A 1,153,433-nucleotide genomic window follows, 5' to 3' on the forward strand; every position below is an offset into this window, starting at 1 on the left:
TTAGTCCTTAGTCGAGACATTTAAACTTGAGTATTCATTTCCTTATCTGTAAAAATGGCGATAATAACATGTTCCTTTCAGGGCGTGAGAATTAGTGACAGTTTACATAAAGCACTTAGCACGGACCTGTGCATATGCTACAATCTTAGCAAATAAGTCTCAAAATATTATATTAACAGGGGAGAGTGGCTGATCTGTGGAAGGTCTGGATTTCACTCTCCTTGTTTACACCCTCCTGAATGCAGTCCATGCCTTCCCCAGAGCTTCTTATCCTCGCCTAGGACCAAGCTGTCCTGGTTTGTCTGTTGTCCTTTTCAGCCAGTGTTTCAGTCTTCACATTTCCTAATTTTCAGATTCTCCCAGCGAAAGATGCTGCAGGTTCTGCTCAGTGAGCTAGTGGCAGAGGGCCAGTGAACATTTGGTGAGGTGGCTGGTGGTGGGATGTGTCCATTTTGTCTTTTTCTACTTGGAAGATGGGTGGTGGGAAGCCGAGTGGCTGTAACTGGCTGTCCTTGGCACTTTGGCCTGGTGGCCTGGTGTCATGGGATTGTGCCCAGCCTGCTTTGTGGAAAACAGCCAGTCCTCCCAGGCAAGGGGAAGTAGCAGATGGTGCAGGAAAGCTCTGATCTGCTGACCATAGAGCTGATAGAAAATGCTCCTTACTCCATACATTCAGCTGCACGAAGGAAGACTTTTTAATGTTTCCCAAGATGGGAACTACTGCTTCTGTGGATTTTAAAAACAAAATGAAAGAAGCAGTGGTAATGCCAAAATAAAAACAAGAACCAGAGAAACAAAGCAGAAGTCACGTAGGAAAGGAGGAGACTTAGATTTTCTCTGCTTATGGTTTTCTGTCAGATTCTTTAACTAGTCCTTGGTACTAGTTGCTTCCCAAAACAATGAAATGTTTTCCATGATACAGGTTTTATTTTCGGTCAAACCAAAGTACTGCTAGACTGGTTTAGAGTGCTATTTTTAGTCGTATCATTAAAAGTCCTCTAGTAAAAATGCTCTAGTAAAAATAGCTGCATATGGAAGAATTACATGAATGTCTTTGCATTAACCTCTACAACTCCATAATTTAGGGAAATTATTTTCTTTGTTGGCTGAGTTAGTACCAAGACACCAAAAGATGGCTGTTCTGTTGGTGTTGAGAGTTTGTTAATTAAAAATATATACATTTGGGTAACATACATGAAGGATGGGAAAGGTGGATTTGTTCGTGTTTGGCAGTGAAATGGAGTGTCTGCTATATATTAAGAAGCCGTCTCCAGTTGAACCAGACCAATTTTGAAACGAGGTGAAGTGTTCAATTCAGCTTCACCGTGAAGATTAAAAGACTTTTTCTAGGTTGTTTTCGAGACTCACTAATGTCCCTTTGGGCCTCCCAGACCCATCTGTTTTGAAGCCAGATGGGAATTTGGAAGTGGTCCCAGGGAGCAGGTTTTGTTTGGAAGTGGAGGTGGGGATGCTTGCAGGTATGTTTAGACCCTGGAGAATGTGGACTGAAACAGAACATTTGGTAGGTAGGACGATATGATTACACATAATAAACGTAAGGATTCCTTTTGGGCTTTATTTATTTTTAATAGCTTATTTAATAACTGACCTGGAAATTGTTGTCTGATATGCAGACAAATGACATATCAGGCCAAGACAAATTCCTTTTCTTATCAGAGAATGCAGTGCTATACTATAGTCTGGATGAAAAAGGCTCTTGTGTTGAAATCACATGAAATGATAAAAGAACGCTATCCTACATTCTGTTGTTATTCTTTGCAGTGCCATGTGTGTGAAATTGATGAGTGACCCTTTTCATTTGTTGTTAAAATGTGTTTTGCAGACTACATTGACAACCACACAAAGAGAGCTGAGCCAGCTGCAGGAGCTTAGCAATCACCAGAAAAAGAGGGCTACGGAGATCCTGAATTTGCTGCTGAAGGATCTGGGGGAGATAGGAGGAATTATTGGCACCAATGATGTGAAGACTGTAAGCTAGCCTTTCTTGTATCCTCTCTACCTGCTCTTATAATGGCATGATTCTAAGCAAGCAGAGGCTGTGTTTTATTCTCCTGAGTATCCAGTGCTTAGCACAGTGTTTTGCATCTGCTACGCGCTTGATAATATTTGAATGAACGAACGAAGGGCTGATTGAATGACTAAGTAAATGATTGGTTAAGGAGGAGAGAAACATTTACCTTTCAATTATAGGAAATGTCCTCGAATCTTGGTTGGCCTTATGTAAGTTGGCTTATTCCTCAAAGTTGCATACCAGTGTCACAGAGGTTTGGGACTGGATACGTTAAGCAAAAGTTCTACCCTCAGAAACGTTTCTCCTTTTCTATGAGAATGCAACAGAGTGAAAATCGCCAACCCATCAGTATGAATTAGGAGAGCTTTCAGCTGGAAGTAATAGGATTCTAACAGTGGCTTAAAAAAATAAAGCCACATTTAATTATTCACAATATGAGAAGTCTAGAATCTTGTTATTTCAGGTTGTGATCTGCATTCACCTGGGAACTTGTTTGAGCTATAGACTCTCAGGCCCACCTCAGACCTACGGAATTAGAATTTTCATTTTAACAAGATTCCCCAGGTCATTCTTATGCTTCTTGAAGTTTTAGAAGCAAAATTTGGTTTGTTGCAGTATCTCAACAATGTCGGGCATCCAGGCCTTTTCTTTATTTTGTTTCTGCTTTCCTCAGCCTATTGCCTTTTCACATCTATAGATTTTTATCTCAAGGTAGCAAGATAGCGTCCATAGCACCAATTATCACAACCCCACACAACCACATCCAAGGCAGGATGGGCTGCAAAGGCAGCCAGCTTTCATGCAGGAGGGAACTATAATCCTAGAAATCCCCAATAGACGTCCCCTTATACATTATAAAGGCCGGAATTGGGTCACACGGTCACCTCAAACTTCAAGGGAAGCTGGGAAAGCAAAGAGAAATAGTATTACTATAATGGGCTTAAACTAACCCTGATTAACCCCTTGGGTGGTGCAGCTTGGTGTAGCAAGGATGTAAGGGAGATGGGGAGAAAGAGGGTGGTGTAACGTTGTCTATGAGTTAGGAATAGAGAGAAAAGAGAATAAACGATGTTATCATCTGAGAACAATGAACAATTTGCCACAATATAGAGAGGACGTTGGAAAATAAGAAAGTGACATTAAACAAAATAGCTTTATTGAGGTATAATTGACGGAAAGTAAGCTGCACATATTTAAAGTATACAGTTTGAGAAGTTTTGACATATGTATACACTCATGAAATCATCCCCACAATAAGATAATGAGCATGTCTGCCACCTCCAGAAGTGTGTAGGGCTATTTCTGGTCTCTCTAGTCTATTTCAGTGATCTAATCTTTATGCTGTACCACACTGTTTTGATTACCATAGCTTTATATGAACTCAGCGCCTTCTGGGGAGTATCCATTGATTAAACGTGTGTGGATTTTATCCAGCCAGGGAATAGTGTTATAGTATTCAGCTTCGTCACAGGTCCCTAAAACCAAATTCTTAGAGTTTAGCCCTTCAGCCTTTAAAAGGCCAAATTCTACGTCAGTCTGCTCTGTGGGAATACTCAGGTTTTGAGTTGAGTTTGTTAAATACTAGTGAAGCCTCCCCAAATTACTTTCGTTTATTGACATTTCTGGGAAACATTGAAAGTCCTCCTTCGATGGTATAACAGATCTAGGTTTAGAGTATATGGCTTCTTGTAAACCCAGTCATTCTTTCATGGAACCTATATTGTAACTGAATATTTCATGAATCTTTGCAAATGAATCTAATTTTAGCGTAGAATTCTTAGGTACTATAAGATTGATCCTTTCCAGTTTAGTGATTTTGTATTTGAGGATTTATTTTTAGAAGCATATATTGGTGTTGAGCTATAGACTTCTGAGGTTGGGGTGATTAAATGGCCCTTGCAATGTGAAGGTACAGTTGATTTATGGGAAGTTGGCGCCTGCTGCTGATAATGATAAAGGAAGATATTTTTATGCTAAGTTCTAAAATAGAGCTGATGAAAAATGCTAATGAAATCAAGGAGTGTCCGGGTGCTTTGGAATTTAAAAAAAAAAGAGTCCTTACCTTTGGGATATGAAGTATGATTGAGATTATTTTTTAAATACTTTCAATGTTTTTAAGTTATTTTTGGATTCCAGAAATCGGATGCCCTAGTTAATTTCATTGGTAACTAAGTTCATTGATAACTTTCACTTATATAGCATCATATTCTTAATTGTTCTGGTTTTTTTTCTTACAATTATGATTTAATCATTAGGGCAATGAGAGCTAAAGGGGAGGAATTATGAGACTTTGGGCAAGTTACTTTACTTCTCTCGGTTTCATTTTCCTAGTTTGTAAAATGACAAGATGAGGGGCTTCCCTGGTGGTGCAGTGGTTAAGAATCTGCCTGCCAATGCAAGGGACACGGGTTCGAGCCCTAGTCCGAGAAGATCCCACATGCCGTGGAGCAACTAAGTCCGTGTGCCACAACTTCTGAGCCTGTGCTCAAGAGCCCGCAAGCCACAACTACTGAGCCCACGTGCCTAGAGCCCGTGCTCTGCAACAAGAGAAGCCACGACAATGAGAAGCCTGCGTACCGCAATGAAGTGTAGCCCGTGCACAGCAACGAAGACCCAACGCAGCCAAAAATAAAAACAAACAAATAAATAAGTAAAATTAAAAAAAAAAAGGCAAGATGAGTCCAGATTATCTTGAAGGTTGTCAGCTCAGGAATTGCATGAGTTATGTGTATATTTCTTAGATCTGTCATTGTGGGTACAGATACTTTTCTTACTGATTATGAGTATTCAACTGATATAATTCTTTTGATCTAAAAAAACGAGATCAAGGAAATCTTTTTCGGTGATCTTGTATTTTTATTCCTAACATGTTGTTCGGTCCCCACAAGGTCCCTCCTAATAGTGCTCTGGGGTGAGAGGGAAAGATAGGTGTTGGAGTCTCCCTCAGTCCTCAGTTCCAGGATATGACAGGCCTAAACAGCAAGGAAACAGAAGAACCCATATTCCTCCAGCTCAATCACATCTGGAAACATTTTCAGAGCCCAGGCAATACTTTAAGTCAACAAAACAAGATGAGAGCAGCTGATGACAAGATGAGCCTAGTGTTGACTTTATTCAGGTTTATTAGCGAGCCTCCCCTTCCTTTCATGTTCCGATGTCACCGGTCTTTCTTTAAAACGAAGATTTCCAGATTCCTAGCCACAGGCAGAATAGCAGGTTGAGGTAGAGTGAACGAGATGGATTGGATTAGCTGCCTAATTTTCTTTCGACCTCAGGTCTGGCTGAGGTGGAGGTGAAGAAGTTCAAGCAGGTGACACAGACCCTGGGGCCCGGCTCCATCAGGGACCTGACTATGGGTGGACCAGAGATGCAGATAAAACTGCTCCAGATCCTGGGTCTGAAGTCAGTCTTCATCACCGACAGCTCCCTTTCCACCAACTTCTTCAACACAGCCTGGGGTCTGCTGGGGCTGGGGTCTGAGGTCCAGTCCCCAGCCAGAAGGGTAACTGGGGTCCCCACCCCCAGGACAGCTTGCTTCTTCAGTCCCCTCTTGCCCCTCAAGCTCTTGGAAGCAACTGTGTCATACCTTAGCTCTGTACTGCACTTATAAATAAACCTGACGATTCTGAGCACTTTTTTTTTTAAAGGAGTTTTTAAAGTCCCATTATGACTTTTAGGTCTTAGAATGTGAACAGTCACCTCACTTACCTTTTACTTGACCTAGAAATGGCACCTTGCTCAGCTGCTCCATGCTCTAGAGTCGTGGGGTGGGCGTGGGGGTGGCTCCTTCCATACAGGCAGGATGGAAGGAGAGGCAGCCTCTTCTGCTGGATTAGTCATCCATACTGGATCGCACAGTCCAGTACGTACAGTGGAGTCATTGTCAGACCCGGGGAGAGTTATGAAATAATAGCGCAGCAGCAAACTCTGATTCTTCTTTTCGAAATAACAGTATGTACTGGAATTACTGAAAACTCGGAACTAAACATGACTAAATATATGAACTCATAAGTGGTAGGAAACCTTACAGTTAAAACCATTTGTTTGGAGTATTATTTTTTTCCATCAGGTGTGGATTCAGAATCTCCTTTTAGACCTCCTAGGACAAGTGTAGGCTTCAGAAGTTGTGGTTCTGGCTTGGGGGAAGAAATATCCAGCTCTCACTTTGGAGGGAGCCCATTATTGTACATTTTTTTCACTCTTGCCCGATTCACATGGCACCTGGGCATAGCATACAAAGTGTCCTCATCTAAGGAGAGCCTTAGAGGAGGAGGTGTTTGTTCCCTGCTCATGATGCTCTACCTCTTGGTTCAGCAATGTTTTCCCACCAGGAGATGGTGTAGGTTGTGAATTCCACATGAAAGAGATGGATGTCCCCTTACCTTTATACAGAAAGACAATAAGCAGGCACACCTGGTCAGGCTAAAGAATGAGCTTCTCATCTCTGTTCCACGTTGGACCAGTCACAAAGGCAGAAGGACAAAACCGAACTTAAAGATGGAGGGATTTTCTCACCCGTTACCTCCATAGTATTGGATTATAAAAGGAATGTAATGAGGAGTGGTGTTGCTAGGCAAATCGTTGGCAGTCAGAAATGTAACTAACTGATTAGCGAGAACCTCCACCAAAGTAAGATGGAGTCAGATATTGATGCTCGTGGATTTTCTTGCTGTTAACATAGATTCTGCATTGTGTTGACGGACACTGGAGTCATTTAACAAATACTGTTGTGGAATTTTTAGGGGAAGGTTGACACCAAATTACAGGCACTCAGCACTGTCTAGCGTATTTCCTATCTGCTACCAATTTTCCAGTTGATACACGATTCCATATTCCTAGCTCTTAAATGTTTACTGAAAAAATAGTCATACGATGAGTTAATGACGGTAATAATGACAAAAGTGGGCAGCAAATTGTGGAACATCAAAAAACCGTAGTTGGAATCATTGTCTTAGAACCAACTGAAGCCTCTGTTCACGGGCTGGGTACTGGACAGGGCTCTTGTTTTCTCCTGAGGTGCTAGGATGCCCTCTGGTGGTTAAACAAAATATTCACACAGTTGCTTTGCTCCTGTGGTCAGTTGCCCTTCAAGACCATCTCTGCTTCTCAGCAAATGGGTTTTTATCCCAAGTAGCTTGCTGCAGTGTTTGTTTCCAGTAGAACTCTGAAAATTAGACAACAAACATGAGATGGTACAGGAATGCTGGTTGTCAGAATCTTTTCTTCTAAAGGTGGATTTACATTGTTATTCTTAGGTGATCTAGATTCCTGTGTGCTTGGAAGGGACAGTTGGGTAGAGGCAGGGAAACAGATGGGTAGTACTGAGAAGTTATGCAGGAAAATTTTCATCCAGAGGTACTTTTGGTAATAGCACATTCTTAGTCATTAGATTTTTTATTTAATCGAAGACTACATAGAAAATCCTTTTTATTTCAACCCTTGCTTATGGAAACATATTCAAGCTATTAGACTGCTTGCCTCTCTGGATAGCAGCTTATAGAGAACATAATTGAAATTTTGATTTGACTTCTTATGGGGACTCAGAGTCACCTTAGGAACACTGGGCTTTGCTGCTGTTCCAGAGATGTAAGGTGTAAGACATTGAATGGAACACCTCTTCAGAGTTATCTCTTTTTAAAATTTCAGTGTCTTTTTCTTCTATCATCTCTTTTATCCTAAAAATCAGTTGTAATGAAAAACCTGGTTAATTGAAGATTATGTTAGTAGAGGATTTATTTATTTTTGGCTGCATTGGGTCTTCGTTGCTGTGCGCGGGCTTTCTCTAGTTGTGGCGAACGGGGGGCTACTCTTGGTTGCGGTGCATGGGCTTCTCATCGCGGAGGCTTCTCTTTGTTGCGGAGCACGGGCTCTAGGCGCGTGGGCGTCAGTAGTTGTGGCTCATGGGCTCTAGAGCGCAGGCTCAGTAGTTGTGGCGCACGGGCTTAGTTGCTGTGTGGCTTTTGGGATCTTCCTGGACGAGGGCTCGAACCTGTGTCCCCTGCATTGACAGGCGGATTCTTAACAACTGCACCACCAGGGAAGCCCCCAGTAGAGGTTTTTAATTGAAAGTTTTACCCGAGGGTTCAGAGAACTTGGGGTTGAACGTATAGTACTTTTTAGAGAAAAATTCTCAGCTTGTGGTCCTCCAATTAGGGTTTCTTAACCAGAAATCCACAGACATCTTGAGTTCCCATGCACAGGTTTCAGGGCCCCCATGAACCTCTGGAAATTGTAGGCATAGTTGAGTGTGTTCCCTCCTGTGCTCAGTTGGCAGATGTGAACGGAGTCATCGAGGAGGAATTCACCATGGCCCGGCTGTACATCAGCAAGATGAAGTCGGAGGTTAAATCTCTGGTGAACCGCAGTAAACAGCTCGAGAGCGCCCAGATGGACTCCAACAGGAAGATGAACGCCAGTGAGCGGGAGCTGGCAGCCTGCCAGCTGCTCATCTCCCAGGTAGGCCACGCCTTTCTTCCTCATTTCACACCCTTGTGCTCTGGAAAATCTGCTTCCTCCGTGCTCTTACTGGGGCCCGATGGTGCATAACAGGGATAGCTGATGGACTTTGCTTTACGTAAGACTTGTCCATGGCCTCCTAGGCAATGACAGCCCAGGCTTATTTCTTAAGGCTAGGTTTAGTTGTGTGAATTACATGGATTACCTTCAGTCCCTGTTTAAAGGATGTGTCTATATATCTTTATCTAGCTAAGTAGGTAGGTAGGTAGGATAGATAGAGATATGTAATGAATGGACAAGACTGGGTGGCATCTAAAACTCCTATCAGCTAAGACAACATTCTTTCGTCTTTTAATCTCTACCACAGGTCCAATTTAATATGGGACAACAGAAACTACCATCACTACTACTATTATTAATAGTAGTAGCAGTTAACATTCTACTGAGTGCTTACAACGCACCATATACTATGTTAAGCACTTTACGTGCATTCTCTTACTTGATCTTTTCTTTTTTTTTTTTTTTTTTTTTTTTTGCTGTACGCGGGCTTCTCACTGCTGTGGCCTCTCCCGTTGTGGAGCACAGGCTCCGGACGTGCAGGCCCAGCGGCCATGGCTCACGGGCCCAGCCGCTCCGCGGCACGGGGGATCCCCCCGGACCGGGGCACGAACCCGTGCCCCTTTCATCGGCAGGCGGACTCCCAACCACTGCGCCACCAGGGAAGCCTGCAGGTTTTATTATTGTTCCTGCTTTTTTAAATAAGGAAAATGAGACTTGAAAGGTTAAATATACTGTCCAAACTCAGATAGCCAGTGAAAGGCGGAGCTGGGACTCGAACCAAACTGTGTGTGAACTCAAAGCCTTGAAGGAATCTTCAAGCTCCTGGGGCATATGTCATCCCCTCAATGAGTAAGGCTACTCTTCTTCCATTAGAAGGGTATTTCCATTTTAGTAAGGTGGTTTCAGAAAATAGCAGCCTCGTTTCTGACCTGCCACTGATACCTGAGCTTGGTGTTTGGGCTTGAGGCTTCTGTGAGTGGTCCAGTGTGTGCTCCTCACTGCCTTAGCCCAGGTATTAAAACAGCTGAAGTCATTTGGGGTAAACAGAGACCAGTATGGAATGGCGCATCAGACAGTGCTGAGAAACAGACAAAAGCATACTTCATCCTGTACGCTTTTAAACATAGGGATGTGTCATCATAGAACCATCTCCTTGTCTCCTACCATAATCATCTAAGGGATGCAAATTAAAACATCAAGTTTCCATTTTATAAATAACATAATAAGCAAAGATGTATTAATATTTGAGAGATTATTCAGTGCTGGTGTGTGATAGTGAAATTTATTGAGAAAAGTATAATTTGGGCAGTCCATTTGGAAAGGACCTTGGGAATCAAAAACCATAAAAATGTAAGTATACTTTGGTCCAGTAATTTCACTTATAGCATTTTTCATTGATAATGAAAATTTTTCATTTCATATGGTATTATCATTCCCTGATTAAAAATATTAGCATTTATATGGAAGATGTTTAGTGCAGTATTACTTTCATTTTAATTAAATAAAATAGGCAACTATCTATTGAGAGACTAATAACATAAAGTGACATGGAAGGATTTATGCAGCTCTTACAAAAAACTGATAAAAACCAGTCATTTGGAAAGTATAATTATATAAAGTTAAGTAAAAATGAAAATGCTGAGTTACAGATCTATGCTATGCCTTGCAACTTGGCAAAATAGGCATTCATATAGATAAGACCAGGAATATAGGGGAACATGGTTAATAAATTAGAGTGGTTCATGGGTGAAATTTATACTACTTTTTCTGTATTTGCTTTACTGTTTGACTTTTTTTTTTTTTTTGCGGTACGCGGGCCTCTCACTGTTGTGGCCTCTCCCGTTGCGGAGCACAGGCTCCGGACGCGCAGGCTCAGCGGCCATGGCTCACGGGCATAACCGCTCCACGGCATGTGAGATCCTCCCGGACCGGGGCACGAACCCGTGTCCCCTGCATCGGCAAGCGGACTCTGAACCACTGTGCCACCAGGGAAGCCCTGTTTGACATTTTTATAATTTGTGAAAGTTGAGAGGAAAAACACTAAACATTAGGACATGGTACACCTCAAGTCTGATTTCCAGATCACCTGTTACACTGAGAGCATGTGCTTCCGGAGGCCCCTAATATTTGGAGGCCAAGGCAAGAGCACAGACAGAGGCCCTGCGGCCTGCAGCCCAGTGTCTCTCCTTCCATCTGGATGTACCAGCCTCCATGTCCAAGTCGAGTCCCTTCTGCACGTTCTGTGAACTGATGGAAGTGTGTAACTGGGTCAGCTGTAATCTATGTAAATGGATGATGGGAGCTACACTGCTGGTCCTGGGAGTGGCCTTAGGGCCATTGGCGTAAGGAGTTTCTAGTTTCCCAGACTCACTGTGGTCTAGAAGAGGATGTGGGCTCCAGGTGGGCACGCTCCCTTGGCATATGAACTTTGCTCAGTGGAGTGGGATGCAGCCAGAGGACCGCCCAAGTGGGGTGCTCTAAAGTGTAGGGCCCAGGACAGTTGCCCAGATCTTACAGTGACACTCACTCAGGGTATATGAGATCAGAGTCAAGAATATTAGGGCGGTTTTAGTTAGGCAGTGCTTTCTGCATTAGCAACAAATACAGTTTTCCATTAGGTGCTATTTTGTACTCTGCTACAATTTACATAAAGCCAAAGATTCAGCCATAACTGCCTGGGGTTCAAAATAAGAGAAATCTTGCCTCTTTATTTTCTGACATGATCTAAGGAATCTGACAAAATATTTCCAGCTAAAATGCTGTTATCTCCTTTGTTTACACTCATCCTTGTCACCAAAAGCTATGCTTATAAAACAACTGTTCCAACAGGGTCCCATTTCCCAGAGGTTATTTCGTTAGATTAGAGCTCAGTCTCCAGAGTGTTCCTGCCTAAATATGAACCCTGTAGATCTGGAGGGGGGAGTGTTTGCATATTTCCATCTGCCTAGAAGTGACGACTGTCCCTAGTCAGTCACGAGCTCTCATTCATTCATTCACACCATTATTATTTATTAACTCTATTTTCATGGAGCTAACAAGTAGGAAAAAAAAATAGATAAATCAAGCAGAAGTTAGGTGCTATAAGAAAATGTCGGGGCCTGAGTGATAAGGTTCCAGCCAGGACCATGTCTGGGAGGGTGCTGGGGAGAGCTTCCTAGGGAGAGGAAAATGTAAATGCAAAGTCCCCGAGACAGGAATCGGTGCGTTTGAGAGACAGAAAAAGAAAAGACATCATATTTGAGTTCCAAAAAAGAAATCCAGAGGTGCAGTTTCAAAGAACGAAGCCCTCAGCCTGGACGTTTTCCCAGTCCCTTTCTCTCCGGCACACTCTGTTTTCTGTAAGGAGGAAAAGCAGCTTGGGCTTCGGTATCTCACTTAAGAGGACAGTGAGGAAGGGCACGGCCATGAGTGGGTCTGTGGGGAACGAAGCAGAGAAGCACATGGAAGAAAAAGGACAGATCCCAAACAAAGGGCAGAATATGCACCATTTGGGTGCTGGGACTCAGAAAAAGGACTCAAGAACTCCTCCTCTCTTGCGTTGTCCCATCAGACAGTCCCGGGCGAGCCAGGGTGGCCACTTGCTAGTCATTCACTGCTCCCTTTTATCTGTTCGCTTGTTTAAAGCATGAAGCCAAGATCAAATCCCTGACAGACTACATGCAGAACATGGAGCAGAAGAGGAGGCAGCTGGAAGAGTCCCAAGACTCGCTCAGTGAAGAGCTGGCCAAGCTCCGAGCCCAAGGTGAGTAACTGACCGCTTTGCAGGTGTCTGACTCTCAGCCTAAATCAGACACTCTCTGGTTGGCTGGACTCATGATGTTTAATTTTGCTCGATTAAAGCATTTCTAGGTCTACTGAAAACAATGGCATAATTGGGCGGGGGCGGGGAGGGGAGAGAAACGTCTAGAAGACTGCCCCCACCCCATATCTGCTCCTCTTGCCATTTTCCCTCAGTCCACCCTGCTGCCCAAGTCAGAATCCTCTCCCTTCTTTACCTCCTGCGTCCAGTCTGTCCCCAAGGCCTGTCCATTCGACCTGCCAGGGGCTTCTCTGGTTCTGCTCTTCTCCGTCTTCACTGTCGCTGTCCTTAATCCTAGTTAAGAATTGTGGCCATGTCCATCTACCGAGGAGCTCATCTCCAGCCTGCTCTAGGCTGACCACTGTGCTGTATTCCAAAGGAGGATTCCAAAATCAAGTTCTACCTCGTGTCCAACCCCAAGCCTCTGACCCTTCCCTGGTGTCCTGTTGCTCTTAATATAAAGCCTGAACTTGCACCCATGGCTTACCTGCATCCCCCATCCTTTTTTTTTTTTTTTTTTTTTTTTTTGCGGTACGCGGGCTTCTCACTGTTGTGGCCTCTCCCGTTGCGGAGCACAGGCTCCGGACGCGCAGGCCCAGCGGCCATGGCTCACGGGCCCAGCCGCTCCGCGGCATGTGGGATCTTCCCGGACTGGGGCACGAACCCGTGTCCCCTGCATCAGCAGGCAGACCTTCAACCACTGTGCCACCAGGGAAGCCCCATCCCTCATCCTTTGAACAAGCTTTTCCTTTGCCAGGCAGCCTCCTGACCCCCTTTGTTGAGGGAAGTGCCCAACACATAGGAAGCACTCAATGAATGTGAATAAATAGAAGAGATTTGAGAGAAATGACTAGAAATGTAGAAATCAGAACAGGATTAAGAATGTAGGTGTTGTGGTGAAACGGGAACACACAGATCATATTATGAGTTGCAACGAAAACTGGTAGAGTCCCTTTGGAAAGCATTTTGAAAATACATATTAATAATTCTAACACTTCTCATACCTTTTGCTCCTCAAATCTCATATATTCATTGCAGAATTATTTATACTAGTGAAAAAAAAAAGGAAAGGAAGCCACCTAAATGTCCAAGAGTTAAATGAACTATGGTATGTTGTTTAAAAGAACAATTTTTTTCATCTTGGAGATGAAGGCCATGCAGCAGTGCTTATAATGCATTAGATTAAACATCATAATATGTAATTTCGTCTTTACTGTGGTTATAACATTTAAAAATCAATAGATGCTATGTTCCAAGGCCTGTAAATTAATATTTGAAAGGAAATGGTTTTGATAGGATAATAGGATTGGCGATGATGCTATCCTTTTTAATGTCCTTTATTGTTGTAGAGTCATTTGCCCAGTAAATACATGTTGCTTCAAATGCCAAAGTAAATTAACGATGAAAGAGAGCACACTCACCCCCACTTTGACCTTGTAAGGTTTTCTTTATGTCATAGGGGGTGTTAGGAACAGAACGCTCCACCCAAAACTTGACATGGAAAAGAACTTTTCCCTCTGGTAAATGGCTTCTGCAGTGGTGCCACTGAGTGGAAATGGAATCAAAGCAAGAAGAGCTGAAATGAAGTGAAACAGACTAGAGAGAATACTTAATGACTTGAATGTCACTGTCCCAAACGCTTTTGCTCCCTCCACCTCGGGCTGTGCTCAGGGAGGGCCACTGACCAAGAATAGGATGGGACTGGTCCCTCCCTCCCAGAGGTGTGCCACATAACAGCCCTGCCCCCAGTACGAGGCGTGGCCTTCCTGTTTAGTCTGCAGAGTGTCCTTTTATATTTCTATTTTCTTTGTGCCTATCCTTAGGTTGTTTTCCTGCTCCAGATTCTTAGAGAATACCATGGGAGGTAAATTAGCTCTTTCCGAAACTCTAATAGTGGCGCGAATCCAAACACCACTAATATTAGCAGAGCTCGTTATCATTGACAAAGCACGTTTATGTGTGCTGCCCAGGAGTAGCTCACCAGGCCTGGCGGGGAACCAGTCCTCCGAGGCGTGAGGTGACAGCTAGGTCAGCTGCAGCGTAACCGCTCCAAGTTAGCACTTCCCCTCCAATCGCCACTGTCCCCGAGGGACTTCGATAATCTCCCAGGAGAGATCAGCCTTGATTTAAAAAGCCGGAAGTCCTCCTTCAGAGGCACGTTCCTTTATACCACGGTTGTAATTGGTTAGATAAGCTGATGTTTCACCCCATTCTTTTTTCGTTTTCTAATTTTTACTTTTGGATGTGAGTCCTGCCAGTTAAATCTTAAATCATCGTTTAAAATCCAAAACAGAAAAAATGCATGAAGTCAGCTTCCAGGATAAAGAAAAGGAACATCTGACCCGGCTGCAGGACGCTGAGGAAATGAAGGTGTGTGTGCAGCCCATTCCAGAAGCCCAGCCCATGTTTGGACTGGATTTGCTTGATCTAGGAAAATCCAACTCCTCCGGAGATGTGTGTGGCAGGGTAGGAGGGAGGCGGGTTGGGACTGGGGCTGGGCATCAGAGCTGCTCGCAGAGTGTGGCTGGGCTTAGCAATGAGATGGAGGTGGAGGTGTCCGGGAATCCCGAGGTGTCTGTAGATAGTAGTTATGTTGTGTTGGTACATTTCTCTTCCCGTTCAAGACGAGGAAGGAGAGAGCACACCTTCCAGTCACTGCATGGGGCCACTCAGCAGAACTTCTGCAGGAATGGTCGCCCGAAACAGCCCAAATTTGAGTTTTCATCTTTAACATAGAGATCTTTATTTTTGGTCACATTTTAAACAGAAAAGGAAAAGTGGGAAAGATGATTGGGAAATAAGATTTTTAGGTGGATACAATGAAATAGGAGAAAATGTGGAACTTTTGATTAGCTTTAGGCAAACCCCTGTCCTGGGTCTGCGTCACTTTGGTGGAAAGGTCTCCTTTGACTGTCACTGTAAATCCATGCTGTGGGCAGGGCCGGGAAATTATCTACATTTTCCGCTGAGGAAGTGCAACCCCCACAGGTTCCATGGCTTGTCTGAGGTCACCCAGGTGGTAAGAGGTCCATGCCCTCTGACTGACCTGGCGAGAGAAGCCGTGTGGCTCAGATGAGCTATAGAAGGTCAGGGGGAGACCCTTTACTCAGGGAATGGGCTATTTTGCCCGTAGGGACCACTCAGTTTTATAACAGATCCTTGAGTTTTGTTATCCCTGTAAAGCACGGTGGGTTCTGAGGGCCCCGGTTTGGGGATCTGACAGCTGAGGGATGTGGGATAGGAGACAGCGAACAAGGGCTTTGTCACAGAGCCGGCTGAGAGCCAACGAGCGGCTGATACATTTCTCCCGGCCTGGGTTGCAGAAGGCGCTGGAGCAGCAGATGGAGAGCCACCGGGAAGCTCATCAGAAGCAGCTGTCCAGACTCCGAGATGAAATCGAGGAGAAGCAGAAAATCATCGATGAGATTCGGGAGTGAGTTGGCCTGGGGGCTCGTGGGGCGTTGGGGCAGACACGGCCCCTGGGCCAGCCTGGAGGTCTCTTGCTTTCCCCGCCCCATGGACCCTGGGCTCTGCCCTGGTGCCTCAGCGAGCTGGACGTGATGCTTCTGCGGTCTGCTCCCCAACTGGAGCCGAGCCTCCGGGGGCTCTGGTGGGCAGGTGGCAGGCGGGTCCAGCTGCCCTGCCTGGTCCCTGTGGAGCAGGGGCACGTTGGTGATTCAGCTGGGCAGACACATACCTCAGAAGGTGGGGATGCTGTTCCTATGAGAGGATGAAAAAGACCCCCAAAGACCCTGAATTGGTTCTGATTCAGGGTTTCTGATGGGTTAAGAAATGCTCCAGAGAAGACAGTCAGCTCCCGCTGCCTCAGCCCAACACATACCTGAACACTGCACACCCCAGAGACACCTGCTCGCAGGGGCACACGCCTTAGGGACCCGTGCTGTTGTGTGTCTGTCTGTGCTCGAGGGCATTGCAGCTGGGCTCAAGGCCATTCTCCTGTTGTAGCTGCTGAAGAGCCCCCTGCTCAGTAATTATCCCTCCCCACTCCTCTCACCTTCCCGCCTCATCAACACAAGTCCCCAGGCTGTGTTTAAATGCCCCCAATTAAAGACATAAGAAAACCAATTATATTGAAATAAGCTTCCACCCACTGACACCCTCCTCCCCTGTCTTCCTCCTCCCCGCCACCCCAGGTCCAGACTCAAGGTTCCCTCCTCTCTGTTTCTATAGATGAAGAAACATTTCTAGATGGGAAGCAAGCTTCAATGATTTCCTTAGGGTCACACTGCTAAACAAGAATCAAACTGGAGTTGGAGTTTAATTCTCTCTCGATGTCCGTGCGATACTCACACAGCACATTTGCATTTTAAAAGTAAAGATGTAAATGATGTGACGGGGCTCTGTGCACAGTCTCCCTAGGAAAGCACTTAGCATCGCCGCTCCCCTTCTTTTGGTCCACCCCCATGCTCCCACTTACGCTGAGCTTTCCCCTGTAAGTGTGACTCTTATTTGTTAGTTGATGAATCACCCTCAGATTGTTCAGCTGGAAGGGGAGGGGAGGGAAGGAAGGTGAGAGAGATGGAGGGTCTCTGAGTCAGTTGACAAGTGGGGACATTTCCTTAGCCTTTGCGTTTCACATGGGTTTTCCTTCAGAGAGTGTATAATCTGTTGTCTACAGTCATGTAGGCATGGCCGTATGAAAGGTTTTAGAAGGACCGGGCTGATATAAATGGTGACCAAATACCCCCAACTGGATGGTGAGTTTCTTTTTTGCAACAGCCCCTGGACTTTCTTTGTTTCCCCTCTCTGCCCACTGCCCCCTTTCGCCCCCAAGACTTCACAGAACAGAACTGTCCCTGTGTCAGCCAGGGATTTAGATTTAGGGGGTGTTTTTGGAGCGTCAGACCAGAGAGGAAGGGAAGGTCAAAGTGGCCAAATAAGGTTCTGGGAGTGCGTGTGTACCATCTGTAGGGCAGAAAAGCAGAACTCTCACTGGGCTCTGTTTTTCTGTTTTAAAATATCGGCCCCTTTCCCATCTCATTATTTTCCCTCCCGAAGCTCTTGCGCAAGCCAACTATAAATACATTATTAAAGCCTTATGTTTCATGCCTCTTAGATGTTCCCAGAAATTTCATTTTCACTTGGGCAGGAAGGAAGCTGTGAGGTTGTTCTCTGATCCCTCCAAATCTTCCAGAATTGCCGCCTTTATTGCACAGGGCTAATGGGGTTAGAACAGAACCACGTCTTTAGCAGCATGACTCAGAATTTCAGGCTGATGTGGAATGTATTGCTTTTTCCTCTCCATTTCAGTTTGAATCAGAAACTGCAACTGGAACAGGAGAAGCTCAGTTCTGATTATAACAAGCTGAAAATAGAGGACCAAGAGAGAGAAATGAAACTGGAAAAGCTCTTGTGAGTGTGCTTTAAATATTTCCTCTGTTTTCTCTCATCCTCTCGAAGTTTTTTTTTTTTTTTGCCAACTGCACGGCACGCGGGATCTTAGTTCCCTGACCAGGGACCGGACCCATGCCCCCTGCAGTGGAAGCGCAGAGTCTTAACCACTGGACTGCCAGGGAAGTCCCCCCACCACCCTGCAAAGTCTTAAAAAGTCTACTTTGGTGATTCAGATACCCAAATATTCAGGTTAGGTCAGGCCAATTTAAAAACAGACCGTGGCCATTTGGGTGAGTTGGTTTGTTTTGTTGACTTATCTGCAGATGCAAATGGTATCTGTAAGAATCTCTGATGCCCCTTTGGTGGTTCACAGTTCCTTTCTGTTTTTTAGATTGCTCAATGATAAAAGAGAACAAGCCAGAGAGGACCTCAAAGGGCTGGAGGAGACAGTGGTATGTTGATGTGTTTCCCAACTCATTTTAGTCTCAAAGACCAGATTGGTTTATGATCTTTTGAATTTGTTTCTTCTAAAATTTTATTTGTGCATGCCTTTCTTGAATATCATTTTAAACATAAAACTTCCTATGGAAACATGAGAGCTGTAGAATTTATTCCCCTGGTCTTAACAGAGTGAATAACCATCCATCCATCCGTCCATCCATCCATCCATCCATCCATCCATCCTTAAGACTGTAACCATGGAGCCCTGACTGAGATTTAAACTCAAATCAGTGCCTGCAGTTTTACAGCCTCTGTACGTTGTGACTTACTTCCATGCAACAATCAATGGATATTTATTGATCACCTACTGAGGGCTGGCATGCTTTTAGGTGCTTGAGTTGCATCAGTACAAAACAGAGTTAAGATGCTGGCCCTTGTGAAGCTGTCTTTCACCTGGGGGAGACAGACAGTGAGAAATAAGGATGTAGATCATGACCTCCATTAGATGGTTATAGAAAGTGCAGGGGTACTGGTTTGGGGTGGCCCCACTGGGAGGTGACATTTAAGCAGGAACTTGAAGCAGGTAAAAGAAGGAGCCATGGGGATGTCCGGGGGAGGAGCCTTCCAGGAGAGGCAACAGCCAGTGCCAAGGCCCTGAGGTCAGCCCATGGCAGGCATGTTGGGGTACAACAGGGAGGTCAATGTGTATGTGACCAAGAGAAGGGGGGAAGGCAGGAGGTAGGCACAGAGAGGTCAAGGCCAGAGGAGATGCAGGCCAGGTAGGGCCTTGGGACCTGCAGGGTTTGGGGCAGAAGAGTGACAGATCTACTTCCCTTTGGAAGAAGGGCTCACCATCTGAGATCCTGGTTAGTTTTCTCTGTGCTTTCATTGGATTTGTCTCCTCTGGTCAACTTCTGTCTCAGTTGCCCTGGGGGGTAGCTGCCTGGCTCCGAGGGCTCTCAAGAGCCCTTCAAAATGCCACGCAGCCTGTGTTTGAAGACAGACACCCCAAACAGTCTCAATTTGGTGAAAACATGTCGAGTCATTTCACATGACATGACAACAGAGAGAAACTGTTGTTCAGATACAGTCATGCATTTTGATTTCATTCCCACGTCATGGGAATTCATGTGGGACTGAGCCTGAATCCAAGAACTCGGTGACCCCAGACTGGAGGCAAGTGGTTGATCAGGGCTGGACCCGAGGCTGCACTCTGGCCGCTGGGCCAGTGTTAGCTGCTCCTCAAAGCCAGATGTGGGCTCGGGGGGCACAAGCTGTTCAGGACAGAAGTAGGATGACTGTTCACAGGAAGTTGGGCCTTTTGAGCCTGGTGGAGAAGACGGTGGACAGGGTGGCTGGAGGGGAAACGGAAATGAAGCCATGAAGTTGCTTCCTCCACATCTGTTCTCCTGGAGAAGTGGTACCCATAATCATAGATAGTTATAACAATTCAGAAATATATTGCACATTAAAATGTCACTGTATTCCCCCCAGCCAGAGATCAATATTTCAGTATCTTTTCTTCCTTTACACCCTCGCACTCTCTCATGCACACTGTCACGCAGCACACACACCTTCCATGCCCACACCCAGAAGCTCACTCTTCACCCCTCTCTCTCTCACGGCCTCACCCACGCTCGGGCACAATCACTTATTCTTTCTCACACACACACACCTTCACACACACTCACACCCACAGGCCCTCACATTCACATTCTCACGCCTGTGTTCATCCACTCACAAATTCTTACACACTCACCCAGCACACCCCATAACATGCTGACACACACATTCACACTCATTAGTGACCACCCACACTTTCTCACTGGCACACTCACACTTTTGCTCATTCACTCTCACACCCTCCATCATGTCCACTCACACACACTCACCCCACGTGCTGACTCTCTCCCAGACTCACAAGCTTTCTGTCTTTCACACTCACTCATGAGCATGTTCTTTTGCCCTTTTGAATGTTGTTTTGTTTCGTTTTGTTTTGGCCTCACTGAGCGGCTTGTGGGATCTTAGTTCCCTGACCAGGGATCGAACCCATGCCCCCTGCAGTGGAAGCACGGAGCCCTAATCACTGGACCTCCAGGGAAATCCACTGAATACATGTTTATTTATTTATTTATTTATTTATTTATATTTTTGGCTGTGTTGGGTCTTCGTTGCTGCACGCAGATTTCTCTAGTTGCAGCGAGCGGGGGCCACTCCTCGCCACAGTGCACAGGCTTCTCGTTGCGGTGCCTCTCTTGTTGTGGAGCACGGGCTCCAGGCACACAGGCTTCAGCAGTTGTGGCACACAGGCTCTAGAGCGCAGGCTCAGTAGTTGTGGCTCACAGACCTAGTTGCTCCACGGCATGTGGGATCTTCCCGGACCAGGGCTTGAACCCGTTTCCCCTGCACTGGCAGGCAGATTCTTAACCGCTGCGCCACCAGGGAAGTCCACTGAATACATTTTTAACAACACATTTTCCTCACTAGCCTCCTCCACTGGTTCTCCTTCCCCCGCCTCCCCGCCCAGCCCACTCACCTATGTTCCCACCCTCACATCCCTTCTCCCCGGCCCCCCTACCACACACACATGCTCACACAACACACTTGGTCCCTCACATGTGGACGGACCCACTGACACAGCCTCCCACGTTCCCTCTGCAGCCCTCACTGCCCGTCCACACACATCACGCACACACACGCTTTCAATTCCCAAACTGGAACCCCACGGTCTGTGCCATTCCAGACGTGGGTGTTTTTACTTATCCTTCCATCACATCCTCCCCAAGCTGTCAGTGTTCCTCAGGGGCAGGCCTGCTGTCCTTGGCTGACCCTTCCTGAGCCCCCCTTACCCCTAGGCCTGCGCTGCCTCCTGGACTGTCTGGACAGGCCCGGGTGGGACCTGCCACCCAGGGGTGTAGTCTGTGAAGCCCACTCCAGGGGGCGATGTTGGGAAAGGCCAACCAGCCAGTGGGGACGTCTCTGGGGTCCCGGGAAGCCATCTGGCTTTAATAGGACACTTTGTGTGGGCTCTGGGGCTGGAGCTCTCCTGCTGCGTTGATGGGCCTTGTGTCCCCACCTCTCTGGTCACACCCTCGCTGTCCCTCGTGACAGGAAGCTGAGCCCTGGGCTTTTACACAGAGGGCAGCGTCCGTGCCAGGAAAGGCTTGTGACTGACTTCACAAGGGAAGGGAATCGGGGTGGGTGAAGGAATGATAATGGATACGATGGAGGAAAATTGATTGCCCCAGGAAGCCAAAATGGGGTTACGCAGGCATTCATGTGCAGCTTACCAACTGTTTCCAAGGTCTTGAACTGCCCCTCCTAAACTGTTTCTTGAAGTTACCTAAAAACAAACAGTAATGAGAGAAAGTCGCCAAACTCCGGACTCTGGACTATTTGGTGCTCGGCCTGGAAGAATCGCCTGGCCCTTTGACAAGACACTCGGGTCTTCTCTTCTCATGTCCCTGCAGGGTGGTGGCGTTTTTCATGGAAAGTGTTTACTGTGATTATAGTTCAATCAGTAATGAAATCCCTGAAGCGGGAGAGAGAGCTCGCAGAGCAGGGGGCCGAGGCCGAGCTCCCTCGGGCAGGGGCACAGGCAGCACAGCTACATCACTGAGAGCTCGGAGCAGCCCCCCTGCACCTGCCGGCTGGTGGCTCAGCTCTGGGCACGCACCGCGTGCACGGCGTTCCTGACAGCAGGCCCGCTTGGCCTCCTGCAGAAAGCAATTTGCCTCATCTGAGGAATCAATTGACTTCAGGTGCTTTTTATTTCAACTCAATTATGGAATTGGACCCAGTAATTTGACCTTAAATTAACATAGAACCTTTATTCAAGAAACTTATTATTTCCATGGCTTTAGAGCCTGTTTCTTCCTTTTTTCTGTGAGCTGTGTGAGCTCCATCCCTTGACATTCTGTGTTAGAGTAGGTCAATTTAGACAAACTGAAAAACAAATGTGCGTGTGTTTCTCTCCTTATGGGAAAATATTTTTAAGGGAACTAGTCGTACGTCCTGTGGTAAATACACGGAGACTTAAAGGGAAGGAAATATTTTGGTTTTCTGATTTTGTTAAACAGAGATCACCAGATTTGACTTAGACCTTTGTCTTAGCAATCTAATTCTTATGGGTTCATTAGTAGAAAAGACTCCAAAATGAAGAAAAAAAATGCTCCCAAGAAGTTAGTTTCATGAAAGTTATAACAACAACCAAAGGAAGCAATAAAAGTCTAATGAAGAAATGTCTGTCAAATATGATGCATCAGTACATTAATACTAGCGAATATTTATTGAATGCTTACTATGTGCCAGGAATGGTTGTAAGAGTTTCATAAGGATCATCTCACTGAAGCTTGATAACAGCAACTATGAGACAGCTACTATTTTTATCCTCATGTTACAAATAAGAAAGCTGAGGCACAGAAAGGTTATAGATAAGTTGCCCAGGCTCACCCAGGTGGAAAGTCCATAAGCTCAGTGATGTAAAGCAAAGGAGCATGTGGACCACGGCCAGAGGGGTGTGGAAACATGAAAAATGTCGGTCGGTTAGGGTGGGAGAAACTGTGGCTAACTTTTCATTTAAATTTGTTAGCATTTTGTATAACATGTACACCATAAGTTAGAGGGAAAAAAGAGTCCATTCTGGTACAACACAGCCCTCCAGGAATTTTTATGAGAAAACTTTTGAATTTTTGTGGTTGAAGGGGAAAAAAGGTTCTATTTAAAACACAGCAAACGAGCAGGCTTTGTTCTAGTTTACGCTTCATTGTTTGAGTTCCCAGTCTCTGAACCTTGGGGTGCCCGTGGGAAGATGCCAGGTGGAGGAGGATATGAGTGGTGGGCAGGTCAGAGGAAGTGGTGAGCCCCATGGCCTCGATGGTTGGCTTACAGAGCTTTATGGATACGTCTGGGGTTGATGGTCTGGTGCCAGCTGTGTCATAAATTCAGCGTGTTCCCTCATTTAAATGGCATTTTAACGATCTTCTCTTCCAGTCTCGAGAGCTACAGACTCTGCACAACCTCCGTAAACTCTTCGTCCAGGATCTGACCGCCCGGGTTAAAAAAGTGAGTTCTAGTTTGTGTGAATGGGACTGAGAAGAAAAGTTGGCCAGAACGAATCATTTTCAGTTGAAGTATCACTTGCTTAAATCGGGGCTGGTTATGCTTAAAAATTAATCACTTCATGCCAGAGAATGTGATTAAAAGAATGTGCTGGAGGGGGAAAAGTACTTGGGAACATTTTTCCATCTGATTTTTCCTTCTTAGTACAAGGAAGTTATTGGGTTGGCCAGAGAAGTTCATTAGGGTTCTTCCCGTAACATTTTATGGAAAAACCCGAGCGAACTCTTTGGGCCAACCCAATATCCTTTCAAACGAACGCATATTTATCTGGCCACAGTGTGAAAACCTCTGAGTGTTGCAGGGAAAACCCAGAGGGGTCTCATCAGACAGCGTGGCCCTGAAGCCTGGTGAACGATGTCAGGAACATGGAAGTCAGGGGCTAGAGCCTCATCTTTGCTTGTTAAGAAGCCATGAGAGGCCAGGTCAGAGTGTACGAAGCACTTTAACATCCGGCGTCTTGTTTGCTCTCCCCAGGAGCCATGTAAGTGGTTCTCAGTGTTCTGTTTTGCAGCTGTGGAGGTGGGCTCAGAGGTTACGTGACCTCCCGAGATCACGCAGCTGGGGAGAGCCAGAGATGGGATTGTAATCCAGGTCTGTGTGACTCCAGAGTCTGAGCTTCTTTGGTCCTTGTGCCACACACAGTGACAGTGATCTTGGGAGTCACTGAATGGTGAACCCCCAGAGCAGCTAGCAGAGGTTTTGGGAGGGGGGAGGGGGAGGGGGAACAGCAAGGGGGCTATGCTTTAAAGATATTTGAAAGTGATGGATGAGGGGCAGTGGGCATGCCCAGAGGTGTGACAGGATGGACGGAAGGTATATTTAAGAAAAGTGTGTGCATGGGGGTCTGTGTGAAGGAGCCAAGGAAAAGGGATGAAATATATTATAAAAAAAAAAGAGGAGGTGACTGATGGAGTCGGTTCTGAGAAGACAGAATTGATGGTATAGGGGAATGTATTAGGCTTGGTAGATGGAAAGGGCCCGCTTTCCCAGAGAGGAGACGTGGAGAAGCCAAGATGGAGACATTCGTAGGGAAATATATGACACTGGGAAGAGATGCATCTGAAGACTTTGACCTTCTCAGTTAATGTGGAGAAGAAGGTGCTCAGTGGAGAAGAAGGAAGAGAAGGGGAAGCCCACAGAGACTAGAGGCGGCCCAGGCAGCTGTGGGGGATTTGCTGGGGACGAACAAAAGGATGCTGAGCAGTGTGGGAGCGTCCAGCTGAGGGTCAGAGCACGGATTTGTCGTGGCACCTGACAGCACGATTCTAGTGAGCTTGGAGGCCTGGAAATAAAAACAAGGAAAGAGGGTGGAGAATGATGGGAGGTTTCAAGGTGGCACTGGTCAGGCAGGTAGGTAGTGATCACCGTCATCAAAATAGAAATGACTGGAGGACCTGGACCAGGGAGGAGAGAGAGGCCAGAGCAGAGGTGATGGAGACAGAGACTAGAGAGGTTATGACAAGAACCAAAAAGGCTCAGTCAGAGGGAGGAGGTGTTCCGAGGAGGGTGCAGAGCTTGAGATCAGACTTCCCTGACTTCACGATATAAAACTCTCTATTCCTAGACCAGTGGTTCTCAAAGTGTGGCCACCTGGCTAGCAGCACTAACGTCACCTGGGAACTTGCTAGAGGTGCAAATTCTCAGACCCACCCTGGATCCACTGACTCAGAGATGAGGGTAGGGTCCAGCAATCTGAGTTTTAACAAATCCTCTTCTGGGTTTGAGAACCCCGGATTTAGATCAAAGAGACAGGTTTGAGATGCTCATATAGACACCACGTCTCAGAAAGAGAAGGGTGATGATCTCTTCTATAATGAGACAAAGCAAGTGTGCTTTGCCATTTTGGGACTCCAGGATGTGTTTCTACATGTATTTCCCAACTTACCTGGCCACTCAGTGTGGCAGTGCTGGGAGAACAGTGTTTTTATCAATCTCAAGACCTGATAAATTTCGAGAGTTGATCCAGCACAGCGCGCGGATGCCAGGACTAGTCTGAGATGGATTCATTAAGTAATTTCATGGAATTGGAAGCTGAAGGGACAAGCAGAGGCCATTGAGACTTCCCAGTGGGACCACAGACACTTTCCCACAGCTTGATGACTTGTTATCTCACTTGTGATGTTTGAAATGAAACTTGGGTCTTGGGCTTATGTTGTTTCTTTTTTTAACATCTTTATCGGAGTATAATTGCTTTACATTGTTGTGTTAGTCGCTGCTGTATAACAAAGTGAATCAGCTATACGTATACATATATCCCCATATCCCCTCCCTCTTGCATCTCCCTCCCTCCCACCCTCCCTATCCCACCCCTCTAGGTGGTCACAAAGCACAGAGCTGATCTCCCTGTGCTATGCGGCTGCTTCTCACTAGCTATTGGTACTGTATATATGTCCATGCCACTCTTTCACTTCATCCCAGCTTCCCCTTCCCCCTCCCCGTGTCCTCAAGTCCATTCTCTACATCTGTGTCTTTATTCCTGTCCTGTTGGGCTTATGTTTTCACACTAGTTCTTCTTAATGAGTTTTGGCACACTTCCTTTTGAAAAGAAAAGCCTCTACCTGCGTGCAAGGGAGAGGTATATTTCACAAAGAGAGCTGAATCCCTCAAAAAAAGATTTGAAGTTTTTCTGTCAGCTGTCCAAAGAAAGAACACTTTTGATACCGATCAAGGAAATTAATTGGGAAGAAGGGCGAGTCTAAACTTTTAGAACCACTCTTCGTGTTCACTTTCAGAATAACCTTTAGTAAGATTGGGGGTTTTCTTTCGAATGGCTCATCCACGTGATGTTGGGACTGGGGGTGGGCAGTGTGGAGGCCTGTCCCGCTGACCCCTTGGTGTTGATGCAGAGTGTAGAGCTGGACAGCGACGAGGGAGGAGGCAGTGCTGCCCAGAAGCAGAAAATTTCCTTCCTGGAGAATAACCTGGAGCAGCTCACTAAGGTCCACAAACAGGTAGGAGGGTTGCTTCATCTTCCTCCTGCTTCTCTTTCTCTCCTGGAGAGAAGCCCCGCTGGATTCAGCCCTGGTGAGGGAGGTGACTCTGATACAGAAGGTAAAAGGACAGTACATCACTAGGGAACATCAGTGCTGGAAGGGACCTGGCGCTCTTATAGTCTTCAGTGACTTCCCTTGTATAGAAAATACCTTTTTTTTTTTTTTTAATTTTATTTTTTGGTCGTGCCGCCTGGCACGCGGGATCTTAGTTCCCCAACCAAGGATTGAACCCGCACCCCCTGCAGTGGAAACGCAGAGTCTTAACCACTGGACCACCAGGGAAGTCCTAAAATACTTTCCTGATGGAAGCCAAATATAAGGAATTGAGTGTGAGCTCTCTGGGGCTTGGGGAGCAGGGTGTTCAGTCGTGTCTTTTCATCCTGCCTCCCATCCCAGCCTCCAACCCCAGCTGGCCTCAGTGTCTCCCGTGATGCTTTTCAGGACCCTCTGTGGACCCAAAGACTCCACAGAATGCAAAGTGGATGCCAGCGAGCTGGGTCAGGCTCCCTCTTTTTATAGATGAGGAAACAGACTGGGCGAGGAAGCCACTGGCTTCATCCCACACGTGGGAGCACTGGGGCCGGAACCAGCCCACTCTCTGCACTGTCACCCTATTTCTTGGTCATCCTCTCAGGTTCCTGTAACACCCTGGAGTTTGTCTAGAGTGACAGAGTGACAGTGTCCAAACCTACCGGTGACTTAGGCAGGTTATTTGTCTCCTTTCTGTTTAAATGCTGGAAGGTTCATGACGGTTTTCCCTAAATCCTCAAGATTTGGGATCTGATAAAAATGGTCCAACATTTTGGACCCCGTGGCCCAGGGGATGTCATTTCTCTTTGACTTGTTACATCCTCTTCAACATTACTGATGATGGCAATTTTCCCCAAAGGGAGGATGACAGATTCAACATGGTTGAAGTCATTCAAGCAAATTGTTGACGAGAAATAGAAAAGCAGAAACTACCAGGGAACTTGAAATAGAGCTCTGAAATTCATTAATTATTTTATTCATGAATTCAATGAATATTTATTAAAAACCTACTCTCTGCTGGGCACTGGAGCTGGTGCTGGGTGCGGGGGGGGACACAGGAGTAAAGAAAACAGGTGTAGACCCAGCAGTAGTTCAACCTTTGTTTAGCACTTAAGATTCTCAAAACTTTTCCTGATTCCCACAGTGATCCTGTTTATGTAGCCTGTAGACTTAGAGTGGTTGAGTGATGCCCACCTGGTCAGACGGCCAGGCAGTAACAGATACGGCTCTTGAGCCCATTCTTAACCCAGGGTGAGCTTGTTCCTTCTTAACTGAGTGTCTTAGGTAATGAAAGAATGAGCAGTATCCCTGAGTTCCCCGTTAGCCTCTGGATATGTTGCAAAGTGGGGTCCAAACCCGGTGCTGGTGTAGACAATGTGTCCTGGCTTGGAAGGAGGCCTTCAGAGAGCTCTAGAACATGAATGCCTTTCACTGAGCGTGTCTGAACTGGCTTCACATTTCTTATCTTTCACATGCCAATGTCCAAGTAGTCAATTTTCTCTGGCAAGTCCCCCCCTCACCCCTCAAACAAAAGAGGCAGTAAATCCCACCCACGCCTGAAAGTTTCCTACAGCTGGAAATGGCTTTTGATTCTATCGCACACCCCTCCCCGTGAATCCTGTGTTTGGCAAATTGGAGCCTCAGGGTATGGGATTTTTATTCCCGTTGGTCCCACCGTTTATGGTCTTACAGACCCTCCAAGACGGCCCTGGTGGGGCGCGTGGGTGGTGGTTCTAGCTGCTCTCCTGTCACCTTCTCAGCCCCCGCAGTGCGTCTGCCCAGCCCCCCGCCCCGTAACTCCCCACCTCCCCCTCCCGCCGCAGCTGGTCCGGGACAACGCAGACCTGCGCTGTGAGCTGCCCAAGCTGGAGAAGCGCCTGCGTGCCACGGCCGAGCGCGTCAAGGCACTGGAGAGCGCGCTGAAGGAGGCCAAGGAGAACGCCATGCGGGACCGCAAGCGCTACCAGCAGGAGGTGGACCGCATCAAGGAGGCTGTGCGAGCCAAGAACATGGCCAGGAGGGCCCACTCGGCCCAGATCGGTACGTGTGCCCGCACTCGGGCCCTTGACAGAAGGCGAGGGCTCCTCTGGCTGGAAGCTCTGGGCGGGGCGGCCCGGCTCCTCCCGGCGCCCAGCGTCCATCCTGGGAGGATGGGATGGCCTGGCCAGGCGTGCGCTTCCTTACACTGAGAGATTCTGGGGGACCTTGTGATCGTCAAAGCTATTGAGCTGAGCAGAGAAGGCGGCCAGCCCTGGCTGTAGGCAGAGGTGTTTGGCTGTAAACAGACAGAGGTATACTTTCTCCGGAATACCGGAATGTATGGTTTGCTCAGGAAAGCCCGAAGGCCCCTTCTGTTCTGCACCCGGCGGAACCATGAAGGAGCTACGTGTAGCCAGAAGCCTCAGGGAGAGCTGCTTGCAAGCGCAGCCTTGGAAATACTCTGGAGAGAGCCAGGCCTGGCATCAGTGAGTGCAGAGGGCCTGGCCATCCAGCCCCTTCAAGACCTGGATTTGGACCCATGCAAAGAATGAGAGTGTGCCTGTTGAGTCATAGTTCTTGGGATAATGCTGTGACAGTAGAAGGGATTTAAGGATGTTCTCTAGAGCGCTTCTTTCTTTCTTTTCTTTTCTTTTCTTTTTATTTTTTCAATTGAAACATCTCCAATAACATGTAATATTATTTCTCATCAGATATTGCTGTGCAGATAGATGTTATGTAAACCAGCAACTTCACGTTTCTAGTTTTAAGATCATAACTTACATTAGTGGTTCATTGCATTTATTGGGTCTTATACCCTGGGACTATCTTACTGAAAACTGTGAACCCTCTCCCCCTAAAATGCATCACAGACAGAGTTCTGCATCCAGTTTCAGGGAGATACTGTTGGAACCCATTGGGACCCACGGATCTGCCTCAGATAAAACTGAAAGTCCTCTGTTTCTAATTTCCCTTGATAAGAATTGAAATAATTGATACACAAGGTCTCTTTGTCCCCTAAACATTGGGTGCCTTGGATTAACTAACTGTACTAATCGGAGGGCAAACGTCCCACTTTCAGAAAGATCTGGTGATTGATAAGAATTGTAATGTCGATAAAAAGTGTGCCTCTTGGTTTTCGCACGTGACCTGGAGGTATCTCGGCGCGGCTGTTTAAGTCCTTTCTGAATGTCTCTTCTCTCTTTTCTGTCGGTTGGATACAGCCAAGCCCATCCGCCCTGGACACTACCCAGCATCGTCTCCAACGGCCATCCACGCCATCCGAGGGGGAGGAGGCAGCTCTTCAAACTCCACTCACTACCAGAAATAAACACGAAGTGAGTCCTTAGTGTCAAGGGTGACTTCCGTCCGGGGCAGCCCTGGGGCTCTCCCTGCTTCTGCCTGGCTCTCAGCCATGTGTGTGTGGACCTGCAGTGGAGAGGAAAGGGTGCAGCTCTACCCCAGCACGGGGCCTGGGTCTACCTTCAACTCAGTCTAGGACCTCAGGGTCTTCCAGCTAAGGTCACCTGGTGCCAGGGACCCTCCAGGGACGGGCAGGGTGCGGTGAATGAATCATCCGAGCTTTCTTTTGTCTGCGGGACTCCCCTCTGTAGCTGGCATCCAGAAGGGCATTACCTGTCTGTCAACTGCTTTTACCCAGAGCAGGCAGGTGTGGGTGCCTGCTTTAAGTCTCAGGAACTGGATATAAAGAAAGAGCCAGATAATAGAAAGTCACTTTTTTTTTTTTTTTTTTTTTTTTTTTTTTTGCGGTACGCGGGCCTCTCACTGCTGTGGCCTCTCCCGTTGCGGAGCACAGGCTCCGGATGCGCAGGCTCAGCGGCCATGGCTCACGGGCCCAGCCGCTCCGCGGCATGTGGGATCCTCCCGGACCGGGGCACGAACCCGTGTGCCCTGCATCGGCAGGCAGACTCTCAACCGCTGTGCCACCAGGGAAGCCCTAGAGAGTCACATTTTTATAATTACTATCTGAACGCAACAAACGGAGTCTTTTAAGAATTGTGCAGATTTATGTCTAGGTGGGTCCAGACCACTCTTTGCTTTGAGATGGTGGTCTGAAAACTTCTCTTCCCACACTCCACATGCCTGACATTGCTGTACCAGCACAAGGGAAGAAGTGATGTCCTTTTAGAAAAGAGAAGGAGAGAGCACAAGCCTGTCCTCTTGTACTTGAGATAAAGAGTTTACTGTTGGGCAGGGCAGACAGCTAGGTGGCCAGAACACTCTGTTTAGAGAAACTCTGACTTTGGGCCAGTAACCCGTAGATGGGAGGAGGTGGATCCTAACGTTGACCTTGGAGTCTTCGTCCTCACTAGGAAAGCTTGTGAGCTTGACAGCAAAGCCGCAGCTATCAGGGGCAACTCAGGCGAGTGGTGGTTCCTCACCCAGTCCTTTTTGCATCCAGGTAAGGAAAGTGAATATGAGGGGCTAGAGACTCCACTTAGGGGGTACGACGACATTGCTAAGGCTCAGACTGAAACTTCCACGGAGGAAGCTTGGCGGCTGCACCCCGATGACTTTCACCTGCCCTGCCCCAGGCAGCATGTCGAGGAGCGGGACAGGTCGAGGCAGGCCGCGGGTGGGCAGCGTGCCCACCACCTTCTGCCGTATCCTGGGAGGGTGGATGCAGAATTATCTTGGCTGTGGGCCACCCTGTTCAGATGCGATCTCTGCTTTCAATCAGAAATAAAGTGAAGCTGGATGTTATAAAATTGCTTCTGACCGCACGTTATCAGTGTCGGGGATGACACTTGAAGGGAACTGTAAGAACAAATTGGGCCGCTTAGAACAGAAAGCCTAAAGCAGTGGTTCTCGAACTTTGGCGGGTGTCAGCATCATCTAGCACCCAGACACCCAGGCTCCTTGAAGGAGCATAGGCCCAGAGCCTTTGTATTTTTACCAAGTACCCCAGGTGATTTTGCTAGCCACCTAAGTTTGAGACCTGCTAGCCTGAAATATCCTAAAGTGGCTGATACAGGACGGGCGTTTATTTCTCTGTCACGTAAAGGACATTTGAGGGTGGTCTGTCAGTGACAGGTAGAAAAACTCTACAGTGACAACAGAAAGCTATAGCCTCTTAAATTTAGACTCACTGTCCTCAGCACGTACCTTCCTTGCTGGTCTCCTAAATGACTTCCTCAAGCTCGCCTAAATGACTTCTGCAGTTCTAGCTATCGTGCCTGTGTGTTGTGTGTTCAGCAAGCAGAGAGGAGGCTGGGGAGAGGCAAAAGCAGCTCTTACAGTTGAATGAGCTTCCTTTAAGTAGCCTCCCCGGAAGTCCCATCCAGCTCTGCTGCCTGCATCCCTCTGGCCAGAGTTGAAACACGCGGCCACATCTAGCTTCAGGGGTGGCTGGAGAAGGTCGTCTTTAGCTGGGCACATCACCGCCCCAAACAAGAGTAGTGTTCTGTTGCCTAGGACAAGGAGATGGAGGTTGGGTGGGCAACCAACACTCTACTTGTTGAACACCTGATCTGCAGCGGCACTGTGCTAGACGTAATAGCTACATCACCCCATTTGATGGGAGCACCGGGTTAGCGTGTGCCCTTGGCTCCCAGCAAGCTTTTAATGACTATACCGGCCCAGGGATTCCAGGGTCAGAGACTGCAGTGGACAGTCCCTCTCCTCGTGCATGCCCATAAATGCCTATCAGACCCACGTTTTATGGAGGGTGCGTACAACCAGATGTTGGCTAGGCCTCACCCGTATATCCCCTTCTCACTCTGAAGACCAAAAATCAATAGGTCTGGTGAGACTTTGAAGACCTTCAGCGTATAGAACCACCCTCACCTGTCATGGCCGTTCTTTCTCTAACTCAAAGTGTTTTGAGTGGTTTTGATGATTTTATCTGAAATTGGAACCTCCACCACCCACCTTATCTATTCAAATGACTCCTGTAACTGCATGTTTTCCTCACAGTGTCACCAAACAAACAGGCCCCATCCAGGTGTCGGGATGGTGGTAGGGTCAAAGGGCCTGACTTTGGATGAGCCACCCGGGTCAGGTGTCAGGTCTTCCACTGCCTTCGAGTTACTTAACCTTACGGTTGGTTTCCTTGTCTGTGAAATACGGAGAATCCTTTCCCTGGGCCACGGGCATTGATATGAGGACTAAATGAGGTCATACTTCTGAGCTGCTTGGCACATAACAAGTGCTCAAGAAAATGTCAGCTGTAGGAGAGGCTAGCACTGCAAGCTTGGCACACCGTAGGTGGTCCATGAATGTTGGTTTATATTCTCTTCTAGTTCTCATAGTTGTTACAAAATAGTTTTTAATCTGTAGTAATTGATCATAACCACGGCAGGGAAGGCCCATGTCTGAGTATCCTATTTGGTGCTATGACCAGATATAAGGGGTTTTAAAGATACTATCATTCATTTATCCAAAAGTTATGAACAGCAACGTTGACTGTTTTTATGAAAATAACTGGGCATTGGTCAGTGGAGGTTAAAAAAAAGGATGATAACCAATGGAGTAGGGAATTATAATTGGAAGTGAGGGAATGCTTATTAAAAAATAAGCTTATTGGGCTTCCCTGGTGGCGCAGTGGTTTAGAGTCCGCCTGCTGATGCAGGGGACACGGGTTCGTGCCCTGGTCCGGGAAGATCCCACATGCCGCGGAGCGGCTGGGCCCGTGAGCCATGGCCGCTGAGCCTGCGTGTCCGGAGCCTGTGCTCCGCAACGGGAGAGGCCACAACAGTGAGAGGCCCGCGTACCAAAAAAAAATAATAAATAAATAAGCTTATTAAAAAAATTGGAAATACGGAATTAATCGCTTAGATGAGATCTAATTAATTAATTAGCAATTAATTGCTTTTTGAGATGATCTTTCCTGCTCTTTGGATTCTCGTTCTGAAGTGTGTCTGTCCTGTAGAAATGATCTCAACTGCTGACTCTTCCCAGCCCTCCTTTTGGAGCCAGAGCGGCACATTCATACTTGGGCAGCATCTGGGTACCTTTGGGATTTCTTTCTGCTTCATTTAGGATTCAAGGAATATAGTCACAATGAGTCTTTCAGTTTATGCCCAAAGTTTCAGAGCAACCGAGGATGCCAACATACAGAAATCAAAAGAACCCAGGACAATGCCAGCTTTTATCTCATCTCATTCAAATCTGGGGGGGTGGGCTGCGTCAGGAGGAGGGGCCCATCCTTTTCAACCCCCAAAGCTGGACATGAGGCAGTACAGGGCAGTAAGCTGACGACACGGGATATGGGGTTGGCCAGATGTGGCCTTGGCTCTATTCCTGTGTGACATTGGGCACATTGCTTGATTATTTTAGCCTCAGTTTCTTCATCCGCCAAATGGGATCAGGCATTTTGTACTTGCTCTGTACTTGGTTTAACAGTAAAGAGACAAAGAAGGCTCTGTTCTTGTGTACTGACACGCTGTCGGGGGGAGATAGACAGCAAATAAAGACGGTAACTGCAAATAGTGTTAAGTGTTCTGAAGAAACTAAGAACAGGTTAATGAAATAGAGATGAGGGACACTTATTTAGAAGAGGGGGTGACATTTGAGCTGAGAACTAAATGATGAGAAATGCCAGCCCTGCAATGACATGGGCACAGACACGCGCTGGAAGGTGGGTCTAGACTGTGGCATATTTGAGGAACCACGGGAAGGCTGATAAGGCTGGAGAACAGGGGAGACCATTAAAACTAGGAATGTGGGGGAGGGAGATGGGACCAGATAAATGAGGGCTTTGAGGCCGAGGTGAGCAGTTTAGAGTGTAAGCTAGGCGTGTAGGGCCAGTGGGGACTTTGGGCATGGGAGTGCTGGAGCTCAGTTCATGATTAGGAGAGGCCTGCCTGGGCTGGACTCTGGAGGAAGGAGGGGGGTGGGGTGAGCGTAAGAGCAGGGGGCTCCCCTTGGGGCTGTTGCGGGTGTCCACTTTGGGGGGAGTAGCATTGAGCCAGGGTGGCAGCAGCAACTGGTCAGAGTCAGCCTGTGTTGGAGAGCTGAGGGTGGAGGGGAGAGAAGGAGGAGTGGGTGGGAATCAAAGGTGATTCCTAGGCTGGGGCCCTAGCAACCAGGTCAATACTGGTACCTTTTAGCCATGACTGGGAAAATTGGGCAATGAATAGATTTTATGGAAAAACAGAGAGTTTGGTTGATTATGAGATGCCTCTTAGACAATCCAACCTAGCTCACCATCCAAGCGGGTATGTTGAGTAGGCAGTGGGACCCATAAGCTCGGGAGAAAGATGAGGGCTGAGATCATAGAGAATTGTAGCCCGTAGATCGTGTTTAAGGCCATGGGGTGGAGGAGATGACCTGCAGAAAGGTGGATAGAGGCAGAGGGTGGGGAGAGTTAGGCCAGGCCTGGGGACTGGCCAATGGAAAGGTCAGAAAAAGGAGGTAGCACCAGTAAAGGGGTCTGAGGGGGCAAGAATGTGATGTTTGAGGAGGTGAAGTGGAGCCCTGCTTCCTAAGGGGAGGTCCTCAGCTGTGCCAAAGGCTGCTCAGAGCTCCAGGAGGACAACCACAGAGACTGAGGGCAGTGATGTCAGCTTCAGCACGAGGGGGAAGCATGGGCCGGAGCATGGGGGTGGGGAAATAGAGCCAGCCACTCCATGCAGCTTGAAGTTTTGTTCGAAGGAGCAGAGGAATGGAGGGATGTGGGGTTAAGATGGGATTTGCATTTCTTTTTTAAGGTAGGAGCCATTACAGCTTATTTGTACGCTGATGGTAATGATCCAGCTGGGAAGGGAAATTGATAACTTAGGAGACAGGAGAATTACAGTAGAGAGTATTGGCTTTCTGAGAGGTGCTGTGATCCAGAACATAAGCAGAGGCAACACTGCACCCAAGGTGACAGGAAGGCAGAGCAGAAAGTACGGATGCTGGTGGCTGGTAGATGGGGGTGTTGGTAGATCCATCCAGTAAGATGGATCCCATCTTAGCGCTTGTTTTCTCATGCAAGTAAGAAGCCAGGTTACCAGCTGAGAGGGTGGGGGGAGACCGTGCTGCAGGCTGAAGAGAGAAGGCGTGAAATAGGCCTCTCGGGCAGTGCTGAGTGCTTACTTGAGGCCCCATATTGAAAGTAGACAGCATTTAAATACGTGTTCAGCTCCCTGGTTCTGAGGGCCCTGGAGTATGGCGGTGCCAGTAGGCACTGGTTCGAATTGCCCACCAGATGGCGCCAGTGGGGCATTGCTGAAACCTGTTTTCTGACCGGCTTTGGGGCAGAATTGTGTTCTCTTCGTTTTCCTATCTGTAGACTGTTATTTCTCAAGCTTGAGTAGTAAATAGAGTACTTTTAGGGAAATAAAATTCTCACAGATTCCTGGAGTTTAAATTATAAAACAATTATAAAATATTTCAATTATTTTAATACTCAAGTATTTGCACATTAAAAACAGTGTACGCTCTCTATACTTAATGGATCTTCCATAACTATCAAGTTGAAACAAATTTAGAAAATAGATTTAAAAAGTCAAAAATCCAAATCACCAACCTTTACTAAGCTTTACTGATTTAACAAATGACAATCTTTTGCTGAAAATAAAGAGCTGTGTGCAGTGTGACTCTGGTATGCATTGCTTCTGGTCAAGTTTGGCTCATGTGTCAAGACATGACAATTCTTTCACCCTCTTTCTCTGTTAAAAACCACTGCAGAGTCACAGCATGCTTTCAGGTCATTTTGTCTTCTTGTGGCTGGAACGCATCATTTTCCCATTGCCCAGCTTTAGCCTGAAGATGATGAAAGTTGTGAGGAGAAGCACCAACTCGGTGTTGGCATAAAGCAGGTGTGGTGCTGAAGTTGGTGACAGGTGGTCAGCTAGATAATCTAGAATACGCACATGTTGGGCTTCCCTGGTGCCACAGTGGTTGAGAGTCCGCCTGCCAATGCGGGGGACACGGGTTCGTGCCCCGGTCCAGGAAGATCCCACATGCTGCGGGGTGGCTGGGCCCGTGAGCCATGGCCGCTGGGCCTGTGCGTCCGGAGCCTGTGCTCCGCAACGGGAGAGGCCACAGCAGTGAGAGGCCCGCGTAAAAAAAGAAAAAATATCCTAGAATACGCACATGTTAACGCTTCAGATTTTCATGGCAAGAAAAGCATAAAATTGAGAATATTGTGAAATGAACCAAAGACTGAGGATGCCTTTCGCTTTGTTGATATAGATGAAGACTGATATTTTGAGGACTGTACTTTTATTAGAAACCATATATATCAAGTCTAGAAATCATATTCTATTTAATAAAGTTTTGATACACTTTAATAAAATATTAGGCGAAATCGCAGTGGCGGAGCTGGAAGGGACTCACTGGCCTCTTACAGTACATTTGAAGAAGCATTTTTTTTTAACACTGTGCTTTCATGTTTTGAGGCATAAAGAAAAGAGCTCTGGAGAAGCACTTCTGCAGTTCATAGCAGGGTCACCCAGGTGAACGTAACTACAGGAAGCCATCAAAGGAGCCCAGGAGTCTGTCATGACCCCTGTGTCATGATTTATGTGACATTCCATGGGTCACTAACAGTCACTGTAGGATGGCTCTGTCTCTTTCTGGTTTTACTACCTCAGGAGCTTATCGTGACTATATTTGCTAATTGTTTTCTTCTTTTTTTAAGTTTATGTCTAAGTGTTTTAGTTTTTTTAAATTTAATTTTTATTTTATATTGGAGTAGAGTTGATTTACAATGGTTGTGTCAGGTGCACAGCAAAGTGATTCAGTTATACATATACCTATATCCATTCTTTTTCAGATTCTTTTCCCATATATTAATAAAGATAAGATCTTTAACTCCTTCAATGGTGGGATGGGGCACACGCATAACAAAGGTTTATGGGCTTTCACCACCCTTTCCTTTTGCTGCCATGATGTGATGGTCATCTGGGACCAAGGGTCTGAATTCCTGGACCCCGTGTTGCCTGTGTGCCTGCTGCTGTCAGGATCTACAGCCTGTCATACTTGGCCCAGGCACTGGGAACGCACAAATGACTTTCTTTTGCAAGCAGTCTTCTCACAGTAAGCTACATCCAGACAGGGAAATTCCAAGTGTGCATTAAAGACAGGAAACCCAGTATTTTCTAGCCTCGCACGTAAACCTCAGATCTCCTTCACTTTAAATGCCCCTGGCCATTTCCTCATATTCACCACTCTCAGCGGAAGCCCTAAACATAACGTCCACTTGGGCTGCTGGCTCTTCTTTCTTTGAATTGAGAAAGTTCCACCTTCTCTGAAGCCCCACCTCACCCTTCTCCCTTAACTGCTTTCCTCACCCACCCCAGGCAGAATGGAGTTTTCTCTCTAAGCTTTTGCCTGTTGGAACAACAAGGCTGTTTCTGGCTGGTCCTTGGTATATCCTTAGGTTCAGGCTGAGCTTCTCAAAATGGCATCTGCTCATTTATACTCTATTTTCTTTTCTTTTCTTTTCTTTTTTTTTTTTTGTGGTACGCAGGCCTCTCAGTGTTGTGGCCTCTCCCGTTGTGGAGCACAGGCTCCAGACGCGCAGGCTCAGCGGCCATGGCTCACGGGTCCAGCCGCTTTGCGGCATGTGGGATCTTCCCGGACTGGGGCACGAACCCGCGTCCCCTGCATCGGCAGGCGGACTCTCAACCACTGTGCCACCAGGGAAGCCCTCTATTTGCTTTTCTGACACACTCTGTCCTTCCTTCTTTTTTTCTTTTCTTTTTTATTTTAACATCTTCATTGGAGTATAGTTGCTTTACAATGGTGTATTAGTTTCTGCTGTATAACAAAGTGAATCAGCAATGTGTATACATATATCTGCATATCCCCTCCCTCTTGTGTCTTTCCTTCTTATTACCCTTCTCTCTGTCCTGAATTCCTGCATCCAGCCTATCTTGCACCATTGTTGGGGTTCATCTTGACCTGTCTCCTGTTCTTGATACCCTAATCACAAATAAAAAATATAGCGGCATAAGACGCACAGGTTGACTTCTGGCCAGAGCAGAAATGGGTTCACTCTACACGTGGAGGGTGGGAGAGCTGCTGCTTTGGGATTTAGCCCTTTGAAGCTGACAAGCTTCCTTTACAGTAGGTCATGAAGCCACACATGTGGTCTGCATCAAAGCCACTGGGCTGTTCAACTTGCTACTGCTGTTGGAAAATCCTAGCAATTAAATGAGTAGCAGGTATGTGCATGCGGACAGGGACCCTTTGCTACAGGCAGGGTAGCTGGATGGTTGTGGGCTCAGGATCTGGAGCTGGACTTCCTGGGGTTGAATCCCAGCTTGGACATGTCCTGGGATAATTACCTCATTTCTCTGGGCCTCAGTGTCCTCCTCTGTGAAACGTGGCCAGATAGCCCCTACTCACAGGGTGGCTGTGAGGATTAGATACATGAATATCTTAGGGCTTAGATGAGTGCCTGGCACAGAGCAAGCTCTCAGTGATCGCTGGTGTGGTCATGATGGAGTCCAGCTTCACTCAACATGCTACACAGAGGCAGAGTGAACTGTCAACATCTTAACAACTTGGTAGTGGTGGATCCTGGTCTAAGAGCTCTGATCTGCTCTGCAGCGGTTCTCAGGGTTCCTGACCTTGGGACCTTTGACATTCTTAAAAAGTATCAACATCAAAGAGCTTTTCTATTTCTGGGTTGTATCTATGATAGGTATTATGTTAGAAATTGAAACATTTAAAATAGTAATTCTATTAACAAATGCTATTTTTGGACTTCCCTGGTGGCGCGGTGGTTAAGAATCCGCCTGCCAACGCAGGGGACAAGGGTTCGAGCCCTGGCCCGGGAAGATCCCACATGCTGCAGAGCAACTAAGCCCATGCGTCACAACTACTGAGCCTGCGCTCTAGAGACCACGAGCCACAACTACTGAAGCCCGCGCGCCTAGAGCCCATGCTCTGCGACAAGAGAAGCCACCACAACGAGAAGCCCGCGCACCGCAACGAAGAGTAGCCCCCGCTCGCCGCAACTAGAGACAGCCCACGCGCAGCAATGAAGACCCAATGCAGCCAAAACTAAATTAACGAATTAATTTTTTAAAATGCCATTTTTAATGAAACATTATTTTACAAAACAAAAAACTTAGAATGGCACTCTTATGGTTTCACAAATCTCTTTACTATTTAGCTTGATAAACGACAACTGGATTCTCATATCTGCTGCTGCCTTCTGTCTGCTGCAGTGGGTTGTTTTAGTTCAAGTATATGAAGCAAACCCAACCTCTTCCCTCCAGAAAAGGTTCTTGGCCATTTAACAGCTAAGAAAACTGTGGCATGGAGAAGTTATGATCATAGTACCTTCATCACAGGTTTGTGCTGGGAATTGAACAAGACAATGTGGAAGAATCTGGCCTGGCAAAAATCTGGCCCTGACAAATATTCTCCAGTGTTATGGTGGTTTCACGGGGACAGGCCTAAAAGGAGTAGACGAAGCAGGACCTCAGGAAGAGAGGAAAGAAATGACTGCAGACGGGCACTGGTGGGACCTGGGATGGGACTTAGAAACTGGCATTGTGAATTGAACAGGAGGGATCACAGAGGGACCCTTACTTCATTTCCAGCGCAGTCAGCTGCTGGACCTAATTCACCGTAATGGCATGGTTCTCAGAGTTATGAATTCAGAGCAAGTAAAATTGTCTCTCTACAGTGGATTGCACGAATGCCCCCGTAGGATAAATCCACTTCTGTTCAGCAATGATATGTCCAGTACAGTTGTTAATTCTTATAATGTGGGGATTGAATTGTAGAAAGGCAAAGGAAAGATAAAACTATGTACTGTTTGGATTAAGCGTAAATCCACTGCAGGCAATTGCAAAAGCCAAGGTTGGGGGGAAAACATCTCTGACTACTTCTTGCAAAACCCACATAAAATTAGCTTCCTTCTTCAACCTTCCCCATCCCTTCTAAAGAAAGGTGATTTTATTTCCTTCTCAGTCAGTCACACATTGCCACTCTGCATTACCATCTCCAGTTGGGCAGAGGCCCAGGGACAGTCCAGTAGCGGGCCACTTGGTTTCAGTACCCTGCTTTTAGGAGAGTGAGCGGCTCCTGTAAACCATCTAAGGAGGGTCAACAGAACTGGGTTTTAAATGTTCTTGAGATGCACCGACCTCTCTGGATGGTCAGTCTCTTTGATTGAAATGTTTTTTCTAGGGGCTCACCCATTTACCTCTATACATTATATCCATTTTCTCCCCAGAATTTGTCAAAGGAGGTGAACTTCCAGAAGGTTGTGGGATGGATGGGAATATCCTAGTTAAATCCATTCTTGGGCCTGCTGGAAAGACTGCTTTGGCAGACATGTCTGTAAAGATCTTTAACTCGGGAGGAAAAAGAAGCACCTCTAGATAATAAGGGACGTTTTCTTGGTGGAGTTTCTGTGTTTTCCTTTCAGAGTCCCTCACAAAGTCTCAGTTCTCTCTTGCGCTCCTGGAGGTGGTTAACCTAAGCAGATTGGGCCTCCTTTGTGGCCCCCTGTTTCTTCCAAACTATTAGCTAATACGTGCAGAATCTTACACGTTGGGGGAAGGGGGGATTTGAATGAAAGGCCTTCTGTGGACATCGTTTCACTCTGTGGTTGGCTGGAGCTGTTGAGGCTGCCCTGTTGAGTCTGTGTGCCTAGCCTAGCCCTTGGCTGTCAGCATGGGCTGGCTGCGGTCATCACGTCAGGCCATAGCCCTACAATTTAAGGTAGGGGCTCGCACCTCCCTGCCTCCAGGTGTGTAGGACGGCTGTCTCATCTGACCAGGGTGAGCCATAAGTGATTCTGAGATCCTGTGCTTGGAAAAATGAACCTGGAAGGACAGTGAAATGGGCATTTCAAAGGGAGTGTGCAGAGAGCGTTCCCGAGCCTCTTGGTTTTCAGCTCAAAATGGATTTGAATGACAGCTGTAACTATGCCTTCTTAGGCTTTTCATTTCTGGTCCTAATAATAAGCACAAAATCTCACCAGAAAGTCTAAATAGTACAGGGGCTCCTCCCAAAGGCAAATCTCTCTCTCTCTCTCCCTCTCTCTCTGGGACTTCTAAAAATGACGGGAATATAAGGTTGCTTTACCATTTTTAATTGAGCACCTTTGTAATTGCAAGTGATTGCACTAGTGGAGCAAGAAATGGTAGTTATCAGATGGGCTCCCTGAATATGTATTTTTTGAGTTGGGGAAAAGGTAGTATTCTTTTTTTATTTTTATTTTTTTACATCTTTATTGCAATATAATTGCTTTACAATGGTGTGTTAGTTTCTGCTTCATAACAAAGTGAATCAGTTATACGTATACATATGTTCCCATATCTCTTCCCTCTTGCATCTCCCTCCCTCCCTCCCTATCCCACCCCTCTAGGTGATCACAAAGCACGGAGCTGATCTCCCTGTGCTGTGCGGCTGCTTCCCACTAGCTATCTATTTTACGTTTGGTAGTGTATATATGTCCATGCCTCTCTCTCGCTTTGTCACAGCTTACCCTTCCCCCTCCCCATATCCTCAGGTCCATTCTCTAGTAGGTCTGTGTCTTTATTCCCGTCTTACCCCTAGGTTCTTCATAACCATTTTTTTTTCTTAGATTCCATATATATGTGTTAGCATACGGTATTTGTTTTTCTCTTTCTGACTTACTTCACTCTGTATGACAGACTCTAGGTCCATCCACCTCACTACAAATAACTCAATTTTGTTTCTTTTTATGGCTGACTAATATTCCATTGTATACATGTGTCACATCTTCTTTATCCATTCATCTATCGATGGACACTTAGGTTGCTTCCATGTCCTGGCTATTGTAAATAGAGCTGCAATGAACATTTTGGTACATGACTCTTTTTGAATTCTGGTTTTCTCAGGGTATATTCCCAGTAGTGGGATTGCTGGGTCGTATGGTAGTTCTATTTGTAGTTTTTTAAGGAACCTCCATACTGTTCTCCATAGTGGCTGTATCAATTTACATTCCCACCAGCAGTGCAAGAGGGTTCCCTTTTCTCCACACCCTGTCCAGCATTTATTGTTTGTACATTTTTTGATGATGGCCATTCTGACTGGTGTGAGATGATATTTCATTGTAGTTTTGATTTGCATTTCTCTAATGATTAATGATGTTGAGCATTCTTTCATGTATTTGTTGGCAATCTGTATATCTTCTTTGGAGAAATGTCTATTTAGGTCTTCTGCCCATTTTTGGATTGGGTTGTTTGTTTCTTTGATATTGAGCTGCATGAAGAGGTAGTATTCTAAAAAGGAATGTGTTCTCTTTTTTTTCTACTCAATTTTTGTTCTTTATTTCTTTTTTTTTCCCCTCACCCACTTTGCTTTTATCTACTTTTAAAATCCCTTTCCACACTCTGAAATTTTTCTATTATAATTTATATCCTGCTTATTTATACAAAAATATGTGAGATTTTTTACAGTATTATAACACATAAATCAGGAGAGTGAAGCCAAAAAAAAATTAGAGAGGGAGAGAGCACTGTAGCAGGAAACTGAGTCCAGGGGGTGGGCTCGGGGAGCACTGTAGCAGGAACCACAGTCAAGCACTAAATTTGGATGTAAGCCTTCTAGGGGCAAAAACAGCATGAGGTGTTGAGTTGGAGTTCTTTTCTTTATTGAGGTGTAGTTGATTTACAATATGACATTAGTTTCAGGTGTACAACATAGTTATTTAAAAATTTTCTAGATTATACTCCATTTATTGTTCTTATAAAATATTGGCTGTATTCCCTGTGCTGTGCAATATATCCTTGTAGCTTATTTACTTTATACATAGTAGTTTGTACCTCTTATTCCCCTACCCCTGTCTTGCCCCTCTCCCCTTCCCTCCCCTGCCATTGATAACCACTAGTTTGTTCTCTATATCCATGAGTGTGTTTCTTTTTTGTTATATTCACTAGTTTGTTTTATCTTTTTAGAGTCCACATATAAGTGGTAGCATACAGTATCTGTCTTTCTCTGCGTGACTTGTTTCACTCAGTATAATGCCCTCCAAGTCCATCCATGTTGTTGCAAATGGCAAAATTTCCTTCTTGTTTGTGGCTGAGCAGTATTCCGTTATATATCTGTATGGAGTTCTTTTTAAAATCAGAAGAGCAGGTGGGTTTTTCTTCGTGTCTGTCACATTTCCTGTGCCAGCAGTCCCCATGTGTTTCTCAAGGATGAGCCTCCACCTAGCTCTCTTGTCACCCACTCCCCACCCCAGAAGCACCATGAGCTCTGCACATGACCCACAGGCAGGGTCACAGACAGACCCAGGGCTTCCAGCTGATGTGAGGAAGTTGAGCCTTTCCGTTTCTTCCTGAAAGTTGAGTTCATTAGAGTTGGTCCAAAGGCTGATAAAGGGCTGGCCTCTGAGTCGGGACTAGTCGCCTTTCATTCTGGAGACTTGACGGCGATCAGGTGAACATCTGGTGGGACGTGGAGTGAAATCATAGGGGGTGCCCTACTGAGTAACGTCATCACACTGGGGAGGTGAAACACACCTTTCAGGCCTGGGAGCCTCCTTCTTGAGAGAGCCTGGCTAAGGGGGTGTGTCTGACCTGCCTGGGTATCTTAAAGTGCTGGCAAGTGAGAAAGGATGTTTGGGTTCCCCGGAGGAATGAGAAAATGTGTTATGTTTCTCCAAACATCCATAGTTTCAATAGGCATGGCTTTGGCAAGAGACAGTTGTCAGGGCTAAGTACTCAGAGCAAAAGCAGTAAATAGGAGGCTGTACTGTCCAGTAGGCTAGCCACTAGCCACATGTGACCACTGAGCACTTGAAGTGTGGCCAAGTCCACACTGAGATGTGTGGGAACTGCAGAATACACACCAGATGGCAAACACTGGGGGAAAAAAGACTGTGAACTATCTTAGTAGCAATATTGTAATGGAAAATATCTCAATCCCTACTACTTGATTACATGTTGAAATGATAATATTGAGTATATTGGGTTAAATAAAATGTATTATTAAAGTGAATCTTACCCGTTGCTTTTCACTGCTTAATGTGGCCACTTGAACATTGAAAATTAAACGTGTGGCTCACATGGTACTTCTCTGGGGACAGCTCTGGTCTAAATATCTAAAATTAAAAGTTTTTTTTGTTTTTCTTCCTGAGGAGCGAATTTCCATTGTGTTCTCTAACCCCTGTGTTCTCTCTTTGGTTCTCTTTCAACAGATACGACTCTCCACGTAGCATGTCAAGGACTACATTAATCACCAATTCCTTTACTTTTTTTCCCTCCGACACAATTTCCATTTTCTTTTACACTTGCTCACCCCCGCCACCTGCAGTACACCAGTTTCAGATATTTGAGCTGTGTAGAGTTTCTGTGTACAGATGTGTGCTTGGACTTTTCTCTTCCCGAGAAATCTGAAGGGGGCGATTACAGAAGACCCACTTACTCCTGGGATCTGTTGCTGTGGCCCCGGGCGCGGGGCATTGGGTGGTCCCTGGGTGGTCCTTGGAGACTCCTTCTCTGCAGCCACGTCCCAGCAAATACCATTCCCTGGAGGGGAACAACCAAGTGCCGTGGAGGCAGCAGCTTCTGCTTCGCCGCCGCAACTGTCTGGTTTCCTGTAAAATAAACACATTACTTTATATTTTTAGGGAACACAAAAGTGCTGCTATAGGGCGCAAAATTTTCATTCTGGACGCTTTTCCAATACAAATCACCCCAAAGACGCATTTTGAATATCCTGGTCGCATCTTTGGATCTGTAAAATACACCTTTTAGTATGGCATCCGTTAAAATGCAAAGCAAATTTCTTCGAGGCAGAAAAACAATCTGACAGTAGCAATGTAGAAATTGTTCACTCAGACACATCTGTGTAAATGCGAAAAGTGATAGCATTCACCTCTGAGCTGCTTGCTATTGAACCTGCAGTGACTAGTCTCAGCCAGCCCAGGTAGAACATCATTCCTTCAGAAGTGTTGAAAATGCTGCAAAGTTGGATGAGTGGAAATGCGGCTGCCCCCCTCCTTGCTTCCTCTTCCCTCATCCTACTGGAGCTTGCATCAGGGATGGCCTCTTTCTCTACGGAACCATCTTGAGCCTGGTGGGGGTATTGCTGACGAAATCCAGGATCATTCCAGCAGTTGAAAAAGGAAGCCCTAGGGGGAAAGCAATTGACATATCTTTGTGCCTGTGAATAAGTTGCCATGAATAATGTGTTACGTTAACCCATCCTTGCCGACCACTTAGTTGAGTTCTCTCCTTGGCATCAAATAGATAGGTTTCCTCTTAGGCGGAATTAGAAGAAATCAGTGTGGACGGATTTTTTTACATTCGGCTACTGTTTTATTCAAATACATGAATCTAAAGCTGAATCAACTCTTATTTCCAGTCGTGCATATTAAAATGATCGAATTCCAAGTAGTAAAGTTTCAGGGAAACTGACAAGGATTCAATTAAGTTAGTCTTGTGTGCTGCTACTTGTTTTGATAAATTTGAGGGTTAACTACTTGTTTTGATAAGTTTGAGGGTTAAATCAGTGATAACCAAACCAGTCTCAGTGAAAGCACCCATCCTATGGTTGTGTCAGCCCAGGATGAGTGAGCTGGTACTGTCCCTGCTGCTGTCACCACTGGAATGAAATTTTGCCAGAAGAGACGTTGCGCTTTCTCATTGCTGGTGGGTGAAAGACAGTTCAACTGTGTGTGTGTGTGTGTGTGTGTGTCTGTGCGTGTGTGTGTCTGTGGATAAAGCACTAAAGACTGAATTGACTTCTAGACTTTTCTTGTATAAAATTTCCCTAACCAAGCAAAGCTGCTTTGACTTAATTTATTTGTTAAATGTTGCACTTTGTTTATGTGTGGGTTTTTTTTGGGGGGGGCAGCTAGTAAGTAGAGAGAAGAGGACGAATTCTACTGACGTATTTATTTAGTAAAAATGACAATTTTGCCTTCATTTACGTTTTAAAAATTCTGTCTGATTTTTTTTACATTGTTGCTAATGCTCGCCCAACATAACTGCTCCAATGCTATTTGCCGTCTGACAGAAGGATCCTTGTAGGGCAGGCTTTGCAAACCTTATCAGGTCATAACATATGCCATAGATTATAACCTTGCTGTTAAGATGTTTGCCTCTTATATTAGAAGTTAAAACCGGCCTTTGAGAGGATCGCCAAATAATGAATTGTCATACCACTGCTGTCTGTTATGCAACTGTGTAATAACTCCATAGTTGGAAATTGAACAAAGGTTAGGCATTCTTTCCTTCAGGCTCTCTTGTTAACAGATTATTTTAGATTTTTTCCGAAGTAAGTTTTCCCTGGGCACCCCTTTTCTAATTCTAAGGAAGTGTTTGGCCCTTTCATGTTTCAAAAAGAAACATTCACTTGTGGTTCCGTATTTCTTGATCTCTATAAGAGACTCACAAAATTCAGTTTCCTTTTATTCACAGAGAAAGTTGGCTTTGATGTCTCTTAAAGATAATTCTGCTAGCTGCTGATCAGCCAGTCAGTTCACCTAGCTTCAGTCTTTATAGGACCTCTAAACTAATTTTCCTACACTGTGACTAAAAGGTAGGCAGATCATGGGAATGGATTATACGGTATATTCAAATGGATCCCTAATATTACTTCGTCTAATAAGGTAATATCAGGACCACATATTCTGTAGGCCTCTTTTGTTAAAAGCCACATTTACGCAATTTTCACTTTTTTAGGCTATTGTTCCTTTACATTTGTACTCCAGGCGTAAAAACCGCACTTGTGAATGGCTGAGCCTATGATTATACTTTCGGTTGTATGCTGCTTTTTGCCAGTGTGTGTGTGCTTGTGTGTGTGTTTCTCCTCTCTGAATCATTATATATTTCATGCTACTTCTTGAAAGTTTACTCTTCGATGCTAAAAGGGAATAACCAGATGATTTCTAAAAATAATGTCTCCCTGCAGGATGGTGGCTTGTTAAATTAGAGGAATGCTGTTTGCTATATCAACATGTATGGTCAGAGGCTAAAATATATTAACGCCAAGTGTGTTTTGGTCGATAACTGGAGAATTCTGTTTAAATGCATCATCTCTTCCAACGTTTTACAGTTTGCCATGTGGAATGGCAGGTAGTAGGGAGAAAAATAAGTGTGGATTAAGACTTTTAAAGGAAATAGTATCATATGATTAAGAAAATTAGAATTCGTAGAAATACTGGGATAAGTGAAGAACTAAAAACGTCTGTCTAGAATGTAGCATCTAGAGAGTTTTTGGAAGCCCTACCTTCACATGAGGGTGTGATATTCCTATCCAAAGCCAGACTAAGCCATCAGCAAGACGCATGGGGGGATTATTACCTCTCCTTTCCTAGAGGAATAACCGAAAGCAAATAAAAATTCTTAACAGTCCCCTCTTTGAAGTGTATTTTTTAAGCAAGGTGGAAAACATTTAGACTCTGGCTTTACGACACATTAGGGAAGTTGTTTGTTGGCAGGGGGCAGGAGGCGGGGGACCCGGAGGATTTCACTTATAGATTGTCTCACCCGCATATTGTGAGCAAGCTAAAGGAACCATCCCAGTCTCAAATGCCTTCATTGAACAATAACAGTTCATAGACTCTTTAGAAAGTATTGAATAAGGGTCAGGGAACAGCCGAAGGCAGTACCGCTCCGTGAAGTCTGCTTACACATTTACAAATTGTCCATCAGTTTAAAATACTTTTCACCGTGTGCAGATATAAGGGGAATAGGGCACTCTGTAGAATTATACATGTCTAGTTTGTAAAGTATGTCGTGTGTACTGCAGATGTATGTTCTCTGGGCTTTGTGTATCTGTACAGTAGCTTTCATGAAAACAAAATTGTGGACTAACTTGTTTTGGTGGTGTGAGGGGGAGAAGGGCAGTTTATATCAAGTAACGATGCTGTAACATAGTACATGTAACAGAAGATCTGGAGTAACCCTTCCCTGGCCCGTGGAAAATTTTGGTGATCTTCTAGGTTCTGAAATGAAGATGTATGGATATTCTGGCGGACTGCATGTTGTATAATTTGAAAAATACCAGAAGTGGAAAATAAAATTGAATTAAACTTTGGCTGGTCTGCTTTTTCTTAGAGTCATCTCAAAGGCACTCTCCTTGAAGGCCTCAATGCCATTGTGAGGATGGGCCTTTTTCTGGCCTTGAAGGAGTTCATTTCAGTGAGCAGCTGCTTGAATTCAAAGCCTGAGCAAGGTCAACCGTGACCTTTCTGTCTTTTACTTTGCTTGAATATCTGTATTTAAATTTTTCCTTCATTGAGGACCCAAGAAAACCTGACATTTGTTCCTTCAGCACTGAAAAGACAGCCGCCTATGTCAATAAGCGTCTTAACTTTTTAAAAAGTAGGATCGAGTTAAGGTGCAATAGACCAGTGTATTAGCTGAATTTCTGAATTTCTTCTTGTCCAAGAAAGGCACTTATTCTAATAATATGTTTTAGCTCATTGGCATTCTCCAACTAATGCCTTGGACCTCTGCGTATATTGAAAGGTTATTGGCATCTTTTGAGAAGTGTTGGGGTGTTTGTATTCCTGTTTAGCTTGCTGATTATTGCTACTAACGTACAGGTCTGAGATCTTGTGAGAGGATGCCAGAGTGTGAAGCCGTTGGAGAATAACAGATGGCGGGACACGGGATTACTTTTATCTGCTCTTTTAGCAAGGAGACTTCCCTGCCTCAGGTCACTGAAATCCTGTGGGCACGCACGGCCTTGTGTATGTAAAACACCCTCATTCTGGTTCTTGGTTTGGTTAATGTTGCATGGGAGCCAGACAGGAGACTGCCGGCATCAATTAAAAGTGGAAAGATGGATGCCGAATAAAGATTTTGTAAGTGGGGTTGAGGACACTGCAAATCATGTGCTTTTATGATGTCTTATCCATCTCCTTGAATTTGTTATTCTCCAAAGAACTTGGAAGAGGCAGTTACCAAATATCAGATTGTTAAAGGTGACTTAGGTAGTAAAACTTCAAACATCGTGGATGAATATTTAGGCTGAAGCCTGTTTATTTAAGATGGGAAAGCGGTCTTTTGAAAGGACCTGATGACAAAGCACATTTCAGTATCACTGAGAAGTGACCCTATAGGTTCCAGGAGAAGCAGCTCTGCAGTGCAGTAGGTCTGCACTAACACCCACTGTTCCCCGGGTTCCTGTGAGCCTTTCCCGAGGTTTCCTGTTCTATTGAGCTCTGAACGGTGCTCGGGCTACGCCTTGGAAGTACTACAGAGCTAGAGCAACTGTGGTAGAATGTGGAATGGAAGCTATAATCTGCCGAGGCAATTACCGGTGATGTGTGTATTTGCAGGTTTAATTCTAGCATTTGTGACAGGTTATATCTTGGGATTTGTCTCATGTACATAATAAATTGAACAGGAGTGGGAGGGATCTCTCGGGTGACACATCAGATGAAAATATGTGGGCTCACTTGACAAATGCATCCTGAGCCATGGGATTTTTACTTTCCTTCTGGCATTGGGTGGTTCTTCAGCCAATCTGCAGAGAAAACACCGATTTCTGTGTGGTTAGCTGGGCTCAAAATAAAAGACTTGCAGGTAATCCCTGGCGATCTTTCCACTTGTGATGCACCATGGATGCAAAGGCTGGACTCCTCCTCCACCTGCTTTGCTTCCCCAGCGCCGAAGGAGGTTCTGTTTGGAGCCCCTCTCTCTTTCTGGGACCCTTCAGACCCTCGCTCCTCCACGTGACCAGACTGCAAATCATTCTCCTACGACAGCTTTTCAAAAAATTCACCTAAAAAGATACTTTACTCCTTCAGAATGTATACCCGAAATGAGAGAAATTGGCAAACTTGCTCCCGATGACGTGTACCAGCACCAGAACCTCGTAATGCTTGGAAAGCTGCAGTAGGCAGTGCATTAAGGTGAGAGACTATCCTGGCGGTGTGCCAGACACTGTATTACATGCTTTACATGTATTAGTCCATCTAATCCTCCTAATAACTCCATGAGGTAGGCACCATTATCTCCACTTTAGCAGGGAGTAAACGGGCACAGAGAGGTTAGTTAACTTGCCCAAGGTCTCACAGCTGGGAGGAGAAGCCAAGATTGAAACCCGGGAAGACTGGTCCTAAGGTGTGTGCTCTCCACAGCTAGTAAACTGCTGCTCAGAACAGTGCTGCGTGTGTGTGTGTGTGTGTGTGTGTGTGTGTGTAGTGATAACCAGCAAGCAGCCTCAAAAATCCTTTTGTAAAGAATTCATACAAAGTGTTCTTCCTTTGCAACTTTTCTGTGTTTTCTCCTTTCATAGGAATCCGAGACCTTCTTGTTTTTTGAATTACTTTAAGCAATCAAAAGCATCTAGGGAAGAATCATCGAAATAATAAGAGATGCCTCAGCAGGGGGGCCTGACAACATACAACTGCAGGGCTTCTGGAGGAAGGCTGCCTGCAGGAGCGCAGTGCTTAGAATCTTTTTCGTACATAGTGGACACTTAGAAAGTGCAGCAGTCACTTGTGTCACGGTTTTCAAACTGTGTGTAGTAAGAAAGTGCAGCAGTCACTTGTGTCACGGTTTTCAAACTGTGTGTAGTAAGAATTTCACTTATCCATGTTGACCTTTTTTTCTCTTTAGGACACTAATTTTCTCTGCTTGCATTTTAAAATGTATAACCTATATTCCTCAGCTTCTTAAGCTAAAAATAAAGCAGGGTTCTCTTGTCCCAGCTGAGCCGGCTCTAAGGGAGAGTCTGAGGGGGCACTGGGTGGGTTCCCTTATCCCACCCAGATCTGTGTGAGGCCTCGGAGAAGACTCTCAGGGAGCTGTGCTGATAATAGCTGCCCCGTACCTAACCTCCAGCCCTGTCATAATGATTAATAGGATCTCACTTTAGTGCTTTAAGTTTTAGAAAAAGTAAACATGCCAATCATACCACACATGCATGTGCACGTCCAACTACAGAAAGGGGCAGGAACAGCACAAGTGGGGTTCGCCCTGAGCCCCCCACTTTACCGCAGACTCCCATTACCTGTGCTTCACCTGTCTGAGGATGCTTCTGATGGGCTACTGCAGGGTTGGGAGGGACAGGCTGGTGGTAGGTGTGTCTAGGTCACGGGATGCTAATTCCTTCAGCTAGTGGCAACCTGGCTGCCTGCAAGCCAGACCCCAACCAGCAGCCCAGGCGTCCTTGCTGCCCTGCAATGCCCCCTTCTGGGACATGTACACAGCGGCAAAATACCCCTGGAGCACTGGCCATCAAGCAGTGATGCTACTCAGTCATCCTAAATGGAAAGAATGATGGACTTGGGACCTGGATCTGACTCCTTACTTCCCATGGACCAACCGTGGGATGTGGTCAAGTTGTTTAACTGTAGCATCTCAATGACCTCATCTCCATACCTGAATTACGGAGATTTGTAGCCCACTGTCCTCCACTCTTCGGTTTGCTGTTAGGATCAGATGAGAAATTGTGTGCAAGCATCTTATAAAAGTGCTCCTCAAATGTAAGGGATTGTTAGGTTGAAAAATGAAATTCAACGGAGTAAATCTTAGAGATTTTATTCGGCTTTATTCAGTGATTCATGAATTGGGCAGCATCCAATCTAGCAGATAGAAGCTCCGAGGAGCTGTACAAAATGACAGACTTTTATAGGCAGGAACAAAGAGGCAAAAGGCAGGTTGGTTATTGCAAGGTCAGTTTCCTTTAGGGAATGTCAGGGGTCTGTAAGGCAGATGACCTAACCAGCGCCTATCAGGCGATTCCCTATTGCCTGGTTTAAGATTCCATTTCTGGGAGAGCCGAAACTGTAATTCAGTCTCGTCTCGGTTTGGTGACATGGGGCTTAGCATAAGTGACTCCATTTGGGGCCTGTTGCCTTGTTTTTTTTTTTGTTTTTGTTTTTTGCGGTACGCGGGCCTCTCACTGTTGTGGCCTCTCTCGCTGCGGAGCACAGGCTCCAGACGCGCAGGCACGGCGGCCATGGCTCACGGGCCCAGCCGCTCCGCGGCATGTGGGATCTTCCCGGACCGGGGCACAAACCCGTGTCCCCTGCATCGGCAGACGGACCCTCAACCACTGCGCCACCAGGGCAGCCCTGTTGCCTTGTTTTTAATAGTTATTATCAAATACTTCCCAGGAGCAGGTGTTTTTGCCTTGGACCCCAGCTATACCTTCACTTAGCATCACAGATACTTAGAGTAAGAGAGAAGGCTGTGAGGAGACCCCAGGAGTCATCTAATTCTACCAGTGAAATGGAATTTCACTGGACCTCTCCATTTAGGGTCCTCCCTCTTCCCACTGCTCCACCCTCTTCTTTGGGGGAAAGTCTGCTCTTAGGCTGTTTCATGGGGAGAGAAAATGCTCTCCCTCCTGAGAACTGCTGTGAGCAGTGTTTAGGGCTAGTTTCCACCTCTGTGCCTGGTGGCTGTTCATACTGCAGGCTCCCGCAAATGCTCCCCACTCAATGCCCTGACGCTAGTCATGAATCAAGTCTATTCAGATTCCCAATAATTACAGCTAGTGCTGAGAGCCTACAGCCCAGCAGCATCTTTGTAGGAGCTTAACAAGTTCCCCAAGGTGAGCTCAGGGATGCTCAAGGAGTCATTTAGCCAAGCCGGAACACAAAAGCACACTCAGCATCTGGAAACAAGCTGTCTGCTCCCTCTGCTAGAAAGTGCCTGGGATCCGAAAGCTCCCCTCCTGCCACCACATGCACTATAGGCAGGAACTGACTGCACAGTGCAGGCCAGGTCTGCTCTCTGTGTGTGGCCTGCCGCTTATAAACAGGAGAGGGCTGTGGCCAAGGCCTCTGCTTTATACCCACCTCCTTGCAGACCTTACACCCAGGAGAAAACCAAAATCCCCACAGTTCAAGTAACTTGTCCGAGGTCACATGGTTTGTTTGGGCTCTAGAGCTCCGATTCCTTTCTATTTCAGTCCTCTGCATGCCAATGCAGGGGACACGGGTTCGAGCCCTGGTCCGCGAAGATCCCACATGCCGCGGAGCAACTAACCCTGTGAGCCACAACTACTGAGGCTGTGTGCCACGACTACTGAAGCCCACGTGCCTACAGCCCATGCTCCTCAATGAGAGAAGCCACCGCAACGAGAAGCCTGCGCACCGCAATGCAAGAGCAGCCCCTGCTCTTCACAACTAGAGAAAGCCTGTGCGCAGCAACAAAGACCCAACGCAGCCAAAAATAAATAAATAAATAAATTTATGTAAAAAAAAAAAAGTTTCTGCCATTCCCAATTTTCCCTGTGAGCTGTTGTAAATGAATAGTGCCTTTTTAAAAAACTGAAGTATAGTTGATTTACAGTGTAGTGCCCATCTCTGCTGTACAGCAAAGTGACTCAGTTATACACATATATACATTCTTTTTTTATATTCCTTTCCATTATGGTTTATCACAGGATACTGAATATAGTTGCCCCGTGCTATACATTAGGACCTTGTTGTTAGTGCCTTTTAAAGTGGATTACACTTCACTATATTGGGCCAAAAAGTTGGGCTGTTCTTGGAAGAAATACAGATCCACCACTAATAGAGTGGAAGAGAAGCCTATGAAGGACGTTGGGACACATTTGGCTCTACCCAGAGAGGTTACATGACTCCCCTCACCTCACACTTGGAGAGCCCGAGCCCAAAGCACCTCACTCTACTCAGGGTTCACTCTGCCGCACCAACCGCTGGCCCGCAAAGACGAAGCTAGTCACAACCACTCTGATGGCAGCAGACGCCTCTCTGACATGAGGTCAAGCCTGGCTTGAGGTCAGTTGTGTGGAAATGTTTTGCCACAGTCATTTGTTGTGTTTGTACTATGTACGAGGACCCTGGTGATCAAGAGTGGACTTCAGCAGTGCTTCCCTGGTGGCGCAGTGCTTGAGGGTCCGTCTGCCGATGCAGAGGACACGGGTTCGTGCCCCGGTTCGGGAAGATCCCACATGCCGCGGAGCGGCTGGGCCCGTGAGCCATGGCTGCTGAGCCTGCGCGTCCGGAGCCTGTGCTCCGCAACGGGAGAGGCCACAACAGTGAGAGGCCCGTGTACCGCAAAAACAAAAAAAAAAGAAAGAAAAAAAGAGTGAACTTCAGCAGCTTCTGGACCAGAGTTCCAGTAGCTCCCACTCTTCCCTGGGTTACCTGAGTGCCTCGCACGAGTTACCTAACCTGTGTGAAGCACTTGGCACCATGCCTGGCTCACGGTGATAGCCTGTCCTGCATGTGCATCATGGAATCTCTTCACCAGTGATGGATGAGGTGCTGCTCTTATTCTCCCCAGAGGCAGATGTGGTGAGGTGTGGACAGGTGAAGTGAGTTGTCCAACATCACAGAGCTAGGAAGTGGTGGAGCTGCTCCAGAGCCATGTTCTTTTTGGGTTTTTCTTCATTTTTATTTTCATTTTTTTGGCCACGCTGTGAGGCATTTGGGATCTTAGTTACCCGACCAGGGATCAAACCTGTGTCCCCTGCGTTGGGAGCATGGAGTCTTAACCACTCGACTGCCAGGGAAGTCCACAGAGCCCACGATCTTAACCAGGAAGCTAAACTCTCCCGGGGTCACACGGCTGCTGAGGAGCATACAGAGACTGAGCTGAGATCCTGCTTTACTCCTAGACCAGAGCTTATTCCCAGGCCTAATCAATGTACAGGAGCAGCTGACATCTCCATGTGTTGCACTCAGAGCCTGCTGCAAAAATGTAAGCATTCATCAAGATTCCCACAAAGATTTGAGCACCTGCTTTGTACTCAGCTTTGATTTTTGAGCTGGGGAGAGGGGGTAAACAAGATAGTCTTCATTTTCTTAGACGCATATTATAAACCAGTGACCAACACTTTCTAAAATGATTCAGTACATTTAAGTGCTATGAAGAAAACAGAACAGGCTGCTGTGATACTACATGGCTTGGGTGGTCAGGGAAGGCCTCTGTGAATGATTGAAGGAGGCAGGCTTGCAAAGATCTGGAGAGAGTTCCAAGCAGAAGGAACAGTAAGTGCAAAAGTCCTGAGGCAGATTTTGCTTGGTGTGTTCATGATACTAGAACTCTGATTTTACACACAGAATTTTCTCCACACGGGTATTTCAGTTCCTCATTGACTTAGCAAATTAAAAAGATGATAAATATGTTTGTGTTGCCTTCGAAAGTAAGAGTAAATTTGGAATAACCAAGAGCTTCTTCCTGGATTTACAAATATAGCAGCAAAGGCCTTTGGGCATTTTTGTAGCCAACAACTTTGTAAGCAGACCCATGCATTTGTAGTCCATGCTTCTGTGCTCTGCAAAAGAGGGCAAGCCCATCCCTGGCTGACATGTTTTAGACAGCCAAGCAAATTCACACTGATCCACAGTCCTCGTGAGGGTAAAAGATAATACTGAGGGATAAATACGGAAAAGCTGATTTGCTGCCCATCCTCAGAGTCCAGCACAGGGCTGAGGGGGCCAGCTGCATCCTTTTATACTCTTCTTCTCAGGGAAATGGTACTGCTACAGCATGGCACCTTGGAAATTTTTCCTGCTTGCCTTGGGAGAGGTTTGCTCAACTCACTTTGGGAAGGTTATTTCAACGTTCTGCTGCATCAGGACTTTGTGAGCGGTGAACACCCAAACCCCAAAGACACACATGCATCCCTGGCTGCCCTCGGTAAGCACGGAGAGAATCTCACCAGTCAAGAAGGGAATATTCTGGATTTTGCCTGATAATTCTTGGGTTGACATTTTTGGGCATCCCTGAAACAACCACTCTTGCTGCAGCTGCTGCCTGGGCTGTTCTCGCTTCAGACTCAGTACTTGCCAAGATCTGCCTAGAAAGAAGTGTTTCCCACTGTGGGCCTCACACAGTGAAATGGCATCAGACCGAAGTCCTCTGTTTCAGGGTCTAATTAGCCTGTAGCTTTAGGAAGTGGAACAAAACATCTACATTTTTGTAGGATGTCACTTGAAAGTGTTAGCTGAATAGCCTCAGCTGTTCAAATAGTAGAGCTAGATACGGTGGGGTATGTGGAGGGGGATGGGCCGGGCTGAGGGGCGTGGGTACTGGAGGGAGGTATCCGTAGTCCTGGCAAGAACGGTCCAGGCTTCTTTGAGATTTAAAGGGCTAACCCAGAGGTAGCTGCGCATTTTATTTTCTTCTTGAAAGAAGCCTGTTTTGTTTGCTAAGTGCTCCTTGTGTGAAGCTGCGTTGTGGAGAGAGAAACATTTCTTTCCCTTGGTTCAGGTGGGGTGAGGGCTTCACTTGGAAGGGAGGCTCCGTGGCAGGTGCGGGCTGGAAGGTGATTCCAAGTGAACCGATCCCTAGGCCTGTTACCTCGCCTGAGAAATGAGAAGTTTGGATGAGATCGGTTTCCTAGGCTCGCCCGTCAGTGATTTGCACCTGAAGTGCTTATTCCCAAACCACTCCGCTCTCCAGAATCGGAATTCTCGGGAGCAGTGATCTGCGTGTTGGGCAGGCATCCGGTGATCTTCATTCTCAAGGATGTTTGGCCTGTGTGATCTCTCACAAGTCTGTCAGCTCTAAAACTGTTGGCTAAGTCTGGAAGGCAGTGATTCCTAACTAGTCTTGAGACCCAAGGCTTTTTGCAAATCTAAGGACAGCTGTGGATGCTCTCTTCAGGAAAAAAAATGTCTGTAGGCAGAATGCGGAATCCAGTTTCAAGGTTTGTGATCCTTGATGAAGAATTCCTACTCTAAAGTCAACTCAAAAGAGAACCTAAGCACCTGGAATCGTGGATAGCACAAAGTAACTGCTCACTAAAGGTAGGTTATTCTTTTTATGTCTCCCACCTTTTTCCTATGATATACTAGTATTATCTTCATTTTTTAGATGAGGAAACTGGGGCATAGAGAGATTAACATACCTTGTAAGTGGGGAATGGATTTTAACCTAAATGATCTGATTCCAGAACCAGTGAACTTAAAATTCTGGGTTACCTAATAAAGTGGGGTGTGTAAAGTGGGGATGGGGGAGGGTGGAACGGTCGGAAAAGGCCTTTCTGAGCTCTTCCAGTTCTGAACTAACTTGCCCCTGTCCCCATCATTTTCACCCTGAGGGTCTCGGTTCTTGGTTTCTACAGCCCACAACGAAAGGGGCTGGCCTCCCCTCTTCCTGTTCAGCGGGGTCCGACTCCCACGCTCTGCGATCCACTTCCCCCCGGGCCAGGCTGTGTGGAAACAGGCCGGGCCCTGGCTTCCCGCCGCTTGCCAAGGACTAACCGTCCCAGGTGTCTCCTGTTAAGCGGTCGCCGGGGCCTCCCTTCCACCCCGCGGAGAATTCCCGAAGAGTCCGAGGCCCGGGCTGCTCGCGGCGGGCGGGGCCCACCTGTCTCGGCCCCGCCCCCTTCCCGGGCGTCCCAGGTGGCTCGGGGCGGGGAGGGGCCGCACCAACGCCAGCCAGCCGCCAGTGAGCTGCCAGCCGGGACCGGGAGCAGGGAGCCGGCCGGACGCGCGGACGGGCCCGGCGAGCGCGGCGGAGCTGGTGAGCCGGACGGGCACAGCGGGCTGGGGGCGGCGGTCGGCGGGGGACGGCGGGCTCCGCGCCCGGGTCCTGCGGGGCCGAGCGGCTGCGGCGGGCAGTGCGGGGCTCGCCTGCCTGGCGCGTCGGGGGAGCGAGCGCGCCGGGGTCGCGGCACAGCGGAGGGCTCGGGGGTCCCGTAGCTGCCCGGGGGCGAACAGCTGCGACCCTCTGCACCGGGCTGGAGCTGGGGGCGGGGGCGGGCGCGGGGACAGGGCCGGGGCTCCGTGGGTCTCTGAGCGGCCCGGACGGCGCGGAGGCGCTCTGTCCGCGGCGCTGGTGGGGAGAGGGGAGGCTGGGGGCTCTACTGCTGCGGAGAGCGCGGAGCTGCGCGGGGGGCTCAGGCCAGCGGGGGAGACCCGAGCGAGCTCCCGCCTCTCCCTCTGCGGCGCTTCCCAGGGGCCCGCTCAGGTGTCACTGCTCCTTCTTCCCGGCGCTTTACTTTTGTTGCTGGTGTTGAGTGTCCGACATACACCTGGGTTAGTTACCTGGGGCTTCCAAAAAACTGGGTATGCAAGGCTGCTGTGACTCCAGGGGACTGCGCTTGTAAGGCTCCATCCAGGTCTGTGTGTCCTGGGGCGCTGTCGGGGGTTGGGGTGGAGGCGGAGGGTGCGCTGCATCTCCCAGGCCCTGGCCATCGGTGTGATAAAGTGGAAAAAGTCTAGAATTTAAATTCTAGTTACTAGCTGTGTGACCTTGAGCAAGTTGCTTAACTTCGCTGATTCTCAGTTTGCTCAGAGGTAAAAAGGGTATTATAATCATTACAACGGCCTGAAGTTATACGATGTTCATAAAGCCCATAGCACGTTGCTTGATGAAAGTTCTCTCCATTTTTTCCCTATGTGTTAATGTAACACTTCATGCCTTCCAGAGGTCCCCACTCCTTTCTGAACAGAAGGGAGATCCAGGAGGCTCAGAGTACCCTCCTTTAGGAGGGAAGGTGGTGGTGTGTGGTTTGGGGGGTGGCATTTTGTCCATTCTAACTTGTTCATGGCTAGGCCTCCTCCAGGCAGTTTTACTTCCTGACACCATTCTAGAAGCCCGGTTTGAGAGGTGACAGTGCACAGGTCCTGAATATAGAAGGGATGTTATCGGCTTGCTTTCATCATTACTGACTGTATTTGTCAGAATTCTTTTCTTTGGGTTGGGTTTGGTCACTTGAAAATTGCTTTATGCAGTATAGAGATTGATTGGGTCACATAAATGAAAAGGCTGAGGGTTTAGCTTTAGGCATAGCTTGATCCAGGGGCTCACATAGGGTTGCTGGGCTTGTTCTCTCTTTTTCCCTCTGTGTTGACTGTTCTTAGTATGGAGTGATAAAAAGCACGGCATCTCAGGCTTATCTGTTCCTTTAGAGAGAGGGGGGATAGGAGGATGTCTCTCTTTTCTTCTGTCACCTCCATCCTTATAGCAAACGTTATTGATACACTAGACCAAAGCAGGGCCAAGCCATCTCAGTGGACAGGGAGTGGGTTTCCACCATGGCAGTGGGTACTTTGCTCAGGTGCCACTGTGATAGTCAGTCCCACCCCAGGTGCCGGGGATTGGGCTGGGACAGTTCCCAATGAGAGGTCTGACTTCTGGGCAGATAAAATAGGACCTGTTCATTGCATTATCTCTGCCTTTGCTCACCACCGCCTAAAGGAAGTCTTTAGTAGAGTGTAGACTGCCTGGGTGCCATGTTCCATCTGTCAATTGTCAAGTCTTATCTCAGGCAAGGAAGGCATCCTGCATGTTCCTCCTTTGATTCCTTGTTTTGTTGTTTGCTTGTTGGTTGATTCATTCAGCATTTAATAAATGCCCAGCATACACCAGGGCCTCTGCCAAGGGTGAACATGTTTGCTTTTGAGAAGCTCACGGTCTAGTTGGAGAGGCAGATGTGCAGAGAACAGAGTCTGGGACTGTGTAACCGTCTGGGGACAAGCAAAGACTTCCCAGGGAAACTGTACTTGAGCTCTAAATTGGAGATAGTAGGGGATAGTAGGAGGAAAAGTTGCAGGGACTTCCCAGGCCAAGCGGTGTGGTGTGGTAGGGTACTTTCAGTTGTAAGTAACACTAGTTAGGTTACTTTACTGTCTTGCTTAGGAAGTCTAGAGGTAGGTGGTTCAAAGTGGCCACAGTTCTGGGTTGGCTTCTTGAAGATTCTCTGGGTTTTCCCTGCCCTGCCACAGGGTGACTGGAGCTCCATCACGCCTTCCCGTGATAACAGGTAGAGCAAAAAGGGAGGGAGACGGCTTGCTTCTCAGTGATTCTCTAGATAACAAAGGTCAGAATTTCTCAGAGGTTCCCTGTGTCACTGGCCAGAATGGTCATACGCCCGTGCTGAGCCAGTCACTGGCAAAGGAGGAGAGGGTGGCTGTGATTGTCGTGGCCCAGCCGTGTTCTGGAGCTGAGGGAGGGGTCACCTTCCCTGAGCACGTTGGTGCCCCTATCTGAAAATCGGAATTCTGTTAGCAAGGCAGAAAGCGAGACTGCCTTGCCTGTCGGGCGGTTAGGTAGCCGGTCACCCGTGTCTCCTGCAGGTGGTGACGGATGATGAAAGACATGGCCTTACAGGAAGCAGGAGAAGCTCAGGACTGTAGGGGAGGGGTAGGGTGTGGCTGAGAGGAGGGAAGGAGCTGAGGTTGGAGGCACAGTAGAGACAGGAAAACCCTGTGTTAGCTGCCCTCTGGATATCACTAAGAAGCCTAAATCTCGGTCCCATTCCTCAAAGAGCTTACACTCAAAACCTGGGAAAGTTTTTCTGGGTCTGTCACAGTCCCATAGTAACAGCAACAGTGGCTCACTCTGTGGGGGTAACTGTGCGGGGATTAGGGTGGAGGAGTTTAGGGAGGGGCCGTGTGCAGTTTGAAGAAGCCTCACAGCTGGTTCTGCCGTGCCCCCCACTCCCCAGTGCCCCCTTCACCTTCTCCCCTGCCCCTTATTGAGAACATTTGCTCTAAATCATGTCTTTATTTCGGAGTCCTTACCTGTCGTCTAGCTAACAGGCTGGGACTTGGAGAAGATGCAGTTAGTGGTAGATCCTGGACTAGAAAACAGTTCTCCTGATGATAGTCCAGCGGGTGAATACTATATAATCGTGTTCAGTAGGGAACCAGCCTCCACTGTCTACTGCTTTTAAAGCGTTTAGCCTGTTTTCATTTGAAGTATGAAGTGAGAGCTGCCTTTTGTTTCCATTTGATGTGGTGGACATGGGTGGGCATTTGGTGTTAGATTGGGCAACCAGGATACTACTTCTCATATTCCTCCATCCTCAGTGTCTAATTAGCACAGAAATTGGCAGAAAGATCTAGTCACTAATCCTGGAAGAAAGGAGGGAGAGGATGCCAACATATCTTGTTGTTTCCCTCAACAGCCCTGCCCAGGGCTGCCCAGGCAGAGCGTGAGGGAATGAGGTAGACAATTGCCTTGGGCAGTCATTAATTCACAAATGTTTATTGAACACCTACTGGATGGCGGACACTGCCCTGGGGTTGAAAGGAATATATGAGAACGTTAAAATCTCTGTTCTCATGGAGCTTACAGTCTACTGGAAGGGGACCTATTTATGTTTTGTCTCCTATGTCAGGTGATGAGAAGTACTATAATGAAAAATAAGGCAGGTTAAGAGAAGCCTGCAGTAGTTGGAAACAGTCTGGGCATAGTGCTAGAAATCATCAAGGTTTAGTCTGTCTCTGGTTTCCAGCAGAGAAATATGGCCTAAGCAGGTATGGTACTGGCCAAAAAAGGCGTTCCCTTGGAGGAAGAGGATCACATATTAAATAACTTGATCTTAAGGAATTTCTTTCATGTGGAATCTCTTGGTTTGTTTGTTCTACTGTCCCTCACATTGTTACCAAACGTGATTTACAATGACTTACAAAACATGGTACCAGGTGATGAGAAATAAATGAAGAAATACGAGCAAAGGGAAAATAAGGGTCCTTTCTTTCATCATTGTTTTCCAGAATTGTTTAGATTTGGTAGCAGGGGAAGAAGGAAGTACGGTGATTAAAAATGTGGTGATTCATGCTCAGGGTTCATTATTTAAAAGGTGACAGTGTAAAGTTTTGATGTCTCAGAAGCTTATAACTTATTTGGGTATGTGTGAAGAGCCAGTTTTATTTGATAGGAAAAAATAGTCTGAGTTCAAAGAAAACTACTAGTATTATTTCTTTAGGTCAGTACAAAGTGCACCAAAGGTTCACAGAGCTCAAAAGCCTGATTCCAGAGTCAAAATAATATGGTATAAATAAAAAATTAGTGAGAAGGTGAGTTTGGACTCATAACTGGCTGGGAAAAATACACAAATTTCAAATAAAAATTTACAGCATAGATGGGTTACACAAAGGTAATTTTGATTACCTATTTTTATTGGGTTGTTTGTTTTCTTATTGTTGAGTTTTGACAGCTCTTTACATAACCTGGATATATGTCCTGTGTCAGAAATATGATTTTCAAATCAGTTCTCTCAGTCTGTGCCTTATCTTTTTGTTCCCATAGCAGTGTCTTTCTCAGGGCAAAAGTTTTTTTAACATTGGTAAACCAATTTATCAATCTACTTATGGATCAGAATTTTGTTGTTGTACCTAAGAATTCTTTGCCTAACTAAAAGTCTTGACATTTTTCTACATTTTCTTCGAGAAGTTTCATAGTTCTATGTTTTACACTTAGATTTATGATTCATTTTGGGTTAATTCTTATGTAAGGTGTAAACTCTGAGTCAAGGATTTTTTTTTTTTTTTGGTATGTGGAATTCCAGTTGTCTCAGCACCATTTGTTGAGAAGACTATCCTTTCCCTGTTGATTTATCTTGACATTTTTGTTGAAAATCAATTGGCCATAATTGTAAGGGTTTATTTTTGGATTCTCAGTTTTATTCCATTGATCTAGAGGCCTACTTTATGCCAACACTACACTCTCTTGATACTGTGACTTTATAATAAATTTTGAAAGCAAGTAGTATAAATCTCCCAATTTTATTCCTTTTCAAACTCGTTATGGCTCTCCTAGTTCCTTTGCCTTTTGATATAAGTTGTAGAGTCAGCTTGTCAGTATCTGTGAAAAATTCTGCTGGGATTTTGAATGGATTGCATTGAATCTATAGATTTGTTTAGGAAGAATTGACATCTTTACAATACTGAGTATTCCAATCCATGAACACAATATGGCTTATCTCTTTAATTCTGTTTTCATTTTTCTATCAGCATTTGTTTTCAGGGTATAGATCTTCTACATGTTTTGTTAGATTTATACTTAAGTATTTCATTATGGGGGTTGCTATTGTTGCTCGTATATAGAAATACAATTGATTTTTGTATATTGACATTGTATTCTGTTACCTTGCTAAAGTCAATTATTGTTCTAGGAGGTTTATTTATAGATTCTTCAGAATTTTCTGTGTAGTCATGTCATCTGTGAATAAAGACAGCTTTATTTCTTCCTTTCCAATAGGATGCATTTTTATTTTTTTTAACACCTTTATTGGAGTATAATTGCTTTACAATGGTGTGTTAGTTTCTGTTTTATAATAAAGTGAATCAGCTATACATATATCCCCATATCTCTTCCCTCTTGAGTCTCCCTCCCTCCCACCCTCCCTATCCTACCCCTCTAGGTGGTCTCAAAGCACCGAGCTGATCTCCCTGTGCTATGCAGCTGCTTCCCACTAGCTATCGATTTTATATTTAGTAGTGTATATATGTCCATGCCACTCTCTCACTTTGTCCCAGCTTACCCTTCCCCCACCCCCCGCCATGTCCTCAAGTCCATTCTCTAGTAGGTTTGCAGCTTTATTCCCGTCCTGTACCTGGGTTTTTCATAACCATTTTTTTTTAGATTCCATATATATGTGTTAGCATACAGTATTTGTATTTCTCTTTCTGATTTACTTCACTCTGTATGACAGATTCTAGATACATCCACCTTACTACAAATAACTCAGTTTCGTTTCTTTTTATGGCTGAGTAATATTCCATTGTATACATGTGCCACATCTTCTTTATTCATTCATCTGTTGATGGACAGTTAGGTTGCTTCCATGTCCTGGCTATTGTAAATAGAGCTGCAATGAACATTGTGGTACATGACTGTTTCTGAATTCTGGTTTTCTCAGGGTATATGCCCAGTAGTGGGACTGCTGGGTCGTATGGTAGTTCTGTTTGTAGTTTTTTAAGGAACCTCCATACTGTTCTCCATAGTGGCTGTATCAATTTACATTCCCACCAGCAGTGCAAGAGGGTTCCCTTTTAACCACACCCTGTCCAGCATTTATTGTTTGTAGACTTTTTGATGATGGCCATTCTGACTGGTGTGAGGTGATACCTCATTGTAGTTTTGATTTGCATTTCTCTAATGATTAGTGATGTTAAGCATCCTTTCATGTGTTTATCTATATATCTTCTTTGGCAATCTGTATAGCTTCTTTGGAGAAATGTCTATTTAGGTCTTCTGCCCATTTTAGGATTCGGTTGTTTGTTTTTTTGATATTGAGCTGCATGAGCTGCTTGTAAATTTTGGAGATTAATCCTTTGTTAGTTGCTTCACTTGCAAACATTTTCTCCCATTCTGAGGGTTGTCTTTTCGTCTTGTTTATGGTTTCCTTTGCTGTGCAAAAGCTTTTAAGTTTCGTTAGGTCCCATTTGTTTATTTTTGTTTTTATTTCCATTTCTCTAGGAGGTGGGTCAAAAAGGATCTTGCTGTGATTTATGTTACAGAGTGTTCTGCCTATGTTTTCCTCTAAGAGTTTTATAGTGTCTGGTCTTACATTTAGGGCTTTAATCCATATTGAGTTTATGTTTGTGTATGGTGTTAGGGAGCGTTCTAATTTCATTCTTTTCAATGTAGCTGTCCAGTTTTCCCAGCACCACTTATTGAACAGGCTGTCTTTTCTCCATTGTATATTCTTGCCTCCTTTATCAAAAATAAGGTGACCATATGTGCGTGGGTTTATCTCTGGGCTTTCTATCCTGTTCCATTGATCTCTATTTCTGTTTTTGTGCCAGTACCATACTGTCTTGATTACTGTAGCTTTGTAGTTCAGCTTTGTAGTCTGAAGTCCAGGAGCCTGATTCTTCCAGCTCCGTTTTTCTTTCTCAAGATTGCTTTGGCTATTTGGGGTCTTTTATGTTTCCATACACATTGTGAAACTTTTTGTTCTAGTTCTGTGAAAAATGCCAATGGTAGTTTGATAGGGATCGCATTGAATCTGTAGATTGCTTTGGGTAGTGTAGTCATTTTCACAATGTTGATTCTTCCAATCCAAGAACATAGTATATCTCTCCATCTGTTTGTATCATCTTTAATTTCTTTCATCAGTGTCTTATAATTTTCTGCATATAGGTCATTTGTCTCCTCAGGTAGGTTTATTCCTAGGTATTTTATTCTTTTTGTTGCAGTGGTAAATGGGAGTGTTTCCTTAATTTCTATTTCAGATTTTTCATCATTAGTGTATAGGAATGCAAGAGATTTCTATGCATTAATTTTGTATCCTGCTACTTTACCAAGTCCAGTGATTAGCTCTGGTAGTTTTCTGGTAGCGTCTTTAGGATTGTCTGTGTATAGTATCATGTCATCTGCAAACAGTGACAGGTTTACTACTTCTTTTGCAGTTTGGATTCCTTTTATTTCTTTTTCTTCACTGATTGCTGTGGCTAAAGGTTCCAAAACAATGTTGAATAATAGTGGTGAGAGTGGGCAACCTTGTCTTGTTCCTGATCTTAGTGGAAATGGTTTCAGTTTTTCACCATTAAGGACGATGTTGGCTGTGGGTTTGTCATATATGGCCTTTTATTATGTTGAGAAAAGTTCCCTCTATGCCTACTTTCAGGAGGGTTTTTATCATAAATAGGTGTTGAATTTTGTCAGAAGCTTTTTCTGCATCTTTTGAGATGATCATATGATTTTTATTCTTCTATTTGTTAATATGATTTAACACATTGATTTGCGTATATTGAAGAATCCTTGAATCGCTGGGATAAATCCCACTTGATCATGGTGTATGAGCCTTTTAATGTGCTGTGGGATTCTGTTTGCTAGTATTTTGTTGTGGATTTTTGCATCTGTGTTCATCAGTGATACTGGCCTGTAGTTTTCTTTCTTTGTGACATCTTTGTCTGGTTTGGGTATCAGGGTGATGGTGGCCTTGTAGAATGAGTTTGAGAGTATTCCTCCATCTGCTATATTTTGGAAGTGTTTGAGAAGGCTAGGTGTTAGCTCTTCTCTAAATTTTTGATAGAATTCGCCTGTGAAGTCATCTGGTCCTGGGCTTTTGTTTGTTGGAAGATTTTTTTTTTTTTTTTGCAGTACACGGGCCTCCCACTGCTGTGGCATCTCCCGTCACGGAGCACAGGCTCCGGACGCGCAGGCTCGTCAGCGCCATGGCTCACAGGCCCAGCTGCTCCACAGCATGCGGGATCCTCCCGGACTGGGGCACGAACCCGTGTCCCCAGCACCGGCAGGCGGACTCTCAACCACTGGGCCATCAGGGAAGCCCTTGTTGGAAGATTTTTAATCACAGTTTCAATTTCAGTGCTTGTGATTGGTCTGTTTATATTTTCTGTTTCTTCCTGGTTCCATCTTGGAAGGTTGTGCATTTCTAAGAATTTGTCCATTTCTTCCAGGATGTCCATTTTATTGGCATAGAGTTGCTTGTAGTAATCTCTCATGACCTTTGTATTTCTGCAGTGTCAGTTTTTACTTTTCCTTTTTCATTTCTAATTCTATTGATTTGAGTCTTCTCCCTTTTTTTCTTGATGAGTCTGGCTAATCATTTATCAGTTTTGTTTAGCTTCTCAAAGAATCAGCGCTTAGTTTTAGTGACCTTTGCTATCATTTATTTCTGATCTGATCTTTATGATTTCTTTCCTTCTGCTAAATTTGGGTTTTTTTTGTTCTTCTTTCTCTAATTGCTTTAGGTGCAAGGTTAGGTTGTTTATTTGAAATGTTTTCTGTTTCTTAAGGTAGGATTGTATTGCTATAAACTTCCCTCTTAGAACTGCTTTTGCCGCATCCTGTAGGTTTTGGGTCATCGTGTTTCCATTGTCATTTGTTTCTAGGTATTTTTTGATTTCTTCAGTGATCACTTCGTTATTAAGTAGTGTATTGTTTAGCCTCCATGTGTTTGTATTTTTTACAGATCTTTTCCTGTAATTGATATCTAGTCTCATAGCGTTGTGGTGGGAAAAGATACTTGATACAATTTCAATTTTCTTAAATTTACCAAGGCTTGATTTGTGACCCAAGATATGATCTATCCTGGAGAATGTTCCATGAGCACTTGAGAAAAATGTGTATTCTGTTGTTTTTGGATGGAATGTCCTATAAATATCAGTTAAGTCCATCTTGTTTAATGTATCTTTTTTTTTTTTTTTTTGCGGTACGCGGGCCTCTCACTGTTGTGGCCTCTCCCGTTGCGGAGCACAGGTTCCGGACGCGCAGGCTCAGCGGCCATGGCTCACGGGCCCAGCTGCTCCGCGGCATGTGGGATCCTCCTGGACCGGGGCACGAACCCGTGTCCCCTGCATCGGCAGGCGGACTCTCAACCACTGTGCCACCAGGGAAGCCCTAATGTATCATTTAAAGCTTGTGTTTCCTTATTTATTTTCATTTTGGATGATCTGTCCATTGGTGAAAGTGGGGTGTTAAAGTACCCTACTATGATTGTGGTACTGTTGATTTCCCCTTTTATGGCTGTTAGTATTTGCCATATGTATTGAGGTGCTCCTATGTTGGGTGCATAAATATTTACAATTGTTATATCTTCTCCTTGGATTGATCCCTTGATCATTATGTAGTGTCCTTCTTTGCCTCTTGTAATAGACTTTATTTTAAAGTCTATTTTGTTTGATATGAGAATTGCTACTCCAGCTTTCTTCTGATTTCCATTTGCATGGAATATCTTTTTCCATCCCCTCACTTTCAGTCTGTATGTTTCCCTAGGTCTGAAGTGGGTCTCTTGTAGACAGCATATATACGGGTCTTGTTTTTGTATCCATTCAGCCAGTCTGTGTCTTTTGGTGGGAACATTTAATCCATTAACAGTTAAGGTAATTATCGATATGTATGTTCCTATTCCCATTTAGTTAATTGTTTTGGGTTTGTTATTTTAGGTCTTTTCCTTCTCTTGTGTTTATTGCCTAGAGAAGTTCCTTTAGCATTTGTTGTAAAGCTGGTTTGGTGGTGCTGAACTCTCTCATCTTTTGCTTGTTTGTAAAGGTTTTAATTTCTCCATCAAATCTGAATGATATCCTTGCTGGGTAGAGAATCTTGGTTGTAGGTTTTTCTCCTTCATCACTTTAAATATGTCCTGCCACTCCCTTCTGGCCTGCAGAGTTTCTGCTGAAAGATCAGCTGTTAACCTTATGGGGATTCCCTTGTGTGTTATTTGTTGTTTTTCCCTTGCTGCTTTTAATATGTTTTCTTTGTACTTAATTTTTGATAGTGTGATTAATATGTGTCTTGGCATGTTTCTCCTTGGATTTATCCTGTATGGGACTCTCTGTGCTTCCTGGATTTGATTAACTATTTCCTTTCCCAAATTAGGGAACTTTTCAACTGTAATCTCTTCAAATATTTTCTCAGTCCCTTTCTTTTTCTCTTCTTCTTCTGGGACCCCTATAATTTGAATGTTGGTGCATTTAATGTTGTCCCAGAGGTCTCTGAGACTGTCCTCAGTTCTTTTCATTCTTTTTTCTTTATTCTGCTTTGCAGTAGTTATTTCCACTATTTTATCTTCCAGGTCACTTATCCGTTCTTCTGCCTCAGTAATTCTGCTATTGATTCCTTCTAGAGTATTTTTAATTTCATTTATTGTGTTGTTCATCATTGCTTGTTTCCTGTTTATTTCTTCTAGGTCCTTGTTAAATGTTTCTTGCATTTTCTCTATTCTATTTCCAAGATTTTGGATCATCTTTACTATCATTCTGAATTTTTTTTCAGGTAGACTGCCTGTTTCCTCTTCATTTGCCAATTTTTAATTGGGTTATTTGTCTTTTTATTTTAGAGTTGTAAGAGTTCTTTTTATATTATGGATACAATACCCTTAACAGATACATGATTTACAAATATATTTTCTCATTCTGTAGGTTGTCTTTTCACTTCCTTGCTGGGTAGTATTCCTTGAAACACCAAAGATTTAATTTTGATAACATCCTGTTTATGTATGTTTTCTTTTTCCAGTTGTGATTTTGGTGTCATATCTAAGAATGACATGTGCCTAATCAAAAGTCACAAAGGTTTACTTCTAAGAGTTTTATAATTTTAGCTCTTCTATTTAGATATTTGATCTATTTTGAGTTAATTTTTTTATATGGTGTGAGTCAGGGATCCAAATTTATTCTTTTGCATGTAACTATCCAGTTATCCCTGCACCATTTGTTGAAAAGAGTATTCTTTCCCCCCATTGATGTCATAGCACCCTTGTCAAAAATCAATTGGTCATAAATATATACAATTACTTCTGTGCTCTGAATTCTAGTCAGTGAACTATATATCTATCCTTATGCCACTACCACACAATCTTGATTGTTTTTGTTTTGCAGTGGTTTTGAATTCTGGAAGTATAAGTCTTTCAACTTTGTTCTTTTTTTTTTTTCAAAATGACTTTGGTTATTGTAGGTCCCTTATACTTCTATACAAATTTTAGGATTAGTAGGTTAATTTCTGTAATGAATCCAATGGGGATTTTGTTAGGGATTACATTGAATCTGGAGATCAATTTGAGGATTAATGCATTTTAACAGTATTGTCTTCCAGTCATGAACACAGGATGTTTTTCCAGTTATTTAGATTTTCTTTAATTTCTTTCAGTGATATTGTTATTTTTCAGTGTTCAAGTATTGCACTTCTTTTGTAGATTTATTACTGAGCATTTTATTTCTGCTGTAGTGTAAATGAAATTGTCTCAATTTTATTTTTGGATTTTCTCTTGGTAGTGCCTAGAAATACAATTGATTCTTGTGTTTTGATTGTGTATTCTGCTACCTTGTTGAACTCATTGATTGGCTCTAATGGTTTTTTAGTGAATTCATTAGAATTTTCAATATACAAGATCATATAAAAATGGAGATAGTTTAACTTCTTTCCAACATAGATCCCTTTTATTTCTTTTTCTTGCCTTACTACCTTGGCTAGAAGTGACAGTACAATGTTGAATAGAAGTGATGAGAGCAGACATCTTTCTCTTGTTCCTGTCTAATGTTCCTGGTTAATGAGATGGCCAGTATTATTTATGCTATTTTTTTTTTTTTGTTTTTTTTTTTTTGTTTGTTTTGCGGTTCATGGACCTCTCACTGCTGTGGCCTCTTCCGTTGCGGAGCACAGGCTCCGGACGCGCAGGCTCAGCGGCCATGGCTCACGGGCCCAGCCGCTCCACGGCATGTGGGATCTTCCCCGACCGGGGCACGAACCCGTGTCCTCTGCATCGGCAGGCGGACTTCCAACCACTGTGCCACCAGGGAAGCCCTATGCTATTTTTTGATGACTGTTTTTATACTCTAAGAATCTGAGTGATGGGGCAGGAGTTGCTGCTTGATTCTTCCAAGGGAAGGAGTAATAATAGACAATCAAACAATAAAATCAAACAATAAAAATTCCCTTTGTCCTATGCGTTGGAGGCTTTGTGTAATAGTTACTAGAAAAGAAACATTGTAGTGGAGGAATCTATTCATGTAACATCTAGGTACCAAGGAGTTTAATATCTTCTAATATGCAAGTGTTCATTATTTAAAAATAAAACAAATTGTCCTTACTAATTTTTCCACCCTGTCTTTCTACATTTTTGATTTCCCACTGTATGCTTCCAGGTACCATGTGGGATCACAGAGATGAATTAAACACAGGGTATGCCCTTAGGGTGCTTGTTGAAAAGTCTTTTAAGGGAGATAGGAAACAGAAGGTTTAATATTCTGGCATTCAAAGGGTAACCTGTCAGAAGGGATGGGCTTCACCCTTAGAGTTTTTGAATCTCAGTCTGCTGATGGAACATTCACTTTTTACCCCCATAGAATCAAAGAATTTCAGAACTAGAGGCTTGGAAATCCTTTTATCCGACCCCACATTTTTCATAGGAGGAGCCTCTTACCTTATTCAACAATTCCTGTTGTCTCTCATCAGCAACTCTTCTTTCTCTGAAATGTTTTATCACACACACAAACACGCACACAGACAACACACATGGACGTCCATATGTACAATATTTTCCATAGAGAGGCAATCCATATTCAGTCCACATCCTGGCTCCATTTGTTATGTCTGGTTGGGGTAATATAACACCAGCGCCCGTGTTCATCTTCAGTATGACTTGTCTAGGATTCCTGCTTCACCTCACCCTTGAAGACGACTCAGTGTTGTCCTTCTGATAGGTGCTTCTGACACGTGGAGCTGACAAGGACAGGGATGTTATCTGACTCCAAATCTGAGTGATCCAGAGGCTGTGGGAGGCTGCCTGTTCTGTTTAATTGTATGTTCATCTTTCTTTGTAAAGAGCATACTCCATCCATTTTAAACTTGTCGATTCGGAGGATTAACTAGGAGGCATATAAAGACATACTTGTGTGCTTATTGTAAAGTTGTCTTTCTAGAAAAGAACGAAAGTGGTATTAACAAAAACAATTAGATAGATACACACCTTAAAAATGTTTACAGAGGGTTTTAAAAAATAAGTCAATTCAGAATTGTATGGAACATGTGTTTCCATTTTTACTTTGCCATTTAGAAGAAACCCTTTATTCTAGCTTTATGTATTATTTATTATTACGATTAAAATAACATCAGGTTACTTTTTATCATCCCACTAGTAAAATGGAATGCAAACCTTATGGTATTAAACTACAAAAGGAAATAAATCGTCCCTACAACCCTTTCAAGTTTAATTAACATTTTTTTTTTTTTTTCCGGTACGCGGGCCTCTCACTGTTGTGGCCTCTCCCGCCGCGGAGCACAGGCTCCGGACGCGCAGCCTCAGCGGCCATGGCTCACGGGCCCAGCCGCTCCGCGGCATGTGGGATCCTCCCGGACTGGGGCACAAACCCGTGTCCCCTGCATCGGCAGGTGGACTCTGAACCACTGCACCACCAGGGAAGCCCCAAGTTTAATTAACTTTTAAACAAATATGAAGTTCTAGTTTCCCTTTTTCTTTTTTATTACAATGCGTTTTTTCTTTTGATTATGTCAGGGGTGAGATAAGGATGCAAAAGTACTTTCTGGTTCACACTGTTACGGCATATGATACAGCAGCCAATTCGATCAAAAGGGAAATAGGAAGATAACTACTCTATTTGTGCCTCGTAAGCAGTTTGTAAAGTCCCCTCCAGTCCCTACGATTAAATGTTGGCATCTCTCCTTGCAGGCTGCTAAAATGAAATTAAAAAGTGGAGCAAACAGCATTTTAAAATCAAACACATACTGTGTAGGGACAAACGCAGCAAATTGAAGAATCACAGCATTGCAGGCATTTGATTCAGTGCTGCAAGAAATGCTACAGAAAGGGAACGGGCCTGGGGCAGGGGATCCTGAGAAGGTTCCAAGTCATTGAAAGGCTCTGATGAGTTGCCCATGTTGGGGGTCAGTTGGGGTGGGGAGTGGAGGGGATGGGTTGGTAAAAAGCAGAGCTTTCCCTATTGTGTGTGATAAATGCATCAGTAAAACATACTGTCACTAAGTTACTCTTTACCTCAGTCTAAGCCCTGGGGTGGGCCTGGAACTTGCTCACGGGGAGGCAGGGTGTGGAGGGCTGTTTCTACAAAAGGGGGTGGCACCGTTTAGAGGAAAGCGTGTTTGGACTGGCAGTCAGGAACTTGAGTCCTGTTCTTGGTCCTTCTGACTGTGTGACCTTGGATGAGTCACCTTACCCTCCCTGGGCAGTGGTTTCCATACTGCAAAATGCAGGCTTGGGCTAAATGCATGATTTGCAAACCAAATTCCCAAGCCTCCATCAAGCCAGCTCAGAGGTTGTCCCTGTACGGACAACTGGGGTTCCTGGCTCCTGCCTGCCGAAGGGAGCAGCCTCAGTCTCCTCTCTGGTATTTATGCTTCTGCAAGCTGTTGTTTGAACAAAGCAGTCACTAGAAAGTGAAAATTATTAGGTGGCCTGATCTCAAAGACCTTCTGGTTCTTACATTCCAGCTGTCTTTAACTCTGACATCCCATCCAAGGGATCAGGAACACACGTTATCCCAGCCTCTCCCCATCTTTCCCAGGAAGCACCGGGGACGAGCGTCTTTGGCATCAGAAACTGCTCATCAGTGGCCGTGAAGCTGCAGTGGGGAAAGGAACCTGCATTTGTAGGGTTTCAGCCTCCAATTCTGGAACAGAGCATTTCACTCTCATGGGATATAGTTGCCCCTTTGCTCCAAGCTTGGGGCCCAGCTATTGGAAGTGGCCTGGAAGCTGTGTAATTTTGAGGGCTGCTGTAGCCTCCATCCCGTGGCCCTAGTCAGCTTTCCACACGTGCTGTCAGGCTGCTGAGTCCTGAACCTTTACTGGGTGTCTCTGAGGTTAAGGCAGTAATGACCACCTGTCAGCTGCAAGCTGGGATTCTGAGCGCTGGGCCTCTCCCAAGAGTCACTTGCTAGTTGGTGTTAAAGAAGCTTTTGCTGGCCCATGTCAAGGTATCACTTATCTGGTGCCTGTCTTGGGACTCTTTTCCTTTCACTCCTTAATAATGTGCCTTCTTGTGCCACAGACGTTCCTCCATCCCTTTTGAAATCATAGTACGTGTACTCTTGTGTTGCCAGGAGTGAACGTTTAGGGAGTAGGCCTTCAGTTTCCCTGCTGCTTGAAGCAAATATAGTGCCTTTTGTTACGTGTCCCAAGACGCCCTGGTGAACACAGACGCCTGCGAGGAAGGTTTGGCAGAGGAAACCATCATGAAAGACCTATTTTAATTGAGGAATATATAGCTGGAGACCCAGGGATGTTGAGCAGTTTAATTAATGTTGACGAGAAATGAAGACTCGCTGTTTCAAAATGAAAATGCAGACCTCCTGTCTCCATACCCATTTCTCCGTCATGTCGTTGTTCCCTTCACCTGCTTTGTGATTTAGCAAACTTCCCTGGAATGCCCACGATGAGACCAGGCACCGTGCTGAACACGGGGCTGCCAGAGGGGAACAAGCCCAGGCCTTGCCCTCAAGGGGCGTGTGGCCCAGCTCGGGAAGGAGCTAAGCAGTGACAGCCCGACGTGGTCCGTGCACGTTCAGGAAGGTCCTGGGAGTGGGGGACTCGGGGTGAGCAGCCACGTGTTCCTGGCTGGGGCCCGAAGTGTTCCTGCAGGAGGTGCCCCAGGGGGATGACCTAGAGGTGCTCCAGAAAGGGGGGGAGGGTGTTCCAGGGGGGGCGCGAGGGACTTGGTGGGTTTGGTCAAGTGTAGGAGCTCAGAGTGGCTGTTGGGCCTGACCTTGAGGGAGAGAGGAGGAGGGAGCGGGGGCCTGGCCTGGATATGCAGGATCAGGCTGGGGAGGACCTGGAATACTTCACAGCTGCGCTTGTCAGTTTGGGTTTTACCCTGAGGGCGTGGGGACCCGCAGCAGAATCTGGGGCAGATTGGGAGGCATGGGAGGAGGTTTGCAAGGCTGCTGGGCGTGGGGTTGATAAGCAGGGGCTCCGGGTGCAGGTGACTGGGGTTTGAATCCTGCCTTTACCATCTTCCAGCTGTGGGCAGGTTACTTAACTGTGCCTCTGTTGCCTCATCTTTAAAATAGGGATGAAAATCCTCCTTGTCTTACAGTGTTCTTGTGAGGAAAAAGTACATCCACCTAAAGCTCTTCCAAAAATGAGTCCAAGATAAGCACTTATTAAAATTTGGTTATCGTATTTTGGGCAAGGGGGCACGTCGCATTTTCCACGAGCAGTCTCTTAGACTGTGTATCACTTAGCTGCTGGCATAGTAACGCTGGGTAAAAAATGCTCGAAAATGCAGCCGCTCAGAGCAGTGGTTCATGATCGCTTTTGCAGCTGTGGGCTGGCAGTGGGGCTCGGCTGCTCCACGGTGGGCTTAACTGAGCAGCCGAGCTTCAGGCAGTGGCCCTGGCTGGGCCCGCGGGTTGGGTTCACGTCCGCTCCACGTGTGTCCAGGCTGAGGGCGGCAGCCGTCCCGGGGCAGCTCCTGCCAAGGCCGTGGCAGAGCTGGAAGGGGTAAGAGGAAACCTGCAAGGCTTCTTCGGGCCTGGGTTCCTTCCGGCCAAAGCAAGTCACAGGCCAGCAAGCCCAGGGTCAAGGGGCCAGGGGATGATTCTGATCCCCTTTAGTGGGAGGAGCTGCAGAGTCTCTTGGTAAAGGCCATGCACACAGGGAGGGGGATGGTTGGGGCCACCAGTGAGGTGCCATGGGCTGCGCTGGCATTTCCTCCAACTGCAGCTTCTAGAGGGGAGTTTCCACGAGGGGTGGAGCCAACACTCACCTGGCCAAGAGTGAGCCCAGGGTCTGGCTTCAGTTAGTGCCCTTCCTGGTTTGTCCCAGCGCCGACCTTTAGGCTTTGCAAATGCGTGCTTTCTCCTGCTTCTCGGAGGCTTAGGGGGAGCCTGCACATTTTAGGGGAAAATGTACTGGTGTGGGTTTGACTCTTCGAAGTGGGGACGAGAACAGACTCTAATGGTCCTCACTGCAAAGATGGGAGAGTAGCCGAGGTGTTGCTGCAGGAATGCTCGACAGCCTCTCGCAGAATCAACAGGCTGCAGTGTCAGTGAACGTGTCGGCAGATGTGAACTCCACGAGAAGAGTTACTGTTTAAATCCAAGAATAAAATGTCTCTGCTTACATGTACTTTTAGATGCCTTTCTCCCAGTACAGTTGAGGAATTGCATTTTTTCTGGGCTCCCTGGCATTTGCTTTCTACTCCCTTGGAACCTCTTGTGAGACGTGCCAGGCTCTCGAGTGGCCACCCCTAGGCAAGTGCTGGGAGAGAGGTGAGGGAGAGGCCGCTTGGGTGGGATTTATTAGTAGGTAGCTCTGCCTCTCATCCTCCCAGCCTCCTCGGGGCTTGGGAGTAGGATGGGGACAGTGACAGGAGGAGTTGAACACTACGGCTTTGCTTTGCCAGCACGTAAGATAATCTCTCTCCTCTTCCCTGGCCTCCTTATGCTGCATGACAAATGTATCCATTCTTCTCCAACAGAAAAGAGAGAAGCAGGGAACGGGAGGGCATTCTTTTAGGTTAGGCTTTTCTATTATTTTATGTACGAGACTATACCGTGAAATGAAATATCACATTTCTTAACATGCTAGTCATGTATTAGATTTAAAAATTCAGCAAGATCTCTAAAATTATGCTTAATAATTAAGCATGATATTAAATTGAGCAGTTTTTTCAGAGATGGGGAGGAAATACATCCTAGAATTTTTTTGGTAACAAAAACAGCATCAGATATAACAAGTGAAACGTTTAGCAGTGTGACGGGCATACATAAGATGCTCAGTAAATTGTACCATTGATGGCGATGATGATGGTGCTCTCTCTGGTCGGTTTGTTGGTGGAGGGGATTAAAAGCAGAGAATACCAGGCTGAGCACTGCCATCCAGTGCCTTCGTCCAGAGGAACCTCTCTCAGCCATCCCCTCCTGACCTGGAAAAGCAGCAGGAAAATGAACCAGAAAAGCTCAGATTCTTAAACCAAGCCGTGTAGATACCTTAGAAGTTACAATTTTTTTCTTGAAGTGGTTGCTTGTAAAAGACAATTGAAAACAGTCACTCCAAGAATAGACATGCTGAAATCCTCATGGTGCAATTCGATTTTGTTGAGTCAAAGAAATAGGGCTGGATAATGATGAGTCGTAGCTATGCAAATGAAAAGAAAGATCATAATGTCTTGTGCTTCAGGGTGTGAATTGATGGCAAAAACGTGTCCATATTACTTAGTAGGGGAGATGAGTTTGGATGAAAGCATTCAGTGATATATGTTCTTTTTTTCTTTAAGCATCACTTACAGCTGAGATGCTAAAATAGTTGGTCCATTGGCAGCCTTTCCTGAGTGACCACTGTGGGCAAGGCGCAGAAAGAGGTCACTGCAAGGATTGTACATGAGTCCTTCCTTCCTTCTTTCTCTAATAGACGCAGCCTTTGCTTTCCAGGAGCTTGTATCTTTATGGGAGTGGCAAGATGCAGACATTAGAAACCTAAAAAACGAGGGCAAATTTACATAGTACATACTGTCTATGGTAGGCTTCTAATAGATCTGGAGGAAAAACTCAATTGAGTGAAAATCATGGTTCTAAATCTTGACCAAATTAAACAATGAATTCTTTGACTTTTTTTTTTTCCCCAGGGCAAGGAGTGTTATTTCCAGGTGTGTCAAGGTTAGAATAACATTGCCACCTAAGAAGTAGTCTCTCCCCATAAAATAAGCAGATAATTCAAACTGTTGGTGACTCAGCTACCATACACTTATATACCCTACAATTACATTCTCAAAGGCTTCTGCTGAGTAGGAAGAACTGTTTGTGAACAGGGATTATCGCTCAGTTGACTGCTGCCCCACTCAGGATGAAATGGCGTGATGATGATTTGATTTGCTCATAATCTCTTACTGAGATTTCTTATAGAACTATTATGTATATTTGGATTTTTACTTTGAGACTCTTGTACTTTATATTAAAAAAGTAAATTGGAATAATTTCATACCTATATATAACGTGTGCTAAATTTTCAAAATAAGGCCATGAGGAAGGATTCTTTAACAGATTATTTTATAAATGGTTTGGACATAATGTATCAATTTGGACCCACACCAAACTTACCATGCCCCAAATCTAAACTCCAGAGAGTTGAATATTGCAAATCAAATGATAGAAATACTAGCAGAAAGCATAATATTTATTAGGTCTGCATAGAAATGACAATTTTCATGACTTTAAAGCAAGAGAAGCAACCAATGAAGAAAAAATGAGCAGATTTGATAATATGAAAAATTTAAAACTTTTATGCAAATGAAGAGACAGCATACTGGGAAAATAGCATTAAATTCGTGACACAAATGATTAATATGTGTTATAACTTTAATATATAGCTCATGCAAATGTATTAGAAAAGAACTGGAGCCCTAATAGATAAATGTAAAAAATACAGTACAGTCGCTCCCATTTATTGAATATTTTTCTATGTCCACATAGATTTACAAAAAATCAGATGATACTGATTGTTCTGTACACAGAATGTTTTGTAACCAGCTTTACTCACATGCCCAGACTGTTATTACTAACTAGTTTTCTAAATCACAGTTTCCAGGGCTTGCAAAGTATTTCATAGGTAAGGAAATACAGCTAAATATTACTTCACTAAGTTTTCAGTGCTGTATGTGAAGGTTACAGAAATCTAAGGTGATTTTTCTACTGTCTCTTCTACTTACGAAACCGTGGTCTGCTGTTAAAATTATGGTTATGGAAAAATACATTACATTGTACTTTACAAAGAAGCACATTCGATATTTTTATCAACAATTATAGGTAGCGTTTGCCACTGAAACCTGTTTTAGTGAAAGAGGAAATATCATTTGAGAGCCCATGCTTTTCACAACATGTCATCAGTTACCTTTAGAGGCTGTAGTAAAAGGAACACGTTAATTACCATCCCTGTGAGCATTTCTAGGGTAGTGATGACTGTAATGTTATGTTAGGGCACTTTTTCAAGCATGTCATTCCCTTATCTTTTATAGCAGAGGAAATAAAGGCACTAGACAAATGTCTTTGAGGTCACACAAGTTAACAGCAGATAAACATTAGAACTGGCAGCTCCAGAATTCCCACTGTGTGTAATTAGTTCACTGCAGGCGGGAAATGGCAGCATGGGGGCTAAATGGCAAATGTGGCGTTTGGGGACCTAGGGGCTGGTGGGAATTCTCTGTGCTCTTGTGAATCGTTAATTAAGTTAGTTTCTTTCTGAGGTTCTCATTGCGTAGAACTTGGAGGCCTCTCAGCCAGGTACCTTATTCCTTAGGATGAAAGGAAACACTACAGTCACCCTCTAGCGCCTTGATGGGCAAGCGAGGTGGAGGATATAGGCTGTGGGCCTCAATATTTTCTTGGGCATTGCAATCTCTTCCTGAGGTTTTTGGAGTTTGAGTGTGGTTCTGTACTTAGCTCCTGATGGGCCCCCGAGGTGGCTGGGGCGAGTGAAAGGGCAGGAACTGTTTGTTTACAAGTTCACCCTCCTTCCCAGCAACTCCAGGGTCCAGAGTCACCTGATAAGCACTTGGTCAGCTCGTGGAGTGCGTGCTTGCCTTTTTTGTTTGTCTGTTTACTTGTTTTGGTCTCCTTCTGAGTGATACATATGGAACTGGTGGACTGCCTCCTATTCGTAGGCATCTGACAGAATCATTGTAGGAAACAAGGTGGCATTTGAAAGCTACCATCAAGAGACTTGATTTGGAGAATTCTAGAGAGCACAGAGGCAGTCTGCCAAGTTGGAATCAAAGGCTGCTCCATCTGTTGCTCTAACAAGCTCATTAGATTCTGGAATCATGGTTATCTTAATTTCATTGGCCCCCGTTTAAGGACATGACTAAGTATTTAGTCACCAAGGGCTGATTGGAGAGAGAGGAATCTGCCTCTGCTTTAGAACTTTCAAAAGAAGGCGGGATTTGGAGTTCAGCTTCTCTTCTGTCCTCTCTCAAAGGCGCTTGGCAGGCTTCACGAGGCTCTACTCACTTCCCCTTGCATCCATCCTGGCTACTCAAAGCGAGGTGCACTGATTGGCAGCATCAGTATCACCTGAGAGCCCGTTAGAACTGCTCAGGTCCCATCACTGCTCTCACACACCCTCCAGGTGGTTCTTCCACCTCCTCCAGTTTGAGAAGCACTGGTATGTAAGGTGTCAATTGTTTGACTCTGAAAGGCGGCTTGATCAGTGGCGAAAGCTTTCTTCCTGATTATATTTTGTGTTTATACATTTATGACCCTTAATAAATACTTTAGTCCTTTGACATTTTAATAATTTAAACAGCTTTTTAAAAGGTTGTTTTTCTTTTTTTTTGCGGTACGCGGGCCTCTCACTGTTGTGGCCTCTCCCGTTGCGGAGCACAGGCTCCGGACGCGCAGGCTCAGCGGCCATGGCTCACGGGCCCAGCCGCTCCGCGGCATGTGGGATCTTCCCGGACTGGGGCACGAATCATGTCTCCTGCATCGGCAGGTGGACTCTCACCCACTGCGCCACCAGGGAAGCCCTAAAAGGTTGTTTTTCATTGTAAATTACTACATTCTCATTCTAAAAGCTTCAGAAAATACAGAAAAGTGAAAAGTAAAGAGAAACTTACCCCTCAAGTATACTTATCATAACATTTTAAGTGTACTTTTTCTTTCTGTCTTTTCTGTGCATAATTTTGAAAAACTTTACGTTTTTTCCTGATTGTAGAAATACTATATGATTCTTGTAGAAAATCAAGAAACTAGGAGAAAGTATAAAACAGAGAATGGAAACCATCCTGTATATTTAGGTTCTGGGATTTTACCTAATGTTATAAAGTGGTACTTCATAGTCTTTGGTTTTAGAGGATCCTCTCAGATAAAAACATTTGTTTTTAGTTCTTACACTACTTGAAGACCCTGTTTCTTATTTAAATTTGATACGATTTTAAAAAATTCTGGTGTAATCATCAGTGTCTCAAATATTTTGTGGTCAGAATGGAGGATTTATTATCTTTTATGTGCAGTTGAGAAATTTAATTGACTCCCCACCAGTAGGGCATATTCTATATTATGTATGAATCTGCTTTGACCAGAAACTTCCCAGAGGGTAGAAAAGACTTCACTGTTGAAGGATGCATGACAACACTTCTCTCCACTTGCCTGATAGGTCATCTTCCGGAGGGGAAAAGAGGGACAGGTTAGATTGCTGCTCCCTAGAGAAAGTCCTTTTTTCTTAGGTCTACTGCTTAGAAACTTCCAGATGATTGGAAAACACCGCTGCAAGGAAGCAGGTTTTTGTTACCTGGGCTTTAGGTTGAGACTTGAAAAATGCCAGAGAATGAATCTTTGCCCAAATCTCTGGGTTTTTTAGGTAGTTTGAGAGAAATCTAGCATGTGATTTTGAACATCTGTAGAATGACTGGCTTCAGTGTTTGAGGCAGGTGGGGGACATCTGGTTGTGATTTTCCCTGTGACAACTTTGCCAGGTTTTGTTTTGGAATACGTCATTGCCCTCAATAATGCAGACTGCATTGCGTTAAGTGAAGAATTCACTGCATTTTTTTATGTCTGTGGACTAGACTCTTTGCTCAAGTCTAGTTGTTCCAAGAGTAGTGGATGCAGTTTACCATCCAGAGGAACACAGTTCAGAAACTGAATTAACAAGTATTTCCAAACTTCAAACTTTACTTGACTCTTCCAGAGACCATTAAGAAGAGATTCAATGTATATTTCTAAAAATTGTAAGTAACATCTCTAAAAGTTCTCTCCCTTCTCTCCTGCCTCACACTTCTGGTTCACCTCTCCTCAAAACTCATTTTCATTCCCCTGATCCACACCTGTTTGAAGTTCTAGTCACTTCTTCCCTTGTAGCTCTTCACTCTATGGATCACTTTAGCCCCACTGACTTCCTTTCTTTGAAAGAAGTTCTTTTGAAAACTTCTAACCAAGGAGAATCATGAAATAAGCCAGCAACAGGAATTTGTCCATTTTGTGGGTGTGGCCTCAGCAGAACCTGATGGGGAGGGATTGTGGCTACTTAGTTATTAATAATAGCTCTTCTTGGTTTTTTTTGGTGTGTGTGTTACACAGGCTTCAGGTGTGCCCTGTAGTCCATGCTTGTTGCCTTGGTGATGCTGTGTGTTCTTCGGAACGGTGGAGGCACTCCAGTGAGTTGTGCAGGATTTGTTATGCGTGTTTGCTCATTGGAAAACTGATATGTGATGCATGAAACTGGGCTGATCAGGACTGAATGGAATTGGCAGGTAGCAGATCCGAAGGTACCACACCCAGACACTGCTGTTGCAGATCTTGGCTGAGAGCATCTTACCAAGAAGCTGTTTGGGCAGGAAGGGCATGTGGTCTGGACATTGCATTAGCCAGCTTGGCATTGAAATTTGCCAAAGAGTTTGACGTATTGCACCATTTACAAAAATGTCCCTGTGGTAAATTTCAACGCTTCAGCCTCTTTTAATTCTGCATATTATTCTTTTTAACCAGCTTGACATCTTTCTACAGCATCATTGCATGTCCAGTCGCCCGTGGTGCTGAGCTGTGTTCCCTGTTGTGACGCCTGGTCCCAGTCCTATAGAAGCTTACACTGAAAGCCACAGACTGTTCTATTTTTATTAATAGAAGCTTAGGATTTTTCCCCACGCAAATATCTTGACTTGCTGTATAATTGTTTTTCTTTTTGTGGAGGGCAGGTTGTTCTCTTTAATTATGGAGATAGAAATTCTTGGAAAAATAACCACTAGAGAGATTTGAGTAAGTGAAAATTAGGTAGATGGGTGGTCTTTCTATGACTGATAAGAAGGCGTATGTTTTGAAAGCAAGGTTCTGTTTGCTCCTGTTCCCTGCCCCCCCTAGGATCTTACTTCCTTCCATCTCTCCCTGTGAACGTTAGGCTCCAGCCACACTGGCCTCCGTGCTGCCCCCCCAGACCCACGCTTTGCCACAGAACCTGGCATTTGTGTCACCTTTGCCGGAAGTGCTCTTCTCCATTGATCTGCTAGCCTGGCTCCCTTACTCCCTTTAGATTCAAATATGAGCGTCTCACCAAGGACATCATTGGCCACCCATCTGTAATTTCACCCCCTCCCTTCAGCCCTTCGACAGTTCATAGCCAGCCTCCCTGTTTTGTTTTTTGTGTCCCCCCCATCTTCTCCTTAGCACTTGTCAATACCTAATACAGCATACATGTTGCTTATTTCTCTTGTTGATCTCTGTGTCTGTCACTTGAATAACCTTCCTGAGGGCATGGTAGGGTGTTTTCCCTCTGGCATTCAGGTGGTTAGATCAGTGTCTGGACCATCATATAAATATGATGTCATCATATAAATATGGTGTCATCATATAAAGTGCTCAATAAATAATGGCTGATAGACGGCGGGAAGGAACAGAGGTTGTGAATAACTCTTGTTGGCTTCTACCTGTCATAATTGTCCTCGCCCACGTTTCAGACAACCCGGTGTAAGCTAGCCCACTCCCTGCACAGAACAGTCTGTGATTTCGAGGTGCATCTGGAGGCTCCCTGTTCTGGCAGGCTTCCCAGTCGGTAACCATAGGAAGTAAACACTCATCGGTATTTGGTGTGTACAGACATGTCCCGTGACACTGTAAATGCCTCTCTCTCTGCATGGTCCTACTATCTAATACATTTCCAAGAAGCCAACAGGTATGAACAGATGCAGCCTGATTGATTTCTGGGAAGGTAAAGACAGAGCATATTTGCTGTGGGATAGGTAAATGGAATCTTTGGCACTGGGATTCCTTTATCGTTTGTCCACGGATAAAAAGTGTATGACTGACTTATCATTTAATCCCACACCCAGCATTAGCAGTGGTGCTAGGTGAGGGGTATGAGGAGAGGGACTTATAAAAAGTGATAAGATGGTGGGGATGTAAAACTCGGCCTGGCAGGGTCCGCCTGGGATTTTGCTGAGTCCATAGCAATACTTAACTAACTGCGCAAGCATTCAAGATAAGACTGTAACGGTTGCCTGGGGGAAAATTCTTTTGAGTCAATATTTGTTTGATCTGTTATATAGTATTTTGGCTCTGCTGTTCAAGCTTCAGCAAAGTTCCTATAATAAATGCCATTTCCAGGGATTCGCTGTATTTACACACAAGGTCAGTCCTGGAAGAGGTAAAGGATGGGAATCAATGTCTAAACAGAGGTTCTAAGGGGTCTCAAATGAATCTTTAAACGTGGAAATCCTTTGTTTCAATCAGTTGACAAATAATTATTAAACATCTGTGGTAAGTACTCTGGGGGAAAATTCAAAAAAACAGGGTAAGATGTTTGCCCTCAATTTGCTTGTAATCTAGTTGTGGAAATGAGACTTTAAGTCTCATTTAAGACTTTAAGTATCTTGTATATGTGATACAAGATACTTATACTAAATAACAGTAATAATGGCTCTGATTTATTGGCTAATAAACAGCACCACACAGTCCTAGTACTTTCCTAAGCATGAGCTGACACGCTCTGTCCTCCCAGTTAGGCAGGCGCTGTTGGTTAGTGTGGAGTTCGCATGGAACAGACAATGCTGTGGCAGTTTGGAGAAAGGTGAGAGAGGGGAGCAGAAGAGACGTGAGGGTGAACCCTAAGGAAGAGGTCTCTCAATCCAGATCTTAAAGGCTGGGAAGCAGCAGGACCTACTGTATAGCACAGGGAACTATACTCAATATCTTGTATAACCTATAATGGAAAAGAATCTGAAAAAGAATGTATATGTGTGTGTGTGTATAAATAAACCACTTTGCTGTACACCTGAAACTAACACAACATTGTAAATGAATTATACTTCAATTAAAAAAAGATACAGATAAAAAATAGTTACAAATTTTGCTCTAAAAAAATATTGGGAAGCAGATGGCTGTGTCATGGGAAGAAGGAAAAGGGCATGATGGGCATTTGGTTTTTTTCCTTGTAATACTGATACCTTCTTTCACTTTGGAAAGTTGTTTTACTCTTCCTTGACTCTCTGCCCGTGTGTTTCTGGAGAAGGGGACAATAAACAAATACAGAAGGAAAACATATGGAATGTCAGTGTGATAAGTGCTGTGAAGAAGAAGAAATACAGGAAAAGGAAAGGATGCTGAGGTGGTGGAGGAGGGGATTTCTGATTGAAAAGGGTGGTCACAGAAGGCTGATTAAGACACTTGGGTGAATATTGAAGGAGGAGAGAGAAAGAGCTATGAAGGTACCTATGGGAAGAGGCTTCTAGGCAGAGGGAACAGCAAGTGCAACGGCCCTGAGGTGGCAACTTACCTAGTCTGTTCTAGGATCATCAAAGAGGCCAGAGAGGCAGGAGAATGGTAGCAGGTGATGTCTTTAGAGGTAATGCCTGCCCAGTTGCTGCTAGTTTTGTTGAGGGGGATGGTGGTGATGATGTAGGAGGAGCTCTTGAGAGTTTCTGAGTGAGGGGAATTGCAGTTGGGCAGCTGTACCTGCTTCCTCCAGCCCGGTGCGGGTGTAGGTTCTCGTGGGCAGAGGCACTTGGGCAGCGTCACATCCATCGCCTGGCAGGTAGGAAACCGGCGATATAGCTCAAGCCCCGGGTGAGAGCACCCGCGTGAGCCGAGCGACCCCCTCACCTCAATCCTCACGATGTTTTCTTGGCCTGCAATTCTGCGTTTTTCCTTTGGTTTCCTGCTTGGCACCGACGTTCCTTCTGGAACAGCCACCCTGGCCTGAACTGCAGCCTCTTGGCTGGGTCCTTGGCTCCACCTGGTCCTACCCCGCCAAACCCACCGCCGTGTTGCCGGGGGTCAGTGCTGGTTCTGGGCCGTATCTGTAGTTATCTGGGGCTCTGTGCTGAGTGGAGAGTTAGGAAGATGCTCTGTGCCGCTGGGGCCTCCTTTTCCCCCACCCCAATGTTTTTGGTTATCTCCCCACCACTGCGTGTCTCCTTGGATAACAGACAGGAAACTGGAATTAGCTCGGTGGCCGCTGCTTCTTTAGACACACGTGCTGGACGGTTGCCAGAGTCCTTGGGGCAGGGTTGTGACGCGTGGATTCCCTCCAGCCTGGGTTTGCCTGTCTCTGATCCTTTCCCTTTAGTCCCTGCAGCTGATCCACTCAGTTATAAGCATAGGCTGTAGCAGAGAGGATGGAGACCTGGGGTGGGGATGGGGACCCAGACCAGGCAGTGCTAAAGGAGGAGGAGGGCGGATGTGGGGATTTGAAGAAGCCTCGACAACACGGTAAGGTCTGCTCTAAGGCAACGTGGTGAAAAGCAGAACCGAAACAAGCATTTAAGGGTTTAGGGATGAATATTAATCACAAGTTGCAAACGCGACAAGCACTTTCACAGAGTCTTATAGGTGAGTCATGACCAAGTTATGTAAAGAGGAATGTGTCTGCCTTGGAGGCCCTGTGAGGGTACAGGTGGGGCTGGGTCCATATGGGTTAAGTTCAGATCAAACGGTTGAGCTAATATTTGCTCAGCCATAGGGTCACTTGTGTGAGGACACACCCGTGCACACACACATACACGCACATTCTCACCCATTCCGTCATTTGGTTTCTGTTTTCAGTTGCTGTTACTTCTGTGTAGATCTAAAAAACCAGTGTGAATGCTGTTAATAGGAACAATTTCAGTGCCAAGTGGCTGAGTTTTCAAAAATACAAGAGATTGAGGTACTGGAAAGTTCTCTGCAGTGAGAACCTGACTCACTAGGGGTGCACATAGAAGGTTTTTCGAATTTTCTATGAATCAAGGCATGCTGTTGGGTCCTTCTGGTGCTGGAGAAGAGTAATGGGGTTGAAAAATGTTATTATAATAAAAATATAATATTGGCGTGATCCTAGAAGGTGGTTAAACTAAGGCATGTTCCCTGTGTGAAGAAAAATGCTAACTTAAAGTAGTGGTCTCCCCAGCCCGACCACTTACTTTCCTGGGAAATGGATTGATTTAACATTTAGTCAGCTTCCAGTATATCCTATGAAATGTTTTAAAATGTTAAAATACAATTTATTTTTTGAATAGGTAATTGACTCACGTGATTCAATATTTAAAAACTGCAGAAGAATATTCAGTGAAAACCCTTCCTCTCCCTCCTCCAGGTTGGCTGGTTCCTTCCTCAAGGCAACCCAGGTTACCAGTTTCTGATCTATTTTCTTAATATACAGTAGAATGCGCTCTCCCTGTGTTAATATTAAGGAAAAATAAGGTGGCTTTTCTCTCTTTAAGAAACTTCTATGTAATAAAACAAAGTGAGCCAATCAATCATTTATAGCTGTATTCTGGAAACTTTTGTTATAAGTCCAGTAGTTTCAAAGTTCTTAGGTATTGAAGTCTGTATATTTGCTACTCAGTTTTTTGGTCCTCAGACTAGCAGTAGTAACAAGCTCCTCGTAGCTTGTTAGAAAGTATTGATATACTCTCCGGTCCCACCCCAAACCTCGATCAGAGTCAGCATTTCATCCATGCACAGGTGATGCTGAGGCATCTGAAGGTTTGAGAAGGCACTGACTGCTCTGTCTCATTTTCACAGCATTGGCCTCAGGTTCCAGAGGAAGAAAAGGTCTGTATGGAATGAAGAAAGTGAGAGATGGTCCTGAATTAGAGCTCTGCTCCTTACCTTATTCCGAGGGCTCTTGTTTGTTGCTAAAGTTACATGATGCTGATCTTTTCTTAATTTGCAACCAGAAGGTACTAGGTAAACTGTCTGTGATTCTGATTTAAAATTTAAAAAAATTTATTTCTTATTTATTTTATCATTTATTTTGATGTTTTGGCTGTGCTGAACAGCTTGTGAGATCTTAGTTCCCCAGTCAGGGATTGAACCCAGGCCCTCAGCAGTGAAAACACGGAGTCCTAACCACTGGACTTCAAGGAAATTCTCAGATTTTGATTTTTAAATTCAGAAATCTTCCTCCTTTTCTCCTTCCCTTTCTTATGAAGTTTTCTTAAGCCTTTGGCACTTGGTGTTTGTTGCTTCCTTATGGGGCTGTGCTGAGCTAAGTGAATAAGTAATAAGCAAATGTTAATAGGAAAATGTAGAAATAGCCAATCAGATATAGATCAATATTTTCTGGTTTTATGGATACATATGTTTATGGTTTTATATTACGTTTGGCAGTGTGTTTGTACAGCTTATTAAATTTCACATTTCTGAGCAATTTAGACTTAATGTATATGTTTGTGCTAACATCAGTGTGATGGAACTAAATAAATAGTTAATGGGATTCGGAAAAAAAAGATTTAAATTTCATAAAAGTTGTCCAGCTTGTCTTGGGGAAACTTTTTTGTTTCATGTAAATGGAGGAGTAGAGAGCAGAAATTATTGAAAACCCGATATTGGGTGAACATGTAAACTAGTGCAAATAATTTGAATTTAACAAGGAATTTGTGGAAAATTTACAAAAAGGAAATTAGATAGTAGATTATAGGACTATATTGTGTTTTTTTTGATGTTGTTAAATGCTTAAAAAATGTTTCTAATCACTAAAGGTTTCACCTTCTATAAAACAGGTCAGATAAATATGTGATCCACATGATTTAAAAACTAATGCGAATGGAATACTCTTTTGAGTGTGCTGTGGCAGGGTTGGAGGATGAGTGAAACAGAAGCAAAAGCAAATTCATAACAAAACCCTGCCTTCTTAAAAGTGAGACACTTAAGCCTAAGAAACTGGGGCGAGTTCTACTAGTGCTGGAGAAGGAGGCCTAAGGGAGGGAGGAGGCCAGTCCAGGAGAGAAGGCTCCAGAGAAGAGTGGTTTAGGGGAGAAAGGCTGCTGAATACGGGAAAGTGAAATGTCAGGATTCAACACGGAAATGAGACCCCTTTTGCCAGTGGGACAGTGAAAACTTTGAAATTGTTTGCACATTTGGGTAATTACTCACACCTGGAGTAATTCTAATGCTAGAAATCTATTTTCAAGGGAATGTCTGAAATTAAAAAAAATCTTTGGTGTAAAAATGTTCTTTAAAGTAAAATTTGTAATAAAAATGGAAAGTGAGTTACTTTTCTAACAAGAAGGGAATAGATAAGTAAATTGTAGTACATCCATAGGATGGGTCATTTTACAGCTAAGATAATATTTATGATATGTTCTAAATTAGGTATGAAGCAGGATAAAAATAGTTTGGAAAAATGACAGGAAGGAATTTTGATGGTGGTATGTATATGTGACGGGGTTGTTAAAAAACCATTGTGGATCTGATAAATAGGCTGTAGAGTAGGGATATATTACTTGAAAAGGTATCGGAGAAATCCTTATTCTAATTAAAAAAGAAAGGTTGAAATGGACAGAAATTTGGTTGCCTTTATTTAGTGGAGGATATTACCATGAATGTCTTAAATCTGAGGTGTTCAGGGCATTTTTGTAAGTTGCTTAGCAATGTACTGTCAAGGCTAAGATGTACTGGGGTTGGAGTTGGCTATACAGGGAGGGGAGGGGAGGAAGGAACTCTCAGTAGGGAGAAGTAAGACATTCCTAACCTGGAATTCACATAGTTTACAGGTTTCCCCCACCGTGTATGTGAGGCATTTGTAATTTGTGGAGATGACAATCAGTGCCTCTGGCTGTAGATGGCCAAGCTGCTGGCTGCCTGGAATGAACGGATGGCCATGGACGACTTAGTGACCAGTGTTGTGTTAAATGCCACAGGACGCCCTGGTAGCTCGTATCTAATTCTCGGGAAGTCCCTTGCAACTTTGAAAAGATAAGGCAAGAAATCCTACTGGGGGTGCACCCAGAGCATAAGCAGCCTCGGTGATGTCTGCAGGAAGCTCTGGAGACGGTGAAACTTACCAGCTTTCCAGCAGCCCAGGGAGGTGAGGGCTTTGGTTTCTGGCTTGGTTTAAATAGCCATCTGGACATAATAGATTAACTCTGAAAAATATGTTCCCTTTGTATTTGGAAACTATTGTATTTCTATACGTTTTGATTTTTCTTAAAAACAATGTGACATTTAGTAAGAAGTGGTAACTACAATTAAAACAAAATTTCCGGGCTTCCCTGGTGGCGCAGTGGTTGAGAGTCCGCCTGCCGGTGCAGGGGACACGGGTTCGTGCCCCGGTCCGGGAAGATCCCACATGCCGCGGAGCGGCTGGGCCCGTGAGCCATGGCCGCTGAGCCTGCGTGTCCGGAGCCTGTGCTCCGCAACGGGAGAGGCCACAACAGTGAGAGGCCCGCGTACCGCAAAAAAAAAAAAAAAAATTTCCCCAGGACTGTGCTGGAGCAGCTCCTCAAAGGAAGTTTTTAAAGTGATTTGAAGGGAGTGGCTTTTAAGGTTTTTGTCCTTTTCATGAATCTTATTCTTTAAAGTTGGTGAGTTGAGTACATCCACATGAACGCATGCAATTATAATTTTGAGCTCACCTGTGCCACAGTGAAAGATCCACATTTCATTGAGAAAGAAGGTAAGTTGGAATGGCATCAAGTCCCAACAGGGAGCTTTGGGCCAAAACTGAGTTGCTGCTCCTTGAAGCAAGTGCTGCTGCTTCAGGAGGAGCTGACGTTAAAGGGGCTGTTCTGAACTGCTTGGTCCTCAACAGCAAAGGACAGTCATGGAATTCACACAAGGATGTGACTGTCAGTGATATTAGTTTGCCTGGTAGGCTGAGACTGTCAGGTCACAGTGCCACAAGGTCAGGCCAGAGGAGGGTCCTTGAAGGCCTGAGGGCATCCCATATGTAGGGTGGTGTGAATGCTCCTGGCACCCCTGCCTGCCCTGGGAAAGTGCCGTGATGACTGGACGGAGGCCTGTTTCCTGCCACAACCAGATCTTCCTCTGTGTTGGCTTTGCTTCCCACTCAGTTCATAAAATGGTTTACCCAGATCCCCTCTGAGTATGCTGGAGGGCATATTCCTTTCTAGAAACCAATGATGTGAAATGTGGACTTGTCAGCCAAGATAATAAGTGCAGTTTCTTGAAGTTACCTGGTCCTATGAAGATTAAATCAGTGACCTTGGCTTTTTCAGGCTACCCATTGGTCCTCTTTTCAGGTTGGTGCGCACACGAAGGGGAACGCTCCTCCCACGCACTGTCCTGAGAGCAGCCCAGAGCCCAGCCTCTGGTACTGATTTCAGTGATAGTCATGGAGGTCTGGCTAATTTTAAAACTGAGAAGAACAAATAGAACATTCTAATATAGTTGTCACTACAATTTCTCCTTTAAAGATCAGCAAATATTACAACCGTTTGTGTTACCTCTGGATTCCCATTTGAGAGCTTCACTCTAAACTCCATGAGGGCTTTTAGACAGGGCTGGTGTCTATTTTATTCACCCCTGGATCTGACTTTCAGTGTGTGGACTGGTATCCAGCATGTAGCTCGATTAATATTTCTTAATGTGTGACTTCCCATTTCATAAAATCTAACTCTTGCTATACTGTTCCACCTAATATTAAATGTAATCTAGATATTACTGACGTTTACTGTAGTTTGGATTTTAGCCATAGCTGGCACACGCCAGAGATCAATTCATAAAACCCACCCTAACACTGATTGCTTTTAGAGGTTCATTTGTATTTTCTGTGGCTGCATTTGAAGTGGACACCCTTGTGCAGGCTCTTTTCTGGACTGATGCTTTTGCAAGATGATGTAGATTAATTCTATGTTAAATTTCAGAAGTGACTCTGAACTTCTAGCTTCCCTTGAAGTCTTATTACTTATTAAAATGCCATTTGTATTCACTCCTTTTTGCTTGCCTCATTTTTAGTAGCTACGTTCTTTATAGCAGATTCAGGCCTTTGAAAAGTAATGCATTCCCGTAGTGGGAATTACAAGTCTTGGGGCAGGTGTGCTGTTGGCTTAGATTTGTAGTGGTGGAAGCATCTTCTTTATAGACAGGGCCACCCCAGGCTCTCCCAGAGAGGAGTTAGCAGGCCTCCAGGAAGGGAGAGTTTGCCATTTCTTTAATGCTTTTACTTCTTACAGCTTTTTGCAGCAATTTTTTTTCTTGATCCCTGAGTTCTAATCTTGGTCAGTGGGGGCTTTGTGACTGACAGCAGTATACCTTATTCCTCTGTACTTGTTTCTTCATCTCTAAGATAAGGATAGAAGTCCTTGTTCACCAGCATTGACAGACCTGGGCTGTGTAGATGTATTAGTTTGCTCAGGCTGCCACAACAAAGCACTGGCCCAAACTGAGGGCCTTAAACAGCAGAAATGTATCTTCTCACAGTTCTGGAGGCTGAGAGTCTGAGATGGGCAGGGGTCAGTAGGTCCATGCTCCCTTGGAAGGCACTAAGGAAGAATGGGTTCCAGGTCTCTCTCCAGCTTCTGGTACTTCCTTATGGCAGTGGGACTCCAGTCTTCACATGGTGTGTGTGTGTGTGCGTGCATGCACGTGCACCCAAATTTTTCTTCTTATAAGGACCAGTCGTGTTGGACTCGGGCCCACCCTACTCCAGTATGACCTCATCTTAACTGATCCCATCTACAATCACGCTATTTCCAAATAAAGTGAATCTGAGGACTGGGGGCTAGGACTTCAGCATACGAATTTTGGGGGGACACAACTCAACCATAATAGTAGGCAAGAAGGTCAAATAGAATTGGGAGGTTTGAAGTTACAGACTGTGCTCTTTCTCTCAAGTTCTCTGTTCTTCTTTGCTTTTAAAGAATCTAATATATTAGGAAAAATGCCAACCTGGGACATACAGATTTGCTCTCTGATTGGGATCCTGCTTATAAAGACCAGACAGATGTTAACATGTGGAGTTTTGACCTAATGTTTTTATATCAGGGCATTAGTAACACCTAGGCCTTTTCCTGATTTCAGCTTCTCCCATGCAGAGGTGCAGGATCTGGGGCTGGTGCTGTAAACAGATGAAGACACAGTGGCCTTTGTCAGTGCGCTGCTGGGCCTTGTTTGTTTGCTGGCTTCTTTGAGATCCCAGATAGAAGATATAATAGAAGATCAAAGGCCTCTGTAATTACTGCGCCCCAGCAGTTCTTGCTAATGCCTGCAGAGTGATTTGTACAGCTATTGCAGGGACTGTGTCTAATTTCACTTTACATGTGGACTTAGGTGTTGGTTCCTAATTGCCTTCAGCTCTCACTTTCTTGAAGTGGATGATTTTAGATAACACCACCATTTCTGAGGTTGTTTCGAAAGTAGAAGTCAGAGATCTCTTGGTATAGGAATATTAAATTGTCTTCATATTTATTTATGAAAACATGTAATTGACATACAATATTATATTAGCTTCAGGTGTACAACATGATGATCCAGTATTTGTATATATTGCCAAACTGATCACCACAAGTTAACATCTGTCCCCATACATAGTTACAGAATTTTTTCTTGTGATAAGAAACTTTTAAGATTTACTTGCAGCAACTTTCAAATATACAATATAGTATTATTAACTATAGTCACCATGCTGTACATTACATCCCCAAGACTTATTTATAACTGGAAGTTTGTACCTTTTGACTCCCTTTAACCCATTTCGCTCACCCCTACCTAAGGCAACTGCCAGTCTGTTTTCTGTATCTGTGAGCTTGCTTGTTTGTTTTTTAGATTCCACATATAAGTGAGATCATATAGTATTTGTCTTTCTGTCTGAGTTACTTTACTTAGCATAATGCCCTCAAGGTCCATCCATGTCGCCAATGGCAAGATTTCATTCTTTTTAATGGCTGAATAATATTCCATTATATATGTATGTATGTGTGTGTGTGTGTGTGTGTGTGTGTATAAAATCTCACGTTTTCTTTATTCAGTCATCCATCAGTGAATACATAGATTATTTTCATATCTTGGCTATTGTTAATAATGCTGCATTTAATATGGGGGTGGGTGTAGGTATCTCTTCAAGAAGTGATTTCATTTCCTGTGGATATGAATATATACCCAGTGTGGAATTGCTGAATCATACAGTAGTTCTAGTTTTAATTTTTTGAGGAACCACCATCCTGTTTTCCACAGTGGCTGCACCAATTTACATTTCAGTCACAGCTTTGCTGTGCACCTGAAACTATCACAACATTGTTAATTGGCTATACTCAAATATAAAATAAAAAATTTAAAAAAAAACAGTGCATAAGGGTTCCCTTTTCTCCAAATCTTCACCAACATTTGTTAAATCTTTTTTTTTAATAACCACTCTAACAGATGTGAGGTGATACCTCATTGTGGTTGATTGTTTTCACATTTTAAATTTCTGAAGTGTAACATATAGAGAAGGTACACAAAGAAGAGTACAGTTTAATGAATTTTCATGTGCAGAGCAGACCTGTGTAACCAACACTGACGTGAAGAAATAGAACCTCACCAGCCCCCAGAGATACTCCCTACCCATGGTGCCCCTTCCTAGTTACTACTCTCTTCAGAAGTTACCACTATCCTGAATTCTAACAGCATTAATCATTTTTGCTTGGTTTAAATTTTATTCTATAAACATATTTAAAATATATTATAAAAATTTAAAATTTTTAAATGAATAAATTATATAAATAAGTTATATATTGTCATAGTATGTACTTTTTAGTGTCTGGTTTCTTTTGTTCAACATTATATGAGATTTGATCCATATTGTTGCCTGTAGTGTTGCCCATTTATTCTGTAGGGGAGGAAGAAGAATTTTCCCTCTACCCGTCTGAGTTCTTAGCTGAGACCCCTGTAATAAAAGATTAACAAGAGAAAAACAAGTTTTTTAACATGCATACCTCATATATACATGAGTGATACCAAGGAAAAATTAGTAACTCCCCCAGGTGGCTGAGAATTCAGGATTAAAGGGCATCTTAATAGGGAAAGGGGAGAGTAAATGATTTTTAGGAAGGATGAATGGGCCCTTGAAGAACGTGTCGACTTCCGGTCTCCTCTCTTGTGACTAACAGTCAGTCTTCCCCAGTTGATGAAACTCCCAGGGAGGGGATTTATGACAGTTGAGTTGTTTTTGGAAGCTCTGTCTTTAAGCATATAGGGGAGTTTGGAGGAAGCCTTTCCCCACTTTTGCTGTTTTTCAAGTGCCTACAACTCAAAATAATCAATATTCCCAAGTGGCATGCTTTGGAGTGGCATGTCTTGAACTCCTGTGGTCTTATTTTGGGGGTGGTGTATTCTGCTACCCTTCAATTCCAATTGCTGTATGGTATTCCAGTGTAGCCTTCCTATTGTATGAGTAAAAAGTTACTGTCTTCTGTATAGTTACCAGGTAGTTAAATACTGGAGTCAGTTGCTAAATGGTTGGCCACACTTGTATTTTTGTCTGTGTTCATGTAATTTAGCTGCCGACTTCCAAGATTTGAATGACTGCCTAACTTCCTTGATGTTTGCAGGTGTTTTTCCCCCTTTATTCTATCCCCAAGGGATATTTGAAGCTTCTTTTTCCCCACCCTTAATAACTGTCTGCAGTAACTTTGAGGAGGGAAACATCTGCTCTAGTCTTTAGAACTTTCGAACGCTAATGTGTGAAAAGAGTTGTGAGCAATGGCAAGTGGCCGATGAGTGATGGCCCGGGAGGAACAACTGGGTTAGGTGATATATCTTTGCTTCTCTTGCTTTGATTGCGGACGTCAGGAAGCAAGCTGTGATTTTTTATTGTGGTACATTCTTTCCATAATAAATGGTTATAGATGCCGAGACTTGCAAGGGTTTGAAGGGTGATTCGCATTAATGGTTTTTAGGAAAGAAATACTGAACCTCCTCCCACCTCCAGTATCAATTCCCATTTTTTCAAGCCAAGGTGACTTAGCCTTCTGAATGTGAATATTATTCCAAATTACTTTTTAGCCCTTGCCTGCAGTGAGGGTTTCAGTCAGTCCTGGATGGTAGTACTTAATGGTAACACGGTAAAGCTTGCCCGCTCCTGTAAATCCATACATTAGGACACATCAGGCACTTAGAATGGTGTCTGTACTTAGTAAGTCCTCCAGAACCATGGCTGTCGTTGCTGTTATTGGAAATTATTTGGAACTTTTCTTGTGCCAGCAGAGGGCCCAGGCCGGCTGACTCCATTGTGTGGTTAATAATTACCATATGCTGTGAGGCGGCCGGAAAAGCTTGTCAGCTGAACCTGGCTGGGTTCAGCCATAATTCAGGCCTCCCTTTCTACCTCATTGCGTGTAGGAAATAAGGAATTCAGGGTGTGGAACAGCCTTCTCACTGCCTGCCTGTGTGCTCCTAGCTGTGCCTCCATAAAGGAAAGCCAGCATCAGCACACAGAGCAGAGGCTCCTGCTGTCAGATGAGAAAGCCAGTGCAGAACCCCACGTCCCTGGGCTAGAGTCTGGAGACGCCTGACCAGGTACCCAAGGACGGGAGTAGCATGGCACAGTAGGGCGTGGCGGCAGAGCAGTTCTCTTGCAAAAGGAAAGCGCTTCCTGTGTGCCCTGCCAGTACGCTGCACCAGCAAGCAGTATTTCGCTATATCAGCTCTTAAGTTTCAGACATCAGAGCATTTCACCCCTAAATACTTCAGGATGCATCTCCTAACAATAAGGACATTTCCCCTTCATTACAGTAATACAGCAGTACCCCTAAGAAGATTAACAGTGGTTGTTTTTACCATCAAATAGCCAGTATTTTCAAATTTCCGTGCTTCTCTGAAAAATGTCTTGTAGTGTTTTTTCAACATTAGGATTCCAGGTTCATGAATTACATTTGGTTTTGTCTTTTTTTGTCCATTTTAACAGCCTCCACACCTCCTTTAACTTTTTGGAGAGTCTAGGCTTGTTGTCTTGGAGGATGTCCCACATTATGGGTTTCTTGATGGTTTCCGCAGGTATCATTTACTTATTCTTTAGCGTGTGTATTTCCTGTAAACCGGAAGTTAGGTTTAGAAGTGTGAGTAGATTCCGGTTAGATTATCTCAGTCCACTTAGGCTGCTGTAACACAAATACTGTAGACTGGGTGGCTTATAAACAACAAATTCATTTCTCACAGATTTGGAGGCTGAAGTCTGAGATCAGGGTGCCCTGTGGCTGGGTGAGGTCCCCCTTCTGGGTTGTACTAGGCCTCCTTGTACCCTCACATGGCAGGAGGGGCAAGGGAACTCTTTCATAAGAGCCCTAATCCCATTCATGAGGGTTATGCTCTCATGAACAAATCATCTCCCAAAGGCCTTACCTCCAAACACCATCACGCTGGGGATTAGGTCTCAGCATAGGAGTTTTGGGTGCAGGGCACAGACACTTCAGTCTAAAACAAACATTTTTGCCCAAACTACTTCATAGGTGATGCTATGAATTTCATATCGCACAATGTCCAGCTGTCTCAGTATTACTGATGCAGAGCTGATGACTGCTGGCTCTTTCCACCAGAAGGGTACATTTTCCTTTGTAATTAGTAAGAATTTGTGGAGTGATTTTTGGCAGAGTGCAAATATCCTGTTTCCTAACAACTTCTCAACCAAGTTTCTGCCTTCCTTTGCTCCCTGCCTGAATCAGCTCTTACACTGGAAGCACTGAATGGAGATTCTCTGATTCTTTCATTGCTTCTGTGTTGAGCTGCTGGCATTCATCTGTAAAGAGTTTCCTCACTCACCCTTTTCTGAGTATCACTATAGATTTGTGGATTTTTTATGGCCGTTATTCTTTTTGATCCTCTGGATGACCTTCTTGTTGAAAGATAATAGGAAACTGAGTTTTTTAGTTGATTAGTTGACTGTATAAGAGTGATAGTGGTGCGATTTAAAGTAGTTTCTTAACTATAGGCAACTGGCTTAAAAGTTGGTTATGTTCAGAAGTATTTAGAATGCTCCACGATGGGGATGGATGTGTGAGGGGTTAGATCTTTGTAAGAACCAGCTTTGTTTCTGGCAGTTATAAAACTGTAAAACCTAAGAAAGGATTTGATGCTGAGTATTGCTATAGCAAGGAGGAGAGTGAGGAATTCGTCTAGTAACTTTTGTGCTAAGGTAACTTAAGCTTTTCTTCTGATTTGAAGCATTATCCTTTCTCTAAATTTTCTATCATTAATATGGAAGAATGATCAAAGACTAGTGAGAGAGGACAGGAAGGTAGCCCTGTCCAGAGGGCTCATCAGTGAGGACTGGAATCTCCCCAAAGAGGAAGTTGGGCTATCGGTGCCTCTCGGTTACTGCAGGAAGCGGGAGAAAGGTCCGTTAAAAACAACTCCATCAAAATCCAAGACGTTGCCAGGAAGTTGTTCTCAGATGCAGGGCCTGGGCCTTTTGCATGCACAGGTGCACCTTCGGGGAGGTGCTCTGGTGAGGGTGGATGAAAATGAAATGTTTCCAGAATATACTCCCCCACCTCCGTACACAGAAACGCCTCTCCAGTGCTAAACAGCCTACCCATCTGTGTGTACATTTAATACTTGTAGAAGCAGAGGAGGCGACATCTGGAAAATGGAGAGGAGGTATCAGTTCTCTCCCTGATAAGAAAGGCAAGGAGGGAGCTAGTTGGTTTGGGGTTTGTGGATATTGACCTTCTTTCCTCGCAGCCCTCACCTCCCCCGTCGGCTCCTTCAGACCCAGGAGGGGAAGAGGAGCCACAGGAGATGAACAGCAGTGGTGCCGTGAGCTTCAGGCAGCACAAAGTGATAAGTTGTTGAACATCTGGTGCTTCATTCTCTCCTCCCTTTTTCTTAGAGCGTCAACTCCGAGCACGGCCTGCCTCCTTCCAGAACTAGGACAAGTACACTGCCTAAGGAAGGTATTGGATGAGATAGGATTGCCTTGCTTTTTATACGAGTAGATGTGTTAGTTTGGGAAGCCTGCCATCACAGTGTACCGCAGACGGGGTGGGCTAAACGACCACCCAGGTTTCTTCTGAGGCCTCTCTCCTTGGCTTGTAGATGGCCGCCTTCTCCCTATGTCTTTATGTCATCTTCCCTCTGTGTCTGTGTCCAAATTTCTTCCTCTTATGAGGACACCAGTCCTACTGGATTAAGGCCTACCCTACTGACCTCATTTTAACTTAATTACCTCTTTAAAGACCCTATTTCCAAATATAGTCACATTCTGAGGGACTGGGGGTTTGGACTTCAACATATGAATATGTATTTTATATCCCATAACAGGAGATATGGAAACACATCCTAGTTTTTGATTTGAATATTAAAAATCATCAATATATTTGTAACTTAAAGGCAAGCTTCCTGAGTGCTGCTTTGATGTGCAACTTGTCCTTTTCCTTTCCCCCAACAGAAAGTACCAGAAATAAGAACAAGAACACAGTCATCTATAATAGAGTTTAGTGAAAAAAGTACTTAACTGATGCTTTTCTTTATTTCTGCATCTCTTACTGTGTATTCAGGGTTTTTTTTGTTTTTTGTTTTTTTTTTGGCGTTACGCGGGCCCCTCACTGCTGTGGCCCCTCCCGTTGCGGAGCACAGGCTCCGGACGCACAGGCTCAGCGGCCATGGCTCACGGGCCCAGCCGCTCCGTGGCATGTGGGATCTTCCCGGACCGGGGCACGAACCCGTGTGCCCTGCATGAGCAGGCGGACTCTCAACCACTGCGCCATTCAGTTTTTAGGTGTGTAAGGAAAGGAGAAATCAGTTATGATAGTACTCTTCAATAGTTCTAATATACTTCTCTGAGCAGATTGTATATTTGTTGTGCAGGCTCCCTGTACCTGTGGAAGCTTTGCCGAGGTCTGACTCACCCACTAAGAAGTCTTCACAGTCACATGGTGGCATCTTTTAAAATTGGGACCTAGTGCCCAAAGGAATTTCTGTAGCCTCTCGATATAGTACCACCTGCATCAGAATCACATGTGATGCTTTTAAACATGCTCATCTGTGGGCACTACACCATACCTAGTGCATCAGTGTCTTTGCAAACAGGGCCTAGGAATATGCATTTTTAACACATGAATTGGGAAATTATCAGGCAGATAGAATTGGGGAACTACTGTGCTGTTGGCAGGATTTGCAGATCTGCACCACCATGAAGTGGTGACAGTCATTTTACTTCTCAGAAGCCACTGTTTATAGGGAAATAATTTAATGCTTTGGCTTCCAGCCCCTCTCATCTCCTCTCCACATTTGGTCTTCATTAGAACAGGGTTGATATCTCCTTGTCCCCACATCCCCACTTTCTGCCTTTGGAATTATTATGTTTATTTGGTGCCAGGTGTCTCCTGGGTTCATGTTTCTCTGTGATGGTGGGTAGCTTCTAGAACCTTCCAAGACATGTAGAAATCACACTAACCATGTAACACTTCCAGAGGTTTTCTCTGAAATTCTTAGGATCAAGGTTATTCAGAGACACTTTTCTAATTACTGTGGCCTGTGTTCAGTGTGGGCTAGATTATACCATCCCAGAATATGGTTAACCTGGCAGGGCGAGTAAAATATGAACTGATAAATTAATAGATGTTCTTTTGTTGAGAGTTGATCTTTTAGTTTCCAATTTTAATTATGTGAGCATGTTGTCTTTTAGGTTTGATCATTTCTTCTTTGGATCATTGATTCTTTGGAAAATTCTGATGTCCAGGAGCAAATCCCAGCCACATTGCCTTCCCTCCTGCTTCTTGGTGGTGGTCCCCATTCCCCTTTTAACAGCCTAAGGACATGATCACTGTGGTCAGCTCTACCACACACGTCCCTCTTAAAAGTTTGTCTTCTAGGTGGAGGAATTTTTCTAAGCAGTAGTCCATTTTTCACAGTGCATAAAGTAATATTAATAATACATGAATTGAACATTTAATGTTTAGGACCATGTGCAGTGATTAAACGAAGCGTAGTAGAGTTGACAGTTTAGGGGATTTTCACAGTTGTCATTAACTTTGTCAGGGCCAGCACGCTAGGATGAAGACTGTGACAGTCTCCTGCTGAAGGGCAGTAGTTGCATCAAATAGACAGTCTGAGCCTTTGCGAAGAAAAGGAGAGACAGTATAGTGTGGTGGCTAAGAGCAATTTTGGAGATGAGAATTGAACAGACCTCCCACATACTTCCTGGGTGTACTTAGAGGAGCTGTTTTACTCTCAAAGGCTGTTTCCACTCTTTAAAATGGCAATAACAACAGTACCTAACATAGTGAGGATCAAAAGATACAATGCATGTAGTATAGTGCCCAGCATATTTTAAGTCCATTTGTGTGCATTTTGAGATCCTATGAATGTTATTTTTAATATTGAGATAGTTATTTGGCATGTGGCATAACAAATGTGGGTAGAGAACATTCTGGTTTACCTTCAGTTGTATGTAAATCTATTATGAATCCAGTTTGGAGTTGGCTAATATATTTTATTACAGGTTGAAAGGGGCTGATTGTCAAGCTGGGTTGAGGATGGTGAGGCTGTATCTGGATGCCATGGGAAGTGCTGGGGTGCCTGTACAGGTTCTAGAGGGAAGATTGGAGACATGCATGCCGTGGGTTTGCCAGTCCTCTAACTCATAGCTAAGCTCTTTGATCAGTAATGTTTTCTTCTGTTCCTTTTTATACTTGGTAGGAACAACTGGTTTTATAAGATAATTAAAATAGTTAAATCTGATGTTAATATTTTTCCCCATGATACATCCATACTATATGTATTTATGGTTTGGATATATTATGCTTCAATGGATGTACTAGAAAATTTAAGGAAAGTATCATTTTGCATAAGTAGAGGAAGTAAATTAACTTCTGCTGTTTATTAACCATTCCTGTTTTTTTGTTTGTTTGTTACGTGGTTGGTTTTAGTTGTTGCTGTGCAGTCTTGCCTGTCCTGTAGGTTCTGAGACTTTTAAAATATGTATTTCAAATATTTAAGTGGTTTAATAAAACAATGAAAAAGTAAATCTATTTGAAAATGAAAATTGCTTAATTGTGCAGAGGCTGGGTGGGCGCGTATTTGGAACAATGTTGCTGCAGCCAATCATGTTTATCTTTCATAACTGGGGTAGAAATCTTAGCCCTTTGTGCTTATATCCTACCTCCCTTTATTCCTCCACAAAATGCATCTAATAATGTGTGGTAGGGATGGAGACGACCTATTCTGGGAACACAAAATCTGTGAGTCTGCATTGATGTGTATATTGGAAGGGCCAGGGAATTTTGTGGTTCTTCTCTGCATATATTCTCATTGTTCCATTGTGATGAGGATTTTGTGTCATTATAAGATGTTGAATTAATAATAACAGGTGATATCCTGAAAAAAAGGACTTTATATTTCAGAGATTTATGTCCTTCAAAGGGTGAATTTGTATATCCAGCCTAAGGTACTAATATAACATAGACTCACATGCAATTAAATAGGCTTTTTAGCAAATGGACTGATTTTCTGAGAACAGTATAATTCAGATATAATTGCCAACTTCCCAGTGGGTCATAATGACTTACATGGCAAATGAAATCAATGTGGGCTTAAGTAATATGATTAAACCAGTTTTTCTGGATCATTCCTTTTCATTTTAGACTTTTTTCCTCAAGCCAGAAGTCAGAGGTATTTACAGAATATTAGGGGTGGAAATGATCCTTATCGATATTGTTGGTGCTTCTTCATGCAGAATTTGTTCATATTAAACCAGACTTAAATTCTATATGTAAGACTTACATAGAGGAGATCAAGATGGCAGAGTAGAGGGGTGTGGAGTTCACTTCCTCTCACAAATATCTCAAAAATACATCTACATGTAGACCAGTTCTCACAGAATACCTACTGAAAGATTGCAGAAGATCTCATACAACCAGTGCTGCAAAAACATCCCCATATTACCAGTAGGATGAAGGGAAAAGGGAGAAGAGGAGGTACTGGGAGGGAAGCTGTACTCTTGGGAGGGAGCTGTGAAAGAGGAAAGGTTCCCTCACCCTGGGAACCTTCTTTACTGGCTGAGAGGTCTTCCAGCACCCAGCATAGGGAGCTTCAGAGGCTGGAGAAGAGAGTGTGGAAGCTGACCTGCAGCCTGGCAGGGTAGAGAAACACCAACACTGATGGTCCTGGCCACATCACTGCACTTCCCAGCATGAGATGCTCGCTTGCTGGTGTGTGCAGCAATGGGGAGCTGAAGCTTGGGCTTCAGTGGACAGACCCAGGAAGGGGACTGGACTCAGTTTGGCAGTGCAGAGACAGTCCAGTGGGCCTAGAGTGTGGCCCAGGCCGCAACTGGGGACACGTGCAGGATGAAGTATGGGTCTGCCATTGGAGTCCCATTGTCAGCGTGGGAGGGGAGAGGTGTGCGTCTGCCATAGCCTTGTTGGTGTGCTCGCAGTGGGGCATGGCTCTGGACCTGAGGGTTCTGTGAAATTCATAGGCTCACACATGTTGAAGGGGGGCTGAAATCTGGACCAATTACTGGCAATCCCAGTGCAGGTGCCAGGATGTGGCTCCCAGTGCGTTCTCACTCTGGCGGATTTGGGGACTGGGGCTGCACAGGCATGCCTAAGGCTCTTCTGATCCAACTATCTACAGGCTTGGGACGTGGCTCCTGTGGCTTTACATGCCAGTGGCTTTGTGAGTGTGCGTGTATGCTTAAGGGACCTCCTAGTCAATTACAAGAGCCTGCAAGCAGAGGTCACCACCGAGGGTGGTGCTACCAACAGTGATCTTTGTGGGCATGCACACCAGGTGGCAGGCAGTGTCACAGAATTGCACGCCCCAGCAGACAGCTCCTGGGGAAGAACATGCAGTGGCTCCTTTCCCAGTGGGGGCCCTCCAGTCCTGCGTACCTCACACTGCAGCTTAGAATCAGATGTGGGGCTTCTACTCCAACAATTGGAGAGCAGACCCTGTCCCTGACAGGGAAACAATAACTAGAGAGCAAAGAGAAAGGCCCTGCCCAACATCCGGTGCAGGCTTTGGTCACCACAACACCAATCCATACCCCTTATCAAGGGGATAATGGCCAACACACCCTGAGGAAAGACGTGGCATGCATCCATACCCAAAACAGCCCATGCACCAAAAATATTGGACTCAAGCAGGCTATGTAGGGATGCTCCTACATAGAAACAGCCCTTCAAGGCCAGAGTAGATAACTATTTCTCCTAAATTCATAGTCAGAGAAATAAAAGAAAAAAGAAAAAGCAGGGGAACCACTCGCAATTACAAGAAGAAGAGAAATCCTCTGAAAGAACAAGCAATGAAACAGACCTCTCCAGTCTACCAGATCCCAAGTTCAAAAAGGAGGTAGTAAAAATACTGAAGGGATTAAGAAAGGCTATTGATAGAAATGTAGATCACTGTAACAAGGAACTAGAAACTATAAAGAGGATTCAGTCAAAATTAGACAACTCAGTTGCTGAGATGAAAATTGAGCAAAAGGCAATAAATAGATAGCTAAACAACGCAGAAAAACAAATAAATGATCTGAAAGATAGAATAATGGAAATCACCCAATCAGAACAGCAAAGACAGATGAAAAAAAGTGAAAGCAACATGTGAGGTCTATGGGATAATATAAAGTGTTCCAATCTGTGCATAATAGGGATCCCAGAAGGAGAAGAAAGGGGAATCAAAAGTATATTTGAAGAAATTATGGCTGAAAACTTATCAAACCTAAAGAAGGAAACAGATATCCAGGTACAGGAAGCACAGAGAGTCCCAAACAAGACAAACCCAAACAGACGTACACCAAGACATAACTAAATGGCAAAAATTGAAGGTAAAGAGAGGATTCTAAAGGCAGCAAGAAAAAAGAAACAGTTACAAGTGAACCCCCATAAAGCTATCAGTTGATTTCTCTTCTCTACAGAAATGTTGCAGGCCAGAAGGGAGTGGCGAGATGTATTCAAAGTCTGGAAAGGGAAAAACATGCAACCTAGGATACTCTACCCAGCAAGTTTATCATTTAGAATAGAAGGAAAGATAAAGAACTTCTCAGACAAGCAATAGTAAACATATCCAAAAACAAATATTGAATGGTCTTCTCTAAATAGAAAAGAAGCAAGAATCTGTAGGAATGGGCAAATCACAGTAGGAAAGTTAAATATATAGAAGGGTTGAGGATCACTTAAATAAGTCAGTACATAGATTAAAAAACAATCAAAATTCTGTGAAAGCGATTATAATTATAATGAACAGCAAAAGGATAAATGTGAAGATGTAAAATAGGACATCAGAATCACCAAATGTGGGGGAGGAGAGTATAAACATGTAGATCTTTTAGAATGTGTTTTAGCTCATATGACTGTTAGTCTAAAGCAACTAGATATAGTTATAGGTTAACTTGCTTGAAAACCAGGGTAACCACAAATGAAAAACATTTAATAGATTGACAAAAACTAAAAAGAAAGGAACACAAGCATAATACAAAAGAAAGACATCAAACCACAAAATGAAAAACAAAAAGAAGGAACAAAGAAGTGCAAAATCAACTGGAAAACAAAGTTTAAAATGGCAATAAACCAATAAAAGGAATACCAATAATTTATTTAAATGTCAATGGACTAAATGCTCTAATCAGAAGACACAGAGTGGCAGATTGGCTAGTAAAACAAGAATCTACAATATGCTGCCTACAGGAGACCCACTTTAGGGTAAAAGACACTTATAGATTAAAAGTGAGGGGATGGAAAAAGATATGTCATGCAAATGGAAATGGCAAGAAAGCAAAGGTAGCAATACGCATATCACACAAAATACTTTAAAACATAGACCATAAGGAAAGATAAAGAAGGATATTATATCATAATAAAAGGACCAATGCAAGAAGAGGATATCGCACTTGTTAACATATATGCACCCAATGTGGGAGCACCTAAACACATAAAACAAATACAAACATAAAGGGAGAAATTGATGGGAATACAATAATAGTAGGGGACTTTAATATTCCACTGACATCAATGGACAAATCTTCCAGACAGAAAATCAATAAGACAACAGAGATTCTGAATGACACAATAGAACAGTTAGACTTAATTGATACCTACAGGACACTGCATCCTAAAAAGCCAGAATATACATTCTTTTCAAGTGCACATGGAACATTCTCCAGGATTGACCACATGCTAGGACACAAAACAATCCTCAACAAATTTAAGAGGATAGAAATTATTTCAAGCATCTTTTCTGACCACAATGACATGAAACTAGACATCAACCACAGAAAGAGAAATGAGAAAAAAAACTATTACATGGACTAAACCACATGCTACTAAGAAACCAGTGGGTCAACAGTGAAATCAAAGAGGAAATTAAAAAGTACCTCGAGGCAAATGACAATGAAAACACAACCATACAAAATCTATGGGATGCAGCAAAAGCAGTTCTAAGAGGGAAGTTCATAGTGATACAGGCCTTCCCCCCAAAACAAAAAATCTCAAACAACCTAACCTACCACCTAAAGAATTAGAAAAAGAAGAATAAACAAAACCTAAAGTCAGCAGAAGGGAAGAAATAATAAAGATCAGAGAGGAAATAAATAAAATAGAGATTAAAAAAATAGAAAAAAATTAAACTAAGAGTTGGTTTTTTGAAAGGATAACCCAAATCGACAAACCTCTGGACAGGCTCACGAAGAAGAAGAGACAGGATCCAAATAAAGTAAGAAATGAAAGAGGATAATTAACAACCTATACTACAGAAATACAAAATGCCATAAGAAAACATTATGAAAACTTATACGCCAACAAAATGGACAACCGAGAAGAAATGGACAAATTTCTAGGAATATACAGCCTGCTAAAACTGAATCAAGAAAAAACAGATAATTTGAACAGACCAATCACTAGAAGTGAAATGAAATCTGTAATTTTAAAAAAGCTCCCTGAAAACAAAAGTCCAGGACCAGATGACTTCACTGAGGAATTCTACCAAACATACAAAGAGGAACTTACACCTATCCTCTTCAAACTCTTACAAAAGACTGAAAAGGAGGGAACACTCCTGAAGTCTTTCTAGAAGCCACCATTATCCTGATACCAAACCAGACAAAGACACTACCAAAAAAGAAAATTACAGACCAATATCTTTGAGTATAGATGCAAAAATCCACAACAAAATATTAGCAAACCAAATCCAACAACACATAAAAATGATCACACACCATGATCAAGTTGGATTCATTCCAGGATCACATGAATGGTTTAATATATGCAAATCAATCAATGTGATACACCACATCAGCAAAAAAAATAAATAAAAAGACAAAAACCACATGATCATCTCAATAGATGCAGAAAAATCGTTTGATAAAATTTAACATCTATTCATCATAAAAACTCTCACTAAAGTGGGTATAGAAGGAACATATCTCAACATAATAAAAGCCATTTATGATGACCCCCCCCCCCCCAGCCAACATAATACATAACGATGAAAAGCTGCAAACCTTCTTGCTAAATTCAGGAACAAGACAAGGATGCCCACTCTCACCACTTATATTCAACATAGTTTTGGAAGTCCTAGCCACAGCAATTGGACAAGAAAAAGAAATAAAAGGTATACAGATTGGAAGGGAGGAGGTAGAGTTGTCATTATATGCAGATGACATGATACTATACATAGAAAACCCTAAGGACTGCACATAAAAACCCTAAAGACTGCACATAAAACTACTAGAAATGATAAATGAATTCAGCAAGGTAGCAGGATACAAGATTAACATACAGCAATCTGTTGCATTTCTTTACACTCTAAATGAAATATCAGAATGAGAAAGCAAAAAAAAAAAAATCCTGTTTAAAATCACATAAAAAAATACTTAGAAATAAACCTGACCAAGGAGGTGAAAGACTTACATGCTGAGAACTATAAAACATTAATAAAGGAAATTGAAGATGATTCAAAGAAATGGAAAGACATCCCATGCTCTTGGATTAGAAGAGTTAATATAGTTAAAATGGCCATACTACCCAAAGTAACCTACGCATTTAATGCAATCCCTATCAAATTACCCATGACATTTTTCACAGAACTGGAACAAATAATCTTAAATTTTATATGGAACCACAAAAGACCCAGAATTGCCAAAGCAATCCTGAGGAAAAAGAACAAAGCTGGAGGCACAACCCTCCCTGACCTCAGACAATACTACAAAGCTACAGTAATCAAAACAGTTTTGTATTGGCACAAATACAGATATATGGATCAGTGGAACAGAACAGAGTGCCCAGAAATATACCCACACACCTATGGTCAATTAATCTTCAACAAAGGAGGCAAGAATAGACAATGAAGAAAAGACAGTCTCTTTAGCAAGTAATGTTGGGAAAGCTGGACAGCCACATGTAAATCAATGAAGTTAGAACACTCCCTCACACCATACACAAAAATAAACTCAAAATGGCTTAAAGATTTAAATAAAAGACATGACACCATAAGACTCCTAGGAGAAAACATAGGCAAAACATTCTCTGACATAAATCGTAGCAGTGTTTTCTTAGCTCATTCTCCCAAGGCAATAGAAATAAAAGCAATAATAAACGAATGGGACCTAGTCAAATTTACAAGCTTTTGCACAGCAAAGGAAACCATCAACAAAACAAAAAAACAACCTAAGGAATGGGAGAAAATATTTGCAAATGATGTAACTGACAAGGGCTTAATTTCCAAAATATACAAACAGCTCATACAGCTCAAAAACAACAAGAAAATCCAATCAAAAAATGGGCAGAAGATCTAAATAGACATTTCTCCAAAGAAGACATACAGATGGCCAAGAGGCACATGAAAAGATTCTCAACATCACTGATTATTAGAGAATGCAAATCAAAACTACAATGAGATATCATCTCACACTGGTCAGACTGGCCATCATCAAGAAGTCTACAAATAATAAATGCTAGAGAGGGTGTGGAGAAAAAGGAATCCTCCTACACTGTTGGTTGGAATGTATTGAATAAATAGGTGCAGCCACTATGGAGAACAGTATGGAGGTTCCTTAAAAAAAAACTTAAAATGGAGTTACCATATGATCCAGCAATCCCACTACTGGGCATGTATCCAGAAAAAACAAAAACTATAATTAGAAAAGATACATGCACCTCAGTGTTCATAGTGGCACTATTTACAATAGCCAAGACATGGAAGCAACCTAAGTGTCCATCAACATGAATGGATAAAGAAGATGTAGTGTGTGTGTGTGTGTGTGTGTGTGTGTGTGTGTGTGTGTGTGTATATATATATATATACACACATACATACATACATACATACATACAATGGAATCTTAGCTGTAAAAAAGAATGAAATAATGCCATTTGCAGCAACATGGATGGACCTAGAGATTATCATACTAAGTGAAGTAAGACAGAAAGACATATGATATCACTTACACGTGGAATCTAAAAAAAATGATACAAATGAACTTATTTACAAAACAAAGAGACTCAGACACAGAAGACGTGGTTACCAAAGGAGGAGGGGGATATATACTGGGGGTATGGGATTAACAGGTGCACACTATCATATATAAATTAAATAAACAACAAGGATTTACTGTATAGCACAAGGAACTATGTTCAGTATCTTGTAGTAACCTCTAATGGAAAAGATTCTGTAAAAGAATATATATGTATGTATAACTGAATCACTTTGTTGTACACCAGAAACTAACACAACATTGTAAATCAACTATACTTCAATAAAAATTTTTTTTTAAAAAGGAAGTAAAGGTGTACTGTCTCATTCTGGGACAATCCCTGGTGGTTCCTGATGATCCCTACTCTTTAAGTGCTAGTGGGTCATCTCTTTAAAGATCAAGTTCAAGCACTTTTCCTTGGATTTGATATTTTGAGCTACACATGGCTAGTGAGGATTCATTATCTAGGCAAGGCTGGATCTCTTTTTCTACATGTATGTTCTAACATCACATTTTCTTCATTATCCAAGGCTCTTACAATTTATGATTTTTTCTTGCCCCTAGAACATTTTTACATTTCTTGCATTTATTATGAATCTGCATTTTGTTTTACTTCTTCAGCTCTTGTCTGTGAATAATTTGTTTTTTCCCAACTTCTGATGGTTACTATTTTTTCACATTTACTCTCAGCTACACTAGTTTGGTGATCTGTTTGCTCCTTCAGTTGTGACTCTTATCACTTTGAGACTCCTTTACATCAACTTTGTCTTTCTGGTTATATTAAAACAAGAGTTTTCTGGACTTGTTTTTGCTCCTGTTGTATTCTAATGGAATATTACTTTGGTATCAAGGAGCTGATATAAAGTTGTAGAGCAATAAATGGGTAATATAAACATGTATAATGAATAAGATTTCCTCTAGCAAATAAGAAAACAATTATCTACTTAATTATCTGATTTAATTATTTTTGGTCCCTGTGTGTAAATGAATAGACATAATAAATAGTACATAGGTCAAATCTTTTTTTGTCTTCCATTTTAAATCCTCAAGCAAAGATTTGAATCCCAGCATGCAATTTCCAATATATGTGAATGACGTTTGGACAAAGGAATGATTGGACTCTGGCTCCCATGAGGAAAAATTGAATAAAGCCTTGTAACTTCACTTCTGGAATGCCAGGCACATAATATAATCTGGGAGACATATTTTGTCTGTAAAGATCATAATTAGATTTGCTGAACCAACTATCCAAAAGACTGTCTGAAAAATACTCCTGAACCTCAGGCAGGAAGAAAGGAATCGTTAGGAGACTGCCACCCTGGGGTTAACCACTTAGGGAGTAAGTTTTGCATATGCTGCCTATAAGAACAGGAGAGTAATTACACATTTCGGAATTCTTAGAGAGTACTCGTTAAGTCTCAGATTCTTCTTTGAAAGTTCTTAGAGAGTACTCGTTAAGTCTCAGATTCTTCTTTAAACTCAGAATGAATAAAATTAGATTTTACTTTAAACTTAAATTATTTTAAATGAAACATTTATAGACAATAAGGACATAAGCACCATTTGCATTCCCTATTTTCATGTCTGATCCTTGCCAGTAGACAGACTGAACTTAGTTGTAATGAGGGGGCTTCAAACCACTACCGTATCGTGGTTGCTTTGTTCATTTGGCATTGCTTAGCCACTCGTCCAAGGACTTTTAAGGAGGATGGGGATTATCAAGTAGCAACTCCAAAAATACCTACCAGGCAATGAGAAATTATGAATATCTTATGCCATTATTCTGGCTGCTGGTGTGACTTTTAATGCTCAAGATTTTTTGTTTTAGAAGATTATGATGTGACACCATAGCTGATATATTAAGATAAAGACAATAGTTGAACGGATCTTTTTCTTTTTTATGCCATCCCATATGATCCCATGCTCCCAGATAAATACAGTTGAAGGGATTTCATTCTCACAGTGAAAATTAGTGTGTGTGTGTCTAGCTGGGCTTTTTCCCCCCAAATGGGAGTATGGTTAAGCTCAGTCGTGCTGAGTGATTTGTACGTACTTGGGTTGAACAATGAAAATGGTTTGCTCTTAGCTAATCTGGTTGATTATTGCTCTGTGTTTGATGTTTCGGACTTTAGATTCTGTGAGGTGGGAGAGAGGGACTGAGAGCAAAAACATGAACGGGGGCTTCCGTGGTAGCGCAGTGGTTGAGAGTCCGCCTGCCGATGCAGGGGACACGGGTTCCTGCCCCGGTCCGGGAGGATCCCACATGCCGCGGAGCGGCTGGGCCCGTGAGCCATGGCCGCTGAGCCTGCGCGTCCGGAGCCTGTGCTCCACAACGGGAGGGGCCGCAGCGGTGAGAGGCCCGCGTACCGCAAAGTGGAAAAAAAATAAAAATAAAAAATGAACGGGGCCATGCGAGAGAGCACAAGTCAGAGCAAGGGATGTCAGGGAAGTGAAAGGGAGAAGACAGTGCGACAGTGAGGGGGTGAGAAAGTGATCAGTGGGGGGTGTCAAGAGGAGAAAGAGAGACACACACAGACACAGGGGGAGGAAGGGAGGGAAAGAGAGAAAGAGAATATGCAAAAACAAGCACCAGGGAGGGAGGGAATGGAGAGAGAGATAATGGAAGGTTGGGAGTCCAGTCTGAGAGGTCTTGTTTGTTGTGACCCTTGGTAACTTCCTGAATTCCCTCTTGGTGAGTGATTGTGGAGCAAATATAAGTTTATCGTATGCCATTTAATAAACGGAAAATCACTTGAGAGACAAGTAGCAAGTTTACCCCTATGGGTTAAATTTCTTTGGTTTCCACTAAGTCCATGCTTTCAGATCCTGAACTTGGGTCCTGAGCTGTGTTAATCATTACTTAATATTTATATGGAAATGAGGTTACCCTGTTGCAAGTCCCAGTTTCAATCAGTAAGTAATTATGAAAACTAGTCTTAAAGATGCTGTGAAAGGGCCTTGCTTTCCAGGCAGTAATTAAACCTCTCAGCTATCCTCGGGGGTTGATTTTTTTTCTTCTAGTTATTTTTTTCCCCTAAACTTAGTTTCTGCAGGTGGGAAGGGATAACGAGTTGCTGCTGAATGAGGGATTCATTAGTTTAAGTAAAGGTTTTATCAAGAGAAGGAGGGAATGAACAGGATACCTTAAAGCTGCAGAAAAGAAAAAGGATATCTGCTTTCTTCTGGCCCCAAAGAAAGAATTTTTGAAAAAGTGTGAACAGAACCTTTAAAACTCAGGTGTTTTTCACAGGAGTATTTTTGAGTCAGATCCCAAAACGTGGAGCTAGATCTCCGTCTTCAGTGGGAGCCAACCAGAAATGCTTGCCAATTTCAGTTTTTGGCATTTAGTAAGCAGGTGCTCAAAAATGGCAACACATAATTATTATTATTATTATTATCAGCATCCACAAAGTGCCATGGGGGCTGAGCATTATTACAGAAGTGGAGGCTGTAAGACTTGTAGACACGCTGCTCTGGTGGCACCAGGCCCCATTGCCGCCTGTTCTCTCCTCCCTCCCCCCAAAAGAGAACCTCTCCTGCTGGAAGAGCTGGGCAAAACCACTTCAGAAGTCCTTAAAATATGGAGGTTTATGGTGTAGATGCAGGCACTATTCTTTAGCTTTACATATGTGAAAGCTGCAGTCTCAACAGGATGTTAGAAAGGAGGCTCTTCCTGTGCACACCATACACAGGAACTCACAGTGGAGGGAGGTAGGGTTGCCAGGTAAAATACAGGACGCCCAGTTACACTTGAGTTTCAGATAAACAATGAATACAACATTATCCGTTGGTTATCTGAAATTCAAATTTCAGCCGCCTGTGTTTTTATTTGCTAAGCTGGCAACCCAGGTTGCATCACCTCTGTTGGGGGGTGTTGGACCCTGACAACCCCAGCTGGGCAGTGATCGAGCCTGTTAATTCCCAGGGCTGTAATGTGTTCATCTGTTCTAAGATTCTTGTGCTTTCTTCCAGAAGCTAGTGTAGATTTAACTGGGAATGATTGTAAAAGGAAGCAGGCAGAGTTTTTGGATCACACATCATCAGAGATTTATAAAAATTAGAGTAGGCAATAAAACAAGCCTCATATAAATTAGGCTGTTTTACTGACTTTGGGAAAAGTCAATGGCTGTTGATCCATCAGTAAGAAATACAAGTGAGCTTGAATCTAAACATCAGTTTTCTTGGATTATTTGGTCATTTCATCATGTACCCTACATGGTTTTTAATGCATAGACGCAAGATTTATTTAATGAGGAAATAGGAGGGAGTCTAACTTTTTAAAAAAGTCGTTAAGTCAAATACTGCATTTTTGATTACTTTGAAGCAGTATCGTTTAAAGATCTTGCCAATAAAAATTGTGAGTGACTGCTTACTTGTTAGCTTTGCCTTTTGTTCGCTTTTTGAGGGTGTTAGCATAGAGTGGTGGAAAATCTTGGGAGTTAAGAGACCTAGTCTAGTGCTCTCTCTGAATTATTTCCTTTGTGAGCAGGTACCAGTGAGTATACATTGCTGAGTTTCGTTCTGAATTCCTGAGACTTAAATTTCCTGAGGTTTCCCTAACTTTTATGTTCTCAACCTGATGTGGACCCATGTTGCTGAAAGGTGTTTTCCTTGCGTGAGTTGTATGGGACATGACCAAGGAAATTTAAAAAATAAGTTTGATTTCTTGCATTGCTTTTGTAAATTAAGCTTATCTATCATATAAGTACACGAAACTTTGAGTTCTCTCTCGATCATTGATACGTATATAGATATACATATATCTAGCTATAGATATATAGATTTTTTTTAATCGTGCTGCTTTAAGAGTGGAAAGTTTAAGACAAATGAGATGATGGGACTTTGATGCACTGCCACATCCTGCGCTTTTAGAAGGTTCCCAAATGCCTTTCCCACATATTGAACTGTCACAGCAATGATCAGTGGCTTAGGGTGCCTCCTGAGTTCCTGACCAGTTGCCAAAACAAGTGCTGAAGTAAATGTTTCCTGGTGTCCAGTGACCATTAATGCCCCCCATATCCAACTGGTTATGAGCTGAGATTTTGAAGGTGTACTGCCTATACTTTAGGGAAATCTATGAAGAAGCTTTGCTATTGTGGTCCATTGGACTAGGGAGGGCAAGTAAAGCCCTTCAGAGGGACAGAAGCACTTCTCTTATATCTGTTTCTTCAGAGACCAGAGTGGGTCTCTGAACTGCCTGATGACTCTCATGGGAGGATCACACCAGTGCCAGCAGGAGACAAGCCATGTTCTAAGATTGCCCCCAGGCTTTGAACCCAGTAGCACCCTAAGACTGTTAGATACCATTATCTCTGAATAATGACGTGAGCTCTGGTAACCTGGATGTAGCGGGGCCCATTTCAGGCTTCTCACAGTTCTCCAAAGCTCTGTGTGTGGGGCAATGCCTAGTCTAGGATCAAATGCCTTCTTTTATTATGGCTGATCTTCAGGAATACAAGTCTTAAACCCACGCACTTGTAAAACTTTATTTTCCCAAAGACTGAAAGGAAAGCTAGCATTCAAGGTGAGACCCCCTCCCCCAACCATGGCCCAGCATTAGAGCTAGACCACTTGTAAGCTTATTAGCACAGAAGCGTGATATTTAATAGATAGGTGGCCAGGGGCTTTGGTCAGGGGCTACTTCTTAGATTCATGCAGGCTGTCTAGAGCCATTCTCACCAGTGGTCCCTCTACTGTTTTAGTGCTGTTGTTCTGAATGAGGGTTTGTCCTCATTCTGTTCAGTGTGAGGAATTTCACATTTTTTCTCTAAAGAGAACCATTTATACCCGTTTGTTTCCTGTTAGGAAAAAATTGGTTACTGATGTTTGCCAGGGGCTGCCGGAGAGGGATGGGGTGTGGCGGAGTAAGTCACAGTCTAAACTGGATGATGCCGTATTTTAAAGTTACCCTGAAGTTATAGCCTCTTCTCCTTGGGGCCCACGTGTGATCCCGGAGTGCTTCTCAACTTAGTGTTCCAAGCAGTCACTGCTAATCAGTTGGCTTTGATTCATGAGGTGATGCCAGCTTGTCACTTCCGTTTTAGGTGGATTATTTTCTCTGTTTCCTTCTCTAGAAATTTGTATTCAAAAGCAGCTCTTTGGGTCTTTTAAAAGCAGGTCTTAGTTTGGTGTGCCTTGGCAGAAAATAAGGGCCAGGACTGGAGACAGCAGGGGTTTTGATAGGGGTTGGGCATAGGAACCCTTGCTTTTTCCCCTTAAGTCCCTCTGCCCTGTCACCAAAGGGCAGTGGGTCCTTGGACTAGGGTAGAGGACCTCTTAGGAGACCTACCTTCAAGGAGATCAAACTGGTCAATATGTCTTCTTCTTGGACAAGTTTAATTCCTTCTCACTACCCTCTCTCTAGGGGCTTTATGGACCCTTATTATTATTTTTTTTTTTTGAAGGATGGGATGAAGCATTTTAAAAAACCATATATTATAAAGGACTTGAATCCAGAAAATATAAATAATCCTTAGAAATCAATAATCTTTTTTAAAAAAACTCAGTTTTTTAAATGGACAAAATATTTGAAAAGACACTTCACCAAGAAGATGACATGAAAAATGCACAACATCATACGTCACTAGAGAAATGCAAATTAAGGTCACAATATATACTGCTACACACCTACTAGAATGGCTAAAACTAAAAAGACTGCCAATACCAGAGCTGGCAAAGATGAGAAGCAAATGGATATCTCACACATTTGCTAGTGAAAATGAAAACTGGTACAGCCACTTTACAAAACAGCTTGGAAATTTCTTATAAAGTTAAACATACACCCACCCTATGACCCAGCATTTCCACTCCTTAGATAATTACCCAAGAGAAATGAAAGTATATGTCCACATAGAGACCTATATTCAAATGTTCATGGGGGCCTTATTCATGACAGTCAGAAACTGAAAACAACTCAAATTTCCATCAACAGGTGAACAGATAAACAATTTGTGATACCATAATACTCGATGGACCCTTATTTATACTTTAAAAAGGGTGGCTTTGTGTAAACTATCGTAAAAGGCTAAATGAATCCATCTTTCAGCTTAACATTTTAGAATCTTCCTTTCAAAATGACCTCGCAGGCTGGGCTGTGAGTTACCCAGAATTTGGAGTGTAAACAACGAAACAAATATAAATCCACTTCCTGTCTGTGCCCGTACTAACCCAGACCCCTCTTGCCTCCTAGCTCTTTGTGGTGTTTTTAGTCAGCACTCTTATTGCTTGAACCAGCGCTTGTCGGTGTTGTAATCTTGCAGAGCAGAGCTGTATCTTCAGACAAAACCCACTTGCTCAAACAATAGACCCTCTTGTCAGTTCTGTTGCTTTCAAGAATTTACCTTGACTTGATGTTCATTAGTGTGTGCCGTTGGCAAAAGAGCCTACCTCCAAACTCGGCTAATTACTCCGCTATTCAGTAGCAGCGTGACTGAAAAGAGCCTGGCCATCTCCACAAAGGGGTGCTTCTCTGCCAGAGGCAGCCTCGAATGTAGCAGGTGGCAGGGACAGGGCTAGCACTGATGAACCCAAACCAGAGGAAATGTGGAACTTTCTAGGGAACTGTTAGTGCCTCCTTTTTTTTTTTTTTCCCAATATATTCCCCTTCCACATCCCCGTGGAAGTACTGGTGAGCCACTGCACAGCCCAAAGGCTGGAAATTAAAAGGAACTGGGATAGAGTAGGGGGAGGGACATCAGAGAGCCCTGGAAAGTCAGCCACTGAATTATGAATTTAGTAGTAACTGGTGGCAATGCTGAGGCTTAAGTAATGCTTGGCAAACCATCAAGTATAGTTGTGCCTGTTGTTCATTGCGCAAGGGCACTGAGCCAGAGGGTTAAGTGGGGTCAATGTCCAACCCTTGCTCTGTCTGGCAGAAAGCCATTGTTGGCCTGGAGAAAAGGAGGCCTTTTTCCAACGCTCGCACAGACAACGTCCTCTCACCACGCCACGCACCAGCCTAGGGCTCGGCTCATCTGCTCAGGGTGGGCGCCTTTCCCTAACTTCCTTAAAGGTGCTAGATGGGCTAGTAGAAGCCTTAATACTTATCTACAGTCCTCAGAGTAGGTCAGACCTGTATGCGAATTCTGAATCCATCCTGGCCTAGTGGCTCTCCTGAGGAGATGGGCTCTCAGAGATCCTAGAGGGCAGGAACTCCATGGCACAAGATGATTTCAGGGTGCACGTGACAACACATGTAACTCTTTCAGTCCTGCTCACTAGTCAGGAAGAAGGTATCGGAGTGTTAAAAAGCACTGTCAGCAAGTGCTACAGATGCCAGGTTAGCTACCCAGCCCCGTGAGAGCTGAACTGCGACCCAGAGACCTTCACTCATGGCTTTAGCATAGGTCATATTTACGTTTAGAATATTCTTCTATCTATGCCAAGGGATACTGGTTTTCTACTTAAAGAAGTGAAGTAACATTTAAAATATAAGTAAATATATAAAAGAAATGAATTGATTTCTTCATTATTTTAGTCAAATCCAAGTCGTCACTGGCATGGACTGAATTTAGGAAACATAGATTAAGTGTGAAGAGACAAAATGTGAGAGGGAATTATTTGTGTGTGAAGAAGAGAGGCCTTCACAGTGATACAGGTTTCTGACAATTTCTGCTAACAAGAGAGTAGAAGGAAGCATTTTTACTGTTGTTGGAGAGATTTGGGTTCAAATGTGCAACGTGTGTTTGTGTGTACTTGTTCCATAAAGGAAAGCTGAGAGATTGTAGACTGAATTTTCTGAGGGTGGGACTAGAATATGTGGGATAGGCTGGAGCTCTTTAAAAGTCAAGCAACTGACCCCACATTTTTATGGAGGCAAGAAAGCCAGAAAGTTCCAGAAGGGAAGCACAGCTATTAATTGATATTTGACTCAAGATCTCCCTTCCTGTGTCCGTCTCCTTCATTCTCTGTCAGTCTTTCTCACATACGAGTGCACTCATACATATACACACACCCAATCCACCAGGGATTCAAATCTGCCGTCTCCCTTGTAGGAGAATTTCCTGTAGAAGCCACAATGTAAAGTAACAGGCATGACATGGGGAACTATAAAAGCATGTTCTTAGACCTCTTCAGGTGAAAAAAACATTGAGCTCTTGGCATGAACATGGTTGAGGTGACTGCAGTAAAAGTATTGTTTTGCATCCAGTGGCACCTGTAATTTATGTTAACATAAAGAAAAAAAAGTGTCCTCTGATATAATCTCAGAAAACTGCCGCCACAGGCTTTTGAAACGATTAGACTATTTCACAGAGCATTAAGCTTAACAATGTTAGTCCGTTCCTAAATGCTCTTCAAGAAAATTTTTGCAATGAGGTCAAAATTTAGGTTGGCAAAAGAGCAACCTCGAATAGGCAGTCTCATCCTTTTTAAAAAAAAACCAGCTTTTTTGAGATATAATTGACCTAAATTAAACTGCACATATTTAAAGTGTACAGTTTGCTCCATTTGACATGTATATATCATGAAACAATCACCATAATCAAGAAGATGAACACATTAATCACCCCCAAATGCTTTCCTGTGCCCCTTGGTAATCCCCACCTCGCACCCCTGCTCTGTGCACCCCCTTCACAGGCAGGGAAGTGCCTCTGTCACTGTAGATTACCTTGCACTTTCTAGAATTTTATATTAAGAGTACAGTATATACTAATTTTTATCTGGCTTCTTTCAGCATAATTATTTTGAGATTCATATACATTGTATTGCATATCATTAGTTCATTCCATTTTACTACTGAATAACATTCCATTGTATGGTTATGCCGCAATCTGTTTATCCATTCACCTGTTGCTGGCCCTTTGGGTTGTTTGTAGCTTTGGGCTATTACAAATAAAGCTACTGTGAACATGTGTGTACAAGTCTTTGTATGGATATATATTTTCTCTTCGTGTAAAGCTAGAAGTGCAGTGGCTGGATCACGTGGTAGTTGTATGGCTAACGAATAAACTATCACAGTGTTTTCCAAAGAGTTACACCATTTTATGTCCTCACCAAAACGAGAGTTCTATTTCCTGTGTATGAGCGTTCCAATTCCTCTGCATCCTCGTGAACACTTGGCATGTTAGCTATTTTATCTCTTTGAGGTTTAAATTTGCATTTCCTAACTAATGATATTGAGTATCCCTTGTGTACTATTTACCATTTGTATATCTTCTTTGATGAAGTGTCTGCATATTTTAAAAAATTGGGCTGTTTTCTCATTCATTTTTTCAAAAATTTTAAAATTTTATTTATTTTTTTATACAGCAGGTTCTTATTAGTCATCAGTTTTATACACATAACTGTATACATGTCAATCCCAATCGCCCAATTCATCACACCACCACCCCTACCCCCCGCCACTTTCCCCCCTTGGTGTCCATACGTTTGTTCTCTACATCTGTGTCTCAACTTCTGTTCTGCAAACCAGTTCATCTGTACCAGTTTTCTAGGTTCCACATACATGCGTTAATATACGATATTTCTTTTTCTCTTTCTGACTTACTTCACTCGGTATGACAGTCTCTAGATCCATCCACGTCTCAACAAATGACCCAATTTCATTCCTTTTTATGGCTGAGTAATATTCCACTGTATAAATGTACCACATCTTCGTTATCCATTCATCTGTCGATGGGCATTTAGGTTGCTTCCATGACCTGGCTATTGTAAATAGTGCTGCAGTGAACACTGCGGTGCATGTGTCTTATTGAATTCTGGTTTTCTCTGGGTATATGCCCAGTAGTGGGATTGCTGGATCATATGGTAATTCTATGTTTAGTTTTAAAGGAACCTCCATACTGTTCTCCATAGTGGCTGTATCAATTTACATTACCACCAACAGTGCAATAGGGTTTCCTTTTCTCCACACCCTCTCCAGCATTTGTTGTTTGTAGATTTTCTGATGATGCCCATTCTAACTGCTGTGAGGTGATACCTTATTGTAGTTTGATTTGCATTTCTCTAATAATTAGTGATGTTGAGCAGCTTTTCATGTGCTTCTGGGCCATCTATGTATCTTCTTTGGAGAAATGTCTATTTAGGTCTTCTGCCCATTTTTGGATTGGGTTACTTGTTTTTTTTGTTATTGAGCTGCATGAGCTGCTTATAAATTTTGGAGATTAATCCTTTGTCAGTTGCTTCATTTGCAAATATGTTCTCCCATTCTGAGGGTTGTCTTTTGGTCTTGTTTATGGTTTCCTTTGCTGTGCAAAAGCTTTGAAGTTTCATTAGGTCCCATTTGTTTATTTTTGTTTTTATTTCCATTACTCTAGGAGGTGGGTCAAAAAAGATCTTGCTGTGATTTATGTCAAAGAGTGTTCTTCCTATGTGTTCCTCTAAGAGTTTTATAGTGTCCGGTCTTATATTTAGGTCTCTAATCCATTTTGCGTTTATTTTTCTGTATGATGTTAGGGAGTGTCCTAATTTCATTCTTTTACATGTAGCTGTCCAGTTTTCCCAGCACCACTCATTGAAGAGGCTGTCTAATCTCCATTGTATATCCTTCCCTCCTTTGTCATAGATTAGTTGACCATAGGTGTGTGGGCTTATTTGTGGGCTTTCTATCTTGTTCCATTGATCTATGTTTCTGTTTTTCTGCCAGTACCATACTGTCTTGATTACTGTAGCTATGTAGTATAGTCTGAAGTCAGGGAGCCTGATTGCTCCAGCTCCATTTTTTTCCCTCAAGACTGCTTTGGCTATTCGGGATCTTTTGTGTCTCCATACAAATTGTAAGATTTTTTGTTCTAGTTCCGTAAAAAATGCCATTGGTAATTTGATAGGAATTGCATTGAATCTGTAGATTGCTTTGGGTCATATAGTCATTTTCACAATATTCTTCCAATCCAAGAACATGGTATATCTCTCCATCTGTTGGTATCATCTTTAAATTCTTTCATCAGTGTCTTATAGTTTTCTGCATACAGGTCTTTTGTCTCCCTAGGTAGATTTATTCCTAGGTATTATATTCTCCTTTTTGCAATGGTAGATGGGAGTGTTTCCTTAATTTCTGTTTCAGATTTTTCATCATTAGTGTATAGGAATGCAAGAGATTTCTATGCATTAATTTTGTATCCTGCAGCTTTACCAAATTCATTGATTAGCTCTAGTAGTTTTCTGGTGGCATCTTTAGGATTCTCTATGTATAGTATCATGTTATCTGCAAGCAGTGACAGTTTTACTTCTTCTTTTCCAGTTTGTATTCCTTTTATTTCTTTTTATTCTCTGATTGCCGTGGCTAGGACTTCCAAAACTATATTGAATAATAGTGGTGAGAGTGGACATCCTTGTCTTGTTCCTGATCTTACAGGAAATGCTTTCAGTTTTTCACCATTGAGAATGGTGTTTGCTGTGGGTTTGTCATATATGGCCTTTATTATGTTGAGGTAGGTTCCCTCTAAGCCCACTTTCTGGAGAGTTTTTGTCATAAATGGGTGTTGAATTTTGTCAAAAGCTTTTTCTGCATCTATTGAGATGATCATATGGTTTTTATTCTTCAATTTGTTAATATGGTGTATCACATTGATTGATTTCCATATATTGAAGAATCGTTGCATCCCTAGGATAATTCCCACTTGGTCATGGTGTATGATCCTTTTAATGTGTTGTTGGATTCTGTTTGCTAGTATTTTGTTGAGGATTTTTGCACCTATATTCATCAGTGATATGGGTCTGTAATTTTCTTTTTTTTGTAGTATCTTTGTCTCATTTTGGTATCACGGTGATGGTGGCTTCATAGAATGTGTTTGGGAGTGTTCCTTCCTCTGCAATTTTTTGGAAGAGTTTGAGAAGGATGGTTGTTAGCTCCTGTCTAAATGTTTGATAGAATTCACCTGTGAAGCCATCTGGTCCTGGGCTTCTGTTTGTTGGAAGATTTTTAATCACAGTTGCAATTTCATTACTTGTGATTGGTCTGTTCACATTTTCTATTCTTGGTTCAGTCTTGGAAGGTTATATACCTGTCTAAGAATTTGTCCATTTCTTCCAGGTTGTCCATTTTATTGGCATAGATTTGCTCATAGTAGTCTCCTGGTATGCTTTGTATTTCTGCGGTGTCTTTTTTAACCTCTCCTTTTTCATTTCTAATTTTATTGATTTGAGTCCTCTCCCTCTTTTTCTTGATGAGTCTGTCTAATGGTTTATCAATTTTGTTTATCTTCTCACAGAACAAGCTTTTAGTTTTATTGATCTTTACTATTGTTTTCTTTGTTTCTATTTCATTAATTTCTGCTCTGATCTTTATGATTTCTTTCCTTCTGCTGGCTTTGGGTTTTGTTTGTTCTTCTTTCTCTAGGTCCCTTAGGTGTAAGGTTAGGTTTTTTTATTTGAGATTTTTCTTGTTTCTTGAGGTAGGCTTGTATAGCTAGCTATAAACTTCCCTCTTAGAACTGCTTTTGCTGCATCCCATAGGTTTTGGATCATCATATTTTCATTGTCATTTGTCTCTAGGTATTTTTTGATTACCTCTTTGATTTGTTCAGTGATCTCTTGGTTATTTAGTAGCATATTGTTTAGCCTCCATGTGTTTGTGTTTTTTACGTTTTTTTCCTGTAATTCATTTCTAATCTCATAGCGTGTGGTAGGAAAGATGCTTGATATGATTTCAATTTTCTTAAATTTACTGAGGCTTGATTTGTCACCCAAGGTGTGATCTATCCTGGAGAATGTTCCGTGCGCACTTGAGAAGATAGTGTAATCTGCTGTTTTTGGATGGAATGTCCTAAAAATATCAATTAAATCTATTTGGTCTGTTGTGTCATTTAAAGCTTCTGTTTCCTTATTTATTTTCATTTTGGATGATCTGTCCATTGGTGTAAGTGAGGTGTTAAAATACCCCACTATTATTGTGTTACTGTCTATTTCCTGTTTTGTAGCTGTTAGCAGTTGCCTTATGTATTGAGGTGCTCCTATGTTGTGTGCATATATATTTATAATTGTTATATCTTCTTCTTGGATTGATCCCTTGATCATTATGTAGTGTCCTTCCTTGTCTCTTGTAACATTCTTTATTTTAAAGTCTATTTTATCTGAGTATTGCTACTCCAGCTTTCTTTTGATTTCCATTTGCATGGAATATCTTTTTCCATCCCCTCACTTTCAGTCTGAATGTGTACCTAGGTCTGAAGTGGGTCTCTTGTAGACAGCATATATATGGGTCTTTTTTTTGTATCCATTCAGCAGCCTGTGTCTTTTGGTTAGAGAATTTAATCCATTCACGTTTAAGGTAATTATTGATATGTATGTTCCTATGACCATTTTCTTAATTGTTTTGGGTTTGTTTTTTTGTAGGTCCTTTTCTTCTCTTGTGTTTCCCACTTAGAAAAGTTCCTTCAGCATTTGTTGTAGAGCTGGTTTGGTGGTGCTGAATTCTCTTAGCTTTTGCTTGTCTGTAAAGCTTTTCATTTCTCCGTCGAATCTGAGTGAGATCCTTGCCGGGTAGAGTAATCTTGGTTGTAGGTTCTTCCCTTTCATCACTTTAAGTATATCATGCCACTCCCTTCTGGCTTGTAGAGTTTCTGCTGAGAAATCAGCTGTTAACCCTGTGGGAGTTCCCTTGTATGTTATTTTTCCCTTGCTGCTTTTAGTAATATTTCTTTGTCTTTAATTTTTGCCAATTTGATTACTATGTGTCTCGGTGTGTTTCTCCTTGGGTTTATCCTGTATGGGACTCTCTGCCCTTCCTGGACTTGGTGGCTGTTTCCTTTCCCATGTTAGGGAAGTTTTTGACTATAATCTCCTCAAATATTTCCTCGGGTCCTTTCTCTCTCTCTTCTCCTTCTGGGACCCCTGTAATGCAAATGTTGTTGTGTTTAATGTTGTCCCAGAAGTCTCTTAGGCTGTCTTCATTTCTTTTAATACTTTTTTCTTTATTCTGTTCCGCAGCAGTGAATTCCACCATTCTGTCTTCCAGGTCACTTATCCGTTCTTCTGCCTCAGTTATTCTGCTACTGATTCCTTCTAGTGTAGTTTTCATTTCAGTTATTGTATTGTTCATCTCTGTTTGTTTGTTCTTTAATTCTTCTAGATCTTTGTTAAACATTCTTGCATATTTTTGATCTTTGCCTCCATTCTTTATCCGAGGTCCTGGATCATCTTCACTATCATTTTTCTGAATTCTTTTTCTGGAAGGTTTCCTGTCTCCACTTCATTTAGTTGTTTTTTGGAGGTTTTATCTTGTTCCTTCATCTGGTACATAGCCCTCTGCCGTTTCATCTTGTCTCTCTTTCTGTCAATGTGGTTTTTGTTTCACAGGCTGCAGGATTGCAGTTCTTCTTCCTTCTGCTGTCTGCCCTCTGGTGGATGAGGCTATCTAAGAGGCTTGTCCTTTTTTTTTTTTAATTTATTTTTGGCTGCGTTGGGTCTTCGTTGCTGTGCATGGGGCGAGTGGGGGCTACTCTTCGTTGCAGTGAGTGGGCTTCTCATTGCAGTGGCTTCTCTTGTTGCAGAGCATGGGCTCTAGGTACGTGCAACTCAGCAGTTGTGGAGTGTGGGCTCAGTAGTTGTGGTTTGTGGTCTCTAGAGCTCAGGCTCAGTAGTTGTGGGACATGGGCTTAGTTGCTCTGTGGCATGTGGGATCTTCCTGGACCAGGGCTCGAACCCATCTCCCTTGAATTGGCAGGTTGATTCTTAACCACTGCGCCACCAGGGAAGCCCTCTCATTCATTTTTGAGTATTTTTACATACTTTGAATGCAAGTCCTGTGGCTTGTGTTTTTATTCTAACAATGTGTTTTGAAGAACTAAAGTTTTAAATTTTGATGAAATCCAATTTATCAATTACTTTTTTGTTTTAGGTTCACATCTAAGAAGTCTTTGCTTAACCCAAAGTCACAATATTTTTTCCTATATTTTCTTCTTTTATAATTTCAAGTTTTATATTTTGGTCTAAGATCTATGTTGGGTTCACTTTTCTCATATGGTGCATGATATGGATCAGAGTTCAACTTTTTGCAAATATGTATCAGTTCATTACAGTATCATTTGCTAAAAAGTCTATCCTTTTGTCCATGGAATAGACATTGAACATTTGTCAAAAATTAGTTTTTCATGTATTTGTCAATATGTCTATTTCTGAACTCTGTTTTGTTTCATTGATCTAGGTGCCTATCTTGATGTGATTACTGCAATTGTATATTAAGTCTTGAAATCAAGTAGTTGTTTTTGTTATTCTGGGTACTTTTCATTTCCATATGAACTTTAGAATCAGCCTGTCAATATCTATAACAAGGCTGTTGGGGTTTTGATGGCATTAAATCTATAGACTGATTAATGGATAATTGCAAACTTAACAATATGTGTCTTCTGATCTGTGAACAAGGCTATAACTCTCCATTTATTTAGCGTTTCTTTACTCTTTTCCAGCAGTGTTTTGTAGTTTTCAGTAAACAGTTCTTTCACATTTTTCTTAGACTTATTCCTCAGAGTTTTTTTTAATGGTATTGTAAATGATTTTTAAAAAGATTTCAATTTCTTATTGTTGCTAGTAACTAGAAATACAATTGATATTTGTATATTGATGTATCCTGCAAACTTACTAAAATCAGTAGTATGAGTAGCTGTTTTGAGGACTCTGTTAGGTTTTCTAAATATATAATTGTGGTATCTTCCAACAAGATGGTTTTATTCAATACTTCTGTCTAGATGCCTTTTATTTCTTTGTGTTGACTTACTCGACTGGCTGTATTCTTCTGTACAGTGTTGAACAGAATAGGTGAGAGGATACTCTGTCATAGAGGAAAGAATTCAGTCTTTCACTATTAAGTACGACGTTAACTGTAGGTTTTTCATAGAAACCCTTTATTTGGTTCAGGAAGTTCCTTTCTGTTACTTGTTTGAGACTTTTTTAAAGTCAGGAATAGATGTTAGATTTTGTTAAATGATTTTTCTGTGTCTCAAGATAATCGTATGGTTTTGCTTTTTAAGTTTGTTAATATAGTAAATTATATTTAATTTTTTTAAGGGGGGGTGAATTTACAACCAACCTTGCATTCCTGCAGTAAAATCTATGTGGTCATAATGTATTATCATTTTATATATTGTTAGATTCAATTTCCAAAAATTTTGTTTAGAATTTGTGCATCTAAGTTCATGAAGGATATTGGTTTGCAGTTTTCTTGTAATGTCTTTTTCTGCTTTTGGTGTCAGAGTAATGCTGGTTTTATGGAATGAGTTGGAAATTATTCTTTCCTTTTCAGTTTTTCTGGAAGAGTTTGTGTAGAATTTGTATTATTTCTTAATGTTTGGTAGAATTCACCAATGAAGGCATCTAGGTGTTGTCTTTGTGGGAATGTTTTTAACTACAAATTCAAGTTTTTGAATAGATATAGGGCTATTCAGGTTATCAATTTCTTCCTGAGTTACTTTAGTAGTTTGTGTCTTTCAAAGATTTTTCTATTTAATCTGTGAAATTATTGCCATAAGATTGTTCATGGTAACCCCTCATTATACTTTTAATATCTGTAGCATATGGGGACTTCCCTGTGGTCCAGTGGTAAAGAATCCACCTTCCAATGCAGGGGATGCAGGTTCCATCCCTGCTCAGGGAACTAAGATCCCACGTGCTGTGGGGCAACTAAGCTCGCACACCTCAACTAGAGAGGCTGCATGCCGCAAACTACAGAGCCCACACACCCTGGAGACTGTGCTAGAGTCTAGAGTCACAACTAGAGAAGAGAAAACCCACATGGCACAACTAGGGAGAAGCCCACGCACTGCAACGAGTAGCCTGTGTGCTGCAACGAAAGATCCTGCATGCCTCAGTGAAGATCCCGTGTGCTGCAACTCAGACCCGACGCAGCCAAAAAATATAAAAAATAAATCTCTAAAAAAAAATCTGTAGAATATGTTGTGATGTCAACTCTTTTCTTCCTGATATTAATAATTTGTGCCTTTTCTCTTCCTAATCAATCTGTATAGAGGATTATGAAATTTGTTATCTCAAAGACCAAGTTTTTATTTTCTCTTGTTTTTATGCTATTTAATTTCTGCTCTGTTTTTAATTCCTTTCTTCTGCTTATTTTGGGGGTTAATTTCCTCTCTTTTCTAGTTTCTGGAGATGGAAGCTTAGGTCATTGATTTGAGGCCTTTTTTTCTATTCTGGTATAGGCATTCAGTGTTATAAATTTTTTCCTAAGTAGTCTACCAACTGTGATATATTATTTTCATGTTCATCTAATTCAGAATACTTGGTAATTTTATTTGTAAGTTCTTCTTGATCCATGGTTTAGGTATAAGTGTTTAGTTTACAAGTATTTGTTTAGTTTACAAATATTTGGGGATTTCCCAGAGATCTGTTACTGATTTCTAATTTAATTCCGTTGTAGTCAGAATTATGACTTGAAATATTTTAAATCTATTTAGACTTTTTTTATGGCCCAGAATATGTTCTTTCTTGCTAAATGTTCCATGAGCGTGTGAAAAAGTGTGTATTCTACTTTTGATGGGTGGAGTATTCTATAATTGCCAATTAGGTCAAATTATTTGGTTGTATATCCTTACTGATTTTCTGTCTACTTGTTCTATCAATTAATGAGAGCGGAGTATTGAAATCTCCAGTTATAAGTATAGATTTGTCTATTTCCCGTTGCATTCCAATGAGCTTTTGTTTCATATGTTATATTTTGTAGCTCTGTTAATAGGTTCATAAACATTTAGGATTGTTATGTCATCTTGACAAGTGACCACTTTATCAAGTGGCTACTTTTACTCCTGGAAATATTTCTTTGCTGTTAAATATACAGTGTTTGATGTTAATATTGTCAATCCAGTTTCCTTCTTTAAAGTAGTGCTGGCATGGTATATCTTTTCCTGTTATTTTGTCTTTAATCTATTTATGTTTTTGTATGTAAAGTGTGTTTCTTGTAAGTAGCATGTTGTTGGGTCTGTCTTTTTCATCCTCCTGACAACCTTTGAGTTTAATTTAGACTACTTATATTGAATGTGATTATTGATATGAGTAAGCTTAAGTCTTTGATCTTGCTGTTTGTTTTCTAGTAGTTCCTTTGTTCCTTGTTCCCCTTTCCTTATTTTTCTGGATTCTTTTGAAGTTTTTAAAAATCATTGCATTTTAGCTACTTTGTTGGCTCATTAGCTATATCTGTTTGTTTTATTTTTAAACATTAAAAAAATATTTATTTTATTTTTGACTGCATCAGGTCTTAGTTGCGACACGTGGGATCTTCACTGTGGCATAAGGGATCTTTCATTGCGGCATACGGACTTCTGTCTAGTTGTGCGCAGTCTCCAGAGGGCGTGGGCTGTGTAGTTGTGGTGCAGAGGCTCCAGAGCTTGTGGGCTCTGTAGTTGTGGCTTGCATGCTCAGTAGTTGGGGTGTGCAGGCTTAGTTGCCCCGTGGCATGTGAGATCTTAACTCCCCAACCAGGGATCAAACCCGTGTTCCGTGCATTGGAAGGCAGATTCTTAACCACTGGACCACCAGGGAAGTCCCTGTTTGTTTTATTTTAATGGTTGCTTTAGAGTTTAGTATACATCTTTAACTTAGTCTACTTTACAGTGATATTATTTCACTTCACTCACAATATAAAAATCTCACAGTAGTATACTTTCATTTCTTTTCCTCTCCTGAGCTTTTATGCTTTGTTTTGTTTCGTTTTTGCGTTACGCAGGCCTCTCACTGTTGTGGCCTCTCCCGCTGCGGAGCACAGGCTCCAGACGCGCAGGCTCAGCGGCCACGGCCCACGGGCCCAGCCTCTCTGCGGCATGTGGGATCTTCCCGGACTGGGGCACGAACCCGTGTCCCCTGTATCGGCAGGCAGACTCTCAACCACTGTGCCACCAGGGAAGCCCTATGCTACTTTTTCATGCATTTTACTTATACATATGTAAGAAACCCCACAGTACATTGTCATTATTGTTTAAACTGTTATTTATTAAAGAGATTTAAATAGTAAGAAAAAATGTAGACAACAGTGTTGTATTATAATCATGAAACTTGGTAAGAGACAAGAACTTAATTATTCCAACCACTAAAAAATGATAATTATGTAATACGATAGAGGTACTAATTACTGCTACAGTGGCAATCATACTGTAGGAGTTGTTCCACATGTAGACGTATTTTTGATGTATTTGTGGGGAGGAAGGTGATCTCCACGTCTTATTCTTCTGCCATCTTCAGATGGATCAGTGTCATTCACAGTTTCCGTGCTTACAACTTTACATCCTCCAAGTACAGCAAAAATCAGTTTCAGTGGAAACCCACTGCACAATCGGTTAGGATTATTTTCTGTTGTCTGAAACTCTTCTTATGCAGGTTTTTTGTGACTGCTGCATAGAGCCTACTTCCATCTCAGCGGAAAGCCCATTCTAGACTCTCATGTGACTCACATCACAGGCCTCTGACTTCTCCTAGAAAGCATTTAAAAAATACCCTGGGTGAGATCATCTAGGGAGTAAGTATAGATGGAGAATGCAAGAGACCTGAAGACTGGGGTTATCCAACATTTAGATGTCAGGAAGATGATGAGCCATTAAAGGAGATCGAGAAGGAATGGCCAAAGAGGCAGGATGTTGTCTGGGAGAGTGAAGTCCTAGGAGCCATGAGAAGAAAGTGTTTCAAGAACGAGAACACAGTATACTCTATTAATCTGTATTCAAAGTTGAGAAAAACGAAGCCTTAGAATTGACTTTGGGATTTGGCAGTGTGGAGGACATCGGTGACTTTGATAAGTTCAGTCTTGTTGAAGCAGTGGGAATGAAAGTCTGATTGGAGGTATCTCAAGAGATTGGAGGAGAGTAAGTGGCAACCACGAGCGTGGATGGTCTTTGTAATCATGTTGTAAAATGGAACACAGGAATGGAGTGTAAGCAGATACATATGCCTGACATGATGAGATGTTTTAAAGGAGAAACATGTTTTAAAGGAGAGTTTCCTATGGTTACCTCTGAGAGATTGAGTGGACCTGGGTATAGAGGAGATAGAGAAAAATTTTGCTTTCTCCTTTATAATTCTATTACTGTTTAATATTTTCCACCCATCAGGCTTGTGTTGCTCTTATTAAGAAGCAGTCTTCACAAGGTGTATGTTAATATGTAAAAATACGTATAAAATATGGTATATATAATACAATTAGGTTAAACAGAAAACTGTGCAGAGAAAAAAACAAGAAAAAGCATAAAGTATTAATAACATTATATAGGACAAATTGAATGAACTTTGGAATCTGGAAGTACTTGGGATTGAAATCTGCCTCCCATACAAATCGCGTAATGTCTCTCAGCCTTGATTTTCTTATTTGTAATATTTGTATAAAAATACTACCATCATCAAGAAGGAAGTTTATAGTGATAATAAACCGACCTCCAGAAAGAAAGATCTCAACCTAAGCTTACCCATAAAGGAACTAGAAAAAGAAGAACAAACAGCCCAAAGTTAGTAGAAGGATAGAAATAATAAAGATCAGAGCAGAAATAAATGAAATAGAGACTAAAGGATCATAAGGAATTACTATGAGCACTTATATGCCAATAACATGGACAGCTTAGAAGAAATGGACAAATTCCTAGAAACGTACAATCTTCCAAGACTGAATCAGAAGTAACTAGAACATATGAACAGACCAATTAACCATCAGTAATGAAATTTAATCAGTAGTAAAAAAAACTCCCAACAAACCAAAGTATAGGACCCGGCAGCTTCACAGGTGAATTCTACCAAACATAGAAAAGTGTTAACACCTATCCTTCTGAAAATATTCCAAAAAAATTGCAGAGGAAGCAACATTTCCAACTCATTCTGTGAGGCCAGCATCGCCCTAATACCAAAACCAGATAATGTTGTCACAAAAAAGGAAAATTACAGGCCAATATCGCTGATGAACATAGATGAAAAAATTCTCAACAAAATATTAGCTAACAGAGTTCAACAATGTGTTAGAAGGATTATACAGGCTGCCACTGCTGCCTGAGCAGCTGAACCAAATGTTTATAATTTCATTGAAGACTCAGGAGCTACATTTGGAGAGAGCAGCCAATATAGTGGAATAGAAAGACCCGGAGCTCACCTCCTCTCACAAGCACACCAAAATCACAGCTATCTGCAGGACAACCATTGATGTAAAAGACTGGAACCTACCAGAAAAGATCTTCTACAACTAAAGACATAAAGAAGGAACCACAACCAGATGGGTAGGAGGGGAGGACTCACAATATAATCAACTCCCATACCCGCCCCCCCACCAGCGGGCAACCCACAAACCGGAGAATAATTCTGTTGCAGCGATTTCTCCCACAAGAGTGAGAGCTCTGGGCCCCATGTAAGGCTTCTCAGCCTAGGGTTCCAGCACTGGGAAGATGAGCCCCCAGAGCATTCAGCTTTGGAGGCCAGTAGGGCTTAATTTTAGGAGCCTCACAAAACTGGGGGAGATAAAGACTTCACTCTTAAGGGGTGCATACAAAATCTCATAAACATTGGGACCCAGGATAAAAGCAGTAATTTGATAGAATCCTGGGCCAGACCTACTTTGCTGGTCTTGGAGAGTCTCCTGGAGAAATGGGGGCGGGGGCAGCTGTAGCTCACCATGGGGACATAGACATTGGTGGCAGACAGATTTAGGAATATTCAGCCTCATGAACACTGCTCATGAACACCCAGGGATGCAAGGATTTTTCAATAACTGCAAATCTATCCGTATGATATACCATATTAAAAAATGGAAGAATAAAAACCATATGATCATCTCAGTAGATGCAGAAAAAGCTTTTCATAAAATTCAACATCCATTTATGATAAAAACTTTCCAGAAAGTGGGGATAGAGGGAACATACCTCAACATAATAAAGAACAAATATGACAAAACCACAATGAACATCATACTCAGTGGTGAAAAGCTGAAAGCATTTCCTGTAAGATCAGGAACAATACAAAGATGCCCACTCTTGGCCACTTTTATTTAACATAGTTTTGGATGTCCTAGCCACAGCAGTCAAAGAAGAATCCAAAGGAATCCAAATTGGAAAGGAAGAAGTAAAACTGTCACTGTATGCAGACGGCATGATACTATACATAGAAAATCCTAATGATGCCACCAGAAAACTACTACAGTTAATGAATGAATTCAATAAGCTTGCAAGATACAAAATTACAAAATACAAAATCTGTTGCATTTATATACACTAACAACAAACTATCAGAATGGGAAATTAAGGAAACAATCCCATTTACCACCCCATCAAAAAGAATAAAATACCTAGGAATAAACCTACCTAAGGAGCCAAGGGACCTGTACTCCAAAAACAGTAGTACGCTATGAAAGAAATTGAAGACCACACAAACAGATGGAAAGATATACTATGTTCTTGGATTGGAAGAATAAATATTGTTTATATGACTATACTTCCCAAGGCACTCTACAGACTCAATGCAATCCTTATCAAATTACCAGTGGCATTTCTAACAGAACTAGAACAAAATATATTAAAATTTGTATGGAAACACAAAAGACCCTGAATAGCTAAAACAGTTTTGAGAAAGAAGAATGGAGCTGGAAGAATCACTCTCCTTGACTTTGGACTATACTACAGAGCTATAGTAACCCAAACAGTATGGTTCTGGCACAAAAACAGAAATATAGATCAATGGAACAGGATAGAGAGCCCAGAAATAAACCCATGCACCCATGGTCAATTAGTCTATGACAAAGGAGGCAAGAATATACAATGGAGAAAAGACAGTTTCATCAATAAGTGGTGCTGGGAAAACTGGACAACTACATGTAAAAGAATGAAATTAGAACATTCTCTAACACCATATACAAAAATAAACTCAAAATGCATTAAAGACCTAAATATAAGACCAGATACTATAAAACTTCTAGAGGAAAACATAGAACAGTCTTTGACATAAATTGCAGCAATATTCTTTTGGGTCTGTCTCCTAAATTAAAGAGGTGAAAACAAAAATAAATGGGACTGAACTATACTTAAAAGCTTTTTCGCAGCAAAGGAAACCGTAAACAAAATGAAAAGATAACCTACTGAATGGGAGAAAATCTTTGCAAATGATGTGACTGATAAGGACTTAATTTGTAAAATATACAAACAGCTCATACAGCTCAATGTCAAAAAGCAAACAACCCAATCACAAAATGGACAAAAGACCTAAATAGACATTTCTCCAATATGACATAGAGATGGCCAAAAGTCACTTGAATAGATGCTCAACAATTTTCATTATTGAAGAAATGCAAATCAAATCACCTCATACTAGTCAGAGTGGCCGTAATCAAAAAGTCTACAAATAATAAATGCTGACAAGAGTATGGAGAAAAGGGAATCCTCCTACACTGTTGGTGAGGATGTAAACTGGTGCAGCCACTATGGAAAACATTATGGAGTTTCCTTTAAAAACTAAAAATAGAGTTACCATATGGTCCAGTAATTCCATTCCTGGGCATATGTCCAGAAAAGATGAAAGCTTTAGGATACATGCACCCCAGTGTTCATAGCAGCACTATTTACAGTAGCCCAGACATGGAAGCAACCTAAATGTTCATCAACAGATGAATGGATAAAGATGTGGTATATATATACCATGGCATATTACTGAGCCATAAAGAAGAATGAAATATGCCATTTGCAGCAACATGAAGGGACTTAGAGATTATCATGTTAAGTGAAGTCAGAGAAAGACAAATATCATGATGTCACTTATGTGGAATCCAAAATATGATATAAATGAACTTATTTACAAAACAGAAATAGACTCACAGACATAGAAAACAAAGTTACGGTTACCAAAGTGGAAAGGGGTGTAGGGATAAGTTAGGAGTTTGGATACACACTACTATATATAAAATAGATAAAACAGCAAGGACCTACTGCTGTTATATATAGGATGGTTCAGTATTCCAAATCAATGTGATACCCCACATTAACAAATACAAGAATAAAAATCATATCATCTCAATAGATGCAGAAAAACTTTTGACAAATTCAATATCCATTTATGATAAAAACTGTCAACAAAGTGGGTATAAGAGGAGACCTATCTCACATAATAAAGGCCATTTATGATAGACCCACAAGTAACATCATACTGAATGGTAAAAAGCTGAAAGCATTTTCTCTAAGATCAGGAAGAAGACAAGGATACCTGCTCTCGCCACTTTTATTCAACATAGTACTGGAAGTCGTAGGTATAGCAATTAGACAAGAAAAAGAAAAGAAATACAGATTGGAAAGGAAGAAGTGAAACTGTCACTGTTTGTGGATGATATGGTACTACACATAGAAAATCCTAAAGATTCCACGAAAAAACTAATAGAAGTCATCAAAAAATTCAGTAAAGTTGCAGCATACAAAATTAATATACAGAAACATGTTGAATTTCTATACACTAATAACAAACTATTAGAGAAAGTAAGAAAGCAATTCCATTTACCATTGCATCAAAAATAATAAAATGCCTAGGAATAACTCTAAGGAAATAAAAGACCTATACTCAGAAAACTGTAAGACACTGATGAAAGAAACTGAAGACAACACAAACAGATGGAAAGATATACTGTGTTCATGGATTGGAAAAATTAATATTGTTAAAATGACCACATTACCCAAGGCAATTTACAGATTTAATGCAATTCATATCAAAATACCAATGGCATTTTTTTATAGAACTTGAACAAATAATTCTACAATTTGCATGGAAACACAAAACACCCCAAATAGCCAAAACAATCTTTAAAAAGAACAAAATTGGAGATTTCACACTCTCTGATATCAGACTATACTACAAAGTTACAATAATCCAAACAGTATGATACTGCCACAGAAATAGACTTATAGATCAGTGGAACAGAATAGAGAGCCCAGAAATGAACTCTCATTTATATGGGCAATATATGATAAAGGCAGCAAGAATATACAATATTGAAAAGATAGCCTCTTTAATAAATTTTGTTGGGGAAACTGGACACTACATGAAAAGGAATCAAACTATACTACTTTCTTACACCATAAACAAAAATAAACTCAAAATGGATTAACTAATATGAAGCCTGCAATCATAAAAGTTCTCAAAGAAAACATAGGTAGTACACTCTTTGACATCAGTCTTAACAATATATTTTTATACACATCTCCTTAGGCAAGGGAAATAAAATCAAAATTAAGTGAACGGGGCTACATCAAACTCAAAAGCTTTTGCACAGCGAAGGAATCTGTCAACGAAATGAAAGGCTTTCTACTGAATGAGAGAAGATTTTTGCAAATGATATATCCAATAAAGAGTTAATATACAAAATATACAAAAAACTCATACAACTCAACATCAAGAAAAAAAAACAAACCTATTGAATCATGGGCAGACTACCTGAATAGACATTTTTCCAAAGAAGACCTACAGACGGCCAACAGGCACATGAGAATATGCTTTTTTTAAAAAAATAAATTTATTTATTTATTTTTGGCTGTGTTGGGTCTTCGTTTCTGTGCGTGGGCTTTCTCCCGTTGCGGTGAGTGGGGGCCACTCTTCATCGCGGTGCGCGGGCCTCTTACTGTCACGGCCTCTTCTGTTGTGGAGCACAGGCTCCAGACGTGCAGGCTCAGTAGTTGTGGCTCACGGGCCTAGCCACTCCACGGCATGTGGGATCCTCCTGGACCGGGGCACGAACCCGTGTCCCCTGCACTGGCAGGCGGATTCTTAACCATTGCGCCACCAGGGAAGCCCGAGGGAAGATGCTTTTCATCACTAATCATCAGGGAAATGCAAATGAAAACCACAATGAGATATCACTTTACACCTGTTAAAATGGCTGTCATTAAAAAAACAACAAGTAACAAGTGTTGGTGAAGATATGTAGAAAAGGGAACCCTCATGCGCTGTTGGTGGGGAAATACATGGTGCAGCTTCTATGGAAAACAGTATGAAGATTCCTTTACAGATTATAAATAGAACTGCATATGATCCAGCAAGTCCAATCCTGGGTATTTATCCAAAGAAAACAAAAACACTAGTTAGAGAAGATATATGCACCCCTATGTTCAGCCTTATTTACAATAGCCAAGAAATAGAAGCAACCGAAGTGTCCATTGATAGATGAATGAAGAAGTTGTGGTGTATGTATGTGTATGTGTATATATATATATATGTGTGTGTATATATACACACATACACACATGTATATATATATGTAGTGTGTGTATGTATACACACACAAAATGAAGTATTACTCAGCCATGAAGAGTGATATCTTGCCGTTTGCAACATGGATGGACCTAGGGTTTAATGCTAAGTGAAATAAGACAGAAAAAGACAAGTATTGTATGATTTGACTCATGTAGAATCTAAAAAAGAAAACAATGAAGAAACATAACTAAACATAAACAGTTACAGATACATTGAACAAACAAGTAGTTGCCAGAGAGAAGGGAGGTAGGGGGAAGAGAGAAATATCTGAGATTAAGAGTTATAAAATTTGAGTTACAAAATAAATGAGTCACAGTTATGAAATGTACAATGTGGGGAATATAGTCAGTAATTATGTAACATCTTTATATGGTGACAGATGACAACTAGACTTATCTTGGTGATCATTTTGAAATGTAGAGAAGTATCATATCACTTTGTTGTGTACCAGGAACTAACCTAGTTTTGTTGGTCAATTATACTTCAAAAACAAACAAACCCATAGAAAAAGAGATCAGATTTGTGGTTACCAGAGGGAGGGGGTGGGAGGAGGGAGAACTGGATGAAGGTGGTCAGAAGGTAACAACTTGCAGTTATAAGATAAGTACCAGGGATGTTATGTACAACATGATAAATATAATTAATGCTGCTGTATGATATGTAAGTTGAGAATAAATCCTAAGAGTTCTCTTCACAAGAAAAAAATGTATTCTATTTCTTTCATGTTGTATGTATATGAAATGATGGATATCCACTAAACTTATTGTGATAATCATTTCATGATGTAAGTCATATCATTACGCTGTACACCTTAAACTTAAGGCAGTGCTGTATGTCAATTATATCTCAATAAAACTGGAAGAAAAAAATTACTGTGGGACTTCCCTGGTGGCTCAGTGGTTAAGAATCTGCCTGCCAATGCAGGGGACACGGGTTGAATCCCTGGTCTGGGAAGATCCCACATGCCTTGGAGCAGCTAAGCCCATGTGCCACAACTACTGAGCCAGTGCTCTGGAACCCTCGAGCCACAACTACTGAGCCCACATGCCACAACTACTGAAGCCTGCGTGCCCTAGAGTCTGTGCTCTGAAACAAGAGAAGCCACCGCAGTGAGAAGCCCGCGCATCACAACGAAGAGTAGCTCTTGCTTGCTGCAACTAGAGGAAATCTGCATGCAGCAACGAGACCCAACACAGCCAAAAATAAAAAAAATAAAAAAAAATACTACAAGTGTTAGTGTGAAACTTCAATGGAATAGCATATGTTAAGTGCCTGAAATTAGTAGGTTCTTAGTCCATTATTATTATTCCTCTTAACTTTCCATGTTTTCCAGTGTTTTAAAAGGGACAAAATATTCACATATTACTTGTGTCATTAAAAGTTAGAACTGCTGGAAACAGACTGGAGCAACAGACCAGAGGCTTGTAGAGAAGAGGGTGGTGTTTGTCCTGGTGTCATTATTTAGAGTCCCCTTTCACTTTCAGAAGTGTCCCAGTGTGGACAATAAATTATATGATCCCCGTATTTGAGGGATGTGGAACCTTTCAGTGTTTTCACAGGACTCTATAGTGCTCTTGGATGGTTTTGCATAAAGATTTATATTAGGTTGGGGAGTAGGATGGTGGTCCAATGAGATTAAAAGGATATCAAGGTCAACTTCCAGATTTAAATTCTGCCATGAGGTTAAGATAAATAACATTTGGGATGGAAAGACAGACCCCCACAGTGAAGTTTTCTGTCCTGGATAGGTGGGCAGTGTCAGTATAGGCCAAGGGGAGCAATATTAAGTAAAATATGTTGCAAACTCTAAGACTCTATTCAAGTATAGAGTCCTTTCATGTGTTATTGTCCCATTTGAATCTCAACATATTCTCCAGTGTTTTTTTTGTTTTTTTTTTTAATACATAGGGAAATAGCTAGTAACTGACCTGGGAATAAAATTATCTCCTCATGCTCTTTACATTATAACACACATCTGGGAGTCTTCTCCACTCTTGGGGTAGGGATTTTTCTGACTAGGACAAAAAGTGAGTTTAGGTGGCTTCCTGGAGTGAACTGCACGGTTACTTTTTTAGGAGACCAAGTTAGCTTTACTGCATAAGGTGTTGTTGCTACATAAGGTATTGAGAAGATGTAGAGTTTTGGACTGAAAAATGCTTGTCCATTTTCAAGATGGAATAGTAACTGGTTGACTACTGTCAGATTTGGATATGTGCCATTTTTCTCGATGTTGGAAATTTGATTCCTTTCTCTTTCCCTCAGAAAGTCCAGTAAAGCAAAGGGAAGGAAAGCTGTGGACAGAACAGTTAAAAGAGCTTCAAGGGCTTCCCTGCTGGAGCAGTGGTTGAGAGTCCGCCTGCCGATGCAGGGGACGCGGGTTCGTGCCCCGGTCCGGGAGGATCCCACATGCCACGGAGCGGCTGGGCCCGTGAGCCATGGCCGCTGAGCCTGCGCGTCCGGAGCCTGTGCTCCGCAACGGGAGAGGCCACAGCAGTGAGAGGCCCGAGTACCGCAAAAAAAAAAAAAAAAAGAGCTTCAAGGGGCTGACCTGATAGCATTTGAGGCTCTTGCTTAGTACTTCACTCACATACCAACTTCTAAATGAAGGATTACAGTATGGAACTTAAGAATTGAAAGAAAAAAATAACAGCTTATGGCTAATTGCTCTTTCAACTCTTTTTCTGAATATACAGTCTTTGGAGAAAAGTCTTATTATAAGTAATTCTTTTATCTTAATGCCAGGTGATATTTCATTTTGATCTAGGAATCCAGGGTTTGGCTATGTATTTCTTTTTGAAAAATGTTAGCATTTTGTGCTGCTGAATTAAGTAACTACTTAAAGAAAAACCCCAAAATAGCTCTTCCCTGCTGTCCTAAAACCATATCAAGACCCCACATAGCTGAGAGAAGGCAACTGTACCTTAAGGCTTAACACAGAAGTCATCAAGGCTGTTCTCTGTTAAAGTTCAGCTGTCAGCAGCCTGGAAATTAGGACTATAGGGAATGTTGAAATTTAAAGTTTATGTTTAATATGAAGGGAGTTCACACAGTGCTATTCTGAGGGCTAATCTTTAGTGATAGATGCAGAGAAAGGAGGCTGAAGTGTTATTAGGAAAACCCAAGCCTTCCATCCTAAGTAAGCTCTGTTGACTTGCACTTTAGGTGTCAGTCAAGAACATGTCTGAAGGGACTGATCTCAGCTATTTCAAAGGGCCGTCTTTTGTGTAAGGTACTTAGAGAATCATGTAGTGTTGTACTCTGTGGTATATTTTACATATACTGTAATGACCACAAATATCAGTGATGCTAATGATTTTTTCCCGCAAATTAAGCATGGACTTGTGGAAAGAAAGCTCATTTTGCTGGGAGGCAGTCCTTACTACAATGATTTAAATTATATGTTACCACTAATTAGATAAGTTGTTTAAACTGTTACTTTATTTTGCTATTTTTTTTTTGATGTGGACCATTTTTAAAGTCTTTATTGAATTTGTTACAATATTGCTTCTGTTCTTTTTTTTATGTTTTTGGTTTTTTGGCCACGAGGCATGTGGGATCTTAGCTCCCCGACCAGGGATTGAACCGCACCCCCTGCATTGGAAGGTGAAGTCTTAACTACTGTACCACCAGGGAAGTCCCAAGTTGTTTAAAATTTTATTGTCCCAATTTTCACATCTGTAAATGGAGCTTCTAATAACTTCTCTCTCTACTTTGTTGGGATGTTTTCATGGTCAAAAGGATGATTAGATGTCAAATCCTTTGAGAAACTAGAATTCTGATTGTGGTACAATGCTTATATCACTTATAATGGTATAACAAATAATACTCACCTATATCTAGTTCATCTTCATGAAAAAAATTCCTTTTCCTGCCTCCCCTTGCAATTCGGCAGGTCCTGTGGCTCTTTCTGGCCAATGTGTTGTAGTTGAACATGAGTCATTCCCCGGCCAGGCTATTTAATTGCTGGCATGAGATCCTTTAGGGCTCTCTTCCCCTGCTGTGGTGATTGTGGAAGTTTGTTTCCACATTTAGAGTTATCTGGAATGCTAAGACAACACATGGAAAATAGTTATCCGAGAGAGGTGCCTGGACCCATAGTGGGCTTTGAGTCAGCAAGAAATAGACTTATACTGTATCAGATCACTGAGATTGAGGGGTTGCTTGTTATGGCAGCATAACTTAGCCTATCCAGACTGCTCTAGATGTAAAGAAGTCAAATTATTACTGTTATTAATAGTCAGAAGTCTCCCAGATATCTCCTAAGATTTACCACTAGTTTGCTGGTGTGCCATTTTCTGACAGCTTAATGGATTTGAATCTCTTCCTATTCCCCTACCCCCAAGAATCTCTTAATGCCCATTTGAATGTAACCTGAAGGGACAAACTGTGTTGGCAGTCATAATGTACTGGCAGTTACAACACAAGAGGAGTTAAGTTCAAGAAGTAGTACTGTATCTGGCGTGTAATGGGTACTCCACAAACATTTACTGACAGTAGGAAGAGAAAATCGGTGATGTGGCTGTTACCAGTGACTCATGTGGCAAAATCTAGTAGTCAGCCTTCAGCTCTCATCTTACTTGACCTCACAAGTAGGGTTGGCACACTTGATCACTTTCTTTCTTGAAATCCTTTTTGATCCTGGCTTCCTGGACTCCGGAATCTTCTAGAAGGTTTTCCTCCTGTCCTAGTGGCCACTCCTTTGCTGAATCCTCTTCTTCCCTATATCTAAATACTGGAGTGCCCTTGAGGTCCGTCTTTGGACCTCTTCTCTTTTATTTGAATCTTCTCAGTCATACCTGCTTTCTGTTCCTTTGAGTGATTTCTTTTTATTGTTTTATGCATTATCTTTTCTAGAGAGAGTATTAACCCTCTGTCTGTCCTACACTGCTGATAATTTTCCTCATTTGTCATTAAATTTTACTTAGTTTTTCCATATAGGCATTTTACATTTTTATGTAATCAACTAGGTCATTTTTTTGAGGCTTTTGAAGTTAGTGTGAGATTTGGGGGATTAGCTAATGATGTGTGATGTGATGATTCTTAAAATGTAAAAGTGGTGTCTGTTTTAAAGCCACTTTCCCCTGCATGGCAGGACCGTGTTGTTCATCTACATGATCTCTGGATTATGTAGCTATACGGTGAAGGGGTCATGTTATGCCAATCCGTATTCTTGCCAAGTTACCTTTGTCACTGTAATAATAATCTACGGCAGTGTAACAAAGCACTCCAAAAATTAGTTACTTAAAACACCAACAGTCATTTATTATCTCTCATGGTTTCTGTGCTTCAGGAATTCAGAGGTGGCTTGGCTGGGTGATTCCGGATCAGAGTTTCTCAGGACGGTGTAGTCTGATGTTGGCCAGGGCTGCAGTCATCTGAAGGCTTGACTGGTACTGGAGGATTTATGTCTAAGGTGACTCACATGGCTGACAGTTGGTGCTGGCAAATTGGTCCCTTTCCATGTGGGGCTCTCATGGGACGACTTGAGTGTCCTCACAACACAGTGCTTGGCTTTGCCCAGAGCAAGTGATCCTAGAGACCAAGGCAGAAACTCCAATGTTTTTTATGACATAGCCTTAGGAGTCATATATCATCATTTTCACCTAATTCTACTGGTTGTATAATAAACCAGCCCTGCTTCAGTGTGTGTGTGTGTGTGTGTGTGTGTGTGTGTGTGTGTGTGTGTTGGGGGTAGGGGAGGGTACTGCTAAGGGTATGACTACCAGGAGGTGAGATCATCAGGGGCCATTGTGGAGGCTGGCTTCCATAGAACCAAAGAGCATTTATTATTTGAGTATATACTTTTATTTATTTATTTAAAAAAATTTTTTAAGTCTTTATTGAATTTGTTACAATATTGCTTCTGTTTTATGTTTTGGTTTTTTGGCCACAAGGCATGTGGGATCTTAGCTCCCTGAGCAGGGATCAAACCTGCACCCCTTGCACTGGAAGGAGAAGTCTTAACCTCTGGACCATCAGGGAAGTCCTGTACTCAAGTATATACTTTTAAACTTAGAATACTGGAATGCCAACTGATTAGTACTGGGGTTTATCCAAAGTACTGTTAACCTTACACTCAAATAGAAAAGAGATGGATGAGTTTTTGCAGACTGTTGGCTGGGATAGAGCCCTCCATACAGAAAGTGTCCGAGATTGCACTGATGTAGTACTTCTGGTATACTTTCTGGGACTGCTTTGTTATTCTTGATTTTCTACTTCCTCTATATTTCTCTGAATCCAAATATTTTGAAGAAAATAAATCAGGGGCAAGAAAATGTTTGACAGAGTAGAATAGCTGCTAATAATTAAGCAGCAACTTTTATTTATTGAGTGCCTGCTGTATGTCAGACTCTTCTTGTAAATTACATCTTATTTAGTCCTTCCAATAGCCGTTGATGGAAGGTGATATTATCCCCATTTTAAATATGACAAAACTGATGCTCATAGTAATTCGTCCAAGGTCATGTAGTAGGTGGTTAAGCTGAGACTTGAACCCAGGTCTATCTCTCGGTAAAGGCTGTGGTTATTTTACTGCCTCTCACTGTATCCATTGACATAAACACATACGTGCATAAAGTGTTTGGGTATGAGAGAGTTGAAAAACTCTAGAGTTGTGTGTTATCTGGAAGGATTTGCCAAAGGTAAAAGATCTAGGAAAATGTAATTCCAGATACAAAAGCACTTAGGAAATGAAAAGTGCTTTATAAATGTAAGGTGGCAGTGTTATTAATATTATCCAGCTCAGAGAAATAAGAAAACGAATCATGTATAATTTCTCTATTTCTTCTTCAGTGAAATTATAGCAGAACACCTGCCCATTAATCCTTGCCCTGTTAAAACAATAACTGCCTATGCAGGTAATACATTGGAATTAATGTGTAATTAAAGAAAATTATCATCCACTCGGCTATGAAATAGGAATGGCAATATTTCAAGTTAATATATATTCTACACTGATAAATGTTTTAGATTAGGAAACTCCGCGAAAATGTATAATTTAGGAAGATATCAAATCATCAGCTTAAAATTAAAGCATAAAGAGCTTTACGCCTGTAAAAGCATTTTGTTGTAATGTTGATATGGTGTCATATTTGTCTCCAGTACAAAGACATTGTCTTTTTGACAACCACTGTTTAATGAAAATAAGCCTTGGGAATGGGGAAAGCATGTTTCTCTTGGATTTCCCCTCTTTCGACATGCTTGTTGGTGGTATGAACACATTAACAGTGAGCTGAGATGATAGTCTTCAGGGTGGGGGGTGATATGCAGCCCTCATTACAGCACCTTGGCACCCTGCCCACAGATACCAGCAGCAAGAGCCCTGACTTCATTGTGAAAGAAGTTAGAAGAATGTGAAGAAGGTCACAGCCATCAATCTGTTATCACTCTGCTAGATAGAATCTCTTTAAGGAGGAGCATGAAACATATTTTAAAACCTCCAGTGAAGGGCCCCAGATGACGATGTTCATCTTACCACTTTCTAATGAAACTGCTCAGTCTCTGAAACAGAGCTCACAAGCCCTGCACCACAAAATTTGTCTAAGAAAATGCCTTCATTTTAAATTGTCCCAGCTAGAGTCAGCATATACAGTCACTATATGCAGGGAGGCAGGTACAGGAAAGCAAAAAAAGATTTTTCAGTCCTGTTAGGTTTCATTAACTTTACATTCTTGTGAGTGGGTCAGTAGTCAATCCTACTGCAGAGGGAAAACATGGAGACGGAAGTTAAATGTCCTGCTTAAGGCTGCTTATCGATTGGAGGGCAGGATATAGTCTGGAGGAGCCTTAATCTCCCAGAATGCACCTCTCCTATCACTGGCTATAGCCATGAGTCTCTGAATATTATGCCCTTTGTTTTATTTCTTTTGTTTTATTTTTAAGGATATTTTAGAAAAGAAATAAATAGCAATTAGAATTTGAGTCATCCAACATGGGATTTAGTTTTGTGAACTTTTATCAAATGTTTAGGTGCATGTATATTTGTTCTTACATAATTAAAATTCTAATGTATGTTCAAAATATGTTCAAATCTGTTTTACTTACTGTTATTATTTGCTACTACAAAATCTTTTAATAACTTTTTTTTCAAGTTTTTAAAAATTTGTTTTATTTATTTATTTTTGGCTGCGTTGTATCTTTGTTGCTGTGCATAGGCTTTCTCTAGTTGCGGTGAGTGGGGCTACTCTTCGTAGCGGTGTGCGGTTGCAGTGGCTTCTCTTGCTGCAGAGCATGGACTCTAGGCGTGTGGCTTCAGTAGTTGTGGCTCGCGGGCTCTAGAGCGCAGGCTCGGTAGTTGCGGTGCGTGGGCTTATTTGCTCCGCAGCACGTGGGATCTTCCCGGACCAGGGATCGAACCCGTGTCCCCTGCATTGGCAGGCAGATTCTTAACCAGTGCGTCACCAGGGAAGCCCCCAAATCTTAGCTATAATAATATTTCATGGTAACATCATAATCCATCATGTTCATATGTCATAATTTATTCCATTACTGTTAGACATCTAGTGTTGTTTCCAAAATTTCCTTTGCTATAGATGACAATGTAATAAACTTTGTCTTGAATATATCTTTTTTCCCCCTAAATTATTGTTTTTCTTAAGCTGAAATTTTTACAATGGACTTAGAAGCTGAAGGCCAGTTGTACTGTTTATGTGATTATCTTCCTGATAGATGGTGAGTGCTTCTCTCATAGATGGTGTGATTTTTCTTTGCATTGTTAATTTTTGAGAGTCTAAGCTGCACCTAGGAGTTCATACAGTACTGATTTGTCTGACCAAATTTGATGATTGTATCAGTAATGGTCCCAGCAGGACACACAGAATTCACCTCGTTGGTTTGAATGAAGAGAATTAGGTGAAGGGCTACCCATAGAAGTGTGTGTGAGGTGAGAGAACAAACAAGGAACTACAACAGTGGGAAGCCATGGCCAGCCCTGGACTGAAGGGACAAGGGAAGGAAATAGTGTTTTGTGAGCACTTAGAGCTGCAGTGGAGGAAGCAAATGCCTGCTGGGTCTGTGGATGGATGCAGCTTCCACCAGTGATGATGAGCTGAAGCATGTGGGGAGTGGAAGAAGACACCCCAACGTCCCTTTCCCCCCTTGCTTTAATCTCCTATCAGGGCCTCCATTGACCAAACCCAACCAGAAGTCAGCTGGCGCAGGAACCTGGGTGATGCAGTCTACAGGGGTCTCCCTCCCAGGCCACAGAACAGCACAGATGGTAGATCTCAGGCTGGTGGAGGTGAAGGTGCAAATGACTAAAAACTAACACAAAAATGGGGAGTTTGTTTCAATGGCAATACAGGGCCTGTTTTGTAGAATCTCAAGTTTGGATGGTGTTTCATATCTCTCTATAGTCTCTGAGAAAGACCTTAGATACTGCATTTCCTTTATTATGAAAACTAGGTCACAGTGAGAGAGCAGCGGACTCAGAAAGGGCACTCAGCACTGGTGAGAACAAGTCACATGTCTGCTGGGCTGTGTATTTGCTTCTTGGCAATCTTTGTAGTTATCTTATGTCAGCTCTGATTTTATCCTATGTCCTAGCTGTTCCACATCGCCTCTAGCTCCTAACCTCACTCCACAGGGTTCTGATCCAAATATGTTCTTAGTTTCAAGGACACATTAAGAGCAGATTATTTGTAAGAGCCTGGTCACAGCATTCCACAGGGCAGTTTCTCACATTGGGAGGTGAGTCTGAGCCATTTGTGGACTTTGGGGCTTTGTGATTCTTCTTTAGGAATTTTTAAATGTTGCTTTCATTTGGATGGCAGTAAAAATTTAATCTAGACATATTCTGGATCTTTGGATAACTGTCTTATAACCGAGCACTGTGACATGATTTGTGTCTGTACCTGCATTTAGGTTTGTGGTTTGTGTTCCAATTAGTGTCAAGTCAAACCAGTTTAAATGTGGAGGGTTCTTAAGAAAGATCAGAGTAGAATTAATTTGATGCCAAAGCAGTATTTACTTTTTAAGACCGAATGCTGACAAAGCAGGCTGATGAAGAAAGAGTTCACAGTAGTTCCAATAGGGAAAGTGGTGGGAGATTCCAGTCCTTACATTGAATGTGGAAGTAAATGCTTGCTGATCTCAAAAGGGCCCCATGCCATAGCAATCAGTGACCAGTACCATATGTCTTCATTTGGGCAGCAATGTGGTTTCAGCAGAACATCCTGTAGCATGTTTTATTCATGTTATTTGGATGCTATTGGTTTTATTTATTTATTTTTATTGAAGTGTAGTTGATTTACAATGTTGTGTTAGTTTCTGGTGTACAGCAAAGTAATTCAGATATGTATGTATATATTATTATTTTTCATATTCTTTTCCATTATAGTTTATTACAAGATACTGAATCTAGTTCCCTGTGCTATGCAGTAGGTCTTTGTTGTCTATTTTATGTATAGTAGTGTGTGTCTGTTAATCCCAAACTCCTGATTTATCCCTACCACCCTCCTTTCCCCTTTGGTAACCATAAGTTTGTTTTCTATGTCTGTGAGTCTCTCTGTTTTGTAAATAAGTTCATTTATATCATTGTTTTAGATTCCACGTATAAGCGTTATCGTATATGTCTTTGCCTGACTTGCTTCACTTAGTATGATAATCTCTAGGTCCATCCATGTTGCTGCAAATGGCATTATTTCATTCTTTTTTATGGCTGAGTAATATTCCAACATATATATCACATCTTTCTCTATCTGTCAACGGGCATTTAGGTAGCTTCCTTGTCTTGGCTATTGTAAATAGTGCTTGGGTGCTATTGCCTTTATAGTTCGGATTGTATTTAATTACACATGTGCTTTCGTTTGTATAGGTTAAGAGTGATACATCTGAGGATTTTGTACCTGGTTTTATTTTGGTTGTTTACTAAAAAACACACTAAAAACAATCGTTAACACTGGGGGATTTGAGGAAACACTTTTCTTTAAAAAGAGGGCAGTTGTTCATGTTTCTGCTGTAACCAAGTAGCATGGTGAAATCTTGTAAATATATGCTGACTGATTTTCTAAAGTATTGATTTCATTGGTTGAAAATATTAAAGAATATCTCGTTAATTCCTCACTGAGCTGCCACTTCAATAATGTGGGGTTTGAATGCAGCACTTTTTGGGGGATACCAGTACATAGTCCTCTTTGGGGCTGGGAAAAATACCTTGTAATTTCAGTGACAGTATTTTCACTGGGCGTTGTCTTCTCTGTGAGCATAGCAGATGATTTATATTAACACTCAAGGCAACTACATGCGAGTGGGAAAACCAGGAAATGGTATGTTTGGTATTAAGTACATAGGTCTGTCCTTTAGGCAGGGGTTATAAAACACATTGTGTAACTGAGGGATCATATGATACCATGAACAGGTGTGTGTGCTGGAGTAGCCCGCTAGTCTCAGCTAGGCAACACCTTTTGTCCTTTTCAACTCTCGGGAGTAGAATCACTTCTCATGCTTCTGAAGTTGTGGTAACCGGGCAGTTATTAACTATTGTCACCATTCACTAGTTCTTCTAATGGAGTTCATCAGAGGGAGAGATAATCTGAATAATAGATAGTTCATAAATAATTTGGAACTGGCATTGAAATGAGTCCTGCAGTTTCTTCCTTGTCTATTGACCTTTCTCCTGTTTGCTCTAGGAGTATGTGAAAGGGAACCTGCATTCTACAAGTTAGAGTTCCACTTACAGTGCTGTTTCCTCCCCAGTTGTCTTCCCACCACCTCCTTCTCCCCATTCAAACCCCAATGCCCAAGTTATCAAGAAAAGTGATGACAAAATGACCGCAGGAAGCTTCCTTGGGTCATTTTCCTGGAGGCCAACCCTAATACTGAAGAAGACCTGGACTCAGTAACAAAGTTGCAAGGCCTTTGAAGAAGGAAGGTCTTCTTAAATTTTTTTTTGAAGAAGGAAGGTCTTGGCGATGATTTTTATTTTCCCGTGAGGAAAGTTGATGGGGGTTGACGATGAGGTCAGACTGCATCTAACAGAAACATTCCAGGAGGAAATTGGGCTTTCCCAAACAAAGTTTTCATTTCATATCTTCTTGGCCACCCCATACCTCTTGATTGGCAAGACCCAGAAACTCAAAGGCATCCTCACCTACCAGTCCATGCAGTGACTCTACAAAGCACTAATCTCCAAGCCTGTTTGCTAAAGTCAAACAATGCCTAGCCCCAACAAAGCCCTCCTCAAACATAGCCACACCTAGCCTGCAAGTTAGGATAAGTAGATTACTTTCTAGACACAGCTGAAAGTTTGGCTGCCAAAACTCTGCCTTTCATTCTCCTCCAAGCCTTTTCTTTGCTCAGGGCTCTTCCTCCTCTCTCAGGGAACCCACCCAGAATCCCATTCTGTCAGGAAATGCATCAGATCTGGTGGTCTCGTCCACGCCCCCTTCTGGCCTGGATTACAGCTAGGGAGGGTGGGTCTGGGGTGGGAGGGAAAGTGGTGAGTCCAGGTGCAGTTCAGGTGGAGTAGGGTTATGCTGCCATTTCCCCCACTGAGAATGGAGTTAATTGATATCATGACCTGTTCTCCAAACGACACAGCGCCTTGGAGTATTGTAACTTATCAGCCTCTCTCTTTTTTTTTTGAGATATAATTGACATGTAACACTATATTAGTTTCAAGTGTACAACATAATGATTGGATATTTGTATATATTGTGAAATGATCATCACAGTAAGTCTAGTTAACATCTGTCCCCATACATAGTTATAAATTTTTTTTCCCCTGTGATGAGAACTTTTAAGGTCTGCTCTGTCAGCAACTTACAGATATGCAATATGGTATTGTTAACTGTAGTCACCATACTGTACATGACATTCCCAGGACTTATTTGTTTTATAACTGGAAGTTTGTACCTTTTAACCACCTTCATGCAATTCCACCACCCCCTCACCCTGCACCTCTGGTAACCACCAATCTGCTCTCTGTATCTGTGAGTTTGGTTTCCCACCCCCCACCCCACATATAAGTGAGATCATGTGGTATTTGTCTTTCTCTTTTCGACTCATTTCACTTAGCATAATGCCCTCAAGATCCATCCATGTCATCACAAATGGCAGGATTTCCCTCTTTTTTTATGGCCGAATAATATTCCATTGTATATATATATACACCACAATTTCTTTTTTCATTTGTCCACTGATAGACACATAGGTTGCTCCCATGTCTTGGCTATTGTAAATAATGCTGCAATGGACATAGGGATGCATATTTTTTTTGAGTTAGTTTTTTCATTTTCTTCAGATAAACACTACCCAAAAGTGGAATTGCTAGATCAAGTGGTAGTTCTGTTTTTATCCTTTTACGAATTATATGCTATTGTTGTGTAATACTTTAGTTCTGACTCCTTTTACCGCCACAAGATATACTTTAGTTTTATCATTATTTTACAGAGACAGTTAAAAATACCTGAATAAAATTACCTACATATTTACCAACTTTTCTGCTCATCATTTCTTGCATTTCAGCTATTCCTCTGGGTTCATTTTCTTCTTCCCCAAAGAACATCCTTTAGACATTTCTTTAGTGAAGTTATGTTGATAGTAAAGTCTCTCAGTTTTTATTTATAAGAAAATGTATTTATTTCATTCTCATTCTTAAACAATAGCTTCACTGTGTCTTCTAGTTATTTTCTCCTAGCACTTGGAAGATAACTTCTGTCCTCTGACTTCAGTTGTCACTATTTAGCGACCTGCTTTCAGTCTAATTGTTGACTTTTTTGTGTGTGGCTGTTTTTTATAATATTGTTATTGTCTTTGGCACTCTACACTATTACTTCAGTTATCTAGATGTGGAATATTTTTTACTCCATATCTTATGACATGAAATATTTTATATATAGAATTATTCTGTATCTAAGAATGCTAAATATTTGGTAATAGAGGGTATAATTCTGTTGTTTATTGTTTCTAGCAACTCTTATTTATGTTGCTTTGTGTTTTGCGTTGTGTTTTGCGGATTTTTTTTGAGAGCTTATATTTTGATTAAATTTAATTTATAATAGTATTAAGGGCTTAAATTGAGAGCTTTTCTCCGGAGAAGATGTGCATTGCTAGTGTCCTGGAACTTGGGGACAGGACTGACCTGGTACTACATTAGCAGCCTTCAAGGGTTCCAGCGTAATGCATGAGCCTCAGGTTCAGCTACCCCATCATGTGAATGACGCAGAGTTCAGCCTCTGATGCCAGAGACTGAGCAGCATCTGCTCCCAGAGCAGCCTTGACTGATATGTGTGCTTGCCACTTACGGTTTTGAATTTCTCTTAAATTTCTTCCTCCTTCCTCCCTCTCTCCCTTTTCTTTTTACTCCCTTCGAATATTTTCTCTACTTTTATTTCATGGTCAGGGTGCATTATAAAGTTTGCTTTTTCCATTTATCTAGGATCTTGTTATATTGTAGCAGGAAGGCCTCTCAAAATATGGGCTAGCCAGAGATAAACTCACGCGCACGTATGGTCACCTTATCCTTGAAAAAGGAGGCAAGAATATACAGTGGAGAAAAGACAGCCTCTTCCATAAGTGGTGCTGGGAAAACTGGATAGCTACATGTAAAAGAATGAAATTAGAACACTTCCTAACACCATACACAAAAATAAACTCAAAATGGATCAAAGACCTGAATGTGAGGCCAGACACTATAAAACTCTCAGAGGAAAACACAGGCAGAACACTCTATGACCTAAATCACAGCAAGATCCTTTTTGACCCACCTCCTAGAGAAATAGAAATAAAAACAAAAATAAACAAATGGGACCTAATGAAACTTCAAAGCTTTTGCACAGCAAAGGAAACCATAAACAAGACGAAGAGACAACCCTCAGAATGGGAGAAAATATTTGCAAGTGAAGCAACTGACAAAGGATTAATCTCCAAAATATACAAGCAGCTCATGCAGCTCAATATCAAAAAAACAAACAACCTAATCCAAAAATGGGTAGAAGACCTAAACAGACATTTCTCCAAAGAAGATATACAGATTGCCAACAAACACATGAAAGGATGCTCAACATCACTAATCATTAGAGAAATGCAAATCAAAAACATAATGAGGTATCACCCTACACTGGTCAGAATGGCCATCATCAAAAAATGTACAAACATGTGACAAAGCGAGAGAGAGGCATGCACATATATACACTACCAAATGTAAGGTAGATAGCTAGTGGGAAGCAGCCGCATAGCACAGGGAGATCAGCTCGGTGCTTTGTGACCGCCTGGAAGGGTGGGATAGGGCAGGTGGGAGGGAGGGAGATGCAAGAGGGAAGAGATATGGGAACATATGTATATGTATAACTGATTCACTTTGTTATAAAGCAGAAACTAACACACCATTGTAAAGCAATTATACTCTAATAAAGAAGTAAGAAAAAACAAACCAATAAATGCTGTGGAGGGTGTGGAGAAAAGGGAACCCTCTTGCACTGTTGGTGGGAATGTAAATTGATACAGCCACTATGGAGAACAGTATGAAGGTTCCTTAAAAAACTAAAAAGAGAACTACCATATGACCCAGCAATCCCACTACTGGGCATATACCCTGAGAAAACCATAATTCAGAAAGAGACATGTACCACAATGTTCATTGCAGCACTATTTACAATAGCCAGGACATGGAAGCCAGGACATAGGTGACCGTCGACAGATGAATGGATAAAGAAGACGTGGCACATATATACAATGGAATATTCCTTAGCCATAGAGAGAAACAAAATTGAACTATTTGTAGTGAGGTGGATGGACCTAGAGTCTGTCATACAGAGTGAAGTAAGACAGAAAGGGAAAAACAAATACCGTATGCTAACACATATATATGGAATCTAAAAAAAAAATGATTCTGATGAACCTAGGGGCAGGACAGGAATAAAGATGCAGAGGTAGAGAATGGACTTGAGGACACGGGGAGGGGAAGGGTAAGCTGGGATGAAGTGAAAGCGTAGCATTGACATATATACACTACCAAATGTAAAATAGATAGCTAGTGGGAAGCCACCGCATAGCACAGGGAGATCAGCTTTGTGCTTTGTGACCACCTAGTGGCGTGGGATAGGGAGAGTGGGAGGGAGACGCAAGAGGGAGGGGATATGGGGATATATGTATACATGTAACTGATTCACTTTGTTATACAGCAGAAACTAACACACCATTGTAAAGCAATTATACTCCAATACAGATGTTAAAAAAAATATATGGGCTAGAAGTAGAAAATTTGTCCAGTCTCTTCAGAGGATGCCCCAGTTCCTTGTCTCCTCTCAGTTACAGCTAACATGTGCCTAAGTATAGGCTGAGCCATGGAACTACTTTTGGCTTATGAGGTATAATGGTGCCCTAATCACCTAGTGTTTCGCACACTAACTTATGATCTTTTTTACTGTACCGATTACCCTGAGGTCATTGGTCGGGGTGTGTCTTCAAAATACAGTACTGCATAGGCAAATGACTATTTTTTAAGAAAAAAGTAATACCTTTTATTTGGGTATTTAATTCCTTTAAGAGATATATGTTCATCTAACATATGCATTCAATTAATTTGTTAATTTAAAAGAAAAAGACGTAACCCATTTTCCAAGTGGCTCTTTCCACTTGGATATGATACTACCATCATTTGCTTCTTGCAGTGAGGTTTGTATCTTATTTTTCTTTTCTTTTTAAATTTTTATTTTTTATTGAAGTATGGTTGATTTACAATGTTGTGTTAGTTTCTGGTGTACAGCAAAGTAGATACAGATATATAGATATAGATATATTTCAGGTATTTATATATATATATTTTCAGATTCTTTTCCATTATAGATTGTTACATGATATTGAATATAGTTCCCTGTGCTATGCAGTAGGACCTTGTAGGCCCTACAAGCTCCTAATTGATCCCACGCTCCAATTTATCCCTCCCTCCTCTTTCCCTTTTGGTAACCACAAGTTTGTTTTTTATATCAGTGAGTATTGTTTCTGTTTTGTAAGTAAGTCTTTTTGTATTGTTCTGTTAAATTCCACCTATAAGTGATACTTATGATATTTGTCTTTCTCTGTCTGACTTCAGTTAGTGTGATAATCTCTAGGTCCATCCATGTTGCTGCAAATGGCATTATTTCATTCTTTTTTATGGCAGAATAATATTCCATTGTATATACATAAATACCACATTTTCCTTATCCATTCATCTGTCGATGGACACTTAGGTGCCTTCCATGTTTGGGCTATTGTAAATAGTGCTGCTATGACCATCAGGGTGCATGTATCTTTTCGAATTAGTTTTCTCCAGATATATGCCCAGGAGTGGGATGGCTGGATCATATGATAACTTTATTGTTAGCTTTTTAAGGAACCTCCATACTGTTCTCCATAGTGGCTGCACCAGTTTACATTCCTACCAACAGTGGAGAAAAGTTCCTTTTTTCCACACCCTCTCCAGCATTTATTATTTGTAGACTTTTTAAAAATTGAAGTATAGTTGATTTAGTAATTTACACTAATAGCGTTTTGCTAATTTCTGCAGTACAGCACAGTGACTCAGTTATACACATATATACATTCTTTTTTTATATTCTTTTCCATTATGTTTTATCCCAGGAGATTGGATTTAGTTCCCTGTGCTATACAGTAGAACCCTGTTGTTTATCCATTTTAAATGTAATAGTTTGCGCCTACTAACCTCAGACTCCCAGTCCATCCCCCCACCTTGGCAACCACAAGTCAGTTCTTTTTTTTTTTTTTTTTTTTTTTTTGCGGTACGCGGGCCTCTCACTGCTGTGGCCTCTCCCGTTGCAGAGCACAGGCTCTGGACGCCAAGGCTCAGCGGCCATGGCTTATGGGCCCAGCCGCTCCGCAGCATGTGGGATCTTCCCGGACCGGGGCACGAACCTGTGTCCCCTGCATCGGCAGGCGGACTCTCAACCACTGCGCCACCAGGGAAGCCCCCACAAGTCAGTTCTTTATGTCTGTGAGTCTGTTTCTGTTTTGTAGATAGGTTCATTCAAGCCATATTTTAGATTCCACATATAAGTGATATTATAGGGTGTTTGTCTTTCTCTTTCTGACTTACTTCACTTAGTATGATAACTCTCTAGTTGCATCCATATTGCTGCAAATGGCGTTATTTCATTTTTTTAATGGCTGAGTAGCATTGCATTGTATTCATGTACCACATCTTCTTTATCTATTCATCTGTCGATGGGAATTTAGGCTGTTTCCATGTCTTGGCTATTGTGAGTAGTGCCAGGTGTTCAATAATATGAACATAGGGGTGCATGTATCTTTTTGAATTATAGTTTTGTCTGGCTATGTGCCCAGGGGTGGGATTCCTGGATCATATGGTAGTTCTTTTTTAGTTTTCTGAGTAACCTCCATACTGTTTTCCACAGTGGCTGCACCAACTTACATCCACACCTTCTCCAGCATTTCCTATTTGTAGACTCTTTGATGATGGCCATTCTGACTGGTGTGAGGTGACACCTCATTGTAGTTTTGATTTGCATTTCTCTAATAATTAGTGATGTTGAGCATTTTTCATGTGCCTATTGGCCAACTGTATGTCTTCTTTGGAGAAATGTCTGTTTAGGTCTTTTGCCCATTTTCTGACTGGGTTGCTTATTTTTTCATTATTGAGTTGTATGAGCTATTTATATATTTTGGAAACTTATCCCTTGTTGGTCACATCATTTGCAAATATTTGCTCCCATTCCGTAGGTTGTCTTTTCATTTTCTTTACGGTTTCCTTTGCAGTGCAAAAGCTTATAAGTTTGTTTAGGTCCCGTTTGCATTTTTTTTTGTATTTATTTCTTTTGCCTTGGGAGACTGACCTAAGAAAATATTGCTATGATTTATGTCAGAGAATGTTTTGCCTATGTTCTCTTCCAGGAGTTTTATGGTGTCATTTCTTATACTTGAGTCTGTAAGCCATTTTGAGTTTATTTTTGTGTATGGTGTGAGGGAGTGTTCTAACTTCATTGATTTACATATGGCTGTCCAGCTTTCCCAACACCATTTGCTGAAGAGACAGCCTTTTCTTCAGTGTCTATTCTTGCCTCCTTTGTTGAAGATTAATTGACTGGAGGTGTGTGAGTATATTTCTGGGCTCTCTATTCTGTTCCATTGATCCATATGTCTGTATTTGTGCCAATACCACACTGTTTTGATTAGTGTAGGTTTGTAGTATTGTCTGAGGTCAGGGAGGGTTATGCCTCCAAGCTTTGTTCTTTTTCCTCAGGATTGCTTTGACAGTTCTGGGTCTTTTTCAGTTCCATATAAAGTTTAAGATTATTTGTTCTAGTTCTGTGAAAAATGTCATGGTTAATTTGATAGGGATTTCATTAAATCTGTAGATTGCTTTGAGTAGCATGGCCATTTTGATTTGTACATGTTGAACCATCCTTGTGACCGTTACTCCCTTGCCCCACATTTTGCGATTTTCATATTCTATTTTACACCTTTGTATTTATCCTTTTGCTGTCAACTGTAGATATAGTCATTTTTACAAACTTTTTTGATTAAAAAAAATCTATGTACTGGTTTATTGAAGTGATCTACAATTCTTTTATATTTTTGCTTTTCCTTTTGTGATTTTGTCTTTTCTATAGATTCTTGCTTTTCTCTTTAGGGAAGACCTTTCAATATTTCTTTTAGGATAGGTTTACTGTTGCTGTATTCTTTTAGTTTTTGCTTGTTTGAGAAATTTTTTATCTGTCCTATTTTAAATGATAATCTTGCAGGGTAGAGTATCCTAGGTTGTAGGTTTTTCCCTTTCAGGGCTTTGAATATATCTTGCCACTCCCTTCTGGCCTGCAATGTTTCTGTAGAGAATACAACTGATAGCCTTATGGGGGTTCACTTGTAACTATTTTTTTTTCTTGCTGCCTTTAGAATCCTGTCTTTAACTTTTGCCATTTAGTTATAATACGTCTTGGTGTAGGTCTGTTTGGGTTAATCTTGTTTGGGACCCTCTGTGCTTCCTGTACCTGGATACCTGTTTCCTTCTTTAGTTTTGAGACGTTTTCAGCCATAACTTCTTCACATATATTTCTGATCCCCTTGTCTCTTTCTTCTCCTTCTGGGATCCCTATTATGCATAGACTAGAATGCTTTATATTATCCCAGAGTTCTTGTATATTGCTTTCATTTTTTAAAATTAGTTTTTCTCTCTGCTCTTCTGATTGGGTGATTTCCATTATTCTGTCTTCCAGATCACTTATTCATTCTTCTGCAGTATTTAGTTGGCTGTTTATTGCCTTTAGCTTGGTTTTCATCTCGGCAATTGAGTTGTCTAACATTGATTAGCTCCTCTTTACAGTTTCTAATTCCTTGTTACAGTGACATAGCGTTTCTTAATTTTTTCAGTATTTTTATTACCTCCTTTTTGAATTCGAGGTCTAGTAGAGTGGAGAGGTCTGTTTCTTTGTTTTTTCTTTCAGGGAATTCTCTTGTTCTTTGAATTGCGAGTGGTTCCTGTGCTTTTTCATTTTTCTTATATTTCTCTGGCTCTATGAGTTTAGGAAAAATAGTTATCTACTTTGGGTTTGAAGGGCTGTTTTTATGTGGGAATATCCCTGTGTTACCTGCTTGAGTCCAATATTTTTGGTGCATGGGCTGTTTTTGGTATGGATGCTTGCCCTGTCTTTCCTCAGGGTGTGCTGGCTGTTATCCCCTTGATAGGGGGTGTGGTTGGTGTTGTGGTGACCAGAACCTGGACAGGATGTTGAGTGGGACCTCCTCTTTGTTCTTTGGTTGTCACTGCCCTGTTGGGGGCAGGGTCTGCTCCCCAGTTTTTGGAATAGAAGCCCCCAGATCTGGTACTAAGCTGTGGTTTGAGGTAGGCAGGAGTAGAGTGCTTCCGTTAGGAAAGGAGCAACTGAGTATTCCCACTCAGGAGCTGTCCCCTGGGACAGCTCTGTGGTGTCACCTGTCACCCATTGTGCACACTCACAAAGTACGCTGTGGTTGGCACTGCCCTCGACGCTGTCGCAGCCATCAGAATGGCGGCACTTGGCCTGATGTCCCTCAGACACTATGCTCACAAAGCCATGGGCACAAATCTGCCGAAGTCCAGCACCCGGACCTGCCGTGGTCGCCGCCCGGACCCTCTGTGGAAGCACTGAGGACCAGTCCAGACTCCAGCCCTGCCTCTGCATGCCTGAGCCCAGAAAGCCTGCTGTTGCTGAACCTGCTCCAGGCACAGGAGGGCCGATGATCCGCTTGGATGTCCAGCAGGTTCTGCACTCACAAAGCTGCTGGTGACGTACATCTGCAGACGTTGTGCAGCTGCTGGGCATCGGCTCAGATTTCAGCCCCACCTCTGCATGTGGTCGATCTGTTAGTGTGTGCGTGCTCCCAGAGCTCGTATAGGCAGAGCCATGTGTGGTGTGAGCACACCGAGAATGAGGCTGCTATGGTGGGGCAATGCCCCTCTTTCATGCGTGCGTTGACAGTGGGGCTCCTTTGGTGGCCCTCGGCTCCATCCTGCGCCCACCCTTAGTTCCAGCCCGGACCACACTCCGGGTCCTTTGGGTTGTCTCCATGCATCCAAACTGAGTCCTTTCTCTGGGTCTGTCTGCTGAAGCCTGAGCTTCAGCATCCAGCTGCCAGGCCACATCAGCAGGTGTATGTCTCTGCTGGTAAGTGCAGCAAGGGAGCCAGGACTGTCTGTGTTGGTGTCTCTCTGTTCTGCCTGCCGCAAGCCAGCTGGTGCACTCTCCTCCGAGCCTCTGAAGCTCCCTATCTGTCATGGCTGATCTCCCAGCTGGTGAAGAGGGTTCCCAGGGTGAGGGAACCTTTCCTCCTTCACAGCTCCTTCCCACAGGCGCAGGTCCCAGCCCAATTCCTCCTTTTTAATCCCTTTCATTCTACCTGGTTACATGGAGATCTTTCTTGCAGCTTTGGTTGCATGAGATCTTGTGGCAGCGTTTGGTAGGTACTCTGTGAGAACTGTTCAAGATGCAGATGTAATTTGGATGTATTTGTGGGAAGAGGTGAGTTCCATATCCTTCTATTCTGTCATCTGGATCTCCCAGGCAGTTTATTTTTCTTTTTATACCTGGCTACATTTACCATGTGATAAACTTTTCTGGAATTGAATTACATTTTCCAGATGACTTGACAGAGATCTGGGCAGGTATGACATTTAGGGATGTACCTTCGGATAGCATTGGAAATCTGAAAGGTGAGTCTTAATTAGCAGAGCAAGTTATTCGGTTCACCTTATAGATCCAAATCATGGACTTCAGGGATATTTTCTGAAAACTGATTCCTTATTCTGGTTATCATCATTGGTACCGCATCTCCCTTCCTGTTATTGTTGAGCAGCTGCTGTAATTACATGAGTCTCCCAGGATGGAGAGTGGAGGTAGAAATGGATTTTATTCAGTGTTTATCAAGGCATTCTTTAGTGTCTTGCGTCATCTGGATGGAGACCTTTGAAAGAAATAGGTAAGGTACTCAGTGTTTCCAGTGAACAGTGGTAAGAGGGTCTTTGCATGCGAAACATTTCCTAAATTTTCTCATTTCAGAATAAGTCAGAAACAGAGCCATTTGTACTAGCAAAATAGCAATAGGATGTGTTGTAGAAAGTTAAGGATCTGTTCATGCTCAGATGCTATGGACGTGCCAGTGAAGGACACATCACTTGCCTTTTTATTTTCTCTTGAGATGGCTTGACTTTTAATGTTGCTTAGTTTTCTAATCCCCTTGATTGTATACCAGAAGAAAATCTGATGAGAATTATATAGGCCACCTGCCTGAACCTCACAAATGAGAGGAAGGGAGAACTCACCTGGGGAATCTCATCTCTTTTCTGATGAAAAATGACTAATTTGTGATTGGTTGAAATGTAATGCTGAGTAAATAGCAAAGGGCATATGGGATTCTGGGGTCTATTGCAGGCTTCCTGAAACTCAGCATATACCCTTCAAACACATGGAAGCCTCCTGGTTATCTGCTGGGGACATGCAAGACAAGAATGACCAAAATCCATATGTTTAAGAAGGTTCTTGAAAAAGCCATCTCCTCTAGACTTCTAAGACACTAATAAGAAAAGAAAAAAAAAATCTAAGAGTTGTAGCATGTGAAATTACTTAGAGCATGAATGACTTTCTAAGCTTGAGAATATATAAAAAATAGCAGGCAGGGTGTTTTATGGGAGCGTGTCCTGAAGGAATCAGGACAGGTGCCAGGCCTGGGCTACCCTCTGTATATACGTCTACTTTGTACTTCTTTTAGGGAACCAACTCTCACACTCTCTATCTGAAGTGTTCTCTGTCGGGTGGATGTAGTTAACTCCTTCATGTAGAGCTATAAATCACTAATAAATTCCATGGGTTTCCTCCTCCTGGTTTTTAACTGGAGCTAATATTTCAGTCAAGGGAATGCAGCTCCAATTGTGTGAGAGCCTGTGTATCCACTGGGTGGGGATTACCTTTTGAAGGAGAAATAGGGAGTATGAAGTGCTTTATAGAGTTGCAAGGCTTTTCCTGTGACGTTGGCAGCTTCTGCAGCTGGCGGTGCTCATGGTGAAATAGATGAGACTCATGGTAGACGTCATCCAGGTTTTCTGATGGAGCTTTGCATCTCCAGAGCAGAGAACCTGTAGAATACTTCTCTGCAGCCTTCGTTTCTAATTCAATTCCTGGTGCAGGGTAGGAGCTCTATAAATATTGACTGTTAAATGAATGTCAGCTCGGGGCCTACCAGGGGGCTAGGGTATCTGGGAGGGAGCAAGAAAGAGGTATTCAGACAGGTACCCGACTCGGAGGGCTAGCATGCTGAATACCAGCACTGTATTTGCTCCCTGCTCTGTTTCCTCCTCGCTCTTTCTTTTGCCGTGGTCCCAGTCCTTCTGGACATGGTTTTTCCTTCTGTGAACAAAGTGGCTTTTTGTTCTGGTTTGGTTTGTACTCCCCTGGAATTCTGCTCCTGCTCCATCCCAGGCCGTCACCTTTGATCTAGGAGCCTGGGTGCTGTGGGCCTTGTGCACAGATATAGTGAATGCATCCCCTTCTTCTCTGTATTCCTTTGAAAAGCCTGTTGGACCAGGACCCCGAACAGAAACGCTTCTCCCTCCACATTTGAAGACAAGCCTTGCCTTTCTCTGCTTTGGGTTTACCTAAGACATAGCCAGGAACTTTGCTCCATCTGTGAGACTCCTGCTGGAGACTTAGTTTGTGCTGCTCTGCTGATCTTTTCTCCAGCTCCTGCTTCTAAAATGGCAAATTTCCTGATGTATTGCATTTGTATTGTTCTGGGGGGGAGAAAACCTTTAAATACCTTTTTAAGATGAGGAGAAGGAGGAAAAGCCAACAGTTTTTAAAAGAATTTTTATTGGAGTGTAGTTGCTTTACAATGTTACGTTAGTTTCTCCTGCAGCAGAGTGAATCAGCTATACGTATACACGTATCCCCTCTTTTGGGGATTTCCTTCCCAAGTGTTGTAATTTGGACATCAGAATGGTTTGGCTTGTGTCCTGTAGCCATTCCATAAGGAGTCTCTATTTAGGCAAACATCCATGGAGTGGTTAATCAAGGAGGGATGAAAGTTATTCATCCATCCTAGGTACCTGGCAAGTTCTTTTTTACACCTGGAGGTAATACGTTCAAGGTGCTTGCTCAAAAACCAAAGGTTTGAGACTTCCCTGGTGGCGCGGCGGTTAAGAATCCACCTGCCTGTGCAGGGGACACAGGTTCGAGCCCTGGTCCGGGAAGATCCCACATGCCGCGGAGCAAGTAAGCCTGCGCACCACAACTACTGAGACAGCGCTCTAGAGTCCATGCTCCGCAACAAGAGAAGCCACCGCAATGAGAAGCCCGCACACCGCAAGTAGAGAAAGCCCGTGCGCAGCAATAAAGACCCAACACAGCCAAAAAAAAAAATAAATACATTTATTAAAAAAAAAAAAAACCGAAGGTTTCCCCCTTGTGAAAAAGGGAGGGTGGCCTGGTCCCACTGAGGTACAGCAGGACTGCATTAAGTGACTGTCCGTGATTGGGGGAAGGAGTGTTGCCTGTCTTCTTCCCTATTCCTGCCACTGCTGAAAATTTGCATCCACTCCATCTACAATTCCCTGGATTTTCCTACCTGGGGACAAGAGGACACTGTATGAATTCTGGGTCTTTCTTGCACCTGGTTTGTGGCTGGGAAAGGTTATTGAGCCTAAGGACCTCTTTAAGATCTGTCCCCTGCCAGAAGCCTCCTACTTACTTTACAAGCCTTTTATCCTGAATGTCTCCACCATCAGTCATAATGATACCGTTCCATGTTCATTTGTTTAGATATGCCACACTTCTGCTTGCCTTTGGCACCCCTCCTGGACTAGGCTGCTTTTGTTAATCACACGGATGTTGTGAGTATTGTGTTCACAGGTGGATGTAGAGAAGATATTTTGATTGAACTCCAGATTCTCACCACACAAGCTACTCATGCTTAGCAAAAAAGATATTAAACAGTTGTGATCTGGAGTTTCATTAATCTCGGGGATTAAGCTGCTTGCACTTCGGTTACATACTGTGGTTTCTATATCTTCCCCTGATCACATCGACTTTTTCTGAAAGAAATGTTGATACTAAGCTGTGTTCTGTAATGTTGCAACGTAGAGGTAGTTGTTGATCTTAATCTGAGGTGCTGAATTCATTTCATCTCACGTGCTTTTATGTTAGAGCTTCCTTAATGTTGTCAACAGGAATGCGCTTCAGAGCATTCAGTCCTCATCTTGTGCTTCTGTTCACTGAAGATAAGCATAAATGGCTTTTTTTTAATTGAAGTATAGTTGATTTACAATCAGTGTTGTGTTAGTTTCTGGTGTACAGCAAAGTGATTTAGTTTTTTATATTTATATGCAGTATATACACATATATATTTCATATTCTTTTCCATTATGGTTTATTACAGGATATTGAATATAGTTCCCTGTGCTATACAGTAAGATGTTGTTTATCTATTTTATTTAATTACTTAATTTATTTAAAAGCAGTTGTTTATTTATTTATTGTTTTGGCTGTGTTGGGTCTTCAATGCTGCACATGGGCTTTCTCTAGTTGCAGCGAGCGGGGGCTACTCTTCCTTGCGGTGCACGGGCTTCTCATTGCCGTGGCTTCTCTTGTCGAGGAGCATGGGCTCTAGGCGCACGGGCTTCAGTAGTTGTGGCTCGCAGGCTCTAGAGCACAGGCTCAGTAGTTGTGGTGCACGAGCTTAGTTGCTCCGTGGCATGTGGGATCTTCCTGGACCAGGGCTCAAACCCATGTCCCCTGCATTGGCAGGTGGATTCTTAACCACTGTGCCACCAGGGAAGTCCCTATCTATCTTATATATAGTAGTCTGTATCTGCTAATCCCAAACTCCTCATTTATCTCTCCCCATCCTTTCCTCTTTGGTAACCATAGTTTGTTTCCTATGTCTGTGAGTCTGTTTCTGTTTTGTAAATATGTTCATTTGTATCATATTTTAGATTCTACATATAAGTGATATCATATGATATTTGTTTTTCTCTTCCTTACTTCACTTAGTATGATAATCTCTGGGTCCCTCCACATTGCTGCAAATGGCATTATTTCATTCTTTTTTAGGGCTGAGTAATATTCCACTGTATATATATATGTGTGTGTGTGTACACACACACACACACATACATTCTTTATCCATTCATCTGTTGATGGACATTTATGTTGCTTTCATGTCTGGGCTATTGTACACAGGGCTGCTATGAACATTAGTATGTACGTATCTTTTCAAATTAGAGTTTTCTCTGGATATGTGCCCAGGAGTGGGATTGTTGGATCATATGGCAACTCTAGTTTTAGTTTTTTGAAGAACCTCCATACTGTTCTCCATAGTGGCTGTATCAATTTACATTCCCAACAGTGCAAGAGGGTTCCCTTTTCTCCATACCCTCTCCAGCATTTATTGTTTGTAGATTTTTTGATGATGGCCATTCTGATGCAAGGTGATACCTCATTGTAGTTTTGATTTGCATTTCTCTAATAAGTAGTGAAGTTGAGCATCTTTTCATCTGTTATTGGCCATCTGTTATGTCTTCTTTGGAGAAAGGTCTATTTAAGCCTTCTGCCCATTTTTTCAGTTTTTGACTGGGTTGGTTTTTTTTGTTTTGTTTTTGTTATTGAGCTGTATGAACTGTTCGTATATTTTGGAAATTAAGCCTTTGTCAGTCACATCATTTGCGAATATCAATATTTTCTCCCATTCTGTAGGTTGTCTTTTCATTTTGTTGATGGTTTCCTTCGCCGTGCAAAAACTTATAAGTTTGATTAGGTCCCATTTGTTTATTTTTTGCTTTTATTTCTATTGCCTTGGGAGACTAAGGCAATAGAAAACATTGAAAACATTGCTGTGATTTTTGTCAGAATGTTTTGCCTATGTTCTCTTCTAGGAGTTTTATGGTGTTTTGTCTTATATTTAACTTTTTAAGCCATTTTGAGTTTATTTTTGTGTATAGTGTGAGGGAGTGTTCTAATTTCATTGACTTACATACGGCAAGCTGCAATTTCTTATTTTGTTTTCCTATCAGTTATCAGTGGGTCTAAACAACTCCCTTAGTTGTGCTGCCAGGACTAAGTGAGAAAAGATGAGAAAGAGGGAGGGAAAATAAAAAAGACAGACTGATAAAGTATGAGATTAAGAAGGGAGAGGGGAAAGATAGCAGCATTTTGGGAGGGTGATGTAGGACACTAATTGCTTGAGGGCTGTCAGTCTCCTGCATAGTAGTTTATGAGCTGAGGATTAGAAAGGGCCCTTCTGCAGGCCCCAAAAGAAAGTGTGTGTGTGTGGGCCATGTGGCTGGTCAGTGCCACTTCTCTTCTCCATAAGTTTGATGGTCCAAGGATAGGAGAGTTGTCAGGGCTGAGGGAAACAGAGAGCTGGGGATTCCTGAGTCTTAAGTCTGTCTCTTCAGTGACTTGAAGAGTCACACAGAAAATTGTCCAGCATAAGATAAAGGACATCTGACTAGTAAAGTCTTTGGGTATAAGTAAAAGCTAAAAACAGAAAGAAAGGCCAGAAAGAATTGATGATGAAAATAATTCTTTCAAAGAGAGAAACATCTCAGAAAAATCCACAGAACCGGAGAATCCTAGAGTGACAGCACTCCCAGATGTCATTTTAGCCTCATCTGTGTGCTTTGTAGGTGGGGAAACCGAGGCCAGGAGAGGAAGTGACATGCCCCAAGCTACACAGTAAGTGGCTGAGCAAAGCTGTGTGTCACAGGGTCCTTTCCATACTGTTAGGCTGCCTTGTCTAGAAAGGGAATCATGGGCTATCAGCCATGCTGCATAGAATCAAATAAAACAGGATAGCCGAGAGTTTGATTCATTGCATCAAGAGAAGAGCCATGTCTGAAATGGATTTCATCTTTTTGAGGTCTTGTCCTTTTCCAGACTGAGCCAGACTCCCTGGGGGCAGCAACTAAAAGCAACATTCTAGATGGAGTCCAGGCTGCCTGGTACACACTTACACTCAAAAGGTCGATGTGGAAATGGACTCACCTTCCATGTACCATGATTTGATTTCCGTTGGGGCAAGGGGAAAGGAAATTGGAAAAGGTATGTAGGTTAAGAACAAGTAGATGTGATTCTGTGTGTCCTTTCTCCAGGGAAAAGGGATCAGAGGCAGCTTGAGTTTCTCAATTCATGGTGGCTCCAGTGGGTGCCGGGCAGAGCCCCACACTTTGGCAGCCTCTTCTTTTCTGCAGATGGAAATGAATTCATTGGCAGCTACACACCGAGAATGAGAAAGGCTTCAAAACTCTTTTGGAGCTACTTAGTGAGGAGAGTTGCTGTTGAAGACGAGGATGGCTTATTTCCATCTTACAGGTGTGCATTTTGTTAAATGCACTTGGCCCTGCCCCATTAAATGAGCCTTTCGCTCTCGGTAGCTTGTTGAAAGAATTGCTAGGGCTCTGCTTCATTGCTTCTTGGCAGGCAGTTTAGTAGAACACTTTGGTAGCAAATGTCAAGACAGAATACTGAGGCTTAGAATTATGGCCTGCTTAAACCTCCTTAGCTTCTGTGGGCTGTTACTTTTGTTTACTTACTCTTAAATTTTTTTCCTATGGTATGTCCCCTGTAGTGACAGAACCAAGAGCAACTGTGGATCAGTTTACTGCTTATTTAGTTATATTTTATGATTCTCTTTTTGTTGGTTTCTAGATCTCCTGTGATTTAAGTGACTCACGGCCACTTACTTCTGTGCATATCTGGGTTGCTTCCTCTTTAGCTAAACTCAGTAAGACTTTAAGGGGTTTGCAGACCCATATTTGGGAAGATGAATATTTTGGCTAGAGAGATTCTGAAGTGCAAAGTAGCCTTGGTACTCGTGGTCCTCTGGGGCTGTGCAGTCAACGTAACGAGGTTCATGAATGCTGCACAGTATCATTGACAGTCAATGGTGTTAGTACACTTTTTGCCCCCTTTTGATTTAAGATGTTGGAAAGGGAGTCACTGTAACCAGTCTAAACATGTTTCGTTTCAAGGACAGAACTAGACATTTTCACTGATTGCTCTTCCCTTTGAGAACATTTTTGGGAGCCCTGCAGAGTGGGCAGGTTTCAAAGGTGTCAGAACCACTGAGTCAAAATACATTTAATTGTTGGTCGATATGGTATAGTTCTATATGTATTGCTGCAAGATTATCAGAACTTATTGGGGCATTTGTTCTAATAGGCTTTGAGGGCTTCCCTGGTGGCGCAGTGGTTGAGAGTCCGCCTGCCGATGTAGGGGACGTGGGTTCGGAGGATCCCACATGCCGCGGAGCGGCTGGGCCCGTGAGCCATGGCCGCTGAGCCTGCACGTCCGGAGCCTGTGCTCCACAACGGGAGAGGCCACAACAGTGAGAGGCCCACGTACCGCAAAAAAAAAAAAAAAAAGGCTTTGACTTTTTGTAGGGTGCTGCTCTTTGCTAGAATAAAGGAAAAGAGGAGGTTGGGGAATTGTCCTTTCTACCTTCACTGTGCCTTGGTTTTCAGTATTGAGATGCATGGATGGAATGTGAAGGAGCTAAATGATTTTTAAAAACATAGTTTATTTATTCAACAAGTATTTATTGAATTGCCTGCTTGGTGGCAGGGGTTGGAGATACAGTAGTGAACTTTTCGAGGGCATATGTTATATTGAGGAAGGAGGGAAAACAAACAAGTATGTCTCTGGTGATAAGTGCTGTGCAACAATAGGGAGAGGGAAAGAGAGAAGAGAGAAAAGAAAAGAGAAAAAAGAAAAATAGTAAAGGAATAAGAAAACAGAGGAAAGGAAAAGCAAGCAGGGGAGGGGGCTAGGGCATGCTGGGGTGCTATTTTAAAGAAGCGTGGTCAGGAAAGACCTCTCTGATAAGGGGACTTTGGGCAGAGATCTATCTGAAGGAAGGGAGGAAGCAGCTGAATGCCAGCCGGGGAATGATCTGGGCCGAGAGGTGGAGTCCACCCCTCCCTGCCGCACTTCCCGGAAGGCACAGCTTACTTCCCTTGCTGTTTTGGATTCATAAGCTAGATATTATCATTTTTACCATAGGTTTATGAAGCAGTTACTATAAAATGAGAGTTATGGATATAAAGTATTTGTTATGGTAGCTGTTGTTGTTGTTAAGCATTATCTATTGCATGGTATTCTGACTTCTTACAAAGTCACAAGAAAGACTCCAGCCCACCAAACTCTTTATTGCTTCTGAGGTATTTGTAGGCATAGAAAACCATTCCTTTGGGGATGGGAATGCTACATAAATGTAGAATTGTTTTACTGCCCCTGCAGTTCAGATCACTGGAGAGTGTTCTCCTCTGAAATAAAAGCAGGTTTGCTTAGGGATAGATTTGAATCAATGACAGAACTTGAAATGATGCCAGCAACCCCATTCTCTCACAGTGTATGATGTGGCAGAGGGGAAAGTTGGAGGAGGAGGAGGCAAAGGAATGCATTGGCTTTGCATTAGCCAGACCTGGAAGTAAGCCAGAATCCATCCAGAAACCATATAGTCAATCTGTGTTGTCAATCACTGTCTACCAGCCCAGAGCTACTGGATCAGGGCCTTTGGGGTTGGCATGCTGGAGTAAACAGTGAAGCAGACAAGGCTAAGAATGTGCTTAATTATTAAGAGGATACCTTCATATTTTTAAACCAAAGTTACTTGGGAATCATGGAAAATATTCATGGCAAGACTGAACTCTTCAAAGCAGATTACTCCCAGTTAGGTCTGGTTTTCCCAGGGACCTTGTAATACCCCAGTGTCAGCTGTGTTTTGTAAATCTTGAGGGTTCCATAATTCAAAAAAAGTCATGTACCACGATGTTCATTGCAGCACTATTTACAATAGTCAGGACATGGAAGCAACCTAAGTGTCCATCGACAGATGAATGGATAAAGAAGATGTGGCACATATATGCAATGGAATATTACTCAGCCATAAAAAGAAACAAAATTGAGTTATTGTAGTGAGGTGGATGGACCTAGAGGCTGTCATACAGAGTGAAGTAAGTCAGAAAGAGAAAAACAACTACCGTATGCTAACACATATATATGGAATCTAAAAAAAAAAAAAAAGGTTCTGATGAACCTAGGGGCAGGACAGGAATAAAGACAAAGATGTAGAGAATGGACTTAAGGACACAGGGAGGGGGAAGGGTAAGCTGGGACGAAGTGAAAGTGTAGCATTGACATATATACACTACCAAATGTAAAATAGATAGCTAGTGGGAAGCAGCTGCATAGCACAGAGAGATCAGCTTGGTGCTTTGTGACCACCTAGAGGGGTGGGATAGGGAGGGTGGGAGGGAGACACAAGAGGGAGGGGGTATGGGGATATATGTATGCATATAGCTGATTCACTTTGTTATACAGCAGCAGAAACTAACACAACATTGTAGAGCAATTATACTCCAATAAAGATGTTAAAAAAAGGATATTTAATCAGTTTTATGTGTATGTTTACATATGCATATGTATGAATAAATAAATATGTATTTTCCCAGTCTCTCTCTGTGAAGGTTTAAAATATTTTAAAAGACAGAGTTAGAGGGACTTCCCTGGTGGTCCAGTGGCTAAGACCCCGTGCTCCCAATGCAAGGGTCCTGGGTTTGATCCCTGGTCAGGGAACTAGATCCCACATGCAGCAACTAAAGATTCCGTGTGCTACAACTAAACAGTAGATCCCGCATGTGGCAACGAAGATCCCGTTCGCCGCAACTAAGACCCGGTGCAGCCAAAGGAAAAAAAAAAAAAGAATTAGAAACATCAGAAAGCAAATGAGAGATAATTTACCAAGAACCAGAGGTGATATGTTATATCACTTTGGGGGGCACTTTTCCTTGATTCTCCCTGCTCACCCCTCCAACCCCTCAGGCTGGGTGAGATGCCCTTCCTCTGAGCTCTCAGAGTATCCTATGTGTATCTCAATCACAGAAGTGGCTTCTTCTTAATTCAGTATCTGTCTATGGGTTTCTGAAAACCTGACTGTGTCCTTGAGCTCAGAATCATCAGCCCTTTGCTTGGTGCTTGACGTGTAATAGGGGCACCGTGTATGTTTCTTGAGTAGATGATGAATAAAGGAGTTACTAAGATTTATATCTGGTTTGAACTTCTTGGTAGCCAAAGCAAGAAGAAAAATATATTGATTACCCAGTTCTCATAGGCATATAAGAGTAAACAGAGCATTATTTTTACATTATTTTTTTTTCTTGGTGCTAAGTTCCTGAAAGTATCTGATGAAACATGATATAAAGATAGGATATTAAGGGCTTCCCTGGTGGCGCAGTGGTTGAGAGTCCGTCTGCCGATGCAGGGGACACGGGTTCGTGCCCCGGTCCGGGAAGATCCCACATGCCGCAGAGCGGCTGGACCCGTGAGCCATGGCCGCTGAGCCTGTGCGTCTGGAGCCTGTGCTCCGTAACGGGAGAGGCCGCAACAGTGAGAGGCCCACGTACCGCAAAAAAAGTTTTGAGAAATTTTATTTTCAATAATTAGTCAGCTACTCTTGCCCTGGACTAAATGAAAGAATTACTTTGATAGAGCCTGGCAGCTGGAGGCCAACTCTAGCACCTGGAGAATCTGGGTCTTCATTAGCTTCCTAGCAGATTACCTGTTAGAGCATCACTTTCCCAGGTGGCAGTGGGTCCATGAGACAGCTTATTTTATGCCACTGGATTTTATTTTCATGATTGCAACTATCTGATAGATATCTACTGAGATTTTATTGTGCTCTCAGGCGTAGGCATTAAGTGGAGTGTATGAATTAAGGGAAAACATCCAAGAGAAAACAAATGGTGAGGATGCTGCAGTTTATTTAGGACTTCAGCACGCCCTAACCTATACCCTAACAGGTGTGAGTTCTTCAAATTCTGCAGAAAAATTTGCCCTTGCTGACTTGTAGGCTTGATGAGAAAAAGATTATTTTTTGGAAACAAATGTGGATATCAGAATACAGGTGAGAATAAGCTAATGGGTACCTGCTTAATTAAAAAATATTTTTAGGGCTTCCCTGGTGGCACAGTGGTTGAGAGTCCGCCTGCCAATGCAGGGGACACGGGTTCGTGCCCCGGTCCGTGAAGATCCCACATGCCGCGGAGCGGCTGGGCCCGTGAGCCATGGCCGCTGAGCCTGCGCGTCCGGAACATGTGCTCCGCAACGGGAGAGGCCACAACAGTGAGAGGCCCCCGTACAGAAAAAAAAAAAATTTTTAAATCGGCTTCTTTGATGAAGACAGAATAGTGCCAAGAAGTACAAAGATACAGTTGCTGAAGGAAAGAAGGTTTTTTTGGTGAGGTATGGGCTGAGACAGGAGAGGGAGGGCAATTAAAAATCCTTTGATTCAGCAACATAATTATTATTTGAATGTCTTTAAAGGGTGTATTTTCTTTTAAGTTGGATAATCAATTAGTGGAGAAAGACATTGAGTGGTTAAGGGTTTTGTATCTCGAGACAGTCAGAGGAGAAAGGACCAGAAACAGATATTTATTGAGCATCTACTTTTTTTCCAGGCAGCTATAAGGAGTTTTTAGATATTTTTCCTTTCCTCTGAACTCTTGTGGTAATTCTATTAGTCAAAGAAGGGGAAACTGGATTGTCGACGTTAAGTAAATTGTTGAGATTGTGCAGTTAGTGTATACATCAAAGCCAGGACTGAAAGCCACTTAAGTGTTTTCCAAAGCTCACCCTGGTGTTAATTTTTTATTTTAAACCTGCTCCAGTGGCTTCCCATTTGCATGTAAGGGACCCACAGGGGCTTCAGAGCTTTACAAGGGCTTTGTTCAAGAGCATATCTGGCATTATCTGTAATACAAAAATGTCTTACAGATATATGTATCTCTATATTTCAAGACTGTGTAGCCATTTTGAGATTCCAGTTAATGTATTTGAAAGCATTATGTCTAGAATGTAAATTCAGCAAGACCAGAGACTTTTTGGTATATTTTCTGTGATGTAACAAAGTGCCTAGAAGCGCATTGGCATAGCAGATTGCTCAGTAGATATTTGTGCACACCAAGGATGAAAGTCATTATAGTTCTTTAAATAAGCCATGCTTTAATTCTATTGATAGAAATTTAGACTGTTTCCACTTTTTTCTTTTATAAACAATACTTATACAGGCTGCAACTACGTTCTTATACATACATCTTTGCACTTTATAAAGAAATATCCTATTATTTCATTGCAATAGATTCCTGGAAATGGAATTGCTGGGTGAAAGGAATACATATTTTAGATTTTTTTTTTTTTTTTTTTTTTTTTGGCGGTACGCGGGCCTCTCACTGTTGTGGCCTCTCAGGCTCCGGACGCGCAGGCTCAGCGGCCATGGCTCACGGGCCCAGCCGCTCCGCGGCATGTGGGATCTTCCCGGACCGGGGCACGAACCCGCGTCCCCTGCGTCGGCAGGCGGACTCTCAACCACTGCGCCACCAGGGAAGCCCTATATTTTAGATTTTGATACAACCTTCCTGCGAGCAGTTTGGCACAATTTATCAAGGACATTAACTCTAATAGCGTGTGAGACTGTGTGTTTCACCTCAATCCGGCTGACACGAGTTTTCAGGCTTTTTGCTCTCTTAAACTATCATTAAATTCCAAAATTTGGTAGGCTTACTGCTTCCTCTAAGTTTCTATTTATCCTTCTTAGAAGCTAGGACAGTATAGTGTGGCTCCTTTCCTCCTGTGTTGAGAGAGTATGTATGATGATATTATTCAGTGAAGTTTTTTTTAACCCAAGTTACGTTCTCTTTCCTACTCTCTGCACCCCTATTTGAATATATGGATTCTCTCTTGTCATTGGTAACTATGTGCCTAAAGAGGAAAAGAACGTCTAGAATTGGTTGTATATCATTAGCAAGTGGATTGGACCACTTGGTGAGAAACCATGGATGCATTTCTAGACCAGATTTAACCGCTGTGGGAATGATCGGTCATTGGGAATGTGGGGTCTCTTGTTCTGGCCCAGCCAGCAATGTAAATGCATGAGAATCTATAGTATGTTCCTGTTGGCTGTTAAGGATGCAGAGAAGCAGCTGCAAAGACCTTGATCTTTGCCCCATAAGCAGGTGTGGATGGGAAAATCCATGTGTGACCAACAGGTCTTTCTGTTACCAACCAGGGTTCTTGGCTTCCTTAATCAATACAAATTGATCAGAGGCCAGGCAAGAAATTCAGGCAAGGCTTTATTGGGGCCCCTACTGCAGCAAGGGGAATGAGAACAAACAACAGTTTGCTCGCTCCCCCAAGGGGGACGAGCTGGTTCCTTATATGGGGTGAGAGTAGGGGTGTGTCTGGGGGTGGGGCCAGACGAGTGGCTTAGGTGGTCTGCCCACCCCTTTGGTGGTGGTGTGTGCAGGGGGCATGTGCAGTACCCTGCTTTTGCTCCTGGCTGTTCAGAAGTGGCAGTTGGGTTTTTTTTGGTCTTTTTGTATCTTGTGACATAATTTGCCCCAACTGCTCATGCACGCAGTTATTTTTAGTCCCTTACAGTTTCTTCGTATTTTTGTTGCTCAAGGATATGTTTGTCCAGGTGCAAGCACTGCAGCAAAGGGTCCCTGGTCCCAGCCTGTCTCATTGCCTAGCAAGGAACGTAAAAGGCACTGACTTATTGCTGGCCTTTGCTTTGCACAGGTTTTCAGCAGAGGATTGTAAAGACCTCAGAAGCATGTGCCCGGCATTCTCCAAAACAAAGTTAGCAGTCTGTATCTTCTGAAGTAATTAGTGTTCTGTCTTATTCACACAAGAAAACTGTGTAAACAAGTATAGAGTTGACCCCTGAACAACCTGGGTTTGAACTGCATGGCTTCACTTATAGGAGAATTTTCTTCAGTAGTAAATAACACAATACTACATGATCTGTTGTTGGTTGAATCCGCGGTTGGTTGAACCTGTGGCTGCAGAATCATGGACACAGAGGACCAACTATAAGTTACGCGCAGATTTTCGACTGTACAGAGGGTTGGCACCCCTAACCTCCTTTTTCCTCTTTTTGCATAGGCTACCAGGAAGTTCAGAACCAAAGGTAAATTCTAATAACCCATTCATCATTGCTTCAGTAAAAACATACATGGAGCTCCTATTCCTTGTCAAGTACCGTGAAAGTACTGGCGGGTTCAGGTTGCTGCTCGGGAAGGAATGGTTTCTTGCCTCCTTGAGCCCCGTGCTTTGGATGCTTGCTCTGGAAGGGGAGAGCCCAGCTTTTCCCATGGAACATAACCCGTCTCCACTAAGCTTATTAGCACTAGAAAGGAGGTGGCTCATTTTCATCTCAGGTAGAGACAAAGGCTGCTCTTGTCCCAGGTGAAGGGCCTTTGGTGACTTGATTAGCACACAGCCTGGCCTGTGCTGATTTTCAGATGGAGACTATCAGATATAATCTGCCGCCTCATTAGGCTGACACTGTTCCTGCCCCCTCTTGTAATAATGTCACTGGAGCTCTTAGTAATCTAGGTAAGTGCTGTAAGCATACACTGCAGAGGTAACCCAGGGTCAGTGGTGACAGATGCTTGAAAAAGCAGTTGTTTTCTCATTCCTGGCTCTGGTTAAAATATAACAGGGCAAGAGGTCTAATAATCATGCAGATTTAAATATTAGAGGAGCAGCATTTGAGGCAATATAACTTTTTATCTCTGATTCAAACTTGCAGGTTTTCAAGATTGAGGGGACAGTGCAATAAATTGGCTGATTGCCATGGGCTTACAGAAGGATTCATTTATTTTAGAGAAGAGAAGGCAGAGAGGGGCCCTTAAGTGTTTGAAGATATGTACAAAATGGACAATATTTATGAACTCTTCTTTTCCAGTGAAAACAGGAGGTTATGTCTTATTAATGATTCAAGGAGTAATTAGGTTAGACTATAAGGAGAACTTGCTGGCTAGAGACTGGAAAAGCCCATGGGTGAGGGAGTGGAGTAGGCTCCCACCTTTTATACATACATATGTGTGTGTGTGTGTGTGTGTGTGTGTGTGTGTAGTCTTTTAATAGTAGGCACTTATTTTCTTTATTGGAAATGGATTCCAGAAACAGTTGGGCTGATGCTAGGCTGTGCACTAATTCACAAAGGTATATAACCTGCCCCCAGAGAACCATGCAGATGTGGCAGGAACTGGACAGATCATTCTATATTTAGTGGGTTACAAGGCTGCAGTGGGGGAAGGGCTGGGGACAGTGGAGCATTTGGCTCGATGCCAACTGATACCATCTTCTCTGTGGGTCAGACCTGGGAAACTAGAGCGATGGGTGAGCTTGGGACTCAGTGCTTCCCAGGATGTGGGGCTCCCTTAAAGAACCAAAATGGGGGAGGGATGCCTTCAAAGCAGAACTGTCTGGAAGCATCAAAGTGGAGAGACTACTTTCTGTCCCTGTGATTCTCTGACATAGGATAGCACAATTTCTTTGGTAAGTGAAGCCCAGAGAAGGTAAACGGGAGAAGTCCAATAGAGAGCTGAATTTGATAGGGGTCCAGGGTGTCCCTCCAGGGGATGGGCAGATGAATCCTTGATCCTCAGGGACTTAGCTAGATCTGATATACCTGCCGGGTCATGAGGGCCGAGGTCCCTCCGAGATGCTTAGATTCAAATAACTTCATTGAACTTATCCTAGCTTTTAGAATGCTTCTGTATAGTATTGGGATTTTATTCCTCATACTGTTTGAAAGGGTCTTCCCTAACTTTTACAGTTGGATGACCAAGAAAATAAGTGCTGATTCTGAACGTGTAATGTGTTAGCTTGGTGAATTTCAACAAAACCCAGCATTGAGGTACAAGTTCGTTCTCCCTTATTGAGTCTGCTCTTTCTCTAGAGAGAACTTTTCTCCATTTGCCCTATCTTTGAAGATTGGCTAGGCTAAAAGGCTAGAAAAAGCTGCAGTGTGAAAAAATAAACTTACGTTAGATGGGGTTTGGCCAAAACATAAAGCTGTGCTAGAGATCTTCCATCTGCAAATTTTATTTATGTCCCATACGTAAATTAAATATTATGTACGTACCGTGTACTACTAGGTACTGGTGGACAGCAGTAAACACTGCCGCCATGGGGCTCACCTTCTAGTGCGGGAAGCAAACAAATAAGCAGTGAAAATCATGTTAGGTAGTGATAAGTGATGGGAAAAGAGATAAGGGTAAGGAGAGCTGAGTGGGTCCTTGGAGTAAGTCATGTGACTGCCTGAGAGAGGGGGAGCGCTGCTGTGGTGGTGGCGCTGGGACCATTCCAGGAAACAGGAACAGCACCTGCCAAGGTCTTGAGGTAGGGCTAGAATTTGCTTGGTGTGTCCTTTGGGAGTAGGGAGAGGAGAGAGATCAGAGAGGTAGCCAGGATTCATCAAGCTGGTTTGCCATGAAAGGAAGCAGCCTTCCATTTGTTTGCACTGTTCTTGCCCTGCAGTTTTTGACTGAACACGCTTCCACGTACCAGTCAGGTAATGAACCTCTTGAAAACCTTGTTGAACATGTTTGCTGGCTTAATTGCACAGACACGTTAGCCCTGACAGTTCATCAATAAAGGAATTTAAAGGGAATGTGCAAAGGAATTTGGAATATCTGCAGTTTGTTAGGCTAATCACTAGAGACTTCATTTTATTTAGATACTGTATTTTAAATGAACGAATAAAAGGACGAGGCTTTTTGCCTGTTTATTATTTCAGTAGTAATACACGAACATGGTAAAAATGCAGATAATTTCCTTTAGTTAAAATAAGGCTTCCCTGTCTCCCAGTTCTTAGAGAAGCAACCACCGTTAGCAGATTCTGTTAGCAGGGTATGTTCCTAGAACGAAAATAAATACCCTTTTCCTCTATAAAAAATGAATGGTCATGGCTATATGCATTGTTTCACATCTTAAAGATCTTGGAGCTCTTCAATATCATAAATGTGGCATTGTCTCATTCTTGGTGCTATTCAGTTACCTTAGAAGACCACAGTTTAATCATTCCCACATTGATGGACATTAAGGTTTTTGTATCTTTTGCTGTAACAGTCAATACTGTGATGAAAATCCTTGTACACTCTTGACTTTGCACATTTCTAAGTGTATCTGTAGCAAAAATTCCAGGAAAGCATTGGTAGACAAGGGGGAAATGTGTATTTTAAGTTTCGATAGATTTGCCAAATTATAACAATTTACACTCTCACCTTGGCCAGGAGTCCATGCTTTCCCACATCCTAACCAACCACCTTGTATTACCCTTCTTCTGTGTTTGCAACGTAGGCAAAAAATGCTGTTTATTGTATTTTTATTTCTCTTAGAATGAAGTTGAATTCAGAGATAAACAATATTGTATTTTGGTCAAGGGGGTATTATGTGTGTGACTATGATCCTTTGAAGTATGTGGGGACTTCTTGGAAACTGAGTACCTGGATAATTTTATAAATGGTCCCATGTGCTGGAAAAAAATAAAGAATGTGAATTCTGTTTGTTGGGAGCAGGGTTTTAAGAGTATTTTTGTATTCATCTCGCTGGTTAAATTGTTCACATTTTCTGTAGCCCTACTGGTTTTCTCCTGCATCTGTTCTCAGATCACTTCTTTCAGAAGAGAACATCTCCCACTCTGGGTTTTTCCATTTGTCCTTATAGTTGTCAGCTTTCACTTGACATTTTTGTAGACGATTATTGTTTAGGAACATTATAGTTATTTCTTCTTGGTGCACTGCACACATGTATTGTTCCTTTTTGTCTCTGATATTAATATTGCTACACCAGCTTCTTCTCTTTTTAGGTGGTGTTCGGTATATCTTTCATTTTCTGTATTCTTTCTACATTTGTATCATTTTGTTCTGTTCTAGAAATGTCACTTGAAAACTGTACAAATGAATCAGATTTGTAAACCCATTCAGCATTTTTTTGTTTTTTTAATGCACAAATTTATTAATAATCTCCAACCATTCAGCATTTTGTATTCTAATAAATGAAGTTCATATGTTCATACTTTTTGAATTACTGATATATTTGAATTTATTTCTGGTATGTTATTTTGTGTTATGTAAAGCCTTTAAAAAAAAAAATATATATATATATATATATATTTATTTATTTGGTTGCCCTGGGTCTTAGTTGCGGCTGGCGGGCTCCTTAGTTGCAGCTCTCAGGCTCTTAGTTATGGAGCGCCAGCTCCTTAGTTGCAGTACGTGGGCTCCTTAGTTGCAGCAGGCGGACTCCTTATTTGCGGCTCAAGGGCTCCTTAGTTGTGGCTCGCTAGCTCCTTAGTTGTGGCATGTGAACTCTTAGTTGCTGCATGCATGTGGGATCTAGTTCCCTGACCAGGGATCCAACCCGGGCCGCCTGCTGTAAAACCTTTTTTTCTATTAAAAAATAGTTTCTGTCTTCTGTTGGATTAATCAAATTTTCTTTTTCTTTTTTTTTAATATTTATTTGGCTGCGACGGGTCTTAGTTGTGGCACACTGGATCTTCGTTGCTGTGTGCAGGATCTTTAGTTGTGGCATGCGGGATCTTTGTTGCAGCATGCGGGATCTAGTTCCCTGCAGGGGGCCCGGGCCTGATCGAACCCGGGCCCCCTGCATTGGGAGCGTGGAGTCTTAACCACTGGACCACCAGGGAAGTCCCTAATCAAATTTTCTCTTATTCTTCCTTTTCCCCTTTGCCTAATTGGAAGCTGATTTAGTTTTCTAAGGCTGCTGGAACAAAGTGCCACCTGCTGGGTGGCTCAAAACCACAGAAATGTATTCTCTCACAGCTCTGGAGGGTAGAAGTCTGAAGTCAAGGTGTCTGCAAGGCCATGCTCCTCTGAAACCTGTAGGGGAATCCTTCCTTGCATCATCTTAGCGTCTGGTGGTTGCTGACAGTATTTGGCATTCCTTGGTTGGCCCTTACATCACTCTAACCCCTGCCATCCTGATCACACAATCTTCCAAAGGTCTCTGTGGGGTTTCTGCTCTTAGCTTTATTATTTCCTTCTGTCTGCTTGCTTTGGGTTTATATTACTCTACTTTTTCTAGATTCTTGAGGTGGGAGCTAGATTATTGCTTTGAGACATTGCTTTTTTAATGTTTGCATTTAGTAGTTTAAATTTCCCTCTCAACACTACTTTAACTGTGTTCCACTTATTTTGACCTATTGTATTTTCATTTTCATTCAGTTAAATATATTTTAAAATTTCCTTTAAGACTTTGACTTTGACCCATTTAGAAGTGTAGTTTCCAAGTGTTTGGAGTTTTACCTGTTACCCTTCTGTTACTAATTTCTAGTTGATTCATTGTGGCTGGAGAATATACTCTGGCTGATATAAATTCTTTTAAATTTGTGGAGGTTGGTTTTATAGCCCATGATGTCTCTTTTGATCAGTATTCCATGGGCATTTGGAAAGAATGTGTTTCTGTTTGGGGCTGGAGTGTTGCATAAATATCTATTAGGTTCTGTTGGTTGATGGTAGTTTTGTCATATATTCTTCTATAACCTTGCTGATATTCTGTCTAGTTGTTCTATTAATTGTCGAGAGAGGGCAATGCATTTCTTAAAGTCTTTCTTCTCAGAATGCATCCTTCCTCTTTGAAGACCAAAATATTTTCTGAATTCATAAGGAGCATTAATTACCTGACCAGTCAATCAATAGACCATGGTGGTTATGTGACCCCACTGTCCCTTCCTTGTATCCTTAACTCTTTCTTTAAAATAAATAATATATTTTGTTTTAAATTTTAATTTTTTAATTGAAGTATAGTTGAGTTATAATATTGTATTAGTTTCAGGTATACAGCAAAGTGATTCAGTTATGTGTGTGTGTGTATACACACACACACACACACACACACACACACACACACATATGTATATTTAGATTATTTTCCATTATATATTAAGTATAGTTCCCTGTGCTATACAGTAAATCCTTGTTGCTTACCTGTTTTATGTATGGTAGTTTATATTGATATATGTTAATCCCATACTTCTGTTTTATCCCTCTCTCCCTCCCTCCCTTTTCCCTTTGGTAACCATAAGTTTGTTTTCTATGTCTGTGAGTCTGTTTCTATTTTGTATCTATAGATTCATTTTTATTATTTTTTAGATTCCACATAAAAGTGATCATATAATATTTGTCTTTCTCTGTATGACTTCACCAAGTATAATATTCTCTAGGTCTATCCATGTTGCTGCAGATGGCAATATTTCATTTTGTATGGCTGAGTAATATTCCATTGTATGTATACCTATAGATAGGTAGATAGATAGATATCTATATATATATATATCACATCTTCTTAAGCCAGTTCTCTGTTGATGGGCACATAGGTTGCTTCCATGTCTTGGCTATTGTAAATAGAGCTGCTATGAACATTGAGGTGTATGTATCTTGCCAAACTAGAGTTTTTGTCTTTTTTTGGATATATGCCCAGGAGTGGGATTGTTGGATCATATGGTAACTCTATTATTTAAGGAACCTCCATACTGTTCTCCATAGTGGCTGCACCAATTTACATTCCTACTATTATTACCGTCTTACATTAGTGTGGCATATTTGTCACAATTAATGATCCAGTAATGACAAATTATAATTAACTAAAGTCCATATTTATTCACATTTCCTTAGTTTTGACCTAATGTCTTTTCTCTGTTCTAGGGGCCCATCTAGGATATCCCATTACATTTACAGACTATCCTTTATTTTTTTGTATTCATGAATCAATTTATTTTCCAGTGAAGTTTGTTAATTGGTAGCTTTCTCTCTTATGAGACAAGAATATTAACATACTTTAATTCCCCTTTGTTTTCGCACCCCGGCTTCTTGGCTAGTGTTATGTAAATTTTGGTTCCAACTTTTTTTAGGACTATAAATGCCAATGAGTTTATAATCATGGCAAAGACATTCAATGAGAAATGGCTGTTCTTGGTTTTCCTGTGCTGAGGACATCGGTGAAAACCATAGGTCTGCACAACCAAGTTTTGGCTATCCAGTTGATGATTTTAGAAATTTGTCATCTGAAATTGCAGAATGATGTTTTTCTCAAATCACTCCACCTTCACCCCAAAAGAATGGCAAAGAAAATTAACCGTGGGTGGCAAAAACTTGTTTCAGTCTCAGTGGTTTGTAGACCCAGATATCTCCATCCAGTTGTCTCTCTTTTGGGGAAGCATAAAGACAGAATCATCATGAGATGCAGTAAAGAACACTGGCAGAGTTAAGTTGTTTTTAAAATTGCAATTATAACTAATTACATGCTAGGATGTGAACAGCTGCACAAGAATATTTAACAGATTTCTGGGAGTCATCCCCACTTTTGATATGCCTTTTGAAAAGCCTAGCTTATGGGAGTACATAGTGAGTGGTTATTTTATCTTTTCCGTAAGACAGTGAAAACCCAAACCTGAAAATTAGCAAGAAATGGATTCTGTTTTTTGCTACGTGAGCTGCTCGTTGTTGGTTGCTTCAGCCGGTGGACAACCACAATACACGGCCTAGGTGCCTGAGCGTGGTCAGTGGGCACTGCTAGGTGAGATGAGATCAGTTCAAATTGGACAATGAGGGAAGTCTTCGTGGAGGTGCTCTCTGAGCTCAGTTTTGAAAGATGATGCATATATTAAGCTTCAACTGTGTACCCATCACTGTGTTAGAACTCGGACCCCAGGGTGAAACAAGTTATGACTTTTGCCTCTGGGGAGCTCATAGCGGGCTGGGGAGTGGGGACGGACTGATTGATTCATCACTGGTTACAGTCTCGTGCAGGGGATGGCAAACAGGCCAAAGCCAGCCTGTCACCTGTTTTTGTATAACCCATGAGCTGACAGTGATTTTTTTTTTTTCCTTTACGTTACGCGGGCCTCCCACTGCTGTGGCCCCTCCCATTGCGGAGCACAGGCTCCGGACGCGCAGGCTCAGCGGCCATGGCTCACGGGCCCAGCCGCTCTGCGGCATGTGGGATCTTCCCGGACCGGGGCACGAACCTGTGTCCCCTGCATCGGCAGGTGGACTCTCAACCACTGCGCCACCAGGGAAGCCCAACTGACAGTGCTTTTTACAAAGCAAAGAGGAAGCAGGGAATGGGTATGGGGTTTCCCAGCACTGCTTCTTTGGACATTTCTAGCCAAAGTGGAGCCCATACCTGGCCCTTTAGACAAAGGCCTAATGTTTTATAGGTTAGATTCATAGCATACCCAAGGGGCTACAGAAACAGAGGAGGGACAGCTGAATATGACTGGGGAGACCAGAGAAGTCACCCCCAGAAGAGGAGATACTATGGGAACAAACTTCTGATTCCACTTGCTGTGCCTCCACATGCCAGCTTTCACGTTGTCCATCCTTGATTTTTTCTTTTAAGATTTAGTTCTTCATCTGCTCCTTATAAAACATGGCTTTGGTTGGTATACTTCTCATCGTCCATTGATTGTGTTCCCTATAGGTGGGGCTTCAGGGGTTCTGAGGACCCCATCAACTGATGCACATGTGCATTTTTCTGGGAAAAGGACACATGGCTTTCATCACATGCTCTAAGAGGTCCACGGTTTTAAAGTGGGTTTCTTTAAACTAAAATCAGGACTGCTGATGGTGGGTTCTGACGAGTGCAGAATTACGCGGAGGGATTATGAGTTCCCTTCTATCAGTCCAGGACAAGATCCTCATAGCCTTGTGCACTTAGAAGACATTTAGTGAGTGGCTCCTCTCAGAGTTCTCTGTGCTTGGGCTACGGGAGCAGTTTCTTTAGGGACATCGGGGGATATCAGAGGATATCAGCCTGGATGCTCAAGAGAATGGGGTCTGAGAGCAGGACTGAGAGGCCAACAATTTATTTGGAAGCTGTGAGCCCAGGGTGATGAAGGGAAGGAAGAGGAGACACGGAATGAGGAGGAGGCTGATGCCTTTCAGCAGCCGTGAGTGGCCACATCCGGCCCTCAGCAACGTACCCTTGGTTCCGCACTTCTCCAGCAGTGTTGCAAGGAGGGGGCCACACCTTGCAACGGTCCCTAGGAGACAGGAAGGAGGGATTTATGTGCCAGCCGCACTTGCGTCTTCTTGTCCTGTCAGTAAAACTTTATCCCACGAGGCCCTAACTCTACCTCCCCTCAAGGTGGCCTCCCCTAGCCCGTAGGGACCGCTCAGGGAGCTGGGTCCCATGGTCCATAAGGTGGGAGCCTGGTCAATCCAAAAGCAGAGGGGCGACCCAGTGGAAGTGGGGATGACCATCAAAAGAAAAAGAAATTAGAAAAGTGTGTTAAGGAATCAGAAGGTGCAGAAGGTTTGTTCCTGTCAATAGGAGACAGACCTCTGAAGGAACAACAGGTGTCAGGTGGGGGCAGAGGAAACACCTGACCAAAGGTGGACATGGGGAGAATAGGGAGGAGAGAACAGTCCCCCTGAGACTGTGTGTTCACCCTTCCTTCTTTGTATCCATCCGATACTTATGCAGCCTCTGTTCTGTGCCGGTGGTGATACAATGGGTAAACAAAACCAGGCATGGCCTTGTCTCTCATGGGGCTTAAATCCAACGTGGGAGACAGATATAAAGCACATCATCATACTAGCAAATGTAAAATTGCAGCTGTGTGAAGTGCTCCCAGTAGACTGCACTGAGAGCCTTTGTTAGATGGAGTTAAACACAGTGAGAGTGGTCAGATAAGGCTTTCCAGGCCAAGTGTCTCATGACCTGAAATAGAAAGGAGTGGTGGGAGTTAAGGGCAAGAGGAAGAGAGGGGAAAGCTCTCTAGGTTGGAGGACACCACGTCCAAAGGCTCTGTGGTAGGCTGGAGCCCGGCACAAATGAATGTCAGAAACAAAGCCCATGTGACCGGAGCAGCTAGAGCACGTGGACAGCAGGTAGGTGTAAGGGGCCAGGCCTGGTTAAATGAGTTTCACCTTTTCCTGGGAAGCAATAGAAGATACTTGGAGGAATTGAAGTAGAGAACTGTTATAATCAGGTTAGAGGTAACTTGGAAGGCTCAGGCTAGAGGACACCCAGATACTGAAGATGCTCTCAGCTTCAGACTTTCATGCCAGAACTGTGGCTGTTGGATCCCTTCCTGGAAAACCCCAAATATGAACAACCCCAGGGATATATGAAGGAAAAGCAACTCCAGGAAAATCCCTGCAGCAACAAACAAAAGGCATTGGAGACTTTGGGGCTGGCAGCTGTGGGAGACCCTCCTCATACTTACTTGCTGGCCCTAGGAACATTTTTTAAATGTTGCAGAGCTTTTTCCAGACTATTATCTTTTCAGATTTCCTAGAAAATGTGTCAAGGCATGAAACTCAAGGTGCCTGCATGGAAAGTTCCAGAACTGAACCTAGAATACAGGCCTCCTCCTGAGGTTCCATCCCACAAGCGCGGTGCTGGGTGCCGGTCAGGCAAAGGGCCCTCCACACAGTCCTGGGCCAGGACTCTACATAGGAGGGTGCCCAGTCCCAGGCCCTCAGTGTCTGCATGGGGGCATCGACTCGAGTTCTCCTGGAGCCTTACTGTGCCCAAGGCTCCAATATCCACTGGGCTTCCAGGGACTTCGTAGATAGTTGTATGGCCCATAACTCTGCACATTTAAAACAAAACACAAAAGAAAGCGGGAACCCCACAGTGAAGCTATTTGAGAAAGAACTTTTATTGACCCAGCTACCAGGTTACTTCTGGCTTGCGATAAACAGAATAATCCAACTCATTAACCCAGGAGAAAGTGTTTCTGAAGGGCAGGCTTTTTGTATCTTGAAAAGCTTTAAGAGGGATTTAAATGTATTCTCATTTGGCAGGAATTTATGTATTGTGATTACCTCCAGTCAGAGTAAATTGTCTGACGTGATGTCAAGAAGCCTTGGGTTTGGGTAGAGCAGGCCTGGCTGATTACAAATTTATTCATATGAGCCAACGTGTGTGTGTGTGTGTGTGTGTGTGTGTGTGTGTGTGTGTGTGTGTGTGTGTGTGTATTTTTCAAATCAGAGATGGTTGTAGTCTTGTGTTCTAAGCTGTGGGTCGTTTTGATTCTTCCTTTTTTTCAGAATATTTCAAGGTAACTGCAAGAACAGACCTCTCTTGACCCATTTATCTATGTAATTTTAATGCAGAAGAAATAATAAGGGACTATCTAGACACAAAAATCCAAGTCTTCGTATTCCCTGGTATGCTCGGCATTTTTCCTTTCTAAACTGGCTGGCTGCGTGTGAGAAGCTGATTTGACATGTCAAATCTTGGATATTCCTTGTAAAAGCTTTTACTTTTGCGTAGCAATTCTAAACTGTGTTACATCTTCCCAGGGAAAAGAAATGCAGGACCTTGTGGTTGGATTTGAACAAATTGGAGGAATTTAGAAAGAGTCATAAAAGTGATTAAGGGCTGGAGGGAGGGAGTGAAAAGACATTAAAGGAGTGAAATGCATGTCTTGGCCAAACTACAGATGTGGGAGCAGCAGAGGGCAGAACACTTAGAGGATGGTGAAATGTTGGGAAAGGAAGAGGGGCTGTTGCAAGGCTCTTTTGGGGTCATGGACCCTTTTGCGAATCCAGTAATAGCTCAGAACCTCTCCTCAGAAGAACTCCCGAGCTCACACATGCTTGGTGTGTCTGTTTCTTGCTCTTGTTCTTGGCTCTAGACATGTGGAGTTACCAGATGAGTCTGGAATTGCCAGAACTTTTAATTTTTTCAAGACAAATTAGAAATACAGATTTCTATGTTTTTTATGTGAATTTTTCCATATAAAGAAACTGTACTGACCAAATTAAATAGCATTCTGGGCCATTGTAGCCTCTAGGTTGCCACAACATCTTCATCTTCCTTATTGTCTCTGAGTTCCTTGTATTTGTTTGTCCATTTGATTGGCTCCAGTTTTTCACGCAGGGAGGCTTTCCCCAAAGTTCTGGTCATCCTTGGCTGTAAGTGGGTGGGGCTGTCCTGTAGGCGATGGATGGTGAGTATATATGGGTGTTTCTCTGGGGCACTTAGTTTTTCCAGAAGAATGTCCAGTCTCCCAAGAGGGTGAGGAGAAAGGTGGGGTATGAAGGGGGACAAGGGAGGGAGAAGGTCTGTGGTTCTATACCTGGATGCTGCTGTTGTAGGAGCAGGCGTTTGAGTATGTGGATTACTGCTAATCCGCTAGTTGTCAGTTTTACACTTCATCCTACTGCTCCACTGTGCGTGATGCCTTTGAAGCCAGAGAATCCTCTTCTTAATTTTTTCCAAAGGATGAAGCCTTGGTTTTTTGTAGGGTTAGATGCCTTGCTGTGCAGAGCTGGGGAGAGGCTCTGGAGGTCTAAGTTAGTCTGACTGCTTTTAAATAGTCTCTGTTTTCAACCTAAGATCCACCCCTGCCCTTTAGCTACCTGCTCTTCAGGTGCTGAGCCTCTCAGGGATTCTACAGAACAAGTTAGTTTGTTTCTTGTTGGTATCCTACTTGGCAGCCTGTTGGCAGGGCAAAGAATACCAAAAGCTAAATTAGTTACCATTTGTCCTTCTATTTTCCAAAATCTCTCTTCTGCAGTTAGCTGCTTCTTTACTAAAGTAAAGAAACATTTAATCATTTTAACCAACAATCTTTTTAGTGGGGATTTGGGAAGGGAAAGACAGAAACGTGTATTACAGTCTGCCATTAAAAAAAAAATTGAAGCATGGTTGATTTACAATATTGTGTTTAAGGCGTACAGCAAAGTGATTCAGTTATTTTTTTCAGATTATATTCCATTATAAGTTATTACATGATATTGACTATAGTTCCCTGTGCTATACAGTAAATCTTTGTTGCTTATCTAGTTTATGTAGAGTAGTTTGTATCTGTTAATTCCATACTCCTTATTTCCCTCCCTCTCCCCTTTGGTGACCATAAATTTGTTTTTTATGTCTGTGAGTCTGTTTCTGTTTTGTATATAGATTCATTTGTGTTATTTTTAGAATCCACATATAAGTGATAATTGCATAATATTTGTGTTTCTCTGTCTGACTTACTTCACTAAGTATAATATTCTCTACATCCATGCATGTTGCTACAAATGGAAATATTTTATTCTTTTTTTAATAGCTGAGGAATATTCCATTGTATATATGTATATATATAAACACCACATCTTCTGAAGCCAGTTGCCTCTTGGTGGGCACTTGGGTTGTTTCCATGTCTTCACTATTGTAGATAGTGCTGCTATGAATGTTGCAGTGCATATATCTTTTCGAATTAGAATTTTCAGTTTTTCCAGATATGTACCCAGGAATGGGATTGCTGGATCATGTGGTAGTTTTATTTTTAGGTCTTTAAGGAACCTCCATAAAGTTTCCATAGTGGCTGCATCAATTTACATTCCCACCAACATCACAAGGGTTGTCTTTTCTCCACATCTTTGACAACACTTATTTGTTGTCTTTTTTGATGATAGCCATTCTGACTGGTGTGAGGTGATAGCTCACTGTGGTTTAGATTTGCGTTTCTCTAATAATTAGCAATGTTGAGCATCTTCTCATGTGCTGGTTGGCCATCTGTATGTCGTCTTTGAAAAAATGTCTATTGAGGTCTCTGCCCATTTTTTGATTGGATTGTTTGTTTTCTTGATATTTAGTTCTATGAGCTGTTTGGATATCTTGGATATTAACCCCTTGTCGGTCACATCATTTGCAAATATTTTCTCCCATTCTGTAGGTTGTCTTTTTGTTTTGTTGATGATTTCTTTTGCTATGCAAAAGCTTATAAGTTTGATTAGGTCCCATTTACTTATTTTTGCTTTTATTTCTCTTGCCTTGGGAGGATGACCTAAGAAAACATTGCTATGATTTATGTCAGAATGTTTTGCCTATGTTCTCTTCTAGGAGTTTTATGGTATCATGTCTTATATTTAAGTCTTTAAGCCATTTTGAGTTTATTATTGTGTATCCTGTGAGGGAGTGTTCTAACTTCACTGATTTACATGCAGCTGTCCAGCTTTCCCAACACTACTTGCTGAAGAGACTGTCTTTTCTCCATTGTGTATTCTTGCCTCCTTTGTCAAAGATTAATTGACCATAGCTGTATCATTTATTTCTGGGCTCTCTATTCTTTTCCATTGATCTATATGTCTGTTTTTGTGCCAATACCATGCTGTTTTGGTTACTGTAGCTTTGTAGTATTGTCTGGAGTCTGGGAGGGTTATGCCTCCAGCTTTGTTTTATTTCCCTTTGGATTGCTTTGGCAATTCTGGGTCTTTGTGGTTCCATGTAAATTTTAGGATTAGTTGTTCTAGTTCTGTGAAAAATGTCATGGGTATTTTGATAGGGATTGCATTAAATCTATAGATTGCTTTGGGTAGTATGGCCATTTTAACATTTCTTCTTCTAATCCAAGAGCATGGGATATCTTTTTAGTGGGGATCTGGGAAGGGAAGCACAGGAATTTGTATTATCAGTCTGCCATTTTTAACAGGATGTCTTCCTGCTTCCTGATCCAATTCCATCTTACTTCCTTTAGCCTTGTATTTTCTCATCTTTGAAAGGTCATTGATTCTCCAGTTTAATGATCTCTCTCTGGCCTCATCTTCAGTCTCACACTCAGATTACTGTGGATTCTTGGATCCTTCCTGTGGCTTCCAGATCCCAGCTACCCTTCTCCTACTTCTGGCCACCACTCAGTGTCGTGAGTTAGCTCTCCTTCATCTGCTCTCCCCTAAATATATGCATCCCCCAAGGACCTGCCCAAGGCTCTCTTCTGAAACAAACATAGCCATTTCCATATGCACAGCTGTTACCTTTAAGTAGGGACTCCTGGGTCTGCATCCTGAGCCCTGACCTTCTCTCTTGACCTAGTCTAGCAAGTATAAATGCCTGTTGAAGATACTTGGAGAGAAGTCCTGCTGAGACCTCACATTCACATGTCTAAAACCAAGTCAGTTTTATCTCCCATAGCCTGTTCTTCCTCCTGTGTTTTTCATTTCTGTTAATGGTGTCACTGTCCTCCATTTACTTCAGATCCTCAGGGCCATTTCTCAGCTACTACTTTTTCTCACCCCAGAATCTAATTAGTTACAAAGTTCTATTGCTTTTATCCTCACAGGGCCTCAGAACCTGTCTTTATCTTTCGTTTCCATTTCCACTGCCCTTGCTGAGGACTGTATCACCTCTTGCTTGAATTATTGCAAAACCTTCTTACTGCTGTTTCTACCTGTATTTCATCTTCCCTCCAATTCATCTTCTATACCAGTGACTCCCAAATGCAGATCTAGTAACATCAAAGTGAACTGTGATTTAAAAAACTGAGTATTTCTGGATATCTCCACTCAGTGATTATGGTTAATTAGGTCTGGGTGGGATGCAGGCCTCTGAACTTTTAAAGATGCTTCACAGTGAGTAAAGCAAATTTAGAACAATGTTTACTCAATGTATCACTTATGTAATTTTAGGACAAAAGCAATGCTGTGTAGTTTTAATGAATCTATACATATATCTGTATACATTTGACTCTTGAACGATGCAGGGGTAGGAGTGTCTACCCTGTGCACAGTCAAAAATCCGCTTAACTTATAGTCAGCCCTCAGTATGTGCAGTTCCTCCATATACAGGATTCCTCCATATCTGTGGTTCTGCATCTTCAGATAACCAACCGTAATCATGTAATACTGTAGTGTTTACTACTGAAAAAAATCCACCTATAAGTGGACCTTCACAGTTCAACCAAACCCATGTTGAAGGGCCAGCTGTATAAATGTGGACAGGAAGGATACTCATCGAAGACAAGTGTTTATTTCTGAGGAGGAGAACAAAGGGGAGCTCGCTCAAGGAGAGGTATGGTTTATTTCTCTTAAAAAATTCTAAAGCCAAAATGGCAAAACGTTGACATGACTTTATTGTGAATGGAGCATTGTTGTATTGTTTTCTGTACTCTTCTGTCTATAGGAAGCGGTTTTGAAACTCTCCAGATGATTCTGATGCCTACCTAGGTTTAGGTTCTGCAGAAAATGCACCCATGACCACATCACACCTGTCTGAAAGGCTCCCAGGACTCCCATCTCCTGCAGAGTCAATTTCAAGGTCCTTGGCATGGCGTTTGAGATGCTGGCCTACCTTTTATCCTTGCCTTTCATTCTCGCCATCTATTCAGTGCGCCAGAAAACTCTGCTCTTCGTGGAGCCTGGAAAATGTCTTTTGCTTTCACTTGGCTCTGTGTCTTTTGCTTGTAGATGCTGTTTTTAAACATTTATTTATTTGTTTATTTATTTATGGCTGTGTTGGGTCTTCATTGCTGCATGCAGGCTTTCTCTAGTTGCAGCGAGCAGGGGCTACTCTTCATTGCGGTGCGTGGGCTTCTAATTGCGGTGGCTTCTCTTGTTGCGGAACACGGGCTCTAGGCTCACCTGCTTCAGTAGTTGTGGCGCATGGGCTTAGTTGCTCTGCGGCATGTGGGACCTTCCTGGACAGGGGCTCGAATCTGTGTCCCCTGCATTGGCAGGCGGATTCTTAACTACTGCGCCACCAGGGAAGTCCCTGTTTTTTCTGTATTGAATTCTCTTCCCTGACTCCCCACCTTTTGCTCATCAAAATACTGTCTGTCCTTCAAGATCTGTTTTAAGTTCTACCTTCTCTAGGAAACTTTCCCCCTTTTCAAAAGCTTTTTCTGTGCTTCCTACAGGATTTCATTTATACTTTTATGGTACTTATAATGTGGGTCGTTGTTATTCACCTTTGTCCTATCCCATCCTCCCCTGTCCTCAAATGTAAACTGCCTGAAGGCAAGGGCTGTGTTATTCACTTACTCAATATATATTTTATTGATCATATGTTTCTGAGCACATGTTATATGTAAGGTATTGTGCTAAATTATGGGGGAGAGGTATGTGAGTAAAGCAGAGTTCCATTCAGATTCTCTCATGAAGTTTATGACACGTGTGGAAGTCTCCAAGTGGAGGAGAGAACAAGGATGCCTTATCTGTCTGGCAGGCTGTGACATTTTAAATGAAGGGGGAATCCAATGTGGTTGGTGAAGTTGGACAAAGACTTATGGATAAGTTGTCTTTTGAGCTGGGCTCTTCTGTGTAAGATATTAACAGGAGACATAGTCAAGATAGAGGCTTGTTGAAGTGATGGATAAATCCCAGGCAGAGGGACCTCAAGTCTCAGAGGCCTTTTCTACCGTTGTTTTTTTTTTTTCTTTTGCGTTACGCGGGCCTCTCACTGTTGTGGCCTCTCCCGCTGCGGAGCACAGGCTCCGGACGCGCAGGCTCAGCGGCCATGGCTCACGGGCCCAGCCGCTCCGCGGCATGTGAGATCTTCCCAGACCGGGGCACGAACCCGTGTCCCCTGCATCGGCAAGTGGACTCTCAACCACTGCGCCACCAGGGAAGCCCTTAGAGGCCTTTTTTTAAGAATAGTCAATAATTTACTTTAACCAATGCCTGAACCAAATGGAGGGGAACAGTGGAAAATGAGGCTGGGAGAAGGGTTTGGGACTCTTTCTAGTGGACCCAGATGCTAGGCTGTAAAGAAATGGGGCTTCATTTGGTTAGATGCCACTGAAAGTTTGTGGGCAGGGTTGTGGCATCATTGGGCTTTGTTTAAGGCAGCAACACCTGGCTTGGTCAGTAAAAGAAGCTGGCAGAGCAGGTAGGAAGAAGTAACGATCTGGTCCAAGACAGATGATTCAAGCTGGGACCAGGGAGGGTCAGGCAGCAGACATGGAAGAGAGAGGTCAGGCGTGAGCAGTTCTGTAGGGTAGAATTGATTTGCTCTACTTTCTGACTGTGGATTATGGATTGGTATTGGGGAGCAGGTGGGTGAGAGTCCTTGAAGATGACTCAAGGAATTTAGCCTTGAGTCAGGAATTTAACCCTGACCAGGAAGTGGTTCCATTAATAAGAAGAAGAGCATTGGGAAGAGGATGCGGTTTTGTGGTAAAGATGACGTGTCTGGTTTTGGACATTGTAGTAGATTGAATAGTATCTCCCAAGCTAGATATATGTAAGTCCTAATCCCTAGTGCCTGTGAATGTGACCTTATTTGGAAATAGGGTCTTTGTAAATGTAATTAAGGATCTAGGGATGAGTTCATCTTGGGTTTAGGGTGGGCCTTAGATGCAATGACTGGTGGTCTTATAAGAGAAAGGAGAGGGAGATTTGACACAGAGACACAAGGGGAAGGGCACGTGAAGGTAGAGGCAGAGATGTATTACCTGAGCTTATAAACCTATCTGAGGAGGGTTTTGCTGTGGTTCTGCCCTTAATCAGCAATAGAGAAAACCTTTACTCCAGGCTCTTGGCAGAGACCACAGCCTCAGACAGTTGTAGCCCAGTTCCCATCCAGCTTTTTGTTGGGAGAATTAATATTATTTCTGGGAACTATCTCAGAGGATATGGAGTCCATTAACTCCTCCAGCAATTCTAGTTTTTCTCCTTAGCTCAAGCCAGATGATCAGATGGCTGTCTGCTTGGACTCCCTTTTGGCTTTGCCAAGTCAGTACGGTGAATTGTGCTTTGGTCTCCTCTCTTGCATTGAGGGATGCAATAGGAAGCATTAAAGGAGACCCCCTACTGTATATACCTAGAGGCACTATTAATTGATTACTTTGCTTCCCCAACCCCCCAGTGTGGATGATAAAAGATACTTTATAAGAATTTACCCAAGGAAGGGAAGGTTAACACCTTGGGAGAAATTCCTCAATGATGAGAAAAACTAACACTCTGGAGGTATGTACGCTGTATTTTCCCTTAGAATCAATGTGATTATCTTGTACCTGTTTTCTTCTTTGCTTTGGCCACTAGGATGCTCAGGACCTAATATATGAACCACCCCAAGTAATAGTTTAGTACTTTACAAAAATATGTTTCTGTGGACTAACTTTTCCTCATGCTCTTCAAGCCTCTTTTTATGTTGTCTTCTTAACATAGTGAACATATTTTATAAGTCATTTCATCCTTTGTTGACATTAGATGGTTTCTTGGGGTTCTGCAGAGAACCGTGACCAATAGGAGGATGTGTGTGTGTGTAGAGAAGAAAAGAGAGAGAAATATTGATTGATTGATTGATTTTTAAGGAATTGACTCACATGACTGTGGAGAGCAGGACAGACCAGCAGACTGAAGACCTGGGGAAGAGTTGATGTCACAGTCTTGAGTCCACAGGCTGTCTAGAGGCAGAATTCCTTCTTCCTTGTGGGACCTAAGGCTTTTCTCTTAAGGCCTCAACTGATTGGATGAGGCCCTCCCACGTTATGGAAGGTAATCTGCTTTACTAAAAGCCCACTGATTTAATTTTGATTAAAGTATAGGCTATGTACAATATTATATAAGTTAGAGTTGTACAATATAGTGAGTCACAGTTTTTAAAGGTTATACTCCATTGTGGCTTCCCTGGTGGCGCAGTGGTTGAGAGTCTGCCTGCCGATGCAGGGGACGCGGGTTCGTGCCCCGGTCCGGGAGGATCCCACATGCCGTGGGGCGGCTGGGCCCGTGAGCCATGGCCGCTGAGCCTGCGTGTCCGGAGCTTGTGCTCCGCAGCGGGAGAGGCCACAGCGGCGAGAGGCCCGCGTACCTCAAAAAAAAAAAAAAAAAAGGTTATACTCCATTTATAGTTACTATAAAATATTGGCTATATTCCCTGTGTGGTACAGTCTATCCTTGTAGCTTATTTTATACGTAATAGTTTGTACCTCTTAATTCCCTACTCCTATATTGCCCCTCCCTACTTCCTTCTCCCCACTGATAACCACTAGTTCTCTATATCTGTGAGTCTGTTTCTTTTTGTTGTACTCACTAGTTTGTTTTAGATTCCAAATAAATGACATCATAAAGTATTTGTCTTCCTCTGTCTGACTTATTTCACTTAGTATAATACCCTCCAAGTTATCCATGTTGTTGTAAATGGCAAATTTTTATTCTTTTTTATAGCTGAGTAGTATTCTGTTGTGTGTGTGTGTGTTTGTGTGTGTGCGCGCACTCGCACGCATTTGTGTGTATACCACATCTTCTTTATCTGTCCATCTGTTGATGGACACTTAGGTTGATTCCATATCCTGGCAATTGTAAATAATGCTGCAATGAACATTGTGGTGCGTATGTCTTTTTGAATTATTGTTTTGGTTTTTATTGGATATATACCCAGGAGTGGAATTGGTGGGTCATATGGTAGTTTTAAGTTTTTTGATTAGCCTGTATACTGTTTTCCACAGTGGCTGCACCAGTTTACACTCCTACGAACAGTACAGGAGAGTTCTCTTTTTTCCGTATCCTCACCAGCATTTGTTATTTGTGTTCTTTTTGACGAATCATTCTGATAGGCATGAGGTGATAGCTCACTGTGGTTTTGATTTGCATTTCTTCCAATGCTTAGTGATGTTGAGCATCTTTTCAAGTGCCTGTTGGCCTTCTCCATGTCCTCTTTGGGAAAATGTCTATTCGGTTTTTCTGACGACTTTTTAATCAGGTTGTTAGTTTTTTGATGTTGCGTTATATTAGCTGTTTATATATTTTTTTGATATTAACCCTTTACCAATCATATCATTTGCAAATATTGCCTCCCATTCAGTAGGTTGTCTTTTCATTTGGTCAGTGGTTTCCTTTGCTGTGTAAAAGATTTTAATTAGGTCCCATTTGTTTATCTTTGCTTTTATTTCCTTTGCTTTAGGAGACAGATCCAAAAAATATTGCTACAATTTATGTCAAAAAGTGTTCTGCCTATGTTTTCCTCTGCCTATGTTATATCAAAAAGTGTTCTGCCTATGTTTTCCTCTATTTTTATGGTTTCTGGTCTTACATTTAGGTGTTTGATCCATTTTAAGTTTATTTTTGTATATGGTGCTGGAGAATGCTGTCCAGTTCCCAGCACCACTTACTGAAGAGACTGTCCTTTTTCAACTCTTGCCTCCTTTGTTGTAGATTAATTGACCACAAGTGCCTGTGTTTATTTCTGGGCTCTCTTTTCTGTTTCATCGATCTATGTGTCTGTTTTTGTGTTAGTACCATACTGTTTTGATTACTGTATCTTTGTAGTATGGGTGAAGTCATGGAGCATGATTCCTCCAGCTCTGTTCTTCTTTCTCCAGATTGTTTTGGCTATTCGGGGTCTTTCATGTTTCCATACAGATTTAAAATTATTGTTCTCATTCTGTGAAAAATGCCATTGGTATTTTGATAGGGATTGCACTGAATCTGTAGATTGCCTTGGGTAATGTGGTCATTTGAATATTAATTCTTCCAATCCAGGAACATGTATCTTTCCATCTGTGTGATCTTCAGTTTCTTTTATCAATGTCATATAGTTTTTGGAGTACAGGTCTTTTGCCTCCTTAGGTAGGTTTATTCCTAGGTTTTGTTTTGTTTTTTTTTTTTTGATGGAGTGGTAAATGGGATTGTTTCCTTAATTTCTCTTTCTGATCTTAGTTGTTAATGTATAGAAATGCACCAGATTTCTGTATGTTAATTTTGTATCCTTCAACTTTACTGAATTCATTGATGAGCTCTAGTGGTTTTCTGGTGACATCTTTAGGATTTTCTACATATAGTATCATGTCATCTGCAAATTTTGACAGTTTTACCTCTTCCTTTCCAATTTGGATTCTTTTATTTCTTTTCTTCTCTGATTGCTGTGGTTAGGACTTCCAATACTGTGTTGAATAAAAGTGGCCAGCATGGGCATCCTTGTCTTGTTCCTAACCTTAGAGGGAATGCTTTCAGCTTTTCATCATTGTGTATGATGTTACCTGTGAGTTGTCCTATATGGCCTTTATTATGTTGAACTATGTTCCCTCTATGCCCACTTCCTGGAGGGGTTTTTTTTTTTTAAACCATTCAAATGGATGTTGAATTTTGTCAAAAGCTTTTTCTCCATCTTTTGAGATGATCACATGGTTTTTATTCTTTAGTTTGTTAATGTGTATCATGTTGATTTGCAGATATTGAAAAAATCCTTGCATCCCTGGGATAAATCCCACTTGATCATGGTATATGATCCTTTAAATATATTATTGGATTTGGTTTGCTAGTATTCTAGTGAGGATTTTTTTTTTTTTTTTTTTTTTTGCTGTATGCAGGCCTCTCACTGTTGTGGCCTCTCCCGTTGTGGAGCACAGGCTCTGGACGCGCAGGCTCAGCGGTCATGGCTCACGGGCCCAGCCACTCCGTGGCATGTAGGATCTTCCTGGACCGGGGCACGAACCCGTGTCCCCTGCATCGGCAAGCAGGCTCTCAACCACTGCGCCACCAGGGAAGCCCTGTTGAGGATTTTTTGCATCTGCATTCATCAGTGATTTTGACCTGTAATTTTCTTTTTTTGTGGTGTCTTTGTCTGGTTTCAGTATCAGAATGATGGTGGTCTCATAGAAAGGGTTTGGGAGTGTTCCTTCCTCTGCAATTTTTTGGAGTAGTTTCAGAAGGGTGGGCATTAACTCTTCTCTAAATGTCTGGTAGAATTTGCCTGCAAAGCCATCTGATCCTGGACTTTTGTTTGTTGGGAGTTTTAAAATTACTGATTCAATTTCATTAATGGCAATTCATCTGTTCATATTTTCTATTTATTCCTGGTTCAGTCTTGGGAGATTGTACCTTTCTAAGATTTTGTTCATTTCTTCTAGGTTTTCCATTTTACTGGCATGTAGTTGTTCACAGTAGTCTCTTATGATCCTTTGTATTTCTGTGATGTCAGTTGTAACTTCTCCTTTTTCATTTCTGATTTTATTGATTTGGGCACTCTCTTATTCTTGATGAGTCTGGCTAAAGGTTTATCAATTTTGTTTATCTTTTCAAAGAACCAGGTTTTAGTTTCATTGATCCTTTCTTCCTTTTTTTTTTTTTTTTGGTCTATATTTCTGTTCTGATCTTTATGATTTCTTTCCTCCTACTAACTTTGGGTTTTGTTTGTTCTTCTTTCTGTAGTTGCTTTAGGTGTAGGGTTAGGTTATTTATTTGAGATTTTTCTTGTTTCCTGAGGTAAGCTTGTATCATTATAAACTTCCCTCTTAGAACTGCTTTTGCTGCATCCCATAGGTTTTGGATCATCTTGTTTTTATTTTCATTTGTCTGTATTTATTTTTCTATTTCCTTTTTGATTTCTTCCATGATCCATGGGTTGCTAGTAGCATATTGTTTAGCCTCTGTGGGCTTGTATTTTTTGTAGTTTTATTCTTGCGGATGCTTTCTAGCCTCATAGCATTGTGGTCAGAAAAGATGCTTGATATGATTTCAGTTTTCTTAAAATTACCTAAGGTTGTTTTGTGGCCTAACATGTGATCTATCCTGGAGAATATTCAATGTGCTCCTGAAAAGAATGTGTATTGTACTGCTTTTGGATAGAATGCTCTATATATGTATTAAGTCCATTGGTTTAATGTGCTGTTTCAGGCCAGTTTTTTTTTTTTTTTTTTTTTGATTTTCTGTCTGGGTGATCTGTCCGTTGATGTAAGTGGAGTGTTAAAGACCCCTACTATTATTGTGTTACTGTTGGTTTCTCCCTTTATTCCCTTAATATTTGCTTTATCCATTTAGGTGCTTTTATGTTGGGTACTTATATATTTAAAATTGTTAGATCTTCTTCTTGTATTGATCCCTTGGTCATTATGTAGTGTCCTTTTTTGTCTCTTATAACAGTCTTTATTTTGTCTGATATAAGTATTGCTACCTGAGCTTTCTTTTGATTTCCATTTGCATGGGATATCTTTTTCCATCCTCTTACTTTGTGTCTGTATATGTTGTTAACTCTGAACTGAGTCTCTTGTAGGCAGCATAAATATGAGTCTTGTTTTTGTATCCATTCAGCCAGTCTGTGTCTTTTGGTTGGAGTAATTAGCCCAATTACATTTAAGGTAATTATTGATATGTGTGTTTTTATTGCCATTTTGTTAATTGTTTTAGATTTGTTTCTGTAGGTCTTTTTTCCCCCTTCCTTCTTCTTTTATTCTCTTGATTTTATGACTATCTTTAGTGTTAAATTTGGATTCCTTTTTTCTTTTTGTATGTGCACCTATTACAGATTTTTGGGATGTGGTTACTATGAGGTTTTTATATAGCAGTCTATATACATATGTGATTGTTTTGAGTTATTGATCTCTTGATTTCAAATGCATTTTAAAAACCCTGTGTTTATACTCTCCTTCCCTCATGATTACTGTTTTTGATAGAATATTTTACATCTAATTGTTTTGTGTATGCCTTTACTGGTTATTGTGGTTATAGATGATTTTACTACTTTTGTCTTTTAACCTCCCTACTAGCTTTGGGTGTGGATGATTTTCTACCTTTACTGTATGTTTACCTTAACTGATGAGCTTTTTCATTTTGTAATTTTCATGTTTCTAGTTGTGGCCTTTTCTTTTTCACTTACAGAAGGTCCTTTAACATTTCTTGTAAATCTGGTTTGGTGGTGCTGAACTCTTTAAGCTTTTACTTGTCTGTAAAGCTTTTGATTCTCTCCACCAAATCTGGTTGAGAGTCTTGCTGTGTAGAGTATTCTTAGTTATAGGTTTTTCCCTTTCATCACTTTAAATATATCATCCTAGTCCCTTCTGGCCTGCAGAGTTTCTGCTGAGAAGTCAGCTGATAGTGTTATGGGTGTTCCCTTTGTAATTTGTTGCTTTTCCCTTGCTGCTTTTAATATTCTCTCTTTTTCTTTAATTTTTGCCATTTTAATTACAGTGTGTCTTAGTGTGTTCCTCTTTGGGTTAATCCTGTATGGGACTCTCTGTGCTTTCTGCACTGGGGTGACTGTTTCCTTTCCCAAGTTAGGGAAGTTTTCAGCTATTATGTCTTCAGATATGTTCTCAGCCCCTTTCTCTCTTCTTCTGGGACCCCTATAATGCAAATATCAGTGTGCTTGATGTTGTCCTAATAATCTCTTAAATGGTCCTCATTTCTTTTCATTCTTTTGTCTGTTCAGTCTCAGAGATTTCTACTACTCTGCCTTTCAGCTCACTGATCCATTCCTCTGTATCATTTAGTCTACTGTTGATTGCTTCTAGTGTATTTTTCATCTGTTATTGTATTCTTCATCTCTGTTTGGTGGTTCTTTATATTTTCTCTCTTTGTTTAAGATTTCTAACTTCTCACTCTGTGCGTCCATTCTCCTCCCGAGTTCTTTGATCATCTTTACAATCACTACCCTGAACTCATGCTTGGGTTGTTTGCCTGTCTCCACTTCACTTAGCTCTTCTTCTGGGGCTTTATCTTGTTCCCTCATCTGGAGCATGTTCCTCTGTCACCTCATTTTGCCTAAGTTGCTGTTTGTATTTTTATATATCTCTTAGGCTAGTTATGTTTCCTGACCTTGAAGAAGTGGCCTTTTGTAGGAGATGTCCTATGCATCCCAGAAGCATACTCCACTCTTGTCACCCAGGCTGTATGCTCTAGGAGTTCCCCACATGAGGGCTGCATGAGTTCTTTGGTTGTTGTGGGCTGACTCTGTGGGCAGTCTGGTAGGCTTGGTTGGCCCCCGGCCCAGACATTTGCCATGCCCTGCCTTGTGCAGAGGCTGTTGGCTTCTGGTTGGCTGGACTAGGTCATGAGGCGGATGACTGTGGAACTGGGGGTTGGGGGAACCTGGGGCTAGTGCTGGCTTACTGGTGGGCGAAGTCAGTGTCCAGAAGACTCTGGTGCTCTTGCTTGCCCACTGTTGGGTAAAGCCCAGTCCTGGGGTTATTGCTGGACTACTGGCTGGTAGAGCCAGGTTCTGGAATCTGGTTGCAGAGCCAGGGATCCCAGAGCTGGTGTCACATTGCTGGGGGGTTGGGAGGGGGGTGCAGTTCCTGACACAGTTGCATACAGAGTCCAGAGTGTTCTGGAGCTTGTTTTGGCCTGCTAGTGGGCAGGGCCATGGCCCATCTGGTCCCAGGGCAGGGTCTGGCCTACTGGTGGACAAGCTGAGTCTGCAGGCTGCGGGATTGTGTGGGATTGTGTTTTCTTGCATTTGGTGTCTGCCCCCTGGTGGATGAGGCTGGTCCAGAGGCTACAGCCAGCTTCCTGGAGAGTGGGGCCAGGGCCCAGTGGATTCCGGGGCTGGTGCCTGCTCACTGGTGGGTGGAGCTGGGTCCTGGGCCCTCTGGTGGTCAGGGCTGTGTCCAGAGACAGCTGTGGGCTCAGGGAGTCTTAAGGCAGCCTGTCTGCTGATGGGTGGGTCTGCATCCCCACCCAGTTAGTTGCTTGGCCTGAGGCATCCCAGCACTGGTGCCTAGAGGCTGTTGAGTCAGGGAGGGCTGGGTCCTGGGAATAATAAGCAATAGGGAGGATTCCAAAATGGTGCCCACCAGCACCAGTGTCCATGTGGTAGAAGTGAAACCATGCACTTCAGATTGGGACTTGAACTCATGTGCCAGGACTTGAACCCAGCCTAAACCCAGATTGGGACTTGAACCCACATGGCCAGGACTCAAACCTGGCCAAAACCCTGATTGGGACTCAAACCCATGCAGCTGGGACTTGAACCCACTTGGCTGGGTCTTGAATCCACTTGGCTGGGACTTGAACCTGGCCAAAACCCACAGTCTCCCAACTGAGATCACACACCTGGTTTCAGGACTTAGTGAAGCTCAGGTTCTTGATGTCTCATGGCAGAAAGAATTCAGTGAGAGACAAAGTGATAGGTAAGAAGTGGATTTATTTAGAGAGAAACACACTCCACAGACAGAGCGTGGGCCATCTCAGAAGGTGAGAAAAGCACCAGGGTATAGGGTTGTCAGTTTTTATAGTGGTGGGTAATTTCATAGGCTAATGAGTGGGAGGAGTATTCCAGCTATTTCAGGAAGGGGCGGAGATTTCCAGGAACCCCCCACTCTTTGATCCTCATGGTCGGCCTTAGAACTGTCATGGCGTCTGTGAGTGTGTCATTTAGCTTGCTGATGTGTTACAATGAGCGTATACTGAGGCTCAAGGTCTAGTGGAAGTGACTTGTCCATCATCTTGGACCCATTTGGTTCTAATCCGTTTATGTCATGTCCTTGGGCTATGTAATTCTTTCAAAGGTTGTGCCCTGCCCCCTTCCCTCCTGTTTCACCTCCTTACCCATCTCCTTATGATTCCTTCTTTGTTTCTTTAGTTGTAGAAGATCTTTTCTGGTAGGTTCTGATGTTTTTCATTGATGGTCGTTCTGCAGATAGTTGTGATTTTGGTGTGCTCGCAAGAGGAGTTGAGTTCAGTGTCTTTCGACTCAGCCATCTTGGCTGATCTCCCTCCTTTAAATGTTAATCATATCTAAAAAATACCTTCACAGCAATATGGAGACTGGTGTTTGACATCATAGCCCAGCCAAGTTGGTTAAACAGATAAAATTAACCATCACAGATAGGGATATAAATATATAATAGAATTTCCTTAAAATTTGGCGTAATTGTTATTTGTCTTTTATACTCGCTTATTTGAGTGCATGTAGAAAAATATTCTGACTCCCTCCCATCTCATCTAGGTTCAAGTCTCATGTGATTATTTCGTCAGCTGCTGGGGCTTTCTTCCAAAGCAGCATTGGTTAAATGGCACAGAGTCTTCATTGTGTATGGACATGTGAATGCTCTGACCTGCCAACATACCCTCATACATGTCGGTGTTATACGGAGTTCTGCTAGCTCCTTGGTAAACAGCCGTTTTTGTGGAGGGACTTGATGAAGGGTATGATTTCACCAATTATTACCATTTCCAATTAGCCGGGGCCCAGGTGTGTGTGAATAAAACCTTAGCTCACCCTCTCTGTGGCTTTAACAGCCCCACCTAACTTGATTCCTGGGCTTTCATGCGTTTGATATTGTTCAATTGATTATATTGCTGCTATTCTATTCTGAAAAGTCTTCAGACATCCAGGGACCTGCCTTTTGTTAGGAAACCTTCCAGTTGTTCAGGAATGTAACTCATCCTCAGGGGTGGATCTTATTATCTCTTTATCTTTGGGAGGCTGGTTACTTTGTTTGGGTGCAGACCTCTTCACGGTTGGAGAGAGGGAGCCTGACAACCTCGCTTGCTCTCTTAAGGTAAGAATCAAGTGATGCTGGACAACCGTCGGCTTCTTGTTTGGGAGCACTGGGTTAGGTCAGGATCCTCATGGACTCCTGAATATCTCGGGCCTCTGTCTTTGTCCATCTCCTCAGCGGTTTGCCAGGTTTTCTTTTCCATCCTCATCCTTTGCTTCTCCCTGCTGTCCTGGGATTCAGAAGCCTGGTTTTGGCTTAAGTTAATTATATTTCTGATGAACCCAAGGAGGGAGTGCCCATGCCTAGGGAGCGGTTAGTGGTGAGACTTCTCTGCTTCCCACGTGATGGACTAATTTGGTCAATTAAAAGAGACCCTTCCAGAGTAACTGTCCCAGGGGTGGGGGTGGGAACGTGGGGGGTAGGAGCAATGCTCAAAAGTGTTCACATCAAGTGAAATACATTGCTAACTCTACTTACTAAGGGTACTCGCTGACTATTCTTGAGCATTTGTAATTATAGCGCATTTATATGTTCAGGATTAGAAGATATTTCCTGATCCAAAACAGGATGAGGGTGTTTCCCCAACCAAGAAAAGGTGGCGGCATCCACGTGAGCATGTTTAAAGTTGTGTGTTTTACTGACGATTGCTCTTTACCTCATTCATTTGGCCCTTTTGGTTTTAGGTGTGGTGCTTAACATACAGGCCAACCAGTATCGATTGTTAGGCCCATCTCCATTTTCTTAGTGGAAAAAGCTGAACCTGACGTCTGGTTTTCTGAGGTCAGGCTGCCGAGGCCAAGGAATATCTTCTTGAGGCTTCAGGGACCTGAGCCTGGCCCGCTAAGTAGTCATCTGCCTGGTTGGGCTGTCAGCTCCCAGCCCAGAGGCCCTGTGCCTTGCAACCAGACTTCCCACCTTGCATCCGATGGGTGAGGGAGGCATCCTCCAAAGGGAGTTGTCTGAGATTGTGAACTGATGGGCCAGGACCATGTGTACCTTCCTGTTTCTTGTCTAAAGGGCATATTGAATTATTAGTGCTCGTGTTTGTTAATGATAATTATATGTTTCGAGTACAAAGTAAAATTCTGTCGAATATCTACTAAGATGCTTTACTCCTTGCCTTTTTAAAAGAATGACATGGTACTACCCTAATTAAGTTCAAGAAGACAAGTAGGAATCTGCATATCATCATCACTGTTTCCCCCCCACCCCCGGCATACTGGGTGGTGTGCAAGCTGTTACTTGAACTTAAGAGTCTGCTATTAATCTGAAGAATATGGAGATCAGAGAAGTGATGGTCCAGCAATGAGACAAACAGAAACTATTGGATTATCTCCCAAAGCAAGAAAACTTAGAAAACTTAATTTCTTTTCAGTCACAGGTTCCACACAGTGTTAGGAACATTATAATAATGATTGTGATAATCATAATAATGATTATAATGGCAATAAAAAGTAACTCTAATATTAACTATCTCTATCACTACCATCACGACAGCTAACATTTGTTGGCTCCTACTGTCTACCAGGCCCTAGGCTAAGCATTTGATTTGCATTCTCTCCATCTGCACAGTATTCCTATGAGGAAGGTCCTATTAACATCTACTTTTTACAGTTGAGGAAAATGGGGTTTAAAGAGATAAGCGGCCCAAAGTTAGACAGCCAAGCCCCAAAGAACAGGATGTAACCCTCCGGACAGCACAGAACGGGGTCCAGCCTCACTGCAGCTTTGACCCGCATGCAGGTGCTGTGGCCGGCACTCCTCTCGGCTTTCACAGTTGCCCCTGCTCACCTGCCCTTTGCCCTCTGACCTCCACCTACCGTTGACATGTTGTGTCTTCTGCACTGAGGCAGCCAAAACATTCAAAAATATATAAATAGTTCAAGATTGTTAAAGAATATTCAGCCTATAGGGAACAGCAGAAAGAATGAGGAATACAAATCACCCAGTTTTGATGAACTGGGAGATTGGGATTGACATATATACACTACTAGGTATAAAATAGATAACTAACAAGAACCTGCTCTATTACAAAAAAGTAAATAAAATAAAATTTGAAAAGAAACCCACCCAGTTTTAAAAGATCCTCACTCTATAGTCACAAACATGTTAGTGTGTTTTGCTATGGCTTTTCCTCTTGTGAATAGTTTGTTCACATAGTTATTCTGTATTTAAGTTTTGAATTTTAAGTTTAACATAAGTATTTTCTTGTGCCTTTGTTCTCATAAGCCTATTTTAATGGCTGCTGAGCCCTCTATTAAGTGCATATGGTTAGAGGGCTCTTAAGTCTATGCCACGGGAAGTTGTTTCTTTGAGTTGCTCGCATGTGACAGGTGCAGGCCACTCCTCACCATATTGATAGCTCATTTCTGTCTGCTGACAGTAGGGCTGGAATTGTGGGGTGTCTATGCCCCCTCACATTGTAAATAGCTTGTATCTTGGAAGGGGTCTCTATGGGGTTTGGCAGGAGTCCTACTGGCCTATAGCTCAAGACACCCAGATTAGGCTCTGCGTTGAAACTAGCTGCAAGTCCTTTGGGTAAATTACTTCATCTTAGCGTCTTCATCTGTGGACCACTTACATCTAGTCAGTGCTGTAACTGCACGAAATCAGGAGTTTTCTGAACGCTCTTGATTTATAACCCAGTCAGCTCCAATTGCTGCGGCAATTCCGGTAGGGCTTAGCTGTGTTATGCTGAGTTGCTTCGAGCAGGAGATTTTGTTTTCCGAGATGACCAGACCTGTGGGCTCTTAGAAGGTGAAATGTCTTAGCTCCTTCAGTTTAATTCTTGCCGTTCCCACTTCTGTGCCCCAACCCTGCCAACTTTTTCCCCAGGCCTACACACCCACAGAATAGATAGTACAAAGTCTGTGCTCAACAAATAGAGGTCGAGCAAATGAATATATGTCTGTACAAATGCTATCAGTCTTTGTTTAAGAATCTTTAGCCCAATGGCTGCCTGACTTTATCAAATTAATGAGTAAGGTTGTTTCGTTTAGATGTGATGGTTTTATTTGCAATAAATAGGAACTTAAGCTTACAGAGTCTCTCAGAGCATCTTTCAGAACAGTTTCCCTACAAAGTTGATTGTCTGTGCTTCCCTCATGTTACAGAAGAAAGAACAGTGGTTTGTGGGACTTTGTATTTTTTCCCCTGTATTGTAGGGTGAGATAGATTTTTGTTTAGATCACAGCAAAATCATAGCCTAGAATGTAATCATTCTCTCATTTTGACCAGCAGGAAAAATAAGGGCATTTGGGGCTTCCTGCTTTCCTTAGAGCCGCATGTCTGGACCCATGGGGATTACATGGTTTGTTTTGACAGGCTCCCCCTGATTCTCACCTGGTGATACTAACCTTGAATTGGTTTGCTCATGCCTTGAAGGCATCTATCCACATCATCATACAATAGCCAAGACTCCTGGAATAAAGCTGCTTCCAAGGAAGCCACATCTTGCCATTTCTGGCCCTATATTCTATCACAGACTAAAAGGAACAAAAGTTTGAGTTCCTACCACCCTCCACGAAAAGACCTAATTGGGTGTCTACCTTGGTGCAGAAAGCTTGCCTTCATCTCCCCAGGTATGATCATTAATTGGCCTTAGCTTTTCCCAAGCTAATGTGCTGACTGCAGTGGCCTCACTGGCCTCACGTGGGTGGGATGAGAGCTTGGAAGCACCATGTGGTGGTTGGTAAATCTGCTGACAAATAGACAAGTGGCATGGCTTCATGTGTCTGTTTGTGTTTGAAATGTCATTGATAATAAAGCCTCATTTGTTTAGGCCTTTGTGTCTGTCATCTATGGCATAGTAATAAACCACCCCAAACTCAGTGGCTTAAAACAACCACCATTTTATTTGCTCATGATTCTGTGGGCCAGCAAGTTGGGCTGGGCTCAGCTGGGTGGTGGGTCTGCTAGTCTCCCCTGGGGTCACTCATGCCACATACTCAGCTGGTGCCGGGAGGGGGTTGATATGGGGGCCTCAGCTGGGATGATTCATCTCTGTCATGTGGTCTTATCCTCCAGCAGGCTAGCTCAGGCTCCTTCACATGACAGAAGTGTCTGGTAAGAGGGTAAGCACTGAAGCTGCACATTCTTTCTGTCAAAGAAAGTCATAGGGCCAGCCCAGAGTCAAGGGGAAGGTGTTGAAAATAGACTCTACCCCTTCGTGGGAATAGCTGCAAAGAATTCATGGCCATTTAAATTTTATCTAGGCTCTTCATTTTGATATGAAAGCATTCTGAAATTAAAATTATTTTATTTGACTTTAAATCATCCTGGAGTAGGGATGGTGTCTTCAGCCCATCTGAGAGGAGAGACATCTGGAAAACAGAGGTCTTCTGTAACATACCCAAGAGTATAACAACAAAGATAATGATAATAACAGCAAACATTAATATTGTTATTACTATATGCCAAGCACTGTTTTAAGCCCTTTACATATTATAACGCATTTGGTCATTAGAGAATCTGAAGAGTGGGTATTACTTTATCCCCATTTTATAGGCAAGAAAACTGAGGCACAGAGAAGTTAACTTCCCCCAATGTCATAAGGCTACTAAGTGGCAGAACTGCGATTTTACCCCAGGTGGTCTGGTTCCAGAGTACCTCTCAAGTTAATGGAAACTAAACCTTCCTGACTCTTAGAATTCTTTCTTGGACCATGTAGTTTTTCTGGAGACAGGGGGATTGGCTATTTGGAGAGGGGCACTAGGTCTTTCTGGGTTTACCCATCTGGCCAGAAATGGGTCTAGTCACATTGTAGGAGACCCTCATTGGAGATAATAAAGACACTAGACCCCGTGGAACAGAGAGTAATTCTCCTGGGTGTGTATGTGCGGGGTGTCTGGTCACGGTGTCACTCTGCTCTGTTGCTGGGAAAGTGATTGAAGGATGAGAATATTTAATAACGTCCTTGTTAGCTTTTTGGATACCCTCTTGTTCTTAGATTCAGGTAATCAGAAAGCCTCAGCTCCAAAGAAAAGAACGTTGTGTTTATTTAGCTTTTTGTTTAAGGACTACCCCAGGGAGAGGGTGGGTTAACAACCTTTTTTTATACAGTTTTTGTCCATCTCCAGGTGGTACCAGGTGGTTTATCTAAGGAGAATGACACCTTTTGCTGAATTTCTAAGACCTTCCTCGCAGCCATGGATTAAGTGGTCCACAGCACCCGTATCTTAGTAATGGGCCTGCAGCCTCCTCGGTGTGAGAGGTATAGGTGTGGGGCAGGTTTTAGAGCCAGGATTAGACTTGAGTCTCAAAGGGGTCATTTCTCAGTTTGCGTTGAGCACTAGAATGGGGGTGAGACCACCAGTCTAAGACTTAAGAGCAGTCATTTCAGCCTTCTAGCATCTCCTCTTCATCAAATCCCATTGCTGTCTCTTAACTCCACAACCAGCCTCCTCCTTCTGATGTCCTCCTGTTCCTCCTACATTGACTCAGGTTAGCATCAGTGACCGTTCCCACTCCTGAGAGGTATTTGCTACATCTTCTGCACACATGAGAACCTGCCTGTTCACCCTAATGGACTCGAGGAGAATCTGAGTGGGAAGCCAGGCAATCTGGATGTGCACAGCCCACCAGAGCGGGAAGGACATGGGGTCGGACTGGAGAGACCTGCGCTGCTGGCTGCCCCTCCTCTTCCAGCACCTCTCACCTTCCCACCCCAAGAACTCCTTGATTGTCAAGTTCAAAATCCTAGGGATGCCTTCCCCATAGTAGTGGAACCTCTGTTAACCTTTATAATCTTTTCCTTCAGCTAATCTGGGAGAGTTTATAATCCTGTTTTGCATTAAGTATTTTTCCCTTTTCGAAGCTTACATCCCTTTTTTGTTATTCAAACTAGCTGAGACAGTTGATGCCCTAGCGCAGAAATGAAACCCTGACAGGCAGGTCTCTACAGGAGAGATTCTCCAAACAGTGCCTGACTGTCAGAGATTGCAGCCGAATAGCTCAGCCTACCTTTACGACAGCACATGGAATGAGAGGACAGAACACAGGCAGGAAGCTGCTTTTGTTTCTGAGGCCTTTGGGGCTGTTCTTTCCTGACTATAAACCTAATTGCTTCCTGGGTGGATCTGTCCAACAGAGCGGTATTCCTTTAGCTCTCTCCTGTCTGGTCAGTCTGGACTACCAAAGCCTGCACCTTTGTCAGTGGGCTGGGTGGAGTAACATTGGATGCCTGTGGCTCTTGCTGACGTTGCCTGTTTTGGGGACTGGCGGTACCCAGGAGAAGGATGTGAGCATGTGTGTGAGGGGAGGCAGGTGAGAGGCAGCTGGGCCGCCTGGCACAGTGATGAGCAGGACGAGACAGTGCGCTTAGCAAACCAGGGTCCGTCGCGGTGCTCTTGAGTGCACGCAGAAGTCCTCATCCTCCAGAAGGGGAGGTTATTCACCTTATACCCATAGAAGACACTTCAGGTGTGGTACTTCCTTGAATTTACTGCAGCTTTGACTCACCCTGGGATTGCCAGGTTTCATCATTCCCCTTTCTGGTTGGTTTTATGACCAATGTTGTACGAAGGTAACCCCTGAAAGTTTGTGTAAGCCCCTCCTTTTTTTTTTTTTTTTTTCCCCTAGCAGTGAAGATGATTGCTCAACAGTAAACACAGAAAGGGAGTTAAAAGAAAAAACTTTGCTCTAGGCTGGCTCTTGGCAGGAAAGCTGAGCTGGGAAAGGCAGTTTCTGAGTAGTTAGGATGCATATTTATACACCCCACGGTCATGGGCTCCTTAGCAACTTTCTTTTTTTTTTTTCTCTTAATGTTAATTTAAATCTTTTTTTTAACATCTTTATTGGGGTATAATTGCTTTACAATGGTGTGTTACTTTCTGCTTTATAACAAAGTGAATCAGTTATACATATACATGTGTTCCCATATCTCTTCCCTCCTGCCTCTCCCTCCCTCCCACCCTCCCTATCCCACCCCTCCAGGCGGTCACAAAGCACTGAGCTGATATCCCTGTGTTTAGCAACTTTCTTACCATCCTCAGTGGCTCTTTCTTGAAAGGTGGTTATCAGTAATCCAACCAAAGGGCAGCATTTCAAATTTAACCTTAAGTGGCTCTTGCAATTTCATCTTCAGGAAGTCTTTCTATAATAGAGTTGAAAACTTCTTCTGGGTCTGCACATAACAAACCAGTGCCCGATTCTGTTCTCACCACAGTCGCTTTCCATATTTAACCCGGGAACGTTGAGTCCTGTCTACTTAATAGCTGTGTTTCTCCCGTCTGTGCTAGGATAAAAAGGGCAAAGCTGGTTACTCTGCGATGGCAGATCTGTGCTAACCACCCCGGGTGGTGCCACCAGATGGATGTTGAATAAATGTGTTTGGACAGTGATGTCACCTGAAGCACACACTCCGATCCCAGGGCCCTAGCTTCTCTTTTGCATTTAAACTTCAGGTATACTTTGATCAAGTACGTGGTCAAGCCTTTTCACTTAAGTTTACTTTGGAGCCTCAGCAATGTATCCAATCAGATTGTTGCCAAAATCACATATGGTATAAACCTATTAGGCTTTTATCCAACAGAACTCTAATATGAGGCAGTAATGTAGGTGGTTACTTGGCCATCTATTAAATTATTTTCTATATATTTTTAGTAGCACCTCATTAGTAATTGAACTATATTTCAGAATTTTAATTGAAATGTATTTGACATAGAACTGTAAATTTAAGGTGTACAACATGCTGATTTGATACATTTATATATTGTAACAGGATTGCCATTGTAGCTGTAGCACCTCTATCATGTCACAAAATTATCAACCCTTTTTAGTGGTTGGAATAGTTAAGATCTAGTCTCTTAGCAAGTTTGATGATTATAATACAGTACTGTTATCTTTATTCACTATACTGTGCTTATTTGTCTACTAGTTTCAAGTAAACCGTATTTTAACATAGCTCCCCCAAAAGGGTAAATTCGACTAAAGCAATACGGAAAATAGTGGGGAGATTGAGATTAATTAGGAAATGAGAATCCCTAATGCATTCATGGATTTTCTTCTGAGATTGGTTATAACTCTGAAAGGGAAAGGTTTTCAGTTTTCCAGTCTTTAAAACGAACTGTCATGTTAGAGGCTTTTGCCCTGACTTGTCCGCATGTGTTTACCCTATTAGAATAAGACATTGGGGGCTTCCCTGGTGGCGCAGTGGTTGGGAGTCCACCTGCCAATGCAGGGGACACGGGTTCGTGCCCCGGTCTGGGAAGATCCCACATGCCGTGGAGCGGCTGGGCCCGTGAGCCGTGGCCGCAGGGCCTGCGCGTCCGGAGCCTGTGCTCCGCAACGGGAGAGGCCACGGCGGTGAGAGGCCTGCATACCGCAAAAAAAAAAAACACCAAAAAACAAACCAAAAAAGACATTGGATTAGTTTTATATACAGGATTCCCAAAATAGCCAAGGCAGTGACCACAAGCAGAGAGCCAGGTAGCGTTCCTATAGGATTTCTCTCCACTAAGGTTACAAATGTTCCTACTGCCATTTCTCCCCTGTCTCCTCCATCCCTGTGTTCACCAGAGGCCTAATGGATAGTTCTGTGGACAGCTTTCCTTGAATTGTGAGCTGAAATACAGGCTTTAAATATAGAGTTTTAAGATGTTAGGGAGGAAAGTGACATTGATTTATTTGTTCTGTTCTCAGCCAGCCTGAGAAACCTGTCCCGTCAGGTAATCAACAACTGCTTTTATCCTAACTGGTGACTTCAAGAGAGGGATTACTCATCCCATCATTACCATTCCCCCTGAGTCATCCCGGCTGGTTCCTGTTGGTTTCAACCGAATAAGAATCTTCAGGCCGTGGACGCTAAGGCCAAGATACCTGTTTAGTAATATGAATTACAGAAACACGCCTTGGACACGGAGCCATGGCTCATTCTGGAAAGATACTGTGTAGATTCAGGTCTTTAACTATGTGTCTATTTGAGGAATTGTGTTGTCTGGTATGGTCTAAGTGGCCATCTTTGTGGTCAGCGTAGAATGATCGTATGAGCAACCAGACCCTCCAGCCTGCCTGGTGATGATCTAAAGGGCAAAGATACGGCTATGAAAATGAATGGTGATTTGGGAGCACCTCGAGCCTGTACCTTCTCAGAAGTGCTGCAGGTTGATCACTGAGTATTCAGTGGGGATCTTAGTAAAGCCCCTTGAAGGCCTTGTCCTTGTGATGGTGCTAAGAGATATAGGTACTGAAAGGAAGCTGGTTTCTATTTACCTGTCCCTTGTCATGCCACTGTCCTCAGTACTATTCTTGGGTCCTGTTGTATATGATTTGGATGACAAATCTGAGAGTAAATTGTCTCGGGTCAACTTTGGATTTACATGTAATTGTAGAGATCAATATTGATTGGCACGTGTGTTTAGTTCCAGTTCATTCCGAAGTTCAGTTTATTTCCAAGTTCTTGATTTTTATGTTCATCACAGACCTAGAGAAACTTAGTTTTGAGGGGGAGCTGTCTTTTAAGACTTAGTTGAGGTATCACATGTTCATGGGAGAGCTTGACACGTGGAAAAGAAAAAGGCAAATGCTGGATGCAAGTTTGTGGGTTAGTTGAAAATCCTGCCTCTTTCACAGATTCTTAACTAATCCTTCCTGGGTTTAAATAAAATCAGCAGTTGCTTTTACAACAGCGATTCTGTCACCTTTCTCTATCTTCAGGAACTTGAAATGTATCACTAAACAACATCAGAATTAATCCAAGGCCCTTTAGACTGTAGACTGAGCTGCTTGGGGCAGGAACCTTGCCTTCTTCATCTTAAATTCCTAGGACTGAGAAAAATAAGGACTGAAAAAAAAATGCCTGTTTTATAAGCAGGTATATATGAACTAGTAACCGTGGAAATAAGACACATTGCGATCCTGAAGCCCCAGTGGTTTGATGGCATTCCCTGTAGGGTCAGCGTCGGATAGAAACCTGGGTGCAGGAGGGGAGCAGCTACTCTGGGACTCTTGGACGGGCCTGCAAGGAAGCCATTAATGGAGGCCCCGTGGCAGGTTGGCTTTTACCATTGCCCATGATTCCTGTGTTGAAGTAGGAGGGCTCAGCCCACACAAATGCTGAGGAAACAAAACCAACTCTTTTATTACCCTCTCCAACATTTATAGCCAAGCCTTATTCAGTGTCCTTATCCTGGGGCCCTTCGGACAGTCATTTCAATGGTTTATTTTCTTTTCACAACCAAAAAACAAATAAAATATTTTATCACCTTTTGGGTAGACTTGATGGCTTTCTCTTCATTTCATCACGTTCTGGGTCTATAAAATTCCCCTTACCTTTCAGTTTTTATAATGCAGGGATAGGAATTCTGTTTTTCTCCTTCTTTATGTAAAGATATTTTTTTTCAGTCTGAGGGTTGTTGTTTTTTTTGGTCCTATATCCCCAGCCTGTTGTTGCTGTTGTATGTGGTGTGAGGTGCAGGGGAATAGGGAGAGGAGGACTGAAGGCCACGTGTTTGCAGGGACACATGGATGGCAGGGAGAGGTTTTGAATAAGAAGAGATATTTTTTTCAGTGCCGTTCTCCACTATGGGAACATTGGAGCCTTTGGCGGTGAAGAAGTGGTTGTGCTGGCTTAGGAGGAAAATACTCCTGAGATTTTCTCTGTGGTTTCTTTCCCAGGATCCACAGTAAAAACTGATGAACCCACAGCATTGTGATTACCCCTCTCCATTCTGAATTGTATGTCTTCACCCCCAGCTTCCTGCTTTAGAGCTCACATAGGCTCAGTGTTTTTTCTGCTCTTTGTCTTTTTTTTTGCTCATTTCTGCCTCATTTTCCATATGCCTCCTTCTATTAAGGTGTCAACTGCAGGACACTCACTCAGCCCAGTCATCGTGAGCCACAGAAGCTACTCGGACACCTGCGTTTAAGAGGACAAAGCTATTCTCAGGTGATTGTCAGCCGAGTTGATGCAGTATGAGATTGTGTCAAGGTCAGTGGTGCAACTCAGTGATCTGAGATGTCTGTCTTCTGCCCCTCTGGTCCCTTCACCATCAGCTTTAATAAAGACCATAGAATTGAAAGGGCGTTGGAGGTCTTTTCCCTTAAGGATCCTGATCTCCAAGTACAGAAGTGCATTCGACAGCATCCCCATTGATGGCTGCTCCTCCGTCCTCTACTTGAATAATTCCATCGGCAGGGCGCTCCTCACTCTTAGGCAGCCCATTCCCTTGTCAGGCATTGCCAAACTTGACCCCAAATGGGTCTACCTGCATCTTTTATGAAGTCACCTTCTGAAGTAACTTTCTCTTCTCCAACGATTTGAAAAGTTATTAGTCAAGGATTAACTCTCAGTCTCCCCCTCCCTCCACCAAAGTTTTCATTTCTCTGGGCAAACAAGTGTAGCTCTCTCAAACACTATAATTTAGGCAGAATTTTTAGACCTCTCACCATCCTGGATATCTGGTTCTGCAGGCCTCCTAATTAGCAGTGGTTGTTGTGTTCCAGAGGTGATTGAGACGCCTGAAGAGGAATTTTGCTTGACCCAGACGTTTTGGTCTAAAGATGAGGCTCTGTTCCGCTAGCTTCTTTAGGCAGCAGAAATATATATATATATATATATATATATATATATATATATATATATATATATATATATAAAATTGTATCTGTCTGTATGTATATATATAGATGACATGGTGTTTTTAATTACTATAAAATTCATATAAAATACTTTCTGTCTAGTAAGGTTTTGGTAATTCTGTGCCTGTGCTGTTAAAAATCGGAACCAAAATACATAACTTTATATTTAGCATCTTGTATGATTCAGCTTGATGCTATAATCTGTCAAGTCTTCTTTTCTCTTATGAATCATCGTAGCTGTCTTTCTTGGCTCCGTGCCCTCAGTAGGTTTCATAGGAAATCTTCTTATCTTCATTCAAGTAGTTGATAAAAATTTTAAATGGCATAAATAAAGACAGAATTCTGCAGCATCCTACTAGAATGTTTAGAGTTGAGGCTCATCTATTAAAAAATATTACTTGGATAAGGAAACACAAGCTTTAAATGATACATTAAACAAGATGGACTTAATTAATGTTTATAGGACATTCCATCCCAAAATAACAGAATACACTTTCTTCTCAAGTGCTCATGGAACATTCTCCAGGATACATCATATCTTGGGTCACAAATCAAGCCTTGGTAAATTTAAGAAAATTGAAATTGTATCAAGTATCTTTTCTGACCACAATGCTATGAGCCTAGATATCAATTACAGGAAAAAATCTGTAAAAAATACAAACACATGGAGGCTAAACAATACACTACTAAATAACCAAGAGATCACTGAAGAAATCAAAGAGAAAATCAAAAATTACCTAGAAACAAGTGACAATGAAAACAGAATGACCCAAAACCTACGGGATGAAGCAAAAGCAGTTCTAAGAGGGAACTTTACAGCAATATAATCCTACCTCAAGAAACAAGAAAAATCTCAAATAAACAACCTAACCTTACAACTAAAGCAATTAGAGAAAGAAGAACAAAAAAACCCCAAAGTTAGAAGAAAGAAAGAAATCATAAAGATCAGGTCAGAAATAAATGAAAAAGAAATGAAGGAAACAATAGCAAAGATCATTAAAACTAAAAGCTGCTTCTTTGAGAAAATAAACAAAATTGATAAACCATTAGCCAGACTCATCAAGAAAAAAAGGGAGAAGACTCAAATCAATAGAATTAGAAATGAAAAAGGAGAAGTGACAACTGGCACTGCAGAAATACAAAGGATTATGAGAGATTACTACAAGCAACTGTATGCCAATAAAATGGACAACCTGGAAGAAATGGACAAATTCTTAGAAAAGCATAACCTTCTGAGACTGAACCAGGAAGAAATAGAAAATATAAACAGACCAATCACAAGCACTGAAATTGAAACTGTGATTAAAAATCTTCCAACAAACAAAAGCCCAGGACCAGATGGCTTCACAGGCGAATTCTATCAAACATTTAGAGAAGAGCTAACACCTATCCTTCTCAAACTCTTCCAAAATATAGCAGAGGGAGGAACACTCCCAAACTCATTCTATGAGGCCACCATCACCCTGATACCAAAACCAGACAGAGATGTCACAGAGAAGGAAAACTACAGGCCAATATCACTGATGAACATAGATCCAAAGATCCTCAACAAAATACTAGCAAACAGAATCCAACAGCCCATTAAAAGGACCATATATCATGGTCAAGTGGGGTTTATCCCAGGAATGCAAGTATTCTTCTATATATGAAAATCAATCAGTGTGATAAACCATATTAACAAATTGAAGGAGAAAAACCATATGATCATCTCAATAGATGCAGAGAAAGGTTTTGACAAAATTCAACACCCATTAATGATAAAAAACCCTCCAGAAAGCAGGCAGAGAGGGAACTTCCTTCAACATAACAAAGGCCATATATGACAAACCCACAGGCAACATCGTGCTCAACGGTGATGTTGCATTTCCATTAAGCATTTCCACTAAGATCAGGAACAAGACGAGATTGCCCACTCTGACTGCTATTACTCAACATAGTTTTGGAAGTTTTAGCCACAGCAATGAGAGAAGAAAAAGAAATAAAACGAATACAAATTGGAAAAGAAGAAGTAAAACTGTCACTGTTTGCAGATGACATGATACTATACATAGAGAATCCTAAAGATGCTACCAGAAAACTACTAGAGCTAATCAATGAATTTGGTAAAGTAGCAGGATACAAAATTAATGCACAGAAATCTCTTGCATTCCTATACACTAGGGATGAAAAATCTGAAAGAGAAGTTATGGAAACACTCCCATTTACCACTGCAACAAAAAGAATAAAATACCTAGGAACAAACCTACGTAGGGAGACAAAAGACCTATATGCAGAAAACTGTAAGACACTGATGAAAGAAATTAAAGATGATACAAACAGATGGAGAGATGTGTCATGTTCTTGGATTGGAAGAATCAACATTGTGAAAATGACTACTACCCAAGGCAATCTACAGATTCAATGTAATCCCTATCAAACTACCACTGGCATTTTTCACAGAACTAGAACAAAAAATTTCACAATGTGTATGGAAACACAAAAGACCCCAAATAGCCAAAGCAATCTTGAGAAAGAAAAACAGAGCTGGATGAATCAGGCTCCCTGACTTCAGACTATACTACAAAGCTACAGTAATCAAGACATTATGGTACTGGCACAAAACAGAAATAGAGATCAATGGAACACGATAGAAAGCCCAGAGATACACCCACGCACATATGGTCACCTTATCTTTGATAAAGGAGGCAAGAATATACAGTGGAGAAAAGCCAGTCTCTTCAATAAGTGGTGCTGGCAAAACTGGACAGGTACATGTAAAAGTATGAAATTAGAACACTCCCTAACACCATACACAAAAATAAACTAAAATGGATTAAAGACCTAAATGTAAGGCCAGACACTATAAAACTCTTAGAGGAGAACACTCTATGACATAAATCACAGCAAGATCCTTTTTTTTTTTTAAACATCTTTATTGGAGTATAATTGCTATACTATGGTGTGTTAGTTTCTGCTTTATAACAAAGTGAATCAGCTATACATACACATATATCCCCATATCTCTTCCCTCTTGCGACTTCCTCCCACCATCCCTATCTCACCCCTCTAGGTCATCACAAAGCACCGAGCTGATCTCCCTGTGCTATTTGGCTGCAAGATCCTTTTTGACCTACCTCCTAGAGAAATGGAAATAAAAACAAAAATAAACAAATGGGACCTAATGAAACTTAAAACTTTTGCACAGTAAAGGAAACCATAAACAAGATGAAAAGACCACCCTAAGAATGGGAGAAAATATTTGCAAATGAAGCAACTGACAAAGGATTAATCTCCAAAATATACAAGCAGCTCATGCAACTCAGTATCAAAAAAACAAACAACCCAATCCAAAAATGGGCAGAAGACCTAAACAGACATTTCTCCAAAGAAGATATACAGATTGCCAACAAACACATGAAAGGATACTCAACATCACTAATCATTAGAGAAATGCAAATCAAGACTACAGTGAGATATCACCTCACACCGGTCAGAATGGCCATCATCAAAAAATCTACAAACAATAAATTCTGGAGAGGGTGTGGAGAAAAGGGAACCCTCTTGCACTGTTGGTGGGAATGTAAATTGATACAGCCACTATGGAGAACAGCATGGAGGTTCCTTTTAAAACTAAACGTAGAATTACCGTATGATCCAGCAATCCCATTACTGGGCATATACCCTGAGAAAACCATAATTCAAAAAGAGTCATGTACCACAATGTTCATTGCAGCTCTATTTACAATAGCCAGGACATGGAACCAACCTAAGTGTCCATTGACAGATGAATGGATAAAGAAGACGTGACACATATGTACAATGGAATATTACCCAGCCATAAAAAGAAACGAAATTGAGGTATTTGTAGTGAGGTGGATGGACCTAGAATCTGTCATACAGAGTGAAGTAAGTCAGAACGAGAAAAAGAAATACCATACGTTAACACATATATGGAATCTAAAAAAAAAAAAAAAAGGTTCTGAAGAACCTAGGGTCAGGACAGGAATAAAGACGCAGACGTAGAGAATGGACTTGAGTACATGGGCAGGGGGAAGGGTAAGCTGGGACGAAGTGAGAGAGTGGCATGGACATATGTGCACTACCAAATGTAAAATAGATAGCTAGTGGGAAGCAGCTGCATAGCACAGGGAGATCAGCTCAGTGCTTTGTGACCACCTAGAGGGGTGGGAGGGAGGCGCAAGAGGGAGGGGATATGGGGATATATGTATACATATAGCTGATTCACTTTGTTGTACAGCAGCACCTAACACCACATTGTAGAGCAAATATACTCCAATAAAGATGTTCCAAAAAATTATTTGGCAGCTTGTGATTTGCTCTTGTTCCTACGAGGATAAAAGATTTTATGTACTGACTTGCCAAAATTCAAGTCATGTCTGGAATTTTACTGATTTAATAGCCTGGTAACCATATCATGAAAGAAGAGAGATTTGTTTGGCTATATTTCACGTTAGATTACCATCCTAGATCTTACTAATCACTTTTTTCTTTTCGACTTGTTCACAAACCAACTGTTTACTAATCTGCACCTTCATTTATTCAGCTTCAAAGAGATGTTTATTTGTGAATCTTCAGTGTCTAGTATAGCCCTCAGTGTATGGGACATGGTTCTTGCCTTCAAAAAGTTTATAGTCTAGTGAGGAAAGAGATATATAGTTATAGTACTCTATAGTAATATACACATGTGTGTATGGTATTTATATTACTTGTATAATAAAGATGGAGTTTTATAAACATAGTACAGTAAATAACACTTAGTAAAAGTATGTTTAAGAGAGCTGACCCTGCCTGGTTGTGAGATAATGGACAAGTACGATTTGAGCTGGGACTGCAGAATAAGGAGTTGATGATTAGTTTTGGAAAGGAGGGAAGGCATTCAAAGAAAGGAATAAGGCCTCCAAGGATAAGTGGCCTGTGCCTAGATTCCAGACTCTGGCCTGCCTAGGCCCTTCTGCCTGCCACTGTGACCTCCAGACTCCCGACCTGTGGCTTGCACTTGGTCATGTTAACTACTGGGTTTTTTTTGCTCTTTCCTTAACTATTTGACTTACAGACTTCTAAATGAAGTCTGTGTTTTTGATGAGGCATTCAGGATAATCAATAATCAGATGACTACAGACAGTTGACAGGACATGTCTCATAGCCACCTACATCCTAGTATGACAGCCACCCCATAGATACTATGGAAAGCAGTGGTGTTATGACCCTAAAAGATGTCACATGCAACCATATAGACTGACAGACTGTAAAATTAGGGTAGCACCTATGTTTTAAACCAGTAATTCCACTGAAAAGAGACCTTCTCCCATGCACACACCCACTATCCTCATGCCTCAGGACATCCAACCACCTTTACTTTGAAATATCTCATCTCCTTTCATCCTTAGTTGAATTGTTTGAGAAGATTTGAAGTGGATCAATTCAGCCGTGTTTGCATTTTCTAGAGCATGAAAAATGGTGTTTCAGCACTTCCCTGGTGGCACAGTGGCTAAGAATCTGCCTGCCAATGCAGGGGACACGGTTTTGAGCCCTGGTCCAGGAAGATCCCACATGCTGCGGAGCAACTAAGTCCACAACCACTGAAGCCCGGATGCTCTAGGGTCCGCGTGCTGCAACTGCTGAAGACCGCGTGCCTAGAGCCCATGCTCCACAAGAGAAGCAACTGCAAGGAGAAGCCCACGCACCGCAAGGAAGAGTAGCCCCTGCTTGCTGCGACTGGAGAAAACCCGTGCACAGCAATGAAGACCCAACTCAGCCAAAAAAAAAAAAAAAAAAAAAAAAGGGTGTTACAGTGATTACACGCGGCAATTGAGGAACCAATTGTACAGCCCAGTTTTTTAGATTGCAGGTGGAATTGGCAGCATCGGTAGTTAGAGAAACTGCCCCCAGTTCAGTTCATGCTGCACAGAGAGAAAAAACCTGAAACACCACAATGGTGTTTTCTTCAAATGCATTTCCAATCATTCCTCATTTGCTAAGGAAGAGCTTTTATTTTTCCATGTTGGACCTCTGTTTCGATCAGACATGTAGCCAATTGGCTAAGATAGCAATTCGAAAAGCTGGCTGGGATTCTGTTTTTAGTGTCCTGGCAGGAACGAGATGTTTGTTATAATTGGGAGCCTTAGCTGTTCTTCCATCTGACCATTTCCTCCTGATTCTTACTCCCCTTCACCTTGTTTCTCTGGGAGCCCGTAGTGTTGCTTTTTATATAGAAGAGGGACATAAATGACCAAGGGCCGTGAGACAGCTCATGAATTGCTTTTTGGCTTAGAAGGCAGACGTCTTGAGGGTCAACAGCAGGAAGCTTTGCTGTGAGGTCTGCAGGGGTTTGGGAGAGCAGGCTAATGCTCTGTGAACAAATCTCATGCCTGTGTGGCACTTTATTACTTCCCTGCAACGACCTGCTCCAGCAGGTGGTACTCAAAGCCTGCTTACAGAACTGATAGTGGTTTAGCTAAATCTGCTGCCCGAACCAGACAGCTCACACAGGGTCAACTTCTTACACTACCTGGCCCTGTTCCTTTGCTACAATCGAAAGTTACAAAACCTGAAAGGGGACTAACATTTATTGAGTACTTACTGTATGCCAGGCGTTGTGAAACATACTTTATAGTTATTTCACTGAATTCTCACCGTTTCTTATTTACTTCTCACCACGGTCCTGAAATTGATATTTTACTGTCCTGACTTATAGATGAGGAAACTGAGACTCAAAGAAGTTAAGCAACTTGCTCAAGTTAATCATTTCCTGGCAGTGATGATCAGAGCCTGAGTTCAGGATCTAAACAAGGTTTCACTGACTCCAATTAAATCCAGGACACTAAACCTTGAGAAAAACTTGTGTTCTGAGGGTGGCTAGAGATGTAAATACTCAGGCTGAGGAGCAACTGAGCTTCCAGCACAGCTTTTTTATATAGAATGTGACATATAGACAATGACATATTCTTTCTTTTATTGCCATCCAGTAATGTCAGAGCTTTATTGAAATTGTAAGATATTATAACGACAGAATCTTGTCACTGCTGTGATCTAGAGGTCAGTGTAAAAGTGACTCAGTTTTCTATCACTCTACCCTCTCCCACCCTTCCCAAATGAATCCAAACAGTGCAAGCTGGATGTCCTGTCCTTTTAGCCCGTGACAAACAAAAGAAGTGACTGAAACTACGCAGAAGCTATGCCCTGTTCACAGAGCAGAGTCTGTCAAAATTAAAGAGCTCTGAATTTCCATCAACTTCAGACAGACACTGGCCGCTGACTCACCATGCTTTTCAAATTTTGTTTTCCTTTAAACTTGAGAAATGCCTTTAATGCTTTCCTCCTGATAAGAATGCATTGCAGACATGATCTTCTAAGCCAAACAACTGTTTTATGAGGCCTTGCAAGCCTGTTGATTGTATTCATTCTCTTTCTCAACAAATGGTGTATCCCGGCACTTACTCTAGCCAGTAGGTCTTGTCAATAAATCTGCCAAAGGCCAGGCCGGTCTGCACAAAGCATGTTTTACACCTTCCCCAACGGGATGAAAGGCAACTTTTCAGAGCTCGGTAGGGCGGAAATTCCTTATCTTATCGAGCTCAAGAATAAAAGTGTACATCTATCAGTTTTCATTCTCGCCTGCGTACTACAGTGGTCAGGAGATTACTTATTGTTCCTTCATTAGCCAACTTGTAAATACCCAAGTTCAGGGGCGAGAAAGGAAAGTTCCAGCTGTACTCTGTGATCTCAGAGTCACTGACTAGTGGCAGGCAAGAGAGAGAAGTGCATCCTGGGAGGCCTGCTTTCCTTTCCCACAACGATGCTTAAGTGCCATTGTTCAGGAATAATCAAAAGGGAAGTTTGTTCATCCAGTTACCAGATAGGGGACCAGAGAGCCTCAATTTCTCTTGACATAGTTATGGGTCTTCTATGGGGATTAGAAAGCTCTGCAATCATGCAGATGACTTTCAAAGGCAACGTGAGATATTTTACTGCTCAAACCAAGTCCAGCTATCTCAGTAACCCAGCGGCTAGCTGACAGTGCCAATGCTGTTGTAAAATCGGGAGCACAGAGAGCTGGGTAACCTATTTTAAGGAGATTTTATATTTCTGACAGGGGTGATTAAAAGACAAGCTCTATTGCTCAGATCAGCACATAGACCACAGACATAACTTTCCCCCCCAGATTTCTAACTGAGATATATTTCTGTTTGCGGTGTTCTGTTTGCAGAGGTCATTTTGCTTTGTTATTTTGTAAACTGGGCATTCTGAATATGTAGGAGTTAGTTCACAGAGAGCTGTCATTAATTCATAACTTACAGTCCCTTTTGGAAGTGTCTCTTGCCACTAATGTCATTGCAAGCAAAGTCACAGTCCCCTCAGAATCCTTCATCCTGAAATGGTCACGTCCAGTCCTGCCAGGGGAGAGCTCAGCTTGCGCTGTTGGTTTGTATATCGTCTGTATTCACTCCAGTTTTCCTAAATTTACAGTCAGTAGCCTAGTTAGTTTAGGAGATTTTTTTAGTTAGATAAGATAACTCACAAAACTGGTAAGGAATCTTTCACCCTAAGTTAAAATGGAAACAGCTGTATCTTCAGTAGAACTTCTCTGTAACATTCTATCACTTTTGTTTATTTTTCTTGACAATGAGGAAAGGAAATACCAGAATTGAAAGTCTGCCCCTTAGTAACTGGCAAGAAGGTGGGTTCTGGTCTGCCTAACTTTTCTCTGGGTAGATTTAATCAGTGTTTGCTGTCAAAGAAGAGAAATGTCTAGCTTTGGCAAAGACACTTTCTCTGTCTCGATAAACACGGTTAAGGTGACAGTAGGCCCTGTGTGAAGAAATTGGGGGGAATCCTTTTTTATGATGGGAATACCAAAAGACAGATTTCCTAGGGGCCCTGCTGGGCTTTTCTCCCTAAACTTCCTGATTCAGCGGGTGATGCAGGAGCAGGTACAGTGTTATATGCTGTTACACAAGTGAAACCAACAGATTGAATGATTCCCTGCTTCTGGGTCATAATTCTTTGGTGACAGCGAGAATCTCAAACCTGCAGTGCTCCGTCATCTCCCCCAGGGCGCGCATTTCTTTTCGTAGGGTGGGGTTTTGTTTTGTTTTGCCTTCGTCTCCAAAAAGACTATAATGAGGAAAAAAAGAAATAAGCAAGTGTTGAAATACGAATGAGTGAGAGGAAAGCGTTAACCGGAGCCTCTCCTCATTAGAAGCTCCCTAAGTTTTATGTGTTGGCAGGAGGCTTCACATGGAAACAAGCTCAAGTGGGCACCACTCCTGCTGTTCTGAGGCCCAGCCTGGCTGAGCGTGTGCTCGGGGGCTGTATGACATTCCCTGCCACCTCTGTTGCTCCGCTTAGGGCATTGGCTTAGGGAGTCAGCTTAGGCCACAGGCACAGTAAAGGGCCTGTAGGGATCCTGGCCTTCAAAGGATGTTAAATGACTTGTTTTCTGAGCTCTCCGTTGCCCAATCCCTCCACCAGCCACTCCGAGCTTTATTGAGGCAAAATTGACAAAATTGTGTATCAAATTGACAAAATTGTGTTAAGGTGTATAGCATGTGATTTGATATGCATATACAATGTGAAATGATTACCACAATTAAGTTAATTAACACCTCCATTACCTCACATAGTTACCGTTTTTTTTTTAATGGTGAAAACACTTAAAATTTGCTTTCTTAGATAATGTCAAGTATGCAATACAGTAGTATTAACTGTAGTCACCATGCTGACCATTAGATCCCCAGAGCTTATTCATCTTATAACTAAAAGTTTGTGTCCTTTGACCAGCACCTCCCATTTCTTCCACCCCCAGCCCCTGGCAACCACCATTCTACTCTCTGGTTTATGATTCTGACTTTTTTTAGAGCCCACTTTTAAGTGATAGTAATACACTGTCTTTCTTTGTCTGGCTCATTTCACTTAGCACAACAGCTTCATCCATGTTGTCACAAATGGCAGGATTTGCTTCTTTTTTTTAATGTCTGAATAATATTCCTCACACATGTACCAAGAAAACATATACCACATTTAGAAAGAATTCATTCATCTGTCGACGGACACTTAGATTGTTTTCGTATCTTGGCTATTGTGAATAATGCTGCAGTGAACATTGGGGTGCAGACTTGTCTTAGGGATACTGATTTTATTTCCTTTGAATATATACCCAGAAGTAAGATTGCTGCATCATATGGGAGTTCTATTGTTACTTTTTGAGGAACCTCCATACTGTTTTCCATAGTAGTTGCACCAGTTTACATTCCCACCAACAGTGGACAGGGTTCCTTTTTCTTCACATCCTCACCAACACTTTTTATCTCTTGTCTTTTTGATTGATAGCCATTCTGACAGGTGTGAGGTGATATCTCATTGTAGTTTTGATTCGCATTTCCTTGATGATTAGTGTTACTTAGCATCTTTTCATGTACCTGTTGACCATTTGTATGTCTTCTTTGGAAAAATGTCTATTTGGGTCCTCTGTCCATTTTATTTACCTATCTATATATCTATTTATTTATTGGCTGTGTTGGGTCTTTGTTGCTGCGCGCAGGCTTTCTCTAGTTGCGGTGAGCGGGGGCTACTCCTCGTTGTGGTGTGTGGGCTTCTCATTGCAGTGGCTTCTCTTGTTGCGGAGCACGGGCTCCAGGCACACAGACTTCAGTAGCTGTGGCTCACGGGCTCTAGAGCGCAGGCTCAGTAGTTGCGGGGCATGGGCCCAGTTGCTCTGTGACATGTGGGATCTTCCTGGGCCAGGGATCGAACCCGTGTCCCCTACGTTGGCAGGCAGATTCTTAACCACTGCGCCATCAGGGAAGCCCCCACTTTGTCCATTTTTAAATTGGATTATTTGTTTTTTTGCTATTGAGTTGTATATGTTCCTTATATATTTTAGATATTAATCCCTTATCAGATATTGGTTTGCAAATATTTTCTCCTATTCCGTAGGTTGCCTTTTCATTTTGTTGATTGTTTCCCTTGCTGTACAAAAGCCTTTTTAGTTCCCAATTGAAAGTAGTTGTAAATGCCTCTCAAGTGGCCTCACTTAATTACCCTGTGACCGTGGACCAGGCCCTGTACCTCTCTGTCCTGCTTCCTCATATGTCTGTGGCTAGGATTGGACTAGATCAGTGGCTTTTCAGATATTTTAAGCTATGGAACTCTGTACCCAAAGGAAATCTTGTGAAATATCCTAATACAAGCAGTTTTATAAAATCAGACCTCTTCTCATTTAAGTGTGGGCGAGGGATCCAGAATACCTCCCACCCCACTCGAATCCCCTTCATCTGTTGGAACTCCAACAGCTTGTTATCAGTTCAGCCTGATAGCAAGCTGGCTGGTTGTCAGGAAGTCAAACCAAAGCCTGAAAATGCAGGTGATTTTACCTTTGTCAACCCTGAATCCTGGAGACAGCATATTTTACAGTTTTAAGTCAACCAACCTAAAATGGCTTAATCCATCATAAATTTCTAAGCACTAATGATCCTTCTTTTATATGCCCTGTTCTCGTAACCAGAGTATTTTTTAAAGCTTTGCGGTTGTTCCAGTGATATGCAAATGTATTGGGTGATGAAGTCTGTAAAGCATACCCACATCGACATTTCAGAACTATGCCAGGCGCTCCTGGCTTCCAGAAACTCAGACTCTTTGCTCCACCCCCACCCCCCACCCCTCTAACCCCACTGCTGCTGGAATACCGTATCACCTTTCTTATTGATTGTGTCGGTCTCCTGGCAAAAACTAGTCTCATTGCTTGAAAGATCAAAACTCAACTCCTGACTTCGTCTGCAAGTTCCATGATTATTTAATTTTTCTGCCAAACCCTATTTCCCACTTCCTTCTAACACACATCCCACTTCAGGAAGTCATTCCCTCCCAGTTCTCTGCCTCCAAGCCCATGGTCATGCTCTTTGCCCATTTCTGTCTCTTCCTTTCCGCATGAAGACCCCATCCTTTTTGTTGCCTTTGTTGCCTTTCATCTTCCATGGTACTTAGCAAGGAGGCAGCGTGATGTGGCAGCAATATTACAGAACAGGGAGACAACGCTAGTACTACTGCCCTCAAGTTCTGCCACTTATTTGCAAGGTGCCCTTGGCTGCCTTTGACCTCACAGTTTCCTCATCTGTAAAATGAGGTTAAGAATACAGTATCTCCCTTGCCTACCTCACCATGTGGTCGTAAGGATCACGAGAACTATTGTATGTGAATGCACTCTATTATCACTTACTGTATCCTAAAGCACTTGTTTTAATTATTAATCCTACTCTGCCCTGTACTCACTGCAGTCATTTCATGTGTGATATCTAGTTTCACTAGTTCTTTAGGTCAGAGATTTTTCATATATTTAAAGTGTAACTGCAATACAACTCTGCAGTGGTCCTCACAGTGCCGACCACACAGCAGGTACTTCATGTGGATTTAATAGAATTTTGATCTCTGATATTTCCCAAGAACCTACCGTTTTGGTTGTGCTGCAGTGGTGGTTGGTTGTTTAATTATCAGATAGATACTTGAATTTCTGGCATTTTCCCAAAGCAAGATTGAAATTCTAAGGATATAAAATGGATGTGGGAGACCTTAGAAGCAGGGTAAATAAGTTGTTTGGGTGAGTTATTCTCTTGAAAATGAACTAAAGGCAGAACTCAGTTCTTGGATCAGTCGTCATGAGTCTGGTAGTCAATCCTCACTGTAGCCTTGTACAACTCTGTGGATGTTATAGTTCCCTGTGCTATGCAGTAGGTCCTTGTTGGTTATGTATTTTATATAAGTAGTATGTATATGTTAATCCCAAACTCCTAATTTATCCCTCCCCTACCCCCTTTCCCCTTTGGTAACCATAAGTTTGTTTTCTATGTCTGTGAGTCTATTTCTGTTTTGTAGATAAGTTCATCTGTATCATTCTTTTAGATTCCACATATAAGTGACATCATATGAAAAACAAACAAACAAAAAAACCACCAAGGGCTTCCCGGGTGGCGCAGTGGTTGGGAGTCCGCCTGCCGATGCGGGGGACACGGGTTCGTGCCCCGGTCCGGGAGGATCCCACATGCCGCGGAGCGGCTGGGCTCGTGAGCCATGGCCGCTGAGCCTGCGCGTCCGGAGCCTGTGCTCCGCAGCGGGAGGGGCCGCAGCAGTGAGAGGCCCGCGTACCGAGGAAAAAAAAAAAAATAAAAAAATAAAAAACCACCGAAAGACTCTCTGGATGCTCACATTGGACAGGGAGAAAGTCCCAGTAAGTGAGGATGCCACCCAGACTATCAGAACTACACCAGGTTTCACTGAGAAGGCTGCTTCAGTCTGAAATAGCAGAAGACCCTTTGCTGGCTTCAGCTGATGACACGTTTTAGCAGTCCACATGAATTTGCTTCCAACTTTCTCCTAGTCGAAATAGGAAATAGGTTCTTGTATTATGTCCATTGTAAGAGTCAGTGCTCTTAGTGCCTCAGTAAGGGGAAGGCAGATACTTCATGTAAGTGAAAATTTATTTTAAATCATACAGAAATATACCATTTTTAAAAAGATATCTAAAATAAGGTGAACCTTCAGGAAAATAAGGTGAACCTGTTGTGATGGACTCTCCTTTGGGTGGCAGGGGCATGCTGGGTACCTCTTACTACCCTGGAGGTTTAATTTGCAATGAGTAAGCTGGTAATCAGTAAAACTTGATTTTCCCCCTCCAAGCTTGACGTGTCTAGTGTACCTTCTGCTTCTGGAAGAATTAAACTTTGTTGGAAGGGTGAAATTTCTGAACCAAGAATGGGGACATGGGAGCTATGAAGTTTGCTGAAAATCATCAGTGTACCAGACTACCCAATCCCTAGTTCAGGCTACAGGGCCTCAACGTGATCCTGGTCAGTGCTACAGATCTAAGTGTGTCTGCCCCCATGCATTTATTCTGGTGATTGTCATCTGTGGAAAGTCTCAGCCAGCATGCTTCTTTCTCCTTTTTAAGAAAAAAATTTGTTTCTTGAGACATGTCTTCTATTTAGCCAAACTAAATGTGTATGAGTTTGTTCTTTGCAGATTTGCTTATTTCTAGGCGCCTCCCTACATGATTTCAGCATAAGTAATACCCTTCCCTACCTACTACAAGCTACAGGAGTCACTAGCATTTTAGAAAAGTAAATGGAACAGAGTTAGTAACACTCCACAGTCCAGTGTATCTAGAGCAACTTTCACGTATTTGCCATTTGTACATGGACTGCCTTCATCACTGTATTCAAACTGTAGGGCATGGACCATGTCTTACTTAAATTTTTATTTCTAGTTCCTCATATAGTACATAGTAGATGTTCAAGAATGCTTATTAAATGAAAAAGAGGTATATATATGTGTGTGTGTGTGTGTGTGTGTGTGTGTGTGTGTATGTATGTATGTATGTATGCATTTTCCAATTTAAAAGTTTATTACTGGGCTTCCCTGGTGGCGCAGTGGTTGGGAGTCCGCCTGCCGATGCAGGAGACACGGCTTCGTGCCCCGATCCGGGAGGATCCCACATGCCGCGGAGCGGCTGCGCCCGTGAGCCATGGCCGCTGAGCCTGCGCGTCCGGAGCCTGTGCCCTGCAAAGGGAGGGGCCGCAGCAGTGAGAGGCCCGTGTACCGAAAAAAAAAAAAAAAAAAGTTTATTACTACTTAGCTAGAAAAAAACGCCAGAGGTAAATTTGGATGGATGATGCTGAACATGACATTTCTAATGCAGTGCTCGAAAAAATCACCCCCACAAAAGGAAGCCAAATCCATGGACTACATGGTGTGGCTATGCGGCAGCTGCAGGACGTTGGCACGTCTTCTTGGATGTGTCCTGCAGGACCCAGTGAGCCCAGACCCAGAGGAATTCTAGTGACAGTGCTCTCTCAACTCTCCTTCATGAACTGCCATTGCCAAAAGGTACACAGAGTTAAGTAAAAGCCTAAGCAGGGCTGGCAGTATTTTAATGTACAACCACCTCGTAGGCCTCAGTAAGGTATTAAGTTCCTAAGGTTCTGGAATTTTCCTTGAAGGATTTCATAACCACATCAGGCTTGTTAGAGTATTGATTATTGCTACTGCTGCTGTTTTCCCAGTGGAAGCTCCTGATTTGATGTCCATTTGATACTTTTCTTCTGTACTTCAACCTCTCTTTCTTATACAGACTTGCAACCTTTAACTGTTTTGAGTTAATGGTGAGAAATCAGCTAATCTTTGCTGTAAAATATGTACTAAGAACTAGCCATGTCTTTTCAACGTTTTATATATATACATATATATATATGTATATATATACTTTTTCCGATTCTTTTCCATTATAGGTCATTACAAGATATTGAATATAGTCCCCTGTGCTATATGGTAGGTCCTTGTTGTTTATCTATTTTACACAGTATCTGTTAATCCCAAATACCCGATTTATCTCTCCCACCCCTTTCCCCCTTGACAACCCTGTTTGTTTTCTATGTCTGTCAGTCTGTTTCTGTTCTATAATTCACTTAATTCGTATCATTTTTTTTTAGATTCCACATATAAATCATATCATATCATTGTCTTTCTCTTTCTGGCTTACTTAGTATGATGATCTCTAGGTCCATCCGTGTTGCTGCAAATAGCATTATTTCATTCTTTTTTAGGGCTGAGAAATATTCCATTGTGTATATCTCCCACACCTTCTTTATCCATTCATCTGTCAACAGACACTTTGGTTGCTTCCATGTCTTGACTATTGTAAATAGTATTGCTAAGAATATTGGGTGCATGTACCTTTTCAAATGACAGTTTTCGTCTTTTCCAGATATATGCCCAGGAGTGGGATTGCTGGATCATGTGGTAGCTCTATTTTTAGTTCTTTAAGGAAAACATCCTCCTTTACGTGTTATATGTGATATGCATATCCCCTATGCACGTATTTTATTATTAAATCCATTGTCCCATTAAGTGCTCTTTAAAAGAAAATGTGACTGTACTTTTATATCTCCTTTCTTCATCCCACAATATTCAGCAAACATTTGGGCCCCTGCTCTGTACCAGTCCCATTGCTGGAGATGAAAGACTACTGTGCCTTCAGGGGCCTTGAATATGATGAGAGAGGGAAACAGACCCCTGCCTGTGTGCACACCTTCTTCTTCCCATTGAAGAATCTGACATCTGATGAATGGTTGCTGCTGGGCCATTCAGGGATTAAAGGCAAGGTTTATCAGTGGAACGAATAAAGAAATCATTGAGGAGAATAATTGTTCAAGTTTGGGGCTTCAGACTGTAATCTCACATTACCTGGAAAAATAGCAGCAGTGATTGCCATCGGCTGACACACCGCCCACCGACAGGGAGGGGGTGCTCTAGGCTGGCCGGGCCTCCTGCCAGCTGAGCCAGGAAAGTAGCCCTGATTAGAGCAACTAGAGCAACTCCCTGAGCCGGTTCATAATTTGCTTAATCACACTTACTTCACTGAACTATGGTTTTGGCTTTAGGGGGTTTTAGGGGAAAAAATGCAAGGTTTGGGGAAAGGGAGAGGAAGCAGTTAGAAAGAATTCAAATTGATCCTCCTCCCTAGTCAGTTTGGGGTTGGCAGAAAAGAAAGCAAATGACATCAGTGACAGGTGTAAATATAAGGAAGCCGATTTGGACAATGGGTCCTTTGAGTCTTGTTTGGGTGAGAATTATTGAGATCACAAAAGGAAGCAGCTGGTAAGTTCTGGAAACCTTTTTAATGTAAGCCCAGAGTTTGAATAATGCACTAAATGGAGTGTAGTGCATATATTTAAATATTTATGTACAAATGGCTGTCGTTTTTTTAGCCTTCTCTGCCATGGTCCCATGACTTGATAACAATTGCTTTTAAATGATCATTTTGTAGATGCTAGAAAGGCATTGTACAGAAGATGAGAATCGCAGCAAACCAAACAAAGAAAACGCAGAAGAGACCACTCTAAACCAAATATGTCCATCATAGCCAACTATATTTAAGAAGTTTCAAGGCAGTTTAGCGTAGGGATTAAGATGGAGGAGTTTGGAACTGGACCTACATTTTAATCCTATCAGTGATTTACTAGCTTTGTAGCCTTGGGTAAGTTACTTAGCCTGTCTTTAAATTTCAAATTCTTCATCCTCAAAGAGGGGATAGAAATCGTACTACCTCACAGGGGTGCTGTGAGAATTAAATGAATTAATGGTGTTCAGTGCCTGACACGCATAAACCCTCAAAAAATGTTATCTTAAAAAAGGACGGTGTTGTATGTGAGGGCTCATGCAGGAAACCGTTAGCAAAGCGTGGGGAAGTCAGAACTCTGAGAGCAGCAACTTTGTTTTAGGGACTGAAGCTTTGGCACTGAACGAAACGATGCCTGGCACGTAGTAGGTGCTCCGTAAATACTGACTGAATAACTGAAAAAATGGGTGTCATGCATTTAGGGTGTATAAACTGGATTATTCTATGAAATTGTACATTTTAAATGAGGAAAGTGTAAGGAAAGAAATAATGGGTGAAAATTTTGTGTGTGGCAGAGGTGTATATTTCAAACTTTTAGCCAGGAAAATGTTCATCCTGTCATTTCCTGTCAGGGGCACAGGATTTGATCCCCTTTTCTTCCCTAAGATCAAATGATCTGGGGGTGCTGTTTGTAACGATCTGGATGGGGTCCTCCTGGCCGCAGCATTCCCAGCTCCTGTCCTGTCCTGCTTGCGTGATGTTAAGAAGAGACACTGTAGGGGAGAGACAAGCACACGTTTAAACGACTGATTAAAAACATTCTTTTCTCCTATTTGCTTCCAAATCATGACAATTTAACGTCCCCTTGTGATGGAAAAGAGAGCTTGGGGGTGCCAGATGCCGGAGTCCAACTGCATTTCTGTTCTCCCATTTGTAAACCGGCCCCACCTGGGGTCTCTTCTGAACTCCCCAGGGAAGCCGTGGGCTGGTGGGTTCTGCCCTTGTCTGTGTACAGCGCCTTCCTCTGCTCCCTGTGTTCCAGGCCTCGAACAAACAGAGGGTGGGGAAAGGGACTGACGTTCTCTGCCTAACCCTCGCCTGCAGTCATTTCTCAGACGTGATGAACAAATACTGCCTTTGAAGGAAGACGTACAAATTTGCCCAAGAAGGGAATGCAGTTCTGGGACCTCATGGCTACAGGATTGTGTAAATCACTCAACACTAGTAAAGTTGAAGTTATGAAAGTAAATAATTTCCATTTGTACCAGAGCTAATTACTCTAAGGAAAATGGTGACAGAAGATGTATTCTGTAACTTCTCAGGCAGCCCTGGAAGTCTGACTCCAAAGACAGAGTTTTCAACATACTCAACTCTAAGATGTTACATGTGGGTAGCTAATACTGATTTAGTTTGTGCTGTCTTCAGACATTATTCTAAGTGATTGTGACATATTAACTCACTCCCTTGAGGTCGTTATTGTTTATTATCTTTTACAATGAGGAAACTGAGGCACAGGGAGGTTAAGTGACTTGCCCAATGTTAGCACTAACTCTTAGCAGTTGATTCAACATGTAAGGAAACTGAAATGCTGAGAAATAGCCCATGTGTGGCAAAATATTCAGCTCGTCACTCAGCTAAATAGCAATTTCCCCCCTTACTCTATGTGCACAAGGAACCATTGCATCCTTTCCTGTGGGAGTGGGTTATAGCTCTTACCTATGAAGCCTGTATGCTAGGGGCAAAGAGAAAGGCTTCCCAGGACACTTCCTCTTGTCTGCTCAAAAGCTTGAAATCTGGGATTTCAGAACTCAAATGGAGTCCTGGGAGATGAGCTGTTTGTCATATTTCAAAGAGCCTACAGGAAATTGCTCATTTAGGGGCAGTAAAACAGTGTGGGCTAATGTGTATAAAAACTTTTTTGCCTGTGTTTGTCAAATTATGTATATCATGTTAATGTAATAGTTTATTTTGTGTGGGTCAGACACTTTTCATGGCACTTGTGCCTTTTGCTTTTCATCTTAATAAAAATGGGTAACTAATTATCTTCTACATAGAGTTTAGAGAAATCCTTCTAAATGTGGAATCTGGGGTCTGGACCTTAGGGATGAAAAAATTAGCACCTATTGACCTGCCGTGAGAGAGGGATGTGTTACTAATAGTCAACAATCACAGTATACTCAAACGGATAGAACACCCCTATCCTGCAGGAAGGCAGTGCTTCCAGGCTGTTATCTTCCTTACCTGAATTCTTAATGCACTGTTGTGTTGCAGAGAGCTGTGACTATGTTCTTACTAAGCTCTCAGGGGCTTTACCAATGGAATTTGCAAAATGTAATTAGGATGGTGAATCGTCTGGGACTCCCATCCCTACCACCAAAAGATACATTTCAAAGCCAAATAAAAATGCTATTTTATATCATCTACTCTTTGGATTTTCCAAGCCCCTGGTCCATTTAGAGAGAACTGTTGAGCTTTAGCTATATAGTAGGTGCTTAACCATAAACTATAGAGCCAATCAAGCTCTTTTAACTTTTGAATAAGTTATGCATTCATACGGATCAAAAATCAAAACAATGCAATGAGGTATATTCTGAGAAGTTTCCTTCCCACTTCTGTCCCCTTATAGTGTATTATTTACCCCTGTCCCTCCACCTACAGGTCATCACTTTTATTAGTTTCCTGTATACTGTTCCTGAGTGTATTTATGCATATAAGTAAATACATATAGTATCTTTTCCTTCCTTAACACAAAGACATGATATTCATATATTTATAGCTATTTCCATTTATATATATAATATATATATATATATGTCCTAGGACTTTTTTCACAGCAGAATATAGGGAGCATCCTCATTTTTTTTCTTTTGGCCTTGCCACACAGCATGCAGGATCGTAGTTCCCCGACCAGGGATCGAACCCATGCCCCCTGCAGTGGAAATGCGGAGTCTTAACCACTGGACCACCAGGGAAATTCCGTTTTTTTAATGGCTGCATCAGATTCCGTTGTGTATACGTAGGTGTGTATATGTATGTGTACACACACACACACACACACACACACACACACACACACACACACACTCTTTTGATGGACACTTGGGATTTTCCAATCATTTGCTATTGTAAACAGTGCTGCAGTGACTGTCATGGCAATATATTATTTTGCATGAAAGCAGACCATCTGTAGAAAAAATTCCCAGAAGTGAGATTTTGGGTCAAGGGTAAATACATTTGAAATTTTAATAATGTTACCAAATTGCTCTTTGGAGTCACATTCCCACCAGCAATATATGAAAATGACTGATTTCCCATGGCCTCCTCAAAAGAATATTAGAAAACATTTTTATCTGTCAGACTAGTCAAAATCTGGAATTTATGAAGTATACTTTTAATTTACATTTCTCCTGTTTGAAAAGATGCTCAACTTTTCTCATGTTGTTTAAAGGCCATTTTGTTCATTTTTCTATGAAATGTCTATTAATGTTCTTTGTTACTTTTTCTGTTGGGTTACTGATAATTTTCTTACCGATTTTTACTAGCTCTTTTCATATTAGCGAGATTATCCATTGTTTTGTCTGTGACATGAGTTGAAAATATTTCCCCCAGTTTATTTGGTTTTTTTTACTTTGCTTATAATTTTTTTTTTTTTTTTGGCATACAGAAGGTATTGTTGTTTGATGTAATTGAATTAATCAAACTTTAATTTTATACTTTCTGGTTTTTTTTTTTTTTTTTTTTTGTGGTACACAGGCCTCTCAGTGTTGTGGCCTCTCCCGTTGCGGAGCACAGGCTCCGGACGCGCAGGCTCAGCGGCCATGGCTCACGGGCCCAGCCGCTCCGCGGCATGTGGGATCTTCCCGGACCGGGTCACGAACCCATGTCCCCTGCATCGGCAGGCGGACTCTCAACCACTACGCCACCAGGGAAGCCCTTTCTGGGTTTTTAATCATAGTCAGAATGGCCCTTCCCCACTCCCAGGAAGTCACTCATATTTTCTTGTGTTTTTTTTTCTTTTTTAATTTATTTTGTTGAAGTATAGTTGACTTACAATGTTGTGTTAATTTCTGCTGTACAGCAAAGTGATTCAGTTATACATATATATACATTCTTTTTCATATTCTTTTCCATTATGGGTTTATCATCACAGGATATTGAATATAGTTCCCTGTGCTATACAGTAGGACCTTGTTTTTTTTTTTTTTAATTTCATTTTTGGCTGCGTTGGGTCTTTGTTGCTGCACACGGGCTTTCTCTAGTTGCGGCGAGCGGGGGCTACTCTTCATTGCGGTGCACGGGCTTCTCGTTGCGGTGGCTTTTCTTGTTGTGGAGCACGGGCTCTAGGCATGCAGGCTTCAGTAGTTGTGGCTTACGGGCTCTAGAGTGCAGGCTCGGTAGTTGTGGCACGGGAATTTTCTTGTATTTTTAAGAACCCATTTTATTACAGAAAATTTTAAGCATACACAAATTAGAAAATAGTATAATAAACCTCAATTACATGTCATCCAGCTTCAACAACTGGGGTATTTTGCCAATCTTGTTTTATCTTATCCTCCCATCCATTTTGAGAATATTTGAAGCAAACCCCAGACATTATATTTTCTTTATAAGTATATCAATATATATCAATAACATGTAAGAACTTTTTAGAACATAACTTCTATAACATTATTATACCAATAATTCCTTAAGATTATCCAATTCTATTCTGTGTTCACATTTTCTTTTCTGGAACTTTTATGGCTTTGTTTTCTATGTGTATAGTATGAGGTGTGTACTAACCTTATTTTTTTCCTGGCTACCCAGTTGTCCCAACTCAGCTTCTTAAAGTGTATTCTTACCTTACTGGTTTGAGATGCCACCTTTACCGTATAACAAATTCCCATGTGTATTTGAGTCTATTTCCAGACCTTCTATTGTTCCATTTGTCTGTCTACTCAAATGTTACTACTATACTGTTTTATTTACTGTGGCATTAGAGAATGTTTTAATGTCTTTCAGGACTAGTCATTCCCTAAATGAAATAGTAAGTCATCTACTGCAATTTATGCTATTTAAAAATGGCAGAAAATTATAGTTTATAGTCCAGCCTCGTCAGATCTGGTGATTTAGAAATCAGCAAGGAATGGGAGTAGAATGTGTGAGCATGAATGTGGTCCCTAAGGAAAGTAAGAGTAATAACACTATAGGAAAGTAAATAGTAATAACATAAAAGTTTGAAACCTGGGGCAGGTCCTCATCTGGAGGTGGGAGGAGAAAGCAGAACCAGCAAAGGATAAAGGACATAGTTCTGGTGGTTGAAGCGTGCTTCTCCCTTGGAAGTAGCCAATCCTGGTTCTCTTTGGCAAAGTCAGAAAGGCCTACAGTAGAGAAAGTTGCAGCGTTGGCTGTGTACCTGCCCTAGGGAACCAATCAGAGACGCAAATCATGCTGCAGAGCCGAGAGGGCCCGGATGAAGTGTGTGGAGGCAGCTGTGCCATCACTGTGCTCCGGGCAGTTCACAGGCCTGGGCAGCCAATAACCCCGAACTCCATCCGGGGCTGCCTGGGTGCTGGTCTGTGCCTCTGAAGGTGCGAGAGTGAACCTTACGAGGCCTTTCCCAGGCAAAGGATGAAGCTGTATTATTCTGAGCCCTCTTTCCAGGAGACAGTATTAGTTCTAGCTAACAAGATACCTTTACTGGAAAAGGCTGAGAGAGAGGACTTCTGGTACGTGGGAGAGACATCTAAAGTATTTAGCAGGGGCAAATCATAATACCTTTTATCCTTTGAAATGCATGTATCTGCTGGGACTCTGCGCCTTCACAAAAGCCCAGAGAATAATAAGGTGGTCAAAGCAGTGTGTGTGTGTGTGTGTGTGTGTGTGTGTGTGTGTGTGTGTGTGTGTGTGTGTGTGTGTGTGTGTGTGTGTGTGTGTGTGTGTGTGTGTGTGTGTGTGTGTGTGTGTGTGTGTGTGTGTGTGTGTGTGTGTGTGCGCGCGTGCGCGCGCGCCTGGATCCGGAGCAGGTGGAGACTGAACGGGGATGACTACAGAATGACTTCGTCCCCGGCAGACACCCTTAATAACCCATGGCACAGCTCCTAACCTCCTCATCCCCAATTTCCTCCTTATAACCTGCAGGTGAACACACCTGCTTACGTCACGGGGATGTGGGGAAGATTAATGAGTTTCAGATGGGAAAGTTCTTGGCTGCTGAGTCATGCGGTGTAGTGAGCGTGCTAATTTGAGGCTGCACTGCCAGGAGTTGCCTGCTGCCCAAATGCAGGCCGCAAAGGGTAAATGGAAATTGGTCGTCATCACAGTCAGGGGAGTGGACTTTGCAGACTGAATGGGTGAAGTCAGCCTTGTTCGGGCATATTCAACGATTCCTTACTCAGTGTCTACCCTGTGCAAGTGGTAACGGGCAGCCATGATGGGGGCAGGAGGAGTGATGGCCCTGAGGTGCAGGCATTGCTGGGGCGGCTGTTAGTCACAGTGGAAGACCGTAGCCTAGAATTGTGACTCTGGGGACGAGAAGTCATCTTTGCCATCAACGATGTGAGCTGGGCGTCAGTTGTAGTCGGCTCCACATTCCGGCGTACTCTGAATAATAAGAAGGGTGATCAGCGCTCCCTCAGTCCCCGCACTTTCCAGATGCCAACCTTACCAAATCCCTAAGCTAGTCTTCTCTCCTAGGTGTTTGCAGTGAAAAGAATCTTTGTGTTCATTAACAAAAGGGGAAGAGAAAAGAGACCCCTCTTTTGGCCTCTTTGTCTTCTGTTGTTGCATGCTGCTGCTTTACAAAGTACGTCTAAGGTGTGTTTTATTTTAAGCACAAGGTAAAAGGGACTATTTCAGGCATTATCACGGAACACTTTCTATGCAATAAGGAGTTTTATGGTCTGGAAATTGGTACAGAATATGGATGAGATCTCAATGTACATTTCAAGCTGAACTCTCTTTTTTTTTTCTTTCAGGTGTCCTTGAGTGAGGGTAGCAGGGAGTGAAAGAGGAGGAGAAAAGAAAATTAAGAAAGGTGAGTATGAGTAAATTTGGAAGGTGAAGGGCTTCTCTGGGCAAATGAGCCTGCTAAGACCATTATCCCAATAGGAAGGTTTGGGATTGTGGAAGGTGAGAGGTAACCAGAGAATAATCAGAGGCAGTTCAGGAAAAGGTCTTTAAGTGACAAGCCCATTGTCATGTAAAAATAGTGTTGTTTCTTGAAATACAAGATTTTAAGAAAGGAGAATAGGGCAAAGCACCATTGTGTTAATATGAAATTCTGGTTTTCAGTGAATTTATTTTTATTTTATTAAAAAAAATTACACAATTTTTAAAGGTTACTTTGCATTTATAGTTATTACAAAATATTGGCTATATTTCCTGTGTTGTACAATACATCCTTGAGCCTATTTTATTTATTTATTAAAAATTTACCATTTTATTTATTTTTTTTTTAGTTTATTTTTTGGCTGCGTGGGGTCTTCATTGCTGCATGTGGGCTTTCTCTAGTTGCAGCAAGCGGGGGCTACTCTTCATTGCAATGCACAGGTTTCTCATTGTGGTGGCTTCTCTGTTGCAGAACATGGGCTCTAGGCACACGAGCTTTAGTAGTTGTGGCACATGGGCTCAGTAGTTGTGGCTCACGGGCTCTAGAGCACAGGCTCAGTAGTTGTGGCACATGGGCTTAGTTGCTCTGCGGCATGTGGGATCTTCCCGGGCCAGGGCTCAAACCCATGTCCCCTTCATTGGCAGGCAGATTCTTAACCACTGCACCACCAGGGAAGTCTCTTGAGCCTATTTTAAACACAAGAGTTTGTACCTCCCACTCCTCCACCCCTATATTGCCCCTCCCATGCAACCCCCACTGGTAACCACTAGGTTGTTCTCTACATCTGTGAGTCTGCTTCTTTTTTGTTACATTCACTAGTATATTTTTTAGACTCCACATATAAATGATATCATGCAGTATTGCTTTCTTTTTCTGACATATTTCACTTAGCATGATGCCCTCCAAGTCCATCCATGTTGCTAAAAATGGCAAAATTTCATTCTTGTTTATGGCTGAGTAGTATTCCATTGTATATCTGTACCACTTTTTCTTTATCTGTTCATCTGCTGATGGACACTTAGATTGCTTCAGTATCTTGGCAATTGTAAATAATGCTGATGTGAATACTGGGGTGTGTGCATCTTATTGAATTAGTGTTTTTGTTTTTTTCTGATATATACCCAGGAGTGGAATTGTGGGTCATATGGTAGCTCTATTTTTAGCTTTTGAGAAACCTTAATATTCTTTTCCACAGTGGCTGCACCAATTTACATTCCCACCGACAGTGTACAAGGGTTCCTTTTTCTCCATATCCTTGCCAACATTTGTTATTTGGGTTCTTATTGATGATAGTCATTTTGACAGGTGTGAGATGACATCTAATTGTAGTTTTTATATGCATTTCTCTAATAATTAGCAATGTGGAGCTGCTTTTCATGTGTCTATTGGCCATCTGCATGTCCTCTTTGGAAGAATGTCTGTCGAGTTCTTCTCATTTTTTAATCAGGTTGTTTATTTTTTGATGTTGAGTTCTGTGATCTATTTATATATGTTGGATATTAATCGCTTATCAATCATATCATTTGCAAATATTTTCTCCCATTCAATATGTTGTCTTTTCATTTTGTCAGTTGTTCCTTTGCTGTGCAAAATCTTTTAAGTTTAATTAGGTTCCATTTGTTTATTTTTGCTTTTATCTCCTTTAATTTAGGAGACAGATCCAAAAAAATATCGCTGCGATTTATATCAAAGAATCTTCTGCCTATGTTTTCCTCTAAGAGTTTTATGGTTTTGGTCTTACTTTTAGGTCTTTAATCCAGTTTGAGTTTATTTTTATATATGGTATGAGGGAGTGTTCTAATTTCATTGTTTTACATGTAGCTGTCCAGTTTTCCCAGCACCACTTACTGAAGAAACTGTCTTTATTCCATTGTATATTTTTGCCACCTTTATCGTAGTTTGACTATAAGTGTGTGGGTTTATTTCTGGGTTTTCTATCCTGTTCTGATCTATGTGTCTGTTTTTGTGCCAATATCACACTATTTTGATTACTGTAGCTTTGTAGTATAGCCTGAAGTCAGGGAGTGTGATTCCTCCAGCTCTGTTCTTTCTCAAGATTGTTTGTGCAATTCAGGGTCTTTTGTGTTTCCATACAAATTGTAAATTTTTTTGTTCTAGTTCTGTGAAAAGTGCCATTGGTAGTTTGATAGGGATTGCATTGAATCTGTAGATTGCCTTGGGTAGTATGATCATTTTAACAGTGTTGATTCTTCCAATCCAAGAACATGGTATATCTCTCCACCTGTTTGTATCATCTTTAATTTCTTTCATCAGTGTCTTATAGTTTTCCACATACAGGTCTTCTGTCTCCCTAGGTAGGTTTATTCCTAGGTATTTTATTCTTTTTGTTGCAGTGGTAAATGGGAGTGTTTCCTTAATTTCTCTTTTCAGATTTTTCATCATTAGTGAATACGAATGCAAGAGATTTCTGTGCATTAATTTTGTATCCTGCTACTTTATCAAATTCATTGATTAGCTCTAGTAGTTTTCTGGTAGCATCTTTAGGATTCTCTATGTATAGTATCATGTTATCTGCAAACAGTGACAGCTTTACTTCTTCTTTTCCAATTTGGATTCCTTTTATTTCTTTTTCTTCTCTGATTGCTGTGGCTAAAACTTCCAAAACTATGTTGAATAATAGTGGTGAGATTGGACAACCTTGTCTTGTTCCTGATCTTAGTGGAAATGCTTTCAGTTTTTCACTATTGAGAATGATGTTGGCTGTGGGTTTGTCATATATGGCCTTTATTATGTTGAGGTTAAGTTCCCTCTATGCCTACTTTTTGGAGGGTTTTTATCATAAATGGGTGTTGAATTTTGTCAAAAGCTTTTTCTGCATCTATTGAGATGATCATATGGTTTTTCTCCTTCAATTTGTTAATATGGTGTATCACATTGATTGATTTGCATATGTTGAAGAATCCTTGCATCCCTGAGGTAAACCCCACTTGATCATGGTGTATGATCCTTTTAATGTGCTGTTAGATTCTGTTTGCTGGTATTTTGTTGAGGATTTTTGCATCTATGTTCAGCAGTGATATTGGCCTGTAGTTTTCTTTCTTTGTGACATCTTTGTCTGGTTTTGGTATCAGGGTGATGGTGGCCTCGCAGAATGAGTTTGGGAGTGTTCCCCCGTCTGCTAATTTGATAATTTGACAAGGATTGCATTGAGTCTGTAGAGTGCCTTGAGCAGTATAGTCATATAAACAGTATTTATTCTTCCAATAAAGAACATGGTATATATCTTTCTACCTGTTTGTGTAGTCTTCAATTTATTTCATCAGTGCCTTACAGTTTTCAGAGTACAGGTCTTTTTGCCTCCTTAGGTATATTTATTCCCAGGTATTTTATTCTTTCTGATGCTATGGTAAATGGGATTGTTTCCTTAATTTCCCTTTCAATATTGACACTTCGGTATTAATGTAGAGAAATTCAGATTTCTGTATATTAATTTTGTATCCTGCAACATTATTGAATTCATTAATGAGCTCTAGTAGTTTTCTGGTAGTGTCTTCAGGATTTTCTATGTATAGTGTCATGTCATCTGCAAACAGTGACAGTTTTAAGTCTTCCTTTCTAACTTGGTTACTTTGTTTTTCTTCACTGATTCCTGTGGCTAGGACTTACAAAACTATGTTGAATAAAAGTGGTGAGAGTGGGCATCCTTGTCTTGTTCCTGATCTTAGAGGAAATGCTTTCAGCTTTTCACTGTTGAGTATGATTTTAGCTGTGGGTTTGCCTTTATTATGTTGATGTCGATTCCCTCTGTGTCCACTTTCTGAAGAGTTTTTATTATAAATGGATGTTGAATTTTATAGCTTTTTCTACATCTTTTGAGATGATTGTATGGCTTTTGAAGAACGAATTCTTCAATTTGTTAATGTGGTGTATCACACTAATTGATTTGCAGTTATTGAAAATCCCTTGCATCCCTGGGATAAATCCCACTTGATCATGGTGTATGATCCTTTTAATGCATTGTTGTATTTGGTTTGCTCGTATTTTATTGAGGATTTTTGTGTCTATGTTCGTCAGTGATACTGGCCTGTAATTTTTTTGGGGGGGGGATCTCTTTTTGGTTTTGGTGATGGTGGCCTCATAGAATGAGTTCAGAAGTGTTCCTTCCTCTGCAGTTTTTTGGAATAGTTTCAGAAGGGCAAGCATTAATTCTTCTCTAAATGTTTGACGAAATTCACCTGTGAAGTCATCTGGTCCTGGACTTCTGTTTGTTAAGGTTTTTAAATTACTGATTCAGATTCATTACTGGTAATTGGTCTTTTCATATTTTCTATTCCTGGTTCAGTTTTGGGAGATTGTACCTTTCCAAGAATTTGTCCATTTCTTCTAGGTTGTCCATTTTATTGGCATATAGTAGCCTGTAGTAGTCTCTTATGATCTTTTGTATTTCTATTGTGTTAGTTGTAACTTCTCCTTTTTCATTTCTGATTTTATTGATTTGGGCCCTCTTCATTTTTTCTTGATGAGTCTGGCTAAAGGTTTATCAATTTTGTTTATCTTTTCAAAGAACCAGCTCATTGATCTTTTCTTTTTTTTGGTCTCTATTTCATTGACTTCTGCTCCGATCTTTATGATTTCTTTCCTTCTAATAACTTTGGGTTCTGTTCATTCTTCTTTTTCTAGTTCCTTTAGATGTAAGGTTAGGGTATTTATGAGATTTTTCTTGTTCTCTGAGGTATGCTTGTATTGCTATAAACTTCCTTCTTAGAACCTTTTGCTGTGTCCCATGGGTAGTTGATTGTTGTGTTTTCATTTTCTTTTGTGTCTAGGTATTTTTTGATTTCCTCTTTGATTTCTTCAATGATCCATTGGTTGTTTAGTAGCATATTGTTTAACCTCCATGTGTTTGTGTTTTCTGCAGTTTTTTTCTTATAGTTGATTTCTAATCTCATAACATTGTGGTCAAAAAGGTGCGTGATTTGACTTCAGTTTTCTTAAATCCACCAATGGTTGTTTTGTGGCCTAGCATGTGATCTATCCTGGATCCTGTTCAATGTGCTCCTGAAAAGAATGTATATTCTGCTGCTTTCAGATGGAATGCTCTCTATATATCAAGTAATTCCATTTAGTCTAATGTGGTTTTTAAGGCCTGTGTTTCCTTACTGATTTTCTGTCTCGGTGATCTGTCCATTGATATAAGTAGGGTGTTAAAGTCCCCTACCGTATTGTATCATTGTTGATTTCTCCTTTTATGTCTGTTAATATTTGCCTTAAATATTTAGGTGCTTCTGTGTTGGGTGCATATATATATTTACAATTGTTATATCTTCTGGGATTGATCCTTTGATCATTATGTAGTGTGTTGCTTTGTCTCTTGTAACAGTCTTTATTTTAAAGTCTATTTTGCCTGATACATGTATTGCTACTCTGGCTTTCTTTGATTTCCATTTGTATGGAATACTTTTTTCCAGCCCCTCACTTTCCGTCTATATGTGTCTCTAGATCTGAAGTGAGTCTCTCTAGGCAGCATATATATGAGTCTTGTTTTTGTATCCATTCAGCCACTCTATGTCTTTTGGTTGGAGTATTTAACCTGACTACATTTAAGGTAATTATCGATATGTATGTTCTTATTGCCCTTTTGTTAATTGTTTTGTATTTGTTTTTATAGGTCTTTTCCCCCCTTTCTTCTTTTTTTATTCTCCTGTGATTTGATGACTATATTTAGTGTTAAGTTTGGATTCCTTTTTCTTTCTTGTATGTATATCTATTATGGATGTTTGGTTTGTGGTTATCATGAGGTTTTTGTATAGCAGTCTCTCTCTATATATATATATTGTTTTAAGTTGCCGATCTCTTAATTTCAAATGCATTTTTAAAACTCTGCATTTGTACTCTGCAGGCCCTCATGATTACTGGCTGCTGGTTAGCAGGGCCTGGTCTCACCCACTGGTGGGTGAGGCCAGGTCCTGGAGTTAGTGCTGGACCACTAGTAGACAGAGCTGTTTCCTGTAGTCTGGCTGCAGGGCCCAGGGATCTCAGATCTCATTTCAGATTGTTTGGGGGGTGGTGTTCCTGACACAGTTGGGAATGGGGTCTGTGGTGTCCCAAAGTTTGCATTGGCCTGCTCGTGGACAGGGCCAGGACCTGGGCCCAGTTGTTCCCAGGTTAAGATCTGGCCTGCTGCGAGCAGGAGCTGCAGGCTGTGGGATTGTAGTTTTCTCGCTTCTGGTGTCTGCCCCCTGGTGGATGAGGCTGGTCTAGAGGCTTTTGCAGGCTTCCTGGAGAGAAGGGCCAGTGCCTGCCCACTGGTGGGCGGAGCTGTGTCTTGGCCCTTTGGTAGGCAGGGCTGTATCTAGGGTGTTTTTAGAGGCAGCTGTGAGCTCAGGAAATCTTAAGGCAGCCTGTCATCTGTTGATGGATAGGCATGTGTCTCTGTCCAGTTAGTTGTTTGGCCTGAGGCATCCCAGTACTGGTGCCTAAAGGCTGTTGGGTGGGGCCAGGTCTTGAGCCAAGATGGCAGCTGCCATCAGCAGTGTTCATGGGTAGAATGTTCCCCAGTATGGCTGCCACCATCGTCTATGTCCCCTGCGTGAGCCGCAGCCATCCCTCACCTCTCCAGGAGACTCTCCCAGACAAGCAGGTAGGTCTGGCCCAGGGTCCTATCAAATTACTGCTTTTTGCCTTGGGTGCTGGTATGTGTGAGATTTTGTGTAGGCCCTTTAAGAATGAAATCTCTATTTCCCTGAGTTCTGCGAGGCTCCCAAAATTAACCCCTTGGCCTTCAAAGCCAAATGCTCTTGGGTATCATCTTCCTGATGCAGGACCCCCCAGGCTGGGGAGCCTGACAGGGGGCCTAGAAGTCTCATGCCTGTGGAAGAGCCTCTGCAATATAATTCTCCAGCTTGTGGGTCGCCACCCTGGGGTACGGGATTTGATTGTATCTTGAGTTTGCCCTTGCTACTTGTCTTGTGGTTCCTTCTTTATGCCTTTAGTTGGAGAGGATCTTTTCTGGTAGCTTCTAGTCTTTTTTTTTAAGGATGGTTGTTCTGCAGATGTTGTTTTGGTGTGCTCATGAGAAGAGGTGAGCTCAGGGTCTTTCTACTCCCCCATCTTGGCCCCTCTCCTCTGTGAATTTTTTATATTTAAATAAACTTACATCTCTGTGTAGATATGTGTTAGGTTCTATGATGCTGCAAGAGTGCAGCCTTGAATACACTAAAGCTTCCATGGGCTTCAGTGCTATGTTCAATGTGTTCATTTTTCTCAGCTCTTTTATTGAGGTTCAGGAATCTTGCCCCCCACCATTCTCCTTATTTAATGATGTTCTTCAGTGATGGTAGCAGCAGAAAAAGCTGCATTTTGGTGGGCTTGTAATATTTGCATGGGATTATAGAGTAATTTTCAGCTAGATTTTTCTTGTTGATATTCTCATTTTCTTTTTAAAGCCTTCAGTCTCACCTTGATTGGTTTGTAGCATAAATCCAATTGTTGGTTTTTTATGACATAAGAGTAACAACTGTTCTTATGCTCTTCTGGTAAAGTCACTGCAGCTGTTCGTATTAATACCTGCTGTAACAGCAAGTCCTGACGCTCTGGTTCAGTGTGGCTCTTTTCCTGGTGTTTTGAGACTGGATTCAAGGCTTAGTCAGGGTCCTGGCAGGAATGAGATGGCATATTCAGACTAGTGTTATTTAAGAGAATGAATAAGGGGCTGTTTACAGTGGTGTGGGTTCACCTAGTCTTCATAGCTGGCAACAGAGAGAAGCCATTTCTATCCTATAGGCCTAAAGGATAAGATAAGTGGTTACCAGAACCCAGGAGAAGGTAGCTGTGGTGATCTGCCAGTTTCTGCCATTGGCCAAACGAAGCTGAAAGCCGGTGGAAAAGGGAGCTGTGTGCCTGGTCTTCATAGCTTGGCTTCCCAGGGCACAGAGCAGGGTGGACAAGGTTGGAGGGTGGGGCTACAGGAGCAAGAGGTGAAAGCCCAGCAGGGTTCACCTCCTTTCACCCTTTTAGGAGAGCTTGGGAAGATCGTGTGGTCATAGCATATTTAAGGCCTAACCTAGTGTGTGTTGAACCACATGTGAATAGGCCATCAGTGGGCAGAACTTCAGTTGTTGAAAATAGAGTTCTCACAATCTTCACATCGTTCACCTAAAATCTAAGTGAACAGTGAACATGGAAATGGAAATTCTGTTGGTGGAAAAGATATAAAAGCTTTACTTTTTTTTTTTTTTTTTTTTAAAGGTAAGGCCTGCAAGTGTGTGAGTCCTTTAGAGACCTTTAGCCCATCTCTAAGCAAGGATTGGAGCTGCCGTGCCCACGCCAGTGCTCAGCAAGGAGGGCAGTCTTGTGTCCCCAAATGAACCCCATGCTTTTTTCAGGGTGGGGACTATTCCATGGGGTGGAGTGGACACAAAGTTTTCATGAGGGAGAAATATTGAAATTGGGCCTTTAAAGAGTGAGAAATACAAGGTAATGACACATGCGAGAGCACAGAGACTTGCCTTCTCGAGCACACTTCATGAGAACTGCCTTTTATTTATGAGCGCAGACAAAGAATACAGATTTATCAGAAAGAAGATAAATGAAAATGTTCCACTGAGGCCTAAATATTGTGCCCACATATATTCTAGAGTAGTTTTCTTAAAATCTGTCTTCAGAGGAGTTTTACATTCTTCTCTCACATATGCTCAGATAATCATAGTATTTGAGAGCTGAAAATATGTGTATTGAATTTCAGTCTTAAATCTAGCCAGATACAGCGTAATCGTAACGATACTGGCTGGTATGTTATTCACTGAGGAACCATAAATCTCTATTTTTAGCTTTTAAATTTATTTAATAATTTGAAAAAGCAGCAATGGGTAGGGACTTATTCCTTGTCCTTTAATTCCCACAACTCTCTGCAAAATAGATATTTAATATCTCTATTTTACTGACAGGAAACTGAACCTCAGAGCTGTACAGGGATCAGCCAGAAGTAATAGATCCAACTAGTGACAGGATCAGAATTTGCTCCCATGCCTGAGTGCCCCGTCCATTCTCCCCCCATTACACTAGGCAGCGTTTACACTTGACTTTACCCTTGTGGGACTGTGAACCATTGCTTAAGCGTCGTTTTTCATGTTGCAATGAAAACACTATTTAATGCACATACTTTTTCAGTTTCCTCTGGGAATATAAAATTATGCACATATATATCTTTATATATGTACATTTCCTTCTGCTCCCAGTGGTAATAGTGACAATTTATAGAGCAGATGACATGCTGTAACTTTGTTATATATGTAGAATGCAGAAATTTTTTTATTAGGATTGCTTTTATAAGCTTGTCAGCTTCCAGAGAGTTCTTTGAATAATCTGTTCTGGATTTTGTGACTGTGCAAAAAAGTCAGCACGATAGTCTTTTGCCATTGCGTGTAGTCTATTGTTGGTTTTCAAGTGCCCTTCTGTTTCAGAATGATAGCCATGAACATGTTCTTGTATAATACATTTTTAGATATAGAATCAGGAATAATTTGAGCTAGTGTTATAAACAGTGGCCAGTGACATAAAGCCTCAGCACAGAAGAAGGACAACAGGACGAATGCATAGTAAGAGTTCTGCATCCTAAAGCTCTCCCAAATGACGGATAACGGTGCAGGTGCTGAAAGCATTGGACGTGATTGGTAATACAGTCTCTTAACAGAGTTCTAGGGATTCTTTATCACCTGGCACATAGTGCTTAAGCAGTGAATTCATTCAATAAGATACATGTATGCGTGTGTATATGCAGATGCACATACACATACATATACACACACACACACACACACACACATATCCAGATGAACTTGTCATCTAAGATTTCTGCTTTGGTACAGATATTCCATCATATTAGAATATCATATTAGAATATATACAGAGAGATTCAAATGAGAGACACATCTGTATGTATACACTCTAGTTTTATGGTCATTTTTCTACCTCAGCTGAGACTAAATGAAGTCAGAAGTGCTAGCCATCACCTGCATGTCTAGTGACCTTGAAAGCTATTTTCTCAGTTGAGTTCTATCTTCACGCATGAGTGCTATTTTCACACGAGTGCCATGTGTTTGAGAATGCATCTTTGGGGTGGTTCTCCTCCACTCAACAATTATAGAATAATGGATCCTTAGCCAGCTGTCGGACATTTCAGCCTAGATTTCTATTATGTGAACTTTGATTGGTTATTAAAAGAAATGAGTTCAGTACAGCAAGCAAGGATAGGGGACAAAAAAACGGTGTCTTCCGTGCCCAGCCTCTGTTGCCACTCAGTTTATATCCTTGCAGTTCTGCCGGTAGAATCACCCATTAACAGCACCAACACCTGTGTGCCTGCAGCTCTCCCGCAGGACTTCTGTCCAGTTATTGTATCTTCCTCTCAAATTTAAAAATACCCCTCTCACACAGAAAAGAAAATAATCTCTCTCATTTGCCTGCCTGACAGTGGAAATATCTTTGTAAAATTACCTCTTAATATTATGCCTTTGGCTTTTTTAAAGAAGCGGCCAAATGAGGGATGCATCTGGAGCTCTTCAAAACAAATTTCGGGCATTATCCATGTGTTGTTTGCTGCTCTCTGTATAAACACGCATAGGGACCACTAATTTGAGAATTAAGGATCAGGGGGAGTTTTCTTTTTACAAATAATGAGAATGTGTGTTCCGTGTGTGTCTTTCTTGGCTCCTGGGAAGTACAGAGCAAAGCATGACATACAGCAGAGGAACACCATTCATAGAAGGGGTTAGGATCTTTATTTTCCTCTCATCCAATATGGTTTTGACTCCATATTTTGAGAGGTTTAATGCATGAGTGACTTGGCATCAGCCTCCTAAAAATCATTTATGGAAGCAAACTGGGTAAAAATTATTCCACCTATGTGAAGGATACTCTCAAATATAATCAATTAACATAGTTTTATTAGATTCCTACCATTTGTCCACATAGTTCAATACAACATGACAAACCAATCTTGATTCTTTTTAAAAGGAGTCCTGTTTCTAACTCCTAAACATGTAATCTTGTTCACATGGAGTTCTTACCTTCTTATTCTTCTGTGTCATGAGAGCCTTCTCAAAAAGATGTAAAATTGTATCTTTGACAAAAATGCAGGACTTCCCTGGTGGCGCAGTGGTTAAGAATCCGCCTGCCAATGCAGGGGACACGGGTTTGAGCCCTGGTCCGGGAAGATCCCACATGCCGTGGAGCAACTAAGTCCATGTGCCACAACGACCAAGACTGCACTCTAGAGCCCGCAAGCCACAACTGCTGGGCCTGCATGCCACAACTACTGAAACCCACACGCCTAGAGCCCGTGCTCTGCAACAAGAGAAGCCACCGCAGTAAGAAGCCTGTGCACCGCACGAAGAGTAGCCGCTGGTCGCACAACTAGAGGAAGCCCGCGCGCAGCAACGAAGACCCAACGCAGCCCAAAATAAGTAAATAAAATAAATTTATTTTTTTTTGCGGTACGCGGGCCTCTCACCGTTGTGGCCTCTCCCGTTGCGGAGCACACGTTCCGGACGAGCAGGCTCAGCGGCCATGGCTCACGGGCCCAGCCACTCTGCGGCATGTGGGATCTTCCTGGACCGGGGCACGAACCTGCGTCCCCTGCATCGGCAAGCGGACTCTCAACCACTGCGCCACCAGGGAAGCCCTAAATTTATTTTTTTTTAATGCAGCTGAAAAGCTATTACTTTGGAAGTGTCTTTTAGCTTTTTCTTAAAATTTGAATCACGTTTAAAAAGATGTCTTTAAAATTGATTAGACTATTTCTTCACCCAAATTACACACTTATGGGCCCTGTATTAATTCACGATTGATTTGCATAATGAAGTTATTTTAATAATAGCACTGTTTTAGACATTATCTTGTATCACGTTACATGTAGTGGGGAAAACTCCCATCTTTAGCACTGCAACATGCACAGCTTTATGTTTAGAAATGAGATACTCAGTTCTGTGAGTCTTTGATCCTGTGCTTTGAGATTTTTTTTTGAAGTTTTACTTTAAAAGAGTATAGCAGAAATCTGAAATATTATGATATTGTATTACATTTATGACTTTTTATGGCATAACTAAAGTCTTCATTAATATCCTTCCCCTAAAATCATAGAATATTAGAAGTGAAAGGAACCTTGGCAGTCATTCATTCCCACTTCTCACTTGGTTGCAATAGAGAGAACTTGTGAATCTTCTTAAGAAATGAGTGCAGAGAACTCAACGCAGTTTACTAGATTTGGTCCAGCTGGTGTGGAATGGAATTGGACAGTTATATCCCTTGATCTGATCTCTATTCTCCTGCTAATGTTACCTGAGAAAGCCTGGGGGGAGGGAGGGAAGGGGGAGAACAGGTCTTCAGCATCCTCTAAGTAAAATGTACATTACCTATGTAATTGCACTCAATCCACACAGTTTAGAAATTTTACCTACACGACTCTAAGCCTCGCTTGTCTTAGTGGCAAATGGGGACAATATTTCTTAACTCTGCGGTTGCCTGATTACTAAATGTAGAACCAGAATTTTATCCTAGGTCTACTTGAATCAAAAGTCCATTGTTTTCCCCCCTCAAAGATGACTGTATTAACTCTTGACAGTCACAGCTCCCTAGTGGTTCACGTTGACTTTTGGGCTCCAATAACGTGTGACAGCACAGGGACTGTGTCTCTCTTATTCGGTGTTGTATACTAAGTGCTCAGCACAGTACCTAGTATGAATGCATGACTTATGATCATGCTGCTTTCAAGATTTGGATAAGCAGGACTGAGAGGTTGAATCATGATTCTGTTTTTCCCTACTGAATGTTATTATGCAAGAGTAGAATCTATGGTACTCCACGGAGATTTTTGTATTTTCAGATAAACATGACGGACTGAGCATAAGCTAAAATTCTCTCTCAGGCACATAGAAATGCTAAATTAAATATCTTTAAAATTAATATTTAAACTTAGCGGGGAAAAGAAACTCTTCATGTACCGGAGCAGAGAATCTGTCAGAGAAGGTAACAGCTGAGCCGCAAGAGCTGGGCTCTCAGTGCCCAGGCGAGGTTCCCCTCAAGGAAGAGAGCTGGAGCAGAGTCTCAGCTTAGATCCCGTGATGCTCTTCCCAAATTTAATGAGAACCAGAGTATCTCCATTGGCCAACCTCTCCTAATAGCCAGAAGCAAGTAGTACCACCCTTGAAATGGATGGTAAAGTTTTCCGTCAGATTTCTCCTTTTCAGAGGAGTGTTTTCATCTTTTCCACTGTTTCTGAGTAAAATTCCAGCACTCATGTTGAATTTCCTCTTTGCCTTCTATTCTTTTTACAGGGGAGCCAGGCCTATTAGGTTTGTCATTAAAGCGTCTTACTGTGGGATAAGTGATGCTTGCAGGAAGGTGTGAATGCGAGTGTTGATAGGCATGTTGGACTTAGGAGAGCTGCTCCCCTTAAATTATGTGCTTCATTTGTTTTATTGGCAGTGCAGGTTGGCCTGGTGCTTGCTGACTCATTACTAGCAATTGTGCAGGAAGTGCCAGTATGTACCACCTCTGCTTGGCCTCTTCTGTTTCACGTCTCCTTTTGATTCCATCATTTCTGTATCATCTTTGGATGCTCTGGCAGCTCCTTACTGCCCACAGCCTTTGTCTTACTTGCTAAGAAAGGTGCTCCTTATATAGGTCATAGCTAATGATGCTGGTTCTATTCCCAGACGTACTCATTGACTCTCTACCATGTGCTGAGAGTATGGGCCTAGGGAATATAAAAAGTAATGTAGTCCTCTTCCTACCTCAAAAGAGTTTGAGGTCAAGGATGTGTCACTTCCTCAGGCCTGCACGTTCCCCAAGGAAGCTTAAGAATGCCACATATAGGAGGAGATGATGGCCATGGCTCAGCCCTGGGAAATAGTCATGCTTGTGGACCAAGGGCCACGCAGGTCCTTGACTCCAGGCAGTAGCGGGCCATTCTCACTTGGGGTTTCCTAAATTTACGAATCTGGCTACCTGCTGTTCCCTGGAATGCCTGAGAGTTGCCTACCCCTGTTGTATCCCTACCAATACGCCTTGCAAAAATCCCTTCCCTCTCGGCAAAGAAGCACACTGCATTCTGGAACAAAAATTAATGTACTTTCCGAAGAGAGGACTCATAAAATAAAGACCAGCACTACAGGTGAGGGGTTTCTGACAAGGTCTACTCTCTGGGAAAGATGGATGATGGTAATGCGCTGTGTCTGGGGAGGAACGTTTTGAGGTACCCTTGAGTTTGAGAAGTGTGGCCCAGATACCTAACATGGCTGTGGAGCTTTCTTAGTGTCAATATAAGGAAACATCTAAGTTACAGGAGGCCAAATCGTAACGGCCATATTCTGAGTCAGCAAGCAGCTGTTCTTATTAACCATTATGTAGGTCTCAGATTCCTTTGAGAGACTTAACCCAGGGGGAAAATACGTATGGACACAATTTTGCAAATAACCTTAAGAAGCTCACAGGTCCCCTCTCCCCCATATGAAGAACTCTGCTCTATGTGATTGATGGTCCTAGAGAAAGTACCAGAATGGTTTAGTCTAGCTTGTATTAAAGATTTTTTTTCCTTCTGGGGCAGAATACAAGCTCTGCTATTACCTTGTTCTGCTAGAAAGATTGCAACAAGAGCCTACTCAGCAAAGTTTCAGCAGATAATTTTTAGTTCAGAGTCTCCGTGAAATGATTCCAGATGTAAAACAATTTTCAGATACTATAGTCATTTGCTTTTTCATTATCCTAATGTCTTTTCGTTGTGAAAAAATAAAGCAGTCACGTTAACACAAACCTATAGACTGAAAGACAGAGATAAATATAGGTGCTTGGGAGAAAAGCAGTATGTAGTGATAGATTATAAAGCATGCTCTGGAAAATGTGACATACTGTTATTTAGTGCTTTCTTCATTTGACAGGTAAAACCTTTGCAGTTTTGGAGGATTTTGATAGAATAAGGCTACGCTGTTTTAACTAAAAATGGAAATGAAAATACATCTAGTCTATATGGAAGCAATATTCTTGTGGTATGTTTTTCACTGTTTTCATCTTCTGTGCTAGCGGACATGTTTTGAGGGGATGCTATGTTTCAGGCCATGCAAGGATCTTGGCATGTACTGCCCCTGAACCCCCCTGTCCTGTTATATAATAGTAATGAGACTATCCTCCCTACAGTGCTCTTTCCAGGAAAGGAGAAACCAAAACACAAGTCTAATTCTTGGGTTTGTTGTTCATTCAGTCGTTTTTTAAGTCTTCTGTCATCCATTCGGAAGAACCTTTGTGGTGTATCTGAGCTCTGTATTCCTCCTGGAAGAAAGGAATGCACTCTGACTTGCCTTCCTTTCTTCCACGAGCTAGAAATAAGGCTAGGTGTTTGGGACCACTTACTACTCTCCAAAGCTTTCTTGAGAGTATTTTTCAAAACTAGATAATGTAAATTCGAACAGTTTCTTGACTTGGCAGGACCTGAAATCCTTGCCACGGCTTGCCAAGTGCGTGTGTGGCCTGACCCCACTGGCTTGGCTCTGTCTCTGTCTCTTTCCCCCTTTCTCATGCTCTCGTCACGCTGGCTGCTTTCTGAGTTCCCCCGACGAGGCACACTTCTTCCCAACTGAGGACCTTGGTTTCTTTTCCCTTGATTCTTTGCTTGGACGCTTTCTTCTCAACATTTAATTCACCTGTGCGCATGTCACCTACTCAGATGTACCGGGCCCACCATATATATAAAGCAGGTCCTGCTATTCACTAACATATCACCTTATTTTTCCTCCACAGAGTTTATGACGATCAGAAAGTATGGTCTTTTCCATATTTCCTGGCTGTCTTCTCCCTCTAAAATGCAGATTGCTCCATATTTCCTGGCTGTCTTCTCCCTCTAAAATGCAGATTGCTTGAGGGCAAAGACCTTGTTGGGGATCTAGTGGTAAAAACATCTGTTACGTACGAGGTGTCAGTAATGGTGCATTGAATGAATGAACGGGCTTTTGTCTCACTGAGATTATGTGAGGAAAATCGGGCGTTCTGAATTGTGATCCCACAGTATTTGGGGATTTGTTCATCATGATAAATGCTTACGTAAGAATTAGCAAAATGCCAAGCACGTAGCAAATTAGTTCAAGTGCTTTATATGTATTAGCTAATTTAATTCCTATACCCCTATGAGGTACATATTATTGTTATTACTCCCATTTTATAGATGCAAAAATTGTGATACAGGGAAGTTAAGGAACTTGCACGAAGCTACACAGATTGTAGGTCTGAAGGCAGGTACATGAGCCAATGAATGCTCTTTACCACCGAACAGAGAGAGCTTGATAAATACAGCTTTGACCTTGTGCCCAGCACTGGCTGAGTGCTTTGTATGCATGGTGTCACTCAGTCCTCAGCTCCACACTATGAAATAGGGACTGTCATTATGCCTGTTCTGCAGATGGGGAAGCTGAGGTTTGGAAAGCTTAAGCAACTTGTCTCAATTTCCATAGTCGCTTAGTGATGCAAAAGGGACTTGAATGTAGATAATGAATGCTGTGATCTCAGGCATCCTCTCCACGTTACAAGAGCACTTGTGGGTGGCTCTTGGAACATAGTCATTTTCAGGCTTGTGAGAGAGGGATTAGTCTCCCTCATTCAAAAGGTCTCCACTGGTGTCAAGAAGGGGTATCAATTACTTGGCTACAGATTCATAACAAATACGGAACAGTCCAACTCAGAGAAATGAATAGGGAAGCAGAATTTGTGTCAGTATAACCACTGGTCTGTAAGGAATAATAGAGTTGGTTAAATGTTCATTTTTTCAGAAAGAGCATAACAGTAGGATTTAGACACTTGATAACCGTGAAAGGTCAATTTTCGTTTCTAAAATGAACAAGGACAGAATTAGAAATATATTGGTGTATCACTAGGTCCGATTCTGTACTGAGCTGAAATGCAGTGTACAAAGTTTAGCACTATTGTTCTGTGAAACTTACCAGGTTTTTCACCCTGAGTCCTTCCTTAGGGACTCAGTTCTCTCAGTAGCAAAAGCCATCTGTAGGGATGATATGATGTCGTGGGTACATTCTGTCTGATTTTCAGCTCATTCTCTATAGGTAGGCCTTATTAACCACCCATACGAAACCAGTATACTCACAACACAAGAGGGGGGGCATAAAATCCCTAGAACTTATGCATTCTTACCCTGGCTTCAAAGAAAGTATCCATGTGAAGGATTATGGTTGCCTTTGTGGACATCAAACTTTTTTTCTTTGGAAGACTTCCTAAACCCACTGAGACCTATTGATTCAGCAAGAAGAAAACAGGTTCAGCATGCATATATATATATATATATATATATATATATATATATATATATATTTTTTTTTTTTATATATATATATATAAAACAATTTACATATTTATTTTTGGCCACGCCTAGTTCCCCAACCAGGGATCAAACCCATGCCCCCTGCAGTGGAAGCATGGAATCTTAGCCACTGGACCGCCAGGGGAGTCCCTAGCCAATATATATATATTTTTTTTTTTGCGGTACGCGGGCCCCCCACTGCCGTGGCCCCTCCCGCCGTGGAGCACAGGCTCCGGATGCGCAGGCCCAGCGGCCATGGCTCACGGGCCCAGCCGCCCCGCAGCATGCGGGACCCTCCCGGACCGGGGCACAAACCCGCGCCCCCTGCATCGGCAGGCGGACTCCCAACCACTGCGCCACCAGGGAAGCCCCTAGCCAATATTTATGAACCCTAAGATAGCATTTTCACAGAACTTGTATTACAGGTGCTCTTGTGCAAGCAGTTCTATGTGATCCTACCTGAGCCTCTACTTGATGCTCACAATTACCCAAATGTGTGGGCAGGGCGGGTGTTATTAAGCCACTTTACAGATGAAGAAATGGAGGTTAATAGAGTTTAAAGAGCTTGCCCAAGGTCAGGCCACTAATAATAGCAGAGCTAGCACCTGAACCAAAGTCTTTGGACTCCAAGTTACTTACTTTTTCTGTTGGCCCACACCTCCCCCTTCCCAAAGAGAACCTGCTGGTGGTGATGTTCCAGGTTCCGAGCATGTCTCCTGAAGATTTCCTTACTAGCAGGTCTGCTGCTAGAGGGTGGAACCTGTGGGGCTTAAGATGGAACACCTTACTCAGTGCTGTGTGCACATCTGTTGTTTCACTGGGTTTTGGCCCTGCTGTCTTTAAGTGGCTGAAAGTGATGAACAGTATCTGTGGGCCAGGACCAACGTTATATGTATGGTTTTCAAACAACTATTATTCTGTTTCCTTGAGAACCACCTGGCTGCTTCTCCTTGCTCCTGAAGTGACGGAAACAGGTGGGGACGGCATTTCATGGTTACCCTTATTTCTCTTCTCAGTGTCTGTGTGTTCTGGGATCCAGCAGAGACTTTGTTTCTCAAACTGGTTGCCCTTTTACTCAGTGTCCTTCCTACTGCTCCAACTTTTATTGTTTCTTCCAAGTTTTGAAAGAGTTGCAAAATTCATCAACCGTAGGTATTTAACTCAGGGGATGGAATTTCAGACAGGTGGTTCTGTAACTTCAGCTGAGCATGCCTCTGAACCGACCTGTGGTTGTTCAAAGATCAGGTGGTTCAGCACGAAGTAAGCCAGCCCACTGAGGCAGCAGTGGAAGGGGGCGCAGCCAGGCCAGGACTGCTGCTTGATCTCCAGGAACCCAGGCCACTGGGCGTCCTGCAGAGTGCAGAGGCCTGCCCAGTAAAAGGCAGCAACTGCTCAACTTTCATCTGATGGGGAAGAATGCAGTTTACTCACAGGTACTGGCCCTACAGAACAAGTAGATTGTTGAATATATTTGAATAATCAAGCTTTCCAAACAGAAGCAAAACGTACTCCTAGTGATGTATAAAATGCAAATAAACTCAACCAGTCTCTTTTCACTGCAGGTGTATGAGTTTTGGACTTTTCCACACCCAGGGTCAGAATGCCGCTCCTCTGTCATGCCCTCACTGTAGCTGTGGTCCAGACCTTTATCTTCTCAGAAAACGGGGCATTTGCCAAGAACATCAACTTCTATAACGTGCGGCCTCCCCTTGACCGTAAGTAGTGGTTGTCACCATCACTGGTGATGGGGGGGGGGGTGGGTCAGAGTAACTGTTTGAAGTCCCTGTTTCCCTATAGTAACTTTGCCTTTTCTGGAACGTTTGGTTTATACCCAGCATAAATCAGAAAGTCTTCACTACTTCCATGAGTAAGGGTAACACATGGTGACAGAAATTTTCTCAATTTCTTTAAAATGGTTTGGCTTCCTGCTGAAGTCTCAAAAGGGTTCTTGTTTAAAATAATCTTCTGAACACTGTCCATAAGAATGGCTCAGCAGGAGAAATTCAGTGTTCTTTGTTGATCTCTTCCTTGGAGAAGGATATTGACTATAGGAAGCTTCTGCATAAATTATATATACTTTCAAATGGCCATTAACAATTTTGAAAACAGATTAGCATGTTTGAAATTTGGAGGGGAGTACTATTTAGATTTTCATTAATATTATGCACAGTCACTATATATACATATATAAAATATATATATATTTAGTAATTCCAAGAATCTATTCTAAGGTCATTAGCCATTTGAAGAGGAAAATGCATTTAAAAAGACTTTTAATGAAGCATGAACATATATATAATCTCACCTCCTTTCTCTCCAGACAAGTAAAACTTCTCTGATATACTTTACAGAGAATTTGTTATAGATGAAAATTGTTTCGTGGAAATGTGCATGCCAGTGGTTCCCACATCTGTAAGAGTATCAGAATCGCAATAAAAGCGTTTAAAACTACATATTCCTGGGTCCCTTCTCCCGAGACTCAGTAGTCAGGAGGGTGGTACGCAGAATATTTTTTTTCCCTTTTCCCCCTCTTCTTTTTAGAAAAGTTCTCCTGATGCTGTTGATACACAGCCAGGTTTGGGAACCACTGTCTTTATGCTCCTAAAGGAGGAGTACTCATACTCCGTACTCCTATATGATTACCATTCTGCATTTTGTGTTTTGTTTTTAAGGACATTCAGTCATTAGTAGGTGTATGTGTACGCACGTATATACTACACAACCATATACATATGAATAATAGCCCACACACATCTTGAACTATCATTTATTACAAATTTCTAAATTGATAGTGATCATATACTGATAGCTTAATGGCATAGCATAGACATACTTTTCATAGAATCTACATTACTGACAAATTTGCAACCTTTTATAAGAAAAAAGAGAAAAAATATTTGATTACTATAGAAAATTCCAAAGAGACAGGAAATGTGTAGAAGAAAGCAAAATTTATTCATAATCCCAAGATTCAGAGTGAGCTCTTCTTTCCATTTCTGAATACAGCTGACCCTTGAACAACGCGGGTTTGAACTGCCTGGGTCCACTTACATGTGGATTTTTTCCCCATTGTCCATACTCTAGTACTACATGGTCTGCAGAGGGCCATATGCAGGGCCGACTATAAATTACATGAGGATTTTCAACTGCATGGCAGGTTGGCGCCCCTGACCTCCACGTTGTTCAAGGGTCAACTGTGTTTCCTTCTACTGTTCTTACTCTGTATGTGTATTTAACTTCGTGACAGAGATCACACAAATTTAATTTTGCAGTAGCTTTTGTTTACATTGTGTTTTGAATATTTTTCCATGACTTTGAAAGTATTTTAATGTCTTACATTAAAAATGTTTTTACTCACGTAGCTGGCTGTGTGAGTAAACTATTTCCCCAAGCTTTATACTGGCCCCCCACGAGTGCACGCACACACACTCTCACAAGCAAGCTAAATGTTAATGCTTCATTGAAAATTTTTTTAAATGAAGTTTCCTCTTCAGTTGGCGAATGACCTTAGAATAGATGCTTAGAATTACTAAATCAAAAAGGTTGTGCCAGTTTATACATTAACTTTAGTATTTTTTAAACTGTGCTGAATTAATAGGTGAAAATGGATTTCATTATTTATTTACTTACCTAATTCACTTTTATGCATAGGCAAAACTGAAATGTATTGCAAGAACTACTTTCATGTCCTCTGAACTTCAGCTTTTGATATTTTGCTCTTGTTTTATGCACTGCTTTCTAATTATCATCCCAACTTAGTGATGGTTTGGGTCACCTTGATCTGTGTCTGTTTCATTCTCCAAAACTAGGAGAACTGAAAGTTTCATACAGGGCTTTATACTCTGGCCTATAGAGAAATGTCAAATTTATTGTACTTTTGACTTCTCGCCCAACAAAATAACAAGATACAAGGCAGGAAAAAGAAAGCATAAAGAAAAAAAAGAACATACTAGTTGTTCTCAATCCAGACTGCAGGCGGCTCATAATTCCTCCTTTCAGTAACACTCTTGCCTGAGTACAAGGGCCTGAGAATTACTGTCATCCTTCTATTAAATGTTACATTCCTGAAAGAGGTCTAATGTTGGGATAACTGACATATATCAAATGAGATTACTTGTTTGAAGTTAAGTGTAGCTGTAATGCAAGTACATATGGATGGAAACCAACCTGGTTTTTGATGTGCCAGGGACTCTACTAGATATTTTTCTTGCAACCTGCTGTTTAATCTTTATCTCTTTATCTCTTATCTCTTTATCTCAAGTCATGGGGATCTTCACTGTCACTATTATTGTAAATATCTTTATTTCTTAGAGGTTAAAAAATCATACAACTAATTAGTGAGAAGCGCAGAATTCAAGCTTAGGTTAATGTGACTCCAGTTCTTTTCAGGGCCGATACTATATCAAAGTATTGGTCCCAATATTGCCACCGTCTTTGCCTGTCCACTCAACCCTCACTTATCCCCAAGTTATAAATTATAATAGAACAATACCATGGATATTTAAAAGTGGCTCATAGAATCATTTGCATTACTCTGTAGTAGATATTCATAGATGAAATATTCAGAGAAAAGGGAATAAAGAAAATTCCCCAAAGTGTGGCAGTTAAGCCCAGCTCCATAGAAACAGAAATTGTAAGGATAATGACTTGTAACTTTCATTTGATCTAGTGAAAGTTGCTAACTTTATGCCATATTTGATGTTTGAAAAAAATTTTTAACCATACTGTTTCCCTTTCCATTTTTTTTTTTTTTAAAGCGACACCATTTCCAAACAGCTTCAAGTGTTTTACCTGTGAAAATGCAGGGGATAATTATAACTGCAATCGATGGGCAGAAGACAAATGGTGCCCACAAAGTAAGTGTGCTGAGTTTGGAACTCTTTGGTGATCAGACCTCATTTAGATCTCTCTTAACTGGCCCTGAGCAGAGGCATCTTATGTGATGAGATTAGCAAACCAGCAGGCCGATGATGATCTATAGAAATCAGAGATTTTTTTGACGAGACTATCCAGACATCAGACTACTCTGAGAGTACATGGAAACTGATGCATAGCCTCAATTTGTAGTTGTATGGGCTTTGAGTAAGAATTTCTTAATATTTACCAGGGAGAACAAATAGACCACAGTGTTGACTAGGGCATTCTAAGAATGTCAGAAATGCTTGATGATACTGCTAGAAAAGTCCTACTTACTGGCTAAGGCAAAGGAAGGTTTTTGTACTCTTGAGATACACTGATGCTTGAGAAACTCATTCATTTATTCAATGAACATTTGAGCATCTTTTTAGTTTGTTTAGTTCCCTGGTAGATCCCCAGTGCCTAATCCAGTGCCTAGACCATATTAGGTGCTCAGTAAATATTGACAGAATGAAGGGATGCCTTTGACTAGGTAGTCGGGAAATCTTCTCTGAGGAATATACGTTTGAACTGAGAACCAAATGACCAAAACAAGTCAGCTGCGTGGACATCTGCAGGAAGAGCATGCCAGGAAGAGGGAACAGCAGGTGCAAAGGCAAGATTTGGCTTCCTCTGTGAACAGGAAGAAGGCTGGCTGGTGAGGTGTAGTAGGAGATGGAGAAAGGATCTGATCGAGATTTAAGGACTGGGATGTGCAGCATCTTATTTGTTCTGATAAGAAGTTTGGATTTCATTGTAAATGTGATGGGAAGGGAGTAGGGTGTTTAAGCCGTGGAGTACAAGATGCTAGGTGTGTTCTAAAATATTTCTCTGGCTGCTGAGTGCAGAATGGATGGTTGGGCACAAGAGAAGAAGGGGACACCAAATGAGGTCTTTCATTGTTTTGGGGCAGGAGAAGATGATGACTTGGACTAAACTTGGAGGTAAAGCAGACAGGATGTGCTAATGGATGAGCTGTAATTGAAAAACTCTACTTAGAATAAGGAGATCAGGCTATTTGGATTACAGGATGCACTGTTTTTTTAGGTTTTCAGATGTAAAAAGCCAACAAAAACAACACTCTTCCAGACTTAGAGATTACCAGTTTGGGTCTACTATTACCTTGGATCTTTTGGAAGTTTCTGTATCACATTATGGCAGTGGAATAGCCTTACCTCTTCCAGATGATGCCAAACTGTGGAACCAAGCAATAGTATATACACTGGAGACCTCTCCTGGGCCTGAGAATCTCACGCTGTAAATTAGCACAGATGGCTGTGACATTTACATGGACAGTATTTTTCATTATTTCTTTCCAAGAATAATTATCAGAATATTTTTTTCTTGCGGTTATTTTACAGTTCTGAAGGGTGGTTGACTGAACTGTGCTTGTGAGCGCATGTATGCTTCTGGGGATTTGTTTCTACATTTTTCACAGACATTAATTTCAATGTTTCTGAGGCTGGCAGATGCCTCTCTTTAACTAGCTTGTGTCAGAGGGTGGGTATCATTCTTTAACCATTTGCTTTAAGTTCTCCCAAGAACTGGACGGGAAGGGTTTGGAACAGTGGTCGATTGGGGCATTGATGTCCAGCCTCTTTATGGACACTGTCTGGCACTTTTCTTAGCCTCATCTTTATGGCTGGCATTATTCTTTTGGATTTTACCAAATGCTGTTCCTACTAGGTCTGTGCACGTTCCAATTTGTCTCTCATTAATCGAAGCCACTTTTAATGGGAACGTGCATGGAAATTTCTGGGTTTTAGAATTTCATCTCTGTTGAAACATGGGAGCAAAAGGGGGATGCTGCAGCTTTTCGCCAACAAGAAAATGTCAGGGAAAGCCTGAAAGCCTGACTCATAGAGAGATGGACTCGGAGTGCCCCCCGCATTCCAGCGTGCGCAACAGTGCGCTCTTGATTGTACACCAGCCAAGCCCCCAAAATACTAACCATCGGGAATTCTGAGGCTGTAATTGCTCACTTTTCACCTTGTCATTATTGAGGGGGTGATAGTCAACCACTTCTTGGGGCACACAGGCCTGTGGCTATTCTTTGTCATCTCAGGTTTCCTTTTCACTTTATAGCTCTGCTTCTGTGGTCTGCCAGGGTTGTTAAAAGAGGTTCTCTAGGTAACAGGATATGACAAGAATGACATTTCTTATTTTATTTACCCCGGCGTTTAACTCCGACTTTGTAGGGCTGCTAGCATGTGTGACGGTCTCTAGGAACACAGGCAGCTACCAGTTCTCAATTCTTCTTTGTCTGGAGTACAAATGAGAATGCCTTCCAGAACATGTAGTGGTTCCCTGTCCTTCAGAGTCCCAGTCAGCTGCTCTTGTAGAGCAGTTCAACCCAGTTCAGCCCAGTTCAACGCTGAGTGTACTAAGAGGCACGATAGTGTGCTGGTGAAGAGCACAAACCCTGGAAAACTGCCCACGTCAGCGTCTTACCTTCCACTTGACACTTTCTTAGGAAATGAGCAGACCTGTTTTTTTGGAGTTACACTCCTTTATTGGAGTATAATTGCTTCACAATAGTTTATGCATACATATGTCCCCATATCCCCTACTTCTTGGACCTATGGTTTTGATGAAAAGCTCGTCCAATTTTTTCTCAGCTTTACCTGGCACCAAAGAATAAGTGCCCATTTATATTCATTTTAAAAATAGACATGTGCTTCAGATGCTAATGCCTGTTCAGCAATACCGCCTAGAAATGTAAGGATCATCCTGAATTTTAGTCATTTCTGAAGTGACTGTTGAAAGGTTGCTTTTTACATTGCAAAAAAAATAAGTTGCTTTTTTCTGCCTAGATACACAGTACTGTTTGACAGTACATCACTTTACCAGTCATGGAAGGAGTACCTCCATCACCAAAAAGTGTGCCTCCACAAGTGAATGTCATTTTGTTGGCTGCCACCACAGCCGAGATTCTGAACACACGGTAAGGAGCGTGTGTGTGTGTGGAGTTATTGTCCTGTGGTTTCTTGACGGTGATGGCTGGTTGTATATAGAGAGGCAGAAAGGATAATAGTGTCAAACATACATATACTTTGAGAGACTCCCTTACACTGATACAATGGAGATGAAAGAAGAAGCCTTTCTGTCCATCAAACAATAATATTACTAAAAACACATGATAATTCTCAGATTCCAGAGCTAGACCCCAGGGTCTAGACCTTGGACTTCGGGTGAATTGTCTGAAGTCAACACTGGAAGCCCCAAAAGCAAACAATCCATGCACGAGAGGATGACCAACACTACACAGCCCAGCTTACATATTTTGTTTATGGCTAGAAATCACCACTTGAAGGTATGTTAATTTCATGAGATCTTCAAATTCAATTTAGCCTATACATAAAGAAAATGGTCCTGACACCAGTGGCTTTCTAAAAAAATTTAGTTTGGTATGGTTGATTTAAAGTGTTGTGTTCATTTCTGCTGTACACCAAAATGACTCAGTTATATATTCGTTTTCATATTCTTTTCCATTATGGTTTATCACAGGATCTTGAATATAGTTCCCTGTGCTATGCAGTAGGACCTTGTTGGTTATCCATCCTATATATAACAGTTTGCATCTGCTGACCCCAAACTCCCAATCCTTCCCCCCTGCCTTGGCAACCACAAGTTGTTTCTCTACGTCTGTGAGTCTGTTTCATAGATAAGTTCAGTTGCTGACACCATTGGCTTTTAGCTCCAGCTACAAAGGAGAGTCTGCTGGTTAGCTTTTGTGGGCTTTGGTGTGGGGTGGGCATCCCAGACCAATTGAAGCAACTTCAGAGTGAGATCCTGGGCCTCAGGAATTTTTGTTTTTTGAAGTATCCCCCAAGGTGATTTTGATGTGCAGCCAGGATTGAGAACCACTGAGGTAGATACTATATCTTACCTGGCCATCCTGGAAGCCAGTTGCTATAGACACTTTATCCTGAAAGCCTCTGTGAACGTCCAGGTTTATCAGGTTGAGGCGTTGTATCCGATATCACGACAGGGAGTGCTTCCCTTGAGAACACCTTGTGCCGTGAGGGAGCATGCCACTGTAAAGATAGGAATCAGTGTTAGTACAGACAACAAGAGTGATAATTAGCCCCTAACAAGTAGTACTGAGAAAGAAAATCAATGACCAATCCAAAAGGTTCCTAGCTTTTATTTTTGTTTCAGTGTTTCTGCTTACAAACCTTCAGAAGAGTTGTTGACTCAGCTAAGCAGTCTTATTCAGCTTGCCTTTCTCTTTGCTTATGCTTGGGTTGCTGCAGGTATCACACTTAAAATGAAAAGACTCTCAAGATGGTTTTTACTTTGAGGTAAGTGGGGGGAAGGGTGCCCAAGGGCCTGGATGACTCGCAGACTAAATTCTGTCCTCAGAGAGGTCTTTAACCTCCTAAATGTTTGCACTTCAGTTACTGTCTCACTGCAACCACTTAAGAGACCCCAAGCCAGAACTGCCCAGCCAGGCCCTTCCTCAATTCCCACCTCAAAGAAACGTTTCCACTTAGAAAAATTACAGTATGAAAACTTGGAGAAAAGATGGCATAGTAGAAGGACATGAGCTTATCTTCCCTTACGAAACACCAAAATCACAGATGACCGCTGAACAACCATCGACAAGGAAAACGCTGAAACCTACCAAAAAAGATATCCTACGTCCAAAGACAAAGAGCCACAAGGAGATGGTGGAAGGGGTGCAACTGTGATAAAATCAAATCCCATACCAGCCCAGGGGGCAACCCACGAACTGCGAAATAATTCTGTCACAGAAGTTCACCCACAGGAGTGAAAGTTCTGAGCCCCACATCAAGCTCCCCAGCCTGGGGGTCTGGCAATGGGAGGAGGAGCCCCCAGAGAATCTGGCTTTGAGGCTACTGGGGTTTGTCACAGGAGCTCCACAGGACTGGAGGAAACAAACTCCACTCTTAGAGGGCACACACAGGGTCTTGTGTGGCTAGGACCCAGGGAGAAAAGCAGGGACCTCATAAGAGTCTGGGCCAGACCTACCTGCTGGTATTGGAGGGTCTCCTGTGAAGGCAGGGTGTGGCTCACTGCAGGGACAAAGACACTGGCAGTGGTAGTTCTGGGAAGTTCTCATTGGCATGAGCCCTCTGGGAGCCCGCCATTTTCTCACCAAGACCTGGCCCCACCCAACAGCCTGTAGGCTCCTGTGCTGGGACACCTTGTTTGCTGGCCAAACGAACAATGGGGTGGGAACACAGCCCCACCCATCAACAGACAGGCTGCTTAAAGTCTTCCTGAGCACACAGCTACCAGCTAAATATACCTCCTGACACGGCCCTGCCCACCAGAGGGACATGACCCAGCTCCACCCACCAGTGGGCAGGAACCAGTCCCTCCCGCCAAAAAGCCTGCTTAAGCCCCTGGACCAACCTCCTTTGATATACACAGATCAATCAGTGTGGTACACCACATCAACAAGTTGAAGAATAAAAATCATATGGTCATCTCAATAGATGCGGAAAAAGCTTTTGACAAAATTCACCACCCATTTATGATAAAAACTCTCCAGAAAGTGGGCATAGAGGGAACCAATCTAATCAAGGCCATAAACTGAAAGCATTTCCTCTAAGATCAGGAACAAGACAAGGATGTCTACTCTCACCACTATTATTCAACATAGTTTTGGAAGTCCTAGCCATGGCAATCAGAGAAGAAAAAGAAATAAAAGGAATCCAAATTGAAAAAGAAGTAAAACTGTTACTGTTTGCAGATAACATGATACTATAAATAGAGAACCCTAAAGATGCTACCAGAAAACAACCAGAGCAGAGCTCATCAATGAATTTGGTAAAGTCGTAGGATACAGAAATCTCTTGCATTCCTATATGCTAACAAAGAAAGATCAGAAAGAGAAATCAAAGAAATAATCCCAATTACCACTGCATCAAAAAGAACAAAATACCTAGGAATAAACCTACCTAAGGAATAAACCTACCTAAGGAGACAAAAGACCTGTACTCAGAAAACTATGATGCTGATGAAAGAAATCAAAGGTGACACAAACAAATGGAGAGATATACCATATTCTTGAAATGGAAGAATCAATGTTGTCAAAATGACTATACCCACCCAAAGCAATCTACAGATTCAATGCGATCTCTATCAAATTACCAGTGGCATTTTTCAGAGAACTAAAACAAAAAGTTTTAACATTTATATGGAGAAACAGAAGACCCCAAATAGCCAAAGCAATCCTGAGAAAGAAAAACTGAGTTGGAGGGATCAGGCTCCCTGACTTCAGACTGTACCACTTACAAAGAGCTACAGTAACCAAAACAGTATGGTACTGGCACAAAAACAGAAATATAGATCCATGGAACAGGATAGAAAGCCCAGAGAAAACAGAATAGAAATAGAAAACCCACACACCTATTGTCAATTAATCTATGACAAACAAGGCAAGACTATATACAATGGAGAAAAGACAGCCTCTTCAATAAATGGTGCTGGGAAAACTGGACAGCTACATGTAAAAGAATGAAATTAGACACTCCCTAACACCATACACAAAAATCAACTCAAAATGGATTAAAGACCTAAATGTAAGGCCTGACACTCTAAAACTCTTAGAGGAAAACAAAGGCAGAACACTCTGGCATAAATCGCAGCAATATCTTTTTTGATCCATCTCCTAGAATAATGGAAATAAAACAAGCAAACAAAACAAAAAAGGACCTAATTAAACTCAAGAGCTTTTGCACAGCAAAGGAAACCATAAACAAAACGAAAAGACAACCCACAGAATGGGAGAAAATATTTGCAAATGAAGCAACCAACAAGGGATTAATCTTCAAAATATACAAGCAGCTCATGCAGCTCAATATCAAAAAAACAAACAACCCAATCCAAAAATGGGCAGAAGACCTAAATAGACATTTCTCCAAAGAAGACATACAGATGGGACTTCCGGGAAGATGGCGGAAGAGTAAGACGCGGAGATCACCTTCCTCCCCACAGATACACCAGAAATACATCTACGCGGGGAACAACTCCTACGGAGCACCTACTGAACGCTGGCAGAAGACCTCAGACCTCCCGAAAGGCAAGGAACCCCCCACGTACCTGGTTAGGGCAAAAGAAAAAAATAAACAGAGACAAAAGGATAGGGACGGGTCCTGCACCAGCGGGAGGGAGCTGTGAAGGAGGAAAAGTGTCCACACACTAGGAAGCCCCTTCGCGGGTGGAGACTGCGGGTGGCGGAGTGGGGGAGCTTCGGAGCCGCGGAGGAGAGCACAGCAACAGGGGTGCGGAGGGCAAAGCGGAGAGATTCCAGCGCAGAGGATTGGGGCCGACTGGCACTCACCAGCCGAGAGGCTTGTCTGCTCGCCCGCCGGGGCAGGCGGGGCTGGGAGCTGAGGCTCCGGCTTCAGTCGGAGCGCAGGGAGAGGACTGGGGCTGGCGGCGTGAACACAGCCTGCAGGGCGTTAGTGCACCGCGACTAGCCAGGAGGGAGTCCGGGGAAAAGTCTGGACCTGCCAAAGAGGCAAGAGACTTTTTCTTCCCTCTTCGTTTCCTGGTGCACGAGGAGAGGGGATTAAGAACGCTGCTTAAGAGAGCTCCAGAGACGGGCGCGAGCCGCGGCTAAAAGTGCGGAGCCCAGAGACAGACATGAGACGCTAAGGCCGCTGCTGCCGCCACCAAGAAGCCTGTGTGCGAACACAGGTCACTATCCACACCCCCTTCCGGGGAGCCTGTGAAGCCCGCCACTGCCAGGGTCCCGGGATCCAGGGACAACTCCCCCGGGAGAACGCACGGTGCGCCTCAGGCTAGCAACGTCACGCCGGCCTCTGCCGCCGCAGGCCCGCCCCGCACTCCGTGCCCCTCCCTCCCCACGGCCTGAGTGAGCCAGAGCCTCCGAATCAGCGGCTCCTTTAACCCCGTCCTGTCTGAGCAAAGAACAGATGCCCTCCGGCGACCTACACGCACAGGCGGGGCCAAATCCAAAGCCGAGCCCCTGGGAGCTGTGAGAACAAAGAAGAGAAAGGGAAATCTCTCCCAGCAGCCTCAGAAGCAGCGGATTAAAGCTCCGCAATCAACTTGATGTACCCTGCATCTGTGGAATACCTGAATAGACAAAGAATCATCCCAAATTAAGGAGCAGTGTGGATGAAAGGCTCTTGGTGCTGCAGCCAGGAGTTAGTGCTGTGCCTCTGAGGTGGGAGAGCCAACTTCAGGACACTGGTCCACAAGAGGCCTCCCAGCTGCACATAATATCAGACAGCAAAAATCTCCCAGAGATCTCCATCTCAACGCCAGCACCCAGCTTCACTCAACGACCAGCAAGCTACAGTGCTGGACATCCTATGCCAAACAACTAGCAGGACAGGAACACAACCCCACCATTAGCAGAGAGGCTGCCCAAAATCATAATAAGTCTACAGACACCCCAAAACACACCACCAGACGTGGACCTGCCCACCAGAAAGACAAGACCCAGCCTCATCCACCAGAACACAGGCACTAGTACCCTCCACCAAGAAGCCTACACAACCCACTGAACCAACCTTAGCCACTGGGGACAGACACAAAAAACAACAGGAACTACAAACCTTCAGCCTGCAAAAAGGAGAACCCAAACACAGTAAGATAAGCAAAAGGAGAAGACAGAAAAACACACAGCAGATGAAGGAGCAAGATAAAAACCCACCAGACCTAACAAATGAAGAGGAAATAGGCAGTCTACCTGAAAAAGAATTCAGAATAATGATAGTAAAGATGAGCCAAAATCTTGGAAATAGAATAGACAAAATGCAAGAAACAATTAACAAGGACCTAGAAGAACTAAAGATGAAACAAACAATGATGAACAACACAATAAATGAAATGAAAAATACTCTAGATGGGATCAATAGCAGAATAACTGAGGCAGAAGAACGGATAAGTGACCTGGAAGATAAAATAGTGGAAATAACTACTGCAGAGCAGAATAAAGAAAAAAGAATGAAAAGAACTGAGGACAGTCTCAGAGACCTCTGGGACAACATGAAACGCACCAACATTCGAATTATAGGGGTTCCAGAAGAGGAAGAGAAAAAGAAAGGGACTGAGAAAATATTTGAAGAGATTATAGTTGAAAACTTCCCTAATATGGGAAAGGAAATAGTTAATCAAGTCCAGGAAGCACAGAGAGTCCCATACAGGATAAATCCAAGGAGAAATATGCCAAGACACATATTAATCAAACTGTCAAAAATTAAATACAAAGAAAACATATTAAAAGCAGCAAGGGAAAAACAACAAATAACACACAAGGGAATCCCCATAAGGTTAACAGCTGATCTTTCAGCAGAAACTCTGCAAGCCAGAAGGGAGTGGCAGGACATATTGAAAGCGTTGAAGGAGAAAAACCTGCAACCAAGATTACTCTACCCAGCAAGGATCTCATTCAGATTTGATGGAGAAATTAAAACCTTTACAGACAAGCAAAAGCTGAGAGGGTTCAGCACCACCAAACCAGCTCTACAACAACTGCTAAAGGAACTTCTCTAGGCAAGAAACACAAAACAAGGAAAAGACCTACAATAATGAACCCAAAACAATTAAGAAAATGGGAACACACATATCGATAATTACCTTAAATGTAAATGGACTAAATGCTCCCACCAAAAGACACAGATTGGCTGAATGGATACAAAAACAAGACGCATATATTTGCTGTCTACAAGAGACCCACTTCAGACCTAGAGACACATACAGACTGAAAGGGGATGGAAAAAGGTATTTCATGCAAATGGAACCCAAAAGAAAGCTGGAGTAGCAATTCTCATATCAGACAAAATAGACTTTAAAATAAAGACTAGTAAAAGAGACAAAGAAGGACACTACATAATGATCAAGGAATCGATTCAAGAAGAAGATATGACGATTGTAAATATTTATGCACCCAACATAGGAGCACCTCAATACATTAGGCAAATACTGACAGCCATAAAAGGGGAAATCGACAGTAACACATTCATAGTAGGGGACTTAAACACCCCACTTTCACCAATGGACAGATCATCCAAAATGAAAATAAATAAGGAAACACAAGCTTTAAATAGTACATTAAACGAGATGGACTTAATTGATATTTATAGGACATTCCATCGAAAAACAACAGAATACACATTTTTCTCAAGTGCTCATGGAACATTCTCCAGGATAGATCATATCTTGGGTCACAAATCAAGCCTTGGTAAATTTAAGAAAATTGAAATTGTATCAAGTATCTTTTCCGACCACAACGCTATGAGACTAGATATCAATTACAGGAAAAGATCTGTAAAAAATACAAACACATGGAGGCTAAACAACACACTACTTAATAACAAAGTGATCACTGAAGAAATCAAAGAGGAGATCAAAAAATACCTAGAAACAAATGACAATGGAGGCACGACGACTCAAAATCTATGGGATGCAGCAAAAGCAGTTCTAAGAGGGAAGATTATAGCAATACAATCCTACCTTAAGAAACAGGAAACATCTCGAATAAACAACCTAACCTTGCACCTAAAGCAATTAGAGAAAGAAGAACAAAAAACCCCCAAAGTTAGCAGAAGGAAAGAAATCATAAAAATCAGATCAGCAGTAAATGAAAAAGAAATGAAGGAAACGATAGCAAAGGTCACTAAAACTAAGCGCTGATTCTTTGAGAAGCTAAACAGAACTGATAAATGATTAGCCAGACTCATCAAGAAAAAAAGGGAGAAGACTCAAATCAATAGAATTAGAAATGAAAAAGGAGAAGTAACAACTGACACTGCAGAAATACAAAAGATCATGAGAGATTACTACAAGCAACTCTATGCCAATAAAATGGACAACCTGGAAGAAATGGACACATTCTTAGAAAGGCACAACCTGCCAAGACTGAATCAGGAAGAAATAGAAAATATAAACAGACCAATCACAAGCCCTGAAATGGAAACTGTGATTAAAAATCTTCCAACAAGCAAAAGCCCAGGACCAGATGGCTTCACAGGCGAATTCTATCAAACATTTAGAGAAGAGCTATCACCTATCCTTCTCAAACTCTTCCAAAATATAGCAGAGGGAGGAACACTCCCCAACTCATTCTACGAGGCCACCATCACCTGATACCAAAACCAGACAAGGATGTCACAAAGAAGGAAAACTACAGGCTAATATCACTGATGAACATAGATGCAAAAATCCTCAACAAAATACTAGCAAACAGAATCCAACAGCACATTAAACGGATCATACACCATGATCAAGTGGGGTTTATTCCAGGAATGCAAGGATTCTTCAATATACGCAAATCAATCAACGTGATACAACATATTAACAAACTGAAGGAGAAAAACCATATGATCATCTCAATAGATGCAGAGAAAGCTTTTGACAAAATTCAATACCCATTTATGATAAAAACCCTGCAGAAAGTAGGCATAGAGGGAACTTTCCTCAACATAATAAAGGCCATATGTGACAAACCCACAGCCAACATCGTCCTCAATGGTGAAAAACTGAAAGCATTTCCACTAAGATCAGGAACAAGACAAGGTTGCCCACTCTCACCACTCTTATTCAACATAGTTTTGGAAGTTTTAGCCACAGCAATCAGAGAAGAAAAGGAAATAAAAGGAATCCAAATAGGAAAAGAAGAAGTAAAGCTGTCACTCTTTGCAGATGACATGATACTATACATACAAAATCCTAAAGATGCTACCAGAAAACTACTAGAGCTAATCAATGAATTTGATAAAGTAGCAGGATACAAAATTAATGCACAGAAATCTCTGGCATTCCTATACACTAAGGATGAAAAATCTGAAAGTGAAATCAAGAAAACACTCCCATTTACCATTGCAACAAAAAGAATAAAATACCTAGGAATAAACCTACCTAAGGAGACAAAAGACCTGTATGCAGAAAATTATAAGACACTGATGAAAGAAATTAAAGATGATACAAATAGATGGAGAGATATACCATATTCTTGGATTGGAAGAATCAACATTGTGAAAATGACTCTACTACCCAAAGCAATCTACAGATTCAATGCAATCCCTTTCAAACTATCACTGGCATTTTTCACAGAACTAGAACAAAAAATTTCACAATGTGTATGGAAACACAGAAGACCCCGAATAGCCAAAGCAATCTTGAGAACGAAAAACGGAGCTGGAGGAATCAGGCTTCCTGACTTCAGACTATACTACAAAGCTACAGTAATCAAGACAGTATGGTACTGGCACAAAAACAGAAAGATAGATCAATGGAACAGGATAGAAAGCCCAGAGATAAACCCACGCACATATGGTCACCTTATCTTTGATAAAGGAGGCAGGAATGTACAGTGGAGAAAGGACAGCCTCTTCAATAAGTGGTGCTGGGAAAACTGGACAGCTACATGTAAAAGTATGAGATTAGATCACTCCCTAACACCATACACAAAAATAAGCTCAAAATGGATTAAAGACCTAAATGTAAGGCCAGAAACTATCAAACTCTTAGAGGAAAACATAGGCAGGACACTCTATGACATAAATCACAGCAAGTTCCTTTTTGACCCACCTCCTAGAGAAATGGAAATAAAAACAAAAGTAAACAAATGGGACCTAATGAAACTTCAAAGCTTTTGCACAGCAAAGGAAACCATAAAGACCAAAAGACAACCCTCAGAATGGGAGAAAATATTTGCAAATGAAGCAACTGACAAAGGATTAATCTCCAAAATTTACAAGCAGCTCATGCAGCTTAATAACAAAAAAACAAACAACCCAATCCAAAAATGGGCAGAAGACCTAAATAGACATTTCTCCAAAGAAGATATACAGACTGCCAACAAACACATGAAAGAATGCTCAGCATCATTAATCATTAGAGAAATGCAAATCAAAACTACAATGAGATATCATCTCACACCAGTCAGAATGGCCATCATCAAAAGATCTAGAAACAATAAATGCTGGAGAGGGTGTGGAGAAAAGGGAACCCTCTTACACTGTTGGTGGGAATGTAAATTGATACAGCCACTGTGGAGAACAGTATGGAGGTTCCTTAAAAAACTACAAATAGAACTACCATATGACCCAGCAATCCCACTACTGGGCATATACCCTGAGAAAACCATAATTCAAAGAGTCATGTACCAAAATGTTCATTGCAGCTCTATTTACAATAGCCCAGAGATGGAAACAACCTACATGTCCATCATCGGATGAATGGATAAAGAAGATGTGGCACATGTACACAATGGAATATTACTCAGCCATAAAAAGAAACGAAATTGAGCTTTGTAATGAGGTGGATAGACCTAGAGTCTGTCATACAGAGTGAAGTAAGTCAGAAAGAGAGAGACAAATACCGTATGCTAACACATATATATGGAATTTAAGAAAAAAAAATGTCATGAAAAACCTAGGGGTGAAACAGGAATAAAGACACAGACTTACTAGAGAATGGACTGGAGGCTATGGGGAGGGGGAAGGGTAAACGGTGACAAAGCGAGAGAGAGGCATGGACATATATACACTACCAAACATAAGGTAGATAGCTAGTGGGAAGCAGCCGCATAGCACAGGGAGATCAGCTCGGTGCTTTGTGACCGCCTGGAGGGGTGGGATAGGGAGGGTGGGAGGGAGGGAGACGCAAGTGGGAAGAGATATGGGAACATATGTATATGTATAACTGATTCATTTTGTTGTGAAGCTGAAACTAACATACCATTGTAAAGCAATTATACTCCAATAAAGATGTTTAAAAAAAATAAAAAATAAAAAAATTAAAAAAAAAAAGAAGACATACAGATGGCCTAGAGGCACATGAAAAGGCTCAACACCACTAATTATTAGAGAAATGCAAATCAAAAGTATAACGAGATATCACCTCACACGTTAGAATGGCCATCATCAAAAAGTCTACAAACAATAAATGCTGGAGAAGGTGTGGAGAAAACAGGAACCTCCTACACTGTTGGTGGGAGTGTAAATTGGTACAGCCGCTATGGAGAACAGTATGGAGGTTCCTTAAAATACTAAAAATAGAACTACCATATGACCCAGCTATCCCACTCCTGGGCATATAACCATGGTTTGAAAGGATACATGCACCCCAGTGTTCACTGCAGCACTGTTTACAATAGCCAAGACATGGAAGTAACCTAAATGTCCATTGAGAGATGAATGGATAAAGAAGATGTGGTACATATATACAATGGAATATTACTCAGCCGTTAAAAGAATGAAATAATGCCATTTGCAGCAACACGGATGACCTGGAGATTGTCTTTCTCTTTCTGACTTAGTATGATAAATATATGATATCACTTATATGCTGAATCTTTAAAAAAAGAGATGATACAAATGAACTTATTTACAAAACAGAAACAGACTCACAGACTTTGAAAACAAACTTATGGTTACCAAAGGGGAAAGGTGGGGGAGAGGGATAAATTGGGAGTTTGGGGTTGATATTTACACGCTACTATATTTTAAATAGATAACCAGCAAGGACCTACTGTATAGCACAGGGAACTCTGCTCAATATTCTGCAATAACTTATATGGGAAAAGAATTTGAAAAAGAATAGATACATGTCTAACTGTTTAGGTGCTGGACACCTGAAACTAACACATCAACTATATACTCCAACATAAAATAAAAATACTTATAAAGAAAACTTACCTATTAACTATTCTTCAGAAATATTCTTAATGGCTACATAATATTAAAATATGTGTTTGTACTATAATTTATCTAATTCCGTATTAAAAATACTAGGCAGCTTTTAATATTTCTCTATTCTAAAGAAAGCCCCACATAATCTTTGTGACTTTGGTGCATATTACTGGATTGATTTATATAAATAATCTTGAAGCTCTTGATAAAGACTGCCAAATTACTCCCCAGAAAAACTGAAGCAATTATATTCTCAGTAGCAGTGTTTGAGAATATCAAAATTACTACCACGTCATGGACCCAGGCTCATGTACATTTTGGAAATCTTTGTCAATTTGATAGGAAAAAGGTACATTTTCAAATTCATAATGTTTATTAAGTCTCAAACATTAAAAAAATAAGACAGCATTTTTCTCTTGTATGCCGTTATATTTTAGAAAATTTTTAAATTGAAATAAAAATTTATATACTCATAAAAGATAAAAAAATAATTCTGTCCTCAGAGCTGAAGAAGGCTTTTGTTTTTCTTCATTTGACCCTTCCCTCTTCTTCCCTTTATTCACTTGCTCTTTCCTTCTCCTCTTCCTTTGGTAACAGGAGTGTAGGTCTTGCTGTGAAGGGATGATCTGCAATGTTGAGTTACCCACCAACCACACTAATGCGGTCTTTGCTGTGATGCATGCTCAGAGGACGTCTGGCAGCCGTGCCCCTGCGCTCCACCTACCAGTGCTGGCCTGGGCCTTCATGCTGCTGTTGATGTGATACCACCATTCCTGGGCGAGGCAGAGACCAGCCCTCTAAAGCACAAGCCAACAACTGTGTAAACAGTGAACTTTGGAGTGAAGACCCATCTTGCACTTGGTGAAGAATGCTCATCGGACCCCAAAGCAGAAGCCAGGTGCTTAGCTGAAATGCTCCTGCACGAGGCCACTGAGGAAGGGGACTTGGCAGGGACTGAGGGATGTTGTGGATTTTATATTTCTTGATCAAAGGGGCTGCATTTAGTCACTTCTACAAGGAGAGTCTTGCCAGCATCTACTACGGGCAGGTTCAGTAGCCTGTCTTGTCCCCACCTGACCAGGCCTGGAGCAGAAAGGACTCCTTGACTGATCAACTCCTTCAGGGGCTGCTGGATCAGACCCTCTCTCTTCTGTGATTAGCTCAGAGCATCTCTATGAAATATAACCCTTCTCCAATAAGAAAGCAATTTCCCCGCCAACGGTGTAGTCAATGAGAAGGGCAACTACAAGAAGAAAACTTCCAGTGGAACTAATATGAAACCCATTTGCTATTGTGGGGGGAAATAAAACTTTTAAATTATACAATGTAAAATGCATGCTTATGTGTTTCTTGGCCGATGTGGCGATCTCAGATGAAACATTAACCAGTGTCATAAGGGAGGCTAATCGAAGTTATGTGTTCATGCACCACAGGTGATATATTCTAGCTTAAAGTATAAAATTCTACGCCATTGTGACACAGTTTTTTCTTTTGGGTGAAGGACTCTTCTTAGGATGCTAAATGCAAAATTAGTGAGTTGAGAAGGTGAGGAAACCTCCCTGATCAAGGAAGATGATACCTTATCATGTGATGGACCCTCAAAAGTAGCAGCTTAAAGACAGAGAAACTGGCACTAGTGTCCCTCTCCCAGTCAACTTGTCTCTGAATGTCAGGGCCACTAAGAGAACCTTTCTAAACACATGCTAAAGTGTTTGGTCCCCTTGTCTTCTCTTTCCTTCTTATAACACAGTCCCAGAATTTCAAATGAACAACTTCTGTTTCTAGAATCCTAATTTCCTGCCTTTACACTTTGGGGTGACCTTTAAACACTCTGCCCTTGTATGTATAGTGAGGAGCTAATGAAGTATTTGTTTTTTTTTAATTGAGCATCTACCATTAGAGTCCTGAGTGCTCCGTAGAATCCACTAATGATGCTGTCCTTGCATGAGCCACGCGGGCTCATCTACGATGGGGGTTGGCAAACTACGGGCCATGGGACAAATACATCTCACTGCTCTCAGTCTGCCGTAGCAAATAGGCTGTTGACCAGGTGGCTTAAACTAAAACATGTCATCCTCACAGTTCTGGAGGCTGGGAAATGCAAGATCAAGGTGCCAGCAGATCTACTGTCTGGGGAGAGCTCTCTTCCAGGTTTGCAGACTGTGGTTTTCTCATATCCTCTCAGGGCAGAGTGCAGACAGTGAGCATAAGGGTACTAATCGCGTACCCAAAAACATCCGTTTTGAAGCCTGATGTAGATTTATCCTGCCTTTCACTCATGAGGCTCCACTTGCATGACCTAGCCATCTCCCAGAGGCCCCACATCCAAATACCACCACATCTGGGATTTAGGCTCCAACACATGAATTTGGGGGAGACAGAGGCTCACTCTCTAGCAACTACCTATTTCTGTGAACACAGTTTTATTGGAACCCAGCCGTGCCTATTCGTTTACCTATTGTCTACAAGCTTCTTTCCTGCTACAACACCGAGGATGAGTAGATGCAGCAGAGAGCATCTGGCCTATGAAATCTAAAAGATTTACTCTTTTGCCTTCTACAGGAAAAGTGCGCCGACCCCTAACCTCTGAAATGGCAGAAGTGCCTTGGGAGAAAGCTGCTTGCTTTACCGGGACCGTGGTGCTCACGGGGGTTCCTCAGCCTCTGCAGTGGTTTTTGCCAGGTCACTTTCCTTAGATGCATCCATGAATGTTTCTTCGTTTTGATTGCTTGTTCCACTCCTTTGATTCAGCCTCTCAGTAGTTACGTGCTGTTGGAAGGTGCCGAGCCGTCTGTTTCTTCTCATCCTTGACACACTGGGAGAGTCTCCTCCTAAGGCTCTTTAGCTTCCAGTACAACAGGGAGGAAGCAGACATCGTTACCTCCCCGTCTCTGGCTGAAACCCCAGACTCACCTGGAAGCATCCGTTTTGAAGCCTGATGTAGATTTATCCTGCCTTTCACTCAGCACCTTGAAGTATTTGAGTTTTTATCGCTTATGCTTGTTTGAAATTAATTATATATGGCTTCAGTTGGAACATTTTAATAGCATCTTTGGTGGGTGTATTTTTATTCGTCTGTGTAGTTGACGAATTGGTTAAAAAACCATTAGCAGCCAGTATTTTTTTCTGATTTTGTTTCTGCTTTCTAGATGAATGATCTTTCCTTTTTTTTTTCTTTCTTGAGGAAACATCTTAATTTTCTCTTCTTCACCCCACACGTTTTGTTTTCGTGCATTGCCCTCCTTACCTTACCACCGCTCCACTGAGCATTGAAGATAGGGCTATGCTGAGCAAAAGAGAGAACACACAGAGGAAACAAACTCCTGCAAAGGCAGCTGAGTGAGTAGGGGGGCCAGATTTCCAAATATTTAAGAGCATGGGATGCCCCATTAAATTGGAATTTCAGATAAACAACAATTTTTTAGTATAAGTTATTCATGAACTCATAAGTGTGGCTCATCTAAGGCAATGTTTTCAAGTCCCTGTAATCAGAACCTTCTGGGTAACTTCAAAACAATACAAATTCCCAGGGCATCCTGGAGACACTGACTCAGTAGATCTGGGATGGGAGCCCAAGCCTCACCCCAATAATTAAATGTGAAAGAAAAAGCTCCCAGATGATTATGACGCTCAGCCGGGTGTGTTACCCTTGACCTGAGAGGTTTATTCCTTTTTCTGAAGCCCAGTCTTTGGCCACATAATAGAAGTGCTAATGAATAATAAACATGCTCACAGGTAACCTGGGTTGGAGCTGTGGTTCTCATTGTGGTCTCCGGACCAGCAGTGTCAGCATCCCCTGGGAACTTGTTAGAAATGCAAGTGCTCAGCCTCCATTCTAGGCCCATGGAATCAGAAATTCTGAGGGTTCAATCTGTGTTTTAATAAAGTGTCCAGGTGCTTCTGATGCACACGCAAGTTCAAGAACCACTGGACCAGAGAAGTGCTTCCTAAATGTCTTCTGTAAACGGTTCCTTGGTGGCTGCATGAAAATCACTCAGGGAACTTATATTTAAAAAAAAAAAAGAAAGAAAGAAAATCAGACTCCCAGGCCCCAAATCCAGAAAGTCAGCTTCTTTTTGTTGGGGCTGAGTCAGAAAATCTGTATTTTTATAAATTCCTCAAGTGATTCTGATACATAGCCATTTTGGGAGCCACTAAACTAGAGAATGAGAGATGGAGGTGACTTACGGACCAGAAGGCCCAAACTTTTAACACCTGACCTTGAAAGCCCTCTGCATTATAAATGGACTCTGTGTGATGTCTCCAATGTAACTGTTTTAAAACTAGAATCCAAAAATCTAATTAGAGTCCATTGCATGGATTTTTTTAGTCCATTGAATAGTGACTTAGAATGGCCAAGTGTTCCAGACCTCAGATTCATTTCATTTGCTCCTAATGAGCAAGATGATGAAAAGTACTTTGTCAAAATGTCTATTGAAAACTGGAGTAGTGAGGGCATGAGGGTATGTAGGTTTGTTCTTGTAAAGGAGACAAGGGGATTAGCTATGAATATGAGGAGTGTGTGAGGGAATGACCTGTCAAAGGTCCATTTTGAATAGATCTACATTCTAGAATAAACTGAATTCCCATCCATCACTTTCTGAAAAAGAAAAAAAAAAAAAAGGTACAGAACACATCTTTTCCTTGCTGTGTCTAAACCCTCCCCAAATCCAACTCTGAGTGAAGTTAGCAGCCAGAAATTACAGGTATTGTTTTCCATACAGTCTGCATTCTGCTGTGTCAGTCACTGTGTAAAATACATCTCATAAGAAAAGGGAAGGAGGTGGGTCAGTTTCCCTTTCTCACTGGGAGAAAACTTATAAAGCTGTGCAAAGCGTGAAGTAAGCAGTATGAACCGGCACGGACTTAGGAACTGGGAAATATCTCACATGTAAGAAATTACTAACTCTAATGCACAATTTTGGTGACGTCAATTGCCATGTTAGGAAACTTTGCTCTGACCTTTGGATCTTGGACATTTTATTTTTCACCTAGATCTTGGTCACTGACTCTTTGATTTGTGGAGGGTTTCACTGTGATGCTGGATATGTCAGGGGACAAAGCATGCCAGAGGACAAAGGTGAATAGTGGATGCACAAAGGTGAAAGTTGTAGAAACTGGAGAGAAAATGGCTGTCGTAATTTCAGTCTGCCTTTAGGCATAGCTCCACGGCTGTGCACCCGAAACAGTCTAGCATCTTCCTGTCACACCTCCCACTTCTCCTTTGGCCTTCATAGTTCTGTCTCCTCCCCCATCCCCCTCCCTCATTGCCTTGGCCTCTTTTATCAGATGCTGAGGCTAGGAGCTGAGCTATCTAGGGGGTAATCCAGAATGTGAGTTACTCAGAGTGTAGGCTGTGAAAAATAGGGCTTTCACAGCTCAATCCCAAGAATACTATTCAAGGAGTCCGGGAACCTGCATTTTGAACAAGCATCTATCTGGTCATGAATCTGGTGATTCTGATACTGGTAGTCTTAGGGCATCATCCTTACAAACAATAATGCAGGGCCTCAGTATAAGGCTGTAGCGGCTTTACTGAGAGCATCCACCATGCAACTCCTAAACCTCCATATCTGGACTTTTTTGGTCTATGAGAATTGGTCCCAGTGAAGGGGCTAGGAGCAACTGGAGGACACCATGGCTTGGCAGACCTGCCCTGTTGGGGATGGTCCTGGGAGGCCTGGACAAGTGGGACCTGCAGGAAACCTGTACCTCTTCTAGCCAAGCAGGATGTCCAGGGTTCTGACCACTGACTAGACTCCCTGCAAGTCATGGCTGTGTCCGCAGCAGGAGCAACACGAAGCCAAGGGCAATGGAGCCTGTCCACAGAGGCTAAGCAGAGATGAAAGACCAGATCCAACTCAAATATTCTCTAAAGGAGGATAAGCAACAGGGGGCAAGCAGGTCCTGGAGACAGACTCTGTCTAGGAGAGTGCCTTTTAGAGAGTGATGTATCCATCCAGATGACTTCAACTACAAATAACAAAGAGGCCCAATCAAACTGGCATAAATAAATATGTGGCTCACACAACTAGAAGTCCGGAGGGAGAGTGGGATTCAGGGTGGACTTAACTCGGTGGCTCTAGCTCCGTTCTCTGCTGTTCTTTTGGCTCCAGCTCCCCCATGTCCTCTGGTAAGGAGGTGGCACAGCTATCCCATATGTCCCAGCCAACATCCGGGGAAGAGACAGAGGGATACTACTGGACACGTGCCAGGAAGTGAAAGTCTTCACTCAGGCTCCCAGCAAATCACAAAGGAAGCCAAGGAAGATGTGGTTACGCATGGCTTAGTACAGCTGAAGGGCGACCTCTGTCCCCTGAGGCATGTGTGGTGCACGGCAGAGGGTAGATAAGCTGAGCAAAATAGGAATTAAAGAGGAGGAAGGAAGAAATGGATCTGGGAGGACAGCCAGAAATGTCTGCTCCAGATTCCCACAGTCTGAGGCCATGTCAGGAGGCAGCTGTTAAGGCGGCTGAGAAAGTGCTCATGTGTTAGAGAGAAGCCAGCCAAGCCCTCTGAAGCTGTACGGACTTGCCCTAACCCCACAGCTAGTTGGTAGCAGACCCAGACAGAGAAACTCTGCCGCCTACTGCAATTTCCACCAAGTTCTCTTTTGATTAATGTAGGTTGTACATCTGCACGGAGTGGAGAGAGTATTCAGCACTTCCCAAACTATTCTGCAAGAGAAGCTTTTCTTTCTCGAGTATCTGAGTTCCACAGAACACCCTCTGTTAAGCCAACACTACTTTGCAAAGGTAGAGAAATATCAGGGGGAAACTGCAGAACTCGGGGGATGGGGATGGAACTGACCCCTAAAATAAGTGGTATATCCTAGGTGGTTGGTGAACACATGCTAAGTGCACAAACCTTGACTCCTTCAGAAACACTCACTGCTCCAAGAGCTCGGGCTCCATTCTATATAGACTTGTGTCCACTATCTGTAGGTAAGCAAAGGCAGAAAACTAAGACACTGCCTTAAAAACGGGCAAAATGCTTAAAAAAAAATTCTTTTCTCATGTTGTTGACCTATCAGTGTCCTGAACTAATTTTGATCCCACTCATGGCATTTCTGTCTAGCTCCGAAGGGCCCACTACTCCTTAGGACTCAACTGTAAATCAATCTGGAAGGCACTGTTTTCTGAGGATTATGTATTCCCCTCTTTCCATATGCCCTTTGAAGAATTATCTGAAGTAGTCACTTGTTATTTTAAATATTTTTAGATTATGAAATTAATCTTTAGTCAGAGATGGGTCCTGAATACTAAGTACTTATCCTTATTTTAACTAATGAATTTAGACCAGAATTTACTAATAGACTGAAGATGCCTTTTTGTCAGAGATGTGGACATACTCTCAAGGAAAGTCTTTATCTCATCTAACAAAAGAAAATGAAGATAGGATCTTCCAGGTTGGTGAACGCATGGAGGCTCAGAGAGGGCAAGGGAGCTCACACCCCTTCCCACAGCCTTGCCTAAGCATCTTTTACCATAAACCACTTCCCACTGGCCACAAAGCTCTACCCATGTGTCAACAGTGGTGTCCATCCACTATGATGCCTTAACTTGCACCTCTGGCCACTTGCTCAGGTGAAGGCAGGAGACAAGATGGTGGAGTAGAAGGACTTGAGCTCACCTCCTCTCATGAAAACACCAAAGTCACAACTCCTGAACAACCATCGACAAAAAAGACGGTAACCTACCAAAAGAGATATTCTACCTCCAAAGACAAAGAAGAAGCCACAAAGAGATGGTAGGAGAGGTGCTTTCACAATATAATCAAATCCCATACCTGCCAGGTAGGTGACCCACAGGCTGGAAAATAATTATACCACAGAGGTTCTCTCACAGGAGTAGGAGTTCTGAGCCCCAAATCAGGCTCCCCAGCCTGGGGGTGTGGTATTGGGAGGAGGAGCCCCCAGAACATTTGGCTTTGAAGGGCAGAAGGGTTTGAGTGCAGGAGCTCCACAGGATTGGGGGAAACAGACTCCACTCTTGGAGGGGGCACACGAGATTTCATGTGCACTGGGACCAGGGCAAAGCAGTGACTCCATAGGAGCCTGGAACAGACAGACATGTGGGTCTTGGAGGGTCTCTGGGGGAGAAAGGTTGGCTATAGTTCACTGTGTGGGCAAGGACACTGGTGGCAGAGGCCCCAATGAATGTTCATCAGTGTGAGCTCTCCTGGAGTTCACCAATGTAGCACCAAGACCCGGCCCCTCCTAACAGCCTGCAGGCTCCAGTGCTGGAATGCCTCAGGCCAAACAACCAACAGGGTGGGATACAGCCCTGCCCACCCGAGGGACAGGACCCAGCTCCACCCATCAGTAGGCAGGCGCCAGTCTCTCCCACCATGAAGCCTTCACAAGCCCCTGGACCAACTTCACCCACGAAGGGGCAGACACCAGACTACAGACCTGCAGCCTGAGAAACAGAGACCACAAACACAGAAAGCTAGATAAAATGGGACAGCAAAGAAATATATTCCAGATAAAGGAACAAGATAAAATCCCAGAAGAACAACTAAGTGAAGTGGAGATAGGCAATCTGCCTGAAAAAGAATTTAGAGTAATGATAGTAAAGATGATCCAAGATCTTGTAAAAAGAATGGAAACATAGATCAAGGAGATTCAAGAAATGTTAAACAAAGACCCAAAAGAATTAAAGAACAAACAGAGATGAACAATACAATAACTGAAATGAAAAACACACTAGAAGGAATCAACAGCAGAATAAGTGAGGCAGAAGAATGAATAAGTGAGCTGGAAGACAGACTGGTGGAAATCACTGCTGCAGAACAGAATAAAGAAAAATGAATGAAAAGAAATGAGGACAGTCTAAGACATCCCTGGGAGAACATTAAATGCACCAACATTTGCATGGAGAAGGAGAGAGAGAAAGGGCCTGAGAAAACATTTGAAGAGATAATAGCTGAAAACTTCCCTAACATGGGAAAGGAAACACTCAAGTCCAGGAAGCACAGAGAGTCCCATGCAGGATAAACCCAAGGAGAAAGACACCAAGACACATATTAATCAAACTGACAAAAATTAAGACAAAAAATATTAAAAAGCACAAGGGAAAAGCAACAAATAACATACAACAGAATCCCCATACAGTTATCAGTTGATTTCTCAGCAGAAACTCTGCAAGCCAGATGGGAGTGGCATGATATATTTAAAGTGACGAAAGGGAAAAACCTACAACCAAGAATACTTTACCCAGCAAGGCTCTCGTTCACATTTGATGGAGAAATCAAAAGCTTTACAGACAAGCAAAAGCTAAGAGAATTCAGCACCACCAAACCAGCTTTGAAACAAATGCTAAAGGAATTTCTCTAGGCAGAAAAGAAAAGGACGCAACTAGAAACAAGAAAACTACAAATGAGAAAGCTCACCAGTAAAGGCAAACATAAAGGTAGGAAATCATCCACAAACAAATATATCAAAACTAGAAATTGTTGAGGAGAGTACAAATGCAGGATATTGGAAATGCATCTGAAATTGAGAGACCAGCAACTTAAAACAATCGTGTATATAGGTATAGACTTCTATATCAAAACCTCATGGTAACCACAAACCAAAAATCTACAATAAATACACATGCAAAAAAGAAAAAGCAATCCAAACACAACTCTAAAGATAGTCATCAAATCACAAGAGAACAAAAGAGAAAGGGAAGAAAAATGACCTACAAAAACAAATCCTAACAATTAACAAAATGGCAGTAAGAACATACATATCAATAATTATCTTAAATGTAAATGCTCCAACCAAAAGACACAAACTGGCTGAATGGATACAAAAACAAGACTTGTATATATGCTGTCTACAAGAGACCCACTTCAGATCTAGGAACACATACAGACTAAAAGTGAAGGGATGGAAAAAGGTACTCCATGCAAATGGAAATCAAATGAAAGCTGGAATAGCAATGCTCATATCAGACGAAATAGACTTCAAAATAAAGACTGTTACAAGAGACAAAGATGGACACTACCTCATAATGGATCAACCCAAGAAGAAGAAGTAACAATTATAAATATATATGCACCCTACACAGGAGCACTTCAATACGTAAGGCAAATGCTAGTAACCATAAAAGGAGATATTGACAGTAACACTAAAATAGTAGGGGATTTTAGCACCCCACTTACATCAATGGATAGATCATCCAGACAGAAGATCAATAAGGAAACACAGGCCTTAAGTGACACATTAGACCAGATGGACTTAATTGATATTTATAGAGCATTCCATCTGGAAGCAGCAAAATACACATTCTTTCAAGTGCACGTGGAACATTCTCCACGGTAGATCACATGCTGGGCCACAAAGCAAACCTCGGGAAATTTAAGAACACTGAAATCATATCAAGCATCATTTCCGACCACAATGCTAGGAGATTAGAAATCAAGTACAAGAAAAAAACTGTAAAAAACACAAACTCATGGAGGCTAAACAATATGTTACTATGTTACTAAACAACCAATCACCAAAGAAATCAAAGAGAAAATCAAAAAATACCTAGAGAGAGAAATTCAAGATGGCGGGAGAGTAAGACGCAGAGATCACCTTCCTCCCCACAAATACATCAGAAATACATCTACATGTGGAACAACTTCTTCAGAACACCTACTGAACACTGGCAGAAGACCTCAGAGTTCCCAAAAGGCAAGAAACTCCCGACGTACCTGGCTAGGGCAAAAGAAAAAAGAAAAAACAGAGACAAAAGAATAGGGACAGGACCTGCACCTTAGGGAGGGAGCTGTGAAGGAGGAAAGGTTTCCACACACTAGGAAGCCCCTTCACTGGAGGAGACGGGGGGTTGGCAGGGGGGAAGCTTTAGAGCCATAGAGGGGCGCAGCAACAGGGGTGCAGAAGGCAAAGCACAGAGATTCCCACACAGAGAATTGGTGCCAACGAGCACTCACCAGCATGAGAGGCTTGTCTGCTCGCCCAATGGGGTGGGTGGGGGCTGGAAAATGAGGCTCCAGCTTTGGAGGTGAGACCCCAGGAAGAGAACTGGGGTTGGCTGTGTGAACACAGCCTGAAGGGGGCTAGTGTGCCACAGCTAGCTGGAGGGAGTCTGGGAAAAAGTCTGGAACTGCCTAAGAGGCAAGAGACCACAGTTTCAGGGTGTGTGAGGTGAGGGGATTCAAAGCACCGCCTAAACAAGCTCCAGAGATGGGCACAAGCCGTGGCTATCAGTGCAGAAACCAGAGACGGGCATGAAAAACTAAGGCTGCTGCTGCAGCCACCAAGAACGCTGTGTGCAAGCACAGGTCACTAACCACACCTCCCCTCACAGGAGCCTGTGCAGCCCACCACTGCCAGGGTCCCATGATCCAGGGACAACTTCCCCGGGAGAACACACAGCACGCTTCAGGCAGTTGCAATGTCACGCCGGCCTCTGCCACCACAGGCTTGCCCTGGATTCCGTACCCCTCCCTCCCCTCTACCTGAGTGAGCCAGAGCCCCTTAATCAGCTGCTCCTTTAACCCTGTCCTGTCTGGGCAGGGAACAGACACCCTCAGGTGACCTACACACAGAGGCAGGGCCAAATCCAAAGCTGAGCCCCAGGAGCTGTGCGAACAAAGAAAAGGAAATTCCTCCCAGCAGCCTCAGGAGCAGCGGATAAATCTCCACAATCAACTTGATGTACCCTGCATCTGTGGAATACCTGAACAGACAATGAATCCCAGAATTGAAGCGGTGGACTTTTGGAGCAACTGTAGACTTAGGGTGTCCTTTCTGCAAGTAATTTGTTTCTGGTTTTATGTTTATCTTAGTTTAGTATTTAGAGTTTATTATCATTGGAGATTTGTTTGTTGACTGGGTTGCTCGCTTCCTTTTTTTTAAATATATATATATATATATTTTTTTCTTTTTCAATTTTACTGAGTGTGTACATGTATGCTTCCTTGTGTGAGTTAGTCTCTATAGCTTTGCTTTTACCATTTGACCTTGGGCTCTGTCTGTCCATTTTTTTTGTTTGTTTTGTTCTTAGTATAGTTTTTAGTGCTTGTTATCATTGGTGGATATGTATTTTGGTTTGGTTGCTCTCTTCTTTCTTTATTATTATTACTTTCTAATTTTTTTACTTTTAATAATTTTTTATTTTAATAACTTTGTTTTTCTTTCTTTCTTTTTTTCTCCATTTTCTTCTGAGCTGTGTGGCTGACAGGGTCTTGGTGCTCCAGCCGGGTATCAGGCATGTGCCTCTGAGGTGGGAGAGCCGAGTTCAGCACACTCTTCCACCAGAAACCTCCCAGCTCCATGTAATATCAAACAGCGAAAGCTCTCTCATAGATCTCCAGCTCAGTGCTAAGACCCAGCTCCACTCAATGACCAGCAAGCTACAGTGCTAGACACCCTTGCCAAACAACTAGAAAGACATGAACACAACCCCACCCATTAGCAGAGAGTCTGCCTAAAATCGTAATAAGGTCACACACCCCAAAACATTACCAGACGCAGTCCTGCTCACCAGAAAGACAAGATCCAGGCTCATCCACCAGAACACAGGCACCAGTCCCCTCCACAAGGAAGCCTACACAACCCACTGAACTAAACTTAGCCACTGGGGGCAGACACCAAAAACAACGGGAACTACGAACCTTAAGCCTGCAAAACGGAGACCCCAAGCACAGTAAGTTAAGAAAAATGAGAGGACAGAAAAACACACAGAAGATGAAGGAGCAAGGTAAAAACCCACCAGACCAAACAAATGAAGAGGAAATAGGCAGTCTACCTGAAAGAGAATTCAGAGTAATGATAGTAAAGATTATCCAAAATCTTCGAAATAGAATGGAGAAAATACAAGAAACGTTTAACAAGGACGTAGAAGACCTAAAGAGCAAACAAACAATGATGAACAATACAATAAATGAAATTAAAAATTCTCTAGAAGGAATCAATAGCAGAATAAATGACGCAGAAGAACGGATAAGTGACCTGGAAGATAAAATAGTGGAAATAACTACCACAGAGCAGAATAAAGAGAAGAGAATGAAAATAACTGAGGACACTCTCAGAGACCTCTGGGACAACAATATATGCACCAACATTCGAATTATAGGGGTCCCAAAAGAAGAAGAGAAAAAGAAAGGGACTGAGAGAATATTTGAAGAGATTATAGTTGAAAACTTCCCTAAACTGGAAAAGGAAATAGTCAATCAAGGAAGCACAGAGAGTCCCCTACAATATTAAATACATATTTAATACATATATTATTAATCAATCATATATTATATTATATATTATAATAATACAATATAATATTATTAATACATATATTAATCAAACTATCAAAAATTAATACAAAAAAGTATTAAAAGCAGCAAGGGAAAAACAACAAATAACATACAAGGGAATCCCCATAAGGTTAACAGCTGACCTTTCAGCAGAAACTCTGCAAGCCAGAAGGGAGTGGCAGGACATATTTAAAGTGATGAAAGGGAAAAACCTAAAACGAAGATTACTCTACGCAGCATAGATCTCATTCAGATTCAACAGAGAAATTAAAAGCTTTACAGACAAGCAAAAGTTAAGAGAATTCAGCACCACCAAACGAGCTTTAAAACAAATGCTAAAGGAATTTCTCTAGGCAGGAAACACAAGCGAAGGAAAAGACCTACAATAACAAACCCAAAACAATTAAGAAAATGGTAATAGGAACGTACATATCGATAACTACCTTAAATGTAAACGGATTAAATGCTCCCACCAAAAGACACAGACTGGCTGAGTGGATACAAAAACAAGACCCGTATATATGCTGTCTACAAGAGACCCACTTCAGACCTACGGACACGTACAGACTGAAAGTGAGGGGATGGAAAAAGATATTCCGTGCAAATGGAAACCAAAAGAAAGCTAGAGCAGCAATTCTCATATTAAACAAAATAGACTTTAAAATAAAGACTATTACAAGAGACAAAGAAGGACACTCAATGATCAAGGGATCCATCCAAAAAGAAGACATAACAGCCAACATAGGAGCACCTCAATACATAAGGCAAATGCTAACAGCCATAAAAGGAGAAATCGACAGTAACACAATTATAGTAGGAGATATTAAGACCCCTCTTTCACCAATGGACAGATCATCCAAAATGAAAATAAATAAGGAAACACAAGCTTTCAATGACATATTAAACAAGATGGGCTTAATTGCTATTTGTAGGACATTCCATCCCAAAACAACAGAATACACTTTCTTCTCTAGTGCTCATGAAACGTTCTCCAGGACAGATCATATCTTGAGTTAAAAAACAAGCCTTGGTAAATTTAAGAAAACTGATATTGTATCAAGTATCTTTTCTGACCACAACGCTATCAGACTAGATATCAATTACAGAAAATATTTGTAAAAAATACAAACACATGGAGGCTAAAGAATACACTACTAAATAACCAAGAGATCACTGAAGAAATCAAAGAGGAAATCAAAAATTACCTACAAACAAGTGACAATAAAAACAGAACAACCTATGGAATTCAGCAAAAGCAGTACTAAGATGGAAGTTTACAGCAATACAATCCTACCTCAAGAAACAAGAAACAGGGCTTCCCTGGTGGTGCAGTGGTTGAGAGTCCACCTGTCGATGCAGGGGACACTGGTTCGTGCCCCGGTCCAGGAAGATCCCACATGCTGCGGAGTGGCTGGGCCCACGAGCCATGGCTGCTGAGCTTGCGCATCCAGAGCCTGTGCTCCAGAACGGGAGAGGCCACAGCAGTGAGAGGCCCATGTACCGCTAAATAAATAAATAAAATTTTAAAAAGGAAGAAAAAAAAGAAACAAACATCTCAAGAAACAACCTAACCATACACCTAAAGCTATTAGAGAAAGAAGAACAAAAAAAAAAACCAAAGTTAGCAGAAGGAAAGAAATCATAAAGATCAGATCAGAAATAAATGAAAAAGAAATGAAGGAAAAAACAGCATGGGTTTCCCTGGTGGCGCAGTGGTTGGGAGTCCGCCTGCCGATGCAGGGGACACGGGTTCGTGCCCCGGTCCGGGAAGATCTCACATGCTGCAGAGCAGCTGGGCCCGTGAGCCATGGCCCATGAGCCTGCGCGTCCGGAGCCTGTGCTCCGCAATGGGAGAGGCCACAGTAGTGAGAGGCCCGCGTAACGCAAAAAAAAAATAAAAAATTAAAAAAATTTTTTTTTTAAAAATAAAAAAAAATAGCAAAGATCAATAAAACCAAAAGCTGGTTCTTTGAGAAGATAAACAAAATTGATAAACCATTAGCCCGACTCCTCAAGGAAAAAGGGAGAACACTCAAATCAACAGAATTAGAAATGAAAAAGAAGTAAAACTGACACTGCAGAGGATCATGAGATATTACTACAAAGGATCATGAGAGATTACTACAAGCAACTCTATGCCAATAAAATGGACAACCTGGAAGAAATGGACGAATTCTTAGAAAAGCACAACCTTCTGAGACTGAACCAAGAAGAAACAGAAAATATAAACAGACCAATCACAAGCACTGAAATGGAAACTGTGATTAAAATCTTCCAACAAACACATGCCCAGGACCAGATGGCTTCACAGGCGAATTCTATCAAACAATTAGAGAAGAGCTAAAACCTATCCTTCAGAAACTATTCCAAAATATAGCAGAGGGAGGAACACTCCAAAACTCATTCTATGAGGCCACCATCACCCTGATATGAAAACCAAATAAAGATGTAAAAAAGAAAGAACACTACAGGTCAATATCACTGATGAACACAGACGCAAAAATCCTCAACAAAATACTAGCAAACGAAATCCAACAGCACATTAAAAGGATCATACAACATGATCAAGTGGGGTGTATCCCAGGAATGCAAGGATTGTTCAATATACGCAAACCAATCAATGTGATATACCATATTAGCAAACTGAAGGAGAAAAACCACATGATCACCTCAATAGATGCAGAAAACGCTTGCAACAAAGTTCAACACCCGTTTATGATAAAAACCCTCCAGAAACTAGGCATAGAGGGAACTTACCTCAACATAATAAAGGCCATATATGACAAAAACAGAGCACACATCATTCTCAATGGTGAAAAACAGAAACCATTTCCTCAGATCAGGAACAAGTCAAGGTTGTCTACTCTCACCACTATTATTCAACATAGTTTTGGAAGTTTTAGCCACAGCAATCAGAGAAGGAAAAGAAATAAAAGGAATCCAAATAGGAAAAGAAGAAGTAAAGCTGTCACTGTTTGCAGATGACATGATATTATACATAGAGTATCGTAAAGATGCTACCAGAAAACGACTAGAGCTAATCAATGAATTTGATAAAGTAGCAGGATGCAAAATTAATGCACAGAATCTCTTGCATTCCTATACACTAATGATGAAAAATCTGAAAGAGAAATTAAGGAAACACTTCCATTTACCACTGCAACAAAAAGAATTAAATACCTAGGAATAAACCTACCTAAGGAGACAAAAGACCTGTATGCAGAAAACTATAAGACACTGATGAAAGAAATTAAGGATGATACAAACAGACGGAGAGAAATACCATGTTCTTGGATTGGAAGAATCAACACTGTGAAAATGACTACACTACCCAAAGGAATCTACAGATTCAGTGCAATCCCTATCAAACTACCAATGGCACTTTTCACAGAACTAGAACAAAAAATTTCACAATGTGTATGGAAACACAAAAGACCCCATATAGCCAAAGCAATCTTGAGAAAGAAAAATGGAGCTGGAGGAATCAGACTCCCTGACTTCAGACTATACTACAAAGCTACAGTAATCAAGACAGTATAGTACTGGCCCAAAAACAGAAATATAGATCAATGGAACAGGATAGATAACCAGAGATAAACCCAGGTACATATGGTCACCTTATTTTTGATAAAGGAGGCAAGAATATACAATGGAGAAAAGACAGCCTCTTCAATAAGTGGTGCTGGGAAAATTGGACAGCTACATGTAAAAGAATGAAATTAGACACTCCCTAACACCATACACAAAAATAAACTCAAAATGACCCAAATGTAAGGCCAGACACTATCGACAACCCTCAGAATGGGAGGAAAATATTTGCAATTGAAGCAACTGACAAAGGATTAATCTCCAAAATTTACAAGCAGCTCATGCAGCTCAATATCAAAAAAACATACAACCCAATCCAAAATGGGCAGAAGACATTTCTCCAAAGAACATATACAGACTGCCAACAAACACATGAAAGAATGCTCAACAGCACTAATCATTAGAGAAATGCAAATCAAACTACAATGAGGTATTACCTCACACCAGTCAGAATGGCCATCATCAAAAAATCTACAGGGCTTCCCTGGTGGCACAGTGGTTGAGAGTCTGCCTGCCAATGCAGGGGACACGGGTTCTTTCCCTGGTCTGGGAAGATGCCACATGCCACGGAGTGGCTGGGCCCGTGAGCCATGGCCACTGAGCCTGCGTGTCCGGAGTGTGTGCTCTGCAATGGGAGAGGCCACAACAGTTACAGGCCTGTGTACCGCAAAAAAAAAAAATCTACAAACAATAAATGCTGGAGAGGGTGTGGAGAAAAGGGAACCCTCTTGCACTGTTAGTGGGAATGTAAATTGATACAGCCACTATGGAGAACAGTATGGAGGTTCCTTAAAAAACTAAAATAGAACTACCATATGACCCAGCTATCCCACTATTGGGCATATACCCTGAGACAACCATAATTCAAAAAGTCATGTATCACAATGTTCATTGCAGCTCTATTTACAATAGTCAGGACATGGAAGCAACGTAAGTGTCCATCGACAGATGAATGGATAAAGAAGATGTGGCACATATACAGAATGGAATATTACTCAGCCATTAAAAGAATACAAGTTGAGTTATTTGTAGTGAGGTGGATGGACCTAGAGTCTGTCGTCTTACAGAGTGAAGTAAGTCAGAAAGAGAAAAACAAACACCATATGCTAACACATATGTATGGAATAAAAAAAAAAAGGTCATGAAGAACCTTGGGGCAGGACAGGAATAAAGCCGCAGTTGTAGAGGATGGACTTGAGGACACGGGTAGGGGGAAGGGTAAGCTGGGACAAAGTGAGAGAGTGGCATCGACATATATACACTACCAAACGTAAAATAGATACCTAGTGGGAAGCAGCTGCATAGCACAGGGAGATCAGCTCCATGCTTTGTGACCACCTAGAGGGGTGGGATGGTGGTGTGGGAGGGAGATGCAAGGAGGAGGAGATATGGGTATATATGTATATGTATAGCTGATTCACTCTGTTATAAAGCAGAAACTAACGTGTCATTGTAGAGCAAATATACTCCAATAAAGATGTTAAAAAATAATAATAAAATAAAATTCACTAAAAAAATCTCATAATACCTAGAGACATATGAAAAAGAAAACACAACAATCCAAAACCTTTGGGATTTCGCAAAGCAGTTCTAAAAGGGAAGCATATAGTCATACAATCTTACCTCAGGAAACAAGAAAAATCTCAAACAACCTAACTTTACACCTAAAGCAGCTAGAGAAAGGACAACAAACAAAACCCAAGATTAGTAGAAGGAAAGAATACTTTCTGATCATAAAGATCAGAACTGAAATAAATAAAATAGAGACAAAACAGTAGAAAAAAATCAATGAAACTAAAAGCTGGTTCTTTGCGAAGATAAACAAAATGGATACACCTTTAGCCAGACTCTTCAGGAAAAAAGGGAGAGGGCTCAAATCAGTAAAATTAGAAATGAAAAAGGAGAAGTTACAATCAACACCACAGAAATACAAAGGATCATAAGAGACTACTACAAGCAACTATATGCCAAAAAAAAAAAAAGGACAACCTTGAAGAAATGGACAAATTCTTAGACAGGTACAATCTTCCAAGACTGAACCAGGAAGAAATAAAAAATATGAACAGACCAATCACAAGTACTGAAATTGAAACTTTGATTTAAAAACTTCCAACAAAGTCCAGAACAGCTTCACAGGTGAATTCTATCAAACATTTAGAGAACAGTTAACACCTATCCTTCTGAAACTATTCCAAAAAATTGCAGAGAAAGGAACACTCCCAAACTCATTCTACGAGGCCATCATCACCCTGATACCAAAGCCAGACAAAGATACCACAAAAAAGGAAAATTACAGGTCAATATCACTGATGAACATAGACACAAAAATCCTCAACAAAGTACAAGCAAACCACATCCAACAGTACACTAAAAGGATCATACACCATGATCAAGTGGGATTTATCTCAGGGATGCAAGGATTTTTCAATATCTTCAAATCAATCAGTGTGACACATGACAATAAACTGAAGTATAAAAATCATATGATCATCTCAATAAATGCAGAAAAAGCTTTTGATGAATTTCAACATCCAATTATAATAAAAACTCTCCAGAAAGTGGGATTATGTCCTCAACATAATCAAGGACATATATGACAAAACCCCATCTAACATCATATTCAACAGTAAGTAGATGAAAGCATTTCCTCTAAGATGAGGAAGAAGAGAAGGATGTCCATTCTCATCACTTTTATTCAACATAGTTTTGTAAGTCCCAGCCATGGCAATCAGAAAAGAAAAAGAAATAAAAGGAATCCAAATTGGAAAAGAAGAAGTAAAACTGTCACTGTTCGCAGATGACATGATAGTATATATAGAATATCCTAAAGCTGCTACCAGAAAACTACTAGAGCTCATCAATGAATTTGGTAAAGTTGCAAGATACAAAATTATTACACAGAAATCTCTTGCATTCCTACACACGAACAACAAAAGATCAGAAAGGGAAATTAAAGAAACAATCCCATTTACCATCTCATTAAAAAGAATAAAATACCTTGGAATAAAGCTACCTAAAGAGGCAAAAGACCTGTACTCTGAGAACTATAAGACGTGATAAAGGAAATCGAAGAGGACACAAATGGAAAGATACACCATGTTCCTGGATTGGAAGAATCAATATTGTCAAAATGACTATACTACCCAAAGCAATCTACAGATTCCATGCAATCCCTATCAAATTACCAATGGGATTTTTCACAGAACTAGAACAAAAAATTTAATTCATATGGAAACACAAAATACCCCGAATAGCCAAAGCAATCTTGAGAAAGAAAAACAGAGCTGGAGGAATCAAGCTCCCTGACTTCAAACTATATGACAAAGCTATGGTAATCAAAGCAGTATGGTACTGACACAAAAACAGAAATATAGATTAATGGAACAGGATAGAGAGCCCAGAAATAAACCCATGCATCCATGGTCAATTAATTACAACAAAGGAGGCAAGAATATACAATGGACAAAAGACAGTCTCTTCAATAAGTGGTGCTGGGGAAACTGGATAGCTACATGTAAAAGAATGAAGGTAGAACATTCTCTAACACCATACACAAAACTCGAAATGGATTAAAGACCTAAATGTAAGACTGGATACTATGAATATGTCTTAGAGGAAAACATAGGCAGAACACTCTTTGACATAAATTGCAGCAATATTTTTCTGGATCTACTTCCTAGAGTAAAGAAAATAAAAACAAAAATAAACAAATGGGACCTAATGAAACCCAAAAGCTTTTGCACAGCAAAGGAAACCCTAAACAGAACAAAAAGACAACTCACAGAATGGGAGAAAACATTTGCAAACAATGCGACCAACAAAGGATTAATCTCCAAAATCTACAAACAGCTCATGCAGCTCAATAGCAAAAAAACAAACAACTCAATCAAAAAATGGGCAGAAGACCTAAACAGACATTTCTACAAAGAAGACATACAGATGGCCAATAGGCACATGAAAAGATGCTCAACATCACTCATTATTAGAGAAATGCAAATCAAAACTACAATGAGGTATTTCCTCACACCGATCAGAATGGCCATCATCGAAAAGTTGTAGACAATAAATGCTGGAGTAGATGTGTCAAAAGGGAACCCTCCTACACTGTTGGTGGGGATGTAAATTGGTACAGCCACTGTGGAGAACAGTATGGAGGTTCCTTAAAAAACTAAACATAGAACTACATATGATCCAGCAATCCCACTCCTGGGCACATATCTAGAGAAAACCATAATTCAAAAAGATACATGCACCTCAATATTCATTGCAGCGCTGTTTACGATAGCCAAGACACAGAAGCAACCTAAATGTCCATCAACAGAGCAATGGATAAAGAAGATGTGGTATATATATACAATGCAATATTACTCAGCCCAACAGAAGAATGAAATAATGCCATTTGCAACATGGATGGACCTAGAGATCATCGTACTAAGGGAAGTAAGTCAGACAGTGGAAGAAATATCATATGATATCACTTATATGTGGAATCTAAAAAGATTATACAAATGAACTTATTTACAAAACAGAAATAGACTCACAGACTTCGAAAACAGGCTTATGGGTACAGAAAGGGAAGTGGGGGAAGGATAAATTGGGAGATTGGGATTGACATATACACACTACTGTATATAAAATAGATATCCAACAAGGACCTACTGTGTAGCACAGCGAACTCCACTCAATATTCTGTAATAACCTATATGGGAAAAGAATCTGAAAAAGAATGGATATATGTATATGTATAACTGAATCACTTTGCTGTGTACCTGAACTAACACAGCATTGTAAGTCAACTATACCCCTATATAAAATAAAAATTAAATTAAAAAAAGAAAATGAAGACATAACTAAGTTGAACAGTAAAGGAACACTACAGTATTTTCCCTAATCCATTTCTTTTGATGGATCTATTTTTGTAACTAATCAGAAATCCAAATGTCTGATTTTGGAAGATGTTTTCTTGGCAGTATGCAGGATCTGACTCTTTTATAGTTACCTGGCCTTAAAAATTGTGGAATTTGAAAAAAGAAAAGAGAAAGATTTTGATCATAGTTGCAACAATGTGTCATACTTAACTACCTGGGGGCAGGGAGCAATTATTTGACTGATAAAATAGACTAGTGAAATAATTCTACATGACATCTATATTTTTCTTTTCAATGCAATGTTTCAAAGTGAAGTGAGTTTAATTAAGTGGAAAGATAGTCCATGATTAAATAAAATAACGAAACACATATTGCAAACAAAGGACATGGTAAAAGCTTAGAGTTCATGGTTAGGGAGGAAACAATCAAATAGTTGGAGGCAAAACTTTCTTGACTGATTATTTTTTAAAAATCAAGAATGCTAGACCTTATCTACTTTTTTTTAAAATTTTATTTATTTATTTATTTATGGCTGTGTTGGCTCTTCGTTTCTGTGCAAGGCTTTCTCCAGTTGCGGCAAGTGGGGGCCACTCCTCATCGCGGTGCGCGGGCCTCTCACTATCGCGGCCTCTCTTGTTGCAGAGCACAGGCTCCAGATGCGCAGGCTCAGTAATTATGGCTCATGGGGCTAGTTGCTCCACGGTATGTGGGATCTTCCCAGAACAGGGCTCGAACCCGTGTCTCCTGCATTGGCAGGCAGATTCTCAACCACTGCGCCACCAGGGAAGCCCTTTATCTACTTTTTGATCAGGGCAAGGGCAAATCTTCCCCATTTCACTATCAACTGCTCTGGAAATGCAATTACCTGAAGTGGTTTGATGTCCCTAGTCAGCCATGGGTAAGTGTCTGTGCTAACGAGGCAAGGACAGCACCGTAGTATGTGGGGTGCAGTTTACAGGGAGCACGTGCAGAATCCTAATAAGCATTTAATTTTTTTTACTCGGAGAAGCCTGCAGTGTCTTGCGGGGAAGTGTAATCTGAGATTCGCACAGATGAGTAGGAAAACCACACGTGTGGACGGGTTTTGCAGTGCTTACTCTCTTGGAATCTGCTGGGGTTCAATGGTACCTTAAATGCAGCAGGGGGCAAGCCTGGCCTAACAGGTTACCCTATGGGAGCTTTAGCCATTACAGCTCTGTTCTGAGAGTTGAGCTTTATAAGCAGCCAGGATTTGAATGATTTACAGCCTAACATCCTAAGGCACTCAGGACCAGCTGGTGGAATGAGGATGACTCACTATTTCCTGCGGTTCTCTTGGATGGGGGATGGGTGGATGACATTGGCAGGTCAATAGGTGTGAAGGCAAATTATTTGTAAAATGGGATCAGGGAATGGCTTAGCAATATCATGTATTATCCCATTTGAGACTCAGATGCTTCCCAACCTGTTTTGCTCCATGTGAGTAAACTCCTGCCCATTTTTATGATAAATTTCTACAACCCTGAAATTGTAGACAACTTTTGATGTATTCGTCCTTTGTAGGGAGCAGTTAGAAACCAAGCTCTGGTGGGATGCTTACTAAAAATGAATAGGCGAGAAAGGAGGAAGAATTGAGAAAAGTCGATCCTAACAGTCTTCAAAGCTTGTAACTTAGCCCTTGAAGAGCTGAATGTGAAAAGAGATATGATTATAAACAAAAAACTGGGGAGGGGCAGGAAGTTGAAGAATCCCTGTGCCACCACACCCAACATCGATTCCTGTAACTGGGCCAATGGCAGGTAAACCAAGGCTTTGCCCGACAAGGAGTACCTGTTGAAATGAACCCATGAACTATTTTTCACAAAGTTGTTAAGCTCACCAGCATTTGATGTCCCATTTGTGTTTATTATTTATTCCCCATCCACCTCCTAGACACTGCAGAAGAATCAAGTAATTACTCTTAGGTACTGGTAGTCAGCAAGTGCTGCAAACAAATATGAACTTATATGAACTTAAATTATCTCCACTTTATGTCATGTTGATCAGTTATGTGCTATGTGCCACCCTTTATATTTTCTGTGGTTTTGAAGTCATTAAGATGCCCTTCTGCACCCATGGAATTGACTTCATTTTACTGACAAAGGTATTCTCATTTAGTTTTCATTAATTGGTTAGATTTCCTCAAACGTCAAATGCCACATATTTTAAAACATAGGAGGGGGGAGGAGCTTCAAGATGGCAGAAGAGTAAGACATGGAGATCACCTTCCTCCCCACAAATACATCAGAAATACATCTACATGTGGAACAACTCCTACAGAACACCTACTGAACGCTGGCAGAAGACCTCAGACCTCCCAAAAGGCAAGAAACTCCCCACATACCTGGGTAGGGCAAAAGAAAAAGAAAAAAACAGAGACAAAAGAATAGGGACGGGACCTGCACCAGTGGGAGGGAGCTGTGAAGGAGGAAAGGTTTCCACACACTAGGAAGCCCCTTCGCGGGTGGAGGCTGCGGGTGGCAGAGGGGGGAAGCTTCAGAGCCACAGAGGAGAGCACAGCAACAGGGGTGCGGAGAGCAAAGTGGAGAGATTCCCGCACAGAGGATTGGTGCTGACCAGCACTCACCAGCCCGAGAGGCTTGTCTGCTCACCTGCCGGGGCAGGTGGGGGCTGGTAGCTGAGGCTCCAGCTTCGGTCGGATCCCAGGGAGAGGACTGGGGTTGGCTGTGTGAACACAACCTGAAGAGGGCTGGTGTGCCACGGCTAGCTGGGAGGGAGTCCAGTAAAAGGTCTAGAGCTGCTGAAGAGGCAAGAGACTTTTTCTTCCCTCTTTGTTTCCTGGTGCTCGAGGAGAGGAGATTAAGAGCACTGCCTAAATGAGGTCCAGAGACGGGCGCGAGCCGCGACTAACAGCGCAGACCCCAGAGATGGGCATGAGATGCTAAGGCTGCTGCTGCAGCCACCAAGAATCCTGTGTGCAAGCACAGGTCACTAGTCACACCTCCCCTTCTGGGAGCCTGTGCAGCCCGCCACTGCCAGGGTCCTGTGATCCAGGGACAACTTCCCTGGGAGAACACACGGCGCACCTCAGGCTGGTGCAATGTCACACTGGCCTCTGCCGCCTTAGGCTCGCCTTGCATTCTGTACCCCTCCCTCCCCCGGCCTGAGTGAGCCAGAGCCCCCGAATCAGCTGCTCCTTTAACCCCTTCCTGTCTGAGTGAAGAACAGATGCCCTCAGGCGACCTACACGCAGAGGCAGGGCCAAATCCAAAGGTGAACCCCAGTAGCTGTGAGAACAAAGAAGAGAAAGGGAACTTTCTCCCAGCAGCCTCAGGAGCAGAGGATTAAATCTCCACAATCAACTTTATGCACCCTGCATGTGTGGAATACCTGAATAGACAACGAATCATCCCAAAATTGAGGCAGTGGACTTCGGGAGCAACAATATATCTATATTTTTTTTCCTTTTCTTCTTTTTGTGAGTGTGTATGTATATGCTTCTGTGTGTGAGTTTGTCTGTATAGCTTGGCTTTCACCATTTGTCCTAGGGTTCTGTTTGTCCGTTTTTGTTTTTTTATTTTTAGTATAGTTTTTAGCACTTGTTATCATTGGTGGATTTGTTTTTAGGTTTGGTTGCTCTCTTCTTTCTTTCTGTTTATAACTTTAAAATTTTTTTTATTTTTAATAATTATTTTTTATTTTAATAACTTTACTCTATTTTCTTTTCTTTCCTTCCTTCCTTCCGTTCTTCCTTTCTTCTTCCTTTCTTTTTTTTCTTCCTTTCTTTTTTTCTTCCTTTTATTCAGAGCTGTGTAGATGACAGGGTCTTGGTGCTCCGGCCGGGTCTCAAGCCTGCGCCTCTGAGGTGGGAGAGCCAACTTCAGGACACTGGTCCACGAGAGACCTCCCAGCTCCACGTAATAACAAATGGTGACAATCTCCCAGAGATCTCCTTCTCATTGCAAAGACCCAGCTCCACTCAACGACCAGCAAGCTACAGTGCTAGACACCCTATGCCAAACAACAAGCAAGACATGAACACAAGCCCACCCATTAGCAGAGAGGCTGCATGAAATCATAATAAGGTCACCAACACCCCAAAGCACCCACCAGATGAGGACCTGTCCACCAGAAAGACAAGATCCAGCCTCATCCACCAGAACACAGGCACCAGTCCCCTCCACCAGGAAGCCTACACAACCCACTGAACCAACCTTAGCCACTGGGGGCAGACACCAAAAACAACGGGAACTACGAACCTACAGCCTGCAGAAAGGACACCCCAAACACAGTAAATTAAGCAAAATGAGAAGACAGAGAAACACACAGCAGATGAAGGAGCAAGGTGAAAACCCACCAGACCAAACATATGAAGAGGAAATAGGCAGTCTATCTGAAAAAGAATTCAGAGTAATGATAGTAAAGATGATCCAAAATCTTCGAAATAGAATGGAGAATACACAAGAAATGTTTAACAAGGATGTAGAAGAACTAAAGAGCAAAGAAACAATGATGAACAACACAATAAATGAAATTAAAACTTCTCTAGAAGGAATTAATAGCAGAATAACTGAGGCAGAAGAATGGTTAAGTGACCTGGAAGATAAAATAGTGGCAATAACTACCACAGAGCAGAAAAAAGAAAAAAGAATGAAAAGAATTGAGGAGAGTCTCAGATGCCTCTGGAACAACAATAAATGCACCAACATGTGACTTATAGGGGTTCCAGAAAAATAAGAGAAAAAGAAAGGGAATGAGAAAATATTTGAAGAGATTATAGTTGAAAACTTCCCTAATATGGGAAAGGAAAGTCAATCAAGTCCAGGAAGCAGACAGTCCCATACAGGATAAATCCAAGGAGAAGCACGCCAATACATATATTAATCACGCTACCAAAAACTAAATACAAAGAAAAAATATCAAAAGCAGCAAGGGAAAAATAACAAATAACATACAAGGGAACCCCCATAAGGTTAACAGCTGATCTTTCAGCAGAAACTCTGCAAGCCAGAAGGGAGTGGGAGGACATATTTAAAGTGATGAAAGGGAAAAACCTACAACCAACATTACTCTACCCAGCAAAGATCTCATTCAGATTTGACAGAGAAATTAAAACCTTTACAGACAAGCAAAAGCTAAGAGAATTCAGCACCATCAAACCAGCTTTAAAACAAATGCTAAAGGAATTTCTCTAGGCAGGAAACACAATAAAAAGACCTACTATAACAAACCCAAAACAAATAAGAAAATGGTAATAGCAACATACATATCGATAATTATCTTAAATGTAAATGGATTAAACGCTCCAACCAAAAGACACAGATTGGCTGAATGAATAAAAAAAGAAGTCCTGTATATATGCTGTCTACAAGAGACCCACTTCAGACCCAGGGACAAGTACAGACTGAAAGTGAGGGAATGGAAAAAGATATTGCATGCAAATGGAAATCTAAGGAAAGCTGGAATAGCAATTCTCATATCAGACAAAATAGACTTTAAAATAAAGACTACTACAAGAGACAAAGAAGGACACTACATAATGATCAAGGGATCAATCCAAGAAGAAGATATAACAATTGTAAATATTTATGCACCCAACATAGGAGCACCTCTATACATAAGGCAAATACTAACAGCCATAAAAGGGGAAATTGACAGTAACACAATCATAGCAGGGGACGTTAGCACTTTCACCAATGAACATATCATCCAACATGAAAATTAATAAAGAAACACAAGCTTTAAATGATACATTAAACAAGATGGACTTAACTGATATTTATAGGACATTCCATCCAAAAACAACAGAATACACTTTCTTCACAAGTGCTCATGGAACATTCTCCAGGATAGATCATATCTTGGGTCACAAATCAAGCGTTGGAAATTTTAAGAAAATTGAAATCATATCAAGTATCTTTTCTGACCACAATGCTATGAGACTAGATAATTACAGGAAAAAATCTGTAAAAAATACAAACACATGGAGGCTAAACAATACACTACTTAATAATCAAGAGGACACTGAAGAAATCAAAGAGGAAATCAAAAAACACCTAGAAACAAATGACAATGAAAACACGATGACCCAAAACCTATGGGATACAGCAAAAGCAGTTCTAAGAGGGAAGTTTATAACAATAAACTCCTACCTTCAGAAACAAGAAACATCTCAAATAAAGAACCTAACCTTACACCTAAAGCTATTAGAGAAAGAAGAACAAAAAATCCCCAAAGTTAGCAGAAGGAAAGAAATCATAAAGATCAGATCAGAAATAAATGAAAAAGAAATGAAGGAAACAATAGCAAAGATCAATAAAATTAAAAGCTGGTTTTTGAGACGATAAACAAAATTGATAAACCATTAGCCAGACTCATCAAGAACAAAAGGGAGAAAATTCAAATCAACAGAACTAGAAATGAACAAGGAGAAGTAACAACTGACACTGCAGAAATACAAAGGATCATGAGAGATTACTACAAGCAACTCTATGCCAATAAAATGGACAACCTGGAAGAAATGGACAAATTCTTAGAAAAGCACAACCTTCCGAGACTGAACCAGGAAGAAACAGAAAATATAAACAGACCAATCACAAGCACTGAAATGGAAACGGTGATTAAAAATCTTCCAACGCACACCCAGGACTAGATGGCTTCAGAGGCGAATTCTATCAAACATTTAGAGAAGAGCTAAAACCTATCCTTCTGAAACTATTCCAAAATATAGCAGAGGGAGGAACACTCCCAAACTCATTCTACGAGGCCACCATCACCCTGATACCAAAACCAGACAAAGCTGTCACCGAAAAAGAAAACTACAGGCCAATATCACTGATGAACACAGATGCAAAAATCCTCAACAAAATACTAGCAAACAGAATCCAACAGCACATTAAAAGGATCATACACCAGATCAAGTGGGGTTTATCCCAAGAATGCAAGGATTCTTCAATATATGCAAATCAATCAATGTGATACACCATATTAACAAATTGAAGGAGAAAAACCATATGATCATCTCAACAGATGCAGAAAAAGCTGTCGACAAAATTCAACACCATTTATGATAAAAACCCTCCAGAAAGTAGGCATAGAGGGAACTTACCCCAACATGATAAAGGCCATATATGATAAACCCACAGCCAACATCATCTTCAGTGGTGAAAAAGTGAAACCCTTTCCACTAAGATCAGGAACAAGACAAGGTTGCCCACTCTCATCACTATTATTCAACATTGTTTTGGAAGTTTTAGTCACAGCAATCAGAGAAGAAAAAGAAATAAAAGGACTCCAAATCGGAAAAATAGAAGTACAGCTGTCACTCTTTGCAGATGACATGATACTATAAACAGAGAATCCTAAAGATGGCACCAGAAAATGACTAGAGCTAATCAATGAATTTGGTAAAGTTGAAGGATACAAAATTAATGCACAGAAATCTCTTGCATTCCTACACACTAAGGATGAAAAATGTGAAAGAGAAATTAAGGAAACACTCCCATTTACCACTGCAACAAAAAGAATAAAATACCTAGGAATAAACCTACCTAAGAAGACAAAAGACCTGTATGCAGAAAACTATAAGACACTGATGAAAGAAATTAAAAATGATACAAACAGATGGAGAGATATATCATGTTCTTGGATTGGAAGAATCAACACTGTGAAAATGACTATACTACTCGAAGCAATCTACAGATTCAATGCGATCCCTATCAAACTACCATTGGCATTTTTCACAGAACTAGAACAAAAAATTTCACAATTTGTATGGAAACACAAAAGACCCCTAATAGCCAAATCAATCTTGAGAAAGAAAAATGGAGCTGGAGGAATCAGACTCCCTGACTTCAGACTATACTACAAAGCTACAGTAATCAAGACAGTATAGTACTGGCCCCAAAACAGAAATATAGATCAATGGAACAGGATAGAAAACCCAGAGGTAAACCCATGTACATATGGTCACCTTATTTTTGATAAAGGAGGCAAGAATATACAATGGAGAAAAGACAGCCTCTTCAATAAGTGGTGCTGGGAAAATTGGACAGCTACATGTAAAAGAATGAAATTAGAACCCTCCCTAACACCATACACAAAAATAAACTCAAAATAAACTCAAAATGACCCAAATGTAAGGCCAGACACTATCAAACTCTTAGAGGAAAACATAGGCAGAACACTCTATGACATAAATCACAGCAAGATCCTTTTTGACCCACCTCCTAGAGAAATGGAAATAAAAACAAAAATAAACAAATGATACCTAATGAAACTTCAAATCTTTTGCACAGCAAAGGAAACCATAAATAAGACGAAAAGACAACCCTCAGAATGGGAGAAAATATTTGCAAGTGAAGCAACTGACAAAGGATTAATATCCAAAATTTACCAGCAGCTCATGCAGCTCAATATCAAAAAAAAAACAATCCAATCCAAAAATGGACAGAAGACCTAAATAGACATTTCTCCAAGGAAGATATATAAATTGTGAACAAACACATGAAAGAATGCTCAACATCATTATTCATTAGAGAAATGCAAATGAAAACTACAATGAGGTATCACCTCACACCAGTCAGAATGGCCATCCTCAAAAAATCTAGAAACAATAAATGCTGGAGAGGGTGTGGAGAAAAGGGAACCCTCTTGCACTGTTGGTGGGAATATAAATTGATACAGCCACTATGGAGAACAGTATGGAGGTTTCTTAGAGTACTAAAAATAGAACTACCATATGACCCAGCAATCCCACTTCTGGGCATATACCCTGAGAAAACCATAATTCAAAAAGAGTCATGTACCACAATGTTCACTGCAGCTCTATTTACAACAGCCAGGACATGGAGGCAACGTAAGTGTCCATCGACAGATGAATGGATAAAGAAGATGTGGCACATATATGCAATGGAATATTGCTCAGCCATGAAAAGAAACGAAATTGAGTTATTTGTAGTGAGGTGGATGGACCTAGAGTCTGTCATACAGAGTGAAGTAAGTCAGAAAGAGAAAAACAAATACCGTATGTTAACACATATATATGGAATCAAAAAAAAAAAAAAAAACCAAAGGTCATGAAGAACCTAGGGGCAGGACGGGAATAGAGACACAGAGAATGGACTTGAGGACACAGGAAGGGGAAGGGGAAGCTGGGACAAAGTGAGAGAGTGACATGGACATATATACACTACCAAATGTAAAACTGATAGCTAGTGGGAAGCAGTCACATAGCACAGGGAGATCAGCTCGGTGCTTTGTGACCACCTATAGGGGTGGGATAGGAAGGGTGGGAGGGAGGGAGACGCAAAAGCGAAGAGATACGGGGATATATGTATATGTATAGCTGATTCACTTTGTTATAAAGCAAAAACTAACACACCATTGTAAAGCAATTTTACTCCAATAAAGATGTTAAGAAAAAAATAGGAGGGATCTGCTCTGTACTACATAAAGTGCAGAGTTTCCATTTAATGGATTGTTTGGCTAATTAATTTATACAAGCTATTAATACCAATTATTAATGCTTTTCATTTTGTTGGTTTCAGCAATCTCTGCAGGACACATACACTGAAACAAAACGGAAATTGATTTCACGAAGTTTGGCAACACTGCAGTGTTTTGTAACCTTTGCCACAACGCTTATTTGAAAGGCTGGGTTTAATTATCCTTTTTTTTTCTTTTTGCCTGCATCTCAAGATGCTGATAGGTAACATTCCATTGCACTTGACAGTTAAAAGAAAATTCATCACAGTTTTCCCACACTGCTCTTGATGCTTGTCACATAAGGAGACTTTAATATGCCCACCAGAAAAGCATTAGCCCAGCTTATCTGCATCTTAGTTTTTATATGCTGGGTGGGGGTGGGGGGAGGGGAGAAATTCAGCTACAAGGCAGGGAAGGAAGCAGGCCTCCTGGGCAGAACAGAACCTGATTTGGCCTGTTCTAAGACTGGAACTACAGGCCCACTGGGGTTCAAGACCCTTGTAAAGCAAAGGAGCCTGGATCTTCTCTCTTCTGCATTGCCTTTACCATGACTTCCCAATTACGCCTCTTTTTGATGTCTTCTCTTTTTATGCCTCCTAAGAACTGGCTCCCTGACCCTCTCTCTGTCCTGTAGCTTCTGCTTATTCAGGCATTTGAATCCTTCCTGACTCTGGCTCCTTGGGCTCCTGTCACTTCTCTGCCTCATGACCTTTCTGCATTCACTCCTGCTGCACAGTCTGAGCTGCTCAGCACTTCCTTGCTTTGGAAGTCATTTCCACTCCAGGCCTTTTTCCAACCCCTGGTCCAGGGAGTGTGGTCCAACAAGTGGAGAGGACCTGACTCTCCCCTCCGCAAGGCAGCCACGCAGGGCACCTTCTAAGTGGTGATGAGCCAGCTAGGTACTATAATTGATCAGAACCCTAAATAATAAGGTAGGACACACCTTTGAGGGTCCTTTTAAAGGTAAATGTGACAATATAGAGGCATCTTCCTCTCATGATCTCTCTTCCTTCCTCAACATCAAATCTATTCCTTCAGCATTTGAATTTCAATTAATAAGGCCATGACTGCCCAGCTATCACATTTTCAGGGGCTTAAAATTTTGAAGAGAAGTACATTCTGTGTTCCAATGTTCCGGGCAGTTAGAGCTATGTTTATAAAAGGATAAAATCCACAGTGACACAATGAAGGTGATAGAGGTGACAGCCCAGAACGGCTGCTTTTCCTATGGGCTTGACCCTCTCATTAATTGCTCTAGTTTTCAAATCAACACGTAGTCATGCAGCAGAGAAAGAGGCTGCAAGTCCAGGGCTACTCTGACTGGGATAGGGGATTAGAACGTATGAGATTATTTATACACATAGCATTTAATTAAATTTCATGAAGGTGAAATCCATCTGGAATGCATTCAAGCTGTAACTCACTGCATGTTTGCTGGTGTTGCTGGTGTGGTAATTGATGTAACATTCATCAGTCTCTCCAAGTAACCACACTCAATCAGGAGGTAGACGTGGTCCCACTTTGGGAGACTTATGACCTAAATATCTTAAATGCAGCTTTTCCAATTTCCTGCTGATCTTGCTGGTCTGTCTGACAGACCAGAGGCCAGACTGATAAGGTTTGCTTCAAGAAAGAACATTTAAGTTAGGAATAAACAAGGTAGCTTTATTTGGTCAATATTCAATTAGACCTTTTAGTCTTTATCCTGAATACTTAGATGATGGGGTTGCATTTCCTTATTATGCTCAAGGAGGATTTTATTTTCCTGGGGGAGAATTGCTGAGAAATGTCTGTCACTGTAAGATAACCAGATTTTTGAAAAACAAGCCACAGGGATAAAGGTGTTTCGTAAAATGATAGAAATAATGAAAGCTAGAACCTGATTAAAAATGTGATTTCTTGCTTCTGCCTGGCCCTGTGGCTTATGATTCAGTAAAGCCTCCGTAGAGGTCCCGAGAACAGCCTGGGTTCTAGAAGCCACGTCTGCACCAGAAACAATGTAAGCAGTGTTTCTCATTTCTAGGGGGCATGATCTCTTTCTACCCGCCCCCCCCCAATATTACAAGGTCTCCATGTCACTAAACACTGGGCATGCCTGACTAGGCTCTCTCCCCTCATTCTGCCTGTCCCCACCCCTCATACTGGATGAGGGTCCTCCCTGCCCTTTGGATTTGCCAGTGGGTAGGGGGGAGGTGGCAGTTCAAGTGGAGGTCTCCCATAATACCAGTTTTCTGGATCATTTGATTTATTTAAGTACCTACAATGCCAAGGGCCCTGGGCATTCATCCAACCAACTGCTTATGTTTCCATAAATAATGTCAGCTCTGGGACTCAACTGAATTAGGCTAAGGGCTGGCTAAAGGGTTGTCTCTCCTGTTCCCTGAAGGTCAAGAGATTTTGAATATCAGTGTATAAGAGCTGGTTTCAGGAAAGTACTCCAAGTTCAAATTTTCAGAAACATTGTCTCATTCAATATTCAAATTTCCACGCATTTCAATAATCTATGTGTAAGGTTTGTGTTGGTTGGTGTGGAGAAAGGAGCTCTAGAAATTGATGTGGAGAATCAGAATTTAATACCCACTAATTAACCCTAACAGATTTATATTAAAAGGCAAAGTCCAACAAGCTGATGTCAAAATGGCAGTAAAGAATTCACAGATTGATGAATTGTGTCTTCAAATGCCAAGGTCAAGGAGAAATTCAAGTAGATGTTTGAAAATTCAAATTCCTTAATATTTGCTCCTAGACCCTAATGATTAATATAAACACATCATACTAGTTTAAATGAACAAATCATTAACCTGAGTCTTTGCAGTGAACCAGCACTGTAATCAATATATGATATTTGTTTTTCCTGCCAAATAATTAGGAGATGAGAAGTGTCTGGACACTATTTGCAGTGGATACTCAAGAGAGAGCGAGCAGTCACTTCTAGCTGGTCTGCTACAGAGGGGATCTCTTGGGTAAGATGACGCCCGTATCACCATGCAGAACAAATAGATATAACTGCATGTAACCAAAGACATCCATGAAATGCTCAGCATACCCACTTTGAGGAGACTTGGGGACAACAATCAAAGAGCAATTTTAGGGCTTCCCTGGTGGCGCAGTGGTTGAGAGTCCGCCTGCCGATGCAGGGGACACGGGTTTGTGCCCCGGTCCGGAAAGATCCCACATGCCGCGGAGCGGCTGGGCCCGTGAGCCATGGCCGCTGAGCCTACGCGTCCGGAGCCTGTGCCTCGCAATGGGAGAGGCCACAACAGTGAGAGGCCCGCATACCGCAAAAAAAAAAAAAAAAAGAGCAATTTTAGTTGTTCTTAAAAACTTCCCCAAAATGCCATTTTCTGTAGGAGCTAGTTCTCCAAGTCCTTCTGCTCTATTACACACACACCCCCACCCCATGATGAGCTCCCTTCTGCTTTCCTACTGCCTGCCCCTCTTCACACCATTCAGTACTTAGAGGGCAGAGCACGGCCTCCCCTACATGAATCCTCTCCCTTAATCCTCCGTAGCTGAGCCCATACTGCCAAACTGGAACAAAACTTCATTGCAGGTTAGGTGATTTTGGAGCGGAAGTACGCTGCACAACAACTGACACTGACACTTGAAGTGGCTGCCCAGGGTTGCTCCATGGGGCCTGCCTTCCTGCGCAGGCAGCGAGCTCACCACCATCAGCCATTCCCTGCCTTGCCCACAACATCTGTAGCCACCACACCTCCACCGGGCATCTTAAATGCTTTAGCTATTGGAGGATCCCTGGTACAGAGAAAGGCAGGCGTTTCTTTCCCCTTGTGGTTTAGTCTGTCTCCCAGGCCTGCGTTCCTGCCTGCCCCAGAAGCTGCCTCATCTCAGGATGACTGAATAGGAATGCCCACTTCATTCAAGAAACCCCACCCCTGACTCTTATGGTACCTTATGGTCCACTAAGCTAAAAAATAATTATATAAAAAATAGTGTTAGCTAAGACTTAAAAACCAAGAATACATTGATATGGGGGCATAGTTTGACAGACGCAGTTAACTTGGGGGAGTGGTAGAGACAGGAAGATGCAAAAATTAGGGGAGAAGGAAGGATGATCATTATGTTTGGAGCTTTTTATTGTCTTTCAGCGCTGAGTCTCAGGATATTTCTCCACTCTGGCAACAGCCAGTCGATTAAGAAGGCAGTCCTGCTAGATGGTGTGGTGTTCAAACACTGTGTCACCAGCCTGAATGGGATTTGCTGAGGTTTTTTTTTTTTTAATTTTATTTATTTTTGGCTGTGTTGGGTCTTCATTGCTGCACGCAGGCTTTCTCTAGTTGCTGTGAGCAGGGCCTACTCTACGTTGAGGTGTGCGGGCTTCTCATTGCAATGGCTTCTCTTGTTGCAGAGCATGGGCTCTAGGGCACACAGGCTTCAGTAGTTGTGGCGTGTGGGCTCAGTAGTTGTGGCTCATGGACTCTAGAGTGCAGGCTCAGTAGTTGTGGTGCATGGGCTTAGTTGCTCCGTGGCATGTGGGATCTTCCCAGACCGGGCATGGAACCCGTGTCTCCTGCACTGGCAGTCAGATTCTTAACCACTGCACCACCAGGGAAGTCCCTGTTGAGTTTTTGTGTGGAAAGGAATTTGCCTTAGTTGTGTCGTGTCCCTTCCTGGATGTCTGGTATTGGTGTTGCCTTGCACAGCACTGGGTGGAGTTGTCATGCAACTTTGTGCGTGTGGTGGGTAATCCCTCTGTGAACTCTTGGCAGGCTTACACTGTGAGGTCCTCTTTACTCCTCATTATGCTAAAAGCTAAGTGGATGTCTTTTTATGAAGTAGGTACCACTTTTCATTGGCTACAATAGCTGTCACCAGCTATTGTCACTTTGCTTTTACCCAATAAACTGAGCATGCTGCTTCTAAGAAAGAACATGTGATACTTAAATGGACATGTTTGGGTACCTCATTAATCAACAAATATTTAAGAATCTGAAAAGAATCAGGATATGGAAGGTGCCAGAAATAGAAACACATTCCCTGTCCCCAGAGAGCTGAGTCTAGTGGAGAGTCACATGTGCGAAGTGATTTAACAGATACATCCCTCTTTGCAGTTTATAACTGTTATCATTGTTTTCCCAAAAGCAGACCCGAAAAACAGGATTTGGGTGTGAGTCATATTCTCTCTGTCTCGCTTTAAATCTTATTACTTTATGCACTGTCCAAAATGGACTACTGCTTAGAAAAATTCCTCCACCTAGAAGACAAACTTTTTAGAGGGACGTGTGTGGTAGAGCTGACCATAGTGGTCATGTCCTTAGGCTGTTAAAAGGGGAATGGGGACCACCACCAAGAAGCAGGAGGGAAGGCAATGTGGCTGGGATTTGCTCCTGGACATCAGAATTTTCCAAAGAATCAATGATCCAAAGAAGAAATTATCAAACCTAAAAGACAACATGCTCACATAACTAAAATTGGAAACTAAAAGATCAACTCTCAACAAAAGAACATCTATTAATTTATCTGTTCATATTTTATTCACCCTGCCAGGTTAACCATATACTGGGATGGTATAATCCAGCCCGCACTGAACACAGGCAACAAATAATTAGAAAATGTGTCTCTGAATAACCTTGGTCCTAAGAATTTCAAAGAAAACCTCTGAAAGTGTTACATGGTTAGTGTGATTTCTAGATGTCATGGAAGGTTCTAGAAGCTACCCACCATCACAGAGAAGCATGAACCCAGGACACACTTGGCACCAAATAAACATAATAATTCCAAAGGCAGAAAGTGGGGACGTGGGGACAAGGAGATATCAAACCTGTTTTAATGAAGACCAAATGTGGAGGGGAGATGAGAGGGGCCGGAAGACAAAGCGTTAAATTATTTGCCTACAAACAGTGGCTTCTGAGAGGTGAAATGACTGTCAACACTTCATGGCGGTGCAGATTTGCAAGTCCTGCCAACAGCACAGTAGTTCTCCAATTCTATCTGCCTGAGAATTTCCTGATGCATGTGTTTAAAATGAATATTCCTAGGCCCTATTTCCAAAGACACTGATGCACTAGATACAGTGTAGTGCCCACGGATGAGCATTTTTTAAAGCCCCACACGTGATTTTTTCCCCTGTTCTTAGTTTTATTTATTTATTTAACATCTTTATTGGAGTATAATTGCTTTACAATGTGCTAGTTTCTGCTGTATAACAAAGCGAATCAGCTATATGTATACCTATATCCCCATAACCCCTCCCTCTTGCATCTCCCTCCCTCCCACCCTCCCTATCCCACCCCTCTAGGTGGTCACAAAGCACCGAGCTGATCTCCCTGTGCTATGCAGCTGCTTCCCACTAGCTATCTGTTTTACATTTGGTAGTGTTTATATGTCAATGCTACTCTCTCACTTTGTCCCAGCTTACCCTTCCCCCTCCCCGTGTCCTCAAGTCCATTCTCTACGTCTGCGTTTTTATTCCTGTCCTGGCTCTAGGTTCATCAGAACCATTTTTTCTTAGATTCCATATATATGTGTTAGCATACGGTATTTGTTTTTCTCTTTCTGACTTACCTCACTCTGTATGGCAGACTCTAGGTCCATCCACCTCACTACAAATAACTCAATTTCGTTTCTTTTCGTGGCTGAGTAATACTCCATTGTATATATGTGCCACACCTTCTTTATCCATTCATCTGTCATTGGACACTTAGGTTGCTTCCATGTCCTGGCTATTGTAAATAGTGCTGCATTGAACACTGTACCACATGTGATTCTGATGCAGGTGGTACCAGATAGAGAGGCTACAGAATTTCCTTTGGGCACTAGTTCCCAATTCTGACAGCTGCCCCCAAGTGACTGCAAGAACTTGTTAGTGAGTAAGCAAGACACTGGCAAGGCTTCCACAGGTATAGGGGACCTGCACAACAAATATACAATCTGCTCAGAGAAGTACATTAGAACTATTAAAGAGTACTATCTATCGTAACTGATTTATCCTTTCCTTCCACACCTAAAAATTAAATACCGAGTAGGAGATGCAGAAACAAAGGAAAGGACCACTTAAGTACTTTCTTCCACTAAACTCAATTATTATAGATGACTGCCTGTATTTTTAGTTGGGGGAAGGGAAAAAGACAAGTTGCACATCAAAGCAGCACTCAGAAGCTTGCTTTTAAGTTACAAATATATTGATGATTTCTAATATTCAGATCAAATACTAGGATGTGTTTCTATATCTCCTGTTATGGGATATAAAATTCATATACATATTCATATGTTGAAGTCCAAACCCCCAGTCTCTCAGAATGTGACTATATTTGGAAATAGGGTCTTTAAAGAGGTAATTAAGTTAAAATGAGGTCAGTAGGGTAGGCCTTAATCCAGTAGGACTGGTGTCCTTATAAGAGGAAGAAATTTGGACACAGACACAGAGGGAAGATGACATAAAGACATAGGGAGAAGGCGGCCATCTACAAGCCAAGGAGAGAGGCCTCAGAAGAAACCTGGGTGGTCGTTTAGCCCACCCCGTCTGTGGTACACTGTGATGGCAGGCTTCCCAAACTAACACATCTACTCGTATAAAAAGCAAGGCAATCCTATCTCATCCAATACCTTCCTTAGGCAGTGTACTTGTCCTAGTTCTGGAAGGAGGCAGGCCGTGCTCGGAGCTGACACTCTAAGAAAAAGGGAGGAGAGAATGAAGCACCAGATGTTCAACAACTTATCACTTTGTGCTGCCTGAAGCTCATGGCACCACTGCTGTTCATCTCCTGTGGCTCCTCTTCCCCTCCTGGGTCTGAAGGAGCCGACGGGGGAGGTGAGGGCTGCGAGGAAAGAAGGTCAATATCCACAAACCCCAAACCAACTAGCTTCCTCCTTGCCTTTCTTGTCAGGGAGAGAACTGATACCTCCTCTCCATTTTCCAGATGTCGCCTCCTCTGCTTCTACAAGTATTAAATGTACACACAGACGGGTAGGCTGTTTAACACTGGAGAGGCGTTTCTGTGTATGGAGGTGGGGGAGTATATTCTGGAAACATTTCATTTTCATCCACCCTCACCAGAGCACCTCCCCGAAGGTGCACCTGTGCATGCAAAAGGCCCAGGCCCTCCATCTGAGAACAACTTCCTGGCAACGTCTTGGATTTTGATGGAGTTGTTTTTAACGGACCTTTCTGCCACTGCCTGCAGTAACCGAGAGGCACCAATAGCCCAACTTCCTCTTTGGGGAGATTCCAGTCCTCACTGATGAGCCCTCTGGACAGGGCTACCTTCCTGTCCTCTCTCACTAGTCTTTGATCATTCTTCCATATTAATGATATTAATGAAAATTTAGAGAAAGGATAATGCTTCAGATCAGAAGAAAAGCTTAAGTTACCTTAGCACAAAAGTTACTAGATGAATTCCTCACTCTCCTCCTTGCTACAGCAATACTCAGCATCAAATCCTTTCTTAGGTTTTACAGTTTTATAACTGCCAGAAACAAAGCTGGTTCTTACAAAGATCTAACCCCTCACACATCCATCCCCATCGTGGAGCATTCTAAGTACTTCTGAACATAACCAACTTTTAAGCCAGTTGCCTATAGTGAAGAAACTACTTTAAGTCGCACCACTATCACTCTTATACAATCAACTAATCAACTAAAAAACTCAGTTTCCTATTATCTTTCAACAAGAAGGTCATCAAGAGGATCAAAAAGAATAATGGCCATTAAAAATCCACAAGTCTATAGTGATACTCAGAAAAGGGTGAGTGAGGAAACTCTTTACAGATGAATGCCAGCAGCTCAACACAGAAGCAATGAAAGAATCAGAGAATCTCCATTCAGTGCTTCCAGTGTAAGAGCTGATTCAGGCAGGGAGCAAAGGAAGGCAGAAACTTGGTTTAAAAGTTGTTTGAAAACAGGATATTTGCACTCTGCCAAAAATCACTCCACAAATTCTTACTAATTCCAAAGGAAAAGGTAATTTTCTGGTGGAAAGACCCAGGAGTCATTGGCTCTGCATCAGTAATACTGAGACAGCAGGACATTATGTAATATGAAATTCACAGCATCACCTATGAAGTAGTTTTGGCAAAAATGGTTGCTATAGGCTGAAATGTCTGTGCCCAGCACCCAAAATTCCTCTGTTGAGACCTAATCCCCAGCGTCATGGTATTTGGAGGTAAGGCCTCAGGAGATGATGAGGTCATGAGGGTATACCCCTGATGAATGGGATTAGTGTCCTTATAAAAGAGACCCTACAGAGTTCCCTTGCCCCTTTTGCCATGTGAGGGTACAAGGAGACCATCTGCAACCCAGAAGGGGGACCTCACCCAGCCACAGGGCACCCTGATCTCAGATTTCAGCCTCCAAATCTGTGAGAAATGAATTTGTTGTTTATAAGCCACCCAGTCTACAGTATTTGTGTTACAGCAGCCTAAGTGGACTGAGATAATCTAACCTGAATCTACTCACACTTCTAAACCTAACTTCCAGTTTACAGGAAATACACACGCTAAAGAATAAGTAAATGACACATGCGGAAACCATCAAGAAACCCATAATGTGGGACATCCTCCAAGACAACAAGCCTAGACGCTCCAAAAAGTTAAAGGAGGTGTGGAGGCTGTTAAAATGGACAAAAAAAGACAAAACCAAATGCAACTTATGAATGTCGATTAGATCCTAAAATTGCAAAAACACTATAAGACATTTTTCAGATAAGCATGGAAATTTGAAAATACTGGATATTAGATGGTAAAACAGTCACTGTTAATCTTCTTAGGGGTACTGCTGTATTATTGTGAAGAAGGGGAAATGTCCTTATTGTTAGGAGATGCATCCTAAAGTATTTAGGGGTGAAATGCTCTGATGTCTGAAACTTAAGAGCTGATATAGCGAAATACTGCTTGCTGGTGCAGCGTACTGGCAGGGCACACAGGAAGCGCTTTCCTTTTGCAAGAGAACCGCTCTGCCGCCACGCCCTACTGTGCCATGCTACTCCCGTTCTTGGGTACCTGGTCAGGCGTCTCCAGACTCTAGCCCAGGGACATGGGGTTCTGCGCTGGCTTTCTCATCTGACAGCAGGAGCCTCTGCTCTGTGTGCTGATGCTGGCTTTCCTTTATGGAGGCACAGCTAGGAGCACACAGGCAGGCAGTGAGAAGGCTGTTCCACACCCTGAATTCCTTATTTCCTACACGCAATGAGGTAGAAAGGGAGGCCTGAATTATGGCTGAACCCAGCCAGGTTCAGCTGACAAGCTTTTCCGGCCGCCTCACAGCATATGGTAATTATTAACCACACAACGGAGTCCAGCCGGCCTGGGCCCTCTGCTGGCACAAGAAAAGTTCCAAATAATTTCCAATAACAGCAACGACAGCCATGGTTCTGGAGGACTTACTAAGTACAGACACCATTCTAAGTGCCTGATGTATCCTAAGGTATGGATCTACAGGAGCGGTCAAGCTTTACCGTATTATCATTAAGTACTACCATCCAGGACTGACTGAAACCCTCACTGCAGGCAAAGGCTAAAAAGTAATTTGGAATAATATTCACATTCAGAAGGCTAAGTCACCTTGGCTTGAAAAAATGGGAATTGATACTGGAGGTGGGAGGATGTTCAGTATTTCTTTCCTAAAAACCATTCATGCAGGACTTCCCTGGTGGCGCAGTGGTTAAGAATCCGCCTGCCAATGCAGGGGACACGGGTTCGAGCCCTGGTCCGGGAAGATCCCACGTGCCGTGGAGCAACTAAGCCCGTGCACCACAACTACTGAGCCTGCAAGCCACAACTACTGAAGCCCGCGCACCTAGAGCCCATGCTCCACAACAAGAGAAGCCACCACAATGAGAAGCCCGCACACCACAATGAAGAATAGCCCCAGCTCGCTGCAACTAGAGAAAGCCCATGCACAGCAATGAAGACCCAACACAGCCAAAAATAAATAAATAAACAAAAATAAATTTTTAATAAAAAATAAATAAAATAAAAACCATTAATGCAAATCAGCCCTCAAACTCTTGCAAGTCTCGGCATCTATAACCATTTATTATGGAAAGAACGTACCACAATCAAAATCACAGCTTGCTTCCTGACGTCTGCAATCAAAGCGAGAGAAGCAAAGATATATCACCTAACCCAGTTGTTCCTCCCCGGCCATCACTCATCGGCCACTTGCCATTGCTCACAACTCTTTTCACACATTAGCGTTAGAAAGTTCTAAAGACTAGAGCAGATGTTTCCCTCCTCAAAGTTACTGCAGACAGTTATTAAGGTGGGGAAAAAGAAGCATCAAATATCCCTTGGGGATAGAATAAAGGGCAAAAACACCTGCAAACATCAAGGAAGTCAGGTAGGCATTTGAATCTTGGAGGTCGGCAGCTGAATTACATGAACATGGACAAAAAGAGAAGTGTCGTCAACCATTTAGCAACTGACTCCAGTATTTAACTACCTGGTAACTATCCAGAAGACAGTAACTTTTTACTCATACAATAGGAAGGCTACACTGGAATATCATACAGCAATTGGAATGGAAGGGTAGCAGAATATGCCACGCCAAAATAGGCCCACAGGAGTTCAAGACATGCCACTCCAAAGCATGCCACTTGGGAATATTGATTATTCTGAGCTGTAGGCACTTGAAAAACAGCAAATGCAGGGAGAGGCTTCCTCCAAACTCCCCTATCTCCTCCCTAAAGACAGAGCTTCCAAAAACAACGCATCTGTCATAAATCCCCTCCCTGGGAGTTTCATCGACTGGGGAAAACTGACTGTTACCACAAGAGAGCAGAACAGAAGTCAACACAAACTTTGTCACAAACTCTCATACCTCCCATCTATTCAAGGGCCCATTCATCCTTCCTAAAAATCATTTACTCTCCCCTAAGAGGCTTATACCCACCTCCCCTTTCTCTATTCAGATGGTCTTCAATCCTGAATTCTCAGCCACCTGGGGGAGTTACTAATTTTCCCCTGGTATTGTAACAAAGTGGGGTCTGGCTGTTCCCCACTCAAAAGGCATTAAAGAGGCAAGGCTGACGGCAAGGAAAGTTTGCTTTATTTTGGACGCTGGCAACTGGTGGGGGGAGGGGCGGGGGCGACTCCCACCTCCCCCACCTCCCGACAATCCCTGGGCAAGAGCTTTATAGACGCAGGGAGGGGGCTACATGCAGAAACAGCACAGTCAGCTCTGACAGTCATCTTAAAATTAGTCGTGCAGCGGTCCGACTAGCACCATCTTGATTGTTTTAAGTACAGTTAACCTTCAGTGCCAGGGTCGGTTTGTTCCTATTTCCTTGAGGCCAGTTCTCAGAATTGTGGCAGTTTATGTCATGGCTACAGTCTGGTCATCACGTAGTTAACTTCTTCCACCTGGTCGGGTTTCAGTGTCTACCAGACAGCTCACAGGATAGGGCTCAGAAGATTATCTATAGCCCATGAAGAGGAACTAAAGGTCCTTGACTATGCTTATTGACTGAACTATTATTATTTAGTCTTGTTGGACTGTTTCCTTCTGTTTCTGCGTTTTCTCACTTCTCTGATTATTCTTTGGCTGAAGTTTTTCCACAGACAAAAGGCAGGCAGAGGACGTGGGGGGGTCCCGCTGCGTTTCAGTATCACCCATGTAAACTGAGATTTGCATGTTAACTTGTTTTTCTCTTGTTAGTCTTTTATTACAAGCGTCTCAGCTAAGAACTTAGAAGGGTAGAGGGAAAATTCTTCCTCCCTTACAGAAAAAATGTGCATCACTACAGACAACAATATGGATGAAATCTCATATAATGTTGAACAAAAGGAGCCAGACACTAAATAGTACGTACAATCACTTTGTATATTTGTATAATTTACTCATTTAAATTTTTTTAATTTTTAAAATATTTTAAATGTGTATACAGAATAAAATTCAAACAAGGCAAAGATGATTAATGCTATTAGAATTCAGAATAGTGGTTACTTTTGAAGAGAGTAGTAACTAGGAAGGGGCACCATGGGTAGGGAGTGTCTCTGGGGGCTGGTGAGGTTCTATTTCTTTATGTGGGTGCTGATTATACAGGTCTTCTCTGCACAGGAAAATTCATTGAACTGTATACTCTTCTGTGCGTACTTTCCATATGTATGTTACACTTCAAAAATTTAACTAAAAACGTGTGAAAACAATCAAAGCCACAATGAGATATCACCTCACATCCGTTAGAGTGGCTACTATAAAAAAAAATGAGATTAACAAGTGTTGATGAAGATCTGGAGAAAAGGGAACCCTCGTTCACTGTTGGTTGTAATGTAAATTGGTGCAGCCACTATGGAAAACAGGATGGAGGTTCCTCAAAAAATTAAAAATAGAACTACTATATGATTCAGCAATTCCAGTCTGGGTATATATTCATATCCACAGGGAATTAAATAGCTATCTCCAAGAGATACCTATACCCCCCCCCATGTTAAATGCAGCATTATTAACAATGGCCGAGATACGAAAATAACCTGTGTTCATTGACGGATGAATGGAAAAAGAAAATGTGGGATTATATATACATAAAATCTATATACATATATATAGATGTAGATATACACACACACATATATATAATGGAATATTATTCAGCCATTAAAAAGAATGAAATATTGCTGTTTGCAACATGGATGGACCTTGAGGATATTATGCTTAGTGAAGTAAGTCAGAGAAAGACAAGTATTATATGATCTCATGTATACGTGGAATCTAAAAAACAAACAAGCAAGCTCACAGATACAGAAAACAGATTGGCGTTTGCCAGAGGTAGGGGTGAGGCAGGCTGGGACCTGGGACCCTCTGCTTCAGTGCTTGCACCTGCACAAAATACACAGAAACTCTAAGGGACTAAAAATAGCTGTGTGCATGTGCAGTTGGGGTAAATTAGGAACAAAAAGATACTAAAAAGACCAAAACCCCACTGCCACTTCTGAGGACCTGAGAGCAAAAGCAGGGTACTGCGCATGCCCCCTGCACACAGCACCACCAAGGAGGTGAGCAGAACACCTAAGCCACCCCTCTGGACTGACCCGTGAACCCGTCCCTGCCCTCACGCCAGCTAAGGAACCAGCTCGCCTGCCCCCTTCAGGGAGGGAGCAAGGGAACCTGCGACTTGTTCTCGCTCCCCGCTTCTGCAGCAGGAGCCCCAATAAAGCCTTGTCTGAATTTCCTGTCTGGCCTCTCATTGATTTCTATTGATTAAGGAAGGCCAAGAACCCTGGTTGTTAACAGACTTTGTGGCGCCCAACATGAGGCAGTTTGCCCCTTCTTGGGAGAGGATCTGGGCACCCCAAGGACCACTGAATGCAGCTTCCCCATGGGTGACAAGTGGCCACCTGAACCTCTTGTTTCAGTGTCACCACATTTGCTAAGTCTGCCTTCCTGGCCCCTGGGGGCCTCAGTACCCTCATTCAGACAACAGTTTCCCCCTCCCCTTTGCCCCTTTCCCTCTCCTGATATCTACTTCTCCTTTGTCCTCTCCTACTTCTCTGTCCTATCCTTCCGAGAGAGTGGACGTCGGGCAGCTACAGCATCATTCCTCTCAGCCTGTGAGGACATACTCCCTCTGGCTGGCAACGGCTCACCTTGATGGGTGAAGCAGAGGTGGGAGAGGCTCACCTTGCACCATGCAGGTCTTGGTCCAGTGGGTTCTCCCTGATGGGAGATTTACGAGTGTTAGAGGTTTAAACTTCATATCTTGTAGTGGCTGAAAGTCTTGATTGTCCCAGTATTCTCACCCTTATTTTCCTGCTGTCTCTTTTTTCAGTCTTTTCTGTCCCTCCTCCCTTTACCTCTCCCTTGATTTTTATGCCTTTTCCCAACCCCTTTACCCTGAAAACCTCGTTTGTGTCTTTAAGTTTCTGCCATTGGTACATGTTGAGTAAAAGGATCTTTGTCTTATGCAGTTTTGTCTGTCCAACTGCTGCTACAAGTCTCTGCCAAAATTGTGGGCACAGTGGAGCATTTAAGCCTTAGAAATACGAACACAGCTCACATTGCCTGAGACTCCAGCCTTGGGTTACTTAGTGGGATTTTAAAGAAGAAAAAAAAAAAAGAGGATCTTGCATTTCTCTCCTCTGCCTTTGTAATGTAACTATTCTGCCTGGGCTTTCAGGAACTATCTGATCCATCTGTAGTCCCCCAGAGTGAGGAAAAAAAAGAGGCCTTGTTAAACTCAGGCAGGAAAACTATGAAATCTCTGGTTCTGTCTGTCTTTATGTAAAAATCAGCTTGTAAATGAGCTGTATTTAATTGGCTTAAATTGAGCACTTATATACATTCTTGGAAATATAAAAGAAACTCACCAGAATACATTTCAGGTTCATGTGATCCCGGAAGTACTCAGTATTGAATATCTGGTATTAAAGCCAGCTTAAGCTTGTGGGTTTAACTAATACAGACCTGTCTTTAGAGTCATCAACATAAAGTATAAGATTTTTACTGTACCTAGGGTTACTGAAAGTCAGTAAGTGCATATTGTTTGTTACGAAATTTGTCAACGAGGAAAATAACCTGATATTAAACTTTTATGTAAATGTAAAAGAGCTTTTTGGTAAACTCTATAGGAATAATTATGTTTTGGAAATATGCATATAAAATAGTCTCTCCAGATTTTGGTAACTTGAAGCTAAACTAAGTTACATGATGGAAGTTTGTTGAACAGCTAGGTCATTTCCAAATAAAATATCTAGACATCAGTTACTAAACAGAGAAACTAAAGGTATATAGAACTGTTAATGAATATGTTTGGTGCCACCCTGAGATGTTCTCTACCAATAAGACAGCTTATGGTTGCTTAAGGAAAGTAGGATGTGTGTTTTCAGTAAAGAAGGTATGAGAAATGAAATTGCATTCTATTAAGGGAAAAGAAAGTAGGTTTGTCTTAGGTTGTTTCTGGATGGAAAAAATGAGGGACAAGTTAATATGGATATAGAAAGTGATGGAAGGTTTGTGCATGGTTGGGATTGGCTAGGTTTAGATTGAATTTAATTAAGAAAAATGAAATCTGTTGTTGAAAGTAAGCTGGTGCAAGACTCAATTTGGTGCTCTCTCTCTCTCTCTCTCTCTCTCTGTTAAGAGGACAAAATGCTTCTGGAATGCTGCTTTTGATAACAATCATGTGACTTTCTGTGCCTTTAAGTGATCTGTGTTTACTTTTGAAATCTTTTTCTCACCTTAGCTCAAGGAATAAGTGTTGTTTCACAGCGACCTATGATCCTATCTGAGCAGGTGTTTTAAAACTCTTTGAAATTTCTGACAGACTTCCCAAATGTCAAATTCTAATTAAAGTTCTTTTGACCTCCAGCTAGCTGTGGGCCCCTGGAGCATCCCAAAGACAGACCCTAAACTAATTAGGTTCATTTGGTATGTTAAATTACATGGGAAGCATTGTCGAATGAGTACTAAATCTTCTTAGGTTGTGTCGTATGGGTAAATGTTATTAATATAAATATTCTAGAACTTATATGGAATTCCTAAAAATCTGATACGTTCTGATAAAATGTTACCAGTCATAATTATAGTTATTATAACCAGGATTCTTTGTCAATTGCATTGTGATCAGATATTTAACTGTGCCTTTAAGTCTAGTCATTCACAGACAGTTAAGCTGATGCTTTGCAAAAATGCCTCACCTTCAAGAAGATTCACAGAAAGAGCTTTTGACAAGTACAGGTTTCTGGTAACTTCTATATCATACCACTAAACTGGGTAAATCTGATGGGCTTATAAAACTAATAATTACATGGGATTGAGTAAACTGATGGATATGTTATAATTTTTCAGTTTTGTTCATCTCCAACCTCACTCTATTTCCAGGAATCCCCAATAATTTTTTTGCCTCCTGTCCCTTGGGTCTTGAACCCCATGCTGCCTTCCATAATGCCCAACTCCAACTTCTCCAAGGGTTCCTCTTTACATCTATTGGACCCCCTTTACTCCAAGCGTTGGCAGCCTATACACTGCTACAGACAGCCTACTGTGCTGGCCACTGCCCAGAAACCCGTATTATAAACTTTGCAGATGCTCAATCGTGAGGAATACAACCCAGCATAGGAAAACTTATTATAAGACATAAGCTTTATAGACAACAGATCCCCATCAAGGAGAGTCCTGGCAATGCACTGACAATGGTTCAAACATCCCTCCCCCCCACCCCCACCACCCAGTGACCCCTTGCGCAAGGGACTGGGTCAACCAGAGATGTCTGGTTCGTCAATGGGAGAGTAGAGGACGCTCTAAACCCCATTAGGTTTGAAGGGAATGTGGAGGACACTCTGACCCTTCAGGTTAAAGCCTCCTCAATGTTTCTGGGATACTGGATTCCATTTCTAGGAGAGCTCTCTTGTTCTTGGTTGCAGGTCGCTCAACATGTGAGGATCCCCTTCTAAGCCAGAAGAAACACCTCTGGAGTATATCCTTAAAAATAGGAAATTTTAAAAAATAGATGGGCTGAAAAAGGAAAAACTTTACTGGAACACTGTATGGCCTTTATGCAAGTTGGGGGGATGGAGAAAAATGGCCTGAAAATGGATCTCTAAATTATAATACTATCTTGCAAATGGCTCTTTACCGTTGCAAGACGAGAAAATGGACTGAGATTCCCTATGTTCAAGCTTTCACGGTCCTTTACCAAAATCCCGCCCTATGGGGCCTTAGTAATCAAAGGCCTGGGGAATCAGAAAACACTCCCAACATCTTAGACAATCCCCTTCTAACCTTTCCCAACTCTCAGGGGGGAAACCAAGCCTTCCCTGCTTTTCTGGTGCCACCTACCTTTCCAGAGCCACCTACTTCTCCAGATCCCTCTGACCGATCCCAAACTCTGACTCCCTAGGTCCCTTTATATCTTCCGTTACCCCAGGAGGGAGAGACTAGTCCCTCCAGGGTAACCAGTAGGGAAACTTCCTATCATCCAGGATCAGGGAAAATATGCCCTCTTACTGAAGTGGCAAGTGGCAAAGGGACAGAGTATATGTGCCCTTCTCTTTAACCGATTTAGCCCAATGCAAACAGAGACTGGGCCGATTTTCTGAAGACAGTATAAGTTTGCTGAAGACAGGCCTTAACTCTGGCCTTTGATTTAACTTGGAAGGATGTCCAAATGATCCCATCTACCTGCCGTACTCCTGAGGAAAACAGAATTTGGGCAGCTGCCCAGGGGCATGGCAACCAGCCTGCTAGGGACAAACCAGAACATTCTGTTATGGGTGGAGATGCAGTCTCAAATCAGGAGCCCCACTGGGATTATAATTCCCCAAAGGAACCACGTGATCCAATGTGTATTAGAAGGAATGAGAAAGTATATCACGAAGCCAGTTAACTATAAAAAGGTTAAAGGAGTGACCCAAGAAGAAAAAGAAAATCTAGTCCTCTTTCAAGGATGGCTTGTGGAGGCCTTTAGAAAATTTGCTAACATTGACCCATCCCCTCCCAAGGTTCAATCCCTGCTGGGACAACATTTTATCAGCCAGTCCACCCTTGATATTAGGCAGAAACTCCAAAAGTTACAATTAGGCCCACAGACCCCTATGCCCCAAGTCCTAGAGGTGGCCTTTGGGGTATTTAATAATCGAGATCAAGCTGAGGAGGAAGAGAGACCTAATGTGAAAACAGGCAGGCCAGGGCTCACGCTAAACTGATGGCCGTTGCTGTCAGCCATGCCTTGCAACCGCAGGACAACGCAAGGGGGACAAGAAGGTTTAACCATCTATCTGCAGGTAAAACCAGCAAGGGGGAATGCTTCAAATGCAAGTCAACTAGTGACTGGGCCCATGAATGCCAGAGAGAGCCCCCTCGTCCATGCCCAGTCTGCAAATGAACAGGTCACTGGAAGTGGAACAGTCCCCAGCCCCAAAGGGGAAGGGGAGCCCCTGCTCCTGAGATGGCCATGCTAGACGACTGAGGTGGCCCAGGGATTCTCTTCATGAGATGTCTATCTCCATCAAGGAGCCCTGGGTGGTCCTTGATGTGGTATATAAGAAAATCAATTTTTTAAACTGTTACAGAAGCCAGTTACTCTGTTCTGATCTCTCATGCTAGGCCTCTTTCTTTCAAAAGCTGTACAGTGACTGGTGTCGGCGGAAAGCCTCGCACCCGTTACTTCACTGGACCTCTCACTTGCCAATGTGAACAGCATTTGATCTCACATGTCTTTTTAGTTGTGCCTGAGTGTCCTATCCCACTACTGGTGAGAGACCTTCTGGGCTCCCTCAGGGCTATATTACGGTTAGGAGGCCCCAAGCAGCCCCTTTTCCTGACTCTAAGACAAATCAGCTGAAAGAACAAGGGCCTATTCCCAGCCATTTTCTACATGCAGCAAACCCTGCAGTTTGGGACAAGAGAATCCCTGGGAAGGCTATAAATGCCCAACCTGTAAAAATTAGCCTTAAGCCAGAAGCCACTTACTCTAACAAGAGACAATACCCCATAAAGTTAAAAACAAAAAAGGGTTTATAACCCCTCATGGATAAATTCTTAATACATGGCCTCTCGGTGCCCTGCAATACCCCTATTCTGCCAGTTGCTAAGTCAAGTGGGAAATATCAAATGGTACAAGACCTTAGAGCAGTAAATGATACAGTGGCCCCTATACATCCCCTTGTGGCCAATCCTTAGAATATAGTCCAGGTTCCTGGAGATGCCAAATGGTTTACTGTGCTTGACCTCAAGGATGCCTTCTTTTGCGTCCCAGTTCATCCCTCATCTCAGTATCTGTTTGCCCTCAAGTGAACTAACCCCTACTTGGGCCAAATGCAACAATATACCTGGACAGTATTGCCTCAGGGGTTTCAGGACAGCCCACACTTCTTCACCCAGGCCCTAGGAAAAGATCTAAGGGAAATACACCTAAAAGAAGGGACTATTCTTCAGTAAGTAGATGATATATTAATATGTAGCCCCATCATGGAGGCCTCAGATCAAAATACCATTGAAGTCCTTAATTTCCTTGGAGCTCGGGGTTACAGAGTCTCTCAGAAAAAGGCACAAATCTCAAAGCAACAAGTTAAATATCTGGGATATATTATAAACCGTGGAAGTAGACAGTTATCTCCAGATAGAAAACAAGCTGTATTAGGCCTAAGTGCCCCAAAGACAAAGAAACATCTTTGAATTTGGATTCCAGGATTCGGGCTAATGGCTAAGTCCCTACATGAAGTCACTAAAGGACTAGATATAGAATCATTACTTTGGACTGGGAAACAAGAAAAGGCTTTTAATAATATCAAACAGGCCCTCACCAGAGTTCCTGCTCTGGGTATCCCCAGATTAAAAAAGCCATTCATCTTGTACGTAGCTGAAAAGCAGGGGACAGCTCTGGGGGTCCTTATACAGAAGCTAAGAGCAGTTCCTCGGCCTATAGGCTATTTTTCCAAACAACTAAATTCCATGGCCCAAGGTTGGCCCGGCTGCCTCTGGAAAAAGGTGGAAAAAGCTAACAAGTTTAACTTTGGACACTCACTGCAAGTTCAGACCCTTCATCAAGTACCGGGGATTCTGGACATTAAAGCCACCACTGGCTAACTGGAGACCCCCTTACTAAATACCAGGCTTTACTCCTTGACTCCCCAGAGGTAACCCTGAAAACATGCCGAACGCTTATTCCAGCTACACTGATGCCTGCTGAAAGCCCAAAACTAACACATTCCTGCCTCAAAACCCTTGCCCAGGTTTATGCCTGTAGGCCTGATCTAAGAGACCAGGCCACAGAAAACCCTGAGGAGGAACGGTTTACTGACAACAGCAGTTTACAATTAACCACCAAGCCTCACTATTCAGTATGCGTGGGGAAACTGAAAACTGGTTCTCTAGTTTGTTCTCTTGGATGCCACAAGGTGTAAAAAACTTTCTGGCGGGAGGTTTTCATTTTCTTATAACCCTTCTCTTTTCAGTCATACTGATTTATCTTATATTTCATCTAGTGCTCCGTTGTCTTCCCTTCTGCTGTAAATCTGTGACTAAGACTTTTTGGTCCAAGAAAGAGACCTGGGACCAACAGGACCAGACCTTCCATTTTAAAAATAGAGAAACATGCTAAACTTTAACCCCGAGATTAACAAAATATACACTCAAGCAGAACGGCTTCACAATTTTGACTGGGGCAATATTGCCTCCACTGTTCCTTCCCTTGTCTAGGCCCTTTAAGTGGCTATTGTTGTTCTTTTGGGCCCTTGTTTGTTTAACCTTTTGGTTAAGTTTGTGTCTTCGAGGCTCCAACAGTTTCAACAGAGGCTCATGATGGCTCATGGAATTCAACCCATTCCACAGGAAGATGGCCCAGGTCCCCACAGATCCTTGGAACAGTCAGCTAGGGACTTCTACAGGGGGTGGGCGAAATGGGTAAAGGAGGCCAAAAGGTACAAACTTCCAGTTATACAGTAAGTCATGTGGCTGTAATGTACAGCATGGTGACTATAGTTAAAAATACTGTACAGTCCATTTGAAAGTTGCTAAAGGAGAAAATCTTAAAAGTTCTCATCACAAGAAGAATTCTGTAACTATGTATGGGGACAGATGTTAACTATTGTGGTGACCAGTTTGGCAATATATACAAATACTGGATCATCATGTTGTACACCTGAAGCTAATATAATATTGTATGTCAATTACATGTTTTCATAAATAAATATGAAGACAATTTAATATTCCTATACCAAGAGATCTCTGACTTCTACTTTCGAAACAACCTCAGAAATGGTGGTGTTATCTAAAATCATCCACTTCAAGAAAGTGAGAGCTGAAGGCAATTAGGAACCAACACCTAAGTCCACATGTAAAGTGAAATTAGACACAGTCCCTGCAATAGCTGTACAAATCACTCTGCAGGCATTAGCAAGAACTGCTGGGGGGCAGTAATTACAGAGGCCTTTGATCTTCTATTATATCTTCTATCTGGGATCTCAAAGAAGCCAGCAAACAAACAAGGCCCAGCAGCGCACTGACAAAGGCCACTGTGTCTTCATCTGTTTACAGCACCAGCCCCAGATCCTGCACCTCTGCATGGGAGAAGCTGAAATCAGGAAAAGGCCTAGGTGTTACTAATGCCCTGATATAAAAACAGTAGGTCAAAACTCCACATGTTAACATCTGTCTGGTCTTTATAAGCAGGATCCCAATCAGAGAGCAAATCTGTATGTCCCAGGTTGGCATTTTTCCTAATATATTAGATTCTTTAAAAGCAAGAAAGAACAGAGAACTTGAGAGAAATAGCACAGTCTGTTACTTCAAACCTCCCAATTCTATTTGACCTTCTTGCCTACTGTTATAGGTTGAATTGTGTCCCCCCAAAATTCATATGCTGAAGTCCTAGCCCCCAGTCCTCAGAATGAGACCTTATTTGGAAATAGCGTAGATGTGACCAGTTAAGATGAGGTCATACTGGAGTAGGGTGGGCCCGAGTCCAACACGACTGGTCCTTATAAAAAGAAGAACTTGGGTTCACGTGCATGCACACGCGCGCGCGCGCACACACACACACACACACACACACACACACACACACACCATGTGAAGACTGGAGTCCCACTGCCATAAGAAAGTACCAGAAGCTGGAGAGAGACCTGGAACACTTTCTTCCTTAGTGCCTTCCAAGGGAGCATGGACCTACTGACCCCTACCCATCTCAGACTCTCAGCCTCCAGAACTGTGAGAAGATACATTTCTGCTGTTTAAGGCCCTCAGTCTGGGCTAGTGCTTTGTCGTGGCAGCCTGAGCAAACTAATACATCTACATAGCCCAGGTCTGGCAATGCTGGTGAACAAGGACTTCTATCCTTATCTTAGAGATGAAGAAACAAGTACAGAGAAATAAGGTATACTGCTGTCAGTCACAAAGCCCCCACTGACCAAGATTAAAACTCAGGGATCAAGAAAAAATATGCTGCGAAAAGTCATAAGAAGTAAAACCATGAAAGAAATGGCAAACTCTCCTTTCCTGGAGGCCTGCTAACTCCTGTCTGGGAGAGCCTGGTGTGGCCCTGTCTACAGAGAAAGGTACCTAATGTATATCCCTGACGGTGCCTCCACCCCTACAAGTCTAAGCCAATAGCACACCTGCCCCAAGACTTGTAATTCCCACTACGGGAATGCATTACTTTTCAAAGGCCTGACTCTGCTAAAAAGAATGTAGTTACTGAAAATGAGGCAAGGAAAAGGAGAATGTGAATAGAAATGGCATTTTAATAAGTAATAAGACTTCAAGGGAAGCTAGAAGTTCAGATTCACTTCAGAAATTTAACATAGAATTAATCTACATCATCTTTCAAGAGTGTTGTCAGTCCAGCAAAGAAATTGCACAATGGTGTCCATTTCAAATGAAGCCACAGAAAATACAAATGAACCTCTAAAAGCAATCCGTGTTAGGGTGGGTTTTATGAATTGATCCCTGGTGTGTGCCAGCTATGGCTAAAATCCAAACTACAGTAAACGTCAGTAATATCTAGATTACATTTAATATTGGCTGGAACAATATGGGTAGAGTTAGATTTTATGAAATGGAAGCCACACATTTCAAAAATATTAATTGAGCACCTGCTACATGCTGGATGCCAAATCACACTGCAAGTCAGACCTGGGGTGAATAAATAGACACCAGCCCTGTCTAAAAGCCCTCATGGAGTTTAGAGTGAAGCTCTCAAATGGGAATCCAGAGGTAACACAAACGGTTGTAACATTTGCTGATCTTTAAAGGAGAAATTGTAGTGACAACTATCTTAGAATTTTCTATTTGTTCTTCTCAGTTTTAAAATTAGCCAGACCTCCATGACTACCACTGAAATCAGTACCAGAGGCTGGGCTCTGGGCTGCTCTCAGGACAGTGCGTGGGAGGAGCGTTCCCCTTCGTGTGCACACCAACCTGAAAAGAGGACCAATGGGTAGCCTGAAAAAGCCAAGGTCACTGATTTAATCTTCATAGGACCAGGTAACTTCAAGAAACTGCACTTATTATCTTGGCTGACAAGTCCACGTTTCACATCATTGGTTTATAGAAAGGAATATGCCCTCCAGCATACTCAGAGGGGATCTGGGTAAAGCATTTCATGAACTGAGTGGGAAGCAAAGCCAGCACAGAGGAAGATCTGGTTGTGGCAGGAAACAGGCCTCCGTCCAGTCATCACGGCACTTTCCCAGGGCAGGCAGGGGTGCCAGGAGCATTCACACCACCCTACATATGGGATGCCCTCAGGCCTTCAAGGACCCTCCTCTGGCCTGACCTTGTGGCACTGTGACCTGACAGTCTCAGCCTACCAGGCAAACTAATATCACTGACAGTCACATCCTTGTGTGAATTCCATGACTGTCCTTTGCTGTTGAGGACCAAGCAGTTCAGAACAGCCCCTTTAACGTCAGCTCCTCCTGAAGCAGCAGCACTTGCTTCAAGGAGCAGCAACTCAGTTTTGGCCCAAAGCTCCCTGTTGGGACTTGATGCCATTCCAACTTACCTTCTTTCTCAATGAAATCGAGTCACCTTCAGTCAAATGACAAATTGAAAGCTAGATTCCAGTGTGATTCACTTCAGGTCTTACATTATTAAATTTGCATTTTATCCACTAAAAAGACACCCAGCACTTTGAGGATAGAGGCTAACACACTGTGCTAATGGTGCTAATCTTTCACAGTGGCACAGGTGAGCTCAAAAATGGAGCAGTATAACTGCATGTGTTCATATGGATGTGCTCAACTCACTGACTTTAAAGAATAAGATACATGAAAAGGACGAAAATCTTAAAAGCCACTCCCTTCAAATCACTTTAAAAACCTCCTTTCAGAAGCTGCTTCATCACAGTCCTAGGGAATTTTTTTTTTTTAATTATAGGTACCATTTCTTACTACATGTCACATTGTCCTTAAAAAAATCGAAATGTATAGAAATACAATAGTTTCCTAATAGGGAACGTATTTTTCAGAGTTAATCTATTATGTCCAGATGGCTATTTAAACCAAGCCAGAAACCAAAGCCCTCACCTCCCTGGGCTGCTGGAAAGCTGGTAAGTTTCACTGTCTCCAGAGCTTCCTGCAGACATCACTGAGGCTGCTTATGTTCTGGCAAGGATTTCTTGCCTATCTTTTCAAAGTTGCAAGGGACATCCTGGAATTTAAAATGAGCTGCCAGGGAGTCCCATGGCATCTAACAGGACACTGGTCACTAAGACATCCGTAGCTGTCGTCCATTACAGGCATCCAGCAGCTTGGCCATCTACAGCCAGAGGCACTGGTTGTCATCTCCACAAATTACAAATGCCTCATGTACATGGTGGAGGGAGCCTACAAACTACGTGAATTCTAGATTAGGAATGTTTTACTTCTCGCCACTAAGAGTTCCTTTCCCCCCTCCCCTCCCTATATAGCCAACTCCAACCCCAGTACATCTCAGCCTTGACAGTACATTGCTAAGCAACTTACAAAAATGCCTTGAACACCTCAGATTTAAAACATTCATGATAATATCCTCCACTAAATAAAGGCAACCAAATTTCTGTCCATTTCGACTTTTGGTCTTTTTTTTTTTTTTAAATTAGGGTAAGGTTTTCTCTGCTTTTTCAGGTAATATATCCTCACTATACAGCCTATTTATTAGATCCAGAATGTTTATTTTTTTTAAAAAACCCATCATACTCTCTCTCTTTTGCCTCCTTTGGCCCCCTGACTCCTGCCCAGGTGGCACACAGCCCCTTCAGCCCTGTGCCTACTGCACCCCTCAGATGGTCTGGGCAGGGGGACCAAGAGCCAGGGCCCCAGGAGGAAGCCGGTGGCCTGCACAGAGGAGGTGCCTGTGCCTGGTGGAACATAAACGGCCCAGGAGATACTAAGGTGTACCCAGGAGAGGCAGAGGTGGCAAGTAACAGCCTTTGACCTTAAATAGTTCTCAGCCTGGATCTGGGAGAACACTCTGGAGAATCAGAAACAGCCCTGGACATAAAGCAAAGAGGAGGCACTGCTCAATATCCAGGGCAGGCTCTGGTCACACCACCAATCAAACCCCCTATCAATGGGATAACAGCAAAAGCCTCTGGACCAACATCACCCACCAGGGGGCAGACACCAAAACGAAGAGGAACCACGAGTCTACAGCCTCCAGAGAGGAAACCACAAACACAGAAAGTTTGACAAAATGAGACGACAAAGAAATATGCTGCAGATGAAAGAGCAATATAAAAACCTACAAGAACAATTAAATGAAGAGGAGAAAGGCAATCTACCTGAAAAAGAATTCAGAGTAATGCTAGTAAAGATGATCCAAGATCTCAGAAAAAAAATGGAGGCACAGATTGAGAAGATACAAGAAATGTTTAACAAAGAACTAGAAGAACAAAAGAACAGAGATGAACAATACTATAACTGAAATGAAAAATATACTAGACTGAATCAGTAGCAGAACAACTGAGGTGGAAGAATGGATAAGTGACTTGGAAGACAGAATGGTGGAAATCTCTGCCACAGAAAAGAGTAAAGAAAAAAGAATGAAAGGAAATAAAGACAGTCTCAGAGACCTCTGGGACAACACTAAATGTACCAACATTTGAATTGTAGGGGTCCCAGAAGAAGAAAAAGAAAAGGCCTGAGAAAATATTTGAAGAGATTATAGTCAAAAACTTCCCTAACATGGGGAAGGAAAGAGTCACCCAAGTCAAGGAAGTACAGAGAGTCCCATATGGGATAAACCGAAGCACGAACATGCTGAGGTACACATTAATCAAACTAACAAAAATTAAATACAAAGAGAAAATATTTAAAAAAAAACAAGGGGAAGCAACAAATAAAATACAAGGGAATCCTCATCAGGTTATCAGTTGATTTTTCAGCAGAAGCTCTGCAAGCCAGAAGGGAATGGCATGATACATTTAAAGTGATGAAAGGGAAAAACCTACAACCAAGATTACTCTACCCAGCAAGGATCTCATTCAGATTTGCAGAAATCAAAAGTTTCTCAGACAAGCAAAAGCTAAGAGAATTCAGCACCACCAAACCAACTTTACAACAAATGTTAAAGGAACTTCTCTAGGTGAGAAACACAGAAGAAGAGAACAAAAGAGGAAGGGAAGAAAGAAGATCTACAAGACAAACCCCAAACAATTAAGAAAATGGCAATAGGAACATACATATCAATAATTATCTTAAATGTAAATGGATTAAATGCTCCAACCAAAGACAGACTGGCTGAATGGATACAGAAACAAGACCTGTGTATACGCTGTCTACAAGAGACCCACTTCAGACCTAGGGACACATACAGACTGAAAGTGTGGGGATGGAAAAAGATATTCCATGCAAATGGAAATCAAAAGAAAGCTGGAGTAGCAATACTCATATCAGACAAAATAGATTTTAAAGACTGTGACAAGAGGCAAGGAAGGACACTACATAATGATCAAGGGATCAATCCAAGAAGAAGATATAACAATTGTAAACATATATGCACCCAACACAGGAGCACCTCAAAACATAAGGCAAATGCTAACAGCCATAAAAGGGGAAATCAACAGTAATGTAATAAGAGTGGGGGAACTTAACACCTCACTTACACTAATAGACAGATCATCCAGACAGAAAATTAATAAGGAAATGCAAGCCTTAAATGCTGCTTTCAGATGGAATGTCCTATAAGACCAGATAGACTTAATTGATATTTATAGGACATTCTATCCGAAAGCAGCAGAATACACATTCTTCTTAAGTGCACAAGGAACGTTCTCCAGGATAGATCACATTTTGGGTCACAAATTGAACCTTGGTAAATTTAAGAATATTGAAATCATTACAAGCATCTTTTCCAACCACAATGCTATGAGATTAGAAATCAATTACAGGAAAAAAACCTAAAAAAACACAAACGCATGGAGGCTAAACAATATATTACTAAATAACCAATGGATCACTGAAGAAATCAAAGAGCAAATCAAAAAATACCTAGAGACAAATGACAACAACAAAAAAACAGCTATCCAAAACCTGTGGGAAGCAGCAAAAGCATTTCTAAGAGGGAAGTTTACAGCAATACAATCTTACCTCAAGAAACAAGAAAAGTCTTGAATAAACAACCTAACCTTACAACCAAAGCAACTAGAGAAAGAGCAAACAAAACCCAAAGTTAATAGAAGGAAAGAAATCATAAAGATAAGACCAGAAATAAATGAAATAGAGACAACGAAAACAATAGAAAAGATCAATGAAACTAAAAGCTGGTTCTCTGAGAAGATAAAATTGATAAACCTTTAGCCAGACTCATCAAGAAAAAAGGGAAAGGACTCAAATCAATACAATTAGAAATGAAAAAGGAGAAGTTACAATGGACACCACAGAAATACAAAGGACCATAAGAGACTACTAAAAGCAAGTCTATGCCAATAAAATGGACAACCTAGAAGAAATGGACAAATTCTTAGAGAGGTACAGCCTTCCAAGACTGAACTAGGAAGAAATAAAAAATACGAACAGACCAATCACAAGTACTGAAATTGAAACTGTGATTAAAAATCTTTCAACAAACAAAATTCCAGGACCGGATGCCTTCACAGTCAAATTCTATCAAACATTTAGAGAAGAGTTAACACCTACTCTTCCAAAACTCTTCCAAAAAACTGCAGCGGAAGGAACACTCCCAAGCTCATTCTACAAGACCACCATCATCCTCATACCAAAACCAGACAAGGATATCACACAAAAAAGAAAATTACAGGCCAATAACACTGATGAACATAGACACAAAAATCCACAACAAAATACTAGCGAACAGAATCCAACAACACATTAAAAGGATCATACACCATGATCAAGTGGGATTTATCCCAAGGATGCAAGCATTTTTCAATATCTGCAAATCAATCAGTGTTATACACCACGTCAACCAACTGAAGAATAAAAATCACATGATCATCTCAATATATGCAGAAAAAGCTTTTGACAAAATTCACCACGCATTTATGATAAAAAGTCTCCAGGAAGTTGGCACAGAGGGAACCTACTTCAACATAATCAAGGCTATATGTGACAAACCCACAGCTAACATCATACTCAACAGTGAAAAGCTGAAAGCATGGTCTCTAAGATCAGGAACAAGAAAAGGATGTCCACTCTCGCCACTTTTATTCAACATAGTTTTGGAAGTCTCAGCCACAGCAATCAGAGAAGGAACAGAAATAAAAGGAATCCAAATTGAAAAAGAAGTAGTAAAACTGTCACTGTTTGCAAATGACATGATACTATATATAGAAAACCCTAAAGATGCTACCAGAAAACTACTAGAGCTCATCAATGAATTAGGTAAAGTTGCAGGACACAAAATTAATACACAGAAATCTCTTGCATTCCTATATACTAACAACAAAAGATCAGAAGGAGAAATCAAGGAAACAATCCCATTTACCACTGCATCAAAAAGAACTAAATACCTAGGAATAAATCTACCTAAGGAGGCAAAAGACCTGTACTCAGAAAACTATAAGATACTGATGAAGGAAATCAAAGATGACACAAACAGATGGAGAGATATACCATGTTCTTGGATTGGAAGAATCACTATTGTGAAAATGACTATACTACCCAAAGCAATCCACAGAGTCAATGCAATCCCTATCAAATTACCAATGGCATTTTTCACAGAACTAGAACAAAAAATTTCACAATTTGTATGGAAACACAAAAGACCCCAAATAGCCAAAGCAATCTTGAGAAAGAAACACAGAGCTGGAGGGCTTCCCTGGTGGCGTGGTGGTTAAGAATCAGCCTGGGGGCTTCCCTGGTGGCGCAGTGGTTGAGAGTCCGCCTGCCGATGCAGGGGACACGGGTTCGTGCCCCGGTCCGGGAAGATCCCACATGCTGCAGAGCGGCTGGGCCTGTGAGCCATGGCCGCTGAGCCTGCGTGTCCGGAGCCTGTGCTCCGCAACGGGAGAGGCCACAACAGTGAGAGGCCCGCGTACCGCAAAAAAAAAAAAAAGAATCAGCCTGCCAATGCAGTGGACATGGGTTTGATCCCTGGTCCAGGAAGATCCCACATGCTGTGGAGCAACTAAGCCGGTGCGCCACAGCTACTGAGCCTATGCTCTACAGCCCATGAGTCACAACTACTGAGCCCATGTACCACAATTACTGAAGCCCGTGTGCCTAGAGCCCACGCTCCACAACAAGAGAAGCCACCACAATGGTAAGCCCGTGCACCGCAACAGAGTAGCCCCCGCTCACTGCAACTAGAGAAAGCCTGCATGTAGCAATGAAGACCCAATACAGCCAAAAATAAAATAAATAAATTTATTTTAAAAAAAAGAAAAAGAAAAACTGAGCTGGAGGAATCAGACTCCCTGACTTCAGACTATATTACAAAGCTACAGTAATCAAAACAGTATGGTACTGCACAAAAAAACCCAGAAATATAGATCAGTGGAACAGGATAGAAAGTCCAGAGATAAACCCACACACCTGTGGTCACCTAATCTATGACAAAGGAGGCAAGAATATACAATGGAGAAAAGACAGTCTCTTCAATAAATGGTTCTAGGAAAACTGGACAGCTACATGTAAAAGAATGAAATTAGAACACTCCCTAACACCATAAAAAAAAAAAACTCAAAATGAATTAAAGACCTAAATGTAAGGCCAGATACTATAAAACTCTTAGAGAAAACATAGGCAGAACACTCCTTGACATAAATTGCAGCAAGATCTTTTTCAATCCACCTCCTAGAGTAATGAAAATAAAAATAAACAAATTGGGCCTAATGTAACTCAAAAGCTTTTGCATAGCAAAGTAAACCATAAACAAAATGAAAAGACAACCTTCAGAATAGGAGAAAATATTTGCAAACGAAGCAACTGACAAGGGATTAATCTCCAAAATATACAAAGAGCTCATGCAGCCCAATATTAAAAAAAAAAAAACCCCAATCAAAAAATGGGAAGATCTTGATAGATATTTATCCAAAGAAGACATAAAGATGGCTAAAAAGCACATGAAAAGATGCTCAACATCACTAATTATCAGAGAAATGTAAATCAAAATTACAATGAGGTATCACCTCACGCCAGTCAGAATGGCCATCATCAAAAAAGTCTACAAACAGTAAATGCTGGAGAGGGTGTGGAGAAAAGGGAACCCTCCTACGCTGCTGGTGGGAATGTAAACTGGTACAGCCACTATGGAGAACAGTATGGAGGTTCCTTAAAAAACTAACAATAGAGCTACCGTATGATCCAGCAATCCCACTCCTAGGCCTATATCCAGAGAAAACCGTAATTCGAAAAGATACATGCAACCCAATGTTCACTGCAGCACTATTTACAATAGCCAGGACATGGAAGCAACCTAAATGCCCATCAACAGAGGAATGTATAAAGAAGATGTGGTACATATATACAGTGGAATATTACTCAGCCACAAAAAAAGAATGAAATAATGCCATTTACAATGACATGGGTGGACCTAGAGATTGTCATAGAGTGAAGTCAGACACAGAAAGACAAATATCATATGATGTCACTTATATGTGCAATCTAAAAAAAGGGTAAAAATAAACTTATCTATAAAACAAATAGAGTTACAGATGTAGAAAACAAACTATGGTTACCAAGGAGTAAGGGAAGGGAGGGATAAACTAGAAGATTGGGACTGACATATACACACTACTATATATAAAACAGATAACTAATAAGGACCTACTGTATAGCACAGGGGACTCTACTCAATACTCTGTAATGACCTATATGGGAAAAGAATCTGAAAAAGAGTGGGTATAGGTATACGTATAACTGATTCACTTTGCTGTACAGCAGAAACTAACACAACATTGTAAAGCAACTATACTCCAATAAAAATTTAAAAACCCATCACATATACAACAACCACCATCAAAATTCCTTCCGTCATTTTTCCAAACTATTTTTATCCTGCTTCATACCTAATTTAAAACATATCATAAATATTATTTTAGCTGTAAAATGACCCATCCTATGGATGTACTACAATTTACTTGTCTATTCCCTTCTTGTTAGAAAACTCTCTTTCCATTTTTATTATAAATTTCACTTTAAAGAACATTTTTATGCCAAAGATTTTTTTTAATTTCAGACATTCCCTTGAAAATACATTTCTAGCATTAGAATTACTCCAGGTGTGAGTAATTACCCAAATGTGCAAACAATTTCAAAGTTTTCACTGTCCCACTGGCAAAAGGGGTCTCATTTCCGTGTTGAATCCTGACATTTCACTTTCCCGTATTTAGCAGCCTTTCTCCCCTAAACCACTCTTCTCTGGAGCCTTCTCTCCTGGACTGGCCTCCTCCCTCCCTTAGGCCTCCTTCTCCAGCACTAGTAGAACTCGCCCCAGTTTCTTAGGCTTAAGTGTCTCACTTTTAAGAAGGCAGGGTTTTGTTATGAATTTGCTTTTGCTTCTGTTTCACTCATCCTCCAACCCTGCCACAGCACACTCAAAAGAGTATTCCATTCGCATTAGTTTTTAAATCATGTGGATCACATATTTATCTGACCTGTTTTATAGAAGGTGAACTCTTTAGTGATTAGAAACATTTTTTAAGCATTTAACAACATCAAAAAACCCACAATATAGTCCTATAATCTACTATCTAATTTCCTTTTTGTAAATTTTCCACAAGTTCCTTGTTAAATTCAAATTATTTGCACTAGTTTACATGTTCGCCCAACATCGGGCTTTCAATAATTTCTGCCCTCTACTCCTCCAATTACACAAAACAAAAAAGTTTCCTTCTTTCTTTCCTCCAAGACAAGTCTGACAACTTTTAAGAAATTTAAATTTTTTCAGAATCCCATTAACTATTCATTTAGTTCCATCACACTGAGATTAGCACAAACATACATTAAGTCTAAATTGCTCAGAAAGGTGAAAATTAACACAATGTACAAACACACTGCAAAACATAATATAAAACCACAATCATAAACATATGTATCCATCAAACCAGAAGCTGTCAGTCTATATCTGGTTGGTTGTTCCTACATTTTCCCATTAACACTTGCTTATTACTTATTTCACTTAGCTCAGCACAGCCCCACAAGGAAGCAACAAACACCGAGTGCCGAAGGTTTAAGAACAATTCATAAGGAAAGGAAGGAGAAAAGTTGGAAGACTTCTGAATTTAAAAATCAAAATCACAAAAAGTTTACACAGTACCTTCATCTGCTTGCAAATTAAGAAAAAATCAGCATCATATAACTTTAGTAACAAAACAGAGCCCGCGGAATAAGGTGAGGCGCAGAGCTCTACCTCAGACCATCTCTCCTTTCCTTCATTCTGTATGGACCTTCACTTACTCTGCCACCTGAGGCCAATGCTGTGAAAATGAGACACAGCGGCGGCCAGAGATTCTGCTTTCTAACAAGCTCCCAGGAGCTTGTTACTGCTGCTAGTTTGAGGACCGAAAACCTGAGTGTCAAATATAGACTTCAGCATCTAAGAACTTTGTAATTACTGGATTTATAGCAAAAGTTTCCAAATTACAGTATCAATGATTGGCTCACTTTCTTTTATTAAATAGAAGTTCCTCAAAGAGAGAAAAGCCACCTTGTTTTTCCTTAATATTAACACAGGTGGGGCGCATTCTATTGTATTTAACAAAATAGATCAGAAACTGGTAAGGTGGGTTGCCTTGAGGAAGGAACCAGCCAACTTGGAGGAGGGAGAGGAGGAAGGGTTTTCACTGAATATTCTTTTGCAGCTTTTAATGTTGAATCACGTGAGTCAATTATTCAGAAAATAAACTTTATTTTAAAATTTTAAACCATTTCATAGGATATTCTGGAAGCTGACTAAATGTTAAATTAATCCATTTCCCAGGAAAGTAAGTGGTCGGGCCAGGGAGACAAGTTACTTTACTTAGCATTTTTCTTCACACAGGGAACATGCCTTAGTTAACCACCTCCTAGGATCACGCCAATATTATATTTTCATTATGATAATATTTTCAACCCCATTACTCTTCTCCAGCACCAGAAGGACCCAACAGCATGCCTTGATTCACAGGAAATACGAAAAACCTTCTATGTGCACCTCTAGTGAGTCAGGTTCTCACTGCAGAGAACTTTCCAGTATCTCAGCCTCTTGTCTGTATTTTTCAAAACTGGGCCCCTTGGCACTGAAATTGTTCCTATTAACAGCATTCATGTTGGTGTTTTAGATCTACACAGAAGTAACAGCAACTGAAAACAGAAACCAAATGACGGAATGGGTGAGAATGTGCGTGTATGTGTGTGTGCACGGGTGTGTCCTCACACAAGTGACCCTATGGCTGAGCAAATATTAGCTCAACCGTCTGATCTGAACTTAACCCATATGGACCCAGCCCCACCTGTACCCTCACAGGGCCTCCAAGGCAGACACATTCCTCTTTACATAACTTGGTCATGACTCACCTATAAGACTCTGTGAAAGTGCTTGTCGCGTTTGCAACTTGTGATTAATATTCATCCCTAAACCCTTAAATGCTTGTTTCGGTTCTGCTTTTCACCACGTTGCCTTAGAGCAGACCTTACCGTGTTGTCGAGGCTTCTTCAAATCCCCACATCCGCCCTCCTCCTCCTTTAGCACTGCCTGGTCTGGGTCCCCATCCCCACCCCAGGTCTCCATCCTCTCTGCTACAGCCTATGCTTATAACTGAGTGGATCAGCTGCAGGGACTAAAGGGAAAGGATCAGAGACAGGCAAACCCAGGCTGGAGGGAATCCACGTGTCACAGCCCTGCCCCAAGGACTCTGGCAACCGTCCAGCACGTGTGTCTAAAGAAGCAGCGGCCACCGAGCTAATTCCAGTTTCCTGTCTGTTATCCAAGGAGACACGCAGTGGTGGGGAGATAACCAAAAACATCGCGGTGGGGGAAAAGGAGGCCCCAGCGGCACAGAGCATCTTCCTAACTCTCCACTCAGGACAGAGCCCCAGATAACTACAGATACGGCCCAGAACCAGCACTGACCCCCGGCAACACGGCGGTGGGTTTGGCGGGGTAGGACCAGGTGGAGCCAAGGACCCAGCCAAGAGGCTGCAGTTCAGGCCAGGGTGGCTGTTCCAGAAGGAACGTCGGTGCCAAGCAGGAAACCAAAGGAAAAACGCAGAATTGCAGGCCAAGAAAACATCGTGAGGATTGAGGTGAGGGGGTCGCTCGGCTCACGCGGGTGCTCTCGCCCGGGGCTTGAGCTATATCGCCGGTTTCCTACCTGCCAGGCGATGGATGTGACGCTGCCCAAGTGCCTCTGCCCACGAGAAGCTACAGCCGCACGGGGCTGGAGGAAGCAGGTACAGCTGCCCAACTGCAATTCCCCTCACTCACAAACTCTCAAGAGCTCCTCCTACATCATCACCACCATCCCCCTCAACAAAGCTAGCAGCAACTGGGCAGGCATTGCCTCTAAAGACATCACCTGCTACCATTCTCCTGCCTCTCTGGCCTCTCTGATGATCCTAGAACAGACTAGGTAAGTTGCCACCTCAGGGCCTTTGCCCTTGCTGTTGCCTCTGCCTAGAAGCCTCTTCCCATAGGTACCTTCATAGCTCTTTCTCTCTCCTCCTTCAATATTCACCCAAGTGTCTTAATCAGCCTTCTGTGACCACCCTTTTCAATCAGAAATCCCCTCCTCCACCACCTCAGCATCCTTTCCTTTTCCTGTATTTCTTCTTCTTCACAGCACTTATCACACTGACATTCCATATGTTTTCCTTCTGTATTTGTTTATTGTCCCCTTCTCCAGAAACACACGGGCAGAGAGTCAAGGAAGAGTAAAACAACTTTCCAAAGTGAAAGAAGGTATCAGTATTACAAGGAAAAAAACCAAATGCCCATCATGCCCTTTTCCTTCTTCCCATGACACAGCCATCTGCTTCCCAATATTTTTTTAGAGCAAAATTTGTAACTATTTTTATCTGTATCTTTTTTTAATTGAAGTATAGTTCATTTACAATGTTGTGTTAGTTTCAGGTGTACAGCAAAGTGGTTTATTTATACACACACACACATATACATTCTTTTTCAGATTCTTTTCCATTATAGGTTATACAAGATATTGAGTATAGTTCCCTGTGCTATACAGTAGGTCCTGCTGCTTCCCAGCCTTTAAGATCTGGATTGAGAGACCTCTTCCTTAGGGTTCACCTTCACGTCTCTTCTGCTCCCCTCTCTCACCTTTCTCCAAACTGCCACAGCATTGTCTGTTCCATGCGAACTCCACACTAACCAACAGCGCCTGCCTAACTGGGAGGACAGAGCGTGTCAGCTCATGCTTAGGAAAGTACTAGGACCGTGTGGTGCTGTTTATTAGCCAATAAATCAGAGCCATTATTACTGTTATTTAGTATAAGTATCTCGTATCACATATACTGATTAAAGTTTCATTTCCACAGCTAGATTATAAGCGAATTGAGGGCAAACATCTTACCCTGTATTTGTGAATTTTCCCCCAGAGTACTTACCACAGATGTTTAATAATTATTTGTCAACTGATTGAAACAAAGGATTTCCACGTTTAAAGATTCATTTGAGACCCCTTAGAACCTCTGTTTAGACAGTGATTCCAATCCTTTACCTCTTCCAGGACTGACCTTGTGTGTAAATACAGCGAATCCCTGGAAATGGCATTTATTATAGAAACTTTGCTGAAGCTTGAACAGCAGAGCCAAAATACTATATAACAGATCAAACAAATATTGACTCAAAAGAATTTTCCCCCAGGCGACCGTTACAGTCTTATCTTGAATGCTTGCGCAGTTAGTTAAGTATTGCTATGGACTCAGCAAAATCCCAGGCGGACCCTGCCAGGCCGAGTTTTACATTCCCAGCATCTTATCACTTTTTATAAGTCCCTCTCCTCATACCCCTCACCTAGCACCACTGCTAATGCTGGGTGTGGGATTAAATGATAAGTCAGTCATACACTTTTTATCCATGGACAAACGATAAAGGAATCCCAGTGCCAAAGATTCCATTTACCTATCCCACAGCAAATATGCTCTGTCTTTACCTTCCCAGAAATCAGTCAGGCTGCATCTGTTCCTACCTGTTGGCTTCTTGGAAATGTATGAGACAGTAGGACCATGTAGAGAGAAAGGCATTTACAGTGTCACGGGACATGTCTGTACACACCAAATACCGATGAGTGTTTACTTCCTATGGTTACCAACTGTGAAGGCTGCCAGAACAGGGAGCCTCCAGATGCACCTCGAAACCACAGACTGTTCTGTGCAGGGAGTGGGCTAGCTTACACCGGGTTGTCTGAAACGTGGGCGAGGACAATTATGACAGGTAGAAGCCAACAAGAGTTATTCACAACCTCTCGGTTCTAATTCAAGAGAACAAATTGCCCTCTACAAAAAGAAAACAGAAAAATTACACAGCAAGCCAAGATATTTGCCTGGGGAAAAATCCTAAGCTTCTATTAATAAAAATGGAACAGTCTGTGGCTTTCAGTGCAAGCTTCTATAGGATTGGGACCAGGCGTCGCAACAGGGAACACAGCTCAGCACTGCAGGTGACTGGACATGCAATGATGCTGTAGAAACATGTCAAGCTGGTTAAAAAGAATAACATGCAGAATTACAGGAGGCTGAAGCGTTGAAATTTACCACAGGGACATTTTTGTAAATGGTGCAATACGTCAAACTCTTTGGCAAATTTCAATGCCAAGCTGGCTAATGCAATGTCCAGACCACATGCCCTTCCTGCCCAAACAGCTTCTTGGTAAGATGCTCTCAGCCAAGATCTGCAACAGCAGTGTCTGGGTGTGGTACCTTCGGATCTGCTACCTGCCAATTCCATTCAGTCCTGATCAGCCAAGTTTCATGCATCACATGCTCAGTTTTCCAATGAGCAAACACTCATAACAAATTCTGCACAACTCACTGGAGTGCCTCCACCGTTCCGAAGAACACACAGCGTCACCAAGGCAACAAGCATGGACTACAGGGCACACCTGAAGCCTGTGCAACACACACACCAAAAAAAACCAAGAAGAGCTATTATTAATAACTAAGTAGCCACAATCCTTCCCCATCAGGTTCTGCTGAGGCCACACCCACTGCCCCACCCACAAATTGGACAAATTCCCATCGCTGACTCTCCCTAGTTGGAAGTTATCAAAAGAAAACTAAAAGAAGTCAGTGGGGCTAAAGTGATCCACAGAGTGAAGAACTACAGGGGAGGAAGTGCCTAGAACTTCAGAAAGGTGTGGATCAGAAGAGTGAAAATGAGTTTTGAGGAGAGGTGAACCAGAAGTGTGAGGCAGGAGAGAAGGGAGAGAACTTTTAGAGATATTACTTAGAATTTTTAGAAATATACATTGAATCTCTTTTTAATGTTCTCTGGAAGAGTCAAGTAAAGTTTGAAGTTTGGAAATACTTGTTAATTCAGTTTCTGAACTGTGTTCCTCTGGATGGTAAATTGCATCCACTAGTCTTGGAACAACTAGACTTGAGCAAAGAGTCTAGTCCACAGACATAAAAAAATGCAGTGAATTCTTCGCTTAACGCAATGCAGTCTACATTATTGAGGGCAATGACATATTCCAAAACAAAGCCTGGCAAAGTTGTCACAGGGAAAATCACAACCAGATGTCCCCTACCTGCCTCAAACACTGAAGCCAGTCATTCTACAGATGTTCAAAATCACATGCTAGATTTCTCTCAAACTACCTAAAAAACCCAGAGATTTGGGCAAAGATTCATTCTCTTGCATTTTTCCAGTCTCAACCAAGAGCCCAGGTAACAAAAACCTGCTTCCTTGCAGTGGTGTTCTCCAATCATCTGGAAGTTTCTAAGCAGTAGACCTAAGAAAAAAGGACTTTCTCTAGGGAGCAGCAATCTAACCTGTCCCTCTTTTCCCCTCCGGAAGACAACCTATCAGGCAAGTGGAGAGAAGTGTTGTCATGCATCCTTCAACAGTGGTTGTCATGCATCCTTCTACCCTCTGGGAAGTTTCTGGCCAAAGAAGATTCATATGTAATATAGAATGTGCCCTACTGGTGAGGAGTCAATTAAATTTCTCAGCTGCACATAAAAGATACTAAATTCTCCATCCTGACCACAAAATAAAATATTTGAAACATTGATGATTACACCAGAATCTTTTAAAATCATATCAAATTTAAATAAGAAACAGGACCTTTAAGTAGTATAAGAACTAAAACCAAAGGAAAGATGCAAAGACTATGAAGCACCACTTTATAACACTAGGTAAAATCCCCAAACCTAAATATACAGGATGGTTTCCATTCTCTGTTTTATGCTTTCTCCCAGTTTCTTGATTTTCTACAAGAATCATGTATTATGTCTACAATCAGGAAAAAACGTAAAGTTTTTCAAAATTATGCACAGAAAAGACAGAAAGAAAATGTACCTTTAAAATGTTATGAATAAGTATACTTGGGGGGGGTAAGTTGCTCTTTACTTTTCACTTTTCTGTATTTTCTGAAGCTTTTAGAATGAGAATGTAGTAATTTACAATGAAAAACAACCTTTTAAAAAGCTGTTTAAATTATTAAAATGTCAAAGTATTTATTAAGGGTCATAAATGTATAAACACAAAATATAATCAGGAAGAAAACTTTCGCCACTGATCAAGCCGCTTTTCAGAGTCAAACAATTGACACCTTACATACCAGTGCTTCTCAAACTGGAGGAGGTGGAAGAACCACCTGGAGGGTGTGTGAGAGCAGTGATGGGACCTGAGCAGTTCTAACGGGCTCTCAGGTGATACTGATGCTGCCAATCAATGCACCTCGCTTTGAGTAGCCAGGATGGATGCAAGGGGAAGTGAGTAGAGCCTCGTGAAGCCTGCCAAGCGCCTTTGAGAGAGGACAGAAGAGAAGCTGAACTCCAAATCCCGCCTTCGTTTGAAAGTTCTAAAGCAGAGGCAGATTCCTCTCTCTCCAATCAGCCCTTGGTGACTAAATACTTACTCATGTCCTTAAAAGGGGGCCAATGAAATTAAGATAACCGTGATTCCAGAATCTAATGAGCTTGTTAGAGCATCAGATGGAGCGAGCCTTTGATTCCAACTTGGCCGACTGCCTCTGTACTCTCTAGAATTCTCCAAATCAAATCTCTTGATGGTAGCTTTCAAATACCACCTTGTTTCCTACAATGATTCTGTCAGATGCCTACGAATAGGAGGCAGTCCACCAGTGCCATATGTATCACTCAGAAGGAGACCAAAACAAGTAAACAGACAAACAAAAAAGGCAAGCGCGCACTCCACGAGCTGACCAAGTGCTTATCAGGTGACTCTGGACCCTGGAGTTGCTGGGAAGGAGGGTGAACTTGTAAACAGTCAAACAGTTCCTGCCCTTTCACTCGCCCCAGCCACCTCGGGGGCCCATCAGGAGCTAAGTACAGAACCACACTCAAACTCCAAAAACCTCAGGAAGAGATTGCAATGCCCAAGAAAATATTGAGGCCCACAGCCTATATCCTCCACCTCGCTTGCCCATCAAGGCGCTAGAGGGTGACTGTAGTGTTTCCTTTCATCCTAAGGAATAAGGTACCTGGCTGAGAGGCCTCCAAGTTCTACGCAATGAGAACCTCAGAAAGAAACTAACTTAATTAACGATTCACAAGAGCACAGAGAATTCCCACCAGCCTCTAGGTCCCCAAACGCCACATTTGCCATTTAGCCCCCATGCTGCCATTTCCCGCCTGCAGTGAACTAATTACACACAGTGGGAATTCTGGAGCTGCCAGTTTTAATGTTTCTCTGCTGTTAACTTGTTGTGTGACCTCAAAGACATTTCTCTAGTGCCTTTATTTCCTCTGCTATAAAAGCAAGATAAGGGAATGACATGCTTGAAAAAGTGCCCTAACATAACATTACAGTCATCACTACCCTAGAAATATTCACTGGGATGGTAATTAACGTGTTCCTTTTACTAAAGCCTCTAAAGATAACTGATGACATGTTGTGAAAAGCATGGGCTCTCAAATGATATTTCCTCTTTCGCTAAAACAGGTTTCAGTGGCAAACGCTACCTATAAAATTGTTGATAAAAACAATATTGAATGTGCTTCTTTGTAAAGTACAATGTGATGTATTTTTCCATTACCATAATTTTAACAGCAGACCACGGTTTCATAAGTAGAAGAGATTATAGAAAAATCACCTTAAATTAGATTTCTGTAACCTTCACATACAGCACTGAAAACTTAGTGAAATAAAATTGAGCTGTACTTCTTCGCCAGTGAAATACTTTGCAACCCCTGGAAGCCATGATTTAGAAGACTAGTTAGTAACACAGTCTGGGCATGTGAGAAAAGCTGGTTACAAAATATTCTGTGTACAAAACGATCAGTATCATCTGATTTTTTGTAAATCTATTTGGGCATAGAAAAATATTTAATAAATGGGAGCAATTATCATTTACATTTATCTATTAGGGCCCCAGTTCTTTTCTTATACATTTGAATGAGCTATATATTAAGGTTACAACACATATCATTTATGTGTCACAAATTTAATGCAAATTTTCTCAGTATGCCTCTTCATTAGTATAGAAGTTTTCAATTTTAATATATTCAAATCTACTCATTTTTTCTTCCCTGGTTGCTTCTTTTGCTTTGAAGCCATGAAAATTGTCATTCCTATGCAGACCTAATAAATATTATATTTTCTGCTAGTGTTTCTATTATTTGATTTGCAATATTCAACTCTCTGGAGTTTATATTTGGGGCATGGTATATTTGGTGTGGGTCCAAATTGATATCTTATTATGTCCAAACCATTTATTAAATAATCCTTCCTCATTGCTTTATTTTAAAAATTTAGCACACTTGATTTATATATAGTTAGGAAACTATTCCAATTTACTTTTTTTAATACAAAGTACAAGAACCTCAAAGTAAAAATCCAAATATACATAGTAGTTTTATTAGAAACCTCAGCTAGAGATTATCAGCAAATCAAATCATCATCACGCCATTTCATCCTCAGTGGGGCAGCAGTCAACTAAGCGATAATTCCTGTTCAAATCAGTTCTTCCTATTCAGTAGAAGGCTTTGAGAATGTAATTGTAGGGTATATAAGTGTATGGTAGCTGAGTCACCAACTGTTTGAATTCTCTGCTTATTTTATGGGGAGAGACTGCTTCTTAGGTGGCAATATTATTCTAACCTTGACACACCTGGAAATAACACTCCTTGCCCTGAAAAAAAAAAAAAAGAAGTCAAAGAATTCATTGTTTAATTTGGTCAAGATTTAGAACCATGATTTTCACTCAATTGAGTTTTTCCTCCAGATCTATTAGAAGCCTACCATAGACAGTATGTACTATGTAAATTTGCCCTCGTTTTTTAGGTTTCTAATGTCTGCATCTTGCCACTCCCATAAAGATACAAGCTCCTGGAAAGCAAAGGCTGCGTCTATTAGAGAAAGAAGGAAGGAAGGACTCATGTACAATCCTTGCAGTGACCTCTTTCTGCGCCTTGCCCACAGTGGTCACTCAGGAAAGGCTGCCAATGGACCAACTATTTTAGCATCTCAGCTGTAAGTGATGCTTAAAGAAAAAAAGAACATATATCACTGAATGCTTTCATCCAAACTCATCTCCCCTACTAAGTAATATGGACACGTTTTTGCCATCAATTCACACCCTGAAGCACAAGACATTATGATCTTTCTTTTCATTTGCATAGCTACGACTTATCATTATCCAGCCCTATTTCTTTGACTCAACAAAATCGAATTGCACCATGAGGATTTCAGCATGTCTATTCTTGGAGTGACTGTTTTCAATTGTCTTTTACAAGCAACCACTTCAAGAAAAAAATTGTAACTTCTAAGGTATCTACACGGCTTGGTTTAAGAATCTGAGCTTTTCTGGTTCATTTTCCTGCTGCTTTTCCAGGTCAGGAGGGGATGGCTGAGAGAGGTTCCTCTGGACGAAGGCACTGGATGGCAGTGCTCAGCCTGGTATTCTCTGCTTTTAATCCCCTCCACCAACAAACGGACCAGAGAGAGCACCATCATCATCGCCATCAATGGTACAATTTACTGAGCATCTTATGTATGCCCGTCACACTGCTAAACGTTTCACTTGTTATATCTGATGCTGTTTTTGTTACCAGAAAAATTCTAGGATGTATTTCCTCCCCATCTCTGAAAAAACTGCTCAATTTAATATCATGCTTAATTATTAAGCATAATTTTAGAGATCTTGCTGAATTTTTAAATCTAATACATGACTAGCATGTTAAGAAATGTGATATTTCATTTCACGGTATAGTCTCGTACATAAAATAGAAAAGCCTAACCTAAAAGAATGCCCTCCCGTTCCCTGCTTCTCTCTTACGTGCTGGCAAAGCAAAGCCGTAGTGTTCAACTCCTCCTGTCACTGTCCCCATCCTACTCCCAACCCCCGAGGAGGCTGGGAGGATGAGAGGCAGAGCTACCTACTAATAAATCCCACCCAAGCGGCCTCTCCCTCACCTCTCTCCCAGCACTTGCCTAGGGGTGGCCACTCGAGAGCCTGGCACGTCTCACAAGAGGTTCCAAGGGAGTAGAAAGCAAATGCCAGGGAGCCCAGAAAAAATGCAATTCCTCAACTGTACTGGGAGAAAGGCATCTAAAAGTACATGTAAGCAGAGACATTTTATTCTTGGATTTAAACAGTAACTCTTCTCGTGGAGTTCACATCTGCCGACACGTTCACTGACACTGCAGCCTGTTGATTCTGCGAGAGGCTGTCGAGCATTCCTGCAGCAACACCTCGGCTACTCTCTCATCTTTGCAGTGAGGACCATTAGAGTCTGTTCTCGTCTCCACTTCGAAGAGTCAAACCCACACCAGTACATTTTCCCCTAAAATGTGCAGGCTCCCCCTAAGCCTCCGAGAAGCAGGAGAAAGCACGCATTTGCAAAGCCTAAAGGTCGGCGCTGGGACAAACCAGGAAGGGCACTAACTGAAGCCAGACCCTGGGCTCACTCTTGGCCAGGTGAGTGTTGGCTCCACCCCTCGTGGAAACTCCCCTCTAGAAGCTGCAGTTGGAGCAAATGCCAGCGCAGCCCATGGCACCTCACTGGTGGCCCCAACCATCCCCCTCCCTGTGTGCATGGCCTTTACCAAGAGACTCTGCAGCTCCTCCCACTAAAGGGGATCAGAATCATCCCCTGGCCCCTTGACCCTGGGCTTGCTGGCCTGTGACTTGCTTTGGCCGGAAGGAACCCAGGCCCGAAGAAGCCTTGCAGGTTTCCTCTTACCCCTTCCAGCTCTGCCACGGCCTTGGCAGGAGCTGCCCCGGGACGGCTGCCGCCCTCAGCCTGGACACACGTGGAGCGGACGTGAACCCAACCCGCGGGCCCAGCCAGGGCCACTGCCTGAAGCTCGGCTGCTCAGTTAAGCCCACCGTGGAGCAGCCGAGCCCCACTGCCAGCCCACAGCTGCAAAAGCGATCATGAACCACTGCTCTGAGCGGCTGCATTTTCGAGCATTTTTTACCCAGCGTTACTATGCCAGCAGCTAAGTGATACACAGTCTAAGAGACTGCTCGTGGAAAATGCGACGTGCCCCCTTGCCCAAAATACGATAACCAAATTTTAATAAGTGCTTATCTTGGACTCATTTTTGGAAGAGCTTTAGGTGGATGTACTTTTTCCTCACAAGAACACTGTAAGACAAGGAGGATTTTCATCCCTATTTTAAAGATGAGGCAACAGAGGCACAGTTAAGTAACCTGCCCACAGCTGGAAGATGGTAAAGGCAGGATTCAAACCCCAGTCACCTGCACCCGGAGCCCCTGCTTATCAACCCCACGCCCAGCAGCCTTGCAAACCTCCTCCCATGCCTCCCAATCTGCCCCAGATTCTGCTGCGGGTCCCCACGCCCTCGGGGTAAAACCCAAACTGACAAGCGCAGCTGTGAAGTATTCCAGGTCCTCCCCAGCCTGATCCTGCATATCCAGGCCAGGCCCCCGCTCCCTCCTCCTCTCTCCCTCAAGGTCAGGCCCAACAGCCACTCTGAGCTCCTACACTTGACCAAACCCACCAAGTCCCTTGCGCCCCCCCTGGAACGCCCTCCCCCCCTTTCTGGAGCACCTCTAGGTCATCCCCCTGGGGTACCTCCTGCAGGAACACTTCGGGCCCCAGCCAGGAACACGTGGCTGCTCACCCCGAGTCCCCCACTCCCAGGACCTTCCTGAACGTGCACGGACCACGTCGGGCTGTCACTGCTTAGCTCCTTCCCGAGCTGGGCCACACGCCCCTTGAGGGCAAGGCCTGGGCTTGTTCCCCTCTGGCAGCCCCGTGTTCAGCACGGTGCCTGGTCTCATCGTGGGCATTCCAGGGAAGTTTGCTAAATCACAAAGCAGGTGAAAGGAACAACGACATGACGGAGAAATGGGTATGGAGACAGGAGGTCTGCATTTTCATTTTGAAACAGCGAGTCTTCATTTCTCGTCAACATTAATTAAACTGCTCAACATCCCTGGGTCTCCAGCTATATATTCCTCAATTAAAATAGGTCTTTCATGATGGTTTCCTCTGCCAAACCTTCCTCGCAGGCGTCTGTGTTCACCAGGGCGTCTTGGGACACGTAACAAAAGGCACTATATTTGCTTCAAGCAGCAGGGAAACTGAAGGCCTACTCCCTAAACGTTCACTCCTGGCAACACAAGAGTACACGTACTATGATTTCAAAAGGGATGGAGGAACGTCTGTGGCACAAGAAGGCACATTATTAAGGAGTGAAAGGAAAAGAGTCCCAAGACAGGCACCAGATAAGTGATACCTTGACACGGGCCAGCAAAAGCTTCTTTAACACCAACTAGCAAGTGACTCTTGGGAGAGGCCCAGCGCTCAGAATCCCAGCTTGCAGCTGACAGGTGGTCATTACTGCCTTAACCTCAGAGACACCCAGTAAAGGTTCAGGACTCAGCAGCCTGACAGCACGTGTGGAAAGCTGACTAGGGCCACGGGATGGAGGCTACAGCAGCCCTCAAAATTACACAGCTTCCAGGCCACTTCCAATAGCTGGGTCCCAAGCTTGGAGCAAAGGGGCAACTATATCCCATGAGAGTGAAATGCTCTGTTCCAGAATTGGAGGCTGAAACCCTACAAATGCAGGTTCCTTTCCCCACTGCAGTTTCACGGCCACTGATGAGCAGTTTCTGATGCCAAAGACGCTCGTCCCCGGTGCTTCCTGGGAAAGATGGGGAGAGGCTGGGATAACGTGTGTTCCTGATCCCTTGGATGGGATGTCAGAGTTAAAGACAGCTGGAATGTAAGAACCAGAAGGTCTTTGAGATCAGGCCACCTAATAATTTTCACTTTCTAGTGACTGCTTTGTTCAAACAACAGCTTGCAGAAGCATAAATACCAGAGAGGAGACTGAGGCTGCTCCCTTCGGCAGGCAGGAGCCAGGAACCCCAGTTGTCCGTACAGGGACAACCTCTGAGCTGGCTTGATGGAGGCTTGGGAATTTGGTTTGCAAATCATGCATTTAGCCCAAGCCTGCATTTTGCAGTATGGAAACCACTGCCCAGGGAGGGTAAGGTGACTCATCCAAGGTCACACAGTCAGAAGGACCAAGAACAGGACTCAAGTTCCTGACTGCCAGTCCAAACACGCTTTCCTCTAAACGGTGCCACCCCCTTTTGTAGAAACAGCCCTCCACACCCTGCCTCCCCGTGAGCAAGTTCCAGGCCCACCCCAGGGCTTAGACTGAGGTAAAGAGTAACTTAGTGACAGTATGTTTTACTGATGCATTTATCACACACAATAGGGAAAGCTCTGCTTTTTACCAACCCATCCCCTCCACTCCCCACCCCAACTGACCCCCAACATGGGCAACTCATCAGAGCCTTTCAATGACTTGGAACCTTCTCAGGATCCCCTGCCCCAGGCCCGTTCCCTTTCTGTAGCATTTCTTGCAGCACTGAATCAAATGCCTGCAATGCTGTGATTCTTCAATTTGCTGCGTTTGTCCCTACACAGTATGTGTTTGATTTTAAAATGCTGTTTGCTCCACTTTTTAATTTCATTTTAGCAGCCTGCAAGGAGAGATGCCAACATTTAATCGTAGGGACTGGAGGGGACTTTACAAACTGCTTACGAGGCACAAATAGAGTAGTTATCTTCCTATTTCCCTTTTGATCGAATTGGCTGCTGTATCATATGCCGTAACAGTGTGAACCAGAAAGTACTTTTGCATCCTTATCTCACCCCTGACATAATCAAAAGAAAAAACACATTGTAATAAAAAAGAAAAAGGGAAACTAGAACTTCATATTTGTTTAGAAGTTAATTAAACTTGAAAGGTTTGTAGGGACGATTCATTTCCTTTAGTAGCTTAATACCATAAGGTTCACATTCCTTTTTACTAGTGGAATGATAAAAAGTAACCTGATGTTATTTTAATCACAATAATAAATGATATATAATAAAGCTAGAATAAAGAGGTTCTTTTAAAACACATGTTCCACACAATTCTGAATTGACTTATTAAAAAAAGGCTCTGTAAACATTTTCAAGGTGTGAACCTGTTTAATTGCTTCTGTTAATACGACTTTCATTCCTTCCTAGAAAGATGACTTTACAGTAAACACACAGGTATGTCTTTATATGCCTCCTAGTTAATCCTCTGAATTGACAAGTTTAAAATGGATGGAGTATGCTCTTTATAAAGAAAGTTGAACATACAATTAAACAGAACAGGCAGCCGCCCACAGCCTCTGGGTCACTCAGATTTGGAGTCAGATAACATCCCTGTCCTTGTCAGCTCCACGTCAGAAGCACCTATCAGAAGGACAATGCTGAGTAGTCTTTGAGGTAAAGCAGGAATCTTAGACAAGTCATACTGAAGATGAACACGGGCGCTGGTGTTATATTACCCCAACCAGACACAACAAATGGAGCCAGGATGTGGACTGAACATGGATTGCCTCTTTATGGAAAATACTGTACATGTGTACGTCCATGTGTGTTGTCTGTGTGTGTATGTGTTTGTGAGGTAAACCATTTCAGAGAAAGAAGAGTTGCTGATGAGAGACAGCAGGAATTACTGAATAAGGTAAGAAGTCCTCCTGCTGAAAAATGTGGGGTTGGATAAAAAGATTTCCCAGCCTCCAATTCTAAAATTCTTTGATTCTGTGGAGTAGAAGTGAATGTTCCATCAGCAAACTGAGATCCCCAAATTCCAAGGGTTTAGCTCACCTCTTCTGACCGGTTACCCTTTGATGGGAACCACTTGCCAGAATATTAAACTTCCTGTTTCCTGTCTCCCCCAAAAGCCTTCTCCACAAGCACCCTGAAGACATGGCCTGTATTTAATTCATCTTTGTGATCCCAGCATAGTACCTGAAGCATATTGGGGAAAGTCCAATAAATACGTTGAAAGACAGAACGGAAAAATTAGTAGGGACAATTTAAGTTTTATTTTTAAATAATGAACACTTACATATTAGATGCTAATCAAAATCCTTGGTACCTAGATGTTACATGAATAGATTCCTCAACTAAAATACTTCCTTTCTAGTAACTACCATGCCAAGCTTCCCAATACATAGCACAAAGGGGATTTTTATTGTTTGATTTTATTGTTTGATTGTCTATTATTCCTCCTTCCCTTGGAAGAACCAAGCAGCAACTCCTGCCCTATCTCTCAGGTTCTGAGTATAAAAACAATCATTGAAAAATAGCATAAATAATCCTAGCCATCTCTTTAATCAGGAACATTAGACAGGAACAAGACAATGATGTCTGCTCTCATCACTTCTATTCAACATTGTACTGTCACTTCTAGCCAAGGCAATTAGGCAAGAAAAAAAAAAGTATCATATTGGAAAGAGAGAAGTTAAACTATCTCCATTTTTAGATGATCTTGTATACAGAAAATCCTAATGAATTCAGTAAAAAACTATTAGAATCAATCAATGAGTTCAGCAAGGTTTCAGGATATGCCATCAAAACACAAGAATCAATTGTATTTCTATGTACTACAGACAGACAATCCAAGAATGAAATTGAGACAATTTCATTTACACTGCCTCTGAAATAATAAAATGCTCAGCAATAAATTTAATTAAAAAAGTGTAAGACTTGGACACTGAAAACTATCAAACATCACTGAAAGAAATTAAAGAAGATCTAAATAACTGGAAAAACATGCTGTGTTCATGACTTGAAGACAACATTGTTAAAATGCAATAATCCTCAAATTGATCTCCAGATTCAATGTAATCCTTATCAAAATCCCCGCTGGCTTTTTTTCAAAAATTAACGAACTAGTCCTAAAATTTGCATGGACATATAAGAGACCCAGAATAGCCAAAGCAATCTTGGGGAAAAAAAAAGAACAAAGTTGGAAGACTTACACTCCAGAATTCAAAACTACTACAAAATAAAAACAATCAAGATTGTGTGGTAGTGGCATAAGGACAGATATATGGATCAATGGAATAGAATTCAGAGTACAGAAGTAATTGTATATCTTTATGGTCAAGTGATTTTCGACAAAGGTGCTATGACAATCAATGGCAGAAAGAATACTCTTTTCAACAAATGGTGCCAGGACAACTGGACAGTTACATGCAAAAAAATAAACTTGGATCCCTAACTCACACCATATACAAAAATTAACTCAAAATAGATCAAATATCTAAATAGAAGAGCTAAACCTATACCCTTAGAAGTAAACATTTGTGATTTTGAATTAGGCACTAGTTTCTTAGATATGACCCAAAAAGCACAGCTTAAAAAAGAAAAAAATTAGATAAACAGGATGTTATCAAAATTAAAACTTTGATGTTTCAAAGGATATTAGCAAGGAGGTTAAAAGACAACCTGCAGAATGAGAGAAAATATTTATAAATCATATATTGGATAAGGGTCTAGTACCCAGAATATATAAAGAACTCTTATAAATAAAATAAGACAAATAACCTAATTAAAAATTGGCAAGGGATCTAAATAAACGTTTCTCCAAAGAAGATATACAAATGGCCAATAAGCACATGAAAGATAATCAATATCTTTAGTTAGCAGAAAATGTAAATACAAACCACAAAGAGCTACTACTTCATACCCACTAAGATGACTATAAGCAAAAAGATGGACAATAAAAAGTGTCAGTGAGGGGCTTCCCTGGTGGCGCAGTGGTTGAGAGTCCGCTTGCCGATGCAGGGGACGCGGGTTCGTGTCCCGGTCCGGGAAGATCACACATGCCGCGGAGCAGCTAGGCCCGTGAGCCATGGCTGCTGAGCCTGCGCGTCCGGAGCCTGTGCTCCACAACAGGAGAGGCCACAGCAGTGAGAGGCTCGCGTACCACAAAAAAAAAAAAAGTGTCCGTGAGGATGTAGAGAAACTGGAACCCTCACACATTGCTGGTGGGAATGTAAAATTGCACAGCTGCTTTGGATATAGTTTGGAAGTTCCTCAAACAGTTAAACATAGACTTACCATATGATCCAGCAATTCCACCCCTAGGTATATACCCCAAAGAAATGAAAACATATGTCCACACAAAAATTTATACATGTATGTTCATAGAAGCATTATTTGTAATAGTCAAAAAGTGAAAATAAACCAAATTTCCATCAAGATGAATAGATACACAGAATATGGTATATCCATATAATAAGAATACTTTTCAGCCATAAAAAGGAATGAAGTACTGGTTTCTGAACCTTAAATCTTGAAAACATTATGCTAAAGAAGCTAGACACAAAAGGCTGCATACTGAATGATTCCATTTATATGAAATGTCCAGAACAGGCAAATCCGTACAATAGGGAGCAGATTAGCGATCGTCAGGGGATGAGGGAAGGAGGAAATGGGGAGTGACTGTCAGTGGTATGAGATGTCTTTGTAGAGTCATGAAAACATTCTGGAATTAGTGATGATGGTTGCACAACTTTGTGAACATACTAAGAACCACTGGATTGTACACTTTAAGAGGGTGAATTTTATGGCACATGTATTTATCTCAATTAATTAACAGTAATAATGGTGAGATACTTTCATATATTTTCATGCTGGTAAGAATATTCACTAGTAGAACTTCTTGAAAGAGAGGTCTGGAAAATGGTATCAAATTTTACCTGATAAATCAAATTATAAGAATTTACCCTCTATAAATAATGTCACAACTTTAGCTCTAAAGATTATCTGCAATATTGTTTATAATACCAAATTATTGGGAATAGCCTGAAGGCACAACAGAGATTTTGTTAAACCATTTATGGTACATCCATTCAGTTTAATACGTCACCTATTAAAATTATGTTTACGATATACTGTTAACCAGAAAAAGGAGGATACAAAATACAATAGGCAGTATGATCCTATTTTTGTTTTTTTAAACTATATATGTATGTATTCATGCCTCCATGTTATAGAAATAATAGAACTATGCAGCCCAACACTATAGCCACTAGCCAAGGTGGATATTTAAATTTAAATTAATAAGAATTAACCAAAATTAAGAATTCCATTCCTCAGTTACACTAGCCACATCAAGTGCTCAGTAAACACAGGAAGACAGTGGCTACTGTACCGGACAGCACAGAACATTCCCATCATGGTGAAAGTTCTACTGAAATGGGCTGATATAGAAGAACACACACTAAGAGGGCTTATTGGTGTTTTTAATTTTCTTCTCCTTATGTTTATTTTCCACTTTTTCTGTAATAAATATAAAAGAATATTTTTATTTTTTAAAGATTCAAAGTGAACTGAAACAGGGGAGAAGGGATCTGGAAAAACACTCACTGGGTGCAGGTATCGCCCAGCACAAATGCAGGGAGTCTCTCTGATCTGGGAGGCAAAGGGGCTGGTCCTCCCCTGCTGAGACAACACCTCTGCACCCACAGGGCAGGGGCAGCTTCACAGACTGTTGTGTGATGGATGGATTTCCAGAGTGGTAGAACACTTATTTCTGCTCATTTTGTCCAGATATAGAGTTGCTTTCTGGGGAAGAGGATGTGCAACCTCCTCACGTGGCCACAGCCTGAAGTCCTTCCTCCTAATAGAGATTCTGAACAATAATCACTTTGGAACTGCAAGAGGCTTGGGGAAAAGGCACTCTCAAACTTTAGGCGATTAGCTCATACTTTCTGGAGGACAACATGGAAATATATATCTAAAGCCTTACAAATATTACAGCCCTTTAAGCAACTGTGTCACTTCTTGAAACTCTATTCTAAGGAAATAATCGAGGATGTGCTCGGAGATTTAGCTACAAGAATGTACATGACAGAGTTGCTTACAGGGGCAGCAGGCTGAATTCAAGCTAAAAGTACAAGATAGGGCCTCATGGTGGAATATTATACTAGCTATTAAAAAATAATGCTGTGCAGGAATATTTAATGACATGGAAAATGTTTATAAAAGTTAAGGGTTTTTTTTTTAAGTTTTAATACAGTGTGACAAGTACCAAGAAAAAATATATACACACATATGCTTAGAAGAAGTGAAAATGATTAAAACATAAACAGTGTCACCTACTATGTGGCAGGAAAATATCTGATGCAGGAGGTAATCTATTATTTTCCACCTTTTCTATAATGAACATGTATCACTGTGGTAATAAGAAAAAAATAAAAGTTACTGTTTTTAAAAAAATGAAATCATATTGATTTAAGACAGGAAATCTCTGTCCTTAGAACTACAAACAAAATTATCATGATAGTTGAGGATTTTTACAGTTGGCTCCAGGCTTCCTGGCTGCAAAGGCACAAAGAAATATAAAGACTTATACAGGTTTCCACTGTTTATCAGTTCTTCCCAGAAGATAAACTACCATCCTGGCACTAGATTCTAAGAGAAATGTATGATGTACTTTTCTCGATAACACTAATACCTACCCTGTAGAGCAAGACATCGGGGGATTACTCACAGCCCTTATCTTTGTTCTAACTACTCTTGTAGCTGCTTAAGAGCTGTGGTCCCCATATCTCACTGAGGGACAAATACCACACACACAGTGCCCGGTATTTTTTTCATAATGTACTTCCATCCCTATTTTCCTAAGATAGCAAAACAGCCCCCAGATGAATGGGATGGTTTCAGTAAGACACCAATTGTATCAGTAAGATACAATATCTGATTTTTATGCAATATTTTGATGGTGTCACTGTTTCACAAGAATACTCAGAAGACTGTCTCACAGATGCAGTGGATCTTGAGGAGCGGTAGATGTGACATACTTTGAGAATGTAAGTTTCTTAATAATACATCTTTTAAGAGCCCTCTAAGAAGAGAAAGTAGAAATTCTAAATAATACATCTTTTAAGAGTCCTCTAAGAAAAGAAAGTAGAAAAAATTAAGTCAATGGCTATGAATGGTTGCTCTAAAAGTTGATGGAAGCCACAAAGAGGCAGAGGTAAACTAACAGCCCCGAGGTGGCCCCTGGTAAGCTGAACCCTCACCATGACAAGAAGTCACTTCCAAACTAAATCTGTCAGAGTCCCTGAAGACTCAGACATTGGGGACAGGGGTGAGGAAAACTGAGCCTATTACCTTCGGTTAATGTCTATCCTTCCTACAGAAACAATTTAAATTACATTTCCCTCTGTATCTTACCTACAGTTTCTCTCAGATCCAAGCCACTCCTAGAGAGAGCAAAGACTTTGTAGAACTTGGGAGACTATTAAAATAGCATTCTTCTCCTTCCAAGTCCTCTCCACCCCTAAATACCTTCCATTCCTTAAGTCTGATGCTTATCTTCAAGGCCGAAATCAAGTCTTTCCTGACAAGCTGTGTGACCTTTGTTTCATCTGTGACCTCTAAGAACACATTCCCACTACACAACTCACTGACACTCATCTTGCATGCATGTGTTCCCAACCAGGCTGTAGGCTGTGAAATATTGGGCATCTCACCCAGCACCGGCCACAGTGTCTTGTGCATGAGTACCAAAGTGACAAGTTCATCTAAATTCCCAGGTTGTCTACTGCCCCCTTGGTAAGTTATAGGTAAGGTTGGTAGCACAACTGTTAGCAAAGCAACGGTGATAAAAGTCCAAAGTTTCTTGACTGGGAACACATTTTCTAAGGTTAGTTTAACAAATTAAATTTTTTGTGCTGCTCACAATGGAGAAAAAGAAGGAAATATTCTTCTTGACATCTAAGGAGTTCAGTCTCTTGGAAACTAAAGATGCATATGCAGCTAATTAGAATAGCATGTTATTAATATGAAAAATGTGAGAGGACACATTAAAAACTGCAAAGAAAAGCCATCAACTATGTTCCTCAGGAGATGGCTTCAGTTTACATCCCATTGAATTTGGGCCACAGGACTAGAAATGATGTCTAGCAAAAGACAAGAGACCTTCCTCTACTCTGAACTGACCTGACACTTGCAGAGCCCTGGCCTCTGAACTAGGCCGTTCATTTGCAGAAGACTCCACACACTGAAGGCCACCTAGTGCATGACTCTGGCCAGGGCAGTGAGGAAGCTGAACCACAGCCAAAGGAAGCAGCGTTACCCCAGGCACAAGAAAACGCTGAGGAGCCAGGAGAGCTGTCGTGACACCTTTGAAAGCTTGTCAAGTGGAAGATGGGCTGGATAAGCATTTTTCATACTGCAGAAAGCCACCCATAGGTGGGTCATGAAACCAATCTAGAGGTAGAAGACTTACAGTAAGTGCTGTTTCATAAAATGCTTGTCATGCAAATGAGTGTGTGTGTGTATGTGCACAGGCATGTGCACTGGGGCATGCAAACGGATTTTTTTTCAAAACAGTTTGCAAGGCTGTGAATTAGACAAATTATTTGGTAGCTTATAAAAGGACAAACTTCAATTCAATAGAAGGAAAATACCTCAAACAAATGAAACTGTCTCACAATGGGGTTTATTATTGTGAATGGCAGACAGCTTCCAGCCCCTGAAAGACCCCAAGCAGCATCAAAGCCATAGATTGTCAAGGAGGATATTCATGTTAGTGGAAAGTTAAATAGGAAGAACTCCAAGTTTCCTCCCCATTCTGTGAGACATCGGTCTAAATCACAGGCACTTAACTGCCACTGAAGGCACAATTAGGAGGGAAACAACTCCATAAAGTTACATGGGTGAATGTATACAGCCTGAAATTTGGTCATTTATACTGGAACAGCACCTCTGTGAAAGGAAAAGTTATAAGTGATACTTAGACTAAGGGTTCTCAATCTAGGGATACATCAGAATCATCTGGGGAGCTTGTAAAAGATGCCCATGCCTGGATCCCAACACATATCAATTAAAACACTGGGGCCCAACACTTGTATTTTATTTCTGTTTCCCAGGTAAGAATTGCAAACCCCTGATTTATATGTGTAAAATGTAAAAAATGACATTTTATAAAGCTGAGAGGGAAGGAAAATAGCTCCAGGATTTTACATGAATAAAAAGAAAGAGCTGGAAAACATCAAATCATGGCTTTTGAATTCTGCTCAGGGTGTAGAGAGCTGAAAAGAGCATCACTCCCATGCTTACAAATAAAAAGTCAGATCAACTACAAGTTCATATCTTTCTTGAATCCATCAGACAGCTGAGGTCTCAGTGGAACAAACTCGCCCAGAATCTGAGGAGAACCGGGCACCTGCAGGAAGAAACAAGACACGAGCACTTGTTTACCTGAGGTAGATACACCTGGACACTGGCTAACAAGCATCAAGTGACAAATAACAATGGAACACTGCTGGGAGAGTTGAAAGAGCATGGAGACCAACCACTGTGAGCCACAGTGCAGAAGGAAGACCAAAGGCTGACACTGAAACAATGAGAAAAGTTCTTCAGCAAACCAGTCCCAACTCTAAACTCAAGGTGTCACTAGAGGAATCTGAAGTCTGTGGTGCCCTGAGGATAGGCTCACCAACAACACACCTCAAATCCAGTCAACTCCTGACCAGAATGATCAATTCCCCACACTAAAGGGCTAGCAGAAACAAAAAGGCATTCCATTTCCAGGAATAAAATCTATTTATCTCAGCCTCTAATGGCCTACACAAGATGTCTATGTCTTGACAAAACATTACAGAGCGTACAAAAAGCAAGAAAAACAACACTGCCAAAAGACACAGCCATTAACAGAACCAGACTCAGATACGACACATATGGGGAAGCTATCAGACACAGAATTTAAAATAACCGTAATTAATGGTAAAAGTCCCTAATAGAAAGGGTGGGCAACATGAAAGATCAAATGCATATTTTTAAACAGATAGAAACTATAAGAAAGACTCAAATGGAAATGCTGGAAAGGCTAAACACAATAACAGAAATGAAGAATGCTCTCAACAGGCATTCTTCTGTAGATGTGACACATCCAAGGAAAGAATCAGTGAATTGAAAACAGGTCAACAGAAATCCCCAACTAAAATAAGGAGAAACAAAAAGAGGAATGAAGCAAAACCAAAGTGTCCAATAGCCATGGAATAATACCAAAAGTCCTAACCTAGGTGTAGTTGAAATTTCAGAAGGAGAAAAGAGAATAGGGCAAAAGAAATGTTTGAGGAAATAACTGCTGAGAATTTTCTAAAATTAATGACAGATACCAAACCACAGAATCAAAAACTCAAAAACGCTAGAGGATAAAAACTAAGCATGTGCAGGCATGTGCACATGTGAGCATGTGTGTGCATGCACACACACACAGAGACATATCAGAGGCTGCAAATCAAAGACAAAAAGAAAATCTTGGGGGGCTGTGGCCCGGCTGCAGGAAGAGGAGGCCGCCTAGGCATCAGTGCTGTGAACTCAGCTGCAGTGAGCTCGGCACCAGGGCTCTGTGGGGCTCGCGGTGCAGGTGAGCAAAACATGACAGAAACAGATGGCTTCCCTATGAGAAGAGTAAAAACGCGACCAAAATGCAAAAAGATTTGTGCAGTGTATGGAGAAGGTGCTGTGACTGATCAAATGTGTCAAAAGTGGTTTGCAAAACTTCACGCTGGAGACTGCTCACTGAACGATGCTCCATGGTCAGGTAGACCAGCTGAAGTTGAGAGCGATCAAATCAAGACATTAATTGAGGACAATCAACATTATACCATGCAGGAGATAGTTGACATACTCAAAATATCCAAATAAAGCGCTGAATATCATCTACACCAACTTGGTTATGTTAATCACTTTGACGTTTGGGTTCCACATAAATGAACCATTTGACCATATTTCCACATGTGATTCTTTACATAATGAAAACATTCCATTTTTAAAACAAATTGTGACGGGAGATGAAAAGTGGATACTGTACAATAATGTGGAACAGAAGAGATTGTGGGGCAAGCAAAAGGAACCACCACTAACCACACCAAAGGCCGGTCTTCATCCAAAGAAGGTGATGTTGTGTGTATGGTGGGATTGGAAGGGAGTCCTCTATTATGAGCTCCTTCTGGAAAATGAAACGATTCATTCCAACCAGTACTGCTCCCAATGAGACCAACTGAAAGCAGCACTCAACGAAAAGTGTCTGGAATTAGTCAACAGAAAACGCATAATCTTGCATCAGGATAATGCAAGACTGCATGTTTCTTTGATGACCAGGCAAAAACTGTTACAGCTTGGCTGGGAAGTTCTGATTCATCCGCCGTATTCACCAGACATTGCACCTTCGGATTTCCATTTATTTCGGTCTTTACAAAATTCTCTTAATGGAAAAAATTTCAATTTCCTGGAAGACTGTAAAAGGCACCTGGAACAGTTCTTTGCACAAAAAGATAAAAAGTTTTGGGAAGATGGAATTGAAGTAGCCTGAAAAATGGCAGAAGGTAATGGAACAAAATGGTGAATACGTTGTTCAATAAAGTTCTTTGTGAAAATGGAAAATGTGTCTTTTTACTTAAATACCAAGAGAACTTTCTGGCCAACCCAATATTTCAGGACTTTCCTTGCCAGTATGGCTGGGAGGCTTTCCTGGGGCACACCAGCGGTCTGTCTGCCTGGAAGAGGAGGAGGATGCAGCAGACCTCTATCTACTCTATATGTTGACCTTGGGCTTGGAGGAGCTCATTATTTAATATGGCTTAAGTGATTGTTTTTTAAACTTTTCATAAACAGAGAAGTGTCTGATACAGCAGAAACGTACAAAAGGGACAACAAGAGGAGAGGAATTGCTTTAATCTTCAATCATGAGAGGATCTTCTGGCACTTAACCCTGCCAGACAGGCAGGGCACCAGCACCGACAGAGACAATCTTAAGCCCAGGTTTTCAGATCTAGGATTTGAAGTGAAATGCTTTGATGATCTTAAAGCAGAAGAACTACTGCTCAAAATTCATGAGGCGTCAACCGCTAGCCACGCAGACGCCAATTACTTTTTGTGTGTTTTCCTGAGTCATGGTGAAGGCAACCACATCTATGCATATGATGCCAAAATTGAAATTCAGACACTGACTGGCTTGTTCAAAGGAGACAAGTGTCAGAGCCTGGTTGGAAGACCCAAGATATTTAACATTCAGGCATGTCGGGGAAACCAGCGCAATGTGCCAGTCATCCCTTTGGTTGTAGTGGATCATCAGACAGACAAGCTGGACGTCAACCTAACCAGGTGGATTCAGCCTCAGTTTATACACTTCCTGCTGGAGCAGACTTTGTCATGTGTTACTTTGTGGCAGAAGGTTATTATTTTCATTGGGAAACTGTGACTGGCTCATGATACATTCAAGATTTATGCAAGATGCTGGGAAAATTCAACTCCTCCTTAGAATTCACAGAACTCCCCACGCTGGTGAACAGGCAAGTTTCTCAGTGCCTAGTGGATATCTGCAGAGACCCAAGTGCAATTGGAAAGAAGCAGGTGCCCTGCTTTGCCTCAGTGCTAACTAAAAAGCTGCATTTCTTTCCAAAATCTAAATGATAGGTGCTATTTTGTTTTATGTATCTGTATTTTTATATAAAGAAGTATCACTAAATACTTAAATTGAAGCAATTTAAATGGTACAGCAATTTTAAATGTTTAAATGAGAGAACTTAAAAAAATAGTTCATAGTAGACATGGTGAAGGGGTTTTATATACGTAGAAATGAAATCCTCAGGAAATTCCTATAAATAAAAATCCACAAGCATTTGTAATACTTGACTTTTGTAGTAAATTGCAAGGTTATTCAAAATATCTGACTGATTTAACTTGTATTTTGTGACATTTTATAAAACTTTATAATGTTTTTAAAAGTTTTTGAAAGCTAAAAAAAAAGAAAGAAAGAAAGTCTCAAACCCAGTGGGAAAAAATGAAATATTAAATACAAAGGAACTAAGATAAAAATTTCAGAAGACACCTTGTCAGAAGGCATGCAAGTAAGACAATGAAGCAACATCTTCGAAGTACGGAAAGAAATAAACTGTCAACACAGAATTCTGTACTTAGTGAAAATATCCTTCAGAAATGAAGGAGAAATAACTGCAATAGGCAAACAAAAACTGAAAGAATTCATTACCAAAAGACCTACACTACAAGAAATACTAAATGAGGTTTTATAGTCAGAAGGAATATGATGCCAGACAGAAATCTGGATCTACACAAATGAAAAGTGTTAGAAATGGAACAAATGAATGTCAAATATAATTCTTCTTTTTCTGATATTTAATTGCTATAAAAGGTAACTGAATGTTTAAAGAAAATCAGCAAACTATGGCCTGCAAACCAAATGCAGCCCACAGTCTGTTTTTGTATGACCTGTGAGCTAAGGATGGTTTTTATATTTTTAAAGTGTTGTTTCAGAAAAAAAAGAATATGCAACAGAGACCATATGTGGCCTCAGAGCAAACTACTTTCTGGGCCTCTACAAAAAAAAGGTTTGCTGACCCTTGGTCTAAAACAAAAACAGTAACAATATTTTGTTTACAGCATATGTAGAAAAAAAATAACAATAACACAAAGGATGGAAGAGAAGGGTTGGAAATATACTGCTGAAAGTTCCTTAGACTACACATGAAACGGTGTAATATTACTTGAAAGTAGACTCTGATTAATTAAATATATATAGATATAAATAAACACTCTAGGGGAATCACTAAAAATGCTAAAGAAGCATAAATAAGAAGTGGAGATAAAAGGGAATCAAGAAATGCTCAGGTAATAGGGAAAAATGGAACGGAGAGAAAATAACTAGCAAAATGGTAGCTTTTAATTAAGCCATATTAACACCACAGTAAATGTGAATGGTCTAATATACCAGTTAAAAGACAGATATTGTTAGATTGATTTAAAAAGTAAGACCCGCACATCCCTCGTGGTGCAGTGGTTGAGAGTCTGCCTGCCGATGCAGGGGACACAGGTTCGTGCCCCAGTCCAGGAAGGTCCCACATGCCACAGAGCGGCTGGGCCCGTGAGCCATGGCCGCTGAGCCTGCGCATCCGAAGCCTGTGCTCCGCAACGGGAGAGGCCACAACAGTGAGAGGCCCACGTACCGCAAAAAAAAAAAAAAAAAAAAAAAGTAAGACCCAACTATCTGAGGTTTACAAGGAATATGCCTTAAATATACAGACACAGGGTTTCCCTGGTGGCGCAGTGGTTGGGAGTCCGCCTGCCGATGCAGGGGACGCGGGTTCGCGCCCCGGTCCGGGAGGATCCCTCATGCCGCGGAGCGGCTGGGCCCGTGAGCCATGGCCGCTGAGCCTGCGCTCCGTAACGGGAGAGGCCCGCGTACTGCAAAAAAAAAAAAAAATATATATATATATATATATATATATACACACACATATATACACACACACAGACACAGACAGGTTAAAATGAAAAGAATAGGAAAAGATATGGCTGCAAACACTAAGCAAAAGAAAGCTGGAGTAGCTATATTATTAACACCCAAAGTAGACCCCAGAACAAGGAATATTAACCAGGATAAAGAGGAATATTATATAATGAGAACAGGATGAATTTTCCAAGAGGACATAACAATCCTAAATGTGTATGCACTGTGGAATTAAAAATCTCCGCTAAAATTGGAGTTGGGATGGCCTGTAAGGGGAGCTCTCAGGGCCCACCATGCACCATTACTCCAAACAGGAAGGTATTGCTGCTGCTTCTCTCTGCTGGAAGGCAGTCCAGCCAATCAGACACTGTAGCAGCCCAACCAATGAGAAGCCTCCATACACTGGACTCCCAGTTTCCTGCAACAGGTCTCTTTGGTTATTACAGCTCCTTCCAAGTTTCGCTTTTCCCTATAAAAGTAAGTTCCCCTTCCTTGTTTTTGGTATGGTATACCATACCAACTATGGTATACCATAGTTCACATATCCTGAATTGCAATTCCTTTGGCTATTCCAGAAAAAACTTGCTTTCACTGGTAAAATAGCTATTATACTATTAAAGTTGCACTTCAGAACAAATGGTCAAAATACATGAATCAAAAAGTGACAGAACTGAAACAAGAAATTTTAAAATCGACAATTGTAGTTGGAGATTCTATTCTAACATGCCTCTCTGTTATTGATAAAACAAGTAGATAGATAATGAATAAGGACACAGGAGACCTGAACAAACCTATCAGGCAACTTCACCTAATATTTCCAGAACATTCTACCCAACAATAGCAGAATACACATTCTTTTCAAGTGCACACTGAACACTGACCAAGATATTCTGGGCCATAAAATAAATGTGAACAAATTTAAAAGAATAAAAATCATGCAAATTATATTATGGGATGGTGCTTCCCTTGTGGCAGTGGTTAAGAATCTGCCTGCCAATGCAAGGGACACGGGTTCGAGCCCTGGCCTGGGAAGATCCCACATGCCGCGGAGCAACTAAGCCAGTGCACCACAACTACTAAGCCTGACGTCTAGAGCCTGCAAGCCACAACTACTGAGCCCACATGCCACAACTACTGAAGCCTGTGCACCTAGAGCCGGTGCTCCGCAACGAGAAGCCACGACAATGAGAAGCTTGTGCACCACAACGAAGAGTAGCCCCGCTCATCACAACTAGAGAAAGCCCACGTACAGACGCGAAGACCCAACACAGCCAAAAATAAATAAATAAATAAAAATTATATTATGGGACAATAAGAGAATTAAACTAGAAACTGATAACAAGAAAACTTTTGGAAAATTCCCAAGTATTTGAAAAGTAAATGACATATTTTGAAATAACACATGGGTCAAGAGGAAGTCTCAAGGGAAATTTTAAATATTTTAATTTTAAATAAATAAAAATGAATATGCACATATCAAAACTGTTGAATGCAGGCTAAAGCGGTGGTTAAAGGGAAATGTATAGCACTAAATGCTTATATTAAAACAGAATAAAAATCTCAGGTCAGTAATATAAGCTTACCCCTTAAGAAAATAGGAGCATATTAAACCCAAAGCAAGGTGAAGGAAATAAAAAGGGCATAAATCAATAAAATTGAAAACAGAAAAACAAAAAATTAATGAAATCAAAATCTGGATCTGTGAAAGATTAATAAAGTTGCTGAACTTCTAGACAGATTAAGAAAATGATTGAAGACACAAATTACCAATATCAGGAATGAAAGGGGGAACATCACTACAGACCCCAAAGACATTAAATGAATAATAGAACACCACAAACAATTCTATATCCATAAATTTGACAACTTAGGTGAAGAAGACCCATTCCTTGAAATATATAAACAATTAAAACTTATCAAGAAAAACTGGATAACCTGTATTGTCCTGTATCTATTAAAGAAGTTAAATTTGTAGTTTAAAAACCTTCCATCAGAGAAAACTCTAGGCCTAGATGGTTTCACTAATGAATTCTACCAAATACTGAAGGAGGAAAAAATAGCAATCTTACACAGTCTCTTCCAAAAATACATTACAACCAAGTAGGGTTTATCCCAGGAATACAAAGCTTGTTCAACATCTGAAAATCAATCAATGTCATTCACCATAGTAAATATGAATAAATCACATGACCCTGTCAATAGACAGAGAAAAAGTATACAACAAAATTCAAAATCCATTCATAATAAAAACTCTCAGTAAACTAGGGATACAAGTGAAATTCCTTAACCTCATGGGGCACCTATAAAAATTCTCAGCTAACATACTTCATAGTGAAAGATTACTTCTCCCCTATTATGAGAAACAAGGCAAGGATGTTCTCTCTCACCACTCCTTTTAAACATTGTACTACAAGACTTAGTCAGTAGAATAAGGCAAGTAAAAGAAATAAAAGACGTCCAGATTGGAAGGGAAAAAATAAAACTGTCATTATTCACAGATAACATGACTGTCTGTGTAGAAAATCCCCAAAAATCTATAAATAAACCTCCTAGAATAAGTGACTTCAGAGAGGTAACAGAATACAATATCAAATACAAAAATCAATTGTATTTGTTTATATCAGCAACAAGAGGAACCCCCAAATGAAATACTAAAGTATAAATCTAACAAAACATGTGGAAGGTCTATATCCTGAAAAGTACCAAATGCTAATAAAAAAATAAAAACAGAAATAATAAACAAAGTGATAAACAATATTGTGTTAATGGACTGGAATATTCAATATTGTAAAGATATCACTTCTTCCTAAATGAATCTATAGATTCAATGCAAGCCCATTCAAAATCCCAGCAGGACTTTTTGCAGATATTGACAAGCTGACTCTACAACCTATATGAAAAGGCCAAGGAATTAGGAGAGCCGTAACAATTTTGAAAAGAAATAAACTTGGAGGATTTATACTACCTATTTTCAAAATTTATTATAAAGTCACAGCATCAAGCCAGTGTAGTGTTGGCACAACGTAGGCTTACAGATCAATGGAATAAAATTGAGAATCCAGAAATAAATCCTTACAATTATGGCCAACTGATTATCTACAAAAATGTCCATACAATTCTAGGGAAAGCACAGTCTTTTCAACAAATGGTGCTGGAAAAACTGGAATTCCACATGCAAAAAAAAAAAAAAAATTCTTGACTCATAGTTTACACCTTATATAAAACTTAACCCAAAATGGATCATAAACCTTAAGTGTAAAACATAGAACTATGAAACTTCTAGAAGAAAATGTAGAAAAGTTTCAAGACTTGTAGTTTGGCAAAGAATCTTAGATACAACAACAAAAGTCTATTCCATAGAAAAATTGATACATTGGTTTACTAAAGCTAAAAAACTTTTGCCCTGAGAAAGACACTGCTATGGGAATAAAAAGATAAGGCACAGACTGAGAGAATTTATTTAAAAATCACATTTCTGACACAGGACATATATCCAGATTATGTAAAGAACTCTCAAAACTCAACAATAAGAAAACAAAACAAGCCAATAAAAATAGGTAATCAAAATTACCTCTGCATAACACTTGTATGCTGTAAATTTTAATTTGCATTTGTATATTTTCCCAGCCAGTTGTAAGTCCAAACTTAAATTCTCACCAATTTTTATTTATACCATATTATTTGACCCTGGAATTAGGCTTTCGATCTCTGTAAACATTTAATGCACTTCATACTGACCTAAAAAATACTATTAAATTTCTTTGAACTCAGGAGATAATTTTCATATACATCTTTAGTATAGAGACTATTTTTTCCTATCAAATAAAATTGACTCTTTACACACAGACCCAAAAAAGTTATAACTTTCTGAGGCATCAAAAATTTATTTTGTCACCTTTCTTTGTTTTTTCGGTACGCGGGCCTCTCACCGTTGTGGCCTCTCCCATTGCGGAGCACAGGCTTGGGACGTGCAGGCTCAGCGGCCATGGCTCACAGGCCCAGCTGCTCCACGGCATGTGGGATCTTCCTGGACCAGGGAACGAACCCGTGTCCCCTGCATCGGCAGGAGGACTCTCAACCACTGCGACACCAGGGAAGCCCTATTTTGTCACCTTTTAAATAATGAAGCCTGAGCATGAATCACCACATTTTTTATCACCATACTTCCTTCTTCCCCTGCTACCAAACCTAAACAATTCTGGAAAACAATGATGAAAGAAATGAACTTTATTTTCCCTTTGCTTGTATTTCTTCATTTATTTCTCATCACTTGGTACTATGTTTTATAACTCATTGTAAATCATGTCTGGGAACTATGCGAAGTATAACAAAGAGATTCTGCATGAAAGAAATCCTTTAAGATCAAGTTATTCAATATGTAATCCCGTTCCTCCAAATGAACGTCTTTTTTTTGCCCAATACCATACTAACTCTGGCCATATTTCTCTGCTGGAAAACGGAGAGAGACTAAACTTTGATGATTTGTAGTACTATATCCAGCTTGTTTCAAACTACTGCAGTCTTCACTTAACCTACCTTATTTTTTATTATAGTACTTCTCATCACCTGACATAGGAGACAAAACAAATATGTCTCCTTCCAGGAAAGTGTAAGCTCAGAGAACAGAGTTTGTCTTTCTTATATACTCTTTTTATTCCCAGAGCAGTGTCTGCACACAGTAGGTGTTCAATAAATATTTGTGAATGAATGACTGCCCAATGCATCTCTCTACCTCATTCCCTCACACTCTGCCAGTGATCCTGGGCAGCCCTCGGCAGGACTGCTGATGGAAACAACAAAATATGCTGCCCTACACTCCCTCCTTTCCTCCAGGATTAGTGACTAGATCTTTCTGCCAATTTCTGTGCTAAGTAGATACTGAGGACAGTGGATCATAAGAAGTAGCATCCTGCTTGCCAATCTAACTCCAAATGCCCACCAATGTCCACCATGTCAAATGGAAACAAAAAGCAGCTCTCACTTCATACTTCAAATGAAAACAGGCTAAATGCTTTAAAAGCAGCAGTCGAAAACCACATTCACAGAAAGACAGACAAAATGAAAAAGCAGAGGAATATGTACCAGATGAAGGAACAAGATAAAACCCCAGAAAAACAACTAAATGAAGTGGAGATAGGCAACCTTCCAGAAAAAGAATTCATGATAATGATAGTGAAGATGATCCAGGACCTTGGAAAAAGAATGGAGGCAAAGATTGAGAAGATGCAAGAAATGTTTAACAAAACTTAAAAGAATTAAAGAACAAACACCTAGAAGAATTAAAGAACAAACAAACAGAGATGAACAATACAATAACTGAAATGAAAAAACACTAGAAGGAATCAAAAGCAGAATAACTGAGGCAGAAGAACAGATAAGTGACCTGGAAGACAGAATGGTGGAATTCACTGCTGCAGAATACAATAAAGAAAAAAAGAATGAAAAGAAATGAAGACAGCCAAAGAGACCTCTGGGACAACATTAAACACAACAACATTTGCATTATAGAGGTCCCATAAGAAGAAAAGAGAGAGAAAGGACCCAAGAAAATATTTAAAGAGATTATAGCCGAAAACTTCCCTAACATTGGAAAGGAAATAGCCACCCAAGTCCAGGAAGCACAGAGAGTCCCAGGCAGGATAAATCCAAGGAGAAACATGCAGAGACACATAGTAATCAAATTGACAAAAATCAAAAACAAAAAAAAAATATTAAAAGCAACAAGGGATAAACGACAAATAACACACAAGGGAACTCCCATAAGGTTAACAGCTGATTTATTAGCAGAAACGCTACAATCCACAAGGAAGTGGCACGATATATTTAAAGAGATGAAAGGGAAGAACCTACAACCAAGATTACTCTACACGGCAAGGATCTCATTCAGATTCAATGGAGAAATCAAAAGCTTTACAGACAAGCAAAAGCTAAGAGAATTCAGCACCACCAAACCAGCTCTACAACAAATGCTAAAGGAACTTCTCTAAATGGTAAACACAAGAGAAGAAAAAGACCTACAAAAACAAACCCAAAACAATTAAGAAAATGGTAATAGGAACATACATATCGATAACTACCTTAAATGTGAACGGATTAAATGCTCCAACCAAAAGACACAGGCTCGCTGAATGGATAAAAAATAAGACCCATATATATGCTGTCCACAAGAGATCTACTTCAGACCTAGGGACACATACAGACTGAAGGTGAGGGTATGGAAAAAGATATTCTTTGCAAATCGAAATCAAAAGAAACCTGGAGTAGCAATACTCATAACAGAAAAATAGACCTTTAAATAAAGAATGTTACAAGGGACAAGGAAGCACACTACATAAAGGGATCAATGCAAAAAGAAGATATAAAAATTATAAATATATATGCACCCAACATAGGAGCACCTCAATACATGAGGCAAATGTTAACAGCTCTAAAAGAGGAAATCGACAGTAACACAATAATAGTGAGGGACTTTAACACCTCACTTACACCAATGGACAAATCATTCAGACAGAAAATTAGTGAGGAAACACAAGTTTTAAATGACACAATGGGCCAGATACATTTAATTGATATTTATAGGACATTCCAACCGAAAACATCAGATTACACTTTCTTCTCAAATGCACACGGAACATCCTGCAGGATAGAACATATCTTGGGTCACAAATCAAGCCTCAGTAAACTTAAGAAAATTGAAATTATATCAAGCATCTTTTCTGACCACAATGCTATGAAATTAGAAATAAACGACAGGGGGAAAAACGTAAAAAACACAAACAAATGGAGGCTTAAAAATACGTTACTAAATAACCAAGAGATCACTGAAGAAATCAGAGAGGAAATAAAAAATTACCTAGAGACAAATGACAACAAAACATGATGATCCAAAACCTATGGGATGCAACAAAAGCAGTTCTAAGAGGGAAGTTTATAGCAATATAATCCTACCTCAAGAAACAAGAAAACTCTCAAATAAACAACCTAACTCTACACCTAAAGGAACTAGAGAAAGAAGAACAAACAAAATCCAAAGTTAGTAGAAGGAAAGAGATCATAAAGATCAGACCAGAAATAAATGAAATAGAAACAAAACTATAGCAAAGATCAATAAAACTAAACAGCTGGTTCTTTGAGAAGATAAACAAAATTGATAAACCTTTAGCCAGATTCATCAAGAAAAAGAGGGAGAGAATTCAAATCAATAAAATTAGAAATGAAAAAGGAGAAGTTACAGTAGACACGGCAGAAATACAAAGCATTGTAAGAGACTACTACAAGCAACTCTATGCCAATAAAATGGACAATCTGGAAGAAATGGACAAATTCTTAGAAAAGCACAACCTTCTGAGACTGAACCAGGAAGAAATGGAAAATATGAACAGACCTATCACAAGTAATGAAATTGAAACTGTGATTAAAAATCTTCCAACAAACAAAAGCCCAGGACCAGATGGCTTCACAGGTGAATTCTATGAAACATTTAGGGAAGAGCTAAAACCCATCCTTCTCAAACTCTTCCAAAATTTGCAGAAGAAGGAACATTCCCAAACTCATTCTATGATGCCACCATCACCCTGATACCAAAACCAGACAAAGATACTACAAAAAAAGAAAATTACGGACCAATATCACTGATGAATATAGATGCAAAAATCCTCAACAAAATACTAGCAAACAGAATCCAACAACACATTAAAAGGATCATACACCATGATTAAGTGGGATTTATCCCAGGGATACAAGGATTCTTCAATATATGCAAATCAATCAGTGTGATACACCATATTAACGAAGTGAAGAATAAAAACCATAGGATCATCTCAATAGATGCAGAAAAAGCTTTTGACAAAATTCAACACCCATTTACGATAAAAACTCTCCAGAAAGTGGGCACAGAGGGAACCTACCTCAACATAATAAAGGCCATATATGACAAACCCACAGCAAACGTCATTCTCAATAGTGAAAAACTGAAAGCATTTCCTCTAAGATCAGGAACAAGACAAGGATGTCCACTCTCGCCACTATTATTCAATACAGTTTTGGAAGTCCTAGCCATGGCAATCAGAGAAGAAAAAGAAATAGAAATTGGAAAAGAAGAAGTAAAACTGTTACTGTTTGCACATGACATGACACTATACATAGCTAATCCTAAAGAAGCCACCGGAAAACTACTAGAGCTAATCAATGAATTTGGTAAAGTTTCAGGATACAAAATTAATGCACAGACATCTCTTACATTCCTATATACTAACAACGAAAGATCCGAAAGAAAAATTAAGGAAACATTACCATACACCACTGCAACAAAAAGAATAAAATACCTAGGAATAAACCTACCTAAGGAAGTAAAAGACCTGTACTCAGAAAACTATAAAACACTGATGAAAGACATCAAAGATGACACAAACAGATGAAGAGATATACCACGTTCTTGAATTGGAAGAATCAATATTGTGAAAATGACTATACTACCCAAAGCAATCCACAGATTCAGTGCAATCCCTACCAAATTACCAGTGGCATTTTTTACAGAGCTAGAACAAAAATATCTTAAAATTTGTATGGAGACACAAAAGCCAGTGAATAGCCAAAGCAATCTTGAGGGGAAAATACGGAGCTGGAGGAATCAGATTCCCTGACTTCAGACTATACTACAATCTACAGTAATCAAGAAAATATGGTACTGGCACAAAAACAGAAATATAGATCAATGGAACAGGATGGAAAGCCCAGAGATAAACCCACACATCTATGGTCAACTAATCTATGACAAAGGAGGCAAGGATATACAATGGAGAAAAGATAGTCTCTTCAAGAAGTGGTGCTGGGAAAACTGGACAGCTACATGTAAAAGAATGTAATTAGAACACTCCCTAACACTATACACAAAAATAAACTCAAAATGGGTTAAAGACCTAAACGTAAGACTGGATACCATAAAACTCTTAGAGGAAAACATAGGCAGAACACTCTTTGACATAAATCACAGCAAGATCTTTTTTCACCCACCTCCCAGAGTAATGGAAATAAAAACAAAAATTAACAAATGGGACCTAATGAAACTTAAAAGCTTTTGCACAAGGAAGGAAACTATAAAGATGAATCGAAAATCCTCAGAATGGGAGAAAATATTTGCAAACAAATCAACAAAGGATTAATCTCCAAAATATATAAACAGCTCATGCAGCTCAATATTAAACAACCCAATCAAAAAATGGGCAGACCTAACTAGACATTTCTCCAAAGAAGACATACAGATGGCCAAGAAGCACATGAAAAGCTGCTCAACATCACTAATTATTAGAGAAATGCAAATCAAAACTACCATGAGGTATCACCTCACACCAGTTAGAATGGGCTTCATCAGAAAATCTACAAACAACAAATGCTGGAGAGGGTGTGGAGAAAAGGGATCCCTCTTGCACTGCTGGTGGGAATGTAAATTGATACAGCCACTATGGAGAATAGTAATAGAGGTTCCTTAAAAACTAAAAATAGAATTACCGTATGATCCAGCAATCCCACTACTGCACATATAACCAGAGAAAACCATAATTCAAAAAGACACATGCACCCCAATGTTCATTGCTGCACTATTTACAATAGCCAGGTCATGGGAGCAACCTAAATGCCATCAGCAGACAAATGGTTAAAGAAGATGTGGTACACCGGAATATTACTCAGCCATGAAACGGAATGAAATTGGGTCATTTGTACAGACGTAGCTGGTCGTACAGACTGTCATACAGAGTGAAGTCAGAAAGAGAAAAACAAATATCATATATAATGCATATATGTGGAATCTAGAAAAATGGTACAGATGAACCAGTTCGCAAGGCAGAAATCGAGACACAGATGTAGAGAACAAATGTATGGACACCAAGGGGGGGAAGCGAGGGTGGATGGGTGGGATGAACTGGGAGACTGGGATCGACATATATACACTAACATGTATAAAATATATAGCTAATAAGAACCTGCTGTACAAAAAATAAATAAATAAAAATTTTTTAATATGCTGTTTATGGGCTTCCCTGGTGGCGCAGTGGTTGAGAGTCCGCCGCCGATGCAGGGGGCGCGGGTTCGTGCCCCGGTCTGGGAGGATCTCACATGCCGCGGAGCGGCTGGTCCCCTGAGCCATGGCCGCTGAGCCTGTGCGTCTGGAGCCTGTGCTCCGCAACGGGAGAGGCCACAACAGTGACAGGCCCGCGTACCGCGAATGATAAAAAATAAAATAAAATGCTGTTTAAAAAAAAGAAAAGCAGTAGACAGTGGAGGCTGGTTCCCTACTGAACACGATTATACAGTATTCACCCGCTGGACTATCATCAGGAGAACTGTTTTCTAGTCTAGGATCTACCACTAACTGCATCTTCTCCAAGTCCCAGCCTGTTAGCTAGAAGACAGGTAAGGACTCCGAAACAAAGACATGATTTAGAGCAAATGTTCTCAATAAGGGGCAGGGGAGAAGGTGAAGGGGGCACTGGGGAGTGGGGGGCACGGCAAAACCAGATGTGAGGCTTCTTCAAACTGCACACGGCCCCTCCCTAAACTCCTCCACCCTAATCCCCGCACAGTTACCTCCACAGAGTGAGCCACTGTTGCTGTTACTATGGGACTGTGACAGACCCAGAAAAACTTTCCCAGGTTTTGAGTGTAAGCTCTTTGAGGAATGGGACCGAGATTTAGGCTTCTTAGTGATATCCAGAGGGCAGCTAACACAGGGTTTTCCTGTCTCTACTGCGCCTCCAACCTCAGCTCCTTCCCTCCTCTCAGCCACACCCTACCCTTCCCCTACCGTCCTGAGCTTCTCCTGCTTCCTGTAAGGCCATGTCTTTCATCATCCGTCACCACCTGCAGGAGACACGGGTGACCGGCTACCTAACCACCCGACAGGCAAGGCAGTCTCGCTTTCTGCCTTGCTAACAGAATTCCGATTTTCAGATAGGGGCACCAACGTGCTCAGGGAAGGTGACCCCTCCCCCAGCTCCAGAACACGGCTGGGCCACGACAATCACAGCCACCCTCTCCTCCTTTGCCAGTGACTGGCTCAGCACGGGCGTATGACCATTCTGGCCAGTGACACAGGGAACCTCTGAGAAATTCTGACCTTTGTTATCTAGAGAATCACTGAGAAGCAAGCCGTCTCCCTCCCTTTTTGCTCTACATGTTATCACGTGAAGGCGTGATGGAGCTCCAGTCACCCTGTGGCAGGGCAGGGAAAACCCAGAGAATCTTCAAGAAGCCAACCAAGAACTGTGGCCACTTTGAACCACCTACCTCTAGACTTCTTAAGCAAGATAGTAAAGTAACCTAACTAGTGTTACTTACAACAGAAAGTACCCTACCACACCACACCACTTGGCCTGGGAAGTCCCTGCAACTTTTCCTCCTACTATCCCCTACTAGCTCCAATTTAGAGCTCAAGTACAGTTTCCCTGGGAAGTCTTTGCTTGTCCCCAGACGGTTACACAGTCCCAGACTCTGTTCTCTGCACATCTGCCTCTCCAACTAGACCGTGAGCTTCTCAAAAGCAAACATGTTCACCCTTGGCAGAGGCCCTGGTGTATGCTGGGCATTTATTAAATGCTGAATGAATGAATCAACCAACAAACAAACAACAAAACAAGGAATCAAAAGAGGAACATGCAGGATGCCTTCCTTGCCTGGGATAAGACTTGACAATTGACAGATGGAACATGGCACCCAGGCAGTCTACACTCTACTAAAGACTTTCTTTAGGCGGCAGTGAGCAAAGGCAGAGATAATGCAATGAACAGGTCCTATTTTATCTGCCCAGAAGTCAGACCTCTCATTGGGAACTGTCCCTGCCCAATCGCCGGCACCTGGGGTGGGAATGACTATCACAGTGGCACCTGAGCAAAGTACCCACTGCCATGGTGGAAACCCACTCCCTGTCCACTGAGATGGCTTGGCCCTGCTTTGGTCTAGTGTATCAATAACGTTTGCTATAAGGATGGAGGTGACAGAAGAAAAGAGAGACATCCTCCTATCCCCCCCCTCTCTAAAGGAACAGATAAGCCTGAGATGCCGTGCTTTTTATCACTCCATACTAAGAACAGTCAACACAGAGGGAAAAAGAGAGAACAAGCCCAGCAACCCTATGTGAGCCCCTGGATCAAGCTATGCCTAAAGCTAAACCCTCAGCCTTTTCATTTATGTGACCCAATCAATCTCTATACTGCATAAAGCAATTTTCAAGTGACCAAACCCAACCCAAAGAAAAGAATTCTGACAAATACAGTCAGTAATGATGAAAGCAAGCCGATAACATCCCTTCTATATTCAGGACCTGTGCACTGTCACCTCTCAAACCGGGCTTCTAGAATGGTGTCAGGAAGTAAAACTGCCTGGAGGAGGCCTAGCCATGAACAAGTTAGAATGGACAAAATGCCACCCCCCAAACCACACACCACCACCTTCCCTCCTAAAGGAGGATACTCTGAGCCTCCTGGATCTCCCTTCTGTTCAGAAAGGAGTGGGGACCTCTGGAAGGCATGAAGTGTTACATTAACACATAGGGAAAAAATGGAGAGAACTTTCATCAAGCAACGTGCTATGGGCTTTATGAACATCGTATAACTTCAGGCCGTTGTAATGATTATAATACCCTTTTTACCTTTGAGCAAACTGAGAATCAGCGAAGTTAAGCAACTTGCTCAAGGTCACACAGCTAGTAACTAGAATTTAAATTCTAGACTTTTTCCACTTTATCACACCGATGGCCAGGGCCTGGGAGATGCAGCGCACCCTCCGCCTCCACCCCCCGACAGCGCCCCAGGACACACAGACCTGGATGGAGCCTTACAAGCGCAGGCCCCTGGAGTCAGAGCAGCCCTGCATACCCAGTTTTTTGGAAGCCCCAGGTAACTAACCCAGGTGTATGTCGGACACTCAACACCAGCAACAAAAGTAAAGCGCCGGGCAGAGGGAGCAGCTGCACCTGAGCCGGTCCCTCGGAAGCGCCGCAGAGAGAAAGGCGGGAGCTCGCTCGGGTCCCCCCCCGCAGGCCTGAGCCCCCCGCGCTGCTCCGCGCTCTCCGCAGCAGTGGGACCCCCAGCCTCCCCTCTCCCCACCAGCGCCGCGGACAGAGCGCCTCCGCGCCGCCCAGAGACCCACGCAGCCCCGGCCCTGTCCCCGCGCCCGCCCCCGCCCCCAGCTCCAGCCCGGGGCAGAGGGTCGCAGCTGTTCGCCCCCGGGCAGCTACGGGACCCCCGACCCCTCCGCTGTGCCGCGACCCCGGCGCGCTCGCTCCCCCGACGCGCCAGGCAGGCGAGCCCCGCACTGCCCGCCGCAGCCGCTCGGCCCCGCAGGACCCGGGCGCGGAGCCCGCCGTCCCCCGCCGACCGCCGCCCCCCGCCCGCTGTGCCCGCCCGGCTCACCAGCTCCGCCGCCCTCGCCGGGCCCGTCCGCGCGTCCGGCCGGCTCCCTGCTCCCGGTCCCGGTCCCGGCTAGCAGCTCACTGGCGGCCGGCTGGCGTTGGTGCGGCCCCTCCCCGCCCCGAGCCACGTGGGATGCCCGGGAAGGGGCGTGACAGGGCCAAGTTAGGTGGGCCCCGCCCGCCGCGAGCAGCCCGAGCCTCGGGCTCTTCGGGAATTCTCCGCGGGGTGGAAGGGAGGCTTCGGCGGCCGCTTAACAGGAGACACCTGGGACGGTTAGTCCTTGGCAAGCGGCGGGAAGCCAGGGCCCGGCCTGTTTCCACACAGCCTGGCCCGGGGGGAAGTGGATCGCAGAGCGTGGGAGTCGGACCCCGCTGAACAGGAAGAGGGGAGGCCAGCCCCTTTCGTTGTGGGCTGTAGAAACCGAGAACCGAGACCCTCAGGGTGAAAATGATGGGGTCAGGGGCAAGTTAGTTCAGAACTGGAAGAGCTCAGAAAGGCCTTTTCCGACCGTTCCACCCTCCCCCATCCCCACTTCACACACCCCTCACATGATTCTCCCCCTTTTTAAAATAATGGCTTTAAACTATAAATAAGGTCATTTCCGATAGTGATGTCCTCCCCACTTCTAGACTGTAAGCCCCAGGCGGGGCAGGAACCTCTCCTGTCCATGTTCAATCACCAGAGGTGAACAGAGCCAGGACAGTTAATACCTGATGAACAAATGAGGTGTGACCTAGTCCTTTGAGTCCAGCCTCCTGCTGGACCCCCCAGGCCAGAGTCTGCGCCAGCAAAACTTTGTCAAAGAGCCTAGAGTCAGGGTGCCTGGCTTCCAGGCCACCCCTCCACTCTGTACTGCTTACTTCCCCTCCGAATGGCAGGCAAGAAGCTGGCTTGTAGGAGGTCTACTCATCCAGGGCACCTTTGGAAGCTGTGTAGCAAATCTTTAACTTCTTAAGATGTCACAGGCAGAGGAACTCAGATGTATAATGCTGTCCTGCCAGCCTTGCATTGCACAGACAGAGCCCAGACTTTGGGTGACTGACCCAACATCCCACAGCTGATAGCAGAGCCGAGTCTGGGGCCCTGGAGGGCTGCTGGGACCTATGGCTGGGAAGTTTTCAACTTCTGCAGAAATGGGGCTTGGGTTTGGTCTGAGTTCTCTAGTCCATGGCCTTTCCAGGCCTCTCAGAGGTCAGGTGTGACCTGAGCCATTAGCATTTACTGAGGCCCTGACCCTTTCAAAAACAAAGATGTGTCAGAATAGGATAGGAAGAATGTGGTATATTTTTTAAAGTGTTCCATTGAACAAATGAATGGTCTTAACACACACACACGCACAGATGATGTGTGATGCTGCTACTCACATGTTAATCTCAAGACTCATTAAAGAAATCCATTCCAAGCCCAGTACAGGAAACACTGTACAACTTTAAAGTTGCATGGAGACCATTCCTTCCTGGAACTATTTCAGTACACTCCAGTGACTGCACATTGAACCTCAGAAGCCACAACTGGAGGCTGTCTGTTAAGGTGAAGGCACGGCCAAGTGGCCTGCCCACCCCTCCCCCCAACAATAGGCTCAACACTCTCAAGGCCTGGACCCCATTCCCCTTCCTCAGTGAGTCCTGCACAGATGGGTGCTTAAGATGTGGTGTTACCTGGCTGACCACGTCACACTGGGTAAGGCCAACCTGGAAAAAATCACAGAGGTTGCCCCACCTAGGTGTGCCCTCCTCCAGCTGCACTCCGTCTATGGTGGTGTGGAGGCTGGTGTCCCGGGGTGGAGCTGTGAAGAAGCCTGCCCTTGGGACAGCTTCTTGCACCAGCAGGTGAGGCTGAGCTCAGGAGCCCCTCTGGGTCTCACCCATGTGGGACCATTGGTTGTTCAACGGTGTTCACTCCCACCCAGCCCTTCTTGTGTGTCGGTTTCAGTCTCTCTCTCTCTCTCTCCTATCAGGGGAGGAGAGCTTGTCCCAGGAAGCACTTCAGGGAGTGGGGAAGTAGGACAGGGAAGGGAGCAAACCCCTTAGGAGAACACAAATGAGCAGGTTACCTATGGACAACTGAGGCTTAATCCCCCTGGGACCTTGTGAGAAACTGTGTGAGAAACCTCAGCAACATCTCCTTGAGGGGTGAGGAAACTGAGGCATTTATTCACCGATCCCTGGTACAGACATGCAGCCCCTCTGGGCTGCCCTGTGCATTGACTGAACAACTCGTGCTCCTTCCAGAGAGAGCTGCCTGGTGCTTCGTTGTGCGGGAATTGTCTGCATGTGACCTCTGGGCGTAGAACAGCATTTCATTACTTTTAACGTTAAATGTCATGGTTTCTCCCTGCATCTATCACAAATAGTTTTATTCTTCTCTCCCTCCTGCTTCCCCTCCCGGGATTTCTCCAAGAACTTCAACAGTGTTCACTCTGCCCAGGAATCTAGAACGAATTTGATCATCTCCTCTTGACAGAAATCCAGGCAACCTCAGTCCACAAACAGTCCTCTTATTTTGGGAGTAGTTGTCACCGCCTTTATGCTGTTGAATCACTGATGATCAGGCCACCCGGCGCCATGCCAGCCATTGCTGGAAGCTCCACAGTGATGTGTCGATGGGCACGGCACTGAAGTCCCATAACCTGGGCCTGGGGTGATATGTGTCCACTAGAGAAGGGAGTTTTGGTGATCTAGGTCCTGGGTTAGAGATGAGAAGTCTTCAGCTGTTTTGCCCATTTAATGTCATTCTGAGCTTCTCCAGAACTGGGTTCCTAAAGTTACCAGCTCTTCTGGGTTTTAAGTACACACATTCCCCCAGGCATTCCTATGGTGCCACAGCAGGTAGATGGGTCTGAGGAGTTTCCAGTCTTGGCTACACACAACAGCTAGAATGAGTTGTCCTTCCCCCACCTCCATATTTCAGCCCTTGAGGTCAGAGGTGACCCTTTGTTTTTTCAGTCCAAAGGCTGGACATTCTTTTCCTGCCCCAGCGTGAATGACATGATTGTAAAGCTAAGCCTCCATCTTCTCACAGGGCTCTACATCTCCAAGAGATGCACCGAAGAAGAGGTAGGACTTAAGTAAACTCCTACCCAAGACTAACTCTTTCTGACCCTTCTGCATGGAACACTTTCCGTTTACTCAGTCAAGTTCCAAGACTATGAGAGAGTCAAGGAGTTAAGGGTGAGGGTGAGGGTGAGGATGTGGTAGTAAATAAGGATAGAGACGTATGAATTGAGATAACCCCTTTGGAGATTAAATAAAGAGAAAGTTGGAAAGAAAGCTGCAAAGACAGAAGAAAAGGCAGGGACACAGAAGAAAAGAACGAAAAGAGGAAGTACATCTCCTTTTGTAAATCTTTTCTGTAATGAGAAAAACAGGGCTTATATTCACAAAGGAAATACATGAATCAGTGCAAAGTACTGTGGCTGCAGACAGCCATGCAGGGAAGTGCTCAGTGATCATAGGTACGTGGAGGGCCACAGGAAGTGTATTACCATTGCTACTGTTGAGAAATCTAGCTGTATCATTTTTGGAGGCAAAATCTAGATGTTGTCCTTTAAGATTTCTGCTACCGCAATGACTATATATTGAATATACTGTCAATTCACCATATTTTTTTCTTTTTAAAGTGTATGTTTGTATACCAATTTCCTCTTCCTTGAACTGAGATACAATTTATCCACTCCTGTTTTCCATTGAAGTAACTGGAAAAGGTGATAGTACATGCAGCCCTACGAAGTAGCAGCCAAGAAAAGAGGATTGAACCAGAAACTTCCAGTGGTGCAGCTAGTGCCAACTGTGATGTCCCTGTTTTATTTGTCGCCCTAGAGTGAATTGTTACAACATGCCAAGAAATACTATGCTCAGTTTAGTGTTGGTAGAGGCTGTTATGAACCGAATGTTCCTCTTGCCCCCCCATTCATATGTTGAGATATCAACCCCCAATGTGATGGTATTAGAAGGTGGGGACTTTGGGAGGTGATTAGATCATGAGGGTGGAGTCCTCATGAAAGGAATTAGTGCCCTTATAAAAGGGACTCCAGAGAACTCTCTTGCTCTCATTCTGCCATGTAAGGATACAGCGAGAAGTTGGCAGCCTGTAAGCCAGAAGAGGGCCATCACCATACTGGCACCCTGATCTCAGATTTCCAGGCTTCAGAACTGTGAGAAATAAATTTCTGTTGTTCGTACACTGCCCAGTCTCTTGCATTTTGTTGTATATAGCAGCCCAAACTAACTCAGACAGAGACCAACTATCAAATGTCTCAATATTTCTATGAATGCTGCAGGATCTTCTACAACATTTTGGTCTAGTAAACTCCTTGGCACATTTTGGCAAGCCAGTAAATTCTCTTCATTTTCTTTGTCCTAGAAGCATTAAGACTCTCTTTTTCAGGGCACTGCTATTCAAAACTTAGTTTTAAGAGTGGGTCTGATCATTTTTCTTACTCATGTCATTATTTTAACTCTTACTTTTCATGAGAAACAGATGGAGAAAATAAACTATTATCCTCTCTTAGATCCTGGATTCAAGAGATTACAGCTTTTATTTCCTTACCAGACTACATTTGTTGTCCTCTTTTGACTGTCTACATCCATTCACTCAACAAATCCTGCTTGAGTACCTACTATACGTCAGACACTGAGGGTGTAACAACTCAACCAACACTGAGGGTGTTGGTCTTTGTAACAACAGGTCCCACCCTAAGAGCAGCAGGAAAGACCAAAAAAGAATACAGATACCAAAATACAAATTTCCAAAAAGTCAGAGTCCATGGAAGGGGCACCTATCATATTATAAATGTGACTGGCTTCACCTTTAGAGGGTCCTTTTCAACGAATGTGTAACGAAGATGTTTTAAAATTTGAAGCCATGCTGTAGTTTGCTTGTTTAGCTTGCAAGCATGGAGGAGTCTGGGCTGCTTGCTTAAGGAGCTATGCTGGACCACTTGAGTTCAAGTTCTAACATATACGCTCCTCTTTAATATTACTTCATCTGGCCCATAACATGAAGAGAACAGAAAGTTTCTTCAGACTACACTTATAAACTACATTTGAGTGTGATAATCTCATTTCAAAAGGGCCTCTGGGTACATGTTGCTGCTTTGTTCCTGAACAAACTCAGATGCATGCCAATTGACTAAAATACTTCTATGACTAATTTCTCCTTTAAATTGAAAACAAAATCTCCATCTGTACATTTATTAAATTTATTATGTTGACTTGGTTTAGGGATAGTTGAGGAACTTCAAAGCTAGATATATGACATGCATTTAAAAAAAAAAATCTTTGGGCAGATTTGATATTGCCATTGAGGTAGAGTTCATCATCAGCTTGCCCAAGCCTGTGTCAGAGACCTTCAGAAGAATGGCTCATAGTTTTCACAAATCATTTTGCTGCCAGAATGCTTTTGAGCTGGAAGGAGCTAAATATTCAGGTCCACAGCTTTAGAAGTAAGTTCTCACCCTCTAAGGGACCTTCAAAACTTGTTCTACCACCCCTGTTTCATCCCTGTTTATTTCTGATCCTTCCAAAAGTCTGACTCTCTTTCCCAAGTATCTGTCATCACCTGGACTCTTTTCTACATACTGCTTGATACATCTCCTAATTTCTCTCTTCTCTCCAAAGTCCTTCCTCTGTACCTAGTTTACCTTTGGGTTTGTAAAATTTCTCACCTTCCCAAGCCCTATTATCAATCGTATACCCTAGCGTCTTAATCCCTGAATCTCCTTAACCACAAATTCCTCTCATATTCATATCCTAAATGTTTGCTGTTTTTTTTTTTTTTACTAGAAACTGTACCAAATTAAAATTCTCAGTTTTAAACATCCCATCCTTTGATCACTCCCAACTCTACACAGGCTCACTGATGCTTCTACCCTCACTGCCACAGATCTTCAAACTCATCATGACCTTCACTTAAGTGATCCCAACACTTTCTCACAAGTTCCTTTGTGTCTTTACTTTGCTCTCTATTCATCTTTTCGTTCATCATTTGAGTGCATAACAAGTGCACTCAAATCTGTGCCCTCTCTCTACCTCTGTCACACCTGTCTGCAAAACTTCCTATTATCTTCATCCATGTCATCTCATCTTGGGAGAAAATCACAAAAACAGTCTTCATATAACAAACCCTGCTCATTTCCCTAATAAAGAAACTTTCCTACTTTTGAAGATAACAGCTTACTACCATCTTCTGTCTCCTTAAGCCTCTCTTACTTTCCAGTTGACAACATGCTTCATATTTCACTGAGAAATCAAAAGCTGTTGAACGGAGTTCTGAAATCTCCTCACGATAGAATCTAAAAGTTGATCTTCATCTGAACCTGTCTTCTTCCTCCCCTTCATTGTGGATTTGTTAACAGTAAATCTCTCATCTTTTTCACTAGGTCCCATTTCCCTTCTCTTCTGCACCTTCCATCTCTCTTTCTATACTATAAAATTTTTGAAAAATCTAGAACTGAAAAATACAATAACTGAAATGAAAAATTCACTGGGTGGATTTAATAGCAGATTGAAGATGGTAGAATAGAGAGTCAGTGAACTTGAAGATCAATAAAAAAATATCCAATCTGGAGAACATAGAGAAAAAAGATTGAGGAGAGGTGAACATAGCCTTGGGGGCCTATCAAATGGTCTTGTATACGTGTAATTGGAGTCTAAGAAAAAGAAGAGTATGTGGCAGACAAATATTTGAAGTAATACTGGCCTAACTTTCCCAAATTGATTTTAAAAAATCAACTTAGATATTCAAGAAACTCAGTGATACCCAAGCAGTATAAACACAAAAAAACCACACCTAGGCACATCATGGTCAAACTGCTGAAATCCAAAGATAAAAGAAAAATCCTGAAAGCAGCCAGAGAAAGATGCCACATTACAGAGGAGAAAGATGCCACATTACAGAGGAGAATGATGCTACAAATGATGGCTGGACTTCCTGTCAAAAACAATGGAAACCAAAAGGAAATGACAAAAAACAAGGCAACGAAGACCAAATGACACCTTGAAAGTGAGAGAAAAAGCAAATGTCTCTGCGCTGTATTTTCTATATACTGAATTTTTTTTTTAAATGAGGGTGGAATAAAGACATTTTCAGATAAATGAAGGGTAACAGAATATTTAGCCAGCAGAATTATATTGTAAGAGAAACTAAATGCTTTAGGTTGGAGAGAAATGAAACCATGAGGAAATTTGGATCTATAGAAAGGGAATGAGAACTACAAAACATGGTAAATGTGTAAATATAAATGAATATGGTTTTTCCCTTCTAAGGACATCTGACTCTTTAAAACCAAAATGATAACATTTTAAGGTGGAGTTTATGATGAATGTAGAAGTAAAAGATGGGACGACAATGGCACAAAAGAATAGGGGACAGGGGCTTACCTGGTGGCGCAGTGGTTGAGAGCCCGCCTGTCAATGCAGGGGACGCGGGTTTCGTGCCCCGGTCCGGGAAGATCCCACGTGCCGCGGAGCGGCTGGGCCCGTGAGCCATGGCCACTGGGCCTGCACATCTGGAGCCTGTGCTCCACAGCGGGAGAGGCCACAACAGTGAGAGGCCCACGTACTGCAAAAAAAAAAAAGAATGGGGGCAGGCAAAACAAAAGTATAGCATTACAAAGTTTTACATTTGTGAGTGGGAAGTAGGAAGTGTGAAGTAGGAAATACAAGGAAAAATTGAAGTTTGAGAGGTGAAATGTGAAATGATACAATACTAATTCTAATGAAAAGTGAAGATTGGCAAGCCATGTTGTAAGCTCTCTCCTAGATGGTTGGATCTGTTTCCAAAGCTTTGAAAGTCATCTCTATGTTGGTACATCCCAAATTTCTAACTCTACTTCAGATCTCTCCTGTAGAATCTAAAATCATATTTCCAGTTGTGTATTTGACCTAGTATATGGCTCAATGGCATTTCAAACATCAACAAACCAAAATAGAATTCTTTTTTTTTTTAATACTTCTTTCTTTCGGCTGCGCCAGGTCTTAGTTGTGGCACACAGGATCTCTGTTGCGGCATGCGGGATCTTTTACTTGCAGCATGTGGCCTTCTTAGTTTTGGCATGCATGCGGGATCTAGTTCTCCGACCAGAGATCGAACCCGGGCCCCCTGCATTGGGAGCGTGGAGTCTTACCCACTGGGCCACAAGGGAAGTCCCAGAAACGGAATTCTTGATTTACTCCCTTTCCTCCAATCCACTCCTTCCTTCTTCAGTCTTTTCTATCTCAGTAAATGATACCACCATCCACCCAGCTCAAACCAGGAAGGTGGGGTCATTGTTGTTTCCTCACATCAGTAAGCCTTGTTTCTACTTCTAAAATATATTTCCACCACCACACCAATCTAGGGCAACCCACATCTAAGCTTCTCCCTAGTCACCCCACTTCTGGTCAAGCACTCATAGTGCGAATGATCTTTTAAAAATGTCAACAGAGGCTTAACACACCTTTGCTTAAATCACTTCAGTGACTCCCCATGACCCCAGGAATAAAATCCATGCTTCTACCACAGCCTGAATGGCCCCTGCTTCCCTCTCCTCTTACTTACTGCACTCCAGCCACTCTGCCGGGCTTCTGTTTCTCACTCCCAGGGCTGGGGCCAATGTCAGGTGAATAACTCACAAAACATAAAAAATTTAAAGATAGGATCATTACCAGTGTTATGCCCAGCTATACTGGAGCTTGAGGCAAAAAGAAAAGTCAATGATACTGAACATGCCTTTATTTAGAAGACTGGTATTTTGTTCATCACAGATGGGTCTTTGCATTAATTTTGATTTTGAAAATATTGCATTAAAGCATTATTTTTCTGAGTTTTTTGGCACCCCCTTGAACTCTGCAACCTAGATGAATGCCTCCTCCTAATTCCTACACTGCTCAAACCAGCAGGGTCATTCCTGCTTCATGATCTTTGCTCATTCTTTTCCCTTCGCATGGAATCCACCATCCACCAGATCACTGCATGGATGGTTCCTTCTTTTCCTTATGTCTCAGCCTAAATGACACTTCCTTAGGGAAGGTGATCATCCTATCTTAATCCCACCTGGCATCTCTATACTCTTGGATAGCACTCTTTTTTTCTTTTAAGGGCTTTTCACAGCGATAATCATTTGGTTTCCTTATCTGTTCACCTGTCTATTATCTGTCTTTCCTACTTATATACACTCCATATGAGGTAAGGGGTCTAGCATTACGCTCAGATCATAGGAACAATTCAACACACCCTTTTAAATACACACTTTTAGGGCTTCCCTGGTGGTGCAGTGGTTGAGAGTCCACCTGCGAACACGGGTTCGTGCCCCGGTCCGGGAAGATCCCACATGCTGCGGAGCAGCTGGGCCCGTGAGCCATGGCCGCTGAGGCTGCGCATCCGGAGCCTGTGCTCCACAACGGGAGAGGCCACAGCAGTGAGAGGCCCGCGTACTGCAAAAACAAACAAACAAAAAACACACTTTTAAGGTAAATTAATGAATAGGCTGAACCTGTATTGAATAATGTTCTACCCTTCCCTTCCTGGCCGTTGCTTTTTCCTCTATTGTGATCTCCCTGTGTAGCCTATAAAAGAATGAGATCTTCACGAAACAAATACCCTTGGAGTTTTCTCTAAAAACAAACCAAACCAAAACACAAAAAAGTTACATGGAAAGCAAGCCAAAATACAATAGTTGGGGGAAGATGGGTGATGATCCTCTTAGGTCTGCCTCCGATTTTTATTGGTTCAGGATTTATGAATTAGTAATTATTTCCATGATTGCACAAAGGCTTATAGTTAGAACTGCTGAATCCAATTAACTGCTGAGGCTATTCGATATATTCAGTGATTTTTTTTTTTAAGTTAACCATAGGAAGGAACTCTTATTAAAATTTCAATATATAGAACCTGGCTTCTAGGTTTTCCCTTTATGTTTCTAAGATAATAAATCTACCAGTGGTTCATTCATTCATTCATTATTGAATGCCTACTGTATTGCAGGCAGTGCTCTCAGGGCTGGGCCAACAGCAATGAATAAGTCAAAGTCTTTGCTTTATGGAATTTATCTTCTGGCACAGGGAGACCCTGAGCAATCCAGGAAGAGATACTGCTAGGAAGGAAACTACAGCAACACAGGGAAATGAAGAGTGGTGGAATGGGCGTGAGTGATCGAGGGGAAGAACTTTCGGGACAGGGGTCAGCAAAGGCCTCTTTGAGGATGTGCCATTTGTGCAGAGGCCATTGAGGTATTTTGCCTTGAAGGCTTTGTCTTATATTTTATTCCAGTTAGTCATGGGTTGGATTCTCTGGCAGAAGACGCTGAAACAGACTTTGGGATGCATGAGGTTAATTAGGGATCAACACCCGTGAAAAGAAGGGAGGGGGGAACAGGATTGGACAGAGGAGGCTACTGAAGTGTCATGCCTTGCCTAACCTGTGTCATTGCACAGGCCTTCTTAAAACAGCATTTCCTTCCTATAGCTTTATTCATCTAAAAGTTCAAATAATCAATACACTGTTAAGTGAATCACTGAATAAATATTTAATAAGTGTCAACTAAGTACTCAGCACTCTGGTAGGACTGAAGAGGAAGGAGAAACACATGTTCTGCCCTCCTGTCCGGAGTGACAGACATGCACGTGAATAATTTCAAATTAATGTGGAAACTGTATTTAAAAGGGGCTCTTGCAGTGCACCAGAAGGCACCATTAAATGATTCACCTGGGAGTACATTTTACAGTTAACCAACCCGGCAGGCTCATTGGTATGCAGGCTTCCTCAAAAATCAAGTATTCTACTGGAACACTATTAAAGTTATATTTTGTAAGAGGCAGAAAGTTGATAAACCCTGCCCTCAGAATTTCCCAGATCTAGACCATCTCTTCCACACTTTATCATTCAGGACTCTGGGGCTTCAGATTAGTTTAGTTTGGGGAACATTTGAACAGATAATGAATAAATAAAACTTTCAGGTTAGAGACTAGGTCCTGTATTATTTTTCCACTTAAGCTCTCATAGTTACAGCTGCACACAATGCATAGATACATAATTTCCCTATCCTAAGACATGTCTCTGGAGCAATACGCAGATGCTTGGAAGGTATTTATATGTTGCAACACAGTATCCATAATCTATTCGTATTCAACTAATGTCTAAAAGGTCTGTTAAACAGGACCAGAGGCAGCTCTTTCCAACTTAAAATAAATCTAGAAATTCTAAAGAAATGAAGAAGGTGAAATAAGTTGAGTAAAAATAAACCTACTGAAGGGAACTGCATAAATTTGCATTTAGAAAAATCTAGAAGCTTTATTTTAGAAAGAGAATATATCAGCAATACAATACAATTATTGTGACTATTAGTTTTCTGTGCATTTATTTTTCTTTATGCAAATAAATACTCATTGAAGAGTTCTAGGAATACTTGAAAAATAAAAATGTAAGTACTACTCCTAACTTACACCCCAGAATAACTACTCCTGTCTTACAATATTATTTCTATGTATATTTTTCCATTTAATTTTTAAAAGTTGAGCATCTTTTTAAGTCAATACATAACGTAGAGGTGAAAAGAGAACTCAAGTTCTAGAACAGAAGTGTCACAAAAAAGCAGAGAAACTATTTCAGCACTGTGAGTTTGAAGGGCGACTTGGCTGCGAAGGTCTTATATTAAATTTTGGCACTGCTGGCTCAACCACCCCAGCCTGTTTCAGTCATTAATCCTATAGAGGAGACTTGATTTCCACCCCGGAGAAGACAGTGTGACCTCGTGTACTGAGAACAACTGGACTTATTTAGGGGGTTTTGTTTTCAATACAAGAGTGTGGAGACAGTTCAGGAACAAAAACCTCATTATTGGAGTTGCTTTATTTTCTAATCCCTTCCTCCTCAGGGGCCTTCCTGAGTTAGGCATGCCTTTACTGAGAACCCCGTTGAGCCAACCACTGCCTGGGAAGCTTGAGGCAAATCATCCACAGTTTGATGAAATTCGTCCTCAGCCTGAAATAATACTCCCGTTTGCCAAGCAATACACAATTGTAGGCTAGATAAATGGGGCATGTTTAAAAGCACACATGCAGAACATGTTTCTGTGGCTTTTTGAGACCATTGTTGAAGAAGAAAAATTTTACCTCCAAGTCTGTTTGTCAACCTTCTAATATGCTTGGACAGGATCCGAAGACTGCATTTTACTTCTGCGCCTTTCCTAAGATGACATGTTTTGATATGAGAGCTTTGTACACAGAACTGCAATGCACAGATATGGTGACATCAGGGTTCAATCTGAGACTTAGCAGGAGACTGTGACAAGTTCACTTTGCAAGGTGCCGGATGAAGTTCCTTTTGTCAGACAGGTACAAAACTGCTTTGTTTTTCCTCATTGGAAATGATTTAAGTCCAAAAATGACTTTTCCTGGAAAGCACTTTTCTAATACCTTGCCTATGTCATCACTTCTTTTTTCGTTGAATGAAAAAAGTCTGCCATAGAGGGGAATCACTAAAATGTCAGAATTGCCCTTGTTCATTACATGGGGGAATAGAATGTTTTTTAATGTTTAAGTTGATAGTTTTGAGTTTGTTTTTGAACAATTCAATGTGGACCAAAACAATAATGAAATACTAAAGATCTGGTTAAAAATAGACTAGATTGATTAGAGTACATACACTATCATTTGAGAAGAATATTCATAAGAGTACCAATCCTCCTTGATAAATTGTCACAGGAGCCAAAGTCTAAAATATAGTTGGGTCTCTATTTCTTGGGCAAATTATACATTCCTGGAAAGGGAGGTGCTTCCCTAACACATTCTAAAAACTGAGTAGAACCTATCACTTTAGAATAATGGGGCTATAATTATGCTAAAACCCAGAACCTTGTCTGATTTCCATTGGTTTCTACTTAATTATGGGTTTTCAATATGGGTTTTCAATATGGGTACCAATCCTCCTTGATAAATTGTCACAGGAGCCAAAGTCTAAAATATAGTTGGGTCTCTATTTCTTGGGCATATTATACATTCATAGAAAGGGAGGTGCTTCCCCAACACATTCTAAAAACTGAGTAGAACCTATCACTTTAGAATAATGGGGTTATAATTATGGTAAAACCCAGAACCTTGTCTGATTTCCATTGGTTTCTACTTAATTATGGGTTTTCAATATTTCACAAGCTGAGAGCATCAGCAGTTGACATGTAGGTTAATTTCCTGTCCCCAGGGATGTTGGAAAGATACTTCTGGAAGAGGGGAGGTTGGGTCTGATTCTCCCTGAGTGACCCGCATGATCCCCTGAAACATGACATACAAGCACATACATCCTACAACCATGTTCATATGCCCATTTGTTGCAGCAGCTTAAGTCAGGCATCAGACTTAGGCAAATGTAAAAAAAATTTTCTTTACCCCACTCTTCACTGTCAGTTATTCCAGATAGAAATCAAGATTTAATCATAGAAATATAATAAGGATTTAAAAGTATTTTTTCATGCTGAGTGTCAAAGCCTTGGTTTTTGGACCTTAGCCATCATACTCTATATAAAGTCAAAATCTGACAGGTGAGTATTTACCCTTTGGTTGTGAACATACTGAACTTGAACTAAGTCAGCACCGTCAGCATTTACAGTTTTTGAGGCATGTTACATGTGTGTTCCCACCATAAGAAACAAAGTCTTGGAACAGAATATTAGTTTTGTGTTTTCTGATGATTCAGACACCATCAAAAAAGGATGACAAAGGTTTTGATTGCACATCTGTTTGACTGCTTGCCAACCTTCTGAATAACCTTTCAGGACTTTGAGGCATTTTTGTTTAAAGGTACATCAAATGATTTTTTAAATGGCATGGTTAGAGATTGTATAAGAGGCAATACTTCACTGTTATGACTTGGAGAATGAAGCTAGAATAAAGTCTCAAGGTATTTATTCTAGAATTCTCAACTTTGAGAGTATAAACACCATTCAACCTGACACTCAGACTGAAATATATCTCCTGGCATCAGCATCCTTGCCTGCAGGTAGATGTTCCTGCTTTGAGCTGTGGAATGCCCACTCACTGCAAGACCGACTGTGAGCTCATCCCAAGCGTAGGGCACTGCTCTATGCACTTTGAGAATACTAACTCAAATGGAACGATAGAAAGGTTTTTGTCTAATAATGGGGTTTGTGAGGATTTAAGTCTGGAGGAAAGATGGTTACTAGCATGACAGCTCTACCTCCTTCTGCAGCTGTGTTCTCAGAAAAGCAGGTCTCCTTCTCCATTTAGAGGAAATTTAGTTTTATTGTCATGGACCTGGATTGATGGTAGATACAGTTTGTTGCCTACTCAACAGCTAACCCACCTTCTTCCTTATTAACCGAAGCCTGTATGGGCATCAGTGTGCTCAGGGAAGGGGAGCCCCTTCCAAACTCCCTGGGCTTCTGGGAAATGCTTTTGTCTCTAATAAGTAAGGCGAGCACATAGCTCACTTTTCTGAGATAGTGCTGGTTTATGTGTATTGTCCTGGTAAAATTACTAATAATACTTTCTTTCACTTGAAAAAAATTCTAATTCAAGTGATAAACTCTATGGTTTTCCTGTGAATATGAGAGGAATCACTGCTCTACCTTCTGTTCTGTCTCTGGCAACGTAAAATGAGAGCATGATGCTTGGGGCTGAGGCAGCCATCTTATGCCTAGCAGGATAAGAGCCGAGAATAGAGAATCAGATCCAGAACCAATTGAGTCTGGAACTGTAGTGCCTCTGGATTTGATAGTAAAAGTGAAGGTTTGTTTTTCTTAAGACACATAGGGGAACATTCTGTTACTTGCAAGGAAGGGTATGGAGGAAGGGAGAAACAGGGATGAGGACTTTCCATGGAAAGGATTTTGAATCGTTCTGGGTGAGATTTCTGAGTTATATTTAGTATTATTTTCTCCATCCTTCTTTAGAAATTCTGGAAATTACATTTGTAATTTGAGAGGCGATGGTAGAAAATAGAAGAATCACAGTCTCCTGCTCAATGAAGAAGTTTGGAAATTGAAAAGGAGTAACATTTTCTCACACCCTATGGTGGACCCCTCTTGGGACCAGTGGAAATTGGTGGCAATATGTCTAGGGATAAAGGTTCTCACTTCACACAATTGAACCACCACCACCCCTGCCCCAGTTATCACCAGCTAGCTCTGGGGACTTGACAATTTGACTTTTACATCACCAAATTAGCTATTTTCAGAATTTACATTTTCTTTGTAAGGTATTCTTCAGAGGAAGACATTTAGTTGAAAAACTATGGAAACTGCTATTGATTCTTTTAAAAATATATAGAATAGAGAACATATTTCCATTTACTTATTTAAAATCACTTTAGGAAAATGATGACTGAAACAGAAAAATTCCATATGGCTTTGATTGAAAAATGACTCATTATCTAGCTAACCTATGTTCATGCAAAGCAAACTAAAACCCATTTAAAAAGACTGTTCTTGTATTAATACCAAATGCAAAATTGTTCAGGCATCCTCCAGTATATAGATCGATAAATGTCTATTACACCTTAGAAAGCAAAGCTACTGACTCCCAAGGAAGAAGCATATAGGGAGAGGACTAACAGGTATAGAGTCTCTAGCACTATGCCCAGCATGTAGTTCAGTGGGGCATTTCCTTTCTTACTCTCCTCTTCACTGTGTTATTAGATAATGATGTAGTTCTGACGGGTTTCGGCTTAGTGAGAGCTGGATACTCATAGGATAGTTTTCTTTGCTTTAGACAATGCAATCTTCTTAATTTTGACTCTTAAAGAGAACAAGGTTCTTTTAATTTCTGCTTCTCTGGAAGTCCACAGAAGATGCTGCACTTATGGTCAGTTGAAGAGTAGTGGGTCAGTCCTTAGGTATTGATTTGTCTGAATGAGTTCAACATCCTTAAACATCTGTAGTGATCTGCAGGAACTAAAGAATTAGTCTTCCCAGTGCAATTTCCTATCTCCCCTATGTTGGGTCCATCTTGGGCTTACCTCTGTGGCAGGACAGACGTTGTAGTTGACAGCCCACTCCATGTAAGACTACATAGAGTGAAGAGACTGTCTAACCCTTGACACTTCACTAACAGTACATAAAAGTGCTCATTTCCCTGTACACTTGTAAAAAAAATGGATATTGCTTTTTTGCATCTAAATGGCAAAGATTCTAAAAAACTAGTCTCTCATCAATGTTTTAGTTACTTCTTCAGTTACTGCAGAGGGTGTATTTTTGTATTTCTTTTCATTTTTTTGAATTGCCTGTTCTGTCTTCTCACTTTCTATCAGAGTATATTTTCTTTTTAGTTTGAATTTCTTTGCATAAGCAAAATTTTGTGTGTGTTCATAAGACTGGTCCTAAGCTGGGCTTAGGCTTGGGGGAGTAATGTCAGCATCTCCCCATGCCTGGGGAAAGGGGAAAAGGAAGCCCAGATATTAATATTTTGAAAAAGGAAGATATTCTGATACCCCCAGCGAATTAATTAATTAGCTAGTAGTGAATCAATTCACCCATTTGTCATTCTACCAATATGTATTGAGCACCTACCATTCTAGGCACTGTTCTGGGAGGTAGAGGACAGCTGCAGTGAGATGACACGTCGCCTGCAGCCTACATTGCAGTGGAGAAAGTACATGCGACCCGCAAATAGCCAAGTGATAGACGCTATGTCCAGTATAGATGAGCACCATGAAGAAAAATACAGCAGAGAAAGAGGATACAGTGGGACAGCGGTGGGGATAGTTTAGAGACTATGCCCTTAGCCTCACCATGAACATTATCTTTGCCTTTTGGACAAAGGATAAAGAATTGTCATTCCCTCCTTCCCTCCACCCTTTGCAACTGCAGTTAGGACAGATACATCAGACTCAGTGAGGAGAGCTGGGGTTATTTTTTTCTCTTTCTTCATGGAAAAGCTTAAGCCTGATAAGTATTTTATTATCACTTCCAAGGAGATAGTTCAACCCTGTTGAAATTGGCTTATACTTGCATTGAACAAATATCTTTCCGCTGTCATCAGCCTTCTTTCTTCGTTGCTCAGTTCCCAAAGGCGCCTGAGATTTGCACTGAGTAGGATGTGATCTCAGAGCTTTTGCATTAACACACTCAGCAAACGAGACTTTTCTTGGCCTGGCTTGTCTCCTTTTTTTTTTGGCTCACGGGCCCAGCCACTCCGCGGCATGTGGGATCCTCCCGGACCGGGGCACGAACCCGTGTCCCCTGCATCAGCAGGTGGACTTTCAACCACTGCGCCACCAGGGAAGTCCTTGCAGCTCATCTTAAACTCAGCTTTTTAAAATTTGCTCTTCCTCATTTGAGCCTGTTTTCAAGGAGCAATCTTAGACCGATACTTTCATAGTGACCCTCACTTATCTTACCTGTGAAGTTCAAAGCTGCCAGTGCAGCGGGCTCTGTTCATCTGTATTTATATACATTAGCATAATGTCCTCCTTGACCGTGTGGTTCCTCACTTTTTCTCTGGAAGTTTAAGCACTACTTTCTTGAGATTGCTGGAGAGTGGATCTAGGCATTTGTCATAGTACTTTAATATCAAAGTACAATCCATACTATTAACATTAAAAATGTGGGCTTCCCTGGTGGCGCAGTGGTTGAGAGTCTGCCTGCCGATGCAGGGGACGCGGGTTCGTGCCCCGGTCCGGGAGGATCCCACATGCCGCGGAGTGGCTGGGCCCGTGAGCCATGGCCACTGAGCCTGTGCGTCCGGAGCCTGTGCTCCGCGGCGGGAGAGGCCACAACAGTGAGAGGCCCGCGTAACGAAAAAAAAAAAGTGCCTGGCACACTAATCCCATTGTCTCCTTACTTGAGAATAAAGGATGAGGAAAAAAATAAAGTAAAAAAAAAAATTAAAGATACCTAATCCTCCTGCCTACAGATTTGGTTACTAGCAATATCTTCAGAGCAACAGGATCACAGTAACCTGCAGCAATAAAGTCAGATAAGAAGGGAGATTCTTTTCTGTTCCTTTCTTTTCTTTGCACCAAAACTTTGAGCCAAGTATTTTTTTCAACCACTCTTTAAATTGTTACTGTTTGCTTTCAAACCTTGATTACCAATGCTAATGGCGGTGGATAACTTAAGAGCATTCCTAATCCAAAAATAACTTAAATTTCACTTTGAAAGGCATTGTGGTGTTTTCATTTTAATATAGGATAATTAAGATTCATAATATTTCACACAGTGTGGTGTATCTAGTTAGATTATTTAAGGAAGTTACATATGCTGAAGGGGCAGCAGTGATGTGCCAGCAGTGTAGACAGCATCAAGCACACCTGAATTCACAGCTAGGTTCTACCAGTGAGAGACAGGTTATCTCAGCCTGGTTGTTAAACTTGGAATGGTGACAGTACTCACCTCCCGGGATATCTGAAGGGATTAAAAGAGATAAAAGCATGTAATCATTGATCAGGGTCCTCAGTACATGGTAAGATCCCAATGTTAGTTGTTGCTGTTGTCATTATTCAGATAAGTGTCAACTACTGCATATATGACTTTTCAAAAGGTTATAGATTAGACTTCATGTCAAATTCCTTTAAAAAAAAACATTATTATAGACTTTGCGAAATGTGTTATCAAGGATAAGAAAACCAGACTAATGCCAGGAAATGTCAACTAAAAATTACATAAGTACTTCTCTGGATCACCAAGGCTAAATGTGGGGTTATGTAGGAGTTGATGCTGAGCTCATACATTTTTAATTGTTTTATAATTGTGTTGAAGGCAGGAATACACACTGATGTTGTCAACTTTACAAAGAGAATCAAGAAACACTTGGGATCTCTAGTAGATTTATTTCAGAAAGCGAATGGAAGGCTCTGTGAGTGTTCCAAGAATGAGGTAGACAGATGACCTTCAGTGTGACAAATACAAATAATGCATTTCTCAGTAACATATACAAAAGGTGAGCTAACAGCTTGGGATACAGGTCAGCCAGGCTGGCAATTTTCATCTTCCTGAAAGCTTCCAAAATTGCCCAGGAGGCTGGGCATGCAAAGGAAGGGTGCTCAGGCAATGCAGAGCTAACCCACTTCCTGTAGCATCACTGCAAATTGAAACTTTCAGAAAGACTTAATGAACAGATCCACCAGAGGGCAGACAGCAGAAGCAAGAAGAACTACAATCCTGCAGGCTGTGGAACAAAAACCACATTCACAGAAACACCGACAAGATGAAAAGGCAGAGGGCTATGTACCAGATGAAGGAACAAGATAAAACTCCAGAAAAACAACTAAATGAAATGGAGATAGGCAATCTTCCAGAAAAATAATTCAGAATAATGATAGTGAAGATGATCCAGGACCTTGGAAAAAGAATGGAGGCAAAGATCAAGCAGATGCAAGAAATGTTTAACAAAGATCTAGAAGAATTAAAGAACAAACAAACAGAGATGAACAATACAATAACTGAAATGTAAAATACACTAGAAGGAATCAATAGCAGAATAACTGAGGCAGAAGAATGGAGAAGTCACCTGGAAGACAGAATGGTGGAATCCACTGCTGCAGAATACAATAAAGAAAAAAGAATGAAAAGAAATGAAGACAGCCAAAGAGACCTCTGGGACGATGTTAAATGCAACAACATTTACATTATAGGGGTCCCAGAAGGAGAAGAGAGAGAGAAAGGACCTGAGAAAATATTTAAAGAGATTATAGCCGAAAACTTCCCTAACGTGGGAAAGGAAATAGCCACCCAAGTCCAGGAAGCACAGAGAGTCCCACACAGGATAAACCCAAGGAGAAACACACCGAGACATATAGTAATCAAATTGGCAAAAATTAAAGACAAAGAAAAATTACTGAAAGCAGCAAGGGAAAAACGACAAATAACATACAAGGGAAACTCCCATAAGGTTAACAGCTGATTTCTCAGCAGAAACTCTACAAGCCAGAAGGGAGTGGAATGATATACTTAAAGTGATGAAAGGGAAAAACCTACAACCAAGATTACTCTACCCATCAAGGATCTCATTCACATTTCATGGAGAAATTAAAACCTTTACAGACAAGCAAAAGCTAAGAGAATTCAGCACCACCAAACCAGCTCTACAGCAAATGCTAAAGGAACTTCTCTAAATGGAAAACACAAGAGAAGAAAAGGACCTACAAAAACAAAGCCAAAACAATTAAGAAAATGGTAATAGGAACATACAAATCGATAATTACCTTAAATGTGAATGGATTAAATGCTCCAACCAAAAGACACAGGCTTGCTGAATGGATACAAAAACAAGACACATATATATACTGTCTGCAAGAGACCCACTTCAGAACTACGGACACATACAGACTGAAAGTGAGGGTATGGAAAAAGATATTCCTTGCAAATGGAAATCAAAAGAAAGCTGGAGTAGCAATACTCATATCAGATAAAATAGACTTTAAAATAAAGAATGTTGCAAGAGACAAGGAAGGACACTACATAATGATCAAGGGATCAATCCAAGAAAAAGATATAACAATTATAAATATATATGCACCCAACATAGGAGGAGCACCTCAATACATAAAGCAACTGCTAACAGCTATAAAAGAGGAAATCAACAGTAACACAATAATAGTGGGGCACTTTAATACCTCACTTGCACCAATGGACAGATCATCCAAACAGAAAATTACTAAGGAAACGCAAGCTTTAAATGACACAATAGACCAGGTAGATTTGACAGACATTTTAAGACATTCCATCCCCAAACAGCAGATTACACTTTCTTCTAAAGTGCGCATGGAACATTCTCCAGTATAGATCACATCTTGGGTCATAAATCAAGCCTCAGTACATTTTAGAAAATTGAAATCATATCAGGCATCTTTTCTGACCACAATGCTATGAGATTAGAAATAAATTACAGGGGAAAAACGTAAAAAACACAAACACATGGAGGCTAAACAATACGTTACTAAATAACCAAGAGATCACTGAACAAATCAAAGAGGAAATCAAAAAATACCTAGAGACAAATGACAATGAAAACACGATGATCCAAAACCTACGGGATGCAGCAAAAGCAGTTTTAAGAGGGAAGTTTATAGCTATACAAGCCTACCTCAAGAAACAAGAAAAATCTCAAATAAACAATCTAACCTTACACCTAAAGGAACTAGAGAAAGAAGAACAAACAAAACCCAAAGTTAGCAGAAGGAAAGAAATCATAAAGATCAGAGCAGAAATAAATGAAATAGAAACAAAGAAAACAAGAGCAAAGATCAATAAAACTAAAAGCTGGTTCTTTGAGAAGATAAACAAAATTGATAAACCATTAGCCAGACTCATCAAGAAAAAGAGGGAGAGGACTCAGATCAATAAAATTAGAAATGAAAAGGAGAAGTTATAACAGACACCGCAGAAATACAAAGCATCCTAAGAGACTACTACAAACAACTCTATGCCAATAAAATGGACAACCTGGAAGAAATGGACAAATTCTTAGAAAGGTAGAACCTTCCAAGACTGAACCAGGAAGAAATAGGAAATATGAACAGACCAATCACAAGTAAAGAAATTGAAACTGTGATTAAAAATCTTCCAACAAACAGAAGTCCAGTACCAGATGCCTTCACAGATGAATTCTATCAAACATTTAGAGAAGAGCTAACACCCATCCTTCTCAAACTCTTCCAAAAAATTGCAGAGGAAGGAAAACTCCCAAACTCATTCTATGAGGCCACCATCACCCTGATACCAAAACCAGACAAAGATACTACAAAAAAAGAAAATTACAGACCAATATCACTGATGAACATCGATGAAAAAATCCTCAACAAAATACTAGCAAACAGAATCCAACAACACATTAAAAGGATCATACACCATGATCAAGTGGGATTTATCCCCAAGATGCAAGGATTCTTCAATATATGCAAATCAATCAGTGTGATACACCATATTAACAAATTGAAGAATAAAAACCATAGGATCATCTCAATAGATGCAGAAAAAGCTTTTGACAAAATTTAACACCCATTTAAAATAAAAACTCTCCAGAAAGTGGGCATGGAGGGAACCTACTTCAACATAATAAAGGCCATCTACGACAAACCCACAGCAAACACCATTCTCAATGGTGAAAAACTGAAAGCATTTCCTCTAAGATCAGGAAGAAGACAAGGATGTCCACTCTCACCACTATTATTCAACATAGTTTTGGAAGTCCTAGCCACAGCAATCAGAGAAGAAAAAGAAGTAAAAGGAATACAAATTGGAAAAGAGGAAGTAAAACTTTCACTGTTTGCAGATGACATGATACTATACATAGAGAATCTTAAAGATGCCACCAGAAAACTACTAGAGCTAATCAATGAATTTGGTAAAGTTGGAGGATACAAAATTAATGCACTGAAATCTCTTGCATGCCTATACACTAATGATGAAAAATCTGAAAGAGAAATTAAGGAAACACTCCCATTTACCACTGCAACAAAAAGAATAAAATACCTAGGAATAAACCTACCTAGGGAGAAAAAAGACCTGTATGCAGAAAACTATAAGACACTGATGAAAGAAATTAAAGATGATACCAACAGATGGAGAGATATACCATGTTCTTGGATTGGAAGAATCAATATTGTGAAAATGAGTACTACCCAAATCAATCTACAGATTCAATGCAATCCTTATCAAATTACCAATGGCATTTTTTACAGAACTAGAACAAAAAAATCTTAAAATTTGTATGGAGACACAAAAGACCCCAAATAGCCAAAGCAGTCTTGAGGGAAAAAAACAGAGCTGGAGGAATCAGACTCCCTGACTTCAGACTATACTACAAAGCTACAGTAATCAAGACAATATGGTACTGGCACAAAAACAGAAATATAGATCAATGGAACAGGATAGAAAGCCCAGAGATAAACCCACGCACCCATGGTCAACTAATCTCTGACAAAGGAGGCAAGGATATACAATGGAGGAAAGACAGTCTCTTCAAGAAGTGGTGCTGGGAAAACTGGACAGATACATGTAAAAGAATGAAATTAGAACACTCCCTAACACCATACACAAAAATAAACTCAAAATGGATTCGAGACCTAAATGTAAGACCGGACACTATAAAACTCTCAGAGGAAAACATAGGAAGAACACTCTTTGACATAAATCACAGCAAGGTATTTTTTGACCCACCTCTTAGAGTACGGAAGTAAAAACAAAAATAAATAAATGCGACCTAATGAAACTTAAAAGCTTTTGCACAGCAAAGGAAACCATAAACAAGATGAAAAGACAACCCTCAGAATGGGAGAAAATATTGCAAATGAAACAATGGAGAAAGGATTAATCTCCAAAATATATAAACAGCTCATGCAGCTCGCTATTAAAAAAACAAACAGCCCAATTCAAAAATGGGCAGAAGACCTAAATAGACATTTCTCCATAGAAGACATACAGATGGCCAAGAAGCACATGAAAAGCTGCTCAACATCACTAATTATTAGAGAAATGCAAATCAAAACTACAATGAGGTATCAGTTCACACCAGTTAGAATGGGCATCATCAGAAAATCTACAAACAACAAATGATGGAGAGGGTGTGGAGTAAGGGGGACCCTCTTGCACTGTTGGTGGGAATGTAAATTGATACAGCCACTATGGAGAACAGTATGGAGGTTCCTTAAGGAACTAATAATAGAATTACCATATGACCCAGCAATCCCACTACTGGGCATATACCCAGAGAAAACCATAATTCAAGAAGACTCATGCACCCCAGTGTTCATTGCAGCACTATTTACAATAGCCAGGACATGGAAGCCACCTAAATGCCCATTGACAGACGAATGGGTAAAGAAGATGTGGTACATATATGCAAAGGAATATTTCTCAGCCATAAAAAGGAATGAAATTGGGTCATTTGTAGTGACTTGGATGCATCTAGAGACTGTCATACAGAGTGAAGTAAGTCAGAAAGAGAAAAAAAAATCGTATATTAAGGCATAGATGTGGAACCTAGAAAATGGTACAGATGAACCGGTTTGCAGGGCAGAAATTGAGACACAGATGTAGAGAACAAACATATGGACACCAAGGGGGGAAAGCGGTGGTGGTGGTGGGTGGTGGTGGGATGAATTGGGAGATTGGGATTGACATGTACACACTGATGTGTATAAAATGTATGACTGATAAGAAAATAAATAAATAAACATTAAAAAAAAAAAGTCTTAATGAACGCAGACCAGGTTCAAAGAAGGCTGCTAAAATGCTCAGGAAGCCAGAAGGTCATGTATAAAAAAGGAACTCCAAATCTGAGGTTCTACCAACAGAGACTAAACCTTAGAAGTGTTGAACCTGGAAATATGAATGTGAAGAAAGTATACCAAACACATTGACAAAATTATAAAATATGAAAGTGGACTTACTGATTAAATTTTGGCATACTAGCATGGGTGGGATACCCCTCGAGGCTTGATATAGATCATTTAATACATAGAAGGCAATGTTTTTCATAGCAATAATGAATATATAGAACTTGTTAAATCAAATAAATAAAAATAATCAACTTCAAGAAGGTAATAATGGATTATTAGATTAAAGCATCAGAGCAGGTTATTTGGACAAAAGAAAGAAGTTTAACTTAATGATGACAGTACAGATAACAACTTTAACGCATGTCTCTTGGTTTCATTATAAGGAAGTTAGACTGAATTGTCCATCAATCTGATCTAGTAAGGCAATTTGTCCATTTTTTTGTATTAGTCAATTTGGTAAAAATCTATTTTAATAAAATTTAAAATTAAAGTACATATGCATATAGAAAAGTGAACAAATCAAAGTGACAGTTGGATGAATTAGTACAAAGCTAACACACTCACTAACTACCTCCTAAGTCAAGAAATAGAACTTTATGGGACTTACCTCGTGGCACAGTGGTTAAGAATCCACCTGCCAATGCAGGGGACACGGGTTTGATCCCTGGTCTGGGAAGATGCCGCGGAGCAATTAAGTCCGTGAGCCACAACTACTGAGCCCACATGCCACAACTACTGAAGCCCGGGTGCCCAGAGCCCGCGCTCTGCAATAAGAGAAGCCACCGGAATGAGAAGCCCGGTGCACCGCAACAAAGAGTAGCCTCCGCTCGCCCGTGCGCAGAAACAAAGACCCAACGCAGCCAAAAATTAATTTAAAAATTAATTAATTAATTAAAAAAAAAAGAAAGAAAACATTATGAGCATCCCAGAAGCCCCAGTGGACACTTTCCCACTCACTAACCCCTTCCTCCTCCGCAAAGGTGATCACTCTCAAAACCTTCAGCATCATAGATTAGGCCAGCCTGTTTTTGAGCTTTTTAAAACAGCAATCATAAGGCACATATTGTTGTTTTCTATCTGGCTTCTTGACGTTATGCTTGTGAGATTCATTCATACTGTTGCGTGCAGTGGTAGTGTATTCATTTTCTTTGCTGATTATTATTCATTTATTTGAATATACCACAATTTAATTATCCATTTCAATTATGGACCTTTGGGTTGTTTCTACTTTGGGGCTGTTATGAACGAAGCTGCTATTGCTGTTTTGTACGTGCACATATGCATGACTGTCTGTTGAGCATATACCTAGGAATGGAAATGCTGGGGCATGGGTTATGCCTGTAAAAGTCAAACACTGGAAACACAGGAAAATTGCACAAGCCTCCTTCCCCACATCAACTCCTTGTTTTCTACATGTTGGAAAGTGTAGCTTTTCTGCCAAATGAGCCAACTGTTGCTCCCAGGTCAATCCTAAGAAGAAAAACACGTTTTGAAGCTGCTGGGTATTGTGGCTTGTTGAGCAGTTTCAGACCCTTGGAATTTAGTAACTCCGTGGAGTGCTTGCTGCTTTCATGCCCCTTGCCTTCCTCAGATCACAGGATTTGCTTTCATACTTGGATAAACCTACTTCTCATTAGCGGCTTAAGAAATGTTTTCTATGCATCCAGAATTTGTAATGTCGAGAAGTGGACTTCAGTACTTTTTTCTTTGCCAACAGATACTGCTATCTAATGAAGGATGAATTTCAAGTACCCGAGACTTGAGGTAGGGTTGGCTGCCACACTGCTTTATTAATGCTAGATGATCAGACATCTGTAAATAGTACATACTGTACCCTGCACCCAGTCAAGGGTTTATAGTAGGAGGTATGGGTGCCATCTTGTCACTGACTGAATGTGTCAATAACAGAAGTGCTGCTTTTTAAATATAACATCCTTAAAAACGGACTGAGTTGGCACCTCCAGTTGGGTATATCTGACTCCTGCAAGGTTGATATGACTTGAGCACTCCACAGAGAGTTCATTTAGCCTTCACATTGTGAGTGTTTAAGATATAGAAATGCATTGCCGAATTTAATCTTACATCTGTGATTTCTGAGCATGTGTGAAGTGCTTTATATGTATTATCTCATTCAATTTTCCAAGCAATCCTATGAGTTAGATACTACTAGTCTCTCTTCTCTTAGATGGGACAATGGAGACTTGTAGAGGTTAGGTATCCTTCCCAATGATAAGTAAGTGGCATCAGTTGGTGGCAGAATCAGAACTCAAACCCAAGTTTTACGGACTGCTGCTGAAATTGTGAACCACTTTTATGTACCATCTCCCTGCTCTTGGTTCCCTACTGGACGGTTTTGGTTTTTCACCTGTGATAAATCTCGTCTTGCTTCTTGGTTAAAAACTTGGCAGAATTTAGGTCTCTCTCTCCCAGGACCGTCACTTACCACACTCATCATTTCTGTCTTCCTTAGGGCATTGCCTCAGAACTCTCTCAGCCGAAAAGGTTGACAACCCTTCTGTTCCCAATTCCATCAGATTATAGTTTGGCACTTTTGTGCAAGGGCATATTCTGTTCATCAGTTTGTCTCTAAAGGCTTCTGTTTATTGGCTGATATTTTAAGACTAGGGCCTCTTGAGGAATGATGCCACAAACTATAGCATGTTAATATTTGACGTAACAGAGATATTTTCATAATTCCTCTTAATACCTGAGAATGGGGTATGATGTTAAGTGGAAAAAACAGAACATAAGGTAGCAGACAACAGCTAATTCCAATATAGAGTTATATGCCTGCACATTAATAAAGATTAGAAGATAATTTTCACAAGGCTGTTATTAAGTGTTTATTATATTCTTTGTTGTGTGCTGTGTTGCTTAAGTCAATAGAACTAGTAAATAATAGATTGACTTGGAAAAGTGATGTAACAATAATTGAAGGCGAATATAACCAAGGATCATAAGTGAGAATTAGACTAAATACCTTTTTTCTGGATCACACTTTACAGTTTTTAAATGTATTTGCATTTATTTTCCTATTTGAGCCTCATAACACACTAGGAAATAAGAAACAGGGATTATCTGTCTCATTTTACAGACAGAGCATCTGAGGCTCAGAGAAGTTGTTTGACTTGCCCTAGGTCATCAGGGATGGGACAAAGATTCATGCCCAGACTTCCTGACTCCAGGTTAAATTTCCTCTCATCATATCACATTGCTTTCTTTCACCAGAGGGCAGAGCTACCAGCATTAGCTACACAGCAGTAAGTCCATTTATCATGTGATGTCCATTAAAATCTAAAATCGACGTTTCTGAACCACATCTTCAAAGTCATCTTCATCTAAGAAAGTCTGGTCAGTTTCACACCTCTAAACTAAGTGAACGATATCCCAACTCAATAAATTATATAAATTGTGGAGATAAAAAGATATTATGTGACCTGAATCCAATCTTCCTTAATCCATCCTTTTGGGCAATAAAAATAGGATCTCAAGTATATGGTAGGTTTCACCTTTATTTAAAAAAAATTGTTTTAAAGTTTTCTAATTGCAGTAAAATACACATAACATTTATCATCTTAATAATTTTTAAGTGTTCAGTTCAGTAGTGTTAAGTACATTTACCTTACTGTGCAATTAATCTCCAGAACTCTTTTCATTTTCCAAAACTGAAAATCTATATCCATTAAACAACAATCTCCAGTCTCCCCTCTCCCAGCCTCTAGCGACCACCATTGTACTTTCTGTCTCTATGAATCTGGCTATTCTAGGTACCTCATATAAGTGGAATCATAGGGTATTTGTCTTTTGGGGACTGGTTATTTCACTTAGCCTAATGTCCTTAAAACTCACCCACTGTGGGCTTCCCTGGTGGTGCAGTGGTTGAGAGTCCGCCTGCCGATGCAGGGGACACGAGTTCGTGCCCCGGTCCGGGAAGATCCCACATGCCGTGGAGCGGCTGGGCCCGTGAGCCATGGCCGCTGAGCCTGCGCGTCCGGAGACTGTGCTCTGCAACGGGAGAGGCCACAACAGTGAGAGGCCCGCGTACCGCCAAAAAAAAAAAAAAAAAAAAAACTCATCCACTGTAACTTGTGTCAGAATTTCCTTCTTTCTTAAGGCTGAGTAGTATTCCATTGTTTGTATGTACCACATTTTGCTTATCCATTTGTCTCCCGATGGACACTTGGGTTGCTTCCTCTTTTTTGCTATTGTGAATACTGCTGTTATGAATATGGGTGTACAAATATCTCTCTGAGACCCTGCTTTCAATTCTTTTGGGTATATACCCAGAAGTGGAATTACTGGATCATACGGTAATTCTATTTTCAATTTTTTGAGGATCCACCGCACACTTTTTCATAGAGTTTGCACCATTTTACAGTCCTACCAGCAGTGCACAAGGGTTCTAATTTCTCCACATCCTCACCAGTACTTGGTATGTTCTGTTTTTTGGCTTTTGTTTGTTTTTTTTCTCTTTACAGTAACCATCCTAACGGGGATGAAATGGTATCCCATGGTTTTGATTTGCTTTTCCCTGATAATTAGTGAAGTCTTTTCATGTGTTTTTTGGCCTTCGGAGAAGTGTATTACTCAAGTCCTTTGCCCATTTTTAATTGGGTTTTGTTGTTGATGTTGTTGCTGAGTTATAGGAGTTTTTTGTGTTTTTTTTTTTTTTTGCGGTACACGGGCCTCTCACTGCTGTGGCCTCTCCCACTGCGGAGCACAGGCTCCGGACGCGCAGGCCCAGCGGCCATGGCTCACGGGCCCAGCCGCTCCGCGGCATGTGGGATCCTCCCGGACCGGGGCACGAACCCGTGTCCCCTGCATCGGCAGGCGGACTCCCAACCACTGCGCCACCAGGGAAGCCCCGATATAGGAGTTCTTTATATATTCTGGACATAGCTCCTTATCAAATATATGATTTGGAACTACCTTCTCCCATTGGGTTGGTTGCCTTTATCACTCTGTTGATCGTGTCCTTTGATGTACAAAGTTTTAAATTTTGATGTAGTCACATTCTTCTTAATCAGTTTTAGACTTGTGGGCCCTTTGAGAAATCAACGAAATAAACAGACTGTCTCCCAAGGAAAACAAAACCTATGTATGCATTCAAATGAAGTTTCCTGTAGCATCTCATGAGGTTTTCTGATTCCCTGGCATCCATCTGGGAAGCTCCAGGGAAGCTTTTGTCACTTGACTGCTCAGTTTATGATGACTGGGCTGGGATTAGGGACAGGTGCTGGGTGCTGGGGAGACAGCTCCTATGTCGTGATTTGAATCCTGACCCGCTAGTCCCTTCTATTTCCTCTAGTGGAGGAAAATTAGATCTGCAGTTCCTGCAGTGACAGGCATTTAACTAGACTGGCAGAATGGAAGGTGCGCATTTGTGTAGGTGGTGGCTGAAATGCGTGTGCACGTGTGGCGTGGGGATGTTAGGAGCGGGGGTAGACAGGAGTAGTGCTGCCTTTTAGAAAGGTGGTTGCTCCTAAGGAGATGTATCAGTCAAGGTCCATCCAGAAAAATGGAAACTACTGTGAGCATTTAAAACGGAGGGAGTTTTGTTTTGTTTTGTTTTAATTGGGGTATAGTTGTTTTACAATGTTGTGTTAGTTTCTACTGTACAGCAAAGTGGAGTTCCCTGTGCTATACAGCAGGTTCTCATTAGTTATCTATTTCATACATGTTAGTTAGTGTATATATGTCAATCCCAATCTCCCAATTCATCCCACCCGCCCCCAACCCCCCTTGGTGTCCATACATTTGTTCTCCACGTCTGTGTCTCTATTTCTGCCTTGCAAACAGGTTCATCTGTACCATTTTTCTAGATTCCACAAATATGCGTTAATATATGATATTTGTTTTTCTCTTTCTGACTTACTTCACTCTGTATGACAGCCTCTAGGTCCATCCACATCTCTACAAATGACCCAATTTTGTTCCTTTTTTATGGCTGAGTAATATTCCATTGTATATGTATGTACCACATCTTCTTTATCCATTCGTCTGTTGATGGGCATTTAGGTTGCTTCCATGTCCTGGCTATTGTAAATAGTGCTGCAATGAACATTGGGGTGTGTCTTTTTGAGTTATGGTTTTCTCTGGGTATATGCCCAGAAAACAGAGGGAGTTTAATTCAGGGAACTGGTTTCCCTGGAGATGGAAGAGGCTGAAAAAACAACCGAGGAAGATTGTCAACTCAGAGTCCTGTCTAAAGCAGAAAAGTAGGGGGAAAATAGTCCAGAGCAGGAAGGAAAGAGGAGAGACACACTGGCTTCGTCCTTCCTCCAGTCAGTGTCTCCCAATGGCTGAACCCAGCCAGAAGCCAACTGATCTGGGAAACAGAGCAGAGTGGGTGGGGGAAGGGCAGGGAATCAATCTAAGGCAAACAGGCCCAGGAGGGCAAGGTATACTTGGGACACCTGTGCTGTGGGGCAGTCTAACAGTCCTCTTTTGCTTTATTTGGAAAATCTCTGCTGTTTTTGTGCATGTCATCTGCTAGGCTTGGCAGTGCCCCTTGAAATCTGCTGACTCAGCTTCATGAATTAGGCTGCTATTAGTTGGAAGGGATATGGCTGTCCTAAGGTTTGTCCAAGGCTGTGAAAATTTGGGACTAGGGTAGGTAGTGTGGATGGAAGACATAGGAGGAGGGAGCAGCCCAGCGGCCAAACATGGCTTTGGCTGAACAAGCAATCAGGTAATTTACAGAAACAAGCTTGGCTTGTTGGTTAGGGAAGGTCAAGAACAGGGTGCCTTGTGGCAATGCATCCAAGGACGGCAGAGTGGGAATTTTAATATGTCATTTTGAAATGTTTCTTCTTCTGCACACAATGAAGACAAGACTTATTTTTCATTTTATATCCTTACGTGTACATTTCCTTCCATATATGGCCCTTAAATAGACTGAGCCCCAATGACTTACAGAAAAACACTACAAAAATCATTATACTTCTAGAAGATTACAGAAGTGGGAGTGGACAGAAGTGATACGAAGGGAAACAGAAGAGAAAGAGAAAACAGAAAAAAAAAAAAAGCTGAGGGCAAGAGCAAAGTATAAGAGAAAGGGGACGAGATAGACAGTGAGAGAGTCGAGGCATTCCATAGAATAAAAATGAGAGCTAGTTTTCCCTCTGCTGCTAGCCATGTCTTATGAGTAAAAACTTACAGTGATCAGTGTTTCAGTAGAATCAAAACACATCTTTTTGTTGTAGTGACACCTCCCCAGCACAAGGATATTTGGGATCTTGCATTTAGACTTTCAGTCCTTTTCTTTTTCCCACCAGGAAGTTATCATTCTTTTTACATGACTGCCCCAAACTCCCTTTAAGTATAAAATTAAGCACTGCAAAGAAATCTGACATCAGTTACATATTACATGGGAATTTTTATTTATTTACTTCCTTTTTCTTCAATAAAATCTCTTTTCCCTCTAGTTGGGCAGTTCTATTTTCTGTTTGTTCTGTGGTAATAGGAGGGAAATCTTGAACTATGTTCTCTTGAGCAGAAAAAGTGACTTCCATCTTGGGGTGTGAGCTGAAATTGGCCTTTTCACCCTAGCGTAGAAACACAGGCCTTAAGGTTTAACTCTGGGAGTTAAACATCCTTTCTGGGGAATCCTGGTGGGAGTAGCAGTTTAGGGCTATTTCCCACCCACTGCTGTGCGGGTTACATTTGAACCACTAAAAAAGAAATTCCAAGAGCACAGTTTGACTGCTGTTTCCACACTACTTACTTGAGGGTCTTCTCCTCTCAATCCCATTGGCTAATCTTGGTGAACATTTGCTGAAACTTCCCTTAAAGAATGAGCTGATCGAAGTCTCCTTGGTCTGTTCTCCTGCAAGGAGATTTTTGGAGAGACAAGGTGAGGGACACTCAACCACAAATGTAACCTTTGAGCCTGACTCTTACCTCTTGATTTAATCTTTGTGGGAGGAGAGTGGGAGTAGGAAGACTCTGGTGGCCTGAAAATGACAAAGCGCTGAGAGCCACCGGGAGATCGCTACTGTGGCAATGGCTCTGACTGTGTGCTTAGCAGCACATGTCGGATTAGCAGGTTCCAATGGTTTGTATGAGGCCTGGGCTTTCTGCAGAGGAGCCCCTGCTTAGAGAACAGCTGAAGTTCGCCTCCAGGATCAGAGAGCAAGCTTGTTTAGGTTAAGGTTTCAAAGCACTGGCTTTTATTACATTTTAATGATCAGAGTCATATTTTATTCACGGAGCTCAAGCTGAGCACCCTGCAGTTAGTAAAACACAAGGTTTCTAGTTTACATTCAGGCCAGCCTATGGAAAAGTTTGAAATAGAAGGGAAATGTTGGGATTGAGTATCCTTATTAAAAAGAAACATAAAGGATTTGCTGAACACTGATGATAAAATATGTAGGGTAACATACTTATAAAGATTTCAACAGTTTTTGTTGAATATTTCATAAGGTACATCTCATTTGCTAGACACCTAACCTCTCATGAACTTGTAAATATTTTCAGACCTTCACAATATATCAAAACCTCTGGTAGAAATAGAACTCTCCCTGGAATTTCTCTCCAACTGTGAAAGTTTTAGAACAGGCTGTATTTTACCTTTTCCTTTTTGAAAGAGAGAGAGAGAGAGAGAGAAGCATTTTGTTGTGTTCCATTCCTACATATAATGTGGGGAAGATTGAGGGAGATTCTAGTTCATTTTGTAGGAAAGAATGAAGAAGAATTTAATTTCCTCTTTACTCTGCTGCTAGATGCAAGTAATGATAGAGGGTGATTATCCTTTTAAATCCTGGTAATTTAGAGTATGTTTGAGGCACTTTCAAAGTGACCTCTGTATTTTGGGGGAGATTAGGACAAGATCCACGGAGGGTGAGACTCAGATGTATAATTGGCATCTGGCTGTGAAAGATTTACCTGTAAATCCACCTTGAACTCTCTGCCCAAAAGACAAAGCCCTAAGTGTGGCCAGTGCTCATTGTTTTCTTTCTTTTTTACTTTTTGCAGCTCTTCTTAAGGATCAAAGGACACCTCTGGAAGGAGACCCACAGGTGAATGGTGATAACAGCTGCTCAACATCAATTCAGCAGCATCGATTCAGCACCATGATCTGCCTCAAATAAGGGTCCAAGTCCTGTGTATTTAGCATGTTCCCTATAACTACAGAGTGAATAAATGAATGAGGAGAGAAGAGCTTATGAATAAAATACTTCCTAATAGCAGATAATCCAAAAGCCATTTTTCTTGGACATTGCAAAGAATTACCCTGTTTTTTTCTGTTATAGATTTACTTCCTTAATTACATTTTGCTTGGGTTAATACTGAAATTCATGGTTTTTAGTGCTTTCACACAAATTATCTGAATTTACAAGCTTAGAGGGAGCTGAATAGCAAGGAGACATCAAGAGTAAACTAAACGGCTTCCCTGGTGGCGCAGTGGTTGAGAGTCCGCCTGCTGATGTAGGGGACACGGGTTTGTGCCCCGGTCCAGGAAGATCCCACATGCCGCGGAGCGGCTGGGCCCATGAGCCATGACCGCTGAGCCTGCACGTCCGGAGCCTGTGCTCCGCAACGGGAGAGGCCACAACAGTGAGAGGCCCGCGTACCACAAAAAAAAAAAAAAAAAAAAAAAAAGATGCTTAACTGCCAATTGGAGCTTCTGACTGACAAGACATAATCAGTGCTATAAAAAACTGATATAATTACAGCTGTTTGGCATATTAATACTTTCCTTTAGCCTTTAAAAACTATGACTTATCTTAGCTCAAAGATCCTCATTATTACCTAGTGTATATATAACCATATTTAAAGACCCCAGTTCATATTTCTCTAGGGCAGAATGTTGGACAGAAAAGGGTATAGCAATAAGTAATTCAACTATTTTATTTAAAGATACAAAACTTGGGCTTCCCTGGTGGCGCAGTGGTTGGGAATCCGCCTGCCGATGCAGGGGACACGGGTTCGTGCCCCAGTCCGGGAGGATCCCACGTGCCGCGGAGCGGCTGGGCCCGTGAGCCATGGCCGCTGAGCCTGCGCTCCGCAACGGGAGAGGCCACAACAGTGAGAGGCCTGCGTACCGCAAAAAAAAAAAAAAAAAAGATACAGAACTTGAGGCCCAGAGGGGTCATGTGACTTCTAACGTTAGAGGCGAGGTTAGGACTACGATCAGATCTTCTAATGCCAGTACAATTGTCCCTTGGTATCTGCAGGGGATTGGTTCCAGGAGTCCCCTCGAATGCCAGAAGTCCATTATATAGAATGGCATAGTACAATGAAAAGAGTTGACTCTTCGTATCCATGAGTTTCACATCCATGGATATGGAGGGCCAACTGTACTATACTTTTCCCCATGTACCACGTGCATGTCCACATAAAAGGAAACTAAATCATCCTTTGATGTTTTAGTGCATTTTTATTCAGAGGTTGAGAATTAAGGTTCTTTGCCCATAGTAAAGATACTAGCCAACAATGACTGAGTAGTTCCCATGTATAGTCACAATGCTAAGTGCTTTATGTGTATAATCTCATTAAACATTAATAGTGATTTTGTAAGGTAGGTACTATCATTATCTCTATTTTACAGCTGGGAAAGTCAGGCTCAGAGAGTTTAAGAACTCAGGTTGTAAATTGTGAGCCGAGATTCCCAATGAGGCAGCCATGACTCTAGACCAGCCCAGGTTCTCCTCTTTGACCCCTCCATGGAACTGCCTCCACCACCTGACCCCTGCACGAAAGAGATGGAAGACAATGTTTGGCGTCTATGGCTGCTTACCTCAGGAACTTTGGACAATTATGTAAATAAAGGCAGAGTCATGTATTCCAGGCTGGAAACACCAAGAAACTTTGATTTATTCCCTGTCCATAGGCTGCATTCTTAGCCCAAGCTACTTGTCTTGTGAGGGTAGTCATGGCTTAATGGAAGCCCAGTGACAAGATGGCTCCATCAGTGAAACTCCTTCATTACCCCTGCACATTCAACTGACAAATTTAACCATTCAGGAAGCAAGAAGGGGGACTAGAGAGACCATAAGATTACACAAATAGCAGTCATAAAGCCTATGTCCCTGCATCTCTTTATTTAGGAGAATCCATCTAATACTTTACTCTTGCAGGCACATTTCCTTCATGAATTGCTTTTGCATGTTCTTTGTCCATTTTTCACTTGAGTGATTCTTAAATTGGTTTGCAGGAACTGTTTATATACTAAGCCTATTAATCCTTGGGTTGTCATAAATGTACAGCTATTTTTCTGTTGATTGCTTTATAATTTTATTCATTCTTTACACATGAAATTGTTGTAGTTTTATGTAGTGAAATCAATCAATCCTTTTATTTATTATTTCTTCTTTGAGTATGCTAGAAGGTACACTCCCATCCTAAGAATATATTAATATTCACACATATTTTTTTCTATTGTTTTTATAGTATCTCTTTTGTACTTTTAAAACTTTAATCAAATTGGAATCGCTTTTGGTGTTTGGTATAAAATGGAAAGACTTCCCTATTTTTCCCAAATTTTTAGTCTTTTAATCTACCCTTTTGGCGAATAATCCACCCCTTCTCTATTTATCTGAAATATTCTAATTTCTGATTTATACAACTTCTGCAATTTCTATGGTGTTTCATCAATACATTTCTTCATTGGTGTTATACTAGTTTCAATTATTGTTGGATATACACTTGATTTACTTATTTATGCAATACCGGACTAGGTTTCTAGTTTCTCTGTCCTTAGCCAATTACAAAAAGCAACCTCGGGCTTCCCTGGTGGCGCAGTGGTTGAGAGTCTGCCTGCCGATGCAGGGGACACGGGTTCGTGCCCTGGTCCGGGAAGATCCCACATGCCGTGAAGCGGCTGGGCCCGTGAGCCATGGCCGCTGAGCCTGGGCATCCGGAGCCTGTGCTGCGCAACGGGAGAGGCCACAACAGTGAGAGGCCCGCGTACCGCAAAAAAAAAAAAAAAAACCAAAAAGATTGGACTGTCATTTTATTGTTGATTTATGAGAAATCTTTATGTATTCTGGACACATGTCATTTATCAGACATATTGCAAATATTTTCCTCCTTCTGAGACTTGTTTTAAATGTTCTTAATGGCCATTTTAGGAACAGAACTTAAACATTTTGATGACATTTAAATTCTCAGTCCCTCCCATAGTTAATCCTTTTTGTGTGTGTCGCCTAAGAACCTTTGCCTACTTCAAGGAGATATTCCCTCATGTTTTTTTTAGTTTTGACTAGATGTATGATCCATCTCAGATTAATGTATACATATGGTATGAGTTAGGGATCCAGGTTTACGTTTTTCCACATAAATATCTACTTCCAGCAGCATTTATTGAAACTATTTCAATTTCCAGATTGAATTATTTTGGTTCCTGTGTAAAAATTGATTGTTAATGTGAGGGGCTGTTTCTGGATCTCTCTCTAGAACTCCAGACTCAGATATCCAAATGCCTTACTTGACAGTGCCACTTGGATATCTAATAGACATGTCAAGCTCATATCCCCAAACTGAATTCCTTCTTCCCCTTCAAACCTGTTCTACATGTGGCCTTCGCCATCTCACTTTGTCATAATTCCATTCTTCTAATTATTCAGGCCAAAGATCTTGGCGTTATGGTGGATACTCTCTCTTGCACCTTATATTTCCAAAGTATGAAAGTCTACTTTCAAAAAACTCCAGAATCTCTGGGGCTTCCCTGATGGCGCAGTGGTCGACAGTCCGCCTGCTGATGCAGGGGACACGGGTTCGTGCCACGTTCTGGGAGGATCCCACATGCCGCGGAGCGGCTAGGCCCGTGAGCCATGGCCGCTGAGCCTGCGCGTCCGGAGCCTGTGCTCCGCAACGGGAGAGGCCACAACAGTGTGAGGCCCGCATACCGCAAAACAAAACAAAACGGAACAAAACTCCAGAATCTGACCACTTCTGTAGCCACCATCATGACAATACTGATCTCTGCTCCCACCCTTGCCCCTAGAGCCTACTTCCAAACAGCTGGAGTTTCAAGAACTTTTGAAAACTTAAGTCAAATCACTTCTCTGCTCAAAACATTCCAAGGACTTTCCCTTTGCACAGGAGAAAAGCCAAGGACCTGAAAATGGTGTCCATATCCTCCAAACCCTTCCTGGCCTCATCTCCTACCAGTCCCTTCTACTCTAACTCATCAACAGCCTCCCAGGCCCCAATGCTTGATGGCCCATGGGTCCTACCTCAGGATCTTAACAGCTGCTGTTTCCTTTGCCTGGAATGCTTTTTCCCCATAATTCTTCATGGTTTCCTCCCTCATTTCCTTCATCTCTTTGATCAAATTGCACCTTACCAGTGAGGTTTCACCTGACTATTAATTTAAAATCGTATTCCTCCCCAGCACTTATCACCTTTTAATATCTTATATAAACTTTATTTTCTTTGTTTATTGCCTGAATATAGCTCCAACTGGAATGTAGACTCTATGAGAGCAGGAATTTTTGTCTGTGTCCTACTGTTTATTCAGCATCCTGGAACACAGTAGACACCCAATGGATATTTGCTAAATGGACAAATTAATTCCTTCCCACCAGGGGTTGCAAGGTGTTTTGGGGTATGGAAATAAAGACTCAGACTGAAACAAATTTTCTATTAATCTTGAGACTCTTAGTCTGTCAGAATCCCTTTTGGGTCTAATTTCTAAAAACTAAAATAGTAACAGAAAATCCAGGGATTAAAGTGAAAGTACAACATCCTTCCTTTGGAGCCCCCTGTGCTCTTTTCCTAGAACAGAACTTGTCTCCGTTTAAGGAAGTGTAAGACAGAAACGTACTGAACACATTTCAGAAATATTTTCAACTAAAACGATCAAAAATTTAAAGGTTTAATACAGAATTATGCTTTAGTTACTTGCAAAATGCATCACATTTCCAAACAATGCTGCAAAACAAGGAGTTATGATTTGCATTGTCAATATGGTTATATAGCTGCTGGATGCCAGGCCATATGCTTAGGACTTTGCATGTATTATTTAATTCTCACACTAATACTGTAAGACTCTGGTACTAAAAGTACATAACAGTTTAGAGTTGAGGAACTTGAAACTTAAAGAGGTTAATATGACTGCTGCCCATATATTTCCTCAGGATCATCACATTGAAAATAAGCTTTCACTGAATTCTCAGTGCCCATTACACAGTCAAGGGGCTCTTCAAACATCCTGTCCCACTAGAATGTGGCCAAATTCTAAGTCTATTGTTAAGTCTATTGTTAAGTCTCTTGTTAGGGATTTTGTATTTGCTGCCAAATTTCTGACCCTAACTCCCCGCTACCAGAGAAAATATTGTGTAATAATATGAACAGCAACTCCAGTATTACCTTGCTACCGTCCAACTACTCCAAAAGGAAAATCCCCTGGGCACTCTGAAGGCCATAGGAAGATTAATTTTCACCCACAGATCTCCAGACTTGCACACAGTTGGAAAGGATGCATGAGTTTCAAGTAAGAGAGAGAGAGAGAAAAAAAATCCAGACATCTTTCTAGTCCAGGTGTGCTATCTTTAGGATTTATAATAATGGCTCCTCCCCATACCCTCGACCACAAATGCACATAAGCAAAGGGATAAGTTGCACTTGATCTTTGAAACAGTTCCAGGAGTTACAAGAAAGATGCTGGGCATTGTGAGATTAAGCAAATGTGCCCTTTGTGAAAGGAGAAGGGAATCTCAGGTTTGGGTGCTCTTGAAAGCTGCTGAACCACCCCCGGGAGCTTCAATGCCTTGATGCTCTAGTTGGCACCCTGATAATACCTTTTTCTCATGTTCGCCAGTTTTAGTTACTTTGCCCACCACTACAGGTAGGTCTGTCTTTGGAATCTGTAAATGTGCATCCACGTGAGGAGAACAGAAACCTATCCATTTGGTTCATGACTTTCAATGATCTCCAGTTTCTTCCCAAAGTTCCAGAAATGGGCTCATGCTCTGCTTTCCCAGACCCAGTTTCTCCCTGACCCTTACGCCAGAAACTGTAACACTGGTTTTACTCTTTCCATCAGTTTCTTCCTTTCTTCCCATTTCTTTCCACTCTTCGTCCCTCCTAGGTTAGTTGCTGAAATTCAGTTCCTGTGGCAGCACAGTTTCCGTGAGTTTTCCTGGGTCTTCTTCAGGTTACCTGGTGTCTGCTTGGCCCTTAGTTTCTGGCTGTTCACTGGGAGGTCATTCCATCACACACATTCAGTTATGAAACATGAGTAGGGTGTGGAGAAGGTGCCAGATCAAGGCATCCATGTAATCATGGCACAGAGATGGGACTCAGGCTCTGCAGCACAGGCTGCAGCTCACATGGAGCCCAAAGAAATAACTGTCCTGATGGGAGCAATGGGTTTGTAACTGAAGAGTAGTGAGAAAGGACTCCAATGGGGACAGGGCTTGATTTTAGAAAGCCTCAGCAGTTAGACCGAGCAATTTTATATTTGACGAAATGGGCGGAGCCGTTGGAAATGCTCGTGCACTGGGGTAAAAGGATGAAAGCAAAGCTTTAAGAACATTAGTCTGGCTATTACGGTATGTTGGATGAATTGGAGGCAGAGAGACCGCATTTAGGAAGGTTTCAGAGCAACAAAAGAATGAAAAGCCACAGACCACGCTTATCAGAATGGACAGTAAGAGGCAAAGCCAAGGAATTCTTTGAAGGAAGAACAAACAAGAGATTGGTGACAGACAGCATTTATATTCACAAAGCTAAACAGCTGGGAGAGGAGGGAGACATGGAGTTGAAGACACAGATATTCCCGATGACATGTTCAGTTCTTGTGTTAGATGAGCCATACATCCACATTTAAAAATGTTCTTTGTTTTCTGATACTTGATGGCTATTTTGTAGACTCAAACATGCCATGTACGCTCAGGGTCAATAATACTCAAAAACAAGCTAATAAATTTTGACTAGATTCAAGAGCTAGTTAGTGTGATACTAAATCGTAAGGATAGTCTCGATAGAGCCCTAAATAAACTTTAGGAATTAAAGATTAAAAAGGATTTTATAATGTCTTTCTATCATGAGTACTCCTGGAATGACCTGCTTACCTCCACTCACCTGGGAATAATATACAGGGGACCATTAACAAAAAATGTGAATTTTATATATTTATTCTTCTGGCCAGGAGAGATAGTGGGTTGGTAGGTCCTGTTCTTCTGTTTCTTGGAAGAGCAGAATTTGTCTAGAGACAGAATGATGTACTGTATTGTAGACAAAAGAGCTATTTTGAAGCCAAGCTGACTCGGGCACTAGTTTCATCTCTGCTATTTAGCATCTGTGTAATTTGGGCAAAGAGACTTCACCTGTGAGTTGCCCGATTTCTTATTTGCAAAACAGGGATAACAGTACATAACTCATGAGGCTGCTTGCAACACTTCAATGAGGTAACATGGTATTAATGACAGCCGCGTGGAAGGTACTCAGGAAACGCTAGTTCCCTTCCTTAAAAACTTTAAGAAAGGCTCATTTGCTTAGCTAAGCCCTAGACAGGTTATTTTGATGAAACCTTAGGGGACTAGTGCAGAATTTATTGGGGGTTGGAAAAAAATGTATGTGTAACCAACACTACCTCTTATCGAATTACTCCAGGGCATTGCCTCTAGCAGACAAGCAAGGCCAGAGACAGAGACGGTGTGCACAGTCATCCTTGACTCCTAAAGAAAAGTGAGAAACTAAGGAAGGAAGTCAATCCAAGCCATCAAGTATAATTCCATCCCAAGTTTGAGCAGATTTATTCCCATTTTTGAAGGAAAGTAATTGTATCAGTGAATAGATAGAAGGGTCAACAACACAAAGATGAAGAAAGGACCAAATCATGGTAATGGGGCAATAAATTCAGTGCTTCTGAGGAAGCCAAAAATGAAAATATAAAAATCAACACAAGTAATATGTCTGACTTTGTTTTTGGAGGCAGATGTTACTGTGGCTTAGATGGCAAATCCTCATTCACAAAGTGAATGATTGTGTCTTAGGCTGCATAGGAAATGCTGATTTAGTATTTGGGAGATTTTTATTAAGAAATTCAATCTAAGTTTGGTGGAAAACAAGGACGAGTGATTAATAATCAAACTGAAGGATGAAAAAGGGACAAAGCAAGTTTGAATAAAGGAAGAAAAATGAGGCAGAAACTTATTTAAGGAAGCCAGGCTAAATTATGTCCTTCAAGCCTGCATAAGCAGCTCCAAACAAGAATAGCAATTAGTGAGGTAATAGCCTAGGATTTAGAAAACCAATAACTTTTCTTCTGTGTGTATTCTGGGTGTAGACATACTGACACAATATAAAATTATTAGTTGTTAAAACTGAAGGAGTTTTACCTTAAAACGAGGACAAACATAAGCCAAATAGCTCATATATATCATTTAATTTGTTCATGAATCCAGCTTAAAAGAAAGGAAAAAATACATAAAAGGAGCAGTGTAAAGAGATTTCAGAGGGAACAATTCTTTGAAGACATTTTAGACTAAGATGAGAATCTCTGACTTCATGCAGACCAAGGGAGGGAGCCAATATCACCGTTTGAGAACGGCAAATGAGGGCCAAGGAATGGAACAGAATGAGTTTTGAAGACAGTTTTACTGAAAACCGTCCAATTATGTGCTCCTTGAGAGCTGCCATCATGCCTCTTTAGTACGCATTAGTAATGTGTTTGGGGTACTCATCTGGTGCTTTTTGAATTATCCTAATTCCGGAAATTGAAACCTGAAAGGAGATGGTATGGATTTAAAGGAATTCCACTTCTCTATTGTTTGAATATAATGCTTATTATGATGCCAGATACAAAATTAAGCCAAGTCTTAGGAACTCAACTCTTTGATATTCTAGAGCCTTGCCCCATGCTACTGGTATATTTTTCTTTCTACTTTTTGTCCACTTGAGATTGAAAATTGATTCAGAGGACCATTACGTAGATAAATACCTATGGATTTGTCCACCAATACAGTGCCCTATCTGTGACAAGTTTTATTATTTAGAATTTAAATGTGCAATCAGTGGGGGAAAAGATCTAGAAAATACTAAGGAGCTAGTCACAAATGGACTTAGTGCATATTGAGTGAATGGCTGTCAATATCTCCCTCAGCAACGCCATGGGAAGGGCACTGAGCCACAGGCACACACACCAACCTCGGGACCTTCACACTCTCCTCTCAACCGCCACTGAGCCTGCTTCTGATGTTGGGTGGGCTGAACCGCAGACAGGAAGTAGTGGGGAGCCAGGGGTAAGCCCCTCTCAGGTAATGGAGAATTGACTGGAGAAATCAGAGGCCATTTCTAGCTCCCAAAGTTTATGGATACTAACCTAGTTTGAGAGCAAACCCTCCAAAGAACTTAGCTGAAATCATCTCATAAATCTTTTCAGATAAGTTAGGAAACCAGGTCTGAAGAGGTTTCACGATGAATGATAAAACACGGGCGGCTGCGTGGCATGCCCCCGAGGAAAGCAAGAGAGGGATGTGGAATGAGAGTCAAACTCTGTCTGCACTTAAAGGGCAACATGACAACCCCCCCCATAAACTCCTGCAGCTGTTGTTTTAATGGCTTATTTATGGTGTTACAGAGCCAGTCATGTTTACTCTGTCCCACAGTTAGTTATTATACACAGGGACTCAGTGAATGAATTCGTCCCAGTGAAGAAACAAACTTCCTTGCTATAATGGGGTAGTAGTTTTGCCTACTACCCCATTACTGAAACCAATCATTATTTTCTGGGACTGCTGAAATTATTTAGGAATCCCCTGTCCCTGGGCAGATAGACCTGAAGTTTTCAGCTGACCTTCACAGCTTCTGCCATTAGGGCAGTAAATCTCCCTTGAGGGCAGACAGCACTTGGGTAATTTTAGAGAGGGCAAAGGAGCAGAATTATAGGTTGTCTGGGAAGGGTTGAAAGATTAGACCTCTAGAGGGAAAAACTAAAATGAATCATCTCAAAGGGCAACTACTACTTAGGGTCAAAGTTTAAATGTCTGTAACCAGTGTTTTAGTTTGACTTGCTGCTGGGATAATTAATGCTCTCAGTTCTTGGAATAATTGAAAATAAAGCATTACATTTAGAACTGCTGAATTCATTTCAGAAAACAAAAAGGACGTTCATTAAGAAAAAGAAACAAACCTACAGTCACTGAGCACATGAATACATGAAGACAAATACTAATGACTTACTTTTCTGAAATGAGTAATTTCCTTTATTTTAAACTATAAAAGGATATGATGGATTTCTTTAGAACAAGAATATTGGAATATTAGGGTAGGTCCTCCACTTCTTTTAATGCTTCTCTCCTCATGTAACTTAATTTGTATACATGTTAAAGCTTTGATTTCAAGAGCCACAGAAGATCTTGGAAGGAATCAGAGGCTTCTGATCCTACTATCTAGGGATTGGGTTGCAGGCCCTGAGCCTGAGGCAACATATCTCGAATGTTTGTCATGCGCTGTCTACTGCACACGTGGCTTAACCAACAAGGTAGTGCCTTTTTTGTTTTTTTAAATAGTCACTTGCATTCATCAATGCAGTGGGTTTTTTTTTGTTTTTTTTTTTTGGCTGTGTGGCATTCAGGGTCTCAGGGATCTGACCAGGGATCGAACTTGTGCCCCTTGCATTGGAAGTGCAGTCTTAACCGCTGGACCACCAGGGATGCCCCAAGGTAGTGCCTTAAAGTCACCTTTGTCCTTAGCAGCAAGTAGGCTAGCACGGCATGTTTAATAATCTAGATAGATTTTAAATATTTCTAGTTTTTATAAAATTAATACAATGCCTGATAATTGGAGAGCAAGAATATAAAATATTTTGCTGTATCAGAAAAAAACCCTTAAATCCTAGTCTTATCTATTATAGTCTGATTGAGTTAATTAGTCCCAACATATACCAGGAAATAGATTTAACATTAATGTTTGGGAATGGGAAACTTTAAAAATTCAAGTTTTCCAGATATTCCTAATTCTCTAAGTATTTGTAGTCAATTTGATAACATATAAATAAAAAGTGTGAAATAGAAATCCACAACATAGGAAGGCATTTGTAAGTCACAAAGAGACTTGCAAACATTATTTTCAGGTGTTGGCTGAGAATCAGTTTAACTGAACAGTGAGCGGCTTTGTGGGTGACAGACTAACCCCAGACGCCTCTGATGACAAGGATGTGCCACTGCACCTGGGACAGTTGGCTCTCTCCGTTCTCTGATTTGGGGCAAGTAATTCTTCAACTCTGCCTCAGTTTCCGCATTGTCCAACTTCTCAGAATAGTTATGCCTTTCAAATGTCCTATGGGAAAGTGCAGTGAAAATGAAATCTCTCATTTTTATGGCTGCTATTGCTTCTTCTAAACCAGATTAGCAGAGGGAATGAGTGGCTTTGGTCATGGTCAAGCTAGCTGCCTCTGGCTATGTCAACCTTGGCTTCTAATGAGATCCCTCTGGACCCCAAGAAGGAGCCTGGATGTCTGGTCTGTCACTATCAAGACCTGGCAGATGGAATCAGAAGCAATTATGCAGATAGAGCTAAACTCCTCCTCTGCAAAAAAATCCCAACAAACAAAAACACCCTTCATTCCTGGCAGCTAATTTCATCAGATATCTGGAGAGGAAATATTACAAAAAATTTTTTTTCTCTATTATTGCCATGTCACCTCAGTTCTCTGCTTTTCTTATTTTTACACTTTTCATGAAAATAAGCTCTTGCATCTCCATCTTCTAGGGCTAGTAGCCAAAGTAGAGTTTTATGGATGCCACAGAGCAGAGCTGTCTATTTCCTTGTGTGAAGACCCATCTCTGGGGAAAGGCTTGGCCCACACAGTGACCCAAACCAGCTTTAATGAAATAGCCAGACGATGACAATGATCTCAGTCCTTCCACAGGCTTAAATCATTGCTTGATTGTGTCCAGCTGGCAGTAGTAAAATTTTGTTGACTGGGGCTCCACGTGTGTTTCTTTTATTTTCTTCCACGGGTGTTTCTTGATCCATCCTTAACCTTTCTTCATCTTGTTATTTTAATAACCTTCCAAAGAGCGTTGTACCTTCCACGAATCTAACAGATCTCCAGCTCTGAGTGACTCGATCAGCTTGTAGGTTATGTTTGTGTGCGGCTTGCAGAGTTCAGCTCTCTATGCTCATTAGAGCTAACTGTACACAGACACCTTCTGTGTGTGGTGCCTGAAGCCCCACGCCAGGCCTGGCATGGTATTTACATCCTTTGATAACACGATTATTGAGGATTAAGAAGTATAAGTAAAATGACAGTCCATGACAATCAGTTCATCAACAACACTGAAGGAAGCGTGCTTTCTTAAAGGCATAGAACTGTGTGCCAAGCACCTGATGCTTAGAGATTTGCTGGAATGGATAAACCCTCTCTCTTCCCAGAGCGGCGGGTAATGTCATTTGGCTGAAAGTCGGTCTTTAATTATGGTGAGACTGCTTAGTGCACCCTGATGGTCTTACTGCTTGCTCTTTCCCATTAATTCTGAAGTTGTAACCCAAGTCCAGAGCTGTTTTGGTGTGACCCTGAGGTTACTTGAGTTTCGCATTTGTTTAAGTAAATAATTGTGATCAGTAATTTCCCTCTGGAACCCTTGGAGTATGGCAATTACATGAAATCTGCTTGGCTCGGTCATGCATGCCCAGAGTTAGAAATAAGTGCATAAGGCATTTGGAATGATAATTCCCAAGATATGCCTGAGCCCCTCAATAGCTCTGTGTTCCCTCTCTGGCTCATCAATATTCCTATTGTCAGTTTTAATTGCACAAGCTCAAGGAGATAAGGAAAATGGAGGGTATATTCTTTTAAGCCACAGAGAAGAGATGGTTTCTATTCTCTACCACTAAGCTGAAACCATATATTTGCTCCAAGTATAAAAGCTACCGCTTGGGGCAATATTTTCTTGTTTGACTTCTTTTTTTTTGGCTGAAAAAGTATATTGATATTTCTAAAGTAAACTGTGCTGTAACTAGCGAGGAGACAGGCTGGGTTGGGAAAATGAATTAAATAAAGTGTATGTCTGAGTACCCATTTAGAAGAGTATTCACAGTCTCAACAGCTCTTAAAGGAAGGCAGTACATAATCAATAATGATGTACTGTTTGGTTTTCTAAAAACCAAAACTTCTGGGTAGCAAATGCAGAGTTCTCTGAGAAATCAATGGACGTTAATTTCACAGAACCACAAGTCACATTTATAACAAGTGGATAGAAATAATAATCCTGACACATCAACTTCATAAAAATTAGGTAAGTATTTAATTAGGCAGCCTATTTTGCAGCCTTGTAGAAACTCTAGAAGGTCTCGTGTCCTAGAATACAAATAGTACTACAGAGTTTTATGATGACTAAACCACAAACTGATGTTATAACCTCAAATAATTTAAGAAATGACAAAACATGATAAAGTGGATCAAATAGGCAATAAAATAGAAAGGCTCCAAATCTGCTAAAAATAAAACTCTGTCAAATTTCACCATGCAACTTCATAACTATTAGACACTGAGCAAATCCCTTAATATCCCTGAGCTTCAGTTCCTTCATCTATGAAACAGAGATTCCCATACTTTACTCAGGTCAGAGGGTTACTGTGGAGACAAATGAAATATTTATGACAGTGTATTTAAAAACCATAATGCGCAGTACAAGTGGTATTCTAACAATATTTAACATCACATGGCAAAAGTTCTTTAAGGATTGTAACCTTTGCTATTACTGTAAAGAGCTCACTAGCACGCTGGTCATGGTCACATTTTTAATTTTCTTCATAGATATTTATGCTTATAATTTGGATCAATGGTCTACAGTAGGATATTAGTGACTAATGATCTAAATAGCCTAGCTTCTCATAAATGTGGATAACAGAAAGAGTTAATTCAATAAGCTGTCCTACACATATATTCTTTCTGAAAATGAATCAAAATGGAAAACTATTAAAATAGCCAATGTGGCTAGAACTCAAAGAGGCACAATAGAAAGATCAGTGCATAGAGAAGGTAGTAAAGAGGATAATGATGCCTTTCTTGCTCTGTCAACTTGCTGTGTGATATCTTCTAAATCCCTTCTGATTCCCAGCTGCCTGTGAAGCTTGATGAAGACAAGGATAACAGCTATGAAGTACTCTTTAGGAAAAATTTATTAGAGAGGGGGCGAAGGCGAAAAAGTCAGCCAGGATGGGTTCCTGTAAAGTTGAGCCTTGGCCTCACGACTACCGCCCTTGGTGGAGGGGTTAGGGAGGCCTGAGAAGGGGCAGCTGTGAGCCCTTAGCGGGTGACATTGCCAGTGGCCTGGGTGACGAGCACCAGCCAGCAAAGGGCTCCTAGGTGACACACCAGACAGCATCTACCACAACTGCCATACACTTTCTTACAAAAAGCTATTCTCTAACAGAAGTCAGGTAAATGTGTATTACAAACAAATTCTCTTGAAAGTTACTTTCTGCTCTTTCTGGCTCATCTTAGTCAAGCCACTTTGGACTTTGCCTTAGAACCTGGTAAGTGGGCTTATCTTCTCACACATATCCAGCCCATGGCCGTTTCAGTAACAATACCATCTTGCCGTACAGGGTCTACCCTGCAAGGAAAATGTGAAGTTGATTAAAATGGCTTTGACAACTAAGATATTGCTTCTCCTTTTTCATGTTACCTTCCCACTATTCATTTTCCATAAGTATCCAATTTACTCTCTGATTGACTGTCTAGGGCCAGCAGAGTGAAAAGCTGTCATCAAAACTAGGTATTAAGGGGGCTTCCCTGGTGGCGCAGTGGTTGAGAGTCCGCCTGCCGATGCAGGGGACACGGGTTCGTGTCCCGGTCTGGGAGGATCCCACATGCCGCAGAGCAGCTGGGCCCGTGAGCCATGGCCGCTGAGCCTGCGTGTCCGGAGCCTGTGCTCTGCAGCGGGAGAGGCCACAGCAGTGAGAGGCCCGCGTACCGCAAAAACAAACAAACAAACAAAAAAAACCTAGGTATTAGGCATTTAATTATGTAAATTTCAGACCAAAAATATGTAACTAATAGTGAAGCAAAACTCAGAGTGCCTTTATCAAAGAGCCCTTCCCTCCCTAAAAAATTTCCAGAAATATATATTTCAGAAGCTAAATAACTTTCGTTTGGGACATGCCACACAGTTTATTTTCATCTAAGAATGTTGTAATAAACATTTTGTAGTTTTCTGATTTCTGTTTATTGCCTGCCCTCCACTTGACTGTAAATACTGCAGGTGTAGCTGTCTTTCCTGTTCACCACCGTATCACCAACACCCAGCCCAGTGCCTGGTTCATCACAGCACTGAACAATTATTTGTTGAAAAAAAATTATGACCCTTAGTCTATTGCAGCTTTAAAAATTCCTGGAGTAGTGAACCCTGTTTAAATGCATTAATTCAGTGTCTCTTAAATGAATTTATGCACAGACCTACTCTTCTCCCCCAACCCCCATCTGGAATATATTTTGAGAAATACTACCTTAAAGCAAGAAAAACAATTCAATAGAGGTTGGGATGTGACCTTGGTCTAGGTGGTGATTGTGCTGGTCATTCACCTTCTGCCCTTCCCCAAATCCGTTCTCCACATTCTTCTACGCTGACCTTACAGGCTCCATCATCTGGGCTTTAACAACCTCTGGTTTCTGGTTGGATTTGGCCAATGTGAGGCAATGCAAGAGATGAAAGGGTAGGAGGAGGGAGGAATTTCTTTCCTTCTCCCCCTGCTCCCACCGCAGTTCTGTCTGTGGCTGCATCCCTCCATGACAATTGCTTCTCCCCAGGAGAACCCCTTCCATTCTCTAAGCCCATCCAGGCTCCGGTAACACGTTCCCTTCCTCCTCCCATCTCAGTTCTCAGGGAGGTAATGACTTCCTCAGGTGCTAGCCTTGGGATCCTCAACTTTGCCTGTAAGTTTCCTTAATTATACCCCAACTTCCCTAAAGAATCCTTCTGTTATAGTCTCTCCAGATGCCACCATGCCTTCTGTTTGCTGGGGCCCCTGACTATACAGTGATGGCTTCGTCAGTCTGGAATGGACTGCCAAGGGGAAATCGAACACCTTCCTGGCAGAGTTAGAGCTTCACATTATGGTTTTGTTATTTTGATTGAAGTTTTACGAATTCCCAGAATTTCATCCATATCCGTACAGGTTAGCACAAAAATAAACCCCAGAACCAAAGTAAAGTACTCTGATGAGTTATTCATCTTTCTGGTTCCCAGTTGGGAGGTGAACTATGTATTAGATGGTTTTAATCTATTCCTCACACAGATTCTGAACTTCAAAGAAAATAGGAACTTATTCCTCGGGGCCGTCACTCCTCATTTCTAATATAGTTCAGGACACTGTATGCACTCATTGCACATTCATTCAACTCATGTATTCATTTAGATGATGGCCACAGCTGCTGAGAGTAGATGAAGTGGGGGCATTATCCATTAGCTTCAGACTCAAGGGTAACATTTGGCAGCACTGTGGACAAAGGGAAAGAGGGGCACATTTGTGAAAAGAAGGTACCAAATCCCCAGGTGTAATGTTTAGCATCTTTTTATGTGACATAAAGATGGGACTAATATACTCACTTTTTATTATGACAGATGGCAATAATTAGGATCTGTCTAGTGGTGGTAGAATAATGCAAGTGCTCTTTGGGTCTATGAGCATATGCTCTGTAGGTAGGGGTGATGATGTCACCGCATGAACTGTTGCTTTTTGAACTAGCTTTAATAGGTATATTCGCCTTAGAAATCAATGGACTCAGAAAATCAAATAATGTTGCAAAATAAAGTTCCCTAAGATGTGTGGAGAGAAAACTTCCCATTCTGATGAATGGGCTATAGAAACCCATGCCTTGTGGAGGTCCCCACTGGCCGTCATGAGCAGTAGGAGGAGGTTATGATTAGGGGACAACTAGTCACAGACGTGTCCCTTCAAACAAGTCCCTAAGGCTGGTCAGGTACCAACCTGCTATTTAGCATCTCAGGAAGCCTCCAGCAGCGTTAATACAACACAGTCAATTACAGCTGGTCTTTTCCATCAAAGATTTTGTGAGGCGTAAACTCAATATAACCACTGTTTCTGTTTTGATCTCTTTTGCTCCTTAGCCCATTTCTTCTTGGCATAGTTTCCATCACCTTGGAGATTATTTTACAGGATAAAATGGTTGCTTTCTAGTTTTGTGGGTCCTTGATATGGGTTATGTGCTTCCCTTCTGTGGAACTGGTTTGTAGGATTTCAGGCTAAACCTGTTTGGGCAGCTAAACTTGTGATGAAAATAATAATAACCCAGTTCTCCTATTCTTGCTTATAAGTATTTATTTTAATAATCATTTGTTTTATGCTTATCTCCTTCTCAAAGTATTAGTTCCCTGAGAGCCTGTCGCTTTAGTCTTTATGTTGTCTTAGGAGCTGACTCTTCCCAGGACGACTAAGGGTGGAAACAACCCATCCCCCCAGGGAAAGACCAACCCTGGCTTTTTATCTCCACCAGAAAAATGATATCAGAATCTACAGGTATATTCCCCAAAGTCTGAGTTACTCAGTCTTAACACCATGTGTAGGACAGCAACAGTTTAGTATAATAGCTATAATAGCTTTATTTTATTCCAAGTAGGTTACCTAATATTTCTTATCCTCCCTTACATATACCAAGCACTGTGCTAGGTTAATTACCTACTCTATTAAGGAAGAAGAAGTAGATTGATGTGGCTGAGAGTATTTAAGTAGAGAAACTTCAAAATATATTAAAAACCGCCAGGGAAATTCGAATTTCAGCAACAAGCATTTGGGGTGTATAGGTGGGATTTGACTAGTTGGGAGTGAGATATACATTTTAGGAGCTAATTCAATAGCATGAATAGCAAAGCCTGGAGTAAAGTGATATTGGAAGGTAGGAGACCAGTTGAGAGACCCTTGCAATAGGCCAGAGAAGGTATGGCATCACATAACATGGGCCTCACTAGGATGAGGCCATGTGGACTGGAGAAGAATGTTCAGGTATGAGCCTGTCAAAGATACGCATTAGGGAAGAGGGAGAAATCAAGGAAGACCCCAAGGTTTCCTAGCTGATGGTGGAGGGGGTGGGGAGATAGCAGATGACAGAGAAGGAATGGACAGTCTGGAAAGTGGAAGAAATGACCAGCTTGCTCTACCACATCCCTCTTCCTCTTCCTGAAAACCCTCACAGCTAGGAGCTTCTGAAACCTAATACCAAATTCAGTTTTTGAGGATTCAATTCACTAAGGGAGGAAGTGTTGAACCAGATTCTAAGCCTCCCTGAGCTCCTGCCTCTTGTATTCTTCATGAATCATAATATTTACTAGAAGGGGAACTGTACTTTCTAATTCCCATTCCAATTTGCTGTCCTCGTGGAGAATCTTATTTTTGCAACACCATTAGACATTCTAAATTTGGAATTTCCCAACTCCCATCAGCATAAGTGATAGTTTTAATGTTTCTTAAATACAGTGTTTGGGCATTTAATTATATTATGCAAAATTAGTAAACAGCTATTTCAAGACAGGGCTGATTAAACTGAATCTGCAAGGTATGGTATTTATTAGTATTGTATTTTCAGAACCAAGTGATATAGTGTCCTAGCTCTTGAAGTTGAAAGATGAGTGGTGCCTAGAAAATGATTTAACAGTGATGATGGCTGGTGTTTAATGAAATAGTTGTTGTGATGATTTCTTGTAGAACTGATTAGACCCCCGAGGGGCTAGCTGAGAGAGAGAGACACGTGTACTCTCCTTTTTTCCTTTCCATCACTCACATAGCCCCATGGATGCTCCTCACGCATTCTAGAATTTTTGCTCTTTTTCACATTGCTAGATGTCCTGTCAGCTAAAAGAGTTGCTGACCAGGGAGAATCCCAGCACTGCAGATGCTGTAGATGAAGATGGCTGTAGAAAAGGGACCGAGGGATTGTGGAGGGAAGATGATGGATGGAAATGTTGAAAATAAAATACATCTGCATGCTGGTACTTCAGCTAAAGCCGTGGTGTCTTTTTAGCGTTCACCCTTCTGTCGTGTGATGAGGTGCCTACAGAGTCCCATGCCTACCATGCTGCTGTTAATTTCTTCAGGTTTCTTTGTAAAAATAAGGTGTCCGTGGCAATATATTCTAAAATCTTCCTCATCCTCTGCATCCCTCTCCCTATTTGTATGCCTTTTCTTATTTTTAAGGAATTCAGAGTGAAAATATATTCGTTACTGGATGGTTTCTGGTCTATGAAATCTGCCTTCATTCCAGATATTTATCTGTAACAGGATTCCACAGCCAGGCTGTTGTTTCAGAGACTGACTGGTGAGGTAGCAGTTTGAGGCCTGATTTAAGACTTTTGGTAAGATTTCACCAGACCATGTCTCAAGATCATCACCAGAGACTTTCTTTCTGTCTGTGGCCACCCGGATGGTACGTGCAAAACACTATACTAGTTTGATCATATATAAATCCCACTGGTAGCCTGCTTCAGGGAAAGTGGCTGCTCTTGGCCTATCTGCCTTTTCCAGAACTCCTATGAATATCTTAAAATATGGATATGCTGCATAGAAATGTACTTTTTAGGATGTAATAGAGGATAAATTAAAAATCTGTGAGTTTCATATGCATGACTTTTCTCCTGGTATCTCAAATTCCAGTCTGTGAATAGCCTCCCTTCCTCCCTTGGGCCTGAAGCGGGTGATGCTGTCTTGGGCTGAATATCCCAGGGCTTCAGCTCTGGGAATCATTTCTATACCTCCCGGAAACCATGGGGATCGACCTAGTCTTTGGTATATTTTCAACTATGTGGTTGGGTCTTTGGTTATTTTGGAATCAATACATTTTTTCCTTTTTCTGCTCTTTGTCATCTCTTTTCTTTTTTGCCCCTAGGATTTTTCCTTCTCTCTAGTTGTTCCTCTGTACCATTTGTGTCTGCACATCTGTGTATCATCTCCATTTCCTACTGGTAAAGGCTTTTGGTTAAATTCTCAGCTATTTATATGCTCTTCGCTGAAAAAGATATTACTTTTTGTCATTTCTGCATCTTTTCCTTTCAGGAGCTAGCTGCCCTTCCCCTATTTAGTGGCGCTGTCTGACCACCTGGTCTCACCTCCTCTGGTACCCAGCTCTGGTTGGTCCAGCCCTTTAGTCTGCACCTGATTCGCTCAGGTATGGGCATGTAACCTAAGTCAAGCCAGTCATAGTTCTTCCCAGGATTTTTGTGAGATCTTGCAGGGAAGTGGCCCATTTTCATGCTTTCTTTGGGATAGTTAACTGTAGGGAGAGTAAAGCTTAGGACTGGCAAGTATTACCTTTGTTACATCAGGGGGAAGTCTCCCTCAGAATGAAGCCAACACAGAGAAAAGCAAAGCCAAGAGAGAGAGGGCTGCATTGAGTCCTTGACATGGTTGAGCCCCAGGCTCCCAGCCACTCCTTCTCAGGTACATGGGCCAATAAGTTCCCTTTTCTGCGTAAGCTACTTTGAGTTTCTGTCCCAGCACCTAAAAGATTTCTGACTAAACCACAAACACGAAATGCCAGTTATAAGTCAAGAAATGTCACCTTAAACAAGAGAAGGTCTCACTAGCCTACGACTAGAAATATAATTTCACATATATTTAGTACCGAATTGTGAATGAGAGGGACTAGATTCTTTCTTACCCTCCAGAAGGTGGGGACCACAAGCCCAGGTGTCCCTAGTTATACCTGGTCCTGCTGAGTGCTTTTCACCAGTGCTCAGAAACAGGTCGCTCAAAGGGGTCCCTAGCATTTTTGTTCATCATCATGCTGCCTCATCACTTTTTTGTAAAGCCCCAAGGTTCTGTCCCCCTCAGGTCACTGCATCAAACACCAGTCTGGCCCTTGTGAGGCAGAATGGAGGCTGCTCTTCCCTTTACCATTCCTTTTCAAGACTGAGAGAAGGTCCTTCTCTTGATCTGGACACCACAACCGTGAGCAGAGCCTACCTTACCCGTGTGTGGGTTGGCTGTCCTCATAGCCCACAGGCCCAGCGTGGAGAGGCCAGGCCACTCCGAGTTCTCTAGGTGTGTCCAGCCCTCAGAGCCAAGACCCAGGGAAAGCATGCAATTTCTAGTTCCTCCAGTCTAAGGCCTGCCTCTCCAAGCCTTATTTCCTGTTCCAGAAGCAACTTAGATCATTGACAGAGGCAATGCCTTCTCCATGTGGGGAAAGCCTACGCCACGCACAAGAGCATGGTGTTGCTCACTGGCCCCGGTGGGCTAATGACTCAGAACGTACCGACCAACACCAGCGCCTGCAGCCTTCAGTGACACCTTGTGTGGGACAGCGCCAGTCCAGTCCAGTCCTGTTGAATTGCTCCCTTCAGTGCCTTTCTCCTAGTAAGAGGTAGAGATCACCCCTTAACATATACTATAGTCTTCATGCTGCCAACTTAAGACACACTCCTGAACACTGCCTAGAATTGAGTTTGCAGGAAAAGAAAGAGGGTGTAGTGTAGAGAGTAAAGGGAATGTGTGTCGGGATGTAAGTATGGTCGTCAAAGAAGGGGTATCTAAACAGGAGACGTCAGAGCTGGTTCCTGAGGGAGTAGAAGGAGCCAGGAAGAGAAAACATTATGTTCCCAGAAGTGCAAGAGACTCAAGATTTTCAAAAAGGTGAAGGGAAGCCGTGTAGAGTGGGAGAGAGAGAGAATGGTAGGGAGGTAGGCAGGAGTCACACCATGCAAACAGTTTACAGATGTTTGAATTTTATTCTAAATGCAATGAGAAGCCACTGAAGAGTTCTACATGGGTCAGATACTTATCAGATTCATGCATTTAAAAGACAGGTTTGGTTTCTGTAGGGAGAATGGATAAGAGGAGGCAACATGGTAAAGAAGGGAACCCAGTGAAAAGGCTTTTGCAGTGGCTCAAGTCAAAGATGATGGTGGCTTGGCCAGGGTGGTGAAATAGAGGTGGAGAGATGGAGACCAATTTGAGATATTTTGCAGGTAAAAGAGACATTTTATTGATTATTTGTTGTAGGGGGTATGGGAAAGTGGCATCAAGAATGATTCCTAAGTCTCCGGATTACACCATTGGATGAATGGTGGTACCATTTACTAAGAGGGAGAAGACCAGGGGAGGAAAAGTTTTTGAAAAGAGGGGGTAGGAATCAAAAGTTCAGTTTTAAGGACAATTTTGAGATACAAGAGATTCACATGGAGACATCATATAGGTTGGTGAACAGACCAGAGCGCATTTCAGAGCCTGGAGATTATTTGGGAAACCTCAGCATGTTGGTGATAGTTAAGCCATGAAATGGGAGGAGATCACCTGAGGACAAGGCCCTGGATTAAGCCTTAGGAACTCCAATAATTGATGGTGAGGTAAAGGAAGAGAAGTTGGCAAAACAGACTATGGAGAAGCTGCTAAGGAGGAAAACCTGGAGAACACAGGATCCGAAAGGCCAGCAAAAGAATACCTTCAGATGAAGGACAGCTTAGCTGTGAGAGCTAGAAGAAGAGCTCAGAGAAGTGAGCACTGGGTTTTGCCACACGCAGGTGATGGGTGGCCTTGTCAAGGGTTCTTTTTGGTGGAATAGAAGAGACAGAAGTCAGATTGGGTTGAGGAGTGAATGGGAGAGGAGGAAGTCGAGACAGCAAAGGTGGAGAATTAATTCAGGGACTTTGTAAAGGGAAGTAGGGAAAAGGGAATAGTCACTGGAAAAAAAAGTGGGGCCTGAAGGGTTTTTATTTTTTATTTTCTTAGATAGGAAGTACCAGACAGTATTTACTGATAGGAATTAAGGAATTAGGGGAAAAGTAAATAAGGACTCAGGAGATTGAGAATGACAAAGAGAATGAAGTTCTAAGAAGGGATAAAGTCAATAGTAGTGCTTTTCAAATGTTGGTGTACGTGGGCCTGTAAATCCCCCCAGGAAGCTCCTGGTGGGGTGGGGGGAGGTGAGGGTGGAGGGATGAGATTTTGCATTTCTAACAGTTTCCCAGGTGATACTGATGATGCTGGTCCAAAGACCACTTTGAGTAGCAAAGGTGGAGCAAAAAGGGATATGCTTTTAAATGAAAAAATGGAGAAGAGAAAAGAGGGCATACAAGCCATCTCCCAGAGGGGAAAAGTAAGCCCTAAAGAAATGTAGTTAAATTTCTGGGCAGAGTTGAGGGCCCATTTGAGGTTTGCAAGTATGAACCTTATGTGAAACCAGTCTACAACATTTTGTAGCTTGGCTGCCCACAAGGAGAGGGAGACGGTTGCGTTTCTCTATTGTTGGGGTTTTGCCAATTGAGTATGAGAGTGGGAGTAGGGGTTAGAGAGGAAGGTCTTTTCCAAACTGATTATAAGGATGATCATGGAATCTAAGCTGGACAAGAATGGAAGGGGACTTACTGTTCCTGCCAAATGTATGTCAGTTGTGATGGCAACATTAATTTCTGTGAAGAGACATGTCAAGGTCATTCTGGAAAACAAAATACTGGCTCATTATACAAGCACATGCTATTGTCTTAAAAAACACTGATTCTAATTGAGAAATGAGAGGTATCAAATAGCTATGGATTTTCTGTGATTCCTGTGTATTAGCTAAGAATGTGTTTGGCTGTAAGAAGAGATGACTCAACGAGTAGTAGCCTAAATAGCATCTAACATAACAAGAAAGGTAGAGGTAGAACCATTGTTCTTTTTAACGCTCAGCAATGCCATTTTGGATCCAATTTCTTTGTAGCCTTTTTGTCCTCATAGTTATTTCCACCTACTTACAAGATGGCTGCTGCTGCTCTAGACAGCCCTTCCACATTCACATCAGGAAGAAAGGAGGAGACGATGATGCCAACTGCAATTGTCCCTTTTTATCAGAAATGCAAAATCTTTCCCAGAAACCCCTTAGCAGACTTCCACTTACATTGTATTGGCCAGAATCTCATCACATGTCCATTATGCAAGGGAAGTGGGTAAAATGAGTATTTAGCTTTCCTACTTTCCATGATAGAGGTTGACAAGGGATAAAGGTGTTGGGAATGGGTGTTGGTTCAGCCCACCTATAATATCTGTCTCATTGAGAGCTGGCTGGAGACCTTATCTAAGTACCTCTGCTTTAGAGCAGTCAGTCCACCAGTAATATCCTATTATGTTAAATGTACTGTGCTCAGTAATAAAGAACTGTCTTCTCTTACACTTGGTTCTCCTTCTAGTCTCAGATGGCATGAAGGTCTGTGTTTGAGCAGGAATATGGAATATACTGTTCCAATAACAGAGACCTGTTATTCTCTGGGCCTGCAATAACTCTTAACTGGCTCATATTCCCAAGATAATCCAGTGGTTGTTTAGGGGAAAGAAAATAAAGAATGACAATGTTCAATAAATGTTTGCCAAATTAAGAAAGATGGAAGAGTATGAATTACAGAGGCCCCAAAGATCTATCTACTGAAATATAACTCTGTCATCATTCCTTTCCAGATAACAGACTGTATATTTATTTGGACTAAAATTCAAATGTTATATATGTTAATTTGTAAGTCCCAGGCTTCACACAGTGATGGTTGTACATGTGTCACATCTGTAGTAATAGCTTGATTCTCGATGCTCCAAAGCCCCTGCCTGCCTAATCAGCAAGATATCTGATCTCGTCCCACAACCCTCTCTCCCCTCGTGTCCCCAGATGTCATTAGCCTTTCCCATGTATACATTGTCCACAGTCCTTTACTGAGTTCCAAAAAGGAGACAGATAGACTTTGAAAGCTCTAGGAGCAGAAACTTCTCTGTTGCAGCATAGATAATAAACCCCAAGGACAGTGCACATAAAGCAAATATGCCTAAAGCACAGATTCAGGAGCCAGAATGCCTGGGTTCTAATCTCAGCTCTGCCACTTGTTAGATATGGGACCTCGGCCAATTACTTAATCTCTATGTGCCTCAGTTTCCCCATCTGTAAATTGTAAATAATGATCATATCTTTCCTAGAGTGTTGTTTCGATGACTGAATGACTAAATACATATAAAGAGCTTAGAGCCGTGCCTGGCACTAAATAAATACTATAGAAGTGTTTGCTATTATTATTATTACCACTACTACTACTGCTACTAATACTACTGTCCTTATTTATATTTTTAATAACCAGCTAGTGCCTCGCACCTTGCACACTAGAGACATTCAATAAATATCTGTTGAGATGTGTTTTGAAGGAAGGAAGATGAGGGCAGTTAGATGGTGGGTGATAAGACTTGTGGTATCTATTAAAAGTGATGCTAATTTTTAGCTCAAGAAAGCAGAAAGAATAAGAAACTGTACATGACTGCCTTAGAGAGAATATCTTCTTGCCCTCTAACTTAGATGTCAGCCCTCTGTATTCAAAAAAATGAAATCCTGTGTTGCTACTTCCTGGATTATTAAAACTCCCTAGAATGGTGACTTTCATGCCTCCAACCCCACACCTGTTTGGAAGCTCGTATGTGCTGCTCCCGAGGAGAGAGACCGACTGTCAGCTGTTTTATATACTGTGGTTTCATTGCTTCAAAAGGTTTTTTTTTTAAAAAAGTCACTGCACTAGATGAATCAAGAAAAGAGCATATACAGCTGCTTTCCAGGGTTTCTTGTTTGGCTGACCCAGACCCAGCACCTCATGCATTTCCTAGTGGGTCTGAGTAGAGCTCTGTGTGAATTGCCCTCTGAATCAAAAACCAAGCAAATAACATGCTTGTCTAAAGACCTCTCTTCCTGCCCTCTCCTCGCTTTTTATTCCTTATTGTCCTTTTGTGCACCAGTTATGCTATACATTTTCTTTTTATGTTTTTATGGCTGCTGGGGTTGCTTTCAGAAGGATATCCTAAGATGGCAAAGAAATTAATGCATCAGGGATTTCAAGCAGAAAAATCCATCTGACCTGGCAACAGCTGGTAAGCATTAGAGAAAATCTCACTTACTGGAGAACCATAAGTTCTGCAATTCCATTTCGGCTTACTCTGCTGCCCTTCCCAAAGCTCCGGGTTCAAAGAGAAGAGGAGAAAGCAACTTCACTGAATTTGGTCAGAGAGAGAACTTTGATGCCCACAGCAAAGCTGTCCAGAGCAAAGGAACTGTAAGAAAAATATCTCGTTGTTGGTCCAAATCCGACTTCCTGATGCCCTGTTGCATTTTAATGAAAACTTGAAGCCATGTCCCCAACTTTCTTTCCAGCTGATGGATGGGGACTATTGCTTCTGAAGAAGGCACACATTCTTTCTGCCTTTTTCTCCTTCTACCTGCTTTATTGGATGCTTTAGGTCAACCACTTATTGTTTTGTGATGAAGGCTGCACACCAGCTCATCTCAGAGTGGTTTGTATTCTTCCACAGGGGCAGGGCCGAGGAAGAATGTCTTTTTCAAGAGAGGAAAAGTGGAATTTGTCAGTGATGCACACCAGATAGGAAGGGAAGGAAGGAGACTCTGGTTATTCACAAAAGGATTCTAAGACGCTGAAAAGTGAGCCCGACAGATTCAGTCAGCAGCTGAGGTCATCTGCCTGCAATTCAGTGATCTGGACTCTAATCACAGAGCTGATAGGACCAGGGGCCTGTGTGGGGCTGTGCACTTTTCTGTGCTTTGAAGGTCATGACAGACACTAAGGGTTTCATCAGGCAGAGTGAGGAAGACTCTCTCAGGAAGACCTTTGACCTGAGTCTTGTTCTTTTTTTTGCGGTACGCGGTCCTCTCACTGTTGTGGCTTCTCCCGTTGTGGAGCACAGGTTCCGGACGCGCAGGCTCAGCGGCCATGGCTCACGGGCCCAGCCGCTCCATGGCATGTGGGATCTTCCCGGACCGGGGCACGAACCCGTGTCCCCTGCATCGGCAGGCGAACTCTCAACCGCTGTGCCACCAGGGAAGCCCCTGAGTCTTGTTCTTTGTGTGGTTAGTCTTCCACCTGCCCCAAATTTAACTCTTCCATACAGACCTGTGAAATGGTTCTATCCTTCTTAAGCGAATCAATCCAATTTAAGAACTCAAATTAGAACTAAAGCAATTCCATTTCTATGCCAAAGTCCATTTTAGTGTTGCTGTCCTGTGATGTCACCATCTCTCTGGGGGTATTGCACTTTCCTGACCAGTGTTTTCTAAAAGGGACTTTTTTTTTTTTTAACATCTTTACTGAAGTATAATTGACTTACAATGTTGTGCTAGTTTCCACCGTACAACAAAGTGAATCAGCTATATGTATACATATATCCCCATATCTCCTCCCTCTTGCGCCTCCCTCCCACCCCTCTAGGTGGTCACAAAGCACCGAGCTGATCTCCCTGTGCTGTGCTGCTGCTTCCCACTAGCTATCTATTTTACATTTGGTAGTTTATATATGTCAATGCTACTCTCACTTCGTCTAAAAGGGACTTTTAAAAGAAAAAAAAAGATTTCACAACAAATACTCTAATATTTTGCAGTACCTCTAAGGCTATATCTAATTTTGAGGGGAAAAACCCTAAGAAGTAATGCAATTTTGTTTATTTTTGATGTGTGGTTTAAACCTAAGAGTCAAGTAATTATTGATTGTATAACTGTGTAGCTATTAGGTACATATGCCTACTTTAGTTATTATGGTATGCCAAAGAGTTTCAATACTTTTTGTTCATAAGATGTTTAAAATTTAGGTAGAGAAACAAAATAATCTCAAATAGCAATTAGTGAGAAGACAATGTGATAATTAATTGTATTTTAAACTGACAAAGTAAAGTGCTAAAGAATCAAGTATAGAGAACAGAGTTGGGTAGGATGAGATGTTAATTGCATAGGATGGATTAAAAAGGCAAAAGCAGTTACAGAGGGATGACTATGGTGCCGCTTGCTAGGGAACGGAGGAGAAAGCAGGTTTTAAAAAATGTCGTTCTTCGAAATAGGGTCATTTGTAGAGACGTGGATGGACCTAGAGGCTGTCATACAGAGTGAAGTAAGCCAGAAAAAGAGAAACAAATAACGTATATTAATGCATATATGTGGAATCTAGAAAAATGGTACAGACGAACCTGTTTGCAAGACAGAAATGAGACACAGATGTAGAGAACAAACGTATGGAACCAAGCTTGGAAAGGGAGGTGGGGTGGGATGAACTGGGAGATTGGGATTGACATATATATAATAATGTGTATAAAACAGATATCTAATGAGTTCGCTGCTGCTGTACAACACAGGGAACTCCACTTCACTGTACAGTAGAAACTAACACAACATTGTAAAACAACTATACCCCAATTAAAAACAAAATCTTGTTCTTGGTTGTATTGCATTGCTCTGCAGGTAGTTTATTATTCTTGATGTCAGATCTATTAGTTACCTTAACGTCTGGAAGAAAAGGAATATACCAATACTTCTGTAATGTGTTAGGTGGAATCTGAATGTTCCTGGGAAGGTTTACCGTGGGAAAAGAGGTGCAAATTTAAGCTTTTACAAGATTGCTTTTATCCCACTGACTAAACTCCTTCTCTCTTACAAATGTTGCCTAGCTTTTCCTAAAATGTCTCACAATGTTCATGAGGACTAGTGTCAGGGGGCGTTAAAAAAAAAAGTAGATTTCTGTTACATGATTTCACTTACCATCAGCCATGTTACCACTTTAAGTGGCATAAAGCTGGGCCCGTCATCTCCCACGCTCAAAGCTCCGAGATGTATCAACACTTCCTTTTGAGCAATAAGCCTGCTTCTCCAGCTGTTTTGCCCTCTATTCATTAGGGAAACTGAAAAAACAAAGAGCAATATGAGTAACACGGTTAAAGGAGGATGGGGCAGCCCGCTGGAAGAGTTCTCATTAGTTAATGCTATCAACAAGACCCCCAAGGTCTTAGCTCTTACACTAGTCTTTTCTTAGACTCTGTCTCGTCTCATTCCCTTTGGCACCTATTCCATCAGGGGCTTCACGGTACGCTTGGGCTTATTGTTAAGGACCTGATAAAGGGATTTCTGTAAAATTCATACTTGATCTTACATTTCCAATTTGTGAAGTGGATGGGAACAAAATTGCTTAGATGCTGTTTTTCATCTGAAACTGGTAAAGCACAAGCAGATTATTTGATGGGGTACCAGGGATCACCAGCTTTCTTTGGACCACACTATGAGAAGCACTGTGCTAGGTCCATCAAGGGCATGGGCTACGTTGCCTGAAAAAGAATCAGATGGGGACTCGACGCTCTATATGAGTGGAAGAAGGAAGAAGCCTGAACCTGGAGTGTGGCTGGTTTTTCCTGAAGCTGGGCAGAGGCAGGAGGTGGCTGCCATGGAGTATTCTAGAGGTGGCAGAACCTCAGATGGGAGTGACTCTGTGCCTGTGGAACTAGAAACCAAGCGGCTTAAACATGGGGGTCCCAGAAAAGGTTTCCTTGGCTGAGTTTGGTGAGAGTGTGAGGGATCGTTTGAGGGACTGTCAGCAGTACTAGTTGTTTTTTATGTCCTTAAAGGTTTGTGAAATAAGGAAAAACTCCATCCCAATTGGGTTATCCTCCATTTTCCTGGATGACACACGCCTGGGGTTCTTGTAAGATCCAAGAGTGGTGATGAAGCCCTGCTAAACAAACTTCTCATTAACCATGGTGAAGGAGTGTTGGAAGCAGCTTTAATTTTATTTAGAAAAATTAAGAAATATAAATGCTATTACATTCCAGATGCCATGGGGTAATTAAGATCGGTTACAAGTCTTCAACAGAAGATCACTGAAAAAAAGACCTGTTTCTGTTGGGATATAGATTTCTCTGATCTTGTTTGAGAACTAGCCTCACAGGCAAAGCAAATTTAACAAGCAAAAATGCAAACCAATTAGGAATTACTAAAGCCACACTCCCATTTGGTAAAATGAAAAAAGAAAAACCTTAACTAAACTTGGATATAGTGGAATTCATCACTATTTCCAAGCAAAGGTGACAAGCAATACTGAATGCTTCTCTGGAATTTCAGTCACTAAATATGGGGTATTTTAAAGACCTTCAGTGGCCGTGAGCACTCTTGTGAATTTCTTACTCACATCATATCAAGTATATTAAAATGAACTGATAACCACATTTAATGAAATGCATATAGAAATGTAAGAGTTGACTTGCAGTCGCAGGTTCCCATGTTGCATTTTTAAAGATAAAAGCATTAGTTTTAACTTTGTGATTTTCTTTTTAATATTTGGAACCAATCAATTTTCCCCCATACCTCTAATATTTCCACAGATCCTTGGAAATTTTGAAGGCCCCACAAGATCAAACCTATGGTGCCTAATAGATTAAAGCACCTGTACAGATGGAGAGCTAGTGGTCAGATGTATGCTTTCTGTGGCAACTGACCTGTTGTGCTCCTCATAAAAACAGCAGTTTACAAGGGGCAATGGCCTTAAGCCAGTGTCAGATTCTATCACTTAACATGGCACAGCAATCCTTTCCTTTCCTTTCCAGGTGAACTGCAAACGTATTTCATTTCAGTGGAAGGAATGTGTCTATAAGGAGGTTGAAAAAAAGTTTTTCTAATGATACAAATAAATTGAACCTGTGGCTGTTTTTCATGGCTTCCAAACGCAAAGGCATTATGATTTGATCAGGTATATTTGATAAGAATATGAAATTTCTCCTTTTTAATGAGCAGGTTTGGGGTAACTTGAAACAGTGGAATATTGGCAAGAATACTGGACACAGGGAGAGAAAGATGAACTTGGTTTTACTTCTTGCACTAAGGAATTGTGTGAGCTTCACTGCCTCTCTTGGCCCATGCAGGCCTCAGTTACTTCCCTCATGTAGTGAATGATTTGGAGTGAACAGGTACTGTATTTTCTAGACTTCGGTTATTTACAAAGCACTTTCATGATTTTTGCCATATTCATGTGATATCGGGCCAATAATTTTATAATACTTTCATCTGTATAAACTCCACTCTTCACTTTAACAAGTATTTGAGGGGACGTCTGCTTTTGGTCAAGATGAAATAACAGGGAGCAGATTTACCCTCCCACCTGAAACAACTAAATACACAAACAAAATATACAAAGCAAGAATTTTCAAGATGTTGGGCATCAGGCAATGAAGGCAGTGTTACCCCAGAGAGAGGAAACAAATGCGGTGAACTCTACAATTGCCCTAGCTTATTGCCTAGAGTTTCCAGATCTTTCTAAACAATAAGCTGGGGCAATTGTAGGGTTCACTTCATTTGTTTCCAGTTGTGGTACAGGGAAGGGGAATCCCGGCAGAGCCTCGCAGTTTCCCTGGGTTGAGGAAATGGAACTGGGAGTCAGCGGAAGCCAGGGTGCTGGAGAGTGAACAGCTGTACAGAGAGAAAACTCTAGATCTGAAGAAGGTTTCTCTCCAGTATTCAGCTGAGTATTGATCATGCATGCAGGTGAGGAAACTATCAAGTCTGGGGAGAGAACCATCTGAAAGTATTAGAGGGAACAAACAGCAGGGATCATAAAGGGCAGGAAATAGTGCCTATTCTCACCGCGTAGATCTCGTAATTCACAGGGCATCAGGTATACAGAAGGGTATTGCCTCAACAGTGGGGAAAGTTAATCCTAGACTAAACTCTACTCTGGTCTCATCTAACAAAGCTTAAAAGGAAGACCTGAGAGGATCATTCTGTTTCCAGGTAACCCAACTGCATCCCAGAGCAAAGTTCAAGAATATTTATTTAAAAAGAAATTATGGCCAAAACCAAAAAAAGTAAAATTCCAATTTATGGTACCCAGTCAAAAATTACCAGGAATGCAAAGAAGCATAATGAAGAGAAAAAAATCGATCAATCAAAACCAATCCAGAACTGACACAATTATAGAATTTGTTCACAAGGATATTAAATCAGTTATTATAACCATATTTCATATGTTCAAAATGCTAGAGGAAAAACTAAAGATTGTAAGTAGAGAAGTAAAACATGAAAAAGATGCAAATTGAACTCCTAGAGATGAAACCTACAGTGGCTGAGGTGAGAAATGTACTGGGAAGGATTAATGTCATATTGGACATTATAGAAGAAAAGACTAATGAACCTGAAGACAAAGCCACTCTGAATGAAACATAGAGGGGGAAAAAAGGATTAAAGTAGTGAACGGAGCTTCAGGGGGCTGTGGGAACACTTTAAGCTGTCTAGCAATTACAGTCCCTGAAGGGCAGGGGAGGAGACAAAAAATATTTGAAGGAATAATGGACGAGAATTTTCCAAATTTTGTGAAAACTATAAAGCCACAAATGCAAGGAGCTCAAAGAATCAAAAGCACAAGAAACAGAAATAGAACTACTCTAAGGTACATAATAATCAAAATGGTCAAAACCAGTGATAAAGATAAAATCTTAGAAACAGCCAGGGAATAAAGACACTTTACATACAGAGGATCAAGGATAAGATGACAATGAATTTCTCATGGGAAAAATGCAAGTGAGGAGAAATATACTTAAAGTGCTAAAAGAAAAACCGTCTACTTAGAATTCTGTATATGACAAAAATATCTTTCAAAAAATAGTTTTCTTTCAGACATACAAAGATGGGAAAGAATTCATCACCAGTAGAACCACAGTACAAAAAATATTATAGGAAGTCTTTTAGACAGAAGGAAAATGATATTAGGTAGAACTATGGATCCACACAAAGGAATGAAGAGCACCGAAAATGGTAGCTACGTGGGTTAAGTATATGTTTTTTTCTTATTATTTATATATTTTTAATGAATAATTGACTCAACAAAAATAGCATAATGTGGGGTTTTTAATACAGGTAAAAGTACAATATATAACAACAATAGCCCAAAGCCTGGGAGGGGAAAAAAATAAAACTGCTTTTGTTAAGGTTCTTATACGTAAAATAGTACTATATCGATTCAAGGTGGACTTTGATAGTGAAAGATGGACGCTATGACCCCTAAAGAAACCTTCAAAAAATGAAACAAGGGACTATATCTAAATAAGTGAAGAGGGAAGATAAAATGGGATCATAACAAATAATCTGAGAGAAGGCAGAAAAGAAGCAAAAGAGGAAAAAGGGACAAATAGAAAGCAAACAGCGAGTTTATAGATTTTAAACCTAACCATATCAATAATCAACTTAAATAAAAATAAACATCCCAATTAAAAGTTAGAGATGATCAGACTGGATAAAACAAACAAGACCCAAATATATGCTGTCTGTAAGAAAACCACTTTAAAGATAAAGACACTAATGGGTTAGAAGTAAAAGGGTGAACAAAGATATGCCATATTAATTATAAGAAATCTGGACGGGCTGTATTAATATTAGACAAAGTAGGTATCACAAAAGAGAATATTGTCAGGGATTTTTTAGAAGTCCATTTCATACTGATAAAAGGGTCAATTCAACAAGAGGCTATATCAACTCTAAACATTTATATACCTAATAACAAAGCTTCAGAACACATGAAGCCAAAACTGATAGAACCACAAGGAGAAATAGAAAAACCCACAATTGTGGTTGCAGATTTCACCATCCTTCTCTCAATAATTGATAGATCAAGGGGGCAGAAAATCAGTCAGAAAACTTGAACACCAGTCCCAACCCAAATGACCTGAGTGACGTTTACAGAACATTCCACCCATCTACAGCCGAATACACATTCTTCTCAAGGGCACACACAACATTTGCCAACAGAGATTGTATTCTGGGTATAATGCAAACCTCAATAAATTAAAAAGGATTCAAGGCACACACAGTGTATTCTATTAAAATAGAAATCAAAACCAGGTATCGATAACCCTAGTATTGTCTGGATAGCCAGACAATCTCCAAATATTTGGAAACTAAGTAACATGCTTCTTTGTTACCCATGGATCAAAGAAGAAGTCAAAAGGGAAATTACAAAGTATTTTGAACTGAATGAGAATGAACACAACATATCAGAATTTGTACAATTCCACTAAGGCAGGACTTAAGAGGAACTTTATAGCACTAAACCCCTATATGAGGATAGAAGAAAGATCTCAAATCAACAACTTCAGCTTCTACCTAAGAAACTAGAAAAGGAAGATGGAATTAAACCCAAACTAAGCAGAAGGAAGGATTGGGCTTTTTTCTGGCTACAGTTAGCTGTGTGACCTGGGCCAGCATTGTTCTTTCTGGTCCTGCCTGGTTTCATCACTTGACAAATAAGGACTGTAAACAATATCAGTGTTCACCAAATGCTGGGTCCGCCACATAGGAATCATAAGGGAGCCTGTTAGAAACACTAATTTCTAAGCCCTGACCCAGATTTAGGGAATCAAAATTTCTGGGTAGGGCCTGAGAACCTGTGCGTTTTAAACACAGAAGTGATAGGAATGTGTGGAGTGGTAGGACCAGTGTCCTTCTCCTTGGTGGCATTCTGTTCAGTGACATGACTTCTGAGGGGATGCCAGCCAGGAAGGCTCAGCCCTAGACAGGAGGCTCTCAGCTTCAGCGTGATCCCTGCCCCGTAACTCAAGTAGCCAAGTCATCATGGGGAACATAAGGGCCTGGACAATGAGAATATTAGCAATGACTGGGATGGACTAACGGTAGAGCGCTTCCATTCATCTTATAACGTTACAGAAGCCTCAGCTTCCGTGGTATTCAGTAGGTGAAGGAGTCTGATTATGATCAAGGTCGGATTCCCAGCCCTTTTAGCTTAGGGTATGATTTAATGTTTCATTTTCATTTTATTTGTGCCTATTTTTGTTCCATAATTTATTTCTTTAAGCATCAGTGCCTTTATCTCTTTGAACAACCTCAACAAATTTATGCTGACATCTTTTCAGACGATTCTCTAAGACGCTTTTCATTTGGAGTAAACTATTCTTCCAAGTCTCTTGTTTCTTGGCTGTCCTGCGAGAAGTTAGCGTTTCTTCCTGTGTTTTGGAATTTTGGTTTGCAGGCTAATTTTGAGTATTCCCTCGAAACTTTTCCCTTCCTGACAGGTTGACTGCCTAGCCTAGTCCTCCTATTCCTAAACCAGAACCAGGTTTTACAGTTGAGCGTAGGATGTACTGCCCCTAGGGGACATCGAGGGGTATGGCCGATCCATTTACAGAGTTGGTAGTTGGCTCAGTTCCTGAGAGTAACACATTGCCTTTGCGCCTTGTCTCCCCAGGCTTACAGTTCTTCATCTGAAGCCATAGTCCCAGTAGAGTGAAAGCACTGTCTACCTCTGGCATCTAACAGGAAGCCTGGCTCTGCTCCAACTCTCATTCACATTTAGAACTCCTTGTCCCACAGGGATCAAGCTCCCAGTCACTGGTGCCTACTTCCAGAGCCCAGACAACCCACAGTTTGTGTTTTCCCTTTGTGTCTGGTCCATGAGATCTTATCTTATACCAGAGCCTGGTTGGGTCTTCCTGGTTTCTTCCCTGCCTCCCTCCCTTCCTTCTTCTTTCTTTCTCTCTCTTTCTCTGTCTCTTTCTTCCTGCCTTTTAAATATTTCATCTGTCATTGCTATGCGTTCAGAGTAGGAAGGTGAACTCACTGCCTCTTGATCATTATAAAAATCTGAATTAATTCATTTGAAAATGGTAAAGAAATGATATTTTTTCCAGCCCCAAGTCTCTGGAGTAAGATCCACACCCCCTATCGTGATTGACTCCTGTTTACTCTTCCACTTGACACAACCTGAGCGTTTAAATCTTCTATTAATGCTTGTGGTATGTTATACAAGTTGGTACTTATTGATTTGTTAGAAATGTTATGTGTGTGCATGTCCTGTTCTCCAACATAATCTGCTAACCGCCTAACAGCAGAGACCATGATTTATCATTAAAGTATTAACCAAATGACACATTTTCTGATAGCCACACACAGAAAACCTCAATAAATACCGATTACCAGACTGATTTACCCCACCCATCTCAAATTTCCTTAATTCCTCCATCGACTGCATCATGACACAACAAAAATCCTTATATATCCCCAAATAATGTTGAAATACAAAAATGGACAGCTCTATTCAATATATCAATACAAATATGTACATATTTGATATTTTCAGTTTTTTCTTTTCTTGCTATGTGCTTTGAGAGTTAGTGTCCCCTGATCTTTCAACCTGGAAACCTTGCATAGTTGTCTACTATCCATTTTCCAGTGAGACGGAGACAGAAAAATTACCAGTGAGATGGAGAGAGAAAAGGGCCTCCAGCCCTGCCCATCAGGAAATCAGCTACCTGTGACCAGAGAGTGAGTACATTCTTTCTCCAGGCAGGTGTTAACCCACCCCAGCTAGTTAAGAGCCTGCAGGGCTTCTACTTTGGGGAGATAAAGAGGCAGCCTGTGTGGGGTCCCTTCTCCTCCCCCATAGAGCCATTTGTTCCTGGGGATACACCCCCTCCAGGAATCTTTCAATGCTCTTCAAACCATGGGCATGCACAATGTACCTGACCTTGTTCAAAGGCAGGGGCTGCACTGCCCCAGGCAAAGAGTAAAGAAATACAGAAAATTACATCTTTCCTTGTCTCTTTCACTCTGTTGTAAAAGGAAAGACTCTTGTGTCTGTTGACCAAAACACTTATTAGTTCTCCCTTTTTTTCTATCCACCCTGTAATGCACACCATCAGCTGTTAATGATTCAGCAATAGGAATCTTCACTTTGATAAGATGCAGCCAGTGGGAAAAAAAACGCAAAACTTTGTATCCTCTACGCTTAGATCATTCATTTACCTCTGGGAAGAATGCTCTTTATGCCCCTTCATTGAATCAGGCATGGACTTTGTGTGAAACATGTTTTATCCTGTAGAAAGGCTCTTTGGAGAGTGGCATTTACTCAAAGGGAACAAATGCCTGCAGGGTGTTCTTACCGAGGCGGGGGGGGGGGGGGGGGGGGGGGGGGGGGGGGGTGCTGGTGACAAGGTGTGACATCTGCAGAAGAAATATAGTCAAGCACTTGAGCCACCCCGTAGTTCCCAGTAGACAGAGGGCTCACTCACAAAACAACAGTAGAAATTTGGCTTATGTTCGAAAGGCTATTTACTCAGAACTCTACCCACCTGATGGTACTGGCATTTTAACTATAATATAGGGAAAGGGATGTGAAATCTGTGTGAGGCCACGGCTGCCAACACACACTCCTGCACACATGGGCGATCCCTGGCTTAGAGCAGCAAAGACTATAAATCCATGATAAGACGTGTGTTCATGTATCTGCATGAGAAAATGAGGGATACTTAACAAAAATGTAATTTGCTAAGTACGTGGAAGGTTATCCTTATACTCTAGGTTTCCTTTCAAGTTTTAGCTTGGGCTTTTAAAGACAAACTAGAAAGTTACTACATTCCTAAATCCCTGTAAAACAGACTTAAAACTGAGTGGCAGATTTTAAAGACACTTGTGGGTTAAGGGTGGAACACTGGGAGATGTTTTAATGTTTTTTTTTTCAAGGGAGTACTCAAAGGTGAAATATATTAACGCGTGTAAGAGTAGTCATAGAAAAGCGTACTTACTGTTGAATATGTTTGCCAGAAGATTTAGATTCTAAAAAGAGAAGACCTGAAAGGCAGGGTGCCAGTGATCCTTGACTTGGGAAAAACCAGGGACTTGGAAGAGTTCAGTGGAGCCCACCACCTGACCTCCTACAATGGGGAGTGTTATGGGTTGAATTGTGCCCCCCAAAAGATACGTTGAAGTCTTGACCCCCAAAGTCCCAGAATGTGACTTTATTTGGAATAGAGTCTTTGTAGTTAGTTACAATGAGGTCATACTGAGCTAGGGTGGACCTTAATCCAGTGACTGGTGTCTTGTCCTCTAAGAAAGAAAACGGAGGATTTAGAAGACGCACAGGGAGAACGCTTTGTGATGATGGAGGCAGAGGTCAGAGTGACACAACTACAAGCCAAGGACTGGCAAGGATTGCTGGAGGTACCAGAAGCCACGAGAGAGGCATGGGACACACTCTCTTTCAGAGTCTCCAGAAGGATGCCCTTGATCTTGGACTGCTACCCTCCAGGACTCTGAGAGACTACATTTCTGTTATTTTAAGCCACTCAATTTGTGACACTTTGTTATGGAAACCCTGGGAAACCTACACAGGGTTAACCTGTGTAGATATCGTCCATTTTCTGGTTGTTTCCACTGGGAGAGTAAATTCAGTCCCTGCTGTTCCATCTTAGCTGGAAGCAGAGATCTACTAATGATTTTTTGATGAGTTTTTTAATGTCTTGTTATGGATACCTTCTGCATGGGCACATTATGTGAAGAAGTAAGTTTGGTGTTTAATCCCTCAAGCATACCTTCTGAGACTTCCCAGTTTCCTCTGTTAACACTTTCATATTTCACATTTATATGTTAGATTATTTGATCAATGACTTTGTCCCTCACTAGACTGAAAGCTCAATGAGCCATGGCACCAACGTTTTTGTTTTGCTCATCACTGTCTTTTCAGCTTCTAGTATGTACCTTTTGTTGAATAAATGTTTGGTAAAAGAATGAATTTTCTGTCTGCAAAATGCATTGCTATTCTTTTAACACAGCATTCCAGGGAACTTCAACACTTCCTGATTTGATTATTCTATGTACTTTCACACTGTCTGTCCTAGGACACCCCTACATTTGCCCATCTACCCGTCATGGAGAATGTTGGCAAAGGGGCACTTCTGTGTTAGACTTGCAAGATTGTGCCCTATGCCTTCCCCCAAAGAGGAAGGACTGGCTGCTGGGATCCCAGGAGCCTTTAAAATTCAAGAGTCTCCCAAGGCTGGACAGCCAGACCCTGCACAGAGGGCACTGGGCAGAGATGTGCTCCTAGAGAACTACGTGATCTTATTGGAGAATCCTGTTTTCTTTTGGAAGTAAACTCATTGGGAGAAAGAGGAAGAAGATAGCTATATAACATGCACCGTGTAGTTAGTACTAGATATGGACTATTCACTGGTGACTCTTCAAAAGACCACCAGAAACACTTATAAATCAAGCAAAGCTAAATTTATTAGCTCTACTGCAATATGGACAACATCTCCTGGACCGTCTCAGTAGAGACTCTGAATCAGAAAATTAGGGAAGGGTATGAGAGACTGAATGTACAAACGCACAAATGGCCGGACCACATATAGCAATAGAGCTCTGACCCACAGCCTCGGTGATAGCCAGCCCAGGAAGCCAAACCACAACCTCTGCAGCAATTGGCCTAAAATGGTCAAGACTGGTCAATGACTGACAGTTCCCCTAATTTTGCTCCCTCCCCCCTCAACTCAGGACTAAGCAGAGAAAGTCAAATATGCCTTCTAATTACCCTACCTCCAGCCTCTCCATGACAACAATTTCCAATTAGAGCATACCAGAAGTTGTCCTTTTTGTTTTTTTAATTATAAAGCTTTACCACTCTTCTGCTTGGGTTTAGTCTCTACCAAATGCAAGTGAGGGTGGCTTAAATCTCTTGCTATAGTAAACGCTGAATAAATAGCCCCTGTTCTCATCTGGATTCCCTTCATTCATTCCCATGGGTATTTATGAAGTTTTTAGAGCCTGAGCTGGGATTTTTAGGCAAGTCTTGAAAAGTAGGGACTAGTTGGAATGGGCAGAGTCTATGACATAACACTTTGGAAGGCACAGCTAGGAGAGAGTCTGGAAGTGCTCACTTGAGAAGTTAGCCTTATGTGAGCAGTTTAATAGGCTCACAGTTTTTTTTCCAGAAGCAGGTATTCCCTGGAGCAAAGAGCTAGGATATTTTTGTTTGGTCCCAGGAATATTTAACATAGGGAGAACAAAGTATGCCTGGTTCAAGAATTGGTTAATACAAGGAGAGGGAATTATGTTGGTTCCAGCTCTTGGGGTTGATGAGGAAAAAAAATTCATTTTTAAGTCCATCCTTGATTTTTTTCTTTTCTTACTCAACCTAGACAACAAGGTCAGTCACTTGAATAATGCCCTCACTAGCATAAACAACTTCCTTAGCTCCTGTCCTATTGTGCTAACCCACAAGGTGCTAAACCTGAATTAATCCTACACTGTGTGATGAAATTGTTTTTCATCTCTTGTTCCAACAGCAATCTGTTGGTGGTGGCTAGGAGGAACAGTGAACTCAGAAGGGTGCTGAGGCCATGTGAGGTCTCAGAAGGAACAAGCACATGTCTGCTATGTGCACAAGTGGAGAGTGGAGAGAGTTTAAACTTGTATGTCTCAAAATTGTATACCTCTACTGAGCTTTGGGCCCACATATCCAACTACCCCCTGGGGAACCTTATCTGGATATTCTACAACCGTGCCAATCTGCACAAATTATAATTGCTCTCCTTCACCAAAGGTTTGCTAATCGATCCATCAGATTGGCCCTATGATCCTTGTGGGCACAGTGTTCCAGGCAGCTGTTACCACCACTCAGGTTAACACGCAATTCAAGATAAACCCTCTGTGGGCTTCCCTGGTGGCGCAGTGGTTAGGAATCCGCCTGCCAGTGCTGACGACATGGGTTCGAGCCCTGGTCCGGGAAGATCCCACATGCCGCGGAGCAACTAGCCCCGTGAGTCACAATTACTGAGCCTGCGCGTCTGGAGCCTGTGCTCCGCAACGGGAGAAGCCGCTATAGTGAGAGGCCCGCGCACCGCCATGAGGAGTGGCCCCCACTTGCCGCAACTAGAGAAAGCCCTCACACAGAAACGAAGAGCCATCACAGCCAAAAATAAATAAATAAAATTAAAAAAAAAAAAAGATAAACCCTCTGTGATCTGGCTAAGGAAATTTGCTCTGATTGTGGAGTTTTAGGCATCAACAATGGGGATGAGAGAAGAAGTTGATGAAATGATGGAAACCCAACCTCTTGAAATTTTATCTCATTTTTTCTTGCCCCTGAGTGCAGAAGATCAGAAGCAAAAATTCAACCAGTACTAGATTATCTCAGGTACAGTGATAGACACTGGGGAAAAGAAAGGTAATGAAACTTTTAGACCTTTTTGGATTCATTCTTTACAATATCCTATTTAGCTTACATATACCTGCCCATCTCTCACAACTTACTCTCAACCTCCAATATTTTAATTGTCATATGGTAATTAGGAGACAACCTTATTTATGGGAAGAATTACAATGTCAATTCTATGTAAGGTGGTATCTGTGTTTATGCAAAAAGTGCTCCCTGATAGAAACAGATATAAAACTGATTGATGTCTTAAAGCAACTGAGGGGTCTTTGCTGCAGCTAAAATTACTGTTTCCTAGTAGAAAAACTAGTGGAGAAAATTGAGTTCTTATAATAAATTCCATAACTGCTTAGCTGTAAATGATTTTTAAAAGTCACTTGACTGTGCAAACTGGTTAGAAGTATTTAAATGACATTTCAAAAGCTTAATGTCAACCATCAGTGTCCAATAAATGAAAATTACTTTTAGTGATACATCTGGAAATATGATGGTTTTTTGAGCCAAAATCTCTCAAGCTTTGCGTAAAATCTGTATTTTAATTTCCACTGTGTGCCTGTTATATAAACTTCTGATATTTGTTATAGAGAAAAAGAAGGTAAACTAGATACTACTTGGAATATTGAAAAATGTGTAGAATGTTAAGATATGCTAAATTTATTGTTCGCTCATCAAGAGAAAGAAAGTGAATTTATTTAGGGAAACAATTTTACTTCAAGAAAGGGCAATATTTTAATAAGTAGAAAGGGGAAGGGAACATATTTTGAAATAGGAGCAGCATCACTGGAATGAAAAATGTAATGTGACAAAGTAGCTACCTTGAAGGAGAAAACACTCATTTTTGTTACAGTCCTGTAAAATCCCAACTTTATCTTCATTCTTATCTGTTCATTCATTTAACTATTATTTATTGAGTACCCACTCTGTATTGGCATTGTGTAAGCCATTGGTGACATTTCAGTCAATAAGATAGTCATAGTTTCTTCTTTCACAGAGAGTGTTTAGTGGAATTTTCATTAATGATTAATTCATACACTCATTATATTAGGTAAAATGAGGTTTAGCTCTGTGTGACAGGAAACTTGAATTAACAATGGTTTAAACAATTGCCTCATCTAAATATAGATCATCCAGGGACTTCCCTGGTGGCACAGTGGTTAAGAATCCGCCTGCCAATGCAGGGGACACGGGTTTGAGCCCTGGTCCGGGAAGATCCCACATGCCGTGGAGCAACAAAACCTGTGCGTCACAACTACTGAGCCCGCGCACCTAGAGCCTGTGCTCCACAACAAGAGAAGCCACCATAATGAGAAGCCTGCGCACAGCAATGAAGACATAATGCAGCCAAAAATAAATAAATAAATTAAAAAAATAAATATAGATCATCCAGACCTCAAATTGTGGGTCCATCATCATAATAAACCTCAAGCCTTTTTATCTTGCTGCTCTGCCATTCCTAACCAGCATAGGCATTTAGATTTTGAGTCTGTTTTCTTTCATTTAGCATAGTGCATTGGGATATAGAACGTTGTTCGTATCAACAGCCCATTCCTTTTCATTATTGAGCAGTATTCCATTCTATGGAAATACTACATTTTGTTTATCTATTTCCCAGTTGAGGGACTTTGGAGTTGTTTCAAGATTTTAGTGACTAGATTGCTATAAATATTTGTTTAGAGGTTTTTGTGTGAATATAGGCCTATCATTTCACTTTGGTAAATATCTAGGAGTGGAAAATTGGGCCATATGGATAAGTGTATACTGAACTTTATGATAGCTGTGAAACTATTTTTAGAGTGGCAGTACATTGTGCATTCCCAACAGCAATATACAAGAGTTCCAGTTGCTCTGCATCCTCATCAGAATTTGGTATCATCAGGGGTTTTTTAACCATTATATTAAGTGTATAGCAGTATCTCATTGTGGTTTTAATTAGCATTTCATTAATGACTAGTGATACTGAGCATCTTCTCCTGTGCTGCTGTCATCTGTATATCTTTTTTGGTAAAATGTATGTTCAAATCTTTTGTCCGTTGAAGAAATTTGATTGGTTGTTTTCTTCTTGTTGAGTTTTGAGAGTTCTTTATATATATTGGCTACAAGTCCTGTGTCAGATATATGATTTGCAAATATTTTCTCTATGTCTTTTCATTCTGCCAACAGTTTTGTTTGCAGAGCAAATGTTTTTAATTTTGATAAAGTCTAATTTATTTATTCTTTTATGGATTGTGCTTTGTATCTTAAAATTGTATATTTATATGTTAAAAGCCAAATTTATAAAAAAACCAAAAGAATAAATTCCTCCTGGCACCAACAGATTATCTACAAATAGTACATTAGCTATGTCTCCTAAATGTGACATCAAACAAGAAGAAATTAGATAATTTATGCTGGAAGAACTAGATTACAGTTATGAAAGATGAGATAAGGATCTAACAATATCAATTTTTAAAACACAGAACTGAAGACTTTTAGATTCTGTACCTTTGTAGTATGTAAATACATGAAATAAAATGTTTCATGGGGACTTCAAAAACCCATTCATTTATTAATCCATTTATTTCTTTAAAAATTTTTACTGAGCACCTACAATGAGCCAGACACTGTGTTCTGGATGATGGTACACAGATGAATATGAACGGAGATAGAACTTTGGACAAATAAATAAACAGGTTATAACACAATGTGGTAAGAACTATAGTTGGCATTTGTTCAAAGTAAACCATGCTTCTTTTTGCACAGGTGGTGGTTTCATCACACACATCTCAGTTTACAATTATTTTTCTGTGTGACGGGCCTTAATGTTTGTCTCTCATGGTCTATTCCAAGAGTATAAATACAATTTATGTTTTCTTCATAGTGGCTGGCACATAATACGAGCTGGATAAACAATCGTTGAATAAATAAAGTGCTTGCTATTGAAGTATAGAGAGGAAGAGTTGCTAAATCTGCTCCTGGGATCGCATTAAAAAAAGTGACTTTTGAAGTGAGTCTTGAAGCAGAGGTAGGAACTTGCTGGTGGGGGTGGGGTGAGGCTGGGGAGGAAGAGAGGGGCAGCAGGGCAGCACTGTACAGTCTTAGCCATGGGCATGTGAAGTCACACAACCCCTGTGGGAAGGACAAAAGGTCCCAGGAGGGTAGAATCATCCTATGTAGGGAAGTGTGGGGAGCAGCAGATGAAGCCGAAATGGAAGGCAGGGGTCAGGATGGGAAGGAAAGGCCTTGTCAACTAGGATAGGTTTGAACTTCATAGCGATGGAGTTGGGGAGACTGAAGGATTTTAAGCTTTTAAGTGACATGAGCAGTAGAGCAGTAAAGACTACGGCTGAAGCCTGGATAAGAGATGATAAGGGTGTGGCAGTGGCAGCAGAGATGTTGAGGAGAGACAGACCTGAAAGCTATTCCAGGAGACCAAATTTATGGGACTTGGTGATTGATAAGATGTGAAGGGTAAAGTAGAAGGAGAATTTAAAGTTTTAGCTCTTCTGATGCCTGGAGAGTATCGTATGTAGGGAGTTAACATATTATTTTTTTTCCTGATTAATAAGTATTACATGTTCTTTAGAAAATATAGGAAAGCATAAAGAAGAAAAAAAAAATCAGCTCTTATCTCAGAGCACAGAAATAACCACTGCTGATATTCTGAGTGCCTATCCTATCATTCTTCCAAAATAGATACTAAGGATTCTATCTCCACAAGAAATCCACCGTCTCATGAACAACATTAATATATTGAATTTAATTTTGAACCCAAATGTTAAGTTTTGACTATACTGTGAGCTGAGTCAATTTTTTAAAAAAATCAAGTGAATTAGGTACATGGGTGGGAACTTCCAAAGAAAGAATTTCTTCCCTGGAAACTAAATAAGGGGCAGCGATGACACCCAGGACATGCCCTCATTCGTACCAGATTCTCAGAGGTGACCTGCCCAGTCACTGAGGGACATTTCCAGGTTCCGTTTCATTAATTCATGTTCAATTCATTCAATGTGCTGATCCCTGCAGGAAGGCAGCTCTGCAGTGATCACCTCCCGTGTCCAAATGTTTGGAGTGCTAATTATTTTTGCCCACTTGAACCTAGAGCTTGTGTGAACCTGTGCACACTAAGTAAGAGAAAAACTTTCTGAGGTCCAGGAGCTGTGAATCAAAAACGCATTATTTGAGACCCTTCCAGATAGAGGAAATGGGAGGGAAGTTAAAAAAAAAAAATGAAAAGGATATTTTTATGTTGAGAGGAGCGGGGAGGAGCAGAGTCAGGAAGATTCAGAGGATGTCTGCCTGAAAAGCAGCCCGAACAATAGAAAAGCTAAGGAGGAGAGAAAGGGGGCTCAACGATGGACAAATGTATCCACTAGGGCGGGCCGTCCTAGCGAAGGTAGCCTGCAGGCCAGGTACCAGGCGGAGGTGCTGCAGCTGGGGGCGAGCTCCCGGCTCCCGGACGGAACCCTTCCTCCCGACCTTCCCGGGGACCTTCCCTCGTCACGCCCGCCCCCGCCCCGGTCCTCGCCTGCCCTCAGCGGTGCTCAGAGGGTAGGCGGGTCCGCTTCCACTCTGAGGCTCTAGATTGAAAAGTCCCCGAGAGTCAAGTATGATTTACAACAGGGAAGAGAAAAATCAATACCTCCAGAGAGGTTTGGGGATGGGGGGTGGCGGTTACTTGAGGCAAACGTTTGGCAGAGGGTGGGAGAATTCTGCCTTGGGCTTTTCCCACCAAACCTACAACCCGACTCCCACTTCTTCACGAGGATCTGCCATCACCAACCCCGGCTCTCTCCCCAACTCCGTCGCCGCCCCGCGGCGTGCGTCTTCTATTGCAAACGTCAGGTGGTCTAGGTTTGCCCTGGGTAAGGAGCTCGACGTGCTTTTCAGCTGCGGTTCTTAGGTGCCGGGGGTTTCGCACGGCCCTGGGGGTGGCGGGGAGTAGGCTTTGGCTGGGGCCATTTCACACGGCCAGGCTTTCCCTCACTCAGCTACTGGCCAGGGTGAAGCGAGCGGCGCAGGGGGTCGCTCACAGGAAAGGGGCAGTGCAACCTGAGCAAACATTGCTAGTTTTGAACGCTCACCGCGAATGGGCTTCAAGGGCAGATATCATATCCTCCCGGTTCCGTCCGCGAAACTCGGCGGACTCACTCTGCCGGCCGAAGCGCGGAGCCGGGCACCCCAGCTGCGCCGAGCCAGCAGCTCCAGCCCGCCTGAGTTTGGACACTGGGCGCTCAGGCAGACTCTCCCGGAGTTGGGTCGCGCGCTCCGGACCAATGAGCGTGCCCCGCGGAGGGCTCGGCTCCCCCCCCCCCCCCCGCGCGCTGATTGGTCCCGCGGCCGGCTAGGCCGGGCAGGCCGGTAGCGGCTGCGGGAGGCGGCGAGGGCCCGGCGCGAGTGGGAGTGGCGCGCGCCCCCCGCCGCCCTGTCCCTCCCCGCCGCGTTCCCTCCTTCTTTTCCTCCCTCCCTCGCTCGCTCGCTCCCTCCTCGCACTCCCCGGCTCCGGCCGCGCGCTGGCGGGGCTCCGCATTGCACACTCCGGGGGCGCCGCAGTGTTCGTGGGATGGAGCAGCGGGCTGCCGCTGGCGGCCGGAATCCGCGTGCAGCCCGGGTGAGTAGAGGCGGGCTTCCCGGGAGAGCACAAAAGGAAACGGGGCTCCTGCCAGCGGCCCGAGCTTATGCGGGGCCTGGGCCAAGCACGGAGTGGGCTGAGTCCCTGGAACTACCGAGTGCTAGGACAGTCTTTCCCCCCACAGCCCCTGGCCAGCAGAGCTGGTGTCTTCGCTTCTGCATCCCTCTCCGGTGTTTTGCCCCCGAGTGGGCAGTCCGCACTGCGCGCAGCCTGGGCAGGTCCGGAGGGGCGTGTGTGCGTGTGTGTAGTGCTGGTGCTCTGGGGGTGGGATGGAATTGTCAGGAGCTGCCAAGTTCACCGCTGGAGGAATCTTTCCCAAGAGTAATTCACCACCTTCCCAGGGCCAGGCATGCGTCCACCAGGAACTCCAGCCGGAGGGAGAACCGGGGAGGCGGAGTGGAAGCGCCCCACATGTTGCTGCGGGGCGGGCGGGGGGTGGCGGTGGGCGGCGGCCATGGCCTGGCTGCGCCCACCCAGAACCAATGCGGTGGGGCGGTGAGCTGGGGCGCTTCCAGCCGTCGCGCTAACGGGCAAGGCCCTCCGACTGCCCACTATGGGGGTTCGGCGAGGTGGCGTCCACCCACTGAGCCAGAGCTTCGCCTGGGCTTGACTTGGCGACCCGCTTTTCTCTCCATTAAAAGCAGTTCCATTGATTACATTTGGCTAAACATTCTATTTTAGCCTAAAGCTCTCTATCGGTCGGTCTGTCTGACTCGCTCTGACCCCCGCCGCGATCTCACCAGCTCCACTCCCCCAACCCCTGCCTCGACCCTATTCCTCACAGTGAGGTTCAAAACTTGATGTTTGAGCATGATTGTATCCGGCGTGGTCCCTGGCATCTCAGATGTCACAATCATTTGCCGTTTCCTAGGGGAGTCCAAGGACTTGTTGTAATTTGGGGGGTGGGGGTGGGGCGGGACATTGAGGAGGGAGAAACTCTTTGGTAGGGAGCTAGTTGGTAGAATAGCGTTGACCTCCCAGAGCCATATGACAAAAAGAATGTTAAGCTTCTCCCTTTGGTAACTCACCCAAGGTGTGACCTCCAAAATTCAGTTTTCTTTGTGGGAGGCTAGGGAGTTTAGATTCTCCAGGGGAAAGGTTCTTTCTTGTAAAATTGACTTACAGTGACATATGCTCTGTTCTGCTCTTCACTGGCCAGCCATTGCAGATGCCTTGATATTATTAGGGCAATTCCCTTAAAGCCATTACGTTTTCTTACTCGAAGTAGCTCTTTGAAATTTTAGATCTGCACCCTATTTCTCTAGAAGACGTTAATGGTTACTGTATATGTGCTCATGTGTACCAAGTTTGCAAAAGATATTTGTGCAATCGTCCATGAAATGGCTTAATACACATTTATGGTAAACCCATTTAAATGTAAAACATCTATCTGCTTTCAATTTTACTTTCCTCCTTGACCAAAGGCACCAGACTGAAACAGGACTTGAAAGAGGCTTCCTTGTTTAAAAAGAGGTTTTACAGAACTCTAGTCCTGAAAGCAAACAGTACGCTTTTGAGCTTGTAGGCACACAAAGGCTGTTAAAAACTGTAAATTCGTTTTTTGGGGTTAAAAATATCAGAAATGCTTCCAGACCAAAAAGGGTAGCTACAATGCATAGGTCTACATTTTGAAGCTGTTGACAGTCTTTATAAGATGAATGTTTATAGCACAGAATGCATAAACGGGACTGATTATAGCAAATAATGCCAAGTAAAAAACCATACTTTGCATCATATGTACAGTTTACATGGCACACTGGAATCTACTATTAAAGTATCTGTGAGGAAGTCACCCTGATTTTACAGGTGGAACAGCTGAGGCTCTCAGAAGTTGAGTGACTTTTCCAAGGTGAATAGCAGAGTTCAAGTCAAGTTTTTTTCCCAAGTTCTTCCCTCCCTTGCTCCCTCCCTCCCTTTCTTCATGCTGGGCTTCCTTCTTTCCTAGTTTTAATTTCTGTACCTCTTTTTACTATTCAGCGCATAGCTTCCGGACCATTATGTACCATTCCCAAAAGGCTTTGCTCTCTGCAAAGTACCACATAGCTCCCTGTAAGGTGAGGGCTAATAAACGTTTAAGGAGAAAGCTAATAATGGATTTTAAGGAACTATCCTTTTCCAAGGGGCATATTATTTTTATTAATGAGTTGTTAAATATACAAGTAATCAAAACGCTGAAGAATGATGGCCTTATGGTAGTGCTTCAGAAAAATCAAGTGACTAATAGTGGCATAGATGTTTGAGAAATACGTAAGTCTCCCACTCTATAAGCAGAAACTCCTCATAAGTTCAATAGACAATTACAGTGAAGCCCTAATAAATGATTATTTCATTAGTGTCATTTGAATTTTAAAAAGAGTTGACAAAACAGATTACTTAAATAAACCCAGAGCCACTCTGGAAAAAAAAAAAAACCTCACTCATCAAAAGTCCTGAAATCCTCGCTAACTAGTTTACAAATGCAACAGAAAACATTGATTAAAGAGAAATCATGTTTTCACTTGCATAGCTAGCAATAAGGGGCTTACAGCTATCTGCCTATCTGATTATTTATTAAAAACCCATCACTTACACATCTTTTCTTGGAAAACTATTGCTCATGATCTTTATTTATGACACATTGCAAAATATTTTTTAAGATGAGTAGAATTAATTTTGTTTGGATTAATGTAGGTAGAAATATTTGAAGGGTCAGTTTATTAAATTAAGCCCCTGAAGGGTGACAGATCCCAAGCACACTGAAAATGAGATGGCCAAAAATGAATGTGGAAAAATTCTTGCAGTGGAGTCCCAAAATAATAATGAAAGACTCTTACATACTGTGAAAGGAGAATTGTGGAAATACTTGGCTTACATTGTACCAAACAGATACTCAGAGATAAAAAGAGAACACAGTATAAATGAATTCTTTGCTTCTGCTTTTGCTGAGTAACATTCTTATACCCAGGCTTTCTCAGGCAATAAACACACTGGAGGTAATAGATCAAGAGATGGCAAGTGCTCAGGATATTCCAGACCCAATCAACAGACTAGATACTAAATCACCAAGATGGCCATCACTCAAGTGTGTTGAACCTTAGTGTGTAAATGACAGCTCTCTGGGGCATTGGCTGGTGGCCTCGCGGGGCTTTTGTCAGGGGAGGAGTTTCAGGGGGCACCCTGCAGCCATCAGGCCAGATCCATGTCCCTATAGATCAGTATTCAAAGTGAACACAGATTACAGTTAGTACAACTTATTTTGGAGAAAGGGGGAATAATGTATTAGAGTTTAAGGAGGAAATATATTTGTGGCTAAAGTGTTGCCCCAAATATGATATTTTTAAACTTTCAGAAAGCCTGACTGGATTTCAAATCCTGGTTCCTCCCTATTCATGAATTTTTTTTTTGGCCAAGAAACAAGAAACAGAGAGTGGAGATAGACACTTCTCTGAGTGGACAAATAAGCTCTTCCAGGAACTAGTTTGGGGATGGTTTTATTTAAACTTTTATAAATGTTTGTAGATGGTATGTAGTTCTTATGGGTAAGTGAAAACTACACTGATAAAGTTGAATCATAGGAATAACTAAAAAGACAGCCTAAATGGGAAGAAAAATAATAGAAGATTAAAGTCAAAATGGAAGATTGAAGATAAGTGTATTTGGGAAAAGCAATTTGGGAAAAGCAAAAGTGTATTTGGGAAAAAAGTGTAATTGGGAAAAGTGTATTTGGGAAAAGCACATTTATAGGAGATGGTTTTGGATTCCATTCCCATCAGAGGTCAGTATAGCTGGATAATATTCTCTCAGCTTTCTTAAAAAAAAAGTGTGTCCACCAAGTTAAAGTTAATGTTAAGAAAAGGATATAAAATTCTATATTAGTGTGATACCATTAAAAGTGTGTAGTTGAGTTAGTTTGTATAAATCTTCTTTCCATATCTGTTCATCTATCTATTATAGAAGGAAGTGCATCAATACATTAATAGTGACTATCTCTGGGTATTATGGGATTGCAAATGTTTTTATTATCTTCCTTTACTTCAGTATTTTCCAAATTTTCTTCCATGAACATGTATTGCTCTTAGAAGAAAAAGTATTATGGAAATAATATATAGTGTTGTAACCTCAGATTTCAAATAGTCTTACTATAACAAAGGCTCATTTGATTATCATTTCTATGTCTTCTGTAAATCTGCATTTGAAAAATTTGCCTGTTTTTTCCCCCTGAATTCCCTATATATGAAAGGCAGCATGTTTAAATAATTTTTTTTTGTATTTGGTACTAAGGAAAAGTGTGGCTGAATATGAGCACTGTGCTTTCCTTAGACAGTGAGAACTGGGAAATCAAAAGTCGTTCTGTTTTTGCTATAACTATCAGGATATGAAGAACCAAGTTAATGGAAGCTGGTATGTCTTGTAACAACTCCATAGACAAAGCTTCCAGGATCCCATAAGGGATGTGCCCAGTTTCCAGAGCCATGGCCCTCAGAGAAGCCCCAAGTATGATGTCCCCATCAGATAATTTTAGTTTTCTCTCAGTCTACCAATTAGGGGTAGGGGTCATAGTTATAACTAGTGGCTAGCTACCATAACTAGTAGCCTAATTGACAGTTTTACCCATATGAGGTTGCTGCAAAGGAAGAGCTATACAGATACTGGAAGTCAAATTCTCATGCACACAGTTACAAATACAGTGAACTTGGATTATTTTTCCTGAAAATAAAAAACTAGAACTAGAACACATCTGTTGATATTTGAAAGCAAGGGGGTTCAGACAGGAAGTAATAAGCTCAAAGACTGTAATACCCTTATCTCCTGTCATGCATCCCACTTGCCCATCCTTACTCTCTCTTTTGCCAAGAGGAGCTGCAGGCTAAAATTAAAAATAGATTCCAAAAAACATTCAGGTGTATGCATGAATGATTGCCACATCATGGATTGTTAGGCAAAACAGAAGTACTGGGCATGAAATCTTCATCTTTTTGTAGAAGCCATAGATATAAGAATTCTTAAAGCCAAGATTGTCCTATCTCTGACATTTTTTTAAAAAAATCATGATTGTTACTTGAGTTATCAAAACAAGTATCTCTAAGCATTTTAAATGATTAAATAACAATACAGTTAATGTGTTTGGGTGGTAGGATTTTGGATAAACATTTTCAAAAATATATTTCTTAATATTTTTATTCCCTAAAACGCAGGATAAGTAAAGATTGCATTATTCTCATCCCATTTCCCCCCTTTTCAAGAAGTACCCCCTTCCTTCAAATCAAGAAGTACCAGATTTGCAGTATATAAACTAGCAAACGTACACATTATTTGTTTCCATCAAGACATCTAGAAATACTAGTTTCTTTATACCATTAAAGCAATTTAGATAATATATACACTTACTTGCACTTATAGTAATAGCATTTATTACTCTGCTTTTTATTTGTATGGCTTTTCATCTGCAGGACTCTACCTGCTTATGAGGGATTCTGCGAATCTTCCATTGGCAGAGAGGGCAGTGTAGAGCAATGTTAGAGGCCTGGGATTTCCCATGTTGTAATTCTGGCCCTGCCAGTTGCCACCTCTGTGACCTTAGGCAAGTTATTTGGTTTCCTCCAGTTTAACTGGTGACCATTAACTAGCTGACTGACCTTTAGCAAGTTAGGCACCCAGTGTCTGGGCTTCATCTGCTTCAACTATAAAATCAAGGGGTTGCACTAATTAAACTTTAAATTCCTAGGTGAGGAGGAACCAACCTATATTTTTTGACATTTAAAACTACCCAGTAATGCTGATCTAATAAAATGGTTTTGAGCAACTAGAAGTGTGGCATAATGTTGGTATTTAGAAAAACTAAGTTACAAGACAGAGTTCTTGGAGATCTATAATAAAAAATTTAAAGTATCTAGCATATCTCCCTGGAATTTGTTCTTTTCTTGCTATGTAGATCTTGCCTGTTCTTTTGACTTGATTATCCTTGCGGAATACATTTAATTTCTTAGAACTTTTTATCTTAAAGATAACAAAGTTGACTTTCAAGTGTTCTAAAAATGTTAACTCTTAAAAATACTGACTTTAATAGAAGTAATATTCTGAATTTATGTAAGGTCTTTCTGTACAAGATCAAAGGAATGGTATTAAGAAGTACATGGTTTTTCTTCTATGTATAACTTCATAGAAGGAGTTCCCTTTATGGAATTTTTAAAATTCATATTCCCAGTCACCCAACCGAATGAATGCACAGAAACTTTTGTAGCAATTCTGACTTGTTCTTGGTCAGTGTGTCCTTAGTCAGGAGTGTCCTTTTATCCAGTATTTCCCAATTGACAATTCTTTTTAAACCTTCAAGGCCTAGTTCAAATGCGGTCTCCCCAAAGAAGCCTTTTCTCCTCATTTACATCAGTGTACATTTTCCTCTTTTACGTATACCTGTATTTTGTACTAACTTACTGTTTTTTACATTCTACCTTATTTACATCATGTCTTATTTCTCTTGAATGCTGGCATGAGTATATTGTCTTGCACAGAGTAAGCCTTCAAAGAATATGTTGAATAGACTTACTACTTCCATAGAGAAAAAGCTGTAAGGGTTGGGGGTGGGCTGGGGGGTAGGGGAGGGGAGGGGGATCACAGAAGATTGATTTAGATGGAAGGGATAGGTTTGGGTTTTGTAGTTTATGACAATTGCCATCTAAGTTTAGTCTCTGGATGTCCACCAGGAACAAATAAATACCACAAGCTGTGACTGTTCTCCTCAGAGACACTTCGCTGCTTTTGTTTCCTAGGAGTACCCTCTAGATATTGAGGGTCTTTACTGAATAGACTCTAAGCCATCAATCACCATGACCTAGGACTTGGGCAAGTTAGATGTGCTGTCTTCCCACCTGGAAATAAAAAGCTGGCTGTTTCACACTTTCATACTAAGCTGTACTGTGCTTTTTAGAAGTATATAGATAATTTCTGCTAAACCAAAAACAACAGGAAGGTTCAAGGAAGAAAATAATCATTTCTCTTCCCATCACCCAGATTTAATTATTCGTATGTAATTTCTTACTACCTTCGTTGCATTCTTTTTCTCTAGGTTACATGGTGGCTACCTAGCTATATGTATATAGCATATGTTCAATGTGTTTGATCTTTATCCTTAATAGAATAAAATAGAAGACAATATATCAAACTTGCCATATATAGGTAAAGATATACAAAGTCCTTCTTGGCTGTTGAAAACTCTTTGCATGAGTTTTCAACACAGTTCGGGCTGATGCTTTTTAAACAGAGAGCTAGACAAGGCTAGATCTGTTTAGTCTCTAATAGCCAGGATTCTTCTTCCTGTTCCATTGTCATAGGTTGGAATCACAGCCAGCTGACTTAAAATGTTGTTTTGGGGGCGCCAGGTGAGATGTGGCTGGATCAGCATCAACTCCACCCAGTTCTGAGAAATAACTCAGAGTTCATTTTCTACTGTTACCCATAGTGTTATTCTTTGGGAGAGCCAAACCAGGCAAGTAAAAATCAACAGGATGCAAGAGAGATTTTTCCCATCAAAGCTATTTGGAGGCTCAACTTTCTCAATGAAAGGCAATACATATCATATAATGGAATAGCAATTTAAAGAGAGGTACTGTTTGTAATGGTACTTTCTTCTCAGCTTGGGAACTATGTCAGAGAGACCTTTGCTAGAAGGGGTAATTTTCAGCTAGGCCAAGCAAATTCAAGAAATGTTGAATGCTGTGGCACCTAGAAGACATTTCAGGCAAGTGGGTAAACTCATTTCCTACAGTTTCTGGGAGGTTTTGACCTTGCAGGAGGGTTTCAGATCTCTCCTGGAACAGTGTCCTGAATAAGGTTGAACATGGGAAATGGAAAGAAGAAAAAGAGTACAGAAAAGAAGGATCTGGAGGACTTACAATAAGGAAAGGATCACCTGCTTTATAACTGATTGAAGAAAACTTTCCAGTCCTATCTGATTCTGATCTTAATCTGGGGAAGCCCTAAAATATACAGAAATAAATTTGAGGAGAGCCACAAAGCTCTGTCTGCCTTAAGTTATCGGCTGTGTTCCTGCTGCAGCCTCCATTAGGGCCACTCGGGTGCTGAGTCATAGTCTCAACTGTAGAGTCTAAAAGATTACTGTTAAAAGGCTTTCCTCAGGGGAAGCACGTGCTGGCTGATGAATGGATCCAAGTTGGTTAACAGCTGCATATTGGTCACGTAGGCAAGTAAAAGTTGAGGGAATCTAAGTCTCCAAGGGGACAGAGACAGAGACACAGAAGAGGCAACGATCTTGTGGTGAGGTAGGGGTGGAAACGAAAGATGTTGGGATCTTTGCTTATTTCCCACTTTTAATCTAAACTCTCATCAGGCTGTTTGCTGAATTATCAACCGCCAATTCCTTCCCGGATTTTGGCCAAGCCAGTTAACTTCTTTGAACGTCTGTTTCCTCATTTGTAAAATGACTGTACACGATCAGCACTTCCAGAGCAGGATCTGCAGGAAGAGACACTGGTTCCTTGGGATGCTGAGGGAAATAAAAGTACAATGGTCAAAAGTGTTTGGGAAACAATGGGTTAAATGCTTTTCAATTGCAAGACTTTTCAGAACTTTTAGGAAGTGAATGATCATTCTAAATACCTGAAAGGTGGTATACTCTTTGGTGAAAACCAAACCTGTTTGACAATGGAACCCATTTTGAAGGTGCATCTTTTGGGTCAGTGTTCTGTGCAACACCAAATATTGGACTAGCTTTGTCTGAGGTCCTTCTGGGTTTTAAATTCTGTGAATCTACAGTTACATAGTGTGTCTCTCTTCCTGTTTCTTTTCTAGCTAGCCCCTTGCCTCTTTTTTTTTATGTTTTTATTTTGTATAAACCTTGTGATCAAAAATGTACTCTGGGGCTTCCCTGGTGGAGCAGTGGTTGAGAATCTGCCTGCCAATGCAGGGGACACGGGTTCGAGCCCTGGTCTGGGAAGATCCCACATGCCGCGGAGCAACTAGGCCCGTGAGCCATAGCTACTGAGCCTGCGCGTCTGGAGCCTGTGCTCCGCAACAAGAGAGGCCTTGACAGTGAGAGGCCCACGCACTGCGATGCAGAGTGGCCCCCGCTCACGCAACTAGAGAAAGCCCTCGCACAGAGACGAAGACCCAACCCAGCCAAAAATAAATAAATTAATTAATTAATTAAAAAAAAGAATGTACTCTGTTAGAAAATCCCTGTGTCTACTTTAAGAAGACACTGGGAGAGTGCAAACTTGCAAGCTATGCACTTTCCCTTAACCTTTGTATTTTAGACTACATAAAGTCACAGAGAGTCAAAACACAAATAATGAATTCCCCAAATACACACACACACACACCCTAACACAAATATTGAAACGTTTATTCATAGACAGGGGATAATATTTCATAAAGGAACAATTTATAAAAGACTGTTCATTCTGACAGAGGCATTTCTGAGCAAAGCAGTGCAATTAACCACAGAGCTGTAGCATAAATATGAAAAGATGAATACTGAACGTATACAAAATGTGCACTGTTCTTCCCTTCATCTTCAGGATTACAGAAGACGTTTATCACACATCGCCTCACCGACACCAATCTATTTGGCTCCTGCCAGATTCACCCTTTGCTGGATGAGGAGCTCGTAAAAGTGGGAGTGTTTTGTGGAGGGAGTGGCAGCAGAAGTTCAGGGCACAGCGTGGCTGAGTCTGGATTCTGCCGCTTCTTGCTGAAATAGCTCCCCTTTCAGAGGTTGTTGGGGATTGGCGGGAAACAGGGCGTAACTCTGGGTTAGAAAGAGAGAATAAGTATTCACGATGCCTATTTTTCATATTGTCATCATTGTACTTTGTGACTTCTCTGCAGTTAGAATAATCTAAATCTCTCCAGGTAACCTATAGCAGACAACTTTCAGCGGGCTATGAGTTCAGTTTTCTTGATATGTTTTTAAAGAGATACTTTTTTAGATAATGTTAGGATACAAAAGCCAAAATATGATAATAATTTCCCTTTTACAATTAAATTAAATTTACATGTTACACTATTTCTAAAGTTTGGTTGTCTGGCTTCCACCCTTATTTAAAATTTTTAAGAATCTTTGTCAAATGTTCTGTTATTTGAATTCAGGCTTATCTCTGATGAAACATCAATATTCCTATTTAGTTTTTCTTGTCTTGTTAAAATAGTTGGAATTAGTTGTGCACATTTAATTATATTTTTATACTCTAAATTGAGTTTTGAAATTTGGTGAACAATTTGTAACTATTTTTTTCCCAAGTGATAATATACATATTATCATATTGGCTTGATTCATAAGACTTTCCTCACCTCCTTGCACTGTCTCCACAAGGATTCCAAGCTGCGCTGTGCCTAGATTTTTGAATTCAGCTTTCTTATTTTTAGAGGCTGCCTTTTCTCTTCCCTTAAACGTACGAACAGAGCTTTTAGTTCATTGAGCGTTGCAAGCCCTGGCACAGACTAGATGCTCAGCAGATATCTGATGAGCAGACATTCTCCCTAGTCCATCAGTGTTTGCTGAATAAATTAACAGATTAGTTAACGAGCAGTGCTTCCTGTTAATTGTCACCACTGTCATTCCAGCAACGTAACCATTACCTACCATACAAGGCTGTTTTCTTAACAATTAAAAGTAAAATTTTTATAACCCACCAACATGATGCTAATTAATGTTTAATGTTCATTTTCCTGCTTCGAAAGGTACTCAGATAAAAGAATTCTACTCAGAAAGTTTTGCACAGATTTCACAAAACCGAACAGATGTAGTTGGTTCTGTACCACAGAAGCTCAATGAACTTTGGAGGAGACCCGAGTCTTCTCACATAGGAATGAGATGCTCTCTGTGGGACTGAACCCAAGTGCCTTAAAACCCCTAAGTAGGCTTTGTTTTGGCGTGTTACAGCATTCCCCCTTTGGAATGTTCAGTCAGTTTAGGGATGCTGATTTCCGTAAAGCTTTCAGCATAAACTTCATCTTATGTGAAAAAGAATTTGGTTTGCATTTGGTCTGTACTTGATTGTTGATGCTTTATAGGCTGTACTCTGGATGTGTAGAAAGATTGTCTTCGTAGCCATTTTTTAGACTTCTTGACTAGTAAGTCTCCTTTGTTAAAGATTAGTTGTTTGAAAAAGGAAACAGACTCCCAGATATAGAGAACAAACAAATAGTGGTTATCAGTGGGGAGAGGGAGTGGGGGAGGGGAAAGACAGGGGTAGGGGACTGAGGTACAAACTATTATGTATAAAGTAAATAAGCTACAAGGTTATATTGCTCAACACAGGGACTATAGGTAGTATTTTATAATAACTATAAATGCAGTATAACCTTTAAAAATTGTGAATCACCATGTTGTACACCTGTACCATATAATATTGTACATCAGCTATAGCTCAATAAAGAAAAGAGATGATAGGGTATATATCCTCTTTTGAAACAGGAGTGGGGAAGTCTCCTCCTTTCTCTGTTGCTTTCCTCCAATATCTGTAATTTCCTACCAATTTGTCTAGGGCTTTACCAGCATCACCACTTGGCAAAGTGAAGTTGATTTATGAAAAGCACTTGCTTATTTTATTTTATTATTATTTTTAAATTTTTATTATTATTTTTTTGCGGTACGCGGGCCTCTCACTGCCGTGGCCTCTCCCGTTGCGGAGCACAGGCTCTGGACGTGCAGGCTCAGCGGCCATAGCTCACGGGCCCAGCCACTCCGCGGCATGTGGGATCCTCCCGTACCAGGGCACGAACCCGTGTCCCCTGCATCGGCAGGCGAACTCTCAACCACTGCGCCTCCAGGGAAGCCCAAGCACTTGCTTATTTTAATAATCAAGCTAATGACAAAAGAACTCAAATGACTTGTTTGGGGGCTTGGCATTGAAGTTGATTTTATTTGCTGTAATCTACCCAACAAATGACAGTACTAAGGTTTCCTTTCCCATCTTTTTTGGGCAGGTGTTTGTGTCATTTTTTTGGCAGCACTGAAGAAACTGTCTCTTACTGAGCTTTAAGTTTGAATAGCTTTGAAATCTTGAAAAAATAGTTTTATCTTTTAATACTGCATCAACACTGTCTACATTTAACGTGTCCCAAAATTTGAATGACTGAATATTTTATACTTGCCAGTGCAAATACAGCAATAATTAAGCAACAAGTTCTTCTTTTCTGGGCCCTACCCAAAGATATAAAAAGAAAGGGTAAGGCATGGGAACTGTCCTCATAGAACTTGGAATGGCTTCTCTCTGTGTCTGTCTTGAAATATTTGAGAACGAACTCATGCCAATCACAGTTCAAGGTGGAAACACAATAGTGAATGAAATAATAAGCAAAAGTGTTTGGGGCTAAAGCAGTAAATAAGACTCACAAAAATCCCTGTCCTCATAGAGCTTACATTCTAGAGGGGTAGGGGCAGAAGATAAGGACATAAATAAGAAAATATGTGGTATGCCAGGTGGTGATAAGTGCTATGGAGAAACTAAAGTGGGGAAGAGGGAGAGGGAATGTCAGAGGTGAGGGAGAGGGAATGTCAGAGGTGAGTGGGAGGAAGTTGGCAACTTTAAATATAGTGGTCATGGAGACCCCGCTGTGAAGGTGTCACGTGAGCACCTAGACCAGGTAAGAGAGAGAGCCTTGGGGACATCTGCAGGAAGAGCCTTCCAGGCAGAAATGCAAAGGTGCTACAGTGGCATCATGAAGTCACTGGCTCTCAAAACAGCAAGGAGACCAGTGATGGGAGTGGAATAAGCTGGGGGGGAGAGTAGTAAAAGGTCAGAGACATAAGGCGGCAGCCCTTCCATCCTGCAGAGCCTTTAGAAGTTATCTGGGAGATGTTTCCTCCTTCCCTCCCTCTTCCTTCCCCACTTCCTTTCCCTCTTCCTTCCTTCCTCTCTCCCTCTCTTTCTCTCCTTTCTTTCTTTCTTTCTTTCTTTCTTTCTTCCTTCCTTCCTTCCTTCCTTCCTTCCTTCCTTCCTTCCTTTCTTGGGACTGAGTGAGTTGGGGAGCCACTGGCAGAATTTGCACCAAGGAATGACGTGATTAAATGTATGATTTAAAAGATCACTGGCTACTGTAAGAATCAATAATAGGAGGGAGGGGGCAAGGCTGAAGGAGGCTACTGCAGTAATCCAGAGGATACTGGCTTAGACCCAGGTGGTTGCAGTAGAGGTGGTATAAAGGGGCATTCTTTGTCTGTTTGGAAAGAGTGGAGGAGACAGGATTTACTGAAGGGTAGGATGTGGGGCATGAGTGAGAAAGCAGAGTCCAAGATGGTTCCAAGGTTTGGGACCAGATAACTGAAAGGGTGGGACTGTCATGTATTGAGATGGGAAGGCTGAGGAGGAACAGGTTTGGAAGAGGGTTCGATCAGCTTGGGACACCTTACATTTGAGATGCCTATCAGGCTTCCACATGCAGACAGGGAGTCAGTGGTTGAGGGTATGACTGTGAGTTCAGGGGAGAGATCTGGGCTGAAGATATAATTGGGCGACTTCACTATGTCTGCAAAAGCCATGAAACGGGAGCTGATCCATAAGCGTGAGGAGATCAGATTGGCCTGTCAGAGCAGAGTGCGCACTAGTAAGTGGCAGTTGTAGGGTCCTTTATTTTTTGCTACAGCTGTTTGAGAGCAGTTAGGAATGTGTGGGCCAGAAGAGTTGAAATAGCTTTCATGGAGAGTGTGAGAATAGAACTGGTCCTTGCAGATGGATAATATTTGGAGGGGTGGAAATAACGAGGAGAGGACATTTGGTTAAAAGGTATGAGAATTAAACACACCACAGCCCCTTAGCAGGAAGGTAGTAAGGGAAAACATACCAAGGTCACGGTAGAATTTTCTCGCTTGCGGAAGGGATGGGACTTTAGTCTCTGTTCAGTCTGTTTCCCAGGATCACGACATGCAAATGATAGAGTTTTGAGTCCCATTAAAATCTTGAGTGTTTCGCGACACTTGAGCAACAGCTTCTCCCCCTTATCCTTGCAGCTGGTGCTGCCTTATATTTTGTAGTAACTTGAAACTGACGTGGGGAATTTTAAGTACATCTCTTATCAAAACAGATGTTTCATAGACTATCGGGAGGCCAGCTCGTCTTTCAGAAAGCAGCTTGGAATTTGAATTTAGTTCCTCTCCTAATTTTATGTCCTCCAAAGTCACTGTGTGGGAAATTTAAAATTTATTAGCAACTTTCTCTTGTTCTTGGATCTTAGAGAGATGGCAGTTTCAGTAAACCTGAAAAAATTGTATGCTGTGTTACCTAGAGGCAGATTATTGAACAACTTCACAAATCTAAGGCACGTAAGTATTTTAACGCTTTCATTGGAACTTTGGAGTCATATTTTATAAAGGAAAAAAAAAGCCTCTGCCTTCTTTTTTGATGCAAAATGATAATTAAAACAAAAACGAACTTCATAAAACAATACAAAGGATGCCAACTTCAGAACAAATGATTAGAAAAATTTTGCCTCTTGTTCCCTCTCCCTCTACTTTTTACTAGAATCTAGATGAGGTTCAAGTCTCATTTTTATTCTGGGTAAAAGTTTCTCATGGAGTTGGGAAAGCTGAGGACTTCAACAGAACTCCCTGAAGTAAGAGCAAGTTGTGTATTTCTTTGTTCATTTTAGTTAAAGAATGCCTTTAAAACAATGTCTTGTTAGTGGTTTGGCATAACCTTGTGTGACATTTCTGTATCCCCACTTCTTCTTTGGGTTTCAGGGAGGTACAGAGCACAGCTCCAGCAGGCTGTGACAGTTTATGAGGCCCCCTAGGTGTTGGCTGGAGAGCAGCATCAGTGAGCAGCCCAGTGGACCCTCAAGCACTGTCCAGCAGAATGTTCTAGTCTCCCTCATGGTGACAGAAATAGTCTGTGTCTGCACTGGCCAATATGGAAGCATTAGCCACATGTGGCTACTGAGTTACTGAAATGTGGCTGGTGCAGCTGAGAAACTGAATTTTAAATTTTATTTAATTTTAATTTACTTAAATTTAAGTGGCCACATGTGGCTAGTGTCTGCTGACTTGGACAGCACAGCCAAGCTGACGGCTGGTCTTGGGCTTGCTGGAGCATGGAGTGGGCAGATGCTCACACTGTCCTTGCTGGGTCCTCTCCACCACCCTGGTGAGTGTCCACAAGCATATCTTTCTCATCTATACACAGCCCCCAGAGTTGCTTCTAGTGACTGGAGACAGGACAGGACTTTGTGAAATACCTCCTCCCTGTCTTTCATGGGAGTGGGGAGAAGGAATATAGAAAGGCAGAGTGATGTTGGAAGAGATGAGGTCACTGTTATGATCTTAAAGACCTTTGATATTAAAAAGTATATTAAGAATAGTCTATTAAAATCATTGAATATTTTATAACTGATTATGAAAGAGAATTATCCCGGGGAGTAGATTTTAGAGGTAACACTCTGAGATAATCTCACTAGTGTTTTGAAAGTAGGGATTCTGTGAGTGACCCACTTTCTTTCCTTGAGGAGGGTTGCTCATTTATGAGTACTCTTAAGGTTTTTTTTCATTTTTTATTAAATATTTTTTTTCAGTTTAGGAAATCATTTTAATAATTCTTCTTTTATCAATATTATACCTTTGTGAATAAGACTTACAGAATATATGTATATTTTTTAACTTATTTCTTTAAAATAAATTTTTATTGGAATATTGCTTTTTTTTTTCTTGCGCTACGCGGGCCTCTCACTGTTGTGGCCTCTCCCGTTGCGGAGCACAGGCTCCGGATGCGCAGGCTCAGCGGCCATGACTCACGGGCCCAGCGGCTCCGCGGCATGTGGGATCTTCCCGGACCAGGGCACGAACCCACGTCCCCTGCACTGGCAGGCGGACTCTCAACCACTGCGCCACCAGGGAAGCCCCTATTGGAATATTGTTGATTTAAAATGTTGTGTTAGTTTATCCTGTACAGCAAAGTCAATCAGTTATACATATATCCACTCTTTTTAAGATTCTATTCGCATACAGATCATTACAGAGTATTGAGTAGCGTTCCCTGTGCTATACAGTAGGTCCTTATTAATTATCTATTTTATATACAGTAGTGTGTATATGTCAATCCCAATCTCCCAATTTATCCCTCCCCCACTTCCCCTCTGGTAACCATAAGTTTGTTTTCTATATCTGTAACTCTATTTCTGTTTTGTAAATAAGTTCATTTGTACCATTATTTTTAGATTCCACATAGAGCAATATATACACCATTGGTATTTATGCGAAAACACATAGCAGGCCTTCAATAATCCACTCTTGAATAACACCATTGGTATCAATACCATTGATAAATACCAACGGTGTGTGTATTGCTCTGGGTGGGGATTATTAAGGAGAGGGATACAGAGCACAGGATGTTAAAATGACTAAGGTAGGGCCACTGTAGGGCAAGAAGAAGGGTCGAGTATGTGACCAGGACCCCAGTGGGCCCAGCCTCAGAACTCTCAGTTGGGATGTTGGTGTTACGAAGTGTAGTGCATTAAAATTATACTCCTGGGTGGTGGACGGGTGGTCCCGATGGGTGGTAGATGGGAGAGAGGAAGGAAGGCTTTTGCCTCTCAATGATCAGTTTTCACCTCGGAAGAATTCCACATACTAGCAATTTCCGCTGCAGTGAGGAGCTGTCCCCGCTGAATTTGTGGAGAAAGGTTTTTAAAAAGATTTGTTGATGGGTATTTCTGTGGTTATTCTGTTACTCTCACTCTTAAAACCAAATGGAGCCTATGTGCCAGGGGCTATGCTTCACTTGCCATCTAGATGATGAGGAAAAAAATGTGTACACAGGAACTTCCCTGGTGGCACAGTGGTTAAGAATCCACCTGCCAATGCAGGGGACATGGGTTCGAGCCCTGGTCCGGGAAGATCCCACATGCCGCAGAGCAGCTAAGCCCGTGCGCCACAACTACTGAGCCTGTACTCTAGAGCCCGTGAGCCACAACTACTGAAGCCCGTGCGCCTAGAGCCCGTGCTCCACAACAAGAGAAGCCACCGCAATGAGAAGCCTGTGCACCACAACTAAAGCTTGCATGCAGCAACAGACCCAATGCAGCCAAAAATAAATAAATAAATAAATAAATAAATAAATAAATAAATGTGTACACGGATGAAGAAAACTAACAATGAAACACGCTGTGAGATAGATCCCCAATGCGTGGTCAGACAGTGAATGCGTATCCCCCCTGTACTTGTCCTCAAAGACATAAAGGGCCGTCGGGTGGAAGAGGTACTACACTTCCCCTCCGGGACTCCAGAAGACAAAACTGGTGGTTATTTTCTAATTAAATAAATGGTTTTTGAAGGCCTGTTTGTGCAGAGCTCTCTGGTGAGGGAGAATGATTTAGGACAGGAAGGCTTAGCAGAAGATGAAGATGTGATAGTGGCTGCCAGTTGTGGGGAGATTCATTTCAGTCGAGAGAAGAGAAAGCTTCAGGAAATAGAAGAGACAGCTATGAGGGGATTAGCCCCCTTTGCTGGAGGTGTCCCCAGAGAGACTTCCTGGACTCGTGCTTGTAGAGCAGGGGTCAACAAACTACTGACCTTGGGCCAAATCCTCTCCCTGCCTCTTTTTATAAATAGAGTTTTATCAGAATCCAGCCATGCTGGTTTAAGCGTGCAAGGCTGCTTTCACACTGCAACGGTAGAGGTGAGTAGTGACAAGACCACACGACCTACAAAGCCTAAACTATTTACTATCTGCCCCTATATAGAAAAAGTTTGAGGGCCCTAAAGAGGATAAGATGCAGTGATATGTAAAATCCTTCCTAATTTTCCGAGCGTAAGGGATTCAGACAAGAAACAAGCCTGTGGGAAGTGTGGAGAAGGGTTCCTGTGAGAGACGGACCTTGAAGGAAATTCTTTCTGGTCCTGGCAGAGAAGGCCATTCCATATGACCACTTGGGCAGATCTCCAGGGGAGTAAGTCAGTGTACCTGGGATGCTTCCAACAGTCTCATTCCAACATCCACCCATTCATTTGTTCGTTCATTCATTTTGCCTCTAGCACGTTGTTGGCTGGTGTAGACAGTAATCTAAACCATTTCTCTGCTTGCTCTTGGTAAAGTAAGCACAAACTCTGGCATGAGCTGTTGGCATTTTGATAAGAACTTTGCCAGTATGGAAGTGCTCATTAAGTTCAATGTTTATAATCGAGTTTTATGGAGTTACTTTATTTTAAGTATAATAGTCTCACCTAGACATAACTTAGAATTTATTCACCTGTTTGGCTTAATCGTAAGATGTAAGAAATGGTTGTTCCAAAATGAAAACCTCACTGTATTGGCAGGAGATGCAGCTCGTGGTGTTAAGGATAGGATGCACATTACTATTCATGCCTTTTTAATTGATAAGCCTTTAAGGCTTCTGGAAGCCTTTAAAAGTTGTTTTGTCAACATTAGACCAGCTGCTGTGTAATTATGGTAGCTCTTCTTGCAGTTAAATTCTTTTAGTAACGTGTTCAATCTGCTGATGCCAAAGTGCTTTGAACCTGTGATATATACTATAGAGAGCTTTTGTTTTTACTTACAGATGGTTGTGCCGTTTTCTGGGCAATTCTAGAATTTTCACAGAAATTTTAAAGATGAATTACTTCAAATGGGAGGCAAATGAATTTGAGCATCAGGTTACTCCTCCACCTATAAAAATTGTTCATGTGACTTGAGTTTTGAACTTGACTCATAACAACCTAAATATGCTCATTAAAAAAAAAAAAATCTGCTCCTTGAAACGTTTTAAGGGCTCTTTTCACTGACTCTCCAGCTTGTAAATCAAAACTTTCTGGCACCAGTCAGATGATGGTAAAAGCAGGGGAGCCTGTGACAAAGATCGTTGCTTAAGGAGGAACCCGGCGCGGTGGTTCTGCCCTCTGTGCAGGGGACTGAAGCTTCACTCAGAAAACCTTTAGCAGTGTGTTTTGCTATTTTTAAAAGGAGTTCTATCCTGAAGTCTGGCACAAGAAGGTATAGCTAGGTAGGGACTGGTGTCAGAAAGATGCAAACAGAAGATCCTGTGCTTCTTTCCTCCTGGTCCCCTGTCCTCCCCACATGCTTTGTGCACCATATCTATGGACAGATCACACTGGTGCTTAAGGCAGGTAAGAGGTGGGGTGGTGATGCTGGTGGCCATGGAGGTTGCTCCTGTTAGCTCAGGCCACTTAGGTCACTTCTTCCCTATGGCATTTTAAGAGAATAAGGCAAAGCCTTTTAAAATACAGGTGCAGAGCATCAGCACCTGGAGGAACAAGAGACTCAGATGGAGCCACAGCTGGCTCTCTCTGGCCCCTTGGTCCCCTCTGTGTTAAGGAATCCATCTATGTTGGTGGAAAGTTGTGAAGTGAGTCCCTCAACCACCTGTGCTCACCCTTCCTCTCCACTTTGTGGTATAAGGGGTCTGGGAGAGAAATTGACCCTTTACTGTATGAAAAAGCCAGTCTGTTTCAAGTTTAAATAGGTGTTCAGGAGTGTTAATAATTTGCAAAATCTGGAGAAGAAGCTCTCCTGGACAGTATTGCCTTTTATAATGGTAGAGTCGGCTAAAAACTGTCTCTTCCGCTTACTCACTCAGGAAGTGAAGATTTGTTTGCCTTGGGAGCTCTTGAGCCCTGAGAACTGACAGATTTGGGAGGTTTGAGGACCCATGGACAGTTAGCTGTCAGGTATTTGTGTGTTTTGAAGTCGCTGTTGAGACACTGTTCTAAAGAGAACTAGAATTTGTTTAATTAAAAGTTGCCTAAATTAATTATATTTTTCCTGTGGGACAAAACTCATTCCTGGTAAATGGCTTCATCTTTTCAAAGTAATACTGAATGTTAGTTCAGAGTGTTTTTAATATTTCAGGCTGGTAGAATAGGCTGCCCAGATGTGACCAAGAAAACTAGCATGAGTCTCAGTGTCCTATATCTAAATGTCAAGACTTGTTAATATCATTATGCATTTTTTTGTGACGTTACTTTTTGCTAAGGTACATAGTTTACATTGATATGATAGGAATTAAATCTGCCTTCAAGTGTCTATTCTTTTTTTTTTAAAATTTATTTATTTATTTATTTATGGCTGTGTTGGGTTTTCGTTTCTGTGCGAGGGCTCTCTCTAGTTGTGGCAAGCGGGGGCCACTCTTCATCGCCGTGTGCGGGCCTCTCACTATCGCGGCTTCTCTTGTTGCGGAGCACAGGCTCCAGACGTGCAGGCTCAGTAGTTGTGGCTCACGGGCCCAGTTGCTCCACAGCATGTGGGATCTTCCCAGACCAGGGCTCGAACCCGTGTCCCCTGCACTGGCAGGCAGATTCTCAACCACTGTGCCACCAGGGAAGCCCTCAAGTGTCTATTCTAATTGCTTGCATGAGACCTGGTCTAATCAATCTTATCACATCAACATGTTCTATGCTTTCACCTATAATGCTTATCACATTAGCATTTTAAATGCTTTCTCAAAGTCTTGCATATAGTTTTAGAAAATTATAAACTTTTTTTTTTTTTTTTGCGGTAGGCGGGCCTCTCACTGTTGTGGCCTCTCCTGCTGCGGAGCACAGGCTCCGGACACGCAGGCTCAGTGGCCATGGCTCACGGGCCCAGCCGCTCCTTGGCATGTGGGATCCTCCCGGACCGGGGCACGAACCCGTGTCCCCTGCATCGGCAGGCGGACCCTCAACCACTGCGCCACCAGGGAAGCCCAAAAATTATAAACTTTTGAAATTGCTCTGAGGGCTGCAAAATTGTTCTTGTTACTCCTCCTCAGTAATCTCACATTATCTCTCAATTGCACTGAATCAGGGAGAGCAGATGTTGGCTTTAACTTCTGGTGCTAAGACATAATAGGCATAAACCTACATGCATATATATATGTACATAATATACATACACATGAGTAATCAGTTCCTAAAGAACCCCACAATCAACAAGACAAAGGACTTGTGCACGCTCAGATGGCTGTAGGGTCGTGGAGATCTTTCCTTCTCAAGCTACTCATCCCTCTGAGTCTCCTATTATAGTCAAAGGTACTCAGGCATAAAATCTTTTTATTATTTTTATCAAGTATTTAGATTCTTGTTTACAAGCAGCAAAAACCAACTCAAATTAATTTAGGAAAATTTATTTTTCAAGGATTATCTCGTATGTGGAGGAGAATGGATCTTTTTCTTACCCCTAACTTACTCTTTTTGGACTCTGTAATGATTCACCTCTGCACTCAGGGTCTGTGTGCTTGAGTAAGAGTACATTTTTATGTTGTTGGACTCTGCCACCCCTCCCTTACATGAATAAATGGAGAATAATTGAAGGAAGAGTCAGACAGTGAAACTACTGGTAGACCAAGGCTATAGCTGGGTCTCACCAGCAGGAACTTGAATGTATCCAATACTCTCTCCCCATCTCTTGATTTCTCTCACCTCGTTGGTTTCATTCTTTCTTACTGCAGCCCAGGTGTAGAGAAGGTGACTGCAAATGCTCCTGAGATACACGCATCCCATATTTTATGCCACTATGTGGGACTGACTCATGCTCTTCTGTTCCCAGAATCAATAATCCTGAAGAATAGAGCTGATTGGCCCAGCCTGGGACAGATGTCAACTTAGACCAATCAGCTGTGGCTGCGGGTAGGACCACACTGTACCATACTTGTCATTGGGCTCCTTTCCTATGTATTGGTAAAAGGAGAATCAATGAAGCTTGAAACATATGAGATGTTTTCCTTGCCCACATGTGGGCACATCACCTTTTTCTTACCAACCATGACTACTGGCCTCTTCCAGATGCCTACTTTTTCCCGTCACTTCTACTTTGCCTGCCATTGCTTTTCATGGTTGGTGAAGAACCTGGGACAAGACATAGTGTGGACGGAAGGAGAGTTCCTGGGTTAGTGATTGAGAGCAGGTCTCTTCTGGTCTTTTCCCTTGAGCCCCAGTGATGCTCCTTTTCCTTTTCAGAATGCAGAGAGAAGTGACAGCTTGGGAGAAGGCAGATGAAAAGGTCAAATGATGAAGCTCACAGTCTGCTTTTGGCCCAGGAGATAATACCCTTTTCTAAAGGCTAAATGTTTTCTCAGGATGAATAGATCAGTCATGAGTCCAAAATTTCATGACTACCTTAGACTTTTTTTTTTTTTTTTTCCCCGTTACGCGGGCCTCTCACTGTTGTGGCCTCTCCAGTTGGGGAGCACAGGCTCCGGACTCACAGGCTCAGCGGCCACGGCTCACGGGCCCAGCTGCTCTGCGGCATGTGGGATCTTCCCGGACCGGGGCACAAAGCCGTGTCCCCTGCATCAGCAGGGGGACTCTCAACCATTGTGCCACCAGGGAAGCCCCTTAGGAGATATTTGATTCTTCATGTATGTATAACATATGTATAATAGTTGGAGAAAATGTACTTTGGGTTTTGACTTATTTCCTAATTTGTTTTCATTACCCAAATTCATTTGCACGTATTTTTTAGGCTAAGAAAGTTTTCCAAACCCATTTAACGTGTAACTTTTCAAAAATTTACTGGGATCCTCTGTGTGTTCACTTAAATAGAAGTCATTCTTTTGTTTCCCCCAAGATAATGGTGCTAACTCACTTACGTTCTGCTTCTGACAGCCATTTGGCAGTAATGCGTCCCCAAAGGAATTGCAGTGGATTTCTAAATCTTGCGTTTTCAGTTGCTGCCTAGTTATCCCACCCTGATTGGCATTTAACCATTGAATTGGATTTTTCTCCTACTGAAGAGAGCTTTATGAGCTTTAACTTCAAGTGCCTAGATCACAGTCTGATGTTTGCATTATAATTGACACTGAGTAAGCAATTTTTGCTGGAAAAGGCCTTATCTCCTAAGATTGAGGGAGGATTTAGACACATTTCCCTGACACTCTTTTTCAGGGTTCATTTGAGTGTGCTTCGGGGTGGCTCTGTAGGCGAACACATTAATAACAATCTCACCCAACACACGTTAGCATGCTTATTAATTTATTTCTGCCATCAGCGGTGATCATATTCCCTGAGAGGTGTTTCTCAGGGCTTGTTGACTGATATGGCCATAAATATATCCCTGAAGAGTAAAGCTGTAGCTGTTTCAGCACACATGGAACAAAAATAAATGTCCCGGGCTTCCCTGGTGGCACAGTGGTTGAGAGTCCGCCTGCCGATGCAGGGGACACGGGCTCGTGTCCCGGTCTGGGAGGATCCCACATGCCGCGGAGCAGCTGGGCACATGAGCCATGGCCGCTGAGCCTGTGCGTCTGGAGCCTGTGCTCCGCAATGGGAGAGGCCACAGCGGTGAGAGGCCCGTGTACCGCAAAAAAAATAAAATAAATGTCCCACTGTTTTAGTATTACAAATTATAATCCTATTGCGGCATGAAATTTAAGATGGTGATAGTTTAATTTCTACTCTTTTTTTAACATAATGGCAGAATAAATAGAATTTAAAAATTTTAATCAAATAAGTTTTGCCGACCATATTGTGTGCGTGGTTCATTCTTTGCCCCTTAAGTCATGGAATATTTTATATTTCAAAAACAGCACTACCTTTGGACATTCTTACCTTTAATTATTGATAGTCAATAAACAAAAATTGTTCTCTGGGCCTATAAATGGATTTTGAGGAAAAGAATATATCTTTGCCTTAGAGAGACTGAATAATGAACTTGATGTTTCTTCTATCACCATGTTCATTCATTCAGTCAACAAATATCAATTGGGTACCTGCCTGTTCTACCTCTGGAAACTTAAAACTAGGGAGATATGGATCTATAAGAAACTTCCAATAAAGAGTTATAGACATCATGATAGAAGGTGCCATGGGACACAAAGGAGGGAGCAGTCAGTTGAGATCAGGGAAGGCTTAACTAGAAGATGACAGCTGAAGGGGGCCATCTGCCCTGGGGAGGACAAGAAGGAAGAAGGAAGACTGTGAACTAAAACACAGGCATAAAGCAGAAGGCAGCATGGTCTACTGGAGGAGGTCATGTGTGTTTGAATATGATTAGGATGAAGGGCATGTGTAGCTAGATGTGGGACATAAAAAAGGTAGGATAGAGGCCTAACCAGATATAACCAGGATATATATGGTTTTTTATATATTTTATATATATATAAAATATATGTATGTTAGTTGGACACACACGTATACATATATACACATATACGCATGTACGTGCATACATGCATATACATGTATACACATATGTAGGAACATACGTGTGTGTATCCAGTTATGGAATATTGGTTTTATTTTAGGTATTAGTATTTTTCAGTCTTTTGTTATCTGTTCCTAAGCTTAAGAGGAGTATAAATATTCCTGTCATTCTACCTGGGGAAGTGTAAGAATCTTGGGAGGTAGAGGAAAAGGGTTATCTTCTGTTGTTTTTCTCCTCCTTTTGTCTCCCAGGCTTTAATCACACCAGCCTGTTCAATATTCCCAACTTTTTAATGCACTTTTCCGGGATGCCCTTGACCGCAAGTTTAAGCAAGTATCAATGCCCAGTTCTATGCCTGCATCACTCTCTTCATGAGGCCCTCTCTTCCTTTCTTGGTTGAGATACATGGATCCATCTTCTGTTACCCCAGAGCACTTTGTTTATACTTTTCCAATAGCCCTGAGTGGTGTCTGATGTGCACTAGAATTTATTTTCTTTTTTAAAAATATGTCTGTTTTATTCAATAGTCTGTGGACTCCTTGAGCTCAGCAGTTGTATCAGATTCATTCTTGTATCCCTGACATCTGTGGTAGACTAAATAGTGGTCCCTCCAAAATGTCCATGCCCTAATCCCCGGAACCTGTGAGTGTTACCTTACATAGCAAAAGGGATTTTGTAAATGTGATTAAGCTAAGGATCCTGAGATGAGGTGATTATCCTGGTGGGCCCACTGTAATCATGGGTCCTTATTAGAAGGAAGCAGATGGCTCGGGGCAGAGAACGTCATGTGATGAGGGAAGCCGGGGAGAGAGGAGATAATCAGTAGAAGCAGAAGTTGGAATGATGTGCTTTGAAGATGGAAGGAGCCACCAGCCAAGGAATGCAGGTGGCCCCTAGAAGCTAGAAAAAGCAAGGAAATAGAATCTCCCTTAGAGCCTCCAGAAAGAATGCAGCTCTGCTGACACTTGATTTTAGCCCAGTAAGACCTATTTCAGACTTTGGACCTCCAGAACGAAGAGATAATAAACTTGTGTCATTTTAAGAAGCTAAGCATGCGGTAATTTGTTACAGCAGCAATAGGAAACTAATACAGCACGTAACACACACCTAATATGCAGAAGGACTCAGTGTATTTGCATCTTTTTTTTTAAAGATTTTTTTTTTGATGTGGACCATTTTTAAAGTCTTCATTGAATTTGTTACAATATTGCTTGTTTTATCTCTTGGTTTTTTGGCCGTGAGGCATTTGGGATCTTAGCTCCCCAACCAGTGATGGAACCTGCACCCCCTGCATTGGAAGGTGACATCTTAACCACTGGACCACCAGGGAAGTCCCAGTATATTTGCATCTTATCTTGATTAAGCAGAGAATCTGATCCTTATAATTGTGGTAGCTAATATTTACTGAACCTTTTGCTATGTGACAGTCACTGTGCTCAGCCCTTTATACGTGATCCTCATAATTACTCTGAGGCCGCATGCGCTTATTATCCCCACTTGGCAGATGAGGAAACTAATGCACAGCATGTTTTACTAATTTGTCCCAAATCACACTGCCCACAGGTGATGGCACTGGGACCTGAAGCAAGCAGTCTTGCTTCTTGGTCTCGGTCCCACGCCTCGCTATCCCACACCTCACTTACTCATAGCACCAGATTTACATGTGCTCCCCTAGTGTGATAGGGCATGGCGAGAGGAAAGCTGCAGGAGCTCCATTTGAGTATTGATGCCTTCCCTCATCAGTTGCCTCTGGAAATTGGGCAAGTCAGCTAACCCAGATCTCTGTGCCTGTCTTTGCCAAATCTTTCTGCTTGCCTTATGGGGTTAATGTGAGGATTGAACAATAAGTTACGTGTGAAAGTGCTTTGAGACGTATCAAGCACTACATGTATGCTGTTTATCATTATATATTTGGTTGCTTGTATATCGTCCACATTACTGTGGACCAGAGCTACGTGGCTCATGAGCTATGATGTCTGACTCATTTGGTAAGCAGGTGCTTAATCTACTGGATAAACGCATTTGATAAAAGTGCCCTTTTGCCCTCTAGGTTATCATTCTGATATTTTGGATCATTGACACTAAAAACCAGAGAGCTCACAATTTAGTCTCCGGCATAGAACTTCATTTTTTTGTCTTTTTAAAATGAATCCTTATTGCTCTGAGGGAATATTTGTAACGTGTAGCCGGCAGGAAGGTAGGGCTGATGGAAGGCTTGCAGTGATTTCAGCAGCTTTTCAGTGGGGTTCTTCGGGATAAGGGAACAATGAATCCCTTGAGGATGCTTGTCATTTGTGGTGGAGAGTCCTAGGCTGGGAATGAGCTGCAAATCCTGGGGAGTCCTGACTCGAGAAGATTGGAAGTTTAAAAAGAAAGCCAGTGAGGTGGAGGTGATTCTCTTTCTCCCTGTCCTGCCTTCACCTGCAAGGTTACGTTTCTTTACGATGCTTTAATTGCTCATTGTCTGCCATTTGATTTTTTTTTTTTTTTTTTTTTTTGCCATTTGATCTTGAGATTAGTTGAGATCACCAGGATAATGGAAGGCTAAGATATGACCTGACCAGACCTGAACTGACTGTCAGGTTCTCAACGTTTTGAAATGTTGATGAGCTGCAGGGTGGCTGATTTGTGTTGAGATGACACCTGGCCAAAATATAGCACCTCGTTATGATTTATTGCTTCTTTTGTTTACCCACCCATAACATAGGGTCTGCAGAGCACAAGTGTTTAATGCATGTTCAAGGCAAGTCCAGCTATCCTGAATGGGGTAATATCCCAACATAAAATGGTACTGTGATAGGCATCCTTATGCGTACATTTTTGTTCCTCTATTTGATTATTTCCTTGGTGTGGGTTCTTAGACATAGAATTAGTCAACCAAGGGGATGAACTTTAAAACAAAAGCAGGGGCTTCCCTGGTGGCGCAGTGGTTAAGAATCTGCCTGCTAATGCATGGGACACGGGTTCGAGCCCTGGTCTGGGAAGGTCCCACGTGCCGTGGAGCAACTAGGCCCATGAGCCACAACTACTGAGCCTGTGCGTCTGGAGCCTGTGCTCCGCAACAAGAGAGACCGCAATAGTGAGAGGCCCACGCACGGCGATGAAGAGTGGCCCCCGCTTGCCACAGCTAGAGAAAGCCCTCGCACAGAAATGAAGACCCAACACAGCAAAAATAAATAAATTAATTAATAAACTCCTACCCCAACATCTTAAAAACAAAACAAAACAAAACAAAAAACAAATTAAAACCAAACAAAATGAAAAAAAATTGGTGCATATTAACAGATTGCTTTCTTTAAAGATTGTATTAATTTACATTCCCACTAGTAGTGTATGAGAATGCTTATCTCACTGCAAGCTTGCCAGCGCTCACTTATTCAATAAATATTTATAGAGTTCTCACAGTCTTCAGGTTCAGACATTTTTGAAGAGTTTTCAGAAGTGCCCCAGGTGATTCTAAGTGTAGCTAGCTGAGAACCGCTGGTTTGGTTGATGGAAGAAAAATAAGAAAGGAGATTTTCTCTCATCACTTCTCTAAGGTCTGAATGTCTCTCCCTATCCCCTTAAAATAGAATAGATCAGTTTTGTTAGGTCATTCCTGTTTTGTTTTGTTTTATTTACATAGGACACCCTATCCCTACGAGCAGCCGTTTCACACTCAGCCTAACATCATCTTGAAGCAATAATCCATAGCAGTGTCAACCATGGGCTTAGTAATATAATCCTCTGCTCACACGGCGCTTTCCAATGTTCAAATAGTTCTGTCGAGTGGTGTTACCTTTCAACTGAATAGGATCTTCTTGTTTGTAAAGTGCATCACTAACATGATCTCATTTAATCGTTGCAATTACCTTGTGAATCTGGCGTTTTCATTCTCTTTACAGAAAAGAGGAAAGACCACAATTAATAATTAACTTTTCTCTAAGGTCACACAAGTACTAATCATGCGTTAGGAGCTGACTCAATGCAGATCTTCTGACTTCAAGCTCAGAGTTTCTCATGCTGTGTCATAACCTGCCGTTGGGATTTCTCTAGTTCTGCTCTGTTTTATTACAGGATCCGGCTATTAGATTGTTTTAGGTTACTTTATTTAGTGTCTGCAGGTTTTACTGAGCTTTCCTTTGCTCATTTTCTTCCCTATATGCTCATCTACAATTCTAAGTATCCAGAGTAGTTTCTCAACTTCTTTTTTCATTATTTCTCCCTCCCAAAGGGGAGAAAATTAATTTAAATTCTTTCTAATGAGAGAAATTAAATACTAAGCAATAAGATCTCGTCAAGCAGGATGGAGCTTTGGAGGGCCACCACCTATTGTTATATGTGAGATGTTTTTTTGCCTCCCAACGTCCAATTTTCATCTTCTTGGGGGCTCAAAAATGCTGTTAAGGGACAAACTAATTTAGATGACTACAGGTGGGCTGTAGGACTTACAGATGGAACTGGCATATATGTATAGTTAGTGGGGCTCATATGAAACTGACATTATTCTTTACCAAAGCCTGTTTAGAAAGCTACAAACCAACTAATCACTTAAAAGGCAGCAGTGCTTTAATGTGAATTGCTAATTATTTATGCATTCACGTGATCAAATCACCTAGCGTATCAAACTTGTCTTGGTTTTCCAGATGCTGGGTAGGTCATATAGATTATGTCTTCCTTTTCCACCCACTGCCTACTTTTTTTTGGAAATCTCACATACTTTTATTCATATTGGTTAAAACTTGGCAACAGCCAACATGTTCATCAAAAGATGAAATGGTAAGCAAATATGGCATATCCACTCAATGGAATACTACTCGGCAATAAAAATGAATACACTAATGATACAAGCAACATAATGGATTAATGTCAAAATCATTGTGTTAAGGAAAAGAAGCCAGACACAAAAGAGGAAACAATGGAATGATTGAGAGAGGAGAAATTAGGAAATGAGGCCATGAATGAGGAAACATAGAAACGATTGAAATGTTTTACATCTTAAATGTGATTGAGATTGTACAAATTTGTACATGGTTTAGAATTCCTTTACTTGTACATTTTAAATGGATGCAGTTCACTATAGGTAGATTATATTGCAGAAAGTTATTTAAAGTGATATATCAAATTTAATATTGCTGATTTGAGGCTCCCACATAGCTGTTCAATAATCTGAGTGCTGGGGCTTCCCTGGTGGCGCAGTGGTTGAGAGTCTGCCTGCCGATGCAGGGGACACGGGTTCGTGCCCCGGTCTGAGAAGATCCCACATGCCGCGGAGCGGCTGGGCCCGTGAGCCATGGCCGCTGAGCCTGCGCGTCCGGAGCCTGTGCTCCGCAATGGGAGAGGCCACAGCGGTGAGAGGCCCGCGTACCACAGGAAAAAAAAAAAAAATAATAATCTGAGTGTTGACTTTAGATGCAAATAATTTGTTATCTCTTCGTTTTTAAAAAATATTTAATAAACTGGAAAGCCATGTCTTCAGTATTTTATTCTAAGTCCACACTTCTCAAATGTGAATACAGTCATGTTCTAGAATATCAGTGGTACGGCATCCACTGCCTACTTTTTTATGAGCTTCGTATGGGCTCTTGTCTACCTGTTGCCACAGCTCTGGCTCAGCTTTTAGATTTATTAGTTTCTGATTTGAGGCAGTTACATATGTTTCCATTTATAATTTTCAGAAATAAATACTGGCGTGTTCTGAGACAGGAAAACACTGCATTGGTAGATAAGGGCCCTCTCTTGCTGGGCTTGACTGTCTGCCACCAGCTCTGACATCCTCTGACCCTTGGCATGGAAAGAATGTAAGTGGGAATCAAGGGCCCCAGGTAGCTTCTGTTTGTTTTTGTAAGAGATCCAGATCTAAGGGGTTTGAGAAGATGCCAGGTTTTATAAACACAGAGCCAAAGAAAAGAACAAGGATGGCAGGGAGGGGCCAGGCATTGGGGAGGTGTACTTGCAGGGAGTAGAGCTTGGCGGAAAATGAGCTTTCATTCATTTCTATGGGTAGAATTTTTAAGATTAACATGCTAGTTTCTTTATTGAAGTCAAACAAGATTTTAAGTCATTTATCAGGGTTCATAGAGTGCTTATATATAGAAGTCAGAATAAAAGTAAATGAACCATGAATGCTAACATGCATCTAACAAATTTAATAAGATTTAAAAGTTAAATAAACCAATGGAGGTTGCAGTTTCCTCCAAAGCCCCATTACAAGTTTTAACCTGGGTTACCTTTTTTTTTTTTCCCCTTTTCTTTCCCCTCTCTTCATTTTACACAATGTCTTGTGTGGCTTCTTTAGCCTCAAGTTTTAGAACACAAAAGCTTGCTTTTAGAGGGAATTTCGTTTTTAGTTATGATGCTGAACAACGGGCTCGTGTGCCCACGGGGTGTAACCAAACTCTGATAGTGGATGTCTGTGGCAAAGTAAGGGTTTATTTGTAGGGTGCCAAGCAAGGGAGTGGTAGACAAGCCTCAGATCCACTCCATCTTGGTGTCTGAGTTAGGAATATTTTAAAAGGGAAGAACAAAGAAACTGGGATTAGTTACATCTTGTGACACTTCTGTGACAATTCTTTATTGCGACTTCGAGAGTCAGGATGTCTCCGGTTTACGAATCTCTGGCCAGGTGGTCCATGGCTCAGGGGTCTGTGAGCTCATCTTGCCCCGGAGAAACAGCCTGCGTTTGTACATTGAGGGTGATAGCAACAACAGCAATTTTAGTACATTAACGATGTTATCGATAAGAGCAATCTTAGTCATCTGACCGGTTGATTAGCGTTCAGTTAACACGGGATTGAGGTAACAGGGGACAGGAAAGTGGTTGAGATCCTAGCTTAGGTGGGCTTACTGTCGATCTCCACAGCAGTCACTGCTCAAGAACATAGCCGAGGGTGTCTGGCCCTGCCTGGGACTTTCCCTCCCACCCATGGCTTCATTTACCAGAGGATCTGGAAGGTTTTCCCATGCATCTTAAGCCAGGCTATTTGAAATTTACTAGCACAGTGGTTCAAGGGAGATTTATGTAGAGAAAGGAAGAGAAAGTAGACTTATATGTTATTACAAATTCTAAAGGAATAGATTTTTTTTTTTCCTATAAGAAGCACTCTGGTTTAATTCATCTACAGGAGGATGGGATGATGGAGATTTTATCCACATGACTTTCTTATCCTTTGCTTCCCCCACCCTCGCAACACTTCAGACTGAAGAGTGAGCCATTCTTTTTCTCTTTCATGTTTAGGAAACAAAACTGTGGTTGGTGGTAATTCCTTCAGGGTATCAGTCACCAACATTTTTTGTATGCCTTGCATACGTCAGGAATCATGCCATCGAAACACATGCCTGCCACTTAGCCAGCATCACCAGCCAGGCCTCACCAGCTGATACACTTAGCACATGTTTAACTGAGGTACCAAAGGGTGCAGAGGTACGAGACTCTAGTAGCGGAGATGCTTGGTAAGACTTGTTTTGTCAATTCTTCCAAACTTTGGTAAGTCTTCAAAATACTCCCAGTCAATCCTAATTTAGGTTTAGGATTTCTCTTCTTGATCCTGGGGAGGGGTATTTGACCATCAGCAAAAACAAGTCCCTGGGACTCTGCTTCCCTCTCAAAGGCTTCAGAAATTCCCAACCCTGGGGAGGTGTCTCTTTGGATTTCAGGTCTCAGGAGAGGTTGATACATTCCAGGAGCTTGACTTCCTTGGGCTTTTTATTGGAATTGACCCTTATTCTGGACAGAGGACAAATCAGGGACTGTGCCTTGAAAATAGAGATTTAATAGCCTTGCTCCAGAGTAAAGTTATAATGGGGAATGGGTGCTGGTGAGGCTTTATCTAGCTTTAAGCTGCCCCACCCCAGTTCATCCTCGTTAATTCCTAATACTTGTAACACAGCTCTCCTGGTAAGACCTTAAGCCTGATAAAGTCTCACTCCACTATTAAGATTGTAACTGTACACTTTGCTCATGCTGTCATATTTATGTCAGTTTGAAGTCTCTGTTTAAATCAAAAGAGTACTCTGACTGCATTTGCCTAGAAGATTAGTTATCCAGATTGGCTCAAAGCCCATGAGTAGAAGTATTAATCCCTGTGTTGTCTTAAATACCTAGGGACAATTCACAGGGACAGCTCAACCTGGAGTGCTGTGTGGATTTCATTCTCACTTGTTAATTAACAAGCTCTTTTGGGGACTTGAGGCGCTGGAGCTGAACACCTGACTTTAGGTGACTCTGGGATGTTATTGTCTTAAAGCTGGTCTCATCGTTAACATGCAGGAGCATTTGAAGAGTTTGATATAGTTTAGAAAAAATTCATCTCTGTAAGCCAATTTATATGATGTTCAAGGACAAGCAAAACGAATCCATTGTAATAAAGGCCAGAATAGTGGTTACCTCTGGAAAGAGTGGGGACAGGGCAGAGGATGAGCTATCTGGAGTATAGGACATGTTCTATATCTTGCCGTGTGTGGGAGTTACATGGGGACATACATATATACAAATTCATAGAGCTATACATCAGTGAAAAAGAAAAAGTATTCTCATCTGAGAGTTTATGCCATCAATCTCCAAGCTCATAGACTTTGTTAAAGATTCTCAGTGTATGGGACTTCCCTGGTGGCTAGTGGTTAAGACTCCGTCCTCCCAATGCAGGGGGCCCGGGTTCGATCTCTCAATGAACTAGATCCCACATGCATGCTGCAACTAAGAGTTTGCATGCCACAACTAAGGAGCCAGTCAGCCACAACTAAGTAGCTTGCCTGCTGCAACCAAGACCTGGCACAACCAAATAAATAAATAAAATAAATATTAAAAAAAAATTCTCAGTGTAAGCCTTTGGAAGGTTTTAAGATTGTGTTGGGAGTAATGTGATGAGATTTGTACTTTGAAGAGCTCTCTCTGGTAGTTGCTGGAGAAAGGATGGGGTGAAAGAGTGAAAGCAGTGACAGTGGCTTGGGAGACTGGTGCGATGAGCCAGCAAGAGACAGTGGACACTTGGATTAGACGGTGGTGGGGAGAGAAGGGGATGGAGAGACAGGTGGGGTGCGGGAGCGTTGAGGATGACTCCCAAGACCCCAGAATGTGAGTATGGATGGAGAGGCCGTTGCCTAGAGATCAAGAATTCAGCTGGAGACAGGTTAAGTTTCAGATGCCCGTGAGCTAGCCTTAGAGATGACAAGTAGGTAATTAAGTAAATGAGTCTGGAGCCAGTAAATAGGTCTGGGCTGAAGTTATAAATTCATGAGTGGCTGGTGGGGTATTTAAAGCAATGGGAATGCCTGAGATCACTTTGGGCAAATGCATAGAGTTGGAAGAAAAGAGATTCCAAGACTCTGCCCTGGCAAATTGCCGCATTTAGAGGTCAGGTAGGGGAGGAGTCGGAAACCAAGGCTAAAACGGCGTGCAAGAGAGGTAGAAGGACAGCAAGGAGACTGCGCGATGCCCTAGGAGGGAAGAGTGCCGCTAGAAGCAGGGAGTGGTCAACTGTGGTGGACGCTGTTGAAAGTCAGGTAAGTGGAGGATTGAAATCCTCAGTTGGATTTGGCAGCATTGAGGCCATGGTCATATCAGCAAGAATGGCTTACGTGGAGGGGTGGTGGTAGAAGCCACCACAAAGATTTGTTTCTTCCCTGCAGGACATTTATCGCATTAGCTGTGTATTCAAAATATCCATACTTTATGTAACATTTAATTGTGTAACAACATTTAAATTACAAGTTTAATTCTAGAGCACAATGTAAAAGGGATTAATTGGGGTCCCAGTTTCTTAGTTGTTTTAGTCAAAGAAATTGAATTCAGAAAATGCTGTGGGAAATTATTTGGGAGTCCATATATTTACGCGGTAGAATTTTTGCAGAGATTATTTTCACGGTCTATTCCTGGCCTCCACATAGAAAGGAACTGCATGATACTCGAGCCATGCTGCTTTAGAGGACTGTCTTGAGTGAGGTTTCTTGGGACATTTAGAGTTTCTCCAGCTGATATTCAGGCTAGGTATCCCTCTAGGCTAAAATGACCAGCATTTTTCTTAAACGTATTACAGAAATCCTGATAAAGAAAAGAAACCAGGACAGTCGGTACTCATGCCACATTATTTCAAAAGTCAAAATATACCGTTTTGTTGACTTAAATACATAAGCTTAGCAAAAAGAAAAAAAAAAACAAAAATGGAAAAAATGTCTCCAAATTGTGCCCAGGTCTTCAGTATAGGAAGTATTTTGTGAATATGATGCATCGTATTGCTTTGGTCAATAACTTTGAAAAGTACGGAGGAGAAGTGTGACTCTTACATCCTGGAGGGTTGTGGTGACACGGGCCTTGAACTTGAGTGTTCCCCAATTCTGGGAATGAAGGCAACAATTTGAGTATTACCTAGAGCCCGGAAAGTTGTGGCTGCCCAAGGGATATTAAATGTTGAATAATATTACATTGAATAGAAAACCTGCCCCTGACAATCTCCTTTGTCTTGCTTCCTTTCTGAGTCTCAGGCGCTTAAGAGAAATGATCTGTAATAAATTTCATATTCTTATTCCACTTAGGAGGTTCTGCTGAGAATTGCAAGGTCAAAACTATAGTGAGGTTCTTTATACACATATCAATGGGGAGAGCCTTGACATCCTGTTTAATGGGACAGTGGCACGTATTAGGCTTTTACTATAGGTGGTTCATATTTTTAGGATGAAATTTGATTTTACAGCATAGTCATATTTATAAAATATTTTATATATATATATTTTTTTTGTCTGTCTCCCGCCTCTCCACTCCCCACTGTTTTTGCACCCATCTCCTTTCCATATACACATGTACACCATTTTTATTTTGGGATCCATTACTCCTTCCACATCCCTTATTGCTGCCGAAACCACGTGGGCTGAAGGCTGGGCTGGATGGACAGACACCTCCCCCTACCCTTCTCTGTGTGGTTGGAAAACTTTTCTGGGTTTTTTTTGTGTTTTTTTCCTGAATAAAAAAGATTCTACTAACTAAAAGAAGAAAAATTGTACCTATATATAAAATTATATGTTATATAATTATAGTATATAAAAATTATATGTTTTTTCTTTTTCACATGTGCTGGGATGACCAAGGTGAGAAAGTAGTGGGGAGATTCATTGATTCTGGAACTTCGCCAGGGTTTCAGGGGAGGTTGGATGTCCAGCTTGGTCCAGGTGAACTTGAGTCTTCAAGAATCTAGCGAGACTCGGGGGAGTATCTATAACCCATTGGAAGAGCGGGTTCACAGATCTCAGGGTTTACTTTAGATTAGGACGCACATCTTTCTTCGATGGAGGTGGGGTGTGTGTGGATTTATTTTGGAGGTGGCCAAAACGGGATTTGCCTCGATTGCTTGAGGATTTTTCATGAGCGTGAAAGAACCTTGTAAGTAAGTACTCACGTGTGTGGTGCTGTGATTTTTGACGTACAGGTGGTATCAGACGAAATTGTTCCGAGACTTGGTGAGGCTGAGTCGCGGAGCTCTTGGAGGTAGCTGTGGGTGTGAATGGGGAGAAACCTGAGTGAGAGGTTTCTTCTCTGAAGGCTAGTTGATAATGAGGATGATGGCTGCTGGTTTGGATCACGTGCTAAAGATGTGGTCCTGCTCTCCGTCTTGGCATGATCAAAGTAAAGCCCAGAAAATTTATGTGTGCTCTATGACCCTGGGGTCCCGACGGTCTCAAACGAGATTTAGAATGTACCTTTTCTACATAGAGTCAGGAAAACGGAGGTCTCCTGCTGTTTGCTCTTGGTATACTCTTATTTTCCTCCTTTTTCACCATGCTTTCTTGCTGACCCTCTGCTACAATTGATACCAAGACATTTGAAAGTCCTTCCCAAGAGCCAGGAAGGGATCATTTTGTTATTATTCTTGCTGTTGTTATTATTACTATTACTATTATTGCAGAGAGGAGAGGAATTGGATTTGACAGGTAGAGGGGGGACCCCAACAAGAGAATGTGGCTGGATGCAGGGAAGCCCTAGGGCTGAGATGTGAGAGAGTTATACAGGATATTACTAATGAGAACAATGCCATAAATATGCAAAGCATAGAGAATTGGACATCTGGTTCCAAAAACGCTACCACTGCAAAATTACAACTGCAACATTTTCTTAGTACATAAGCCAAGAGTTATTGTAGCCGGAGAGGAGGCAGCTGAACTGGAGATAGTGAACACACCTAAAGGAACGTGGCCCAGGATGGAGCTGCACAAACACAAAAGGGCCGCCTGCTGGCATGGAAAGCGCCTCGGGGCTGAAACAACAGAAGCTGACGTTGAAGTGTCTGCCTGGGATGTGTGGTTTGCACTGGCTCTGTTTTGAAGGCCTTGGGAAAACAGCCCTACAGATAAACTCTCCAGGTTTGCCATCCAAAACGGACACAAAAGAAACAGCTCTCTCTAACTTGGCAATATTGAAGAGCTTCCTGGCTGCTAACTCACAGTTTGCAATCTCTTTGTATGCTCTGAATTTCATCTGAATACTATTAATATAAATAGAGATAGTGGGGGTTCACTGCCCTCCCCAACACACAGACCCTGGTACTTTTTCCTTCATTGCCTCTGGACTCTTCTGCTTAGCAGGTCGGGCCCTTCTAATCTGGAAAACCCATGGAGGAATGTTTAAAGGACCAAGACTTGAGTCAGGTGAACCTGAACCCTCATCTGTAAAAAGCTACTGTAATAACTCCTTGGCAGGGATGTTATGAAAATTAATTTAATTTACTAATTAAGTTAATTGCATGTAATTGTATTATTTAAACGTAATGTAAAAATGTATTATCGTTAGATGCCTGCGTATGTAAAAGGTTTAATCATAGTATGTTACTAGGTGCTCACCGTGTCCTACCCACGGTCCTACCTGCTTTGTACACAGTATCTCATTTGGGATAAGCAACTTCATCCAAAATCACAGAGCTCATAAGGAGCAGAACTGAGATTTGAAATCCTTAGAACTGACAGCAGAGCCGCTGTGTAACCACTGCTACTCTCCCCTCATTTGGAATCTGATTTGATAGACGTAGTACTGACTAAATTCATCTAGTTAAATATAGAGCAGTCCAAAGCTTATGTGTTCTTCTCTCTTGGTTTTATTTAAGCTGTCCATGGTGCAGTATCCAGACACTGTGCCTTCCCATCTCCTTTGTCACATGGTGTCAGGAGATGGCATTAAATCAGATTTCTACTGTACATGGTTATGCATATAATGAGCCAGCCACTTCGGGATTCCACTGTTCTTAACTGGGTTTCAGACCACTGCTGCTGAGAAACTTGATGGCCCCTGGTTCAGAACTTTGTCTAACAAGAAAGATGAAGGGTCTATTCTACGTTGAATCAGGCAAGTGGTTTTTCTGTAGCAAAGTAGATGACTGACTGACTTTCTTCTCTCTCTTCCTTTTTTGGAAAATATGCTGAATCATGTGATCCCTTGGGTCTGGGTGCAAGGAGACTACGCAGGAATCTGCCTGCTTTGCTTAATGACCTGAGAAAACCACAATTGCTGAACAAATCCCCTGTGTACACTGTGGCACTGTGTACAGGAGCTGCTTTATCAGACTTTAAGGGATGCTGCACGAGTCAAGGGCACTTCTCCCAGACGTGGGCTCTAACCTTTTGAAGGCACAGTGGCTCTCACAGGCCCAGCAATATGAGTGTAGAAAAGCAAAGAAAAGGAAACTATGTTAGGGTCCCTCTGGTCTTTTCAGTCTTCACATCATCATCTTTGTTTGCTGGCTTTGTCCTTATTTTTGCCCTGGAACCTTCCTTGGCCTCTGTATTCACTCATCATACACACACTAAGTGTCCCCATGGGCCAGGCCCTGGGGATCCAGTAAGACACAGTTCATATCTACATTTTGTCTCTTCTCTTTTCTAGGCACCTTCTAAAGCTGGTGATGCCTCGTTGTACTCATTCTTGGGAATGACTCTCCTAGCTATGTCTAATTCATAGTAAGAATCAAGGGAGCTTATTTGAGCAAACTTTTAATAATAGTACTCGTCCTGTCATTTCATAAATTGTTTTTAAGTGGTCACTTGAGCAGCAAGTGCAAATACCCTGGGGCAGGAGCTTGTTGGCAAGTTTGAGAAATAGCAAGTGGCGGAGCCATCAGGTGAGAGTGGTAGGAAGTGAGATCAGAAAGGTAACGGGGGCTGGATTACATTGTGTCTCAAAGGCCTTTCTAATATCTCTGCAGTTCACTCTGAATGAGAGTCACAGGATGGAAGACATTAACTGATGTGTCTTTTAAAAGAATCACTGCCTGCTGTGCTGGGAAGAGACTGTGGAGGGGCCAATGGTGGAAGCAGGGAGACCAGGTTGGAGGCTATTGCTGCATGCCAGATAAGAGGTGATGAAGTCAGGGGAGGGGTGAGAAGAGGTCAGAATCTGGATATATTTTGAGGATTTGCAGATGGATAAGGTGTGAGGGTGGGACCAAGAGTGGAGTGAAGGATTTTGCATGCATTTTGGCCTGAATGACTGGATGGATGGAGTTGTCATTAACAGGTGTTGAGCACCCTGAGAGTGTAGCAAATGCCTGGAGACAGATCAGTGGTTCTGTGTTAGACATTTTAAGTTTTCTATGTACATTAGACCTCCAGGAGGAAATGTTGAGTAGACAGCTGGATACAGAAGTATGCAGCTCAGTGGAGAGATCTGGGCTGAAAATATTTAGTTTTAAGTCATGAGCCTATAGATGGTGTCTGGAAGAGATCACCAAGGGACAAGGGAGTATTAGAAAAGAAGAGAAGAGGTTTAATGGCTGACCTTTGGGACATTCAGTATCCTGAGTCTGGGACATGAGGAGGAAACAACAAAGGAAAGTGAGCAACCGTTGAAAGAAAGAAAACCAGGACAAAGAGGTGTCCCAGCAGCCCAGTGAAGATGGGTTATGAGGAGGTTGTGATAAGTTGTGTCAAATGCTGAGAATTGGTCAAGTAAGATGACAACTGAAAATTGACTGTTGGATGCAGCACCCTGGAGGTCACTGGTGGCCTTGATGGGACCTGTGTTGGTGGAACGATGGGGCAAATGCTTCTCTGGAGGGAGCTGAAAACAGAATGGAAGGAAAGGAGCTAGAGACAAGGATAAATGAGGACGCTTGAAGAGTTTTGCTGCAAAAGAAAGAAAATAATATGTTGGTAGTTCACAGGGGAACTGGAGTCGAGAGGGCTCTGTTTTGTTGTTTTTTGTTTGTGGTTTTACCTTTTTTTATCATGTTAACCATTTTTGTGTGTGTAGTCCAGTGGCATTACATTCACAACGTGCAAGCATCACCACCATCTTTCTTCTCCATAGCTCTTTTCATCTTGTAAAACTGAAACTCTATACTCATTAAACTATCACTCCCCATTCCCCTCTCCTCACAGCCCCTGGCAAAAACTTCTGCTTGCTGCCTCTATGATTTAGACTACTGTAAGTATCTCACATATGTGGAATCACACAATATATGTCTTTTGGTGACGGGCTTATTTCACTTAGCAGAATGTCCTCAGAGTTCACCCATGTTATGAATCAACTTATATAGGCTAAGTAATATCCCATTCTATGTATATACCACATTTTGCTTATCCATTCATCTGTTGACAGACACTTGGGTTACTTCCATGTTTTAGCTAATGTGAGTAATGCTGCTGTGAACGTGGGTGTACAAATATCTCTTCAAGACCCAGCTTTCAATTCTTTTGAGTGTATATATTCAGAAGTGAAATTGCTGAATCATACAGTGATTCTATTTTTAATTTTTCAAAGAACCGCCCTACTCTTCTCCATAGCAGTTGTACCACTTTACCTTCCTACCAACAGTGCACAAGAGTTCCAATTTTACCTTTTTTTAAAATTGAAGTATAGTTGATTTCCAGTGTGGTGCCAATCTCTGCTGTACAGCAAAGTGACTCAGTTATACACATATATACATTTTTTTTATATTCTTTTCCATTATGGTTTATCACAGGATACTGAATATAGTTCCCTGTGCTATACATTAGGACCTTGTTGTTTATCCATTCTAAATGTAATAGTTTGCATCTACCAACCCCAAACTCCCAGTCCATCCCTCTCCCTCCCCCTGTTTTTGGTTTTAGATGCATAAAACAGCAGGTTAGTTTGCTGCTAGTACTGATCTGGTGGAGAGCAAACAATTAATGATATAGAGGGGAGAATTGCTAAAATGTCGATGCTGAGTAGATGGGAAGAGATAAGATCCACTGGAGAGGGTGGCCTGTTTTAGGAACAGGGATATTTCGTCCCTGTAGCAGCAGGGAGGCTAACTGTTGGGTCATAGATCCTGGCGGTGGGTAGAGGTGGTGGCAAGAGCGTGGGGAAGCTCTTTCCTGATTTGTTCAGATTTCTCAGTGAAGTGAGAAACCAGGTCACCAGCAGAGAGTGGCATCAGGATAGAGAATGGTAGATGTTTGAAGAGAAAGAGAAGGAAGGTGTAACGTTGTCATCCAGGAGAATAAGAGCAGGAATGGACTAAGGTCTAATACTGCGGACTAATTTCTAATGCTGGTGGTGGTTTTTGTCAGTGTTAATGCACATTTGACGGTGCTGTTCCTTTATTTTTTTTATTTTTTATTTTTTTTGCGGTATACGGGCCTTTCACCGCTGTGGCCTCTCCCGCCGCGGAGCACAGTCTCCGAACGCGCAGGCTTAGCGGCCATGGCTCACGGGCCCAGCCGCACCGCGGCATGTGGGATCCTCCCGGACCGGGGCACGAACCCGTGTCCCCTGCATCGGCAGGCGGACTCTCAACCACTGCGCCACCAGGAAAGCCCGGTGCTGTTCTTTTTACCAAGTGCTTTCTCATATGCTGATCGTCCCAACAACCCTGTGGATGGCAGAGAGAGTTGGGTGTGCTAAAATCAGATGCTTAAAGTCAAAGTGTGGGACTCAATCCACATCTCCTGAATGCAGTCTGGAATTCTTTTCCTCTATTAAGCTTCTCTTTTTTAATGTGTTAATTAGTGATGATTTCCAGGCATGCAAGTACTTTACAGGATCTGTGTTTATCCTTCTGTGTTGTATTGCTCTGAATAGTCCTAGAGAGAAAAGATTAAATAGCCTTTGTCCATTACTAGTAAGGGTTGAGTTTCATTATCTTCAGCCATAGTCCAACATGTAGCAAGTTTCATGGTGAGAAAATCCTTGCAGAACTTAAAAGTGAAATCTACTAAACTTAATAGGAAAAACATAACCTTGTTAATGGAAATTCTGGTTGCTTTCCAGATCATAAACACGTTTTTAGAAATACTTTCGTTAACATGGGAAGTTATAATTTCCTTAAATGCAAAATATTGTTGTAAATAGGAATGAAGTATGAAATGATTCTTCTTGCTCTGCAGTCATATCTCAATACGACGCTAATTGTGCCATATGCCTAAGTAATCCTAGGGTAAAATAGCTCTCATTTTCCCTTAGGTCTGGTTAGAATTTCTAAGGTAGAATCTATTATTTTCCTGTTGTATTAGAAGTGGTTTAATCGATTTCGACATCTATCATACACTCCTCAAAATGCCGACTCTTTTTTTTTTTTTTTTTTTTGTGGTACGCGGGCGTCTCACTGTTGTGGCCTCTCCCATTGCAGAGCACAGGCTCCGGACGCGCAGGCTCAGCGGCCATGGCTCACAGGCCCAGCCGCTCCGCGGCATGTGGGATCTTCCCGGACCGGGGCACGAACCCGTGTCCCTTGCATCGGCAGGCGGACTCTCAACCACTGTGCCACCAGGGAAGACCAAAATGCCGACTCTTTAAACACACGCTGCCTTCTGAATATTTGCTCCACCTTCTTTTCACCCTCTTTTAGACCTGGGTCTGCGGCACCAAATCATATTTGTGAAACTCACAATGACATCAGTCAGCATCTCAGTTCGGTATTACTATGCCATAAATTACTGGAGTTTCTAAATCTTTCAACGGCTTGATTCAAATGTTGTGTAAGATTTAGTTAGTGGCAGAACAAGTTAACTATGAACAAATATTAGTCACACATAAAAACTGTGTATTGAGTTGAAATCATTTCAGATGTCTACAGAAGAGTAGCAAATGCTCAAATTGATAGCCTGATATAATGCTGTTACTTCGTTAATTTAAGAGAAAGTTATGAGAATATTGTGGACTGACTTCCTCTGGAATTCTTTCAGAGAGACTAGGTTTTTAAATTTTGTTAGCGCTTTACATATTGATTTTGCCTGGATAACAAGGCAGTAATAGGCTTTTAGTTAAAGAGAGTCTGTTAGCAAGAGAGTCTTCGATGATCTTTTAAAATATTCTCCAAGGAAAATGATAAGAATAAAAACTTTGAATGTTAATATCTGGTTTATAAGTGAGTGCCTTTTGGGGTATTTTTTATTGTGGTAAAAATACATAACACCAACCATTTTCAGGTGTACAATGCAGCGGCATTAACTATATCCACAGCATTGTGCAACCATTACTACTATTCTACTACCAAAACTTTTTTGTTATCCCAAGCCCAGTTAGTGTTTTTTTAAGTTACATGAAAATATTAAATGTTTTCTGTACCAGCTGACTCACCTTGAATAATGCCTCAGGTTTTAATAGGTCAGTCAATGTGTTTCGGGTCAAAAACTATCCAGTATGAGTGCTCATTTGTAGTAAGCTCATTTCTTACTAGGCTGGGCTTAACCACATCTTTGGCCTCGTTGATTATTGTTAAAATTCAGGTAACGTGATTGCTTTCATGAGCCTCCCCTTAATCCTTTTATCAAAGTACCACAAAATTAAACAAGACATCTGTTAGTTTAACATCAAAGAGATTTGACAATCATGTGTGTTGCCACATGTACAGTCCAAAGATTAAACTCAGTTCAGTTTAAAGAGACCCCAAATAACAGATGACCAAAGGAAGCAGTACATGGAAACTCAAATGAGAGAAACATTTATCTTACTCGGTCATTATGAGTCAAAGCCTTCTGTGAACTGTGTAAATACCATGGAAAGGAATCAGTCTGGTAAATTATAATGAACTCAGTCTACTTGGAGCAAATGTGTAACTTCTCAATTTAAACCACTGATGCATTTGCTTTTAGATAACAGGGGTGATGATTTTCTAGAAACTGATGACATAGACCAGTAGATAATAAAACTGAGTTGTGCTTACTATGACCCCACTTCTTTCTCCCCTTTTGAAACAGGTATTCATCCTTAAAGCATCCAAATTAGATGCTATTCCTTTTGTGAATCCTTCCCCAACTCCCATAGACAGTCATCGAATATTCTTTTTTTTTTTTGGTACGCGGGCTTCTCACTGTTGTGGCCTCTCCCGTTGCAGAGCACAAGCTCCAGACGCGCAGGCTCAGCGGCCATGGCTCACAGGCCCAGCCGCTCTGCAGCATGTGAGATCTTCCCGGACCGGGACACGAACCCGTGTCCCCTGCATCGGCAGGTGGACTCTCAACCACTGTGCCACCAGGGAAGCCCCATCGAATATTCTTTATGGTCTAATAGTACTCTGTAAAAAAATCCATGTTGGAGCAAACATCCCATTAAATTCTCATTTCCTCTATACTATGAGCTTCTCAGGGGTAGGGACTATATGTTATTCCTACTTGTATTCCCTCCACAGTTCCTAGCACACAGTGAAGCCCGTTAAATATTTGTTGACTCAATGTGTGAACTAATCAATCTAAGTTTCCATGCTGGAGTTTTCATTTTTGACATTGCCTCAATTATAAGGTGTTTATATTTTATTTACTAAGGCAATTGGCAAAATATGTATAGGATTCCATTTTGTGTGTTGACGTAGAATTGTGACATAAACTGAAGACAAAATATTCTGATCACAAACTCCTGGACATTTGCCCATGACCATAGAAAATTCAAAATGGCATCCTCTATAGAAATTTTGAGATGACTGTGTTTGTTTGTCATGAGAATTGAGAAGGCACTAGCCAGGGACGTATCTCCTTCAGGTCCTCTCTGGCAGAGTACGAAATCTCCACCATTTGCTTTGTTCCTCTGTAAAGGCCCAGCACTGGTCCCAGTCACGGGCACTGTCAGGGAAACATTCCACATGACATGGTTCTTGCCATAGTTGGGTGTCAGTGTGAGCCTTGCAACTGGCACCGCAGAGGAAATTGTAGCACAAAGGGAACAGCCTGTCTTGAGGTGTCACCGTGGCTCTCTGTGACTAGGCAGTGGGGCTTCCCTCACTCCTGACGAGGCTCTGTCCGGGTGCAAGTACAGCATCCCTCTACCTTCCTGTGGCTTCATGGGACCCATCCTCTCATTTTCTCTCTCTGTCCTTTGCTTCTCTCTTGCTCCCTCTTTTGCCTGAAGGTGAGCTCCTGAAGTTCTAGGTGGCAGAGTGTGAATAAGTGAGGATGAATATTCGTAAGTGCCTTGTTTCATTCACTGTGCACAAACTCAGCCCACCAATCTCACAGGCCCCCTCTGTGGGCAGCGTTCAGAGCAGAAGCATCTGAAAGGCATGTTGCTTTCACTAAGCCCCCAAGAGGACAAACCCAGCAAGGACGTATTGGATTTATCTGAGTTTAACAGTATTAGTCAGAGATAAGCCCTGTTGTGCAGAAGAAATGGGCCATTTGGATAACTAGCAACAGAGTCCTAATATCTGTCATGTCTGCATAGGGCTACCTTGGGGAGCCTTTTGTTAAGAATTCAGGGATGTAACTGGTCTTCTCAACCAGGCAATTGGGGAAATTTATTTTCTTGGACTGAAATGACCAGAGAATTCAGTGAAAGCAATTAGACTGGTTCTTTACATATACTAAAATTTTTCTTTTCCCATGATTATCAACCAGAGAAATCAAGCCTTGTTTGTTTGTGCTCTTTCCAGAACAGAAGAGCTATGGGAAAGGAGAGGGAGAAAGGGTTGATTTTTCTCTGGCACTTGAAAAAAATACAGATATATACAGAGGGGGTGAGGGGAGAGGGAGAGAAGGAACAGGAGAACCACCCGCTTTGGAGAGTGGCATGGGGTTGGGCTCCCTTTCCAGGTGTTGGACAGTTAAGGCAGCACATGGATCTAGAACGTCGCCCCTGTTCCCCAAACCGCTGTTCCCCCAGTGTGGCTCAATGAATACATCTTGGCAAAAAATCAAGAATTTTCCCCCAAACCTGTAATTAACCATTATAATCGCCTATATTTTCCAAAATGAAAATGTCCTTAAAACCTAAGCCATCTATTTTAACCTTCTGAATCTTCTGTAAAAAGATAAATAGCATGTGGGGGAAGTTACCCCTTCTGGAAGAATGAAGACAAACCTGAACTTAGTTATAATTACAAGGGAAGGCGAGTCTTCAGAACAGTAATGGCAGGGTAGGAGGTTTTGCTTCCTGTTGCACTTAGATTTAGAGTGTCTTTGTTTCCATTACAGCTGCTTAGGAATTACCCCCTCTTTGTAAGATGATTTTCAGATTTCTCATCTACCCTGTGTTTTAAGTTTTAATAATGCTTATTGACATGGAGGGTCCAGATTTCCTGCTTCTCACTGATCTCATCCTCTTGCTTTCAGCTGCTAGAAACTCTTCTCCAAAACAAGCCCGATTGCAACACGTAGGCTTCGGCAGTGAGTGTGGAAACGGGTCCTTTATTATCAGACTCAGAGGTGGGACCCAGATGCCTGCTTCCCAGGTGGAAACTGCGGACTTTGCTTACAGACACATTCCAACCTGAAGATAGGAAGGAGGTGGTTAGTGCGGGAGGGTACTGGCATCGAAGAACCGCTCCTTCTCTTTTAGCAAAGAGCTATGACTCAGAAAGTAGACATTTTAGAACAAATCTGAAGACTCATGGAATTTCTTTCTTTTTTTTTTTTTTTTTTTGCGGTACGCGGGCGTCTCACCACTGTGGCCTCTCCCGCCGCGGAGCACAGGCTCCGGACGCGCAGGCCCAGCGGCCATGGCCCACGGGGCCCAGCCGCTCCGCGGCATGTGGGATCCTCCCGGACCGCGGCACGAACCCGCGTCCCCTGCATCGGCAGGCGGACCCCCAACCGCTGCGCCACCAGGGAAGCCCTCATGGAATTTCTGAAAAGGGAGGGGAGGGATGTAAGGGGCACAATGGTCAGCACCGAGCGGGGGGTTCTGCTAGACCCAAACTAACGTCCCCTCCCTGTATGGCCACTTGCCGCCAAGCTGCAGGTGGCTGTGTGCAGTCCTCATGACATTAGCTACCTATTGCATATAAACAATGAAATAAATTGAGAACATAGGAAGATGTGTTTTATCAAGATTCCGAGTGTCTTCCAGTCACCTTTGCATGAAGTGCACAAAATCAGGGCTTATCCACCAGCCGTCCTGCTTCCCAGTTCTGAAGACATAGCGCTCTGCCTGCAGCCCCTCATAACCGCAGGACCCTGTGTTTCTGGAAAGGACTAAGGACTGTGTGGTAATGGGTGAGAACAAATGGAAAAGTCTCAGTGCCCCCAGCATGACAGTGACAGTCCCTCCAGCCACGTTGAGGTGCTCTTCCAGAAAGCCAACTACTTCTTTAGTTTGAGACTCTCTATTTTTGTATTAACTCTCAGTTCCTATATGAACATTTGAACAAAATGTTTCTTCGAAATGAGTAGAATCAAGGGCAGATACTGGGATTGAGTGTGGATAGTAGGAGAGGGTAGAAAATGTTTTCATGCTTCTAATTCTGTGAATTTACTCCTCCTCAAGCTTCTCTCTTCAGACCAAATCATTTTGAGTAATTGAGGTCCTTGGTTGGGTTGCAGCTGGAAGGAAGGAAATTAGCATCTGATTCCATTCCCTTTCGCACCTTTGCCCTTTATTCAAATAGTACTAACCATTGTTAAGTTTATTTCATTGATTCATTCTTTCATGTAATTAATAAATGTTCACATAAGATTTATTACATGGGAGGCACTGTGTCAGATTTTGGTGGTGCAAAGGTAGATAAGAGAGGTCGCAGGCGGAGGAACTCCTGGTGGGTGTGGAGGTGGCCTGCTGACTGGCTACGGCACTGCTCACTCTGAGAATGGCGTTAAGGAAGCTGGGATGAAGTGAGCAACTCACCAGGAAAAGATGGGAAGAGTTCTCAAGGGGGAACCTGCTTGGGCTGAGATGGAAGGATGAACATCCACTGGGCAGTTAATGAGGATGAGACACTCCCAGCAAGGAGAACAGGACAGACAATAGTAGGTAGATGAGAGGATGTAGAGGGAGCCATGAGTGTAAATAAAGGAATAAATTGAGAACATGGGAAGACATCTTTCATCAAGACTGGGAGCATCTTCCGGGTCATCTCTGCATGTAGTGCACAAAACCAAGGCTCATCCATCAATCACCCTTGACCTATGGAAGGTGGGGTCTAGATTGCAGACGGCCCTGGTGCTACACTAAGGAGTTTGGATTCCTTCTAGGTATTTGATAGGGAGCATTGAAGGATTTGGAGTTGGAGATCACATGTCCATATTTTCATCTTGGAAAGTGTTCAGTTATAGATGACTGAACCTAACTTAAATTACCTTAAATGCTTAAATTACTTAAATGCCAAAATAGGATTTTTTTTTTTCTCATCTAAGTAGATCTGAGGTACCTGGCTTCAGGTACAGTGGAATCTAGGGGTTAAAGTGGTATCCTCAGGACACTCTCTCTTTGTACTTCCCACAAATCTCTGTGTCATTCTTCCTCTTGATTCTCTTTCAGCACCTCCTGTATATTGGCTTGGTTCTTGGGAGACCTTCTTCACATGTTAACAAAGGTGGCCACTGAATTCTTCAGATATGTATGTTAGCAGTATAGGAGAAAGAGCTTTGGGGCAGGAGTGCTGGTTGGCTGGGAGTTTCTGGTTGGCTTTGGTTGATCACATGTCCGTTCCTGAACCAATCTTTGTGGCTAAGGGGATAGGTATTTTATCTAGGTCTGGGTCCGATGCCACCCTTCTACAGGTGCTGGGAGGATTAAACCTGTAAATCCCTAAACTACTTGGGATGGGCTTTCTACCTGCCACAGCGTCCTGTTAGTTACAAAAAAGGCAGTGGGTTGGTGGGGGGGAGGAGTAGAAAAAATTCTACCTACCACATTCCACTATAGTATAGAGGAAGGATGGAGGGAAAACAGGGAAAAGAATAAAATTGAAATGCTCTCTTTCTTCTAAATGTTCCTAAGGAACAACTTCAATTTTATTTAAATAGTTAAATGTGTTGAACTACCTTTATTTTTTTCTAAAGCTGATATGCAAAGACAAAGGGATTAAAAGTTTGAGTGAATTTCTATGAAATAGAGGATAGGGTGAATTGATACTTGTAGTGAACCAGATACACAAAGCTATAGGATTAACCTGGTGCAGCTTCCTGAAGTGTTCATTTCACATGAATTCAGAAAACAGATGCATATATTATGGAGTAGAATGTAATTGACACTTAAAAAAATAAAACGTGAGGCATCAAGTAGATTTCTACTTGCTACCTTGAGCTGGATCTCAAACCCTCTAGGGAAGGCATTTGCTGTCCTCTACAGTTGGGGGTAGTTAAGAGGAGAAGGTTGAGAAGTACTGGGCTCCATCTTCCTGAATCAAGGAAATTCACATGCAGTGAAGTCCTCATGCAAAAGTGATGTGTCAAAAGAACCTATCTGGGAATTGGTTGGGAACTGGTTAATGCCCATGGAATATTCACAGCTCAACAGCAGGGGTGAGGGGGTCAGGAGGTGGGGTAGTCAAGGGTATGATGGGAGGTGGAAGAGAGGGAAGGTCAAGTGATTCTTGCCCGAATGCTTGTGTTTCTTTTTATAAGATGATTAGCTACATTTGAAATCTGTTCTTCACATACAGTTGTCCCTTGGTATCCACAGGAGTATTTGGTTCCAGGACGCCCACAGATGCCGAAATCTGCGGATTCTCAAGTCCCTTTAACGAAGTACCGAAGTGTGGTCAGCCCTCTGTATCTGTATAGGTAGAACCTGGGGATGCAGAATGCTGACGGTAGTTTTAGCTTCACAGAAGTCAAATACTTTTTCTCCTGCTCTGTGTTGTTACCTTATGAGACGCTCAGCTAAACCTGTTTTCAATAACATTCAAGTTAATGGTACTATGACTTACATTACAAGGAAGATTAAAAATTCTCAACAGCTTGGTGAATTTAACCCTTCCTAATGGTAGGCACATGATCTTTCTTCTTTCCTGGAAGGACTGGGAAAGTGCCAGAAAGTTCCTTGCCCAACAGAATGGGTTAGTACTGTTCTGCACCCTTTGTTACCCTTTACAGTAACAGTGTAGGACTTAAATGTCAATTATACCATGATTTTAGCGGGAGGGGAGAGTGGCTGGGAGGTAAAACATACCCTAAGCCTTGGCTTTTAAAGACTTATGAAATTGTAGTTGCTTTGTGACATTTGATTGATCATTTGTCTTCATTTCCATTCTGATAACAGTCTCCCTAACCTTTTCCTGGGAAGCTCTTTCATGGCAGAAACACTGTCCTGCATATGCCTGAGAGAGATGGGGCCACTTATATGCGGTGGGGGACAAAGGGGGTACCCCTGTCTCTTTGAATTGATTTGCTAATGTTTTCCTGGGTTTATGGAAACAACACCTGAAGAAGTTAACATTTTAAGACATAAAAACGTTACAGCCACAGCTAGGCATAATCCTGGCTTCAGGGAGAATGCCCAAGTAAGAGGATGAGAACCAAATTAAAGAAATATGAAAATTAGAAACAGAGAAGCCAAAATGGCCCTGTGCATTAATGAATGGCCTGCGGGAACATCATCTGTGCCTGTCTGCTTCTTGGCTTACAAACTGAATCCAGGCACATTTTCATCACAATGGCTGCATTTGAATAGCAGCGAAGGTCACCCAGATTAAGGGTTTTGACCTGTCATTGCAATGGGACTTCAGCTTGGTGTCTTTATTTTTGGTCTATAAAGTCTTTTTTTTTTAATTAATTTATTTATTTTTGACTGTGTTGGGTCTTCGTTTCTGTGCGAGGGCTTTCTCTAGCTGCGGTGAGCGGGGGCCACTCTTCATCGCCCTGCACGGGCCTCTCACTATCGCAGCCTCTCGTTGCGGGGCACAGGCTCCAGACGTGCAGGTTCAGAAGCTGTGGCTCACGGGCCCAGTTGCTCCGCGGCATGTGGGATCTTCCCAGACCAGGGCTGGAACCCATGTCCCCTGCATTGGCAGGCAGATTCTCAACCACTGTGCCACCAGGGAAGCCCTATAAAGTCTTTTGTTCAATGCAAAGTTGATCTCTCCTTGCGCCAGGCCTAGAGTGGAGGTGGACCAACTTCACGTTTCCAATTAGTCCCTCTGTCTGCTCCCAACTGCCTCTGTCCTGTTAGCACAGGAACCCCGGGCTCTCCCTTTGAGGCTACAGTGCAGGGGGTACACCCCACTGCTGAACTGGGGCATCTGTGTGGCTAGCTCGGTTGTTGCTCCGTCGCGCTCTTGGGATCGCGCTGGCAGACCCCCTTGCCCATCCCTGGCTCTTGACCAGTTAGCATTTTACCTCCTAGGATTATTCCTGAACGGAATGACATATGTGTAAACACTCTGAAAAGCATTATAAGCTTCTTATTAATTAAATGCAATTGATTATAATTATTATTTTGCTTTGAGTTCCTTGTCAGAAGATATGCCATTCGGGTAGTTCACTCATATTTTGGACCTTGAATAATTTTTAAAATGCTCTATGCTGAAAATCTGAAAGACGCTATGGCCAGTTTTGAAAATCTTTAGCCTTGCAGCTCTACTGTTAAGTCTGCTTTCTGGCTTCTAACTCTCCGCACCCTCTTACTTCATCTCTACTTTGAATAATCTCTCGTCTGTTCTCTGGGGAAGTGGAGGATACCCTCGTCCTCAGGGGAGACCTGCACACACACGTGGTAGCTATGAAGCTACGTGCTGGCTGCTTCTGACTGGTTTAGGAAATCTAGGGAGGCCTCGCTTGTCCTCTGTTCCTATCCTCTTCTCATCCAGCTCTTCTGGTGGTTCCATTTCATTGCAGATTTTCATGTTGGCTCATTCCTACATTGCTTTAGTGGCACTCTGCCCTACTTAGAGACAGCCTGCTTTTTTGACTGTCTGGAAAATTCCTTGGGACATTGCTACTTGGAATTGTTGCAGCCATGCCCACCCCCACCCAGCTATGTAGACCCTGTCCCTACTGCTTGACCCCAGACCTCAGGGTACATATCCTAGTTTATGCTTTAAATCTCAGTATGTGAGGTCTTACGGTAGCCGATGCTGTGTTCTAAGAACTGGGCGTCGTTCATGTCCAGCATGAAGTATCACAGTCCATTAAGTCAGTAGACAGTAATTGAATGGAAATATTGCTAGATGTAGTTTATAGATGATGAATAGGTTGTGATGTGATGTAGTGAGTATAATTGGATTTAAACGTGAACTCTTGTTTGGAGATACTCATCGATAATATAACCTTTCTTTGTTGAGCACATACACTGTGCTGGACAATGCTCAAGCTGCTTTATGTGTATTTCCTCTAATATTCACAACAAGCCTTTATGGTGAGCATCAGTATCCCCATTTTACAGATGAAATATTTGAGGCCTTTGCCCAAGGTGAGTGGCAGAATCAGTGTCACTGTGCAGGTGTGTCTGACTTCAGAGTCAAAGCTTTTCATTACGCTAGGCTGCTATGTATTTACAAAGAAGAATCCTGGAGTGATCATCAGTAACCCACTCTCAGCAGGAGAAAACACTTTCGAGCATTCTCTTGAACGTGGCACAGTATCTGTTCATTCAGTGAATGCTTGGTTGATTCTTTCATGCTATGTGCCAGGCACTGAAATGGACTTTGGAGTTTTAAAGGTGAATAAAACTCAGGCCTTGCCCCTGAGAATCTCACAGTCTAGTGGGGGAACCTCTTGTTCAGTGTCACTGAATTAGTGTCTGGTGTCTGGTATAGAAAGTTCTTAAAATCATCTTTGAGCTTTCTCTTATTTCAAACCTTTGGTTTTTTTTTTTTTAATGATTATGGAGAGAAGTGCTTGCCCTAAGGTTACTTGACTTACAGGCTGGCATAGACTATTATAAATCTTGGTATGTTTGTGTGGGGCTTTTTTAAAAAAAAATAATTTTTCTACTGGAGTTGTTACTGGCTTTTTGCATTGAAGTCAGACTCCACAAAAGAAGCTAAGATCCAGGTACATTATTTTATTTGATCCTTATAAGGGCAGATACTTGATTCCTGTTTCACAGACGTGACTCTCAGAGGCTGCTCAAGTGTGTATGATGGGCTGGATGTGACCCTATGTTTTCTGCCCATGACACACCACCTTTTCAGTGGGAGGAAGAGGTGTTGCTGGTAAAGGAAGCTTTCTGAATGAAGAGAAGGTAGATCAAATAGAAGGAAATGTTATAAATATCCTGACTTGTTTGTGGGGAAGTTGAGAATTAGGGATATGCCTTTACCAGTATACCTGGAATAACAGAACTGAGTAGAGGGAAACCATAGAGGGAGGGTGTCAGCTCTGGCCACCATAACACACTGGGGGGCTAAAGCAACAGATGTTTATTTCTCGAAGTTGTTGAGGCTGGGAAGTCCACGATCAAGATGCCAGCTGATATGGTTCCTGGTGAGGGCCCTTTTCCTAGCTTGTAGGTGGCCACCTTCTTTCTGTGTCCTCACATGGGAGGGAGAGGATGGCAAGCTCTGTGGTGTCCCTTACAAGGACACTAATCCCATCAGAGGGCTCCACCCTCATGACTTCATCTAAACCTAATCTCCTCCCAAAGGCCCCATCTCGATACACTCTCACATGACGGGTGAGGGCTTCAGCACCTGAATTTGGGCAATGCTGTTCAGTCCATAGCAGTGTGTGTGATGGCGGAGACATAGAACTTACAGAGGAAGAGCTCACTGTAGGCCAGTCAGGGCGTGGTGTATGCATGTGTAAGTGTGGGCATAAGAGGCACGGTCACCGTGGTTGTAGAAAACAATTTCTCCGTGGTCGTTTGGACTGAAAGTAAGAGGAGGGTGAAATTTGTGACCCCTAGGCATACTCCAGCCTTTCAACATCTCGCAGATGCACGCAGTGATTATCAATCCCTCCCCCACCGACCCCGAGGAAAAGGGAAGCTGTGATTGCATAGTAGTGAGTGTTATTCCCATTTATATAAGCAGGACACTGCCATAAAGAGGCATTATGTCATTTTTTTGACACAATACAAAGGTCTTAAATATGTATTCTTTTGAAATCCTTTAGGTCTGGATCTCACCCCCCCGGGAAAGTTTCCTGGCAATTGGAAGGATATTGCTTTATGTGGGACCCCACTAGAAAAATAGTCCTTGCACATCGGCTCAGGGTATGTGATGAAAAGTGTGTGGTTTCTTTTGATATACCCACCTGATTCAGGTAGAGCCTCGCATAAGTCTTTTCTTACTTCCAAAGTTAGGATGATTCAGCGGTAACTATAAAAGCCTCTTTTTATGGTAATTATAATCAGAATTCTGAATACATTTATGCATCTATAGCTTTTCAGTTTTACACTTAAATAGATGCCATCAGAAGTATTTTGAGGGCCAATTTATCTTGGAGAGTTTCCATTTAAAACCCATTCTTGTGTTTCTAGCGTTTTCAGCAGCAAAACAAGTCAGTCTGGTCACAAATGCTTATGGCAAGTGGATGAATTCAAAGGTCTTCACTGTGAAGATAGTGTTATTTCATCTTCACAACTACAGAAGCATACATTTTCAAAATAAATAACCTCAGACTTGCTCTTTCAGGATATTAGAAGGTGCTAATATCCAGTTTATGAAGAATTAAGGCTCATGAAGTTAACAGGCATGGGCGATAGAGGGTGGTCAGGGCAGCCTTATTAGGAAGGGGTTGAGACAAGTGTCTGGCTCCCACTGTGTGGGCAGCTGGCAGGCTGCAGACCCAGGACTGTGTTAGGGAGCTGCCTTTTTGGACACGGCATTACTTGAACATCAGAAGGTATTATGCACGCATCTGAGGAAGATGAAGGGATCTGGGTTGCAGTGTACCGTGAGAGAAGGTGAGATTAGCTTTCCCCAGCTAGAAAGACTGGTTACATTTTAAAAAGTATTTTAACCACAGGGATTTCTAAGTTCTCCTGGAATCTATTTACCATCTATTAGCTCCTGGAGCTTTGAAGCAGGACTGCTAGAGACATGGCAGTAGCAGGGTGATTTGCTTTCCCTTGTGGTGGGGTTTGAATACCAGGGTGCCAAATGAGACTGGAAAGACTTCTCCAGACCTGATGATGGAGGTAGGGAGTTATTACACAAAGCCTGCTTACAAATCAGGTCGTTGACGGTCTCGAATAAAAAGTGCAGTACTCAGCTTACACTGTCACGTTTCCATCAGGGTGACAAGAGTACTTAAGACCTTCTGTTTGGAAAGTCAGAACCAATGTTTTTCTTCAGCTCTTAAATCACAGTGATGTCATCTCTTCTCAGTGTACAGTTGTGTTGAGGAGATGAGCCCATACTTCTTTTCCTCTTCGTGAAGGTGGTTTTAGAGCCGTTAGTGATTCTATGAGCTTCCCTTCACTCTGGGTCCCTGAGGTTATACTTTTGCCACAACTAGACCTCTAAACTCCCGGAAATAGTGGTAATAGGAGCGATCATTATTCCAGGTGTCAGTCCTGTGCTATGGGCATTCACTCTCCACCTTGTTAACCTTCACAAAAAAGAATATGAAGACCCTCTGACCTGGCATCCATTTAAAATATAGTATTTTAAAACTAAATTTATATCCATACATTTGTATTTTACAATTTTGAGCCCTTTTTTTGATCATGAAATTTATTTTTTTCCTGACTATATAAAGTAAAAAAATCACCTGAAATTCATGCCTCTGTGATAAACACAGATAACATTTTAGGTCCCATCCTTTCATCTCTCTCTCTCTCTCTCTCTCCAAACACACTGGTGTGGGTGTGTGAGTGTGCATGTGCGTGCACACTAATAATTCTTCACAAATTAGATCACATAACAGTCGTATTCATTGTGGAAACCTTTTCAAAATTCCATTGTTTGTTCCTTCCCTCCCTTCGTATCCAGAGCTCCCCGACTCCTCCACCGTCAAGCAGTGTTTATGTATCTCTACATTTCTCTGTGAATGTTTATATATTTATGTTTTGTTCTGTTCAAAGAGGCATCCTCCAAAGCAGTGTTGTTCCTGTGCTCAGGATGCGTGATCCACAATTCTAAATGGTGGACAAGACGTTCCAAAAACAGGGGGATTGTTGTAACATATATTCTCTGAATCTTCCTTTTCCTGCTGAGCGGTACATCAAGGACTTCCCTTCTTGAGAATGCACGCAGCTAACTCACTCTTCAGTGTCTTCATAATGAAATGAGGGCTGCACCACTTATTCCTTTTTTCTATATGCATAGTCAGCTGTGTATGTGCCAGTTTTATCAATGAGCTGTTCTCTCCACAGTAGATCACGATATTCACTTTGTCATGTAGAAGCTTCTGTTCTATGAATACTGCCATTGACCAAGTGGGGTTTACTCTAGAAATGATACTGGGATTCATTTCTGGGCTCTTCAGTCTGTCCTGTTGTTTATTCCCCTGCCATGTTTTGATTCTAATGGATTTAAGTCTGGTATGGCCCTCCCCTCACTATTCTTTTTCACAGATTTCTTGCAAAGTTTTGGATATTTAATCTTGCCAGAACATTTATTATATCCACTTTAAAAATGGGGGATTCTAATTGGCATTGTGTTAAATGTATGTATGAAGTTTGAATTTATATGCTTATTTCTAAATTTTCTTTTCATTTTAATGCTATTATGTTTAAAATTTTTTCCATTGCAATTATGGAGAAAAGCTCTGAACTTTTCCAGGCACCAGAACAGACTTCTTCATTGATTCCAGTAGTTTTCATTTTAAAACTGGGGTTGGAATTTCTAGGTATATCATTAGCAAAAAGAGAGAATTTTATCTCCCCATATACCCTATTTATATCCACTATTTTCTTCTCCTCAGCTCACTGTTGAATTGCAATAATAGCAGGTATCCTATCTTATTCCTGGCGTTTGATTGTTTGGAATGATGTTTGTAACTGATTTTCGATAAACAGATATTTTCACATTCAAGAGGTTTCTTTCGATTTATATTTACTTGAAGATTTATTAAAAATGGCCATTGAATTTTACTGAATGTTTTTTAGACCCTATTGATGTAACCCATTCACTTTTCCTCCATGCATTTGTTGTTATCGTGAATGATGTCAATGGATTTGCTGGTGTGGAAACTTGATCATTGGCAATATTCACTTCATCTACTTTTGCATTTACTCGCTAATATTTTATTTAGAATTTTTGCAAATATTTATAGGTGGAATTGCTCTGTAGTTTTATTGTACTACTTTGATCAGTTTTGGTTTTAAGGCTAAACCAGTTTTATAAAATGAATTTAGGAACTTTATGTTTCTATAGCCATGAATAATTTAAATAATGTTTCTATTCTTTGTGAGTTATATGGAACTCACTCTAAAATTTTCTGTTTCTGCTCTCTTTTTTAATGGTAGGAATTTAACCACTTTCCCAATCTCTCCAATGGTAATTGGTCTATTTGATTTTGTACGTGAGTCAGTTTTGTTAATTTATATCTTGTAGAAATTCATACCAAGAACTTTAGAATGCATTGACTTCTCTCTCTTCCTCCTGCCTCCAGTCTGCTCCTTCCCAATTCCTACATTTTCTTTCACTCTTGACAATTACTATACCCTTGTAGTTTGCCTCTTGTTTTGGAAATCTTCAACATTTAATCTACATGCTCTCAGTCTTGGTATCCATAGTATCTTAGATTTCACAAGGTATTTGCAGGATGCACTTTTCACCACTGTTTTTTCTCCTTTCCCATTTCCTCTATCTTGAGGTCTCTTCTTTGATGCATGTGTTGTTGCATTAGAGTCTTTCTCAATATTTTTTGCATATGAAGAACATGGTTTATATTTATTGGAGTAGAGTTGATTTACAGTGTTGCGTTAGTTTCTGGTGTAGAGCAAAGTGATTCAGTTATATATATATACATATACTTTTTCATATTCTTTTCCATTATGGTTTATTACGGGATATTGAATATAGTTCCCTGAGGTTTATTTATTTTGAATTGTTGCATTTCTTCAAGGATTTCCTTGCTTGCTGGATAACCTTGAGAAAGTTATTTAATTTCTCTGGTCCTCCTCTCCTTATCTGTGAGATGGGGATACTAATAACAGTTACCGCATATGAATATTGTGCGATGAAATGAGTTGATATAAGCATTCTGATTATCTGTTGCTGTATAATGAACTACCCCAAAACAACAATGTAAACAATAGTTTGTTATTATCTTTCATGTTTCTCTGGGTTGGTTGGGCTTAGCTGGGCAATTCTTATTTGGGGGCTTTCATGTAGTTGGACTCAAGATACCGGCAGGGGCTGGAATCGTCTGAAGGTTCAACCAGGCTGGATGTCCCAGATGGCTTTTTCACTCATGTCTCAGTTTCCATCCTATAACCTCTGTCTCTATCAGAGAAGCCTGGGTTCCTTACATGGGAACTTAGGGCTCCAGAAGGCAGAAAGCTGACAGTCTTCATAATATCTTGCCTTAGAATTGGTACAATGACACTTCTACCAGATTCTATGAGATGGAAGACTAGACTCCACGTTGAGTTGGAGGAGTATCTTGAACGGAGAGGGAGGGAAGGAATTAATGGCAGCCACCTATGCAGACAAACTATGACAATAAGTGAAATGCTTACAACTGTACAAGTGCTGTATAAGTATTAACAATGATACTATTATTGTTGTTATTAAATTACCTTCAATATTTCCTTTTACTACTAGAGTTGCGTATCGTCTATGGGTACAAAATTCTGGGAGTGTGATTCTTTTTTTCTCAACAGTGTGCAGATGAAGTCTGATGCCAGTATAATTCTTTTCTTTTATAGGTAACTTGTTTTTGTCTAGACGATTTTTCATCTTGAAATCAGAAATAAGAAAGCTGTTACTAGTTTTTAAGAGACTTTTGGGGGTTCTAGAAAATACAAGACAAGAAAAGAAAGGAGTAAATATTGAAGAAGAAAAGATAAAATTTCCTCTTTGAGCTGATAGTTATTTTTAGAAAACCCAGGAGACTGTATTAAGAAAAAAACTAACTAGAATTAAGAAGGGAACATGAAGAATTATTATAAAATAAAGAAAACCAATAGCTTTTCTCTGTTCTAGGAAGTACCAGAGTTTGCATTGATATGTCTTTTATAATTATTCCTAACTTGGAGCTGGACAGGCTCTTTCAACCTGCCAGCTGAAGTCTATTTGTAAAGTAGGGAAAATTTCCTCTATTACTTCTTCAGTTTTTGCCTCTCTCCCATCTGCTCCTTTATCTCTGAATATTCTTGTTATTAGTATGACTATGCTATGCCAACTGCCTTTTCTTGGGAAGTTTTGCCATTTTATTATTAGGCTCTAATTTTCCTATTTTGGAAGATTGTCCTTTATTTTGTGATACAATGGGGATGGCAGAAGGTGGCTCTGTGTGTGTGTGTGTGTGTGTGTGTGTGTGTGTGTGTGTGTGTGTGTGTGTGTGTGTGTGAGAGAGAGAGAGAGAGAGAGAGAGCGAGCGAGCGAGGGAGTGAGAGAGAGACTTCATAGTTCTCTTTCTGGAGGATGAGAGGAACAAATCTTGTTTAAACCCTGGGATTATGTATTCATGTGAACTTTTTTAGAGGAAACTGCAAATGTTACTGGCCATTGTAATCTTGTTATTTTATTAGGTCTTGATTAAACATCACATTTAAACTTTCTGGTGACACAGTTGTTAATCGTGTTTGCCACTTAATTGTAACAGAATTTTTAAAAGGTGTCAGGGCAGCCTTCATTTCGTGTTTTGAAAAAACTGAAGGATTCAGAGTTTGCTTTTGGATGTTAGCGTTTGCTCTAAGATTTGGAGTTTTTCCCAGAATATAAATAAGTAAATAGTAAAATAAGTAGATAGTAATGCATAGTAGCACTGTCTACGTGTATGAGATGAGTTTCTGTTTCCATACACCTGGATGCATTTTCACTCCAGGACCTTAACTCAACTGGGATTTACTTTTCTCAATACCAAGGAGACCGGAAGTAGGTAGTCCAGGGCCGAGGTGACAGCTCCGGGCGACCAGACTTGTTCTATTTTTCTACTCCTCATGCGCCCTAGAATGACGGCCCCACCTCTGGGCTTCTTGTCTGTATTTTAGGCAGCAAGAAGAGTGATGGGCAAAGAAGGGAAAGCAAAAGCCAATTGTGAGCCAATGACTTTCCTAGAAGCCCTACTGTGACTTCCACTCATATCTCATTAGGCAGGAATGTGTCACATGGTCACCCTAGCTGTAAGGAATTCTAGGAAGTGTATTTTGAATCAGGCTGGACGCCACCCTGAACAAAATTGAATTTCTATTCGTAACACAGAAAGAGTGATTGGATTTTGGATATGCACCCAGCAGCCTAGCCAGGATCCTTCGCCATCCCCTCTGTCTTTATTCCAGCTGTTTCCCGTTCATCCATGGGGTTTTGTCTGTGCTTTCTTCCAGGCAGCCCCCTGGGAGCCCCAGGAGGGGTGAGGTGGCCATTCTTTGAGTGTTGATGTTGCCCTTTAGCTATTCAGTTAAGGTAACACCTAACTTACCCAATATCATCTGGAACTACTTTTCTATGAGTGCCTCTTCATTATACATCAGAGTAGGTTTTGTGTCCAACTTTTACTCCCAGCTCCTAAAACAGTGCTTGGCATACAGTAGGTGCTTAAAGTTTCTTGAATAGAACTTATGACAAGAAGTTAAACTTACTGAAATTCATGGATCTCAGCGTCCTCTTAGCTTTTTAAAAATTCTTTTTTTTCCTCTTTTTGAAGTACAACATGTACATCTATAAATGCATCTGTTGAGTATGTTTGTATATGTTTTTAATCTTGGTAAACACACTGGTTGTTGGTGCCAGCGTGTGTGGGTATTTGTGTGTTTGTGTATGTGTGATCTGTATCTGGGTGCAGTTATTAAATACACCAGTTATTTTCTGTGGCACCAAGTGCTTTGACAACCAGGAACGAAGTAGGGGTCTGAGACGGTGGTCTCAGACAGGATTCCAGTGCCGTGAGGAAGGTGCAACTCACCCCCCAGGGATGTTGGAAGACAAATGAGGTTGTTTATCTGAAAAGTATTTTGAACTCTTACCTCTCCAGGAGAAAGGTCCTATGTTAATTCCTAGTACAGTTAAGCCTCCATTCTCCATGTCAATGAGAAAACAAAAAAAGAGCACAGATTGTCTAAAGGTCATTGATTCTTGATTTTGGAATTGAATTATAATATACTTTTGGATGTTGGCAGGAGACCAGGCTTCTGCGTGGGCAAAATGAAGCTTTTGTTAATGTGAGTCAGTATTTCGTGAATTTGCATTATCAGCCCCTGTCTGATCAGCCGTATCAGAGTCAGGTGATGTGGAATACATTTGTATTAAGAAGGACCAAGGCATGTGTAATACATTTATATCTATGGCTAGTCTCAAGTTCATCTTTGTTTTCTGATTAGGTCATAAGAAACCATATATTTGGGCCTTGGTAGCTTTTTTTTTTTTATAAATGTCTCTCTCTGGTGCTTTTTTTAAAAAAAAATTTATTTATTTATTTTTGGTTGTGTTGGGCCTTCGTTTCTGTGCGAGGCCTTTCTCTAGTTGCGGCGAGCGGGGGCCACTCTTCATCGCGGTGCGTGGGCCTCTCACTATCGCGGCCTCTCTTGTTGCGGGGCTCAGGCTCCAGATGCGCAGGCTCAGTAACTGTGGCTCATGGGCCCAGTTGCTCCGCGGCATGTGGGATCCTCCCAGACCAGGGCTCGAACCTGTGTCCCCTGCATTGGCAGGCAGATTCTCAACCACTGCGCCACCAGGGAAGCCCCTCAGTAACTTTAAAAATGCTTTCACTGGGTTACATTTCAAAGTTTTCCTGAAATACTTACGTAAAGAGTATCTCCAGGTTGTCAGTAGAACTACCGATGAAGTCATTGACCATTAAAGATTAATGAATGAATGGCTGGCCTAAAACCCCAGTGTTACAAATTGTGGTCCCCAAACAGCAGCATCAGTATCACCTGGAACCAGTTAAAAATGTGGAGTCTCTAGGGCTTCCCTGGTGGCGCAGTGGTTGAGCGTCCGCCTGCCGATGCAGGGGACACGGGTTCGTGCCCCGGTCCGGGAAGATCCCACATGCCGCGGAGCGGCTGGGCCCGTGAGCCATGGCCGCTGAGCCTGCGCGTCCGGAGCCTGTGCTCCGCAACGGGAGAGGCCACAGCAGTGAGAGGCCCGCGTACCGAAAAAAAAAAAAAGTGTGGAGTCTCAGGCCCCACCCCAGACCTACTCAATCATAAACTCTGAGGCTGGGGCCCAACAATCTGTACTTGAAAAGCCGTCTGGGTGATTTCTGATGCAGGGTCAAATTTGAGAGCTGAAGGCCATAAAGTCAAGATGTTGTCAAAGTGTCTTGCATCATGGCTCTTAGAGTTCACCACCAGGTGAAAAAGTCACCTTCCATGTATAGGCAGGAAGTCTTTTCCCAGACGGGGAGAATAATGTCACCCACCCTGTTTCCATTTTTTCCTTTTACTTTGGGAAACTTGGAGCTGTGCTAGTTGCTCAGTCATAGTCAATACACTTGTCTGGGCTTTTTATTTCCCTTTCCTTTCCATGAATTTTACTTGCTTCTTTTATCTAAGTATCTTACTATGAGTCTGTTATGATAGGCCTTCCCAAATCCATTTTGCTAGTAAGTAGGTTGGCAGCGTGGGGAGGATATAATGTGAAATAAATTGACTCACTCAGTGATTGACAGTAGAGGTATGTGACTAAGAAATGTACTAGATAGTAAGGGAAGCTAACATGGAATTAAACATATCTTGCAGAAAGCACCGTGCGTGCGCTTGAATACTTCTTATACGTGGTAAGAAAATGTAAACAGTATGGAAAGATATAAAATGAAATTGGCTGAAAACAATGCACAACGTGAGAGTTGTGAGTTAAGTTTTATTTGTGGCCAAATCAGGACTACAGCCTGGGAGACAGCCTCTCAGACAGCTCTGAGGAGCAGCTCTGAAGAGGTAGAGGGGGAGGTCAGTATATGTATGACTTCAGTGAAGAGGGTACATGTGAAATCAAGCACATATTTTGGCAGAAAGTTGCTGCTAGTCATGACGAGCAGATGTCTCAGTTAATGATTTTCGTGCTTTTTTAGATATGAGAAGATGCAAGAAATTGGGCTCATAAAATCTTCTTCTGAAAATATCTAACTTATTGAAGTCCTGTTCTGCCAGTTTTTCCCAGAGCACAGAGCGCCTCATTCCTGATCTCCACCCTGAACTCCTTTCAGGGTGTGTTGAAAGTCAGTGACTGCAGTGGTTAGTGATTTCATTCTTGTAGAACCAGACGACGAGAGAATTTTTAGTTGGCGAAAGTGAAAACTTCCCTCACTCCTCCAGTGAAGGCTGTCTCCTCAAAGATAATCATTAACAATCTCTTGGGTATCTTTTTAGAAAATGAAGTTTATCTTTTTTAGAAAATAAAGTTTATAGGGCCCACATGTATATGTATTTATGCACTTTCCTTTTAAGAAACACAAAAAGCACTAAAAGTTCTGGTCACCAGTTATAATGTGTCTGCAGAGGGTGGGTGTTTCCCCACACCAGCAAGCAGTGCTCTGACACCAGCAGGGTGTCCTATGATTTAACTCAATTCTGACACTGTGTACCTGGAGATAGCGTCAGATCCCACACGTTAAGGGCTCAGCCCTACAGGACTGTCCCCCCTCCAACAAGCACCTTAGACGCCAATCTCAAGTCAAGGTTGTTACCTGTGCTTCTGACTGGCTATAGATTGGAGACTCCAACCACTTCCTCTTTGAGTTTAATTAATTTGCTTGAGTGGCTCACAGAATTCAAAGAAACATCTTACTTACCAGAATACCAGTTTATTATATAAGTTTATAACTCAGGAACAGCAAGATGGAAGATATGCTTAGGGCAGGGAATGGGGAAAGGGCATGGAGCTTCCATGCCACCTCCAGGCCCACCACTCTCCCAGCACCAAACCTGAAGCTCTGTGAACTCACCCTTTTAATTTTTTCCAGAAACTACTTGCTTAAACATGATTTACTGATCCATTGGCCATTGCAAGTGATTCAACCTTCAGCCCTTTTACCTTCCCCAGAAGTTGAGGGAGTCCCAACCCTCCAATCACATGGTTAGTTCTCTTGGCAACCAGCCCCCATCCCTAGATGTGACAGCCTACCTCATTACCATAACAAAAGACACTTTTTATCACTGCTTCACTTAGGAAATTCCAAGGGTTTAAGGAGCTTTGTGCGGAAATGGGGGATGAAGACCAAATATATATTTCTTACTATAAATCACAATATCACAAGGACCTTAGTGTACATTCTCATCTGCATCTTGCTTTTTTTTTTCTTCATAATATATCATATGGATCCTCTCTCTTTTTAAAAGCTACACAATATTCCTTTGTAAGGTTGCACTTTAATTTATAAACCTACCTCCTATTACTAGATATTTAGGGTATCATGAACATCCTCACCTATAATATCTTGGCACACTTTTGAAATATATCTGCTAGGTGGATTGTTGGAAATGGGATTTTGGGGTTGAAGAGTATGCACATTTAAAAAATTGATAGATACTGCTTAATTACCTTCCAAAAAAGAGTAACTAATCTACTTCTCAAATGAGATTGTCTCTTTGCCCACATACTCACTAACATAGGGTATTATCAAACAGATGTTTTTGCCAGTTTTACAGTGACCGATTTATATTTCTTTGAATCACTGTTTTGATTCACCTTTGTTAACTCTGATAAGATTAGTCATTCTAAAAAAAGATATATTCACTAATTTTCTTTTTTGGGGACTGCTGTTAGGGATGATGGTTATCCATGTTTTTCATGACTTAATCCTAAAGTTTCCATACCTGGATTTCTTTGGTTTTTTAGATACAGCTTTTCTAGTTCTACCTTAGACTCCCTGAGTCTGTTTCTCTAACAGTATACTTTTTTCTAATAGTATACTGTGTGAATACAGTGTCCAGGAGAGGTCTTGCACGCAGGCAGTGTCTCTGCTCTCTTTCCTAGTTAACAGGAAATAAGTATTCCATATTTCGTTGTGGGCACCATTATACTTGGGAGCCAAAATACTTTGTCAACTTTCTCCTTTTTTTAAGCTAAAAACTTATATGTAAAAAGTCATCTCATACTGCTTAGCTGGGTCCTCCAGATATCCCCCAGCACTCAGTAATCCTGAACCTAACATCCTTGTCACACAGCCTTTTCTTGCCCCTGCGGGACTGGGGTAGGGGAAGGAGGAGGTCAAGTGTGTGAGTTTCTGGATACATTTTCTACCTTCTTACTTATCACAACATTATGCAAGAAAACAGATGAAGAGCAAAACCAGCTCCAATTTTATCATGTGTAAAGGAAAATGAAACTTGGTTAGCAAAAAAAAAAAGGAGTTAGAAAAAAGAATATCATCTTTCTGCGTTGTTACAGACTTACCAAATCAGTTTCTATGGCTCAGGTTCTTTTAGTCGTTCTAATCCTGCTTATTTTATTCTCCTTTCCCACCTCATCTCTTTGAGATTTGTACTTTCCATGTGTTCTTGAAATCAGTTACCAGTTAATCTATTCCCTGGCATTAGGGCTTCCTCTGGGAGTTTACCAATTGATTGGCCTTTTAATCCGGTTGCTAAAATTCTCCCAATACTCACTGGCATGGAGCAGTTTCAATTTGTGTGTGTTAAAGCATTGGCCAGGGTCATTAGGAAAGTGAAGTTCACACAGCTGCTTTGTGTGAACTGGAATGGTACCAGGAAACTGATTTGCAGTGTGATCGTGGGCTTGTGGGAGAAGAAGGGAAGAGGTGTTTGGAACAACTGCCAGGTCCACTATAATTCTGGGCCCCGTCCGTGCGCCACACCTTACAGCATAGTGAGAACACACTTCACACCAGGTTAGTGCAGATGTGCATGAGTTAGGGACAGGGCCAAGCAAGGGCCAGTTGTTTATATTATATAGATGGGCCTTCAGCAACCAGAGACTATGGCCAAATTTTCCTAGAAAGAGCTGGTGTTGTATTTGTGTATCTTTACAAATTTACATCGCTAGCATTAGGACTTCATAAGCAATGGAACTTTGATACAGTAGATGTTCAGTTAAGAAAATTGTATTATATTTTTTGTTTTCTTCTCCCAAATTGATTTGTGTTTTTGGCCACTGTTCCAAAAAAGAAATCTGAGAGTGTGGGAATGAGGTACAATTTTGATGTGATTTTTATTTAAAAACTTACTAAATAGGTATTAATATTTTAAAAATGCTCACTATCCGTATTTCCTAAATCCACATTTACTTTCTACAATTTTATAATGAAAAGATTTCTCATTCATTAAAATCTTTCAAATAGCCAGGTAATGGTTTAACGTATTTTTTGAATTTTTTTTGTTTTATTTTTGTTTAAAATATGTCAGTTTTCTTTGAGAAATCGAGATGTTCACCTTAAAATAAAGATACACAACTGAAAAAGAAAGATGTTTGCCTTTATTAGGGAATAAATGTGTTAATAAAATCTACTTATCCTCAAATAATATACCATTGTATTTTTACATTTCTGTCTTTCCTACTTAATTATGATTTTCTTGAAGATAAGGGCTGACTCTCCTTCGAAACTGAACCTCTATGCTTAGCACAGGGCTTGGCCCATGCTTGGCCACAGCTGAAATGACCTCAGTAAATATTTTTTGAACAAAACAATGAATTAGTTGCCTCTTTGGTGAGGTTAATACAGTCTGCAGTGGCGTGGGGTTATGAAACACCCCATGCAGGCAGAGGAAAACAAAGGTTCCTGGGAAGTGCTTAACTCATCACTTTGTGACATAATTCCAGGGAAGGGAAACCCTCAGCATTCTTCCTGGCCCACCCAGTGCAAGCCAGGGTCCTTTCATTTCCTTTATTCCCTATGTCTAAGAGTTTATTCTAAGAAAATAATGGGGAATAGACCATGTGATGTAGTGGCAAGGATGCTACTCACAACATTAATTAGAAAACAAAAATTTGGAAGCCTCTAAAATGGGTAATAATGGAGGATTGAAAGAGGGGACGTAGCCTCTTAAAATTACCTACATTTTGATCCATAAGGATAAGATTTTACACATGAAGCAAACTGAGTTAGAGACCAAATATCAACGTATAATAGAAACATTTCCTTCCTCTAATTCTCTCAGGACTTGCGCCGTGTTTCACATCTCCATCCACACTCTTGCCATTGATGTTAGTAACTTAGAAAGAAACCAGCGGATTCAGAGAAGGCTTGGGGAAAATGGCAAAGTGAGTCTCCTGGAGCCCCAGGTTTCCACATTTACTTCTGTCTCTTCACCCTCCTCATTCTGTGCCCAGCGTTCCCAGGTTTCCTTTATCCTTCTTAAAGCTGAAATGACCAGTTTCTTCTAAAATGACACAGTCTTAGTACGTCCAGGATACATGCAGCAAGCCAGCCTCCTCTCAAAGGCAATTCTTCTGTTCGCTCTAACTTCTGAATTACTGATGGGTCCTTGAAGCATGGCATATGAAGCCAGACTGCATGTATTCCAATGTCCACTCCCATACTTTCTACCCAGGTGACTATGGAGCAATTGACTTATCTTCCTAAGTTTCCTCATCTGTAAAAATTGGGATTAAAAAAATACCCCATGAAGTAATTGACATCTTGTCACATAATAAGCTAACATTTTCAGCCATCATCTAAAAAATGAGGTAGAGTGGTTTCTTGTGGCACTCCTGAAAATATGACCCTTAGGTCTATGTCATTTCCTTTTTATCCCCTTTGACCCCTGTACCAATGATAAGGCCAAGAGTGCCTCCGTAGAAGCACCTGTGCCATATTTTCTGATTTGATGTAATTAACACTGTTGTGTTGGTACTTAGCTGGGTAATCATTGTTCTACTTCACCCTAGCCCTAATTGGTTCAGAGATCACAACTTCAGTGACTGGTTTTCATTTATTTATCACTAATTTAGAACTCCACTTTCCAATAGTGTAGCCACGGTCCACATGTCGCTATTTAGTTTAAATAACAATTAAATACAATGAAATTCACTTCCTCAGTCACACATTTCAGTTGCTCCATAGGCACATGTGGCTAGTGGCTCCCGAACTGGGCAACCCCATGTAGAACAGTTCCATCATTGCAGGAAGTCGTATTGGACAGTGTGACTTAGACCCTCGATTTTGCTTGTGCACATAGAATCATTGTAGCATTTAGCATCACTACTTATTAGACCCCTTTGCACAAACAGCCTGGCTAGAAACTTCAGATCCGTATAATCATGAAAACAGGAATTGGAGCAACCTGTCATCTCATATCAAATCCCAGGCCTTTTAAGATCTTTGATCGAGTTCCTTTGCTTCTTGTAGGATGAGAAGCAAGGATTCTTATATAGGATAAGAAGCAATATCCTATATCCTATATATGGTATCATATATCAATATATGCTTGGTTTTGTTTCTCCACCCATATGAAAGACCTGGCAGGGTACAATGCAACTGCATAGATGGTATGGTTTTGATATTGGAAGCATGTTATCCTCACTTTACAGAGTGAAATCAGGATGAATGTATTACTACCCTTCCTCTTTATTCTCAGCCGTGTTACTTTTTGCCTTATTCTCAGCCCTGCTTTCTTTCTATGAATCACATCAGAACGAGTGACTAGAAAATCAAAGATGGAAAATTTGCCACCTCCGAAGTCAAGTCAAGTCTTTGCCTCACAAGCATAGTCACTCACAGTGGAAATGTCAGGGTGCGGGTCCCGACGAGTTGAAGGCGGGTGTGTCAGTGCAGACAAGAGACTGAACCGCAGGGCAGTTTTCTTGCTCAAGTTCCCATGGTTCTTTGCGGCAGAGCCAGGGTTTGAGCTCAAGTCTGCAGTGTGCAAAAGCCATTCTCTTTCCATCACTCCATGCCGCCTCTGAAAATGTTGGCATATCTGTTTCCTTTCTCAAACACTCACCCATCTTTCTGGCTGCCTTTAGAGGAATGGTTGTGAGAGTACGTTTGTCTCAGGAGAGGCCTCGAGGCATTTTCTGTTTTGTTGTCGGAAAAACGAAGTGTGCTAAGTCCGAAAGGTGGCGTGCACTTCACCCTGGAACGTTTCAAGGGCAACGTGGGACAATCACTTCATGAAGAGGATGAAAACCACTTTCGGGAAGTGATTACCAAAGAACCCAAGAGAAGCCTGCCATGTTTGGAGTCAGAGCAGTGAAGAAACCAGGTGGGAAGCTGTGGTCATTTTACAAGTCACAGCCTGCCCACTTCTCTGATCCTGAGTACTCTGAACAGCCAGGAAGGAATGACAGAGGGGACCTAGCGGAATAAATTACACTGGTTACGTTGGACTGCTTCATAGATCCGTAATTGAGTGCTGCGGGGAACTTTGCAGCATGCTTTGCGGGTGCCATGGATGAAGGGAACATATTTGGAGACTGTTTCCTTCTACCAGCAACTTGCAGAAGCATGATAAAGTTTCCCAAACGTTGCTGCAAATTAGAATCACCTGGAGGGTTTTTAAAATCTCGATACCAAAGTCACACCCCATAAGTGACATCCTCGTGGGTGGGAGCCAGCATCAGTAGTTTGTAAGGATCCCGGGTGATTCTAAACTGCAGCGAATTTGGAAACCTTTTTTGACCACCCCTTTCTCTCTCTTTTACCCTCTCTCCTTTTATCTCCTTTTATCCTTTTATCCTTTCTCCTGCTCTTCCTGTCTCCATGTATTCACCTTAACTGTTGATCCCAGAGGAGGGCCAGCGCCTGTCTTCCGGGGAGGACCAGTCAAGCCCTTTGCCCCACCCAGGACAAAGCCCAGAGGACACCAAGTCAAGATGGTCTTTGGTGGCCCCTTCCTTCCAGCAGGAGGTGCTGTCCCCGACTTGGTGTCCTTCTAGCTCTCACTGAAGTTTGCCCGAACACACTCTTTTCTGGGCCTGGCTCTGCCTCCATCACCCCACCCCTGGTGTGTAAGTGCCTCCTAGGTCAAGGCTTCCCAGAGAGGTGTCTGCTTGTCTCTAGGCGTCTGCAGCTGAGTCCTCGGGCACCTGCCAGTTCTGAAGAAGATTTTAAAATGTGTGTCCTTATTTCTTGGTGCTCCGGTTTTCTCATCTGGAAAATGGGGCAGTAGTAATGCCTAGTTCATAGTGTTGTGGGGAATGCAGACAGCACTTAGTGCCTCACACGTGTTGGGTGGAACCATGTGAAATTGCCACCTTCGTAGGGCAGAATGATCAAACAGTGGCAATTCCATAATGTGCAGCCCTGTGGTAAATGTTCAATAAATGTTGTTATGTCATTTTCCCTTTTATTTAATTATTGTATTTAATTTGAATGTGACTTTATTTATATTTGGCAATTTTTGTTTAGCTTTAAAGCTATGACATGGGCTTTAAAGGAACTTAACCCTAGTTTTCTATCTGTGTATATCTGAGTAGCAGTATAATTATTATAATAAGGGTTAATTAGTTGACAGTGGGGGTAGGAAAGGTTCTGTCTGTGAGCCTGTTTTCTCTTTAAAGGAGAAAGCAGTTTTCAAATTTGAGAAATCCTGCCCTAGACCTTCCCCTGCCTGCCTCATGTAATTCACCTGCCCTTTGTTTTTATTGTCATGGCAGGATGCTGACCTTAGTCTGGGATCAGCTAGAAAATCTGACAAGCAACTTGGGCTTTCGATTTCTCCTGATAGAACACGACATTGCATAGGCTCCTTTCTGAAGACCTTTCACATCTCCTTTCTAGACTGGAGAGAAGACAGTTCCGAACCAGCGTCTAGACCCAAATGAGTAACCGGATGCTTCGCTAGGCCACTAGACACTGATTTGGAGAATTATATTAGCCGGCAGGCATGCGCTAGGTATGATTCAAAGTGCTTTATGTGTATTATCTCCTTTAGTCCTCCTAAGAGCCCTATGACATAGGCAGTATGATTTCCCCCATTTTGCAGATGAGGAAACTGAGGTACAGAGAGGAGTTTAAGAAACCTGCCCACAGTCAGTCAGCTATCAGGAGCAGAGTCAAAATTCTAACCTGGGCTGGCTCCAGAACCTGTGCCCCTAGGAACTGCTCCACAGGCATCCAGGCATTATCTGTGTGTCCTCAAAACAATCCTAGGTGGGAGGTAGAGGGGTCTGGGGTCTTCCTGGCTCTGGAGCTCGCACTAACACCCTCTCTGCTCTCTTGCCCAGTGCCCGGTCAGCCCTGCGTGCCACTGCTGGCTGTGGCCGTGTGGCTCCCCTTAGAGTGGCCTCCTTTCCAGTCCCAGTGCCTCTGCCCCTGCTTTTGGGTGATAAGATGTTGTTTCTCTGACCCTTCTTAAAGTAGTTAAAAAGCACATGTTAATTCTGACTTTAATTGCCCCATCGCCTTAGAGGCGCCCCGGCATTCTTTTTCCCATGGAGTGGTTCTAGGAGGTTTGCCCACACGCAGTGCTGCAGGACCGGCCAAGAGGGACGGAGTTACTTGGTTGGTGGCTTTCTCCAGCTCTAATACCGCTTCCCCAATTTTGAGAAGGCCTGCCTTTGGGAATGTGCTGGGTTTACCTCTTTTCCTTTTTGTCCTTTCCCTGAGAGTAGAATGACAGACAGCACGTATTTTTATTTATTAACCTGACTCCCCGCAGGAAAAAAAGCAAGACTATTAGGAGTGGTAAAAGTTGTTTTTTTGTATTACTCTGGCCAGGGGTGGCTGGTCCAGAGTTTTTAGGGGGGACCTCTCCTTAAGAAAAAGAGTATGTGAATTAGAATCCTGACATCAGGTAAGGGTCTTGGCCCATGCAATCAGGGACCCCTGAGGCTTACCCTTCACTACATGATAAATTCACCTCTGGCTAAGACACTTGGGAATTTTAACATCTTTTGTTTTCTCCAATCCCTCTTATTTCCTGTGTCCTATTACTAGTATACTTGAATAATTGTTCGTATGAACCTAGAGGTTAAGTGTATCTTTATAAAATGAAATGGGTCATCCCTATGTCCATTTCTTCCTTTCTTCCTTTTTCCAGTTAAGCTGCTTTGTTGGTAGGAAGGAATATGGACCTCTGATTGGGTTTCACTGATGATGTCTTGTGACGTCCTCCCCAAAGGGCCTGTGTAGGGTTGGTGCAGTCATTGTGTTAGCTGGCTCCTCTACTTGGCACCTTACAGACAAGTGGCCTTGGTTGTAAGGACAGAAGGTCAACATTATACCATGATCACGCTTGACTAAGTGACTCAAAGATGCATCATCTCTCTTTTTAAAGAGATTTTTAAGAATTTGCATTAATGATTTTACTAATAGAGTTGGAGAATTTGTGTGTTAAGCTGGAGCTATTAACAAGTATTGGGTTGGCCAAAAGTTCATTTGGGTTTTTCCGTAACGTTTTATAGAAAAATCCGAATGAACTTTTTGGCCAACCCAATCTAACAGAAAATGTTACCTATACCCACCTAGATGGAGGATAATGAATGAATGAATGAGTTAACAAGTGAAATAGAAAACAAGGGGGACAATTGAGGAACAGAAATAGGAAAACATTAAAAAGGAATAGGGGAGAGGAGTCTTACTCTCACATGGCTGAATTCCGTGTCAGCAGTCAGGGAGCAGGGTCTGTCTAGATACCTCCATTTCCTTATCCAAAAGAAGCTACTCAGTAAGAAGGGAATTCATTTAGATACAAAAACAAAAAAAGTTTCTATTATCAAGGACAATTTTATTTTATTAATAACTCCTACATCTTTTTCTGCCTGAATGAATACTATATAAAATCTTATTAGAGTCTGTTTTGCTACAATAGTAGACTACTTTAGTAGCTATTATTTATGGAGACTTATAAATGAAGACGGTGTGTGACAAAGGAAGAATGCCTACCTCAATGAAATAGAGTTAGGGGGTCATTTGATACATTCCTGTGCCTTTAAAGCCAGGTTGAGGAAATCCTTCCTTCCTCAAAATGACTGTGCTAATTTGTTGTGTTCTTGAAAAGTCAAGTTATAGTTTACACTGTGAGTTTTAGCAGACCCCAATACCCTTTCACAAAAATGAAATTGATGATCTTTGAGCAATCTGGAGAGAAACATACTGTGTGTAGCTCAAGGTACTGGTTGATCAGAAACTTGGAGGATGAATGCATGGATAGATTTGCTTTTAAAAAACATATTACTTATTAAATGAGAAACATTGGTTAAGATTTAGTACATGTCTTCCTCGACTTACTGTGGGGTTAGGTCCTGAAAAACCTATCATAAGTTGAAATATCCTAAGTCAAAAATGCATTTAATACACCTAACCTACGGAACATAATAGCCGAGCCCAGGCTACCTTAAACAGAACACTTGCATTAGCCTACAGTTGGGCAAAATCATCTAACACAAAGCTTATTTTGTAATAAAGTGTTGAATATCTCATGCAGTTTTTTGGAATACTGTACTTAAAGTGGAAAACAGTATGGTTGTTTGGATACAGAATGGCTGTAAGTGTATCGGTTGTTTGACGGCATGGCTGATGGGAGCTACGGCTGCTGCCCAGAATCAGGAGGGAGGATGGTACCGCGTATCACCAGCCCTGTCAATCAGAAGCCTGGGAGAAGATCAAAATTCAAAATTGAAATACAGTTTCTACTGAATGCTTACCGCTTTTGCACCATTGTAAAGTGGAAAAATCGTTAAGTTGAACCATTGTAAACTGGGGACTGTCTATAGTTAGCTACAAAGAACCCAGTGATTTGAAAAAAAATATAGCCATAAGGTTTTTACTTAAGCCATTGTTTCGATGTTGGCTGTTTGATTTTTTTTTTTCCTTTTTTCCTTTTTCCCACAAGAAGAGAGAGCACAGGCTGGCTTTCCTACACTGTAAGAAATCCTGAAGGGGCTCACCACACCTATCAAACTAGCAGTTACACAGTCTTCTTAAACTTGAGTCATTCATGGCTAAATGGAAACAATCTTCAAGGCCATTTTGACAAAAATTTGATTTGGATTCTTCAAACCCTGGGCAAAAGCCTATTCCATGCAAGACAGTAAATAAGATTTAAGATGGGTTGGTTCTTCTGAATTTTGGGTGAGAATCAAGATAAGTCTGAGTCATTGTTAATGGTTGATGGTGGGCCGTATTCTTAATATTCTCCAACCGCTTCACAACAGCCACAAGGGCAGTTGGTTTAGCCTTTGAGAGGAGGAGGAAAATCGTTTGAAGAGGAAGAGCAATGTTTTGTAGGCTGCAGTGGGAGGGAGAGGCATTTTGGTGACCTTCTGTCCCCAGGATCCATGGGGCTTTGAAGGATGAGCACCCTCCACCACAGAAGTCCAAGAGGAAGTGGTATTTTCTCTGTGAGCCAGGCTTTAGTCCATGCATAAAGCAATGGAAGGAATAGTTCATGAAGAGGTTAGAGATGTGGGGTCATTTGCTTACATCTGGCTTTCAGAGAACATGATAAGAGGAGGCAGGAGAGGCAGACATCACTTAATGTGGGTGAGCGTGTCAGTGGCCAAAGGTAACTGGGAGGGGTGATATGAAGAATTAATAGGCCTCAAGGTCTCAAAAAGAATCTTCACACCAGGTCTCTAAAACCGAAACAAAGTGACCCCAAACACCATGCAATGGTCCCTGCCAGTAAAACTTGGTTCAAACACTGCAGAACTTCCCCATGGATTCACAGCAGGCAGTGTCAGCTTTATAACCGATTATTACTGAAGTTTTGGAAACACTCTAAATTAGCAGGGGAGACATGAACGCACCACTGCAAATACGGAGAAGACTGCCTCTGTACAGTACCAAGATAACTCTTTTTTGGTCAAGAGGTGGAAGGCATATGCCCAGTAATCCAAATGTTGGATTTGGAACTGGGTTATTTTGAACCCAAGAGCAAATGTGTTTGCAATTTAATCCACTTATAACTATCATATTGTTTCTGAGTACATTTTGAACTTTCACATTTTTGGAAGGTTTCTAAGATGAAATTCCTAGAAAACAATAAATTGAAAACACAACGTTTTTAAACATAGAGAAACATTTAATAAAAGCCACAAAAGCAAAAATTTCTCCAAACCGCTACTCCCTTCCAAGTAAAAAAAAAATGGCAGGCTGTAGCTGAAATGTATCCAGTGTCCCATTCCTGCCTGGAGAGTTCTTTGACTTTATCCCCTTATGGCTGTTTGCACTTCAAAATGCCTTCTCGTCAGTTCTCTAGAACCTTCAAATTGATAGAGGAAGCAAACAAGCATACAGTCAACAAGCAGAAGAGAGTTAATGCAACATCTTTTAGAAATGTGAACATACTGCTAGGCATACTCAGCCAGCATCATTTATCCTTCAGGAATTGAAGCATTTTTGATGCATTTGACCTTTAAATCACATTGGGGCAAAATAGAAAGGTAGCTTTCCCCTATAACTCAAGCCCTTGCCAAGAGGTTTCTGAAAAAGAAATACACACTTTTTTACAGCACTGATTTTTATGCAAATAGATCCTCAATTTAAATTGGGAATATGTAAAAATCTATCACCTTGTAGGTTATGGAAATGAAACATCAGTGTCTATGAAGTCTAAAAGAGATAATCTCTGCTTGGTTTTCTATTATTGACATTTTTAAAAACCAACTCTAACCTTTTAGTTGATAGGCCTTAAAGATATATTATTGTAAAGTGCATAATTGTTACAAAGGAAAATATAACCTGGTGTCTGGACCCTTTTGGAAGACTCTTGAATTGGTCAGGGCTCCTGATTTCAAGGGACAGAAAGCCACTTCAAACTAGTTTGGACAAAAGGGGTATTTATTGGATGGAGACTGAAGCTTCTAAGGGAAGAGTTAAAAATTGGCTAAAAAGGCAAGGGTTGCATGTAGCTTGGGCTTTTCTCTGCATCTCTCCTCTCTGTCTCTGTTGGCCTGCAAGCTTCATTTTCATCTTCTCCTTCCACATGGGGAGGAACAGGACATACACATGTTTCTGGGTTTTACTTCTTGGGGGCTTCTGTTTCAGAGAGGGCTGATTGTCTTTTCCCAATTCTGGCTTGAAAAATACCAGGAAGAACTCTGATGGGCTTGGCTTGGATCAGATGTCCAACCCTGGCCCAAATGACAGTGGCCTATAGGATGGACCACGTGAGAACAAGGTGCTTCCCAATAGCAACACATGACGTATGTCAATAGAAGAACCATTCCCATACGAAGGGGAAAGTATAGGCCCAAACTGATTCCATATGCCCACTTGACCTGTATTTTCATTGTTTAAACCTTATATTTTGATTTGAACATTGTAATGGAGTGATATTCCATTTCTACAGAAGCAAATCACGTCAATAGGTAACCTCCCCACCTTCTGGCATTTGCAGAAATGTCCACGTGAACTACTGTTAGCTTTATTTTTCACTTCCAGGCTAATGAGGTTACTTAGAAGTCTATGTTGTTTGTTGTCGTGGACATCCGTGTGATTCTGCTAGCCCATCATCCAGTTTTTCTTCTTCAGCTGATAACACCTAGATTTTCCTTTGGGAAACCAATATCTCCTATATTCTCAAACCATGCGATTTCCATGAAGTTGACACTGTGTGCTTGTCTCAATGACGTGCTAGTGGCCCAGCCCTGGCCAGTTGGAATCCCACACTCCCCTGGCCAGTTATGGTCCAAGGATGGACCTCCCTCCTTTTTAAGGCTTTCCCTGGAACAGTTTGGAAAGGGCCTCGCTGGGAATGCTTCTGAAGCTACTGGTGGCCACAGTTTGAGAAGACCTGAATGAGAACAAAGGCAAGAGATGGGATAAAGCAGAGTTGAGAGATGGAAATGCCTGATAACAGGGTTGAAGTCCAGCTGTCTCAGCTGGACAGTCAAGTGAAACAGTAAAATTCTTCCCCCTACCCCCTTCCCCTCAGTTTTGGTTATATCTTGTTTGATTTGGATTTCTGTACCTTGCAACCAATGTGAAAAGTGAATTATCTTCATGAGCAGAACTGTGTAGTTCCTAATTAAATCTCCTGCTGCAGTTCCTTATGTTCCAGATAAGGCAAACCACAAAACCTAGTGGCATAAAGCAGTAACCGTTATTTCATTTATCTCGTGGTTTCTGTGGGTCAGGAATATGGGAAGGGCTTGGCTAGGCAGTTCTTACTTGGAGTCTCCATGCAGTGGCAACCAGACAGTGGCTGGAGCTGGGATTGAGGGGAGGGGAGGGGGCTGGAGCAGCTGGCAGCCAGCAGGGCAGCTGTCTCTCCTCCTAAACTCTCAATAGCTCTGTTGGACTACTTGAGCTTCCTCACAGCATGGCATTCAGAGCACTCAGACTGCTAACCTGGCTTCTGCACGAGTGTTCCAGAGCTCTGGGTGTAAATTGAATCACTTTCTATGACCCAGCTTTGAAAGTCACACAGTGTCATTTTCACCACAAGCTGGTCAACTGAATCAAGGGAAGAAGATGTGGACCCCACCTCTTAATGGTGACACGTCAATGAATTTGCAGACGTGTTTTAAAACCACCACATGTTATGAGCAATCCCCAAACTGTGAGAAGGGTAGGGTACTGTGGTCAAAATGCTATATTTCAGTAGACTTAGTTTTGTGACATCATGCTTTTAGTTTCTACTTTTGGGAGCTGGATTAACTTTTTCAAGTCATTAAGGCACAAAGTGTAGTCTATATATATTGAAAATTAAATAAGATTTGTCATGCTCTTTCAGGCTTTAGGATTCCATTTTGTTCTTGTATTAAGGCATTTCCAATTTTAAGGTGAGTAGCGCTGAAAGACATTTAGATTGGGATTAGTTCTCTACTTCACAATTGCTTATATATTGACTTCCTATCGAGGCATTGTCATTTAGTACTTGGTACCTTAGTCAATGTAACTTCCAGAAGTGCTTCACTGCCTTCCAGTGACCAGTTTCAGGAGTTGGGAGTAATCTCTGTTTTATGGATTCTATATGAAATAGCCATTACAATGTAGATTTGTAAAACTTGACCTGTGTTATGGTTCTATCACTTTGCCTCTCTGACTAGAGTTAGAAATCCTCCTTTATACTATCTAGTATAGAGTTAGAAATCTGACTAGAGTTAGAAATCCTCCTTTATACTATGTAGTACCATGGAGTAAAAATCAGAATGCAACTCTTTTCAACTTTCTCCCAAGTGGAGGAAGTCTAATAGATCTTGAACTATTTTTTTTTCTTTCTGTTTCAGAGTGTAGCAAGTAATCTATTGGAATAAAACCAGCAGTTGAGTTAACTCATGCAAAGGTAATTTAGAGCACAAATTAAATCTGTCAGAGTGGTATTAGATTTGCAAAAGCTCATAAATAACAAATGAAAGGTCACAAAGCTGTGAAAATGAGAGTGTACTTCATAAGAGAGCTGTAGTCAGGGACGAGTCCTCAGCGCATATTCAAATAGCAGTGCACAAGATGGAAGCACAACATCTTTTCTAAATGTCCAAAACATTCCAAAGACACAGTGGACTCCAGGGAAAAACATCAAAGTCCTAGAAAAGACCCTTCAAATCACTGAGCATGTCCAACATGGTATTTGTGGGGTTTAGGGATTAAAGTTCCATCAACTACTGAGAATCTGTGTAGAAAAAACACATCCCCATCAGCAGAGCCCATATTTCAGTAGCAGTTAGACTAATTGTGAATGCATGTCACTCATCTTTCACTTTTCAGTTCCTAGAAAATACTAATATAGTGAGTGGTGCTTCATGATTTACTGCAGGAATGTAAGCAGTTGGGTGATATTAATAAATAGTCCGGCCCATCCTGTTTTCTCATGGAAAAGAGCAGTGGGAAAATAGCTCTGGCTACTATAAAGTAGACAAGTTCTTTTACTGTGCATTTTATGCAGATCTTTTTTGTGTGTGTTGTGTTGTGTTGGGCTTGACTTGTATAAGGGAATTATTTATACAAGCAATGTGTGGGCTTCATCAAAATTAAAAACTTTTGTGTATCAAAATACATCATCAAGAAAGTGAAAAGTCAACACAGGGAAAGGGAGAAAACGGTTGCAAATCATACATCTGAAAAGAGTCCAGAGCCCAGCATATAGAAAGAACTCTTACAACTCAACAATAAAAATATAATAATTCAATTTAAGAAGTGAACAGGGGCTTCCCTGGTGGCGCAGTGGTTGAGAGTCTGCCTGCCGATGCAGGGGACACAGGTTCGTGTCCCGGTCCAGGAAGATCCCACGTGCCGTGGAGCGGCTGGGCCCGTGAGCCATGGCCGCTGAGCCTGTGCGTCCAGAGCCTGTGCTCCGCAATGGGAGAGGCCACAACAGTGAGAGGCCCACACACCGCAAAAAAAAAAAACAAAAAAAATACACAGTGCACTTCACATTCACTAGGATGGTGCTATAATAAAAATTGTTTTTTAATGAAAGTAAGTGTTGATAAGGATGTGGAGAAATTTTGCTGATGGGAACGTAAAATGGTACAGTGGAAAATCGTTTGGCAGTTCTGCAAAAAGTTAAATATAGTTACCATAAGACCCAGCAATTCCACTGTTAGGTATATACCCAAGAAAAATGAAAACATATGTCCACACAAAAAATGTACATGAATGTTAAAAGCAGCATTATTCACAATAGCCAAAAAGTGGAAACCACCCAGATGTCTATCAGCTGATGAGTGGTATATCCATACAGTGAAACATTATTCAGCCATAAAGAAGAATGATGTACGAATTCACATTACAGCATGGATGAACCTTGAAAACATTATACTAAGTGAAAGAAGCCAGACATGAAAGACTATATGTTGTATGATTCCTTTTACACAAAATGTTCCCGATAGGCAAATCCATGGCAACAGAAAGTAGCTTAGTGGTTGCCAGGAGTGGGGAGAGGAGGGAATTGGGGCTGACTGCTAATGGATGCAAACTTTCTTTTTGGGGTGATGGAAATGTTCTAGACTAGGTGATGGTTGCACAGTATTATGGACATACAAAAAGTCCTCACTGAATTGTATTATTTTTAAATGATGAATGTTATGTTATGTGAATTTTATCTCAATAAAAAATTTTAAAATAAAAATAACAGATCCTTAAAGAAAAAAAAGTGTGTTTACTAGGATTAATAGCACATGCACTAGAGATAAACCTCGAGTGTTATCTCAGATTCCTGTGACTGGTACCTTCTTTCTCTTTCTTGGTCGGCGGTCCATCCACACGGGGTTGACCTTCCACTCTGGCTGCTGAAATACAGGTGAGTGGGCTCTCCGTGGAGTGGACCTGGATCAATGGGAGACAAGAGACAGGAAGACATAAATTCTCCCTCCCTTCTCGCTCCGTGGGCCGCACTGAGTGCAGCTGTTCCTTGGAATCCTCTATCTCTCTGTGGCTTGTTGTGAAGTGGTGAGCTGCATAGTAACCTAGGATCACACTGCTTTATATTTCCTAGCTTCATTTTACCTCTGTCTGTCTGTCTGTCTTTCCCTCCTTCTCTCTCTCCCTCTCCCTTTCCTTCTTTCTCTTTCTCCTTTACCCTCGTTGTCCTGGGCTTGCTCTTCCCGTATAAAGTCTTAGCACCTTTAGTCCTTGCACACATTCTGCTGTAAGAGCACCTGGCCTATGGCACTTGGTGAAGGGTGTGGCAAAAGAGGGAAGGAGGGAACATTCTATCAAATATGGACTCTGTTATTTTAGAAGAGACATGGGCATTTTTAAAGTTATATTCATTGGCTTTGGGTGAAAAGATGACTTCTGTTTGTGCATAAAAAGTGAAATTACTCTGTCAAATCACTTTTTGAAAAGAACGATTTTTTCCAAAAGCTGTTTTCCTCTTTATAAAAGTAATACATGCTCATCAAAAATTTTCGAGCATGCAAACTGAGCAAAAAGAAAAACATCAAAATTACCTGAAATCCCACATCATTTTGGTCTTTGTCCTTTCAGTCCTTTTTCTAATCATAAACAAGCCTAGAAATACATACATTTTTTTGCTAAAGAAGGAACAATTTCATGAGTAAAATGTGTTGGTATGACAAAGTGTCAACTACTTTCAGAATTTGAAAACTCTGCATTAAACACATAAAATTCATGGTTAAAAAGTAGTTGAACCCTCCAAGTTTGAAAACTTTCTCTAAACGAATCCGGCCTAAAGAATCAAGCTTGCCAAGTAGAGGTGAATCTCTTTTAATGAATGAAATGGTTGTTTTAACTTCATCCATGATACTTCACTGTGTGTAGGACCTGTGAGCACGCTTGGAGATGTGGGCCTTGGCAGGGGTACAAGGTGTGCTCATGACCTGTGCTCCTTCCACATCTTTTACACAAGTAAAATCTAACTAAGGCAGCTATGGTGGAGATCATGGGGGTGGAACATAGGCCTTGTAAATACAGGGAGGGTGTAGAAGACCAGCACCCACGTGTTTGCTTCCTTGACAGGGATGGCAAGAAATCCCTGGGTCTGTGTGAGCCTCAGCATATTAAAATGCTGGTGGCATTTAGGCCTCTCCCCACTGGCTTTGTCCCTGCCTGCCTGGTCATGGGACCAAAGGCGGGGTAGAGGAGACATATGGATTGTGATTTGTCATACTTAGTAGTTTTGGGCATTGTCATATTTTTCTGATTTAAGGAAAGTGTGCTTGTGTTGAACCAAAGTTAATTGTACCATGTTTACTTTCACTTAGAAAACTATACTGACTGATTTTGAACAAAACAATAGTAGTAGAAATATTGGGAAATACTGTTAATACGTGGCATTTACTGTGTGACAGACACTGTTCTTAGTGTTTTACATGTTAATTTATTTAATTCTCATAGCACATTTTTTTAAAGCTGTATTTTTTTCATTGAAGTATAGTTGATATACAATCTTGTCTTAATTTCTGCTATACAACAAAGTGATTCATATATATATATATATATATATATATATATATATATATATAACATTCATTTTTAAAAGATTCTTTTCCATTATGGTTTATCATAGGCTATTGAATATAGTTCTCTGTGCTATACAGTAGGACCTTGTTGTTTATCCATTCTATATATAATAGCTTACATGTGCTAACCTCAACTTCCCACTCCATCCCTCCCCCAACCCCCTGTCCTCTGGCAAACACAAGTCTGTTCTCTGTGTCCAACTCATAGTACATTTTAAGGTAGGTAGTATTATCCTCATTTCGCAGATGAGGAAACTGGGGAACAGAATGGTTAAGTAACTGGCTTAAGGTTGCACAGCAAGAAAGTATTGGAGTAAGGTTTCAAATCCAGGCATCTAGCTCCTCCCCTCTGTATGTCACTCACACATAGTCAACACAAGCTGTAAAATGAAGGCTCTTGGATGGGTAGCCATGCCACAGAGGTTGCAGTAAGGTTCATTTCAGATGACACTAAGTAATACATAATGCTTATGCAAAGACTGTGCAGAGGGAGACTTTTAAATTAATAACTGGAAGGAATACTGTGGTTGAGAAATGCTTTAATGGAAACGAGACACTTGCAATGTTTGGTATATGTTGACATTAAGTTTCACATTAAAAAGAACTTAGGTTGGCAACTAGTTGATATTTAATGTTAAATTATTCAAAATAAAACCAGAAACCTTTCCTCACCGTTCCTCTCGAACTGAGCCCAGATTGTGAGGACACAGGTGTTGGTGCAATTCATTCAGGGGTCCAGGGGCCTCTGTGCAAATCTGTCCCTCAGGTACAGCTTCACCCGACCTGATGGAGGTACACAGAAGAACTATTGCGTTCGCTTAAGATTAGACAATGTTTGTGCCTGTCACTCATAGAGGGAAAGAGATCCTTGATATTTGTTTTCTCATCACATTATTTAACCAAGTGCCTAGCACAGTGACTGGCAGTCACATTTATGAAGTGAACGAGCAGCTCCTTCCCTTTCTGATTGCAAACCTGCTTGGGGGAACCAAACTGCAAACAGAAGAGGGCGTAGTGAGCATGAAATTGGCAAGCTGGCATCATCAAGCTGTTACAGGGTGATCAGAGTTCTCTATTTTCTAACAGTTTGTCTAGTTGAAAAAAGTAAAGAACACACCAATCCATCTGGAGTTAATTTGAGTGTATCGTGCATTGTTTGGTGTCAGTTAATCTTTTCACAATTTTTAATAAAGTTATCTTACTATTATTTAATATTTTCCTGTTCTGTAATTTAAAAAAATAGCTTTTATCATGAAATAGCTCTATGTCTGAGCACCTTGGAGTGTTTCATTTTCTGAATTCATTTTTATACTTTCTATCATCCTGTTTTGAATAATATTACTCTGTACTGTGCTCTGATATCTGATTAGTCTGATATTGATTTTCTCTATTGATTTTGATTTCTAATATATTTACTCTTGGTCTGTTTGTTTTGACAGCAAAATTTTAGGATTATCTTATGCTGTTTTTAAAATGTCATTGAATATTTGTATTAAAATTTTGTAAACAAAATGTCCAAATTATGTTTTCTTAACCAGTTTAAAATAAAGTGAATATCTAACTTGACCCCTTGCATGGGTGCTAGAATGATGGTATTTGGAAAATAGAACATGAGGAACAGACTCTATAGAAAAGCAATAAAATGGCAAGCAAACAATGCATATAAATTAAGATATATATCTACATTCTAAGTAAGCTGGACAATTCAACCCTAGTAAAATTTTATTGCTCTCAGTTTTAATTGAAAAGGGAAGAATCCAAATAAAGGATAGAATGATGATAGCTTAGTGTTACAGTGACACCTTGATCTCATTTCTTCAGGTTTTGTTCATATACCTTGACTCAGTCTTTGGAAGAACATAGTATCACCATTAAATATGGCCTCAGTGGCCAGACTGCCTGGGTTAAAATCAACTCCTCTATGTATTTGCTGGACTTCAGTTTACTCACAATGGGATGATAACAGTGCCTACCTCATAGGGTTATGAGGAGAATTACCTGATAGATATAGATATATATATATATAGATAGATAGATAGATAGATATAAAGAACTTCAACAGTACACAGACAATAATGTTAGTTATGTTGAGGAGATTTTGAGCTATAAAGACACATCTTGGTTCACGAGAGGCCAATTTACCTACATATCCTTTTTTCTTTTTTTTTCCAAATCGGAAAGTCTAGCCTGTACAGCATGACCCAGTAAGGCTGCACTCTCATGCCTGGCGTTCGCTGGTATCAAGGAAATGCTTCTGAGCTTCTGCACCTGACTTATTTATTGTTGCATTCTGGCAGCCAACCCCTTTCCTCGTGGCAAAAATAGCTGGGTTTCATTAAAATTCAATCTTTCCTGATACCATCTCTGCTGGATGTTAGAGGGGACTGCTAGCGGTGGAGCTTTAGCAACCTAATTAAGAATGGATTTGGGGTGAAATTTTCTAAGTACTCTAAAATTACAGTCTGTAAAGTTTCTCTCCATGTCTACCCACTTCCTTGTGCCCTGGGCTCCCTGTTTCTCCCCAGCTCATCCCGCCATCACAGGAGCTGGGCCGAGTCTCGGTGGCTTTCCCGAGTTGGACACTGACATGACTCTGGCTTCGTATTTCAGGTGCGAGTCCTCTTCCGCCATCCCGAGTCCCCGCTCCGGGGCCCCCTGGATGAGTGACGCCTTGGTCTGCCATGGAAGCTGGCCCTGCCCTGGCCTGGCTCCTGCTTCTGAGTCTGCTGGCTGATTGTCTGAAAGCTGCTCAGTCCCGAGACTTCACCGTCAAAGACATAATCTACCTCCACCCTTCAAGTAAGACTCCGTTCTCTTCACTGCAGAAATGTCACTTGACTCCCAATAAGATTTGAAAGTTGGAAAATGGCCGGCAGGAGGCAGCCTTCCGCTCAGGCGAAACCTGGTGATGTAATTGCGGGGGGGCGCGCATGCGACAGAAACATCGTTGTGTTTTACCCTCCCCTTTTTACAGGGTGTTTGTATTTGAAGGTAAATTATTAGGCTTGTTTTCTCTGTTCCCTGTACCCTCGGTCGCTCTGATTCTGAACACCCTTTCCTCTGACTCTGCCAGCCCTCGGTCAGTTATCAAAGTCAACCGCCAAGTCCCGGGAGGAAGGTGTTTGTGAAAGATCAGGCCTTTATAAGCAAGATAATAGCTGGCCTTCCTGTCTGTGCATCTAATTCTCAGTTTCAGCATAATTGCCTCCCGCCACTTCCTGTTCCCTATCCCTTTCAGTTTCCTGTGTTTAAGAATTATCTTGGGAGTGTATAATGATGTGTGTCCCAGGTTCCTTCTCTGGAGTGTCTGACTGCATCTATCTGGGTGGTCCCCATGGATTTTTGCTTTCAGCAAGAAATTCAGGTGCTTCCGCTGTTGCCGATATTCTAAGGATCACACTTCGGGAAACACAGCAGCTTTCCTTCTCTACTGGTCACCATCTCTGTATTTATCTCATCTCTTTTAGTTTTGCTTGACTCTCTGCTGGAATGCCCCTGAGCTGGGTATGTAGTTCGAGGGCTGACCTTTAGCATTCGCCCCGAGGTGCGTTACTCTTTTGAAATGTTCTGTTCGCCAAACATTTTTGAGCCTCTACTGTGTGTCAAGCATTGTGATCGGCGTGAAAAATGTAAAGGCAAATCAACCATAGTCCTTGCTTTTGAGGATCTTGCAATCTACAAGGTGGAGGCAGTCACCTGGACTCCTTCAATGCCACATGGTTAGAATATGTAATGTCTCCGTGTTCTGGTTGAATGAGAGGTGGTCCAAGGAGTGCACAGGGGCTTGGAGTCCACCTGACCTCGGGTTAGGACCTCCCTGAGCTGCTTCATAGCCTTCTGACTTGAAATAAGTTCCTTAACTTTGTGAAGATTAAATAAAAGGACGCATACAAAGCACTTAGCACTGTGAGCCGTAGGAAATGCTCAATAAATGTTAGGGGAATCTTTAAAGTGTTGATTTCTACATTTCTAACTTGGTTAAAATGATACATACCCTATAGCATTGTTTTGTGGACTAGAAATAATATCTGTAAAATGCTAGCACATACATAACAGGCAATCAGATGCCTGTTACTTATGATGTTGTGCTAGTTGGCTCAGACAGTAAACTGAGGATGCTGAAGGTACATCACTAATTTTTTAAATCCAGATATACTTTTTTTTTAACATCTTTATTGGGGTATAATTGCTTTACAATGGTGTGTTAGTTTCTGCTTTATAACAAAGTGAATCAGTTATACATATACATATGTTCCCATATCTCTTCCCTCTTGCGTCTCTGTCCCCCCCACCCTCCCAGATATACTTTTAACTGGCAGCCAATAGTTTCTTTAGACTTACTGCTGTTGTACGCTCTCACCAGTACAGGCTGGTGCCTACTGGTTAGTTGTATGGAAAGCTTATCTAGCTGCTTGTTTTTGCAGGGCAGTTTATTTTAGTAACATTCATGAAAAGAAGGTGCTTTGATAGTTTCTCTGTTTCCTAAGATTGCATTTTGTTCTTTTCTCCAAACAACCATGCTTTTTTATTACAGTTGGTGAACAAAAACCTAGGTTTCAGTCTCTCGGGTTTGATTGCCAGGACTTTCAGCTTCTGCGGAATTCTTTGTCCGCTTCAGTGACAGACTCAGAAGTCACTGGGCCTCAAAACAGACCCACGCCTGGCCTTCTCTGAGGCTGTGATTGTACACGCAGGGTGGAAAGGAAAATTAAGGGGGGTGGATTTAAGTGACCAAGAACAAAACAAACACACTCTGCTTGTGCCTCAGGGGTATGGTGGGTCAGTGCTGGCGGGCGTTGAGTGGACCTCTATTTGGAAAGTCCATTTCAGAATGGGATCTTTGAAGGATGAGCTCTGCCAGGCTGGAGGGGCAATCACCTGTGCTCTTTAGAAATTGATGGAAAAGTTCCATTCCTGTGACCTATGTTGATTAAATAGAGCCATGGCCTGGTTAAAGAGAGCTCACTGTAAACAAAGAATTGATGGAGTATTCTGATGTGATTTTGGAATATAGAGAGGGGTAGAAGCAGCTGTTCCTAAACTATGTTGTATGTAGATGATTGACCAGCAAGTCTGGGCTGAGTTCTCTTTCAGAGTCTCCGTAACTGGTCACAAGGAATATAAGTTCTTGCAGGATTCAAGTTCCTGTCCATGGTTCCTACTTGGCCATAACTTTGTTTATTCTGACCGCTTTAAAGCAGAGTTAACTTCACATTTCTCTGCACTATTTCAGAAGTTTTTGGTGCTGTTTGCTTGTTTTTACACTTTGATTTTTTAAACGGTCATGGTTGTCTGCCCTTAAGCAGCACCCAGTAGACTGTGTTTAGATGAAGCGATCTCTCCACAAATAAGCAGGTTTCTGTAGAACATAGACCACAAAAAATATATGAAGGAAGCATGGGATTATTTCGATTTTGAATTATTAATATAATTGCCTCACTTTGTAGATGGAGACACAAACAGCTTTCCTGGGGTCGGCGAGTGAGTCAGATTCCATTAATATTAGATACTGCTCAGAAGCTGCCCAAGGAGAAACGCGCTGATGCTGGAGATGTGAGAAGATACAGAAGTTTTCCACACCAGACAAACATAAACTCATTTTCCTGGGCCCCGAACGGCCCTCAGAGATAGCAAGTGGGATGAGATTGGAACCCGGGTTGGGAAAGTTCAGCCTCCCATGACTAATCTCCTTTGCTCTCTGGTTCCCTAACCTTTGAAGTTTCTAAGCCTTTAAAAGAAATAAACTTTATGGCTTTCAAACTTGAGGCACTGTCCTCAGTAACATTCTTTTCTATCATGTGTATGGGTTTTTTCTCTTTTTCATGTGAAAAATGATGAATTTCTTCCTAGCCCATGATTAAAATACCAAAGCCTAATAAAAACCTTTGAAGCAGGAGTTTGTATTAAGAGACATGAAGCTACTTATTTGGCTGTTAGACCTCGTACAAGATAGCAGAATTTAACATCCTAAGTGACTTCAACATGTTCTTGGCCTCCTTTTCATTCCTTGTAATAGAAATCTTTCCTGGGAAGTTCAGTTTTCCTCCGGTTGCATATTCTGAGTCTTTCCTTAATTATGTGGACCAAAGAGCCTATCTCTCTACAGGGGGCTTGTTTAAGCCAGCGAAGTTTTCCCATAATTCTACACTACGTTAAGTCTTAGGGAGTGAGGGGACTTTCTAGAAAGGTACCAGGAAATGCACTTCTATCAGAAATATGTTCATGGTATTAAAATTATACTGACAATATGTTGTTGCCTAGTGGACTGAGAAGATCAATTTATTAGATTTCTAGAAATTTTGTATTTGCATCCAGTTTCCAAAAACAGTGGAAATTAATTTAGTAAGAATGAAAAAGAAGAAAGTTTGGATGCATTACACATCAGCATACAGTTCAAAACAAGATTCTCTTCTCACCACGGTTTTGGTAACTGAAGGCCTTTGTCCTGGCAAAAGTTCCAAGGGATGGAAACAAAGACGAAATCTTTTCCGATGCCTTACAAATGAATTATGGTCGGTTGAACCATGGCTGACCAGGAGAGTTAATGGACAGATTATATTACAGGAAGTAACTGGGCACTTTGGCTTTTCTTTTTTTCTTTACAATAACCTTCTCTTGAGGGACCAAGGACTTATGCCCTGAAATACTTATGCCCTGAAATACTAAGCTTATTAACTCTGTGATCAGGAGCCAAATTAGATTCATTCGCAGCTGGGGCCACAACGATTTGAAACCCTACTTGCTCTGTAATGCTTTGAAGTAACAGAGAAGAAAACTGCACATCTCTTAGAAACCTCTTTCCGTCCTTTTGAAAAAAACCTTCTTTATCAGATTCAGTATCAGTTAGCAAGTTACTGGAGATAGTTGTTCATCTGAAGACCTTGTTTATTAGCTAAATATTTCCAGAGGGGGGAATTGGACCATTTCTTGGTATTGTGCTGTAATTATCGACTGAAAGCTGAGTCTGTTTTCAGAGATTTGTCACTGAAAAGGGTTTGATTATTCACTGATCAGTACTACCTGCCAAGGTGTAAATACACGTTCCTATGAGCAAATATTAGACTGTCATTGTTGAGAATGCAACAGATATGAAGTTGTGGACTTAAAAATAAAACTCACTGGAAAGGAGATCATTTGGTTAATTGGCAATGATACATGCTGATAAACACATTCAGAGATAAATGATTTTTAACAGAGCTTCATTTTGCTACCATAGTGTTTTAGCTCATATTCCTGTTTTAATTTTGCCACACTTTGAGTTAATTTCAGAGTCCAGGCCTACTTGTATAAGAAATGGCAGTATTTAATTTAATATGTCACTAGTCTTGCAAAAGATAATTTTGAAGAGTCTATTAATCCAAATTTGGGAACACTACAACTTATTAGTGCTAGGCTTTCAATACGTTTATTCTTGGAACAGCTGGGTCGTCAGTCTTCATTCAAAGTTCTTAATTTATCTCTTTGATGGGAAAGTTTCCAGGAATAGCTAATCCAACATTCCAGCTAAAAGTTTTACTGGCTGCAGTGACAGACAGATAAAATTGGATACTCTAGTGAATTAATCACACAAGCTGAAGTATTATGGTTGGCTTGCCGTCATAAACCTTAGTGAACACGATCGTTTTTTGAGAAATGCTGTTCTTTGACAAATTATATACATTTTTTCTTCAAAATTCCTGCTTTAATAATTCTACTTCAAATCTTACAAACTATTTTAAAGTTCTATCTTTTACACTTATTTATATATTAAATAATTTAAAGTGGATAGTGAAACTATTTTTAATGTATCCAATCAGGATAATTTCCTAAAATATTCTGCATGGTTTTTAATAATGGTATTTATAAAAATAATCTAATTTAAATGTCCATAAGAGTATTGAATGCCTTTGGATGAATGCCTTTGGAACATGAGGACCTATTTATTTATTTATTTATTTATTTATTTATCTATTTATTTTGGTTGGGTGCAGCATACGGGATCTTAGTTCCCCAACCAGGGATCATACCTGTGCCCCCTGCATTGGAAGCGTGGCATCTTAACCACTGAACCACCAGAGAAGTCCGAGAACCTATTTATTTTAAATTCTTCAGGCATGTACTTACCTAAACTAGAATCTTTAACTCGAGTATAACCCACCTATCTAGGCAGTGAAGACATTAAAATTTTCTATGTGTAGTTTTACAAAATAGTTGATTTCTGTTTATTATAATTACATGATAGAGCATGTTTAACCAGAGCAAGTTTTCCTCATTGGGAATGCAGTCGTTGGATGGCTATGCCTAGGCTGCTTTCCATCCCTCGTTTTTAAGAGGATCCTTGCTCCCAGCATCATTCTGTTTATGAACTTGAGTCACCAGCCACTTGGAGGAACATAGAACTCTCACATGGGCCCATTAAAAGTTTCAGTTACCTGTCTTTTTTAGACAGTTTATGACTTTTGATCATGTTAGGTTATTGGGTATTGTCACAGTCAGCTCTGTGAAATATTACAAGCAAATGTGAGGATGGGCAGTTACTCTAAGCAAGGTGAAAATCAAAGTTATATCTGGCCCATAATTCTGGCCTTAAGCTGCTGCCTCCTCCTTCATTTATTTTTGATAACATACTTCATTGGTTCCATGTGGGCAAAGTAATTTACCCTGAGATGATTATTTCCGCCAGTGGGACATGCAGGCTCAGCCATCTGCGAGGGAGAACCGTTGGCTCCTGCAGATGAAGTGTTTGCATGTTTGCAGCTTTCAAAGAGGCCAGGTAGTTTTACAGATTAACACACACACAAACACACACACACACACACACTCACAAGTTCTGTCTGTGAAAGGCGAAACTCTAAGCAACAAAGTAAGCAAATGATTAAAACTAAGCACCAAGTGAAAGTACATCAGGGAAAAGGACAGAGATGGCCTGGCCAGACGTTCCTTTTGGATCCTGGTCCTTAATTACCAAGGAGACCCTGGTATGCTGGGCACTCTCCAGAACCTGACTCCCATGGATGCATCCCGCCTGAACACAAATGCAAGGCAAAGAATACAAGTACCTGGAGGACAATCCCTTCAGAAGGCAGGAAGAGGCAGCTCAGGAGTGGAGAATGGAGGGGAAAGATAGGAGCAGCTTCCTGGAACATCCCCATGTGCCCTCAGCACTCTGCCCCGAGACATTGGCCGTGGGCCCCCGGGGCCCCTTAGGAGGTTCACCTCTGCACAGGCAGCATGTATCTTAGCAATGAAGACTCTTAGCTGGTATTTGCTATCCCCTGAGACTCTTAACCATAGCAGGTCCAACCAGATAAAATTATACGATTGAACCAAAGAAATTTTATAGGTAAGAAATGATCAAGCATCAAGAAATTTTTAATGATTGAACCTAATATTTATATTTATTTACACGATGATATGTCTACAGAAGTTGACACATAAAAGTAAATCATAGGAAATCCAGAGTGCCTTTTTTTAATTGACATTTTTATTGAGATTATTGTAGATTCATCCGCAGTTGTAAGAAGTAATATACAGAGATTCCATATGTACTTTACCCAGTTTCCCCCAATGGTAACATTTTTTAAAACTGTGGAATAATATCACAACCAGGTTATTGACGCTGATACATTAGTCTACCAGTCTTATTCAGACTTCCCCCGTTTTACTTGTGTTCATTTGTGTGTGATTCTGTGTGTGTGTGTATGTGTGTGTATTTAGTTCTACATAATTTTATCCCCCCGTTTTACTTGTGTTCATTTGTGTGTGATTCTGTGTGTGTGTGTGTGTATGTGTGTGTATTTAGTTCTACATAATTTTATCACATGTAGGTTTGTGTATCCATCACCAAATCTAGACACTAAACGGTTTCAATAGCACAAGGATTCCTCCTGTTGGCCTCACACCCATGTCCCTCTGACTCTCCCCCCACTACCTGGCAACTGCAACCCCTGGCAACCCCTAATACTTCCTCCATTTAAAAAATTTTCTCATTTAAAAAATGTCACACAAATGGAATCATACAGTATATAACCTTTTGGGATTGACTTCTTTCACTCAGGACAACTTCCTGGAAATTCATCCAGGTTGTTAAATGTATTAATAATTCATTTTTATTGCTGACTAGTGTTCCATGGTATGGATGTACCATGGTTTGTTTAACCTTCACCCATTGAAGGACATCTGGGTTGTTTCCAGTTTGGGGATGTTACAGATACAGTTGCTATAAACATTTGTGTACAGATTTTTGTGTGAATGTAGGTTTTCATTTCTCAGGGATAAATGCCCAAGAGTGCAGCTGCAGAGTCATATGACAGTTGCATGTTTAGTTTTTTCAGAAATTGCCAGGCTATTTTGAGAATCCTTTTTAAAAAATAAAAGCGTCTCACTTCACCCTGCAGGATTCTGTGCTCAGTCTAAAAACTTAATCTTCTCTCTTGATTTTTTTTTTGTAGCCACACCATATCCTGGTGGATTTAAGTGTTTCACCTGTGAAAAGGCAGCGGACAATTATGAGTGCAACCGATGGGCTCCAGACATCTACTGCCCTCGAGGTAAACTCTCAGTAGACACACTGGGCTGCCCAGAGCTGTCCACGAGTGAATGGCCTGTTGACTATGATGCCTGTATAGAGAGAGGCATGCTTGCAATCTCAACCACTTCTCTTGCCTAAGGCTATTAGTAGATCTTTTATGCCACATCAGTACCTTATCATCAAACATTGTCAGAGACATAAACTGGTCCATAGACTTGTCCCCTTTCTTATGAAGCATCGTTGGAGCTCCAAAAGAGGTGAGTGAGACTTCTCACCCCCAGGCCCGACAAATGCCACATAAGAAGAGAACAGCCAGCCTGTAATCCACTCTTCGAAGCATTAGTCATTGCCTAGTAACTTCCTTTAAGTAAAAATATGAGTTGCTGTTCATATAAAGATCCCATTTATTACATATCTTGCCAGAGGCTTCTATCCCGAGACTGCATGAAAGCTAGAATTCTCAATGTCATCATCGCACAAATAAAAACCCTGAGCTTTTTAAACTATTAAGTTCTCTTTGAGGGATGCGATGAATGCCCAATCAAAGCATGAAATTTTGACCCAAAGGCCCGTTTCAAAATGAAGTAGATGCTTCCTATTCATGTTCAGATCTCTTTTATCCTGTTGAATAAAAAAGATGGTTATATTTGGTTATGGAGTCACTGTTAATTGGCTGTTTTGTGTTTGAAGGAAAGTCGATTCATTTGATGGGGAGGTGATAGGATGGGATATTTTATTGACAAATGTTTGAGCATGTAGTTAGATGGGCTTCGCTGCTGATCTAATTCAGTTGTTAAAATGACTGAACACAGCAACACCAATCTGTTATTTTTCAATGTAACACAAGAGCTCTTCTACTCACCCCAGCAGAAGGCACTCTGTTTCCGCTGGAGGACTGAACATCAGGAGAGCATGAAAACCGCAATGAAGGACAGGTGTCAGCTACCTAATCCGGTGCTATTTATTTAACCCATGAGTCTCCACCCAGACTGCCCAGGAGAAATACCTGTGGGTCTTTTCAAAACCACCTGAACCTGCGTCCTGCCTAGACCAGTGGTTCTCAAACTTCGGCATGACCATCATTCCCTGGAGGGCTTATTTAAATACAGATCTCTGCCCCTGGTTCTGCCTTCCCCCTCCTTCCTATAGGTCTGAGATGGGGCCTGAGAACTTGCATTTCTAAAGCATTCCACAGTGATGCAGATACTGCTGGTCCGGAGACCAGGCATTAAGAACCACAGCTCTAGACCAACTGAGCCTACGTCTCTGAGGTTAGGGCTCTGCACCAGTGTGTTTAAACAGCCCAGGTGATTCTAGTGAACAGTCAGGGACAGAAGCCACTGGGAGCTCCTCTCCCCACTCACAGAAAGCAAAATGCACTGTTGTCATTTCTAGGTTCTTCTTATTTACTTTGAGGAGCAGAGAAGGTTGGTAGGGTCCCAAAAGACCACAGGGAAGAGAAGAATGTGGAGACACTGACGATCGGCTTATTCACAAGCTAGGTGTCCAGCCATCCAGGTAATCAAAGAGAAGTTCCGGGCTTCCCTGGTGGAGCAGTGGTTGAGAGTCCACCTGCCGATGCAGGGGACATGGGTTTGTGCCCCGGTCCAGGAAGATCCCACATGCTGCGGAGCGGCTGGGCCCGTGAACCATGGCTGCTGAGCCTGCGCGTCCGGAGCCTGTGCTCCGCAACGGGAGAGGCCACAACAGTGAGAGGTCCGCGTACCGCAAAAAAAAAAAAAAAAAAAAGAGAAGTTCCGTCCGCGTTGCTTTCTGCAATCACGCACTCACTCCGGACCAGCGGTGTTTTCTAACATTACCACTACAGGGTGAACGTTTGGGCGGGTTGCTGACGGACCTGATTAAACCACTGCTTCTCAAACTTGGCGGCACGTTGAAATCACAGGTGAAAACACCGATGCCTGGGCCCATTCCCAGAGATTCATGTTTAAATGGTATGGGTGCAGCCGGGCATTTGAATTTTTGAAAGCTGCCCCCGGGTGGTTCGAATATGCAGCAAAATTTGAGAACCACTGTAAACAGTGACTCCGGACAAAAACAGGATAATCTGCTTGTGTAGCCAATAACCTTTGGGCTGGTTGCTGGTAGGACAAAGCTGCCAGATGAGCTTTTGAAGCTGTTGCCACTGGTTAGAGCTACTGTACAGGAAACGTGACAGCGCTCCTCTCCGTGTTGCCCTGGCAGAGACGATACAAAGGAAAAGGAGGTTTTGTGAACTGGTGCTCTCTTGGGCCTTGGGCTGTATTTCACAGAGGCCCAGTTTCAAGTCTGAAGGTGTACAAGTCTACCTCTGTCACAAGGGGAAAACAGAGACCGTGACACTCTGCTTGAATTCTTCTCTGGAAATGAGGAAGTTCCACCTTGATGTGTTCTTTCGAGGTCAAAGTCTATCCTTCTGAAGTACAGACACCTGGAAGTATCTCAGGTCTTTACACAATTTCTCCTTCTCCCCTTTTTTATCTTTTTGTCCTGACATTTATAGGAATAAATGGAAAGTGATGCCTTGAGATTCTTGCCATAGAACCACCGTGCCAAACCCTTTGGGGGATTATGCGGTGAAAGATAGGAATCAAGTTTCTTCTTTCAAGGACCTGGCAGTTTAGCTGGGAGATAAGATCTGAACATATCAAATGTCAAAAATAGCAGGACAAAGGCATGTGCCAGAGGAAACATGGCATTAAATGCTTGGGAGTTTAAGGGAAGAATTGCAGTTTTGGGGGGTGAGGCGGCCAGTGACAGCATCCCGGGCTGGGGAGATGGCAGCAGCCCGACAGGTGGGCAAGGCGGGTGGCAGAGTGAAGGGAGCATATCTTCCAGGAAGTCACTCAGAGCAGAGGCATGGAGTTTACCCATGTGGGCTCAGTGGACAGGGGGAGACCTGAACTGGGTGTAGTAGAATATGCTGGGGAATAATAGGAGCAGGACGGGGGATCCAGGCTATTTTTGTGGGGCCTTGAACATCAGGTTAGGAGCGAGGACTAGCGCTGTAGACTGAGAAGACATAATTCCTTCTTGTCCAGCCACGTTTGCCACGAACCATCAACATTTACTCTGGGTTCTCTCCAGATTTTTTTTAGCAATGAAAATAATGCTATTATTATCAGATTAAACTATAAAATGTGTCTACTGAAAACTACTGAGTAAGCCTACATTTTTTTTTTCTTCTGTTTATTATTAGTTTGTTTGAAGCAGCCGTAGGACTACCAACAGGCTTGGTAAGGGCAGCTCAGTAACTGCTGTGGAAAGATGTCCTGACTTTCTGGGACGTTCCTCGTTTTCTGTTGGTTTATTTTGTGATCTGTTTAACGAGGTTTTAATTATTACACGATGTGAAAACAACTGGTGGAAAGTGAAAAAAACCATTTCGTGTAAATATTGAATTTTATCTCTGTGGAATAAGCTTGCATCCCAAATACTTAGGAGATTGATTGAATTTCAAGTTCCCTGTCACTCTGACTTTTGAAATGTGTGTTATGTTAGTACTTCCTCCTCCATTACATTGTTATTGACTTTGGCGCCTACAGATTCACGGGACCGTACTCCCTCCCGGAAGTGAGAATTTAAGATGCCCCCCAATAATGGACTGCCGTTGTTCACCTCCTCAACTTCCATTTAGTCTTCGGCCCCTTCCTTTGCGATAACCTTAATTTCATCAACTGCTCATTATAAAACAATGCAATTTTCTTGCCGCTGTGAACCAGAATGGTAAAGGATCTTGAAATCATATTCTGTGAGGGACCAGTTGAAGGAATTGGTGAAGGCAAATGAGAGTTGAATGTCCCGTGTTCAGGTCCACATGGTTTTTGCCTGTGACTTTTCTCTGTGTTGAGTGATTAAAAGCTCCTTGAGACAGGGACTGTCTAAGTGTTTATTAAGAGTCTGTAGAATTAAATGTCAAGTCAAAAACGTGCAGTTTTTTAAAAGGCTTGTTCTGTGGAGGATACCTAAGCCGCTAAGGACTTTATGTTCCTGCTTAATTATGAAGTGCAGATGCCTCCCTCAAAGGCAGAATCTTCACTGGAAATTATTGCTGGTATAAAGTCAGACCAAGAGAAATCTTGAGATAGAGGGACGCGTATCCTTTTAGTTCCAGCTTCTATGCTGTTCACTGTTTTTCTGTGAAAGTAAAGAAAAATCTGACCATGTCCCTTGGTGGCTCTTTCTATATTTGTTATGTGGTATAAGCAGGGAATACACATGTAATCCCCAGTTCAACTGAAGACAAGCCCCGCGGTTACAGACTTTCAGGAAAGACTTCTTTATGTCGACTATTTTCAGCCCAAGCCCAGGCTGAGACAGACAGCGTTTTCATTGACTTTACTTAAGGGTGGATTTTTTTCTCTTTTAGGCAATGTTACACATAGGATATAGCCCTTCAGGGTTTCTGCCATTATACAGGGGTCTCTACACTACCTCTACACCCCATGAGGACCCAAGGCCTTGCATCTTCTTATCATTTATCTATTAACCTTCCCCTCTCCCACCAGGGTAAAGAATTCAGTACCTTCCTCAGTGTTGGCCCCTGGGATTTCCCTTACTTTCTGGAGAGTTCATTTGTACGTTTACAAAAGGTATTGGTTATACGTTATCCAACACTTCTGCCTGCTGTGTAATGAGGTAGTGTTCAAGCGACCTATCTTGTCATATTGCTAAATGGAAATCTTAGACTTCCTCCTTTTTTATAAAGCAAAAATTTTTTAATTAAAGTTTAACATGCATTCTGGAAAGTCCACAGATATAAGTGCACAGCTTGTTGAATTTCCCCAGCCGGAACATGCAGTGTATCTGCCACTCATGTTAAGTCATAGAACTCCAGAAGGCCACCGGGGTCCACCAGGCTTTACACCCCACCTCCCAAAGATAATGCAACTGTGACTGCCATGCAGATTTCTATAAATGGAACCACACAGAATGTCCTCCTTTCTTTCCCACATTCTGTATGTCAAATTCATCAGTGTTTTTTTGAGTCGCAAAGTCATTCTTTCTCCCAGAAGTACAGCAGATCATTTTATGAATATACTGAAATCCATCCATTCTGTTGATAGGCATTTGGATTGCTTCCATGCACAGCAGTCTTGTACATGTCTTTTGGTGTGGGGATATATGCATTTCTGCCAGGTCTATCCCAGGTCCCACACCCCGGACAGGCGGTACTCATGCTTTGCCTTTACTGGATTTTTTTTTTTTTTTTTTTTTTTTTTTTTTTGCGGTACGTGGGCCTCTCACTGTTGTGGCCTCTCCCGTTGCGGAGCACAGGCTCCAGACGCACAGGCTCAGTGGCCATGGCTCACGGGCCCAGCCGCTCCGCGGCATGTGGGATCTTCCCGGACCGGGGCACGAACCCGTGTCCCCTGCATCGGCAGGCGGACTCCCAACCACTGCGCCACCAGGGAAGCCCTCTTTACTGGATTTTGCCTAACAGTTTCCAGAGTTGCTCTACCAACTTGCAGTCTCCCCAGCAGTGCCTGAGAGTGCTGGTTGCTGCACAAGCTTGCCAACACGTAGTATGGACAGAAGCAATAAAAGCTAGAAGTAGATGGAACGACGCTTTTAAAGCACTGAACGCATATAACTGCCAACGTAGAATTCTATACCTAGCCGGTCAGCTCCCCTCCTCTTCCACACTTCCCTTGTCTCCTGGCTTCCCTGCTCACTCTGCCTTCCTGTTTGCGACTCCCAGTTCCCGCTAGACCTACAAAGGTTCTGCTTAGCTTCTCGGCCCCTCAGCAGGGCTTTCTGCCTGTCTTCTCAGCCTCTTCATGTGTGCAACTTCTGATCAGCAAGTGCCTCGAGGGCAGAACAGGTACAGGGTGTTGGGCTCCGCTTACCGTGTTGCTGGTTTTGCTGGTATCTTGTTCTTCAAATCCTGTCTGCCTTGGTAGCTCACCTGTGCTTTCATAAGATTTTTGTTGCTATTTTCATTTTATCCTACCATTTCTTGGTTCTTCTCAGTGGCATTGGAATTCTCAGAATCACTCTTCAGTTAGAATTTTTCCAGCAACCTTTTAAACAAAAGTTCTTCTGTCAGCCTAAGCAAGATTTTGTTTGTACCTTGAGAGCATCTGACCTACTCTAATTCAGTGGTTTTTGGTTTTTTTTTTTTGCGGTACGTGGGCCTCTCACTGTTGTGGCCTCTCCCGTTGTGGAGCACAGGCTCCGGACGCGCAGGCTCAGCGGCCATGGCTCACGGGCCCAGCCGCTCTGCAGCATGTGGGATCCTCCCGGACTGGGGTACGAACCCGTGTCCCCTGCATCAGCAGGCGGACCCTCAACCACTGCGCCACCAGGGAAGCCCGAATTCAGTGTTTTTGACTAAGTATTTTCTGTTAACACAGTTGCCTCAGATAGGAAGCATCCATTTGATGCTTTTGCCTGTTGCTTTGATTTTAACTACCGTCCACCATAAAGTCCTGTCTATCCTCACTAGCTTTGCATCATTTTCCAGCCACCTCCTTGGCCTTTGTCTGGAAATAAAAACATTGCTTTCTGAGTTTCAGTGATATGCTTTAAAAGAGAGATTCCTCAAGTGAGCCTGTCACCTGTCCTTAAGAGCTGTGGATGGTGTTTTTAAAAAAGAGAGAAGTATCTGTTTGGTGGTTTCTTCAAGAGATGCTGACTGCAGGGTAAAGGGGAGCAGTTATGAGTCAATCTGGTTGATAAGTATTTATTTTTAATTTCTGCCTTGAGAAATTTCTTACTTGGGAAAGAAAAGAAAAAGCTAGGAACTACTAGTCACTCAGTATTATGGGAGATTTGTCCATTTTGTTAAATCTACTTCTAGGCCGTTCATTCTCATTGCTGTGTGAGTATATGCCATAACTTATTTATTTATTCTACCATTGGGCATTTTTGTAGTTTCCAAGGGTTTTTTTTTGTATAGAGAATTATTCTATGAACATTCTAGTACTTATCATTTTTGTTGGCTATATATGTAAGGGTGGAATTGCTGATTCCCAGAATATGCACAGGTTTAGATTTAGTAGATCCTGGCAAATAATTTTCCAAAGCAGTTATACTGTGTGAAAGTTGCACAACTGATTGAAATATAGTCTTATTTCACTTTCAGATTTGAAGAGATCACTCAAACTACAGAAATGGAAGAGGTGTTATAGATACCATAGAACTAAGTTAAAATGTTTTGATTTGGTTCAATCTTGAGTTGTAGAAGTCAGGTACATGTATTCTTCCCACCCATCCATCTCTATTCTTAATACATTAAGCACCTGCTGTATTGTGCAAGGTCCTGTGCTGTATTTGGGGAGGAGGGTTGGCAGGGAAATGCAGACACGAACAAGAATGGACTTTATTCTCAAGAAGATTATAATCTTGAACAGTACATCTTAACTGGGAGTGATTTTGCCCCTCAGGGGACATTTACTAGTATATGGAAACATGTTTGGTTGCCACAGTTGGGGCTGCTACTGGCATCTAGTGAGAAGAGGCCACAGATCCTGCTAAATATCCTACATTGTACAGGTCAGTCCCCCCAAAACAGAACTAGCTAGCTCAAAGTGTCAGAAGTGCTGAGGATTTTTGGAAAGACAGAGCAGATGGATTTTTCTATTCTTCCTTCTAAATACAACTAAATTCCTAGATATTATATATATGGAAAAAAAAAAGACTCTGAAAGATGGAGAGAAAAAAGCAGACTAGCTAAGGACCTCAAGACCCAAGGAGGTGAGTTCTCTGGGTTTTCTTTTTGTCCCATATTTTCCAGACTTGGAGATGAAGAAGCTGGCAACCTGGAAATGCCACAAGTACCAAAAAAATAAATTCCAACGAAAGTTAGTCCTCCGTAGCCGAAGGACCAAGAAGTGGGTAGCCCAGAAAGACAGAAATCTTCTAGACAATAATCACTCTACTCCAGCCAAATACCACAGAAAAAAAAATTATAGGTCCCTCCCCGCAAGCTAACAAAGTCTTACACTGCCACACTCAACAGGCTGTGATGAGACACACCATCCTCCACACCATCCTCTTCTGAGATGCTGTCAGAAAAAAGTGAATAGGAGAGACTTTTATCCCCCCTAGGTGGTAATGAGGCCTCCCCCATAGTGTCAGTAGAGACCATGTCTGGGGCCTGGACTTCTGTCCTCATCCAGCAATAATGACATTGTTATCCCCCTCCCTGTTGGGGTTGTGTCAGAGGAGGCCTAGTGAAGAGTCAGGACTCCACTAGTGCCCAGTGGTAATGAGGCCACACACACACATCAGTAGAGTGGCATCAGTTGAGGCCATGTGGGGATCATTAACAAGGCACTCCTACCACTCTCAGCCAGCAAGGTATCATAGGAGACCTAGTGAGGAGCTGGAAATCCCACTTCCACCCAGAAATAATTAGGAGAGCCCTCTTAGCTGTGAAAGGAGACAGAGTAGGGAACCTGGACTTGACTGCTACCTAGCAGTAATGAGGCAGCAGCCCCCCTTCCCCTACTGGGACTGTATCAGAGGACGTTAGCTAAAACAGAAGGTTTAAATAAGATCCAGATGACTATACTACCCAAAGCAATCTACAGATTCAGTGCAATCCCTATCAAACTACCAATGGCATTTTTCACAGAACTAGAACAAAAAATTTCACAATTTGTATGGAAACACAAAAGACCCCGAATAGCCAAAGCAATCTTGAAAAAGAAAAACAAAGCTGGAGGAATCAGACTCCCTGACTTCAGACTATATGACAAAGCTACAGTAATCAAGACAGTATGGTACTGGCACAAAAACAGAAATATAGGTAAATGGAACAGGATAGAAAGCCCAGAGATAAACCCATGCAAATATGGTCCCCTATCTTTGACAAAAGGAGGCAAGAATATACAATGGAGAAAAGACAGCCTCTTCAATAAGTGGTGCTGGGAAAACTGGACAGCTACATGTAAAAAAATGAAATTAGAACACTCCCTAACACCGTACACAAAAGTAAACTCAATATGGATTAAAGACCTAAATGTAAGCTCAGACACGCTAAAACTCTTAAAGGAAAACATAGGCAGAATACTCTATGACATAAATCACAGCAAGATCCTTTTTGACCCACCTCCTAGAGAAATGGAAATAAAAACAAAAATAAACAAATGGGACCTAATGAAACTTAACAGCTTTTGCACAGCAAAGGAAACCTAAACAAGACGAAAAGACAACCCTCAGAATGGGAGAAAATATTTGCAAACGAAGCAACTGACAAAGGATTAATCTCCAAATAATACAAGCAGCTCATGCAGCTCAATCTAAAAAAACCACAACCCAATCCAAAAATGGGCAGAAGACCTAAATAGACATTTCTCCAAAGAAGATATACAGATTGCCAACAAACACATGAAAGGATGCTCAACATCACTAATCATTAGAGAAATGCAAATCAAAACTACAATGAGGTATCACCCCACACGGGTCAGAATGGCCATCATCAAAAGGTCTACAAATGATAAATGCTATAGAGGGTGTGGAGAAAAGGGAGCCCTCCTGCACTGTTGGTGGGAATGTAAATTGATACAGCCACTATGGAGAACAGTTTGGAGGTTCCTTAAAATACTAAAAATAGAGCTACCATATGACCCAGCAATCCCACTACTGGGCATATACCCTGAGAAAACCATAATTCAAAAAGAGTCATGTACCACAATGTTCATTGCAGCTCTGTTTACAATAGCCAGGACATGGAAGCAACCTAAGTGTCCATCGACAGATGAATGGATGAAGAAGATGTGGCACATATATACAATGGAATATTACTCAGCCATAAAAAGGAATGAAATTGAGTTATTTGTAGTGAGGTGGATGGACCTAGAGACTGTTATACAGAGTGAAGTAAGTCAGAAATAGAAAAACAAATACCGTATGCTAATACATATACATGGAATCTAAAAAAAAAAAAAAAAAAAACAAGGTTCTGAAGAACCTAGAGGCAGGACAGGAATGAAAACACAGACATAGAGAGTGGACTTGAGGACATGGGAAGGGGAAGGGGAAGCTGGGATGAAGTGAGAGAGTGGCATGGACGTATATACACTACCAAATGTAAAATAGGTAGCTAGTGGGAAGCAGCCTCATAGCACAGGGAGATCAGCTTGGTGCTCTGTGACCAACGAGAGGGGTGGGATAGGGAGGGTAGGAGGGAGTCAGAAGAGGGAGGGGATATGGGGATATAACTATATATATAGCTGATTCACTTTGTTATACAGCAGAAACTAACACAACAATGTAAAGCAATTATACTCCAATAAAGGTATTAAAAAAAAAAGATCCAGAATGTCATAACATAATACCAAAATGTCCAGGTTTCAATAAAAAAGTCACTTGTTGTACCAGGAAGATCTCAAACAGAATGAAAAATTACAATTAATAGATACCAACAATGAGATAACTACAAAGATGTTAGAATTACCTAACAAAGATTTAAAACAACCATAATAAAAATGTTTCAATGAATAATTATAAACAAACTTGAAACAAATGAGAAATAAAGTCTAAGCAAGGAAATAGAAAATATAAAGAAGAACCAGATGGAAAGTTCAGAACTGTAAATACTGTAACTGAAGTTAACACTGAGTGGATGGGTTCAACAGTAGAGTGGAAGAGAGAGGAAAGAATCAGTGAACTGGAAGGTAGAACAATAGAAATTACCACTTCTGAACACCAGAGAGAAAATAGATTAAAAAATTTAAACAAAAACAAAAACAGAGCCTCAGCAATCTGTGGGAGTATAACAAAAGATTTAACACTGTGTCACTGGAGTCTCAGAAGAACAGAAAAAGTGCAGAGCTGAAAAAAGTACTCAAAGAAATTATGGATTAAACCTTCTAAATTTGGTAAAAGATGAAATCCTGCAGATTCAAGAAGGTGGGTGAACCCCAAAGAGGATAAAACTAAAGAAATCTACCCAAAGACAGACACAGAAAGGAAATGATGAAAGAAGGAAACTTGGAGCAGCAGAAAGGAAGAAAAAACATGGTAAGCAAAAATATGTCTTTGACAATATGATTGTCTTTTTTCTCTTGAGTTTTCTAAATTATGTTTGATGGTTGAAGCAAAAATTGTAATGCTAATGTGGTTCTAAATGTATGTAGGGGATTGCTGAAGACAATTATATTACAAACAAGAGAGGGTAATAAGACATGAACAGAGGTGAGATTGCTATACTTCACTCGAACTGATGAAATGATGCCAGCAGACTCTGATAAGTTATGCATATAATTTAATACCTGAGCAATCATGAAAAAACACACACACAAAAGAAAAACTATACAAAGAGATACACCCCAAAACCCTATAGATAACTCAAAATGGAATTCTAGAAAATGTTCAAGTAACCCACAGGAATGCCGGAAAAAGAAAATAGACAAAAAACAAACAACCCAAAATAGAACAAACAGAAAATTAAAATTAAAATGGCAGAATTAAGTGCTACATGTAAATAATTACATTAAATGTAAAAGGAAAAGGAATGGATTGGCAGAATACTAAAACACATGACCCAACTATATGCTATCTGCAAGAAACTCTGTGTGTGTGTATGTGTGTGAATTTCATAAAAATTGTATTCTCCGATAGTTGATTAAGCTCTCTTACCCAGTTCTGATTTTAGTTGAATGCCAGTGAGTCTCACAGTAAAAGACTTTTGTTTCACAGCCTCTGGGAATTCCATGCAGTTGTGGAATATGAGATATAGAGGCTGAAAGTAAACTGGTAGAAATTCAAATCCATCTTTTATCTTTTAGATAAAAGTCTTTGAAATCCTTTTAGTGTGAAGTTATCAGCAGGCTTGATTCTCATATAACCTCATTACTAACTCACGGATTATTCAAAATGCATGGCAAGCAGGGCTCTGGGGCTGAAACTCAGCTTTTATCAATCCTACCACCAGTGATAAGCCACATGTGGTCCACCTAGTTCTGCTTGGGAAATTCTGCCTGCTTGCCCCGTCCTCTCACCCCGCCTTGGAGATCACAATACAAATTCAAGGCTTTCGTAAGTTATCCACTAAAGAAAGCTGCTCAACCTTGAGCATTTCCAAAACTTATTGAACCACAGAACCCTTTTCCACGTTAACATTTCACAACTCACCTCGGGGTTTTGCGAGGTAAGAATGGATATTTTCAAGTGATTGATGCTTCAGAGCTGAGGTCTTTACTGCTGCAAGTAATGGGGTACTCTCAATATATCTTTGTTGTATGGATTGGACTTGGTGAAGTGTAAGAAAAAATTCTTATCCAGTCTCATCACTGATCACCATTTTCGCCCCGGAATGGCAAGAATTGGCTTACTAGGTATTGGGCTTTTGCATATCATCTTGAAAAAAACAAAAACAGGTTCATCAATTGTTTCTACTTTCACATAATGGAATAAGCTTCCAGTTCGTAAATTAAAAGAGAGTTTGTTATGGACATAAAAGTATGAACAAAAAGTGGTTCTATCATGTTCACCAATTGTTATTTTAAGGCTTATCCTTAAAACAAGATAATTCAATACTTGAGGGACAAACCTAATTTCCAAAACTGAAACCACGAAATGATTTACTTGTTCCATAAACGTATGATCTTATCTGCTCAGATTTACACTCGGAGCAATAAAACCTCTGGCAGCTGCTCCAGCTGCGGGAAGAGGAGACAGGAGATAAGAACATGGCTTTCTTGAATGTCTGAAGTGGGAGTGGGGCTAAGAAAGGCGTCCCTAGCATGGCCATTAACCTCCAAGTCTGATACTAAAGAAGTAAACCAGTCCTCTCTGAAAGATGTGGTAAAGCTCTCAGGGCACTGGCCTCCAGTTGTTAAACCCCGCTAAAGTCTTAAAAAATAAATAAATAAATCATGCCATCTCCTCTTCATCAGAAAAACAACCACTCCAATTTTGAAATATTTTCGAGCTTTGGGAGAATCATTGCCAGGTGCAAAACTTTCAGGTTTTCTTGTGAGCTCATAGGGTGACCTTACTTTTACCCCACTCCAAAGAGCCCCCAGGATCTTAAGCAAGCTAGGAACTGCCCTCACCTGATCCCAAGTGATGAAATTCTGGTCGGGGGGCAGTGTGGAGACAGCGTTTGGGGGAGGGCATTGACACAGACTCAGTTCAGGTACACATACCAATGTTGGGCAAGTCTTCGCCCTTAGCGAGACTCAGGCCACTCAGGTTCTGTCAGGTGGGGATGTCTAGGAAGAATATTAAAACCCCTGATTTTCATGACTCCCAAGATGTGTCTGTGTGGTCTGTATTAGCTCATTCTCAGGGCCGAAAATCCCTGAGCTTTCTTCTCTTGATGTTAGTACTTTGGTGAGGGGAATTTTTATTGCCTAATAAATAATATCATAGAAGGTCATAATTCCATATTAGCCATGAAATATCCAAAATGTATAAAGCATGAAAAGTTCAGTCCAAGATATGGATGAAAAACACCTCAATGACATTTCTTAAGAATTATTCTTTTTGGGCTTCCCTGGTGGCGCAGTGGTTGAGAGTCCGCCTGCCGATGCAGGCGACACGGGTTCGTGCCCCGGTCCGGGAAGATCCCACATGCCATGGAGCGGCTGGGCCTGTGAGCCATGGCTGCTGGGCCTGTGTGTCCAGAGCCTGTGCTCCGCAACGGGAGAGGCCACAACAGTGAGAGGCCCGCGTACCGCAAAAAAAAAAAAAAAAAGAATTATTCTTTTTTTTGTTTTCAATCTAAAAGTGGAGCAGGAACTTTCTGCTAAATCCCAGACTTAGAAAGCTGATACCACCTGGAGGCCTTAAAGAATTACACTGACAAAACCATTTTTCTTTAAATTGCAAGTTAAGAAATTCTCCATAGAATTTTGGAAGAAATCTCAAGTTTTCAGACTCCTAAGCTTAGAGGGACTCTAGAAACTCACTTCATGGTCTTCGTCTGCCTTTTTGGAAAGATACTGAAATCACGCTGGGGAGAGATGGTGAGACTCCTCAATCTGGAATACCTTTCTTGTTGGGTTAGTTTTCTCCTGTCATGAATTGTAGGATCCAGCAATGCTCATAGGCAAGAAGTTCTCTTTTGGATAAAGTCATTTTCTCCAGATACAATGAATCTATTTTTAATCATTCTGTCTTACTTGGAAATAGCTGTTTCCCAGTCGTGTGTGTGAGCACGCGCGCACGCGCACACACACACACACACACACACACACACACACACACACACACACACACTTGGACACACACACACCAGTATCCCCTATAGTCTTTTCTCAATTAGAAGATCTTTGTTACCTGCCTTACTTTTTTTCTTTTAACCTTGTGTTCTTTGAATGTTTTCACCCCTTCATCTTCCTGAAAATTACTATGACTCTCACATCCTCAATCATCGCTCCAAACCTCTCCTTCCCGAAACATAAAAATCAACACAGTGGCAAAATTTGTTGGAAGGCAAAGAGTAATACCACTGGGTCTTGGTTTATGGAGATTTATGGGCAGAGAGACCAGTATTCTTCAGAAGGCCTCCTTTCTACCACGGTGAAGTGGATCTCTCCAAGGAGATCTTTGGGACCAGATAACAACTTAACACAGTATATGTTCCAGGTGCTGTTAGATCCTAGTGTCGACACACCTGTTTCCCTTTCAAGCAGATTGGGCTAACATTTCTCGTCTCAATTAAAACAAATTTTCTCTGTTGACAGAGACTAGATACTGCTACACTCAGCACACCATGGAAGTCACAGGAAACAGCATCTCTGTCACCAAGCGCTGCGTTCCGCTGGAAGACTGCTTGTCCACTGGCTGCAGAGACTCCGAGCATGAAGGCCACAAGGTCTGGCAACAAAGCAAGTGACAGGACAGCATAGTCAGGCTTCCTCCTCTCCAGACGCCCACCAGGGTTCATGAGCCAATCCCTACTCCCTGACGCAGGCTGGCTTTTGACTGTCTTTATACCGTTATGACAAGATGCTCCCTTTCCTGTTGGCGCTAAAGGAATAAAAATTTATACTAGGGCACAGGATAACTGGTATAAATTATGTAAACACAAGACCAAGAGGGTATTGGAATTACTGTAAGCCCTTTCTTCACTCAGAAGAAAGTAATAAAGTTACCAAAAGGGACAGGAGCAAGGGGCCAGTTATGCCCTCATGGTAGAGCATTGCAGATGTACTAACAGTTCAGTCAGCTGAAGATGGCCAAGGCAATTTAGCTTTGATAACTTTCTGTAAAGCGGGGTTCATATCTCTATTGGGATGCTGATTTGGGGAGGGTATCCATTGGCTCCTAAGTCATTTGAGCAGGTGACAAGAGGACCATCTCCTTGTGGGATGACTCCCTCTGGTGCCTGGTCAGAAGCACTCAGTGTAAAACAAACTTAGAAGGCAGCCTTGCCTTCTATGGCGAAGGAGAATATAGAGACTCGGAGAAAGGCAGCCTGACTCATGGTTGGAGTGGGGGATGCCCCTGACTCTCTCGCCCGTCGTTCCGAGCTGGCTGCACCTGTGATCTTGTATATCAGCCCTTGACCTTTTTTTGGAGGCTGCCCACTTCTCCCCATCAGGCTGCCTTCCTGGTGGTTGGGGGCAACTCCCACTCTTACTGTTAGTAGGGGCTTCTTTCTCTTAAGAAGACACCCAATTTTCAAGTGACTTGTCGAAAACACAAGGAATTAATTTTTTTTCAGTTTTACTGAGAAATAGTTGTCATACAGAATAAGTGAGATATGAAAGGTAATCCCAGGGGTTTTACTTGACCTCCCCCCTCCCCCAGGCTAAGCTTGGCTCTCAGGTTATAGTGGCTACTTTAGCCAAGTGGAAGCTATAGATCAGAGAAGTGATGTCATGTGCTCAGGTGACACAGCTAGTAACAGAGACAGAATCCAGAGTCACTTCTGACCTCTAGTTTCTCTCCTCAACATTATAATGTCGTCTTAGCCCATGTCAACTGTGACCAGACTCAGACCTCTGCAGGATAATGACTGTACAGGATATTAAGCATCATAGAGTTTTTAGAACCTTACTGTGCATATGAATCACTTGGGGATCTTGTTCAAATGCACCTTCTAAATTCCTCAATTTGGTGCAAGTTTTGAGATTCTGCATTTCTAATAAATTCCCAGTTGAAGCTGAAGCTACTGTACTTTGTGTAGCCAAGGCCTAAAATAATTTCTGTCTATAACCCTTTGGGGTTTATTTTTTCTTATGATGCGTGAGGAAAGCAGTATAAAGCAGGAGTAATTGCGTAAATGAAAACCCTTCAAACTTTAACTCACCCACTGGAATGGAACTAATTATGCAGACAATTCTAATGAAAGTAAATACTTAAGTTTAAATTCACTGCGTTGTAGCCACTTCACTTTCACTGTGAAAACTTGGCAAATGAACGTTTACCATGAGAGTGTCTCTGAGAAAGGTAAGTATTACAATTCCCATTTCCTAGATGGAAGAGCTGAGACCTAGGAAGACTGTAAAACTGTGTAATAACCACATGGTAGGATGTCAAAAACAGAATGCACATTCCTAGAATTTAGTCTGGGGGACAGGGGTTTATTGTGATAAACCAGGTGAAATTTCGTCCCACCCCCTTAAATGCAGGGTTGGTGTCTCCTTTGTAAACCAGGTAACTCTCATTTGAGTTTTGCTGTGAGGGAGACAATTCCTTCAAAAATCTCTGGCCCCCTCCCAGACCTGCCAGCTTCTCATCACCCTTCTTTTTCTCTTCCTTTCTTTCAGGTCTGCACTTCCTGTTGTGAAGGAAATATCTGTAACTTGCCGCTCCCCCGAAATGAAAGTGATGCCACATTTACCACGACGTCACCCATAAATCAGACAAATGGGCACCGAGGCTGCATGTCAGTGATAGTGTCCTGCTTGTGGGTGTGGTTGGGACTCACGTTATAGCAGCTCAAAGGCACCACGTGTTGTAACGATCCATGGGGACGTGGAGGGTCCATAGTCATGCATGAGGCATTGGCCTGACAGTAGTCACACATGTGAAACCATAACACTCACGGATGTCTTCACGGCCAGGCACTTCCACTTACCACGGGGAACAAGCATTGCTCCAGTGTAGTCATTTCAAGTCCAAGACCTCATCAAAGCAGCCTGCCCCCAAAACAGTCCCTGGGTTCTATACCATAAACCTTTGTTTCCCCTCCAAAAACTAGCTCTGCATTTACTGAGATTTGGGGCTTTTAGTTTGGAATACATGCGCAAGCCACAGGAGGTCCAGCAGCTCTCTGAGATGTTAGGCATATGTTATATGGACACGTGTAGATCTGTGTTCTTCAGCAGAAAGGTCAATGACCCCTGGTTTGAGTGGTCCAGTCATGAATTCATTTATAGCTTTAGAGTTTTAAAACTTTGATTCCCAAATGAATGGACTATTTCCTTGGAGAGTCTGACCAAGTCCCTAGAAAACTAGTAAGCAGTTTGTCCAATTTAATTGTCCCAGTACTCTTCTCCCAATGGCGGGACTCATGGGACATAAAAAAAAAAAAGGCAATCATAAGAGTTTTTTTGTATGGGAGGAGAGGTGGCTGGAGAAGGATTTTTCCCAACTTAATGGAACTAGCACCCATAAGGTGACTGTTCATCCCTTCATATAATTGGTGAGATTGGCCTTGATTTGGCACCTAACTGTGCTCCATGAAATCCTGGATGCTACCTGGACCAATAGGTATCCAAAGAGGCTGACAGCAGTATGGGGCTATTTCCTCCAGCCATGAGGTTCTATTCAGGCATAGCTAATTGAGACAGAGAGAGGATTTCAAAACGAAAGGCAGATGTGCGGGGTTGATCCGAGTTCGTTGTGAGGGCGCAGTAAGTGTCTCTGCCAAACCTTTCATCTGCAGTTTACACTGCCCCAGAGCCTTCTTTGTTCTCCCTCTTCCAGATCCCCAGTGACTTCAGGCAGAAGGCTCTGCATTAAGTTGTCTCAAGATTGATAGGAAAAGAAGATGTAATATCCTAGAATGAGAAGTAGGTGGACCACTGGAGTGATGGTGAGACTAGTAAAGAGACCCAGTAAGATGTTTTTATTTTTTTCAGATGATTGCTTTTGAAGTAAATGGTAAAACTTTCACCATCCTTCCTATATTTTTGGCACCTCCAATTTTTTCTTCTTCCTTATAAATCATTTATACAATATTTATTTTTGTATGGCATAACTAGAGACTAAAATATATTGTAAAAGATTCTTTATTCTGAACAAAACGATCGAATTAGAATACATATTTTTCAACAGTGGTAGAGCTTGTAATATATGTTTGTTGAAAGTTATCTATAATACTTGCACCAGTGTTGAAAAAACTTAATTTATGTTGTGAGTAAGAGTAACGTGTTGGCCTCAAGGTTTTTGCTCGTGGTTTTCTCAGTGGTATTGTCCCAGAAGTATTCGGGTGGTGACCATCACTGGTATGAGTTTCTCTGCAGGGTTAGGGGGTGTATTTCCATGAACTTCGGTAGAGTCGTTGCTGATCAGGAGGCCAGTGTTGTCAGGGTCCATCTGCCCTGCAGAGAAAAATGTCTCAGGCTCATAAAATGAGCCCCCCTCAGGGACCCAATGTGAACTGACGGCAGAAACTCTGAAACAAAATCATCTAAATTGCATCAAAAAACCTTAATTCAGAGTTTGGTAGGTTTATCAATATGTTGCTTACAACTGGGGCAGGGGACGTAGAGGGAGAGAGAAAGCAAGACATTTACTAAGCACCTCTTATGTGCCAGACGCCACAGTAAGCACTTTACATGAGTCGGGTCATGTTATCTCTGCAAGAACCCTGTAAGGAACGTTACTAGTATTTACACGTTACAGATGAAGGTACTGAGGCTCTAAGAAGTAACATGAAGCCTTTCCTTCCAGTTTAGGTTATATGGGATGAGGTGGGATGGAAGAGGAAGGGAAGGTGGAATTGCCACCCCTAGGAAGACTTCCAGGCCTGACATCATGGGAATTTGTCCATTTTATCATGTGGAGTTTGTCTAGCCCTGCTTCTATAGGATGCCATTTGTGTGTGTTCCCAGACAATGTTTTCTCTTTAGCGGGGGGTGTGGGTATGGCTTCGTCATTCATTCCTTTTGCTGTCAAAGAGGAGGCAGGTTGATCTTCCATCTGAAGATGCCATAAGACAATGACAATTTGATGTATATACCTACAAATACATTTTTGTGCATGGGTCACTCTCCACTGACACCTTCCAAGTACTGCATGTGATTAAAGTAAGAGATAAAGTCCAAATCTTGGTTCTTAATGAGAAGGCACCACTCCAAAGCCTCCCTGGTGGTGTGTAGGGACCAGATCCACAATGGTGCAGACTCATCTGCCACCCAGGGGGGTCACTGCAAATTCCACACAGATGTGGCTGCATGCACCCCATGTACCTGTCAGAATGGCTGGTGTTTCATTCTCTTCAAAGAAAGTGGTTTGCTCACCATTCCCAGCCTCAAGGAGCCAAGGAAGGGCCATTCATGTGGAAGGCCCAGGACTAGTCATCCATCTGACTTTTCTACCGCATTAAGCCTTCCATTAAATCCTACGGTTGGTGACAGCTTGAAGTGCAAAGAGCCGCGATGTGTATATCAACCTGTGTGCCATTTATTTATTTTTAGACTCCCCACAGCGTTCATGTCAATAATGCCTAAATTTTGTAAATATTGTACATTTTGTAAATCAATGAATAAAAGTTTTAAGTGTATCTCACTGGGCTCCTCCCTGCAAATGCACATGCTAGTCCGTGATTAAGGCATCCCGGTTATGTACAAGGCATTGATTGGGTTTAATATCAAAGGGAACTTCCTTCCAGGAGCTCACCTTTTCATTGTATAGACAAGAAATACATGCGTGAAAAGACACAAGATAATTCGCCCATGGCAAATGATTCATGCAGACAGTAAGTGCTGCAGAAAATCAGAGAAGGAAAGATTACCAGACCTTTTGATCAGATCTGCACTTTCCCTAGAACATTTTCTTTGTTAAATCAGGAAATATAAAAAGGGGTATGTGTGTGTATCTATATATTTAAGTACTATCCCGTTAGCAATTTATTTTCAAATTTTATTCTATTCTTGGGGTCAATTATGTTAGTGCTGATACAATAGAAAACGCTTTCCCTTGATGGTTTCTTCTGCCACAGGAAACAAATATTTGACAAGCATAAGTGTCATTTTCATCTATGCAGCAAATTTATTGCATTTTTCTTAGGAAAACGATAGACATTGAAAATGACCTTGAAAAACTCCGGCTCATTTATGATTCCTGGTTATTCTTCAACACTTTTTATGTTGACATTTCCAGGGAAATGCATGTTTTCCCCACAGTTAGAGGTTTTCTATCAGACTATGGGTGGGTGCTATGACTGGTGCTTGTTAAAATGTCCTACCCACATGAACATAGCTCTTATTAGTAGCCTCTGTGAAGAGCTCTGTGTGTTTACCTGCAGCAAACAGCACTGCAGGTCTACTGTGCTTTTATAGAAATCTGACTTTTGAAAACATAGATTTACATGGTAACCCAATCTGGGGGTTCAAAAAGAATCCTTTGCATTACAAAGGTATTTAATATTCCTTTCCTAACACATTTGTAAGGTTTTATTTGCAAACAACATTTAGGGCATTTCAGGTATGTAAAGCCAGATGTGGTACCTTGGCTGCATTATTGTAACTTTTATCTGAAATACCAAAAGCGCTTTCCAAATAATTTTTTAAATAGATCTTTATTGGAGTATAATTGCTTCACGATACTGTGGTAGTTCCTGTTGCACAACAAAGCGAATCAGCTATATGCATACACATGTCCTCATACCCACTACCTTTTGAGCCTCGCTCCCACCCTCCCTATCCCACCCCTCTAGTTCATCACAAAGCACCGAGCTGATCTCCCTGTGCTATGCTGCTGCTTCCCACTAGCTGACTATTTTACACTCGGTAGTGTATATGTGTCCGTGCTACTCTCACTTTGCCCCAGCTTTCTCCTCCCACCCCGTGTCCTCAAGAGCATTCTCTATGTCTTCCTCTTTATTCCTGCCCTGCAACTAGGTTCATCAGTACCATTTTTTTTTCTTTTTCATTTTAGATTCCATATATATGCGTTAGTATATGGCATTTGTTTTTCTCTTTCTGACTTACTTCACTCTGTATGATAGACTCTAGGTCCGTCCACCTCACTACAAATAACTCAATCTCGTTTCTTTTTATGGCTGAGTAATATTCCATTGTATATATGTGCCACATCCTCTTTATCCATTCATCTGTCGATGGACATTTAGGTTGGTTCTATGTCCTGGCTATTGTAAATAGTGCTGGAATGAACATTGTAGTACATGTCTCTTTTTGAATTACGTTTTTTTCAGGGTGAATGCCCAGTAGTGGGATTGCTGGGTCATATGGTAGTTCTATTTTTAGTATTTTAAGTAACCTCATACTGTTTTCCATAGTGGTTGTATCAATTTACATTCCCACCAACAGTGCAGGAGGGTTCCCTTTTCACCACACCCTTTGTAGCACTTATTGTTTGTAAATGTTTTGATGATGGCCGTTCTGACTGGCATGAGGTGATACCTCATTGTCATTTTGACTTGCATTTCTCTAATAATTAGTGATGTTGAGCATCTTTTCATGTGCCTCTTGGCCATCTGTATGTATTTCTTGGTGAAATGTCTATTTAGGTCTTCTGCCCATTTTTTAACTGGATTGTTTGTTTTTTGATATTGAGCTCCATGAGCTGTTTGTGTATTTTGGAGATTAATCCTTTGTTTGTTGTTTCATTTGCAAATATTTTCTCCCATTTTGAGGGTTATCTTTTTGTCTTGTTTATGGTTTCCTTTGCTGTGCAAAAGCTTTTAAGTTGAATTAAGTCCCATTAGTTTATTTTTGTTTTGGTTTCTGTTACTCTAGGAGGTGGGTCAAAAAAGATCTTGCTGTGGTTTATGTCAAAGAGTGTTTTTCCTATGTTTTCCTCTAAGAGTTTTATAGTGTCTGGTCTTATATGTAAGTCTTAATCCATTTGGAGTTTCTTTCTGTATGGTGTTAGGTAGTGTTGTAATTTCATTCTTTTACATGTAGCTGTCCAGTTTTCCCAGCACCCCTTATTGAAGAGGCTATCTTTTCTCCATTGTATGTTCTTGACTTCTTTGACATAAATTAGGTTTCCACACGTGCCTGGGTTTATCTCTGGGCATTCTATCCTGTACCATTGATCTATATTTCTGTTTTTGTGCCAGTATCATACTGTCTTGATTACTGTAGCTTTGTGGTATAGTTTGAAGTCAGGGAGCCTGATTCCTCCAACTCCGTTTTTCTTTCTCAAGATTGCTTTGGCTACTCAGGGTCTTTTGAGTCTCCATACGAATTGTAAAATTTTTTGTGCTAATTCTGTGAAGAATGCATTGATAGTTTGATAGGGATTGCATTGAATCTGTAGATTGCTTTGGGTGGTATAGTTATTTTCACAGTATTGATTCTTCCAATCCAAGAACATGGTCTATCTCTCCATCTGTTTATGTCATCTTTGATTTCTTTTATCAGTGTTTTATAGTTTTCTGAGTACAAGACTTCCACCTCCTTAGGCAGGTTTATTCCTACATATTTTATTCTTTTTGTTGTGATGGTAAATGGGAGTGTTTCCTTAATTTGTCTTTCTGATTTTTCGTTATTGGTGCATAGGAATGCCAGAGATTTCTGTGCATTAATTTTGTATCCTGAAACCTTACCAAATTCATTGATTAGTTCTAGTAGTTTTCTGGTGGCAACTTTAGGATTTTCTATGGATAGTATCATGTTGTCGGCAAACAGTGACAGTTTTACTTCTTCTTTTCCAATTTGTATTTCCTTTATTTCTTTTTATTCTCTGATTGTTGTGGGTAGGACTTCCAAAATGGTGCTGAATAAGAGTGGCAAGACTGGACATCCTTGTCTTGTTCCTGATCTTTGTGGAAATGCTTTCAGTTTTTCACCATTGAGTATGGTGCTTACTGTGGGTTTGTGATATATGACCTTTATTATGTTGAGGTCGGTTCCCTCTATGTCCATTTTCTGGAGAGTTTTTATCATAAACGGGTGTTGAATTTTGTCAAAAGCTTTTTCTGCATCTATTCAGATGATCATATGGTTTTTACTCCTTAATTTGTTGATGTGGCATATCACATTGATTGATTTGCATACACTGAAGAATGGTTGCATCCCTGGGATAAATCCCACTTGATCATGGTGTATGATCCTTTTAATGAGCTGTTGGATTCTGTTTGCTAGTATTTTGTTCAGGATTTTTGCGTGAATGTTCATCAGTGATATTGGTCTATAATTTTCTTCTTTTGTGATATTTTTTTCTGGTTTTGATATCAGGGTGATGGTGGCTTTGTAGAATGAATTTGGGAGTGTTTCTCCCTCTGCAATATTTTGGAAGAGTTTGAGAAGGATTGGTGTTAGCTCTTCTTTAAATGTTTGATAGAATTCACCTGTGAAGCCATCTGGTCCTGGACTTTTGTTTGTTGGAAGATTTTAAATTACAGTTTCAATTTAATTACTTGTGATAGGTCTGTTTATATTTTCTAATTCTTCCTGGTTCAGTCTTGGAAAATTGCACCTTTCCAAGAATTTGTCCATTTTCGTGGTTGTCCATTTTATTGGCATATAGTTGTTTGTAGTAGTCTCTTATAATCCTTTGTATTTCTGCAGTGTCAGTTGTGATTTCTCCTTTTTCATTGCTAGTTCTATTGATTTGCATCCTTTCCCTTTTTTTCTTGGTGAGTCTGGCTAAGGGTTTATCAATTTTGTTTATCTTCTCAAAGAACCAGGTTTTAGTTTTATTGATCTTTGCTATTGTTTTCTCCATTTCTATTTCATTTATTTCTGCTCCGGTCTTTATGATTTCTTTCCTTCTACTGACTTTGGGTTTTCTTTGTTCTTCTTTCTCTAGTTGTTTTAAGTGTAGGGTTAGATTGTTTATTTGAGATTTTTTTTGTTTCTTGAGGTGAGATTGAATTGCTATAATCTTCCCTCTTAGAGCTGCTTTTGCTGCATCCCATAGGTTTGGGGTCGTTGTGTTTTTATTGTCATTTGTTTCTATGTATTTTTCTATTTCTCCTTTGATTTCTTCAGTGATCTCTTGGTTATTTAGTAGCCCAGTGTTTAGCCTCCATATATTTGTGTTTTTTACAGTTTTTCTTCCTTTAATTGATTTCCAGTCTCATAGCATTGTGGTCAGAAAAGATGCTTGATATGATTTCAATTTTCTTAAGTTTTCTGAGGCTTGATTTGTGACCCAAGATGTGATCTATCCTGGAGAATGTGCTGTGTGCACTTGAGGAGAAATTGTATTCTGCCATTTTTGGGTGGAATATTCTATAAATACCAATTACATCTATCTGGTCTATTGTGTCATTTAAAGCTTGTGTTTCCTTATTTATTTTCTGTTTGGATGATCTCTCCGTTGGTGTAAGTAGGGTGGTAAAGTCCCCTACTATTATTGTGTTACTGTCCATTTCTCCTTTCATGGTCATTAGCATTTGCCTTATGTATTGAGGTGCTCCAATGTTGGGTGCATAAACATTTATAATTGTTATATCTTCTTCTTGGATTGATCCTTTGATCATTATGTAGTGTCCCTCCTTATCTCTTGTACACGTCTTTATTTTAAAGTCTATTTTATCTGATACGAGTATTGCTACTCCAGCTTTCTTTTGATTTCCATTTGCCTGGAATATCTTTTTCCATCGCTTCACTTTCAGTCTGTATGTGTCCCTAGGTCTGAAGTGGGTCTCTTGTAGACAGCATATATATGGGTCTTGTTTTTGTATCCATTCAACCAGTCTGTGTCTTTTGGTTGGGGCATTTAATCCATTTACATTCAAGGTTATTATCGATATGTACTTTTCTGTTACCATTTTCTTAATTGTTTTGGGTTTGTTTTTGTGTGTCTTTTTCTTCTCTTGTGTTTCCTGCCTGGAGAAGTTTCTTTAGCATTTGTTGTAAAGCTAGTTTGGTGGTGCTGAATTCTCTTAGCTTTTGCTTGTGTGAAAAGCGTTTGACTTCTCCATCAAATCTGAATGAGATCCTTTCTGGGTAGAGTAATCTTGGTTGTAAGTTTTTCTCTTTCATCACTTTAAGTATATCCTGCCACTCCTTTCTGGCCTGCAGAGTTTCTGCTGAAAAATCAGCTGGATTCCTTTGTATGTTATTTTTTGTTTTTCCCTTGCTGCTTTTAATATTTTTCTTTGAATTTAATTTTTGTTAGTTTGATTAATATGTGTCTTGGTGTGTTTTTCCTAGGGTTTATCCTGTATTGGACTTTCTGTGCTTCCTGGACTTGGGTGACTGTTTCCTTTCCCATGTTAGGGAAGTTTTCAACTATAATCGCTTCAAATATTTTTTCAGACCCTTTCTTTTTCTTTTCTTCTTCTGGGACCCCTATAATTTGAATGTTGGTGCATTTAGTGTTGTCCCGGAGGTCTCTGTGCTTATCTTCAATTCTTTTCATTCTTTTTCCTTTCTTATGCTCCTTGGCAGTTATTTCCACCATTTTGTCTTCCAGTTTACTTATTCATTCTTCTGCCTCATTTATTCTGTTGTTGATTCCATCTAGTGTATTTTTCATTTCAGTTATTGTGTTGTTCATCTCTGTGTATTTGTTCTTTAGTTCTTCTAGATCTTTGTTAAACATTTCTTGTGTTTTCTCAGTCCGTGCCTCCATTCTATTTCTGAGATTCTGGATCATCTTTACTATCATTACTCTGAATTCTTTTTCAGGTGGATTGCCTATTTCCTCTTCATTTATTTGGTCTTGTAAGTTTTTACCTTGCTCCTTCAACTCTGACATTTTTTTTTGCTGTCTCTTTTTTTTTTTTATTTTATTTTTTTATGAGTGAGGTTTTGTTTCTGTCTTACTGGTTGTTTGGCTTGAGGCTTCCAACACTGGAGTTTATAAGCTATTGGGTAGAGCTGGGTCTTGGTGCTGAGATGAAGGACTCCATGAGACCTCACTCCGATGAATATTCCCTGGGGTCTGAGGTTCTCTGTTAGTCCAGTGGTTTGGACTCGGAGCTCCCACCGCAGGAGTTTCAGCCCAACCCCCAGCTCATAAACCAAGATCCCGCAAGCTGTGTGGGGCAGCAAAAAAAAAAAAAGAGAACAATAACAAAGTAGAAAACATTAGACTAGGAAAGTAACAGATATGTTAGAAATAATATAAAAATTAAAATGTAGATGAATCAACAACCAGAAGGTACCTCAGTGCCACAACAGTAATAAGAGGAGGGAAAAGAAAAAGAAAAAAAGAAAAAAAAAGGGGGAAAGGCCTTGTCTGTGGAGCGGGACCTAAGCAAGGGTGAGGTTTGGGCAGTGGGTGGGGCCTATATTTAGGGCCCAAATGGCTGGAAAAGGCCCTGGAGCTGTGGGGGTGGGGCTTAGGCTCAAGGAACAGAAGGGGCCCAGGCATGCCCCCCACCCCTGGTCTCAGAGGGCAGGGGACCTCACGTGGGAGCCCAGCAGGCTCCCCAGGACTGAGTGGGTGGGGCAAATGCCCTCCGCTCCTCTCTCGCTCCTCCAGATGGCTCCTCCCACCTGCCTCTCCTCATCTCCGGGGTCTCCCTCCTATGCCCCCGGGACCCACACAGCCTGGATGGGGCTTTGGAGGGAGGGTACTGGCATGGGAGCTCAGCAGGCTCCCTGGCCCTAGTGGGCCAGGTGATCGCCCTCTGCTCCTCTACCACTCCTCCTGGAGGGCCCCTCCCGCCTGTCTCTCCTGTTCTCCCCGACCTCAGGGACACCAATCCTGGCTGGCCTCCACTTCTCCTCCCTCCTCAGTCCCTCTACGGCCTACCGGTTCACTTTTGGTTTCCTCCCGTCTCCTTGGGTGTCAGAGTCTGCCATCAGTGGCCAGCAGGCGCCCTAGTTTTGGGGAGACGCTAAGTCCGCGGCTTCCCACACCACCATCTTGACTCCCCACAAATGTTTTTAATTAAATTACCTTTAACTTACATACTAGGAGTGAAATATGTGAAAACTCTGAGCCTCTGTTATCAATCCACATTGTAACTGGGAGAACTTGACCTTAAAAGATTCAGCCAATTTTCTAAGCTTGAATAGCAACTTGGGAGCAGGGCTAAAGCATGAATATTAGGCAGCATGACTTTGGCCTGGCATGTTCTCCACTGGAATCTGCTGGAAAACAGGTCTCTGAATTTTTTGAACATGTACATTTCTAACCTATAGTTTGGCGTTACAAAACCAGCGTGGATTTCCAAAGTGTCTTTCAAATTAAGCCTTCATTTTCAGCAGTTACTCTCTGTAGCTCGCGTTAGAATCATGGCTTTTCCCATTAGCTAATTACTATTGTCTTGCTCTTTCCTTTGGCAAATTTTAATCCACTGCAGTTGTTTAAATTGGGTGGGGCATGTTGGGTGGGGTTGGCAGAATCTCTATGTAGCTGTATTATAAGCTGACTAGAGACCTAAAATCCAGAAGCTGAGAAATGATTTCTGAGGGAGCCTCTTTGCTATTCTCTTAATAGCAGCCCTTGATTCTTATACATTAGTTTATTGTCAAAGCACTTTCAACATATAGTTGCTTCAGTCGGTCAACATGACCCCACTTACAACTTTCACAGCTAAAGCTTTGGAGTGCTTAAGGGAGATCCCACTGGTAGTTTATACCACAAGGACTTTGATTCCTGATCCAGGACTCTTTGTTCCACACACACTTGTCACCAGGATGACATGCGTGATAGCCCTACCCTTCTCTGGCACTTTTACTGAAAAGCCATTTCTCAGCTCCCAAAGTTAGAGGAGACTAGGAACTTAGAAAACATCTAGTCCACCCCCTTTATTTTATACAGAAGGGAAAAAGAACCCAGACTATTTGTCTCTGAGAAAGCCACATTGCTTGCGTTAAAAAAAAGATAAAACTCACGAAATGTCCCTTCTTTGATGTTCAAAGTAATTAAGACATGGGTAATGGAAAACAGTTTTTAGGGGTCTCCTCTTCCTTCACTCAACTGTGGGATGGGCAGTACCACAAGAATCACCAGCCTAGGCAAGGGCAGAGCATAAACTTGGAGAGGGCAAACTTCAGCCAAAAAAAGCAAGCTAGCCTGATGGAGACATAGATTGTTCATTCTAACTTGAGAAGAAAAATATTCAGTGGAAATAATCATTTTCAGAATCATGGCCTTAAAAAGCAGGATTATTTGCCTAAATTAGAGAAAAATCAGTCATTCAGAAATGGTTTTCTCAGGGTGTACGGCACATCCAGTGTCAAAAATCAGCCTCAAAAGCCACATTCAGACCTGGAATTCAGGCCTCCACTGAAGTCCTCCTGTGGGGGTGACAGGATCATTTTGTCAAAGTGGGGAAGTGTGTGTGAAAAGCAGCTCTGTTGAGGATAGGCAAAACAAAAAAATATCATCAGAAATAGCCATGATGCAAAAGGAAGGGCTAAAAATAAGTCATACTCTCAACATACCCATTCATCTTTGAGAAGAATTCAAAATCGACTTACTGTCTGACCCCTATTTTCTCTACAGAGGAGCATGACTGTTGGGGGCACAGGGAGTCTGCACCCAGAGCCTCAGCCTTTCCCACATCCCATCTGCCTTGTCCCTGGTGGTCATGAGGCCATGGCTGCTGGGCCAGCTTCCTGGCTGTCCACAGGCTTGGCTCTGCCTCAACCCCAGCCTCTCCCAGCAATACCACAGGACTGGGTGAGCAATAAGGGACCACATCACACGGTGGCATGTGAAGACGAGTTGTTTGAAGACAGGGGTCACACTTGAGGTGCTTGGCATTGAGGTGTCTGGGTGAAAAGGTGCAGAGAGAACACATTTGGGCTCACTTGTGACTCATGCGGCCTGGCTTGGCCCGGGCACAGATCAGAAGTGGGCATATCTCTACTTCTAAAGTCTTTCTAAAAGCTCAAAGGATTGGGCCCATCCCTGACTTTAGTATCGTATTTAATTAACTAATGACCTTGTGTGTGCTTTGCCAGTGACCTAAATACCAAGTGTACTGTGTAGAGATGCACCCTCCTCCATGCAAGACAGCCAAGATCAACATGAAATGTGCAATCAGACCTCCCAAGAACTGTCTGTCAAAGTTGGGTAATCTGAAGAACTGAAAGGTCTATTTGGAGTATTAAAAGTCTGGGAGAAAAGCATAGCTGGTGTGTTTAGGCCAGGCTAGGGTTGAACATATTGAGATCAGCCAACATGAGCATCTAGTCCAACTACTCGCCCACCACCACCTTCATTTTCTAGGAAGGGGACAGTGAGGTCCTCTCTGTGCACCCACCTCAGGAGCTCCAAACCATCCTGGAGGACTCCTAGGAATCTGATTTGCGCTAGGGTCCCTAGGTCCCCTGTTCAGAGTTCTAGCCACTGAACAAATAGGGTAGACAAATATTGCCTCAAATTCTCAGAAGATGGACTCACCCTTTGGTACACAGAGGTGAACATTTGACTTAGCTGGGAAATGCTTCTTTAGAGCATGAGCGTGGACACTTCCACTTTCATATTTTCAGCCTGGTACTTGGGGCACTTTATTCTTGGTACTAACCCAAAGGGAATGATAAAGTGGAAAGAACAGAGCAAAGTCTGGAAGGCTCAAGAGAGCAGGTTGCATGAAAGATTGCAGATCGCTGCAGATGACAAAACTTTTCCAATGTTGTGAGTGGTGGGGAGGCATCAGTGAGAGAGCAGCTGAGGACACACTGCCCACCTCCCCACCAACCAGAACAGCCACAGAGACCTCGGCAGGGCAGGTAAGGGTAGATGGGCAGTTGGAGTTCCTGTAAATGAGCTAGGCAAGGACGTAAGGCCCAAATTACTGAGATTCATGCAAATTTCACAAAAGGAAAGAGCAAGAGCCTGTTCAAATGTACGCAAGAATTAAATCTCTCAGACCTGGTGGAAGCAGGAATTCCTGGTAGTACTTGAAGGAAGAGAGTGGAGTTGAGGGAAGCAAATGCTCCTGCCCTAATTCTGAGACTTGAGGCTTAATATCCTGAAGCCAAATCCCAGTGCACCCACATCTCCCAGAGCCCCATAGTGGTGGGTCTCAATGCCAACTACACGTTAGAATCACCCGGAAGCTTTCTGAAAATAATAATGACCAGGCTCCATGTGGAGCGATTCTAATGTTTAATAGTTGGGCTGGGGTCCTTCTGCCCCAGATGACTCTAATGGGCCGGCCATTAGCTAACAGACATGAATGGCTAAACATCCATCAGGGATGACCAATAATAATCGCAGAAGCAGTGTTAGTGAAGACCAGTCCAGAAGAAGAAATCGTGACTGGTCCATTTCAGGTTATAGTCATTTACAGCTAATTACCAACTTCTCCCAAGATGGACCTCATACGTTTCTTAAAATTCAATGTCATTTGATGCTCACCCCTCCCTACCAGTTAACTCTTTTCACTCACCAAACACCTGCTCATGTTTCATGTCTTAGATTAAATGCATCCCTGGGGAGTCTTCTCTCACCTCTAATGTAAAGTGGAGCCCTCTTTCTACTGACTACTAGAGAACTAAACTTCTCCCTTATGACACTTTACTCACTTATAATTATTTAATTAGCTATTATTATGATTCTCCACTATACTGTAAACTCCATGAAAATGGGTAATATCTCCTTTTTATTCTCAGCTCTTTTCCAAGTATCTGGTACACAGGACACAGAAGAGACAGATATTAATTTACCAGATCAAACCGATACACCAGAACCTTGCCTATACAGTATTGCCTGTGGATGTTATGCCTCCAAAAAAGCCTGATCTTGGCCAAATTCATGCATAAAAGTTGGAGGGTTATCTTCCACTAGCTGATCCTGTCCAGTGACGCCAACCTAGCTCAGAAGGAAGAAGTAATTCATTTAAACTGAGTTATTGAGCAACAGATCTAAGAAGTAGGGCAGGAGGTCTAGAGATGTTTATTTCCATCTAGTGCGAAGATCTTGACCTAGAAGTCCTTGCCTTACCGGGACCAGCCTGTAAAGCCGCCCTCAGCCCTCAGCTTCCTCCAACACTGTGCTTTATCTGTGTCTTGGAACTTGGAACTTGCAGGCACTCTGGGTTGGAGAACTTTACAAAGTATTTACGCTCCTCAAACCTCCAACTTTCTGCTCATCCTCCATGGGTGGCGCTCCTCCTACTTTACAAGGAAAAGAAAAATAAGCAATAGAGAACACCTCAACTTACTGCCACCAAACCATGCACCTCATTCCATCCACATTGATGCTCTCTGTCCCTGCCATGTGATGTGGACAGGGTTAATCCTGCCTTCTGTGCACAGGATCCTCAAGGACCTCACTGTATAGACCACTCCCCAGCCCCCATCTTCTGCTTCTTCCACTGTCCTGTATCTCTCCCATTGCCATTCAATATCATAAAAGCAAAACAAAGCAGAATCGACTTGAACCCTACTTCCCCCCCAGCTACCCCCGTTCTTTTTACTATGCCCCACAAGCCAAACATCTTGAAAGATGGCGATGTTCGTTGCCCTCATTTCCTCACCACCCACTCACTCCTCACTGCACCCCCATATGTCTTCTGAGCCCACAGTGAATCCACTGAGTCCACTAATGAAGGACAAGCCATTCAGCCCAGTGTCACATCTCAGTCCTCTCATCCCCTAACTTCTCAGCATCGTTTCAGCACTTCGACTACTCCCTCCATGTTGAATCACTTCCTCAGTTCATTTTATGGATGAGGTCATGGATACACAGAGAAGTTACGTGACTTACCCCAAGTCACACAGCATGTTGGTGGCAGCACTAGGACTCACCCCTCACCCCCTTGCCTCTAAGCTCAGTGCCCCTTCCTGCTGCAACCCAGCCCCTTTCAGGGTTAAGGTGATCAGGTGGATGGTGGAGGTGGGAAATGGACACGAGGCAAAAAAGAGTGCAGCTGTTAGAGCAAAGGGTGGGGGACAGGAGAGAAGGAAAGAAGAAAGGGCAAAAAAGGAGGCCAAGGACTCAGGCGGCGGAAACCAAAAAGAGAGAGTTTATACCAAAGGCATATGATTTACTGCAAAAGAGCACATCCTACCTTAATTTCTAAGATACTGCTTGTTACTAGTATTCCAATAATATTAACTAATGTTCTAAAAATGAAAAGCAACCACTGAAGTCATGTATTTCTGTTTTTTGTTCAAGATGTGCACCTATGATAATAGGAAGTAAGGATGGAGTGTTGAATTCTCAGCAGCATATACATGTTTGGTATTGAGAGGGTTATTTTGATACACAGAATGTTCCTATGTGTGCTGAATAAAACGATGTACTGATTCTACTAAAATTAAATGGATACTGCTCATTTCACGTTTCCAATGTTTATAGAGCATTTGTATTATCATTCCTAGTCAGTTTCTGTTTCCTTCAGAAAAATCACCCCTGCCAAGCACCATGTTTCCGTGAAGTTCGACTTGTTTCCTCTCTCTGTAACTATGAAACTCTTGTCTTGCTCCTATACAATAGGATGGCCACAGGCAGGCTCTAGGCTATACCCACATTCAAGGAATATTTAATGAAAGGCTTTCTATTTTCCTGGAGAGACCATTGCAGGTCCCTAACGGCAAAATCAATAGGAAAAAATATTACTCTAATTTGGGAAATTCTAGTTTCTCCAGCCACTGATAAGACAGAAATAATCAGCTCAGTTCAAACAGTGGTTCAAGCAGTGGTGATTTGCAACCAGGCTAGAAATGTGTTAAAGATCTGCCTAGGAAATTAGGGGGGACACCGGAGCTGGTTCTGGACTCAGAAAATTCTGAATCTTTGAGATGAATTTAAAAAAAAAAACCCAAACCAAGAGGCTTCTTGTCAACTTGTGTACCAGAAAGAGAATATTTGCTACAACTAGCCTTGCAGAAGAAAAGAGGCCAACCTATAGCGAAGTTCCCTCTCACCTTCTACAGCGCACTTGCTGTGGGTAGCAGAGAGGAGTCTGAATGGTGCCTGCTGTTGCGTAGGGACATAACTTTAATTTATTCTAATTTTTAAATTCACCATTGGTCATCTTTTAGTAGGTTATGACATGGTAACAAACAACCCTAAAATCTTAGTGGCTTCAAAAACATAGGGGTTTTGTTTCATTTTGTTTCTCTCCTTGCTCACATTATACATCAGCTGCAAGTGGGCTCCGTGGATCTTCTTTATTCTGGAATTCAGGCTAAAAGGTCAGCCTGTTTCTGCAACATGCTGTTCCCTTGGTAGCAGGAAAGGTGAGCGAGCCGGCTGGAGGAAAGACCAGTGCCTCTTAGACCTTTCTTCTGGGACTGGCACCTTTTAACCTCCACTCACATTTCATTGGCCAAAGCACGTCTCCTGGCCAAATTGCTGCCCACAGGGGAGGCAGTGCACTACCCACCGGGGCTCTGAGCCACGGGAGGGGGCCGGCCGAGTGTGGGCAGGGACGGTAAGCACTCAGGAAGGACTGCACAACCTCCTACACGGTCTCAGACTCAGCTGTTTGTCTGGGTCCCGGAAACACTGTGTTCCTCAAAAATCAGACTGGAGTTCATGCCTTTTGACATGTTCTGACCAGTAGCTCTCAAGCCAAGGGCATCAATATTAAGTTACAATTTTAAAACTAGAAATGGGTTAAGGTCAGTCTTGCCAGGAGTGTGGGCGTGTGGTTTTCCTCAGCCATTACTTATAGTGAATGGGTCTGATGTGGTTCCTACGTTTTCCAAAATTGGACAAGATGGCAAAAATAGGAAAATGTCTATAGGATGTTTTCTGTAGTACTGAGGCTTGGCTTTTTTATGTGGGAAAATGTTACATGGGGGATTTTGAGTGGAAACTATAAAAGAAAAATCCAATTTTGAATGATTTCTGAGCCAACTTTCCCTACTTGTGTGTTTAGATAAAACAAAGAGGAAAGGCAAGACTGACAATCAGCTGCTTTTTAAAAATTGAGTCTACTTTTTCTTTTCCATGAAGATCAGCTTCAGACATTAATGATTCTGAAATGCAAATCCAGCTCCAGGCAAAAGATGTTCAGTAGATGGTTTGCCTTGAATATTTCCTGCTGGCATCTTCAGGCGTCAGTACCCTCGTCCTGCCCTCTGCCAGCAGAGAGCCCACTACAGTACCCTGTCTGGACCCAGAATCTACAAAATTCAGCAAAAATGTAGGAAGTATGTACTCAGGGCTGGGAACCGTGCCAGCCACAGCTTTCCACACAGCCCCTCCCTAAAGAGCCAGCGATGTCAGAGGGGAGACAAACAAGTAAATGGGACGTTATCCTAGAGTGCTAACCACGGCAAGGTGGGAACACACAGACAGCTTGTCAAGTGCAAAGGAGGGGAGTATAACTCACTTGTGCAAGATAGGAAAAGCGTTCCTGAGAGCAGGATGTGTAAACTGAGAAATGAGGGATGAGGTGGAGACAGCCAGGTAATGGGCGGGGGAGGGGGGAGCGGAAATTCGTTCTGGGGCTCCGGCGGCAGGCGGAGTGAAATGGTGAAGCATTCCTCCCTCTGCTAGAACACTCCCTAACACCATACACAAAAATAAACTCAAAATGGCTTAAAGACCTAAATGTAAGGCCAGACACTATAAAACTCTTAGAGGAAAACATAGGCAGAACATTCTATGACATAAATCACCGCAAGATCCTTTTTGACCCACCTCCTAGAGAAATGGAAATAAAAACAAAAATAAACAAGTGGGACCTAATGAAACTTGAAAGCTTTTGCACAGCAAAGGAAACCATAAACAAGACCAAAAGACAACCCTCAGAATGGGAGAAAATATTTGCAAATGAAGCAACTGACAAAGGATTAATCTCCAAAATATACAAGCAGCTCATGCAGCTCAATATCAAAAAAGAAAACAACCCAATCCAAAAATGGGCAGAAGACCTAAATAGACATTTCTCCAAAGAAGATATACAGATTGCCAACAAACACGTGAAAGGATGCTCAACATCATTAATCATTAGAGAAATGCAAATCAAAACTACAATGAAGTATCACCTCACACCAGTCAGAATGGCCATCATCAAAAAATCTACAAACAATAAATGCTGGAAAGGGTGTGGAGAAAAGGGAACCCTCTTGGCTGTTAGGAATGTAAATTGATACAGCCACTATGGAGAACAGTATGGAGGGTCCTTAAAAAACTAAAAATAGAACTACCATACGACCCAGCAATCCCACTCCTGGGCATATACCCTGAGAAAACCATAATTCAAAAAGAGTCATGTACCAAAATGTTCATTGCAGCTCTATTTACAATAGCCAGGACATGGAAACGACCTAAGTGTCCATCGACAGATGAAATGGATAAAGAAGATATGGCACATATATACAATGGAATACTACCCAGCCATAAAAAGAAACGAAATTGAGTTATTTGTAGTGAGGTGGATGGACCTAGAGACTGTCATGCAGAGTGAAGTAAGTCAGAAAGAGAAAAACAAATACCGTATGCTAACACATATATTTGGAATCTAAAAAAAAAAAAAAAAAAAAAAAAGGTTCTGAAGAACCTAGAGGCAGGACAGGAATAAAGACGCAAACATAGAGAATGGACTTGAGGACACAGGGAGGGGGAAGGGTAAGCTGGGACAAAGTGAGAGAGAGGCATGGACATATATACACTACCAAATGTAAAATAGATAGCTAGTGGGAAGCAGCCGCACAGCACAGGGAGATCAGCTCCGTGCTTTGTGACCACCTAGAGGGGTGGGATAGGGAGGGTGGGAGGGAGACGCAAGAGGGAGGGGATGTGGGGTATATGTATATGTATAGCTGATTCACTTTGTTATACAGCAGAAACTAACATACCACTGTAAAGCAATTATACTCCAATAAAGATGTTGAAAAAAATAAAAAATAAAAGAAATAAATAAAAGTTTTTGAAAAATGGCGAAGCGCCTTTAGGTCGCTCGCCGCAGCATGGTCTCCGCCCACCACAGGTCTGTGCTGAGCTTTTGCGCTGCTTGAGGGATCTTAGTTCCCTGACCAGGGATGAACCCCGGCCCCCAGCAGCGGAGGCGCGAACTCCTAACCACTGGACCGCCAGGGAAGTCCCCGTGCTGAACTTTTTATATTGGTGAATGACTCCCTGTCATAGTCTCTAAAAAACCCATCTCAGCTCCAGTTTTAGTGTTTTGTAAAAAACACTTGTAAACTTTCATAATTTATTTTTATTTTGAAAAAATAATTTAACCAAAAAGTTCTTTTGGAAAAGATAAGAAGATACCCATTGAGCTACCACCCAGAATTAACAAATATTATGTCACATTTTATCTGATCTTTTAAGAAATAAACTATTATCAATAAAGTTGAAGTCTCCTATAAACCTTTCCCTGGTCACATTTCTCTTTATTTCTCTCTTCAGAGTTAACTGCTATCATGAATTTTGTGATCCTACTCCTTGTTTTTATATGTTTTCTAAATATAGATTAATAAACGACATGCTCAGATTGTTTTATGTGTATGTAAGTTTTATGTAAATGATTTACTGGACTATAAATAATCTTCTGCAACTTGAATGTTTCTCAACATTATGTTTTCAAGATTACTTCTATACAAATGAAGTCCATCATGTAAATATACCAAAATTAATTTGGTCATAACACTGCTACAAGCATATAGGTTGGCTTTGATTTTTTGCTCTTACTAGGAGGACTGCAGTAAAAGCCTTTGTATGAGGTTTATTTATCTATTTATTCATGTTTACACATTTCACTAAGGTATTGCCTGGAAATGCAGATGCCGGGTCATTGAAAACATATGTTTTAAATTTTGCTAGACATTAATATCTCTTACAATAAATTATCAGTCTCTAGTTATTTTCTTCTTAAAGTCTTGGTGAGGATACTTTCTCTTGATACTCAGTGATTGTTTAAAGTCCCATGTTAATTTAATTTAACTTGCAAATTCTGTTTAATTTGCAGATTCTCAAGTGAGGGAAGATCTTTGCAGATATACTCTGTTAAATGATTGGATACGTTCCTCCTCACCCCCCTTCCCTCTGGTTTTCTCGAATTCATTTCTCATATCTGCAGATCCAACACTCTCTCCTCTTCACACTCAATCTGGATGACTTCACTTGTTTTTTCACGGAAAAAAATAGAAATAATTAGAAGAGGACAACTTGGTAAACCATCTCCAGTTTTACTAACGTCCCACTGTTTGTATATTCTACCTGCCTTTACTCTTGTCACACAGGGAAGATACCCCTGCTGGTGCCTCCACTTGGAACCAAGATTCCAGCCCTTGTCATGTCTTCCGGTCCATTGTTCCTCCAGTTTTCTCCTTATCTGTTATAGCAAGGGTCAGCACACTTTTCCTGCAAAGGGCCAAATAGTAGGTATTTTAGGCTTTATGGGTCTAATGATATTTGTCACTGCGTTCCAACTGAAACTTTATAAAGGTGGGCAAAAGTCCGATCAGGCTGGCCACATCAGCTTATCCATTCCTGTCTTATATCATCAATACATTCCCCAGCTCGACTGAAGTTTATCCCCCCAGCATTCAGTGGTGGTGCTGTAATGCCACCCATCTTAACAAATGCTCTTCCTACTATGAAACTTGTCCTCATTTCTCCTCTGACTTAAAATGCAATGAGAACCTGCATAGTAAAAAGGAAAGTGCATTTTTAATTTTGTTCATCTCACTAAAGCTTTCCCCTAACCTTCACATTGGCTTCCTACCTCATTTTCAACTCTTTCCTCAGGAGGATGTCACCTCCTCAGGCCTTTTTAGACCCCACCTCCACTTTCTAATTCAGATTTAATTTTCTTCATAGCACTTGATGTCGAGGAGCAACATTTGTTTATTATTTATTTTATTTCCCACTTTGCAGGTAAGCTCCTTGAGGGCAGTTGTTTACCCAGTGCTGAGAACAGTCTGGCATATAGTATCTACTCAGTAAACGTTGGCTGAGTGAATGAATGATTTTGCCCTTGAAGGATGGAAGGATTCTATGCATAGCTCCAAGACCAGTTCCTCATACCCCACACATTTCCATCCAGTGTGGCTCAGCTGGACTGTGGCAAGGTGTTCTGTCACCCTGAACATCCGGAATACATGAAACCCTACCACTCCCAGCAGGCAATGCTCTTATTGCCCTTATCCATTCATACCCTGCCAACATCACCATCATTCAATACGAGCCCTTTCTCCCTCCCACCACCTTTGTGGTATGGAGACAGTTCCCCGTATCTCTGGCTGACTCAGCTTTTACCTCCTGGGCCAGGGACAACAGGGAGGGCGGTAGAAGGGTTGCCAGATTTGCTCTCTTTCTAGAGGTGAAGAATTAGAAGACCACAAAACGTGTTTCTCAATCCAATTCCACCATCCTCGTAGTTCATGGAAATTCCTCCTAGATTTTGGCAATAGCTTGACTATCAGTACTAGCTCTGGCCAGTGTAAAAAATTTACATCTATTTCTGGGTTTTCTGAGATTTTACTGGAAAGTTGGGAGAGAATTGCATTGGAAGGGTCTTCAGACCACATTCTGTTGTCAAGTGGAACTTCCTCTCTCCCTTTATTTTAAAACGCGTCGCCCCAGCCAATGAATATATTTTTGCCTTCCTCCCCAGCCCTCTCATATCTGGAAACTAGAATGCAAAGGTAATGATTCATTAGGCAGAGTTTGTAATTTTCATTAAAGTGTTTGTTTACTCATTTCTTGAAAGTTACTTTCAGAAGTTTGAGGTTTACACTAAAAGGAAGTTAGTTCTGAAGCTCATTTTTTATGCTTCTAGATTTGAACTGAACACACATGGTGAGAATGTGAAGTGACAGGCGGCCCCTTCTGGGGAGACAGGCTGTGTTTCTGTCTGTTTGTCCTTCCTCACCCCTACCCCAGCTATGAATATAGCAGCTCTGTCCTATAAATATATATGACGAGCAGAGACGCGGCTGTTCCAGGGCTCAAGACTGAGGGTTTCTCCAGCCACGGATGCATTTCTGCAGCTGGGGGACCCAGCTGAGGGCGGGGGCAGCTCATTCGAGGAGAACAAGTTCTCCTGCTGTAATGGGTTTGGAATGTAGATGTGGGATCTGTCAAAGGAGCTTCTCTGTTCTCCATGCTGACAGCTTGTGCTCGCTCCATGACACGTGCGCTGCAGAAACATGACCTGGAACTGATGTGTCCTGGCAGAAACAAGCTGGGAGCTTTCAGCCTCTTTCTATCTGCCTTTCTCTCTCCTCCTGGATGGCACTGAACTGTTGAAGGGGTGGAGGGGGCATGTAACTGTCAGAAGAGGGTTCCCAGCCCCACCATCAAAGCCCACTCCATAGCCCACTAAACCCACGTGGAGGCCGTTCCCCGATTCTTCGAAGACGATGCTGTCGTCTGCATGTGGGAATTTACTAAACATCCTAAAAACTCTGGGATAGGATACCTGCAAAATAGCGACTGAAAGAATGGAAAAAACAAAACCAACTTTGTAGACACAAGCAAATGTGACCACTAAGTTAACAAGAAAGTAATACAGATATATCCAATTAATCTTGATGTTGGAAGATTGAGTCTATTATCATCAGGCTCGATTGCCTATCTAATGAAATCCAACTCTTTCTGTACAGCTTTAAATTTTCTTTCGGGGAGTGAGGAGGAATGTAATTTAGCTTTTGAAAATCCTACCCAGGTCATCAAGCATTATAGTCATCAATTCACTCAGCAAATATTTAAAGAGTATTTACTCTGTATTAGGCACTGGGGACGCAATGGTGTAGAGGAAAAGATGATTCCCAAGGGGGTTTGTCTTTATCAGAGGCAGAGACTGATAAAAACAGGTACAGAAATAAAGTATCTGATAGGTATATGAAGTATAAGTATATAAGTATATGAAGGAATCCAGTGAGGGGCTGAGAAAGAGAATATGAATGAGGGGAAAGAATGTCTTAAGTGGTCGTGGACATTTAAGGTGAAATTCAAAGGATGCAAATGAGACAGTCCTTTGAGGAGAGTCAGGTGAGGAATGGGGAAGAGCATCCAGGTAAAAGGAAGAGTATATTCAAAGGTCCTGCCATAGGAAAGAGCATGATTTATTTCAAGGAACTGACAGAAAACCAGTGTGGCAGAAGTTTGGAAGGGTGAGAGGGGTTAAGGGGGCTGGAAAGACAACCAAGGGCAGAATCCCTTTTACATAAAGTTAGCTGTTAAACCCTCTGTGCTCTCATGCATTTTGCATTCATGTTGCTATGGCAAATATTTGATTCTGCTTTTTGATTATAGTTAATTATTTAAAATTCAGTCCTGTTTACTTGATTGTGAAGTCCTTGGGGGCAAAACCATGTCCGATTCTGACATGGCCATATCTATGAATCCTACAGCATCCAGTACCTAGTACCTTGCAAATTTGTAAAGCAGGAGAAAATAATAGTGGCTCACAGGGTTGTTGTGAGGATTAAATGAGATAATACATTTAAATAACGATGGTGTAACTAACATTTATTTTACCTTGTTTTACCATTGAAGTAACTGGCTTAAGGTCACACAAATAGTAACTGGTATAGCCAGGACACAAGCCAAGCCCCACGTGCTTAGCCACCATGTTATTCTGTCTTAGTTAACTGCTCTACCCGTAGGAAGCGCTCAGTAATTTGTGACTATTATTATCACTTAACAAAAGGGTGTTGGATCAAAACCGAACGAATGATTCGGCAGAAACTGTAGATTATCTGTAAAAGCCTTTGTATCTAGGGATAATTCTATTCATCATTCTGCTATTAGTTTGCTATTTAATCTGCTGTTTTCTTTTTCTGTATGAGTGGCTGTGACTATATGATTAAAAATCACCAGATCAGGAAAATGAATTTACTGTCTTCGGTAGACGTAAAAGCACATCAGATTAACTGCAAGACTAATTCAACTACGCACAAGTTAGATATTAAGATAGATGAAAAGAATCCAATTTGACCAAAAAATGATCTTGAGACTGCATAGATCAAACTAATTTTCTTCCTTTGTACAATTCAGTTCAATTCAAACCTTCAAATATACAGTGCAAGGCACTGCAGAGGACAACAAGAAAAATAAGCACCCTCCCTTGTTGCCAAGGAGTTTGTAATCAAGTGTGAGTATCTTGGGGTTGGGGGTGGAGGGAATAAGGTGTCTATACAAATAGCCCTAACATAAGATTTGTTTCATGAGGTTTCAATGAATCCTGAGATTCCCAGGAGGAATGGATTGTTTCTCCAATGAGGAAATTATGGAGAGGAGGAAAGTTGTTGAAAGACTGGAGATGGGCAAGTGTGATTCTGGTTCTCAAAACGAAGAAGATGAGGCATTTTCCTCACTACAGTTTCATGGAAATTTTATGATTCTAAGTAAGATTCTAGGATTACTTATTAATAGGATGGTAGGGAGAGCTTATACACAGGAGGAATCTGGTGATTACTAAATATCATTGAAGAGGTCATGTCAAATGAATCTTTTTCTTTTCCCCAGGGTGTCATGGTTATTAAATTGGTACAAGTGAGAAATGTGATACATATAGAGCAGCTGAATTTCAGGATAGCCCTGGAGACAAAACAGAAGAGAAATGAGGTACATTTAAATTGATGAATTGAACAATTGTATTCAAAGGATGCTGATTCATAGATAGATGTTACCCTGAAGGACACTCTTTAGTGTCTTTTCATAAGTCTCTGACTTTAACACTGTTTGATTCATATTTAACCAGAAACTTGGATAAAGATATAGAAGACACATTCATTAATCTGCAGATGAACTGGAGCTGGGAAGGATGGCAAACAAACATTGAAATCAAGATCTAGAAAGATCTTCATTAGGTTGAAATGATAGCTCAGATATACTAAGATAAAGCTCAGTAGTTTTGATCTTGATCCAAAAAGTCAACAGCACATGAAAAAGATTGTAGAGATGTGATTTAGCAGCAGTAAAACAAGCTTCTAGTTTTAATTAGTTGACTGTGATGGGTCAACGGTGTTACATGATCCCTGAAACCATCACTACCATCTCCACCACCACCACTGCTGCCTCAACCACTGCCACCACCATCATCACCACCACTGCCTCAACCACCGTCACCACTGTCAGCATCACCATCATTACAACAACAGCTTAATGAGGTCTTAGGCTGCATTCACGGAAAGACTGTGTCTTGGAGGTGGGGGGAGGGTAGTTCCTCCAATCACATCACACCTAGATCAATGTGTACAGTGTGGTGTGCCACATTGCACAGCCTGAAGAATGTTCAGGGGAGGGCAATGAAATGGGAGATGAAACCCCAAAATGTGTTATGTTCAGAAGATGGCCCTGGACTGGTTAGCCTGGAGTAGAGATGACAGAGCAAGAAGGTGATAAAAGTTTCTAAATGGTCCAAGAACTGTCATATGGAAAAACAATTTAACTTCTTTTGTAGAACTTCAAAAGCCAAAACAAGAACCAGTAACATCAATTATAGGAATACGGACTTCAGTTTATTAAAAAATGGTCCCATAGCTGAAGTTGTTTAAAAATGGAAAGCATGGCTCCTGCTACAGTGTTTCCTAATGCCAGGTGCTCAAGTACAGGCTGATCACTCTTTGGGGGCTTGGGCTAGGGTTCAAGCAGCTGACAGGTAGTCTGAGTTTGGCAATTTTAATTCCTAACCTAACCTCACTGAGCATGGTGGGAATCTAGGGGCTCGGAGGGGAGACTGCTGAGGGAATCTCCTAATTGGATGGTGGGGCCATCAGATGAGGCAGCTGAAGAAAGGCAGTGGGATGATAATCTGGAGGTGGGTGTAAGGAATTTGCTGAGCCCGGCTGCGGGCCTGGAGGTGGGAGGAATGGAGAAGTAGAGACATCCCCACAGTTTATGGGGGATAAAGAGAAAGGCATGCTTTAGTAGAAGATATATATGGACAAAAGTTTGATCACACAGGAGACTGTTGACAATAGAATGGAGGTTCAGGAAGTAGCGGAGGGAGGGTGGAGGGATCTGCAGTGTGGGTGTTGTGGACAGTTTGAGGGTCCTGGAGCAGGTGGAGCGCCTGAGACAGTAATCAGACAGAATGAGAATTAAGAAAGCAGGGGTTGACCAAAGACATAGAAAACAAACTGGTTACCAAAGGGGAAAGGGGTGAGGGGAGGGATAAATTAGAAGTTTGGGATTAACCTATACATACTACTATATATAAAATAGAAAACCAACAAGGTTCCCTGGGTGTAGCACAGGGAACTCTACTCAATATTCTCTATAAGGGAATAGCATGTGAAAAAGAATATAATGTATAAACTGAATCACTTTGCTGTACACCTGAAGCTAACACAACATTGTAAATCAACTATACTTCAATTTTAAAAAGTTATAATTCTGAAGGAGGAATGGGGAGCTATTGTTTAATGGGTATAAAGTTTCAGTTTTGCAAGATGGAAAGAGTTCTAGAAGTGAATAGTAGTGATGGTTGCATAACAATATAAATGTACTCAACACCACTGAACTGGACACTTAAAATGATTACGATGCTAAATTTGATGTTACGTATATTTCACCACAATTTTAAAAATAAAAAATATAAAATAATTCCTAAAACAACAAAAAAGGAAAGAAAGGAGGGGTTGGAAGGCCAGTTTGAGTACCATGTAGGCAAGAAGAGGAGTGTTGAGAGAAGGACTCAGTTAACAGGGATGTTTCTAGGACCCGGTCCTCCTTGCTCCCTGACTCTCACCCCTTCCCCTCCCCATCCCCTATCCCGCCACCTCCTCCCCTCTGTTTCTGTGTACCAGGACGGTGGGGCTCACTTTGCATCAGTTTGCACAGCGCTCTGAACTCTCGTGCTGTGTAAATCCTGGAACAGAAAGCTGACTTCAGAGGCCTCCCTTCCCTCTCTTACAGCAGCGGTCCCCAACCTTTTTTGGCACCAGGGACTGGTTTCATGGAAGACAATTTTTCCACGGACGGGGGCGGGGGATGGTTTTGGGATGATTCAAGCGCATTATATTTACTGTGCACTTTATTTCTATTACTATTACATTGTAATATATCATGAAAGAATTATAGAACTCACCATAATGCTGACAAGAGGCGGAGCTCGGGCAGTAATGCGAGCGATGGGGAGCGGCTGTAAACACAGATGAAGCTTTGCTCGCTCACCTGCCACTCACCTCCTGCTGTTCAGCCCAGTTCCTAACGGGCCACGGACGGGTACGGGTCCGTGGCCCGGGGGTTGGGGACCCCTGTCTTGCAGGATTCACATGTGCTCTTCGGTGGTAACTTGCCATTCCCAGAAGGTTGATTCCCATTTGGCCATCTCCACCTGACCCTTTCCCATTCGACCTCAAACATACATGGTCTCCACCATTGTAAATGCTGGACTTAAGGAAAATTTCTGTGCCTGAAGCATAGGTTCTGAAACAAAAACTCACAAGTAAACAGGAATATATATATTTTCAAATCATGAGAAATTCTATCTTAGTAATAGCTGGCTTTAGTAGCAAGTAGGAGATATTTTTATACCATCTGTCTCAGAAGGGTCTCTAAACATTTTAACATACATGTGATCTTCAAAATTCCTTGTGCAGCGTGTGACTGCGAAATAGCTGAAGGCATGCTAGAAGCCATCAGAAGATGGCATTTAAAGAGAAGTTGAATTTTCTTCTCACATTTGATGGGGGAGTTCAGTTCTTCTTAGCCATAGGGCAGCATTTGCCTTCTCTGCTAAAGAGCCATTTTTGCTCGTCATAGAATCTGAAATAAGATTACTTCGTGTACAACCTGTAATGTAGTTATCTGAGGCTTTCATACATTTTCTTTAAAATACTATTTTTGCAGATTGTCCCCAGCACTCTTATGGCTTCAAACTGTCTAATTTAAAAGTACAGAAAGATTGTAGGAAGACCTTTTGTCATTTTAATTTTCTTCAAAAGCTGTTTACATGAATACTTCACAAGGGTATTCTGTTGTATGTGCTGGGCAGGCAGGGATCACTATAACTGCTTGGCTGTTAGGAAAAAAACATTTTTCCTAATGTCACTTTGCCTCAGGCAGAGCAGGGACAGTACAAAAAATTACCCTGTCTCTCTTCCATCCATGCTTTTTTCACTGAAAGAAAATCATTTTCTCCTCTGTGTCCCAGACTATGGAACACTAATAGTTGCAGACTGTATGTAGTCTGCCCATCACTATACCCACTGCCTGACCTGGTGCTTGGCACTTAGTAGGCCTTGAGAAATCTTGATTTATGTTGAGGGAATCCTAATAGATCAGGTTCTACAGAGGAGCTTTTCTGATTAATCAAGAAACTGTTTTCATTATTAGATTTGTATGAAAACTAGAGTCCTCATGAGACTTAAATGTGAGAGAGAGAAAATTGATCCTCTTACTTATGTGGAGTCAGAGAGGCCTGACTTGGAACAAACCTAATAAATACCATCCCACTGAAAGTGGCTTTGTTGGCCGTTACTTTGAATCATCTTGTGACTGCTAGGGAACCCGAAGCTGCACATGTAGAAAGAGCCTAATAAGATGGATAACAGGGAAGGAGAAAATCTGATTAGACAGACAACCCTGCCTAATCAGAAAATAACCACATAGGCTGAACACAAACGTGCTGTTCTCAGCTGATTGCTGCTGGAAGCTGCTTCCCCGGGAGCTTTTTTTTTTTTTTTTTAACTTACTCTCCATCCATTTTCTTTCTCTCCCATTTTCCCTCTCCCTCAATATCCTGGTCTTAGGTTTCTAACAAAGTTGGCCTGTGATAACTGTGATTTTGTTACAAGATGCAAAGGCATTCCTGGCTGTGTGCAGGGCTAAACAAGACATCTGTGTAAATATGTTTGGATTTGTAATCCCATCTCACTCCCCAGCCTACAGCCTTTGATAGGATTAGCTGTAAGACTAGTGCCCAGGTAAATTTGCACTGACTAAAGCCCGTGTGAGCCCCCGATGGGTTAATCAGACCATTATAATCAGGTCTGCAAGCCTTAGAGCTGTGCTCTTTGGAGAGCACGGTGGGAGAACGTTCTCTTTGTGCAGAAGCCGTAGAATAACCTGAGGTGAACTCCATGTCTTTCATCACTGCGTCATTTTCTGAAATAAACTATGTGCAAAGTGACCCAGAAAAGCTGGGAAACAAGCTGAGCCGTGGGTTAGACCATGGCCAGGGATGGGGAAGTGTTGTGTCTGGTAGTGATAATGACCAGGGTTCTTGGCCTTCCCCAATCAATAGAAATTGATCAGAGGCCAGACAAGAAATTCAGGCAAGATTTTATTGGGGCCCCTGCTGCAGCAGTGGGGAGCGAGAACAAACACCATGTTCCCCTGCTTGCTCGCTCCGTGAGGGTGGCATGAGCTTGTTCCTTATATGGGGTGAGGGCAGGGGTTTGTCCAGGGGTTGCGCCAGAGGGGTGCCTTAGGTGTTTTGCCCACCCCTTAGGTGATCCAAACTGGAAGCAACCGAAGTGCCCCGTAACAGGTGAATGCATAAACAAAAGAGATCTAGCCATATAATGGAATACTACTCAGCACTAAAAAAAGAATTAACTACTGGTACATATAATAACGTGGATGAATTTGCATACACTCTGCTACGCAAAAGAAACCAGACAAATGATTCCATTTGCAAGCATACCTCGTTTTATTCACTTTGCTTTGTTATGCTTTGCAGATATTGCATTTTTTACAAATTGAAGATCTGTGGCAACCCTGTGCCAAGCAAGTCTATTGGCACCATTTTTCTAACAGCATTTGCTCACTTCGTGTCTTTGTGACATTTTGGTAATTCTTGCAATATTTCAAACTTTTTTATTATTGTTATATTTATTGTGGTGACAGTGATCTTTGATGTTACTACTGCCACTTGCTGAAGGCTCAGATGATGATTAACATTTTTTAGCAATAAAGTCTTTTTTAACTAAGGAATGTACATTTCATTTTAGACATAATGCTGTTGCACACTTAAAAGACTATAGTATAAATTAAATGCCACTTTTGTAAGTAGTGGGAAACCAAAAAGTTCATGAGACGTTTTATTGCAATATTTGCTTTATTGAGGTGGTCTGGAGCGAAACCCGCATTATCTTCAAAGTCTGCCTGTATACAACGTTCTAGAACCGGTAAAAATAATTTATATCTATCAGAATGGATAAATTATTTAAAAAGCTAGAACTCTGATGGGAGTACAAAATGGAACAGTTACTTTGTAAAATATGTTGACAGTTTCTTATAAAGTTAAATACTTCCCACACAACCCGGCAATCCCACTCCTTTTTACCCAAGGGCAATGAAACCTCTGCTCACACAAAATTCTGCACATGAATGTTTAGAGTGGCTTTTTTCATAGTAGCCCAAAGCTGAAAACAACCCAAACATCCCTTACTGGGGAATAAATAAGCAAACTGTGATATACCAACATAACGGGATATGATTCAGCAATAAAAAAGGTATAGATTGCTGATACATGTAACAGAGTGAGTGAGGTTTACATGCTTTATCTTAATGAAAGAAACCACACCCAAAAGGTTACGTATGTGCTCTAGGTTCCCATTTATATGATATTCTAGAGAAAACAGATGAATGGCTGCAAGAGCCTGAGGGTTTGGGGGTCGGGGGGCTGGTTACAAAGACTACGGGGGAAATTTTTAGAGAGACGAAAATGCTCTGTATCTTGAACGTTGTGATGGTGGTTACATGACTCTGTTTATCAAAACTCACAGAATTGTGGACTTGACTTTCTGGGTGTGTCTCCTTCAGCAGAAGCTGTATACATCATAGAAGCCATGAGAGAAACAGCCTGGTGGGGAGAAGATCGATGAATTAGAATCAGGGAAATATCCACCAAGAGAATTAGCCAGCAGCCGCCATATCAAACGCCTTCCCATCTCTTAAAACCTGTGACTCTGAGGACTGGCAGTATTAAGAAGCAGTGTCCTGTTCTCTCCAAGAATTCTACTGCATGACTTGGCAGCCTGGGCATCTGCTTATTAGATTAGGGAAATCATCCCTCTTTGCTGAGAGAGACCTGACTCTAAGGGAGATAATTCCTTTTACACCTCAGGTTAGACTAAGTTGAGGGAAGAAATAGAAATTCAATGAAATTCAGTGGCTCACTACAATAGAAGTTAGCTAGAGCTCATCCGGGTGGCCCCTCTGAACCAGAAGGGAGGCCGTAAAATGAAGTTGAGGTGTGTTCTCCCCAGTAAAAGGGGGGAGATGCATTTTGGTGGCCAGCTAGCAGTCTTCTTCACACTCTGAAACCATCGAAAATTTAAAAAATGACTCCTTTAGCTGCTTTGCTTATCAAGGATTTGACTTAAATCTGGCTAGCTATTCACAACTCTACTATTTTTATCAGTGCTTTTTTTTTTTTTTTTTTTTTCAGTATGCGGGCCTCTCACTGTTGTGGCCTCTCCCGTTGCGGAGCACAGGCTCCAGACGTGCAGGCTCAGCAGCCATGGCTCACGGGCCCAGCCGCTCCGCGGCATGTGGGATCTTCCCGGACCGGGGCACGAACCCGTGTCCCCTGCATCAGCAGGCGGACTCTCAACCACTGCGCCACCAGGGAAGCCCTATCAGTGCTTTTGATAGAAAGATAAAGGATGGGGGCTAAGAAGGTGAAAAACTGTAAGAGCAGGTTCAATAGTGAAGGATTTATACTTACGGCCTTCAGTGAGGCTGATGAATTATTTGTGGGCTTAATGATGACGTAGCTCTCTTTCTTCTCTATGATCATAGATCATTGATAGGGGTTGAAAAATTATTGGTAAGGCAAAATTTTTATTTGATGCAACACTAAATAGGCAAATAAGGAACTGTTAGGTTTAGCTGCCTTTGAGTTGATTTGAACTTAGATGGCAGAATAGGATGAAATCTTCCAGACAGTAAGATGCTAATTGGTGAGATCTTTTTAGACTTTGCACAAGGTTTTTTAAAATATCAAATGCATTTCAGTTTGATCGAGGGGAAGGGAGTGGCACTGGGGAAAATTATCCAAAGGAGTGATACTGACAGACCTAAACACACAGGCATTAATTTGGAGTAATTCTAATAAGTGTAGTGACAATATAAAGTAAACAGGTACAGTTGCAACAAAAGACCAACAAAATGTAGGCCGTCATTAGCATGAGCAGTGGAAACAAAACATAGAGTATTACCTTATCTTTGCATCAAAATACAGAAGTCTACACCAGTGGAAGGTGCTGGCTGCCAACAATCATTGAGAAGAATGATGCTACTTGGGACGCATAGCTAAGGACCAGTAGGTAAGCAAGGAGAGAAAGCATCTAGGATATACATGTGAAGGTAAACTACAACAAAAGAAAATACAACTTTTTAGTCATTATGAGAAAGCGCTCAATAAATATTTATTATATAAATGCATACATGAATCAAGCCCTATAGGGCACAGAACACAGATTTATTAACCAAATACTAGAAGTAAGGATCAAAGAGATAAATTTAGCACACTCACAAAAAAGGAAGAAGTACTTTACACAACAGTAAATCTCTTTCCTTAAGGAGCAGATCATGAAAAACTTAGTGGGACTGGGTATAAATAAACCCATGTATAATATAGCACTAATGGTTATTAAGGGAAGCAAGGGGTGTTGGAGACTTTTGAGACTGCTGCTAAAATGTAATTAAGCAGGGGAAAATTCTCCAAACCATGCCTTTCTACAAATTGTCCCTCGAGGTCACGATCAGAAAGAGGATGATGGGATGAGTGGCCCATGTGTCCACTATGCTTGTTCCTTTATAAAAACAAGCATTTAAAGTAAAACCGGACTCAAAGACAAGCAATTGCTTCTCTCAGCATTCCTGGGTTGGGCGGCCTGCTCTGAGATGCCGAGGAGGGTCCTGTGATTGATGACCTCCGAGTTAAAAAGACATCTATGATAATGGAGGGGTGGGGCCAGTCAGGAATTGTCTGTGTGCCCATTTGTGTCACAAGACAGTCCCAGGAATAATCGTGATGGAACTTCTCCAGCCTGGGGGCTGGGGGTAGGGTGGTGATTAATGCTCAGAAGATTGAGAGTAAGTGCACTGGCTATTTTTGGTTGCTATGTCTCTCTGGAGGAGAGGGCTGAGCGGGGAAGGAAGCAGAAGGTGGAGAAAAGGGGAGCAGAAGGCAGCAGGAACCCCCCAGTGACACCGAGATTTTGTGCCAGAGAGCAGGTCCCTTGGGGCAAAGTGTGGCAGTTTCCTACAAGCAGAAAAATGCACATGAGCCCCCCAGAGCCCACATACCCGATGCCAGAGGATCACAGACAGAGGAGGTCTGCATGGCATCCTGGAAGGGCCGGGGTGGGACTGTGAGGATAAGAGTCAACCTGCCTATCTGCACAGCTCTGGCGACATCCTTTCACATCTGGTCTCCTTTCTGAGATTTCCTCTTTGATCTCTCAGTTGAAAAGTCTGGTCGCCACAATGCACAAACCCCCAGTGCTGGGATATTGTGTGTTGCATCCAAGTTCCTCTTTAGGGCACCTTGTCTCAGGACAAAGGTGTCAGCAGTGACCACCAGCAGGCTGACCCCTGGGTCTTCCTGACGTGAGTGAAGCTGTATCACTTGGACATAAGTATCAGCTGGATGCTATATCGTGTGGACAAATGTGCTTTTCCTCTCCCTGTTCTGGGACTTATTTCTGTTTGTTCTCTGCCTTTGTCTTCGTGCACCTGTGTCTCTTTTTCCCTCCCTCCCCTCTGCCTGCCCTCCCTTGATTGCTCGTTCACGCAGGACATTTTTCAGTCTACAAAATGTAGCAACACATTTATTACCCCTGGGTGACTCTGCAGACAATCAAGAAAATGCATTTCAGCATGATGAAGTGTCATGAACAATGAATGTATAGCAAAATAAATTACTCTATAAATGAAGAGAAACATCTCACTAATGCAGAGTGCAGGAATATCTGAAGGTAACAATTTACTTCAATTAGCAGTGATTTTAAAAAAAAACCCATGCATCAAAACCAGATATTTATAAAGGGTTTCAGACTTGTAGAGGGCAATTATTTAGCTAGTGGGTTTGTTGAGAGGGAGGTGGGCTGCCATCACTGAAGTTCTGCTTCATCCTTTGTGTCAGGTAGCCTTCTGTGACCCCAGGCCTGGGTTGATGCCCTCGAGTTCTCATTACCCAGGTGCATAACTTTATCTTGCACTTGGCACATTGTCTGGGGATTGCTGTCTCATGCACGTGCCCCTCTGGCTAGATTGCAGGCATCTGTATCCTGGGCACCTAGTACAGGGCCCCTAACATGGTGGATGGTTAATACATGTTTGAGAAATGAATAAATGAATAATTGATACTGACTCCAAAGTCAGTTTTACACCCCACAGGATAGCAGGGTGTAAAACCCTGTGTGTGGCTTCATGCCTCCTTGTGACCTGAGCAATGCAGGCTGGACCAAGTGACCTGCAGGATCAACTACCCATTATGGATTGCCTTTAGATAGACTCTAGGTCAACCTTGCATAGGGTGGGTCTCAGCAGCAAACTTTACCATGAATTCATGCACCGTCATTGTTGCCCTGGGTCACCTTCAAGCCTTTGCTTGAAGGCTCACGGGCCCAGCCGCTCCGCGGCATGTGGGATCTTCCTGGACCGGGGCACGAACCCGTGTCCCCTGCATCGGCAGGCGGACTCTCAACCACTGCGCCACCAGGGAAGCCCCAATATCTGCATTTTAACTAGATCCCCAGGAGATTCTAAGCCATCTCTAAGGGCTGTGTTTCCAATGCTGCAATTTCTTACACTTCTTAGAGTGATGTGAGTGCAGTGGGCAGCTAGGTTTTCCTTGTGCTGACTGCTGACAACGTTGGGTAGATAGAGCAGGTGAAGAGGTGGGAAGCACGGTATGTGGACACCCCGCAGTTGAGATAATTAGACTTGAGCCGCTGACTGCATGCCCAGGACTGGCTTGTTTGTCTAAAGAACAGAGTGAGAGCACGAGTAATTGAAATATACCATATTCCCTGAACTTCATTTCAGCCAGTACTTTCAGCCTCTTCCTGTAATACATCTTCTGCCATTGCTGCTAGCAAAGAGGTAAAGTGAATGGAATTACGTTTCAGCTCCTTTCTCTGCTCCTTTGCCAAGTGGAATTACTAACAAGGGATGACTTAGCTTGAAAATGGGCAAAACAACAACAAAAGGCGGAGGGAGGAGTAAAAGAGGAAGAGAAGCAGAGGGCCTATACAATCCAAAAACATGATAACCAAGCTATAACCTCTGAAAAAGTAAGGTCTGACTGCAATTAATTTGAAAAGCACACACAACCTAAAAGTCAAACTTTGTTAATTATGCTTGGAAATAGGAGTTTAGTGAGGCAGCTTAGATTTTACCCACAGTATATTTTTAAGCTGTATGCAGTCAAGCAGAAATATACTATTTCTTGAGCAATTGCAAGAGATCCTATAAACAGCTTTCAGTTCTATTTTATCTTCTATGTAACTTAGGGTTGTGGTTCCTGATGAATGATTTGTGTCATCTTCCTATACGGTTTTGATCATATCATTCAGCAGCACTGTAGGAGGGCACTTATGTGGTTTAGCTCTGAAACCACCCATTAAGAGATGAATAAAAAGTCAACAACATTATCCACATCATTAGCTTATGTAATAAAAAGTGATTAAATACAGCTAGCTTTCAAACGCGTGTAAAATAGATCTCGTTGAAAGTATACATTTTTATAATGTTTATGTTCTGCTTGGATTGAATTACCTTAAATAACAGAAAATAGCCATCCTACCTCACTGATAACCATCAACACTGAAGTCATTATTAGATTATGAAAATTTTACCAAAACTGTTGGACAATGCTGTAATTTACATTGCCAGTGTTGTTGCACAGCTCATTGGATAACCACTCACCCGGCCCCGCCCCGAAACTGACCAGTTACATCTTCAGCCAACAGGAGTTAGAGCATGAGCTTTTAGGCTGCTGGAGATGGGAGTGGGATGTATGAAAGAGGGAAAGATACACTTATTATTTAAGAAATACATATGTTTTTGTGTTACTGAAAGATTGGTGAGTCAGATGTGGATGTTTTCCCTCTGATTTCAGGCACTACCAGAAATGATGGGGAATTCCCCCACTTGTTTCCACATTCCTGGCCTTCTTTGGATGGAGGTTCTGGTGAGGGAGGACCCAGGGGACTATGGGTTTGAAACTACACCTCTCAAATACTCTCCAGGTGGCTGAGTCATGTCTTGTTACTGAAGCTACTTAGAAGGTCACCAAGTCTCAGTTCCCTAATCAGCATCAGGAACTCCTCTGAACATTCACAAGCCATGTTCAGCAATAGTCAGCATTGGTCACACCTCCTCCCTCAAAGGTTGTGTCCAGATTTGGGTTTTGTAATGTCATCTATTTATGGTACATTGTCATGTGGAATTATATCAAATTTTTACAACCGACATTTTTCAGTCTTTATCCTTACTGATCTCTTTGCAGCATCTACACCATCCATCCTTGCTGATTACCCCCTTTCTCTTTGAAACATTCTGCTTCCTTGGTTTTCATGATAGAGGATTATCCTGGTGTTCCTTCTGTTTTTCTCACCAGACCTTCTCTCCTTCTCTTACAGGGGCTCAGTCTGCTCAATCTGCGCATGAAACGTTGATGTTCTTCAAGTTCATCGTGGTCTTCGGTCTGTAGTCTCAGACTGGTTCTGTTAGCTTCTTACTCTATTCTCTCTCCCTTATCAACCTCATTCACTCCCTGCGTTCAATGACCCGTCTACATGATAACGACTCCCAGGTTATCATCTTCAGCTCAGAGCTATCTATTGGGCAGCAGTCTTATGCATACAACTTTCTTCTCAATAGCTCTGCTTGGATTTTGATGAACACCACTTCTCCCCTCACAGTGGATTTCTCTTCTATCCCATTCAAAGGCACCACCATCTAACGAAAGTAAGCCAGAAAATAAGTCATATTCCTGGACATCTGTCTCTCCCTCACCAGAGACATTCAATCATCACCCACTTGTCATTTCATCTCTGAAACCTCTCTCAAGTCTCTCCACCTACACAATCACCATCGTAGTCCAAGTTTTCATCTCCCACCAGGATTATTTTGATTGGACCCTCTCCAAACCATTCCTCACACTACAGCTGGAGTGATCTTTTAAAAATGCAAATCTAATCATGACTTTTCCTGTTTAAGACCTTCATTTTGTTCTTTAGCTTAAGGATCAAGCATCCTCAACCCCGCCCATGAGATTTATACAAACTCACCTCTGATGACACCCCCAGTCTCGTCTTTACTGTCGTTTACCTCTGGGCCGTGCCACACTGGCCTTCGATTTCAGCTCTTCACATTGTTTCAGCCTCCTTCTTTCTTCAGGCCTTTTTCCAAATAGTTTTTCTTTCTGGAATTCTGTTCTCTCCCTTGCTGCTTTCCCATAGCATTTATCAAGATTTTATCTTGGACGTGATCACTTTTCTTCACTTTTTCACTCAGAGCATTCAACCACTCCCAGGGTTTTAGTAGTCATTTCTGTGTAGAGAATACCCAAATACACCTCTTTTAAAGCTGTGAATGAGCATTTACAATAATGGATATTTATACCTAAATGTTTTAACTTCACTATGTCCCAAACTCGTCTTCTCCCCAGAGCTGCTCCCTTTCATGTCCTCTATATCCTGGTAATGGTATTACCTGTCTTAAAGTCACTCAATTTTTAAAATAACATCTTTAGCGAGATATAATTCACATACCATAAAAGCTACCCTTTTAAAGCATGTAATTAAGTGGTTTTTAGTATATTCACAGAGTTGTGCAATCTTCACTTCTATCTAATTTTGCAACAATTTCATCACCCCCAAAAGAAACTCTAAACCGATTAATAGACTCTCCTCACCCTTCCCTCCTCCAGGCCCTGGAAACCATTAACTGACTTTCTGTCTCTATGGAATTATCTATTCTAGACACTTCAAATGAATAGAATCATACAATATGTAGCTTTTTGGCCTGGCTTCTTTCATTTAGCATATGTTTTCAAGGTTCATTCATGTCGTAGCATGAATTAATGCTTCATTCTTTTTTTACAGCTGATTAATATTCCATTATATAGATATAACATATTTCTTTATCCATTCATCAGGTGATGGATATTTGAATTGTTTCCACTTTAGGCTGTAATGAATGATGCTGCTGTAAACACTCCTGTACAGATTTTTGTGTGGACATGCTTTTCCAATTCTTTTGATTATTTTCCTAAGAGTGGAATAGCTGGGTCTTTCAAAACTTCTCCTTTCCCCGTTGCTCCTTATTATAGTTCTTCCTGCATCAAATTAATAAGATTAATAGCCAAAATAAAGTCCAATTCTGTCACTTCAGTGGTCAAAAATCCCTCAGCGACTTCCTAATGCCCTCCATAGTGTGGTCCTTGCCTAATATTTTGGTCTGAATTCCAACTACTCTACTGTAAAGTTGACTTATTTGTAAAGTCTTTCCTGAACAATCCCGACACCCCCACCCCAATTAAGACCATATGGACTCTACAAATCCTTTCCTACGACTTCTATAAGCACATCCATTTGTACTTAGATATAAGTCCCAGAACAACCAAGGGGAGAAGAAGGGGTGGGATGAACTGGGAGATTGGGACTGACATAGATACACTACTATGTATAAAATAGATAACTAATGAGAACTTACTGTCTAGCACAGGGAACACTACTCAGTGCTCTGTGGTGACCTAAATGGGAAGGAAATCTAAAAAAGAGTGGATATACGTATATGTATGACTGATTCACTTTGCTGTATGGCAAGAAACTAACACAACATTGTAAAGCAACTATACTCTTCTAAAAATTAATTTTTAAAAAGTCCCAGAACACTGTGCAAGTGCTAGAACAATGCACATAGTAGATACTCAAGAAATGTGTATTGAATGAATAAAAAAAGTATTATGTATAAATATTTGTTTTCATATCTCTTCCCCATGTGTTCATTGAATTTATTCAACACCACCTATCAGGCAGTAAACCTCATGAGGGAAAAGGACTATATTTCAAACATCCTTGAATCTTCAGCTGGTAACATGCTACTTGGCCTATACTGTTTTCAATAAATAATTGTTGAATGGCTGAATCAATCACTCAGTCAAAACCAAATTACTATTCTCCAGTCTGTGGACATGCTTTGAATTTCCCCACTGCTTTGTCTTGGAGGGCATAGTTTCTTCTGTCTGGAGCATCATCTCTCTCTTCTGAAAGACTCATGTCAAATAATACTTCATCTGTTATACCTCTTTCGTCTCTTAGTCCAGTAAGAAATAATCTCACTACACCCTTATAGCACTTTATTTGTAACCATCTCATGGAAAATCCTATCCTGCCTTCCTCCCATTTCAGCTCATGGTACCATTAAACCAAAATCTGGAATAGCCTTTGATTCCTCTCCTTTCTTTAGCTACACATCAACCTATCAGCAAGTTCTACTGATTATGACTCCAAAGAAGAGCCTGAATTCCTCCATCTTTCTTTAGCACCTTGGCTATCACCCTTGTCCAAGTTGCTGTCATCTCTTCCCTCAATTCCTGCAACGACCCTGCAACTGGTCTCTTTACTTTCACTCTTGTGTCTCTACAAGACTGAATTTATATATTCATATTATTACATTTATGTTAAATTTAAGCATTTAAGAATATACATTGGCTTCCTCTTGAACTTAGATTAAATCCATAGTCCTATGCTTGGGTAGGATCCCTAGGCTGGACCCGATCCTCTCCAGGGTCCCGTGTCCTCCCTGTCTCTCCCTGGCTCCATCTGCCAGTGCCATCAGCCTGGAATACTGGGTGGGAGTTGTATTTTACTTCCCATTTTGCTAAAAACTGTGTAACTCGGGACGTGTCACTTGACTTCTGGGACTCAGTGAACTATCTCTAAAATGAAGGGAGTGGACTAGATGCTTGTAAATGGTCCCTTTAATTTCATTATCTTCAGAGTTCCTGAAGTCACTTGTCTCTACAGCCAGGATGGGTTATTAGTAGGAATCATTTTTAATACTGCTAGACAACAAAAAATACATGTTTGTAATGCTCTAATACAGTTGTATGCTGTAACAATTTATTATGCTCAAACAAATATATCTTCTGAGACCTGAAAGATGAAAGTGAGTGCTTCATAAAGTATACAAGTGTCTGAATTATTTTTCTTTCTTTTTAATAAATGGGGATTTCAGACAGTCCCTTAACTGACTGCTGCTGGTTCATACATGCCGTGTTGATTTATTTTGTTGACATATTTCTTTACCAGAAAAAGTTTAAAGTTTTTTCTTTTATTAAACATTTTTTTTGTTGTTGGGAGGTGTGCTGTTTCCCTATTGTTGTTGTAACAAAGTACCACAAACCTGGTGGCTTAAAACAATACAAGTTTATTATATTTCTGGAGGATGGAATGGATGTCACCATTTAGGGTGGTGGTTTCTACACAGGGCCTATGGAACTCTGAAGTTCCTCTGCTAAGGAGGCTCTGTGCAGGATTACGAGGGGATAGAAGAAGCTTCAACACTCTCCCACTGCTCAACCAAGGCTTAATAGAAGAATTATATTTCATCTGTTTATGCTCCTATGTAAGTATGCAAATAAAAGTTTTCAAGGCTAAACTGATTACAAGCTGGAGGCAAAAGGAAGCTATAGGAGGATTTTGAGTAAGACAGAATCAGGTGCATTTTAGAAAAATCATTCTGAATCCAGACTAGAGTATTAGTCTCCAAGTTGGCTTGGTTGTTGCCAACTGGCACCAAACGCCTAGTCTCTTCGAAGGCTGTGAAATGGATTTCCCTTTAACTGCCTTCTCAGTAGTTATGCATTAGTTTCTGATGAGAGAAACTTGTGGAGATTTAACGGGCAAAGGTGAAGCACAAGCCATTATACTCGGCAGCTGCAGCGGTCATGGGGGTGGTCCCACAGAGTTTCCTGGGACCGTTGCAGGAGCTCCCATTTCCCAGTCCACTTTTGTTGGACTGTTGCTTCTCAGACTTCTGCAAACTCCAGCTTTTCTGCTTCAAGTTGAAGCGGTGACTTTCTCTAATCCCCGGACTACCCACCCTTGCAGGCCGACCTTCACTTCCTAGCTTCTCCCTCCTTCAGGTAGGTCGAAATTCTCATGTTAAACCCCTAGTCCTGTAATTGTTGTAGCGTCTCTTATCCTGACAGACCTAGACTGATACGTGATTATTCCTGTGTACCAAATAATCCATTGCATGGGGAAGATCATTTTAGAACTTCTATTTATATTTGTTGTAATCTTTCCTCATCATGCCATTTTATGACATCCATAAAGGGGAAAGAATAAGTAGACACCTTATAAATAAATCAATGTACGTGTATTGAGGTGTGTGCTCAATTTTTTCACTCATAGTGGTGTGAAGTCTTAAAAGTTTGAGAATATTGGGAAAGAAAATGGTCTTGGGAGAGAATGTTCAGTCAGGAGGCTATTTCAGTAGTCCAGAGGAGAACTGATAAGGATCTGAAGTGAGGCAGTGGCAGGGGCAGTCGTGATTTAAGTGGTATTTAGGATGTAAAATAAATAGGAAGCACTAACTAGTAGATCCCTAGTTACTAGTGAAAGAGGAAAAGAGAAGGACGCTTCAAAGATGACTTCTAGGTTTGCAGCTTAGGTCCTTCCTTTCACAAAGCAAGAGCTATTGGTTGGTTGGTTGGTTGGTTTGCTTTTCCTCTCACCCTGCTCAACAATTTAGAAACACATCCACCTACCAAAACCAAGTAGGATTCACCTCAGGAATGTGAAGAATGATGTACTAATAAGAAAACTGTCCCCAAAACATATCGCATAAAAGCTCTAAGAAAAAGCATGATTGTGGTAGATTCAGCTAACCATCCACCCAATTTTGTGTTTTCTATTCCACTGTATAGTGCTGTTACTAGGAAATGGTGCCCAGATGGGACTATGTGACTAGTTCTTGCCAAAGGATTGTGGGTGGTGGCAATGTGTGCCACCTCTGGGCCAAAGCTGTTTAAGAAGCTGGCAGGCATCCTTCACAATTTCTTCCCCTTCCATCAGCATGATTTAGGCAATGGCAAGGCCCTAGGAGCTAACGCAGCCACAGATGGAAGGAATCTGTGTCCCTGAATTACCTTCTGGAGGAGAGCCACCTGCCTTAGTGTTATATGACTGAGAAATAAGACTTCCTTTGTGTTATGCCCCAAAATGTGTATTAGCTCCATTTGTTATAGCAGCTTAGTCTACTTTAAATACTACAAGGATTATTATAGAAGCCCCAAAGCATGAAATAAGAATAAATAATAATTGCTGATACAAACCTTTAGAAACCAGATTAGTTACAAGCTTTCTTAATGTGGGGTGCATGTGTAGAATACATTTGGTTGGAAAAAAATATATTTTTATTTTCACTAACATTCAACTGAAATTTAGCATTTCTTTTCATTATGAATATAGGCAAGAAATTGTTATCAGCAGCTCCCTTGACTTGGCACCAATAGAAAACACAGATCTTTTCCTATCACATTATAGTTATTGCAGATATCTCATAAAACTATTTATAGTTATCACTCATTCAAAATTACAGTATCTATTAGACCTGCTGCTAGATCTTATAATTTAAAGATTAGTAAAAAGCACATGTACTCTATCACAAGTTAAAAAGTATTTTGATAAATGTATTTCAAAATAATTGATTTTAATTTTTTGGCCGCTCTGTGCAGCTTGTGGGATCTTAGCTCCCTGACCGAGGACTGAACCCGGGTCCACGGCAGTAAAAGCGTTGAGTCCTAACCACTGGACTGCCAGGGAACTCCCAATCGATTTTTAACAATATATGTATTTTATGTATTTAAAAACATTATCCTGGAGAGGAACCCATGGCATGAAAAAAGGGTAAGAATCCCTGAAATATATATCCTCAATGTAGCAATGAATATCTAATTTAAAACAACAGGGCTGCTGCTTCCAAGTGTTATATTTCTAGTTTGAATACTACCTAAGATATGATAAAAAATATAGACAGAATTATAACATGTTAAGAAAAAAATCTTATAGTAATCTTAAGCATCAGAATATTATTATATAATGTAATAATATAAGGAATAAAACAAAGCTGTGCACGTTTTCATATGTGTGGACATACACATGTAAAGGTCTGTAATCTTTTTATTGAGGGCAACCAGAGCCATGTAGACCAGTTAGATTACTTTTAGGATGTTTCTTTCTGATTCATTCCTATGATCATTTTATAAATAGCAAAATTCTTGTTAAGGTATTTACAAAATGTTTAATCTTCATTAAACCATATAAGCAGGTGCTTATATTGAATAATACATGACATATATGAGTAAAGATAGGCCATGCCAGTAAAAAGTTTCTGGCAGATGTCTCTGGGCATGTAACAACAGATTAAATCTAAAGCAGTGGATTCCATGATTACCTAAGTTAACACACTATCTATGTATTAACAGCTAGTGGGAGTATTCCTTTTATTTGCTTTGGATGTTATGAATTGTTTGTGATGGTTTTATTTTTCCTTCTCCAGTTGTGGTTAGATTAAGTACTAGAGTGTTAAGCACACCTCCTTTTGAAGTGGTTTTATACTTTTAGGGAAATTCATTTTTGGGGTAATTTTTATTGTTTAGATGTTTACAAAATTTGTACACAGAGATCAGATAATAATAGCAGCTAAAAGTTACTGAGCTCTTCCATAGGAACTGTTAACAAACGACTTGCATATGTCATTTCCCCTAAACCAGGCAATCTTCCCATTGGATGGGTGTTATCAGAGACAGAAAGTAACTTGTCCAAGGTTGGAAAACTTGTAAGTGGCAGAACTAAGATCCAAACTCAGGTGTCTTCCAAAGCCTGTCATTTAATAATTAAGCCACAATGCTATAAAGCTCTTTGATTTTCTAATGAGTGTCTAGATATCTGAACTCAATGATATTTCATGGCATGTTGTAACGCTGAGAATTTCAGAAGCCCAAAACAGGTTGGAACTTTTAAAATGAGCATTAAAATATTATAAGCCACTTGATTTCCTAGAAACAAATAGAAATGAATGTAATACATGATCAAATATCAAATTGTTAGAAAACATGAGAGAATAAAAGATAAGCAGAAATAAAAAAAAAAAAAAAGATAAGCAGAACATCACTCCTTAGAGCTCTGGTGAGGAAGTCTGTCAGCATTATTTCCAATGAGGCTGAAAATCTTTGTCTTGATCCCACTTCCAGCTGCATCCCCTCCCCTGGAAAGTCAGCAGGTTAAATTCTAATCTCAAATTCAGTAATGGAATGTTTTGAATATTCAAGTTAGTTGAGTAGAGTACACATAGCATTCAATACTGACTATTCTCTGAATTCTAGATTCCCACCTCCAAGCACCTGCTAGGTATTCCCATTTGGATATTCACCATTATTTCACCTTCAATGTGTCTAGATTTAACACGGCCAGCTATAACCCACAAACTAGTACTTATGAATGAAATCATCAGGACAGGTATTAGACTCTGGGGCCCAGTTGCTTGTGTTCCTGTCCTGGCTGTCACTCATTATTTTTGTGACTGAATACATCATCCAAGCTCTCTTTGCTTCAAGCTTCCCATCTGTGCAGTGAAAATAATAATATTTATTTCATGGGGTTGTTATGAAGATTAAATGAATTGTTACATGCGAAGCACTTAGACAAGTTCTGGGCACATAGTAAGCACCATGGAAAAGTTGGTGGTTACTACTATTCTTATTCTTCATCATACAGGCTGAAAACGAATCTTTTGTTTGGATCGCTAGACGTAGGAAGGATGTGGAAGCAAGGCCAAGGGAGCAGTTAGCCACCAACTCCTTTTGGTTCTTCTTTTGGAATATTTATCCCATTTCAACAGCCACCATCTTAATTTAGGTCTTCTCCATCACAGTAGTAGTCTTCTTGCTGCCAGTTATTTCTCTCCTACAATTTATGCCCTATACTACCAGAAGATCTATCTTTTTATACATTGATTTAACAGAATTATTCTCTTACTTAAAAACTTTCAATGTTTAATGCTATAGCATATAGTGCAAATTCCTCATTCTGGGGCAGAAAATCCCTTCAATCCAGTTCCAACCTGTTTTTCTAGCCTCATCTCTCTCCCTTGCATGTCAAGAAAGCTCTAGGCAAACCAGTCCATTCAGTGATATGTGCTCTTCTTCACGCAACATTCCTAGGGCCTGAATATCCTCTTCTCACTCTTCAAATCCTACGTGCACTCTTGGGTCAGCTCAAATTTTGTCTTCTCCAAAGACTCTAGACATGCCATAAGCTCTATGACTTGGAGCAGGCATAAAGGGCATCAGAATAAAAAGTCAAATTTTACTAATTCAGAGTGTACATATATGGGGGATGATGCAGTAAAAAGCAAAGAGAAGTTTGGGGTTTGAGAAATATTCAATGGACTATAAAATTTTAAAACTATTCAGTTATTTTCATATTTATATAATGATACAAGCAATGACTAGCAAAGGGCTTGCTGTAACCTATTTTAATAAATGGATCTTGTGCATAATTGAATGCTTGAAATCACTGTTCAAGATCAAATTAACAGCCCTCACCCCCTCCCTTGTCCATTCTGCTATAATGGGAGTTACACTCCTAAGAAATCTTGCATACTCAAAAAGAAAGAAAGAAAGAAAAAGTCAATGGAAAAAACAGGAGTTTCAGATTCATAACATTGTTGAGCAAGGAATTTCAACAATGAAAGTGCTTTCTTATAGCCATAGATGTATGTTTATAAAACGTAAACACTACTGAGAAAATTCAGTATTTTATTATATTAAAGGTATTGGACTTTCTCAACTAATTCTAGCGCCATCGATAGTCAAAACTTTTTACCATGCCTAGCATCTCTGACATGACAAATGAAGCAGAACTGTTCAAATAAAACAGGAGTACCTTAACAGTTTCCTCTTTGAGAATGGGGCAGGTTCCTAATTAAGACTGCATTACAAATAGATGATCATGTAATGCAAATTGATATTATAAAAGCCCATACTGTACTTGAATATTTTTTTCATAGAAAAGAAATTATTAATTTGAGAACTACCTGGCCGAATTATCAGAAATTGCCAATTAGAGAAGTAGTTCCAAAGACTAAAGACCCAGGAAATCTGGATTCTAATGTGACCTTGGTCAAATCACTTAAGATTCTAAAGACTTGAGTTTTCTCATCTAAAAATAAAAGGCAGGAGAGATGGTTTCAAATACCCCAAACACACCAATATTTCTATGCCTTTTTCTTTTCTTACCTATATGGCTATAAATTATTTATGTAAGGTTCTATTACTCACTTACCATGACCTTAAAGTTCAGTGAATGTGTCTATTCCCACATACCTTACCTTTCAAAGAACTACAATATAAATTCTTAATATTAAAATAATTATAAATTTTGCATTTTCTTTTATGATTCAAAAGACATTTTAGACTTTGAATGCCCTGTTCCAAAGACTGCATAGTAACATTAAAAAAACTCAATAGGTTCATTTTGTTACACTTATTTTTCATAGTATTTTATATTTTTAATGACTCTAAAATCATAGCACATTACTATACTTCCCAAACCTAATAGTTTACCCTTGTTAACTCTTTGCTTTCCTAATATTTCAGAGACACAGTCCCTATTACTGGAGACAGGAGGCATCAAATAATTGCTTACCAAATAGAAATTAATTTGAAATCCGAGCCCCTATCAGATCTTTTGGCTAAACACAGAATCCCCTGACTACTGCAGGATTTCTTGGTTGCCTTGATGGTAAGGATAAATTGACCACCTCCCACTAGGTCTCATGCTGCACCTTTCTTTTCCTATTAGTAGCTAGGAGTCCTTCTCCCCATCTTTCTTTTCTGATTCAAGCCACCAGATCGCACTGTGACAAACTGATACTTTTATAAGAACTCACAATTTAAAAAATGAAAAAAAATCATGTTTATAACAATCAAACAATTTGACTTACTGCACTGGAGATTCTGTTTCTATTTTAAAGATAATCCATTATTTGGTTAGTTTCACAGACCAAATAATGGCATCTGGGTAATAGCATTAGGAAAAAAAAAAAACAAACCAAGGCCAACAGATGAAGTGATTAGCAATGTACAGGAACCTCTCTTTCTAAACAGAATAGTTTAAATTTCAAACTGGCAGAAATGATAAGGTAGAATATTCTTCTTTACAATATCAGCAGCCCCAAATTCTACAAAACTAGAAATCCCAAATTTGAGGAATTCTAGGTAATTAGATGGTGACACCTATTGGCCAAATGTATCACTGCAAACCTATCATTTTAAACATCTATCAGCAGAGAGTTGAATAAATTTGGTGAAGTCCCAGGGACAAAATTAGGGGTTATTATCCATTTGAGATATTCACATTGTGGACACATTTTAACATAATATTTTCAATTAGATAAATGTACCTCACATATATTTTGCTCTTAGAAGTTGTTTTGTTCACAGGGCATGTGTGTGTGTGTATGGATGTATATAAAAGGACACTTATTATAACATTAGCTTACTCTGCACTATGAAATGGACAGGCACAGTGGAAAGGCCAACAGCTAAAGGCAATCCTGGACATCCAACCGCTCCTTCTGCTGGCTGGAACCAAACCATCCAGTACCAACAATAGAGATCTACCATCAGAAATGACTGTAAAGTAATGAGATTGATTTTTACATATAACTTGTGAAATTTATTGATCTCAGTGCTTTTCAGTTATCCTTAATATTAATGATAATGTCAGAAAAGTGGCTATATTAAGCTTCTACGGAGTCTTTAACTTGCCACTGAAAATAAATCTAATTTTAAAATGAAAAATAGGAGTAATCACACAACTAGGGCACCTGCCGGCCACTGGTGGGGGACTCTGACACCCAAGGAGATGGGAGGAACCCCAAAGTGAACCGGTAGGATACAGGGGGACTGAGGAGGGAGGAGAAGTGGGGGCCAGCCAGTATTGGTGCCCCTGAGGCTGGGGAGATCAGGAGAGGCAGGTGGGAGGGACTCTCTGGGAAGAGCGGGAGAGGAGCAGAGGGCGATCGCCTGGCCCACTAGGGCCGGGGAGCCTGCTGAGCTCCCAAGCCAGTACCACCCCCCGCAAAGCCCCCTCCAGGTCACGTGGGTCCTTGGGGGCATAGGAAGGAGGCCGAGGCAAGAACAGGAGAGGCAGGTGGGAGGGCCCTCCAGGAGGAGCAGGAGAGGAGCAGAGGGCATTTGCTCCTCCCACTCAGGCCCCGGAGAGACTGCTGAGCTCCCAGGTGGATCCCCTGCTCCAAAGCCCCCTCCGGACCGTGTGGGTCCCTGGGGGCGTAGGAGGGAGGCTGGGGAGATCAGGAGAGACAGGTGAGAGGGGCCCTCCCAGACTGGAGGAGTAGGAGAGGAGAGGAGGGCATTTGCCCCACGCACTCAAGCCCAGGAAGCCTGCTGGGCTCCCAGGTGAGGTCCCCTGCCCTCTGAGACCAGGGGTGGGGGCACGCCTGGGCCCCTCTGTTCCTTGAACCTAAGCCCCATCCCTCCAAAGCCCCCAGGGCCTTTTCCAGCCTTGTGGGTCCTGAGCATAGGTCCTGGCCACCACCCAAACCTCACCCTTGCTTAGGCCCCCCTCTCCACAGCCAAGGCCTTTTACCCCCCCGCCCCTTTTTTTTTTTCTTTTTCCTCATCCTCTTTTCTACTATTGTGGTACTGATGTACATTCTGGTGGTTGATTCATCTATAGTTTTATTTTTATATTCTTTTTAACATATCTGTTAGTTTCCTAGTCTAATTTTATTTTTCACATTGTTATTGTTCACTCTTTTTTTTTTTTTTTTTGGCCACCCCACAAGGCTTGCAGGATCTCAGTTCACGAGCCGGGGGTAGGGCTGAAGCTCCGTGGTGGGAGCTCTGAGTCCAAACTGGACTAACAGAGAACCTCAGACTCCAAGGAATATTCATCAGAGTGAGGTCTCACAGAGGTCCTTATCTCAGCACCAAGTCCCAGCTCTACCCAATAGCCTACAAACTCCAGTGTTAGAAGGCTCAGGCCAAACAACCAGTAAGACAGGAACACAATCCCACTCATAAAAAAAAAAAAAAAAAAAAAAGAAGAAAGAGATGGCAAAAAAAAAATTTCACTGGGACCTCCCTGGTAGCGCAGTGCTTAAGAATCAGCCTGCCAGTGAAGGGGACACGGGTTCGATCTCTGGTCTGGGATGATGCCGCAGAGCAACTAGGCCCATGTGCCACAACTACTTAGCCTGTGCTCTAGAGCCCATGAGCCACAACTACTGAGCCCACGTGCCTAGAGCCCGTGCTCTAACAAGAGAAGCCACTGCAATGGGAAGCTTGCTCACCGCAGTGAAGAGTAGCCCCCACTCACCGCAACTAGAGAAAGCCACGCGCAGCAACAAAGACCCAACGCAGCCAAAAATAAATAAATAAATAAACAAATAAATTAATTAATTAAAAAAAATAAAAAAAAATTTCACAGATGAAGAGGCAAGGTAAAAACCTACAACACCAAATAAATGAAGAGGAAATAGGCAACCTACCTGAAAAAGAATTCAGTGTAATGATAGTAAAGATGATTGAGACTCTCGGAAACAGAATGGAGGCACAGATTGAGAAAATACAAGAAATGTTTAACAAAGATCTAGAAGAACTAAAGAACAAACAAACAGAGATGAACAACACAATAACTGAAATGAAAAATACACTAGATGGAATCAATAACAGAATAACTAAGGCAGAAGAACGAAAAAGCGAACTGGAAGACAGAATGGTGCAAATAACTGCCAAGAGGCAGAATAAAGAGAAAAGAATAAAAATAATTGAAGACAATCTCAAAGACCTCTGGGACAACACTAAATGCACCAACATTCAAATTATAGGAGTCCCAGAAGAAGAGAAAAAGAAAGGGTGTGAGAAAATATTTGAAGAGATTATAGTCAAAAACTTCCCTAACATGGGAAAGGAAATAGTCCCAAGTCCAGGAAGTACAGAGAGTCCCATACAGGACAAAACCTAGGAAAAACACACCAAGACACATATTAATCAAACTAACAAAAATTAAATTCAGGGGGCTTCCCTGGTGGTGCAGTGGTTGAGAGTCTGCCTGCCGATGCAGGGGACACGGGTTTGTGCCCCGGTCTGGGAAGATCCCACATGCTGCAGAGCGGCTGGGCCCGTGAGCCATGGCCGCTGAGCCTGCGTGTCCGGAGCCAGTGCTCCGCAACAGAAGAGGCCACAACAGTGACAGGCCCGCGTACCACAAAAAAAAAAAAAAAAAAAAAATTAAAATTCAAAGAAAAAATACTAAAAGCAGCAAGGGAAAAACAAAAAATAACATACAAAGGAATCCCCATAAGGTTATCAGCTGATTTTTCAGCAGAAACTGCAGGCCAGAAGGGAGTGCAGGATATACTTAAAGTGATGAAAGAGAAAAACCTATAACCAAGATTACTCTACCCAGCAAGGATCTCATTCAGATTCGATGGAGAAGTCAAAAGCTTTTCAGACAAGCAAAAGCTAAAAGAATTCAGCACCACCAAACTAGCTTTACAACAAATGCTAAAGAAACTTCTCTAGGCAGGAAACACTAGAGAAGGAAAAGACACACAAAAACAAACCCAAAACAATTAAGAAAATGGTAATAGGAACATACATATCGATAATAATCTTGAATGTAAATGGATTAAATGCACCAACCAAAAGACACAGACTAGTTGAATGGATACAAAAACAAGACCCATATATATGCTGTCTACAAGAGACCCACTTCAGACCTAGGGACACATACAGACTGAAAGTGAAGTGACGGAAAAAGATATTCCATGCAAATGGAAATCAAAAGAAAGCTGGAGTAGCAATACTCGTATCAGATAAAATCGACTTTAAAATAAAGACGTGTACAAGAGATAAGGAGGGACACTACATAATGATCAAAGGATCAATCCAAGAGGAAGATATAACAATTATAAATGTTTATGCACCCAACATTGGAGCACCTCAATACATAAGGCAAATGCTAACGACCATGAAAGGAGAAATCGACAGTAACACAATAATAGTAGGGGACTTTATAACCCCACTTACACCAATCGACAGATCATCCAAACAGAAAATAAATAAGGAAACACAAGCTTTAAATGACACAAAAGACCAGATAGATTTAATTGATATTTCTAGAACATTCCACCCAAAAGTGGCAGAATGCAATTTCTCCTCAAGTGCACACGGAACATTCTCCAGTATAGATCACATCTTGGGTCACAAATTAAGCCTCAGAAAATTTAAGAAGATTGAAATCCTATGAAGCTTCTTTTCTGACCACACGCTATGAAATTGGAAATCAATTACAGGAAAAAAACTGTAAAAAACACAAACACTTGGAGGCTGAACAGTGCGCTAATAAATAACCAAGAGATCACTGAAGAAATCAAAGAAGAAATAAAAAATACATAGAAACAAATGACAACGAAAACACGACGACCCAAAACCTATGGGATGTAGCCAAAGCAGTTCTAAGAGGGAAGTTTAAGCAATTCAGTCTCATCTCAAGAAACAAGAAAAATTTCAAATAAATAATCTAACCCTATACTTAAAACAACAAGAGAAAGAAGAACAAAGAAAACCCAAAGTCAGTAGAAGGAAAGAAATCATAAAGATCAGAGCAGAAATAAATGAAATAGAAGTGATAAAAACAATAGCAAAGATCAATAAAACTAAAAGCTGGTTCTTTGAGAAGATAAACAAATTTGATAAACCCTTAGCCAGACTCATCAAGAAAAAAAGAGAGAAGACTCAAATCAATAAAATTAGAAATGAAAAGGGAGAAATCACAACTGACACTGCAGAAATACAAAGGATTATAAGCGACTACTACAAACAACTATATGCCAATAAAATGGACAACCATGAAGAAATGGACAAATTCTTAGAAAGGTACAATTTTCCAGGACTGAACCAGGAAGAATTAGAAAATATAAACAGATCAATCACAAGCACTGAAAATGAAACTGTGATTAAAAATCTTATAACAAACCAAAGTCCAGGACCAGATGGCTTCACAGGCGAATTCTATCAAACATTTAGAGAAGAGCTAACACTGATTCTTCTCAAACTCTTCCAAAAAATTGCAGAGGGAGAAACACTACGAAATTCATTCTATGAAGCCACCGTCACCCTGACACCAAAACCAGAAAAAGATATCACAAAAAAAGAAAATTATAAACCAATATCACTGATGAACATAGATGCAAAAATCAACAAAATACTAGCAAACAGAATCCAACAGCACATTAAAAGGATCACGCACCATGATCAAGTGGGATTTATCCCAGGAATGCAAGGATTCTTCAATATACGCAAATCAATCAATGTGATACACCACATCAACAAATTAAGGAATAAAATTTATGATAAAAACTCTCCAGAAAATGGGCATAGAGGGAACCTACCAATGGCATTCTTCACAGAATTAGAACAAAAAATTTTACAATTCATATGGAAACATAAAAGGCCCTGAATAGCCAAAGCCATCTTGAGAAAGAAAAACGGAGTTAGAGGAAACAGGCTCCTTGACTTCAAACTATACCACAAAGCTACAGTAATCAAGACAGTATTGTACTGGCACAAAAACAGAAATACAGATCAATGGTACAGAATAGAATGCCCAGAGATAAACCTCCACACACATGGGCACCTAATTTATGACAAAGGAGGCAAGAAAATACAATGGAGAAAAGACAGCCTCTTCAATAAGTGGTGCTGGGAAAACTGGACAGCTACATGTAAAAGAATGTAATTACAACACTACCTAACACCATACACAAAAGTAAACTCCAGATGGATTAAAGACTTAAATGTAAGACCAGACACTATAAAACCCTTAGAGGGAAACATAGGAAAAACACTCTTTGACATAAACCACAGCAAGATCTTTTTTGACCCACCTCCTAGAGTAATGGAAATAAAAACAAAAATAAACTAATGGGACTTAATTCAACTTAAAGCTTTTGCACAGCATAGGAAACCATAAACGAGACAAAAAGATACCAAGACAAAAAGATAACCCTCAGAATGGGAGAAAATATTTGCAAATGAAACAACAGACAAAGAATTAATCTCCAAAATACACAAACAGCTCATGGAGCTCAGTACCAAAAAAACAATCAAGATAAAAAATGGGTGGAAGACCTAAACAGATATTTCACCAACGAAGACATACAGATGTCCAAGAGGCACATGAAAAGATGCTCAACATCACTAATCATTAGAGAAATGCAAATCAAAACTACAATGAGGTATCGCCTCACGACGGTCAGAATGGTGATTATCAAAAAATCTAGAACAGTAAATGCTGGAAAAGGTATGGTGAAAAGGGAACCCTCCTGCACTGTTGGTAGGAATGTTAAGTTGATACAACCAGCATGGAAAACAGTATGGAGGTTCCTTAAAATACTAAAAATAGAACTACCATATGACCCAGCAATCCCACTACTGAGCATATATCCTGAGAAAACCATAACTCAAAGAGAGACATGTACCACAATGTTCACTGCAGCATTATTTACAATAGCCAGGACATGGAACCAACCTAAATGTCCATTGACAGATGAATAGATAAAGAAGATGTGGCACATATATACAATGGAATATTACTCAGCCATAAAAAGAAATGAAATTGAGTTATTTGTAGTGAGAAGGATGGACCTAGAGTCTGTCATATAAAGTGAAGTAAGTCAAAAGAGAAAAACAAACACCATATGCTAACATATATATATGAAATCTAAAATAATAATAAAAAAAGGTACTGATGAACCTAGTTGCCGGGCAGGAATAAAGAAGTAGACATAGAGAATGGACTTGAGGACGTGGGGTGGGAGGGGGAAGCTGGGGTGAAGTGAGAGTAGCATTGACATATATATATACTATAGAATGTAAAATAGTTGGCTGATTGGAAGCAGCAGCATAGCACAGGGAGATCGGCTTGGTGGTTTGCGATGACCTACAGGGGTGGGATAGGGAGGATGGGAGGGAGGCTCAAGAAGGAGGGGATATGCGGACATGTGTATGCATATGGCTGATTCACTTTGTTGTGCAACAGAAACTAACACAGTATTGTGAGGCAATTATACTCCAATAAAGATCTATTTAAAAAAAACAAAAAAACCCAAAAAACAGAAAAACAAAACAAAACAAATAAAAATAGGAGTAATTTGAGAAGCAGGCCAGGAGTTCTAATAGTATATTGCATCTTTTTTACTTTATTGCCAGTCTAATTTGCTTGGAGGAACTTGTATTAACTGTTATAAACAAAACTTCCAAAACAAAATCCATAAAGCTTTCCATAGTATCAATTATAATATTAGTTCTATCTCCATAGTAGATTCCTTGACCAACTCTTAGGTTTTTCCCAGTATGCTAAAATGATTTTTGCCACCTGGAGACGTAATTGTCTTGAATCAATGTAGCGCTTTGGGCTTATTTGCATAAAAGTACACTGTGTGTTGATCTACATTTGATTCTAAGGGAACTATAAATAGCAATCTAAAAGCCAAGCGCTCATCCATTTGAGATTAACTGCCTCTTCCAGGTCACTAATTCATACCCCAGTGTTCCAGGCAAGTTAATTTATTTCCCATGAGTGACCGCTTGACTCTGCAAAGGTATTTTAATGCACACAGCTTAATACAAGACAAATCTTATTACTATAACTTATTTACACTGCAATAAACATAGTTTCCCCTTCTCTTTCCCAGCTTGTTTACTCAGTGTCAGAACTAAGTCTTCCTTTTGACCCTACTGGTGATTTAACTCAGTTTGAAGTTTTCCAAATCCAGTAATTTACAGTTAAGATTGTGTGACATTAGAGATGGAATTCATATTATTTAAAATAACTTTAAATGTAAATGAAGTCTCATGCTCTGTAAGCAAATTACAAATGGTTCTCAATCCTTCTGTTATCAAACAGGACTGTGGAGAATAAAATTCTTCCAGAAAATATTGTTGATTTGAATGTTAAGGATCTATTTTAGTCACAGTTTTAAAATGAATAAGAGAAATAAGTAGCAATCAATGAAGAGTACTGTTAACGTTCTAAGGTAAAAAACTGAAATTAAAAAATGATGACCAGTCATGGAGGTTTAACCCTGAAAGTGCTAATTTTTCAGGGTGCTCAAAGCTTGTACCCTTTTCAACTTTAGTAGGTATTTGTGTGTTTAAAAAATTTAGTTTGTAATTCTATTAAAGTCCCTCTACTATCTCACCATTAAAAGTAATTATTGTTTGACAGCAATGTTGTCATTCACATAGAGTAAAACTAGAGGATACTCAGATAAATGTGAATTTCAGAAAAAAAGCAAGTGACTTTTTAGTATAAATATGTACCATGCAATATTGGGGAGGTGGGCAGTATATTCATTAAATACACTTCCAATTGCACGGAAATTGTAAAACAGATTGAGTTAATCTGAAACTAATTGGAGGATCTCTCGATACAAGGTTTTTCAATGAAAATGGACACAAAGTTCCAGTTTGACCCCATCAAATCTGCATTACTGTTCTGAACCTTCATTAAATTAGTCAGCATCTATTTTACAACATCTATTACAGAACATCTGTGTGCAACGCACTGTGCGGAAGCATTCTTCCAGTAACAAAACTGGACCTTTGGCGGGCACTTTTTCACGAAGTTTGTGACAAGGATGGCATTTTACTATTCAGAAACTATTGAAAATTCAATTTACAGCAGAATGGCCTAGACTATGAGTACAAAACAGTGTTTAAAAAGCTTAATACCTATTTTTGTAACATTAAATTGCTATTCATTTTAAGTATAGGAATATTGCTCCTTTAGACTAGAATGTGTTAGAAGTTGTAACTTAAATATAATCTTACACAAAACAGAATTAGCGATTAGAGCCTCTATTTTTACATAGGACAATAAAATCAAAGCAGAATATAGCATTGCAACTTTATCTGTTTAGTCTGTTTTACTTTTAAGGAAGCAAATTTAATGACTATGGCATTTCATGTAAATATACTATAGTAAAATTGTAAATATGACAGAAATTAAACATTTCATGAAATAATCAAATATGATGAAACAACTGTTAGATCAATTAATAATTAGAGAAAATCTACAAGGATGACTCAGTGTTAGGAACTCCTAAAAGAGAATGATTAACTATCCAAGGATTAAGATGTTCTTGGAAAACTCTCTAAGCTCTTTGCAAAATTGATCATGTTATAAAAAATATAAAGTGTCTAATACAATAGTATAAGAAAGGTTAAATGGTTGAAAACGTGATTCTTTGTTTAATCTAGAAATTAATGTACAGTTGAAATTATACCTAAATATTTAAAAAGAAACCCCATAATTTTGTTTCAACATTTCTCAGGGTTAACTATAAATTTTAATTCCTTTCTTTAAAAGTGGATTCAATTTTCAGGGTCTTTTTATGGTACCACTTTGAATAGGTTTTACCAGTACTTTATGAGTGGATTTGGTTGTATTTTTAAAAACTTTTTATTTAAGTATAATACGCATACAAAAAAGTGCACGTAACTGTACAACTCAAGTTTGTACAATTAAATTACCCATGCAGTCAGCACCCAAATTAAAAACACAAAGAATATTACCAACCCCCACAGAAGTCCCCTGTTTCTTCCTTCCTGTCACTACCCTTCCCCTCACCCTGACTTCTAGCAGCAGTTTTGCTTTTGTACTTCATATTACTGGGATTATACAGTATATACTCTTTGGCGTCTGGCTTCTTTCACACATTATTAGTGTCATCACTTTGTTGCAAGTAGTCATAAAACATTCATTTTCATTATTGTATAGCATTTCACTATGTGAATATGCCACAATTAATGTATCCATTCCAGTGCTGTTGGGCATTTGAGCAGTATCCTATGTATAGTGCTGGTATAGACTTTAGTGAGTGCATGACTTTGGGGGAACAGACATGTGCATTTCTGTTGGATCTATATCTCAGAGTGGAATTGCTAGGTCCTAGGTGTAGGGTATGTTAAGCTTTAGAACTACCAAACAGTTTTTTCAAGTGTTCATACTATTACATTTTCCATCAATAATAGTTGTAGTTGCTCTACATCTCTACCACTTGGTATCTTCCTTTTCATTTTAGCCATTCTGGGGACATGTAGTGGTGTGGTATTGTGGGTTTAATTTGCATTTCTGATGATTAATGAAGCAGAGCACCTTTTCATGTTTATTCATCATTCGGATAGCTTTTTTTGTGAACATTTAAGTCTTTTATTTTTCTGTTGGTTTATTGCTGACTGATTTCAGGAGTTCTTTATATATATTTTGGAAACAAGTCCTTTGTTGGATATAAATCTGGATTGTTGGATATATATATATCTTCAATTCTATTGGTTGCCGTCTCCTTCATAATATCTTTTGATGAATTAAAAAGTTCTTAATTTTAATATTCTATAATCAATTTTCTCCCTTTGTATGGTTAGTGTTGTGTCCTGTTTTAAAAAAATCCTTGCCTACTCCAAGGTGACATATTTTTTCCCCCTAAAAGTTTCATTTAATCTTGCAGATTTGCAACACATTTGGAAGTAATTTTTGTGTATGGTGTAACATAAAAGCAAAAATACATTCTTTTCCTTTGTGACTATCCAATTGACCCAGCAATATTAATTGAAAAGATCACTTTTCTTACTGCACTGCAGTGTTACCTTTGTCATAAATCAAGTGACCACTCGTGCAGGTCTGTTTCTTGGACTTCTTTTTCTCTTCATTGGTCAGTTTGTCTATCCTTGTGTCAATATCGCTTTGTCTTAATGACGATAGCTTTATAGTAGCAAGATGGTTTTAAGTGATTATAACTTCCAATAATATGACTGGAAGGCAAATGCTCAAAGCCTGAATTTGAATCTTCTGGATAATGAAGTTATAGCTTACATATATCCTGTTGACACAAAGAAGGGAGGGCAAAGAAAAACTTATGAAACAGTTGAAAACATCCTGGGTAGTAAAGAGATGAGAATAAAGATTATTACTGGGTGTACTGCAATGCTTATTAGGGAACTGGATGCCTACTTTCCAGGTACAGGAGGAAAAAAGACAATAAAAAATACAAAAGAATTATGTACAAGTAGCAAGTGCAAAATGGTGTGGTGTAAACCAAGTGCTATACAAATGAAAGGAAAAGAAAGATCAGTGAGGGATGGAGTAGTTAGGAAAGGCTTCATAGAGAAAGAACCCTTGAATTTATTTGAGCCTGATTAGGTCACTCTTAATGCAGAACATTAGAGATTTCATTTTTGTTTCCTGTATCTCCTTAGTGCATTAAATCAGTTATCATATCCTGCCCTTATTTCTTTAGATGCCTCTTTAACCTCTGAGTTTCAAAACCAACTAATGGTTTTAATCCTGACTGTACGTCTGAATCATCTGGGAAACTTTAAAAAAATAATGATGCCCAAGGCTCTTCACACTAATAAAACAATCTGTGAGAGTGGAGGCCAAATTATCAATGTGTTTCAATGCACTCCCACTTGATTCAAATGTACAGCTGAAGTTGAGGACTGCTGAGTTAGAAGGTACATTCAATCAGTGGTTTTCAACTGGTGATATGATACTGTCAGATAACATACAGGACACTTGGTTAAATTTTTTCAGATAAACATTTGGCTTCCCAGGGGAAATCTGGCAATTTTTGGAGATATTTTTTTGTCATGACCAGGGGTTGCTGCATCTGGAGGATGGAGGCCAAGGATGCTGCTCAACATCCTATAATGTACATGACATCCTTGAGAACGAAGAATTATCTAGTTCAAAATGTCAACAGCACTGAGGTAGATAAATTCTGCTTTGGAGCAACAAGAGAACCAATCATAAGAAGAAGAAATAGAGTTGGAACTAAAAGCAGAATTTTGTTCAAATGTAAGGATTATACTGATGTTACAAGTGACAGAAGCCCAAGAAAGAAATGAGTTTTATTTACTTATTTATAATGAGGGCAGTTTCTTCCTTTCTTCCCTCCTTTCTTTCCTTCTTTATGGCTGTGTTGGGTCTTTGTTGCTGTGCATGGGCTTTCTCTAGTTTCAGTGAGCGGGGGCTACTCTTCATCATGGTGCGCAGGCTTCTCACTGCGGTGGCTTCTTGTTGTGCAGCAGGGGCTCTAGGCGCGCGGCTTTAGTAGTTGCAGTGCGTGGGCTCAGCAGTTGTGGTGCACGGGCTCAGTAGCTGTGGCGCACAGGCTTAGTTGATCCGCGGCACGTGGGACCTTCCTGGACCAGGGATTGAACCCGTGTCCCCTGCGTTGGCAGGCAAATTCTTAACCACTGCGCCACCAGGGAAGTCGAAGAAATTAGTTTTAATCTTGAAGTCAGAGAATTACTGTGTGAAGTGTAGGATCTATAACTGAATTTTTAGATACATTTCAGTAAAATTTCAAAGAAATTCAGAGCATGTAGAGTTCAATGGAATGAACTCAGAAGTTTATTTATGAAATGTGGCAGCACTGTTAATCTGAAACTTAAATTCTGCAACTCTGATATTTTTAAGCACTTTATAAACTTGTTGATAATGACTATGCACTGGGTCTTAACACTAGCTGTGTGACCTGATGTATGTTCTTGTTTCCCATTTTGTCTATTGTAAGAAGAGGGAGGTGGGTCAGATGATCTGAAAGACTCCTTCTAGCATTTATCTTCTATACAATAATTCCTAAGTTCTTGTCAAAATACAAATTTTACAACAAAAAGGTGTTTTTCAATGATAGGTCTAAAATTAATTTCAATGGCTCAGGCTTACTTTAAAAGGTAGCAAATTTATGTTTAAGATAATTTTACCAATTCTTTCTTAATGGGGTCCTAATCAAATGAATATGATGAAACTGATAACTTCAATGTTTTCTTACTGCAGTACATAATAGTTAACTATTTTCTACTACTATTAGTAAGCATCCCTTGGATTATATATCCCAAACCTAAATCTGGCCATTCCTACTTTTCAAGGAAAAAAAAAATTAATTGGCACTTACTGCTTCTCATACTTTTTGTTTCTGCAAATCCTGTTAGAAAGCGAGATGATAAAAGGAGTCCCAACATTGTGTATCCTACCCCTCACATAATATAGTATGTAACCATAGCCACCTATAAGGAGGAAGTATCCTTTTCAACCAGTAGATGGCACTTCAGAATTGTTAAAGCAAATGGTGAAATTTCAAGGAACATGGCTCAAAGAATGGTGCAAAGTAGGAAAGGCCTGAATAAGCAATATGCATACAAGAAACGAGTGGACCACATAATTCTTTTTTTGTGGGAACTGTCCTTTGCATTGTAGGATGTTTAGTAGCATCTCTGGCCTGTAACTACTAGATGCCTATAGCACTCTCCCACCCCAAGTTGTAACAATCAAAAAATATCTCCACATTGCTACATTTCTTCTGAGGGGCAAAATTGTCCCAACTCACTGAGAAGGCAAATGCTATGCAAACAGGCGATCTATAATTATGCACAGTAAGGGTGAATCTCACATTGCTGAGTGAAAGAAGCCAGAGTGAACCTAGTATATATGATTTCATATATGTAAAGCATCAAAACACACAAAACCAACTTATACTGTAGGAATTCAGGATAGTGGTTGTTTGTGGGAGGGGCAAGTAAGGGGAGGAAGTGCCTGAAAGGGAGTCGGATGAGCTCTGAGGTACCAGTAATGTTCTGTCTTGATCTGGGTGCGCCTTACATAGATGAAAATTTATCGAGCATATATACTTCAAAAAAATTTTTTTCAAAATGTTTTGGGGGCTTCCCTGGTGGCACAGTGGTTGAGAGTCCGCCTGCCGATGCAGGGGACACGGGTTCGTGCCCCGGTCCGGAAAGATCCCACATGCCGCGGAGCGGCTGGGCCCGTGAGCCATGGCCGCTGAGCCTGCGCGTCCAGAGCCTGTGCTCCGCAACGGGAGAGGCCACAACAGTGAGAGCCCCGCGTACCACCAAAAAAAAAAAAAAAAATGTTTTGGAAGTCAAGGCTTCATCTTTTTCATAATGAATGAAAACACTGTAGCTCTTATTCTTTGAATCATAAGCAACACTCATTATCAAACTATTGATACATGTTAAACAAACAGTATTAAATGAAGTTGTAAACTAAATTAAAAAGCTGGTCATCTCCATGTGATCATTTGAAAAACAGGCAGTTAATTTTAAAAATACAGAAAAATCCATTTCAATTAATTCATTTGGTAGAAGTTACTTGTTCTCCTGAGATTTATCTATATTCCTAATGACAAAAGGCAAATCAAAGATGAGTCTAAGTTTAAAATGCTGTAAAAACAACTCTGTCCCACATGAGACATTTCTGTAAACTACTGCAGTTTCCATCTATTGCTAAATTTGGAGAAATATGACTTAGCAGCTGAAGCATAGTTTTGCCTGAGAATAAACTACATTTATCTGTCTCAACCCAGGAGTTAAGAATTATTTTTCACTATGTATAAAGATGAGATTCATATTCTTTTATATGTAAAGTTTTGGTATTATCCTTATTCTTCTTTTCCTGTACATACATTATTTCAAAGTAATACTCAGATGGCACCAGGACATCTAACAAGTAATATAGTAAAAAGAAAATTAAAAAAAAGTTAAATCTACACTGAATCCAGATTTCTCAACTGCATTTATTAAAAAAAAAACCAAAAACGAAAAAACAAACTTTAAGAAGATTAATATTGTAGTTTCTTAGGAATCTTTAAGAATTATATTTTAAAAATACTGCAATGAAAAAACACATATCATAACCAAATGTATGATTTATTTTTGGAGAAAAATTATTAAAACTGAGGTTTTTCCAATTAAGGAGAGAAATAACAATATGAGATCATACCCTGGTTACATGTTAGTTACCACATTCTATACAATGTGGATGTGCTCAAGATGTATTTCATGATATTATGAATGAACATTTGAAATTTAAAAATCACAAACCGCTTGCCAATATTGTAAATTCATAAATGTTGAAATAAATACCTACAAGGAATTAAATTTTGAAAACTGAAGCCTTCGACAGTGTATAGATCATCCCAAATGTTACAAATAGCAGAGCAAATAAGTTGACATTACTGCTAGTTTCCACTTAATTTCTTCATAATATGGCTCTCTGGTGTTGCATTAGTGAAGATACTTCCTACAACCACATGGGTACCCCAGAGACTGTGACGAATCACTTTACAGCAACCAAGATCATCAACAGAGAATCCTAAATGTCGATAGCGTTCATCTGTCTCAAAAAGAGTGTTGTTTGTATATGGTCCAAAAAACTGGAGGAAATAAAACAAGTCATATTTTCATTAGCTAGAAAGATAATGAAGTAATAATTTTTATGCAAATACGAACACATATCTATATAAATACTCTGAATATTTAAAAAATCAAATAAGAAATAAAAAGGTCACATGGAACACCTAACTGTCCTAATACCTGCTCTCCCCTCAATACCTGTGCATTCTGGAAATGAGAAATGAATGATCTAGCAGACTGCATATTACCTAGAACCAAATGCATAATATTATATGACCTTTAGAGATGAAATAAGAATTAGGCAATCATCTATGGTTCACTTTTGTAATTTTTAAGATAAGAAAACTATCAGAGTAAGTTTTTCATTTCTAGTACTCACTAAATCTTGACTTTGAAAAGAAACAGTATATATTCCTATTTTAAGATTGAAAAAATTACTATTTGTAGCTAAAAGATATACACAGAATTTAAAATATGACCACAGTAGTGGTTCAGTTATTTTCTTTAAAGTATAGCTTTATAAATGTTAATTTCCAAAAAGTTACTTTTCTAAATATTTCTTTACCATCCATATTCTTAATTCTAAAAATAAGTGTGTGTTTCTTCCTTAATGAAACTATTGGATACTAAGTTTTAACTAATGAACAGTAAACACACTAATTCAATGTAATTCAAACAATATCTATTAATGAGGATGGAAAATAAATTTTAAAATTATTTTTAATGAAAAAAATTTAAAGTGATGGAGAAGCTTAACTATGAGTGCCAACAGTCCCTCAAAGTTGTGAATTCAACAGACTCTTGGTACCTATTGTGAATTCAACAGACTCTTGGTACCTTGGTACCTACAACAGACTCTTGGTACCTATTTTTATACCTCTTTGCATAAAATTGTGAGGTTTTCAGTCTTAAATGGTCTACTTTTACCAAGGTTATAATTATAAACAATTTTATAATAAAAATAATTCCTACTTCAAATTATATAATGTGGCTTTCAAAATGTATTTAATTACTCACTGCCAAACCAGATGATGGGTCAATAAAGTCAGCCCAATAGCCTTCAGCTCGAAGGGCGTAGCAAATTTCTTTAGCACCGCTGATGAACTGCATAGAAAAAGGCACAAATAATATGCTCAAAGCAGCAGCACAGAGTGTTTTATTTCTCAATAAATTTTTAAGATAAATATTTTTTGCTTCAGATAGAGAATACAGTAAGATTAATAAACAATTAAAACTAATGATAAATTAAGACTGTAAAGTCCTAAGATTATTTTCACCAGTCCAAAAGATTAATGGTTCATATAACATTTTCATTTCTTTTAAAAAGTCTAAATTGTATATTTTTTTCTTCTAAATTATTTCCTATTTTAGGAACTATTTCTGATCACTTCTGTGCTATTAACTCCCAAATTTGTCATGGATTATAACCCACAGTTGCTATTTTTTATCATTACAGAGGTATTAGAAATAAGGTAAGAAAGGGAAAACAAAATATTCATAATGAAAAGATATGGACCATTCATTAATTTGAATGAAAGTTGGTTAAAAACATGTACTTGTTTGTGTGTCCTTCAAAAACACATCTATCCACTCACATAGTCATGAAATATTTCTGAAAAGGCACATAAAAATAATAAGATAAATGGATAGATTGGGTACAGGGCTGGACCACATACTTCCTTTTCACTATACACCTCTCTATCTTTTGTATTGTGTATAAACATTACAGACCACGTGCATGTATTAAAATCTTGGTCTTACCATCCTAATTCCTACAATGTCTTTATTAGCTTTATCAGAAGTCTAAGCAGTGAAAAAGACTAGAAGCAAATATTAGAATCAGATTAGAATGTTAAAAAAAAAAAAAAGACAGACCATAAGTGTTTAAAGACAAGGGCACAGTTTCACTCACAGCTGTAACAAAGTAACAGTTATCAAACTTGCCACTTGCTGAAAAATATAAAACTGACCAAAATATATGAGGCAACTGTTTTTAGACACTGAACAACAGGCAGACAAAACAGCAGCGGAGAAGGGAAACAAATAAGGTGATCCCCATATATGCTCCAGCCTTCTGTCTGGGGACACTCTCTTGTTGCAGGGCAAAGAAGTGGAGCCCAAGCAAAGTAATAGTGTCACTGAGCTGAGGGCATAGAAAGCAAGAGTTCTGAACTGTTGAAGCATCTGGAATTTCTGGCGTAGGGTAATGGAGCAGAGGGAGATGCACAAATGGGCTTCCCATGTGGTCCACGGAGCAATTTACCCTGGTTCAGTAGCCAAGGGTTGAGCTGCGCAGATACAAGGTGAGATTCCTCAAGGTCTAGCAGAGAGTGCCAGCTGCGGGGCTGAGAGCTGAATGGTGATATCAGGGGTCACGCACTACAGGGTAACGTGAATTTCTGGTCCACCTAGAGTGATGAGACCTCACTGAGCATCTCTGGCACTAACCTGAGATGCTCAGAAGTCCAAGCCTTGATAGCCCGAGGGCCAAACCTGGCTGGCTGCCTGCCTGTTTGTGTAAATACAGTTTTGCCGGAACGTAGCCATGCCTGTTCATTTATATATGGTCTGTGGTTGCTTTAACAATACATGGTAGAATTGAGTAGTTGAGAACCTATCACCTACAAAACCTAAAAATTTACCATCTGGCTCTTTACAGAAAAAGTTTGCTGATCCCTGCTATAGAGATATACAACTTTAACCTATTTTCTCCAAATACAGGCATATCTCATTTTTTTGGGCTTCACTTTATTGCACTTCGCAGGTAAGTTTTTTACAAATTGAAGGTTTGTGGCAACCCTGTGTCCAGAAAGCCTATTGGCAACATTTTTCCAATAGCATTTGCTCACGTCACGTGTCTGTGTGGCATTTCGGTAATTCTCTCAATATTTCAAACTTTTTCATCTATTATTATATTTGTTATGATGATCTGTATGTAGTCTGTGATCTTTATTGATGTTTTACTACTATGACTCACTGAAGGTTCAGATGATGGTTAGCATTTTTTACCAATAAAGTATTTTTAAATTATGGTATGTACATTTTTTTTAGACATAATGCTTTTGCACACTTAGACTACAGTACAGTATAAACATAACTTTTATATGCACTGGGAAACCAAAAAAATCTGTGTGACTCACTTTATTGCGATATTTGCTTTATTATGGTGGCCTGGAACCTAACCTGCAATACTTCCAAGGCATGCCTGTACTTTCTTGTAAACTAATGAAAAACATTTAGATAATACTGTACTCTATAGGTTATTTTCATACTTAATATTTACACTTACTGCTGTATTTCATTAATCCTCATAATTCTTAAAAATAGGAAAACTGTGTATGGTTTAGGAAAGTCATTAGAATTACGTATCAATTTAATAAAAGATATACCATACACAAAAACTACAAGGTGAACAAAACGATGCATTTAAATGTTTGCAAAGGTTAACTAAAAGAATCCCAAATGATCACAAAAAGAACCAGTTTAAGTATTTTTCTTAAAGATTTCTGCTTGGGACTTGCCTGGTGGTGCAGTGGTTAAGAATCCGTCTGCTAGTACAGGGAACATGGGTTCGATCCCTGGTCTGGGAAGATCCCACATGTGGACCAACTAAGCCTGTGTGTCACAACTACTGAGACTGCACTGGGACCCTGCGAGCTACAACTACTGAAGCCAGCACACCTAGAGCCCGTGCTCTGCAACAAGAGAAGCCACCGCAATGAGAAGCCTGCGCACCGCAACAAAGAGTAGCCCCCGCTCGCCACAACTAGGGAAAGCCTGTGTGCAGCAACGAGGACCCAATGTAGCCAAAAATAAATAAATTAATTAAAAAGAAAAAAGATTTCTGCTCATCAATAGCAAACACTGACATCTGCTGGTAAAAAACTGAAATAAAGTAAACGACAACATACAATATCTACTTGGACAGTAAGCTATGTGTGGTTCTAAAATAACCACTAACATGTCTAAAATAAAAAATGTTTTTTCATAAAAAAATAAAATAGCTTTAGTCATTATAAAGTTTAAAATGCACATGATAAAGCGTGTTGCCATTTCAAAGGCTGCAAATTTTTTTTTTTTATTTATTTTATTTTTTGGCTGCATTGGGTCTTTGTTGCTGACTTACATCTATACGGGAGTCAGTATCAAATGAGGCTCAGAATCTTGAATGGTTCAAAAAGTAGGACTTACTAATACAATGCACATATCAGAGCAAACTCTCTAGTGTCTAAATGGTAGTATACATTTACTAATCATTGTCTTAATATATAAATAGAAAAAGTTTATTGAGTTATTATGTATTTAAATTTCACTTCTCCAAATTCAGATCTTTTAAAGATCAGAGAGAATGCCTTATGCCTCTCTGTAACTTCTTTGTTAGCTGGCATATATAACTTGCTCATGATTATTAATTACTACATGGAATTTATTAGTATCGTTATATGTGGGACATTTAAGTATGAAGTCATTACCATAAAATACTCTATTGAGTATGTAAATAATATTTTTATAAATGAAGAGAACCATACATCCAACCCTAAAGAAAATATAAAATAATTCCAAATATTATCCTGTATGTAAATTAATAAAGAGAATTTTTTCAACTATAGTTAGCTAAGGTGTCCAAGTGAGCTAATCCCAACATGTCATACAGGCAAAGGAATATTCCTTTCTATCTTGTAGAGAAAGAAATTGATATAACTGAACATCAAGCTCTTAGATAAATAATTATATAATTTTTAAATATAAGACTTTAAGTTACTACTTCTCATTTCTCAGGTTGGTAAAAATGAAAAGTAATGCTAATATCCAGGGTAAAGGTGAGAGCATATATACTAGGACAGTCTTTTTGGCGGGCAAATTGGCAGTATCTTTCAAAACTTAAAATGAATATACCCTCTGATTCAGCAATTCCCTATTTAGGAATATATAAGTATGTACAAAAAATATATGTACAAATATATTCACTGCCTGTAATAGCCTAAGTTTGATTTTCAACTTATAAATGACTAAAAATTTTTTTAAATAATTAAAAAAATTTACGGTTTGCCCATGCAATGTAATATTACACAGATTTTTACAAAGAATGAAATAAAATCTATGCGTAATGTTATGGAAAGGTGTCAAAACATATCTTCTAAGTTAAAAGCAAAGGATGGGAAAAAAATGTGGGTATATACATTATATTATTATTGTACTGTACACTGTTATTGTTTACTACTTTAAGAAGGCTGAGGTATTTCCACTTTTTACTTGACATGCTTGAGAGAGAGAGAGAGAGAAAGAGACATGGAGGGGGAGAGAGGATCAGAGAGAAGGAGAGAGAGATGGGTATGAAGAGTTAATTTTACATTTTTGTTGTTTACTATATTCCCAAATTTCCTAAAACATAAATTTAAAAAAAACTGAGGAAGTACTGGACAGAATCTAAGTTTTTCAAAGACACTAAAAAAAAAAACTGTGGTATTTTTATTATCAGAAAACATGTAAGTTTTTTAGTACTGGAATACATTAGCAGAGAATTAGTAAAGGCTAGAAAAGATAGCCATCATTTTAAAACACTGGTTCATTGGTATTTAAATAAGATCATAAAATTAAATTGTCAGCAGCTGAAAGAATTACCTTTTCTAAGAGCATTTCTCTTTCAGTTTCTACCTCCTCACTCCAAACAGTCATATCATTCTTAGTTTTCTGTGTTACAGTCAGAATCATTAGTTTGTTGGTGGCTACTTCTGGAAACAGTGATTCAAAATCTGTAAGTGAAATAAGAATAAAACTCCAGAAAAAAATAAATCTTTTAAAAAAAGAAACAGTTCATAAAATATTTTAGAAAAATGATGATTAAGTTAAATTATTATGGTACCAAGTTAGGTTTATAAATGCATATTAGTTTTGAAAAGGATGAAATGAATTTAGTTTTGGTTTACTTCTGCTCTTTTTGGATGAACGAAAATATATTGCCAACAATTCTGAAGAGTAAGTTGGGTTACATGTTCTTGGTCTTGTAATTTAAAAAAAAGTTTATTATTAAGATTTTTCTCAGTAGTACTAATGTATTAACTCATGGAAATTATGGCTGTAATAATCACCCAGGAGCGGGATGACTTTAGGAAAAGATTTAGGAAAAAAGTTATTAAAAATTAAAAATGGCAGCATGAGGTCAGATGTCAGGGGACACTTGAAAGCCTTATCTTGGCCAGGCAATCATCATTTCCAGCTAGACATATTAAAATACTAAGTTATAAAGCATTACGATTCCTATGGAGTACATTATTCAACACATTAAAAAATTAGTGACATTATCTAACACACACTAGTGTAAATATGAATAAAGCACAACATACCTCTTCGCAGCAATTCCGGACATGTTTGGATTGCACACTCTACTTTGGCACTTTCAAAGTAAGTTTCCGCACTGTTAATTTCTTGCTCAACAGGTACATCATTACCCTAAGGCGGAATAAGAAATATAAGTAAACAAAATCTGGAGTTCAAATAAAATATCTTGCCTGTTATAAACCTGTTTTCCCTAGAAAGTTTTTTCAGTAATCCTAACCTAGCTGGTGATGGGGTAATAGGCAGTGTTTTCTTACATACTCAAACTTTTCTCTATGATGAATGTAATATTTGAAAATTAAAAAAAAATGTTGAATTAAAAAAAGGAACATATAAATACCCTGATATTCTAAGACTTAATATGAATAGAAGTTGGCTAAAAAACTAACTAAAATGCGCCATGATTGTGTCTTACAATGTTACCTCTTCTGATATTCTGTTATATCTAACTATCCTTCCTTTTGTTGTATAATCTGTAAAATGAGGATAAGAACACTAACTTACAAAGCAACATGATTAAACATACAGCTTCTCCAACAGGAAGTGCTTAGAGGCTTTTATTCAACAGAAATTTACTGGGTGCCTATTATACACTAGACATTATAAACAGGAACAGGCACTACAATGGTAAAAAATCCAGTCTTCACTCTTAGGTATATAAGAGTTAGTAGAAGAAAAATGCATGAACAAAAAAATGCAATCCATATCAGAAATGCTATATAGTTATAACGGAAGTCTTCTGGAAGTATAGATGGGGAAGAAACTTGCTTTGCTGGCAGAAATCAGAAAAAGGTTGAAATCACGTTTGAGTTACATATTAATTAACATGTGTGTCTGACAGATAAAGAATAGACAGACTATAGGTTAAGAATTCAGGAGGAAAAAAACAGTCCAGCAAGAGAAAATAACGTGCAAAGGCATACAATGGTCAAAGGGAATGGTGTAATTTTAAAAAAATGAAAATATGCTGTGATTGGAGAACAGAAGGAGTAGGAAGTAGTGGGAAGTAAGGTGAGAAAGATAAGGGATCAAAATTGTGGAAAGCCACTTATGCCACATTACGAAATTTTGAAAAAGCAATGAGGAATATCAACATGCGATATAAAAAGCTAATGACAGTATTACTGTAGAGGATGTATGGCAACGAGGAAGAGCAGGAGACAGACCAGTAACAGCCAACAATTACTGATCACTTAGTGTAATAAGTATTTTACATACATTTTCACATTTAATCCTCATAGCAACTTTGTAGGCCAGGGATTATTATTATCCTCATTTTACATATAAAGAAACAGAGGCTCAGAAAGGTGAAGTAACTTTCTCAAGGTCACAAAATTAAGTAAATGGCTGAGTTAATCTCTGAATACAGATTTATCCTATCTCCACAGTCCATCATACTGTAATGCCTATAAAAATTGAGCTAAAATAAGGAGGCGCTGAACTTTGGCAGTATTAGTGAGAATTGAAGGTACACAAATAATTTAAGAGCTACTTTCAGAGATAGAAGCAATGTAATTCTGTCACTATTTACAGGGGTATGATGAAAAGAGGAGTCAAGGTTGGCACTATAATTTTTATTTTTGGGACAGTGGGAGGATGACTAAGTCACTTATACTACTGACAACATGGGAATAAGGACAAGTTTTGAGAGAAAAAGGACTAATTCAGTACTAGACGTGTAAAATCTTGGGACTTCTGAGACATCCAGATAAAGATGTTTGGCAGGCAGATAGTAATATAGAACCAGAAATGTCAGAAACAGAAATAAGAAGCTAGGAAATATGAATACACAGCCTGTGGAGAAAGCCAAGGACTTAAGTGACCGGGGAGCAAGTCAAATGAGAAAATGAAGATCAGAGACATTTGGGAAATATCATGTAACTGGTAGACAGAGGAGGAGTCAAAAAGACTGAGAAGGAATATCTGAGATAAAAAGTCAGGGGAGGTCAACTGTGTCCCAGTGTTAGGTTATCTGATATCACCCATAATTTGAGGGGTTGCTGCTTTTAATAATATGGCTTTGATCAAAATCTCAACCTGAAGCTATATAGAAATATGAAAAATGATAAGGATCGGGGTTTGAAAGAAACTCTGAAATGCATGTAACCTTCCATTTGAGTGAGCAATGCTAGTTTTAAAATGCATTTAAAAATTCATATGCGATACCAGTTTAAAAAACTCATTAAAAAAAACCCTCAGGAATTGTTTTTACAAAAGCTATTTAAAAATCCTCCTCTTCGGTCTACTGTATCCAGAGTTTCAGAGATCTCAAAATTTTCTTTTTAAATGGCTAGAGGAATATAAAACTAGTCGGAATTTGGTCCATATATAAATTACAATTACCATTAATAAAAGTGAAAAACAGGGAATATAAATTGCCAGTTATAGAATTAAGTTATTTATATTTGAAATAAACATTTAGTAAAAAAATATATTTTTGAAGAATTATTTAATTACCTAAGAGACTGCAATGTAGTTAGGTGAAAAAAATTATATAGCAAACGCTATGTACAGGACAATGCCAAGCTTTTAAAAGCTATATATGTTGTTTCTGTTTATACTGGACTTAAATAGATTTTTTTTTTACTTTTTCAATGAAAGTAATATGTTCAGTTATCAGAAATTAATATAGCATTAATAATTAGAAAAACAGAATGACCTTAACAACTTACCTGAAATTCATTCACATATTGTGCCATAACAAACTCATGTCTTTCGCTCGATAAAGGTTCTGCTAGAACATCAGGTAAAGTTTTATGAACCTGGCTTTTCTTCTGTGATGTGGTCCCATTGAGGTGACAATCAAAACCTATGTTCCCAGGAAGCTGGAATCTCTGATCCTGAGGTCCAAATGGTCCCATAGTTTCGTCGGGCCAAACTGTTCGAGAGCCTAAAGAGGAACGACAAAATGAATCATTTTCTCCTTACTAGTTAAGTACATTGGTAGACTGAAAGAATGTTCTTCTTCCAATTAGGTATTTTTTTTTAGCTAACCAATAGTTGTTTGAAGTTTGCTTTCCTGTGTAAATATAAATTAGTTTGTTTCATGTTATTCCAAAAGACTAATCAAAGCAACCAGCTGTCAGCTCATAGGTAATTCCATTACTAGGGAAAGAATTCAATAAAGTACTGTAAATGTAATTCTTTTTTTTTTTTGGCCATGCTGTGCGGCTTGTGGGATCTCAGTTCTCTGACAAGGGACTGAACCTGGGCCATGGCAGTGAAAGCCCGGAATCCTAACCACTAAGATCACCAGGGAACTCCCATACTATGTAATTCTTGACAGTCATTAAAAAGAATATAGTAAATCTTTACTGATAGTGAACGAAGTCCAGGACATATTACATTAAAAGAAAAAGCTAAGTCAAAGAACAGCATATATGACATTTATTTTTCATCCTTATATTTGTGTTTTTAAATACAGTAAAAAAACATCTGTAAAGAAAGACATCAGACTTAATGGTGGCTACCCTTGGGGAGGGGCATTCAACTGCTGTTACCTGGTGGCACAAAACATTAATGGACTGGAAAAAAATCTTGTACGAACCAATGTGACATAATGCCCTGTTTACCAGCTACATGAGTTAATATGGATTTAATACTTACAGAAGAATAGACCAATTATTTTATTCCTGTAAAACTTAAAAAAATCCTGACGTGAAAAATTCAAAAAGATCCAGAAAAGAATAAATTAGAAAATCAAATGAAGAAATACTCAGAGTAGGAATTTTGTTTAGAGAAAGGAAGGGACAACTGCTGCAGACTTTAGCTGGCAATAAAAATATTTATAAATACTCTGCCAGAACTGAGTGACTAAAAACGATCGTGTCGATATGGCTGCCCCCATATTGCTCTTCCATACCTATGACAGACATCACCCATCAATTGCAGAACATTTCCCTGCTGAACACAGACATTATCACATGATTCTCAACCTAAACACTCTAGCCCAGTATGTCTCAAACTTTTAATTATTTAAGAATCATCTAAGATCTTCTCAAAACGCAGATTCTGATTTACTAGGTCTGCAGTGGGGCTAAAAATTCTTCGTTTCTAAACAGTCCCAGATGATGCTGATGCTATGCCATGCTATGCTATGCTGGTCTGCAGATCACACTGAGTAACAAGGCTCTAGATAGCCACTAATGATTGACTGGAGTCAGTTCACAAACTTAAACTTACCAGCTATTTTGAAGAACATGGGTTCTACAGATTATTCAGATCTGTTTCTTTAAATAAATATCCCATATTAACAGTGAATTTGAACATATTTTCAAATGTTTACCAGTCATTTAGGTTTTCTCCTACAGAAATAGCCTGTTCAAATCCATTTTTGAAATTTTTTGTTTGGTTTTCTACTGGGTTTTCTTTTTCCTTTTGATCTACAAAAATTCTTTATATAGTTGTCCCTAGTTATTCACAGGGGACTGCTCCCTGGACCCCCACAGATACCAAAATCTGCATATGCTCAAGTCCCTTATATAAAAGGGCATACCTCTACTGACCTTTGAACAACTGAGGGGTTAGCTGTTCAAACCCTGCATGCAGTCAAAAATCTGAGTATAATTTATAGGCAGTTCTCTGTATAGTCGGTTCCACATCCTCAGATTCAATGAACTGAGAATTGTACCGTACTTATTTAGTTTTGAAAAAAATCTGCGTATAAAGTGGACCTGAGCAGCTCAAAACCATGTTGTTCAAGAGTCTACTGCACGCACATATACTGTAACCTTCGTACATCACATCCTCCTGTATACTTTAAATCATCTCTAGATTACCTATAATATCAAAAACAATGTAAATGATATGGTGTGTGGCAAATTAAAGTTTTGCTTTTTGGAACTTTCTGGAATTTTTTCCCCCAAATATTTTTAATCCTTGGTTGGTTGAATGTGAGGATGAAGAACCCATGGATAGGGAGGGTTGGCTGTATATTCACAATGCAAACCCTTTACATATTCTGAGTGACAAATCTTTCATTTATGATAGATGTATATTTAGCCTTCAGATTATGAAAATTGAGGAGTAATCAGAGATGGAGTTAGAAAACTGGACCAAGAAAACCAGGGGAGGCTTTGCATGCCCAAGTGAACTTATATTACACTGTAAGTAATGTGTTGCATGAAAAACGATTCCATGGGCAATTCCTTTAGAATACATTAGGTAAAGTTTCTAAGAGCACTCCCTGAATATTTTAGTGTGTATTATAAACCTCTACGATAGGACTATGGTATAAAGCATTTCTCCAAGTTAACTAATCACAGAGCTTAAAAAAAAATTTTTTTTTCATCCTTGAACAATGATTCATAGCTTGGGAATAGTTTAGGAACTGCTACTGAAAGCAGTGGGAGATAATCGAGGCTTATGAAGGAAGTGACATGATTTAAAGTATTTTAGAATGATTGATAGTGGTGCACAAGATGGATAAGAAAAAGCAGACTTTGATTTAATAAACACTCAAAGTGACAGCTACATTTAAGAAATTCAGCAAAGAATCAAGAAGTAGTAACATAGTTTAATAGGATCAAAAGAAGATTTGTTTCAGGGAGGACTGTGTGCTCAAAGATCATTAGAAAAACACTAAAGTTCAAGAAAATAAGTTTTAGAAACCAATATTCAATCTTCTTTTAAAAAAATATTGTAACTTTCTGGTATAAATATTTAGGCAAGAGCTCTGATTTTATTTTCAATGGGATAAACTCAACTTTAGAAAATCAGTAAAACCTCAAGAAGAAATACAGTAAGTCCCCTACACACGCATGAGTTCCATTCCGAGAGTGTGTTCATAAGTCCAATAAAGTTAGCCTAGGTACCCAACTAACATAATCGGCTAGCATATAGTACTGTACTGTAATAGGTTTATAATACTTTTCACACAAGTAATACATAGAAAACAAACACAAAAAATAAAGACCTTTAAATCTTATAGTAGAGTACCTTGAAAAGTACAGTAGTCCAGTACAACAGCTGGTGTACAGGGCTGGCATTGGGTGAACAGGCAAGAAGAGTTACTGACTGGAGGAGGGAGAGGAGGTGGGAGATGACAGAGCGGAAGGATCATCAGCAAGGAGATGGAGGGCAAACTGCAATTTCACTGATGCCTGATGTGGATGGTACAGGCTCTGCTTCCTTGCTGGACTCAATTCTATCTACCCTCTTGAAAAAACAATCCAGTGATGTCTGGGTAGTAGGTCTTTTTTTCTCATCATAGATGACATGGTAGCAGTGGATTGCATTCTGAATGGCTGCTGCAACCTCTGTGTACTGTTCTACATTTTGGTCCTGTGCCTCAAAAACTAACAGTGCCTCCTCAAATAAAGAAAAACCCCTTGCATCATGAATCTCTTCGGTTCTTCAGTTACTTCTTCTTCCTCTTGTCTCTTTTCATCCTCTCTTGCCCTCCAACTCCATCAGGTCTTCATTAGTAAGCTCCTCATGGTGCACAGCAAGGATTTCAATGAAGTTGTCCTCTTGCAGATCCAGCTCCAGCTTCTCGCTGAGGGTCACTAAGTTGCTGAAGACCTCTTTGGACTCCTCATCCACCTTTCAAATCCACGAAAATTGTGAACAAACTGCAGGCAAAGGTTCTTCCAAACCCCATTCATGGGGATGGCTGTAACCTCATGCCAAGCAAAGTCAATGTTTTTTATGGCCTCGTGGATGTTACAGTCCTTCCAAATTGTCACAAGGTTGTTCCTGATTCGTCACTTGCCTTTACTGCCTGATGAAAACTGTGACGTAAATAATATTTCTTGAAAGTTGCTATAACTCCCTGGTTCATAGGTTGGATGAGAGATGTAGTATTCGGTGGCAGATGCACTACTTTGATGTTGGGATGAAAGTCGTCCATGAATGGGGGGTGGCCCAGAGCACTGCTGAGCAGCAAAAGAATGTTGAATGGGATGTCCTTCTCCAAGCAATACTTCTCTACCTCTGGGATAAAGTGGTGGAAAAACCAGTCCTGGAAAATGGCCTGTGTGACCCAGGTTTTGGGGTTACTCTTCCACACAACAGGAAGAGAGCCCTTGGCTATGTTTTTAAGGGCTCCTGGGTTCCCTGAGTGATAAACTAAGAGAGCCTTCGGCTTCATAGCGCTGGAAAGAAGCATTGCCACCAAACAACAGAGGTAGCCTATCCTTTGCTGCTTTACAGCCTGGCATCAACTTTTCCCCCTTACTGATGTAACTTTTCCTCTGGCATCCTCTTCCAGTACAGTCCTGTCTCATCCACATCAAAAACCTGCTCAGGTGAGTATGTACCTTCATCAATAATTTCTCAAAGCATTTCAGGAAATTCCCGGTCAGCTACCATATCTGCACTTGCTGCCTTGACACTTACTTTTACATCGTGAAGGTTGGCTCTAGCCTTGAACCGATGAAACCAGCCATGGTTGGCATTAAAAGATGCGCCCTCTGATTCTTTGCCGTGTTTCAAGTCTTCATAAAGGCTTTTAGCTTTCTCTTGAATCAGCATTAAGCTGAGTGGGACTTGACGCTGATGCTGACCCTGCACCCACATACTGAGAAGTTTCTCCAACTCCTTCATCACTTTTCCACGCTTCTTCGATATTATTGTCAACATCATCGGCACAGCAGACTTCACGTGTTCCATGACCTTGTCCTTGTTCTTTAGAATCATGCTGATGGTTGAACGATTCATGTTATAAGAATGAGCAACGTCTACCTTCTTTTCGCCTCATTCCACTCTCTCAATTATTTTCACTTTTGTTTCCATTGTTATTGCTTGGCGCTTCTTAGCAATACCAGCTATATGCTGCTTTTACGCTTGCTTCCGGACATCCTGGGCTTGAAATAAAGACACTGTACTACTGTACTCTATACAGTACCATAAAGTACACAAAAGCACAACCACTTGTAGAGAATGCACACACGTGACAATGTACACCAGATACGTGAACTAACTTGCGTGACTGGTCACGCGAACTTGTGTTCACATCTTTGAAAGTTCACAACTTGAAGGTTTGTATGTAGGGGACTTACTGTATTACAGGAAACACAACTCAGAATGTTATGAAACAATTATAAGTAAAGCAATAATAACTTTTACATACAGATATCTGGAGGTGCAGTGGCCACATGAGACTCATCAGAACCTGAAGATCCTGCAGTTGAAAAGGCTCTGGGATTGACAACCCTTTTAACTAAAGAGCAAAATCCTGGGAGATAGGAAACCAGTCTGGCTCTGTTACAGAGCACCTAAGAAGGACACAAAAATCAAAATTATTCTGGATATAAATGCTATACTAACACAGACAATCTCTGGCAAATCCTCACATTGCAATATATCTTTTAAAACCAATGTTTATTCTACTATTATTGAGCAGCTACCATAGGATAAGCATCATGTACATTTATAATTTTAGAAATAAATACAAATATTTAAAAAACAAGTAATAAGTTACTTTGGGTAAAAATATATGGCTTTCCCAAGGCCAGAATTAAGAGTGCCATACAGAAAGAACGGGAACCTCTAAAAGTTGCCCTATTTAGTGATGACACTAAAAAGGTAACACAACTAATAAGATTCTATTCTCAAAATAAAGAACTTTCAAAACCTCTCCTAGAAACAAACCCTATTTACTTTCTAACTCTTCTCTTCTTTTACTGCTGTAAATTGTACTAATTATCTACCATACCACCTTTCCTCTTTCTTTAATGGCAATGTCCACTTTCCTCCGTTTTAGCACACAACTTTGTGATACATTTTCTGCTCTTATGTTCATTCCCTAGACTCTGAGGTCAGTTACAATGGATGAATGTGTAAACATCTTTCACGTATAAACTTTAATCAAAATACTTAAGTCAGAATAATTTAACGCAGGGGTTGGCAAACCATAGCTGAATATAGCCTTCTGTTTGTTTTGGTGAATAACGTTTTATTGCCATACCCATTTATGTATGGTCTGTGGCTGCTTTCATGTCATAATGGCAGAGTTAAGTAGCTTCACAGAGACTCTACGGCCTACAAAGCCTAAAATATTTGCTATCTGGCTCTTTATATTAAAAAAAGAAATCGCTGACTCTTAGATTAGTGGAAAACATGTAAGAACAAATACCATATCTGTGAAATGCTATCAAAAGATCTGAACAATTAAGAGACCCTTGAGGACATAGGCAAAAAGTTTCATGGAGGATATACTTAGTTGTGAAGAAATAGAAATTTGCTGGGGAAAGGGCATTTCAATGAGTGACTTTCAGGAACAAAGGGATGGAGTCATAAAGGATGTACTCAGAAGAGTGACAAGTTCACTGAAGGTGGATATAAGGTAGTGCAGTAAAAAACAAGCTTGAAAGTTAACTTGTGGGCAACTTTAAAAGGCTTTATACTTGACACAGACAGGAAAGGGCCTGTTATATCAAGATAATAAATCAGAATTTTAACCTGTAGGCAGGGAGGAAAAGAGTAAACTGATAAAAATAAAGGATGTTTTAAGGAATGTACCACTAAGGGCAGTGTAGAGAATGGAGTGGAATTAGAGAGGTGGTATGAAAAATAGTTACCAGGATGTTGAAATAGTCTAGATACTGTAGAATCACTCTTTTTCCCTTTCACATAGTATTCTGAAATCCAGCCCTGTGTTTCTTCTGACTTTCTCATCCTAGGTACAAGAATACATCCTAACTGGTCGTTCTACTTTTCTGACATAATTTCTTACTCATTTTACCCCTCCTTCTCTTACTCCACTCTTTAGTCACATAAAAATATCTACCCAACTCTTCCCATATTTCTCTGCCTTCTTTTATTCTGCCACAAGATTTCTTCTGCTAAAACGTCCTTTTCCCTCTCCTCCTAGGCCTGACAAATTCCAACTCTTTCTACAAGATCTGGATAGACAGAACCTCCTTTATATGTCTTCAAAATGCAAGACCTGTCTCCAGAGCATTCTGCCCACCTGAAAATTTAAGCATCCTCCCTTGGGTGTGCACCCAACCTGCTCAGAGACAAAAATGGTAATTCTCAGTGGTACAAGAAATTTGAATTGTATATCAACATTGAGCAATTGTGATATTTCACACAAAAGATCCAGATTTTCAGCTGTTCTTACAAACTCCAAAGATCTGGCAGCGCTGGATTCACATTCCCAAATGACATTAGTTGGCAAAACATCACTGTAGCTAAGGAAAGGCTGCTCCCTTTATATCAGAAATGAGTATTTCAGTTTGTACAAGTCCCCACCAAGGCTTCTTAATTGACCTGTTCAGCCTCTGAAGCATAGACATACCTGACCCATGCTATGTATGCAAACTAAATTGTTGAAGACATACATATCTATCTTCATGTTTCATTAGTAACATCCATTCAGCACTTAAAATGCACAAAAACGAACACAAATTTTTAAACATATATTTGAATATTGTTTTATGTAAACTTCTTTCTAACAATAAAAGTATCCTTCAAAATATCTACTGGATTAATTTATTCATTCAAATCAAAATAAAGCCAGGTCAAATATTAGCATACTACTCTAACTAGTATCTTTCCTTTGAGAGTAGCACATGCTTCTTTTACAACATTCCCTTCCTATGATTATGGCTAGGTATAAATTCACCTTAACACACAGGATACACTAGTGGTCTACTTTTACGACTTGGCCTTAGTCTTACCATTAGGCTATTACTTAATGTATCATATTTGACTACAGGAATACTCTCCTGGCTAACTGTTGCCATATTAGTCTTCCTAACACACAGCTCTAATTAAATCACCAAAATTTAAAGAATAAAGTCCAAATTACTGGGTTTGGCATTCAAGACTCTCTATTACATGATTCCAAATCCACAATCCAACCTTATTTCTCACTTATCTCTTTCACACATCTTACATTCAGGAAGACAGAACTGACTTCCTGATTTTTGAAAGGGGGGGTGTCTTTGAATATACCTCCTGCTCTGCCCAACCAAACCTCAGATTATCTAATCCCACCCATCTTTCAAACCTCAAATGCTTCTCTGATTAAGTGAACACAAACCCCTACTTTTCCCTCTCCACAAAGCTCTGAATCTGCACTGTACGTACCTTTGTGTAGGTTTTAAAATTAGTTTCTACTCTTATTGTAATTGTTTTAAAATATGTCTTGTGTTCCCTATGGCGTTTGAGTAATCGCTGTACTGTTACAGTGAATAAATCTCTATGGCCTGTGAGAATAATATCTCTTGCGCCCATTCTGTAGGATTTGGAACGTGACTTCCTATACTGAAACTGCTACAAAACCTTCAGTTTACCTAACCAAAGAAACAGAAAACGGCTTAAAAATAATTCTAAATATTTACTGAAATAATGTCCTTTAAAACTACTGAAAGGGTGCTGGCACTAAATTTATTTCTAAAAACGAATTTATAGAAATAAATAGACGTGTATTGAGAAATATGTTGCGTTCAAACTACCCGCAAAGCATATCAACCTAATTCACACCCCCTGCTTCCCTTGCCATTTCCGGTACACTAATTACGAGAAACATTATGCCATCAATGCCATTATCATTAAACCCGTCCTTCCTAACGAGTTCCCAAACTATTTTATTACTATACTGCTTCTTAAGAGGCTAATTTACTCACATTGGCCATTTCTGGCGGGAAGGGCAGGCGAAAAATATCTTCCCTTTTGTAAAGTTATTCCTGGGAAAGGACAAAACAAACAGGCCGGTGACGGATTAAGCTCTAACAACAGATCACTGGGGTAACGTCCACCACCGCCTACTGTGTGTCCCTCCACCGAGACAGGACCAAAGTCCAAGCTCTCCCCGAACCCCAAAATTCGCCCCCCGCCCCCACAGGGCACAGCTCGCTGCCCACAGGAGGGCGTGAGGCTCTCAGCCCGCCCGGTTCGAGTCCGCGAATGGGACTCGACTCCGACTAGATCGGGGTGGCCAATGAGGAGCTCCACCGGGATGGAGTCCTGAGGCTCGAAGTAGGTATTTTAACACCGGTCAGGGCTGCCCGACGACAGAAGCAAAGGTGCCAGCAGAGATGAAGGATGAGCAAGCGAAAAGGATCCTAAAGACAGAGTGCCAGGACGACTGGCGACAGCGATAGGGACCCTGTGGGAATAGAGGAAACACCGAGAGCCGCAGCCCGAAGATGGGCGAATTTGGAGGGGCTAACGCGGGCGGAAACCATACGTACCAGTCTACGTCGCCGCCTCCAGGTGTTGGAGACCCGCACTCTTCCCGTCTTCAAAATGGCGGCGCGACGGCAGAGCGGGTAGCGCCGAGGCTGGCAGTGCCCAGACTGAAGGAGTTGCTTCTGAGCACATCGATGGGAAGGATCGTCGAGCCGATGATGCGCACGCGCACAGGAGGCCCACGTAGAGCCGCCCTTCCATTGGATAGTCCCCCGCCGCGACGTGGGCGGAGATAAAGTGGCGCGCGGATGACCTGGGAGCCTGGAGGCTTGAGCTTTGGAGCTGGGTTTAGGCAGCCGTTTAATTTCGTGCATTAACTCACTGAACTGAGGTATTTGAAAACCTCCTCTCTCCCTAAGACTTTCTTATTGCCTCCAAGAGGTAAAGTTTTCTGTTCATTGTGTGTGGTTTTTTTTATTTTTCAAGAAATCACTGTTTTTGAGAATAGGGCACTTAACGTTTTTCTTTATGTACCAGGCCTTTAAAATAGGCGCAATAAATATATATCCCCTTATTTACAAAGAGTATATAGGGCTTCCCTGGTGGCGCAGTGGTTGAGAGCCTGTCTGCCGATGCAGGGGACTCAGGTTCGTGCCCTGGTCCGGGAAGATCCCACATGCCGCGGAGCGGCTGGGCCCGTGAGCCATGGCCGCTGAGCCTGCGCGTCCGGAGCCTGTGCTCCGCAACGGGAGAGGCCACAGCAGTGAGAGGCCCGCGTAATGCAAAAAAAAAAAAAAAAAAAAAAATGTAAAGAGTATATAATTTTCATTTGCCAGTTACGTTTAAAGACAATTAACTGAAGTCCATACTTTATTCATACTGATATATTTAGTTGGGTCATGTTGGGCAAGTTAGTCTCTTTATTTTAGTTTCCTCACTTCTAAAATGGGAATAAATGGATAAAGAAGATGTGGCACATGTATACAAAGGAATATTACTCAGCCATAAAAAGAAACGAAATAGAGTTGTTTGTAGTGAGGTGGATGGACCTAGAGTTTGTCATACAGAGTAAAGTAAGTCAGAGAAAAACAAATACCGTATGCTAACACATATATATGGAATCTAAAAAAAAAATGGTTCTGATGAACCTAGGAGCAGGACAGGAATAAAGACACAGACATAGAGAATGGACTTGAGGACACGGGGAGGGGGAAAGGGAAGCAGGGACGAAGTGAGAGAGTAGCAGTGACATATATACACTACCAAATGTAAAATAGCTAGCTAGTGGGAAGCAGCCGTATAGCACACGGAGATCAGCTCGGTGGTTTGTGACCACCTAGAGGGGTGGGATAGGGAGAGTGGGAGGGAGACGCAAGAGGGAGGGGATATGGGGATATATGTATACATATAGCTGATTCACTTTGTTATACAGCAGACGCTAACACAGCATTGTAAAGCAATTATACTCCAATAAAGATGTTAAAAAATAATAAAACGGGAATAATAATAGTGGCCAACTCATAGTTTGTGAAGATTAAATCAGTTGATATGTAGCTAACACATATAGCACCACACGTGCGCACGCACAGCTCATGGCTTGGGAGTCACAGAGGCTTCTGAGTGTTGAAGTTACTTACAATTTGTTATTTCTTCATGACTCATAATTTCTCCTTCAAAGCGGCTTACTTGTCTAGGTTATATAATAAGATTACTGGTTGAATGATGATCCTAAGCTTTTTGAGCCTGGGAGCCATATGTTATACATCTTTGCCAGGATAGAAAATCATCTGTCAGGTAGAGGTAGGAGATAAGAGGAGTCAGTGATAGGCAGAATGGCAGGAGGCTGTCAGGAGTAACTTCATAGCGGAGGTGATGCTTGATCAGTGTTTTGAAAGATGAGTAGTTGTTTGCCTGAATGCCAAGAAAAGGCATTACAGGGGTGAGGGCATTTCAGTCAAAGGAAGCAGTTGGGACAGAGATACAGAATCCAAAACGCTATGGGCAGTTGGGGAGATCCCCAAATAGTCAAGGGATTCAGTTGGAAGTAGACAGGGGCCAAATCATAGTCAGCCTGCAGTGCAGTACTAAGGTGGATGTAACCCTGGAAGCAACGAGAAGCAACTGGGCAGATTTAAGCAGTCATGGCATTATCAGATTTGTGTCTTGGGAAGATTCTTGGGTTTCAGTATAGAGGATAGGTTGGAAGGATGTGGAATTGGAACCACTGGATCAAGTGGTTAGGGGACTATTGCTGTGTCCATGAGAAAGAACATGCGAGCCTGAATTAAGGGCAGGGGGGGAGTTGAGGAATTGATACTGCATAGCTATCCATTGGTTGCAGATGAGGAAAAGGACGAGTTGAAGATAACTCCTAAATTTTCGACTTAGAATACTTGGTGAATGGAGTTGCTTTTTCTGAGATTTGGAATCCAGTAATATTAATTTGTGGAATATATGCTATGTGATGGCACCTGTCTAGGGATTTTCCCATTATTTATTTTAATTCTCATAACAATCCAGAAACTGGATGTATTATTATCCTCATGTTAATATGAAGAAATTAAAGCACATAGCTTATGTATATTTATGAAGCTTCCAGGGCTGGATTTAAATCTATGTCTGTTAGGTTTAAGAATAGTGTTTTCTTTCCCATAGGTGTTGTCTCCTAGGAGTAAAACAGGTTTTAGGGGAAAGATAATGAATTTGATTTGGGATGTTTGAATTTTCAGATGCCTGAGGGGCATTTGAAAGCAGGCCTGTTGCTCAGGAAAGTGATTTATGCTGGAGACAGAGATTTGAGGTCATTGACATATGAGTAACAGTTAAAGCCATAGGAACCCCTTAACCTGGAACTCAACAATGGGCTTTTAGGGAGGAAGGTCTGTGAGACTCCTGAAAATGTATGCAAATTGTTGTGTATTTGTAAGCAGATCCATTGTTCCCTCCCTAGGGAGAGTGCACATAGCTTCTTCAGATTCTTAAAGGAGTTCATGACTCTGAAAAGATCAAGAACTACTAGTGTAGAGTATAAAAGAAAAAGAGCAAAAGTCAGAAGAGTAGGCAATATTAATTAAAGGGATAACAGAAGAAGAAAAAACTAGCAATGGAGACTGAGAAATTTCAGTCAGAGGGTAAAAGGAAATCAGGAGAGAGTATTCTAGGCATGAAGAAGATAACTGCTCAGTTTTACTGGATGCTACAAAAAGGTGTTATTGAGGACCAAAACCAATCCATTGTATTTGATAACTAGGGCAATGGTGACTTTGCCAGAGGAGTTTCGGTGGAGTGGGCGTGGGAGGATGAAATTTTGATAACTGTGGATTCGAAGGATGAAACACAGCCTCTTAAGGGAAGAGATTTCACCTGTTTTTTCACTGTATTCCTGGGACTTCACTGTATTCCCGCCACAGCAAGGTGATCAATAGTATTTATTGAAGGTTGAACAGATGAAGAAGTGGTGACCATTAATAACCAGGTACCATTAGTAACAGCTGCTTTTTCTTCTGTTTCCAGGCTCCATCCTTCAATAGCAGTTATCCACCCAACAACCAGGCTGGGGGAGCAGTAGTGTCTCTATGGCATAAACGAAGAAACTGTGACTCAGAGAGGCTGAGTAAACTCCTTGATGCTGTACAACTACATACAGTGATGAATGTGAGATTCAGACTTGGATTTGTCTGGCTCCAAAATCTCTGTTCCTTCCATGACAATAAAACAAAGGAGAAGAAGAGCGAGAGGTGAGTATGTGCCTTTCAACTGTTATTAAATTTTCCCTTATCTATTCGCCTTCTTCCTTTCACTCTCTCTTGGGTTGTTCATAGACAAAGCAGTGCCTTCACAGAACTATAAAGATTGATCAAAGTACCAGATTATGAGATTATTCAGAGGCCAATATGTAATCCTTGGGGCTTTCATTCTCGTCTCACTCTCACAGCTGCCTGCATTAATACTCTCTGATAAACACATGGTTTCCTTTTTATTCTGGAAAACATCGATTCTCAGTAACAAAGGATGCATATTTAAGCAAACCAAGGAATATATAGTCATCACTGAATGCTCAACTTGGAAAGACTATTGTATTGCAGCTAGCTCTTTCTGTAAAGAGAGTAGGATTATAAAACCAAAAGAGACAAGAAGGAATATTTTCTGCTCAACCAAGCATATCTAAAGCATATTAGAAGTTTGGAGACAATATTCTATGTTATTTTTTTAAAAAAAAGGTTGCATGGAACTATTACCTGGTTGTAAGAAAATAGCATGTAAAAAGGGATAATGTTATGAGTAAAAAGGGTATGGAGAAAAGAAAAGATGTGTGAACACTTGGTTTTTATTCTTTGACTTGGTCACAGAACTCAGCCATTGAGAACACATCTTTTTAAGTTGCCTGCATCAGTGCTGTGATAGCTCTTTAGTGTTTGATACATTAAGGCAGGTATATGTTTTGGCCATTTCTAAAAACTCAAGATTTTCCTGGAAGTCCCTTGTATGTTCTAGCCATCCATTGCTAGGTAGCAATATGTGGATGTTACAGAGAAATGTTACAGAGTGAATGTTATTTGTCTCTAGGACATAATGGAGGAGGAGGAGCCTGTGATTTAATATTTTGGTTTTTAGTTTGAATGTGATTCATACAGTGTGTCACGGGACTGTAATTGTGATATTAGATATAGCAGTTGCCTATCTGCTCTTCTTTCTGTCTTTCTCCTTGTTGTTACGATGAAGACAATGATATTGCCTCCCTCACAGATATATGAAGGTAATCCATGTAAAGAATTTAACGCAGTGCGTGGCACTCGGCAAGTATGCAATAAATGTTAGCTGATATCGCCTTCCTCCTCATCAGCTGCATTATTGTCATCATCACTGAACTCCTCTGAACTCCATTCTCATAGGGAAGTGGTAATGTGGTAAGGAGCTTTGGTTCCCTTATATATGCACAAGGCTTATCAGAGGTGATAATACTGCCACGACCTTCCTATCTCTTTGGTACTGGGACATTGTTTGATCTAGAAAGGAACAGGCATGGGTTTAGGTGGGACTCCCCTCAGGATGTTGGCCTGCTTTGTTTTGAGCTTCTTTACCTTGAGGTGATTATGCATGTATTTTATTTTATTTATTTATTTTTTAATTTTTTTTTAAGGGGTAAGGGTGTAGGGGACATTTCATTGCTTAGTCCAAGGGGCCCTTCTTTTTTTAAAAAAATTTTTTTATTTATTTATATTTATTTTTGGCTGTGCTGGGTCTTCGTTTCTGTGCGAGGACTTTCTCTAGTTGTGGCAAGCGGGGGCCACTCTTCATCGCAGTGCACGGGCCTCTTACTATCGTGGCCTCTCTTGTTGCAGAGCACAGGCTCCAGATGCGCAGGCTCAGCGGCCATGGCTCATGGACCTAATTGCTCCGCAGCATGTGGGATCTTCCCAGACCAGGGCTTGTAACCCGTGTCTCCTGCATTGGCAGGCAGATTCTCAACCAGTGTGCCACCAGGGAAGCCCATGATTATGCCTGTATTTTAGAACTCAAAGCATGTAGACAGAGCAGAGAACAAGGATGAGGAGAAGATTTAAGCAAAAACTGATTAACCACTGAGTGAGAAGCATCTATAAGTCACATTTGGTAAACTTAGGATTCAGGCTGTGGTGATCTGGCTCCATAAGGAAGTGGAAATACTTAGACTTGAAAGGAGGGTATAAAGCTACCTGGGAGCATGTTAAAAATGCAAAATCTCTGGCTCCAATCCAAAACTACTGCCCCAGAATCTGTATTTTAAAAAAATCCATAGTGATTCATATGTACAATTAAATTCTCTTGAATGAGATTGACTAGGAAGTGGAAGAGAGATGGTAGCATTGGGCCTTGCATAATGCAAATCGCCCCATATATATAGAATCAGAATATGTAAGGGGTGCTTCCCTGGTGGTGCAGTGGTTGAGAATCTGCCTGCCAATGCAGGGGACACGGGTTCGAGGCCTGGTCTGGGAAGATCCCACATGCCACGGAGCAACTGGGCCCGTGAGCCACAACTACTGAGCCTGTATGTCTGGAGCCTGTGCTCCGCAACAAGAGAGGCCACGACACTGAGAGGCCTGCGCACCGCAATGAAGAGTGGCCCCTGCTCGCCGCAACTGTAGAAAGCGCTCGCACAGAAACGAAGACCCAACACAGCCAAAAAAAAAAAAAAAAAAAAGAATATGTAACGGGCTAAGGAAGCTGCATTTTAAGAAACCCTTCAGGGAATTTTTATGAACACTAGAGTTCGAGGACCCCAAGTAAAAGATAAAAACTGTCCTGGGGAGGAGTGCAATATACACTATGAACAGTAGATGTCACTACTGTACAATTTGAAAATGACATCGTTAGCAGCCAAAAGAATTATTACAAGAACATTCTCTAAATTTGCAATGTAAAGATCTAGGGAAAATGAACTCTAATTTAAACAGAGTTGGATTTTCCTGTGATTTTATTAAAGATCTTTAGGACATACGAACAGCTTACAAAGAGTGATTGGAGATTTAGAAATTTGGGGTACATGTAAATAAACCTATTCTAAGGAATAATGTCTCAGTGTACTTGGGGAAATAAAGTGAATGTTTTGTGGTTTAAAAAACCAAACTGGATTCCACAGTCAAAGTATACAAGGCACTCAATGACTCTTAGAATATCTTTTCCTGGCCTTATATCACAATGTTAGTTTTATACTGGGTTTGCCAGATATTTAATTTTCATCTGCAGCTCAGGGATTGAAGCCTTGTGTGCTGTCCCTGTAAACATTGTCTTTATCTGTAGACACTGCAACATGCTGGGGGACTTGGATTCAAGTTCTGGCTTTTCTGTAAAGCTCCATGTGGATCACCACGACAATTTCTTAGCGTCTGTGAGCCTTGAAACAGGCATAAAAAAGGTCCACATAAGGGGTATCATGAGGAGGACCCAGATAATAAATGTGAAATAATTTTGAAGTGTTAAATAAATGCAAAGTATTATTTGAATGCTTATAGTGTTGGACCTTTGCTTTGATATTGGTCTTTGAAACCTCACCAAAGTACCCTTTCCATAAAAATGACTCTGGTTCTGCTAAGAGCCTGGTTATTTTCCCCAACTACATCTTTTGTTCCACATGTAAGTTTGACTGATAAAATGTAGGATACTCAGTTACATTTGAGTTTCAGATAAACAATGCATAATTTTTTAGTGTAAGTATGGGTTAGATATTGCATGGCAATCTGGCAAATCTAACTCAAAGGCAAACTAAGGAAGCTGTTCCATGTTTCTATTTCTGTACCCGAAGGTCATCTAATTGATCAAATCTTCTATTCTACCTTGTATGGAAAAAGTCTGGCTCAAAAAATGTAGGTCTAAAAATGCTTTTGGAGAGTTATTGCTAACTGAAAGCTCACATCTTCAAAAATGTTTATACTTCCTGTCTGGAAATGGCTTGCTTGGACTTATACACTAAAGACTGCTTGGAGGGAAATAGGGCCACTTAATTAATCCTTGGAATTATTTTTCATTTCTGTTATAGTCTGTTATTCTTTTGATTTTTGATTATTCATTAACATGTCTTTCTCTCTCCCACTGTGTGGTTGTGGGACTAGAAGGAGGGAAAGCGTGAATCTCCAAAATGAAAGCCACTCAAATGTTGGTGTATAAAAAATTCTGATGCATTTCTGGCACAGCCCTCTCTTCCCAATTATATTTCATGCAGGAAATTATGCTATTAAAGTGTATAGACTATACATAGAGAGTCCACATCCCAATAACGGACAAGAGTAAGGAGAAGGAATGGTGGGAGTGAGGTATATGCTAAGTGTTGAGAAAGAGTTATCCTGGGGAACAATTTGCAATTTCAAAGTACTTGAGGATAATACACAAAATGGGGGTTAACAAAATAAAATAAATCCAAAATTACACTTTCATGGGTATGCCCTGAAGTAGAATGAGGAATAACCCTAGGAATCCTGAGGTACTGAACTGCCAAGTCTAACAGGAAGCCCTTGGAGGGTAACTGCAGAAAAATGGCACCTTTTGGCTCAGCTAATGTTAACATTAGCCTATGGACACTAGATGGCAATACATGGCAACGTGAGGATTTTCGAATTTGTGGTGGGATGCTGAATTAGCGGAGGAAGAGCTGTGAGATGAGCTTTGGTTTCCTGCTGTTAATACAGAGCCCTTCAATTTACGGTAGAATGTTCCTTCAGCTGTGATCTTATGAAACTTAAATGGGGCAGGGATCGGGTCGGATCCACCTCTAGTGTTTTCCTTCCTTTTATTTTCTTCCATTTTAAGACTGGTTACTTCACACTTCTGCAAAGTACTTAGTCTCATCGGGCATCCAAACTTGATACCTATGTCTAAATTTAGATACAGAGATGACAAAGCTGTTTAATTGGAGAGGTATTAACAGGAGAGGAGAGCGACATTGCACTGAGGTGATTTGAGCCACCAATGAGGGTTCCTGGGCTGTGTGTTCCTGTCACTAAGAACATTTGCTAATCTGCTGACAAATTGCAATGGGAATATCTCCTGGACATGCTGAAAGCCCAGTGCCCTGTCATTTGAGTAGAGTAGGCTCTTCACCAGCCCACGGGAGTATCAATGATTAGCTTACGCTTTGGCATAAGGTTCCCGTTTTCTTTACGGTTTGATGATGTTGGTGGCATCAGTGATGCATGTTTGTTAATTGCTTAAAGAAGCTTTTGTCTTTAAAAAAATCTATAAAAGCTTAGATCAGGTAAGCTTTTCTCTATTTTAATTTTTATTGATATTTCTGAGTTCCAAGGAAATTACATGCATATCAAATGATCATTGAAACCTTTTTATCCATTGTTTTGGGAATTTCCTCCTGTATTTATGCCCTTTCTCCTGCCTAAGTAAAACAGAAGGGTTTAGTTAGGATTTGGGGATGAAATTTACAAAGCCTATATTCTCAACGAAAATTTGGGATTTAAGTTAATTTTCATGCACCAATTTGTATCCCTCTTGCCCCCTTTACATGGTCAGTTTTGTCTTCAGCTGTCTTCTAGCATTACCTATGGTTAGCTAAGCAAACTATACTTATTCCTACCTGAGTCTTTGTCATCCTGTTAATACCTGCTGGTATGCCCCTTCTCCCTCCTTTTCAGTATTCAGCTCCAAGGCATCTCCTTTAAGAAGTTATTTCTGGGTAATTCATACTAATCTGCTTTCCTGAACTCATATAATATTACTAAGGTTAGCTCATGATTATAACCTAGGCTCAGTTGTTTTCTGATTGGTTTACACATGCACATGTGCACACACACACACACACACACACACACACACACACACACACACAGCTAACTAGATTACAAGCTTTTTGAAGGTGAGGACTGCACCCCAGTGCCATCTAGCAGTATGGTATGTATTGAATATACATACCCAATAGATATCCATCTTTTATCCGTCTCTGTGATCCCAAAGCCTGAAACATAGTAGGTGTTCAATAAATGTTTGTTGAAAGAGCTGAAAAATTGATTTAAACTACTCTGCTGAAGTAGTAGATCTCTGATAATATTAGATTGTGACATCTATTGTGAAAAACTTAGTAATCATCAGTGTAGACCTTACAAGAGCTAGTTCAAGCCTTATCTCCTCCATGAGAAATTTCCAAGGCCAGCACAATCCTGATTTCTCCTCCTTATTCTAAAGTACTAAATTATCTCATCTCTCTTCATCATATCTATGTTGGGCAAGTGCCTAAGGTTCATATCTGTAGTGTAGGGTTAATACTGGTGTCTACCTGTTACGGTTGTGATGATTAAATGATTTAATATATATAAAGTACTTAGAACTTTTCCTGGCATATAATAAGTGATTGATTGGTATTGTTTATTATTGTTACTGATATAAGATTGTTCTTTGTTTTATGTACTTAGAACTTGTCCTACCAATTAGATTATAAACTTTCAGGGGCAGGCATCTTCATTTTAATATCTTAGAGAATATATGTCCCTTTTTCATTCCAAGTATTGGTATTTAGTGTCTTTTTTCTTTTCCTCGTTAGTCTGACTAGAGGTTTATCAATTTCGTTGACTTTTCTCCTAGTAATAGTTTTTGGTTTCATTGTTTTTGTACAGGTTTTCTGTTTTCAATACCACTGATTTCTGCTCTTTATTATTTTCTTTCCCCTGCTTACTTTGGGTTTAGTTTTTCATTCTTTTTCTAGTTTCTTATGGTAGAAGCTTAGATAATTGATTTGAGAACTTTCTTGTTTTCTAATATAAGCATTTGCTATAATTTCCCCTCTAAACCCTGCTTCAGCTGCATTCCTTAAACTTTGATATGTTTTTATTTTTATTCAGTTAAAATTTTTTCTATTTTTCCTTATTTCTTCTTTATTCATGAGTTATTTAGAAGTGTGTTGTTTAATTTTCAAATACTTGGGGATTTCTCATACTATATCTCCTGATGATTTCTAGTTTAACTCTTTGGTAGACATAGAACATACTTTAACTGTTTTCAGTTCTCCTAAATTTATTGAGACATTTTATGGTCCTGAATATGATCTGATTTGGTGAATATGCAGCAGTGTGTGCTTGGAAAGTTTGTGCATTCTGCTGTTGTTGACTATAGTGTTTTATAAATGTTATTTAGGTCAAGTTAGTTGATAGCCTTGTTCAAATTTTCTGTGTCCTTCAGACTTTCTGAATCCTTATTCTATTAATTTCTGAAAGAGAGGTGTCAGTCTCCAAGTATAAGATTTGCTTGTCTCCTTTCAGATTTACATTTTGTAGTTTAAAATTGTTAGTAGGTATGTAAACATTTAGGACTGGTATGTCTTCTTGATGAGTTAACCTCTCTATTGTTATGGAATGTCCTTCTTTATTCATGATAATATTTCTTATTCTGAACTATTTTTTTGTCTCGTATTAATATTGCCACTCAAATTTTCTTTTGATTTGTGTTAGCATGTTATATATTTTTCCATCCTTCTACTTTTAAGCTACCTATGCCTTTATATTTAATGAGTCTTGCAGTCATTTTTGGAGGGGTTCGATATGGCAATCTCTGCTTTTAATTGGAATGTTTAAACTGTTTATATTTAATGTCATTATTCATATGGTTGGATTTAAATCTACCTTCTTGCTGTTTGCTTTCTATTTTTCCCACCTGTTCTTTGTTCCTTTTTCCTGTTGCCCTTCCTTTTATTGAGATTAATTGACTATTTTTTATGATTACATTTTATTTACATTGTTGGATTGTACCTCCTTCTTTTGTTTTTTATTAGTTTCTCTTGGGTTGACAATATGTACATTCAACTTATCACAGTCTGCCTTCAAATGATATTGTACCTTTTCACATGTAATATAAAAACCTTACAACAGTATACTTCCATCTCTTTATCCTTTGTGCTAGCATTGTCATATATTTTACATCCACAAATGCTGTAAATCCCAAACTATAATGTTATCAATTGTTCTTTAAACAGTCAATTATATTGTGAAGATAGTATAAAAGTGAGAAATTTATCTTTTACATTCCTCCACATATTTATCATTTCTGGCTTTTTTCTATCTTTTGTGAAGATTTCACTTTTTATCTTGTGTTATTTTAGGGCTGCCTAGGAAACTTCCTGTAATATTTTTGGAGTGCTGCTCTACTGGTGATGAAGTCTCTTAGTTTTGTTCATCCAGAAATGTGTATTTAGTCATTGTTTTTGAAAGGTATTTTCCCTTGGGAAAGAGCTGTAGGTATACAGTGTTTTGTTTATTTTTTTCTTCTAATACATTTGGCTTCCATAGTTTCTGATGAAGAGTCTGCTGTTATTCTTTTCTTTATTGCCCTGTAGGTAATGTGTCAGTGTATCTTGCTTTTACTGGATAAATTTAATATTTTCTTTTTATCGTTAGTTTTCAGCAATTTGATTACATTGTGTCTTGACATACAATACCCTTCTGAGGATTCTACTTGATGCTCTGTGTATATGTGTGTGTGTGTGTGTGTGTGTGTGTGTGTGTGTGTGTGTGTGTATTCCAGTTTGGCTTGAGGGGAGACAATCTATTTCTAGTCCTCTGTGACTCACAGTGGTTTTTCTGACTCCTCCTTTCTTGTGGTTCTTTCTCTAGCCTTGGACCATTTCCTCTCATGCATGTACTGATAAGTAGCCAAAGTCTCAAGTGGATCCCACAGCAGATCTCTGGAGTTCTTTCTTTGTGCAGCTACTTTCTCTGTAGTGCTATGTTCCACAAATTCTAACTTTCTTGGTTTACCTGCATTCTGATCTCTGCTTCTTCAATGCAGGAAGACTGCGTGACTCTGTGTTGTTGCCTTAAAACTGCCCCCAGGAAGTGATCTGGTGAATGTTGAGGTTCCACTGTGTGTGTTCTAGCTCTCAGGTCTCTTCTCCAATGTCTGTAAGCCATTGTTTCCTATATTTTGTCTGATTTTCTAGTTGTTTTTAACACAGGGGGTGATTGTGGTGCTAAATCCATCCTTTTTTTACTCCATTTTGGCTTGAAGACAAAGTGTCTGTGGATATACTGATGGAGCTGGAAGGTGAGTCTTACTTCTTGACACACTGCTATTAAAGACCAAATGAACACCCCAGAATTTATGATAGAAGAGAATAGCCAGCAAATTACTGATCAGACCAGAGCATGTATGAGTAGTCTAGTAATTCTCAAGCAATGATAAATAAAAGAATCACAAAGATCCTCTGAATTAGATTGTTCTTTAAACTGTACATCAACTGTGGTGGAACAATGGCATGAAATGTGGAGTCCTTTTCTTCTATGATCTCTGCAAAGTCTTAGACTTTTAAAATGTATTGCTTCCCTTATTTTAGATGGAATGCCTGTAGTTCAAGCAGGTCGTTACCTTTCTATCTGGCAGAGAGTTGGCAGGAAGGGCCACCAAGTAGATCTAATATACCAACTGCCTTAATAATGTATGCATAGGTATAGGTAAATGAAAAGCAACTTTAGTCTTCTGACTTCACATTAGACAATTATATGTTTAACTTCCTAATAGATAAACAATTTATTGCCTTTCAAGTCCTCTTGCTTAAAAACAGCTCCTCCTGGAATTTTGCTTTTGTATGTTGTTTTAGCCTTGGCATAAATCCCCAGTGATTCAGTGTAAAACTTTGTATCTAAATCTCCCTGAAAGAGAGTACAGCATTTTTATGAGCATAGTAGTACCATTCAAAATCATGTAAATGTACACACGTGTGAATATGTATATATAGCTTTAAAACTCTATAAAGGATTATACTTTTAACATTTTTTTGATTTGTCTTTTAAAATGTCATGAATTTTCAAATAATACTGCTCTCTATTATTGTTCAGTTAGAGATATTTTTCTAGGGAATAATATGTAAATTCTTTGCTTCTTCAGAAGTTGTTATGGTTTCCCAATGTTATATGGAATAATATATTGGGAGAATTTTTCTGTTTTGTGGCAGCTTTTACTATCTTTAAAAAATGGTTCAAATCCCAAGTCACAATATCTTAGTGTCAAATAATATTAAAAATGTTCTGCAAAAGAAAAATAATAGAAGAATTTTCTCATATTGGCCAATTGCAAATTTTAACCATGATTCTTTTTTTTTTTTTTAACATCTTTATTGGGGTATAATTGCTTTACAATGGTGTGTTAGTTTCTGCTTTATAACAAAGTGAATCAGTTACACATATACATATGTTCCCATATCTCTTCCCTCTTGCGTCTCCCTCCCTTCCACCCTCCCTATCCCACCCCTCCAGGCGGTCACAAAGCACCGAGCTGATCTCCCTGTGCTTTGCGGCTGCTTCCCACTAGCTGTCTACCTTAAGTTTGGTAGTGTGTACATGTCCATGACTCTCTCTCTCCCTGTCACAGCTCACCCTTCCCCCTCCCCATATCCTTAAGTCTGTTCTCCAGTAGGTCTGTGTCTTTATTCCTGTCTTACCCCTAGGTTCTTCATGACATTTTTTTTTCTTCTTAAATTCCATATATATGTGTTAGCATACGGTATTTGTCTTTTTCTTTCTGACTTACTTCACTCTGTATGACAGACTCTAGGTCTATCCACCTCATTACAAATAGCTCAATTTTGTTTCTTTTTATGGCTGAGTAATATTCCATTGTATATATGTGCCACATCTTCTTTATCCATTCATCCGATGATGGGCACTTAGGTTGTTTCCATCTCCGGGCTATTGTAAATAGAGCTGCAATGAACATTTTGGTACATGACTCTTTTTGAATTTTTTTAACCATGATTCTTAATAAATTTCTCTTTGACATGAATTTCTAAATACCAATCTGACTTTCTAAATCAAAGGAGTTGTTAAAACCAAATGATCCAATTACAGGTTTATTTTAAAAATGAATAAATAAAGAAAGCTTTCTAGCTTTCTAGCTGCTTAAAATGCTATTGCTCTTTTTACAGAATGTCAAAAAAGTAATCAGTCTTCCTTTGATTAGGCTTATACCTTATCTTTCTCTCAAGCTTTTCTTTTTAACATCTTTATTGGAATATAATTGCTTTACAATGTTATGTTAGTTTCTGCTGTATAACAAAGTGAATCAGCTATGTGTATACATATATCCCCATATCCCCTCTCTCTTGTGCCTCCCACCCATGCTCCCTATCCCACCCCTCCAGGTGGTCACAAAGCACCGAGCTGATCTCCCTGTGCTATGCAGCTGCTTCCCACCAGCTATTTTACATTTAGTAGTGTATATATGTCAGTGCTACTCTCTCACTTTGTCCCAACTTCCCCTTCCCCGTGTCCTCAAGTTCACTCTCTATGTCTGCATCTTTATTCCTGTCCTGCCCCTAGGTTCTTCAGAACCATTTCCTTTTGTTTTTTAGATTCCAAATATATGTGTTAGCATACGGTATTTGTTTCTCTCTTTCTGACTTACTTCTTCACTCTGTATGACAGACTCTAGGTCCATCTACCTCACTACAAATAACTCAATTTCGTTTCTTTTTATGGCTGAGTAATATTCCATTGTATATGTGTGCCACATCTTCTTTATCCATTCATCTGTCGATGGACACGTAGGTTGTTTCCATGTCCTGGCTATTGTAAACAGTGCTGCAGTGAACACTGTGGTACATGTCTCTTTTTGAATTATGGTTTTCTCAGGGTATATGCCCAGTAGTGGGATTGCTGGGTCATATGGTAGTTCTATTTTTAGTTTTTTAAGGAACCTCCATACAGTTCTCCATAGTGGCTGTATCAACTTACATTCCCACCAACACTGCAAGAGCGTTTCCTTTTCTCCACACCCTCTCTGGCATTTATTGTTTGTAGATTATTTGATGATGGCCATTCTGACCGGTGTGAGGGGATACTTCATTGTAGTTTTGATTTGCATTTCTCTAATGATTAGTGATGTTGAGCATGCTTTCATGTGTTTGTTGGCAATCTGTATGTCTTCTTTGGAGAAATGTCTATTTAGATCTTCTGCCCATTTTTGGATTGGGTTGTTGTTTTTGTTTTTGATATTGAGCTGCATGAGCTGCTTGTATATTTTGGAGATTAATCCTTTGTGAGTTGCTTCATTTGCAAATATTTTCTGCCATTCTGAGGGCTGTCTTTTCGTCTTGTTTAGGTTTCCTTTGCTGTGCAAAAGCTTTTAGGTTTCATTAGGTCCCATTTGTTAATTTTTATTTTTATTTCCATTTCTCTAGGTGGTGGGTCAAAAAGGATCTTGCTGTGATGTATGTCATAGAGTATTCTGCCTATGTTTTCTTCTAAGAGTTTTATAGTGTCTGCCCTTACATTTAGGTCTTTAATCCATTTTGAGTTTATTTTTGTGTATGGTGTTAGGAAGTGTTCTAATTTCATTCTTTTACATGTAGCTGTCCAGTTTTCCCAGCACCATTTATTGAAGAGGCTGTCTTTTCTCCATTATATATTCTTGCCTCCTTTATCAAAGATAAGGTGACCATATGTGTGCTGGTTTATCTCTGGGCTTTCTATTGTGTTCCATTGATCTATATTTCTTTTTGCCAGCCTCATACTGTCTTGATTAATGTAGCTTTGTAGTATAGTCTGAAGTCAGGGAGCCTGATTCCTCCAGCTCCATTTTTCTTTCTCAAGATCGCTTTGGCTATTTGGGGTCTTCTGTGTTTCCATGCAAATTGTGAAATTTTTTGTTCTAGTTCTGTGAAAAATGCCATTGGTAGTTTGATAGGGCTTGCATTGAATCAGTAGATTGCTCTGGGTAGTATAGTCATTTTCACAATGTTGGTTTTTCTAATCCAAGAACATGATATATCTCTCCATCTGTTTGTATCATCTTTAATTTTTTTTGTCAGGGTCTTATAGTTTTTGGCATATAGGTCCTTTGTCTCCCTAAGTAGGTTTATTCTTAGGTATTTTATTCTTCTTGTTGCAGTGGTAAATGGGAATGTTTCCTTTATTTCTCTTTCATATTTTTCGTCATTAGTGTATAGAAATGCAAGAGATTTCTGTGCATTAATTTTGTATCCTGCTACTTTACCAAATTCATTGATTAGCCATAGACGTTTTCTGGTAGCATCTTTAGGATTTTCTATATATAGTATCATGTTATCTGCAAACAGTTACAGTTTTACTTCTTTTCTGATTTGGATTCCTTTTATTTCTTTTTCTTCTCTTGTTGCCGTGGCTAGAACTTCCAAAACTATGTTGAATAATAGTGCTGCGAGTGGGCAACCTTGTCTTGTTCCTGATCTTAGGGGAAATGGTTTCAGTTTTTGACCACTGAGAATAATGCTGGCTGTGGGTTTGTCATATATGGCCTTTATTATGTTGAGGTAGGTTCCCTCTATGCCTGCTTTCTGGAGGGTTTTTTATCATAAATGGGTGTTGAATTTTCTTGAAAGCTTTTTCTGCATCTACTGAGATTATCATATGGTTTTATCTTTCAGTTTGTTAATATGGTGTATCACATTGATTGATTTGAGTATATTGAAGATCTTTGCATTTGTGGGATAAACCCCACTTGATCATGGTGTGTGATCCTTTTAATGTACTGTTGGATTCTGTTTGCTAGTATTTTGTTCAGGATTTTTGCATCTATGTTCATCAGTGATATTCACCTGTAGTTTTTTTTTCTTTTTGACATCTTTGTGTGGTTTTGGTATCAGGGTGATGGTGACCTCGTAGAATGAGTTTGGGAATATTCCTCCCTCTGCTATATTTTGGAAGAGTTTCAGAAGGATAGGTGTTAGCTCTTCTCTAAATGTTTGATAGAATTCGCCTCTGAAGCCATCTGGTCCTGGGCTTTTGTTTGTTGGAAGATTTTTAATGACAGTCTCAATTTCAGTGCTTGTGATCGGACTCTTTATATTTTCTATTTCTTCCTGGTTCTGTTCAGAAGGTTGTGCTTTTCTAAGAATGTGTCCATTTCTTCCAGGTTGTCCATTTTATTGGCATAGAGCTGCTTCTAGTAATATCTCATGATCCTTTGTATTTCTACAGTATCAGTTGTTGCTTCTCCTTTTTCATTTCTAATTCTGTTGATTTGAGTCTTCTCTCTTTTTTTCTTGATGAGTCTGGCTAATGGTTTATCAGTTTTGTTTATCTTCTCAAAGAACCAGCTTTTAGTTTTATTGATCTTTGAGATAGTTTTGGTCATTTCTTTTCATTTATTTCTGATCTGATCTTTATGATTCCTTTCCTTCTGCTAACTTTTTTTTTGTTCTTCTTTCTCTAATTGCTTTAGGGGTAAGGTTAGGTTATTTATTTAAGATGTTTCTTGTTTCTTGAGCTAAGATTGTATTGCTGTAAACTTCCCTCTTAGAACTGTTTTTACTGCATCCCATAGGTTTTGGGTCATTGTTTTTTCATTGTCATTTGTTTCTAGGTAGTTTTTGATTTCCTCTTTGATTTCTTCAGTGATCTCTTGGTTATTTAGTAGTGTATTGTTTAGCCTCCATGTGTTTGTATTTCTAACAGTTTTTTTCCCTGTAATTGATAGGTAGTCTCATAGGGTTGTGGTCAGAAAAGATACTTGATGTGATTTCAATATTCTTAACTTTACCCAGGCTTGATTTGTGACCCAAGATATGATCTATTTGGGGAATGATCCATGAGCATTTGAGAAGAATGTGTATTCTGTTGTTTTTGGATGGAATGTCATATAAATATCAATTAAGTCCATCTAATCTAATGTGTCATTTAAAGCTTGTGTTTCCTTTTTTATTTTCATTTTGGATACTTTGTCCATTGGTGAAAGTGGGGTGTTAAAGTCTCCTACTATTATTGTATTACTGTCAGTTTCCCCTTTTATGGCTGTTAATATTTGCCTTAGGTATTGAGGTGCTCCTATGTTGGGTGCATACATATTTACAAATGTTATATGTTCTTCTTGGATTCATCCCTTGATCATTATGTAGTGTCCTTCTTTGTCTGTTGTAATAGTCTTTATTTTAAAGTCTATTTTGTCTGATATAAGAAATGCTACACCAGCTTTCTTTTGATTTGCATTACATGGAATATCTTTTTCCATCCCTTCACTTTCAGTCTGTATGTTTTCCTAGGTCTGCAGTGAGTCTCTTGTAGACAGCATATATATGGATATTGTTTTTGTATCCAATCAGCCAGTCTATGTCTTTTGGTTGGAACATTTAATGCATTTACATTTAAGGTAATTATCAATATGTATGTTCCTATCACCATTTTCCTAATTGTTTTCGGTTTGTTTTTGTAGGTCTTTTCCTTCTCTTGTGTTTCTTGCCTAGAGAAGTTCTTTTAACATTTGCTGTAAAGCTGGTTTGGTGGTGTTGAATTCTCTTAACTCTTGCTTGTCTATAAAGGTTTTAATTTCTCCATCAGATCTGAATGAGATCCTTGCTGGGGAGAGTAATCATGGTTATAGGTTTTTACCTTTCATCACTTTAAATATGCCCTGCCACTCCCTTCTGGCTTGCAGAGTTTCTGCTGAAAGATCAGCTGTTAACTTTATGGAGATTCCATTGTATGTTATTTGTTCCTTTTCCCTTTCTTCTTTTAATATTTTTTATTTGTATTTAATTTTTGATAGTTTGATTCATATGTGTCTTGGCGTGTTTCTCCTTGGATTTATCTGTATGGGACTCTGTGCTTCCTGGACTTGATCGACTATTTCCTTTCCCATGTTAAGGAAGTTTTCAAGTATAATCTCTTCAAATATTTTCTCAGACCCTTTCTTTTTCTCTTCTTCTTCTGGGACCACTATTATTAAAATGTTTGTGCGTTTGATGTTGTTCCAGAGGTGTCCAGAGGTGTCTGAGAGTGTCCTCAATTCTTTTCATTCTTTTTTCTTTATTCTGCTCTGTGGCAGTGATTTCCACTATTTTATCTTCCAGGTCATTTATCTGTTCTTCTACCTCAGTTATTTTGCTATGGATTCCTTGTAGAGAATTTTTAATTTCATTTACTGTGTTGTTCATCACTGTTTGTTTGCTCTTTAGTTCTTCCAGGTCCTTATTAAATGTTTCTTGTATTTTCTCCATTCTGTTTCCAAGATTTTGTGTCATCTTTACTATCATTACTCTGAATTCTTTTTCAGTAGACTGCCTATTTCCTCTTCATTTGTTTGGTCTGGTGGGTTTTTACCTTGCTCCTTCATCTGCTGCGTATTTCTCTGTCTTCTCATTTTGCTTAACTTAGTGTGTTCGGGGTCTCCTCTTCGCAGGCTGCACGTTCATATTTCCTGTTGTTTTTGGTGTCTGCCCCCAGTGGGTGAGGTTGGTTCAGTGGATTGTGTAGGCTTCCTGGTGGAGGGAACTGGTGACTGTCTTCGGGTAGGTAGGGCTGGATCTTGTCTTTCTGGTGGGCAGGGCCGCATCCAGTAGTGTGTTTTGGGTTGTCTGTGAACTTAGTATGACTTTAGGCAGCCTCTCTGCTAATGGGTGGGTTTGTGCTCCTGTCTTGTTAATCGTTTGGCATGGGGCGTTGAGGACTGGAGCTTGCTGGCTGTTGGGTGGAGCTGGGTCTTAGTTTTGAGATGGAGATCTCTGGGAGAGCTCTTGCCGATTGATATTATGTGGGCCTGGGAGGTCTCTGGTGGCCCAGTGTCCTGGACTTGGCTCTCCCACCTCGGAGGCTCGGACCTGACACCCGGCCGGAGCATCAAGACCCTGCCAGCCGCACAGCTTGGAAGAAAAGGAAGAAAAAAAAGGAAAAGCAAAAAAAACCTCAGAAAAATGAACAGATAGAATCTGAAACCAAATGGTAAAAGTAAAAGTAATCAGACACAATCACCCAAACATACACACACACACTCATAAAAAGGAAAAAAACCCCCCCCCCCAAAAACCAACAGTCAGAACCCTAGGACAAATGGTAAAAACAAACCTAAACAGACAAAATCACACAAAGGATCATACACATACACACTAAACAAGATAAAGGGAAAACGAGAAAACGAGAAAAAGGGAAAAAAAAATTTAAAAAAAATTAAAAAAAGAAGAGAGCAACCAAACTAATGAACAGATCTACCATTGATAACAAGCACTAAAAACTAAACTAAGATAAACATAAAAACCAGAAACAAATTGATGCAGAAAAGAAACCCCAAGTCTACAGTTGCTCCCAAAGTCCACCGCCTCAGTTTTGGGAACATTTATTGTCTATTCAGCTATTCCACAGATGCAGGGTACATCAAGTTGATTATGGAGATTTAATCCGCTGCTCCTGAGGCTGCAGGGAGAGATTTCCCTTTCTCTTCTTTGTTTGCACAGCTCCTGGGGTTCAGCTTTGGATTTGGCCCCACCTCTGCATGTAGGCCACCCTCAGGCATCTGTTCCCTGCCCAGACAGGAGGGGGTTAAAGGATCAGCTGTTTAGGGCTCTCTTGCTCACTCAGGCCAGGGAGAGGCAAGGGTACGGTAGTCATAATTCGAATGCAGGGCGAGCCTGAGGTGGCAGAGGCCGATGTGACATTGCAACAGCCTGAGGTGTGCCGTGTGTTCTCCCAGGGAAGTTATCCCTGAATATCAGGACCCTGGTAGTGGTGGGCTGCACAGGCTCCTGGTGGGGGTGTGGGTAGTGACCTGTGCTTGCACACAGGATTCTTGGTGGCAGTGGCGGCAGTGTTGGCATTTCATGCCCGTCTCTGGGGTCTGCGCTGTTAGTCGCGGCTCGCGCCCGTCTCTGGACCTCATTTAGGCAGTGCTCTTAATCTCCTCTCCTCGAGCACCAGGAAACAAAGAGGGAGGAAAAAGTCTCTTGCCTCTTCAGCAGCTCTAGACCTTTTCCCAGACTCCCTCCCGGCTAGCCGTGGCACACCAGCCCTCTTCAGGATGTGTTCACACAGCCAACCCCAGTCCTCTCCCTGGGATCCGACCGAAGCTGGAGCCTCAGCTACCAGCCCCCACCTGCCCCGGCAGGTGAGCAGACAAGCCTCTCGGGCTGGTGAGTGCCGGTCGGCACCGATCCTCTGTGCGGGAATCTCTCCGCTTTGCCCTCCGCACCCCTGTTGCTGTGCTCTCCTCCGCGGCTTCGAAGCTTTCCCCGTCCGCCACCGCAGTCTCCGCCTGCGAAGGGGCTTCCTAGGTGTGGAAACTTTTTCTCCTTCACAGCTCCCTCCCACTGGTGCAGGTTCCGTCCCTATTCTTCTGTCTCTGTTTATTCTTTTTTCTTTTGCCCTACCCAGGTACGTGGGGATTTTCTTGCCTTTTTGGAAGTCTGAGGTTTTCTGCCAGCGTTCAGTAGGTGTTCTGTAGGAGCTGTTCCACATGTAGATGTACTTTTGATGTATTTGTGGGCAGGAAGGTGATCTCCACGTCTTACTCCTCTGCTATCTTGAAGGTCTCCAAGACTTTTCACTTATAAGGGAAAGAAGTTAGAAATCTAAGGGGCAGTGAGAGGTAACAGCTAAGGATTTCCAAAGGATTTAATGATAGAAAAACAGGAATAACTCAGACAGCCATTGCACTCAGAATTCTAGTGTGTGGGCTGTGCTCCTACAGTCTTACCATGGTCCTGATGATTAAAGTGTTGGATTCTGGGCTTGCACATAGGGAAAGGTTGAAGATGCAAATGTGTTTAATAATGCTCATAAATAGAAAGAACAGTGAGATTTTCAATAGCTTTCATACTGACTTATTTCTCTTTATTTTACTTGACCATCCACCAGAAAACATGGTCAGATGATATCTTTTAGTTATATTTAAAGCTTATGTTTTCTTATGTATTATAATTCTTCTGTGAAGAGAATACCATAAGCAGAATTGCAAAAGGTATTTCTAAATTTAACATGTACCTTCAAAATATTTTCTTCAATCCATAACTACTTCTGAGGAAACTTTTGCATAAAGTTAAGGTCAAACATTTTCATTTTGCCTGTCAGTATATAATTCCTCTTTAAATAAACAATTAGCTAATGATTTACCGTAAAATGTTTTCGTTAGCATCTATTATATACTCAACATTGTGCTGCAGCTGTTGGAACACAGAGAAAGTATGAGCACTTACAAAGTCAAGGGAAAGAGACATTTAAGTGGAAAATATTTTTAGCATTATGTTTTGACTTAACACTCTGGAGGATGAAGATTTAATGCTTTTCAGCTACTTGCCTTGACCATACTTAGTCCACTTCTGGTCCTCCCCACCTCCCAACATGACTGTTGCTTATTTTTTTAATTTTTTTTTTCGGTACGCAGGCCTCTCACTGTTGTGGCCTCTCCCATTGCGGAGCACAGGCTCCGGACGTGCAGGCCCAGTGCCACGGCCCACGGGCCCAGCTGCTCCATGGCATGTGGGATCCTCCCAGACCGGGGCACGATCCCGCGTCCCTTGCATCGGCAGGAGGACTCTCAACCACTGTGCCACCAGGGAAGCCCGACTGTTGCTTATTATTGCTCATGGATGAGCTAAGTAGTGTACCACGATCACTTTTCTTTTCTTGAACAACATTTTGTTCTCCCTGAAATCTGGTTTTATTGTTTTTATTCTTTTAGTTTTCTATGATTTTATCTCTATCTTAGACCAAACTCTCCCCCAGTTGTGGGAATATCATCTCAAAACTTTCAGGCCTGTTGGGGTTCTATCAGATTCATCTTCTTGAGTAAATCTCTCCTGATACCTTTCACCTGCTCCAGTCTTAGACCAGTTGCTCTCTAGCCCTGTAGCATAGCTGTGATCCTGGGATTTTTCCTTCATGGGCCTTGTCTTTCCTATATTATATCCCTTGTTTTCTATCTTTCTCTTTTTTAGTTCACTCTCTTTTATTGGAGGAACACATCTTCTAGTATCTTCTTGAGAAGGCTTAAATACCAAATAAAATTTGATATTTTTGATAAACAAATGGGACTTAATTAAACTTAAAAGCTTTTGCATAGCAAAGGAAATCATAAACAAAATAAAATGACAACCTACAGAATGGTAGAACATATTTGCAATGATGCAACCAGCAAAGGATTACTTTCCAAAATATACAAACAGCTCATACAGCTTAATATAAAAATAAACAACCTAATCAAAAAGTGAGCAGAAAACCTAAATAGGCATTTCTTCAAAGAAGACATACAGATGGCCAAAAAGCACATGAAAAGATGCTCAATATCACCAACTATTAGAGAAATGCAAATCAAAACTGCAATGAGGGGGACTTCCTTGGTGGTCCAGTGGCTAAGACTCCATGTTCCCAATGAAAGGGGCCCAGGTTTGATCCCTGGTCAGGGAACTAGATCCCACATGCTGCAACCAAGATTTCACATGCTGCAACTAAAGATCCCACATGCTGCAACTAAAGATTCTGCATGCCACAACTAAAGGTTCCGCATGCCACAACTAAAAGATCTCACATGCTGCAATTAAAGATCCCGCATGCTGCAACTAAAGATCCTGTATGCTGCAACTAAAAGATCCCACACGCCGCAACGAAGATCCCCACACAACAACGAAGATCCCTCATTCTGCAACTAAGACCCAGTGCAGCCAAATAAATAAATTAAATAAATAAATATTAAAAAAAAATACAACGAGCTATCACCTCACACTGGTCAGAATGGCCATCATTAAAAAGTCTACAACAGGGCTTCCCTGGTGGCACAGTGTTTGAGAGTCCGCCTGCCGATGCAGGGGACACGGGTTCGTGCCCCAGTCCGGGAGGATCCCACATGCCGCGGAGCGGCTGGGCCCGTGAGCCATGGCCGCTGAGCCTGCGCGTCCGGAGCCTGTGCTCCGCAACGGGAGAGGCCACCACAGTGAGAGGCCTGCGTACTGCAAAAGAAGAAAAAAAAGTCTACAACTAACCCCATTCATTAGGGTCCATACTCATAACCTAATCACCTCCCCAAAGCCCCACCTCCTAATACATCACACTGGGGATTAGGATTCCAACATATGAATTTTGAGGGGACACAAACATTCAAACCATAACACCTGTCTTGAGAAGTGACACTCCCATGGCTATTGTTTCTAACTAAATTGTGTGAACACTGTGTACTGGAACAATCTCAGGGTGTTTGGTAGAAAAGGCAGGTTTCCTGAGGCCCCACCTTATACCTATTAAAGCAGAATCTTTGGTTGTGAGGCTCAGAAAATCATGTTTTACTCTATTTTCATGTTGGGATGATCAGTATAGTCTGAAAATTGGTATACCCAGACTATCCAGGGACAAGAGTAAAACCCCAGGTCCTATTATCACCCCCCTCCATCACACACATACACAGAAACATACACTAATGTCTATCCTCCCTCAATGTATTACTCAGGGTTCTCCAGAGAAACAAAACCAATAGGATGTGTGTATAGAGACAGAGAGGAAGAGAAAAACAGAGATTTATTTTAAGGAGTTGGCTCATGCAATTGTAGGGGCTGGCAAGTCCAAAATCTGCAGGATAAGCCAGGAGGCTGGAGACTGAGGGAAGGGGAAAAAAAAAAGTCTACAAATAATAAATGCTAGAGAGGAAAAAGGAACTCTCTTATACTGTTGGTGGGAATGTAAATTGGTGCAGCCTCTGGAAAACAGTATGGAGGTTCCTTAAAAAACTAAAAATAGAACTACCATATGATTCAGCCATCCCACCCTTGGGCATATATCCAGAGAAAAGTCTAATTCAAAAAGATACATGCACCCCAATGTTCATAGCAGCATTATTTACAATAGCCAAGACATGGAAGCAAACTAAATGTCCATTGACAGATGAATGGATAAAGAAGACATGGCATATATATACACAATGGAATATTAGTCATAAACAAGAAGGAAATAATGCCATTTGCAGCAACATGGATGGACCTAGAGATTATCATACTAAGTGAAATAAGCCAGACAGAGAAAGACAAATATCATATGATATCACTTATATGTAGAATCTAAAAAATGATACAAATGAACTTATTTACCAAACATAAATAGCCTCGCAGACATAGAAAACAAACTTATGGTTACCAAAGGGGAAAGATGGGGAGGGATAAATTGGGAGTTTGGGATTAAAATTTATAGACTACTAAATATGAAATAGATAAACAACACGGACCTACTGTATAGCACAGAGAACTATATTCAATATCTTCTAATAACCTATAATGGAAAAGAATCTGAAAATGAAGATATATATATATCTGAATCACTTTGCTGTACACCTGAAACACTACATTATAAGTCAACTATACTTCAATTAAAAAATAACTTTTTTGATATTTTTGTACCTCTAAAAATGCTCTTATTCTACTTCGCATATGATTGTTAGTTTTTTACTACATATAGAATTCTAGGTTGCAAATAATTTCCCCTCAAAATTTTGAAGACAGATTTCCACCATCCTGTGATTTCAGTGTTGGAAATTGAAAATATCTCTTTAATTGTGATTCTTGAAACTTTGTATGAAATTCCTTTCTCCTCCCTTTCTGGTCCCGTATTAGATTGTCTGTTTTTTTCCTCCCACGTTCTGAAATTTCACAGTGATGGTGTTTGGTGCGTGACCTGATTTCATTCATTATGGTTAGCACTCACTGGGCCCTTTTAATCTAGAAACTCATGCCCTTCAACTCTGGAAAATTTTCTTGACTTTTTATATGATGATTTTCTCCTCTCCATTTTTCTTTTTTATCTTTTTATGAGTGCCTATTAATCAAATGTTTGACCCCTTGTATTGTTCTTCTAATTTTATTATTTTTCTTTCCTATTTTCCGTATTTTTCTTTTTGTCTGAGTTTTGGAATATATCCTCGATCTTTCCTCCAACCCTTTATTAAGTTTCATTATGAATGAATATTTATATAAGTTAAGAAAATTGCAAATTTTAAAAAGCTGCCAAATTCTATAAATGCAATTTTTTTGCCATTTTCCAATAATGTATGTTGGTAGTTTGAAATAATAGACTAAATTAATGAAGATCATAAAGATAAGTATATTGTTTTATTGACATTGCTTGTGAAATCCAATGGTCACTTTATTTTCTTCTTACTCTGTTGCCCAGCAGCATTTGACATAATTGACCATTCCCTAATTCCTGAAACACTTTCTTCTCTCAACCTCAATGACCTTATGTTGTTCTTTCTTTTACTTCACTGGTCGATCCTGCTCAGTATCTTTTGCTGTCTTTTCCTTCTCTGTTAAGTTTCTAGAAAATACAGTGCCCCAGCAATTTAATCCTGGACCTCCTTCTCTTTTATTACTAACTCCTTGGGGGATTTTTAAATTTAAGAGCAGCTTTATTGAGCTATAATCCACATACCATGAAGTTCACCCTCCTAAACTGTAAAATTCAGTGTTTATTGTGTATACGCAAAGTTGTGCAACCATCACTATCTAATTTTAGAACATTTTCATCACCCCCAAAACAAACCACCTACCATTAGCAGTCACTCCCCATTACTCCTTCTACTGCAACCCCTGGCAGCTACTAATGTACTTTTTCTCTCTATGAGTTTGCCTATTCTGGACACTTGAAGTAAATTAATCACATAATATAGTCTCTTTGTGTCTGCTCTTTCACTTAGCTTAATATTTTCAGGGTGGATTCGTGTTGTAGCATGTATTAGTATTTGTTTCTTTTTACAGTCAAATAATATTCAATTTTATGGATATATATTTTGTGTATCCATTAATCAGTTGATAGACATTTGTGTTGTTTGCACATTTTAGCTATTATGAATAGTGCTGCTATAAGTATTTATGTGAAAGTTTTTGTATATTTTTGTTTCTATTGGGTGTATACCTATCAGTGGAATTGCTGGGTCGTGTGGTTACTCTATGTTTAACTTTTTGAGGAACTGCCAAACTGTTTTCTAAAGTAGCTGCACCATTTTATGTGCCCATCAGCAATGTGTGAGGGTTCAAATTTATCCATATCTTTACCAATACTTGTTATTATCTGTATTTTTTGTTATAGCCATCCTACTAGCTGTGAAGAGATATCTTATTGTGGTTTTTTTTTTTTTTTTTTGCGGTACACGGGCCTCTCACTGTTGTGGCCTCTCCCGTTGCAGAGCACAGGCTCCAGACGCACAGGCTTAGTGGCCATGGCTCACGGGCCTAGCCGCTCCGCGGCATGTGGGATCTTCCCGGACCGGGGAACGAACCCGTGTCCCCTGCATCGGCAGGCGGACTCTCAACCACTGCGCCACCGGGGAAGCCTGTCTTATTGTGGTTTTGATATACATTTCCCTAATGAATAATCATATCAGGCATCTTTTTATATACTTATTGGCCATTTGCATATCTTCTTTGGAAAAATGTTTATTCAAATCCTTTTCCCATTGCTTTATTTGTCTTTTTATTGTTGAGTTGTAAGTGTTCTTCATGTGTTCTGGATATAAATCTCTTAAGAGATGTATGATGTGCAATTTTTTTTTTCACTTCTGGAATTGTCTTTTCACCTTCTTGATGGTGTCCTTTGATGTATAAAAGTTTTTTTTTAAATTGAAGTGTAGTTGATTTACAGTGTTTTGGGGGTACAGCAAAGTGATTCAGTTGTACATGCATATATATATGTATATATTCTTTTTCAGGTTCTTTTCCTTGTAAGTTATTACAAGATATTGAATATAGTTCCCTGTGTTATATAGTATAGGTCCTTGTTGTTTATTTTATATATATGTACAAAAGTTTTAATTCTGATGATCTGCCGTTATTTATTTATTTATGTCACTTGTGCTTTTGATGTCAAATCTGAGAAACCATTTTCTGATCCAAGGTCATGAAGATTACCTGTTATGTTCTCTTCTAAGAGTTGTTTAGTTGTAGCTCTTACATTTAGGTTGCTGATCCATATTGAGTTAATTTTTGTATATGGTGTGTATAGGGTTCATTCTTGTGCATCAGGATATACAGTTGTTCCAGCACTATTTGTTGAAAAGGCTACTCTTTTCTTCATTGAATTGTCTTGATCTATGAAGTTTTAATTATGCTATCACTTTTAATTCTAAGAGCTTTGTTTTAGTTTCTGAATGTTCCTATAGTATCCTGTTCTTATTTTTCTCTGATTTTTCTTAGGATATCAGTGTTAGTTTTTTTTTTTTTTTTTTTAAGTCTCTCTCTGCAGAGACTTTATCCTCATTGTAGAATCTCTCAGCGTGACATCAGCAATATAGTGGAATAGAACCCACTGTATCCCTCCTCAGCAACACTAATTTGACAGCCATCCATAGACAGAAGTACCTTTGTGGGAACTTTGGGATCCAAGCACAGGCCAGGAGCAGTCCTGCCCTCCCGCAGGAGACCCGCTAGTCATACCCGTTGGAGCCCTGGAGGCAGGCCCACCAATCTCAGTTTGTTAGCAGATCCTAAGACAGCTCTGTAACTTGGCTTTAGGCCCTGTCAGCCTCAGACTGGGAGCAGTTCAGCCTATCCACAGACCAGGTGGAATACATGCCTTTCCCTAACCCAAGGCTGGACCGTCCACCTCGGTCTGACTGCAGATCCTGAAACAACCCTGTAACTTGGCTCCAGCCCCACTCAGCTGTAGGCTGGGAGCTGTCCTATGCATCCAAGTACCCATCTGGAGACATGCTTGTCAATTCCACCAAGGCTGGCCCACCAACTTTACTCAGACTACAGATCTTGGAGGAGTCCTTTTGCCTGGCTTCAACCACTACAAGGTATGATCTGGGAGTGGTCCTCCCTCTCAGGGACACAGAAGGAGACTTGCCCATCCATGCCCCTGTAGGGAGACCTGCTGGCATTGGTCTATGAATCCTGAGTGACCCTGTGACTCAGCTCTATCCCCACCCAACTATGTTCAGGGAGTTCTTCCCACTCGGAGACCTGGCAGGAGACATGCCTGTCAGATCCACTAACCTTGGCCATTGTGGAGCCTGAAGTGGTCCTGTGACTCAGCTCAGTCCCCTCTCAGCAGCAATCCAGGAACAGTCCTGTCCACCCAGGGACTAGGTGAAAGACACACTCCTCATGTCCCTGAGGTCAGGCCCATTGACCTCTGTCAGACTGCAGATATTGAAGCAGCCCTCTAACCTTGCTCCAGCCCTGCTCTCCGATGGTCCTGGATAGTCTTGCCCACACAGGAACCCAGCAGCAAGCATGCTCATTGATGCCTCTGGAGGTAAGCCTGCAGTCCTGAGTTCCAGCTCTGGATCCTGAAGCAGTCCTGCATCTTGATTTTAGCCTCGCTTAGCTATAGTCCAGGGCCAATTCTGGGAGACCTTTCAGGGACTCAGTGGGAGCCACACCTGTTTGTGCACCTGGTAAGAAGCTTGCCATCTGTGGATCCAGCTGCAGACCCTGAAGTGGACCCTTGTCCTGGTACTAGCTCTAATGACCACGGTCCTGTAAACAGTCTTGTCCACTCAGGGACCAAACAGGACCTGTGTCCACGTGAGTCCCTGGTAACAGGTCCGACAACCATGGATCCCACTGTAGACCTAGCAGCGGTAATGTGATCTGGCTCGAACCCCACTGAACTGCAATTCTAGAGGCAATACCATCAGCCCAGGGACCCAACAGAAGAAGGTCTTTACTTGCTAAAACAAGTTTGTAAAGACTGGAAGAAGTTTTGCACCTTCCAATGCATAGACACTAACACTAGGCTACATGGATCATGAAGAATCAGGCAAACATATACCACCAAAGGAAACTAATAAAACTCCAGTAACCAATCCCAAAGAAATGGAAATCTATAAATTGTCTGACAGAGAATTAAAAATAATCATCTTAAAGAAGCTTAATGATATGTAAGAGAACACAGATAGACAAATAAAATCAGGAAAACAATGAAACAGCAGATTTGAGCAACATTATAGACCAAATGGAGCTAACAGACATTTGTAGAACATTTCATCCAACAGCAGCAGAATATACATTCTCCTTAAGCATGCATGGAACATTCTCCAGGATACTTCATGTTAGCTTACAAAACAAGTCTTAACAAATTTAGTAAGATTGAAATCATAATAAGTACTTTTTCTGACCACAGTGGAATAAAACTAGAAATCAACAGCAGATAGAAAACTGGAAAATTCACAAATACATGGAAATTAAACAACATACTCCTGAACCACTGCCAAAGGGTCAAAGAAAAAAAAAATCAAAAGGGAAATTAGAAAATATCTTGAGACAAATGAAAATACAGCACACCAAAGCCTATGGGATGCAGCAAAATCAATACTAAGGGAAATTATTAGCGATGAATGCCTACATTAAAGAAAGAAAGATCTCAAATAAACAACTTAACTTTACATCTCAAGGAACTAGAAAAAAAAGAACAAACTAATCCCAAAGTTAGCAGAAAGAAGGAAATAATAAAGATTCAAGCAGAAATAAATAGAAGAGAGAATAGAAAAACAATAGAAAAATTAATGAAAATAAGAGTTTTTTTTTTAAAGAGAAACAAAATTGACAAAGTTTAGAGTAAGAAAAAAAGAGAGAAGACTCAAGTAAAATCAGAAATGAAAGAGCAGACATTACAACTGATGCCACAGAAATAAAAAAATCTTAGGAGACTGTTGTGAACACCAAAAAATTGGACAACCTAAAAGAAATGGATAAATTCCTGGAAGCATACATCTTACCAAGACTGAATCATGAAGAAATAGAAAGTCTGAACAGATCAATAATGAGTATGGAGATGGAAACAATAGTCAAAAACCTCCCAACAGAGAAAAGCTTAGGACCTGGTGGCTTCACTGGTGAATTCTATTAAACATTTAAAGAAGAATTTATGCCAGTCCTTCTCAAACTCTTTCAGAAATTGAAGAGAAGGGAACACTCTAAACTTATTTTATGAGACCAGCATTACTTTGCTACCGAAGTCTGATAAAGACATCATTAAAAAACTAGAGACCTATACTCCTAATGAATATATTCAATAAATGTAAAAATCCTCAACAAAATACTATAACAATGAATTCAAAAGCAAATTAAAAGTTTGAACCTCATGATCAAGTGGAATTTATCCCTGGGATGGAAGGATATTTCAACGTACTAAAATCAATTACTGTGATACACAGTGCTAACAGAATAAAGGGTAAAAGTCACATGATCATCTCAATAGATGCAGAAAATATGTTTGACCAAGTTTAACACCTCTTCATGATAAAAACTCTCAATGAACAAGGAATAGAAGGAAATTACCTCAACATAATAGAGGCCATATATGAAAAGCCCACAGCTAACATCATATTCAATAGCGAAAAGCTGAAAGTTTTTCCTCTAAGACTAGGAACAAAGCAAGGGTACCCACTCTCACCACTTCTATTCAACAAAGTATGGAAGTCATAGCAAGAGCAATGAGGTAAGAAAAATAAACGGCATCTAAATTAGAAAGGAACAAGTTAAATTGTCCCTGTTTGCAAGTGACATGATCTTACATATATAGAAAACTCTATAAAGACTCCATTAGAAAAACTGTTAGAACTGATAAACACATTCAGCAAAGAGTCAGGAAACAAAATCAACATATAAAGATAGTTGCATTTCTATACACTAACAACAAACTATCTGAAAAGGAAATTAGGAAAACAATCCCTTTGCAATAGCAACAAAAAAGAATAAAATACTTAGGGATAAACCTAACTAGGGAGGTGAAAGACTTGTACACTGACTGCTATAAAACATTGATGAAAGAAATTTAAAAAGACACAAACAAATGGAAAGCTCATGATTATGATTTGGAGGACTTAGTATTGCTAAAATTTCATGCTACCCAAAGCAATCTACAGATTTAATGTGATCCTTATCAAGATCCTAATGGCATTTTTGTATATATATATATAAAACAATTTTAAAATCCATATGGAATCACTTAGAACCCTGAATAGCCAAATCAATCTTGAGGAAGAAGAACAAAGCTGGAGGCATCACACTTCCTGATTTCAAAATATAATACCAAGTTCCACTAATTAAAAACAGTATGGTACTCCCATAAAGATCAGTGGAACAGAGTAGAGAGCCCAGAAATTAATCCATATATGTTCAACTAATTTTCGACGACGGTACCAAGTATACACACTGAGGAAAGGACAGTCTCTTCAACAAACGATACTGGCAAAGCTGGATATTCATATGCAAAAGAATGAAATTGGACCCTTGTCTTACACCGTACATAAAAATAAACTCAAAATGGATTAAAGACTTAAAAGTAGGACCTGAAACTGTAAAACTAGAAGAAAATATAAGGGAAAAGCTTCACGACATTGGCTTTGGCAATGATTTTTTTTGGACATGACACCAAAAACACAGACAACAAAAGCAAAAATAGACAAGTGGAACTACAAAAATCTAAAAAGTTTTTGCACAGCAAAGGGTACAGTCAATAGAGTGAATAGACAATCTATGGGATGGGAGAAAGTATTTGCAGACCATATATCAGGTAAGGGGTTAATTTCCAAAATATGTAAGGAACTCCTACAACTCAATAGCAAAAACAAAACAAAACAAAACAAAAACCAATGCTGGAAGAGTGGTTCCCTGAGATTGAGAGCAGGGCAGGGCAGGGCACAAACTGGGAGGAAATGGGCACATATAATAAAGTTTTGAACATTGAGATTGTGTGAAATAATTTATTCTCTCCATCCCTCTGACATGTTCTGTAACACACATGCTCAGTATCTAGCATTTTCAGCCTGTGTGTGTACGTGTGTTTGTGTATGAGTATCTTATATCGTTGTTAGGTTTGTGTCCCAGTCATGAGAACAGTGCAAGGTGGATCATTTTAAGATTGTATGTAAAATGACAGCTAACACTCCTGTTCTCAATGGGCACTTAACATTTACGTGATGCCAAAACATCTGGTCTTGTCCATCATTCCAGGCAAGAAGTTAGTCCAGTTGATTGCTTGGCGTCAGGTACGGAAAGCAGCTGGCTGGTTAACTGGAGTTTTGATGATGGCTGAATTGGCTGGATGTTGGTGTCATGTAGACTGATGTTATGACTGGATACAGGGGTGGAACAGAGCCAAGTTCCAGGGAAAAGCAATAACAAATAAATGTTTGTGTGGAATTTCATTGGAAAAGATAATTGTTTCTAAGACTGACTCTCAGAAACAGTGAGACCTGATACTGTTTATCTCTGGTGTCCCTCCATTCCCATTTTAGCTCCTTGCACTCAGGTGTCTCCCACTGTGTACCCAATATCCTCAGGCTGCCCGTGGTCATTCACCCCTAAGGCACCCCACTCCTGGGATGTATCTCTCTTTGCAGGACCTCCAGCTTCTCAAATTTTTTAGCCTTTTTGTCCCTCTCTCCTTTTACCCTTCTCATCAAATCTCATTTGTCCTGTGTTTCAGAGATCTGCTCTCTGTTGAAGAGTCAACTGGTCTCAGAATCTGGAGGACATTATGCATAGTGAAAATAAGCCAGACACAGAATGATAAATCCTGTATAATCTCACTTATATATGGAATAAAAAAAAATCCAACTCATAGAAGCAGGAAATAGAATGATGGTTGACAGAAGCTGGGGAGTGGGGAAAATGGGAAGATGTTGGTCAGATGGCCATTTTATAACAAACTTTCTGTTATAAGATGAATAAATTCTGGGGATCTAATGTACAGCATGGTGACTATAGTTAATGATACTGTACTGCATAATTGAAATTTGCCGAGAGTAGGTCTTAAGTGTTCTCACTACACACACAAACACACACACACAAATAGTAAGTATGTGAGGTTGTGGATGTGTTAATTAGCTTGATTGTGGTAATTTCATAATGTTTATGTGTATCAAATCATCATATTGTGTACCTTAAAATGCATACAATTTTTATTTGTCAATTACATCTCAGTAAAGCTGGGAAAAAAGGAATCTAATTTTTCATGAAGATATTTGTAGATGTTATTGTGTTAATATATGTATATATTTTTTAGAAGATGTTGGGGGTAGGAGTTTATTAATTAATTAATTTATTTTTGTTGTGTTGGGTCTTCGTTTCTGTGTGAGGGCTTTCTCTAGTTGTGGCAAGCGGGGGCCACTCTTCATTGCGGTGTGCGGGCCTCTCACTATCGCGGCCTCTCTTGCTGCAGAGCACAGGCTCCAGACACGCAGGCTCAGTAGTTGTGGCTCACGGGCCCAGTTGCTCTGCGGCATGTGGGATCCTCCCAGACCAGGGCTCGAACCCGTGTCCCCTGCATTAGCAGGCAGATTCTCAACCACTGTGCCACCAGGGAAGCCCTATTGTGTTAATATTTATTACTTCATTCTTCCATATGTGGATGTGGTCTCAAGTGAGACTGAAATTCAGGCATATCTGGCAAGTTTTATCTTGTGTTTGCCAGAACCACGTTACATGAACACTGAGGAATATCTTGGGAGAAGAAGGAGACAGGCTGGATGAGCTCTCAGTAAAGAGCCTTGGCTGTCAGGGGTGCGCTGGTCAGCATGCACTGTGGGTTTAGTCACCTAGAACTGTCCCCCAGGCCTACTGTGAGCTCTGTGGAAAGCACAGAGACTCTAAGGTTTTCAGGAAGTTAGAGAGGGAGGAAACAGAGAGACAGAGAGAAAGAGAAAAAAATTATATAAGTCCCCTGGGATCAAAACGGACATGAGTTGTTCTTTGCTGTGACAGTCCCTGGCATAGATTTGGTTTCTGGATGGCTCTGTTAGGGAGTGAGATACTTGCAGGAATGCCGGCTGAACCCAACCAAGGTCACTGCAGGAGCCAGGGGCAATAGGACTGTTTAAAGAACAGGTCTGGGATGACCTATGCAGACCAGAAACATTGGAAAGGAGTTTTCGGGTGGTGGGTTGGAGCAGTGGGGATGGGGTTGCTGAAGGCCTAAGGGCCTGTCTGTAGCAAGTGGATATACAAGCCTGGAACATTTAAATTATTCTTTTAAATAGAACTTCATGGGACTTCCCTGGTGGCGCAGTGGTTAAGAATCTGCCTGCCAGTGCAGGGGACACGGGTTAGATCCCACATGCTGCGGAGCAGCTAAGCCTGTGCACCACAACTACTGAGCCTACACTCTAGAGCCCTCAAGCCACAACTACTGAGCCTGCGTACCACAACTACCGAAGCCCGCGTGCCTAGAGCCTGTGCTCCACAACAAGAGAAGCCACCACAATGAGAAGCCTGCGCACTGCAACGAAGTGGTTCTATTAAAAAATAGAACTTCATTTTTAAGCCATGTTAAGGTGTGAGAAAATTGAGGTTATGTCTGTAACATACTTGCCTTCTACCAGAGCCTTTGAATGCTTTGAGTCCAATAAGTAGATTGATACTGGCAATTTTAGATCATACCGATGATAAAATGGTGAAGGAAAAATACTTTTAGGCAATCCTTTAAGTATTCTTCAAATAATACTTAATAAATTTTCTTCTTATCCTGCTTGTTTTATTTGTTAGCTTAAGACATGAGGACTTGAAATATCACTGTGCAATTATTGACTGAGGCTTGGCTGCTGCTGGGAAGAAAAGGGTTTTGAAATCCTTATACTTATGAAGCCTAAGTGCTCTTTCTTTATTAGCTCACAACTAGCGATATTACAACAGGAATTATTTTAGTTTATCCAAATGATTAAGGTAAAACTTCAATTAAATAATGGGTTTGCTGGTAACTATTCACTTAACGAGAATGTACCCAGTGCCTACTATGTATCATAGACTCTGCTGGGCTCGGTAAACTGGTGAATTCAGTAGATCTAAAATCTAGTGAAGGTAAATCATGCTTAACTTCCCTTGTTGTCTAGCTGAAATACCAACTGAAAAATATAAGACATTTTGACCAAACTATGCCATATTTATAAACGCCCCAAAAAATTATCCTTAAGAAGGATTATACTTTGTATTATCAGAAAGTATGTTCCTGCTCCCAAGATCTGGATATGGGGAGTATATATCAATGTTTAGTGTGTGTGCGTGTGTATGTAGTATTATTTATATCTGTATCCACCAGAACCTTATGTGGCTAAAGAAAGATTTCAGAAATGCAAACATCAAATATATAGGTTTCATCTGTAGAAAAAAATTCCAGCTTTCATTTAAATTACCAAAATTGCAGTCAGCTGCTGGGAGAAAAATAAAGGCAAAGATCCTGTTTACAAGGCATCTAGAGTTCAGCCATCAGATGGTTTTGGTTAAGATATATTTTCTTTTTATGCTGATGTTTCTGTAAGACATTTTCTATAAGTTGGTGATTCCCCAAATGTCATGTGTCTTCCTCATTCTTGTGCTTTTATGGTAACTTCATAGTGATACTGCTGATTTTTAACAGTCTTTACTGAAAAGTTGTTTCTCTGCAGCTCTTCTGTCCATGTGTAGAATTGCATTCTATAATGGGCAAAATTCTGATTTTTTTTTTGGTGTGTGGTTTTCCTATTGCTTCTCAGGGGCTCTTTCTGCCCTTCTCTTACTTCTGCCAGCAAGGAGCTGGTATTACATATTTACCCTACTAAGTTATTAAGTACTTAAGCTTATAATGGACTTGCCCTCTCTACCTTGTCTATGCTTTCCTGGAAGGAGAGTGCATTAGAATGTTTACTCATTGAAGCTACCCTGCCATGCCTACAGTAACTGGGTGATAAATCCCCCCATGCCAAGGTTAATATTCTGCTCAATGGGAAGTGTGCTATTTGGATGAGGTTGGTCCCACCACATCAAAGGTGGGGAGTCAAGTTGTCTGTTTGCAAAAGGGTCGCGGCATTCCCACGTATATGTGCCAGCACTTGGAGACAGAAGCTGGCCTCGATGAGCTGCAGTGCACTCCCCATGCCTCTTGAGCTTGAACATCCAGTGGCAGTCTTTTTGGCTAACTCCTCCCACAGAGGCACGTTTGTGTGTTTGCTTTGACAGTGAATTAAACCCACTGCCCTCATTGTCTAAAAATAAGAATCTCTAGCCCCTTGTTGCCATAAGGAACCCAGCTGACCCATCTGTGAGTTATTTTTTGCATATACCCTCTATTAAAAAAATATTTTTTACCTAGAGGTAAAGCTACTCCAAATATTCAGACTCATTTATGTTTTGGATGTGGAAACAAATTTCTCTGTGTGAGTACCATTGTTTGTCCACTGTATATTTAGTTGCTTTTAATCATCCTCTCTGAAGCTGAAAGTGATCATTCTGGATCAGAGCTGAAGATACACCTGCCCCCTTTTCAGTTGGAAAAAATACAATTGAATTATGGGAGAATGCAAAAGAAACCTCCTGCTCATAATTCTTCTTGGCTCCTTTCTTTGGGTGGAGAGGTTGGGGAGAGAGGGAAAAAAAGACACCAAAAACAAACATCATGGGCTATCCCTCTAACTTCTTTCCCTGGAGTCACTGAAATAAATTTATTTGTTCATGAAAGAAAACCATATTCATCTATAAAAATCCTGTTTGTCCTATTTCTCTTATTTTTCTTTAATTACAAAACGTATTAGATGGAAAATATGTATATTCTTTTTCTTACATAGTTTGTGATTAATTCAAAGAAAACTGTGCAAAGCATTATGTTCTAGCTTGTAACCTTGTGCAGAATTCAGTATCATATGGTCTTCAGGATGCAGTGTGTAAATGTTTTACAATCACCACTTCTCTGTTTTGGCTTTCATCTCTGACAGCAGGTATTTTTTCTTAGACTTGAATTTGGTTAACAAGTAGAATGCTAACTCTTAACAAGTATTTTTTGCTACAAGTGTTTTCTAGTATTTGTAATTAAATGCTTTATTTACGTAGTGCTTTATAAAACTTTAAGTCTTAGCTCCGTATACAGTAAGTGTTAAAACAGGTGCCACTGTCTCCATTTTGCAGATGGCAAATTGAAGGCCAGAAAGTATTCATGACTTGTTTTAGATTACACATTAGGTTACTGGCAGAGTCTAGATGAGAAGTCTTGCTTTGCACAAAGATTGGCTGACTTGACCAAGTATGTCAGAGGGTAGGCCCTGGACTTTGGTTCAAAGTTGCCCAAAGTACAACTGCCCTCTCTCTTCTGCCTCTTCATGAAGACAGGAGTCTGGTCTAACTTGTTCACAATTTCAGCCCTAACAACTTGCATAGTACCTGGAACGAAATAGTTATTCAGTACATATTTGTGAATGAATGAATAATTGAATGGATGAAGTACAGAAAGATGCTGAAGGTCTACTCTGAATAAGAATACAATGTACCTCCTGTCCCCTCCTCCATGTTGCTCTCATTATGCCTAGCAACAGTTTGTAATTTGAAACAATGGCGTTTGACAATGACCGACTATTGAAGCATTTCATATGGTTGTGAGGCAAAAGTAATTTCATTTAAAACCCTATTTCTTGACTTTGTTACCCTGGAAAATGAATCTTCCTGGGTCTTGATATCTATCTAGAACTTGGCTGTAATCTGAGAATGATTTGTGATCTGATTCTCTGCATTTGGGGTCTGCTTTAGAGGGCTGGGAGTATATCTTTATTACATTGTTTCCAGTTTCACACACTGTGAGTCTTCTCAGAGTTAGATTCTTCCCCTGAAAAAGCTACCCCTGGGAAGATGCTGGGCACTTTTGGATATTACTTTTTAGGCCCCCCAGGGAACCAGTTAGTGGACATGTACTATCACACTCAAATCCCTGCTCAGCTTTGGTATGTGCCTTTGGCAAGACAGCCCATTCACAAAAGCTGCACTCTGTCACAAGGTTTTTGTCTGGAGTTTTCCCTATTCCAATCCCATGTCTTTGGATGGGATGTCCAAAGATCCCATGTCTCAGGCAGGAGATCTGTTTTGGAGGTTTTACTGATGATTAGTATGTGCTTGAAGGAAGGGAAGCAGCCAAGGTCATGGTCTGCTAGCCAGTGAGGTACCATGGAAACAAGTAGATACTGGATTATTATTTCCATCATTTCATTCTCCCACTCTGAATGTGGTAGATACTGTGATAAATAAGACCTCTCAAAGAAGGGAAGACCATTATCCTCTTTTCCCCTACCTCACCTTTCTACCCTATAAAAGTTTTGCAGACTCAAGCCAAACTTGTTGGCTGAGAGCCCGCTGGGATTCCTCATCATGTGGCAGGGTGTGGTAGCATTTTTATGATAGAAAGTGTTTCTTTTGGTAAGAAACCCAGATGCATAAAATATAAGTCAGGGGTTGGGAATTAACGCCTACTTGCCATTCTGGCAGCATTGGGTCCTTTTTTTGCTATTGGTTTTGGCTGCTATTCCCAGGAAAATAATGGGCAGGTTCTTAATTCTTAGAGTATATTTTTGTTAACTCTGTCAACTTATGGTGTCGTGGGGCCCTAAGAGACTGTCAGCCTGGTGGGCTCCACTGGTGCCATTTCTGTGTGGGGTATGTGACTGTAAACACCATGACAAATTAATACAGATAGAATAATGAGTTTCTCTTATCCCCATGCCGGACCTTCAGAGCAAACATATACATCCTTTGAGATATTTGAGAGCCGTATACAAGTTCTATGTAGAGGTTATTGTTTTGAATAAAGATTTAAATTTTACCCTTACATGGACAGTCCCCCCTGGAGTACGCACATATTGCAGGAAAACAATCTCCAAGTGGGTTGGGTCCTAAGTATTGATTTTGGAATGATGCACGTATTTTCCTTTATAAAGAATGTTATAAGTAATGTTTGAGATCCTAGTACTAGCCCACTTAAAAATCTATAGGGGAGGGCTTCCCTGGTGGCGCAGTGGTTGAGAGTACGCCTGCCGAAGCCCGGGACACGGGTTCGTGCCTTGGATCCGGGAAGATCCCACATGCCGCGGAGCGGCTGGGCCCGTGAGCCTGCGCGTCCGGAGCCTGTGCTCCGCAGCGGGAGAGGCCACAACGCGTACCAAAAAAAAAAATCTACGGGGAAGTAGGAATACATTGCGTACTTTTAATTAAAAACAATAGGAAAAACTCAGTTTTAATACTAGCAATTAGGCAGACTAGAGGAACATCACAATTGAAGAAGAAATAGCTTCTGCTTTTCTCAGAAAGCAGGTGCTTACGGCTTGGTTAGGAGCAGGAGAGCCGATGCCTCCAGGTGTCCTAGAGTGGCTTTGGAAACATGCAAGGGTTTAAGAGTTGGAGGCCAGTTTTTCTTTTTCCTTTTTATTCTGTTAAGTCTGCCACCTTTATAGTAAAAAACTGGACTTATTAGAAAAAAACACCTAAAGCAACGTTATTTTTTTCTCGCTGTCTCTTTAACAAATTCTGTTGAATAGCTTTTCCCCCATTTCTTAGATGAGAGTTTGAGCAGAACTCATAGCTTTTTTTTTTTTTTTTTTTTACGGTACGCGTGCCTCTCACTGCTGTGGCCTCTCCCGTTGCGGAGCACAGGCTCCGGACGCACAGGCTCGGCTGCCATGGCTCACGGGCCCAGCTGCTCCGTGGCATGTGGGATCTTCCCGGACCGGGGCACGAACCCGTGTCCCCTGCATCGGCAGGCGGACTCTCAACCATTGTGCCACCAGGGGAGCCCGGAACTCATAACTTTTAAGTTACTCTCGGAAAATTAATAGTCTTCCGGTAAGTCTAAAGCTTCAAAGAGTACAGTTTCTTATAATAATATGAGCCTCCTGTCTTCTTTAAATTTTCTCCTGTCCCTTGGAGCTGACCAAGGTCTGGAAGTCCGGAAAGAGGGAGGGAGAGAGGAAGGGGGTTGCGGAGGGGAGTGTGTGTGTGTGTGTGTGTGTGTTTGTGTGTGTGTGTGTGGTTACTGGCCCCTCCAGAACTGGAGCAGGATGAATGAGGAGAGGTCTTAACTGTTGCTATTCAGATTTGACTTCATAGATGTTCAGAGCTGACTCATTCATGGAGTGTTTTAGAGTGATCCCTCTCTGGAACTCTCAACTACAGTTCTAATTCCTGTGAGTTAAGGGATGCTTCACTCATGTGATTTTGACCCTGTGTTCTCTGTTCCTGGACTTCTGGTGGCTGCCCATCTCTTGAGTCACCTTGTTCTTCCAGGCAGGTTTTTCAAGATGGCTATAGGTTTGCCCCCTCCTGTGTGACATCTGGTCTACAGAAAACTTGGGTCTTCTCTTTCTCTCTGCATTGCTCCTTCATTCCAGTCTGGCCACAGCCTCTTACGCCAGCACTTAAATTCCCTTTAACTCTGAGAGATACTTATCGAACTCTCCAAGTATCCACTTGAATTTGCTCTCACTTGACTTAAAGCAAAGAAGTTGTCTTTCTCCCTTGGGAGAAAGACATACAACCCTCCAAAGGATTCTTCTCCAATTCTTCCAATTCAAAAATTTTTATTGGTTGGAGATGCTGGCAGAAGTAGTTTTGCAGTTCTTAGCAATTCTGCACTAGGCTCTTCTTACCTCATTATTATATAATAACTTTGGAGTCTTGGCCAAAGCTTGTATGGAAAGAATCCCATTTATCATTCTGTTGAATGTCTAATTTTACTTTAATACATAGTTTTCTTGTACTTTGCTATATAGGTATTAATAATAGCGCTCTAATCAGCCACAGTTCAAGTTCTTTATGCTCACAAGTAATATTATAAGATAAATGGAAAGAAAGAAATTGGTAAAAAACATACTCTTTTCTCTGAGGTAAATCTGGCAGACACATATGACAGGGAAATGCAAATGGCAAAAAAATGCTAAAAACATAGACTAATATGATCTTGAGAGTAGAAAGATGATGGTGGGGAGGGGAAGTTTCTAGTAAGAGGCACTGTCAAAGGAGGACAGCTTGGTGCTTGTTTAGGGTGGCCCCTGAAGGGGAAGGAAGGAGCAGACATGATGGGCAACTAAATACGGCACTTCCCATCCATCTGCTGCCAACCTGGAAAATATCTATATTCCTAGAGAAAATTATTCCTCAATCACCTGATTCTTGTCTCCTTGTGCCAATACATCTCATGACCCATTCTCTTCCATTAACCTATCATATACTCTGGCTACCTCCAATGTTATCCAGGAAAATCAGTTATTCTAAAACTATTTACAAAGCACCTGTTAAAGGCAAGGCACTGTGCTTGGTGGGTTGAAGTTATATGTTATGATGTATCTTATTCTCAAGGATGTTTCAGTTGAGGTAAGTGATAAAAGACATGATCATATGAAAGATTACATAGAATCATAGATCTGTTAGTGTTATAACGTTATTTAGTGTGTGCTTGTTATAGGTAAGAAAACTGAGACCCAGAGTGGTTAAGTGGCTTTAGAGTCATCTAGTTAAATAATGGCAGAGGTAGAGCCAGAGCCCAGTTCTCGCTACTTCTACTCAGTGCTGCTTCTACTACAGTTTCTCACATCTCTTAAAAAATACAACACCTTGATATACCATTACAAAGTATCTGGACAGTTAGTCTGATTAAAAAAAAAATTATGTGCTACAGCCAGTTCTCATCGCTTCTCAAGAGCTGATTGTGGGCACCTTTCCAACTCCAAATTTTGAAATTGGTCATGGTAGGAGAACTTACCCCATAGAAATTGGCAAACAATACAAATGAAGCATCCTGCTCTTTTCCAGGGAGAGCCAGTTATTAAACATTTACCAGTGCACTCCTGCTTATAAATAATAAATGTGATAACTTCTTCATGAAGGGGTTGTCATACGAATGGATTTTATGGAGACATGGGATTTCGATAGAGAGAAAATGAGGGAGGCTCTTTGAGAGTGGAATTACGGAGTGAATAGTTTCCTGGGACAGCGAACAGAATAGTTTGGTTGGGTGGGGGAAATGTTGGATGGGAGTTCCAATGCACATGCCTGCAGAGACCAGGCTGAATACATGAAGGTTTAAATCAGGATGGGGTTATGAATAATAGGGGATGTTGGAATCTATGGTAAAGTGGAAAGTAAAGTGGCGTAAATGTATGAAAAAAAAAATCTTGCTGTATTCTACCTACTTGGAATTTCCTATAAGGAACCAACAGAGTAAACCTAGAAAGCAGTGTGAGTCAGTATGGCCCTGAGAAGGGACTATCATTTGCGTTCTTTAAATAGCACTAGTTTTCTTGACATAATGAAGGCAAAGTTGACCATCTTAACTTATTTCACTCTTCCTTCTTACCTTGTTTCCATGTCCTCACTTGGAAATATCTGGAAATTATTATTTTTTGTTTGCGTGCTTAAAAAATTATTCAATCAGTATTTTCCTTCATTAGTGTAGATAGTGTAGGATTGAGTTTTTGTTAGTAAAAACCATTCTCAGCTTTATCATCGTATTTCAAGGATAATGATACCCCAAAGAGATAAAGATTCAGGTATATTTCCAAAACATGTTAATTCATATTATCTAGTTTTCTGATGAAAAGAATCCTACTATACCAAACAGAAAGTTTATATATTTTAGGGAATAATCTAGAAACGTATTATTTAATTGATTTTCTTTTCAGAATGTCTCCAGGTTAACTTCACATAGGCTTTTAAACATGTTTCTTTTTTACACTAATCTGTAAGGATAACTCCACATTGATCAGCAAGTCATTTTTTCTAAAGTGAGAATTGCCCCCTTCAGAGATATCTTTATTCCCATATGTCAAATCCATGGGGGTTTATTAAAAATGGAAGATCAGCAGAATAATTATCATGACTCCTAAGGAAAAGTTTTTCTGTATAAAGCAAATCATAATTCTTACATGAAAAAGTCTAAAAAATTCTTAAAATTCCCTAAGTGTAATCATATCTCCAAGAAGCCCAACAAAAAACTATTGAATGGCTCTTTGCAAGTGTTTCACAAGCCCCTCTGATGATAATAACATTCCTTGTGTCTGAGAAGGACCCCACTGATGTTTGCTGCCAGTAGTACACATCATCTCTTGTGTCAGAGATGGATTTGACTGAGCTTCCCCCTTTACCCCCCAACTCCCATGATAAGCTGGTCAGGAATGGAGCAGGGGTGGGGTAGAGATAGATTGTGGCATTCAGACACTGGAAAATAAGTGACAATCTATGTGAGAATCTCATCTATGACTTGAACCTCCTTAGCACAGATGGGCTAATTGACAGAACTTATAAGAGCGGTTTCAGCTCCTGGCTTGCTTGTTACTGTAACTCTGCCGGGGATGTGAGAGGAAAGAAGGTGCTTAATACATGTTTGCTGAGGAAGTCAGGAAAGGAGAGGGAAGGTGTTGCAGGCTTTCCCACAATTTTAGGTCTGCTTCCACCTAGACTCTGGGCCTCAGCCCCCATGACGCCAGGCTTCTCTCAGTATCTCCACTGCAGAGCAGGACAGCACTCAACAGATTCTCTGCAGCAGGCCAGGAAAATGCAGGAAATGCTATGCCAGTGAGCCAAGTTACACCAAAGGACTTCTGGAGGCTACAGATATCTGAATTTCCCTCAGAGAGGAAAGATCAGGTCTCAGGGCGAGTTCCAAAATGGATTCCCCTTTCAGGGGCTCTGAAAAGTATGACTGGAAGTGTCTTGGGAAGTACCATATGCTCTACACAGTAGCCAAGCAGATAAAAAAAACATGTACCCAGAGGCCCAAGTGTGCCCATAGAGCCAGGAAAAGGACTTATAGCACCATGAGTTTCTTACTAGGAATGCACCAAAATAAAATTGTCTGGACTGAGATGTGTACCACGCCCACAAAGCCAAAATTCCAGCTTTATTTTGGGTGGCCAGCATTTCCATCCCACAAAAATGTCAGCCTTTTGCTTCTTCTTCTCAGATTCCTTTCGTGTAATATTTTTACTCCTGGTATTTACCCTGTTGTAAGACGTGACTTGGTGTTAGCTCTCGTTCCTCTGGTTTGACTTGGTGCTTGGTGCCCTGAAGCATGCACCGTCAGTGCCCCCTTCCTCCAGTCCTCCTGATCATTCATTGGGCTCCTTCTGGCTTCTATCTCCCAGTATTTGCATCTCAGTGTCTGATTTCTTTTTCCCCAGCACTACAGAAAACTGCCATGCCTATGATCCATGATCAGTAAGCCAAAAATGCCAGGGAATGAACAATCCCTGGAGCAGTCCTCAGCTAATGGTTTTAGGAATTGGGGTATAAATACCTTAGCTCCTTTGCCCCTTGGTTGCCATAATTTGAAGGTGTATGTTTTGCACTGGCTCCCAGAGTTTCCTGAGTGAGATTAAGCTCACTTAATTGGATTGATAAGGCATCCTTCTTTGTTTCTTTTCCTTACTTTCATACCATTATTCCCAGTATTTCCCAAAAAAGCTATTTGCACTCAAATCCTTGTTTCAGGGTATTTTCCTGGGAAAACACAAACTTAGGCATCCCTCTCATGTTAGGGGGCTCTATCTCTACCTCTTTACCATTTCTGTCTTTTTAAAATCTCTCTCCAAACCACATAAGTTCTATTTCTATGGAACGATGGGCAGTGGTTCAGAGATTTAAAAACTTAAGTTATATAAATATGAAAATAATTTATACTCATGCTAGATATTCCATGATTTTGAATCATTCCAGCAAATCAAAAGAAAGGATTTAAGAAAATCAAACTCTAAGGGATACCAAAGGGATACCAAGGGATACCAAAGGGTACCAATAATTATTTTAGGAGTGATAATAGCAAAGCATTTATTGAACAGTTAATGTGCTGGTGATGATGCTAAACCATATATACATGTGGTGTACATACCCACACACAAACACAAACACATAGCTTAGATTTATCTCCATAATAAACCAATGAGGTAGGTTTAATTATTCTCTTTTTACTGATGATGAGTATAAGTGGGGTTAAGTAATTTGCCCCACATCAATCAGTTCATAAGGGGAAAAATCCAAATTCAAAAGTAAGGTCTTACTCTTACCGAAGTTTATTCTCGTAACTGCTGTACTATCATCCTTAGAAGTTTTCTTTGAAGTTGATGGGAGATATATCATCAGTCCTGTGACTGATCCAGAAGTGGAATTGATAAAAATCAACATTTTATAATAATACAATTATAGTCTTTCTTAAAAAGGATTGGGTTGGATGTGAATTATGGGAAAAGTTAAGATTTTTTAATTCCTGTAAGAGACTACTTACATTAATCATTTTATAGCATTATTGGTAATATGCATTAAGTAAAGCTAGAAAAATGGGTCAAAGTTTTAGACATATTTCTTCTGGGGCATTTTGCTATTAGTCTAAAAAGATTATAGCAGATCAGTATCTCTAAATCACATTTCAACTTGAGGCTCAAATTTGATGATCCTGGGAAAGCTGAAATTCAGTGCTCCTTTTTGAGATTAAGCTATGGCTGCAAGTAATTTGCAGAAAACTGACATTCCTGATAGACTTGGAAAAAAAAAGAAAAAACAAATTGGATCATTCTATCAGGCTTTTCCAGGGTTTAGAAATCTTAATTTAATGTGAACTTGGAGGTGAGGTAAGATAGGAATAGAAAGAGAAGGTAGAAAAGAGAAGGAATTGACCGAGAACAATGAATCAGTTGCTTACAGTGGTCTTCCATCAGAATTCGAAGGTTCCTAACTTCCATTTACTAAGTTCTCTTACTTTTGGCTGTACTCTAACTAATAGTTTTAAATTATTGTAATATTATACTACATTCTAGATTGTTGACGATTGAGTGAGAGTATATCCAATCTGTCTGGCTGAATCAGTTAATTAAAATATTTTCTCTCTGTTAATATACAGGGTGTTATCAAGTGGAATAAGTATTTGACCTTTCAGTGTGATCATATGGTATGTGTGCTAAATAGGGTTATCTTCAGGTGCAGGCATCAGAAACCCTGAGTTAAAATCCATTAGGATTGAAGGTAGGTGGCTGCTAGTGTTCAGTGGTACAGGAATGTGAGTGTCTGTGATTCCTGGTTGCAAGTAGCAATTGTGGCTTACCAAGTTTATGCTCAGGGCAGAAAGAAGAGGGAATGGATGAAAAAAGCATTTCCAGAACTCCCATGTAAACTTTTCTTATGTCTCATTAGCTATAACTGAGTTCTGGTGGCAACCTTTAGTTGCAATGGAGACCATAAAAAGTGAGTATTTAGTTTTTTCACCTGTATGGTAGAAGGTGAAAGGAAGAGGGGGTTGGGAATGGTTATAGAATTAGCCAACCAAGAGTTCCCATGTAATGCCATTGTGTAAGTGGGATCATTAAACATTAAGTATAAGAAAACAAATTTCATTAGGACATACCAAGAAGGACTTACTAATCTGCCCAGAGGTTAGATGGGCTGGGCTAGTAGGTAATGCATTCTCTATCATTGCATGTATTTAAACATTGAGTGAATGAACATTTGACCAATCTCCCGTGGAGATTTAAGCATTAGATGGATAAGTGTTTGAACTAGCTATCATTTAAAGTTGCCTTCACATCCTCAAGACTTGATACTCTGTAAGCACTACAGTTTCTTGCAATCTGAAAATTTTCTCTTTGTAGCTCACTCTCCTGTTATGTCCACTGGTACAAATCTGCTTTTACTTTTATCTTAACATTAATATCCAACAATGAGATTTTTAGATAGTCTCTATAAAGAAATATCTTTATCCCCAACTGTGTTTATATCTTAAAAAAACTCATCTTCTTGCCCCCCGGGAGATGTTGACAGAATTAATATCAGAAGAGTTTTTTTTTTAATGGATGTGGTTTTTAATTTGATGCATTTTAAAACTTCAAAGGCTTTACTAAAGCTCTCACATGTTGTCCTTAAGATGCACGGTAGGAATGTCAATTTCCATGGCAATCTTGAAGCACTTCTCTTGTTTTTTGTTTGTTTCCCTTTGAAGTATAAATTTATAAAACTAATCTCTCTTTGGGTTTGAGTCTATGTTCATGAAAGACAGCAACTGTTTGAAGAGAAAATCACATAAATAGTGAGCTGAAATTTTAAATTGGATAATATTGAAAGTTTTGCATTTTTGCTGAATACAGACCAAATTAAAATGTTTCTTATTCCTAGGGAACATTATATAGAATAAGACTGATTTCTGCTTTGATGAAAGGCTAAACCAAAGATGTTAGAAAAATGCAGGAATTCATAGTATATTCAGCACTGAATTATATTTGTTACTTTCTAGAATCAGATGAATGTTTTCAAATATACCCTGTAAGTCTCAAGACAGAGAACTTTGCTATTATTATTCTCTTTTTTAACAGATGGCATTGGGAAAGACCAATTAAACAAGAGCGTGGAGAATACAAGATAAACCTAAAAAGAGAAAAAAAACCTCTCAACTTTGATTTGTTAAAAAAATCCAAATGGAATCAAAATTGAGATGTATTCTTCCTCTCCTGTCAGGTGTGATTAAAACAATTATTAATACTCAGTGTTGGTGAGGGTATGGGGAAACAGGCCCTCTCATTTATTTCTGGTGGGAATGTTAATTGGCCCAAGTGGTTTAGAAAGTAATTTTTGTGATATCTGCAAAAAAGCCCCCAAAATGTAATAATGTTCAGCTCAGAAATCCCACCTCTAGGAATTTTTTCATCTGAAATCCTTATAGAAGTTGCCGAGTATAAGCCAAGGAATAGTACTGTAGTATTGTTTGTAATAATGAAAAATTATATATAACCTAAATAAATAGCCACTGATACGGTGGTGGTTGAGGAAACTATGGCACATTCATAGAGTAGCAAACTATGTAGATTAAAAAAATAAAGTACTGAGAAGGATATGTCTATGATATATCCCTTTTGATTTTTTAAAAACTATATAGTTGTATATATTTTATAGAATGTTTTAAAGGATGTATCATTATTATTTAATAGTCACAGTTTGGGGGAAGAGTTTAGCATGATTTTGTGGAACAATGTTTTAAAAGTTGAACTTGTTTCAAGGACCATCTATATAGTGAACTCTCAATTGTTTCCTTCATGTTAGGTCTCTTAAAAAGCCATTCATATTGTCCTAAGAACAGCGGTTTTACAGTCAGGCTGTGGGGAGAAAGAACTGCCTGAGAAATTAGTTTAAAAACATCAGTTGGAAATTAATTTACTTTCACAGGCTATTTTTAATTTTGGCAAGTAGACTAAATTCAGTGCTTTGGTTTGTCTATCTGGAAAATGGGAAGCTTAAAAATGAACTAAGAATAATACTAAATGTTTCTGTACCTAAATGATGAGCAGTCCTTAGTTATCTCTTCATTTCCTTCTTTGTGAGATTTTTTTAACATGGGTATCTTTAAAGATTACATAATTCTAAGTTCACTGTGTTTGCATTATTAAATCCATTGAATGATTTCTTGTTATTAAATTTCTTGTTATTAGAAGCTGTTGTGTTGGAGAGAAATAATTTTCTCCCATTTTGAACATCCTGTCACAGCTATAGAATGCACTTCCTTAGTGAAGGGTAGGCAAATTATACAGAACAGTTTTCTTAATACAGCTTATTTTTTTGTGTCTTTATCAGCTCTCTCTGTCTCTTGCATGCTCTCTGTTATTCTGCAGCCTCCTATTTCCTCCACACAAATGGCTCATCTTAGGCCTGTACTTCCTTTGGACTCAGTGATATTTAATAAAGCCCTTGCTATACATTGTAGATCAGAAGGACATTGCTATTTTCTTATGTTGAGCTGTTTTCTTATGATTCTTGCTTTTCTATTCAATGGTGAAACTAGTGGCACCAAGTGGTGATTGGTGAACTTTTTTCTTTATGCTATACCTTTTCATCTCTTATTATATCTCTTAGTTTCCTTAAGAAAAAGAAATTTTTATAGGCCACAGATACAGTGGTCACCCATTTAAAAAATACCTCTGATGTCTGAGTAGGTGGTCAAACATCATGCATATGTTACATTACATATTGAAAGCTGAGTGAGAATAAATCACAATAAAGTACTAGGAACAAATCTACTTTTCTAATTTCTTATATTTCAGGATGTTTAGGAAAAAAAGCACTGTGACATTTGCACAACACATATATCAGTGCATGGGCTATTATGTGTCTTTCCTGTTTATTATGCTCGGTGGAGCTCCAGGTTGAGGAAGTCACCTCTAGGCAAGAACAGCATTAGAATATTTCTGGTTCAGCACTTGGTATCACTTGGCATGACACAAAGCTATTAATGCAGGTGTTTAAAGGACTTCCCAAGCTCTTGGAAGGTCAAGGTCAGTGCCATTTAAACATGATTAATGGTCATTAATTATTTTTATATATCTTTTATATTCTTGTCAACTCTAGAGTAAGGTAATAAACAATTTTAAACAAGCCTGTAAGAAACAGCGAATTCAAATTAATTAAATTAACAAGACAGTTCAGGATCAATGAGAATGAAAATCTCTAGAAAGACTCTTTGAGCATCTAGATCAAAGCTGTCCAGTAGAAGTAAACCACATATATAATTTAAAGTTTTCCAGTCACCACACTAAAACATAAAAGGAAACAGTTGGCACTAATTTTAAGAATATATTTTATTTTACTCAATATAATAAAAATATTACCATTTCAGCACATAATCAATTTAAAAAATTATTGAGATTCAAAATTCTCCTTTTGTACTAAATCTCTGAAACCTGGTGTGTATTTTACACTTACAGCACATCTCAAGTTCAGACTAGTCATATTTCAGGTGCTCAATAGCCATATGTGTCTAGAGGCTACCATATTGGATAGTGCAGGTCTAGATTTTTAGAGCTGAAGCTAAAGCACTAGTTTATTTTTATTTTATCTTAGCTAGTATGTTATTATAATTAGAGTAATTAATAAATGTTTAGAATGACAACCAAGTCTAAGGACATACAGTGAACCATCCCTTAATCTTTATAAAGAAACTGTAATGGATACATTGCTGATTCATTGCCAAGGGATAAAGAAAAATACAAGCTGCTAGTGTGTTCTATTATGCAACAAATAAAACTCTAACCCACAAATCTAAAGGGAAAAGTAAAACTAATGAGCTTTGGTTGGAATGAGACCAGTGGCAGAATCAGTTTGACCACACAAGCATTTCTGGTAGTCTCTTGGGGAGATGGATTTAAGGGCCACACTGTGGGCCTGAGGGCAAGATGCCAAAGGGGAAAGACCAAGATCTTCCAATGTCAGTTTTTTACGTTGCCCATCTGTTAGTTTCTTAATGAAGCTTGGTGAATTGACAAGCCGACTGCCTGGTGGGATGTACAGTAGGGCTGTTATGGTATCATATTCCAGTTAATAGTAGGAATATCTTGCATTTATGCAATATTTGATTTTTTCAAAGGCCATTTTTTTTTTTATTCTTCCACAAATTTTTAAATCAGGTTTTACTAACTATGGCATACCAAGCAAACTAAGGCCAAAAGTTTCATTTCAGCAAATGATTATTGAGTAATTAATAAGCAAAGAATTATGTTGGCCTTCAAGAGGTCACAGTGTTACTTGAGAACTAAGATGTACAAGGCCTCACATATCTAAATCTTGAAAATAACCATTGGAATCATTTGATTTCAAGGTAGTATGTTCAGATCTGCTCCAGGCAAATGCCCAAATCTTGCTGTTTTAGCCAAGTCTATCTGCTTCTTTATCCTGGTAAACTGGATTGGACCATGCAAGATCCTCAAGGAATTCTTCCCTCAGACTAAAGTAGAGCCAACTAAGCCACTGTCTTTATTCTTCTTATGGGTTTCTGTTAGCTTTCCCACTCAGCTTTCCAAGGAGGACATAAAAGATCAAGAGTTACTTTTACTCTCTTCATTCCCCACCCAGAGATTTTTACTTGCTCCTCAGTACTCCTGGACACATGCTTGAGCTCTACTTGCTGGATGTGAAATTGTCTATACATGTGTGAGGTTGATGGTGATGATGGTGGTGGAAAAGGGAATAAGATCTTGAAATCCCCCTGGGTGCCAGCGTGAGATGGGGAAGAGTATGTAACTAAAACATTCCCAGTCTTGTATCTTTCTTCTTTTAAGTTCATTCAAGTCTAGTGAAGCAGAGATATTTCTACCTCTTTCAAGAGAGATGAGTGGACATTTCTGTGAGATCCTTACTCCAGTCCTTGGAGTTACTCCTATTTACTTTGAACCAGTATGATTGGCATTTTTACCCATTTGGCTGTTTGTAAGAGTGTCATTTTTATTGTCCCCAGAAACTACTGAAATGTGTCATGTAATTACTTTCATTACCAGTAAATTCATTCTAAAATCATATTATACAAATGACCAATAATTCAATTCTTATCTTATTTACCCTTTCAATTGTGCCTAGCTACTGTTGAACCAAATTTACAAGCATGGACTACATATATATATATATTTTTTTGGCCATGCCTTGTGTCATGTGGGATCTTAGTTCTCCGACCAGGGATTGAACCTGCACCCCCTGCAGTGGAAGTCTTAACCACAGGACCACCATGGAAGTCTTTTTTATTGAAGTATAGTTGACCTACAGTGTTGTTAGGACTACATATTTTGCATCAGAGTTATAACAAAAGTTTTACTAAATAATACAGTATTAGTAGTGTGAAAATGCCTGAAATTTGCTTTCCTATCTTTTATAGTTTTATATTACAAAAATTTATATACTTTTCAGACTAATTCTTTGTCCTTATGTAATACATGAAAGTCCTTCCTTTTGTACAAAAAAATGCTGGATTTCCATCTCTGATTCTGCTTAGTACAAATAGAGGGCTCTTATTCTGGGACCTGAGTAGAGTTTCTGGAGCAGAATATTTCTCTTCAGATTTTCCCACTTCTCTAGTTGTTAGAAATGATCAGGAATCACTACATCAATCCTGGTCCTTTAGAGACCTTATCATCAGAGTTTGGCTTTGAAGGGAAGGAAAACAATGGAGAGTTGTCTCAAGAGTTAACAAAGTTTTGCAGAGGTTGTTTTATTTTTCATTTTTGAAGTGAGAGACTTCACATGGTTGTGATCTGGAGAAGGGGAGATAGTTTTATTATCTTTATCTTCAGTAACCAAATGAGGTGGTGGTGAGATTAAGATGATAGACATTTCTTGATCAAAATCCAAGGGATGGAAGAGAAGAAGAAGAGAAAAGATGATGGAGACTATATTAGACTTTCATAGTCTAAGTTAGATAAAGATGTGGCTATAGTTAAGGGTGGGTTTGGGGGAAGTTGTTTTGAAAAAAGTGGAGAAAATATAAAATCTTTCTGTTTTGGAGAATTAGCAGTGGTTTTGAACTCTGGATTCATGCTAGAATCACCTGAGAGCTCTTAAAAAAACCTCATATCAGGGCCTCACCTCAGAAATTAATCAGAATCTATGAGAAGTGGGACCTAGGCATGGTCTTTTTCAAAAGCTCTAGAAGTTCTAACATGTAGCCAGGATTGAGAATCTACTAGGGTCATATTGTACTAGGATGGTGTTTTCCCACTTGCGACCAATTAAATGTTAGTTTTCAATGTGAAGACAGGATCAGTATTTTCTTTTTTAACATCTTTATTGGAGTATAATTGCTTTACAATGGTGTGTTAGTTTCTGCTTTATAACAAAGTGAATCAGCTATACATATATCTCCATATCTCCTCCCTCTTGCATCTCCCTCCCACCCTCCCTATCCCACCCCTCTAGGTGGTCACAAATCACCGAGCTGAGGATCAGTATTTTTGAAAAGCTCTCAAGGTTGATCCAGTGGGTAGCCAATTTGGAGAATCATTGCATCAGGGCCCCAATGTTAGAGACTGAAAAAGCATAAATGGCAAGAGATGAAAGAATTGGCCTCCAAAACTCAGAATATTCCGTTTCATTTTTTGGGCTTTTCTCTTACTTGATCTATGCTTCTTTTGGTGTTGATTTTTAATCTCTTCCCTGGTTTCCATGTCTGGACTCAGACACAAGTATATTCTGTACTGTAACACACCTATAGATCTGGGCCAGCCCCACCCAATCCCTTGAAACCCCAGGTTAGACCAGCCTTTGTTTCCACTGGTCTCCCACAGACCTGGCGGGGGGAGATTATACCATTATTATCTGTGATTATTATCCATGATCTTGTGACTTCCACAACAGTTTATTCTTGGTGAGCTCATGTTGGACAGCAGAGTTCCAATTTGCTTTGATTAGGACTTGATTCACAATTACAGCTGACTCTCAGTTTGAAAAGAAATCAGACACTATTAGATGAGCCACTGGCAGTTCAAGATCAACATGCCCTCAACTGTATAAGTGGCACTCCTCATCCTATGTTCCTTATCTTAGAGGGTGGCACCACTATCCAACCTTATGCCTAAGTCTAAACCTATCAGTTTCATCCTTACATTACAAAATTTTGTTTGTAACAGGACATTGAGTATACATACTAAAACTGAAAACGAATTCACTTCTCTTGATGGTTAGAAAACCATCAGATTCAGTCAGTGTCCAAATTCAGTTAATTATATCTCTTAAATTTGTTTCATCCTCTTTTCTCCATTCTGACTATCACTGACTCAGTTCAAGCCACCATATCGGCTAATGCGTTAAATTCTGTACCTGTCTGCCAATCTCTAGTCTCATTCTGTGTGCCCATTCCTCTTCTCTCCCCCAGTCCATCAGACTCACTTCTGCCAAATTGGCCAGTCCCAAATTAAAGTGTGATCATATTAATTTCCCTACTCAAATTCTTTTAATGACTCAAAAGTAAAATTCATATGTGGCATGAAAAGCAATCATGATATTGTCGCTGTTTTCTTCTGTTTTATTCCTGCTACTGTCCTTCTTTACACTCCAGAAATACTGAGCTAGTTGGTGGCTCCCTGAACAGGCTGCATTCTCTCCTCTTCCATGTGGTAACCTATTCCCATTAGTCCGCCTGTCACACTGCTCATCCTTCAGGTCGTAGCTCAGCCTCTTCTCTCTGAAGCCTTTCAGCAGCCTGGGGCGGATCCTTTGTTGCTTCCACCATCATTCTTTAGAACATCCTGCCTTAAGACATTTTCTTCATTCTAACTGCTAATTACGTACGTCTCTAACCTCACTAGACTCTATGCTTCTTGAGGGTATGGAAGAATGAGGCTTTGAACTATGTTTGGACTTCAATCTTTAGATGAACTCATTAACTCATTACATAATTTGAGTCTGTCAATAGAAAACTAGTGTTGTAACTAATAACAGAATCTCCACAGTACATTTGGTACTGAATTAAATTAACACAAGGTTAGTGAGGTCATTATGAGTGATAAATCTAAGTTCCTATGGCAAATACATTTCGTAACTTAAGTTTCACCATTGTATTACCATTCTTAATTCTTTAACAGTGAAAAGATCTTGTAACTAAATGAGTATGCACATTTTAATCTGAAAAGTGCTCCCCTGTTTCAGCATATGACCTAACCCATGGTCACATAGTCATCCATTTCAAAGTGTACTTGATAGTGTCTGAAAGCCTCTTGACCCATGTGTTAATTCATTTATTTAACACATTTTTATTGAATGTGGAAAATGTTTAGAACAATTATGCTAAGGGCAAAGGATATAGAGATGAAAAAAACACAGTTTTTCCCTTGTGGGATTAGAAAGTATAGGTTTTATATATGTTTATTTTAACCCTCATAACAGTCCTGAGGAGCAAATATTACCATCTCCATCTTATAAATGAGGACATTCCACAATGATATTTATCTTCTTGAAAGTAGCTTAAAATACTGGTGTTTTTCTAAATATAAAACATATAAGCCTCATTGTTTTGGTGATCTATTTGTGGTTTACAACTGTGTTTCTTAAACTTTAATGTACGTACAAATCACCCCAGGATCTTGTTAAAATATAGATTTTGGTTTAGTAGGTCTGGGGTGGGATCCCAGATTCTGCATATCTAGCAAACTCTGAAATGCCATGCAGTTAATTAGTCTATGAACCATACTTTGAACAGCAAAGTTTAGAACATCATGTGTAGAATTCCACTGTGTCAAACATTATTCCTTTATTTATTGAGTCTTTTGTTTTGAAGATGCAATCACCATTGCCTCTTAAAGTTTGTTTAAAAACGAGAGTGGAGTATTAAGTTCTCACATCGTCGATCTTCCTTAGCCTTCTGGGCCTAGTCAGCATATGCATCCATCGTGAATCCTCTCCAACTATTCTACCTCACAACCATATGTTCCCATTCCAAGTTCTACTTTTATCACTTTTTATGGTGGGGATCTCTGTATTAGGAATAAACAGAAGAATTTCAGGAAAGGATTCTGATCTAACTACAGGCTCCCTTCCAGCCTTTTTCAGTGAAGGCAAACAGTAAGAGTTTTGCATACCCAGTGGAAGTTTATCTATACAAAAATACTCAAACTTTGTTAGGTCTTTTCTGATAAATCTTATAATCCCCAAGCCAGAATGTTTCTTAAAATAACTGTTGTCCTGGAAGAATCCTATAGAATGAAACTGCTCCCAATGGTGGCAGTCAAGGATAGTGATTCTGAGCCTGGGCTCTGGAGAAGAATGACTGGGTCCATGGTTTACTATCTGAATGGACTTGGAGAGTTCACTTAAATATCCCAAGCCTTTTTTCCATCATCAGCAATGGTTATGATAATAGTTCTTATGAGGATGAAATTAGATAACTCGGATAAAGCACTTAGCATTTAGCAAAAACTCAATAAATTTTAACTTTTATTATTTCATTTTTCTCTTGACTCACTTCCAGAAATAAAATTCTAGAAGAGTATAGGTGCTGCAATGCAGATTGATTTGCTTAATTGTTAGAGTTCGTTAAAAGAGGTTATTTGGAAAAAAATGCTTAATATTTTGGAGCTAGGATCTGATTTGTGGCTATATATGTATTTTCTTTTTCAATTTTGGTATCTGTTTTTAATATGAGTCATTGCGGTTTGGCTATACTTTTCCCTCATGAACAGTTATTTAATTATGGTCACAGAACCAACTTTATTGCATTCTGACTTTCGGAATATTTTAGGATTTGATTTGCTCACTGGGGAGAAGATTGTGAACTATTTAACTGCTTTCTTTTTGAGCTTCCCATCCACAGATAGGTGCAGTTAAAATAAACTAGGAATACACTAGCATGAAGGGGCTAGAATAATGACATTATGTTTAAGAAACTAGCAGTAATACTTGGTAGTATTTTATACTTTTCTTCTGAATAGATTTGGAGTGTCTTATGCTACACTTGGAAGCTTAATAAATAACCACCTCAAGAAATTTATATCTTTTCAGCATATATATTTTTTCTTGGACCCAAGATTACATATATAGCACTTCAGTTAAACCCTATTCTCTTTATGTGCATACTTAGACATTGAAGTATAGACCATTTAGTCTTATGGGTCAAGACCCTGTAAAAATTAATGAGATGTATCAGAATAGTGCCGTTGGGGATGACAAAACTGGTGATGCTATTCCAGGTGGAAGACAAGGCAGTCTTTACCAGTGGTGGGGCATTACCTTCCTGGTTCAGTAGGAAAAGCTTCTCAGTTCTGGAGAGCTCTTGTTATGTATGAGCTATTCCTAAGAACAAACTCAGTACATTTTAAACTATAAGCTGGAATAGATAATGATAAAAGATTATGTTAAAAATTTTTTACACCCTTTCTACATTGTTTTAAGCCCCTTTCCTAGGTGGATTCTACTTTTAGGAGTATCAAACTACAAAATTTAAATATAGAGAATGAGTGATTTGATTTACCAAAGGAGTTTTGTTCACTGAAATATTTTATGTAGGAATCTTTTCAATCAAGGCTTACAAAATGAAGTGCTTACAGGGATCAGGTGGAATCTATAAAAGAGTAAAGTGGGCTGGATGGAGATCTAGAGAGTTCAATCCACTGGCTGGAACTAGTTTCTTAAATTCATTCACCCAGGTCTTTAGCTGGTGTGGTAAAAATAACAATGGGCTTAGAGCCTGCAAACATGAGTTTTCTTCTGGGGTTCTCCGCTTATTGGTTCTATAACCTTGGACATCAGTGTCTTTACCAATAAAACAGGGGCTTGAAATGAATAATCTCTAAGGTGAGTTCCAGCTTCGAGTGGTGCAAGTTTGTGGATACCAGTCACGCTAGCCCTTCATCCCATAAAGTTCTAAGTCATTCAGAAGAGTCACAAGGAGCCAAATGGACAGAAGTCTCCTATAAAGGCTAGATTGGACAGCACTGAAGGGCTTTCTACCTCTCTCTCCTAATAAAGGTCTTAAGAACCCCTTCCTCCCTTTACCGCCCCAAAAAACAGGCTAAGGGTGATAAGGGAGGAGGCCCTACATGGAGACTGTAAGTACAAATTCTGTAAAAGTTGAATAGAGACAGGTAGAAGAAAAAGCCAGAAAAAATGAAACTACGCTATGCTTGAAGAAAGATCTTTTATTTGTAACCTTATCCAGAAGTGGAATATCAGTCACCCAATACATGTTGGGCTCCCATTAGGCTCTTAAATTAGACATGATGGGGGGGGCGATATTTTCCAATATTAAATGGAAACATTTCAACCCTCTCCCCCCATTCACATACACATACTAGTCAGGATTCTTAGCTGCATAAAATAGAATCTAGTCTACCTAGTGTAAGGACAAATCATTTAAGTGTGAAGATAGCTTAAAGAATTGTTGGGAAGGGTGAATCAGCTTCCAAGAATAATTTCAAAAGCCCCAGGCTGCTGAGCGAACTGCGTCCCTTCTTGGTTAGGAAGTTCTCACCAGCCTGGCTGCCTGCTTCAGAACTTTACCACTTCTGGTAATTTAGCATCAACAAATGGCCAAATCAGAGAGCTACTTCAACAACTGCCAGCTCCAGAACATGCTTTCTTTGCCACGGTTCCTGCCAGCCTTGCCCTCGACCTCTTTCCCCATAGAGCTCAGCGTGAAACAAAGTGTGTGCCAGTGCATTCGGTGGGCAGAACCTAGATCTCACCCAGAACCCTAGCTACAAGGGAGTCTGGGAAATGTAGATTTTAGTTTTTGAACACCTAATGTTGTTAGAAGGCAGTTGGAATGGGTTGCGTGAGTCGTCCATCATCCAGTAAATCACATTGTCTTACAGCCTTCTGCCTCAGAAGCATACAGGAAACAACACCACAGACAGGTCGGGAAGGAGCTGGTACTTGATGTGTTTAGCAAAGCAGTAGGCTGAAAGCCAGCCTTAGAGGTTCTCTAAAATTTGAGCATATAAAGAACCAAGACAAGAAGACATATGATACAGTTTCTCTGAAAGTCTGGAGAAGATTAAAGTCTATTAAATCGTGGCCAAAATCCTTGCTGCCCAATAAGGAAGGCGGTTACATTGGAAAGATGAGGAGAGAGAAGGAGTGAGACAGAGAGAGGTAGAGGAAGGCAGATGTCCAAATTCTTATTTTTTTCCTCTACCATTAGAACCATCCAGGTAAATAAGAGGAAGCCTAAGGATATAAGGGGTCTTTTGCCCCCCTTCTTGATTAGGAATCTGGCTTTCAGTTCCCTGGAAGGCTCCTTTATCACCCACTACACTCAGTGGGGCAGCATGGACGAACAGAGTGACTGCTGGAGTTAAGCATTTCTAAGACGCTGAGTTTCTGAGACCCTGAGTGGAAAGGATATGGAATGCAGGTGAGTTGAATATCAGCAGACATGCCACATTGACCAGGGTTATAGGGATGAGTGACCCTTCAGCAGAGCTGAAGGCTGACAACCCAGTTTATGGTGGAAAATGTGGAGACATTCAGAAGGGTCCAGATCAGGTAGGCCCTCCTCTACTAGTTCTTCCCCAACCACCTCCTCCTCCCGCATCATCACCTGGCACTTCAAGGAGAACTAATTTCTCTCTCTGTCAGGTTTCCATAGCCCATTGCGCATACTTCTGTAACGCTACCTCATGATATTGTGAGTATTTGTTTGCATATCTATCTTTTTCACTAGATAGTGAACTCTCCAAGAGATGAGGCTTTTAATATCTGTATCTCTAGTTCTCTGCATATTTCCTTTCAGTAGGGGCTCAATTAACATGTTTTAATGCATTAAGACATATTCTTTATCCTATCTGTAGTTATACTTAGCCTAAATGTGACACAATTCAGATTGGGTAAGATTTTCAGGGCAAGATATGAAATGTGATTATGAACCTTGTAATATGGGTATGGAATCTTGTAATACAGGTACAGAACCAGGAAATAAGAGTGTAGAAGGGGAAAGAATAGGAATTTGGAGGGGCAAGAAAAAATAAAAAGAGAAGAACTAAATATCTGGAGGAGGTGTGACCTTTTTCTTCTTTTCTAGCTACCTCAAACATTTTAAAAAGTGAGAAATGAAATTATCTTTCTTGTTTTTATTTTAAATTATGTAAATTATATAATTAATATATAAATGCATTCTAATTGTACAATTTAAACCCTATGCAAAAAAGCTAAGTCCTTTTTGGTCTCTGTGGTAGGCTGAGTAACAGCCTCCCCAGAGATGTCCATGTTCTGATCCTGGGGCCCATGGATAGTCACCTTTCATGGTAAAAGGAACTTGGTTGAAGATTTTGGGATGGGGAGATAATCCTGGGTTATCCAGATGGGCCCAAGGTAATGACAAGAGTCCTTATGGGAGGGAGGCAGGAGGATCAAAGTCAGTAATAGATGTGATGATAGAAGCAAGAGGTTGGATTGATTCAAGGACGGGGCCACAAGCCCAGGAATGCAGGTGGCATCTAGAAGCTGAAAAAGGCAAGGAAATAGTTTCTCCCCTCAGAGCCCCCGGAAGGAACCAGCCCTTCCAACACCTTGACTTTAGTCCAGTGAGACTGATTTTGGACTTCTGACCTCTAGAATTGTAAGATATAAATTCACATTTTTCTTTTTCTTTTTTCTTAAAGCCATTATGTTTGTGGTACTTTGTTACAGTGGCAATAGGAAATGAATCTAGCCTCTTAATCTCACTGTCTATACCAGAGGTAACCAATGTTATCAATATGATGTGTATCCTTCCAGACCTTCTTTTACATATGTATCAATATATATGTAACTGTGCATGTGTAAATAGCATGGGTTTGAGTGCTATTAAAATTTTATTGAGTATATTATTCTGCAGATTGCTTTTTTTACTTATCAATGTGTCTTGGAACTCTTTTTTATCAGTATGGATTAATGTATACCGATTCCCTTTTTTCGACTACTCTCTGATTTTTCCATTCTATGTCTTTCATAGTTTATATTACCATTCCACTAAATTATTTTATATACTAAAATGTTGAAATTTACCTTTCTGGCATATAAAGGGGAAACATAGCTGGTTGAAAAGCATAGTCAAGTTCTTGCTTCAGGATATTAAAAAACACTCAAATTTTACTATATGTGATCATCATTGGAAATACTTTATTTCTCCCAAGTAAATTATTATAGCTGAATGTGCCTTGGAGAAAGTGATGTTAACAAATCCTGTCTGGTCCAATATTCTTATTTGCGATTTTTTCTTTCTAAGTCTCAGAGTTTTGTGAACAACTGTGTGTTTAGTTCTTAGATAGATTATAGCTTTAACAGATTAAAAAATGATAGTGAAAAATAATCCCACCTTGCAAAGCAGTCTTTTTTGATGCAGACTTGTCAGAGCAGTTTACAACACATAATGAGGTCTCACAGCCTGGTGAGACATGCAAAGCAGGTTAAAAAACTGCCAATACTGTATAGTGACTTTAATACTGAGGATGGTAAATATGTGGAAGAAGAAATCCATTTGCTGCCATTCTATTTAAATGTCTGGAAATATGTAGTTATCAGAGCACCAATAAATGTCTCCTGTAAGTCAAGTTCTTCTTTAAAAAAAAAAAAGCACTACGGTTTTATTGAATCTCTTTGGAAACTAAACGCAGTTTGCTACCCAAGACCTGTTCAAAGCACTTGCTGTCAATCAGTAGAAAAGATTTGGCTACCACCTCGGTGTTAAATATAAATGTAGTCTAAAGGTTTAATGGATTAAAACTGTGCTATTTAATTTGAAATGGAATTTCTCACCCTCCTAGCTTAGGTAGTTAGGATTCTGTGGGTTTGCTTTTCATTCCAGCCTGGTTTATAGGTCTAATAAAGAAAAGGCAGCTGTGGGTTCAGAACGCAAGTGTATCGAATTGAGGAGACAGCTCTCCTTTTGGTGGAAGGAGAGGGGACAAAGCACCCTATTAACTCCAACTTGTTAAAATTTACTAAGTCTCTAGTTCATTAGCCTTTCCCCCCCTCTTTACACCAAAAGAGTAGATAAAAGGTAAGCAGCAACAATAAGAGACATTATATGCAGAGGTGAACACAATATGACAAAGTCTTTTTTAAATAACAAACAGTGTAAGCTCTCTAGGAGGTAGACAGTATGAAGTGCAACAAAAACTGTAATTATGCTCTCAGCAGGAAACCTGTATTTAGAGTGACAGTAGAGTGTCTCTAAAAACCTGTTAGGTTAAGGCTGCTGGTCTTAATTATATGTATTAAGAGTTTGTATCTTCACTCTTTTCTTTTTAAGATTCAAAGAAAAAACCTAATTATAACTTAGACTCTAGTAAATGGGCCATATTTAAACAATGAGCAATTGGCAATCTCATCATGCACCATGATGTGTCCTACTGGTGCAGCTGCTATGCAAGCCAAAGTGGCCCCCCCAAATAATTTGTTTTTGCTGCCTCCATGACAGAGGAAAAACCAACAAAAGCCAAACAAGGGAAATAATGAAATTATGCTTTTTTTTCAGTCAATGACACCCAAGCCTTCTGGAGGGGGCGATCATTCCTTGGGTAGATTCTTACTTATAGAATTACAGGTTGTTTGTGAGTTGTTAACATGTAAATATTTTAGCTAGATCATGGTTGGATAAATCTTCTTGGTTTGATTTTTGCCTCTGTCTTGGTCCCAGAGGCCCTAGAAGGTTACAACTGCTTCTAGTTGACTTCTGTTAAATTGTATGAGGCTCAAAAGTTTAGGTTCTGCCTGGCGTGCAGCAGAAGGTGTTACAGCTGAACAACACACTTCTGAGTTACAGGGACTGGTCCTGCTGTATTCATCATAAGATGGCCCCCAAACAGGTATCTGACTACTTTGACTTTTCCGTATATGATTTACCCTTCACTCAGTATATTCCACACCAGTTTCCCAGGTGCTTGTTCTTCCACATAATATTTGCTGAACTTCAAGAAAGAAAGAGCTTAATTATTTGGTTAGGATTAGATTATAATCATATGAATAGATATATGAATATGGGGATTGTGAGCTACTATTGTTGGGATCACTTGTCATTAAGATACACTTTATAATTTTGTTCACATTACAAAGTTATGGGGTGAACTGAACAAAATTAATTTTTTGAGTTTAATGGCAAAAGTCATGCTGATATGACTGAGCTAATAAATCAAGCTGTATGAAAGTGAACTTACTGTATTTGATCCTCTTCTTCTCTGTGGCTCTAATTCCTTGAATTTCTCATGGGTTCTATGGTCCAAACAATTTTAAGGTGGTCTGCACAAAATAATGATGACTGAATGATTTGATCATGCATCATTTGTTTCTCTTTATGGTCTCAGGCAGAAAAGGAACTCAGAGCTAATATATTTTCTTCTCTTTGGAATGTATAATCTAACTAAATTGAATTTCTATCATCTGCCCTCAAATAACTACCAAAGAAAAATTAGAGTGGTTCTAAATGGATTTAAATAAATGCTGAAAAATTTGGAAACCATTTGCGTATTTATTGGCAGCCCTGTTGAAGTTTGTATCTTGGGCAGCCCAACTTTCAATTTTATTGAAATACTGATTTACTTTTCATTATTGTTAGATTGAAAAAAGCAGTCACTGGGTCTAAAGTTAATAATAGTTTTATGTAAAGTCTCATGGATTTTTATAGTGATAGGGATCTGTAGTATGAATAATGGCATTTCTCTAATTAAGCAGCAATTGAATTAAAACAATAAAAATCAAGGGTGAACTATTTATTAATTTAGAGGTTTTTAGCACAATTTGGATTATACTTCATAGAGTTTTTGTTATTTCTGTGTTGAATAATTTATTAAAGTAATGAGTAACATGAATCACTGGGACAGTTTTCTATATTTTATCAAAATAAATTATTGATTGAAAAATGGAGCAAGGTTTAGAGAGGAGGTATGAATATTAGTGCATGTCACTAAGAACAAGCATTAGGTAGTGAGCAATAATCTTTCCTATGCACCAACCCTCAAGGGTGATTAGTTCAAGCAAAACCCAGTTCGAGTATCATTAGATGACCAGTGGACATGATAGTAGAGATGGTAGCAAAAATACAAGACAACAGGGTCCCACTGCATTAAACACGACTTTTTAAAATGTCACTAAAAGGAGTTAGAATCTTTGAGCAAATAGTAGCCACACAAAGTAGTAAATTATCTTAATTATTCCAAAATTGGGCCATGAAATTGTGAAAGTAAATCTTCAAGTCTGGATAGCAGATTTCCCCCTTTTTATATAAATGAAATGGTAGAAAACACAGTATTTGGAAAATGTAAATAAACAATTTGCATGGTAGTATCAAGGATATTTTAGAAGTGAAATTCAATGCATTTGTTTTCTGCTTCCTATGTATATCCATTGTGTTTTTTTTCTTTTTTTAATTAATTTTTATTGGAGTAGAGTTGCTTTACAATGTTGTGTTAGTTTCTACTGTACAGCAAAGTGAATCAGCTATATGTATACATATGGCCCCTCTTTTTCGGATTTCCTTCCCATTTAGGTCACCACAGAGCACTGAGTAGAGTTCCCTGTGCTATACAGTAGGTTCTCGTTAGTTATCTATTTTATACATATTATCAATAGTGTATATAGGTCAATCCCAGTCTCCTAATTCATCCCACACCCCTTTCCCCCTTGGTCCATACATTTGTTCTCTACATTTGTGTCTCTATTTCTGCTTTGCAAATAAGATCATCTATACCATTTTTCTAGATTCCGCATGTATGCGTTAATATACAATATTTTTCTCTTTTTGACTTCACTCTGTATGACAGTCTCTAGGTCCATCCACATCTCTACCACCCTATATACATATATATATATTTTAACATCTTTATCGGAGTATAATTGCTTTACAATGTTGTGTTAGTTTCTGCTGTATAGAAAAGTGACTCAGCTATACGTATACATATATCCCCATATCCCCTCCCTCTTGAGTCTCCCTCCCACCCTCCCTATCCCACTCCTCTAGGTGGTCACAAAGCACCGAGCTGATCTCTCTGTGCTATGCGGCTGCTTCCCACTAGCTATCTATTTTATATTTGATAGTGTATATCTGTCCAGACCACTCTCTCATTTCGCCCCAGCTTACCCTTCCCCCTCCCCGTGTCCTCAAGTCCATTCTCTATGTCTGCGTTTTTATTCCTGTCCTGCCCCTAGGTTCTTCAGAACCATTTTTTTCTTTTAAATTCCATATATATGTGTTAGCATACAGTATTTGTTTTTCTCTTTCCTACATACTTCACTCTGTATGACAGCCTCTAGGTCCATCCATCTCACTACAAATAACTCAGTTTCATTTCTTTTTATGGCTGAGTAATATTCCATTGTATATATGTGCCATATCTTCTTTATCCATTCATCTGTCGATGGACACTTAGGTTGCTTCCATGTCCTGGCTATTGTAAATAGTGCTGCAATGAACACTGTGGTACATTACTATTTTGAATTACGGTTTTCTCAGGGTATATGCCCAGTAGTGGGATTGCTGTGTCGTATGGTAGTTCTATTTTTCGTTTTTTAAGGAATCTCCATACTGTTCTCCATAGTGGCTGTATCAATTTACATTCCCAACAATGCAAGAGGGTTCCCTTTTCTCCACACCCTTTCCAGCATTTATTGTTTGTAGAATTTTTGATGATGGACATTCTGACTGGTGTGAGGGGATACTTCATTGTAGTTTTGATTTGCATTTTTCTAATGATTAGTGATGTTGAGCATCCTTTCATGTGTTTTTTGACAGTCTGTATATCTTCTCCGGAGAAATGCCCATTTAGATCTTCTGCCCATTTCTGGATTGAGTCGTTTGTTTTTTTGATATTGAGCTGCATAAACTGCTTTTATATTTTGGAGATTAATCCTTTGTCAGTTGCTTCATTTGCAAATAGTTCCTCCCATTCTGAGGATTGTCTTTTCATCTTGTTTATGGTTTCCTTTGCTGTGCAGAAGCTTTTAAGCTTCATTAGTTCCCATTTGTTAATTTTTCTTTTTATTTCCATTTCTCTAGGTGGTGGATCAAAAAGGATCTTGCTGTGATTTATGTCATAGAGTGTTCTGCCTATGTTTTCCTCTAAGAGTTTTATAGTGTCTGGCCTTACATTTAGGTCTTTAATCCATGTTGAGTTTATTTTTGTGTATGGTGTTATGGAGTGTTCTAATTTCATTCTTTTACATGTAGCTCTTCAGTTTCCCCAGCAACACTTATTGAAGAGGCTGGCTTTTCTCCATTGTATATCCTTGCCTGCATTATCAAAGATAAGGTGGCCATATGTGCATGGGTTTAACTCTGGGCTCTCTATCCTGTTCCATTGACCTCTATATTTCTGTTTTTGTGCCAGTACCATACTGTCTTGATTATGGTAGCTTTGTAGTATAGTCTGAAATCAGGGAGCCTGATTCTTCCAGCTCCATTTTTCTTTCTCAAGATCGCTTTGGCTATTTGGGGTCTTCTGTGTTTCCATGCAAATTGTGAAATTTTTTGTTCTAGTTCTGTGAAAAATGCCATTGGTAGTTTGATAGGGATTGCACTGAATCTGTAGATTCCTTTGGGTAGTGTGGTCATTTTCACAATGTTATTTCTTCCAATCCAAGAACATGGTGTATCTCTCCATCTGTTTATATCATCTTTACTTTCTTTCATCAGTGTCTTATAGTTTTCTGCATACAGGTCTTTTGTCTCCTTAGACAGGTTTATTCCTAGGTATTTTATTCATTTTGTTGCAGTGGTAAGTGGGAGTGTTTCCTTAATTACTGTTTCATATTTTTCACCATTAGTGTATAGGAATACAAGAGATTTCCGTGCATTAATGTTGTATCCTGGTACTTTACCAAATTCATTGATTAGTTCTAGTAGTTTTCTGGTAGCATCTTTAGGATTCTCTATGTATAGTATCATGTCATCTGCAAACAATGATAGTTTTACTTCCTCTTTTCCGATTTGGATTCCTTTCATTTCTTTTTCTTCTCTGACTACTGTGGTTAGGACTTACAAAACTATGTTGAATAATAGCTGTGAGAGTGAGTAACCTTGTCTTGTTCCTGATGTTAGTGGAAATGGTTTCAGTTTTTCACCATTGAGAACGATATTGGCTGTGGATTTTTCATATATGGCCTTTACTATGTTGAGGTAAGTTCCCTCTATGCCTACTTTCTGGAGGATTTTTATCATAAATGGGTGTTGAATTTTGTCAAAAGCTTTTTCTGCATTTACTGAGATGATCATATGGTTTTTCTCCTTCAATTTATTAATATGGTTTATCACATCGATTGATTTGCATATACTGAAGAATCCTTGCATTCCTGAGCTAAACCCCACTAGATCATAGTGTATGATCCTTTTAATATGCTCTTGGATTCTGTTTGCTAGTATTTTGTTGAGGATTTTTGCATCTATGTTCATCAGTGATATTTGCCTATAGTTTTTTTTCTTTGTGACATCTTCGTCTAGTTTTGGTATCAGGGTGATGGTGGCCTCGTAGAGTGAGTTTGGGAGTGTTCCTCCCTCTGCTATATTTTGGAAGAGTTTGAGAAGGATAGGTGTTAGCTCTTCTCTAAATGTTTGATAGAATTCGCCTCTGAAGCCATCTGGTCCTGGGCGTGCGTTTGTTGGAAGATTTTTTTTTTTTTTTTTGCGGTACGCGGGCCTCTCACTGTTGTGGCCTCTCCCGTTGTGTCACAGGCTCCAGACGCACAGGGTGAGTGGCCATGGCTCACGGGCCTAGCTGCTCCATGGCATGTGGGATCTTCCTGGACCGGGGCACGAACCCGTGTCCTCTGCATCGGCAGGTGGACTCTCAACCACTGCGCCACCAGGGAAGCCCTGTTGGAAGATTTTTAATCACAGTTTCCATTTCAGTGCTTGTGATTGGTCTGTTTATATTTTCTATTTCTTCCTGGTTCACTCTTGGAAGGTTGTGCTTTTCCAAGAGCTTGTCCATTTCTTCCAGGTTGTCCATTTTATTGGCATGTAGTTGCTTGTAGTAATCTCTCATGATCCTTTGTATTTTTGCAGTGTCAGTTGTTACTTGTCCTTTTTCATTTCTAATTCTATTGGTTTGAGTCTTCTCCCTTTTTTTCTTGATGAGTCTGCTAATGGTTTATCAATTTTGTTTACCTTCTCAAAGAGCCAGCTTTTAGTTTTATTGATATTTGATATTATTTTCCTTCATTTATTTTTCATTTATTTCTGATCTGACTTTCATCATTTGTTCCTTCTGCTAACTTTTGGGTTTTTTGTTTTTCTTTCTCTAATTTCTTTAGGTGTAAGTTTAGGTTGTTTATTTGAGTTGTTTCTTGTTTCTTGAGGTAGGATTGTATTGGTATAAACTTCCCTCTTAGAACTGCTTTTGCTGCATCCCATAGGTTTTGGGTCATTGTGTTTTCATTGTCATTTGTTTCTAGGTATTTTTTGATTTCCTCTTTTATTTATTCAGTGATCTCTTGGTTATTTAGTAGCATATTGTTTAGCCTCCATGTGTTTGTATTTTTTATAGTTTTTTTCCTGTAATTGATATCTAGTCTCATAGCGTTGTTGTCAGAAAAGATACTTGATACAATTTCATTTCTCTTAAATTTACTAAGCCTTGATTTGTGACCCAAGATATAATGTATCCTGGAGAATGTTCCATGAGCACTTAAGAAGAAAGTGTATTCTGTTGTTTTGGGATGGAATATCCTATAAATATCAATTAAGTCCATCTTGTTTAATGTGTCATCTAAAGCTTGTGTTTCCTTATTTATTTTCATTTTGGATGCTCTATGCATTGGTGAAAGTGGTGTGTTAAAGTCCCCTACTATTATTGTGTTACTGTCAATTTCCCCTTTTATGGCTGTTTGCATTTGCCTTATGTATTGAGGTGCTCCTATGTTGGGTGCATAAATATTTACAATTATTATATGTTCTTCTTGGATTGGTCACTTGATCATTATGTAGTGTCCTTTGTCTCTTGTAACAGCCTTTATTTTAAAGTCTATTTTGTCTGATATGAGTATTGCTACTCCAGCTTTCTTTTGATTTCCATTGGCATGGAATATCTTTTTCCATCCCCTCACTTTCAGTCTGTATGTGTCCCTAGGTGTGAGGTGGGTCTCTTGTAGACAGCATATATACGGGTGTTGTTTTTGTATCTATTCAGCCAGTCTATGTCTTTTGGTTGGAGCATTTAATCCATTTACATATAAAGGTAATTATCGATATGTATGTTCCTATTACCATTTTCCTAAGAGTTTTGGGTTTAGTTTTGTAGGTCTTTTCCCTCTCTTGTGTTTCCTGCCTAGAGAAGTTCCTTTAGCATCTGTTGTAAAGCTGGTTTGGTGGTGCTGAATTTTCCTAGCTTTTGCTTGTCTGTAAAGGTTTTAATTTCTCTGTCAAATCTGAATGAGATCCTTGCTCTGTAGAGTAATCTTGGTTGTAGGTTTTTCCCTTTCATCACTTTAAATATGTCCTGCCAGTCCCTTCTGGCTTGCAGAGTTTCTGCTGAAAGATCAGTTGTTAACCTCATGGGGATTCCCTTGTATGTTATTTGTTGCTTTTCCCTTGCTGCTTTTAATATTTTTTCTTTGTATTTAATTTTTTTTTTTTTTTTTTTTTTTGCGGTACGTGGGCCTCTCACTGTTGTGGTCTCTCCCGTTGCGGAGCACAGGCTCCGGATGTGCAGGCTCAGTGGCCATGGCTCATGGGCCTAGCTGCTCCGCGGCCTGTGGGATCTTCCCGGACCGGGGCACGAACTTGTGTCCCCTGCATTGGCAGGCAGACTCTCAACCACTGTGCCATGAAGGAAGCCCTGTATTTAATTTTTGATAGTTTGATAAATATGTGTCTTGGCATGTTTCTCCTTGGATTTATCCTGTATGGGATTTTCTGTGCTTCCTGGACTTGATTGACTGTTTCCTTTCCCATATTAAGGAAGTTTTCAACTATAATCTCTTCAAATATTTTCTTAGTCCCTTTCTTTTTCTCTTCTTCTGGGACCCCTATAATTCGAACATTGGTATGTTTAATGTTGTCCCAGACGTCTCTGAGACTGTCCTAAATTCTTTTCATTCTTTTTTTTTTATTCTGCTTTGCAGTAGTTATTTCTGCTGTTTTGTCTTCCAGGTCACTTATCCGTTCTTCTGCCTCAGTTATTCTGCTCCTTCTAGAGAATTTTTAACTTCATTTCTTGTGTTGTTCATCATTGTTTCTTTGCTCTTTAGTTCTTCTAGGTCCTTGTTAAATGTTTCTTGTGTTTTTTTTTCCATTCTATTTCCAAGGTTTTGGATCATCTTTACTATTATTATTATGATTTCTTTTTCAGGTAGACTGCCTATTTCCTTGTCATTTGTTTGGTCTGGTAGGTTTTTACCTTGCTCCTTCATCTGCTGCGTATTTCTCTGTCTTCTCGTTATGCTTAATTACTGTGTTTAGGGTCTCCTTTTTTCAGGCTGCAGGTTCATAGTTCCCATTGTTTCTGGTGTCTGCCCCCAGTGGGTAAAGTTGGTTCAGTGGGTTGTGTAGGCTTCCTGGTGGGGGGAATGGTGCCTGTGTTCTGGTGGATGAGGCTGGATCTTGTCTTTCTGGTGGGCAGGACCATGTCTGGTGGTGTGTTTTGGGGTGTCTGGGAACTTATTATGATTTTAGGCAGCCTCTCTGCTAATGGGTGGGGGTGTATTCCTGTCTTGCTAGTTGTTTGGTATGGAGTGTCCGGTACTTGAGCTTGCTGGTTGTTGAGCTGGGTCTTAACGTTGAGGCGGAGATCTCTGGGAGAGCTCTTGCTGATTGATATTACGTGGGACCGGGAGGTCTCTGGTGGTCCAACATCCTGAACTTGGCCCTCCCACCTCAGAGACTCAGGCCTGACACCCGGTTGGAGCACCAAGACCCTTTTAGCCGCACGACTCAGAAGAAAAGGGAGAAAAAAAGAAAGAAGGAAAAAATATAATAAAATAAAAAAGGTATTAAAATAAAAAATATTAAAATAAAAAAATTAAAATGTAAAAAAAAGAAAGAGAGCAACCAAACCAATGAACAAATCCACCAATGATAACAAGCACTAAAAACTATACTAAGATAAACATAAAAATCAGAAACTTGTCAGTTGCATATTGCAAACTCCAGGTGTACAGTTACTCCCAAAGTCCACCACCTCAATTTTGGGATGATTCGTTATCTATTCAGATATTCCACAGATGCAGCGTACATCAACTTGATTGTGGAGATTTAATCCTTTGCTCCCGAGGCTGCATGGAGTAGTTTCCCTTTCTCTTCTTCATACAGCTCCTAGAGTTCAGCTTTGGATTTGGCCCCGCCTCTGCATGTAGGCCACCCTCTGGTGTCTGTTGTTCACCCAGAGAGGAGAGGGTTAAAGGAGCGGCTGATTAGGCGACTCTGGCTCACTCAGGCTGGGGAGAGGGAGGAGTACGGAATGCAGGACAAGCCTGCGGTGGCAGAGGGCAGTGGGAGGTGGCAACAGTTTGAGGCATGCCGTGTGTTCTCCCAGGGAAGTTGTCCCTGGATCATGGGACCCTGGCAGTGGCAGGCTGCACAGTCTCCCAGGAGGGGAGGTGTGGATAGTGACCTGTGCTTGCACACAGGATTCTTGGTGGCTGCAGCAGCAGCCTTAGAGTTTCATGCCCGTCTCTGGCTTCTGCGCTGATAGCCGCAGCTCGCGCCTGTCTCTGGAGCTCATTTAGGCGGTGCTCTGAATCTCCTCTCCTCATGCACCCCAAAACAATGGTCTCTTGACTCTTAGGCAGGTCAAGACTTTTTCCCGGACTCCCTCCCGGCTAGCCGTGGTGCACTAGCCCCCTTCAGGCTGCGTTCACACAGCCAACCCCAGTCCTCTCCCTGGGATCCGACCTCCTACGCCTGAGCCTCAGCTCCCAGCCCCCACCTGCGCCAGTGGGTGAGCAGACAAGTGTCTCAGGTTGGTGAGTGCTGGTCAGCACTGATCCTCTGTGCAGGAATCTCTCCACTTTGCTCTCTGCACCCCTGTTGCTGTGCTCTCCTCCGATGGCTCTGAAGCTTCCCCCACCACACCTGCTGTTTCCACCAGTGCAAGGGCTTCCTAGTGTGTGGAAACTTTTCCTCCTTCACAGCTCCCTCCCAGAGGTCCAGGTCCTGTCCCTATTCTTTTGTCTCTGTTTTGTTTTTTTCTTTTGCCCTGCCCAGTTACATGTGGATTTTCTTGCCTTTTGGGAAGTCTGTCATCTTCTGCCAGCTTTCAGTAGGTGTTCTGTAGTTGTTCCACATGTAGATGCATTTTTGATGTATTTGTGGGGAGGATGGTGATCTCCACTTCTTATTCCTCTGCCATCTTAAAGATATATCAGTGTATATCAATGTATGTCAGTGTATATCCACTCTTGAAGGAGCTGAATGACCAGCCATTCTGTGCTGTCTTAAAGAATATGTTACTATATATTTTCAGAGTTAAAAGGAAACCTGAATGACTGTCTTATCAATTTCCCATCCTTCAAGTGGAGTCACATATAAGTTAGTTCATACCAGTGAGATATTACCCAATTTTGAACTTTCTCTAGCAAAAGCCTTCCTTCTCAATACGCAACTTCTAGTGAATTTTAGCAAACCTCACAGTGAGGAAAACCTTCATAAATAACTTCCCTTTCAATCAGGTCCATTTTTTGCTTCTGTCCTGTACAGAGGACAGCTGGTCCAAGTGTGTTTGAGATTCTTGACTTTCTTTTGACCATTTTAACATCTACATTGATTTTGGAGATTTTGTTTTATTCTCCTTTTTTCTTCCTTTTTGTCAAAAGCATTTTGTCATCTGGCTTTTTTATTTTTCTTTAAGTTAAATACATTAATCTTGGTTGGAGAATATTAGGACAGCATTTGAGATAAGTTGAGACCCCCTAGGATGTTTTATATTTGACCTTGGGATTCATTGCTTTATGTGTAGTAACATTTTGAGTTCTTGAAAGTTGCCAGTGATACCTATATCTTACTCTTTTCTTAGTCACATTACTTGATCTTCCCTAATATTTCTCGTAACTACATAACATGTATATAGTTATGATAGTTTTATACATGCTAACCATGTAAGCAGAATATGTATTATCAATATGTATTATCTAAAAATAGATTGATATTTTTCCCTAAAGGACTGTCTGAACTAAATATATTTATAGATTTATAATTCAAGTGATTAAAGGTAGGGATATTGATCTTTAATATGTAAATAGGTTATATTTTACAACAGCAAATAATCAGCAAATTTTAATTTTGTCTATTTTTTATTCAGTTTTAGAATGTAAATGATGCCAAGGAATTTAATCTTAAAATATTGTAATTCATATAGTTGAGGAAAAATATTTTTATGTTGTATAAGGGAATCAAATTTTTATTTTTATTATTTTTATAAATTTATTTTTTATTTTATTTATTTTTTGCTGCATTGGGTCTTTGTTGCTGCGTGCGAGCTTTCTCTAGTGGCAGCGAGTGGGGGCTACTCTTCATTGTAGTGCACAGGCTTCTCATTGTGGTGGCTTCTCTTGTGGGCACGGGCTCTAGGCATGTGGGCTTCAGTAGTTGTGGTGCGTGGGCTCAGTAGTTGTGGCTCGCAGGCTCTAGAGCGCAGGCTCAGTAGTTGTGGTGCACGGGCTTAGTTGCTCCGTGGCATGTGGGATCTTCCCAAACCAGGGCTCGAACCCGTGTCCCCTGCATTAGCAGGCAGATTCTTAACCACTGCACCACCAGGGAAGCCTGGAATCAAACTTTTTAAAAAAATTATTATACTGTGTCCCACATCTAATAGGATTTTGTTTATTTTATTATTATTTTTTAGAAGGGCATAACATTTTGCCATAAAATGGAATTGTTTGGACTGGTTCTTTGGTTTAGAATGATAAGTAATACTGTTTCTCTCTCTCTCTCTTTTTTTTCTCTCTTTACTGTGAGAAGCTGTATCTGATGTTTTATCTGTTTTATCTTGCTATAAAAAGATTCAGTCCATCCAATTAGTTAATTTTTTGAAGCTGACATTATGGCAGCCCATTCATTTGAGTCTCACCCTATAGCTTAAGCAATCAATTCAGTTTGCATGGAAAGGGCATAAGGACAGAGAAGGTTGTGAAAATTCTCACTGAAGGAAGAATAGTGAAGCTGGAATCATCATTTGTCCTGATTTATCTCAGTTTCCTTTAATATGGGAATATTAATGCCCTCTTTCTCTGTTCACTCCAAAATTATGTTTTAAGTTTAAATCCAAATCTAGATTTAGGATTATTTTTTAGTTTTGAAGAGCAGGTCAGCATTTTCCATCTCAGACATCATGTTTATTAGAAATCTAGGCTGTGCCACTTGAGTAGAGGAATTTCTTAACTCCAAAATTTATGAGACTTCTGTCTTTTAGGAGAAAAATATGGGATTTTCTTTCCTTAAAGCATGTTTTTATTGGGACAGCCTGTTTGCCGTTGCAGCTTAAAACTGATCCCCAAAGAGTAAAACCTCAATGAATCATTGGGTTGCTTGCCTTGGAGCAAGGCCAGGAGCAGTACATTTTCAAGATAAACAGTGTTCGGGCTGAAAGAATGGCACAGATTTCTCAGGTGGAGTGTTCTCACTCCCCTTCCGACATGTACTGTATTACAGTGTCTTACAGATAAGCCTTGAGGGAAAGCCAGCCTGAAATAACTTTATTTCATGATAGTTATTTCCTGGATATTTTAACCAAGTTTTCTTGAATAGTCCAGAGAACATGGCTTTGAATTCATTGACACTCACTGGTTGATGCCTGTTTTTATGTTCATCTCCACATTTTAATGAAGCAGGGGCCCTGATACCTGTTTTGTTCATTTCTGTATCCTGACTCCTAGCACAGAGCCTTGCCCAGACCAGGTGCTCGGCACACATTGACTGAATGCAAGTTGAATGAATGAATTCAGGTTCACATCAATTGAAATTTGATTATAAACATAAGTCTAGGATGCTGTAAATGCAGCCAAATTATACCAGACTGGAACTTCTGGTCTTTATAATTGGCCATGTTTATGCCTTCTAAATAACCATACTATGGTAGTTATGAGTCGACTCATTCTTGTTTATTCGTCCCTTCATTCATCCAAAAGATATTATTACCTTGTCCGTGGTTGGCATTTTGCTAGCAATTAAGATATAGCAATGAGATATATCAGGCCTCTTGGATATATCAAGATGCATGAGACATTTGCCCACTGTCCTTGGTCTTGCCATTCGGTATTTGGTTTGTTTAAGGTAAGCACAAAAATATTTACAAAATAAGGTCAATAAGGGAGAGACTGAAATGGTCAGAGTAGGGAGAAATCATGCATTGCTAAGGGATAGAAGAGGTTTACTGAAGAAGCTAGGACTCAAGGATACATAGGATTTCAGAAGGTAAAATTGGTGACAGAGAGCTTCCCAGTGCTGTATGAGTAGTGTGCATGAGTGTGTGAGTGTGTGTGTGTGTGTGTGTGTGTGTACATTTGAACATTTCACTGGAGAGAAGAGGAATGGGGCAGAAAAAGAGAAATATGTTCCAAGACAAATTAATTGTTTTACCTATGTTAGCACTCTCTCTTACTCTATTCCTATATCTGAGGAGATTGGAGACCCCTGGGGTTAGTGCTTTCGTCTTTGTATTCTCCATGATCCGTTGTCAGTATATGCTCATGGTCAGGTTTCTGGAACTTACAGTGGCTTGTTTGGATTGAGAGTGCCGCTGACTGGTGTAATAATGCTTTGTTTGGGAGACCAAGATTAGAGACATTTAGTTGCTTCTGCTTGCTCATCTCACCAAAATCAACTATTAATCACAACCTAGTTCAGTTTTTCTAAGTAAGAGTGTTACACCTGGGGATTATTTGTAGACATTTTCTTAGAGTACAAAAGTATCCTTTAAAGCATTGAGCAGATTTTAACAGAAGATAATGCTTGTGATTTTAAAGTTAATACAGTAAGAAGCAAACATCATACATTCCTTGAACTTTCATATGAATAAAGTTTAATTTATTTGCTTATTTTATTCTTTCAAATCAATTTTACTAATGCGTATTCATGGAATCCTGTTGACATTTTCTTTATTATCCAAAACTATACCTTGTTTTCATGCTAAAGTGTTCTCCCCATATTCAGGGACCGATGTGTACAGTGAGTTGTTCTAGATCAGGCATTTATAAAACGATGATGTGTGTATTTGGTGCAGTCCATATATCCTGTGGAATTATATGAAATCCTACATGCACACAGTCAGTCCTCATTATTCATGGATTCTGTATATGAAAATTTGCCTACTTAATAAAATTTTTTGTAACCTCCAAATCAATACTCAGAGTGCTTCTGTAGTCGTTAGCAGACATGCACAGAGCAGCAGAAATTTGAAGTTGCCCAACATACACTCCCAGCTGAGGTCCATCAAGGCAACCCTTACCTTCCTGTTTCAGTGCTCAGACTGTAAACATGCCTTTTTCATAGTCTGTTTGGTGCCATGTTTTTCATAATTTTGCGCTTTCTATGGGTGATTTTCCTGTTTGAAATGACCCCCAAGCATACTGCTAAAGTGTTGTCTCGTGTTTCCAAGAGCAAGAAGGCTGTGCTGTGCCTTATGGAGAAAATATATGTGCCAGATAAGCTTCATTCTGGCATGAGTTATGGTGCTTTGACTGTGGGTTCAATGTTAATGAATCAACAGTATATATTAAATAAGGTGTCTTTAAACAGAAGCACACATAAAACAAAGTTATGTATTGATTGGTTGATGAAAATGTTGTGTCCAGACGCTCACAGGAACCTAACCCTGCGTTTCCCCTAGTGATGGTTTAGTATTCGCTAATTCAGTGTTCCTGGTGACTGTATAGAACGTAACTCCAGTGAATAACAAGAATTGAGGTGCACATGTCTTTCTGAGGCGAGAGACCGTGATACTCATCAGATTCTCCACGGGGACTGTGGCTCCCTCGAAGCCTAAGAACCCTTGTTTCTCTTTGGGAGTTCTTCCCATTCTGGTATTCTCGGACTACTAGGCCTGCTATGTAGAAACTGGAGCTAGTGTGCTGGTACTGAAGTGTTAAAGAAAGAGAGCAACACAGAGATCCGGAAACTAGAGATCCACATCTCCACGTCTCCACTGACTGAGTAATCTCACCATTACTGACTTTTGCAGTCAGATGGAGCTGGTTTGAATCCTAATTTTTCAGCTTACTAGCTTTGTGATCCTTGGCAAAAATGTTTAACCTCTTTGAGTTTTCTTCTATGTCAAGTAGACACAATAATACCTACCTTGGAAGGTTATTTTAAAGATTAAATTAGAGGATGAGTTTAAAGAACCATGTAAAGTCCCTGGGAACAGTGAAAACCATTATTATAGATGTCATTATGGTACAGTATACACTTAATAGATCATTGTTAGTTTCTCTCTTTTTCTGCTTCCCACTCGGGAATAGCATGAGATCCATTTTCTAATAACTGGATGAATTAAATTAACTCTGGAATTGCCTCTTTCCCACAATAACTAGTGGAGAAAGCAGGACGTGCTCTCAGGGCTCTGGTTTTCTTCCTGCTGATTTCTCTGGTCCGGAGGGCCACTGCAGTGATGATGGATGACTGGAGCTCTGGGTGGCACTGATGGGGAGCACTGTTTTGGTTACAAGGGGGATAACCATCCCCAACTCCTGACCAAGAATGGAGGGCTCATGCTTCAGTGCTCTCCCAGGTGCCTGTCTCCCAAAGGGAAGATGGGGTGACTGTAGCAGTTCAGAGGCCTGTGAATGACACTCAGATGCCCTCTTCACATCCACCTGAAGGGGACTCTTAGGATTTCACTTTCCTAATTTGAGAACCTGAAACCCCATTTCTCCTTAAGAATGTCTTAGGCTAATTATTTCCCATAGCATTTCAGAATTCCCCTGACATCTTAAATATGTAAGACAACGTAAGTATGATGACACATCATTGAAGAATGAGGTTTTCTACATTAATGGGTTTTCCAGGTGAAACTGGTCCCTTGCTGTGTTTTGCTTTAATAATTTCATAGAACTGGTCATAAGTTGTATTATACACTTTTTTGACATCTTATATGTGTTTAAATAAAGTGGATAATTTAAACTTTTCTTGATTACTTATGAGTGAACTGCTGTACTATGTTATAGAACATAGCAACTCCCTCAGAGCCTGCTAAAGCAAGTAGATGAATTGTCCACATATATTAATAACCTTAGTTTGCTTACTTTGAGTTTTTTTTAAATGTTGTTGGATTTTTGTTACTAGGTGACATAAGTTGGTGAGGAATGCTAATGTAGTTCACATTCTTGAATGAGTTATGGTAAAAATGATAAAGTAAGTTCTGATTATTTGCATATCAACACAATCCCAACCATTTGCATCCATATTTGTTTACTAAATATATGGACATTATCATATTTATGAATATAAAGTACTGTAGCATTATAGTAATACATTTGATATTTATATTTAATATATGAATATAACATATTTGAATGGATTAAAATATACACAGGACTTTAATATATATTTTTCCCTCATTCCTATGAATTCTTGCTCCGCATAAGCCAATGAAATAGGCCTAGGATATTTTGTGGCCCGGGATGAAGCTGGTTACTGAGGTGTTTGAAACCTCAAGATAGCCCCACAATATTACTATGAATTGGATGCGTTAGTCATAAATATGTTTCCTCAGAGTGCAGTGTTTATATACCAATTCCTGTCTAGTTCTAGGCCTCTGAAGTTGACCCTTAGGCGCCACCATTTTCTGTCTAGAGGTAACGTTATACCCAAGGGCTCACAGAATGACCTCACTCCTTTTAGGTCTGGCAAAATTAACCTTTTGTCTGCAATATAATCTCACTCAATTAAAAACAAACAACAATGGCCAGAATATAAATAAAAACAACAGCAGGCTTTACTCTCCAGTGTGTCTCTTTTGCCCTGGATGGAAATGACCCAACTCAAAGCCCCTGTGCTGATTTACTTACTTTGGTGCTAGCTGAGTGATGCTGGACCTGGCAGGCAAACTTTCAGTTTCTCTCTGTCCATAACAGCCAAAATGGCCGTCTCTGCATAATTTGAAAACTACAGTCAGTGAAATACAGACAAAGAAATGTGGTTGCTGTGAAATAAAATGATTATCACAAAGGGAGAGATCAAATGTGAGAGAAGGTGCATTTAATGTAAAAAACACAACTGGGTGTCATTCTATTTCAAAGCAACCTAAGTGGAGAGTACAAATATAATGCATGATAATGAGGGTGCCCAATTTTGGAAAGTGGTTTTTAAAATGCTGCCGCAGAATGCTATCTAGAGTCTCTTAGGAAAAAGCAAAATCTCATCAGGGACCTTTTCAAGCATCATTTTCTCCTGTTTTAAATGATCTCACGTGAACTGGCTATTAGTCGACTTGGCATAACACTCTATTATTCATTATTTTGACCGCTTGCAAAAGGAACAAAAGGCCTGTTATTAGTAATTTGCCAATTGTTGGGAGACTTAATCTAGGTACTTACAGAGCTCTTTGCCTCATGCTTATTTTGTTGTATGAGGTTGTATGATCTGAGGGTATTCACGGCCCCCTCGTGCTCAACTCATGTAATCCCTTCTCAAGTGATTAGTGTGGAAGAAATGATTGACTCTGAATACCAGGCCTCTGAGCATATTGAAGAAGCCTTTTCTCCTCACGCAGGAGATTCTGGCTTTGGGGGTAAAGAAGGCTTTTCCCTTTATTTGTGTATAGATTTCTTTCTTCTTCTAAGGGTACAATGAAGATGATTGCATTATTAACAAGGTCATTTGTGACCCACTGAGCACCTCACTGCTTGCTGGATGTGCTGTGTCATATATGGTCCATGCTATGGTATTACTTTTCAGAAGTCCCCAGATTTCCCTCTAAGGGATTGTAGTCCTATAGGGCAAGTACAGTGCAAGTGACCTAAGAGATAAGTTGCTACATGGGTGCAGAGGAGGAAGAAATCTCTTTCACAAGGCAACAGGACAGGTTCCATGAAAGAAATGCCATGTGCAAAGATGATGAGTATAATTTCAATATGCGGAAATTGTAAGGGACTTTAGGATGGGGTTTATAGATAACATAAAGAATGTGAGTAAAGTAGCAGAAGAATAGAACATATTTCTCCAGAAGCCTGGCTATCAGAAGCAACCTAATACAGAGTGTTCTAAAAGGATTTTAATTGCTCCTTTTTATGATAATGCATATTGCCGTGGTTCATGTGATGGCGGGGCTTGTGGTCTGGGAACTGTTTGATAGCATCATGTTGACTGATGAATTCTTATAGGTCTTATGCAATGGCTTTGATCTTAATGTACTACCACAGTAATGTCACAGCCGTATTTCATGGTACATGCTAGCTGTGATTGTGCTTGGCCATTTGTCTGATACATAAAAACCCTTCTGAAGCTCTGAATCATGATTATGCATATACTTATTTACATACAGTTTACAATGAAAATAAAAAAATGATAGACTACATACAGAATATTTGGGTCTGAATCAAATCTTTTATTTTAATTCATGTTATTTTGGAGTTAAGATTTCTATATTCTAGAAGTAGCTTTATTTTTGAACAGATTGGAGATAAAAAAAGTATTCCAGTGTGAAAAAGCACAGGCTGAGTTGAAAAAGAAAACGACACAAAAAAACCCAGAAAGTTATCCTTTGGGACTGTATTAGAGAATATTTGTAGGGAAATACAGTAGGTATTTGGGTATCAGGATCAGATTAAATTTGCAATGAAAAATAAAACATAAAAAATTAACTTCAGAAAGGGAAGTTTATACAGAATATATAAGAAACAGCATGTATTGTCTTTCAGCTATCTTTCCTCTGGACTTGAATGTTTTCAAGACTAGCTTGTAGAATGAAATGAGTTTTATGAAGAATTTGAACAACTCAGCCTTTTTAAGGATACAAATTTGAGTTTAAGTGATCTGCTTTTCTCTTTTTTGGAGAGAGGGCGTGCAGGAGTACGGGAGGGAGAGGAGGATGGATGGAGGGACTGAGGACCTGGTTTGTTACTATCTAATATGGAGCTTCCATTTTGGGCAGTTTCATGCCAATTCCCATCTCTCTTTCCAGCTCTCTGGCTTTGGGCAAGTTTCTTAAATTCCCTACAACTCTATTTCCTCATCTGCAAAATGGAGATAAAATGCCTGTGTGTTAGGGTTGTTGTGACATATTATTACAAATGTAATAATGTACATAAAGTACGTAACTCTGTGTCCAGTATATATTACCCACTCACTCTAGGTATTTATCACATACCCTTTTTGAGCAAGACACTTTGATTTATACCTCTTACTTAATCCTCATAATAGTCCTGTGAATATTATTGACTCTCAATTTACAGATTAAAATCTTGAAACTTAAGGGACTAAAGTGGTTTTTACAAGTTTAAACAAACCTAAGGGTAATAGCCAGGAGTTCAACTTAGATCTGACAGTTTCAAGCCTGCAAAAGCACCATTGCATTAAATTCAATCATTCCCTCCCCCTCTCTCTCTCCTCTCCTCTCCATTCCCTTTCCTTCTCTCTGTAGTTCTGATTTCTCCAAGTAGAGTCTTTAAAAAAACAATGTTCCTCATGATAACACGCAAATTATATGGAATGAAACAATATTTTCATTCCAGTAGGTTGAAATAAATATGATGACATCATTATATCTCCAAACACCATTAATTCCCTTCAAAAATATATCCCATTCTTTATTTTTTATACTCAAGTAATACATACTAATTGTAGAGACATTAGGAAATGTAAATAAAAAAATAAATACTCAATATCCAAAGACAATCATAGATAACATTTTAGTGCGTGTCTTCAATTTATACCTATCCATATACTATTTTTCCCTCTTATAGCAGTATCATATTAGAGTTTGATTTATAATGGGCTGTTTTTACTTAATGATCATTCAGAACTATCTTTCCAAATTGGTAAATGTACGTCTACGTAATCATGTCTATCAGCTACATAGCATTCCATCGTATAAAGGTACCTGTTTAAATAATCCTTGTTATTGGATACTTTTTTTTTTTTTCCGGTTTTCTACTTTTAGAAGCTGTAGACTCTTGCATATACATTTTTGTGCTATTGGCCAATTATATCCTTAGGATAATTCCCTAGAAGTGGGACTTATGGGTTGGTGTTTATACCCTTCTCTGGCTCTTAATGTATATTGCCAAATTCCTTCCCTTACAGAAAGGATCAAATTATACTCCTCCTAGCAATGTATGAGAATGACCATTTTACACGCCCACACTAATGGTTATCCGGCCTTTTAATCTTTGAGAACTCCATTAGGCAAAAAAATAATGTGACTTTATTGCTTTTCTTTGCATTCCAGTGTCTATCCATTCTATAATAATCACATTTCTAAGACTACTATCTAAACAAAATGTAAATTCATTAGGTCAAAGACAAAATCTCTATATACTTAAATATTTATATCTGACATCTTTCTAAAGTAGAATAAATCCCTAAAGAGGCATTTGAGACACTACTTGGCAGAAAACCATGGATTCACAGTACACAACCTTATTAAGAACATCCTTGAATTTTATTTTAAACCTCAAGCTCATTGTTCTTAGAGCTCATTTGCTAAAGTAATCTCCTCCTGAAAATGACAAACCCTCCACTAGGAAGAATCTCAAATGAGAGGAAAGGAGAAGGTTATGGAAGGTAAGCCTTGACATCACCTGACTTTTGTGACCAGGTGGGACTTCAGTCTCCTTCAGTCTTTGTCCCTCTGTGGCCAGTGCCAGAGTGGCCAGGGGTATAATGCTGATGTCTCCTCAGGCCTCAGTGGGAAAAAGGGGAAACTACGCAAAATATGCTTGATAGTTTTGTTTTGGGGAATATTGAACAGAATTGATAGTCTGACCCTTCATGAATGTGTGTCCCCATTCAAAAAAAAGAAAGAGAAAACTTACTAAACAATACACAATACATAGCTACTGCTTTGTTTTAAACAAAATTCTTATATTTCCCCACAAAGAAAACACTAGAGTAGTATTGTCTTTCCATATACTCTACATCAGTTTGCCAAATGATTATTTATGCTGTGCAGTTGGGTTACACCATTTACACACACACACGTACACACACACTCACACACATCTTACTAGGTGCTGAAAAATAATGGCTAGCTACCACTAAGAAGATAATGTCTTTAGGGTCCTTAAACAATTAACCTCAATTTGGAAACTGAGCAAGTCTAAGCTATGTTTTGCTAAACATGATTTTTCCACTTAATTTTACCCTTCCTCCATATTATTTAAACCATCATGTAATTTCAAATTTCATACCAAAAATTAATTTATAGTTGAATCAGCAGCACTTTATTTATTAAGAAGCACATATCATTTAAAGAGGCTTCCTTAGAATAGGAAGTTTCATTTAGCTAAATCTAAGGAAACAAAGATAGTCAACTCTTTGTTTGATTATAGCCTGGGATCTCATATTATCCAAGCGCATTCCTTGACCAGACACATTTAATGATTGGTCAAACCAGGTTCAAGAGAAAAGTACTGCTCTGTTATTAAAAGGAAACTTAATGATTGCATCTCCATTGGGAACATTATAAAATCCATAATAACGTTTACTTTGTGCACTGACCACAGAGTACTTGATCTTGGCATTCCATGGTGCTTCTCATACTTCAAAGGTTGAAAGCACAGTGAAATTTCAGTCAGCAACCTTTGGTTCCATTTCCTGGGAATGAGATAGCTTAAGTCTGTGAATTACTCAAAAAGAATCAAAATGTGAGTGCAATGATAGATGTTGGTGGTTTTTTTTTTTTTTTTTTCCAATGTATATAAAAAGGCACCTTTTCCAAATGTCCCATGTTTGTGTTCAAAATGAGCTAGAGGAACTCTACAGTATATTCACTGTGAAGGAATCAAGAATTATAAAACACTTAGAATTTATGAAGGAACAAAATATCACAAAACTGTGGAGTGATACCCCAGATTCACTGAATAATCTGAGAAAGGAATGGAAGGAATAATATGAGCTAACACTTATATTGTGCTTGTTATGTGCTAGATACTGTTTTTAGTGCTTAGTAGGTATTAGTTCTTTCAACCCTCCAGATAGCCCTGTGAGATATTTTATTTGTCCAAGAGATCAGTAAGACACAGAGAGGTTAAATGTCTTGCCAGATATCACAGAGCTGGTAAATGGCAGGACTGTAATATGAATTTTCTTCTGATTTAAGGTGATACGTCTAGATGGCCAGGTGAAAACCGAGCACTGCTGAGAAGCCCCGAGGAAAAGTGCAGCCTCCACACGAAGTTTTATTATTGGCTTCTGAGGAAGTGGTAAGTTTGCAAATATCATCACACATTTAAATGCTTTAAGAACTAACGTGACAGCTTGACATTTGGGGAAGAAACTGTGCTGGTTTCTAAGGTCTGAGTCTACCACTAAATATCTGGGGAATCTGGGTTAAAACATGTCATTTTCTGGGACTCAGTTTCTTCTGTGTAAAGCAAAAGGGATGGATGATGTGCAAAAAGAGATTCTACAGTTCTTTTATGAGATAGGCACTTAAGCACATTGTGGTCTGGTGGGGAAATCTTTCTGTCCACAGAGACCTCACAGAGGACACAACAGTAGTGTTCTCTGCCATGAAGTGAATTCAGTGAAAGGACTTGATCGTATTCTGAGATACTTCACGGTCTTTGCCCTCTCTAAATTCTTCACCTATGAAACAGGTTAAAGCAGTAAGGATAGTGGCAATTGTAGGTTCAGAACATAGTGGAGCAAACCCTTCTTGTTTCTCCTGGGGATAAGCTTCAGTGATGGGGTATTGATACTGGCAACAGACACATATTCTTATCTGAAATGCAGATCAAAAGATTCCACCCTTGAGAGCATTCCCTGACAATGGCCTTTCCAGCAGCATGAATCTGCCAATAGAGGCCAGTAGTTAATTTCAATCAGCCGGCTTTGCTGGTATTGCTGCTCCCATTTTAGATTTACAAAGCCATTCTTGATGAAGACAATAAAAGCCCCCTTTTCCTCTTGTGCTGCGTTATGCTCTGACACTTTATCAAAGCACACAGACAGAGGGTTGTTCTTAACCATATATAAAATGGAGCAAGCTCACAAATCATGCTTTGATATTGCACTGTGGAAACACCAAGGTTAAAAGGTAAATCTGTGGTGAAACAGTATTGATTAATTGATGTAAGAAAGGTCAGGCTGATCTCTATCTTGCTTGAAAGACTAGTTCTACATGGCCGGTCTGTTGAAATGGTTCCTATGTAAAAAGATTAAAAAAATAAAGGAAACCTAATGCAAAGACAATGGGGAAATCTCATCAAACAATCACTCAGGAAGTTAAAGCACTAAAACAGGAACTGGAAGGTGGATGTTATTTAGATTTCTGTGTATTTTGAATAGGCTTTCTTGGAAGTACCTTCACCAGTGAAGCAGTTGTAGGAGAAGTAAAGGCAGTGATGTAAAGTCTTAGCCCTGCCCCAAGAAGACCAGAAAAGGGGGCTTCATATTCCTCTTTCCAACAAGGCTGAAATCTGCTGAAGCAGAAGACCTAACTTGTCTGACCTTCAGGTCCTGCCCAGGTTAAAGACTGTTGCACAGTATTTCTCACAAGAAGGCTTCCGTATCATATCTCCAGGGTCTGGTGGGAAGAGGAAGAGGAAGAGGGAATTATCCCCTCCATACCTTGAGATGCACAGACAGCTAAGAACAGCTTGTCCAACACACTTCTGGCCCAAGAGAGAGAATGAGGTTTCAGAGGTAAAATTTAGGATTCAGAGAAAACAAAGAAACAAAGGAGGAAGGACTAGTGGCTGGGGGGAGAAAGAAAAATATAGGGACCACGAGGACAGGATGCCAATCCTGAATTACAGCACCGTTGAATGAAAAGAAGGGCCAGGGGATGGTAGTGGGAGGGGTTGGAAATGGGAATGAATGCTGGAAGTTTTGTCTCATTATGCTTGAATCTGAAAAGACCTTCAGTAAGTGTCTGAACCTGAATAGGCTGGCCTATGATGTAGTCTTAAGCAAACCCAGAAGCCTCAGAGCCTCACTATAAATTTATTTTTGGCCCTGGGTGATACTCCTGCCTCTTACAGCTATGGCATTTGGAACATGTAGCCTTACCACAGCAATGAGGAGATGCCTGAGATTTTTTTTCCAGTGTTATTGAAAAATAATTGACCTACATCACTATATAAGTTTAAGGCATACAGCATGATGATTTGATTTACATATATTGTGAAATGATGACCACAATAGGTTCAGCTAACATCCATCTTCACGTGAAATGTTTTGAAGGACAAATCTGGAAGTAGATTACATCATCTTTCTTATATCCTACTGTCCTGGATACAGTCACAAAACCTTCAGCTAACTGCAAGGGAGACTGGGAAATATGCCATAAAATGTTACTTGTCTAGGTTTACCTTAGAACACCAAGGATTTAGGTTTTCATAAAGAAAAGTTTCCAAAGACTGCATTGTTAAATATTGGAAGGAGCTACCATGGGATGTTTAGAGAACTTTATTGCTGTTCTCTAAGATACTCAAGGTAGGAGATCGGACTCATTTTTCTATAAGTTCTATTCTTTATACAATTTTATGCTTCTATAACTATATAGGCTTTTTGTTTGCAAGGGAAAACATGAAAAATAAGCTAGATATTTGGAATTATTTTCTTATCAAACTGATTTAATTATCCATGGCTACTTCCTACAAGTAAGTAGGGAAATCTTATGTTAAGAAAGCAGAGACACACACACAAAAAAATGGAATCAGAAATTAAATGTGTTTTATTCACAGATTTACCCATTTTGTGGCTTAAGGCCAGCATTTTTAATAATAAACAGTTAAAGACATAAATCATAATTTGATACAAATCCATATGTAAAATATAAGATCTAACCTTAGCATCATAGTCACTGGAATTCTGATAGTCTGTATGTGACACATTTTGCATTTTTGTGTTATTTGCTTCAATATATGTTAATAGATGGTAATTATATACTTTTCATTTGGACAGCCCTTATCCAAAAACGATTTAATATTCGCACATCTAATGGGTCGTGCACAGCTATTGATCATTTGGATCAGAGTTCAGTTTGAACTGCTGCTGGTTAGATTAGAAATTGTAATCATGGTAAAAGATAAATTACAAGGTCTCTGAAGATCAGTTCTGTTTTCAGATTAGATGTACTTTTAGATATGAAACATCAAATAGGGGAGATTAGAGAAGGTCTGTGATGGTGTCATTTTGTGGGTTTTCTAAGGAATATATCCAGAGATCCGTGGTACCCTTTCCCCCACTGTATCAGGAATGTGAAATTTATAGGGAATGACATTTTATTACAATAAAGATGGTGAAAAAATTCATAAATTATTTGTGAATTAAAAAAGGATGCTTATTTATATTTTGTAAATATAAATTTTGGTATAATAAATCAAATGCTCTACAATCAAAGTTATGCAATTTTTAATATAGAGAGATTTGGTTTGGATTAGAGGAATCTAAATGAAGATTAATTTAGATGAAGCAAACCTCTGGTGACTTCAATATTAAAAGGATTTTATCTGTGCTTTAAAATATTATTTTTGTCTAATTATAAAAGAAATACATTCTCATTGTAGAAAATTTGGAAAATTCAGAAAACTCTATTCAAGAAAACAAAGAACATTCACATTCATAAACCCAAATGTGTTGCTATTAACATCTTGAAACATCTTGTTCCAATCCTTTTCTTTGAAATTTTTTATGAAATATTTCAAACATACACAAATATAGAAAATGATATAACAAAGCCACACACACATCTACCACCTAGATTTAAATATGTTACCTTTTTGCTATATTTACTTCAGATATCTCTTACTGATAAATACATATATTATAGATATGGATAGAGATACTCCACTTCGTTCTCCTCCCTCCTTTTTCCAGACTTAACTATTATTGTGACATTTCCATTTTGTAATTTTGCTATTATCATCCATAAACAATATATAAAATTGTTTTTACCTTTAAAAAGTATATGTCTTAGCAGCAGCAGAAGCATCATGGTGAACACTTATGAAGTACTTACTGTCTTTCAGGCACTGTCCTGAGGCATAGTACACGAACTAACTGTAGAAGGTGGGTGCTATTATTATCATCCTCATTTTATAAACAAGGACACTGAGTTACAGAGAGGTTAATTAACTTGCTCATGGTCATACCCCTACTCTTTTCTAACTTGCTTTTTTATGCAACACTGTGTTTTTAGATTTATCCGTGTTGATACATATGACCCTAGTTCATTTATTGTAACTGCTGTATAGTATTCTATTATATGAATGTCACAGTTGATTCCCCTACTGATAGAACTTTGAAAATCCTTTATGTATCCCTTATGCATATCTGTGAGAGTTTCTTTAGGGGAGTTACATAGAAGTTGAATTACTAGGTTATAAATAATGTACTTTTTAGATTCTATATAATTATAGAAAAATTTATATATTGATCTTATAGCCATCTCATTGCTTTGCTAAACTTTGTTATTAATTCTAGTTATCTGTGTTTTTTCTATGCTGACAGTTATATTTTCTGTGAATAGTGACAGTTTTTTCCTTCTGTTTCAATTTTACATATTTTCTTCTCTTTCCTTCTCCCTCCCCTCCCCTCCCCTCCCCTCCCCTCCCCTCCCCTCCCCTTCCTTCCTTCCTTCCTTCCTTCCTTCCTTCCTTCCTTCCTTCCTCTCTGTCTCTGTCTCTCTTTTCTTTCTTCTCTTACTAGACCAAGGCACCTAGTTCAATGTGGAGGAGGGGTGGTGACAGAGATAATAGTTGTCTGTTTCCTAATTTTAAAGAAAATACCTTATTAAGTGTGTGTTGTTGCTGACTTGCAGTAAGTACTCCTTAGATTGAGGAAGCTTCCTCTGTTTTTAGCTTGTTAAGAGATTGGTTAGATTTTATTGAATGCTTCTCTGTGCCGTTTGAGAGGATTATATGGTTTTTCTCTTTTAATCTCTTAATGTGGAAATTATATTAGTACAATTTCTAAATTTTAATAATCTATGTATTCCTAGAACAATATTTAGTCATGATATATTACTTGTCATGACATTGTTGATATTGTTTTCTAACATTCCATTTAGGGTTTTTACATCTGTATTAAAAATAAGATTTGTCTATGATTTTCCTTCTATGAATTATCTTATACATTGTTGATATCAAGGTTTTTAGCTTTATAAAATGAGTTGGAACTTTGTTATTTTTAAAAAATTTCTTCGGAACAGTGTGCGTAATGTTAAAATTATATGTCCCTTTAAGTTGTGGTAGAACTTGCCTATAAAACTGTTAGGGTAAGGTTTTGGGGGAGTTAATAGTGGAAATTTTTAATTACTGATTCTATTTGTTAAATGGTTATAAAGTTATTAAGTTTTTCTATTTATTATTGAGTTTACCATGGTAAGTTATATAGTTTTCTAGTTAATTTGCTATTTTGTCTCAGTTTTCCGATTTATTGGCAGGAAATTTTTCATAGCATCCCCTTTTTGATTTGAAAAAGCTTTACCATCCTTTTCTTCCCTTTTTATTCCTAACGTTGATATGTCTTTTTTCTTTTATTCTTAATTAATTTTGCCAAAGGATTGTCTGTATTTTTTATTCTTAGATATGGCAATCCTCTAAGAACCTCTTTGTAGGATTAAAAAACCTCTTTAGATATGGTGAACAGAGGCTTGACTTAAGCCTCCAAACGAGTCATAGCTGCTGTCCATTCACATTACTGAGGAAGTTCACAAACCCAGAGCCCTTAGAGTGAAGGAGGAGCTTCATACTACAAACATCTCAGGGTGGCAGATCTCCCAATCCACATACCCTCTGCAGTGTGACCTCCCCCATCTAGGGGACGCTCCCCCATCAAGAAATGGAGTTTATTTCTTGGTTCCCTTGAACCTGGGTGGGCTCTGTGAATGCTTTAACCAATAGAATATGCTAGAAGTGTCCTTGTGCCAGTTCTAGGTATACCTTTTAACTAGCCTAGCAGTTTCTTTCTGGCTTCTTGGAAGCTAGTGAAGGGGTGAGAAATGTGACTATCCTAAGACCACCATACTATAAAAACTAAAAAACAGAAAGAGAGAGGAAGACCAAGGAGTACCAAGGTGCCAGGCCTGTGAATGAAAAGCCATCGTGGATGTCCAACCCAGTCAAGCTTTTAGATGACTCCAGCCCTAGCTCTATCTGACTACAAAGCATGGTAGACTCTAAGCAAGAACTACCCATTGGAGCCCATTCAATTATAGAAATGTGAGCAATAATAATTATGTGTTCTTTTAAACTTCTTAATTTAGGGGTTGTTTGTTACACAGCCATAGATACCTGGAATAAGTATCAATTGTGAGAATCTTCTCTCTCAGCCTTCCATCAAAAAATCTCCCATCTTTAACAGGATAAATATGCATATGATAAATAGAGATACACAAATCGTTAAGAGATTATTGTATATCAGCTCCGAGGTAATACTGTTCTCCAAAGGACCCAGAATGCCACTGTGGTACCCTTCTCAAAGTTGGACCATATGGACATTGGGTGATAAATGGAGTGTCTCACAGTGGGCCCAGTGAGTCTGAAATTATCCCATACATATTTTCTGAGTTTCTTTTGTATCAGAGTCAATATGTATTGTTTAAAGCTGATAAATCAACTAATAGATGTAAATATATTACCTAGTGCTATAAAAGTGTCTTATTTAAAGGTGTAAAGAATGTAATAACTGAGATCAAAGGGAAAAGAGGGCGGCTGCAAGGAAATAGAATGATAGGATTTTCTTCATCATTTACAACAGGAAGTAAATAATAATTAAAGAAATAGAAGATTAAGCTAGTTATATGTTGTTAGATTAAGAATAAGAGCTAATATTCACATAGTGCTTACCAGGCTCTGTTATAACTGCCTTGTGAAAATTAACTCATTTAATCTTTACAACAGTCCTTTGATGTAGGTATTATTACTTGTCCTCATTTTATAGATGAGGAAACAGTCAGAGAAAGGTTAAATATAATTAGCCCAAAGTCACATAGAAAGGATACAAATAGTTGTAATGGTAGCCACTACAAGAAGCCAAAACATCTGTTTTGACTACAAATCTCAAATCAGGTTGTTGGTTTCTGGGTGCAATAATTCTGGCAGTCAGACAGTTTCGTCTGGAGACTCTTGAGTCTGCATAGTCTCCAGCCTTACTCTTCCTTTCCTGATAATTTGAAGCCAACATCCGAGACGTAACACACAGATTACTGTTCATTTCTTATGGGAGAGGACATGTGTCTCTGCATTTTCAGACTGCTCCATGTTGTAGGATGGAGAATTCGTTAGGGCTGAAGAGCGGGAGTCCTGATGTCCATTTTGGGAGAGGAGACTGGAGAAATAACTCCTTTGGTGTGGGGGGCAGCAAAATAAAGCAATGGTGATATCAAACTATGTTGAATTTGTAGCCACACATCCATCACCGCCCTGTGGGGAATTTTTCTCTTTCCTCCTAGAGTTTTAAAAAAAACTTCATAGTTAGAGTGAAGTAAATTCTTTGATCCCTGTCCCTGACATTAAAACAGTAAAAAATAATATGCTCAGGTGCTAATCCATGAGTTGATCTTTTATTTATTTATTTATTTTTATTTTTTTATTTTTTTGCGGTTCGCGGGCCTCTCACTGTTGTGGCCTCTCCCGTTGCGGAGCACAGGCTCCGGATGCGCAGGCCCAGCGGCCATGGCTCACGGGCCCAGCCGCTCTGCGGCATGTGGGATCTTCCCGGACCGGGACACGAACCCGTGTCCCCTGCATCGGCAGGCGGACTCTCAACCACTGCGCCACCAGGGAAGCCCCATGAGTTGATCTTTTAGATGTCTCTCTAATTGAAATAAGAAGGATATTAACCCTGGGAAAAGTGTCATGGGCAGCAAAACATTCTTGGCTTTGCAGCTCACAGGATGAGTTGTACCAATCATAGCTTTTTTTTTTTTTCTCAATATTGTTTAATGTAATGGAAGCCAAAGGAACTTACCAACTCAGTGTGCTTTTTCAACACGTTAACTCAGCCAGTAGAATTAATTTCAAGTTCATTTCTGCATGGATCATTTACAGTGTTAATTTGTGAGTTTGCACGGTGACTGATTTTTTTTTTTCCTTTTTTTGCATAACAGGTGTTGGTCACAAAGTGAGTTAATTAATTTTGCCAATTAATTGTTGCTATACTTCTCTTTCTCTTTTTTTTTTTTTCCTAAAGCAATGGCTGTTTTTTGTCATCACTTGTTGGACTAGATCAGGTGCTCCTCTGTGGTTTTTTAAACACCTCTGTGCACACAGCTACTTTGGCAAGTCAGGAATCAAACTGACAGCCTGTTGGAAAGGCATATCCTGTCAAAAGTCTAAAGAGACACAGAGTGACAGTTCCCAGGCTCAACTGCAAGGCCTGCCTCTCAGTCTTCTTTGGCTGGCTAGGAGCTTGGCTGATGCAGGGCTCCAGTGCCAGATAGCAGAGGGCCTGAAGTAACAAAAAACAAGGCCCAGCGAGGTAATTGGGACTGACAGCACATTTACTTATCCCACAGGCATCTCTGCAAGCTGCAGCCACATTTAATACAGCCTATGAGAGTCTGAGCACATGCACACTTTTTACTCTCTCCCTGCTACTTTCATTATTCTTATTTTGTATTTTTGGTATAGGTTTCTTAATCCACTCTTTCTCTAGATTATCTAATGTAATCTGAAGAGTGGTATAGAAATTTTTTTTCCCTCTTGTGTTATAACTCATCATGAACCATCAAGGCAGGAAACACACCTAGAAATCCAAATTCAGTTAGATCTGAAGAAGTGAAAGTCCTACTGTGTATCTTTGGGGATCATTCACAATCCATGTTTTCAGCTGCTGTTATTGGTGTACCTGCTGCTAAATGAGAAGGGCAGACCTGAAACTTTGGTTCAGGTTCTTCAAACTTTGAGTTAACTGGGGACTTATAATCTACTCAAAGGTGAAGATATCAGATCTCAAAAATAAAGGGCAAGAATGATCTTTCAGAGGGAGTGGTCTAGATAAAGAACAGTGCTATTTATACCAGTAGTAGCAAGTAGGTCACACAGGATTGACTCTCCATATACTCCCCCCAAACCCTTCTCTGTGGAGGTAGTTTAGAATTCAGTAAATTTCCAGAAAGACAGATGTATTAGTCCATTCTGGCTGCTGTAACAAAATACCACAGGCTGGGTAACTTATAAGCAACAGAAATTTATTTCTCACTTTGCTGGTGGCTGGGAAGTCCAAGATCAAGGCTTTGGCAGATTCGGTGTCTGGTGAGAGCCTGCTTCTTTAGACAGCTGCCTTTTTTTTTTTTAAATTTATTTATTTATTTTTATTTATTTTTGGCTGTGTTGGGTCTTCGTTTCTGCGCGAGGGCCTTCCCTAGTTGTGGTAAACTGGGGCCACTCTTCATTGCGGTGCGCGGGCTTCTCACTGTCGCGGCCTCTCTTGTTGTGGAGCACAGGCTCCAGATGCGCAGGCTCAGTAGTTGTGGCTCACGGGCCCAGTTGCCCCGTGGCATGTGAGATCTTCCTGGACCAGAGCTCAACCCGTGTCCCCTGCATTGGCAGGCGGATTCCCAACCACTGCGCCACCAGGGAAGCCCCAGACAGCTGTCTTTTTAATGTAACCTCACATGGGAGAGAGGGGAAGGATCTCTCTGGGGTTTCTTTTATAAGGATACTAATTTCATCCATTAAGGCTCTGCCTAATACCTAATACCATCACTTTGTGGGTTAGGATTTCAGCATATAAATTATGGGGTGACATAAATGTTCAGCCCATTGCAACAGGTTTCCTGGATCACCCAGATTTGTTTTGGTAAGTTAAGGCTTATTTTTACCCATCAAAATATATGATGAGTCAGAATCCAGGACTGGGTCTTAAACAGAAATATGGAGCCCCAGGAATGTTGGAATCTGATTTTTTTAAAAGGAGAGTAGCCTAGAGTAGTGGGAGTCACAGATTCCTAGTTCTGTTGAGGACAAAATTAATGCCAGAAAAAATAAACTATCTGCCACAAACATGGCTTCTGACCTTTAGAATGGTGAAGGAAAGTTTGGGGAATCTACTTGGCATTTAGATGCCTATGCCAAAAGAGGGCCATCTAGACTTTTTCTTGCCTGAATCTGGAACTCTTGTAGCAATTTATTCAACAGCCATTTCCTTTACTTCTTCCTTGCCACAGTAAGTTTATTTGGTTTAGTAACCAGGTGGCTGTGGCCAGTAGGAGAGTCTGAGCCCTTTCCAGTTCTCAGGGAGTGAATCTTGATAAGTCTAAATTTTGTCATGGTAAGTCCAGTCACCTTGACGGTGATTAGCTTCAGAATGGGACATGCAATGTAATTCTGGCCACTGAGGATACTTCAATTGATAGCGCTTGAGAGAAAGATTTTTTTGATCCTTAGAATAGATGCAAAAGAAAGTTCAGTTGCTTATTGTCTCTGGTTGAAGCTGGGTGAGGAGGTGACACTGGATCTTCTGAATCTATCCTATAATTTTGAGAGGAGCTAGCCAAAGGACCAGGCAGCATGTTGAAGATGGCATAGGGCACAAACAGAAAGAAGCCGTTACCTCGTGGATTTCACTGAAGAGCCAAATAACCAGCTCCTTAACCGCTCTGCCTGCCAGCCTATTGTGACAGCAGATAAAAAATTTTTTGACTTTTACTGGGATTTTCTTTATCTTTTGATACAGTATCATTGTAGATAAGTTTTATGTTCCATTGTTAGAATCAAATCAGAAACCTACATATGTAATCACTGGTCTGTTGTCTTGCTAATTAATCCTCTGGATACTGGTCTAGAGATATTCACTCATTTATGGATTCATTTAGTAAACGGTTATTGAGCCTTTGCCCTGGACCAAGCACTGGGGATGAAGCCACGGACCAAATCAATATTGTTCCTACTTTCATGGAATTTATAATAGAGCAGGAAGTAGAGATGCTGAATGCGTATAGTTAGAACAAAATTGTAGATTCAATGATGCCTTTACCTGAAGATCAGCATCTACCTTTGCAGGATGTATGTATGCTTAGTCACATCTGGAGGCCATGACAACCTGGTCTCTCTGTGATCAGACTGCAGTGGTTACGGGGCTTCACAGATAGAGCTGCAGGATTATAAGGGGAGACTGGCCAGCAGGCACTCTGTGCTGTACACTTTTTCCTAGACATTTTAGTAAGTCACATTTTTTCCCTTTAGATTGGTTCATTGGTAGTAAAAAATGAAAATTAGAATATATTAATATAAGCATATAAATGTAGTTCCCAGTAAATAGTATGTAAGTAGAGGAATATTTACCTCTCATTATTCCTATTTAGTATTTGGGAGAGATGGTGAACCAGGAGGGTGGTATCCTTCACTAGTCAGACTTTTCTTTCTGAGATTTTCCCACTCATGGTCTCTTTTCTTTCATTCTGCAAATATTTATTCTTTACTTTGCCCTGGGGATGCAGTGAATAAATCAATGAATAAACATTGATTTCATTTCATCCTTGAAGAGCTTTGTTGTAAGTTTAGAGTACAGGTTTGGGAGACAAGCAGCAGGTCTTGAACACTGGCTGTGCCACTTATTAATTGTGAGGCCTTCAGTAAGTTGTGAGATCTGTTTGACTTCAGACCCTTTGTATACAAAATTGTCAATAATTATAGTACCCATCACATAGGCATTTATGGGGATTAAATGAGATAATGCAGGTAAATCATCTGGTTGAGTGTCTGACACAGGGTATTGTTCAGTAAATCATAACCACACTCAGGCATTAGGCATATGCATAATCAACTCTAACACAAGCTAGAAAGCAGTAAGGCCATAAGAGCTAGAGGGAAAATGCTGCATGAACTCAGAGGAAGGAGTCTCTGGGAAGAGGAAAGGGAGCCACTTCAAGGAGGGGGTGCCATTTGACCTGCGTTAACTCAGTGCTGCCTTAAAATTTGGCCTGAAATTTCCCTCTGTTTTAATTAACCTTCAGTTAGAGTGCACTCTAGCTTTTCCAGGGGCAGACTCCATCTCAGTGAGGGCCGGATAACTTTCCTTTATTCTCTGATAGTATGACTGACTCCAAGCAGTTACTCCCTGAAAGCAGGAGCAGAGACAGGAATAAGACAGGGCAGTCCATTCCCACTGCTAGAAAAATATCACTTATTTGTCTCAGAGATTACTCTACCGATAGTGCCAGAACGAAATCCTGTGATTTCAAAGAGCTGTATGACATTAAACAGATATTTTTGTTTTCCTGACCTTAATTCACTGCTATTTAAAAAGAGACAGTTGGACTTCACAATCTACAGAGGAGATCGAGTGGTGAGGGCTGAATTGGATACGGTTCATAACGTACTCAGCACAGTGCTTTGAATAGAGGGGACACTCAAAAGGCATCATTTAAATATTTATAATCATAGATCCTGTAAGTCTTACTTATTAGTTTGCTGTTGCTGCTATAACAAATTACCATAAACTTAGTGGCCTTAAACAACTCAAATTTAACATCCTGCATTTCTGAAGATCAGAAGTCCAACATGGGTCTCACCAGGCTGAAATCACTGTGTTGACAGGCTGCTGTGTTCCTTTCTGGAGATTCTAGAGGTGGATCTGTTTTCTGCTCATTCAAGTTATTGGCAGGATTCAGTCCCTTGTGGTTGTGGGAGTGAAATCCCTTTGTCCTGTTGGCTGTCAGTTGAGGGCTGTTCACAGCTTCCAGATGCCACCCGTATTGCTTGACTCTTGGCTCCCTTCCTGTGTCTTCAAAGCCAGCAGTGGTGGGTTGAGTCCTTCCCCTGCTGGGAATCTCTCTTCCTTCTGTCTCACCTTCAACTCAGCCTAGAAAAGTTCTCTGTTTATGAGTACTGATGAGATTAGATTGGAACCACCCAGGTAATCCAGGATATTCTCTCTATCTCAAGGTGTGTACTCTTAATGATACTTACAAGGTCCCTTGGTCACAAAGGTAACATTCACAGGTTTTGAGTGATTAGGGAGTGGATATCTTTGTGTGGGGGGAGCATTATTCTGGCTCCCACACTTATCTTTCACATTCAGGAAAATATGTTATAATCAGGCCTTTTAATTTTTTATCTTAGAGTTCTTATTCTCTGATTCATTTTCTATCCCCAACTCATCCAACATTTCAACAGATCTCTGTTTCCATGAAGCAATCTTGAGAGCCACTCCTTTTTTCATGCATAAATACTTTCTTTATTGTAATTTTTTCTCTCCTCTCCCTTCAAACCAATGATTTTCATACTTACCCAATCTGTTATTACAACCATCATTTTCATATATGTTATGTTTAGCTTTTGTCCCTACTTTTCTATCAATTGACTTTGTTACCATCCAAATTTTCTCTCTTTTCGTCAGTGTATGGCTTCTGCATCCTGGGTTCTTAGAGACAATGATTCCTTTAAGGCTTTAGAGAAGTGGGTTGAAAGGAAGAAGAGAAATGCAATAATTTGGGAAAATTTCTGTTTTCCAGCAATATATTTTATTACTGAAGTTTTCATTTTCATTTTTATTAGATTTTTAATTATAAAATTAATACCTGGGACTTCCCTGGTGGCGCAGTGGTTAGGAATCCGCCTGCCAATGCAGGGGACATGGGTTTGAGCCCTGGTCCGGGAAGATCCCACATGCCACAGAGCAACTAAGCCCGTGTGCCACAACTACTGAAGCCCACACACTCCCAGAGCCTGTGCTCCTCAACAAGAGAAGCCACTGCAATGAGAAGCCTGCGCACCACAACGAAGAGTAGCCCCCGCTCTCTGAAACTAGAGGAAGCCCACGTGCAGCAACGTAGACCCAACACAGCCAAAAATAAATTAAAAAATTAAAAAAAAACACCTGTTCATTCTAACAGTTGATACAATATTAAATGTATAATAAAATAGGTAATAACTAGGCCTTAACCCTAGTAATCCCATGCCTGGTTAATGAAAGTTAACAGCTTGTGTATTCCATGTATCTTTCCATCCCTTTCTCCATGCTTATATTACATATACAAATAAATAGAAACTTTTCATTTTCATTTGCTATAATGGGTTGAATTGTATCCCTTCAAAATCCATATGTTGAAGTCCTAACCCATAGTACCTCAGAATGTGATCTTATTTGGAAATAGAGTCATTGCAGATGTAATTAGTTAAGATGAGGTCATTAGAGAGGGCCCTAATCCAGTATGACTGGTGTCCTTATAAAAAGGGGAAATTTGAACACAGAAACATGCATACAGGGAGAATGCCATGTGAAGGTCAAGGCAGAGAGTAGGGTGATGCTTCTACAAGCCAAGGAGCACCAAAGATTGCCAGGAAAGAACCAGAAGCTAGGGAAGAGGCCTAGAACAGATTTTCTCTCACACAGTTCACAGAAGGAACCAACCCTGCCAATACCTTGGTCTTGGACTTCCAGTCTCCAGAGCAATGAGACAATACATTTCTGTTGTTTAAGCTACTCTGTTTGTGATACTTGGTTACAGCAGCCCTAGCAAACTAATACATCTGCTTTATGAATGTGGGCTCATATTTTACAAGTAATTTCGTGATGTGCTTTGTTCACTTAACAACACATCATGAACATCTCTTTAGGTGGCATATTTTAAAACAAGGGTATTTTCATGCTCTGGACAGGAATGTCGAATGGGCCCGGAGCTGCTCAAGGCTCCTTTTCTCAATCAGGATTGGATCTGGTAAGCAGTATAAGTCATGAAATAGTTTCCTTTGTGGGAAGTGGACCAACCTGGGTGCTGGCATAGCAGGTGGGGACTCAGAGTAGCCCCTTACAGTCTAACTCCTGCAGTCCCCTCATGCACCAGCACAGAACTGGACTCAAAAAGGAAAAAAAAAATTCCCTCATACTCGTTATGCATATGTGATACCACAACATAAGCACTGGCTGAACAGATAGGTCCCTGTTAAATTTTTAGGGAAGACAATATCAAACAAATAACGAAACACATGTGAAGACTTAAGTAGCTTTGATACTCTAGGAATTCCTCTGACTTTTTGCTACTCCAAGTAAAACCAACCCACCATGCTGAGAATGCAGGACTCCACTGGTGAAGATGCAGTAGTCTCTTTAGCTGAGGGATTCTTAACCTGGGGGAATTAAAACCTCATGTAAGTAAGTGGCTGAGGAATTTATCCTTATGTATGTTTTTAAGATGAGTGCGGGTGTGCAGGGAGTGGAGCGAGGATGGTTTGTATTCCCAGGGGAAACGGTAATGTCTATAGCCAGTTTCTACTAACCATAATTTCCATGGTGTCTAAATAATGATCAAATTTTGAGTGAATTCTAGGCCACAGCAAATAGAACACTGCTCCCAGGGCATTTTATATGCCTTCTAGGGCCAGCCTTCCAGAAATTTTAAAAGTGTGTATGGCAAGTAGCATGCCAGGAATTCTCTACATATTCATGCCATTCTTGGAGTGATTTATCCATGAAATGAAGCAGCAATGGAAAGCTAGGCAGATATTGCTTCCTTTTAAGGTCACTGGTTCATAGCAAAGCACACTGTGTGTGGAGATTGAAATAGGAGGGTTTATTTAGGGAGAAGACATTACGCTTATTTTGCTAATCTATCAGGTAATATTTTGTTTTGCCCAAAAATGGTACGAATTTTGTCCTACTGAGTTGTCAGCAAAATATGAGAATATCTAAGAATATTCTCACCTTGAGTTATATTTCTTAAGTTGATGTTTAATTATTTTGACATTTCTGTTTACATTTCAGCTTTAAATTTATTTTATCTTTCAGACTTTTCTAAATCCCAAGTATAGCTTTAGGCCATAATAATCACTTCATTAACAGAATGGGCTCATTACTGGTCAATGTTCTGTTTAAGATATTAAAGGATAACTTTTAAATAGTAGCATAACAGCTCCTGTGATAATACATACTTGGCCACATGAGCAGAATAAAATGAAATTAGATGATTATATTTAATTAAATCAAGCTATAGGCCCACACCAAACAAACAAAACGTGATAACTTTATTTCTCTATTTTAATTTCCTTGGGGTCTTGTATGTGGGAGATAATTTATTATATGGGGCCTTCAGACTGATGCTGGTGGCTTCTGAACCATAGTTCTGGTTTCCTGTAGGGAAAGGGAGAAGGGTGATTACCTTTTAAGGAGAATAGTGCCAAGGGGCTAAGAGAGCACAGGTGCATCTATGCCTGAGCCAAACTAAATCTTTTTCAGCCTGAAGATTTTCAAAATCTGGGTTTATGTTGATTTTCTTTTGTATATCATCAACCTATAATGATGGGAAAACAAAAGATGCATAATAATTTGTGCAGTGGTAGTCCTTATTTGTCTCCAAAATTGTATAACTGTATAATTTTTACTTCTTAGCTCATTTAGCCTATGGAGATGTTATTTCACGAACAGTGCTAAGGAAATTTAAGAGAAATTTTGGCATAAGGACAATTACAAGGAACCAGTTCAACTATTTTGCATGGTGCTTAGAATTCAAGAGTGGCACATGAGCCACAAATGCAACTTTGGGTTGATTAAAAATTTGCCAAACCCTGAAAGAAAAGAAAATTCTTTCCATAGATAACTATAGATATGAAGGCACGTATATGAGTGCAATGGTGTAAAAGAAACTTTTAAGGAAAGGAATTCTATTTTGCCTTAGAAGATAATGAGAGAACCCAGTGGTATAAATCTGTATTCAGAAAATTTGAGACTGTCACATTATTCATCTTTCCATTTCCCAGAGTATTTTATTCCCTTTACTTATTCCTTAAAAGTAGAATGAAGATGAAATAGGGGCAAGTGCCAAGGAAGAGAGATACTTGGATTTCATCTTTTCCAAGATTACTTATAATATTTTTTGCTTTCTGCTTTATACTAAAATAATTAATTATAAAAAATAATATTTGGGAGAATGTAACATCCCAGTAAATAATAGCTTTCTCTTCCTAATCCATGAATATTAGTTAATATAAGCTAATGGCTATACAATATATATAAAATACATAATAGAAGTTTATTTTTCTTTTGTTTCATAGTCTGGTATGGTTCAACATGGGGCTCTGCTCCATGTGGTCACTCAGGAAACCAGACTCATTCCCTTGTGTGGCTCCACTATATTCTAGGACCTTGTTGTCCTCTGCATTCAGCTACACATTTGGGGAAAGGAAGAGAATGTGGAGAAAGCATATCCACTCTCAACTGCATTGACCCAGTGGTGATGCATGTCACTTCTACCTACATTTCATTGTCTGGAATCAGTCCAGTGATGCTGTCTAACTACAGGGGGCCTGGGAAATATAGTCTGGTGGTGGAGCCAGAAGAAGAAGAAGAGAACTCTCTGCCATAATATGCAATAATTTTCAAATAAATATAAGGAAATAAGATAGGTTCGATGCTAAAAGCAGTATAAAACATATTAATATTTACATTCATATAGTGCTTATTATCATGCATACCAAGTTTCTTTGTACCATAGATTCATTCATTTATTTATGCAACAAATGTTTATTGAGTGCCACTTTGCTAGACACTTCGTAGTATGGTGGTGAGCCAGATAGCCATAGTCCCTGAATTTATCAAGTTATCAGTTTAGTGGTAGAGACATATGTGCTAATTAATGTTTCATTTCAAAATATCCAGAGGCAATTTTGCAGTACTTCTGGGTAGTACAATGCCACATAAAGAATGTTTATTGTTTCCCTTCAAGTCTGTCTTTGTCATGTCTCATAATAATTTCTTAGTTATTTAATTAATATGCGTTTATCTGTCAGGTATAATAATTTTCAGAGTATCTAGTGAATCCTAGTATCTATTCCCTAGAGATGGTTAGTGGAAATGGAGGGCTGTCTTTATTCAGATTTGGGTTTGAACCAATTCTATCATTTTATAACCCTTGATAAGTGTTTTTAAATGAAAATCCTTTTATTCCATTCCTTTTGTACTTTTACCATGAAGATATTTTTTAAAAATTCCTATTTTGCAACTTGGGCCTCTCCTCCAGCAGAACTACCTCGAGAGGTGAGTAACTTGAATTGCTGGAACAGCCTAGTAGAAGTTCTGGCGGAGAGGTGGTGAGAACAGAGTCTGTCTGGGAATGGGCTGACTAGCCTCTCACCCCAGGACAGGCTCTCAGAAACCTCAGGTTGCTGACTCTGCCCCAGACACAACCAGCCACAACCCCCTTAGGTAAGATCTTCTCAAGGAATGCCCCAGCATGAGAAGGGATTCAGTGCATTTTTCCACAGCCTTTGATTATACTACATTTCACTGATTACACTATCAGAACAGGGAAGGCTATATTAGGCCAGTTAGAAACACAAGTTCGGGAATGTCCTAGTGGTTCAAGTATCTGGTGCCTTTTATTTTTGGAGGCACACAGATACGAAAAGGCATCCTTATGTAACTATGCCATGTGAGAAAGATTGCAGTTTCTCACAGACTCTTCCTGAATGTGTCCTGGCTCCCCAGGGCTGAGAGGGTTGGGGATGGCAGTGGGGGCAGCTGTAATCTTGAGTTCAAGATTAATTGAAGAGCCACTGGTCTCATTTGAGGCTACTTGATCTCCCTGGAGGCCCCAGCAGCCTGGGGGCGAAATTGAAATCTATGGAGATTGCTAGAGAATGTTCTCTCCAGGACCAAAAAAGAATTTAAATTTACAGTAATTCTTTCAGAAGAAAAATAATCCCAAGGGCCTTTGATCTTTCCCTGTGTACAATTGTAACCCCTATGAAATTAAAAAAAATCTTGACTATTAAGAATTCAGTGACCCCAGACTTTGCTGATGTTCACAGCTGACACTGAGTTCAAGCAAAATAACCAAACCTTCGAAAAAAGAAGGCACAAATGACCTCAGCATGGAACTGACCCCCCTTTTTCCAGAAAAGAAGCCAGAAATGATTGAAACTCTAGTCTAACTATTAACATTTCATTATGAGCTTTCCTCTCTGACATATGGGAAATATCATTTATGAGTAGATGCCAGTCCATAAGGAATGAAACAGACTGTCTGTGGAATATTAAAGGGATAAGACTATGTCTGGTATTAATTGACATATTTTTGAGATACATCTCAGCTCCAGAGAAATAATTTCTTTCTGTAGCTTCTAGAGTTGCAGTCACTTTTATTATGCTATGGGTATATGGGTACACACACACACACATACATACACACACACACACAGTACAATTTATTTAAGTTATGGAAATGGAAAATTCAGTATTTGGGTGTTTGAAAGGTGCTTCCGGTAAAAAAGTTAAATTTCTTAGATATTTCTTAGGTAATTTGGGGAAAATCAATCACATGACAAATTGTTTCATACAGCTTGCCAACTTGCAACTACTTCTGTCAGAAATTAAATGATAAAACTTTTCAGTTGGAATTTTTGTCTTGCTGAAAAGGATTCCCCATTTTCTATTTGTGAACAGCAGCCCTTTTTCAAATCTAAAGTAAAATTCAGAATAAAGCCCTTCTGAGGGTGAAGAGACTACATATTATTTGGCATAAATATAGTTGCTGTTCTTGTTCAAACATAGAATATTAAAACAAATATTTGTCCAATATTTCTGGGCCCCTAAAGTTGTGAGTTTTTCTCAGGCTATAGATTATCACCATCATCAGCAGCAATTGGGGCATAAAGGAGAAAAAAATAGAGGGGGGCAAACAGATGGTTTGTTATTTTTTGTGTTCTTAACTTTTTCTTTAGCAGAGTTGACTACTCTTTGACTTCTTGAGTGATTTCTCTTTTTTGGAGGCACACATTACATGATTCTAATCTTAGTTAGAAATTTTATTACTTAAGATAGTTTTTAGGAATTTGTTTGCTGTAACCATTCTTCTTAGTAGATGAGTACTGTACATGGTTCTTTAGAAGATACTTCATAGAAAAATAATTCTGATATGTTCTATGGTGTATGATGTATGTATGTGAAGTGTGTGTGTATATGTGTATATTGCATGTGTGTGCAGTTTCCATGGGCTGAACCCAGAAGTGGAACATATAATTTTTATTTGCTCATGTTTAATGTCTGCCAGGGGGATGACCAAATCTTCTAAATTATGAACTCTTGTCTGTAAGTTAAAAACATTTGTCAAAGATTGTAGAGCTTTTTATCAAATGCTCCAATATGTAGGCTTTTTGCTTAGCTGATTAGTCACCTGAAAATCTAGTCAGGAAGGTCATCTATCATAATCTCTGCGGGTGGGCCTGAATATGAGACTTGTCCCTCATCTGGCACTCTCTTGCCCCCAGATTCAGGTAGGGTTATCCATTTTCAACAAGCTTCTTAAAGGAGGCAGTGGAGTAGGGTCTGGATTTAGAGCTGAAAACTTGGTTTTGAGAATTGCATCAACATTTTTATTATTTGTATATTTTAAAAAGCATATTTACTTTTTGTCATTTAATAGCTTCTAATCTTTTTTTTTTTTTAACCTTTTTTTTTTTTTTTTCTTTTGTGGTACGCGGGCCTCTCACCGTTGTGGCCTCTCCCGTTGCGGAGCACAGGCTCCGAACGCGCAGGCTCAGCGGCCATGGCTCACAGGCCCAGCCGCTCCGCGGCATGTGGGGTCCTCCTGGACCGGGGCACGAATCCGTGTCCCCTGCATCGGCAGGCGGACTCTCAACCACTGTGCCACCAGGGAAGCCCTTCTAATCTTTTTATAAATCATGGATAATGATAATCTACTGTACACAGTTTTATTAGGAGTAAATAAAAAAAGGGGCAAACTACTTTCTTATAAAGTTCTCAAGAGATGCTAGGTGTTACTTTTTGTTTCAGAATTTAAAATCATATGTTCCACTTGCCCTGTTCTTCAGTTCCTTTTTATCCAGTGAACAGAGATATTGAATCTCTACTAAGTGTCAGATCCTGGGCAGGTACTAGGGTGGGGTGATCACACCTGGAGGTCCTACCTGGAGCTAATAGCTCAATGGGAAATCTGACTTTAAAGAAATACATTAACAACTGTGTAATCATGCCTGGTGATAAAAGCTGAGGTGGAAGAGTACTCATTTCTAGAAGAAAGTATAATGGAGATTGAATTTGGATTATAGGTCAGGCAGGGCCTGCTTGAAGAATTGACAGCCACTTGATGTTGGATTTTAAGGAAAAGCTGTGTAGGTGAAGAGGGGGTCAATATATCTTCTCAGCAGGGAGTAGCTGTAGGGCTGGAGTAGGGCTGTTACTCTGGAGTGGGAAACAAGGCAAGTGTGCTGAAGGAGTTGAGTGATGGCCAGTGTGACTGGAGGGTAGAGAACTGGGGATGGGGGTGGGATGAATGATGGAGGATAAGGCTGGAAAGGCAGGCATGGGCTACACCTTATAAAGATTTGTGTTTTATTGCGAATTTGGTTGGATGCCATTAAAGTGTTTGGAGCAGGTGAGGGGCATGAGTTGATTTATGTTTTAAAGAGTGTAGACCCAAAGTAATAAGCCATATCATGAGCCATGCCTTTAATAACTCTTGATGACTTATAAAAATATACTCATCATAAACATTCAAACAATTTACAAAAGTACATAAAGGAAGGCAAAATTCATTGTAGTCACACTAATTGGCTCAATCAGTTCCCTATTATGACTTTTAGCTGTTTCTGATTTTTTGCTAACATACTGAAGTGGTGGGCGCCCCTGTACGTAGATATATTTCATATATGTGATTATCTCATTAAAGCAAATGTTGAAAAGGGAAAATGCTGGATTAAAGAATTTGTACATTTTATATTTTCATGCATATTGCCAGTCATTTAGAATTCACTTTAGAGAATCATGTGAAGAAGAATCAGAATTTTTTTTTTTCTAAATGAATAGCCAGTTGTCTTATTCACTGCAAAAATAGGCTGGGATTTTAAAGCAACACAAACACTAATTTTACTCTTTGCAAACTTAAGGCTGGTTTCTCTCATTCCTTTGTTTTATCTGTGTACATGTCAGTTTCTCTTACTGGACCATAAACTCCTTTTAGTGATAGAAATGGTTGTATTGGGCCACAGAAGCTTCTGTTCCAGCTGGGCTGTTTACTAGCTGCAGGACCAAAGACAATGGGCTATTACAGTAGCTGTAATTTGGCTTTAAAATACTCTAGTGTGGACGATAATATGTGTGAGTGAGTGAGTGTAAATTAGTTTTAATTCATGCCTAGTTAATATTTGAAGTAACTTAATCCAGAGTACACATCAGAAGGCTGCTTAGTTAGCATTTGAAAGACTCTAATCAGGACTTCACTTTCTGAAGGCCATGGGTATAAACCTTCAACTACTGCTATCTCAATCTACACTAGAGGGTTTTCAATGAACGTAAGAACTGCTGGAAATTTTATTTCATTGGTGAAACATGTAGTGTGCCAGATATGTGGGTTAGTTGGGAAACTTGTGTAGACCCTTGGCATCTCCACCCTTGCTGCACAATTAGAGGCACTGTGGCTCCAAATATCTTCTGTGTCTTCTGTTCAAACCTGGTGCACCTGTTCCAAACAGAAACTCAGCTGAATTCTGCTTCTGTGTGATTGTGTCACCACTTGCCCCATGTGGCTGTTTCTTTGGTGGGTGTAAGTTGCATGGAGCTGGGACAGGACCAAGCTTCCAAGGATAGGTTTACATTGCTGAATTCGGCCTGAGATTTGCTTTCTTTGTACCATACAGTACCCTGGAACAAGACTATGTGGGAGAAGCCCTGCTGTCTTCCAGATACCCACCAAAGGGAATTTGCTAGATGTGCGGGCCAGTTCACATCACTAGGAAGCCTCGGAAGTCACTTTTTCCCCCTCTTTTTACAAAAATGTTCAGCCAAGGGACTTTCAGTGATTCCTCCTAACTGCTGGGTCCCCTTGAGCAGCCTCTGGGCTGAACTGAGGTTGGTCACAAACTTTCCCCGTGCCCACACCTTTCTCAAGATAAAAAGCTCATACCCCAAATAGTGGCAGATAGTGCAAATATTACTACAGGTTTTCATGGGGAGATGAGGAGACTGTCAAATTACAGGCAAAGCTTAAGAAAACCTCCCTTTAGATTCTTTGTTCTCTCTCCCCAGTCTCATCTCTCCTCCCCCACCTTCCGGTTTTCCATGTACTGTTTCTTTTCTTTCCATTTCCCCACTTTTATAAAGCCTCTAGAATCTCATTTGCTTATAGTACATGCCCTTGCAGCAAAACAAAATTTTTGCTCATCTATGCTGCTGGCACTACTGAGGTCTCTGAGTTATACACAAGGAGGGCTGGATCCATTCCCTTTATAAACCCTCCAGCAAGAAGTCTCCAGCAAGAAGGATGGTGCATTCCTCACTCAGGGCATGTTTTCCCCAGAATCCTGCTTCATGGCTGCTTGGCCCTCCACGATGCACTCATGTTGCCTCTATCCATCTTAGGGTAGCTAATGTCTTTTAAACAATGTTGAAACAGAATAAGGCAAATACTGCAGGGGTGTGTCCCAGGGAAAGGAAGTGTTCCCCAGAGCACATTGAGTCTGCATTCCATTTCCTTCAGAGTGGTGTCAGCAAACAATACCGAGTGTGAAAAAGACATTTTGGACCATGTTTACAGGGCCCTTGGATGCACTTCTCATTTTAGAGGTATGAGCTTAAGTGTTGTTAAAATCTTACGATTAGCACATGGAGGCCATGGTGCTTCAGGCCTGCCCTAGTGTAGGTCTGTAAGGAAATGACCCAGCTTTGAATCTTCTCTCCTTGAAAACTGTGTGATGTGCTTTCAACACTTAACCCCCCAAGCCTCAAACACTCACTATTCACAGAAAGATCTTATGCTTCTCATTAAGTGCTTTAAGGTTTGCACTTTGATTGTAAGTGCTACCTTTCTTGACCACTTCGGTTATTTTTGATCCTCTTAACCCTGTAAGGTGGATAGTATGTAATATGGAAAGGGAATATGGTCTAATGGTTAAGGGAAAAGGGTAATAGTCCTTATTCTGTTACTAGCCAGCTCTGTACCTTTTGGTAATTATAAACTTCTCTAGATCTTAGTTGCTCATCTGGTAAATGGGTATAATAACAACACTTACCTTATAGCATGTTAGTGAAATACAAATGAGATAACGTACATAAACTGTCTGGTATGTAGTTTAATAAATATTAGTTATCATCCTCCCCATCTTCCAAGATATAGAGTTTGAAAGTGGGGCAGCTGGGATTCAAACCCAGACTTAACCTTCCAAGCTTCTGAATGATCATGTTTTATAACAAAGATAACAGGTAACCAGAGTTAACATTCTATATTGAGCTCTAAAAGTACTTGCTAGAGGGACTTCCCTGTCGGTCCAGTGGTTAAAGACTTTGCCTTCTAATGCGGGGGGTGCAGGTTCGATCGCTGGTTGGGGAGATAAGATCCCACATGCCGCATGGCCAAAAAACAAAACATAAAACAGAAGCAATATTGTAACAAGTTCAATAAAGACTTTAAAAATGGTCCACACCAAAAAAAACAATCTTAAAGAAAAAATACTTGCTAGGAACTATTCTAAGCACTATACATATTAACCTCTCTTATAGTCATGCCAACCCTATGGGATTGGTACAGTTATTACCATTATCCACATTTGAAGATGGAGAAACTGAGAGGTTAAGTGACTTGCTCAAGATTCCTGGTGACAGTAGTGAGCCTGCCATCTGACCCAAGAGTGCAGGCTCGTAACCACTATGCAGTGCTCTCAATCACTGTGTGCATATGACCTGACACTATTTTTCAGAAGTCCTTCCTAAGTATTTATGGCCTCAGTCAGTGTATTGAGGGTTCCAGTGCCTGAGCCAAGTAAGCACACCTGCAAAGCTGGCTGGGAGGGTGCGCCCGAGTTCTATTAGCAAACAGAACGAATTTATCCTCCTATTGCAAGAAGGAATGCTGGGAAATTCATGGAACATAAGTTCAGTCCAGAGGTGGTGACTGTCAGGGAAAGACAATTTTGAGTAAAGTTACTGAGTCAAGTAACCAGATTGCTCCCTGACTCAGCTGCTTCATGGCTGATGCCTGACTGGAGGCCATAAAAAACAATGATATTAATAGTTTTTATTTATCACAGCTCCATATGAATTATCTATCATGACAATCATTTGAAGTAGGTATTATGTTAATATCCATTTTTCAGATGAGAAATCTGAGGTACAAAAAACTTAAAAAATGTGCCTATGACCATCACAATGCTGGTAATGATGAAGTGATGGTATAAATCTCAACACACAGACTCCAGGGCCTACCCCACTTCTGTGGATATGACTTTGTCACAGTGAAGCCACACGGACTGGCAGGAGGCATTGGAGCAGCCATGCCACGAGGGATGCTGCTTGTCCTAGCAGGGGCCCCAGGGAATTTTCTGAGAGAAAATTCCCTGGAGGTTGGGAAGATTTGTATACTCTGAGGTCTTATCAGTAAGAGAAGTAACTAAATAGGGCTGAATAAAGTGATCCTGTTGGTCCTCTTCTGTCCCAAGAAGGTGTGGCTTGAAGAAACTCTCGGAGAACAATTGAGTCAGAGGCTCTGCAAGAAAGGTCACTGTTGTCTTCCTTGAGAAGGCCATGCCATTAGTAAATGAAGCACTTTAAAGAAGTGTTTTGTAATTGGTTTTGTAATTTGCTCTAGTTTGAGTGAAAACAGTTTTCTGAGAATAGAAGAGTCATAATGGAGGTTCTGATACCTTTTGTAAGTGGGAAATGGTAATAATTGAGTGATGTGGCTGGATAGTTATGTTTCTTTTCTCTGGGTCTTCATTCTGACTTAAGCGAGGGTTGTTTTTAATTATTAAGATAATGCCAGACCAAGTGGGCTAGCCCTAGCATGGTCCTTAATAATTCTATCAGAAAAACTTGGAATCATTTGCTCCTTGTGATTTCACGTCAAATAAACCTTTACCCTCAGGTGTTTTAAATAATATAGTTTAGCTCCAAGACCTACATATAGTGTTTTCTTTATGCTAAATTAGTTTGCTTAAGAAAGGCCTCCAAGATAGGTAAAGTGAAAAGCATTGCTCCCAAGAATCAAACCAACACAGCCGTTTAAAACCTAATAAAAGTGTATTTGGCTAAGAGAATGAATAGGATCTCATTATTCCAGTGAAAGTATAGTTTGTGTTTTATTTCACTTAGCTCTGCCTTTCTATGAGTCATAAATAAGAAATGCCAAGTAATAAATACAGTATACAAAATGCGTTTTAATAATCCTAAAGTGTTTCATTACTGTGGCTATAATCTGGAAATGTAAATTATGGCTGATACTCTAGCCCTCATTTATCGACTTTAGAGGTTCTGGTTTTGCTGCTAAAATACTATAGGATCATGCTAACTGTTTACAGAATAAATTAACTTAGTATGGCTAAATGGAATTTCCCTTTTGAATATCTAAAAGATAATATCGAAATCTTCAAGGAATATATCATGATATCTAATGTTGTATGGTTTTGAATTTTTTTTTTTTGAAAATGAAAACAATCTGTACTTCAAGGTATTAAATTGTAAACTTACCCAAGAGAAACCAAACAGCTGTTTTCAATAATGCAGGTAAATTCCAGTCATGGGAAAATCTCTGTGACTGCCTGAGCTGTTGGAAAAGTCTTGTGCATTCAACAGGCCATGGGACTAACAGAAAAACCCCTTATACAACCTGTACCCAACCCATTGTTCTTGTTTTGTTTTGTTTTCTGTTCTGCATATTTACCTTCAATTCCAATGAGTCTGGAATTTAGGATATTTAGTGCTCCGGGAATAAACAATATAGCCCTGTGTGTTTGTACTACTGCCTTGCTGTTGATCTGCAATGCCCTTTCTAAAACTCCATGCAGCCATCCCCTCCTTCAAGTCCTAGACCAAAGGCCACCTTTTCCACGAAGTACTTTAGCTCAGTGGTTGACCCCTTCTCTGAAAGTCCTTTCTAAGTGGTTTACTTATATTTACATGTAACAGACATTACATCAATCTTTATTTTTGATTTATGAAATTTTATTTTTGATTTATGATTTATTTTTGATTTATCACACAATTCTGATCTTTCAAACTAGACTGTAATTTCTGTGAGGGCAAGGATCTTAAACTTATATACGTATCCCAAATTGCTTAGCAAGTGCTTTATGTGCACTTGGGATTCAATGAATATTTGAATAAATTAACATTGAATATATAAATGAGTGGGTTTCTAACAAACTGGTCTAGTCCAGTAGATCATTTGTTCACACCTGAGCAGCTTCTTGTTTTGCTGCTATAAATGACCTAGGTTTCTGCCAGCTGTTAATGGAATTAAATTAACATGAGAAATGGATTGTTGTACTTTTGAAAGGACATCATATAATTTTCTTGGAATTTGCTTAATAATGTTTGTGCCTTATGTTTTCAGTATATGTTTCACTCCTATCATTAAAAAGGTTATGAATGTATGTGTATGTGTATTTTTTTTCCAGGGCAGATTAGTAACTTTTATTATTCCTCATCCTCGTCCCACAGTACTCTGCTTTAACCCAAGAGGACTAGAGCCTCATTTTCCCTCTTACTGGGAAAAAAGTGGGGATGACTTTAAATCCATAGCTACATCCTCGGATCATGGTGGCCAATGCTTTTTCTAATAATACTGTCCTTCTCTCCTAGAATGCTCTTCATGATCCACATTGATCCAAGTCTACCATTTTATCTATGAACCAGCTCAAAAGTTACCTCTGCCTAAATGCCTTACCTGACCAGTTCAACTCCAGCCTGTTTACCTGTTTACACAAAGTTCCTTCACTATTTATGTGTGATGTGTACTATATTATTTCAACATTCAGAAGGTTACTTATTCATTCAGCAAATATTTACTATATTCAAGCCCAGTGTTATGCAATGCGAAGTTGCAAAGATGCCTCAGACACATCATGTCTTCAAGAAATGTATAGTATTTAGAAGGAAAGCATACACATATCTGGTAGTATTAGTGAGTACCACAGGTAGTAGTAATAAGTACCACAAAAAAGGGACAGACAGAATAATACAGGAGCTCAGAGGAAAGAGAATCTATTTTAAGCTGAGGCTTCTTGGATTAGGTTGCCGTTTGAATGGGGCCTTAATGGGCAGATAGAATTTGAACACCTGTTAACTTATTGCTTTGTGATATTTCCATTGTAGACTACATAGCATATCTACATGAATAGCATCGGCTTTTTCCTCACTGAAAACTTCAGTGAGGAATCAGCAAGGCTTTGCAGTGCTCTCAAAGAAAATATACTCCACAGAGCATGTCTGAGAAATGAAGATTATACCTGCAGTCACATAGGGAAGAAGAAGGTGGGTTTTACATCACACATTCAAAGAGCATCTTTTTTTTTTTTTTCCTTTGCGGTACACGGGCCTCTCACTGCTGTGGCCTCTCCCGTTGCGGAGCACAGGCCCCAGACATGCAGGCCCAGCGGCCACAGCCCACGGGCCCAGCCGCCCCGCGGCACGCGGGATCCTCCCGGTCTGGGGCACGAACCCGCACCCCCCGCATCAGCAGGCGGACCCCCAACCACCGCGCCACCAGGGAAGCCCCCAAAGAGCATCTTTTAACCCCTCTACTCCCCTACTCCATTTATCTGTTTCCCCTGTCTCTCTCCTCAGCCTGGAGATGGGAGGTCCCTTCTCCGAAAGTGCTCCCCTCTGATGTGAGAGCTTTGCCAGCTCTAGCCTCCCACCCTTGCATCTGCTGGGTGGTTTTCCCTGCTGCTTTCCCCTGTCTCCCCTTCTCATGAAGCACTGTTGATCTCCTTTGAATGCTCCCACCCACTACTTAATGCTAAACAAAGGCCATTATTATAAGGACAGGATTTTACTGCTCTCAATGTTTATCAACATACACCCTCCTCCAAGTTCAATGAGACATTATAAATGACAAAATTTTTGGTCATACTATAATTACTTTATGTGCCTGTTCCATCTCTCAGTTGCATTCTAACTCCCTCAGGGGTGGGCCACATCTTCTAATTCTTTGGCTGCCCTCTCTTCCTTCGTTCCTGCACCTGGTATGGTGCTGTCTGCACCGTAGGCTGAGCAGGAGAAGCAAAGGTTCTTCCCTCACCGGGCAGGGCCCTGGGCTCAGGCACCACCCTGCCAAGTGAAGCAGAAGCTGCAACTAAGTGGTGTTTCTGCCACTGACATAATAGCTGAGGCCTCAGTCCCCAGGAGTAGGGTTTGCTTCTGTTGACACAAGAGACCGTTGGAAGCAGCAGCTTTTTCTGGCATCTCGGAGAGTGGAACAAGGCTTGAGTGTGATGTGACCCTCTGCATCCCCTGGGAATTATCATGAAGGGACTAAGGACTAAGGAAGGTGAGATAAGGACACATTCTTCTCTGTCCCTACGGTGTCATCCAGTGTTAGCCACAGCTAACATTTATTATGGCAATTTGATCCTGCCAGATCCAAAAAGAAAGCATTGTGACAAATCTTATTCATTAATTCCAGTGGTCCACGCTGACACGTGGCATGCAAATAGTTCCACCATCACTGTCAAAATTTATTTCTATATGTTATATTTTATGGACATAATAAATGTACATATGGTTTGTTTCCCTCTTTATGGTCTAATTGCTATAAATAGCCTGGAGCTCTTTTAACTGTATTGAACCATCATGTATTACAAGATTGTTTATTCCTGTCTTCTGAAGAAATACATGGAATTAAAAAAATTCTGGAAGTGAGAGTCCAGCGTTTGATGAAATGAATACTGTAAATATATACTAGGCACAACATTAGCAACATATAAAAAACATATATCTTGGACTCTAGCCACATAGGGAAAAGAAAATGTTTACCAGTTGATGATTACTCCTGGATTAAAACGTATTTGAATGTTAAGGACGAAATTAAAACCATTGAAACTAGTTTTACCACACAGCGTTAGAGGAAACTATAGGAAATACTCTTTAAAAACTGTTTATTTTTACACTTTTTTAAGAATACAGATATGGGAGGGCCAAGGGCAGCTCTAGACCTTTAGCTCCCAGCAACAAACAAACAAACAAACAAAAGAAAAGTGAGCAAGGGGACAGTGGTTTGAGGGTAGAAGTATTTAGGAGTCTAGTTTTTCACAAAACAAGCAAAAACAAAACGAAAAACCCTACTCCTGGGGACTGAGGCCTCAGCTATTATGTCAGCTAGTTAAAAATCTGACTGAGCTGTGTGTCAGGCACATCTTAGATGCACAGCAATGCAATACGGAGCCAAAGGGTTCTCAGTGGTCATAGAGCATAAGGGCCACCAAACACTAGACATGGTATGATTCACAAAGCTAATTCTTGGCACAGTGACAGCTAATATTTATGCCTTCCAGCTATTAACCTGGTGCTCTTTTGGTCCTTGTTCTCTAATATCCATTTGAGCATTTCTGGTATCCAGAAGCCATTTTTAGAATGATCATTTTTGGAATAAAAGTTGTGACTTTTGGAAAGTTTTGCTTCATTGTTAGTAAATTTTACCTGCCTATGAGAACTCAAGTATTGTCTTTCTGCCTGTAAAAGAACTATACTATGTTTTCTCCCTCTTGTATACAATTAGCATTCAGATATTTGTGTTGAAAGCAATGACAGGATTGAGGTATCATTAGGTAGACTTTGGCTTGGGGATTCAGAAATACCCAGATTCAGTCGGCGCTCCTCCTGTGTGTGGAGTCTCTGAGGAGATAAACATACAGGGAGAGAGAACTACTTTATTATTAGCTTGGCTTTTTGCCAAAACGCTATTGAAAGCCCTAATAATTTGGTCCAAAGGCCTAATGGGAACTTCATTGTCTCTCAAGCCCTAAATCCAAATCCTACAACTGGTGAACCAGAGGTGGAGGAGATGAGGGCACCAGAGTGTAAAAAGGGAGGAGAATTGGCGTGGGGCAGTGCTAGGGAGCAATGGAGCTGTTTTTTTTTTTTTTTTTTTTACCACTCAGACTGCTCTGGAAATACTGTGTTGCTAAGTTGTGTTATGTCGCTGTCTTTAATCCTTCTCTTTCCTCTTCCTGGAACGCACTCCTCACCTCTCTTTACCTGCCCAATGTGGGCATGTTCTTTAAGACCGTGCTCAGGCATCATCTCTACTGAGAATTCTCCCCTGAACACTTGGACTGAAGTAACCGTTCTGTCTCCATCCTCAGTATTAGCCTTTTTGTACTAAAAGTTCAGAAATTTGTACATTATATGAAATTTATCTACTTTTATGTTTGTAGATATACTTTCAGTTTCTTGAAAGCAGGGACCATATTTTATGCAACTGTATCTAGCATGGTATTTGGCACCCAGGAAGACTTTAATAAGTATTTAAAGGACCTAGTTGGTAAGTGAGACAAGCAATGAAAATACTCAAATTTGCAGTTTCTAATACCTTTTCCACATACTATTGTCAAGTTGACTCCCATAAATTTATGGACTCTAAATGTAGATTTTTATATTTACTCTCCTCTTATTTTATCATTCAAGATTTTAAAAAAGAATTCTGTCATTATTCCTCCAGTTATGATCTAAGCAAGTTGAGAAGACATGCCTTCTTGACTTGATATAAGCTGTTGCTATAGAAATATTGATTAGTACAGGTCAGGAAAAGATAGAGGCTAGTTATTTCTATGGGGGTCTTTCCTTATGTTAGTGTGACTCTATTTATGAACACTCTCTGCATCCACCTTTCTGTACTATCTCCTCATTCACATTTACAATTTCATTTATAAGGATTCCATTCATTCTTTTATTAATTAATTCAATAACCATTTATTAAACACCTACTAAGTGCCAGGCGCTATTCTGGGACCTACGGCTATAGCAAGGAGCAAAAACAAGTCACTGCTTTCATTATATTCTAGGAGCAGGGAGATAATAATGTGTTTATTAAATAAGAAAAATTAAGCAAGATAATTAGAATAAGAAAGGAGGGAGAGGTGGAAACCTGCTCTTTTATATGGCAGTCAGGGAAAACTTCTTTTAAGTAAAGATGTGAAGGAGATGAGGAACCAGCCATCTGAATCTCTCCAGGAAGCATTTTCTGCATAAGGGCCGTGGGAAGGTAGTGTGTTGGTATATTCAGGGACTCACAAAGAGGCTTGAAAGTTTGTAAAAATCCAGACAAACTATATCTAGGATCTTCTTCATTTTTTCACTTAGCAACCTTATCAAAGAAGAAATAAAATGAGTGGTTGGTGTGTGCTTATGGAGCCGATGCTGGCTCTCTCGGTTTTCTCTGGGGCTCTCCTTGTAGCTGGTGACTCTGCCATCTATCATCTAGTCCCCAGGCTGAAAGATTCAGCCTCAGTCCATCCCTTCTTCCATCCAATAGTTGCAAAACTGGCCATGAAGCCTTCCATCTGTCCCCGGTTATGACTCCTGTAGCAGCAGCTTTTTTCATTTCTCACGTGGGGCACCACAGTGATTTCCTAACCAGTCCTCTACTTCATGATAGAGTGGCTCATCTAAAATGAAGTCTGACTGTTTCACTTTTCTGCTGGAAACCCCTCAGTTGTTCCCCACTGTGGACAGGACACAGTGCAAGTTCCTTTTGCATTTCCTTCCAGGATGTCATCCAGCCTCGTGGCTGATCCCACCTGTATTGGGCTTGTCACATTCAGAACACTGAACAGCTTGTCACTCCCAGTACCTGCTACCTTTTTTTGTCCCCCACCTTCATGTCTTTCCTTAATGTTGTCCTTTGACTGGTATGTCATCTCAGCTGCCGTGAGAATTAAATGAGATAATTCATATAGAGCACGTGGGAGAGAGCTGGCACATCATCCATGCTCAGCGGTTGTTGGCTCTGAGGGAGTATTGCTCAGTGGTTAAAGGGGAAGATCCTGAAGCCCAAACTACCTGCATTTAGAATGTTATAGAAGCCACAACATCCTTGTCTTAGTTTCCTCTTCTGTCAAAAGGAGATAATCGTAGTGCCTACCTCATAGATTGTTATGAAGATTAAATGCAAAATGCTTAGAGTCATGCTCCAGAACAGTAAGTTCTCAATAGTATGTATTAGTTACTATTATGGTTAATCTTTGAGATTTGCATCAGGTATTGACTCCTCTACCTGTCTCTTTTTAAGCTGAATTATTGTTGGCTCTTCTTCTTCATTGCTTACATAGCACCAACTTCTTTCATGCATTTATTCCTTCACTCACCCTATAAACCTTTTCAGAGCTCCTATCAGAAGTCATGGCTCCTCAGAGAAGAGGAAACACAAATAAGACTAACTTCAAGGAAATCCCGGTCTAGCGGAGAAGACTAACCCACTGATGTGATACAAGCAATGTGACAAGTGCAGTGATGGAATGCATGCCCAGAAATGTAAACAATAACAAGACCTGATCATTACAAATGGGCACCAAAATTCCCACCCCTGCTTTATTGTGCTTGTCTTCTAGTCTGACAGTGGGAATTAAGGAAAGGTCCTTCATTTTCTGTTTGGCTGTACTTTTCCAAGCAACCCTTTTAGATTTTGACTCTCCTTTTAGTTTTACCAGTGGTCTTCACCTTTCCTTTCCTCATCAGGTTCATGCTATGTACTGAGGGGTCACAAACTCTACTGTGTATGGGGGCCAGTAATGTTCTGTAAATGAGGGAAGCAGGTGTGGTGGGGACAGAGGGGCATGTTTATGCAAGGTGTACAAGGACAAGCAGTTGAACTCCTTTCAGCTAGCTGTTATCATGAGGAAAGACAGACAAATTATCCAATATTTTAAAATAACCCAGAAGTCCAGATTTTAGGTGAAAGCTCCTAGTTCTTAAAATGAATTTCATTCATTAAAACAAAACCAAAAGCACTATATGGGTCAAACAAAACAAGTTTGTGAGCTGGGAATTGTCTTTAGGGTTTCAAGTTGGTAAGTTCAGATGAATATTTTCTTTTTCCTCCCAATTTTTATTATGAAAAATTTCAAACCTACAAAAACAGTTGAAAGACTTGTACAATGAACATGCGTTATACAAGTACCTATTGATATATCTATATTCAACAACTGTCCACATTTAAATCTTTTTCTCTCTTCCTCCAAGACCTTTCTTGGGTATCAGTTTTTAATGAACCATTTGAAATGCGTTGCAGACATTCTGACACTTCACACCTAAGTAGTTCAGAATACATCTCTCAACAATAAGAAGTTCTTTTACTTAATGACAGTATATTAACATTAACATTAATTTGATTATACACTTTGTGTGTAATTCTTATAGCGAATGCTTACTTAACATGCACAATGGTCTTTCTCCTTCTCAACTGACGTGTTTCCTTGAACCAGGTGTACCCTTCTATTGCCACTAAGGTAAAAACCTCATTCCTCCTAATTTATGGGGAAGTAATATCTATTTGAGTCTTGACGTCATGATCTACCTCTATTTTTTTTTTTTTCCTCTTCCCAATTGTTTCCTCCAGAGAATCACTAGCTTCCTTGTCCATGATTAGTTTTTCTTTTAGTGACCTTTCCTTTCTTCCATAGTACTTGTTTTTACTATTTTATCTGAACTTGTTTTCTCCGTGTTCTTTTCAGATTTCACTGTAAAGCTTCTTGAACAGGTGCATTAAAATATTTTGCTTGTTTATGTGCTTGGTTTTTCTTTGTTTAAATGTCAACATCTTAAGGAAAGAAATACAACTTAGATGAATGTTTCAAAGGATGCATGTAAAGAGAAAACTCTTGGCTAATTTCATTGTGTCAGTACTGATTAGAGTGAGAATATTTGAGAAGGTCTAAATGGCCATAAAAACGTTACTATCAGTGAACAAATGGAAATGTATCCATTTCAGAAGAGGAGGCTTGACTCATTACTTGCACATCCCCACATGTATTAGATGAAGTGCCTAAATAATGTCTTTCCCCGAACTGTTATAATTGTATGTCTATTGGTGCTTGAATAACAGGCTCTTCAGTTAGATTATAGAAGAATGCCGATGTTACCAGAAAGGGCCTTGCTCATTGGGTTGTTATGCTGTGGACCACATATAGAGAGAGCTGAACGAAAAAGAATTAGAAGTTGACTGGTATCAGATAATGCTTATGAAAGCACTGGTACTATATCTAACACATGGCAAGCATTCCATAACTGTTAGTTTCTTCAGCTCCCAAAAGAAGTTTTTTTTTATTGCTTTGACAATGCAATAGTAATTAATATTCATAATGAAGACTGAGGAGCTGCCTGATTCTTCTGAATCATTAAAAAAGCTTTAGTTATATTTTGTTATGTGTATTATATTATAATTTTTGAAGACTAGAAATACTTGTTTAGGGAATTTTCGAATGTGTATCACTTTCACTTTGTGATTCATAAAAATGTGCTTTTCCCCATCCTGTATGGTCAGTATCCTCATTATTATCATCATCATCATTATCATAGCTTTTATGATGTGGTGTTTTACAGTTCTCAAAGACCTGGCCTGTATAAATATCTCATTTAATATTCATACTATCCTTTCAAGGTAAACAGGAGGAGTGAATTCTCTGAGACTTCATTTTCTTTCTAGTAAAATGGAAATATGCATACTTATGTGCATATTAAGGTAAACTGCAAGTGGCACCTGCCAGCCCTTTGATGGTCAGTTCTTATAGTACTGGTTGCATTAGTTTCCTGTAACTACTGTAACAAATTACCATAGACCAGGTGACTCAAAATAACAGAAATGTATTCTCTCATAGTTCTGGAAGCCAGAAGTCTGAAATCATGGTGTTGGTAGGTGTGCTTCTTCCAGAAGCTCTAAGGGAGATTCTGTTCCTTGCCTCTTCCAGTGTCTGGTGGTTTTCGGCATTCCTTGATTTATGGCTGCATCACTCCAATCTCTGCCTCTGTGGTCGCACTGCTTCCTCCTCTTCTATCTGCATCCTCTGTGTGTCTCTTATAAGAACAATTGCCATTGGATTTGGCCCATCCAAATAATCCAGGATGGTCTCCTCATCTGGAGATCCTTAACTTAGTTATATCTGCAAAGACCTTTTTTCCAAATAAGATTACATTCACAGCTTCCAGGGATTAGGATGTGGACATATATATTGGGGGTCCATTTTTCAGCCCGTCATACAGACGTTAGAGAATTAGCATTGAGATTATGTGCTTAACAGATCTCTGACTCATAATCTGCACTCAGCAAATTTTGGGTTCTTCTCTTTAGCAATCCCTCTCCACTTCACAACTGTGCTCTTAATTTTTCTGACTTTATGTTTGTTCAGCTTTCTTGGTATGTATAAATGATTTTCCAGGGTCACAAGTCAATGGAATGAGATCCTTGTTTTAATTTTTAGTCCAGTGTTCTTTCTAATAACCATACTATTTTTTTAAATCTTTTAAAAAAATTTATTTATTTTATTTTTGGCTGTGTTGGGTCTTCGTTGCTGCGTGTGGGCTTTCTCTAGTTGCGGTGGGCAGGGGCTATTCTTCGTTGTGTGTGGGCTTCTCATTGTGGTGGCTTCTCTTGTTGCGAAGCACGGACTCTAGGTACGTAGGCTTCAGTAGTTGTGGCACACGGGCTTAGTTTCTCCGTGGCATGTGGGATCTTCCCAGACCAGGGATTGAACCTGTGTCCCCTGCCTTAGCAGGCAGATTCTTTTTTTAAAAAAAATAAATTTATTTATTTATTTATTTTTGGCTGTGTTAGGTCTTTGTTGCTGCACGTGGGCTTTTTCTAGTTGTGGCAAATGGGGGCTGCTCTTTGTTGAGGTGTGCGGGCTTCTCATTGCAGTGGCTTCTCTTGTTGCAGAGCATAGGCTCTAGGTGCGTGGACTTCAGTAGTTGTGGCACGTGGACTCAGTAGTCGTGGCTCGCGGGCTCTAGAGCGCAGGCTCAGTAGTTGTGGTGCGTGGGCTTAGTTGCTCCAAGGCATGTGGAATCTTCCCGGACCAGGGCTCAAACCTGTGTCCCCTGCATTGGCAGGCAGATTCTTAACCTCTGCGCCATCAGGGAAGGCCCTCTAATAACCATACTGTTAACACAATTTACTCTAAAAAACAAAATGGGACTCAACAATAAGAAAACAATAAACCCATTCAAAAAACGGACCAGAGACCTTAACAGACACCTCACCAAAGAAAATATACAGATGGCAAATGAGCATATGAAGAGATCTTCCACATCATATGTCATCAGAGAAATGCCAATTTAAACAAGAGTGAGCTGTCACTGCATACCAATCAGAATGGCCAAAAACTGGAATACTGACAGCATCAAATGCTGATGAGGATGTGGAGCAATAGAAACTCTCACACATTGCTGGTGGGAATGCAAAATGATACAACCACTTTGGAAGACAGTTTGGTGGTTTCTTACAAAATTAAACATATTTTTGCCATATGATCCAGCAATTATGTTCCTTGGTATTTACCAAAAGGAGTTGAAAACTTGTGTCCACCCAGAAACCTGCACACAGATATTTAGAGTAGCTTTACTCATAATTGACCAAACCCTGAAGCAACCCAGATGTCCTTCAGTAGGTGAATGTATAAATAGACTGTGGTACATCCAGATAATGGAATATTATTCAGCATTAAAAAGAATTGAACTATCAAGTCATGAAAAGATGTGAAAGAACCTTAAATGCATATTATTACATAAAAGAGGCCAATCTGAAAAGGCTACATACTGTATGATTCAAACTATATGATATTCTGGAAAAGCAAAACAGTGGAGACAATAAAAAAGATCAGTGGTTGACAGGGGTTGGGGGAGGAGGGAGATGAAGAGGTAGATCATAGAGGATTTTTAGGACAGTGAAAATACTCTACATAATATTATAATGGTGGATACATGTCATTACACATTTGCCCAAACCTACAGAATGTACAACACCAAGAGTAAACCATAATGTAAACTAGGGACTGGGGTGATTATGTTATGTCAATGTAGGTTCAGCCTTGGTAAAAACTGTACCACTCTGGTGATTGAGGTTGGTAAGTGGGGGAGGCTATGCATGTGTGGATGCAGCGGGTATATGTGAAATCTCTGCACCTTCCTCCCAATTTTGTTGTAAATCTAAAACTTCTCTAAAAAAAGTCTTTTTTAAAAAGGGACATTGTATATATACAGAAAGTAATATTTCTTATCGGGATTGTGTATGTGGCTATCCATGTTTGCCTATGGAAACAGTGAACAACTGGATGGGTGCAAGGTTATTGGCTAAGAGTAGCCAGAATGCTTGGGTTCAAGTCTCAGTTTTCTCACTTACTAGAATGGGACCTTGGACCATTTATTTTACCTCTCCATCTCTCGGTTTTCTCATCCATAAAATGGGAATAATAATAATAATAGCAACAGACTTCTGATTCTTAAATGAGGTATACACAAAAGTGGTTAGAATAGTGTCTGGTTTGGGGAAACGTAAGTGCTAACTTCTATTATTATTTTATCATGATTACTATTATTATTATTATTATTGTTCTTGTTATATAGCTATGTAATAGGAAATAAGCTGGTCTTTGAAAGTAAGGTTTTCTATGACTTGGTGCAGACCTTGCAAGGTAGCCTTTTAAGGGAGGATGATTCACTTTAGGAAAAATTAAGAAACTGAAGAAACAAAGCCAGTGAGGGCTAAAAAAGGAATTCTGGGAATAAAAAATGGTACTTCATGTTTCTTTAAAGAGCTTAGTAACTGAGCTTGTTTTTACTGCTAAATAATAAACTGTCAAATTTAGCAACTGGCTGCTTGCCTTGATCAAGGATTTGGAAAAATGGGGGAAAGACAGCTGGTTGTTAAATAAAACTATTAACAAATGGTTTATTTTTCTCTTACATACACACATATGTGCTTATTACCTGACAGAAGCTCTGCGGTGATCCCCCTTCTTTTGATTCAGTGTAGAAATCAAACCAAAATGCTAGTATAATGGAGAGGGAAAGGATATCTGTTCCCCAATGGTGCTAAAATGGAAGGAGTAATAAGGCCACAGAATTCAAAGAATCTGAAGCATTTAGCAGACCTAGGAGGACCTGGTGAGAGGCTAATTCAGGATTTCCTTGCAGGGGGACCTTGTGTAACAGGAGTTATTTCATTGGCAAGATTCATATTCCTCTGAAGCCTGTTCAGAGGGCAGCTTGGGAACATGGGCAGCCAGGCTGTAAGGAAGCTCCCAGGGCATGGAAGGGATTCGCATTGCTCTGTGTGCTCTTGGAAAGTTTTGTGACTCCAGACTCTTGGCTGGGTTAGATAACTTGCCCACAGACCCACAGACAGCCAGGCCCATACTCTGCTCTCTTCTGAAAGCCAAAAAAGCTCTGAAAACAGGAAGTTTTTTCATAATTCATTTGGAAGTAGAACCTGACCTTAACTGACATGGGGTCACTGACCGTCTTTACTTAGTGCGTGCATTAGTTTGCAAGGGCTGCCGTAACAAGGTACCATAGGATTTATTTATTTATTTATTTTATTTATTTATTTTTTTGCAGTACGGGGGCCTCTCACTGTTGGGGCCTCTCCCGTTGCGGAGCACAGGCTCCGGACGCGCAGGCTCAGCGGCCATAGCTCACAGGCCCAGCCGCTCCGCGGCATGTGGGATCTTCCCGGACCGGGGCACGAACCCGTGTCCCCTGCATCGGCAGGCGGACTCTCAACCACTGCACCACCAGGGAAGCTCACCATAGGCTTTAACAACAGAAAAATTTTTCCTCACAATTCTAGAGGTTGGAAATCCAAGGTCAAGGTGTTGGAAGGGTTGGTTTCTTCCGAGGCCTCTCTTCTTGGCTAATGGATGGCTGTCTTTTCTCTGTCTTCACATGATCTTCCCTCTATGCCTTTTTGTGTCCTAATTTCCTCTTCTTATAAGGACACTAGTCATATGGGATTCGGACCCACCCTAATGACCACATTTTAGCTTAATTATCTCTCTAAAGACTCATCTCCAAATAGTCATATTCTGAAGTACTGGGGGTTAGAACTTAAAGATATGAATTTTGATGGGACAGAAACATTCAGCCCATAATAGTATGAATATTAATGTGTCTCTTGAAGAGATATTACTATGTTTGATTATGGGGTGCTGACCCCACTGGGGGTGTGATGTTTTATGTTATATGTGCTCTATCACCTTCTAAATTGCCCTGAATTCGGAACTTCAAAACACAGTTCGCCACAAAGGTTTCAGAAGAGGGGTTGTGGACCTATAATAGTTGTAGCTGATGTTCCAACCAAGGCCGGGTTTCTGCTCTTTGCCACAGGGCTAGGCCATAAAATGAGGGGATGAAGTCACCGGTCTCCAAGGTCCTCCCAACCTCTATAATTTCATTGAATTTATGACAGTAAGAAGAGGTGGTTTTTAAATAAATCTTCTCTCTGAAAAATTCCTAGCATGTTTCAAGACCACTTCTTCTAATTGTGCCTGTCCCATAGGGTGATTCTTAAGGCAGGGCTGTATCATGTGGCCATAGAAACAGGCTTGGCTGTTTAGGCGGGGACTCTTCGGAGTCCTGAGTGTCTGGAACATCTTCTAGAAGTATGGGGTTGCGAAGAGGTGGCCTTTCTTGCTTTGTGAGGAGGGGTGTGACTGGAGGAGGGCCAGAATGTGGTCTCCTTGAACGTAGAACAAATGTAGACAGCTGGACAGGGCTTTGTTTTAGGGGTTGAATGAGGAAGACAAAAGCTAAGAAATCTCACTGGACAAGAAATAGGTTGATTTGTAAAGCTTATGGGGTATGGAGTCCTGGTTTCCCCCTTTTCGTTCTTGCTGATGGAGAGCTCCTGGCTCTTGAGCAGCAGTCCTCAGGAGATATGAGGGGCAAAAATTCCCTGCTGTTTCCAAGTCAACAGAGAATTCAAAATAATACATAAAAAGCTCTTAGCATTCATTTTAGCAAACTTTGAAAAGCCGGTTAATGCCATGTGAGGTCTGAAGTTTTTAGATTTTTGAGTGAAAAAGCTTTGCCTTTTAAAATAGTAATTGCTGATAACAGGGTATTAGACTTTTAAAGTATGTTTTGATACCAAATATTTTATTAAAAATAAAATCCAAGAAGGAATACCTAAGAGAATGGTGCTGACTTGTGTTTGATGTCTTATAGCAAACTGAGCTAAAAGACATGTTTCCCCCAGTTTTTAAAGGATTTCTGTTTTGCAAGAGTTCTGCTGGCTTTGTTATGTTAGGAATTTTTAGGTACTCCCCAAACACATGGTCAGATAGCTTACAGGAGGGTCACATGTGAAGGACTTTGAGTCTTGGAATAAAATTTAGTGCTATCCAGACTGATGTCTTGCCTTCTCTGGGTTTGAGTTTCCCTAGTCATTGGGCATCACCTAGCAATTGAAAACAAGATGACCAGATCTCCAGAATCAAGGCTAAAGTCCATGGAGGGTCAGAGGAAATAAACTTATCTGGTTTCAAGAGTAGGCATGTCCACTTGAGCTGGATGAAAACCATGAATAGAGCGTCAAAGTTTGTTTTGGATGATTTGTTGTGGATGATGACCAGAGCTTGACTGAGGTTAGTTTACTTGGAACCAGCCCACAAGCAATGTAAAGGGTGTGTGTGTGATTGAGGACATAAGTGAGTGGATAGTCCCCTTAGTTGCTCCTGAAGATACTCTTAAGAAATGGTCAGTTCAGAGGAATCTGCCATGTGAGCAAAGTCCAGAACCAAGAGTTAGCTGCAGCATATACTACGTTAGCTCTCAAGAATCTACCCTGTTTCTAGTAAGGAGACTCTTGCTGGGCCACACTTCTGTACTCTATTTCACAGAGTCATCAATCCAGCAATGGACCTAGTCACCACACCTTTGTGGTCAGGCCAGTTCTCCATGCTGCTTCTTTGATATGGCAGCACCATGACAGTGAGGCCGAGATGAAGCAAACCTTTGGCAAGTGTGAATCATGTTCAGAGATGACCTCAGGTATCCTCAGGCCTCCATGTCTGACCTCATGGATGCCTCCAGCAAATACCTGCCCTTCCAAGTTCTGCTGTGTTTAGAGCTGAGTTTGATTCATTCCTCTAGGGTAACCAAATTCAAACATTTACAGAAGGGCAATGGCTCATGGAGCTTCTTTCCTGCTTTCCTGCTGTCCCTTTTCACACCACACTGTGTCTGATGTTGGATTGATTCACCCATGTACCAAGGAGGGCACTTATTGGACTGTGGGCCTTTATACCACTCTGCCTCTTAACCCAGGGGAGTTTAAATTCTCTACTCAGTGACTCCAGAGGTAGCATTCTGCATCCCTGTGGGTGGAGCCAAAGTCTGTGATACTGAACAGCCACAATGCAATTAAGCAAACAAGATATACATATGAAAACTAACATTAGAGTGCCTTGTGGAATAAATAGAAGACACATGAGTGGCAGACAATAAATGACAGGAGGTTTCAGAGGGGAAGAGAGAGTGGAGAGCTGGAGTTGCCAAGGGGACACTTTGGAAGTGCCAAGTTCTGAAGTGAGTATTGAAAATGAGTGGGAAGGAAGCCCAAGTCAGGGAAGGAGCTCCTTTTGATGGACAGAACAGCATGGACCAAGGTGGGAAGTTGAACTGAATAGTGCTTCCTGGAGACCTGTCATTGATCAGTCAGACTGTGAAAGTCTATTCTGTAGTCAGTCCCCCTTCAGACACAGTGAGATGCTATTGGTTTACCTTCTGAAGTATTTTCAAGCAGTTTTCCTTTTCCAAAATCCTTATAATCAGAAACATACCATCAGCAGGTCTGGGCCATAACTACCTCCTCTGGTCTCTGGATCAGTCAAAATTCTTGCCTGCAAAGCAGAATGGACCCCACTGACTCTTGTGTTGTTTGCACAACTTCTGCTATAGCCTCTGATCCACGCTGTGCCCTGAGAGGTGCCTTTGGAAAGCAGCCATCCTGGGGGGAGGGGTGCCTGACCCCCACCTCAGAGAGCCCTGAGGGAGGGAGTGGGGGAGAGGGAAATTTACTCTAATTTCATTCTTTAATACAGCATTCTTTATATGCAATAACTTTTTCTATGACATAGCTTATTTGCCCTAAAGAGCACATTTTTTTAGTTATCTAAGTGGGTAATGGATTTATTTGAAGGAATTGGTAGTTCAGAGTGATAAATACAGTAACACTTTTTCTGATTCCCCAGCATCTAATTGTGTGGGGGCAGCGATGTCTGTTTGTGAAGAATAACTTTGTAGTTTCCCTTGGGAAGAAATGCATCCCCAAAGGGGCCGATTCAACTAAGCTATATTATCATTTTAAAGTTAAACATCTTTGGCTTCTGTGTCCTAAAAAGCTTCTTTCAGGTGCACCATATATCTAAATAGCCTCTTGAATTTACTGTTTATTCAGCTGAAAATCAAAATGTTATTAGCAGCTGAATAAACTCAAAATTAATGAAACATGATATTTCCTTATTGATGGAAGCTTTATCTAATTGGAGTATGTACCACGGCCCTCATACTTAAAGGGATATTATAGAAAATGCTCCAGATCACATGTACAGAGAACATGGAAAGTTTCCTGTACGGTCAAAAATCCTGGTCACAGTGTATATCTAGACACTTTAAAAGAGTTACTCACTATGTTTTCAGTTGTTCCCCAGTGTCCTCTGGAGCTTTGCCTCTGAAGTAACTATGCAGTTAGTGTTCATGCCTGAGCTGTCTTGGTGAAGCAAAGGGCAGTGTTTAGTGTGGGAGCTTCTGCTGGGACAATTCAGCAGCCAACTGGGTATATCCTTCTGAGCTGTATTAGAGGAGGGGCGGGGCAATGTTCCCTTGGATTAGTTTGGATACCAAGAGCTGGTATACCTCAAGGACCAGCTCTTGGTATCCAAAGGAATGAGGAATTTTCCCATGCCCATTACCCATATTTCTAAGGAGGTTGAAGTACAGACTTGACCCTGTGTGCACTTACCTCCCCAAGTATCATGTGTTCAGAAACAGTGTCTGGTCACCAGCTTTTGTGCTTTGGGCCTCAGTGGCCTCCCTATCCAGAGTGGACCTCAATGCTAAGAATTCCAGCAACACTCTTGCTGTCAGCCTTGATCTCCGTGACCCACAGACCCTCTGCCATTCCCACCACCTACAAAGAACAGTGGGAAACAGCAGCACACACATCTAATAGTCCTGCCTTCTCACTTTGGGTTTTTGCCCTTCTTGTTCACAGGCTGCTGGTAAGCCACAGAGTAAGTCACAAAACTGACCTCAGAGCTTTAAATGAAATATATGTAGCTCTTCTGCCATGGAGCCTTCCACACTGCTTGACAGTGCCTTTGCCCTCTCTCTTTAGTTCCCTCTCATATGCTGCTGAGTCCTGATTCTAAGCTGTCTCAACTTTCTGCATGTTCTATGAGCCTGGCCTTCATCCTCTGACTCTAGAGGTATCTCAAGCCTACTTTACTGTTGTGAGTGAAGCAAGCATCTCTTCAATATTTCTCTGCATCTTCACCCACTTTCCACTGTTGTCTTCTAATCTCAGGGAAAGAGGCATCCTTCTGCTTTGTCACTGGTCTCCTTGATCTCATGGCCTCCTGCTTCCCCTGGGATCTTGTGTTGCTGGTTATTCCCTTTATATTTTACTTCAGTATGTTCTTCAGAGATATCTCCAGACATCTCCCTCCATTTGACAAAAATGCTTAAGTTGCCATCAAGGAAAAACAAACACACAAACTGAAAAAACAAGTAGTCAAAATAACAACCCCCCACCCCCACCCAGGACCCCTTGACCGTGATACCACCTCTTCACTTTTCTTTGCTGACAAACATCTTAATTTGCATCTGCCACCTTCACCTCCTTGGAACTCACACACTTCTTGGAATCTGGCTTCCGACCTCAATACTAGGCTCAAACTGTTCTCTTCTTGGTCACCAGCATCTCATAGTCTGTAACTCAAAAGACTTCATCTTAGTTCTTAACATCTTGACTCTCTCTGCAGTATGAGGCTTCTTGGCCATTCACATGGAGACAGGCTGAATGTTTGTGTCCTTCCAAAACCCAAATGTTGAAGCCCTAATCCCCAGTTTTATAGTATTTGGACACAGAGCCTTTGGGAGATAATTAGGTCATGAAGGTGGAGCCCTCATGAATGGGATTAGTGCCCTCAAGAAAAGACATGAGAAAGATGATCTCTCCTTCCAACATGTGAGAATACAGCAAGAAGGCAGCCATCTGCAAACTAGGAAGAGAGCCCTCCTCAAGAACCCAACCATACCAGCACCCTGATCTTAGACTTCCAGCCTCTAGAAATGGGAGAAAGACTGTTTGTTGTTTAAGCCACCTAGTCTATAGCATTTTGTTATAGCAACCCAAACAGACTAGGACACACACCTCAAAACTTCAGTTGAACTTTGTGATGCTGAGTGCTTCTATGCTCCTCTGATTCTTTATTACTGCTTTTAAGACTTGCCCTTTGGTCCTCTTCCTTCTTTCTAAATGAAGATGCTCCTTTTTCTTATTTCTCATTTCTCTCCCTAACTGTAGTCTTTCTCTAAGTGATTGCATCTGCTCACATGAATTAAAATAGCACTTCTTAGAAAATACCTCCAGACCCTAAATCACAGCAGTGACCTGTCTTAGACTTGCATTTTCAGTTGTTTGCTGCATATTTTCACCTGAAAGATGACCCATTAATTCAAACTCAAGGTGATCAAAACTGAACTGACTATTTTTCCTCTTTATTACTACTCTATTATTTTTTATTTTTAAATAAATTTATATATTTATTTTATTTATGTATTTTTGGCTGCATTGAGTCTGTTGCTGCACGTGGGCTTTCTCTAGTTTCAGAGAGCGGGACTGACTCTTGGTTGTGGTGAGTGGGCTTCTCATTGTGGTGGCCTCTCTTGCTGCGGAGCATGGGCTCTAGGTGTGCGGGCTTCAGTAGTTGTGGTGTGTGGGCTCAGTAGTTATGGCTCTTGGGCTCTAGAGCACAGGCTCAGTAGTTGTGGCACACAGGCTTAGTTGCTCCGTGGCATGTGGGATCTTCCCGGACTAGGGATTGAACCCATGTCCCCTGCGTTGGCAGGTGGATTCTTAACCACTGTGCCACCAGGAAGCCCCTTACTACTACTTTAGTTCATTCTTGCTTCACCAATTATGAAGAATACAATACCTTCCTAACTGGTTGCTGTAATTTTCAGTTCTCCTTTTCATAATTTATACATGTGTGGATAAATTTAGTAATGACAGATTATTTTTCAAACTTTGGCCCTGTTTAAAAACTTTCAGTAGCAGCTATTGCCTACTGAATTAAACCTAGCCAGAACCTTGCCTTTAAGTCACCCTACAGTGTGGATACGCCACACCTTTTCAGACTTATTCTTCTAAAACACTCTACAAATTGCCCATGCTGCAGATAAAACTAACTCATGGTTTCATGAGTATGCTTTATGCATTCTTGTCTCCATTTCAATAAACTGACATGCAAAAATGGTAAATAATAGATTACTTTAAAAATGTATACTAGTGAATTCACCCTAATGAGTTGAATTCATGAACCCAGAGACGACATCTATCCCTAAACTGTCTCTGAATATAAGCTAAGAAAAAAGTTGAGTGGGGAGGTATATATCTGTTATTATAAGTTCTTTGTCTTTGATCACTACCATTTAAAAAAAATATATGTCTTCTCTCCCAAAGAAGACTGTAAGTTCCTTGTGGACATCACATGACTTATTCTTCTTTACATCGTCTAAAATATGAAGAACACATAATAAATATTCCACATGTATTTGTTGAAGTGATATATGGATGGTTAAAAGATCGATACCATCCTTTAGGATAAAATAACTATTATTTATCATGCAGGCCTGGTTTCCCATTCCCAAATGAAAGCTTTATGGTAAACATCTGAAATCCTAGACAAATGGAAATTAAGCTGCTCCCAAATTTATCTGGAGATTACAAGGCACTTTGTGATGCTTTTCCCATTTTATCTCCCAGCTTAATGTTCATCTGGAAAGCAATGCTCCATGAATGGCTCTAGCAAGTTGCAGATGCCAGCTGGGGGAATTTTGCCATTTATAGCATAAGCCATTAAGCTTTTCCACAAACTTTCCAGGGTTTTTTTGAGGCTGGTGATAACTGCAAGGGTAATACACATTCTCTATGCCAAAAGGTGTGAATTAATGAGGTAGAGGAAATGTTTATCTCTTGCAAATGACCAGGGAAGTTTTGCCAAATCTCTTCAGGTTGTCTCTTTTCTCTTGGCATTTTCTTGGAAAGAGTACATCCTGGTAGTGAGAATCGCATGTGATTAAAGAGACCTTTATGAACTGATGCAGACGTTACATGGCCATAATTAGGGGTTTGGGGGATGCTGGAAGTTGACATAGTCTTTGAGACACATCCAGAATATATAGGAAAATGTGATTAATGAACAATGTACAACCTCTAAACTAGGTCTGCACATCCAATGCAAAGTCATATGGTATGTGTGTGCATGTGTGGTTATCTATATGTGAAATGGTAATTAAATTGCTGAAAATAAGGAAACATTCTAGAGAAAAGTCTATCCTAGTAAAAACTGACAAAGTTTGATATCTTTAAAGTAAAATTCCTGGGTAACTGAGGATGTGAACATCACTCTGGGTGCTTTTTACGTAGTTATCCACATAACTAGATAATAGACTCTGCTTGGGGTCCACATAAAGATTTCCTTATGCTTACTCTGTCTTCAGCTCAGCACATTTATGGCAAAGTGGAAATACTTTTTGTCCTTATTTCCTAGGCTGAATAATCCCTTATTCAGTTCAGCAAATGGACCTCTGGCCTAAAAGGCAAGCGGAACTCTTTAGGTAGTTTTGTTTTGTGGTCTGTATGGTCCCACTACTCCCAGGTAGCTAGAACACACTCTTTTATCCACTTTGGGACTTGATTTTGCTTTTATCTGCTTTTTTTTGCCCAGTGTCAGATCTTCCCTTATCCCACCCTTTACTGTTCCTGTTCTTTCTTCTGCTTCCTTGTTTTCAACTGTACAATTCTAGATGCCTGCAAGTTAATGTGGCTTGTTAAATATTCTCTGCACAGAGCCTGGAGAAAAGTGCTATATATGTCAGGCAAATAATGATAAGGAATCAAATTCCGCTCTGTGCTTTTGCCTCTTTCTGGTAATAAGTTATGTTATAATGTACTAAATGATCAACTGGCAGCCTGGTGGGTGAATGCACTTCTCTGAGTGCCTCATGAACACCCTGGGAGTGACTTAGGTATGGGGAAGAATAAAAACCAATAGTACATGTCAGCTCTTATCCACTTGAGAATTCATGTCCTGAGAAATTTCAGTGGAAAAATCTAATTTCTCATCCACAATAGTGTTTGATTTGCATTCAGAGAGGGGTACTTTTTGGTCTGGCTGCTTAGGGAAGGAGTTCAGAGCTCAGAGCTTAAATTTTCTTCATTTCTCATTTATAGTGAATGCTCACCAACTTCATGACACTGCCTGGAAGGAGAGCTGAATCAAAAGTAAAACCAGTCTGGCTGGTACCTCTGAGAGCTTCTGTAGCCCCAAATCACCAAAAGTGTCCCTTAACTGGAACCCAGCTAAGGAGTCCCCTCAAATAGCTAATATCCTGATCTTCCAACCTTTGTATATAAAAAAGCCCATTGCCTGTCGTTAGAGAATGACAGCTATAAATGATAGCATTGATAATCCCAAAGAGATGTAAAGTACACTTTCTTCCCATAAATTGTTTACAAATTTTGTTGAAAAATATTGTGCTCATTTAAAAACAGTGTCACAGTCTATAACAAATTTCAGGGATTAAGCACAGAGAAAGACTAGGGAAAGTAAGATCTGCACGGGCTGCAGCTATCAGAGGGAAACCCCATGGGGGTGGTAGACTTGAGCTTGGCCTTGAAATAAAGAATTGCTGTAGCTATACTGGGCCGGTGGGGTGCAGTGGAAAGAGGAGAGATTTGGGGAAGAATTTGGCCTGGTTTGAATTCTGCTTGGCTACTTACTGGCTGTGTGACCTCAGACTAGTTGCTAAACCTGTCTGCATCTCAGTTTTCTCCTGAGAAAATTGCCGCAGAGTTGCCTAACAGGTGCTGTGTAAGTCATAGATGTAACTGGGTGGAAGACCATGGAAGAGAGCCTGTTAGGCAACTGAAAGGGTGGAGCAAAGGTGTGGGGCACAGGGAAGTGAGGCTACTGATTGGCTAGTGTAAAAGGTAACCTGGAGAGGAGTACAAAATAAGGTTGGATTATGGGAGAAAATGGAGAATGTAGGTTATACGTTGTTGAGTTTTTCTAGTTGACCAGAATTCAGTTAACCGGAGCACGCAGTTCTCTTGGTATGGGGGAATTTTTTTTTTTTTTTGCGGTACGCGGGCCTCTCACTGTTGTGGCTTCTCCCGTTGCAGAGCATAGGCTCCGGACGCGCAGGCTCAGCGGCCATGGCTCACGGGCCCAGCCACTCCGCGGCATGTGGGATCTTCCCGGACTGGGGCACGAACCCATGTCCCGTGCATCGGCAGGCAGACTCCCAACTGCTGTGCCACCAGGGAAGTCCGGTGTGAGGGAATTTATCGTATGAATTGGCATGTTCCTGATTGTGCTTCAGCTTTGATGGTCTTCTGAGTCCTGTGTGTGCTCCTATTATGCTGCATTTCAACTGCTTTTCCCACGACTGTCTCCCACTCTAGATCCGTGTGTTTCTTGAAGAGGGCTCAGACTGTGCCTGTTTTATACACTGTTGTATTTGAGCACTTAGCATAGGACCTGGTTATTTATTAAGCACAGAGTAGGTGCTTAATGAATATGGATGGATGAGAAGAAGGAAGGAAAGAAGAAAGAAAAAGTGAAGAGAGAGAAATAGGGAGACAGAGATAATTAATCGAGAAGCTGGAAGTGAGGAGATTCTGGTAGATGAGGACAATTACTTTGAAAGCTGGTTGGTAAACAGGGAGTGAGAACTGACCTTTTGCAGATTCCCGACTTTGGGTTTTATTTTGAATGGTCCAGGAATTTAACTTTCAGATGCCTAATTGATTCAGAGTCACTCTGCAACTACAGACAGAAATGCATTTTCCTTAAAAGCCCTGCTCCTCTCTTTTCTGCAGCCATTTTCAATTGCTTAAGTGCAACTGCAAAAAGAAGGGAAGTCAACAATTCAAATAGTCATTTCTTGAAAAAAGCAAGCAACCAGGGAGGACCTCTTTCAGAAATAACTGTTTTACTACACCCCCACCCATCAATTATACTATTTATTAATGATTCTAAAATGTACTTTTTTTCATATTTTAACATCTCTGAAATCAGGATGCATTTTATAACCCATGATATATTATAGTTATAAATGGCTGTGGTTTTCTTTTCTTGGTCATAAATAGAATAGTCGTGCATCTTTTAATCAGTATCTAAGATAAAATGAAGAAACTGAGACCTCAGCTAATTTAGGAGTTTTCTGAATGTTGCCCTGTAATTTGATAACAGAGTTAGGATGAGAACCCCAATCTTCCTTCTCCCCATGTGTGGTGGCTCTGTGCTCCTGATTATGCTCCCGTATATCTCTTAATAATCTCACATGTCAAAATTACATATATCAGTACATCATGGTAAAATCGCTTTTCTCTCTCAGCTACAATAAGCCAACTCCATTCCAGGATTGGGAAACGATCACTTAGGAAACCCTAAGAGTAAGAGTTTCTAATGATCAGTGTGGGATGCAGGAGCATTCACTGTTGATCTGAGTTCTGTGAAAGGTAAGCAGAAGATGTTGCCACCAAATTGATTCAAAGAGACTCAGTTCCACCCCTGTGAATGGAGGGGATGCAGCAGGGACACCATGGCAACGAGCATTTCCATCATTGTTCTCCTGCCTCTTCTCAGCCCTGAGGGCCTGTATAATGAGACCTTGACTCGCCTGGACTGGATCCAATTGTAATGTATTTTATTGTTCAGTGACTGTTTGGATTTTAATGCCATCTGTCCTGGATGGCCTTGCCTGACAATCTGGAAGCCTGAGGGAAGTCAGTCTCTTTGTATTATGCATGATTTGAGGGTCCCACAGTCAGTCATCCCTGCTCCAAATGATGAATGGGCAGATACAAGTCTCTGTAGGGAAGATTCGGAACCCTGAGGTTTTGGTCATGCTGTTCACTGAGAGTATCTTGCTGCAGAACACTCACTCAGTTACATTTAGCTGTTTCCTGCATGTATATGTTGTCTTGGTCTCACAAAGAATAGTTTATTTCTCATTCTAGAATTTTCCACACTCAAAGAACACTGGCTCTCGTGTACTTGTCATTTTCTCTCTGTGCCACTTTGTGGAATTTACTATCTTAAATATGTTGGATGAGGTTAAAAAAAAAATCCTAGAATTTGCCTGGAATTGGTCATTAGGTGGTTGCGATATTTCCATGGAGCTCTATACAACTCTTGGCCCATGGGGCCATGAAAATATCACAATAGTTGTTTCTATATGTTACATTACACTATGAGAGAAATCTATGAATCTTTCTCTCTGACTGTATTTTCACCACTGGAATTCTTTAATTCTCTGGAGAATTTAGTAATTCTCCCAGGATTAGACTTATGGTTCTATAAGAATTAAAGAGGCCTCAGAGTGAAACCTACCTTATCAGCATCTGGATCTTGGACTTCCCAACCTCCAGAACTGTGAGAAATAAATTTCTGTTTTTTAGCCAAAAAAAAAGAATTAAATTATCAATTAAGCAATCAACTAGTTTCAAAAGGAAAAAAAAAAAAGGCAAGTTGAATTAGGAGTAGGATTTAGAGACATTTAAATAAATAACGTAAAATGTTGAGACAAAATAAATGAATAAAATATTGAGACCTAAGCCAATGATAAAAAACTTCTGATCATTCGTTATGGCTGTCATCACCTGCACATGTTTACTGAGTATTCACTTCTCCTAAATAATTATAATAGCTAACATTTGAACATATGCTAGAGGTAAGTTTTGTGAATTAATTCTCTGAGTCAGAATTTAGAGAACCTCAGTAACTGAGTATATGGGCATAGAAATTATAGTAAATTCCCATTGAATTATTTTTTTCTTTCTAGGTTTGATTCCCACCTCCCTTCTCCTCCCACCATCCTCCCCAGAAATCTCTCATCAAATTCTCTCCTCATTAGAATGGAAGGAATGAAGTTTTGACAGGATTCTGTTTCTCTGATCATGGTCCAGAGATTAATAGAAGACTCAAGTTGGGTCTATCAGAGTCCCTTCCTTAGGAAATTTGGAATTGGGATTTAAAAATTCAGTCTTTTTTGGGTGGCTGCACCTGCAACATGTAAACTAGGTGCCTGCTGGCCACCTTGTTTTCCCTTGTGGTTATCTGAAGGAGAGAGAGAGAGAGAGAGAGAGAGAGAGAGAGAGAGCTGGAGATGAATAAAAGGTGTATGTTAACGGGAGCAGAGATGAGGGGTGGAAGGCCTTTCTGATGAGGCCCTGTCCTGAAGCACAGCTTACTTCCTGTCCTTGTAGCCTCACAGTGACTTCCATCTTGTTTTCTCTTATTCAATTATGAGTGGGTTTCTGTTATCAGTAACCAGAAAGTGCAAAGTATCATAAGGATAGATGTTTAATGTGAATTGATATCATAAGACTGTTTGATACAATAACCCGAGTCCGAACTCAGTTTTGAATTTTGCTCTAAGCATTATAGTTTAGAAAAGCTTTGAGGAGCAGGTGGGCTGCTTCATTAAATGAAGAAAAAGGACTTCTAAATGTACTTTCTGTATTTATCCTACTTTTAATATTTTGGATTCTCCACTTTAAAACTTTTACTGAGCACCCACTGCTTGAAAACCATTGGAGGGAGCAATAAAAAAAAGATCCTTTGTGCTCATACACCCCTTGTCCTTGAGGATCACGTAATCTAGTTGAGAGAGAAAAATGCATAGAGGAAAAATTCTTAAGTATACTACCAAAGCATCAACTGTATCAATACAAATTAAACAGAGCAAACTAATTGCATAAATGCCGAGGGGTGACAGAGTAAGGAGCAGGTTCAAGGGAATGATCTCTAAGGTCTGTTTCAGCTACAAAATGCCATGAGGTTGCGTATGACTGATAATTACATAAGGCAGCACTTAGCAGTAACCCTCAGCCTTGGGGAGCTTGAAGAAATCAGGCCAAAGACAAGCCAAGATCTGAATAAAACTTGAATATTGGGAGTGCACGCTGTTCTGGGTTCCAGCAGACAAGGGGACTCCTGATAGGGATTTGGAACTTCCTGTCTCTGCCTGAGAGAGAGGAAGGCAAGAGAGGAAAGACAGCATGTCCTTTTCACGAAGCTTTGACTGGGATTGAAAGGGGAGGCCTTTCACATCACACTCTCTTTATGATTTTATGACTGTTTCCTAGGTTTGCCAAGACAGGGTTCATCTGCTGGCCTTCTAGATATTTCAATTTGAGTTTTAAGTCAGCATATGTACATATTTTAATTATCTTATTTCCTGTTCTTCATTTAGGGTAGTCCTTCTGAAGATCCTTGTTTTAAACAAATACTATATAGAGAGATTCCTTGACACTGTGTATTAAGAGATTTTGATGTGAGCTATAGCAGCATAAACAACTACATTTTGGGCATTATCAGACTCAATGATTATGAGATGCTTATTTACCATTTTTGCTCCCTTGTGAGCTCCTTGGCCACAAGGAACATAGCCATTAATAGTAAAATCTTGTTCTTCCCTGTTTTTAGCACAGTGGCTGACACCACATGAGCACTTTATAGAAGCAGAATAGCTGAGTAGTTAGGAGTGTGGACTCTGAAGTCAGAGATTTGGTTTTTAAGTATTGACTCTATGAACTTGGATATGGACCTTTGAGCAGGTGAATGTCACTGTCCGTGAAATGGGGTAATAATAGTATGTACCTTATGTGGTTATTAGGTGTAAAAATGATAAAATAATGCACTTAGCACAGCGCCTGGCATGTAGTAAGCACTTGATAAATGGTTGCTGTTTATTTTATATAGTAATGTCTGCTTATTTAATAAACAGATGAATACATGAATGGTTTGATAGCATTCCATGAGAGAGAGGTCTTACAATAAGTACTTTGACCCAGAAGAAGATATTGAAATAATCAGAAAATTATAAAAACCTCACTGTAATGAAAGGATACAAGATTGGTTTCATCCTCTATCCCACAGAAGATCACATTTTCACCAGTGTTATTAGAAAGGATGGGAAGAGGGCTCCACATCATGAATTCACTTAGGTTTGTATGTAGCTGGGAACACGGGCATGCCTACGGGCATATGGGTTACAGTGTGGAGCTGGATCTTATGGCTGCTGGAAACATCCCTGAAGCCTAGAGATATCCCCAGTTCTCCTCTGGAGGTAGTGACAAGCAGATCTGTGGATACAAGATGGTACTGGCAGAGGCTGAGCTGTCAAGCAAATAATGATAAGTCTTTTGTCATTTAAACCCTCATTCATTTGGAGGGTGGGGGAGGGAGAATTGCCTTTTGTGCTAAAGCTGCAGTGCCAAGGCAGTATATGAGCCAGAATCTGTGGATCTTATCACTAAACTTCCTTAGCTCTTGCAACATAAAGTGAGGACCTTCTTTGATAGTGGAACTCTCTTTTTTTACAGCTTCATTTGCAGCAGCAATGGAACTAAGATTAAATTCCATCTCTGAGGCCAAGAAAAGATAATTGAATAAAAGAGACTATCAGAACAGCTATTTAGCTGCAGATAGTCAAACTCACCATAATAGTAGGGGGTAAAGGAAACCAGAAAGAAGTTTGGTTAATCTATTAGTTTGCTAGGGCTGCCTTAACAACGTAACACAAAGCAGGTGGCTTAAAGCAACAGAGACTTATCATTTCACAGTTCTGAAAGCTCGGAGCCTGAAATCAAGGTGTCTGAGAACAAGGAGAAACGAGGTGGCTCATGCTCAAAAGACGTGAATTCCCTGACGGTTTCAAGGAAGCTTTGTCACAGGTGTTAACATTATCAATCCTCAGGCTCCAGTAGGTCTGGGGGCTACTTGCTCATGGTCGTCAAGTAGTTAACTTCTTCCATTTGGTGGGAGTTTCAGCTTCTGTAAAACAACTCAGGAATTGTGCATCAGATTCTGTTATCTAGGTACTTGTTGGGGGGGGTGGCGACGAAGTACTAACGCAGAACTAAGATTCTGTGACTGCCATATGACTGATTTGCTGTTTAAATTCTTACCACTTCTCTGGGCTCAACTGCTAGATTTGTCACTATATGTTCACATCTTTTCAGTCATTAATTCTTGAGCCAGGCTTTTGTGACCCTGGGGAGGCCTGGGAGACTACAGCTTTTATACAAAGAAGAGGTAAGCAGAGGACCTGGGGCAGGGGAGGGGTCTGTCCAGGAAGGCCCCATAGGGTCCTGCTCAGTTATGCTCTCTGTGTCCAAATTTCCCTTTTTTATATGAATACTAATCATATTGGATCAGGACCCACCCTCATGCCCTCGTATTAAATTGGTTACCTCTGTAAAGACCCTCTTTCTAAATAAAGTCACATTCCGTGGTACTTTCTATGGTTAGTACATTCTGTGGTTAGGACTTCAACATATCTTTTGGGGGGCCATAATTCAACCCATAACAGTTCATAAAACAAAGCTTACGTCTTCACATGTTTTGAAGGGGTCATGCTAACTGCATTAAGTACATTTTATTTAAGCTCAGGAATTTTTCTAAGTGTTGCAGAATGACCAACTATAAAAGAGGTCACCTTGAACTCTGGAATACTAGGATGTGAGGGAAAGAAATGTCCTCAGCAAAGAAACACAAGTGTTTGCCTTAACAGCAGGGAGGACAGGAAGGATATTGCTAACAAGTGAGTTAGCCTTTCTTCGGGGCCTTGATGCCAGCACCAAGGGACCATTTGCAAGCTCCACAGCTGCTCTGACCACACAGACCGCCTTCCAGAATCAGGCTGTGGGGAGCGGCTGGGCTTCTCTGTGAGGGCAGCTGGGCCCTGCTGGACTCTGCCCCAGGATCGCCCACCACTTCACATTTCATTCTTTTCCAGGATGGTGGATGCTGAGGGTCTTCTGTCCCTGTCCGAGGATCATTTTATATGCAAATATACCACTCTCATAGGATGGTTGGGAGAGTAGCATGAGCTACTGCATGTAAAGCCATTAGTACAGGCTCTCCCAAATAGAAATGCTCAGCAACAATTTGAGGTGAATTTTTAAATATAATCAACTATGAGAATAATCAAATTAGATTGAATTTCAAAAGTCAAAGAATTGTTTTTAGTCAACACTTAGGAAAAATGATCAAAACAATGGTGTTTAAGAATGGCTGTTTAGGGTAGGCTAAGGGATCTTATATCCCAAGTAGATTCATATCTTTTGAAAACTAGAAATCATTGCATAACTATGACTCATTGCCTGTGTTGCAAATATGAAAACTTGCAAAATGAATGTAAGGAGGGGGTTTAAGGAAACAGGTGTTGATTGATATTCATTGAATTTTAAAACTGAAAGTCACCATTATTGATTTCATTACGTACGGTAAACTTAATGAGGAGGAAAACAGTACTTTCCATTTTATAAAGAAATGTGGAAAGTGGAAGTTTCTCAGAAACAAAAGTTAAAATCAGAATGATTTATTCTTAGCTACTATGTTAAAATTGGTTTTCATACCATGCTTTCTGTATTTCGGTTTTTTAAGGCTTTATGGATTAAGGGTTTTTTTGTTTGTTTTGTTTTCAGGTAGAAAGTGTTGAATCTTTAGCACTATTTAGAGACAACTATAATTTTGTAATATTTGAACTAATATATATGGATTTAATTTATTTAAAATGCTGACTTACGTCCATATAGATTGTTTAAAAAATGTCAGTAAGATAACAGGAAATGAGAAATGAAGACAGAAAAATGAGAACAAGAAAGATAAATATATAGGGAATGGGCTCAGGGAAATTCTCTCATTTTAAGCTTCCTGGATAAATGCTCTACAGTTTCCTGGCCCCAGGGAATGTGCTTTTATCTCTGCAGTTCTATGTTTTCTGTCATTTGACTTATCATTTGTTCAGTAGATTATAAAGCATTGTTTCCTTGGTCTACAGCACTGAGGCTCTTGCCTTCCCCCCACCCTAGGAATTCTGCCTATAAATCACTGCATACAGTCCCTCTGAGCTGGAGGCTAACTTCATGTCTGTAGTTGCCTGATCTTTTATCAGAGGATGGAAACCTCAGTAACATGTCCTCCTGCTCTTCAAAGAACCAAGTTGAGGTAAAAATTTTAACTCCTCAGACCATAACTAAAGAAAGAGTTCTTTGCTCTCTCTAGCTACTGTCAGTGTCAGTGCTGCTTATCAACAAATGTGTACTTGGCAGTGGAAGGACGGAGGTTTGGATTATGCACCGAGGGCTATTGCAAGGCAGTGTAAATGTGGGACCTCTTGGTAGCTGAAGTCTTTAAAGCCAATTGTAACATCCTTTGTCTTTGCCCCTTCTCCTGGAATCCCTGTCCTAAACTCACTTTCAGTTCTTCCTCCTGTTACACTCTGAGTTCCAGTCAACATAGCAGACCACGATTGCTCTGTCATGCCTTGGCTTACAGTGTTGGCCGTTACAGTGGGCTTCTCAAGCCTAAGGCTTTGTCGTGTCAGCTTTGCACTTAAGGTGTGTGCCTGCAGCTTGGGGGACAGCCTAGTACCAGTGTCTCAGTGAGAGGAATAACTGAGGTTGCTGAACTAGTTACACAAATTTTATTTTTGCCTCTTGTTGACTCTTCATTTATTTTGAGGCAGCCCTGCCCCTGGGTGAAAACTTAGGCAGTCCCTTGATTTTTCTGGTCACTCTTGGTGACCAGGCATAAAACACATACTCAGATAAGTAAGTATGATATCCAATCTCATATAATTATCAAAACTTCCAACTTGATTTTAAGTTGAGGTGACTCTTTTTTCTCCAGTTTTGGGATTGTGCAGGTTGTAGGTGAAAAGTCTATGATTGAGGAAGCGTGGAGTGTTCAGCTGGTTTTCTAAACTCTCCTCTTCTTCCCCCTCTGTATTCCTGTGTAGTTTGGGAGGTGCAGGAGGTGAGAAGGAAGAGGGAGCACTGTTTACCAGTGCGCACTTCTGTGCGGGGTGTCCGTGTTCCATGGGCTTGGCAGGTGTTGAAAGTGGACCCTGATTCTTAGGGGTTCCCTGAAGGCTCTTCACAACCCCTCCCCCACCAGCCACTAAGCATCTCTTGCCTGCGGCTCTGAGGGAGGCTTGATGGATCTCTTCTCAGGCTGGACTCTAGCTCCTTCATCAGGCACTTAGTGGTAGCGCCAGAATTCTTATGTTACATTCTTCCCTTGCGTTCTTTCATACCTTTCTTCCTTTTATTTATATATTATATAAATGGAATTAGAAAAAAAATATTCAGCATAAACTATAGGAAAATAAGTCAGATCTTGGGCACTGTCCAGAAAGTTTCTTAGTACGTTTATTTCTCTTGAGTTCTCATAGAAACAGATGGTGTCATTGCCCTAAAGACTCTAGACTCAAGTATGTGGAAAGTACATATTGCATCACCAGTGACTCTTGCAGCGCTTTTGATTCTATTAAGTTAATGTGGATTAAAGCACAGGCATCTCAATGAATTGTGCCATTTAAGGCAGTTGAAATCTTTAACTACAAAAAACAAGCAAACAAACATGAACCAGTGTCCATATGAACATAGTCTTTAGTAGCTCTTAGTGATGATCAGCCCGTGAGTGAGGTGTCATCAATTCCATCTGATAGACAATGAAATCAGATTCAGAAAAGCTAATGACTTGGGTGAGGTCACCAAGCAATATTGTGGGACAGAACCAGAATGCACAATCAGATCTTTCAGATTTGAAATTCCATAGCATTTATACTATACCCTGCAGTGTCCTGAAATATACTAAAATAATAGAAGCCTTTAAGATTGTCAAATCTGGTCAATAATTCCAAACATTCAGGTAAATATACAGAGGGAGGGGGCTAAAAACACCTTTGAGTGGGAGGCGGATGTGATTGTGGCCGTATGAAGGTCACCAATTCATTGCACTTGGCTGAGTAGCTATAGGAGGACCATTCTTCGGTCAAAGAGCTGGGATACCTGCTTAAACCTCTAATGAAGCTCTCGTTAACTTTCTGCAGGCAAAAGTAGAGAACAGGGTATGTGAACTGGCATTGTCATTGGGAAGCTTTAAGAAAATAATGTCAGTAATGTGTTGGGTGTAGAAGGAGATAGATGTAGCAAGTAAGAACGTCCTTTTGGGGAATTTTCAAAATAAAATAAAACAGGAAAAAATGTTCAAAGAGAGGTTGGTCTCTCTATATATATTTTGTATTTTAGATTTTTACAAGACTGAACTATGTTTATAGGCAGGGGAAGAAGGCACCTAAGATTTTTTTTTTTTTTTTTGCTGCGCCACATGGCTTCTGGGATCCTAGTTCCCCGACAAGAGATTGAATCCAGGCCTAAGGCAGTGAAAGCACCAAGTCCTAACCACTGGACGACCAGGGAATTCCCACCTATGATGTATTTAGCTAGGAAGGAAGATCAGACATGAACTTGTCATAGCCTAGAGGCTATTGGATACAGATGACAGGGCTGGCCATGAATATAAAAGACAAATATTTTTTTGAATCATGGGTAGAAAGGCAAGCAAATGAGAGAAATAGGGTGAGATGAAGAAGTTGAAAATTTAAAGTTTTCTGTATAATTAAGGTGACCACAAAATTTATCATCTAAATCGTCACTTTGAAAGTGACAGGGGTGCCCTCTGGAAGAGATGTCACAGTAACAAGCACACGCCAAGGCTAAAGGAGATGTATGGCCATCCTCTGAGGGCTTCAATCTTGTTATTAAAATTAATGCATCTCCCTTTCTTTTTGTTCCCCAAACATCCCTTACTCTATGACGTTTACCTCCTACCTGTTTGGTGTTTATTCTTCTATTTATTCGTTAAAAATATTTTTCGGGCTTCCCTGGTGGCGCAGTGGTTGAGAGTCCTCCTGCCGATGCAGGGGACACGGGTTCGTGCCCCGGTGCGGGAAGATCCCACCTGCCGCGAAGTGGCTGGGCCCGTGAGCCATGGCTGCTGAGCCTGCGCGTCCGGAGCCTGTGCTCCGCAACGGGAGAGGCCACGACAGTGAGAGGCCCGCGTACCGCAAAAAATATATATATATTTTCAAAAACTTTTTATATACCACACAATATTCATAGCACCCAGCAAAAAATTTTTTTGATCACTTACCCTATTAGACTTTTTAAACATGGATCTTCAATAAAAATAAATTTATTTGTTCATAAATTACATATACATGCCACTGAATTAATATATCATGTCCATTTACTCCAAAAGAGAAGAGTTTACGGTTGAGGTAATGATGTAACACACAATATTTAAAAACTGTATATTCATTAATGACAAAATCATTTTGTTCCACATGAAGTACTAAACTTATTAGTACTAAACCTTATTAATACAAATATTTTATACTAAATATTACAAATATTACAACCTATTACAAACATTCTGTTATTTTTGAAATTATTTTTTTAAAATTTGAAACAGTGATTCACAAATTGGCTTCTAAGTAGACATACCTGGTTTTAATAATATGCATAACCAGAAAAAGCATCCTCAAAAGCACAGTATATGCAAAAATGTAACATACTCTAAGGCAGTATTTATAATGTTAGATATCAATCCATACCTCAAATAGGCTTGATAATTTTTTTTTTGGCCTGACTTTGAGTCAGAACCTATTGTGTCATCACAATGTAAGTGACTTATCCAGACCCTATAAAGGATAGCACATTATAATACAGTAAAAGCTAATGAATGAGTGAGGAGGCCACGGTCATCCCACTGTCATCTTCCACAGCCCCTCTTCCCTCGGATACTTTGTGAACCGTGTATGGTATGTCGCTACTTGATCTGGACTAAAACGGTCCTACTGACAAGCATAAGTGCAAAAGAAATAGGAATAGGAATTTTAATGTCTTTCCTAGCAGGGTGACTTGCTCATACTTGGGGGTGCAAGCATGGACTTTAATGTCATATTGACCTTGATTCAAATTTTTGCACTAATACTTAGAAGTTATGTGATCTTGGACAAGTTACTTTTATACCTCTGCAACTATTTGCTGTAAAATGGTGATAGTAATACTTGACTCAGGTTTGTTTGTTTGTCTGAGAATCAACTAAAACAGTGGCCATGAAAGAAATCCAGCCAAGAACCTAATACAAGGCAGGTGCTCATTGACCCCTAGGCTGCCTCTCTCCCTCTCTGCTTTTCTTCTCCCATCTTGCTTTCTGGCCCCAAATGATCACTCCACCTCCCATGCTTTGCTCTTATGTTTGAAAAATGAAAGAAAACAAGAAATTTAGTATATATATATGTGTGTGTGTGTGTGTGTGTGTGTGTGTGTATGTATATATATATATATATATTTTTAACGTCTTTATTAAGTATAAGTGCTTTACAATGGTGTGTTAGTTTCTGCTTCAGAACAAAGTGAATCAGCTATACATATATTCCCACATCTCCTTCCTCTTGTGTCTCCCTCTCACCCTCCCTATCCCACTCCTCTACGTGGTCACAAAGCACTGAGCTGATCTCCCTGTGCTTTGTGGCTGCTTCCCACTAGCTATCTATATTACATTTGGTAATGTTTTTATGTCCATGCCACTCTCTCACTTCGTCCCAGCTTACCCTTCCCCTCCCCGTGTCCTCAAGTCCACTCTCTACGTCTGTGTATTTATTCCTGTCCTGCCCCTACGTTCTTCAGAACCATTTTTTTTTAGATTCCATATATATGTGTTAGTGTACAGTATTTGTTTTCTCTTTCTGACTTACTTCACTCTGTATGACAGACACCTCACAACAAATAACTCAATTTCTTTTCTTTTTATGGCTGAGTAATATTCCATTGCATATGTGTGCCACATCTTCTTTATCTCTTCATCTGTTGATGGACACTTAGGTTGCATCCATGTCCTGGCTATTGTAAATAGAGCTGCAATGAAAATTGTGTTACATGACTCTTTTTGAATTATGGTTTTCTCAGGGTATATGCCCAGTAGTGGGATTGCTGGGTCATATGGTAGTTCTATTTGTAGTTTCTTAAGGAAGCTCCATACTGTTCTCCATAGTGTCTGTATCAATTTACATTCCCACCAACAGTGCAAGAGGGTTCCCTTTTCTCCACACCCTCCCCAGCATTTATTGTTTGTAGATTTTTGGATGATGGGCATTCTGACCAGTGTAGGGTGATACCTCATTATGTTTTTCATTTGCGTTTCTCTAACGATTAGTGATGTTGAGCATTCTTTCATGTGTTTGCTGGCAATCTGTATATTTTCTTTGGAGGAATGTCTATTTAGGTCTTCTGCCCATTTTTGTTTTTTTGCAGTACTCGGGCCTCTCACTGTTGTGGCCTCTCCCGTTGTGGAGCACAGGCTCTGGACGCGCAGGCTCAGTGGCCATGGCTCACGGGCCCAGCCGCCCTGCGGCATGCGGGATCCTCCCGGACCAGGGCACGAACCCGCGTCCCCTGCATCGGCAGGAGGACTCTCAACCATTGTGCCACCAGGGAAGCCCTTCTGCCCATTTTTGGATTGGGTTGCTTGTTTTTTTGATATTGAGCTGCATGAGCTGCTTGTAAATTTTGGAGATTAACCCTTTGTTAGTTGCTTCATTTGCAAATATTTTCTCCCATTCTGACGGTTTTCTTTTCATCTTGTTTATGGTTTCCTTTGGTGTGCAAAAGCTTTTAAGTTTCATTAGTTCCCATTTGTTTATTTTTCTTTTTATTTCCATTTCTCTAGGAAGTGGGTCAAAAAGGATCCTGCTGTGATTTATGTCATAGAGTGTTCTGCCTATATTTTCCTCTAAGAGTTTTATAGTGTCTGGCCTTACATTTAGGTCTTTAATCCATTTTGAGTTTATTTTTGTGTATGGTGTTAGGAGGTATTCTAATTTCTTTCTCTTACATGTAGCTCTTCAGTTTTCCCAGCAACACTTATTGAAGAGGCTGTCTTTTCTCCATTGTGTATTCTTACCTCCTTTATCAAAAGTAAGGTGACCATATGTGCATGGGCTTATCTCTGGGCATTCTATCCTGTTCCATTGATTCTATATTTCTGCTTCTGTGCCAGTACCATACTGTCTTGATTACTGTAGCTTTGTAGTGTAGTCTGAAGTCCGGGAGCCTGATTTCTCCAGCTGCATTTTTCTTTCTCAAGATTGCTTTGGCTGTTTGGGGTCTTTTGTGTTTCCATACAAATTGTGAAATTTTTGGTCTAGTTCTGTGAAAAATGCCATTGATAGTTTGATAGGGATTGCATTGAACCTGGGGATTGCTTTGTGTAGTGTAGTCATTTTCACAATGTTGATTCTTCCAATCGAAGAACATGGTATATCTCTCCATCTGTTTGTATCATCTTTAATTTCTTTCATCAGTGTCTTATAGTTTTCTGCATACAGATCTTTTATCTCCTTAGGTAGGTTTATTCCTAGGTATTTTATTCTTTTTGTTGCAGAATGGTACATGAGCATGTTTCCTTAATTTCTCTTTCAGATTTTTCATCATTAGTATATAGGAATGCCAGAGATTTCTGTGCATTAATTTTGTATCCTGCTACTTTACCAGATTCAGTGATTGGCTCTTGTAGTTTTCTGGTAGCATCTTTAGAATTCTCTATGTATAGTATTATGTCATCTGCATGTCAAAGCAAGTGACAGCTTTACTTCTTTTCTGATTTGGATTCCTTTTATTTCTTTTTCTTCTTGGATTGCTGTGGCTAGGACTTCCAAAACTATGTTCAATAATAGTGGTGAGAGTGGACAACCTTGTCTTGTTCCTGATCTTAGAAGAAATTGTGAGTACGATGTTGGCTGTGGGTTTGTCATATATGGCCTTTATTATCTTGAGATAGGTTCCCTCTGTGCCTATTTTCTGGAGGGTTTTTGTCATAAATGGGTGTTGAATTTTGTCAAAAGCTTTTTCTGCATCTATTGAGATGATCATATGGTTTTTATTCCTTAATTTGTTAATGTGGTGTATCACATTATTGATTTGCATATATTGAAGAATTCTTGCATTCCTGGGATAAACCCCACTTGATCATGGTGTATGATCCTTTTAATGTGCTGTTGGATTCTGTTTGGTAGTATTTTGTTGAGGATTTTTGCATCTATGTTAATCAGTGATATTGGCCTGTAGTTTTCTTTCTTTGTGACATCTTCGTCTGGTTTTGGTATCAGGGTGATGGTCGCCTTGTAGAATGAGTTAGGGAGTGTTCCTCCCTCTGCTATATTTTGGAAGAGTTTGAGAAGGATAGGTGTTAGCTCTTTTCTAAATTATTGATAGAATTTGCCTGTGAAGCCATCTGGTCCTGGACTTTTGTTTGTTGGAAGATATTTAATCACAGTCTCAATTTCAGTGCTTGTGATTGGTGTGTTTATATTTTCTGTTTCTTCCTGGTTCAGTCTCAGAAGGTTGTGCTTTTCTAAGAATTTGTCCATTTCTTCCAGGTTGTCCTTTTTTTTTTTTTTTTTTTTTTGAGATGCTGTTGTGGCCTCTCCCGTTGCGGAGCACAGGCTCCGGATGCGCAGGCTCCGGACGCACAGGCTCGGCGGCCATGGCTCACAGGCCCAGCCGCTCCGCTTCCCAGACGGGCACGAACCCGTGTCCCCTGCATTGGCAGGTGGACTCTCATCCACTGTGCCACCAGGGAAGCCCCACAACAGATGTATTATACAATTTAGTAGAAATAATTATTTTAATTAGCAATTATAGATCCATCTCGCTTTCTTGGGCTTATATATTTATGTCCAGGAGGCTAGGGCAGGGACAAGTTGAAAATGTGTTTACCACAATGTACCCAGTATCCCTACTACATTCTGATACCTAAGCCTTTGTAATAGAATCAGCTCACCTTCACCTTTTCCCTTAGCGTAAGCTTCCTACAAGTAGACTTTTCAGCCTCCATCCAGAAAACCTTTGGGCCGTCAGATTATCTTGCTATACCCAGATGTGCCTGAGCCCTAGAAGGGAGTGCGGCTTGAGTTCTGGTTCCAAGGGGTTTCTTGATGTCATGGTGAGAAACATCGGTGAATACTGTCCCTCCATGTCACCAGAAAGCAACAGCATCAACTTCATTCTCATTCTGAGCTTCATCCTTGTCATAATTATAACCATCATCAACCTAACAGCTACTGTTTAAGTGCTTCTGACCAGCCGGATGCTGTACACAGCACTATTTAACTAGGTGGAGCATGATTTACTTTCTAGCATAAGACTTGCTTGGGCAGACCTGAAACGCAGCAGGTGAACAGAGCCCAAGTCCAGGATGAGTTTCTACCATGTCAGGTAGCCTCAGACTTTACTAAAACCTACCATACTAGTGAGAGGAGATATGAAGTGAGGAACGAGAGGCATAGACCATAGGGGTGTAGACTGGAGAAGCTGTAACATAACTTGTATACATTTGAGCCACCAAAAGCATTTAAGAGAGGAGACTAAAAATGTAGTTTTGGGGCTTCCCTGGTGGCGCAGTGGTTGAGAGTCTGCCTGCCGATGCAGGGGACGCGGGTTCGTGCCCCAGTCCGGGAAGATCCCACATGCCGCGGAGCGGCTGCAATCGTGAGCCATGGCCGCTGAGCCTGCACGTCCGGAGCCTGTGCTCCGCAACGGGAGAGGCCACAACAGTGAGAGGCCCGCGTACCGCAAAAAAAAAAAAAAAAAAAAAAATGTAGTTTTGGCGCCGAATGATGAAGCCTTCAGTTTCACTATTATTTTCACAAATTTATTCTACATAATTCATTTAAAGGGCAAAAGTAACTTATTTTTGCTGCATTGTACATGTTAATGAAATGCCCTGGAAGCATCAGCATCTCCTTATCTTTCCCTCCCTTGGAAAAAGCAATATAAAATGAACACTCTGACATTGAAATGAGTAATTAATATGCAGCTTATTTAGTCAAGTATGAATCAGCATTTCGATGATGTCTTGTGAGGATAGGATTATAATTGGCAGGATTTCTGCCTTAAAGTTGATAATTCTGAATTCTGGAAAGAGCAAATGCACTACCTAGTACTGTGAACTTGTCTTATAAAGCATACAGCCTTCCAAGGGACAAATAAAACTTATAAAAGAGACAAATTAATAAAAACTAATTAAATATATACTAGCTTTGAAATATTTAGGTCATTATAAATTTGTGGCAACTCTTGAATTATTCAAAACAATAATTTTAAAAAGCCAACTTAGGAATTCTCTTCTGTGATATGCTATAAGATTAGTGGATTCTTCAGGATTCACCCACCATTTTCTCATTGACCTCACAATAATTATAATTCAAAGTGCTGGTTGACTTTTCTAGTTACCTGATTTGTTAGGACTTCTGCAGTTCTTAGAGAAAGCTCATTCAGCCACACCTAGTTTGGAATCCATGTCTCTTTCATGAACATAGCTTGTTCTCACCCTTGGAAACAAATTTAATTTTTGAGCCATTTATGGTCCCTCACTCTAACATGCCTTCCTCTCATTTACCCATCAAATCATTTACCTCTTTGTTTAGAAACTCTGCTCCAACTTCCGCAAAGTTCTTCCTGATTAATCCTCTGTGACCCTAATGTCTGCTAGGAAGGATTTAGCAAGTGTGTTTTTTGGAACACAATGCTTCTGTGATGCTCTGGGTAAAAGGTTTCATAAATAAAGAACTGAGGGAAATGTTGCTTCTGTTATCACTTTCTGGGAGACTTGCAGCACGTTTTAAAAGTTCTGCTGTAAGAAGCTTATCTTGATTAACTTATTTGATCACACATTTATATCCCTAGGAGCTGTTGTTCTGTAGAATGGGCTCTAGGATACATCTGGTAATAAATTGGTATTAGGATTAAGTTTGCTGATATCATTTTCAGAGTACTTAGACATTTCTCCCCAACTTGATATAAAGTGCTTCAGTTGTGTTGTCCCATCTCCCCAAGCACCCACATGTACACTGCTGCAAGTGGGCTTTTAATTCACATGGACTGAATGAAAAATAGAAAGTTCTTGTGACAGATCTGAAAATTGCCATTCCTATCTGGATTTGAAAAGACTCCTCCTATCTTTATTAATATGATCTGGTGACTGCGCGTTATGCTGACCCTGTCTGTCCCTTCTTTAATTCTCTAGTCGCCACCTTAGTTACAAATGCTGCTAAGCATGCTCAACTTCAAAGGCTTGTCATGGGCCTTTTATTTTTGCTCTTCTTGCTACAGCCTGGCCTTTCCCGGGTGTGCAAGTCACAGCTGGTAGTGATAGGGACCAGACGATACCCCAGCAACACATGAAAGGTTTTCACCAGGATGTGGTTTGATGGTTTTGCTTGGGTATTTCGTTGTTGTTATTTTTTTCCTTTGGAATGTGAGTTGTGGCTAAGAATTATTTCCCTGATTACATTTTTGCTATCTCTCTGCATTTGGAGAGTTGAAAAATATACAGAGACATAAATAACATGCTTGTGAACTACCTCAAGCTAACTAATAGGCTCTTGTAGGGTGACTTTTAGCTGTGACCTTTTGTCTATTCAATGCTTTTATTATGTCCAAAGTATCATGCTGACATCTTGGTCATACCACTTTTACCAAGGCATCATTATTCTAGATCTTTAAAAAACGTAAATGTTTATAGACATAATTCAGTGAACATTACAGGAAAAATGCCCACCCTCACACTGGTGTTCGTATCATAATGTGGTGGAGTGTGCTTGAGTTTATGGTCACTAGCTGCAGTGCACTGTGCACCATTCATAGGCTGTTAATATTTAAAATATTTATGTGTTTTTCTCATTGTAAAATTGTTGAATGGTCATTGTAGAGAATTTGAACAATATAGAAAAGCACAAGGAAGAAACTAAAAATCATCCATAATCTCACCATCATATACATCTCACTCTTCATTTCACAGCTGTGGAAAAGCAATGGTGTATCTAAAACTGACACTCAAGTCGTTAATTTCAGCATCATAACTAGACAGTCTGCCTGTTAGTAATATTTGCCAGACTCAGAACCTGGTAACGATTTCATACTCAGTGGTCCTAAACCTTGCAGCTGTCTAGTCCTGAGATGTCTATTTTTTTTTTTCTTTCTGTATTTGTACTTTCTTTAGGTTATCTTCACCAGTCCCTGGACTTAGAACTATGTATCTCTCCAACCCTGGCCACTCCCTGGAATCTTAACTCATGGACCAAACTGCCATCTTAGCATCTCCATTTAGATGTCTAACAGGCTCTCAAACTTAACAAGGCCAAAGCTGAAACCCTGATGTTCCTCTCTCCAGATTTTTTTCCCAGGCAGTTTTCCACATCTTAATAAGGAGCATCACATCCACCCAGGGACTCAGGTCAGAGTCCGAGAAGTTGTTTCTGATTTCTCTCCTTCCCCCTCCCTTTCCCCTCATATAGAAAGAGAAAGATGTGGGGTAATGCCAGATTTCTCTGGGCCAGGCCATTATTGAAGAATGTAATTTATAGGGGTCAGTTCTCCCCCTGCTAGAAGGAAATGGAATCCTGTCAACTCCCATGCTGGGGGTAGGCATGACTTTGGCATAACAAATGTATTCCATATTGGAAGAAAGGCAGAACCCTTATGGATGACCCAGCAATATGTAGCAGACTTCAACAACTGCTGTTTTTGGCAGCAAAAATCAACCCCATGGGCTGAAATTTTCAAGTGGGGGCCTTCGGAGTAGCTGCCAATAAAGAGTGTTCAGCAAGCTGAGCAAAAAGCAAAGTTCCCCGTGAGCCAAGAAACTAGAGAACCTGGGTCAAAAGAGGTCAGAACCCAGAACAGTGGGTTGTCTTCTCGGGGTGATAGGTTAATCCATTTCCCTTCTTCTTCCACAGGAAACTTGCTGGAATAAGCTGTTGGGTGGGGGCGGCAGGGGAGGCGGCTGAGAAAAAAGTGGGAAGACGGGAAGGTAGGGAGACACTGGCGCAGTGCTCTTCCGGGGGACAGTTGCTCTGGGAGGAACACTTTGTGTTGTGCAGACTGCCCTGCACACTGCGGGACATGAACATCTCTTATCTTGAATGCTGGAAGTAAATGAGAGTAAAGGCCAGAAGTGTCTATTAGTCATTGTGATAACTGAAAATGTCTCTACATAGTTCTGTGGATCTGGAGCAGTCCCAGCTTCCTTGGAGTCTCTTGAGAGTCTCTTGGAGTCTCTTTTCTTAGGAAGGAAAGAAATCTTAAGAGAGATTTGAAGGAAAGATATGTGTGTGTGTTTGTGCATTTGTGTGTATGTGTATGAGAGAGATTGATTGATTGATTGATTGGTGAGAGAGCGATTTTTCCCATCTGGGGTGGTCAGACTTAGGATGTGGAGACTCTTGGGATCAAGAGCAACCTCTGCTTCAGGATCCTCAGGGATCCTAAGACAGGGCAGGGTGTCCATCACGAGGGTCCTAGGGGAGAACTCCTCCATCCTCAGCTGTCAGGGAGTTCTGGGGTCCAGCCAAGATTAGATTTGTTTTGTCATATGCATCTAAAATCCTGTTGGAGTAGGATTCTGTTACAAACACTTAAATAGCCAGAGTGTGTGACACACAGGAACATCTGTGATGTCATTTTCTCTGTGATGCATTCCACCGGCCTGAGTAATGCTACCTAAATAACATATGTTCTAGCTCTCTGCAGCCAGTGCTTGGGACTAGGAATCACTTTGCTGATCACACTCATGTGGAAAGATGGGTACGAGGGATAATCTTAGACAGCTTAGACTCAAACCTGTCGTGAATATTTAATTTTATAAATACACCAACATGCAGCATCCCCTTAGGCTGGTTACTTCACTTCTCTGAACCTCAGTTTTCCTATCTGTAAAACAGGGCTATTGATGCTTACTTTAAAATGCTGTAGGAAAGAATGGATAAAATAATTATGTAAATTATCTAGTACAGATTTTGTGACTCTATAAACCTTAATTCCCCAACTAGCCAGATAGTCCTGGAGTAAAGAAACTACTTTTGACCTTATATAGTTTTATAAAACTTTATCTTCTTCAGGTACTTTCCAGCCTTCCTCTTGACCTTCCCATGATTTTGCACAGCCACCACTAGACAACTCAGAAGAATGACTCTTACCCTTATCCAGGTAGATTACACATCACACTACAATTTAACCTGGAGCATCAGACAATATGGGGACGTGAGCGGGAGAAGGGGTTCTGTAATTTTTATAGAGCCGAAGAAAGGAGGCAGTATACATGTTAATCTGGGCATCAGATGCCAATTTTGTTCTAACAAATTGGTGGAAACAAAGAGGAAGGGAAAAAAAATTGCACTCTGAACTGATTTGGGCAGCACCAGCCTCTATACTCCTCATTGCATGATTAAGCATTTGTGTGCTGTCCTGTAACCTAACCTTGCTGCCAGATACCTTTAAATATCTGTGAAAAACTCAAATAATTGGAGAGATTCCTTAGGAGGCATGCAGAAGTTACAGAAGTCAAGGATGTCAGTAACAATATAAACATTAAGATGATAAAAATGAGGTTGGGATACATGTAGTCAGATGTCAAAATGGAACCAGCAGTTAATTGTGCTTCCTTTTGCTGCTCTTCTCTCTTTCCCATGTCCTTTCTTATTTAGACAGTCTCATCTCTTTCCCCCAACCCCTGTCTCTTTGGTTTCTTTATCTTCTTCCAGAAACACAGCCCCTATACTCCCCCTACCCCCAGATATATCTTGAACACTACTAATATCCCCATATCACAGAATGGGTATTGAAAAGTATCTTTATAATAAAGTTCATATAGAACATGAAGCTAAAAAAATAATTACAAGAACTACTGAAGCAAAAAATGTACTAAGGTCCCAATGTTCTCACTTACCAATTAACCCAGACAAAGGCACACTTTCCAAAACTGCCTTCATTTCATGTAAAAGTGCCAAAATTAATGAACTATTCAACTAATCTACCTCAGCTGGAGTCTCAAAAATATGGTACCTAGGTCTTAGCAGAAGTACTTTTTCTTTTTAATAAAGCAGAAAAACTGGGAAATGAGCCAATGGCTTCTGCCTCTCCTCCGATATCTTCTGTCTTGGCCCCGAGGTTAAATATACTCATTGCAGACACAGGCACAGACATATATGACCTCATAGGGGCTGAAAAAGAAATTAGAAACAGCAAGGGAGGCAAAAAAATAAACAATGGATCATTGCTGAGATTTGTGTCATATTTGAGCAAAGTAATAATAGCTGAGCATTAATTGGATACTCATCATATATGTGTGAGCCCCTGTGCTGAGTGCTTTTCAGGCATTATTTATCTATTTCTCATGCAGTTCTAAAAGGTAGGTAATGATGATAATAGCAAACATCCAAGTTGCATGTATTATGTGTTATGTAGAGTTCTAAGCACTTTGTAAATGTCAACTCATGAGATCTTTGTAACAATCATGTGAGATAAGTACTGTTAGCATTCCTGTTTTACATATAAGGAAAGTGAGGCACAGAGAATTTCAGCAACGTATCCAAGATCATAGTTAATAAGTAGTGGACCTAGAATTTTAACCTAGGAAGAGTTGGTATCAAATAGTGCAGGGACCACTAAGTGATAGTATTATTAGCCTAATTTCTCTGAGGTTAAAAGGATGATTGGCATTTTATACCCAAAGTTTTTGCATACTTGGTACCCAAAATTTATGTCTTCTGAGTTGCCAAGATTAATATTGTTGAAGAGAGAGGAAAGACCAAGGTGACCCCAACTAGGGCAGGAATGGGGGGTAATATGTGGAGAAGATGGGTGAAGATGTGCCTTGTGAAGGCAAAGAAGGTGACAGAAAACCAGGAAACATGCATCCTATTTAAGGACGCACACTCTAGCTGATTTTAGGTGGAAAATGCACTTTGTATGACTTGACAGTGTCTTCAGCCTTGGTCCCTGAGAGATTGCTTGGTAGCTGCACTGTGTCCAAATAGCCTCATCTTTTATCTAGACTGGATACCTAAGTGCTGCTCTTGTCCTTCTAGCATTCTTTCTCCACCTAACAGCCAAGAGGGAGCTTTTAAAAGTGTAAATCAAATTATGAGGCTTCCCTGTTGGAAATCATCCAAAACCTTCCATCCCACTTGGAATAAAATGCTGACTCCTCACCTTGGGGTTCAGGGCCCTATATGACCCACCCTTTGCCTAGCTAGGTGGGACATTTTAGTCTTGAAAAGGATGTTACAAAATGGGTATACATTACTTGGCTAAAATGTTTTCCTTAATATAATATTATGCACTATCCAACATGATGGGGAAATTTGCATTCATATGCTTAGTAGTTTTCAAAGATTTAACTGAAAAAAAATCACACAGCTTTTTTTCTCAGATAGTTATTTAATTCCAATGTGTGCCCCGTGTACTGCCCCATAACTAGAAAGCTCATAGTTGTAAAATCATAACTTGGTTTCAATGTGCTAAGCCAAAAATACATTTCAAGTCCTTCCTTGAAAAGCAGTGATGCACCCTGCATATTAAATATCTTTCAGAGTAGCCTCTGAAGAAATTATAGGTTGGATGTGAAGGGAATCAGAATATGCCACCCCCAAATTTGCCACTTTGGCATAGGAATTCTTTTGAGCCAAAGGCAATTGAGAATCAACAGATCAGAAAGAGTTCTCTGCTTTCCTTTTATTTACCTAAAATGAAGGCATAAATTTCCCTTTGAGGAAGGAACTCCCCTTCCCTCCCTCCCCCACCCAAGTACCAGGGAGAGAAGAGCAGACTCATCCCGGAAGATTGGGAATTAATACCAAGAGAAGTTTGCAGAAACAGACCTTACTAGTATAGAGCTTCTCTTCCATTAATTCCCCCATATATTTCCTAGTTACTTCCTCACAATGTATTGACCCCTGAAGCCCAAATAAGGGTCTAAGCTGTGAGTCTAACTGCGTCTTTGATTTTCTGTGAGCTCCATGCATGTAAATATTAATGAAAGTTGTGTACCTTTTCTCCTGTTAATTTGAGGGGCCCCAATCACTACCTAAGAAGGTAAAGGAAAAGTTTTTCTTTCCCAGCAAATGCATTTATAATTGTAACATCCAAACATTCATTTTTAAATGAAACCAAGAGACATGTGATATCACACTACAAAGGAAGTGCTGGACTATAGTCAGAGCTAACAAAGGAGTGTCAGAAAAACTTAACCTTTCATTCACATCCATGGCATAACTGGAGGAGTTTTCAGAGAAGTAGTTAGAGCTATTGATGAACTTCGGATCCTTTCCCCTTCCTCTAAAAAGAGGTAAGGAGTGGGAGTACGAGTACTTCCTTCTTTCTCTCCATTCAAGAGAGATTTAAAGGTGTCAAATAAAAGCGAATTCAGACTTAAGTAGGGAGAGACCTTATTTGGAAATTCTTGCAATAGGGAGAATGTTCTGACCTCAGGATGTGTGAGGGTCTCAAAATTCAATAGAAAAAGGATTTTCTTTTATAGGGGTTAGTAAACAGGACTAGCAGGAACTCTATGGGGAGCAGGGCAAGTGGTGAGGGTAAGCAAATAGCATGATCAGGGAAGTTTAACAGGAAATGTTTCTCTATGTGATTAGCTGATTCTCAGAATGATGCTGTTAGGGGAGTGTTTTGCTTTAGTGCTTGCTCAGACTTGAGGGCAAGCCAGAGTTTAGGGGCATATAGGGAAGAGAGAAGCCTGACCAAAGTCTGGTCAAGCCATAGTTTAGTGGGTAAGGGATGGGCAATTGCAAGCCCTTTGTCAAAAGGAATCTTTAGAAGAGCTTAATGCATTTTGGCAGAGAGACTGTGGACTGGGCTCTGCTTTCTGTGAGAAATAGGTAAAGTGAGAGGCTGGCTTCATTGTCCTACACTTTGGAAAATAACCGCACTTACAGACTTAGTTGGGAGAAATGTGTGAGTTTTCCCTCGGCTTATTGCAAAAGAAGTCTTAACTCCGAGGACCATCAGGAAGAACAAATGGACTTCGGTCGAGAGAAGCTGATGGTATTGCTGGATTCTTAAAGTTTGAAACAGAAGGGTAGAAATGTGTTAGTCTTTAGCAAAGGAATAGCAGGTTGGAGATCCTCAGAGATTGGGGTTTACAAAGAGCTCATAAAGGAACTTCATAGAGAACAAATTAGTTTTCAACACTTACCAAGTTCAGAAAGTTCAGATGCCAGATCAATACAACAATACCAATTAGGTATGCACTTCGCTGTGCCCCTTTGCGTTCCTTCTACTCCTCTTTTTCTCTAGATGTCATAAATCAGTGAGCATAATGTATAAGGAAGAGGAGAAACCTGGCTACTGAAAGGTTTTAAATTAAAATTGACTCCAAAGAACCAAACAGGGAAGGCAATGGCTTGGAGCAAGGAAGGCATGTATTCCAAACTTCGGGAATATTCAACCCACAAGGTAGATTACCTAACTGTGTAAATGTTACTTATATAAAAGTGCTATCAAACTAAAGGATAAATTTCAACATGTGTGCAGCATTTTTATTTAATAAAAGTTTGTAATTTGTTTTTAAAAGTTTATTAGCAGTGAGGTGGATGGAGCGTGAGTCTGTCATATGGAGTGAAGCAAGTCAGAAAGAGAAAAACAAATACCGTATGCTAACACATGTATATGGAGTCTTAAAAAAAAAAAAGGTACTGTTGAACCTAGTGGCAGGGCAGGAGTAAAGCTATACACATAGAGAATGGACTTGAGGACATGGGGTCGGGGAGGGGCAAGCTGGGGTGAAGTGAGAGTGGCGTGGACATATATACACTACCGAATGTAAAATAGATAGCTAGTGGGAAGCAACAGCATAGCCCAGGGAGATCAGCTCGGTGCTTTGTGTCCACCTAGAGGGGTGGGATAGGGAGGGTGGGAGGGAAGCTCAAGAAGGAGGGGATATGGGGATATATGTATACATATGGCTGATTCACTTTGCTGTACAACAGAAACTAACACAGCATTGTGAAGCAATTATACTCCAATGAAGATGTATTTAAAAAAAAAGTCATTGTCAAAAATATGTGTCCTTTAATCACTTCTAAGGCCTTGCCACCTGTTTATCTCCCTATACTATAATGGAGACAATGATTTCCCTTTTGTTTGGAGAATATTTTTGTTAACAGTTGGTTAATAAATAGTTCAGAGTGTTTAGAAAACTGTTGAGAAGCGTGGAAGCCAAAGCAATCAAATGGCTGTGTCATCTGTTAGGATCCTCAAACCTTTTTGAATGCCTTTGGCTGGAGTCCCAATTAACAGAGTATGATGACTAATCGCATCAATTCTCTTTCCGCCACACCAAGTACTCCTAGGATTGCATCTCATAGAAGCTTCCTGTAGCTCCTGTCTACAATATTTTGAAGTCTCAATATTGATTTCTTCCTGAGGGGTTCCCTTGAGATATCGTACTTACCTCATCCCATGCCAACACCCAGCTGACTTGAGGACAATCGATGATCTATTCTGGTCCTGATCAAATTGCTTGGTGTTTCTGTGATTATGCAGCCTCCCGCACTGGGAGCAATCAGGCAGAGAATTATCAGGACATTGACAGATTAGCCTCATCAGTTACCTGCTGTGACCGCCAGCATTCTGTATGTTAATAAGGAAAAAATAGCCTGCTGATTGTCATTTAAATTACATGAGGATATATTTGTCTTTTGGAACTCCAAGGCATTTAAATGTGATGTAAGATCAAAATTCATTAAAGAAAAAGAAGAGATGTTCCAGCAAACATTGCCCAAGAGGCTGACTATAACACTTGCACAGTGGAGAAGAAAAATACATTTTGTGCTTAATCATTTTCAATATGGAACACAATTTAATCCAATCAGTATTTATTGAGCACTTACTATGGGCAAAACACTGTGTTAGGCCCTGCAGAAAAGAAAAAAAAGAGAAGTGTGGACCACAAATCTCAAGAGTCAATCATTGAAATCAACATGAAAATAAACATAGTCCAAGGCAGACTGTAACATAGGATGCAAAAAAACCCCACAGAACGTCCAACCTGAAAAGACCACATTATGCTGGAGTAATTAGGAAAGTTCTTGTGGAGAGGGAAAATATCTGAGTGAGTAAGCTTTTTAGAAGATAAAAATTGGAAGAAAGGAATTACAAGTAGAAATACGTGCAACACAAAGGCATGAGAATAGGTGTGGCAGATGCTTGAAGGTGCTCCTATCACATCCTACCAGAACATACTTTTCCAGCACACACTGTGGCTTCTCACTGCCAGTTCTGAAAGTCTCCTGAGAGCTTTCTTTGGCCATGGGGCATGGTTGGTGAGTGTGCAGGGCAGGCCAGAAGGACCTGGCTGGGGGTGGGAATGTCCTAAAAAAAAGGGAGATGCAACTTTGAGCTTGGTGTGTAAGATGGTTGCAGTTTAGGTGAAAGCTGCAGATGACATTTGTGAAGCAAAGAGCAACATGACCAAAGGTGGAAGAAAGAATAAGAAAGATTTGTGTAGGTGACAGTGCGCATATTGGGTCGGCAGGAGCAGGAATCATTGAAAGTAGATTTGGAAAAGGGAAATGGACTCAGATCTGGTAGGGCTTTCTGACAGGGGGAGGCAATGTCCTCCAAACATTGTTCCAAGCTACCTACCATCTTCTCACTTATCCGATGCAGCGGAATCCCAACCAGTCTCCTGGAATCCATTTGTACTACTTACAACAGGGGAAGTGATATTATAAAAAAAATTACTGAACTAAGCATGTCACTTCCCTGCTAAAACCCCTTCCTAGCTTTGCTTTGCTATTAGGAGAAAGACAAAACCTTTAAGATGGCCTATGAGGCTCCTGAGATCAGGTTTCTGCCGACCGACCTCCACAGTTCCATCTCACCCCTTCACACTCTATTCAGCTCTCCCCCTTTCACACTCTTCCCTCATGCTCTTTGTTCAGCCACACTGGCCTTGATTCAGTTCCTCGCATCAACCAGAAGCCTTGGCTTTTGTTATTTCCTCTGCCCAGAAGGCTCTTTCCCTTCAATTCTCTGACCTAATTAACCAATCTCTATCTTCCATACTGCAGCTCACATAAGACCTTCTAGGGGAAGCTTTCGCTTACTTCCTACACGAAATCTCCTGTTATATGCTCACAAAAAACCCTGTGCCTTTCTCTCATAAGTCAGAATCTCAGTCTGTGGTTACCTGTTTATTTATTTGACTATTTTAATTCCATCCTCTCCTACCGGACTGTGAGCACCCAGAGGAAAAAAACACGTCTCTGCTCACCATTATATCTTCTGAACTTAGCACAGTGCCTGCCAGAGTTAACAAAGATCTCTTGGATGAATGCATGGTTGAATGAATGGGTTAGTGAATGAATAATAAAAAATCTATTAAAATTTTTGACCATTTGATATCTACTTTCTCATTATTGTAAAGCTTGAGAAATGTTAGTTGCTTATTTTATTTAAGAGCTTCCTATGTCTTTCTTCAGCCAGTTAGCTTATTTTTAGAACTAATATTCATGAGTTGAAAAACCAATTGTACAGCTACCCTTATCTTTTATTCCTGAGTCTTGCTTGTTTTAAAAACAAAGAGAGAAAAGTAAACACTCCAATTTTGTGGTTCAGTTCACATTTCAGTTTTTCTCTTCTCTGTTTTATTCTGAACATTGTAAATGGTTTGAAAAACCAAGCTTTTGCATTTATATTGCTCTTTTCATCTACAGATTTATAAGAGCTTTAAAAACATGTATTAATACTTACAATAGCATTCCAAACTACAAAAATTTAGCCACATTAAAGCTCCTTTAAGATATAGATGCTGTTAACAGGTTCACAGTACGGCAGCAACAATTTCAAGTACAAATTGGGGTTTTGATTAAACCCTCTAAATTGACTAATGGTGAATTCCTCCTAGAGGCACCCAGCATTCTAAATCCAACAATAATGATGTCTCTTCAAAGAATACATGGACTTAGAAAGCTCTAGTTTGAAAACTCAAGGATTTGAAACATTTGCAAATAAAAAAGGGCAGGATAATATTTACTCTTCTATTTCTAACTTCTTGAGAAGTGTTATTGCATTTTTAGCCCTACATTTTTTCCTAATATATACAAATAAAACTATAAATTTTCCTTCAAGCACAGGTTTTTGTTATACCCTGTGAATTTTGATATGCCATATTTCAGTTATTTTTCACTTCAAAACATTTTCTAATTTCCATTGGAACTTCTTTCTTTGACACATGGATTCTTTACAAATATATTGCTTAGTTTCCAAACATTTGGCCATTTTCTAGTTACCTTTTTATGTTATTATTGATTTCAGTTTTAATTCTACTGTGATAAGAGAACATTCTCTGTATGATTTCAGTCCTTTGCAGTTTAAGACTAGCTGCATGGTCTATATGTACATTTTTGTAAATGTTCTTTGGGCATTAAAATGAATGTTCTTAAAAGTGTGTATTATTATATATATGTCAATTAGATAAAGTTTATTAGTTGTGTTATTCAGATATTTTATATCCTTCCTAATTTATTTTAGTCTATTTTAACAGTTACTGAGAAATGCTTACTAAAATCTCCAACCATACTTGTGAATTTGCCAAATTTTATTAATTCTGCCAGTTTTTACTTAACGTATTTTGTTACGCTATTGGTGCATACACGTTAAGAATTATATCTTCTGGGAAGGTTGGCACTTTCAACATCATATATTCTCTCTATCACCTTTCTTTAGCCTCTCTTTTCTTGTGATTTTAACATAGCTACATTAGGGTTTCTTTTTTGGTGGGAAAGTAATTTTATGTGTTTTTTTATTTCCATCCTTTTACTTTTAACTTGTCTCCTTATATTAAATGTATTTCTTCTAAGCAACATATAGTTTTTTGTTATCTGTTCTTATAGTCTTTGCCTTTTAATTAGAATATGTGCTTCATTTACATTTAATGTATTTGTTGATATATTTGAGTTTTCTCTTTGTCACACCTAATATTCATTCCTGGTTTCTCCTTTCTAGTTATCTTTTGGGTCAATGTAGTATTTTCCCATTTCTTTATCTCTGTTGCCTTGTTAACACATTCTTTCATCATTCATTTAGTGGTGACATTAGGGATTATAATATGCATCCTTAACTTTTGTTAGCATCATCTGTAATTTAGTCATTTTAAACTTCCTGACAGTGTAAAAAATATTAAAACACTTGAACTCCATTTAAGTCCTTCCTTCTTTTTATGCTATTCTAATTTATATTTCAATTGTACATATATAGTTTAGGTATAACATGTCATTTTTACTGTATTATAAAATTAATATTTACTTAGATTTTCCTCAAGTATTTACCCTTTTCAGTGTCTTTGTTTCCTTCTATTCCATGTCTCCAACTGAGATATCTTTTTTCTTACTTAAAGGACCTTCCTTAGTATTTCTTTTACTGTAGGTCTTCTGGTGGTAGAAAATATTTTTTGATAGAAAATATATTTATTTTGCCTTTACTTTTTTCTGTGCATTTTAAAAGATTTTTATTTTGAAATAATTATAAATTCATGAGAAGTTACCAAAATAGCATAGAGAGGTGCCATGTAATCTTTATCCAGTTTCCTCCAGTGGTTACATTTTGCATAATTGTGATAGACAGAATTTTAGTGATGTCTCCTCAAGATTCCCATCTCCTGATTATTCAAACACTACTCCAGGTACTGCTGTGAAGGAAATAGGCAGATGTCATAAAGTTTATGGATCTTAAAATAGGGACATTAATCCTAGATTGTCAAGGTGGGCATAATCTAATCACTTGAGCCCTTGAAAGCAGAGGAATTTCTCCAATTGGAATCAGAGAGATGTGGTGGAAGAGGAAAATAGAGGATAAATGAAGCAGAGGGAGAAGTCAGAGAGATTCAGAGAGTGAGAAGCACGTGACCTGCCACTGCTGGCTTTGAAGATGAAGAAAGGAATCCATGAGCCAATAAATGAAGGCAACCTCTGGAAATTAAGAATGACCCCAGCCAGCAGGGAAGCAGAGGTTTTTGTCTTACATCCACAAGGAACTGACTTATTCCAATAACCTGATTGAGCTTGGAAGTGGATTTAACCCAGAACCTCTCGAAGGAGTGCAACCCTGCCAGCACCTTGATTTTGGCTCCATGAAACCAGGAACAAAGAATCAGCTGAGCCACACTGTGCCCAGACTTGTGACCCAGAACTGTGAGATAATAAATTTTCATTGCTTAAGGCTACTACATTTAGGGAATTTGTTACTGAAACAATAAACAAGTACGATATCTATTGTACAGAATTAAATCTAGGAAATTGATATTTCTGTGCGTGTAGTTCTGTGACATTTCATCACATATGTAGATTCATGGAACCACCAGTGCAATAAAGATACAGAACTATTCCATCACTACAAAGATCTTCCTCATGTTACTCCTTTATAGTCACATCACACCCCCTTCCCCCATCCCTTCCTAATCCTTGGCAACTACTAATATGTTCCTCACCTCTATAGTTTTTTAAGTTTTGATAATTTGCCGTTGTTGTTGTTTTCTCCAGTCTATTTCTCTTTGTTGTTCAGATTGGGGAACTTCTGTCGTCTTATTTTCAAGTTCACTGATTGTTTCTCTGTCATTTCCATTCTGCTATTGAGCTCATCTAGTACATTTTTCAGTTTGATTTTGATTCTTCTTAACATCTTCTATTTCTTTGCAGAGGCTTTCTACTTCTTTGCCAAGGTGTTATATTTTTTCATTTTTTTCAAGGATGTTTGTAATTACTTACTGAAGCATTTTTATGGTGGCTGCTTTGGGAAGAGGGGGTGGGATGAATTAGGAAATTGGGATTGACATATATACATTACTATGTATAAAACATAACTAATGAGAACCTACTGTATAGCACAGGGAACTCTACTCAATGCTCTGTGATGACCTAAATGGGAAGGAAATCTGAAAAACAGGATATATGTATATGTATAACTGATTCACTTTGCTATACAGCAGAAACTAACACAACATTGTAAAGCAACTATACTCCAATAAAAATTAATTAAAAAAAAATCCTGGTCAGATAATTCCAGCATCTGTGTCCTCTTGGTGTTGGTGTCTGTTGATTGCAGTTTCTCATTCAAATTGAGATTTTTCAGGTTCTTGTTATGCCAAATGGTTTTTAAGTATACCTGTACCTTTTGGGTATTGTGTTGTGAGACTCTGGATCTTAGTTAAATCTTCTGTATTTTAGCTGGCCTCCTTTAACACTGGGCTGGTGGGGAGAGGAGAATGCCACCTTGTTTCTATCAGGTGGGAGCGGAAGTCCAGTTCCCCATTCAACCTCTTTTGACCCTCTGTCAGGGGAAGGGTTCCTTGTTATTGCAGGGCAGGGTTGGACGTTCTGACTCTTCACTGGGCTTTCATGATACCAGGCAGGCTGGGAAGGGCAGAGATACTTTATTACTGCTTACCATTGGCTTCCACTGACACTGACACTGACACTGTGGAGGGGTGGGGGATACCAGAGGGAGAGTTGGCCTCATTACAAGTGAGTGGTAGTAGAATTCCTGATTCTCTACTAGGCTTCCTTTGACACCAGCCCATTGGGAAGGGTACCTCATTAGTGATTGGCGTGGGCAAAGTGCAGATCCTACACCCCACCCATGGTTTCTGTTGATACCACAATTGGAAGGGAGCTTGTTACCAGTTGGTGGGAATGAAAAGCCCTGCTTACGACTTGGCCTTCTCAGAGATCAGAGTGATGGCAGTTGGAGTCACTCCTAGTTACAGCCCTATGAGGTGAAAGTCTAGGCTCCCCAGTTAGCCTGTGTTGGTGGGATGGGTTTGGGATTCAGGTTTTCTTGTGGTCTTTGGTTTGAGTAGGGTGATTATTGTGTAAAAGTTTTCTGGATCCACCAGAGGGCAGACAGCGAAGGAAGAACTACAGTTCTGCAGCCTGTGGAATGACAATTCCACAATTCCACATTCACAGAAAGATAGACAAAATGAAAAGGCAGAAGACTATGTACCAGATGAAGGAACAAGATAAAACCCCAGAAAAACAACTAAATGAAGTGGAGATAGGCAACCTTCCAGAAAAAGAATTCAAATAATGATAGTGAAGTTGATCTAGGACCTTGGAGAAAGAATGGAGGCAAATATCGAGAAGATGCAAGAAATGTTTAACAAAGAGCTAGAAGAATTAAAGAACAAACACCTAGGGAGAGGACCTTCAAGATGGCAGAGGAGTAAGACATGGAGACCACTGTCCTCCCCACAAATACATCAAAAATACATCTACATGTGGAACAACTCCTACAGAACACCTACTGAACGCTGGCAGAAGACCTCAGACTTCCCAAAAGGTAAGAAACTTCCCACGTACCTGAGTAGGGTAAAATAAAGAAGAAGAAACAGACAAAAGAATAGAGATGGGACCTGCATCTCGGGGAGGGAGCTGTGAAGAAGGAAGTTTCCACACACTAGAAAGCCCCTTCACTGGCAGAGACGGGGAGAGGGTGGGGGGAAGCTTTGGAGCCATGGAGGAGAGCACAGCAACAGGGGTGCAGAGAGCAAAGTGGAGAGATTCCCATACAGAGGATCGGTGCCGACCAGCACTCACCACCCTGAGAGGCTTGTCTGCTCATGCACTGGGGTGGGTGGGGGCTAGGAGCTGAGTCTCGGGCTTTGGAGGTCAGATCCCAGGGAGATGACTGGGGTTGGCTGCGTGAACACAGCCTGAAGGGGGCTAATGCACCACAGCTAGCCGGAAGGGAGTCGGGGAAAAAGTCTGGAACTGCCTAAGAGTCAAGAGACCATTGTTTTGGGGTGCACGAGGAGAGGAGATTCAGAGCCCCCCAAGTGAGCTCCAGAGATGGGCACGAGCTGCAGTTATCAGCGCAGAAGCCAGAGACAGGCATGAAACACGAAGGCTGCTGCTGCAGCCACCAAGAATCCTGTGTGCAAGCACAGGTCACTATCCACACCTCCCCTCCTGGGAGCCTGTGCAGCCTGCCATGGCCACGATCCCATGATCCAGAGACAACTTCCCTGGGAGAACACACAGCATGCCTCAGGCTGTTGCAACATCACACTGGCCTCAGCTGCCACAGGCTTGTCCTGCATTCTGTACTCCTCCCTCTCCCCAGCCTGAGTGAGCCAGAGCCCCCGCAGCAGCTGCTCCTTTAACCCCCTCCTGTCTGGGTGAACAACAGACACCAGAGGGTGACCTGCATGCAGAGGCAGGGTCAAATCCAAAGCTGAACCCCAGGAGCTATATGAACAAAGAAGAGAAAGGGAAATTCCTCCCAGCAACCTCAGGAACAGCAGATTAAATCTCCACAGTCAACATGATATACCCGGCATCTGTGGAATACCTGAACAGACAACAAATCATCCCAAAATTGAGGTGGTGGACTTTGGGAACAACTGTAGACTTGGGGTTTGCTGTCGGCGATTGACAAGTTTCTGATTTTTATGTTTATCTTAGTTTAGTTTTTAGCACTTGTTATCATTGGTGGATTTGTTTATTGGTTTGGTTGCTCTCTTCTTTTTCTTTATTTTTATTACTTTTTAAATATTTTTATTTTAATAATTAAATTTTTTTTTAAATTTTAATAGCTTTATTTTATTTTTCTTTCTTTCGTTTTTTTTCTTCCCTTTTCTTGTGAGCCGTGTGGCTGACAGTGTCTTGGTGCTCCGACCGGGTATCAGGCCTGAGCCTCTGAGGTGGGAGAGCCGAGTTCAGGACATTGAACCACCAAAGACCTCCCGGTCCCATGTAATATCAATTGGCGAGAGCGCTCCCAGAGACCTCTGTCTCAACGCTAAGACCCAGCTCCACTCAACGACCAGCAAGCTCCAGTGCTGGACACCCCATGCCAAACAACCAGCAAGACAGGAACACAACCCCACCCATTAGCAGAGAGGCTGTCTAAAATCATAATAAGTTCACAGACAGCCCAGAACACACCACTGGATGTGGTCCAGCCCAACAGAAAGGCAAGATCCAGCCTCATCCACTGCACCAGACCCCTCCACCAGGAAGCCTACACAACCCACTGAACTAACCTTAGCCATTGCGGGCAAACACCAAACACAATGGGAACTACAAACCTGCAGCCTGCAAAAAGGAGACCCCCAAACACAGTAAGTTAAGCAAAATGAGAAGACAGAGAAATACGCAGCAGATGAAGGATCAAGGTAAAAACCCACCAGACCAAACAAATGAAGAGGAAATAGTGTACCCGAAAAAGAGTTCAGAGTAATGATAGTAAAGGTGATGCAAAATCTTGGAAATAGAATGGAGAAAATACAAGAAACGTTTAACAAGGACCTAGAAGAACTCAAAAGCAAACAAACAATGATGAGCAACACAATAAATGAAATTAAAAATGCTCTAGACGTACTCAATAGCAGAATAACTGAGGCAGAAGAACGGGTAAGTGACTTGGAAGATAAAAGAGTGGAAATGACTACTGCAGAGCAGAATAAAGAAAAAAGAATGAAAAGAATTGAGGACACTCTCAGAAACCTCTGGGACAACATTAAATGCACCAACATTCGAATTATAAGGGTCCCAGAAGAAGAAGAGAAAAAGAAAGGGACTGAGAAAATATTTGAAGAAATTATAGTTGAAAACTTCCCTAATATGGGAAAGGAAATAGTCAAGTCCAGGAAGCGCAGAGAGTCCAATACAGGATAAATCCAAGGAGAAACATGCCAAGATACATAGTAATCAAACTATCAAAAATTAAATACAAAGAAAAAATATTGAAAGCAGCAAGGGAAAAACAACAAATAACATACAAGGGAATCCCCATAAGGTTAACAGCTGATCTTTCAGCAGAAACTCTGCAAGCCAGAAGGGAATGGCAGGACATATTTAAAGTTATGGAAGGGAAAAACCTACAACCAAGATTACTCTACAGAGCAAGGATCTCATTCAGATTCAACAGAGGAATTAAACCTTTACAGACAAGCAAAAGCTAGGAGAATTCAACACCATGAAACCAGCCATACAACAAATGCTAAAGGAACTTCCCTAGGCAGAAAACACAAGAGAAGGAAAAGACCTACAAAAACAATTAGGAAAATGGTAATAGTAACACACATTTCGATAACTACCTTAAATGTAAATGGATTAAAATGCTCCAACCAAAAGATATAGACTGGCTGAATGGCTACAAAAATAAGACCCATATATATGCTGTCTACAAGAGACCTACTTCAGACCTCTAGGGACACATACAGACTGAAAGTGAGGGGATGGAAAAAGATATTCCATGTAAATGGAAATCAGAAGAAAGCTGGAGTAGCAATTCTCATATCAGACAAAATAGACTTTAAAATAAAGATGATTACAAGAGACAAAGAAGGACACTACTTAATGATAAAGGGATCAAACCAAGAAGAAGATATAACAATTGTAAATATTTATGTACCCAACATAGGAGCACCTCAATACATAAGGCAAATGCTAACAGCCAAAAAAGAGAAATCAACAATAACACAATAATAGTACGGGATATTAACATCCTACTTTCACCAATGGACAGATCAACCAAAATGAAAATAAATAAGGAAACACAAGCTTTAAATGGAACATTAAACAAGATGGATTTAATTGATATTTATAGGATATTCCATCCAAAAACAACAGAATACACTTTCTTCTCAAGTGTTCATGGAACATTCCCCAGGATAGATCATATCTTGGGTCACAGATCAAGCCTGGGTAAATTTAAGATAATTGAAATCATATAATTGGATAAAGAAGATGTGGTACATATATACAATGGAATATTACTCAGACATGAAAAGTAATGAAATCGGGTCATTTGCAGAGACGTGGATAGATCTACAGACTGTCATACAGAGTGAAGTAAGTCAGAAAGAGAAAAACAAATATTGTATATTAACGCATATATGTGGAATCTAGAAAAATGGTACAGATGAACTGGTTTGCAGGGCAGAAATAGAGACACAGATGTAGAGAACAAATGTATGGACACCAAGGGGGGAAAGCATGGGGGGGGGATGAATTGGGAGATTGGGATTGACATATATACAGTAATATGTATAAAATAGATAACTAAGAAGAACATGCTGTATAAAAAATAAATAAAATTAAATTTAAAAAAATTCTGTATTGCTAGTCATTTCCTGGTCATTTTGCCAGAAAGAACAGGATTTTCTTGAGACTTTGTTTCCTGTGCCCATTGGTGTTCTAGGTTGCCTCTTTAGATTGTTCATTTGTATTTTTCCCCCTGAAATAGTTACTGATTCAGATCTTGAATGTTTGTAACACAGATTGCCAGAAATGGAAGATAAAAAGCTTTATACCATTTCATTATGGAAAGCTAGGACAAAGATTTTCAAAGTTAGAACTATCTTAGTTATCTCAAAGCCGAAGTTTTACTAGGATCAAATGCTTCTATTTTACATTCATAGTGGATAAAATCTTTCTCTTTGAAAGCCACAGGTCATTAAGATGTGTTCATGTTAAATATTTGTTCACTTAACACTTTCTATCATTTAAACACGTAATGCTATATAAAGCAAAATAGCAGTTTTCTTGATATATATCAGAAATCATGAGGGGAATAAAGCAATCTGGCAACAAAAACCTTCTTAGTCAGTATTTAGAGGCAAATAAAATTCTATTCTTTTTTCATTTAATGTTTATAAAAGTATTCTAGTATCCTATAAGTGACAATGGAGAACATATGAGGGCAGAAAGATATGGCATATCTTTCTGCATAAAGATCCTTTGGGCTAAATATTCTCAAGTATGGATTGCATGTTTTTCAGGTATTTGTTTGTAGTTGCTTTTCAGGTAGGGAAAATTCTGGAATAGGTACATAATCTCAGCATTTTCCAAATAACCAGGTAATCCAGGATTTGTTCAAACAAGAGACAGCTCATAATTACCTCAGAGATTGTTACTCTTTGAAGTAGGAAAAAAGGCAGTAGATGCCAGATTCAGCCATTAAGTGCCCTTCTCCTCTAACATTCTCCTAGTGTTATCCCCATATAGGGTCACAGTTGTCTGTAAAAAATGTTGTTAAGTTTTTACAGATTCGTGATTAGATGTGTGGGCTTTGGAATCGGACAGAACTTGTTTTAAAACTGAGCTCCGCCACTTAGTAGATACTTGACTTGAACAACTTCTTTAGCCTTTCAAAACTTATTTCTTCATCTAAAATAGGCAATACATGTTGTAATAATTAGAGTATGAAAGTGTTACACTTAGCACACTATGTGATCTGCGCACTTTAACTTTTTATTTATGATTATAAGGAAAGAAAGAGAAACAACTATCTCATTTAGAGCATATCTTTCTTTGAAACCTCATAAATATCAAGTTAAAGAAAATGACCCTTCAGAATGGTGTCTGGGGATTTTTACTGACAGTGAGCCTTCTGCCCTGGGAGACTCATATGTTAGCACTATGCCTCTGAGCACCATGCACTTTGAGTTGGTGTAGCACATGATTCTGAAAAGATGAAAAAAAGGACAGATGGCAAGAATGTAGACACCCTTGAATGGCAGATAGGAGCCTTATCCATCTGACAAATTTTAATGCAGTGCATAGTGTGGTGGTTAAAAATGTGGAAGCGGGAGACAGACTACCTGAGTTTGAATCCCCCCACCAATAGCCAGCTGTAAAACTTCAGATTTTTACTTCACCTCTTTGTATCCCACTTTCAAGTTATACAAAATAGTGACTGTAATAGAATCTCTTACAGTTGTGATATAAAAATATTAGTGGATATAAAGTATGTAGAACATTGAATGGTATTTAGTAAGCATTCAATTAATATTAGTTACTCTTTGACCACAAGGATTAGCACAGTACAGCAAGGCTTACTCTGTTCTATTCCTGCCAGGTAATTTATTTAAGTTTTAACTAGGGGAGAGATGAAAGAATGAGATTTACTACAGTCTTTATATTTTGTGCTATGTAAAGATAGTTTTTTTCATACTTGCTACTTGGTAGTATCTTTGATAGAGAACAGAAGGAACATGCCTTCCAATGTCCCAATGGTAAAGAAAAGTTTTATACTTGGATGTCATCCCTGTCAATTATTTTGGTTTTCTTAACCAAAGAAGCTATAACCTCATGGGGAGAGTGGGCTGAATGTACGTAGAGTTGACTGTGGATGCACCTGTTTCGTTCACCCCTTTAAGGTGGGAGGTGGGGCTGGTGTTAAGTGCTGCCTAGTATTTTTAATAGTGTGAGGAAAGAGGCCTTCCTAGAAGAAGACTGAGAAACTAATGTGTGAACATCTGATTATTACTTAATATCTTTAGTGAAAAATGAATGACCATTTCTAACTGTAACTGCGTCTTTGCGTTCTGGGTCTTTTATTCCTTGCCTTTTGAAAGAACTGTTCATCCATGTGGAGTCTGGCAAGGAGAAGATATTTCTCCCTTACTTTTGGATAAAAAAATCCACATAAAACAACATCCTGGTAGCTTTACACAACAAATATTTTCGCTACATCTGTATTTTTACCTATTCTTATTGGTATGTGAATAGACTCTAAAGAGAACACTCAAGTTTTAGACTTGTTTTTTCCCAAGTTGAATATAATTGCATTAAAAAACCAACTTTACTGAGGTATACTTTTCATACAAATAAATATACCTTTTGATATGTGAAGTTCAGTGGGTTTTCACAAATGTATACACTTTTATAACTACCACCACAATCTATCTATCTATCTAAATATCTAACACGTCTCTATCAACCCCCCCAAATTTCCTATTTTGCAATTAATAGCCACCCTGTCCTCCCAACACCTAGTCCCAGGCAGCCATTGATCTCTTTCAATACAGATCTGGGTTTTTTCTTTGCTAAAATTTTATGTAAATGATAGCTCATTTGTACTCTTTTGTGTCTGGCTTATTTCACTCAGTATACCAATTTAATGGTACAAATCAGTAGTTTATGCTCCCCCTCCCTCTCTGTGTTTTTTGGTTTTTTTTTTTTGCTACATAGTATTCCATTATGTGAATGTACTATAATGTGTTTATCCATTTACCTGTTGAAGTATGGGTTGTTTTCAGATTGGAGATATTTTGAATAAAGCCACTATGAACATTTGTTTATAAATCCTTTTGCTCTTGCATTTTTCCCACTGACATTTACATAAATTTTATTATGTGGATGAAACACTTCAAAGAAATGCAAGAGGAGATATACATGATATAGTTACAACTTCCTTGCTTTCATTATTTAAAACGTTTTTCTCTGTTTCTGAAGATGGTGTAATGTTATCCTTTAGGTATCAGTAATGTGGCAGTATGCAGTTTGTTGGGTAGTTACTGTGTTATCAGTGACCCAGGACACATGGGAATGGCTAAGTATTTTGGGGTTGTTTCTGCTTCTTTTTTACACTTCTCTCTCCTCTGTGACATGGTTGGTAATGTCATGCCTGAGAGGAGATGGGTGTGTGGAGGGTATTCAGTACTTCCTTGAAGATTTTAATATTTTTCTCCAGGAGATTTTCTCCTCCTCTTATGTTCTGTATTCAGCTTTAGTTTTTTTTACAAGCTCTATTCCCTGACCCACCCCCCCACCCCCCTGCCAAGAAGAACCAGCTTTATCACAGTAGAGTCACACATTTCAAGCCTTCCTTGATTTTACCTGCACCTGTGAAATACGTGAGGTCAGCCTATAGTCCACATAAGAAATGACTTAATTCCAAGAATCAGGATGAATGATTTACTTGCTCTCCAGATTATGGTAAAATTCCAATCTTTCTCACACCCGTGGTTTCCATTCATTTAATTCCTTTGTGCTTTTACAATCACTTGAATTCTTTATTTTAGGTTCTGACTATCATGAATATCACCCTGAAATGCCTTCCTACTAAGTAATCCAGACCTCAGATACAGCAGTGTTCTTAGAAACTGCTCAAAGCTCCAATAATATAAAGCCTGAGAATCTAAGACCAGTAGATTCAGCAGCACCCAGACCTTCAACCCTGCTTGTTGTGAAAGATTCAGTGTTCAGAGGAGAAGTGTATCCCAGTGAGGTAGTAATTACTGAGCTCAACAGCCTATTGTTAAGATATTAAAATAAGGCCAAATAAGATATCTGTCTAAGCAAACTGCCTCTTAAAAATAGTGACTCATAGGCTAATTGATGTGAGAATCAAATAAATATTATGGAACTCCGTTTGGGGGAAGGAATTCTTTTGGATTTAAGTTTCATTTAATGGAATTCATTGAACCTCTTCAAAAATTTCCATAAATTGTCCAATAAAAAGCATGAAGTCTTGAAAGAGTTTAAATCACCTATTAAAAGGGGATGATGAAACTCTTTCTCTTTCTCTCCCACCACATGAGAGGAGGAATATAGTGCTGTAAATTCCCCTGTAATTTTAGTTATGGGGACCTGGGTTTGGAGGAGAATGTCTAGTTAAAGAGCACAAGCTGGCACAGAGCTGCCCAAAGCATACAAGGAGATGGGCTTTTAAGAGATCTTACCAGGGAACAGTTGAATGGAGGGACTCTGATGCATTCAACAAATCAGTCCCAGAGTAAATGTTTATTCAGTCAGCCTGTGGTTTTGTTTTCCTCACAACATGGTATTGGTCTGGTGAGTTCTTTTTTTCTAATATGCTCTCCAGGTTTTATTTTTAAGCAACTTATAGGTTGCTGTCTGCTATATATTGGCATATTAGAAGGGTTTCTACCTAACAATTAGGCAATCCTGATGACTTTTGTCACTGCAACTAGATTCCTCCCAATGAGGTTGAGAGAGGATTAGAGGAAGCCTTACTTAACGTGAGGCAGAACATGCAGAGTATTTGGCATCACAGAACAGAATTTGAATTTCTTCTCTGCTGCATCCGGTGGTGTAGAGGTGTATTTTTGATTAAAGTGTTAGCATTTTGATTCTCTGCTTTCTCTTTACTTAGAGGAATGTTGTGTCATTAAAAGAAATAATGTATGCAAAGAGCCAGGTACATAGTAAGTGCTCAAAAAAGTTTACTTCTGCCACTCTATTTTTTAAAAGGCTATTTTCTAGCTTTCTCCTCCTTGAAAATTGCTGCTTTCTAGATTGAATGTGCCTCTAGGTAATTGCCAGAGGCAAATTCTTTTTGTAAAAAGCTAATATTATTATAGGTCTATTATTTTTATAATTTTTATATGCAGTGCACAACCCTTAATTAAAACAAGTCTTTTGAAGTGATAAGACAATAAGAAATAAATATAGAAAAAAAATTAGACAATAGGAAAAGACCCTCAAGGCCTCAAATATTGGAGCAATCAGACATAGCAATTAAAACAACTATGCTTGGGACTTCCCTGGTGGTCCAGTGATTAAGAGTCCGCGTTCCAGTGCAGGGGAGGTGGGTTCTATCTCTGGTCAGGGAACTAAGATCCCACATGCCACGGGACAGCTAAGCCTGCGCTCTGCAACTACTGAGCCTGTGCTCCACAACTAGAGAGAAGCCCGCACACCACAACAAAAAGATCCCGTGTGCCGCAACTAAGGCCCGATGCAGCCAAAAATAAACAAACAAACAAATAAATAAATATTTTTTTAAAAAAAGCATCCTTAATGTATTCAAGGAGGTAGAAGACCAGAATGAGGATTTTGGAAGAGTCTAGTAACTCTTAAAACTCCAAGAGGTTATAAAATTGAAAGATAAAATATTTGAAATTGAGAGCTCAACGTGTGAGAGTAAAAGCAGATTAGATACAGCTGAAGAAAAAAAATAGTAACTGGAGGATAGACCAGAATAAAATATCTAGAATGAAACCCAGAGAAGCAAAAGAATGTGGGAAATAGAAGAGAGGGAAAAGACAGAGTAGACAGTAAGAAGGTCTCACATGCATGTAACTGGAATCCTAGAAAAAGAGAGGGAATAATGCAGAAGCAATATTTGAAGTAATGCCTGAGAATTTTCTAAAACAAATTAAAGACATCAAACCTTAGTTTGAAGGTCTACATATTATATCCCTAGGCAGTATCTGGTTTCCTGAATGGCCATCAAGGTGTCAGATAACTAGTGCTGGAGAATTAGCTGCTCATGAGTAGAACTTAGAACAGTAAGAAGTGGAAGGTATCTAGGAAGGTAAATTCCCCCTCTGTTCTTTCTTCCCTTGAATACTCCTAGGTGTGGTTCGTTCTGGCAACCCCTATACAGAAGTTATAATCCCAGAAAGTTAACTCAGCTACTGAGCAGCCTATCATGTCTCTTGGTAGCTTGATGAAATATGGTAACATATTTCATTGCATTCCTTGTATATTTTCTTGCCTCATTTCCCCTTTTCCATATTCATACCACCCTGGGGCTGTACTTATCAAAGTAAAGCATACGTTTTCTAAACACAGTGTTCATAGAAAAATACCAGTTATAAAGGAATACATATTGTATGGTTCCATTTATGTAACACTCAGATACAGGTAAAACTAAATTATAATGTTAGAATTCAGGATAGTGATTACTTTTGAGGAGGAAGAAAGTATAAAGACAAGAGGTATGGGCCATTAGGGGAACTTTCTGTGGTGCCTACAGATTCCTGTTTCTTTGGCCAGAATAGTACGTGCATTAGTGTTTATTTCATGAAATTTATTGAGCTGTACATTTATCTTTGTGTTCCTTTCTATATATGTATTATAATTCACAATAAAAAGTTTAAATGCCACACTGAAAATAGTTTTAGGTGTCTTTCAAAATACACAAATGATCATTTTTGTTTCTTTGTAGTCTCCATATTTTACTTTCTTTTTGCTTGTAATTTTAATGTAAAAGCAAAGGAAGCAACAACAGACATCTTTGTTAAGGCTACTGATCAATGATTTATATAGATTATTTCTAATTCTCACAGTTTTCCTTCAGATTAGTGTTATCACCATTTCATAAGTGAAGACAGTGAGGCTCAGGAAAAGTTAAGTGATTTCCTCAGAGCATTCTACAATACAAGGTGGGATCTTGAGAAGGTTATGGAAAAGTGAAAATGCAAATATACACCTAAGTGAGCCAGAAAGCAACAGTAATATGTTCCTCCAGTTCACTATTTATGCCCTGTTGCCTAAATGTACAATATTTTAAAAATAAAGTATGTGTATTTTTTACCTCTAGAAGTTCAATTTGGATCTGTTTAAAAAAAATATTTTCCGTGTCTCCATAATCTCAAGCTTTCCTCTGCCTTCTTGAACATGTGGAATGCAGTTATAATAAATGTTTTACCCCTAACTACTAATTCTGTGTTTTGTGTCCTTGCTTTGTCAGTTTCAGTTGATTGGTCTTTCTCCTCATTGTGGGTGCTTGTTTTCCTGCTGCTTTTCATGCCTGCTAGTTTCTTTTACTGGAAGTCACACATTGTGTTTTCTTTTGGGAACTAGATATTTTTGTATTCCTACAAATAACCTTGAACTTTGTTCTGCAACACAGATAAGTTATTGGGAAACATTTGATCCTTTCAAGACATTTGATCCTTGCTTTTAAGCTTTGTTAGGCAGGACCAAAGTAGCCTTTAATTGAAGTGTAATTTGTGCAACAACTAAAGCAAAACTCTTCTGAGTCTTCTACCATGGATTATGAGGTTTTCCTGCTCTGGTGGGAATACAAGCTAGACTGCAAACAAATCTCATCCCTGCATGTACTTCCGTGATTTACCCCCTTCTGATTCTGGGTGGTTCTTTCCCTGGCCATGGATACTTTCCTCACATACATGCACTGATCAATACTTAATTCAAGATTTAAGAGGGACCCTCTCCAGATATCTGGAGCTATCTCTCTGTGTAGCGTTTTCTTTTCCAGTACTCTTCTCTGTACTGTAAGTCATAGTGTCTTAGTCTCTCTGGACTCCCAACTCTGTCTTCTCAACTAAGGGAGACTGTTTGGGTCTCCTCTCCCTCCACTGCAGCCTAGAAAATCTTTCCAGGCAGTAAGTTAGAGTAGTTGTAGGGCTCACTTCTTATGTCTCCCCTTTCTCAGGGATAATGGTTTTGTGCAGCCTGAGGTCCGGTGTCTGAAAACTGTTGTTTATATAGTTTGTTGTTTCTTTTGTTGTTTGCTTTTTTAAATTTGTTTCAGGCTGGCACATAAAGCCAGTCCCTGTTATTCCATTTTGACTAAAAGCAGATATCAAATGTGTTTATTTTGATTTTACCTTTTTCTGTGTTCTACAAGTGAAATAAATATGTGTCTTGTTACACTAATTGGGAATTATCTCTCCACCTGTTAACTAATGGCAAGTATTCTAAGTGAAGTTGTAGTACTTTGTATGTGTGGAAGTCTTCAGGCAATTGATCCGTAACACAGATTTTCTATATTAAAAGCAGATATTCCTATTTTATTTCCCCCTCATCAGCCCCTCCATAATATTCACGTATTGCTGTTGGGCAATTACACAAAACTTGAGCCTCATTTGATTCTTAGTGAACCCTATGATCCCTCTAAACTATTATTACACAAGTCCAGACTCTAGCCATAAAATAAGCAAAATTTACAAAATGTTTTGTAAAGAAAGCTAATGTTTATTCAACAGCTATTATCTGTTAGGGACTGCACCAGGAGCTCTTACATATATTATCTATTGAAATTTCATGACAAACCTGTTAGGCAGCATTATCCTTATTTTATTATCACTGATATTCATGCCAAATCCCCAAATAGATAATAAATACTCCAAATGCAGCCGTTATTAGTTCAATTCTTGGTGTCTAGTTAGTGCTAAATAAACAGATTATGAGTAAGCCTTCCCATACCTTGATTTTTGATATTTAGTGATATCAAAATTACCTCAAGGAGAATCTGAGATAAAAATCATAAGGTTAAATTTTGTTTGTTTGTTGTTTTTTTTTGCGGTACGCGGGCCTCTCACTGTTGTGGCCTCTCCCGTTGTGGAGCACAGGCTCTGGACGCGCAGGCTCAGCGGCCATGGCTCACGGGCCCAGCCGCTCCGTGGCATGGGGGATCTTCCCGGACTGGGGCACGAACCCGTGTCCCGTCCATCGGCAGGCAGACTCTGAACCACTGCGCCACCAGGGAAGCCCCATAAGGTTAAATTTTAGTGTGCATTCATGCTATGCTATTTGGATTCTATTTACATGATTCCCTGATGCTGCTTGGCAGGAAAGTTAGTTCCAGGAAAGAGTTAATCCTTCAAGACAGAGTTTATTCTCTCAACCTTTTTTTTTTCCTTTTCACTGCAGAAACAGGCCTATTAATCATCATTTTGAATCAAGGCTATGCAAGGTTAAGGAGTTCCAACTTGCAAACTGATGAAGTTTGGCAAACTGAGTCCAAATTTCCAGGACAGCATTTAAGCACAGCACACCTGCCCGTACCTTCACCTGAACTCATACTTTGTCAAGTGCACTTTCTCAAACTTTGCAGGGCTGAGGGCCAAAGCTGTGACACCTTCAAACCCAAAACAGGCCTCCTTGTGTGTGGAATTCCCTGCATGCAGACTTACAGGCATTACAACATAGACACAGGTTGTCCTTGAATGAGGCTGATAAATGAGCCCATATTTCCTTTTTTGTTTCTCTTCCCCTGGCTTCACTTGCTTTCCACCCCGTCCTTCTGTGTGCAGTGTTTTTTCCTGCTTTTTGCCTACCATAGCTCTTAGTTCAGCTGGGTTATAGCAAGTGGAGGTGGATTCATTATGGAGAAAAACCTAGCCTCTGTTTGTTTGTTACCTAGTTAATAAATCACCTTTACCAGAGGCCGCACTGACTGAGTCAAAATAAAGAGAACATTACTTAAGGAGGCCAAGAGGCAGGATAAAATCTTTCCCACTTCCCACTTTACCAAAGTAGCTGCCAACTGTACTCTTTCTACACGGAAGGCCAGTGTTCGTCTTATTTGCAGCCTGTAAAGTGTGATCTAATATCTTACAGGCATTTCCTTTCTGGATCATATTTTTAAATTAATTAGCATTAATTGTGGACTTATTATGTGCTTGGCATTGAGTAGGAAGTTTCACAAGTTTCTTTATATCTCACTAGGCCTCGAAGGCAACTTCGTGAAGTAAGTATTTTAGTCCTCACTTTACATATAAGAAAACTGACAGTCAAAGAGGTTAAGTGACTGTTGAAGTCCTCCCGGTAAGCTGCAGAGCTAAGGCTCTAACCTCCATCTGATTCTTTCCACTACACACAGTTTGGGAGCAAAAGTAATTAATATGAAGATTCATAGGCCATGTGCATTAAGCTGCCCACCTATTCTCAGCAGGTTTATTATAAGATCATTATATTTATAAAGCACAGGATCATACATGCAATTTGCAGTCAGATACCTACAGGTGTCAAACTACTTAGTTCATAGTGCTTTGATCTTAGCCAAGGAAAGGTCTTTCCTGAATCCATGGAGCAGATTGTGAGGCATTGGAGGTAAATAAGGAGACAGAGGTGATACTAATAAGCTTTAAAAACTAAATAGTTGGAGAGAATATTTGGGGATGCAGCACAAAGCTTTATTACAGTAAAAGTGTAGTTTGACTTAGGTAAAAATACTACAACAGGATGACTTCATGGTGGTTCATGAATGCTTTCAGCTTCCTTGTTTTTGCTGCCTGAAGAAATATTGGTGCCATTTTAACGTTCTCAAGTTCCACTTGCCTTTTTATATTCACTGTTTTGGGAGTTGATGTTTGATAGAGATAAAGATAAGATAAAGAGAAGAGGGAAACGTTGTATATATTTGGAAGGGTTTTAGTGATTTAATCTGTATAGTAGTGTATTACTCAAGGAAATTTCTGTCTCGATACCTGTAAGCAAAATGTTTTAGGAAAATGTTAGATTTACTGAGGAGGCCATGTTATATTTTTCTTAAGTTGAGTTAGGAAGGTAGAGAGACCAACAAGTATTTTTCCCTTCTTTATCTTGTCCAGAAACTTATAGAAGTAATATGTTATAAAATACTTCAAATAAATCAAAGGTATATCTTACGAAGAGGATGTCACCCCACCTTCCTATCCCTTCCTCTTCTGTCAGCCTCACTCCCTTCCCCAGAGTTCACCTTTGTTAACAGTGCATGACATTCCAGGCACCATTTTTCCTAGCAACTCACAAACAACGCCCCCCCACCCAACACACACACACCTGGCACAGTATATGTCATTCAGTCAGACCTCATGATTCATTAGCAAGGCATCAACAGTGTTGATTCATTCATATCTTTTACTGTAAAATCTAATTAACCATCTCCCTCGCAGAGAACACTGGTGAGTCTTGATGATAAAGACTCCTGAGAGACTCAGAAAATTCAGGCCAGGATTATTTGGTCCACTTGCTTTTCTGATTCATCACATGTGTTAACAGGTCACTGTATCTTATTCAGTTGCGTCACTTGTTCTGTCCCTACATTTTTGGTTTTAGCGATTTTCAAGCCCCTTGTTGCTGCTGCCCGTTGTTGATCGGGGGAATTAAAAATGTAGTTGTACATATCGTGGCTTATTGTGTTTGTTTTGGTAGAGAGAAGGATCCAAAAGGTAAATCTGTCTTCTGGGTATTTTCCACCAGTGTGGACCATTTCTAGAAAGTGGCTGTGATGAAAATTACCAGCTCAGGCTCTGTTGCCAGCCCATCCACTCTCTAGCTTCATGACCCAATTTCTTCCTTTGTTTATGCTGCAAACCTTACAGTCATCCCTGTCTTCTCTCTTCTCACACTCCACACGCTATACATCTGGAAATCCTTTTGTCTCTACTTTTCAGATGTAAACCTACGGTTTGACCACTTCTTACCACCACCATGGTTGCCACTCTAATCAGAAGCTCCATCATCTTTTGCCTGAGTTTCTAACTAGTTTTCCTGCTTCTCCCTTAACTCTTCTACTGCCTATTCTCAGCCCAGCCCCAGAGTGACCCTTAAATCTCCTACTCCTTGGACTAGACGCATCAGCAGAACCTTAGAGCTTATTAGGAATACAGAATTTTCAGACCCTGCTCCAGACCTTCTGAATAAGAATTTGCATCTTAACAGAATCCTCAGGTATCACGACTATCTGTGGTGGAAGATGATTAAAAAAAGCAAGCAACCAACCAAAAAAAAAAAAACAAAAAAATATTTGTATCCATCATGGACCAAAACTTTTGTAAAATGTGAAAAAAAAATTACCAAAAAGTAAAATTTAAAAACATGAAAAATAGATAAGCCCTAATTTTGCATTATTTGACTCAGTACACCTAAAATTCCTCTGTCAAACTGCTACAAAAGTTTCTAAATACTTACCCCCCATGTCTGCACTAAGGATTTTGCAGACCAGTTCACGGACTGGCATCTGCCAAAGGACCACTCTTCCCTCTCAGCTCCAGCCACTCTGCTGTCCTTCATGTTCCCAGATATCACCTGAGTGCTCGGGGCCTGAGCTCTGGAGGTTCCCTCTGCTGGAGCCCTTTTTCCTATTACCCACCCGGCTAAATCCATCACCTCTTCAAGTCTTTGCTCAAATGCCATCTTCTCATGGCCTTTTAACCTGCTCTACTTACTGCTGGAAATGTTCTTACGCTTCTCCTATCTCTTTGTCCTTAGTCTTTGTATAAATGTCAGTGACTCAATTTCTTCATCTGTTAAGGAAGAATAACAATAAAACCAACAATGTAGGGTTGTTGGGAGGATTACATAGAAGTACACTTGCAAACAACTTAGAGTAGTACCTAATACATATTAGTATTATAAAGTGTTAATAATTAGTATAACTTAAATATATAGACAAAGGACTGCTAGCTATGGTTACCTCTGGGAAGGGGAGGAGGATGGATGGTGGGATGTAAAAGATTTTCTATTTTTCACTCAATACAGTTCTACCTAACTTAAAATTTTTACAATGGATATTTGTTACTTTAACAATTAATGAAACACAATACAAAGGATGAAAGGAAAGCTTTTTCTTGTTGGTCTACCTCTATCCTATTTCCCAAAGGGACATACATTTGAAATTAAATTGTCATAATCATCAGAACAGCATTAATAATAATGAGTTTATGCAGTATTTACACTATGATGCTTGGCCTTGTGCCAGGTGCTTTACATTCATTATCTCATTTACTGTTTTCATGATAGATTTCATTTATTTTTATTATTTTTATGATAAATATTTTGCCAGTTATCAGTTTATTGCCTATCAGCTCCAAATTCACTCTTCAATACCTGCTCTGTAATGATGGGTGGAGCTCCTTTAAGCATTTCTGCTTTAGAGCGAGCATGAGGTTAAGGGTTCTTAGCAGAGGGTGACAGAGGGACAGTGCAGGAGAAAGGGGCACCCCTGTGTTTCCAGCCATAGCACAGTGGGTCACTGGTGTGGGTGTGAGGACATCTGGTGGTGGTCTGTCTAGCCATGTGTTCAGAATGCACTGTTCCTTGGTGGTCTCGCAGTGCAGCCCTGGTGTGGCCAGTGGTCACCTTCACATGGTCTTTTCAATACGGACATCCTGCTCTGCAGTCCTCTTGCCCATCCCACTGCCCCAATTCTCTTGGCTCATGCACCACCCTCAAGTTTGTCTCTTGCCACTTTCCCAACAGGGACACCTCATGCTCAGGCCGCCTCCCCCACAGGTGCTCCACTCTTAACTTGTGCCCACATGCTGGCCACCAGCTGTGGCTCACGTACCTGCTTGGGCTCCAGAGGGCTGCTTCCTGCTTGCTCAGGAGTGCAGACCAGCTCTGGCCTCGCAAACCAGTCCACTTCTTTGCCATCCAGTGGGTTCAGCTATACCTTCTCTAATGATGTCATCAAAACCCAGCCTTGGGGAGAACCTCAGCCTTCGGGAGAGGGTCCTCTTCCAAGATTGTCTTTCCTTGCTTAATGTCCCTCAGATCTAGGGTACCATATAAAGTTTTATTATATTTTATAGTGACTCTTTTATATAGTGTAACCATCCTTCCTATTAAACTTTCCTGTTTAAATCACTGTGTGGCTTCTATCTCTTGATTAGCTATAAGCTGTGGCAAGTATATTATTTTTAAAATTTTTACTTCTTTAAAATTTTTAATCTTTTTTACTCTATTACACCCTACATGAAGTAAAGTGGATGAGTCTTAAGTCTGTACCTCAATGAATTTACACACACACACAACTGTACCCAGATCAAAATATAGAACATTCTGTTTACCCGGGAAGGCTTTCTCTTAGCCCTTTCTAGTCCATACAGTGCTCTCCCCACAAAGGTAACCAATACTCTGATTGCTATCACAATAGCTTAGTTTTTCTTATTCTTGAGAATAAGAAAATACCTTAAATATGTATACTTTGTGATTCATTCATGGTTGAATCATATTGTATACATAGTTTTATGTTTGCCTTCTTTCTCTCAACATGTCTTTGTTTTCTGTTTGTTTCTTCTGTCTCTTTTTCCTCTGTTTCTCTTTTATTGCCTTCCTAGAAGCTCCATAAACATTTTGGGGGCTTCGTTTATAGTGTTTTTAAGTATATCACGTTGTATAGCTTTCTTAGTAGTTTATCTAGGTATTATAGTATACATACGTAACTTAAAGCCGTCAACGGGTATCGGTGTTGTATCACTTCAAGTGAAGTGTAGAAATGTTACTTCCATTTAATTCCCTTTGTTTCTCTAATTTTTAAAAAGTTTTTCTCTATATGTCAAGCACCCCATCGAATGGTGTTATAATTTTTACTTCAGTCATCAAATATAATTTACTAAATTCATGAGGATACTCTATTATATTTGTTATTATATTTATACCTCTATTTTTACCTGTTCCAAAGTTCTTCTTTCTTTCCCGAAGTGCCAAGCCTTCTTTAATCATTTAGTTTGTGTTTAGAGAACTTCCATTAACAATTCTTCAAGGGTAGATTTACTAGTGATAAATTCTCTTAGTTTTTCTTCACGTAAGAATGTCTTCAGTTCTCTTTAATCCCTGAAGGGTATTTTTACCAGATATAAAATTCATGATTGACAATTCTTGAAAAAATATGTGCCACTTTCTTCTGGCTTAATGGTTTCCAATGAGAAATCATTTATTCAAATTGCTGTTCTTTTACAAGTCATGTGTCACTTAAAAATTTCTTTGTCTTTAGTTTTCAGAAGTTTAATGATGATATGTCTCAGAATGAATCCCTTTGGGTTTCTCCTACCTGAGGTTTTCTCAGCCTTTTTAAATCTATAAGTTTATGTCTTTTCCAAATTTGGGGAGTTTTCTGTCATTATTTTATTTGAATACTTTTTTTCAATTCCATTCTCTCTCTTTTCTCTTTCTGGGACTCCAATGATATGAATGTTAGGGTTTTTGTTATTATCCCGTAAGTCCCCGATACATTGTTGTTTTACTTTCAGTTTATTTTCTCACTGTTGTTCAGGTTGGGTAAATTTTATTGATCTGTCCTCAAGTTCACTGATTCTATCATCTGTCATCTGTACTCTACTATTGAGTGCATCCAGCAAGTTAAAAAAAAATCAGTGACTATATTTTATAGTTCTATAATTTTCATTTGGTTCTTTTTTGTAACTGCTTTTTGAGGTATTTTTATGTTGGTGGCTTTAAAAGCCTTATCAGATAATCCCAATGTCTGATTCATTTCATCTTGTCATCTGTTGGTTGTCTTTTCTTATTCTGGTTGTGATTTTTCTGGTTTTTGGGGTAATAGTGATATTCGAGTATCCTGGATATTTTGGATATTATATTATAAAACTCTGGATTCTGTTTCATCTTTTTTAGCATGAATTCTCCTGTTGAGGTGAAGCACAAGGGCTGGGTGGGTATGTATATTCAGCTTAGCACTGTGCAAATGTGGGGCACTGATTCACACTGCTTTGTGCCAAATGGGTGGGGTGGAAGTTCAGTTCCTCCCTTGGGTCCCCTGACACCTTACCTGAGCATGTGGGGCATTAGCTCAGACTGAGTTTTTCCCCTGAGAGGGCCCAGCTGACACCAGGGGACTAGTGCCACCTTCTTCCCATCACCTCTTTCCACCTCTTGATGTCAGCTCTCTGTTGGGCCCCACTGACAGTGGAGTGGGGATATGAAGAAGAGTGATGATGAGACTCACTTCTCATTAAATCTAGACCCCACTGATGCTACCTGGGCAGGGCAATCAAAGCATCCTCTGCTTTTGTTGGGCAGGAGATGAAGATCAACTCCCCATAGAGCTATGCAGACACTAACCTGGCAGGGGAATCAGAATTTTGCCTGCTTTAGACAGGTGGGAGGTGGAAGAATCCCTCCCTGATTGGCCCTGCTGGCACCACTGGGTGGGGAGATTGAAGTACCATTGTCTGATGTCCCTGTGCAGGGAGTGAGAGAGGTGAAGTGGTGGAGGACATGGGGGTTAAAGATCAGCTCCCTTCTTGGTCCAACTGAAATTTTGGAAGTGTGTGTGGAGGGGTGGATTTTCTTTTGGTGTTTGGTTTGAGTAGGGTAGATATTGCCAAAAATGTTTTCTGTTCTGTTAGGCCATCCTTTTCCTGGTATTTTGACTAGGAGGAATAGGCTTTTCCTGGGAATTTTCTGTGTGTGGTGGGGGTCTATACTTGTTAGCAGTTCTGGGTTAGAGGCTTCAGGGAACCCACCTCAAGTCCCAGGATCCCCACACATTCTGCTTTTATCTTCTCGCCTTCCGAGCCCACGTACAGTTGTCTTTTGTGTTATGTGGATGGTAAGAGATTGGATCAAGGACTGAAGAAGCTAATTTATCTTGGGCCAAACTGGAAGTCACCAACTGTATCTTTTGAAGAGCCTACCTTTTAAAAATTTATGAGATCCAAGTTACCATTTCCTTTTTCTTTCATGGGTCATGATCTTAAACTAAATAAAATGTTAGCTGTTGATTTTTCCTAAATGCTCTATGTCACGTTTAGGAAGTTCATTTCTATTCCTCGTTTGTTGGGAGTTTTTTATTAGTCATGTGTGTTGAATTTTGTCAAGTGTTTTTCTACATCTGTTGAGATGATGATTTTTTTTTTCTTAGTTTGTTTATCTGCTGAAGTACTTTGATTAATTTTTGCATTTTAAACTAACTTTGTATTTCTAGTCCAAACCCCACTTAGTCATGATGTATTATACTTTTTAGATTTGTTGGATTAAATTTCTAAAATTTTATTTAGAATTTTTGCATGCATTTTCATTAGGGATATTGGTTCTACAGTTTATTTTTTCTTATTATTTCTTTGTCAGGTTTTGATATTAGTGTTTTAGTATTACTTAGTTACTTACTATTATTTAGTATTACTTGGTTATATATTTGCCAACTTTTCTAGACTTTCTTAGTGCCCACAAACCTCATTTCTATTTCTTGTTTCAGCAGGTCTTCTTTTGATACATTCCCACCTTGCCAACAATAATTATAGACTCTGATGGTTAGTAATTAACTTCAAGGTCAAGAATAAATTAGTATACCTTTGAATTACAATCTTTTGATTTATGGTGGCCCCAAAATGAAGGTAATTAAATGTTACAGCATTAAACTGTGATCATATCTTTAAGGATAAATATTCAAGTAGTTCACTTAAATAAAATACTTGAAATAAAAAAACTAAAACTTTTTTTACTGAAGTATAGTTGATATACAATGTTGTGTTAGTTTCAGGAATACAGCAAAGTGATTCAGTTATATATGTGTGTGTGTGTGTGTGTGTGTGTATATATATATATATATATATTCTTTTTCAGATTCTTTTCCTTTATAGGTTACTACAAAATATTGAGTATAAAAAATAAAAAATTTATAGGAAATCTTCTACCTATCATTTCTACACCAATTTTTTAAAAGTTTTTTTCCCCTAGTGGAGCACTTTAGTGATCATGAAGAATGCAAACATGGTACATACTTAAACTTGTTCCTATTTTTTCCCCAGCTGGTTGAACTTTCCTAAATGATTGTAAACCAGTTATGCAAAGTAGTAGTAATTAATTTGCATCTTTAGGCAAGTGAAAGCTTTTTATAAAGGATGGTTGTTAAATGTTTAGTTTCTCTAAGGAGGATGGAAAAAGAGAAAATAAGTCCTTATTATTAGAAGAAATACGGGGTTTGAAGAAAAAAAGAATGCAAATAATGAGTCTTTGACCCTGGCTCTGGCATCACGAGATTCTGCTATCTCTTTCTCTTGGACTATTTTCACATAATGCAATTCCTTAAATGCAGTAACGCCTTAAATTTGGTATTTAAATCAGGCAATTGCTAGAAACTAATTTTTATTAAAAAAAAAAACTAGGTATAAGATTATCTGATAAATAGAACATGAATCTTCCATATGTTTCAAATTTTTAACTTGTTTTCCTTGTCTCATAAAAAGATTAACGCAAATTTTAAAATTTTTAGGTAATTTTAATAGTATTAATGTTTTCAGGGCTACTCTTTTCTGATACAACTTTATTTGAAATGTTTCCATCTTTCAAGAACTGTGTTTTCCATCTCCATTCTATGCCTTGAAATGTGTCAGATATTTAGTAGGATCTCAAATGCAAGGTTAAGTGACAGTAAAATATAACCTGAATGAGACCATTATCACAAAATAAGCTACAATTGAAACTTTGCACTCTATGGACTTTCTCAAGTATTTTAATAGTAAGGCTGAGAGGAGGAACTTTTCCTTCAGGAAAAGGAACAGGACCTTCCCTGTTCCTTCCATCTGCTAACTCTTGGTGTTCTCTCAGACTGGATTTTCAAGATAACTGAGGCTTGAGAGCTTTCTGTTTTTCAAGAGTTGTTCAAAATTTTGTGCTTACCAATTAAATTCTTTGTTTTCAAATTATTTTTGGATCTTTAGTAAGTGTATTTGCTGTCTCTTTGTGGTATTTGAGCAGAGGATAAGGTGTTATATGTGCTATCTTTATCAAATATACAGTTTAATCTTTGTAATAACTCTGCATGTTATCCATACATAACTTTTTTTTTTTTTTAATAGAGGATGAATTTCCAGCTTGGAGGGATTAAGTGTTATATTGAAAATCACACAGCTAATCGATAGAGTGTGTGTACTAAATTCTAGGTATACTTGAACTCACAACCCATGATCTTGTCTTGAACTACAGTCAGGATGGCCTAGTGTCCATTTAGAAGAATGTTCAGCAGAGGTGGACATCATGCTCTGAACAGTGCAGATTCATACAACATTTAAGACACTGTGCGGGTGTATTTAGAAACCCTTTGCAGCATTATCTAAAGTGATAAATGTTCAACCATTGGAAGATAAATAAGTGACTATGAAATGAATGAGTGTCATTTTTCTGCTTCTGTGAGTTACCACATCTGCTTGTCAGAGCTTCAGTGATATAAGTGAAATCTCAGCTTTCTTTTTGCACCAAATTAAAATACCATAAATTCTATTAACCTTAAAATTCCATAAAAACCAATATTCTCATTTTTCTACATGAAAAGACAGTAAAATTAGAATGCAATTAGAATATTCTGAAATCTTTGGCAAAGAGTAAAAGCTACCCCAAATATCATCTACCACCTAAAAATCCATTTTTTGGCTGAAAGTATAGCTGTATGCCTAACTTTAATGGATAGAATTTTGTATTTCTTATACTTAAAGAAGATTGTATTTTATATTCTTTATTAAAAGAAAACCCTACTGTTTTTATTTAATTATTAGAAAGATTGATTTTTGTTATTCATCATCTTATAGAAAAATGGGATTGTAGAGATGATTGGTGGAATCGTCAAGACAATTACAATTTATCTTCTATATGCGTATTATAGGGGAGGGAAAAATTTTTCTCTACGCTTTTTTGTTCTCTGGCTGTTGTAATAATCAAATTAACATAGGACAGGTTAACAGGAGAAAAACAAATTTAGTTACATATAAGTCAAGCAGTTGAGGCTTATATGTCGTTCTGAGCTCAGGAAAACGTGCAGGAGTCTGGGACTTCAAAGAGGAGAAAGGCAATTCACAGGAAGATGGGAAGAGCAAATGTTTGGTGAGCAGACGGTAGCCATGTTGTGCAGAGACAGTGGACACAGAGAGGAATTTGACCTCCAGGCCCAGCTGAGCTCCCCCCAGCTTACCACACCTACCCCATAGTCTTTGTAGTTATCTCTGGTGATAGTTCTCTTCCTGGACCAGGCCGTCTATCTAAATTCTTTTAGGCAGTTAAGGGAGAGGCAAAAGTTTTTCTTGAATCTGCTGGGTCTTGATTGCCTTCAGCTCAAAATAGTCCACATGCAAAGTGACACATTTTGGGGAGACTTGTTCTGACTCCTTCCACGGTCTTCATTCCCTAAAGGGTCTCATTAGCCTTTACATTTACCAGGCAGTCACAAAACTGTTTAATATGAGAATGAACACTGGTTCTCAATAAATGCCATAAAAGCATCACATAGTGTAGCAGACTCTGTGGATGTCTCTCTCAGCACCTGGGGGAGCCCTTTGAAGGCTGCTGTGGTTGCTGATGATAATGACTTACCCTGAAATCCTTTGGGAACCTGGAGTCACCTCATCCAAAGGGGACCTGAGTTCCATGTGCATTTCTTGAATGGTAGGGGTACCAAATACCCACTGCCTTGCCTCCAGGTGGGAGATAGCAGCCTGGTATGATCTTACCAAGTCAGAGTAAGGCTGGGTACACCAGAAATCAGTTCCTTGCTTAGCTTCTCTGCTTTCTCATCTTGCTTCTGTCTCTTCTACTTGTCTCTCCGGAGAGCACTCCCTTAAAAAATAACTCACAGAAAAATCCTGGTCAGAATCAGTTGTTTAGGGAACTAGACCTAAGACATGTGGCAATTTAACCCACAGGATTATCTCCCTTGCCTATATTTCAAGAGTTGCCTGGGTTCAGTTTTGAAATAGATGCCTGTATAGCCATTAAGATTGCTACTTGTGTTCTTTGATTCTATTTTCCCCTTTTTCTTTGCTCTTCTTTCACTGGTGGAAGAATACTGGGGTTATGTATTATAAATACAACAAAGAATTTCATAAGCTGTTGAATTTGTAAAGAAAATGTTCATATTATTGGTATTTTTGAGGAAATTCCTAAAAGAGCATGTCATATAGCCAAGTCACAGTTAATGGTAATCACCTTCTTTCTTCCTGTATGTTTTAGAAATAATTTTATAATCACTTCTCTGTTCCAGATTTTATTGTCTCTCTCCCATTTCTCCTGCTGACACCTTCTCACTGTTTTATGTGTTTGTCATTTTACCAGACTGGAAATACAATAGATATGAAACAGAAGCTGATTTTTACCCCCATCTGATGTGGACACCATTAATTTATGAAGAAACTGTTTTGCTTTTCCTTAAAAAAACAAAAAAGACAAACAGCTGGTTTGATGGAAAATCTGCCCTAATCTCCAGAGAACAGTGAGTTCAGACATGATATAAATTGACAGAGGGTGAAAAAATAATCTTCAGGAAGATGACTTAGTGCAGCTAGGATGGGCAGGACAGGATGGCATTTGCCAGACAGAGGAGAACACAGTGTATGTGGTCACACAGTGCACTTGGAAAAGGTGACATTGGGAAATGATAATAATCAGCTTACCAGTGTTTAGAGTACTGAAAGAGTGCTAAAAAATGTAGAAATGAAGTTTTAAACACGTGACATGTAAAGGAGGTTCCTCTGCTTAGAATCCTTTTAAGATCATTGTTCTATCTCAGTTGATATTTTCCTAAATACCAGTAGAGGCCTCCAGACACTTCACTAAGTAAACAAACATACCATCCACACACAGGGGAGCCCATGACACCCATTGTGTCCACTGATATGGAGAGAAATCAAATGGAATCTTCGAGGAAGATGATTTCAGTGAGAATCAGCTGTAATTAGAGGAGCTGCTGACCTTTGTTGTATAACTTGCCCAAAGGTCCAGTTACAAAAGAAAACTATTCTGTCTAGAATAGAAGGAGGTCATGGTATGTGTAATTATTGTTCTTTCAGATTGCTTTAACTAATTGTCACAATGTGGGCATTTCTCTGTTAATAATCTGTTATGTTGTCAGTAAGGCAATTCTCTCAAGCCACCTAATTCACCCAGTATTCTTGGAATCAAAACACTATAGTTGGAGAGGAATGGAAACAAGGTAATTCTCAGACCCCCAACCTGAGTTATTTGGCAAGTACCACTCTTCTGTCTCAAGTTTTCAACTGAGCATAGTCCTAAAAGAGGAAAAAGGAAAAGTTTGTTAAAGAATCACTACCCATGAAAGCTTCACAGTAAATATAACTAACTCATAAAGAGCCTACTAATGACAGTCTGAAGCACCTCTTCTATTTGGAAGTATATGTGCATTTATATGTGTGGTTGCAACTAACCACCAAGGTCTACATGACCATTATTGATGAACTGCATGTCCCCCCCCCCAAATTTTAATGAATAATCACAATTAGAAGTACTCTAACGCCCCAGGATATCTACTTCTGAGATAAATCTCCATCAGATTCTCCGTGTCACTGATAAAATCCACTCAGCCCCAAACCTTTATTAACAGCTTTAAGCAACTCCAGTAGCTTCTTTATATATTAGACACTTCTCTGACTGTACCTTTAGCTGACAGTATAAATACATTCATTTTGCTGTCACATCAATTGATTTTAGCTAATTAGGAGCATTTGGGGGCCTTGATCTGATAAGGAAGTGTGAATGCGTTTTCTCTCCCACAGCGGGTGTGTTATTTGCTGGGGTATTAGGGGAGTGTGAATCAGGCACATTTCCTCTGTCAGGCTGATGGTTTTTAAACAACATTCACCGCACGGAAACTAAAACGGTCAGAGCAGAAGCTGGGTGTTGGCCATTGGTGTGATTTGTCAGATTAGGTTAGTTACCTCTGGAATGGGAATCTGACAGAGGTGAACAGGTGTATGCCCAAGAAGCACCAAATCGGACCTTTCCTTTGGCAAATGTTCCTCGCAGTAGAGATCTCCCTCTCCTCATTTCAGAACCTCTCCGGAGGAGGCTGTCTCTCTTCAGTCACTGTCATTCTCTCCCAGCCCTACAGCATCCAGTTTGGTGTTCATCCTGGCCCTTCTTAATTTTAAAGCCAAAGGCACAGGTTTTGAAAATTCACTGGCCCTGAAGTATTTGCAGAAAATCTTTTGAACAGTTTGGATCCTGGGATTTCTTTGTTTAGTCTCTTTTGCTGAAGGCAAAGCCGGGCTGGCTGTCTGCAGGTCAGCCAGGAGCAGTGAAGCAAAGGGAAACAAACAACAGAACAGCTGAGATTCCTGCTAGGAGCTTGTTTATAGATGGAGCTCATACAGTGTCTTTTGTTTATTTGTGAGGCTTTACTAGGGAACGCATAAAAAGGAACTTGAAATAAGTAACCATTTAGGAAAGAAGGAAAAGGGATGTCTGACAACAATATTTTCAATTTTGAGGCTGGAAGAAATGCTCATTTATGTAATGTGAATTTTTCTGCAAGGATACAGTTGCTCTCTAAGGCATGTGCTTTGTGTTCCCTTTGTTTGTTTCTCTTGTAGCTTTATGCTAATCATTTACACAGTTGTCTCCCATCCTGCTTGTGATCAATTCATAAATAATAGGAGCAAATAAAATAATCTCTGAATGTCCTCCAGTAATAACCATTTGATTCTGCAGATCAAACCTTGAATGTTAGTCTCATTACCAAAAGACCAGTTGAATTGTTAAAACCTTCATTGGGAATACCTGCCGTTCTCTGCTGTTTATAGCTATCTTTGAGTCATAGACTATATGTGCCTAAAATAGGATGGAGGGATGAACCCCCTAACAGAGTGCCTGACTCTCTGAAAGAAGTCTTGGTAAAGTGGAAAAAATACTATATTTGGAGACTCCGTCCATCTGTTGGTTATAAATTTGTTCACTTGGTCTTTGTGACTTAGTTGTCTTCTTTGTAAAATGCAGATAATAATGCCTATCTTCTAGCATATTTATAGTATTAAACGTTTTTTTTCTTCTGTCATCCTAGTGTTTATCCTGATCCTTTTTACTTTTAAAACAAAAGTCACAACCATTTAACAATAGTTGGCATATAATAAGTATGTTTTTGTTTTTGTGACTATTATCTGCTGTCCCCCATTAATATAAGCTCCGTGAGGATGTGGTATGTGTGTCATTCACCACTGTGTCCCCAGCTCCTGGCATGTGGCAGACATTCAATAAACATTTGTTGTACAGCTCAGTGAAATATCAGCTATTGTGTCACCTAATGTTAATATTATTCTTACTTTTGTAGTTAAAATTTACTAGCTAAAATCCAAGATAAACACAAATTATATAAAAAGCAGTATTTGTATTTGTATTTGAAGTAAGGCTGAAAATGAATTATGTAAGCTTTCATCTCAAGAACACAGGAAAAGAACAAATCAAAACCAAAGAAAGGAAAAGAAGGAACTTCTAAAAATAAGATTAGAAATCAATGAAAAAGGAAACAAACATAAAATAGAGAAAATCAACAAACCAAATTTGATTTATTGAAAATACTAATAAAAGTGATAAACCTTTAACGAAACTGACCCAGAGAAAAGAGAGAAAAAAAATACGACCAGTGTCAGAGATTAGAAAGGTGGTTGAGGGCTTCCCTGGTGGCACAGTGGTTGAGAGTCCGCCTGCCGATGCAGGGGACACGGGTTTGTGCCCCGGTCCGGGAAGATCCCACATGCTGTGGAGCGGCTGGGCCCATGAGCCATGGCCGCCGAGCCTGCGCGTCCGGAGCCTGTGCTCTGCAACGGGAGAGGCCACAACAGTGAGATGCCCGTGTACAGCAAAAAGAAAAAGAAAAAAAAGAAAGGTGGTTGATAATATAGATAATAAAAACATTTAGAAAGGCAAGATTGAGAAGACTTTAGGCATCTACCTTGTAGAAGAAATGGGAAAATCTTATGAAAAACAACTTACTAACAGTGATACAATCTAAATGATCATATATGTTTTGAGGACATTGAGTATATTGTTACTAAAACTTCCCACAAGAAAACTCCAAGACCAAATGGCTTCCTCATAAATGCTTCTTAATATTTATAATAAGAGTGAACTTGCAAAAACTGTTCCAGAGTATAGAGGAAGAGGAACATTTCTTAACATATTTCATGAAGCCACCACAACCTTGATATCAAAATCTGATCAGGACACTACAAAAAAGAAAAATTAGTGACCAAACATACATGTGAATGTCCCTAAAAATTAGGAAAAATAATACAGATTACTTTTTGTATTATCCATAAATCCATGGCACACACTACCTATCTATCTATCATCTATCTATCTATCTATCCCATTTTTAATGGGGCTTATTGTAGTGATTTAAGAGTGGGTTAACATTGAGATATCAGTCAGTGTGACAATTACGTTCATAGCAGCACTCTTTTTAAAAGTTATATACTAGAAACAACCCACACATCCATTAATAGGAGAGTGGGTATGTAGACTGTGGTATGTTTATAAAATGAAACATTATACAGCTATGAGAATAAATGAACTATAGCTAAGTGCAAAAACATAGATGAATATCACAAAAAGTAGTATTGAGCCAAAGAAGCAAGACAAAGTATTCTAAGTCAGATAGCGGTTAAGCTTGGGTGGAAGTAGTAGCGGAGGCAGGAATGAGGTTGGAAGTTTTTTCTTGATGTGGGTGATAGTTACTGAGATATGTTCAGCAGTAAAAATTCGTCACCATATTCAGGTATGATTCGTGCACCTTTCTGGATGAATATTTGTACTTCAAAAAGGAGTTCAGATGAAACACAAAAGTAACAGTGTAATAATATAACCCAACACTTGACCTACAAGCTCAGCATTTATGTTTATGTATGTGGCTGCAAACTCCCACCGTGACCACTGTAGTGTCAAACAAATATTGTTTAGTAGAAAGTAAGGGGAAAGATTAGATAAGTAAATACAATAAGAACTAAGTTGTTTAGTATGGACAGCAGGTGCTCATATAAATGTATACATAGATGAGTTTGTGATTTGCATATGGGTTTTTTTTAACTTATTTTTTTTCTCTTAAGGATTTACATTGTAATCATTCTTCAGTGCTACTAAGTAAAAATATATATCATTTTTGATGTCCAAAGAGCATTTTATTACATAGCTATATTAAAATTCATTTTAAAATTTTCACCTTCACCTGAACATTTTAGGTGGCTTTCAACTTACTGCCATTCTAAACAGTGCCTACATGGAGTCCCTTTGCAATGACTGGAGTGCTCAGCTTCTGGCAACTGTCATATACTTTCCATTCTACCATCACTCACTGCCAAGTCCACACAATTAACATGGCAGTGAGAAATGCCCTCCCAATGCATCTAAGGATCTTAATCATTCCACTCTTCTTTCCCCAAATGGCATCTCATAAGCTTGTTTTAAAATGATGCTCCTAGAGACCATTCCTGTTCAGAGATCTTAGGTCTAGGTAAAGAAACAATTCAAGATTCGTTTCTTAAATTCTGCTGTATTTGCAGAGGAGACTGGGACATTATGGAGCAATTGTTCTAAAACTTTCCAGTAATTAATATTTTGCACATTTTTTAACCTAAAAATGAGGTGCTCATTTTGTGAGCATGTTTTAAATTCCTAGTGTTGCCTCAACTTTCCAGGTTTTATTCTCGTAGGACCAAATTCTGGTTAAAAGAAAAAGAAAGAAATAACAAGAAATAGAAGAAAAGCTCTGAAAACATTGTGGTTCCTCATTTTTCTTGACACTGTATTTCCACCTAAGTGAAGGCACATTATACTTTCAAGGTTGTAAATAGATGTTCATAATCTATTAATCTATAGTTCAAAAACAAGGGTAAAACATGTTTCTATGCCACTGTTTATTTAAATTACAGTAAAAGAGTGTGATTCTGATTTCACTGCAGTGAGATTATTGACGAAGGAAAACAAAATAGCCCTTCTTCACATGAGATGCAGCATCTACATTGTTGAACCCAACTGACTCTTTGCAATAGCTAAGACAGAGAGAGAAGAGATAAATCCATTGAGAGAGTTGCATAAAGCAAACCTGGCCAGAGACTCAAACCCTGTAAAACTTGATTTGAGTCAAGCAGGGAAGGAAATTTCCTCCTCAGGATACAAGGTAGATGGCATATCTTTCCTTTAAAATGTTTAGGTCAGATAAGCCAATTCATAACACTGGGCAGTGTCACTTTCTTAGGAAAATAAGTCTTGGGGAATGACTGATTTTGTTGTATTTTGATAAATAAACTTACAGGAGTCTTGCATCCATTTCTTTCTCTTTAATCTGTCATTTTTACTGTGGTTTATAACGAATCCAGTCTGCTTGGAGGCCTAAGTAAAAATTCATAAAAACAAAATGAGTAGAGTGGAGAAGTATGCCATCATGTATTTTTATTTTTCTGTGCCTTTGAGAAAAGTTCTTAATGACTTTGTTCTCTAATACCAAGGTAGCTTTGAGTAGCCATCATTTGGGGATAATTTGCTCTGATATCCTTGTTCACTGACCCGAGACATTTGCTAAAGAGTGTGTTTTGGGTTTTTTTTTCCCTCCCTTTAAAATTTTTGATCACATTAGGCTTTCCACAAGAGACATAGAACTGCTTCAAAATCCAAATCCAAAGAAAGGTGACAACATAGTAGGGTAAATGCACTAATTGTTCTTCCAATAAAATCTGTAAAAAAAAATTTAAATGAACATCTGTTTGAAGAATAGAGCTATTAAAAGCAATGTTCTGTACAAACAGTATGCCATGAAGAATGCTTGTACAATAATGCTGTGAAATTATTTAATTAATTCATAAAAGAGGGAATCTAGTAAAGGAAATGTATGCAGTGCACTCTGGAGATATTTGACAGTCTTCAAGAACAGATGTGATTATGATTATAATTATTTTAGTAAATTGAGCCATAATTTCTCTTTCTGTTGTAAAATAAGGTAAAGTATATTATGAATCTTAAGTATAAAAAAACCCTTAAGCATAAATAATTCATTCAAATCCTGACTTCTGTTGTAGCTGCAGCACTGCTATCATTTCTTTTTTTTTCAGTGAGGTGTGCGTTTGTTAAGTACGACTGGGAAGATTAAGTATTCAGCATGGAATTAGGGTAGATTTTATGTGTACTTTGTGGAAATTGGCTTAAATATTTTGTAGATATGACTTTCACCATATATTTATATGTCCATAAAAAATATGCTTTTATCTCTAGGAAGTGTCAGTTACTTGTAAGATCATGGTGTGTAGTGGGTATGGAGTAATTCTATTTTATTACCAGAGAAACTCAATCAGAGACCCTAAGGTATTGAACATGAATGCTACAACAGTATTTTGTATGTGTGAGGTCAAGCAGTTTGACTTGAAGTGGATTCACTGACCAGACATTATACATCAGGTTTGTTAACTATTACTATGCAAATATATTAGATCTATTCTCCTCTATTATTTTTCATCCTTCTCTATTTTGGAAACTGCATATTTTTGTATTCATAACTTTAGTTAGTAATTACAGGAATGTTACATTTTCTGTGTATTGCCTTTATCTCTCTTATTAACTAAAATTACTGCTACATGGAAATTAATCAGACACATTAGCATGCTTATTCATGAAACCTAGATTATAGTAAACCCCAAGATGAAGACTAATGAAACAATTACTTATTTAATCATTATTAAAAGTGGGAACATTGCTCAGATATCTGACAGTAACTGCAGTAAACTTTGGAAGTAGACATATGAATGTGTTTTTCTTGACTGCTCTTTCATGAAAGCAAGATTATTATCACCTGCTGGGAGTTTTGCTTTCATATTCAGCATTTTCCCAAGGGAAAGAAAAAGTCTCTTCTTACTAGGAAAAGAGAAAATCTAATTTCTCCAATAGACTTCTTTCTTTGAAACTTAAGCTATTCTGACTCTGACTTTTCAAAATTTAAAATGTGTGTGAAAGTGTTCATAGGTCAAGGCTGTATATGTTTATTATAAGCATAATACTTTTACTACTTTATAATAATAAACACCATATTCGAAGTATACATATTCACTTAAGGTATTTCTTAAAATGAATTAAGAATATTTAATTTAAGTAAAACATGTATTAGAAAGCAAAAGGTACTACATGGCTAATATTGAAAATCCATAATCTTCTCCACATGTCATTGCAACGGGCTTCCCCGAGCCTCGGAACAACCATATTCAGTCATTCCTGCTTTTAGGTCTTTTGGTGATTGCCTTAATGTTGGACTGCTTTTCTTATTTCCCAACTTTAGACATTAGCAGTTTTCTGCTATAATAGCTGAAGATTTTATTCACACTACTTCTCACAACCTATTCCCTCTCCAACTAAAAAAGTGTGGATTAATAACTTTATTAGCTACTTTTGAAAATCTAAATATTATATTAAAAATATCAATTTCCTGGGCTTCCCTGGTGGTGCAGTGGTTGAGAGTCCGCCTGCCAATGCAGGGGACGCGGGTTCGTGCCGCGGTCCAGGAAGATCCCACATGCCGCGGAGCGGCTGGGCCCGTGAGCCATGGCCGCTGAGCCTGCGCTCCGCAACGGGAGAGGCCACAGCAGTGAGAGGCCTGCGTACTGCAAAAAAAAAATACAAATCAATTTCCTGTTCTATCAAATTCAGATACCATCTCTCTCTTTTTTTAAAAAACTAGATCTTTATTGGAGTATAATTGCTTCACAATACCATGTTAGTTTCTGTCGTACAACAAAGCGAATCAGCCATATGCATGCACATGTCCCCATATCCCCTCCCTCTTGAGCCTCCCTCCATCCTCCCTATCCCACCCCTCTAGGTCATCGCAAAGCAGCGAGTCTATCTCCTTGTGCTATGCTGCTGCTTCCCACCAGCCAATTATTTTACATTCGGTAGTGTATATATGTCGATGCTACTCTCACTTCGCCCCAGCTTCACCCTCCCACCCCATGTCATCAAGTTCATTCTCTATGTCTACCTCTTTGTTCCTGACCTGCAACTAGGTGCATCAGTACCATTTTTTTTTTTTTTTTTTAGATTCCATATATATGCCTTAGCATACGATATTTGCTTTTCTCTTTCTGACTTGCTTCACTCTGTATGACAGACTCTAGGTCCATGCACCTCTCTACAAATAACTCAGTTTCGTTTCTTTTTATGGCTCAGTAATATGCCATTGTATATATGTGCCACAACTTCTTTATCCATTCATCTGTCGGACATTTAGGTTGGTTCCATGTCCTCGCTATTGTAAATAGTGCTGCAATGAACATTGTGGTACATGTCTCTTTTTGAATTATTTTTTTTTCAGGGTATATGCCCAGTAGTGAGATTGCTGTGGCATATGGTAGTTCTATTTTTAGTTTTTTAAGGAACCTCCATACTGTTTTCCATAGTGGTTGTATCAATTTACATTCCCACCAACAGTGCAGGAGGGTTCCCTTTTCACCACACCCTTTCCAGCATTTATTGTTTCTAGCTTTTTTGATAATGGCCATTCTGACCAGCATGAGGTGATAGCTCATTGTAGTTTTGATTTGCATTTCTCTAATAATTAGTGGTGTTGAGCATCTTTTCATGTGCCTCTAGGCCATCTGTGTATCTTCCTTGGTAAAATGTCTGTTTAGGTTTTCTGCCCATTTTTTAACTGGATTTTTTTTTTTAATATTTAGCTCAATGAGCTGTTTGTATATTTTAGAGATTAATCCTTTGTCTGTTGTTTCATTTGCAAATACTTTCTCCCATTCTGAGGATTGTCTTTTTGTCTTGTTTATGGTTTCCTTTGCTGTGCAAAAGCTTTTAAGTTTAATTAAGTCCCATTTGTTTATTTTTGTTTTGTTTTCATTTCTGTTACTCTAGGAGGTGGGTCAAAAAAGATCTTGCTGTGGTTTACATCAAAGAGTGTTTTTCCTATGTTTTCCTCTAAAAGTTTTATAGCGTCTCATCTTACATTTAGGGCTTTAATCCATTTTGAGTTTATTTTTGTGTATGTTGCTAGGGAGTGTTCTAATTTCATTCTTTTACATGTCTGGTTTTCCCAGCACCACTTATTGAAGAGGCTGTCTTTTCTCCATTGTATGTTCTTGCCTCCTTTGTTATAAATTAGTTGCCATATGTGCGTGGGTTTATCTCTGGGCAGTCTATCCTGTACTATTGATCTATATTTCTGTTTTTGTGCCAGTACCATACTGTCTTGATTGCTGTAGCTTTGTGGTATAGTTTGAAGTCAGGGAGCCTGATTCATCCAACTCTGTTTTTTTCTTTCTCAAGATTGCTTTGGCTATTCGGGGGTCTTTTGTGTTTCCATACGAATTGTAAGATTTTTTTGTTCTAATTCTGTGAAGAATGCCATTGGTAGTTTGATAGGGATTGCATTGAATCTGTAGATTGCTTTGGGTAGTATAGTATTTTCACAATATTGATTCTTCCAGTCCAAGAACAGGTATGTTTCTCCATCTATTTATGTCATCTTTGATTTCTTTCATCAGTGTTTTATAGTTTTCTGGGTACAAGTCTTTTGCCTCCTTAGGCAGATTCATTCCTAAGTATTTTATTCTTTTTGTTGAAATGGTAAATGGGAGTGCTTCCTTAATTCTCTTTCTGACTTTTCATTGTTGGTGTATAGGAATGCCAGAGTTTTCTGTGTATTAATTTTGTATACTGCGACCTTACCAAATTCACTGATTAGTTCTAGTAGTTTTCTGGTGGCATCTTTAGGATTTTCTATGTATGGTATCATGTCATTGGCAAACAGTGGCAGTTTTACTTCTTCTTTTCCAATTTGTATTCCTTTTATTTCTCTTTCTTCTCTGATTGCTGTGGCTAGAACTTCTAAAACTATGTTGTGTAAGAGTGGCAAGAGTGGACATCCTTGTCTTGTTCCTGATCTTAGTGGAAATGCTTTCAGTTTTTCACCGTTGAGTATGATGCTTGTTGTGGGTTTGTCATATATGGCCTTTATTATTTTGAGGTAGGTTCCCTCTATGCCCATTTTCTGGAGAGTTTTTATCATAAATCGGTGTTGAATTTTGTCAAAAGCTTTTTCTGCATCTCTTGAGATGATCATATGGTTTTTATTACTTAATTTGTTAATGTGGTGTATCACATAGATTGATTTGCATATATTGAAGAATCCTTGCATCCCTGGGATAAATCCCACTTGGTCATGGTGTATGATCCTTTTAATGTGCTGTTGGATTCTGTTTGCTAGTATTTTGTTCAGAATTTTTGCATCTATGTTCATCAGTGTTATTGGGTTATAATTTTCTTTTTTTGTGACATCTTTTTCTGGTTGTGGTATCAGGGTGATGGTCACTTCACAGAATGAATTTGGTAGTGTTTCTCCCTCTGCAATTTTTTAGAAGAGTTTGAGAAGGATCAATGTTAACTCTTCTCTAAATGTTTGATAGAGTTCACCTGTGAAGCTCTCTGGTTCTGGACTTTTGTTTGTTTGAAGATTTTTAATTATGGTTTCAATTTCATTAGTTGTGTTAGCTCTGTTTATATTTTCTAATTCTTCCTGGTTCTGTCCTGGAAAATTGTACCTTTCTAAGAATTTGTCCATTTCTTTGTGGTTGTCCATTTTATTGGCATATAGTTGTTTGTAGTACTGTCTTGTAATCCTTTGAATTTCTGCAGTGTCAGTTGTGATTTCTCCTTTTATATTTCTAATTTTATTGATTTGTGTCCTCTCCCTTTTTTTCTTGATGAGTCTGGCTAAGGGTTTATCAATTTTGTTTATCTTCTCAAAGAAGCAGCTTTTAGCTTTATTGATCTTTGCTATTGTTTTCTTCGTTTCTATTTCATTTATTTCTGCTCTGATCTTTATGATTTCTTTCCTTCTACTGACTTTGGGTTTTCTTTGTTCTTCTTTCTCTAGTTGTTTTAAGTGTAAGGTTAGATTTTTTATTTGAGATTTTTCTTGTTTCTTGAGGTGAGATTGAATTGCTATAAACTTCCCTCTTAGATCTGATTTTGCTGTGTCCCATATGTTTTGGGTCTTCATGTTTTCGTTGTCATTTGTTTCTATGTATTTTTTAATTTCTTCTTTGATATCTTCAGTGATCTCTTGGTTACTTAGTAGTTCACTGTTTGCCTCCATGTATTTGTGTTTTTTACACTTTTTTGCCTGTAATTGATTTCCAGTCTCATAGCGTTGTGGTCAGAAAAGATGCTTGATACGATTTCAATTTTCTTAAATTTTCCAAGGCTTGATTTGTGATCCAAGATGTGATCTATCCTGGAGAATGTTCCATGTGCACTTGAGATGAAAGTGTATTCTGTCACTTTTGGGTGGAATTTTGTATAAATATCAATTAGATCTCTCTGGTCTATTGTGTCATTTAAAGCTTGTGTTTCCTTATTTATTTTCTGTTTTGATGATCTGTCCATTGGTGTAAGTGGGGTATTAATATCCCATACTATTATTGTGTTACTGTCGATTTCTCCCTTCATGGTTGTTAGCATTTGCCTTATGTATTGAGGTGCTCCTATGTTGGATGCATAAACATTTACAATTGTTATATCTTCTTCTTGGATTGATCCTTTGATCGTTACGTAGTGTCCCTCCTTACCTCTTGTAACAGTCTTTATTTTAAAGTCTATTTTATCAGATATGAGTATTGCTACTCCAGCTTTCTTGTGATTTCCATTTGCATGGAATATCTTTTTCCATCCCTTCACTTTCAGTCTGTATGTGTCCCTGGGTCTGAAGTGGGTCTCTTGTAGACAGCGTATATATGGGTCTTGTTTTGTGTCCATTCAGCCAGTCTCTGTCTTTTGGTTGGGGCATTTAATCCATTTACATTCAAGGTTATTATCAATATGTATGTTCCTATTACCATTTTCTTAATTGCTTTGGGTTTGTTTTTGTGGGTCTTTTTCTTCTCTTGTGTTTCCCCCTTAGAGAAGTTTCTTTAGCATTTGTTGTAAAGCTAGTTTGGTGGTGCTGAATTCTCTTAGCTTTTGCTTGTCTGAAAAGCTTTTGACTTCTCCATCGAATCTGAATGATATCCTTGCTGGGTGGAGTAATCTTGGTGGTAGGTTTTTCTCTTTCATCACTTTAAGTATATCCTGCCACTCCCTTCTGGCCTGCAGAGTTTCCACTGGAAAATCAGCTGATAACCTTATGGGGATTCCTTTGTATGTTATTTTTTGTTTTTCCCTTGCTGCTTTTATTATTTTTTCTTTGAATTTAATTTTTGTTAGTTTGATTAATATGTGTCTTGGTGTGTTTTTCCTAGGGTTTATCCTGTGTGGGACTCTCTATGCTTCCTGTACTTGAGTGACTCTTTCATTTCCCATGTTAGGGAAGTTTTCCACTATAATCTCTTCAAATATTTTCTCAGACCCTTTCCTTTTCTCTTCTTCTTCTGGGACCCATGTAATTCGAATGTTGGTGCATTCAGTGTCGTCTCAGAGGTCTCTTAGATTGTCTTCAATTCTTTTCATTCTTTTTTCTTTATTCTTCTCCTCAGCAGTTATTTCCACCATTTTGTCTTCCAGCTCACTTTTTCCTTCTTCTGCCTCAGTTATTCTGTTATTCATTCCTCCTAGTGTATTTTCCATTTCAGTTATTGCATTGTTCATCTCTGTTTGTTTGGTCTTTAGTTCTTCTAGATCTCTGTTAAACATTTCTTGTATTTTCTCAATCCATGCTTCCGTTCTATTTCCGAGATTCTGGATTATCTTTACTACCATTACTCTGAATTCTTTTTCAGGTAGATTGCCTATTTCCTCTTCATTTATTTGGTCTTGTAGGTTTTTACCTTGCTCCTTCATCTGTGACATATTTTTTTTTGCCATCTCATTTTTTTTTTTTTTTAATGAGTGGGATTTTTTTCCTGTTTTACTGGTTGTTTGGCCTGAGGCTTCCAACACTGGAGTTTGTAGGCTATTGGATAGAGCTGGGTCTTGGTGCTGAGATGAGGACCTCTGTGAGACCTCACTCTGATGAATATTCCCTGAGGTCTGAGGTTCTCTGTTAATCCAGTGGTTTGGACTCGGAGCTCCCACTGCAGGAGCTCCCGCCTGACCCCGGGCTCATGAACCAAGATCCCGCAAGTGGTTCACTCTGGGGTTCCTCCCATCTCCTTGGGCGTCAGAGTCCCCCACCAGCAGCCGGAAGGGGCCCTAGTTGTGGGGAGATGCTAACTCCATGTCTTCTCACACATCCATCTTGCCTCCTCCTCAGATACAATCTGTTTATTCTCCATCTTGTACAGTGAGAAGTTCAGCACTCCTAACACTTCCATACTCTGCTTTTCACCATGCTTGGGTACTGGATAAAATATAGGATACCCAGTTAAATTTCAATTTTAGATAAACAACTAATTTTAGTATAAATATGTCCAACTCTGTATGAAACATATTTATACGAGAAAAAGGATATATATTCACTTGGAAAACGGAAATCTAGGTAAGTATTTTGTTAACTAGACTTGAGAAGGAGGAATTTATTGAGGAGATACAAAAACAAGACAACCAATTTACCTACATAATACCAAAGTGTTAGGAGTTTGGTGTACCAGATACTTCTACATTGGGCTTAGGAGATGAGGCCAAAATGGGGAAGACTGGTGGAAAGCTCTATCTAAGGAGCATCTAGACTCCCTGATCACCTTCCCAAATCTTCATAACCAGGCTAAAATCCCAAGTCCCACCCAGTAGAGGAAATGAAGTTTTCATTTCTCTCAAAGTTGATCTAGGGAGACTCTTAACTCAGGGAGAGCAAGGAAAATCTAAGCACAGGGTGTGGCCCTGAATTGGAAACAAGAAGACTAAGTGAAAGTCTATATTATGTACTAGGAGACTTCCAGCCCTCTTTTCCATTTTGGCTCTCAGAATGCTAATGGCAGCACAATTTATAAGTAACCTAGGGAGTTCCTTTTCTGGGCTCAAAACAAAATGTTTACAAAACTCTCATTAGGGCTTCTCAACTGAAATAGCATGGTCTCCATTTTATCACTCATGGTAAGAGCCATCAATCCACAGCTTTTCCTTTTTTTTCCCAGACAGAGTTTTAGGATCTCACTCTTAAATATAAATTGCTGGCCAGGGAAAACCACACATTGAAAATCCCTAATATAGTAGGCAAAGACCAAAATGAACAAGTAGACAGGGGAGAGTCAGAGCAAGCAAATCTGATAAACGAAAGAGAATAAAACTTAAAAAACAAAAAAGCTACGGGTAAAGGTCTCAGTAAGATAAGGCATTGCATTTGAAACAAGAACAGGGTACATTCACAAGGGAGCATCCCCTGAACAAGAAAGAATGCTTTTAAACTAAAAAGAGAATACTAGAAACTTTAAAATCAGTATGATGTTTGGAATACATATTTTAGGCAGTCTTCCCAGAAGTAACATCAAAAGATAAAAAGGTGAAAAATTGGAGGAAAAGTTAGGAAAATAATATTGTTTTGAAAAGATACTACAACTGTATAATATGAGTTCCAAAGAAGAGAACAGAACAAAAAGTAGGGAAAAATATGAATAAAGTAATACATTTCCTAAAAGTGATGGACATAAGTTTTCAGACTGAAAAAATTCATAGGGAGCCCAGAAAAAAGAATCCATTAGAATAATACCAATGCTGGAGAAATAAACCATGAAATTTCACAACACCATAGATGAAGAAAATAAATCCATAAAGATCTGAGAAAGTGAGGGAGAAAAGGAGGGGGGGGAGCAGGAGAAGAGGCATAGAAGGAGAGGGGAGAGGAGAGAATCATACCACATAGTTCAAGTATTAGCAGCTTTTCAACAGAAACATTGAAACCTAGAGAACAGTAGAGCACTGTGTAAAAATCCTGAGGGAAAGTAATTTACAACCTAGAATACTGTACTCAGCTAAGCTATCAAGTGGGAAGGCAGAAATAGAAATGTTTTCAGATATGCAGTATCTCAAAAATTTACTTTGCATGCAACTATTTTTCAGGAAGCCACTGAAAATGTGCTAGTAACAAGGTGGAGGAAACTAAGGAAGGGTAAAACATGAGATCTGAGACCCAGGGGCCAAACAGAAGGGAGATGAAAAGAATTTCAAAATAATGCTGAAGGAATATCTTAGAAAAATTGTTTTTCAGCAAGTCCAAATTGGAGAGATAATGTTCTAGTGGATATTGAAAGCTTAACTGATGTGTTTGAACATGCTTAAGTGTACTTTTAAAGTTCTGTTTTAAAATTTGTGAATGAGCTAGCGTTAATTACTTATAAAGCAAAGCAAGCATAAAAAAAAGATGCAGTTATTAACTCCAAGAAAAACAAAACGTTTACAATGAAGGGGACATAATTATAGTATACTATCTGGCTGAACTCTAATAATTATTTATAGTCATAATGATGTATACATTAAATATTAATTAGATAAAAGTGGTATAACTAGAGTGAGAAGGTGGTGAGAAGGTAAGAGAGGGAGAGAGAGACAAGTGGGGATTTGCATAGAGTCAAATCTACCTCTTTCATTATTGGAAGGCATTAGATAATATATAATATAACTGAAAAATCAAGATCTAGGCATATAATATTTTATTTATAAGTAAGGGGTAAATACCAGAAGAAACAATTAAAAAAGAGATGAAAATGATCATTTGTGCTGATCAGGACTTTGGAATAGAGATAAATGGAGCAGAAGACAGCCTTTTTCTTTTGCTACCTAGAAAGGTATTTGATGTTTAAAATTGTGTATATGTATTACTTTGATATAAGTAAGTGAACAAATGACAATATAATAAACAAATAAGCAGATGTGTTACATGTTCATTTCCTTATGGAAAGGAAGAAAATAAATAAATAAAGCCATATGAACCCAGTAAAGGAAAGTATCAGAGTAGCTACAGGCATGCAGACATGGACATTTAATAACTTAGAGGAAAGGTGATATATTTTTCCGGAGCGATTCACATAGTGTAATTTGTAAGCTAATAAGAAACAGGAAGTGAAAAATGAATGTGGCAGTTTCCTCCTTTGTGCTCACAGCCCTAAGGCCTTTGTGGGGAGCAGCAGTAGGTTTGTGTGAAGGATTCTTGTTGGTAGTGGAAAGGCAGAGATACCACCAGCTTTCCTCTAGTTATAGGAGCCATAGACACTGATGACTCAGAGACTTGATGCACTGCATCCTTTTTCAACTTGGTTTTAAAAAGCCTAGAAAATGTGTCACCACTGATATGAAAACAGTTGCTGCCTTTTGCAGACCATGGCAATTCTTTAGGACCTGACCATTTGGAGTGATCATCGAGCATCACAGAAAGACCTGGTTTTGTTTGGTAGAGTCTTGAGGCAAATGAAAATAACCAGAAGGAAAGGAAAAAGAAACTATATATTTTTTGTGCTTGTTATGGGATAGGCCTTAAGATACTTCCACATACTCTATGTCGTATGATCTTACCCGAGGCAATGGAAGTTTAATACAATACGGACACACATGTGGCAAAGAAAAGTAACTCTTAGATTTACTAAGAGATATCGCAGTTTTATTAAGCCAGTGCTGAGCTCAGTAGAATTCACTTTTTTTTACATAGTTAATAGGATACCACTAGCAATGCACAATTAAACTACACTAATAAAATTATTGAGTCCAGGTCAAGGAAGACAATGGTTTCATTGTACTTTGCCTGGGTCATACCACACTTGGAGTGTTGTGGGTTCTGGTCAAATCGGGGCACAGGCTGAGTAAGAGAAAAGTGACTGTGAGGAGAATCAAAACCAGATAGTATGAGGGATATTTAGAAGAACCAGTGATTTAAGCCTGGAGGAAGGAAGACTGATTGGAGCACGTTATTGCTATTTTGCCACATTTTAAGTACGCCTGTGTAGAAGAAGGAATGCTTTTTATTCTGGATTACTTCTGAGACTGGAACTGACACACAGAAGATTTAGGAAGCACTTGAGGAGTGACTTCTAATAAGTGGTGAATGGTAGAATACCACGTCTCACAAATCACTTATTGACCTTCACTGGAATTGTTTAAGGAGCCACCAGATGATCATCAATTATGCACTTTGAGAGAGGATTCCCACCTTGCAATAGAGGTTGGACCAGCTGCAATTTAAAGACTGATCAGGTCTAATAGTCTAGGTTCTTCTATATGTCAGTCTTGATATTGTCACCAAAACTGATTATTCAGTAAATAAATATTGGTCATCTCATGTATGTCAGGGGACAAAATAGACATTGTCCTACCTCCTGGAATGTTAAATCCAGCAGAAGGGCTAGTAATTAAGCAGATAATTGCATAAATAATTTTAATTGTAATGAACATTATGAAGAAGTAAAGAATATCATGGCAACATATAACACAAGATCTAATCTAGTTTAGAGGGAGAGGGAAGATTTCATTAAAGAAGTTATGTTTAAGCTGAGACCCAAAGGCTGAGTTAACCACTAGGAAACTACTGCAGATTCAGGGTCGAAGTCCAGAAAAGTGTCTTGGATTAGAATACTGCCATATTGAAACAAAAAATTCTACTTGAGCACTCAAGCAATGTTAAAAATGTCCCTTAGCACCTCCCTTATTTATTGATGTGCTATTGATGTTGGCTGAAGTTTGCTTTTTCTGCTTTATGGGAAGTCCTCTTTGCTCACAGCCTAGTTGATTTGCTTTGGGTTCATACTTTGAGCACTTTTAGTGTGATTGAGTGATTTTGTTGTTGTTGTTGGCTCTGACTGATCCTAGGATCCACTACTGTGTATTTGTAGGTACTCAGATGAGTCAGATTCTGAATTATACCCACAGAGACAAGAGGGATTTCTTTCTTGCCCTTGACTTTAGAGCTAAAAATACTGTGGTTTAAGTACCGCGTGCAAAACAAAGAAGTGAGTGAGGAATGGCTCTAGGAGTAAGTGAACCCATCCTTCTCCTGAATGTATTTCAGAAACCTACAGAGTAAAATCTTTCATCTAAATTAAAATGGACCCTCACAAAACTTCAAAGAGTCTGATGATGTGAAAGGAGTAGCCAGGGCCTATGAAGTGCTGGTGAGTAATTACAATCTGAGATTTATTGGTGACCACCCTTGTGTCAGTAAAAGGTTGGCTGATCAGAAAAAAAACAGACATTGGCTAGAGGGAGGACTCTTGAGCCACCCAATCTTTTGAAATTTCTAAAGAGTTTTCCAAGGGGAAATCTGACATTTGGACTTTCATGTGACATGGTAGGTTAATTAGGACTGGGAGCTATGATCCATTATCTTAATTGCCTGTGTCTTCTTGTTGATATTTGACCTGTATACCAGGTGGCTGGCGACTTGTAACAGGTAAGTGAAGAATTTAGGGGGAAAAATCATAAGCATACTTTTTAGGAACAATTAGGTAATCAAGGCTAGAATTTTTAGGATGGAGCCTCCCTTTTCAACAGTCTCTTCTCTGAAATATGTCATTCTTCAAGGTCTTATAGCTTCCAGGAACATGGTATAATTTATTTTCAAAGATATGCTTGTTATGTTGGATGAGATCAAGAGCCTTGAGAGTGAAGATGACAGCCATGGAGAGAGAGACAAGAGAATCTGGCAGGAGAAATTAGCCCCAGCAAAAGCAAAGTGGAAATTGGAAGAATAATGTAATGTTTGGCCAAATTACATAAATTATTCAAGTTCTTCATTTTCTGCATGGATTTTTCTTTTCTATGGAATGATTTTACAGTTTTAACGTTTAATATATTTTTATCCAAGTGGCTTTGATTGGAAGTTTACCTATACAAGTCTAACGTCGTTGAGTATTTGCATTCTTCTGCATTTTTAAAGTTTGGCTACCCATTGATCGAATCTTCAGACTTAAATTAATGGTTGAAAGAATAAGGCACAGTTATTGTTTTTCCCCCTTACACACTTATCATTGTGGTAATATGCAGTATGTAATGTCCTTGGGCAAGGAAGCAATTTGCCTTGATATTTCATCAGAGCAAAATTATTTTTGATTAGGCATTAGTTACTTCTCAATTCTTCAAGGAATTTAAATCTCACTCTTGAATATAAAATGTGTATCTTGAATACAAAAATATTTTGACATTCTTATATGAATGAAGTTTCTGATTCAAAGACTAGGTTCATGCAAGGGTCATTATTTTGTTAATTTTTCATTACAGTGTCCAAATTGATGGGTGTGTATCAATGTAACACAGGATCCAAAGGCAAAATAAAAGTCTATATGCTCAATTCTAGCTACAACACATTTCAGTAGTGCAGTGTCTGCTGTGTGGCAAGACTGAGAAAATTTCTTAATCAAATTTTCTATAAATCTTTGATGTCTGCTTATTTATTTTCTGAAGAGACAGCAGTCTCTTCATGTTTGATATCCCAGTAGCCAGAGCCTGTTTCTGTTAGTTTGATTGTAGAAATAGAGGTGTCCTCATGGGGAGCCCAGCTGGATGTTTCCTGCTTTCTGCCTTAGTTTCTTTCATGGTTGGAGAGAAAGGAGGAAGAAGAGCACATGATAGAATTGGTAATTGTTTGCACTACTGGCAGAGCCTCAAATGATATTTATTCTATCACAGTCACTTGCAACCAGAGAATTCATTTCTTGCAGCAGATGGAAGGTGGACAGCATGCAAATGCTTGGATTAAACACATTCTAGTGCTTTGAAACCCTGTCCATGTAACAGTGTTGTTTGTAGACCTATTTTGCTGCTGTTACAGTGGTGCTTAATTAGAATAATTAGTAAAAAAACTAAAGTGATTTTTTGGCTGTAGTTCCCTGCCAAATATTTGTATAGAAGGCAGGTGACTATTAGGATGGAAGGAAAAAGTGCAAAAGTTTAAGATTTGGCCTTGTTTTAAGAACTGTTACATTTTAACGATTTTGGTAATGTATTCATTCAGTCTCTTAAAGGTTATGGGACTGATATTTCTCTACTTTTTTAATGGAAGAAAATTAGATTAATTGTTAGGGGATGCCACTAGGGAACTTTTGCTTCAGAGTTACTTTTGAGTTTATTCCTGGAAAGGAATGGAACTGGCAGGAACAAGGTCAGTTTTCTATTATATCTGATGACCGTTTCCAGGAAAGTTTGGTTAGCCAAGCACATGGATTCTTGGTCTCTATTGTAAACTGCCAAAAGGGATGTCCCTCCCATGGAAATTGTTACACTTGTTTTTATAATATTGGCATCTGTAAGCTCTTCATAGTACAAGGAATAAAATCTTGAGAAGGAGACTGAAAAGATATATATCCTGAGATCCAGCAAATGGAAAACACTCTCTTCCACAATTGGAAGGTCTAACTGTCCCCATTATGTATACTGGATAGTGGGAAAAATCATTCCACACAACATTGTAAATCAACTATATTTCAATAAAAAATTTTTTTAAAAAACTTAGGGAGTGGAGACACACAGTACTGTTAAATGAGAAGTCAAGTTGTTAAACAATTTGAATTGCAAGATCCCAAATAAAAATTTATTTAGGTATATGTGCAAAGAAAAGACTAGAAGTAAACATATCAACTATAAAAAGTAAAAAAAAAAAAAAAAATCATTCCAGAAGTCAGAGAGGTTTTTTGTTTTCAACCTTCTTCATGATCTCTGATGAGACTGGACTTGATTTTAATTCATGTATTCTAATGTAAAATGATCAAAATCAGTAATTTACGTAATCATTAAACACCCAAGACATTCAAATTAGAATAAGAATGGTATTCATTCATTCATTCATTCATTCAACAGATATTTATTGAGCACCTTGTAAGGGCCAGATACAGGTATTTGTGAGAAAAAGTGAGCAAAATAAACATATTTCTACTTTCATGGAACTTTCACTTTAATGAAGTAATACAAATAATGGCAACATGTTTTGAAATGCTGTACTTTATGTTACAAAAGGAAAACTTTGGGGTAACTCTCAGCAGGTCGTACAGTAAGATATTTTGGGGATTTAGGGGGATGTGCTTGTGTTGATCCATGCACCAAGTCTGTTTCTGATTTACTTGTGATAACATTAAGCATTTGTTAGACAGGTGACAGATTTTGTTTAATGTTGGGCCCTACAGTAATATTAATTTACTTACAAAGGATTTAACTTGTGCCAGTGACTTTATTTGTTTGAATACCTAAGCTGATCAGTTGCAGTATTAACTGAATTCCTTTCCTGGGCTTGTAGAATTTAGAATTTACTAGAGACTCATAATCATGAGCCATGCAAAGGTATATCAGCTTGCTATTTTTTTTTTTGGTACGCGGGCCTCTCACTGTTGTGGCCTCTCCCATTGCGGAGCACAGGCTCCGGACGCGCAGGCTCAGCAGCCATGGCTCACGGGCCCAGCTGCTCCGCGGCATGTGGGGTCTTCCCAGAACGGGGCATGAACCCGCGTCCCCTGCATCGGCAGGCGGACTCTCAACCACTGCGCCACCAGGGAAGCCCCAGTACCTTTTTTTGACCAAACCCTGCCAGAAACCAACACACACAGAACCGGGTAACACAGTTTGCAGAGGTCAGTCTCCCTGTGACACAGAACAGAAGAAGGGTGAAGAATGGATCTGTAAGCAGACAGACCAGAGAAGAAGATATGAGTCAGTCAATCAATACAAATAATCTTTTATTCGTATTCAGATTTTCCTTCAGAGAAAATAAACTGACAACTGCTAATAAAAGCATTAGTGCAGTATTTCTTGATTAGCTTTCAATAATCTTCAGGTCTCAAATTATCAAGAGGTAAATGTCAGCTTTATTTATCTATTCTTTAACATAGCATTTTGTTAGCTGAATGTAAAACCCAGAAAATGGGTTACTGGGAGAACTTGTGTTAACTTTCCTTTTTTTCCTGCAAATGTTTAGAGAAAAGTTACATGGGTATTTGGTTAAGTTAATCTAAATTCTACTTAGAATCTGCGATTTTTTTTAACAGATAATCATTACAGCACTATAAATTTATATCTACTATGTTCACAACTGTAAGATTATTAGATGTTTATTTTCAGATAGAAATCAATTAGTTGGAGTTAGAACGTAATCTGGAAAAGAAAGAGCAGTATGTATAAAACCTGTCTGGATTTGCAAACTTCTTAATATGGTGTACGTAACAGGGCATTAAGTAGCTGTTCATGTCTAGAGATTTCCAGAATGGAAAGCAGCGTTGTTAGAATGATGTTAACAGCTTATTTATAGGGGAAAAAAATACATCTTACTACATTAACAAGAAAAAATACATCCTACAAAATATTTGTGATATGTAGAGTTTTGGTAAAATTTGAATGATTGAAAATGAACCTTGGGCTTCCCTGGTGGCGCAGTGGTTGAGAGTCCGCCTGCCGATGCAGGGGACGTGGGGTCGTGCCCCGGTCCGGGAGGATCCCACGTGCCATGGAGCGGCTGGGCCCGTGAACCATGGCCGCTGAGCCTGCGTGTCCGGAGCCTGTGCTCCGCAGCAGGAGAGGCCACAGCAGTGAGAGGCCCGTGTACCGCAAAAAAAAGAAAAATGAACCTTGGGTAAATGTCATGAAATTCAGTGCAAAGCTTTGGAGACCCATGCAACAGTTTTCTTTAGATAATTAACTTGCTTAGGAATTTGGTTCTATCCAGATAGAATCCCCAGATCTTTTTCACTTACTAAGAAAAGACTGTGCCCTCATGCCTTTAAAAATGGAATAAAGCATTAATACATTCTCCAGGAAGATGGATTTTTTTAATTAGAATCAAGCTAGTTTACTAATATTATATTAAAGTAAAATTCCAACCACAGTTGATAGAATAAAATAGTTTTATTCTCTTTCCTTCTTACCTGTTTTCCATCTTCCTTTTTGCAACCCATATACACCCAAGAAAAAAGTTAATGTCTAATTTAAAGGTAGTGGACGGCAACTTTGGTAACCATAGGTTCCTTTGCAAAGAAAAGTTATTCTTGACATTTAGACTTTTTCTATTGAATACTAATACCATGCAAGATCATTCACTAGAGAGTATTGGAATTCTTCCATTCTGGTCAGCTTGTACTATGAAATGAGAATGATATTAGTGTCTATCTCATAATGTTGCTATGACAGTTAATATTTGTAAAGAACTCAGACTAACACTTGGCACAGAGTAAATACTAAAGAAGTTCTTGGTAAATCAATCAATCAGTCTCTGTTCTTTCCATGCTATATTAATTCCCATCTCCATTCTAGAGTATATAACATTCTCTCTGCTTGGATTCCCACCCCTCTTTCTATTCATCCAAATCCTGTGATTCTTTAAGAACTTGTTCAGACCCCACCTTTTTAAGCCTTTTGTGACAACTCCAATCTCTACTGACCTCATTGAGGGTAACTCAGTGTTAACTCTTAACATTGATTCTTAACCAGGGGAGGGCATTCGGATTCCCTGGAGAGCTTTTCCAAAATATATATCCCTGGGCCCACACCACAAGAGTTTTTAGATTCAAGGAGTCTTGCCTGGCACCAAAACATGCACATTTTGATAAAGGTGTCCAACAAAACTGATACAAGCCTAGTCAATATACCCTGATAATAATTATCTCTTGTTGTGGGTATGTGAATTATCTTTCTCAACGAGATTGTAAACTTCTTGAAGACATGGACCATGGTTTGTTCTTCTTGTGTATCTCGGTTTGTTCTTCTTGTGTATCTCCCCATAATGCTGGGAACATGGCCACTGCTGAAAAGCATTCCTTTTTCTTGTTTGACTACGAGATCTCTGAGAGTGGGGCCCAGGCTATGCATTGTCAAAGAATGTGGAGGGACAAAGAGAGCCACAGTGGATCATTCAACTGTTGTCACAATTAATGCTGTGTAATAAATAACCACAAAGTGACATACAACAATAAGCATTTGTTGTTTGTTTTTAGAGTCAGCAGGGATAGGCTAGGCATCTCTACTGATCTTACCTGTGCTTACATGTTTGGGGGTTGGGCTGGGCCCACTTAATTGTCTGCCCTTCAGCAGCTCAGTCATGTATTGGTGAACTGGCTCTGTTTCATAAGACTTTGATGTTCCTTCTGGGACCATCAGGCTAGTCAAAGTGAGTTTTCTTCTGAAAATAGTGGAGGACAAAAGGACAAGGCCAGATGCAAGAAGTCCATTCCAAGCCTCTACGTGCAATGGATTGGCCAAAGGAGAAGGAGAGTACAGCACAGTTTCATGGCAAAACCGTGGACACCGAAAGATGGGAAGAAGTGGTGTCAATTTCCCAAACTACCACAGTGGAGCTCTCGTTCATGTCTCTTCTGTGCAGAGCCCATTCTAATGCTTTACTGAAGGTCAATTCTTGTATATAATCCCGATCAGGATGTCTTTAAAACAGCCTTACCACCCCTTGAGTAAGCAAGCCAGTAAGCTTGTTTGGTGGAAAAAAAGTTGCAAGTAAACAATCACACTAATGCCACTTCATTTGCCATTAAATAGAAAAATATCAGCTTATATTTCACAGACTTGACATCACCCAGATAATACGTCACACTTCATTAAACTAGAACATCAAATGCAGAAAACAAAATGTCTGTTATTCAATAAGATTATCTACTACTTGAACAAGGTTCGTGGAACTGTCAACATGATGTGTTTGAATTCAGGAAATTAAACCAAGAACTGTGACTGGAAAATGTTAAAAACATCACAAATTTGCTTTGAAATGATACAGCAACTTTTCGTCATTTGTGATTTGACCACTGGTTCCATCTTTATAACCTGTGGTGTTGCTTAGTGAACTGTTGCAAAGCAACCCGTGCAGTCTATCGTGGAAGTTCAATTTAGTGTTGCCAGAGAATCATCTTGGGGCTGAAAGAGAGTTTGTGCTAAGTTCCTCGGCTTCCAGCAAGGCCATCTCTTTGTCTAAGGGATCTTATCTCCTAAAGAGCCAGGGAATTATAACATGGTGTAACAATCATATAATTTATGCTTTCATCTATCTACCTACCTACCTATCTATCTATCTATGTATGTGTTCATCACCAAAATAATAGCTAAATTACTGTGACCATTTTTCTGAATTAATGTGCTCATTTTTCATATCCAATTCTTTATTTGTTCTCAAGGTAGGTACTTGATTAACTCCTGGTGAGAGAGATTGATCAGCAAAACAAATATTACATAAACTATAAGAAGGAAAATTGCTTTCCAGTCCTGCTTTGTTCTTACTCTGTCATGGGATTTTAGGCAAATCACTTAACTAATCGATATTCTTATCAATAAAAGCAGACAATCTGCTTATATATCAGTAGCAAGTGTTCTTGCGTGTATAACCAAATAATAGATAAAGGGTCTAAGGTAAACTCTGGGTCAATCAGATTCAGATATATCTATATCTATGTCTATATATCTATATATATTTGTTTGTATAGGAGAAGGCAATGTAGAATCACCCTGTATGAGTAAGTTTATATTTTATTAAAGGTGTTATGCTAAGCTTTGCTTGGATTTCCTTTCTAAGAGGAAGGACATTTACTTGTAGGATAAAGAAAAGAAAAGGCAGCACAGAGACACAAAGATGTGGGCTTATGCAGTATACCTAGTAGAGTTCAGTTTCATCACCTTGCAATGATGGAAAAAAATAAATGATGCAAATTGGAATTTCGATACAACCAAAAAGTTTCTTTTGAGACTTTCTAATTGCTAGAGAAGAGAAACGCTGAGAGAGGCATAATAAGCTCATTCTCTGATAAGGGAAAACATTTGAGATTTTTACACGAGTGTGATTTTGATGAAGCCGAGAACACGACCATTTTCCTGGAAAGTCAGGAGTGCTAGCATTCCACAGCATTAAGGACCATCTCCCTCTTGCACACATGCAAACATATATGACTAATTCGTCTCTAGGCAACACAGGGCCAGTAGGAGCAGGCTGGTTACAAAGCTAGGCCCTCAGGTGAGTGGAGGTTAAAAGCTCAATGTCACTTTCTCAAATGGAAAATTCTGTGTAACTAACACTGTAGTCTCTTGTTTAGTCACAAAGAAGGAATAATTGCTTTGGAATTTGGAAAAAAGATTTCATTTTAGTTGCCGTATGTACTTTTTGGTATAGCTTTGTAGCTAGCACAACTTGGCAGCAAAGAAAATTTAGCAAGCACTTGGAGAGGCTAAGCTGGTCCTAGAACAACGTGTAATTAAGAGAAGTTGGGTGGATGGTTCTATAGGAGGATGAGAGGAACAACAGCTGTCCTTGCACATGGGACCAGCCCATATTAACCTTGGGGGAAGTGGAGGTTATAATAGGAATAAAGCCAGTGACAGAAAATTAATTATTTCAAAATGTTTGTTTTCAACAGAGTTTGAATCTTGGTGTCTTGTATGTGGATACATAGGCAATGCTTAGAAAAACACAATACTGTGAATGTTTAATAGCCAAATGAAATCTTGATGTCAAAACTGCTCATATGTACATGCATTTTTAACTTGATTTGACTGCTATAGTGAGAGAAGCCAAGATTGAAGCACAGTTGTTTTCAGGACTTAGAAGTTCAAAAATTCAAGCTGCATGGTATTGTCTTAGGATGAAGTCATTCCTGTAATGGCAAAAAGGAGAAAGCATGGAAAAATAGATCATTATTGCCTAGATTTATAATTTGATGTTCATGTATTGCAAAGGTCACCAATATATTCAACAAGAAAAGGGAATAACATATTTTTCAGGAGACACCCTGTGTAAGAGGAATAGTGTTGTATTTAATTTGCATATAGAAAAATTGGGGTCCTTGTTTCCATAACAAGAGAAAGTGTGCCTAAATATAGGCTAATTGGTGATGCTTAGTGAGAACATTTGATAGTGTGACTCATGCTTTTAACAAACACCATTTCCCCTATCAGAAAACTAGCCTGAGACCCTCCTATTGCTGGGAATGTGTTTAATTAGATGACAGGTTTTAATTAGATAGAACTATTCGGCCTGTTTACTCTTGGTCTTATCTCTCCATGAGCCATTTCCCCACAGAATGATGCAGTAGCCATAATTATTCCAGTCATCCTAAAGAGAATGTTTTAAAGTACTCTAGTTAGCTGTCAAAAAGAGAAGGCTAATTTCCAGTTATGAGAGTATTTTTCCAGTGGAAATCTTCCTTTCATTCTGGGTAGAAATATTTGTGTCTATTTCTAGCTTTATTAGGCTCCATTTTCTCTTTCCTGGACAGCTAATTTCTCTTGTAACTGTTCAAAATTAAAGGAATTCCTCAATTCCAGAAATGTTTCCAGCTGTTTTTAGCTCTAGCCAGACTGTCTACATTACCTAAACAAGTACCTAAGGACATGGCACATGTAATAAAAATTGCCCAGCAAAAGCATAATGGAACCAAATAATTTGGAAGAATTTCCCATAATATATGGAATTTTAATAGATGTAAAGTAAAAAAATCAGTGGTCAAATATTTGAAGAATTATGTGCTAAATGAACAAACTTCTTTACTTCGAATCTATCAGGTTATTTACTCTACTGATAGGTATAATCTGTTTGGCACCAGACTTCCAGATCTTTCTACCTCTGTGGTATTTTCATGGGAAGAGGAGGCATGGGGGTGATAGGTTTTCATGTGAGTAACTGGTAATATCACACTTCTGTTTTGTTTTCTTTGAAACCAACACATGACAATATCCTCCCTCTGTGTCCCCTAGTAAAATGTTTTAAAGTCTCTGTGGTTCCCACTGTAAAGGAGAAAGGAGGCTTGGGTACATATGATTCCCAGCATTTGCTGAGCCTTAGTTACTTGTCAAAATAAATCGGGCACATGGGGATGCACAATCTCTAATTTTTGCCCCTCATCCTTTATTTTTTAGATTGAAATAGTCATAGCCCAATGGGCTAAGAACTGTGTGGTAAAATTTTAATATAAAAAAATTGTACATAAAAGTATAGTGCTTGGGCTTCCCTGGTGGCACAGTGGTTGAGAGTCCGCCTGCCGATGCAGGGGACGCAGGTTCGTGCCCCGGTCCGGGAAGATCCCACATGCCGCGGAGCAGCTGGGCCCGTGAACCATGGCCGCTGAGCCTGCGCGTCCGGAGCCTGTGCTCCGCAACGGGAGAGGCCACAACAGTGAGAAGCCCGCGTACCGCAAAAAAAAAAAAAAAAAAAGTATAGTGCTTATGTGTCATTGTGTTAAAATTCTAGTGTATATTATTGAACTATCTAATTATTTCATAGGTGCATACTAAAAAGTATAATCCATATAATATTTGACTTTAAGTCATGTTATCTCATTTGCTAACCCCTAACTCAAGCTCCTATCATCTCTTTCCTGGACAATTGTAATCACCGGCTGCTACTCTCCCTTCTTCCACCCATGTCTGACTACAGACTATTCCTTACTCAGCAGCCAGAGTGATGCATTTAAAACATAAGCCAAGATCGTATCCTTCTGCTGCTTCAAATCATCAAATGGTTCCCAGGGGTAGGGAGAATTCAGAGCTGGCCCCCAAGATTCCTGCCTCCTGATGTGCACACTCCGTGTGATTATTTGGAAAAAGAAGCCCTTGAACGTGATCAGGACTTGTAAATATGATGAGATTTCGCTCTCAGGATTATTACGTTATAAGACAAAATGAATTTTGCAGGTGTAATTAAGCTCCCAAATCAGTTGACTTGAGTTAAATAAAAGGGAGATTATCCAGAGTGGGCTTGACCTAATTGGGTGAGCCCTTTAAAAGGGTCCAGGTCTTCCCAGAAATTAGAGAAATTTGATGTCAGTGAGATGCCCTTCTGCTGTGCTGGAAGAAAGGAGCCATGTTGTGAGGGGGATGGACATTGGCAGAGATTTGTGGGCAGCCTCTAGGAGCTATGAGCAATCTCTGGCTGATGTCCAGCAAGAGAATAGGGATCTCAGTCCTACAATCGCAAGGAAATTAATTCTGCCAACAACCTGAATGAGATAGGAAGAGGATCCCAAGCCTTAGATGAGATCATAGCCCATGCAGACATCTTGATTTCAGTCTGGCGAGACTCTGAGCAGAGAACCCAGCTGTGCCACGCCCAGACTCCTGGCCCACAGGAACTGTAAGATAATAAATTTGTGTAGTTTTAAGCTCTTCAGTTTGTGGTAATTTGTTACAGGGGAAACTAATACGCTTCTCTTCTCTTGCAGATGAAAATGTAAAAATAACTTTAGTAAGGATTTTGGATTTTATTCTGGTATCCAGCCCTGACTCTCTCTGTTACCATCTTCTATTCTGTCCCTTCTTCACTCTGCTGCAGCCACACTGTTCTCACTGTTCCAGAACACTCCAGCGTGCTCCTGACTCAGCACCTCAATTCTTATTGCTTCCCTTCCTGGAGCCCCCTGCCCTAGATATGCACAGGACCTCCTATCACCCGTCATTTAAGTTCCTGTCAGAGAGCTCCTCCTTGACCATCCAGACCAGTCAGGCTAGGCTATGTTTTGTTGTGCCAACAAACAATCCCCAAAGCTCAATGATTTAAAATAATAAAAGTTTGCTTTTTATTTTCCCTATATGTTTAATTTGGATTAGCAAGAGGGCTCTGCTCATCATGGGCTTGAGAGACCCAGGCTGATAAAGGCACCACTATCTTGTAATGCCACTATTTCAAATTTCTTCTGATTAGTGTTAGCATGGTATGAACTTCTCCATCGCTTTACCGTTTTTTCTCCAGTCCCTTTACTTGTATCTATTTGTGTCTTTGTATTTCAAAATGGTTCCTTTTCCCTCCTTCCCTTCTGGAAGCACCAGAGAATTTTTCTATGATCTTCATGGTGAGAACCTGGTAGGGCTCCTAGAGGTAAACCTCACTAAATTGTAGGTCATCCTCCTAAGACTGAGCCCCCTGGAATTTTTAACTCAAATTTGTCCATATTGAGCCACCAGCAATTCCATCGATTACCATTTAGATTTTCTTATCCTGATATTGGTTCCCATGGACGTGTCTACTTTCAGGTTTTTATTCCAATAAGTTGTAATTCTCTGTATCCACCTGTCTGTCTCTCCAACTTGGGGGGGGGGCAATTTTTTGCCCTGTAGCCTCAATTCTCTGTTGGATCTAAGAAGAGTTGTTGATTTTCAGTTTTTTCAACTTTTTTCTTCCTGTGTGGAAGGCAGTGGTGACTTCCAGGATTCTTACATGCCAGACTAGAAACTAGAAGTTGTACTGCCACTATTCAACATGAGGCTTAAGACTGTGCCACAGCAGGGGGAAACACCTCAGAGAGTTGCACACTGGCTCCCAAATTTTTCAGCCTTTCAGTAACATGTCATTTTTATTCATATTTCATAGGCTGACTATATCTCATAGAGTCATGCCAAGTTTTTTGAAATGTGAGCAAATGTAACCCTGCAGTGTTCCTGGAAAAAAAGGACAACCAGCAGTACTGCAGAGCATTATTAACGTTGACCAGAGCACTATATGTAAGATAGTATTTCCAGCTCCACCTCATACTCTGCTCTCTTATCACATCATATTTTTACCCTAGCACTTTATAATACCATATTATACTGTACATTATACTGTACATATTATATTTCATTATAATGAAACCTGTTGTGCTAGATGCTCTGTTTACTGTTTGTCTTTCTTCCTCTATCCCCACAAATGTGAGAATCATGGGAACAGGGACTTTGTCTAGTCTATGCTATTTGTCTATTTTTATCCCCAGAATCTAGAATATTCCAGTGGTCAATACATATTTGGTGAAAGCATTAGTGAATGGATTTTGTTTCAAACTTGGGAACCCAGAACAATGAACCCTTTACATCAGCCAAATCTGGCTCAGAAATTCTTTCCAACAGGGATGAAGCTGTATAACCCTTGTGCAGAGCCTTTGTCAGACTAGCTGGGTACATCCTTTGCTATCAGATAGCAAGGAGAGAATGAAAAAGCCTCAGAAGTTCCCAGGAATGTGGTGCTATTTTAAGGCAAGGGTATATACACAGCTTGAGGGAAAATGAATTTGAAAATGAGCTTAGGCATTTCAATAACACAGGTAAAAGGTATTAATAATTTGAAAAATAGGTGAATTTAAGAATCTTCCCATCTCAAGTTTATGTTTATAATCAAGGATATTCAGCTCTCATTCCTCACTTTTTGAAAAGCAAAAAGCTAAATCACCTCTTGAATATGAAATGTAGGTGCAATGCTTGGAACATGCTCTTTCTTGGGGAATAGACCTGTCAGATCCTGGGGTGGTTGAAATGTGGACTTCCTGCTGGTTCAGGTGCACTGTCTTTGTGCTTTTTAGGCTTATTTGTTCACTCTGAGCTTAATGAGTGCATTCAGGCATGTAATGAAGAACAATACCATCACACAAACAATTCATTGAAGTCCAAAGATAAGGTGATTTTATCAATTATATTATTCAGTAAAGTACATTTGCAATTTATTAAATAATACATAGATTGAGTGGCATCTGGAACACTGTTGTGTTGACACTCATGATATTAGCATCCGTGCTATAAAAAGAAATCTTGAATTGATGGCATTTGTTACAATGTGTGTAAAGCTTTTGTTTCTCTTGCTAGAGGAAAGAGGTGAGAGCAGTGCAGTTGTGGGTCACAGGTCCCTCTGGTATGAAATTTGTCCCGAGTAAGCTTAAAACATTGGATGACCAAAAGCATGGGTTCCTATAGCAAATTATTTTTATTTTCACCTCCATTAACCTTGGCTAATGGAATGAACACAGGGCTGGAAGGCAGGTGAATACCCCCAGTTATCCAAGAGTTACTTGATCTAAGCAAATTACTTTCCTTCTCTTTCTTTTCTTCTTCTTTTTATAACATGTATTACGGCATTTTTAGAGCATGTTCATATATATTTCATTTGACCTTACAACAAACATCCCAGTGAGGTTAGCTGGTCAAGGGTTCCTATTTCTGTTTCTAGATAAGGGATACTGTTGCTTGGAGAGTTGAGTGGGAAGAAGATCAGGGATTTTGACTCTAACCACAGTGCTTTTAAAAAAATTATACAGCAGTGATGCTCTGGGCCTCAGTTTCCTCATTTCAAACCAAACATAAATATACGTTATTTGCCAACTTAAGTTGTGGGTATGACAAGAGATAGTTAAATTTTTAAATATTCTGACTAGTCAGAGCCTTATGCAATTATAAATTAATCATCTTGCTTTTGTTTTAAGTCCAAGGGCTCTGTCCTTAGACGATAAAGCCTTCTTCTCCACATTCTTCTACAGAAAAAATGTCCAATATGAGTGCATATGTAGAGCCCTGGAATTTTCCATCTGAAAAAAATTTAGGAATGAGTCCTCTTAAAGGAAGAGTAGAGAGTCATTAGAAAGAAGCCAGTGGTAACTCTGATTTGGCTGTCTGTAGGACTGTTATCAAATTAAATTTTTTAAAGTGATGACTTGTTGGTTTGCTTCAATGTTGTTCTATTTTCTAACTCATTGATAAAAATGGTCCTCTTACTTTTGACTAGGCTTTACCACATAGGGCTATGATCTTCAAGGACAGAAGTATAATAATGAATAACTGTTTTATATTCCAAAATATGTTCTGACTGACTCTTTTTTCAAGTATATAGAGTAGGGGCTAGCAACTTCTGCTGTAAAGGATCAGCATTTGCAGGACATATGGTCTCTGTCATGAGAGACTCAACTCTGCTGTTGTATAGTGCAAAAATAGCCATAGATAACATGTAAATGGATGAGCATGTTCCAATACAACTTTATTTTAAAAGTTTATTTCATATAATTTATTCCATATAATTTTCCCACATCGTGAAATATTCTTCTTTTTTTTTCAACTACTCAGAAATGGAAAAACATTTTTAGCTCATGGGCCAAGCAAAAACTGATGGGCTGGATTGGTCCATGGGCCAATCCCTAGAACACAAGAGAAACATTCATTGCTAGTGTAGACAATACTCTGTTCAAATAATTCTTTGAGTTGGAAAATGTTTCTAGGAAGTCTGTTCTTATAACACAAACTTTCAACACTGTCAGCAAAGGCAATATCAAACAGCAGGGTTCAAGTTAAGTGGTCATCATTGTATAGGAAAAGTAAAAGTATTTCCTCATCAGAAAGTTAGAGACCCCTGCTTTATATTCAAAGGAGGGAAATTAACTAGCACAATTTGGCATAGAGCTTGCAAAATCTTGGGGCAAAGATATCTCACAGGGCTAAGTACATTACCAATCTCAGTTTGGTGCTCCATAAATATCTGTTGAGTTAACTGAAATTCACACAAGGTTCCTAAGTTCTTGCTTATTATGTAGAATGAAGTGAACACTATAATTGTCTATTTAGAAGACAAGGGGTTAATGCAATGAATCTTTAAGTAGCGCTCTTCATTGCTATTTATGAAGGGTGACTACAAAAGACTTAAATGACAGATTTTACAAAAGTGCTAGGCAGTAGGGCAAGGTGTGCACAATATCTAAATAATTAGTCATTATGAGCTTGATAATGCCCATGACTAAGCTAATCTATAACTGGATATCTATGGAACCTGCAAAATTCTTTCAGATCTCCAGCATGTAATTTAATCATAATGAAGCCACTAATCACTGCTGTGTCCCATTATCTTGGAAGTTCACACATATTCTAAACTCATTTGCCTCATAGTCAATGCCAAAATATGTTAGTACCTAACTAATCTTTAGTATTTTTCATTTGTGCAACTTTTATTTCTTCAACTAAATCATAAGTTTCTTTTGGGCAGGATCATATCACATAAATAAGAGCAGCATAATGATTAACAGCAAGATTGTGGATTCATACTATTGGGATACAAATTCTGCTTTGACATCTACTAGCAATGCAACTTGGGACACATTACATAGTCTCTTTGCTCTCAGTTTATTAATTTGTAAATAATGATAATAAAAGTATTTGCCTGATTGGATTGAACTTCTGTTAGAGTTAAATGAGTCAATGCATGCAAGGCACTCAGAACAGTTGCTGGCACACAGTAAGGATTCAAGAAATGCCAGTTAAAAATAGACCTTTGGGTCCCAGTCTGATGCTATAAAATCCTATTTATAAGCTGATGACTTCTCCAGTCATACTCCCTCCATGGAACCCCACTTAAGTTATCCACTTGGAATACTTAACACACCTCCGCTTTGAAACAGAATACTCATCTCAAAATGATCATTCTCACAAAACACGCTTGTCTTCTTTCCCATTCCAAGTGTGTTCTCCCTTAGTCTTTCTCTCCAATATGCAGGACAATTTTCACTCTTCTAGTTTTTCAGGCTAAAAAACAAATACAATCCTGAAGTCATGTTTGACTTTTTTTTTTTGCCACGCAGCATGGCTCGTGGGATCTTAGTTCCCTGACCAGAGATCAAACCCGTGCCCCAGCAGTGGAAGCAGGGAATCCTAACCACTGTACCACCAGGAAATTCCCTTGACTTCTTTCTTTTTCTCACATTCAACATCCTGTCTATTAGCATATTCTGTGAGTTCTGACAAAATATATCTAAATCCCAGCTAACCCACTACCTTACCTATCTTCCTAGTCCATGTCGGTTACCGTTTGCATAAGCTGTTGTTGCAATAGCCTCCAAACTGGTGTCCCTGCTTCTATCCATGATCCCCTGCCATCTAATCTCCATGCACCAGCCAGGCTTCTACATCCACAGCACGTACTGTGGACCTTGCACATGGTCAGGTGTCAATAAATAAGCTAAAGGAATGCTTGATTGAAATATTTGAAAGCTAATTGACTTATCACCTTACTGTAGGCACTGAAAGGATTTTATTCAAAGTGATGTAAAATTCTCAATAGTCTCTGCGTGTTAAAATTGTCATAGTAAAGAATTCCTTTAAAAGTAAGCATAGGGACTTCCCTGGTAGCACAGTGATTAAGAATCCGCCTGCCAATGCAGGGACACAGGTTCGAGCCCTGGTCCGGGAATATCCCACATGCCACGGGGCAACTAAGCCCGTGCACCACAACTACTGAGCCTGCGTGCCTAGAGCCAGTGCTCCGCAGCAAGAGAAGCCACTGCAATGAGAAGCCCGCGCACCGCAACGAAGAGTAGCCCCCGCTTGCTGCGATGGAGAGAAAGCCCGCGCACAGCAACGAAGACCCAACACAGCCAAAAATAAATAAATAAATAAATAAAAGTAAGCATAGACTGAGAAGGTAGGACTGCATAATTTTGACTAAAATTCTGTGAATCTGTGACTTGGTAAAAGCCATAAGGTCAAGAATAAGGCGGACAAATCAACCTAGATGAACCCTTTAGAATATTTTCGAAAAGTGTATCAGATTTGGAACCTTGGTTTTATGAGCCCTGAATTTGTACAGAAAGGTTGATTTTTGAGCCCTACATTTGCACCAGGTATGTATATTTTATTTTCACACCCAGTTAGTCAGAACCTACCATTGTATGAGGGGGAAAAAATCACCCCCTTTAATTAGACTTTTAGGTAGTTAAAGTAGAAAGCCATTTTCTGTCAAATTATGAATCCCAAATATTTGCTTCTTTGTCAGTACTACTCTAGTCTATGAATCTTTTATTCAAGGATCTTAAAACAAGTTAAAGTGGTGTAATTTCTTCAAACAGCAAAGTTTTTGTTTTTTTAAGGTCATGTTTAATTGTTGGGAGACATAGGTCCAAGATATTTTTAAAATTAAGCCTGAGTCCCTCTCACTTCTCTGTAGTGATTATGTCCAGGCCAAGGAATGCTGCAAAGGACAATTGCCAGGAACAACATTCCTCGTTCTTTTGATAGAGAACAAGGGGCTCGGAGGGCCACCAGCATGCTCTCTTTCTGGGACATTTCCAGTCTGCAGCATCTCTCCTATCTATCCCCATTCTTTCTTGAATAAATGAGAGATATACATGATTTCTGTGCCTGGAAAACTCTAAGACTCATTTCTCTTGACTATAAGCAAGGAGACTGTGAATAAACATGGGAAAAGAAAGAAAGAAGTAAAATAAAGGGAGAAAGATAGAGAATGGAAGCCAGACAAGAAAAGGGAAAAAGGAAAGGAGAAAGGAAACAAAATGAAGAAGGATAATTAACTCTCAATTTTTGAATGAGGTAAAGAAACTAACTCTGTGTGTGTGTGTGTGTGTGTATGTACACCTCTGTCTGCTGAGAAGCCTTGAAACAAAGCCACACTTATAGCCAAGAGCACACCTAATGCCCAGATGATCTTGACATCTAATTACCTTTCTCCACTAAAAGGAAGGAGGATCATGGCTTCTTGGAGAAATTTCTGATTCTAGAACTGGAGCAGGAAAGAACAAGATGAGACTGGAACATCTTGTTGTGGCAGAAAATAAGAAAGTGCCCAAAGAATGACAGAGGCATGTCAAAAGGACATGGGAGCCAGCTTGAAGGGGCTTCCACTGGGCAGATATGGGAACAATCTAAGCATCAAAATATAATAACAACAATAACAATAGTTATACTTACAGTCCATTTTATAAAATAAAAATTCATAAGTCCTTTCTTATTTAAATTAAAATAACAGAAGGAAGAGCTGTTCTTCTTTACTGTAGAATGACAACCAATAAATGTAGAAGAAATGACAGAGTTAGAAAACCATCATTGGATGCTGGTGGATAAAACTTGTGTGTAAAATTTTGATGAACCAGGACATTTACATAGGCTTCACTTATCTCTAAACAAATCATTTATTACTTGTAGTGTGACAAAAAGCATCTTCCAGTCTAGAAACCTGGCACATACCAAAGTAAACATCATGAATACTGGGACCACCTACATCAAATACCTTCAGATATGATGCAAAGAAGGACAACCAATCACTTCCATGAGAATCCTGCTAAAGCAAATAACCTGAACATAATCATGAGGAAACAACAGACAAACTCAAACCAAGGGGCATTCTATGAAGTGACTGACCTGTACACTTCAAAAATGTCAAGGTCATGAAAGACAAAGAGGAAATTTCAAGGTCATGAAAGACAAAGTTAGGGGAAAGTTTCCAGATCAAAGGAGATTAAAGCAACATGACAACTACTTACAACATATGAGCCTAAGTTGGACCCTGAACTAAGGAAGGAAGAGAAAGCAGCTATAAAAGACATTATTGGAACAGTTGATAAAATTTGAATATAGACTGTGGATTAGTGTCTTAGTCTGCTTGAGCTTACATAACAAAATACCATAAACTGGGTGGCTTAAATAACAGACATTTATTTTCTCACAGTCCTGGAGGCTTAGAAGTCCAAGATCAGCATGCCACTATAGTCAGTTTCTGGTGAGAACTCTCCCCTTGGGTTGCAAATGGCATGAAGGGAGAGGAAGAGGGAAAGGAGAAGGGAGTGAGAAAGAGAGAGAGAGAGGTGGGGGGGGGCAGGTGGAGAGAGGAGGCTGTCTGGTGTTTCTTCTTAAAGGGCATTTACCCAGTTGGGCCTGGGCCCCATCCGCATGATCTCACTGACCTCCCAAAGACCCCAACTCTAAATATCATCATATTGGGGGTTAAGGCTTCAATATATGAATTTGGTGGAGGACACAAACATTCAGTCCGTAACATTCAGATATCAATGTTAAGTTTCCTGATTGTGGTAATTATACAGGGATTATGTAAGGAAATGTCCTTGCTCCTTGGAAATATAACCTAAAAGTTTTAGGGGTAAAGAAATACATTGTCTCCAACTTATTGTCAAATGGTTCAGAAAAAACGTGTACATACATGCACAAATAGAGAGACAGACAGAAATCAGTCACATGGAGCAAAATGTAAACAATTGTGGAATCTGGGTAATGGGTATAATGGGAGTTCCTTGTACATCACAATAAAAGATACAAAAAATTTTATGCAAAAAAATCCTTGGAGGGGCTTCCCTGGTGGCGCAGTGGTTGAGAGTCCTCCTGCCGGTGCAGGGGACACGGGTTTGTGTCCCGTTCCGGGAAGATCTCACATGCCGCGGAGCGGCTGGGCCCGTGAACCATGGCCGCTGAGCCTGCGCGTCCGGAGCCTGTGCTCCGCAACGCGAGAGGCCACAACAGTGAGAGGACGCGTACCGCAAAAAAAAAAAAAGAAGAATCCTTGGAGTTATAAGGTAGACCCTTATTATTCTTCAGCAATCAACCTATTACTACTCATCCAGGGTATTAGCAAGCTTTCTCCATTGTACTTATTATTCTTTCTTGAACTGTTGATTAGTCTTCTGACTTTCAGAGAAGAAATAAAAATCTGAGAGTTATTAGGTGAATAGGACAAAAAATTTCTTAGCATTTGTAACATCAGGTTAACATGAATAATGTGGCATTTTCATAAAATATAATTTAATAGGGAAAATACAAACCCCACACTTGAATTTATAGAATCAATTGTTTGGAACAAAATTAAAGAGATGTGATATAATAATTGCTTACATGAAAATCAGAGCTGATAAATAAGAACAATATAAGCCTAAAATATAATTAACAAAGCTTAAAAATATATAATTTTTGGCTTTTCTTTTAAAGATGTCAGTATGTAACCAATTTTTCATTATGGCAACTATTTTTGCCTTAACTTTATATGATTATTCACTAATAATCTATTCCTCATTGAAAACATAATTTTTTGTTCATTTGTTTTATTTTGGAAGCGTATATTAAAAACCAGAGCAAGTTTTTTCTTCACCTTTTCTTTAATAAATAGAAAATCATGTTATGATGTGTGTGATCTAGACTGTAGATGGGCAGCAGAGGAGGTATTTGATGCTATGCTATTTCTTACTTAATTTTTTTTTTTTTTTTGCTATACAATATGGTCAGTTCATTACTCACTCATTTAATTACAGCAGCTCTTTTTTATAGACTTTAGTCTTATGGCATAAGTATTATATTTTTATTGAGCTATAGTTGATGTGCAGAATTATATAAGTTTCGGTGTACAACAAAATGATTCAAAATTTTTAAAGGTTATATTACATTTATAGCTATTATAAAATATTGGCTATATTCCCTGTGTTGTACTATATATTCTTGTAGCGTATTATTTTTATACATAGTAGTTTGTACCTTTTAATCCCCTATCCTTATCTTGCCTCTCCCCACTTACCCCTCTCCACTGGTAACCACTAGTTTGTTCTCTATAGGTCTGTTTCTTTCTTTTTTGTTATATTCACTAGTTTTATTTTTTTAGATTCCACATATTGATGTAAATGATATCATAAAGTATTTGTCTTTCTCTGCCTGACTTATTTCACTTAGCATAATAACCTCCAAGTCCGTCCATGTTGTTGCAAATGGCAAGATTTCATTCTTTTTTATGGCTGAGTAGTATTCCATTGTATATATATATACCACATCTTTATGGACATATACTCTTTTTTTTTTTTTTAAGAAGATGTTGGGGGTAGGACTTTATTAATTTATTTATTTTTGCTGTGTTGGGTCTTCATTTCTGTGCAAGGGCCTTCTCTAGTTGTGGCAAGTGGGGGCCACCGTTCATCGCGGTGCGGGCCTCTCACTATCACGGCCTCTCTTGTTGCGGAGCACAGGCTCCAGACGCGCAGGCTCAGTACTTGTGGCTCATGGGCCCAGTTGCTCCGCGGCACGTGGGATCCTCCCGGACCAGGGCTCGAACCTGTGTCCCCCGCACTAGCAGGCAGACTCTCAAACACTGCACCACCAGGGAAGCCCCGCATATACTCTTTTGATTGATGGACACATACTCTTTTGATTGATGGACACATACTCTTTTGATTACTGATGGACACATACTCTTTTGATTACTGTAGCTTTGTAGTATAGTCTGAAATCAGGGAGTGTGGTTCCTCCAGTTCTGTTCTTCTTTCACAAGATTGTTTTGGCTATTCAGGATCTTTTGTCTTAATATACAAATTTAAAAATTACTTGTTCTAGCTCTGTGAAAAATGTCCTGGGTATTTTGATAGGGATTGCAAAATAAATAAATAAATAACCCTTAATGAAGCACTTTTCTTCCAAGATGTCATAAACATTTTTTTCTCTTTCTGCAGAAAGCAATAATTTACAAAAATAAGAACTTATGTTCATCTTTTTCAAAATCATAACTTCCTTTTTTATCATTTAGAGTTTATTTTCTCTGCCTTTTCAAAATACATGGGTTTGAAATAGCAAGACTATATCCATTCTCACTTTCCATTTAAGAGAAATGTGTCTTAAAAAGTTGCAATATATATATTAAACAAACAAAAAAAATGTGTTACAGCTATCACTTTTAGGCCCACATACAGTGTGGAGAACTTCCTCCTACCTAGATGGAGGAAGGAGCTATGGTTCTAGATTTTTCCTTAAGTCAGTAATTTCCAAGTAGAGTTCTCCCATATATTGTCCTAAGACCCTGAATGCTGTGTACTCAATGCAGGGTTAGCAATTTGAGCAGATTTGTTAAATAGTGAACTGTTTTGTGAACTGAATGGTAAAAATGACCACAGTTACTCCAAATATAGGCCTATGGTTACACACCTCTCACCATCACCTTGCAAAGAAGAAAGTTGTATGTCATGAGGTTGAGATCTTGGAGAGTTAAACATGGAATAGAGGCAGTAAAGATTAGAAACTTGGGCGTCTATCCAGGAATGGCATGATGGGTGGTTCTGACAATGGTGTGAGGTGTGTGGACAACAGAAGGGCAGTAAGTGCCTCCAGTCTGTCCAGGCTGGCAAAATGGAGCCCAATGAAGAGAGAGTGTTGGACATACACTTTGTACAGGACCAACCCCAGTGAAGGGTTTATAGAACAGAGAGAAGCCCCACATCCAGCACCCTTGGTGCTTTAAGGAATCACGTGGTTAGATGCTACCACTGATGATGCATTGGCACCTCACCGTTGTAAATGTATTGCCCACTTTGCCTGATTCTTTACTAAAACACCACATGCCTCACAGAAGTAATACTTATCGTTGGAATAACTGTCATGACAACTTCATTTCTCTCTCAAAGCTTCCTCTCGCTTTATAAACCATTTTGCTTCACTTTTTGCAGAGTCCTCTCCCCTAGACCTGTGCTGAGGATCTGTGTGAAGCTGAGCTTTGCATGATCTCCCTGGCACCATGCAAGGTTTGTCCTGTGTGTAGGGAGCCAACAGTATCCTCTGCATTCCTTTCTGGGCACCTAGAGTGAACTGCAGTTAATCAATGTGTCAGCTTGTTCCCAAGTCTACAATCTACATTCCCTCCAGTACACAGACTCATATTTTCTCAGAGAGCCAAGTAGGGACATAGGCACTTTCCTTCTCAAGAATCTGCCAGATATTTCAAAGAAATCTAAAAGTGTTAAGGGCTATATGCAGAAAGCATATTGATCGAGATTGCAGAACCTTGTACCTCAACTCACTGGCATTTCCTTGCTGCTGCTCCTCCCACCGGCTTCCCCGTGCACACACCACTGGACATCACTACATCTGTGCACTTCTTCTTGACGGTTGGCTTAAGTCCTTCCTACATTTTCAGGGTAATAGCCAGAAAGTTTTCCTCAGGAGCATTGTATGGAAGCTGGCAGGGGACAGTTATATAGGGAGCATGATGTTCTATTATACTTGGGTTTCTGGGACCACAGGGAGTCAAGGCCAGAGAGAAATATAAAAAAGATAAGCCATGGTAACACGGCAGTGTACAAAGGTATGTCCTGCTGGTTTGAGGTGATCCAGAAAAGGTTCAGGATGTTTCCCGTTCTTCTTCAGCATTGACAACAGAATCTACTGTTTTGTTTTGAGATTTTTGGGAAAGACATGGCAGGTGAGGAGGTTAGGGTGTAGATGTACGCAAACTTCAACTATTAACCTTAAAGCACAATTGACTCATCACTATTGGTCTAAAAATAAAATAAGAATGATCCACATGTAGCTGAATATAGGCTACAGTCTGGTTTTCCTCTTTTATTACAGTCTTTGGCTACCAGCCATCCTTTTATGTTTTCCTTAGGGAATGGGAAAGACAGAGAAGGACAAGACTCAGTATAACATTTAAACAACAGTGCTATCGTGCCTGTGACAGCCTTCTCCACGTGATGTCATGAGTAGCTGCTGTTGCCTTAGCAACACTACAGTGGTAAACAAAGATGTTTTCTGGATAGCTAGAGGAAATGTGGCTTTTATGCCATCTCACACCCTCCTGCCACCAACCCCCTACCATGGGTAAAAAAGATTTTCTTTCCTTTTGCTGTGAATTTTCCACCTTGAGATAGAATAAGTGAGGTGAGCCACAATTTTTTTCATCTGTTTATTTTTATGCTTCACAATTTTACAATGCTGGAAATTTTGTTGAAACACCCACTCGATTTAGAGACTACGATAGTGCATATCACATTCTAAAATCCCCTGTTGTGTGGCATTGCTAAGAATGCACAAGGGGAAATTCGGTTGTGTGAAATCTCAGGGTTATGACAAATTCAACAAGATGAGCTTGAATGACCTTACCTCATGCGGCCACACAGCCGAGTCTACTGGTGAGGTTCTCAGACACAGATAAGGCAGCTGAGGAATGGCTCTCTTGAGACAAACGCTGAGCTGCTGTAACTGGAATAGAAAAAATAAATCTAGGACATTCTAAAGCATTGTTTAACAAGTAAAATAATGTGATGCAAAGAAAGATGGAGGACAGACGAACATGGGTTTTTATAATTTCTCTATAAGTTCCACAATAAAGATGAGAAATCATTATTGTTTTTTAAAAACAAACATATCTTTTAAAATTCAACTGGGAAAGGAGGATGGAAGGAAATAATGTGCCAAAAAAAAGCGTTCATTAAAGTGTCTATTGGTGAACTGTGTCTGTTTTTCATGAGACAGTGACATCTACTCTAATATACAGAGAGGCAGAAGATTTTCAGAGGCACTGTTGCTTGAGATCTCTGCAATATTTTTCACGTAAGAAGGACTAACTCCCGTGAAAGGAAGTTTTTTTTAAAATAGATATATAAATGTAGATAACAGGATATGAACGTATGTCCTTATCAGGCACATCAGCGTGGATAGCTTATTTTCTATTCCCTGGGAGGAAATTAGATGCTTGGTTGGGATGCAGAAGCAGATGGGCACATTTTGATTGGGGTCAAGATTGGGAAGCAGTGGTTGGGACCTCGGATTTGAGTGAAGATGAGCCTGAATGACCCTTGGCTAACAAGCCTGGGTCAAAGCCTGTGATCTGGAGAGAAAAACATCTGAAGGGGAAGGAACTGGGGACCAGTGTTGTTACAGAAACATTTCTGTCCAGGATAAAGCCAGTTTCTCTGTTTGCTGAACCATAGCCTAAAAAAGCAATGTTCAGTATTTATGAGCTCTATTTCTCAATCAGACCACTGAGAGCAAGTTCCATGATTGTGAAGAGAGGAAGAGAGAAAGAGATTGACTTCTGGCATCTGAAAACATATTTCCCTCACTAACTCAATTGTGACTGTCTGCCAGAAAGCAGAGCTCTCTGTCTATGGCAGCTGAGAGGTTATAGGAAAAATCGTGTAACGGTGGGCAGTAATAATGGCAGAAGGGAGGGGAGAGGACCATGGAGATGAGAAGAGATAAGGGGAAAGAGAGGCAAGAAATTAATGGTTTCTGAGTTTCTTGTGTGTTTCTTCCTTTGTTTCCTCTCTACCTGCCACTTCATGATTGCTGTAGGTTTGTACATGGAGTACCTTCATTTGTGAGCATCTGTTCATCTGATTTGAATTTTGTATTCTCTAGGGGAAATTCTGTAATGCAATGAGCATAAAATGAGTTGCAGAACCATTAGTTGCAGCAGAGGTGGGGAGGGGGTCTCTTACCTGAGGTGCTGCTTTGAAAATGTCCTCTGGTACTCCTGGTTTTCCTAATTAAATGCTGTCAACCCTACACATGGTAAAATGATATGTATATTTTGCTGAGTTCCCTAAACAAGGAAGCTTTCAATGGAGGAGTACAAAAAAATATTCTTTGAAAAAATAAATAGAGTCCCACTGGAATTCTGTAAACTTAAACCAAAGTAAATAAAACCTGGAAAATATTTTTAAAAGACTATATGAATCTTTGATTTATGCTAAAAGATTGAAAATCACAAAAAGGAAACATGTTTTTTAGGAGATTTTAAAAGTTTTCCAGTCCAACTCCCAACTCCCAATCTTTTCCCTAATCAGTGAATTTAGCAAAAGCCAGACATGTATGTAATTCCTAATGATTTTCAGGGAAAAAATTAAAACCCATACTACAGTTATTATATAATTTATCACCTAAAATGGGACATTCTAAAAAGTATAAGGAGGCATTTTTAAAATAATTAAGACAGCTTGCATAACCTAGTACTGTCCTAAGCAAACTAGGCAACTGAAGTATGGCCACCCTAACTAAACCTTTGTCCTATAGAAGTGCACACTTAGTTCTGGAACCACTGCTGCAAACTTTTCTGCAGATTGGAGGAGAGGTCACCATGTCATTATTCATCTTCTAATTGGGTTCCCCACATTTGCAGGACAGAAAGTTGAGACCCAGGAAAGTTTAACTTTCTCATGGTCTCGTAGCAACCTCTGCACCATTTTTCTTGTCTCTTAGGAGTATCCTTTCTATAGTTTCTAGATACTCAATATCTTATCACCTCCCTGAGACTAATTACAACCATAGCAGTAACACCCCCGGGGACACAGTTTCAAGAGTGTGATTGTTTCCTTAGCACTCTGCACTTATAAATTATACTAATTTTTCTAGGCCTCAAAGCATGGTTGTCTAGGTACTGTCATATTCAGAGTGATATTCAACTATGAAGTTATAATATTTCTTTCTTATTAATAGGAGATAAACTAAATGTATCTTTCCATATATCCATGGAGTATTTGAACAAGTTAAGGGATTGTAGTTGTCAACTCACCATTGTTTCTGGATGGTGGCTTCTTTTTTACTTCTTCTTCTTGAGAGGAGTTCAATTTTGTTAGTGTAGAGAGAGAGGAAGACATGTCTAACCCTTATGTCTCTTTGCGCTGCTTAACTTCCTCCCTTTAGAAGCAAATACCAGGAATGAATTCTGCAGGAAAGAGGGGCAAACTAGCAGTAAAAGCCCAAGAGCTGATGTTTCAGCTGAATCTTGAGGGACAGATTTATATCAACAAGGCCTTTAGGACACTATATACAGACGTTTCAAAGTATTCAGGAGATTACTGAAAATCAGGAGTTTTTGCAGTGTGGGTGGAGTGTTTGTGGGAAATGGTGCTGAAAGACTTTGCATAATGTGCTTTGACTTTATTCTGTGTCCAGTGAGGAATAACTGAAGGGCTTTAAGTAGGAGAGAATATATAGTATGCACCTTTTAAGAAGAAACTCAGGTGGTTTTGAAAAAGCTAGGTAGTAAGGGGATGCAATACAGTGCGACATAATGGCTGAAGACCAGCTAGAAGACTCTTGCCAGAGCTTGAATAAGAGGGGGCAGATCTGAGCTAAGGATTTGACTGAGAAGGTTGATAAAAATGGATAGTTCAACAAGAGATTTAGATATTAAACTTACAGGACTAAGTTTTCACAAAATAAAAATATGTAGCGAAATGATACTGAAAAAAGGGAAGACTGTATTATGAAAAATAGAATAGGAGAGGATGGCTGACAGGTTTCTAGCTATGGAAACAGGGTAATTGGTCCATTCTAAATTGAAGAATTACTGGAGAAAGAGGGAGTATTAGTTGGGCATTGGTAGCGATAATGAGTTACATCTAAGTATATTATTTCTATGTGTTCATGAGACATCAGTCACAGATGCCTAGAAACAATAAGTATCATCAAGTCCACCCCCCCCGCCCTTTTTTAAAATCAGGATACCAAGATTCAGAGGAATGAAGTAAGTTTAGGAAGATTACACATAGTCTTACTGAAGAGTTAAAGCACCAAGCCTCTGACATTCAGTCCGGAGTTTTACTGTGAGTCTCTTTCTCTGGGGCAAAGTTTACCATATCTTGCCATTGTTTATTTGGTTGGTTAAAAGAAAAATTGTTTGAGTTAATAACAACATTTTAGGGACTTCCCTGGTGGCACAGTGGTTAAGAATCCGCCTGCCAGTGCAGGGGACACGGGTTCGATCCCTGGTCCAGCACTGCAATAGGAAGCCCGCGCACCACAAAGAAGAGTAGCCCGCCGCTCTCCGCAACTAGAGAAAGCCTGTTAGCAGCAACGAAGACCCAACGCAGCCAAAAATAAATCAATTAAACAACAACAACAACAACATTTTAATTCCTGGAAAGACTTTGCCTAAGTGTTGCCTTTTTCTTAAGTTATTGCCTTGTATGCTAACTGTATTTCAGCAATTGTCTGCATTAAGAAATTGCATAAATGCTGCTTTTGGGGCAAAGTTCTATATGGAAGATGACACATCTCTGTGATGTCACAGGTTCCTGAGAGGGTTTTCTAAAGGCTTTTGCTGAAGGCAATAATATTCAGTCTGGGTGTCCCCATTTCCTCTTTCTGTTTTATTCTCTGCAGCTGTGTTGGAAGCAAGCAGAGGAAGTAACCAAAAGTGGATCTGGATTCGAACGATTCTTGAACTTCCCTTTCCAGCATCTGTCTTACTATGGGGCAATTCAAACAGGAGGCAACCTCACAAACAGCCCTTTGTCAAAGCTAACAGCATGTTTTTCTTGTGAGAAATGCCCTTTTGCCTAATGTGAGTTTTGAAAAATGTTGCTCATCAAAAGTAGAAGTGTTTGACCTTCATTGGAGTACACTAGTGGTGGTAATGTCACCAAGTTCCTCAAAGTGAAGGCAGATGTTTGCAATAAGAGGTTGACCCCGCAAGAAAATTTTTTAGGTTCACATTAAAATATCATTAATAAAAGATTAGTTTTTTAAAGAAGAAACAAAAAGCCTATGGCCTGTTTTTTTAGCTTCAAGACATTTCTCATAGGCTTTTCCATCTCTCTGATTCCAACATGATAATTATTTAAACTTATCGTGACTCAATGAAGTTTCCTTGGTTGTTTTGGTGTTTGAAGTTTATTAGAAGATGGCAAAATCTTGAGATATTAGGTTAAATTTTAGTCTGTCATCTACATTTTCACAATCTTGTTTTTTGTAACTCAGCATTTTTTTTTTGATATTTAGGTTGATTTCTTATTGTGACTTTGTTCAACTTGGATTAGCCAGACAAGACTCCCACATTTTAAGATGCTAGTTGTGACTTTTACCTTGTAAGTCTCATGACTTCTGTCTTCTTACTTACTTCTGACTCCTAATTCAGAAATTACTGCTTTGCCAAAAAACTATGTTTTCTTTTTTGGTGGTTGTTTGGTTTTGCTTTGTTTTGGTGGCTATAGTTAAGGCAAAGATAGATATTTGTTTATTTATTCCATGGCTTTGTGGTCTTTGGGCAAATTCTGTAGCTGAACCACTCCCCACCAAATACACATACAAGTAGATGCCCATCCTGAGTCATGTCTCTACTTCAGGGGGATACAGTCTTAACCTGTAACAAGACTTCCAACTTGAAACACTCAGTTTATTAATCCTGCAATCACTTTAGTCAATGAAGTTTCCCACGATCTGTTTCAGAGCCTAGTGGTTAGGATTGTATCTATGTATTAGCTGTGCTGTGAGTGACATACTTGCTGAAATGTGCACCAGTGGCTCTGACCCCCCTGATCACATGAAGTAAGGGAAGGAGAGAGATGGGGGAAGCCCCGTGACCATCTGATTCCCATGGAAGTTTTCCTTGTTTTGTTGCTGGAGCATTATAAGGCAAATGCTACTCACTTCTTTTAAGAAACCCCAGCTGCAGATGGAGTTGTTGACCACAACAGAGGCAGTTGCCAAAGCGCTCTGTTGGAATACGGCTGTGGCCCAGAAATAGTTGCAAATAAGCAGAAGTTCTCTAAAAAGAAAAAAAGAAAAAGGAAAATTAAAGCTCATGGAAAAGTTTTAATATAAAAGGAGTTTTATCCATGGTTTTATCTATATAAACACAGTTTGTGGGTTTAAGGACCAAGTCTGCACTACTGTTCATATTGTTCAGGCTCTTTTGTTCTAGCTGGGTTGGGGACACAGTTCCCTTGGCTTAGATGACATCAGGTCTCATTGGTGGCTATGTAATATTTTATTTTAAAAAACACACACACTGTAAAAAAGTAAACTGTAGTTAATAATTTGGTTACTTTGTTCAGAGAAGGTAAACTTTGATATTATAGCTGTGGGTAGAACACACGGGTTGCCAGTTGCTTTTGTTCCATTTTATGATGCTATGTCTCGTGTCTTTGGGGAAATACCTTCACATTTGTTATTTTCAGTTTGCTGTGACTCTAAACATGTCATTAATCTCACACTGTGAACAGAATATGGCAATGGGGAAAGAAAAGCATATGGCTGGATGTATCAGTACTATTGCTTCAAACTGCAGGCATGACCCTGGGGTGATGACACACACTGATGAAAATTAGGATGAAGATCTTCCACCGTACAATGAGTTATAAGAGAGATTTTTGGTGAATAGCCATTTGGAGGCTTTTAAGGGAATCAATAAATAACACTCCTTTTTTTTTTCCTCCTGAGCTTGGAACTTATTGAAAAAGAAGACAGAAGCCAAACAAAAAGAGACCAGAATAGTGGTTTTTTATGTATAAAAGTTGCATCAGAGAATACAATTTACTATGTGGCCAAATGGACATTTAATATTTTCTTTATTCTCCGTAATGGATTTAATCTAGCACTCAAATCTGCTGGAATTCCTTTTGCAGGGATGGGGACAGCCCACATGGTTGAGAGCAAAATACAATGCCCTCTCTGTACAGGCAACCAGCTTGGTAAGGGAGCACAGCCCACAAGAGGCTTCTCCCAAACTCACATCACACTGACTCACTCATCCTCCCAGAGGGAAGTGTGGGAAAGGAATGAGGAGAGAGAGGCCAAGGGAAAAGGAGTAGGAAGTTCCTTATAGAAATATGAGGCAAGAGAAGTCGAGACACCCCCCGCCCCTTAGCATCCATCAGCAGCATAGAGAGGAGAGTGTGAATGATAATTGGTGCAGAGGGAGGGGTCAGCACCTTAGAAGTTCTAGAAGTGAGGTAGACAATGAGCCTACTGGGTAAAGCGGTTAAAAATAGGTGAGAACAAGAATGTATGGAGAATAGAGACCAGTGTTTATGGCCACTTTTGATGGTTCAGATGGATAGGTAAGAGGCTGAACAGCACATGTGACAGGTTTAAAGGGCTAAAAGTACAAAGAATCCAAGTTCTGTCGAGGGGCAAAGCCTGATGGATCTTACTTTACTTGTGTTTGGAGCCCCAAAGGGTTGCACCCTAGGAGAAAGGGTAAATTAAAAGTAAACAAACAAACAAAAGTGAACAGGTTCTCAAAGGAACTGCAGCTCATTTTAGGATCCCTTTTAACCCCTATAATTGAACTGAGGTGATCCCAGAATTATGGTGCAAACAGGCAACTGACAGAAATGAATACAAATATTTTCTGATAGAAGATAACACCATCCTAGTCCTTAATTTACTTATACAAACAATATTACAAATAAAATATCTGGCACATAGTTAAAAAATATCCATGCACATGCAGAGACAAGATAACAAACATGAATAGGAATGAATGGAAATACAAGACAATAGAAATAGATCTTCAGTGTTCCAGATATTGGTGTTATCATAGACCATTAAAATAACTAACATTTTTATTGTTCAAGGAAAAAAGAGACAAGTCTGAGAATTCTGACAGGAAAAAATAGAAACTTTAAAAAGTAATCATATTGAAGTTCTAAGTTTCAAAGTACAGTAACCCAAAATAAGAGCTCAATGGTTGGGTTTAGTTGCAGATTAGATGCAACTAAAGGAAGAATTGGTGAGATGGAATATAGGTCAGAATAAATTATACAGAATGAGTCATGGAGTGACTAAAGGAATGGAATATGCAGAAAACAGCATAAGAGAAGACACAATAAGAAAGTGAAAAATATGTAATTGAAATCTCAAAAGAAGAGGAGAGAGAAAACAGGGCAAGAGCAGTATTTTAAAAGAGAATAGCTGAGAACTTTTGAAAACTGATGAAAGACACATCACAAAGCCCTGAAAATCCTGGGCAGCATAAATAAAAAGAAGGAATATCTAGATACATGGTAGTAAAACTGTTGAATAAAAAAGGCAAACAAAATTGAAATCAAGTGAAGGCAGGATTCTTGTTGTCGGTGGTGAGAAGGCAAGGTAAATGTAAAGGATCAACAATAATGCTGAGAGCTGACAACAGACTCATCAAAATCTTGATACCTGATTGAAAAAAAAAAACTATCAACCAATAAATCAATCCCTTGTGGAAAATATGCTTAGAAAATGAAAGTGAAGTAAAAACATTTTCAGTTAAACAAAAGTAAAATACTTTTTCACCATCAGACCCACAATGAAAGCAATAAAAGTGAATATTCTTCTTTAGGTGGAAGAAAAATGACTCCATGTGGAAGCTCAGAGATGCTCCCAAGAGAAACAAAAATGGTAAGTATATCATTCAATAAATTAGTGTTATCTGTTTAAAATAATAATAAAATTTTATGTCATTTAATATATAGAGAGAGGATTAAAATAAATTATAACAATGTCATCTAAATTGGAAGAATGAAATAAAGTGTTTTAAGATTCTTCCATTGTCTAGGAAGAGGGTAAAGTACCAATTAATTTATTTTATGTCTCTAGGGTAAGCGCTGAAAAAATAATAAAAAAGCATATAAATTCCAAGCTAATGGAGAGAGGTGGTAAAGTAATAGAAAATAATCCAATAAGAAGAAAAGAAAGAAGCAAATAAATAACTTCATAAAACAAGACACAGAACAGGTGGGATAAATAGAAAGAAGCAAGTAATACAGTAGATTTAAACTTTACATGGAAAGGTAAAGCTGAATAGCTAAAACGATTTTGAAAAAGAATAAAGTGAGAGAAATCAGTCTACATGATTTCAAGACTTTTACTATATAGCTAGAATAATCAAGACTGTGTGGTATTGGCAGAGGGTAGACATTTAGATCAATGAAACAGAATAGAGAACCCAGAACCCACACAAACATAGCCAATTGATGTTCAACAAAGGTACAAAAGCAATTCAATAGGCAAAGGCTAATTTTTTTAACAAATGGTGCTAAATCAATTGGATATACATCCACTGCCTCCCCAATAGAAAGGAACCTAAACCTCATGCAAAAATTAACTAAAAATGGATTACAGATTTAAATGTAAACATAAAATCATAAAGCTGATAGAAGAAATCATAGGATATAATATTCAGGACCTAAAGTTTGGGGAAAGAGTTCTTAGACATGACACCAAAAGCAAGACCCATTAAAAAAAATACTGATAAGTTGCATCACAATTAAAAACTTTTGCTGTACAAAATATCATATAAAGAGGATGAAAAGACAAGCTACTGACTGGGACGAAATATTTGCAAACCATATGTCTTACAAAGAACTCATATCTAGAATATAGAAGAACTCTCAAAACTCAACAGTAAAACAATCCAATTAGAAAATGGGCAAAAGATATGAAGAGGCCTTTCACCAAAGAGGATACATGAATGGGAAATAAGCACATGAAAAGATGTTCAACATGACTGGACATTAGGGAAATGAAAATAAAGACCAAGATGAGACATCACTACATACGTATTAGAATTGCAAAAATAAAAAAATAGTGACAGTATCAAATGCTGGCAAGTATGTAGAGAAATGGATCTCATACATTGGAAAGTAATATGGTACAGCCACTTTGAAAATCTGTTTGGCAGTTTTTTAAACAATTAAACACACATTTACCATACATGTTGTCAGTTGCATTGCTGGGCATTTCTCCCAGAGACATGAAAATGTATTTTCACACAAAAATCTACACATGATTGTTCATAGCAGTTTCATTTGTAATAGTCAAAAACTGGATAAAACCAAAATATCCCTCAATAGGTGAATGGTTAAACAGACTTGGTACATCCATACCATGGAGTCCTACTAAGCAATAAAAAAGAAGAGGGACTTCCCTGGTGGCACAGTGGTTAAGAATCTGCCTGCCAATGCAGGGGACACCGGTTTGATCCCTGGTCTGGGAAGATCCCACATGCCGCGGAGCAGTTAAGCCCGTGGGCCACAACTATTGAGCCTGCGCTCTAGAGACTGTGAGCCACAACTACTGAGCCCACGTGCCAGAATTACTGAAGCCCACATGCCTAGAGCCTGTGCTCCGCAACAAGAGAAGCCACCACAATGAGAAGCCTGAGCACCGCAATGAAGTGTAGCCCCTGCTCGCTGCAACTAGAGAAAGCCTGCACACAGCAACGAAGACTCAATGCAGCCAAAAATTTTAAAAAAATTTTTTTAAATAAATTTAAAAAAAGAAGAAACTATTTGATACATGTAATAATTTGCATGAATCAAGGGCATTATGCTTGTTGAAAAAGATCTCAGAAGTGTTACACACTGTATGATTCCACTTATATAACATTCTCAAAATGAAAAATTTGTAAAGATGGAAAGTAGATTAGTGTTTAACATGGTTTAGGGCTGGTGAGCTTAGGGGGTGGCTGTGACTATAAAGGAGTAGCAAAAGGGAAACCTTTGTGGTGATGGAATAGTTCTGTTTTGTTTGTGACTGTGGTTACACAAACTTATACAGGTGATAAAACTGCATTCTATGTACACACATTGTACCAATGTCAAATTCCTGGTTTGGATATTATACTATAATTATATAAGATGTAAAGTGAATGAAGTGTACAAGAATCCTTTCTGTACTATCTTTGCAACTTCCTATGAATCTATAATTATTTCAAAGTGTAAACTTAAAAAAACAACTGCACAAATTCATCAGTAATTATATTAAATGTAAATGGATTAAATGCTCCAATTATAAGACAAAAATTACCTGACTAGATTTTTGTTTTTTTAAGCCAAATTCTATTTACAAGGGGTATTTTAAAAACACTGAGATACAGAAGGTTTGACTGTAACAAGATGGAATTGGTAACTAAAGAAACGTGGTATAAATTATCAAACAAAGTCAGTTGAAGCAAATACTGCTTGTGAACAATCATGTGGTTTTGGAGATCTGTTCTTTTATTTGCCTAGTGTTTTATAATTAGCCAGACCATAATATTAATACGACTGACATAAAAAACAAAACAAAAATTCATGCCTCACTAATGATGGAATAGAACCATTTCACACACACACACCATGTTGTAGTAGTTAAGCATTAACTTAATTTTTAAGTAACTTAAAAAATTGGTAGTGTGTTGTTGTAGTTTATCTCATGACTGTTTCCTAACACTCTAACCAAGTTTATTCTATACACATGATTTTGTTTTGTTTTGTTTTTCTTTTATTGTCTGGTTCTGTTTCTACCTGCTCTACGAACTAAATGTTCAAGGACCCTTTGGCAAATAGTATATAGCCTATTGTTTTAAGCTTGCTTGTTTATTCTCCCATTTTATTAGTAGCCATGTCTGGATTTCATAAATACTTCTATTGATTTTGTACTTAATACTCTCAGTATTATACAACTGTTCAGAAAACAGCAGCATTATTAAAATGCAGAAAGTAAATGGATTTCTGGGAAGAGGAATATTCAGTGAACATCTAGAGAAGGAACTAAAGAATTTTTATAAACATACATAAAAACAGCCATTTTGCATGTTAAAATCAGCTTATTCCATTGCAATCTCTCCCACGGATAATCTTTTTCTTTCCACTGAGAAACTCTCTAATAATGAATGATCCATCATGAAGAGACCCTATTTGAAAATGAAAGCATAAAAATTTCCTGTGAGATTTAGATGCCATTTAAATTTATCTTTATACGTATACTGCTTGAATACTAATTGCTGCTTGCCCAACTCAGGAGCAAGGTGTTTACTTTTTATTATTATTATTAATAACTTTAAGATAATGATTAATTAGACCATTTTATGTAGTCGTGTAAAGTTTTATATTTCATAAGGCAGTTTTCATAAGCATTTTTATATTTGGTCTTCACAATATGCTAAGGGTTATTTATGGCCATCGTTCTTATTCCCATTTGCAGAAAAGGAAACTAAAGCTCAGGGATGTTGCCTGCCTTATTCCAAACCACAAAAGTATTCAATGGCAGGGCTTGGTCTCACACCTAGTCTTCATAACTTCTAGCCCAGTACTGTGTTTACCTTGTCACACTGCCTTCCTTCCTTTAGTGACAGAAGTGCAGTGGCTTCTCCTCTTTTAAAAGGATTATCTCAGGAAGAATGTACATAGGCCTCTCTGACACCTTCCTCATTCTATGCTCGTGCTTCAGACTTCGCTTTTCCTGAAGCCTATAGTGCATGGGGACCATGCTGTAATCTGCCTGCTGTGAATTTGTGTTTCCTCAGCACATTTATATGTTTGTTTCTGCAGCAGTATGTGGTCCCATGGCAAATTCATGGCAGGCTGATTGCTGGTTTTCTTTGCCTCCCAATGTCAGTTGAAGCCAAAGTGATCAAATAAAATCCAAATCAGGCAGAGTGCAGTGCCAAGCACAGACCATATGAAAAACCCCAACTTTGAGAATAAGATTGGCAACGTTATCAGTATTGAACACTCTGATAAAATTTCCCTGAGAAATGCAATTAAAGACTGCTGAAGAATAGAAATGAAAACAAAGTGTTGGTTTTATTCTCAAGTTTAAAAAGAAGACAAGTTTAGTTGGATTCACATCCTAGTCTAATTATTGATTTCATCACCACAAATGAAAAACAGAAGAACTATAAGGAGGTTAAGATCCAACAAAAACATAGCAAAATAGTGGGGAGGGAGTGGAAGGAATGTGGAGAAATTGTATGCAGGGGGTATAAAGAACAGCCATTTTCAGAAGAGCTTTTTCTAACTAGGAAAGATAGATCTTGCAGTCACTTGCATTTCAAAAGTTTCTATGCATTCAAAGCCTAGTGCCTGTCTTAAAGTGAGCTTGAGGGTTTCACAGTGACTGGGATGCAACTAAGCTATTTCTGGATGATGGGATTCATCTGGCATGGCAGGGTGGCCTTGTGCACACAAAAGACACTTAAAATCATTTTTTCTCTGACTAATTTATACATTAAAAATAAACTGCCTTAGAAGCGTTTGCTTTTTTGGATGACTTTTGGAGGGCCTGCTGTTTTAACCATTCCATAGCAGAATCTGCTCTATTGTGTACAGAGTCAGCCTTTGATGTATGTAGAATTTAGGCAAAGTCAATCTGAGAACTCCAAAGAAGATAATCAGGAAAGAAACTTATGAAAGTAAGGCAACAAGCATTAATAAAAGAAGTTGAGATTTTTTTGAAGGGAAATTTGGGAAGAAGGGAGAGTTGGTCATGGGAGTATGATCAAGAGTGGGTTAGACTGACCACTGAACTGGCCACTGCCCAGATTCCTTCAACTGGGCTGTTTCCCAAACTTCAGTCATTCTCAAAACATGTTCTTGATTGTTTCCATATCACCTTTCAAACTGCTCAATCTTTTATTTGATATTTTTATTTGAATTATGTTTCTTTAAAGCAATTTTATGTGACATATCATAAATGGAAAACCATTAACACCTAATATAGACAGAAGTATAGAAGAAAATATAATAACAATTTCGTTAAATTCTAGCAGCATATATTATTGTTTGCCCTAAATCCTAAGCTTGAGGCCTCGCCTTTTCATTCTTGCTAGAAAAGGAGATTAAGATGTGGTAGAGGAGTTTTAAACTTACATCATCATTAAACTGATTCTTCTTCTTTGATGTAGTCTGACAGTTTAAAGGAAAATTATAAATTGAATAGTATCCTTAATTTGTAACTAAGTACTGTTGTTACTATTTGGTGGTTTGTTTTTTATTTCAAGCAACACAAACCATTATTAGGAAAACATGGAGTAAATCACTGTAAATATTCATGTAAATAAGATGAACTGATCACTGTAAAGTCCTTTCCAAATATCGTTACTTGGGTGAATCACCCCACTCTCCACTGCTCCCTGTATACAATTTGCATCCTACTGACCAAGATTGAAAGATTCGAAGTAGGAAGCCTAATTGGCTTAGAGAATGCTTCCATTTCTTGAATGGTGAAGGCAGGGTGTTTGAGCGACAGTTCCACAAGAATGTGTGCAATAAGGGTATGATAGTTAATTTTGTGTGTCAACTTGACTGGGCTGTGGGATGCCCAGATATCTAGTTAAACATTATTTCTGGGTGTGTCTATGGGGGTGTTTCTGAAAGAGATTAGCGTTCGAATTGGTGGATTGAGTAAAACAGGTGGCCTTCCCCAATGTGGGTGAGCATCATCCAATCTGGTGAAGGCCTGGATAGGACAAAAAACTGAGGAAGCTTGAATTTGCTCTCTGTAAATTGTGTGATAATAATTTACATTAGGACATTCAATATTTTGTAATATTTTTTGCAGTAATAATAATCTATCAAATTTAACTCCATTGCAGTACTTGAAGATTATATATATATGTGTGTGTGTATATATATATATATATATATATATATATATATAAAAATATAATTCTTGGTTAAATTTGACGATTGACAATCCAGTTGCCTTAGACTCAGTAGAGTAAAATTTCTCCAAATTGAAATTAATTTAAAACCATCTAAGAACTATAATATTTCAATAAAAAGGTTAAATTTGTCATTAGAAAATTACATAAAATTCTTAATTATATCAATATAATTAATGATTGTGCTGAAAAGAAGTAAAAAATAATTTTCCTGGAAAATATATGATAATTATGATTTAGGCGTGATTTTATTTTTTATCTATTCAAACACTCTCATTCCAAAACAGAATGCCAGACATGTGCAATGATAATTAAATTTAGGCATTTTTTTTTTATTTTACTAAATTTCAGTCATATAAAAACCATGGATTTACAAATATTCTAAAATATTATTATTTTAAAAATGTACTTTTTCTAGGTAGTATATTTCAATCAACATCTATTTGTGACTTGCAAGTTTTAAATATGTAGCACTCTCAAATGTTTGGAGCAAGACTATAGAAATAGAACAGCAAATTTAATCCAAAGAAAGCAAAATGAAGAGGAAAATAGGTAAAAGAAGAAATTAACAAAATAGAAAACAAGCCTACAGTTGAGAGAACTGACAAATTTATTCTTTTAAAAGGTTATAAAATTGTAAATCCCTCATGAGATTGTTGAAGACAAATTGAGAGAAGGCAAAAATGAACAATAGCAGATATAAAAAAGGGGGGACATCACTACAAATCCTACAAACATTAAAGCCACCATGAGAGAATATTATGAGCAAACATCAGATAAAATGTAGAAATTTCTAGGAAAGAAAAACTTAACCAAAATTCAATCGGGAAGAAACAACCAATTGAATTGTGTTGTTAACCATTAAATCTATTGATTTTATAATTAAAATTATTCCCCCAAAGGAAATTCTAGGCTTAGATGGTGTCACTCGTGAGTTCTACCAAATATTTAAGAAACAAATAATATCAATCTTACACAAAATTTTCCATAGGTAAAGAATGACTTCCCAACTTACACTGTGAAGTAACATAACCCTGATTCCAAAACCTAACAAGGATGTTAAAGAAAAGAACAATAATAAGGCCGTCAGACTCATGAACCAAATCCTGCAACATACAAAACGCATAATATATCACAACCAATTTAGACTTATTCCAGTAATGCAAGGGTGATTTAATATTCAAGACTCAATCAGTGTTATCCACCAAATTAACACAATAGAGGAGAAAAATAATATATTCATTTCAATAGATACCCAAAAATAGCATTTGATAAAATTTAGCATCTATTTATGGTTAAAAATTAATAATCCTTACCATACCAAGGACACATAGGTTGATGGAAAAGGATAGACTTTTCAAAAAGTGGTATTAGTTTAACTACATATTTTTTACAAACAAATACACAAATAGAAAGGAAAAAGAAAGTTAACCCCTATCTCACACTGTACACAAAAATTAATTTCAGGTTCACTGTAGATCTAAATATGAAACACAAACGAATGCAGCTTGTATAGGATAGTAAATGAACACATTTTAATGTTCTTGGGATACGGAAAGATTTTTTTAAACAGGATACAAAATATATCAACCAAAAGGGAGATAATTAATATTTTTGACTACAATAAAAATGATCATTTCCATTCATCAAAAGATACCATTAAGAAATGAAAAAGCAAGGCAATCAAAATAATAACAAAGATCTTATATCCCTTCAAATGAATAAGAAAGTCTACCTATCGAATAATGGGCAGGAAAGTTGGACAAGCACTTAGAAAATAGATAAATGGCTAGTAAACAACCCTGTCAGTAATAAGGAAAATGCAAATTAAAATTACAGCGAATAATGTCCAAGAACTGCTCAATGGATAAACAGATTACAAATATATTCCTACAATGAAATGCAAGTTGGCGATAAAAAGGAGCAAACCACCAACACACATCACAGCATGGATGAATTTCAAGAGCATTATGCTAGGTGAAATAAGACAGACACAAAAGACTACATACTCTATGATTTTATTTATGTAAAATTCTAGAAAAGGCAAAATTATAATGACAACAGATTAATGGTTGCCCAGGTCTGTGGGTGGGGAAGGGAATTGGCTGTAAAGGGACAGGAGGAAGCTTTTTGGGGTGTTGGAAATGTTCTATATCTTGTGGGTGGTGGTGGATACATGACTATTTATTTTGTTAAAAATCACTGAACTTATTCATACCACGAAAAATTATAAGCAATAAAAATTAATGAATCACTGTACCAATATGGATGCATTTTTAAAATACAGTGTTGAGAAATAATAATAATAAGGGTATTCATATGATCAACTTATAAAAACTCTAAACTACAGTATTCTAAGCCATGATAGTAGTCATCTTTGGGCAGAGGGAAGGGAGTAATGGTTGGGAAAGGGCATGAATTGGGAGAGGGTCTCGTGGGAGCTGGCAGTGTTCAGTTCTTCAGCCGGGTAGTGAGTTCATGGGTGTTCATTTTGTGATGAGTTCCTGAATTATGTATTTATGTTTTCAGTACTTTTATGTTGATTATGACAAATGTCTTGCTGTTGGAAAGGTGGGAAATGGGGACATGATTAAATGTGTGGTTTTGTTTTTTGTTTTTTTTGAGATGGGAGATACTTGAGAAATATTACTTTTTCGTGAGACTGATTCATAGAGAAAAATGGAAGGAAAGTGTTTTGAAGGGACAATTAATAGTGCAAAATTTCTGAGGAGAGAGGATTTAGAGTTTAGCTAAAAGAAAATTGGCCTTTTATTAATCAGAGGGAGAAGGAGAAATGTGCACGTGTAGGTTTGTGGATGGAGAGCACAGGGAGTTCCTGTCTCGTGGCTTCTATTCTCAGTAAATTGGAAATGATGTGACTTTGGGGGAGGAAGTAGGAAGATGAGCAGATTTGCAGTTTGAAAAGTGTAAAGAAGTTTGAAAAAGTAATTGCAGAAGGGAATGTGAGATTGACCTTGAATTCACTTGTTAGTGTTATGGGCCCAAAATGGCTTGGTGAGTTCAATATATTGTGGGAGTCCTATGAGAAGAGCCTCTGTTCTGGACTTAGACTATAGCAATGTGTAGTTTGGCCTCTTTAACATGTTTACTGTGGCTAATTTCCAGATCTCAAGGGGGGACATGGATTATACATGAAATCGCTGTAGCTCTAAGTAAGTACCCACAACTAGCACACAGAGATGGAGTCACGAATGAGATCTGCATCTGGTGTAGGCAAGGTGACTAAAAAAGAGGAACATTTGTCAACAGTCACAGATATCTTGACAATGGGGTATTCTTCGAATACAACCTGTGTATAAAATTAGAGGAAACATCCTCATATCTGAGTTATTTGTCTAAGTCATAGAATTCAAAACCAAAGAAACATCAAAGTATGTGCTTATCAGAAATGGCTAGATGTGGATCTTATTTTGCCTAATGCTAATTTCAAATTCAGAGGGAAATTAGCGAGAAAGTGTTAATGAATCAACAAGAATGGGTTTACTATTTATGTCTACTCTTTGAAAGTAATTCAAAGCAGTTGTCATAGAGAGGATTAGCCAGCAGTATTATTCTTGTGTGTGTAATCATGTAATCTTGTTTTTAATAAGATTTATACTAATCTTGTATATTGGAAGGGATATAATACCTTTGAGGGCAATTATAGTTACTTTATCAAAGTAAAGTGACACCCAGCTCAAACTATTAGGCATCAGTAAAAGAGATGAAAGTTTATTATACGCCATTAAAAAAATATAAAAGCAAACAAAAAATTTTAAATCACATTCTGGCATTGAAACCTTATTATATTTTGTCTTATTTTTAAAAATCATCTACACATTTTCCTGGGGGACTATCAAGAGAAACAAAGATAAAAATAGGTAGTCAGAGAATGACAGGCAAAAATATAAACACATTTTTCTTTTTCCTGTTGGCTCTTTCTTGTGCAAGTTGAGAAATAGAGATATAGGAGAAAAAGAGGCTTTGGAGAAATTTCAAGCAAAAGATTTACCTTCAGGCTCAGATGGGAAGCAAAGATTGGCAGACCCACTTGAAAGTAGATCTTTAGATTTAGCATTAATTATTAAAAAGAAAGATTATAATCAAAGATTGTGTATATAATTAGTGATTGACTATGCAGTTAAAGGATCTTAGATGCCCAATGGGGTCTTTGAGTTCATTTTGTTAACTGAATTTGTTTTATTTTATGAAAATAATACTTGATTATTTTTAAGGTTAAACAATAAAAATATATAAATGAAAAGTTAATATTCTCAACTCTGCTTGTTCCACATTGAGCTAACTAATGTTAACTGCTTGCATCTTTATTTCTAGATATTTCTGTGTTTATTCAAGCATACGCAAAGAGGTGTATTTTCTCTGTGTGTGTGTGTGTGTGTGTGTGTGTGTGTGTGTGTGTGTGCTTAAAAACAAACATGGGATCTACCTCAACAGATTACTCTGAAATTTGATCTTATCACTAAAAATATATCATGGCCATCTAGTCCAACAAGTAGATATAGTATAATTTTACTCATTCTTAAATACCTTCAGAATATTACATAATATGTATATGCACCATCAACTACTACTACGTTCTACTACTTATATACATTCAAGTTATTTTAAGGAATTGGCTCATGTGATTGTTGAACCTGCCAGATTGTTGAAATCTGCAGGACAGATTTCAGATTGTTGAAATCTGCAGGACAGGGTGTCAGGCTGGACACCCAGGGAAGAGTTGGTGTTGCAGCTCAAGTCCAAAGTCAGTTTGGAGGCAGAATTCCTTCTTCACTGGGGAACCTCAGGCTTTTCTTATAAGGCCTCCAACTGACTGAATGAGGCCCACCCACATTATGGGCTTTAATCAGAGTCTACCAACTTAAATATTAATCCCATCTAAGCATTAATTCATGCCAATGTCTAGACTGGTGTTTGACCAAACACTGGGTACTGTGACCTAGCTAAGTTAAATTAACCCTCACACTATGTATATTCCTCTGAGATTTGCTTTTTTCATTCAACATTTTGATTTTGAGATTCTTCCAGACTGCAGTTTTAATTCATTCAGTTCTTCTGCTACATAGTATGCCATTGCATGAATGTATCACAATTTGTTTATCCATTTGTTCCTATTGATGAACATCTGAGATAGTTCCTGTTTCTTTTTTTTTTGGTTACAAATAATGTTGCATTGAACATTTTGGATTATGACTCAGTGTTCAAGTACAAGAGTTTCTTTAGATAATATACCCAGAAGTAAGCTTGCTGGATGTTAGGATATGCACATATTTAGTTTACATGATAATGCCAAATTGTTGTTCAAAGTGATGTGCCAGTTCACACTCCCACCATCAATGAGAGTTGTGCCTGTTGTGCCCCATCTTGGTCTTGTCAAGCTTTTAGATGTTTGCCAGTGTTTTAATCAAAAATAGGACTCCTGGATTCTCTCATGAAGTCTGCTAAATACCAGCTGTGTGGCTATTGTCACAAAGGGTCCTTCCAGCCTTCAGTTCTACTGGTTCCAAAGTCTCACCTCAAACTACTCAGGTAGATAATGTCAGAAAACAAATCAACATCACACCAACTTACTGTGCACCAGAACTGAAGACATTTAATTTAACTTGGTTCAGGATGTTCACTGGGTTAATGAGCTAGAATATAAATCAAGCCGTTGGGTGTCAGTTTCTGAGTAAGGAATCTATATGGTTGTTTTTACACAGGACAGTTGAGTAGGAATGGAATTACAGTTTGCCTACGGCAATAAATAGAATAGCTGCAACTGAATTTTTCATATTAAACAGATGTTACAAAGTCATTTAAAACAGCACAGTTCACTATGGGTTTCTTACTATTTAACATATTTTCTATTAGAGGGCTGTGAATTTAGGGGAACCAGGGACAGTTGAATGAAGCCTGAAAATTTGAGAGCTTTGTTTTATCAAGTGTTGGTTTAAAGAAGCCTGTTTTGAGCTTTTAAAAAGCAATTTTCTCCTCAGCTTACTATTTCAAAATGGGCTTAATTTCATAAGCTATCTTTTAAAATGAAAGCCTGTGCTATTCAAACACACAAAAATACTTACTGTAAGAACATTTTTGGACTTCAAGAAGAATCAGCGATTCCATTTCCTTCTCTTACTAGTGCCAAATGGAATTTGGATGAAAAGTTTTCCATATGAGTGGTAACCATATGTGTGAACATCAAGAACTTGGTACAAAAGTTGACTAAAAGAAGGCTACTACTCTCTTAAACAAGTCCTGTTTAGAGATAGACCAGGGTCAGCCTACTTCTCTCTAAAGGGCCAGATAGTAACTGTTTTTAGGCTTTGTTGGCCATACAGTCTGTTGCATCTGCTTATCTCTGATGTTGTAGCTTGAAAACAGCCAGAAAAAAAAACACATAAATAAATGGTTGTGGCTGTATTCCAATCAAACTTTACTCAAAAAACAGGTGATGGACTGGACTTAGCTTGCAGGTTGTAGTTGCCCAACCCAATTTCGGCCATTAAATAAATGATATTAAGTATTAAGCATAATGCACAGAACATTTGCTACAATAAAGACTCTGATGTCCCTCTAATGTGAGATAATCCTTGCCATTCCTCCTTATTATCATTTTTTCAGAGGATAATTGCACTGGGCTTTATGTTGAGCTATTGGTACTGCATTTAAAAAGGTTAATGAAATCCAAGGACATGGTATATCTCTCCATCTCTTTGTATCATTTTTAATTTCTTTCGTCAGTGTCTTATAGTTTTCTGCATACAGGTCTTTTTTGTCTCCTTAGATAGGTTTATTACTAGGTATTTTATTCTTTTTGTTGCAATGGTAAATGGAAGTGTTTCCTTAATTTCTCTTTCAGATTTTTCATCATTAGTTATAGGAATGCAAGAGATTTCTGTGCATTAATTTTGTATCCTGCAACTTTACCAGGTTCATTGATTAGCTCTAGTAGTTTTCTGGTAGCATCTTTAGGATTCTCTATGTATAGCATCATATCATCTGCAAACAGTGAAAGCTTTACTTCTTCTTTTCCAATTTGTATTCCTTTCATTTCTTTTTCTTCTCTGATTGCTGTGGCTAAAACTTCCAAAACTATGTTGAATAATAGTGGTGAGAGTGGACAATCTTGTCTTGTTCCTGGTCTTAGAGGAAAGGAAAACATAAACAAGATGAAAAGACAACCCTCAGAATGGGAGAAAATATTTGCAAATGAAGCAACTGACAAAGGATTAATCTCCAAAATTTACAAGCAGCTCATGCAGCTCAATATCAAAAAACAAACAACCCAATCCAAAAATGGATAGAAGACCTAAATAGACATTTCTCCAAAGAAGATATACAGATTGCCAACAAACACGTGAAAGGATGATCAACATCACTAATCATTAGAGAAATGCAAATCAAAACTACATGAGGTATCACCTCACACCAGTCAGAATGGCCATCATCAAAATATCTACAATCAATAAATGCTGGAGAGGGTGTGGAGAAAAGGGAACCCTCTTGCACTGTTGGTGGGTATGTAAATTGATACAGCCACTATGCAGAACAGTATGGAAGTTCTTTAAGAAACTAAAAATAGAACTATCATATGGCCCAGCAATCCCACTCCTGGGCAGATACCCTGAGAAAACCATAATTCAAAAAGAATCATGTACCACAATGTTCATTGCAGTACTATTTACAATAGCCAGGACATGGAAACAACCTAAGTGTCCACCGACAGATGAATGGCACATATATACAATGGAATATTAGCCATAAAGAGAAACGAAATTGAGTTATTTGTAGTGAAGTGGATGGACCTAGAATCTGTCACACAGAGTGAAGTAAGTCAGAAAGAGTAAAACAAATGCCGTATGCTAACACATATATATGGAATCTAAAAAATAAAACAAAAAAACAGGTTCTGAAGAACCTAGGGGCAGGACATGAATAAAGACGCAGATGTAGAGAATGGACTTGAGGACACAGGGCGTGGGAAGCGTAAGCTGAGAAGATGTGAGACAGTGGCATGGACATATATACACTACCAAACGTAAAATAGAGAGCTAGTGGGAAGCAGCCGAATAGCACAGGGAGATCAGCTCGGTGCTTTGTGACCACCTAGAGGGGTGGGATAGGGAGGGTGGGAGGGAGACTCAAGAGGGAGGAGATATGGGGTTATATGTGTATGTATAGCTGATTCACTTCGTTATAAAGCAGAAACTAACACACCATTGTAAAGCAATTATACTCCAATAAAGATATTTTAAAAAAAATGTTAATGTATTCCTTCTAAGGGCATTAATGCATTTCATGGGATTGTTTATAAGCAAGTTTTGACTGATTGAATCTGTTTATTTATTGATTGTAACAGTCCTTCCATGAGGTGGGAGAAAGGGCTGCTCAGCTAGGCTGGTTAATTCCACAGATTTGGCAGGTGTTTAAGCTTTTAAACCAATGGCCCACAGGGAGTGGGTGAGCCTTTCCCCTTGCACCTGTGTCCTGCTGGCAGTCATCATTCCTCCCACTGCCTACCACATGCCAGCTTTAGGAGGCAAAGTGCACACACTGTGGCTTATCACAAGCTGTTCTGCCTCTTTCAAAATCAGCTGAGTACTGCATGAAACACAGGGTGCGAACCTGCACCGGCAAATCCCGCTTAGAGCTAATAATCATTAGCAATGATCCCAGACTTTCATGGGTATTACCCACCAACCAGTGGCTGTATTTAGATGGACCATGGTGTGTGTGTGTCTGGGATGTGGTCTGGAAGAAGGGTAATGTCCCTTTTTATTTCTCAGGAGCCCATTGTCTTCTCTCCATTTTCATACCACTCCTCTAGTGAGAGTTACCATCTTTCTCTTAGACCTCTAGAATCCTTTCTCTGAGTCTTCTCACTTCACTCTAATCCATTCTCTACGCAGCAGCCAGAGTGACCTTTTAAAAATGCAGTTCTCATCATGCCACTCCTCAACTTAAATTTCTTTTTTGGCGTCACACTGCCGTTAGGAGGAAGCCACAATTATCATGACTTTCTCTCAAGACTATTCATGCTCTGACCCCAGCTCACCTCTGCACCTCATCCAACTCCACTCCCTCCCATGCTACTGTGTTTCAGTTGCTCTTGCACTGTTCAGTTCCTTGAACTAACTTTCCATACTGGCTCCCACCTAGGAGCCTTTACTCCTTTACACATGCTATTGTCCTATTGATCTTCTGTTTATAATTTTGATTTCTTAAATAGAGAAGAGAGTACAATCCACTATAATCTGTTCTCTCCAATTCACATTGTATAGGGTCTCAACTTGTTCTACCAATTACTGCAAGTCTGATATGTTGCTAATTAAATTAATTATTATTTAGTAATTGTTGTTTTTGGCAGTGGTCTAGAAATGTAAAGAAGAAATTCAGTGATTTTAATCAACAAGATACATGTACCTCATCTTATGAAATACCAGTTAAAGAGTCCTTGAAGCAGTGTTGCCAAAGGCAATGAATTTCAAAATTTGGCAAATCTGGAAATTTCCCTGATAAATTGAGTTGAAAAAAAGTTAACTTCCATGTAAAATGTATAGAAATTTGAGTCAAATATAGGTTTATGTTGGTTATAATCTGTCTTGTGCATGGCTTAATTCCCTTATCCAAGAAACAAATAATGTGACTTAAGGTCCCCCAATCCCTAAATATGGGGTTCATGTTGCCTTTTAGTAGCTCTTTAAGTTCTCTATAGGCTTTTATGAAAGTGCAGAGATTTCAGCCAACATAGTTTCCAGGATTTCCATCCATAAACAGAAGTGCCTTTGTGAGAGCTATGGGATCCAGGTAGGAGATTATTAAACCCAGATTTAGTCCAAGGGGACTAAATTTCAAGAAGGGGAGCCATTTCAAGAAGGCAGTCTCACACCCAGGTGACTGACTCACCAACAGTGGTCCCACTACAGACCTGGAGACAGCTCTGTACCCCGAGGATTCGCCTACAGCTCCATTTGGCCTTGTTCCTGTCACCACCACTATACGCCTGGGGACCTGGGAAGAGTCAAGACCACCAATGTATCATGTAACAGGCACACAGACCTAAGTCCTAGCTGTGGACCCTAAAGTGGTCTGTGAACCTGCTCCAGCCCCTTTCAGTTGCAGTACAGGTGTCCCTGGAAGTAAGCCCACCAGGCCTGGTCAGACTGTAGATTACGAAAGGGCCCTTAACTTGGCTCCAGTCCATGCTAGTCACAGTCAGCGAGCAATCTTGCTGGCAGAGAGCTCCAGGAGACACTCCCAGCTAAGACCCAGGAGATCCTTAAAGTACCCTACACTCAGCTTCAACCTCTTGAGTTGCAATCAAGGAGCAGTATAGCCAGCCCAGGGGCCTGCAGGGAGACATACCTATCTGTGCCTCCAGAGCCAAGTTTGCAGATCTCAGTTTTGGCTGTGGAACCTGAAACAGTCCTGAGGCTTAGTTCCAGCCCCTCTCAGCCATAGACCAGGGCCAGTCCTGCCCACCCCATCCAGTGATTAGCCAGGAACCTTCCCTGGGACCCATCTATGTACCTGGTAATAGGCCCACTGTCTGAGGACCCAAATTTGGACACTGAAGCAGACCCTTCTTCCAGCATCACCCTACCAAACAAAGTACTGGAGGCAGCTTCATCTACCCAGGGATGAGACAGAATCCATGCCCGGCTGAATTCCTGGTAACAAGCCCACCAACAGCAGACCTCACTGCAGACCCAGAGACAGCCTCACAACCGGCTCCAACCCAATATGACTGCAATTCCAGAGATAATCCCATCAGCCTAGAGAACTGACAGAAGAAGGTCTTCACGTGATGAAAGCAGTCTACAAAGATGGAAAGATGTGTTTGCTCCTTCAAATGCACAGACACCAATGCAAGGCTACATGGATCACAAAGAATCAGGCAAATATGACACTATGACACCACCAAAGGAAACTAATAAAATTCCAGTAACTGACCCCAAAGAAATGGAGATCTATGATTTGCAAGGCAGAGATTTCAAAATAATTATTCTAAAGAAATTAAATGAAATGCAAGAGAACGTGGATAGACAACAGAATGAAGTCAGGAAAACACACATGAACAAAATGAGAAGTTTAATGAAGAAATAGAAACCATAAAAAAAGAACCAAACAGAAATCCTGGAGCTGAAGAATACAGTGAAAAAACTGAAAAAGTCAATAGAGAGCTTTAACAACAGACTTCATCATGCAGTAGAAAGAATCATCAAACTCAAGGATCATTTAAAATTAGCCAGTTAGAGGAACAAAAAGAAAAGAGAATGAAAAAGAGTGAAGAAAGCCAAAAGCCTATATGAACTTTGGGATGCCATCAAGTCAATGAAAGCTTATTTAAAGAAATAATAACTTAAACTTTCCCAAATCTTGGGAGAGATACAGACATCCATGCACAGGAAGTTCAGAGGACCCAAAGCAATATCAACTCAAAGAACATTACTCCAAGACACAATATAATCAAAGTGTTAAAAGTCAAAAACAAAGAATATTGAAAGCTGCAGAAGAATTCCCTCATCACAAATAAGGGAAGACTATAAGGCTATCAGTGGATTTCTCTGCAGAAATCTTGCAGGCCAGGAGGGAATGGGATGGTATATCAAAGTCCAACAAATTGGATAACCTAGAAGAAAGGAATACATTACTAGAAACATACCACTTACCAAGACTAAATCATAAAGAAATAGAAAATCTGGACAGACCAATAACAATTAAGGAGATTGAAGGAGTAATCAAAAATCTCCCAACAAAGAAATGCCCAGGACCAAATGGTTTCACTGGTGGAGTATACCAGATATTTAAAGAAGAATTAATGCTAATCCTTCTCAAACTCTTCCCAAAAATTGAACAGAGACGAATACTCCCAAAGTCATTTTATGAGGCCAGAATTACTCAGATGCCAAAACCAGATAAAGACACTACAAGAAGAGAAAACTACAGACCAATATTCCTAGTGAATATAGATGCAAAAATTCTCAACAAAATACTAGCAAATTGAATTCAACAGCATATTAAAAGAATCATACACCATGATCAAATGGGATTTATCCCTAGGACGCAAAGATGGTTCAACATATGCAAATCAACAAACATGATATACCACATTAAAAGAATAAAGCATAAAAACCATATGATCCTTTCAACAGATTCAGAAAAAGCATTTGACAGAATTCAAAATCCTCTCATGATAAAAGCTGTCAGCTAATTGGGTTATAGAGGGAATGTACCTCAACTTAATAAAGTCATATAGGACAAGCCCACAACTAACCTACTCAGTGGTGAGAAACTGAAAAGCTTTTCTTCTGAATTCAAGAACATGACAAGGGTGCTCACTCTCACCACCCGTATTTAACATAGTTCTGGAAGTCCTAGCCAGAAATATTAGGCAAAAAAAAAAAAAAATTTAAAGGCATCCAAATAGGAAAGGAAATAAAACTGTTTTTATATATAGAAAACCCTAAAGACTCCACCAAAAAACTGTTAGAACTAATCAGCAAATTCAGTAAAGTTGCAGGATACAAAATCAACATACAAAAATCAGTTGCATTTCTACACACTAACAATAAAGTATATGAAAGAGAAATAAAACATTCCTATTCATGATAACATCAAAAACAATAAAATACTTAGGAATAATTTAACAAGGAAATGAAAGATCTGTACACTGAAAACCATAAGACATTGATAAAAAAAATGAAGACACAAATAAATGGAAAAATATCCTGTGTTCATAGATCAGAACAATCAATATTGTTAAAATGTCCATACCACCCAAAGCCATCTATAGATTCAGTGCAATCTCTATCAAACTTTTAATAGCAATTTTTACAGAAATAGAAAGTTCAATCCTGAAATTTATATATAACTACAAAAGACTCCCAGAAGTGGGCTTCCCTGGTGGTGCAGTGGTTGAGAGTCTGCCTGCCGATGCAGGGGACACAGGTTCGTGCCCCGGTCCGGGAGGATCCCACATGCCGCGGAGCGGCTGTGCCCGTGGGCCATGGCCGCTGAGCCTGCGCGTCCGGAGCCTGTGCTCCGCGGCGGGAGAGGCCACAGCAGTGAGAGGCCCGCGTACTGCAAAAAAAAAAAGACTCCCAGAAGTGAACACAATCTTCAAAAAGAACAAAGAGGGAGGCATCACATGTTCTGATTTCAGGCTATACTACAAAGCTGTAGTAATCAAAACAATATAGTACTTACATAAAAGCAGACACATAGACCAATGGAATGGGATCAATAGCCTAGAAATAAACCCATGCATATATGCTCAATTAATGTTAGACAAGGGACTCAAGAATACTCATATGGGGAAAGGATATTCTTTTCAATAAATGGTGTTGGGAAAATTGGCTATTCACATGCAAAAGAATGAAATTGGACCCCTGTCTTACACCACTCACAAAAATTAACACAAAAAGAATTAAAGGTTTAAATGTAAGACCTGGTGCCATAAAACTCCTAGAAGAAAACAGGGAAATGGCAATGATTTGGTCTTGGCAATGATTTTTTGGATTTGACACCAAAAGTACAAACAACAAAAGCAAAATAAAAAAGACTGCATCAAACTAAAAAGCTTCTGCACAGCAAAGGAAATAATCAACAAAATGAAGAGGCAACCTACAGAATGGGAGAAAATATTTGGAAGCCATATATCAGATAAGGGGTTAGTGTCCAAAATATGTAAGGCGCTCATACAACTCAATAGCACCCCCCCAAACAAAAAAACAAAACAAAACCTAACAACCCAATTTAAAAATGGGCTGAAGACTTGAATAGACATTTCTCCAAAGGAAGACACAAATGGCCAACAGGTACATGAAAAGATGCTCAATGTCACTAATCATCAGGCAAATGCAATCAAAACCACAACAAGATATCACCACCTCACACTGTTGGGATGGCTATTATCAAAAAGACAAGAAATAACAAGTGTTGGTAAGATGTGGAGAAATTGGAATCCTTTTACTCTGTTGGTGGGAATGAATATTATTCAGACATAGAAAGGAGGTAATTCTGCCATTTGTGACAACATGGATGGACCTTGTTGTCACAACATGGAGAGCATTATGCTAAGTGAAATAATTCAGACAAATAATTCAGAGAAAGACAAATACTGTATGCTCTCACTTATATGTGAAATCTTAAAAAAGCTGAACTCATAGAAACTGAGAGTAGAATGATGGTTGCCAGGGACTGGGGGAGTTGGGGAAATGGGGACATAGGTTGGTCAAAGGGTACAAATTTACGGTTATAAAATAAGTTCTGGGGCAGTAACATACAGCATGGTCAATAAGTATATATAAAATCCCCCAACTTCATTAGTCATTGGGGACACACATATTTAAACCTCCATGGCTTTATAACTGCATAGCCATCAGAATGTCTAAAAGTTAAACAGACTGACCTTACCAGGTGTTGGTGAAGAGGTGGAGCAATGGGAACTCTCATTTATTGCTGATGGGAATGTAATTTGTTACACCTACTTGAGAAGACTATTTGTCATCACTTACTAAATGTTAAATATGCTCATACCCCATGATCCAGCACTTTTCCTTTGGAATGTCTTCTACAGAAATGCTTGCACATGTGCATCAAAAACGTGTAAGAATATCCATTGCAAAATTATTTGTGTAACATCCCCAAGCAATCCAAATACGCTTTAATAGTAGAGTGATTAATATCCTTGTACATTTATAAAGTTGATTACTTTTCAGCAATGAAAACAAACTACCAACATAAATAAAATGGATGCTTTTCATACTCTGTACTGTTGAACCATAGCAGCCAGGCTCACAATCACACGTATAGTATAATTCAGTTTACGTAAAGTTTACAGAGTGGCAAAATTAATCTGTGGTGTTAGAAACAAGCCACTATCACCTTTGAAGAAGGAGGAGGAATTACTGACTAAAAGGGGCTTATAGGAGGCTTCTGGGGAGGGGCAATGATATTCTATTTCTCATGTATCCATTTTGTATTTTCGCTCTGAGAATTCTTCCATCTGCTCACTAATAATATGTCCTCTTTTTAAAATTCAGATTAATTTAACGTTCAAATTAAAAGGGAAACCAGTACCTGAATCCTAGGTTTTCGTGTTTTCTATAATGCATGCCTAATTGTGTACTAAGTAGACAGAAGTAATTGATTGACCTTGGATATTCAGTAAAGTGATGGCACATTCCCTGACATTTGTGTTTGAAGGTTAAATTTGAGTTGAGATCTGCATCATAAGCTCAAAACAGAGTGTGTGCAAGTTTTCAGTGTTTCTATTATTTATGCCATTTCACTCCTTTTCTATTTCTTTTAATCAATAATTTTATGAAATGATTGACGCAAGGACCTAGAAAATCTTCGTGTAAACTGAATTGATGATTCTTACCTTGCTGTAATAGAGGACATCATTCTTCTTTTATAATGCTAAATGCTAGTCAAAGACAGGAATATTTATACTTTTGAGCGCAGCAGTCAGTGCTGTTACAGCTTCAGATTATTCCTCTCATCTCTTAAAGGTTGTGGTCTGGACATGGGGCTCCTTTTCAAGGCATACATCTTAGTTGACTGTCTGAAGCAATTGCTGAATCAAATAATCATTTTCCAGCAAATGCTTTGAAGCCTTAAAAAAAGCATTCCTATCACTGTTAAGACAGTTAAAATTTTAATTATAAATCTAGACCTGAATTAAAAAAAAAAACACTTCTACACATCTGAATTTTCCAGGGTTAAATTATCCTTTATAGTAATTTGTTCCTAGTGGAGTATGTTATCTGGATTGAATTAAGTTTTTTCTGTTATAATGCATCTTTGTCAAATTATATCTAATATAAGTATCATGTACCCTGTGAACAACTAATGAAATATTCATGGACTGATTAACAGCTGACATATTAGAACTGTTTTTCCTGCATTATTTCATTATCTCTGGTAGTCTTCAAATTTTTCAAGAAATAAATATACTTAACAATTTTTTCATATATGATAATTCGGAATTTTTGGACTTGTAAACATGGGTAGCATGTAGGTAAAAGAAGCAATGGCCTACTTAAAATGTAGTGTGATTTCAGTGTTGGAAGAGGTTCTTTACCACTATAAACCCAAATGTTGACAAGTTGTTTTTACTTTAAGTTAAAACAAAGGGTACACAAAGAAGGTAACCATTAAAAGAAAAATATTTTTATCTCTTAGGGGGTAACATATTTATTTGTTTTCCTTTTAATATAAATCTAGTTTACAGATTAGAATAAGACTGAAATTAGTCCAAGGTGAGGACTTGTGTTCTGCTCTTGAGTTGGATGTCCTTCTTGTCAGTCACTCTACCATGATTTCCTAAACTCATACCTCCCACCTGCTGTCACACAGGAGATGCGGTTATCCAGGGTGGGTGCAGGATTTGTGGATACTTTATTTATTCTCTGCTTCTTTGCACTTGTTAGAATCTTGACCAGTGACAGAAGTGAAAATATATAAATAGAGAACATCAGAATATGGGAAATTGAGTCTGAATAATGACAACATCCTGTGACTTTAACCCAGATGACTTTGTTGTTGGGTTATTTTAGCACATTTGATTAGCACAATGTCTTTGCCATTGTCTCAGTCAATACTTTGTCTTCTACCCTCATCCCGAATTATTATTATAATAGCAGCTGGCATTTGTTGGGTGTTTTTGATATACCAAAGACAGTGCTAGCTCTTTATTTTGTCCTGTTTAGTTCTTTTAAAAAATTTAGGAACATTATTCCCATTTAACAGATTAGGATCCAAACAGTTAAGGAACTTGACAAAGGTTCTAAAGCACATACATGGTGAAGCAGCAAATTGAACCCAGGTCAACCTAATCCAGAGCCCCAATCCCTAAACCTCACATACTGCTGTCTCTCCAGTTCTTTTCCAGACTGAAAATACAGGTTCTGTGCTTCCTTGTTCTTTATATACCTTGCACCTGTCTCAGTGGCTGAAGCAGCTCATGTTCAGCAAGGAATTAATGAAATGAATCCTACAGAGAGCTGTGAGCTCTCCATGAGAAACTGTTACGGTTTATCAGTCATATTCTGTGTTTGCTGAGGCTGCCCTAATCTAAGAAGCACTTGGTTTCTGAAATCTCCCTCTGGCCAAGGCTTGGCACATGGCTTACCATCACCAGCCAAATGTTGCCCCATTTCCCATTCATCACTAAGGAGTAGCATGGAGGTCTCCAAGGTAGTAGGGATCCAGGAGGCTTCCTTCTCATGTACTTAGAGTGAGGACAGAGGAGAAAGAGAGGTGAAATAGTGGAGTGGATGGTGACATTCAGAGTGCTGGTTGACCTTTGCACTTCAGGTGGGGGAGAAGAGGGCATTTTCTAGGGCCAGAGAGCACCGCTGTCTCCTGGAAACAGCTGGATTCACAGGGCTGAAGTAGCAGTTACTTTAAAAAGTGAGTAGTTACTTAAGTTCCTGGTGATCTGGTTGCCGCCCATCGATGGCTTTTCCACTTGCATGCCTTCTCAAGCAGTGGCTCTTGAGAAGAGAACTCAAGAGTAATTATGTGTGAGAAATACCTGGCTTCAGAGTGGGGTATGCTCAAACCTGCGAACTCCACCTTAACCCATTTAACCTCCTTTTTCTCTTGGTTGCATGAAACCATGCTCACTGGGAGAGTCTTTTAAGCCATTCCCTTTTATCCCCTCACCTTACTATCCTCAAACTCTAGTAATCCTCCTTTCAGTCTCCTTCCCCTTTGAACCGTGCCTCTCACTACCTCAAAAGGAAATATTTACTCCACACTCAGCCTTTCAGAATTATTCTTGGGCAAATACTACAAGTTTAGACTCTATAGGAACGCCTATAATGGGATATTAGTGATAAAGGTTTAATGAGATTCGGTAGAGAAATCCACTGAAATACACACTGGAGGTATTTTAGCCTATATGGTTTAACTGTGTCTTTGAATCTTTCCATATAACAATCCCTTATGTACTGAGTCCAGCTAACTTCCAACTCCAGTAAACCAAGTGGTGATTTGTTACCAAGCACAACTGGTGGGCTTATTGTCCTAGGTGTGATTTTAATAAAAAGTCTTCATGGCTGTTTCTTAAAAGAAGGAAGGAAGGAAGCACACTCACACCTGTAGAAGCCTGAGTCTAATGTTAACTCCTGGGGTAACTTTAGGCTGAGGACACAAAAAAGCCTTATAGAAAAATGTGATGATAGGGAAGAGGCTTCATAATCTGTATGCTAGCACTCTTCTTACAAGCACATTTCTTATCCCTTCGGTAAATGATGTGTCTTCCAGAACCACTGATGGAATATAAGCAGCTGATTGGTATTCAGGCCTTACACTCGCTATGCCCATTTCTCTGAGCCCGTTTGCTCCATTTGTTCTACCACCCACAGCAGTAGTTCTGAAAATTCCTCCTTTACTTCCTGTGAGCCATCACTTTCTCCAGGTTTCTAAGAGCTACTGTAGCAGCATGCTATTCTGATTTTCTGGGGTTCTTGCTAGGATGTTAAAACCCATAGTACAGGAGAGCGTTCCCTTAACAATAAACCCTCCTTTGTCCAACTTTATGTTCCACAACCCTCCCCCACGCTGACCTAACACCTTCAGGATCCAGTCCCATACAGACTCTCCCAGCTCCTACTAGCACATATTAACTAGGTCCTGTGGCTCCTTCCACCTGTCATCCCCTTTCTCCCTTTGCAGGCCCAACATGTCTCCAGGTTTGTTAATATAGTGACATGACCCAAGTTATTGGTCTGGTGACAGGGAGAGGAGGGAGGGTAAATCCTAATTTGGGGGAGGGGCATCATGTGTTGTCTTGCTAGGCAGAGGCCTTAGTATTGTCTTCAGTCAAAGGGGAAGACTAGGCTTGTAAAGGGAGACACAAGCCCCTTCTGTAGGTCTGGAGGGTTCAGGAGACTTTAGGGTTTCACGTTTCTTAAGGGCGTGGATTCAGACATTCCTACTGTGGTCTCAGAGCCCCATCCTTCCCTAACCATTGCCCTGACCTTGGTTTAGCACTGACTAGGAATGAGAATTCAACTTTCCCTAGTGCTCCACTCCCCTTATAATTAAGTCCTGGACAAAAGACTTAGCTTATTCTGCCCTCCTAGAGATCAGAATCTTTATATGTTGCCAGCAGGCTCTTTGATTTTCACACTTGGCCTTAAATTGGTGATTAATCATGCTCAGACTTTCTTTGTCTCTTTCCAGTGCATAGGTGGCATTCAGCAGGGTGTTAAATATTTCATTGTCCTTATAATGACTACTTTCCTTAAACTTTTTAACACCTGCTATATTGCACCCAGGTAGCACTCCCCTTCCAAAGGTGCTGCCGCCTCCCAGCTGGCCACCAGGGAGAGCTGTAACAATTGTACTGCTATAGCATGCTGTGGAATAACTTTAATACTCCGTGTGTAGAGTGATGGGGTCTGCCTCCAGAATCCAATTTTAGGTTTTGCTTCCTTGAACCACTCCTGGCACCAACCTTCTTAGGTTGGGTTCCCGGGGAAACAGACTCTGTGAGGGAGACGTGCACTCGTGAGGTTCCTTGTAGTGTAGCAGCAACACCTACGAGGAAGTGAAGACAGCAGGATTTGGCAGAAGTACAATTGCAAGGAAGGCCTCAGCTCATCCCACTACAAGCTTTGGAGCTGGGCAGCCCTTTAGGGTTGTCCTTAATTGATGTGAGCTCAGACTTTATACCTCAGCATGGGCCAGTCATTAGAATTAGGATGCCCCAGGGAGAGGCACTTTTCTTCGGCAGAGGACCATTCTTGTGTGGGGTTTAGTTGGCAACATTCCCTGCAGCTGGGGGAATGAGTAAGTCAGTTTAAAGGGGGGAGATCCAGTGCTCCTTGACCATGGTTTGGGCTGTTAATAGACTGATCAAGTAGTAAGGGACTTTTGGGCCCAAAGAAACCTTAGAAACATCTAATGTTATCTTCTTTTCTTTGTAGCTTCTTAACCATGGGCACATCTAGGGCAAAGGTAGGATTCTTGATTTACAGTCCAGGACTCTGCTACTTTTACTTCATTATGCTTACATTATATGCAGGCTATGTTGTATACCATAAATACAGGGAAGTAGGTGGGAAATAACAATCATTATTCAGTGTTACATTGAAATAATTTTGTAAAAATATTTTAGCTTTTGCCATCACTAGGCAAAAGATATACTTTAACTTAGGCAATGGACATGCTTCTAAAATATCTAAACAAGAATCATACTCTGAAACAACGGGCTCTATTGTCCGAAGGGTTGCTGCCTCCCCTTCAGGGACCAAAATAAAACAAACAAGCAGAACACTGGATGCTTTTAATACATATCAACTTCGCCCCAGGGACAAAATGCCAGGCATTCATGACTCATTCATTTTCTCTATTCTACTCTCCTCTTCCTCCCGTTTCTGGAAAATATTTCCTTCTACGCTCTTGAAATTTTTTACATTTGTGCACTAACTTGGAATTCCACCACATCAAAACCTGTTCGAAAGCATTTAAATATTATTTTTAAAAGGAAAATACTCATTGAAAGGATGACAATATTAGAAGTTGTTCCTTACTGCCAACTAACTGATTCAGATAGTTGTTCTTGCCACTGAGCTGAGGCTGTCTGCACTGAGAGAATGAGGTTTTGAGTGAAGAAAGGAATCACTCATGAGCACAATTCTGGTGAGGCAAAGGCTGGGTGGGTGCCATGGAGAAGGACATGGGTGGGAGCTGCCTATAAGGAGAGAGCTGGAAGGGGTGGAAGAAGAGTACAGATAAAATATTAGCAACTAGCGACGACTGTAACTGTCTAGTGTCGTGAGTGTAAGTGAACTAATTTTTCTCTTTCCTCTCTTTCCTATACCATGGAGTCTCCTACTCCCAGCACCCCAAATTCAGGCCAGTGCTACCATTTTTCAGCCGCAGTGGGGGTTAAATAGGCCTTTGTGGGATAATCTGAGCTCTAACTACTATTTATTTGATAAAAATATAGCCTGAGCTCCAAACCACCAATTTACAGACTTTTGTCAGGGGCATCAACAGAGGAATGACGTGCAGAATCTTGTTCTTTGCATTGAATTACAAGTAGGAAGTTTCTATCCTCCTCCCAGATTGACATCCCAGTGCAGGGTATCTCTTTTCTTCAAGCCTCAGATGGTCTATAAGCAGCTAAAGACAATAGAAATATTACTTATTAAATAAGCCCTGTGATGAAAAACATTATTCCTATAATTTGAATACTACCTCCTCAAAGTAGCTGTGTGAGAGACAAAACTGATTATTTTTAGAGATGGCTGTATTTTAAGGCAGTTACTTCCAAAAGATGGAATTCTTAGGAGGGGAATAAATTCTTCTTATGGAAAAAATTTCCAGTGGTTTTGAGATAAGCACTCTCCTCCACCACCACGCCTAGTGAGGTTTGCACATCGTGTGGAACAGGGAACAAAGAGAGAGCCAGCTTTCTTCTTAGTATGAGGTAACAAGAACTTGGGTGTTGAATGCAGGCCACTTGGATGTGGGGTCCCAGGAAAGTGATAAGAGACAGGAGACGGGTCTCTGTAGAGAATAGAGGCCTTGCACTTTGGAAGAAGTTAGAACTCAGGGAGACAAATGGCTTATGAGAAACTTCAGATTGTGGTGGCTGTGGAATATTGGGACCATGATGTCGAAAATTTAAAGTTTCCTACCTTTCCCCTCCCTACTACTCCTCCCTTGGTAAAAGGTGACTATGTACAGTAGGCTTGTGTAGAGGTTCTTTAGGAAAGGTCAGCAGAAGGACAGGGGAAACAGTGAAACAAGGACAGCAGTTGGGGGAGATGAGTCAGGAGGGGAAATTTGGAACAAGCGGTAATCAGAACACAAGTTCCTCAGAAATCCTTAAACAACATAGAGGCCCTGGTCTTCCCACAGCATGTGGGGTAAGGGCTTGAATCATTTTCTTTGGGGGCATTAAAGGAAATTTAACCCCAGGAGGCTGGAAGTCTTAGAAAAACAAGTTACACTTATACATTTTATTTTCATATACTGAGTTTTCAGCATTAAAATGTTACATTTTGATTATCAACCCTACATTTCTCCATTCACTTATTTCAGCACCTCTTCTCTAGAAGACATGTACTCTCTGGCTTCCAAAATCCAGGCTGAATGGATTATTTCCCTGCAGTCAGCATGGAGGCCTGCTTGCCATTTGTGCTCTGCCCCCTCCACCCCAATACGGTGAAGCCCTGTATGTCTGTGTACTGAATTCTATATCCAGTACTTTATTCTGTACAGGTACAGTGTGCTGAGAGCCAGCCCAGGCTAGTGGCAAACAGCACAGTCTCTGGAACCAGACAACCTGAGTCCCTTTCATCTCTCCACTTATAAACTGATGATTAATCTCCAAAATTTACAAGCAGCTCATGCAGCTCAATATCAAAAAAAACAAAAAACCCAATCCAAAAATGGGCGGAAGACCTAAATAGACATTTCTCCGAAGAAGATATACAGATTGCCAACAAACACATGAAAGAATGCTCAACATCACTAATCATTAGGGAAATGCAAATCAAAACTACAATGAGGTATCACCTCACACCGGTCAGAATGGCCATCATCAAAAAGTCTACAAACAATAAACGCTGGGGAGGGTGTGGAGAAAAGGGAACCCTCTTGCACGGTTGGTGGGAATGTAAATTGATACAGCTACTATGAAGAACAGTATGGACGTTCCTTTAAAAACTAAAAATAGAACTACCATACGACCCATCAATCCCCCTCCTGGACATATACCCTGAGAAAACCATAATTCAAAAAGCGTCATGTACCACAATGTTCACTACAGCACTATTTACAATAGCCAGGACATGGAGCCAACCTAAGTGTCCATCGACAGATGAATGGATAAAGAAGATGTGGCACTTGTATACAATGGAATATTACTCAGCCATAAAAAGAAATGAAATTGAGTTATTTGTAGTGAGGTGGATGGACCTAGAGTCTGTCATACAGAGTGAAGTAAGTCAGAAAGAGAAAAACAAATACCGTATGCTAACACATATATATGGAATCTAAAAAACAAAAAAGGTTCTGAAGAACCTAGGGGCAGGACAGGAATAAAGATGCAGATGTAGAGAATGGACTTGAGGACACATGGAGGGGGAAGGATAAGCTGGGACGAAGTGAGAGAGTGGCATGGACATATATACACTACCAAATGTAAAACCGATAGCTAGTGGGAAGCAGCCTCATAGCACAGGGAGATCAGCTCGGTGCTTTGTGACCACCTAGAGGGGTGGGATAGGGAGGGAAGGAGGGAGGGAGATGCAAGAGGGAGGAGATATGGGGATATATGTATATGTATAGCTGATTCACTTTGTTATAAAACAGAAGCTAACACACCATTGGAAAGTAATTATACTCTAATAAAGATGTTAAAAAAATAGAACAATAAAAACAAACAAAACAACAACAAATAAACTGTACAGTTTTGGGCAAGTTACTTAACCTTTCCAAATGTCCCCATTCAAAAGAAGATCATAATAGCACCTACAGCATAGAGTCGTTGTGAGGATTCAATGAGTAACAAACATAAAGCTCAGAAGAATGTCTGACATCCAGTAAATATTAACTTACTATCATCACAAAATAAAAGTTTTATGGAAATATTTCTTGAGTGGATAAGAACAGGAGCAGTTGCTGAATTCCAAGAGTTGTTTTCTGTCTCTGAAATCTAAGGCCATGCATATAGGTAGATCCACAAATGTGTTAATTTGATTGAGAGATCCCTGAAGTTGGGAACCGTTTCTTCCCACGGATGTTATTATAGGACTCAGCACTGCTGTGCACAGAAAGGACAGTGCCTGCTTCTGCGTGGTGATGAAAGTAGCTAGCTTCAGCCAGTGTGGTTTTGATCTTGTGGAGTGTACAGTGAAATTACATTATTTATCACGATCCAGAACTCCAGAGAAGTATGGAAGAGAATAATACACTGTCCTTAGATAGTAAGACAGCCCATTTTCAAATACTGTTTTCTGTATTTGTAGGTAATATGTACTAATAGGCCAAATTCAAGACAATCAGAACTTGAGGAATATAGAGCCTAAAGGTATAGACATTGCAAAAAGATAGACCTGGATTCAAGATAGACCTGTTCTGCTGTTTACTAATTCTGAATCCTTGTGTATTTCCACTCATCTATCTATCACCTGATTCAGAAATGATTTAGAAGCAGGTTACAAAATAGTATTTAAGAGAAGTCAAGGTCAAAGACAAAGGACAAGCAGGGGAAAAAACATTTGTGACCTACATGACACACAAAAAGCTCATATCATTGACAATTAACACTCTGACAAAGTAATGAGAGAATGAACTACCCAAAGGGAATAGGCACAGGACATGAATAATCAGTAAAAGAAGAAATAGATAGAAATGATATCCAATCTCAATAATAACCAAAGAAATACAAGTTAAGGAAAAAATGAACTTTGAATTTTCTTTATTAAATTGGTACTGATTTTTAAAAATGAGGAAAACTAACTACATTCCTGGCTAACAAGAGGAAACAGAAAATAAGCACTCTTCTAAACTGCTGGTGGGAATAAAAATGATTGCAACTTTCCTGAAAGACAATTTGGCAACATTTATCAAAAGTCTTGAAAGTGTGCATACCATTTGACACAAGAATTCCACTCCTAGGAATTTCTTTTAGAAAAATAACAGGACTAATATGCAAAGCAAATCACGCCAGAATGTTCATTGCAGCATTGTTTAATTAAAAATTAGAAATAATAAATACATATCACTGGGAGATTGAATAAATTATGGTATGTTCATACAAATTTTGAAACCATTATATATATTTATTATATATTACATATAATTCAACATATTAATATTAGTAATGTGTAATCTTAATTAATAACATTAAGTTATTAATATGTAAATGATTAATTATGTTGATATATTAATAATTATCTATAATATATGCTATACATATTATAGAAAGGCCATACTGTGTTACTAGGTTAATGAAAAATTATTGGATTACAAAGCCGCATGCACAGTCCTGTCCTATTTTTTTTTCTAAATATGTGTGCCCATGCACACACACAAAAAAGAAATAGTACTTCTGTTATTAATGTCTATTTTTTGGTATTGAGATTATAGGTAATTTTTTATGTAATTTTTTCAGGAAGCACGGATTACTTTAATAATCAGAAAAATGAAACTATTTTTATTTTGATAAATAAAGCCAAAAAAGGGAACTAACAACCCAACACTAGTTGATATAGCTTCACATTACTACCTTGCTTAAAATCCACAGCACCATCCACAATAGCCACCAGTTAAGTCTCTCTTTTGTATATCTCACCTTGGTCAGGATGCTCCAGTCTAGAAGGAAGCACCACCTTTCCTTTGAGGTCAACTCTGCACATCCCCTTGAAGAAACTGCTACTCAGTGAGGCAGAATTGAGCTCATTACAGCATTATCATCCTTCTCTTCAGTTGTATTTTTTACTCTGCACTTCCTAATGTTGCGAACAATCCACCAAAATATAATTTCATGTCTGTGACGGGCTCCTGGGTAACTCAGTTCATTCCAATAAAACAGGGTAGGGGAGGGAAGATCTTTAAAAGATCTTTAAAACTTTAAAACTAAAATGAATACAACCTTCCTGTGGAATTTCAATGCTCTCTGAAGACCCATTAGTACAGACTTGCTAGAGTGTAGTGGCATTGGACCTAATTGGGTGAGAGTCCTGAGCTCAGGGACCCTCAATTATCCTGCACAGGTCTATGTGTCTTATTTATAGAATCTGCAAATGGGCAAGCAGAATGCTCTATACATAGATTCAGAAACTGTGTAATGAAAAGTTTTAAATGCGTAGACAAGGTGATTATCATTTTATTTATTTGGAAAAGTAAGAAAGACTCAGCATTTTACAACTCAGAAGTCCTCAGTACACTAGATTTATAGCTGAATAGTTTGTGGAGAAGGAAGAGCTGACACTGAAGGAATAAATTCAGTAGTTTTCAGGTAACTTATTTAGTGCAGACAGTATTATTGATGATTTAATTTTTCAAGGTGATGCCTTAACTGTGCCATGAAATAATTTAATAAAGAGAGGCCTTAAAATAACATGGCTTTAAAATATGTAGTTTCAGTTTTATTCATGTTTCTAGGATATTGATTATTAGCTATGCACAAAAAGGATTTTCCTCCTGCTTCTTGAAAAAAATGAATTTTGTATGCAACTCATCTTTGCCAGCACTTATGTAACAACGTTCTGTAGCTTAGGGTCAATTCTTTATATCTATGAGAATTTGCATTAATTTTTAAGTACAAGTAGTTAAAGACTTAATTCCAATTATTCTTAATCTAGCCAGGCTTTCCTAATGCACAAATTTCTGTGAAAAAAATCAAAGACTTTTCATGAAATCCTCTAGGATAGAAAACATTTGCCAGTTTAAATGTGAATAACAACATCTGTAGTTATTTGGAATGTAAGGGAGATGCTGAACAGTGCTTCCAGGAAAACCCAGAGTAGAACTGCTACTCAGACACAAAACTATTTTTTAAGTAAACTCTATGCCAGTTGGTGCAGCAGATTTGGAATGCAACGTATTTTTGCATTTAACTTAAAAATGTGTTTGAGCCAATATATATTATTCCCATCTTAAAATCAATATTTACTCTTAAGGGTTTTTTTCCCACATATTTCTTGAATTGAAATGTCATTGGAAGAAAATTTCTTAATTCTGTAAGTTTTTTTAAACTTCACCTTTTGATCTACATCATGGATTAACTGTGGTTACAAAGCTTCAATTTAAAACAAAAATTTAAAAATTTTACTAGTTCTGCGAAACGTAGAAGTTTAAAGGAAATTTCCTCCTGTGCTTAAAGTGAACAGTAACCTTGTGTAACTTTTCTGAATTCTGCACTGACCTCTAATCTTCTGGGATTTGTTTGTTTATTTGTTGCAAATGCAGCTTCCTTGTTTGGAAGACAAAAGTTCATAATGATTTATGAGAAACACATTTAGATTTCTAGATCATGTCATGGGGCTATCTTAATGGATATAGATAAACAGAATTTTTCGTAAAGACCAATAGAAAGAGAAAAAGGAAGGAAAGAATAGCCAAGAGAGAATATTTTGAATTTTCCTGACACATATGATTCTTAACAAATGATTAATAGTGTCTGATAAGTTCCAAACATAGAGCGACTTGTTTATTCCTTGATTGTACATGTTTCCATTAGCTATGCAACCAACAGGATGTTTTTCTTTTGACTTTTCCTCGTTTGTGCATTACTGTCAGAATTTTTGTTAAAATAGCTTTAAGATGAGGTTAACAGTGGAGTGTCTTCTCTGAGTGAACTGGCTTGTCTCAACAGGACACCTGCATTTTAAAATTGTATACATCAGGGTTATGGTTTTGCAAACTAGGCAAATGTCTATCCTGTTCTTTGCACTAACTTTTAGAAACCTCATCTCTTAAAGTGAGATTACTCTGAGTGAATCCAATTGGTTGGACAAAGTGGGAAAAACTTGGAGTGAGCCCAGAGGGAGAGCAGGGCCATTTATTTTCAAAATGTATTAGCTCCCTGGAAGATGGGTGCACTTCCAAACCACCAGGCAGAAATTATTGGACAGGGATTTTTATGGGTTGATGTCCCCCTGACTGGTAACTTCTTTTGTGGGGCCATCATGGGGTGAGGCAGAAGCTTAGTTTACTGCTGCTTTTTCTCTTCTACTCCTGGGAAAATGTACTCTGCATACACAGCCAAGGTAAAGTTTGTTGTTGTTCTTTTTTTGAATAATTACAAGGCAGTAATGATTTAATAGTTTCCTCTATGGTTCGCAGCTTCTCTAGATTGAAGTTTTCTTTCTAACTAAGGGCCTGATAAAATTCTCTAGTTTGTATCTCTCTAGGTCCTTTATCTAAAACAATAAACATCTATTAGATATCTGCCATGTATAAGACACCATGGGCCGATTTAAGCTATGACAGTTAAGCTATGATCTCTGTCCTAGAAAGAATTCATAATCTAGACAGGGAGATAAGACAGACACTGTCTCAGGGTTTCCTAAACCTCTCCCAGGTTCGGTGATTTGCTAGAGGACTCACAGGACCAGTATATATATATATATATATATATATATATATATATATATATATATACAGGAATGGATTATTATTACAGCAAAGAGAGATGGTAAAATTAGCAAAGGGAAAAGGCACATGGGGCAAAATGAAGAGGAAACCAGGCATAAGCCTCCAAGAGTCCTTTCCTGAGATGTCACCCAGGACATGCTTAATTCCTCCAGTAATGAATTGTGGCAACGTGTGCAGTGTCTACCAGGGAAACTCATTAGAGAGTGCCAAGATTTTCACTGGGGCTTGGTCAGGTAGGCACTGACTACCTAGCACATACCAGAATTCCAGACTTCCAAAAGGAAATCAGGTGTTCAGCATAACTGTACTGTTTGTACATTTTAGGTGTAGTGAATCACTCTTATGCGTTAGGAATGGTGGGAACACTCCTGAAATCCAAGCTCCCAGATGCCACCCAAGAGCCAAGCTTGCAAGCAGGTTTTTCTAAGGAGAGCAGTGTCAGGCCTTCTATATTACCTCTTCTGCACAGAAATGTAGTAAAAAGCAAAAAACAGTTCAAGTATTAAATAAAAGGTAAACATGAGAGGAAATAGTGGCATAAGGATAAAAATATAGATCAATGTAACAGAATAATTAATACAGAAGACATGTGTGGTCAACTGATTGGGGACAGAGGTTCCAGGGTAATTCAGCTGGGAAAAGAATAGTCTTTCTAATAAATAGTACTGGAATAGTAGCACATTCATATGCAAAATAATAAATCCCTCTTATCTAGTACCATACATGAAAATAAACTCAAAAGATATCATTGACCTCAATATAAGAACTAAAATTATAAAGCTTTCTGAAGAAAACACAGGAGAAAATCATTGTGACCTCGGGTTAGGCAAACGTTTCTTAGGATCAAAAGTATGAACTGCAAAGATAAAAGACAAGTTGGACTTTGTCAAAATTAAAATTCTGCTCTTTGAAAGTCATTGTAAGGGAAGCTGAGAATGCAAGTCACTAGACTGGCATAAAATATTTGCAGATACATACTCAATAATATGTGCATGTTGTACAGGGAAAATTTTTAAAATTCAGAACTCAATAATAAGAAGCTGATGCAATTAAAAATGTGGAAAAGATTTAGCTTCACAGAAGAATATCAGTTGCCACATGAAAATTTCTTAATGTTATTAACCATTAAGGATATACAAGTTAAAACTAAATTGAGTTACTACTTCACATTAATTCACTAGATTGGCTAAATTTAGCAGATTGACATTGCCAAGTGCTGGCAGGATGTAGAATAACTGGAACTTTCATACATTGCTGGTGAGATTATAAAATGGTACAGCCACTTGGAAAACAGTTGGGCAATTTCTAATAAAGTTAAATATATGCTTACCATACAGTCCAGGAATCCCAATCCTAGGTATTTATCCAAAAGAAATGAAAACATATTTCCACACACAAAGATTGTATGCAAATTTTCGAGGCAGGGAAGAACCCAGATGTCCATCAATTGGACAGAGAGGCAAAGCAGGAGAGAGAAGTTCAATCTGCCCCATCTCTCTCCAAATGTTCTCCACATTTCTAGAGAACTCTTTCTCCCTCTGAGAGTCAGACCTATCACTTTCCTGCTGACAGATCTTCAGCTGTTTCCTATCACCCGGAAGATCTAATCCAGGCTCCTCAGCATGACATGCACAATGCTGATGACCTGGCTCCTGTCCCTCTTGATTCCCATTTCCTTCAGTGCTTCCTTTGCTTTCTGAATTATCAGTAAGTGAATGTTCCCAGCCAGCAGCTCTTCCTGGGCCCTGGTCAGAGCAGCAGTGTGCCAGCCTTCAGGCTGAGGATTTTGGGAAGGCAGACAGACAGAAAAAGAAACAAAAAAAAAAAGCCAAGTCAGACTTCTTGCTGGGAAGTGAGACAGACTTGCTAGGAAAGAATTCAGAAGGGCAATCAAAAGAGGCAATGGGGGCTTCAAAAAAGAGATAATGAATCCTACTTCTTGAACCTCTAGAGGAGATTCTAGCTCAGAAGCTTGTTGGCAGGAATCTCTTTAATAAAACAAGGATACTGGAGGAGGGTGGAGCTGTGAACTCAGAGATGAGTGCTGAAGCTTCTAGTCCAGGTCAGCATAGCAGAAGGAGGCAGCATAGCACAGTAGCTGAGAGGATAATCTCCAAGTCTCTGAACTCTGCTCTTCCACCTTAATAGCTATGTTACTTTGGGCAGGTAACCAACCCTCAATGCCTCAGTTTTCCTGTCTGTATGGAGATAAGTGTGGTAATGCATATAAAAGTATTAACACAATGACTGGCACATAGCAAGCCCTGACTAAATAGAATCCGTTAAGTGTTAAGAAGAGGAGTGAAGCAACTCAAGTCCTTTACTTCAGCAGGAACATTGGGAAGGTGAGGAGCCCTAAATCTACCTATGAAGAGTAGCAGAATGTAGCCCTAAATCTACCTATGAAGAGTAGCAGATGAATTAAAGGTTACATCTAGGCCTTGTAAAACTAAAAGCAATGGATAAGGAACAATGGCTACAAAAACTTGAATGAATCACTTTACCTCCTTGGACCTCAGTTTCCTTACCTGTAAATCTGGATTTGATGATATATTGTAAACCTTCCAGCTCTAACATGTTATGACTCTATAAAATGAGATGGATTGTTGAATTATGACAAAAGTACTCTTTCATTTTATATGACCTTAGAAAAGAACAATGCCCTCAGATGATGTGACATTTTCCAGCTCTAACTTGCCTCATTAATTCAGGATTGAAGCAATAACAGATGGGATTGACAGTGAAATTGAAATTGAAATTAGCACATAAATTACATAGAAAACTATTAATTTGGTAGAGCAAACCCATGGTTGTTCACAAAGTTTGGGGTAATAGTTTTGTTGGGGAAAGTTTCTTCATTGGTTAAAGTACATGAATCCGTTTGGCTTAAACTAGTTCCTCTTAATGAAATTCAAACTAATCGAGAAGTTTTCTATAATTATTAAAGACTTCAAGTCTAACACAGAGAGTAGGAACTCAGTAAATGTGAGTCCCTGTGCTTCCCTTTTTTGTTTCTTGTCCCATCGTAGCTCCCAGCCTAATGGCGGTGAAGTCTACAGAACACATTTGGTTTACATGACCTGCTGTTTGCTGAGCTTTCCTGTAAAAAAAAAAAAAAGTCTCAAGAATGAGCTGAAGTGACCAAAAGCCCCTTCCCAGGAATCATCTGGGATCTGCAACCCAACAGAACTCCCCAGAGTGGGGGCTGTGAACTAAAGCGTGGTCAATTCCAGTTTCTCTAACTTTGTGAAGGATAGTCTGCCGAGACCTCAGATTCAGAGTTATACTTTTACTGCTTAGGGAATCAGTCAGCTGCCTTTATGTGCTTTTCATAAATAATAGATTCCAGTATAGTTCTCTAATAGCCAATGGAATTTATGAAAGTTTGGAGCACAGAAAAGAATACTTAATATGAAGAATTTTCCAAATCCATGATTTCTCTGTTTCAGGAATATCTGTTACAATTACAGACTCAAAATCTGAAAAAAAAAAAAAAAAGTCATGACCTTCCTTTCAGCTGAAGTTTTTTTGTCATTGTGTTCACAGAAAGTTGGCTAAGGGAAAACCTTTTATAGGTATGTGGTTATGTGTAGCAAAACAATATTGGATATAATTACATAGTAGCATGAGTGTGCTATTAATTAGCTAGTAGGGTATAATGATGCTTCTTAATGATACATAGTGGCACAGAACAAGCTTGACCTCAAGAAAGAAAAGAAAGGGTTTCCAAATACCTTTTCCATCAGCTGCCCAGAGGATAGAGAATGCAGCTGGTAGAGAGAAGGAAAATTTAAGGAAGATAAATGTCTGCTGGACCAAGTAAAATGACCAAAACTTTCCCAAAGATCAACCAAAAAATCCAGGAAGTCCATGTTTTGTAAAAGCACGATGGAAAGAAATGAAGCCTTCCAAAAGACAGTACTTACAGTGAGTTTTGAGCACTTGCAGATGCAGAGATTGAGGATTGTGTAAATATTATCTACAGGGACCTGAAATGTGAAAACAACAACCCATCACAAAATGAAAAACTGCAGACCTATAGGTCTCACAGAAGAGAATCAGCAACAAAGGAAACAAGGTAACATGGGGTGTGGATATTGTCACACAGTCTAGTCCCCTCACCCACCGAGGAGTGACTGGAGTTCAGCACCAATGCATTGAATGGTATTTTCAGTCATAGTGATTGTGATTAAGTTATTGCATGATAAGATGGAATGCTGCAGAGATCTCACAAGGAAAGGAGATCAGGTACTTGTATGTGAGCAAGATTTCTAGAAATGTCACTCAACTCTAGAGAAATTTCTGTAATTAGTAACAGGAATTTTTGAATAAGCCCCTTGGAGCTTTTGTGTGTAGGTGAGACACCCCAGTGAACATACCCCAGTAATAATAAATACTCTAAAAATGTTCTTTGCTAGTTTTGAGGAATGAGATATGTAAATTTAGAGCCAAAGATCAATTGCCGGGATAACAGAGAAGTTGCCACCAGTGGTTTTCCTTCTTTGCTCTTCCCTCATGCTTTGACTCTGAATAAAATATTGAACAAACACTTTAAAAATATCTGCTTGAAGTTGAAGCAAAGTGTTAGTCTGTCTGAGGTGCCCATGTGTTCCTGTCTAGCCAATTAAAATGCAAACAGCTCTTAGTTCAAAGCTTGGCAGGAGTCACAGTCAGCAAACACGTGACCATTTTCCTGAAGATCCCGATATTAAGGATTCCCTAGAGGTGCTGTTGTACAGCCCTTCCAGTTTGGCCAGTGTGCAATCTCCCTGATCAGTGGAGACAAGATTCTAGCATCCCCAAAAACCCAACTCAGATGAAAAACAGTTTTACAGCCTATTTCCATCTGGATAAACTACAGTTTCCATTTGTGTTTCATTAACTCTTTTCTGCTTATCTTACTCTCAAAACATCAAACATGCTACAACTGGTCTTATCTACCAGAGTCCCTTTAAAAAAGTGGTTTATAAATATCTCGATAATATCTCACCTAGAAGAGGCAAATATCTGGTGGCCAATGAATCCCATCTGTTTACAACATCTAGTTGAAAAAGGAAGTCAGTAATAAATTATTTGTTCCTACAAACACAGAGGTTTTAGTAAATTTATTTCTATGGACCTAAGTGGTATGCGTATGTGTGCATATGTGTAGCACTACACATTATCAGAGAACATGAGCTTGTATACAGGATTATATGTTATAGAACAATGTCCTGAACAATGAAAAACACAGTAATTTTGTTACATGTAACTTGATAGTGTATTTCAAATTGCTTAAATCTTCCTAGGCCATCCTTTTGTATAAGACCAACAATGCACCCACTTACTCTCAGGTATGCTTAGCACCCCACCTTGACAGGGTTCCTGCTCTCTCGGAGCCAGGCATCCAAGACGACCAGTATGTGGCCACCTGTATGATCAAGCTGTTCAGATCAGTAGAGGTTCCTGCTAGGCATATGTATGAGACTGTCCCGAAAGCTCCCAGAGAAGAGGAAGGGTAAATCCGGTGTTCACACTGAAATGTGACCGGTGTGAACACTGAGCTGCTGCAAGGAGTCAAGGCCAAGGAAAATAGAAGTGCGAGCCCCGTTCTCCACAAGTGATCAGTGGGAGGCTTCCTTCTTTCCCTGGTCTCATGCTTATGATCAACAAATGCAGTTTTAGAAAGACACTAGCTTTCCCCGCCTCTAGCTCACATCGCCTGTGTGTCAAATTGTCTCTAAGTTACTCTCCTCGGTGGGAGACACGTAGTTCAATGTCACTCAATTGATGGGTTTCTGAAAATGAGAAAAATAATTCCAGTCTCTTTATATAATTTAAAAATTAACTTGGAAACCCCCCACAAAAGAAAAAACAGTCCACACCCATGTGATGAGGAGAAGCAGGAAAGTAGCTAAGTTCTGTTCTGTTTTGCTTTGCTCAGCTCTGCTGCACTAGGCCTCAGATGAGTATTTCTGTTAAGGGAGTTTCAAGTCTTAGGTTTGACTAGGAAATTTATAATCCTGTGAGAGGAAGCAAACAGGAGTGGTATAAGAGAACACTCTGAAACTAGACTGATCAGATTCAAATCCAAGTCCTACCACTTCCTAGTTATGTGACCTTGAACATTCACGTAACCTCATTTTCCTCACCTCTAAAATATGGATACTGTTAGCGTCTGCCTCTTGGAGTTAGTATGAGGATTAAATAAAGTAGTCCATATAAGATGTTTAACATAGTACTGGGCATGTAGGAAAAATCAATATGTATTAGCTGCTGTTATTATTTTCAACTTGGCAATGGGTGTTTTGTTTTATGCTCAGGTTCCATCTGGTGATTAAAATATCACACCTCCTCTCCCTCCAAGTCACTCTCCTTAATTTTGAACGTGGAAAGTCAGAGTCATGGAATGGTATCACAGAGAATAGTGCTATGGGGACTTGGAGTTTGAGCTCCAATAAGGTGCAGAAGAAAAGGAAGCCAAGGAATAGAAATAGGAGCATCTCTCCACTGGTCAGAAGTAGGCCACAGGACCTGTTAGTTCTGTTAGTCTGTGAAGCCCTTTGTTCCTTTCATTCTTCTTTCTTGTCTAATCTCAAGTTAAAGGTGCTTCCCTCTTCTTCAAGAATGAAGGACAAGTGTCATAATGTCTGTGAATGTTCAGACTCTGAGGGACTGGTTTTGAGGAAAGTCATGGCAAGAAGCACACAGTCTCTTTGGAGAGTGATATTTTGTTATAATTAAGGGAAATGATCAGCTTTGCTTCTCTTGTAGAAAAAGACATTGCCAATGAAGTGATAATGTACATAGCAATAAGGCAATACAGCAGATTCTTATTTGTGTTGGTTATGTTCTGTAAAGTCACTGCAAACACTGAATCAGCGAATACTGAGCCATTGCTCCTAGGGGAAATACAGGGTTAGGTTCCTGTGAGCCTCTGGTCACATTTTCATCAGCCAATCAATACATAACCCTAATTTATGTGTTTCTATTTAAAGACACCTTATTTAATATATAATGTTGGTTCATTAATAGTTAACTCATGGCCAACAGCAAGCTTGTCTAACACACACATTTTCTCCATAAGACCTATCACAGCCTGTTAATACTTAGGAACAGTAGACAGCACCTCAGCATTATCTTTAAGGGCCATGTTAAACAACAAAATCACCAAAAAGAGGCACAAAAATGTGAAAAACATGACATTAAATAGATTGCAAAAGGACACTTGTTTACAGTGAGTGGAGCTGAAACAAGAAGACAGAGTGTTATCTTGTTTGACGTCAGCTGGGAACGTGTGCACTGGACAACTCACAGTTTTCACTGTTCTGTGCATGCCCACACATGACTGCAAAAGCACCATGAGTATTGACTTGGGGGCTACAAATAAATTTTAGTGAATAGGCAAATTCACAGAGTCTGTGAATAAGGAGGATGGACTGCTCTACACTTTTTGCCAGTGTACATCTCTTCTAGCAGTGTATGTAAATTCCTTTATTCCACATTCTCACAGCACATGGTGTTTTCGGACTTCCATTTTTACCATTTGGTGAATGCGTTTACCTCATTATAGCCCTGAATGCCTTGAACATATGTGGCACAAAGTAGGCACCTGATACGTGTTCAATGAATTAATACATGGCTGGTCCCCAGAATCAAATTAACTCATGAATTAAGATAGGTTCTATAAAAGTTCATTTTTTTTCAGGCTTTATCAGAACACCGTGATACCTTTTTTAAATGTCATAGGTGAATAGGTGTAAAAGATGTTTTCACAGATGTTTAAGAATTCAGAAAAATGTGGGGTTTCCTGCCTTACGAAAGCAGGTTAGTCACGTCTGTCAAATTCACAAAGGATAGAAAGCACTATAAATATGTTTACATTATTGTTTTGTAAATTTTTTTCTCTTTACTCATTTAGAAACAAAGTGATTTCTACTTATTGCACTCAGAAAGGAAAATGCCATGGTACAGAAATTTTATTGCCTCTATTTCCTCCATCCAGTACCTTTTGAGGATTGAAAACAAAGCCCCTAAATTTTATTTTAATTTATTTTCTGGCTGCACTGTGCAGCTTGTGGGAGCTTAGTTCCTCAACCAGGGATTGAACCTGGGTCCTGGCAGTGAAAGTGCTGAGTCCTAACCATTGGAGCACCAGGGAATTCCCAACTCCTTAATTTTAAATCAAGTTTGAGACTGCACCAGTCTTTGCTAGGAGGAATGAAGTCCAATACATAGCACATGCTTGTTTTATACCCTCTCGTTTAATGTAGATCTTTGACCTTTTTGAGGACAAGAAATGATTAATTAGTTTTTATTCATGAATGTTTACTTTCTTTCTAAATGTACTTTCGATCTTTATGTCCTCAGTGTAGTTTGGATGTTTCTTCCAAGAACATAGTATTCACTTTCCAAGTTTCATGTGAGACACCGGTCTTACTTGTTTTTAATTGCTTGGAATATTTTATCAGCATATAGTATTTAACTTGACAATTCCATATGTGAGCATAGAAAGGAAAGTGCTTTACGTTTCACTATAATGTGCAAAGGCAGTCATGGCATCTCCAACTTTTCATAGCCATCTCTAAAATGGCTTGTTTACATTACTCTCTTCTATGAGACAAAGTAGGAAGTTATCCAGACTTTTTTTAAAAAGTTACTTTTGTTTCTAAGAAAGTGAATTAATTAACTAGTTGTAATATTAACTAATTAACCTAATTTGAATACACTTTTGACAAAGAAAAAGCATAGTGATGTTGCAAAAGGCAGGATTTAAGAAGTGTCAAGGCTCAAGGGCACTTTCCTCTAGGACCCCTCTCTCAGTGAGAGGGTCCTACACCGCTGCCCATAGAAGATGCTGGAGAAGTGATTATCGTTATTCTTATATATTGGCTAACCTAGTGTCATAGTCTGTTCGGGCTGCTATAACAAATTATCATAGACTCGGTGGCTTTAAGGAAAAATATTTATTTCTCACAGTTCTGGAAGCTGGAAGTCCAAGATCAAGGTGCTGGCAGATTCAGGGTCTGGTGAGGCCCTGCTTCCTGTTCTCCTGTATTTGGAGTAGGAGCTCTTCACCATCTTAGCCCAAATCCACCTCATTCACTTCTGATCTTGAGTTGGTTGCCCAAGTCCCTTTGTCTCTGTCATTCAGCTTATTCTGCATGCTCTTCTTCTTACACCCATTGTTTTAAACATTCCACAAAGTTTGTATTCAAGATCCTTAAGAGGTACTCCTGTGTTCCCCCCAACTCCCATCACACACACATTCCTTCATACCTTTTCTGTTTGTTTGTTTACAATTCTGGCACCTATTCCCACTAACTTAATTCCATGACTTGGAATATGAACTCTCTATATAAAGGAATATTGCCCCATCCCCATTCCCACCACTGAAATGTAATTTATGTCTCCTAGACTTTTAAACATTACTAGGTTCAAATAGGCTGACAACCTCTAACTCCACCTAAAACTTTTTAAAATGTTGGAGGTAAGAAAGTTTGTTTTCATCACAAAATATGAATAATGATTATCTTCCTTATATGAACTTCTAAAAGTTGCTGAATGTTTTCTATAGTACTATAACCTCCATTAACAACTTATTATAATCATGAATATATGTTACCCTCATTTGAGCAAAATTGCATGCTGACTATATATATATATATATATATATATATATATATATATATCTCATGTATATGATGTGCTGTATTCCCTGTTGTAGAGCAGTGCGTAGGAATATAGTAGGCATTCAGTACATATGTCTTCAATAAATGAAAACATTTACAAGATTTTCCAACTCAGAGTATCCTGGACAATGCAAATCAAAGTAACATGAACTATGCTTTGCATCTATTAAACTGGTAATAATTTTTAAAAGAGTTAAGATGCCTATTGTTATGGAGAATGTTAAGAGAAGGTATTTTCATGCCTTGCTTATGACAGTGTGGATTGTTAAAGCCAATTTGGAAGGAATCTGGCCCCATCTATTAAAATATAATACACATACCCTTTAATTCAGCAACCCAGTTCTGAGACTGCATCTCCCAGGAAGAGAGAAACCATCTATAAGAACAAATATTCTTATAGGTAGATATATATGTTATATATATGTACATGCAATAAATATATTTGTATGTTCACTTGAGGGGAGGAAAAAATAAAACAACAGAGTAATTTTTCAACAATGGAAAGATTAGATGAATTATTATATATCCACATTTTGGAATATTGTATAGCCATTAGAAAAATATAGTAGAGCTGTATCAATTGACTTGGAATGTTTACTATGAAATATTACTAATTGAAAAAAGCAATAGAGAAGAGACCGCATAATATAACCTCTATTCGTAAAACAAGCCTTAACAAAAATTTCTCTTACATATGTATACTTTATTATGTAAGCAAGGGAAAAGTAGGGAAAGATACACATCAGGTTCTTACCACGAGTTCCTTGGTGGCAGTGAAGGGATACTGATACTGATGAAAAAGACAGCTACATATGGCCACACAGATTATGCACTGTGTAATTCGAGGGGTATCATTTATATAAACTGTGGTGGACAGAGTTTTAAGTACCCTCCATGTTTCTTGCTTTCTAGTGTTCATGTCCTTCAATTTCCTCTTCTTATGTGTAGGAGGAATCTGTGATTTGCTTCTACAATATAATGTAATACAGCAAAGGTGATTAAATGTATGTGATTATGTTACTTAAGGTTGTAGTTCCCATCTTTCTGGAATCTCTTCCTCATTGACTGTGAGGAAGCAAGTAGCCGTGTTGCAGAACCACACGTGACAAATACCACAGGTGAGTTGCAGGGAATACCACAGGGAATTTAAGATGTTTACTGTTTTTAGGTTTATAGTTGTCATTGATTAATTCACTCGTTCATTCAACAGCTGTTAGGCAGCACTGTATTAGTTGAAAACTATGCAATACTAAATAAGAAAAGTGACATATTCCTTAATCCCACGGAGCTCACAATGAGAAGAAGTTTTATGAAAGACTCATACAAATAATTAAGCTGTAACCAATGTCTTAAGTGCTGTTAAGGAGATATATCACTTGCTCTAAGTCTCTAAGACATATGAGAGAGACTTAGGAAGATGGAAAAGGGGTACCCTGAGCAAGTGAGGCGTGAGCTAGATCTGAAGGCAGAGCAGGAGTGACCCTGGTGAAAGGGTATGGGAGTGTCCCAGGATGAAGGCACAGCCTGTGCAAAGCCTGGAGCAAGGAGGAGCATGACATGTTCAAGGCACAGAAGGAGAGCTGTGCAGCAGGCGCACTGAAGGGACACAAGGAAGGGGTGGGGCTGGAGAGGCCACAAGGGCAAGATCAGGGTTTCTGAACTGTCTGCCTTCAGAGTCACTTGGGGAGCTGGGGGCAGCCCCAGGCCCTTCAAGGAGAACTACATAAGCAGGTCCCATGCAGTGGTACAAACCTCCCTGGGGATTCTCATATCAGGCAGCATTCAGAGGTGCTTGACTAGACCAGAGAGTGCCTTAAGCCATGTTGGGATTTTAGATGTTTTCCCCAAGGTGATGCATTTTAATTAGAAGGTAACAAGCTCTAATTGAGGATTGAGAATACCATTTAAACTGCCATGTAAGGCATACATTAATGGGTTGTGACATAATACATGCAGTAGGTAGGCTATTGCAATAGTTCCCAAGTGGAAGGAGTGGTGGAGATGACTGGAGTACTGAAAAAATAAAATAAAATGAAAAAGTAATTTAAATAATTTCATTTGGGCTTATCAGAAAGATAAATCCATAGATTACTCCATAATTAGAAAGATTACTCCATAGTCTTCATGTGTCCAGCGTTGCTGTTAAAAAGTCTAACATTAGTCAGATTCGTGTTCATTTTTAGGTGATTCTCTTTTTCTCTCCAGAAACTTTCAGCATGTTCTCTTAGTTTTATGTTTCAAATCTCTCTATAATATACTTAGTTGAGGTTTTAAATTTTTTTACTTTAAACTATTTTTTTTCTTATTTACCCTTTTGGCACACTTTTTCACATTTATTCAGCCAGAGGTCTGATATATCTTTCTTTAATTCTGGGAAATTCTGGCTCATTATTTTTTCAAGTTTTTGAATTCATAATTTATATATACATATATATCATTATTTTATTCCTTGTTGATATATTCTGGGAGAGCTCTTCAACTTATCTGCCCAGCTTATAACTGATTTTCCAGTGTTTTATATTCTTTTATTCAACCCATTCATTGAGGTCTCTATTTCAGTAATGATACATTTATTTCATCCTAATATCTCCAATAAGATCCCGTCCAGAACTGCTTGTTCTTATGCCGTGTTTCCAATATCCCATTTTGAATATCTGTTCTGTTCATTCCATTAGTTAATTTCCCTGTGTAAGTCATTCCATTTATAATGTGGCTTCCCGCCCCCCTGCATTATTCTCTGGCTTCACTAGTATGTTGGGTGGTAATATTGCTTTGGGGAAGGAGGGAAAAAAGAGCAAAAGTCCAAGCTTTGCTTTGTGTTCTTTTTATAAAGCTGTTTTTTTATTTTTTTAAATAATTTTATTTTATTTATTTATTTTTGTGTTCTTAAAAAACATTCTGGTTGTGTATGGAGGTGAGCACCTCAAGATCATTCCTTGCTTTGCGGCTGCTTCCCACTAGCTATCTACCTTACGTTTGGTAGTGTATATATGTCCATGCCTCTCTCTCGCTTTGTCACAGCAGCTCGGTGCTTTGTGACTGCCTGGAGGGGTTGGTTAGGGAGGGTGGGAGGGAGGGAGACGCAAGAGGGAAGAAATATGGGAACATATGTATAACTTATTCACTTTGTTATAAAGCAGAAACTAACACACCATTGTAAAGCAATTATACTCCAATTAAAAAAAAAAAAAAAGATCATTCCTTGCTCCTCCATCCACCTCCACTCTCCAGGTCTCTCCCAACACCCAAGCTTGTCACCAGAAGTCTTTTATACTTCAGTCCTATTCTTACTAGGGCAGCTGCTTCTAATAGCCAAGGGGTGGGGTTGTCCAGAGGCCAGCCAGGCAATCAGGATTCCTTACTTATGGCTCCCCACTTAGGCTCAGTTATGCCACTTTCCCTATGTTACTTATCACTCTTGGCTGCTGCTGTTGCTTTCCTATCCAGAATCAAATAGATGGATAATAATCTGGGAGTTGGTTATTTGCTGAGTAGGGTTTTGAGACCTACCAGCCTTCTTCCTCTTTCCGCTCTAGAATCTCCTAGTTAGATGAGTTGAAACAACAGCCATCCTAGTTTATATTTCCTTCTTTATTAAACCACTTCTAGTAATTTAGAATCTATCCTTGTCTTTTAACAAGGCCTTCTATAAACATATAAGAGTACTTTGCCCATAAACTCCTCCAATAATTAGTTTTCAAGCCTCAGAAAACAACTCTTGTTCTTTCTCTGGATTGTTTTTGAAATACCTACCTTCTCCAAAACTGCTTTACTTTTAACAGAATGTACATCCCCATGATAGTTTTCCCAGGCATAAGAGGCATTATTTCTTATAAACTTATGCTGCTATCAATTTTTCTTATAGTTCTAGTTTTTCCTTCATATATTTAGATCTTTTGACATGTTTTGTGTAAATGTTTATGACTTTATGGGTTATTTTTTATGTTATCTTTTTATATTATACATATAAAGGTATTCACCTCAAAAAGAAAAAAACAAGTATTCATCTTGAACTTAACATTGTGACTGTATTTATAGTAATATTTGTCCAATAAATCTTCTCTCATTTGCTTTTATGTTCAAAATTTCTGTCTAATTTTTCAGATATATCCCAGCTATGGATTAAATATTTTTAAAGCAATTAGAAAATCTTTCATTTTTATGGAGGAGTGTAACCATCCATGTTTACTAACATGTGATATGCTTAGTTTTACTTTTGCCATCTGTTTTCTTGTGTTTTGTTTATATTTGATTGTCATTTTGTTTTCTGATTTTTGCTATATGGACTTTTTTCTTTGCTAGTTATCCAGTAACTTTAGAAAATATAATGTTTTTAATTGATCATGAATTTTAAAATAAATAGTTCTCTATCAAATTAAGGAGAAATCCACAAGGTGAGGAAACTAGCATATCATTATTTCTTCTACACTTTATTTTCCCGGTATTTTTAATATACACTATAGACTTTTGGATTCAGAACATTATGACATCTTCTCCTTGAGTAGCGGTTTTTAGCATTGATGTTACATTTGGGCCCCAAAATTACAATTATTATTTGATAAGTCACTTTTAAGTCATTGTCAATGCTGATTAACAATTATTTTATGCCATGACTTTTCCATTATCAATGTTCTTATTAAATTAGGATTTAATTTTAATTTTCAGGAATGTTTTAAGCCTTAGATTCTGTATGTAAAGTACAAGCATAGTACTTGGCACAGAAGTAATTGTTTAATAAAAATAATGTTATTTATTTACTTATTTTGAGGGAACATGAAGGGGCACTTTAAATTGGTAAAACTATAGTCTTTAAGACATAGTAGCATTTTAAAACTATTAATGTCATTATTTGTAATTTATCACCTCTAAAGTACATCTTCAGTAAATTTCCCCACTCTCAGATGGAAAGTATAATTCCTATATCATTGCATATGTAAACTATTTTTCTGTCATCTGAATATACAGACTTGGTTGGGTATAATAGTTTTGTAACATATGTTTTCTTCTAACTTTGCACATTTTATCTTGAATTTGTTTCTGCATTTAGTTTTTCAGAAGAGAAATAGAAGGCCATCTAATTTTATGACTGTTATAGCATATTTTCTCCTCTCCACTCTTCTCATTCTTTCTCCTCTTCTTTCTTCATGCTCATCCTCTTCTACCATCTGGTTGCTTATAGAATATTTTTCTTTACATAGTTTATGCTTTCATCTAGGTGTAAATATATTTCTATTCATTGCACTTGGTCTGTGTGGTACGACCTGTATCAGTGGGCTATTGCTGCATTAACAAACCACTCTGTTGTTTAGAGACTTAAAACAATAAGCATTTAATTATTCCTTGGACATCTATGGGTCAGCTCGGTAGTTCTGATGATAAGAGTTAGGCTTGGCTGTTCTTCTTTAGAATTACTGAAGTGATGGAGATCACCTAGCAGGTTCACTGAGAGTTGGCCTCAGGTAGGATGATTTTCCTCTGATATACATTCTTCAGTAGGCTAGCTTGCGCTTTTTCACGTGGTGATGATGGTGTATCAGGAAATAGAATAGAAGCACACAAGGCCTCCTGAGGCCTGGCATATTGTCAGTTATACCACATTCTGTTGGTCAAAGTAAGTTACAGGGACATCTCAGATTTAGGGATGGAGAAATGGAATCCACCTATTGATGAGAGGAGTGGTAACGTGTGTAGATTTGAGGTGGATGGATATTTGGTGACATTTTTAGAAAATAATCTAACATGATACCTAAGTGATTTGTCAAATTGGAAATTGTCTTCAGTTTTGTCTTTGATTATAATTTCTTTTCAGTTATCTTTTTTGTTGTTGTTCCAAATTCAGAGATCATAACTGTTAGTTTAAATCTTTAATCTTTATTCTGCATATCGATCATCTCTTTTACTAGTCATGTTCTTCACTTTTCTTTTTATTCTGCATGCCAGGAGAAATTTTCAAAATCATTTTGGTCACTGCTTAGGTTTTCTGGATGACATTACTGTTCTTTACTGCATGCAAATAGTTATTCAAATTTTTGAATTGCATTTTTTATGTCTTTGCAATTCTTTCTTGACTAATTTATTCTTACCTCATCATATTTTATATATTTCATCCCACTTTTCTCATCAGTTTTCTTTTTTCTCCCCTTAAGTCATAGGTCTTAAGTTTTAATTCAGTTGCCAACATGTAAAAATTTGGAGGTTTATTAGAAACCCTGAATTCCAGCTTCTTTTAAAGTGAGAGATCTGGCAACAATACATCTCAGATCCTGCTGTAACAATAGGCTGTGACTACCCCCTTTAGATGGAACATATTAGTCTAGTTTGCTACAAACTCCACCCCTCACTGACACTAAGTTTCAGTTGTATTTTATCATTATACTCATGTTTTTTTTCTTAATCTAGTGTTAAATAGGAAATAAAATATTCTTGATGCCTATTCTAGATACATATTTCCATCAAAAAGTGAGGGGGATGAAAGAGTGAGAGAACTGCTCATTTAAGAAAAATATTATAGGGTATATTTTTTTCTGTGGATGTGAAGAATGTTCCTTCATGCATCATATGCAAACAAAACCTATCTGTGCTGAAAGAGTATAATTTAAATCATCTTTATAAAACAAACCATAAAGAGAACTAGGTAGAAAACCAAGAACAAGGCAAATTAAAACTTTAAAAAATAAAGAAATATTTTAACTTAAAAATGGTATTGACATGTCAAAATGTCAGAGGTTTATTTCTGAAATATTTTGGATCATAAAATTGCCCCCAAATTAAAAGCTTTCCACAATGGCATTTTTTTTTAAGTCTATTGGATACAGTAAGAATTATGTTTTCCAACAGGAATAAGCATTCACATTTGTAATTATAACTCAAACATTATTGCTTAGAATGTTTAAGCTATGGTTTAGAAATTATAGGAGAAATTAACAAAGAAAATAATTATTTTGGGCTTTGTCTACTGTAGCTGAGGAAAACAGAGATTTAAAAATACCACTGAGGGCTTCCCTGGTGGCGCAGTGGTTGAGAATCAGCCTGCTAATGCAGGAGACACGGGTTCAAGCCCTGGTCTGGGAGGATCCGACATGGCGCAGAGCAACTAGGCCCGTGAGCCACAACTACTGAGCCTGCATGTCTGGAGCCTGTGCTCTGCAACAAGAGAGGCCGCCATAGTTAGAGGCCCACGCACCATGATGAAGAGTGGCCCCCACTTGCTACAACTAGAGAAAGCCCTCGTACAGAAAGGAAGACGCAACACAGCAAAAATTAATTAATTAATAAACTCCTACCCTCAACATCTTCTTTAAAAAAAAAAATACCACTGAGTTAGCTACATCAATAGTTTTGATAAAAATTTTGATAGGACCAAGAAATTTGGACGTTAGGTTATGATAAAGTAGAACTTCACAATTTCATCAGGCTATGATAAGTAGAATTTCACGAAGTACAACTTTTTCGTACTTTGAAAAAGTTTAATGTTGTCTTAGCAAAATCAGTAAGCTTATCTGCAAAGAATATTTGTGAGATGGCTGAAGTTGACCTCAGGCTTCTTAGAAAACTTATGTTCAAAGTTGCACACTTGGTAGAAACAAGAAACTTCAATTTCAAAATTGCATTATTTATTGGCATAGGTTTGTGCTAAAAAGTTGAAAATAGGATACATAATGGACATAGTTGTTAACATAAACTGAATTTGATCCATCCTTGAAGTGGATTCACAATAAGGTATATTGCTATACTACATCAAAGCTAGGTCAATGAGGTGGTGAAGGCATTTTTTAAGCCACTGAAAAAAATTAATTTGTTCGTGTCTTCCAAAGAAAATTTTTGCCTCTTCTTCTCAACAGAAGAATAAAACAAAATTTTATTTTTAGGTTTAAATAATAACCCAACAAAATGTATTTGAATATTTCTATACAAGGGAATTCCTATTAATTATGAATGTTTATGACTTGATTTTCTCATTCATTTCTAGTGAAAGCATGTTGTATGAGTTTCCCGTGGCTGCTGTAACAAATTACCACAAACTTGGATTCTTAAAGAGATTTATTCTGTCATAGTTCTGGAGATCAGAATTCCAAAATCAGTTTTGCTGGCTTAAATCAGTTTTGCTGCTGTTAGGAGGGCCGTGTTCCCTCAGGAGGCTCTAGGGAAGATACCTCTTCTAGCTTCTGTGTCTCCCCGCAGTCTTCAGTTTGTGGCTGCATCACTAGTCTCTGCTTCCATGGTCACATTACCCCCTCCACTTCTGTATGTTTAATCTCCCTCTGTCTTTCTCTTATAAGGACACTTGTAATGGCGTTTAGGGTCTACCCAGTTATTTCAAAATAATCTCCCCATTTCAAGATCCTTAACACTTTTTCCAAAAAGGGTAATATTTACAGTTTCCAGGGATTAGGACACAGTATCTTTGGAGCCATCATTTAGCCCAGTACACTTGTCTTTGGGAAATTCATTTGGCAAGAAAAAATCTTGCCCATTTTCCTATGCTGAAATCAGTTTCAGGAAATGAAAAGAATTTGCTGAATTACAATTCTGACATTGTGAAGATGAAAATTGAATATAAAAAAAGGCTATATAGTTGCAGAACTCATGAAAATGAAGTAAAATCGATTAATTTCCTCTCTTAATCAGCACTGATAGTTTGAATGAAGAAAACAACTGGAAATTGCTGCACTGAAAGGCAAAACGGTACTAAAAAGTAAATCTGAAACTGTTGGAATACCAAGTTTCTGAAATATCTCGGGAGTAATTATCCAAAAAGTATAAAGGACCATTCATGGATTCTTTCCATGTTCAAAGTATGTATCTTTCTGTACAGCTGCTTTACATTATGAAGCAGAATAAAAATAAATATCATTCTCAATTAACATTTTCAAGAATGAATTATTTACTGCCTATCATAACTCAAATATTAGATCTAAATGATCTTGGTACAGAAGAAAATGAGTAAGGTTTCCAGTTAAAAATCAATGTAATAATAATAAAAAAAATCAATGTAATGACAATGAAGAAAGAAACATTTAATAAATAGAAATCGTTTTCAATTTCTGTTTTTAAAAAATTAATTTGAAATATAATCTAATAAAGTCCATGGTTGAATTGTCTTGCATTGTTATATAGGATAGTTTAATTAAAACATACAACTCTTTATTAGTGTGTAGTAATTGATATTTTCACATCTTTTGCCTTTTTTTACTCTGTTATGTTATCTACCAAGGCTCTCTGTGCTTTTGAGTTTGCAATACTTGGCTTGCGTCTTCTTGTTTCTCACAGATGAAACAGATTATTTAAAACTACCTCTTCTGTTCTTAAGAATAACGTGGAGGGTTTTTTCTTCCTCACTTTCACTCTAGTCCTGTGTTGTAATAATTCTAGCTGCTCCATAAATAATTCTAATAAATTCTAATAAATAATTCATAATAATTCCATAAATAATTCTAGCTGCTCCATAAATCCTCATGCCTCAGTGGTTTAACAAAATGAAATGTACTTCAGAGTCACATAGTGGCTAGGGGATAGTCCTGAACCATGGGGAAGCTTCCCTACAAGGATTAATGCAGGGACTCAGTTTCCTTCCATCTTTCAGCTCCCCTGTCTTCAAAACGCAGCTTCCACATTGCTGCATAATAGCAAAGAGGATGGAGAATTATGTGTGGGAGGTTTCCTAGTCCAGTCCTGGAAGTGGTGACCCCACTTTCTCTTACGTCTTACTGTCTAGAACTCAGTTACATGACCACACTTAAATGCAAGGGAATGTGAGAAATGTCATCTAGCTCTCCTCCCAGGAAGAAGAAGAAATTGATGGGTGAATAACCAGCAGTCCCTCCACAGGTCCTCTCCCTCACGTAAGAACAACTAGAAAAGGAACAAAAAAATAAAAACCATAATTCAGTCTTCACAGAAACAAGAAAATGGCCAAACTCCAAATCATAATTTTTTTTACCCTGTGTGGTCAGTGACACTACAGAAACCAAAACTAATAAGGATGCTAAGAATTGATACATACTTTTAAGGTCTTGGGTTGGACTACATGTTTTCCTGAAAGAAAGAGTCATAATAACCAAGAGGATAGCATAGAATGAGAAAATTTTCGGTCAAGAATAAGCGTTGAAGAACAAAGAGACATCTCAGAGAAACCTAGCTCATGCTGCATGAGAGAAAGGGAGGGGTAGCTACAGGAGAAACTTTCTTCATAAGCCTTTTTTTTTTTTTTTTTTGCGAATTCTTCCTAGCTTAAAGAAACCACAGGAAATGAAGCAAATTTTTTTTTTTGCAAATATTTTTTTAAAAAAAAGGAAAAACATAAATGAAAGGTAATGCAAATACACATTACAAAAACAATAGAGGAGTTTCCCAAAGAAAAAGAAGGGTTCAAAGAAATAGTTCTCAATATTCTCAAACAAATTATAGACAATGTGATTGCTTTTTTGGTTTGTTTTTAGGAATTAAAGATTATATTTTGGAGAACAAAGTAACAATCTCTGTGGAACATTTGCCTTAAAATATGTGTTTATTAAACACCAACCCGAACAGGATTATCCATTTCCATATAAGTCTTCACATTTAAAACGTGAATAAAGTTGATGCTTTTGTTAATATTCTCAATTCATGACTTTATCCGAACTAGTTCCTTTCTTTCATTCAGTTTTATTGAGATATGATTGACTGTATAAGTTTAAGGTATACAGCGTAATGACTTGACTTCTGTATATTGTGAAATGATTACCACACAAGTTTAGTTAACATCCATCATCTCATATAGATTAAAAAATGTTTTTTCCCTTGTAAAGAGAAGTCTTAGGATTTACTCTCTTAGCAATTTTCATATATACCATACAGCAGCGTTAGCTGTCATGTTAATGTCATTGTGTTGTACGTGACATCCCCAGCACTTATTTATCTTATAACTGGAAGTTGGTATCTTTTCACCACTTTAACTCAATTGCCCCACCCCCACATCTGGTAACCATAAATCTGATCTCTCTTTTTAGGAGATTGTTTTGTTGTTTCTGTTTTTAGATTCCACCTGTAAATGAGATCATACAGGATATGTCTTTCTCTGTCTGACTTATTTCACTTACCATAATGCCCTCACAGTCCGTCTATATTGTTGCGAATGGCAGGATTTCCTTCTTTTTTACTGCTTAATAGTATTCTAGTTTGTGTGTGTGTGTGTGTGTGTGTGTGTGTGTGTGTGTGTGTGTGTGATTGCTTTTTAAAAAAGAGCTTAAAGAGCAGGTGAAAAGGTTCTGGGAGGAGATTATACGACAATAGAAAATACGTAAAATGAACTGGTAGAACCCAGAAGAAAATAAAAATTCAGTGGAAACATATAAGATAAAAATAGTCCAGATATGAAAGTCACACTTAAAATAACAAAAATAGAATAACGACTGAAGACACTGGGGGCATGGTAACAGGTAACAAATAAATAAAAGAGAATAAAATAAAAGTGATTATTACTAACATGATAGGGATGTAATAAGGACAAAAGGAATATTATAATGGGATCCTGAAGATGAAAACAAAACTAGTGGGAAAGAAAAAAATAGTCCAAGTTATAGTATAAGAAAACTTTCATGAAATAAAGATTGAGAGGAATTTTCAAATCTTAAAAGCCAAGTCTGCCATCCAAAAACAATTCAAAACATTGTAAATTACTGAACAAAATGGTTAAAAAAGTGTTGTATAGGAATCCAAGCAGAAGAAGAAAATAATGCACAAGGAAGAAATGAAGGTTGTCTTCAGACTTCTTACATGTTCTCACACTCAACCAGAAGACAGGTATCAATCTCTAAACATGATGGGAGAAAGCTTGACCCAGTAACTACATACTCAACCAAGTTTATAAAGGCAACAGAAGCATGGCTGTTGTTGGCTGATGTTCTCAAGCATGGCTGATGTTGCAATAAGATAACTGTCAAGATATCTTGAAAAAAAAAAGATGATAAACTCCAGCCTATCAAGTGATACATTAAAATTAAGAATAGGAGAAGATGTGGATTAAAGGTTAGTGTTATATTAATCAAGATAAGCTGGGTTATGCTGTAATAAAAAACTGAATGCCAGGTGCTTACACAAGCAACACAAAATGTCATAAAGAATATATATTCATTCATTTGTGATGGACACTTAGTTTGCTTCCATATATTGGCTATTATAAATTATGCTGCCATGAACATTGAGGTGTGTGTATCTTTTTGAATTAGAGTTTTTGTTTTCTTCAGATATATATCCAGAAGTGGAATTCCTGGATCATTGGTAGTTTTTAGTTTTTTGAGGAACCTTCATACTGTATTCCATAGTGGCTGTACCAATTGACATTCCCACCAACAGCATACTAGGGTTGCCTTTTCTCCACAACCTTGCCAACATTTGCTGTTTGTAGACTTATTGATGATGGCCATTCTGATAGGTGTGAGATGATACCTCATTGTGGTTTTAATTTGCATTTCTCTGATGATTACCGATGTTGAGAATTTTTTTATGTGTTTGTTGGTCATCTGTATATCTTCTTTGGAAAAATGTCTATTCAGGTCTTCTGCCAATTTTTAAAATTGGGTTGTTCTTGTTTTATATATATTGAGTTGTATGAGCTGTTTATAAATTTTGAATATTAACCCCTTATAGGACATATCATTTACAAATATTTTCTTCCATTTAGTAGGTTGTCTTTTCATTTTGTTGATGGTTTTCTTTGCTATGCAAAAGCTTTTAAGTTTAATTAGGTCTCAGTTGTTCATCTTTTGTTGTATTTCTTTTGCCTTAGGAGACAGATCCAAAAAATATTGCTACAATTTATTTTAAAGAGTGTTCTGCCTATATTCTCTTCTAAGGGTTTTATGGTTTCAGGTCTTACATTTTGGTCTTCAATCCATTTTGAATTACTTTTTGTATATGATGTGAGAAAAAGTTCTGATTTCATTCTTTTCCACGTGGCTGTCCAGTTTTCACAACACCACTTATTGAAAAATCTGTCTTTTCTCTGTTGTATATTCTGCCTACTTTGTCATAGATTAATTTACCTTAAGTTTGTGGTTTAGTTCTGGGCTCTCTATTCTGCTCCATTGATCAATGTGTCTGTTTTTGTGCCAGCACCATGCTGTTTTGATTACTGTAGCTTTGTAGTATAGTCTGAAGTCAGGGACCATGATACTTCCAGCTTTGTTCTCTTTTTCTCAAGATTGGTTTGGCAATTCAGGGTCTTTTATGGGCCCATATAAATTTTAGAATTATTTGTTCCAGTTCTGTGAAAAATGTCCTGGGCATTTTGATAGAAATTGCATTAACCCTGTAGATTGCTTTGAGTTGTATGGACATCTTAACAATATTAATTCTTCCAATCCAAGAACATGTGTATCTTTCCATTTTTTTGTATCATTTTCAAATTTCTTCATCAGTTTTTTATAGTTTTCAGAGTATAGGTCTTTCACCTCCTTAGTTAAGTTTAATTCCTAGGTATTTTATTGTTTTTGATGCAATTTTAAACGGAATATTTTTTTTTTTGTTTTTTTGTTTTTTTGCTTTCTCTTTCTGTTAGGTCATTTTTAGTGTATAGAAAAGCAACCGATTTCTGTGTATTAATCTTGTATCCTGCAACTTTACTCTATTCATTTATTAGTTGTACTGGGTTTTTGGTGAAGATTTTAGGGTTTTTTATACGTAGAAGCATATCATCTACAAATAGTGATAGTTTTATTTCTCACCTGCAAATTTGGATGTCCCTTCTTTCTTTATCTTGTCTGATTGTGATGGCTAGGACTTACCAATACTATGTTAAATAGAAGTGGTGAGAATGGGCATTTTGTCTTATTCCTTATTTTAGAGGAAAGATTTTCAGCTTTTCACTGTTGAGTGTGATGTTAACTGTTGGTTTGTCATAAATGGCCTTTATTATGTTGTGATATGTTCCCTCTGTACCAACTTTGATGAGAATTTTTATTACAAATGAATGTTGAATCTTGTCAAATGCTTTTTTGGCATCTGTTGAGATTATCATATGATTTTTAGCCTTCCTTTTGTTAATGTAGTATATCACATTGATTGATTTGCAAATATTGAACCATCCTTGCATCCCTGGAATAAATCCCACTTGATCATGCTGTATGATCCTTTTTACATATTGTTGAATTTGGTTTGCTGTTACTTTGTTAAGAATTTTTGCATGTGTATTCATCAGAGATAATGGCCTGTTACTGATTTTGGTATCAGGGTAATAGTGGCCTCAGAATGAATTTCAGAGTGTTCCATCTCTTTATTTTTTTGGAATAGTTTGAGAAGGACAGGTATTAGCTCTTCATTATATGTTTGGTAGAATTCCTTTGAGAAGTCATCTGGTTCTGGTCTTTTGTTTACTGGGAGTTTTTGTATTACAAATTCAACCTCACTACTTGTGATCAGTCTGATCAGATTGTCTATTTTTTCCTGATTTTTGTCTTTGGAGGTTATATGTGTCTAGAAATTTATCCATTTCTTCTAGGTTGTCTAATTTGTCAACATATAACTGTTTGTAGTCTTCTCTTAAGATATTTTGTATCTCTGTGATATCTGTTGTTATTTCTCCTCTATCATCTCTTATTTTGTTTATTTGGGTCCTTTCATTTTTTTCTTGATGAGCCTGGCTAAACGTTTATCAATTTTGTTTATCTTGTCAAAAAACCATCTCTTGGTTTTATTGATCTTTTCTATTGATTTTGGGGGTCTCTATTTTATTTATTCTCTCTCTGATCTTTATTATGTCCTTCCTACTGCTGACTTTGGGCTTTGTTTGTTCTTTTTCTAATTCCTTTAGATAGTAAGTTAGGGTTTCTAAAAAAAAAAAATTATTTATTTATTTATTTATTTATTTTGGCTGCATTGGGTCTTCCTTGCTGCATGTGGGCTTTCTCTAGTTGTGGCAAGCAGGGGCTACTCTTCGTTATGGTGTGTGGGCTTCTCATTGCGGTGGCTTCTCTTGTTGCGGAGCATGGGCTCTAGGCACATGGGCTTCAGTAGCTGTGGCTCACGGGCTCTAGAGTGCAGGCTCAGTAGTTGCGGCACATGGGCTTACTTGCTCCGCAGCATGTGGGATCTTCCTGGACCAGGGATCAAACCTGTGTCCCCTGCTTTGGCAGGCAGATTCTTATCCACTGTGCCACCAGGGAAGCCTGGTTAGGTTTATTTGAGATTTTTCTTGTTTCTTGAAGTAGGCCTGTATTGCTATAAACTTCCTTCTTAGAGATGCTTTTGCTACATCCCATAGATTTTGGAAAGTTGTGTTTACATTTTCATATTTGTCTTGAGGTATTTTCTGATTTCCTCTTTTATTTCTTCAATGACCCATTGTGTTTTTAGTCTCCATATGTTTGTGCTTTTCCATTTTTCTTCTTGTAATTGATTTCTAGATTCATACCGTTGTGGTCAGAGAAAGTGCTTGATATAATTTCTGTCTTCTTAAATTTGCTGAGACTTGTTTTGTGGCCTAGCATGTGATCTCTCCTGGAGAAAGTTCCATGTGCACTTGAAAAGAATGTGTGTTCTGCTGTTTTTGGATGGAATGTACTGTAGATATCTATCAAGTCCAACTGGTCTATTGTGTCATTTAAGACCACTGTTCCCTTATTTATTTTCTCTCTGGATGAACTGTTCTTTGATGTAATGGGTGTTAAAATCCCCTATTATTATAGTATTATTGTCTGTTAATTTTTGCTTTATATATTAGGTGTTCCTGTATTGGGTGCATATTTGTTAACGAGTATAATATCCTCTTCTTGTATTGATCCCTTTATCATTCTGTAATACATCTTCTTTTCTTTTCTTTTGTTATAGACTTTGTTTTAAAGTTTATTTTGTCTGATATGAGTGTTACTACCCCCACTTTTTTGTCATTTCCATTTGCATGAAATATCTTTTTTCATCCCCTCACTTTCAGTCTGTGTGTGTCTTTAGCTCTGAAGTGAGTCTCTTGTAAGCAGCTAATAGATGGGTCTTGTGTTTTTATCCCATCAGGCACCGTATGTCCTTTGATTGGAGTTTTTGGTCCATTGACATTTAAAGTGATTATCGATAGGTATTTACATATTGTCATTTTGTTACTTGTTTTCCAATTGTTTTCATAGTTCTTTGTTATTTTCTTCTTTCAGTTTCTTCCCTTGTGGTTTGATGATTTTCTTTAGTGGTATGCTTGTGTCCCATTCCTTTCAGTTTTTGTGCATTTAATATAGGTTTTTGATTTGTGGTTACCATGGGATTTATATATGTTGACCTATAACTATATTTACTTGTTTTAAACAGTAGTCATTTGAGTGCAAACACATTGTAAAAGAATCTACATTTTTTACTCGTCTTCCCCACTTTTTGTGTTTTGATGTCATATTTTACATCTTCATGTTTATGCCTTTACTGATTATTGTAGTTATAGTTGATTTTATAATTTTTTTTGTCTTTTAATCTTCATACTGGCTTATTTAAGTGGTTGATCCTCAGCCTTTACTAAATATTTGCCTTTACTGCTGGATTTTTTCTTTCCTATAGATTCTTCTTGTTACAGCCTTTTCTTTTCCACTTAGACAAGATGCTTTAACATTCCTTTTAGGGTAGGTTTAGTATTGCTGAACTCTTTTAGCTTTGCTTGTTTGTGAAGTTCTTTTATCTCTCTTTCTATTCTAAATGACAATCTTGCTGAGTAGAGTATCCTAGGTTGCACATTTACTCCTTTCAGCAATTTGAATGTATCGTGACACTCCCTTCTGGCCTGCAAAGTTTCTGCAGAGAAATTAGCTGATAGCCTTATGGGGGTTCCCTTGTGTAACTCTCTGTTTTTCTCTTGCTGCCTTTAGAATTCTCTCCATATCTTTAACTTTTGCCATTTTAATTTTAATATGTCTTAGTGTGGGTCTGTTTGGTTTCATCTTGTTTGGGACCTTCTGTTCTTCCTGAACCTGGATATCTGTTTCCTTCTTCAGGTTTGGGAAGTTTTCAGCCAAAATGTTATCAGATACATCTTTGACTCTCTTCTCTGTCTCTTCTTCTTCTGGGACTTCTGTAATGCGAATGTTGGTATGCTTGATGTTGTCCCAGAGATCCCTTAAGATGTTCTTATATTTTAAAATTTGTTTTTCTTTTTGCTCTTCTGATTGGGTGATTTCCATTATTCTATCTTCCAGATCACTTATGCATTCTGTATCACCTAGTCTGCTGTTATAAATTTTAGAGATATTTTAGGAACTAGTACCTACTGCAGTGGAAAAGTATTTTTCAGAAGTGTCAACATTTCCTTCAGTGTTACCTGCTCTTTTTTTTGCTTTTAAATTCTAGTAAAATTAAGGAAAATACATTTATTTAAAATAATATTTATTTTATTACCTCATTTTGTAAAGTTGCTTCTGTATATACATTTATTCAACTATTCTTCTATTTGAATATATTCCTAAAAAATATTTGGTTTGATTTTCCAAAGTTAATAATGGTTATTTTCAGGTCATGGGATTAATCTTTTTTTTCTTTGGTCCTTTTCAATTTTGCTTAGAAAGAATTTTTTTAATGAGAATGAGTCATTTTTATTTCAAAAACAAGATCACTGTTTTTTATTCCGAAATGTTAGGGTAGATTTCTAGTTTTTAACTTATAAATTTGAAAATAGTATACACACATATGTAGGTGTATGTTTGTGTGTATACGTGTATATGTTGTATACATAGTATATACACATAGTAAATGTGTACTGATACAGAAGGCTGTTGTTTACTGATACAAAAGGATTTTTGGAGCATATAGGCAAAGTATAGAACAGCAGCTGTAATGTGATCTATTTTCATGTATATGTGTGTGTGTGTGTTGTGTATGTGTGTGTGTGTGTGTGTGTGTGTGTGTGTGTGTGTGCTCATGTATAGGCATTAAGGCTGTTTGGAAGACTATCAAATGTTGAGTGATTCTCCCTGGGTGTTAAGGTTATAGGCAAATAGTATTTTTTTTCTCATATCTTTTTCCCAATTTTCCAAATTAGCATAAATTAATTGTGCAATTAAAATAGTTTTGAAAGAACAAATGTATTAATTTATATTCCTGGATAGATTGAGAAAAATACCTGTGGCTTTTAAGAAGTGCTAAGTTTCCTACTTATTTTGTACATAAAAACTTACAAAGGTAAATTTGGTAAATTTACCTGGTTCCCTGGTGTCCTGAAATAATTAATGCTTTTATGCCAGGTGAAGCAAAAAATTGCATAACAAATAAACCTATTTGAACTCTCTACAGAAAGTTTCCATTTTATCCATGCTTTTCTTAATAGCAAATGTTTTAGCTGATATGAATGATATGAATAGGCAAGGAAATTTTCCCAGTTGTTCAGTGCCAAAAGTTTTGTGAAATCTCATCAGGCCAACCTATTTGTTCTCCTTCTCACTTCCATTGCAGTGTGGTTTGCATTATTATTTACTAACTAGATTACAGTCTGCTGCTTTCTCGAACTATTTCCCAGCTTTTTTCACATGAAGATTTCATTTTTTGTTAAATGCTAGTAATTCATTCATTTGATTTCTGTGTGGAGGATGAATAGCTACATAGCAATTTCAAAACCACAGGAGAATGTCAAAGGTGTTTCTTAATCTGTTTTACAAATGATTATAACAGCTGAGAAATAAGTCAAGGACAGGAAATCACCTTCTCCAACTAGGAATTTATTGTCCATTTAGATCTAAGAAAAATCTTTAACCCAGTGGGGATGATTACATTTTCTTTATTTTAAATTTAGAAGACTTAGAAGCATGCACAAAAGAGAAGTATTTAGAGTATTATATGAAAATTTACAGTTTAGAGAACTGGAATTTTCAATGGAATACTGCTGTAAGAAGACCCATAAAAATATAGGCATGGAAATAGTTGGCTAGATTCTATTCAGAATTTAATTTTTTTCCTTGAAAAGCTTTATTTGTGTTTTTATTATTTAATTATTTATTTAAGATGGTATTATGTGGGGTAAGATAGGACTTTACTTTCCTCATACGTGACAAGGAGCAATAATACAGAAAATGTGTCCAAGAGAGATGGGAAAAAAACCATTTTATTTCATTATGATTACTTTTCACAGATGAAAACTATTCTTGAAATATGATATATATTTAAATATAAATACCTATGCACATTGCCTGCCTTTTAATATTCCAAAATTAGTGATTTTATGAACTCTAGGCTAAGTATTTTTTCCACAAAGGAAAATGGGGTGTGTGTGTTTCTCTTCAAATCCTCTCAGCCTTACTTTGACTTCAGCCATTGTTGCTCCAACCTGTTCTGCATTTGTTTTGACCAGCTTTGCACAGGCATAACCTGACAAAACCTCTCTTGGACCTACACAGTGTACTTACCTATCACTTTCCACCCCAGAGCTTTTCTAACATAGTGATGTGTGGGATACCTTTGGGGATTCACCTGGCACTCAAGCATGTGCAATGAGATGTTAATGCCCAAATGTCACCCTTGACTAGTTGAAGATGGAATCCACAGTGTAAATATGTTCCCCTTTCTTCTCTCAAAAGATAATTCAGAGATTTATCTAATTATGCTTCCCAAGGGTGTGATTGGCCCCTTGCAGTGCTGTCCAATACAATTGGCTTACTGTCCTTTCCTTTCACTATTCTTTTCTCATACTCTTGCCCTCTAAGATCATTTCCTACCTTAAGAACCTACATACAAGACTTTGGCTCAGCCTCTGTATTTAGAGAAACACAGGTTAAAACAGAGGTACCAAAAGTAGCCCCAGAAAGCTATCAGGATGGGATTTTGGAACTAGTAATAAGGACTAATTGCTCATTGTGAGTAAGGTAGGCACAGCCTCAAGAGTTTTTCACATATTTGACAACAGCTGTAAAAAATAACATAATATTACTAATAAATCATATAACCAAGATACATTTTTAATCTATCAATAATAAAAATGTTATCAACTGTGCTAGAGAAATCATTGAATTAGCTTTCTATATTCTCTGTAGAAAATATTACAGAATTGTCATATTGGAGAAGCAATCAAAGAGTATGTATCCATAAAAAGTAATAATATTAATAATTAATATTATAGATTTGTGGATGGGCATAAATATTGTTTTTTATTTTCTAGTGTTTTGTGATACTATTTCAGGGATTGGAAGTGACCTGAGCTGGTTTAATTTGAATCTCAGATCTTATGATGGGGAATGGTCATTTTTGCTGGATTCAAACCTGGAAGAATACTACCTCAGGGGCTATAAGCTACTATCTTGTAATCATGTGGGCTTAGATAATGGAGCCAATACCAAATAGGCAATACCTAAAAATTGAGAGAGAGAAAAATTATTTGAACCCTAGAATAAGCAATATCTGAAACCACTGTTCTATTATATGAGGCAATAAATTCCTCTTTTTCTTAAACAATTTTGAGTTGGGTTTTCCGTCATTCACTGCAGAAAGCCAAGATACACAGGGATCACTGTCCTCTTGAACGCAATGGAAGACAGAGCCTTTGGCTTTCTGATATAAAAACTGTATCTAATTATTTCCAATGTTATTTCAAACATGGCCCATGAGATCCTGGATAAACTTTATTTATTTGTCATTTCTTAGCTTTCTTGTGATTGCTTCAGGGAAAATTACTATTTTGGTTTTGAGTAGTTTATTTTCCCTGATTTGCATTCTCATAGCACGCTGTATTTCATTTTCACATTATTCATAGATAGATAATAGATTGATAGGTAGATAGACAGATGATAGATGATAAATTTGGCTTTCAATTTAAGTTTTTCAAGACTTTAAGCTCCAAGAAAGAGGCTTACTGTCTTCATTTATTTTCAAAGTTATATGCCCAGCATCAAGCCCAATGTCTGTATGGAAAGAATATCACTTAACTGAGAAAATAGCACCTGATGGAATTATGGAATGAATGAATGATTTAACTCATATAAACGTGAAAAGCCAGAATCTTAGAATTGCTATCTAAATAAGTACATGACTACATATATACACATATACAATTATGTATGTATATATGTATTTTTGTATATATGTGTGTACATATGTATACATTCATATATGTGTGAACACATATATGTACAAACACATAGGAACACACACACATATGTTCAAGATGTAGAGGGCAGATTTATATAGGCCTGAATCTCATGTAGTACTTAAGATCCCTTCCAAACCCATTTGATCTTAGAGGGGAGTAGTTAGTGGAGCAGATGACAGAAAAAGAGGAATGTATGCTCTGGATGCAATCAGCAAATACCTATTTTATTTTATGTGGAAATATTTTGTTTCTTTACATAAGAAAATGCTTATACTAGCTTGGTATAATATGTATGATGAGGCTAGCTAAACATTTGCAATAAGAATAAGTCATTAAAGATCCTGGGGTAAACGGATTCAGAATGAAATACACATGATCTCCTTGGTGATTGTGGATGTCATAGGACAGAATACCACCAGAAAAAAAAAAAATGAGAGAGAGATTAACTGCCTATAAGGAAACTGATTGCAACCCAGGGAAATGGTAACCCACCGCATCTCTACTGTAGCTGAATAAAATTCTCATGATTTTCCAGAACTGCCTCCCTCCCAGAAAGATTCTATTCTGATGTATCCATTGGAATTAAGAAAAATTATCCTAATCTTAGAAATAAGACGAAAAAGAGAACAGCATATTTTTTTCAGTGACACACTGGGACATTTTGTCAACAGTCCACCCTTGGATTATTTGCTTTTCCTGGAGAATATAGCTCTGAAGCTACATGTTGCTTGGAGATTTTTTTCCTATAAAAAAGATCACCCTGAAAGTTGTTGTCTTATTATCCCTGTTGGACCTGAACAAACTTTGTGTCTTACCTAGACAATTAATGTTCATGTTTTTAAATGCCTATATAACTAGTTTCTCAAGTGTTCTCTGAACTAACTTTGTCATCCTACTGGTCACATAATTAATGAATTAACACTCAGTGATACATCTGTAGTGTAAAAGACTTACCTTTAATTTTTTTTGAAAATTACCTGCTGACAGAATCTATGGTTCTTCTTGTGTACTTAACACAACAGTTTTGAGGAATATTTAAGCCATTAATAAATACATTTTGAAATAATCTTTTCTTCCATTGACTTCCATTGAGAAAAATTGTGTTTTTGTTTTGTTTTTTGAGTCACTAGAACTACTTTTTTTCTTTCGGGTGACTGTACTTTATAAACTGGTCCTCCCGTGCAGCAGAGCTGCTCTCTTCTCATTGAGACTGGTTAAATTTAATAAGCGGTGCCTACACATTCCACCCTTACATAATGGAGTTTGACACATCATATGATTATAATGGCCCTCGGGCATTTGCTGTGGATGTTGGCAACTTCAAGTGTTTGGATACTCTCAGCCTTTTTTCCCCCTACTTTAGTATTCTTTTTCAACTTTTGTAAGATCAGGAACCAGTAGGCAGCTCAAGGAAGTGACATAGTAAGTGTTTGGAACCACTTATTTCTAGAAACTATGAAAGCAGTGTGAGGTGTGACAGGAGTACCAACACAGGTGAGTTGTAACTGAGGCAGGGGACTCAAGGGGGTGGCATTAACAATGTCTTCTAAAGCCATCTTTTTGGCGCCTCCATCCCTGTGAAGCCAGTACACCATCTGGCAGTTAGGCATAGTGCCATTTTAACAGATGGGACACAGTATAGGAGGCTCTGAGACCATTTATTACTATCAACCATAGTGTTGGACAGGGTTTTCAGTAGAAATACTCCACCAACTCTTTTTCACCTCATCTTTTAGTTCCTCAGTAAAAGCAGATAATATTTCTTCCCTTAAGAGAGGAAAAGACAAGAAGTGGTTTGCTTTTGGGAGTCTGGTTCTATCAGAGTATGAGTTGATGCCAAATCTTGCACGTGCTGCATTACTCGCACAACTTTAGCAAACTGACTCTTTTATAATATTTCCCTTTCAAAACAGTTTATAACAGCCTAGTTTTTAGCCTCATAATTTGGTATGTGTATGGAATCTTTTGGATGTGATTTAGAAACAAAACAGATTGAGTCACATTTTTTTCCCTTTTGATGTCCTAGAAAGAACTGAAATTAAGAGGGAAAAAGCTGCCAGTCACTGGCCACTTGGAAAATTTTTAGTACACACTTAATTTAGGCGTGATGGTACTTTATGATTCAAAGGGTAAATCACACAATTCTTGCCCTCAAGAAACTTAGTTTGTTGGGAAGATAAAACACATACCAACACTTCTTCTTTCATTACGGAAGTAATTAATAATTAGAATAGGGCATGTGGAAAGTACAGCCAAGTAGAAGAAAAATTAAAATTATCCATAACCTTCTCACACAAAACCAATTCCTACTACAATTTGAGGTATTCATCCCCAATCCCCAATCCCCAGTGTTGTTGTTGTTTTTTTCAATGCATACTCTCTATTTGGTTCATGTATTTATAGTCATATTATATATCCAGCTTTTGATTCTGGTATTTCTTAATATGTCATAGCATAATAATAAGATAATATTATAGTATTATAATAAGTACTTTGTAAAGTTTTTTTTTGGTAAAGATCATTTTTAAAGATTATATAATATATCGGGCTTCCCTGGTGGCGCAGTGGTTGAGAGTCCGCCTGCCTATGCAGGGGACATGGGTTCGTGCCCCAGTCCAGGAAGATACCACATGCCGTGGAGCAGCTGGGCCCATGAGCCATGGCCGCTGAGCCTACGCGTCCGGAGCCTGTGCTCCGCAACAGGAGAAGCCACAGCAGTGAGAGGCCCACAAAAAAAAAAAAAAAAAAAGATTATATAATATATCAACTGAAGTTTATAATTTCTCTCTTTTGGGGTCTTGTGGTTGTTTCCAGTATTTTTGTTAACAGAAGTATGTCTTCAATAAACATATTTTCAAGTAAACTTTTTTCTTCATTTAGGATTATGTTCTTAGAAAATATCCCTAGAAGCAGACTTTCTAGGTCAAAAGGAATACCTGTTTATTAAAGAGTCTTCATACATGATCAGTATATATTTTTTAATAGTTACTGGGTACACATTTTGTTTTAGGCATTATATAAGGCATTTGTATTCACAGAACTTTCCTTAATATTCATAGCTACCATCGTGGATAGATATTTTAATTCCAATTTAACTGACAAAGCAACTAAGATACACGTCAAAGAGCCAGTCATGAGTACTAATTAAATGAACAAAATGATTGTCTTTTTGCCTCCTAATCCAATTCTTATTCCACCAAACTACCCCATTCCTTTAGATTGGAGATGTTCAGGGAAGAGTGAGCTGATTATTTACCTACTCCAAAAAGTCAGTAGCATAGTTTAACTATAAGACAAATATTGACTCCCAACAGATTTTAATGACCTTCCTACTTCTATGTGCAAAACCTGAGGTCTTCTACCTCCCTAAAGGTATTCTTCTCTAGGTTTTCCAAATCTTATCCTCTGACCAGGAATAGTCCTGATAGAGGAAAGGAAGAATTATAATTATCTCTGACAATAAGTAATCTGTATACTGTTTGGGGAGCTTACTCTGGAAAATCTATCTTTCCACCTGGGGTTTTTGAAACATAAACCTATTATAAGGATGTGAAATCTACAATGATGAGAATTTTGAATATTTCAATTCAAGTCCAAGTTTGTTTTCTGTATTTCAGGTTTTTAAAGAAATCACTTCAGAGGGATATATTTGATCTATTAGGTTCATTATTTGTTATATTTTAATGTGTTTTATGTGTACATGAATCATTTTCACACCTCGTTTTAAGTTCCTTGAAATTAAGAATTAGATCTCATACACAATTCCCTATATATAATAATTACTAAAATATGCCCATAAGATGGCATGAATTATTTATGTTATAAATTACCTTTCTCTGGACAGAAAGGCAGATAAAGTATTGTTCCACTAGAGTCTTCAATAGACTGTTAAGATAGCAAAGACAATTATTCTTGTCATGTTTGTACTCCTAAAATAATCAGTATGCATAAATATTGAAATATCTTTTTGTAAAGAAGTATTACAGATAACATACATATATTTTAATATTTATTTATTTGGCTGCATTGGGTCTTAGTTGTGGCACACAGGATCTTTCGTTGTGGCACGCGAGCTCTCAAGTTGTAGCACACGGGCTCTAGAGCATGCAGGCTCAGTAGTTGTGGCGTGCAGGCTTAGTTGTCCCACGGCATGTGGGATCTTAGTTCCCCGACCAGGGATTGAACCCACGTCCCCTGCATTGGAAGGTGGATCCTTAACCACTGGACCATCAGGGAAGCCCCTAGATAGCATATATTTGTAGTAATTCATAATTTTTCTACTTCATGGGATTTTCACTGCCTTTGGACATCTCATAGCATACATTTGAGATTTTGATAGCATCCAGACGGCCAGCTGTCATGAGTTTGCTGCATTATTTTGTTTGGGACCATTGTATGTGTGTTTATGATTTATTTCACAGACCAATCTGTTGAAAAGTGCTCTTGGTACTAGAACATTACAGTACAAAAACCCACCATGGTAGAAGATAATTCTGCAAACAGAATATATATTTGGATCTCTTTCTTTCAATTATAGAAATTATGTGAACCAAGAAACATGTAAGTATGTATTGATGGACCAGAGATTCCATTGGAAATAAAATGAAATTTGAAAATTATTCATTTCTCAAGTGGGATGAGTTTATGCTGGTCATTACTCTTCCATGACAGAAATAGCCACAAGCTTCAATTTTTAATGGCCTTGGCAGAATAGTTCCCTATTCATTCCATTTTTTAAAAATTAACTAAAAATATACATTTGTTAGTGGGAAAGAAGTTTGCTCACATTTTTGTTATTAAAAGTAAAATTTGGAATGTAGGTTTTATTTTCAGTGATTTCAGGATACTGGAAAAATTACAAGAAATCACAGAAGGGCCTTCTTCATGAAGAAAAGATGAAGAAGCATAAATACTAGTAAAAAAAGACTTGCACACATGCATTAATGTATACACACTATCTCTATATTACTGTCACATTCATTCTTAGTTGTTACTGTCAGTTATCACTGATGAGTGCAGAAAAATCAAATGAAATATTTGTTCAAACAGTAATGCTGCTTCTTCTCATCTAGTTCCTGTTCATATATACCTAATATAAGGATTCATTTAGTCACATTCATAAATGCTGGTGTTATTTTCTATGATTTTTATAAGAACTCTGAGCATATTCTCCAAATGTCACTCTAGAAATTTTAGAGAAACTCTTATACGTGTACACCCCACCACATGGATAAGAATCTTCACAGTTCATAGTGGAAAAACAAGCAAGCAAACAGATAATTATTTTTAAATCCCAAACCAGAAACAACTGAGTATATATTTACAGTAAAAAAATATAAACACAAAATATGGTATTTCAAAGAAAACTATATAGCAGTGAAAAGGAATAAGCCACAGTTATTAACATGGGTAAATCTCAAAAGCTTACACTTACATAAAAAGCACCTTATAGAAGAATACAGTATGAATATATTCATATAAACTTGGAAAATAGTAATACTAAACAAATGGTAAAATATAATTTAAAAATAAGAATTATTAACTCAAAGTCAGGATATTGGTTAGGGGACGTTAAAGGAATGCAATAGAAGAGTATATATAATTTTATTCTGTTATGAGGACATATGAGTTTATTTTATTATTATTTATATGCATAAGTTTTATAGAATTTGTATAAGCATAATGCTTCCACAATAAGTAAAATTTAAAATTCTTGATTAAAATAAATTATAGCAAATGTTTTAGTGTAATATTGTTACTTAGAATAAATAATGTAAAGGCACATGAATCATGAGAAATTCTCCAGAGAGCTAGACATAGATGCAGAGGATGCAGGTTGAAATTCCACTTCTGCCACTAACTATAAGAGCTTTGGGCAAATCGTTCAAACTTACTAATATCAATTTTCTCATTTTTAACCTAAGAATAATTCATAGCTATTGCTTTGTGGTAGAGTTGTAGGCTCAAATGAGTTGTTGAATGGGTAATGGACCCATGTATAGTTCAAATTTAGAATTAAAAAAAAAATTTAAATATATAAAGTTTAACAGTTATACAGTTAACTTCTATAATATTGGATTATACAGTTAACTTCTATAATATTGGAAACAATAACTATTTGCAATATGCTATGAACTTTTAGCAGTTGCATTTATTTCTAAAATTCCCAAGTGCCAAATGCAAGTTCATTAATAAGAAATGGCATTTCACCATGAGACTTCCACAATATTAATTATAAAACTAAGGGCAAGGGCTTCCCTGGCGGCACAGTGGTTGAGAGTCTGCCTGCTGATGCGGGGGACGCGGGTTTGTGCCCCGGTCCAGGAGGATCCCACGTGCCGTGGAGCAGCTGGGCCCATGGGCCATGGCTGCTGGGCCTGCGCGTCCGGAGCCTGTGCTCCGCAACGGGAGAGGCCACAGCGGTGAGAGCCCCGCGTACCACAAAACAATACAAAACTAAACTAAACTAAACTAAAAAAACAACTAAGGGCAAAGCAAATATCCAGAATTGTAGCTAATCAATATACTTAGTGACTGTTTTGCTAAGTATCAATTTCTTGTAAACTACTTCACCAAGGGATCAATATTCAAAATTCACTGAATTAACCAAATATTCCAATTTGTTAATGACTTGTTTTGATAAATATTAATATTTTCCCTATATGATTATATACGTGAATATTATAGCATTATTTTAAGTAATGTTCAACTTACTGAAAATTAATTAAGTGCTTTAATTCCCTTGAATTCTGGCATATTCTTTTTCATAATAAATATATTTTAAATTATATAGACTATTCTTGACTATTCGAGAGGTGAACATAATATTCAATACAGTAAATAAAAATAATATTTTAAAATGTTTTTGAAAATAAGGTGAATTAGATAAATTTGGTAAATTTGACAAATTGGTTACTTACTAAATCAATATTATGGAGATTCATCTTTTGGTGAAATAGCCTTCTTTATGGCAGGACAGGAGCAAATTTATTATGTTTTTTAGTAGGACAGAAACACCAGGAAAGGAAATGAGTATATGGGAGAGGGGAGTTATAGTCAAAGAATATTTGGAAGATTTAAGTGGATGTATATTGAGCTAACACACAGGATTGGGTTTTCAATCAAACTCCCACAAATCAGAGATTTCAGTTAGTATCAAGCTTTACTAACAATTTTAAGGATATGGGTAATCATGGTTCCCTGGGTCCTTCCTTTTGACATTGGGCACACACATCTGGCCCAGAATAATAAATGGAGTCTCTAAGTGAGGTCTGTGGGCTTATTCACATAGCAGAGAATGTTTAAGTTATGAAACATCTTCATCCTATTCTCCAGAGAGTTGATTCATTTATGTGGCATGTTTCAAAATCTTTAGATTCTCTGTGTATTTGCTACAGGTAATACTTTGGCCAGAGATATCTTACAAAGGGCATTCTATAGATTAGGTATTTTCCTCTTAGGAAATCTCATTATTCTACTTACATATAGGTCCAGTGGACAGGCCTCAGGCCAGATCATTGGCTTTCTTTCCTTCAAGTAGGCACATCCCACTGGAAAGGGAGGAAATGTTTTAGGCTAGCTGCTCAACTCCTTCCTCTCAGAAATTTGGTTGAATTTAAAGACATACTTATTGCAAATTATGCAAAAGAAAAAGCAGAACACAAAAAAGGAAAAACAAAATGGATAGTCAAGGCAATTAGAAACTCAAGAAAGGTATAAGAAAGGTAATGAAATCATAGTGATTCACAGATCTTCAGAGAACAGTATTTATGTAGTCATAAAAATGTAAACAGATTTATAAATTTAAAATTTAGCCATGATTATAGAATGTGTGTAAATACATATATTTTTGGAATTGAAACAGTAGGTGAACTGAAAGGAAGAGTGTGGATAATAAAATTTTTATCTTATAAAGTCAAAAGCTACTCTCCATATTGATAGGACAAAGAATAAAGGAACTAGTATACTATTTTAAGTTATAAGGTTAACCAATTTTGAACTAAAAGTAGTGATAAAAGTCAGGTGGGAGGGTTGGTGGGGTAGGAGAGAGAAGGAAAGGTGGTGTCAGTCAGTCAAGTCCTCATAAGTTGTAACATTATGTCAGAAGACAAATGTTACACTAAGGAAAATAGTTGTTTTTTTATATGTAACAAATAGAATAATCTCCTTGATATACAAGGTGTATCCACAAACCAAGAAGAAGAAAATACCAACTAGATAGTGAAATAGGCTAAGAAAATGAATAGGAAGTTTATCAAAAAAAATTAAAAATAAATAACTAAAAATGACCGAAAAATACATGATGCTCAATTTTATTCATACTTAAAGGCTTAAAAAGTAAGTCAATGAAATAACATTTTTTAACCTATCAAGTTGGGAAAGACAAAAAATAATGACAGTCAATGTTGCAGAAGACCTGGGGAAATAGAAACTTTCCTAAATGTTGGCAGCATTATAAATTTCTGTACATTTTAAAATAAGCTTTTTATTTTAGAACAGTTTTAGATTTACAGTAAAGTTGTGATGATAGTGCAGAGTTCTTATATACCCGCACACCCAGTTTCCCCAACTTATGATATTATGGTATATTTGTTACAATTAATGAACTAATATTAGTACTTAAGATCCAAACTGCGTTCAGATTTCCTTAGTTTTTACCTCATGTCATTTTTCTGTTCCAGCATCCCATCCAGGAGATCACATTACATTTAGTCATCATGTCTCTTTAGGGTTCTCTTGGATGTGACAGTTTCTCAGGCTTTCCTTGCTCTTGGTGGCTTTAAGAATTTTGAAGAGTACCAGTCAGGTATTTTGTAGAATGTCCCTCAAAGGGAATTCGTCTGATGTTTCTCTTATGATCAGACTGGTATTGGGAGGAAGACCACAGAGATAAAGTGCCATTTTCAACATATCATATCAAGGGTATATACTAGGAACATAGCTTGTCACTATCAGTGTTGACCTGTCAACATTACTCCACTGTAAAATCACTCTTTTTCATTCCATTTCCATACTGTCCTCTTTTTTTTTTTTTTTTTTTTTTGCGGTACGCGGGCCTCTCACTGCTGTGGCCTCTCCCGTTGCGGAGCACAGGCTCCTGACGCGCAGGCTCAGCGGCCATGGCTCACGGGCCCAGCCGCTCTGCGGCATGTGGTATCTTCCCGGACTGGGGCACGAACCCGTGTCCCCTGCATCGGCAAGCGGACTCTCAACCACTGCACCACCAGGGAAGCCCCATACTGTCCTCTTTGGAAAGAAGTCACTGTGGGCAGCCCACACAATGTTGGGAGTCCCACCTTCTTGATAGAAAGTCTACATAAATTATTTGTAATTCTTTTGTATTCTTTGTATTTTTATATTCTTCAGAAGTTTTGCCTTTTCCAGAATGTCATGTACTTGGAATCATACAATATGTATGATTTCAGATTGGCCCCTTTCGCTTAGAAATATGCATTTAAGAGTTATCCATGTCTTTTTGTGGCTTGTTAACTCATTTATTTTTATCTTTTGTACCACATTTTATCCATTTACCTATTAAGAGATGTCTTGGTTGCTTCTGGTTGTGGCCAATTAAAAATCAAAGATGCTATAAACAGTCACATGGGGGTTTTTGTCCGGACATACATTTGTAAGTATTCAAATTACTTTGGTAAATGCCTAGAAACACAATTGTATCACATGGTAAGACTATGTTTAGTTTTGTAAGAAACTGCCAAATTGTCTTCCAAAATGGCTGTACCATTTTGCATTCCCTCCAGAAATGAATTAGAATTTCTGTGGCTCTACATCCTAACCAGCCAAGTGTTTTTTTGGATTTTAGCCTTTCTAATAGGTGTGTAGTGCTGTATAGAGGACAATTTGGTACTGGTTCCCAAAATTTTAAATGTGAATCTCATTTGACACATCTAGGGATTTAGCCAATAAATAAGGTTGCAAGCATATATAAATACATTTATAAGTGTGCTTATAAAGCAAGTCATAGCACTCTATACTGAGTAGGATTCCAGCTGTAAAACAAATATATATGCATAGGACATATCTGATGTGGCATAATAGAAATCATTACCAGTGATTTCCTCTGGAGCAGGAAATTGAGATGATTTAAGTTGGAATTGTGGTGAGGAAGGCAACAAGAAAAAGAGACTAGTTATTTATTATTTTATACCTTTCTACAGTGTTGCCATTCAACAATAATATATTATCTTTTGTATAAAAAGATTTAAATGCTTTACATTGGCTTAAATGTACATTGGCTTAAATTTATATTGGCTTAGCTTCTAAAAATAGAAAGTTCTTACTATGATCTGAAAAATATGAATCGAGATTATTTCAGACAAAATAATTCACTTTTACATTTACAAATTAAGTTCAGTTGTGCTCAGAATTCAAATTATGATTTTAATAAAATTCATGTTAAAATAATATATGGACAATATCCTTAAAACTTATAACATCTTTCTAGCATCTGAGACTCTCCTACCTTTTCCAGAACCTCCTTCCAATGTGTGTAGCAATCCCCAGATTAGACCCATAATTTTTAGAGTTTGGATAGCATTCTAAGATTGTTGGATGAATGGCTTAATCGACAGATGAGCTTAGATAACCTGACCTAATATCTGTACAAAGAATTCAGTAAAAAGTACTTTATAGGCAACTAGATTTGGGAAATCTCTTTACAGAAACACAACAGAATGTAACCCATTAAGCAAACTTTAGACCATGTCAATCAGTCATCTATTTGGCAAATTGATTTGTTCATGTATTTTTAACGAAGCTTAAATGTACAAGGATTCACTGATATCCGTTTTCAGAGGAGCTCAACACATTTCATCTCCATTTCCTGAGCTGACTCTTCTACTGAGGCCAACTATAAGAGAAACCAGCCAGAGATGAGAGGTTAGGTCTCAGAGGGAGTTAATGAGTTTCTTTTTAAAAACCTCAGCATTTCAGAAGTAAACACTAAAATAGAATAAGCATCTCAAAGTCCTGCCAGTTGCAACCAGCAGCCCTTACTGAGTTCTGGAAGTAGTTGAGACAGGTAGGGGAATCCAAATGACTCCAGGTAGAACCCGCACACTGATTCCAATACAGCCTGCTCTGTATATGCTGCAGTGCTCATGAAAAGCGGGACTTTCTAAGTGAAAGCAATGTTAAATTTTTAAAAAATAATGAATAAATAAATACACTTACATATGTAACAGGGCTCAGAATGAAACCAGCCCTTTGGCACCTTGATTTAGACTTCCAGCCTCCAGAACTGTGAGAAAATAAATTCCTATTGTTTAAGTCCCCCAGTCTGTGGTATTTTATTATGTCAACCGTGGCAAACTAATACATTCACACAATGTTCAGGGTCCTTAGGAAGAATTCTAGCTGAGGGTCAGAGGGCAGAATGTATTTACTTGTAAATGCCTAAGAATAAAATGTATTTTAGAAGAGAATTTTCAAGACAGTACAAGTGATAAGAAAGCAAGCCTGACTTGTTACCCTGGACCCTCTTGAAGGATAAAGGAAGCAACTCATTGTGTGGGGTAGGGCTTGAGGGCAGAGGCACCTCAGCGTGCAGACCCTTGTGTGCTGGGCATGCACCCTCATGCTAATGATAGCCATACAAAAAGAAGGCTAAACCCAGTCCCCATCGACAAAGAATGCCAGAGCCAATAATGGTTAGTTCCAAAAAACACAAATGTATAAATCACTCGGCCAAGGCCCCTTATCATGATACTTTGTAATTTCCAACATGAAAGCTCCACATAATTTCAATGTCTAAGGTTTGAAACTCACAGAAAGTATCTGAGAAATAAGTAGCATGATTTCTCATCCAGCCTTTTCCTAAGCAGCTTATAGTATTGGTATCTGACATTTTCAAGCTCAAAGCTAAAACCAGATCAAAATTTTCATTGTACGAAATGACCTCAGTCATCACATAATCCTGGTTGATTTTAAGTATATCAATCCCCTTTGAATTTTTTTTTCTTCCAAGTACTAGAATTGTCTATCAAATTAAACTGAGAGGGGAACAAATTACTTAGAAATGACACTATAGGTAGAAAAGTTAAAGTAGAAGCCATACACGGGTTAACCCATGATGGAGGAGTACATAGCAGGATCCAGTCAACTGCCAGAGAATGTAGGCATTAAAGACTACTTGCCAATTTATCTCAGTTCATTTCCAATGGAGGCCATGTCCTCCAGCTGCAACACAAAATGCCTACAAATGTTGGCCAGTTTCAAAGATCTTGAATGAGTTCAAAGTAGGGAATAAGTGACAGAACCAGAGACACATAGCTGTAAATTACTTTTGGAAAAATAAAATGTTTTACCTTAGCTAAGGCACTTCTGTACTACCATAAGGAATGTGAATTACTTCCGGCATATCCAGTGCCAGAGTAACCACAGATTAGAATCAGTAAGCATCATTAGCTACTTGTGTGATGTCGGGAAAGTTGTGGTTGTGGTTGTGGCGTGAATGGGGAAATGACTTAGGAATCTTTGCCTGCCTGGGTGATACCTGCCTGACTTTTCAGGAATCTAAATTTACTGAGCACTTACTACACTAAGGCCTGTATCAGGCACTTTACTTACATTTTCTGACTTATTCATTGGATAAGAAAATGTAGTTTTCCCAAGTTGCTCAGAAAATTAGATAATTTGCCCAGAGTGACCCATCTGGAAAGGAGTGGACCCAGGCAAGGCACCCAGGTCCATCTGTTCCAAATCGTTCTGTCTTCAGTATTTTGCTCTATATAGCTTTGTCTTTCTACTGTGATCATTCAACTTTTTAAAAAATGCTCTACTTTCCAGCATTTTTAAGAGCACACATTCTGAATTACACACATACAAACATTACATACATTACATACATAATGTACATACACTACATTCTGAATTACATACATACATACATTCTGACCATCTCCTAAGTAGATGTGGCATACCTAGATTCAAGCACATTTGTTTATTCTGATTCACTCATTTTTATGGTTAGGTTTCAGTCACTTATTTGGGGGACAAATAGCTTAGATAATGAAAAGGAGTAGATACCACCCCAACAATGAAAAGTGTCTTCATTCAAGTAATATATGACTTTGTATAATCTAAATATTAATGGGAAAATGGCTTAGCTGGATTCATCCGGAGTAAGACCTGAGATGAGGATTCAAGCGCAAATCAGATTTAGAGAACGAACTTATGGTTTCCAGGGGGGAGGGGTGGGGGGGTGTAGATTGGGAATTTGGGGTTGACATATACACACTGCTATATTTAAAATAGATAACCAACAAGGACCTACTGCATAGCACAGGGAACTCTGTAATAACCTAAATGGGAAAAAATTTTGAAAAAGAATACACACACGTATAGGTATATCTGAATCACTTTGCTGTACACCTGAAACTAACACAACATTGTTAATCAACTATACTCCAATATAAAATAAAAAACTTTTTTAATGTTCACTTACCAGCAAAATAAAAAAAGAAAAATTCAAGTAATTTTTCAAGGGCAAGTAATTTGGAAGTTATGGGAAATACCATAAGGGAGTGAGGAATTGATACCTGGAAAGGAAGAGGCCAATTACGGGTAAGGTATTAACCAACCCATCTACCTTGGTGAGTGAATGGAGTTTAATCCTGCAGGGAAATGCTGTAAAACCCACACCTCAATCTCCACTGAGGGGCAATGGAGCTGAAGTATTTATACACCAACTCCTGAGAGTCATGGGTGGGGGGCTTCTTCTGGGGGAATGAATTCCCTGATAACTCCTGCCTGCCCTGTGTCTGCATGGGAGTGAGTGCCTCCTGCATTTCCTGGAGAGGGTGCCCTCAGGCACAGAGATGCAGATATGGGCAGTTGGAAGTTAGCTGGATGTTCTGAAGGATATGGGCAGGGCAAGGAAAACTTCTGCTGCCAAAGGAAATTATTATTTTTTTTCATGTGCTAATTTCAGAAGCTTATGTTTGACGGTCAGATCATAACTGTGAAAATAGTAATCAGCTGAAATTTAGAAGGTTAAATAAAAAAGAAACTTTGCATTTCTGAGGTGGGCGAAGTTAGACAGAGGGATTGGGTACTTGAATTCTGGAGAAGTCCCATGACTTTGTCAAGAAGAGACTAGTTTTCTTGTTTGGTAGAGCCCCTCTCCCTACATCTCACTGCTTTCTGGAAGAAGAAAAGAAAGAAAAAAGAAAGAAAACACTGATATGTAAGGAGGAAGAGGGCTGTTAGCAAAGGAAAACCAGGGAAAATTAATCTCTTTTTGACAAAGCCAAGGACTTGCTACAAAATTTAAATACTGAATCCCTACACAAATACAAAAAGTCAGATGATTGAGTCTTAAGAGTTACCAGAAAGAGAGAGAGAGAAGAGAGAGAGGAAGATCAATGATAAAATTCTTGGAATTTTTTGTATGTGGGCTGTCAGAACACCAGGCACACTGGTCAAGATGTCCACTGGCTAGTGGAACCAGGGCAGAAAAAATAAAAGAAAAAGTACATGAGAAAAAGTAAAATATTAACTGTATTGCCAGCAGATAGACAGGGTACCTTAGAAGAGTGGAAGTTTATTTGCCTTAACTGAAGAGAGAAGTGGCGAAAGAGAACGGAGTTGAGCACAGGTGCAGGGCAGCCGAAAAGGAAACTGATTGCCTTGCTCATCACTTTGCCTGCAGCTCTTTCTCATCTCCAGCCACTTGGCCTTCCTTGTTCTGGAGCAAATATGTTAACCAGCTTCTATCTCAGGGCCTTTGCCCTTGCTGTTCCCACTGCCTGGATCTCTCTTCCCCTAGATATCCCCCATGCTGGTTTCCTCATCTCCTGCAGATCTTTGCTCAAATGGTAGCTTCTCTGAGGGCCTTCCTTGACTACCTTATTTGACACTGTATCCTTCTGGCATCCCCTGTCCCTCATCCCTGCCTTATTTCCTCCACAGCACTTTGTACCTTCTAATATATAATATAACATAATATAATATAATAATAACTTATTTTTAAGCATCTGTCCCTCCCCATGATTGAAGGCTCCAGGGATGTGTTTAATACTGTATCCCCAACACCGAGCACATTGCCTGACATAGAACAGGCCCTTGGTAAATATTTGCTAAATGAATGTTCTCATCAGCAAGTATTTGATTGTGAGCTTCTGAGCAGTAGGGTGTTCTTAGTGGGGAGGAACTTGGACCTAAGTAAGATTCAGTACATAAAATGCATGCAACAGATTTTAGGTCTTGGAGCAGTCAAACTTGGATTTGAAGCATACATGGCCTAAGGCAAAACAACCAGTCTCTGAGCCTCTGTTGCCTCTTGTGTGAAATGTTTAATCACCCTCACTTTATAAGTTACTATTAGGATTGATGAGGTAACAAATGCAGTATCAATAGTGGTCTGTTTCAAATTTAAAAATTAGAGGTCATTAGTACAATTAATATTAATAATGAATCTGACTAAGAATCATTTGTTGATGTCATTATTTTGGTTCTTCCCAAACAATCCCTTTTGTTGGTTTTTGAAGTGTTGAGTTATAGAGTTTGTTGATTCTGGAAAGGCTCATGGTGCCAATCATTGGGAAGGTTCCTTCTAGCAGCCAGCCGGAGACTATTATATAATAAGCACCATGATAAAGTCTTTAGACAAGGATCCCTGAGCGGGGCCTGTCTCCTGTGCATGTTTTTGAATGTTCACAAGGTGTGGTGCAGGGAAAGCTTACAATTTCAGATCAGTTTTGATCTGCCTTGCCATGTAACCACTCTACTCCTTACCCTGCACTGAGTAAGGGTGGCTTATCCTCTCTAACCTAGAGGACTGCAGATCTATCCACCAGATGAAAGCTGTCTTCCTGCAAGCTAGCAGACAGCTTTCTCGTGCTCTCTGAAGCGGAGGTCACTCACAGCTGCCAAATCCTTGGACTGCAGAGTCCCTGTTTTGGTTTTCAAGTCCTGCTTGACTACTGTGAACAAATACCTGGCTTATTATCAAGAACATCCTTAGTTAGGCAAATAGTTGACAATGTCAGTAGAAATTTTTAAAAATATGTTTGCTGGTTCAAAAAAAAAAGGAAAAGAAAATCCTGCCTTTGGAAACAAAATGACAGTTTCAGTGGTCCTGTGTTACTTATGCAGCCTAGGACCCTATGTGCCGCTGTACTGAAATTGCCCTTCTGCAAAATTGGCACTGGCGGCCAGCCGTCAAATTTGAAATGTTTCGGGCAATAGAGGTGGTTTGGAATCTCTCCCACATACCAGTACATCTCTTGATCTTGAGAAAACATTTCCCGATATTCAGGAACTTTTCCATTGTTTCTGGCAACATCCCCCAAAGGACACATAAGGCTTTCCTCCACCTCTTGACGCCAACAGAACCTTCCCATACTAACTGCTGGCTGGTCAGAAGTAAGCTGGTCAGAATTCACTGGGGACTAAGATTTGAACACTTGTTCCATAGACTTTTTTGCGTTTTTAATATTTTAGAGGTGAAGAAAGGACCTGAGAATTTTGCTGCATTGAGTGAAAGTTTTGTGCAGGGAGTTCTTTTCTGCTCTGTCGTCATAGCAATATCATCAATAATATTGTCTCTAATGCATTCTGAGAGAGGCGCTGCTACTAAAAGAGTTAAATTATATGTGAATCCAGAGTAATTTGTGTAACCTGTGGTACTTACTTTTCTCCTGTCAGCCAACTTATTCTTCTTAAAGTTAAGCATTCTTGAAGACACACAAGTGGTGTGATCTGATACACTATTATCTGACTCGACAGCTCTGAACAAGTCATTTTTCCCACAGTATGTTCTTGAACATTAACTCTATGAGATGCCCCATGGAAAGGAAGGTTTTCTAAGACCAAGTGACTTTAGAAATTCTGTATCATCTAACCCTTTTTTGTAGACTTGCCATATGTATCAGCACATTAAATGACCTGAAAAGGGCTACTAAAAAGAAATCTGTTTCACTTGGCTTATTCTAGCATTTGCCAAATTTTTTTGACCACAATTCTCTTTTTCTTTTGTTAAATCTAGTAACATTCTACTAGCAAGTATTTCAGGAAACTCAGCTTGGGTGACACTGTCCTAAATGCAGTAAATACAACTAAATGTTATTCTGAGGTTAGAGTTCTCAAAACTGCAGTCTTTGAGGTTTTGGTAACCCCCCAGATGGAATTGTTTTAAACAGGGATCTGCAAAGCTTTTCTGTAAAGGGACATTCAGGAAATATTTTAGACTTTGTGTGACTTATAGCCTCTGTCAAAACTGTTCAACTCTGGTTGAGTGTGAAGTTAGCTGCAGACAATTTCTAAACAAATGGGCATAGCTGTATTCCAATAAAACTTTATTTATGAAAGCAGGTGGCAGCCTCAATCTGGGCCAGTTTGGGCTGCAGTTTGCAAACCCCTGTTTTAGAGTGTGGCAACCACCTCTCATTCACAATTCAGTTATCTGATACCTTGACAGTACATGTAAGATAGAAAAGTTTATGGTGATTTTGTTCTACAGCCAAGCTTGGTCCACTTTAACATTCAGGAGACTGGAAAGTGATCTTAGTTTACTCAGATCAGTATCTAAAATCCTTCTCATGGTCCAGAAAAAGTCCAGAATTTTTCTGCTCTTTGCAACTGAGAGAACGAGGTATAAGTACCCTGCTGCCTTTAAAGCCATTTGATATTTTGCTTTAATTCTCTTCAGATGGCTAACCAGCAATTTCCTGGTAAAAAGGGAGGAGATTTACCAGTAGGACTCTAAGCTTCCTTTTGGAGCTTAAGTAAAACAGGGAGGTGTTTAGGAAAGGAAATCTGCAATAAGTACTAGAAAATACCAAACCTGTGGTTATTTTAAGTCAAGCCCTACTGCAGAATCAACAGTGTCCATTATGCACAAGGGACCACCCACCCAAAGAGCATCCAAAGATAATAATCTATGAGCAAGGAGACCACAAAAATGCGGATGCTGAATTTCTGGCAGGACCTTGTTGTTCATGTTTAAAGAAGTGATTGTCCCTGAGATACCAACTACTTTACTAGCTTTATGCTTGGCAAGGTTTCTGTTCATTAATGCTTTACCTTTGTGCGACTCTGTTTTTAACCCTTTCTGGTGAAAGCATTTTGATCCTCTGCAGAAAAGGGTTGAAAGGTGGGTAGAGCTTTATAAAGAGCCTCCAGACTAACAAAATGATCGAATTTTAGTACTGGGAGCAACCTAGAAATACCTAATCTACTAACATTAAAAAGATCCACTCTTCAGGCCTATTGCCCAGGATTCCAAACAAGCAGCGACTAGGTGTGAGGACTGGGTTTCCCGAGTCATTCTCAAGGCTGTTCAGAGGACAGAGCTCTCAAACTGCTGTCCTAGACCTTGTGAAGTTTCTATCGTTGGGTCCCTGGATGGGCTTCTGTTCTCAGCATAGATGACATGCACATATCCCAGGGTGGGGAATATCATAGGCTGCAAGCACATTTGTTTCTACTCTGTTGTAAATTGTGTGCATACTTTGAAAATAGTTAAGGCTTAGTTACTAAGATACATGCATTCTCAAGTAGCAAGGGCATTTTGGCTAAACCTAAACTGGGAAAGAAAGTCTGGCTATGCCTGCAAAACTGATGATCTGTAGACCTCCAGCATGAACTGATGTACCCAGCGGGGAATGGTGCCCTTGGGAGTAAGTTTTGAGTGCAGGTCCCTGGGAGAAACAGGAGATGGAGAGGTTTGTATTTGTCTCCTATTTGGATCAGAGGCTAATGTTTGAGCTTTCCACAGGCAGAGGCCAAGAGGAAGCTTTTCACCAAAGACTTTATGAAGCTTGGACCTTCAAACAGTCCTAACTGGGGGTCCAGAACTGGGGAGAATGGCTTTCTTTCATTTCACTTTCAGCACTATGAAAGTTCAAGGGAAGCCAGTGCAATTTGGCATCCTGATGGTTTTATAGGCCTCAGTGGCCCAAGGAGATGGCATGCAGGCAGGAAAACTGTTTTTCATGGAATTGTTGGCACGTTTGAAATGGCCACTCAAGTAAGCTTGAGGCAGCAAGCATCTACGGTGTGTGGATTTGTCCCTGTGACCTTGTGGGAGATAACCTGGGGACAGAGCATGAGGAGATTGGGAGGGGGAGGGCTCTAAGGCCAGCCCCAGTTATACACATGGGGTGATGAGCCAGCAACACTGAACATTCATATCAGTGGGTCCCCATTTGTAGCCATAGGCTGTAGAAGTCTGGGAAAGTTTTGGTTATACTTGGCAATATGAAGATTTAAATTCCCCATAGGAATTTTAAAGCACTTTTCCCAAATAAAAGAGAAACTTCAGCTTTCTGCAAGTCATGATTCATATACTGTTGTTAAGCAACCACCAAAAAACCCACAGAACTAAAACTTAAATATCTTCATGTGATCAGTCTCAGGGAGGTATGTTTTGTCTGTTCTTGTGTGTTTAAGTATAGCAAATGTCCTGTGGTTAATGTTCCCCTCCTTATTTACATTCTAAGTCCTTTTTTCTCCCCCAAAAGTCTTTGTTTTAAAAGCAACACTGTCTGTATGTGAGAAATCTATTAAAATATGGAGAAATATTTTCTTGTTCAACCAATGCAAGAATGGAAAGTTCCCCAACTTCAGCAGTTCAGAATAACATTCACTCTTAACTAGTTTATGCAAATAAAGGGTATTGTGTTTTTTCCTTCTAATTGCAAATGGCATTACATTGTTCTTAATTCATTAGATTTTTACAATTGCATGTATGTAAATGCTATTTGTTCACACATGCAATAGATGCATATTCAAAATTTCAAGCAAAAATGTTACCACTAAAGAGATTTTTATAATTGTATACACATGTAGAAGCTATGTGTGTAACAATATATTAGTTTAATGTTAATGGGAAAATTTAATCAAATATGTTGTTGGTATAAATTAAAGAATAATTAAAAATGAAAAAACTTGCAAACGGCAGAGTCTTTTTGTAAGGTTAAACTTTGAAATGGACCTTCTGTTAAATGCTCAGGAGAATTTCTTTCTAAAGTGAATAATCAGGCTTCGCCCAGGTGGGCCTCTGCTCCCACGAGGCGTTTTGTGCATCCCTGCTTTTCCCCTCCAGCTCAGCCGCCCCCCACCTACTTGGAATATGGTTCTTCCTCCAAATCTTCATGACACCCCTTGATCTGCTTACAGGTTATTATACCATCCTTGGCCTGCCCTCCCAGATGGAGTATCTTTCCACGTAACTCTCTTTCCATTTTTACCTCTACTACTCATGCTTGTGACAAGTGCACATCCTGCCCTCAGTGACATGCCAGGCTCCTGGAGCTGCGTGTGATCAGGAGGCTGACTGTGTGTCTGTCACAGGTCTGGGTGATCCAGCCCTGATGGCAGCCTTCCAGCAGCTGGGCTGCACTTTCACGTTTGAAGATCAGTTTTTCAGGTGGAAGGCCTGGGTGTGCCTGCCATGCTGCCCCAGTTCTCATGCTCACAGAAACCTGGGCTTGCCTGGGCCATCAACCCTGACGATCATGAAAATGCCACACATTCCAAGGCCTGTCATCTTTCCCTGGCTTTGGATTATGCAGTTGCTGCTCAAGACTGTCCTCAGCCCTTCACTCAAGCCAACCCAGTGCTACTTAAGGTCCTTTGAACAGCTGCATGGATCTCTGGCTCCCCGCTTTCGGTCACAGTGTCACTCCAGCTGAAATGTTCTCCCAGTCTTCTACAGACTCACCCACATTCCATCCTTCCTTCAAACCCCAGTTCCAGTTTTACTTCCTTTGTAAGTCCTTTCCCATGCATGCCACCCACAGAGGTCTCACCTTCCTGGAACCTCGTGGAACTTGCTGTCTGTCTCATGTGGAATTCTCTACATTCTCATTTTATTTGATAATTTATTTTCCACTCTTGCACTTTCATTTGGCTTTTCTGGTGGTTATGGTTTATTTTCACAGCTAAGTTGTAAAAGAGTTGGGTTTGTGTTTTACCGTTTTGGGTTTGGAAAGTGCCTTAAGATCTCATTCTGTTGCTCAGAGCATTCAGTTATGATTTGGGTAGGTGGTCAAATCATAGGTGGTCAGAGTAGGTGGTCAGTGAATATAAGTTGCTGGCAGCCACTGTGGTTCACACCACTCAGCTGGAAGAGAAAAACTCCAGATGTTTCATTTGTACAATTTTCCTGATTTCTTAGAATTAACTGCTACTTAAATATAAAGTGATACAAATGAACAGTCATCTGATCATAATCCAATAATGAATTCTTCTAGCAAACAGTGTGCCAAGTACTGTGTTGTTACTGACCTGCAGAGTGTTGGTGAAGGGTCCTAATAGATTTGACTTCTCAGTTTTCACTTTTTTTTTAAGTTTTTTTTTTTTTTTTGGCTATGCTGCACAGCATGTGGGATCTTAGTTCCCCAACCAGGGATCAAACCCATGCCCCCTGCAGTGGAAACGCAGAGTCCTAACCACTGGACCACCAGGGAATTCCCCAGTTTTCACTTCTTTTAATCATGGGGCAGTTGCTTAACTTTGTTAAACCTCAGCATCTCTCTTTCAATTTGTGTTTGTGTGTATGTGTATACATAAATTATGTATAACGGTGTATGTAGATATCATTCCCTTCAACTGGGCTTCTAAGTATAATCGTTCTTGACAACATAGCCAGAACTCTATCAATACTTTTTTCTTCCCTTCCTATTAAAACAGATTGGGCTGAGCAATATAATATGAAATTTAGATGAATCTTATTATTTTGTTTAAACAGTTCTACAAAAAGGATGTTTTGTGTTCGTGTTTCAGAAATTCTCTTTGTATGATTCTTGTTGGAAGGCTAGGCTAGGCCTCTCCCAGAGGTAGCCGGGAAGATCAGATGTTTCTTCTCCCAGAACTCCAGAAGCTGGCCTGAGGCGTGTGATCTAAAGTGTGACCAATCAGAGGCCTCTGGCAGGAATTTAGCTTCTACACCAAAGAAGCAGGGACAGATGGACAGTTACTGTAGTGGCAGCATCTAGCGACCGGTGCTCAGGGGTCTAGCCCGGACAGGGCTCTAACCAGGCAATCCCCACTGGCTTGGACTCACACACCCAGTCTCCCTTGCTTTCTTTTGGTTCCCAAACATGGGACTCCAGACCCTCAGCTGATTCTGTGAGCTACCTTCTTTCCATTAAATCAATTTCTGGCCCAGTTCCTGAATTTGGTGTGTGTTTGACAGGCCCTGTAGATATTGATACCTCAATAAAGGATCTGATGTTCACAGATGTAAATTCCTCAACATCCTATTATCAGGTGTATGTCTAAGCTAGAATTTAAATTCCAGTTTCCTGGCTTCAAAACCATTTTTTTTAAGCTTATAATACAACGTATTTTAAAAACATGTTTTTATTTTATTAATGTTGTCAAATTTGTGAGCCACTCATTAATATGCTAAGTGGAAGGAGAACAGCATCTGTGTTCTACAGCCAAAATCCAACCACCACATTCTTTGTTACCTCTCCGTAAACTGAATTGACTGCTTTTGGGGCATATGTCAATGTGATTTCTTTTCTGCTGGTAGAAAAAAAATCATTCTCTTAGCTTTTCCCCCAGATGACCTTGGAGATGTTGCACGTTATTCTCTAGCAGCCACAAATCTTTCTGCAAGACAATAACGATGTTTCACGGTGGAGATCCTCTGTTGGGCAGGCCTACCTTGACATTTTGACACTAACCTTTGTCAGATGGCTTTTTTTCCCCATTCAGAAAATGTCATTAGTATCAGAAAAAAAGGAAATTGCCTTAAAATGTATTTGATCGAAAAACTGTGCTGTGTGTGTTTTTCTTTTTGTGTAAGAGTTTATGTAGGTGTTTCTGGCCTAAACATTTTTGACATTCTGATAACCTGCAGGATTGGAAACGCTGCTTCTGAAAGAAATGCATTGTGGAATGCAAAGAATGCCCTATTCAGGTCTTAAGTAGCATCATCTGTGTGTCTCTTAAAAAGGTGGGCGCCTTGAAAAGCTTTGTCCCTGAGACAAAACTTGGCTTCCCACACGCTGCCTAACAGCGGTGATGCTGTATGAGATGTTTTCCCTCGTGCCTTCCGATGTGAACCTTTGAGGGAGAAGGCAAGTTCCTTCTCGTAGCTGAAATCTTGGGAATAAGAATTTACTGCCTGATAAAGAAGGCAAAATCCCAGCTGTCAAAGCAAGATTTCCAAATTAAAGTGGACAGAGGGCCCTTCTTCGTTTGCGTATAAATAGGTCCAAATAATCACCAACAGGCAGGAAGACTGCCTACATGGCCACTGCTGAGATTTTTTTTTTTAATCTATCTCTCATCTTCTTTAGTCCTTTAGAATATGATGAGGGTCAGAGGAGACTAGAGGGAAACGTTAAATGTTATTCTAGGAATTGTCCCAAATCTTCCAAGGATGCTGCTACTACTGCATTACTCAAAATAGTTTTCATTTGTAATTTAAGACTTCAAAAATAAATATATATTTCAACCAATCATATGTCAGACCCAAATCTCCCAAAGGAATAAATTTTAAATTTATTTTAAAATGACATATGCATAGATATGAATAAAATTTAATTATAATTAATGCTCCTTTTTCTATTTCTGCCTTGAAAATACAATTCCTTATTAAAATAATTTAGCAGCCCCTAAAACCTAAAGATCCCAGATAACATATGGTATTTATTGTACTGATTCCTGCTTTTTAATTTGAAAATTTGTAGGTATTCCCAGAGCATATTTAATACCACCAACTTTCCTGAATGTAGATTCAGTAAACAGAATCTAACCATCCTGAATGAAGAAAGCAAGTCAGTTCCAACTTCTGACAATAAGATCCTTGGTAGAATTTACAAGATTATAAATCTTGGTTTTGTTATTAAAACATAATAAATTCTCTCCTTTTGTCTGTGTTTTGGATTAGAAACACTTGTGATTCTTCCTTGACTAATCCCAAGAGCTTCAGGTCTCTCTGTTTGCACACTGGGTTGGAACCCTTCAGTGAGGGCTGCTCTCTCAGAGTTGGCCTGCCCTCCCAATTAGAGCCCCACGCTTCCCCAGGCACATGGTGTCTGTATTGTTCATGTCTTTTGAAGCGTTGCACAGAATTTTAGGGGGGTACTTAGCACGCAGCAGGCGCGCCATGTTGCCAATGACCAGCATTTACACACTTCCCACACTGACTGGCAAATGGAGAGTTGTCACATAGCCTCATTTTGCTCTTCTTGCTGAGTCTGGACATTTGTTTGACCTATCAACCTTGAATTTTCACTCCTTACATCTCTATCAACAGATTTCCTAGATTATACGCTTTGTCCTTTGGGGCAAGGCGCTAAGAATACTCTAGACCTCAGTCTTCTTGCCTAGAAAATGAGGGATTTTACAGAATGATTTCTCAGCATTCTCTCAGGTGAAAATTCTAGGATTTCATGATATTCAATGGCCTACCAGGTATCTATCTCAACCCGGATGTCCTGGCATATTTAATTTATCAAGTCCAAATGCCTTTTCCCTTCAACATCTCATTCTTGTCCTTATTTCCTTTGATGGAACTGAAAGCTTTTCCCTCTTCAAATCCCTCTTCTCTCTGTGTTCATATCCAATCAGATGTGTGGCCCTCCAGCTTCTAACTGCACTCTTTCCAGTTATATACACTTCCTTTCTGCTAACACTGAGACTGTCTGATTCAAGACATTAGCACTTCTTTTAATAGATTATTAATTTTTCTCTTTACAGTTTCTTTCCCATGCAAACCTACCATACACATTGCTGCTGGACCACATCTCCAAATGATTGCATCATTTCCTTCTGTGGGATTCTATTATCTACCTAATTAAGTTGATAAATATTTGTATATACTTTGTAACAACATCCCAAACTACCTTTCCAGGTATTTGCCTCCTCTTCCCAATATGTTTCCTATGCTCCAGGCAAATAATACCTCACCAAATTTCCTAAGTCCAGGCCTTTACTTATGCCATTTACTCCAACTGAAGCTGTCATCTCTGCCTCTCAAATCTTGTCTATCCTATAACTGTATCTCAATTGACACCTTTTCTGTGAAAAATTTTGATTCTTCTAATCAAATGTGACCATGATTTCTATTAAATTGCCACGATATTTTATCCTATTATTATCCTCATTGTGGGTATTGATGTACTTATCTCTCTTAAAAACTTTTAAACACCCTAAGTCTTGTAATTGTGTTGTATTCATCTTGCTATTCTTTGGAAATTCTTTCTTAGTAATGTGTTCATAGAAATTCAGGATGGATTTGTTGAAGGAAATTGAAGTTAAGTTTAATGGGTGGTCTGAATGATTATTTGGTTGCAAACTATAGAAACTCACTTCAAATATCTCAGGCAAAGAAGAACTTTCTGAAAAGGAATGTGTCATAGTTCCCAAGGGCAGACAGATTTCTCTGATTGCAATAGTGTGTATGTTTCATTACTGCCTCTTTTTTTCTCTCTGTCTCTCTATCCCTGTCTCTTTCCAGACTACCAGCTTCTCTGTGCCCAGGATAACAGAGCCCGAGTGATGGCCTCCTTGCTCAAACCTCCAGCAGAGATTAGCTAGAGTCTCTGAGTCCCCAACCAAATTCTCAGAAAGAAATTTGATTAGTTCCTCCATTCAGGTGTATAACCCTTACCCACTAAACTCTGAGTAGGGGAGATAGTCTTAGCCAGCCACGCTCTCATTAAGGGCACTTGAAGTAAACTCTGCAAAGGGGGCAAAGACAGGGCAGTGGAGCAACGTCAGGTATCAGAGAAGGGCCACAGGCTGGCACACACCCTAAGAAGAAGCAGTCTAGTGTTGAGGAATCTAAATTTGACTCTGTATATATACAGGCTTTCATAATTATTCTAAATTTCCTGTGGACCTGCAAAAGGACTGCAGAGCCTTTATCTCCCATGTGACTGCCTGGACCTTTCTTTTTTATTCTGCCTGTGGAACATTGCATCATTGTCCCCAGTCATTTGCTCTATTTAAGTCTTATGAGAAAGGTATGACTCCAAAAGAGTTATAGGTGTGGCTGTTTGTACATGGTACTGTCTGAAAGCAAGCAGATAAACAGCCGATTAAGTTTTAGGGGGAATTGTACTACAGAAAGAGCCACCAACCTTGATTATAATAGACCGTGAGGTTAAAACCAGATTTGCTGTCCCAACCGTCTACAGAAGGAAGCCGGTTGAGAAAGTTACGCAGCCCCACAAAAGGCACATTTCCAACACTGTCTTCATATGTGGACCAGAATCATCTGAGAAAGGATGACCCTTTCAGGGAGTGGAGCCAAGACCCCATGGAGCAAATGGTCTAGGCAGCTCCTCCCAGGGAGCAGACCCAAGGCTTAATCAAGGAACATTCCCCATGCCCAGGAAGATGACACTTGCAAAGTCTGACCAGCAATATTTCAGAATTGCTATAGTCCAGTTACTGCTGTGTGTCTCTCATCTTCCCCTTTCTTAATGGGGCTATTTTTTGTGGTTATCTCATCCCTTATTCAACTGTCGCGTATGTGTCACAGGGGATGCAGGGTACTTGTTTTACCTGCATAGTCTCTGGATCAAAAGGATCCCCACCTTGCCCTGATATAGATAATATCATAAAATTTCAGACAATGAGCCTGTTGCTATGATTGGATTGGAGTGGACATTATAGTCTCTTTCTTGGAGTGAGGGAGAGTATATTTTATTCAAGGAAGGGACAGAAACAAAAATTTGTGACTAAAGCGTAGAGTAAGTCATGTTACGTAAGTCCTGTAAGAAAAATTATATTGTTCCTCATTATTGGCTGCCACTCCACATAAGAAGATAATTTCTCTCCATGTCTGGCTGTCAGGCTTGTCTATGTGATTTGTTTAAGTCAATGAAATGAATCGTTATTTATGATCAACATAATTCACTGCTGTGCAGAAGCTTGAAGTGTTCTCTCGTGGGTCTACCATTGGTCCTTTTTCTCTGGCACCAAACTGTATGTCCTGGATAGGAGCTTCTCCTTCCTTTTTGGGTCCTGAAAGGCATCATGGAGCATAACCATTGTCAATCTGTGTATGACTAGTAATATGAGTGAGGAGTAAACATTAGGTGCAGTAAGCTTGGAGATTTGGGAATTTTTGTTACCGCAGCATAAAAGTTTCAGAGTGCAACCTGGCTCATGAAGCAGTTTATAAAACAGTTTTCAAATGTGAAATCTCTTCTAGATTTGCCACTTTGAGTGCTCAAGCTCTTTGATATGCTTGAGGAACACCCTATTAGGTCCCTTCAGGGTAGAGTGTAAAAGAGGTTTAAGGTCCAAAGAAGGAAAGTAATGCACACACAGCCTCACCACCTTTTTGTGAGCCCCGTGGGAGGCCATGGAGTGTAGTGGACTTAGGAAGGAGACAGACGTGGGTTTGAATCTTTGCTCTGCTACTGATTTAATGTGACCATGGGCCACCTCCTCAATCTTTCCAAGTCTCTGTCTTTTCATCTATAAAAAGGGGACACTCAAACCTGCTTCATACAGCTGTTGAGAGGCTTCAATGTAGCATTGTGCTTGCATAAAAGATATTATTATTTGCTCCCTGTTCTTCATTTTTATTTTTTTGCGGTACGCGGGCCTCTCACTGTTGTGGCCTCTTCCGTCGCGGAGCACAGGCTCCGGACGCGCAGACTCAGCGGCCATGGCTCACGGGCCCAGCCGCTCCGTGGCGTGTGGGATCTTCCCGGACCAGGGCACGAACCCACGTCCCCTGCATCGGCAGGCGGACTCTCAACCACTGCGCCACCAGGGAAGCCCTTGCTCCCTGTTCTTGATCCACTTTTTTTTTTTCCAACACACAATGCTTCACTAGAATCTTGGAAACTTTATCAAAAAATACATTTGAGGTAGCTAATTCCTCATCTTTATTTCATAAGGGTGGACCCTGGCTTGTCCACGGTCATGTTGCTAGAACTAGAACCTGGAGCTCCTGTTCTCCATATGTATCAAACTGCTGCGGAGTCTCTAAAGATCCCTGGGATTAGACGTGCATGAAACCTCATTGCAGTTACTGAAAGGTCCTCCTTATGTTGGAGTGAACGACAGGTAGTCTTCATTTTTCTTCATTCCTCTGACATTCCAGGACTGAAATGTTTCCAATTAGCTCAGCAGAATCCAGCAAAGCATATCAGAAACAGAGAAAACTGTACTTTGGGGTTCAATCTGTAATTGATTTTGAAGTACCATAAAATGCTAGTGTGAAAGAGCCAATTCCCCATTTCCCTGAAGACTTTTACTGCCCAAATGACAGACAGTTGGCTCTATAAAATGAGGGGACTGAGACCAGCCACTTAAAGGATAGCCACCACATCTCTTCTCTGGGGTAAAAGAAATGGATGTGACTTTAACATCAAAGATTGCCCTGCCAGCAGCAAGAGGGCCTGAGAAAGAAACCTGTGAGCACTGCAGCTTTGTGTGTCAGTTTTATTAGAAGAGCACATGGCTTGCATGACTTGGATCCCAGGTGTGTCCCTGAGCTGCAAGGCTTCTCAGTCATGCAACAGCAAGATTTTACTTCCAAGGTAGGAAGCGAAGGCATTTGGGTGTGACCAATTAGGCATTACCTTGGCAGGTCCCAACTTGTCATTTTACTAAAGCCCTTTGGGGCTGAGAAGTTTGCTCAGAATAAAACAAGTGAAATTGCAAATTCTTTAGAAGATGCACTCTCTGCCTGCTAGGTCTTGGGATTTTTCTCTCCGTGGGACTTAGCACAATGCCCAGAATGCCAGGAAGGCACTGGGCTAAATGCTCTCTTGAAGACCTTCCATGTCCAAGTTTGTTTGTTGCTGTAGACAAGGAGATATTTAGGTCTTTTCTTCCAGTTTCATTTCAGCTCATTGTAATGGGATTAAGAATCTGGAATGGAAATACATGCTTCCTTGATTCTTTTGTTCCATTTTGAAAGCTGTCTGGGGTCCTGATAACTCATCAGCCAGTGATCTTCCCCTAGAACCAGAGACACTTCCCTGGCACACGTGGGCTGAAGTGATGTGTTTGCACCTCTGGCTCTTAGAGCAAAGCGATGACACTGGGCGTGGGGGTTAGGTGGTGCAGGGCGGTGCCTGTGCTAGTTCAGGTCACGTGAGCCAGCCGGGAGAGTGTCCTCAATGTTCCTCTTTTCTGAGGCCTTGCTGGCATCTCCAGTGACAAACAACTTCCCTCAGGTTATCTGTCATCTCACCTTTGTCCTCTGTTGGTGAGGCGACTTTCTTTAGAGTTCCATGCTGTGGCAAAGGGATGTGAATGGACAGCCCCAAAGCAAGTAAATGTTGCCAAGTTCCGCGTTACAAACGGGTATCAGTGCTTCCAGAGAGAGCCTAAGAATAAGTTTGGACAGGTTCCAGTACGCTTTCGTTTAACTTTACTATTTAACTTACCTCAATAAGCCTTTGTCTTCTCTTTGGAAAAAATGGGAAAGTATTCATACCTCATTACTAGCTCCAACTGATAGAGAGTGGGCGTTTAATAACCGTTATTTCCCTCCGCACTCCTGACGTCATTGAAATGATCATGGAAGGCTCAGCTTAACAGATTTTGGAAGGCTCCCTATAACCACTTGTTTTAGATTGGCTTTCTTTTTTTTTTGTCTTTGCCTTTTTTTTTTTACTTCAGCACTATTTTATTTTATTTTTTTATTTTTTTTATTTTTTTTTAGTTTTGGGGTGTTTTTTATTGAAATTTTGTATTTTATTTTATTTATCTTTTTATACAGCAGGTTCTTACTAGTCATGAACTTTATACACATCAGTGTATACATGTCAATCCCAATCACCCAATTCAGCACACCACCATCCCCACCCTCCCGCCGCTTTCCTCCCTTGATGTCCATACGTTTGTCCTCTACATCTGCATCTCAACTTCTGCCCTGCAAACCGGTTCATCTGTACCATTTTTCTAGGTTCCACATATATGCACTAATATACGATATTTGTTTTTCTCTTTCTGACTTACTTCACTCTGTATGACAGTCTATGGATCCATCCACGTCTCAACAAATTACTCAATTTTGTTCCTTTTTATGGCTGAGTAATATTCCATTGTATATATGTTCCACATCTTCTTTATCCATTCGTCTGTCGATGGGCATTTAGGTTGCTTCCATGACCTGGCTATTGTAAATAGTGCTGCAATGAACATTGGGGTACATGTGTCTTTTTGAATTATGGTTTTCTCTGGGTATATGCCCAGTAGTGGGATTGCTGGGTCATATGGTAATTCTATTTTTAGTTTTTAAGGAACCTCCATACTGTTCTCCACAGTGGCTGTATCAATTTACATTCCCACCAACAGTGCAAGAGGGTTCTCTTTTACCCACACCCTCTCCAGCATTTATTGTTTCTAGGTTTTCTGATGATGCCCATTCTAACTGGTGTGAGTTGATACCTCATTGTAGTTTTGATTTGCGTTTCTCTAATAATTAGTGATGTTGAGCAGCTTTTCATGTGCTTCTTGGCCATCTGTATGTCTTCTTTGGAGAAATGTCTATTTAGGTCTTCTGCCCATTTTTGGAATGGGTTGTTTGTTTCTTTAATATTGAGCTGCATGAGCTGTTTATATATTTTGGAGATTAATCCTTTATCCGTTGATTCATTTGCAAATATTTTCTCCCATTCTGAGGGTTGTCTTTTCGTCTTGTTTATGATTTCCTTTGCTGTGCAAAAGCTTTTAAGTTTCATTAGATCCCATTTGTTTATTTTTGTTTTTATTTCCATTATTCTAGGAGGTGGATCAAAAAAGATCTTGCTGTGATTTATGTCAAAGAGTGTTCTGCCTATGTTTTCCTTTAAGAGTTTTATAGTGTCCGGTCTTACATTTAGGTCTCTAATGCATTTTGAGTTTATTTATGTGTATGGTGTTAGGGAGTGATCTAATTTCATTCTTTTCCATGTATCTGTCCAGTTTTCCCAGCACCACTTATTGAAGAGACTGTCTTTTCTCCATTGTATATCCTTGCCTCCTTTGTCATAGCTTAGTCAACCATAGGTTCAGCACTATTTTATTATATACTTATAGTATACTTTTATATACTTTAAAATATTCTTTCATACAACACAATTTGCTTTCATAATATACTACAGTTCCACTGTCAAGTAGCTCTAAGTCTGAGTGCCTTAATACCTGTAGCCCAGAGGATGTGAAAATTCTGGCTCCTTTACCTGGGGGTCCATTTGTGTTGTACCTCATGTTGCAGGGGTATGGGGCCTAGGCAGCTGCAGGCTTAGAGTGCTAGACCATGCAGTGGAAGATGATAGGGACAGTGGCCCATGTGGTGTTGTCCATAGTTTAGAGTTTCACTGAAACTGAGTATCTCAGTGTGGGGACTGCAGAACACCAACAGAATCACTTATGTTCATTGTTTTTTAATCTTAGTTGTATGGACACATTAAATTAAAATATTCTCCATGGATAAATCCTGGGAATCTGACTTTCTTTTTAACAACTAGTATGATTCTTGTGAATAAAGTTTGGGAAACAGTACTTACTTCCTATCGACATAAGAAATGAAAACCCTAAATTAATGGGCTGCCTGCCTTTGGCTAACAAAATAAGATAGTACCAGAGTCTCCAAGTACAGTAGGGTTATACCAGACAACAAACGGGAATTTACCTCGTAAATATAGTATGTTTTCCTGGCATTTCGAATTTATTCAAGAATTTTGGAGAAAAGTGACAAAATTTACAATAGTATTTTAAATTTTTCAAAATGAATATATTATAGAGAAGAATATATGATGCACATGACTTAAATGAAAATGACTTCAAAGAAATATAAAACCGTGGCAAGCTTTTTTAGACTTCTCCCCAGACCCCCTGGTATGGCCACCCTCCTCCTGGTAGGGTCACTTTGCAGATAAAGAGTAGGATCCACTCTTGTGGGGGATTTGGATGACAGCATCAAGAGAAATAACAGCAAATGATCTTTTGAAATGTGCAATAAGACATTTATTAGAAGAGCAAATATCAAGTCCCTAATTCAATAACAGATTTTTAAAATTTAACTTTTCGACTATGCCTGAGAGGCAGTGAAATACCATCCCGTATCATCTGTCTTCTGTACCTGTAGCACTTCCCAGAGGCACCTGGGCTCCTGCAGATGACTGTGGAGCTGTGCAGAGTCCTCTTTTAAACTGGAAACCTCCCCCTCTCTTCAATTGGTAATCCTTCACCAAGTTTTTGGAGTCTCCTAAATAATTTTAAATGCTCTCCCTCCGTTTTGAAGACATCATTTAAAATGGAAATGTGATGTCTTTCCACTTTTATATGCTTTAAAATTCCACCCACACAGTACAACTCAGACCACATACTATTGCATGTGTGCTGTGACTCCACACTTAGCTTTTCAGGCTCACTTTTCTTCAGTGTCCCATGTGTCCCCGTTCTTCTAAGTGTGCTAAGCCACTTGCAGAGCCTCAAGTATGCCCTTTTATGGCTCTTTACCATTTCATGTGCTGTTTCCCACCTGGCATACCTTTCTTACCAATAAACTCAAATCGCCTTCCCTCTGAAGTTTTTTGATGCCATTCTCCCACCCCTAGCTATTAGTGGTAGCTCCTGCTATCTCGTCCCCATAATACTGTGAAAACGACTATTTCACAGAAATAAACACTCTGTATTCTAAATATTTATTACTAAGTAATGCCTATTCTGCTGGAAGTTTCTTGAAGGCATTACTACCTAGAATTCACCTTTCTATCTTTAATAGTAAGCTGAGAGAATACCATTTAATAGATGACAAAAAATATTGATTTAAGAAATATCAAAATATGCTAATTATTTTAAATCTACACATACAAAGAATTCGAATTTCAACTTGTTAAAATACTAGGCAGATACGGTCTTTTGGAAGCAGACCAACATAGGTTTTAACTTTATATTTCTGAATACTAGCTTTGTGATTTGAGCAACTTACTTAACCTTTCTAAGACTTTTCCCTCAAATGAGTTTTTTTTTTTAAATCATACATACTTCGGGCTTCCCTGGTGGCGCAGTGGTTGAGAGTCCGCCTGCCGATGCAGGGGACACGGGTTCGTGCCCCGGTCCGGGAAGATCCCACATGCCGCGGAGCGGCTGGGCCCGTGAGCCATGGCCGCTGAGCCTGCGCATCCGGAGCCTGTGCTCTGCAACGGGAGAGGCCACAACAGTGAGAGGCCCACGTACCGCAAAAAAAACAAAACAAAACATACTTCATGTATAGTGAAGACAAATAACAGACTTTTTAAGAGTTAGCATTATATTTGCCACAGTAATCAATAAAGGTTATTTCCTTCCTTCCCCTTTCCAAAGGCTTGAGTAGAAAAAGTGTTTGTTTAATCCCAAGTCAACCAGAAAGTTAAATTAAATGGAAACCCAAACCCCGAATTCTCTAAACATTGTGGTTAATTATTATTGCTGTGTATGTTCTGATAAACAACAAAGGCCTGGGGTCTGTATTTGTGCTGATGTGGAGTTGGAACTGTTAAGTCCCAGACCAGAGTTCTTTATGATACACAAGAGCATCCTTATCCACTGTCCAGAAAACTTCCCATATTTTCCATAGTCTGGCCCAGCTCCCAGAGCTCACAAGATAGGTCCAATAATTAAGCCTGTCAGAAATCTGTAAGATTTCAGCTGTATCTGTGTAAAAATGACCTTGCACAGCTGGTTTGGTAACTGTGATACACTGGGAAATTTCTCCATCCAACATGTTTCCAAACCTACTTCCACCCATGGGGACAGGAAGAGCCAGTCAGAATGGAATGACATTAATCTTGACCATGTGGGAACAGCAAGTAGTTCAGAAGTTGGAAATTCTCTACGCACAGCCACTGAAATTATTTTGCTTATGGGTTAGCATAGGCTGGTTTGGCTTGTTTCATTTTTAAACAGAGAGACTTTATTTTTCAAAAAGATATATGAATTTCCAAGGATTTTCCGACCATGTTAGTTTTCTTGATGCGGTTGGAAACTTGTGTGAGTACTTGAGACAAGTAGGACCCACTCGAAATAGGAGCTCTGGGTTCTGAGTCTTATCTGGAAAGCTACACACTAAGGTCCTTATGCATCCAGTGAGATGTAACTTGATGAGACTGTTTGGAGATCATGGGCATTTATTTTAAAGAAAAGACTGGGAATAATTTGGCAAATGAGGATTGTGAGCAATCTAGACAAACTAAATTGTCAAAAACTCGCTAAGATTTAACTAAAGGTAGTGAAGACAATAGGAATAGGAAGATGGTCCAAAAAGATATATTAACTTGTTAGTTTAGCCCAAATATTCTGACCCTGACCTTTGGGCCTCATGGCAATTCTGGACCAAAGGAAATTGCTCACACTTTTCTATGGATTATTTAAGAAGTGGATGCCAACGGTCGCTATTTTGCTTTAGGAACGAGAGCTACTAGTATAAGTTTCTAGGGAGCGACAGAGGCATGGTCCAAATGCCAGAATATTCAGTGTGCACTGAGACTTGACTTCTCATAATGCAGGAGAAGTTGGAACTTCATTTCAAAGACCTTTTTTTTTTTTTTTTTTTTTTTTTTTTGTGGTACGCAGGCCTCACACCGTTGTGGCCTCTCCTGTTGCGGAGCACAGGCTCCGGACGTGCTGGCTCAGCGGCCATGGCTCACGGGCCCAGCCGCTCTGCGGCATGTGGGATCCTCCCGGACCGGGGCACGAACCCGTATCCTCTGCATTGGCAGGCGAACTCTCAACCACTGAGCCACCAGGGAAGCCCCAAAGACCTTTTTTTATGGAGACTCATACAAATATAAGGGAACTCCCGCAAATTGTGTACACTCAACCAGAAGTGAGAAAAGTGCTGCCAGTGTAAAACCAAAGTGACTTCTTAACCATATAACCTTGTCAGGCATCATATGTTTTATTTACTTACTGTTTTCTTATGATAATTTTTTCAACAAGGAACTGAGGAGTACTTCCTGTTGAGAAAGTTTCATGTTTGTCTTGCCAATAATTCTTTATGAATTATTGTTTTATTATTATGAATTAATTATTATGAATTATGTTATAATTAAAAGTTGGGGAGAAAAGGAAAAAAGGTTAAACCAGCCTGAAAACCCTTTGCTGCTTTGACAGCTGACTCTAAGAAAGGTTTTTTGCTCACATGATTGCTTAGGTATGGTGGCCCTGGTAACATATATACTGTTGATTCTATTTTATCAGACAGTGGCGTTTATCTCTCTCTTCAATTTACATTTGTAGCTACTTTACATTCATAAATCATCATAACTAAGCCTGGAGCTAAGGCTTGCATGCCTGCCTCTCACTGTACTCACTGCACCGACAGGAACATTTCCCTTATATTTATTATAAAATCATAATATGTGTGTAGAATAAAAATTAAATAGCCCAAAAATATTAAAATGAAAAAGTAAAAAACATCTCCTTCTTCCACTAACCATAGCCTTACTCACAAGAGGCAACAAATTTTTACTCTTTCTGATCTTGTTTTCTGTGGTTATAGTCACAACACTAAATTACATGTTTGAAACTTGATTTGTTAGTTCGTCAGTTTTAGACCTTGTCTACATACTCCTGAATATGAAAAATGAAGAATTTAGTCCTATCTCTTTCATTCTCGATCTGTTACTAATTTTTTTCCCTTTCTTCTAGGGATTAACTTTACAACTATTAAGCAATATACATAAATGTTTCTTGACCCATCACCTTAGACAGAATCCATTGACTTTACACTGTCGTAGATGAGGAATAAATGCATGAGTGTCTTCTATTTCTCTGCCTACATTTCTCCCTCCCAACCTTTGTAGGTTGTACCTTTGCTTTTCCATTGCCAAAATTTATTTCATGTATTCTTCTCTATAACTGTAATAATGTTTTCTACTTTAAATTGATTAAAAACCAATAAGCAGTATTTACAGTAATACGTTTGCACTGCCAGAACCAAGTAGTGTGGTTATGCTCAGAAAAAGAAATATAATCCTATGTTATTAAGCTTTTCACTTGAATGACAATGTTCGATGTTTCAAAGTCAAATGGAGTTTCCTTCTCTGTACTCCATAATTGGCATAAAAGTCAGGTCAAATTTTATTTAACTTCGTATTTGGGCCATACTTTTCTTGCACAAGATTTGGTTTTTCCATACAAGAGATGGGGAAGAACAGTTTGCCCAAGCTATTTCCACAGACTCTCAGTAGCAGCTGCCCTGATTACAACCCTTCCTCCTTTCTGGCTTCAGCATCATCCGGATCTGCTGGGCACCTCCCAGGGAAGGTAGCTGCCCCTCCCAGCATCACTGACTCCTGTGTATCTTCAGAATACAGTATTCTCTGTTGGCGTTTATTCATCAACATGATTCTGTCTACTTTCTTTCTTCTAGAAACTTACCAACATTTCTTATTTACTGATGAATCTTATATTAGTCTAGGTTCTCCAGGGAAACAGAAGCAATATGATATCTACATCTATATCTGTATCTATAGCCATACTTGTCTATTTATTTACTTATTTATTATGAGGAATTGGCTCACAGGATTTTGGAGGCTGAGAAGTCCCAAGATCTGTAGTCAGCAATCTGGAGACCCAGAAGAACCAATGATATATGTTGCAGCTTGGGTCCAAAGGCCTGGAAACCGGGAGAACCAATAGTGTCAGTTTCAGTGCAAGTCCAATGGCAAGAGAAGACGAATGTCCCAGCTTGGAGACAGGCAAAGAGAGCGAAATTCTCTCTCACTCAGTCTTTTGTTCTATTGAGGCCTTCAGTGGATTGGATGAGGGCCACCCACATCAGGGAAGGCCATCTTCTTTACTTGGTCTACCAATTCACATGTTAATCTCCCTTCAAAACACACTCACAGACACACCCAGAATAATGTTTAACTAAATATCTGGCACCTTTTGGCTCAGTCAAGTTGACACATAAAGTAAACATCACAGGTGCTTTTCTCATTTTCAGTTCCTTTATATCTTTTATGGCATTTCCATGGGATTTTGGGGAAGAGATCAACACAGTGCATCTTTTTGAACCAGAATTATTGCTTGCTTCCTGGTGCTAGAGTGGTAACTGACATGAATATTTATTCTTCTGGATAATGTCTGCTCATGCTCAGCCCGTTCCCCTTCCCTTTTGGGCTCTCCCCTGTACTGAGGGGTCTGGATGCCTAGAAAATGCATTCCCCAAACTCTCTTTCTGACAGGTTTCTATTAAGTTTTCCCAGTAGGAAGCATTTCAGTTGGATTCCAAGGACAACCAAGGGGGTAGTCTTTCTGCTTCTGGTTCCAGCAGGAGCCATGGCCAAAAAATAGAGGTGACTGTGTGTGACTATGACCTCTGGCAGTGTCAGTGGATCTGGGACTAGCAGGCGGCAGTAGTGGGGATGACAGACGATCACGGGCTCCAGCAGCATTGGTGGCAACCACAGCAGTAAATGCATTATTTCTGGACTCTGTAAAGTGCCGCCATTCTCGCCTTGAATCTGCCACCTAGCCAAAAGTTTTGTAACCAATTGTTTGGTATTAAATTCACCTCTATTTGAAATTTTCAGAGCATTAATATTTTCCTGACTGGACCATGACTGATACACTCACTAACATTATATTTCCTGTCTTTCTTTGAGACAATGTGATGTATCTTTAAACAACAGCATCAGCTCAAAGGAGAAATTAAAGGTAAGGGATGGTCACTAACTTTTCTTTAACGCTTACTATTTTCTACTCACAATAACTCTAAAGTAAATATTATTATACTTATCTTATAGATGATAATGCAGGGTAAGGTATGTTTATTTGACCCAGATTGCACAGTACAAACTGACGTCCAAAGCAGATTCTACTCTTTTCATCTGAGAAACTCATATTGATATCTGACACAAATCCTAGCGAGGTGACTTGGCACATGAATAGCTGGCAGTCTGCTTCATACTTAAATGTCCTTAAGCAAATGAGAAGCAGGTCTAATCACTTTATATTCATGGACTTTGAAAAGATGGTTGGGCTTTGATTAAAATAGTCCAGAATTCAGCAGAGCTCTCCATTGCAGACAATTCAGGTAGTAGATATGCTGGTTATTCTAATAGGTTTTTATTTGTGCGTGGGGGGGTGGCAGGTATTTAAGTAGAATTTTTTTTATTGAAGTATAGTTGATTTACAGTGTTGTACCAATCTCTGCTATATAACAAAGTGACTCAGTTATATACATTCTTTTTTTATTCTTTTCCACAAACTATTACATCTAAGTTTTTAGTTGTTAACATCTTTTAACAGCATGGTTTATATTTTTATGGTCAGAATACTGGATTGAAAAACAGAAAACCTCTTCTGAGAGGATTTTGCTCTTTTCATTACAGAAATATTAAGGGAAAGGGGAAGGGGGAACCTCTTGCATCCATCACACGATAGCACCCAATGAAATTAGCAAACAAGGATTCACCTGCTCGTAGATTTTAGATAATAAAGATGGCCTGAGACCTTGCTCATGTTGCGTTAGGATGACTTTTCCTAATCGAATATCCTCTCAACGACATGGGAGGAATAGGATCACCTTTGGGAAGCTTAATTCCTTGGGAAGGTTTTTTGGAAAAGTCATTCCAGGAAATTACCAAACATATCTTCTAGTTCCCAGGATTTAATGCGACAGATTTTATAGATAGCCACATTCCCTTTGGATTGTAATGTGCCAGCAAAGTTGTTCTTAAGTAAAGAGCTCTTACAAATGTGTAAAAGAATAACACATTTGAGACATTTGTATACGTATACCCGCATTTGTTTCCCTCTGCACAGAGCCACATAACCCAGACCTAAGAGGAATTGAGCTCAGCTCAAGGACGTGATGATTTTCTAATGCATGCCTGGTTGTCTTTGCTGTTTCTCTGCTCCTTGACAATCTTCCCCTCATAGGACTGGGAGAGCCTGACTTAAGTAATTAGAAATGTAGAGTGAACATCTACTGCTGTACTCTGAAAAGAACGCTAAGCCCTGGAGTCACTACTCTTGGGGCTGACCTTGATGCGTCAAGATCTTTCACTTCCAAATACATACTCCTAGGATAATATTCCACCAGCTACCACTCTGTTTAAATTTTAATATGGCGCATATGTATTACTGTTTGACTTAGAAAAAACGGAAAAGTCTTTCTTCTGAGACCAGTAATAAAGTGCTGATGATGTATTTGCATTATATGTATGCAAGCAATAGCCACTCACCACTGAAGAAGAGTTGTTCCCTATTGCCAAGAGCATGCATTCAAATAGTCACAAGAACCAAATGATGGTTTTCATTTTGACAAAATAATTTAGCAAGAGATTAAGTCTCAGTGTGACTATAGTTTTGAAGTTTCAGTGACCCTTTGCAGATCCACAGGATTACTGGTGTTAGAAAAGGGAGGAATTCTAAAAGTAAACTTTGTTACTTGGGTAGTATTAGCAAAAACAATTAGAAAAAAGGATCCAATATCAGGGCTATGTAAAGTAATGATGCATTTGCCAATGTAAGGGCTATGTAAAGTGTTTCTGCATCTTTTTAAAAAGAAGTAGAGACACTGAAATTTGGTCTGGATCAATACAATGAGGGTATCTGGCCCTCACTGAGTTTTCTCTAAGATCAGTGTAAAAGTTCTTGTAATGAAAACCTTAATTTTCTTGGCAAAACTCTTATTTGAATAATGTGCTTAGCCTATACCCATGTTTTACAGAACTCTTTTCCAGTTATGATTAGTCAGGCCTATGTAAAATTTATTCTTAAGTATAAAATTCTTACAAAAAGGTAATGGGAACAGACAACCATAAGTAGCTGAAACACCCCTATGACTAGCAGAATGGTAGAGCTTGGACAGTTCCTGAAAAATCACATATTGCAACACTTTCACTTTGCAGATGTAATAACTGAGGACCAGCAGGGTTAAGTGGCGATTCAGTATCACCCAACTTGTGGTAGCAGAGCTGCACCTTAAAGGCATATTTCATAATTAGTGCCTTATTTATTGTTAGTTTAGGTAGTTCTTGAATTGGCTGGAGGAAGAGTCTTTGAAACTTGAGATGGAGAGGCATGGGGACTCTGGGTGGAGCAATGTCAAATGCAGAGTCCCAGATACTAATCAGCATCTTTCGTGTTCCTTACTGCTTCAGGTTGCCCATAAAAACACACGTTTAATTTATGAGGATTTAAGTTTGTAAACAGTATGTCTTAATGTCCCTTGTATAAGAAATAGAAGCTCTGAGCATGGCAAACAATTTCCTAACCCAAAACCAAGACACATGTTGTAAAGTATGTGAGAATATTTAAGGGTATAATAAGATCGTACATCTGAAATCAGAACTTTCATTTTTCTGTTGCTTAAATTATCCTGTAATAATTAATTAGTTATCCTCAAAATATTAAAGACATGTATGGCAATTTCCATACAAAACAGTGATGCCTTAGCATATTTTTACTTTATTCTCATGACAATAGTTTCTTTAGCTACAGCATGCAGAAGCTGTCAGCTAGATGTTTTTAGAATGTCTAGTTCATCAAGAAAACTCAAATAAGAGTCTGTGAAAGTAAAACATGGTTAGGAAGGAAAGCATGTGAGAAACTCAGAGGGGAATAAGGACAAGGGCTAGATGCTCCACTTCACTGGTGTGTGTGTGTGTGTGTGTGTGTGTGTGTGTGTTTCAAGGAAGAATCTCCTTCACTTCTGTTGTGTACGTACTTACTTCAGTCACCATCCACTGAAGACAAGTACTACAAATCTTCAAACCTTTGTTTTAGAGCTGAAATATTTTCCCACTCAAGTCTTTGGATTACTCATTCTCAGATCGGCTCCCCCACTGACTGCAGGACAAGGAGATAGAAATGGATGAACCGGGAAATAACTCTGTGCTTCCCTGAAGGTCATGGGGATCGAGTTCACTGTGAATTAATTGCTTGTAAGATGAGGGGGAACACAGGCTCCAGAGTCGAATTGAAGTCCAGAATGTCACCTTCTTCCTTTGTGCTGAGTTGAGCTTAAGGGGGTAGAAGGAGGAGTTCTTTCTAAACTCAAATGTGTGTTCCTCCTCTACATCACATTCCAAGCCACACAAAATTAACCAAGGTGTGATTTCTGTAAAGCAAGGCCAAAGGTCCTTAGCAATCACAAAGAAGGGGGTTCCTCTCTTCATTGATGTCAGTAGGACCTTTTCATGGTCCTGGACAACTTCTGTGAAAATGTGGCATTTGGAAGCTGTAGGACATAGCTTCTCTCTTTTCTGTCTCTATCCCCTTTCCTTTCCTTTACAAATTACTTTCTTCCTCTAGATAAGAGACAAAGCAGATTGAAGGAGTTGGCTGGGCACTAATTGAAGGAAGCAGTGGGAAAGTTAGAAAATTGGACAGAGATGATAAGAGCCTTTTGGGAACCACCCCCCACCCCCTGCAAATATCCCTACAGGAAATAGCACTTCAGCAAGCCCCACAATGAGTTTAGGTGTGTACCTTCTTCTGTCACTTCATCTCATTTGGATATAGGCAAGAGAGTGTACATATAATGCCATTTCTGTTTCTTTCTGTCAGAGGTAGGTACAAGGAATGAGTTTAGACCTAAATTGGAAAGTGCTTAGGATGGAGAAGGGTGGGGAAACTCAATCGATTAATTTATCTATGTTATCATCTCCAAATCAGAAATGAAAACCAACGGATTTTCTGAGAACCCTAAAATGGGAACTCATTTCTTCAAAATTATTTTTGGACCATGCCAAACAGAGATTAATACGATGAGATGCAATTTTCAGTTTTTCTCCCTTTATGAATCTGTTGTGATGGGTTGGAGCAAAGGTGGTTAAAGTTGCCCCACACTAGCTGCTGTGGAGCAATTCCTCCTTCTCCCAGCACATCTGTCTAACAGTATAAGGTCACTTGTTAAACTCAGGAGCATATCTAGGGATCTAATTTAGGTCCATCAGCCTCCTAGCATGTTGATTTGGAATTTTACACTGATGAAACCTAAACAATGGGAACTTCATGAAATTGTGTTTAATTTTCACTTGCAATTTGAAAGTGACCTCCTCTCTCTCTCTTTTCCCCTTATCAATAGACACATACATTTTGATACTTATACTATTATTTGTTTAACCCTTTGAGTAAGTGATTTTGTTTTTTGCCATAATATTCTTATTCTCCTGAAGCTGCTTTTATGCCAGATATTAAGATATTAAGGCTGTTTGATGGATGACATGTCAGAGAAGAGGTACTTGACTAACTCATTCCTTATTACTCTGGGGATGTGACAAACTTCAGTTTCATTCAACAGAGTTTACACAGCTGTGCATAAGGACACTGTATGAGGCCTTGGAGTTCAATCACTCAGCAAAATCAATCAATCAATCAATCCTTACTGGACATCAACTCTGTTGGTAGAGCAAGGTGTCTAGAGTTGAGGCTGAAATATATTACTAATCCACAGAGAAAGAATTTAACCCCAAACACTTTTGTCTCCTCAGGTAGCTTTATTCCTAGATATTTTATTCTTTTTGTTGCATTGGTAAATGGGAGTGTTTTCTTAATTTCACTTTCAGATTTTTAATCACTAGTGTATAAGAATGCCAGAGATTTCTGTGCATTAATTTTGTATCCTGCTACTTTACCAAATTCATTGATTAGCTCTAGTAGTTTTCTGGTAGCATCTTTAGGATTCTCTATGTATAGTATCATGTCATCTGCAAACAGTGACAGCTTTACTTCTTTTCAAATTTGGATTCCTTTTATTTCTTTTTCTTCTCTGATTGCTGTGGCTAAAACTTCCAAAACTATTTTGAATAATAGTGGTGAGAGTGGGCAACCTTGTCTTGTTCCTGATCTTAGTAGAAATGAGTTCAGTTTTTCACCATTGAGGACAATGTTGGCTGTGGGTTTGTCATATATGGCCTTTATTATGTTGAGGAAAGTTCCCTCTATGCCTACTTTCTGCAGGGTTTTTATCATAAATGGGTGTTGAATTTTGTCGAAAGCTTTCTCTGCATCTATTGCGATGATCATATGGTTTTTCTCCTTTAATTTGTTAGTATGGTATACACGTTGATTGATTTGCATATATTGAAGAATCCTTGCATTCCTGGAATAAACTCCACTTGATCATGGTGTATGATCCTTTTAATGTGCTGTTGGATTCTGTTTGCTAGTATTTTGTTGAGGATTTTTGCATCTATGTTCACCAGTGATATTGGCCTGTAGTTTTCTTTCTTTGTGACATCAGTGTCTGGTTTTAGTATCAGGATGATGGTGGCCTCGTAGAATGAGTTTGGGAGTGTTCCTCCCTCTGCTATATTTTGGAAAAGTCTCAGAAGCATAGGTGTTAGCTCTTCTCTAAATGTTTGATAGAATTTGCCTGTGAAGCCATCTGGTCCTGGGCTTTTGTTTGTTGGAAGATTTTTAATCACAGTTTCAATTTCAGTGCTTGTGATTGGTCTGTTCATATTTTCTGTTTCTTCCTGGTTCAGTCTCAGCAGGTTGTGCATTTCTAAGAATTTGTCCGTTTCTTCCAGGTTGTCCATTTTATTGGCGTAGAGTTGCTGGTAGTAATCTCTCATGATCCTTTGTATTTCTGCAGTGTCAGTTATTACTTCTCCTTTTTCATTTCTAATTTTATTGATTTGAGTCTTCTCCCTTTTTTTCTTGATGAGTCTGGCTAATGGTTTATCAATTTTGTTTATCTTCTCAAAGAACCAGCTTTTGGTTTTATTGATCTTTGCTATCATTTCCTTCATTTCTTTTTCATTTATTTCTGATCTGATTGTTATGATTTCTTTCCTTCTGCTAACTTTGGGGTTTTTTTGTTCTTCTTTTTCTAATTGCTTTAGGTACAAGGTTAGGTTGTTTATTTGAGATGTTTCCTGTTTCTTAAGGTAGGATTGTATTGCTATAAACTTCCCTCTTAGAACTGCTTTTGCTGCATCCCATAGGTTTTGGGTCATCATGTCTCCATTGTTATTTGTTTCTAGGTATTTTTTGATTTCCTCAGTGATCTCTTGATTATTTAATAGCATATTGTTTAGCCTCCATGTGATTGTATTTTTTACAGATCTTTTCCTGTAATTGATATCTAGTCTCATAGCGTTGTGGTCGGAAAAGATACCTGATACGATTGCAATTTTCTTAAATTTACCAAGGCTTGACTTGTGACCCAAGATATGATCTATCCTGGAGAATGTTCCATGAGCACTTAAGAAAAATGTGTATTCTGTTGTTTTTGGATGGAACGTCCTATAAATATCAATTAAGTCCATCTTGTTTAATGTATCATTTAAGCTTGTGTTTCCTTATTTATTTTCATTTTGGATGATCTGTCCATCGGTCAAAGTGGGGTGTTAAAGTCCCCTACTATGATTGTGTTGCTGTCGATTTCCCCTTTTATGGCTGTTAGAATTTGCCTTATGTATTGAAGTGCTCCTATGTTGGGTGCATAAATATTTACAATTGTTATATCTTCTTCTTGGATCGATCCCTTGATCATTATGTAGTGTCCTTCTTTGTCTCTTCTAATAGTCTTTATTTTAAAGTCCATTTTGTCTGATATGAGAATTGCTACTCCAGCTTTCTTCTGATTTCCATTTGCATGGAATATCTTTTCCATCCCCTCACTTTCAGTCTGTATGTGTCCCTAGGTCTGAAGTGGGTCTCTTGTAGACAGCATATATACAGGTCTTGTTTTTGTATCCATTCAGCCAGTCTGTGTCTTTTGGCGGGAGCATTTAATCCATTTACATTTAAGGTAATTATCGATATGTATGTTCCTATTCCCATTTTCTTAATTGTTTTGGGTTTGTTATTGTAGGTCTTTTCCTTTTCTTGTGTTTCTTGCCTAGAGAAGTTCCTTTAGCATTTTTATAAAGCTGGTTTGGTGGTGCTGAACTCTCTCAGCTTTTGCTTGTCTGTAAAGGTTTTAATTTCTCAATCAAATCTGAATGAGATCCTTGCTGGGTAGAGTAATCTTGGTTGTAGGTTTTTCTCCTTCATCACTTTACATATGTCCTGCCAGTCCCTTCTGGCTTGCAGAGTTTCTGCTGAAAGATCAGCTGTTAACCTTATGGGGATTCCCTTGTGTGTTATTTGTTGTTTTTCCCTTGCTGCTTTTAATATGTTTTCTTTGTATTTAATTTTTCATAGTTTGATTAATATGTGTCTTGGCGTATTTCGACTTGGATTTATCCTGTATGGGACTCTCTGTGCTTCCTGGACTTGATTAACTATTTCCTTTCCCATATTAGGGAAGTTTTCAACTATAATCTCTTCAAATATTTTCTCAGTCCGTTTCTTTTTCTCTTCTTCTTCTGGGACCCCTATAATTCGAATGTTGGTGCATTTATTGTTGTCCCAGAGGTCTCTGAGACTGTCCTCAGTTCTTTTCATTCTTTTTTCTTTATTCTGCTCTGCAGTAGTTATTTCCACTCTTTTATCTTCCAGGTCACTTATCCGTTCTTTTGGCTCAGTTATTCTGCTATTGATCCCTTCTAGAGTATTTTTAATTTCATTTATTGTGTTGGTCATCATTGCTTGTTTCCTCTTTAGTTCTTCTAGGTCCTTGTTAAATGTTTCTTGCCTTTTGTCTATTCTATTTCCAAGATTCTGGATCATCTTTACTATCATTATTCTGATTCTTTTTCAGGTAGACTGCCTATTTCCTCTTCATTTGTTAGGTCTGCTGGGTTTTTACCTTGCTCCTTCATCTGCTGTGTGTTTTTCTGTCTTTTCATTTTGCTTATCTTACTGCCAAACACTTTTAAGATTATCAAATATTGTGGTTAATTATTTAGGAGGTAGCCAGAGGAGCTGACTATATTATGGAAAGGTCTGTGTAAAATTGGGCATGTTTTGGAGAGCAATAGACACAAAGTCTAAAGAAACTTGCAGTGAAGCATCAGGAGTCCCATTGCATCCCTCAAATAGAACAAATCCAATGAACAAATAAACAAAAACATCAAGAGACTTTCTTTAGGGTGGATGTCTTTGAGTGAGTTCAGCTCTTGAGCGCTGTACAGACATGCTCTTAACTAAAACGTAGAACAGATGCCCTTTAGGAGGCTGGCTCAGTGGGTCAACATAGGAGCGTACACCGAGCCAAGCCACAAATACCATGGAAGTCTATGTCAAGGGTTTCAAGAAGCATGTGTGCTGTCTGTGGTATGGGAGACACTTTTGGGCACTCTGCCCTGCACCTGAGGATGGTGTTGATTCCTACATGTCATATCACAGCCGCCTTCTGAAGTGATAACTGTGCCAGGCACTGCTCCAGACAGCTTAAGTATATTTTCTCCTGGAATCCTCTCAATCACCCTTAGGGGGTAGTTAGTCTTCACCCTATCATACAGGTGAGAAAATTAACACTTAAATAGGTTTAGTTATGTTCCCAGTGTCAAACAGGTAATAAGTGGCAAAGTTAGGATTCCAATCTTGGTCTTACTCGAAATCCATGCTCATACCTACAACACATATTTTCATCAACTTTAGGAGCTTATCCTACTTGACATGTCTGATTTTATGGGCAGGTTCTCTAGATTTATGTATGGGTAAAGTAGGTAGAAGCATTTAGAAACATGATGCATCGTTACAGGGATTTGCTGTCATTTCTCTCCTCTGTGCTCTCCTAAAATGTATTTCATTTTTATATTATTTTGTATGTTTTTATCACCCAGAATGACTTGTTTGCCTCCTCCAGGATATTCCCTGATAAATGAATGTTTATTGAATAAAAGGATGAATGAATATTTCCCAAAACACTAATAGCTAGATCCTGACCCATCATCATCAATATCAAAATTTTCTTTTTCTTTTTAGTGTTTAGCTACAAGACAAAATTAATAATGGTTAGGTTCATTGCAATTTCTAAGGCAACTTCTGGATAATGAAACAGCTTCTCAAAGGAGGCAGAGAACTAAATCTTAATTCAGGCCTGTGTTCTCAGCATCATATCTTAGTGTCTCACAAATAGTATGCTCAATAATTATTTGTTGAATGATTTAATCATCATCCTTACTTAAAAAAATAATAAACATTTCTTCTGTAAAAACTGCATGTAAGGCACTAAATTAGGTGATGAATGGAGTGCAGGAAAGCATAATAGTAGTGGTCATTGTTTACCATGTGCTGTGCACTACGCTGAGGACTTCCTTTCCATGTAGTATTACACTGAGTCCTCCTCCAAACGTCACAGGCACTGTTGATCCTTCAATGTTGGAGGTGGGGAAACTGACTCTGAAAGAGGTTAAGCAAATTATTTTCCCAAGTTCCCATAACTAGTAAGTGGCAGAAACTGGATTCAAATCCAGGCCAAGTAAGTATTCTAAAACCCAATAGTCTTAACTGTGGTAGAAATTCTCACCTGGCATTGAAAATGTTATTTATTCAGAGAATTGTCAAACAGTGATCCATAATAACTAAATATGTTTTCTCTTAGCTTAAAATATATAAACTCACATGAATTCAACACATTTTTTTTTTGCTGGAATCAAGCTTTGCTATGGAGTCTGGGTTCTTTTCTTGGGAATCCTATGTTGTCTTTCTTGCACAAACCACACCCACAGTACATTGTCTACAGTTTCCACTTTCAGTTTCTATTAAGTGGAGCCAGAACTTAAGGACATTTGAAAAACAATTTTCAGCATAAACTCATTCCAGATTTCTTTGATTTTTTTCTCAATCTGTTCAGTTGCTTCATAAACACCAAATCCAAGAGCATTTTTTTTACAACCACCTCTCTTTATCAAGTTTCTCCAAAGCCTTCAGCCTAATTCTCACACAAAAACTCTCTCTTTTAAATGCATTTTTGATGTTTATTCATAAATTCAATTGTTTAAATAAAAATGCAAAAATTACTGTCATAAATCGATCTGGGAATAAGCACAACCAAATCTTGATAAGCAAAGAATTGGTCTGGTAGGAGCAGAGTTGGACAAGGGAGTAGATGATAATAATGAACATTCCAAGCCCTAAGGCTTCAACTAATGCTTTCAGAGGCAACTGGACATTAATTAATTGAGTAGGGTTTACTTAAGCGCAGTACTACTCTTTTGCTCTCATGTATTTTTCTTTAACAAACACTGACATAACACTTACTATGTGCCAGTCACTGTTCCTAGTACTCTACATATATTATTTTATTTAATGCTCAAAACTACTCTCTGGGTACATACTATTATCATCCCACTTTACAGAGGAAGATGCTGATGCTCCAAGAGGTTACCTACCTTGTCCAAGGTCATACACCTAGTAAGTGATGGAGCCAGGATTTGATCCAAGTACATGCTCTTAACCCCTTAAACCACACCTGTCAGACAAAAGTCATTGTACTTTCTCTCCCAAAGCCTACAGTCCACATGGAAAGGTCATGTATATTACCCATCCAAACTTGCATATGATAATTACCTTATGAGGGGTCCAGGAGTTCACAAACATCTTCTTTAGTAGTGTTCACTAAAGACACAAAGGGATTTTCAGTCAGCATTTGGTAAGCCTCTCTTGTAGAATCCATGTTCCATGTTTCTTTCCTCTTTCCTTCTCTAAATGATAATGATGAACAGGTGTGTTCAATTTTCTTTTGTTAAGCCACTTTTTCTTATCTGTTTACAACCATTTCCTGTATATGTTACTATTCTTTATGGCTTCCAGCCCCTGGAGTGATAATGCAGACCACGTGTGAGAGGCCAGCAGCTGGGGAAGCACACAGGAATGTGTCCTGGAGAAGGACCACAATCCTTTTCTCTCTCTCTCATGGATTATGCACAGTAATCCCCACAACTTCCTGGGAGTCTAAATTCAAGGTCCTAGAGTAATTTTCATCTCCCAATCAAACTACAAATTTTAATCTGAAGCAAACATCTTTAATTGTGATGCCACATGAACCACTTTTACGGTCTTTATTTATAGGCCTATAAGAGAGGGGAAATGGATCTGAATTCCTAGCAACTTTTTTTTTTTTTTTTTTTGCGGTACGCGGGCCTCTCACTGTTGTGGCCTCTCCCGTTGCGGAGCACAGGCTCTGGATGCACAGGCTCAGCGGCCACAGCTCACGGGTCCAGCCACTCCGCAGTACATGGGATCTTCCTGGACCGGGGCATGAACCCGTGTCCCCTGCATCGGCAGGCAGACCCTCAACCACTGCGCCACCAGGGAAGTCCCCTAGCAACTTTTGACTGGCAATGACCGCCTCCCCTCAGAAAGTGACTGAGCCATCAGAACACATTTGTAACTTGTATCAAAGAAACTGTGTTGCATTTTTAAAAACTATTAATATTTCTAAGTCGGTAATATGCACATTGTTCAAATATCAGATGTACAAAAGTTCTGTAGAAAGTCTTCCTCTTGACACTGCCACTGATCTTGAACAGAAAGGAGGAGTGACCCCGAGTGTGAATTCCGCTTGGGGAACAAAACATCTGGAGAGGCTGCAACTAGAACTGGGGACTCTGGAGTCTCAGAGAGAAACTGTGTTGGAAATCCAGGTGAGGGATGAACTATGCATGGATCGTGTTGTTAATACTCTCTGAGACGAGTCAACAAGAAGAGCATCTCCAAATTCATGACACTGGCATGTGTCTTTCACCATTACGCAATGAGGCAGTGTGTTATGGCAGGAGAAGCTCTTTCATGGGAATGCAGGCAGGTGGCATGAGTTGTAATTCCTTTCCTCTCACAATTAGCTGCATGACCTGGGGGAAGTCACTAAACTGAGTCTCAATTGAGTTATCTGTAATGTGCTAATAAGTGCATTTTATCTGTGTAAAGGGAAAGTATTGAGCTGAATGAGTAATTGAGCTCTTCAACTACTATAAAATCCATTGTATCTCCCTGGAAGTTCTACACTGTGTCAATTAACGTGGCTATTCTTAAGAAGAAAAAAGAAAGGTCTTCCTCCTAACTCTGTCCCAAGGTACCTACCCCATCTCTGAAAAGCACACACCATTCCCTGTTACGAGGAACATTATAAAAATAAATATTCAGATGATCTGATATGTCTTAATCAGTAAGATAAATGGTTACAAATTGCTAAGAAAATGAATATTTAATGCCACATTTTAACTAAAATCTTGCTTCAAAATATCAGATTTCCTGGAATCTTCTTAGCATCCCATTAATTCTGAGAGTAGCTGACAGAACAAGAATTCTAACATAAAAATATAAAGGCATGGTCCAGCATTTGGACTACAAGAGATGACTTTTCTACCTGGGACACATATGATGCACTTTTTTGGTTATTGTAATGAAGTTAGATGATAGTAGTGTTACAGGGGGAGATAATTAAACTACAATCTCTAGGAAATCTTATTTAATGCTATCTCTAAGAAATCAATTTTCCATCTTACATGTTAACTCAATCATGAATGTAATCAGGGATCTTTTGAAAGATGACAAAGATCCTTAGAACTCTGCATGGAGTTGCTTTAGGATAAGAAAGAGGCAAAAGTTGTTTCAAGATGGAGCAGGAAAGACTACAGCCATAGGTAGGACCTCCCTTTCCCTAGCCATAACACCCGGAGATGTACAATGCATTGACCGGTCATCTATTGTACTTAGAAACGATCACATAAAAAACAAAAGCCCACAACCCCTGTAACCTCTGTGGCTTACGGTGCTCAGCATGTGAGCAGGGATGGAAAGGACCTTAGACATGCCCCAAAGAGAATCAAGATTGAAAGTTGTTTTTTAATAAGGATATACATTCTTATATATACTTTTTATTGATGCTTTAAAATAACAGGTAGTTAGCTAATTCTCTCTTGGAAGTTCAAAACCCAAAGCCTCATCCATATTCAAGTCTAAGTTGCAGAAATGAAAAATTGGGAGCCAAGCTCTAAGGCATTTTTAGGGCTGCATTTATTTTTAATTTTTGACTCATCTTGTTACGGAGTCAGGATAAGGATGCTGTGGAGGAGGGGAGACATACACACCAAGTGGCTTCTCTAAGAAGTTGTGTGTGAATATTTTAACACTAATTTCCCAGGAAAAAAAAATATACCTGGAAGCACTTCAGCTCATATTGCAATGGTTTACCTATTCCATGAGTTTTGTTGAAGCATCTGTGTACTAGAATTTAGGCAAAAAATGTAAAGTAAGGACTTGATCCTGATTTCAAGCTGATGCGGCTCAGATCAATCGCATCAAGATTTTGATGCACACATTGAATCAAAAGAGTTTCATTTGTAATGAGCTAATCTGCTAATATTATATAATATTCGGACTACTCCCTGTGCAGGCATCCTTAAGGAACCGGCTTATGCTTTTCTGGGATGGACTTGCCTTGTTTTCAAATACAGAGGACTTGCCTATATATTTTCTTTCACATAGCAAGACAGTGTTCCATCTGGTACTCATAATGGCAAAATCCTCATGTAAGCATGCTGTAAGATGTTTACAAATCTCCATTGTAAAAATGAATGTGACAGATAGCAAAAATGTATGTTTTATTTTTCAGAGAAGATGCTGGATTTCATAGGAAAAACCCTTATATGTTGTATTTATATTTGGTTTTGTGAGTCAGGGCTGCCTGTACACAAAGGCAAATTTAACTTATAACTTAATTATGATTAGTCACCCTTATGGGGGACAAGAAGAGAATAATTGAATTCCACAGAATGTCACCCAAACTCATGTATCGATTATGTTATCCTTGCCCACCCCCAACCTAATCGTTTTAAAAATAGTAAAAGCTTTTACAACAAACTTAAGCAAGGTTAGAAGTTATGAATTTCGTTTCCTTTAATTTCTGCTCTTAGCTGTTGGCCACCAGAACAAGCAGCACAGAGGGGAATCAGCAGTTGAATGTGCTTAAAGGAATGCACAAACTTGATTTTTTAAATGTTCTGAATATTTGTGATTTGATTAGGGTAATGAGTCTCATGGTATGAGTATTACATTCTGAAAATCGTGGATTCTGATTGTTGCTGATTGCCAGGTTTGAAATAATAGCTTGTGTCTGGGGTTTGGTGCTATGATGACGTTTATTTTACTATGGCCACCATTATCATCACCATCGACATCATTACATAAAATCACAGTTTGCCGTGTTCTATGTGACCCCAATTTAGGCCTTGCCCAGGCTGAATGGCCCTTGTCTATTAACAGTTATGTCTGTATTTGTATGTTCCAACCTTCAAAGGATTGTTTCCATGTCTCCAACAAACCAGATCTTACAATTTAGGGTCAGTGACCCCTGGTGAGCAGTGTAGCTTCCATCAGGTTTTTATGCAAAAGCATGGTGTATTTAAAATGAAACAAAATGAGATAAAAGCAAAACATGTATAGTTGTTGAGTACCTACTATGTGTCAGGCATCCTGCTGGGTGTGAAAAGCGAGGCTAAATGAGATTAATGTCCCTGTTCCTGTGGAGAGTATGCACCATTGGTAGAAAAGGAAAGTATAAGCATCTGTGCAGATACATACCAGAACACCTTACCCAGGTGTAGCAGGTGGGGCATCTGGGAAGGCTTCCCCAAGGAAGAGCTGCCGATTTGAGACATGAAGACTCTAACTGCCAAACAGGAGAGGCTGGGGGATGAAATGGCAGTTCTAGGAAGAGAAACCATTCTGTTAAATGTGCTGAGCCTAAGGGGAGTAGGAGTATCCAGGAAATGAGAGACATTCAGGGTGGTGAGCTTAAGCACAGGGGAGGGGAAAGTGGTGAGTGATGAGGCTAGAAAGGAGGATCCAAAGTGGATCATTCAGGAACTTATTCAACTTTTTAGTGAATTCGGACATTATTCTAAGAGCAATGGCAAGGCACTGAAGAGTTTCAGGAAAGAAAATAACTTTTTTTTTTTTTTTGTATTTTAAGCATTTCACAATGACTGGAATAAAGAGAACGGAACAGTGGTAGGTCAGTTAGTCAGGAAACAGTTACAGCAGTTGATGTGAGAGATGATGGAGGCAATGATGGCAATGATAACAGAAAGGAGTAAGTGATTTTTAGAAGTATATATCAAATATGTAGAATTGTCTATTCCTTTGGTGAAGAATAACTGTGGTGGGTTTGAAACCTAAGTATCCAACCCGAGTTCCTGGCTGGCTCACGGGAAGATGACCCAGATAGGGGAGAAAGTTGATGAATTCTGTTGTGGGAATGTTGCAGTTCAAGTACTGTTGGAAATCCAAGTGGAAATATCCAGAGGACTGTTGGATAGAAGGATCTCAAATTCAGGAGGTGGATCTGTGAAAAGTTATAGAATTGGGAATCATCAGCACATACCCTTGGAAGTAAATGGAGTTATCCCGACACTGTGTGATAAAGAGGGAAGACTTTCTGAAGAGACTTTGGAAAGCCAAACCGTATGTCTGCAGCAAACGGTTGTCCCCAAATGAAGATAAACTCCCATGTGAAAAGGCACCTTCCCTGGACAGGAGGAAAGAAGACATTCTTATCAACCCAGAAGTAGCACCAGAGGAATCTGCAAACAAACCTTATTCCATTAGATTCTTCCTATATATTTACTGTCCCATCATTTACCTACTTTGGAAGACTAGAACTGATCTCCTTTGTCCTGTCATTTCTCTACAACTTTATAGTCCTTTGTTGAAGATGCTATAAAAGCTGGAATTCTGAGTGCCATTCTATTTCTGGTTTAGTTTTCCCCAGTGTGATGTGCACTGCACACATTAATAAACTGTTTTCCTTTTCTTTCTTTTTTTTTTAAAAAAAAAAAGAGGCTGAAAAGGACAGATCAGAAAAGTGGAAGAAAAATCTGAGGAGGTGAAGAGGGTGGGACCATGGAAGCTAAGAGATGGGAGCATTTCAAGGAGAGAGCGTTCAGTGATGCAGAGAAGTCAAATCACACTGTGACTGCAGGCTCAGTTGAAGTAGTGGTAGTAAAAACTCAGTGACAGGGGACAAGGTGTAGGAGATGAGGAAACAGCAACGATAGGTGTAGGCAGCACTTTCAAGAAATTTGGTTGGTAAAAGGAAGGCGAGAAGTCAAACAAGATCCTTACAAAAGTAAAATTTCTTATAATATCAGTTAAACTTAAATATTATTCAGTATTGCACAGTATTATATTTAAAACACAAATGGCTGTAGGGAAAATTTCAAAGGAAATGCCTTTCTCTCTAATTCTTAAAGATTTTGAACTTGTGCCAATGCTTAATATTTAAAATTCTTGTGTAGTATATTCCTTTTCAACTTAATCCATTTCTCTTAACTGAAAAAGTCATATGTTTCTTCTAAGGGCATATTTGGCTCCACAAACTTGTGGCTTTCAGCCATTTTTGTCATCAAAAGCCTTTTAGATTGCTGGTTTACACAGCCAACAAAGAGAGGGTACTTCAACTGTTCAACACTAATGAGAGGAAAGACTTTGATATGCCTTTGTACCTTTCCTAATATCTTGTCTCTTTTTCTACTGAGAAGTAATTCAGCTACCTTAAAGTCTAACTAATTTAACCTTCTTGGTTTACTGATAAGGAAATAAATGCTTAAAGATTTATTGTATATCCCAAACTATGGAATATGAACATGACAGAATGGAAACCAGAATCTGGATCTCAAAGATTTGGCTGCATATTTCATCTTTTCCCAGTAAATACGCACCTCTTAATGTTGTTGGAGTCCCTTTCTAATCAGAAAGATAAGTTTTAAAAAGTAAGATAGATTCCCTCTCCTTTCTGATATCAATAATTATTAATGATCACTTGAATTTTACATGAAATGCCAGACTCTTCTGTAACGACTGCTCACGTTAAGGACCTCTATATGGGATCAAGCACAAACTACTTCAGCAGGAGTGCTCTTTAGAATTAATCTTGACAAGAGTTTGTTTTTCTACTAAACCAAAGCCATGTTCACACTTCTTTTTGATAAGTTAACCAAGAATTTCAATAGAGAGCTAAAATAGTACTATGATTGCAAGTCTTGGGCAAGTTTCCCTAAACATGTTGGACAAAAGCTTTGCCAAATATTGTAGATGTTGGAATAATTCTATTCCATGATAAGAAGCCACTATAGACATTAAGTAGGAAATTTGATTACTCAAAATCCATCTGTTATTGTGGGTTTTTTTTTTTTCCCAAATAAATTTTTCAGGAGGAAAACTGGCAAAGAAATAGTTGAAAAAAAATACTTGAACCAAAATGACAGCCTTGGCTGTTGCAATGAGGAGATTTGGGGGAAATACATGAATATAAATATAAATACACACACATAGAACTTTTATTTGCAATAAACAGTGATATTCTGAAACTACTATGAGGATTCCCTTTAAAAAAACTCAAAAAACAAAAGACTGTTTTCTATATGTCTCCTTCAAAAGAACTGGTTTCAAATTTCCCACACACCTTTGATTGACCCCACAAGTGATACTTTCTATAAAATCAGCAATGACTTTCTATTACTGATAAAAGTAATATAAACTTTGATGTGTTTTACTTGATTTCTCTCTATTTTTACTTTGGTTATATAATTTCAACTGCATATAACTATTTTCTTATCAAACTTTCTATTAAATATTATTTTCTCATCAACAAAAAGTATACAGAGAAAAATAATATTTGTATGAACAGACTAACAGAAAAAATGATGTTCATATGAATAAACTCACAAATATAACATTAAAATACTGTAGGGAAGATGAAGTAATTTTCTAATCAAAATATTAAATTAAAATGACAAAAGTTTATAATTCAGTCACATAAAAATGCCAAAGACGTAAGACTCATTTTGGATGGCTAATCATGATTGAATCTGTATTGTTTAACTTGAAGTGTATTAGACAAAGCTGGAAATGGAGAGGAGCTGAGAGTGTGCTTGTTTGTTTTGTATTGTTTTCTTGGTTTGGTATAAAATAGAATACTAAACTGAAGGTGATATGTATCTATTGATGTATTTCCTAAAGAGATGAATGTGGACAACAAGAATTTCTCTTTGTTTTCCTTTGTTTTAGAATAAGAATGGAGTAGCCTTAGAAACATATATGCTCTGAGAATCGAAGAAATAATACTAAACCATTTCACAGAAGCTGCTGATAACATTTAAATATGAGTGAAAATGTCCTATTAAAAGAGTTCTATTATATCTTTGTTCACTCTTATAAAATATTGGCTTATGTTGTACACAGGTTTACAATGTTCAAAGTGCCTTCAGTTGCTGCATCTCTTTTATTTTCATAAGCTTCTTGTGCGGTACTCAGTATATATAAGGAACTTGAGTGTATTCAGATTTTGGTATCTATGAGGGGTCCTGGAACCAGTCTCCAAGGATACCTGTGGATGACTATAATGATGGATAAGGGAAGCCATGTAAATTGGAAGACTTCTATTTCTGGTAATGATAGAGTAGGTAATTCAACCAGCACTCCTGCTAAAGACTACTTGCAAAGCTGAACAAAATATTTTTAAAATCTCTTTGATAACACTGGCCATTAACAAAATAGAAGAGAATTACTGGGATAAGATCTGGCAGAAAACTGATGCCCATGGAAGTGAAACCAGAATTTGGGGGTTGTGTTTCTCCTAAGCACACTTGCTGATTTAGTGGGAGTAGCTGAGAACCTAAAAGACTTACTGGTCCATTTGTGACAATGTGGATGGGCCTTGAGGATGTTAAGCTAAATGAAATAAGTCAGACAGAGAATGACAAATACCGTATGATATCACTTACATTTGAATCTAAAAAACCCAAACTCAGTAGAAACAGAGACTAGAGTGGTGGTTACCAGGGACTGGGAAATGGGGGAATAGAGGAGATGTTCACCAGGGATATAAACTTCCAGTTATAAGATGAATAAGTTCTAAGGATCTAGTGTACAGGATGGTGATTATAATTAATAAATACTGTGTTACATACTTGAAAATTGCTAAGAAAGTAGATCTTGAATGTTCTCACCACAAAAAAGAAATGGTGACTATGTGACTGGATGGAGGTGGTAGCTAATGCTATGTTGGTAATCATTGTATGTCTTAAACATACACAGTATGTCAACTATCTGTCAAAGCTGGGGAAAAAAAGACTTAATAGTGCTTTTGAATGTCTCACTAAGCTAGTGAGATAGGAATTAGAATTCTCACATGTGGGAGCCTTGATGAAAGCCTTTTGCATATAGATGGAACCATGAATAGTGAGACTCTAGGAATAATGATAAACTGCAAGTAGACAGATTGCACTGAGGACCACAGTACAGTTCTGAATCACCTCAAAGCCTGAAATTTGATTGATGGAATCAGAGAGACCTAGCAAGATGTAATGTATCATTCAGGCCTCAAATTATTTCTACAAACAATTTTTACTAGTAAAATGAATAGCAACAAATCAAAGTAACCAGGTATAAAAGGAGACAAGTCAACTTGAGTAGACACCAATAGAAACAACAAACAGAAGCAGAACTACAGGGGCTTCAGATAATGAAGCCATCAGATACAGACTCTAAAACAATTATTCTTACTGTATTAAGGAATATAAAAGACAAATTAAAATTTCAACAGAGATTGGAAACTATAAAAGAAAACCTGATTATAATTGTAACACTGAAAAATACAATAATGAAAAAGGTCTAAATAAACGGGGTTAATAATAGATTACACTCAGCTGTAGAATTAGTGAACTGGAAATTAAAGAGAAAAAAATCTAGAATGAAGCATATGGTGGTAAAAGGATGGAAAACAGAATACAAGATCCCCCTGGTATCTGAAAGTAGAACATTCCTACTAAAACTTTCATGTGCCAAAAATGGTGTAAAGTGAAGAAGCAATTAACTTTTTTTGTAAAATCGAAAATCCTCTTCAGATTCCTTTTCGTTAACGAAAACAGGTACTAATGTAGAACTTTCCCAAAAGCAAAGTGGTGAATAGCAAACTTTTGAAAAGCAGTAATACCTGTAGTGAGTATGAGACATAGAGATATAGTGAGAGGATGTAATGTATGTGTATTAAAGTCCCACAAGAGAGAAGAGAGAAAATAGGATAGAAGCAACAATTCAAGAAATAATGAATATTAACTTCCCAAAATTGATGGGATACATTAAGAAATCTGTTAAACTTCAAAGCAAGATAAACTTTTAAGAAATCTACATCTACAGATCAAAACAAAGCTGCCAAAAACCAAAAGCAGTGATAAAGCCTTAAAAGTAGCAAAACCAAACAAAAACTTTTAAAGAGGGAAAATCCCATTGACAGCTGATCACTTAATAGAAATTCTATAAACATGAAGAACATGGAATAAAATCTATTTTTAACCATTTAAGAACTTATTTATTTATTTACTTATTTATTTGTTTTTAATCGAGGTATAATTAGCATATAACATTATATAAATTTCAGGTGTCCAACATAATGATTTGATATTTGTGTACACCGGGAAATGATCACCACAGTAAGTCTAGTTACCATCAGTCACCATAGAAAGTTACAATTTTTTTTTCTTTCAATAAGAATTTTTAAGATATACTCTCTTGGCTACTTTCAAATATACACTACAATATTATTAAATATAGTCACCACATTGTACATTACACCCCCGAAGCTGTGTGAAGCTCTGTGTTCTACACATGAGTAGGAGAGGCTGCCATTCTACTATGGGATAAAACTTGTCTGCCATACAGAAAATGTATGTGTGTCTTACAAGCTACATGAATGAACTTTTACAGAGACTGTAAAATTATAAAAGGTCATTTTATAATTGGAAGTTTGCACCACATAACCCCCTTCACCCATTTTGATCAACCTTCAACTCCCCTCCCCTCCAGCAACCACCATTCTGTTCTCTGTAAGTTTTGTTTTGTTTGATTGTTTCATCTGCTCATTTGTTTTGTTTTTTAGATTCCACATATAAGTGAAATTGTACAATATTTGTCTTTCTCTGTCTGACTTATTTCACTTAGCATAATACCCCCAAGGTCCATTCATGTTGTCTTAAATGGCAAGGTTTCATTCATTTTTATGACTGAGTAGTATTTGACTGTACATTTACTGCCCCTTCTTTATCCATTTATCCATCAGTGGATACTTAGGTTGTTTCCATATACTGGCCATTGTAAATAATGCTGCAATGAACTATGTGCACCTATCTTTTCAAATTAGTGTTTTCATTTTCTCTGGTTAAATACCCAGAAATGGAATTGCTGGATCATATGGTAGTTCTATTGTTAGTTTTTTTTAAGAACCTCCATACTGTTTTCCATAGTGGCTGTACCAATTTACATTCCCTCCAACAGTGCACAAGGGTTACCTTTTCTCCAAACCCTCTCCAGCATTTGTTATTTGTAGACTTCTTGATGATAGCAGTTCTGACAGGTGTGAGATGATATCTCATGATCATTTTGACTTACATTTCTCTGATGATTAGTGATGTTGAGCATCTTTTCATATGCATGTTGTCCATCTGTATGTCTTCTTTGGAAAAATGTCTATTCAGGTAATCTTCCCATTTTTTAATCAGGTTTGTTTTTTTTTTAATATTGAGTTGTGTGAACTATTTATAAATTTTGAATATTAACCCCTTTTCAGACATATCACTTGCAAGTATTTTCTCCTATTCAGTAGGTTGTCTTTTCCTTTTGTTGATGGTTTCCTTTGTTCTGCAAAAACTTTTATGTTTAATTAGGTCCTGTTTGTTTATTTTTGCTTTTGTTTCCTTTGCCATAGTAGACTGATCCACTATGATTTATGTCAAAGAGCATACTGCCTGTGTTTTCTCTTAGGAGTTTTATGGTTTCAGGTTTTACATTTAAATCTTTAATCTACTTTGAGTTTATTTTTGTATATGACATAAGAAAGTAGTCCAGTTTGATTCTTTTGCATGGAGCTGTCCAATTTTTCTAGCACCATTTATCAAAGAGACTGTCTTTTCTTCATTGTAATTACTTCCCTCCTTTGTAGTAGATTAATTGACTATTAAGTGTGGGTGTATTTCTTGACTCTCTATTCTGTTCTGTTGATTTTTGTGTCTGTTTTTGTACCAGCACCATACTGTTTTGATTACTGTAACTTTTTAGAGTAGTTTGAAAAGCTGATATTTTTCTTGATAGGTCTCACTTGTTGAGGGTGTGCCAAGCCCTATCAATGTTCCAAAGGGAGGGATCTCAGTCTGCACCGAGTTTCAAACAGATTTAAAATCAGGCCTCAGGCAGCAGCTTTTAATGTATGCAAATATATACAGTCTTATCAGACCATGATCATAATCCCTTCTGGCCTCCAGACGAGAGGATCTCAAAGTATCCTCTGGGCAACTGTTGTAAAAATCAGGGCTCCAAATGAATGTATAAGCTCCTTTCTGGGAGGTACCAAAGAGCTCTTCTTTTGGCCATTAGTCGTGAGGCTGAAGGAGAACACAAAGATGGTGATCCCCAGCCTACATTCCCTGAGAGCATTTCTGTAGCCACTAGATACATGGTAAGCCTGAAGCCTGCCCCTCAGGCTGAAGCTCCAGGATAAGTAAGTAGGCATGTTTTACAGAAAGGCTGGGGGTGTGTTTCAGTGTTCTGTCTGCACAGTGCCCTAGGAGTGGTAGCCCGCCAGAAAAATCAGGACAATTGTAACTACTCTGGGGTAGGGAGAAGAGGATAAGAATTGGGTAGTGTCTTGGAAAAAGTTTCTATTCTTAATGTGGGAAGAGATTATACAGTTTACTTTGTGATAACTTATTAAGTATGTTTTGTTTGGGGTAATTTTCAGTGTGTATTTTATATTTCACAATATAAAATGTTCACAATATAAAGCAACAACAAAAACCTGGGGACTGGCTGAACGGCCATAACAAAATAGAACGTGTTAGTGGATCGATATCCACTTAGAGGCGTCTCGCTCTGTTCTCAGTTCTTTATCCGAAACTGCCAGTGTTTTGGTTCAAAATTTATCTAACATTGAAGGAGCCATGATTATGACATTTTCAGAAACATAAAACGGAGATGGATGACAGAATCAAGATTCAAAATAGTCTTGACAGACTTGTAATTCTAGCCCTAAACCAACAAGAGGAAATGTTTCAGGGATAATGGAGGCGTAGCACACCAAACATTGGCTGCCAGGGTTAGGCAGAGAAGGCTTCAGGGCTCCTGCTGCCAAGAGGTGTTTCAGGAGGTGCCTAAGAAAATGTCAGACACGACTCCATGGGTTGATCTGGCTTTGGGACTCTGATGAACGAGCGGCTCTTGCATTCAGAGGGAATTTAAAACGCTCCCTCAATCGCAGGAACACATAGAACAGTTAACCCTCAGAGAGGGTCAGCAAAAACACACAAAGCATGCACACAGAGCCTTCAGGACTGAAAACCAAAGAGCAGCAGCAGCAGGGGCAGCCCATAGCTCCTCCTATCACCTGGCAAAACAGGCAACCAGCGTCTGGGAGGAGTACAAGTCTGGGTACAGCAGAAGGGTTCTTTAAGCAAAATAACGGCTCCCTGAGAACAGTATCCTGAATCAATCATGGTCCAGACCCCTCATTATAGTCATCAGGGGACAAAGAAAAGGGGATTCAGAGGAACCAGAACAGAGATGGTTACCTCTACCAGCCTGGCAACCTTGATGAGAGAATATAAGACTATGTAATAAAATGTTTATAGTTCTTACCACACAATCACAGTCCCATCATTCTTGTCAAATGCTCTGGCTAGTCCCATAAAGTTTTGACTTAAAGAGCCCTTCTAGGTGTTGTTAAACACAGATACCAGAACCTACCTGACTCACTCAGGAGAGATTCTGGCCCTCCATGTGAGCAAGATGACAGACTCCCTCAAGAGCTCTGTCAACAGCCCTCAATCCTTTCTGGCTCAAGTTCGAGGTGCTCATAAATCAGTTAACACCAGCACAGCATAGCTGAGAACTAGCCTAAGACATAATTGCTGCTTTGTTTTTCTGAATCCTGACTCTGGCAAGGCAGGGACTGTGTCTGTCTTGATCCCTTCTTAATGCCCAGGGCCAAACCCCAAGTAATACTCAAATATTACTGGTGAAGGAGAGAAGAAATGCTGGCAGGCAGGCAAGGAAGGAAAGGAAAGTCAGGTAAAAAGTCCTGGGTTTTATGACTGGCTGTACTGTCAGTGCCAGACAATACTACTTGACTCAAGCAAACATATTGTTAGACTGCAACAAGAGAAGCCCAGAATCTAAACAAAGGGAGGGACCAGTTCAATTCCACTCTAGTGAGACCACATCTGAGCTTGGAGTTCAACACTCGGTTGCCATATTTAAAAAGCGCATTATGAAAGTTAAGTTCAGGGGTAGTGATCTAAGTGATAAGACGTGCAAACCAAGGCCCAAGAACAGTTGAAGAAACCAGAGCTATGTGACTTAGAAAGGACAGGACACAGATGACCATGTCCCAGTATTAGAAGGGAAGGGCTGTCATATAGAAGACGTAGCCATATTTCTCAAACCTAACTGTGCGTCCACATCACCTGTTAGAGTACAAAAATACCTAACCCTCAGCCTGTTCAGACTGACTGAATCAGAACCTCCCATGATGCTGCGTGGACATCTGTTTTGCACAAAGCTCCTTAGGTCACTCTGGTGTTCACCACAAAGCTGAAGTTAAGAACCACCAGTGTAGACCTATTTTGCTTGTCCAATTGAAAGTCTCAGGAGTTTCATTTGCACAGAAATTGTAGGGAGATACATATGAGCTTTAAAAAAAAGGAAAGAATAAATAGTCTTGTTAACAAATGTTCTGCAAGAGAATATCTGGGTTGGCAACAAAGTTGTTTTTGAAAACTCTTGGAAGTATAGAGATTAAAAAACAAAAACAAATCTTCTGAGGATCCAGCTAAAATAATCCCTGCTTATGTGTAAGGCCACTGTAAAAATCTGAGGTCCTTTCTGAGGTTAAGGTTTTTTGAGACAGAGTAGAGAACTGCCACACTTATCTAAAGGTCAGATTCCCAGCAACCCTAAGCTTTCAGAATGCAGGCATTCAGATCTTTACTGCAGAATTTGGCAGTGTGGGGCTTCCCTGGTGGCGCAGTGGTTGGGAGTCCTCATGCCAATGCAGGGGACACGGGTTCGTGCCCTGGTCCGGGAAGATCCCACATGCCGCGGAGCGGCTGGGCCCGTGAGCCATGGCCGCTGAGCCTGCGTGTCCGGAGCCTGTGCTCCGCAACGGGAGAAGCCGCAACAGTGAGAGGCCCGCGTACCGCAAAAAAAAAAAAAAAAAATTTGGCAGTGTGATTATCTGTTTCTTTTCCAGCCTGCACGAGATTAGGAGTAAGTAAGAAGTCAGGATGAGAAGGCTACTAGAAGTCACGCATAGTGACAGTCACAAGAGTTAGCACAGAGGGAGGAAGCAGAAAAATGTAAAAAGCAATAGAAATCTGTTACTGCACATTTCTCAGTGTTCAGAATGATGTCTCTGAGTCACCTAAAAGTGCCTGACTTATGGTGGGTATCCTATTATAAGAAGGCAGTTTTCACAGAATAGTAGAATTTTAGAAAAAAAATTAGAAAAATTTATTTCAACCTCCTTTATATTTTTCCTTTTTAATGAAATATGATATTCATACAGAAAAGTGTCATATCGAAAGTATATAGGGAAAGGGACTTCCCTGGTGGTGCAGTGGATAAGGCTTGTGCTCTCCATGCAGGGGGTCTGGGTTCGATCCCTGGTCAGGGAACTAGATCCCGCATGCTGCAACTAAGAGTTCGCATGGCACAACTAAGGAGCCCATGTGCTGCAACTAAGGAGCCCACAAGCCACAACTAAGGAGCCTGCATGCCGCAACTAAGACCTGGTGCAACCAAAATAATGCATTTAGTAGTTTGGGATTAACATATGCACACTACTATATATAAAATAGATAACCAGCAAGGACCTACTGTATAGCACAGGGAACTATACTCAATATTTTATAATAACCTAATAAGGGAGAAGAATCTGAAAAAAGAAGATATATACGTATGTATAACTGAATCACTTTTCTGTACACCTGAAACTAATACAACATTGAAAATCAACTATACTTCAATAAAACAAGAAAAATTTTAAAAAAGAGTATATAGCTCACTACATTTAAAGAAAACTAAACACACCACATAACCAGTATCCAGATTAAACAAACAAACAAAGAAAACCCCAAACAAAATAAAAGATCATTTCTAGCAACCAAACTTGCCCCATCTATTCCCTTCCCATCACTATACTCTCCCAAAGATAGCTACTGTCCTTCTAACGGCATTGTCTTTGTACCTCATATGTATAAACTCATACACTGTGTACTCTTATATTTTGTGTCTGAATTCTTTCATTAAACTTTGTTTTTTAAATGACTCCCAGGATGTGACAGTGACTTGTCACACAAATAATGACAAAACAAGGAATATAAAAAGCCACAGCTCTTGATTTCTGGACCAAAGCTATTTTCAAAGGTTTCTCTTTTAGAAAGCTCTTCCTCCATTAGGAAGTCTTTAAAACATGTATTCATGTATATATGAATAACCAAAGAAACAAAGATACAAAAACAACAAAATTAAACACCTAAATAAATAATGTATTACAACATATGAAACAAGTAGCCTGAATGTCAAATTTTGTCTGTTTACTCTCATGTGCAGTCCAGATATAAATTATTGTTTTGGAAAATGATAATTTTATTTTGTTTTCTCCTATGCCTCTACAGAATTAATTTTTCCTAATCTGTCTATTTTCAGAAGGCTAAATTACCTTTATGAACATATGGCTTAGTAATTAATTCTCATCTTTGCATGGACTAGTATTAGCGGCACAAATGGCCAAGAAAACAAACAAAAAATTAGTAAATTGACTCCAAAAGGCTAAGGCCACAGTCTTTGCCTCAAAGATTAAATATGCCTTCTCTGAAAGCAAGAGTGATGTCAGCCACACCCTTGTCATTACTTGCCAGTTGAATGGCCCCTCTTGGTCTTGGCCTGAAAGTTTTCAGTTTTACTTTAAAGCTCCCATTGCTTCAAAAATCCAGATATTAATAATGCATTATTTTGTAGACAAACTAAAATCAGGGTCAGAATTTATCACTCTAAGGTATAAATTAGAACAGATTTATTTACAGAAAGAAAAGACCCCTAAATGGCATGCTTATTTAGAAATTCTTAAAGATAAATGTCTGGATTAATAATGTTCTGTTTTGCCTGGTGTTTTTAGGACCTGTTTGGGGAGTATTGGTGGACGTGATATCCTGCAGTGATCTTTTTTAGGTTTGTGATTATCTTTTTAATGCTATTTCTTTTTATCTGCCCCAATTCAGTGTTGCACTTAGCACAAACTATAACACTTGTTACATGTTGACCTGTTAATTTGACAAGCATTATACTGCAAAATAAAATGCAATTAAAAAGTGTGTTCTCTTTAAATCTAATAACACAAGTTTAGAATAATACCTTTGGGTAAGGCCTGTAAGAAATCTATAGTGTAGAAAAGAGTAACTAGTACACAATTGGCAGTTGGATAATATCAAGGAAAAGAGCCAATCTAGTTGTATAAACAAGCGAGTGAAAAGTACACACAGTGAAACCATACCATCTCAATTTTTAACTCAGAGGTCTCATATGAGGACAATTAAAAAATATGTATTTGCTAGTTGGAGTTAATGCTTTCCTGATACTGTATCTAAATTTATACTTTATATAAGAGGCATATCTAAACATGAAATTTGTAGGTGTATATATATATTTTTAAAACATCCTTGCTTTCCTTTTTTTTTTTTTTTTTTGAATTTTATTTATTTATTTATTTATTTTTGGCTGTGTTGGGTCTTCGTTTCTGTGAGTGGGCTTTCTCTAGTTGCGGCGAGCGGGGGCCACTCTTCATCACGGTGCATGGGCCTCTCACTGTCGCGGCCTCTCTTGTTGCGGAGCACAAGCTCCAGACACGCAGGCTCAGTCTTTGTGGCTCATGGGCCTAGTTGCTCCGCGGCATGTGGGATCTTCCCAGACCAGGGCTCGAACCCGTGTCCCCTGCATTGGCAGGCAGATTCTCAACCACTGCACCACCAGGGGAGCCCTTGTAGGTGTATACTTATAGGAATCAGTTTGAATCACTCTTTTGTATGAAACACTCATTTGAAAAGCAATTAAGGTGACACTTTTCAAATCTATTTTAAGAAACAGTTAAACTTTAGCCAAAGATTTAAAATTAATTTCACTTGGCTATTTGTCTTTCAAGATCCCATTCTAACCTCAGAACTCACAAACTTTCTACCGCAACATGACAGGGGATTCTAGAATTATCTCTAGGGTTTCACAAAATTCTTAACTCCAGATTGATTTTAATTTGAAAAAAAATGTCAAAACATTATCTTTCAAGTGTGGGAACATTTTATATGCTGAACAGCACTGGCTGAGTGACTTAAATAGCAGATTTAAAACATGGAACAGAGTTTTTTTCTTTTTGACTCATAGACATTTTCCTGTTCGGAAAATGGCATGTGGTCAAGAGAGCAGAACGTGTGTTGGCAAAACAGGACAATGGTACCAATACCAAGAAACAATGCTTAGTATCAGTATCAGTCCTGAAGATGATACTATTTGCAGTACATTGTACACTTGTTTCCTACCAAAGAGTTAGCTTGGGAGTAGGAATGCCTCTGTGTATTTGTGCACAACACACGTCATTTTGTTGTGATTCATTTTCCCCATCTATAAAATGGTGACAAAAACTGTCATTAGCATTTCTCACATTTAAAAACCTAAGCTTTTGAAAACCAGCTGGGAATTCCAAGGCAGACAGCATGGCTTGAAAAAAAATGTAGGAAAAGGAAACTGAGCAACGGTTCCTTTTTTCCCATCTTTCCACATCACACCCATTCCCAAACCTGACCAGAGATCCTTTCCCAATATCACCATTTCTGATGTTGGGTCATGACTGGAGAAAAAAGAAAGTGGCAGGAATAAGTAACTGAAAAATCCAAGGGTGATACAGAAGAGTGACTCTATATCATCTAAAAGGAAAAGTGAACATAATTTTCTCTAATTTCCTGCCTCTGTCCCTGAATTCCAAATGAAAATCCTCAGAGAAGTGCCCAATTTTAGGATCATCCTCCAACTTTTACTCAGCAAAGACATAGAAAATCAGGGTGGGATAAAGGAATAAAAGGCCAGAGAAAAAACATATTCACAGAATCGAATTCCAGATGGGAAAGGATGAAGAAAGGCAAATGGCATTCTGGCTTTCCTTCTCAACTCGTCACGCTTTTTCCTATGGGAGGAAGAAGAGGTGGCTCCTTCTGGATGTTCCAAGTCAGGGCAGACAATAAAACATCACCGCAGTGACAGCCCAGTTATTACTTTCCGTCTTGTGACCAAAATGAGACCCCAGCGTGGCAGAATTAAAATTCACAATCTCATCCGTGAAAGGATTTTCAGTACCAGACGTTTTGTTAGAGGTCTTTAAAAAAAATAGCCTAATGTGTTAATATTGAAAATAGATGCATGTAATTTGAGAGTGAGTATAAAATACCATGTGTATTAAATTAATAATGTTTCATTACTCACCCATCACAGAGTCATTATTTTAAATAACCATATTTCATTTCAGTGGACAGAGTGTAAATGAGTATGTATTTTTATGTAAAGTGGACCTGCATCATTATTTATTCATGAGTTTTAAAAGGATCATTATTTTTGACAGACAGCTCCTGTCAAAAGATTTATGCATAAGAGCTCATGTTTCCCCACAATAATCATCAATCAATAAACTTTAGAACCTGGTACTTAAAATTCAGTGTTATAGAGATGCACATTTTGCTCTAATTAAACACATGTTTGTATTTGGAAAATAAACTGCAACCTCAGTTCAATTAAATATAATCTGAAATATCAATATTGCATGTGTAGGGTGAGTCATGGTTTTAGTTTGAGAAATGTGCCTTGTTACATTTTAAGTGATTGCTTTGTTTCCACACACCAGACTCTTTTTCTGTATCCCTGTGGGGCAGGAGAGGAAGCTTACAAGATTTAGCTTTTAACTCTGTAATTGGTTATCAATGACGTAGTTGGTAGTTTTCTGAGCAACGGACGCCATCCCTCCCTGCTTTAGACCTTGATTTTAAAGGACCTAGGAGGGTGTAAACCAGAAAATAGCACAGTAGCACAGAAAATAGCACGTGCCTTTCAGTATGGCCTTGGAAGTCAGTTCAGAAGATGGGATGAGATGATGTACAGATAATAGCATATAATTACAAAACAGCAAAACTGTAACTGAGACTGATGACAAGGCTGATGGAAGACAGCTTCTGAATCCCCAGTAAGGACCAAAAAGGCAATGAGTTACCAGTGTGATGCAAAGACTCACTGCTCAAAGGCAAATTCATGGTGGTGATATAGCCTTAACTCCAGAGGAAATAATTGAAAGGCTTGGAAGTCTCCTGGGACCAGCTGGCCCTACAGGATTTCCATAGCCATTCCATTAACGTGCTTTCCCCAAACCACGCTGTCTCCAGATGCACTGGTGATGCTCAAGACTGTCATTAACTGAAATGCTCTTTTGAATAATCTGGATCTGAATGCCTGAATTAAATATACTTTACTATTTGGCAAAGTCCATTTTCATATCTAGGTTTCTAGAATTTAGATTATCCATTATTTTGATGCATCTCTACCATCAAACAGCAGTACCCATTCTTATCAGCGTTTGGAATTTGAAAGGGGTACGTTTCTCTCTCCCGCTTTCCCCATGCAGATACTAGCAGTCATGGTAAAGCCTGGAGACAGACAGAGACCTCCAGGTAGGAGAGCACTTTTAACCTTTGTCTGGGAGATATGCAAATCCTATTTTCAGGGCCAGTTCCTTACCCAGCGATGAAACAGCTAGGCTAATGAACAAAATGTCAGGCCCTCCCTTGACAGGGAGAGGGTGGAGAGTGGGAAAGGGAAGGAGGAGGAGGGGGGAGGAGAGGTTAGCCGAGAGAGAGCAGACCTTGCTGGAAGAGCCAGAGGGAAGAAAGGAGTCCTGAGAACAGCTGGGAGCTGGCGTGGATGCACCATGAGTACCCGAACTAAAGCAGGCCTGTCGAACAATGACAGAAGTAACGGTGCTCTTATATTTTTCATTTGATCAAAAGTGGAACATTTAGAGCTGTCCACAGAATTTCCCTCCAGTAAATAAATGATCAGCTTAAGGACACATTAAAAGGTGAATTCATTTACTTAAAGAAGGCTCTCTGGGGAGAGCTGGGATGAGTTGGGGAAAAGAGGTGAAGAAAGAGAAAGTGGCACTTTTCTATAAGGGAGATGAACACTTCTGAACTGTTTAATTTGGGGTCAACAGTCTGAGATCAGTTTGGGGAGATGGAGGAGGAGGAATCTCACGCTGGAGAATCAGACTTAGGAGAAAAACCTGCCAGGGAGAAATACTCTGACTTAGGCATGCCTGCAAGACCAGGAGCTGAGTGTTTATTATAAACAACACGTTTTAAAAAGTATTTTGGGGGGACTTCCCTGGCCATCCAGCGGTTAAGACTCTGGTTCCAACGGAGGGGCGCGGGTTTGATCTCTGGTCAGGGAACTAGAATCCCGCGTGCCGTGCAGCGCGGCCAAAAAAAAATATTTTTAATTAAAAATAAATAAAATTAAAAGTGTTTTGGGGAAAATGAGGTCAGGGTTCTCTGGCACAGATACTGCAGATTACGATTATGGGGGAGGCAGAAATGAGAGCAGTAGAGAGTGAGCGATTGAATCCGTTCATAGAACTTCTGAGAAAGCTTTCTGTGAAACATAGGATTGGAGCTATAGGTAAGGTTGACAGGAGGAAAGCCAATTTTCTTTATGGATTTTTTTTTTTTTTTTTTTTTTTTTGCTGTACACGGGCCTTTCACTGTTGTGGCCTCTCCCGTTGCGGAGCACAGGCTCCGGACGCGCAGGCTCCGCGGCCATGGCTCACGGGCCCAGCCGCTGCGCGGCACATGGGATCCTCCCGGATCGGGGCACAAACCCGTGTCCCCTGCATTGGCAGGCAGATTTCTAACCACTGTGCCACCAGGGAAGTCCCACTATGCAGTCTTAATATCACAAAGAGAAAATGAAAGATTTGTGCCTAGGTTTGTGTAACCAAACCACTGGAAGAAATAAAAAAATCATTATATCCATTGCCAGCAATCATTGTACATCAAGCATTGCCTGCAGACTAAAAAAGTAAAAGTGCAAGATGAAATACTCAAGGTTAAACTTGGCTCCGTGCATGAAAAGATTTAGGAAGCAATGTTCCAAAATATGGGTACAGATAGCCCAAAGTATACACAAGGGGATGGATTTCGTTGTAGAGTAAAATATTAGGATTTCTATGTATACTTATATTTTACGTCACTTTTTATAATTCATTTTTGTATGTGTGTGTTTTAAAAAGTCAAATGTTACAAAGGTACATGTTATATAAATGAGGATAAGCAATAAATAAGAATATTGGGGGAGTGTGGGCGCCCTATATTCAGAAGGGGTTTGGAGTATACAGCTGGTGGACCCAGATGTGCATTTGCTGCCTTATCAGAAAGCTCATCTGTCTCCACAGGGTTGAGTAATGAGCTTGTTCCTTGGATGCCATTTGCTCCCTAAAGGATTTTTCTCTTCCTGTTCAATTTTGAAGCAAATATATTCCTTCAATATTTTGTTATTCTCTATTTTTACCTGGTAGCAATAGCACTTAGCTGAAGGCAGAGGGGACAATGGAAACAATTTGTAGAGACATAAAATCCTAAGTTTTTTTATTACCTCTATTTTAAACTTTAAGAAGGCTTTTGAGGCCTTATTTTCCACAACGAAGAGTAACTATACATCTACATATACCCACTCTTTTTTAGATGCTTTTCCCATATAGGTTGTTACAGAGTATTGAGTAGAGTTCCCTGTGCTATAGAGTAGGTCCTTATTAATTATTTTATGTATAGTAGTGTACAGCAGAAACTAACACAGCATTGTAAATCAACTATACTCCAATAGAAAATTTTTTCAAAAGGAGTAACTATAAAATACTTTGTAACTATTTGTTTTACATGTGCCATCCAGCTCTTCCCTTGTCTTCTGGAAACCTCTTCATGGAGGGAGTTTGTGAGTTCCAGCTCAGTTTCCTGAGGAAGGGAAGGTAGAGGCAAGCCCCAAAGATAACCACCTGTGGGGAGAAGGAGAGATCAGAAAAAAAAAAGCTGAAATCTCGCAGAAACAATCACTGGCCCTAGACACAAATGCATCTGGGTGGCCGAAGATGGGACAGTTTTCCTTAAATCATTTCATAGACATTCAAAAGACATTTATAGACATTATTTATAAAAGGGATTCATGAAATAACCTTTGTCCTAAAAGAGCGGATTTCTTAAGATGCCTAGTCATTCTGACATGAAGTATTTTAAAAAGTTGTCTTAACATGGCTGTTTACACAACTAAATCACAAAAAAGTTTGAATCAAAGTGCCAGAGATATGTTGCATTTGTATTAAATGTATGACAAAAGCAAATAGGTACTTCTTATTAAACTAAATGAAATGTACAATGGATATGTAATATTTTATACAATGATGCTGGTAATAATATAATAATGATGATGATGGTAAGAAAAGACATTGATAATTGATTTCATTGCTGCTGATGGATGTATCTATTATTCTTTATTATCTTAAATGGAAAACATAACAGGTTGGAAATGCAGAGCCAATAAGCATATCATTATAAACCTGGACTCAGCTTTTCATTTAGGTCATGAAGCTTTCAATGCTGAAACAATGTTAATCCTCAAGCTCTTGGAACAAAGGAAGCAATTCACTGCCCCTAGTCCTGTGAATTGTGTAAGTCTTCAATAGACCCAACAGGAGGTCACCCATGGCTAATGGAGCAGTATATTTCATCAGATCTGCATTTACATGTTTCCTGAAAAACAAAATGGCACTTGAGGATTAAATCCCCTTGCTCTAGTCCATCTAAGATCAGTAAGAAAAGCTATATGGGCTTCCTTTCTTTTCTTTATGACAAACTTTTATGCTGTATCTAAAATCAAGAAGTTACTCTGCCCTTAAAGAAGAAATCTTGTTTGCAACTCAGAATTACTTTTGTCTCATTCAAACCAATAAAAACATTTATTAAATGCAGTTGCCCTCTGGAGCATACCTAAGGAGAACATACGGCATCATCTGGGAGAGAAGACAGTTATCTGAAATACATGTCTGATTATACAACTCCACAGCCACACTGATGAATTATTACACTCCCTGCAACTCTTACAGCTGTAGGAAAGATAAGCCATGAATTGCTTCCTCAGCAGCAAGTGCAGTTTCAGGGGGCGAAGAATTTGCCAGGTCATTTTCACTAATGGCCTTCGGGAAGAAGATTCTTGAACATGGCATGTTGAAAGCAAATTTGATCCAAACATGCTGTGGCTCTCAGGATGTCAAGCCCTTTGGAAATGCAAGGTACTCAAGACAGCCCCACATGATCAAAAATGGCACCAGCATCAATTAATGCCAACAACTGCAATTAGGAAACCACAGATGAGTAGGGACATGAGAGGCTCTAATTTCCCTTTGCCTGGGATCTCTGTTCCTGGTGACACCTGTCATGTTTCATTGACATGAATACTTTTGGAGGCTAGTCACCATCTTCTTGAAAATTGCATTTCTGACCAGAGCTCCCCAGGCACAGTGTCATTTTATCTTCATTTGCAATGGGTCCCTGGACAGACTCTGAGTGCTCCCAGAGACGGAGATTTTACATTTGAAGAAGGGTACAGAGCAATGACTAGCTGCAGCTATGTAGTTTAATAGAGATTTGTGGGGAAAGTAAGATTAGTTGGTACATAGGGAAATCAAAGTCACAGGCGCCAAGAAAAAAATATGGCAGTGATGCTTAGAAACGCCTTTCTAGCCCTGTTCAGGAAATCAGGATCAAGGAAGTAGAATTATACTTTGGAATTTTAATATAATAGATTTAGAAACAGTTAATATAATTTCATACCCATGCTAAGAATGTTGTTTGGAAAAATGGAGCGAGTATAATCAAAGTAGAATATCTATTATCTGTTTTTAATTTTTAAAGATGTAGATCCTGTCTATGATTGAAAATATATCCATTTTTAGGGGGCTTGATGGTGAGAATTAGAGTTAAACTAAGTCAGAATAAAAAGTTTATATTCACACACACACACACACACACACACTTCACATTAAATAATATTCTGTAGATAAACCATTAGATGGAGAAAAGCATCCTTAGATCTACAAGCACTTAACAAAATCCAGAGACTAATTGCTTCCATCCTTTGCTTTTCATGAAGAAATAGAAGTACTGAAGATTGAGATACTTTTTCTTGATAACATCTTTCTCTGTAAAAGAGCTTGGAAATCCTAGAAGCCGATTCATATGCAAATGCAGGTTTGCTCTTCCTTTAGCAGCTTCAGATAGGTAAATTTAAGAACTATGCTGTGGGTTGGTGAAATGCTGTTTTTGTTTTTTTTATTGCTATTTCAGGTCTTTTGAGAAGGCATTTTTTTGACCTTCAGGTTCAGCCCAGGGTGCTCATCAAATGTCGTACTACAAGGATGCATATTAAGAGCATAACTTTACACGGGTAGGTATTTTTTTTCCTCACCTAATAGAATCGAATTTAACACACTGAAATCTTGATGAATGATCCTAAGTAGTTAATCAAATCTCATCTCTCCATTAATCTAATTTTATTGTCATAGATGTGGTCTCAGCAGTTTATCTATAGCAGTAATTAGATTTCATTTTTAAACCAAATAAGTTCAGTTGGGCTTTAACTTCTACACATTTTCTTGTTCTGCCAACATTGATCTTGAGAAGATTAGGATTCTACAAGGGACTTTTCCAAGACTCTCTTGTATCAACATTTGTTTAAATGCTTCTCTTTATGTGAGATGTATTTGTCCCATAACCAAGATTAATATGTCGCAGAGGTAGGAGACGATGACAAATTTGAAAGCTAATGACAGGATAGAGCAGTGGAAAGAGTTGAGGACTTTGAGGTGAACCAGACGAGCTCCTCATTTGTAAAATGGGGGATATGTTAGCATCACCTCATGGGGCTGTGGTAATGATTAAATGAGGTGGTTGCTTGACTCAGAGTCAGCATTGAGAAATAGTTGTCACTCTCATTATGAAGCTCTAAGGATGTTAAGCTGGTTATAGCAGATAAAATTTAATAATACTTCAAAGAAGAAAGTGCAGTTTTTTTAGAGAGGAAGTTCTAAAGTGTCTTTCCCTTACCATTCCAAAGACTAATGGTGTGGGTAAGCAGGATATTTAATTTTATGGGTGTATGGTACATTAGTGGACAGGAGAAAAGAAGGAGAAGCAGATGTAGACAGTGGGCATGAATACTAATGGAGGGGGACCAGATCTCCTCGCAGACCTGGGGGAAGTGGGGAGCGGGGGGCAGCCTCATGCAATATCACTCGCTCAAGGCATAATGGTACTCCTCATGATGCCCACAGCCAGTGATGAATGAATTTCACTGGAAAAGAATGAAAGTAGGAGGATGCCCATCAAAAACTGCTCAGTCCAACTATCATCCTTACTACGTATACTAGGGTAGGTGTCTTCTGCGTTACAGTTCTGCCTTGTTTGTTACACTGTCTTACACTGTAGCGACTAGTCATATGTGGGTATTTAAATTAAATAAAAATAAAACTTTATTTCCTCAGTCACACAATATCCGCATTTCAAGTGCCCAATAGCCACAGTCAACTGAGTACCATTGGAAGGTGCAGGTTTAGAACATTTCCTTCATCACAGACAGAACATCACGGGACAGACTGGTAGAGGACAGAAGAGGGGGTGGGATGAAGCACAGTGGGTGCAGGATGTGGAGACACCATGATGAACATGCGAATCCCAGCCCCAGAGTTCATTTGCTGTATGCTTTATGCTGGTTCCTTAACCTCTCTGAGCTCTATTTTCCTCATCCGTTAAGTGGAGGTGAATAATGGCCATCTTGCAGACTTGGCAGACTATCATAAATATTAAAGGAATGACAAGAGCCTAGCTTGGTGTCTGACCCAGAGTAAGTGCCCAATAAATGGCATTTATTATTATCATCAGTAACATCAAATGCTAAAACAAATCATGAGAGACTCCAAGTGGTGAAAACTGAATTGTGGCATTTCTGGTACAGCAACATTTCAGTTTTATTATAGAGGTGTAAGCCTTCCCAGAGGCCACTAGTTTTAATGGATCTATGCTTCTTCGTGTCTATATGACATAGATAATTTTGCAGATAGCTTTGTAAGGCACTTGAAAATTTTTCGTGAGAAATAAAAGGGCTAGATGTAGAGGTTAAATATCTGTTTTTAACACCTGATAAACTCTAAACATGAATGCCCTTTTCCTATCAAAAATGTATGCTTTTGTGCAGTTATTAATTTAAGATTAGCTTTTTTCCTGCTTAATATGCAAAATATACTGTAGCAAAAGGTGGCCCCAGGCAGGAAAAAATAAATGGCCAGAATCACTCATTATAATCACAATGAAATAACGCTTTCTAGAAAACAATGTTTTCTTTTGTTTTCCTTATCCTGATAGGAAACTGTGAAAATTGAAGCTCTATTCAATTGATCCTTTCATTCCACTTCAAATACATTCCTGACAGCCATTTATAAAGTCTTTCCCCAAACCAAAATTAATATTTTCCAGACTAGTTTTGAGAATAGCTGCTTGTTTGCCTGATTCTCTAGCAAACAACTTAATAATAATTATCACTGCATATAGGGACAGAAAGGGGCTGATGATAAATAATTCAGACTCCTGGGTTATTTCCATTGGATCATCAAACAATAATAGTGCATTTGTATTTCAGTCGACAATCGTCCTTCTCTGTCTCCATGTAGCTTCTCTTTGTGAAGGATGCCAAATTCCTTTGCAAAATGTCTTCTCTTTACTTCTCAGCAAACCTGGGAGATCTTATGCTCTGTGCAGCTCTGGTTCCTGGTTCAGCTTCCCAGTGGCCTCAATGGGTGTGATTTCTACTCCGTCAGCTCTGGATTGAGGAGGGGTTGCTTTGGTCTAACTAAGGCCATGTTATGTGAACATTACTAACTGGCATATCGTCAACATTATACTCAAGAAACATATTTGTCCCACTGCTGATAGCAACAGTTTATGAATTACTGGATTTTGATATTAATTTAATTAATATCAAATTAATTAGAAAGTGCTTTATTGCAGCATCTGCCACCCAGCAGCAATCAATTTCTTCTATGTGTTGTTCAGATCATTTTCCTTATGGTAGAAAAGCTGCCTAGTATAAGGGTGTGTCAACAATCAAGAGATTAAGAATCACACTATTTTAAAAAACTTTTCTAAATACATGTATAGGTATGCCTATATGATGCATTGAATCAAAACTGCCCGTAAAAAATAATAATAAAACTAATATTCGTTGAGCTTTTATGATGAACCAGTTGCTGTTCTACATGCTATATTAAGGTTTCTTCAATATTGAGACAAACTTTTAAATTATTTGATATGTCTAAAAGTAGAATAAATTCTCTTGAGAAATAAGTCCATCTAACTGTCTGATTATCCTGCCATACTTTTGTCTTTATGTTTATTTCTCTTTGTAACAATTTCTCTTCCTCCTACGTCACCTTCTCCTCCATCCCACCCAACTCTGCCACAAACACAGACACACCACACACCCACATCATTTTTAATTTAAAATTAAAATTTCCCAGAAATAAAAATTTTTTAAAAATCTCTTTAAATGTTATGAAAACTATAAGGTAGGGTGCTATACAGAAGTTTTACTTTGGCCTGCTGAGTTTCAAAGCAGATTTTTAAGAAAGCAGGTCAGGTTGTTTAAGTAAAATGTAAGTGACTAAAGGTTCCTAGTGTTAAGTCCTCAATTATAGCAAATCCCTTCCCCCTTAGAGCTTAAGTATTTCTTGGTGTGTGTCCTTTCTTTTTTTCCTGACTATGCAGTTGATTTTACAGTGTCATGTGTGTCGAAGCCTAGCAGTAGCCTTTTAAATGGTATAAGCAAAATAAAGTAAACTAAAGTACAAGACAGCCCCAGGCAAGGAGAAAGCCTTTGGTAGGAGTCTTGGAGATGCCTTACAATGGAACACAAGCCCTAGCCCTGCCTTTTGATCCAGACTCCCGTACTGAACCAGGGCTCCAGTCCCATTAAGATAAGCTGCGTGTGAAGCCCTATTAATGACCCTGCCCAACTTGCTGTGCTGAGTGTGTGGTGGGCACTCCTGTGCTCAGACTCCAGAGCCAAACTGTCTTGCTCTGCCAGTTACTACCTCTCTGACCTCGAGCATGTTTTCTTATCCTTCCATGCTTCCATTTTATCATCTGTAAAGTGAGGGCGATAATTATAGTATTTATCTCATCAGGCAATTGTGAGGATTAAATATCTTAATCTACATAAGGGACTTTAGAACAGTGCCTGGACATTGGCTTTTTGGATCATGAACTACACCTGTCATTTACTTCCTGTACAGACCCAGTTTTCCCTGGTTTCTGTCTTGACCTGGACTCTTCATTTCACCAGGGACAACAATGGAAACCATAATTTGGAGCTTTTATAAGTACAACAGCCAAATATATTTGGGAATTGGAATTAAATGCAACTATCATTTTGTCTCCAGAACTATTTTTCCCAGAAATTAAAATAACACTATCGATTCTCCCCTTTTACTAGGTTACCCTTTTGTGTTTAAAAACCATTTAAGAAATGAGTAGAACTTGTTCTAGGTATAATCACTCAGGTGTGATGTGGGTGTGTGGTGTGTCTGTGTTTGTGGCAGAGTTGGGTGGGATGGAGGAGAAGGCGAGGTAGGAGGAAGAGAAGTTGTTACAAAGAGAAATAAACATAAAGACAAAAGTATGGCAGGATAATCAGACAGAGAAAATACTGACTACAGGGGGAACATAGCTAGAGCTGGCCTGGGTATTCCAAGTAGGATAATTGGTCTCCAGTGGGGCTGTCCCATGTTTAGCTCTTTTGTAACTGAAGGGTTTTTTTGATTAATTAATTTGTATTGGAGTAGAGTTGCTTTACAATGTTGTGTTAGTCTCTGCTGTACAGCAAAGTGAATCAGTCATACATACACATATATTCACTCTGTAACTGAGGTTTTGATAGTAATAGTTTCAACCAGGTTTGGGAAAAGGGAAGATATGCTTGCTAATGGCAGGATCAGAAAAGCAGGTGAGATATTAAGGGCTAGATGTTAAATATGTCAAATTTATTCATAACATAATTTCACCAGGCAGGGAATCTATGACAAGGATGTACCCACTAACCATAAATTCATAGACTTTGACTCCTCCATGAAGCCCACCCTGATTGAGCTGCAAGATCCTTCTCGATTTGTCCATAACACCCTGGGAACAGATCCTTCTATAACACACAAAGTCTTTGACATTTTATTAGGATTACCTGCTTATGCTTCTTATCTTTACTAGATGGTGAAAGAAGTTTCTTGAGAGCACAGTCTATGATGTATCCCTTTACCAGCCACAGTATTTGCTCAGTTTTTGTAGAGTGAATTGTATGTATTGCCATGTCTCTTCTCAACTTTATGCCATGAGCACATAACATAGAGGACAGAGGTTTGAAGTTAAGGAGGTAAGTTGCCATTAGCAATTTTAAGCAACGTGAGCTTTCTGAAAAGTGTTCACGCCAGCCTTTATTTAAGGTAAGTCTGGTTAAAAGGCTACCCAAAACAGGGCTCTTTTGCCCCTTGCATGGGCACGAGGGTCCTGTGCATTTCGAGATTCTTCCACATAGACTTTGGGGATGATGGCCTGAATGACTGGTTGGCCCTAGATGCATATGTCACACTGCTGAACAAAGTAGGCTGGCGGCATATACGAAGAGCATTGTGCTAGTGTTCTGTTTCTCCACGCTGCATTGAGAGTTCCTTAGATATTTTAATATAACAACCTTTGTCCTTTATCTGTCCTCTTAGAGGAAACTTCGCTTCTTGTGAGCCCTTTGATCATTTCTCTCTTCCCCCCCTCCACAGGGGGCACACGCTAAAAGGTTTCCTCCACAAAAGCTCTCTCATCCCCTGGCCCCTTTCTTCCCCAGCTCCCATCAAATCTACTCGCATTATACAGATGCTCTGGCACTTAGAGGCAGAGAAAGGCATCCTGTAGCTGGTGGATGGGCCGATGAGAATGTGATGGCAACATTCACATAGAATACCGTCCCTTTACTTCAAGTGCAGACATCTTTACAATGGACCTTTCTTAATTAGCATAAAGGAAACTTTAAAAGACTGCTTTTAATATATGCAGGTTCTCAGGGTGAACTCCTGTTTCAGGACAGCTTGGCTGGATCTGCTGAGTAGCTTCTGGGAGCAGATTGAGGATATGATGATGATTTCCCGTCTCAGCTATAAGGAAGCACTAGAAGAGTCTAATGCAGATTTGTTTTTATGGGACCTGAAACTGATGCCAAGATAGAAGTTCTTGGTGTTCTATTTTCCATCAAAAGGCACCAACACTGTACACGTAGCCAGAATAGATTAGAGGAAAAGAAACCAAAATAGGAATGTTTATTCTCAATGGCTAAACAATAATTTAAAAAGAACAGGGTAGCATTGTTGTAAGTTATAGTGGAGCACATCAAAGCCACAATGGCAATTATTAGCCGTTTGCAACAACATGGATGAATTTGGAGGGCATTATGCTAAGTGAAATAAGTCAGACAGAGAAAGATAAATACTGTATGATATCACTTATATGCAGAATCTAAAAAAATACAAGAAACTAGTGAATACAACAAAAAAGAAGCAGACTCACAGATATAGAGAGTAAACTAGTGGTTACCAGTGGGGAGAGGGAAGGGGTAGGAGACTAAGAGGTACAAACTATTATGTATAAAATAAACTACAAGGATAAATTATACAACACAGGAAATATAGCCAAAATTCTATAATAACTAAATGGGGTATAACCTTTAAAAATTGTGAATCACTGTATTGTCCACCTGTAACTTATAATAATGTACATCAACTATACTTCAATTTGAAAAGCTTAAATCTTAAAAAAAAAGGAAGTTGGTAAGAGAGGTGGCAAGGGAGTATTTGGAATGCTTTTGCAAATGTGTTCTATATTGAATGTGAAAGAAACAACCTAGTCCAAGACACCTCACGATCATTACTGAGGTAAGAGTATGTATGATACGTAATTGATAGTAACCAAACTACTATGAGAGGTGAAGAGAAAGTAGAGTTAACACAGCATGGCCATGCAAGGCAGTAGAGCATAGTGGCTGAAACAAGCACAGATTCTAGAGCGAGACTGCCTGGGTCTGATTTCTGCATCTGCAATTTATTATCTGTTAGCAGTAATGCTGCTGTGTGCCTCAGTTTCCTCATCTGTAAAATGGGAAAGATAGTAAGAGAACTTAACTGAAATTAGGTTGCTACAAAGATTCTGTGAGTTAATATATTTTTCAAATACATTAACATACTGGTGGCTGGCACCTGGTAGGCATTATATGAATACCTGATAAATAAATAATGAAGTCATACAACACTTCACAATAATTTACTATACATTCTCTGGCAGAAAATGTCTCTTCTAAATTGAAGGACATTTTGTAGATTAGTGAACACTTATATTATTCTTTGATTCTGTGGACATGTAGACAGGCATATAAAATACGAACGCTCATCTCAAGGAAACTAGTTGTAGAAGCAGGAAATAGAGATATAAAAGGTTGAACATTAATAACAAAGATAACATAGTTCAAAATATTTAAACATGTACTATATAAGATTATTTTATGAATGTGCACTTAGAGAGTAATTGTGACAGAGGTCATGTAAGGCTTGGCTAGAGAATGTCCCGTAAGGGTGAAAGTTCCACCTGAAACAGCTAGGTTTCTATCAGAGAATAATTTACATAGTAAGGGAAATGGAAGGCATGCTTTGGGATGTGAAATGTACCCTTGGCTCTGCTTAAGCTTTGCCTTCTAAAGAGCAAACACTACCTTGATCATTCACTCATTTGTAGCCAGTAAGATATACATCATAACTTATTTAGTCGTAGCACATTTTATGCCAATTTTTTCAGCAGTTTATGAGCACAGAAAAAGATTTACTGTTAATCTTCACAGGTTTTCTTGTACTCCATCCAAAATAGTACATCTGGTTCACATGATATCAGGCTTTGCTTTCTACACCATCAAAAAAAAAAAAAATCTTTTTTTCTGGTATAAAATACATTTAGAATCTAAACATGCAAAAAACAAAATCAGTTATAGTGATTCACAAGTAGAAAACAAAATAGTCATGCACAATTAGAAATGGCATTTATCCACAAATATCTGAGCTCTTCGTAGTTCTTCTGACTAATTAAGTCACACTATTGCTCCCGATAGGGTCACTGAAGAAAATACTTTTGTTGTTTCTGCTGTGGCTGCTGCTTCCCCTTTCCCTCCCTCCCTCCCTCCCCTCTCTCCCTCCCTCCCTCCTCTCCCTCCCCTCTCTCCCTCCCTCCCTTCTCTCCCTCCCCTCCCTCCCTCCTTCCCCTCCCTCCCTCCCCTCCCCTCCCTCCCTCCCTTACTTTTTTATATGTATTATTTAAAACACATGAAGTTTTTCTTAAGACCATTCTGGCTAGTGTGGCTTAGGCACCCGTGTGTATCATTACCAATAAAATATATTGGCATGAGTGTCCCCATGACATTGTGACAATAGTCTCCAGAGTAATATACCTAACCTGAAGACTAATCTTGTTGGAATGACTTAATAGACTTAAAATTTCATGCTTTGTGCATTATAGCCTTAGCTGGATTAAAAACCCTGTGCATATTTTAAGCTTCACATGTCTTATTAAATTACAGTCATCTTAGTTACCTTGTGCTCAATTTCCAGGATATTACCTTACTTTTTAAAAGAGTCTTTTGAAGTCCCATTTCTCATACCAGGAGCAATTAAATGCAGGGCAACAAAAGCTTAATGTACATAATGAGACGGGATACTGTCAACAGAGCCAAAAAACAAAGGAAAAATGCAAAGACTAGAATCAGCAGTGATTAAACATTTAAGACAAACCATCTACTCCAAGTACTGGATGCTCTTACCTTCATATTTACTTTGAGTGAATTCATTAGAGCAATTTTTCCCATAGAGCAATTCCATGAAAAAAGATTTCCACTGTTAAATAAGATGGAAAACATGAAATTCTGTATCTCTGTCTTAGAAACTTATAGTATATATTAGCCAAAAAACTGCTAGGATAGCTCTTGCAGTTTTAAAAAAATTGAGATATAATTCACATACTGTATTGTTTTATTGTTTATTTTATTGTTTAATTTTATTTTTATAAACATATTCTAGGGCCCAAAGGAACAAATAATCTTACCAACCAAAAGTTGGAGCAAATAGTCGTAACAATATACTGTTTCTTTTCTTTCATTTGAACTTTTTCTTATCTCCCAGGAGACATATTCTCAAACCCTCATACACACATAAAAAATTCAAGTTTAAAATATAGAGATAAGTGCATTCAGCTATTTTAGAAAGAAAAAATAAAGAGTGAGTTTAAGAAGACTACATATAAATGTTACCTCAATGCTAAATAATTTTTCTTAAAGTTTGTAATTTATTTATTTTTTGTTTTGTTTTAATATTTTATTGAGGTATAATTCATATAACATAAATTTTACCATTTAAAAATGCATACTCCAGTGGTTTTCCATATATTCACTATGTTGTGTAAACATCACCACTATCTAATTTCAGAACATTTCATTCATCCCCTGAAAAGAAGTCCCATAGCTATTAACAGTTAGTCCAGATTCCCTCCTTCCCTCTATCCCCTGGCAACTGCTAACCTGCTTTGTGTCTCCATGGATTTGCCTGTTTGGGTCATTTTATGTGAATGGAATCACAATCCTTCACTTAGCATGTTTTCCAGGTTAACCCATGTTGTAGCATCTTACAGTACTGCATTCCTCTTAATGGCTGAATAATATTCCATTGTATGGATATACCACATTTCGTTTATCTAGTATCACTTCACAGACATTGGGTTGTATCTGCTTTGGGGCTATTATGAATCATGCTGCTGTGAACATTTGTGCAGAAGTTTTTGTATGAACATGTTTTCACTTCTCTCAGGAATATACCTAGGAGTGGAATTGCTGGGTCACCTGGTAGTTCTATGTTTAACCTTCTGAGGAACTGCCAAACTTTTCCACATCAGCTGAACCATTTTGCATTCCCATTAGCAGTGTATGAGGGTTTCAATTTCTCTGTGTTCTCACCAACACTTGTTATTTTCCTTTTCTCCCTCCAGCTCTATTGAGATATAATTGACATATAACATTGTATAAGTTTAAGGTGTAAAATGCGTTGATTTGATGCACTTATGTATTGCAAAATGATTACCACCATACCATTAGCTAACACTTGCATATCACATCACATAATTACCATCTCTTTTTTGTGCTGAGAACATTTAAGATCTACTCTCTTACAACTTTCAAGTATGCAATACAGTATTATTAACTATAATCACTATGCTGTACCTTAGAACCCCAGAAATTATTCATCTTATTGCTGGAAGTTTGTACTCTTTGACCAACATTTCCCCTTTTCTCCCATCCCCAGCACCTGGTTACACCATTTGGGTCTCTGTGTCTATGTTTGGCTTTTTTAGATTCCACACATAAGTGAGATCATTCACACTTGTCTTTCTGTGTCTGACTTATTTCAGTCAGCATATTGTCCCCAAGGTCCATCCATGTTCTCACAAATGGCAGGATGCCCTTTCTCATGGCTGAATAATATTCCACTGTATAGATATGCCATTATCTTCTTTATCCATTCTTCTGTTGATGGACACAAGTTGTTTCCATGTCTTGGCTATTGTGAATAATGCTGCAGTAAACACAGAGGTACAGATATCTCTTTGATATCCTCTTTTCATTTTCTTTGAATATATATCCAGAAGTGGGGCTTGTTAGATCATATGGTAGTTGTATTTTTAAATTTTTTTAAGGAAGCTCCATAATGTTTTCCATGTTGTTTCACCAATATGCATTCCCACCAACAGTGCAAAGGCATTCTTTTTTCTCCACATCCTTGCCAACACTTATCTCATCTTTTTGATGATACCATTCTAACAGGTGTGAGATAATATCTCACTGTGGTTTTAATTTGCATTTTTCTTATGATAAGTGATGTCGAGCACCTTTTCATGTACCTGTTAGTATTTGGTTGTCTTCTTTGGAAAGATATCTATTTAGGTCATTTGCCCATTTTAAAATTGGATTTCTGTTTTGTTTTGATTTTTGTATTTTCTTTAGCTATTGAGTTGTATGAGTTCCTTGTATATTTTGGATATTAACCCCTTATCAGATATGTGATTTACAAATACTTTCTCCCATTCCATAGGTTACCTTTTCATTTTGTTGATGGTTTCCTTTTGCCGTGCAAAAGCTTTTCAATTTGTTGTAGTTCCACTTGTAGACTTTTGCTTTTGATGCCTTTGCTTTTCGTATCAAATCCAAAATATCATAGCCAAGACCAACATCAAGGATTTTACTCTGGATGTTTTCTTCTAGGAGTTTTGTGGTTTCAGGTCTTACATTTAAGTCTTTAATCATTTTGAGTTAATTTTTGTGTATGATGTCCAGGTTTATTCTTTTGTTTGTGGTGGTTCAATTTTCCAACACCATTTACTGAAGAGACTATCATTTCCATGTTGTATATTCTTGACTCCTTTGTCAAAAATTAATTGACCATATGTGCATGGGTTTCTTTCTGGGCTCTCTATTCTGTTCCATTAGTCTGTACATCTGTTTTTTTTTTTTTTTTAGTATCTTTATTGGAGTATAATTGCCTTCCAATGGTGTGTTAGTTTCTGCTTTATAACAAAGTGAATCAGCTATACATATACATATATCCCTATATCTCCTCCCTCTTGCATCTCCCTCCCACACTCCCTATCCCACCCCTCTAGGTGGTCACAAAGCATTGAGCTGATTCCCTGTGCTGTGCAGCTTCTTCCCACTAGCTATCTATTTCACATTTGGTAGTATAAATAAGTCCATGCCACTCTCTCAAATCGTCCCAGCTTACCCTTCCCTGTCCCCGTGTCCTCAAGTCCATTCTCTACGTCGGCATATTTATTCCTGTCCTGCCAATAGGTTCTTCATAACCATTTTTTAAATTTTTAGATTCCATATATAGGTGCTAGCATACAGTATTTCCTTGTCTCTTTCTGACTTACTTCGCTCAGTATGACAGACTGTAGGTTCATCCACCTCACTACAAATAACTCAATTTCTTTTCTTTTTATGGCTGAGTAATGTTGCATTGTATATATGTGCCACATCTTCTTTATGCATTCATCTGTCGATGGACACTTAGGTTGCTTCCATGTCCTGGCTACTGTAAATAGAGCTGAAATGAACATTGTGGTACATGATTCTTTTTAAATTATGGCTTTCTCAGGGTATATGCCCAGTAGTGGGATTGCTGGGTCATATGGTAGTTCTATTTTGAGTTTTTTAAGGGACATCCATATTGTTCTCCATAGTGGCTGTATCAATTTACATTCAAACCAACCGTGCAAGAGGGTTCCCTTTTCTCCACACCCTCTCCAGCATTTATTGTTTGTAGATATTTTGATGATGGCCATTCTGACCAGTGTGAGGTGATACCTCATTGTAGTTTTGATTTGCATTTCTCTAACGATTAGTGATGTTGAGCATCCTTTCATGTGTTTGTTGGCACTCTGTATATCTTCTTTAGAGAAATGTCTATTTAGGTCTTCTGCCCATTTTTGGATTGGGTTGTTTGTTTTTTTTGATATTGAGCTGCATGAGCTGCTTGTAAATTTTGGTGATTAATCCTTTGTCAGTTGCTTCATTTGCAAATATTTTCTCCCATTCTGAGGGTTGTCTTTTCATCCTTTTTATGGTTTCCTTTGCTGTGCAAAAGCTTTGAAGTTTCATTAGGTCCGATTTGTTTATTTTTGTTTTTATTTCCATATCTCTAGGAGATGGGTCAAAAAGGATCTTGCTCTGATTTATGTCATAGAGTGTTCTGCCTATGTTTTCCTGTAAGAGTTTTATAGTGTCTGGCCTTACATTTAGGTCTTTAAGCCATTTTGAGTTTATTTTTGTGTATGGTGTTAGGGAGTGTTCTAATTTCATTCTTTTACATGTAGCTGTCCAGTTTTCCCAGCACCACTTATTGAAGAGGCTGTCCTTTCTCCATTGTATATTTTTGCCTCCTTTATCAAAAATAAGTTGACCATACGTGCGTGTGTTTATCTCTGGGCTTTCTATCCTGTTCCATTGAGCTATCTTTCTGTTTTTGTGCCAGTACCATACTGTCTTGATTCCTGTAGCTTTGTAGTATAGTCTGAAGTCCAAGAACCTGATTCCTCCAGCTCCGTTTCTCTTTCTCAAGATTGCTTTGCCTATTCGGGATCTTTTGTGTTTCCATACAAATTGTGAAACTTTTTGTTCTCGTTCTGTGAAAAGTGCCATTAATAGTTTGATAGGGATTGCATTGAATCTGTAGATTGCTTTGGGTAGTATAGTCATTATCACAATGTTGATTCTTCCAATCTAAGAACATGGGACATCTCTCCATCAGTTTGTATCTTTAATTTCTTTCATCAGTGTCTTATAGTTTTCTGCATACAGGTCTTTTGTCTCCTTAGGTAGGTTTATTCCTAGGTAATTTATTCTTTTTGTTGCAATAGTAAATGGGAATGTTTCCTTAATTTCTCTTTCAGATTTTTCATCATTAGTTTATAGGAATGCCAGAGATTTCTGTGCATTAATTTTGTATCCTGCTACTTTACCAAATTCATTGATTAGCTCTAGTAGTTTTCTGGTAGCATGTTTAGGATTTCCTATGTATAGTATCATGTCATCTGCAAACAGTGACAGCTTTACTTCTTCTTTTCCGATTTGGATTCTTTTTATTTTTTTTTCTTCTCTGATTGCTGTGGCTAAAACTTCTAAAACTATGTTGAATAATAGTGGTGAGAGTGGGCAACCTTGTCTTGTTCCTGATCTTAGAGGAAATGGTTTCAGTTTTTCACCATTGAGAACGATGTTGGCTGTGGGTTTGTCATATATGGCCTTTATTATGTTGAGATCAGTACGCTCTATGTCTACTTTCTGGAGGGTTTTTATCATAAATAGGTGTTGAGTTTTGTCGAAAGATTTTTCTGCATCTACTGAGATGATCACATGGTTTTTCTCCTTCAGTTTGTTAATATGGTGTATCACATTGATTGATTTGCATATATTGAAGAGTCCTTGCATTCCTGGGATAAACCTCACTTGATCATGGTGTATGGTTCTTTTAGTGTGCTGTTGGATTCTGTTTGCTAGTATTTTGGTGAGGATTTTTGCTTCTATATTCATCAGTGATATTGGTCTGTAGTTTTATTTTTTTTAGTTTTCCTGGTATCAGGGTGATGGTGGCCTTGTAGAATGAATTGGGAGTGTTCCTCCCTCTGCTATATTTTGGACAAGTTTGAGAAGGATAGGTTTTAGCTCTTCCCTAAATGTTTGATAGAATTTGCCTGTGAAACCATCTGGTCTTGGGCTTTTGTTTTTGTTGGAAGATTTTTAATCACAGTCTCAATTTCAGTGCTTATGATTGGTTGGTTTATATTTTCTATTTCTTCCTGCTTCAGTCTTGGAAGGTTGTGCTTTTCGAAGAATTTGTCCATGTCTTCCAGGTTGTCCATATTATTGGCGTAGAGTTGTTGGTAGTAATCTCTCATGATCCTTTGTATTTTTGCAGTGTCTGTTGTTACTTCTCCTTTTCCATTTCTAATTCTATTGATTTGAGTCTCCTCCCTTTTTTTCTTGATGAGTCTGGCTAATTGTTTGCCAATTTTGTTTATCATCTCAAAACCAGGTTTTAGCTTTATTGATCTGTGCTATTGTTTCCTTCATTTCTTTTTCATTTATTTCTGATCTGATCTTTATGATGTCTTTACTTCTGCTAACTTTGGGGGTTTTTTTGTTCTTCTTTCTCTGATTGCTTTAGGTGTAAGGTTAGGTTGTTTTTTTGAGCTGTTACTTGTTTCTTGAGGTAGGATTGTATTGATATAAACTTCCCTCTTAGAACTGCTTTTGCTGCATCCTGTAGGTTTTGGGTTGTCATTGTCATTGGTGTCTAGGTATTTTTTTATTTCCTGTTTGATTTCTTCAGTGATCTTTTGGTTCTTTAGTAGTGTATTGTTTAACCTCCATGTGTTTGTATTTTTTACAGATCTTTTCCTGTAATTGATATCTAGTCTCATAGCCTTGTGGTTCGAACAAATACTTGATATGATTTCAATTTTCTTAAATTTACCAAGGCTTGATTTGTGACCCAGGATATGATGTATCCTGGAGAATGTTCCATGAGCACTTAAGAAGAAAGTGTATTCTGTTGTTTTTGGATGGAATGTCCTATAAATATCAACTAAGTCCATCTTGTTTAATGTGTCATTTAAAGCTTGTTTTTCCTTTTTTATTTTCATTTGGATGATCTGTCCATTGGTGAAAGTGGGATGTTAAAGTCCCCTACGATGATTATGTTGCTGTCGATTTCCGCTTTTATGGCCGTTAGCATTTGCCTTATGTATTGAGGTGCTCCTATGTTGGGTGCATAAATATTTACAATTGTTATATGTTCTTCTTGGATTGATCCCATTATCATTATGTAGTGTCCTTCTTTGTCTCTTGTAATAGTCTTTATTTTAAAGTCTATTTTGTCTGATATGAGTATTGCTACACCAGCTTTCTTTTGATTTCCATTGGCCTGGAATATCTTTTTCCATCCCCTCACTTTCAGTCTATATGTGTCCCTAGGTCTGAAGTAGGTCTCTTGTAGACAGCATATATATGGGTCTTGTTTTTGTATCCATTCAGCCAGTCTATGTGTTTTGGTTGGAGTATTTCATCCATTTACATTTAAGGTAGTTATGTATATGTATGTTCTTATTCCCATTTTCTTAATGGTTTTGGGTTTGTTGTTGTAGATCTTTTCCTTCTCTGTGTTTCCTGCCTAGAGAAGTTCCTTTAGCATTTGTTGTAAAGCTGGTTTGCTGGTGCTGAATCGTCTTAGCTTTTGCTTCTCTGTAAATTTCTCCATTGAATCTGAATGAGATCCTTGCTGGGTAGAGTAATATTGTTGTAGGTTTTTCCCTTTCATCACTTTAAATATGTCCTGCCAGTCCCTTCTGGCTTGCAGAGTTTCTGCTGAGAGATCAGCTGTTACCTTTATGGGGATTCCCTTGTATGTTATTTGTTGCTTTTCTCTTTCTGCTTTCAGTACTTTTTCTTTGTATTTAATTTTTGATAGTTTGATTACTATGTGTCTTGGCGTGTTTCTTCTTGGATTTATCCTGTATAGGGCTCTCTGCACTTCCTGGACTTGATTGACTATTTCCTTTCCCATATTAGGTAAGTTTTCAACTATAATCTCTTCAAATATTTTCTCAATCCCTTTCTTTTTGTCTTCTTCTTCTGGGACCCATATAATTCGAATGTTTGTGCATTTAATGTTGTTCCAAAGGTCTCTGAGACTGTCCTCAGTTCTTTTCATTCTTTTTTCTTTATTCTGCTCTGCAGTAGTTATTTCCACTCTTTTATCTTCCAGGTCACTTATCCATTCTTCTGCCTCAGTTATTCTGCTATTGATTCCTTCTAGATAATTTTAAATTTCATTTATTGTGGTGTTCATCATTGTTTGTTTGCTCTTTAGTTCGTCTAGGTCCTTTTTAAACGTTTCTTGTATTTTCTGCATTCTATTTCCACGATTTTGGATCATCTTTACTATCATTACTCTGAACTCTTTTTCAGGTAGACTGCCTGTTTCCTCTTCATTTGGTCTTGTGGGTTTTTACCTTGCTCCTTCATCTGCTTTGTGTTTCTCTGCTTTTCATTTTGCTTAACTTCCTGTGTTTGAGTTCTCCTTTTTGCAGGCTGCAGGTTCGTAGTTACTGTTGTTTTTGGTGTCTGCCCCCAGTGCCTAAAGTTGGTTCAATGGGTTGTGTAGGCTTCCTAGTGGAGGGGACTGGTGCCTTTTTTCTGGTGGATGAGGCTGGATCTCGTCTTTCTGATGGGCACGACCGCATCTGGAGGTGTGTTTTGGGGTGTCTGCCACCTTATTATGATTTTATGCAGCCTCTCTCCTAATGGGTGGGGTTGTGTTCCTGTCTTGCTAGTTGTTTGGCATAGGGTTGTACATCTGTTTTTAATGCCAATATCATACTGTTTTGATTACTTTAGTTTTGCAATATACTTTTCAATCAAGGAATGTGATGCCGCCAGCTTCTTTTTAAGATTACTTTAGGTATTTGGGGTCTTTTGCAGTTCTACACAAATTTTAGAATTAAAATTAGCCAATGAAACCCTTAGAAACATCCTATAGTTTTTTAAAATTTGAGATATAATTCACATACCATAAAATGACCATTTTAAAGTGTACAATTCAATGGTTTTTAGAATATTAACAAGGTTTTATAATCATCACCACTATCTAATTCCAGAATATTTTCATCATCCCAAAAAGAAACTGTATGCTTTATCAGTCCCTTCACCCTTTCCTCCTAGCCTCTGGCAATCACTAAGCTGCTTTCCATCTCTACAGATTTGTCTATTCTGGAAATTTCATGTTAAATAATCATATACGATTTTTTGTGTGTGTGACTTCTTTCACTTAGCGTTATGTTTTCAAAATGCATCTATGTTGTGACGTATATCAGTACTTCATTCCTTCTTAATGGGTGAATAGTATTTCACTTATGGATATATCACATTTTATTTACCCGTTCATAATTTGAGTTGCTTCCATTTTTTGGCTATTATGAATAATGTTGATATTTACATTTGTGTGTACATTTTTTATGTGTATATATACGTTCTAATTCTCTTGGGTATATATGTAAGAATGAAATTTTGGGGTGATATAGTAACTATGTTTATCTTTTTGAAGAACTGCCAGTTTTCTGTAGCAGCTGTACCATTTTACATTCCTGTCAGCAGTGTATGAGGGTTCCAATTTCTCTACATTCTCACCAGCACTTGTTATTGTCAAGTCATCCTACTTGATGTAAAGTTGAATCTCACTGTGGCTTTGATTTGCATTTCCCTGAAGGCTAATGATATTGAGCATTTTTCCATGTGCTTATTGGCTAATTATATATCTTCTTCTGATAAATGCTTATTCAAATTATTTCCTCATTTTTAAATTGGGTTATTTGTCTTTTTATTTTTGAGTTGTAAGAGTTTTTTATATTTTATAGATACTAGGCCTTTATCAGATATAAGACTTTTTCTCTTTCTGTGGGTTGTCCTTTCAGTTTCTTGATAATGTGGTCCTACAGTGATTTTTAAAAACTATTCATTTGTATTTAATCCCAAATTTTCCAATACAGTTTCACACCAATGGGAATATCTTTTAAAACACCATGATAGATGCTGAGCTAGGCCACTGTCAGGCTTTCCTTTTCCTTGGATTTTATAGATAACAGCCTGGCAAAGGAAAACAAGCTTTAGAAACACAAGGAAGGATAGAAATGTTTGTATTTCAGTATGGCTAAAAGATCCCAACAGTCATGATGATCTGTATATGTATTAGCCCACTTTAAGAAAGAATTTCAGACCATCTTTAAGAAATTTACTTTTTATTAGTCCATGACAATGAACTGGTACAAATGAAGGGAGAATAGATTGCTCTAGTCATCCTATAAACCCTAAGAGATGAGTTGAATCAAGCTCCATGATATGCATAGATAAACCTGTGCCTTTCTCAGCCTAGAGATCCCGGTGTGAATAGGGTGAGAAAATATCAGGGACAACAAAAGAGTTAGAAAAGAGGAGGGAGGGAGGCCCTTCTACAATACAGGACTGGATCTGAGAACTTTTCAGGAGAGAACATTTGCTCTGCAACTGCCTGAGGAGGGACACTCCTTAGGACTTTAGCTTGAATGATTCAGGCTGGTTACTTTGAACCCATGGAAGTTACAAATATAAAAGGAGCTCTAGGTGCTTTACATATATCTATCAGCCTACAAGAACTTTGCAAAGTAGGTGGCATTATTTCCATCTTACAGTGGAAAATATTGACAAAGAGGCTAGCGATTTGCCCAAGGTCAAACAGATAAAGGGTATGGCTGGAACCATCTACCATTTAAAGAGGACAAATCTGTTCTATTTCATTGTTCTAGACCAAGTTTTAGGAGGACAGTCATTTTGGAGGATAAACTATTGTCCATTATCAGATATGTAAGTGAATGCTAAGGCAAGGAGAAGTTTGTCCTCATTGGTACACACAGCAAAGAGGTTTAACAGTTCCCAGGTGCTCCTGTTCTGGCCCCCAAGGGATATAATTAGAGTGACTACTAACCTCCTAACATGGTACTAGATAATCTTTACATGTCTGTCTTTATCTCTTTCCCTGAGAATATAGGGACCATATTATCTTGTTCCCATTGCAATACCAGAGCCCAACATAGTGTCTGACATATATTAGTGCTTGTGTCACACACTCTACCCAAAAAAATTAATAAATGATTGCATGAATAAAAGAATACATAAATAATAAGAGCTAATAGTTACTAATTCTTACTATGTGCAGATATTGTTCTAAATACTTCTCATCTATTTACTCATATAAATCATACATCAAAAAATAAGTGTAATTAAGTACCTTCATTGGACAGATGAGGAAATGGATACAAAGGCCTGGATCTATGGTCAGTGCTTTTATACATTGCACTAAACAGCCTCTCCCACAAAATGAATCAAAAGCCTATTTATGTAACTGCAGAACCAGCCCCAAATCGGCCCTATCCTGTTTCTAAGGTACTGAGCTGTTTTCTAGATCCAGTGCTGAAGCCCCTTCACCATACTTTACCCTAAAGGGCCAAGTTCCAAAGCCCTCCAATGGAAACCCGCTCGCCAGTGCTTCCACATACCAGCCTTCTTCCTCCAACTCAGAAAAGTTTGACTGAACCCCCAATCTGGGAGACAGATCTGAGCTCTGCTTCCTGTCTCCTTGCCAGCTGACCTCACAATAAAGCTTTTATTTTCCTCAGAAGCCAATGCCACAGTATTGGCTTCTGTGTGCATTGGGCAGCAAGCCCTTTGCCGGGTAACAAATTCCTATTGCCATAAAATCAAGAGGATTTAGAAAGTAGTCACTCCCAATCCAGCTTTCAGGTCCTCTTGTCTCTGTAGTCGTTCACAAATATATGTTTGATTGGTGATGGTACTGAGAATGCTAAAGAACCGGGTTCCTTGGTTTCCCTTCTTTCCTCCGCTGGTGACTGGCGCAGATTGAAGGAAAGTCAGGGACCCTGCAGACTTCACTCATGCCTGTGATGCCAAGCTTCTGGGCGCAGCAGCACAGAAGCCAGAGTTGTTCACAGAAAGATTAGATACCCAGAATGGTCAAAGAAGGGGTGGCTACAGATGACTCAGCAGATGGAAGCACCCTAGCAGGAGTGGCCGCATGTTTAAGTGCATGTGCTCTGACTCTGAAACTGCACCTCATCTTTAATCTGGCCTTGACATTGTGTCTTTGTCTGACATAGCTAATATGAAACGCAGACCACCACCTCTGCTTGGCTAGGACAAATGCTAACCAACCAGGAAAAGGATTTAAAGTGGTACAGGATTAGTCCTGCTCTTAGGAGATAATGGAAACATGTGTTCAATCATCTTTAGCCTAGTGATCACCTGAGGGAAACGGTCTGAATTTGAGTCTGAATTACTTGAAGCAGGCACAGCTGGTGCCCCTGCCACTATGACACGGGTGCCGAGGACTGCTGTGTTGCTAACATCTCTCTCACAGCAGCAGGAATGCAGTCGTGTTTAAGACCAAACATATATTACTGAGCGTCCAGGCTCTCAACTCGTCAGTGGGGGACTTCCCTGGCAGTCCAGTGGTTAAGACTGTCCAGTGGTTAAGACTCCGTGCTTCCACTACAGGGGCTGAGGGTTCAATCCCTGGTCGGGGAACTAAGATCCTGCATGCCACAAGGCGCAGCCAAACAAATAAGAGAATAAAAAAATAAAATCAACTCATCATTGGGCTTGTAAAGCCAGTGATTGACAAATTTACTTAGCTGCCTATTGCAGTCACCTGGGGAATTTAAAAATACTGATGTCTGCATCCCCCCTTCACACATTCCTGGGATGGGGCCTGGGTATGAGGATTTTTAAAAGCACCCAGATGATTCTATTGTGCAGCCATGGTGGAGACCCACTGCCCTAGAATGTCATTTAAAAACTGCTCAGGCCCAAGTTAGCATTTTTACTATACCCATTGATGAGCAGATTTTATATATGTTCCAAGGTTATAAGGATCAACGGAGATAATGTCTGTAAATTGCTCAGCACAGTTCTTGGCAAGAATAAGCTCTCAATAAATACTAATTCTTATTTGCCCCAACTGTGTGTATGTGCGTGCGCACACACACACACACACACGCACACACACCCTGTATTACAACCCTACAATCAAACCATAAGTTAGTAAAGTTACAGGAATTTTCTAGTTAACTGAGGATCAATCTCAAATTTACTTTAAAAAAACTGTATTAAATTATTCTAAACTACAGTTGCCCACTTCTCTGCTTAAGGATGTAAAGTCTAACTGACAGTTTCTTCCTTGGACATTTAAGTGTTGTTTTAGGACTGTCAGTGAGTCATAGTTTCTGTCTTCTACATGTCCATAGTACTAGGAGGTTCAAATATGAAAATTCAGGCCTTATTCAAAGGTGAGTGTTTTATTAAATCCTAGTTATTAATTTACTTTTTAGCAATATATCTCTCACAGTAGAAAGCCAAAATAAATTTGGTGAAAGTCCTGGCCAGTTAGATTAAAATAATGCTTTATTGTAGTTCTGAGTATTTTCACCATGAGACTATGCTGTTGCATATGTGTTCATTTAAATCATGTTCAAACTTAAGAGAAATTGTATAAATTATGTTTTGATCAATGGAGTCATCTTGATTGATCTGCAGGTCAATATATTTTAAATCTCCTCTTCAAGGACATGGGCAGCACACTTTGAGAACAAAGGTGTCCCATTACCCGAAAAGGTCATGGCTATGTTGAGATATTCAGGAGGTGGGCGGGAGGGTGGACAGGATAAGCTGTACAGGGAGAGAAAGCAGCATGTGCAAGACCTTGAGGTATGACATATTTGGCATATCTGAGAAAGTGGAGGAGGAGTGTTCTGACAGACTCAAAAAGTGAAATGGAGCATATTCGCAGGGAGACTGGAGAGATACGAGGCTCAGGTCTGCATTTTTGTTAAGACTTGATTCCTCATGTTGAGTCTGAGCAGTGTAAGTACCTGACAAGGAGCTTTTTTTATTATAATGCAAGTGCCTGACATTGAGCCTTTGATTACCAAGACATCCATTTCAAAGACATCCACCTCAAATAAACGTATTGCCACCTGTATGACACAGCTCCTACCTAAGCAACTAGATAAGGACCCAGGCTGATCTACCCAGGAAGTTTCACTTTTAAAAGCCCTGGGTATCCTAGATAACTGAATGCTTGAGTGACCGCATTTTCCCTTCCTGCACCTTAATTTCTGCTCTTCTGTTTTAAATTCTCCAATAAAGAGTGAACCCACAAAGCCCTAGGCATGCCGCCATCAGCCCCAATAAAGGCAGAGCCCAAGATCCCCACTCTGTCTCTATCTGTGACCTTGCTGTATGGCCCTCAGGCATGCTCTAAACCCTCAATGGTTTATAAACCTTGTTTCTTCAAAGTTCCTTTGTTGCAGAGGTGCATGTTGCAACTGTAATAAAAACTACAGGAACCAGTCCAGCCCCAGCACTGGCTCTGGTTGGGGAAAGATCTGTGGGGACCCCAATACAAGTAGTACAGGCCTAGCTACGTACCTCAGGTAGTCCTAGCCAATAGCATCACTATTGACAGGCTGAGACCTACGTGAAACACTGCGTTAGAGACATCCACACATCCTCAATCTGTTTTGGCTAAGGGTTAACTATTTCCACAATAATTCTGTGTAACGAACCAGCCCAATACTTAGTGGCTTAAAACACAATTATTTATTCTCTCTCACACATCTGTGAGCTGGCTGGGAATTGGCTGATCTAGGCTGGGATTGGCTCTAAGCTGCAGGTTGGGGCCAGATTTATTCCACAAGCCTCTCATCTTCCCTGAACCAGTGGGCTACCTGGGGTAGCTTCTCTCATGGCCAGGCATGACTGCAATGGGCAAGCCTAACTGCACAAGGCATTTCGAGCCTCTGCATGAATCATGTCTGCTCATGTCCCTCTGGCCCAAAGTCAAGAGGCTGGGAAGTGCACTCTGTTCACAGTAGGAGGAAATACAGGTTTTAGGAGTTAAATGGCTGAAAGCACAGATGCAGAGAAGAGTGGGAAATCTGGGCTAAAATGTTAACCTACTAGATCCACCAAGGTGAGGTTTTGGTGATCACCTTATGCTGTCCTGGTCATCCAATGCCACATGTGCTATTTTCCTGTTAAGAGGTTAATATGACCTCTGTTGACCCTAATATGTCATCTGGCCCTTGTTCTCTTATGCTGCTGGAGTCATTCCCAAAAAAGAATAAGAACAGTGATCCCCATACATTTACTGCGGGAAGACATCTGGAGAGCTGTATTTGGTTTTCTTCAGTTTTCAGCTGGATGTTTGGCATTGTGTCAAAAGCTTTACTCTGAGAGGTTTAAGAAAGTGAGTCTATTTAGTGTGTTACTTCCTCTCCACTTTATAATAAAACACTAGAGTCTCACTCAAATGCCACCCCTGGGCTGCTTGCTGGGAACTATGTTACAAGGGAATGTGGATGTCATAAATTACCTTCTGATGCTCATTCACAAGAATAAATTCCCTCTTGAACCTAAACCAATTGGCTCACTTTAGAAATAATCCCATGCCTTGTTTTGTCACATGACAATGAGATTCTAATATGCAGGAGATCCTTGTCTTCCTTGGATTTAACAACCACAGTTTCTAATATTTGCTAATGACCACTTGGTCAAGGCACGCAATCACTTGTCATTTTTATTGAGATATATAGTTGAATGCCATCTGTCCCCACCTTGGTGCCACAGTTTTGATCATGTGCTTTTCTTAGAGAATATTAACTTCAATAGAAGTGTTTGCAAATTTGGGACTTTTCCAGCTATCTTGGGATATAACCCTTGTGAATGCTGGGAGCTTTTCTTTATCTTTCTCTCTGAAAAGGAGAATGGCCTCTGAACTCAGTTCAGTGCTTCAAATAAAATAAAGCACAAACACCTCAGGGCACCTGTGGCATATATTTAGTGAATATTTATATATATGTTCACTAAATATATATATATATAATGCATATATTATAATATACCACATATTATTTTTTGAAGTATTTTATACATTTTTTATTCCTGAGCTGGTTTTCTGCATCAATGAAGCATTTACAGATTGAACATATTAAAGTAACGTAAATAGAATAATAAGAAGCATAAAGATTAGAAAGGGTGGTGCTAAATTTTCATTATTTGATGATTATATTAATGCTAGAGAATGAGTAAAAACAACCATAACACCATTGCAATTAGAAATTCAGTTAGGTTGACTGTACAAGATTAATTGTCCTCAAAGTAAATTTTAAGAAAAGATAAACTACCTAGAAATAAATGCCCAGATCTATTTGAAGAAAAGTTTTAAAGTCTGCTGTTGAAACCAAAAGGCTTAAATACATATCAAGAACTGACATGTTATTAGCTAAGAACAGTCAACTTTGTATAACTAGAACAGCATTTCTCAACTGTATATTATAGCCTCCAAAGGACCCTTTTTAGACATATTTTTTCTTAATCTCTCTATCTCCTGTTAAATTTTAATACCACAGATACACTAAATATCTGTTTATATACTATACATATACCTGTGCTTTACACAGAAAAAGAGTAAATTTTTAAAAAAGTAAATTTTTTGACCTCCAAGAACCAGTCTTTGTCCCTTTAGGTGTAATATATCCTTGCTGAGAATGCATGAAATAGACCTTCTCCCTTAATTTATTCCTAACTTTAATTCAATACCAATCAAAATACCAACAATAATTTTTGATGCTGGATACACTGATTCAAACTTACAAGACTGGCTTGAAAAGTTTCAAAGTATAAGAATTCTGAGGGGGACTAGCTCTTCTATTAGGAGTATTAGACATATTGTAGAAAAAGTCATAAATATTGATATTATGTGATAGATTTTCCAGGATATATATTTTATAAGTAGAGCCAGTACATGGTGGAATTTAATATGTGATAAAAAGTGGATTATCAAACAAATGGATTTTGAACAACTGACTAGTCCAAAGAATGAGAATGGGGAGTTTATCTCTATTACACTCTTTACACCAAAATAAAGATGGTCAAAGATTTTAACACAAAATGAGATACCACACAAGTATAGGAGAAAATATAGAAAAAAAATTCGTATTTTCTTGGAGGGAAAGTCTGGACACAAAATCCAGAAGCCATAAAATTAATGACAAAAAACTGTGCATTAAAATGAAAAAATTAATATTTGCATGGTTAAAAATACCAGAAATGAAGTTAAAAGGCAAACAACATACCAGAATAAAATATATCTGCATTGTGTATATATATACAAAATGGTTAATATTCATAAGATATATTGAACTCTAATAAATCAATAATAAAAATATTAATGACTCCAGAAAAGTGGGCAACAGAAGAAATGGAAATGCAAATAACTTCAAAATGTAAAAAAAAAAGTGATCATCCACAGAATAAAACTTGAATGAACATTTTTCATGTATCAGAATGGCAAAGTTGAAAATATTTTGTAATATAACGTGTCATTGAGAATATGTAAAAACAAATTCTTACCCATTTTTAGTAAGGGTATAAATCAGCAAAGTCTCTTTTGCAAAAACAGTTGGTTAATTGCTATGAAAAGTAGAACTTTACACACCCCTTGACTAATATTTTCAGATCTAAATATTTACGCTACAGATGTATTCATCCTTGTAGTTAAAGACATTTTTTCTAAAATGTTCACAACAGCATTTTTGTAATAGTGAAGAGTAAAATATCCAACGATAAAAGACTTCTTATACGATTTTGATACATTCATGTAATAGAATACAATGTAGCTATTAATGAAGAATGATTTCCAAGGCATTTTATGGGGGAAAAAAGCAAATTTACTGAAAATTATACAGTATTGATATTTGTGATAGTTAATGTTATATGTCAGGTTGTCCAGACGATGGCCTGCAGTTGTTTGTTCAAACACTAATCTAGTTGTTACTCTGAAGGTATTTGTAGATGTGATTAATATTTATAATTAGTTAACTTTAAATAAAACACATCACCCTTGATAACGTGGGTGGGCCTCATCCAATCAGTTGAAGGCCTTAAGAGTAAAACTGAGGTTTCTGGAAAAGAAGTTCTGCCTTATGACAGTAACATGTACTCTCACCTTAATTTCCAGCCTGCCCTATAAATTTCAGTTTTACGAATCCCCACAATTGGGTGAGCCAATTTCTTAAAAATCTTTCCCTCCCCTACACCCCTGTATATAAAGAGATTGGTTCTGTTTCTCTGGAGAATGCTGGCTGATACAGTAAGTTATTATATCTTTTAAAAAACTTGTACATGTTATGATTGTATATTCAGCAATTGCCTCTGGAGGGACATTTAAGAGATTAAGACCAGTGGTTGTTTTTTAGGGGAGGTGGGGGGGTTAATTTATTTTATTGAAGTATAGTTGATTTACAATGTTGTGTTAATTTTCTGCTGTATAGCAAAGTGATTCAGTTATACATACATATATATATATATATATATATACACATACATATATATACATTCTTTCTCATAATTCTTTTCCATTATGGCTTATCACAGGATATTGAATATAGTTCTCTGTGCTATACAGTAGGACCTTATTATTTATCCATTCTGTATATAATAGTTTGCATCTACTAATTCCAAATTCTCAATCCATCCCTTCCCCACTCCCCGTCCCATTGGCAACCACAGTCTGTTCTCTATGTCTGTGGGTCTGTTTCTGCTTCATAGATAAGTTGATTTGTGTTATATTTTAGATTCCACATATAAATGATATCATATGGTGTTTGTCTTTCTCTTTCTGACTTACTTCATTTAGTATGATAATCTCTAGGTCCATCCATGTTGCTGCAGATAGCATTGTTTCATTCTTTTTTATGGCAGAGTAGTATTCCATTGTATATATGTACCACATCTTCTTTATCCATTCATATCGATAGACATTTAAGTTGTTTCCATGTCTTGGCTATTGTGAATAGTACTGCAATGAACATACGGGTGCAGGTATCTTTTTGAATTATAGTTTTGTCCAGATATATATCCAGGAGTGGGATTGCTGGATCATATGGCAACTCTATTTTTAGTTTTTTGAGGAACCTCTATACTGTTTTCCATAGTGGCTGCACCAGTTTACATTCCCACCAACAATGTAGGACGGTTCCCTTTTCTCCACACCCTCTCCAACATATGTTATTTGTAGATTTTAAAATCATGGCCATTCTGACTTGTGTGAGGTGGTACCTCATTGTAGTTTTGAGTTGCATTTCTCTAATAATTAGTGATGTTGAGCATCTTTTCATGTGCCTTTTGGCCATTTGTATGTCTTCTTTGGAGAAATGTCTGTTTAGGTCTTCTGCCCATTTTTTGATTGGGTTGTTTGTTTTTTTGTTGTTGAGTTGTATGAGCTGTTTGTATATTTTGGAAATTACGCCCTTGTCGGTTGCATCATTTGCAAATATTTTCTGCCAGTCCATCAGCTGTCTTTTCACTTTGCGTGTGGTCTCCTTTGCTATACAAAAGCTTGTAAGTTTGATTAGGTCCCGTTTGTTTATTTTTACTTTTATTTCTATTGCTTTAGGAGACTGACCTAAGAAAACACTGGTACAATTTATGTCAGAGAATGTTTTGCCTATGTTCTCTTCTAGGAGTTTTATGGTGTCCTGTCTTATATTTAAGTCTTAAAGCCATTTTGAGTTTATTTTTGTGTATGGTGTGAGGGTGTATTCTAACTTCATTGATTTACATGTGGCTGTCCAACTTTCCCAATACCACTTGCTGAAGAGACTATCTTTTTCCCATTGTGTATTATTGCCTCCTTTATTGAAGATTAATTGACCATAGGTGTGTGTGTTTATTTCTGGGCTCTCTATTCTGAGGAACAGTGGTTGGTTAAACTTGTAACTCAACGTTTGGTTCCTAGCCCTGCAGTATCAAGTTGGGAGTGAATTAGAAATGCAGAATCTGAGGCCCCACTTCAGGTCCATGGAATCAGATCTGCATTTTATCAAAATGCGGAATTTGAGAGGCACTGGCAAGGGGATTAGGGGCTGGGGGACATAGCTTCAGATGAAGGGTGGCCACTTCTTCAGCCTGGATTCCTGTGCACTGGTTGAACTTTCCTCTGTTCCCACTCGTCCTCCATCCTCTCCCTCTCCAACTCGCCCACGCAAGGTGACAACGACTCCCTGCCTCTCTCCTTACTCAGACTACTTCTGACATGCCTCCTATTGATGGCCTTTTCTCTTTCAGCTATTTTTTTTTTTCCTTTTTGGGAGTAAATTTTAGTACAAATTAATTTCTCCTAACTCCTTGGGATTTCCTACCCCCGATGCTTGATGACTCCAATCTACATGAAACCCTGGAGCTTGGGGGCAGGGATGGGATGTGGAGAACAGACACTGTGTATTTGGCTGTGCTGCATTTTCCTCAAAAACTGTGGGGAGGATGCTGGGCTATCAAAGAGGGGGGATGGAATTTTTGTTACTGTTGTTTATGCTCATATTGTGTTTTAAGCAGAAGAAATTTTTTAAATATCTGAAGGTTTCATTTAATAACATGATTTATCAACAGATCTTGAAAAAATTTTAACTTGGAGAGCTTTTAAAAGTGGTGTAATTGAATGCAGAGGTCAGTGAAAGATGAATTGATCTTATTAGAGGGCAGATTATCCAGTAGGGGCTCACCTGATTTAGAGAAAAGCTATAACTTAAACAGGAAGAGAGGAAAGAAATATAAAAAAGATGACCTTGGGAACAAAATCCAGCAGGAATAAAACCTGAAAACTTTGCTTGTTCTTATTGTTAAGCTATGGCTCTTACAATGTTTCCAAAGAATGAATGAGCCTGAAGCCTGATACAATTCAATACGACCTTAGAGTCTGTCTTCGAACAACTCTAAGGCCATTTGAAGAACTCGGCCCCCAAATGGATTCGTTAGGCTGCCCTATGGCTTAGAGAAATGAGTTTCCATTTTGCAGACGGCCTTCCCTGTTACTAAGCTCTAACTTCGATTCTCAGACACATTCTGCAGTGCATCACCTTCAAATAACCACCCTCAGTGTCAAAGACCTTCCTGTCTCCACTTGTTGAAGTGTTTTCTGAGCACTTTAGGCCTAGAGGCCAATCAAACCCCATCTGCCTAGCATAGTTCAGGGACACAGACATAACTCTGCAAGGCACTTCTTACTGCAGGCGGGGAAGGGCAGGTGGGAATGTTATGCTAATTTTAAATATTACTTATCTGAACCTTTTTATTCCCACAACCACAGAAAAACAGGCCCAAGCCTGGATTTGGATATAGAGTTACTCCAAAGAAGTGTACATTTATATTACTAGATAAGAACATTATTATAATATTGTAGCCCAGCTGACTCTGATGTTATCATGTAATGGCAGAGATCCTGTTAGCCAGGTACAGGATAATAGCTTATTTTTGGACTAGAAATTGTTGATACTTCAAAGAACTAATCTGTGCATTACCTCCAAAGCATGGGGAAGCCCAGTATTTTGATATATCCCTATGATATATGTGAAACTTTCCAGTTGTGGTTCACAAAGTATTTTTATACTAGTAAATTCCTTTTTCAAATGTAATTTTAGATAGAACCTCAACATTTAGAATAGAAAGTAAGCATGCTATTAAGGAGATAAGTGGGCCCAAACTGCTACCTAGCTGTAGTAAGTGCCTCTAACCCCATGATATACTCTGAAGGACAATTATATCATCCGGGGGCTCCCTGGAATATAACTTGCAAACGGTCTAGATGAAAACCAGTTTTAATTTGGTGTTCCCAGTTTCCCTATTTTCTTAAGTTCTCCTGCTAGATCCATATCTTCTTGAATTCACAAGTTGTACTACACTCATAACAGTTGGGTTTATTTTTGAGATTGGGAGACTCACACTTCTGAACGCCAAGCTTTTAATCTTGACCTTTTGAGTTAAAATCTTTCTAAAGTATATGGCACATTTCCTAGTGTCCTTAAACAGTGTGCTAAATGAATTTTAATCTTTTTTGGCTTGGAATCATCATTTTGGGAACTACAATATATACTATTATACTTGATAGTTAATACAATATAGTAGAAAGAGCACGGACTGTGTAGTCCATGGCATACACTGAACAACCCACTGAACAGCTGTGTCCTTAAGCAAATAATTGAACCTATCTTAGTTACTTAAAAACAAAACATATATCAGATTGATACCTAATTTTCAGAGTTGAATGTAAAAGTTGAATAGAATAATGCCTGCCACATAGTAAGTACCAAATCATTTGTAAGGAGGGTAAGGGAGGAGTTGATAAGACTGCTAGCTGTCCACCCAAATCCGTACTCCCCATTTAGAGACTGAATTTCCTGGCCCATAGATCTACCAAAGGAGAGGATTTACCATCACCATCATTCCAGGGCCTTCTTTGAGTGGAACTGTGGTGCATTTCTAGCTTGTACCAATACAAAAAGCTGACCCATTTCTGTTGCAAGGGTTTTTCCTCCTCTGTTGGTTGGGTATTGCAAACCTCTGAGGCCAGCAGTGTAAGGTGAGGGAGAGGCAGTAATACAACAGAGGGAGGTGATACAGAAAAAGGAAAACGTGCTCATCAACTTACTTTTGCTATCCAGATCTGCTCAGGCCCAACTAGCACATGTACCATTTCTATCTAACAATAAACTACTGGGCCACCTGTCTGAGCTTGTGACTTGGGGAATCTGATGGAATCATGTAGTCTCAGATTACACAGTCACTCTGCTAGGCTAGGAGCTGATTTGACAACAGGGAGTAGTTTTATGCCACATGAGGCCCAGCCTTGTGCTAGACTGCTAATCTCTGCTGTGACTCTTCTATGAGAAATGGCATCCAATCACCATGGATACCTCTAGAACCAATATATCTGCTGAATCTTGTAGGCCAAGTGACAGGACCAATTGTACTGCAACTAGAAATCAAGTGCCCCAGTTCTTCAATCCCATGCTAAGAGTCTGCTTTTTAGGGTTATTTTTAGGTATCAACTGTCTCAGTGTAAGTTTTTCTGGAAAAACACAGCCCAAGACAAAGGACTTGCATGCAAGTCACTAACTTTGGGAAGCAATCCCAAGGAACCAAGATCAGAGTCTGGGAAGAATGGAACTGGGAAGTAGGGGAAGCCAGTCTGTGGGTCATTCTCATGCTGCTCACATAGTGGGTGACTGGGCTGCATCTCGGCTTGGGAACTTCTGAGGGTGAACTGCAGTTTTGTTCACCCAAGCGTCAGAGGGGGCTATTTGTCCACTGACTTTGCCTGGTGGGTCAAGTGTGACCTCCAGAAGTGATAAATCCAGGTTTGCTTTGCATAAGAATGGCCAAGTGAGCTGCTTTTGGTGATCATGTGCAACACCAGAGAAGCGTGAGGGCAGAGAGGGATCCTTGTGATGCAACCCAAGCAAGGGGCTTTCAGGTTACCTCCGCCTGAAGCCAGCGCTGCACCCACTAGAGTAAAAAAGCAGAAAGATGTACCTGAGGCAGGTAAGCTGTTTTCTTTAAACAAAATGGCTGCAGCAGCCATGCTTTTTCAGGAAGAATTATAAAGTAATTACTATCGCTTTTGTACTTTGTGTAACTATTACTTTATTGTTATTAGCTATCATTTCTTCCTGCCATTCATGTGGTTTTCTGTGGCACTGTTTCAAACTCTCACTAACCTGTTTCACTTCTACCATGAGTTTGAAAACCAATTGCTTTTCATGGTTGGTTAGGATTTTGAGTAAATTAAAAGTAAATAGGCCCTGAGTGGAAGCCTGAAATAATTTTTTTTTTTAATTTTTAATTTTTACTTGTGGCTGCGTTGGGTCTTCGTTGCTGCATGCAGGCTTTCTCTAGTTGTGGCAAGCCGGGGCTACTCTTTGTTGCGGTGCACAGACTTCTCATGTGGTGGCTTCTCTTGCTGTGGAACATGGGCTCTAGGCGTGCGGGTTCAGTAGTAGCGGCTCGCGAGCTCTAGAACACAGGCTCAGTAGTTGTGGCTCACAGGTTTAGTTGCTCTGCGGCATGTCGGATCTTCCCGGACCAGGGATCTATCCCGTGTCCCTTGCATTGGCAGGCAGATTCTTAACTACTGCGCCACCAGGGAAGTTCCCCGAAATAATTTTTAAAAAGCACATGAGGATGCTAAACTAAATTTACCATGGTAATTATTTCACTATATATGTAAGTCAGACCATTATGCTGTACATCTTAAATTATACAGTGAGGTATGTCAGTTACATCCCAATAAAACTGGAAAAAAATCTAAGAAATGTATAGATGCACATGATGTTATGACTTTTGATATGTCTATTTAGCCTACATAATGGCCCTTTATTTCCTCTTAAATTTCTCGTTCTCATGTTCTAGTTGGGTGAAATCGTCAGAGACCCAAATTATAAACTAACATGGGCTATTGTTTTGATTTAACATGGGCTGTTATCATGATCACATAGTATAATTCATTATTACTATTATTCTTTTTATTTTGTAATGAGGTAAAAATTTTAAAACTATGTCATATTTTAGCATTTTGCTAATTATTATAGCTTTATTTTGTTATTCGAGTTATATCCAGTACACACATATGAAATTTGTACCAAATTAGTACAAATTAGTACTAATTCATTTTAGTTCAGGTTCAGTAAAAAAAAAAATAAAGAACTGTTAAGCCATGCATAATACGATCATATATTATAAACAGAACTCCCAATACAGGATTCCTGATCTGTGTTCCCAGCAAAGAAAGATATTTATTTTGAAAATGAAGGATTTAAATCAAATATCTGCTTCCTCCAAAATGTTTTACAAAAAAGTAGTAGGGACAAAAATAATAATGGGGGAAAAGAAATAAATTGAACTTCAAATGGCTTTTATCTTTGGTACAGACTCTATTAGTTCAAATTAAGCAAAGATTAAAATGCAAATATTGATTTTGGTGTCAGCTGGATTTCCAGGGTCTTTGAAATGTTTAGAAAACAGTCTGCACATTTCATTTCCTTTTTTTTTTTTTTTTTGGACAGCACACTGTTGCCAGCATTTCTTTGATTTGCACATCTGGAATCACTAAAACATACAGCTGGGAAGAACTGCCAGTGATACTTTGTTTTCTTGACTAGAATTAGAACCTTGGCCTTACCAAAGGGTAATTATCTGGGCAAGTTAATGATGAAATCTTGAGTGAGGACAAGGTGGAGGCTCCAATAGTGGCAACCATGGGATTTGGAATTGAATTGATCACTATACTTCTCTGAATTTTATGAGACGCTGTGGAAGATATCACACTGCCTTTGTCAAACCTCCTGGGTCTCATGTCTGCTCACACACAGAGCAAGTCATGGCCTTCCACCTCTGAGGCTGATCACAGTCTTATCCACACAGGCAGCAGGTGAGAGAGGAGAGCATGGTGCACTCCCTTGCCAGCCATTCACCCCAAGTGCAAATACAAGACACACAAATCAACAGTGAAGTGCCATAAAGGAATCACCTTATGTCTCCAGCGAAAACAGCAAGAAAGAAGATGGAGACTTTACAAATTCAATGGATTAGAAATAGTCCAGGAGGGCAAAGAGGAAAATAATATGGCAGTGATTTTGTTTTAATATCTCCAAGCTTCTCTTAAAAAAAAGAACAGCTCATGTAAAGAAATACTGATGAATATAGGAAGGTCAATTGCTTAAATGGTCTTTCCTTTTATGTCATTTAACAAACACCAGAGTGTAAATTGGTATAAACACTTTGAAAAAATTTCTGACAGTGCTTATGAAAGTTAAAATAGGTATGACACAGCAGTTTTTCTCCTGGCAACATACCAAACAGAAATGAGGACCCAGAAGCACATCTAAGAGTGCTTATACTAGCTTTATCCATAACAGCCCCAAACGTAAATAATCTAAACATCTACCAGCAGTAGAATGGGTTTATGTATTGTGGTCTAACCTCAGAATGGAATGTTCAAAGCAACAAAAAGAACAAAAAATACTGTTACACGGACTTCCCTGGTGGCGTGGTGGTTAAGAATCCACTTTCCAATGCAGGGGACACGGGTTCGATCCCTGGTCCGGGAAGATCCCACATGCCGCGGAGCAACTAAGCCCGTGCACCACAACTACTGAGCCTGCACTCTAAAGCCCACGAGCCGCAACTACTGAGCCCATGTGCCACAACTACTGAAGCCCACATGCCTAGAGCCGCAACAAAGAGTAACCCCTGCTCACTGCAACTAGAAAACAACTAGAGAAACTAGAGAAAGCCCACACGCAGCAACGAAGACCCAATGCAGCCAAAAAATAAAATAAATATATGAATAAAAATTAAAAAAACAAAACAAAACAAATACTGTTACACATAGGAGCATGGGTGCATCTCATAGACATGATATTAAGTGAAAGAAGTCAGATACAAACCAGTACAATTCTATGATTTTATTTATATGAAATTCAAAAGTAAGCTAAACTCATCTATTGTGGTTAGAGGTAAGATCAGTAGTCAGCCTGAGGTGGGGATACAGACTGGTAGGGGATATAGGGAGCCTTGTGGGGTGCCTGAAATGTTCTATATCTTGATCTTGGTGTTCATTACCCAGAAGTATACATACATGTGTTAAAATTCTCCAGGCTGTACACATGAGATCTGTGTCCTTTACTGTAAGGTATATCTCAATTAGAAAGAAAAATCATAGGAGTGAATAATACATAATCAAAATGTGAAATTACTATTGAAATCAATGACACATTAAGCCATTATCTTATTTGAAGAAAGTTCCCTATGAGAAGAATTCTTGAATTAATTATATAAACATTTCTGGACCCAAACATCCATATGAGTGAAGTCATTTAAGTAGTCACCTTGGAGGCCGCTATTCAAACTACACTGACATTGCTCTGTAATTGTTGGAGCTCATTTTTTAGAAACTGTCTTCCTAGACTTTGGGATATTATTTTGAATATGCATAAGGGGTCAGATATTTGTCCTCTGAAAGTGTCCCAAGTTTTTACTACATATAAATAATTTGGAACCACTTTGGGCTGTACAGAGGATTTACAGTATGACTAATAACATTTTTGTTGTTCAATAATCAGTCGGGTGTGGTTGACTAAAAAATGAGGGTAATTATGTCATCTGGCTCCAGAAATATTCCTAAGGTTGACTCCAAAAATGATTCCAAAAATGTGCAGACTTTTGTTAGCATCAGTGTTAAAAGTTTCATGGCTTATTGAAGCCTCACATGTTCGCACGGTCAGAAGGAACTTGGCTCTCAGAACCCAAACAAGTCCAAATCCAGAAAACGAAGTAACTTCATATTTATTTCAGCAATTCCGACAGGAGTTTACCATTGTATACCTTTGTTCTCAGGAGGTGTCGCCACCTTAGTTTACTGTAGGGTAGTGAAATAAGCCTAAGAGCTTCCTCTCTAAATACATCTCATTTCTGTTTTGAAGAGACAGATGCCTGCTCTTGCCTTCAGGAGGGCTGGGGTTTATAGCAGTGACATATAAGTCACTTTACCTACGGTTTTCAAATCATCGATTTTGTTTAACCATCTAAATGTACATTCTTTATTTTCACATCTTTCAAGATTATCTTGTCATTCTCACCCTGCTATTTGAAAAAGCCTTGACAGAGCCCGCAGATAAGGTTTCCCATTTTACTACTTCCCTGCAGGGTGCTATTGAAAGAGATGCCTGATCTTTCTTGGTCTCAATTTCTTTGTTTGTGAAATAATGATGATATAATGCTACCTTGCCAGATTACTGGGGAGTGTTTACAGAGCATTCTTGGCTAAAGATCAGGGGAGAGTCCCTTCTCTTTTCTAGGTCCTCCCTTAATTAATTTGCTCATTTTATAAGCATTGAGAGAAAATTTCAAAACTCCGAGATGAAACAAAAAGGATTTTCTACAAGCTCTTTTAGTTTCTGCTCTTGATAATATTAGCTATTATTCACGTATTTCTCACTTTGGATTCACAGCCATCCCTCTGTCGGGAGGTTTCTTTCTTTGAATTATATTGAAAAGTTAAAGCAGTAAAGAGGCTGACAAAGATGACACAGGTACCTTCTGGTCTCACTTCACTGGAAAGCAGATGATCCACCTCCCTCTCTTATACCTGAATGATTGACAGTGACGACATCCAATCCCATCTCATTTCTTATATGGGGCCCTGAGGTGAGGACTTCCTGTCTTTTCTAACAGAAATATGGCAAAATATCAGCATGTAATAGTTCTCACGACAGAGCAAGGTATAAATATTTGATGAACATCTCATGTTTTCATTCTCTCTCCTTTATGTGACTTATATAAAGCATTTCTATTGATGGAGAATGGATGGATGCAATGCTTTTAAAGTTTTAATACATTTTGATTTGAGGCTGTCTGGTTCATCTACATCAGAGCAAAGCTTTAATTTCCTAGGCATAAATTCATTTAGGTCATCAACTCAGACCGCCATTTAGGAGAATTATTCCAATCACTAACAGATATTTTCTTTGTTGTTGAGTTTACTTAATTTCCCAATCTATGATCTTTCCTTCTTGCATTAGTTTCTTAAATAGAGTCAGATCAGATTGTTTCATTTTAGTTAAAACTATCCATGAACTGAAATGTGTCCCAATTCACCTCAGGTTTCAGAACCAAGGGTGACAATCCTAGCCGTAATAAACATCAAACCAAAATACAATATACCCTTACGAGGTGTGCTATTTTCCTTCCCATGAGAGTGCAATAAATTTGGGCTTCCTAGCTTTATAGGCTCTAGTAGGCCCTGAGAGAACATCAGTTGGTTTAATTAAAATGCACACATGTAATTACTAAACCTAATGATAAAACTATACAGTCTTGTATTACGTTCAAATCAGTGGTCTGATAGGACAGCAAGTGTCCCTTAAAGTGATGCCAGCTTTTTGTTTGTTTGATTTTGGGTTTGGTTTTGGTTTTTGTTTTAACAAGAAATTCAGTCAATAGAATTCTAGAACTCCCAGGTTAAACCAGTAAAACAAGCCAACTGGAGTCATGGGTGTACACACAGAGACCTGCTGACAAGCCAAGGGGTACAAACGTAGCATAATTGGTAAAAATGAAGTAAGTGAACTGGTAACTTCTAAAGGTAGCAACTGGGCAATGTGGTTTTTCTAGCAGAACTCACTCCTTCTTGGAGATGGGATGTCATATATAAGAATACCCTAAAATCTGAAAGTACATTTTTGGTCGCACATATTCCTTCTCTAACCATTACTATGTTTCTTCCTGAATGAACCTGCACATTGAAAGCCATGACTCAAGTTGAAGAACATTTCTGCTTGTTTATTGTAAGATTCTTCATGGCTATGGTTACCATACCTAGTTCTTATCTTCATTTCCCTGAGCAGGGGGGCTTGTGGGATGGCGCAATTGCCTACATCAGTGGATGTCAAAGAGTGAGTGCCTCCTCGTGGGTTCCCTCAATTCTCTCACAATGGGCTGGAGCTGATTCTTTCCACAGGAAGTGGTCAAGATTCCCAATGTTTATTCCAGTTGGATGGCCTCAAGCAATTACGATATGCTTTAAATACTAAAGAGCCACGTAGATTTATACAGAAACTTGAAAAGAAACTTAAACTATCTACTTTACATGCTTCACATTTCTAGGCCCCTAATGGGCTCAAAATATTGAGCATTTCTTTTTATAATTTTATTTTATTTATTTTTACATCATTATTGGAGTATAATTGCTTTACAATGGTGTGTTAGTTTCTGCTTTATAACAAAGTGAATCAGTTATACATATACATATGTTCCCATATCTCCGTCTCCCTCCCTCCCACCCTCCCTATCCCACCCCTCTAGGTGGTCACAAAGCACCGAGCTGATCTCCCTGTGCTATGCGGCTGCTTCCCTCTAGCTATCTATTTTACGTTTGGTAGTGTATATATGTCCATGCCTCTCTCTCGCTTTGTCACAGCTTGCTCTTTCCCCTCCCCATATCCTCAAGTCCATTCTCTAGTAGGTCTGTGTCTTTATTCCTGTCTTACCGCTAGGTTCTTCATGACATTTTTTTTTCTTAAATTCCATATGTATGTGTTAGCATATGGTATTTGTCTTTCTCTTTCTGACTTACTTCACTCTACTGTATGACAGACTCTAGGTCTATCCATCTCATTACAAATAGCTCAATTTCGTTTCTTTTTATGGCTGAGTAATATTCCACTGTATATATGTGCCACATCTTCTTTATCCATTGATCCGATGATGGACACTTAGGTTGTATCCATCTCCGGACTATTGTAAATAGAGCTGCAATGAACATTTTGGTACATGACTCTTTTTGAATTATGGTTTTCTCAGGGTATATGCCCAGTAGTGGGATTGCTGGGTCATATGGTAGCTCTATTTGTAGTTTTTTAAGGAACCTCCATATTGTTCTCCATAGTGGCTGTACCAATTCACATTCCCACCAGCAGTGTAAGAGTGTTCCCTTTTCTCCACACCCTCTCCAGCATTTATTGTTTCTAGATTTTTTGATGATGGCCATTCGGACTGGTGTGAGATGATATCTCATTGTAGTTTTGATTTGCATTTCTCTAATGATTAATGATGTTGAGCATTCTTTCATGTGTTTGTTGGCAGTCTGTATATCTTCTTTGGAGAAATGTCTATTTAGGTCTTCTGCCCAGTTTTGGATTGGGTTGTTTGCTTTTTGGTTTTGAGCTGCATGAGCTGCTTGTAAATTTTGGAGATTAATCCTTTGTCAGTTGCTTCATTTGCAAATTTTTCTCCCATTCTGAGGGTTGTCTTTTGGTCTTGTTTATGGTTTCCTTTGCTGTGCAAAAGCTTTGAAGTTTCATTAGGTCCCATTTGTTTATTTTTGTTTTAATTTCCATTTCTCTAGGAGGTGGGTCAAAAAGGATCTTGCTGTGATTTATGTCATAGAGTGTTCTGCCTATGTTTTCCTCTAAGAGTTTGATAGTTTCTGGCCTTACATTTAGGTCTTTAATCCATTTTGAGCTTATATTTGTGTATGGTGTTAGGGAGTGATCTAATCTCATACTTTTACATGTACCTGTCCAGTTTTCCCAGCACCACTTATTGAAGAGGCTGTCCTTTCTCCACTGTACATTCCTGCCTCCTTTATCAAAGATAAGGTGACCATATGTGTGTGGGTTTAATCTGGGCTTTCTATCCTGTTCCATTGATCTATCTTTCTGTTTTTGTGCCAGTACCATACTGTCTTGATTACTGTAGCTTTGTAGTATAGTCTGAAGTCAGGGAGCCTGACTCCTCCAGCTCCATTTTTCGTTCTCAACATTGCTTTGGCTATTCGGGATCTTTTGTATTTCCAAAAAAATTGTGAAATTTTTTGTTCTAGTTCTGTGAAAAATGCCAGTGGTAATTTGATAGGGATTGCATTGAATCTGTTGATGGCTTTGGGTAGTAGAGTCATTTTCACAATGTTGATTCTTCCAATCCAAGAACATGGTATATCTCTCCATCTCTTTGTATCATCCTTAATTTCTTTCATCAGTGTCTTATAATTTTCTGCATACAGGTCTTTTGTCTCCTTAGGTAGGTTTATTCCTAGATATTTTATTCTTCTTCTTGCAGTGGTAAATGGGAGTGTTTTCTTGATTTCACGTTCAGATTTTTCATCATTAGTATATAGGAATGCCAGAGATTTCTATGCATTAATTTTGTATCCTGCTACTTTAGCAAATTCATTGATTAGCTCTAGTAGTTTTCTGGTAGCATCTTTAGGATTCTTTATGTATAGTATCATGTCATCTGCAAACAGTGACAGCTTTACTTCTTCTTTTCCAATTTGTATTCCTTTTATTTCTTTTTCTTCTCTGATTGCTGTGGCTAGGACTTCCATAACTATGTTGAATAACGGTGGTGAGAGTGGGCAACCTTGTCTTGTTCCTGATCTTAGTGGAAATGGTTTCAATTTTTCACCATTGAGGATGATGTTGGCTGTGGGTTTGTCACATATGGCCTTTATTATGTTGAAGAAAGATCCCTCTATGCCTACTTTCTGCAGAGTTATCATAAATGGGTGTTGAATTTTGTCAAAAGCTTTCTCTGCATCTATTGAGATGATCATATGGTTCTTCTCCTTCAATTTGTTAATATGGTGTATCACGTTGATTGATTTGCGTATATTGAAGAATCCTTGCTTTCCCGGAATAAACCCCACTTGATCATGGTGTATGATCCTTTTAATGTGCTGTTGGATTCTGTTTGCTAGTATTTTGTTGAGGATTTTTGCATCTATGTTCATCAGTGATATTGGACTGTAGTTTTCTTTCTTTGTGACATCATTGTCTGGTTTGGGTATCAAGATGATGGTGGCCTCGTAGAATGAGTTTGGGAGTGTTCCTCCCTCTGCTATATTTTGGAAGAGTTTCAGAAGGATAGGTGTTAGCTCTTCTCTAAATGTTTGATAGAATTCGCCTGTGAAGCCATCTGGTCCTGGGCTTTTGTTTGTTGGAAGATTTTTAATCACAGTTTCAATTTCAGTGCTTGTGATTGGTCTGTTCATATTTTCTCTTTCTTCCTGATTCAGTCTTGGCAGGTTGTGCATTTCTAAGAATTTGTCCATTTCTTCCAGGTTGTCCATTTTATTGGCATAGAGTTGCTTGTAGTAATCTCTCATGATCCTTTGTATTTCTGCAGTGTCAGTTGTTACTTCTCCTTTTTCATTTCTAATTTTATTGATTTGAGTCTTCTCCCTTTTTTTCTTGACGAGTCTGGCTAATATTGGTTTATCAATTTTGTTTATCTTCTCAAAGAATCAGCTTTTAGTTTTATTGATCTTTGCTATTGTTTCCTTCATTTCTTTTTCATGTATTTCTGATCTGATCTTTATGATTTCTTTCCTTCTGCTAACTTTGGGGTTTTTTTGTTCTTCTTTCTCTAATTGCTTTAGGTGCAAGGTTAGGTTGTTTATTCGAGATGTTTCCTGTTTCTTAAAGTAGGATTGTATTGCTATAAACTTCCCTCTTAGAACTGCTTTTGCTTCATCCCATGGGTTTTGGGTCGTTGTGTCTCCATTGTCATTTGTTTCTAGGTATTTTTTGATATCCTCTTTGATTTCTTCAGTGATCACTTCGTTATTAAGTAGTGTATTGTTTAGCCTCCATGTGTTTGTATTTTTTACAGATCTTTTCCTGTAACTGATATCTAGTCTGGTCGGAAAAGGTACTTAATCCAATTGCAATTTTCTTAAATTTACCAAGGCTTGACTTGTGACCCAAGATATGATCTATCCTGGAGAATGTTCCATGATCACTTGAGAAGAATGTGTATTCTGTTGTTTTTGGATGGAATGTCCTATAAATATCAATTAAGTCCATCTTGTTTAATGTATCACTTAAAGCTTGTGTTTCCTTATTTATTTTCATTTTGGATGATCTGTTGATTGGTGAAAGTGGGGTGTTAAAGTCCCCTGCTATGAATGTGTTACTGTCGATTTCCCCTTTTATGGCTCTTAGTATTTGCCTTATGTATTGAAGTGCTCCTATGTTGGGTGCGTAAATATTTACAATTGTTTTATTTTCTTCTTGGATCGATCCCTTGATCATTATGTTGTGTCCTTCTTTGTCTCTTGTAATAGTCTTTATTTTAAAGTCTATTTTGTCTGATATGAGAATTGCTACTCCAGCTCTCTTTTGGTTTCCATTTGCATGGAATATCTTTTTCCCTCCCCTTACTTTCAGTCTGTATGTGTCTCTAGGTCTGAAGTGGGTCTCTTGTAGACAGCACATATATGGGTCTTGTTTTTGTATCCATTCAGCAATCTGTGTCTTTTGGTGGGAGCATTTAGTCCATTTACATTTAAGGTAATTATCGATATGTATGTTCCTATTCCCATTTTCTCAATTGTTTTGGGTTCGTTATTGTAGGTCTTTTCCTTCTCTAGTGTTTCTTGCCTAGAGAAGTTCCTTTAGCATTTGTTGTAAAGCTGGTTTGGTGGTGCTGAACTCTCTCAGCTTTTGCTTGTCTGTAAAGGTTTTAATTTCTCCATCAAATCTGAATGAGATCCTTGCTGAGTAGAGTAATCTTGGTTGTAGGTTTTTCTCCTTCATCGCTTTAAATATGTCCTGCCAGTCCCTTCTGGCTTGCAGAGTTTCTGCTGAAAGATCAGCTGTTAACCTTATGGGGATTCCCTTGTGTGTTATTTGTTGTTTTTCCCTTGCTGCTTTTAATATGTTTTCTTTGTATTTAATTTTTGACAGTTTGATTAATATGTGTCTTGGCGTATTTCGACTTGGATTTATCCTGTATGGGACTCTCTGTGCTTCCTGGACTTCATTAACTATTTCCTTTCCCATATTAGGGAAGTTTTCAACTATAATCTCTTCAAATATTTTCTCAGTCCTTTTCTTTTTCTCTTCTTCTTCTGGAACCCCTATAATTCGAATGTTGGTATGTTTATTGTTGTCCCAGAGGTCTCTGAGACTGTCCTTGGTTCTTTTCATTCTTTTTTCTTTATTCTGCTCTGCAGTAGTTATTTCCACTATTTTATCTTCCAGGTCACTTATCCGTTCTTCTGCCTCAGTTATTCTGCTATTGCTCCCATCTAGTGTATTTTTAATTTCATTTATTGTGTTGTTCATCATTGTTTGTTTCATCTTTAGTTCTTCTAGGTCTTGTTAAATGTTTCTTGCATTTTGTCTATTCTATTTCCAAGATTTTGGATCATCTTTACTATCAGTATTCTGAATTCTTGTTCAGGTAGACTGCCTATTTCCTCTTCATTTGTTAGGTCTGGTGGGTTTTTATCTTGCTCCTTCATCTGCTGTGTGTTTTTCTGTCTTCTCATTTTGCTTATCTTACTGTGTTTGGGGGTCTCCTTTTTGCAGGCTGCAGGTTCATAGTTCCTGTTGTTTTTAGTGTCTGTCCCATTGGCTCTGGTTGGTACAGTGGGTTGTGTAGGCTTCCTGGTGGAGGGGACTAGTGCCTGTGTTCTGGTGGATCAGGCTTGATCTTGTCTTTCTGGTGGGCAGGTCCACGTCTAGTGGTGTGTTTTGGGGTATCTGTGGACTTATTATGATTTCAGGCAGCCTCTCTGCTAATGGTGGGGTTGTGTTCCTCTCTTGCTAGTTGTTTGGCATAGGATGTCCAGCACTGTAGCTTGCTGGTCGTTGAGTGAAGCTGGGTGCTGGTGTTGAGATGGAGATCTCTGGGAGATTTTCACTGTTTGATATTATGTGGATCTGGGAGGTCTCTTGTGGACCAGTGTCCTGAATTTGGCTCTCCCACCTCAGAGGCACAGCACTGACTCCTGGCTGTAGCACCAAGAGCCTTTCATCCACACAGCTCAGAATAAAAGGGAGAAAAAGTAGAAAGAAAGAATTAGTAGAAGTAGAAGTAGAAAGAAAGAAAGAAGGGAGGGAGGGAGGGAGGAAGGAAGGAGGGAAGGAAGGAAAAAAGAAAGAAAGAAGATAACATAAAATAAAATAAAGTAAGATAAAATATAATAAAGTTATTAAAATAAAAAATAATTATTAAGAAAAATAATTTTAAAAAAACGGACAGATAGAACCCTAGGACAAATGGTGGAAGCAAAGCTATATAGACAAAAATCTCACACAGAAGCATACACATACACACTCTCAGGAAGAGGAAAAGGGGAAAAAATCATAAATCTTGGTCTCAAAGTCCACCTCCTCAATTTGGGATGATTGGTTGTCTATTCGTATATTCCACAGATGTAGGGTACAGCAAGTTGATTGTGGAGCTTTAATCCGCTGCTTCTGAGGCTGCTGGGAGAGATTTCCCTTTCTCTTCTTTGTTCTCACAGCTCCCAGGGGCTCAGCTTTGGATTTGGCTCCGCCTGTGCGTGTAGGTCGCTGGAGGGCGTCTGTTCTTCGCTCAGACAGGATCGGGTTAAAGGAGCTGCTGATTGGAGGGCTCTGGCTCACTCAGGACGGGGCGGGGGGGGGGGGGGCACGGAGTGCGGGGCGGGCCTGCGTCGGCAGAGGCCGGTGCGATGTTGCACCAGCCTGAGGCGTGCCGTGCGTTCTCCCGGGGGAGTTGTCCCTGGATCCCGGGACCCTGGCAGTGGCGGGCTGCACAGGCTCCCCGGAAGTGGGGTGTGGAGAGTGACCTGTGTTCACACACAGGCTTCTTGGTGGCAGCAGCAGCAGCCTTAGCGTCTCATGCCCGTCTCTGGGGTCCGCGCTTTTAGCCACGGCTCGCGCCAGTCTCTGGAGCTCCTTTAAGCAGCGCTCTTAATCCGCTCTCCTCGCGCACCAGGAAACAAAGAGGGAAAAAAAAGTTTCTTGCCTCTTCAGCAGGTCCAGACTTCTCCTGGCTAGCCGTGGCTTACTAACCCCCTGCGGGCTGTGTTCACGCCACCAACCCCAGTCCTCTCCCTGCGCTCCGACGGAAACCTGAGCCTCAGCTCCCAGCCCCGCCCACCCCGGCGGGTGAGCAGACAAGCCTTTCGGGCAGGTGAGTGTCGGTCGGCCCTGGTCCTCTGTGCGGGAATCTTCCGCTTTGCCTTCCACACCCATGTTGCTGTGCTCTCCTCCGCGGCTCCGAAGCTTCCCCCCTCCGCCACCCGCAGTCTCCGCCCGCGAAGGGGCTTCCTAGTGTGTGGAAATCTTTCCTCCTTCACAGCTCCCTCCCACTGGTGCAGGTCCGGTCTCTATTCTTTTGTCTCTGTTTATTCTTTTGCCCTACCCAGGTACGTGGGGAGTTTCTTGCCTTTTGGGAGGTCTGAGATGATCTGCCAGCGTTCAGTAGGTGTTCTGTAGGAGTTGTTCCGCATGTAGTTGTATTTCTGGTGTATCTGTGGGGAGGAAGGTGACCTCCACGTCTTACTCTTCCGCCATCTTCCCCTCGTTCTAATGAGCATTTCTTTCTCTGGTAATAGTCTAAATAACCTAGATCTGAAGTATAAAAAAAGCAGTTACTCTGAAGTCTTCACCCCTCAAAATACCAGTGAATTCTACTGAATATCCTGCCATGCTAATAGAAATACTTGGTGTAAAATTAGGTACTATGTTGTTTTTTTTTTTTGTGGTACGCGGGCCTCTCACTGTTGTGGCCTCTCCCGTTGCAGAGCACAGGCTCTGGACGTGCAGGCTCAGCGGCCATGGCTCACGGGCGCAGCCGCTCCACGGCATGTGGGATCTTCCTGGACCGGGGCACGAACCCGTGTCCCCTGCATTGGCAGGCGGACTCAACCACTGCGCTACCAGGGAAGCCCTGAACATACTCTTTTACCCTGTTTTTATACTATTTTTCTGGTACTGGTTTAGGATGTATATGGACATATTATAACTAGCATTTGTTCCAATCCAGTGATTACCTTCCACAATCAATTAAATACTCAATCTTTCCCAAGATGAATTGTATTCCTGTACAATCAAGTCTCTACTAACAGATAATGATCAGGCATAGGATTTCTTGTATAGAAACAGATATCAGAAGTCCATAGTTGGTCTCCACATGCAGCCCTCTCCACGAAGGACTACAAAACAGACTGTCTCCTCCAGACTTCTGCAGAAGAGGTTGAGATATGCTACAAATTGACTTATTTCCCACCAAAGAGAAATTTCTTGCATTCCAGGTTCTAAACAGTGCAGAACAGCAGTAGGCCAGGGTGATTCTAGGGAAGTAATGTTGTAACTTCAGCCTTGGGAAGTAATAGCTTTTATCAGAAGTAATGGGATTATGGGAACTGAATTTAAAAAAGATATACTGAAGGCCTTATGACTTGGTATCCCTCTGAGTTGTATTTATACTGAGACTCAGACATCTAGTAGCTATGCTATTCTAGAAACCCAGCTCAGCTGGACCCCTAGAAACATTTCAAAAGCCCCATGCCACCACATCTTGCTCAGCGCAGTGACCTGGAGAAGTTGCTCTTGGTTTGGGTAATATGGCTGTAAGGGTGTACACAGTGACTCATATAGAATCCAAAGGTATTTAGTTGATTGGGCCAACACAAATTCTGATTTCCTTGTAGAAATCTGAAGAAAGGTCCACCCAACCAATAAGTATCTATGCTTCTTTAGAGGTAATTTCCAAAACAAGAACTCTCAGGGAGATTTCCTTAATTAGTGACACATCTCCTTTCAGACTTACATTCAATAGAAGACAGAGCTTCAAACACTCCTGTCTCTGAAGTGCCTCTAATCAGTATACATTCAATAGCCTAAGTTAGTAATGTGTTAATCAAGTGTAAGACACCAGTTTAAATCACACCATGATAACGTATGCAAAGACTAGCATAGAACCAATAAGTGTTGGTCCTCTTACTTTGCTCCTAGTAAACTCAGAGAGCTGATGTGAGTATTGTTATCAAAATGAGTTAAGTATATAAACGCATGCCATTGAATATGTCAGTATAAAATTTTAAGATAATGTTATTCTGCTGGTTTTTTGTCCCACTGAACTAAAAAAATATAAGTAGTCATTTAGCAGATTTACTTGGACTCTCTCATGCAATTAGTTGTCAGTTCATCAATATTATTCAGCAAAAATTCATTCAGATTATAATCATTACTAATAACCTAATATCTGTACAAAATGTCCTGAATTATTCATCAGTGTTTTATGTATTTATAACTTAGAAAACTAGAAGCAATTTAGTTGCCTAACAACAGGGGACTGGTTAAAGAAAATTATGGTGCTATTCAATAATTAAATCATGCTAGAAGATAATATTTCATAATCTAGGAAAATAATCATGATTTATTTTTAGATAAGAGAAACAGATTCCAAATTCTAGGTAGAGCATATATCTAAAAAACTACACACACACACACACAGAGATAGATAAATTTTTTTAAAGACTTGTAAGAGATATACAAAAATATTAAAAGTATAGAAATTCTGGATTTAAAAAAATGTTCACAACTGTGCTTTAATATAGTGTGTATATTTGCCACAATGAATATACATTACCTTACATAATAGGAAAAAACAATTATTCAAAAAGAAAATAATCAACATAATGAAAACAACTAGTCAAACTGGCCATGAGATTGTGTAGGCAAAACACCTGGCTGATTGAATTTTCCAGTTTTCCACCAGTTGTTTGGATTATGTGATCATAGCTTCATTTGTTAGTTTAGAAGCACAGACTTCCAGAAAGTCCAAACAAAGAAGATATAGACAACCAGAGCAGAGGTTGTTAACTTTTCCATTAGAGCCAACATCTGATTCCCTTGTCTCATGACTCTCCAGCCCAGGATGAGTTTCTATCTCTGTGTATCAGTTAACTGTGAGTAGGGCTGCATGAGTGTCTGTGGTAGAGGTGACCTGGTGGTCTTGTGGGTGGTGAGTGGTCACAGGCAGATGTCCAAGAAATCCAGATGTTAAGGACGATCACTGATAGTAAAGATACTGGGGTATTTCGTATCCTTATGACAGAGGAGCCACAACAAAACAACAGTGAAAAGCAAGTGGCTACAGGAAGATAGTCATCTGAAGGGTAAGGTCAAATCATTTTTGCATATCATAGACAATCAAGACTGAGCCACATACCAGGCACTTTTCCAATTTCCCCTTACTTAACCCCAACTAAAAATCAAAATTTTCTGAGACATCAGCCCAAAACAGAAAATAAATGGTACTTGTCCTTTTGCCACAGATTCAATTACCATCACTACATCATGTTTAATTTACTTGTATTGGGTGGATTGTTTCTGTACTATCTTTTTTCCTTTTGAGAAAGTCAGTGAACATATAGGTGTCCTAGTAGGTGCCGATCTCTTTCTTTTTCATTGTCTGCCCTTTTTTCTTTTTTCATTTCACTACCTTACTTTAATTGAAAGAACCTTTGAATACACATTTTCTAAGGGCAGTCACAACACCTTCTACCAAGAAATGTTGTAGACATTCAATGTAAGTGAGAAATTCTAGAGACCCTTTTTGAAATACCACATCTTAATAAAATATTGCCATATATTTGTTCATCATATTTGCTTGTCATTTTTTGTTGTCTAAAAAAAGCGTATATAAAGTACATGGCCACAGGGACTGAGCTGATCATCTCCAGGTCTCAACAAAACATGGTCACTTGCCTCTCCACCATTACCTGCTTCTCCTGCAGGCATGGTAGGATAGAGGCATATAGAGAAATCATGGGTGGACAGAGATAAAACCCTAACATATGGATGTAGGTCTGGCCTTGGGTGCTTGGGATGGAACCATGCTTTTAAAGCAAGATATTAAGTATGACTGAAGGGACTTTCTGATCAAAACAATGCTATTCCATTATCTAAAGAGTCAGCAAGGTGTAGACAAAAACAAAGTTAAAGGATTTCTTTGTTAAAGCTGGGCTTCAGAACTGTATCTGCTAGCTAGTTGTCAGCTACCCCTAGGGAGGTCATTTACCTCCAAGACGCGTGGAGTGGAGACAATGATGTCCTTGCTGTCCTATAACATAGGTAACATGCAACTACATACCTTGCCCCCTATGCCATCCCTACCCCCAGCATTCTTGATTTCCCCTGTTAAAGTCCATTTTTCCTTTAATCCATAGCATTTTCCAGCTTGTAATATAGTATATAAAGTATTTATTATATTTTTTATAGTTTCCTCCTACCAGAATATAAGGCCTATGAAGACAGTGCTATTGTTAAGTTTGTTCACTGATCTACCACCAGCACCCAGAACGGTGCCTACATTATAATAGGTGCTCATTACATGTTTCTTAAATGTATGAATGAATGCCTTATGTGTACCACATACTCAAATGAGATATTGTATGAGTCTGTAAATGTAAATCATTATTTTTTATTAGACAGCTAACTTCTGAGATGAATTCTATAATGCGACTTCCTTCATTAAGTTTGCCAGAACATACTCGGGAAAGATTTGTATAATTCCCTTCCAAAAATTCTAGGGATCCTCCTTCTGGTCCTGAATATTTCTGTCTTCCCTGAACTGACATTGAGCTCTGAAGATCAAAGCAAACTTCCTGCTTTAAATTGTGTTACACTCTACACCAGTGTCTCTCTAGGACTGGGGACTTACAAAAAATTTAGGAAAGTATTTTCTTTCTTTGAGGCAATCAAGAGATTATTTTTTACGTGTAGTGGGATAATTTGTATTTACTGAGGTTTTTGAGATGTTAATTTATGTTTTGCTTTTATTGTTGTCAAAGAAAACGTATGGGATGAATTTGTGGCTTTTTTCTCTATCTTTCTCCTTTTTCTAGTTCTTAAGAAGGAAGCTAGACCTTTGCCCCTCCTTTCTTTCAGGTGTTAGCTCAAAAAGCAATATCTTCTGGTAAACAGTTTTCCCCCTACAAGTTGTGACAGCCTAAGCTTTTTATGGAGCATACACCAGACATTGCAGAGGGGTTGGGAGGAGAGGGTTTCCGACGGGTTGAGGAAAGACTGAGGGGTGGGAATCACAAATTGTCTAGGGTCTCATTGGGCATTGCGAGAACTTCGGCTCTTACTTGGAGTTAGAAGGGAAGCTATCAGAGGGTTTTGAGCGTGAGTGGTGTACCATGACTTTCATTTTAACAGGATTGCTCTGCATCTTCGTTGAGAATAATCTGAAGGAGGCGGGGGTGTAGCAGGGAGAGGAGTTAGAAGCTACATCAATAATCTTGGCAAAAGACAGTGGCGGGTCCAAGCAAAATGGAGGCTGTGGGCTTGGGGAGAAGTGGTCAAATCTTGGCAAAACAGGCCTTTAGGTGCTATTTTTTAGGAAGAATTAGGGATGGGAGTGTTTTGACGCATTCAAACCCTCTCAGCCTGTACCCTTTCAGCATGTATTCCTGGGACTGGTGGGATTTGAGTGTAGTCTGCAGATGTGAACAGAGCAAAGCTAGCTGGCCCACCCAGACATTGAACCCATGACCCTGATCTCATTAACTTCAGCCCTAATCAATTTAGCTAAATGTGGGCCATGAAACTACAGAGAGCCATGCCCCATCCCCCTGCCCCTTCCATAGAGTCTTATACAGTCTGCCAACCTCATAAAAAATCCTTGAAGTTCCTTTGCCTTTGTTGTTGGAACAGTATTAAATGCCTATCAAGTGGATTTAGAAAATAAAGGAAAGTTTACAGAGAGATCTGCCAGTACAAGAGTAAACCCTGTCCACCCTGAACTCACATATCCATTGTCAAAAAGTCAGTACTTTTATATGGCCATTTTGTTAGTCTTTTTAAATTGAAAATAATGAAAAATTTCTGAATTTGCTAATTTTTCCACATGGGACCAATTCACCTGGGTACACAATGGAGTCTTCTAACAGGCTTACTTGAGGTAAAGAAATACCATATATTACAGCTCAAATGGTAATAAGAGATGGAGATAACCACCTCTTTAATAATAATTTTTAAACCCTTCTTCACCCACGGCACAACATTCCTTCACAGGAGAATAGTCACGTGGGGAACATGCCAATTATAAGGCAACTGGTTTGTTTTTCTAGCAGACTTGCTTCATTAGGAGCCCCCGAATGTGTTACACGGTCGGTTACAAAGTGTGACAATTTATGGTACATTCTGGGGTTTCAGGAAAGGGAAAAATCTTGCAAATTATTATCTGTGACAGAATTATAATTTTACACATGATTAATCTCAATCATTCGTCTCTTTTTCCTCTTGGGTTAAGCAGGAAAATTATATCCTGCAAAATTAGCTGTCAAAATGTGAGCCTGTGGTTTTGGAGCATTCGTACATCAGGAGAACAAAAAGAAGATCTTTATTAATGAGCTGGATTAAATAAATAAAAAGTTTATTGCAGGAGACATGCTGCTCTGTTGCTACAATATGTCTCACGATTTCCCAGTAGTCAGATAATATTTACCAAATTGAATCACAATTCGATATGACTATTACTTGTTTCCAGGGATATCCTATAACCTAAATATGATATTTTTATCTATGTCCCCCTTCTGGACTGGGTACCCGTGAAAATGCATGCACTTTTCCTTTGTTATTTAATTACAGTGACTATAGGTAAATATTTTGTTCACAGAAGCATTTGGAAAGTATCTCAGAGTGGGGAACACTTCCCATATTATCACCACACCAGTGCTGAAGTCAGCTCAGGAGAGAAGAGAGGATTTAAAAAGAGAATTAAAAATCGAGAACCATCTGAACAAATCAAGAAATCTTAAAATGAGCTATTTCACCAGACATTACCTTGCAACTTCAGTACACTTAACTTTATGCCATCCTTCTTCTGACATATACCACCCATTGTTTGACTTGTAATTGCCTACGTATATGGGTCATCCTCCCCTAAGCTAGGCTGCAAATTCAATTCCTGGAATATAGTAGATACTCAATACATTACAAAATAAAAGCTGAAAAAGGAAGGGGATACTGAATAAAGCCGATGATTAGAAATAAGGGAGGCTCATAGGTTGGGATGTATAGGTACCTAATAACATGATTAACACCAGAACAATTCACATCATGATACGTCTTGTGAAGAGTCAGGAACTGTAAGTTTTCCAAGCACACAAAATAAAGCAAAAAGTGGAGCCTTTTGTAAAGGCTAATGATGCTCAGGGCTGTCTTCATGTGCAAAGATGTAGCCGCTTGCCTCCTGAGAGAGAATCTGATTGGATGTTTGTTTTGATGGGTGGCACATTATGTTCAGAGACCAAGACTGTCTTTGCCAATAGTTTATTTAACACAAGTTCATTAAAATGATTTCACAAGCTAATATCATACAGGATAATGACTCTTAATAAGCCAAGAAATAAATAACATACTCTGAACCCATGATAGATTAATTATCCTATTGTTCCAGGGGAGATGATAGAAATAAAGTCCAAATCCAGTTGAGATGTACCTTTTCTATGAGTTCAGTTTCTCGGGCGAGAGGGCTTGGCCAACCAAAAGCTGACGTCCAGAGTCAGGGCAAAAATAAAAGTCCCTTGTTGCCAGAGCACATTGCTGGGGGATAGTGGCACTGGTGTTGTGGGCAGGCTAGACTGCTCCAAGGGTTATCACCCCAGGGGACCATTGCATGGCTTGTGACACTGCCTGTAAGGAACAGACGTCCCTTCTCTTCCTGAGACTGCTGCATAATTTAACACCACTGCCCACCAAAGAGTCACCTTAGCCATGACAGGAGCAAGTGTTTCAAGATCTTTGGAGAACTCGATCAGCAGAGGGTAGCTTTGTCCTGACTGAAACTCTGGGATATTCCTTGCAAACTCAGTATTTACAGTCCAAATGTCCCCTTGCCATAGTTGCTTCTCCATGTGTTCTTATCCATAAGCCCCCAGGAGGGCCCCCCAGCAGCTGAGTTACTAAGTGCTTAGCAAGGACAACAAATGAGAGATGTCAGCTGTACACAACTCCATTCTTATGTCAAAACAACTTCTAAAGACAGCTTTTTTCTTTGTCATAAACAAGTGGATTAAAACAACATCATTTAAGTCATAAACAAGTGGATTTGAAGTCAGATCCAATCAATACACAACATCAGCTCAGCTCACGTTTTCACAAAAGGCACCATCTCAGTTTGCTGGCTAAATGCCTTTGGGTCAGGTGTCCCCTCCAGTGCAGTCTGGGACTGGAAGTTGGTAGTCATGTTGCCCAAAGTACCTGTGCCTTAGAATGGTCTTTTTTAGAGAGGCTGTGCATGCGGCAGATTCCTGGTATCTTGTAGAGCATGTCTCAACATCCATCCTGTTTTAAAGTTATTTATATATATTTTTATATATATATATACATCTCGTCATTTTTTCTAACATCTTTATTGTAGTATAATTACTTTACAATGGTGTGTTAGTTTCTGCTTTATAACAAAGTGAATCAGCTATACATACACATATATCCCCATATCTCCTCCCTCTTGCGTCTCCCTCCCTCCCACCCTCCCTAACCTACCCCTCTAAGTGATCACAAAGCACCCAGCTGATCTCCCTGTGCTATGCAGCTGCTTCCCACTAGCTATCTATTTTACATTTGGTAGTGTATATATGTCCATGCCACTCTCTCACTTCATCCCAGCTTACCCTTCCCCGTCCCTGTGTCCTCACATCCATTCTCTACGTCTGCGTCTTTATTCCTGTCCTGCCCCTAGGTTCTTCATAACCACTTTTTTTTTTTTTAGATTCCATATATATGTGTTAACATACGGTATTTGTTTTTCTCTTTCTGACTTACTTCACTCTGTATGACAGACTCTGGATCCATCCAACTCACTACAAATAACTCAATTTTGTTTCTTTTTATGGCTGGGTAATATTCCATTGTATACATGTGCCACATCTTCTTTATCCATTCATCTGTCAATGGACACTTAGGTTGCTTCCATGTCCTGGCTATTGTAAATAGTGCTGCAGTGAACATTGTGGTACATGAATCTTTTTGAATTATGGTTTTCTCAGGGTATATGCCCAGTAGTGGGATTGCTGGGTCGTATGGTAGTTCTATTTTTAATTTTTTAAGGAACCTCCATTCTGTTCTCCATAGTGGCTGCATCAATTTACATTCCCACGAAGAGTGCAAGAGGGTTCCCTTTTCTCCACACCCTCTACAGCATTTATTGTTTGTAGATTTTTTGATGATGGCCATTCTGACTGGTGTGAGGTGATACCTCATTGTAGTTCTGATTTGCATTTCTCTAATGATTAGTGATGTTGAGCATCCTTTCATGTGTTTGTTGGCAATCTGTATATATCTTCTTTGGAGAAATGTCTATTTAGGTCTTCTGCCCATTTTTGGATTGGGTTGTTTGTTTTTTGTCTTCTCATTTTTGAGCTCCTGGGTTGCTGATGCACTTCTAAGTGACCAATAGTATTTAGCAACATACTTGGAATACTTTCTTTGTCCGATGCACGTTTGTTGCATTGATACAATATTTATATTCCTCTCCCTTTCTTTTCTGCCTTTTTTCCTTTCTTCCCTTCCTCTCTCTTTCCCTTCTTTCCTCTCTTCCCTTCCTCTGTTCTTTCCATTTTTCTTTCCTTCCACTACATGTAAGAACCTACTATATCAGAGACTATGCATAGTAATATCAAAATTCAAAAGATACATTTACTACTGTCAAGATGCTCACACTGTAGTGGGAAAAAGAAATCTGTAGTAGGATGTCATGTTAAAAATAGCATGTTTGTTCTCCTGATATTTTGTTCTTCCTCTATCTCATATGGCTTACTAATTCCTTATTACTTCATTGCTTTGGGGATTTTTCTAGGGCAGGGCACAGAAGAAGCAGATGTCAGTGTTTCTTCTTGCCTTTTATAAATGCCTAAACCCATCAAAGAGATGTTGTATGTGTCCCAGGGGGAAAATTGCGAGAGGGTGTTCCTCTGAGAAAACACTAGAAAGGAAGAAGAAGGTCTCCTACAGCTGGGAGGAAGTGTGCGCTTGGGGTCGGAGGCTCCAAGGAGAAGTGGCGATCCGATCTTGCCCCCTCCTTGGCAGCACGCCAGGGAGATGGGGGAATCTCAGAGCAAACAGCTCAGTGCTGCGGCCGTGTAAGGCTCCCAGCTTCCCCGCAGCATAAGAGTAACAGAGTCCTTCTACCTGCTGCAGTTCTTTGGACTGGGGCCTTAAGCAGGGCCAGAGTAATCAGTGTTCAGAGAACCTGTCTGATATCTTCTGAGAGATGCCAGATGCTGGAATCTCCACACAGTAATGAGAAAGGAGCGTTTTCCACTGAGGAGTGAGATACAACTTTACACTGGCTGGGTGAGAAGGGGCTTTGGTAAATTTAAAGCAAAGGAAAAAAATGCTATTTATTTCTTATATGGATAAGTTTTGAAACCCATTATACATGCAAACATATGGCTATGATATAGTAAACTAATTTCTAATGGCAACAATTATGACATACTCTGAGACCAATGAAGGAGGTGTGATCACATCTAACTTAGGAAAATTTTTGCTTCAAGTGACTGTCAGTGTGAACTTACAGAGTGTGTCTCTGACTTTAGGCATAAAACTAAAGCCACAGACTAGAAAAAAATAAACTCTAGGCCTACATGCTATGGGGTGACAGCTTTTGTTGCCTTATCATCATTGAGTCACATCAGCCAGGTGCCAGCTGCCCCTTGAAACTTAAATCAGAAGGCAGTGCTCAGTTCCCCACTGCTCTCCCAAGTAATTTTACTGTTCTGCTAATTCATTTAACCTCTTGCAATCTCATTCAGTTTCCTCTTTTGAGAAATGAAGAAACTTTTTAGAGAAACTTGGGGCATGTTGGACTTGCCTGTAGAAAATGACTTATAATCTATAAAACACCTTGTAAAAGTTACACATTATAAGTAGTTCTACGAGTATAAACAATTTAAAGTTTGTCAGTGTTTGCTCCAACAAAGTATTTCTGTTCTGTTCTAAAATCTCAAACAGGGAAAAGGCTGTTTATTTTAAGCATCAAAAAGCATTCTTTGGGCTTCCCTGGTGGCGCAGTGGTTGCAAGTCCGCCTGCCGATGCAGGGGATGCGGGTTCGTGCCCTGGTCCGGGAGGATCCCACATGCTGCGGAGCAGCTGGGCCCGTGAGCCATGGCCGCTGAGCCTGCGCGTCCAGAGCCTGTGCTCCGCAACGGGAGAGGCCACAACAGTGAGAGGCCCACGTACCGCAAAGAAAAAAAAAAAAAGCATTCTTTGTTTAGTGCTATCTTATTTACACATATATTTATCAATAAATATATGAGGCCAGGCCCTATGTTAGATGTTGTAGGGAAGCAAAATTTGCTGCACCAAAACGTGACTCTTTCGCATGTGAGGAAGAAATGAAAGACTCAGGAAGTTTTTCTTTTTACCTCCCTCTTAACTACCTAAAAGAATTTAGATAGGGGGCTAATCCAGAAATATCTATAGTATAATATGAACTTGAGGTGGTAGACAGGGAGGAACCTAGCAAAGTCTGTTTGCTAAAATTCCTCTCTATGTCCCATTCTTTCTACATGGCCCAACAAATATTTGTTTACCAAAAATTTGCTCTTTTTTCATCTTGCTGTGAATTGCCTGCCTTCTCTTTGAAGTCCCAGACCACTGCCCCTTCTCCTTAGCCCAAAATGACATGTATACCTCACTTTGCCTGACTGTCTTTGGAACCTCCCATGTTGATACAGATTCCCCATATGTATGTAATTAAATTTGTTTTATTTTTTTTCATCCTGTTAATCTATCTCATGTCAGTTTAATTATTAGGCCATCCAGAAGAACCTAGAAGGGTAGAGGAAAATACTTTTCTTTGCCAACAGCATTTTGTGTACAGTGGTGAATATTAGACAAGATGCTTGCCCAAAAGAGATTAAGGTCTAGTAGGAGAGGCTAGTGTTACACAAGTTTGCAAAATTGTGAGAAATGTCACCAAGATCAAGAAAAGAGTGTTTTAAGAGAAAGTAAGAGGAGTGAACTGTACAAGAGTGAGCCTAGGAAACGCTTTATGAGAAAGTAAGGGATGAGTCCTGAATGATGAATAGGGACCAGGCAATGAGAGAGAGAAAGATAGATCGAGGGTGGGCGGGGGAGCTTTCCTGGTAAAGGCATAACATGGGTAAACATCACTGAGGCAAGAACGTTCTTGGTGCCCTAAAATAACAGAGAAATAGTGCACACATTGGTTTTGTTGTTGTTGCTTTTGGGGGTTTTTTGGTGCACACATTGTTCTTAACTGCCTCTTTTATTGAGTCATTTTTATGAACATCAACATTTTAAGAAACTTCCTGGTGGTATTCAGAACATGGCTGCACTGAAGTTTTCAAAAATAACAAGGGACATGCAAAATAAAGGGGAAGGGAGGTACATATTCTATATGGATTAATTCTAAAATTTTGTATATGCAGTACATATGAAACTTAATGTTACATTATAGTTTGCATGGAAATTAAGCTGATTTTAGTAACTTTTATCTCCCTCGGGTAACATTTAATGTAATTTTTACTGCCGATAAACATACCACTGTCTATATTTCTTTTTCTCTCTCATAAAAAACAAGGCATTGATATTGTTTACAAGACCTATTTTCCACAGTTGATTAGCTCACTATGCTTAATAATTCACATGTTGGACTGTAACTTACAATTTAGTGTCTCCATTGTCCCAATGAATAAAATGTTATTGATTCTCACTACATTACAATGAATGATAGTAAAATCAAAATTTACATTATGTACTGTTTGTGATTCAGAATTATTTCTGATCTACTTAGACAGATGTCATCTCCAAAGCAATATAGACTAAAACACAAACTTGTTATCAGTTGACACAAAGCCTTTTTCCAAAGTGATTAGATGCAGCGAAGCAGAATCAGCTCTCCCGTGCATAAAGTATCATACTTTTTATTACCTTCGTTAATGTTTCTGACCATCACCATGAAATGCTGCTCCACCACCGATCTCTTCGTATTTGTCCAGCCTTCTGAATGCATACCTACAAGCAGTTTCTTTTATGGAATTTTGCTCAAAATTTCTTTCCACTCAGCTTCAATTACAATTATTGAAGTCATGCTATAAAAGATATCCTTAGGGCTCATTGCAATTGTTGTATGGGTTAATTCTATTTTCCAAACTGGAGGAATTTGAGTGCCAGAATAATGTAATATTAGATTATAACCCAAAGTATAAAATGTACATATAAAATATAATGTATATATATATCCATGGTGATATAAATAAATTATTGAATAAATAAATACATAAATGGTGAAAAAGGGACAAATCTTCATTAGAAAAGAATCTCTAAGGTTATTTCAACAAAACAAAATGAAACAAAAGCTCCAGGACGGTGGAGCTTAACTCTCCTCCCCTTAAATTTAGGTTGGACTTACCCGCTTCCTAAGAAGACAGTAATTAAAAGGGAACAATAAAATAAATAAATAAATAAATAAAAGGGAACAATAGTAACTTTTTTTTTTAAACAACTTTATTGGAGTATAATTGCTTTACAATGTTGTGTTAGTTTCTGCTGTATAACAAAGTGAATCAGTTATATGTACACATATATCCCCATATCCCCTCCCTCTTGAGCCTCCCTCCCACCCTCCCTATCCCACCCCTCTAGGTGGTCACAGAGCACCGAGCTCATCTCCCTGTGCTATGCAGCTGCTTCCCACTAGCTACCTATTTTACGTTTGGTAGTGTATATATGTTCATGCCACGCTCTCACTTCGTCCCAGCTTACTCTTCCCCCTCCCCGTGTCCTCAAGTCTGTTCTCTACAGGCACCCTTCCACTGTGGAATTCTTCCCCAAACCCATGACCCTGGACTAGTCATGGGAAAAACCACGAGAGAAAGCCAATTTAAGGAGCATTCTACAAAATGAATGGTTTTCAAAAGACCAGTATTATCCAAACTGTCAAAGTCATGAAAAATAAGGAAGGACTGAGAAACTCCCAGACCAGAGAAGACAGACATGACAATGAAATGTGAGGGGGTGTCCGGGGTGCGATCTTGGAAGAGAAAAATGGCGTTCGTGGTAAAACCGGAATCATCTCTGTAAAGGCTGGGGTTTAGTTAATAGTAATGTATCAGTGTTGACTTCCTGGTTTTGACAAATATCCTGCAATTACGTAAGATGGTAACATGGGGGACACTGTGTAAAGTATGTCCGGAGACACTGTAATCTTGGCAAATTCTTGATAAATCTTAAATTATTCCAAAATCAAAAATGTTTTGAAAGCAAAGAAAAAAGTTAATGTTATTTTACTCCTGACCATCAGATTCTTTATTCATGAAAGACATTACAAGAGTATATTAACAACAACTAACATATTTTGGCTGCTATGTTGTGCCAGGTGCTGTGCTAGGTATGTAATCCTGCTTAATGCTTACGGTGTACAGATGAGGCAAATACTGTGATTATTCCCATTTCACAGATGAGGAGATACCCCAGATCCCACAGCTAGTAAGTGCTACAGAGCTATCACAGGCCTTAGAGTCACCAAAGAGAGAGACAAAACTGTTTTCAGTAGCTTTGTAGAATTAGATATTGAGGCTCTAAAGTGTTTAATTCATTGAGAATTGGCAAACTTTTCCTTAGGATATTCAGTTATCAAGAACAATTCATTTTCTAAATTACTGTGTGTGTGTGTGTGTGCATGTGCATGTGCACACGTGTGCTGTACAAGTAAAGTGCATTGTGCCTGTGATTTTTGTAGTTCTGCACTAACAGACACTTGATTTCTAAAAGGCAGGAACACAGGCGGCTGTGTGTTCTCTGCAGTGAGTAATTCACCCCAGTCCCAGTCCTGGGGCTGATCTCAGCCCAGAGAGGGGCTCTTTGTGTGCTAGTGCCTGGCTGAATGAATGTGCTGCTCCACAAAAGCTGGTCCAAATCAATCACTCCTGAAGCTGAAAATTTACATTTGAAAAAGCCTCTTCCCTAGTACCTCGGACACAACTACCAAACGATGGAAAAACAGTGAAATTGCTAGTTTGATTGTTGCTGTGGTGGTACTGTTGATGGCAGTGGTGGCTTATTTTTATTTTTTATTTTTTGTTACATGAATCTAAATAGTCGATTTAATCATTTTCATCCTGAACTGATCCAGTCAATTAATTATGGTATCTTTGTGGAAGAACCTCTAGAGAGGAAAGCAAATAAATTTGGAAGAGAGAGGGAGAGAGAGGTGCAAGGGTGAGTAATGGGAAGATAAACAGATAAAACCATATTCACACCTAATATGTTCCGGCCCCAGGTTCCCTCCAGCTCACATCTTTAGTAAGTAGCTTCCACAGCTTCTGAATGTGGCCAGTGAGTGTTTTTTTGCCAGATTCAATATAAATATAAGACGACTCTTCAAATGTGACCCTGCTGTTTGTCTCACCTGCCGGTAGTAGCTATTTACATAGCATGTAGGAAAACAGAAAACTCAGCTGCTTGTTGCCAGTAACCCTATTAGGGAAAAAGAAAGTTAATGAAGGACACTGCAAAGGAGTATGGTGTGTTTAATAAAACGCTTTCCCCGGGAATGGAAGGGAGCCGCTGCATGTGGGATGCGGCAGCTTATCACTAATTCAGAACCTCCCTTCAGCCTCAGACTTTTGTCTTTCTTCTTCCTAGTAGCCTCACTTTCAAGCATGATGGCTTGCTTTGTAGTCTTCTGTGCTCTGGAAGGGAGCTCAGAGGAAATGGAGCAAGAGAGTTCATTAGGGATATTTCATAGTCACTCAGATCCCAGGGTCTCTGTCTCATCTTTGCAGATCACACTGTTCATGGAGAGTCTTTCTTTATTTTGTTACTTATCCTTGTCCTGCCAGAGTCTACAAAGACCCGGGCTCCTGCACGTATCCATTCACATCACTGGAATGTGAGCACCGTTCAAAGCCGTCCTGCACTGGTGTGCATTCACTGATTGCATATCAGCTTATTTTAAAAATTCCACATTTTCTTGAAAGTGCTGCATTTGAAGATGAAAATATTATTCTAACAGAAACATATAACATAAAGGGGAAAAAGAGATGAGAGAGAAAGGGGAAAAGGAACAAAGGAAACAAAGACAAATGCACAAAGAGAATGATCAGGTAGGATTTTGTTTCAAGTCCAGACAGCTGACCTATGAATATCAAGTTTTGTTTGAGGTTTTCATTTACTTCTACGTATTCATTTCTTTTCAGAAACCTCTCCTCAGAGCCAATCAGCAGTACTAAAGTATTGGTCTCTGTCCAGCCTTGAGAAGTCAAACTGAGCCAACATTATTAGCACTTTGCAAAATCAAGAGTCAGGATCGTTCTGCACCAAATAGTCCCTTTTCTCTCTCACCTTTCTGGATGTGGACCCTTCATTACAGCACATTCCCCTAATTATAAAGTTGGCTTCAAACATATTCCTAGAAAGCCATCGGCCATTATTGATTTCATCACTGAAATCCATCGTTACAGGTGGGCATTTGCAGTTTTGACATGTGCTGTCTGTTCAGAGAACATTCTTAATATTATTTAATAGGAGCTGTACATTTTTTTGGAACCTTAGAGGAATGCATCTCATTTTCTACAGAAGAAATAAAACTTCGGAAACTCCAGAGAACAGCTGGATGGAAGAATGTGTGAATCCTCTTATTCAGAAACCTCTGTGTTTTCTTCTCTGCCCAGATGCAGTATTTACTCCATTGAGTCTGTATTAAATCTTATTCTCACTAGACCCAAGCAGATCATTAGGGCAGGGAAGCTGACCCAGGAATGTAGAAGCTGGCTATGTATACTTTCCTTCATGAAAAGGACAACTTTCCTAACTTTGAGCAACCCTCTTAAGGCTTCCGTTTTTTTGTCTGAGTGGTTGGTAGAGATCCTCACTCGTGACTTTAGTTAGTATAAGAGTGCAAATGTGGAAACTACTTTGCACCCAGAAACAGACACTAGTATGATTTTTCTCTATATTTTAGAATCCAAAGAGCACTTATTCAAAGCAGCAGCACTGTGTTTAACCAAGGTTCAGGGACTTTCCTTTTCCCCAGATCACGGAAGCAATACAAAAGGATTTCTCTTCATTGCCCCAGACTTCCCCGGATTGCATCAAATCCAAAAATACCCACTGTGTGTCTACCCCCTGGATTGCATAATGCCAGGAAGCATCACCAGCATAATGTGAAAAATGCCCTTGGAGTTTGCAATGCAGTGGTCCTGATGCCCACTACGTGCAAGGAATTGGGATAGGTCCTATGGAAATGAATATGGCACAGTCCTTGACCTCAAATCATTTAGGCTCTAACTAGGAAGACATGCCATATGTACATATAAAATAAAACAATAATCTAAGAGCTAAATTACAATATGTGAGAATATAATGTGTATCAATAGACACTGCGGTGGAGGTTCATTGCCAAATGCTTGCATAAACAATAAGTGTTATGCACTCAGATGAAGAGCATGGGCTCAAATTAAATATTGTACCTGGGGGACAATGAGAGCAGTCCTCACTTCGGAGACAATGTAACTGTTTCCTATGGGAGCAAACCATGCCCTGGCCACTTGGGCACGCCCGTGGAACACATTGGTGTCACACTTCACTTTTACTATGCTGATCCATTTTCATTTCAGCTCTGCTGTTTATTCTGTAATTGTTTTCTTTTTATTCACTTGGCCTTTGAAAGCCTGATGTTAGACTCCGAGCTTCAATATTCTGCATTTCCAATTCTGTTAGTTTTCTCTGCAGCCAAATGTGCTTACATTCTTGTTCACCCAGTATTAATAAAAAGGATGTTTGCACAGCAGGGAAGCGTATTCTCATTTATCTCTGACCAGAACTGTGAAGAATGGAATGGCCTGATGACCATTATCTTAACCCTATGTGACTGCAAACATTTCAAAGTAGTGGGGGAGACAGTTGGACCACGAAACCCACATTAAAGTTTGCTTCTCTCAGCTATAGACTCTGGATTAAGTCCCCAGTCACATTTCTTACAAAGGACTTTTTTTTTGCTATAAGTAAGTATAAGATTATTTTGTGTTCAACAAAATAGTCACCTAGCTTGAAAGACCTCAAAACTCATGAGTTTAGAGTTCTCAGCGGGAGTTGCTTGGCATATCATTCTCTGAAATTCCTCCCACCCTATTAAAGAGAAACATTAAAGGTCATGACAGTGTTCCTCTGTTGGGAGGTCCTAGCCATCCTGTGGAAGGAAGTCAAAGCCATGGAAAGCTGTTTCTGTTATTTCAAGAGTGACAGCATTTTTCTATTCACTTCGCTGCAAACAAGATTTAAACTTAAAGAAAAAGGATGTATGTATCGGTCTACCCCTCAAAGAGAATGTAAGCAATTCTAAGACTTTACACTGATAAGAAACTCTTTGATAGTAGTGTAAGAAGCAATCACACACACGCCACTGAAGACTAGTAAATATTTCTAAGCAAACTATAATCAACAAAGCACAATCACAAAGAATCTTTAAGTAAATGCTGTCTCTGATGACTATATCCTCACTTATGGAAAAACTTTCCAGTGTTTTTGGATAGGCGCATGAGATGATCTAGTACGTGGCAAAGACCAGATTCTTTCTGTACAATTCCCCCTAAGTTAATGGGTTGAGCGTGAATGAATCTAACAGCTCACGCTTCTTGGATGTCCACTATTTATTCAACATAGAAGGAGGAAAAAAAGAAAGAAAGAGAGAGAACCTCTGTTCATTGTCTGATATCCATGAGAGACAATGAAGCAATTCGTAAAAAGTCTACATTTAACCCTGATAATAAAAGTGCTGAGTAAAGGAAAAGCTGAAGCGGTGTGAACCGGGGGCTATTTGGCAAAGCAGAAATGGAGTGGGAAAGGTCAGAAAATGGCAACATTAGAGCGCAGGCGTTCACTGAGGAAATGTAGCTTCTTGAGCAGAGCTTTGAAGCATGGTACTAGAGAGGTACCGAGGTATCGAGGATTTGACTCAAAGTGTCAGAACAGTTGTCTCTCTGGATCCTTTCCAACCAGGAACACGGCTGAAACACCAGATTCTCATCAAGTTTCTCCTTGGCTGGTGGAGGGGTTACCATCGTGGAACAGGAGCGAGGTGGGGTCTCCTGGTCTCACACGTCCCATAAAGGATCTTGACTCTCCTCCCCTCTGCCCGGGGACCCTAGGCTCCTTTCCTCTTGACTCTGGGTTGATGGATGTCACTCTTGTAGGAGGATTGCACACACCCCTAAGCCTCCTAAACTTGAATGATACTGTGGCCATTCCACAGTTTCCTGCTCTGAAGACAAATCTAGAGAGAGGTGTTGTAATCCTGGTTAAAATGCTTGAAGTACTAAATCACGGCAAGGGATTGAAGTCAAAAGGAGAGAAGTGACTCACAGAAGAGAAGAAAACCAGCAGACCATGGTTCTCTCTGCTACACTGACGTTCCGAGTCCTGTGATCTCTGCTCAGCCAGTCCATGCTGTTGTCTCACTGGATGCTCCGCAGAGAACAGAACCAAGAAATGCGAAATTTATTCTTAAAATGTCCTGATGTGATTACAAATAAAATTTCAAATACATTTTATTAAACAAATTTTTTCCTTTGTTTCATTTGATTAAAAATTAAACATTTTATTTCATTAAAGATTTTTATTAAAATTTTTATTTTATTAAAAATAAGATCTTTAGTCATCTAGACAGCAGCGAAGAGAGTAGATCCTTAATTGTCGGGCCAGTATGGGGATGATTCAAGTGCTTAAAATGCAAGGCAGGTCACGGCAACTACCAGGCATTGTCCTGTCTCTCCTCCCCCTGTTTCTTGGCTCCTAGTTTATGAGGTGAGGCAAGAAATGACCTCTTTCTACGTTCTAGGAAGGATTAGAGATTTGGTTGGCTACTCAGCTCAATTAGCTAAATGCCGTGTCTCCAGCATGTGATGTAGGAATGAGGAAGCTCAGGCTTTGTTGGCTCCTGTAATTCCCTCCAGGCTGCCAGGAGAGCCCTGCCCTGCCCTGGACTCCTGATCTGAAAGACAGGAGGTAAGCGTGTCCTGATTCCAGGAGGAAAGCCGGGCTGTGGAGCAGCACAATGTCAAGACCACGTTCACCTGGTTTACCCAATGCCGGAGGGAAAAGCTGGTGCCCCCACTGCTTTAGGGAAGGAAGTGTGTTCATCTACTGAGAAGGAGAAGAAAAACCTTACCGGAAAGATCCAAAAAATAACTTCAGAAATAAAGTGAAAGTAACTGCAGGGCCCACACTATTTAAATATGGGACGCCTCAATGACTGGTAGAATCTGAGCATCTTCAGGCCAACCTTAATGGAGCTGTTTTTCTCTGAAGATTAAGATTTGATGATGGCAGTTGTGTCTTGGTTTCTTGATTTGCTCAAGTACAAAAGAAACTGCACACGTGCTTTGAATTCATGTTACTAATGAATAACGATATGTCTAAACAACAGAAAGTGCTATTAAAATACTTGGGAACCTTCCAAAAAAATTGCCATTGAAGGGACCCCTGAACTTCAGTGAACTGCATCATGAAGAGTCAAGTGTCGTGGACGAAGGGTCGCCCTTAGGAAAGGACACCACGCACAAATTTAACTGCACTCACTGTATACATCACACTCAGATTTGACTGACCTTGAGCAAATTACAGCTCTCTACCTATGTGCCCACAGGAGCACGGAGGTGATAACCCTAGGAGAACGGGAACTCCTACAATGACCTCTAATTGCAGACATCAAACAAACTGAAACCAATTCCTTCTCTCTCATTTATTGGGATTCCTGGGGCTTACAAAGGTCCACAAAACACTTCCTCCCACAACTATAACCAATATACTAGTAAATGCACATCACTTACAGTGATCAACAATGTTTATAAGTACGTCAATCAAATTATAAAATGAAATACTAACAGCGCTCCATTTGTTGACTGTCATTTTATCATCAAAGCTACAAAATACAGTCACGGTCCTCAGGTGGCAGCTTGAAGCTGGAAGGTGTCAGGGAGGCCTCAGAAGGTCATCCCTGGCCTGGCGTGAACTGGTTTCCTGGGCTTGGACTTCTATTGGCAGCACACAGTTCCTCAGTCACTCACACCTGCTGAGGGGTGCGCTCTGCCAAAGCAAGGTCCCCACCCCTGTCCACTGAGAGACAGCCCATCGCCTCTGCCACATCCTGTCTCTCCCCCTCGGGGACTCTGCGCAAGGACTCAGAGACCACTGACAACATCTACAATTCAGAGTGTCTAGAATGTCCAATTCTAGGGCCTTCCAGAATTGTCTTTGTCTTTTCTGACCGGACTGGGAACTCTATTGAAATCATTTCTACCTTCCACGCATACTTTCTAGACAGAGCGCTCTGACTCTCAAACATGGATTTAGGATTCAGGGGAAGAGAGAGTAGTAGAGTCCTGGTTTATGTCACAATTAAAATTGTACAGGAGCAGATAATTACCGCTAGATGTATTTGGCCTACAGGCTTACCCAGTATTTTAAATGTGAATTAGTTATCTGTGTTTTAAAAAGCGAGAGGATGTCCCATAAAAGTCTATGTATGGTTTTTCTTGAAAATGTTGACTATTTGGCGACACCGGGCCTGCCTTCCCACGTGGTGCCAGTCGGCTGGAATAGCTTTGAGTCTTTGCACGGGGCATGCATTCTCCAGGTCACCACGTCTTGTCTCTGCCCCAGTCTGAGGATAACGCTAAGGCTGAGTGATTGGAGCTATGGAGTGCCTTCACCTGAACCATCTTCCTTCATCTGCATTATCTGCCTGGCTTCTACAGAAATTTGGGCTGCGATCCCTGCTCTAAGCCATGCTGTCTCCTTTGGATATCACTTACCACTTCCCCTGCTGCCCACGAGAGCTGACCTGGAAATTCTAGTACAGTCTTGGTGCACGTGCTCCAGGCCTGTACTAGACTGTACTACAACACCTCCCAGTTTGTCAGCCAGAAGGGGCACAATCTTGGGATTACCTTGGTAGTCCTGTATCTTTTAGTTTCTTAAAATACCCATGAGGAAGTCCTGAGAGGTATAGAAGCCATTACTTCCTCATGAAAAATCTACCTTTGGGTAGCTAGTAAATTTGGCAGCAGCTTCAAATTAATGTCTATGTAGCCAAAGACAATGACCAACTGTGAGAAAACTAAGACTCTTGAGCATAAATAGAGGCTCCATAATTCCTCCAAAAAAAAAGTTTCATAATTAATTTAAAGCATATATGACAGAGTTACTCTGACAAATGTAGTTTCTGAAGCACAGTAGGAGAGTAAGACGTGGCGAGCAGGGCTGATTCCTTTAATAAGGAGTAAGTGTGTGAATGCCCAGAGATGGAAAAGGCCGCCGGGGAAGTACAATGGATAGAGCTGCCATTTCAGCCGGACCGGCGAGCAGGTTCTGAACATATAGAAAGCGAAGGGAGGAGTTTTCTGTATTGAAGTAACAATCTGAAAAATGCACAGAAGCGGGGAAATGTGGGCAATGTACTTAGAAAGAGAACAGTTCAGTTTGCCTGGAGTGTAGCTGAGGTTCTCATCCTCATGAATCCTCAACTATTTAAAGCTGAAGATTCCAGGGTCCACCTCCAGAAACCTGTCTTTTAATCATCATTACAAATGTTTTTTTTTGCAAAGGAATCACAGTCCCTGCTTAGAGAAAAACTTGCATTGTGTGTTTAGGGGGTAGATGCGGGAGAGAGGCAGGGTCCAGGTTCCAGACAGCCTTGGCTTCAGGCCACGGAATTTATAATTTTTCTGTGGTCAACAAAGAGCTACTTTTCCTGGCAGTTTAATATTTGATATTGGGATAAGGGAGAAGGATGCCTTAAAGATGATACCCAAGTTTGGATCCTAGGAGGCACCATTAACAGAAGCAGGAAGCACAAGAGAGATTGGGGATGGTCCTTGCTTCACTTTCTGCCTTTAGGTGTGCTTAGCCTCTGCTTCCTCTGATTGCTTCTAGCAACACTTGCAGTGGAGGAATAGATACTCTCGAGCACTGGTTCCAAGCCCTTTGGTCTTAGGCTGGTCACACAAATCTTCCAGGAGTCAGTTTCTTGTCTGTGAGATGGAGAAGACAATATGGTATCTTTCCTGATCTGCTGAGGATCTAAATTGGGTAATGCATCTGCACGACCTTTAGAGGACTGTTCATATGTAAGAAATTCTTTTCCTGGGAGAAGAGCCAATGTTTTAAAGTTCCTGGCATGGCTAAATGAATGCTAGTACAACTATGGCATGGCTTACATGTGCTTGCTGAGTCTGCAATGGTAATGCTCATTATAAAATGCTAAGAGGAAAAAAAAATAAACTGGACATAAAATTGAATCTATCGAGTGATTATACTTTTAAAATCACATTATATGTGGGAAATATAGCTATATTTCAAGAGTTGTTTTCTCTAGTGGTGCGATTGTATTCCCTTTGTTTCCCTTGACTTTTCTCCCTGTACTTTCAAAATTCTCTTCATGAGCATGTATTGCCTTTGTCATCAGAAAAAAGAAACTTTTTTTCAGTCCCAGGGCCCTAAAGCTATTCTAAAATCAGTGAAGTTGGGGAAGAGGATGCTCTTATGGCCTTTCTTCAGAGACCCCATTCTTCTTTTATTTTGATGTTTCCTGCTTGAACACAGACCCATTTTCTTGACTGTGTGTGTGTAGTCTAGACAGAGTCCTCAGGGGAAAAAAAAAAAGAAATGCCAAAAGGCATGCCTTGAGTTCGTGAAGTCTGAGTCAATATATCTTGATTAGAACCATGAATCCCTCCAATACTTACAGTGGATTTGCTTCCAAATGTTTGCCTTCTTAATGGATTGCAAATAAATTGGGAGGGACCTAGCACTGGAGCCTAATAAACACAGAGGATGCCAATGTCTGGAGAAAGGGAAAGAAGGGAATTTGTAGGAACAGGCTAATGTTGTTCCCATAGAGGGCATCATCTTGTTTCGAATTTCTCTGATTTTTTTGTGGGGGATGGGAAGAGAGAGAAAGCAGGGTACCTGCCAGGAGGCTTGCCCTGTGTTGTGCCCTGGGCTTCCAGAGAAACAAGAGCTGGTGCCTCCACGCTGTTTAACATGCTCCTCCCAGCTTGAAGCCAGAGCAAGATCAAACTGCATACAAAGCTAGGACTTATTAATGTCAGTATGGCAGACTTTTAAGGCCTGGGAATTAGCAAGTTGAGAAGAGAGAGGTCTGCGTCTTCATTATGTGAGTTACTGAAATTACTGAATGAAGGGCAGAGACCAACAGGGCCATAAAGTCCATAAAGTGCAGGTAATGAGTGTTTCAGAAGATGTCCCTAAGGTGGCAATCACGACCATCCCAACTGGATTTCCAATTTACTGATCGTTTATTCAGAATATTCATTCAGGTCAATGTTATAAGAGACAAAATGATCCTCTCATGTTTAGTCCTACCTCTTTTTGTTCAGAAGAATGTGAGAGTTCAGGAAACAGGGTTGGATAGCAAAGAGAAAATGTATCAATACAGGAGGGCAATAGCAGTCCATATTATGCTAATAGGTTTTCAACATAAATTGCAGAAGTGAATTTTCAGACAATTACCAAGAGAAAAAAAAATGTATAAAAATGTGTCCCATCATGCTTTCATGCCAGCTCCACATTTTTTCACCTGAATTTATTGCAGGAAGGCAAATGAAAATATGTATGAATATGATCTAGAAGCAACACAAAATATTTGAATGTTTGTTGAATTAGGCACTAGCTTTTTTTTTCTGGTCTTCACAAGAATGCTTTTACAGAAAATAAAGCATTTAATTTTATTTCAAGGCCATTTATTTTCCTGTCTGTCGTCTGGAATGTTTGAGGTCTTAATTTGGGTATTTGTGTGTGTCTGTGGGCTTATTTTTGCTTTTGTTTTTATTTTTGGATGTGGAAGATAGGGTGGGTTGACTCAAATTGATAACTATTTTAGTTTTTCACTTCACCTTACTGGCATAGGACTAATATAATTATTTCTCTAGAAGCTTTTTTTTAGTGATTATTCCTATCTGTCAGAAGAATAAGCCTATTCTTATTCTTAAAACAGAAATAAATCTATACTTATAATCTCTTGCTGGTTTGAGCTATCTTTAATTTGGAAATATTAGCATTGCCATTTAAAAATACTTTCTACTTATTTCATTTTCAATAGTCTCTTATTTATGAAAACATTATATTGTTCTCTTTAGGTATAACGTCAGAATTTTATCATCAAATACTGGTACCCAGGAACACAATAAAGACAAAGTGGAATGCCATGTTTTTTTCTTATATTAGGTTCATACTGAATGTCTTTGGGATTTACAAGTATGTATGTATGGCTGGCATAGCTAATAAAAAAATATACAGGTCTATACTTTAAAAGTTCAATACCATGTCAAACATTAAAATAACAATCTTTTGAGATGGTCATTGATTCTGTAAGGATTATGAACGCTCTCTTCCTTAGAACTCTGTTCATATTAAGTGTAATTTCATCCCTCAAACAAAGCTAGTTGGTGACAATGGTAGGGAAACATTGATTCCTCATGAAGTACTGAATCCTGTCATCAGTAACCCAAAAAATCCAGAAGGCAAAATGCAGTGCTACTGGGTTGTTTTTCCTTAAGTTGATAAGGTTAAGATGTGGAAGATGAGAAGAGGGATCATCTTTAAAAGAAAGACAAAAATTCAGCATAAACCCAAAATTGGATACCAAAAAATTATTTTTCACTGAAAACCTCATTAGATACCTTTTCGAACTCTAATGAAATAAGAAAAGTTCATAGGAACACGCTATCACAGGATATCAGAGCAAATCAGCCATCTTTCCCAGCACCACTGTTTTTAAAAAACTTGTCTCTCTCAAGGAAACAAGGGACAAAAAAACCCCAAGGGACGCTAAAAGCTAAAACCAAAACATTTTCAACCATAATCACTCACCTGGTGATTGATAAATGATAATTGGAATGGCCCGGGAGGGGCTTTTTCTCTCTTCATGTGACAAGTTTTATCCCTTTTATATAACTTGTCTGTCATTTTCAGGGAAGGGAAAGGAAAAGAGAGGAAGTGAAAAATTAGGCAAAACTCAATCCTGAAGGGACTTCAGAGACGCAGTGGGCCCAGCAGGCATGACTTTTTAAAAAACCTCTCAGGGCTTGCCTGGTGGCGCAGTGGTTGAGAGTCCGCCTGCCGATGCAGGGAACGCGGGTTCGTGCCCCGGTCCGGGAAGATCCCACATGCCGCGGAGCGGCTGGGCCCGTGAGCCATGGCCACTGAGCCTGCGTGTCCGGAGCCTGTGCTCCGCAACGGGAGAGGCCACAACAGTGAGAGGCCCGCGTACCGCAAAAAAAGCCTCTCAGAGCTACTTCTAACAGTAACCCTGCTGCTGCATGCCCCCCTCCAAGGACTGCTCCTCCCGTGGACTGGTTCCTCCTTTTCCTCAGGAGATGGTTGAGTCAAATATACTCTATGTACTTTTTTTTAAAGGAATATTTGAAACTTCTCCAGGTGGAAGAAGTATTGTGCTAATGGTTCCGTTTTATTTTATTTTTTCATTTTATTGCGCCTCTCTTTATTGTGTTTTGCAGATACTGCGATTTGTACAAATTGAAAGTTTGTGGTAACCCTGCATTGAACAAGTCAATGGGCACCATTTTTCCAAGAGCATTTACTCACTTTGTATCTTTGTGTTACATTTTGGTATTTCTCACAATATTTCAAACTTTTTCATTATTATATTTTATGGTAATCTCTGTTCAGTCATCTTTTTAACCATTTTTTAATTGAAGTATAGTTAATTTACTTTGTGTTAGTTTCAGGCGTGCGGCAAAGTGATTCAGTTATACATATATATATTATATATACATTCTTTTTTCAGATTCTTTTCCATTATAGATTATTGCAAGATACTGAATATAGTTCCCTGTGGTATACAGTAGGTCTTTATTATCTATTTTATATATAGTAGTGTGTATATGTTAATCCCAAACTCCTAATTTATCTCCCTTCCCCTCACTATCCCCTTTGGTCACCATAAACTTGTTTTGTATGTCTTTGAGTCAATTTCTGTTTTGTAAATAAGTTCCTTTGTATCATTTTTTTAGATTCCACATATAAGTGACAACATATAATGTTTGTGTTTCTGTGTATGACTTACTTCACTTAATATGACAATCTCTAGTTCCATCCATGTTGCTGCAAATGGCATTATTTCATTTTATTTTATGGCTGAGTAATATTGTAATATATATATATACATATATATATGTGTATATATATATATATATATATACATATATATATAAAACATCTTTTTTATCCATTCGTTTGCCGATGGACATTTAGGTTTCTTCCATGTCTTGGCTATTGTAAATAGTGCTGCTATGAACATTGAGGTGCATGTACTTTTTGGAATTAGAGTTTTCTCCAGCTATACATCCAGGAGTGGGATTGCAGGATCATATGGTAACTCTATTCTTAGTTTTTTAAGGAACCTCCATACTGTTCTCCATAGTGGCTGCACCAACTTACATTCCCACCAACAGTGTAGGAGGGTTCCTTTTTCACCACACCCTCTCCAGCATTTAATGTTTGTAGACTTTTTAAAGATGGCCATTCTGACTGGTTTGAGGTGATACTTCATTTTGATTTTCATTTCTCTAATTAGTGATATTGAGCACCTTTCCATGTGCCTGTTGGCCATCTGTATGTCTTCTTTGGAGAAATGTCTATTTAGGTCTTCTGCCCATTTTTTGATAGGGTTGTTTGTTTTTTTGATATATATATAGCTTATATATAAGCTATATGAGATATTTGTGTATTTTAAGGAGGCTAGAATGTACAATGGAGAAAAGACAGTCTCTTCAATAAGTGGTGCTGGGAAAACTGGACAGCTACATGTAAAAGAATGAAGTTAGAACATTCTCTAACACCATATATAAAAATAAACTCAAAAAGGTTTGGAGACCTAAATGTAAGACTGGATACTATAAAACTCCCAGAGGAAAACAGGCAGAACACTCTTTGACATAAATCACAGCAATACTTTTTGGATTCATCTCCTAGAGTAATGGAAATAAAAACAAAAATAAACAAATGGGACCTAATTAAACTGAAAAGCCTTTGGAAAGCACAGCAAAGGAAACCATAAACAAAATGAAAAGACAACCTATGGACTGGGAGGAAGTATTTGTAAACGATGCTATTGACGAGGGATTAATTTCCAAAACAGTTCACATTTTAAATATTGAATTTCTGCAAAACAGTGATGTATCTAATAATACACTTTTAAGCAAATGAATGAAGTCTCTTTTTTAGATGAAACATGAGCTACAAATCATTGCTATAGATGCAGAATATAGAATCTTTATTTCTAGGAAGTATTATTATATGCTTTTAACTATTCTGCAGTGACATTAACCATATGCCTTTGGATTTGAAACCAAAACCATTTTCTCACCAACATAGATGTATGGCAAATACAATGAAATAACCTTGATTTCACCCTCTGAAAGGAAGTAACGAGACTCACACCTTCTTTTTGCTTTGAGGTTTGACTGTTAAGCGGATGAAGGACATCAGTGTTTATTTTCACCTGTTTTTCTGCAGCATCCTGTTATGACATCACTGTCCTATCTATGGTGTGAAGGATAAAGAAGGTCATAGACTAGAAATGAACCTGACCTGAGAACAGATTTGCAATGATGTGAAAATATGAGTCACTATGACTCATTTGCTTCCTGACCTAAACAATTGTCTGGCTCCCCATATTTAATAGAGTTACCTGAACTCGATTCTCTGTTCATGTGTGTGACTTCATGGATTTCACCTTTCCTTTGCCAAGCATCAGCCAGAATATTTTACCGAAACATTAAGATGGATTCAAACCCTAGATATTTAGGACCACATAGATGAAAAATCTCTTTCGACTCTCTAATGTTATAGCTAAATTTTATGTTTTAATCGAAAAATGTTAAATTCTTTGGAATCCAGAAGATATTTATCATTGAACGAGGAAAACATATAGAAGAATTCTTTGGGTAACTCAGTCTCACCATAGCCAAAGAGCCTGAGAAAGGGGGTTTCAAAATGAAACCGTAGGGGCTTGCCTGGTGGCGCAGTGGTTGAGAGTCCGCCTGCCGATGCAGGGGATACGGGTTCGTGCCCCGGTCCGGGAAGATCCCACATGCTGCGGAGCGGCTGGGCCCGTGAGCCATGGCCGCTGAGCCTGCGTGTTGCTCCGCAACGGGAGAGGCCACAGCAGTGACAGGCCCACGTACCGCAGCAAAAAAAAAAAATGAAACTGAAACCTTATTTTTACTTTCTTGGTTTACCCTCTTCCTGCTTCCCAGGCTCATCTCTTCTTTGGACCAGTAAATGGTAGACTGTGGGAGCTCAGAGATGCTCTCTTCTAACACATTTCCACTTTCTGGGTCACTGCAGCCCAGAAAGGTGAAATGCCTTGTTTCAAGCTGCATTCAGGTCTGAGACCTCATTTGGCTTTATCACAGAATCCTGAACAGAGTTCAGTGAGCTCAGGGTAGCTTTGGCTTTGGGAGACCAGGGAATGTAGGGAGGCTGTACCATTAGCAAATGGGAAAAAGCTTTCTGAATCAGAGAAAAAGCATTTCTACAGCCAATTAGACAAATCACCCTAAAGGGGAAACACATTTCTCCATTAAAGCCTGCCAGCATACAATATTTCCCAATTAGTTCAAAGAGCACAGTCACAGATGTGGGCCAAAATATGCTACCTCCTTCAGAAGTTCTCATATCAATGGTTAGGATCTCTTTAATTTTATGAATGAGTTTCACATTGTGTGGGGGGTATTTTTTTCCTTTAAAAAGAAGAGACTTATAACTGGAGAAATTTGAACACAAATACACCCACTGAAAACGCACTGATAGCATAGCAGATGTTTCACACCAGAGTCTTAAGATGGGCAAAATAATAAATACAAGTCCAAACTGTTGGTGTTCCAGTTTGTAATACCTTGGACCGAAATCCCACCCAAAAAGCTAAATAAAATATCCTTTCTTCTGTGAATATGGTTACCATATTTAGAAAATAAAAATACAAGACACCCAGTTAAATTTGAATTTCAGATAAACAAAGAATCATCTTTTAGTATAAGTATGTTCCATGTAATTTGGGGGACATTTAAATTATTCTTAGTTTATTGGAAATTCAAATTTAGCTTGACATTCTATATTTTACCCGGCAACCCTATCTATGAGAGAATCAGGCTCCCTAGTTCAGAATGTATAAAGATATTCATAAAAAATAAACACAGGCACATACAAACTGCACTTCACACTTCTGAACGTTCCCAGGTGTGGGACTTGCTAACAGAGGACTGGTCACTGGGAGAACTGTGACCAGCCAGGATGTGGATTCCATCTAGAAATCCCAGAGGCTTGCACCTTGAGATAATCTGTGAGGGGAAAGACATCAAAGGGAAATGTGTTAGAGCAACGGTAGAAAAAATATTTTCTTGTCCACCTTTTTGCAAATTCTTCTCTGCTGCCAAGTGGCCAGCTGGTACCTTTTTCTTTTTCTTTGGCCCAGGTCCATTTACAAGATCTACGTCATCAGGCAGGCACCCTCGGAGTTTGCCACAGTACATGTTGCAAATTAATTCCATGTGTTACAGAAGGGAGGGATTCGTATTCTCATAAGACTTGTAGACTCCTGGAATGTTAGAGCTGAAAAAGCTCTACTGTTTATAAAATCATCTCATTTCTTTGTATCACAGATGAGGTGGAGACTTGGGCCCAGGAAGCCTAAATCACTTGTCTGAGGCCTCACAGCAGGAGCCAGGACCAGTACCCCGAGTGATGACTTCAGGCTTAGGTCACCGTTTTACATCTCACCATAATCAGGTATTGTAATTGGGATTGACCATGTGTGACTGTGAATGAATGACAATCCACTTGATTAATATTTCTAGCACTAAAGGCCCTCTCGTCCTCTTGATCATTTTACTATATACCAATGGTACATAATGGCAGTGATGGCTGCTACTACTGATGTAGTAAAGCCTAGTGGGTAGCGCATGGCCTTTGGACTCATGCAGACCTACTCAACTTCTGGCTGATCCCTTACTAGTAGTGAGGACTCAGGTAGGTTAGGAAAGCTCCCAACCTCTCAGAGCATCTCTTTATTCATCTGTGGTACCCACCTCAAGGGACTGTAGTGAGGATGACATAACATGCAAATGGAGTTCTTAGCACAGGGCCAGGCACATGGTGAGCCCCTGATCCCTGATGAACATTGCCCACTGTTCTAAATCATGAATATAGAGGTAGGTCCTGTTTTCAAGCTCATATTCCAACTAAATACAACACACATAGGCATCTCTACTTGGAAAGAAATGTTATAAAGTATTTCCTCTTAGATCGAGGCACAATATTTCACGAAATAAACAGATGATTTAGGCTAATTATCCAACAAAGCCAGGGAAACAACCCCATCCTTATTGTTCAGAACTCAAGTCAAACCTGCAGAGCAGGCTCTACCAGTGGTTCCAGGAGTCCGGCCACATATTTCACATCTTCTCTTTACCTCTCACTCCTCTGAAATATTCACATGTGGTGGGGCTGACTTTATTTGGACTATTTTAACAACTGTGTCCAATTACATCACTGGCTCATTTAAAGATGATTGAATATAGGAAAAGCAAAATTACAAAGTTAGCAGAATTTCTTTGTGGCAGTATCTCACCTGTCTTTCTCCAATCATCTTTCACTTCTTCAGACCCTAAACATCCAGTCCCTTTTGGTAACTCTGATTCCTAAGAGCCCCAGCCCTGTCACCCTCATACACTCTGACAGAGCACTGGGGCCAAAATGACCTTTCCCTACACTATCCCCCTGCATGCCCATTAAATTTCCCATTTCCTAAGTTGATGGATCACGTAAAGCAATTTTTTTTTTCCTTTTTTTTTTTTTTTTTTTTTGCGGTACGCGGGCCTCTCACTGCTGTGGCCTCTCCCGTTGTGGAGCACAGGCTCCGGACGCGCAGGCTCAGCGGCCATGGCTCACGGGCCCAAACGCTCCGCGGCATGTGGGATCCTCCCAGACCGGAGCACGAACCCGTGTCCCCTGCCTCGGCAGGCAGACTCTCAACCACTGCGCCACCAGGGAAGCCCCACGTAAAGCATTTTGAAGAAAGAAAATTGAGCTATTTCAGTCCAAAGTGTTCCCAATTATTAGTCCAGTTAACTCAGCCAGATTTTTCACACTTTTAATGAAGCAGCTTTCAGCACAAAATGCAGTGGATTTATCTGAGTTGAGATCTACTCTGAGGTAGGAATGGCTGAGTGAGAGAATTTTAAGTCATGTGACCCAAGGAGAGACACCCAAATGTCCCCACATTCTCCAGGCTTCAGGGATCACTCAGCTATTTAATACCAACTGACATGGAATGTGCCCTGTTCTCTACAGCCCTGGGATGTCAGCTTTCTTTGCATTGCATTTCTGCACCTCCTAAGGAACGGTGACATCTTGGACAAATCCCGACCTGTAGTGATTTGTCAGTTTTTGCTCTGATCTGCTGCTCTGAACATCTTTGCCCGATTCCTCTTTCCACATTACAACCCTGCTCCAGGCTGCTGCCGTTCTGCCTTATATGGCTAGGCACTACAGTATATATTGACTCAATATCCTCCCTGAGTTTTCCAAAGCACAATAAGGACCAGGTTAGGTATTTACAAAATTTTACTAAGGCTTGACACTATCAGATGTGAATTGCAGTGCAAAAGAAAATAAGATTAAAAATCACTACTTAAAGAATCCAATCTCATACTCTTTCCAAAATTATTTCCTACCAGCTCTCTTTTAAGCCTCCCCACCACATCCTATCCTTTGTGTTGAGCTTCCCTGTGTTCCAGGATTTGGATCATCTACTGATTCTATAGGAATTATAGAGATGAACCAGTGAGATGTCTGCAAAAATCTTTCCCCAGTTGGTGCCAGATGGGCTGAGGGGTCAAAGGACATAGGAGTCAACCAGGAGAGAAACTGACTTTTGTCAGCTGAATTCTTCTCCAGAGACGTTCTAGGAAGACATTCCTTAGAATGATACTTGGCTCAGGAAGATAGGAGATCTCCTAGGATCCATTTCTGAAATGCATCCAATTGAGAAAAAAACAACCACCTCTTTCTCAGGTTTAACTTCTCCTCAGAGGGGCTGTCTATACCAGCCTCTGTTTCCTCTCAGTTCTCCCCTTTTTCATTATTCTCAGAGACAAGTACACGTTCATTGATTTATTCGTTCATTCAACAATTATTTACCAAGTAGTTATTGCATGTCAGGTGCATTGTTAGTTGTTAGGGAGGAAGGAATGAAGTAGCATCCTTGGTCCTTCCCTAATGGAGCCTCAGTTAGCAGAGAAGTTAGGCAATATATAACTAGAAGCAACTCTTCAATATATAAATTGCAAACTGCTGTAAAGGAAAAGGCTCTCTGAGAGTAGTTGGAGGGCTGCCCTTTAGATAGGGGACAGGAAAAAACCTTATGACCAGGAGGTATTTAATCCGAGAAAGAAGGATAAGAAAGAACCAGCGGGGCTTCCCTGGTGGCGCAGTGGTTGAGAGTCCGCCTGCCGATGCAGGGGACACGGGTTCATGCTCTGGTCCGGGAAGATCCCACTTGCCGCGGAGCGGCTGGGCCCGTGAGCCATGGACGCTGAGCCTGCGCGTCCGGAGCCTGTGCTCCGCAATGGGAGAGGCCACAACAGTGAGAGGCCCGCGTACCGCAAAAAAAAAAAAAAAAAAAGAAAGAAAGAAAGAACCAGACATGTGAAGAGAGTGTATAGGGGTGGGTGTGAGTATGGAGTGGGAGTGAGGAAGAAAGAAGAGGAAAAACATTTATACTAATGGAACAGCCTGTGTAAAAGGCCTTAAGGGCTTTTAAAGAAACGGTGGAGGTTGAGGGGTAGATTTGGGGGTGGGGAAGGGAACCTAGGACGCCTGGGTTACAGTGAAGCAGAGGTTGGAAGAGTTACAAGGGACCACTTTTAAGGGCATTCATTGTAAGCCTCAGTAATGAGTTTCTGTTTTATTCTAAATATAAAGGGAAGATCGTGAAGAAGGGGAGTGCAATGATCACGGTTATGGTTTCTTAAAGATCACTCTGTAGAGATAAGGGATTGGCAAAAGCGGAAGTGTGGAGACAAGTTATTGGAGTCGTCCAGGTTATTGGTGATCATGGTGAGAACAGTGGAGATGGAGAAAAGGGAAAAGAGTCAAGAAAAATTATGGAGGAAGAATAGTCATGACTTGATGAACGTTTAGATATAGAGCAGAAGGAATCAATGACTCCCAGAGGGTCACAAAGGAGCCTTCTGGTATCTTGAAAGTGACCACCAGTGTATTCATAAGTAGAGATTTCTTGAACTGTATGCTTCAAACACATGCATACATTTTATGCTCTTTATGCTCAGTAGACTATACTTGAATACAAATGTTTACATAAGGTTTCTGGCTTGGCAGCTGTGGGGATAGCAGCATCCTTTTCTCAGCTGGGGATGCCCAGAGTAGGACAGGTTTCAGTGGGAGTTGGGGGAGGAATCAAGAGACCCCTTGGGGGTTGTGGACCTGAGACCCCTGAGAGTCGCCCATGTGGACACAGCACATGGGCAGCTGTATTTGTGCGTCTAGAACTTAGAAGGGAGACCTGGACTAAAAATTATGGATTCTTCTCATTTTCAGAATTTTACTGCTACATTCTGAGGAAAGTCAGATAGGAAATAATAAACACACCTTCTGAAAAAAAATTGTAGAAAGTTAAACATGTTCATAAAATATTACAAAGTTTTTTACACAGACCGTTTCTGGTTTCTATTGAAATTCCAAAGGTCTGATGGTAACCAGAAGCCCTATAGGGTTTTCACTTTATGTAACATCTCTGAAATTCTGGCAGCAGAGAAAATACACATATGGATGATTTTTTAAAATTATGATTGGCCTAGGTTTTATTATTCTTCAAAACCTTTCACAAAACCACAGTGCAACTGTTTGTGTATATATGATTTTGAAGTGGTTGTTAATATACAGGCCAGACATCATGACACTGAGGCTTTCCAAAATTTTGGGAAAAAATAATCAGGAAGAAACATTCAAAGTAAGCATTTTTAAAGACCTAAAGGAAATGGTAATTCACCATGTCTACTTTGTTAGCTGAATACATGCTAGTTATCAATCACTGGCAGCATATCTGCCATATCTCCTAAATTCACACCTCCTTCTTCTGAGCTTGGAGTTGTAACGTAGGCAATTGAAGTTATCCAGATAATAAAAAATGTTTAAATCACCGTATGAATGAATCAGCCAGGCATTACCCCTGAAATTAACAAAATTATTATTATTTTGATTATATATTACTCTGCATCACTGATCCTTTCAAGATGAGTGAATTTTAGATGATACAAGGAAAACAGATATAAAAGTAGAGATGTACTTTTGTGTTTACACACACACAAACACCTTTTGCTACTGACATGCAAATGCAACCATTATGGGCTGATGTTTACTATAAAGAGTAGTTAAGAAATATAAACCCTGCTAGGAATTTGCTCCATGAAGAAATATGTTTAGTAAGAGATCTGTCACCCACTGAACAGAGTACACTTCAAATCCGCAGGTTATTACAATTATTTCAGAATGACAAACTGCATGAGAGTCAAACACATTTAAGCTGCCTTCACCTCAATCATGGTGCGAGCCATGTGGTGAGTTCTGTGGGGCTGGGAGAATCATTTTCTGGCCCATCATCATCCAGTTTACACCAAGTCACTGGAGATAAAAAAACATTTTGAAACTCTTACATTCCAATAAATTATACAAATTATCTGTCAAAAGCAAGTTTGAGAGATTGGTTCAAGATGGCAGAGTAGAGGATGTGTGCTCACTCCCTCTTGCGAGAGCACCGGAATCACAACTAACTGCTGAACAGTCATCGACAGGAAGACACTGGAACTCACCAAAAAAGATACCCCACATCCAAAGACAAAGGAGAAGCCACAGTGAGACGGTAGTAGGGGCACAATCACAATAAAATCAAATCCCATAACTGACGGGTGGGTGACTCACAAGCTGGAGAGCAGTTATACCACAGAAGTCCACCGACGAGTGAAGGTTCTGAGCCTCACATCAGGCTTCCCAACCTGGGGGTCCAGCAATGGGAGGAGGAATTACTAGCAAATCAGACGTTGAAGGGTAGTGGCATATGACTGCAGGACTTCGACAGGACTGGGGGAAACAGAGACTTCACTCTTGGAGGGCACACACAAAGTAGTATGCACATCAGGACCCAGGGGAAGGAGCAGTGACCCCATAGGAGACTGAACCAGACTTACCAGCTAGTGTTGGAGGGTCTCCTGCAGAGGCAGGGAATGGCTGTGTCTCACCATGAGGACAAGGACACTGGCAGCAGAAGTTCTGGGAAGTACTACTTGATGTGAGCCCTACCAGAGTCTGCCATTAGCCCCACCAAAGAGCCTGTAGTCTCCAGTGCTGGGTCGTCTCAGGCCAAACAACCAACAGGGAGGGAACCCAGCCCCACCCATCAGCAGACAAGTGGATTAAAGTTTTACTGAGCCCTGCCCACCAGAGCAACACCCAGCTCTACCCACCACCAATCCCTTCCATAAGGAAGCTTGCATAAGCCTCTTAGATAGCCTCATCCACCAGAGGGCAGACAGGGAAAGCAAGAAGAACTACAATCCTGCATCCTGTGGAACAAAAACCACATTCACAGAAAGACAAAATGAAAAGGCAGAGGACTTTGTACCAAATGAAGGCACAAGATAAAACCCAGAAAGACAACTAAATGAAGTGGGGATAGGCAACATTCCAGAAAAAGAATTCAGAATAATGATAGTGAAGATGATCCAGGACCTCGGAAAAAGAATGGAGGCAAAGATCAAGAAGATGCAAGAAATGTTTAACAAAGACCTAGAAGCATTAAAGAACAAACCCTAGAAGAATTAAAGAACAAACAAACATAGATGAACAGTACAATAACTGAAGTGAAAACTACACTAGAAGGAATCAATAGCAGAATAACTGAGGCAGAACGGATAAGTGACCTGGAAGACAGAATGGTGGAATTCGCTGCCACGGTACAGAATAAAGAAAAAAAAATGAAAAGAAATGAAGACAGCCTAAGAGACCTCTGGGACCAACATTCGCATTATAGGGGTCTCAGAAGGAGAAAGGACCTGAGAAAATATTTGAAGAGATTAGAGTCGAAAATTTCCCTATCATAGGAAAGGAAATAGCCACCCAAGTCCAGGAAGCGCAGAGAGTCCAAGGCAGGATAAACCCAAGGAGAAACACGCCAAGACATATAGTAATCAAATTGACAAAAATTAAAGACAAATAAAAATTATTGAAAGCAGCAAGGGAAAAATGACAAATAACATACAAGGGAACTCCCATAATGTTAACAGCTGATTTCTCAGCAGAAACTCTACAAGCCAGAAGAGAGTGGCAGGATATATTTCAAGTGATGAAAGGGAAGAACCTACAGCCAAGATTACTCTACCTGGCAAGGATCTCATTCAAATTAGATGGGGAAATCAAAAGCTTTACAGACAAGGAAAAGCTAAGAGAATTCAGCACCACCAAACCAGCTCTACAACAAATGCTAAAGGAACTTCTCTAAGTGGGAAACACAAGAGAAGAAAAGACCTACAAAACAAACCCATAACAATTAAGAAAACGGTAATAGGAACATACATATCGATAATTACCTTAAACGTGAATGAATTAAATGCTCCAACCAAAAGACACAGGCTTGCTGAATGGATACAAACACAAGACCCATATATGTGCTGTCTACAAGAGACCCACTTCAGACCTAGGGACACATACAGACTGAAAGTGAGGGGATGGAAAATGATATTCCATGCAAATGGAAATCAAAAGAAAGCTGGAGTAGCAATACTTATATCAGATAAAATAGACTTTAAAATAAAGAATGTTACAAGAGACAAGGAAGGACACTACATAATGATCAAGGCATCAATCCAAGAAGAAGTTATAACAATTATAAATATATATGCACCCAACAGGGGAGCACTTCAATACATAAGGCAACTGCTAACAGCTCTAAAAGAGGAAATTGACAGTAACACAATTATAATGAGGGACTATAACACCTCACTTACACCAATGGACAGATCATCCAGACAGAAAATGAATAAGGAAACACAAGCTTTAAATGACAAAATAGGCCAGATAGATTTAATTGATATTTATAGGACATTCCATCCAAAACCAGCAGATTACACTTTCTTCTCAAGTGCACACGGAACATTCTCCATGACAGATCACATCATAGGTCATAAATCAAGCCTTGGTAAATTTAAGAAAACAGAGATCATATCAGGCGTCTTTTCCAACCACAACGCTATGAGATTAGAAATCAATTACGGGGAAAAATGTAAAAAACACAAACACATGGAGACTAAACAATATGTTACTAAATAACCAAGAGATCACTGAAGAAATCAAAGAGGAAATCAAAAAATACCTAGAGACAAATGACAAGGAAAACACGATGATCCAAAACCTATGGGATGCAGCAAAAGTAGTTTTAAGAGGGAAGTTTATAGCAATACAAGCCTACCTCAAGAAACAAGAAAAATCTCAAGTAAACAATCTAACCTTATACCTAAAGGAACTAGAGAAAGAAGAACAAACAAAACCCAAAGTTAGTGAAGGAAAGAAATCATAAAGATCAGAACAGAAATAAATGAAATAGAAACAAAACAATAGCAAAGATCAGTAAAACTAAAAGCTAGTTCTTTGAGAAGATAAACAAAATTGATAAACCATTAGCCTGACTCATCAAGAAAAAGAGGAAGAGGACTCAAATCAATACAATTAGAAATGAAAAAGGAGAAGTTACAATGGACACCGCAGAAATACAAAGCATCATAAGAGACTCCTACAAGCAACTCTATGCCAATAAAATGGACAAATTCTCGGAAAGGTAGAACCTTCCAAGACTGAATCAGGAAGAAATAGAAAATATGAATAGGCCAATCCAAGCAATGAAATTGAAACTGTGATTAAAGATCTTCCAACAAACAAAAGCCCAGGACCAGATGGCTTCACAGGCAAATTCTATCAAATATTTAGAGAAGAGCTAACACCCATCCTTCTCAAACTTTTCCAAAAAATTGCAGAGGAAGGAACACTCCCAAACTCATTCTACGAGGCCAACATCACCCTGATACCAAAACCAGACAAAGATACTACAAAAAAAGAAAATTACAGATCAATATCACTGATGAATATAGATGCAAAAATCCTCAACAAAATACTAGCAAACAGAATCCAACAACACATTAAAAGGATCATATACCATGATCAAGTGGGATTTATCCTAGGGATGCAAGGATTCTTCAATGTATGAAAATCAATCAATGTGATACACCATATTAACAAATTGAAGAATAAGAACCATACAATCATCTCAATAGATGCAGAAAAAACTTTTGACAAAATTCAACACCCAGTTATGATAAAAACTCTCCAGAAAGTGGGCATAGAGGGAACGTACCTCAACATAATAAAGGCTCTATACGGCAAACCCACAGCAAACATCATTCTCAATGGTGAAAAACTGAAGGCATTTCCTCTAAGATCAGGAACAAGACAAGGATATCCACTCTCGCCACTATTTTTCAACATAGTTATGGAAGTCCTAGCCACAGCAATCAGGGAAGAAAAAGAAATAAAAGGAATACAAATTGGAAAAGAAGAAGTAAAGCTGTCACTGTTTGCAGATGACATGATACTATACATAGAGAATCCTAAAGATGCCACCAGAAAACTACTAGAGCTAATTAATGAATTTGGTAAAGTTTCAGGATACAAAATTAATGCACAGAAATCACTTGCATTCCTATACACTAACAACGAAAGGTCAGAAAGAGAAATTAAGGAAACAATCCCATTCCCCACTGCAACAAAAAGAATAAAATACCTAGGAATAAACCTACCTAAGGAGGTAAAAGACCTGTACTCAGAAAACTATAAGACACGGATGAAAGAAATCAAAGATGACACACACAGATGGAGAGATATACCATGTTCTTGGAATGGAAGAATCAATATTGTGAAAATGACTGTACTACCCAAAGCAATCTACAGATTCAATGCAATCCCTATCAAATTACCAGTGGCATTTTTTACAGAACTAGAACAAAAAATCTTAAAATTTGTATGGAGACACATAAGACCCCGAATAGCCAAAGCAATCTTGAGAACGAAAAATGGAGCTGGAGGAATCAGGCTCCCTGACTTTAGACTATACTACAAAGCTACAGTAATCAAGACAGTATGGTACTGGCACAAAAACAGAAATATAGATCAATGGAACAGGATAGAAATCCCAGAGATAAACCCACGCACATATGGACACCTTATCTTTGATAAGGAGGCAAGAATATACAGTGGAGAAAAGACAGCCTCTTCAATAAGTGGTGCTGGGAAAACTGGACAGCTACATGGAAAAGAATGAAATTAGAACACTTCCTAACACCATACACAAATATAAGCTCAAAATGGATTAAAGACCTAAATATAAGGCCAGACACTATCAAGCTCTTAGAGGAAAACATAGGCAGAACACTCTGTGACATAAATCACAGCCAGATCCTTTTTGACCCACCTCCTAGAGAAATGGAAATAAAAACAAAAATTAACAAATGGGACCTAATGAAACTTCAAAGCTTTTGCACAGCAAAGGAAACCATAAACAAGACCAAAAGACAACCCTCAGAATGGGAGAAAATATTTGCAAACGAGTCAACGGACAAAGGATTAATCTCCAAAATATATAAACAGCTCATGCAGCTCAATATTAAAAAAACAAACAACCCAATCCAAAAATGAGCAGAAAACCTAAACAGACATTTCTCCAAAGAAGACATACAGATGGCCATGAAGCACATGCAAAGCTGCTCAACATCACTAATTATTAGAGAAATGCAAATCAAAACTACAATGAGGTATCACCTTACAGCAGTTAGAATGGGCATCATCAGAAAATCTACAAATAACAAATGCTGGCGAGGGTGTGGAGAAAAGGGAACCCTCTTGCACTGTTGGTGAGAATGTTAATTGATACAGCCACTATGGAGAACAGTATGGAGGTTCCTTAAAAAACTAAAAATAGAACTACCATACGACCCAGAAATCCCACTCCTGGGCATATACCCAGAGAAAACCATGATTCAAAAAGACACATGCACCCCAATATTCATTGCAGCACTATTTACAATAGCCAGGTCACGGAAGGGACCTAAATGCCCATCGACAGACGAATGGATAAAGAAGATGTGGTACATATATACAATGGAATATTACTCAGCCATAAAAGGGAATGAAATTTGTTCATTTGTAGAGACGTGGATGAATCTAGAGACTGTCATACTGAGTGAAGTCAGAAAGAGAAAAACAAATATCGTATATTATCGCATATGTGTGGAACCTAGAAAACTGGTACAGATGAACTGGTTTGCAGGGCAGAAACAGAAACACAGATGTAGAGAACAAACGTATGGACACGGAGGGAGGAAAGTGCCGGGGCAGGGTCTGGTGGTGGTGGGATGAACTGAGAGATTGGGATTGACATATATACACTAATATGTATAAAATGGATTAATAAGAACCTGCTGTATAAAAAATAAATAAAATAAAATTAAAAAAAAAAAAGCAAGTTTGAGTTACTAGGCACCAGTGCTGGGCAAAGCACCCAGGGGCGCAAACCAAGAACCACTGACAGTAAAGACAGAAAGAATGGAGGGCAGAAATTCAACAGGAAAAGACACAAGTGCCATATGCACCTATAGCGCTAATGTGGCTGCCATTTCATATGCACAGCCGTGTCGTGTGCACCCTTTAAAAAAAGACAGTCCAGACTCTTTTAGATAACAAGGGCAAAAAAATGTAGATAATGCCTAGCATGAATGAGGGATCACAATGTTAAAGTGATGATAAAGAGGTAATAAGCATTTATATTCTAAATATAAAAGCTACTGGAGTTCTAAGAGAGAGTATGAAATCAAAAGCAGCCAAAGGATAAAGAATCAGCTTATTGGCGGGAGACAGAAGAACATGCTAACGTTTAGCAGCTGCACAGAAATCAGTGCGGTGTAGGAAGGGCTGAGCAGTGAGCTGGAAACCAGACTCCTGAGGGTTGACTCCAGACTCAGCCCCTTTCTCACTGTGTAGCTGTGGGCAAACTCAGGCACCTCTCTATGCCTTGGTTTTCTGGTCTGTAAAATAATAATAATAATGGGACCTTTCTAATAATAATAAGGTTCTCTTGAGATTAAATGAGTGAAATCTTATAAAGCACTTAAAACAATGCTTGTTAAAGAAGTAGGCACTTAGTAAATGATCGATATTGTTATTTGGGGCCAATTAAAACAATTAGCTCAATAGCAAGTTTTTCTGTGGACATTATTCCAGGGACTTATTTCATGTTTTGCAAGAAGGCAAGAGAAGCAATTTATAAGTTTGTCCATGTCATCACTTACTTTGATTTCTACTGAGAAGTAAGGGTGAGTGGATCACCTGAGACAGCCTTGTTCCTTCCCTCTGTTAATTGAACTTGAGGGAAATCTGTGGCCATGTCTTTGCTGTCTCAGTTTGGAACTAAGATACTAGATATACACAAATATTTAGTCTATGAGTATTTTTATAAATCATGTGCCAGGCTACGTGTTGGGGGTACAAAGTGCAATAAACTGGGTCCCTGACCTCAGGCTCTTACAGTAAGTTGTGCAGCCACCTTGTGAGACTTAGGCTGCTTGACACATAGTTCATGCTCAATAAACAAGATTGCTTTCCAGTCTCATCCCACAAACTGTGAAAGCTGTCTTGGATGTACCTTGGATTCTCCAGCACTTCACAGTTGGAACACAGGAAAAGCAAACCAGGATTTTCCAGTATTCATTCTAATTTTCAAGCCCCATTACTTACTGGTTTCATGAATTGAAAAAAAAAATGCTATTTTTCCATTGCATTAATGACTTCCTTTGGTGGTTCCCCACATAGAGAGGAAATGAGATGAGTCTGTGACCTATTATGTCATTTCATGGCTATTTTTTGCTTATATGAGATTGTTCCCCATTGAACAATTGCCTATCTAACTACAACCAACTCATTTCATGAGGTTTCCTCCACTAGCTTTTAACATTTGCACAATGTCAGATAGATTTTGTGATTAAAGACTTTTGCTAATATGGATAATGAATCTAGTTCATAATAGAAAATGATAATTTATAGTCCTGTAAAACTCACTTGTACAAGGCAGAAAACAAAATTTAGAAATGTAAGTAGAAATCATATTGTAAAATGTCTTTGCTGTCTCAATTGGAACTAATATTTCATATTATTAGAATAGTAAAAAATTTCTGTTCACATTCATTTGTCCATTTCAGGATATTACAAATGTTTGCTACTCTATAGCTTAAAATTAAAACTACACACTTTTTCAACAAAGAACATTGCAAAGAATAATTCAAATGAGAAGTGAGTGAATATTGATTACTGAAGGAAATATTTTCTCTATTCTAACATTGTATATGTTAGGTATTTTAAATTATAAAAAGTTATAACTTTTATACCAAATTAATATTGTTGTGAAAAATCCTCAAAAAAAGTGAATTTATTTTTGGAATGGAGTTTGGTCACCCATAGTAAAACCATCATCCCTGACTTTCTATTTTCTTATATCCATTCACATTTTTGGACCCTCTATAATTCATTCATTTATTCATTAATTCAACAGGTATATTTATTGAGTGCCTACCCTGAACACTGCAGTGGTATCAGAGTTGCAGAGGAGAATGAGATAGATGAAATATTTGTCCCTCTGGAGCTGGTATCACCTAGTTCCCAAAACACTGTCCTAAATTCCATGGGAAACACAGAGATTCCTTTGCACTGAAGGCTGGTAAAGAATAGTCAAGGTAAAAGCATTGGCAAACATTTTATAGCAATATAATAAAAAGAAAAGTGATTTTTAATAGAAACACTCTTCATTGACCTGTTATATATTAAGTCATGAGCTAAACATTTTATATACATTATTTTACTTAACAGCTTCAAAATCTGATGCGTTACACCGTAATTATTCCCATTTAACACATAAAGAAAATGTTTTGCTTTGCGCCCAAAGCCACACAGCTCTTCAATGAGCACAGATTTCAACAGAAATCTGAGTCCCAATACGTGTTCTTAAACACTATGCTCAATAAATTCTCGCTGATACAAAAGATTGTTACAGCACCATAAATTGCTAGGAAATAAAGGAGGCCATCTAGATTAAGGGCTGGTGAGATATTGAAAAAACAATAACAGTTCAGAATTCTCTATTAGAAAGTCTAGCTACAAGCTGTCAAATTAGCATTTGCACAAGGAACTAAGGGTGGTGCAATGCAATCTTACAAATACACGTGATGGTAATGCTTAACACATGGGAAAGTTGGGTGGCCCAAAGACAAAGCATTGTTCAAGAGGACAAGAAGAGGATGCAGCTTTCCCAAGCTCTGTTTCACCTTGATTTTTGCTATTCCATTGCATTAGTTCATGGCCTGTTTTGAGAAATTCAAAGATCATCTGATTAGAGAGTTGTTCATCCGTCTTTTTCCAGGCACTTCCCATCATGTATGTGTAGCTGATCCCCTGTTCCCTGTCTAAGGAAAGTAGTATGAAAATAGTGTCATTCTTTCCAAGTCTTGGAGAAGAATGCCAAACAAAGAGGTCAGTAACCCAAAGGGCATGGGACAACCTTGGCACAAACAGCAGGTGCTTCATGAGCCCGTGATAGCTGGATTCCATCTCAAGGACTGCATTCTTCAAGACGTCTGAATACTCACATCCTGATAGACTGTAAATACAGGAGATTTCTATTTTGTCTATCTTTAATAAGTTTCCTGATAAAGTCAACTAAAATTCTGGATAATTTGAAAAAAAACAAACAAAAAAACCTTCTGAGTCATCATGAAACTAGAAAGCTATGGGCTTCCAAACCAAAGAGGAAACTGGGAATCCTGGAAGTTAAACAAGCACCAAAGTTGGCTCTAGGGCTGGAACTGGGAGATGTGGAGCTTTGGTTCTGATGGCTGCATAGAGAACAAAGATTGAGAGATAAAACTTAGGGCTGAGATTTTCCTCTTGCCTCCCAGACTAGTGCTATGGATATTTAGAGGGTTCCTGGTGTGCTTCTCTTACTGCTCCCTTCCCCAAACAAGTCAGAGCTACAATTAAATGGCAAAGAGGAGAGTGCGGAGAACAGCAGCTATGGATCTAGCACTTGCCCTTCCCTTCCTCTCATCTAGATGGTCTAAGAAGCCACCTAGACCTGCCCTCTTCTCGCCCAGTCTTAGGGTTCCGCAGGAGTGAATCATACTTTCTGCTAAGCGTACCACTAAGTCACAGAGCACATGCTTGACCCTAACAGCAAGAACGATGGCCTGTGGAAGTCGAGAACGCAGTCCTGCACCACGATCTGCTCTTGTCCTCCTAAGATCCCAGAGACAAGCCTGGGTGCCAGTCTTTTATAGATAGGAACAAGGGTGGCCACCTGGAAGGTGTGCTGGTGACTAAGTTTATCTGTACACCCGGCAGTGTTCACACCACAGTCTATGTTTCCCCAGGCCACACCCTCAGATTCCTGGCAGGGTTACTTTGTGGGACTTCTGTAATTGGCTCTAGCCCTCACTCTAAGTCTTTGGACTCTCTCTAGGTAACTACAGATGGGGTGGTAGAACCAGAGGCCACCAATAACACTAAGTGCTACCACTTACCAACTCTGGGCTGACACTGCTAGGTCCTCACCACATGTGATAGGTACTGTCACCCCCATTTTATTGATGTCTCAACTGAGGCCTAGAGGGGTCTAGGAACCCACCCAAGTTGCACAGCTAATACGTAAGTAAGTCAGAATGCTACAGCTTGCACTCGTGCTACCACACACAGCCTCTGCCAGACCGGCTTCCCCCCACTGTCAGCTGCTCTGCTCAGGAACTGGCGTCAGTGCCTCCTGGAAGCTGTGAGTGGTGGCTGCTCCTGCTGTCAGCATCTCCAATAACCCACCTCTGTCCAGCGACGGCAGAGCAATACTTAGCAGCCCTCTGTCTCAAGCCAGGACTTTTAGTCCAGCAGGCTGAAACATTTCGAATGCTTTAGAGAAATGGGATTTTTTTGTTTTAGATTTTTTTGATGTGAACCATTTTTAAAGTCTTTATTGAATTTCTTACAATATTGCTTCTGTTTTACGTTTTGGTTTTTTGGACGGGAGGCATATGGGATCTTAGCTCCCCTACCAGGGATCGAACCCTCACCCCCTGCATTGGAAGGCGAAATCCCAACCACTGGATGGCCAGGGAAGTCCCAGAAATGGGATTAAAATTCTGAAGTTATATTGTTTCCATTTTGTTATTTGTTTAGCAGTTTGAATATCTTATAAAAACAGCCCAGTTACAATGATGACAGGGAAAAATATTTTTTTCCTCTAATTGAATAAGCAAGACATATGGTGAGGTCAGTCATCTCTAGGGCTGTACGCTCTCCCAGACAGAGATTTCTCATGATTCACAGGACTGTTGCTGAATGTCCTTGGGGGCTTATAGATAAATCACTTCTTTTCTGATTGTGTTGATATTCAGCTGTTACTGAGCAGGTCAATTCTTTGGCTTCGTGAGGTCGTGGCATACATTTCTGGAAACTCACTCATTTTCACCAACTGCCTTTTCTCAAAACACGTGAAACTGGCTTGAACAAAAAATATTGAGTTATGTTCGGGGAAAGTGCTACAAAAGGTGAATTGATGATCCTGCGAAACCTGCTTGTCACCTACTGTGAGTTTTCATATCATGCCATGAAGAATAAAGTAACTGCCAGGGGTGTCTCAGATGAAGTGTCAAAAGTGTCTGATTTAATTATTAGCGTGAGGATTTAAGATGCTGTTTCTCCCCGGTGCTAATGCCTCTCATTGATTCGGGAGCATTTCCATTTGTTGTTTAACAGAAACAGCCACAGTATTTATAGCCTTATCACTCTAGAAGGGAAGCATTTGCAATTTGCACATTCAATTTTGACTCCTAGACTTCTTTTTCTTTAAATATCCTTCAAGTGGGTGTCAGACTGCAATTCAATGAATACTTTGTAAGCGGTTGCACAGAGCAGTTCTCATGCCATAGGCAAACACTTCAGAAGGATCCCCAGAATCCTTTGCTAATTGAAATCAACTGATGAGCCCCAGTTAGACCCAACCCCACCACAGGCGGGACATGTGGGTCCATTGGTGTGTGTGTTCATGGGTGTGTGCCTGCATCCTACAGCTGGGGTCATCTCTTATGGCAGATTGCATTGCCTCTAAATGGTCACATCAGTATGTATTTACATCCCATTCCACGTGCTTTCCTTATGATGAAATGTTAGCATACCTCCATCAAGATGTGGACTTTTTGTTTTCTCCTTTTGAACTTGAAGGGATCTTTGTAAATTCTTTGACCAATAAAATGTAGTAGAAATGGTGCTGCCTGACGTCGGAGGTTAAGTCAAAAAAGGCAACACATATTTTGCCTCTCTTTCTCCCTCCCTCTCTCTCTCTCTGCTGCCCTTGGAACTCAGCCACCATGTTATCAAGAAGCCCAGGCAGCATGGAAAGGCCACAGTGGATGGATGTTCCAGCCAAAACCCCGGCTAAACACGAGCCAGTACCTAACTGCAACTTCTATGAGACCCTGAGGCAGAATCAATCAACACGTCACCCCCTAACCCACAAACACTGTGAGAGATAATGTATGGTTATTGTTATTTTAAGCCATCACATTTTGGGGAAAATGTGCTATGATGTAATAGGTAACTAAAACTTACCCATTTCTCATTTTCCTTGATTTGGAGATCAATCAGTTCGAAAATACCTTTTTCCTATTTTGGAATTACAAATACTCAAGCAATAATTCCGAATGGAATTTTTGTTATCAATGGACTTGTTAAAAATAATAATTAACAACACCAAGAGTAAACCATAACGTAAAGTATCAACTTCGGGTGGTTATGATGTGTCAGTGCAGGGTCAACAGTTGTGACAGACGTACCTGTCAGATGGGGATATTGATATGGAGGAGGCTGTGCATGAGTGAGGGCAGGAAGTATATGGGAAATCTCTGTATCTTTCCCTCAATTTTACTCTGAACCTTAAATTCTCTAAAAAGATAGTCTTCATTAAAAAAAACCCACATAAACTAATAATTGCAAAAGTTAACAATTAATGAGGACACGCTATATACCGGGCATTGCTCTAAGCACTTAATACATATCAACATCTGAATCCTTGAAACAAACCTATGAGGTGAGCACAATTAACTACTAGGCTACACTACCATGAGAACTTACAGAACATCCAGGTTACTCAACAGCCCTTCACGCTCTGGGATGGGAAATATAGGCCCCAGGCTTGAGTGAAGCTGGGACGTAGGGAGGCCTGGCTGTTAGGTAGGCAAAGAAGAAAAAAACAAATCCTTCCTTCCTTCTTTCATTCAGCAAGTATTTGCTGAGCCACCTGCACGTGCTAAGCCTTGTTCCAGGAGCTGGGGAGAGAGCAGTGAACAGTGAGAAAACACGCCCTCGTGGAGCTGACCATCCAGTGTCCAAGGCCCTGTCTCTTCTAGTTTAACAGAGCTTGTTAAACTTGTTAAGCTTGTGAGGAAAAGACTAGAAGCTCTGCCTGGGACCTAAGGACTTCCCAACAAACCTGCAGCAGATCCCACAGCGCCCTCCACACTGGTCCCTCCTGTTCTATTGAGTCATCACAGACATTGAAAAGGAGCCAGTTATGGATGTGTTCAGGGTCACAAGCACATTCTCTACTCTTCCCTAACTCTAAGTAAAAGAGCACGACTCATGGAAGCAAAGCCAGGGAGAAAGAGGACATTTCAATATCAAATCAATACAAACTCAATTTTTTTAAAAAAGAAAAAGGAGACTTTGGTAATCATTTCTGATGGGAAGGAGGGAGACAATCCTGGAGCACAGGAAACTCTGAGCATGGAAGCAGCACACCTGAGTGGGGACTTAGTCCAGTCAAGCCTGGGGACACCGGAAGCCCCAGGGGCTAAGTTAGAAGAGGAGATGGGAAGGAGTCCAAAGGAATATTTTGCTTGTAAATTATGCTCAGAGTCAACCCTGGTGGAGACACTAAGGGCTACAGAAATCACCACCATTTCCAAGTCACACCAAAGCTTATATAGAAGAGCTGGTTCCTATGAAAAATTGCCCGCAATTTCTGTTCCACTGAGTTCTGAGGATTTGTAAGAGGAAGAATGAAGCTACGAAGCTACCTAACTTCTCTCTAAGAGGATTCGATGGACTGCTCACCCGAGGCAAACCGCAGATTTTGCAGAGCACTAGAAAATTGTAACTGCAGATGGACTCCTCTAGCTAAATAGGATGCTTGTGGAGAGCCCTTCCCTGGGCCCCTGGGGAGAGAGCCTGGCCAAACAATTGTAGGTGCTTCATTATACAGAAGCCCAAGCCAGCAAGGCAGCTTGTGAGGAAAAGACTAGAAGCTCTGCCTGGGACCTAAGGACTTCCCAACAAACCTGCAATGCAAGTGCATGGCCAGGGGTTGGCTAGCTCGAACGCCAGCTTGGGACTCAGTGGATTTCTCTGGTGTCTTGTGAGAAACAGTGATCTTCCCTTCATGCAATCACTTGGTTAAAAATCTCACTTCATTAGCTCTGGAACTCTATTAAAATCTCTGAAATTTTTGGCAGTCTTTCATCACATCTATGGCTAAGAGGAAGCAAATAAAGTCTGGGAATGTTGATATATACTCCTGTTATTTCTTCACTGAAGAGTTCCTAAGACAAACGTGCTCTCTGCAATTCCTTCAAACCTCTTCAAATGACAAAGGTAAAAGTGTCATTTATATAAAAATTACCCAAACTAAAGCTTGTTTAAGTGGAGAAAAAAATTACAAAGAGAGTGACCTGTATTTTGAACACATGTACCCCAAATAAAAAGTGCTAAGAGTTTAAAATCAAGAATCTTAAAGTGTATTTAGTGTCATATATGGAATAAGTTTAAAATTTGAAAACAAAACAAAAATACCCTTTCTTTCTCTTAGTATCTATTTCAGGCTTCTTTTGCCCCAAATTACTTGCGAAGCAGAGGAAGGTAAGGAAATAAACAGTGCTTCATCTAACCCCCGGGAGGAAACCAAACCTTCTGGGCTCAGCTCTCTACTTGAGCAGTCTGCACCTGGGAAGGACAAGCTGCTTTCTCTTCTTTTCTCTGATAAAAGAATACTCAGCTGTCTTTGAATGGAAGCAGAATCCTTACCTACATAGTGAGATGTAACTTTAAAGAAAATAAATGAAGATACTCCTTGGAAGGCATAAGGTTATATGAATAGGTAATTTTTTTTCTGAGATGAGATATAACAGGAAAATTAAAAACCTCTGTGCAAAAGCAAAACAACCTCAACAGAGCAAGAAAAAAATATATTTGCCATATCTATGAGCAATTAAAGCCTATATTTCTCTATTTATAAATAACATTCAAATCAACTAATAGAAACATGACTTATAACCTAGTAGAAAAAGTAGAAAAAGGATGTGAAGAGGCAATTTACAAAAAGCAGTACAAATAGCCAGTTAGCATAAAAAAGATGCTTGTCTCATTCCTTAATGAAAATGTAACTTAAACAGTAATGAGATACTGTGTTTTGTTTACTCAGGAAAATAAAATTAAACATTTGAGGTTATCTTGTGCTGTCAAAGATCTGGGAAATATGGGCTCCTATAAGTTGTTGGTGAGAGAATACTTGGGTATAATTTTACTATAGGAAAATTTGCCAATATCTATCAACATATGACACACATGCTTTTTTTTTTAACATCTTTATTGGAGTATAATTGCTTTACAATGGTGTGTTAGTTTCTGCTTTATAAAAACGTAAATCAGTTACACATATACATATGTTCCCATATCTCTTCCCTCTTGCGTCTCCCTCCCTCCCACACCTCTAGGTGGTCACAAACCACCGAGCTGATCTCCCTGTGCTATGCGGCTGCTTCCCACTAGCTATCTATTTTACGTTTGGTAGTGTATATATGTCCATGCCACTCTCTCGCTTTGTCACAGCTTACCCTTCCCCCTCCCCATATCCTCAAGTCCATTCTCTAGTAAGTCTGTGTCTTTATTCCTGTCTTACCCCTAGGTTCTTCATGACCTTTTTTTTTTTTTTCTTAGATTCCATATATATGTGTTAGCATCTGGTATTTGTTTTTCTCTTTCTGACTTACTTCACTTTGTATGACAGACTCTAGGTCTATCCACTTCACTACAAATAACTCAATTTCGTTTCTTTTTATGGCTGAGTAATATTCCATTGTATATATGTGCCACATCTTCTTTATCCATTCATCTGTTGATGGACACTTAGGTTGCTTCCATATTCTGGCTATTGTAAATAGAGCTGCAATGAACATTTTGGTACCTGACTCTTTTTGAATTATGGTTTTCTCAGGGTATATGCCCAGGAGTGGGATTGCTGGGTTGTATGGTAATTCTATTTTTAGTTGTTTTTTTTTTTTTTTTTTCTGCGGTACGTGGGCCTCTCACTGTTGTGGCCTCTCCCGTTGTGGAGCACAAGCTCCGGACGCACAGACTCAGCGGCCATGACTCACGGGCCCAGCCGCTCCGTGGCATGTGGGATCTTCCCGGACTGGGGCACGAACCCGTGTCCCCTGCATCAGCAGGCAGACTCTCAACCACTGCGCCACCAGGGAAGCCCTATTTTTAGTTTTTTAAGGAACCTCCATACAGTTCTCCATAGTGGCTGTATCAATTTGCATTCCCACCAACAGTGCAGGAGTGTTCCCTTTTCTCCACACCCTCTCCAGCATTTATTGTTTCTAGATTTTTTGATGATGGCCATTCTGACCAGTGTGAGATGATATCTCATTGTAGTTTTGATTTGCATTTCTCTAATGATTAATGATGTTGAGCATTCTTTCATGTGTTTGTTGGCAATCTGTATATCTTCTTTGGAGAAATGGCTATTTAGGTCTCCTGCCCATTTTTGGATTGGGTTGTTATTTTTCGTTATTGAGCTGCATGAGCTGCTTGTAAATTTTGGAAATTAATCCTTTGTCAGTTGCTTCATTTGCAAATATTTTCTCCCATTCTGAGGGTTGTCTTTTGGTCTTGTTTATGGTTTCCTTTGCTGTGCAAAAGCTTTGAAGTTTCATTAGGTCCCATTTGTTTATTTTTATTTTTATTTCCATTTCTCTAGGAGGTGGGTCAAAAAGGATCTGGCTGTGATTTATGTCATAGAGTGTTCTGCCTATGTTTTCCTCTAAGAGTTTGATAGTGCCTGGTCTTATATTTAGGTCTCTAATCCATTTTGAGTTTATTTTTGTGTATGGTGTTAGGGAGTGTTCTAATTTCATTCTTTTCCATGTAGCTGTCCAGTTTTCCCAGCACCACTTATTGAAGAGGCTGTCTTCTCTCCATTGTATATTCTTTCCTCCTTTATCAAAGATAGGGTGTCCATATGTGCATGGGTTTATCTCTGGGCTTTCTATCCTGTTCCGTTGATCTATATTTCTGTTTTTGTGCCAGTACCATACTGTCTTGATTACTGTAGCTTTGTAGTATAGTATGAAGTCAGGGAGCCTGATTCCTCCAGCTCCATTTTTCGTTCTCAAGATTGCTTTGGCTATTCAGGGTCTTTTGTGTTTCCATACAAATTGTGAAATTTTTTGTTCTAGTTCCGTGAAAAATGCCATTGGTAGTTTGATAGGGATTGCATTGAATCTGTTGATGGCTTTGGGTAGTAGAGTCATTTTCACAATGTTGATTCTTCCAATCCAAGAACATGTTGTATCTCTCCATCTCTTTTTATCATCTTTAATTACTTTCATCAGTGTCTTATAATGTTCTGCATACAGGTCTTTTGTCTCCTTAGGTAGGTTTATTCCTAGATATTTTATTATTTTTGTTGCAATGGTAAATGAGAGTGTTTTCTTAATTTCACTTTCAGATTTTTCATCATTAGTGTATAGGAATGCCAGAGATTTCTGTGCATTAATTTTGTGTCCTGCTACTTTACCAAATTCATTGATTAGCTCTAGTAGTTTTCTAGTAGCATCTTTAGGATTCTCTATGTATAGTATCATGTCATCTGCAAACAGTGACAGCTTTACTTCTTCTTTTCCAAATGGATTCCTTTTATTTCTTTTTCTTCTCTGATTGTTGTGGCTAAAACTTCCAAAACTATGTTGAATAATAGTGGCGAGATTGGGCAACCTTGTGTTGTTCCTGATCTTAGTGGAAATGCTTTCAGTTTTTCACCATTAAGATTGATGTTGGCTGTGGGTTTGTCATATATGGCCTTTATTATGTTGAGGAAAGTTCCCTCTATGCCTACTTTCTGCAGGGTTTTTATCATAAATGGGTGTTGAATTTTGTCAAAAGCTTTCTCTGCATCTATTGAGATGATCATATGGTTTTTCTCCTTCATTTCGTTAATATGGTGTATCACGTTGATTGATTTGCGTATATTGAAGAATCCTTGCATCCCTGGGATAAACCCCACTTGATCACGGTGTATGATCCTTTTAATGTGCTGTTGGATTCTGTTTGCTAGTATTCTGTTGAGGATTTTTGCATCTATGTTCTTCAGTGATATTGGCCTGTAGTTTTCTTTCTTTGTGACATCCTTGCCTGGTTTTGGTATCAAGGTGATGGTGGCCTCGTAGAATGAGTTTGGGAGTGTTCCTCCCTCTGCTATATTTTGGAAGAGTTTGAGAGGGATAGGTGTTAGCTCTTCTCTAAATATTTGATAGAATTCGCCTGTGAAGCCATCTGGTCCTGGGCTTTTGTTTGTGGGAAGATTTTTAATCACAGTTTCAATTTCAGTGCTTGTGATTGGTCTGTTCATATTTTCTGTTTCTTCCTGGTTCAGTCTCAGCAGGTTGTGCATTTCTAAGAGTTTGTCCATTTCTTCCAGGTTGTCCATTTTATTGGCATAGAGTTGCTTGTAGTAATCTCTTATGATCCTTTGTATTTCTGCAGGACACACATGCTTTTTAACCTGATGATTTTACTGCATTTGGCTGTGTGTACAGCCAAATAAAAGAAATCACTACTAAGAATTTCTCTGGGGAGTTTCCCTGGTGGTCTAGTGGTTAAATTCGGCACTTTCACTGCTGTGGCCCGGGTTCAATCCATGCTGCATGGCCAATAAATAAATAAATAAGAATTTCCCTGGATATACATGAAAAAATATACGTAGGTTTGTGTATGTGTAAATGTGTGTGTGAGTGTGTGGAGTGACTCTATCTTTACACCTATGGGTGTTCGTTGGAGCATTGTTTGTAAAAAAACTAAAACTGGATACAATCAGAGTCTATCAATGGGGATTAGGCAAATTATAGGAAGATGACTTAATAAAACAATGTAAAATTATTAAAAAGGATGAGTTAGATTTGTATGAAAGTAAATGGTAATACCTCATAATATAAGTGATGAAAGCAAAGGGTGGCATAGTATATCTAGTATGATCCTTTTGCCATAAAATAAGAATAAAAATATATAGGTGAGAGAGAGATGCAAGTATATACAGTGCACCCCCCGCCTCCCCCCCCCCCCCCACTGTAAGATATAGAAGCGACCATAAATCAGTTACATTTTGGAGAAAGCTTGAGAATTGAGACTGGAGCAGAGAGAAAATATTTTATTTTTCATTTTGTACCTTTTTAGATTTTCTAACCAAATACATTATTAATTTCATTTGATAAAAATCCCAACAAGGTTATCTGAGCAGGGATATTGTAGTCCAACTCTTATTTTCTTCTTTATACTTCTCTGCATTAAAAAAAAAAAGCATGCTATTAAATAGTTCATTTAAATATATATATCTTCCTCACTCTTTTTCTTGCAAGCTGAGAATCAAAGTTGAATTTCTCTATCAGTTATATAAATAAGGCCTGCCAGATTTAAAGAGAAATTAAAAGAAACTTTTTTTGTTGTTGTTGCGTATGCGGGCCTCTCATTGTTGTGGCCTTTTCCGTTGCGGAGCACAGGCTCCAGACGCGCAGGCCCAGCGGCCATGGCTCACGGGCGCAGCTGCTCAGCGTTAGGTGGGATCTTCCCAGACCGGGACACGAACCCATGTCCCCTGCATCGGCAGGTGGACTCTCAACCACTGCGCCACCAGGGAAGCCCAAAAGAAACATTTTTTAACAGAGAAAGTATATAAAGATGAGACCACTGATGCACATCTCAATAAATACCCCTATTGTAAAATAACAATGGATTTTCTGGTCAACTTTTTCAGGTGATTTTTCTGCTTATATCAGTGCACATCTGGGGATGATTCATATGTCTTTAGTTAAACACTTTAAAAAATAAAAGTATATATATGTATACAAGTATATATAAAGTATATATATGTCTAAGAGTACACAAAAGTACATAAAAGAAACCTGGTGGTTATGTTCACCAAGTACTTTATTTTATACAAACAAATTTGAACTATACTAGAGAATACCTAATCAGATATTAATATTTAGCTGTAATAATATTTAAGACTGTTTTAAAGAACATTCAGCATCAGAATAAAGTTAAGGTACATCTCCAAATAGATTAAGATGTTTCCCCAAAAGTAGCATCACTTCAAAAACAAAAATTTCCAAAATAGTACAAAAAGAAAAAGAAGTTTTGAATACCTTATATCTACTACACAGATTGAATTGCTAGTTAAAACTTGCCAACAGCCACCATACATGCACTACAAGTGCTAAAATGCAGAAACAGACAATAGCTAGGCTAATAATACATATGGAAATGGATTAGAGTTAGAGACATTAGTATGAACTCCTGCTTAGCTTAATATAGATACACATAGTTACATATAGAAATATTTATAGATCATATATTGTGGTAGCAAAGGAATACAGATATCTGTATGAAAATAAAGATCATCTCTTACATCATAACAGAAAAAATTAACTTAAAATAGATCACAGACCTAAAGTTAAAACTTACCTATAGGGGCTTCCCTGGTGGCACAGTTGGGTTGGGAGTCCGCCTGCCGATGCAGGGGACTCGGGTTCGTGCCCCGGTCCAGGAAGATCCCACATGCCACGGAGTGGCTGGGCCCGTGAGCCATGGCCGCTGAGCCTGTGCATCCGCAGCCTGTGCTCCGCAATGGGAGAGGCCACAACAGTGAGAGGCCCGCGTACCGCAAAAAAAAAACCCCAAAAAAACTTACCTATAAAACTTCTAAAAAAAATATAAGAATAAAAATAATTGTATCCCTGGGATAGGCAAAGATTTTTAGACAGAACACAGAAAGCAGAAAGTACAAACCATAAATTTTAAAAATTCATAAATTTTATTTTATCAAATTTAAAACATTTGCTCTTTGAAAGACATCACTATGAAAATGAAAGGCAAACCACAAAACAGAAGAAAATATTTCTAATATGTAGTTCTGACACAGGACTTTATTAAGAATACATAAAGACATATCACAACTCAATAGTAAGACAAAAAGCTACTTAATAAATGAGGAAAAGATTTGAAAATACAGGTCAGAAAAGAACACATGACAGCCAATAAGTATATGAAAATGTATTCAACATGTTGTCATAAGGGAAACAAAAACTAAAATCATAATGAGATCCTATTACATATCCATTGAAATAGCTGACATTAATAGGATTAACAAAATCAAACATTGGTGAGAATATGAAGTAACTGGAATTTTCATACTGTTTTGTTGGGAATATAAAATGATAAAATCAAATTGGAAAAATGTTTAGGAGCTTCCTATAAAGTTAGACATATAACTACTATAAAACCCAGCCATTTTACTTCTAGGTATTTGCCCAAGAGAAATAAAAGAAAATATAGCCACACAAAAGCTTGAATACAAATGTTCATAGCAGCATTTTTCATGATACAAAAATACTAGGGGTGGTCCCCAAACATCTATTAAACAGCTGAATAGACAAAGTGGGATATGCCCATACAAAGAAATACTACCCACCAATAAAAAAGATCAAACTACCAATTTATGCAACAAAATAGAGGAATCTCAAAATTATTATATTGATTGAAAGAAATAAGAGTATATTCTTTATTTTTCCATTTGTTTGAAATTTAGGAAATGCAAACCAGCTTATAATGACAGAAAGTAGACTGATGACAAAGGCAGGGGGTAGAATGGATTTTTAAAGGGGTGAGAGGATATTTTGGCAGGGAGGGGAGATAAAAATATTCTGTTTCTCAATTGCAGTGATGTTTCTTGGGTGTATACAGATACCAAAGCTCAAGTTACTGTATTTATTACATGTATGCACTTTATTGTACATAAATTATATTGCAACAAAATTGTTGCTTTTAAGGGTCACGTACCTGTTGTTTTGGAGAGAAATCAGCAAGAATTGAGAGGAAAATACACCAGAGTTGGAGTGTAGGGTGGGAGCCAAGCTTTAGAACTAGCTGATTCATATCAGGAAGAAAGACGCTAAGAGAAAGGTACACTGGGTCCTAATTGTAACAGTCAGGCAACTTACCAGCTCTGACTCTGCCATCTTCAAAGATTCTAGTGTCTCTGATAGAAGATGTTATCTAAGCAAGTTGCAGCCTCTGATCCAAGCCTTCCTTAACTCCCCCCCACCATGCTCCCCAGTAAAGCTATGGGTTCTGAGCTTAACACCTTAGAACCGTGCCAGGTAAATTATAAGATATTGTCTGTTAACCTAATGTCTCAAGTAGCGATGCCTGAAAATTGTTTAATGGCCTTTTCCATCTCCACCCCCCCACCCATCTGAAACCTTTGAATTTCAACAGGGTGCGCCTGTACTCAGTAGTGGAACCCACAGTGAGAACTCTCTCTGAAGGTATAATGCAGGCACTGTGGCTGGGGAAGGGCAGGGCTGGATTTGGTCAGGGAAGCTTTGGGCTCGGATCCTGCATCCATGAAATGCTTTTCCCTCTAACACTAAGCTCAGCCCTGCCGAGTCGTAAAAGAATGCAGACCAAGGTTTTTAATGAAAGGAAAATCTTACGTAGACAAGATGAGTTTTCACCTTTACAAACTTTTTATGGCACTAAAACTAGGACTCCAACTCACACAGAATCAGTGTGTCTTGGAAAAATGTCTCTTTTATGGACAGTTTCTGAGTTCTCCCTCTATTGCCTGGATCCAGTAGAGGACTCAGGTGCACAGATGGGGTGCACATACCCTATGTGACCTCCCCAGAACCCTGACCTCGTTCTTTCTTTCTTTTTTTTGGCTTCATTGGGTCTTCGTTGCTGCATGCGGGCTTTCTCTAGTTGCGGTATGGGGGCCACTCTTCATTGTGGTGCATGGGCTTCTCATTGTGGTGGCTTCTCTTATTGCAGAGCACGGGCTCTAGGTGCACGGGCTTCAGTAGTCACAGCACGCGGGATTCAGTAGTTGCAGAACGTGGGCTCAGTAGTTGTGGCATGTGGACTCAGTAGTTGTGGCTCTTGGGGTCCAGAGCGCAGGCTCTACAGTTGTGGTGCACCGGCTTAGTTGCTCCGCGGCATGTGGGATCTTCCCGGATCAGGGATTGAACCTGTGTCCCCTGCGTTGGCAGGCAGATTCTTAACCACTGCACTACCAAGGAAGTCCATGACCTAGTTCTTTCAACTACTTGCCTGTCTGTAAAATGAACCTAATAGGATCAAAGCATATATATATATCAAAACTGGTGTGTTATTTTGAGTGGGCAGCTCTTAAATTGCTCTCCTATGGGAAATGTTAACATCTGAAGCAATCAAAAATTATATGTATAGTAATTGTTTCACAAACTGATAATTTTCCCCCTCCTCTCCTCTTTCCTTCCCTCATTGCAAGCCATAGTGGTTTGAGTTGTGTTCTCCAAAAGATATGCTGAAGTTCATACCCCCAATATCTGGGAATGTGATTATTTGAAAATAGAGTCCTTGCAGGTGTAATTAGTTAAGGATCTTGAGATGAAGTCTTCCTGGGTTTGGAGTGAACCCTAAATTGAATGATTGGTATCTTTATAAGAGGAGACACAGAAAAAGAGCCATGCAAAGAGAGAGGCAGAGATTGGAGTGATGGCAGCTACAAGCCGAGGAAGGCCAAGGATTGCTGGGAGACAGCAGCCGCTAGCAAGAAGCGAGTAAAGATTCTCCCTGAGAGTCTTCAGAGGGAGCATTGCTCTGGTCTGGACTGCTGGCCAACAGAACTCTGAAAGACTAGATTCCTGTTGTTTTCAGCCACCAAGTCTGTGGTCATTTGTTATGGCAGCCCTGGGAAAGTAATACACGGGCCAATCCTGTCAACCCACCCAGATCACCAACAGTAGTTTATTTAAACCATGCCCCAAAGCTATGTCAGAGAAACAAGACACTGAAACTAGAGTCAAGAGTTTTTCGTAAGTCCACTTGAAGGTAAAAGCAAAAGTCTAAGTGATAGCATGTAGAGAAAAGACAAAGGCTGGTAAGATTCCCAATGGCTACAACTCTTTTGGAAAATAATTGTGTATTATCTTGCAAAGCTGAAGATGTGCACAACCTTTGACTGAACATGACTGCTGCAACGGAGAGAAACTGTTGCACATGAAGGCAAATGCAGGAACTTCTTGAAAACATCATTGCTCCTAATAGCCACAAACTGGAAAAAATCCAAATTTCCATCAACAGGATGACAACAAATGAAATGCACTACATACTTACAAATGGCATGTTATTCTACAGTGAATATTCATGAACTATAGCTACATGCAACAAACTGAATGACTTTTTCAAACATAATGTTGAACCAAAAAAAGCAAGACAAGAAGAATGTATACTCAGTATGATTCCATCTATAGAGAATCCTGAAAATAGCCCTCAAAACTAAATTATATTATTTGGAGATACATCTCTGGGTGATAAAACTATAAAGCAGAGCAAGAAAGTGATTACTATCGAATTTAGGATAGAAGTTAACTCTAAGGGGAAGTAAGTGGTTATGATGGGGAAGAAGTATACCGGGGATGGGGGCTTGGGGGTGAGCTGTAAACACATTGGTGACATTTCTTTTTAGTAAGCTATGTGGTGGTTTCACAGATGTTTATATTTTTATTTTCTATACTTTTATTCATTATACTCTCTTATATATAAAATATTTAAAATATTTTTAATGATTTTTTTGGAAAGGGGTAAAAGATAAAAAAAGAAAAGAATCCATAGATGCTTTAAAAGCATAAAATGTTCCTCGAAGATATTTGTCTGTTTTCATATGGTTCTTTCACATTATCTTTCCTGCTCTAATTTCCAGTCTGTCAGCTAAAGTCTTAGTCAAGGCATTTTCTACTGAAATCTAAGATTCTGAAAAAGAAGGAATATGATGAAAAAGCTCAACAAATCTTAATTGTTGCCTCAAGGTCGGGCTATACAGGGGATGTGGTATTTAGCGTTACCGCAGGCAAGCTCCCTGGAGGCTGCTAAGTGGTGGCTGAGATTGGTTGGAGATGAGGGTAGCTATGTTAGAGGGAGGCCAGCTCACATGTCACACTTTGCCACTTCCAAGGGCTTTCCACATGGTCTCCTTCAAGCCTCACCCAAGTCCTGTGAAAAGTTCTTGCTTCTTCTCTTTTACTCATGAGATTGCTAAGCTGCAGAGAACTTAAAGGACTTTGTCCAGAGTCTCAAGTTCAGGAAATGACAGGGCCAGGATTGGAAACAAGGTTTTCTCCATCCTACTGCAGTGACTTTTAAAAAAAAATTTTTATTTTATATTGGAGTATAGTTGATTAACAATGTTGTGTTAGTTTCAGGTGTACAGCAAAGTGATTCAGTTATACATATACATGTATCTATTCTTTTTCAAATTCTTTTTCCATTTAGGTTATTACAGAGTATTGAGCAGAGTTCTCTGTGCTATACAGTAGGTCCTTGTTGGTTTTCTATTTTAAATATAGCACTGTAATGCAGTGATTTTTAATGGAGTTCTGCCTCAAACGTACAGCCATCAACATACTTGTGTGGGAGACTCGGTGGTACTGAACCGATTTGATGCAGTCATCTCAAACTCAGGCTGTGGAGACACAGCTGAAAGCCAGCAGGCTTGGAGGGGCTGTGCAGAAGACAGACAAGGTTAAGCTAATCACAGTACATCTGAAGACTTTTGTCTTTTGTAAAGGCTTGTACTCATGGCACAATCAAAAGACAAAATTAATACTGCTTGTGGTGGTTTGTGCTCTTAGCAAAGTCCTCTGTTTACCTTCCACGTGGTTGATATTCCATCTCCCCCCTAAATACTTACACCCTCCCAGCCAAGCCCTGGTTCTTTACAAACCGAAAGCAGTGAATTACTCGGTGAAACATTTCAGATAAACAGATGTAATCAGATCTCTGTTTGGACTTCAGGCTGGAGAAAGTGTGCAGAGCCTGACTGTTTCATATTGTTGTCTTTGATGCCAATAAATCGACCATTTGCAATACTGCTGCTGCCAAGAAATCCCCCAGGCCCTTGCGTGGTTTCAACAGAGGATATATGAAAAGACTGAACAAACAGCAGTGTTTTATCCTCATTCCTGTCCTCAAAGCTTTTGCAAACTTAAGCAAGCCCTTTTTCATGATATCCTCAACCCAGCATGGAAGTCTACTGAAACCATTCCTGGTACTGATACTTTCAGTTTGGGAGTTGAGGGGCAAACATTTGCATCTCTTAAATGCTTTGATAAAATAATGGAAATAAAATAGAACCTTAAGTGAAACACAAACTAAGGTCCCAGTGGACATATTTCTCTTAAATTTCACAGTTGTTTCTCTCCTACACACTGCACATGGCCTTAGACACAGGCCAATGAGTTACCAGTTTTGTAGAATGGCAAAGCTTTGTGAAGACCGTTAGAATCTGTGGGACAGAGACAAAGCAAAGATGGCAATGTATAGAAAAGAGCACATGGTGGCAAAGGTGTTTGCTTATTATCTGTTGAGCTGCATGCGATGCTCTGTCTAGGTATAATTCACTCCCTACTCTACCATGGGTCTGACTGCCTGGTGGATAGGTCAAAACAGCCTTCAGAGCACCTCCTTCTCTCTCCAGCTCTCCCTGAGAGTTACCTCCATAGTACAATTTTACATACCCTCATCATGTAACGTAATCTTTCCAACGTCACCATACTTCATCTGAAATGAAATACAAGAAGAGAATGAGTTGGAATCTTAGTGTAAACCTTTTGAAGAATTAGGAAGCCCTACATTTAGAGCTTATCTTTTAAATTGGAATGGCACATGTATCACATAATCGATATATGAAAAGAAGGCAATTGGTTCATTTTAAGAATCTGGTGGATTTTAAGGAAAGGCCGTGGAGAGAATGATTGTCTTCTTGAGCTAGACTCCAGCAGTCCTGAAATATATGACTCTGGTAAACAGAGTAACATTCACATTCTTTTCTTAGTGTTTTGCTGGTACATGTACAGGAAAATGAGTCTACAGCCAAGACTGAAAATTACTGGAACATCACTGTGATCGATGAATACAAAACAAACAAACAACATTTAACCTCCCTTCAAGGAGCTTCAGATTCTACTAAGGAAAATATACTTTTAAAATTTATTGACATGCTTTAAAAAGGCATTAAATGACACAATCACTGATAAATTCCACATTGCTTTTATCTTCCTGTCTATCCTGTCTTATCTCTTACTCTCTAGTAATAAAATGGTTGAAAACCAGAGAAAAAGAGAAATCAACACCTTGAAATAAAAAGTAGAAACAACGAGGGTCACTTAATAATATGCTTTGCTACAGATTCCTTTAATCACATGGAAAAGGAATTTCTTCTTGAGAAACAAAATGTAGCCACCAAGTGTCCAGGAATTATTACAAATGCTTGGGGAGTGTGGTAAATGCGAAAACTGGGCATTAAGAACCGATAGCGCTGACTTTATTTAAGGCTGTCGATGCTCACTTATTTGGTGATAAAATCAAAACCCAGGGCTCTCCCATTAGCTGGATTTCATCTCTGCCTTCCCCACTCAACCACACAGCTCTGACCCGACACCCGTGCTGTACCGTGAGGAACCAAGTTGGCCTTGTTAACAGGCTATGCCAAGTGCCGGGGCAGCCCCGGAGGAGGAAATCTGATTCCAATCTGGGGCTGAAAGTACCATCCCCCCTGCCAGGTTTACTGAGAGCATATTACTCATTTTTAGTTAATTTCTCAGCCTGCAGAATAATTCGGCACATGTGCGCTGTGTATGTTCTCTCAGCTACTTCCTTAGAGACCCTGACCTTGAGGGGATAGTTGTAGTTGGCGAGAAAAGTTAATGAATGACAATCATAGTTAAAATATCCTAGTTGTGTAAGAAAATGCATGCATTAAAACTAAAGGAAGAACAAACACAAGAGAAGTGGATTAATACATTTTTCTTGTCTCGGACTTCTTAATGTCGAGGTCTGAAGCACCATGGGGCTAAGGAAGTGAAATGCAATGGTTCTCAAAACACATGTGCTGGGAAGAAACATAGTTATAGCAAGTCAGTGTGGGAGAAGCCATCCGTTCATGCGAAAGCCATACCTTCTTCCTACAGATTTTAAATCTGCTTCTTCTGGATAGACTTCTTGGAGGTGTACTGGAAATCTTGAAGGAGATTTTGCAGGCTTTGCCTTCCATCCTTTCCAAGTGTATTCCTTTTAAATATTAATATTGTTGCCATTGCCTACATGATTGTAGCGTCCATGATTCAGAAAAACATGTAATGATCAAAACTCCTATGAATTCAGTAGTGTTATATATGTATATATATGTTATGTTATATCTATGTATTTATATTTATATATTTATAATGTTTTACATGTTTATGTGTGTGCGTATTTATGTAATTAAGTGCAGTTGCATTTGCATACATTTGAAAAATATGATTCATACAGGTCACATGAATATCTCCACGTTTTGCAGCCTCTGGTTATCCTTAACTTTGATAGCTCAGAAAAATTCCCAGGACCCCATCTTAGGTGTCTGCAGTATGTCCAGCCCCTCCCACTATGTTCCTGACGATTCCTGGAAAGGATACTTTTCCTTCTAACTCTATTCTCCTTTTCCCACTCCCCACCTTGCCTTCACAGCTGCGGTCCTTCTATCTAAATCCATCACCCCATGCATGAACACACGTTCTTCCTTTTCATTTGCTAATATATCCCTAATACACTACTGTAATATATACAACTTTCATTCAAGATTTGGGAGAACCTAGAGGGGTGGGATAGGGAGGGTGGGAGGGAGGGAGACGCAAGAGGGAAAACATATGGGGATATATGTATATGTATAACTGATTCACTTTGTTATAAAGCAGAAACTAACACAACATTGTAAAGCAATTATACTCCAATAAAGATGTTGACAAAAAAAGAATACATATAAAGCACATAATACAATGCTTGGTACATAGTAAGCTTATCATATAAAAAAACTTTTTTATAAAAATTAAAAGATTTGGGAGAAATAGAAGGGTGTAATCACACCTCAGCAAAGGAGGCAAATTTAAAATTGAGTAGCATATATCTCTGTTCAGTCATCTGTCCAGCATTCCTTACCAAACGTTATTTCTCCTCCCTCTCTCTCTCTCTGTCTCTTTGCAGGATCTAGGCTGGCTCCATTTCACTGGGATCTGCTCTCTTCTAACCAAGAATTTCTCCCATGTCTAACACCCCTCCTTCCACACCACTCCTCCCTCCCCACCTCAGATTCCTCCACCAAGTAATCAGATTTCCACCTGCTCTGTCTTTGGGCGTCAGGTGTAAAATGAAAATCTCTGTAATTTCATTGCACGAAGAAATTTTAATCCCTTCTTTGTTACTATCCTGGGCACTATGATTAATTTAAAAAGCCCCATTAAGTAGTGTCTTTCTTCCTGCTTTCCCAGAACAATCTACCCAAATGTCAGTCAACTTGTAACATCTCACTTTTTCCTCCCTGCCACAAATAAGGCTGAGAACTATTTATTTAGCTGCAGCAATGCTTGCTGCACGCCTTTGAATCGAATCCTGTGCAGTGTGGCCCCATCAGTGGTCCACAAACACTCCTCCCTGGAAACAGATGATCTATACATTCCTAAAACTATCTAGTGAGCAAATATGACCTTTGAGGCAGTTTGGTGAAAACTTTCTTTTCTCTCCACTTTATCATGAATTTTCCTCCTTTCCCTTCTCCTCACGTGCTTTCTATAATGAAGCTAAAGGATACTTGCAGAGAAAGGGGTAAAAGAAAGCTAGTAAAGTGTTCATTCTCCCAGAGGCGTTACATTTTAATGCACAACACAGTCTTAAGCCAAGATAGCTTAAAACGAGACTATCTCTGGCTGTGGGATATTAATCACCCAAAAGCCAGTGGAGAATATGTCTTTGGGGGAAAGGAGCCTTGGGAATCATGCAGCATAACATGACTTCCTATGCCATCTTCTCACTCGTTCCTCCTTTCGTAGACTAGCTTACTTAATAGAGAAATTAAAATGGATGAGATCCAAGTAAAATCCTGTTTTCCTCCTCCAATCCAGACTACTGGTTGACAATCTCATTATACTTCTTTCATTGTCCTCCAAATTGATCACAGCCCTGAATTCCTAGTAGGTGCTAAATATATTCTTATAATAAATCCCAGTGCCCAGATCTTAATAGAGCATTGATCTATTTCCAAAAGTCAGAAAGAGGCATTTTTCTTCTCCCGAAAGGAAGTTAATCAAATGGAGAACTCACTAATCAGGACGTAGACTTGCATTTTGGAATAGTGCCAAGTAAATATTCAGTGACTGGCATTATGTTGCAGTGGTTAGGATTTTGAATCGGGATCAGATCCCCTGGGTCTGCAACTCAGCTCTGACACTAAGCAGGTGACCCAGGGCAAGTTATTTAATATGTCTGGTTTAGTTTCATCATAGGTGAAATGGGAATAATAAGGTAGCTTCCCTATGGGTTTGGTGCAGGAATGAAATGAGGCAATTCCGGGTTAGTGCTTAAAACAGAATATAGCAATAAATTCAAATGTGCCTCCTCATGTCTGCATTCAGAGACATCTGAGTTATGGATGTAGAGATCAAGGTGACTGTGGGGCTGAATTCAGAAATTACAAAGAGAAGTGCAATGAATTGGCTACACAACTCTTGAACTCCCAGCCTCTTTGAAACTATCAAATGGAAGGAGAGGAGAAAGAGAGTAACCATTTATGAAGGGATTTCTTTGGAGGCAGCCATTGTAGGTTCTGAGCCCCTACAATTCCTTTTGGGGTGGGAAGTTGGGGCGTGTGGTCTTATTTTCCTTGAATCCACTGTTTTTTAGTGAGAAAGGGCTTCAACAGGACCACTTTGAGATCTTGATGTACCTTGTCTGGGGCTGGAGGACATTGTGGAGAAGACCTGACTCCTGCTCTGTTCATTACTAGGGCTGTTGAGACAGAGATCAGCTAAGTGCTTGGGTAGCACAGGAAGGACCGTGCTGCTGGGTTAGGGGCAGCTGCAGAGCCGTTATTTGTCAGGGCAAAGGATGCAGCAGCATTCTCCATTAACCAGAGGCAGACTACCCAGAAGAGAGAAAGTTTCCTAGTACTACTACTGTCAGACACAGTTGCCTGAGAGGGCTGGAGCCCCCCACAGCTAAAGCTGACAAGGAGTGGCATTGTGTTAGAGGCTGTGAAAAGGATCACATGTGACCACCTATTATAAAGAGGCATATATTGCTTCAAGTTTACTGCAAGAGGGCGGGTCCATCCAAGCCTCTACAGTGAGATTTGGGAAGAATCAAGAAAGTGTTCCAGGGAGAAATGCCAGCTTTTTCGACATTTGTCAGGTACAGAGAGCTGTTCAAGGAAGACATTTCCTAGCCATCTCTCACCCCTCCCTTCGCCGTAGCTCTGGCCTCAAAGGGTCCGAAACTGGCTAGCAAACCGGCTGGTTGGATTAGGGTTCTTTAGAGAAACAGAACCAGTAGGGCTCTGTTGTGTGTGGAGACAGAGATGATAGAGATAGAGGTAAGATAGCTGTCTAGCGAGATGTTTATTTTAAGGAATCGTGGGACCTGGAAAGTCCAAAATCTGCCGGGTTGGTTGGCAGGCTGGACCTCCAGGAAAGAGCTGCGGCTCGAGGGGTCTGCAGGCAGAATTCCTTCTTGCTCAGAGGTCAGTCTTTGTTTTTTTAAGGCTTTCCTCTGATAGGATGAGGCCCATTCACATTACAGAGGATAATCAGCTTTACTTGAAGTGTGCTGATTTAAATATTAATCTCATCAAAATTTTAAAAGGACAGTGAGATGCCACAAAGAACAAAACAAAAAAAGTGTTTCGATTACTCCATAATTATTCATGCATAATATACCAGTTACAAGTGCCTGGTACCTAGTACATGTTCAATAAATATTCACTATTATTGTTACATATATATACATATATGATAATCTACTATAAATAGGACATAAAATCTATGCTCCTTTATATATATATATATATATATATATATATATATATATATACTTTATATATATATACTTTCTTGATGATGACATATAAAGGTACCCTGACAACCTGAAATAGATGCATACATTTCACTGAACTACTTGATAGGTGGGAAGAACAAAAAAAAATTTGTAAGTATTTACTTCTTTTATGAAGTTATATTCCCATGACTGTGCTTTATGTATTGGTGTTTCACATAAATATATTGCCTGAAATTTACTCTATGGTGGGATAAATATAAACTTTGAAATTTAAATATGTTCATGCCATGGCAAACACAGTTGCCTTTGTTGGTGTTTACTATTGTCTATAGCCTGGGGGCAATATTGACTCAGGTAAACAAATAATTAGCCTGCTCATTTGAAGTAGGAAGGTGGAATTAATGAATTTGCTTACTGTTCTACCCTGCTGCAGACACACAGCCATTTGGGTCTTTGTTCTTTCATTCTCAGTGTCCCTCTCTCTCTCTCTCTCTCTCTCTCTCTCTCTCTCTCTCTCTCTCTCTCTCTCGCTCTCTCGCTCTCTCGCTCTCGCTCTCGCTCTCGCTCTCCATCTACCTTTATCTCCATTCACAATATACCTGCCTACTCTGCTACTCTGGGTTCCAGAAAATATGGTTGCCTATGGTACTTAGTAAAGTGATGAGTCTGAGACACCAGTCAACTTGGCCCAATGCTGATGTTCAAAGGTACATGTTTTAGATGTTATTTTTTTGTCTGTGCAAGCAGCCTTTAAGAGCTGCTTTTAAAATTGAAGATGAAGATCAGTAAGAATAAATTTGATGTCTGGATATAGCAGGCTTGCATTAGGACAGAAATTGGCTCTATTACACAATTAACCCTTTCAATTATAGCCTTAATGGGTCTAATTTGCCCATGGCTTTCTTGACCAACCTTTTCTTTTCTTTTCTTTTTTAAAATTATGTATTGTTCAAGTGATTTTGCTCTAGATTATATAACACTTCATCTAAAATTATTATATAAATCTTTACTCGTTTTAAAAACAATTCTGCTAAAGCACTAGCCCAAGTTGTTCTTTCATCAAAATTAGATAGATGTATATGTGAACTCATGGGATCTGTAACCCAAAATAAATTACTGTAGTGGGGCCACTATTTAAAAACAGAGGTGACTAGAGACGTTAAGAATCTTACTTTCCCGAACAGTAGTGAGAAAGACTTGGCTGCATCCTTTGGCAACATATAGCATGTTAACTAATGTGTCGTTAAGATTTAAACAAGACTCATGCTGGAAAATCAGATGGTTTCAGCAGCCCTATCTTCATTCCACCAGACCACTTTGAAAATAAGATCTACCAAGAGTTTGAAAGTGGGATAGAAAGAATGTAAGCCTCACCGCTGACTTTTCAGTGCTGTGTAAATCAAAAGGATTGCCAGCTAGCAGACAGAATGAACAGGAGTCCACAGTGATGCTGGCAATTACCCTGGTAGATGTCAAGTCTCGGAAATTGAAATTGTGAGACTGTTCTCATATTAAACAGCAGAAAGGAGAGCATCCTCAGATTTTCTATTGAGTCAATTGGCTGATACCTTTTCAACAACCTGTGGCTTTTGGTTAAAGCTCAGAAAAGCACTTTGTTTAAAAAAATCCATGTTTCATTCATCAACTCTCTAGGCAGTAAATCATAACCAATTGATATTCCTTGAACACCTACTAGGAGCCGTGATAGACATTAATAAAATTGGGTAACAGATTTACCCAAGTATGGAATACAAAAATCTGAAATACAAATCAGAAATACAAAAAGGAGACCAACGTACATGAAAAAAGAAAAAAATATAGATTTAGGAAGAAAAAAGGGTAGTAGTAAGAAAGAAGCTGTCGCTTGCATCCTAGGGTTCACTGTGGCTACATCACATTGCCTTGTCAACAAGCCTTGTCAAGATTCTTTTCAGATCCTGAGATCATTTTTATGACAGTTTCTAAGATGCTCTCCTCTCCTCTCTTTCAGAGGGTGGACTCCCCATTCTTCACTCAGCAACCAGAGTTGCTGAAAGGCAGGTCCTACTGATGCTCCGAGAGCTGAAAATGGGAGAAGGTGATGAAACGGACCAGAGTACTCCTTGCCAGCGGGACACAGGGCTTTCCAAGTAGGTAACTGTGACAGTGATCATGCCAAGGGACAGAACAGGAGGTTCCCTCTGGGTAAACAGGACATGCTTCTCCTTGTGAGCCCTGGCTGACCTCCCAAGGGGAAGAGCCAAAGTAATCAGCATCTCTGGCCAGCAAAATCAGCATCAGCAACAACTGAGGCTCAGAGAACTCCCTGGCCTGAGGAGGGACCAGAGCAATGATGCAGCAGTGTTTCTAGGCAGTGAATGATAGTAATACTACAGAGGCTCATTGATTCTCCTTCTGTTCTCCACCGCCCGTCACGTTTTCCTGTGGTAAATATCGATTAGACTGATGGTGATTGGTTATGAAACCAGTTAGCCTGCTGTCCTCAAACAGCAAGAGAGTATTTACAACTTATGTGATATATGAAGATGCAAGGCCCTTTTCATTTTAACTGGGTTCCCAATTAGGACAGAGAATGTTGAGTGGCTGTTGTGGTTTTGTGGGCTTGTTTTTAGCACAGAACTTTCGGCAATCACCATGAACACCTTCCTTATAAATATGGTAAATAAATAAGGAAGGAAGACTTTGGGGCAAACTGGCCTTGGTATCATTTAATTTCTTCTGTGTTTCCGGCCAATTAAATGAATGGGTGTCTGTGGTAATTAAACTCACTTTGATAGTTAGGCACTAAGGATTCTTAACTTGCTGAATGTTAATGAATGTTTCCCAAGTATGGCCCCTGTATCCTCTAAGTACTGCCAAATGGAGTCTTCCTGATCATCATTAAAACCTAGAGTTCTTTAAAAACAGTTCCACATAGATAACTGAAACTAGAAACAGAAATTTGGTTTTGTTGCTTTTCTTTATGACTCTGGGCAGGTTGATGAAATTTGAATTGAAAACAAGTTTTATTATAAGTGAAAACATAGTTGAACTCACTCCTTGGAACTTGAAAGGCCACATATAGCAGTGCACACATTAAAGCCGTAGACAGGAAATAACTCCCGCCTCACCGCAGCTGCCTACAAATAGATAACTCATCAATGCCACACTCTCTTTGCTAATGATTTGAGACTAAGGCAGACAAAAGTTCTGGGCCATCTTGGAGGTGTGCTTTCCACACAGAAGTGTACAATGGTACCACTCTGGGTTTTCCACCAGTAGATGAGCCATATGGAGCATCTTTATCTGGAAACTATGACCCTTTTTTTTCCTTTGACCCCATCAAATAACTTTATTCACACAAACATCCCTTAATTTACAAAGCCTCAGTCATTCATACACATGGGGCGGATCCACAGTGTTCAAGGAATTTAAATATAATGTATCATACCAACCCAACTAAACCAAGTACAAAATAATTCATACGTAAAGTTGTTCCAAGTAGGTCCTAGCTTACCAGCTTCTGTGAAAAAAATAAAGAAAAATAGATTGATTGATTACCTAGTCTTTGAAACTAACCTTGTGCCTAGGTTGAAACCTCCTTCGCATCCATGTTGGCCCTACGTGAATGTAAATCATTGCAACATACTCCCCTTGCTCTGATGGAAAGAGGTGCCTGGAGCACAGAAAGATTGCTTTAAAATGTCCCTAAATAAAGTCCCTTCCTCCTGTGGCCTCCCATGGAAAAAGATGCGGAGGCCTTCTTGCCGTTAGCCCCCGCAAGTCTTAGGGGCCCTGGGAGCTGATGGCCGTGGACTCATCCCTCAGCTGGGATGCTGACGTTAGCCAACCTCAAGGCACACTCCTAGTCCCTCCACCTGTCAGAGCATCTTGCCAGACAGGAGCCCCTGCCATCTAAGCCCTTGATAATTTGTCCCTCAGGCTTGCAGTGCAAACCAGTAAACCAAAACACACTTAGATCAAACACTAATTGTAAACAGTAAGTACTGAAAGAACTATTTCTAGGGCATGGCTTATATACAATTATTTATTTCAAATATTTCAAACACTCAAATGTTTCAGGTGTTCAAATATTTATTTCAGATATTCCCAAAGCCCCTCTTACGGAATCTTCCTTAGAGAGGGAAAAAGGGGATGGAACAGGGAATTAGTGTATCTTGCGTATCCTTTATGTCCTAGGCCCTGCACTAGCTCCCCACATATCATGATTCCATCACTGAAAAGTCATGGCATATTGATGGGGGAAGGTTGCTTCTTCTTGTTTTACTGGACAAAACTACATGAGGCATTAGAACTAATGCAACATATTCTACATTATACAAATCTATTATTTAAATCAGCAAATTCACACTCAGTCACTGAAGTCAAACCTAGCCTTGCCATTTCAGTAACATGTTGAAGGGACCTCTCTGAGCCTTGAGTATTTCTTCATAAAAGGCAGACAATAATCCTGCCGATGAGGGTTGTTGGGAGGATTAAGCTTGATAACATGGGGGAAAAAAACCATAGCATGGGATTTCCCTGGTGGTCCAGTGGTTAAGAATCTATCTTCCAATGCAGGGGACGCTGGTTCGATCCCTGGTTGGAGAACTAAGATCCCACATTCCGTGGGGCAACTAAGCCCGCACACACTGCAACTACTGAGCCCGCACGCTCTGGAGCCCATGCACCACAACTAGAGAGAAGCCCGTATGCCGCAACGAAAGATCCCATGTACCACAACTAAGACCCATCACAGCCAAATAAATAAAATTTTTAAAATGTGTTTAAAAAAATAGCACATTTCCTGGCATTTAATAAATGCCACTTTCTCCTTTTCCTTTCTCCTTCTTCATAGATTAAGAAATATTCACCTCCCTAGTGAGTGGATGGAATGGAAAACAAAAATAACACTTTTTAGTAAGGAAACCTATAAGCTCCCTTAATAAAATTCCAATCCTCCAAGGTTGGCCCTAGAGATTGTTTTATTCCAGCCATTTCATCCATATTCCACATAACAGGGGCAGAACTGAGGACATCCCAGCTAGAGGAAAGAGCAGAACCAAGCCATGCTTTCTCCCTTTAGTTGCATATCTTCAAAGCTCCAATAACACTTGTGCTTACATCCCATCAGTCAGAGCTTAGTTATATGGCTTCACTTAGATGCAAGGCAGCCTGGCTAGTATAGTTTTTATTCATGCAGGCCATGTGCCAGCTAAAAGACAGGCTCTGTTAAAGATAAAGAAGGATACTCTTTGCCACAAAAGAATCAAATTGTACTGTTTGCCACAGAAAGTGTGGCAAGAAGTGTCTTGGATGCTGGATATATTTTGAAGGTAGAGGCAAACAAATCTGTTGATTGATTGAATGTAGAGTGTTAGAAGAATCAAGGATGACTCTATGGTTTCTGGGTTTGAGCATTGAAATGTCAGAGTTGTCTTTTATAGAGTTGGAAAAGACAGCAGTTTTTGTGGTGGGCTAAACCAGGGTTCACTTGGGGGCCTGTGGTTTGAGATGCCCATTATTATATACACACCAGGGAGACAGGTGATATGCAAGAGTTCTGAAGGAAAGTCTGGGATGGAAAATTGATGTGAAAATCATCAAGGAATAGAGGGAGAGTTTCCAGGTCTGACCATGAGAAGCTAATGTTTAGAGATCTAAGCTAATGTTTAGAAGAATGGAGAAACAGACAAAAGACACTGAGGAGAAGCAACCAGTGAAATAGAAAAAAAGTGAGTGTGGTGGTTTGGTGGTGGGAGCATGTGGAAGTTCCTCTGTGGTATTTTTCTTTTTGGAGGGTTGGGGGATAAGAAGCAAAGCAACAGCAGGATGGGAGATAGAGGAGGGTGTGCTAGAGGTTTGAGGATAGAGAAGAAGGTATGAAATAGCTGTGGAGGGATTGGACAGCGTACCTGTTCGTCGCTGATCACCATGGTGGTGGTGTGATAGTTTAAGTAAGCCTTGGGAACACAAAGCATCCACAGAGGAAGAGAAAAACAGCATCTTGGGAAGAGTTCTTATCTTTGGAGCAAGAAGAAGAAGAACCAGTGAATGAAACAGAGACAGATCCATCAAAGAAAAAATCAGAGATCTCAAGCAGAGAAAATGTTTAAGGCAGGACAGCACATAACATAAGAGTATGGATTAGGGAGTCATATTCAAATCCCACATTCATCTCTTTCTGGCTTTGTGACCCTAAGCAAGTAACTCAGCATCCCTCAACTTTACTTTCCCCATTTGTAAGATGGGAAAAATAATAGTACCTGTATGATAGCATTATTGTGAGGATTACATGAGCTATTGTTTATAAAGTACTTAGAATAATGCTGGCTCATAATAAGCCAGCGTTATTATCAGAATTGAGGCAGAAGGGGAGTTGCCAAATGGCCACAGTCAATCTAAATGATGTATGTTGAAAATGGAAATGACCATATTCTCTTTCTCTATAGTGGGAACATGTGCCGTTCCTGGGCTGATGTTTCTGAGTGACACATTCACATATTTCAGTGCCTGAGCTCCCTGTCTGTTCTTGCTTGGCTTTCCTGAGTCATTGGCAATGATTTTGTGCAGAATTTTTCAGGCCAGAGATGTCTTGTTTGAGACTCTGAATTCACCAACCTTAGGATCACCATCTCCAGACTTCAAGATATTCCATTTTCTACTGTTTAAATCATTCAATTTGGGGTTCTCTGCTACCTGCAGTCCAAATTATTCTGTCCAATATGCAACGGAAACAAGGCACTCCTTGATCAGAGTAAGAATACATTGAATCACCTTGTACTTTTTTGATACTTGGAATATTACAATAGAAGGCTCATCTTTGTCTTAATTTTTAACAATTATATACAAACTTCTCAAAGGCAATACATTCCAATATAGTTTTAGAGATATTCAGAAGTTAAATTTACTGTTTTATGATGCAACTGAAAAAAATTCCCAGATGTCTTGATATGTCTTCATTGTTCCCATAATAAATGACTTCTTTAATATATTCAGATGACTTACATTTCAATTAAGATATAATACCTACTTTATAGAAAAAACTTTCACCTATTTGCCTTTATGTTGTTCCTAAATTAATGATTAAAAACTTCTGGTTTCAGCTCAGAGATGTAGAAAGCTGTAAAGAATTTTATTCCCACCCTTACAACAAGAAAAAAGCTGGACCCATCAGAGAACTGAGGTTTCAGGGCAAACAAATAACCTCAAATATGGAGAGAGACAATGCCTTTAGGGATAAATAGCACCTGAGCATTTACTTACCTGTGGCAGATTCTGCCAGTCTCCACATAAGACAGTAAGAAGATACAGCTAAAATGTTTCCAGAAATTGCTAGAGGCTGAGTGTGGGCTAGTGTGAGAATGTAAAACCTCTGGGTGTGGCAGATATAGAGGTGTTTGCGCATTCTTGCTGGCAGTGCTCATAGGAAAGACTTGGAAGAATCCTGAGAAAGCTTTTTTCATGGCGCTGACGAGAAAGGGAACAGCAGCCACTGCCCAAACTCTGGCCAAACCCATCTCCTCTATCTCGATTCCAGGAGTGAAAGGCTTCATCTGCTGGGGAAAGAGCAATGAAAACTGTCACCTTAGGGTACTGATGGAAACCCCCTGCACCTGGGGAAGAGCACAGAAAAGAAGCAGCATCCTTCCTCTGGGAGTCATACCATATGAGTATTTCTATTTCTCCTATGGAGAGAAATACCTGCAAGGTCCTGCTCTGCAGCTGATGGGCAGAGTGCTTGGGAAGGCCATCTCCCAGACCCAGGGACAGAGCTCTGCCTGAGACTGAGGCTTAATCAGAACATCAGGGAATGCTCTCCCCTCCCCATCTCCCATCTCCCAACCAGGCTAGCAAGCTTAGAGTAAAATAGCAGTGGAATACAGCTGGGAGAGCTGCAGGAGACTGATCCTTGTGAGGCAACAGTGCAAAGGGAAGATGAAAACCCAAGGAGGGAACAGACGTGGAAAGAAGAACCTCTATCAAGCTAGCCAACGCTGTAAACACAAGGTGTCACTACAGGAATTTTAATCTTAGAGTAACCATAGGAACAACAAACTCCAAACTCTGCCGAATTCCTGGACAGATTAATACAAACCCCATACTTAAGGTCTAGCTGGAGAAAACGGATGCTCATTTCCGGCTATAAAAAATATTTACCCCAGGATCTATAGCCCTACACAAGATGTCTGGCTCTCAACAAAAAAAAATTCTAAGGCAGGTGAAAATGCAAACACACACACACACTCAAAGAAGAGTCAAAGCAAGTATCGGGATCAGACTGGCTATGACACAGACAATGGAACTATCAACAGAGAATTTTAAGTGATTTTGATGAATATGTTATTTGCTCTAATAGAACAAAGAAGATGACATGCAATATCAGGTGAGTAATTCATCAGAGAGATGAAAACTATAAGAAAAAATCAAATGAAAATACTGGAAGTAAAAGAATCAGTAACAGATACAAAGACCTCCAACAGTCTCATCAGTAGACTCAGCACAGCCAAGGAAGGAATCTGTGAATTTGATGATAGGTGAGTGGAAATTGACCAAACTGAAAAACAGAAAACAAAGAATGAATAAAAAGGAATGGAACACCTAATAGTGTGGAACAATTTCAAACAGTGTTAACATATACACATGGAGAAGAGGGCAAAAATAGAGCAGAAGAAATATTTTTTAAAATAATGGCAGAAAATTTTACAAAATTAGTAACAGACATGAAATCACAGATCCAAGAAGCTCACAGAACACCAAGCAGGATAAATATCAAACACACACATACACACACCTAGGCATAATGGTATTCAGATTTCTGAAAATGAGAGAGAGAAAAATCTTGAAGTTAGCCAGAAGGGGAAAATAATCTTCTCTACAGAGGAACAAGCATGAGAATTAAAACAGACTTCTCATCAGAAGCTATTCAAGCAGAAAAAAAAAGTAGTGACCTATTTAAAGTATTGAGGAAAAATGTCAACCCAGAACTCTACATCTAGTAAAAAAAAGAAGTGAAAGAGAAAAAAACATTCTAAGACAAAAACTGACAGAATTGCCAGATATACTCTATAAGAAAATACTAAAGGAAAAGAAGAAATACTAAAGGCAGAAGAAATATGAGATCAGTCAGAAACTTGGATCTACACCAAAAAAAAAAAAAAAAGAGAATAAGAACTGGAATGAATGAAAATGAGATAAAATGTATTTCTTATTCGTAAACGTGCTAAAAGATAACTGGCTGATTACATATATGGCACATGTAAAAGTAAAGCATATGAAAATAATAGCACAAAGGATAGGTAGGAAAAATTGAGAATACACAGTTGTAAAGGCCTTATATTACTTGTAAAGTAGTATAACATTATTTGCAGGTAGATCAGATTAATTTGAAATGTATATTGTAAATTCCAGGGTAATCACTAAAAAAAATTTTTAAAGGTTAATTAATAAGTCAAGAGATAAAATGTAATCATAAAAATACTTAGCTCAACAAAGGCAGAAAGAAAGAAAAATGATGTACAGTACAAATGGAACAAAGAGAAATAGCTAGAAAGAGGTTAGTTTTTTTGTTTTTTTTTTAGCGGTACGCGGGCCTCTCACTGTTGTGGCCTCTCTTGTTGCAGAGCACAGGCTCCGGATGCGCTGGCTCAGCGGCCGTGGCTCACGACCCCAGCTGCTCTGCGGTATGTGGGATCCTCCCAGACCGGGGCATGAACCCGCGTCCCCTGCATCGGCAGGTGGACTCTCAACCACCGCGCCACCAGGGAAGCCCGAGGTTAGATTTTAATACAATATTAATAGTCACTTTAACTGTGAATGGTTTAAATATAGCAGTTTAAAGACAGAGATTGTCAGATTGAATAAAAAACAAGACCCAATATGTGCTGCTGACAAAAAAATCATTTTAAATATAAAGACATAAATTTATGTCTAAATATTTAAAGCTTAATCATATAAAATATGCAAAATATATATTGAAATATAAAAACTCAAACTATTAATAAAATAAATCATTAACTTCATAGGCACTTATTCTGTGCCATATACATATGCATTTTACATATACTTATGCATTTTACATCATCCCAGTATACTATGAAGCACTTATTATCCTTCATGTTAGAAATGAGAAAACTGTGACTTAAAAAGTTAAATAATGTGTCCAATGTTTCTTACCTGATAACTGGCAGGTGGGATTAAAACCTAGGCTGATTAGAAATCCTACACAATGATTCACTATTTGAAACTGCCACTACAGATAGCTTTTGGTTATGAGTTTAGTAATGCCTCTGAGTCTATTGGTCAAGAATGATCTCACAATACTTTCTGTTTCTTCTGACTTCATGCCTTGAATAATTTTGAAAACAGGTTTGTTTTATTATAGAAAAGGAGGAGGGGAGAAGATGGCATGACCTCAATTTGAAATAGTTACAATCTCACATGCCAATATTTTATAGGTCTGTAATTGCATGTTTATAACTTTTTAACTATCCAATTTTACTTTGCCCCGTGATCTTAAATTCTCATGCTTTCAAACTTTCTGAACATGAATTCAGATAATACTATTTATCTTACTCTTTTCTTAATACTCTTCTGTTTAGAAAATAAATATTGGCTAGAACACCACTTACCTTGGCAATATCCAAGTTTCTATAAACTTACCATAGGTATCGATTTTTTAAACACCTTATCTATTGCTTGTATACATTTTGAATCCATTAAGCTATATAAAAATATCATGTAAAGATAAAGCCAGGAACTGGAAGTCATTTTCTGGAAAGCTTTGAGTACTGCCAACATATGTTTCTATAAGAAAAAAATTAGATTAATAGGATGTTTCTATTTAAATGTTAAAGTTGTAAACTTTATATTTTACAGTTTTACTTTAGGTATGATTGCCTGAATAGTCAGCATAGAACAAAATCCTGTGTTCCTTCCTTGGTAGTCACAAGGGTGTATTTGGAATGGAAAGCTTCAGATTCGTTTTAGCTACAGACAGTTGTTGTAAAGAATACTAAAAATGGTCATAAAGCAATTGGCAGCAATAAAGTGTATCTGGAGCAAACTGGCTTCAATAGCACATACCACCCATTGTAAGTACCAGTATCAGTTTCAGCAATAAGTAAATGGGTATGAACTAGAGCAGCTGTTAAATTTTAGTCAGAAATGCTAGACACAAGTTGGGAGTGAGAGAAGAAAACTTGGAGAAGAATGCGTCATCCAACTGACAGTGGGGCCTGTCTTATATAGCAGACTGGATACTACTCCCCACCCTGGAATTCCTCTAATGCCTAAAGTCAATCTTCCAGTTTTTCTGATTGATTTCAGTGTCCAGGTAGAAAATAAATACTTGACTGTGCTCTTTTGCCCCTAAAGCTACCATCATGCTCCATTTCATTCACTAGAGGGAATAATGAATGAGAGCCAAAGAGCAATAGACATCAGCCTGATTTCTCTATAGCTCAGAAGAATAACTGATGAGCTGTTTCCTCTCACTGCCCCATGACATAAACAAATGCCACACGTCTATTCGTCTTGGCTTTCAACCTTGTATATGTGATTCTCACCAGAAACATTTTCTTCTGTTGGCAGTTGAATAAAATCCTTTTGCATATGTTTGTACATAACATTGTAACAATATTATTTTATACTTATTAGTGCTTATTATCTGTCAGGCATTGTAAACCCATTTCAGGGATATCACCTCATTTAATGTTCACAACAATTCCCTGAAGGAGGTTTTATGTTATGACTGTTTTATGGGTGAGGATAGTAAGAATTAGAAAAGTTAAGTATCTCCTCCAAGAGTACTCAGTTAGTATGTAGTAAGCTTGGATTGAAATCTAGGTGCCCATGTGACATTTGAACTGCAATCTGGAACCCAAGAACCAATAGGAACAAATGCACCGATGGGGAGTGATATAACTAGGACCACACAGTAGGTTTAGCCAATAAGTCATTTTGTGTGACTGAAACTTAGGTCATGAGTGAGGAAAGGATGACTTTGGGAGAGACAAACTGTGAAGCCTTGTCAAGACTGGTTTTTCCAGCAAGTCATGGGCAAGCTCGTTGGCCATAGAAAGTCACTGGATTTTTGAGAGTTTGGTAAGGGCAAGCTGCTTGAAAATGTTTAAAGAGGGCTGTGATGTGACTGGAATTACAGTTACAATTGTAAGACAATCAGTAGCTTCTTCTCTAGTTCAGATGAGGTAATACAGGCACCTAAATCCTAAAGCAATTTTAATGAAGATGAAAAGTTAGAATTGACAGCGCTTAGACTTACAATGGGATTTGAAGGAGAGAGAGATAAATTCAAGATATTGGCTTTGTGGCTGGGTAGAAAGCAGTGCTATTAAATAAGATGAAGAATTAATGGAGGAGGAAAAGACTGCATATATTTTAGTGCATGCCATGGTTTTTTCCTGGTGGATGTGTCTAGCAGACATTTAGTAATATTTAATAATAGTTCAGTTCATTGGAGAAAGTGAGAAAAGGATGAAAGACACAATAATGAGGACCCACCAGTATATAAGGAGTGATCAGAATATAAAGTGTTGATGAATAAAACTGTGTTTTGTTTACCCCTTGGAGGTAAACAGTCTCCAAAGACGGCCTCCATCAGTTCCTTTCCCAGGAGAAGAACACCACACCACCCGTTAAACGATGGTGTCTGTTTCCCCTTGCTTTGCATCTGGGCTGGTTTTGTGACTAGCTTTGCCAGGAATTCTGTCTCCACTCATGTCCAATTTTGGTCCAAATTTGAAAAAACAGCTTTTTACTCACATTTCATTCAGTTGAAATTTTAGCTCCTTGAAATTTGTGGCTTTGTTAGGATTGAGGAAATGTATTTTACAGCTCTCCTGTGGCCCTACTTTAAGTTTATATTTTATAGGTAGGTTGTTTCTGGTGCACTCTGCTTGGGAAGTGGTAATGGTTTGTGTTCAGGGGCCAGTCGAAAGCCACGCGAACCTTAGAGATATTTTTCTCTAAATAATGTTTTCAGATACTATTTCTGAATGTCAGGGGTTGAATTCTAGTGTCACAAGTTCAAAGGCCCTCATCACATATATACACATACATACTGTTTGAGCTTTCTGTTTGGGAAAATGATTCGGTTTAACCCAGATTGCTTATGAATAATTTCCAGATTAGAACAGGCTATGGGAGCAGTTGTTGGGCTCAATATCTGTTGAAAAAAAAAAAATTGGTTTCTTGAAAAGAAAAAAAATAAGCCACTGAAGCTATTTGCAGATTTCAATTTATGTGTGAAAATGGGAAAAGCAGTATTTAATTTCTTAATGGAAACCTGTTTCCAACCTGAAGAGATCTGTGGAATAGACCTGATACCACTGGAACAAAGACAGTCTTTATAAAAGGGAAGAGCAGTGGAGTCGGTCTACCTGAGGAACCAATCTGGCAATTAACTCAGCTACTTATACAAAATGACACACTTGGCTTTAGGGTAACATTCACATTTCTTTTTGATTCTCTATTATTTTTGGTCACGCTTCTTCCCATTTATTTCAAATAATTAAAATTTTACTGTAATTCCACTTCCTAAAAGATGTTTAACATGTTACATTTTCAGTTCAAAAAATTTTCAACAAGGCTTGGGTTTTTCACATTCACATTTTTTTTTTTTCCAGTCATGTCTGGCTTATCTTCTGAATCAGGAAAACTAATGCCATCTCTTACCAGGGACACGGCAGAAATAGAATGATTGATATTACTTAGCACCTACTGTGCTGAATGCCTGTAGTGGAAGGCTGTGGATCAAAGGCAGACCCAGGAAGGCTGATAATTTGTATACCGAGCTCATAACCAGACGGCCATTGTTCTGATGCAAACAGATAGGCTGTGTATGTACTGAAACTAAAATACAGGAGAACACAGTCTGAGCAAGGATTAAACAACACTGTATTCTTTCTTCCGTTGTGATTTCTGGACATCACAGTGCCTCCATCACAAAAGTACATCTAAGCAGGTACTTCAGTCATGGGCCCTCTGGTTTTCACATGTGGTTCTGTAGGTAAAATTATGAGCTATAGATAATAGGCAGATACATAATGTTTCAATGATATGGGCACATATATGGCTTATGTCTCTATTAAATCCATCATATACATTTATGCACAGGAATATGTTCAAATAGAGAGGGAGAGAATAGAGAGTGAGTGTTTTTATTGCCAATTTCAGCAAAAGTACAAAGTACTTCAAAGTACATAAGTCATTTCAACTAGCATTACATAGGTCAACACAGGATAAGAGTAGACAATTGCTACTGATTTCCAGTAAACCCACCAAAAAAAACCTCACAAAAATAGATACAAAAGGGACAAAATGAGCAGGTTTGAGGCCAGACAATTCACACCTGATTTTAAATGATTTTGATTGGTTTATGAAGAACTTCAATTCATATCTCAAGGCATTTGTTATCAACATTATAAACCACTACATTATACTTTAGAACAGGTCAGATGCTAGGAGTGGGGAGGGCAGGTCCACAGTGTGCTTGGGGAAGTGTGTGGGGGTGTGTGTGTGTGTGAGAGAGAGAGAGAGAGAGAGATTGATTCTTTGGTGTTTTTGAACATACGTTGCTGAGGTAGAGGAGCCTTGGTTGAAGCGTTAGTAACTTTCAGGACTTTGTTGAAAACTTGCCCTGAAGGACGAAGGTATATTTGATGATGAATACTTATGACAGTTCTTCAGCTTGTTAAGCAGCAGCAGAAGAAAGGAGAAACAATCCAAGAATGTTCATCTGCACATAAGTTCAACAGAGGGAGGCAGATGATCGATTGTTTTCTGATGCCATTCAAACAGGAAAAAATATTCTGGAAGCAAAGAGATTGCACAAAAAACATATTTCAAGAACATCTCTAGCCATTTTTCCTAAGCTGACTATGATAGCAATACTCATGGATTATCAAATCTTTTATAATTAGAAGTAATTTTCCTTGAATTTCCTCTAGCATTCCTGATACATATGGCTTCACTCTCGACAGTAAACTCCAGCTCTCCTCCCTGCACCCGCTTCCCCTCGCCAACACACACACATACACAGAGTCCTGGACGCCCCATTGGTTTACACAGGGTTTCCTACTGAGGAGCGTGGGGGCCATGGAATTATGGTCCCAATAAGAATCTAATAGCATAAAGCTCTGTCTGGTTTTATCCTTTATGGCCAACTATAGAAGTGTAAATTTTTTCTTGCTTTAAGTCATTTTCCAAATCTTTGAACCAGAAGGGTCTCAGAAATTATCTACTCCACCCTTCTGACAAACTTTACAAATAAGGAAACTGAGGCTCCAAACAGTTAAGTGACTTGCCTAATAAAACCTGAAAATAAAAACCCAACAATGACGCTTTCAGGATTAAACATTTTCATAGCTCATTATCCTCTACAGAATAAAGCATAAAATCTTTGACAAGACTCTTCCGTTATTTTCAGTGTCATCTCCCACCCCACTTCCCTTCCAAGATTTTGTTAAGCAACTCAGAACTGCTGAGGGTTCCCCAAAGGTTCTGGCCTCGAGGCCTTGTCAGGGTGCTCATTTTTCCTAGAGCACCCTGTCCACCCCCAGCTCTTCTGTCTGACTCTTTATAACCAGTGTTCAAAACTCAGGATAAGGCATCGTGGCTTCAAAGATGTACCTCTGACTCCCTGTTTGGTATAGGGGCCTCTCTGTGACCTTATAAGACTGAAGACCTTGACATAGATCTTAGGCAGTTGCAATTATCTGTTAATGGGGTCCTCTCTCATTTATCACTTTGATGATAAGAGACTGTGTCTTTTCATCTTTGCATTCCCAGCAAGCATCTGGAACAAAATACTTTCTCAACAAATTTATGGAGCATCTATTTTTATTGCTAAAATAACCTTATTTTCTCTATTCCCATCTATATGGTAAGCATGGTTCTATTAGATTTAGAGAGTGATTGAAGTTCAATAAATATATATCACTTATATAGAGACTGAATTTCTTACAGCATTTTCACATACATCCTTTTAAGCAGATACTCTTCGAGGCAGATTATTCCTCTCTATAATAGTGTCCAGCTTTGTAAAAAATAGAGGAAAGTTTAGGTGCTCAGGAGATTTAGACGAGGGAAGAAAAGGTCAAGGGAATCAATGTCATAAAATATCTGAGATATTTTGTATAAAAAGATTATTTATATTGCATAGTAAGTGCATGAATAAAAGAAGTAGAGGGAAATAGGAGAGAAGCTGGTGATCACCAGTTAAGATTGGTTTATAGAGAATTCCTGTAACTACAGACCCTAATCTTCTATGAAATTCTAAAGACTAAGAAAAAACAAATGATTCAGCTTTATCATCTGTAGAAATTTAGATTTTCTTCAATGAAATGTTAAATGATTTTAACTTAAAAAAAGTCTTGACTGTTTTC

General features: G+C 40.1%; 4 protein-coding genes, 2 long non-coding RNA genes and 1 pseudogene across 7 annotated transcripts in view; 5 read left to right on the top strand and 2 right to left on the bottom strand.

The window, feature by feature from the left end:
- KIF5C (kinesin family member 5C) overlaps window positions 1-29,594 on the top strand; it is a gene marked incomplete at both ends in the record, with an annotated part of 148,726 nt that extends 119,132 nt beyond the window's left edge. Inside the window, 11 exons of the mRNA XM_082840740.1 lie at window positions 1,844-1,990; window positions 8,300-8,488; window positions 12,173-12,290; window positions 14,641-14,717; window positions 15,671-15,780; window positions 17,619-17,720; window positions 18,094-18,154; window positions 23,136-23,207; window positions 26,111-26,215; window positions 28,111-28,327; window positions 29,488-29,594. Coding sequence (XP_082696866.1) covers window positions 1,844-1,990; window positions 8,300-8,488; window positions 12,173-12,290; window positions 14,641-14,717; window positions 15,671-15,780; window positions 17,619-17,720; window positions 18,094-18,154; window positions 23,136-23,207; window positions 26,111-26,215; window positions 28,111-28,327; window positions 29,488-29,594 — 1,305 coding nt within the window. The remainder of the gene's footprint in view (window positions 1-1,843; window positions 1,991-8,299; window positions 8,489-12,172; window positions 12,291-14,640; window positions 14,718-15,670; window positions 15,781-17,618; window positions 17,721-18,093; window positions 18,155-23,135; window positions 23,208-26,110; window positions 26,216-28,110; window positions 28,328-29,487) is intronic.
- Window positions 29,595-57,501: 27,907 nt separating this feature from the next.
- Window positions 57,502-272,932, top strand: LYPD6B (LY6/PLAUR domain containing 6B). The gene is made up of 6 exons (XM_082840756.1): window positions 57,502-57,564; window positions 235,006-235,064; window positions 254,019-254,171; window positions 257,214-257,312; window positions 260,166-260,296; window positions 272,592-272,932. Exons 3-6 carry the CDS (start codon window positions 254,057-254,059, stop codon window positions 272,754-272,756), a joined length of 510 nt encoding a protein of 169 aa, XP_082696882.1. The 5' UTR covers window positions 57,502-57,564; window positions 235,006-235,064; window positions 254,019-254,056; the 3' UTR covers window positions 272,757-272,932.
- On the bottom strand, window positions 228,189-456,148 carry LOC309962775. The gene is made up of 6 exons (XR_014326265.1): window positions 456,038-456,148; window positions 438,761-438,900; window positions 424,698-424,835; window positions 409,046-409,147; window positions 261,242-261,389; window positions 228,189-228,822 (listed from the first exon to the last, which is right to left on the bottom strand). It is a non-coding gene; the product is annotated as an uncharacterized lncRNA (long non-coding RNA).
- On the top strand, window positions 359,659-361,872 carry LOC309962957 (caspase-6-like; annotated as a pseudogene). The gene is made up of 2 exons: window positions 359,659-359,868; window positions 361,077-361,872. The product of its transcript is annotated as a caspase-6-like (transcript).
- A 394-nt stretch (window positions 456,149-456,542) lies between the features above and the next one.
- LYPD6 (LY6/PLAUR domain containing 6) lies at window positions 456,543-565,103 on the top strand. Its single transcript, XM_082840847.1, has 5 exons — window positions 456,543-456,564; window positions 540,095-540,283; window positions 547,915-548,013; window positions 562,637-562,767; window positions 564,668-565,103. Exons 2-5 carry the CDS (start codon window positions 540,166-540,168, stop codon window positions 564,833-564,835), a joined length of 516 nt encoding a protein of 171 aa, XP_082696973.1. The 5' UTR covers window positions 456,543-456,564; window positions 540,095-540,165; the 3' UTR covers window positions 564,836-565,103.
- Window positions 565,104-626,393: 61,290 nt separating this feature from the next.
- MMADHC (metabolism of cobalamin associated D) lies at window positions 626,394-645,074 on the bottom strand. The gene is made up of 7 exons (XM_082840752.1): window positions 645,015-645,074; window positions 641,510-641,654; window positions 636,111-636,328; window positions 633,447-633,552; window positions 632,725-632,855; window positions 628,120-628,206; window positions 626,394-627,122 (listed from the first exon to the last, which is right to left on the bottom strand). The coding sequence occupies exons 1-7, from the start codon at window positions 645,021-645,023 to the stop codon at window positions 626,928-626,930; spliced, it is 891 nt and encodes a 296-aa protein (XP_082696878.1). The 5' UTR covers window positions 645,024-645,074; the 3' UTR covers window positions 626,394-626,927.
- A 4,036-nt stretch (window positions 645,075-649,110) lies between these two features.
- On the top strand, window positions 649,111-887,719 carry LOC309962776. Its single transcript, XR_014326266.1, has 3 exons — window positions 649,111-649,256; window positions 729,868-729,970; window positions 887,278-887,719. It is a non-coding gene; the product is annotated as an uncharacterized lncRNA (long non-coding RNA).
- The last annotated feature ends 265,714 nt before the right edge of the window (window positions 887,720-1,153,433 follow it).

This window comes from Leucopleurus acutus (assembly GCF_964270905.1).
Source record: "Leucopleurus acutus genome assembly, chromosome: 6".
Taxonomy (NCBI): Eukaryota; Metazoa; Chordata; class Mammalia; order Artiodactyla; family Delphinidae; genus Leucopleurus; species Leucopleurus acutus.

What these genes read in the sequence shown, in the direction of transcription:
- LYPD6B (XM_082840756.1), top strand. Translation starts at nt 254,057, where the DNA reads ATGCCGCTCCTCTGTCATGCCCTCACTGTAGCTGTGGTCCAGACCTTT. An exon ending in CGTGCGGCCTCCCCTTGACC is followed by an intron (nt 254,172 to 257,213) that starts GTAAGTAGTGGT and finishes TTTTTTTTAAAG; the next exon opens with CGACACCATTTCCAAACAGC. An exon ending in GCCGAGATTCTGAACACACG is followed by an intron (nt 260,297 to 272,591) that starts GTAAGGAGCGTG and finishes CTTTGGTAACAG; the next exon opens with GAGTGTAGGTCTTGCTGTGA.
- LYPD6 (XM_082840847.1), top strand. Translation starts at nt 540,166, where the DNA reads ATGGAAGCTGGCCCTGCCCTGGCCTGGCTCCTGCTTCTGAGTCTGCTG. An exon ending in AATCTACCTCCACCCTTCAA is followed by an intron (nt 540,284 to 547,914) that starts GTAAGACTCCGT and finishes TTTTTTTTGTAG; the next exon opens with CCACACCATATCCTGGTGGA. An exon ending in AGACATCTACTGCCCTCGAG is followed by an intron (nt 548,014 to 562,636) that starts GTAAACTCTCAG and finishes CTCTGTTGACAG; the next exon opens with AGACTAGATACTGCTACACT.
- MMADHC (XM_082840752.1), bottom strand. An exon ending in AATATGTGAATGAATTTCAG is followed by an intron (nt 633,553 to 636,110) that starts GTAAGTTGTTAA and finishes ATTCCGCCTTAG; the next exon opens with GGTAATGATGTACCTGTTGA. An exon ending in ACCCATCATCTGGTTTGGCA is followed by an intron (nt 627,123 to 628,119) that starts GTGAGTAATTAA and finishes TATTTCCTCCAG; the next exon opens with TTTTTTGGACCATATACAAA.